At 52.2% G+C, this 1,067,092-nt stretch overlaps 372 protein-coding genes and 2 non-coding genes across 374 annotated transcripts in view; 196 read left to right on the top strand and 178 right to left on the bottom strand.

Annotated features, from left to right (window-relative positions):
- Positions 1-21,324: 21,324 nt before the first annotated feature.
- On the top strand, positions 21,325-22,092 carry J4E85_000001 (uncharacterized protein; the record flags this gene model as incomplete). Its single annotated transcript, XM_051464295.1, has 3 exons — positions 21,325-21,360; positions 21,415-21,498; positions 21,562-22,092. 3 exons carry the CDS (start codon positions 21,325-21,327, stop codon positions 22,090-22,092), a joined length of 651 nt encoding a protein of 216 aa, XP_051330816.1.
- A 188-nt stretch (positions 22,093-22,280) lies between these two features.
- J4E85_000002 (uncharacterized protein) lies at positions 22,281-23,709 on the bottom strand (the record flags this gene model as incomplete). Its single annotated transcript, XM_051464296.1, has 5 exons — positions 22,281-22,334; positions 22,388-22,965; positions 23,017-23,310; positions 23,369-23,632; positions 23,685-23,709. The coding sequence occupies 5 exons, from the start codon at positions 23,707-23,709 to the stop codon at positions 22,281-22,283; spliced, it is 1,215 nt and encodes a 404-aa protein (XP_051330817.1).
- A 444-nt stretch (positions 23,710-24,153) lies between these two features.
- Positions 24,154-25,384, bottom strand: J4E85_000003 (uncharacterized protein; the record flags this gene model as incomplete). The annotated part of the gene is made up of 2 exons (XM_051464297.1): positions 24,154-25,190; positions 25,300-25,384. The coding sequence occupies 2 exons, from the start codon at positions 25,382-25,384 to the stop codon at positions 24,154-24,156; spliced, it is 1,122 nt and encodes a 373-aa protein (XP_051330818.1).
- A 575-nt stretch (positions 25,385-25,959) lies between these two features.
- On the bottom strand, positions 25,960-26,945 carry J4E85_000004 (uncharacterized protein; the record flags this gene model as incomplete). The annotated part of the gene is made up of 2 exons (XM_051464298.1): positions 25,960-26,634; positions 26,682-26,945. 2 exons carry the CDS (start codon positions 26,943-26,945, stop codon positions 25,960-25,962), a joined length of 939 nt encoding a protein of 312 aa, XP_051330819.1.
- A 1,742-nt stretch (positions 26,946-28,687) lies between these two features.
- J4E85_000005 (uncharacterized protein) lies at positions 28,688-28,977 on the bottom strand (the record flags this gene model as incomplete). The annotated part of the gene is made up of 2 exons (XM_051464299.1): positions 28,688-28,793; positions 28,844-28,977. 2 exons carry the CDS (start codon positions 28,975-28,977, stop codon positions 28,688-28,690), a joined length of 240 nt encoding a protein of 79 aa, XP_051330820.1.
- Positions 28,978-32,202: 3,225 nt separating this feature from the next.
- Positions 32,203-34,104, bottom strand: J4E85_000006 (uncharacterized protein; the record flags this gene model as incomplete). The annotated part of the gene is made up of 2 exons (XM_051464300.1): positions 32,203-33,889; positions 34,028-34,104. The coding sequence occupies 2 exons, from the start codon at positions 34,102-34,104 to the stop codon at positions 32,203-32,205; spliced, it is 1,764 nt and encodes a 587-aa protein (XP_051330821.1).
- Positions 34,105-35,438: 1,334 nt separating this feature from the next.
- Positions 35,439-37,147, bottom strand: J4E85_000007 (uncharacterized protein; the record flags this gene model as incomplete). Its single annotated transcript, XM_051464301.1, has 3 exons — positions 35,439-36,088; positions 36,139-36,777; positions 36,985-37,147. 3 exons carry the CDS (start codon positions 37,145-37,147, stop codon positions 35,439-35,441), a joined length of 1,452 nt encoding a protein of 483 aa, XP_051330822.1.
- A 2,779-nt stretch (positions 37,148-39,926) lies between these two features.
- Positions 39,927-41,386, bottom strand: J4E85_000008 (uncharacterized protein; the record flags this gene model as incomplete). The annotated part of the gene is made up of 3 exons (XM_051464302.1): positions 39,927-40,435; positions 40,515-41,181; positions 41,234-41,386. The coding sequence occupies 3 exons, from the start codon at positions 41,384-41,386 to the stop codon at positions 39,927-39,929; spliced, it is 1,329 nt and encodes a 442-aa protein (XP_051330823.1).
- A 688-nt stretch (positions 41,387-42,074) lies between these two features.
- J4E85_000009 (uncharacterized protein) lies at positions 42,075-43,214 on the bottom strand (the record flags this gene model as incomplete). The annotated part of the gene is made up of 1 exon (XM_051464303.1): positions 42,075-43,214. The coding sequence occupies one exon, from the start codon at positions 43,212-43,214 to the stop codon at positions 42,075-42,077; it is 1,140 nt and encodes a 379-aa protein (XP_051330824.1).
- A 487-nt stretch (positions 43,215-43,701) lies between these two features.
- On the bottom strand, positions 43,702-45,111 carry GEL1_1 (beta-glucanosyltransferase; the record flags this gene model as incomplete). Its single annotated transcript, XM_051464304.1, has 2 exons — positions 43,702-44,891; positions 44,943-45,111. The coding sequence occupies 2 exons, from the start codon at positions 45,109-45,111 to the stop codon at positions 43,702-43,704; spliced, it is 1,359 nt and encodes a 452-aa protein (XP_051330825.1).
- A 1,809-nt stretch (positions 45,112-46,920) lies between these two features.
- Positions 46,921-47,873, top strand: J4E85_000011 (uncharacterized protein; the record flags this gene model as incomplete). Its single annotated transcript, XM_051464305.1, has 2 exons — positions 46,921-47,049; positions 47,100-47,873. The coding sequence occupies 2 exons, from the start codon at positions 46,921-46,923 to the stop codon at positions 47,871-47,873; spliced, it is 903 nt and encodes a 300-aa protein (XP_051330826.1).
- A 238-nt stretch (positions 47,874-48,111) lies between these two features.
- On the bottom strand, positions 48,112-50,451 carry J4E85_000012 (uncharacterized protein; the record flags this gene model as incomplete). Its single annotated transcript, XM_051464306.1, has 1 exon — positions 48,112-50,451. The coding sequence occupies one exon, from the start codon at positions 50,449-50,451 to the stop codon at positions 48,112-48,114; it is 2,340 nt and encodes a 779-aa protein (XP_051330827.1).
- Positions 50,452-51,673: 1,222 nt separating this feature from the next.
- Positions 51,674-53,824, bottom strand: J4E85_000013 (uncharacterized protein; the record flags this gene model as incomplete). Its single annotated transcript, XM_051464307.1, has 1 exon — positions 51,674-53,824. The coding sequence occupies one exon, from the start codon at positions 53,822-53,824 to the stop codon at positions 51,674-51,676; it is 2,151 nt and encodes a 716-aa protein (XP_051330828.1).
- A 272-nt stretch (positions 53,825-54,096) lies between these two features.
- J4E85_000014 (uncharacterized protein) lies at positions 54,097-54,928 on the top strand (the record flags this gene model as incomplete). Its single annotated transcript, XM_051464308.1, has 3 exons — positions 54,097-54,143; positions 54,194-54,801; positions 54,852-54,928. 3 exons carry the CDS (start codon positions 54,097-54,099, stop codon positions 54,926-54,928), a joined length of 732 nt encoding a protein of 243 aa, XP_051330829.1.
- A 5,213-nt stretch (positions 54,929-60,141) lies between these two features.
- J4E85_000015 (uncharacterized protein) lies at positions 60,142-60,590 on the top strand (the record flags this gene model as incomplete). The annotated part of the gene is made up of 2 exons (XM_051464309.1): positions 60,142-60,406; positions 60,466-60,590. 2 exons carry the CDS (start codon positions 60,142-60,144, stop codon positions 60,588-60,590), a joined length of 390 nt encoding a protein of 129 aa, XP_051330830.1.
- Positions 60,591-61,624: 1,034 nt separating this feature from the next.
- Positions 61,625-62,109, top strand: J4E85_000016 (uncharacterized protein; the record flags this gene model as incomplete). Its single annotated transcript, XM_051464310.1, has 2 exons — positions 61,625-61,886; positions 62,000-62,109. The coding sequence occupies 2 exons, from the start codon at positions 61,625-61,627 to the stop codon at positions 62,107-62,109; spliced, it is 372 nt and encodes a 123-aa protein (XP_051330831.1).
- Positions 62,110-62,603: 494 nt separating this feature from the next.
- Positions 62,604-63,175, top strand: J4E85_000017 (uncharacterized protein; the record flags this gene model as incomplete). Its single annotated transcript, XM_051464311.1, has 2 exons — positions 62,604-62,967; positions 63,057-63,175. 2 exons carry the CDS (start codon positions 62,604-62,606, stop codon positions 63,173-63,175), a joined length of 483 nt encoding a protein of 160 aa, XP_051330832.1.
- A 1,217-nt stretch (positions 63,176-64,392) lies between these two features.
- On the bottom strand, positions 64,393-67,788 carry J4E85_000018 (uncharacterized protein; the record flags this gene model as incomplete). Its single annotated transcript, XM_051464312.1, has 2 exons — positions 64,393-64,615; positions 64,667-67,788. The coding sequence occupies 2 exons, from the start codon at positions 67,786-67,788 to the stop codon at positions 64,393-64,395; spliced, it is 3,345 nt and encodes a 1,114-aa protein (XP_051330833.1).
- A 1,706-nt stretch (positions 67,789-69,494) lies between these two features.
- Positions 69,495-72,143, bottom strand: J4E85_000019 (uncharacterized protein; the record flags this gene model as incomplete). The annotated part of the gene is made up of 1 exon (XM_051464313.1): positions 69,495-72,143. The coding sequence occupies one exon, from the start codon at positions 72,141-72,143 to the stop codon at positions 69,495-69,497; it is 2,649 nt and encodes an 882-aa protein (XP_051330834.1).
- Positions 72,144-73,124: 981 nt separating this feature from the next.
- On the top strand, positions 73,125-73,955 carry J4E85_000020 (uncharacterized protein; the record flags this gene model as incomplete). The annotated part of the gene is made up of 1 exon (XM_051464314.1): positions 73,125-73,955. The coding sequence occupies one exon, from the start codon at positions 73,125-73,127 to the stop codon at positions 73,953-73,955; it is 831 nt and encodes a 276-aa protein (XP_051330835.1).
- A 2,938-nt stretch (positions 73,956-76,893) lies between these two features.
- On the top strand, positions 76,894-78,000 carry J4E85_000021 (uncharacterized protein; the record flags this gene model as incomplete). The annotated part of the gene is made up of 1 exon (XM_051464315.1): positions 76,894-78,000. One exon carries the CDS (start codon positions 76,894-76,896, stop codon positions 77,998-78,000), a length of 1,107 nt encoding a protein of 368 aa, XP_051330836.1.
- Positions 78,001-79,250: 1,250 nt separating this feature from the next.
- Positions 79,251-81,595, top strand: J4E85_000022 (uncharacterized protein; the record flags this gene model as incomplete). The annotated part of the gene is made up of 3 exons (XM_051464316.1): positions 79,251-79,487; positions 79,543-81,452; positions 81,505-81,595. 3 exons carry the CDS (start codon positions 79,251-79,253, stop codon positions 81,593-81,595), a joined length of 2,238 nt encoding a protein of 745 aa, XP_051330837.1.
- A 2,256-nt stretch (positions 81,596-83,851) lies between these two features.
- Positions 83,852-85,586, top strand: J4E85_000023 (uncharacterized protein; the record flags this gene model as incomplete). Its single annotated transcript, XM_051464317.1, has 2 exons — positions 83,852-84,164; positions 84,220-85,586. 2 exons carry the CDS (start codon positions 83,852-83,854, stop codon positions 85,584-85,586), a joined length of 1,680 nt encoding a protein of 559 aa, XP_051330838.1.
- A 5,115-nt stretch (positions 85,587-90,701) lies between these two features.
- J4E85_000024 (uncharacterized protein) lies at positions 90,702-92,899 on the top strand (the record flags this gene model as incomplete). The annotated part of the gene is made up of 4 exons (XM_051464318.1): positions 90,702-90,858; positions 90,920-91,260; positions 91,315-91,518; positions 91,565-92,899. The coding sequence occupies 4 exons, from the start codon at positions 90,702-90,704 to the stop codon at positions 92,897-92,899; spliced, it is 2,037 nt and encodes a 678-aa protein (XP_051330839.1).
- Positions 92,900-93,046: 147 nt separating this feature from the next.
- On the bottom strand, positions 93,047-94,162 carry J4E85_000025 (uncharacterized protein; the record flags this gene model as incomplete). The annotated part of the gene is made up of 2 exons (XM_051464319.1): positions 93,047-93,926; positions 93,948-94,162. 2 exons carry the CDS (start codon positions 94,160-94,162, stop codon positions 93,047-93,049), a joined length of 1,095 nt encoding a protein of 364 aa, XP_051330840.1.
- A 499-nt stretch (positions 94,163-94,661) lies between these two features.
- J4E85_000026 (uncharacterized protein) lies at positions 94,662-96,077 on the bottom strand (the record flags this gene model as incomplete). Its single annotated transcript, XM_051464320.1, has 1 exon — positions 94,662-96,077. One exon carries the CDS (start codon positions 96,075-96,077, stop codon positions 94,662-94,664), a length of 1,416 nt encoding a protein of 471 aa, XP_051330841.1.
- Positions 96,078-96,882: 805 nt separating this feature from the next.
- Positions 96,883-99,278, top strand: J4E85_000027 (uncharacterized protein; the record flags this gene model as incomplete). Its single annotated transcript, XM_051464321.1, has 3 exons — positions 96,883-98,468; positions 98,771-99,173; positions 99,255-99,278. 3 exons carry the CDS (start codon positions 96,883-96,885, stop codon positions 99,276-99,278), a joined length of 2,013 nt encoding a protein of 670 aa, XP_051330842.1.
- Positions 99,279-100,315: 1,037 nt separating this feature from the next.
- On the top strand, positions 100,316-101,298 carry J4E85_000028 (uncharacterized protein; the record flags this gene model as incomplete). The annotated part of the gene is made up of 2 exons (XM_051464322.1): positions 100,316-101,229; positions 101,274-101,298. 2 exons carry the CDS (start codon positions 100,316-100,318, stop codon positions 101,296-101,298), a joined length of 939 nt encoding a protein of 312 aa, XP_051330843.1.
- A 123-nt stretch (positions 101,299-101,421) lies between these two features.
- Positions 101,422-103,008, bottom strand: J4E85_000029 (uncharacterized protein; the record flags this gene model as incomplete). Its single annotated transcript, XM_051464323.1, has 3 exons — positions 101,422-102,389; positions 102,445-102,741; positions 102,804-103,008. The coding sequence occupies 3 exons, from the start codon at positions 103,006-103,008 to the stop codon at positions 101,422-101,424; spliced, it is 1,470 nt and encodes a 489-aa protein (XP_051330844.1).
- A 5,845-nt stretch (positions 103,009-108,853) lies between these two features.
- Positions 108,854-109,574, bottom strand: J4E85_000030 (uncharacterized protein; the record flags this gene model as incomplete). Its single annotated transcript, XM_051464324.1, has 2 exons — positions 108,854-109,418; positions 109,498-109,574. 2 exons carry the CDS (start codon positions 109,572-109,574, stop codon positions 108,854-108,856), a joined length of 642 nt encoding a protein of 213 aa, XP_051330845.1.
- A 998-nt stretch (positions 109,575-110,572) lies between these two features.
- On the top strand, positions 110,573-111,515 carry J4E85_000031 (uncharacterized protein; the record flags this gene model as incomplete). Its single annotated transcript, XM_051464325.1, has 2 exons — positions 110,573-110,793; positions 110,855-111,515. 2 exons carry the CDS (start codon positions 110,573-110,575, stop codon positions 111,513-111,515), a joined length of 882 nt encoding a protein of 293 aa, XP_051330846.1.
- A 71-nt stretch (positions 111,516-111,586) lies between these two features.
- On the bottom strand, positions 111,587-112,529 carry J4E85_000032 (uncharacterized protein; the record flags this gene model as incomplete). Its single annotated transcript, XM_051464326.1, has 2 exons — positions 111,587-112,441; positions 112,515-112,529. The coding sequence occupies 2 exons, from the start codon at positions 112,527-112,529 to the stop codon at positions 111,587-111,589; spliced, it is 870 nt and encodes a 289-aa protein (XP_051330847.1).
- A 320-nt stretch (positions 112,530-112,849) lies between these two features.
- On the top strand, positions 112,850-114,190 carry J4E85_000033 (uncharacterized protein; the record flags this gene model as incomplete). The annotated part of the gene is made up of 3 exons (XM_051464327.1): positions 112,850-112,946; positions 113,005-113,442; positions 113,502-114,190. 3 exons carry the CDS (start codon positions 112,850-112,852, stop codon positions 114,188-114,190), a joined length of 1,224 nt encoding a protein of 407 aa, XP_051330848.1.
- A 144-nt stretch (positions 114,191-114,334) lies between these two features.
- On the bottom strand, positions 114,335-115,524 carry CYS17 (Cysteine synthase 1; the record flags this gene model as incomplete). The annotated part of the gene is made up of 2 exons (XM_051464328.1): positions 114,335-115,332; positions 115,386-115,524. The coding sequence occupies 2 exons, from the start codon at positions 115,522-115,524 to the stop codon at positions 114,335-114,337; spliced, it is 1,137 nt and encodes a 378-aa protein (XP_051330849.1).
- A 262-nt stretch (positions 115,525-115,786) lies between these two features.
- Positions 115,787-119,245, top strand: J4E85_000035 (uncharacterized protein; the record flags this gene model as incomplete). The annotated part of the gene is made up of 2 exons (XM_051464329.1): positions 115,787-117,886; positions 117,938-119,245. 2 exons carry the CDS (start codon positions 115,787-115,789, stop codon positions 119,243-119,245), a joined length of 3,408 nt encoding a protein of 1,135 aa, XP_051330850.1.
- Positions 119,246-119,706: 461 nt separating this feature from the next.
- On the bottom strand, positions 119,707-121,218 carry J4E85_000036 (uncharacterized protein; the record flags this gene model as incomplete). The annotated part of the gene is made up of 1 exon (XM_051464330.1): positions 119,707-121,218. The coding sequence occupies one exon, from the start codon at positions 121,216-121,218 to the stop codon at positions 119,707-119,709; it is 1,512 nt and encodes a 503-aa protein (XP_051330851.1).
- Positions 121,219-123,500: 2,282 nt separating this feature from the next.
- J4E85_000037 (uncharacterized protein) lies at positions 123,501-125,513 on the bottom strand (the record flags this gene model as incomplete). Its single annotated transcript, XM_051464331.1, has 4 exons — positions 123,501-124,415; positions 124,467-125,173; positions 125,242-125,299; positions 125,349-125,513. 4 exons carry the CDS (start codon positions 125,511-125,513, stop codon positions 123,501-123,503), a joined length of 1,845 nt encoding a protein of 614 aa, XP_051330852.1.
- A 1,719-nt stretch (positions 125,514-127,232) lies between these two features.
- On the top strand, positions 127,233-128,985 carry J4E85_000038 (uncharacterized protein; the record flags this gene model as incomplete). Its single annotated transcript, XM_051464332.1, has 2 exons — positions 127,233-127,528; positions 127,578-128,985. 2 exons carry the CDS (start codon positions 127,233-127,235, stop codon positions 128,983-128,985), a joined length of 1,704 nt encoding a protein of 567 aa, XP_051330853.1.
- Positions 128,986-129,468: 483 nt separating this feature from the next.
- Positions 129,469-130,826, bottom strand: J4E85_000039 (uncharacterized protein; the record flags this gene model as incomplete). Its single annotated transcript, XM_051464333.1, has 3 exons — positions 129,469-129,532; positions 130,083-130,412; positions 130,468-130,826. 3 exons carry the CDS (start codon positions 130,824-130,826, stop codon positions 129,469-129,471), a joined length of 753 nt encoding a protein of 250 aa, XP_051330854.1.
- Positions 130,827-132,520: 1,694 nt separating this feature from the next.
- Positions 132,521-135,246, top strand: J4E85_000040 (uncharacterized protein; the record flags this gene model as incomplete). The annotated part of the gene is made up of 2 exons (XM_051464334.1): positions 132,521-133,441; positions 133,492-135,246. The coding sequence occupies 2 exons, from the start codon at positions 132,521-132,523 to the stop codon at positions 135,244-135,246; spliced, it is 2,676 nt and encodes an 891-aa protein (XP_051330855.1).
- Positions 135,247-136,750: 1,504 nt separating this feature from the next.
- On the top strand, positions 136,751-139,070 carry GSY1 (glycogen synthase; the record flags this gene model as incomplete). Its single annotated transcript, XM_051464335.1, has 5 exons — positions 136,751-136,823; positions 136,874-136,971; positions 137,021-137,296; positions 137,348-138,903; positions 138,956-139,070. 5 exons carry the CDS (start codon positions 136,751-136,753, stop codon positions 139,068-139,070), a joined length of 2,118 nt encoding a protein of 705 aa, XP_051330856.1.
- A 1,415-nt stretch (positions 139,071-140,485) lies between these two features.
- J4E85_000042 (uncharacterized protein) lies at positions 140,486-143,193 on the top strand (the record flags this gene model as incomplete). Its single annotated transcript, XM_051464336.1, has 4 exons — positions 140,486-140,585; positions 140,638-140,758; positions 140,808-140,841; positions 140,890-143,193. The coding sequence occupies 4 exons, from the start codon at positions 140,486-140,488 to the stop codon at positions 143,191-143,193; spliced, it is 2,559 nt and encodes an 852-aa protein (XP_051330857.1).
- A 557-nt stretch (positions 143,194-143,750) lies between these two features.
- On the bottom strand, positions 143,751-144,990 carry J4E85_000043 (uncharacterized protein; the record flags this gene model as incomplete). Its single annotated transcript, XM_051464337.1, has 4 exons — positions 143,751-144,058; positions 144,107-144,548; positions 144,608-144,702; positions 144,753-144,990. 4 exons carry the CDS (start codon positions 144,988-144,990, stop codon positions 143,751-143,753), a joined length of 1,083 nt encoding a protein of 360 aa, XP_051330858.1.
- A 500-nt stretch (positions 144,991-145,490) lies between these two features.
- On the top strand, positions 145,491-147,192 carry J4E85_000044 (uncharacterized protein; the record flags this gene model as incomplete). The annotated part of the gene is made up of 3 exons (XM_051464338.1): positions 145,491-145,676; positions 145,785-145,918; positions 145,974-147,192. 3 exons carry the CDS (start codon positions 145,491-145,493, stop codon positions 147,190-147,192), a joined length of 1,539 nt encoding a protein of 512 aa, XP_051330859.1.
- Positions 147,193-147,982: 790 nt separating this feature from the next.
- J4E85_000045 (uncharacterized protein) lies at positions 147,983-149,197 on the top strand (the record flags this gene model as incomplete). The annotated part of the gene is made up of 4 exons (XM_051464339.1): positions 147,983-148,080; positions 148,139-148,161; positions 148,212-148,924; positions 148,976-149,197. The coding sequence occupies 4 exons, from the start codon at positions 147,983-147,985 to the stop codon at positions 149,195-149,197; spliced, it is 1,056 nt and encodes a 351-aa protein (XP_051330860.1).
- Positions 149,198-149,352: 155 nt separating this feature from the next.
- Positions 149,353-151,074, bottom strand: J4E85_000046 (uncharacterized protein; the record flags this gene model as incomplete). Its single annotated transcript, XM_051464340.1, has 1 exon — positions 149,353-151,074. One exon carries the CDS (start codon positions 151,072-151,074, stop codon positions 149,353-149,355), a length of 1,722 nt encoding a protein of 573 aa, XP_051330861.1.
- Positions 151,075-151,685: 611 nt separating this feature from the next.
- J4E85_000047 (uncharacterized protein) lies at positions 151,686-153,440 on the bottom strand (the record flags this gene model as incomplete). The annotated part of the gene is made up of 1 exon (XM_051464341.1): positions 151,686-153,440. One exon carries the CDS (start codon positions 153,438-153,440, stop codon positions 151,686-151,688), a length of 1,755 nt encoding a protein of 584 aa, XP_051330862.1.
- A 417-nt stretch (positions 153,441-153,857) lies between these two features.
- On the top strand, positions 153,858-154,578 carry J4E85_000048 (uncharacterized protein; the record flags this gene model as incomplete). Its single annotated transcript, XM_051464342.1, has 3 exons — positions 153,858-154,062; positions 154,116-154,366; positions 154,417-154,578. 3 exons carry the CDS (start codon positions 153,858-153,860, stop codon positions 154,576-154,578), a joined length of 618 nt encoding a protein of 205 aa, XP_051330863.1.
- Positions 154,579-155,129: 551 nt separating this feature from the next.
- On the bottom strand, positions 155,130-156,665 carry J4E85_000049 (uncharacterized protein; the record flags this gene model as incomplete). The annotated part of the gene is made up of 2 exons (XM_051464343.1): positions 155,130-156,312; positions 156,367-156,665. 2 exons carry the CDS (start codon positions 156,663-156,665, stop codon positions 155,130-155,132), a joined length of 1,482 nt encoding a protein of 493 aa, XP_051330864.1.
- Positions 156,666-158,122: 1,457 nt separating this feature from the next.
- On the bottom strand, positions 158,123-159,968 carry J4E85_000050 (uncharacterized protein; the record flags this gene model as incomplete). Its single annotated transcript, XM_051464344.1, has 2 exons — positions 158,123-159,448; positions 159,504-159,968. The coding sequence occupies 2 exons, from the start codon at positions 159,966-159,968 to the stop codon at positions 158,123-158,125; spliced, it is 1,791 nt and encodes a 596-aa protein (XP_051330865.1).
- A 635-nt stretch (positions 159,969-160,603) lies between these two features.
- J4E85_000051 (uncharacterized protein) lies at positions 160,604-162,371 on the top strand (the record flags this gene model as incomplete). The annotated part of the gene is made up of 6 exons (XM_051464345.1): positions 160,604-160,701; positions 160,895-161,082; positions 161,296-161,381; positions 161,434-161,520; positions 161,569-161,649; positions 161,817-162,371. 6 exons carry the CDS (start codon positions 160,604-160,606, stop codon positions 162,369-162,371), a joined length of 1,095 nt encoding a protein of 364 aa, XP_051330866.1.
- Positions 162,372-162,787: 416 nt separating this feature from the next.
- Positions 162,788-164,260, top strand: J4E85_000052 (uncharacterized protein; the record flags this gene model as incomplete). Its single annotated transcript, XM_051464346.1, has 1 exon — positions 162,788-164,260. One exon carries the CDS (start codon positions 162,788-162,790, stop codon positions 164,258-164,260), a length of 1,473 nt encoding a protein of 490 aa, XP_051330867.1.
- A 2,007-nt stretch (positions 164,261-166,267) lies between these two features.
- On the bottom strand, positions 166,268-171,614 carry J4E85_000053 (uncharacterized protein; the record flags this gene model as incomplete). Its single annotated transcript, XM_051464347.1, has 11 exons — positions 166,268-166,473; positions 166,527-167,013; positions 167,059-167,471; positions 167,520-167,617; positions 167,665-168,583; positions 168,628-168,746; positions 169,582-169,836; positions 169,898-169,923; positions 169,988-170,601; positions 170,663-171,106; positions 171,176-171,614. 11 exons carry the CDS (start codon positions 171,612-171,614, stop codon positions 166,268-166,270), a joined length of 4,020 nt encoding a protein of 1,339 aa, XP_051330868.1.
- Positions 171,615-172,513: 899 nt separating this feature from the next.
- Positions 172,514-173,654, bottom strand: J4E85_000054 (uncharacterized protein; the record flags this gene model as incomplete). The annotated part of the gene is made up of 3 exons (XM_051464348.1): positions 172,514-172,689; positions 172,741-173,505; positions 173,576-173,654. 3 exons carry the CDS (start codon positions 173,652-173,654, stop codon positions 172,514-172,516), a joined length of 1,020 nt encoding a protein of 339 aa, XP_051330869.1.
- Positions 173,655-174,256: 602 nt separating this feature from the next.
- On the top strand, positions 174,257-175,417 carry J4E85_000055 (uncharacterized protein; the record flags this gene model as incomplete). Its single annotated transcript, XM_051464349.1, has 1 exon — positions 174,257-175,417. One exon carries the CDS (start codon positions 174,257-174,259, stop codon positions 175,415-175,417), a length of 1,161 nt encoding a protein of 386 aa, XP_051330870.1.
- Positions 175,418-176,092: 675 nt separating this feature from the next.
- J4E85_000056 (uncharacterized protein) lies at positions 176,093-178,070 on the top strand (the record flags this gene model as incomplete). Its single annotated transcript, XM_051464350.1, has 3 exons — positions 176,093-176,153; positions 176,206-177,467; positions 177,822-178,070. The coding sequence occupies 3 exons, from the start codon at positions 176,093-176,095 to the stop codon at positions 178,068-178,070; spliced, it is 1,572 nt and encodes a 523-aa protein (XP_051330871.1).
- A 1,574-nt stretch (positions 178,071-179,644) lies between these two features.
- Positions 179,645-180,841, top strand: J4E85_000057 (uncharacterized protein; the record flags this gene model as incomplete). Its single annotated transcript, XM_051464351.1, has 2 exons — positions 179,645-180,273; positions 180,472-180,841. The coding sequence occupies 2 exons, from the start codon at positions 179,645-179,647 to the stop codon at positions 180,839-180,841; spliced, it is 999 nt and encodes a 332-aa protein (XP_051330872.1).
- Positions 180,842-181,537: 696 nt separating this feature from the next.
- J4E85_000058 (uncharacterized protein) lies at positions 181,538-182,520 on the top strand (the record flags this gene model as incomplete). The annotated part of the gene is made up of 2 exons (XM_051464352.1): positions 181,538-181,868; positions 181,976-182,520. 2 exons carry the CDS (start codon positions 181,538-181,540, stop codon positions 182,518-182,520), a joined length of 876 nt encoding a protein of 291 aa, XP_051330873.1.
- A 257-nt stretch (positions 182,521-182,777) lies between these two features.
- On the bottom strand, positions 182,778-183,253 carry J4E85_000059 (uncharacterized protein; the record flags this gene model as incomplete). Its single annotated transcript, XM_051464353.1, has 3 exons — positions 182,778-183,025; positions 183,083-183,160; positions 183,214-183,253. The coding sequence occupies 3 exons, from the start codon at positions 183,251-183,253 to the stop codon at positions 182,778-182,780; spliced, it is 366 nt and encodes a 121-aa protein (XP_051330874.1).
- Positions 183,254-186,551: 3,298 nt separating this feature from the next.
- J4E85_000060 (uncharacterized protein) lies at positions 186,552-187,366 on the bottom strand (the record flags this gene model as incomplete). Its single annotated transcript, XM_051464354.1, has 2 exons — positions 186,552-187,071; positions 187,122-187,366. 2 exons carry the CDS (start codon positions 187,364-187,366, stop codon positions 186,552-186,554), a joined length of 765 nt encoding a protein of 254 aa, XP_051330875.1.
- Positions 187,367-187,854: 488 nt separating this feature from the next.
- J4E85_000061 (uncharacterized protein) lies at positions 187,855-188,859 on the top strand (the record flags this gene model as incomplete). The annotated part of the gene is made up of 1 exon (XM_051464355.1): positions 187,855-188,859. The coding sequence occupies one exon, from the start codon at positions 187,855-187,857 to the stop codon at positions 188,857-188,859; it is 1,005 nt and encodes a 334-aa protein (XP_051330876.1).
- A 5,080-nt stretch (positions 188,860-193,939) lies between these two features.
- On the bottom strand, positions 193,940-194,527 carry J4E85_000062 (uncharacterized protein; the record flags this gene model as incomplete). Its single annotated transcript, XM_051464356.1, has 2 exons — positions 193,940-194,454; positions 194,506-194,527. 2 exons carry the CDS (start codon positions 194,525-194,527, stop codon positions 193,940-193,942), a joined length of 537 nt encoding a protein of 178 aa, XP_051330877.1.
- Positions 194,528-196,796: 2,269 nt separating this feature from the next.
- J4E85_000063 (uncharacterized protein) lies at positions 196,797-198,626 on the bottom strand (the record flags this gene model as incomplete). Its single annotated transcript, XM_051464357.1, has 1 exon — positions 196,797-198,626. The coding sequence occupies one exon, from the start codon at positions 198,624-198,626 to the stop codon at positions 196,797-196,799; it is 1,830 nt and encodes a 609-aa protein (XP_051330878.1).
- Positions 198,627-199,152: 526 nt separating this feature from the next.
- Positions 199,153-200,030, bottom strand: J4E85_000064 (uncharacterized protein; the record flags this gene model as incomplete). Its single annotated transcript, XM_051464358.1, has 3 exons — positions 199,153-199,686; positions 199,747-199,842; positions 199,968-200,030. The coding sequence occupies 3 exons, from the start codon at positions 200,028-200,030 to the stop codon at positions 199,153-199,155; spliced, it is 693 nt and encodes a 230-aa protein (XP_051330879.1).
- Positions 200,031-200,487: 457 nt separating this feature from the next.
- Positions 200,488-202,314, bottom strand: J4E85_000065 (uncharacterized protein; the record flags this gene model as incomplete). The annotated part of the gene is made up of 1 exon (XM_051464359.1): positions 200,488-202,314. One exon carries the CDS (start codon positions 202,312-202,314, stop codon positions 200,488-200,490), a length of 1,827 nt encoding a protein of 608 aa, XP_051330880.1.
- A 1,326-nt stretch (positions 202,315-203,640) lies between these two features.
- On the top strand, positions 203,641-205,910 carry J4E85_000066 (uncharacterized protein; the record flags this gene model as incomplete). The annotated part of the gene is made up of 4 exons (XM_051464360.1): positions 203,641-203,677; positions 203,726-203,961; positions 204,010-204,617; positions 204,668-205,910. The coding sequence occupies 4 exons, from the start codon at positions 203,641-203,643 to the stop codon at positions 205,908-205,910; spliced, it is 2,124 nt and encodes a 707-aa protein (XP_051330881.1).
- Positions 205,911-206,914: 1,004 nt separating this feature from the next.
- On the top strand, positions 206,915-208,759 carry J4E85_000067 (uncharacterized protein; the record flags this gene model as incomplete). Its single annotated transcript, XM_051464361.1, has 4 exons — positions 206,915-207,053; positions 207,117-207,170; positions 207,228-208,512; positions 208,567-208,759. 4 exons carry the CDS (start codon positions 206,915-206,917, stop codon positions 208,757-208,759), a joined length of 1,671 nt encoding a protein of 556 aa, XP_051330882.1.
- Positions 208,760-209,176: 417 nt separating this feature from the next.
- On the bottom strand, positions 209,177-210,774 carry J4E85_000068 (uncharacterized protein; the record flags this gene model as incomplete). Its single annotated transcript, XM_051464362.1, has 3 exons — positions 209,177-209,939; positions 209,992-210,439; positions 210,489-210,774. The coding sequence occupies 3 exons, from the start codon at positions 210,772-210,774 to the stop codon at positions 209,177-209,179; spliced, it is 1,497 nt and encodes a 498-aa protein (XP_051330883.1).
- A 652-nt stretch (positions 210,775-211,426) lies between these two features.
- Positions 211,427-213,578, bottom strand: J4E85_000069 (uncharacterized protein; the record flags this gene model as incomplete). Its single annotated transcript, XM_051464363.1, has 2 exons — positions 211,427-212,809; positions 212,877-213,578. 2 exons carry the CDS (start codon positions 213,576-213,578, stop codon positions 211,427-211,429), a joined length of 2,085 nt encoding a protein of 694 aa, XP_051330884.1.
- Positions 213,579-214,897: 1,319 nt separating this feature from the next.
- On the bottom strand, positions 214,898-215,941 carry J4E85_000070 (uncharacterized protein; the record flags this gene model as incomplete). The annotated part of the gene is made up of 1 exon (XM_051464364.1): positions 214,898-215,941. The coding sequence occupies one exon, from the start codon at positions 215,939-215,941 to the stop codon at positions 214,898-214,900; it is 1,044 nt and encodes a 347-aa protein (XP_051330885.1).
- Positions 215,942-218,573: 2,632 nt separating this feature from the next.
- J4E85_000071 (uncharacterized protein) lies at positions 218,574-219,823 on the top strand (the record flags this gene model as incomplete). Its single annotated transcript, XM_051464365.1, has 2 exons — positions 218,574-218,643; positions 218,700-219,823. 2 exons carry the CDS (start codon positions 218,574-218,576, stop codon positions 219,821-219,823), a joined length of 1,194 nt encoding a protein of 397 aa, XP_051330886.1.
- Positions 219,824-219,956: 133 nt separating this feature from the next.
- On the bottom strand, positions 219,957-220,828 carry J4E85_000072 (uncharacterized protein; the record flags this gene model as incomplete). The annotated part of the gene is made up of 2 exons (XM_051464366.1): positions 219,957-220,549; positions 220,603-220,828. 2 exons carry the CDS (start codon positions 220,826-220,828, stop codon positions 219,957-219,959), a joined length of 819 nt encoding a protein of 272 aa, XP_051330887.1.
- Positions 220,829-221,144: 316 nt separating this feature from the next.
- Positions 221,145-223,516, bottom strand: VPS1 (vacuolar protein sorting-associated protein 1; the record flags this gene model as incomplete). Its single annotated transcript, XM_051464367.1, has 6 exons — positions 221,145-221,398; positions 221,447-222,347; positions 222,398-223,139; positions 223,197-223,291; positions 223,371-223,440; positions 223,497-223,516. The coding sequence occupies 6 exons, from the start codon at positions 223,514-223,516 to the stop codon at positions 221,145-221,147; spliced, it is 2,082 nt and encodes a 693-aa protein (XP_051330888.1).
- Positions 223,517-224,025: 509 nt separating this feature from the next.
- VMA1 (H(+)-transporting V1 sector ATPase subunit A) lies at positions 224,026-226,551 on the bottom strand (the record flags this gene model as incomplete). Its single annotated transcript, XM_051464368.1, has 9 exons — positions 224,026-224,082; positions 224,138-224,911; positions 224,971-225,096; positions 225,144-225,811; positions 225,865-225,949; positions 225,997-226,045; positions 226,098-226,119; positions 226,184-226,229; positions 226,288-226,551. The coding sequence occupies 9 exons, from the start codon at positions 226,549-226,551 to the stop codon at positions 224,026-224,028; spliced, it is 2,091 nt and encodes a 696-aa protein (XP_051330889.1).
- Positions 226,552-226,829: 278 nt separating this feature from the next.
- Positions 226,830-227,966, bottom strand: J4E85_000075 (uncharacterized protein; the record flags this gene model as incomplete). The annotated part of the gene is made up of 5 exons (XM_051464369.1): positions 226,830-227,155; positions 227,205-227,272; positions 227,326-227,702; positions 227,748-227,818; positions 227,939-227,966. 5 exons carry the CDS (start codon positions 227,964-227,966, stop codon positions 226,830-226,832), a joined length of 870 nt encoding a protein of 289 aa, XP_051330890.1.
- A 3,511-nt stretch (positions 227,967-231,477) lies between these two features.
- Positions 231,478-232,363, top strand: J4E85_000076 (uncharacterized protein; the record flags this gene model as incomplete). The annotated part of the gene is made up of 3 exons (XM_051464370.1): positions 231,478-231,528; positions 231,579-231,941; positions 231,989-232,363. 3 exons carry the CDS (start codon positions 231,478-231,480, stop codon positions 232,361-232,363), a joined length of 789 nt encoding a protein of 262 aa, XP_051330891.1.
- Positions 232,364-232,449: 86 nt separating this feature from the next.
- J4E85_000077 (uncharacterized protein) lies at positions 232,450-232,936 on the bottom strand (the record flags this gene model as incomplete). Its single annotated transcript, XM_051464371.1, has 2 exons — positions 232,450-232,695; positions 232,748-232,936. The coding sequence occupies 2 exons, from the start codon at positions 232,934-232,936 to the stop codon at positions 232,450-232,452; spliced, it is 435 nt and encodes a 144-aa protein (XP_051330892.1).
- Positions 232,937-233,510: 574 nt separating this feature from the next.
- Positions 233,511-236,858, top strand: J4E85_000078 (uncharacterized protein; the record flags this gene model as incomplete). The annotated part of the gene is made up of 2 exons (XM_051464372.1): positions 233,511-236,256; positions 236,308-236,858. The coding sequence occupies 2 exons, from the start codon at positions 233,511-233,513 to the stop codon at positions 236,856-236,858; spliced, it is 3,297 nt and encodes a 1,098-aa protein (XP_051330893.1).
- A 1,676-nt stretch (positions 236,859-238,534) lies between these two features.
- Positions 238,535-239,305, top strand: J4E85_000079 (uncharacterized protein; the record flags this gene model as incomplete). The annotated part of the gene is made up of 1 exon (XM_051464373.1): positions 238,535-239,305. One exon carries the CDS (start codon positions 238,535-238,537, stop codon positions 239,303-239,305), a length of 771 nt encoding a protein of 256 aa, XP_051330894.1.
- Positions 239,306-240,299: 994 nt separating this feature from the next.
- J4E85_000080 (uncharacterized protein) lies at positions 240,300-241,085 on the top strand (the record flags this gene model as incomplete). The annotated part of the gene is made up of 1 exon (XM_051464374.1): positions 240,300-241,085. The coding sequence occupies one exon, from the start codon at positions 240,300-240,302 to the stop codon at positions 241,083-241,085; it is 786 nt and encodes a 261-aa protein (XP_051330895.1).
- Positions 241,086-241,556: 471 nt separating this feature from the next.
- Positions 241,557-242,253, bottom strand: J4E85_000081 (uncharacterized protein; the record flags this gene model as incomplete). The annotated part of the gene is made up of 2 exons (XM_051464375.1): positions 241,557-241,986; positions 242,045-242,253. 2 exons carry the CDS (start codon positions 242,251-242,253, stop codon positions 241,557-241,559), a joined length of 639 nt encoding a protein of 212 aa, XP_051330896.1.
- A 1,180-nt stretch (positions 242,254-243,433) lies between these two features.
- Positions 243,434-244,269, bottom strand: J4E85_000082 (uncharacterized protein; the record flags this gene model as incomplete). Its single annotated transcript, XM_051464376.1, has 3 exons — positions 243,434-243,568; positions 243,657-243,824; positions 243,934-244,269. 3 exons carry the CDS (start codon positions 244,267-244,269, stop codon positions 243,434-243,436), a joined length of 639 nt encoding a protein of 212 aa, XP_051330897.1.
- Positions 244,270-245,009: 740 nt separating this feature from the next.
- J4E85_000083 (uncharacterized protein) lies at positions 245,010-245,639 on the top strand (the record flags this gene model as incomplete). Its single annotated transcript, XM_051464377.1, has 1 exon — positions 245,010-245,639. The coding sequence occupies one exon, from the start codon at positions 245,010-245,012 to the stop codon at positions 245,637-245,639; it is 630 nt and encodes a 209-aa protein (XP_051330898.1).
- A 759-nt stretch (positions 245,640-246,398) lies between these two features.
- On the bottom strand, positions 246,399-247,327 carry J4E85_000084 (uncharacterized protein; the record flags this gene model as incomplete). Its single annotated transcript, XM_051464378.1, has 2 exons — positions 246,399-246,906; positions 247,086-247,327. 2 exons carry the CDS (start codon positions 247,325-247,327, stop codon positions 246,399-246,401), a joined length of 750 nt encoding a protein of 249 aa, XP_051330899.1.
- Positions 247,328-248,535: 1,208 nt separating this feature from the next.
- Positions 248,536-250,419, top strand: J4E85_000085 (uncharacterized protein; the record flags this gene model as incomplete). Its single annotated transcript, XM_051464379.1, has 2 exons — positions 248,536-249,619; positions 249,668-250,419. 2 exons carry the CDS (start codon positions 248,536-248,538, stop codon positions 250,417-250,419), a joined length of 1,836 nt encoding a protein of 611 aa, XP_051330900.1.
- A 300-nt stretch (positions 250,420-250,719) lies between these two features.
- Positions 250,720-251,543, bottom strand: J4E85_000086 (uncharacterized protein; the record flags this gene model as incomplete). The annotated part of the gene is made up of 2 exons (XM_051464380.1): positions 250,720-251,432; positions 251,486-251,543. The coding sequence occupies 2 exons, from the start codon at positions 251,541-251,543 to the stop codon at positions 250,720-250,722; spliced, it is 771 nt and encodes a 256-aa protein (XP_051330901.1).
- Positions 251,544-253,215: 1,672 nt separating this feature from the next.
- On the top strand, positions 253,216-254,226 carry J4E85_000087 (uncharacterized protein; the record flags this gene model as incomplete). Its single annotated transcript, XM_051464381.1, has 1 exon — positions 253,216-254,226. The coding sequence occupies one exon, from the start codon at positions 253,216-253,218 to the stop codon at positions 254,224-254,226; it is 1,011 nt and encodes a 336-aa protein (XP_051330902.1).
- A 1,385-nt stretch (positions 254,227-255,611) lies between these two features.
- Positions 255,612-259,697, top strand: J4E85_000088 (uncharacterized protein; the record flags this gene model as incomplete). The annotated part of the gene is made up of 5 exons (XM_051464382.1): positions 255,612-255,647; positions 255,701-257,310; positions 257,356-257,466; positions 257,513-257,692; positions 257,741-259,697. 5 exons carry the CDS (start codon positions 255,612-255,614, stop codon positions 259,695-259,697), a joined length of 3,894 nt encoding a protein of 1,297 aa, XP_051330903.1.
- A 223-nt stretch (positions 259,698-259,920) lies between these two features.
- J4E85_000089 (uncharacterized protein) lies at positions 259,921-260,642 on the bottom strand (the record flags this gene model as incomplete). The annotated part of the gene is made up of 2 exons (XM_051464383.1): positions 259,921-260,045; positions 260,096-260,642. The coding sequence occupies 2 exons, from the start codon at positions 260,640-260,642 to the stop codon at positions 259,921-259,923; spliced, it is 672 nt and encodes a 223-aa protein (XP_051330904.1).
- Positions 260,643-261,055: 413 nt separating this feature from the next.
- On the top strand, positions 261,056-261,961 carry J4E85_000090 (uncharacterized protein; the record flags this gene model as incomplete). Its single annotated transcript, XM_051464384.1, has 2 exons — positions 261,056-261,099; positions 261,151-261,961. 2 exons carry the CDS (start codon positions 261,056-261,058, stop codon positions 261,959-261,961), a joined length of 855 nt encoding a protein of 284 aa, XP_051330905.1.
- A 1,085-nt stretch (positions 261,962-263,046) lies between these two features.
- Positions 263,047-263,535, top strand: J4E85_000091 (uncharacterized protein; the record flags this gene model as incomplete). Its single annotated transcript, XM_051464385.1, has 1 exon — positions 263,047-263,535. One exon carries the CDS (start codon positions 263,047-263,049, stop codon positions 263,533-263,535), a length of 489 nt encoding a protein of 162 aa, XP_051330906.1.
- A 175-nt stretch (positions 263,536-263,710) lies between these two features.
- Positions 263,711-265,942, bottom strand: J4E85_000092 (uncharacterized protein; the record flags this gene model as incomplete). Its single annotated transcript, XM_051464386.1, has 1 exon — positions 263,711-265,942. The coding sequence occupies one exon, from the start codon at positions 265,940-265,942 to the stop codon at positions 263,711-263,713; it is 2,232 nt and encodes a 743-aa protein (XP_051330907.1).
- Positions 265,943-267,468: 1,526 nt separating this feature from the next.
- On the top strand, positions 267,469-268,992 carry J4E85_000093 (uncharacterized protein; the record flags this gene model as incomplete). The annotated part of the gene is made up of 2 exons (XM_051464387.1): positions 267,469-267,886; positions 267,935-268,992. The coding sequence occupies 2 exons, from the start codon at positions 267,469-267,471 to the stop codon at positions 268,990-268,992; spliced, it is 1,476 nt and encodes a 491-aa protein (XP_051330908.1).
- A 1,229-nt stretch (positions 268,993-270,221) lies between these two features.
- J4E85_000094 (uncharacterized protein) lies at positions 270,222-272,734 on the bottom strand (the record flags this gene model as incomplete). Its single annotated transcript, XM_051464388.1, has 2 exons — positions 270,222-270,776; positions 270,827-272,734. The coding sequence occupies 2 exons, from the start codon at positions 272,732-272,734 to the stop codon at positions 270,222-270,224; spliced, it is 2,463 nt and encodes an 820-aa protein (XP_051330909.1).
- Positions 272,735-272,990: 256 nt separating this feature from the next.
- J4E85_000095 (uncharacterized protein) lies at positions 272,991-274,255 on the top strand (the record flags this gene model as incomplete). Its single annotated transcript, XM_051464389.1, has 2 exons — positions 272,991-273,159; positions 273,216-274,255. 2 exons carry the CDS (start codon positions 272,991-272,993, stop codon positions 274,253-274,255), a joined length of 1,209 nt encoding a protein of 402 aa, XP_051330910.1.
- A 232-nt stretch (positions 274,256-274,487) lies between these two features.
- Positions 274,488-278,414, bottom strand: J4E85_000096 (uncharacterized protein; the record flags this gene model as incomplete). The annotated part of the gene is made up of 4 exons (XM_051464390.1): positions 274,488-275,244; positions 275,411-276,453; positions 276,514-277,809; positions 277,863-278,414. The coding sequence occupies 4 exons, from the start codon at positions 278,412-278,414 to the stop codon at positions 274,488-274,490; spliced, it is 3,648 nt and encodes a 1,215-aa protein (XP_051330911.1).
- A 4,870-nt stretch (positions 278,415-283,284) lies between these two features.
- Positions 283,285-284,370, top strand: J4E85_000097 (uncharacterized protein; the record flags this gene model as incomplete). Its single annotated transcript, XM_051464391.1, has 1 exon — positions 283,285-284,370. One exon carries the CDS (start codon positions 283,285-283,287, stop codon positions 284,368-284,370), a length of 1,086 nt encoding a protein of 361 aa, XP_051330912.1.
- Positions 284,371-284,984: 614 nt separating this feature from the next.
- Positions 284,985-289,085, top strand: J4E85_000098 (uncharacterized protein; the record flags this gene model as incomplete). Its single annotated transcript, XM_051464392.1, has 1 exon — positions 284,985-289,085. The coding sequence occupies one exon, from the start codon at positions 284,985-284,987 to the stop codon at positions 289,083-289,085; it is 4,101 nt and encodes a 1,366-aa protein (XP_051330913.1).
- A 257-nt stretch (positions 289,086-289,342) lies between these two features.
- On the top strand, positions 289,343-290,992 carry J4E85_000099 (uncharacterized protein; the record flags this gene model as incomplete). The annotated part of the gene is made up of 2 exons (XM_051464393.1): positions 289,343-289,996; positions 290,054-290,992. The coding sequence occupies 2 exons, from the start codon at positions 289,343-289,345 to the stop codon at positions 290,990-290,992; spliced, it is 1,593 nt and encodes a 530-aa protein (XP_051330914.1).
- Positions 290,993-291,176: 184 nt separating this feature from the next.
- On the bottom strand, positions 291,177-293,030 carry J4E85_000100 (uncharacterized protein; the record flags this gene model as incomplete). Its single annotated transcript, XM_051464394.1, has 4 exons — positions 291,177-291,517; positions 291,575-292,314; positions 292,750-292,804; positions 292,850-293,030. 4 exons carry the CDS (start codon positions 293,028-293,030, stop codon positions 291,177-291,179), a joined length of 1,317 nt encoding a protein of 438 aa, XP_051330915.1.
- A 1,212-nt stretch (positions 293,031-294,242) lies between these two features.
- J4E85_000101 (uncharacterized protein) lies at positions 294,243-296,176 on the top strand (the record flags this gene model as incomplete). The annotated part of the gene is made up of 2 exons (XM_051464395.1): positions 294,243-294,354; positions 294,432-296,176. 2 exons carry the CDS (start codon positions 294,243-294,245, stop codon positions 296,174-296,176), a joined length of 1,857 nt encoding a protein of 618 aa, XP_051330916.1.
- A 1,176-nt stretch (positions 296,177-297,352) lies between these two features.
- On the top strand, positions 297,353-299,615 carry J4E85_000102 (uncharacterized protein; the record flags this gene model as incomplete). The annotated part of the gene is made up of 4 exons (XM_051464396.1): positions 297,353-297,730; positions 297,786-298,198; positions 298,248-298,412; positions 298,463-299,615. The coding sequence occupies 4 exons, from the start codon at positions 297,353-297,355 to the stop codon at positions 299,613-299,615; spliced, it is 2,109 nt and encodes a 702-aa protein (XP_051330917.1).
- Positions 299,616-300,655: 1,040 nt separating this feature from the next.
- On the top strand, positions 300,656-301,069 carry J4E85_000103 (uncharacterized protein; the record flags this gene model as incomplete). The annotated part of the gene is given in 2 exon segments (XM_051464397.1): positions 300,656-300,957; positions 300,970-301,069. 2 exon segments carry the CDS (start codon positions 300,656-300,658, stop codon positions 301,067-301,069), a joined length of 402 nt encoding a protein of 133 aa, XP_051330918.1.
- Positions 301,070-302,968: 1,899 nt separating this feature from the next.
- On the bottom strand, positions 302,969-303,940 carry J4E85_000104 (uncharacterized protein; the record flags this gene model as incomplete). The annotated part of the gene is made up of 4 exons (XM_051464398.1): positions 302,969-303,249; positions 303,308-303,555; positions 303,603-303,854; positions 303,900-303,940. The coding sequence occupies 4 exons, from the start codon at positions 303,938-303,940 to the stop codon at positions 302,969-302,971; spliced, it is 822 nt and encodes a 273-aa protein (XP_051330919.1).
- A 221-nt stretch (positions 303,941-304,161) lies between these two features.
- J4E85_000105 (uncharacterized protein) lies at positions 304,162-305,419 on the top strand (the record flags this gene model as incomplete). Its single annotated transcript, XM_051464399.1, has 5 exons — positions 304,162-304,189; positions 304,239-304,614; positions 304,752-305,045; positions 305,113-305,346; positions 305,392-305,419. The coding sequence occupies 5 exons, from the start codon at positions 304,162-304,164 to the stop codon at positions 305,417-305,419; spliced, it is 960 nt and encodes a 319-aa protein (XP_051330920.1).
- Positions 305,420-306,069: 650 nt separating this feature from the next.
- Positions 306,070-309,559, top strand: J4E85_000106 (uncharacterized protein; the record flags this gene model as incomplete). The annotated part of the gene is made up of 4 exons (XM_051464400.1): positions 306,070-307,844; positions 307,900-308,105; positions 308,162-309,381; positions 309,527-309,559. The coding sequence occupies 4 exons, from the start codon at positions 306,070-306,072 to the stop codon at positions 309,557-309,559; spliced, it is 3,234 nt and encodes a 1,077-aa protein (XP_051330921.1).
- Positions 309,560-313,792: 4,233 nt separating this feature from the next.
- J4E85_000107 (uncharacterized protein) lies at positions 313,793-315,013 on the top strand (the record flags this gene model as incomplete). The annotated part of the gene is made up of 1 exon (XM_051464401.1): positions 313,793-315,013. One exon carries the CDS (start codon positions 313,793-313,795, stop codon positions 315,011-315,013), a length of 1,221 nt encoding a protein of 406 aa, XP_051330922.1.
- Positions 315,014-316,056: 1,043 nt separating this feature from the next.
- On the top strand, positions 316,057-317,956 carry CNA1 (3',5'-cyclic-nucleotide phosphodiesterase (PDEase) (3':5'-CNP); the record flags this gene model as incomplete). Its single annotated transcript, XM_051464402.1, has 5 exons — positions 316,057-316,210; positions 316,312-316,643; positions 316,691-316,948; positions 316,995-317,433; positions 317,484-317,956. The coding sequence occupies 5 exons, from the start codon at positions 316,057-316,059 to the stop codon at positions 317,954-317,956; spliced, it is 1,656 nt and encodes a 551-aa protein (XP_051330923.1).
- Positions 317,957-318,374: 418 nt separating this feature from the next.
- On the top strand, positions 318,375-320,424 carry J4E85_000109 (uncharacterized protein; the record flags this gene model as incomplete). The annotated part of the gene is made up of 4 exons (XM_051464403.1): positions 318,375-318,423; positions 318,464-318,727; positions 318,777-318,912; positions 318,969-320,424. 4 exons carry the CDS (start codon positions 318,375-318,377, stop codon positions 320,422-320,424), a joined length of 1,905 nt encoding a protein of 634 aa, XP_051330924.1.
- Positions 320,425-321,547: 1,123 nt separating this feature from the next.
- On the bottom strand, positions 321,548-322,105 carry J4E85_000110 (uncharacterized protein; the record flags this gene model as incomplete). The annotated part of the gene is made up of 3 exons (XM_051464404.1): positions 321,548-321,787; positions 321,832-321,897; positions 321,941-322,105. 3 exons carry the CDS (start codon positions 322,103-322,105, stop codon positions 321,548-321,550), a joined length of 471 nt encoding a protein of 156 aa, XP_051330925.1.
- A 710-nt stretch (positions 322,106-322,815) lies between these two features.
- J4E85_000111 (uncharacterized protein) lies at positions 322,816-324,414 on the bottom strand (the record flags this gene model as incomplete). Its single annotated transcript, XM_051464405.1, has 1 exon — positions 322,816-324,414. The coding sequence occupies one exon, from the start codon at positions 324,412-324,414 to the stop codon at positions 322,816-322,818; it is 1,599 nt and encodes a 532-aa protein (XP_051330926.1).
- A 1,559-nt stretch (positions 324,415-325,973) lies between these two features.
- On the bottom strand, positions 325,974-327,844 carry J4E85_000112 (uncharacterized protein; the record flags this gene model as incomplete). The annotated part of the gene is made up of 5 exons (XM_051464406.1): positions 325,974-326,270; positions 326,442-327,057; positions 327,118-327,540; positions 327,596-327,732; positions 327,791-327,844. 5 exons carry the CDS (start codon positions 327,842-327,844, stop codon positions 325,974-325,976), a joined length of 1,527 nt encoding a protein of 508 aa, XP_051330927.1.
- A 632-nt stretch (positions 327,845-328,476) lies between these two features.
- J4E85_000113 (uncharacterized protein) lies at positions 328,477-331,417 on the bottom strand (the record flags this gene model as incomplete). Its single annotated transcript, XM_051464407.1, has 7 exons — positions 328,477-328,959; positions 329,005-329,522; positions 329,572-329,815; positions 329,860-330,213; positions 330,262-330,504; positions 330,550-331,263; positions 331,322-331,417. 7 exons carry the CDS (start codon positions 331,415-331,417, stop codon positions 328,477-328,479), a joined length of 2,652 nt encoding a protein of 883 aa, XP_051330928.1.
- A 476-nt stretch (positions 331,418-331,893) lies between these two features.
- Positions 331,894-334,308, top strand: J4E85_000114 (uncharacterized protein; the record flags this gene model as incomplete). Its single annotated transcript, XM_051464408.1, has 1 exon — positions 331,894-334,308. One exon carries the CDS (start codon positions 331,894-331,896, stop codon positions 334,306-334,308), a length of 2,415 nt encoding a protein of 804 aa, XP_051330929.1.
- A 154-nt stretch (positions 334,309-334,462) lies between these two features.
- J4E85_000115 (uncharacterized protein) lies at positions 334,463-335,545 on the bottom strand (the record flags this gene model as incomplete). The annotated part of the gene is made up of 1 exon (XM_051464409.1): positions 334,463-335,545. One exon carries the CDS (start codon positions 335,543-335,545, stop codon positions 334,463-334,465), a length of 1,083 nt encoding a protein of 360 aa, XP_051330930.1.
- A 946-nt stretch (positions 335,546-336,491) lies between these two features.
- On the top strand, positions 336,492-338,206 carry J4E85_000116 (uncharacterized protein; the record flags this gene model as incomplete). Its single annotated transcript, XM_051464410.1, has 4 exons — positions 336,492-336,495; positions 336,553-336,727; positions 336,783-337,163; positions 337,222-338,206. The coding sequence occupies 4 exons, from the start codon at positions 336,492-336,494 to the stop codon at positions 338,204-338,206; spliced, it is 1,545 nt and encodes a 514-aa protein (XP_051330931.1).
- A 304-nt stretch (positions 338,207-338,510) lies between these two features.
- On the bottom strand, positions 338,511-340,539 carry J4E85_000117 (uncharacterized protein; the record flags this gene model as incomplete). The annotated part of the gene is made up of 2 exons (XM_051464411.1): positions 338,511-338,621; positions 338,671-340,539. The coding sequence occupies 2 exons, from the start codon at positions 340,537-340,539 to the stop codon at positions 338,511-338,513; spliced, it is 1,980 nt and encodes a 659-aa protein (XP_051330932.1).
- Positions 340,540-341,147: 608 nt separating this feature from the next.
- J4E85_000118 (uncharacterized protein) lies at positions 341,148-342,548 on the bottom strand (the record flags this gene model as incomplete). Its single annotated transcript, XM_051464412.1, has 1 exon — positions 341,148-342,548. The coding sequence occupies one exon, from the start codon at positions 342,546-342,548 to the stop codon at positions 341,148-341,150; it is 1,401 nt and encodes a 466-aa protein (XP_051330933.1).
- Positions 342,549-342,819: 271 nt separating this feature from the next.
- On the top strand, positions 342,820-343,789 carry J4E85_000119 (uncharacterized protein; the record flags this gene model as incomplete). The annotated part of the gene is made up of 3 exons (XM_051464413.1): positions 342,820-342,887; positions 342,940-343,197; positions 343,246-343,789. 3 exons carry the CDS (start codon positions 342,820-342,822, stop codon positions 343,787-343,789), a joined length of 870 nt encoding a protein of 289 aa, XP_051330934.1.
- An 803-nt stretch (positions 343,790-344,592) lies between these two features.
- J4E85_000120 (uncharacterized protein) lies at positions 344,593-346,161 on the top strand (the record flags this gene model as incomplete). The annotated part of the gene is made up of 3 exons (XM_051464414.1): positions 344,593-344,705; positions 344,752-345,937; positions 345,991-346,161. 3 exons carry the CDS (start codon positions 344,593-344,595, stop codon positions 346,159-346,161), a joined length of 1,470 nt encoding a protein of 489 aa, XP_051330935.1.
- An 80-nt stretch (positions 346,162-346,241) lies between these two features.
- Positions 346,242-347,710, bottom strand: J4E85_000121 (uncharacterized protein; the record flags this gene model as incomplete). The annotated part of the gene is made up of 2 exons (XM_051464415.1): positions 346,242-346,275; positions 346,371-347,710. The coding sequence occupies 2 exons, from the start codon at positions 347,708-347,710 to the stop codon at positions 346,242-346,244; spliced, it is 1,374 nt and encodes a 457-aa protein (XP_051330936.1).
- Positions 347,711-348,042: 332 nt separating this feature from the next.
- Positions 348,043-348,989, bottom strand: J4E85_000122 (uncharacterized protein; the record flags this gene model as incomplete). Its single annotated transcript, XM_051464416.1, has 2 exons — positions 348,043-348,170; positions 348,227-348,989. 2 exons carry the CDS (start codon positions 348,987-348,989, stop codon positions 348,043-348,045), a joined length of 891 nt encoding a protein of 296 aa, XP_051330937.1.
- Positions 348,990-351,227: 2,238 nt separating this feature from the next.
- Positions 351,228-353,513, bottom strand: J4E85_000123 (uncharacterized protein; the record flags this gene model as incomplete). The annotated part of the gene is made up of 1 exon (XM_051464417.1): positions 351,228-353,513. The coding sequence occupies one exon, from the start codon at positions 353,511-353,513 to the stop codon at positions 351,228-351,230; it is 2,286 nt and encodes a 761-aa protein (XP_051330938.1).
- A 2,150-nt stretch (positions 353,514-355,663) lies between these two features.
- J4E85_000124 (uncharacterized protein) lies at positions 355,664-356,319 on the top strand (the record flags this gene model as incomplete). The annotated part of the gene is made up of 2 exons (XM_051464418.1): positions 355,664-356,150; positions 356,294-356,319. The coding sequence occupies 2 exons, from the start codon at positions 355,664-355,666 to the stop codon at positions 356,317-356,319; spliced, it is 513 nt and encodes a 170-aa protein (XP_051330939.1).
- Positions 356,320-356,832: 513 nt separating this feature from the next.
- On the top strand, positions 356,833-357,399 carry J4E85_000125 (uncharacterized protein; the record flags this gene model as incomplete). Its single annotated transcript, XM_051464419.1, has 1 exon — positions 356,833-357,399. One exon carries the CDS (start codon positions 356,833-356,835, stop codon positions 357,397-357,399), a length of 567 nt encoding a protein of 188 aa, XP_051330940.1.
- A 554-nt stretch (positions 357,400-357,953) lies between these two features.
- J4E85_000126 (uncharacterized protein) lies at positions 357,954-362,158 on the bottom strand (the record flags this gene model as incomplete). The annotated part of the gene is made up of 2 exons (XM_051464420.1): positions 357,954-361,721; positions 361,769-362,158. The coding sequence occupies 2 exons, from the start codon at positions 362,156-362,158 to the stop codon at positions 357,954-357,956; spliced, it is 4,158 nt and encodes a 1,385-aa protein (XP_051330941.1).
- Positions 362,159-362,981: 823 nt separating this feature from the next.
- J4E85_000127 (uncharacterized protein) lies at positions 362,982-363,656 on the bottom strand (the record flags this gene model as incomplete). Its single annotated transcript, XM_051464421.1, has 4 exons — positions 362,982-363,007; positions 363,058-363,123; positions 363,213-363,363; positions 363,609-363,656. The coding sequence occupies 4 exons, from the start codon at positions 363,654-363,656 to the stop codon at positions 362,982-362,984; spliced, it is 291 nt and encodes a 96-aa protein (XP_051330942.1).
- Positions 363,657-363,902: 246 nt separating this feature from the next.
- J4E85_000128 (uncharacterized protein) lies at positions 363,903-364,679 on the top strand (the record flags this gene model as incomplete). Its single annotated transcript, XM_051464422.1, has 3 exons — positions 363,903-364,156; positions 364,209-364,319; positions 364,370-364,679. The coding sequence occupies 3 exons, from the start codon at positions 363,903-363,905 to the stop codon at positions 364,677-364,679; spliced, it is 675 nt and encodes a 224-aa protein (XP_051330943.1).
- A 579-nt stretch (positions 364,680-365,258) lies between these two features.
- Positions 365,259-365,575, top strand: J4E85_000129 (uncharacterized protein; the record flags this gene model as incomplete). Its single annotated transcript, XM_051464423.1, has 2 exons — positions 365,259-365,360; positions 365,411-365,575. 2 exons carry the CDS (start codon positions 365,259-365,261, stop codon positions 365,573-365,575), a joined length of 267 nt encoding a protein of 88 aa, XP_051330944.1.
- A 262-nt stretch (positions 365,576-365,837) lies between these two features.
- J4E85_000130 (uncharacterized protein) lies at positions 365,838-366,629 on the bottom strand (the record flags this gene model as incomplete). The annotated part of the gene is made up of 2 exons (XM_051464424.1): positions 365,838-366,470; positions 366,525-366,629. 2 exons carry the CDS (start codon positions 366,627-366,629, stop codon positions 365,838-365,840), a joined length of 738 nt encoding a protein of 245 aa, XP_051330945.1.
- Positions 366,630-370,184: 3,555 nt separating this feature from the next.
- J4E85_000131 (uncharacterized protein) lies at positions 370,185-371,996 on the bottom strand (the record flags this gene model as incomplete). Its single annotated transcript, XM_051464425.1, has 4 exons — positions 370,185-370,777; positions 370,827-371,574; positions 371,622-371,846; positions 371,895-371,996. The coding sequence occupies 4 exons, from the start codon at positions 371,994-371,996 to the stop codon at positions 370,185-370,187; spliced, it is 1,668 nt and encodes a 555-aa protein (XP_051330946.1).
- Positions 371,997-372,644: 648 nt separating this feature from the next.
- On the bottom strand, positions 372,645-373,691 carry J4E85_000132 (uncharacterized protein; the record flags this gene model as incomplete). The annotated part of the gene is made up of 1 exon (XM_051464426.1): positions 372,645-373,691. One exon carries the CDS (start codon positions 373,689-373,691, stop codon positions 372,645-372,647), a length of 1,047 nt encoding a protein of 348 aa, XP_051330947.1.
- A 1,876-nt stretch (positions 373,692-375,567) lies between these two features.
- Positions 375,568-376,464, bottom strand: J4E85_000133 (uncharacterized protein; the record flags this gene model as incomplete). Its single annotated transcript, XM_051464427.1, has 2 exons — positions 375,568-375,821; positions 375,876-376,464. 2 exons carry the CDS (start codon positions 376,462-376,464, stop codon positions 375,568-375,570), a joined length of 843 nt encoding a protein of 280 aa, XP_051330948.1.
- An 856-nt stretch (positions 376,465-377,320) lies between these two features.
- Positions 377,321-379,049, bottom strand: J4E85_000134 (uncharacterized protein; the record flags this gene model as incomplete). The annotated part of the gene is made up of 8 exons (XM_051464428.1): positions 377,321-377,478; positions 377,526-377,708; positions 377,755-377,895; positions 377,943-378,279; positions 378,326-378,436; positions 378,482-378,549; positions 378,599-378,885; positions 378,934-379,049. The coding sequence occupies 8 exons, from the start codon at positions 379,047-379,049 to the stop codon at positions 377,321-377,323; spliced, it is 1,401 nt and encodes a 466-aa protein (XP_051330949.1).
- A 171-nt stretch (positions 379,050-379,220) lies between these two features.
- J4E85_000135 (uncharacterized protein) lies at positions 379,221-382,498 on the top strand (the record flags this gene model as incomplete). Its single annotated transcript, XM_051464429.1, has 2 exons — positions 379,221-379,391; positions 379,442-382,498. The coding sequence occupies 2 exons, from the start codon at positions 379,221-379,223 to the stop codon at positions 382,496-382,498; spliced, it is 3,228 nt and encodes a 1,075-aa protein (XP_051330950.1).
- Positions 382,499-383,370: 872 nt separating this feature from the next.
- J4E85_000136 (uncharacterized protein) lies at positions 383,371-386,677 on the top strand (the record flags this gene model as incomplete). Its single annotated transcript, XM_051464430.1, is given in 6 exon segments — positions 383,371-383,544; positions 383,558-383,645; positions 383,714-383,730; positions 384,160-384,725; positions 384,783-386,070; positions 386,603-386,677. The coding sequence occupies 6 exon segments, from the start codon at positions 383,371-383,373 to the stop codon at positions 386,675-386,677; spliced, it is 2,208 nt and encodes a 735-aa protein (XP_051330951.1).
- A 461-nt stretch (positions 386,678-387,138) lies between these two features.
- J4E85_000137 (uncharacterized protein) lies at positions 387,139-388,446 on the top strand (the record flags this gene model as incomplete). The annotated part of the gene is made up of 2 exons (XM_051464431.1): positions 387,139-387,657; positions 387,709-388,446. The coding sequence occupies 2 exons, from the start codon at positions 387,139-387,141 to the stop codon at positions 388,444-388,446; spliced, it is 1,257 nt and encodes a 418-aa protein (XP_051330952.1).
- A 103-nt stretch (positions 388,447-388,549) lies between these two features.
- On the bottom strand, positions 388,550-389,871 carry J4E85_000138 (uncharacterized protein; the record flags this gene model as incomplete). The annotated part of the gene is made up of 3 exons (XM_051464432.1): positions 388,550-389,269; positions 389,348-389,693; positions 389,840-389,871. The coding sequence occupies 3 exons, from the start codon at positions 389,869-389,871 to the stop codon at positions 388,550-388,552; spliced, it is 1,098 nt and encodes a 365-aa protein (XP_051330953.1).
- An 860-nt stretch (positions 389,872-390,731) lies between these two features.
- Positions 390,732-391,826, top strand: J4E85_000139 (uncharacterized protein; the record flags this gene model as incomplete). The annotated part of the gene is made up of 3 exons (XM_051464433.1): positions 390,732-390,819; positions 390,870-391,297; positions 391,353-391,826. The coding sequence occupies 3 exons, from the start codon at positions 390,732-390,734 to the stop codon at positions 391,824-391,826; spliced, it is 990 nt and encodes a 329-aa protein (XP_051330954.1).
- A 433-nt stretch (positions 391,827-392,259) lies between these two features.
- J4E85_000140 (uncharacterized protein) lies at positions 392,260-394,648 on the bottom strand (the record flags this gene model as incomplete). Its single annotated transcript, XM_051464434.1, has 2 exons — positions 392,260-393,452; positions 393,508-394,648. 2 exons carry the CDS (start codon positions 394,646-394,648, stop codon positions 392,260-392,262), a joined length of 2,334 nt encoding a protein of 777 aa, XP_051330955.1.
- A 506-nt stretch (positions 394,649-395,154) lies between these two features.
- J4E85_000141 (uncharacterized protein) lies at positions 395,155-398,024 on the top strand (the record flags this gene model as incomplete). The annotated part of the gene is made up of 2 exons (XM_051464435.1): positions 395,155-396,658; positions 396,706-398,024. 2 exons carry the CDS (start codon positions 395,155-395,157, stop codon positions 398,022-398,024), a joined length of 2,823 nt encoding a protein of 940 aa, XP_051330956.1.
- Positions 398,025-399,645: 1,621 nt separating this feature from the next.
- J4E85_000142 (uncharacterized protein) lies at positions 399,646-400,358 on the top strand (the record flags this gene model as incomplete). Its single annotated transcript, XM_051464436.1, has 2 exons — positions 399,646-400,125; positions 400,179-400,358. 2 exons carry the CDS (start codon positions 399,646-399,648, stop codon positions 400,356-400,358), a joined length of 660 nt encoding a protein of 219 aa, XP_051330957.1.
- A 1,977-nt stretch (positions 400,359-402,335) lies between these two features.
- On the top strand, positions 402,336-405,973 carry J4E85_000143 (uncharacterized protein; the record flags this gene model as incomplete). Its single annotated transcript, XM_051464437.1, has 3 exons — positions 402,336-402,531; positions 402,579-404,360; positions 404,406-405,973. The coding sequence occupies 3 exons, from the start codon at positions 402,336-402,338 to the stop codon at positions 405,971-405,973; spliced, it is 3,546 nt and encodes a 1,181-aa protein (XP_051330958.1).
- An 874-nt stretch (positions 405,974-406,847) lies between these two features.
- J4E85_000144 (uncharacterized protein) lies at positions 406,848-409,430 on the top strand (the record flags this gene model as incomplete). The annotated part of the gene is made up of 1 exon (XM_051464438.1): positions 406,848-409,430. The coding sequence occupies one exon, from the start codon at positions 406,848-406,850 to the stop codon at positions 409,428-409,430; it is 2,583 nt and encodes an 860-aa protein (XP_051330959.1).
- A 725-nt stretch (positions 409,431-410,155) lies between these two features.
- Positions 410,156-411,876, bottom strand: J4E85_000145 (uncharacterized protein; the record flags this gene model as incomplete). The annotated part of the gene is made up of 2 exons (XM_051464439.1): positions 410,156-411,689; positions 411,743-411,876. 2 exons carry the CDS (start codon positions 411,874-411,876, stop codon positions 410,156-410,158), a joined length of 1,668 nt encoding a protein of 555 aa, XP_051330960.1.
- Positions 411,877-413,442: 1,566 nt separating this feature from the next.
- Positions 413,443-413,917, bottom strand: J4E85_000146 (uncharacterized protein; the record flags this gene model as incomplete). The annotated part of the gene is made up of 2 exons (XM_051464440.1): positions 413,443-413,753; positions 413,860-413,917. The coding sequence occupies 2 exons, from the start codon at positions 413,915-413,917 to the stop codon at positions 413,443-413,445; spliced, it is 369 nt and encodes a 122-aa protein (XP_051330961.1).
- Positions 413,918-414,834: 917 nt separating this feature from the next.
- J4E85_000147 (uncharacterized protein) lies at positions 414,835-416,152 on the top strand (the record flags this gene model as incomplete). Its single annotated transcript, XM_051464441.1, has 2 exons — positions 414,835-415,176; positions 415,235-416,152. The coding sequence occupies 2 exons, from the start codon at positions 414,835-414,837 to the stop codon at positions 416,150-416,152; spliced, it is 1,260 nt and encodes a 419-aa protein (XP_051330962.1).
- A 258-nt stretch (positions 416,153-416,410) lies between these two features.
- Positions 416,411-417,691, bottom strand: ATP25 (ATPase synthesis protein 25 mitochondrial; the record flags this gene model as incomplete). The annotated part of the gene is made up of 1 exon (XM_051464442.1): positions 416,411-417,691. One exon carries the CDS (start codon positions 417,689-417,691, stop codon positions 416,411-416,413), a length of 1,281 nt encoding a protein of 426 aa, XP_051330963.1.
- Positions 417,692-418,159: 468 nt separating this feature from the next.
- Positions 418,160-419,710, top strand: NMD3 (ribosome-binding protein; the record flags this gene model as incomplete). The annotated part of the gene is made up of 1 exon (XM_051464443.1): positions 418,160-419,710. The coding sequence occupies one exon, from the start codon at positions 418,160-418,162 to the stop codon at positions 419,708-419,710; it is 1,551 nt and encodes a 516-aa protein (XP_051330964.1).
- Positions 419,711-421,632: 1,922 nt separating this feature from the next.
- On the top strand, positions 421,633-422,225 carry J4E85_000150 (uncharacterized protein; the record flags this gene model as incomplete). Its single annotated transcript, XM_051464444.1, has 2 exons — positions 421,633-421,742; positions 421,790-422,225. 2 exons carry the CDS (start codon positions 421,633-421,635, stop codon positions 422,223-422,225), a joined length of 546 nt encoding a protein of 181 aa, XP_051330965.1.
- A 294-nt stretch (positions 422,226-422,519) lies between these two features.
- On the top strand, positions 422,520-423,717 carry J4E85_000151 (uncharacterized protein; the record flags this gene model as incomplete). The annotated part of the gene is made up of 2 exons (XM_051464445.1): positions 422,520-423,278; positions 423,337-423,717. The coding sequence occupies 2 exons, from the start codon at positions 422,520-422,522 to the stop codon at positions 423,715-423,717; spliced, it is 1,140 nt and encodes a 379-aa protein (XP_051330966.1).
- Positions 423,718-423,814: 97 nt separating this feature from the next.
- Positions 423,815-425,897, bottom strand: J4E85_000152 (uncharacterized protein; the record flags this gene model as incomplete). Its single annotated transcript, XM_051464446.1, has 8 exons — positions 423,815-424,231; positions 424,281-424,441; positions 424,493-424,615; positions 424,691-425,002; positions 425,067-425,138; positions 425,193-425,216; positions 425,271-425,534; positions 425,750-425,897. The coding sequence occupies 8 exons, from the start codon at positions 425,895-425,897 to the stop codon at positions 423,815-423,817; spliced, it is 1,521 nt and encodes a 506-aa protein (XP_051330967.1).
- A 250-nt stretch (positions 425,898-426,147) lies between these two features.
- On the bottom strand, positions 426,148-427,229 carry J4E85_000153 (uncharacterized protein; the record flags this gene model as incomplete). Its single annotated transcript, XM_051464447.1, has 3 exons — positions 426,148-426,707; positions 426,755-427,029; positions 427,072-427,229. 3 exons carry the CDS (start codon positions 427,227-427,229, stop codon positions 426,148-426,150), a joined length of 993 nt encoding a protein of 330 aa, XP_051330968.1.
- Positions 427,230-428,438: 1,209 nt separating this feature from the next.
- J4E85_000154 (uncharacterized protein) lies at positions 428,439-430,967 on the bottom strand (the record flags this gene model as incomplete). The annotated part of the gene is made up of 3 exons (XM_051464448.1): positions 428,439-430,411; positions 430,460-430,771; positions 430,820-430,967. 3 exons carry the CDS (start codon positions 430,965-430,967, stop codon positions 428,439-428,441), a joined length of 2,433 nt encoding a protein of 810 aa, XP_051330969.1.
- A 341-nt stretch (positions 430,968-431,308) lies between these two features.
- On the bottom strand, positions 431,309-432,322 carry J4E85_000155 (uncharacterized protein; the record flags this gene model as incomplete). The annotated part of the gene is made up of 1 exon (XM_051464449.1): positions 431,309-432,322. One exon carries the CDS (start codon positions 432,320-432,322, stop codon positions 431,309-431,311), a length of 1,014 nt encoding a protein of 337 aa, XP_051330970.1.
- A 1,616-nt stretch (positions 432,323-433,938) lies between these two features.
- On the top strand, positions 433,939-434,948 carry J4E85_000156 (uncharacterized protein; the record flags this gene model as incomplete). The annotated part of the gene is made up of 2 exons (XM_051464450.1): positions 433,939-434,466; positions 434,523-434,948. The coding sequence occupies 2 exons, from the start codon at positions 433,939-433,941 to the stop codon at positions 434,946-434,948; spliced, it is 954 nt and encodes a 317-aa protein (XP_051330971.1).
- A 313-nt stretch (positions 434,949-435,261) lies between these two features.
- On the bottom strand, positions 435,262-435,765 carry J4E85_000157 (uncharacterized protein; the record flags this gene model as incomplete). Its single annotated transcript, XM_051464451.1, has 1 exon — positions 435,262-435,765. The coding sequence occupies one exon, from the start codon at positions 435,763-435,765 to the stop codon at positions 435,262-435,264; it is 504 nt and encodes a 167-aa protein (XP_051330972.1).
- Positions 435,766-436,539: 774 nt separating this feature from the next.
- On the bottom strand, positions 436,540-438,135 carry J4E85_000158 (uncharacterized protein; the record flags this gene model as incomplete). Its single annotated transcript, XM_051464452.1, has 1 exon — positions 436,540-438,135. One exon carries the CDS (start codon positions 438,133-438,135, stop codon positions 436,540-436,542), a length of 1,596 nt encoding a protein of 531 aa, XP_051330973.1.
- Positions 438,136-439,325: 1,190 nt separating this feature from the next.
- On the top strand, positions 439,326-440,776 carry J4E85_000159 (uncharacterized protein; the record flags this gene model as incomplete). The annotated part of the gene is made up of 3 exons (XM_051464453.1): positions 439,326-439,703; positions 439,757-440,503; positions 440,564-440,776. The coding sequence occupies 3 exons, from the start codon at positions 439,326-439,328 to the stop codon at positions 440,774-440,776; spliced, it is 1,338 nt and encodes a 445-aa protein (XP_051330974.1).
- A 337-nt stretch (positions 440,777-441,113) lies between these two features.
- Positions 441,114-441,483, bottom strand: J4E85_000160 (uncharacterized protein; the record flags this gene model as incomplete). Its single annotated transcript, XM_051464454.1, has 2 exons — positions 441,114-441,259; positions 441,327-441,483. The coding sequence occupies 2 exons, from the start codon at positions 441,481-441,483 to the stop codon at positions 441,114-441,116; spliced, it is 303 nt and encodes a 100-aa protein (XP_051330975.1).
- A 932-nt stretch (positions 441,484-442,415) lies between these two features.
- On the bottom strand, positions 442,416-443,426 carry J4E85_000161 (uncharacterized protein; the record flags this gene model as incomplete). The annotated part of the gene is made up of 2 exons (XM_051464455.1): positions 442,416-443,285; positions 443,361-443,426. The coding sequence occupies 2 exons, from the start codon at positions 443,424-443,426 to the stop codon at positions 442,416-442,418; spliced, it is 936 nt and encodes a 311-aa protein (XP_051330976.1).
- Positions 443,427-445,387: 1,961 nt separating this feature from the next.
- On the bottom strand, positions 445,388-446,011 carry J4E85_000162 (uncharacterized protein; the record flags this gene model as incomplete). Its single annotated transcript, XM_051464456.1, has 1 exon — positions 445,388-446,011. The coding sequence occupies one exon, from the start codon at positions 446,009-446,011 to the stop codon at positions 445,388-445,390; it is 624 nt and encodes a 207-aa protein (XP_051330977.1).
- A 3,747-nt stretch (positions 446,012-449,758) lies between these two features.
- Positions 449,759-451,312, top strand: J4E85_000163 (uncharacterized protein; the record flags this gene model as incomplete). Its single annotated transcript, XM_051464457.1, has 3 exons — positions 449,759-449,788; positions 449,847-450,358; positions 450,406-451,312. The coding sequence occupies 3 exons, from the start codon at positions 449,759-449,761 to the stop codon at positions 451,310-451,312; spliced, it is 1,449 nt and encodes a 482-aa protein (XP_051330978.1).
- Positions 451,313-455,354: 4,042 nt separating this feature from the next.
- J4E85_000164 (uncharacterized protein) lies at positions 455,355-456,605 on the top strand (the record flags this gene model as incomplete). Its single annotated transcript, XM_051464458.1, has 1 exon — positions 455,355-456,605. The coding sequence occupies one exon, from the start codon at positions 455,355-455,357 to the stop codon at positions 456,603-456,605; it is 1,251 nt and encodes a 416-aa protein (XP_051330979.1).
- A 1,012-nt stretch (positions 456,606-457,617) lies between these two features.
- J4E85_000165 (uncharacterized protein) lies at positions 457,618-460,608 on the bottom strand (the record flags this gene model as incomplete). Its single annotated transcript, XM_051464459.1, has 4 exons — positions 457,618-458,458; positions 458,704-459,627; positions 459,729-460,162; positions 460,222-460,608. The coding sequence occupies 4 exons, from the start codon at positions 460,606-460,608 to the stop codon at positions 457,618-457,620; spliced, it is 2,586 nt and encodes an 861-aa protein (XP_051330980.1).
- Positions 460,609-461,434: 826 nt separating this feature from the next.
- On the bottom strand, positions 461,435-464,663 carry J4E85_000166 (uncharacterized protein; the record flags this gene model as incomplete). Its single annotated transcript, XM_051464460.1, has 10 exons — positions 461,435-461,501; positions 461,554-461,635; positions 461,704-461,978; positions 462,029-462,368; positions 462,447-463,578; positions 463,636-463,865; positions 464,079-464,200; positions 464,275-464,376; positions 464,437-464,481; positions 464,539-464,663. 10 exons carry the CDS (start codon positions 464,661-464,663, stop codon positions 461,435-461,437), a joined length of 2,520 nt encoding a protein of 839 aa, XP_051330981.1.
- Positions 464,664-466,911: 2,248 nt separating this feature from the next.
- On the top strand, positions 466,912-467,877 carry J4E85_000167 (uncharacterized protein; the record flags this gene model as incomplete). The annotated part of the gene is made up of 1 exon (XM_051464461.1): positions 466,912-467,877. The coding sequence occupies one exon, from the start codon at positions 466,912-466,914 to the stop codon at positions 467,875-467,877; it is 966 nt and encodes a 321-aa protein (XP_051330982.1).
- Positions 467,878-468,611: 734 nt separating this feature from the next.
- On the top strand, positions 468,612-472,005 carry CHO2 (phosphatidylethanolamine N-methyltransferase; the record flags this gene model as incomplete). Its single annotated transcript, XM_051464462.1, has 8 exons — positions 468,612-468,801; positions 468,905-469,490; positions 469,543-469,614; positions 469,673-470,414; positions 470,479-470,694; positions 470,780-471,747; positions 471,804-471,894; positions 471,949-472,005. 8 exons carry the CDS (start codon positions 468,612-468,614, stop codon positions 472,003-472,005), a joined length of 2,922 nt encoding a protein of 973 aa, XP_051330983.1.
- A 982-nt stretch (positions 472,006-472,987) lies between these two features.
- Positions 472,988-475,825, top strand: J4E85_000169 (uncharacterized protein; the record flags this gene model as incomplete). The annotated part of the gene is made up of 2 exons (XM_051464463.1): positions 472,988-473,456; positions 473,508-475,825. The coding sequence occupies 2 exons, from the start codon at positions 472,988-472,990 to the stop codon at positions 475,823-475,825; spliced, it is 2,787 nt and encodes a 928-aa protein (XP_051330984.1).
- A 4,162-nt stretch (positions 475,826-479,987) lies between these two features.
- J4E85_000170 (uncharacterized protein) lies at positions 479,988-481,182 on the top strand (the record flags this gene model as incomplete). The annotated part of the gene is made up of 3 exons (XM_051464464.1): positions 479,988-480,220; positions 480,272-481,009; positions 481,062-481,182. The coding sequence occupies 3 exons, from the start codon at positions 479,988-479,990 to the stop codon at positions 481,180-481,182; spliced, it is 1,092 nt and encodes a 363-aa protein (XP_051330985.1).
- Positions 481,183-483,643: 2,461 nt separating this feature from the next.
- On the top strand, positions 483,644-484,870 carry J4E85_000171 (uncharacterized protein; the record flags this gene model as incomplete). The annotated part of the gene is made up of 1 exon (XM_051464465.1): positions 483,644-484,870. One exon carries the CDS (start codon positions 483,644-483,646, stop codon positions 484,868-484,870), a length of 1,227 nt encoding a protein of 408 aa, XP_051330986.1.
- Positions 484,871-488,224: 3,354 nt separating this feature from the next.
- J4E85_000172 (uncharacterized protein) lies at positions 488,225-489,192 on the bottom strand (the record flags this gene model as incomplete). Its single annotated transcript, XM_051464466.1, has 3 exons — positions 488,225-488,239; positions 488,290-488,726; positions 488,775-489,192. The coding sequence occupies 3 exons, from the start codon at positions 489,190-489,192 to the stop codon at positions 488,225-488,227; spliced, it is 870 nt and encodes a 289-aa protein (XP_051330987.1).
- A 671-nt stretch (positions 489,193-489,863) lies between these two features.
- J4E85_000173 (uncharacterized protein) lies at positions 489,864-491,147 on the top strand (the record flags this gene model as incomplete). The annotated part of the gene is made up of 1 exon (XM_051464467.1): positions 489,864-491,147. One exon carries the CDS (start codon positions 489,864-489,866, stop codon positions 491,145-491,147), a length of 1,284 nt encoding a protein of 427 aa, XP_051330988.1.
- A 156-nt stretch (positions 491,148-491,303) lies between these two features.
- Positions 491,304-492,893, bottom strand: J4E85_000174 (uncharacterized protein; the record flags this gene model as incomplete). The annotated part of the gene is made up of 2 exons (XM_051464468.1): positions 491,304-492,346; positions 492,416-492,893. The coding sequence occupies 2 exons, from the start codon at positions 492,891-492,893 to the stop codon at positions 491,304-491,306; spliced, it is 1,521 nt and encodes a 506-aa protein (XP_051330989.1).
- Positions 492,894-493,646: 753 nt separating this feature from the next.
- On the bottom strand, positions 493,647-494,623 carry J4E85_000175 (uncharacterized protein; the record flags this gene model as incomplete). Its single annotated transcript, XM_051464469.1, has 2 exons — positions 493,647-494,154; positions 494,316-494,623. 2 exons carry the CDS (start codon positions 494,621-494,623, stop codon positions 493,647-493,649), a joined length of 816 nt encoding a protein of 271 aa, XP_051330990.1.
- Positions 494,624-497,792: 3,169 nt separating this feature from the next.
- On the top strand, positions 497,793-498,905 carry J4E85_000176 (uncharacterized protein; the record flags this gene model as incomplete). The annotated part of the gene is made up of 3 exons (XM_051464470.1): positions 497,793-497,816; positions 497,875-497,985; positions 498,105-498,905. 3 exons carry the CDS (start codon positions 497,793-497,795, stop codon positions 498,903-498,905), a joined length of 936 nt encoding a protein of 311 aa, XP_051330991.1.
- A 486-nt stretch (positions 498,906-499,391) lies between these two features.
- MSH2 (MutS-like protein) lies at positions 499,392-502,243 on the bottom strand (the record flags this gene model as incomplete). Its single annotated transcript, XM_051464471.1, has 2 exons — positions 499,392-502,034; positions 502,088-502,243. 2 exons carry the CDS (start codon positions 502,241-502,243, stop codon positions 499,392-499,394), a joined length of 2,799 nt encoding a protein of 932 aa, XP_051330992.1.
- A 1,500-nt stretch (positions 502,244-503,743) lies between these two features.
- Positions 503,744-504,769, top strand: J4E85_000178 (uncharacterized protein; the record flags this gene model as incomplete). Its single annotated transcript, XM_051464472.1, has 3 exons — positions 503,744-504,152; positions 504,207-504,425; positions 504,477-504,769. 3 exons carry the CDS (start codon positions 503,744-503,746, stop codon positions 504,767-504,769), a joined length of 921 nt encoding a protein of 306 aa, XP_051330993.1.
- A 5,638-nt stretch (positions 504,770-510,407) lies between these two features.
- J4E85_000179 (uncharacterized protein) lies at positions 510,408-511,820 on the bottom strand (the record flags this gene model as incomplete). The annotated part of the gene is made up of 4 exons (XM_051464473.1): positions 510,408-510,570; positions 510,624-511,141; positions 511,191-511,523; positions 511,578-511,820. 4 exons carry the CDS (start codon positions 511,818-511,820, stop codon positions 510,408-510,410), a joined length of 1,257 nt encoding a protein of 418 aa, XP_051330994.1.
- A 1,033-nt stretch (positions 511,821-512,853) lies between these two features.
- J4E85_000180 (uncharacterized protein) lies at positions 512,854-514,626 on the bottom strand (the record flags this gene model as incomplete). Its single annotated transcript, XM_051464474.1, has 3 exons — positions 512,854-512,982; positions 513,038-514,047; positions 514,095-514,626. The coding sequence occupies 3 exons, from the start codon at positions 514,624-514,626 to the stop codon at positions 512,854-512,856; spliced, it is 1,671 nt and encodes a 556-aa protein (XP_051330995.1).
- Positions 514,627-515,942: 1,316 nt separating this feature from the next.
- On the bottom strand, positions 515,943-516,046 carry J4E85_000181. The gene has a single exon. It is a non-coding gene; the product is annotated as a tRNA-Lys (tRNA).
- Positions 516,047-517,434: 1,388 nt separating this feature from the next.
- On the bottom strand, positions 517,435-518,684 carry J4E85_000182 (uncharacterized protein; the record flags this gene model as incomplete). Its single annotated transcript, XM_051464475.1, has 3 exons — positions 517,435-518,216; positions 518,266-518,593; positions 518,646-518,684. 3 exons carry the CDS (start codon positions 518,682-518,684, stop codon positions 517,435-517,437), a joined length of 1,149 nt encoding a protein of 382 aa, XP_051330996.1.
- Positions 518,685-520,107: 1,423 nt separating this feature from the next.
- Positions 520,108-521,085, bottom strand: J4E85_000183 (uncharacterized protein; the record flags this gene model as incomplete). The annotated part of the gene is made up of 1 exon (XM_051464476.1): positions 520,108-521,085. One exon carries the CDS (start codon positions 521,083-521,085, stop codon positions 520,108-520,110), a length of 978 nt encoding a protein of 325 aa, XP_051330997.1.
- A 412-nt stretch (positions 521,086-521,497) lies between these two features.
- On the top strand, positions 521,498-525,771 carry J4E85_000184 (uncharacterized protein; the record flags this gene model as incomplete). Its single annotated transcript, XM_051464477.1, has 3 exons — positions 521,498-521,545; positions 521,589-524,040; positions 524,087-525,771. The coding sequence occupies 3 exons, from the start codon at positions 521,498-521,500 to the stop codon at positions 525,769-525,771; spliced, it is 4,185 nt and encodes a 1,394-aa protein (XP_051330998.1).
- A 108-nt stretch (positions 525,772-525,879) lies between these two features.
- On the bottom strand, positions 525,880-526,875 carry J4E85_000185 (uncharacterized protein; the record flags this gene model as incomplete). The annotated part of the gene is made up of 1 exon (XM_051464478.1): positions 525,880-526,875. One exon carries the CDS (start codon positions 526,873-526,875, stop codon positions 525,880-525,882), a length of 996 nt encoding a protein of 331 aa, XP_051330999.1.
- A 204-nt stretch (positions 526,876-527,079) lies between these two features.
- J4E85_000186 (uncharacterized protein) lies at positions 527,080-528,342 on the bottom strand (the record flags this gene model as incomplete). Its single annotated transcript, XM_051464479.1, has 1 exon — positions 527,080-528,342. The coding sequence occupies one exon, from the start codon at positions 528,340-528,342 to the stop codon at positions 527,080-527,082; it is 1,263 nt and encodes a 420-aa protein (XP_051331000.1).
- Positions 528,343-528,906: 564 nt separating this feature from the next.
- Positions 528,907-530,409, bottom strand: J4E85_000187 (uncharacterized protein; the record flags this gene model as incomplete). The annotated part of the gene is made up of 1 exon (XM_051464480.1): positions 528,907-530,409. One exon carries the CDS (start codon positions 530,407-530,409, stop codon positions 528,907-528,909), a length of 1,503 nt encoding a protein of 500 aa, XP_051331001.1.
- Positions 530,410-531,194: 785 nt separating this feature from the next.
- J4E85_000188 (uncharacterized protein) lies at positions 531,195-532,430 on the top strand (the record flags this gene model as incomplete). The annotated part of the gene is made up of 2 exons (XM_051464481.1): positions 531,195-532,280; positions 532,332-532,430. 2 exons carry the CDS (start codon positions 531,195-531,197, stop codon positions 532,428-532,430), a joined length of 1,185 nt encoding a protein of 394 aa, XP_051331002.1.
- Positions 532,431-535,478: 3,048 nt separating this feature from the next.
- On the top strand, positions 535,479-537,259 carry J4E85_000189 (uncharacterized protein; the record flags this gene model as incomplete). Its single annotated transcript, XM_051464482.1, has 2 exons — positions 535,479-535,515; positions 535,704-537,259. The coding sequence occupies 2 exons, from the start codon at positions 535,479-535,481 to the stop codon at positions 537,257-537,259; spliced, it is 1,593 nt and encodes a 530-aa protein (XP_051331003.1).
- Positions 537,260-538,025: 766 nt separating this feature from the next.
- Positions 538,026-541,178, top strand: J4E85_000190 (uncharacterized protein; the record flags this gene model as incomplete). The annotated part of the gene is made up of 1 exon (XM_051464483.1): positions 538,026-541,178. The coding sequence occupies one exon, from the start codon at positions 538,026-538,028 to the stop codon at positions 541,176-541,178; it is 3,153 nt and encodes a 1,050-aa protein (XP_051331004.1).
- Positions 541,179-541,641: 463 nt separating this feature from the next.
- On the top strand, positions 541,642-542,641 carry J4E85_000191 (uncharacterized protein; the record flags this gene model as incomplete). The annotated part of the gene is made up of 3 exons (XM_051464484.1): positions 541,642-541,677; positions 541,726-541,807; positions 541,857-542,641. The coding sequence occupies 3 exons, from the start codon at positions 541,642-541,644 to the stop codon at positions 542,639-542,641; spliced, it is 903 nt and encodes a 300-aa protein (XP_051331005.1).
- Positions 542,642-542,776: 135 nt separating this feature from the next.
- J4E85_000192 (uncharacterized protein) lies at positions 542,777-545,102 on the bottom strand (the record flags this gene model as incomplete). The annotated part of the gene is made up of 3 exons (XM_051464485.1): positions 542,777-544,572; positions 544,667-544,817; positions 544,983-545,102. 3 exons carry the CDS (start codon positions 545,100-545,102, stop codon positions 542,777-542,779), a joined length of 2,067 nt encoding a protein of 688 aa, XP_051331006.1.
- Positions 545,103-545,389: 287 nt separating this feature from the next.
- J4E85_000193 (uncharacterized protein) lies at positions 545,390-547,031 on the top strand (the record flags this gene model as incomplete). Its single annotated transcript, XM_051464486.1, has 4 exons — positions 545,390-545,500; positions 545,553-545,606; positions 545,659-545,686; positions 545,740-547,031. 4 exons carry the CDS (start codon positions 545,390-545,392, stop codon positions 547,029-547,031), a joined length of 1,485 nt encoding a protein of 494 aa, XP_051331007.1.
- Positions 547,032-547,074: 43 nt separating this feature from the next.
- On the bottom strand, positions 547,075-547,972 carry J4E85_000194 (uncharacterized protein; the record flags this gene model as incomplete). The annotated part of the gene is made up of 2 exons (XM_051464487.1): positions 547,075-547,686; positions 547,739-547,972. 2 exons carry the CDS (start codon positions 547,970-547,972, stop codon positions 547,075-547,077), a joined length of 846 nt encoding a protein of 281 aa, XP_051331008.1.
- A 341-nt stretch (positions 547,973-548,313) lies between these two features.
- J4E85_000195 (uncharacterized protein) lies at positions 548,314-549,462 on the top strand (the record flags this gene model as incomplete). The annotated part of the gene is made up of 1 exon (XM_051464488.1): positions 548,314-549,462. One exon carries the CDS (start codon positions 548,314-548,316, stop codon positions 549,460-549,462), a length of 1,149 nt encoding a protein of 382 aa, XP_051331009.1.
- Positions 549,463-549,928: 466 nt separating this feature from the next.
- On the top strand, positions 549,929-551,377 carry J4E85_000196 (uncharacterized protein; the record flags this gene model as incomplete). Its single annotated transcript, XM_051464489.1, has 3 exons — positions 549,929-550,016; positions 550,065-550,768; positions 550,820-551,377. The coding sequence occupies 3 exons, from the start codon at positions 549,929-549,931 to the stop codon at positions 551,375-551,377; spliced, it is 1,350 nt and encodes a 449-aa protein (XP_051331010.1).
- A 2,656-nt stretch (positions 551,378-554,033) lies between these two features.
- Positions 554,034-555,454, top strand: J4E85_000197 (uncharacterized protein; the record flags this gene model as incomplete). The annotated part of the gene is made up of 2 exons (XM_051464490.1): positions 554,034-554,937; positions 554,997-555,454. 2 exons carry the CDS (start codon positions 554,034-554,036, stop codon positions 555,452-555,454), a joined length of 1,362 nt encoding a protein of 453 aa, XP_051331011.1.
- Positions 555,455-556,506: 1,052 nt separating this feature from the next.
- On the top strand, positions 556,507-558,084 carry J4E85_000198 (uncharacterized protein; the record flags this gene model as incomplete). The annotated part of the gene is made up of 1 exon (XM_051464491.1): positions 556,507-558,084. The coding sequence occupies one exon, from the start codon at positions 556,507-556,509 to the stop codon at positions 558,082-558,084; it is 1,578 nt and encodes a 525-aa protein (XP_051331012.1).
- An 866-nt stretch (positions 558,085-558,950) lies between these two features.
- J4E85_000199 (uncharacterized protein) lies at positions 558,951-559,939 on the top strand (the record flags this gene model as incomplete). Its single annotated transcript, XM_051464492.1, has 2 exons — positions 558,951-559,863; positions 559,917-559,939. The coding sequence occupies 2 exons, from the start codon at positions 558,951-558,953 to the stop codon at positions 559,937-559,939; spliced, it is 936 nt and encodes a 311-aa protein (XP_051331013.1).
- A 3,754-nt stretch (positions 559,940-563,693) lies between these two features.
- Positions 563,694-565,472, bottom strand: J4E85_000200 (uncharacterized protein; the record flags this gene model as incomplete). The annotated part of the gene is made up of 3 exons (XM_051464493.1): positions 563,694-564,523; positions 564,581-564,740; positions 565,437-565,472. 3 exons carry the CDS (start codon positions 565,470-565,472, stop codon positions 563,694-563,696), a joined length of 1,026 nt encoding a protein of 341 aa, XP_051331014.1.
- Positions 565,473-566,350: 878 nt separating this feature from the next.
- On the bottom strand, positions 566,351-566,844 carry J4E85_000201 (uncharacterized protein; the record flags this gene model as incomplete). The annotated part of the gene is made up of 2 exons (XM_051464494.1): positions 566,351-566,722; positions 566,830-566,844. The coding sequence occupies 2 exons, from the start codon at positions 566,842-566,844 to the stop codon at positions 566,351-566,353; spliced, it is 387 nt and encodes a 128-aa protein (XP_051331015.1).
- Positions 566,845-567,672: 828 nt separating this feature from the next.
- On the bottom strand, positions 567,673-569,445 carry J4E85_000202 (uncharacterized protein; the record flags this gene model as incomplete). Its single annotated transcript, XM_051464495.1, has 2 exons — positions 567,673-568,882; positions 569,057-569,445. The coding sequence occupies 2 exons, from the start codon at positions 569,443-569,445 to the stop codon at positions 567,673-567,675; spliced, it is 1,599 nt and encodes a 532-aa protein (XP_051331016.1).
- Positions 569,446-570,237: 792 nt separating this feature from the next.
- Positions 570,238-571,577, bottom strand: J4E85_000203 (uncharacterized protein; the record flags this gene model as incomplete). The annotated part of the gene is made up of 4 exons (XM_051464496.1): positions 570,238-570,614; positions 570,664-570,864; positions 570,916-571,075; positions 571,146-571,577. The coding sequence occupies 4 exons, from the start codon at positions 571,575-571,577 to the stop codon at positions 570,238-570,240; spliced, it is 1,170 nt and encodes a 389-aa protein (XP_051331017.1).
- Positions 571,578-573,134: 1,557 nt separating this feature from the next.
- On the top strand, positions 573,135-574,860 carry J4E85_000204 (uncharacterized protein; the record flags this gene model as incomplete). Its single annotated transcript, XM_051464497.1, has 3 exons — positions 573,135-573,314; positions 573,372-573,758; positions 573,826-574,860. 3 exons carry the CDS (start codon positions 573,135-573,137, stop codon positions 574,858-574,860), a joined length of 1,602 nt encoding a protein of 533 aa, XP_051331018.1.
- A 442-nt stretch (positions 574,861-575,302) lies between these two features.
- J4E85_000205 (uncharacterized protein) lies at positions 575,303-576,294 on the top strand (the record flags this gene model as incomplete). Its single annotated transcript, XM_051464498.1, has 4 exons — positions 575,303-575,388; positions 575,619-575,675; positions 575,728-575,827; positions 575,875-576,294. 4 exons carry the CDS (start codon positions 575,303-575,305, stop codon positions 576,292-576,294), a joined length of 663 nt encoding a protein of 220 aa, XP_051331019.1.
- Positions 576,295-577,161: 867 nt separating this feature from the next.
- J4E85_000206 (uncharacterized protein) lies at positions 577,162-579,067 on the top strand (the record flags this gene model as incomplete). Its single annotated transcript, XM_051464499.1, has 3 exons — positions 577,162-577,563; positions 577,616-578,302; positions 578,351-579,067. 3 exons carry the CDS (start codon positions 577,162-577,164, stop codon positions 579,065-579,067), a joined length of 1,806 nt encoding a protein of 601 aa, XP_051331020.1.
- Positions 579,068-585,299: 6,232 nt separating this feature from the next.
- Positions 585,300-587,435, top strand: J4E85_000207 (uncharacterized protein; the record flags this gene model as incomplete). The annotated part of the gene is made up of 1 exon (XM_051464500.1): positions 585,300-587,435. One exon carries the CDS (start codon positions 585,300-585,302, stop codon positions 587,433-587,435), a length of 2,136 nt encoding a protein of 711 aa, XP_051331021.1.
- Positions 587,436-589,593: 2,158 nt separating this feature from the next.
- On the bottom strand, positions 589,594-591,339 carry J4E85_000208 (uncharacterized protein; the record flags this gene model as incomplete). The annotated part of the gene is made up of 1 exon (XM_051464501.1): positions 589,594-591,339. The coding sequence occupies one exon, from the start codon at positions 591,337-591,339 to the stop codon at positions 589,594-589,596; it is 1,746 nt and encodes a 581-aa protein (XP_051331022.1).
- A 529-nt stretch (positions 591,340-591,868) lies between these two features.
- J4E85_000209 (uncharacterized protein) lies at positions 591,869-592,594 on the top strand (the record flags this gene model as incomplete). Its single annotated transcript, XM_051464502.1, has 1 exon — positions 591,869-592,594. One exon carries the CDS (start codon positions 591,869-591,871, stop codon positions 592,592-592,594), a length of 726 nt encoding a protein of 241 aa, XP_051331023.1.
- A 142-nt stretch (positions 592,595-592,736) lies between these two features.
- Positions 592,737-594,575, bottom strand: J4E85_000210 (uncharacterized protein; the record flags this gene model as incomplete). The annotated part of the gene is made up of 5 exons (XM_051464503.1): positions 592,737-592,972; positions 593,025-593,414; positions 593,467-593,894; positions 593,984-594,178; positions 594,232-594,575. 5 exons carry the CDS (start codon positions 594,573-594,575, stop codon positions 592,737-592,739), a joined length of 1,593 nt encoding a protein of 530 aa, XP_051331024.1.
- A 4,643-nt stretch (positions 594,576-599,218) lies between these two features.
- On the bottom strand, positions 599,219-601,103 carry J4E85_000211 (uncharacterized protein; the record flags this gene model as incomplete). The annotated part of the gene is made up of 4 exons (XM_051464504.1): positions 599,219-599,428; positions 599,481-600,380; positions 600,429-600,795; positions 600,844-601,103. 4 exons carry the CDS (start codon positions 601,101-601,103, stop codon positions 599,219-599,221), a joined length of 1,737 nt encoding a protein of 578 aa, XP_051331025.1.
- Positions 601,104-603,784: 2,681 nt separating this feature from the next.
- J4E85_000212 (uncharacterized protein) lies at positions 603,785-604,263 on the top strand (the record flags this gene model as incomplete). Its single annotated transcript, XM_051464505.1, has 2 exons — positions 603,785-603,986; positions 604,253-604,263. 2 exons carry the CDS (start codon positions 603,785-603,787, stop codon positions 604,261-604,263), a joined length of 213 nt encoding a protein of 70 aa, XP_051331026.1.
- Positions 604,264-604,900: 637 nt separating this feature from the next.
- On the bottom strand, positions 604,901-609,900 carry J4E85_000213 (uncharacterized protein; the record flags this gene model as incomplete). Its single annotated transcript, XM_051464506.1, has 2 exons — positions 604,901-605,791; positions 605,839-609,900. The coding sequence occupies 2 exons, from the start codon at positions 609,898-609,900 to the stop codon at positions 604,901-604,903; spliced, it is 4,953 nt and encodes a 1,650-aa protein (XP_051331027.1).
- Positions 609,901-610,904: 1,004 nt separating this feature from the next.
- On the top strand, positions 610,905-612,797 carry J4E85_000214 (uncharacterized protein; the record flags this gene model as incomplete). The annotated part of the gene is made up of 2 exons (XM_051464507.1): positions 610,905-611,730; positions 611,779-612,797. The coding sequence occupies 2 exons, from the start codon at positions 610,905-610,907 to the stop codon at positions 612,795-612,797; spliced, it is 1,845 nt and encodes a 614-aa protein (XP_051331028.1).
- A 2,305-nt stretch (positions 612,798-615,102) lies between these two features.
- J4E85_000215 (uncharacterized protein) lies at positions 615,103-616,739 on the top strand (the record flags this gene model as incomplete). Its single annotated transcript, XM_051464508.1, has 2 exons — positions 615,103-615,994; positions 616,114-616,739. 2 exons carry the CDS (start codon positions 615,103-615,105, stop codon positions 616,737-616,739), a joined length of 1,518 nt encoding a protein of 505 aa, XP_051331029.1.
- Positions 616,740-617,164: 425 nt separating this feature from the next.
- J4E85_000216 (uncharacterized protein) lies at positions 617,165-618,899 on the bottom strand (the record flags this gene model as incomplete). Its single annotated transcript, XM_051464509.1, has 2 exons — positions 617,165-618,813; positions 618,866-618,899. The coding sequence occupies 2 exons, from the start codon at positions 618,897-618,899 to the stop codon at positions 617,165-617,167; spliced, it is 1,683 nt and encodes a 560-aa protein (XP_051331030.1).
- Positions 618,900-619,472: 573 nt separating this feature from the next.
- On the top strand, positions 619,473-622,791 carry J4E85_000217 (uncharacterized protein; the record flags this gene model as incomplete). Its single annotated transcript, XM_051464510.1, has 4 exons — positions 619,473-619,542; positions 619,598-621,068; positions 621,133-621,988; positions 622,255-622,791. The coding sequence occupies 4 exons, from the start codon at positions 619,473-619,475 to the stop codon at positions 622,789-622,791; spliced, it is 2,934 nt and encodes a 977-aa protein (XP_051331031.1).
- A 392-nt stretch (positions 622,792-623,183) lies between these two features.
- On the top strand, positions 623,184-624,594 carry J4E85_000218 (uncharacterized protein; the record flags this gene model as incomplete). The annotated part of the gene is made up of 5 exons (XM_051464511.1): positions 623,184-623,293; positions 623,345-623,478; positions 623,536-623,945; positions 624,002-624,022; positions 624,088-624,594. The coding sequence occupies 5 exons, from the start codon at positions 623,184-623,186 to the stop codon at positions 624,592-624,594; spliced, it is 1,182 nt and encodes a 393-aa protein (XP_051331032.1).
- Positions 624,595-626,140: 1,546 nt separating this feature from the next.
- Positions 626,141-627,442, bottom strand: J4E85_000219 (uncharacterized protein; the record flags this gene model as incomplete). The annotated part of the gene is made up of 3 exons (XM_051464512.1): positions 626,141-626,949; positions 627,005-627,301; positions 627,352-627,442. 3 exons carry the CDS (start codon positions 627,440-627,442, stop codon positions 626,141-626,143), a joined length of 1,197 nt encoding a protein of 398 aa, XP_051331033.1.
- Positions 627,443-637,212: 9,770 nt separating this feature from the next.
- Positions 637,213-638,865, top strand: J4E85_000220 (uncharacterized protein; the record flags this gene model as incomplete). The annotated part of the gene is made up of 1 exon (XM_051464513.1): positions 637,213-638,865. One exon carries the CDS (start codon positions 637,213-637,215, stop codon positions 638,863-638,865), a length of 1,653 nt encoding a protein of 550 aa, XP_051331034.1.
- A 510-nt stretch (positions 638,866-639,375) lies between these two features.
- Positions 639,376-641,486, top strand: J4E85_000221 (uncharacterized protein; the record flags this gene model as incomplete). Its single annotated transcript, XM_051464514.1, has 5 exons — positions 639,376-639,658; positions 639,718-640,437; positions 640,488-641,080; positions 641,131-641,326; positions 641,434-641,486. The coding sequence occupies 5 exons, from the start codon at positions 639,376-639,378 to the stop codon at positions 641,484-641,486; spliced, it is 1,845 nt and encodes a 614-aa protein (XP_051331035.1).
- A 1,064-nt stretch (positions 641,487-642,550) lies between these two features.
- Positions 642,551-644,409, bottom strand: J4E85_000222 (uncharacterized protein; the record flags this gene model as incomplete). Its single annotated transcript, XM_051464515.1, has 3 exons — positions 642,551-643,482; positions 643,537-644,150; positions 644,207-644,409. The coding sequence occupies 3 exons, from the start codon at positions 644,407-644,409 to the stop codon at positions 642,551-642,553; spliced, it is 1,749 nt and encodes a 582-aa protein (XP_051331036.1).
- A 737-nt stretch (positions 644,410-645,146) lies between these two features.
- J4E85_000223 (uncharacterized protein) lies at positions 645,147-646,547 on the bottom strand (the record flags this gene model as incomplete). Its single annotated transcript, XM_051464516.1, has 1 exon — positions 645,147-646,547. One exon carries the CDS (start codon positions 646,545-646,547, stop codon positions 645,147-645,149), a length of 1,401 nt encoding a protein of 466 aa, XP_051331037.1.
- Positions 646,548-646,856: 309 nt separating this feature from the next.
- J4E85_000224 (uncharacterized protein) lies at positions 646,857-647,895 on the bottom strand (the record flags this gene model as incomplete). The annotated part of the gene is made up of 2 exons (XM_051464517.1): positions 646,857-647,400; positions 647,450-647,895. The coding sequence occupies 2 exons, from the start codon at positions 647,893-647,895 to the stop codon at positions 646,857-646,859; spliced, it is 990 nt and encodes a 329-aa protein (XP_051331038.1).
- A 402-nt stretch (positions 647,896-648,297) lies between these two features.
- J4E85_000225 (uncharacterized protein) lies at positions 648,298-649,545 on the top strand (the record flags this gene model as incomplete). The annotated part of the gene is made up of 3 exons (XM_051464518.1): positions 648,298-648,473; positions 648,525-648,746; positions 648,798-649,545. 3 exons carry the CDS (start codon positions 648,298-648,300, stop codon positions 649,543-649,545), a joined length of 1,146 nt encoding a protein of 381 aa, XP_051331039.1.
- A 464-nt stretch (positions 649,546-650,009) lies between these two features.
- J4E85_000226 (uncharacterized protein) lies at positions 650,010-651,725 on the top strand (the record flags this gene model as incomplete). Its single annotated transcript, XM_051464519.1, has 1 exon — positions 650,010-651,725. The coding sequence occupies one exon, from the start codon at positions 650,010-650,012 to the stop codon at positions 651,723-651,725; it is 1,716 nt and encodes a 571-aa protein (XP_051331040.1).
- A 340-nt stretch (positions 651,726-652,065) lies between these two features.
- J4E85_000227 (uncharacterized protein) lies at positions 652,066-652,840 on the bottom strand (the record flags this gene model as incomplete). The annotated part of the gene is made up of 2 exons (XM_051464520.1): positions 652,066-652,530; positions 652,580-652,840. 2 exons carry the CDS (start codon positions 652,838-652,840, stop codon positions 652,066-652,068), a joined length of 726 nt encoding a protein of 241 aa, XP_051331041.1.
- Positions 652,841-653,275: 435 nt separating this feature from the next.
- Positions 653,276-656,555, bottom strand: J4E85_000228 (uncharacterized protein; the record flags this gene model as incomplete). Its single annotated transcript, XM_051464521.1, has 5 exons — positions 653,276-653,401; positions 653,455-653,906; positions 653,980-654,681; positions 654,732-656,199; positions 656,280-656,555. The coding sequence occupies 5 exons, from the start codon at positions 656,553-656,555 to the stop codon at positions 653,276-653,278; spliced, it is 3,024 nt and encodes a 1,007-aa protein (XP_051331042.1).
- A 288-nt stretch (positions 656,556-656,843) lies between these two features.
- Positions 656,844-660,193, top strand: J4E85_000229 (uncharacterized protein; the record flags this gene model as incomplete). Its single annotated transcript, XM_051464522.1, has 4 exons — positions 656,844-657,432; positions 657,481-658,141; positions 658,580-659,925; positions 659,979-660,193. 4 exons carry the CDS (start codon positions 656,844-656,846, stop codon positions 660,191-660,193), a joined length of 2,811 nt encoding a protein of 936 aa, XP_051331043.1.
- Positions 660,194-660,687: 494 nt separating this feature from the next.
- J4E85_000230 (uncharacterized protein) lies at positions 660,688-662,280 on the top strand (the record flags this gene model as incomplete). Its single annotated transcript, XM_051464523.1, has 1 exon — positions 660,688-662,280. One exon carries the CDS (start codon positions 660,688-660,690, stop codon positions 662,278-662,280), a length of 1,593 nt encoding a protein of 530 aa, XP_051331044.1.
- Positions 662,281-663,541: 1,261 nt separating this feature from the next.
- J4E85_000231 (uncharacterized protein) lies at positions 663,542-666,900 on the top strand (the record flags this gene model as incomplete). Its single annotated transcript, XM_051464524.1, has 4 exons — positions 663,542-663,790; positions 663,840-664,105; positions 664,156-666,211; positions 666,265-666,900. 4 exons carry the CDS (start codon positions 663,542-663,544, stop codon positions 666,898-666,900), a joined length of 3,207 nt encoding a protein of 1,068 aa, XP_051331045.1.
- Positions 666,901-668,445: 1,545 nt separating this feature from the next.
- Positions 668,446-669,633, top strand: J4E85_000232 (uncharacterized protein; the record flags this gene model as incomplete). The annotated part of the gene is made up of 3 exons (XM_051464525.1): positions 668,446-668,585; positions 668,776-668,925; positions 668,982-669,633. The coding sequence occupies 3 exons, from the start codon at positions 668,446-668,448 to the stop codon at positions 669,631-669,633; spliced, it is 942 nt and encodes a 313-aa protein (XP_051331046.1).
- Positions 669,634-670,015: 382 nt separating this feature from the next.
- J4E85_000233 (uncharacterized protein) lies at positions 670,016-672,574 on the bottom strand (the record flags this gene model as incomplete). Its single annotated transcript, XM_051464526.1, has 4 exons — positions 670,016-671,104; positions 671,158-671,485; positions 671,532-672,073; positions 672,389-672,574. 4 exons carry the CDS (start codon positions 672,572-672,574, stop codon positions 670,016-670,018), a joined length of 2,145 nt encoding a protein of 714 aa, XP_051331047.1.
- A 468-nt stretch (positions 672,575-673,042) lies between these two features.
- Positions 673,043-674,004, bottom strand: J4E85_000234 (uncharacterized protein; the record flags this gene model as incomplete). The annotated part of the gene is made up of 3 exons (XM_051464527.1): positions 673,043-673,840; positions 673,898-673,912; positions 673,966-674,004. 3 exons carry the CDS (start codon positions 674,002-674,004, stop codon positions 673,043-673,045), a joined length of 852 nt encoding a protein of 283 aa, XP_051331048.1.
- A 2,042-nt stretch (positions 674,005-676,046) lies between these two features.
- J4E85_000235 (uncharacterized protein) lies at positions 676,047-678,473 on the top strand (the record flags this gene model as incomplete). Its single annotated transcript, XM_051464528.1, has 2 exons — positions 676,047-678,068; positions 678,129-678,473. 2 exons carry the CDS (start codon positions 676,047-676,049, stop codon positions 678,471-678,473), a joined length of 2,367 nt encoding a protein of 788 aa, XP_051331049.1.
- A 4,916-nt stretch (positions 678,474-683,389) lies between these two features.
- J4E85_000236 (uncharacterized protein) lies at positions 683,390-684,817 on the top strand (the record flags this gene model as incomplete). The annotated part of the gene is made up of 1 exon (XM_051464529.1): positions 683,390-684,817. The coding sequence occupies one exon, from the start codon at positions 683,390-683,392 to the stop codon at positions 684,815-684,817; it is 1,428 nt and encodes a 475-aa protein (XP_051331050.1).
- A 4,555-nt stretch (positions 684,818-689,372) lies between these two features.
- On the top strand, positions 689,373-690,422 carry J4E85_000237 (uncharacterized protein; the record flags this gene model as incomplete). Its single annotated transcript, XM_051464530.1, has 2 exons — positions 689,373-689,543; positions 689,625-690,422. 2 exons carry the CDS (start codon positions 689,373-689,375, stop codon positions 690,420-690,422), a joined length of 969 nt encoding a protein of 322 aa, XP_051331051.1.
- Positions 690,423-690,802: 380 nt separating this feature from the next.
- J4E85_000238 (uncharacterized protein) lies at positions 690,803-691,878 on the bottom strand (the record flags this gene model as incomplete). Its single annotated transcript, XM_051464531.1, has 2 exons — positions 690,803-691,185; positions 691,377-691,878. 2 exons carry the CDS (start codon positions 691,876-691,878, stop codon positions 690,803-690,805), a joined length of 885 nt encoding a protein of 294 aa, XP_051331052.1.
- A 2,237-nt stretch (positions 691,879-694,115) lies between these two features.
- J4E85_000239 (uncharacterized protein) lies at positions 694,116-697,615 on the bottom strand (the record flags this gene model as incomplete). Its single annotated transcript, XM_051464532.1, has 3 exons — positions 694,116-697,406; positions 697,464-697,532; positions 697,583-697,615. 3 exons carry the CDS (start codon positions 697,613-697,615, stop codon positions 694,116-694,118), a joined length of 3,393 nt encoding a protein of 1,130 aa, XP_051331053.1.
- Positions 697,616-697,951: 336 nt separating this feature from the next.
- Positions 697,952-698,757, bottom strand: J4E85_000240 (uncharacterized protein; the record flags this gene model as incomplete). The annotated part of the gene is made up of 5 exons (XM_051464533.1): positions 697,952-698,149; positions 698,202-698,247; positions 698,295-698,336; positions 698,387-698,513; positions 698,571-698,757. 5 exons carry the CDS (start codon positions 698,755-698,757, stop codon positions 697,952-697,954), a joined length of 600 nt encoding a protein of 199 aa, XP_051331054.1.
- A 341-nt stretch (positions 698,758-699,098) lies between these two features.
- J4E85_000241 (uncharacterized protein) lies at positions 699,099-701,468 on the top strand (the record flags this gene model as incomplete). The annotated part of the gene is made up of 2 exons (XM_051464534.1): positions 699,099-699,122; positions 699,288-701,468. The coding sequence occupies 2 exons, from the start codon at positions 699,099-699,101 to the stop codon at positions 701,466-701,468; spliced, it is 2,205 nt and encodes a 734-aa protein (XP_051331055.1).
- A 1,496-nt stretch (positions 701,469-702,964) lies between these two features.
- On the bottom strand, positions 702,965-703,189 carry J4E85_000242 (uncharacterized protein; the record flags this gene model as incomplete). Its single annotated transcript, XM_051464535.1, has 1 exon — positions 702,965-703,189. The coding sequence occupies one exon, from the start codon at positions 703,187-703,189 to the stop codon at positions 702,965-702,967; it is 225 nt and encodes a 74-aa protein (XP_051331056.1).
- Positions 703,190-706,345: 3,156 nt separating this feature from the next.
- Positions 706,346-708,991, top strand: J4E85_000243 (uncharacterized protein; the record flags this gene model as incomplete). The annotated part of the gene is made up of 1 exon (XM_051464536.1): positions 706,346-708,991. One exon carries the CDS (start codon positions 706,346-706,348, stop codon positions 708,989-708,991), a length of 2,646 nt encoding a protein of 881 aa, XP_051331057.1.
- A 1,051-nt stretch (positions 708,992-710,042) lies between these two features.
- Positions 710,043-712,307, top strand: J4E85_000244 (uncharacterized protein; the record flags this gene model as incomplete). Its single annotated transcript, XM_051464537.1, has 4 exons — positions 710,043-710,803; positions 710,856-710,958; positions 711,001-711,670; positions 711,760-712,307. 4 exons carry the CDS (start codon positions 710,043-710,045, stop codon positions 712,305-712,307), a joined length of 2,082 nt encoding a protein of 693 aa, XP_051331058.1.
- A 557-nt stretch (positions 712,308-712,864) lies between these two features.
- J4E85_000245 (uncharacterized protein) lies at positions 712,865-715,315 on the top strand (the record flags this gene model as incomplete). Its single annotated transcript, XM_051464538.1, has 1 exon — positions 712,865-715,315. One exon carries the CDS (start codon positions 712,865-712,867, stop codon positions 715,313-715,315), a length of 2,451 nt encoding a protein of 816 aa, XP_051331059.1.
- A 923-nt stretch (positions 715,316-716,238) lies between these two features.
- J4E85_000246 (uncharacterized protein) lies at positions 716,239-718,537 on the top strand (the record flags this gene model as incomplete). Its single annotated transcript, XM_051464539.1, has 2 exons — positions 716,239-718,038; positions 718,427-718,537. The coding sequence occupies 2 exons, from the start codon at positions 716,239-716,241 to the stop codon at positions 718,535-718,537; spliced, it is 1,911 nt and encodes a 636-aa protein (XP_051331060.1).
- A 640-nt stretch (positions 718,538-719,177) lies between these two features.
- J4E85_000247 (uncharacterized protein) lies at positions 719,178-721,273 on the top strand (the record flags this gene model as incomplete). Its single annotated transcript, XM_051464540.1, has 2 exons — positions 719,178-720,298; positions 720,376-721,273. 2 exons carry the CDS (start codon positions 719,178-719,180, stop codon positions 721,271-721,273), a joined length of 2,019 nt encoding a protein of 672 aa, XP_051331061.1.
- A 1,319-nt stretch (positions 721,274-722,592) lies between these two features.
- J4E85_000248 (uncharacterized protein) lies at positions 722,593-725,103 on the bottom strand (the record flags this gene model as incomplete). Its single annotated transcript, XM_051464541.1, has 1 exon — positions 722,593-725,103. One exon carries the CDS (start codon positions 725,101-725,103, stop codon positions 722,593-722,595), a length of 2,511 nt encoding a protein of 836 aa, XP_051331062.1.
- Positions 725,104-730,970: 5,867 nt separating this feature from the next.
- J4E85_000249 (uncharacterized protein) lies at positions 730,971-732,628 on the top strand (the record flags this gene model as incomplete). The annotated part of the gene is made up of 3 exons (XM_051464542.1): positions 730,971-731,665; positions 731,730-732,244; positions 732,300-732,628. The coding sequence occupies 3 exons, from the start codon at positions 730,971-730,973 to the stop codon at positions 732,626-732,628; spliced, it is 1,539 nt and encodes a 512-aa protein (XP_051331063.1).
- Positions 732,629-733,147: 519 nt separating this feature from the next.
- Positions 733,148-733,802, top strand: J4E85_000250 (uncharacterized protein; the record flags this gene model as incomplete). Its single annotated transcript, XM_051464543.1, has 2 exons — positions 733,148-733,558; positions 733,653-733,802. The coding sequence occupies 2 exons, from the start codon at positions 733,148-733,150 to the stop codon at positions 733,800-733,802; spliced, it is 561 nt and encodes a 186-aa protein (XP_051331064.1).
- Positions 733,803-736,677: 2,875 nt separating this feature from the next.
- J4E85_000251 (uncharacterized protein) lies at positions 736,678-742,419 on the top strand (the record flags this gene model as incomplete). Its single annotated transcript, XM_051464544.1, has 1 exon — positions 736,678-742,419. One exon carries the CDS (start codon positions 736,678-736,680, stop codon positions 742,417-742,419), a length of 5,742 nt encoding a protein of 1,913 aa, XP_051331065.1.
- Positions 742,420-743,104: 685 nt separating this feature from the next.
- Positions 743,105-744,715, top strand: J4E85_000252 (uncharacterized protein; the record flags this gene model as incomplete). The annotated part of the gene is made up of 3 exons (XM_051464545.1): positions 743,105-743,144; positions 743,200-743,348; positions 743,399-744,715. 3 exons carry the CDS (start codon positions 743,105-743,107, stop codon positions 744,713-744,715), a joined length of 1,506 nt encoding a protein of 501 aa, XP_051331066.1.
- A 198-nt stretch (positions 744,716-744,913) lies between these two features.
- Positions 744,914-745,964, bottom strand: J4E85_000253 (uncharacterized protein; the record flags this gene model as incomplete). The annotated part of the gene is made up of 2 exons (XM_051464546.1): positions 744,914-745,192; positions 745,464-745,964. 2 exons carry the CDS (start codon positions 745,962-745,964, stop codon positions 744,914-744,916), a joined length of 780 nt encoding a protein of 259 aa, XP_051331067.1.
- Positions 745,965-749,086: 3,122 nt separating this feature from the next.
- J4E85_000254 (uncharacterized protein) lies at positions 749,087-750,278 on the bottom strand (the record flags this gene model as incomplete). The annotated part of the gene is made up of 3 exons (XM_051464547.1): positions 749,087-749,134; positions 749,187-749,422; positions 749,537-750,278. The coding sequence occupies 3 exons, from the start codon at positions 750,276-750,278 to the stop codon at positions 749,087-749,089; spliced, it is 1,026 nt and encodes a 341-aa protein (XP_051331068.1).
- Positions 750,279-750,655: 377 nt separating this feature from the next.
- Positions 750,656-752,710, bottom strand: J4E85_000255 (uncharacterized protein; the record flags this gene model as incomplete). Its single annotated transcript, XM_051464548.1, has 5 exons — positions 750,656-750,919; positions 750,967-752,317; positions 752,365-752,478; positions 752,535-752,544; positions 752,671-752,710. The coding sequence occupies 5 exons, from the start codon at positions 752,708-752,710 to the stop codon at positions 750,656-750,658; spliced, it is 1,779 nt and encodes a 592-aa protein (XP_051331069.1).
- Positions 752,711-753,157: 447 nt separating this feature from the next.
- J4E85_000256 (uncharacterized protein) lies at positions 753,158-756,326 on the top strand (the record flags this gene model as incomplete). Its single annotated transcript, XM_051464549.1, has 5 exons — positions 753,158-753,198; positions 753,263-753,541; positions 754,808-754,848; positions 754,943-755,106; positions 755,154-756,326. 5 exons carry the CDS (start codon positions 753,158-753,160, stop codon positions 756,324-756,326), a joined length of 1,698 nt encoding a protein of 565 aa, XP_051331070.1.
- A 3,783-nt stretch (positions 756,327-760,109) lies between these two features.
- J4E85_000257 (uncharacterized protein) lies at positions 760,110-761,504 on the bottom strand (the record flags this gene model as incomplete). Its single annotated transcript, XM_051464550.1, has 2 exons — positions 760,110-760,397; positions 760,461-761,504. The coding sequence occupies 2 exons, from the start codon at positions 761,502-761,504 to the stop codon at positions 760,110-760,112; spliced, it is 1,332 nt and encodes a 443-aa protein (XP_051331071.1).
- Positions 761,505-762,366: 862 nt separating this feature from the next.
- J4E85_000258 (uncharacterized protein) lies at positions 762,367-763,782 on the top strand (the record flags this gene model as incomplete). The annotated part of the gene is made up of 1 exon (XM_051464551.1): positions 762,367-763,782. The coding sequence occupies one exon, from the start codon at positions 762,367-762,369 to the stop codon at positions 763,780-763,782; it is 1,416 nt and encodes a 471-aa protein (XP_051331072.1).
- A 948-nt stretch (positions 763,783-764,730) lies between these two features.
- J4E85_000259 (uncharacterized protein) lies at positions 764,731-766,517 on the bottom strand (the record flags this gene model as incomplete). The annotated part of the gene is made up of 4 exons (XM_051464552.1): positions 764,731-766,116; positions 766,166-766,246; positions 766,297-766,366; positions 766,429-766,517. 4 exons carry the CDS (start codon positions 766,515-766,517, stop codon positions 764,731-764,733), a joined length of 1,626 nt encoding a protein of 541 aa, XP_051331073.1.
- Positions 766,518-767,788: 1,271 nt separating this feature from the next.
- Positions 767,789-769,139, top strand: J4E85_000260 (uncharacterized protein; the record flags this gene model as incomplete). Its single annotated transcript, XM_051464553.1, has 4 exons — positions 767,789-767,990; positions 768,040-768,263; positions 768,312-768,719; positions 768,768-769,139. 4 exons carry the CDS (start codon positions 767,789-767,791, stop codon positions 769,137-769,139), a joined length of 1,206 nt encoding a protein of 401 aa, XP_051331074.1.
- Positions 769,140-769,850: 711 nt separating this feature from the next.
- Positions 769,851-770,651, top strand: J4E85_000261 (uncharacterized protein; the record flags this gene model as incomplete). Its single annotated transcript, XM_051464554.1, has 5 exons — positions 769,851-769,871; positions 769,976-770,036; positions 770,089-770,156; positions 770,209-770,289; positions 770,340-770,651. 5 exons carry the CDS (start codon positions 769,851-769,853, stop codon positions 770,649-770,651), a joined length of 543 nt encoding a protein of 180 aa, XP_051331075.1.
- A 445-nt stretch (positions 770,652-771,096) lies between these two features.
- Positions 771,097-772,803, top strand: J4E85_000262 (uncharacterized protein; the record flags this gene model as incomplete). The annotated part of the gene is made up of 1 exon (XM_051464555.1): positions 771,097-772,803. One exon carries the CDS (start codon positions 771,097-771,099, stop codon positions 772,801-772,803), a length of 1,707 nt encoding a protein of 568 aa, XP_051331076.1.
- Positions 772,804-777,210: 4,407 nt separating this feature from the next.
- Positions 777,211-778,128, bottom strand: J4E85_000263 (uncharacterized protein; the record flags this gene model as incomplete). Its single annotated transcript, XM_051464556.1, has 2 exons — positions 777,211-777,695; positions 777,747-778,128. The coding sequence occupies 2 exons, from the start codon at positions 778,126-778,128 to the stop codon at positions 777,211-777,213; spliced, it is 867 nt and encodes a 288-aa protein (XP_051331077.1).
- Positions 778,129-778,927: 799 nt separating this feature from the next.
- On the bottom strand, positions 778,928-779,769 carry J4E85_000264 (uncharacterized protein; the record flags this gene model as incomplete). The annotated part of the gene is made up of 3 exons (XM_051464557.1): positions 778,928-779,143; positions 779,199-779,512; positions 779,571-779,769. The coding sequence occupies 3 exons, from the start codon at positions 779,767-779,769 to the stop codon at positions 778,928-778,930; spliced, it is 729 nt and encodes a 242-aa protein (XP_051331078.1).
- A 207-nt stretch (positions 779,770-779,976) lies between these two features.
- On the top strand, positions 779,977-780,476 carry J4E85_000265 (uncharacterized protein; the record flags this gene model as incomplete). Its single annotated transcript, XM_051464558.1, has 2 exons — positions 779,977-780,217; positions 780,262-780,476. The coding sequence occupies 2 exons, from the start codon at positions 779,977-779,979 to the stop codon at positions 780,474-780,476; spliced, it is 456 nt and encodes a 151-aa protein (XP_051331079.1).
- Positions 780,477-782,143: 1,667 nt separating this feature from the next.
- On the top strand, positions 782,144-783,295 carry J4E85_000266 (uncharacterized protein; the record flags this gene model as incomplete). The annotated part of the gene is made up of 1 exon (XM_051464559.1): positions 782,144-783,295. One exon carries the CDS (start codon positions 782,144-782,146, stop codon positions 783,293-783,295), a length of 1,152 nt encoding a protein of 383 aa, XP_051331080.1.
- Positions 783,296-783,334: 39 nt separating this feature from the next.
- On the top strand, positions 783,335-785,210 carry J4E85_000267 (uncharacterized protein; the record flags this gene model as incomplete). Its single annotated transcript, XM_051464560.1, has 3 exons — positions 783,335-784,285; positions 784,334-784,396; positions 784,443-785,210. The coding sequence occupies 3 exons, from the start codon at positions 783,335-783,337 to the stop codon at positions 785,208-785,210; spliced, it is 1,782 nt and encodes a 593-aa protein (XP_051331081.1).
- A 329-nt stretch (positions 785,211-785,539) lies between these two features.
- Positions 785,540-786,570, top strand: J4E85_000268 (uncharacterized protein; the record flags this gene model as incomplete). Its single annotated transcript, XM_051464561.1, has 3 exons — positions 785,540-785,860; positions 785,918-786,185; positions 786,251-786,570. The coding sequence occupies 3 exons, from the start codon at positions 785,540-785,542 to the stop codon at positions 786,568-786,570; spliced, it is 909 nt and encodes a 302-aa protein (XP_051331082.1).
- Positions 786,571-787,980: 1,410 nt separating this feature from the next.
- J4E85_000269 (uncharacterized protein) lies at positions 787,981-788,491 on the top strand (the record flags this gene model as incomplete). The annotated part of the gene is made up of 2 exons (XM_051464562.1): positions 787,981-788,158; positions 788,307-788,491. The coding sequence occupies 2 exons, from the start codon at positions 787,981-787,983 to the stop codon at positions 788,489-788,491; spliced, it is 363 nt and encodes a 120-aa protein (XP_051331083.1).
- An 821-nt stretch (positions 788,492-789,312) lies between these two features.
- Positions 789,313-791,118, top strand: MDM34 (ERMES complex subunit; the record flags this gene model as incomplete). Its single annotated transcript, XM_051464563.1, has 1 exon — positions 789,313-791,118. One exon carries the CDS (start codon positions 789,313-789,315, stop codon positions 791,116-791,118), a length of 1,806 nt encoding a protein of 601 aa, XP_051331084.1.
- A 409-nt stretch (positions 791,119-791,527) lies between these two features.
- J4E85_000271 (uncharacterized protein) lies at positions 791,528-791,950 on the bottom strand (the record flags this gene model as incomplete). The annotated part of the gene is made up of 1 exon (XM_051464564.1): positions 791,528-791,950. One exon carries the CDS (start codon positions 791,948-791,950, stop codon positions 791,528-791,530), a length of 423 nt encoding a protein of 140 aa, XP_051331085.1.
- A 1,121-nt stretch (positions 791,951-793,071) lies between these two features.
- Positions 793,072-793,169, bottom strand: J4E85_000272. Its single transcript has one exon. It is a non-coding gene; the product is annotated as a tRNA-Val (tRNA).
- A 504-nt stretch (positions 793,170-793,673) lies between these two features.
- J4E85_000273 (uncharacterized protein) lies at positions 793,674-796,091 on the top strand (the record flags this gene model as incomplete). The annotated part of the gene is made up of 2 exons (XM_051464565.1): positions 793,674-793,807; positions 793,946-796,091. 2 exons carry the CDS (start codon positions 793,674-793,676, stop codon positions 796,089-796,091), a joined length of 2,280 nt encoding a protein of 759 aa, XP_051331086.1.
- A 391-nt stretch (positions 796,092-796,482) lies between these two features.
- J4E85_000274 (uncharacterized protein) lies at positions 796,483-797,658 on the bottom strand (the record flags this gene model as incomplete). Its single annotated transcript, XM_051464566.1, has 1 exon — positions 796,483-797,658. The coding sequence occupies one exon, from the start codon at positions 797,656-797,658 to the stop codon at positions 796,483-796,485; it is 1,176 nt and encodes a 391-aa protein (XP_051331087.1).
- Positions 797,659-798,219: 561 nt separating this feature from the next.
- Positions 798,220-800,500, top strand: J4E85_000275 (uncharacterized protein; the record flags this gene model as incomplete). Its single annotated transcript, XM_051464567.1, has 4 exons — positions 798,220-798,356; positions 798,405-798,603; positions 798,654-798,751; positions 798,799-800,500. The coding sequence occupies 4 exons, from the start codon at positions 798,220-798,222 to the stop codon at positions 800,498-800,500; spliced, it is 2,136 nt and encodes a 711-aa protein (XP_051331088.1).
- Positions 800,501-808,233: 7,733 nt separating this feature from the next.
- Positions 808,234-811,719, top strand: J4E85_000276 (uncharacterized protein; the record flags this gene model as incomplete). Its single annotated transcript, XM_051464568.1, has 5 exons — positions 808,234-808,308; positions 809,196-809,376; positions 809,506-810,594; positions 810,835-811,512; positions 811,565-811,719. The coding sequence occupies 5 exons, from the start codon at positions 808,234-808,236 to the stop codon at positions 811,717-811,719; spliced, it is 2,178 nt and encodes a 725-aa protein (XP_051331089.1).
- Positions 811,720-814,562: 2,843 nt separating this feature from the next.
- On the bottom strand, positions 814,563-817,186 carry J4E85_000277 (uncharacterized protein; the record flags this gene model as incomplete). Its single annotated transcript, XM_051464569.1, has 3 exons — positions 814,563-815,557; positions 815,950-816,577; positions 816,629-817,186. The coding sequence occupies 3 exons, from the start codon at positions 817,184-817,186 to the stop codon at positions 814,563-814,565; spliced, it is 2,181 nt and encodes a 726-aa protein (XP_051331090.1).
- Positions 817,187-817,974: 788 nt separating this feature from the next.
- J4E85_000278 (uncharacterized protein) lies at positions 817,975-818,538 on the bottom strand (the record flags this gene model as incomplete). Its single annotated transcript, XM_051464570.1, has 1 exon — positions 817,975-818,538. The coding sequence occupies one exon, from the start codon at positions 818,536-818,538 to the stop codon at positions 817,975-817,977; it is 564 nt and encodes a 187-aa protein (XP_051331091.1).
- A 306-nt stretch (positions 818,539-818,844) lies between these two features.
- J4E85_000279 (uncharacterized protein) lies at positions 818,845-819,972 on the top strand (the record flags this gene model as incomplete). Its single annotated transcript, XM_051464571.1, has 7 exons — positions 818,845-818,894; positions 819,027-819,256; positions 819,305-819,443; positions 819,488-819,553; positions 819,606-819,646; positions 819,732-819,845; positions 819,872-819,972. The coding sequence occupies 7 exons, from the start codon at positions 818,845-818,847 to the stop codon at positions 819,970-819,972; spliced, it is 741 nt and encodes a 246-aa protein (XP_051331092.1).
- Positions 819,973-820,320: 348 nt separating this feature from the next.
- Positions 820,321-821,109, top strand: J4E85_000280 (uncharacterized protein; the record flags this gene model as incomplete). The annotated part of the gene is made up of 2 exons (XM_051464572.1): positions 820,321-821,010; positions 821,080-821,109. The coding sequence occupies 2 exons, from the start codon at positions 820,321-820,323 to the stop codon at positions 821,107-821,109; spliced, it is 720 nt and encodes a 239-aa protein (XP_051331093.1).
- Positions 821,110-821,541: 432 nt separating this feature from the next.
- Positions 821,542-826,494, bottom strand: J4E85_000281 (uncharacterized protein; the record flags this gene model as incomplete). The annotated part of the gene is made up of 1 exon (XM_051464573.1): positions 821,542-826,494. One exon carries the CDS (start codon positions 826,492-826,494, stop codon positions 821,542-821,544), a length of 4,953 nt encoding a protein of 1,650 aa, XP_051331094.1.
- Positions 826,495-827,410: 916 nt separating this feature from the next.
- Positions 827,411-831,756, top strand: J4E85_000282 (uncharacterized protein; the record flags this gene model as incomplete). Its single annotated transcript, XM_051464574.1, has 2 exons — positions 827,411-830,833; positions 830,893-831,756. The coding sequence occupies 2 exons, from the start codon at positions 827,411-827,413 to the stop codon at positions 831,754-831,756; spliced, it is 4,287 nt and encodes a 1,428-aa protein (XP_051331095.1).
- Positions 831,757-832,660: 904 nt separating this feature from the next.
- On the bottom strand, positions 832,661-834,340 carry J4E85_000283 (uncharacterized protein; the record flags this gene model as incomplete). The annotated part of the gene is made up of 1 exon (XM_051464575.1): positions 832,661-834,340. The coding sequence occupies one exon, from the start codon at positions 834,338-834,340 to the stop codon at positions 832,661-832,663; it is 1,680 nt and encodes a 559-aa protein (XP_051331096.1).
- A 943-nt stretch (positions 834,341-835,283) lies between these two features.
- On the top strand, positions 835,284-837,078 carry J4E85_000284 (uncharacterized protein; the record flags this gene model as incomplete). The annotated part of the gene is made up of 3 exons (XM_051464576.1): positions 835,284-836,128; positions 836,180-836,413; positions 836,487-837,078. The coding sequence occupies 3 exons, from the start codon at positions 835,284-835,286 to the stop codon at positions 837,076-837,078; spliced, it is 1,671 nt and encodes a 556-aa protein (XP_051331097.1).
- A 1,801-nt stretch (positions 837,079-838,879) lies between these two features.
- Positions 838,880-840,371, top strand: J4E85_000285 (uncharacterized protein; the record flags this gene model as incomplete). Its single annotated transcript, XM_051464577.1, has 3 exons — positions 838,880-839,140; positions 839,238-839,304; positions 839,437-840,371. 3 exons carry the CDS (start codon positions 838,880-838,882, stop codon positions 840,369-840,371), a joined length of 1,263 nt encoding a protein of 420 aa, XP_051331098.1.
- A 1,720-nt stretch (positions 840,372-842,091) lies between these two features.
- On the top strand, positions 842,092-844,527 carry J4E85_000286 (uncharacterized protein; the record flags this gene model as incomplete). The annotated part of the gene is made up of 1 exon (XM_051464578.1): positions 842,092-844,527. One exon carries the CDS (start codon positions 842,092-842,094, stop codon positions 844,525-844,527), a length of 2,436 nt encoding a protein of 811 aa, XP_051331099.1.
- Positions 844,528-845,315: 788 nt separating this feature from the next.
- J4E85_000287 (uncharacterized protein) lies at positions 845,316-847,097 on the bottom strand (the record flags this gene model as incomplete). The annotated part of the gene is made up of 4 exons (XM_051464579.1): positions 845,316-845,550; positions 845,600-846,310; positions 846,359-846,731; positions 846,782-847,097. The coding sequence occupies 4 exons, from the start codon at positions 847,095-847,097 to the stop codon at positions 845,316-845,318; spliced, it is 1,635 nt and encodes a 544-aa protein (XP_051331100.1).
- A 788-nt stretch (positions 847,098-847,885) lies between these two features.
- On the top strand, positions 847,886-849,136 carry J4E85_000288 (uncharacterized protein; the record flags this gene model as incomplete). The annotated part of the gene is made up of 2 exons (XM_051464580.1): positions 847,886-848,101; positions 848,150-849,136. 2 exons carry the CDS (start codon positions 847,886-847,888, stop codon positions 849,134-849,136), a joined length of 1,203 nt encoding a protein of 400 aa, XP_051331101.1.
- An 876-nt stretch (positions 849,137-850,012) lies between these two features.
- Positions 850,013-851,514, bottom strand: J4E85_000289 (uncharacterized protein; the record flags this gene model as incomplete). The annotated part of the gene is made up of 2 exons (XM_051464581.1): positions 850,013-850,091; positions 850,151-851,514. 2 exons carry the CDS (start codon positions 851,512-851,514, stop codon positions 850,013-850,015), a joined length of 1,443 nt encoding a protein of 480 aa, XP_051331102.1.
- A 455-nt stretch (positions 851,515-851,969) lies between these two features.
- J4E85_000290 (uncharacterized protein) lies at positions 851,970-853,356 on the bottom strand (the record flags this gene model as incomplete). The annotated part of the gene is made up of 4 exons (XM_051464582.1): positions 851,970-852,319; positions 852,390-852,756; positions 852,811-853,137; positions 853,186-853,356. 4 exons carry the CDS (start codon positions 853,354-853,356, stop codon positions 851,970-851,972), a joined length of 1,215 nt encoding a protein of 404 aa, XP_051331103.1.
- A 1,706-nt stretch (positions 853,357-855,062) lies between these two features.
- J4E85_000291 (uncharacterized protein) lies at positions 855,063-856,628 on the bottom strand (the record flags this gene model as incomplete). Its single annotated transcript, XM_051464583.1, has 3 exons — positions 855,063-855,493; positions 855,546-856,286; positions 856,334-856,628. The coding sequence occupies 3 exons, from the start codon at positions 856,626-856,628 to the stop codon at positions 855,063-855,065; spliced, it is 1,467 nt and encodes a 488-aa protein (XP_051331104.1).
- A 2,693-nt stretch (positions 856,629-859,321) lies between these two features.
- On the top strand, positions 859,322-860,065 carry J4E85_000292 (uncharacterized protein; the record flags this gene model as incomplete). Its single annotated transcript, XM_051464584.1, has 1 exon — positions 859,322-860,065. The coding sequence occupies one exon, from the start codon at positions 859,322-859,324 to the stop codon at positions 860,063-860,065; it is 744 nt and encodes a 247-aa protein (XP_051331105.1).
- A 278-nt stretch (positions 860,066-860,343) lies between these two features.
- Positions 860,344-861,408, bottom strand: J4E85_000293 (uncharacterized protein; the record flags this gene model as incomplete). The annotated part of the gene is made up of 1 exon (XM_051464585.1): positions 860,344-861,408. One exon carries the CDS (start codon positions 861,406-861,408, stop codon positions 860,344-860,346), a length of 1,065 nt encoding a protein of 354 aa, XP_051331106.1.
- A 3,291-nt stretch (positions 861,409-864,699) lies between these two features.
- Positions 864,700-865,961, top strand: J4E85_000294 (uncharacterized protein; the record flags this gene model as incomplete). Its single annotated transcript, XM_051464586.1, has 2 exons — positions 864,700-864,818; positions 864,872-865,961. 2 exons carry the CDS (start codon positions 864,700-864,702, stop codon positions 865,959-865,961), a joined length of 1,209 nt encoding a protein of 402 aa, XP_051331107.1.
- Positions 865,962-866,576: 615 nt separating this feature from the next.
- J4E85_000295 (uncharacterized protein) lies at positions 866,577-867,659 on the bottom strand (the record flags this gene model as incomplete). The annotated part of the gene is made up of 1 exon (XM_051464587.1): positions 866,577-867,659. One exon carries the CDS (start codon positions 867,657-867,659, stop codon positions 866,577-866,579), a length of 1,083 nt encoding a protein of 360 aa, XP_051331108.1.
- A 2,145-nt stretch (positions 867,660-869,804) lies between these two features.
- On the top strand, positions 869,805-871,196 carry J4E85_000296 (uncharacterized protein; the record flags this gene model as incomplete). The annotated part of the gene is made up of 3 exons (XM_051464588.1): positions 869,805-870,084; positions 870,148-870,774; positions 870,868-871,196. The coding sequence occupies 3 exons, from the start codon at positions 869,805-869,807 to the stop codon at positions 871,194-871,196; spliced, it is 1,236 nt and encodes a 411-aa protein (XP_051331109.1).
- Positions 871,197-872,321: 1,125 nt separating this feature from the next.
- J4E85_000297 (uncharacterized protein) lies at positions 872,322-872,879 on the bottom strand (the record flags this gene model as incomplete). The annotated part of the gene is made up of 2 exons (XM_051464589.1): positions 872,322-872,637; positions 872,701-872,879. 2 exons carry the CDS (start codon positions 872,877-872,879, stop codon positions 872,322-872,324), a joined length of 495 nt encoding a protein of 164 aa, XP_051331110.1.
- Positions 872,880-874,018: 1,139 nt separating this feature from the next.
- Positions 874,019-874,662, top strand: J4E85_000298 (uncharacterized protein; the record flags this gene model as incomplete). Its single annotated transcript, XM_051464590.1, has 2 exons — positions 874,019-874,513; positions 874,567-874,662. 2 exons carry the CDS (start codon positions 874,019-874,021, stop codon positions 874,660-874,662), a joined length of 591 nt encoding a protein of 196 aa, XP_051331111.1.
- Positions 874,663-875,934: 1,272 nt separating this feature from the next.
- J4E85_000299 (uncharacterized protein) lies at positions 875,935-877,116 on the bottom strand (the record flags this gene model as incomplete). The annotated part of the gene is made up of 2 exons (XM_051464591.1): positions 875,935-876,957; positions 877,012-877,116. The coding sequence occupies 2 exons, from the start codon at positions 877,114-877,116 to the stop codon at positions 875,935-875,937; spliced, it is 1,128 nt and encodes a 375-aa protein (XP_051331112.1).
- A 458-nt stretch (positions 877,117-877,574) lies between these two features.
- J4E85_000300 (uncharacterized protein) lies at positions 877,575-878,432 on the top strand (the record flags this gene model as incomplete). The annotated part of the gene is made up of 1 exon (XM_051464592.1): positions 877,575-878,432. The coding sequence occupies one exon, from the start codon at positions 877,575-877,577 to the stop codon at positions 878,430-878,432; it is 858 nt and encodes a 285-aa protein (XP_051331113.1).
- Positions 878,433-878,833: 401 nt separating this feature from the next.
- Positions 878,834-879,394, bottom strand: CBP20 (Nuclear cap-binding protein subunit 2; the record flags this gene model as incomplete). Its single annotated transcript, XM_051464593.1, has 2 exons — positions 878,834-879,277; positions 879,332-879,394. 2 exons carry the CDS (start codon positions 879,392-879,394, stop codon positions 878,834-878,836), a joined length of 507 nt encoding a protein of 168 aa, XP_051331114.1.
- Positions 879,395-879,660: 266 nt separating this feature from the next.
- On the top strand, positions 879,661-882,195 carry J4E85_000302 (uncharacterized protein; the record flags this gene model as incomplete). The annotated part of the gene is made up of 1 exon (XM_051464594.1): positions 879,661-882,195. The coding sequence occupies one exon, from the start codon at positions 879,661-879,663 to the stop codon at positions 882,193-882,195; it is 2,535 nt and encodes an 844-aa protein (XP_051331115.1).
- Positions 882,196-882,496: 301 nt separating this feature from the next.
- Positions 882,497-883,192, bottom strand: J4E85_000303 (uncharacterized protein; the record flags this gene model as incomplete). Its single annotated transcript, XM_051464595.1, has 1 exon — positions 882,497-883,192. The coding sequence occupies one exon, from the start codon at positions 883,190-883,192 to the stop codon at positions 882,497-882,499; it is 696 nt and encodes a 231-aa protein (XP_051331116.1).
- Positions 883,193-883,567: 375 nt separating this feature from the next.
- J4E85_000304 (uncharacterized protein) lies at positions 883,568-884,599 on the top strand (the record flags this gene model as incomplete). Its single annotated transcript, XM_051464596.1, has 2 exons — positions 883,568-884,272; positions 884,324-884,599. 2 exons carry the CDS (start codon positions 883,568-883,570, stop codon positions 884,597-884,599), a joined length of 981 nt encoding a protein of 326 aa, XP_051331117.1.
- Positions 884,600-884,875: 276 nt separating this feature from the next.
- Positions 884,876-885,620, bottom strand: J4E85_000305 (uncharacterized protein; the record flags this gene model as incomplete). The annotated part of the gene is made up of 2 exons (XM_051464597.1): positions 884,876-884,887; positions 884,910-885,620. The coding sequence occupies 2 exons, from the start codon at positions 885,618-885,620 to the stop codon at positions 884,876-884,878; spliced, it is 723 nt and encodes a 240-aa protein (XP_051331118.1).
- Positions 885,621-885,950: 330 nt separating this feature from the next.
- On the bottom strand, positions 885,951-888,555 carry J4E85_000306 (uncharacterized protein; the record flags this gene model as incomplete). Its single annotated transcript, XM_051464598.1, has 2 exons — positions 885,951-887,389; positions 887,436-888,555. 2 exons carry the CDS (start codon positions 888,553-888,555, stop codon positions 885,951-885,953), a joined length of 2,559 nt encoding a protein of 852 aa, XP_051331119.1.
- Positions 888,556-889,333: 778 nt separating this feature from the next.
- J4E85_000307 (uncharacterized protein) lies at positions 889,334-890,433 on the bottom strand (the record flags this gene model as incomplete). The annotated part of the gene is made up of 2 exons (XM_051464599.1): positions 889,334-890,263; positions 890,320-890,433. 2 exons carry the CDS (start codon positions 890,431-890,433, stop codon positions 889,334-889,336), a joined length of 1,044 nt encoding a protein of 347 aa, XP_051331120.1.
- A 270-nt stretch (positions 890,434-890,703) lies between these two features.
- Positions 890,704-892,698, top strand: J4E85_000308 (uncharacterized protein; the record flags this gene model as incomplete). The annotated part of the gene is made up of 2 exons (XM_051464600.1): positions 890,704-890,804; positions 890,856-892,698. The coding sequence occupies 2 exons, from the start codon at positions 890,704-890,706 to the stop codon at positions 892,696-892,698; spliced, it is 1,944 nt and encodes a 647-aa protein (XP_051331121.1).
- Positions 892,699-892,871: 173 nt separating this feature from the next.
- Positions 892,872-893,279, bottom strand: J4E85_000309 (uncharacterized protein; the record flags this gene model as incomplete). The annotated part of the gene is made up of 1 exon (XM_051464601.1): positions 892,872-893,279. The coding sequence occupies one exon, from the start codon at positions 893,277-893,279 to the stop codon at positions 892,872-892,874; it is 408 nt and encodes a 135-aa protein (XP_051331122.1).
- A 603-nt stretch (positions 893,280-893,882) lies between these two features.
- Positions 893,883-894,535, top strand: J4E85_000310 (uncharacterized protein; the record flags this gene model as incomplete). The annotated part of the gene is made up of 2 exons (XM_051464602.1): positions 893,883-894,393; positions 894,510-894,535. 2 exons carry the CDS (start codon positions 893,883-893,885, stop codon positions 894,533-894,535), a joined length of 537 nt encoding a protein of 178 aa, XP_051331123.1.
- Positions 894,536-896,655: 2,120 nt separating this feature from the next.
- On the top strand, positions 896,656-898,046 carry J4E85_000311 (uncharacterized protein; the record flags this gene model as incomplete). The annotated part of the gene is made up of 2 exons (XM_051464603.1): positions 896,656-897,961; positions 898,015-898,046. The coding sequence occupies 2 exons, from the start codon at positions 896,656-896,658 to the stop codon at positions 898,044-898,046; spliced, it is 1,338 nt and encodes a 445-aa protein (XP_051331124.1).
- A 447-nt stretch (positions 898,047-898,493) lies between these two features.
- J4E85_000312 (uncharacterized protein) lies at positions 898,494-899,057 on the top strand (the record flags this gene model as incomplete). Its single annotated transcript, XM_051464604.1, has 2 exons — positions 898,494-898,796; positions 898,854-899,057. The coding sequence occupies 2 exons, from the start codon at positions 898,494-898,496 to the stop codon at positions 899,055-899,057; spliced, it is 507 nt and encodes a 168-aa protein (XP_051331125.1).
- Positions 899,058-899,744: 687 nt separating this feature from the next.
- Positions 899,745-900,320, top strand: J4E85_000313 (uncharacterized protein; the record flags this gene model as incomplete). Its single annotated transcript, XM_051464605.1, has 1 exon — positions 899,745-900,320. The coding sequence occupies one exon, from the start codon at positions 899,745-899,747 to the stop codon at positions 900,318-900,320; it is 576 nt and encodes a 191-aa protein (XP_051331126.1).
- Positions 900,321-900,990: 670 nt separating this feature from the next.
- J4E85_000314 (uncharacterized protein) lies at positions 900,991-903,956 on the bottom strand (the record flags this gene model as incomplete). The annotated part of the gene is made up of 2 exons (XM_051464606.1): positions 900,991-903,344; positions 903,392-903,956. 2 exons carry the CDS (start codon positions 903,954-903,956, stop codon positions 900,991-900,993), a joined length of 2,919 nt encoding a protein of 972 aa, XP_051331127.1.
- Positions 903,957-904,457: 501 nt separating this feature from the next.
- On the top strand, positions 904,458-905,942 carry J4E85_000315 (uncharacterized protein; the record flags this gene model as incomplete). Its single annotated transcript, XM_051464607.1, has 3 exons — positions 904,458-904,544; positions 904,588-904,760; positions 904,808-905,942. The coding sequence occupies 3 exons, from the start codon at positions 904,458-904,460 to the stop codon at positions 905,940-905,942; spliced, it is 1,395 nt and encodes a 464-aa protein (XP_051331128.1).
- A 266-nt stretch (positions 905,943-906,208) lies between these two features.
- Positions 906,209-908,103, bottom strand: J4E85_000316 (uncharacterized protein; the record flags this gene model as incomplete). Its single annotated transcript, XM_051464608.1, has 5 exons — positions 906,209-906,424; positions 906,476-906,697; positions 906,746-907,585; positions 907,633-907,900; positions 908,099-908,103. The coding sequence occupies 5 exons, from the start codon at positions 908,101-908,103 to the stop codon at positions 906,209-906,211; spliced, it is 1,551 nt and encodes a 516-aa protein (XP_051331129.1).
- Positions 908,104-909,175: 1,072 nt separating this feature from the next.
- On the top strand, positions 909,176-910,661 carry J4E85_000317 (uncharacterized protein; the record flags this gene model as incomplete). The annotated part of the gene is made up of 2 exons (XM_051464609.1): positions 909,176-910,069; positions 910,104-910,661. 2 exons carry the CDS (start codon positions 909,176-909,178, stop codon positions 910,659-910,661), a joined length of 1,452 nt encoding a protein of 483 aa, XP_051331130.1.
- Positions 910,662-913,481: 2,820 nt separating this feature from the next.
- On the top strand, positions 913,482-914,322 carry J4E85_000318 (uncharacterized protein; the record flags this gene model as incomplete). The annotated part of the gene is made up of 3 exons (XM_051464610.1): positions 913,482-913,567; positions 913,625-914,171; positions 914,224-914,322. The coding sequence occupies 3 exons, from the start codon at positions 913,482-913,484 to the stop codon at positions 914,320-914,322; spliced, it is 732 nt and encodes a 243-aa protein (XP_051331131.1).
- Positions 914,323-914,697: 375 nt separating this feature from the next.
- Positions 914,698-916,347, bottom strand: J4E85_000319 (uncharacterized protein; the record flags this gene model as incomplete). The annotated part of the gene is made up of 1 exon (XM_051464611.1): positions 914,698-916,347. The coding sequence occupies one exon, from the start codon at positions 916,345-916,347 to the stop codon at positions 914,698-914,700; it is 1,650 nt and encodes a 549-aa protein (XP_051331132.1).
- Positions 916,348-917,458: 1,111 nt separating this feature from the next.
- J4E85_000320 (uncharacterized protein) lies at positions 917,459-918,886 on the top strand (the record flags this gene model as incomplete). Its single annotated transcript, XM_051464612.1, has 1 exon — positions 917,459-918,886. One exon carries the CDS (start codon positions 917,459-917,461, stop codon positions 918,884-918,886), a length of 1,428 nt encoding a protein of 475 aa, XP_051331133.1.
- A 1,061-nt stretch (positions 918,887-919,947) lies between these two features.
- J4E85_000321 (uncharacterized protein) lies at positions 919,948-921,392 on the bottom strand (the record flags this gene model as incomplete). Its single annotated transcript, XM_051464613.1, has 2 exons — positions 919,948-921,264; positions 921,330-921,392. 2 exons carry the CDS (start codon positions 921,390-921,392, stop codon positions 919,948-919,950), a joined length of 1,380 nt encoding a protein of 459 aa, XP_051331134.1.
- Positions 921,393-923,607: 2,215 nt separating this feature from the next.
- On the top strand, positions 923,608-926,603 carry J4E85_000322 (uncharacterized protein; the record flags this gene model as incomplete). The annotated part of the gene is made up of 6 exons (XM_051464614.1): positions 923,608-923,790; positions 923,840-923,965; positions 924,012-924,143; positions 924,189-924,755; positions 924,803-924,989; positions 925,039-926,603. 6 exons carry the CDS (start codon positions 923,608-923,610, stop codon positions 926,601-926,603), a joined length of 2,760 nt encoding a protein of 919 aa, XP_051331135.1.
- Positions 926,604-927,367: 764 nt separating this feature from the next.
- J4E85_000323 (uncharacterized protein) lies at positions 927,368-928,168 on the top strand (the record flags this gene model as incomplete). Its single annotated transcript, XM_051464615.1, has 1 exon — positions 927,368-928,168. One exon carries the CDS (start codon positions 927,368-927,370, stop codon positions 928,166-928,168), a length of 801 nt encoding a protein of 266 aa, XP_051331136.1.
- Positions 928,169-930,558: 2,390 nt separating this feature from the next.
- J4E85_000324 (uncharacterized protein) lies at positions 930,559-932,601 on the top strand (the record flags this gene model as incomplete). The annotated part of the gene is made up of 4 exons (XM_051464616.1): positions 930,559-930,585; positions 930,638-930,856; positions 930,909-931,949; positions 932,002-932,601. The coding sequence occupies 4 exons, from the start codon at positions 930,559-930,561 to the stop codon at positions 932,599-932,601; spliced, it is 1,887 nt and encodes a 628-aa protein (XP_051331137.1).
- Positions 932,602-934,847: 2,246 nt separating this feature from the next.
- J4E85_000325 (uncharacterized protein) lies at positions 934,848-935,916 on the top strand (the record flags this gene model as incomplete). Its single annotated transcript, XM_051464617.1, has 2 exons — positions 934,848-934,959; positions 935,009-935,916. 2 exons carry the CDS (start codon positions 934,848-934,850, stop codon positions 935,914-935,916), a joined length of 1,020 nt encoding a protein of 339 aa, XP_051331138.1.
- Positions 935,917-936,369: 453 nt separating this feature from the next.
- Positions 936,370-937,749, top strand: J4E85_000326 (uncharacterized protein; the record flags this gene model as incomplete). Its single annotated transcript, XM_051464618.1, has 1 exon — positions 936,370-937,749. One exon carries the CDS (start codon positions 936,370-936,372, stop codon positions 937,747-937,749), a length of 1,380 nt encoding a protein of 459 aa, XP_051331139.1.
- A 540-nt stretch (positions 937,750-938,289) lies between these two features.
- On the top strand, positions 938,290-939,217 carry J4E85_000327 (uncharacterized protein; the record flags this gene model as incomplete). Its single annotated transcript, XM_051464619.1, has 2 exons — positions 938,290-939,109; positions 939,168-939,217. The coding sequence occupies 2 exons, from the start codon at positions 938,290-938,292 to the stop codon at positions 939,215-939,217; spliced, it is 870 nt and encodes a 289-aa protein (XP_051331140.1).
- Positions 939,218-939,572: 355 nt separating this feature from the next.
- J4E85_000328 (uncharacterized protein) lies at positions 939,573-940,784 on the bottom strand (the record flags this gene model as incomplete). The annotated part of the gene is made up of 1 exon (XM_051464620.1): positions 939,573-940,784. One exon carries the CDS (start codon positions 940,782-940,784, stop codon positions 939,573-939,575), a length of 1,212 nt encoding a protein of 403 aa, XP_051331141.1.
- Positions 940,785-941,079: 295 nt separating this feature from the next.
- On the bottom strand, positions 941,080-942,685 carry J4E85_000329 (uncharacterized protein; the record flags this gene model as incomplete). The annotated part of the gene is made up of 2 exons (XM_051464621.1): positions 941,080-942,045; positions 942,092-942,685. The coding sequence occupies 2 exons, from the start codon at positions 942,683-942,685 to the stop codon at positions 941,080-941,082; spliced, it is 1,560 nt and encodes a 519-aa protein (XP_051331142.1).
- Positions 942,686-943,064: 379 nt separating this feature from the next.
- On the bottom strand, positions 943,065-944,612 carry J4E85_000330 (uncharacterized protein; the record flags this gene model as incomplete). The annotated part of the gene is made up of 1 exon (XM_051464622.1): positions 943,065-944,612. One exon carries the CDS (start codon positions 944,610-944,612, stop codon positions 943,065-943,067), a length of 1,548 nt encoding a protein of 515 aa, XP_051331143.1.
- Positions 944,613-945,669: 1,057 nt separating this feature from the next.
- J4E85_000331 (uncharacterized protein) lies at positions 945,670-946,831 on the bottom strand (the record flags this gene model as incomplete). The annotated part of the gene is made up of 2 exons (XM_051464623.1): positions 945,670-946,378; positions 946,434-946,831. 2 exons carry the CDS (start codon positions 946,829-946,831, stop codon positions 945,670-945,672), a joined length of 1,107 nt encoding a protein of 368 aa, XP_051331144.1.
- Positions 946,832-948,519: 1,688 nt separating this feature from the next.
- J4E85_000332 (uncharacterized protein) lies at positions 948,520-949,899 on the top strand (the record flags this gene model as incomplete). Its single annotated transcript, XM_051464624.1, has 1 exon — positions 948,520-949,899. The coding sequence occupies one exon, from the start codon at positions 948,520-948,522 to the stop codon at positions 949,897-949,899; it is 1,380 nt and encodes a 459-aa protein (XP_051331145.1).
- A 743-nt stretch (positions 949,900-950,642) lies between these two features.
- J4E85_000333 (uncharacterized protein) lies at positions 950,643-951,402 on the bottom strand (the record flags this gene model as incomplete). The annotated part of the gene is made up of 2 exons (XM_051464625.1): positions 950,643-950,878; positions 950,931-951,402. 2 exons carry the CDS (start codon positions 951,400-951,402, stop codon positions 950,643-950,645), a joined length of 708 nt encoding a protein of 235 aa, XP_051331146.1.
- A 2,025-nt stretch (positions 951,403-953,427) lies between these two features.
- On the top strand, positions 953,428-955,093 carry J4E85_000334 (uncharacterized protein; the record flags this gene model as incomplete). Its single annotated transcript, XM_051464626.1, has 2 exons — positions 953,428-953,454; positions 953,519-955,093. The coding sequence occupies 2 exons, from the start codon at positions 953,428-953,430 to the stop codon at positions 955,091-955,093; spliced, it is 1,602 nt and encodes a 533-aa protein (XP_051331147.1).
- A 1,112-nt stretch (positions 955,094-956,205) lies between these two features.
- On the top strand, positions 956,206-958,167 carry J4E85_000335 (uncharacterized protein; the record flags this gene model as incomplete). The annotated part of the gene is made up of 3 exons (XM_051464627.1): positions 956,206-956,979; positions 957,030-957,357; positions 957,416-958,167. 3 exons carry the CDS (start codon positions 956,206-956,208, stop codon positions 958,165-958,167), a joined length of 1,854 nt encoding a protein of 617 aa, XP_051331148.1.
- A 707-nt stretch (positions 958,168-958,874) lies between these two features.
- Positions 958,875-964,470, bottom strand: J4E85_000336 (uncharacterized protein; the record flags this gene model as incomplete). Its single annotated transcript, XM_051464628.1, has 3 exons — positions 958,875-959,071; positions 959,125-959,274; positions 959,325-964,470. 3 exons carry the CDS (start codon positions 964,468-964,470, stop codon positions 958,875-958,877), a joined length of 5,493 nt encoding a protein of 1,830 aa, XP_051331149.1.
- Positions 964,471-966,191: 1,721 nt separating this feature from the next.
- On the top strand, positions 966,192-967,114 carry J4E85_000337 (uncharacterized protein; the record flags this gene model as incomplete). The annotated part of the gene is made up of 2 exons (XM_051464629.1): positions 966,192-966,804; positions 966,852-967,114. 2 exons carry the CDS (start codon positions 966,192-966,194, stop codon positions 967,112-967,114), a joined length of 876 nt encoding a protein of 291 aa, XP_051331150.1.
- A 1,067-nt stretch (positions 967,115-968,181) lies between these two features.
- Positions 968,182-970,731, top strand: J4E85_000338 (uncharacterized protein; the record flags this gene model as incomplete). Its single annotated transcript, XM_051464630.1, has 1 exon — positions 968,182-970,731. The coding sequence occupies one exon, from the start codon at positions 968,182-968,184 to the stop codon at positions 970,729-970,731; it is 2,550 nt and encodes an 849-aa protein (XP_051331151.1).
- Positions 970,732-971,662: 931 nt separating this feature from the next.
- Positions 971,663-972,531, top strand: J4E85_000339 (uncharacterized protein; the record flags this gene model as incomplete). The annotated part of the gene is given in 3 exon segments (XM_051464631.1): positions 971,663-971,986; positions 972,221-972,457; positions 972,472-972,531. 3 exon segments carry the CDS (start codon positions 971,663-971,665, stop codon positions 972,529-972,531), a joined length of 621 nt encoding a protein of 206 aa, XP_051331152.1.
- Positions 972,532-973,167: 636 nt separating this feature from the next.
- On the bottom strand, positions 973,168-973,764 carry J4E85_000340 (uncharacterized protein; the record flags this gene model as incomplete). Its single annotated transcript, XM_051464632.1, has 1 exon — positions 973,168-973,764. One exon carries the CDS (start codon positions 973,762-973,764, stop codon positions 973,168-973,170), a length of 597 nt encoding a protein of 198 aa, XP_051331153.1.
- A 794-nt stretch (positions 973,765-974,558) lies between these two features.
- On the bottom strand, positions 974,559-976,005 carry J4E85_000341 (uncharacterized protein; the record flags this gene model as incomplete). Its single annotated transcript, XM_051464633.1, has 3 exons — positions 974,559-974,901; positions 974,953-975,691; positions 975,744-976,005. The coding sequence occupies 3 exons, from the start codon at positions 976,003-976,005 to the stop codon at positions 974,559-974,561; spliced, it is 1,344 nt and encodes a 447-aa protein (XP_051331154.1).
- Positions 976,006-977,787: 1,782 nt separating this feature from the next.
- On the bottom strand, positions 977,788-979,425 carry J4E85_000342 (uncharacterized protein; the record flags this gene model as incomplete). The annotated part of the gene is made up of 5 exons (XM_051464634.1): positions 977,788-978,484; positions 978,534-978,961; positions 979,012-979,079; positions 979,129-979,258; positions 979,315-979,425. 5 exons carry the CDS (start codon positions 979,423-979,425, stop codon positions 977,788-977,790), a joined length of 1,434 nt encoding a protein of 477 aa, XP_051331155.1.
- A 4,602-nt stretch (positions 979,426-984,027) lies between these two features.
- J4E85_000343 (uncharacterized protein) lies at positions 984,028-984,957 on the bottom strand (the record flags this gene model as incomplete). The annotated part of the gene is made up of 3 exons (XM_051464635.1): positions 984,028-984,384; positions 984,456-984,739; positions 984,891-984,957. The coding sequence occupies 3 exons, from the start codon at positions 984,955-984,957 to the stop codon at positions 984,028-984,030; spliced, it is 708 nt and encodes a 235-aa protein (XP_051331156.1).
- Positions 984,958-985,639: 682 nt separating this feature from the next.
- Positions 985,640-987,034, bottom strand: J4E85_000344 (uncharacterized protein; the record flags this gene model as incomplete). Its single annotated transcript, XM_051464636.1, has 1 exon — positions 985,640-987,034. One exon carries the CDS (start codon positions 987,032-987,034, stop codon positions 985,640-985,642), a length of 1,395 nt encoding a protein of 464 aa, XP_051331157.1.
- A 374-nt stretch (positions 987,035-987,408) lies between these two features.
- J4E85_000345 (uncharacterized protein) lies at positions 987,409-988,968 on the top strand (the record flags this gene model as incomplete). Its single annotated transcript, XM_051464637.1, has 3 exons — positions 987,409-987,864; positions 987,914-988,722; positions 988,776-988,968. The coding sequence occupies 3 exons, from the start codon at positions 987,409-987,411 to the stop codon at positions 988,966-988,968; spliced, it is 1,458 nt and encodes a 485-aa protein (XP_051331158.1).
- An 892-nt stretch (positions 988,969-989,860) lies between these two features.
- J4E85_000346 (uncharacterized protein) lies at positions 989,861-991,417 on the top strand (the record flags this gene model as incomplete). Its single annotated transcript, XM_051464638.1, has 3 exons — positions 989,861-990,269; positions 990,317-991,113; positions 991,163-991,417. The coding sequence occupies 3 exons, from the start codon at positions 989,861-989,863 to the stop codon at positions 991,415-991,417; spliced, it is 1,461 nt and encodes a 486-aa protein (XP_051331159.1).
- Positions 991,418-993,362: 1,945 nt separating this feature from the next.
- On the top strand, positions 993,363-995,273 carry J4E85_000347 (uncharacterized protein; the record flags this gene model as incomplete). The annotated part of the gene is made up of 1 exon (XM_051464639.1): positions 993,363-995,273. One exon carries the CDS (start codon positions 993,363-993,365, stop codon positions 995,271-995,273), a length of 1,911 nt encoding a protein of 636 aa, XP_051331160.1.
- A 270-nt stretch (positions 995,274-995,543) lies between these two features.
- On the bottom strand, positions 995,544-996,633 carry J4E85_000348 (uncharacterized protein; the record flags this gene model as incomplete). The annotated part of the gene is made up of 2 exons (XM_051464640.1): positions 995,544-995,570; positions 995,635-996,633. 2 exons carry the CDS (start codon positions 996,631-996,633, stop codon positions 995,544-995,546), a joined length of 1,026 nt encoding a protein of 341 aa, XP_051331161.1.
- Positions 996,634-997,198: 565 nt separating this feature from the next.
- J4E85_000349 (uncharacterized protein) lies at positions 997,199-999,632 on the bottom strand (the record flags this gene model as incomplete). The annotated part of the gene is made up of 2 exons (XM_051464641.1): positions 997,199-999,475; positions 999,528-999,632. The coding sequence occupies 2 exons, from the start codon at positions 999,630-999,632 to the stop codon at positions 997,199-997,201; spliced, it is 2,382 nt and encodes a 793-aa protein (XP_051331162.1).
- A 1,024-nt stretch (positions 999,633-1,000,656) lies between these two features.
- On the top strand, positions 1,000,657-1,002,896 carry J4E85_000350 (uncharacterized protein; the record flags this gene model as incomplete). Its single annotated transcript, XM_051464642.1, has 4 exons — positions 1,000,657-1,000,777; positions 1,000,830-1,001,193; positions 1,001,243-1,002,374; positions 1,002,420-1,002,896. The coding sequence occupies 4 exons, from the start codon at positions 1,000,657-1,000,659 to the stop codon at positions 1,002,894-1,002,896; spliced, it is 2,094 nt and encodes a 697-aa protein (XP_051331163.1).
- A 2,258-nt stretch (positions 1,002,897-1,005,154) lies between these two features.
- On the top strand, positions 1,005,155-1,007,049 carry J4E85_000351 (uncharacterized protein; the record flags this gene model as incomplete). The annotated part of the gene is made up of 3 exons (XM_051464643.1): positions 1,005,155-1,005,236; positions 1,005,288-1,005,517; positions 1,005,571-1,007,049. 3 exons carry the CDS (start codon positions 1,005,155-1,005,157, stop codon positions 1,007,047-1,007,049), a joined length of 1,791 nt encoding a protein of 596 aa, XP_051331164.1.
- A 748-nt stretch (positions 1,007,050-1,007,797) lies between these two features.
- J4E85_000352 (uncharacterized protein) lies at positions 1,007,798-1,009,250 on the bottom strand (the record flags this gene model as incomplete). The annotated part of the gene is made up of 2 exons (XM_051464644.1): positions 1,007,798-1,008,930; positions 1,008,986-1,009,250. The coding sequence occupies 2 exons, from the start codon at positions 1,009,248-1,009,250 to the stop codon at positions 1,007,798-1,007,800; spliced, it is 1,398 nt and encodes a 465-aa protein (XP_051331165.1).
- A 1,104-nt stretch (positions 1,009,251-1,010,354) lies between these two features.
- J4E85_000353 (putative Hybrid PKS-NRPS biosynthetic cluster) lies at positions 1,010,355-1,022,624 on the bottom strand (the record flags this gene model as incomplete). Its single annotated transcript, XM_051464645.1, has 4 exons — positions 1,010,355-1,013,287; positions 1,013,345-1,015,144; positions 1,015,198-1,018,412; positions 1,018,528-1,022,624. 4 exons carry the CDS (start codon positions 1,022,622-1,022,624, stop codon positions 1,010,355-1,010,357), a joined length of 12,045 nt encoding a protein of 4,014 aa, XP_051331166.1.
- Positions 1,022,625-1,024,404: 1,780 nt separating this feature from the next.
- J4E85_000354 (uncharacterized protein) lies at positions 1,024,405-1,024,884 on the bottom strand (the record flags this gene model as incomplete). Its single annotated transcript, XM_051464646.1, has 2 exons — positions 1,024,405-1,024,588; positions 1,024,613-1,024,884. The coding sequence occupies 2 exons, from the start codon at positions 1,024,882-1,024,884 to the stop codon at positions 1,024,405-1,024,407; spliced, it is 456 nt and encodes a 151-aa protein (XP_051331167.1).
- Positions 1,024,885-1,027,912: 3,028 nt separating this feature from the next.
- J4E85_000355 (uncharacterized protein) lies at positions 1,027,913-1,028,565 on the top strand (the record flags this gene model as incomplete). Its single annotated transcript, XM_051464647.1, has 2 exons — positions 1,027,913-1,028,073; positions 1,028,223-1,028,565. The coding sequence occupies 2 exons, from the start codon at positions 1,027,913-1,027,915 to the stop codon at positions 1,028,563-1,028,565; spliced, it is 504 nt and encodes a 167-aa protein (XP_051331168.1).
- Positions 1,028,566-1,028,837: 272 nt separating this feature from the next.
- J4E85_000356 (uncharacterized protein) lies at positions 1,028,838-1,030,157 on the top strand (the record flags this gene model as incomplete). Its single annotated transcript, XM_051464648.1, has 1 exon — positions 1,028,838-1,030,157. One exon carries the CDS (start codon positions 1,028,838-1,028,840, stop codon positions 1,030,155-1,030,157), a length of 1,320 nt encoding a protein of 439 aa, XP_051331169.1.
- A 614-nt stretch (positions 1,030,158-1,030,771) lies between these two features.
- On the top strand, positions 1,030,772-1,031,959 carry J4E85_000357 (uncharacterized protein; the record flags this gene model as incomplete). Its single annotated transcript, XM_051464649.1, has 1 exon — positions 1,030,772-1,031,959. One exon carries the CDS (start codon positions 1,030,772-1,030,774, stop codon positions 1,031,957-1,031,959), a length of 1,188 nt encoding a protein of 395 aa, XP_051331170.1.
- Positions 1,031,960-1,031,997: 38 nt separating this feature from the next.
- Positions 1,031,998-1,033,124, bottom strand: J4E85_000358 (putative secondary metabolism biosynthetic enzyme; the record flags this gene model as incomplete). The annotated part of the gene is made up of 3 exons (XM_051464650.1): positions 1,031,998-1,032,535; positions 1,032,609-1,033,019; positions 1,033,111-1,033,124. 3 exons carry the CDS (start codon positions 1,033,122-1,033,124, stop codon positions 1,031,998-1,032,000), a joined length of 963 nt encoding a protein of 320 aa, XP_051331171.1.
- A 495-nt stretch (positions 1,033,125-1,033,619) lies between these two features.
- On the top strand, positions 1,033,620-1,034,945 carry J4E85_000359 (uncharacterized protein; the record flags this gene model as incomplete). The annotated part of the gene is made up of 1 exon (XM_051464651.1): positions 1,033,620-1,034,945. The coding sequence occupies one exon, from the start codon at positions 1,033,620-1,033,622 to the stop codon at positions 1,034,943-1,034,945; it is 1,326 nt and encodes a 441-aa protein (XP_051331172.1).
- A 404-nt stretch (positions 1,034,946-1,035,349) lies between these two features.
- Positions 1,035,350-1,036,010, bottom strand: J4E85_000360 (uncharacterized protein; the record flags this gene model as incomplete). Its single annotated transcript, XM_051464652.1, has 2 exons — positions 1,035,350-1,035,889; positions 1,035,957-1,036,010. The coding sequence occupies 2 exons, from the start codon at positions 1,036,008-1,036,010 to the stop codon at positions 1,035,350-1,035,352; spliced, it is 594 nt and encodes a 197-aa protein (XP_051331173.1).
- A 543-nt stretch (positions 1,036,011-1,036,553) lies between these two features.
- On the top strand, positions 1,036,554-1,037,843 carry J4E85_000361 (uncharacterized protein; the record flags this gene model as incomplete). The annotated part of the gene is made up of 1 exon (XM_051464653.1): positions 1,036,554-1,037,843. The coding sequence occupies one exon, from the start codon at positions 1,036,554-1,036,556 to the stop codon at positions 1,037,841-1,037,843; it is 1,290 nt and encodes a 429-aa protein (XP_051331174.1).
- An 84-nt stretch (positions 1,037,844-1,037,927) lies between these two features.
- Positions 1,037,928-1,038,703, bottom strand: J4E85_000362 (uncharacterized protein; the record flags this gene model as incomplete). Its single annotated transcript, XM_051464654.1, has 4 exons — positions 1,037,928-1,038,202; positions 1,038,251-1,038,302; positions 1,038,353-1,038,433; positions 1,038,494-1,038,703. 4 exons carry the CDS (start codon positions 1,038,701-1,038,703, stop codon positions 1,037,928-1,037,930), a joined length of 618 nt encoding a protein of 205 aa, XP_051331175.1.
- Positions 1,038,704-1,040,256: 1,553 nt separating this feature from the next.
- Positions 1,040,257-1,041,942, bottom strand: J4E85_000363 (uncharacterized protein; the record flags this gene model as incomplete). The annotated part of the gene is made up of 1 exon (XM_051464655.1): positions 1,040,257-1,041,942. One exon carries the CDS (start codon positions 1,041,940-1,041,942, stop codon positions 1,040,257-1,040,259), a length of 1,686 nt encoding a protein of 561 aa, XP_051331176.1.
- Positions 1,041,943-1,044,063: 2,121 nt separating this feature from the next.
- J4E85_000364 (uncharacterized protein) lies at positions 1,044,064-1,044,474 on the top strand (the record flags this gene model as incomplete). The annotated part of the gene is made up of 2 exons (XM_051464656.1): positions 1,044,064-1,044,171; positions 1,044,292-1,044,474. The coding sequence occupies 2 exons, from the start codon at positions 1,044,064-1,044,066 to the stop codon at positions 1,044,472-1,044,474; spliced, it is 291 nt and encodes a 96-aa protein (XP_051331177.1).
- A 430-nt stretch (positions 1,044,475-1,044,904) lies between these two features.
- Positions 1,044,905-1,046,349, top strand: J4E85_000365 (uncharacterized protein; the record flags this gene model as incomplete). The annotated part of the gene is made up of 2 exons (XM_051464657.1): positions 1,044,905-1,045,600; positions 1,045,786-1,046,349. The coding sequence occupies 2 exons, from the start codon at positions 1,044,905-1,044,907 to the stop codon at positions 1,046,347-1,046,349; spliced, it is 1,260 nt and encodes a 419-aa protein (XP_051331178.1).
- A 50-nt stretch (positions 1,046,350-1,046,399) lies between these two features.
- On the bottom strand, positions 1,046,400-1,046,972 carry J4E85_000366 (uncharacterized protein; the record flags this gene model as incomplete). The annotated part of the gene is made up of 2 exons (XM_051464658.1): positions 1,046,400-1,046,906; positions 1,046,964-1,046,972. 2 exons carry the CDS (start codon positions 1,046,970-1,046,972, stop codon positions 1,046,400-1,046,402), a joined length of 516 nt encoding a protein of 171 aa, XP_051331179.1.
- Positions 1,046,973-1,047,209: 237 nt separating this feature from the next.
- J4E85_000367 (uncharacterized protein) lies at positions 1,047,210-1,049,553 on the top strand (the record flags this gene model as incomplete). The annotated part of the gene is made up of 3 exons (XM_051464659.1): positions 1,047,210-1,047,543; positions 1,047,595-1,049,144; positions 1,049,197-1,049,553. The coding sequence occupies 3 exons, from the start codon at positions 1,047,210-1,047,212 to the stop codon at positions 1,049,551-1,049,553; spliced, it is 2,241 nt and encodes a 746-aa protein (XP_051331180.1).
- A 593-nt stretch (positions 1,049,554-1,050,146) lies between these two features.
- J4E85_000368 (uncharacterized protein) lies at positions 1,050,147-1,051,513 on the bottom strand (the record flags this gene model as incomplete). Its single annotated transcript, XM_051464660.1, has 2 exons — positions 1,050,147-1,051,197; positions 1,051,251-1,051,513. The coding sequence occupies 2 exons, from the start codon at positions 1,051,511-1,051,513 to the stop codon at positions 1,050,147-1,050,149; spliced, it is 1,314 nt and encodes a 437-aa protein (XP_051331181.1).
- Positions 1,051,514-1,051,997: 484 nt separating this feature from the next.
- J4E85_000369 (uncharacterized protein) lies at positions 1,051,998-1,053,791 on the top strand (the record flags this gene model as incomplete). The annotated part of the gene is made up of 5 exons (XM_051464661.1): positions 1,051,998-1,052,112; positions 1,052,211-1,052,556; positions 1,052,678-1,052,726; positions 1,052,780-1,053,514; positions 1,053,567-1,053,791. The coding sequence occupies 5 exons, from the start codon at positions 1,051,998-1,052,000 to the stop codon at positions 1,053,789-1,053,791; spliced, it is 1,470 nt and encodes a 489-aa protein (XP_051331182.1).
- Positions 1,053,792-1,054,322: 531 nt separating this feature from the next.
- Positions 1,054,323-1,056,247, top strand: J4E85_000370 (uncharacterized protein; the record flags this gene model as incomplete). The annotated part of the gene is made up of 2 exons (XM_051464662.1): positions 1,054,323-1,054,643; positions 1,054,691-1,056,247. The coding sequence occupies 2 exons, from the start codon at positions 1,054,323-1,054,325 to the stop codon at positions 1,056,245-1,056,247; spliced, it is 1,878 nt and encodes a 625-aa protein (XP_051331183.1).
- A 771-nt stretch (positions 1,056,248-1,057,018) lies between these two features.
- Positions 1,057,019-1,058,451, top strand: J4E85_000371 (uncharacterized protein; the record flags this gene model as incomplete). Its single annotated transcript, XM_051464663.1, has 3 exons — positions 1,057,019-1,057,218; positions 1,057,271-1,057,782; positions 1,057,844-1,058,451. The coding sequence occupies 3 exons, from the start codon at positions 1,057,019-1,057,021 to the stop codon at positions 1,058,449-1,058,451; spliced, it is 1,320 nt and encodes a 439-aa protein (XP_051331184.1).
- Positions 1,058,452-1,058,602: 151 nt separating this feature from the next.
- J4E85_000372 (uncharacterized protein) lies at positions 1,058,603-1,059,947 on the bottom strand (the record flags this gene model as incomplete). The annotated part of the gene is made up of 5 exons (XM_051464664.1): positions 1,058,603-1,058,917; positions 1,058,970-1,059,475; positions 1,059,540-1,059,584; positions 1,059,639-1,059,784; positions 1,059,841-1,059,947. 5 exons carry the CDS (start codon positions 1,059,945-1,059,947, stop codon positions 1,058,603-1,058,605), a joined length of 1,119 nt encoding a protein of 372 aa, XP_051331185.1.
- Positions 1,059,948-1,060,886: 939 nt separating this feature from the next.
- On the top strand, positions 1,060,887-1,061,729 carry CBR1 (NADH-cytochrome b5 reductase; the record flags this gene model as incomplete). Its single annotated transcript, XM_051464665.1, has 1 exon — positions 1,060,887-1,061,729. One exon carries the CDS (start codon positions 1,060,887-1,060,889, stop codon positions 1,061,727-1,061,729), a length of 843 nt encoding a protein of 280 aa, XP_051331186.1.
- Positions 1,061,730-1,062,526: 797 nt separating this feature from the next.
- Positions 1,062,527-1,067,092, bottom strand: part of J4E85_000374 (uncharacterized protein) — a gene marked incomplete at both ends in the record, with an annotated part of 7,353 nt that continues 2,787 nt past the window's right edge. The window contains 2 exons of the mRNA XM_051464666.1: positions 1,062,527-1,063,030; positions 1,063,090-1,067,092. The exon at positions 1,063,090-1,067,092 is cut by the window's right edge and continues 1,995 nt beyond it. Coding sequence (XP_051331187.1) covers positions 1,062,527-1,063,030; positions 1,063,090-1,067,092 — 4,507 coding nt within the window. The remainder of the gene's footprint in view (positions 1,063,031-1,063,089) is intronic.

The following is a 1,067,092-nucleotide window of genomic DNA, read 5'->3' on the forward strand; positions in this document are numbered from 1 at the left end:
TTAACTTAGTAATAAGCTCTTAGCTAGCTTTTTCTACTAAGCTATTAGACTTATAGATATATAGTAGAGACGTTATAATTATAATCTTTTTTTTTTTAGCTTATTTCTTATATCTTAAGTACTTTCTCTAAGGTAATATTATAGTATTATTATTCTAATAAATTTCTATAATCTTCTACTAATAGCAGCGCTTAACTATAGCTATAAAGCTTATAATAACTTCTATTATAAAGTCTAGCGTTTTATTCTTTAAGTTATAATTATATAGCTTATCTAAATAATTCTTCTTAATAATTAGAGCTTATTTATTAAGTATATAGCTTATAAAGAAGTTAAATAGGTTTTATAATACTCTAAAGAAAAGATATAGTAATAGCTTATAAGAATAATAAAAGATTTTTTAAAATATATAGATAGTAGTGTAATTATTATACTTACTACGCTATATACCTATAATCTTTATATTCTAGATAGCTTTAATAAGAGCTTTAAGAGCTTACTTACTTAAGTAGCTAGATCTTTAGTACTAAAGATTAGTATTACTAGTATATAATTATAGAACTTATAAGTAGATAATAGTATTTATAATAATAGAATTAGAAGAATAGATAAAAGAGTTATATTTAATAAATAAAAAGTTAAATCTATACTTAAGAGTTATAAAAATAATAGACGCCTTTAGTATATCTATTCTAATTATATAATTATAGCTTATATACTATATACTACTATTTCTAAAAAGCTTTTCTAAAATAATATTAGTATAGAAACTAGAGATAATCTTAACACTAGTAAGCATAAGATTAGCTTTTCTAGGTTCTTTAGAGGTACTAAGAATAAAATAAAGTATATAATTACTAATACTAATTACTAGAAGAATTTAGCTACTAGCTTTTACTATTTCTCTATTAGTCTTAATAAAGAAACTAGGCTTAATTAAAGCTTTATTATTAACTAAGTAGACTATAGCTTTACTATTAAGAATTATACTAGCTAAGAGTTATTAAAGTTAGAGAGTAGTTATAATTACTTAATTATAGACACGTAATTGCTTAGCTCTTAGGTATATAGCTAGAGATTTTATTCTAACTTTCTTTTATAGTAAATAAAAATATAATATACTTAATTATCTCTAATTATTAATTATCTCTAGCTCTAATAGTTATAAGCCTAGCTACTTAATTATAGAACTAATTTCTACTATATATTAAAGCTTACTAGAAGATAAATTAGTTAATTTTATTTCTACTTTACTCTCTCTAAATATTTTATAATTAGAACTTCTTCTACGTAATTACTTAATTACTACTTATCTCTCTATATCTCTATATTAATTCTACGCTCTAACTTTATAAATATAAGTAATTATAATATAGCTATTATAGCTATAGGTATACTTCTTAAAAAGTAATCTAACTAGAATACTTAGTTTGCGCTTCTTAAGTAACACTATAATAAGAAGAGTATCTAGAAAGAAATTAATTCTAATCTTTTAGATATTAAATATATAGATACTCTAGAGTCTAAGTTCTCTAACTTTCTAGTTCTAGAGCCTATAGCTCTAGCTTCTCTCTCTATAAAGCTAACTAAGAATTAAAAAAATAAGTATAATAAAGCTATTTATAAGTATAATACTCTTTTATAAGATTATAACTATAAGACTAAAAATAGTACTATACTTATAGCCTACTAGAACTATAAGTCTAAGTAGTAGTTAAGAAAGAGTAAAAAGATTAATAATATTAAGACCTAGATTATATATACTATTATATCTAATTACCTATTACTTATAACTATAAGTAATAATAAAAGAATAGTCTAGTCTTTTATAAAAACTTTTAAGACTATACTTACTTCTATAAATTAGACTACGTAATATATAGTTTATATAAAGTATTATACTTATCTTAAGAAAACTTAGAAAAATACTACTAAGAAGTAGTTTACTAACTAGTTAATACTCTACTAAAAAGTAAAGATCTTTAAGCTCTTAGAAGTTAAAGAACTTCTTATAATTACTAACTTTCTTACTATAATTAAAAAGTTTAATTCTAAGTAGACCTACTAGTAGTAATATAATTAATTATTTACTATAGCTTTTAGAAAGAATATATTAAGTTTTAGTAATCTTAGTAAGGTATTTAGTATTATTCTCTAGAAGATATTAATTACTACTAGAAAGAGAAAAGCTAGTATAATTTTTAACGCTATTATAGATTAACTCTTTACTTCTACTAAGTTAAGTAAGAAGTAGTTAAGCTTACTACCTAAGCCTTACTTCTATAAACTTAATATAAAGTATAAGTAAAAGTCTATTTTATATTACTAATTATAGACTATAATTACTAGATTTAGACTACTAGGCGTTCTACTAATAGAACTCTTAGCTTAAGATAAGTAAAAAATCTAAAAGCGCTATTATAAAAAGAAGTAGAGTAGCTTATATAAGAAGATTAAGTAATTTAGCTAGAAGATAAGCGCTCTAGCTTCTAAGTATCTAGGTAATATAGTTTTAATAATTATTTACCTAAAGAAGCTAATTACTAAGTTTAGGTCTTCTATCTTTAGTATAGGCTTTAAGCCTTATACACTTTTAGCTAGTATAATTCTTAATAGTAGAGCTATAGTCTACTTAGTTAATAATAAAGCTTTAATTAAGTCTAATTTCTTTATTAAGACTAATAGAGAAATAGTTAAGATAGGTAGCTAGATTCTTTTAGTAATTAGTATTAGAAATTATATACTTTATCTTATTCTTAGTACCTCTAAAGAACTTAGAAAAGCTAATCTTACGCTTACTAGCGTTAAGATTATCTCTAGTTTCTATACTAATATTATCTTAGAGAAGCTTTTTAGAAATAGTAGTATATAGTATATAAGCTATAATTATATAATTAGAATAGGTACGCTAAAGACGTTTATTATTCTTATAACTCTTAAGTGTAGATTTAACCTTTTATTTATTAAATATAACTTTTCTATCTATTCTTCTAATTCTATTATTATAAATACTATTATCTACTCTTAAGTTTTATAATTACGCACTAGCAACACTAATCTTTAGTACTAAAACTCTAGCTACTTAGGTAAGAGAGCTCTTAAGGCTTTTATTAAAGCTATTTAGAATATAGAGATTATAGATATATAGTATAGTAAATATAATAATTACGCTACTATTTATATATTTTAAAAAATCTCTTATTATTCTTATAAGCTATTACTATGTCTCTTCTTTAGAGTATTATAAAACCTATTTAACTTCTCTATAAGCTATATACTTAATAAATAGGCTTTAATTATTAAGAAGAATTATTTAAGTAAACTATATAATTATAACTTAAAGAATAAGACACTAGACTTAGTAATAGAAGTTATTATAAGCTTTATAGCTATAGTTAAGCGCTACTATTAGTAGAAGATTATAGAAATTTATTAGAATAATAATACTATAATACTACTTTAGAGAAAGTACTTAAGATATAAGAAATAGGCTAAAAAGAAGAAGATTATAATTATAACGCCTCTACTATATACTTATAAGCCTAATAGCTTAGTAGAGAGAGCTAGCTAAGAGCTTATTACTAAGTTAATTAAGATACGTATAAGCGCTAATTTTCTAGCTAGGCTCTAGCTAGTAATTATAAATGTAGTAGCTTAACTTTATAGAATAAGTCTATTATAGCTTTATAGCTATTAATCTCTAGATTAGGTATTATATAAATAGTTTAGAAAGTATTTCTAATATTATTAGCTACCTAAGATTAGGCACTAAGCTACTAATCTTTACCTAGATTAGAGTAGAATCTATACTTATAGCTATTAAGTATATCTACTTAATAGTAATTACGTAGCTAGAAAGTACTATTAAGACTTTAAAGTTAAGCCTTATAGCTATATAGAATATCTTATTAGCTATTAAGCTTCTAATATATATTATATATAAGTACTAGTAATTAATTAGGTAATTATAACTTATAACGTTATCTTTAATAAGTAGAAGTTCTATTAAGGTAAGAGTAAAGAGAAGCTAACTAGAGATTAAGTAATTAAGTAGGTTAAAATACTTAATAATAGCAAGCTTATTAATTCTATAAAGAAGTTTAATATTCTTTCTATTAATTAAATAGTAAGTATAGTAGAGCTATTAACTACTAAGTAAGATTTTAGAGGTAATATAGACTATAATTAAAGTAATAAGATTAGTCTATCTATTAAATATAATTAAAGCTCTATTAATTTAATAGAAATAGAGTATAAGGCTAGTATTCTATTAGAAATTTCTAATAATTAGTAGCTTTCTACTAAGCTTACTACTTTAGAACCTACGTCTAAGTATAAGTTTTTAGAGATAGGTAATTAAAGTAATTATAAAGTTTCTAATAGTTAAAGAGTAGTATATACGCTTAAGAGAGCTAACTTATTAGAGTCTAGAGGTAGAGAGCTTTCTATATATAGATTAGAAGATCTAACTCTATCTATTAAGTCTATTATAATAGACTCTAGTTCTATAGAAATAGATAAGAGACTAGCTTAACTAAAGTAAGTGCTAAAAAGACTAAGAGGTAAACTATCTAAATTAGTAGCTTTTTTTTAATAATTAATATAGCTATAAAATTAGCTAATAGCTAAATTCTCTAGAATACGCTATAGTAGAAAAGTTATAAATAAAGAGTCTAAGCGCTTTCTTTTTATAAATATCTATTAACTATTAAAACGCTCTAAGAGTAAGAGCTAATAGTCTACTTAGCCTAGTAATTAGCTAAAAAGTAATAGTATAGGTAGCGTAAATATAGTAATTATAGGCTTAGTTAATAAGTAAGTCTAGATTAACTTTTATAAAATCTACCTCTCTAGTCTTTAAGAAGACTAGAATAATTAAGCTAGCTATAAGACTATAAACTATATTATTATAGCTACTACGCTTAGTAAGTATAAGCTAAAGACTACTTACTAATACTATAATAATCTCTAAGAGCTACCTAGATTATAGAAATAACTAATCTAGTATTTTATACGTACGCTTTTTAAAGATACTTCTAAAAGAGAGATTAATTAGCTAAGTAAGAAAAGAATCTAGATAGAAATTTATAGATTAAAAGTCTAAAATTAGCTACTTTTATTAAAATAGATATAGACCTATAAGTATAATTAGAATAGCTATCTTCTTAAATATAAAGCTTAAATTATAGTTTATAGTAATCTCTAGAAAAAGAACTTAATTAACTCTACTTATATAGTAATACTTACTATAAAGTTTTTTTATACTATAATAGTAATTACTATCTAAAGTAATCTAGAGATTAAATAGTTTAATATTATAGAAGCATTTCTTAATGTAAAGATTATAGTAGAGAACTTAGTAATTTATAAGATACTAAATAGCTTTAGAAAACTAGAATTATATATATAGCTTAACTACGTACTCTATAGATTATAAAACTCTCTACTATTATAGTATAAGAAGTTCTTAGAAATACTAAGAGCTATTAGTATAATAGCTTTTTAAGAAAAGCTCTACCTTTTCTTTAATTAAGAATATAAGATTCTTATTCTCTTCTATATTAATAATATTTTATTACTTTATTATAAAAGTGTAGAATAACGCGTAATAGCTATATAGGCTAAGATCTCTAGTAAGTATAAGATCTAAGATTAGAGAGATATAAAATAGTTTCTTAGTATTTATATAATTAGAGACTAATATCTAAAGATAATTATACTTATTTATAATATATATATAAATAAGATACTTAAGAAGTTTAAGCTTAGAGATAGATTTTTTTCTTTAACGCCTCTACTATTAGAGAAGCTAATTAAGAATACTAGAGAAGTAACTAAGCTTAAGATTAAGAAATACTAGAAAATAGTTAGCTCTATACTTTATATAGTAATTATACTCTAACTAGATATAGTATATACTACCTTAAAGCTCTTATACTTCTTTATAAACTTAAGTAATAAGTATAAAAAGACTATAGAGTAAGTAATTATATATTTTTATTATACTTACTATAATATAATCTAGTATAGTAACTATAATAGGCTTAATCTAATAATTACTAGAGACGTATTCTTTACTAATAATCTAGAGACTTACTAATTATCTTATAGCTATATTACTATATTATATAAAGGCGTAATCTTTTAAAAAGCTATAAGATAAAGTATAGTTACTATCTCTACTATAGAAGTAAAGCTACTTACTTTTAAGTATACTACTAAGAAAGCTATAGCGCTTAGACGCTTTCTTAAAAAGCTAGTACTTAATCTTAGAAAACTCTAGACTATCTAGTATAATAATTAGTAGATAATTAAGCTAGTTATTAGAAAGAATAAGTATATTAACACTTAGCTTAAGTATATTAATATCTAGAATATATAGCTATAGTAGAAATATACTAAAGAATTATTTAAGGTTAAGTATTTAGAGACTATAATTATACTTATAAATAGATTAACTAAATTACTTATTTAATAATAGTTTAAGAAGTTTAAATAGCTACTTAACTTATAAGATTTATAAAATTTAATTCTTAAGAAGTAGATAGAGTAGAGAGATCTTTATTTAGACTACTACTATAAAGATTAATTATACTTAAGCTAGATCTTAGTTACTCTAACTAGCGCCTAGTTATAGAGAAGTAATTACTAATAATTAACGTAAGTATAAAGTAGATAAATTACTAAACTTTTCTACTAGACTAACTTATATAGCTACTAACTTACTAACTACTATACTAATAATCTCTTTAATTATAACTCTTATAGTTATTTTTATTAAAGGCTAGCTTACTATTCTAGCTATTCTTAAAGTTCTTAACTTAAGCTTATAGATAAGTAGTTTTAGTAGCTTAAGTTTATATATAAATCTTAAGCTATATCTAATTATACTTAGTATATAGTAGCGCTTCTACGTGCTTAGCCTTAGCTAGCTAACACTAAGTATAGTAATAGAACCTATTACTTATAATACTAGATATAGAGCTATTAGACCTATAACTATATAGCTAAGAATTATAATACTAAGAATAATTATTATATAGCTAAGACTAATAATTACACTACTAAGACTAGTAGTTATACTACTAAGACTAATAATAACTATACTAATTCTACTACTAATTTTATAGTAGCTAATTTCTAAATTAAGAAGCTTATAGCTAGAAAGTTAGTAGTAGTAGCTACTAGAATAAGCTCTAATAATAGTATTCTAAGTATTATAGTATTAGATTAAAGGCTATAAGTAGATAACTCTAAGTAAAAAGTATAGGTAGAGCTATCTAGCTACTATCTATATTAATCTCTTTTATTCTTTTACTTAGTATTATAGACTTACTATAAGTACTATATTAATTAGAGTTCTAGAAAGTTATAAGTAGAGTACTCTTTAAGCTCTTCTTACTTAAGAACTTAGAAGTTCTATCTAATAATTTAGCTAGTATCTTAAAACTACTTTTAGCTTCTTTCTTCTACTTCTTATAAGTATAGAGATCTTAGTAGAGCTACTTATAATACTTAATAGCGTTCTTAGTACTTTAGCGCTATTATTAAGTTAGTAAAAAATTAAAAAAACTAAAGAAAAGAGAATTATAAACTTACTTTAGAACTATAGTAATCTACTAAGCTTATAAAGTAATTATATAGATCTTAATTAGTAGTATAGTAGTTATAAAAGTTATAGAATAAATAATATATAACCTAATAAAGTTACTTAAAATAATTAGTTTCTTAAATATTATTAAGAAGCTACTAATAAATATAATACTTATACTTAGAAAGTTAAAAAGTATTATAGTTAAGTAATACTCTAACTTACTTACGCTAATAACTAGTATATATTAGATATAAATAATCTAAGAGAGTTTTAGATATAGAAGTTTTACTCTTAGACTTCTTATAAAAGTAACTATAACTATAACTATTACTTAGAGACGCTTACTTCTTTTAATTTTAAGCGCCTTAGTTTTTAATATAGTTAGATTACTAAAAATCTAAATTTTAAGTCTAGAAAGTATTATTAGTAATAAAGATACTACTCTTAGAAATAGGCTTAATAGTCTCTTAGATATTCTAGTTATTAAAGTTATTAAACTTAAAAACTTTATAACCTAAGTAGGCACGCTTAGTATATAACTCTAATTACTTATAATTCTTATAGAAGTTATTATTACTAAAGCTACTAGTTACTTTAAAGCTCTAATCTAGTTAATTATTAGAATTTATAAAGCTCTAAGATAGTTAAGTATTAGAAGCTTAATTATTTTAGGTAAAGCTACTAGAGAATAGACTATTAGCTACTATTATTCTAAAAGAAGAAAGTAGAATTTAAGTAGTAGTGTCTTTAAGTTAAGTGTAGTAAAGAGGTTAAGTACTTAACTATAGAGCGCTATTAAGTAGAGCGCTATTACACTAAGCGCTATTATACTAAGTACTAGCTTATATATTATAATTACTACTACTAGAGATATTATAATTAGAGTGTAGAACGCTATTATAGTAGAAGCTAGAGCGCTAGCGCTTATAGCTAGAGTTTGTAATAAACTTAGGCTTTGCCTAAGCCTTAGCTTAGTATATAGAGTAAGGCTTACTATAAGCTCTCTCTCTAAGAAATATAATATCTTTACTAACGCTTATTATAGCTATACTTTAAGGCTAGTTTATAATATTTATATTTCTTCTTTTTACACGCTATACTTAAGTATTATAATAGTAGAATCTAGTGTATAGAATACCTAAGAGTCTCTAGAGGTTTCTTTTCTTACGTTACTCTATTAGCTCTCTAAGTAGATAGTAGCTATCTATAAGATATAGGCCTAGAACTACGTTATAATAGTAACGTTGCGCTTTTAGAATAAGAAACTGTGTAACCTTATTACTTTAATACGCTCTACGTCTAGCTCTATAATATTACTACCTATTACTATAACTATAATCTTATTAGTACTTACGCTATTCTTCTTAGCAGCTGCAGTGCTACTACCTCTAAGTTCTTCTACTACTATAGTAGCTCTTACCTTCTACTATAAGGCTTTACCTCTAGAGAAGCTATTTACTAGTAATAGAATATACTTTTATTTATAGCGTATTATAATAGAATATAGATTAGATATAGACTAGAAGTTTATTAGAGACGTAAAGACCTAGTTTATTTATATTTAGTAGTCTCTTTTAATTATAGTATAGCGTAAAGTTACTTTATTCTATAAGCTTAGTAAATAGAACTATTAGAACTCTATTACTTTTCTAGAGTATCTTAAGTTTTATTATAGTAACTAGCACTTCTAGAAGCGCGTTTAGGTATAGTTAGATTACTTATAATAAGGTAAAAAGTAGAGCTTTACTAACTTTTTTATTTACTTTAGCTAGCTTCTTACGTAGGTAGGTAGGCTTAGCTAGAGTAGTAACTAGAAGCTTACTAGACTGCGCTAGGCGCTTAATAAGCGTATATAGGTAGTTACTCTTAACTAAGGTATTTAGCGTTTAGATTTTAATAGCGCTGTCTAGAAGTATAAAGCTATTATAGTAGATATTAAGACTGCTAAGGTAGAAAGTTTATATTATAACTTTACGCTCTTAGCGCCTTTAGCTTATAACTATAATAGTAATATCTAGATAGTAAATATAGGCGCTGTAAAGACTTTTAGTGCCTTTTTAGAGTGTAGCGTAGATAGCGCTTACGCTAACTAGATTCTCTAGAACGTTTTTAATACTAGGCGCGCTTTAGAGGCCTATACTTACTATAGTAAGTAGAGGTATTTTTACTAAAGCTATACTAACGTAACTATACTATAGGTAGTAGAGTTTAAATATACTATAATAAAAAAGAGATATAGTATTTTAGAAAACTAGTAGCCTCTAGTCTAAGTCTAGACTAGAAGTAAGTAAGCGCTAACTTAGCAGAGAAGTTTATAGGTAACTTTCTTACTAATAATATCTATAAAATCTAGTAGTCTATAGATAAGAGCTTATTTCTTATTCTACTACTACTAGATAGCGTTAAAGTAGTGTAGGCTCTAGTAGACTTAGAGTATAAGTGCTATAGCGCTATTAGTAAGGCAGTAGCCTTATAGCTATAGACTAATTATATTATAATTTCTTCTTAGACTCTTTGCTAGGCTATAGAGTTCTTAGAGAAAACTAATATTTCTAGACTTATAGCTATAATATATAATCTAGATAGTTAGACGTTATAGCTAGTAGCTTACATTATCTCTAGACTTACCTATAATATTATTTTAGAAAAACTATAGATACGCTATAAAGGCATTATTCTTAATATACTCTAGAGTAAACTTTATATTAGAGTAGTAGAAGGTATAATTATAAAGAAAACTACTACGCGTCTATTCTTTCTAGAGCTTAGGCCTATAGTAGTATCTATAGTATCTACGTTTATATAGAATATAAGAGATAATAAAAACGTAGCATAGGCGTTATAGGTAATAAACTTTTATAAACTTACTCTTACTATTAATACGCTACGCTCTATTATATCTACTTTTATACTATTTAAGAAGTCTATTATAATAGAGCTCTCTAGTAAGCTAGTAGACTTTTAGAACCTTTTTAATAAATCTAAAGCCTTAGAGTTACTCTCTTATAGAGGCGCTATAGACTATTATATTAAGTTAGCTAGGCAGCCTAATAGAAGCTTACTTACGCTCTCTTAGAGCTTTTTTTACTCTATATTATATAATTAACTATTAGAGCTATAGTAGTAGCTTATAGAGCTTATAGATAAGAGCTAGATCTATACTAGCTTCTCTACTATAGGCGCACTAGTGCTCTTAGTTAAGAAGGTATTAGGCAGGTAGCGCCTCTGCGTAGATTACTACTTATTAAATAAGATTACCTAGTCTAACTACTATCTACTTCTACTAATTAAGAAAACTCTGCGTATAATATTATAAGTATAGTAGTTTACAAAAGTTAATATATAGGCTACGTTCTATAAGCTCTACGTAGCTAAAGAGAATAAGTACCTAATAGTGTTCTATATCTATTTTAGTCTCTTTAAGTAGCTTATCTACCTATTTAGGCTAACTAGCGCCTTTACTACCTTTTAATAATATATTAATAGTACGCTCTCTAAGACTCTAGAGTAATACTTAACTATATATTTAGATAACGTACTAATATTTATAGGTAGATTACGTGCTAATTATATAGTAAAGACACGCTAAGTACTTTTACTACTTTAAGCTACTAGTCTAAATTTAGACTTAGAGAAGAGCGTATTTATAATAAAGAAAGTGCACTATCTTAGCTATATAGTTTAGGTAGAGAAAGTAATCTATCTAAACTTTAATAAACTAAAAGTAGTTTAGAATTAGAAGCTTCTACGCACTATAATAGGCGTTTAGAGTTTTCTAGAGTTTATAAACTTTTACTAGAACTTTATTAAGAAATTCTCTAAGGTAGCAGCGCCTTTATATTACTTTACTAGTTAAAATATTCTATTTAAGTAAAGTTCTACTAAGTATAAGATGTTTAAGTGCCTTAAGGCATACTTTATTATAGAGCTAATATTAGTCTAGTAGAACCTATTCTAGAATACTATAGTTAAATATAACTACTTAGAAGTAGCTTTTAGTAGGTGCCTATTATAGTATATTAATAGCGTTCTTTACTTTATAGCGTACTACTCTACTACTCTAATAGTAGAGTAGTAGAACTATACTATTTATAATAAGAAGCTTCTTATAGTAGTATAGTGTCTAAAGACCTAAAGTAGTAAGCTATAAAGTGTTTTTTATCTATTTATAGTGTTTATAGACTATAAGAACTTAGAGTACTTTATAAGCTTATATAAACTTAGTAAGCGCTAAAGTAGATAAGTAGAGTTGCTGTCTTAGTTCTACTACAGCCTTAAGTTTAGGCCTAGATACCTCTACGCGTAGCCTAACGCGCTAAGCTAATATCTATAGAATTAGCTCTAGAAAAGCTCTAATAAAGTAGTAGTTATATACTCTATTAATATTATAGCGCTTATATTATTAGAATATACTAGTAATATATATTAGTCTAAAGAGCGTCTTCTCTTTATAGATACGTATATATAATAGTTATAGAATAAAGCTATTATATAGAACTATAGTTACGCACCTAGACTATAAGCTGCGCTAGATAAGTTCTAGAAGTTCTTTACTAAGGCGCGTACTAACTAGTAGATTAGTAACTATATAGTAAGTGTATATAGTATACTTCTCTAGCGTAGTGTTATATAGCTACTATTATAGAAGCTCTTAACTACTATAGTTATCTAGCGTATATATAAAGAGAGTCTAGTAAAGTACTTTAGAAAGAATACTATATTCTAGCTACTACGCTATAACTATTATTAGAATAGTATATTAGCTAACGTAGCGTAATACGTTTATAACTACTACTACTATAGTATATACGTCTTAAGAAAGAAATATTAGAGTCTTCTATAGCTAATACTAGTTACTACGTAATATTAGACGCAGATCTTTATAGATTTTATAACTAAGCTTTTTTAGAAGTCTTCTAACTTACTATAGTATCTATTAGTAATAATAAACTAACTATTAAAGTATATGTAGTTAGAGGCTATAATATTAATAGCTATAGAGTATTACGCGCGCGTTTTTTGTAATACCTAGTAGTGTTTCTATAGTTTTCTAACTACTATTATTATAGACTAGAGTTCTAACTAGTTAGATAGCTTTTAGAAGACTCTTTACTAGCTTATAAGTATTAACTAGCTTCTATCTACTACGTATTACCTCTAGACTAATAGTAGAATAAAGCGCGTAAACTAGAAAGTTTAGATAGTACTTTATATAATAGTAAACTTTAAGTAGACTAACTAGTCTACTTATCTCTTTACGTGTTAATTAGCGCTAAATAATAGAGACTTTTTAGTTATAGATATAAGTCTAAACCTACTTCTAAATAGCTATATAGTAGACCTATTATAGAAGACACTAATTTCTAGTAAAGTAGATACTTCTTTAAGTAGCTTAGCTATAAAGTTTCTAAAATACTTATATAGTAGAGCTAAGTTAGCGTAGATAGCTATTACGTTTTAGTAGTAACGCTAGTAGAAAGTAACTAATTATAGCTAACGTTCTATAGAACGTTTCTAACCTAGTAATAAAGTTTAGTTCTTAATGCGCAATATTAAGATAAATAAGCTAAGTAGTAAACTTAACTAGCTATAAGTTAAGTATATAGTAGTTACTATACCTACACTACTTATAGTTATATTAGACCTTCTTAGCAACCTTTATAAAACTATCTATATAGATTTAGTAAAAAAGGCTGCTAAAGACCTACTCTCTAGCTAAGTATAAGCTAATTTCTAGCTAGAGCCTACTTTAGAATTAGAAGAGACTAACTTAGCGCTATAGAAATTTAGAGTAAAGAAAATTCTATAAGCTAAAAGCGCGTAGAGTTATAGTAAACGTTAAGTACTAGTAAAATAGGTTAGCTACGCTAACCTATTATAGCACTCTTTAGAGAATTTTCTAGATATAGTAGCGCTAGTATAGTTTAAAGTAAAGTATAGAAATATATAATATTATAATAGCGTAACGTAAGTTTAAAGAGAAAAGCTTTCTTTATTACTAGTACTATAAGAGCGCTAGACTTTGCCTATAATAGAGAATAGAGAGATAAACTAAGGTTTACACTAGAAACTAGCATAAGAATAAAATAGCACTAGACTAAATTCTAGAGTTATAATCTAAGATTATGCTATATTCTATAAGTAAGCACCTTATAGCTCTATTTACTAAGAATCTAGCTCTAACTAAGTCTTCTAATACTACTATAATAGGCCTAGCTAGTTACGTTAGTAGTGCCTCTCTAAAGAAGATAGTAAATAAAATCTAGACCTAGAGTAACTATAATAGCTACTACGCGCGCTATTATAAAGATAGTGTATAGAAGAACTAGAATAGCTATAGTAATATTTATAGTAACTTTAGCGTAAGCTATAGTACCTACTAGAACTACTACTACTATAGTACTCTTAGAAATAGTTGCAGCGTAGTAGAGTATATAAGTAGAAGTAGTAATATAGAGAGCGTAAATAGTAATAGCTATAGAACCTAGATAAGAATAAAGAGGTAGCTTCTAGAAGGCGCTGCTAGCTAGTAGTACTAGTAGTCTAGTAAAGTTTAAGTTAGTAAGTAAAGCTAGAAGTTTACTATAATAGCACTTACTATAATATTAGAGAGGTTAGTAATAGCATTACTCTAAGCTTACTAAACTACTAATATTTATGCTATTATCTTACTTATATTACGCGTAATAGTATTAACTAAGGCTATAGCGTTACTACTATAACTATAAGAAAGTATTAATAGAGCTAGCTAGACTTCTATACTACTACTACTTTAGTTATTATAACGCTTAGTAGCGTAAAGAGGTACTAGAGTTATAATAAGGCTCTAGGTCTAAACTATCTTAAGAAGCTTAAAGAATACTCTAGCTAAGCGGTTAAAGGCAGACGTAAAGATAGCCTTCTAGCCTCTTCTTAGCTCTACGCTAGCGCTAATTATACTAGCTATTATAATATAAGAGTTATTATTATTAACACTATAATATACTAGTTTAAACTAGTAATAAAGAAGAACTTAAAGCTCTTTATTAGTAGTAAGAAGGTTGTTAATACGCTTATAGTGTAGCTTCTTATATAAGTAGATTTAATAAGTAATCTCTAAATAGTGTATTAGTAGTACTATAATAGTAAACTTCTAGACCTAAAACTTACCTCTACTATATAGGTAGCGCTAAATAGTTCTATAATTCTTAGTAAACTTAATATAAGAGAGACATAGTATATTAAGATCTATCTCTACTAGAATAAGATTCTCTTTATTACTATTACTATCTACTTTAAACTTATTAATAGCCTATCTCTTATATATAATTCTACTATTAGCTTTATAGCCTAGTATAGAGTTACTAAGAGAATTATTTAAAGAGCGCCTAGAAGGCTACTTACCTAAAGCTAAGCTATAGCTACTATTAAGTACTATTAGGTACGCTATAGTAATAGTGTAGCGCTAATATAAAGTATAATTAGAGTAGTAAAGGTATAAGTAGAGTAGCGTAGTAGAGGTTATATAGGTATATTATAGTAATGTGTATATAGTAGCGTATTATTATATATAGCCTAAAAAGATTTCTATATAAGCTTACTTAGCTAATAGTATTTTAGTAATATAAGTGCGCTAGCTATACACTCTACTACTATAATCTATACGTATAACTACTATAGCGCGCACGCTATAAGTTATAAAGTTTTCTAGTACTAGCTATAGCAGCGTTATTGCGTATCTATTCTACTCTTAGAGTATTTACGTAGAGAACTTATTATAGAGGCTATTTTTTATATTTTATTATTACTACTTTTAAGCTATAAGAGTTGCGCAGTACTTTACCTCTACTATTATAGTTAAGAATACTTAGCTTTATTCTTAAGTATTAGTTCTATATAGAGTATTTTTTAGCTTATAATATAAAATTATATAGAATTTTACAGATACTATAGAGAGTATATAATAGACTTAGGCTTTATCTAAGCCTTAGCTTAGTATATAGAGTAAGGCTTACTATAAGCTCTCTCTTTAAGAAATATAATATCTTTACTAACGCTTATTATAGCTACACTTTAAGGCTAGTCTATAATAGAGTTAGAGTTAAAAGTTAGATTATTAAACTAAATTATAATAGTTAGCTATTAATTTAGATATAAAAGTAAAAACTTACTATAGTAATAGAAAGAATAGAAAAGTAAGTAGAGTAGTATATTAAGTAGAGTAGAAAATTAAGCGTAGAACTTAAGAGCGCTAAGACTTAAGAGCTAAAAATCTTAAGTAAATAAGTTAATTAGATAGATAGCTTATTAGCTTATTAGCTTAAGCGTCTTAATAATATAAAAGTAGATAATTATAGTAGAGAAGAGAAGAATTAGAAGACTTATTATTATAAAGTCTCTAATTCTAGCCTAAGCGCGCACTTATATAAAAAGCTAGTGTAGCTTATTAAGCTATTAATTATACTATAAATCTTACTTAGAAGAGACTAGAAGCCTAAATCTTACTATTAGAATTATCTCTTACTAGTTAGATGTTTAGATTTTTATAGCTATTAGCTATATTCTAGACTATTATAAAGCAATTTCTAAACTAATAAAGTTAATTTCTAGACTATTAGACTTTGTTTAAATAAGTAAAAGCTTACTACTAGTAGTATTAAGTATAATTAAATACTTAATTAGGCTGCAACCTACTACTACGCTCTAGATTCTTAAGCCTAGACTCTACTAGAGTATACTAATTATAGTAGATTTAATAGAATTAGTTTTAGTAGAGTAAATTAATACTTTTACTACTTTAGAGAGTATATTAAAGTTAGAGAGTAGTTATAATTACTTAATTATAGATACGTAATTACTTAGCTCTTAGGTATATAGCTAAAGATTTTATTCTAACTTTCTTTTATAGTAGATAAAAATATAATATACTTAATTATCTCTAATTATTAATTATCTCTAGCTCTAATAAGAGTGTATAAGACTTAAAGCCTATACTAAAGATAGAAGACCTAAACTTAGTAATTAGCTTCTTAGAGTAAATAATTATTAAAACTATATTACTAAAGTACTTACTAGCTAAAGTACTTATCTTTTAGCTAGATTACTTAATCTTTTTATATAAGCTACTTTACTTCTCTTTATAATAGCGCTTTTAGATCTTTTACTTATCTTAAGCTAAGAGTTCTATTAGTAGAATATCTAGTAGCTTAGATCTAGTAATTATAGTCTATAATTAGAAATATAAGATAAGCTTCTACTTATACTTTATATTAAGTTTATAAAGATAAGGCTTAGATAGTAAGCTTAACTACTTCTTACTTAACTTAGTAAAAGTAAAGAGTTAATCTATAACTATATTAAAGATTATATTAGCTTTTTTTTTTTTAGTAGTAATTAATATTTTCTAGAGAATAATACTAAATATCTTACTAAGATTATTAAGACTTAACGTATTCTTTTTAAAAGCTATAGTAAATAATTAATTATATTACTACTAGTAGGCCTACTTAAAGTTAAACTTTTTAACTATAGTAAAAAAGTTAGTAATTATAAAGAGTTCTTTAACTTTTAAGAGCTTAAAAATTTTTACTTTCTAGTAAAGTATTAACTAGTTAGTAAACTACTTCTTAGTAGTACTTTTCTAAGTTTTTTTAAAGTAAGTATAATACTTTATATAAACTATATATTATATAGTCTAATTTATAAAAGTAAGTATAGTTTTAAGAGTTTTTATAAAAAACTAAACTATTCTACTATTATTACTTATAGTTATAAGTAATAGATAATCTAGTATAATAGTGCGTATAATCTAGTTCTTAATATTATTAATTTTCTTACTCTTTCTTAACTACTACTTAGTCTTATAGTTCTAGTAAGCTATAAGTATAGTACTATTCTTAGTCTTATAATTATAATTTTATAAGAAAGTATTATACTTATAAGTAGCTTTATTATACTTATTCTTTTAATTCTTAGTTAGCTCTATAGAGAGAGAAGCTAGAGCTATAAGCTCTAGAACTAAAAAGTTAAAAAACTTAGACTTCTAAGTATCTATATATTTAATATCTAGAAGATTAGAATTAATCTCTTTCTAGATACTCTTTTTATTATAGTATTACTTAAGAAGCGTAAACTAAGTATTCTAGTTAGATTACTTCTTAAAAAGTATATCTATAGCTATAATAGCTATATTATAATTACTTATATCTATAAAGTTAGAGTGTAGAATTAATATAGAGATATAAAGAATAATAAAGAAGTAAGTAGTAATTAAGTAATTACGTAAGAAAAGTTCTAATTATAAAATATTTAAAGAGAGTAAAGTAGAAATAAAATTAACTAATTTATCTTTTAGTAAGCTTTAATATATAGTAGAAATTAGTTCTATAATTAAGTAGCTAGGCTTATAACTATTAGAGCTAGAGATAATTAATAATTAAAGATTATTAAGTATATTATAATTAATCTACTATAAAAGAAAGTTAGAATAAAATCTCTAGTTATATACCTAAGAGCTAAGTAATTACATATCTATAATTAAGTAATTATAACTACTCTCTAACTTTAATAACTTTTAATATAAATAATTACTCTACTATATAAATACTTATACTAATATAAGACTTAACTAATATATTATACTACGCGCTTTAGTACTACTTAAGTAAAAAGAAAATACTTCTCTAGATTATCTTATATCTTTAGCGCCTTTAAGAATTCTAGTCTAGTATTACTTATTTTCTACTAGCTAATCTAAATAATTAATATCTTTATTAGATTATTCTACTACTTTATAAATATATTCTTAGTGCCTTTTAGCTTACTTATTTTTTATTAGTCTATACTATATAGCTATATATACGTATATATATATATATACTTACTATATACTTACTTACTTTTTTATATTTTTAAAAAACTATCTAAATAAACTAAGCTATTACTATAACTTTAGCTTTAATACGCTAGTTATCTTTTTATTATTTTTAGTAACTTTAGCTACTTTTTTATATATAATTATCTCTACGCTTAGAAACTTAAAGTTTATTTTATTTATAATTTATATTAGATAGCTTTCTAGATTTATATATAATTAGCTACTATATATATATATATATATACTATAGAATACTTACTAGTTATAACTAGTCTTAGAATAAAAGAAGGTATTATTTTATTAATACTTTTAAATATTTAGAGATTTAGAAAATATTTAATATAAAATACTTCTTAGATTAAAGTTCTTATAAATACGCTACGCGCTTTTTTACTACTACTCTCTTATAACTAAACTACTTTCTTAGCTTTTTCTTTTTCTTTAGCTCTTTAGCTACTATACTCTAATAATATATATATAACTTAAATTAACTTAGAATATCTACTATATTCTAGCTACTTAACTTATACTTACTATACTTATACTTTTTATTCTATTTATAGCTACTATAATTATACGCTTACTACTTCTTCTTAAAAGCTATTCTTTTATAGATTAGAGAATCTATAGAAGTAAAGTAGATTCTAATAAAAGTTTTATAAACTAAAGATAGTAGTTATAAGAAAGTTCTAGATAACTATAGTAGGTGTAGTATAGTATAAGAATATAGACTACTATAGCTAGCTACTATACTAACTATAAGTAGTAGAGGCTATAGTAGACTTAGTAAATAAAAGAATACTACTACTAAGAGTAGTTACTACTAAGTTAGTTATAGCGCTTATAGTAGAACTAAAACTAGTAGTATAGAAAAGAATATAGAAAATATCTCTAATTAGAGAGTTACTAACTAGAAACTAAAGAATTAATAATATAGTTACTTATATAGATTTTATAAAAGTAACTAGCTATATTACTAAGTTACTATTAGAGAATTAAAGACTATAATAATATATAAAAGTTATATAAAGATTAGATAATAATATTATATTAAATTATAATATTATTATAGTAAAGCTTAGAAGAAGTACTTAGAGGTAAAATATATATATATAGACTATTAGCCTAAGGTAAATCTAATATCTAAGAAACTAAACTATTATAGTTATAAAGTAAAAATACTATATATTTTTATATATAAGTTAGTATATATTTTTTTACTACTACTATTTTTTTTATACTTATATAATATTAGAACTTTTTATAAATATTTATTTTAGTATTTTAAAAGCTTTTATAAAATAGCTAGCTAAAAAACTTTTAAAAGTAAAAGCTAGTTTTAGTATAAGTTTAAAAACTTTAACTCTATACTATAAAAACTATAGTTACTCTTTTTATTAAAACTTACTTTTTTTAATTTTACTTTAGATATTTATATTAGTTTTATAGCTTAGATCTTTAATATTTTTACTTTATATTTTCTAAATTAAGTTTTTAAGTACTTTATAAACTTTAGTAAGACTTAAATTTACTTTTATACTACTAATATACGCTTTTAAAATATTAAAAAAATTAAGTTTTATAAAAATAAAAATAATAAAGTAAAAGTATTTACTACTATAGTTAATACTTTTATACTTTATATAATTATTTTAAAAGTATACTAAAGTAATAGTTAACTTAATAAATAAAAAAAAGTACTAGTAATATAAAATATTAAAGTATTATAAATAATAGTAAAAAAAAAAAAAAACTAAATACTATAAAAAAGAATATAAGAAATTACTTTTTAAAAAAAAAAATGTTTTATAAATAAAGTAGATATTATTACTTATATATAGTAATAAGTAAAAAAGCTAAATATAATTACTATATAGTTTAATACTACTACTATAGTAGTTAAAAAAATAGTTATATAAGTCTAGAGGTATTATAAATAGCTATTAAAAATAGTAATTATAGCTTTACTATTATAAATAAATAAGCTATATATTATAGATTTAGCATTATTAGGCTAGCTAACTTATTAGAATTATTAAGTTTAGTAGTATTATTAGTAATTAGATAAAACAAAATTTTATCTCTATAAAGTGTAACACAAACTAAAGCTTAAGGCTGCTCTTATCGCTTTGTTGTTAATACCCTCGAAATTGCTCAACTGGGCATTACAGTCTGTCCTGGGTTGTAATTTTAGTCGGACCCATCGCTTGTTCCGCATTGCTCCTTCTCTCTTTCGTTGGATGTGTGATGACTTCCACAGCAGTAGGGTAACGAAATGGCATTAGACAAGACTTGACAAAGGTAGATGGCGATGTGAAGTGGTTCGTCGTGGAGACGGATCGCCGACAGAATCCCCACTACTCAAGACGACGCCTATCGTCATGCGGCCCCACAAAAACGCGCTTCTCAAGCGCAGCGCGCATCTGGATGCTAGCGGAAACCACCATCAACCACTTTCACATGCACCAGGAAGCATCGCAACGGCTATTCGGATGCTGCGCCAAACCCCAAAGGGCTCTGACAGGAGGTGCCTCGGCAGTCAGCCTCGGCACGAAGCTAACCACCAGCCAATGCACCCCAGCGCAGCTATCACGGCCGCCGCCGCGAGGGTGGGCTGACCATCAGCAACCCCATAGCTCCAGGAACCCGACGATCCCGGGGCATATCCTCTTCCTTTCCTGTCTTCCGACTTAAAGTTGACTTACCCCCATACGTTGCTCCCCTGACTTGGACGTCGGATCCGCTTCTCGCAGCCATTTCCCCGCATCTTCCGCAGTTCCCGCACGCTCTTATACAACGCCTGCGCTGCCGCCGCCTCGCGAGCACATCACCAGCCTTGTCGCAAAGCATCACGTCTGCTTGACGAACACCCAAGATGCCAGTCTTTGACCTGAAGAAGAACCTCGTCTTCGTAATGGCGCCCGTACAGCCCCAGAGCGCGCTCGCTGGCTAATGCGAAGAGCAGTATGGCGCATACCACCGCGATCCAACCAATGTCGCCATCCACATAGCATGCGTGCCCGTCCTGCTCGCAACAGGAATCTTGTTTGTGCGTCGCCATCCTATCCTTCCGTCCTCTCAGTATAGATCGCTGACTGACCCGACCTTCTAGGGCACCAACACACCCACCCTCCCCATCCGTCAGCACCCGCTCCTTACGCGTCTCAACCTTCCGTTAAACCTAGGCACAATTGCCGCAGCCACCTATTCGACTTTATACCTCATGCTCTCCCCCAACCTCGCCGGCGTCGCCGTCACCCCCATCATCCTCGCCTTCGCATCCCTCTCCAACCGCCTCACGCAGCGCTACAACAAGACCAAAGTCAACAGCATTGCCGGTGCCATTCATGTCGTGAGCTGGATACTACAATTTGTAGGACACGGAAAATTTGAGGGACGGAAGCCGGCTTTGCTAGACAATCTGGTCCAAGCCCTGTTTCTGGCACCGCTGTTCGTGTGGTATGAGATCTTGTTCAAGATGGGTTTCTACAAGAACCTGAGGAGGGAGGTCGATATGGGCATTGAGATTGAGATTGCCAAATTGAAGGCGAAGAGGGATGGAAAGGGTAAGGGTAAGGAGACTGTCATGGATGATGTGATTGACATCGTGGATAACGAGAAGGAGAGCGGTGATGAGGTTTGAATACCGAGTGAAATTGATTCCTCGGATATCTGAGCAGTAGTATGACAACCTCGAATATGATATGATATGTGTCGATGGTCACCTTTGCTCCCACCATCGACCAGCTACACAGGCAGCAGTGTACAAGCAAAAGACACAACTTTTTGATGCACGCAACACAATTTAGTACCCCAGACTCTCAACTTGCATCACTCGAAAGCCGCTTTGAGAACACTCTCACGCTTCAAGACAGCGATCAAATCCTGGAGTGAAGATGGTTAGCAGATGCCCAGGAATTACACTAAGAGACACTCACTTTGAACGGGTCCTCGTCAATCTCAACCAAAAGCGGCACCGTAGCCACCTGGGTTGGTATGTCGGGCTCCTGATCTTCTTGTACAATGCCCACACACCCAGGAATCTCCTCTAGCAGCAAGTCTGGCACATCGTTAGCAGTAGTATCCGCAATCGCCGTGTTGATGGAGTCGATAGCGTCTCCGAAGGCGGTGGCAGTAGAAAAGACGGGTGTCTCGACAGGCGGGGTCACAGTAGACTCGGTGGAACGGATCCGATACGCCAGTGTAGAAACGTCCCTCTCTGTCTTCTTGACTTCAGTGCTCTCGACGGCAGTCTCATCCGTATCATCAGACTGCTCTTCTTCCTCATATCCTTCCCAGATCTTAAACTTTCCCCGCTTAAACGCCAGCTTTGCCGTGCTGAAGTTGACGATCTTCCGGAAGCGAAATGGTTCGATGTCAGGCCAGTATGTGTATGAGAAGTGGATGCAGCGCGAGTAACCGGCAACGTAGTCCCGGGCCGCGTTGAGGGAAGAGAACGTTGGTAGCCATGTGGGGATGCGGGTGAAGAGCTCTTTAATGTCGCTCTCGATAGCTCCTATTTAATGAGTCAGTGTAGCATAAAGCGTTCAAAAGTGAGATGGCATACGGTTCATCGTAGTCAACTTCATCCCAGGCGCTTTTGACCCCTTGGGCTTTCGGCACCGCCAATCCTCACCGGGGACATCCATCTCAAAGCGACCATCTTCAAAAGCATGTCTCACAGTATTGAAGTTTACGTAACGCCGAAACTTGTCCTTCTCAACCCCTTTGAACTCTGTGTATGCGAAGCCTTTCCAACGTGCAACACTGTCAACGTGTACAAGAGCATCGTCCACACCGGAGAAGTGGGGCCAATAAGGTACGAGAGGAAGGAGGCGTCCAATGTCTGCTTCGACGGCCGCTAAAGCACGTTACATATGAGTTTCGGAAGTACAAACATAGAATCGCAACAAGCATACCTCTCAAAGCCGGCCGATCTACCAATCCGACCTCCAGGTAGAACTCTCCCTGCTTGAAAGCCTTGCAGGCTACAACAAAGCATACCTTGTCCTTGATGTATGCCAGCTCCTGCTTCGTCAAGAACTGCTTGGTGGTGATGTACTGGTTCCCAGACTGCTTGCAGGTAGTGTTGATGTACTCTTTGACTTCTTCGATGTCGTGGAAGCGTGTGGGGTAGGTGCGTATGTCTGCTTCTACTTTCGCGGCGGCGCAGAAGACAATGCCTGCAGATGTTAGTAAAAACTCTGCTGCATAGGGAGAAAGAACTCAACGAACTTTTCAAGTGCTTGTTAGTGGGCATGATGGTTGTGTTGACCAATTCCGGTGGTTGCCTGTCACGTCGCAGATAGAGAGCAAGATAATGTTGTTTCGAGATACTGATGAAGAGGAGTGGAATGTGATGAGATGCTTAAATTCTGTTGAATTCTGATTGAATTTACTCTGGCGTGCTAGCAAACGCACGTATTCCAGCCCAAGGCGTCGAATGCGCGTGGCACGTAGCCAGTCGGCCGCAAACGAACCCGGGCGAATCCCGTATCTTGATGTCGGAAGTCGAGACTACTAAGCATTTAGCAACTCCAGGCACCGATTAGACTCCTAAAGAAGGAATCAGCTGTCCCAACAGACGCCGCTATGTATAATATACAATCTCGTGGCTGTGCACGCACTGCCCGCATGATCAATCGTCATGCATGTACCAAAACGCTCATTTCAATACACTTTTGACACCTGACGTAGAACCTGTCTACTCTTCCTCATCACTCTCATCATCGTCCACCCTATACAAGAAGTACTGCACAAACACGCCGGCATCCAACAACAATGTGCCAAAGCTGCCCAACAGCCAGCTCATATTGACCGCAATGTATTTGCCGTACTCAGCGCGTCCCTCCCCATCTTGACAAACGTGGCCCCCACACTTGGGCTTGTATACCAGGATACTCAGAACATACGTCAGGTTACCCAGGCAAGCAAACAGAAAGAACAACATGCTGATGCCCTCGGTCGACTTGCGGCGGTAGTTGAGCAGGAGCTGTGGGACGCGGGACCCAAGATAAAGCGCGGCACAAACGTAACCTGAAACCTGGCCCCAAAGGTTGAAGTGCAGGGTTGATTCGGGTGATGAGTCCTCGCCGTCGGGCTGGCTGGGAGCGGTGGAGTTTCGTGCGCTAAGATACCAACCGAAAACACCGGCCGCGCATACAAGAACTATGGTTCCAAGATTGAAGAGGATCGTTTGCAGACTGGACTGGGTCGGCTGAGACCTGGCTGTAACTGCGCCATTTTGATGTGCAGCAGTTGAGTCATCGTGGAGCGGTGTGACAGGCGAGAGATGCGTGCCGTCAATGGAGAGATAGCGCTCACGGAATGACCCTTGGGAATGGCCTGAGCCACGGCGATCGATATCCGAAATGCGCGGTCTCTGGACTTCGATTCCATGGCCGTTGCCGTTTGTATAGGGTGAGCCGCTCGACTGGGGTCTGCGATGAGGTAGAAGCGGTGACTGCTCACTAACTTCGCTATCCGTGTCGGATTCATCGGCGGGTTTCTTATACTCATCGCGCAACGTAAAGCCCTTGTAGTAGAAGCACTGTAGCAGCAGCACGATGTCGGCTAGAGTGTAATACACGGCCAATATGGTCATCGTTGGCAGGACACCTTGCAGCACCGCGCCTATGATATTGAAGAAGTCGCCGAGTAGCCATACTACGATGAAGACTACTGAAAGGCCCTCCGCTGAGCCTCTCTTCCAATTCTCGATAATCTGAGGTGAGAAAACAACTGTCGCACACGTTAGCTCCGGCGTGCCGAGGTAACAGCCATGCAAAAGCAACACAAGGCAAGCGCGTTGCACAGCACGTAGCAGTACGAGAAGCTGTATCCCACGTACCTATCCAGCATGCGATGCTTATTGAACCAAATATCTGACTGATGGCATCAATGTCCAGTCGCAAGCCTTGCGATGGAGGAAACATCTTCGCTATGACGTAACCACCGAATTCCTAGCTCTTTCTCAGTCGCACAATTTTGGAGCAGCTCTCAAAAGTCGGAGGAGCTGGCCCAAAGTCCTTGCGACTTTACTCTTGATGACAGATGCTCGCAAGCTTGCAGGTCCCTTCCCTAGCGATGAAACGCGACGTGAACGTTTCTCTGAACAAAGAGCGGCCGGCTATAGCTATGCAAGCGAGTCCCGGCACAGCCGCGTACGTAGGTGACGGATATATGTGGAAAGACGGTGGTGAGGATGTCTGCCGGGTAGTCTCTGATGAGGACAAAGAATATGAGATGGGATCTAGAACGCAATTGCTGAGATGACTGACATGTGGAAAATCTCGGGCGAGTACGTAATCCGGGGTTACAGGGATGAGCTTCTGCAGGAACCAGAAAGAGCCGCACTAAGCGAGCTGCGAACGTGTGCCTCACGCGACGAACCATTGCGAGCAATTGCTTATTTTCATGAATTCATCATTGGATGGCCTTGATCATTACTTATATACCTATGTACTTTGATGTGCATATAGCTTTGTGTAGCCCAGATACATCTCGTTCATTAACCAGTGCCCTCCCAGAAGGCAGCCGCCGCCGCAAGATCATCAACGTTGAGCAGATCGACGCCCTCGTCCCAGAGAATACGCCAAACCGCGTTTCTCGTACCGATCGGGTACGCCGGCTGGTTCCAATACCTGGCCATGATGCCCTTCTCATGTGCCATGTCAAGCTGGCTCCTCAGCGTCTCCAGCTGCGTATCGTTGAACTCCCGCTTGCGCACTTCGCCAAAGGACGACGCAAAGTTTGTGGACGCAATTGGTGACTCGTTTGCGGTGAGGTCGGCATATTTGGAGTCGTTGAGATCAGCAAGTGGCGCGTCAAAGAAGACGTCACGTGGAGACGACGCAAGAACGTCCGAAAGCTGGGTGTTTCCAGTTCCAATGACGGTAACGGGATTCTTGCGCAGATTGGTTCCGTCGTAAGTTGTCAACCAGTCGCCGCTTCGCAGAGGCTCTAAGGCTTCAAGAACAGCGGGCCAGGTCTCATCGGCGGCAGTCTTCAAGTCGATGAAGAAGTAAAGAGTCTGTCCGCTAGAGGTGTCGAATACACCATTCTGCTCGCCTGGCTGCACGAATCGAGTCTTCGGGTTCAGGCGATGCAGAGTGTCGAGAATTGGCTCCAGATAGAGAGACTGGAGAGTGCGCTTGTCGGTAAGGGCAGCAGGCTCATGGCCGACCTATCATTCATTAGCGGTATCGGATGAATTCAAGACGCGTACCTTACGTAGAGCGTGCCATTTAGAAGCCACACATCAGCTTCTGTCGATATAGCACCCTGGCTCAGACCCGAATAGAACGGCACATCGCGCCAGTAATCATTATGGCTGTGGAACGGCTTGGGGATAATCTCCCTCGTAAAATCCGTTGGGTACGTGTATTTATCGCTCTTGTCTGTGTTCTCGAGTATGTTCTTGAGTGGCGTCTGCTGCCCATATGGTGCTGCGCTGCAGAGCGCGGCCAGACTGGCGGTAAGAGCGAAGGAGCGCATGACGAAGGCGACGCGACACGGAAGATGCAGAGCGAACAGGAAAATAAAGCAAGCAATGCAGAAGCTTTATGGACGAAGCGCAACTTCAACGAAGCGATTGAAGGGTGACAATTGACGGTTGATGAGAGTTCGCATTGAAGCTTGTCAACGATGTCACTGGTGGGGACAGCCGTGGACATCCGGCCAATCCGGGCAAGCTGCTCGGCCCGTGGCAGTATGGCTTGCTTCTGGAGGCCTCGTTGCATGGCGACACGTGCAGCAAGAACAACAATCACTCGCCATTCTTCTTCTCGCGAATCTTCGTCGGCAGAAGAACTTCGGAGTATTTGCGATATCGGCTCGGTAGCTGTATGACCGAAGCTTTTGCTGCGCTAAGGCGCTGGCCTATTGGTCGCTACGTGGAATACTAGGTACCGCAGTATTTCCTGCTGATATTTCGCAAATGAGCATTGTAGTTGTTCTTCTTATGTCTGTAGATAATTTGGTAGTCCGAGACACGTCAGCATCAAAGCAGCGTGGTTATCCAGGATGCAGAGCTCAACCTGGGAAGGGTCGCGCTGGAAGCACAAACACGTGTGCATACTATTGCAGGGAACAAACCTGAAAACGGCTTGCAATTGCAACTTCGTCTAGAGCTTGAACATGCTGGGAGACCAGGTCAACGGCGTCTCTAGTGGTGTCTCCGAAATTGATCGCAAGGAATCTGGACGTGGAATTCCTGGTTGTACAACGAGTAGTGGATCGAAAGGCCTTGTCATTACCTAGGTACTCTACTCACACTGCGCCTCTGTAAACAAGACATGTAGTACGGTGTTGCTTACATCAGATGGCTGTGATGTAAATCTTGCTCGCATTCCCCTGAAACCACACCCCATTACCACAGTCTGAGTGTCTTTTCGGTCCTTCAGCCCCACCTGCATCTTCCTTCCAAGATTCAAGCTTCGCACCATGCAATTTCCTGGCCCTCAACGGGACTACATCGGCTTTTCTTTCCGCATCACGGGATTCTGGACGAGATCCTGCAAGATACTAGTGCATTTTGTAAAATCAGGGTCCTGGCCGGGGCTAGTGATAATAATTGGTGGTCGCACGAGCCGTTTCGACATGCAGTAGCCGCTGCAACCACGGTGAACTGTGACCAAGCGAGACGGCAAGACCCTGTAGTCATCTGCATGTACTTGTGGGCTCGCGCTCGAATTTGAAGCCTTTTCGCGAGGAACTTTCGGTGTGTACGTTGGTGCATGTACGAAGTTGCATGCTGCAGAAGTAGGGAGTATCGTGGCTTGATGGCTAGCATGAGAAGTGGCCGGTGAAACCTTGGAATTGCGTGATGAGAGGCGTCAAGGTCAATGCGTCGTACCGAGGACGTCCAGGGTCAAAGTCCACGCGTCAACGTTGCCACGGGTACAGGTTGAAAGGAGGTTGAACGACCACCACGGAAACTAAAAGTGACCAATATCACGAAGGAAGAACATGTCACTCAAATGGGTAATTGTAAATGATGATTTAAATCTCCTGATAGAGACGTTGAATTGATTGAGATAAAGAGAATATCGTTGAATCGATCCAACACCGTGATGTGCATGCCATTGGCGAAAGCCATATGTAGACTCCCAAACGCCAGGCTCTCTCGTAAATAAAGTCAGATCAAAGCGTGATCTTTAACCATGCATCGCTAATACAAATAGCGTCTCAGACGCTTGAAATGAAGATGGTTGTGCAATGTACAATCAAGATGATTGTTATGAGCTGGCGGAGCTGACAGAGTCGGAAGACGATGCGCCGCTTCGTCGACGAGCAGAGTCGGTGGCAGTGGTGAGCTGGCGCTTAGTGTGCTCGTGCATGATCCTGGTATTGTTAGTGACTGATACGAGTCATGTGCAACAGTAACAACATACCTCTGGTAGTCGGTCATGGCCCGGTCGGGGTCATTGAGGTCGAAGTTGTTGGCAAAGTTGTGCTGAGCGCTCATGGGCTCCGAGAAGCCGTCGGAGACGTAGACTTGTTGGCGGTTCTCAGTCATGGCAGACATTGTTGTAGATGTGTAGTTGAAGTTGTGATGGAGGCAAGATAGTAGAAGCTTAAGTAAGATAAGATGTGTGCGGAGGGTGTGCTGGAGATCGAGGATTTGTATGTGAATCGATGAGCTGGGTGCTGTTGATGGGATCTAGAGAATCAGCAAGCGGGGTGCGAACTATATACCCTCCTGCGTCTCACAACGCACGCACAACAGAGGCGGACGGAACGACTTGGCCCATCATGACTGCGCAAGGCAAGAGATCGGCCCATGACTGTCGGCTCAAAGAAGTGATCCACCATGACCAGCGCGCTAGTGGGCCGCCAGCTTCGAGGCTTGCAATCAGAGATCTACAGGGTCCTTCTATGTTGGGCTGTGGTGGCCTTGTCCACCAATCACCGGCTTCCGATACTCACATCCCCGTTTGCGGTGGGTCTGGTACCTGGGCATCACGACTTCCGGGCTTGCTGATGATGTCGGCAATGACGGGGGTGCTGGGACAACTGTTTAGGGGACTTTCTAGCAGCAGGGCAGGCTGGCCATTGACAGCGGAGGATAGGCGTACCGCGTCTGTTGACTGGTGTCGCGACTTGAGGGTCAGGCGGTACATGGCAGCACATGCCCAGCGTCCTGTCTGAGAGCCGCCGAGCGGCAACTGTTGATTTCGCATGTTGCTTGCTATTTTCCCCATAGTAGGCTATCGACTTCGGACTCACCGTGAGGCTCACCCAGCTGCCATGACGCAGAAGCTATGTCAACATTCCAGCGGCACGGCTGTCTGCACGCTTCGTGGAGCACCGAGTCCGCCCAGCGACGTCACACCTCCTCCTTCGCTCAACTTCGAAACTCGCATTCCACAAGGGCTGCAGCCCAGCAAAGTGGAAGATCCCTCCAAGCTCCAGCGCCCCAAAGTTTCCGTGCACCAGAGAACGTCATCTTATCCTAGTACGGCAGAGATCGGCCCGGCGCTCCTGCATGGGCTATGTATAAGCGGGTCTAGCGGAGGGCTCGCAAAAGCAGGGTCTCGCGCTACCGCATACCCGTTGCGTTCATAGCCCCCACCCAACCGCTCAGCGCAACATGTTCTGGCGCAACATCGTCACTTCTGACGTTTGTCCGTGTGACGGCTTCATCTCAGCCACTGCCATCGTCATGCAGGGTCTTTACCAACCGCCCCGGCCACCAACGACGCAGGTACCGCCCGGTCACGATGTCTTCATTACGCTGCCGCCTTGGGCATCTTGGAGCGCGCCGTACTGCTAGGATACCGAGGCTGGCAACTCTCTGGGTATGGTTGTGTATTCTGGGCTTCGTACGCCCAAGGCTGGAACGACCACGAGGGGAGATCCACGCAGAATCTTCAGAGGCCACATGTCCAGGCTTGTGATCATCACCCTGCCCTCCAATCGAAAATGTGCAATTAATCTAAGCAAATGACAGAGGCTGCGACCCACGAAAGATGATCTTCACGCTGCATTATCTGCCTGTCAAATTAGATGCGGCTGCCTATTTGACATGTTCGAATCGAAGATGTGGTTCTTTATTTTCGAGTATGTTCGATCCCCTGGCCGAATTCCCGATGCCGCTACCCTGCGTCTAGACCCTTCCTGCCAGATTCGCATCTCAATTTTCCCATTCGCATCATCGCTCTGAGACCGAGCGCGCACAACACATCGCGACTCCGTATGAGGATCGAAACCACCTCCCTTTGACGGCTCTAGCCCTCTTACAACCGCGCCTAATGGACGTCATGTCAACCCGCAGATCTGCATCCACGTTGACGGGTTTGACCACCCCACAACGCTTCCTAGCTAGAGCCCCATGATGCTGCTCGCTACGTTTTCACGACAACGCAGGGAGGTGCGGCTGTTTGCGCGTTTTGTGGGCTATGATGCTGCTCGTGGAGTTGCGGCTTGCATCACCATGGATGCCAAACCTCCAGTGGAACTGTCCCGGGAAGTAACGTCAATCCGGAACATGTGCCGAGTTCATCGTCATCGGCACTGACTGATGTTTCGCGTCGAGCTTAGCTCTGAACGAGTCAAGGGCATGCGAGTGACGCAAGAAGCCTTCCCTTCCAGCTCGCTCAGCTCGCTGCTACAGCAACTGTCACTTCGGGAACTCAGCTCGAGCCTGTTCAATATTGCCTTAGGATTCTTCGAGACTCCTACCCGTCAATACAGCGCTGACCACCCCCCGTTGTTCAGATGTGATGTCATGTCGCTTATTTTTGAAAACGGTGGCAGGACAGTCGTTCTCGAAATAGATCGGCATCGAAAACGATCGACAAACACACCACCACATTTAATGCCCTTAACAGACCTCGTCATCAGGCGAGGTTCCCGCTTCGCCAGAGCAGCCGCAGCGCCGTACCCACTTACGGCATGACATAGCCGCTGGGTCTTGAGGCCAGAAAGCCACTCAGACATGACATAACCGCACATTTACTGGGATTAGGGACATGAGCAAGGTGCATGACGCTGCTGCATCGAGATCCCTCTGCCAGGGATAATGCAAGCCACCAAATTGTTTTGCGCAACGCAAAGGTGGGTTTGCGTAACTGTACAGGACTGCGAATGACGCACTACGAGCAAGTCTGATGAACGGTGTGTAACAGGGAGCGATCGAGCCTCTGTTGCTGCTCCCACAGTGTTGTTGGAAGGAACTCTTCAGTTTTTGGTCGTTGCAACCAGCCATGCCCCAATTCCCCTTGGGCAGAAAAGATGTACCGACCCGGTGTCATGGCCTTAGTCAATCTGGGAACGTCACATACACATGTCCAGCTAAGACAAGATCACACTGAGCACTCTGTCAAGCCGCTGGCACTACACGCCTATGCTGAAGTCCGCAACGCCCGATACCCGCAAACGTACCTTTAGGACACGATGTCCGCTTCCCAACGATCCTGCCTCTCGATACATCGCAGCGTTGCTCAGCAACACGTCGACCGAATCTTACGATCGCATTACGGCCTATCTCATCGGATCATAACACATAGCCACGTTCAGGTGCTGCTTACATGCAGCTACCCGTTCTGTGGAGGGTAGAAGACTGTATTGCAGATATCGCCATGTACAAGCTGCAACACAGTACACATGAAACTGTTGGCAGGTTTGCTGAAGACATTCATCACTGGTTTACACGTGCCACATCTGGGCGTTGCTACTGGGAATAACCTCGGCCGTTCGTGGACGATACCAGGAAATCATTCGTGGTTGTATCTTCAGTTTCAACCTCGCTTCAGGCAGCAACAACATTGCTCGCCTTCTTCTTCGCCTCAAGCGTCTCCTCTCTCCACTTACCCACTTGTTCTATCGCCTTACCTGGATCCATCTTGTGCATCAACAGATAGCCCTGGACTTCCGCCGGCGAGAAGACCTTCTCCGGTAATGCATCAGCAAACTGCTGTGCCATCTCCGCTAGCTTGTCCGGCTCCACGACGGCCGCGATAGACTTCTTAGGAATAACAATATCGCCGAGCCGGTCTTTCTTTGCTCCCTGTGTAGGTATATGGCTTTTCGTTGTGACTTTGGGTGCCTGGGTAACGTTGGGTGTGGGGTTATCGTTGCTGAACATGCGCATGTACGTGTCGCGAATCTGATCGCGCGTGGCGAGCGTAAAACCAATCTGCATGTCGACGCGACCTGGTCGGGTCAAGGCGTCGTCCAGCTTCTCTGGGGTGTTAGTAGTCATGATGAGCACGTGGCCCTCGTGAGAAGCGGCGCCATCGATGCAGTTGAGGAGTCCGCTCAGACTGATCGATCCTTGAGCTCCTCCTGACGCTTCTGTGTAGGCTGCATTTCGTGACGATGATGACGGTGATGCGTTACTGAATTCCTCTTTGACTTCTTCCTGTGGGGTATCTTTGGGCAACATTGGAGCAGGGGCTTCTTTCGCCGGCTCTTCGTGCGGTACAGGCTTGCGAAGATAGCCGAAAAATAGCAAGGCAACCTTGAAAGGCCACGCAAAAATGCTGAACACCTTCCATATGACACTTGTCGGAGTGTCCTGTATCTCGATTTTGGGTGCGTCAACAATGGGTGTGACATTTTCCATGGCCACAACCGGAGGCGGAAGACCTTCACGCCTAATACCCGCAGCGTCAATGTCTTCAAGAAGAAGAAAGCACCGGCTAGGAAGGTCGTTGAACAGGGCACTTAGCTCGGACTCGGAAATTCCGTCATTAAGCGAGAGACAGTATATGTTCAACCCAAAAATGCCAGCCAGAGCGAACGACAACGACGTTTTACCCGTTCCCGGGGGTCCATGAAAGAGATAGCCACGGCGATGTGGGATACCACGTGCCGCATACCAACGCGCTGTAGAGGGGTTGAGATACTCGTTAATATCCCCAACAATTGCGCCTTTCTGCTGTAAGTCCAGCGATACGGTACTCAGTGGTCGCGATGGACGTCTGGACGACTCTTTCCAGTACCGTTCCCCACTGTGCTTCTGTCCAGGCGCTTGGTAGATCGTGGTAAGCGTGTTGGCTTTGTTAAGGCTCCACCTCTTAATGTACACGATGAGCTCCTTGACAGGCAGCGCATCCCTACCCACACAGGTGATTATAATCTCCTCATCAAACTCGGTGATTTTTTTATCGTCCTTCTTCTTGACCCGCGCGAAACTGAACCATCGCCCTTCATGGCGGAAGTCGTAATGACCATAATTAGGTTGGTACATCGGCGGTATATTACCCGACCATTTCTCGTAGTTGAAAATGCCACGTTCGTCCAGTACGTCGTCGTCACCGCCTATGTCTTCGACTTCGCTAACCCATTGCGTAGCTGCAGTCAGATGTCTACTAGACGTCGTCATGCGCTGCACTGCTATCCAGCTCATGACGTGGTCAAACAGTACGTCGGACTCATCGATCGCGATGGATGCCGAATTATATAAGTAGAAGTAGTAGCATATCTTGTCGTAGCTAAATGTGCCTCCATAGTAAAAGCCCAATATGGCTAGCCAGAATGTCACAAAGACTCCGATGTCGAATCCAAGGTAGCGAGATGTTAGATGCGCAATAGTGCTGTAGCCTGGAATAAACAGCTCTAGAACGGTCGACGGGATGCTGCCGCTGGTGATATTGCTACCAGTAGAGTTAAACTCCGACACAATGGCCTGGAAGCGCGAGAAGTCCATCGCACAATAAGTGTATGGGTACTTTTGTCCTGGGTTGTTGAACTTTGTGGAAAGACTATAGAGCTGTAGGTCGCTCGTGCTTTTATAGTAGAGGGGTTCTAGGTGTGTGGAAGGAAGCCTAGAAGGCAGTAGTCATGGCTAGCCAGTGCGCTCTCCCCGACGTAGATAGTGAATACAACGAAAGAGGAAGGCTTCAATCTGTGGAAATAAATCTTAGTCAAGCCCACAAAACCGTGCTAGTTTGCTAAGATAGGAGCAAATGCTTGTTACGTGTAGGGGGATTGGTTCACTCGACAGCGATACTGCAGCGGATACATGTACAGAAGTCAGCTCCCCGCGGTTGATTCTCATGTCTCGTACCGGACAACGCATCGTGTTTCAAGATTTTTCGGTGACCGAACGGTGATGCTGGACATGTTGCTCGGACAACACTACGTAAATGACCATTACCAGAAGCTGGTCATCTCGATTTGCATGAATCGTGGATAATTACAAAGTTGTCGACGCAGTTGCAAGTCACTGGATGCAAAGGATGTTCCGTTATACGTTGGTGCCAATCTATTCGTACCCAGTGCATCATGAGTAGACAAAGATATATGTCTGTGGTTGAATACTGCGAGTCGTACCTAGTGACGACGTAGCCGAGCGAGTGAGGCCGACGTTGATACATGAGGAGGCTCGAACGAATGATCAAGTCGCATTGACCTTGGGGAACAAGAGGATAGGTAGATGCATGGCAGACATGTACGTACCTTTGCGCATTGAATGCTCAAGTAACAGTCATAAACAAGTATCAAGTCGAGACAGCACCACAGACCCAACAGGCAAAGGTCAATCGACTCACCAACGCACACACTACAAGGCATAGATCAGACACACGTCGTCATAACAAAGCAAAAAACAGATTCAATGGTATCGTGCGCAAATCTACATCTCTCCTTTGTTTCTAAGATCCACTTTCTTTCTTGTCCCTACAAGGGGGCACAAGCTGTGATCTGGCTCAGCCTTCCTACAGCCTTCCCCAAACACACACCAACCCAACAGTTTCAAAACAGAATGGTACAGAAAGGTAAAGGGAATCAGACAAAGAAAAAGGTTTTTGCCCTCGCCATAGCTATGTGTCTTGCCAAGTGATGTCAATCCGCGCGAACCCCGGCTGCCCCCAATGGAGGGCCGAGAGGAAGGGATGCTAGAAGCTAGGCAGGAGGGACCAAGTGTCTCCTCTATTGTCGTCGTGTGCTGTCGTAGAAGAACGCCGATGTGCATGCAAGAACCGTTTATGCTTTGGGTTGCTTATCGTCAAAGTCTTTTTTGTTTCATTGAAAAGTAAAGACTTAGTTGCGGCCCATGTGACCGTGGTCGCGGCGGTGCTTGTGTGCGTGTCGGCGGCGGTCAGCACCAACAGTGGTGGTGACGACAACCTCAACAATGGCAACCTCGTACACGACACCGTCCTTGGTGTAGGTAGAGGTGGACACAATTTCGTCGTCCTTCAGGGCGTTGGCAATGTCGGCAATGGGGGTGACGACGGGCGCAGCGTAATCGGCCATGGAGGAGGAAGAGGAGGACTTGGTGACCATGGAGGAAGGGCTCTCGACGTTGTAGACAGAGATACCGCCGCCACCGAGGGAGTGGGCAGGAGCGTAGGACTGAGTAGGGACAGGGGCAGAGGCAGAGGAGGAGATGGGCTTGACGGGCTCCTCGTCGTCCTTGTCGCCTCCCTCGAGGGGAGAGGCGTACTCGGGTCCGTATTGAACCTTGACGTTACCGCAGAGGCCGTTAGAAGGACCAGCGCAGTCGTCGATGTCGAGAATCTTGGGCATGTCTTGGATCTTGCACGTGGCTTGCTCGGCCTGGGTCTGGAGGCTTCCGGCGAAGACAGGGCAGTCCTCAACGCGACCAGAGAGGTTGGTGCAGGTCTCGACAGCTTGTTGGAGGGTATCGATGTTCCAGCCGTTGATGAAATCAGCGTGGTATCCGTAGGCTGATTCTAGTTAGTAATTGGCTCGTAAGAAAGCTAGCATGTGGACTTACCAGTGGGGTCACCGTTGGAGAATGTGAATTGACCAGGCATGCCCTTGAACTTGTTGGTGTTCCAGATGGTCTCGTAGAAGAGCGTAGGGTAGCGCTTGTTGTAACCTTCAGGGCACTCGCCACCGTCGACCATGTTGGGGTAAGCCATGTGGCTCTTGTGGTCAGGAGCGGTCGCATCGCCGTTACCGCATGAGGGGAACATGATCTCAGCACGGATACCGTCGGCGCAGTTCTCGTCCATGTACTCCTTGTCAGGGAGGAAGTGACGGTAGCGCGAGCCCTCGGGAGCCCTGCCGTAGTTCATGCAGTTCATGCCGATGGCCTTCTGGCCAAGAGACAGCTGGGTCATGTCGTCCGCAGTCCAGGAAGAGGTTGGCGGGTCAGGAACGGGACCGGTGAAGTTGCGGAGACGTGTGTCACCAGCGAGCATCTGGAAGCCCTCGGGGAAAGCCTCCAGGTTGTCGCCGATGAGAAGGTAGTATGCGAGCATACCACCGATCTGAGGAACGATCTCGGTCTTTCCATTCTCGTGGACGAAGTGGAGGGAAGGGGTCCAGTAGGCGGACTTGTCGTCGTCGAACTGGCACGAGGTGCACTCCGACTTACGGAGCATGTCATAGGTGGTCGTCTCGGCGAAGTCTGTCAGCTGTTAGCAAACTGTATTATCCGCGAAACAGCCCCTGCCTCAGGCGCCCATATGGAGAGTCGTTGCATGAATGATTCGCGTGGACCTTGTCATCTTGGGGTCCCCTTGTTTGGACGTTCCCTGACAGATCCAGAACACATGCTCACTCATCATACGCCTTGCCAAGAGGGCCGAAGCAGGAGGGGGCGGTCTTCACTTACTGCTTCCACCGTGGATGGTGTGGCTGTGGGAGGAAGCAGTTCCCTCATCGACGATGGGGTCGAGACGCGCAAGCGCAGTGCGATCGGTACAGGGCATGCGCCAGAAGGCGCTGGCAGTGCCCGAGAGGACGGCCGCCGCGTAGAAGGGTGCGAAAGACTTCATGGTTGAATGGTCGGTCGACTTGAATTGGGAGGGGAGTCGGTGGTTGAGTAGTCTTGCGAGAAGGTCGGTTGTTGAGACAAGGTGAGTGCTTTTTTCACTGTGCTGGTCGGAGGGGATTCGAAGTCGCTTCCGGATAGGTTGACGAAGTGAATAACTCAGGCGCCAGGACTCTCCTGCGCTTCAAGAAGATAGACCTAGAAAGGAGTGTAGCGTTGTCGCGAAGACAACTAGTTGGATGGGTAGCGAATGTTGCTGGCGGTGCCAAAGGAGTGACAAGGCGAAGGAAAGGACGCAGTAAAAGAAGGACGGGAGAGATGGGGAAACGGGCGGTTATCACGCTGGAACGGTGCTAGAGGCTTCTTTTAGGGGAGATGAAGGCATACTTTGGTTTAGCGAGGTGAAACCCTAGATTAGTACGTGGAGCATGGGACGTCCTGGGAGCGTGCTGCCATGCTCTCGTTGGACCGTGAGGCGCTGCGCACCGGCCGCTAGTCCAGGAACAGTAAGCTGAAACATGTCAGTTAGGGGATCCTTCACATGGATAAGCTGAGTACCGGCCGGCAGCCTTGCTGGGCCAAATGAATCGGGCACGCTGATGAGCCGCATTGTGTGGAGGCGGCGCTGGTGATGGTGGTGATCGTGAAGCATCCGCGCCGCTCCCGTCGTCGACGCTGCTGCTCCAACGTCTCATGTCCAAGGCGATCTACTCCACCCTCGCGCACCTGGCTCATCTGCGTATTCGGTAGGTAGTCGCACGTAACACCGGCCGGCGTGCCACAATGAGGCCGGATCATCGCTTGCTGTCGTCTTTGTTTGGTATAGGTAGTCTGGGTACCTGAATTGGCGGCAAGCCGTGGCCCGTTGCAGCATCGCAATCTCACAGGCCGCCGCTCCCACTGGCAGACGGTCCCGAAGTGCTGCACTGGCGGCGGCGACATCATGGCGACCCACTGAAATGGCACATCGCAATTGCAATGCGGGTGTCGGCAGTGGCGTCTATGTCATCGCGATAAACCTCCTTTTCTTTTACGATAGGGGCGGCTGATCTCTGGCCACCTGCTGTTCTGCGGCTGTTTGCACCACGCCAAAACAACGCTGCCACTGCTGGCCCCCTCTCTGTAGTAGTCGGTGAGCGGCTGTCTGCCTCCATTCGCGCGGGACCCCGGGACAGCGAGATTGCGCCAACTGGCTCCAACCGGCGCGGCAATAACGCGGCGAAGCGTAACTCTCGTTCGCCATTTCGCTACTCTGCTTGGTCGCTTGGTGGTGACTTGTCACGACACGGCGTCCTGCCTGTGGTCCGAAAGCAGCCTCCTCGTGCGGCACAGCATCGCACGACCTTCTTCACGACCTCGCTGCTCACGAGCGCACGCCGTGGTTGGACGCAAAGCATAAGCGCCACGCCCCTCGCCTCGTGTGCTGTAATTCCCGCCCCGGCTCCATACAGCCTATCGATAGTGAATTTTCGTTCCTGCAGTAGCGCTCACCACGGCGTCATGTGCTGCGCCTGGCTAAACTATCTCCTGTTCTGTGATTTGCCGGTGCTATTCTCGCGCCCTCATGCGAAGCTGATCCTCTTCTCAGCCTCCCTGAGCTAGGACATGAGACGAAAACACACCAACTACTCGGTGGGACTGTGGGACGAGAATAGTGCAGGAACTATATTCGTGCTCGTATAGTTGAGCACTACGCCAGCAGGAGCAATCACTACACCAGCAGGAGCAGGCACTATACCGGCAGGAGCAAGGCACTACACCTGCAAGAGCTGAGCGCAGCGCCCCTCGCTCACTAAGGGACATCGCAGCAGCACGAACGAGGCTGCTCCAAGATTAACCTGTCACTCGTCTCACACCTCCCCTCCTGTCCTCGCCTACAAACACAACACTGCCCTCAAACCCAGATCCTTGATGACATTCTCAGGCAGATATGTAAAACACGCCTTCGCTCAGGTACCCCGCCTCTCCTATTGGCCAAAACCCCCACAGCATGTCCGAAAACGTTTCAAGGCATGAATTTCTGGAACAAAGTCAAACTCATGCTACCCTCGACTTGCGTTGGGGGTTGTGCGAGGCAAGGATCAGCATGTGTAACTCCACCGTCATGTCTGCCGGATGTGCTAAGATTTGTCACCCAAGGCATGCAGATCAAGCAAGGAAAGCTGTGTATCGATAGGGCACCCCTCGATGGTGATCCACGAGTCCTGCGCCCGATTGTTCCACAGATAGTGTGACTAACTACGTTGCTCCTTGCTGCTACCTGCGCCGCAGCCACATGCCTTGCCCGAGCCGTGGATCTGCGACACCTGGGGAAGACTATGTGGTATACATCAAGGGGAGAAGGGATGTGTGCATGGGCGGCCCGCATAGCACATCATTCACCGTACCATCGCATGTTGCCCTTCTCCCACGTCTACGCTGGTTTGCATTGACCGTGGATCCCCAGGCAGGAAGTGATCTTTTAATATTCTTTTGGTTCGATCGATCGATCCGACGTAGCGTATACTGCCCTGTGAGATGAGCTCGGGCTGGCCTAGGAGAACGTTGCATCCGAAGACGTGCTTCCCTTCCGTTGACGGTTGCACTGACAATGCGCTTCATATGTCATTCAAATATATGCTTCATGTAGGGCTGCTGTGATGAAAGGAGGGGAAGACGTCATTTTCAAAGCAAATCGCTAGGGCCGTGGCGCGAGGGGCAGACATAGCATCCGTTCTACTCTATCCAGTGTCGCGATGCACATCTCTATCTTCCTGCAAGTGATCATCCACCCTCCTACCCCATCACAACTTAGCCCCATCTCTCAACGGAATCTTCTCCCAAGCTTCCGCAAATCCACAACTCCTCACCCAATGCGGCTCACCCGCCTCCACACTATCCACAGCCATATGCCCCAACTTCCTCCACATATCCCCTTGAACCAGCACTCCTTCTTTCCCCTCCCATTTCTTGCACACAGCCTCGGCATTTGCAATTGCCCTCACAAGCTTGCAGGCATGCCCATCATCCTCCACATTATTCACCCTCTTGATAACTTCGTCCATACCGCTATCCTTCGTGGGCGCGTAGTCGGTAATTTCATCCACGAGGAGAGTTGGACAGCCGCGCGAAACGTACATTGTGATATCCATCCAGATCTTCCATTCTAGAAGTCGGCGTTGGATCGCTGGAGACAGGGAGGAAGAGGGAGACAGGAAGGCGGAGAAGAAGATACTCGAGTTTAGGCAGTGGATGAAGTAGAAGTCGAATTTGACTTGATGGGGTGGGCGTTGCGCAGCGGCGGTGTAGTAAACTGTTGTTGAGTCGTGTTAGTGTGATGTTGATGGAACAGTGTGGAACGGAATGGAGAAGGAGAAGAACTGCTCACGTACCAACGGCGTTGATCATCTCAGCTGTCTTTTTCTCTAGTTCTTCTTCTTTGACAGTATACTGCGTGGCATACTTGATCATCTCCTCAGGCGCTCTTTTGATTATTCCATCTCGAACCTTGTTTCCATCGTCCCAGTGCGCGGCTTTGCTCAACTTGTCGTCTTTCCTACATTCCTCCAGTATCTGCACGATTGTCTTCCTCGGTCCATCTTTGCTTCTGCTTTCTTTAGCAGCCTTTTCGCACCCAAAGAACAGCGATGCTATCCAGTTATCGTGTACGGCGGCCTGCGCTAGCGCTTCCGCGATAATGGCGGGCTGCTGGAACTCGATGCCAAATCCAAGATGTATGATGGGATGCAGAAACCCAGCAAACATGCGCGCCAGCATATCGTCTGCAAGCTCGGTTTCAGCAAACAGATGCTCCTGCAATACATGTTGCCACCCGCTTTTGTCTATCTCTTGTTGGAAGTAGACAAGGAAATCGTGGTAGTATTTTTCCTGCCCGAGGTAGGACTTGAAGCACTCCGGCTTGTGCATATCATTGACAATAGATTTTTCGAGGGGTTCTGATGGGCGTTGATAGGATACATTTACGTCGTATGCTTTTTGGAGTTCTTCTGGCGAAGCGTTGAGCGCGAACAGAGTGAGGAGATGATGGGCGATGTGGTTCTAGATGGACTGGTAAGCCTTGACACATGTTGATGTCACTTGCATATCTTACATGGAATCCGCTCTGATTGAAGAAGATGTGATGCTTATCGTGGTTGGCTTGCAAAAGCTGGCTCGCCTTTTCTGCGCTCTCAGCCTTTAGTCCTTTGACGTAAAACTGGGGCTTCTGCGAAGCCTCGAGATGAACCTTTGAACCGGTAGCCATGGCTCTCAGTGAACGTGTAGGACCGTGTTGTTGTAAGCGTGGGATATGCTTGTATGCTGACGATGGATAGAATCTCAGTTTGTGGATGGTCGACAAAGCGCGTGCAGTTTGTGCGAACATCTACAAGAGAGCTGTTCAGCCTGCCTGAAGGTCTACGTATGTAGTAGGGCGATTTACGAGTCTTGGATGTTGCATCCTTATACGTTTAGATGTCGTACATATGGGAAGCGCAAAGTCGGAGTTGCGATGCGATGGCTATGACGTCTGTGGGGAACCCTGTCTCGCCTCGGGGACCAACCCTCTCCGTTGCGGACCTCCGCTCAACGTAGAAATGTCAGCTCGGATCTTTCGGTGCTTACGCAACGCGAGGTTACGAAGACAGTTCAATTTCCCCGCAATTGTTCCTAATGCTTTAGTTGCCAAGATCGTACAAGTATAGGTGCTTGGATGATTCAGATTGGACACGTCAAACATGCTCTTATCGTTGGTAAATGTTCACAGGTGGCTGCATTGTCGAAGGGAAATATTTTCATTCCAGTACAAACTCCACGTATACGGCTCTTACGTGCGCTCAGTCTTGTGGGTATAACTCCTAATGCCTACCCAAACACCCTGCTATGCATCATATCATGAAACGTTATCTTCTACTTATAAGGCAAAAACTCGTTCTCTTGCCGCGAGGCAACAATCATCCCGAGTATTTCTTGGCCTCCATGCCCTCGGGTGGTTCGGGAGTTATGGTCTTGTTGCCAACGTTACTCCAGTCGGTACTAAGGACTGTGCCGCCGCTTTCCGAGTAGCTCTTCATCATAGCTCGTTGCTGCTCGGGGGTGGCGCCGCTGTACAGCTGCTTGAAGAAGTGTGATGTCTCGTCGCCCTCAATCTCGTCTTTGTCGTCGAGATCGTTCACCACGACCTTATCCCAATTCTTCGCACCTGACTTGGAGGACGTTGGGTATGCAGGGGCGGTGTCTTTGGGTGTGCGGACGGGCAGAGAAATAGTGGATGCTTCAGCAGAGCCAACGTCGCCGTCGGGGTGCTCAAGATCATGCCATTTCAGCCCCGTGGTTGCCTTGCGCATTGTTATCTCCAACTTGGTGGGTGTGACTCGGTATTTCGATTGTGAAGGGTCGATCTTTTCGTATAGAGGGTCGGCGCTGTAGCTGTAATCCGACGAGTCGGCAGTGGGGAATGCGACGGACACGGATCTCTCCTCGAATTCTACGCTGACTTTGTCTTTGGTCACACCCTTGGCCATGATTGTGAGGGTAACAGTTTCAGGCGACTGGTACCAATCGGTCTTGATTTTGTCTTTCGGGGTTGGGGCGACAGGCTTCGGGGCCTGGGACGGGGTGGGCTGCTCGGCCTTCGCTGGGGCGGCAGAGACTGGTGCGCTGGGCACATCGACTTCCGGAGTCTCCTTGACGGTGACCTTCCTCATCTCGTCGTCTTCTGGTACATCTTTCAGCTTTGTTGCAACCTTGGACTCCCAGATGGGCAGCATCTTGTCCTTCTCGTCAAGGCCCTTTACGATTTTCAGCAGATGGTCGGCATCCGCGTATCTTCCGAGGTGGAATAGAGCGACGGCGCGTCGGAACTGGGCGTCCTTGATGAGCTCGCGCGAGCCGCGTTTCTTTGCGAGGACGACGGCGAGTTCGGCATCGCGGAGGGATTCGGCGTATTTGGCAGTGCGCTGGTAGGCTGTCGCGCGGCCGATGTAGTACTTGACGGCCGTGGTGTTGACTGCGAGCGCCTTGGTGTAGTGTTCAATCGCTTCCTCAGGTTTGCTCGCGCTGAGAGCAGCGTCGCCTTTGCGGGCGTCGTCCATGGCGGGGTAAGGTCTAGTTGAGCGGAAGAATAGGCGTGGAAGCAATATGCAGCGGGGTAAGAGGTGCGACGGCCTTTATAGAGGCTTGCTCTCGAATGCTGGTGAAAGAAGTTGGTCTTGGTACAATCACAACCATGGAAGCTTCCATTGCTGCCTTCGAAACCAGGGTCCACCCCGCTAGCCTCTCTGCATCGCATCCACATTGGTGGGGTCATGTTTGACAGGCACACTCCGCCAACGCTAGCAAACATTACCTCGTCGACATTCACTGTCCGAAGTCAGACTAATTGTTGGAGGAACGAGCAGCATGTTCATGTATGTATGTATTACTACACAAAAGACCCCGCATCTGTGACGACCGAGGTATATACAATGCCGACTATGGCAGTCAAAAACTCCACAAACAAATAAAACGATTCTTCTACATCTATCCCGTATGCTTGCTCACAGAAAGACACAAGCTTTGCACATCTCAGTAGCGATCCACCTAGAATACAATGGCGGCACCGAAGAGAGCGCTGGCAGCGATCATAGCGACGAAACGGAGGGGTACGTCGAGGCCAGCAGCAGCACCCTCGGGGTTGCCAGCACCGCCGCTGGAGCCGGGAGTGGGCGAGCGAGTGGGGCTTCCAGATCCGGGGGTAGCAGTGGACTCGCTGGGTTCGCCAGCGAAGTGCGAGCCATCACCCTCAAGACCAGGACCCTCTCCGGCACCTTCATCCATGAACGCCATAGCCTTGCTGGGAATAGCAGGGAGGGTGGTGCCCTCGACTTGCCACTCGTCAGACTCTGAAGGGCACTCGGAAGCCTCGCCGTTCTCCTTGAAGCCACCAGCGCCGGAGGGGTTAGCAGTCTTCTTGTAAGCCTCAGCGAGACGCTCGAAGTCCTCGTTGGGCGAGATTTTGCCATCGTCGCCGACCTCGACAAGACCGTAACCGTTGGGCTCAACAGTGTATTCGTAAGCGAGACCACCAGAGTAAACACCGGTCATGTTGGTGGAGTAGAGAGCCTCGATCTCGCCCCACTGACGGGTGTTGGTGATGCAGCCAAACTCAGACAGGAAGATAGGCTTGCTGTAGTCCTCGTAGGTCTTGACCTTCTGGTCCCATCCAGACTGGGTGAAAGACGAGGGGTCGCACCAGGAGTAGTCGTTGAAGGCAAAGAAGTCGGAGCGCTCATCGTCAGTACCGCAGTTGAAGTAGAGAGCCTGGAACTCGATGTTCTCGGAAACATCAGCGGCAGAGTATCCAACGGGAATGACACGGTTGTGCCTGTTGGAGATGTACTGCTTCATGTCACGAGTGACAGCCTTGATGTAAGGAGCAGCGTTGGTGTTGTTCTTCGCGTTGATGACCTCGTTTCCGGAAAAGAAGAGGAGCAGGTTGTTGTAGTCGGCAAAGGCGTCGATGGTGGCAAAGACGGACTGGAGGTACACATCGTTGTACGAGCGGTGGAGGGTGTCCTCGTTCTCACGGTTGAGAGAGTAGTCGGGCGTGTTGGCATCGAGCGCCAGGTAGATACCAGCGTCGTCGAGCATCTTCATACCCTCATCGTGGTTCTTTGAGTTGTCGATGGTGTAGATACGGACAGTGTTGATGCCGAGCGACTTGAAGTTCTCGACATCGCGTGCGAGACCCTCGAGGTCGAGCAGAGGGTCTTGGGCGTCGGCGGCACCACCTAAACACTGTTAGTACCGTGTTTTTCATTCATTGTGACACAAAGACGGACCTGGCTGGTAGGCAACGCCACGGACGTAGAAACGCTCATCGCCGGCGAAGAAGGCATTGCCCTTGACGGTGACCGGTGGCAGCTTTCCCTTTGACTGACGGGCGACGACGCTGGCAAAGGCGGGAGCAATAGCGGCTCCCAAGATGGAGAAGACAACAGAGGTCTTCATGACGGGCACAGGGGAAGAAGTAGAATTAAAAGGCAAATAGAAGAGCGATTGGAAGTCTAACGAGTGACTGGTAAAGTAGGAAAGGTAATTCTCACACAGAGGGCATGCAAACGTTGAGGCGGAAGCCGGGCTAGCGACAGTATTTGAAGCGGCAACAGAGTAATTTCTTGGTTACCCCCGAGTGCTACATGTGGAACTTGCCAACCCTCATGGGTTGTCTGGCGCTGCTGCGCGCCAAGTCGATGGGTGTTGGCGGGCGCGCAGGAATCGCGGAGACCAAGCAGCCAAGTCCATAGTCATGAATTAGCAGAAGCCCGCCGAGCCTTGGTCAGGGGCAATAAGCCGAATGACTGGCAGGCGCATGCCTGGACGACGTCTTGATCGCGAGGGAATTGCGCGTCCGTCCATTTCCCGCCGCTCTACACAGCCTCGTTGAGGAAATCAAGACTTTGTTCGCTCCAGGACAATCTGCTGGTTCGAGGCGATCGCGATGGTATGAAACGACTGCGCGCTTGGTCCTCACCAAGGAAATGACGGCCATCGCATTCCGAAAGAGTTTCTTGGAGGACGCGGTACCGTGGAAGGCCCTTTGCTGACGGCATCATTGCAGCTATGCACAGACTTCAGCTTCATTGCGATGCCACTGTTAGTTCACCATCGTCGCGCGACGGCATTGTTTGCCGGGTCGCAGTCACGCTTTATCGCGGCCCGTGGAGATCCGAACTCGCGAGTGTAGCTGCAGGTGGCAAAAAGCAGCTCGTCCATCTACCCGCGCAGTGCGGGTATACGAATTGTTGAGGTCGGTAGGCGAAGCATGGTTCTGTGGTGTTTGTGAGTCGCTGGTTGCAGCGTGACAGCTGCCGCATCCGGGGCCCCAGCCCCGATAAGATGATCCGCCCGGTCGCATGGTTCCGACACGCGTTCGCCCTTGTCTACCACTGCTCACCAATACCACATATCACAATCATCTCACGAACGAGTAGATTCTCACATTGAAGACCGAAGCGTCTTCAGTGCCCGGGTCAGGTCACCGACTGTCTGAGACAATCTGCCAAGCTCGGCCACAGCAATCTGCCGCAACAAGCAATGTCACCGAAGATTTCTGTGACGAGAAGTAATGCCTCCGCCAGCCGTCAATGCTCCAGACAGCCGACCTCGATAGCCGTGCTCTTCTTCTCTCGGGCTCTGACTACTGCTTGTGTTTGAATTAGCTCTGCGTGCTGACGAAGTTTCTTTCGATTCAAGACCATGTCTGTTCAGGCCGGTGTCAGCCCTGCAAAGAGATGGACAGGCTTACTTCGAGACAATCAAAGCTACCACCACGACCTTGACACGACAGAAACTCGGTCTATGCAGGACTAATCTAACGGGGTTGTAGGTTGCGCCGTCATGATTAGCTACGATCCCAATTAATACACGCAGACGCAGACGTATATTTCTGGTATTATTTGCCGACCCCATAAGTTCATGCCATGATGATGAACCAAAAATACCGCCGTGTCTGCTGCATCGTCGCGCCAACTATAGTTTCATGTGCTTGCGCGCCTCCAAAGAGCTGCCGAGCTGCATGCGCACCCTGGTCGCATCGTCGCCGTCAGCGAACCACAACGGAACTGCAGGCGCCACACGAGCTATTATCCAGCGGCGAGGTTTGCGACCCCAATTATATAGCAAAAATGCGCAGTCGGGTTAAGTGAAGGCAAATGGGCGCAATATATTGCGGCGAGGGCAAAGGATCCGCTTGGGCGGGTGCAAGATGATAAAGAACTCCCTTACCCGCGCCTCCCAAGTCACTCACCAACCGCCAAAATGCTTCAAACAATGCTCTTCACGTCGCTGCCGATTCTGACGGCGGCGGCGTATCTAGACCCCTCGCTACAACAGCAAAAGCCGTTGCTAGACTCCAAGCCGGCGTCGTCGCGTGTACTCACTCTCACAGTATGTAGAACAACCAATCTTATCCTGGTATCAATCTGACACCCCAGCAGCTGGACCAAAACCTTCACTACAACTTCGCTGCCTCCGACGATGACTTCACGCGTACCCGTCTCGACCAACTCCAAGGTCCATTGGCTGAGTACGGCATCGAAGAGGTCGCCGACCACGCCATCACCATCAACATTCCCCTCAACTCTTCGCTCAAGGGTACCGCTACATTCTCCAGTACACGTCAAGCAGCACTTTGGTCCCAGTTTACCGATCGGTTCACATGGACCCCACAGCTACCACTGCATACTCTGTCCATGCTAGGCGCACGCATCCCCATACTAGACATTGGTATTAGGAAGGATGGTATGCTTACCATGCCTGCTCAATCCGCGACTCTCGATCTAAGCACACCCTACATATACGTCCCGAAGGGCATCTGGGACGTCCTACTGCTCGCTACGACTACCGAACAGCAAGCCAGGGACGGCGAGGAAGTGCTGTACGTGGACTGTGGGGCGTTGAGCGTCTTCCCTGATCTGGTATTTGGCATGGCACCAAGTGAGTGTGAGAGTGGTGAGGAGATGGCAGACGACGACGACGACGATGGTGAAGACGATTATGACGAGGAAGAAGAAGATTACGGAGAGCTGGTCATCACACCTGAACAGTACGTCTTGCAGACTCCAGAGGGGAAATGCATGCTTCTGGCTAGGAACGCCGACTCTCATCCTAGCGTACCGGGAACAGTCAGTCTTGGTTGGGCTGCGGTGAGGGGTCGCGAAGTCATACTGGATAGGCATGTTGGACGCATTGGCTTCAGAAGTTCAGTATGAGAGTGCAGAAAGCGGAAGAAGAACTAGCGTTGGATACCCACATGTTGAGATCGATGCCCGCAATGCGTGACAAGCGATAGAAGAAAGTGAATGAGCATTACTTTACATACACAACAGCATCTACATTGTTCGTCGTGGCTTGGATTTGTGACAACATGGACAAGAGAGCAAAAGTCGCATGTCATGAAAGCGAAGAAGTAACGTTGCGCAAGGCGCTCTACAGGGTGGGTGGTACCCTCTACATCAAACAGAAGCTGAGCGTGACCGCGCCAACAGTCGCAAGCAGACCCGTCCACCCGACTCTAAGCCCACTTGCTGCATCCTCATCGTTACCCCCTTGTGCACTTCCACCGCCTGTGCTCTCAGGGTTAGAATCACCTTTACCCTGCTGCTGATCCGAACTCGTCACACTACCCGCTACACAAGCGCTCTCATCCATGCCTCCATCATTACCAAACGCCACGTTCGCCGCCTTCTCCCACAGACTCGTCACATTGAAGTAATGCCCCGGCTCATACCAGATCCGGCAACTTGCTGTGTCGTTCAGGAACTGTGTTGGCACGCCCGCCGACTCAAAGCCCGCGCGGATGTTATCTTGGAAATTTACGCTGGCGTCCATCACGGCGATAGGCGGGGCTGTGGGAAGGAATTGAGCCCAGTCACTGGCTTCTGAGCGGGAAGAGGCGAATTCAGCGGTTACGTATGTGGTCAAGGCTTCCATGTAAAGAGTAGGGATCACCAAGGTTCCCTTTGTGCCGCCAACGGCTACCATGGGACCGAAGTTCGGACGGCCACCGATAGCGAGACTGCGTACGCCAGATTGCTGGACCATGAGTTCGACGAAGATGGAGCAGGTTGAGGCGCAGACGCCGTCGGTAAGCAAGATGATGTCTTCGGCACGGAAGGGGTCTGTGGTGAAGTTGCTGCGCTCGTTGTAGCCTGTCATTGTGATGCCGACGGCGGTGCGCTCGCTGCTTGTCGTCAAGGGGTCACTGAGGTTGTATTTCAGTAGAGCAGTAAACTTGTCGTTATTGAATCGCTCAGGTGGGTACATTGCGTTCCAGTCCGAAAATTCGTCGCCAGTGGAAGAGAGGTAGGCGTCGTTGCTGAAAGGGCTCGTGAAGAGTTCGGCATTGAGAATATTGATCTGCTTGAAGCTCGAGATATTCTCACCGAAGACCTCGCTGGCTCGGTGTCCACGGTACCGGTTTTGGGTCTGTGGTTGTTGGGTCGGGAAGAATTGCAGGTACATGTCGTAACCCGAGAGTACCTTGCCGCCGTTGTTGGCACGTAGATCAATGATGATCTTCTCTACGCCGCGGGACTTGGCTTCAGAAATGTACTCCTGAACTACGGCTTGGAACTCCTGGGCACCTGCGACATCTTCTGTGTTGAAAGTCGTCACCACCAATACACCAATCTCGCCAACACCGGTGTTGACGAAGAAGCCAGCCAACGGCACCTGATCTGCCGAGTGAGCGACGACTGGTTCCGGGTAAAGCAACGGCACCGAAGCGTGTTGTTGCGCGAAAGTACCCCTAAACTCGTAGTCGCGCGGATTCTCCAGATGTAGAGGCATCTTGGTAGGATCCCTCTTCTTGATCCTCATCGAGCTTGTCTGGGGTACAATGTAGGTCTTGTACAACGATTCAGCATCGCTAACGTAGCCCCAAGACTCGGGTTGAAGGACAAGAGCACCGTTGCTGTACGTATTGATCGTGCCGTTCTCATAAGTTACGTTGGTAGTAGCACCGGGATAAAACCTTGGACTGGTGAAATACCCATAGTTCTCCGCTGCTTGCGAGAAAAACATTGCGTTGTAACGCGAATCAGGATCATGGTAGGCGTTCAAGTTTGCTTCGTCCTGCAGAAAACTCTCGACATCTCTTCCGTCGATTTGCGTAACGGGCGAGGGGTCATACCCGACTGTGCCGTTGAAGTCCTCCAAAGCCCAGACTTGGGGTACGTCGCTGCCATCTCTTGATGCAGAAACAAGGGCAAAAGCGCTGCTTCGTCGCCACCTGAATATCCCTGCGTACGCCATTCCGTTCCAGCCCAAATGCCCATCGTGCGCTTTTACCAACAAGGATGCAATGTCGGTCTCGAAATCAAATTCGTTATTGTACTGCCCAGATCCGACTTTGTTTTTGATATCATCCAGACCAGCGACGATGTCAACAGCGTCATTTGGCCATCCTTTTGGCGGGTCTTTGAGATAGCTGAGAGTCGATTGGAACTCTACTCCCTTCTTGATCTCGTCGATTGTTGCTGATGCGTCGTCTGCGTAGAATGGTAGTGATTTGAGACAAGCGTGTGCGAGTTCAGCATCTACGGCCGGAAAGTCTGAGAAATCATCCGATACCAACTGCGCTATCTGTCCACAGGCTTCGCTGGTCTCTATTGGTCCAGAGACATCCTCTATAGTCGTGGGATTGACTTCGATGTCATCTATTGATGATGGCGTTGGTGTTGATGTAGGTACGATGTCGAAGGTTTGTGAGGAGTCGCTGAAGTCTATCGAACTTGTCTGTGCCGTGGCAACTACCAGGAGCGCTGATAGCGCAACGAATGGCCTCATGATGCCGGAATAATGCGGGGTGTATAGTGTGATGTCCAAAGGTTCGGGGATACGAATACGGAACGATCAGGTGTCTGATCATTCAACACGTAGGGCGTCGTGGATGTAACGTGGTCAAGTCTCGCGTCTAATCCGTCTCTTTTATCGTCTTGTTCTAGATACAACAATAGCTTGGGATGCCACCCCAACTCGTATATCGTGTCCGATTTTGTTCGTTGGTGTTTCGTGAACCGCCGTCAATATATATTCTCAGAAGCGGCCAAGATCTGTGCGGGTATGCCTCGATCTCCTGTGATACACGCTCCTCGACCCAGCTCTTTCTATCCAGCTTTGGAAAAAGTCGCGAGTAGCCTCAACACGTGGGCACCGTCGCCATCTTAATCACAAGGCAGATTGCATAGCCTTGTCACCTGTAAGGCCATAAACAGTAGCGGCCGCTGCCTAAACAGCGCCCCATCTCGTGTACGTCTGCCGCGCTTTGTTTAGGTCTTGGCTGTAAGGGCCCTGCGCGTTGCCCGCCTTACGCGTGTCGCTCAAAGTAGGCTGGCGTTGTGACTTTTGGGTGTACTGAGCAAATCAGACGAGGAAACATGGGACGGAAGTGGATATCTGCGGGTAAGCGGAGTACTGTGAGTGGATTCTGTCGCAGCGGCTAAATCCTGTGGCGCTGCCTTCCTGCGGCGCTGCAATTCGATATGAAAACCCCGGTGTTTGTGTTTCATACTCGTCAAATTTGTGATTTCGTTGGTGTTGGTGCTCGTGAGGCTGAGCGCTGTTGTGATCGCTTGTATCTCTCGAGTGTTTTCGGTAGCGACTGCTTTCTCTGCTATGCGCACCTCGCATGCCAAGCATTAGGCACCCCCACTAAAAGCGCACGATCCGGCCACGATCCGAGAAGGGCTGGACGCCGCAACCCAGCCTTTCGGCACAGTTTCAGCCGACTGGTGAGGTCATGTCTTGCGGTGGCACGCCGAATCGTGTATGAGCTGAGAATGCGCGCAATTGTGCCGTCGGCTTGGGAGCCTTGAATTGTTACGTCTAGTTTTTGTGGACGCCTGGCACGCTCAAGGCACATTGCTCATAAGGGCCCACCACGAGAAACGGTGCCAGAGGTGGCTATGCAGTGTTTCAGGGAAAGTCCTCACACAATTGCAAGGCTTGCAGTAACTTCACTGACGACTCACGTCGATCGAATCGTGCGATTTTGACCGAAGCGGCCATCTCATTGACTAGAGCTGTGCAAGTCGCTCTGCTTCTTGATACCTACGACGACAAGGTTGCGCGGACTGTACTTGTATTCAAACACGGGTTCAACCCACGCATGTTCAACTTCTTCCTGCTCCTTGAGCCACAAGTATCGATCTGTCACGACGACAGCTTCGACTACGCCAGCGCTGAAGGCCATTAAGCTCCACATGACACTCAATTCCTTCTTTCTCTCAGCATAGCTGACTTCGTAATTCCTGATGTCTTCATCTGTCAAACCATCCATCTTTTCCCTTATGAACTCAGGGTCAACCTGACAGAAAGAGTTTTCTGTTGTGAGTTTCGCTAGCGCAGCTCGAACGTAGGAAACGAAATCGCTGTATGCAAACTTGCGCAACGTGCCTATAGTGAGGGGCGTGGTTGTACCGTCCGAAGATAGGCCAGGGCCACGACCGTTTGGTGGGGTCCAGTTCACTTGCGAGGTGTGACCATTAGCTGAGACTGCGCTGCCAACAAGGCCCTGCTCGTCCAAAGGTGCCGAAACCACGCCACGATCTAGGAAGATGCGCTGGAGTAGAGCTCGATAAAAGTGGCGAGTGAAGAAGAGTTCTGAGTCGGCCACGCCCCAGTTGAAAGGTGCCTGCACAGCCATCATGCGGGCTGTGATGTTGAGACGTATACCCTTTGGTCGTTCGGGTTTGCCAGTATCTGCTTCCGAGTCGTCATCTGACCGTTCCAGAGGTGTATGTGGTAATGGGTAATTTGCGAGTTTCTCTGACATGGGGAATCCGTTTGGGTCAAACGCTTTGGATGTAGACTCGAGGCGTGGATGATTAGGACGGAGTGTAGGTAGCTTATAAGTAGGAGGTCCAAGACGTTCCGTGACCAGATTGTAACAGCACCCTACCATGGCTACTGCGGAAATATGTGGGTTGAGAAGCATGGAGCGTAGTCCGAAATGAACAAGATTGCCGCATGAGTGCAGTGAAATGACCATTGCGTTTACATCCTTTGGTTTGGGTACAACGTTCAAGTCAGTAGCTTCGGCGACCACGGCTGTTTCTGAAGTCACCGCCTCTTCGGGTACGCTGGAGCTGTCCAGTACTTGATCGATGACAGGTGTCAAATCACCACCCTTAATGATGTGTTCAACGTACTGTACGCTGCCATGGCCTTCATTGTATATTTGTAGAGTAGAAGTCTTGGTAGTCGGAACGGGATCTGAGGCGGCTTCCGAAACTGGATGTAGTGTGCAGCCATCTTCATCGCAGTTCACACCGGTCTGGGGTGGTGAACCTGCTACAGGATCTTGAGTAGCTGAAGTGGATGTTGCTTCCTGATCATGACCGTTCCTCGCTGAGTCATTCCCCTCGGTGTTGGATGAGATGGATTCATCGAGCAAAGCTGTAGTCTCAGTGTCTTCGGTCTTGTTGCCCTTCTTCGTTTTGCCCATTTTGGCGCGGTACTCCTTCTTGTTTCTCATAACAATGGGTTTGGCTACCAACTTGGCTAGGATGTCCATGTTTTTCGCGCCTTCTATATTGTGCTGTTTACTTTCCACAGCAACGATGTGCTTAGAGTAAGGTGGAGCAGCAAGCGCGCGCCCAAGATAATTCTGACCAGAGCCGAAGTCGACAAGATGGGTGATGGGTTTCCTGTCAGACTGTGCTATCTCGGAGGTGAGTCTGTCAATGTAGCGCGCAAAGTTGTCAACCTCGTGCACCTTTTTCACTTTCATCCCGGTTGCGATGTGACGTGATATAGTAGCTTTCTGAGGCTCAATGCCCGAGTTTGGCGGAGGAAAGTCGCGAGCTAGCAGATGCTTTCGCACGGTGCGAATATAATCTAGCAGTTCCTCGGGAGGCGCAAGTCCATCCCGCCAGGTGTTTTCGCTGGGTTCTCTCTTAACGTCGAACTGACTGAGGTCTTCCCTCATCAGTAGGTCCAAGATATCCATGATATCTCGCGTCTTGAACCAGTCTCTCCATGACTGCGGCAAGATATGGGAGTAGAGATCAGGTGAGCGAGTGTAGAAGTCCAGTATGTGAACGCCTCCGCAGAGCGTCTGAAGTAGCCATGAGGAAGTAGTCAAATTGAGCAGCGACTCGACGTATTCCTCAGTATTAGTGAATTCGGCAGGAAGCGGAAGACTCGTTTCCGGACCCATGCTTTCATCCAGGGTCTTTTAGACGGATGGTGTGATTGTGTGAAATCGGCAGTCTTGGTGAGGGATGCGCCATCGGGAAGGCGTGGTGGAGTTGACTGTGCTGTGGGCGATATTTTTTGGGAAGGTGGGTCCGTGCCGAGGTGTTGTGGCGCGTCATCGCTCGTAGTGGACAGCTTATCGACACGCTCCAACATCCTCACCCCCAGCTTCCACGCGCCCATCTTGCTTGCTGGCCACAGTCTGGAGGTGCAATTCGCGTCGCATAGCCCAGGATGATGTCATCACAGACCGACGAGGATCCTTTCCTCCAGGTGCAGGCGTAAGACGTCCCCGTTCGCGTTTAGGCATCTTCATTGACACTTGTCCCAGAGACGTGCTTTCCGCCCTCAACACCGCGCGCCCGCTATTCAAGTCGTATCTGCGTATTCGATCCTCGGCATCATCGGCAAACAGTCCCGAGCTCCGTGAAGCTCGCAGCGAACTTGAACAGACACTCCAAGACCTTAGCCAGGATCTCGAGGATCTAGTGGAGAGCGTCAAGGCTGTGGAGCATGATCCCTATCGCTTCGGTCTGGAGATTGACGAAGTCGAGCGCCGCAGAACACTGGTCAAGGATGTCGGCTCCGAGATTGAGCACATGCGCGAGGAACTGCAAGAGACGGTCCAACACGCGAAGAACAAAGGCAAGATCGCAGCCAATGGCGATATTCTACCTGATCCGGATTCCTTCGAAGACGACGACAACTACGCGGCATTTGAGCAGGAAAGACAGATGGAGATGATGCATGAGCAGGACGAAGCCCTTGATGGCGTCTTCCGTACCGTCGGCAACCTCCGACAACAAGCCGACGACATGGGCCGAGAGCTCGAAGAGCAGGGCGAACTGCTTACCGACGTCGACAATGTGGCAGACAGAGTTGGTGGCAAGCTGCAGACAGGCCTCAAGAAGGTTGGCTGGGTCATCAAGCAGAACGAAGGTAAGATAACTGGCTATCGCTAGACAGGCGTTGCTGACCTACCCCCCTAGACACATGGTCCAGTTGCTGCATTGGCGTTCTTATCTTCGTCCTCATTCTCCTCCTCGTGTTGCTCTTGTTCCTATGAACACGCAGAATTACCCACGCCAACCTCAGGCACCCACGGAAGCCGCGTTCCCGAGCCCCAACGCCGAAACATCAGCGCCGTTCATCACACACCCTTTGGTGCTGAAGGGACTGGTCGATCGCCGGGGAACAACATACCCGCAGTTTGTGATTCTGTTGAAGCGAGCATCATCATCGCCGCTGCATAGCTGACGGTACACGTGTAACGAAAGCACTAGCTTTCGTCGCAATCCTGTTGGAGCCCGGCTGTTGGCTTGCACTGCCGGTGCTACTGTGCGGCAACTTATCTGGGGTATCCATCCCTCATTAGCGCCCTTGCATGAATGCATTGCGTATGCAATGAGGGTGTTGCCCGACAACGAACACCCTACACCGCTTGCGCGATCGACTCGAACTTGTTCACAATGCGAAATGCAACACAGAAAGCAAGCGAGCCTTGAGGGAATGCGACATACAGCGGGTTGTCCCAAGTGCGCCATGGATCCAGGAAGTCTCCATATTCCAATAACTACCTCCTCAGTGTCTGGTTGTGCACGAGGCTTTACTCATTATGATGAACACACCGAAACTGAGGATAGAACTGGAAAGCAGGAACAGAACAGCCGCTCAACGCACATAGCGCTGCTTCTGAGACGCTGCATGTGTGGGACGTACAGGCTCTATCCAAGAATCTTCCTGAGAACCATCGTCGACATTGCTTCTTATTAAGCCATTCCATACCTAGAAATTGCCTTGACTAGGCATTTTCAGCATTCAATTAATGTGTTCACGATAACAACTCTGCGTTCGCCTCGCTTGCGGATCGTCAATTTCCGGATGACTAAATCAGACAGCAGAAACAGTCGCCCTGAACAGCCGTCCGCCAAGCCCGAGTCCAAAACGATTCAAATCAACACCAGAACCTCGCGGCGAAAACCCACTCTCATTTTCATCACGCTCCTGCTTAACGCACTGTTCTGGAGTGCTCTTATCTGTTTTGTCACCTCACTGTATCAGATCGTGTCTGATCCGTGGGATGCAACGAACATCATACCAGTGGTCTTGAACTTGACTTCTGTATGTGCTTGGAATCCTGCAATCAAGACCAACAGTGACTAAATCGCCTAGGCTCTCGCAACAATTGCGTACACTTGCGTCCACACAGTATTCTCTTTCAAGCAGAAGGTTTGGGAAGAACAACGGCGACACACGTCCGCTGTCAGGAAGACTTCCTATGTTGCCATCCGTCTAGTGATCTCGCTATGTGTTTTCTGGTTACTAACCTCTGGATGGAACATGGTTCTCGTCGCAAGGAGACCTATTTGTTTGCAACAGGCACCCGGCCTTCAAAGCTGGGAATCTGGCTCCACTTGCTTATGTGGACGTGTTGGGACCACTTTCGCCGCCATTTCGCTGTATGCTAAGCCAGTCTGTGAATTTGACGCCAAAGCTGACTAGTCAATCAGGATTGCGTCTTTTGTTCTGTTTGGCGTACTCGCCGTCGTCAACCGTCCTTTCGAAGCTCATTTATTCAAGCACGGTTACCGAGAACCTGCAAACGCATGGCTTCCGCCACACTCTTCCAATGGGTCAACGATCACCGGAGATCGCAAATGTACGTGTGAGAAGCACACCTACTGCCGTCATATCACGCCAACACGGAGGAGCAGCTCATCCAACCCGATGGAACAAAGCAGAAGAATCTCATCAGGATCCAGAGTCTTTACTTCGCATCATGCCCCGCCACCTATACCCTCCGCTTTTATGGCCTCGTATCGTAAATCCTCTTTCGATACTTTACCTTCTGCATCACAGTCCTCTGCCAACCGAGGAGCCTTGAATCGCCCGCCTCTTTCGTCGCGTTCAGCAAGCAAATGCGACTCCGGACCTCTGTTCACGCAGGCCCGGTATTCGGCATCTACATGGCGCGCCGTTCATCCAGAGGGCTCGGATTTCACACTAAATGCATCGCGCCCGCGCCCTTATTCACGCGATCTTGATCTTCGTCATAGCATCCGATACTCACATTCCTCGATGTCCCTCACTCGTCCAAGCCGCCTGAGCTCTTTGAGCACTGTTTCGCGAAGTGGCTCTAATGGTTCCAACAGCCGGGATCACACCTTCGGAGTTCCTGATCACGGCGAAATAGCCAGTCCCGATGAGATCGCGTATGCTATCACAAAGGGAACACCCATACCTGGCACTGAACGTGTCAGAGGTCTTGACAGACACCACATCCGCACAGCCAGTGCCCCGGATTATACCTCCTCTCCTCAGCAGAAGCCTGGCTTCGTTTTCGAAGCGATTGTCATCACTCGAAAACCGGTGCCGGTTCGGCGATTGAGATCTGCGGACCGTGTGCGGGCCTCAAGTACTTCTAATTCGGAAGCTGAAAGATACATGGTCAGTCAAGGGCTTGGAAACTTCCAGTATCCTAATGACCGATCGGAATATGCTGAATTGGGCATGAGTAGACGGATGACGTTTGAGGAAGTGAAAAATAAGCCCTTGCCGAAGATTGCCGTCTTCTAGCACCGAATTCAAACCAACCTCGACTGCAACTCAACTATACGAAAATGATTAAACTGCAGACCATTGATAGTCCTACATACGCTCCTCCACAAACCGTTTATAGGTTGAAAATAAACAGAGCGCTCGCCAGCAGCAAAAGCTAGCGAACGTTCGCTCAGAGAGGTCCTGGCGGAATACAAACGGTGGGACGGGCCGTCTGTGCGTCTCCTTGGTCGCATCCCACGCGCATCACTGATCACTGCTGATGGGCTGCTGTTGGTCGCCCTTAGGATCAGCAGCGCCACCCGTCAGCTTACAGCGGATAGTGGGTGACTGACTTGCTATAAGGCGACCGAAGTACTCTTATTGGCTGTATGCGTAAACGTCAGCGATACATCTAGAATGTCGCGTGGGCGTGACTCGTCACCACCAACATTGACCGTCTACAATTGTTCTGGACTGGTATTTCCCGTCAGAAAATTCGGGACCAACTCTCTGGCCTTCACGCGCCAGCCGACTGGGATGCTCGGCCTCCTGACATATATCGGGAGAAGACATTATTCCAGCACTGGTCTCGTATGCTCGAAACCGTGTCACCTCTTGACAGATATGTACGCTCAAAAACGCGCAAGACGTGGGCATATCCATAAGGATCCGGTCTTGATCGCTATACAAGCTCGCGAATCGACCACACATTCAGCAAATTAGGGAAGAATCAGCTCAATATTGAACGAAATCTTTCCTAGCACGGGCTCACATACGACTTATTGCACCATCTGCTATACACGCATGTGACAACACCCATGGCTTTTAAGCCAGTGTGCTGAGTACAACCAACAACCAGTCAACAAAAATTCAACACTTGGCAGCTTATCTCACCTTTGCGAAGGCATCAGCGAGGTCTTCTACCATGAATCATCTATGGACTACCCGGAAAAGGCATGCGCCACCAACTAGGGCGACTGGAAAGACTTCGAGAGTAGAGCTTCTGTGACACACATGATGAGAATAAAGAGGCTTGCTATACGTAACAAGGGCAAGTTAGATACAGTATGCTGAGGCTATCAGAATGTATGGGTGCATAGCCTTCATGCTATAAAGCAGAGCTCGACTGCTGTCTAGAAAGATCACAACATTACAGTCAAACGTCTATTCGATCAAACATACTATCTTGTTCCAGTACCCGAAACGCCAAGATGCAGCTTACAGTCCTCGCCTCTCTTCTTGCCTCTGTGGCTATGACCGCCAGTGCCGCACCTTCCGCCGGCATTGAGGCCCGTCAGGGAGTTCCCCGAGTCCGCGCCACTTGTAAGTGACAACATTGCGCAACAAAAAACATACGGAACACGTATTAACGCTATACCCATCTTAGTCTATCGCGACACTCAATGCGGCCGCGACGGCCAGCCTTATGGCGATGACTATGTCCCATTGCAAAACACCACCGCCACCGGCCTGAGCACGTGCATGAACTTTCCCCCTTCGTTCAACTTCCCCAGCACGTACTTCAACGAGACCATGCTTACAAGGACAAGTATGTTATCGCCGCATCGTAATGACTTTTGGGTTTGCAGGAGCTGACAGATGACGTGTAGTCCGTTTTTATGACATTCCTTGCGAGCAACTTACTAGCGTTGACAGCGGACGCCACATTGACATCGCGCCGGGCTTCGTGGCTGGTTGCCAGACGCTGACGCTCAAGTCATATGTCACCTTGTAGATGCTCTAGCTCACGAGCGGCCTGTTGGTGGATAGATCGAGGAAGGCTTTGTTATGTCGTAATGCGATGTAGTGTGAGTCGGGTCCAACACTCCGGCTCACATCACAATACATTCAGGACCTTGAAGGAATTTCCTATGCTCTTCTAGTCACTCATTTATAAGAATACAGAATATGGAGCGATCCAGTGTCTACCGCAATGATGGTATTTTTATGTGCTGGTTGATGATTGCGTTCTCAGTGTCTTCGTCGTGAAGTCCCGATGAAGAGTTAGTAGGAGTATAAGATTGCGTGGGATCACGGGTAGGCGGAACGTACCCACTCATGCAGCCACTCTGCACGTGAATGTGCATGCATGCACGCGACCGGCTTACCTGCAAGATCGCATCGAAGCACCAAACCGGGATGTTTGCAAAGCTACGTCATTTCACAAAACGTTAAGACCGCGAGACGTTCAGGAATCGGGATTACGGGGTCAGCGGCACCATGAACTTATAAACTTGGCATCAACGTAAGCAAAATTACGTAGTATGTCCCTAATGGAGTCATCTTGCAACAAGTACCTGGAATTTGGCCTCAAGTCGGAGTCTACGGATGTGAACTTTTGCATCATTTCCTCGTATACTCTCACTCGCCAACAGGCACCAACGTAAGATTGTTCTTGTTGTGTAGCTCCTAAGGCTATGGAACAGCCTTAGAGTGCTCTGGTCGCCCCCTCACAACATCGCAACAGTGGTAAGTGTCCTACAAACGACCGACATCGAGTGGGCGATGTAAGCCACCAACCGCACGATCCGAGTCGTGCTTCATACTAGAGTTGGTAGAGCGACACAACGTGTAATAGCAACTTGGCTTGCTTTTGTTGGATGAAAGTACATCACGGACACATATAAAGCAAGCATGGTACACCGTTCTCTATCTCACCACAGCATCTCATCTCATCTCCCTCTTTCCACATCCATCCATCCATTCATACCCCCAGCGACCGCACATCCAAACTTCAACATGCAGCTCACCACTCTCATCACTCTGTTCGCCACTGCCATCGCCGTAAGCGCGACACCCGTCGAACTAGAGGAAAAGCGTCAGCTCGAAGGCGCTCCCCGCGTCTACGCCCGCTTCTTCCGCGACAACGGTTGCGGGCCCACTCCATGGGCTGAAGATACTGTCTTCTTGCAGTCCGAGACTGTGGGACTGGCTGGATGTCAGGATCTGACTGTTGGGCCTTTCGCCAGCACCAGTTTTGACATCAACAACTTCAGCAGGACTGGTAGGTGAAACTTCATGATTACTAGGAGGCTATAAGAGCTTCGCTAATGATGAGAGTAGTGAGGTTCTTCAACTTGCCTTGCTCTCAGCTCACGTCTACTACGAGCGGGAATTTTGTCGATATCGCTCCCGGCCAGGCTCCCAGCTGTAAGAACTTGGCTATCCGGTCCTGGGTCACCATCTAAATGGCATCCCGTCGTATGACAATGGCTCTATATCTGCTGAAAAGGTCAAAATATCACAGTGGGTCTAAAGTATCTGGTCTAGTCGTGAAGATGGAGGAGTTGAGTGGTGTAAGGAGAAATGTGAGATGAGTCGGGTCCAACACTCCGGTCTCGTCTTGCGGGTGTTATTTCATAGTCTTCTTGTCGCTCTTTTAGTAAGAATATAAGATTTTTGGGACGCACCCGTGTATACTTGCACAATATCTACCGTTGCAGCTTACGTGCACGCGAAGTCTGACGCCAGCCTTTAGATACATTCTCGTAGAAGACGTCGTGAGTCTACTAGCACACACGCAGTTTTGCAGGAAAGCTTCAAGCGCAGTCGTATTGGGAGGTCTTGTAAGCACGGGGTCAGAATCTAGCAACTCGAGTATGTGGGTACAGAGACGGCAGTCGCGCTAGTATACACGTAGCGGTGACGTAGCAGCAGGCTAAAGATGGACCATCAGGCCACGAGTTGACTAGAAACCAACGCAAATTCCCTCTTGAGCTCCCGCAACGCGTCAATGCTGCAAGACAAGACCTCGGGAATTTGCGCATCCCTGTCCTGACCGGAAACTGATCACGGCGTCAGCAACAACACACCGACGAGAAAGAGCATTTGAAGCACGAGCTCATATCAAAACTCTACTATCATAACTTATAGCCCATTCAGTAAAGATTCAGATCCACACGGCATCATTTCCATTACTGAAACGGTCGTCTTGGGCGATGGCTTACTATCATGCGTCTGACCTCACCAAGCCCTTCACGACAACAGATTTGGACGTGACCAGGGCGAGTAGAATATACGGTTGGAGAGTTGATTCAGAGGATATGGTGAGAGATGATCCATAGAGCATGTCGCGTATAGGTACAGCGGAGATAGTCCTACCGCCAGATGGGTATAAAGGAGGCCTGTTCTGGCATTCATGATTCTTTACCACTACATCTATCGCAATTACATTCAAACAATTCCAATACTACAAGCCAAAAGAACTCAAAACATCATCAAAATGCAGCTCACCACTATCGTTGCCTTCCTTGCGGCCGCCGCTAGTGCCGCTCCTGGTACACTGTCTCCACGGGCATCTGGAAGCGTGCGCGCACGTTTCTATAACGATGGCGGCTGCGGTAGCAACGGCAATGATATAGCTCAAGCTGAGTTGATCCTCACGTCAACCAATGTTACAGGCAAGGCAGGATGTCGGGACTTGACCATCGGGCCATACCCTGCTGTATTCTTCGATCAGAGCACTCTGGATCCGAACACGAAGAGTAAGTCAATGCACAGCTTTATCCAGCCAGATGTTCACTGGGAGATTTTGCAATGATAGTTATGCTAATTTTTCGTCATCCAGTTCGCGTCTTGAATGTGCCCTGCTCTCAAGTTGCGGACAACTTGGACCAGACCCCTGGAAACAGGATTGACATTGGGCCACGGGACGCCATGACCGGATGCAAGTCCTTCACTGTGCTTTCCTACCTTACTTTGCCGTAGAGAAGTCATCCTCCCGGCAATTGCAAAAGTAGATGGTACGAGGCGAGGATGGCGATGTAGTAGATTGGGTCCAACACTCCAATCTACGTACGTGGGTGTTTGCAAGGTGTTCCTATTTGTTTCTCTTTGTTCGCTTTCACCAACTTTCTAGTCACTCGTTTATTTTAGAATTACGAAAACATCAGGTCATATGCCACTATCTCCTATGGCTCGTTGATATAATGCGGTGATTCTATCTACGCGCCACTTCCTTGCTAAGGTTAATCACCACGCACCTGTATCCACATTCCGATTGGAGTAAGCCTTTTTACAATCGCTCATTCCGAGCTCGGACAGTCACCTCGACCTGTGTCACAATTAGCGCACTAACTCCCGCGCGCTCTTTTACCACGCCTGTTCCCAGGTAGTAAAGTCTTCCCCAGACTCACCCCACTGCTCCTTCCACCCATCGCGCAACAAAGTCATTCAAGGAAACAACCACCAAAACGCCCAAGATGCATCTCATGAATCTTCTGCTCGCGTGCATCTTCGCCCTGTGCGTCATTGCCGCACCCACGGACTTCAAGCTACACTCTCCGCTCGCGATTCCTGTCCCCGGCTCTGCAACCTACGACGCCGACGTCGCTGCTGTCCTTGCCTACGTCCGTTCCCACAACTCTTCCCCCGTCCAGAGATCCGCCGCCGATGAGCCAATTACTAGATTATGCGGCATATATACTAGTACTCCAGTCTCCGATCCCATCTACCAGGAAATGCGCGAAGATGGATCGTTCAACTATCGCAGCTTCGATCTAGCTGCGGGCTCCACTATCGAGGGCATCCTTAACCGCCACTGCGGATTCTGCATGTACTTTGACGGTAAGTGTGTCCGTTTTTCTACTTGCAGTACCTGCGGCGCTCCCAGACTGCACGCTGATTGGCAAGGAATCAACTGACACGTATTACAGAAGAAGGCGCTCTCATCATGTCCGTAGGACCCGATCAAGTGAATTGGGCGCATCCTACAACTGCCAAGACCTACATCTGCTGGCGTCCGCCGATGAGGGGTCACGAAGGTGGTAACTGAAGATGATCAGCGTGGAGGGTCTGCATGTCGATACCGAAGTTCTCGATATTGCTTTCAGACAGTGTGGTTATTTGTCACACTAACACGGTCTTCCTTCTTCTCTTCCACAGAAGTGGAATGTGGCGCGTTAGGACAGTATGCGTTATGCAGTCCGTCAATATGAAGAATTGACAAGCATAACAATTCAACAGAAATCTGCCGGTGATGATGATGTGCACTTCACATGCAGCTCAGTTCCAATCACACGTGAACATCTGGGATCTTTGTATCTCCAATAGCTCCTAAAACCCACTCTTCCTCTCTCTTTGAGACCTTCTCTCACCCTAAAACTACCGATGTCTTCCCAGCCACGACAATACACAAGCGAACAAGTTACGACAAGCTGGTCAAATAAACCACTACACATCAAGCTTGGCATTTCAGAAGCAGAAATGAACGCGCATTTAGCTCTGCAAGCGGGCGTGCACGACTACGAAGAACGCGACAAGGAGAAGGGAGCGGAACCGGAGCCCGAAGCAGAAGTACGTACGGAGTCATATACCAGCATCGAAGAAGGAAAGTTGGAAGAAGATAATGTAGTAGTACATGAATATGAGAGGCACAGTGCGAGCGGTCACGATGACGATACGAAGACGAACTCTGAAAGAGATGGAACGGTGGTCGTTATGGGTGGCGGCGGTGACAGAGGCATAGTGATGATAACCATTAGCCATGTGCAGGCCGCTGCGACTACTACAGAAGGGGCTACATCCAGTGGGGATGACAAACGAAATAAGGGCGGGCACACATCGGGCGAGGTATGGACAGAGAGTCCGCATTTCCTTTGGGGGCCTTGAAAGATCATGATTCTTGAATGGTATAACATCAGTATCTCATCATCCCATTCCACAATATCAACGTCATCCAACGACACTTTGCCCCGTAGTGATCTCTCTTCTTCTATTACTCCAGAACGCCTTGCTGGGTGGTGATGATACATGAAAGGTGACATGTGGGTGAAGATGCGTGTAGTCGTTGGCCACTTCCATCATAGTACTCATCGGGGCTGAATGTGCACGTAGTTCGGAGGTGATGTGGTCAGGCCATTGAAGAGTCATTCTCTCCTTGCAGCGGGACCATGCGACGACCATCGCGAGACCGTCACCTAGTCCAATGAAGCGTAAGCGTCATTCCGTAACCAGCCGCGACTGGAGGCTGATTTCGGATGCTGTCTCACTTCAAGTCGCTTCGGTGCTCGCTTTCTCGGCCTCCACTTCTGTGCTCTGCTCCGTTTCCTCGCTCTTGTTCTCTTTGATTTCTTTTTGAGGCTCCACCTTAGGTTCCGCCTTGGGCTGCGCAACAGTTTTGCTGACTACGAGACCGATGAGATGAGAACCAACGTTGCCAGCACCATCGATAGGCCCGAGTTTCGCATCGAATAGCTTCGCCTCGCGTAGCAATCTGAGTGGTGTCAGCTATCATACACTTCCCGAAATTGACTTTGTCACGTACCGTGCTTTACCACCGGGCGTCTTCACTGCCGCCTCCTTGATGACACCACCGACCTCCTCTCTGTAGCTCTCAAATACAGGTCCCATAATCATGCGGACCTGAATGTCGCTCAAGTACTTGTTAATCACCTTATGCATGGTCACCGTGTCCTTGGTCAAGCTCTCCATGCTGGGGCTGACATCTTTGTTGACTTCAGCCTCAGTATCCCATTCCACTTTCTTGAGGCTGCGCATGTGAACCTTCGCCCTCCCAGCTAAGATGCCTGTGAGCTTTTCGTGGATTTGGTTTTGTTGGTCGTACAACAGGCGCTTGACATTGTCAAACTCGCCGATTGAGGATTTGTTCGAAGCTGATGCAGTACGGCGCCGGAAGCACTCGCGGATGTAAGGTAGGATGGCGACAAGGAAGGAAAGTGTCTGAGAAGCAATGGCGAGATGTTTGGTGTTGATATTCTTCAAGCCAGCTGACTGCATGGCGCCCGCGCCGAGAATCAGTTGACAAAGTCGGGAGTTGAAAAGCTTAATGTAGTCGCAAAGGGAGGTGGAGACTTCCGAAGTCATACTTGGCATCGCGGAAACCAGAATTTCGAAGCGCTCGATACCTCGAAGGACGACTGTAGATGATTCAGAGATGGTGTACTTCTCCTCATCCACAACGGCAGGGATAGTGGTCTTGTTCTTTTCCTTTGGCTTCTCTTCGGATGCGCCGTTGGTTTGTACTAAAGTGCCATTTGTGGTCGGCTTTTCGATCTCTCGAAGAATGTCACCAGTTTCGGCCCAGCTTGGTGGGTCGCTCTCCATTCCCTTCAACAACCGTGCTAGGACCACAGTGTCGCTTGCGTCAAAGTCTTTCGGTTCCCAACGATCTGAATCCATTGCTTTTATCAGTTCTTGTTTCTCGAAGTCTGCAAATTTGGAGACGAAGTCGTTGATGTGGGTGTTCACCACACCCTTAAGTGCAGCACCGGAACGTCCTGAGACAGCTTCACACTCATCCGCAAAAAGCCGACACATGTTGAAGTACCGTAGGAAGCGTTCCAATGGGAGATTAGCTGTAGCTTCTGAGCGAACTTTGAGGAGCTTGGTGATCTGTGTCTGTGCTGCGTCGACAGCCTGGCCTAACAAACTTGACATATCCAGAGCTTGCATAAGTTCCATCTGCAGATCGTTGGAGCTTGGCGCTGGCACGTTATTGCCCACGTAATCATCGATACTGTGCATATACGGACTCCTTGGAGGAGAGCGAAGCCCGCCAGCAGAGGCGGGAGGGGTAGTCACGCCGCTTGTGACATCAAGAAGCACCTTGATCAGTGTGCTTAGACGGCGGAGCGCCTCTCCGATGTTGGTGAAAATATTAGCGAAAAAGACCTCGGCGTCCTCAGGATCCATTGCGCGCAAATTACGCGCAAGGATCGAATTCTTGTCCTGCTGACTAGTTCCTCGACCGCCTCTTGTTGACACAGAAGCCATAGAACCAGTATCGTCTTCTGATGAGCTCGGCAAATGTTTCCGGATGAGAACTTTCATCTCTTTGATCATAGCCTCCCTGAAAGTTGCGCTAGCTTGGTTGGTGAATTGTGCTCCGCTCAGGCCATAGAGACTAGCTCGTAGCTCCGCTCGTAACTTTTCATCTGTCGTCATGTAGGCTGGTAAGGTCGTCTTCGGTTTCTGGTTGGCCCCGCGTGCTTTTTGCGATGCAGCAGTCCATCGTTCCAGGGTATCATGAGCCGGAACTCGCTTGACATGCTCTCGCAGGTCAGTGAGCAGAGTGTCGACAAAGCGTACTTCAAAGCCTCTGCCCACGCGGAACTTGAGCTCGGTAATGTTCTCGAAGACTCCGTCTAGTGCTCTCAAGTGTCGCAAATCGATCAACTGCGGAGGTAATCGTGTGTCAAGCCATGAGGTGCTCTGTGTATCAGTCGTGTCCAGCGCGCCTGTTATCAGTCGTTCGATGACTTCTATCCGGGCCATGGCGGTTTCAAGGTCACCATCGACAACGGCTTCGTCGCAGTGCGAGAGTCCGACGATGACAGCCTGTAACTGGTCGACCGAGTCTGTCAGCCTCCTCAAATTCTCTCTCCGCCTCTTCATTTCGACGACCTTCAAGCCTCCTATTGCCATTTGCTCATCCAGCCTCTTCAAGTCTTCCCTGAGACCTTTGATCCTTGCGACCGAATCTGATGCTTCCGTCTGAAGCTCGCGGAGGGAGCCGAGCGCGGCGAAGAAGGATGTCGATGCGGTGGATATGGCCGAAATCAAGTGCACCTCAACCGTGTCCATGTACCATGACAGCTTCTCTTGTAGAATCGCGTTCGTAGCCAGAGCTTTCCGCCCGGGAGGTTGTGGGACGTCCAGAGAGCCGTTTGCCCCAAAATCATCGTTGCTTGCTGTCCGCGCTGGCCTGACCACCTCGGATCGCTCGCTCACTACGTCAAAGGTTCGCGGGTTTTCTAGGTGGAAGTTCTCGTCGAAGTAGATGTTGGGTATTGTAGATAGCGGCGTGATGGCTGGGAGTGCGCGCTTGGATCCGCTCGTTCGACGCTTCGGTTTCGGTGGCCCGTTGGAAGAGAAGGGCGTGCCTGCTAGATTAGGTGTCCCCGCTGGTGACTCAGTCGCGTCCTCCTTCTTCGACCCTCTCCTTACCGGCTGGGCGGCCTCTGCTTCGGCTTCGGCCTTTGCGCGTTGGAAAGCGTCGTACAGACCGCCGACTTGCGACAGGTATGGGTTGAAGGTGGACGGCTCGATGTGGGGTACATTTGTCAGAGTCACGGGTGGGATGTCTTTGGTGGATGGAGGGCGGTGGCCTGCGGTCGCCGTGGCAGTGGTATGCGGCACCATGCCAGTCCGCATGATGGGCGGCGTGAGCAACGTGGAGATGGCATTGTTGCTCTGCTCTCTCACCGCGCCCATGGTGCTCTTGAAGCCGCTGTCGAGTGCGCCCCCAACCGAGTGTATCGAAGACGCGGTTGAGCCACGTCGCGGCTTGTAGCGCCCGCCCGTGGAGCTGGGCCTGTTTGTCCAGTCATGGTTCGCTGATGGGAACGGGAAGGCGCCCTGCGGCGGGTTCGGCGACAGGAACTCGAAGCTCTCGGTCGATCTCCGTGGGGTATCGGGGGAAGACATGATGGCGGCGCAGGTCGGGGGTGGTGAATAGGCGGCGGCATGGGTGGGCAGGGGGGCACATCTATCGCATGCTGGGAGACGTGTGGACGGGTGTCAAGCTCGGAATCATCAATCAAAGACAGCAAGCAGAAGGCGCAATGGGGAGATTGGGTGTGTCAAGCGTCACTTGAATGTCGTGGCTAGCCAAAGTTCCACGCGCTCGGTGGTGACGGTGCATGGGCCCTGGAGCGGCTTCTGGAAGCTTGACAAGGATCATGCAGCCGAAACACAACCGCCGACGGCTCCACCTACTTCAGACCCTTATGTAAGCCACGCCTCTCTTCCCAACCCATCCGCGTCCCTTACGTCCTTGGGGTACCATTATGCTTTATCCCAGCCTCTCATACACAGCCGTTTTCAACATCGATACTATGCCACCAACCATGCTACCTCCTTCCCCTGCGTCTTGCCTGTCGTCAGCAGGCGGCTTGACAGCATCCCTACTTTCCTCTCCCAATCCATACTTGTCACGCACAGACTTCCAGTCAGTAGGAACAATCAAGTCTCCTCGGCAGAAATGACATCGCATCCGTTTTCTGTCGCTCCGCGCAATCCTGCGCATCTGATCAAGGCACGGCTGGCATAATATATGGCCGCACGGCACGATGATAGCAGGATTGGCCACAGTTTCGAAGCAGACCGGACATTGAAAAGGCTTGCTGGCTGCTGCAAGTCGCTCGAGTGCACTATCGTCGAATTCGCTCTTTGCTGGGTCGAGGTCGAGTCTTCGAAATAGTTCGTGCGTGGCTTCCGAGCGTCTGAACGCATAGCTTGGCTGAGCATAATCGACATCTCGCCTAGCGCTCTCAATAACTCGCCCATCTCCCACCGCGCCTGGATTGCGACTTGCGCGTTCTTCCCTGGTGCTAGAACGCATGGGGCCCTGTAAAGCATTCCATACTGGATGCCGATGGAGAGCGAGTATCACATCAGTCCTTCGTAAATCATCAGGACCAATCGGATCAGGAACCGGTGCATTGGGAAAGTGCGGCAAAGTTTCGTCAGTGTCGATTGTAAGACTTTGTATACGGGGAGGCGTTTGTGCCGATGTTTGCAAAAGGCTCATAGACATGCTGGAGCTTTGCATAGGCCGCATCATGTCTTGAATCTCAGCTTGCGCCGCAGGCGTGAGAGATATGGATACAGATCTATGTCTAAATGCCGAGTCCCTGACACGTCTTCTACCGGTGGAGTTGGGTCCCATGGTCGCGATGTGGTCGGTTCTTGGGGTGATATAGTTGGTACTTGGGGTGATATAGTCGGTACTTGAGGTATTGGAAAGAAAGATGAATGAAATGGACAACAAGATGGTGTGCGTGGATGTTATATGAAATTCGACTGGAGTAGCAAAATTCGTGGTTGCAGGTACCTTGGTTGGCATTCTCGCTTCCCAAAGTTTTTGACGAGACGTAATGTGTGGATTGGAATCACATCAACGTAGACAGATTCGCGAACGCACTAGGTCTACCATTGCGGCTGTGACTCTGGAAGATCCTGTCTTTAGAACCGATCGAAGAAGAGCGAGAGACATCGACATGCGGGGTCCAGTAATATCAAGCAGACTATCATAATCATCTTGATCCAGGCCCATTTCCATAAAATTGCGAAACTGCGCGACAACAACTAGCGATGATTACATGGAGCAGCGAATTCCAGACCATGCTTTCCTAGCTACCCGTTTCGTTGTCTCGGGATGCGGCATGTATCTGTACCTTGACTCCTTCTTTGGCGTAAATGTGCACGATCCCCTCTTGCGAGTCATAATCGAACTGGCCTAAATGGCGGTTGTTCGCTGAACACTGTAAGGGAACCAGTGCTTTTCTCCGCTTCGCATTGGGTGGGCTGATCATGTCCATGAAGCTGCGCCTCTTTCTTGCCGTTGAAAGGCTAGACACCGCACTAGATACGAGTGGTGACGAGCTGGCCGCCGCAGATACCGTCGACATTGGTGTAGGAGGACGTAAGGTATTCAGGCGCCCTATTGTGTCCTCTCTCACAAGAATACGCATTTCGCGAGATGCCCGTGTTCCTTTACCTTGTGTGCTACCACCTGCAGAACCTGGAGAACTTGAAATTGTGGTGCAAGTATGCTGCTGCGTTTCCTGAACTGTAGCGCTATAGGACGTCGCTTCGCGAATGACCTGTGTGGTCGTCGGGTGGTACGTCACCGGCGACGAGTGAGGTGTAGTTCGCTGAATTGTCTGCTGCGTAGTATCGTCGGTCGTTACAGTCGCTTGGGACCCGCCCATCTCGTTGGTGTACTTCTTGGCCAGCAAAGCAACGTCACGAGCATGCCCATCGAGCTTGTCAGCATCAGGCACCTCCCACTTCTCCTCAGCCATGCGTTCCAAATCTTCCAAAGATACAGCATCTTCCCAAGTTCTGTCATGATGTATCTTCTTGACTCTGGGGTGTCGCAACATTTCGAAGGATTCGTTTTGGAGCTTCTCAAAGCCGCCGCCAAGAATCTCTGCTACGAAAGGCTTCTTGAATGCTGCGGTCATCCGCCAGTCATAGCCTTTGGGATGCTGGATTTCGAACTCAAGGGTCGACCCATTGTCTCGTAGGGTAGACAGGCGGATGTAACCTTGAACGTTCATGTATTTCGCATCGCTCTTTGGTATGCACTTGTCGAGGCTGAGGCTCGCAACGATCTTGAACTTTGGCTTTGCACCCGTGCGTTGTACCGCATCCTTGTTCGTACAACACCCCAAATGGAAATGCGTCCAATGTAAAGGCCTCAAGTCACTCTTTGCCGCGACTTGCGCATCAAAGCTAGCCCCGACCACAGCGAAGTCGCCCAAATCTCTCTCACCACCCATGTCACCGAGGTAATCTTTTTTCAATTTGATAAAGAAACTTGTTTGACGATGCCCTTGCTCTGAGAGAAGTGGGAAGTACGGCGCATGCAACGGCTTGAGAACTAGTCCTTCTTGGTGTTCGGCTAGGTTCCGGGCAAATATCTGTTTAAGGTCTGTTATGCCATCCCCTGTCTTAAAGTCCAAAAGTGTCCACTCCGATCGCATTGACCGACCGGGGATTACATGGACAAGGTTCCTCAAGATCTTGCGACGGTCTTGAAGGCAGTGACGTAGAGTAGATTCGTCATCCAGCACAAGGATGTCGAAAAACACGAGCATGAGATGCTCCCATTCGTGCGGCAGTGAATCTTGAAGCGTGCCGATGAAAGAACCAGAGCGGGTGATGTGCTTCCTGATCTTGGAGAACCCCATTATTTTCTTTTCTTTGTCACTGTAAAGTACCATCTCGCCCAAGATGATGCACTTCTTCTTCAAGACGCAGTCTGGTCGACCGATACGGAGGGCTTCGCGAATCGTAGCATGCAAAGGCTTTCGGTCCGCCGTTGCGTCCTTTCCATTTTTAGAAAAGATGCGGATGTCATTAGGTGCATTGTCCAGGTCAACGTGTATCTCGCAATACTCGCCGTCGTACTTCACTTCGGCAGCCCAAGCGCGCTGACCCACAAGCTGCATGCAGTGCTTGAACGACCAAGCTTTGTGGAACGTCGGTCGCCCCACCTTGATTCCAACAATAGCTCTCAGTTTCTGTGCCGCGTCGACTCGCAAAGATCTTTGCTTTGAGTGCTCTGGTACTGCGGGATAGCAGCTCAGATCGCCTTTGAGCATCTTGAAGACGGCGTCGAAGTCATTTTGGAACATCAACAATTCTGGTAAGAGAAAGTGGTAGCAGTCCAGAACAAACTTCTCATCAAGCTCCACGGTACAATGATCTCGCAGGACGAGACGCACCAACCACTTTGCTTCCCACGACTCGAGTCTCACGAGTATCTCCTTCAGCTCGGCATCGGTCTGGAAATCCGAGTTACGCTTCTTCCTGATGACCTCGTCGGAGAACCGATAGCTTGCTGCTAATTGTTCGAGCAATCGGTCGATTCGTTCGATCGGAAATGCACGTTTGCTGGCGAATGTGCCATCCCAAGGTTTCATTGCTCGTTCGACATACGCCCCAAGGTCACCGTAGTTCCCTGTATGCCAGCCCTCAAATAGAGCTAATTGACCGTGATTGAAGGCAAGTAGACTTGCAAGTTTCTTTGCAAGTAATGGCGATTGCATTCCATAGACTCGATCTTTCCTTCGATGTGGAAAGAGAGCAGACAAGACGGCGCCCCCGTTTGTATCGGGATCATCTAGGGCTTCTCTCTGCTCGAGAAACCACTGCGAGATTGTCTCGCGTATAGGGTATTTCTCTTGCTTGGCAAGTAACCGTGGTCGTCGTGTCGTGATGGTCTCGACGTTTTGTAGGAGACTGCAAATGGCGCCGAAGGTGACGGTCATTGTAGGCGTGCCGATGTACGTAAACCGGGGATTATCGTATCGTGCTGGGCCTGCTAGGGCTGTTTATGCTTGAACTGAGTATGCGACATGCCAAAGGCAGTAGCAAGTGCTGTGCCTGCGTCCAACAGCACCTGGTGGATATCGTGAACGGTGCCGCCAATCTATGATATAAAGGTATCAATGTTCGAGCGTGAAAAGGCTCGATAGAGTTGTGCGGAATACCGTCGGTGTACGCAGAGCAGGCGGACAATTGGTCGATGCGCACGTTTGAGGCCTCAATATCCTCATCATAGTCGCAAGAACGTTGCCGAGCCTTTGACGTCGAAGGGGCACTTGGGGTTTGTTATTAGATGCAAATCGAGGAATTCAACAATGGCGTCTTTAGGTATATAAGAAGAACATAAGTAAATTGATGATGCGGATCAATAGAAGGCTTGGTCGCGTCCCAACAAAGTCACGATGAATGGAAAGAGGGGCTCTTGGACGCGCACGCGCTTCCTAACGCGCTAATGTAAATCATCACGGGAACACGCGCATACTAGGCTGTATTCGGACAGCGAGGGAATTCGGCCCATCTGCTTCGAGCTGCCGACGAGCTATCTTCCGACTATGTCATCAATTCATATAACTATGGCGAGCATACATTTAACAGCAGAATTTTAGAACGTGAGGTTGAGCAGGTTCCTGTTCTCACAGACGGCATTCGATGGGCCCGAGTAAGCGGTTAGCGTATACGTCATGACCCGCCCGTCGTTTGATCCTCCATCAGATATTGATCAGCTCGCGCTTTCGAGTGACCGAGCGCGCATCAACTGGCCGAGGAGACAGCATATATTTATTTGGCGGGGTTGGACTACAGAATTACCGTCAATTGCACTTCAAGTCTTCGAGCTGGACACAGCAGTAGCCAGGTAACCCCGCTCTAGCCGGCCTTGCGACGACAGTACTAACGTTGACAGTACTACGTAGACAATTGGCACAATGGCGCCAGGCCAAGGCCAGAAAGGCAACCCGAACGATCCTCGATCAGAAGAATCGAAGAAGAAGGATTTGATTGCACGCGGCGATTACACACCCACACCAGCTGGCAAAGTAACCTTCTTCCTCCTACGCGGCATCGAGCCTGTCCTTCAATATTCAATCCTCGCGCATGGCCTCGGCACATCTGTCCTACATCGCGTAGGACTGCGAACACTACCTCCCGGATTGCCAACGCATACAGGCATATCTCTGATCGATGGCTTGGGCCTGTCACCATACCGATTGGTATTGCTTGGAATGGCGGTTGGCGCAGCTGTGAAGCAGAACATCTGGGTAACAGCACTTTCCGGAGAGCCAATGCCAGTCAACGGCGCCATCGCGGTGGGTCTGTTCAACGCTGTCTTTAACAGTCTGAGCACCTACGCCTTCCTCACATCAGCTACCTCCGCCTCGACCGAAGCCACTTTCCCACAACCCGCGCTCCTCGTCGGCAGCTCGCTATACGTCGTAGGCATCGTGACGGAACTTGTCGCAGAAATACAACGCAAGCGCTTCAAGGCGGACCCCAACAACAAAGGCAAAGCTTACACGGGAGGTCTTTGGAGCTTCGCGCGCCACATCAACTACGGTGGCTACACAATCTGGCGAGCGGGTTATGCCATGGTCGGAGGAGGATACACGTTGGGTGCGTTAGTAGGAGCCTTCTTCGCGTGGGATTTCACACAGCGGGCAATCCCGATACTTAACGAGTATTGCGAGAAGCGCTATGGTGCGCAATGGGAGGACTTCAAGCAGAAGACTCCGTACCAGCTGATTCCCTACGTCTACTAGATCTGAGCGAGCGATAGTATATAATCTAGTGGGGTCACGATAGGGAGAACCGAGGCGCATGTACAATGTTATCTCCGGACGAGCTATGCAAGCTCCATCTCATTCGATGCCCCACCTCATTCGATACCCATGTACTGCGAGAATGCACGACTTGTGCATGCACAATTTTGGTCGTACGATGCTGTTGTCTGAGATATCGGAGGACCCCTCATGCAGTCGGCAATGTTCATCACACCAAGGACCACGAGTTATCGTACCGATGACAGCGGCACAAGACCGACACTAAGGCCCAAATGCCGGACCAGCTGCCCCCCGAGCGCAAGCCTATTGCCCAAAGTAGCCTTCAGGATAACAATTACCCCGTCTGGAGATACGACACCCAGTCGTCGTAGCACGATGCAGGTGCGATTCTCGTCAGCACGGCAGAAACCGAGCCTTGTGCTGCGTTCGTGCTGTTGTGGCCAAGGGGCATTACTCGTACACAAGCCGCTAAAGAAAATGAGCGTGAAAATGATGGTGTGCGATCTGGCATGCAGGTGAGAGATCTGCGGACGTTGTGTAACCCTCCAAACCAAAGGCTTGGGTTTTACTGGCATTGTGGACTGTGATGGTGTGTAGAAAAGGTGGGTAGATACGAATCATGTGCCGTCAATGTATTGGACTTTGCGCCTCCGGATTGAAGATGCTTGGTAGCGGGTCGTCGGCCTATTAGGCGTGCAACATCACAATGGCAGCCGGAACAAAAGCCTCATCGAAGCTGAGGCAAGGTCGACAACGCTCGACATCTGTTCGGAGAGTTGAGGTTGGCGATAACGACATGCGACCGAACGCGGGGTGACAAAGACCCGAGGGCACAATCAAGCAATGATCTACAATTCAGCTCTTCAGGGTCCTTTTCCGTGGCGGCGTTCGCAGCACGATGTCGCTCAAGGATGCCGCTACGCGATGCTACGCCACAAACGCAGAGTCTGGTACACTTGCGCTTTGTACGGGCTGTTCTCCAATTTTCCTTCTATGAATACCCACCGAAAGGCTCGTATCTCCACAGAAAGTGATTATTGATGGGTATCATCAGAGACGCAGGCTGGTATTGACGATGACGGTCAGGAGGTGGCAATACCTATTACTAGAAGATTCTCGGCGAAGGCCGAAGCGGATCTGCCGGGCAGAATTGACCGAAGACGGCGATGGTGGTGATGCGAAAAAAGAGCCTCAACATTTTTCGGATAGTCGCAAAGATCACGATCTGGAGGAGCTCGGCTGGCGTTGCAGCATGTCCCATGGTTGAGCGCGCAGTGCTAGAGAGCGGGGAACGGCTGAAGGTGCATCGATGTGCATGCAACCCCACTCTGGGATATAGTATAGACAAAAGTAGCGGATGAGCAAGGCCTGCGAGCGGGCTGTTCAACACATCACGTTAGATGAAACGGTATCAGGGCCTTGGTTGTATCCCGGTCAGATGTGCGCTGGGGTGAGGTCTCGCGATGATGGCACCGGCAGTCTGCTGGCGACGGGTGCGGGCGACAATTAGACAGTGCTCGCGGTCATGGCTTCAGAGGCAAGATGGCGGCACAGGGCACGCCTGCCTGAGGATGAAACACTATAGCCGGTGTCACGAGCGATGTGTCAGACGTAGCACTCGCAGCTCGTAAAAAGTGAGGTTCAAAAAGAAAGGCGGGATGCAACCAGAGGCGATCATGCACAGCTAACTGGGGCCTGCAGGCCGCGATGCTCGAGCCACGTTTGCCGATGATTCGACGCGGAGAGGAGCAGCTCGGCAGCGCGCGGGATTCGTGAAGTTGGCGACATGTATGCAGCAGCGCAGCCGGGATGCTCGGGGTGCAAGGCTCAAGGTAGTAGTCGGGAGCCGTATACGGACGCGACTCCGCCTGGCTGGGGCGGCTGTTTTGACTTGAGGGGCCTCTCGCGCGCGACGGATTCAGGTTTTGTGGCGTTAGCAGAGCCTACTATGGACGTGCTGGATCGCGTCTGGGAGATGGCATAGTAGCAAAGCGCCATGGCGACGCTGCAGAGGAGGCCTTTCGTCATTGACACTTGCGCGGTGGAGACGTGGTTCCCAGGCGTCGGCTCACCCATTTCTAGCGCGATCGCCCTCAACGGCAAGCACGGAGAGTACCCAAGATACTAAGATACAAGACACGGCCGCTTCCTCTTGCGGGCGCACTCGTCCCGATTCTGCTGCCATCAGTCTGACTGCTCCATACACGCGCCCTTCCCTTTGTTCCCCACCGGCCTGCCCACAGTGCCGACGTTTCTTTTTGTACTTCCCTATTCAAAAGCTGCGTGTGCCGCTGCTGCACTCTCGGGTGGGCTAGTTCGCGACCTCGCCGCCGCATCCATCTGTAAGTCAGCAATTCGCGCGCCTCGACGCCATGCAGGTGCTACGCTTGATCCTCGCAGCCCAGCTGGCGTCTACCCGTCTTCCCTACCTCTCAAACCGCGCGTGTTGACCTGTTCTTTCTTTAGAGTAAGCTTTTCTAGCGGCTCTGGCTGGACTGGACCATTGCTATTAAGGACCCTTTCCGCCCACGACTCGACACGCCTGCCAGAGCACCACAAATCTTCGCACATCATCCCTCCAATCTCGACTCCTCCCGCCGGGCCTCGACTGCCCTGCCGCCGTTGCCGCTTTCGCTTGCTCCGTGTGCCGTCCGCATATCATCAGCATCACCAATTCCTGTGGCCATTGCCTTACATCAGCCCATATCCGGAAGCAGTGGGAGTCAGTGCATTGCATCAGTCGCAACGCCGCAGCACAACTTCACCACCGACCCCCCTTCACTGCCCACCAAGAATTTGCTAGTTTGCCCAAAAAGAACGTCATTGTCTGTTCTTTAACGCCGTCGGTCCGACGTCAGCGCGCTGATCTGTGTTTCACTCCGTGAGTCGTGACGCGAAGAAAGCAGAGCCATTCATCATGCAGGCTGTCATGGCGCAACCCCCACAAACCTCTGCGTACGGGGCGGTTCCTCTCCGCCGTAAACCCATAGCAAACCCCGGCATATCGGTGCGACCCCCGCAACACCAATACCACAACGACGGTCAACTAGGACACTCACGAACGCGCACTACGAGCTCAGGCATCTTCCCCGCCCAGTCACCCACCGCAAGCACCATGAACTCGCAATACCCTACCCAGTACCAGAGCAGTCTCCGCCGAACCCCGACCTCGTCAACGAGCTCTACCACTGGCACGCCGAACCGCTCCAACAGTGGCGCCCTCCGTCGCTCCTCGTCCACCCGCTCCGGCGGCAATTCGCCCACCTCGTACGTTGCCCTCATGCGAAAACAAAAGGCAACTGTGTGGTGTGACCGGGCCCAATACGAAGACCCCCGCATGCTTGCACAGCAACGGCAGGCTAAGATGCGGGCAAACATGGAGGTAGCAGGCGGACCCCACCACGTCCCCCCGCGAAGTGCTTCAGGAGGATCAAGCATGACCGGCGGTGTGCGGTCCAAGATTGGGCGTCACCACGGTCTGCCAAAAGCATCGCTATATGCACCTGTCACGTATGCAGGGTCTGGTGTTCCTATGCGCCTCAGTGCTTCCGAGGTGGACGAGGGCGACGACGAAGACGCAGGCTCAGTCAAGAATGGCCAGTACCACCACCGCACAGGTTCAGGCCGTTCCTCGCTCGGTTCAGGACGACGCATGTCTTACGCCAACCCCACCGGCCGCATATCCTCTAACAGCACTCCCCCGCTGAACTCATCCCCGGACGGCGAGCTCGCCGACCTCAAAGAAGAGCCCACCCCTTCACCAGCCGAATACGACGTCAACGCGCCCAATGACAACAGCTACTTCCAACATACCAAGACCAACACAAGCACAGGCAGTGGCAGTAGTGGGGAACGCAACTTTGGCGATGTGGGGCAAATGCCAGCGCCTGGAATGTTGAAGCCACCCGCTGCAACAGATAAGAAGGGCAGTAAGGATGACCTGGTTCGAAGAGGCAGTGTGGACGAGCGGACCATGACCATGGGGACGAGGCTCTTCGTCGCAAACCCCGATCTTAGCGATTGAAATCACGCATACCCAACAAGCGCGTATGGATGAGAGGTTACCTTTTCTGCGATACCCGAAACAACGATTTTATTTTGCCACTACCACCACAGCACACGATTACCACATACACAAGACCACGATTCACCACTTTCTCTTTTTACCTCTCGAAGCATGTTTAGCATTTCACGGCCTTGTCTATGGCACGTTTCCAAGAGCAACTACACGGTGTTTTCTTGTTTGGAAGGCACACGCATTTTTCCATATGTTGCTCATGTCTCTTTTTTCTTGGCGGATTCCTCAGTCTTGAGCGTGCAGAGCGATTGCCCTGGCGGCTCTCGCTAGTTCGATACTCGACATGTAGTATCTGTAAATACGTACCACATCATACCCGCCGCCAACTGAATGCGAGCATTGAATACAAGCACGAGTAATCGTTCATCCCCAAGTTCACAATGAATCCATGCCTACATCGCTTTCACAACACCTCGCGATTTCGTCACTCATGCTGATCTTCATTTCCCTTCAGCATGTATGCCTCTCAGACGCAAGTCCACGTATGCGATCAATGAAGTCATGGCTCCATCAAGCTCATCGTCGATGCAGAACTTCGGCCTCGGATCCTCCCTCATCCCGCGATGCGACGATTGGCGATCTGTGCGTCACGTTGCGCACGTAACTTTGAAAGGGGGCGGGAATGTAAGCCTTGCGTGAGCCGAGTGGTCAGCTTTTTGTCGATCGCGCGCTTCGCCGCGGGAGTGCCTGCCAAGACTGCCGTGCGGCTGTTGAGTCAGGAGCGACAAAGGGCAAGTGGCTGCATGTGTGATGGGGATGATGGTAGATCGGGAGCGCGCGCGAGTTTCGAAGAAGTAGGGGATGCTGGGACAGTCGTCGACGTGCGTCTTTGCAGTGGCTTCAAGGTTTGGTCGATGGACGTGGCAGGGATGTGAGGACCCGCGTTCAGGGTCTATGGAATTGTTGAAGCAGAAAGTTTGCGAATGCGAACTACACATCGCATTCACACAGTCTGAATGTAAATGTCTACTAGTTCATGGGAGTAAAGTTGATCTGCGCTGCACATCCACACTCCCTTTCACGTCCCAAGGTTGATTGGCAAGAACGCGCTTGCCTCTACTCATGCATGCTTGCCAAGACGTCCGACCCGGAGTGCTCGACCCCAGCAAGAGGCCAAGTCACCCCCATCACGCCTTCCCGGTACGAGTGGAGGGGTGTAGGACAACACTGAAGACTTCGCAGACCAGGAATCCATCATGTCGCATGTTAATGGCACGACTAACGGCGCAGCAAAGCGCAGCGGGAGCCAGAAGATACTGAACGACGCGGTGGGCGTGATCAAGAGCCACGAGGGAGATGAAAAGACAGATTACACAAGATGGAGGCTCAAGGACGACCGAGGATGTCAGACATGGCACTATCTGCAAAGCGACGAGGAAATGAAGTCGTGGCCGCAGAGTACAGCGGACAAGTACTTCCTAGGCCTCGACACGGTGCGTGTGCACCTCTTCTAACCGTGTAGACACCAATAACTGACGTTGACCTTAGGAACAACCAGCCCTTGCACCGGCACAGACACCCCTTGAAGCTGCGCACAATGGCCTCACGTTCTTCTCCCAACTCCAACTCCCACCTGGCAACTGGGCTTGCGAATACGGCGGTCCCATGTTCCTCCTCCCCGGCCTCGTAGTCACTTGGTATGTCACCGAGACACCAATACCAGCGTCGCATGCGATCGAGATCAAGAACTACCTCTTTGCCCGCGCGAATCCAGAAGACGGTGGCTGGGGACTACATATCGAGGGAGAGAGTACCGTGTTTGGTACGGCAATGAACTATACCGTCCTCAGGCTGCTTGGCGTCGACGCAGAAGACCCCAGAATGCGGAAGGCGCGGGACACACTTTGGAAGCTAGGTGGCGCGCTCAACGGTCCGCATTGGGCAAAGTTTTGGTTGAGCGTGTTGGGTGTGACGGAATGGGACGTTGTTAATCCCTGTCCACCTGAGCTGTGGCTGCTGCCAGACTGGGTCCCTATCGCGCCGTGGAGGTGGTGGATACATATGCGACAGGTCTTCCTGCCCATGTCCTACATCTACTCCAAGAAGTGGTCATACCCGCTTAATGACCTTACACGTCAACTGCGGGCCGAACTGTTGATGGAGCCATTTGAGAACATCAACTTTGGCGCACGGCGGAATACCATTGCCCCGACGGACAACTACCATGCGAAATCTTGGATGCTCAAGGTCCTCTTTTGGTTCATGGCCGCTATATGGTTCCCATACATCAGGCCCACTTGGATGGTGAAGCGGGCTGAAGAGCATGTATGGTGGCTGATCGAAGCCGAGGATGAGAACACCGACTTCGCCAATCTGGGTCCTGTCAACGGTCCTATGAACATGTTGGCTGCTTATATTAAAGAAGGACCCAAGTCTCATGCTGTTCGCGAGCATCTCAAGACACTTCCGGAGTTCCTCTGGGTAAAGGATGAAGGCATGCTTATGAACGGTACAAACGGTGTACAAACGTGGGACACCGCGTTCCTCATCCAAGCTGTTGACTCTTGCGGCTGGTCAAAGGATACGAAATGGAAGCATATGCTCACGAAGAGTCTTGAGTTCCTAGAAGACCAGCAGATTCTTGAGGAAACCAGGGACCAGCACGCATGCTACCGTCAACAACGCAAAGGTGCCTGGGGCTTCAGTACACGAAAGCAGGGCTACACAGTCAGCGACTGCACATCCGAAGGTCTCAAGAGCACACTTATCCTCCAGAGGGATAACGCATTCCCTGAACTTATCAACGAACGCCGCGTGAAAGATGCCATCGACGTCCTGCTGACTATGCAGAACGCTTCTGGTGGCTGTGCTTCTTATGAGCCGACACGGGGTAGCGTACTCCTTGAACATCTTAACGCAGCAGAAGTCTTCGGTAACATTATGATCGAGTATGACTACCCTGAATGCACAACCGCTGTCGTGACCGCCCTCGACATGTTCCAACATCATTACCCCGATTACCGTGCCGCGGAAATCTCTGCCTTCCGCGACCGCGCGGTGGCATACATTCGCGCCGCCCAACGCCCAGATGGATCTTGGTACGGCAGCTGGGGTATCTGTTTTACCTATGCCGGCATGTTTGCTCTTGAGTCACTCAAGTGCTCTGGAGAGCAGTACAGCAACTCTGAACGTGTGAGAAGGGCGTGTCAGTTCTTCCTAGACAAGCAAATGGAAGATGGAGGCTGGGGCGAGACGTACAAGAGCTGTGAAACCGGTGTCTGGCAGCAGCATCCGCGCAGTCAGGTTGTGCAGACTGCTTGGGTGGTCATCGCAATGATTGAGGGCGGGTTCCCACACAAAGAGCCGCTCGAGAGGGCTGTCAAGCTCATCATGCAGAGGCAGCAAGCCAACGGAGAGTGGTTGCAGGAGGCTATTGAGGGAGTGTTCAACAAGTCTTGGTAAGTTCACGCATTATTGATTGATGATGAATGGTGGCTAACATAAGAACAGTATGATCTCCTATCCGAACTACAAGTTCATCTTCCCGATCAAGGCGCTGGGCATGTATGCAAAGCACTTTGGCGACGACGCGGTGCTTTAAATTAGTTTCCACGGATCCAGCTCTACAGTTGGTAATCTTGGGGGTGAGAATAGTTGCGGGTGGGCGAAGTTGCATACACCAACTCGATAATACTAATACAACGATCAAGCTCCTGTACTTGCAAGGGGCATACAAACTAATTTGCGACATGACTCCAGTGTTATCACAATACTTACCATGCTAACATTGTCCTTTTCATGAGCTCGATCATCATGCGGTACTGCAGCCTCTTCGAAACTGACGCATCTCTTACGACAAACAATAGCTGGGTTTCGCTTGAGACCATACTTTGCGCATACAAAGATCAGTTTTTGGTGTTTCCCTCTATGCCCACAAACAAGACTACATCGCTACGACTAGCCGCTCTGAGCGCGCCAACAACAAACCGATTGGTACCTATTGCTACCAGAACTATGAGTATAAGTACATCTGGAAATCCCGTCTGAAAGACCTTTAGAAGCACTGCGAATAGCTCAGCCTTGTACTCATCAGATGGATCGAACGCACACCAATCGGCAAGACGGCGGTGATGGCCTCCCACCTAGCCGAACAGAAGACAACGATCCTGTCGACGAGGGCGAAGACCACTCCAGTACTCCAGCCCGTCGAGGAGGCGGCCCCGATCGCGCTGGTCGAATGAACACAATCTCAGAAGAACCACCTTTGACTGGCCACGACCAAGGACAAGACACGGCCAACACCGCAGAAACAACGCCATCCCGCCTCGCGCGTAGAGCTGCCGAAATCCGCGATTTCAACCGCCGACGCAGGGCGCATGGTCAGACAAACTCGGACACTTCTGGAAACACGCCTTACACGCAGGGGGTTGGCCGTCCATTCGAGAGAACTGAGAGTTCCCTTGACCCTAGCATGAATCGTGCGCGTTCTAATGCGATATGCCCTGATTTTTCACCGAGGCCGGAAGACGTGGAGAGACACAGAGCGAACTTGGAGAGAAGGGCATGGATTGCCGCTGGTAGAAACTCTGGGCCGGTGGAAGAGAGGGAGAGGATCGGGTTCAACAGGCGCCCGACAACTTATCAATTTCGGGCTCATGAGGGATTTCCTCCCAACGGCACGGGGACGCGAGGATTATATGCTGGACGATACCCCATCCCATATGTGAATCCAGCTACTGGAGGAGCGGTTGCGGGAACGGGCGGTTACAGACCATTTGGCAGCGATAACTTCCAAAGCAGCGTTCCAGACCAGTCATCTTCTCGCGACGATGCTAGAAGCGCCGCTGTCTACGACCCTGGCAGCTTTGAGGATACGGATCAATTCTACGTCGAGCCGGCTCCTAAGCCCGAGGATGTCAATCCTAAGGCTGTGGCGTCCCAGCCGGAGGGTAAACCTGGGGGTAACCCCAACCTTTCAAAGCGTAAGGATGAACCGGGTGATGGGCAGAGTGGAGGAAGAGGGCCAGGCACGCCTGGACAGGCTACTTGAGAGGTGCCTCTTGCTGGTTATAGAACGGCGTAATTGTTTAGTTAGAGACATACATAGAAGCAGAGGGTGTGGCTTGGAGTAAGAAGGTTGTCGATGAGGTAGGTAGGTGGGACAGGTTTGGTAGCTTCGAGGGGTTTCTGGAGGGAATGGATTTCAAGTAGTAGACAACAAGGAGATGCTCATAGTAGCATCATAGAGGGGCTCCTGACGTGGGTGTGGATGTCTTCATGCATCTCTTCGACAGCTGGCAGAGTTCCTGAGAGGTGAACCAAACGACAAGAGCACTGGCAATTGATATGCAGCTCACAAGTTTGACAGTCCGGTTGCTCTTGCACTTTGGTGACGCCCAAGGTGAGATGAGGGGAGAAGCACAGCATTAACCTAATACGTCTTAGCGTCGGCACCTATCAAGCACGCTCCGATCTCGTAACTATCTGGGCAGTCATGACCGTCAAATACTTTGCTGCAGCACAGGGAGACATTGGTAGCAGACTAGTCATCACTGCGACACCACCTGGGCAGCCCGCAAATCTGGAGAGGAACCCGACAACAAGGTCTCGCCATTGGCAATATCGACTGAGTCTTGCGCTATTGTGGTCGAAGAACACGTTGGGCTATGGCTGCACTTCTAGCACCGGTAAATGTCCTACTCCTATGTTCGGTAGGTACTACCCCGCTGGAGCGGCCCCGCAAGACTTCACGGGCTGTACGATGAACCTGCATCTCTGGGTGCTGGCGATGCACGACGTATCTTCGTTTCCAGACATTGCACATGCTCGCGGACCCTTTGGGCTTTATTAATCTATCATGACTTCCAATTCGACCATTCCACACCTCCGACAACATGAAAACACCAAGCAACTCATTGTTGATGGCAAGCCATACCTTATGTTGGGCGGAGAATTGCAAAACTCGTCTCTTTCGTCTGCCGAATACATGAGCGAGATCTGGCCCAAGATGGTCGCAACCAATGTCAATACTTTACTTGGCTCTGTCAGTTGGGAGATGGTCGAGCCTGAAGAGGGAAAGTTCGACTTCGAAGAGCTGGACAAAGTCATATTGGGCGCCCGAGAACACGGCTTACACCTGATCTTGTTGTGGTTCGGATCTTTCAAAAATGGTATGTTGGTACATCTTCGCGGCCTCTATCCACACCCTGACACGTACATGGCTAGGCAGATCAACGTACACCCCATCATGGGTGAAGACGAATCCAAAACGCTTCCCTCGTGCCGAACTTAGAAAGGCGGGAGGGGTGATTGAGGTTGCGGATGTGCTGTCCCTTTTTAACGAGGAGAACGTTGAAGCGGACGTAAAAGCATTCCGAAAGTTGCTTAGTCACCTCAAAGAGGTAGACGAGAAACATAGTACTGTGTTGATGGTGCAAGTCGAAAACGAAGTCGGCCTGTTGTTTGACAGTCGCGACGGAAGTGCCGAGGCCAACAGAGTCTTCTCCGAACCCGTGCCCGCAGAACTTCTCCAATTCTTGAGCCGCGACTACGATCAATTACACCCCGATCTCAAAGCCAACCTCAAGACCTTTATCGCACGATCGAAGCCACAATCCGGTACTTGGGAGGAAGTGTTCGGCATCGGTAGCAGGACCGACGAGCTCTTCATGGCATATCATTATGCACATTACGTGAACCGTGTAGCAGCAGCTGGAAAGGCGGTGTATCCTATTCCGCTGTACACAAACGTATGGCAAAACTATGCGGGAGATGATGCCGATAACGATACTCCTATTGTAGTTGGTGGTGGCGGTCATCCAGGAGATTATCCGTCAGGTGGCGGCACAGTCAATGTCCTCGATATTTGGCTGCAATTCGCACCTGACCTCGAATTCATTGCGCCCGATATCTACCTTAATGAGTACACTAGCTTATGCGGCAAGTACCGACATCGTAAGAATACTCTGTTCATCCCGGAGCAGCGAAGAGATGAATACGGCGTTCGGCGCATCTGGATAGCGTACGGAACATTCCAGGCTCTCTTGGCCAGTCCCTTTGGCATCGATACTTTGGAGCCGGAAACCAATCCTTACACAAAGCACTATGGGCTACTATCACAAGTCTCTCAAATCGTACTGGAAGCGCAACGTAACCCAGGCTCGTCGGTGGGTTTTTGTTTTGACGAGTTCACCGGCGACAAAGATCCGTCGAAACCCATCAAGCAGCGTTTTGGCGATTGGGATATCACTATTGAGCGTTCTTTCGTTTTTGGCAAGCCCGGGACCGGTAGCGGCATGGTCATTTATCGTGGCGGAGCACGCTTTTTGCTTATTGGTTGGGGCTTTCAAGTGATGGGTCAATCGACTAGGGCTGACACGAAGTTTAACGGCATTCTGAAGAACGAAGAAAAGGTCGTGGAAGACATAGCGACAGGAAAGTTACGGACACTGAGGACCTTAGGTGGCGATGAGACGAGGAGTGGAGCCAACGCGATGATGCCGAATGAGGATCCTGACTATGGAGGATTCCCCATCGCTATAACAATTCCGGCCAGAACAGGTATTGCTGAGGTCGAGTTCTACTCTTTTTAAGCTTTAGTACTAGATGAACTCGGTGTCGTTAGAGACGATTGGGGATTTCTCATAACACCAATGGTGGCCGGCCAGCTGGGCGCCTAAACGAGAGCGCGGCAGGTTAAGATTGCGAAGGATTCTGGCCCCTGGGCATAAGGTGCAACTCACTTTTGTATCAATACATTCATTGAGCGACGCTGTCGTTTGCATCCTCCTAAACAGCTTCCAGAATCTTGCCTGAAGATGGCCCGTTGTTCTTGGTGTTTAGTTGCAGCCTTGGCTGCCTGCCGATCAGCCTTTGCCCAGACCGCGGCAACGGCTGTCGCGTCCTCCACGCCCGCATCATCATCACAAACCTCAGCACCAACATTAAACCTTCCAGCTCTCGAAATCGACGTCATCTTTCCTCGCGAAAATGAAACGTACGACTTTACCTCATCGTTACCCATCGTGTTCGCATTCCAGAATTTGACCGCGGCCGCTGAGCTTGGCCCCTTCACTTTCGCATGGGATATCATGCCGTACCACAAACTCGACGACCCAATACCAGGAGGTGTCATAGAGGATCAATGGTCGATAGGTTTTACCTCGGATAATGCATCCACGTTTACAACGTCTGATGGATCGCCATATATCCTTGTCAACCACACGAATCCTAGGGATTGGGTCCATGGACCAAACTATGGAGGAAATGCATACTCATTGAGGTGGTACATCCTGTGGGATGACGTGAATAAAGGATGCGACCACCCTCGGCCTGACATTGGTGTTTCGCATGACACAAGACTTCTCTTTACGCTTCTTCCAGCGTGGCGTAACGAGTGGAAGGCGCCCGACCCAACTACCTTCGGGAATGTCACAGGCAGTTGTGCGCAACTGGGCACTTTCGCTATGATTGACGCAAATGAGTTGGACTTTTGTTCGCTGGATCAGCTGCAGTGGGGAGATGGGAACCCATGTGCCATCAAGCCTGATGGGCCTATGGTAACAAGCATGTCCAGTGCGGTGGCGAGCTTGTCTTCTGCGCAAAGCGTGGCTACTGCGACTCCAACTACTACCGAATCGTCTACCACGTCGAACGCGGCGTTCGCAACAGCTGTGCCAATTCAGCCAGCGCTCGCTGCGGCCTTCGTTGTTGGTGGATGGGAGTTGTTCCCGCTGTAGGGGTGTTATCGTATACAATGTTACATTTCTGGTGTTTCACGTTACTTTCTCGAGGGTCGACTTTCAGCCCGAATTTCGGTCGTAATCATGAGCGTATGCAGCAATGCGTCAGGGGCTCAAACTGCTTGCTCATAGGTGCATCCAATGTGCGTAAGGCAAAGGATATACGGGTGTTTGCCTGCTTTTCTATGCGCTTATTAACCCTGGCATTGCTGCCTGCGCAGTGTGTACAGCCCCGCCGCCTCTCAAAACGCATCACAGAATGCTACCACGTCTCGACGTCAGAACATACGATAGCTCTTGTTTCAATGGCTCACTTCCCGTTCTTAGCGCTACCCAAAGAATTGCGCGTCTTGATCTACTCGTATTTCTTGCCTACGAGCGATGGTGAAAAGCCTTTTCGACTTGTAGGCAAACACCCTTTCGTCGGCCTCCGCCGAACCTGTCGAATGATCAAACTGGAGATCGATTATGAAGCCTTGAGATGCTCGTGTCGTCTCATTCGGCGTAAAAATTCGAATTACACCTTATCAGTCGATGCTCTGGACATGCGACACATCAATATTATCATACGAAACAAGGTCGCGCAACCACTTCGGAACTTTGACTCCCTAAATCTATCATGGTGGGCGTTTCTGCCCTCATCCTCGAGAGTCGACATCGGATACGAGCCCTGTGGACAGCGCGGCATCGATGACCCGGCATTTACCTCAATTTGTCGGGTCATCGCTCAACCATTTAAGGGCCCTTATGTGAGCCTTCCAAAACCATTTTACGTCAGATTCCAAAAGTCTGGGGAGAAGCTCGCTTCGTGGTCAGACACTTGGTTTCTTCCATTATTTCGTCCTCAAAGAGCTGCGACAGAGTACTTGTCAACAACAGGAAAGTACTACGGTGTGGATGGTTCACTCATAGCCTGCGAATGGGAGAATTCCACAGATATGTTTGAGATGCTACCTTTTGTACTCCTTATTCTGGCGATACTGGCGGGTCATTTGTATCTTGCATCCGTTGTGGCACTTGCTGTGTACGATGTCTTGATGAGCATACTGTCACCGATCTTGATCAGAGCCAGGGTCAGTTGAGCTGATGATAGTTTGTCGATCATGAAGGAAGCGATGTTTTGATTCACAGAAAAGACTACACGATGGCACACAGATTAGGAATCAAAGCTGTGCAAAGAGTTTGTGTGGTTGTAGCTGGGCTCGTCGGTTGAGACTGTCATCTGCCATACTACTACGTTCATTGCTACCACTTCGTGATCATCTCTTATTCCTTAACAGTCCCACTGTTCGTGATATCACTCATCTCTTTCTCATAGTTGTTTACTCATTCGAAACAATTCCAGACCTAATCCGACCAGACCTTGACCCTATTTGCGAATGATCGTCGACTAGCTTGAGCTGGAGTGCTCGCCTATAAAGCATTAGCTGGGTTGGAAACGGGAGTATGTGACTTTACCTTCTAGGGTGTCGGGGCTAAAAGGACCGCCGCACATGCAGCTTGACAGGTTCCGAAAGCACTGTTGCAAGCCACGATAGTGGCAGGAGCCGTCGCACCCAGTGTGGCACCCCAAGTCGCGCCTCCTGCAGCGTAACACGCCATAACAACTGCAGAACAGCCGGTCTGACAGATTCCATATCCAATGGGGCCTGCTGAGGCTTTGGGTATGAACATGAGGAAGGCTGCTGCCGCCGAGATGGGGATGATGGAGACCTTCATTGTGAATGTTGTAGTGGCTGTTGTTGGATCTGTAATGAACTTAGCGACGATCGGCGGACATGCTGAGAAGCTGAACTTACTGGCTTGTTGTTCAGAGTGTGCTGTAGTTGGTGTAGAGAGTAATGGCGGGGTTGTAGCTTGATGAGCGCTCGATAAAGACCTGCTGCACGTCCTTTTCATCGGCCTATTTGGGTTACACAACAGCTTGCCACGTCATTTCACCGGTCACCCATCCCCTCACGTCCATAGAGAAGACGAGCGATATGAAATGACAAAGAGAAACTCTTCATGCCTGGTCATTGATGGAAAGGAACTTGCTGCCAGAGGTTCCAATGTGGCCGCAAATCTCGCGCATCGTTACTAACATGTCGTATGCTTCCAAGGTCCAGTCAAAGGGCTTTAAAGTGCCGATAGTAACGCGGAAATGGCCCTTTCCTTACGAGATGGCAAGATTTGCTTCAGCCGAAGTCAGTCAGCAGTGAAGGCATCTACTGCTGCTGCACTTAGATTTGAAGTAAGCGCAGACTGGAGTTTCATCAGCAGCCCTGAAAGCGGTCTACGACAGATGGCTTTGAATTGGGAAAGTATCAATCTCAGGAAGCCGCATCAGCAATCGACGAAACTCCTAGGCCATTTCAGTATGTCTGAGTACACATGAGCTATAGGGATGGATTACAAACTGCCCATCTCACTACTGCACCATACCGAGCAATCTTCATCAACTCACCGGCGACCTAGTAGCAGCGTCACCTCTACCCCATCGAGGTGGTTACCGCAGGTGAGATTGAAACGATCCAAAGACTTGCTGGGCACTGATGTTCCTCTTTCTGCAAGAGAAGATAGGTCGCACCTGGACAGTATGAAGATCATGCGTCAGCCAACCAGATGTGCGGGGTTTAGGCAACAGCTTCCAAAGTCGGTGTATATGAGCGCTGCAACTCCATAAATTGGAGCACCCTATCAATTCACAACTCATTTCTGGATGCGGAGCGAATGAATATGGCACGAAACGAAAATAGTCAGTCGTCCTCATCTCTCTTCAGACTACCTGCTGAAATACGCATCTCAATGTACGAGCTTCTGGACTTTCCGCCTGTTGACAATGAACAATGTCGTGGACTGATCTTGTCGTGTCGACAAGCAAAGCGCGAGTGCGAAGGAGTCTCGATCCGTGCGACAAAAACCTGGTTGCTGGCTTACAAGAGAATTGTCCTTCCAAAAAGCGATCTAGGGGTGCGCATCTTGCTACCTGTTGCAACGAGAACGCCTACTGGAATGCATGCCAAGTTCCACACGCTTCGGCATTTGACATTAGTGATCCCTGGACGTGCAATTCATGGCTGCGCTGACCAGCGCCGAGAGTTCTTTGAAAGTCTCCGACCCTTGAACGCCATCTTCAGCTTGTGGCTCGATAGCCTGACGATACAATTCTCGGGTCCGGTAGGAAGGAGAAGCGAAGGACACGGGTTATGTGGATCAATCACCGAGTATTTCAGACGCCTTTTCTTCGTTCTGGAGAGCGGCTTGACATTTGCGCATGATCCTGTCGGCCAGAAAGGCAATCTCAAGCTCAACAAGTACCGCTCCCTGGTGAGGTACTGGCAGCCGCAACCAGCCTGGATTAAGAGACTGGTGGTTTCATGGGACCTGACTGAGAAGGGTTTGCGAAGCGAAGATTTGGTCGCGGTCGATGGTCACTGCAGGAAGCGTACAACGGCAGCTTGTCCCGGGTTGCGGAGATACCACGTCGCCAGCGAAGACGACCTCCTTGGATCGGAGTCAAGGGAATCTTTCTGTCGATTTCGCCCATCGGAGCCGGAAGATCGCATGGCGGGCCCCAGTGTCGAGCACAAAAAGCAATGTCTCAAGTGTGCGTGGCGTGGATGGGACTACCGCCGCTACGTCCGGGGCTTGCCGGTCGAGGATGACGAACGCTGGCTTTAGGAACAATCGCGGAACAATCACGATAACACAGCTGAAGATGTGTGGAAGACCTGGGGTCGTGCTGTTGAAAGTCCGAAGATCCCGCTGGGAGCCGCGCGATCTGGGCGATCCAGGGGCATCCACTAACACCCAAACCAGTAACAAGCGACGCGTGCTTATCAGGAACGATCAAACCTCATTGAACGATCACTGCTACGACTTTCGTGCCTACGTCATGTTTGGAAGTATCGCCGGTCTTCGGATCAAAAGATATGGGGAAGCGCTGCACGCTCTCTCCTTTTGGATCTCTTGGATCGCGCAACCATGTGTGGCATCACTTGTGCCGTCGCATTGCGGGGTCATGGACCGTTAGCGAAGGAACGTGGAGAGTTGAGCAAAACATTGCAAAAGAGTCTGGATACCATCAAGCATCGTGGACCTGATGCAGATGGTCATTGGATCAGCGAAGATTGTCGCGTGGGTAGGTCAAGAAGTGACTACGGGTACGAGGAGAACACGTGACTAACATCCTGATCATCTAGCTCTTGGGCACAACAGATTAGCGATCGTCGACTTGAACCCAGAAGGAGAACAGCCATTCCACGATGCAGACAACGACATTCACGCTGTAGTCAACGGCGAGCTGTACGGCTATGAAGAGATTCGAGACCGCCTTAGTGCCGAAGGCTACAAGTTCAAGAGCCAGTCAGACTCTGAGATTGCACTGGCGCTGTACAAGAAGCATGGTCTATCGTTCCTGCCGCACTTGCGCGGAGAGTTCTCATTGTGTCTATATGACTCCAAAGCTCAGGTCTTCATTGCCGCATGCGATCGGTATGCCATCAAGCCCATGTACTACACAATTTTAGACGGCAAATTGCTGGTATGACCGCTCTTCGCTTTTCCGAGAAACTTTGGACTGACAACCGCTGGGTAGATCGCTTCCGAAATGAAAGCATTCCTTCCCTTTGGATGGAAACCTGAGTGGGACGTGCAAAGCATCAAAGACGTGGGCTGGCTGTGCGACGGAAGAACCATCTTCCAAGGAGTTTCCAAGATACTGCCTGGTCACTACCTCGTCTGCAGATCGTTCAGCACTATCTCTCAAGACAAGTATTGGGATGTCGACTTCAAAGACAAGGTATATGCTATGGCGTGTGCATCATGAACATCGCTGACAAGCTTAGCGTGAACTCGAAACGAGAAGTGAAGATGAGATGATCCAGGGTGTTCGAAAGCACCTTGTTGATGCTGTGCGAGATCGACTTCGTGCGGATGTACCGATCGGAGTATTCCTGAGCGGCGGCATCGACTCAAGCGCAATAGCAGGCATGGTCAAGCATCTGATGGACACTGAAGGCGCACAGCTTGGCACAGCTCCAGCATCAGAGCGGATCAATTGCTTTAGCGTCAAGTTTATCGGTGAAGAACACGATGAAGAGCCGATCGCACGTCGCACAGCTGAATGGCTAGGAGTCAAGATGCATCACTGCGAGATGACCGAGGAGAACTTTGCCGCCAACATCGAGAACGCAGTCTGGCACAACGAAGCAGCAGTAACTGATCTAGGCACTGTTGGCAAGTTCTTGCTTTCGAAACTTACCAGCGATGAAGGTATCAAGGTCGTCCTCACTGGAGAAGGATCAGACGAACACTTTGCGGGATATCGGGAGCTCCTTACGGATTTCGTTCGCGAACCAGATCTATCAAAACCAAATTCCGGACTTCCGGAAGAAGAGCGCGTGGCAACATTCAAGAGCTTAGAGGGCTCAGAGACATCAGGTCCAAAGGAGCTTGCGACATCGGCTGCTATTCGTGCCCAAGTAAACAACACTTCTTTCCTTGGTTTTACGCAGACCGCTTCTCTCCGTGACCTGCTCTTTGCGCCTTGGGTTTTCAACGAGTTTGGACAGAGCGACAAACGCCTCACGGCCGTGAACGCTGTCGATGGCCGTACCCGCGAGCTTATGGCCAACAAGTGGCATCCGCTTCACACATCACTTTACATCTGGATAAAGTCATCCCTCGCAAACGGCCTTCTTACCGTACTAGGCGACCGCTGCGAGATGGCCCACAGTGTCGAAGGCCGCCAGCCCTTTCTTGACCATCGCTTAACGGAATATGCGATGAAGCTTCCGCCCTCTGTAAAGCTGCACTACGACCCTCAAACTCGTAGTTTCAGCGAGAAGTGGATTCTCAAGGAAGCCATGAAACCATTCATCACGCCTGAACTCTACGCTCGCAAGAAACACCCTTTCTCTGCTCCAGTAAAATATAAACCCGATGGTCCTGTTCATCAGTTATTTCAGAGACTGATCACGAACGAGAATGTGGAGGCACTTGGATTTCTGGAGTGGGACAAGTGCAAGGATCTGTTGCATGATGCGATTTACGATGGTGATAGGCCAAAATGGAGTCAAATGATTCTGGTGGGTCAATTTGTGATTCTAGGCAAGAGGTTTGGAGTCAAGAAGGCTGCGCCGGAGTTTACTACGCCAGGAGCGAACGGGGCGATGAGATAGTCTTGGGTGCTACAGTATGTAGCGCGCTGCACCAATATATCCTGTTCGGTTGCAAAATTGCTTTGGGGGTAAAAGACTCGCTTACTATACGAAACACTATGAGTACTAGAGCCTGGCGTCGCCTTTAGTTCCTGCTTCTTCATTCTCTTAGTCATATTTGATACCATTCCAGCAGACCTCAACTGGTACAGAGACCCTGTCTTGATCCTCTTTCCTCGTTTCGTCCCACACGTCTTGTATCAAGGACTCGCACATGCCTCCACCAAAGTAATAATGAATCTCACCCAGACGCACCATGCCAACGGAGTTCCGTCGGTTGGTAGCGTAAAATAGCGATGTGTCTGCATAGAATCTTGATTTATGGGGATCGAAAAGGTTGGTATCCGCATGGAAAGGCGGTATATCGCTTTCGAACGCCATGGTATCGAGTGAGCCATCTACCTCTACAACATAGAACCGTTTTCCAGCCAGTACTTGCGGAGAGCCTGTAGCTGGCTCTGAAGTTGTGGCGTTAATGGCACGCAGCTTGTTGGCATCTTGTGAGAGAAGAACATCTATCACAGCGGGCTTGCGGTGTGGCATATCTTTTGATGTGACACCTCGATTGCAAAGTTCTTTCTTGAGTTGGTAGGTTGGGACGCTCTCGTATTCATCCTCGCGAGTACGGCTGCGATAATCCCACGAGATAGTAATGTCGTTGTTATGAAACGAACATGGTGTGATACCCATCCTGTGGGGATTTTCCCAACTCTTTTCCACCAGACATAATAGCATTAGTACGGCAGCTTCTGTCAGATCTTTCGGGCTATCCGGTGTTTGTTCACCAGTGTAATGAAGAGCAATACCCTCGATCTCAATACAGAGCAAGTCCTCGAGACCAGTGCGAGGACAGCAATCCTGGCGAAGGTCGAGTACGTGAACAGGTGCGTTGGTGATCAGCGTCATTTCTGTCAGTCCAATAAAGTCTTCCATCTTTTTCAGTTGACGCGGTAGCCTCAGATCAAACCCTGTGGTCTTGGTGAATTTACTGCAAATGTTCTGGACATACATCCATAGATGGCGCACGCCCTCCTCTTCAGCTTCTTGTTTTGCCTGCCGACAGGTACCTCTGAAGCCAATCCATTGGGTCGCGTCTTTGTTACGAATTTGACCAAGCGTCATATGATCGTAGATTAGGTTTCGGACGTCGCGATTGAGTAGGCTAAAGAAATAACTGGTCTCGTTCGGCCCTTGTGCGGGAGGGGCTGCATCTTGTGGAATCATGAAGTCAGCGACGCGACGGGAGGTCGGCAGGGTGATCGACGATGTGGTTGTGATTGGGGACTGAGCTGTAAGTCGACCCGAGCTTCGAAAGGCTGTGTGTACGGTCGAGCTCCCATGTGTGGTTATGGGTGTTTATGCAGGGGACGATCGAATCGAAATCAGGGCAAGGTCTTGAATAAATATACATTAGAGGGGTACTTGATGGCGTGCTCTAAGAAGCTCGAGCTCGAGCGTCGAGAGTGAAATATTCGTGTAATCAAGGGGCCAATCGCCTATTTCCCTGCCCGGCTGCCCAGTCTTGCTCTGAGTCAATGCTCGATTCGCATATACTTACTCCTCAATGTGGATCACTGAGATGTCAATATTGAGTCCTTGGTGTAAGCATCGTGTGTGACGTAAGCGGGAGTAGGTCAAGGTTGGTATGTGGTATATGTATTCATCGGCTTTCATAACTCGTACAGCTTCGTCTCTACCGGTATCGACTCGAGTATTCCGTAGCTCAATCTCTGTTTCTGCTTGGACTCCACCTCTTGAAGACGAACTCTCGAACTGTGTACTTCTTTAAAATGCTACCAATGTCAAGCTTGAACCCATCCAAGCTCATATAATCCGCATCCCACGGTGCTGGTACTTCAACGTAGACCAGCATCAGTGTCTTCATGACCTGGGTTTGCACTCGGTTCACGCGATGGAACCACCACCAGTCCCTGCGCTCCTTTTCCGCGGCTCTGACTTGGGCTTGACCGTCCGTTTGCTCGGTCCAGTATGGGGCTGAGTAGGAAGGAATGATCATGATCGCAAACTCGGCATGTGTGAACGCAGGACCGCGAATGTAGAGCAAGTAGTCGACAGCGAACTTGACACCAGGCCGCACGACCCAGCCCAGGGATCGGAAGTGGTGAAAGACAACGTATTTCATCAGGAAAGGGTTGTCAGGTTCAATAGGCGGAATACACGTCATAGCAGGATCCACTCGAGTAGCGTCATTGCTCATACGGTACGCAGTACGAAGATGCGTCAAAGCTCTTTCGAGATCATCGGATTCGCCAGAACTGGACGCATGGGCGCAGTATACACGCAAGAGGTACCATGCTGGGTAGTGTTGTGCAAGATCCATGGGAGCCTGGGTGTCCACGTTGACGACTTGCAAAGCACCAAGGACGTATGTCAGGAAGAAAGCCTCCTCGGGTGTGAGCTGAAGATGCTCAAGATCCACAATGTCAACCTCTAGATCAGCTTCAGCGTCGGCCGGTGCGGCAGGGCCATCTGTGTTTTCATTGATCGCCGGAGTTGCTGTTGCATCTTCTGGCTTGGTGATGTTCTTGGCGTCGCTACCTACGAGCTTGTTGATGTTGGCGTCGGATACGATCTTGCCTTCTTGCCGTAGCTGTTGCTCAATAGCCTCGCGCTGCGCCTTGGCTCTCTCTAACTTGAATTGTCTGCGCTCTTCCCGCCTTGATTGTGTAACCTCGGTGCTTGTCTTGGACGCCTGGGCACCTCGCCTTCGCTTTTCAGCGACTAACCATTGTGGTTCACTTCGGCTGAGGGACCCTTTGCCCCAGAAGCCTTGTTCCCAAAGAGCTCGGATGGAGGCCGGATCGGTGATGTGGATTGACTGGGTCTCTGCAGAGTAGTATGCTCTGTGGATGACGATGTGTGACTTGGGCGACCACAGCGACTGCGAAATTAGGCTGATGAATAGTCGCACGATGGAAATGGGGTTGTGCGGGATGAAGGCAGGCAGCGCATATACGTCTAGTGGCAGAGGCTTCGCATGTATTTCGTTGTAGTTGGGTCGTTTTGGGCGAGGTTTCCTCGAAACACCGTTGGCTGGTTCTTGGTTCGGCTGAGGTAGACCCTCTGGGCGCTCCTCGCTTGCAGCAACAGCATGCTCAAGCTGCTGAGTCGAAGACATGCCTCAGTCCAGCTCGATGTTCGACGAAACTGTACTCGCGTTAGTCCTGCGCGGGTTTTGAGGCAACGTGAAGTGTAGCAAGTAATGTCGATCAGATACCGTTGTAGTCTATTGTAACGGAAACAGCATCGAGAGCCAAACGCAGTCAAGTGAATGCATGCGCCGGCAATCGTATAAGTGAAAAGTTGTCATCATAAGACAGTGAAACATGTGAAAGGGAATCGTTGGAACTTACCCGGCCTTTGCGACTTCAGGTAATGGCGTCGTCGACGAGCGTTGCGAGCTTCATGGTGGAGTGGTGCTGAAGGTGAGAGGAGAGCGCAAAAAGTTTGGAGATGACTGTTTGCCAAGGCCGAATCTGATTGGCCGTCTTGGCCGACCGCACAGCAGTCCAGTTCCTAACACACGACAGCCACCGTACCACTGGCTTTTGAATGCGCATAGCGGTCATTGACAGTCGCACACAGTACATGCTTCACGATACCTGCAGACTGCGGTTGGGGCTTGTGCGTGCCTTAGGAACGCCTGCTGTGACGTAATAAGAGCAGCTACCTCCGAGAAAGTAAAGAACGTCTTCGTGACGCCACGCGAAAGCGATTAGGCATCTGCACCTCTTACACGAATAGTACCTGCCTGATCAGAGACTTACTCCAAACATACCGCAGCTCTAGATATATACGGAACAGCTTTCAAGATGCTGCCAGCGGCAAGATGGTCTTTACGACTGCCACGCCAGAGCGCTCGATCGATCACCACGAAAAGCATACCACGGCTAGCCCTTCGAAGTCGCCTACCGCGCAACACGATGCCGCCAACGACCTCAGCATATTCTACGAGACCACCTAGCAACGATTCCTCATCAAACACGCATGATGGGGCCCCCAAAGAGACATCGAAAGTGGACGCCGTGTCCAACGCCCTCTCGACCACGCCCGACTCCGAGAACAACCTCGTAACGCCCGTGTACATGCCCGAAGACCCGAACGCCGTCCTAAAGCAGACACACCCCGCCATGCGTCTTCTGGACAACTCGTCTCTTATAGTACAACGGCAGCTGGAAATGATGAACGTGCTCATGGGCTTCGAGCAAGCGAACCGCTACGTTATCATGGACCCGCACGGTAATCATATTGGATATCTCGCCGAGCAAGACCATGGCATAGGGAACGCCATGGCGAGACAGATGTTCAAGACGCACCGCAGCTTCACGACTCACGTCTTTGACCGGGACGAAAAGGAAATACTAAGGTTTCATAGACCTTTCAGCTGGATCAACTCGAGAATACGCGTGTATGATGCGGTAGGGCCCGATGAGAGCACCTATACCAGCTCGGCAAGTCTGCAAGGCACGAGTGTCAAAAGCATAGCCAACCAAACGAGCGCAAATGTCTCAACTTTGGCACTCCAAGACATGAGGATTATCGGAGCTTCGGAACAGGAGTGGGCACCATTACGAAGGAAGTACAACCTGTATCTCGCAAGGAATCTCGAGGACGCCGCCGCAGGACCAGACGCGCCCCAACTGTCCTCTGGTGACCTGCCAATCTCAGACTCTAAAGCCGTGGCAGTAGCAGAAGGCGATACCCGAGAAGTGGGCATGCTCCAGTTTGCCAGGGTTGACGAACCCTTTTTGTCCTGGGACTTCAGCTTGATGTCTGAAGACGGGCGGCTAGCGGGCTCTGTTAACCGCAACTTCGGAGGCTTCGCGCGCGAAATATTCACTGATACGGGTGTTTATGCGTTGAGAATGGACGCTGCCGGGCTGGCAAGTGAGCCGTCAGGCATGGTTTCCAAAACTGGTGAGCAGAGCCGACCATCACTAGAAGACTACCCTGGCATGACCCTTGATCAACGCGCCGTAATGCTTGCTACGGCTGTTAGCATCGACTTTGACTATTTCAGTCGACATAGTGGTTCTGGTGGCATGTGGCCAATGTGGATGCCATGGGTAGGTGGCAGTGGTGAAGCCGCGGGAGGTGCTGCAGCTGGTGAAGCGGGTGCTGCCGGTGCTGGGGCCGTAGGTGCTGCTGGCGAAAGCGGTATTGCAGGTGAGGTGGGCACTGCAGCGCGCGGACTGGGAGCTGGAGAGGGTGCTGCGACAGGTGCAGCTACAATGGCGGGCTACGAAGCTATGCAAAGAGGGCGAGAAGCCAGGCAACAAGATGACGATGCTTCCCCACAAGCGACCGATCCGTATCAGCCCAACCCCGATCAACAGCCAGGCACAGGCCAAGTCGGTGAAGATGTCTGGGGCGAAGATCCTGGCGTCGGATCTCGGGGTCAAGATCAGGACTTCTGGGGTGGGCAGGGTGGACAGGGTGGACAGGGTGGTGGCGATGCTGGAGACGGTGGTGATGGTGGTGGGTTTAGCTGGGGTGACTTTTTCGAAGAGTAAGGCTGTGCCGCTTCTTTTGTACCACCATTGTATCTTGTAGCATTGATACCATTTTAGATAACAAGCTCTATTGCTAAGGCAATCGTTGGACAATGCGCTCATATACGTTTCTCCCGTAAGTCGGTTGAGTAGAGAAAAGAGCCCTAGATACTAGTCTGCAGCTGAGGTGGGGCTGTGCTAACCGGCTCAGTCCTTCCTTCCTTCGCTTTTGCCTTCATACACGACTTCACTCAATCGCTTTGCGCTTCGTTACCTTATTTTCTACGAGGCGCTAGATCCAATTTGAGCTCAACTCTAGGCTTATCTTGGTACCGGAGCATACCATTCAGTCTTTGATTGATGAGGTGGACAAGCCCGACAACTCAGTCAGTAACGCAGCGAGAATGCCGCAGACATCGGACTTCTACAGGTATAGAGAACTGGACGGATCAAAGCAGCAGATCCGTCACGCAAGATTGTTGCGATCTCAACCTGTGGCCGATACGCTATACAAACGCGACTTCATTTACTGCGAACTTGAGATGTTCGACATCAACACTGCACCCGAGTTCATCGCTCTGTCATACACTTGGGGTGGACCATCAGATAATAGGTATATCGTTATCGATAACAAGCTGCTCGCTGTTAGAATAAACTTGTTCGATTTCCTTTCCGCCTTTCGCTCAGACGAAGCCAATACCCAGTACCTCTGGATCGATCAGGTAGGTCCTACATCTACTTGGCTATGCATGCATGGACTAATCTCATCACTCAGATATGTATCAACCAACAGGACACGGCAGAACGCAATCATCAAGTTCGCCTAATGGCTCGGATTTACTCCGAATGCATCTATGTCATCGTTTGGTTAGACCTGTCTTCGTTAAGAGCAGCGCGGAGGTATTCCAAAAACAGGAATGCCGAGAACACTGAGGCTATCTTGAGAAACCGTTACTTCACGCGTCTATGGATCGTGCAGGAAGTAATGTTACCCAAAAAGGCACATATCATGTGCGGTCACGTCTGGATCGACTGGGATGTCCTCTTCAAGGCCGCATTGTTTGCTGGATTTCTGAAACATCCAACTCTGTCGCCAATGACGTATTTACTTTCTAATCGTTATGCACACGCGGAGCCTGTTCGACATGGGTATTCGCATCTACTGTGCAATCTACTACGTCAATTTTCTAGCATGGGCTGCGAAGACCCTCGAGACAAGCTATACGGTATGCTCGGTCTCATCTCTGAAACGCTACGGCCTATCGTGGATTATTCGAACACCAGGGAAGACGTCTACCTTGATGCCATCAGAATCCTTGGTCCATTTTTCTGCATGGACGCCTCGAATTGGTGGTGGCAGGACTTACCGTTGAGAATGGGTGTCCCGTTGGCTCATGTTGTATCGTTGCAGCCTTTCGTCACTGGTCTACTTGCTTGTGGACAAAAAGAAAATAAAGTTGACCCAATATGGACTTTGCAAGACATGGGCTTTGTAAAAGCAGATCCAACGCGACCTTATCCAGGTCGATGGTGGTACGAGTACAAAGGCGTACGACATTACCACGACTGTATTTTCTCCAAGGACGAGCCTGCAAACTCGGAAGCAGCTTTGTGGTCCTTACTTGATGCTACGCCTGAACGAGGCTCGGGGTAACTGGGATACCCCGCATCATCGTCCATCTACCCCGGAAAAGTCCAGCTCCAGATTTCCCGCAGCGCCACCAGTCGGGGGTAATTGTTCCGTTAAACCCACGCTGCCGAAGATCCATCTATACCGATCACACCGATATAAATAGTAGCCAAGCTTGTTAGAGATCACTATGACGACCATCAAGCCTTCGAAAACGTTTTCCGCTTTGCCGATATGAAGCTCACCGCGAGTTCAAGCGTCTTCTTGACACTCTTTGCGCATGCAATTGCTGCCCCCGCGCATCCGAAGCAGAAACAAAGTTCTTTTAAATGGCATTCCACAGAATCTCTGATAGCCTTTGGGGATAGCTATACATACGTGCAGGGTACCCTCGGCCATCAAAACTACACCTTCATTGGCGATGAATTCAACTTCTCTTTTACGCCCGCACAGCTCTTCTCGAATCGCATCGTGCAGAACCTTACGGGAACGGCAGAAGGCGGCCCTAATTGGGTAGAGCTTTTGACTGGATGTGGTGTCGATGATGGTTTGCACAATCCAAGAGAGTGCAATATGCAGCTCTGGGACTTTGCATACGCTGGCGCGAACACTATCGAGGAAGCTGGATTCACACCCCTTCATCACAACCATACTGTCTCACTCGAACGTCAGATCGAACAGTTTGCCTCCTACGGCAATCCAGCTCTCGAATCAATTCACCTCAACAAGAAGAAAGCGCTCGTAGCGATATGGATCGGCATCAACGATATCAATGACCTCGTATCCACCCAAGGCAAGAACACCTCCTTTGCACCACCCTACGAGAAGATTCAGGACCGAGTTTTTGAGAACGTGGAGAAGATCTATGAGCTTGGCTACAAGGACTTCCTCTTCATGAACTTACCGCCTCTGGATCGTGGACCAGGCACGCCCAATGTCAACGCCTCGCTGGTCTCTTCTTTCAACAAGATCCACGCTGCACATGCCAACGCCTTTCAGTCCAAACACAAAGACGTGAAGGTGCTTCAGTTTGACGTCAATAGTGTATTGAATTACGTTTTGGATCATTACCAAGACTATGGGTTCAAAAATGTCACCGACTACTGCCCTGGATATAATCAGCCAGATATCCTAACAAAGCCAAGCCAGTACGGATGCACGGACTTGAATACATACTTTTGGTACAATTCAGGGCACCTGACGAGCCGAACGCATGAAGTCATGACAAAAGCCTTGAAGAGATGGTTGGTGAAGCAGTAAAAGAGACATAGACTGCCATCTGTTCTTCATATCATAGTGCGACCTTCGTATCAGGGGGTTATGCCAGCCAATTAATATCGCTACAATGCCCAAACCCTCTGATCACCCCTACTGTCTGACCTCTCAAGCTTGTTCATCCTCCCATACCACAGCCTGAGTGTCGTAGCAATTGCCGCTACCAGGAAACTACATGCCGCACACACGAAGTTGCCTGTCGGGAAGCCTTGGCTTCGCTCGTCGTTCATCCAGATCCATTGCGCAATGATTTGACCAATGCCTGCACAGCTGTTGTGCAGTGCGATTGCGAGTGGCAAGGTGAGGAAGCTCGGCGAGTTGCAGGTTACCCAATTCGTCATAGAAGGCGCAGCAGGGAAGGCACCCGCAGCGGCCATACATAGACAACCGTAGCGCTGAACATAGGCGTCGGCGGGAAGAAGACCGGCGGTTAGCCAGCCGGTGCCTCCAATGAGTGATGCAATGGTAATGTGCCACCCGCGAGCGTTGAAGTGGTCCGCAGAGTAAGAGATTGTAATGGCTACGAAGAAACCCACAACCCACGGTGGGACAGTCAGAAGTTGAGCATGAATAGACTCGTAGCCTAGTCCGGTAACGATAGTGGGCGTGAAAAAGGTGAATGAGCCCTGAGGAACGACGTCGGCTACATACGCAATGTAGTGTAACAGCATGCGTGGACTAAAGCAGGTGTCCAAAATCTCTTTCCTGTTAGCATGTTCTTGATTGTATCCACCGCCTCGGTCAGCTAGACGATCAACGGCGAATTTCTTTTCGGCGTTGCTGAGCCACTTCGCTCGAGCTGGGTAGTCGGGCAGGAAGAACCACAGAAGGAACGCCGATAGTAGTGTGATGATGCCTTCTATGATGAAGAGCCAGCGGAATCCTTCAAGACCTGCCGCTCCGTTGATGTGGCCGACTCCGAATGCGATGGCGCCTCCGAAGGCACCAGCAAGGTTGCAGAACGCGATGACGAGAGCGATGCGAACAGCCCGCTCGTTATAGCGGTACCAGATCGTGATGAAGTAGACAATTCCTACGATACGTAATCAGCGAAAATTCATCAACCTTCACGTCTCATTGTAACACACCGGGAAAGAAACCGGCTTCGAAAACTCCGATCAAGAACCTCAAAGCGATGATCGTAGCACTGTTCTGTACACCCGCAAACCCAATGGTTAAGGCTCCCCAAGCGAAAAGAAGGATGCCGAGCCATCTAGAAGGTCGGATGTAGTGCTTCATGACGAAGTTGCTTGGTACTTCGAACACGGCATACGCGACGGAGAAGAGAGTGACGGTCAGAGCGTAGCCGTGAGGCGTCAGGCCCGTATTACTGAGCATGTCGTCGCCTGTCTCTGTGTTGAGCACGCGAGCATTGCCAATGTTTCCTATTATCAATTTTAGCGATTGACGCGGGTGCTGAGACGGTACGAGATGATGAGGTCCATACCCCTATCAAGAAAATTCAAGAGATATACCCAGCAACACAGAGGTAGAACGCGTAGGTCTAGTTGCCGGTTGAGTTTCTTGTTGTACTTTTCGTCATAGACGTCTATCTCCCCGTGCTCTTGTAGCGTCTCATCATGATTTTTGACCGTGTCGATGTCGACATCTTCGAGGTGTTCCTGCTTCTCGGGTTCTATAGGCTTGTCCATGGTGATATTCTCGTATACGATAGCTGAGCAACTCTAGGTAGTCTATTGTGAGCGAAGGTTCTTGCACCTTCCGTATAGCTTTGTTCAATGGTTATATAGTTCAGAATATCCATCTTACTTCGTTATCCTATAGCGGAACAACGCATCCGGATATACCAGTTGCGGCTTTACCCCAGATGTGCGGGGTAGAAGCCCACATCTTCGCGCTGCATATTCCCTACCACGGAGATGATCCGCGGTCCATCCGCTGTGGGACGAGATTGTCGGTGTTGTCGCCGATGGTATTGTTCGTTGGGGTGCGGAACCAGTTTGGCCACCGAGAAGCCCAGGAAGCTACCCATGTACGTCATCGAAATGATTCACGTGCATCTACGAGGTTCTTGAGGTAATCTCTGTATACGTTCGTTGCTAGTAATGATATATCCTGATTCCCAGTGAAGAAGCTAGAATGTGGGTGCATCCGGTCAAGATCAGGCCTCGAAATACCTAGGTAGCCTCGGAGAGCGCGCACTGAGCACGGGCCTGCTTCCAATTGGATCTATTTTCCCCATACGTCATCTCGCTTCACATGAATCTGAGGAGGCCCGGGGTCATCTACCGTGAACTCTCGTCACCATTACTCCTGTTCTCCTACGGTCCTGACGCGCAACATTAATCCGAATCGTTATCGGTCAATCTATCTAATATGACAATGGAAAGAACCATAACGAGTAGACCTATAGCAACAGTAATCTGTAACGTAAAGGCAACCCAGACCATAGTGATTGCGCTGACTCCGATATCCGTTCGGATATTCCCGTAGTTGGCTGACTCTGCCATTGCAGCTGCACCGACAGATCCCACATGCTGCCACAAACTCGCGATAAGTAGCTGCGCTGCAGCAACAAAACTCGCTGCGAGCGCAACTTGTGAGACGGGACGCGACGGAAAGGGTCTTACATCTATGTCAGACCCTGTTCGTTCATCTCGCTCTTCGTGCCACCCCGGAAATGTTGCGAGAAGCAATATAGTGACAAATGCGAGGACTACAGCAATGAATAGAAGACCGGAGAAGAGAACTTCGTCCTTGAACTTTGCAGCAGCTCCTATCAAGTTCAGCGGGTCATTTTCGTACCCAATTTGCTGCGCCAGACCTTTATGGTCGGAGCTACAAAGCCAGACGATACCACGTTGGCGCACGCACATCCCAAAGTAGCCCGCTCGGACTTCAAGCTCGGCGGATCCTTTCAGACCATTCAATGTGTCAAGCAACACATCATGACCTTCAGTAGTGCGTTTCGAAGTCGAGTTCGTATACGATAAACCGAGGACGTAGATGTTTGTCATGGTCGAATAGCTTGCGCACCCAGCCAGAGATATTGCTATGGATACAGTAAGTATGATACTAATCCACGAACTTCAGATCAGTAGCTTACAATTCAGTATAATCACGACAGTCAGCAGAATCATCAACATATGATGATAGCCGAAGAACGGAATTAGTCCTGTTGACATGGTCAGTTTAGACATAGAACTATATTTTAAATTGACTGACTTTGAAAAGACACTGCAAAGCGTAGGTTCGCCATCGCTACCTAGGTACCTCGGTATTCAAGAATCACGCGCTTAGAGCTGATCCACAACACGCATCTGAAGTATGGAATATCTGGCTTTCAAGCTGATATTACTTCTTTCATACAGTATATGCGGATGTGCAGGTTCCAATTGTTGTGGTGTAAATTTCCTTGCGGGAAGTGCGGCTCTCGACTGGTTTTTAAGCCGCCCCGCAGACGTTTTGGCGTATGTGTGATACGTCGCATGCATGTAGCTGCACGCACACTGCACGACTGTGCCACCAGGCGCTTACCTCGATACTGGACAGCCCGACTGTCACCGGGCTTACCTCCGGCCTCACATCAGTGATACAACCACAAACTCAACCTGCATCCATGCAGAACGCCGACCTGTACTTCTTCAGCCGCACCTGAAACTAACAGCTACGAACCACGATACAACAATGGGCATACAACATCTTTCTCATTGATGCGCGGAAACGCAGAACACAAACCCTGGACACATTAGCGAGCGCCAAACAAGAAAATTGCAGGGGTCAACGTTGCCTTGCCGGTGAACACGAGCGTGGGTCGTAGGCGCAGAGATGGAGGACGACCAACAAGCAACATGTGGTCATGAAAGGAGTGGGGAGGACAGTGTATACAGTCCCAAAGATTCACCGGGTTACACGCGAGACGATGGGCCAGCATTTGAGGATTTGCAGCAGGACAATGGCCAAAATGACGCTCACCCACGAGCAGACTACAAGACCAAGGACGGATCGATTGATGATTGCAGTTCTGGACACTCTAGAACTCCAAGTGCAGATTACCGCGGTATGATCTTGACGAGTTCCACACCATCTCTCATCCTTCAACAACAGGCAAGACCCCGCACATCACTAGATGATCTACAGACCCGCCACCCCAGACGATTACCGTCAGAGTGCCGGACGACCAGCGCAAGCGCAATCGCTCTACCCTCATCTCGTTCCTCTTCAATAGATCAGCCGTCCATCCGAGATCTATGTCGGACTAGCGAACCCAAGTCCGTGGAACAATCAATAGTGCGACCAGAACGGGCAGCTTCTTCTGGGGGGATGCGCGAACGTGGGAGAGCAAAGTTTCGAGCAGATGCAGTCTCCGAAGAAGAAGCGATAAAAAGAGAAGAATCTCCGAAAGTGAAGGACAGAAACGCGAGGGATCGATTACAGCAATCGCGTTCACCAGAGCGTGAACCAATCAGGCAGCGACCCGGAGGCGATGCACCGCGACGACCAGAGCTGAGCAAGCTCTGGAAAGCAGTCTTAATAGCATTGGAGTCAAGCGGGAAACTCCGACAAAAACCAAAGCAGCAACAACAGGAGGTGCAACAGGCGACAAACAACAATGAGGCAGAGATCTATCGCATGGGTCTGCTCACATCGGCCAACCGCTTTTCGAATCTACACCATGCTAGTGCCGTAACTACACGGCACATTTGGAGTTCAAACATCATGTTATATGATATACTTGAGACACAGCAGCCTAGTGCCTCTGCTCTCCAAGCTCTCTGGCCTGATGCACACTCGCGTTCGGCACCGACATATGAGGACTTTCGGAATACGTTGAGGCGTACTCCAGCTCGGTGTCATCTAAGAATGATCTTTGTGGAAGATTTAAATCCTTCATTGATTGATTACCTGGGTGCCACCTTCCAAATTCCACCAGGTGTGTTCGAAAAACATTTGGATGGGTCCGGCTTTGCAGGCGAATCACTCGATGACAAGAAGCCAGCGCGGTGGCTGAATCACTCCTCTAGTCCTGATTGTTCTTCGCTGACCTGGTTCCGGCCTGTAATTCCTTTACTTCCTGTGGCTTCAAACTTCCGCAGTCAGCTGCTCAGCAATCTACGTCCGAATGTCAATTGCATGCTTGAAGGCTGTGGGAAGGTTCATAAGTTGCAAACAACTGCTAATATCTTGCGTCGCAACGTGAAATTGTGCCCAAGTCCCGGCGCTTATGTAAAGGGCTCTGACACCGAGTACCCTATTGCATGGGAAGAGAGGGTAACAATATTTACAAGGCGGATTGACGGCTGTAAATTTGGTATGCGAAGGGAATTTCCCAAATGACTCCAAAGCTAGTTGCAAATATTCTGACGATGCCAGCTATTGTGCTACTAGATCCGCTGCCCTTCACTAGGGTTGGGTGGAGTACCGATCAAGACCAGCAGAAGGATGTCGCTCGTTCCAAACTCAAGATAGTACGTGACAATGCTCCGAACACGGAGGAACCTCAGAGCCATCGTATTGAGAGCTGGGCTGCGCAACAACGCCCTCTCTCTACTGCAGCTGCGCATTCAGAATCGGCAAGATCTTCGCTCGCATCACATGTAAATGTTGCAGTGGATGATCCGCTACCACATGCTGGTTTACCCGATACCCATCCCTGTAAGTATTAGCATTCTCTGGAGCATACATGTTTCCGCAACGACGCACAGAGAGCGTATGAGAGACTTCCAATTCGTACCTCTCACGTGAATCTTGTTGGCAATCAGTCGTTCCACAGAAGCATCGACTTTCAGATCGCACATGTAGACGTCAGGAAACTTTCCCAGTTGATTCACCCAGAAAGACTAACAGTTTGTTAGTCGCCCCAGCAAAAAAGCCCGCGGGTGTAACATTTCTGCACTCATCGGCGGAAGCTAAGATGAGCCGTGCACATGTCACGGGCGCTACAATTGACGCTGTAGGAGCGATATCATCAACTCGACAGCGGAATACGAGATTCGCCATCGAACGGAAGTCAAGCCGGAACCGCAAAAGTGGCATCTCACCGACTAGAACCACACACAACACAGCAGACAAAATCGATTTGAATCGGGCAAGGAGTAACCATTCCGAGTACCGAGCCCACGATTATGACCGGGTAATTCCATATTATCCTATCAAAGCTGGATCCTCATCTTCCGCGATGCTTGGCGACACGTTTACCACGCTTGATATGCCATCGCACATCGAACGCCTCCATATACCTTTCTCCGTAATAGGCGAGTTTCAAGCTGCTTTGCAGCCGACAGGAAAAGGCAAGGAAACGATACACGGTAAGCGTCTCTGTACGATTCGCATGAAAGACATACACTGACCTCGTGATCCTCCTATTAGATCCACTCCAGATACTGTTCAGAATTATTCACGATGATTGTCATAATCTGACCGATGTCATACGCGATTCATTGCATTGCATACGCCAAGACACGCTGGATGAAGATGTCATGCAACAGCGGGTTACATACTGGAGAAAGCTGCTTCATCGCTTCAATTCTAGCCTTGCGGATGTGGACCAGCAACTGCGGTCCTTGATACACTTTCAGAACGATAAGGAACTTTTCTACCTTGGCGGCAATCAACGAACCGAATTACCATCGGAAAGACTCGCAAGAGACACGAGTCAAACCTTAGGGAACTGTCTCAATCTCGTCGAGAGATCTTCCACAGCATTGCTTACCGAAATGCAAATAGTTGACAGCCGACGAAGCATCGCGGAAGCTGAGAGCGTGTCCAAACTCACCGAGCTAGCATTCGTCTTTATTCCGCTGTCCTTTGTCGCAAGCCTGTTCAGTATGCAAGTCAAGGAACTGAGCGACGGAGTGCCACTTTACGTCTTCACGCTCGCTGCCATAGCCACTGTCTTTGTAGCTTACGCTATGCGCCTCAGTATTCGCAGCTCCCGCCTCATCGAATATAAGACCCAGATCTTAAGCCAAATTCACGCTGAATCGCACGTCCCGCACAATCAGCCAATACCAACACGCATAGTTTTAGGATGGTTGCACAACACTATCAGCAGGTTTCTATCGGGAACATCTACGAAGGTCTTCGCTGTTGTCTTCCCGTTTGTGCTCGTGGGAGCGCTCATAGCTACTCTTCTTAGCCCTATCGTACTGCTTTGGCTACGTGGGATTGACAGAGGCTTTACCATTGTGATAACCCTTCTTTTAGTCTCTTCGAACGCGATACTTCTCATCCCACTCGCGAAATTTGGGTACCGATCGCTTGGCACTAGTCCGATGAACATGATCCGTGACATTCGAAGGTGGCGTAGAGAGAGTCAAAAGAGAAGAGCCAAGTCAAAGAAAAAAAGAAGATATCCAGATCCAGAAGCTCAAGCTCGGTCAGGAGTTAGTGGTAGTAGCGAGCGCGTCAGAGAGCACGGTTCCAGATCTTCGGAAAACAACTTGAGCCATGCTACCAGTAGAGCGTGAGACTCATCTGCTACTAGTTCATGATAGATATGCGGGCTGTGGAACCCAGTCTACGATCGATAGCCCATCACTCAACGAGAAACGTTCCATAAACATACAACTCATCCCTTGTCCTCCATCTTCCTGCTACGAATATCTTTTCACCCTCCCAGACGTGCACACCCAGCTCCTTCAGACCACTCTTGTCCATCACACGCCGACTCGCCGGGTTCTCAGAGTTGACAATAGCTCGTAGAAATACTTTGTCGTATGGCTCCCAGAAAGACCTTTCTTTTTTGCAAGCATCGATGAGTGCTTTTACAGCACTTGTTGCGTGACCCTTACCCCAAGCAGAGGGTAGATAGCTATAACCAAGTTCGACGGTGAGACATTCCGGTTCGAATGAGGAAGGAGGCAGAATGTCAGATCTCAAAGTGAGGCTCCGATCGCCGAGAGATTTTACACCGATATGGCCAATGAAGCGAGTTGGAATTGAGTCTTTGTCTGCGCCCTCATGTCCGGGAGACAAGAGCAACTCGTGTACGGCATAGGATACTCGGTAAGACTTGGTTTCGCCTTCGCTGACCGTGACTGGCAGGGCGTATTTGGTGAATCTTTCGGTGTCTTCCAGGGTCTTGGCGATCCCGTCAATGCTGATTGGAATTAGTTCAGTCCCGGTGTACATGATGCACGGTATATGGTTGGCTGATAAGAGAAGACGGGACGACCTACCTCCAAAATGCGGCCTTCTCGTCACTGCGTAGTTGGTGTAGCCACTCGAATTCTTGGCTTCCTATCTCTGCTGCCATGATCCGCGTCAATTTTAGCTGCGGTGTGAAGATTGTGTGATCCATGGTTGTCAAATGCTGTGAGAGTAGGTTTCTAGTTCTCACAGGGCCTTCCTTATCAACCTTTATATTACTCTCTGGTCAGCCTCTGAAGGCTGATATACATCGGAATAGACTAGTCGAAAGGTCCAATCGGCATTCCTTAAGCTCGGTAATCACTAGATATGGCTTAGCGTAAGACCTCAGCTGTCCACGACTGGTTTAGTTATTCCGATGCTTCGTGACTCTTATTTCTGTACACCTCTGGAACGAAGGCCTTGTTCCAGGCCCCAATGAGAATCGGCCGCGCGGGGTGCTGACACCCAACTGAAGATATCTTTATCGCGGCTGTTCCGGGATCACACCCAGACGTGCGAATCAGACGGCTTTGCGCCTCGACACCAAACTTCATGAAGCTAGGAACGGTATGCTCACTGTATGTGCCAGCCTACAAACATGCAACGATGAGTCAGTCGCTGACATGATCGGCTTTGCTCACTGTCAAGCTTGACGCGACCATGCCGTGGCTACATGCAGAACCCCGTACAGTATAGAGCGCCTTATTCTAAGATATGTCTTGACAGCGGTGGGTATATCCCGTACTCGATCATTCACTTGGTATCAGATGCTCGAATTCAGGATCAGTGCAGTCATTTTGTATGCTTGCCTCTTCGCCGTCGATGAAGCCTTGGACGTGTCGTGTGCTGCTGGCTTCCAAGGTTTGGTCGCGGTCTCGTCGTTTTGCTCCTGCCTCGCTGCCTCGTGTATGGCGCAATTGGGACAGTCTCAGATGAATTCAAGGTAACAGGACATGTGTCTAATAGTTGGTCACCAAATGATATGATGGAACGTGAAAGTCATTGATGCAAGAAGACGGCAAAGGTGTGGGATTCTAGCGCCACTCATGTCTTGGCATTCCCGAATCGCCGACCGAACTTTTGGCACTGTCGCGACGAACACCTACATCCGCATCAGCACCAATGGCACACCCACGATCGCTACTAGCTCCTCTGAGCAGACTCACTATATCATCCTTTGCCGCCTCGAGATCAGAAGTCCCGCGCTTCGCTTCAATACCGCACCAGACGATACGATGCGCAACCACAAAAGCCCAACCCAAGAAAAAGAAGAAGGCGCGAAACACGTTCTTGCAACATGACTTGAAGAAGGCAGAGAAGTTCTCGCTTATAGATGCAATGCAGTACGTTTTGTTTGGATTATGCACAAGGAAGTGGGAAGATCGAGGGCTGACGGAGGAACAGATATATCCGCGCCTTTGAAGTAGGCCGCAACCCGTCTTCCTCCAAATACGAACTACATGTCCGCCTACGCACACTCAAGAACGGACCCGTCATACGAAACCGATTACGACTCCCGCACCCTGTCAAGACTGACATACGAATTTGCGTCATCGCCGCCCCCGATTCGAAACCCGCTGCTGAAGCACGAGCAGCTGGTGCTACGCTTGTAGGCGAAGACGAGGTTTTCAACCAGATTAAAGAGGGGAAGATCGATTTCGAGCGGTGTATCTGCCACATTGATAGTCTGCAAAAGATGAACAAGGCGGGGTTGGGAAGGCTGCTAGGTCCCAAAGGCTTGATGCCGAGCACAAAAGCAGGAACGGTCGTTACGAACGTGGGCGTTACTGTCCGAAATATGACTGGTGGTAGCGAGTATCGAGAACGCCTGGGTGTGATTCGTATGGCAGTTGGACAACTAGGATTCACGCCAGAAGAGATGCAGAACAACATCAAGGGATTCATGGATGCGATAAAGAAGGAAATGGCGCAAATGAGCGATCGTATCACCAAGGAGATTCACGAAGTGGTGCTTAGCTCGACGAACGCACCCGGTTTCACGTTGAGCGGGGACTTTAAAGGACCGGACTCGATATCACCAAAGGAGTTGAGTGGGCCTTTGTAAATGTAGCTTTCTGGGGTGTATGAACAATGTACCATACCGAACGCCGTCGCTATGCTGGACAATGTCTTCTCTTATGGTGACTTGAGTGTTTTGAGGACCTTGACTGCCTCAGCAGATTCCTCCATGTCCGCGTATATCTTCATAATTTTCATCACGCGACCAGCGTCAGACTTAATAGCAGTCTTGGCCTGCTGCAGTGCAGTACTCAGGTCCATCAACAACGTACTCCGCACCTTTGCTATTCTGGCCGCCTGGGCTACCACGAATGGATGCTCGCCCAGCTCTTTCTGCAATCCCAGCACCAACCGGTAGTGCACGACATTCCGCCTCAACTTGGCGACCGACACGCCGTAACCCTCTTCTTCCTCGTCTTCATCTTCCTCGTCCTCGCTATCCGAGACCTCTTCTCCGAGGATGATCGTCTCGTGCCCCGCCGTCTCAATCAAAAGTTCAGCCTCCAATTCTTTGAGTCTAGCGTCGTAGTCGACCAGCCGCCTCCCCAAGTCAATCTTGGCCCTAACGTCTCTCCTCTCTTGTAGCAGCTCCCCGACTTCTTCTTCTCTCTTCCCCACCACACCGGCCAGGCCGTCAACTTCCTTCCTGAAGCCCAGCAGTCCTACTCGCACCTCTTCTACCTTTTCTTCGCCGCCGTGTAGACTGTTTCCCAAATTGAGGAAGTCTTGGTAGTTGCTGTTGACGAGGTCTAACAGCTCCTTTGAGAGAAGCTGCGATCGCGACCGCAATTCTGAACGCAGGTCTTCGAGGGTTTGGTGTCGGTTGTGGAGCGTAGAGAGATATGTTGCCGGTGAGAAGTTTGGCGCTAAGAAGTCTGATCGGCGGAGGGGCGTCGCGAAGGGGAGGGTGGAGAGGTTGTCTTCGTCGTCATTATCGTTGTCGCTGGATGCGGAACGCGAGTCGTCGCCGAACTGGAGGACGCGGGTCAGTCGCAAACTCGCGTCATCTTGCGCACGATAAGGAAAGGCTCTTGGGATTACGCACGTAGAAGCGACTCATAGTTGTTGTCTCAGCTCCATGTAGAGGGTCCTGCGAGAGGCTGTGTGTGTGTTGCCAGAAGTCCAAATAGAGCTATCGATAAGGTTGCAGCTTCGGAAATGAACCGAGGCCTCGGAACTCGACACGCATCTCATGGTTTGTAATGCACGCCATCTAGCGGCGTGGGGCAAAGCAAAGCGAAGACGTCAGTCGCCTTGCCTCCAGTAGCATTTACCCTTGATTCTGTATCTGAGTGCCCCCAGAATCTCAATACTACCAATTCGAACCTTTCTTCCACAGCATAGTGTGCACGGCCAAGAGACGTCATAGTATACCAGACGATGCCACCGCAACCTGCGCTTCCCGAGCCAGCGCATCCAGAAGTAGATTCGATGCTGAGCCGTCGATTCGGAAAGGAGGTTGCCAACTACTTCTCTGGTACCTAGATAACCCACCTATACCCCTTCTGCAACCCGTTCCTGACATGATTATGCAGGCTCCCCACTCAATCGCGTGGGCTTCCTGCGTCCCGACCACCAATTCCTCTCCTCGGCACTCAATCATCCCAGCACAACCTTCTTGCTATTCAACAAACTCGAGCCCCTTACAAAATCTGGGTCGGAGCTCGCCCGCTGCACCTTTGCCGACGTAAAACCCCTCATCGGCGAGAACCCGTTCGAGAAGTCGGAGGAAGAAGTCATTGCGCAGTACAACTCGAGCTTGTACGTTCCGCAGATAATCTTCTTGGGCCTGGACGAGCGGAAAGATGGATTCAAGTACAAGGAGCATTACAAAGGACAACCCTGGTTCGCCGTCGATGTCACACCCAAGGATAGTGTGAAGGAGAAGGCAGAGGAACTGCTGGAGCGAATGACAAGCACGGGCTTGGAGTTTAGTAAGGGTAGAATGAACCTGAGTCTGCAGGCTGAGGAAGGTGCGTTACCGTTGATCCATCTTGACTAGTCTCTGGGAACCTTGTCTGACACTCTACAGCGGCCATCTATGCGGAAGCCCGGCATCTCCTCGATTGGAACGAACGGAACCCTTTCTGCGCTTCTTGCGGCTACAAGACTCTCTCAGTCAACGCCGGTTTCAAGCGTACTTGCCCGCCCAAGGACATCGCGTCCGAAGTCAACCAAGGCGAACGCCCACCCTGCGCGACGCGAACCGGTATTTCGAATCTGTGCTTTCCTAGAACCGACCCCACAGTCATCATGGCGGTCGTATCTGCCGATGGTACAAAGATTCTACTAGGACGCCAGAAGCGCTGGCCTGCCCACTTCTACTCCACACTAGCTGGTTTCCTCGAACCCGCTGAGAGTGTCGAAGAAGCCGTACGTCGCGAAGTCTGGGAAGAATCTGGTATCCATCTCGGTCGCGTTGTTATCCACAGCACTCAGCCATGGCCTTACCCTGCCAATCTCATGATTGGCGCAATTGGGCAGGCCATTCCAGATGGAGAAACGATTCACCTCGGACATGACGCTGAGCTGGAGGACGCGAAATGGTTCACAGCAGACGAAATCAGAGAGGCGCTTCGCATTGGTACTAGTGGACTTGGAGATGACGCTGGGCCAGAGTACAAGGAGGGTGGACTGAGATTGCCGCCGAAGACTGCCATTGCAAATCAACTGATAACGGCTGTAGCTAATGGATTTGCAAGCGGGAGCCCCATGATTTAGATGTCCACGCTCAGCTATAGATAGACGTTCTAGAGGGTACGTTTTGTACAGTGTAGTTGTAGTACAATATAGAGGGGATAATCACGCAGACGCGTGTTATGTTGAACATTCATGTTATTGCATCATGTATATGTTTCTGGTCTTCTACTCCAGTACGATGTATCGGCGCAACCGCTCGGGTATCGCATCATACAGCTTCTTCTGCTCCAGCCACTTCTTCGAGAAGAGGCGATCAGCATATCTGTATGCACCATCACACAGTAAAGTGACGACAGTTGATCCCTTGCCCATCTTCTCTGCCACCTCCTTGGCTGCCACGACGTTGAGGCACGAACTTGCGCCTAGGTATAGACCCTCCTCGTCCAGACATCTGTATACCATCTCAATGGTCTTCTCGTCGCTAATGTGTACTGAGCCGTCCAAAAGGTCAATATCAGGTTTCAGGTTCTCTGTTACGCGACCCTGGCCAATGCCCTCGGTTATCGAACCACCAGCTCGTTCCTGAAGCTTGCCGCCACTCTGTATGTAAGAGTGCAGTACCGAACCTGGAGGGTCAGCTAGGAAGCTCTTGACCCTTCCGCCACTCTTCTCCTTTAGGTACCGCGTCACGCCCGCAAGCGAGCCTCCAGTGCCGGTAGCGCAGGTAAAAGCGTCAAGCTTTCCACCTGTCTGATGCCAGATCTCAGGTCCGGTAGTCTCAATATGCGCCTGCCTGTTCGCCACATTGTCAAACTGATTCGTCCAAACCGCGTTCTCTAATCTATCCGCATGTCGCTTGGCCTGATGGTTGTAGTTCTCCGGATTGTCAAACGCCACCGCTGGTACCGGGTATACCTCCGCACCGAGTAAGCGCAACAAATCAATCTTTCCCTGCGATTGCGTGTTGGGCATGTAGATTACCAATCGGTATCCTTTTGAGCGACAGACGTGTGCAAGACCAATACCAGTGTTTCCGGCGGTGCCTTCGATGACTGTACCGCCAGGCTTCAAGAGGCTCTGGCGCTCAGCGTTTTCGACGACGAAGAGGGCGGCGCGGTCCTTGACGGAGCCACCGGGATTTTGGAATTCGGCCTTTCCGAGGACGTTGCAGCCGGTCTCTTCGGAGAGGCGCTTGAGACGGATGAGAGGAGTTTTACCGATCGCTGTACCGACGGGTCAGTATAGATTCTCTGGGTATGCTTGTCAAGTACGGTACCATCCAGGAAACCCCGCTGTCCAATGCCTTGGGCTTGCGAAATGTTGATGGCGGTTTGTTGTGCAGCCTCTATCTGGCTGAGGCTTTCAGCATTCCGCCATGCCGTAGCGGCGAAACTCCGCGCTGCTGTCCTGAACATTGTTGCTTTACAGAAAGAGGCAAACAAGTCAGCATGGGAAAGTTGGAGTACTAAAGATTCACGATGATGCCATTCGGCTGATCGGCGAATCAACGCGCTCTCGCCCGATGTCGCAACTGCAGGACCCCTGTCGTCCTGAGACCCCTGCAGCCACGAGTTGTTGCCGCGTGGGGTCACGGTAAACAGTCGAACAACAACACCGACGCCCGCATTTGCATGTCAAGACCTCGCGACAAGGCAATCAACTAACGACCTCGTCAACATGGTCGGCCGCACATCGACACGTGCACCGCGAACATCGACCTCTTCGACGACACGCACCACCAAGTCCACGCGCGCATCGTCCGCCAGGCAGTCCTCGAACGCAGTCGAAATCCCCGATGAGGGCCCCGTCACCTCCCTCCGAACAAACATCGCCCAGGTCTTCAGCGATGCGCAACGGACGACTGCAACACAAAGGAAGCTCATCGTAAACCTCAGAAAGATACAGGAAGCATGCTGCTTCGAGCCACCAGACACTGGCAAGGGCGGGAAGAAGTCAAAGGGCGAGGAGCAGGAGGACTTTGATGAGGAGGAGTTCAACACCGAGGTAGTACGATGCGTACTGAGGATTATGGCTGTCAAGAAGAGCGAACCCGTCGGAGACAGGGTCATCCGTTTCTTGGGCCTATTTCTGAAGCATGCCTCTGAGAAAGATCAAACCATATTCGCTGCCGAGTCGGAAGAAGAAGCCACGGCATTCCACGAAACGCCCAGCAGTCGGCTGACCTCGAACATTCTCACCACCATTCTCGCCCTCCTGACGGCAAAGGACAAGACGGTCCGTTTCCGAGCCACACAAACGGTCGCGCACATCGTAAACAGCCTCACAACCATCGACGACGATATATTTGACCTAATAAGATTGGGTTTCTTGAAGCGTCTGCGAGACAAAGAGCCAACAGTGCGCGTGCAGGCCATCTTGGGCTTGGGTCGTCTGGCCGGTAATGATGATGAAGAACAAGACGACGAGGATAGCGATGATGAGGCCGCCGGTGGTATACTCGACAAGCTTTTGGACATTATGATCAACGATCCGAGTGCCGAAGTGCGACGCGCTGTTCTGCTGAACCTACCGCTGTGGCCATCCACCCTCCGTTACATCCTGGAGCGAGCTCGAGACATGGATGCTACCACTCGCCGGTTAGTGTACGGCAAGATCCTACCTGCGTTAGGAGACTTCCGTCATATGTCTCTTGTCGAGCGTGAGAAGCTCATCCGATGGGGTCTCCGCGATCGAGACGACCTTGTCCGCAAGGCTGCTGCCATCCTGTTCCGTGAACGCTGGCTCGAGGACTGTGCCTCTGGGCGCGATACCCGACCAGAAGAGGAGAAGAAGCCAGGAGATGTCGCTCCGCCAAATCTAGAAGCACTTTGCGAGCTTCTTGAGCGTATCGATGTCACCAGATCTGGGGAAGAAGAGGGCATGGCTCACGAAGCGATGCGTCAGTTTTGGGACGGCCGGCCAGACTACCGCAAGGAAATCACATTCGATCATGAATTCTGGAACAACCTCGATGCACAGACAGCCTTTATTGCCCGCACACTAAACGATTACAGTCACAGCACTGATGACGAGAGAGTGCGAAGCATGATCGAGGACAAGATGCCAGAAGTCACCATGTTTGCTTTCGTCCTACAGAGAGAGCTCAACTCTCTGATGGAATTGGTGGACAAGGTTGCTGTCCTGGAAGAGAACGACCCAGAGACCGAAGAAGCGCAAGAAGACGTCGAGGAGCAAGACTTCATTGTTCAGCAACTGCTCCACATCGCTCACACCCTTGACTATACAGACGAGATGGGGCGTAGGCAAATGTACAACATCATGCGTGAAGCCATTGCCAAGGCTCAGCTGCCGGAAGAGTGTACTAAGCTCGCCATCGAGGTGTTGCGCAAGGTCTGTGGAGCCCGTGGCGAATCAGACTTCTGTGCTCTCATCGTAGAGGCCATTGCGGACGTCCGCGACTCTTTACTGGATTCCGACGACGCTACAGTCACTGGCGAGGACGCTGAAGAGAGCTTCCATTCTGCGCAATCTGATGCCGAAGGGGATGCACCGTTGATCAAGCCCAAGACCGCAAAGGCTTCCGAGAATCTCTCCGAGGAAGAGAAAGAAGAGCGACAAATCCGCGAAGTTATGGTGTACTCAAAGTGTCTGCATATTGCTCAATGCACACTTCAGAACGTGGAAGGCGATCTGGAGTCAGACACATCGCTCACCAGCATCCTTAACACACTCATCATCCCTGCTGTTCAAGCTCATCAGGCCATGATACGAGAGCGTGGTGTCATCTGCTTGGGTCTGGCAGCCCTCCTTAGCAAGGTAAGTCAATCATTTTATTCCCACCCATGAACTTTTACTAACAAGAAGCAGGACCTCGCTGATAACAACCTCGATCTGTTCTTCCACTGTTTCATGAAGGGCCACGATGCCCTCAAAGAGATCGTCATTCAGGTTCTGACAGATGTAATCATCACACATCCTCAGCTTCTCACGCCTACGATACCAGACCCAGATGCCTCGACTGAGGATGCAGAGCCCATCACAAACCCACGAATCCGCCCCGTTACCAAGATCTTGCTCAAGGCTTTCAGTTCGGATAACAAGCGCATCGGCCTGATCTCTTGCACCGCAGCCTCCAAACTTCTCCTGCTGGGTATTCTGCCTCCTCTATCGACCACCGAAGTCCTCAAAGCCTTCACCCTGACGTACTTTGACCCCGAGACGGCGTCGAATCCTGCTCTGAGGCAAGCACTCAGCTACTTCTTGCCCGTGTATTGTCACTCCAAGCTCAAGAACGCAAAGCTTATGGGCGAGATTGCTGTGCCAGTGATCTCAAAACTACTCATCATGCGCGATGACAACGTCGAGGACGAAGATGTAGACGAGATGGTGGGCTGGCCTGTCATCACTGCCCATCTTGCCGAATGGACCGATGGACGTAAGGTCGTTGGCGCAACTGAACTTGGTCTCGACGGAAAGACAAGCACCATTGCCGAAGCTGAAGAACCGCATGTCCAGCTCGCGATCGACATTTTGGAACGCGCATTGACAAGTACATGCTCGAAGGACGAACGAAAGCCTTTAATCTCACTGTTGGGCAAACTGTTCATCGCGCCTTCTGGCCCAATTCCCAAAGGAGAAGAGGGCGCACTCGACGAGGAAACCTTCCGCACCTTACACGAGCTAGTGTCTGAGGCTGTAGAAGGAAAGATCGGCACAGACGCTACTCAACGCAACGCATTGATCAAGCTGGAAGCTACGCTAACTAAGCGACTCGGCGAGACTACACAAGTGCAAGACACGGATGTAGAGCGCACAGCCACACCCGAAACGACTGCTGCTGCCGACGCAACGGAACTCAACGAGGAGGAGACTGAGGGCGATGCTACTGAAGTCTCTGCATCGCGGAGTCAGAGGAAGTCTAATGTGACGCAGGTCGACGACGAAGAAGAGGAGGAAGAGGAAGAGGATGAAGACACTATGCTAGCGGGTATGCAGGGTGAGGGCACGCGTATGCCTCTTGAGGACGACGACGAAGAGGAGGAAGAAGACGATGCTGAGTCTGAGGCTGGACACAGCACATTGACCGTTGGCAGGGATGACAGGAGACGGACACAAGTGACCGAAGACGATATCATGGAGAGCCTGTTGCAGAGCGAGATGGATCACTCTGCGTAGTCTCTTTGTTTCTCTTTCTCGACCTCTCTGGGTTGACGGCGTTACATGGTCCCATTGGCCTCTTCTCGGCATATTTTGTCTTGATCATAAAGGAGCTCCGGTAGTGCGCAACGAGTTCATGAATGCAGAAACGTCTTATGATACTTCTTTCCAATCGTCCAGTCACTGCTAGACGTACTGCGCGCTCTGTGTTCATTTCAGCCTCAATTCAGCATCATCAACCGCTCATTCACATGCATCAAGATGACCATCGTAGAAGGGTACTCATTACCTCCTGCACTTTTGAGAGATCATTATATAGAATTCAAGAGGGGGTATACTACAAACTGCTCCGGAAATGACGCCATCAATACCCTTCGCCAAAATATACTCTCGGAATCATCACGTAAACTCATACCAATCATCGTAGACCACGATCTGGTCTAAGGCCAGTTCCATCATCTCAAACTGCGTCAAGACCATCAAGAAAACACCCCTTGCACATGCGCCAGTACTTTTGTACATGTTTCACTCCTGCTGTCCAATCTGCATCCCTCTTCCGTTATGACGTCCCATAGTCTGCGCTCAGCGTCGTATCCTAGGTCTTCCGTCATGTCTTTGTTCGGGCCCCACATCCTGTGCGGACCGTCGTCATCCCCATACACTCGTTTATCGTCTAGCATCTTCGCCGGGTCAAGCTTGAGATTGTTTTGATGCAGGAAGAGGATCGATGGTTTATGTGGGGCTTTGAGTATCCTGTCATGTCCCTTCTCGATCTCGGTATTTGGTTTCGCAAGGTCGGCGTCTCGCCAGAGCGTTTCGGTGTGAACATGGCTGCGCATTGGAATAAGGTATTCGTAGTCGAGTGTCGGGTCTGCTTGCGCGATGCCGGTGCCCCTAAAAGTGCCATTCATATGGTTGCCAAGAACACTGGGGGGTGTCTGGACTTGGTAGTAGGGCAGGCCAACTGCGAGTGCTGCCTGTACAAAGGTTTCTTTGTCGCCAGCACCAGGGCTGCCTTGGCTAAGAAGGATGTAATAGTAGTCTGGACCGTAGTAGTTGTAGTACACCATCATGAGGAGCGACGCGCGGTGGATGTCTTTGTTGATGAGAAGCTGGCCGCTCTCGGTAGAAAGCCTCGATTGAGAGGCGACTTCTGGTATCGCGGCGATATGATAGTAATGCGAGGATATCGTCTGAGCCCAGAAGTCGGGCCAAGTGACTAGGCCATGAGTCGTATATGGTGCGGCGGAGAAGAGTTTGGTGGGATCCTGGGTCGGGAATGCGTCGCTATCAAGGAACAGAACATGCTGGAAGGATGAGAAAAGGATGGAGAAGATCTTGTACTGGTAGTGGTTGGGTGGCTTCGCGTTTGTGGCTGTGTCGTAGATGTTCGATAAGACAACACACCGGGCGTTGAGGGACGGTAGGAGGGTGTCGCATATCTCCGGGTCGTACTTTGTCCAGTCATCAATAAAAACTTCCATGGGTAGGTCGCAGCCAGTTCTCCGCAGCATGCGCAGCGACACTAGGAAAATCGGCATGTAGAAGATGTCTGCAGTGGTGACAATCCCCGTTGTGCCTTTGGCAAATGGTAACTTTGGTGCCAGAAGTTGTGCCCATCTACGCATGGTATAGTGAGACTGGAATAGAGCAGTCTCCTCTTTGTCGGTGAAGTCCAGCAACTTCTCAGGATGCGCTTGATGTGGTTCGAGAGGCAGAAAGTTCTTCACCAGTGCATCGCCGTCGCCTTTGAGGCGTAAGGCCTCGCATTGCGGCTGCGACTCTATTAGAGCTGTGACAAGGTCCGACCAGAACTCTCGCACAGGTGCGCCGAAGGTGGAGCTAGCGGCAGTGAGGTTTTTGCCCGTCAATAAAGGCATATGCAAGGCATTCGACCCATAATAGCCATGTGGGAGAAAGAAGATGCCGCATGTAAGAAGGAAGAGCGGGATGACGATGAGTCGCGGTATCGAGGGGACGGATACGAGCATAGTCGCGGGTGGATTGCTATCGTCGGAGGAAGTCCATGGAGGTGGATAATCGGAGTGGAGGACAATGACAGAGGAAGCCCAGGTTCAATATGAAAAAGAGGGGTGAGAGAGCGTTCAAGTGAAATTACTGAGCGTCAGCATTGCGTGAAACCTGCCAAACCAATAGAAAAAGGTGTGTGGCGTTGGTAAGATAAGAAGCTACGACCCGCTCATGCAAACGGTAGGCAACGACAGTGCGGCTTAGTGGAGGCACAGTCCATAGACGGCTAGAGTCCATATGGACGATGAGTTTAACCGGCCTCGCGAGATGCATCTTGACTGACATTACAGCCCCTAGAGCTCAGACACAGCCACCGTTTGCCCCGTCTTACTCATGCGAGTGCATGCTTGTGTAACGTGACACAACGTTGTCAGCTCTGTGAGCGGGCTCATACGCGCCTTCTGTTGCAGAGCGACCTTCTGCGTAGGGAGCCCTCGGAGCCTTGGAGTGACGGCCAGGCCGCCGAGACGCGATAATTCAGCCCTGTGTTGGAGTGAAAATCTAGGAATAGAAATCCCTAGTTAGACGCATAGCGTGATCTGCGGCCTCACCCGGTGGCTGGAATTAGGGGTTCACAGGCTGGACCCTGCAACTAACAGGAAACGGTCGCTCGCGTATTCGGGCGTTATCGATCGCTCGCCATGCTTGATCGCAGCCTCTTCAACTTTCATAGTCTGCGCCTTGACGGGACTAATTAGGCCTCGAAAGTCCCAAGATTTCGAGGCAAATCGTTCTATTGGCGCGTTATAAAGAGACCGTACGGATGGTACCAAGGCACCCGAATCTGCGTGGCGACCAACAAGCGCTGCTGAATATTACCGGATACGAAATTACGAACGGCCCAGGAGCTCTTTCAGGACATCGCGTCATCCAGGCGCTACGCCGTGCTACTCAGCTCCAGTAAACCCGAAACAGTCGTTGTGCTGAGAAAAATGTTTACACATGAACTGTAGTGCCACGTGAAGAGGGAGACCTCAGCGCAATATTGACCACAGCCATCAGGTGCAAGCCAATTTACGAAGATGGCTACCATGAGACGAGCGAATTCTGCAATTACGGAGATACTGTGGAGATTGGAAAAGAGTCCAATATGTACACAGGAGACAGGAGCGGGACGCTCATTTCGCGTTCCAAGGACACAGTGCGACGCGCCGCATCAGTGCGGGCGACGTATGGTGAAATGCTGTCCACCTCTTACCATCAGCCGCTCTCTACTGGGAAGACCGTTACATGGGCAAATGACGTGTAGGGTGTTTGTAGTTCCTCTTGAATCCGTGCGCAGACTACAATCCAAGGTATGTAGTAGTCTTGTCGGACCGAGCGGGGATCAGCCCAAGCCGCCAGACATCATAGTCTGCCGTATTTGGACATTTTTAGATACACGTGGGTGGTGCGATGTTCAGCCACAACTAGCAGCGTCTACAATGTCAATGGGATCTGTATGGTTGGCCACCGTTATTTGGTTGGTGAATTTCTACGTACCATGGTGACCTTGTGTGTGAAAAATTAGTAGTTTTGCTTGGAGCGAAAATTCAGCAGGAATGCATTCAGAATCGTAACGGTCGTCCGGCTGATGTATGGCGACTGTAGAAAGGTCCCGTTCGCTTTCCATCTTCGACATGGCACGGTAATACTCACCACATCAAAGGAGCTTGCAGTCGTGATCGTGTTGCCACTACCGCATGCAAAGCAATCATGACCAACACGTAATGAGCAAGATGGATTGGAAATTATTAGGGCAGGTAAGCAAGGTAATTCTATGATAAGTACAAAAGACACGAGGCTAAGGAGCTGCCTCTTGTTCCGCGCCTTGATCGCCGAAGCGATGTGTTCAATTTGGATCAGATAAAAAAGAAAGAAAAGCAAGGCATATGGAAAGAGAAGCTCACAGCCTAGACATCAAACGAAATGATCGACCATGGAATCCAAAAGCTCCAGCAAGCCCGTATGCCGCCGTCCGTGTTGTACTTTTGTCCATCCGCCCCGCTTTTGAAATGAAATGCAAGTCGATCCCCAAACACCCCCATCCTAGGTATCGAACTCCGTCAAATGAGGTTTTCCGTCTATACGCATCCGAGCCGTAGGTAGCCTGCAAATGCCACAAATTCTTAATCGACCGACGCTGTCCAACTCCCCGAAAGCCAATCTTGCCCACGCCAGCCTGTCCGAAGAAACCGTCCCATATCAAATTGCACCGCAAGATCCGCGCTCCAGATGATCGATACCTATTTTACGAGAGTCTTTATGCCGGTGACTTGTTTGCGGGGTTGGAAACGTTGCGGCGATCGTCGTTCATAGAAAGAGACCCGAAGCCACTCGAAAGGAAAGCGAAGGGATCGTTGCGACCATCACCGCCGTTGACGGCACCCTGGCTGGGGTAGGGGTCGGCAGAAGAGAATGCGGCTTCAGCTGAGCGACTGTCGAAGGGAGTGGAGTGCATGCCACCATTGGGCACGTACTGCGCACCCATAGGAGGGTAAGGGCTAGCGGCGCCCATACCGGATGGCAGAGCGTAAGAGCTAGGAGGACCGCCATACTGTTGAGCTGGGAAGCCACCGCCGCCGTAGCCAGCTGGACCGTAAGGACCGCCGCCGGGAGTGCCACCCATGGAGGGAGGGCCCATACCGAAGCCGGAAGGAGTATCCATAGGCGAAGGGAAAGCAGAGTCAGCCACAACAGCAGCACCGGCACGGCTCGCTCCGCAGCGGAGACAGGCGGTGTTCTTTGCAAAGTTGTGGTAGCCGCAGCCGTTCTCTCCGCACTTCCAGTCTCCAGCCCTAAAGGGCACAGCGCCGGTGCCACCGCGCATATGCCCGCCACCCATTCCGTGGCCGTGGCCATGACCCATGTGGTGTTGAGGGGGGCCCATCATGCCAGGGTGACCACCATATCCGTAACCGCCGTAAGCCATGGGATCACCACCTGGTGGGCCCTGCTGCATGGCGGGGAAAGAGCATCGGAAGCAGGCGGTACGACGCTGGAAGTTGGAGAAGCCACACGAGGGGCAGTTCCAGTCACCGGGACGGGGACGGTTCTTGCTAGGGGGGAAGGGGACGATGATGTCGCCAGCGCGATCAATGACACGGCTTGAGGACGGCGAGACCTCGATGGCCTTCTCGTTTAGAGCGCGTCCGTTCATGCAGAGTGATTCTGCAGCCTATTCAATGTTAGCATATTAAAGCGCGAAGATTGCTGACGCAGTACATACCTCTTCGTGGGATGAGAAGATCGCAAAGCCAGTTCCGGTGGGCTTGTGCTGGTCAGGAGTGCGGAGGGTCCAGAACGCAATTGGACGTCCGCCAAATTGGGTAAACCAGCTCTCTAATTCCGACTGCGTAGTGTCGTGCGGAAGGCCGCTCATGTGCAGAACCTTGCTTCGCTCCGACAAGAAAGCGCGAACGTCGGCGCGGGCATCCATGGGTTTAGTCAAGACGTCGGGGTGGTCCTGGGGTGGTTGCGACTTGCGAATCAGTCCGCGAAGAACGCGAGCAAGCGTGACAGCCTCTTCCATGGCCCGGCGGGGCGAAGCGGGCGCGAGGGCTTGCAAGTGAAAGGGCAGGTTGTGCTTGATGGGGGCCGACGACTGGACAGGCTCCACCTCAAGCGCCGCACAGATGTTTGTCAAGGCGCTGGAGCCAAACGGAAGCGACTCTGGGTGGTGTGCCTGCCACCTCTGGTATTCTGTGCGGAGGTCGAAGGTGCGGGAGTGTTGGAGGTAAGGAGGAAGAACGACGGCCTTGTCGCGGGCTTCGCGAGGGAGCTGGACGCGGAGGTCCCAGGAATCTAGGGTCACGAAAGCGAATTCCAAGTTCTTCGGGCCAATATGCTCGTTGTAGAAGTTACTGAAACGGTCGACGGCGTCGCGGAAGGAACCGGCGTTGCGGACCTGGTCCCATGTGAGGGTCGTCAAGCTGGCTGTGCAGGGTTCGACGTCAGCGGAAATTGCACAAATTGTGGACCGTAGAGGTGAAGAGCAAACTTACTGCATAGGGCCGTGATTGGCGTGTTGACAGGCTTAACGAGGACCGACTCACGATGGAGCTGTTGTTGAGTTAGCGATTGAGGTCGGCATTGGATCTGACTGACATACCTCCTCGCACGACTTTGCATCGAGCAGGATCCAACCGAGCTCAATGACCTCGGCAGAGTCTTTGGTAACATACACCCCGTGCTCGTCGCAGGTGGTAGCTACATGGATTACAACGTAGCGGTCCAGGTTGGCCGCCTGGGGGCTGGGGGTGGGTTGAGAAGCCATATCTATGTTGCTGAAAGGGTCAAGATTAGCCTGGTATCCTTGGGTATCTCAGAGCAAGCTGGCAATTGAGGTTCTTGAGGTTCGGCGGGCGACGTCTGTTGGGGAAGGAGGTACGACGGTCGGCGGAAGGAGAAGGCGCGACGGGCGAGTACGTCAGCGGGGAGCCCAAGGTGAATGGTGAAGAGGAGTGGGGAACAGCTGGCAAGCTGTGAGGGCGTGAAGGGGAAAACGGAGCCTCGAGGTGACGGAGGATACGGTGAGATGAAACCAAATGCTACGAGATGGGGACGGACGACCTGAGGCTCCGTGCAATGATCCCGGGCAGATTTCTTGACGTGGATAGCAGAGCTAAGGCACAACTTCCAGATCTTGGCGGGAGCTCGACGTTAGTCCGCCTAGTGCCGGGCATGTCAGAGCGATGTGGGATATAGTGTGACGGTGCTGCAATTGCAATCTGTTCACGGGTTTTATGCTGGCTGAGACTTCAATTGACGTTTCTCTTACCCTTACTTGCCCCGTAGTTGTCCTGCAACGTCACGAAGCAAGGCTAATTTCGACGACGTCGCTCCAAATTTCCAGACGCAGGACGGCGTGCAGCAGGCCATGCCACGAGTACGGCGGACAGCAGCTCCCGCAGCCGCTCGGCAGAGCTGTCTGTACCCATCTGAAACACTCTCCGCCCTCTGATCCAATGTTCCACGCGTCTGCTGGAGGCGCTCGCGTGTGCTGCGCCTCGACCGTGCCACGTTGTGCCCCCATGGTGATATTGATCGATACCGCGTGTGCTCGTCCTGAACAGCTGCATTCGAGTTGTGCTTTTGCTGCTCGCCGTGCCGCTTTGGGCCACCGAGACTACTGCGTAATCAGGGTCCAACTGGCCAGCTGGCCCATCGTGACCGCGCGACATGCCCTCGTCTTATACAACGGGGCGGCGGCTGGCAGAGAGTCAGGCGCCTCTAAGTCCGCCTCTAACGCCGCGCGCATCCCACCCTCGACGACATCGCCGCGAAGTAGTCGCTCTTGTAGTAGTGCACGCCAAATCTGTACCTAAACACAAGTTCAGGACATGCAGAATATCGCCGTGGCCCCCTCCGCCCATGCCGCTTGGGCTCGCCATCCGGGAACCCCTGGCGATCTTCCCATTCCCGCGGAGCCCTGGAGCTGGGGCCAGGCTCACGTGACGCGTAGGTTGTCGCCCGCTGCTCGTACCGCCGAACAATGAAATGGGGGCAGGAGGATGATGATCTTCGAGCCTTGCTGACACGTACAACAAGCACTAGCCCTGTCAGCGCGCCGTTGGATTCTTTGTGCGGGAAGTTCCTAACTGCTTGGGCCTGCCCCTTAAACGCGCTGCTCCCTCTGCTCTGTCCTTAGACGCTCGAGCACCTTCACTGACTGACTGTTCTCCGCAATCCGCCTGCAATTTGCAGTTTATGCTCTCCAGTTTCGTCCCGGGCCCGCTCCCACGTACCGGGGACCTTGCACCTGCATTGCGGCTTTGGCAATTACCTGGGTCTGGCTGAGGCTTGTTACCAATCCAAGCATGTCTTCTCGGCAACGGGGATTCACATCTTCCCCGCAGCTTGCCAACGGACGCGAGTTAGTATTCACCTATCCACTTTTGAAACAACGGACTGCGCTGCACCACCTCAAAAGCAAATGTCCGACGCCTACATGGAATCCGTCCCCTAATACCTTTCCAGTTCATCGCGAGGCATCATGGGCTTCTTCAAGCGCTTCCGCCGCCAAAAAGCCTCCAAGAAGAGCGAGTCGCGTCCGCGCAACGACCTCTACGCCCCCGCAGTATATGACTACCACGGCCCCGACCAGACCCAACGCCTGCCCGATAAGGTCCTCCGCCGCATCTTCGAAGAAGTCTGTCCGCATTCGGCCGATGAATCCCTCGACGGCAGCGAGGACAGCGGCAATGACGGCTGCATGAGTTGTGACATGCGCGACCTGGCCCATTGTGCCCTGACCAAGCGACAATGGTACGGTGTTGCTGCCGGTCTCCTGTAAGTCCCACATGCTCAGTGCACCAGGCTACCCCCTAACGTGCCCCAGATACAACAGCATTCGCATTGATGCCGTCCACTATTGCGAGCTCGAGGAGGTCTACGCCGACCAGCGCCGGCGCAAGTCACGAAACGGCGAGGACATCGACGCGCCCACGCTCCGGCTGCAGCAGCTGGGCCAGAGTGTGCGTGGAAACCAATACCTCGGCCAGCGCGTGCGCTTCATCAAGCTTCCTTACATGACGCGCGAGGCGTGCAAGGCTGACCTGGCGCGAACCGTATCGGGCTGCCCGAACATCGAGTTCATCGACCTCCCCGACGGCTTCTACAATGGCGATCAGTCGTGTCAATTGCTGCGTCAGGAGCTCCAGGCGCGTTGCCCACACATCCGGAAGATGAAGTACAACGAGGGCGGAGAGCAGTCGCTAGAGACGCTCCTTCAGGGCTACTGGCAGGAGCTGATCTCGGTTGAGCTCAACAAGATCCAGATAGAGCCCAGCATCCTGAGGCAGGTCTTCGGCGTGCTGCCTCACTTGAAGGAGCTCACCATCACCGGCGTCTCGTGGCTGAACGACTCGACCTTCCACGACGCCCCGGGAATCCCCAACTTCCCTGCGCTAGAAACCCTGAAACTTACCAAGGTACACGGTGTCACCGCAAACGGACTCGCACAGTACCTCTACAACCCAATGTGCAGCGGCAGGCTGCGGACCCTCATTTTGAAGGATTGCGGTGGCATTCCCGTACCCTCCCTCCACATCATTCTGCAGGCTGCAGTCACCCTACGGACGCTGGAATACAATGCCACAGTCTCTGCATCTCTTCCTTTGGACCCGATACCACCCATGACGTCGTACACGCTACACAAGCTCCATTTCGAGGTCATCTCCAGCTCCGCCCATCAAGCCTACCCGCCTAGTGCATCGTGCTACCAGTACCTAGCCAACTCGCTCATTGCGAACTGCATGCCGGCGCTGCGACAGCTCTACGTGCGCGATCCCGAATTCCCAGAGGTCCTAACGCTCGCGCCACCGATCCGACCGTTCAGCGAGGCACCGCCGCCAATGTTCAACCAGCCCCTCGAAGTCTACTCCAAGGGTCTGGATGAGTTGGACTGGATCTTCACATCCATCATGCCGCCTGAGGCACAGGGACGCCGAGCATCAGTGTCAGTCGGTCGGCCATTGAGCAGCTACTCAGCACACAAGGGTCTCGGGCCCCAATGGGGTGGAGATGCTCGTAAAAGTATTGTGGTACCAAATGGATTTGGAGGTTTCTTGGCCGTGCCTGCAGACAACGATGGAAGACCACGGAGTGCGGGACACATGGCGCCTAGTGGAGGCTTCGGACACGGCTACTCCAACTCGCTTGGTGGCAGGGAGCCTAGTCCACGCGCCAGCTGGATGAGCCATGCAGGTCGCGAGAAGCGGGCCTCGAGGGCGGACCTCTGGCGATGAGTCGGGCGACTGCAACCTGCACCGCTCTTGTTCCCTTGCTTGCATTCTTCTTTCACTTCTCACTTCTGGATACCCGTCCATTCTTCTTTTCCTTCATAGGCGATCTTTGTAAGATACCAAGTGGAGTTCTTTTTTGATCTTACAGGGGTACGGTGCGATTTTTGGACGACTCATTGACGTTGGAATATTTGGATGGCACGAACGAAGATACCTTTAACGTGGGACACGGGGTACGTTTGGCTATCTGTAGACAAGAGATAGCTACAAAAGCCTCGAAAAGCGGCGGGATCTGGGATCTCGTCGCCATCTACGTATCAACGCATGCGCTTGCTATCAATGCTGTGATGCTGTAACTTGACATAGCGTTTTGATACTATGAGATCACCTAGCCAGCCCTGCATGTGACCACAACTTATTACAAGGAAAAGAAATCGAATACTCACTTGCAGCACTTGCTGGAAATTAATACCCCAGGAGTCTACGTTACGTGAAGACTTCGCTTACTCTCGGGTTGAAACCAGGTCTGACTGCAGCGTTCGGATTTTCGCTTGCACGTGGTGATCAAATACTAAGATGAGTCTATAGGCTAGGGGGTATCATCAGAAAGATGAAGGGTGATCAAGCAGAGTCAGGACTGCGCCCCACATTCTCCATACTCACATCCCTTCCAACTCTCCTCCTCCATGACCGCATCAATCGGACATTCTCCACTCTGAATTGCGTTCCTCACGCTCTCCTTAACCAGACTCCTCATTTCTTTATCTATCTCCTTAACCCACAACTGCCTGTGCCTAGCCCCACACCCCAAATTCCACGTCCCCCTCATACTCCCCCTCTCGTCTCTCTCTCCCGTGTTCTTCCCATCCTCTGTGTCTGCCCTAAATATCTCCGAATGCCCAAGCCCGTGATGGAACAATTCCGGAGCTACACTCCAACACTTCCAATCTCGGTCCCTACACGCGCTCAATAGAGCAACATCGTATGCCGAACTGCCACCTTCCGGTTCCCTGGAGTAGGTAGAGAGGATCATGGCGGCAGACCGGCGGTTCACGGCGTAGGCAAATGTGCAGAACGGCCAAAAGCTTCTGTGTAGCAACCGAGCTTTTGAGGGTATAGATAGGGAGGAGAGAAAAAGAGCGGTGTCTGGGTGAAGGAGGGAAGTGGGCGGCACAGTGGGGTCGCGGTACAGAAGAGAAGGCTGGGAAAGGTAGGCCGTGGAGATCAAGTCGTCGCAGTGGCCGGGATAGAGGAGGTCCCAGTTGTTGGTGGAAGCCCAGTATGCTGATGATGAGTCGCCAGTGACACTATTGTCGAGCAAAGAGCGGACAGCGGATGCCAGGAGTGGAACCTGGGATTGTCGGATGAAGATGTCGAAATCAGTGTCGTCTTCGATGATCAGAGCTGTCTCGTGGCTTGAGGCGAGGAACCTGTCATGTCATCAATACATTGTTCTCCATCATTGACCTCTTCAAACCGACGTACCATCTCAAAACCTCCAAATGTCCCAACCAGGCTTTCGCACTTCCAGTGCTTAGACTACTACCTTCCTTCGTCTTCAGCTTCTCGACATCACCCACACCCCACTCCTTCTGCCGAGGAATCACAATCTCGATATCTGTTAGGTTGGCAGCCCATAGTAGGCTGGGTCGTCGTGGTGAGCTGGAGTGTGATACTGCAAGGATAGCACCAAAACCGAGAGTGGAATTGGCTGGTGGGAGGGGAGGTGGAGGTTGCTGAAAGTGCGATGTGCTGGATATGTAGGCGTAGGGGTTATGGCAGAACAGGTAAATCAGAGCAAGAATCGAGAAACCCGCAAACAAAAGCTGGGTCTTCCGAGCCATGTTTGGTAGGCAGAGGAGATGTGGGAGAGGGAGAAGAGCGTATGTTAGTGGCATCTACCTAGGTGATTGGGGCATGTCCACATAGTGAAATGCAGTACTGTGTAAACGCAGTAGAGACTCTTGTAGCTGGAGAAGTAGGTTCTGTCACCTAATTGACATTATTCTCTTCACTCTTTAGTTCACTTCTCTCTATTTTAGCTAAGGGCCAAAACCTAGTTATGCAAAAGCACTTATAGTTATATACTTTTACGCCTACTCTTACTATTCTTTTATACTTAGTTTTATAGTTTTTAAATTTTTTTTAGTATATAATTTAAGTTAAAGTATTACTTTTTATAGTTAGTCTAATTTTTATTTTTTTTTAATAGCTTACTTAGCTTTATTAAGTAAGCTTAGAAAATTTTTTAGCTAAAACTATTATTTAAAGCTATACTTATTAACTTAGTTATATAGCTTTTAAAGTAGTACTTACTATTTTAAAACTTTATTTACTTTTTAGTAATAAGAAGTATAAACTAAGCTTTAGCTTTTTAAATAAGATTAAAAAAAGTAAAGTTTTCTCTTTTAAAAAAAAAAATTTACTTTTTTTATATTATAGTTAAGAAATTAATTATAGTACTTTTAGTAGCTTTACTATTAATAAGTAAAATAATATAATTATTAAAAGTAGTTATAACTAAGTAATATAATAAATAAAAAGAAAAAAATTAGTTTAGTATATTACTTTTATACTTACTACTACTTATATAACTATAATATAGCTAAAAAAGCTTTATAGTTTATAAAAATATACTTAAAGTACTATTAACTAAACTAAACTATAGTTCTACTTTATAGAAAAAAAATAGCTTATATACTTAAATATTAAGGTTAAAATAAGCTAGAATAGACCTAGTAGTAGTAGTAGTTTACTTCTTGCGAATGTAGCTAGACCTTTTAATATTTTATTCTTACTTAGCTTAGTCTATTATGCTATTTTCCTAGGTTGCTGCAAGATTATAAACAATAGACACTAACGTTCTAAGTCTAGCGTGGTGTGAAGTAGGTTCTAAGTTTTATCAGACACCTACAACCGAAATTATTGGCAATGTAAAGCCGAGAGACTACACAAACAGGGCTGCTGTAGCTGATGCATGGCAAAGTGTAATAATAATGCGCGGCAGGGCGGTACTTGCGGCGGGTGTGCGGCTAGATTGGCCGAAACAGCTAGGCGGGCATGGCCAAACACGCAGCTGCCCCGGCTCAGCTATTGTTAGCGCCACAACGGGCGCCCTTGCTGCATCAAGTAAGAGTCCAGCCAACCTTGTCCCCCTGAGAGGACCACCTCCATTGCGACGGTGCAAGACTGGGTCGCTTGCTTGACGTAGTGATTGGACTTAGGTACTGGAATCTCATGAATTAAACAGCCGAGTATCCGTGTGCACCTGCCGCTCCCTGTTGCTTCTTCCCACACTCCCTGCGCCGCTCCCCCTCACTTGCCTGGTGTATGCCCTCCAGCCTCTGTCTCCTATGTCCCTTACCTGTCGTCGCACAGGCACGCAAAGTCGTGTCGCACAGCAGCCGAGCACAACATGGCCACGGAAACAATCCCCTCGTCGGCGGCGGCAGCCCCCAAGATGTCGCGCTATAGGAGCGTGAGGCGCGCGCAAGAACAGCAACACCACACTTCGCCAGGCGTGCCCGCAGTGCCTCCCATGCCCGCCGTGTCCGAGATGCAGCCCCAAAGCGATGCGCCCATCAGCAGGAGCATGAGCCGCTACCACCGCAGACCGACTACCTCGCACGCGACCAGCCCAAACCCCCCACCGCTCCGTTCGAACACCATTCCAAATGCCCCTCCTCCCCTTCCTGCGCAAGTACCGCCCTCCACGCCCTCGACATCCCGGAACCGCGCTGTGAGTTCGCCGTACCAATCGTCGCATTCCGCAAACACCGGCCAGCGTCGGCCCAGGACCGCCAGGACTCGCACGACAGAGGCCTCGCCGCCCGTCTCCAATGCGCCGCGACAGCAGTCGCTCAGAGGCGATGACAGCGCGAGAGAGGTCTTGCAGCGGGAGAAGGAGAGACAGCGACAGCTCAAAGAAAAATATGAGGCAGAGGCACGCGCACAGAAGCAGGCTAAGCAGGCCGAGCAGGACAGAATCGAGAGGATGCGACACGAAGAGGAAGAAGCTGCGCGCTTAGATGCACAACGAGAGATGGAAGAAGCTGAGGCCCTACGTCGGCAGCGGGAAGAACAAAAGGCCGAACAAGAACGTGGCAGACGATTACAGAAGGCCGAGAACCAGAAAGTCCTCCAACAAAGGGAAGAGGGCGTCCGCAAGGCGAAGGTCGAAGAGAAGGAGCGGCAGGCAACCCTCGCAAAGCTTGAGCAGAAGGCCCGAAAAGCTCCCTCTTCTTCACCTCCAGTATCGCCACCGCGGCAGCAGGAGACAGGTTTCGGAATGTTCAAGAGGAGAAAGGATGAAGTTTTGGGTCTAGATGCCCCTGTGCAACAACCAACTGCACCGCAACTGAGTCTTAATCTCGGAGAGGAGGACACTATCAGACCGGGCGGAGGTGGCGTTGTTCTAGGCATCGATGCGCCTACATCCGCCGTGAACGCTGGTGATAGAGTATGTACATCATTCATCAAACACGAACATGCGACTAACAGCCGTAATAGCGCGTTAAAGTCGTGTGCAACGAGAAGCGCATCCTGCTCCCTGTGACTCCAACCACGACTCCTCTCGATCTTATCAAATCTGCTGCCACGGTGCTCACAGATCCCATTGACGTTCGCACAGCTGTTATTTCCGAGCTCTTCACCAAGGTTAGCATCACACGCCCCCTTCGCAACTACGAGTACGTGAGAGATGTGATGAACTCCTGGGATTACGACAATCAGAACGAACTTACCATCATTGACTCTGATGTCGACGGTATCGACCAGGACAGTCTACTCTCGTACAAAGTCCCAGACACCAGACCAGAGGGCGCTTCGTGCTTTATCCAATACTCATCGAGACCTGGGAAATGGAGTAAACGACTTCTCATCCTTCGCCCAGACGGACAATTAGTCATGGCCAAGAACGAAAAGACCAAGGAAAAGGACCAGGAAAACATCTGCACACTCACAGACTACGACATCTACTCGGTGACCCAGTCCAAGCTGGCACGGGTGAAGCCCCCAAAGAAGATTTGCTATGCCGTCAAGAGTATGCAAAAGTCTAACATCTTTGCGGACGAATCGCAGTATGTCCACTTCTTCTGTACCAACGACCGAAACATAGCGAACACGTTCTACACAGCGTTACAGACGTGGCGGAGTTGGTATCTCAAACACCAGAAGGGCGAGGGTTTGAAGAAGAAGACTCATGCGACACGCAATGTGTCCGGGGCTGCTGAAGCCGCACAGACGTCGTCGCATTCAAGAGGAGAATCAGTTGGGTCGCATTACCAGCTCGGTGCTTTCTCGTCCTTGCTCGATATGGACAGTTTCAACAAGACGCTGGACCAGATTGAAGTTCACAAACCGGGAGAGTTTCCAGACGACAAACCTCTTTCCAAGCTCGATAGCAGGGCAATGCACTCGCGGATGAAGTCGATACGTGTAAAGCAACCACCCCCAGCCGCTTTCAGCAAGAGTGGTCTGGTTGCAGAAAGCACTTCACCGCCGAGTGCCCGCAGTCGAAGTGTTGATCAGCAAGGCGACGAGGCGTTTGCATCGAGCGGCCTTCTGGGACGTAGCTACACGCAACGTCAAGCCGCTCTACAAGCTCGTGAGCCGTCAGGCCCGTTCACAGAAGGTCCATCTCTGCTGAACAACATGGGCCGTGTAGCCCAAGTATCGTCCAACGATTCTGGTCTGAAACGTAATACCTCAGTCCGCAGCAATCATCACCGGCGAGCATCCAGCGATCTCCAACGTAGTGCTTCGAAGCGTGTACCTGGCATGCCCGAGCCTTTGGTCGATCTAACACCCCAGTACCGCCCGCCACCGCAGCATCTGAACAAGGGCAAAGGCTACAATCCAGGAGCTGGCGCCGGGCCGTTGGTCGAAAGTGCAACGTCGATCGAGGAGGCTATCAAGGTTCCCTCATCAACAGACTGGCGCGCCGGTCGTCCAGGCACATCGCGAGCCGCTGGTGGCCACGAACGCACGCGCTCGCTCAAGGGTCGTGGCGAGCCATTGGCTGCGTATACACAAAATAACCATCTCGGTGCTCCAGAGGATGACAGTAAGGCGTTTACCGGAGGCGGTTTGCTATCTCAAGCCGGCTACTCGCAGGGGAAGGACATGGTGGGTAGGGGCGTTATGGATGGTAGTAAAGCCAGGGGCCCCATGGTCAACCTCTCGTCGAACAACGAATTCGCACAAGGCAGTTTGCTGAGTGCGCTGCCAAACGCTGCTCCGGTCATCGATCGGAGTGGTAAGTAGGGTCGTTTGCTCGACGGGTCCCTTTTGCTTGGAGTTTTTTTGGGGTTCGTCGTTTTCGTTTGTTGGCGTTGCGCGTTTAGCTCGATATCCATTGCTTTGGCTGCACTTTCATATGTCGCATATTACGGCCTGGGTGGTATCTGGTATAGTAGATTTATAGAGGCTGTGAGAGAGGAGTAGTCCAATGCTTATTCTGGACTCTATGACACAAAAGCAAATGCAAAAGATTTCTAGAAGAAGCTTCTTTTACTCTCCAGCCATCTCGTAGGGTCGTTCGCTGTTCAAGGCTGCTGACATGTTGTATTCGAGACTCCCACCAGTCGAGTGCCATTGTCTAGACCTTGGTGTATCAGGCACTGACCGTATACGAGTCATGCACCTGCCTAGCAACCCAGCACGATACTGGTATACGGCCATACAGTGCTGCTAGACAATATCGTCCGAGATGCAATACGACACGGCTCGCAGGGAAAACCTTTCCTTCCGATGAACTCTCCGCAGCGCATCGCACACCTGTCACACGGCGCGGCGGTGGCTTTCGTGGGCCCTTCACGTGCTCCTCTCCGCCTCCACCCACGACCCACTAATGGCGCTGTGGAGAGAGTTGGCGTGCTGTCGACTTCTCCCACCGTTCGCGGGAACCCCGCAATTGTCGGCCTTACTGCACTCCGTATGACGGAATACTGCAGCAAGCGGACCTGGTGCAGCGCCTCGGCAGTCGAACGCAGCGCGCAGCTCTTGCATCCAGCTGACCCTTTTGATGTTCTTGATGCGTCTGAAAGCGGACGGGCATAGACAAGCAGACAGGAATAAGCGAGCAGCTCAACGGGCGGCGGGATCGGTCGATGCTCCGCTTCTCATTTCCAAAGGAAACTGTTGAGTTGTTGACTCGCGGCCTTGGCCTCGCCCGTTGCGCTTCAGCCTCAGAATTGGGCGCTGCCCGTGGGGTCGACTCTGGCTTCAAGTGCAGCGCGGCGAGTGTGAACAGCATCGGAGAGACGTGGTGCAGCTGGGACGGGGCGCGTCAAGGCGGCCAGGCTAAATGGCAGTTTAAACGTGAATGGGCAGTAGAAGCCGAGCGCCTACGTCACGGCAGAGTACGCCGGCGGTCCTACGACGATTGATCCGATACCCAAAGAGGAATCCCAACCTCCACCGGGTAGCCAACGCTCGTGCGCCAAACAATAGCGGCCCAGCATTTCTGTCCCCAGGGCGCCTGCAAAACATCTTTCCTCGACTATTAGACAGAGTTTGCTTGCTGCTGCTCTGCTACCACACGTCCAATTGCTCCTGCAGCTCCACCACACCGTGTCCGCCGCCAGCACTTCGTACTCAACCGGGAGTAATCGAACCGCTTGTCTAGCGCGGCCACCTGCAGTAGCTCAACCAAGCACCGAGCTCAAGCTCTCACACTCCCTCGACTTTCCAAGCTTTCTCTTCCCTAGAAAGAGCTCCGATCTTGCCATTGCGCCTTCCCACCATCTCCTCACAACACCCACCCACAATGGCTGAGACCGGCGCGAGAGACGTGCAGAACCACGTCCTGTTCGAGGTTGCGACCGAAGTCGCAAACAGAGGTAGCTTTCGTCCCAACTTGATGCCTTTCTGCAATGCTAACCAGTCTCAGTCGGCGGTATCTACTCAGTCCTCAAGTCCAAGGCCCAGGTCACCACCGCTGAGTATGGCGCCGCATACACCCTCTTGGGCCCGTGGAACAGAGCTTCGGTAGGCGCAACCCACGGCATCTTGAAATCAAAAATTAACGAGATAACAGGCGGCGGTCGAAGTAGAGCCCATCGAGCCCAAAGACCCGGCGTTGATCGCGACCATGAAGTCTATGGACGACCGTGGCATCAAGATGCTGTACGGACGTTGGTTGATCGACGGTGCCCCACGTGTGCTCCTCTTCGACACTGGTACCGGCTACAGGTGGCTTGACGAGTGGAAGGGCGACCTCTGGTCTTCCACCGGCATTCCTTCACCGCCCGGCGATTCGGAGACCAACGAGGCTATTGTTTTTGGTTACCTCATTGCGTGGTTCCTAGGCGAGGTAAGTTGAGAACATGTGCAGTCGCTGCGAGCTGCGCTAACTACTCTCCAGTACGTCTACCACGAGAAGAAGCGAGCCGTCATTGTTCAGTTCCACGAGTGGCTGGCAGGTGTCGCAGTCCCGCTCTGCAAGAAGCGCCGCATCGATGTTACCACTATCTTCACTACCCACGCTACGCTCCTCGGTCGCTACCTCTGCGCCGGCTCGGTCGATTTCTACAACAACCTCCAATATTTCGACGTGGACGCTGAGGCGGGAAAGCGCGGTATTTACCACCGCTACTGCATCGAGCGCGCCGCCACACACGCTGCTGATGTCTTCACCACGGTTTCCCACATCACCGCATACGAGAGCGAGCATCTTCTGAAGCGAAAGCCGGACGGTGTCTTGCCCAACGGTCTGAACGTCAAGAAGTTTTCGGCTACTCACGAGTTCCAAAACTTACATCAGCAAGCCAAGGTCAAGATCAATGACTTCGTGCGCGGACATTTCTACGGCCACAACGACTTCGACCCTGAGAACACCCTCTACTTCTTCACCGCCGGTCGCTATGAGTACCGCAATAAGGGTGTGGACATGTTCATTGAGTCATTAGCCCGGCTGAACCATAAGATGAAGAACGAGAACTCGAACATGACAGTCGTCGCTTTCATCATTCTTCCCGCGCAGACGACATCGCTCTCGGTCGACTCACTGAAGGGACAAGCCGTCATCAAAGCGCTTCACGACAGTGTAAACAACATCGCCGAGAATGTTGCTAAGAAGTTGTTTGAGCGTTCGTTGACCTGGACGGAGGGCTCTGAGCTCCCTGAGGACAAGGACTTGATCACGCCCGCTGATAAGATCTTGCTCCGCCGACGGTTGTTTGCCATGAAGCGTCACAACCTTCCGCCCATTGTTACTCACAACATGGTCAACGATGCCGAAGACCCCGTCCTGAACCAGCTCCGTCGCTGCCAGCTCTTCAACCACCCATCGGATCGCGTCAAGGTTGTATTCCATCCCGAGTTCTTGAACTCGGCGAACCCTGTCTTGCCATTAGACTATGATGATTTTGTTCGTGGAACTCACCTCGGTGTCTTCTCATCCTACTACGAACCCTGGGGTTACACTCCGGCTGAGTGCACCGTGATGGGTGTTCCCAGCATCACAACCAACCTGTCCGGCTTCGGTTGTTACATGGAGGAACTGATTGAAAATGCCCAGGACTATGGTATCTATATCGTAGACCGAAGGATGAAGGGCGTGGACGACTCAGTCAACCAGCTTGTCGACTACATGTTCGAATTCACCAAGAAGAGCAAGCGCCAGCGTATCAACCAGCGTAACCGGACCGAGAGACTCAGCGACTTGCTCGACTGGAAGCGCATGGGCTTGGAGTACGTCAAGGCCCGACAATTGGCTCTTCGACGTGCGTACCCTGCGGCATACGAAGACGATGATGAGCCAGATTTCTTCAGCTCGCAAGACGTCAAGATCTCACGGCCGTTGTCCGAGCCCGGGTCTCCCCGCGATCGTTCGGGCATGATGACGCCCGGTGACTTTGCCTCGCTGCAGGAGGGCCGCGAGGGACTGAGCACCGAGGATTACATTGCGTGGAAGCTCCCGTAAGTGATGATCAGAATGTGATGCACCATGGCAACGCTAACAACTGCGCAGTGAAGAAGAAGAGGCTGACGACTTTACCTTCCCGCTAACGTTGAAGACGAAGAGTAAGCCTAATTCAGGCGCCACAACTCCTACTCTCTCTGCTGCACCGAACGGTACTGACTAGCCAACTCTTTTCTGTAGGGTGACGAAGAAACCGAACGAGGAAGAGAAGCAAAGACTTCCAAAATTGCAATGATCTATTCCTTTATGCTTGGCTTGATTTCCTACGCATTTACTGCATTGGCGACGATGAATGGACGTACGAGACGGAATAGTGGAGGATATGGATGTCTTGCCTCGGAGCAGGATCAAGTGTATTTTAGGATGTGAATATCAGGGTCCGTTGGTCTGCTCCACATCTTTGCGCGGTCCGAATATGACTATTGTCGATACCGAATGTCCGAACCAAGCATGCACACGCGTCTTCTCCCTAGAAAACGAGCTCGGCATGCGAATTAAAAGCAAAGCTGACGTGATAAAATTACTAGCGAAGCAGGTATACAGTTTGGACGTGCCACGACAAGCGTCCAAAGTGCCGAAGTCTCCGTGAATCGATGCACCCAAATGACTGGCTAGAACGCCAAACTGTGGCGCAGCAATCGCAGAAGAAATGAGGACGACGAAAGTCCGTGAGCCCAGCGAAACGTGAACTAGCCTTTGTCATTCGCCCCAGTAATCAGGCGCACCTTATCAAGGCCAAAGCAAGCATCTTGTCCTGAAACAAAAGTGCATACTCGCCGGTGCCGCGGTATCCTTGGCTGTGGTCGGCGCTGTTGCCGTTTCTTGTTGTGATGGGGTGGTGAGATATCAGCTCGGCCGGCGGAAGAAGCCCGTATCGCGATATGCGCTGGCGAAGGTAGTCTTTCATGCAAAGTCGATGTCCACACCCACCATATATATTGAGATGTGGAGGGGCATCGTTTATCAAATCCTCATTTGGGACTGCTCACGCGACGCGGAAGGAAGGATAGCGGGGCGGAGCGGAAGCATCGCAGTGGAGAATAAGCACACGTCCAACGTGCATGCAGATCAAAAAGCACGTTGCACATGTGAACTCTGGTTGCAGCGTAGTGCGATGGCTATGGTGTGGCAGGAAGGCCTTCTCGATTGGATTCCCATGTGCACTACAGGGGTCTGTTAAAACTCCGGTTGCGAATAGCAGGGCTGGGCACTCCGTGGCCTCGATGCCCCTTTAGCGTCATCGCCGCACCTGGCAGCGCGACAAGCCGGCAATCTTTCACAGCGCACCACTCGACTACCGTCCCGCAACGCGACCCATAGTTCACAGCGCCCACTCGAACTAACACTTCGCCCTCTTCTTTCCTCAAATATGCACCACTACGACGGAGCTTTTCTGCGACGCGCTACCGGCTCGGTCCGTTGACGTTCTCTCTGCTTGGGGCGCGCTCGATTAGACTCGAACTTTCAGCTCTTCCTTCCCACTGCCTCTGCTGATCTCACCTCTTTCAACCTGACAAGTCCCGCTCACTGGGTGCCATTCACTCTTTCCCATCGCCTTGGAAGCCCACTGGTGGCAACATGTTCGGCCCATGGCTTGTCATGTTCGCATGGCTGAAGCAGCGCCTCCCGTCCAGTCTTAAGGCACTCAAACCACACGCCAACTTTATCACCCTTCACTGTATGCGCACTATCACAGGGGAGGGACTGAACTGTGGCTGATAGGTTTACAGATTCGTATATCATTGGGTGGGCGCTCATTGGATCCGTCATCATATACGGCAGTGGTCGCATACCTTATGTCGATGCGCTCTTCTTTGCAAGCGGCGCAGCAACACAGAGTGGCTTGAACACGTATGTTAGTCCCTGAGGTATGAGGGGGGTGAACTGACTGCCAGCGCAGAATTGACATAAACACACTGGATCTATATCAACAGGTATGTGATGCGTTTGAAATCTACAAGTCTTTTGCTAACAATAAACAGATAGTCATCTACTTTATCGCCAGCTTATGTACGCCCATCTTCATCCACAGCTCCGTCGTAGTCGTTCGCCTCTATTGGTTCGAAAAGCGTTTCCAGAACATCGTGCTCGAGAGAGGAAACCGGAGCGGTCGGACTCGCACACTTTCTAGGAGGAAGAGTGAGATGAATGCAGCAACAGAACGTAATGTTGGACAAGAAGAGCAAGCGGTCGGCGCTCGTGAGATTCGGGTCATGCGTGGATCCAGTGGCCACGCACACGGTGGAACAATCGCGAACGAGTACGCCTTCAGTGACGGACTGGACTGGACTGGCAATGGCATACGCCCGAGAAGATCTAGTTCCAGCGAGGACGAAATGCCACCGTTCCGGCCGACGACTCCCGTTCAAACTGCTCCATCTGGCATTGTATGGGCCGACAATCTCAGCACACCTAAGGAAAAGAAGCCCAAGGAGTCGCTTGAAGAATCCCCTGGCGGCCGCCTTCCACAGTCGAACAAAGAGAAGAGCATCGCTTTCGTAGAAGCGCAGCGAAACCCGACAGCGAGGAACAAGCTTCGTATACCAGGTCCACGCGACTTCGACCAGGGGCTCATCCCAGAGGCTGTCAAAGGAGAAGAAGAATTGGACAGAGTTGCGAGTAGACTATCGCATGAGTCTCATCCCAAGCGAGAGCGTTCAAATTCTGTTCCCCATGCTCTGAACGGAGACGATCGCCCCTTCAGGAATCACATCACCATCGACGTACCGGACCGGCAGCAACGCCCTACCGGGCATTCTGTCTATGACAGAACCAGGACCAATGAGGGCGATGCAAACGTGCCTGCATCGAGCATGCATCTACGTAATAGGTCACGATCAAGGACTTTTACGAGCTTCCTTACCAGGACCAAGACCGAAGAAGAGGACCCGATGCCCTACCTCAGCTGGACACCCACCCTCGGACGCAACTCAAATTTTGTTGATTTGACTGAAGAACAAAGAGAAGAGCTCGGTGGTATCGAATATCGTGCTCTGAAGCTGCTCGCCATGATCCTCATCATATTCTACCTCGGGTGGCACACCATCGGCATTATATGTTTGGCGCCATGGATCAACAACGACGCTCACTATAGTGGTGTCGTGAGAGATTTTGGCGTTGACCCAACTTGGTGGAGCTTTTTTACTTCAGCCTCCCTGTTCAACGATCTGGGATTCACTCTCACTCCAGACTCGATGGTCTCTTTCCAGCTAGCTGTGTGGCCCCTTGTGCTGGGTACCTTCCTGATCATCATCGGAAATACCGGGTTTCCTTGTATGCTTCGGTTCACCATCTGGATGTACTCCCTGATGGTACCCAAGAGCAGCGCCATCTGGGAAGAGCTTCGTTTCCTGTTGGATCACCCGCGTCGGTGCTTTACTCTACTATTCCCAAGCAAGGCAAACTGGTGGCTGTTCTGGATCCTTGTCGTCCTGAATGGTGTCGATCTCATCTTCTTCATCATTCTCGATCTCAACGACCCGACCGTGACCTCGCTATCCGGTGGTCACCGCTTCCTCGCTGGTCTCTTCCAAGCTGCCTCAACGCGTACTGCAGGTTTCGCCGTTGTCAACATCGCCGATCTGCACCCTGCGGTCCAAGTCAGCTACCTCATCATGATGTACATTTCGATCTTCCCCATCGCCATGTCTATTCGCCAGTCGAATGTCTACGAGGAGAAGTCACTGGGTGTCTGGGCCGCAGACGACGAAGACGACACTCAATCCAGCTACCTCTCGCATCATCTGCGTCGCCAACTCTCATTCGATTTATGGTTCGTCTTCTTGGGTTTCTTCCTCATCGCCATCATCGAAGGCGTGCGCCTCGAGAATACGAACGAATACGCGTTCAGCCTGTTCTCCGTCCTTTTCGAGATTGTCTCTGCGTACGGTACGGTCGGACTGAGTCAGGGATTCCCCGGATTCAACACGTCCTTCTCCGGCCAGTTCAAGACACTGAGCAAACTCATCATCATCGCCATGCAGATCCGTGGAAGACATCGTGGTCTTCCATATGCTCTCGATCGTGCCATCTTGCTTCCATCAGAAACTCTACACCAGAAAGAGAACGAAGATGCGACGAGACGTGCACGACGTGGTAGCAACGCTATGGATCTCGGTGTCAGCATGAGTATGGATGGCATTACAAGGACAGGCACGGGACTCAGTCGTAAGAGTACGGCGAGTGGCGAGAGAGTGCCACAGAGTAAACCTAAGCAACTCAAGCGCATCATCAGCGGCGCTTTCAGTGCGGGTCCGACGGGCCAATTTAGGGAAAAGAGGACATGATGAGTATCCTTATAGTCACGACTTTGTGGGTGTTCAAGGCGCTTTGGGGCTTCGGTATAGCGTGGCGTACATCGGTGTTCGTAGATACATTTGTTCTTTGTTGTTTGATGGGTGGGTTCTAGATCTGATAGCGTTCATGTGGGTTGCAATATCCGTCGATGCGGTGATTTTGTTGTAGCTGGTATATACGTCCAACATATAGTACGGGCAATGCAGACTTCTATGTTCACTTTGCGAATTGCTTTAATGCTGAAGCTGAAGACTCGAGCCAACCATCATGCAACATGTCTCGATTCTCCGAAGAAGTGAAGCTACGATGTCGTTATACAATTGACATCGTGCTCGTGTGGTGGACCATTTGCGAATTGTTGTACTATGACGTAGCCATTGCACGCTTGGATCTCAGCACGCGAGTGCACAGGCACCTGGAGCACCGACATTAAGAAATCTGGCTTGCAGCGCGACAGTCGCGCGAGCGATGGGATGATGCGAGTCGGTGATGTAATCCAACGCTAAGTACCAGCCACCATTCAATTCTACCTACCGGCGGTCGATCTCTATCTCAGACCCAAAGCCTCCCTTCTCCCTCGACTTCCCAAATCTAGATACGGTGCTTCACCCAAGCTACAGACCCGATCGCCCGCTCGGGCCTCTTCATAATCGTACGTTGCGCAATGCCACGTGCTTCGGTTATCCCAAATAGCCAGATCATTCGGCCGCCACTTGAACCGTACCTGCGCATCGTGGTTCTGCGTCACAAGATTGAACAAGTACGGTAAAATGAGGTCGGACTCGTCCTTCGTGACGCCATTGATGCGTTTCGTGAATCCTTTGTTCACGTATACTGATTTCCAGCCGGTTATGGCTGCACGATAAGTTAGCGACGGCAGCGCAAGAGAAACGTCAAACTTACGGTTCGTGCGAATGACCGGATGAGTGGCTGTGAGGGCATCACCATGATTCAATGGATTGCCTCTCACATCCTTCCGGAGCGGATTTCCTAGTCGCGCTGCTTCATCTAAGAAGAACTTCGCATCATGCGTTGCAGTCAGGCCCTCCAAAAACGAACGCATAGCAGGAGAAAGTCGATCGTAGATTTCGTAGCCGGAAGCCCAGAGTGTATCACCGCCCGTTGCGGGTAAGGTGTGGATTTTCAACATCGCATAGTCCGATGGGACTGGCTCAAATGTGATGTCGCTATGCCAGCCCGCAGATGCAAGGCGAGATACGTCCGAGAGCTGGTGAGTGAGACCGCCACCTTTCTTTTGCTTTTCGCTACTTATGACAGAGATCTGGTCGCCGAGCTCAGACCCCTCTTCGGTAAGAGGATGTACGTGTAAACTTGAGGAAGAAGGCTAATATGTTGTCAGTTTATCCCTAGAATAGAACCGCCATCGCAGTCAATCGGACATACACAGCCAGATAATTCGGTGATCCGCAGCATCAAGTCTTTCATCTGAGTTGGCGTAACATCTTGATCCCGCAGAAAGACAACGCCGCGTTGTGAGACTGGAACTATAAGTCAGCCATGACATCAAGCTGCAAACAGAGAGTCGTACCCGTTATTGCCAGATCTTTGATCATAGCATCGCCCCATCGAAGCAGGTCAGTCACTTGGAGACCTTCGAACTCTCTTCCAATGACGGGGGTCAAGTCATGGTGTCTGAAGCTGTCCAAGGATCCGGAATAGACTAAGGGCTCCAACAGTCTCGATCGGGCGCTGGGGTGACCACCAATGATATTTGCATCTCCATCTTCATGAACGTCTTCCATACGACTGCGCTTAACTGAAGGCATCTTGAAGGCAATGCGGTGCGCGGTTAGTGCAACTTCCGGCTCAAATTCAGTGTTGCAAAACGCTTGGATAGCCTCCAGACCAACAGCTCCGAATGTCTGGAAGCCCAGGACATATAATCATTCCCGGAACCAGGATGACACCACCGCATGCGTGGTAAAGCACGTCATCGGACTAGTTGTACGCTCTGGGTCTAGGCGTGCCGGGCCTAGCCTACATGACCCCGTGAACGCCAAGTCGGATGTCGACAGTAAGACCAATAGGAGATGCATCAACATGCACAACATTGTGCTTTCCCCTCGTTCTTCGGGGCAATTACTACCTCGGTAGGATGGCGACGATGGCGACGGGATGAGCTTGAATTGCGACATGCCATGTCCAAAGTAATAAATAGGAGACAAGATAGCATAGCAGGGAATACGTAGTGTCCAGTCTATCACATCTCAGCAATAACCCTCCTTCGTGGCAATTGTGCTGTAGCCGACAATCGCAGCCCTTGACGATGGGCAACGACATAGAAGCATCCCCGCACACCACACGGATCAGTGAAGATGCCAATTCGCTCAAATCATCGGCCCACGTGGGTAGAGAGGAACTTGCGGATATCGTCCCACCCCACGAGACGTACGAAGGCCGGCATCGCTTCGACCCCCAGGCGAGCTGGACGATTGAGGAAGAACGGCGTGTGGTGCGGAAGACAGACCTCCGGCTACTCACATGGCTCTGTCTCATGATGTTCGGGCTGCAGGAAAGTTCATACATTGTGCTAGTCGATGAAAAATACTGACTTCAACAGCTCGATCGTGGAAACATATCGAATGCGCTCGCAGACAATCTTCTGGAAGACCTCGGGTTGACTTCTGACGACTACAACAACGGAACAACGATACAGTTGGTATGCTTTCTGGCTGCTGAATTTCCAGTGCAGTTGTGAGTATCATCGTTTTTCTTGTTCAAGTCTTTCTCTGACCGTGTTCTTTTACAGTCTCACCAAACGCTATGGATTCAAGTATATTCTCCCAACCATGATGCTTGCTTGGGGAACTGCATCTTGGGGCCAGGCGTGGATGCACGACCGAACTTCCTTTTACCTTGGCCGCGCAGCCATCGGACTTTGCGAAGGGGGTTTCATCCCGGGTGTGATTTTGTTTGCGACCTACTTTTACAAGTCCAAGGAACTTTCTCTACGCCTGGCGGCCTTCTGGTCGACACTCAACATTGCGCGTGTCATCTCGGCCTTGCTTGCGGCGGGGATTCTTGAGATGCGCGGTGTTGGTGGAAAGCCAGGTTGGTTCTGGCTATTCCTTCTCGAAGGCCTTTTGACGGTCGTCATTGCCATTCTTTCGTACTTGTATTTGCCCACCGCGCCGACATCCACCAAGAATGTACTTTGGCGTCAAGGTTGGTACACTGAGCGGGAAGAAGTCATCATGGTCAACCGTATACTCCGAGACGACCCAGCCAAAGGCCTTACTGCTCTCAAAGAGCCCGCAACGTTCAACGACATCCGCGCGGCCTGGTCCGACTCCTCCATGTGGGGTCTATACTTCATCGGCCTTGTCGCGTACATCCCTGCTTCGCCGGTGCAAGGATACCTCACTCTCACGCTTAAACGTCTCGGCTTCAGCACCTTCAATAGTAACATGTTGACGATTCCGTCTGCGGCTCTCCAGGTCGTCACTATGCTAGCACTGGCATACTCAAGCGACTACTTCAACGAACGCACTTTCCACTGCATATTCGGCGAGTTCTGGATCATGCCGCTTCTCATCGCGTTGTTGACGCTACCCGATGGTGGCCGTGAATGGGGCCGCTTTTCCCTAATCACGCTGATCTCCGGATACCCATATTTCCATCCATTGGTCTCCTCTTGGATCTCCGAGAACACTTTTGATGTTAAGAAACGTGCGATTACGGCCGCAACGTACAATGTCATTGTGCAAATTGGATCTCTGATTAGTTCACAGATCTACCGCAAGTACGATGGCCCGTACTACAAGCAGGGAAACTCTGTTCTTGTGGCTATATGCGCGCTGAGTGTCATTACTTTCCTTGTGCAGCGGCAGACTTTGGTCCGCCTTAACAAAAGGAAACAGATACAGTGGGAACAGATGACTTCGGAAGAGAAGGCTCTGTACCAAGCAGACATCATCTCCCGAGAGAAAGATGGCAACAAGCGCTTAGACTTCAGGTTCACACTCTGATCTCGTTGGGAAACGATAGCCGGTGGAATCCACAGAGAGTTAATGTCAACATGCATAACCGCATGCGGACTGTGGTACTTGCAGCATCACATGGTCTTTTCAATGTACCCGACTACCAACCAATGCCTCCTCGCCTTTCAATTGCACCGAACTATGTGCGACCCGTCATTGAGATCAACCCGAGGTCGCATCCAAGTCCGAATCCCAAAGCTTTGATACCCATTTTATACCATTTTCAAAGAGATATCATCGAAGATTATGTCACTTATACTTCCAATACGCTTTGAACTATCCTTTTTGTATTTTTCCTACGCAACGTTGCGGATGATCGCGCGTCGACTGCGCGTATGATGAGTCTGCGTCTCTGCGTCGGCTGCAGAGAGCCGCCTTGTTCAACAAAGACGTCTCTAGTCTGATCCACTTTCCCTACCGCGCCCCGCAATTGCCCAGAACCATCGCATGTCGTGATTGCGGGGATCAATGACGACCTCCGGAATTTCCACGATGTTACGAGTCATTCCGAAACCCTGGATACCAAGGCCGCGGCAGCACAGCGCCCAACTCGCTGCAACTGCCCAACTGAGGTTGTCCGTCCGATGCGGCAGGCTACATCGCCGGCATCGCCCTTCATGGAGGACCCGCCGCTTTGAGTGTAGTCAGCAGAATCCTTGAAGGCTTTGGTAGGACTTGTGACTGGAAATGGCGGTTGTACTCGAAGTATCACCTTGTTCCAGCATTCATAGCAAATCAACTTATTGTTCAATCACTAAATCGCCCACACGAACGCAAGATGGCTTGGGAAGAACCTCGCAAGACGGGCATGCAGTACCGCCGCCTAGGTAACTCAGGCTTGCACGTATCTGCGCTGGGCCTAGGAGGATGGCTCACGTACGTTCACTCATGTTCTTTTCTGGATGCACTTGGGCATAGACTTATCAGATCGTAGTTTTGGAGGCCACGTCGAGAATGGTACTTTATGCCTATACGCTCATCAGCCACTCCACTAACGTCATTATCAGAACTTACATTCTCCATCATGAAGACGGCCTACGATAATGGAATCACATTCTTCGACACGGCTGAGTCTTACGCCGCAGGCCAGTCCGAGATCATCATGGGCCAGGCCATCAAGAAATTTGCGTGGAACCGCAACGACATTGTAATATCCACAAAACTCAACTGGGGCGGCGCAAATGGCGAAGTGCTTGTCAACAACCACGGTCTCTCGCGCAAACACATCATTGAGGGTCTTCGCGCATCTCTCAAACGCATGGATCTGGAGTATATCGATATAGTGTATGCGCACCGTCCGGATCGCCTCACACCCATGGAAGAAACAGTTCGCGCATTCAACCATGTCATCGAGCAGAAGGGTTGGGCTTTGTACTGGGGCACGTCAGAATGGTCTGCAGACGAGATTGCCGAGGCTTGCGGGATAGCGAAGCAGTTAGGTCTCATCGCACCAGTAGTGGAGCAGCCGCAGTACAACCTGCTCGAGAGGAAGAAGGTGGAGAGCGAGTTCCAGCGCCTCTATACGCGGTTCGGGATCGGGTTGACTACGTTTTCGCCGCTCAAGTTTGGGCTGCTTAGCGGAAAGTACAATGATAGTCCGGATGCGCCGCCAGCAGGATCGAGGTTCGCTGAAGGAAAAGATGGTTTTGTGAGTGGAATGCGCGACCGATATGGAAATGATGAGTGGAGTGGTATGATCGGCGCAGCGAGGAAATTGAAGGTAAACCAAGTCCCCATGCCTCCTTGATGGCATCTAGCTAACTGTGAGCAGCCAATCGCGGATGAGCTGGGTGTCAGCCAGTCGCAGTTGTCGCTTGCGTGGTGCTTGAAGAATCCGCATGTCTCCGCGGTGATCACTGGCGCATCAAGACCAGAGCAGGTGGTGGACAACTGTGCAGCCTTGAAGATTATAGACAAGCTTACGCCAGATGTGATGGCTGAGATCGACGCTGTGGTTGGAAGCGTTCAGCTAGATCCTGCTCGACAAGATTAAAAACACTCGTTAGCTTTTGAATCAAAATTGACCTCCTTCACCAGTGATGTGACAACGGAAACGTCGGCTGATAATGTCCGTATTCTCATCTGAACGCCTGAAATGCTACCGGGACCGCACGCTATGCAACAACAATTATGGTTCCTCCTACGATCCTAACGTTTCTTGTGTTGATCATTCTTGACTTCCTTCTCTTGCGGCAAGATCTCGTGGACCTTCATATCCAATCCCACCCAGAACTTCCTGCCTCGCCACTCTACTGTTACACCTCCCCAGAAGGCGGTGACCCAGACTGGTAATGCGAAAATCTCGCGGCCGAGCCACGCAAATAAGAAGTCTACGAAGTTTCTCCTCGCGCCATCAAGTAGACTAGGTTCACCTGGTGTTTTATTGCCAAGCAGAGGTTCTAGAACCTCGGTACGGTGGTACGCAGAGGCTGATCGTTGAGGCAGGATGAAGTCAGGGGTGTCGGAATCGATCTCGACAGTCTTCGCGCAGTGCAGCAGCAGATACTGGACATAGTCTACAAGGCACCATGCGGATAGGTGTAGAAGCCAGATCAGGAAGAAGGAGGTCCATGTTGGGTTGATGCCGATGCTGTGGAAGAAGGGTAGTGTCGTCAGAGCATATGCGCCATACAGTCCACAAAGAATGCTTTCTGTTCCTGGCTCCACAAACGTCGCCAAAGTCACCGTGAACTTCCGTACTCGTAACCATCGAATGCGACGTTGCAGGTAGGCCATGACAGACGTATGGCTGATTGGCTGGAAGCAAAAGTCACCGAAGAGCATTGCATGCTTGCCCCAAGCCTCCTTTGTCGTTCCTGGCTCGGGTTTGTAGCCTCGTTCCTCGAAAGCTTGAGGTTGCTTCCACAACACATCACCAATGAGATGGTCCTCGCAGATATTGTCAGAGAAGTGGTCGATACCGGGGGCGCGGTTCGGGTTCGATGAGGTAACGTAGTTGAGATGAGAGCGACGGAACATGGTGCTCTTGCCCATAATGCAGGGTGCCACAGCGACTGTGTTGATGGCTTGGTAGAATTTGGCATGAGCAGAAGACATGAAAGCTTCGTCGAGACGTCCTCCGCCGCGCTGCAGCAGCTTCCTGATAGTACTGCTGGAGTGATTGCGCGGATCGGAAGACGTGCTTGCCGCGATGCTAGTTGACTCAGCTACAGCTTCAGGCTTGCCTCCGAGCAATTCCTTCCTGTCCTGAAGCGAGAGACCTTGCGAGTCAAGATCTACCGTAAGAGGCGTCTGGTGAACGAACTTGTACTTTGTCTTCTTGTTGCCATGCTTGTCCTTTCCAAATCCACATAGCAGGTCCACCAACCGCCCGCAAACGCCCTTGCCGACCCAGACGTTGCAGTCAAGTACCCATACGATGTCGCCCTTGGCCTCCCTGTAGGCGCGACTCATGTTCCTAATCTTCGGATTGGGCCCCAGCGCGTTGTTATCCTTCAGTAGCAGCGGATCCTCCTCTTCGACCAAGATCTGTACATCGGCATCCGGGAAATCTTTGCATAGGTGCTCGAGGATCGGGAAGGCAGGATCGGAACGCTCGGGAATGCAGAACACGGTGTTCAATTTGTTTTTGGGATACGTCTGGCGGAGGGTGGCTGCAAGGCACTCGTACAATCGCGGATCGAGGCCTTTGACTGGCCGTATAACGGTGACTTGGGGGACTTCGTGCTCTTCCAACGTCGTTACGCATGTTGCCTGCTGGGGTCTCCTCCAATAGTAGCGGAATAGTTGGACGAAGCCGATGGCACAGACGCTCCAAACTATCACCCACCAAATCAAGCACCCGGTCGCAATGATGGTGCGCGACATGGAGACATCTTGTCCCGTCGCGAGGTTGGGCGCGCGAAGCATGCGCGACAATGTGGTAGGGTTAGAATGAGGGTGGGGTGTTGGCGAATCTCGCAGCGCGGAGGTTGCGGAGAACCAGGAAGCCACGACCGCCAAGACGCAGCACCACTCGACGATGTTCAGGGGTATTGAATAGATGCAGTATCACAAAGACAGGCAAAAGAGCAGACGTACTGCAGCTGTTAAAAGCGAAGCAGCTTCTTGTCCCACAATCGTTTGCACATCCGAACGGTCCGACTTCACCGCCAGGGACATCCATGGATCGCGATCGCTTGTTGCGATCAAACTTCCTGCACACCGACAAAGCAGTTCATCCGCCAACGATTTCCATAGATGGCCATCTGTAAATCGATTACTCAATTTAGATTATGGACTCGTTCACTTTTCAAGTTGACCACCTGATGAAGGAAGTTTTATACAATTCGCGGACTTTCTCGACACGGAACATCATATAGCTTGTGCTTGAAATGAAGTCCGCAAGGACATATTAATACGTTAACACACTTTCGTGTGAGTGAGATAAAGACGTGTGTCAGCCAGAACACTTCGTTATACCAAATGAAGCCTTCCTGGAATCAAGTGAAATGCCATATACCGATTGAGCTCAGCCTTTCTCAACTTTTCGGCTTCTTACGCACCAGGCCTGCAGTCAAAGTGTTCACCCCATTTGCAGCGCTTGCATTAGTAATGGGTGTGGGTTCTAGCTTTGCCTTCTTCCTGACTGTGCCTTCTCCTAGTATTTGCGCGGACTCTGCAGGCTTTTCTGCGCCAACAGCCGCTTCTGATGGGGTATCGGGTTTCCTCTTCTTTCGCACACCCATGACCATAGTAGGTGTCACGCCGTTTGTTGCATCCGAAGGTTTTAATGGAGCTACATACTCCTTTATCCCCTTGACTGTGAAGCTCCAATCGTCCATGCCCCCGAGAACAGCAATTTCCTCTTTCCACTTCCTCGTACTTCGTGCTGCTGCCTTTCGGTTTGCGAAACTCTGTTGCAAAAGGACCTCATGTGCGCGGTCATAGTTCTTAAGCGAAAAGCAGATGGTGCCACGTGAGGAAGCGGGCCATTTCCAGTATGGACTGTTCTCGGGAAGGTTCTTGGCGGAGCTCGAAGAGACGTTGGATGCCGTCGATAAGTTTGAAGAGCTGTTCTTGATCTTTGGCAGAACCAGGGGAATTGGTCCATACCTAGTTTTAGCCTCTTGCCTGCGTCGACTAGCCTTCTTCCGTTTTGGACTGGACATGTTCTCTTGCGATTCAAGCTGTGAGAACGACTGCGACGCTGATTGCTGCGAAGGCATGTCCTCGTCTTCTTCGGGTATCGAAGGCTTGGGTGGTGTTATGACAACCCATATGAAGCCCACTATACGCCCTGATGAGCACTCTTGCCTGAAGGCCATGAATTCCCAAAACTGGTCAAGTGTCTTGACGCTCTTCCAGTGCCCATTGCTTCTCGAAGGTGTGCCTCCATCTACTACCATGGCATCGGTACCCCGATCGGGAAGTTCTTCGTCCAGTTCGTCAAGAAATCTGGCTTTCGGATCGTCTGGAAAGTGTGGTACGAGGCAGCGCGGTGGAGCGGCAGGATAGGGAGCGATTTGTAGCAGCGGGTGGGTGGCCACCCAGCGTCGCGGGGTATTCGAGACGGGAGGTGGAGGAATGTATCGCAGCGTGTCGTATGGCTCGAAGCCCGGTATCACCAAGTAGCCTTTGGCCGTGGACTCTGATTGGACTGACGTGCTGTCCGCCTTGGAGCCGTCATCATCAACCAGCCGTTCGGCGAAGGGCTTCCGCTCTCCTTCAGCCTTGTACTCCCATATGATGGGATCGAGCACTCTGCACCACCACTTCACCAAGCCTCTGTCATCTAGCACATGCTTGTTCTTGTTCTCGATGCTTGCCGGAAACAGGTATTGATCCTGTGCCCTGGCGAAGAGAGACACTACCAGCTTCTTCCCTTCCCTCTGTCGTTCTCGTGCTAGCCAGGATACAAAGGTTCCACAAATGGCTTTCAGAGGTGACGCAGACTGGGCTCGCGGTAATTGTAGTTCGGATATATAACCTGTCGAGTCGGCTTTGGAGACGAAGATGGTCGTGAGGTTTCGCGTGGTGTAGATCAAGACTTCAATTGCCAATATAAGAAGCTCCTCGGGCAGTTCCGAGGCTGCTCCATCTTTTGGAACTATCGACGCTGCCAAGGTCTGCGATTCGCAGTATGTTCGTTCGGACTTGCCATGGGGCGGCGCGGAGAAGAGGGCGGAGGACTTGGAGGGCGGTGTTGAGTAGTGGTAGAAGGTGATGGGCACGTCTTTGGGCAGTTGTTCGGCGAGTAACTCTTTCAGCGGCCTGGAAACCCCAGCGCTCGTCATGATGACCCAAGAGAAGCGTAGCAAGGGGAAGCGTCGCGTATCGGGGTGCGCACGATGGGGAACGGCAGGCGCGACTGGTGCTAGCGTCGTTGCGGTAAGGCGCGATCCGCGTGCCGCAACTTTTCGATGATCCGAACTGACCTCCGCCAGCAGCATCACGCCCGCCCGCCGCCAATCAAGCCTCTCACACCTCGCTCACCACTTGAGAGTGCCACAATGACTTCCAAACGACCGCTCCGATCACTCGTCTCGACCGCTTCATCATCACTCCGGCCCGCGCAAATATCCAGAGCGTCCTTCGTGCGGTCCTCCGCATGCGCATTTTCGAGCACCACCCCATCGAGGTCCACGGAATATGACGCAGAAGCTACACCAGCCGTCGATAGGCCACGATGGAAACAGACACCTCCGCGAATGATGGCGCCTCACAGGATACGGCCGAAAGCCAGAGGGGGCGTTTACCAGGTCAATGAGGACCCGAAAAAGCTGGACGATGCGTATATACGCATGTTGGGCCCCGGAGGAGACAAAATACTGGGAGAAGACGTAAAGTGGTTAGCCGTCACACACAAGAGCTTCGACCACGGAAGGAGAGGGTTCAATGACCGACTAGCATACTTGGGTATGTGTGCACATTGCAAAGGCGGGCAGATGGGAGGCTAATACAAAGGGCAGGACGGAGGATAGTCGAACTACAAACAACACAGGCGCTCATAAACTCGCCGCAGGAGAATCAATGGCCGAGAGATCCCACTGGTGTACCAATTAGCGACGAGTTTGGACGCAAACCATACCTACACCCCGCCTTGAATGGGCTGCAAGGCTTGACTGACGAGGCCGAGAGTCTGGTCTTGAGCAAGACACGGCTAGCACCGATAGCAGAGCGATATCGTCTGGACAAGGTCACACGGTGGACACCCAAGAGGGTATGCTCGAACCTTTACAACACCCTAGTCCACAGGCTGACGAATTACAGGCGGACAACCTCCAAGGCTCTGGTTTTGAAACCGTCCTTATGACCTCTCTATACGCCATCGTCGGAGCGGTCGCTCTCGAGCGTGGCGGCGAAGTGGCCAACAAGGTTGTGCAAGAAAAGATACTCGCACCGCTTGGCTTCAGCTTCTCGCCCGAATCATGACCTGGACGCAATTCGATTCTGTACAAAACCACTGCCAGACTTTGTACCATATTGTAAACAAGAACTTGACATGGCGAACATCGCGATTTTCTAATCAAAATACGTCTTCGCCATCACCTATTGTCTCTCAGGTTACGGTCACATTGACATCACACCTAGTACGAATTGCCCGTCTTGACGAGTCGATTGAGACTTTTTATTTCTCGTGATCTGCTGGAAGGCAACACCATCGACACTTTTACACAGACTATTAGATGAAGACACAGATTACGTACGTAGACGAGGAATTGGGTAAGAACGGTGACTGTCACGATCCGCGATTCAAGCGGATGGCTTTAGGAAATCTCAGATGATTAACGTCATAGCGAAACTGTCGCTACGGGCAATAGACTCGTTGTCAAACATCACAGATCATAGCAAATTCCGTGTGGGTATGACCACAAAATAGCGTGAAGATTGCAAGATGCTATCCGAATCAAACGAGCCGCACACTGCTAGCCCAGGGTATAAAGACGGACACCTCCAAGAAGAAAAGAACTCTCGCGACCCGCTCAAAACGTTAGACCCGGCTTATTCTTCCTCCAAAACATAGCTTTTGCCGCGTTCACTGTCCGTGGTGGCGGGTCAAACTTGGGCTGTGCCTCCTCAATGTCCATCTGCTCCATCTTCCTCTGCGAGTTTCTTTTCAACTCCCTCTTCAAGTTGCGCTCATCCTTCTTGCGCATCCAAGTGATCCAAATGCAATAGCTTGCGCAGATAATACCAATACCGCCTATTACACCACCAATCACCGCGCCGATGAGACCTTGGCTTTCCCATGCGGACTGCTTGGGGCGTTCGTAGGCTGAGGGCGTGGATTTCGGGCAGAAGGTGACAGGCATGACCATGTTGTTCTTTTGAATAGCTTCAGCGAGGAAGAAGTTGTTGGTCTCGTAATCCGCCATCAAGTAGACTTGGCCAAGGAAAGCGGTTCCGAGGTAAAATGGTGTGTCGGCTGACTCTTCTCGGTCTTGGATGGGCGTGATGTTGGAAGCGTTCATGAGGACTTCAGAGGGTAGCGTGACTGTGAAGCCATCTTCTAGCACTATCGAGAACGTGCCGTTGAAAGCGTTCTTCAACTTCAGAGAATTATCGCCCCATGTGTTGTCCTTCTCGGCGCCCAGTCGTTTGATGAAGTTTTGGGTGATCTGATACGGTAGGGAGAACGGAAACTGTTCAGTCGTAATCTGGGCCTCGAAGTCCTCTGCCCGTGTCTTCATATCAGTGAAGACCGTGTTATCGAATAGTGATACGTTTGCGTTATCTTCAGATTTGGTGATGACGATATCCTTGATGCGGACGCTCATTGGACTCGGATTGTCGATGTTCATGGCGTATTTGTGTGTCTCTCCCGTGAAGCGACCTGAGTCGTATCCCCCAAAGACATTGCTACCGTTAACTGCGCCTCCGGCACGCTTGAATCCCTGTCCGATGTAGAGCGAGTATGTTTTCCCAGCAATGATGTCTTGTGCAGCCAGGTCCCGAAGGAGAGTGGAAGACAACCCCATGCCAACTCTTCCAGGTGTGATTGACCCCGATTCTGCGACTTCGATCGTGCTGTTCTCTACTAATGTTTGTGATGCACCGTCCGTCTCGAAGTAATGTGTGTACAGTCGTAAGGTCTCTCGACCGAAGAATGCCGTGAAACCCTCTTGGTCATCATCCAAGGTCTGGAAGCTGTCATCTTTCACAAAACTATTTTACATGTCAGCTAACAGGTTAAAGTATCATATTGACAGTCAAGCATACCTAGTGGAGTCGCGATCGTTATAGAAGCCCCCTGTACTCGTGGCACATTTGTCAAGAGTTGTGTTCTTGCAGTAGTTACTCGACGCGAAAGAGATATGGTTCTGTTGTAGTGATGGCCAAAGACTCTGGTTCTGTGCTGGCGTTCCTAGTCCGATGAAGGATCCATATTGAAATTCTGATGAGTCGTGTACGGCCCGCTTGTGGATGTCGACGTATATTGGTTTCTTGGTGCAGTTTGAAGCAATTGCAGACTGAGTGAACAGCAAAGTTGCGGAAAGGCACAAAACGAAAGACGCCATCATGGAAGATGAGAGACGCTTGAGTCCAGCAAGCTGAAAGCAGGTAACAAGGTGTTGGACAACGCTTACAACACCAACAGGCCAGGTGAACGACGACGATGACGAAACGTCTCAAACTCGAATTGCGGAGGTGCCAGAGGCTGTAGGATGTCTTTGTAGGCCTCCATCATCTGTACCTTGATACACTAAGATGAGCATGCGGACAGTCAGCCAGTTAGGCAAGGGCCCAGCTATTCTTGCATGCGGGAATATCCACACTGCTTCTGCTGGACGCGCATGAGTGCATCCCTGGGCGCCATCTAGAGCCGCATGGGACTGAACCGCTGCCGAGAGCGCCTGCTGATGCCGTTGTGGAAGTACCACGACCTGGGGAGATGCCCCCATGGGCGCTTTGAATAGAAACATGCGCCAGGAAGAAAGATGATCCCTCTCCGATGGTAAACTTTGCCGTCGCAGAGACACTGATGATTGGATCGTTATTGTAGGCAGTTGTACCAAGATAGCGGGCGTTTACGAGACCAGGCTGATTGGGTAGGGTTGTCTCGCGACATTTCCAAGCGCCCGCTGCACGGACCCGACTGCAGGTGTGGATCTGACACCAGTCGCTATTCTTAACCTTCCGCTCACCATAGTCTGCAATCTCAGAGGCAGGTAGATTGCGTACCCGCTCGGTGAGATTCTGATGCGTTCAAGGGAAACCCTCGGAAATAGCCGTGCAATCTCAATCCCGCAACCCCGCACGACGTTCTCGTTGTTGCTCACGGGCTAAAGCTTGTCTACAAAGTGGATGCGTGCCAGCGTAAAGTATACTTGGAAGACACTGCATTAATTTTGACTCGTTTTTAGATCCAGAAGGAGCAGAGAGCCTGATTGCTCTGCAAAACATGCTCGCGCGATAGCATGATCCTTTGACGGCTGCGTAGTGTGTGTCAGGGCTGCCTTGCTAGGGACGAAGGGGTGTAACAAAGCGCTTGCACTTCTACGGTGCTTACGCCATGTGGAACACGCAGTGACTTCACGCATTCGTCTCAATCGCTGCACTGCTCGTTGCAAGCATGTTGACTCTGTTCATAATGGCATTTCATGCATCACACTAATGCCCTAGTTACTGGGTCACAGCCATGTGGTACATAAGATCCACTGCAGCGTGGACGCGTTCTTCATTGCGTGAATTTGACGACTTCCTATAGCTCCTGGAATAAGCTCGATTCTCCACCTCCTACAAAGCGTGTAAATATGGACTGACTTTGAAAGCTAAAATATCGCTTGATGATAACTTGGAGCACCTTGAACCTCAGCCTTGACCCCGTACTCCTTCACCCGCTATGCTAAAAGACTATCCCACATATTCCACAGGTAGTTGGCGCCGGGGTTTACCGACATGTATGAAAAGTTGATGTACATTAAGAGCAAAAAGGGAAACGTCCAGCTGAACGCAACGTTGAGCGTTGAGACTTTCAGGTGTTGACAAGCACCCATCGCTTCTCTTTCTCGGTAGGTCCTACCCTTGCGGCAACTACGCTCAAGGTGTTGCTGATGGCGTCCTTAGGTAGTTTTGGAAATACCTTTTTCAATGCCTCAATCATGCCAATCTTGGTCAGATCTTTGCCCTCAATTTCGGCCTTGAAAGCTTCAAGTTGCTCAGTGGGTACCAATCGCTTAGCTTTTGCAGGCTTAGTTGGAGTTCCTCCTGTTGACTTCTGTGGGCCGTTCAATGTGTTGAGCAGACCATTCATAGAGCGTTGGACCAGAGGTACCCGCGGAGGGTTCATGGCGCTCTTAGTGTCTTTCTTCGCAGCAGCGGCGGTACTTGCATTGGTCGCAGGATCCGGTTCCCAGTATGCCGTAGAAAACGGATCGATTGAAGTCATCTGCGGATCCAACAGAAAGCCCATTGAGAACCCCTTGAAGTCGGTGCATATAGCATCTGAACCATCGTTCAACCTGGAAACCCTATCGGCATCCTCCCAGCACAAGCCGGTGCTGACAGGAACTAAATCACCACTAATGAGTCGCCGTTTGAGTTGTGGGTCTTCTTCATCATCGAGGAAACCGTCCAAGTCGTCTTCTGCATCTTCTTCGTTGTCGTCTTCGCCGTCAGAGTCAAGGTCTTCTCCTTCCTCGGGTTCATCCCATTCTGCTTCAGAGTCGTAGTCATAATCGGTGTCCTGTCGGACCCTGGCAATGGGGTTTCGTGCGAGCCGAGAAGCTTCCGCGTCGGTATAAGGCCTGGTATAGGTGCCATAATACGGGGGACGTACATCCTTGCAGAAGTGTATGTACTTCATTGGGATCTCTCTGAGCATCTCCAACGGGCTTCTGTGGACAGTCAAATCGATGGGACGGTCCGATGAGCCATTCACACGTTCGATAACTTCGGCGATGGTCGCAGTCCGATGCGCTGGTCGAATCCGTCGCGGGAAAGAAGATACTAGGGTCTCTCGTGTGATGGTCTCGGTACCGGTACCGTTGTGCGCGATAAGGTTCTCTAGCCGTGTTCGCGCAGCCTCCAGCCGCTCCGGATCGTCGAGCAGAGGATTTATGGGAGCGAGGATCGTATGTGGAGGGAGGTTAAACGGTAGAAAGTATCGCTCGTAGTCTGACTGAGCGTTCTTGACGATGTTCTTCTGTGGGGATGGAGGGGCCAAATTAGTTTTGACTCCGGATGCGCTAGGTAAAGATGTGGACGAGGCAGTAGGGTTCTGGGATGAAGCTACCACGGCCTGTCCTGGGCTTGATCCCGCCTTTGGCTTGACGAAAAAAGCGTTGAGCTTCATTTGGGACTATCCAAAGGTTAGCACTGTTCAGGTCGTACTACAAGGACGATGGTCGACTTACTCGTGCCTTCTTTGCCTTCTCCTCCTCTACCCGTTGCTGTTCCTCCTCCTTCAGACGCTTCTTCTCATCTCGTTCCTCGTTCTTCTTGCGCTTCTCCTCTTCTCTCTGTGCCTTTTGTTCTGCCTTGACCTTCTCCTCGGCCTCCTTCTGCGCCTTCTTCTCTTCTCGCGCCTTGGCCTTCGCTTCCTTTTCTAGACGCTGGGCTTCTTTCTCTTGTGACGTCAACTTGCGCCTTTTGGCTGGTTGTGATGGGGTTGGAGCAGAGACATTGCTGCTGTTTGGGGCGGTTGAACTCGGAGCGCTGCTCTTCAGGGGTGACGGGGTTTGAACCGAGAGGATTGAGAGGGGTGTAGAGGCTTCTGATCGAATCTGTTTTGACGGAGTTGATACGGTAGGCTCGACATCGTCGTCGTCGGTGTGTGGACGCTTTTGGGGCAGCGGCGCAATGGGTGTGGGGTCCTCCATAGTGTACGGTGGTTGCTGAAAGTGCGGCCGATAGACTTTGCAGGTCTATCACGAGTCGATAGTGAGGGGGCCGACGCTCAATTCTGAAAAGGTTGTTGTCGTTGAACAAGCAGCGTGGTTGCGGTAGCGGACGTTGATGCGGGAGGAGACGCGAAGGTCGAAGGCGCGACGCGCAGCGCGTGGAAACCGCGAACGACTAGTGGGCTGATGTGGGCCTAGTGCGGGAAAGTGCGACTGGGGTGCAATTGCTCGAATGGCGCGTACTTTAGCGATTTCATGCTCTGATTTCCTTTTAGCGTTACGGCGAAACGAACGCGAACATCAACACGTCGAGCACCACTATTTTACTCGTGCAAGACGTGGACCAAGCAGTTTCACAGCGATTCCTGGGGCTATTGGCTTAGTGATGAACGCGCGAATAGAACTGCCTTTGCTGGTGTATCCTGCACGTGTCGTGCCTGCCGTCTCGCAGCACTCACGCCCCGACCACGCTTTCTATGGCTGGCTTCTTGTCTGCAGCGCCCTGTGCAGACCTCTTGCTATATCGAACTCACAGTAGTCGGCCACATACCTGCTAGCAGCTTACCCAGTATCCGCGAGGCTCCATACCATCATTCGCCACTCTGCACTTCGCCATGGACGCAAGCGATTTCGATGACATGTTGTTTGGTGAACATGACATGCAGGCCGCTCCTAATGACACGGAAGAGGAGGACTCAGAAGATGAGTTCTTGTTTGCAACTTCCCAACGGGAAAATATACCGTGGGATATGTGTAACAGCTCATCCTCAACCTCAACCAATGGCACAGCGTTGTCCGTTCAGGATGCACCTCGGTATCACCATCAGGAGCACGCTCTAGGACCCATACGTGACAGGTTCTTCAGGCGCTCTCACTCTGAGCGGGTTATGACTAACCTTGTGCAGAGTTTGGGTGATCGCTCGTATCGAAGCGATGATAGAGTTGATTGTGGATGCTCAGCTAGAGGATCATGAAGCGCTCATTATCACGCTGAAGTCCCGTGCGGCTCTGTCTCGCAGACGATCTACCACAGCCGACGGCCAAGAACAGACTCCCGAACCGAAGGAACGCGATATCAATTTTCCAGGAGCAAGTGCGCAAGAGGCATGGAACTTCAGTGTGTGAACCCGATCGTTTGTACATGTTGAGTACGTTAATGGCCGTGTAGCTGTACTAGTTCGTATACTCGAGCTTGTCCATGCCGGTCTCGTCGCTGGTACCGTCATGACGAAGAGGTCAACTTTGCCTTTGTATGATGACAACAAAAAGCTGATTTGAGGTAGAGACATGTATTATCGACATCCAGACTTGTTCATCAAGCAGTCGATAGTCGACCGATACGTGGATGACTTGGCTTGTACCTTCGGCATCACTAGATTACAATTGAACGTGGTGCGCTTGTCTCGGTCGTCTCTCTGGAAGCACAGCTGATAGCCAATTTCAGACTGCCGCCGCGAAAGGCCTGCTGGCGGGCGGCTTTAGGTTGACTCGAAACGATGGTCATCATATCAATGGCATGAGCGAGAAAGAGGTTTGACGAGCGTGCTGGCTCAGTGATACCTTCCTAACACATCAGCAGGGGATACTCGTTCCCAGTGTCAACGATAACGACAATCTCGACTTGACAGACGTGCAATGGGTTCTCATTGTCGAAAAGGAGGTATGGTCGATGCTTTGGGATCACTTATGTTACCGCTAATGCATACCTAGGCGACCTTTAGGTCATTGATGAGTTCACCACGGTGGCACACGTTGGGCTCGAGCGGAACAATACTGACTGTAAGCCTGACCGTGTCTGTTGCCAATGTCACCTAATAGTCAAGACAGGCGAAAGGATATCCAGACCTCGCTTCACGGAAATTTCTGAGTCAATTAGCTGCTAAGGCTTCTCAGATCCCCATGTATGCTCTGATGGACCTTGATCCTGACGGTATCGCCATACTATCGACGTACAAATATGGGTCTTATCGTCTTGCGCACGAAGACGTTACATCCACGGATACAGCCACACCAGGCTTGCCTAACATCCGCTGGCTCGGTGTAAAGAGTCACCACATGAGCGGGACTTCGCTAGGCGAAGTGCACACAGAGACGAGCACGAAATCTCCACTTCAAGGCCTGATGAGACTGACGGCGCGCGACCGCAACAAAGCAGCGCGAATGTTGGAGTGGAACTTGTGCGCCGAGGAGGGTCCCGAGAAGGGCTGGAGGCAGGAGCTACAGACAATGCTGATGCTTAACGTCAAGGCTGAAATACAGATACTTGACGAAATGCCAGGTGGATTGGTGTCTTGGTTGAGCGACAGGCTCAGGCAGACAACGGAACTGGTGCGCGCGCAGCGGATAGAAGGCGAAAAGCCAGACGACGGGATGCTCTTTTGAGATCTGGAGTACCGCTGCGAGGCAGATGCGCTTCCATGCGCAGGGTCCACATGTGTTACCACGTAGTCGTGCAAGACAGACAGATATCGAGCGGCGGGGATGTCGAGATTATCGTCGGAAAGATTTTAGGGTGTCAAGCCAGTGAGACGCCTCTTAGGGGCAACAAGAATATCCCAAGTCTTGCATGGCTACAATTGGGCGTCGCATCCCAAGTGGCATGCAACTCGTTCAATATGTCGGAATTTGCGTAGGGTGAAGCGGCAATGGCCCAATGATGGAAGGCGGGTGGGACAAAATAACCCGCCAAGCTTGGCGCCAGCGCATCTCCTCGATCACGGCAGCTCACCCAACAACTCAGACGGCGTCGCATAGCGGCAATGCATTGACCTGCAGCTACGGAACCAGAACCCACAACAATGGCCGGCATGTCTAATGATCCGCGCGTTCCCTTCCAGGCGCCACGGCTCCCGCACAGCGCTGCCCCTCCGACCGACTGTGAGCAACATGGCTCAGGTACCGCCGAGTCGAGTGCAATCCCACACCCACTGACGCCTGCAACGCCTGCAACGACCACCAGACAGTCGGTACCATTGGGCGTCTTCTCGACCCTCTTGGGGAACAACACCACGTCCACCCTTAGTGCCCAGCCTATACTGTCCGACGAGCCCGTCCTCGCCCACACGCAACCACTAGATGCTCCCGAGGGCCTGTCTGACTTGACGGCGAGCTCAGGCTCGGTGCCCAGTGCGACTACCACCTTGACCAACACACTGCCGCCGACCCAGTCTGCTGCACTGCGCGCCCTGAACGCCCCCGCCTTCCATTCCTCGCCCTCCAAGAGCAAGTCTGCAAAGTCTACATCCAGCCGGACCACCGTCACCAGCCAGCCCGTGGTGGTACGCACATACTCAGGCTCGCGGCACGCATCACGCTCTGGCTCCGGCTTCAACACGCCACGCTCCTTCGCCATGAATGGGCAGACACATGCGTCGGCCCTGTCAGCCGGTCTGGCAGGCAGGAGCGAGCAGCTACCCTCCGCTGACGACTTCTCTTTTTCGGCCATCCTTCGCGCGGTGGACCCTGAGATCAGAGACGCCATCGATGCCATTGCCGAGATCTGCGCCCGAAGCAGAATGAGTCTAGCCGACGAGTACGACTCTCACCTACCCCCACAAGGCGAAATAACAAGCGGGGGGTCGGGGTGGGCTGCAAGTACAGGAGCATTGGCCAGCCGAGGTCGTTTGAATAGGATCAGTCAAGGATGGACTGCCGCAGACAACACACTCATGGCAGTGCCTGAAGCGAGCAGCTCCAGCGAGCGGCTGGCGCAAGAGGGTAGGGCCGAGAGCAGTAAGAAGCGTAGTCAATCAGCATACGGAAGCTTGAAGAGCGTCATCAGTGGTGGGAGTGGTAAGCGGAAAGCCATAGATGGCGATACTTTCCGAGACCAAGAGGCTGGCAGCTCGAAACAGGTCGAAGCCCAGAACTCGGGGCCCGCTTGGGCAGTCCACGCATCCACCTCGTCTTCACACCCGGCAATCACCATTGCCGCGCCTACAGCTTCGAAACAACTATCACTCGATACATCGTCGGCAATGCAGGACGTTGGCAAGGACGCCAATGGATCATCCAACGGACGGCCTCAGACTGCAACACCACGCAGAACCCCTTCACACCACCGCGGAGCGTCTATGCGCACTCTTCCGGCATCACGAGCACGTTCTGGTACCCTTGACTCTATAAAGGCGTGGCTACCATGGCCCCGGCCGTCAGATCTCGACCAGAACAGTCGGCAGGAGCTGACAAAAGCTGAAGACCGTCTCAGAAGCATGCTGATATCATCGTCCCAAACCCTCGGGAAAGGTAAAGCAACAGTGCGCGTCATTTGAGAATCGGATCGGTTCACATCTCCAAAGCGTTGAATACTCCCTTTGAAATCGTTTGTTACATATCGCAGATACCCAAGGAGAAGCTGAAAGTGTACGAAAAGCGGAGTGGCGGATGCTTGTGCTTTGCGTAGTACTCTTGCTCCAAAAGACGCAATGATGAATAACGTTTTATGATAATGACTAACGACAACAAGTAAATAGCTCGATGCAATAGTATGGAACAATTCAAGCCTACTTACAGCCTCTGATGGCCTATCGTGGCTACCTCGTTCGGATTGGACAATCTAAGAGCTTCAACCCAACTAGCCTCTCCAAGTAACAAGTGTGCATTAAAACGTGGGGTAGCTGCTTAGCTCACTTCCATCTCCGCTCTCGTTGACGATATCAAGCATCATGAAGTAGACATCAAGACCACGATCTTCTTCAAACTTGAGACCGGAACAACACAATGACACCCAAAACAAGAGAGACGCGAGTCGACAGCTTCATTGACCCAACACTCCTCCCATCACTACACAAGCCACTCACTCTCCCCGACTTGTGCGATGACGTCTTGCTGCTCATATGCGACTTCCTGGACCACCATCACCACCAACACGGCGAAACTCCATGGAAACAACTCTAACTAGCAAATCGCCGTCTCCACGCCCTCCTCGTTCCGCGACTATTCAGAACCCTACGCATCACCGCGCCGCTCAAAGCCCTAGACACGGACGTCTTAACACCACATTTGCACCAAGCTCGCGCGCTCAAGATCGACATGTTTGGCAGTCTATGGTGGTGGTGCTCCGGCGCCTACGTGTCCAGTAGCGACGCTCTCGATCTATTTGCCTTTATGCATTCGTTACCGCAGCTAAATCGATTGGAAGTGAGGATGATGAGCCGGAGTCTGGATGTCTTCTCCGCTGCGTTTACCGACTCTTCACTTTCATCCCGATTCCCTGGATTTGAGTTGAGAGGCGTGGAGACGTTGGTTGTGAATAGCAGTGCCGCGTTTCTGGTGCAGCATTGCCCCAATTTGCAGACATTAGTGGTGAAGGGGAAGGGCGATGGTGAGGATTGTGCAATGGACAAGTATACCGAGCTGAAGGATTTGTTCGAGATGATTCCGCGGTCCAGCTTGAGAAAGGAAGAGGACGACCCATATTGCCAGTATGCAGTGGGACTACGAAGTTTTGATGGAAGTGCGGCATGGTCTATGGCCGAAATTACCTTCCTCACGACGACATTTCCGAATATTCGTCACCTCGTCTTGCGCAGCGAGTCGTACTGCTATCGATCCGATGTCGCATTGATAATGCGTACTCTGGGTCAGGGCTTGAAACAGCTCAAGACGCTGCAAGTCAGCAAGATCGAATATCTTGATATGGGGTATCGGGCGGTGTGGAAACGAGCAGTCATGGAATGTAAGACGGAAGAAGCAAGACAGGCGTTGTGGAAGGGAAACGAGAGAAGGAGAGTTGCAGCTGAAAACAACGTTGCGAGGTTAGCATTTGGTGAGGTGGAAGCACTGGAGGAGTTATGGGTGGGTGAAAAGAGGGTTGCGAGACGACATGGTGGGAACGGGGTGTGTTGGATATGGGAGCGTAAACCGGATGACACGGTAGATGCCGCGCTGATAGGGATGAAGTGGGCGGAATATCGTAAAGAAAGGGAGGCCGTAGTTGTGTCAAGGGAGATCGGGACGTAACGGAGGAGTTGAGAAGTTGGGTGACTGCAGGTAAATTTGCATCTATAGCAATTCGTTCAATCAAGAACAGATAATGAAACCCATGAAGATAGCGTCTAATGAATAACGTACATCATACCGAAGGGGGAGCACAGGTTGCCCAATGAATGCTAACTAGAGCCCACATACCCAAGAATAAGCCATGCTGTGAGTCCTCAGATGGGCCTCTGACGCCAAAGTTGATGCAACAGAACACAAAACCAACCATCGTACAGGACATCACACGCAAACCACACGTGAACCCTTACATGCAAATTACACCAGGTGAGCGGCCCATTCTACCTTGCATAACCGTTACTGCTACTCGATGGCATTGGTGACGCGGAAGCTGGTTTCCAGATCCTGATTCGTTTATCATCGCCAGCAGAAGCGAATGTAGTAGGATCCTTGGGGTGCCACGCTACGCTATTGGCGCAGCCGTTGGAGTGTGCGTCGAGAGCTTCGATAAGGAGGCCATTGGAGCGCCATATGTATATTCGTGAATCTGAAAGCGTGTGTTAGCAAATGATCCTGCATGAAAAGACGAGACAAACATACCCTCGCTGCCGCTGACTACAAAGTTCTCATCGGCGCCGCCAAACGCTGATCGTATCATGAACTGCTTTTGAGCATGTGCCTCGAAGCGTTGTATTACATCCCCAGTGTCGATTTCCATGAGCTTGATCTGATCCGGGCTTATGCTAACGAGCATATGCCGTGAATCCTGGCTGATCGTAACACTCGTCAACTTTGTACCATCAAGCTGAAACTCGGCAATCCTCTCATAAGTGGCATAATCAAACACGACAATCGCGCTCTCTGTAATGACGACTAATCGCTGGCCGTCGGATGACAATGCGAGGCCGTTTACACGGAGCTTCCCATCATCGGCGAAGTTGTGCTTGAGGTTCCCGTCGAGGTCCCAAACACTACAGCCCATGTTGTCGTCCTGTGATCCAAGAATAATCCGTGTACCGGACGGATCCCAAGCCGCCGTGGTACATGGGTAGGTGAAGTCGTTGATACATTGTATGCATACACCGGTCTGCTAGTTTTAGTCGGAGCTATCAGAGCAATCTTGCCGCCTTACCTTGACATCCCATATCCTCGCCGAGTTCTCTGGTTGCGAGCAACATGTTATTATCTTTGTGTCATCAGGGCTCCAAGCAAGATGAGCGACGCCAGATTTCCTGTGTTCTGCGAGTCGATGTAACACCTTGTATGTGTTGGTTTCGTAGATGATGATTGTCTGGTCCTCGCCTGCAGATGCAAGTTTTGTGCCGTCGTTTGAGTACTGCAAGTACCAAACCTCACCCGTGTGGTGTTTCAAATCAAGAACAGCCTTTGTTGGGAAGTCATCCCTTTCGCAGTTGTGGTCGAGATAGAGTGACGGTGACGCGGCGGTGTTGTGGTATAGGCAATTTGCGATCCAGCTATCTTTTACTTCATCTAGCAGTACTGCTAACCTGTGTTCCGGGATCATAATGCTCGGCGAAATTGATTCTACAGGATGTCAGTATGAATCGCCATAGTCTGGGACTTGGTGCTTACTGGAAAGATCAGAAAGCAGATGCATCCGTGAGTCACCGCGAGCGCCGTCCCATTGAGCTTGATTTCTGAGGTCTTCCGCAGATTGGCACATCATAAGCCTACGAAGCGTTAGCTGGATAACGTCTGATGGCAGGATGATACTTACGCCGAAAGAGCGTGTAACCTTCCCACATCTCGATGAAGCGGCGTCAACTCTTGCCGAAGCACCGCAAGTGCCTTGCTCAGATCTCTCCGTTCAAGCAACTCGAGGTACTTTTGCTGCTTCAGACAGAATAGCATCACCTCGCGGTTTGCGCCCTCGGCTAGAGTCAAGCCTGTAGAACGCTGCGAGCTGGGCTGAGATGTCGACTTTCCCCAGGGCCTTCCGTAGGGAGCGTCTAGACCAACACCACCACCGGTGTGGTGTGTATTTGACCCAAACAGCAGCTCTTCGGCTTCCTCCCAATCACCGTTCAGTACCGAAGTTCGGAATGCCGCAACTGTGGGCCCTTCGAGCTGGAAGCCGCTCTCCTTGCATAGTGCGCCCGCAGCACTGTGGTAGCCCAAGTCGGTCAGACTCTGTATCAGTATCCGCGTCACTTCTTCCCTGTCATGGCCAAAGAAAGTTGCAGGCACTGATCCCCCGTTCGCTACCGGACCTCCATTCGTATAGGAGCCATTGCTCTCGTTCCTCCCGTGTGTGCTTCCATTCGCGCCCTTGGCCAGGGGCGACCTGTGCCCCGACGACTGTGACGATCCGTTTGCGAAGTTGCGCGAGGGCGATTGTGAGGATTTGGAGGTGTCGTTATCAAGGCGCATCTTCCCTTCCTGTCTGCGCCTGCGCTTCGAGATGTGGCGGGATAAGCTGCCCCGGGTGCCGCTGGTGAGGGGCTCGTCTTCGGCGTCGTCGCTCGCAGAGAAGCTGTGCCTGCGCTTTCCGGCTGGAGTCTGGTCGGATGACAGGATAGCGGCAGCGGGTGCGTGGTTGGAGGCTCGGGCGGCGGGTGCGGGCTGGTTGGAGGGGGCAGAGATGACTGGGGAAGAAGAAGCGGGGGACGTCGGGGTGGATGGGTGGTCGGAGGCGGCTGGGGAGGGAGGGTTTGGGGCGATTTCGTCTGCCAGGACGAACGCTGGGTCTGGTTACCCGCAGATGACGCGGGTATGGGTTGGTGGCAGCGCCGTGCCTGGAGGGGTGTTGGCTTGGGGATTAGGAAGAGAGCATAGGCAGCGTCGAGGCGAGGCGCTGTGCTGGAGTGCGCGTGGAGTCGGCGTAGTAGACGGTGGAGAGGTGGGCAAGCTTGCGGAGGTGCGCTCGGAGGTTTGGAGCAGCTGGCGATGTCACGAGCCGAGCAATGACGATGCTGTCGTCGGGGCTGGGCACCTTTGATGCTATCACAAACGCTCGAGCTGCGCCAAACAGGGGAAGTCCGATAGTCGTCGTGTGCACGCCGTGGGAGCTTCTAGTGGTCGTCTTGATGGTTGTTGGCAGTTTGAGGTCCGTAGCTGGGGACCTAGGTGCAACCGGATGCGTTAAGCTCATGTGCCAAGTGGCAGCCACGATGTGCGAGAGATGGCCCAAAGCAGCGCAAGTATTACACCACAGGAAGCATTCAAGGTAGAAACGTCCACTCTCTGAGTCATCCAGTCAGTTTAAACGGCATCGTCACAACATGTTGCGTGGAATGGTCCCAGGCAGGCATGCGCACCAAGATGCTCGGGTGGATCCGCATTGTCACAAGGGACCTAATCGCGCGATAAGGGAGGGAGCTAACGCCCGCACCATGGCCGGCACGACTCACAAGGACGCCTAAGAGCTCGTCCTTGCTGCTTTGGCGTCGACTGTGGCCGTAGACGCGTCATGCCTCACTCCAGGCTGCCTTCCGGCCATTACAGACAAGGGCAACACGTCATGTGGAACAGGGTACGCGCTGTCATGCGGATCCATCAACCACCATCACCCATCAACCAACATCACACATTCTTCAAACAACCACAGATTGTTCAAAGATGACAAGATTTACATGATCATAATTTTGATTCCAACTTCACAGTAGCACTGTTACTACCCCATTCCTTCTCCTACACCCTCATCGTCGCGTTCCCGCCCGCTTCATGCTCCTTGAACCAGTTGAGGAACTGGAACAAACTCGCCTTGGGTGTCCTCTCAAGACTCGTGTAGTTCACGTACTGCACTCCGAACCGGACCGATGTACCAAGCGCCCACTCGAAGTTGTCTAGAATGGACCACCCCCATGCTCCAGTCACATTGACGCCGTCCACATGAATCGCCAGCAAAATGTTGTCTAGATATTGCTGGAAGTAGTCCGCTCTCTTCAAACTAAATGTAGGTGTACGAAGTCAGCGTAGGTCTCACATGCAGTTCGCACAGAAACACTTACTCCCAAAGCGCAGAATTCAGGTTTTCCTGAAGAGGTAAAGGTATGAAGTCAGTATATGTCTCACATGCACTTCGTACAGTCAGAACTTACCCATTGCCCTTCGAAAGGCTCTGCAAACCCGAATTCGCTCACAACAATGTCCGGGATCGATGGGAAGAGGACCTGAGTAATGTGCTTGAGGTAGCGGCGCACGCCGGCAGGTGCAGAGTAGAACCACGACATGGCTGGGTCGGCGGCAGGACCGATAGGGAAGCCATTGGGGGCTACACTTGCTGAACCAGCACAGTCAGGGAAGGACGGGTGTGACCGGTTGCTTGTGCATGACTCCAGCCCGCCATCAACCTCAAAAGCTAAGAAGCTGGAGTAGGGATCGATGGCGTAGAAGTCGCACGATCCTTTGATCATGTTCTTTTCCTCTTGTGTGAACTCGGGCAAGAGGTCACCAAGTGTGTCTTTGAGCGATTGCGGGTAGTCACCGTCAGTCCATGGCCCACCGAACCAGCCAATGCTAAAGTCAAAGTTCCGCTGGCGTGCAACTTCGTCTTCTGGTTTTGTGCTGTTGGCCTCGTAGTAGTTACCGCTGTTCTTGAAGGTCATGCGGCCGCGTCCTTTGAATTCTTCATGGTACCATTTGGACACCTTTGCGTGCGCTAGCAGTGTATGGTGGCCACAAAGGAAGCGGGCTTCATTGCCGCCTGTAACGCCTGAGCCGTGGTAAACGAAGTCAGTGTATGTCTCACATGCAGTTCGTATGAAGAGACTTACCATTTGGCGCTGGGTAGTATTCACCTGCCGGATACCCGGCGTATTGCCAATTGCAGTATTGGGGCTCATTGATCGTGAACCACTCGTCGACGTAGGCATCATACCGTGTGATGACGAACTTAGCATAGTTGAAGAAGTCATCCACGACGCGGCGGTCAGTCCAGGCGCCGTACTCATTGAATATGGCGAGTGGAGTATCCCAGTGGAAAAGCGTTACCGCTGGATGGATGCCATTCTCGTGCATGGTTCTGATCACGTCGTCGTAGTGCGCAATGGCCTCCTCATTAACCGGGCCATGTCCAAAGGGGAAAAAGCGCGGCCATGAAAAGCTAGGGCTGAAGGCTTTGACTCCTAGACTTGCTAGTCTAGCGAAATCCTGCTTATACAGATAGTAATGTTGATCAACGATATCGCCAGTGGTATTATCGGCTACATAGTTGGGAACTGCGAGATAGAGGTACGAAGTCAGCTTATCATGATGTCTCGCATGCACATCGTGTAGTCAGAACTTACCCCGGTGTGCCAGCAAATCCCAAATACTGGGTCCTCTGCCTTCATCCTTGACCGCACCTTCGATTTGATACGCGGAAGAACTAAAGCCCCATTGAAAGTTCTCGGGGAGCTTCAAGCCCTGTACCTCGGGATATCCGCTTCCTACAAGAGCGTGATAGTATTGAGGATCTGGCTGCGGATATGCGGTTGGCTCTGCTGTTGGTTCAACGGTAGTCGTGATGGGTCCTGTAGCGATAGGCCCCACCATGTCCCAGAGCGAGGCGAGTGCATTGGGTCCGAAATCAGTGCGGGTATAGGCTGTGGGCTGTGCGGAGGCGTTGAAGCTTGAGGTACTGTAGCCTGAAGGCAAGACATAAGAGATAGTAGCTGTCCCGTTGCTCTGGGCAGTGGCAGGAGCGGCGAAGACAAGAAGGCTCAAGACCGACAGTAATTGATCCATCTTGAAGAGTCAAGGTGGAATAGCACGAGATGTTGCGCCACTATGAACGGATCCAGAGACTATTTAAATAAGTACCTATGTACCTCTACTAGATCTATCCGCATCATACCGGGTGGTTTCATTGTGCTCCCCGCTGACGGAAACCTTTGATCGATGGAGATTACCCGGAAATTTTGAGCTCGGCGTGCATGGTACCCCTCAAGAAAGTGCTCAAAATCATCTTTGTGCACCCGATATAGTGGATTACAAAAGGCTACAAAGGCAATCGTTGGTCAATCCCAAGGAGCTAATGTAAGCTCCAAGCTTCGTTGCGGTATCGAATGCTCGAGCGTGAGGATTTGCACCAAGACTGCAAACGTCATCAACGGACAGGCCAGCGGAACTGGCGGAGTGAATTTCCGTGCCGAATGAGGAATAGATCGAAGCTGCTGCTGATTGATTGGTGGAGGCAAAGCTTCTCGAAGCCATGCACGGAGCTATTGCGGGGAAGCAACAACCATCTTGACTGATTGTTGAGCTTCCAAAAGACGTCGTACGAAGCTGTGTACCCAGATGGTAAGGTGAGCGGCAGAACAGAAGGCATGAACGGTCCGCCGACCGGAGCTTGGTAAGATCGGTAGAAGGAAACACGGGACGAAAGGACGCAATTTGACAATGGAGCGGTGCTGCGGGTGGAGGACACAAAGATTCTGGATACCACAGAAGGGCATTGTGTCGTTTTGCCCAGGCGCACCTTTAGTATGCAATTGTCGGGCTTGACCGAGGAGGTTTATTCAGTTCATCGCTACGTAAAAGAGACCTAGCAGAACGTCACTAGGTTCTCCGGGTATATGGTCTTCGCCGTATTATATGACGAAGGTGGGAAGTCGTCCCGAGGAGCTCATGGTGACTCGTTTTATTTAAGCCTTGCGCTGCTTCTTCGAGGGCGGCTCTTGCTCTGACTTGCGACCCTTGCCCACCAATGCACGAATGTCGACTGGTTCTTGTTCGTCGTCGTCGTCATCATCGTCACTAGCATCCATGACATCCAAATCGGACAGTTCCTCGTCGTCTTCGTCTTCGTCGAATGTGCTCTCTGTGATCCGTTAGCGACAGGATGAAGAGTAGTTAAGCGCATGCCACGTACTGTAGTACTTAATAGCGTTGGGCCACATGTCTTCGGCGAGGATGGTAGCAACCTCATCGCCGCCTGGGAAGACCTCGATCTCCTGGTAGTCTTGCGGGTCTTCTTCGTCCTCAGCCTCATCCTCGTCATCGACCTTCTCCCCTCGCCTGATCTTCTCGAACCTCTCCTTCTCCTCCTTGGCAGCCTGTGCTGACTCCTGTGCGCTGACCCAGCGATAGCCGGAGACGAAAGAGAAGAGACCGAAGAAGCTAACAGAGGCGTCTGTAGCTGTTTCGATCTTCTTGGCCAGGTTCTTATATTCCTTAGTCTTGGCCTCCTCTTTCCTCGCAACGCCGTTGGCAGTGTCGGTTGCCAACTTCTTCCTCATCTCGCCCAGCTTGTATGCCGCATCCGTGAGACCACCGGTAAGGTCCTTGTCCTTCTTCCAGTTGATTTTGACAGGCTCCGAAACTAGACCTTGCCAGTCCTTGGTCTTCCTGAACCAGAACTTCTTCTCGAGCACCTTGTCTTCGAAGTATTCGTTGTCGGTGAAGCCGAACTTGAGCGAGAAGCTGCGCGGGGAGCCATTGGGGTCGTTGAGCTCGATCCGCGACACCTCAAAAGTATCGAGACACTCGGCGAAAACCTTGGAGTCGGTGGGCTGGATGAAGTTGTCGATCTCGGGCGGCGCCTGCTCGAAGACGAGCGACCAGAAGTGCGGGATCTTTGTTACGAAGTCGGCGCGCTTCTTGTAGAGAGGGCCCTGCAGAGCTTCGGCTTGGCGGACTGCGATGGGGTTAGCAATGCGACTCCCTTTCTCGAGACGCGACGTGATGGAAATGGAATCGCAACTTACTGATTTCCTCTTCTACGTCTTCGAATTCGTGCTCAAGAGCCGCAAGCTCCTCGAAGCGAGCGACGTCTACTTCATTCATTTGGTGATCCATGGGTTTCGAGCAGCTGCCGCCGGGTGAGCAACAATCAGACACTTCAGACATTAAATCTTGGTGGAATGACGAAAGACTCCAGCCGTGAGCATTGTTTATAAAATTTCCGAACTGCTGCAGGGATGTTTGCGCGACGGGGCCCACTTAAAAAGGCGGAGGTGCTCGGCCCCACGCACCCGTGCACACGTTCATCCCGGCTTCTGCACCCTTTTGGCAGCAGAACGCATCTATCTGTCCTGCTTTGTCGACACGATAGACCGACGCGAAGTTCTATGGCGCGGAAAATCAATCTACATCGTGATTATTTTAACGCGGCAGGCACGTCAGCAGAAGGCCCTTAGGGTGGCTGGGAGTCACAGAAATGACTTGCTTTCATTCACTCCGCCACAGCTTCGCTCGTGGCAGTGCGCTCTGGTACATTCACGATAGGCAACACCCGACACCCCACAGTGCCATATAAGCTCGCTACTGCCTCTGTTCGACGATTGTAGTCATAGCAATCAGGGTCCAACGAGAACAACACGCAATCCGCTTCTACCAGGCCCGACAACGATCTGCGCAATACTCGCTACTTAGGTACCTAGGTAGCCATGGGAGGTCTCGCGTTCGCGAATGTTCCAACAGACTCCGGCAGACCCATCAAGGTCCCTCGCCTGCGACCAGCACTGTACAAGACGCTCTCCGCGCAGTATCAAGGCCTTCTGGAAACACTATTCGTACGCGTTGTCGTCCCGCGTGACGCTCCAGCCAAGACAGACCATGGGGACATCGACTTCTTGGTAGAAGGCATTCGGCCACCCAACACCAAAGAGGGGATATGGGCAGCAATACAGAAGACTCTCGACGCCGATATCCATCTCCCACGCGGCGGGTCCTCTTCCTACGCGGTGCGACATCCCGAAATACCAGATGCACACGTGCAAGTCGACGTCGAACTTTCAGTTGGAGATGAAACCCCGGAAAGCGCTGAGCTCTTCGAATGGACGCGCTTCATGAAAGGCGACGCTGACCTCGTGCAAATCATTGGCGTCTCTCATCGTCCGCTGGGTCTCACCTGCAATGACCAGGGCCTGCATGTACGAGTCGAAGAGATTGAGCCATACAACAAGAAGAAAGCACTGCTATTTCTCACAAGAGATCCAAATCTCGCGATCGCTTTCTACGGCATGGATGTCGCAAAATACTGGTCAGGGTTCAAGGATGAAGACGATCTCTTTGACTGGGCTTCCAGCGGGAGGTTCTTTTCGCACAAAATCTTCCAAGGGCGTGTCGAGAAGCACAACGATCGAGCCCGGCAAGCAAAGCGGCCCATGTACCAGCGTTTTGTAGAGGACTACATGCCAGCGCATCCCGACAGAGGTGATGCAAACACGTGGACTAAGCAGCAAGTACTGGAAGAGGCTCTTGCAGTTTTCAAGAAGCAGGATGAGTACGACACTATGATGAGGGATCATCACCTCAAGACGGCGGAAGAAGAGCTCTGGAAGGAGATCAAAGTCACAGTCCCAATACAGAGCAACTCTCTCGCTCTCGTTCTGAAGGGCTTGAGGCGTTGGGTCGTGTTCCGGGATAACGAGCCGCGCATTTCGTCTGAGCCCAACCTTGGTGAGCCTACAATCTGGTCCAAATTTGTATCGGCGGATAACAAAGACGCTGTGCTCAAGTGGGTGAAAAACAACTGGGAACAAGTCAAGGCTTTAGAGAAGGCGCGTGCGAATGCTGCCAAGGAAGCCGCGAAGGGCGCATCGTGAGGTCTGGGCCAGGCTGATGAAAGTCAAAGTAGTGCAAGGCGCACACATGACAGAGACTTATGCGGTAGTGGTACTGTAGATACTGTTTCCAATCGCGTTCACACGTGGTACTGTACGCATCTAAATTTTGCGGTTTTCGTGACGTAACGCGTGGATCTCTTAAGCCGATGGTTCCCATGCAGCTGCGGGCCTTCTTAACGCGAGCATGATCAGACCTGGCTTTGCGATGCAAATTTTCAGTTTCGTAGGGGTAATAGAATCGAGTTTCGAAGGGGTAATACGGACGGTTTTGTAGGGGTAATCAGAATACCTAAAGGTGGGTCGCATGGTCGAACCTGCTACTTCGGCCCGATGGGAAAGGGCAACTTGATCACGACGATTTGCAACATTTCTCCGATGGTCAGTAGGTATCGCTGCGAGTGAATTGCGCTACGCTACTCGCTATCTTGCCAAGATTGTGTCCCAAGGTGGCTCTTATCTTTTTTGCTTTGTGCGGTACCGGATCGTGACGAACCTTCAAAGGCACTACCTTGTCAGACGGATCTCGATCGACAGAACCCAGCTACCACTCACAGCATTGCTTGTTTCGCACCGAATAGCTTGCTCGCATCCACAAGTCTCCGCCTGACAAAGATAAGCCCTACGACAACTTCGATCCTCTAGCGCGTGGACGAGATGGACGACCAGTATCCCGAGCTGCAACTGCCAGAGTCACGGGTCTTGATCGTCATAACGGGTATATATTCATGGAGTGGACATTATGTGTTCGTCTGTACTAACCTCACTAGGCGGCACGATATGCATGCGCAAATCTCCAGACGGACTGGTACCTGCGCGGGGTTTCCTCAAAGCTGGACTTGCACCCAGACCAGTCTTCAATGATGGATCGTACCCCGAGCCTTTGGAGATTGTTACCGACGATAAGGGCACACGCAAAGCCGTTCAAAGTCTTAGAACTCCAGTCAGCACCTATGATCGCCGCGTGCGATACTGCGTGCTCGAATTTGAAAAGTTGCTCGATAGTAGCTCTATTGACTCCACTGGTTGGGATCAAATTGCCCGGACGGTGCAGCGAAACTACCAACTCTTCGATGGTTTCGTTATCTTGCATGGCACAGACTCTCTGGCGTACACGTCGTCGGCGTTGAGTTTCATGTTCCATAATCTGGGGAAGCCGGTGATATTGACGGGATCTCAAGCGCCAATGATGAACTTGCAAACCGATGCACAGGACAACCTCCTGAACTCTCTGATCATTGCTGGACATTTTATGATACCGGAAGTGTGTCTATTTTTCAACTTCAAGTTGTTCCGAGGAAATCGCGCGACCAAAGTATCTGCAGAAGACTTTGACGCATTTGGTAGCCCCAATCTACCACCGTTGGCTACTGTCTCATCTACCAAGACGAATGTCCTGTGGCATCGCGTTCATAGGTCTGTCGATCTAAGACCTTTTACTATACAAACCAGTCTGGATACAGCACACGTAGCTTGCCTGCGTGTGTTCCCAGGTATTACACCTGCAATGGTAGATGCAGTCCTACGCTTGGAAGGCCTCAAAGGACTGGTACTGGAAACTTTTGGAGCCGGAAATACCCCCGGAGGACCAGACAGCGCAATGACGCGATGTTTAGCGGATGCGGTAAAGAGAGGGATCGTGATTGTGAATGTAACACAATGTCTGAGCGGCAGTGTCAGCGCTCTATACGCCCCAGGAGCGTACCTCGGTCGTGCAGGCGTCGTTTTCGGCCAGGATCTAACCTCAGAGGCAGCGCTCACTAAGCTGGCATACCTCCTTGCGCTACCGGATGCTACCCCCGAAGAGGTTGCGAAGCGCATGTCCGTTTCCTTACGTGGCGAGCTCACTGAGACTACAAGGACACATTTCGAACACCCGTCAAGAAGTGGTGTCCTTACCCCTGAGCTTTCAAGTCTCACAGCGCTCGGCTATGCTGTCCAAAAGGGCGACCTGCAAGCGACAAAAGACATAATTCGAGGAGAGCCTCGCTGGTTGTTGAACGATGCAGATTATCAAATGAACAGCCCTGTAGTAAGTGCCATTCCATCCACTCAGCATCCTTATGACTATCTCTGCCCTCCGAGTCACCTTCCAACAACAGCACGCAATTTGAGACCTTCACTGTTCCTGTATCATGCGAGAGCCGGTATCGGAAGGGTTGCACCATATTTGCTGCACGGCTCGTAACGCATACACCATTATCAAGATAAAGGAACGAGACGCCGCCGGCTCAGAGGGACAGAGCCAAACAGCTCACAGTTGTGCCCCAGTAGTGCGGTGAGACGCAGTCGCTTATCTTCCAGCCCATCACCGCATTGCATTCGCTTCTGGAGCGACTTAATCCGTCTGAGCGAGATTGCGTTCCTTGCTGACGTGCCGGTGTAGCATCTTGCGGCAACAAGCCCCAACGTTGAGATTCTGCGCGACTTTCTGGCCCAAGGCGCCTCTGTGCATCTTCGAAACCGATCAGGAAATACCCCGCTCTTCTTGGCCGCAGCGGCTGGCTTACCAGATCACGTACAGACATTAATCGACGCAGGAGCCCATCTTCACAGCGATGAAGTCAGTGCCGCAAAGCTGCATGCGTCAGAGGGCGACGGCAACGCTGAAGTTTGGAGCCGTGTGATTGGCTGAAATGTGCAGCACGTTGAGCACTGCTGGGAGCACGGTTGATTGTGGCTGCTTGTTGGCTGCAGCCTAGCGAGCAAATTGTCTATATGATGGATGCATGGCGCCTCGAAATGTCGCCATATATGGCACGTTGGTCCCCAGAGTCTGGTGACGCACCGGAATCAGCCCGACGAATGCTGCGGCGTTGACAGAGGTGAATCATTGGAGTTACGCGACAATATCCCGGCTGCTATCATGGAGCGCAACCCACTCGGAATCTTGCCGCTGATAGGAGCACTCGTGGTCGACCGCAGTTGTGCAGTAACGCTGGTATGGCCGGGGTCGACGTGGACATGAAGGTATACACCAAACGATGGTGCTGGATAGACCCGCCATGCGTGTGGGGAAGTTATTCAAGTGCGTGTCCGCATATAGATTGAAGATGTACATCGACCAGGGCGTCCCGCTAAAGGCATGGAGACCTCGGGAGCTTGTTTCAGTTAGTAAAAGAAATCTCTGTGCCAAGAACCGACACCGTGATGTCCCTTACACTCGGGGTAACCCGTTGATAGCACGTTTCCTACAGGTGACGGTAGATGGCTCCGAGTTCAGCAACGTGTACAGCGCAGCGGTTTCTGACGGCTCCATATATCCGTCATTCGCGGTCCCTGAACTTAGTGTATCCCCGCATTGACTCGCAGACACTGCCCCTCATCGATTTCTCTGCGTTACGAGCAGATTCGAATGTGGAGCGCTCGTCTATGAATTAGCCTACCAAGCTCGTTGCAGTCGGATGATAGTGCACGCTGCTCGCTTGTGTATGCATAGTATGGCGTGTCGAAAAACGAAAGGCGATTCTGCGAGATTGTTCCGCCATGGCCCAGTAGAGCAACTCGAACAGTCTCGAGTGATAGAGTGGACCACTACGGGCATATTGCGCTGGCCAACTGTGGTAAGTAGTGGCCGCGGTCAGGTGTTCGCGATGTCAAGCGGAGCCTATTCGCCCTTGCGGGTGGACTATTAGGTAAGGCTTTTCCCAGCAATGCAAATGACGAGCCCAAACTTGGCTGTAATGTCATACAAAAAAACAGCTCGTTTCGAGCTTCTCCTGTTTCTCCGGTCGGCGTCTTTGACCGTAGCTCTGCTCTTTAAACATTGCGTGTGTCTACGTCAAAGGTAAAGGAATCGGACCGCAACCTCAACCTCAGAACACGACGACTAGCTTCGCGCAACCCTGCATAAAGCGACTCACGTGCCTGCCATCGATCGCACTATCAGAGGCTTGACCACCTTTGTGCGTCGCAAGCACGTTATTATCTGCCCGCCGAACCGGCATCGCTGACGCCGCCGAACCGAATCCCTCCCAAGGTTACCACTACCCTTACACCAAGTCCTTATCTCACCCTCACCCGCCATTGAGCTACTGCCTGCTTCCCGGAGCCCCAGGTGACGACTGCCCGGTATCCTCGCGCCTTGGCCCTGTTTGTGTTTTATATACCCACAACCACCCTTCCGAAAGTCGCAACTTCCACAGGACCGCGAAAAAAATTCTCTAAAGCACTTCTTTTCGCCCAAGATCCTCGCTCAAGGATACACGAATGCAAAGGACCGTCGTTACCATCAACAGCAATGGCCGCCAATCGGCGAGCTTCATTCGCGTGGCCGCCGCACTAGGATGGCAAGTACGAGCGCAGATGCGAGACTTGAACGGAATAGTTGCGCGGGAGCTGTCGGAATTGGACAATGTTACTGTCTATATTGGCGCGCTAGAAGACAAGAAATTTCTCGACGATCTGTTCAAGAGCGCGCAATGCGCATTCATAAATACCACGCACTGGGGAGACGAGGTTTCGATTGGTCGATCGCTTGCCGATGCCGCAAAGAAGGCCGGAATCCAACACTACATCTACTCTAGCATGCCCGACCACTCTGTCTTTGGCAACAACTGGAGATCACTACCACTATGGGCACCCAAGTTCACCGTCGAACAGTACATTCGCCAAATCGGCCTGCCAGCAACCTTTGTTTACTGCGGCATCTACCACAACAACTTTACCGGTCTCGACTTCCCGCTATTCCGCATGGAGCACCAGTACGATGGAAGTTTCGTCTGGCAAGCACCATTCCACCCAGATCAGCCTCTGCCCTGGTTGGACTCGGAACATGATATAGGACCAGCTATTTACCAACTATTTAAGGAAGGTCCACGAAAGTGGAATGGCAAGCGGTAAGCGTGTTCTGCATCTGCATATCCCGGTCCACATCATGCGGACAGTCTCCACAGTGGTTCGATCTGGTGGCTTAGCATCACTGGTGGTCGACTGTAAAATTTTCCGCTATTTTCTCGCATGCTGCCATGACGTGGCTGCATCACAAGATACCTGTAGGGCACGTGTAATTTTGGACTATGTACTGACTGACTCAGGATTCCGCTTGCATTTGCGTCAATGACCCCGAGAGAAGTCTGTAAAGCATTCAGTACGGGCCTCCGGAGACCAGTCCGCTACAAGCGGGGCCCCATAATGATCAACGTGCCCACACCCACAGGCTATCGGGAGCACCTTTCCGCGCTGGAGTACACACTGGGCGAGAAGGGCGCACCGTACTTTGGACCCGATCTTGAGCCAGACGTTCCCAAGGTATCCCTTGAACTGTGGGAGGGAAACCGATCCATGGAGGAGTATGCCCAGGAGGTGTTCCCTGTGGAAGAGGCTGCCAACGGTCTCACTTGGATGGAAGAGGTAGAGACGCCTAGGAGAGAGATCGAGATCGACTTTGAACAGATCAATTGCTGACGGCTGGCTTCATCTTCCAGGGCGAGATTTTTCAGCATTCCAACGTTGTCTTGGGTCTAAGCGAGCAGCTCAACCAGGCGCGACTCTAATTCCTTCGGTTCGACATGTCCACTTGGTTCCCTCGGCGTCGGACGGTAGCATCTCAACGGCGTCTGGCCTTACCTTTCCTTTGGAGTATCGGGGTAGAAAAGCGGTAAAATGCATGGTGATGGGATGCCTAGGGCGGCAATCCCGGGCTCTTTCTGCGGGTCCATGTCGTTATCTTGACCACACGTGGTTTCCTCGCTCGACATCGCGCAAGCATGGTGTTTGGGCTGCCTTTTTCAGCGTGTGCATACACTGCGGTATACCAGGGGCGGTGGTGATCTGCATTTTCAAAAGTTAGTCCTTTCTTAATCACTCCACTAGGGAGATGTCCACTTGACTGTTTCACGGAAGCGATGTGGGTGTACGGGCTAGGTTCACACCGATTACAATCGGTGCATTGCGACGGTGTTTGAACTGTAGCCAATATGAAAATGATACACAAATACGAACAGTTGCCAACTTGAGTTGCACGAGGCCATTAGTGAAGCATGTGGTTGTGAAGGGGGGCCAGGCAATTGGGCTATGCGGGACGGACGATTGCTGACATAAGCGACCTCGAATTTCCTGAAGCTGGACTCTATGCGGCGACGACTGCAACTCCGCCCGCCAATGTCAGCCGTCATACCCTGCACGCGGGCTACAGCCCAGCGAGTCGCCTTCCGAGCCGTGCGATGTAGACGATTCGCAAGTACCGAGACTGTCGCTGTCGATGCAGCGCCCACGACGCCCATACTGCCCGCCAGGCGTGAGCAGCGGCTGTCAACACAGGAGCCGGATCTCAGCCAGCGGCTACACAGAGCCTTGTATCCGCGTCTATACGGAGAGGATGGCCAGTTCACAGGCGGGGAACTCGTGAGAATGAAGCGCAGGAAACAGAAGAAGCCCATCGACTCCAAGTGGCAGCCGGTGATGAAGCAGAAGAGCGTAGACCACCAATTGAGTACGGCCACCCCTCGATGCCAGGCCATATTGCTGCATGCTGAACTATGGTGCGATGGCACATGGCGGTCATCTCCTGACGAAGAAAGCGCTGACTCTATCCCACAGGCCATCAATTCGGCGTACCCGTCTTCAGGCCCACAACGCTCAACATCAAGAAAACCTGTCCCAACCCCATCTCAGCCGTAAATGCCTCGCAGATCAGCCTCCTCGACCCCACCGGAGCACGAACCCGCCTTTTCGCAAAGGACAACCCAGAATGCGCGCGAGTCGGCGACATCCTACTTGTGCGCCAACGCACCGGCGATCCCTTCGCTGGCGTATGCATCAACATCCGCCGTCGCGGTACCGACACTGCTATCCTCCTGCGCGGCCAGCTTACCCGTGTCGGCGTGGAGATGTGGTACAAAGTCTACAGCCCACTGGTAGAGGGCATAGAGGTCGTGCAGCGGGCGGCCAAGAGGGCAAGACGCGCCAGGTTGACGTACATGAGGACTGTCAAGCACGACAGGGGAAGCGTGGAGAATGTCGTCAGGATGTACCTCAGGCAGAAGGCTGCCCTGGGTACGTCCGAGGGACAGAAGAAGAAGGGTGCCGGGGCTGCAGCGGCCATGATGGGTGGCAAGAAGAAGGGCAGGGGCAAGAAGAGGTAGACCCACGAGAGCGTCTCACACTGTACATATATGTACAATACTACGAGCAATGTCAAGGACATGATCAGTTGCAGCCTGAGCGTGAAGCAAGATAAGTGAGTTGTGCTACAAACAACGCGATAAGAATGATGATCACAAAAGCCAAGTGTAAGCCCATTAGACACGCTCTCCCTCTGAATGCGACTAACACATCCTATCAGGCTGGCGACCTCTCTGCTCTATTGTGGGACCTGGTCCTCGACTGCTCTACTCTCAACCTAATGCACCGTTCCGTATCCCTGTGGCTGCTGCTGAACGTAACCCTGCTGTGCCGGCACAACCCCATGTCCTGCCTCTACGCCCGCAGGCGCAGGCGCGACAGGCACGCTCTTGTGTCCTCCATTCTGTACTTTCTGACTGTACACACCCGGTGCTGGACGCGCGTTGTAAATGCCCGCGCGTATCTCGTCGCGTCGCTTGATGTACACGTATTCGACGTAAAAGGCGTGGATGTGACCGGGGAAGTCTAATAGTAGGAGATGTCAGCGCATGTCTCATGAGCAGTTTGACAGAAGATACTTACAGCCCAGGATTGTGAGGAGTAGGTTGATAAAGAAGTCGGCGCCGCAGCCCGCTACGAGAAAGACACCGAGGGGTGGGACTGTGAATGGATTAGCTGGGACTTACTCGGAAGAGGAAAGGAGTAAAGCTTACTGAAGATTGTGATGAGGATCAAGAGCAGCGTTTTGATCATGTTTGCGACTGGCTTCTGTTTCGCGCTGTAGTGATGTACTTGGTTGTGCGCTGCGATAGTTGATGTCTGCACAGGTGATGACTGTTTGTCTGCGTTTGATGTCGCACGCCGGACTGTGTGACTTCTCGAGTTGGTAAAGGCACGCGACTAGCTATTCGCGGGGATTCTCAGGTCTTATAAACAACCCAAAGGCCATCACGCCCATGCGTAAACCTTACTGAGCGCTCATGCTTCAACGTCATGATCCTTGTCCCTGTGTGGCTGATTGGCTAGCCACAGTGTGGCGCGGATGTCTCCGGATGGCGCATGGTGACGCTGACGCGTAAGGTTGGCGGTTACCTGGAACGAACGCGCCGCAGGACTTGACTGTCTTTAAGAAGCTTGCACCCATAGCCTATCGCGTCTAGCAATGAGCGCCCTTCTGTGGCGTTGTATGCCGTTTTGTTCTATCTGCGATCGTTGTCGCCCTTCATGATGTACCCAGCCTGGCTGCGATGCGTTGAGCTTCGGCATGTCTTTCCTTTCCTCGGTCCCTCCTGCAACGCTTAAGCATGGCCAAGTATACAATTTTACCTTACATGATGGCCAGGGACACGATATCTTACGCAGTCGACTGAAACGTATTCCTGCACCGCCGATGCCTGCTGCTTTCCTAGACCTTCGTACCTCTAGGCCACCTCTGAAATCAGGCTTCCAATTTCACCGACGAACGTCGACACTGCAAATTGGTATACACATAGACGCGAGCATCTATCGGCGCTTCCTCTATCTCTGGATTCACGTTCACTGGCACTGCTAGTAAACGAGAATGTCTGAATATCTGAATATCCCCGATCGAGCAAAAGCTCTGATACAGAACAAATATGCGACACCATCTTTGGTACAGGTCTTTCCGATATCAGGTCTGCGATAAGATTCCACTTCAGATCTCCTCCGGCTTGGCAAAATAATCGGTGGAAGCGCGACACCACTCATCCAAGTCAGCAAGCGGATATGCGGCCAAAATCAGCCTCACAGGGCTGACATCCGGGTGTTCGGGCAACGACAGCCCAGCCTCAAGGTCACGCGGCTGATCTGAGTGCGCTTGCAGGTTCATGACATGATGTTCCCGCCAATCCTGCAACTGCACCAGCTCGGTTAGGAAGCACGAGATGGAAACCCCAAGCTGTGGCGTTTTGATCGATAGGAATACGATGCTTGGTATCCATAACCAGTATAAGCTGCAAATATGCGACTCAATACCTGGAGGCATACATAGTTGGCTTGTGCCTGGCTAGAACTACTGGATGTAATGGCGCCCATCTTCATTTTCGAGCCACCTTAGCAGCAATCATGACCGGCGTTTCACCTTCCAAACCTACCGTGACTCCTGCCCCTACAACGATCCAAGACTGGTTGCATGCATCTTTCTCGGGTGCAGCCCACACAACTCACGATCGATATCAAATTCGTGCGTGTATCCAATCCAAATTCAACCGCTGTCGAACGGACGGATGGTATGGCTGGCCGATTGGCAAACGTGTTGGAGTCATTATCGGCATAGTCATTGCAGTCGTCGTTATCCTGTCGTTACTGAGATGCTGCTATAGTCCCCAATACTCTCAAGCACGAGAAAGAAAGAGACCAATGCTCCTAAGCGAGTTGCGTAGCCAGCAGGCTGCGGAAGAAGGGGCCGCAACTGAACGGCGTTACGTGGAAGCGCTGTACGGCGAAGCTAGAAGTGCCCAAGGGGGAGACAGCCACAACAGTAGAAGTGGAGATGGCGGAGACCTAGTTGGAGCAAGACAACACCAGGGAGAGCGGAGCAGTGGAGGTCAGGACAATGAAGGAGCACCCTTGGAAGATGTACCTCCAGCATATCACGAAGCTGTGAGAGAGGATAGGCGTGCGCATACAGAGATTGCACCCCACGCGAATAGCGGTTCATTCTCAGGATGGCCACCAATGTACGCCGATGTACTGCAGCCTGCACCTGTTGCAAACCCTCCTTCGCGAGTTCCGTACCCGGCCTTGCCACAGTCTCCAACAAGATAGAAACATTAGTGGCGTCCTGGCGTTGGAGGCTACTTTCTAGCGGACGATATGTTACTTCTCTTCCTGCACTCGACAGCCAGCGTATCAAGTCCCACCGACAAACGTTCCAGATCACTTCTTTTCCTAGCCAAGGCCTGAGGCTCAGCACTATGACCAACTACGGCGATGAGCGACACTCTTACAAACGCAGAGGGGAGGAGAAATTCGACACATCCGGCGGGTACGTCGAACCTGCATCTGGACAAACGCCTTTTGGGGCTTTTTGGCAAATACCTTGGCTTTTGATTGGTGGAAGTAAGGCCAAACGGTCAGGCTGAGGAGATGGTCGAATGTCAGATCGGTGTATGCGTTGTGCAGCGTCAGGGTCAGCCTTACGCCGTAGATCCAATAAATTATGTGAAGAGCAGAGTACCCAAGCTTGCTTTTGCTACTGCCCACAACTACTGTACATGGTCTATCGTGAACGTGTTCCGTGACGAGCGATTACATTGCACTGTGAGTCACTACCATTGTAAGTACAAGAAGATAACTGACTGATGAATCTTACTGCACCAGAAGACAAGAACATCTTAACTGCATGTTCACATACTTCGTGTTTTGTTATTGGGCAGATCAGAATATTTGTTCGCGTCATCGGAGGTCCCTGTGTACAAGTGGCCTGTGTATTACTCAAAAACTCCTCGCCATAAGCAAAAGCCCATCAGCACATTGCATACCGGGTGTTATCCTTTCGAATCTTTTAATATGCCGACCACGCGCCCTCGGCCTACTCAAGCACCTAGCAAGGAATCGATCCGCACAGCTATCATCGTCGGGCTCATCATCAGTCTTCTCGGTGTCATCGTACTTACCTACCTCCTGTACCAGCGCCGCTTACGACGTAATGTGAAAGCCGGTAAACTCATCGGCAAACGCGAAGTAGGGGAATCGGAATGGCAAAATAGAGCGAGACGAATGATCAACGACGAGCAGAAAGGTCTGGAGGTTGGCGTGGTTCGGGAACCGTTGCCAGTTTATACGAGAGATGTTGAGGGGGGCGAGAAGAGGTTGGAGATGGGAATTACGAGGTGAACGTCCTCTGTTACTGCCCTGCGTGGCAAAGGTGGTCTGCTGAAGGTGTGAGGGTGATTGTGCTGAACAGGGCGAAACGAGTGGACACTCACAGCTACCGAAGTGCAGCCAATTGCTGGTGTATCTCGGGTATCCTTCTTATAATACTTTTTGACTCCTTCGATTTCCCTTACTTCTTGACATGCATACACATTTATCCAGTACGGTAGTACTTTTCTCCGTGTTCATTCGCACCGTTTGTTCCGTTAGCGTCTCCATCGACATCTTCCCTTGTCCTCACTGTTCCAGCTCCGGGACCCAGCTCCTCGCCGATGACCATGCCGCTGAAGTTGCCATTTTCGTCCATGTATTCATCCATGTTCTCCGCTGTTATCCAACCCGATGCGCCGGGCGCTGAATCATCCAGTATGTCATCGCCATCGTCGTCGCTGCCATCTGGATCGGGATGCAGATCAGCGCAAGTGTTCAGCGCATTGAACAGCTCCGTGATACATGTCTCTGTGGGTTTCGAAGTGTATGATGGTGGCAGCACGGTGATTTCGAGCATATGGATGTCATCGTCTTCGTTTACGGATTCGGCATCGTTGAGCGAGATATTTACGTATAGCGCCTCGATTGTGGACTTGTACTTCATCGTTGCGTGGAGCGCGAGGGATGGGAACGGGATGGATACGCCGACGGGCGAGGGCGTGCTCTGGAACAGAACGACATTTCTGCAGTCATATATCAGCATGATTCATGGCTAAGCAGCAGCCGGACCTACTCTGAAGACACCCAAATGTCAACGCCCTCGACCAGATCCTCTTCGCCCTCGCGCTTCGAGCTGAATTTGCTGAATGCGGCATCTTGTTTAAGCTGATCGGCAGCTGTCACCAGAGTCATTCCCTCATAATGAGCATGTAGGACGGGTTTTGCGCCAAAGAAGGAAGTCGGGGTCTGGGATTGGTGTTCTGATAGCGGGGTGAAGTCGTCTGCCTTGGGGGCGCTGTCGAGGTGCTGGAGTGACATGGCGGGGTCTCGTGGAATGCGGTATTTTGGAATTACTATGGGACGAGCACAAGATGATGCCGATACGTGGTTGTAGTGCGAGCGCGCTGTTATAGATATTTAGACGTGTATAGGCAGCTAATTGCTGAGGGACCAAAAAGTCGCGGGAGCTAATCGAGCGTCATCGCCCCACCTCGGCCTTGGCAGGTACCAGATGCACGGCGCGTGTGCGACTTTCCTCCCTCTCCGCATGTCCTTGACATTTTCGCGTAGTTGCGCATCGCATAACCATTCACGATAGGGAGGAACCCCTGGAACAGAGCGCAATTGTTCCGCTACCGACATCGCCCCTAATTTCTTGTCCACAATGTCCTGAACACCCATATTTCGATAGCTGCGGCATCAGAATACAACCTCCGCTTCCTCAAACAAGAGCCCCGTCGCGTTCGCGAATGATAGCAGACAGATTGGTACTGCACTTCTCAGCCTGCGGTTGCCCACAGAGCGTAATGTCATTCCCAACAACGCCTATCGCCAAATTGACTGGCCACGGCGGCATCGTTCACGTAGTCGCCTACTCCTCAGGTTCCCAAACCTACATCCTAACCGGCTCGTCCGACCGCACAATCCGTCTTTACAACCCTTCGAAAGCGCCGCCTACCTCTACCGCCCCAACATCGTCCTCGCAACGACCCCCAGGTCTGGTGAACAAATACACAGCGCATGGTTATGAAGTCCTCAGCATCGACGTCAACTCGGCCAACGACAAATTTGTTAGTACGGGTGGAGACAAGACAGTATTTCTGTGGGACGTTCAAACGGCGCAGACGATACGCCGATGGACTGGCCATGCCGGACGTGTGAACCGCGGTGTTTTTGGAGGCGAGAGCGACAGTATCATAGCGACGGGCTCATTCGATGGCACCGTCAGGATTTGGGATACCAAATCCAACGCATACAAGCCCATCATGACGCTTTCCGACGCCAAAGACAGCATCTCTGATGTCGCGGTACACGACGCGGATATTATAGCAGCGAGCGTCGACGGCCGTGTTAGAAGTTATGACATCAGGATGGGTACGTGTCAGGTTGACGTCGTGGGACCGAGCTGTACGAGTTTGGCCGTTAGCAAGGAGGGCACAGAGCTTCTGGTTGGCTCGTTGGATTCGACCGTCAGGCTCATGGATCGCACCAACGGCGAATTGCTCAAAACGTACAAGGACGATTCTTTTGTGAACAGGGACTTGAGGGTTAGGAGCACTCTTGGTTTGAACGACAGCGTCGTCATCAGTGGCAGTGATGACGGTATGGTCCTTGCCTGGGACATGTTGGAGGGGACGTGTCTGCACAAATTCAAGCATTCCGACATGAGGGAGGTCAGAGGTATAGCGGCTGCACCAGCCACCAAGGCGAAGAAGGATGTCGTGTCCGCCGTGGCCTTCTGCAAGACAAGGCGTGAGTGGTGTAGTGGTGGTGGCGATGGCAACGTTGTTGTCTGGGGCATGGGAACCTGAACAGGTGAGATGACTGATTCCGACTTTTGTGATACCCGTATAGAAGCATATCGCAAAAAGTACTCGGACTTCGAGGATAATAAAAGCTCGGAACTTGAACGCGACCTCAGTATCCACAACGCTCGTGGATGAGCATGCTTTAACTTGCCTGCTCGTTCACTCACGTTTCTTTTCGTTCCGTATGAATGTGCGTCCATGTTAACATTCAAGAACGGATACCCTGGCTCTTTGATGTTGGAGGGACGACTCATTCCCGGTGTTCACGTCACTGCATAGCCTACATTTGACACCAAGTCAGGCAGAGCTTGCACTGTCCTAGGTTGGAAAGTGTGGCAATAGATGAACAGGCTGAATTGGACATACGTATATAGCTATGTGGCTCATGGGTAACGTGATGGTACTTGACAATTTGTAAACGAAACGCGAAACAATAAGAACCCATAAGTACTCAGATACCTCCCAAATGAGCCAGCGAACAAGAACATTGCACATAAAAAGACAGATACCGTACTGAAAAATGGCTGTGTAGGTCGTGAAGATTAAACAAGTCCGATAAGGCACGGCCACTGTAAACAGCCTAGCGCATTCTATGTCGGAAAGCTGAGCAAGAGCGTGTTGTATGGCGTAGTGAGAGGTGGTGCAGGACGGATGAGAGTCGAGTGCCGATAAGACTGTAGGACTAGGCTAGCGTAATGCTTGGACTGCCTGCAACTTCGGCACATCAACGACATGACGACGGAGCGTTCATCTCTACTTGTAGTACTTGGAGTTTTCGTAGGTCTGCATATCCTCCCGTGTGGTTGGAGGACAGGTATAGACGGTCACGATCACGCCTCTACGCTCTTGACCTAATTATGGCGTTAGTCAACATCACAAACAGTGTAGTTTGACTTACGGCCATGTGTCATACTATACGTCTGCCACTCTCCGTTTATTAGCATCGTAGGAAGTACCTGTGCCATCTGTTCTGGGGACATAGTGAATGCGATGAGGGCGAGAAAGATGGCAAGCTCTCCCTTGAGACCGGCATACTGTTGATACGGCGTCATTGCCGCGCAGTGCCAGTAAATGTCCGGTAGCAACATTCCTAACCAAGTTTGGTCCCCCCGCCGGCAGGATACTGTCCTATTTGAGGAGGCGTTGCACAGATATGAGGAGAAGTCCGGATAGTGGTCGAACTTAAGAGAGTGCCAATCCACATCGTTCGGTGGGTTCGTTGCATCTCCTCGCAACACCGTAAAACCTAAACCGCCAGTATAGAAGACTGAGTAGGTTTGATAGTATGCTGTGCCTGGAGGGAACTGGAACGAGTACTCTCGGATGTTGTAGCCGTCACAACACCACCATTTTTCCGACACGCCACCATTCACTCGGACATTGGCTCCAGGAACTACCGAGGGTGTCTCGTGGCGTCCAGCGTTGCTGACTGTGATGGCGGCGTTTGGGTTTTCGCGTACTTCCTCGATACGAAAGAAGTAGGATGGCTAGGGTTTGGTCAGACTGCAAGGTCATCAAGCTCGGCAGTGGATACAGCACTGACCATGACGTATCTTGATATTGCGCCTCTGCGCAACGAACCCTTGTGGAATGTTGTAATACTCCTGCTTGTGATTTGGTGCTCTCGCCCTGCTCCAGACCATTACAGCCCCTCACTTGACACGTCTTTATCCTTCTCATCGCCATGCGGCTCTGCGTTTAGTGACTTGAAAGTAACAGCATCCCAGTCAAGAGGTCAGGCGACAAGCTCCTACATGACAGCAGTGCGGGACGGAATGTCTGATTGACGGCCAAGATTTCGGAGCAGCCCTCTGATAAGCTAGAGATGCCCTGAAAGGGGCATGGCGCAAAATCCTGCATCGGCTGCAGCAGACGTATGCGTGGGCTACAGGTAATCAGCCCAGTTTCCCCTACCCCGCTGTGGACATTTTCATTCCCTGGTCGCTGATGTGTGTCGTTGTATAGCTGCGTCGGGTTTGCCGGGGGGACGGTATAGACAAGCAACAGCTGCATGTCTTGTATCGTGTTTCCTGTCCTTCGAAGACTATGCTCTGTGAGAATGGAATATTGCCATGACAGCATCATGATAGCAGTAGTGTTTCGGTAACGGTTGGCCTTCGGCTGCATCTCAGCAAAAAGCATCGGTGCCAACCGGCCGTGGATCGCGCCCAACGTGTCCCATCGCCTGCAGCATAACAGCCGGTCTGAACCGGCGAGCCAACAAGATGGAGTGGCACAGCGCCAACCCAAGAGAGATCAAGGGTGGATCCCTCCTAGCGAAGCGCCTTGCGTGTGCCGTCCGTTGCACGGCACTTGTTGCGAAACAGTGGAAGAGCCATCTGTCGAACAGTCTAGCCGAGAGGCGTGGCCAAGGCCTGGTTTATGTTGATCCCACGACTGCAACATGAAGCATGTGTTGTATTCGCGAAGGTGTTGCGGCCACATGCACTATGATTGCCACCAGAATCGTTGTGTCCTGCTTGTGAGTGAGTGGAACATCGCTTCGTAGATCAAGTATGAGTAGGGCTGAATAATGTTGCATCGTCAACTATGCATGCTTTTTTCCCGTGTGGTCAAACCATTGCCGCGATAAGATGTGCATGTATCTTGGGACAAAGATCCGAGAGGTGCGGCTCTGCGAGAAAGAGGGGTTATAAAGCCGGCGTACGGACATTGTGGACCAACGTTCCTCAGTGGGCGCGTATTGTATTGATCGACCGGCAAGCGTCTCCGACTCTTTGTGCCCGTTCGGCGGCTATTTGGAGCGACATCTAGAAGTTGGTTCAAAACACGTCTCGAGTAAGTAGAACAGAGCGGCTCCCGATGTATGAAGGGCGAGTGTGCCTTAAGTAGAAAGGAACCGGCTGACAGACTAGGCGTGCGGCCCCAAGACGACCGGAGGACCTTTTTTTGCCTGTTCGCCTTCTTTCCTCACTTTCAAGTATGCCTGATGCTCTTCATTGGTGAGCTTTTTAAAGAAACTGCCGCTAATGTGCAATGGATAAGTACCCCTTACCTAGTTGGCGGCAACAATCTGCTGATCGAAGCAGATGGTTCCTGCAACCTGCATGATCGTGGAACTTTCTTCACCGGACGACGACCCTTGTCGTCTCGTGTGTTCGCCCGACAGCAACGCAAACTGGCGGGAATTACGAACAAGCACTCACCGGTTGACATGGCGGCCCAGGCACACGGGATGAACTTGCCACGATAGAAGTCATGCGCACTTTGACGGCTCAACTCCCAATCAACAGACTTACTGCTTGTATGAACCGCACGGAACGGAGCGCTCTCTATCGAATCGAACCCCACTGCCGCGCCCGGCGGCTACTGTCAAATCCGGAAGCCGGTCAGATAAGGCAAACTGACAATATGACCCCGCACCGAAGCCTCGGGCTTCAGAGCGGATACCGCAAAGTAGCAGTCAAGGCGGCGTGGCCGAAAGAGGGGCGTATCACAGCGTGCGCGGCTTTGATGTCCTGGTGGAGAGGCAATTCGATGGGAATCCTGACACTATACAGGCCTCAACAAAGGATATGCGCTCACATCAGGATGTGCTTGTCTCGATATTGGCATAGAGCACATGGACAGGAGCTGTTTGGTGGTAGTCTATGACACATGCGGCACAGGTAAGGTCATGTCTGATCCGAGATGCACTAATGGCCAGACAACGACTGACTTAGTCGGTAGCAGTATCCCGAGTGGCTCGAGCCGCGATGAATTGGTCATCGAGAGCCCAGAAAGCAAGCATCCATTGGCTAGGACCAGAACGCCGCTCCCAGACGCCTTTTGCAGGAGTAAGATCTGGTCTATGGCGGGCCAAACTGACGAGACGGGCCATTGGCGCCGCGATCGCGAACCTATGGAGCGGCCTGCCAAGAGATCACCGGCGGTACGAGATGGACTCGAGGAAGTCGAATGATAGCTCAGCCGAGCCGAGATTGGTCTCCATAATGGCCCCGACCATGAGGTGAGGGTTTGGACACCTTATCCGGTTCTGCGGCATGCGATGGTGGAAAGCAACCGTCGGGACCTGGCGGTACCCGGGCTTTGGTCCGAGGTATACATGACCTAGATGCTTCTACGCCGTATGCTGGCTCCCGTCACATTCGGATCAGGCTTCTTTCATGTCGCCTGAGTTATAGCAACTCTCCACCAGTATTGCGATGTTTGCCCATGCCGTCAAAGACTCAAGAGCTCGAGTAGGCGCGTCGGTACGGCAGTGTGGGAGAGAAGCGTGTACGAATGGAGAGGCCCTGCAGGCATCGGTATGGACCCAGCCGCTAGGACGCGTAGGAATGCAAGTAGCGCGTCGGTCGGGGAAGGCACGGCGCCTGGCTGCAGGAACAGCCATGGACAGGAGCGTCAAGTATGACGGCGGATGAGCAATAGGTGTAGGAGGCTGAATTCAGGGCTGGACATGAGGTCTGACGCTGGGATGAAGTCTGGTACCGGCTGCGGAAGCTAAGGCAAAGACGCGGTCTTTCCTCCTGGCGATTCGGACACATCGCCGCCCGACCAATCACGACCCACCCGCACCACGTCAATTGTCTGCCTGAAAGTGGCCCGCACGACGGCAGACTGTGCTCCGGACATTGGCAGTTCAGGGCAATGTCCTAGCAACTCGCTATCGCGGTTGAGAATGGCGGCGAGTACGCCACCCAGCCTCTTCGACCGATGAACGTGGTCCTAGCTCTGGTAAAAGGGGAGTTTCGCGTTGCTTTTGCAAAGCTGACCCTACACAGGAGAGCTCACAATGACGGCAATTATCACGTCCAGAGAAAATGTTGTATTGCTCCGGATGTGTACTGAGGAGACTCCGTTCTAGCCTTGATACCAAGTCGCGAGCCATTCATCTTCAAACCAAACAGGGGCGTGTATACGATAGGCGGAAACTGCTATTTGCCCCCCGGGTCTATCATGCACTCTATTCACAGCAGACGACGCCTCTCAAGCCTTCGGCTCTATAGGATAATGCAGAAACTGCAATCCTTCTCGTTCATCTTTGCTGCGGCCATGTTGCGCGGAATCTTGAGTCTGGCTTGAAGTCAGCGTGGTCCTCGATGCAGTTTGCCTGAAAGTCTCACGAGTAAACCATATGTCCAACCAATACGTCCTTACACCCGCCAACCAACGTCTCGATATCGCGCCTGGTTTGCTCAGACTCTTGAGCATGCGCCTTCACAAGTCGGGTCTCTGCCTCCAACAGCCTCGCCCAGCTCTCCTCCACCATCTTCACACATCGATCAACGGCAACCTGCGCACTACATCCCTCGTTCCATACCATCACCGGGATGGCAGAATCGATATCGCCGTCGTCTATTTCCTTCCGCAAGCTCACAATGTCGTTCCAGAGGAAGTCGGAGATGGCTACTTCGCGCGTTATGGCTACTACAGCTTCGTGTTTCCAGATCGACGGTGGAAGAGTGAGGTTGTAGGCCCATTGCATGACAGCAATGCACGGGTTTGTACCAACAGTTCTCAAACGGCGCGCTGTATATTCCTCGAGAGTAGACATCCCTTGCGCCCATGTAGCCTGAGATGTCTTGACGCCGCGGATAAAGTCGTAGATGGTTTCAGCAAACCGATCACGTGCTTCTGCAACGCTTGTTAGCTAATATCTGCCTAGCAAACTTTGGATAGACGTACCTCTCGACTGGCCCTTCTGCATTGCTCTTCCTATGTTGACCCATGGACCGCAGTTATGCAACCGTCCCGGTGCCGGAACTTCGCCAGAGAGTTCTGGCTGCAAGCAATGTCGGATGAAATTAATTGTGTCATCACAATAAGCTTCGGTCTTGTCACGATCATCTGTCAGAGTACCGCAATCGATCTCGTCATCCCAGAAAAAGAACTACAGTTTACGTTAGTCGACAATCGCGATAAGGAATTGGGCCAAGTTACCCAGGCCACAAGCTCTCCTAGAATAACAAACTTCTCTGGTTCCACATGTGTCCAAAAGTATCCCGCGCAGAGTCCGTTGTCTACCCGGCGTTGCTTCTTCCTTTGGCTCTCGGTACTGATGAACGTTTGGAAATATCCCTCTAGATGCTGTCTCAGCACCAGAACATCCGGGTGCACTTTAGCTGCCCAGTCCGTGTATATGTAATGCACATCCGGAACATGAATTTCTTGATCGCGAAGACGAGCAATAATCCTGGTGCGATGGTCTCCGGGCTTGGTCGGAGCTTCCTTAACCGCGGAGGAGGCGAGCTGTTTGGAGCTGTCGGTGAACTCGGGCATGTAAGAAGATCTCGATCTCGATCGCTGGAGTGGGTAAGTGTGATGATGCTGAAGAAGGAAACAACAAACGATTGAACAAGACTTACGCGTCTAAAGTACGATCTAGGAAGCGACGTCCAAGCGCTAAGAATACTAAGAATCGCCATAACGACTCAATAAAAGACAAAAACCAAGTATATTGTTCAAGACAATCGCGGCCTCAGTAATATGGTAACGGAACAGAGGTCTTTGTATACTCTCATACCACGCCGTTCACATGCTGGCCCCTCGGTAGTCACTTCCCCGTCGCCTGGGGTCTCGAGGCGCCCTACCATTCACATAAAGCGCTCTTTCACTGCACCTCCGGTAAACGTGATCCACCCCCGAAGAGCCCCCAGAACCAATCGCAACATCTCAAGCTGGATTGAATTGACGTAAGCGAGGCGTTTGGGCACAGTCCACATGTGTGCTATGTAAGGAGCTATGTAAGGGTAATGCGTTGTTACACGGACTCGGCTGTCACTGTACGCCACGTTTCCGCAGTTGTGAGACACGCGAGCGTCCAGCTCCGAATCACGATATACCACTGGGGCAGATGAGACGGCCACCGATCGTCTGAACCCGCGCAGGGTCATCAGCTTGAGGTTAAGTCTGGAACTACATCTCAGCCACCACTGAAATACACTTGCTGACTGCCAGTCCTTTCGCTCAAAATCGTTGCGCATTGGCTTGTCGATTACATCACGAGCTGATAGGTTTTGCGTCACTTTCCTGCGACTGAGCCACTCTCAGGCAGCTCTCAGGATACAATTGATGGCATCGTATAGCATCGCGGTATGCACCATGTCCTGTCAGACTATAGTGGCGTCGCCCCGATGAGTGCCTGCTGAGTCATATCTTTAGGCCTTCCAAGACACGGACCCATGGCTTCACATCCGCAGCGCAGGGGCTGAATGCTGAGTACAGGTAAATTACGTAGAATCTAAAGAACTACCCTGCGACTCGAAGCACGGGATAAGAGATACGCCAAGCCATACTGCCGATCTAAGGACCTGTGCATGCACTACTGCGTCCGTATCAATGCAGCAAAATGTGCCGAGTATCTTGAAGTGTTATCGGCATACAGCTCGTTTGGATGCAGCTCGTTGACCCTTACATGAGGCCGCATGTCCGATAAGATAACCGAGCGTGCCGAGCCACAATCGGCTTCCCGGGTCTACTATGCCACCCAGTCACAGGCGTAGTGGCGCTTTGGGAAGTAAGACTACTGGACAATGCAGTTATGGCACATAATCACAGCACGGCGATATACAAGCGGTGTGCACTACGATACCGATCACGCGCTATCAGAATACAAACGTGTAGTGCATGAAGGTATATTGGAAGGGTTGAAGGATCATGTTACCGTACGGTCGTCAGACATTGGATTGTGTGCAGTCGAATGGGACAGGTGGAGCGAGGCGGCAGGGGGCCATCTACTCAAATATCTAGAGAGGACAAATGGAAACTTTTAGGATATCATGCGTCTATCTGAGACATATCTTCCGATGATCAACCAAGCATGGCTCAACACCATTCGCCATGAACCTTTACGCCCAAAACCCAGTAAGCCGGGTGACCCGATGGCTTTCACCACCACATCAGATCATCCGAGTCCGCCTGACCAAAAGTCTGCATGCCCCCAACTGCTTTGGCTCAGTGGCAGCCACAACAGCATCCTACGTCCTCTTCTTCGCATTGACGTTCTTGCCTGCGCCTACCTTGACTCTGCCACCGGCTCTGCCCCGATCGCCTGTCAGAATGCCCGGCAGATAGTTGTCATCCATGAGGTCCCTCGTCCTGGTCCTCTTGTCCTCTTCAGCGCGCTTAGTGTATTCCTTCTGGTCTTCAGCAAGGATGAGGTCTCGACCCCAGCCGCCTTTGCCTCCTCCCTGACCATGACTCCACTTTGTGTTTGCAGTACCGGCAATGGGCTTGGGGATGCTGTATTTATCGCCACGCTTGTTGTACTGGTAGTTCTTGGCTAAGTGGATCTTGAACTCTCCAGCGGCGTTTGTAGAGCAGGAAACCCTTTGTAGGGTTGCTTGACCACAGCGGGGGCAGAATTGCTTGTCCATTTGCTTGACGATGTTGAAACAGGCGTGGCACCGGAGAACCTTGGTGTTGACGTTCTTGATGCGTTGCATATTTGTGGAGAGAAGTTGGAGATTCATCTGGAGCAATACGTTTTGCATCGCAAAATCGATCGTCATGGTTGCTACGTCCAGCTGGCGATTGGCTGTTGTGTGAATTTGCGGTTGGATAGCTCCGTCCTTAGCTTGGTGTTCTGTAAGGTTCTGTGGAGTAATCCAGTCGCCATCAGAGTCAGACTCCGCAGCTGAATCGTCAGTCGTAGGGGGCGTAGGTTGTTGAGTGGCGTGATGGGATACCGAGAGGTCCTCCAGTTCCTGCGCCAGTTTTGATTCGTCAGAGCTGACTTGTTGGGTTTGTAGATCCTGCTGGCTGGAGGTCTCAGGCGCGAGTGAGAGCTCTGCCTTCTGCTCGATGTGGATGTTAGTGGTGGGCACCTCGACCGCCGCCGATTGGTCGATTGGCCCCTCCTCACCAGCCTGTTCTTGAAGCTGTTCTTGAACTTGCACTTGAACCTGCTCTTCGATCTTTTCCTCCGCCTGCTCTACAGCTTGAGACTCGAGCTCTCCTCTGCCCTGTTTCTCAAGTTGCTCGTGAATCTGGTCATGCACCTGCTCGTGAACCTGATCCTGAACCTGTGCAACAACCTGCTCATGTACTTGCTCCTCGACCTGCTCCTGAGTGACAGCTATTCCACCTTCTGCTTCGTCTGTTTCGGCTTGGGCGGTCTGCTCCTCCGATTCATTGGCTTGTTCCAGGCTGCTGTCTAACTCCGCTGCGGGCTTGAAGTTGAACTTAGTAGATTTGGGCGCTTTGGCCTTCGCCGCCCGCTTGCCTGTAGGCTGCTCCCAGCCTTCATCAATGTCCTCTGGTTCGACAGATCCGGAAACGATCTGTACGCCTTCCGTCGCATCTTCAGCGGTATCTTCAATAGTCTTGTTGGCTGCCTTCCGCCTGTTCTTGCGCTTCTTTGCTGAGGTGGAAAGGCCCCCACTCTGCGACTTCTCCTCGTTCGACTGCTCAATCTCTCCAGGCCTCCTCTTTATTTCTCCTTTGGGTATTTCTCTCAGGCCCCAGTCGCCACCGTTCCTCTCACAGTGCACTTCGTAAGCCAGGGCTAGGATACCCAAATCCTGCCTACTGAGTACCGCATGATCACCTGTCTTCTTGCTAAACGCAATGACTGCATCGTAGCTTGCCGGCTGAGGATTCCGTATCTTCAGAAATGGGATCAATGTTGTCTGTACACGTGACCGTGTGGCTTCATCGCGGATTTCGGAGAGAATAGCAGGAGTAGTCCATAGTTCTTCCGCGGCGTTGATGATAGTAGAGATCGATACTGTGTTCTTGATCAATGGGCCCGTATCCAAAATGAGCGAGTGAATGGGCTTTTGCTGGGTCGCAGTGGGTGTTGCCATTGCGCGGTAGACCGGCAGTAGTCGCAGTCCGGTAAACAGGAAGTTTCAGTTTGTTGTACGTGGAAAGTTGAGATCCTGATATTAAGTTCGGAAGTTTACGAGGTTTGGATCGTCAATATGACTAGGGCGTGCCTCTGGTGTGGTAGAAGATTTCGCGATGGTGGCGGTGGGGCCCGACTTTTTTGGTGTGAGACCCTCACGAATTTTGATTGGCCGGATCGCGCTGGTGGCAGTAATGGGAGCCTCGGGCTGGAAGTAGATGAGTCGACGCTGGTTCAACATATATTGAGTCGAACTTTTTTTGTAACACTGAGAGACGGCCAAGATTGTATTCCATAGCCCTTGATATTGTTTTTAGTCTCGTCGGTAAAGTCGAGAGTCTCGATAGAGTGAATCCTCCAAACGCCGCCCAATGCTAAGTCGCGAGTCTACCCCAACATCGCTTGTGGTATATCGTACACATACATCAACGACATGACTTCCACCCCAGGTTCGACTCATAGTCGTGATGGTCGCCTCACAGACATTACGCGATAGGTTTGCTTCTCTCGTCCTCTGGCATACGCATATACGCATCGATGGCCGCACTGAAAACTGCGAAGCCTGCGCATCCTACGGCCACGGCTTGCGGCCCAGCATTTCTTGCCAATATACCCCCAGTCAAGCAGCCCCCCGCCACTCCGTTGTACAGATCGTTCTTGGCTCGGAGCCCCTCGATTGCGCACTCGGTGCCTGAGAAAATAGCACCAACTTTGGCGAAGTTGCGTCCGCTAGAAATTGAGGATCGGTACATGTCGCGCAGGCCGGCCCGTAGTTGCTGGCGTAGGGGAAGGTCGGTAAGCGGTACGGTACCGGTAGCGGTGGGGTTTGGAAGGGTAGCAGTCGCAGAGGCCGAGGGTGCTGGGGTGAGAGTGGCTGCGGATGCGGAGTTGACGCTACCGGTTGCTATCGTCGAAGGCTTGACGCCTGCCGTTGCCGTTGCGCCGGTGGCTGCGGTTGTAGGTTTTGTAGCCGGCGTGTTGACGGGGAGGGGCTGTGACATCGGGGTATCGTATCGCATCTGTGCATGTCAGTCGTGCCTTCTCTTTCTTTCGAAACTATGAGTTGTTTGGCCACATACGGAAGCCATGAAGAGCCCAAACATAGCACCCAGACCGCCACCCATTACGCCTGCCATTACTGTCTTGCCGATGCAAGACTCCATACCCATTTGCATCTATTCGCACGTTAGCCATGGTTCCCCAAACACATTATCTGACAGCCTTGTATGGCTAGCTACGCCCTCGCGACATGCTATCCTGTTCTACCGCAACTGCATAGAGGAGACAGGGTCGCACATACTGCTTTCACCATTTGCTGCTCCTGCTCGGACATGCCTGCATTGGGATTCATGGCGGCTGGCATGGAGCCCACGCCTCCTGGAAAAGCCATCTTCTTGGAGCTGATTACGATTGCGGCACAAAGCAAGCGTGAGGTACAAGTGATACTGTTGCAAAGGCGATCCGATGCGCCGCCGCCGGGAACTTTTGCGGAGTTCAGAGCGGAGGACGGGAGATGCCGGGCAGGTGGGTCTTGGCACCGCCACTCCAGCGTCACGGATGTCTTCACACATGTTAACAGCAAGCGATTTGGTCGCGTCGTTTTGAGGTATTCGGATTCTCATTATGCTTCTACGACGGTACATGTCTACCCGAAGCTAGGTTCCAATATGTACAATTACGCCAACGCCATGCTATACCTTGAACTTTTCCACACAGCAAACCACCTCTTCAAGAAGTTCTTCAACACTGAATTAGACATTGCTGTTAATGGCGTCGCGTCATAATGCTAAATCGCTAAATGCAACTACCGTTTCAAACGTTCAGTTCATAAAATCGCCATGCGAGTAATCTTCACTCCTCGATTCCGGGGGCGGGGTGAGTTGCTTCTCCCACTCTTTCATTAGATGTGATGCGGTACGCTTCAGGTTGCTGGGTGACACCTTGGTCATATCAGGCCATGGGATGGAGCTGCGCTTTGACTCTCGTGGTGTCAGGTCCTCTTGGTTGATGGAGGTGAGCGACGATGCCTTGGAATCGTGACGCTTCGAGTGGTATCTGGTGCTGGTGCTAGTTCGAGAGCTGCCTGGGCCGGATACCGGCGAGGTCTGCGCATCCGATTCATCTGAGCTGTCCTTGGGGTCTTCCAAGTCGACCAGAAGTGACTCGTTGGGGGTGTCCCAGTTATCCCAGTCTTCTTCGGATGCAACTTTGCGGATCTGCTTTTGCGGGGTCGTCGTGTTCTTGAGTGCGTGCGTCTTCTTGTTGACTACAGTAGTCTTGGGCTCGCCCAGGCCCATCTCCTTCCAGAAGTCGTCGCCAGTGGAACCTAGTTGTTGTGTGGTCTTCTTCGAGCTGGCGGACCGACTAAGGGCGGGGCGACCCTCGGACGGTTTGCGGCCAGATTTAGAGGGGTTCTTGACACCTGGTATTCCAGTATTGCCGTCCGCCGTGTTGACGGCCTCATCGCCCACCGTAGCTTGTCGGATATCCTCCATGAATGTGAATAGCCCCTTCTTGAAATCCTGCGCCATCTGAGTGCCAGCCCGAATGAGCTGCTCACGTTGTATGGTGGGCATGCCGCCCATGTCGTATCGGTCGTGCTCGCCGGCATTGACGACCTGTCGCGTGATCTCTGACGAGGTGGAAGCCCGTGCAGGAAGCTGCGGTCGGGAGTTGGAAGCGGGGTCGTCGTGTAGATCGAGTGGCTGGGGGAATGATGGCGACTGGAGGCGGTCGGGAGAGAGTAGTGATAGAGTTCTTAGATGTCGCGAGCCGCTGAAGACCTTCCGTTGGGATGTTTTGGTGCTGCTGAGTAGGTTCTTCCTGCGCTCCATCTCTTTCTGCATCCACGAATTCGAACCATCGTCTTCGTATTGGCCCGGTGGAGCATTGGCGAGCGATGTGTTGAGAGGCTGCAGCGCGGCGACCTTGCGCACCTCATTGCGACGCTTGTTCGCTTCGTGATGGGTCCAGTGCGTCTTGAGCGTGTTCAGATCAGCCTCTGCTTTGGTGAGCTCCTCCTTGAGTTCGAGGACATAGCGCTCTTGAGCAGCGAGAACCGCCAGAATGTTCGTCTCGGAGGTAGAATCCTCGGGTTCGGGCGAATGAACAGACGTTGCCCCATTCATCCATGATTGCGGGCGCGACCGTGTCGAGGAGGTTGGTGAACTGATGCCCGTACTTGGCTGGATGGGGAACTGCAGGGACAGGCGTTTGCCTTGCCCGATGACGTCGACCGTCTTGGACCGAGAATGCGACGGCATGGTCTTGGGTGGTGAAGACTGAGAAGAAGCGTTGGAGTCGGGGGCGTTGGAGGATATTATTGACGACTGGGATGACGACTCGGCCCCTTTGTCGTGCAGGGTTGTCGGTGTCTGTGCTCTGTCCATGGAGTCTGCTCCTCCGACGAAGAAGATGGTATTGCTGACGTACTGTCCCTCCTTGAGCGTACAGAGAATGGTTGAGAGACGAGCGCGGCGAGCGAGTCGGTGAAGAATAAGCGAGGCGGCGGCTGGGGAGCTGCCGTAGACTTCGAGATAAAGGGCTAGAAGCGCTGTAGGGAGGCCGACCAATCGGAGAAGGAGCGACCCTCTAAACCACGAGAACCAAGACTTGAAGAGCGTTGAGCCAGCGGCGCAAGAACTCATACCAAAGACATTGAAGAGCGCATGCCACGGAGTTCAGAGCGGCAACGAGTATCTAGAGATTCCTACAGCCGAAGCCGCAGTCTTTGTGCAGCCGTCGCTCACGCGCGCCGTGCTCAGGCCATCAACAACCCAATCCAGGAACCCATCTCCTGGCTGCATGTCCAAGGGACTGCTTGCGCGGCTAGTCTCGTGACGGAGGCCCTGTGTGGAGACGGTGAACCAATGTCCGTCTGTTGAGGGCGACGTCTGCTCTGTCTTGTATCTACTGCCGCTCGCTCATTGCTCCATGGTATACTCAGACGTACAGGTCACCACACGCGCAGTCTGCTGTCGAACACATGCTCGGTCCCACATTCTCGAGACGACACTGCCATGTTGCGGAGATGAGGGGTCGGGCCACGTAATTTGGCACCTCAGAACACGACCCATGCAGCCGTCAAGTTTGAGCTAGCTGGGTAGCACGTCGAGTGTCCGGTCAACGACGGGTAGTGGTCATCTTGTACTAGACTCTAATTTTGCGGTTGCTGAGGAGAACCGCGACGGATAACATGGTGCGCGTGCCCTGGCGGTTAGACAGCCATGGAGGCCCATCGTCGCTCTCGTCCTAATTTGCAGCAACAGCCAGGAGTGCGCTGTACAGGCGGCCTGTTTCAGGCTACGAGGACTGTTCGCAATCCAGCCTAGCTGGCGGTGAGTGGCATGGTAGGTTTGACATGCCTGGAGTGCCTCGCAGCACCATGTCGTTAGCTCACGTTTCCCTCAGCAACCGGAAAAGTAATCATCGGCGGGATGAGGCGCAGACGATGCACCACCACACACGTCTATTGGCAAGACGGCTGACGGTTTTGGTAGCCGCTGCTGCATGACAGCCGCAGTGGGGAGCTCATGCAGGGCAACATTGGAGAGGAGGGGAATAGGCTGCTCTGGATATGGCGTCGACAAACGGGTCTTGGATGCCAAAGGCTTCACGACACTGCTCCGACGTCTATTACGCTGTCCTGGACATGCCCGACCTGTGTTGTTTTTCTACAGCATTGATACCTACCGACGTCATGCCAATCTCCGCCAAAAAGTGGCGGCGGGGATGTGCGTTTGTTTGACGATCAGGCTGGTTGCCTCGGCGATGATAGGGCTGGACCCTGCGCGATACTCTGATATACACCACAACGGCGGCGCAATTGAGCAGCCCAGTACCACAGCCGAGTCTTATTCCTATCCCAACACTCTTCCGCCGAAACACCACTGCATCCATCTTGGCCCGACCCCGACCACATCCCATATTTCTCAGCCATTGCGCTCCGCCTAGCGACGTTGTAAACGCCCGCCATGGCCGAAAACTACCAAGTCATGGAGGAGCTGGGCAGTACGTTTTGACATAGCCTGGTTGATTCTCCATTACTGACCATTGCAGGCGGCAGCTTCGGAAAGGTGTTCAAAGCCATTGACCGCACAACGGGCGAGACAGTCGCCATCAAGCACATCGACCTCGAAGATAGCAGCGAAGAGCTCGCCGACATCCAAGCCGAGATCTCGCTGCTGAGCACCTGCCACAGCCCATACATCACCGAATACAAGACTAGCTTCGTCAAGGGCGTCAAGTTATGGATAGTCATGGAATATCTGGGTGGAGGTTCTGCCGCCGACTTGGTACGCAGCCACACAACGGACATCACGTAGCTAGACTAACCGTCATAGTTGGCACCAGGTACCTTCAGCGAAGCACACATCGCCATCACATGCCGAGAGCTCCTGCTCGGGCTAGACTACCTACACTCGACCGGCAAGATCCATCGCGATATCAAGGCCGCCAATGTACTCCTCACAGACCAAGGCAAGGTCAAACTCGCCGACTTCGGTGTCGCCGCACAACTCACAAACATCAAGTCGCAACGCATGACGTTCGTCGGTACACCCTTCTGGATGGCGCCCGAGGTCATCCAGGAGGCTGGCTATGATTTCAGAGCCGACATCTGGTCCCTCGGAATCACCGCTATGGAGTTGGCAGAGGGCGCACCGCCACACGCTGGGTCACATCCCATGAAGGTGCTCTTCACAATTCCGAAGAACCCAGCACCAAGGCTGGAGGGCGACGAATGGAGCAAAGACTTTAAAGACTTTATTGCACAATGTCTGATCAAGGATCCGGATCGACGTGCGACTGCGAAGGAACTCCTCAAACACCGCTTCGTCCAACGCGCGGGCAAGGTCGAGGCATTGCGCGAGCTCGTCGAGCGCAAGCAAATGTACGACGCCCAAAGGGAACAACAAGCGGCATCGCATCCCAAGTACTATGAAGAGACCATGTCAGTAACTCGCCGGACTTTCTCAAACAGTATGCTAACAGGTTCATCAGGGTCGATCTCTCCCCCAGAGCCGAGGAAGACGATTGGGACTTTGATACCGTCAAGCGAGGGACCGTTCAAGCACGCCAGACGTTGAAACAGCGTCGCAAACTGGCCCGCATACCCTCCTCAGGCAACGATGAAGTCGAATCCATGATGCAACGGATGGACCTCAACGCAGCACCCTTGGGTGACATAACCGATTCACCACTCCCAGCGCGACGACGTCCATCTTCTCGGAGAACTTCCCAAGCCACGGCTTTCCGCGTTCCGTCTGGCGATACACCCACCGCTCGTCGCGTCAGCAATCTCAACAAGTCGCCGTTGGGTGTCGACCTGACATTTGGAAACTCGCCATCGACCGTACGACACTTCAAGCGCGTCTCGTCTGGCGAACGTCGTGCAGCACTTCGCTCAAACCCCCCTAGCAACCCGTCTGCTCAGAACAACCAGTCTTTCCAGCCGAACCCCGAAGCGCGCACCTTCCGCCCATCACCTCCCACGTCTAACCATCCACTGGACATGAACAACGAGAACGAGCCACCTGCTCCCGATGGACACATGCCAATCACCAAAGACGCGTTATACGGTCGCCGAGCGTACAGCAAGGTCCTGGACTCAGTATTTCAAGAGGCACATGCTGACACAGCATCGCCCCATCAACGCGACGCTATCGGACGAGTTGCGCAGGCCTGGCAGCATCTTGACGAAATCGACCCACATGGCGAATTTATGTTATTGAAGGCTATGGTGGACCGTCTCAAGAATGACACAAAGCTTGCGTACGCTCTTGGCATAGAAGTCTCGCCCGCGCAATCACCATTGAAGCACAACACCAAAACCAGCGACACTAGCTTGGGTGGTACAACTGTGCATGGCACAGGCACAACACGTGTTCGGTCGAGCACTACGAGTGCAGCTACGTCGACCGTCAGTAAGTCTTCAGAGGAGTGTGACAACACTCCGATATCGACACCGACTCGAAATGGCACACCGATCGCCAACTCGGGCTCTCCGCTGAAGGGTCCAAAGCTCGTAATGGCCAAGAACAACCCTCACCTCAAGTCTCATAAACGCCGCCAGAGCGCTTTTGTGGTCGGTGAGAAGGGCTCTGGGGCTGATGGCCACGGTTACTTTGACGAGAAGAAACTGCCTGGTTACGTCGAGCCTGGTATGGAGCAGCAGGGGATACTGGCCGACATCCTCTACGGGCAATGGACACAAGGATTGCGCACTCGATGGCCTATCGCTTAATGCCTTTCTCTTTTCTCCGTCTTGTTGAACAGACGTGAATTTGAGTCTTTTAGCTTGTAGCGCTTGTTCCTTTCTTGCTTGTAAGGCGTTGTCGCGTTGCTCACGCGCTGTATCGCGACTTGGATGCTACCTTCCTTTCTTTGTGTTCGGCGTTGATGGATCACATATTAATGACTGATGAGATCGTGGTTATGGGTGGGTACCGGGGTCTTCATATCAGTCGTTCTGGGCGGTGTTGAATTTGCTGCGTCTCATCGATACATCGGCATTGGCAATGGCGTTTTGAGTTTTTCTGCGTCTGGCGAGAACGGGGGGCTTCTCGATTCCATGTATAAATAGTCTGTGGACGTGTAATGGCAAAATCAGCCTTTTCTCATCAACATCGAAAAGTAACCTTGGAAGTGAACTGGACTCGCATGTGATGACGAAACCGATGAACACACTCTGGCCGGGTTATCTCTGCATCAATGTAGCCTGAACACTTTCCCTCAACGCGTATCTTGCTGCAAAGAGCCCTTCGTCACCATAAATCCGCCTGCCACGTGCTTCTATCGGTGTGCTCAAAGGTGGACAAGAACGCCGTTGTGTGGCACCTAAAGCAGCATAGTCCAACGCCGTCATCGTGGACCAGGACTTAGGAGCTGCACAGGTCCCCCGCACCAACACATGCTTTACCGCATGAGTACCTGGGTACCGTGATATCTGCATCCCGCAGACGTCAGTGCTGTCATTGAAGTGATGGCATCCCTGCTGCCGAAGTATTGGTCAACGCATGTGTTCATAATCCCGCATCCCATTGGTTGCGCGACGCTTACTACAAGCCGCGTGTATCCCTTCGGTAGCGAAATGTCCAACTCTAACGCCTTTCTCCACCGTTGCAGGGCTTGGGGGACTATAAGATGGGTCTCTGGGACACCCACCTTGCTGGGCATCGAGGCTTGTCGGAGCTTGTTTTCCTTGGTATACATACCTTTTGAGAGACCTAGGCTTCTGCGATTGTTAAGATGCGCATCACGACCAACACCGCCCGTAAAGGCGCACTGCTTGCCCTCCTTGCAAGGGTTGGAGCTGTACCAACCACGACAATTTCGGCAGCTGAGAACGCAGGCGCAAGCAGTGCAGATGTGTATCCTCCCGCTGGCAGTAAGTCTGATCGAACCTTGGAAGCTGCGCAGAGAGCGGAATGCTGATGGGTTGATTGTATAGCCGAGGTCAACTCCGAACTCTTCCCGCCAGAGTCTGTCGTCGGCTTCCCTGGCCGTAAGTCACCAACATTTCCTTGAGCTCTGGTCTTTGATCTAACGCAATAATCATCAGCGACTCCCACAGGCGCCGAGCCGAATGCCATCCAAACAGCACCGTCGTATCCTTACAACGATGGCGATGCATCTTCATACCCTCTGATCAAGCCACAGCCCCATGGCAGTGGCTCGCAGTCTCCAAACTTTGATATCACCAAGTACTGGGGTAATTTGAGCCCATGGTATTCGGTTCGTAGCGCAGACTATGGTCTTCCTGACACCAGCCCTCTGATCCCGGATGGCTGCGACGTCACCCAGATGCATCTGCTCTACCGTCACGGTGCTAGATACCCAACCAGTGGCGCTGCGCCCGCTACCTTTGCTCAGAAGATTGCGAACGCTACAAAAACTGGTCTTGCAGTCTCTGGAGAGCTTTCTTTCCTGAGCGACTGGACATACAAGTTGGGCGCCGAGCTCCTAACACCGTCGGGTCGCAGCATGAACTTCCTGTTGGGTATTGAGTACCGCCAATTGTATGGCCATCTTCTGAACAACTTTACTGAAGCGGGCACCATTCCGGTCTTCCGAACACAGTCCCAAGACCGGATGGTGAAGACTGCGGAAAACTTCGCTGCCGGTTTCTTTGGTGTACCCGAGTACATGGACGAGGTCAACATCGAGTTGCTTGTTGAGACTCTAGGCGTGAACAACTCCGGCGCACCTTACGAGATCTGCAACAACTCGAACATTGCGACCCGAGGCAGTATCGGTAGCCGTGTAGCAGCTCAGTTTGCGAACAACGCGTTCAACGCCACTCTCGCTCGTCTGCAGTCGCAGGCTAGCGGTATCAACTTTACTTCCACCGACGCCATCGCTATGCTTCAACTGTGTTCGTATGAGACGCACGCTCTCGGCTACTCCGCCTTCTGCAACCTCTTCAACGAACAAGACTTCCTGAACTACGAGTATTACTTCGATCTGTCCTTCTACTACAACAACGGCCCGGGATCTCCTGTCTCTGCTGCTCAAGGCAAAGGCTTCCTAGATGAGTTCATCGCACGCTTCACCCATCAATATCCCGGTGCCAACTCCGCGTTGAACGAGACTTTTGACAACTCCTCGACGTACTTCCCACTCGACCAGTCTATCTATGCCGACGCTACGCACGAAGTCGTCGTCCTGGATACACTTACTGCATTCAACTTGACGGCCTTGTTCAAGGGCCCACCACTGAGTCCTCTCGGAAATGAAGGGCAGAACAGCTTCGTAGCTAGCAAGCTCGTGCCGTTTGCCACCCACTTCACTACTCAGGTTCTTTCTTGCCCTGCCATGCAACCAACAAAGCAGATCCGATTTATCGTGTAAGTACACTCTGTTCTTTCGAAACCCGATACCCAGCTAACTTGGCCAACTAGCAATGATGCCGTTGTGCCGATCAACGAGTCTCATCCAGGATGTCCCGCTGATGCAAACGGTCTCTGCTCCTTCGACCACGTTGTCGAGCTCCTCCAAAAACGCAGTGCAGAAATCGACTTCAATTATGACTGTTTCGCAAATTATACAGCAGAGCCGGGAATGGACTACAACGGAAGGGCACCTAGATCATAGACTGTGCAACAGTACGGATACTTGTCAGCACGATGTAATTCTTCAAGTTATGCAGCACATACATATCATTTCACTTAGGCAATCCCTGGCTAAAGAACACAACTTTTGACTGCTATGGCATGATAGCGCGTGTGCCTCTGGTCAGCTGCTGTTTCTTCCGTGGGCCTCCGGTGACCATTCTGCCACGACAGCCGTATGCAAATCACAAGAGCACACTAGATGCAAATCTATACTTAGGTAGAGGGTAGCAGTGAGTATTGATCATTCACGGCAGCTTTATATATGCTCCCTACAGTCGTGGTAGGCGTTTACTGTACGTGCAACGACTGTAAGAGAGCGAGGTCAAGCAGCAATGCTAAGTCTTGCTATTGGTAGCTGCAGCAACAAGGGTGTCTTCTTTCCAGATCTAGTCTAGTTCTATTCTGTTTCCGCCGCAAAGTCGTCTAAGAAACTTGGCGGCGGCGTAGTTTCAACCGGGAACATGTTAATAGGATTGTGGTTGACAATCTGCATAACCTCGTCGCGAATCAACTCATCAGTACCTGCGAAAACCTTTTCCACCCACAATACGCTTTTCACAATCAACATGATATCATCCCACGCCTGCAGCTGCATGCCACTCATCAGGATGCCAAGCATGAAGACGAACTGGCTACGTTCTGCCAGATCCTTGGTTTCGATTGCGGCGGCGTAGAGCACCCAGATGAGCAAAGGCTTCAAGTCGATCCATTCGACCATGTTTTTCGTGAGTACAAGGAGAAGATTGCGCGATATAGCCGCCGTCCATACTGGTGATTGACCAAAGCTTCTCCAAACTGGTGCTAAGAAGAGTAGGGTTCCAAGTCGACAAACCTCTTCAACTACGTTCGCTCTGGCGTTGCCGTGGTTTAGAGGACGAATAGCTAAGAGGCGGCATATCGTCGGTTCCAGCCAGCTACCGCTCGTAATCGCAAGCATCGACTGCTCCTCATTGAAAGCTCTATCGAGAGAGATCAATTGGACTATATCATCAAAGATGGTGACAAAGTCAAGCTGCATTGGTAGCTGCTGTTTCCAGACTAACGATATGCCGTTACACGTCCGTGGGGAGTTCGGTGGAGATTTCGAGTCCACTGTCCATTGTCGTGGCATTGGTACAATAGGAGGATGGTCTTGATAGAAGCTTCCTATGAGGTCTGCCCTATTCAGACGTCAGCAATTATCAAGCCTTGGGCTCACCCGGAGATGCTGACCAGCTGATCGTAACTCGTAAGTGCTCTTTCTCAATGGTATCGAATCCGCCCCTTAGTCCCACTATTCTCACTAGTGCGTTACTATGTTTCTGCCAATCACTACTGGTAAAGTTCCCCAATAAAGCCTGAAGATCATCAGCCTTGCCGCCATTGACCTCAAACGGGCGACTTACAAAGTGGATCATGAAAGAAACCACAGCACCTATAGCTTCATCACTCGTGCGCTTCGCCGGGTCGTTCATCATCTGGGTGGTGTGGCGAAGCGCCTTGTTGTGATATTTCAATGCTATGGCATCATCTTGTGAAGGGTAATATCCGTTGCGCCTCTGGAACAAGAAGTTTTGTGAGTTGGAAAGCATGTTGTTAAAAGCTGCCGCATCGCTGAGTCCAACGGGGTACCAGGAGCCACGGAGCTGGCTAGGATGATTGCTATCTTCGGTACTAAAGACTACGCCAAGTCAGGAAAGAGTCTGACCAAAACGAGTGAATGCGCCTACTGTTCGCTAGTAGCGCTCGACAAGAGTCGTCAAGTTCGATGGGGTAGGGGTTAAAGGGATCAAGCTGACCGCCACCAAACCGGTCAACATCGACGCGACTCTCGGACGGATTGCGAAACTCAAGGACGATTTCATTGCGCGCCCTCTTCGTTTTGGGTTTTCTTCTCGCTTTACCGACCTCAGTCATAGCTAGACGTCGAATGCGCAGTTGCGTTTCTTCATTTTTGAGATCGTCGGGGTGTGTGAGGTTCACAAAGTTGAAGCTTGGTTTCGTGGAGCGATCCATGGCGATGATTGCGGGCCGTGATTGTGGCCCTCACAGAGAGCTCGATATCTTGATATATACCCAAGGCATAAGTGAGCGCGGCGGCAAACTTTTGTCATCGACATTGGGGCTTCGGCGCCATATCGATAGCGAGACTGGGGCGGAGTGGCAGAGGAGCTGAAGGAGATGCCGAGAGCATGAACCTGCAGGGCAATCGCACAGGAGGGGCGTCATTTCCAAGGCTGCAGCAAGCGAACAAGCCACTCAAAAGCACGCGACACGAAGGCGAACTCCGTGGAAGCGAACTTCATTGTCGAGTAGGGTGATAGTGTACGTTACAATTCGGATGGACGATTGATGCGCTTCCGGGAGGCGCGTGCGGGAATTAGTAATGTAGGTTACCTGCCAGGCTCGTGAATAAGCAAGAAAGGCCTTGCAGCTGTGCCCCGTCCGTCCGCCATGATACAGCATGGCCGATAACACCGGCAAGTCATTGAATAAGAATGAAGCATGTTGTGCGCCGGAGCGAAGTAAGCTGCCCGTAAAGATGGCACTGAGAGTATACCCAGGTATTGATGGTCTCAATGGAGCTCGCAATACTTTTAAGGTCGGCAACAGCAAGTCCGGTGTCCTGCGCTACGCACCAAGCTCGGGACATAGGCCCATAGCATGCCTAACCACCCACGCATGTGTCCGCCTTCAACGCTACCACCGCATCGTCTTGATTACCATGCAGTCTCAATTCCTCCATCAAATTTGGCTCACCGAGCAGCAGCGCTTTTGCCACAACTTTCCATCTCAACACAACGCCTTCATCGATCTCCAATGGTTGCAGAATCCAAACCCTTGACGTCATGCAACTCGCGTTAAGCAAATCAGTAGGGATTGCAGCTTGAAGCTCCTCAAACTTAGCATCTTTCCAGTCTTCCTTAATGCTCGTGATAGTCATGAGAGCCTGACGCCCATCCATGGTGCATTGCAAGCGGAATGAAAGAGAGCCAATGTAGTACATTGAACGAGGATCGGTTACCCAGGTCAAGAAGATGCTGGCGTCATCCAAGTCAAATGCATTACTCTCCAACGTTTCTGGACTTGCATATCGCCGTAGTTGGTCCAAAAATCTTTGTGCTGGCATATAGAGGGCAGTGTTTGGCTGCAGATCTCGGAAAATGCCTTGGTTATAGTTGGGGTGTACAACATCACGTTTTAGCTGCTCCCATAGATTGGCAGTAAACCGAATACCATTGCTGATACAAGTGGCGATGAACCTTCGTCGGTGCTCGTCGCATTCGCTGTCCTTCTGGGCGGCAGGTAAATGCGATTTGCTTGCATCAGCGGCATACTTTGCGGGCTCTGTAGTTGGTATTGTGCCAGGGAAAACTTGGCCAACAGCGTCCAGCTCGAAGCTGTGATCTGTTGGTATACCGAGCCTTTGAAGAAAAATCATGTCGATTTTGATGACTTCGGTCGAAACCTGGCGGATGCCCTGCACACTTCCAAGGGGGAATTTTGGAATTATAGCATCGCCAGTACCGAGGCTTCGCGAAAGCCACGTCTTATTGCCCATCAGTCTGATCGATGTAGGGTCCGTCATACTGAGTGGGTATGTCTCTCCTGCCGCTAGAGCGAGAAGTGCGCTGAAATATAGCACCTCGTCTTTGTTGTTCAAGGCTTCGCCGAAGTATGCGAGGGCACGCCCACTGATGTTTATCATGATGCTGATGCGGTCTCCAAGATTCTGACAGCCTTTTCGAGCTACACTGTTATGCGAGGCCATAATACTCGATTTCATGGTCGCTGTAGGAGGTCCGCCTTGGTTAGCAAAGCCCGTGAATATTTCTCGGCCTTTGAAAGCGTTTAGGTTGATATCGTTGTCATGAGACGGCAAGTCTATCGCTGTAGACATGATGACGTGGAGATTCACCCATTTCATCTTGACTATGGAATCACCCGGTCCATTCATGAAGAACGTCGCGTTGTGATTCCTGTATCGCTGCCTTTTGTCGCTCCATGGTTCGTTGACGTTGAATTCATGGAAACACCAGGCACGATCCCACTACAAGGTAAGAACGAGCAAGTCAGTGTGTGCCCCAGGATCTCCGTTTTCTTGAAGCTTCACGTACCCATCTCGCTGCGTTGATCTTCTTGTATAAAGACAAATAGAGTGGTCTAACCTCCGGCTCAGGTAGCCATGCCTTGTGCCACTGTATTTTGGAGATTTCGAAGTTCTCCACGAGGTACGTCTCCGCCTCAGTAAGTTTCACGTCTTCTAACAGAACCAGCAGACGCATGCATGATCGATAAATCACATCCATGGCGGCAACAGACATCTGCTTGTCGAGAGTGTCTTCTTGGTCAATGCATAGCTGATCAATCCACAGTCCTATGCGAGGGTGCTCTTTCTCACACAGAATGGCATCTACAAAGGGTTTGCTGAAGGGCCAACGATCGTGCGGTTCATAATTCGAGTTTGGATAGTCGCTTGAATGCCAGCAATAGGAGATCGCGAAATACTGTCGTGGATACAGGTCTTTGTCGAAAGTCCCCCGAGCGTCTGAAGGAAAGACCAGACGGAACGGTGTCTTCAGGATGGTGGTAGTTGAGCGTTGGGCAAACTGAGCAGCGACATCTGGACACCATGAGGTCAAATTTCGAAGGATGAGGCTGGCCTCCTCTTGACCTTGGTCGAGCTTGGAAAGGCCAGGCTCAAACACTTCCGCTTTGTTCTCTGGGAAGAGTGTCAACTGAAAAATGTTGTCGCTGATGTATTCAATGCTCGCGTCTCTGCTGGCCACAGTCCTTGCGGTGGTAGATTGCGTGTCCATGTCGGCGGACAGGCGTTTGATGTGTGAGGCTCAGCCGTTCTTCTCCCCATCGCCGAGGATTACAATCGCGGGGTAAGCCACAAAGCTCACCATAGACCTGATCCTTCTGCATGTATCCAAAAGTGGCTGGGAAGGGGCCCTAAGTGGAGACCCCTCGGGAAGACAGTCGGCGCCAGTCTATGCCTGGACTAGCACGCCAAGCAGAATCTCGATAACATCGAAAATTTGCCCGGCCTCCCTTCTGTTTCTTCACGCACCATCAGACAGTTCAACACCCATCTCACCCGCATCTTTACGTCTTGTATCGATGCGACCCGAGATTTCCTATTGGGTGATTGCGATATAGCGCTGCGGAGAAGGAACCAAGCGATCCATTAGAGCTGGCTGCGCATTTTTTCGGTTGCGCAGGCGGTGTCATAGGAGCGGTACACACACAACCCATAATTATCGTGATTTTTGAGCAGATAAGACCTCGAATGACCGAGAGCTTGCAATGCTTGTTCGAGCTTGCGGATTATAGTTATATGGCCATCTGCAGGATAGTCCACCGAATTGTCGCGCTCGTCGTAATATTGCGCCTCACGGGCGCGTGCTATTACCGGCGTGCACATCTTTGACGTGTAGTCTGCTATTATGTCGATGCATCTCGTCAGCTTCCAAGTGATCAAAGCGTATATTCTGCCATCGCCGCCGTCGCGCATGTGGGCGATTCACGAGATACCTAGGTATGATCTCTTGTGGTTCTGCGACTAGGGCTTACCTTGGCAGCTTCGAACCAAAGTGCACGATGAGAAATCACAACCTTTTAGACACAGAAGACCTCAATAAACTTTGTTGGATAACTTTAGGTTGGAACGCTCAAGCCTCCTGCCTGTACGTCATATCAACAGCGACATGACCTTGTACACAAGGCTTTCATCTAGAATACCGCGAATGTCCTTGAGCATTCCTTACACGAGATACCTCGGGTGGTCCTCTCCATTGATGCGCTGCTCATCAGTTGGCTGGCAGTACACCGGGATCTGGAAGCTATATCCACTAGGGTTCTCCACAGCACCGTCCGGCAAGAGCTGAACCCGTGGCAAGAACTGGACGACTTCTCGCAATGGATTCAGGAAGTTGTCAACTGGGCGGGTTGTTCATTGTGGCTGGTTGAGTGTGGTCTGGCTCGTTGAACGTATTGTGGACGCAGCATAGACCACCGAACCACGTTTTTATATCGTCTAGCGCGAACAATCCCTTGCTCCATCCAAGTGTTGCCTCACATGTAAGAACCACCTGTCTGTGCGCAAAGCAAGCTACGTCCGTTAGGCAAACTCTCACGCAAGATCGACCTCCCGCCCCCTCCTTTTTAGGATGACTTGGATGCAATCAACCTTGGCCATTCCATCTTGACCTTTCATCTGCTGCTCCATATCCTTGGCTGCCCAAACATGTTCGATATCGCGCATGACGCGTTTCAAGCTGGGGAAATGCTTTACAGCACACAGCTTTTCAAATCGATCACGGACGAATTGTCGTTGTGTGCTGTCGATCGCTTCGCAGCCCGCGGTGAACAGCGGCCACATATGCGCTGATGTTAAAGGCGAACGGATGTCGACTTGTTGTAGCTGTGATAGACACTGATTGATATGCTCCATGCTTATCGGATTGGGAGCACCTATATCGAGCCAGGTTCGGTAGAGGTAAATGAAGGCGGCGTGGCGATAGGCTTCAGCTGTCGAGCTAATGTCTATGCGCTCTTCGCTATCCCTCCTCTTACATGCACCGAAATCCATGGCTAATAGGATCTGCTGAATATGTTGGCCAGTAGTATTTTCATCTTCCGACAAAGCAGGGCTTGTTGGCGATAGGGCTCTTCTCATCTTGATAGCGTGCTGCAGCTGACTGATCTTTGCAACGACCACTAGGACTTTTGCGATACTTTCTAGCTCTTTCTCCCCTTCGATGGCGATAAAGTCCATTTCATGATCCAATAATGGCTGCGAGCCTCTTGACACGGAAGATAGGATATCGTGGTATGCAAACAGGCTCAGGAGGAAGCGAGCACTAGATGTGGCAAGCCAGCTACCCCCACTGCGCCGTGTTATCATGGCTTTGGCGCCAGTCAGATGGTTCGCGACGTTGGCTTCATCCTCATCGCCAAACAATCGCGCCGAAACCTGCATCATCATGACAGTGGCCAGCGCTGGCTCAGTATCCATCTTCACTGGATCTTGAATCATCCTTTGAAGCTCTTGAATTGCGTCTCGTTGATGACGGTAGCCTTGTAGGTGAAGTGAAGCATCGTTTGATGCAAATGCGAGATGATTTGCAGCCATTGAGAGGACTGTCGATCTGAGTGCTGGCGATTCGTAGGCCATGGCCGTCAAATGTCGTTGGAATGGTGTCGCGATGCCAGTTTGAGGTGAGACTGATAACAGCTTTGAGAGCTGTTCTCCCCAATAACTAAGGAGCCATCGATCGGTTGGAGATATCCCATAGGACAGCACAGGGCTGTTGAAGGGTAAAGCAGGCATACTTTTCGCCGAGTCAGGCGATGAGAACAGTACATCTGGACTCGGAACTGCCGATTGTATGGATTCGAAGCTGATAGTCGACGCTGGGCTGAGTGCTTGTTCATCGTTGATGGCCTTCTTCTTCCGACTCTTCCGTGGTGGGTGTGCTAATGAATTGGCGGCGTCGTCCTGCCATTTCAGCTTGACTCCATAGCCTTTGCAGATGATGTTCAGTCTTGTGCAACGCCCACAAAAAGGCTTCACCTCGTCACACTTATATCCAGCCCCCCGACAAGTCCAACAGCCGGTCCTGGATCTCTTGTGCGTTGCCATCTAAACGTGCGGCGCATCTTCGGTGCTCTATCACCGTAATATTCATTCACTAGAACCACCTGAAGTTTGGCATAATCGGCTAATGGCTCAATAGGTCGCGGAAGTGGACGATATCCGAAGTTTGAGAGAAGTGCAGAACCATCAGGAACGGAAGATGAATGGTGGCAAACCGCATTAGTGTTAGCTCCCGCGTCCATCGTGAGCCGAGGCCCGCACTCCTAGCAACACGATAGACGCGAACAGCCCATCTTCTTGATCGAGAAGTACAATTATTTACAAGTGACCTGAACAGCCAACAAGCCTGATATCAACCGTGAAACGGAATCTCGCCCTCCTCAAAAGCCCGCACCCATCTGAACATCCCTTCTGCTGGATCCATGACACAGACAAAGTGTGTAACCTCATTACACACCGGGTACTGTTTCAACCATTTAATTAGTTTCTCTGGACTCACGCCTACTGCTGCATTCTGCCCTCGCTTCGCTTTACGGCCCTGCTCCTGGGTCCATTCTCGCCATTTTCGCTCTAGACACTGTTTTCGCATGACGCTTTCTTCGAGTACTTCTTGCATACCGGCATTGAGGAAGCTGTGATTCCGGCCCTGAGTATGAACGGCCTGGTTCTGGTTGGTGTGCGGATTGGCTGTAGACTCTAACGATACGTCGTGATTAGTGGTACTGATAAAGGTTGATGAGCGTAAAATTCTTGCGCTGTGGAAGTCTTTCTCCAGGATGATAGTCTCTGCGCTGGTACAGAAGATCAAATACGCCACTGATGTCTGCATAGTTGCGATGTTGTTGGGTGCGTCAGATGCATCATATGGCGGAATGATTGCAGATGACGGATCTCTTCGTTCTTGTAAAGACTTCTTAGAGAGCCTGTGCCGTTTGCGAGGCGCGCTCGGCCTAGGTAGAAGGCAGTCGCGTATGAGGGTGGAAATGCTCGGTCTCTCCCCCAGAAGCACCATGAGCGTGTTCCAGTAATATTTGATGTTGGGTCCCGAAACTCCACGGGCGTTGTGATAGGGTCGAAAGTTGAGTGAGACACTCAATCCCTTCCTTACACCTGTAAGTGCACCCACGAAACCAACGTAGCCAATTGTGCTCGCTATCACTCCGCCACCCACATCCTCGATGAAGTCGAATTGCACAATTGCTTGTCTCAGGAGAGGCATAGACCAATCTAGCGTTCGGAAATGCATCATCGTTGTCTCGGCTTCGGGATCCTTTACCATGACTCCACCGCTCGTGCAGCCCATGAGAAGGTCCAGGAAGACATTATAAGCGACGAGTAAGTACATTGGCACGCCAGATGCTTCGCTAATGCCCCTGAGTTCCTCAGTCTGTTCGTCACTGTGAAGACGACGCAAGAACAGACGGCCTAAGAGATGAAAAATGCCAGTAGGCAACTTCAAATGCTGAACTGCTTCATCGTAGAGACACGGCATCTTGCGCAGAACATGGGCGTATTCGGTGGCGACCAGCACATAGCGTTCGCGTGGCGGTAGTGAAAGGTTGATGGTGTAGATTGAAGGTGTATTGGTTGCCGATTGTGCGGATGATTCAGACATGAGGAGGTGACTTTGACTGGAAGAGGAATTGGAAGAAAGAGCGTAAGATTGAGGTTTGACGCGAGACGTTCGCGCTCTCAACTGGGGAGGCATGATGTGTTCGAGCACGGGTAAATCTTGGAAGGAAGCCACGCTCGTCCAGCGTTTGAAAGAACAGCTCCGCGACTTCTGCAGAGTTATTGATCCTTGAAGAGCCGCTCACGTAGGCATACGCGCGCTGGTGCCTAATGCTAGCAATTATAGCACCTTGGAAGAGCGGGGCGAAGCGCGCCATGATATATTATTGGATGACATGTCATACCTCATCAGAGATGTTCTGAGAGATTTAGAGTGAGGGATAGATCGACTCGTCGTGATGGTCGCGTGTGAAGACAAACAGACCAAACGCGAAAGATGAAGCTACTACCCCAGCTTTCAAGCTCTCCACATCCGCACCTCGGCTTCCAGAGCATGCTTCCCCGCGGGAGTCCTTAGCCGGCGCGACGGCCAACAATGTCGACGTCGAGCATGTTTACTACTAAGCTCGCGTTTTTCTCTCTTCACGCGCATCCTTTCAATCGTCCCAAGTAGTAGACTACCTCCAGCTACCTCGTCATGCCGTCCGCAAACCAACCACCTCCACTCGCAGACGTACGCGTCCTCGAGTTTGCAGGACTAGCCCCAGGTAACCTCAAACTCCCTTCGCAAAGTAATCCCTAGGCTCTATCTAACAGTCTTCAGGCCCCTTCGCGGGCATGCTCCTAGCAGACTACGGCGCCACTGTCCTCCGCCTCGACCGCGCACCCTCAGCCCCATCCTCCGATCAATTAACGCGGCGCAAAACCTCGATATGCGTGAACCTCAAATCGCCCGCGGGCCTCGCCCTCATCAAGAAGATCATCCCTCAAGTCGACGTGGTAATCGATCCCTTCCGACCTGGCGTCCTCGAGAAAGCCGGTCTCGACCCTGAACAGGTGCTGTTGAAGTTGAACAAGCGATTGATCGTAGCTCGCATGACGGGCTTCCGTCGGGATGGCAAATACAGTCAAATGGCCGGGCACGATATCAACTACATTGCTGTATCCGGCGTGTTGAGCATGTTTGGCAGGAAAGGGGAAAAACCGTATGCGCCGGGCAATGTCGTGGGAGATTTCGCGGGAGGCGGCGCAATGTGCTTCATTGGTATATTGCTTGCGCTGCTGGCGAGAGAAAGGAGTGGCTATGGACAGGTTGTCGAGGCGAATATGGTTGACGGGAGTGCGATATTGGCGACTATGCCAAGGTTGGGATTGAAGACAGAGGTCTGGAAGAGGGAGAGGGGCACGAATATGCTAGATGGTGGTGCGCCATTCTACGACACGTATGAGACAAAGGATGGAAAGCACATGGCAGTGGGCGCTATTGAACCCCAGTTCTACGCCGCTTTACTCAAGGGCATGGGTCTGGAGCCGTCGGATCTACCTGGTAATAGGGACGACAGGGCGGACTGGCCAAATTTGAAGGACTTCTTTGCCGCCGAGTTCAAGAAGAAAACGCGCGAGGAATGGGAGGCCATCTTCGACGGAACAGATGCATGCTGCACGCCCGTGCTAACGCAGGGTGAACTCGAGACCCAGGGCTTCGATCAACGGCCGGCTGTAACTCTTAAGTCCTCACCTGGATATGCGATACACGATGGTCATGATGGGAGGTCGGCAGCAGAGGGCCAGGGTATAGGAATGGATGGCAGCGGATGGAGCGAGAAGGGCTTGAAGCCTGGCAGTGGGGGCGAAGATACATTGACCACATGGATGGGATGGACTAAGGGTAGGCATTATGTCGAGGACCAAGGGGGCTTGGTTTGGAAGGACTCTGCAAGGTTATAATCATGTCAGATTCTCTACTCATTATCATTTGTTCACATGAGCGCTTCTTGTGTTCGTCAAATCGCCAGTCAAAGGCTGTATATCTTCAGTTTACACATATATTCATACAACCCGCAGTATGTCGTCTTGTTGATTAGGCCCTGGCCTTCCTCGCTTTCGGTTTGCTAGCTTTTTTGCCAGCATTCCGGAGCCTCTTCCTCTCTATGTTCGCTTGGATCCTTGTGCTCCTCTTCCTCCAGGCCGTCCATCGGTCACCCGGCACAAACTCCTTGACCTGCACACCCGCCTTCTCGGCCGCACGTCCAATCTGCCAGTTGGCTTCACGGTACGCGTATCCCTTGCCAGCGGTCAAGCTCAATCCCTTCCGTGTCGCTTCGCGCGGGGTATCGCGCACGCTGCTTGGGCTGCCTGTGCCGTCGCCAACTTGTAAATCGGTTATGACAACTGCGTCCGCAGAAGGACTCGTTGATGAAGTGATAGGAACGGCGAGCATGTTTAAGCGTCTCCGTCTCGCCGCATTTGGTGGGTATGGAAGGGTGTGGTCTTTCTCGAGGGCGACACCAATGTATTGCCTCTTTGGGTGTTTCTTCGGGTCACGGTAGTATCGTACGTAACCAGACTCTGTCGCGAAGATGCAGTGGTCGCGGCCGAATTTGCAGTTTTCGCCGGGAAACCAGGCCGTTCCTCGTTGTCGGAAGATGATGTTTCCTGGGATGACATACTCTCCTGCAATGCCGTTAGCCAGGCTCCTAACTGCTTCTTCAAACTGTAAAACATACCTCCGCTCTTCTTTGCTCCTAAACGTTTACCAGGTCCATCTTTTGCTCCGTTGGCTCGTCCTTGGGCCTGATGCGCTGAGTGCCTTACGAAGGAGAGAACCGGGGTGGGCGCCGAGGTGCCATTGGCCACGCGGAGGGCGTCGAGAACACGTGTAGATGGCGCGATGAATGTCGTGGATGTTGCCAATGAGGCGCGGACGGGCGCAAATATCCGTGGGAGCAGCATGGCCGCTCTGGTGCTGGAGAGGCGGGCCTTCGAGTGCACTGCGACTTTTCGAGATGCTCGGTGGTCCGTGCATGCTCCGCAGGCGACTGCTACGCCCGCGCCGTCGCCATGGCTAGTAGCATCACAGCGAGTATAGAGCAATCACGAATTCCACTTGCTGACATACATTGCATGCATCAACGATAATATGAACAGGCTCAAGACCAAAATCTAGCAAGCTGCACCCAAAACACCTTGTACGTCATGGCAGGATGCCAGACCCAGAGAACACAACCTTGGAAGTCTAGCCGCAAGATCCTCCCAGACACGCATCCATCTACTGTACTTGGTTGACGATCTCTTGTGCCTTGGAAAGGCTCTCCACCATCTGCTGGCAATCCTTCCGCCTCTTGACAGTGTACTCTGACTCCTTCAGTAGCTCATCGAGCTCGTCCGTCTTGTACATGTTGGTGAGAAGCTCGCCCTGCATGTTTTCCTTGGTCCATTGAACGAGGTTCAACATGATGGCCTTGGGTACCATGTCGATCATTGTCCGACGAACAATGTTGAAGTACGAGGTAATCAGTAGTTCTGTACATCGTTAGTCCATGTCCGACATCAACGCCAGAGGCGACTTACTAATAACTTCGACTTCTTGCGACTCCTTCTCGGAGAGGGTACCAGAGGCCTTGAGTGTAGGTGGTGGTGGCTCCATAGCCGCCATCTTCTTCTTGTTTTTGCTGGCGAAGAAGGAACCAAAGAAGCCACCACCCTCGTTAGGATCAAGCGAGGGAGATATCGACCGCGGCGGCACGCTAGGTGGAAGAGGCTTTCCAGTCTTGGGATCCACTTGTTGAGGCCTGCTGCTGTTGTGTCGCTCGTGTACGATGGCCATGGCGCGTGAACCATTGATAAAGTCAGGGTGACCAGTGTTGATGTAGACAGACTCCATGGCAACAAGGTCCCTTACGAGCTTATTGGTGGGCTCCATAGCCTTTTTGAAAAAGCTGACGACGACCTGGTGTAGCTTCTCCTTTAAGCCCGGGTATCTTCGGAAAGCGTTCTTGTTGAGAAGCTGGCTGAGAATTCGAATCAACTCATCGTAGACGAGGCTGACACACTTCAAGCTGGGTTCCTCTAGTCGCTTAATTTGTTGTTTGACAATGAGCTCGAAGGCAGTAGTACCGACGAACAGCGCTGGCGATGATCCTGAGGAGTTGTAGAGAACCGTCCTGATGTCCATGTCTTTGACCTGGTCGAAAGGATCGACGGCCTTGACACCGTTGGCGTATAATTCGTGGTAAACGAAAGAGATACGAGCACCTCCAGACAGCTCTACTGCAGAAAGCTCTTGGTTGTTGCCCTCCAAGACCCCTCTGTATTCGTTGGTGAATTCCGTGATCATGTTCAAGACAATGTTGGAGCTGTTGCCGAGCATGGAGTTGCCTAGCGAAGCAAGTTCTGCCTGGTACTTTTGTAGTGAGGAGGCGATGCGGGCTTTGATATCGGGGAGCGTTTGCTTGATGTGCATCATAAGGATCTGTAACTGTTAGTTGCTGTGCCGAGGTGTATAGAAGAGACTGAGCCTACCAAGTTCAGCTTGCGCGCAAGGTAGGGTGTACCACAGTACGCTGCCTTGTTGCGATATGCCTTGTGGTTCTCAAAGTATTGCCTTTCGTGCTCGAGCGCGTACGAGATGGCCTTCTTGTTCTCGATATCCCTCTGTCCTCGATTGACAACTGGTACATAGCCCAACCGCAGTGGGATGATGCGGCCAGCGAGAATGTCCACGACGTCGGTTCCCTCGTCCATCAAGTCGACCTTGGTCAAGACACCGATTGTCCGTTGTCCTTCTGGGTCCACCTCGCGCGCCAGCTTGAGACCATCCGAATTGGCCAAATCGGTGTTGGCAGCAGTGACAGCCAGGATGATTGCGTTGGGCTTGCTGATTTGCTTGAGGACCATCTCTCGGATCTGACGCTCAATATCCCTCGGTTGGTCTCCAACAGGCACCTTCGTTAGACCTGGCAAGTCGACCAGTGTCAGTGTGAGGACGTTTGGCGAGTATATCCTCAAGTTGATGGGCGCCGGCGAGATACCCGCATTGCGACCCGTCTTGGACTCCGTCTCCCTCACAATCTCGTCCCTTATCTTGCCAAAGTCGTGGAACTTCTGGCCAGGAATGTGCAGGAACTCGCCCCACTCGTCGACATTGTTCTCCTGGTCTGTTGTCTTTGCTCCCTCGGGGGTGCCGTTCGCTTGCGAGGATGCGCGGTTGATGAGCTGGAGAATGAGCGGTCTTCGGGTGACGATACCGGTTCCTCGGGGCAGGCTGGAGAGCTATCGTTAACCACATGTCCCAGGCCATGGCGCAGCGGTGGGCACTCACAAGTCTCGTCCAACAATGTTCTCGAGCACCGAACTCTTTCCACTAGACTGCGATCCTACGACGGCAATCTGGGGCAAGTCTATGGGGTTTTGGACCTGACTTAGGCATCAGTATGCGTCTTTGGGCTGTTGGTGTAGCCAGTTGCGCGCGGGCGGGCGGAGGGCAGCGACGTACTCCGACTGTAGTGAAGACATCCTGGAGCTTGTTTACGAGCGTAATCAGCCCCGGGTCGTTCACGTTGATGCTGTATAACCATGTTAGCTTTCCGCAATGCGAGGGGCCCTCGAAACATGTGCGTACGCATTTGGGTTTGTCGCCATGGTCGGCAAAGTGTGGGTCGAGGTGGTGCGGATGCTTTCAGTATTCGTGTGTAGAAGCGGGTTTGGGTGTTGGTGGTATCAAGGGCGCTGAAGGCGAGAGTGTCTGAGATCTGGGGTTGTTGCTTGCGGGTTGCGTAGCTGCTGCAGGTGCCAACGTCGGAGAGAGCCCAAGCTTCGATACGCCACACGACTCAGCCCCACGAAATATCCGCGCGACTTGGGGATATCCATGGTCTGCGTACGTCACCAGGCTGTCACAAGTATCAAATCAGAGATGTGTCCAACTACTACCGTGTTCCGCTAGTAGTAATCTAGAGCCACTTCGATATTTTGACTACCATGATGTCGTTCCTCGCGCACATGATGCGCATTGCGGTCACAGGACGCGACACGGCGTCGTCAGCGGGTTCAGGCAGCAGTATTGGTATCTTGGTACAATTCACATTCTACGATCTTGGAGATATACGAGACAGACACGCTACGGAGAAATCGCCTTCGACCACATGCATTTACTCGTCGACAACCGATGCAAACTTGTCGGTCATCTTCTGCAGGAGTTCCTCGTACTGTTTCGAAGTCAGTCCATGTACAAATCAAAGTGTCACGTCCTGCCAGGCTTACCTTCTTGGTGACCTTCTCCTCTCCATCGCTGGGCAGCTCGAACTTCATTGAACGGAGCTGGCTCTGGATCTCCGAGGTCGCGTCGCGAACCTTGGGCCATGCATGTCCTTGGGAGACGGCCTTCTGGGCCTCGTCGTGGAAAGCCATCATGTTCTTCATCATCCACTCGGTCTTCCATAGCGGACAGAACTGGTCATAGTCCGAGTAACCGTTCTGCTGCAAGAAATCCTCCTTGAGTAGCGTAGCTACATCAAGCGTAATCTTGTCACTATCACCCAGCGCGGACTTACCGACAAGCTGCACAACCTGGTCGAGATCGTCTGACGTAGTGAGAAGCTCCTTGATGCGGTCGCGGAGACGGGGGAATTCCGGGTTGTTCTTGGCGTAGTACTTGTCGAGCGGAGTTGTGTACTTGCTGTAACTAATCGATGTGTTGACAGATGGGAAATGCTTTCGCTGAGCAAGCTTCTTGTCGAGACCCCAGAAGACTTGCACAATGTTGAGTGTGCTCGTGGTGACGGGATCCGAAAAGTCACCTCCTGGAGGACTGACAGCACCGACAATCGACACACTGCCAAATCGTTCGGGGCTACCCAGAGCCTGAACACGGCCAGCACGCTCGTAGAAAGACGCAAGTTTAGCACCGAGGTAAGCAGGGAAACCTTGATCAGCAGGCATCTCTCCGAGACGTCCGGAAATCTCACGAAGAGCCTCAGCCCATCGTGACGAGGAGTCAGCCATCATGGCCACGTCTTTGCCCTGGTCGCGGAAATACTACACAGGTAATCGAGTCAGCATACTTCTCACGTGTATGCCGAGCAGTTAAAACTTACCTCGGCAACGGTGATACCAGTGTAGATGGAGGCTTCACGAGCAGCCACAGGCATGTTGGAGGTGTTGGCAATGAGGGTCGTTCGCTTCATGATGGGCTCTTTCTTGCCGTTGACGTCGATAGTGAGCTAGAGCATGTCAGCATGTCGTACACACCATAATCCAATTTCCATACCTCTGGGAAGTCCATCAAGACTTCAGCCATCTCGTTTCCTCGCTCACCGCAGCCCACGTAGACAATAATGTCACTGTTGGAGAACTTGGACAAAGACTGGGAAATGACAGTCTTGCCGCATCCGAAAGCACCGGGAATGCACACGGTACCACCCTGAACACTGGGGAACAGAGAGTCGAGGACACGTTGGCCGACGATGAGCGGCTGGTCGGATGACATCTTCTCGTTGGAAGGACGAGGCACCCGTACGGGCCACTTGTGCATCATGCTGTACTCGGTCTTGGTGCCATTGAAATCGAGCTCCAAGATCTTCTCGTCGACGGTGTAGCTGCCCTTCTCGGCGATGCGGGTAATGGTACCCTTGGCACGGGGAGGCAGCAGAACCCTATGTTCGCTGAGCAGACTGTTCTCGAAGACAGTACCGAAGACGTCGCCACCAGTGATGTGGTCGCCGACCTTGAGGGAACCGGGTGTGAAATCCCACTTCTTCTTGCGGTCAAGAGCGGGCAAGTTGATACCACGGGGAATGTAGATGCTGTTGGCGTCGTCGGCGATGCCCTTGAGGGGACGCTGGATACCGTCGTAGATGGTCTCCATAAGACCAGGGCCCAGCTCGACGGACAATGGCTGCCCGGTCCTGTATACGGGGTCGCCTACGGTTACACCAGCTGTGCGATATTAGCCCGGTCCTCCAACGTGTGTCCTTGCGCGGTGTGCCTACCAGTCTCTTCGTAGACCTGGATGGTGGCCTTGTCGGCCTCGATTCGAATGACCTCACCGACGAGGTTGTCGTGACCAACACGGACCTAGGGCAGTCAGCAGGCGTCCATCCTGGTAGAACCGTTCCACGTACAAGCTCGTACATGGCACATCCGATCATGTTCTCGGCGATGATGACAGGACTGGACGGATCAGTATGCGACTCGAGCGCTGCGCTGCGATGCGGTGACGTACCCGGAAATGGAGTAGATGGCGCCTGTATGGAATTAGCGACATGTCCTATTGTTCCCTACGTCCAAGTGCAAAGTGTTCAAGCTTACCATGCTCCTCGCCCTCCGACTTCTGCTCCTGCTTCTTCTGTCCTTTCTGCGCGCGTGGATTAGCTGCCTGCCCCAACCCCGTCTCTATAGCTGGTAGTGCTTACGGGAGGCATCTTGGGTGCTGGTGTCTCCTTCTCGTCGTCGCTGGCTTCTTGTAGGGTGATGTGCGGCGGTGGCGGCTGGGTGGGAAGCTCGCCTTGTGGTGATATCAGCGGGCTCGCGGGAAGCGGCACTCGGTGTGGCTCAACGTCGTCGTGGCCGGCGGCGGTATGAGCTCCAGATATCGAGATCTGGTCAATGTTCTTCTTTTGGACTAGGTCGTATAAAGATGGCCGTGTTCGCAAACGAGGACGCAGACCGAGTTGCATTCAATCGATCAACGATGTTGGATGCAGGTTGAGGTTGAGCACGGTCGACAAGCTAAGCTGCCACGCTAACGTCTGGTGGGGGCATTCCTTGTCATCTGCCTGCGAGCTCCCCAGATATTCGTGGACAAGGACAACAGCCGTCATGCAGTTGAAGACCTCTGTTCGGAATACATGGTAGGCTTTCTGTTGAGCAAAAGATCACAATGGTAGCAGGGCGAGACGTGAACCGTCGACGTTGACATACGTCATAGCAGAAGCTACATCCCGTCTTCGGTAAGCTACATAGTGTTTCGCTTGCTGTTCCCCAGTCCCTTCATGAGCCTCTTCATCTCTTTGGTCGTAGCGAACGCATCCGACTCAATCAAGGTGTCGCGCCTCCTGCCCCTTTGCGCCTTCTCCACGTCACCCTCCGTGCCTCCACTGAGTAGATGCAATCCGGTCAAGGTTCTGCATGTCCGCTCGTCTTCCGCCGCGGTCATTGGTTGCTCGGACATGAGACCTGGCAGGAAGCGTGCAATCAGAGGCTTCATGACAAGCAGCGATCCGCAGATGATGGCGACGTTAACCTCGATAGTCGAGAAGATTATAGCGTAGGTACCCGCCTCTGCAGTCGTGTCAGCGTACACTTGATATCGGATCTAGCGAGGCCATACTTGTGACTTCACCGTCATTCGCTGCGTCATGTACCAGCACCAATCGTAGCAGTGTTATGATACAGACGCTAGAATCGAAGTCAGCAGATAGCTTTCTATCACGGAGAATGGAGGGACACACAATCCACCAAGCCCAAAGACTGCCACTAGTCCAAGCTTCTGCCGACTGGGCAAATTCAGCTTCCCAATTACGGGAATTGGCAGAATCCAGATGGAGAAGTCGAGTACGAGACCGATGATGCTCGTTGACCAGAAGTGGTTTTCTTTGTTCATGCATTTTCCTGATAGCGTGACATTCCAGTAACTCTGCACAGGCTCGCAGAGAAAGATGTTACCGAAGATGCCCCAAGCCGTGGCACCGAAGACCAGAATAAGAAGCACGTTGCAAATCCAGACGATCTGAGGGATGACTAGGAAGAGGCGAAGATATTGTACCAGAAATGAGGCTTTGACAAGGTTACTTGCCAGGTGGTAGAGGATAGTTTGGGCGAGAACAAGCTACAAACAGTCAACAGTGTGCGAAGCCTAATGGATACCACGCACCTTCAGCATAGCAGCAAGCGAGGGTGATTCAAGGCCTCCTTGCTTCAGATCCTCTCCATCGATGCTGAACTCTGTGTTGCAGTCAGCTTTTCTTCCTCATGCAATGTTCAATTGGGTGTCTTGCGTCCAGCAACTACGGCCGCGAACCCGATGGAGAATACCTGCGAGCATCAGAATGTTGCTTTAAATACTGTCCAGATTACTCGTGCTGGTTACCATGGCTGCAGTGACGATGTAGTCTTCCGGCATAACTGTAGATGATGTTACTCGGCTGCACCATCGCAAACCCACCACAAGTGAGGCGAGCGCAGTGAAGATCACAGTAGGAATCAAAGTCTCATATCGTATATCCGCTGTTGCTTTCGATCTCAGGACGAACCAACTTGGAGATTGATCGTGCATTTGGTGAGGAAACGATGGGATCGTTGAGTGGAAATCAAAATGAGCGCTTTCGGCGTTTGCAAAACAGCAAGGCGATTGTCTTCTGGAATAAGTGTCCGAAGTCATCAGCCGCGTTCCTTTGTGGGCACATGCAAACGCGGGCTGGACCAATCTACACGTTCCTGAGGGGCACTGCAATTCTGGTCGCTATGATGCCGCAGACCCACTGTGATAGCTCCTAGCCAACTATAAGCTCAGCTGGGGAGTAAACCATGGTACCTAGGAACTGTGCATAAGGGGACAGAACAAAGATCGTTCAGCACCTCAGTTCAGAGAATATTCGAGAATGTACACAGCTACTTCCCAAAACAATGAATAAGTCAGGCGAATACACCACATGGTGATCATCGATCGTGAGATAGCCGTTGTGCCAAAGTGTGGTTCACTAGTGGATCGGGCCACGCTGAACCGGAATACACAGACTGGATGATATCATCTTGATGTTTACTCACTCTTTCTATGAGACCGCCATGGTGTGTAGACAGGACTCGCAGATCAGGTACTGGGTACATAGAAGCAAATACCAAAGAGCGCGTTCACACCGCACTTCATGAGAATTGAGACGACTTGATCGAGTTCTGAAAACAGTGTGTGGACGTTCGCGGCGAATTGTATCGTATACATGTGTAAAGGGCACACTTGTGGCATGTAGCAAATTGAAAAGTGAACGCTGCGCAGGGTGCCGGGTCTTCGCATTGTCTAAAGGGAGACTTACAGTGACTCCTTCTAAGAGAGCGCACATGTAAGGGTACACCTCACCAGGTTGGCTGATAGAGATCGGTCCGAATCTCCCTTGGAGGCTTGGAGGCTTTTACGCTAGGTGCTGTCAATTGTCATGTGTCGGACACTATCTGGGCCGACAATACTTCTAGATGTGCATGGAGTATGGCCCCTCAGCGGCTTAACAGCATGGCGGCCGCGTTGACAGCTAGGGGACCTCTTTTGAGATGGCTTCGACGGATGCGTACCGGGTATTGTTGCCGACACGACACAGGGTTTGACGTCAGATCCAACAGGAGTTGAGTGTGAGCATAGGCTAGGTTGCAAAGCATTTGAATCGATTAGCCCCCTCTTGCACGCCGCATTGGCATCGGAGCGGCACGTCCACGTGGAGTGTTACATCGGCATGATGCCCATAAACCGACTCAGAGATCTCAGGTTGTCTACAGTTGGTGGAATTGGGTATGCCCAGCTCGTAGGCGCACAGCTGTTTACAGATTTGTCACTGCGGGATGCCTTAGTCTGCGCCTCGTATAGGATAGGATCTTTGGTGGCTGCCTGGGTGGAGTCTTCCCAGGCTGACTGCGGTGAACATGTAATAAGCGGTGTGCGCTCTGGGATGATGCTCTATTGCCTTGCGTGCTTTTGTCACCAAGATGCGGAGAAGAGACTATGACGGTAGAAGCTCTTGAGGCAAATTGCGCATCCGGCCGGGGATCCACCCTCCTTACAAAGGACCGCGCGGTCCGTGTAGCATGCAACTGGCCCTGGACTGTCTTTGCCGTGTGAGGTAGTTCTTTCATAAGGATTGCTCTACCAGACGAGAGTACACGATCATCATCAACACCAGCGGTTGAGGCGCTTTAGACACCGGACATGGGCATGTTCGCGGACCGAGCTTCAGAGAACATGCAGGTGCATGCGAGATCGTTAAAGTTGCGTTTCGAGAAAGTGAGACCGGAGGAACTAACAGCCGTTAGCGTCGAATTCGCGTCAGGAATTTGGAATAAACACCACCAGACTGTCGGTAAGTCAACACGGAATGTCGCGTATGCGCCGTATGAGATTGGCGATTCCCGAGGCTCCGGGATTTGTCAAGCAACACACGATTTTCGTCCTCGTGGCATCTAGCAGTCCCTTATGTGAAGCAGGCACATCCATGTCGCTCGGTTGCGATTGGTCAGATCTCCAAGGATTTCGTATCGCGATTGGATAAAGGTTGTTTCGCGACGATCTCCCGTGCGACTCTGCGCGTCTGCACTCTGATTACTGTGTCATTGACGACAACAAGGTTGCCATTCTTATCACATTGTCGTGATTTGGAAATTTGGTCCATCATCCTGCAAGCCCTAGTTGTAATCGTGCCGGAGCACGTTTCGGAGTTCAGCATGGTATTCGACTTTTGGGATTTGTTATCGTTCGCATCTTGCTTGACAAATTATCCCCAGGCCTTATATGGGTCGCGAGTGTCCACGTTTCCAGCAGACCAAAATGTCTTCTCCCGCTACAAGCTCAACTGGCTCTCAGTCTTCATCCACTTCTTCTCCAAGGATCATGGCTTCTGCCACCCACCATGCGTCGTCGCATCCTTTCCTATCACCTGCACACGCCTCCGACATATCATCATGGACAACTTCATTACCCAGACCCCAGTTGTGTCCGTCGACAGAGTCTCATTCCGGTCTTCAGTCCCAGGAACAAGCTATCGAGGCCTACCGACAAATGAAAGCTGCACTATTCTCGAGAGCCATGAGCCCTAGCATAACCAAGCCCGCATGAGCATCTTGCGGAGGCGCGGTTCTCCGCCGCATACCATATGCCAACCCACACATACTACTGAGACGACTTACATTTAACGACCAATGGCGTCATACGCCGCCTTATACGGCAGATACCTGGAGGCTGGAACCTCGACGATACCCTAATGGCACGGAGCGTTGCTAGTGCAAACGACGGAGATACTGGTGGTCTGAGAGCCGACATATGGTGACGACGCCATATGATTAGTCCAGATTCATTCTTGGTGGACATTGCAGTCCGGAACGTCCTCATGGTTCGAGACGTAGGGCGACGCTAGAATATCACTACTGTTAATTCACGGCTCTACAAGAGTTCTCGAACATTTTGTTCTACGTCATTGCATGTTTTGCGAGTCTGGCCCATCTTGAAATCCGTCTCTTGTACACCGGTGAACTTCCTGGCAACCGCTGCATGCAGCCCTGGAGGTGTGGTCGTGCCCTGCTTTGTGGGAGGCGAAGTATTGTGTAGCCAATCTCAGACCTTCTGAGATACTGTTCATACTGCCCGAAGCTAACCCTGATGCTGAGACAAGATCGAAATCGCGCGAAAAGAGGCTTTGTGGAAGCTCGGTTGCGACATTGCTCAGGATACGTGAAATGGCAGAGCTACATCATCAGCTTGGCACTTGGACATGGCCTTATCGATAGCTTGACGGGTCCGTGCGTCAAAAGTTCGCCGAACGCGACTCTGCGCGTTCGCAAACGAAGACAGCAACATTACAACCCAGCCAACCCTTCGCGGCGATACCGATACTGCAGCCAATCACAACATGTCTGGAAACACGCCCAAAACCATGTCCAAGGGACTGATGGGGATGAAGGTACGCAGATCACTACTGGATTACCCTGGGAATACGCTGAACGTGAGTAGTTTATGCAGCGCGCGGCCGCAAAGTCTTCGCCCTCGACGCCCAATGGCCCGCCTAGCAAGAGATCACGCCTTTCAAATGGTGCATCCGCTGTAGGAACCTCGGATCACGACATCATACAATCAGGACTAGATGCGGAAGAAGCGAAGCGCCAGGCGGCCCTTGACAAAGCTGCGCAACATGCGGGTGAGACAAAGTGGGTGTTGAGTTTCAAGGACCCTCTCGAAGGAAAGAGACAAGATGCAATGAAGGTTAGGCAAGCGGGATTCGCTGAGCTCGACGCAGAGGACGAGGACGAGGACGAGGAGGAAGATGTTAAGCCTATAAGAATGCAGTTCGGCGGTGGTGTCAAGAAGAAGGCAGATGTGTGTACAATTTGCACTTGCGATAGAATCAAACTGACGAAATGCAGACAACGGTGCCTTTTGTCAAGGCCGAGAACTCGGAATCAGAATCCGAGCATTCTTCAGACGAGTATGATTCGGACGATCCTGCCGCAGATCTGATCCGACAGACCAAGCGCGAAATGGCCACGGAAAAGCGCGAATCCAAGAACAAGCGGGGCGACGATTCCGTCAAGGCAACACCGAAGCGACAGAAGGACGATGGCGACCTACAGGGCCTGACATCGATATCAGGCAGTCGACGGTCCGGAGGCGGGGGCGGCTTCGGTGGCATGGCCAACATGGAATGCTATAAATGTGGGCAAAAGGGACATATTTCAGCCAACTGCTCATCTACACCACGAGGATCTGCAGGCAGAGGCAAAGATAAGGGCCGGAGGTAGCCGCGGCGACGTCTTCTCGATGTATTTGTACACTTGGTCCGGTTCAGTGATACCCCATGAAGACTCCGTCTTCAGTTGCACTTTGGTCATCCGACCTTGTCCCCGTCTTGGATGAGCATGTACTCGTCTCCGACCATCATCTTCATTTGACTGTCGTCCATGAAGTTGGCGTGATCGCCATTCAAGGCAGCGCCGTCTTTGTCGTACATGAACTTGGCCAGCGCCAGATAGTCGGGGAAGACGAAGGTGCAGATGGCATCGTAGTCCATGAGCTTGGCTTTGCCGTGCATAATGTCTTGTATGGCTTTTCGATCCCGCTCCAGATGGTATGTCTGTGGCGGTCTCAGCTTGGGTGCTATGTAGTGGACTGCGCTCGGGCTGTACAAGGCTGTAGCTGAGGATGCCATGGCGCTGCAGGATGGGAACTGCGCGCTGTGCGTGGTTGTTGTTATAGTACTCGATAAAGTCGGCATCCGACATGCCATCTTTCTTCTTGATGTATATAGTCGCCTTGACAACCTTTCTGAAGCCAGTCGTGTTCGCGTAACCTGCTTGAAATGCCTTGGGTACCATGTTGTCACGTAGACGAAGATCAACGGTGACGGGCACGGGCAGTAGCCAGCCCTAGTGTCTTGTCGACAATGCAGGGCCCACCGTATCTGACGTTGGTCGTTACCACAACGCCGGACGCTGCTGCATTCATTGTTTGGTGAGTAGAGCCGCACTCAGCGCCTGCCACTTCCCCGCCACAATATACGCTGTCCCTCACCGCCTCTTGTCTGCCACAGCTGCAGGCAATTGATTAGTCTCGGACCACAGTGAATCACCAGCGGACCCGCCTGTCCGACCATTGTCCGCTCCACCGCACGTCTTGTGGATGCTCCCATCGCTAGGCGCACGACAGTCTCTGGGAAACCTGTCGCTGGTACCACGACACCGAACACTCGTTCCCAGGCTACCGGTTGCCTGGTCGATCGCACAGTACACAACATCGTCATCACACTGCTCAGCCTCGACTCGGCTCGCCACCAGTCACCTCGGATCACGCGCCATACATAACCCGCTTCGCTGCCAGGCCGCCGTCGTCCCGCTACCAGCTACGCATCGCGCCCTTGCGACTTCGCTGAGAAGAAAGCAGTCAGCCGCCATGGCGGAAGAGCTAGGACGAGAGGCCGGGGGGAGGTCGCGCATAGAAGACCTGGAAAGGCCACAACTCGACGATCGCTCCTACCGAATCATCACTCTACCAAATCAACTAGAGGTCCTATTGATACACGAGGCGGGGACGGACAAGGCTAGTGCGGCGCTGGATGTCAATGTGGGCAGCTTCAGCGATGCGCCGGATATGCCGGGTATCGCGCACGCGGTGGAACATCTGCTGTTCATGGGGACTGAGAAGTACCCAGAGGAGAACGCCTACAACCAATATCTGACACGCCACGGCGGGTATTCGAATGCCTTCACAGCCTCTACCTCAACCAACTACTACTTTGAGCTTTCATACCCTTCCTCCACACCTGCGAGCAGCCAAACCGCATCGCCAGACGTGTCACAAACTAATCTGTCAGAGTCCAAGGACGAGTCGCCGCTATGGGGAGGGCTGGACCGCTTCGGCCAGTTCTTCATCAGTCCTCTGTTCTTGGAAGACACGGTCGATCGCGAGCTCAAGGCTGTGGACTCAGAGAATAAGAAGAACCTCCAAAATGATACCTGGCGGATGCATCAGCTTAACAAGGCATTGGCCAATCCAGATCATCCCTACAACCATTTCTCGACCGGAAGCTACAAGACCCTCCATGACGAGCCCATAGCACGAGGCGTGAAGATTCGAGACGAGTTTATCAAGTTTCACTCAACGCACTATTCTGCAAACCGGATGAAGTTAGTCGTCCTAGGCCGAGAGAGCCTTGACACACTGGAAACATGGGTGGAGGAGATCTTCGCTAAAGTCCCGAACAAGAACCTTGGACAAAATCGATGGGATATGCCCGTTTACACTGGGAATGAACTGTTGACACAGACGTTTGCCAGACCGGTCTTGGAATCACGGTCGTTAGAGCTTACATTCGCCTATCGCGATGAAGAGAAGTTTTACGAGTCACATCCTTCAAGATACCTTAGTCACTTGCTCGGTCACGAAGGTCCCGGTAGCATCCTTGCACACATCAAAGCAAAGGGCTGGGCGAACGGACTTGGTGCTGGAGGCTCTACCCTATGCCCTGGCTCAGGGCTGTTCACTGTCAATATCAAATTGACCGAGGAGGGGCTCAAGAATTACAAAGAGGTTGCCAAGCTTGTCTTCCAATACATCGGATTGATGCGCGATCAGCCACCTCTCGAATGGGTAGTCGAGGAGCAAATGCGGATCAGTGAAGTGGAGTTCCGATTTAAGCAAAAGAGCCCACCTAGCCGCACTGCCAGTGGTCTCGCCGGTATCATGCAGAGGCCTTACGACCGCAAGATGCTTCTAAGCGGTCCAGCCATCATCAAGAAGTTCGATGCCCAGCTGATCAGTGAGGCTATGTCCTACCTTCGACCAGACAACTTCAGGATGACGATCATTAGTCAAGATTTCCCAGGTGGATGGGATCAAAAGGAAAAGTGGTATGGAACAGAGCACAAGGTCGAAAATATGCCAGAAGACTTCCTTGCCGAGATCAGACAAGCATTCGAGAGCAAGAGCCGGCCGGCAGAGCTACACTTCCCGCACAAGAATGAGTTCATCCCGACCCGGCTCGAAGTAGAGAAGAAAGAGGTTGAACAGCCGACCAAGGAGCCGAAGCTCATCCGCCACGACGACAACGTGCGCATCTGGTGGAAGAAGGATGATCAGTTCTGGGTACCCAAGGCTAACGTTCATATCTACTTCCGAACACCCATCACCAGCATCACAGCTCGTATCACGTTATTGTGCACGCTCTATCGTGAGCTTGTAAATGACGCTCTAGTGGAGTATTCCTACGACGCCGACCTATCCGGTTTGGTCTACGACTTCACCAACCACATCAGTGGCCTTTCGATTACCGTCAGCGGCTACAACGACAAGTTGCACGTATTGCTGGAGAAGGTCTTACTGCAAGTACGGGATCTTGAAGTATCAGAAGATCGTTTCAGGATCATTCACGACCGTATGCTTCGTTCTCTACGCAACTGGGAGTACGGGCAGCCTTTCCATCAGGTTGGGACATACTCTCGGCAATTCAAGAGTGAGAAGAGCGTAATGAACGACGAACTTCTTCCAGAGCTTGAGAACGTGACGGCTCAGGACGTACAGCAGTTCTTCCCGCAAATCCTGGCGCAATGTCAAATCGAGGTTTTGGCACATGGCAACCTATACAAGGAGGAAGCTCTGAAGATTACTGATCTAGTAGAACGCACTATAAAGCCAAGGAGACTGCCATCGAATCAGTTACCTACACGCCGGGGACTCATCTGGCCATCCGGCAGTAACTTCATCTACGAGAAACAACTAAAAGATCCCCAAAACGTCAATCACTGCATCGAATATAGCTTATATGCCGGTCACCGTTACGACAGCGTCACGCGCGCCAAGCTCCTGCTTCTTGGGCAGATGACGGACGAGCCGTGTTTCAATCAACTTCGTACCATTGAGCAGCTTGGCTATGTCGTGTTCTCTGGCCCTAGCTTCCACGACATTTGGTCAGGATATCGCATTCTCATCCAGAGTGAGAAAGATTGTCGGTACCTTGAAGGTCGCATCGAGAACTTCCTCAACACGTTCGAGCAGACACTAAACGACATGAATGAGGAAGACTTTGAGAGTCACAAGCGTGCGATGATTAACAAGAGGCTCGCGAAACTGAAGAATCTATCGTCGGAGGACAATAGGTTCTGGAATCACATTTACAGTGATTCGTATGATTTCCTGCAAGGTATGCTGTCACCTAGACCCGTGCACTAGTACATTTCTAACGAGTATACAGCCGATGTTGATGCTGCGACTATCGAGAAGCTTACCAAGAAGGACATGGTAGACTTCTACAGTCACTACATCTCGACTTCATCCTCTCAACGATCCAAACTCTCAGTACATCTACAAGCGCAAGCCAAGGCCAAGGAGCCCTCGCTCGAGGAGAAGAAGACTGCCGCCGCCGCTGCGCTCAAAATCATTCTCGCCGAACACAAGATCACAACCAATGACGAAGCTTTCGAGGGGCGCATCAAGGACGCATCGTCCAATGCGGCTATCTCGGATGCAGTTGCCAGCCACCTCACTGACGATCTCAAGATCGAGAAGGAAGTCGCTAACAAGATCCTCGACGAAGCAAAGGCTGCATTGGGTGTAGCAGATTCAGGTCTGCCGGCCGCGCCTCAGGCCCTGGATACGAGTGCAGATGTCAAGAGCGTAGTGGATGCTTCACAGCCTGTTCTTATCGAGGATGTGCATGCTTGGAAGGCGAGTATGCAAGTCAGCACCGGTGTTCGACCGGTGCGAAACTTGGAAGACTTCGTCGAGGTTGCTGAGAAGCTGTGAGTGAAACTATCGCGCTGAGCTTTCTGTTCAGCAATATATCGAAGAAGAACATGGAGATGCGTTATGAGGATGTAGAAAAAAAGGAAGGGGTGCAGCTTCGTTCCCATCTTAGCGTAGTTTCCCTCGATCTATAAATCAATCATACGTATTGCACGTGTCTGATCTATGATCTCTGAGCAGCCATCTGAACCTCGTCCCATTGTCTCATTAGGTCAAGTTCCCATCGCAAAGGTCTCCGCCTCGTCACTCTTCACGAAGCCGACAGGCGAACCGAAACACCACGCACGTGGGAATCCGATACCCCATTTGGCCATCAAGCTCCGCAAATCTTCTTCTGTGCCTGGAATTACATTGATGAATATACGATCAGTATCGTGGCGGGGTTCCGAATGCACTGCCCCTTCTTCTCCGCCTATCCTAAAAAACGCCACTTCTCTAGAAGCCGGTGTCTCACGCTCCACATCTTGTAGAGAATGTACGAGTGACTGTCGTACGGAGTCACTATACGTGGAACAGCCTACGCAACATATCGATGTACAGGTATGGTCACCCAACTTCTCTTTCTCGATCTTCTTAGTCTCTCTGAGCACCCTCAGCGCCATGTCATTACGTTTTGTGAAGAGAGTGCTTGGTCCGAGGAGTGTGGTACAGAGCTTCCATAGCCTTTGCGTACTAGACTGAGCAAGACCAAAGCCAGTGGCTTCAGCATCGTAGGCGAAAACATTCTCATCTGTGTGCCAGCGTGGTGTATCGTATTCGTGGGTTGTCGTGGTGCAGCGGATAGTCAGCCAGTAATTGTGGATGTTCGCTGCTGACAAGAAAGTCTGTAGCCATGAGAGGAGAGGGAGGAGCCGGTGTATCAAAGTCGCGGGAGAAGACAGTGTAAGAGTTGCCCAGGTGTGGAATGACGGTGGGAGGGACGTGGTGCTTGCGTGGAGGAGAGGACCACAATATGTCCATGAAGAAGGGCTGAGTACTTTTAGCCGTGATGGAGATGTACTGTCAGCTTTGGGGTCTTCTGGCAAGGCATCGTTTGGTGTGGTCGTAGGTGGGTATGGAATGAAAGCGTGAGAGCCGTATTGCGGTAGCGGATCGATGGCTGGCGTTGAAGCATTGTTTATCGTCTTGAATGAGGGCTGCACATTTTCAATTGAGCTGGGTTCATCTTCGTAGAATAGTAACATGTTGAGCGAGTTTGCTCTCAGTACGATTGAGAGAGTTCTGCAGATGCTTCTGCAGCGGTTCGTAACTAAAAATAATTTGACTTCTGGAACTACGTGTTTTACGCGCTTTGGTCACACAGGGCGTCTGATTAGTGGTTGATGTTTAGGGCGTGGTGGCACAGGGGGCGCGGCCTCCATCCTTTGACGGACATGCATGGATGTATATGCCACCCATTATTCAAAGAGACCTCGGAATGTCGCCAGACCGGATTGCGCGAATAACACTACCAGGTCTACTCGTCAATGCGGGAGTTGACAAGGTGCTGCTACATAGGTGATCGGTACCTAGGTAGACGCGACCAACGTGGATCGGCCCGTCAGGGTTCCGATGACTTCGTCATACGACGAAGGCGCAGTGGCAGCTCTCCGCATGGAATCACAACACCGCGCAAGGCATAAGGAGCCACTCGGGCCGGAAGGTTGAGACAAGGAGGAGGGATTGACACAGCCAGAATGCTACGACGAGCCATCCTGCGGGCGGCTGCGCGCCCACCACAACTTCTTCGCAGCCCACACACGCGCCGCTATGCGACAGAGCCGCCAGCCTCTCCAGCGTCCTCCCAGTCGCGCATCGAGCGCTTCAATCGCCGCCTGCCAAAGTTTCTGCACAAGTACACCAATGCGCTCGGCAATGCCCCGGTCACGCACATAACGTCGTTCCTTCTCCTCCACGAGCTCACGGCCGTCATCCCTCTGTTCGGTCTCGCTGGCTACTTCCACTACACACACTGGCTGCCTCCGTGGTTCGCAGAAGGGGCTTGGATAGCGTCAGGCGTCGAGCGCTTCGGTCGGTACTTCAAGCGCAAGGGCTGGATACGCAGCGATGAAGCGCTGGAAGCCGAACGTGAGGTCGACGAGATCCAGAAGGATGACAAACAGAGGCAGTGGATGAAGAGCCAGGGTTTGTTGTCACATTCCGATGACGACGGCATCGGCAGCGAGACTAAGAGGTTGAGGAAGGTGGATCAGGCATGGAACATCAGCGAAGGCGGTGTCAGGCTGGTCGTCGAGTTTGCGACGGCTTACGCGATTGTCAAGATGTTGTTGATTCCGAGAATCGTGTTCAGCGTATGGGCTACTCCCACCTTTGCGCGATGGACGGTCGCCCCGGTCTTGAAGAAGTTCCGCGCCATGTTTGGGAACAAGGGGAACGGCGCGCCTGGAGCGGGGACTGGTGCTATCGAAGGGGGTGCTGTACCGAAGAGTGGAAGTGGAAAGACTTGATCATCCAAGTGGGCTCTAGTTGCAGACAGGCCCTTGGTAGGTACTCTAGGTCTGTACTGTACATACCATTCTATCGCTGAATGCAGATACATGGTAAGCATTTCTCGATGGGCTACTTCCCAAGTCACGCCTTACTATCGATATCGCGGTGAAGTCTGTATCTCCCTCATCTTCTCATTCGCGTCATAGGCCACCGTTTGCTTCGCTCATTGTCGGCTTTCTCGGCTGTTTATTTCCCTCATCTCCAGTCCCTGTCCAGCCCAATTCCACGGCCAGCAAGATGTGCTTCAACGACGACGATTACAGCTACGAGTCCAGAGTTGAGGTCCGCAATGGCCAGCGCTACTACACAGAGGATTACTACCCCCGCTTTGGTATGTCCAGACGCCGCAGATATGGCCTCGGCGGCTCGTACTACCCTTCGCGCTACTACGATCACGCCCCCAGAGGCCGCTATATGAGCAGGGCAGTCACGTATCCGAATCGGTACTCTCAGTACAGCGGCGGATACCCAAGTGGCGTCGTTTCTGGAGGTTATTCCAGGGGCGTAATCCCCGGCGGCCACTCCCAAGCCATGGTTCCTCGAGGGTATATTGGAGGTGTCCATCCCGGCCATCCGCCTGCATATACATACGGTACCGGATATCCTGTCGGTGCTCGTAGTATTGTGCCGGTCAATCCCGCAATGGTAAGTTCTCGCTTGTCTTTCGTTGCCCCATCGCGTTTGTTTGCGACTTCCCTTTACTACACCGCTGCCTTGCCCCGCCATCATTGGCTCGCATGTTTTCTTGAACATCGCGTGGCTCTCGGCCTTTACTGCCGCGACATCATCTTTCTCTCGATTTTGTTGTATCTCGCTCCGACCTTCACCTTCTTCCTCCTCTCGCCCTGCTCCACTGTAACCGCGCAATTCCCACCGACCGCCATCGCGACCTGCCTCCTTCACAACTCTCCTATTCATCGTCCGATCGGCCCTTATCCATCAACTCTTGCAATGGAGGGGTACCCAAAGCCCCGCCACCAATACATCTACAACCCTCGTTACGGCCAACGCGGTTTCCTCTCCTATGCCGGCCAAGCCGCGAATGGCGCCGCGCCCACTGGCGTCATAGGCGGCGGCTATGGCTACGGTGGGCTCGGAGGCGTTGGCGTCGGTATGGGTGTCGGATACGGGGTGGCCGCCTACCAACCTGCGGTATACACCCGTCCCTTGTACCCTCAAACCTACGCCACCAACTACTTTCCCCAGAACTACTATGCCTCCAATTATTCTTACCCTTCCTATGGCGGTGGCTATGGCTACTACAACTACAACTTGTATGGTTCGCTGTACCCACTTGCTAACTTCTATTACCCCTACCAGAGGACCTACTACAACACTGTGCCTAGCTACGGCTACTCGGCGCACGTCTATCCACCCGGACCAAGTACAACTACCACAACATACCATGTGACGAACAGTCAACCACAAGGACCGCAAGGCTTCTCAGGCCCAAGGACTGTCAGAGAGACAAGGCCAGCATACGTTCACGGCCACACACAGCAAGGTCCCACGCGCGAAGACATCCAGATGGAGAATCGGAGGATCGCGACTGAGCGTGGTTCGTACGACCCGCGCAAGATTAGGCCAGCAGATGCACGCGACGACGATCCTTTCTGGTGTCGCGAGCTCAACGGCGAGTGGCATCTCAGGTCCTACTACCAGATTGAGAACGAGTGTCATCCTGGCCGATGGATGATGGATGCTGACGTTGGCTTCCTCGTCTTCCACCGCGCATGATCGGAGCATTCTTCCACAGCTAGCGACGCGCTCATCAGAGACAAGAAGCGGTTGATGATACGGACAAGAAGGAGTGGTCCACATCGCGTTAGGCATCAACGGCAATGAGACAACGAGGTGACGGGATCTACGGTTTTCACGATTTTGTTCATGTATAGGGCGGTGGATACTTCTGCCTAGGTATACGAAGCAGCATACCATGACATTGGCGTTGAGGTTATGAAGGACAGGCGTTATCAGGAGTGTTTCTTAGGAGAGTCAGAAAAGCAACGGCGGAATTGCGACTGCACGATAGACCATAGTAACATAACATACTGCTCAAACATTCGGATTCAGCTCTCGTACTTCCCACTTCTATGGTATTGTTTCGTTATCATATCCTTGACGTTCCAAGTTCCTCATGCAAGACTCATCGAGTCCACCACAGACTCAACGTCGCTCGCGAATAGGTCCAACTTAAGATCCCGCACTTCACATCTTCTCTCCCTGAATCGTGGCAACCACTTTCCGTGTGTGCTTCGAATCTCTGAACTCGAGGTACCAGATGCCTTGCCATGTGCCCGTGTTCAGCTTTCCATTTGTGATCGGGATCGTGACGCTCGCGCCAATCAACGCAGACTTGACATGCGCGGGCATGTCATCGCTGCCTTCTGCATCATGGCGGTACAGTCCCTGGCCCTTCTTGTCTTCCGGCACAATGCGGTCCAGCGCTGTGCTCATGTCCGCGCGAACATCTTGATCCCAGTTCTCGTTCAATGACAGCGCGCACGATGTGTGTTGAATGAAGAGGTTCAGTAGGCCAGTCTTGTAGTTCTTGATCTCGGGGACTTCTTTGAGGATGTGGTCGGTGATGAGGTAGGACCCGCGCGACCGGCTGGGGAGGGTGAGGGATTTCTGTGCCCTAGGAACTGTTAACAACTAACAGACACTTTGTATAGGTACAAAACACAAGGACATACCAAGACATGATTGGTACGGAGGTGCAGACGTTTGGACTCTTGCACAGCACGCTTGCGCGCGGTTGGGGTGTTGGCACGAGGTAGTTTGCGAGGCTGTTGTAGGGCGCCCAGAATATACCGACAGAGAGTCCTGGGAATAGCGCGATTACGAAGATGAAGACGATCAAGAAGGTCGTTAGATGTGAGCTTGTAGAGTGTTGTTGCGGCATTGCGTTGAGCTAAAGTTCGTAGAGTTGAGTCGCGTTATGTGGGGTGGGGTGACGTCAGAGGAGTGTCGCGGTGGGGTCAGGTCGTCTTGAATGTAAAGAGCATGTCCGTCTTCAAATTTCACACCCAACATACGCACATGAGATACGCATTGGTTGTATGGTCACTGACGCAGTAAGCATGGGTGTCCATGCTAAGCCAGTGCTGAATCACCCGTAGTGAGGTCCATCCGCTGGGCACAGCCTCGTTCTCTGCTCATCCGCTTCTAACTCATTAACAACGACTTCAATCGACCTTCAGGGCCTTCAGGACGCGCTTCCTACGCGTTTTTTGTGTGCCTTCAAAATCACTGAATCGGTAGTAAATGTATGTAAACTAGGATGAACGTGCAAAGCACCATTCTGACTGCAGAAGAGAGACTGCGAGTGCGATACCCTCACTTGGAGTGCCTGGTTTCATCTGACGTAGAGGAAGTCATCGGAAACTGTGCCTTCGGATCATGAGCCAACAAATATCTCAAGCTTTCACAGGATAGGAGTCCGAAAGATCATCCACCTTCAATGTAGTTTGCTTTCTTTGAGCCAGAGTTGTACAAAAGTGAGGCACGTTGGGTCCTACATGTACAGCGGACATATCACCAGCATGCTCAGGTTTGACGTATGCCAATGTCTCACATAGCCCTGACGCTTGTGAAACGAGACCTTATTTTCAGCTCAGATGGTGATCTCATCAACCATCCAGCTCAAATGAAGGCCTTTCTGCTCTTTGACATCGCCGTTAGAGTCGGTTGTATTCCCGTATGCACTGGCAGTGACTTAGGGATTTAAGCTCAGAGCATGTCAATATTGGTGGACTTGTAATGTATATCTTTCAGTACCATGAGGTGGAACATGAGGGCTGTCTCACATCCATATAGAATGACCCCTCGACGCTGTCCGGTAAGAGATGGCTCAACTTGATTCGCGAAAGCCATGTATTCAGGGAATACACTCTGCTCTCGAATGATGATACCAAAGCGGAGCTCAATCCCAGAACTTTTTCGAGTTCAATGCGCATACATTGCATCGTTCAGAAGACAGGCGAATACCGCGACCTCAACACGACAGAAGACGACAGTTTGTCAAAGTCTCAATTGCAATGCATATATACACCAGCCCTGATCTCTCTTCTGACTGCCTCGTTCTATCGCTGTGCAAGCGGCTCATCCGTAACCTTCTGCGTCCCGTTGACTTCCGCCGCATCGCCTTTGGGTCCAAGGGGGTATGATAGCTCGTGTTCAGGGGTGGCTTCGAGGAGCGGTCGGTGTTTCTCGTGTGCCTATAGAGGTAATTAGCGGTAATTCTCTTGCCTTAACCAGCTCCAGTATCGGAAGGCTGAAATAGACACAATCCAAACGGGGACTTACGAATGGAAGTCCACAGTATGTGCACCAGCAGATCTGGGGCTTATCTACGTTGATGAAGATCCTTGGGTGTCCGAGAGGGCCACCGCCTCCGTCACAGGATACAGTACGGTCGTGCGTCCAGCGAACGGGCTGCTTGTGGATGAGCTCGATCGCGGCGTATGGGCGAGGCTGTACGATTCTATGTCAGCATGTGAATCTCCCCTGCATAAACCAACCCTTTCTTCCACGGTTGTTTCCGTTTCTTCCATAATGTCCGCTCCAGGAGATTTCGACATACCTGGTCCTCCATAATGCTCTGCTCAAATCTTGGCCCACTCATCGCAACCTCCCTCGGGTTTTGGCTCCGCGACCAAATGCCCTTGTAGTTCGGCGCCTGTTCAACCCTCAACTTCTCGGCTGTCTCTGGAGACTCCTGCAAGACCTTGTCGAAGGAACCCTCGGAAGATGTAGGCATCGCATTGGTCTCGGAAACGTTCGGCTTCGCATCGCGCTTGACAGGGTCGTTAGCGGGGACCTGGTTGCTGGTCGTCGCGGTGGAGGTGTAGCGGACGAAGGAGCGGGAGGAAGCCGCTGCGCTGCGAGAGCGCAGGGCGCGAAGGGCTGTTGGGAGCATATCTGGCGAGGTATTGGAGCAGACGGGCTGCGCAATTGCTTGGGAAAGATGCCGTTTGGATGGTGAAGTTGAGCTTCCGACGGTTCGCGCTAAATCACTTACATAAGCGATCGTGTTATTGGCTTGCTTCCCTTCACACTCAACGTTGCAGGAAGGTGTTTCCAAGAACATTTCTAAAAGATCGTACTAAATTCAGATGTCGAGGCCAGTTTATTCCTTGTAATGAAGTACCGACTTAGTCTGTGAAGACATGACCAACACATTATCAACCGACATTTAGGAAGAGATACAGTCGTATGGTACATATCGCATTTTCCTACTCTGATATTCACGATTTCGACGCTTCCATGTACTTATTACGGCCGATCACGTTGGAAATCGGAACTTAAAGACGTAAAAGCCGCAAAGAGAAAGATGTATCACGCGGAATTTCGATGGTCTGAGTCGAGAAGGCGACATGGAGTAGAAACACTGAAGGCTCAAGATCTGCCGAGTACTGCTTCGCAAAGCACATCAATGAGTTCATCTAGAACCTCCATCTGTACAACAGAATAAGCATGTATAAGAGAACGCCTAGGGATGACGCCCACACACCGCAGGGCTGATATGGTAGCCGAGTCGGAGATCGGCTCTCCGCTAAGCCCGGACCCTTACCTACCCAACCTCGAACTCCAACATATCTAGTTATCAAACACCAGATACCATCACCCGAATCACAGAATTTTACAGTACTTTCCATCATGGTTGGCTCAATACCAAACGATATATTCCAATTCTCCACCTACGCAGCTCTCAACGCCGGATTCAATCAAGGCCAACCGCGAACCGCTGACCTTACTTCCCACGGCACAGATGGCATTGGTGTTTACGAAGATGGCAGTCTCATGATTTTGAAAGACCGACAAGCGTACGCACTTACCAAGGATGGTAAAGCAAAGTCAGCACCCATGAATGCACGCCTTCCTTTCGCATTGGTCACAGTATACCAGCCAACATTTCGTCTGAAGATCGGGTCGATGTCGCTGGAAGCCCTTGATGAGCTCGTTTCATCAGATGATGTGGGTCCAGCGAAGGGCGTGAATACTCTTATGCCCTTTAAGATCGCTGGTCGTTTTGATTCGATAGAATTCGAAGATGGGCCCAGCAGAAATGCAATCGACGGTACGGTGTTCGGCTTCGTGGTGCCAGCCTGGATGAAGGCTATCAGCGGCCCACGGATCCATGCACATTTCCTGGACGCAAATGAGGAATTTGGAGGGAAAGTCGAAGATTTCACCATGGCAGAAGAAGCAGTGTTTAGTTTTGCGAAATGTGGGAGATTCCACTTGGGTTTTCCGCAGGGAGGAGAGTGGGAGGAAGTGAAGTTGTGATTGGAGAAGTGTGCTCGGGATTGGGCGACTATCATCGCATTGATCGCTTCATAGAATCGCCGCGATCGCCTCAACGTGGTGACACTACCAAGCACTTAGACACCATATAGCCACGCAGCTCCATCGACGTCGTCGTTCTTCTCCCTTGTTTCCTACGCGTCCTCACCATCGCTGCTTCAAGTGCAACGGCATTGACGAACATGTAACAAAGCTTTCTTCGACGACCTAAAAACCCTCGCCGTTATCGTCGGCTTCTCGCGTTGTCTTACATTCGTCGAATGATGCATCTTTTTCGGTGTTTGTACTGCTAGAATCAAGCCTATTGTCGATATAGATGGTTGCTAAATGTTTTGTGTCTAAGTTCCACTCAGGTACTCAGAGATGCTCCTGAGGGCGGGTTCGATCAGCGTATGAGTGATCGGTGTGATCTCAACCCACCAATTTGTCAAGTCCATCTCTTTGAGCCTCAAACCATCTGTTAACGAGTTCGCAGGCTCATGTGTAAATCAATACTTCTTTTTTTGTTAAAACTTGCACCCTTATAGTTATCGCTGATATTGTGTTGGTATGCAACGTTGGACAGATCCGCGTCAATGTCACGGCATCCGGTGCATCGATCGGTCTTCGTGTCGGGCGAAAGTTCCACCTTCTTGCGATAACAGCCCAGGATCCAGCACTTTTCATACGGGTTCATTAACAAAATTTCCAAAGAAGAAATGCTGCTGTTCATGGTAGATGATTGCATAAGCGGTCATCACTCTACTCTAACAACCGCACAATATCCTCATGTCCCAATTTGCGAGCAAGATCCAAAGCCTTCAACCCCACCATGTTCCTGTACTCCTTGGCCGCGCCTTTCTCTAAGAGAAATGAGACTGCCTCGGTATGGTGGTTTTTAACGGCACAATGTAGCGCAGAGCCCCAACCTTCGTCCTCTAGTTGGCAAGGGATTATCTCGAGTCTTCCGTACGGGTGTGCATTGACATCGGCGCCTCGATCCAGCAGCTGCTGCATAATGTCAATGCTGCCTTCACGGGCAGCATTGAGGAGTGCCTTGGGCGCCTCTTCCAGCGATGCGTCATGTGCCAACAATAGCGCTGCCATATGCCTGTCATCTTTCGCACAGGCTATTTCGAGCGGGTTCTCGTTCGTCCGGGTGCTCTCGTCCACATGGGCGCCTTTTGACAATAGATGCGCAGCAATCTTTAGGCAAGCTGTATCGCCATCGGGATATCCTGGGCCTGTCTCCGCGCTACTGACGATGGATCTGTTTACCTGTCAGTTATTTCTGCGAGTCGAATGGTCTCCAGAAGGGTAGCGAAGGCTTACACAAGCGCGCTGCCAACATGCTCATAGGGCTCGTTGATATTCCAACCGTACGCCAGCGCCACATCGATGGCTTTCGTGTTCCATTCATTTTCCCGACGTGCCCCATCCAGAACATACCCTATAGTGCAATCAGTGCACCTAGCACCACGCTTGAAAAGCTCTTCGGCCATGTCGTACCGGGCCAGCTCTAATGCTTCGTTGAGGGCATCGCTCAATCCGTTACCCCGGCGCAAAGCATCAGGATCTTCAGCCTCGTGTTTCGACATCACATCATGTAGGGTAGCGAGGTCGTTGGACTCGATAGCGGCAAGCATTTGTGCATTGAAGTCATCTTCGTTGTTATCAGTAAACCCTGTCATTGCTGGAGTGATGTAGAAGATAAATTTTGAATGTGAATATCTTTTGCACTTGCGATTTGGAAAATGAATATTGCGGGCTTGGCAGGTGGGATTCAGCTGGAAAAATGGTAATGGGTTGGAGGGAAGAAGCCGAGGGCGGAAAGCCTTTCTAACATGCTGTCTCTTTAGTGTGGCGCAGTCAGGTCGTAGAAGGCGTAGCAACATCCATTTCAGCCCTTTGGGCGCCCTTTTACGCCCTCGCACGCATGACGTACCTTCGATTCCTAACTGCCTCCTTATTGCACCCCGAACCATCCGATTTCCACCGCTCAAACGCTGGCTATCCATCATCACACTGTCGCCCTTGGCACTCTACAAGGCGTAGCATGCCTAGGTAGTCACAGCCCCAGCTAACCTGTCTAAATCCTGACGTAAGGCCTTACCCTCATACATACAACGCCGTCGCGGGGTTTCTTTACTGTGCAGGAACTAGCCAAGAATCACTTTTGTTACAGTCAAGGTCATTATTATCTCTTGGTACTGAGGCAACCTTGGAATAGTAAAGAAACCTAACATGAACGACGATGATGATTGCTATGCTGGCGAGCACGACCAAAGCAATGCGAGACTTTTCGCCGTCTGGATAGGCACAGATCGTTCTTCTGCTCACTCAAACTGAAGCGATTGTAATGAAATTGTGGATTCCATCACGCTGATAGTTCCTGAGGTCAGTAAGAGGCCGAAGGATGTAGACAACCTATAAATGATACACCAGGAGAAACGGAAGAGGAGTTGTACTGGGCCAGGTTGGTGGTGATACGAGGGTGAGCAGTAGCAGTCAACACGAGTCGGGTGGTGTAGAAGTATCAGGGTATCGTCTCTACCGGAACGGGCTCAGGGTACCTAGTCGTCAATTCAACCTTCTTGCGTATGCCATACTTTCGCGACTCAGCGGGTCCAACAATCGGTACAGCTCGTAAAAGCGCTCGATGCGATAGTGGTTCCTATGTTTGTGATGGTTCAACCTATTGATTTGGCTGATGGCGTTCGATAGCTGCGGCGAGTCGTCCGGAGCTTTCCACTTTCGGATAGCTTCGCCCCATCTGTGGCGCTGCTCAGGTGGTAACTCCAGCTGTACAACAACAACACAGCCTCGCCCTCTGCCATCGACTCCTTTCGTCTCTCTCACTCCGTCTCGAGCTTCATCAACACGGTGCGAAACTTCCGATATGACGAGAAATCACCCCAGCCTTCGCAAGGCGGCTTCGAACGCGGACCTCTACGCGGATCCGTCACCGCCCCGCCCGCTACGGCATTCGTACTCCACGACACTTGGACGCGCTCACACGACCGCATCGCTACCTCAACGTCATCGACAGGACCGAGTGACAGAGAGAGGATGGAGGAGCCGCGAAGCTGTTTCCGACTACCGTAACCGGCACAGTATCACCGCGACGTATCCCAACCTTATCGATGTTGAAGACGAAGACTACGCGCCGCCTTCGAGCTACCAAAACCCTCCCCCTGTACCACCGAAGATACTAGAGGTTCCAGTTGAGCAAGCAAAAGAGGACGTCAAGATGCCTAAGCCAACGCCCTCTCATTGTTGGATTCCGGTGCCTGCTCGCTCAAAGGAAGATCCGGCACGCTACACGAAGCCCTTCACCGACTACATGACGAGCAATCCTACAATCTTCCACGCTGTCGATGCTGTCGCACAGGACCTTGAGAAGGATGGCTACAAGAAGCTGTCTGAGCGCGATGCGTGGGAGCTGAAGGCTGGCGGCAAATACTACGTTGAGCGCAACGGGAGCTCGCTCATCGCCTTCGCTATTGGTGACAATTACGCGTCGGGCAATGGAGCTGCGATTCTTGCTGGACACATTGATGCGCTCACAGCGAAGTTGAAGCCCATCTCGAACCTTCGCACCAAATCAGGCTACGTACAGCTCGGTGTGGCCCCATACGCCGGTGCACTGAGCGACACATGGTGGGACCGCGACCTTGGTGTTGGTGGACGGGTACTCGTCAAGGAGAATGGGAAAATAGTCACGAGGCTTGTCAAGCTGGACTGGCCTATTGCAAGGATTCCAACACTAGCACCTCATTTTGGTGCTGCCGCCAACGGGCCGTTCAACAAAGAGACGCAAATGGTCCCCATAATCGGTCTGGACAACAGCGATATTGGAAGTTCGTCGGAACATGGTGAGGAGAACTGGAAAGCCAGTGTGCTGGGCGGAGAGGGCGCATTCGCTGCTACTCAGCCGGAGAGGCTTGTGAAAGCCATCTCAAGCGAACTCGGCATTACGGACTGTATGTGCACTACACCCTCACGTCCCTAAAGATACTGATTTGTAACAGATTCGTCCATTGTCAATTGGGAGCTTGAGCTCTTCGATACGCAAGCTGCCCAGACCGGTGGCCTCGACCGGGAGTTCATCTTCGCCGGTCGGATCGACGACAAACTCTGCTCTTGGGCTGCTATTCAAGCTCTCCTCAACTCGAGTTCATCCCTCTCAACCTCGTCCCAGATCCGCATGGTCGCCCTCTTCGACGACGAAGAAGTCGGCTCGCTACTCCGACAAGGTGCTCATGGCAACTTCCTTCCAAGCGTCATGGAGCGCATCGTCGAAGAGTTTGCGTGCAACGGAAAGACCGGCAGCGCTTTGAGCAGAACATATGCAAACTCTTTCCTCGTCTCTAGCGACGTGATTCACGCGGTGAATCCCAACTTCCTCAACGCGTATCTCGAGAACCACTCTCCGCGTCTCAATGTCGGTCCTGCTGTCTCTGCGGATTCAAATGCCCACATGACGACTGACGCTGTCTCCACCGCTATTCTGCAGCGCTGTGTTGATCGCGATGTCGGCATGCGCAAGGTCGACCCTAAGCTTCAGGTGTTTCAAATTCGAAATGATAGCAGGAGTGGAGGCACCGTTGGACCAATGCTGAGTTCTGCAACGGGTATCAGGTCCATTGATTGCGGCATTCCGCAGCTGAGTATGCATTCTATCAGGGCAACGACCGGAAGTTTGGATCCTGGTCTGGGTGTCTTTACTTTCCAGAGTTTCTTGGAGAACTTTGAGAGTGTTGACAAGGAGTTCAGGGCATAGAGTGTCGTTGGAGTTGGATATATTCTCGAGTACAGAATCACAACTGGTTTTCACGTCTTACAATACAAATCAGTGACCACATGTCTACATGGTTGAACCAGAACGTCATTCATTGAACAGACTACGAATTGAAGTATTCTAAGTACTCCGCGGCCTTGACCATAGCGCCGGAAATCCGAAAACTCCACCTTGATGCCGCCAAAATCAATTCGTGCAACGCCGCTGGGCGAGCTTCGTACATACTCTCGGGATCGACCTTGGCCACCGCTGCAGTACCCATAGCACAGAAACATACGTCTACTAAGCATTGGGCCGTGTCGGCATTTCCTCATCTTCGTCATCTTCTGGGTGACCAAGCAGGTCCTTGACGTTCTTCATTTCATAGTGCTTCTTGCGCAACTCCTCAAACTTGCGGTGCTTCTCCCTCTCTTCCTGGGTGGCGTTGGGGAGGAGCTCGCCGTGGTAGCCTTCATCTGTATCCATGCCCTCTTCCACCATGACCCTCTTCTCGCTCTCGGGTGTCTGCGACTGTCGTGCCTGCAGCTCCGGCTGTCCCAAGTCGAACTCGGGTATATCTTCAATCTTAGGTTTCCGCTTTGGCTTGTCCAGCTCGTCCACCTTGAGCTCTTCGGCGTTGAGCATTTCGACCTCCTCTTCGTCCTCGGCGGGATCGTACTGCTTGGCGTATGGTGTCTTGGGCTCATCGATCTTCATGGTGCTGTCGCGGTTCTGCTCATTCAGGTAAAGGTTGGCCTCGTCCCACTTGAGCTGCGGGCTTGTCTCGTCCGCGGGGTCAATGCCCGACTGCCGTCGTGAACCGATGCCGCGTGGGTTCGACGAGGATCTTCGGTGAGCGCCAGCATTGCGCAGCGTGTTTTCCAATACAATTTCCTTCTCTGACAATTCGCGACCCAGCTGCGGCCGCTCGGATATGGGGCTTACGGCCGGTGGAAGCTCGCTAGTGGGGGACGTTTGGGAGTCGGCGCGGTACGAGCTAGAGTTTTTGAGGATACCTGGCCTTGTTAGCCATGCGTGCACCAGGCGGCGGGGTATGGGAGAGTCCCACCCTTAGGTCGCTCAGGATGCGAGCTCGGCGAATGCAGTTCGGGGGATTGTCCAGTCATGTTGGGTGATATGGGAGGGACTTTGCGACAGTAGCCGTGGGTGTGAGAGGCTGAGATGCGGGAGGAGCTGGCTTTGTATGGTGGTGGGCGACAGATGAGGCGACGGCGTTAGTTTAGGACGGCTAGAAAGCAATGCGCGTGGTGGGGTGCGTTGTCCTGTGAACGGCGGAAGTATGACGTAGGCCCCAGCACAATCCCACCCCGCACGCGTTCTGATTCACATGCAGGTGCGGCCTGTAACCCCGGTCATTGTAGCAGATGCAGAGGTTGCCGCGGTTATTAAGACGTCTCGATGCATCGAGGAAATGTCCACCCATTGTGGTCAGTGTGGACAACCTGGTCGCAAGCCGCCTGTGGTCAAAGCACGCATGAGAAAATCATCTGTATTATTCTGATATTGCTTTCACTCCGGAACAAGTCCGCCATCTTGATGCTTTCCTCATTCTGTATCGAAGGACAAGCGGCTCTACGGCACCTAGCGTCTACGAGAGGTAACTGTCAAGCGATGCAGCCAATGTCCGCCAAGACTCTTCAGCGTGTTCTAATGTTAGAGCTTTCTTAAACCGCGACGCGCCTGACGCTACTCGCACCGGAAAACATCCATGGCGGCGAGATGTCAGGTACTGAGATACACGGTGAGACCACAAAGGAACCAGTGCCCAACCTTAGCGGCTATTCAGAGCCAATTCACCGCCTGAGCAGCGCTATATAGTACTGCTTAGTCGTCAATTAGCGGAGATTCCAGAGGTACCTGATACACGCGTGGCACAATTGTGGGCTTCAGACTTTGCCTTAGAGCTTCAAGCTCAACCAAGAAATCGCAAAGTTGCGATAGTGTACATCTGGCTGAGACTCAGACTACCAGAAGTGGTCCAAAGGACCTAGTCATCACTAGCCGTGTCGCGAACGAAAAAATCATGGCGGCACACATACAGAAGAGACTGAGACAGCTTGCAGCCTCAACGCGTCGCGCGCGTGATGAAATAATGTCCCTACTTTCAGGTCATCACCGCATCATGGAAGCCACCGAAGCGGCCCTCGTGATGATGGTTTTAGAAGAGGATGGCTCGTTCTGGGCCAGTTATCCGAGTTGCCAGCTGAGTAGGATGTGTCGAGCTGGCAAATGATACGAGTCAAAGGCCGGTGTTGAAGAAGAGAAGAGGACGGGCGCGCCGGCGAAGAGAATATCGAGCTCGGTTGATGACTAAGCCACATCCCTGCCGCGGAAGGCGCGCGCCTGAGCTGCAAGTGCCAACCTCTCAAACGTTTTCTCAGTACGCACCACCATCCGCCATTGCACACGATACATCCCACCACGCTCGACAATCACACACCCCCGCCTTCGCCACATCTTTCCGCAGCATCATACCAACGACACGTGACAGACTTCCTCCTCGCAGCAAACATCCACCACCACAAACTACACCCCGCATATCTTCGACGCACATTGGCCGCTAGCCCGCCAGCTCCTCTGCTGCTTGTTCGCTCGTTACTCCCACCAAGCCTTGGATATTTAACCTTCTTGCATTGTATTATATACTCGTTTGACACTGCTGCCAATGGATAACAGGGATAATCTCTGGACTCGGCGCTCCAAGTATGCTCCTGCGTCCCCGCATCTTTGTTCTCTCCACTGACGGCCGCCAACAGCACCAGCAAGCTCTCTCTCTCCATGTCACATTCGGAAAATAACAGCGAAAAATCCGAGCCGCACCAACGCACCGTCTCCGCTACCAAACGCTTCGGTGGCGACTCCTCCCACGGCGGTCGAAACCCTTTCAACGCTATATCGCCCTTGACACCCGGTGGTTTAGCGTCACCCACAACTGGGGGCTCTTCTGCGTTTGGGCTCGGCTCAGGCGCGTTCGCCTCCTTTGGATCTGCGGGAAAGGCGCCCAAAACGCCTGGCACTGCTTTCGACTTCAAAGCAGCCGCCATGTCGTCGCCCACGCCCGCGACACCTTCTGATAAAAAGGACAAGCCCGTGAGCAAGGTCGTCAATAGCATACGCAAAGAATCGATATCCACAACCTCAATACCAGACAACACAGCGAGTCCCTCTGCGCCGCCAGATTTCAATGCGCCGTGGCCGCTCAAATACACATGGGCGGTATGGTACCGTCCGCCTACGGCCAAGAACGTAGACTACGAGAAGTCGATTGTGCCCCTCTGTAAATTCAGTACGGCGCAAGAGTTCTGGAAGGTCTTCTCCCATCTTAAGCGTCCTTCGAGTCTCCCCTCCGTTTCCGATTACCACGTGTTCAAGCAAGGCATCCGGCCGGTATGGGAGGACGATGAGAACAAGCGAGGTGGCAAGTGGATCATGCGCCTGAAAAAGGGCGTGGCTGACCGCTACTGGGAGGACCTGCTACTAGCACTCGTTGGAGATCAGTTCCTGGATGCCGGGGAGGAGTTCTGCGGCTTCGTCTTGAGTGTCCGGAGCGGCGAAGATGTCTTCAGCATCTGGACTAAGAGCGATGGTGTGAAGAATGTCAAGATTCGGGATACAATAAGGCGGGTCCTCAAACTGCCGGAGGGGACCAACATAGTATGGCGCAGTCACGACGACAGCATCGCCCAAAGATCGGCCATCGATCAAGCCCGCCATGAGAAGAGCCAGCATGAAAAACGCAGAGTAGTGTCTACGGATGAGTCACGTGAGAAGCCGACTGCTGGTTCCTAGGAGAATCTCAGCCTAGCGACGATCTTCAGGCCGACCCCAGATCAATCGCAAAGCCAACCATACAACCCATGTATTCGCCACGGTCGTCTGACGGCTGGCTTACGCGACCGTTATTCGCACCGTATGCCCAAACGCGTCTGAAACAACGCCGCTTCGTGTTGTACTGGGTGCGGGTTGCAAGTTGGCTGTCAATACTCTGGTGCTTTCGACGGAGCACCGCTTGTAAGAGAGACTGCTAGCTTCTGTTGCTGAGTGAGTTGCACGGAGAGATGTTTCTTTGCCGAGATGCACAAACAGATACCGTGAAGGTATACACCATACTGTCATCTGTAGATGCGTTCATGACATGACCGCGAATACCTTCTGGTCACGTCAGTCACAACTCGGAAATGTAGAGCGCGCTCGATTGGGGACGTCGCTGAAAGGCTGGCCATGCACGTAGCACATCCAGGGCCCTAGCCTCATTTCTGTACATTGTATTTTTACATAGCGAAGCGTAGGATCTCAGGTAGCACCAAGCCCTGAAGCCCGCCTGTCCACAGAGCGAGGCATCGAAGAAGAATATGTCGCATTGATTTGTGACTATGAACATATCACCAAAGTCCCCAACGTGACCTTATCCGACGTGCCGTTTGTCGTGACGCACCAATCTGTTCTCGAGCTCGACGTCGCAGCTGAGCCGTCGCGTCCCTGCAGCGCGCTGAAGCACCTACGTCAAGGCGCACGGACGTATCGCCGACGGGTTCTCTGGCGCACCTTCACCTCCGCATGCCCCACGGTGCGCGTCTGCGCTTGTGCAGTTCCCTCACGCAGTTCCGAGGTCACCCAGCCTACCAGACGATGCGAATGCCCGCCGCTCTGCCACCGCAATGCGACACCAATGTTCACTAACTTATTCAACGGCATACGAGCCGCTGCCGAAAGCTCTTTCGGACTCACCAACTCAGACGTACGCGCCTTTTCCTTGCTCGACGGCTCGACTGCCTCACACACTCCAACAACTACACTCCCCTCTCATGCTGAACTGCCTGCGCCCCCAGCTAACGCCATGTCGCCACAGACAGACGATGTCGTCCCCCAGTCGCCCTCGGGTCCCGGCTTGCCTCCCAATCCTTTCCTCGAGGAGTCAACACCCCCCAGGAAGACCTCGCGCGTCCTCATAGACCTCTCTTCGCCCCCGAAATCTTCAAGCCGAACTCCACGCAAAGAGGCGCGTTCGGAAATGGCCCGCCCACGGCAGCACGTCACACAAAGGAGCGAGGATGAGAAGCGATTAATTGGGGATTATTCGTAAATCGCCTTTGTACACCGAAACGGAAGAAAGAGACTAATGTTTGCGAAGTAGACCTGCAGATGCTATTAGTATGCCCGACCCATCCACTTGGATGGCGATACCGAAGAAGCGCACCATGCCTACAAAAGTATGCATACTACCACCTGTCTGTGCCTATAGTATTATACTGACCTCCAAAAGCCAGGGTCGAGTAACGTCTTCAAGCCCGTAGACACGATACAAGGAGGATCCAAGAAGCCTACTACGTACGGGAAGCGCGATCGTACACAGCCGCCACTGATAGGCCAGGCGCATGGGCCGGGCCAGGCTGCCTACCTTCAGCGAACAGACAGAGCACCTGCAACAACGCCTCGTCGTCCTTCTTCCTCAGAGAGCCAGGATCGATGGTCGAGTGGAGCTACACCTGGAAAACGAAGGAGGACTGCCAACGTTATTTCACTTGTCGATGACGACGATGAAGTGGTGGAAGTATCTCAAAACCACCAAAATACACCTGTTGGCACGTCACGCGAAAGGCCGCGTTCTGCCTGGTCTCTGCATTCACAGATAAGCAACGGGAGCGAGAGCACAGTAGGCGACTACAAGCCGCCTCAGGCTACAAGCGAATTTAGAGAAGTAGACAATCTTCTCAGACCGTCCCAGAAGAAGCCGAGGAACTCGAGTTTCAACACAGCCAAAGGTGGCGCGCGACGCTCTCCTCTTACCGGTGGTTCTCTATCGACCAGCCCTGGCGTACATACTCCTCGGCAGGCGATATTGCAGACGTTTCGACAGGGTGAATCCAAGCGAAGTCCTAGGAAGTACGACGGAGCCGAAAGAAAAGTCGACATAGTCACGTCTCGCTACTTTCCCGAAGCCCGCATCAATGAGTCAACATCTGATCACGCAGACCAGAACCAACGTGTAACAGTTGAAGACGAGGACCTTCGCACCCAACACAAACCTGTGCCAAAGCAAGCGGGACCTATGACTGACAACTACAGCGCGGACGAGCTTGCCATCACGCCTCCGCACCCGGGAACCAGACTTGTTTCGAAGCAAAAGCAAAAGCAGACTGCAAATAGTGGAGTCAAGCGAAACGCTCGCGGAAGGGTTGTAGAAGGACTCTGGCCACTTTCGTTTGCACGGTCGTATGGGTTTCAGAGCCACGGATCAACAACCATGGACGGCCATGCCATCTTGCTCTTAAGATGGAGGAAAGATGAGGGGTTACGTGTCCAGACTTGGGAGTCAGTGGATGGCGTCTACGATAGCAAACTTGTCATAGAGCCTAAAGACGTCAACCAAGTATACGCGGACGGTACAAGCCGCATGCGGTTGACGGGCCCTCGCGGACACGACGGGAACAAACTCATCTTGGACCTGGAGTTTGCTGATACTGCCGATTTCCTCATCTTCCGTGATGAACACGCAGTGTCGATGACGTCAGGCGGAAAGTGTATCAATAAGTCGGATGATTACATGACCCATCTTTTCAAAACACCTCTCCCATCGAGAAACGAGAAGGTTGGTACGTCTGCACTGGTAGGCGATTCAACAGCGAGTTTTGAACAGCCTCACCGCGAAAAAGCTAATGGAGTGTCGAAGAGACCTCTGTTGGATCAGCTCAAGCCCGCTGTCCGTCAGCATGTTATTGATGCTGAATCTGGCACTACCACGACAAGCAGAGCATCCACCCGTCCGTCACGTTCAACAAGATCGGCCCCGATTAATTACGTCGAAGACACGCCTACACAGTCGGATGTACCCAAATTCTCAGTCGAAACTGGACTTGGACAACCCTGGGCTAAGTAAGTTTCCACGCACTTACTCATGATTCTGCTAACCATCCCAAGGTCTCTTGAATTTGGCGAAGGTCGTCAACGGGCGATAGTGCACTTTGATGATCTGCCCCGCCTGGACGAGGAAGAATTCTTGAACGACAGCCTGATCGATTTCTACATGATGTGAGTGCGTGTTCACCTTGCCATTAGCGCTGCTAACCTTCTCCAGCTACCTCTTTAAGCAGCTCAAAGTGCCTGCTGATAAAGTCTACTTCTTCAACACCTACTTCTTCACGAAGCTTACCGAGAACTCGGGTCGGAAATCCATGGACTACAAGGCTGTGCAACGCTGGACGTCTAAGATTGATATCTTCACCTACGACTACATTGTTGTTCCCATCAACGAACAGTATGTCAAATTACCACCGCTTTGATAGCCTATGCTAACAGTCTATAGAGCCCATTGGTACCTGGCGATTATCTGCAATATGTCGAAGGTTCAACGCAAACCCATAGTTCAAGACTTCGATGAGCCTCAGGTAATCCCACACGATCAAGCAAGTGATTCAGCCGTGACAGCCACGAACCCCGAGACGCATGCGACTATGGTACACAAATCAACATCCCCAGAGCCAAATGTCATCAATGAAGAAGCAACAGCGGCCCAAACGAACGATGAAGAGCCTATGCTTTTTGATGAAGCGGCACTATCTCTTGTCGACCGCGACGATACTGGGACCGAAACTCCGCATAAATCAGAGACGACCCAAGCAGATTCAACATCCCAGAATCCAGATACAGAAGCTTTAGCTGAAATCAGAGACACACACCCAGGAATATTGTCCCAATCTCAGTTCACCGCGTCTTCTGCAAAAAAGAAGGCAAAACGCAAGCCCATAGCCAAAAGAGATCCTGATCAACCTGTCATCATAGTACTCGATTCTCTTGGTGGTAATGCCCGTACTGGAGCGGTTCGCGCTCTCAAAGACTGGATAGCAGCGGAGGGGGCAAGCCGGCGTGCTATGGAGGCTGTCATCAAAGAGAACGGCTATTATCCCAAGAGTACACAGGTTCCAATGCAGAACAACTTCACCGATTGCGGTGTTTACCTACTTGGCTACATCGAGAAGTTCTTCCAGAATCCCGACGACTTCAAGAACAAGCTGCTCACTGGATCAATGTCGGCTCAAGAAGACTGGCCGGAGCTGAACCCATCGGAAATGAGGCACAAAATGCGTCAAATCATATTTGATTGCTACAAGAAGCAGGAAGACGATAGGAGAGCACAGAAGAAGGCGAAGAAAGGATCTGCGAGCTCAAAGACATCACCAGCTCCGACAACGTACAAAGCCTCGGATCTGGGCAGACACAACTCTGATGAGTTATCCAGTGAAGAACCGAAGCTCGCACTCTCGCCCAAGAACGCAGGCGCGCAGCCCACATCGCCACGAACCCATTCACCTTCTCATCCTCCACTCAGACTCGCATCGCCGTTCAGTTTCGATGCGAAGCATACTTCTGCTGTTGAGGAAGCACCTCAAATAGCTGTCAGCAAGGTATCTGACTCACCACCTGTGCTCACATTTCCTGCAAAGCAGGCCGTTGGTAGTCCACGGTCAGAAACGACACCAAGGCGCCATAGTCCCGAAGTGCGCATTTCCAGCAGAACGCCCCAATCACATGATTCTTTGCGCAACGGACACATCACTTCGAACAGAACACCACGTCAATCCAAAGAAAACGATCAAACATCTCAAATACCCGGTACATCAAGCCCAAAGAAGCGCCGAAGACACGGTGACGATAATGATGACATGAAATCGCCATCAGCGAAGCGCCAGCTCATCAAGTCGCCCCAACGACATCAAGATGGCGATCTGGAAACTAAGCAAAGAGCTTCGCGCAGCCGAGAAGGCAGTGTCCCCGACGCACCTATTGAGATCAAGGACTCACAGGAAGTCAAAGACATCAACGTCAACCATCGCCAGCAGGTGCAGGCAGCTCCCACTGCTCAGCGGAAACCCGCATCACGTTATGCACATTCCAGCGAAGGGCTCCGTCCTTCACCTACGTTTGAAGAGATTCCGCGTTTGTCGTACAGCACAAAGACGTCTAAACATGGTCAACACGAAGGTACTCCCGTTGATAGTGCGCTCCAGACAAAGCTGGACGAAGACGACTATGCTAGGGACAAGGCCCGGCGTTCAGAAGCACCTGCTCCCAGCAACATAGATGGAGCGCTGGAGCGTAGAGAGGAGGTATGTGATCCAATGGAAGGGATCTCACAGTCCACTCACGAACTGCAACTTGATGGAGTCAACGACGGATCCGTGGTTCAAGAAACACCAGAACCCGAGGAGAAGAGCACAACCGTCCAAACTGGATGGTCGAGGGACAACCCTACCCTTCTTTAACTGCTCGAGATGAAGCTTCTTCTTTGTTGTTCTGCGAGCGCCAGCTCGACCTTTTACTCAACACATCTATACCTATCTTGGTTTCACGGAGGCGTTATCTATCAGGACTAGTGACGGGGTCTGCAAAGCTCAGCTGTGATCTCGGAGAACAGCATGTCGCAGACTATATGCACATCTGGCAGTGTGCCAGAGATGATAGTACAGCCATATGAACAAGCAACATTTATACTGCACTTTCGAGAATATTATCCTCCTTCGTACCTCCTTCGTTCAGTTGGCGTGAAATAGTTCCGTTCGCGCCGCGTCCGCCTGTAGGGTCATCGAGCGCTGCCACTGCATCATCGACTTCTGCATCTTGTTAGCCTTGAAACCACGCCCCCCTCGTTCGGGAGGTCTACCGTTGATCGACGGCCTACCCTGGAACCCTTCATCGGTCTCAGCTGCTTCTCTACCCACCCACCGTTTCATCTTATCCCTAACGAACTCTGCAAAGTCCCATTCCTCGGCCTCAAGTCTATGCGCGCCCGCTGTCCAGATGTATGCTTCCGCTTCGACTTCTTCGCCTTCCACATTATCTTCTTCCTTTTGTGATAGGTCGCCCATGCCTTCTTCCGTACTGGTGTTGCCATGCTTCGGTTGCAGGACCTTGACCTTTACTTTCCGACGCTGGTATTCTGAGCCTTCGAAAATATCCAGTCGCCAGATGTCGCCGTCTGTGAGGCCCTCTACAAGTGTTCCGCGAACAGACGAGGAGGTATCGACGGGGAGGATGGCTGGGTAGTCTGCTTGCTTTACTTTGTGTCGTCGGTGTGCGTGGAGGATGGCTGGGCGTATGTGCAGGAGCGAGGCATGCGCTGGTGTAGGAGGGGTTTGCGAGCCCCAGATTACGCGGTGGAGGACGGGCGGTGCCATCAAGGTGCCGTAGAAGAAGGCGGTATGTGACATGTTGGTGGTTTGACGGCGGGGAGATTTATTTGCGTGTTGAGGCTTAGGCAATTGGTGTTGGTAGAGGTGGAAGGCATCCATATATCGTCAATCTTGCAATCGAATGGAAGCATGGATCTATGAGTGTTTTTGGGGTAACAGCCATGACGGCAGGCGCTAAGCTGCTTATCAGCCCTACAGCGGCCACTAATGCAAGCCAGATCTGATCTGCGGGAGATTGCGCCTCCTCCCTTTTTGTCCGCGGGTGCTGTTTCGTTCGAGCCCTACACCCCGAGTATTGCGCCAAAACGGTTCCGTGGTTGCGTGTGCGTTCCTTCCATCGTCGTCGGACATTCCAGCGTTGCAAAAGGAGTCCTAGGGAAGCCTTCCGACATTCCGAGACGAACCGCCGGGCCAAGCACACGACCACCAACATGTTCTTCATCAGCGCCATTGTGAAGAACATCGCACCCGTCTTGTACGACTCCACACCTCCTTAGCCTCTCCGTCTCTAACAGCCAGCACCCAGTATCGCGACGAGTCCGATTACCAGCTATGGCGACCAGATCTACAGCATGCACCGAGCCCGCAGCTCTGCCGGCTTCTCCCTCGACATTCCGCTCATCATGCTCGTCGCCAGCATCCTGAAGGTCTACTACTGGTTCGGCGCCCACTTCAGCACCTCGCTGCTCGTCCAAGCCCTGCTCATGATCTGCGTCCATCTGCTCCTCCTCCACGTCGCGCTTACGAACCGACCGCCGCCCTCGCATCTCCCTTTCCAACACAAGGATGTTTCGAACCGACCGTACGATTTCTGGCAGTGGAGGGCGCCAAGGCCGTATTGGACCTTCATCACATACTTTACTGGGGTGCTGTTGGTGCTGCATCTGCTCATGTCCTCTACGAGCGTATTTGTGCCGTACACCGATCTGCTGGGCATGGTTGCGTTGACAATCGAGGCCACGCTTCCGATTCCCCAGCTCCTGGCTAACTACCAGAGACGCGGGTGCAAGGGATTCAGGCCTAGTGTCATCGTAAACTGGGTCATTGGTGATACGTTCAAGATGTGGTTCTTCTTTGCCAGCAGCAGCGGTGAGGTACCTTGGGCTTTCAAGGCTTGTGGTATCTTCCAGGCATGTTGCGACTTGGGACTTGCAGCGCAGTACTTAATTTGGGGTGACGGGCCGCCTGGCGTGGAAGGTCTGGGTCGGGAGAAGGAGATCAGAAGCCCGATACCGCCTGAGGAGGGATGGAATGCGGAGAAGCTGGGACAAACGAGCATGGCGGGTGGCATCGAGATGAGCGACGGGCAGGCGTGGGAGAGACCGAGGGCTGCGTAGAGTCAAGCCGGATGAGAGAAGTGCAACGAAGACGAAGGAAGCTGTCATGAAAGAGATGTTAATGTACACAGACATAAAGTATGTCGAAATAATATGATTATCAGATACATCCACGAAGATACCAATGCGTGAGCTCAGGGGGGCAGGAGCACTCGAATACGATGACAATCGACCCATGACCTCTTCGCCTGACTTGACGGAGTTGGCTGGCATTGGATTCCATGGCAATAGTACATATATCACGACTTCCCAGCCCACCTACGTCGATCGGGACGAAGCGCTAAGATACCCAGCTCAACTCTTTATTGTCACCATGGACTCCAACGCCACATCCACTTCTAAAGTACCTCATGAAGCCATCCGAATCGCCATCCGCGAAAATTTCCTGTCCATTTTCGAGCCTTCCCGAGCTTTAGGCGATACTTTGAATTCAATACGGACAAAGATCAACACGCTCAACGAAATAGCCAACAGTACCATTGGCGATACCAGAGGCCAGGAGATGACAGATGCAATAGATGGGCTCCTTGATGAAAGTGCTGAGGTGGAAAAACTGTTTAAAGTTTGGCACGAGAAACTCAATGTTGCTTGTGTGATGATCAAGTTGGTGTACTCGCAGCAGGAAGCCGCTTCAGGGAAGTAGCAGGCAATGAAGAGATGCAGAAGTTTGCTGGATCGATTTTCATGGGTAGGCGCGTGTAAGCAGCTGAACTCCGTTGTTGCGAGCAATGCGCTGTAGTTCCGTGATTGCTGCGATACCATTAAGCTTGATCGCTAAATCCAAACTTCCTAAGCGCGTCATCTAGCCCGGGTAAGTACTTCAGAAATCATAGATGTGGCATTGCTGAGCCAACGTATGGCAAGCATTGCGGTCGAGCAAGCCCAAACATCGGCTATGCAGCGTCCCGGTACCATCGATGTGGCTCCACCTCTCTCATGATAGCGACAGGGACCGCGTATATCAAATACCTCCTGTCGCACGGGATACCGATTTCGAGCTTGATCATCCGTTCCTTCTCTCCACATTTCAACCCGATCCTATACGTTGTTCCATCACAAAGGTAACGAGCAACCATCGTCACAAAATGTTTGGTTCACCACACTCTACGTCGCGTCACCTCCGACGCCGCCAGCAGAACTACTCCTGGGACCACGGCTATCTCTACCAATCCGAACTCACCCCCGTCCCCTCCTACGAAGACCTCTCTATACCCACTGCCATCCACACTCCAATCGACCTCCCCTCTCGCGTCAGCGCTCTGAACCGCCGCGCAGCTATCGTCTCAGCCAACCTCACTCATCTCACCGCCGTCGTCAAGCCGCTTGAAACGATCAAGCCCGATGACCTGAGCGAAGCCCACCTCAGCGACATGTGGGAGGAGGGTGTGTGCTTGGGAAAGGCGATGGAGGAGTTCAAGGAGCAGATGGAGGAAGTGAGCTTGATATTGGAAGAGTTGCTCATCGGTCGCAAGAAGGGAATGAAGATCTTGGGTGGAGTTGGTTTGGGATTGGGCTTGGAGAGTAGTAGGAGTCTGTCTAGGGGCTTCAGTAGGAGGAGGGGCCTTGGATTCTGAGTATGGGCAATGGAGAAGGGGGATGATGCGACAGGTTTGGGTACCAGTGGCATGGCGTATCGGAGTGAAATTGTCGGAGCTTGCTATTGTTTGTGAGTCACACTGTCGTTTACGAAGGCTTCATGTATATTGAATCAATGTGTTGTTATATCAGTCTATTCTAAGCATTTCGTATCTACGCAGAGATCGACTGCGCCGGTACACTTTCTACAGTAGGCACAACCGGCTTCATCAAGCCTTGATCATCGAAGTACAGTCTATCGATGGTGACTTCTCTGTTGGTTCCGTTGCCGTTCGGGATGGCAAATCGGTGGTAGCAGATATACCAATCGTCGGTATTCGGGACGTTGATGATGGAACTGTGACCAGTAGCAAGTATCCCCTTTGAGGCATCTTTCTGCAATATAAGACCGTGGTATGTCCACGGGCCATGAACGCTCGTAGATGTCGCGTACCCTACTCTGTAGTTCTCTGAACCAGTGTCATCGATAGAGTATGTGAGGTGGAAGAGGCCCTTGCGGTAGTTCATGAAGATGCCCTCGCGGAAGTCAGGAAGACCGCCAATGGAACGCGTTGTGTCAGCCTTCAGCGAGAGCATGTCATCGCTGAGCTCAGCGTAGAGTGCGGGTGTGATGTCTGAGCCTCCGTTGCCCCAGAAGATGTAGTATTTGCCAGTAGTCGGGTCTTCAAACACGTCTGGATCGATGGCTTGGCCAGTGGTAACATTGCCTTCGTTAAGGATCATAGCTTCCGCCTGTGCTGTAAAGGGTCCTTCGGGCGCGTCTGCAACAGCCACGCCGATGGTCTTGCGGTCGTACTTTGGATTGTTTCCGCTGAAGTAGAAGTAATACTTGCTGTCCTTTTCGATGATGGTCGGGGCCCAAGCATTTCCGTTCGCCCAAGGTACGTTACCGCTGGTACCATTGAGGGTCAAGAAAGGTTCGGCTGATCGGGTCCATGAAACTAGGTCAGGCGACTTCCAGACGTAGAAGACATTACCGCCCCAGCCAGGGAAGCCATCCGTTGTCGCGTAGATGTAGTAGTTATCACCGAAAACCGCGATGTTGGGATCCGCGTATAAACCGGGAAGGACAGGGCTGCCTGCTGTCTTAGCAGCGACAGAGCGTTTTGACTCCGCAGTCAAACCAGCAAGTTCTTTTGCCGTTACTGGAACCACAGTGCCGTGACGTGGGCTAGTCGGCAATTTGTATGAACTGGAAACCTTCCAGTCAGGGTTGGAAATGTCTGCCGTCTCTAGTGGAATGTATCCACGTCCACCGTACTCATCCACAAAGAGGTAGTACTTCTCGCCATTGACATCGCCTGGATTGGATTTGAACACTGTCGGTCCCTCGACACTGCTAGTGCCGGCGTTGCGACCAATGCATGTGGCAACTTGGGTCCAGGACTGTACAGGAGCAAGGAGCGAGTCAGAACGCTCTTGGATGATGTCGGAGCAGTTTGTGCCTGTGCCTCCTTCGTCTTTTGTGAACCGGTAGAATGTATTCGCCTCTTGTATGACCGTAGTATCGATCCGTGACATGCCTGCGTCCTGCCAGATCTCGGGTTCGCTGAACGTGACGAAGTCCCGAGTAGTCACGTAGAGCATGCGGTGGTACGTCGCCCCTGTGCGGTCCGTATCGCTCTCAGCGTAGAGAGAGGACGCCCAAAAGACTACGTACGAACCAAGATCTGTATCGTAATACGCCTCTGGCGCCCATGTGTTTCCAGCAGTGGAAGGGGAGACCTTGACGTGCCGTTGCTGAGACCATGTCTTGAGGTCGCTTGACTCCCAGATCTCTAGATACAAGCTACCTTTGCGAACTGCATCTCCCCAGGAAGTACCGGATCCAATCGACAAGTCGGTAGCTAGCAGGAAGAATCTATCGCCCTCTGGAGAACGTATGACGAAGGGGTCACGTAACCCCTTCGTGCCTTCAGTAGAGGCAAGGATAGGCTCGCCGTTGTTGAGTTCTTTCCAAGCTAAAGCGTTGTTGCCTTCGCTGGCTGCAAGATAGATCTTCTCGCCAGCCAACGAGTTGCCCGTAAAATACGCAAAGGCATAACCTTCAAAAGCATCAAGTTTGACCGCCTGACGTACGTTGGCACTGAAGGTGCGATTCGAGGTCGTGCCGTCGCTGTCGATAATCGCTGTAAGATCAACTACAGTGTCGGCACTTTGTCGCTGAACCACGCCGTCTGCTGATATTACGGAAGGTTTGTTGCTCATCCATGTGACGTTCTGGTTCTCTGAGACGCTTGGTAGATGAAGATTCCCACGAACATCGTCAATGTTCGTGATCGCGAGGCTTTCTAGTGCTGATTGGGCCTGCGCTTTGGAGGTGGATTGGGCAGAGACTGTCGACCACAGACTCCACGCATAGAGTGGTAGGCGGTACGACCGCATGATGAAACAAGAGGAAGTAACGAGAGAGATACAGATGACCTACGGATTCTATGGGAATACATACCATGAACATATACTGCGACTATAAGCCGGGAGCTATACTTAACTCATACTTTGGAGCCATAACCAGCCATCGGAAGCGATACTTTATCAACTCATCTCCTAGACTCTTGGTATCCTAGTCTTGAGTACGAGAAACTCCACGAATACGCGTTGACGGACAGAACCTTCTTTCAGCGACTTCCAGGGACCCTAGTCGTGTCAAATTGCTAAACCTTGACGATCCCCGGACTATCCTCCACATCTGCTTGAGTCGTGGAGCGTGGGAAGTGTGGACTACCAGGCACATGAGAAAGTAGAAGACGATGACGCCCCTCCCGAGGTCCTATGCGGAAATAGTTTGCGGGGTATGACGCTAATGACGCACGAGCCACTGGCATCGGTCTACTTTGATGGCAACTCGGGGTGAAGACTACCGGACTCATAAACGACTGCAAGACCACTGTTCCTCATCTGTGTAGGGAGCTTGCTCGCTGAATTTTAGAGTCTCCGTACGCGTGCTGGTACTGCTGTCTCGATGTCCATTGCTGAAAGCGCCATGAATGGAGTTTGTTTTTGGCGCCACTCCGGCAGCGGACTTTTGAACGGATACGACATTAGGAGCGGAGGTATACGGGCTAGTTCGTATGGCGGTCGCACTGTTTTCTGTCGCTCGTAGATCGGATAAAGAGTAGGTCGAACCGGCACAGGTAAACAACCCCATTAGCCGTGAGCAGGAAGCATGACGACAGGAGTGCAAGACGCGCTGTCGACACAGCAGGAAGATATTGTACGAAGGCAATTTTTTTTTGGCAGGAGATGAGCCATCCGTCAGTCCCGGAGCGCGATGTTCGTCGCCCTTAACATCAACACGTGGGATGCGGAAGGAGGCACGCTTGTGGTGTTCGCCGACCGCCATGCCGCCCACCAAGTCCCCAAGAACCTTGGCAAAAGAGCGTCGCACATTCGAAGAGACATACCAAGGCTGGGCCTGCGCATATCAGTACATGAAGGTGCAGAACGTGATTGCGGAAATTGCTGTAAGTGGTTGAGGTTCAAAATGACATCCTTGACATCAAATTTCACAACATGAGCGGTGGTATCTATCGCAATAGTTGCAAAGTGTGCATGAGAGGTATCGCAGTGTTCTAAAATGGGTTGAGACTTGACAGGACCTCATCGAAGAGCGCTCAAAACATCTGGAAACTCTACTAGATGTGAGAGAATTTGGTCAATAGTCAGGTATCGTCCAGTTGAGAACTGTTGACTGAAGTCATCGGAGTCCAAGATTTGGCGAACAGGCATGTGCAGACACTCAGGGCCTAATGTGAGTACCCACAGGGTCGTGGGATGTATGAGCCGTGAAGCTAGCAGTATATAAACTGCATCAGCTTCGACTGCTGTACTGTAGGTCAAGTGTTGAACTCATCCTCACCATCTTTTTCCATCGCCCTGTTGCAGTGCCCATCATCTGCCTGTTGCCCACCATGCGCACCTCCACAATCTTGACTGCCCTCTCTTTAGGACAAGTCACACTCGCAGCAATCGAACCCAAGAACTTCATATTCATCGTTCCCGATGGCATGGGTCCTGTCTCCCAGACACTGCTTCGCACATACCTGTCCATGGTCAACGGAAACTCGACCACTCGTGCTCCCCGAATAAATGCTCTACCTATCGACGTTACTGTCATCGGCAACACTCGAACCCACTCTGCCAACAATCTCGTGACAGATTCTGGCGCCGCTGGTACTGCTCTTGCCACGGGACACAAGACCGACAACGGAGCTATCGGTGTGATGCCCGATGGCACTCCGGTTGGATCAGTGATGGAAGCTGCGAAGCTAGCAGGCTATCTCACTGGCCTCGTAGTGACTTCACCCATCAGTCACGCAACTCCCGCAGGTAGGAAATGCTTTCCTGTTGCCTCAGATATTCGCTGACGATACCTAGCTTACTTCTCCCATGCTTTGAGCCGAGACGCTCTTGATAAGCTCGCAGAGCAACAAATTGGCTACAGCCATCCCCTAGGTATCAGCGTTGATCTGATGCTTGGTGGCGGTCGCTGCTACTTCCAGCCTCAGAATGAGTCTGACTCATGCCGCACTGATGACATTGACCTGTTCGCATACGCCGAGTCAAAAGGCTACTATACCGCCCGCGATCGTACGAGTTTCGACGCTCTTGAGCTTGGTCTAGGTGACATCAAGCTTCCTTACGTTGGCCTGTTCAAGGATGGAGATCTCAGCTATGAGGTCGACCGCCAACAACAAGCCGCGGAAGTCCGCGAGCCATCGCTGTCTGAGATGACTCAAGCTGCTCTCAATTCGCTTTCGCGGGCCAGTGCATCCAACGAGAAGGGCTACATCATGATGATCGAAGCTTCGCGGATTGATCACTCGTCGCACGCGCACGACTCAGTCGCCCATCTTCACGAAGTCTTCGAATTCAACAATGTCGTAAACATGGTCATGAAGTGGATTGATTCCCACCCTGACACCGCCTTCCTCGCTGTTGCAGACCACGAAACCGGCGGCATAACCATACCTTCTCAGTACGACCCATCGCTACTCCAACCCAGTATACACTCTGTCGAATACTTGAGTGAGCTCTGGAGCGACTACAACGGTACCGACCGCGCCGCATATCTGTCGAGCGAGATCATTCCTTCCTATGGTCTGACGAACGTCTCCGATGCCGAAGTTGAGACGCTTCTCTCCGCTGGCGATGAATTTGGACAGGAGCTAGCCGACCTTCTGAATGCTCGCGCTGGACTCGAATGGTCGACTGGCGGTCACACTGGTATCGACACCACCCTGTACGGCTATGCTGCTGGTGAAATGGGTGACAGGCTTGTTCTGGATATGGCGGGTGGTTGGGATAACACTGACTTGCCCAAATACGTGGCTGCCGCGTTGGGTGTAGACATGGATAAAGTCACGGAGCTGTTAAGTGCTAATGGAACGGAATGGGTACCTAGGGATGACGAAGAGTCGGAGCGTAAGCGCTGAAGAAAGCTTCCGACAGATAGCGCGATCAAACTCAAACTTTGTTGAGTTCACAAAGATGCTTTGCAGATGCCTGTGATGTTCTCCAATAATAGGAATTGCAGACGGTAAAGTTGAGCTGACCCTCGCTAGTAGCCGGAGAGTAGCTCGGCTGTCCTCGGGCATAGGTCGGCTGTCCTCGAAATCAAGCGAGGACAGGGCAACATCCCAGGAACTGTGTGGTTTTACGCTTAGTACCTTCCTGATCGGGCAGCTTTGCTGGAGGCGTCGATTGCGGCAAGAAATGGTGCAGCTGAGCTGTCCTCGAACCCCAGCCACCCGTCACCCTTTAAGCATTGACCCTTTCGCTTAAGCTCACGAAGACAGGGCAACGGTATTATGTAAGCGCGGCGCGCAGATGCCCGCGATGCGAGCATGTCAAGTGCATCCCGCAATCTCAACATTTGGAAACCAGGGCGGCTGCGGTTTCCCGTCGACACGAAGAGCTTGGGCGTCAGTGCGAAGGGAACACACGAAATTTGATCAGTCAGACCGTCATCGCGCGTACATACGCATGAGGCGGTTGTTGGGAGTCTTTCCGGGATAGAGACTGTGAGACAAGTTTACTACCGAGCTACCCAACAAGAGCGTGGAAAGCCAAATCCGAGATTCGACCGGCATTACTTGGTGGTCCCGAGACGCGAAAGGTGATTACACGATAGATCGCGTAGCATTTTACCACGGCATCCGCGAACAAGCAGAGGCGATACCTACCACAAGGATGCGCCATCCCGCAGCACCTACGATCATCGCTGTGCTCCTCGGTTTTCTCTTCTTCATGATATTATGGAGTCGAGCACGAGACGACGGCCATCACGAGGGTAATCCCCATCCGGACGATGTACCGCGAAAAAGGGAAAAGCAGAAAGAGCCTTCGTCAAGCAGTGACGAGATCGAAACATCCGAAGCTCAAAACGATCACTGAATCTATCCAATCACTCTCCTCTCCGAAAGCGCGCAGGTGGTATTTCCGGCTCGTAAGGTTTTCACTACGCGCAGTCTCGAAGACCACCAACGAGTGCATTGAGCGGAGGAGAGAAATAAGAGCGCCCATGGACGACGTCAGCATCTTGTGTATGAGAAATACAGATAGTGCACATGCACAAGTCCATTTGGACGCTTGGAAGAAGATGCAGCGCTGCAGTTTCCGAATTACCTCTACTACTACTGGGCTACGATGAAGCACACTGGAACTAGGGCTTGGAGGCATTTGAGAATGCCTCTAGTCGATCTGCTAGTTGCTCCCACATGGGCTCTCCAACCCTCGCCGTGCTTCGCAGACCCGCTGCCACGAAAGGGAGAAGTCTTTCGAACTCCTGATCTACATGCTTATGGCTCTTACCCTCAGCCTGCGAAAGTAACACACCAAGATCCAGAAGTTCAATGATCGCTTTATGGATTGGCTTCACTTCCTTCGACAAGAGCGCTCGCTGGTGCAATCTTTCCATACACTTGATGTGAATCTGAGACATCTCGTCGATATCATCGGCCTTTTCCATTGCCGAATTCATGTCTCGTATGGTCAGGAAGACGGCAGTCTCGGTGACATAAGAACGGAGGACATCGGCGAACCAATTCAAGCGTTGCAGAAGTCTGTAGAACATCGGTGAACGATTCTTTCTGGATGCGCGAATGCGCGCGCGTTGCAGTTGGTATTTGACTCGGTAGACCTGCATCAGGAACGTACAGATCTCTTGGTAGATGGGTATGGACGAGCGTTGGATAATGTTTTGAATCGACCAAGGTACCTAAAAAGATCTTTAGCTGGGTCACATAAGAGCATTCTTCCGATACATACCGCATAATCCACGGAAACGGCGGCTAGACCCTTGACCGAGCTTCCTTGCGCCTTCGTTTTCGTAGAACGAACGACAAGTTTCTCCGTGTCGGGACCAGAGAGGATCGTACCGAAAACGCCCCGTGCAAGCTCCGTGAGGACGTATCGATCGTTCCAACCTCGTCTGCCGGCATCCATGCGCTCAAATATTGCAGTAGCAAAGTCCTCGAACACGGCACCGTTCCTGCCTAAGTAAAGTGTTTCGAATGTATGTAGCACACGCATCAGGCCATCAGTCTCGAAGATGTGTTGACGAAGAACGTTTGAGGCGACTGAGTACTTGCTACGTATCCATTTCTCGAAGGCTGTCTGGAATAGTTCTGGGAAAGGCGAGAGGGGTACGTCGGATGACGTATCGCAGACTGTTTCATGGTCGAGGCGCGGCTCCGCCAGTGAGGAATGTAAACCTGTATCATAAATGCCCAGTTCTTTCAAGAAAATAACGCTTTTGCCTGTATTGAATATTTTCTTAACAGCTGGCTGTAGAAACGCAGGCAACTGCATGTGTTCCTCAGAATTACGGCGGAGCATGAAGCGGTCGTGCCAAAGGGAAGCAGCTTCACTCGTTGCATCGCTCGAGATGACAAAGAAGTTCTCCTCGTCGGGACCAAGCTCGCCGGTTTCCATCCACCGTCGGATTGGCTTCAGATATGTCTGTAAGCACTCAAAGAATATCTTCGACGTGTATGCAAAGATTTCGTCTTCCAGCGTCATCTGCGCTAGAGTAGTCTGCTCGTACAATGCTTCCAGGTGGTAAAAGGGATTTACAGGTATCGATGGATATTGAGTTGCCGTTGATCGACTCAGACCATCGACAATCGGCGCCAGACGTAAGATAGGGTGACATAGTGCCCGCACATCGCCGTGCAACGGCAACAAACTGACGGGAAGTGGCGTATCAGGAATGAGATATCTCTGCTGCATCGCGGATAAGGAGTGGTCGAAGTCAAGTAGTCGCTTCCGTACAACGGCCTCGAAGGTCTGGACAAGAGGTGATGACGGTGGCTTCTTGGCTCGTTGTTGCAGCGTCCAGCGTCTTATCGCCTCTATGCGTGTTCCAGTGTCGGCGAATTGAGAAAGGAGATGTGTGATAGCGGTTGATTGATTGTTGTCAACGGTATATGTCTCATTGGGGATAATGCTGTCCTTTTCGATCCGGTACAAGCTCGTCTTCAGCCCACCAAGCATGAATAGCGTTTCTCGCACAGCCTGCAGCTCTGTTATGTTCACGCCAGTGCTACTGCGATCCGCGCCCGAGGTCCAAAATTGCGCGGCTTCCAGCTTGGTAACAAGATTCTCCTCTGTAGATGAGATACAGGCTTCGGGATCGAAAGTATCATCTGCGTCGAAATTGGTCGGTGGTGTGCTTGGAGCCTTCCTGCGCTTTTTGGGCGTTTTCTCGTCGCCCGAAGAGTCCACGGCATAGTCGATGTCCTTCCAAATATCCTCATCGCTGTAGGGGTCGTCTTCAAGGATCTCCGCCCAAGTCAGTGGCGGCGGAGGGCTAGGAGGTCTAAGCAGCTCTAAGGCTTCGACCTGGGTGTTCTCAAGAGGCCGATCGGCGAGCTGGAGTAACAGAGATAGGAACTCTGGCTTGAACTTGTTCGTGTACGTCTCCAACTTTTGAAGCCGTATTTGGAGCGCATCAGCGAGGTCATCGCGGTTCTTGATGCGGAACTTCTCATCCAGGCCGGCAAAGCTCGCCGTAACGTCGAATTGATTTGTTCTTGCATACTGGTGCCCTCGAAGATTGCGCGATGCAATCTCTCTGGCGTGTCTGTAGGCCTGTTTGTTGGCTGCTGGATCGTGTCTCAGTATGGACTGTATCAACTCGTCCGTAAGTCCGGAGATTTTCGCGTTTTGGGCCATGGCAACGCGTCCTTCACCTGCCGTCGCGCGATGACGCCAGAGGAAATAAGATCCCGGTCGTAGTGATATCGTTGTGGTGACTTGCAGCGGTTGATTCGGCTCCACTTGACAGAGACATCATGCCCGATGTGGGCTAGCGTGATCACGCACCGCGTCACCGCCGGCTGTGAAACTCGAGGTTGAGCGCTCCTGCGACTTTTCTGAGGCGGGACTGTGTCCCAACCCTCGGCCACCGCAACTGCAACTGCTCGTTACCATGGCGCTTCCCAAGGGCATGCGCTACTTGGCTGGCGCCACTTTCTGCATCTTCGTCTATCTGTTTGTGCAAATCCTCAAGGCCCCTGGTTCCGAGAAACCCGTCGAGATTCCGAGCAAAGTTCCGACCAACAAATTCGGCGACTGGGACCATGACCCCCAATTGGATCGTAAGGCAGTTTGCGATATGTTATGAATCCATTATAGATGCTAATCATGTGATCAGCCTCCGGCGAACCTCCCGAGCCGCTGCGACGAGTCGACGGTGACAACTACGCCCCAAACAATCCCGCGAGCGCGCGCATCAACGCCACGATCCTCAGTCTAGTCCGCAATGAAGAGCTCCACGACATGCTGCAAAGCATGCGCGACCTTGAGCGTACTTGGAACCACAAGTTCAACTACCCCTGGACCTTCTTCAACGATAAGCCCTTTACCGAAGAGTTCAAAAAGGCCACGCGAGCAGCTACCAACGCCGAAGTACGATACGAACTGGTTCCTGCCGAACACTGGGACATTCCGTCGTGGATAAATATGGACTTGTACGAGGAGTCTGTGTCCCTGCTCACGTCGCTGGATGTACAGTACATGGGCAAGAAGTCTTATCACCAGATGTGTCGGTGGAACAGCGGCATGTTCAGCGAGCACCCTGCGCTCAAGGACATCCAATACTACTGGCGGGTGGAACCAAACGTTCACTTCTTCTGCGATGTCGATTACGATGTCTTTGCTTGGATGCAAGATCACAACAAGACGTACGGCTTCAACGTCAACATCTACGATAACGCCGACAGCGTTGCGACGTTGTGGCCAGAAACGAAGAAGTTCATCCAAGACAATCCGGGCTATGTACATCCAAACAATGCGCGCGAGTGGCTGGAAGACGACCAGCGCCGGCCTGAGAACAACAAGAAAGCCCATGGCTACTCAACATGCCACTTCTGGTCCAATTTCGAGATCGGCGACCTGAGCTTTTGGAGGAGCAAAAAGTACCGCGACTATTTCGACCATCTCGATCGCGCTGGAGGCTTCTTCTACGAACGTTGGGGCGACGCTCCAGTACACAGCGTCGCACTGGGACTCTTCGAAGACAAGAGCAAGATACACTGGTTCCGAGACATCGGTTACCAACACATACCCTTTTTCAACTGCCCGAACAGTCCAAAGTGTTCCGGTTGCGTCACTGGTCAGTTCACAGACGGCGAGAAGTGGCTGAACCGGGAGGATTGTCGGCCGTTATGGTTCAAATACGTTGGCATGGACTGAGCTCTAGTCTGGGTAACGCTGCCGCGTATTGCCTACAGCTATGTGCAGCGTATAGTAGTCTCGGAAGCGACTGATATGATTGTACTTGCTCACCTTACGAAGGTTTTAGCTGTTGTGGAGTTATTTGGCGCCTGAGTATGTACGATTTCCATCTCGGCATGACGCATTTACGTGAAGAAATAGCAAATATACCAATAGACGCAATGCATTTTATGATACAGATTGTCGCCGTTCAATGAACCATCACGCTGACTCCACTAGGTGAAATGCACTTCCCGGGTAGATACCCTGTGCCTACACGCTCATACACCTTCTTCCCAGCCCGTTTGCTTCGTGCTGTTGCCGCGATGATCAAGATGTAGTGTCTCTGCGTCTCGGGCGAGAGGCTGCCTCTCGCCTTTCCAAGCACAACGCACACCGTTTCTGGTCTAGCAGACCCATTTGGCGTGTCGAAGATCAGATCACCCTCGCCCTGCACCGCTGCACCGAGATCATATTCCCGCGCTGTGGCGTGGAGTGCCATATTAGCCACGTTGAAGTCTGTGCTGGATACATTATCTGGGGCCTTGGGTGACCACGGCGATTGTAGGTCTTCCCACTCGAAATTATTGAACTCGGGCTGTAGGTAATCGATTCCGCCCGTGTATGCCATCCATGACCATGATGGCACATTGGAAACGACACTATGTGACGGGAAATGGATACGTGTCAAACTTGGGGTGTCGATACCGCGGCGCCAAAGAAGGCTTCTTCTGAGTAGGCCACGCGTCACACCTTCATCGAAAATACCGAAGCCACCCTTCACTCGCATCGTGCGGAGAAGGCGTTGTTGAAGTCCATCAATAGCAGTCGGTCGGTCGTATGGCTGTGATAGACCAAGTCGGGAGTATTCACGGTAGAGCTCTTGGTAGCGCAGAATCTTCTCGCCTTGAGATGCGTTGTACAGGATGTGTGGAAAATCTGGATCTCCCAGGAAAGCACAAAGTTTGCTATGCTCATTAGTTTGACGGATTGATTCTGGAGCATAGCATGTCGACTTACTTGCTCAAGTTTGTAGAGGTTTCACAACGTACGCCTTTCCCACACTCAAAGTATGTTTGGTGTTCTGTAAAAAATAGTGTTCGACGAGCTAGAGCATGCTCTTGTAACACCCACCCGCGACTATTCAGCTCGCCATCGAGAACATGGTCCTTGAAGTTGTCGATACTTTCGCATACATAGAAGGGTGTCTCGCCTTTGCCTTCGCGGCACAACCCAACATAGCTCCTGCGGTTTCGCTGCTTGAGAAAACCCGAAAAGTGGTCAGCTGAACAGCTTGCAGCGATCACACAGTAAGCGCCGCTGTAGACATCTTCCATTCGTTTCGCTTCGGTGTTGAAGTCGCCACCCGGCCCTTGGATAACGCAAAGGGAATCAATCCAGAGGTAGCGACGCCCTAGGGCGCGAGTCACTGTCACCGCATCTCTAAAAGTGGCTGGAAGAGCACTAAGTTGAATGCCATCAAGATGTGCCTGGAGAGTCTCGGGGGTAGTCGAAAGGTGTTGAAGTCCCCATCGGTGCGACAACGCAATCCATTCGCCAGAGTCGTTAGGAGTCGTGGCCCACAGCCGAACACTCTTGTCTCCATGATTCCCAACGTCGAGTAACCTGGTCGGTAATCGAAGCTTGGCACCAGTGGCAGCATGCTCGAGCGGCTTGCATCCGTGGTGTCTGTCGCAGTTACTGAGCCAGTACTTGATGACCTCTAGATGTGTGGAGCAACCGGCCTCCGGAAGCCCAACAAATCCCAGCTGGAACTCGCTGGTAGGCGGCAGCAGTTGTTCGGGATCTCGAACGATAGATAAAATACGTGGACCGGTACTCTCTATCCTCAAAAAAGGACCCGTCCGCTCGAATTTGATGGTCGAAGTCTCTATTCGCCCATTTTGTGCGGCTTGCCACAGTAAAATGCATAAATCACATCTCTTCTCGCCCGCGGTCGTTCTCAGTGCGCTCATATCGTATGACATGGCGAAACCTGGACTGGAGACCTCATCCCGGAATCGTACGCATTGATCACAGAGGTGTGATGATACAGCCCGGTCAGAGGGTTCAAGTACATGAGAGCTCCTGAGAGACTTGAACAGATCAGTCGCAAAGTCATTTCCGGGCTGATACTTCCAGTCGTTTTCGTCAAGTTCCGGCGTCCCGTAATCATCCTACATAATACCGCGTTAGTCAAGCTGATCGTCAAAATTATCTAGTGGTCAAGAACTCACCCCGTTCTGCATTGAGACTGCAACATCTTGTGCCTGATAACCATTCGCTGGACCATAATCTGATGGTGCGGATGTCGCACTTGCATATGATGAAAAGCCTTCAAGCTTCTGTGCGTCAAGAGTTTGCATGTACCAATAGCTTTCATCTTCGTCTTCCTCGTTGATGGTCTCAACACGTTTGCGGAACTCGGTTGCCAGACACCGAGCAGGTCCGCGGGCCTCAGGCTCTGGCTGTATGGGGATTCTGTCGGGCTCTGGCTCCGCAAGGGTGAAGCTAAAAGAAGGGACATCTATCGCAGGTTGTGGGCTCAATTCGACAGCCTCTTCATCGGGGGTGATGTTCTGAGATGTCACTCGAGCGACGTCCATGTGTGGATCTACGAATGAATCTGTGCGTGATCTCTCAGGGATGCCAGCGAGTGTTGTGCCAAGCCTTCGCGGAAGCTTTACAACCAGCAAGGCTGTTCGCACTAGCTCCAGAAGATTACCAATGGCAGTAACACCCACTTGGCACCTGGGATCGTCCGCCATTTGATCCATCCAGCGCACAGCAGCATTGTGTACTTGGGCCACCTTTTTCCCGTTAACGACATTGGTTTGGTAGAAGCTACCATACCCCAACTCGCGATCGAGACGGTTGAGGCCTTCCATGCCGTACAGGAGCCATATAGTGAGTTCCAGGGTAATGCAGCCCATTGCCCAGATATCGTACAATCGCGAACGCCGCTTAGTCGATTGCCCCAACCACTTGGCTGTGACACCCGTTTCTACCTCCGGTGCCTCATAACGACGGGTCCCATACTTTGCCGTTGTCTTGCTAGGGCGCATCTCGGTAGCTTGACCGTGCTCTCTAGCCTCCCCCCAGTCGCCAATCTTGAGAGTGCCAATCAATCCACCGTCTTTGAAGACCAGGATATTCTCAGGCTTGAGATCGCCATGTCGATACGAAGCGCCAGTCGCATTCAGATTATGGGCAGCATCAAGTGCTCTAGCGAGCCCGAGGATTTGTTTGACAATGTCTTTGACGAGTGGTGCGGTCAAAGTAGGTGAGGGCATACTTTTCCACAAAGTCCGAAGATTGCCACCGTCTGCCCATTCAAACATCAAGTAATGCTCATCTGCCCCATGCTGTCGCCGCCGTCGGAAAGCCGTGATAAATCGGACGATATGCTCTTGATTCAATCTATTCATGGTCCTGAGGGCCTTGACTTCTTTTTCCCAATGTTCTGCTACTTCTTGCGCGTCTTCCGTAGCTTGAATCTCTTTCACAGCGAAAGGCGTGTCGTCGTCAAGTTTCTACAAAGGTCAGCCAGTGTCTTGCCAAACCCCCATTACTAGTGGGTCCCTACTGGTTCCATGTGGTTTTGGTGCATCACATATCTCGAGACCACTCCGAAGGAGCCTCTTCCATCGTCATTTGCTTTGGATGTAAAAGGAAGTATGCGAGACTCTTCGAGGTCATGGTTGTATTTCGTGGTGGAGAACGTGGCAGCATAGAACTTCCACTGATGTTCAATGAGATCGTCGTACCAGGATCTCTTGCAGAACGCGTTCTCGGGATCGGTGATCGGTAGGTCGGTATCGTTCAGCCCCTTTGATTGGAACCACTTCATGATCTTGTTGATTTTGGTTAATTTTGCGCACACAGCTATAGTAAAGACTTTCTGCGCCTGTGTCCTGATGAATTGTACCAATGCGTCATCTTCTGGCGTTGGCTTCTTGATGTTCAATACATCTTTGATCATCTCCTCTGTGACCAATCCGCCTAGAACACCTTCGGGAAAGAAGTCGCACAACGTTCTCTCGAATGTACTCTTCTGCCGAACGTTCTTCAATTTCGTCCTGAATGTCTGCTCTCCTCTTGTTGTTTCATCGTCTGACGAAGGTTCGCTTGTGGCCATGTTGGGCCAAAGAGGCTACGGTAAAGAGAGGACCTAGGAGCGGATGGTTTCTAGGTAGCGCGAGGCTCGTAGATGAACACGAAAGTCGGTAAGCCGGTTTCAGATGCGCATGCGAGGCGAAAGCTTGTGTCTGCTGTCACATATTATACTCGACCTCATCGACGATGTCCGGGTAGATAGCGATGCATCCTCCTAAACTCACAGCGCGGGACCCATTAGGAAACACGGCCGGGGAACAATGTTGCGGCACAGTAAAGCCTTTGGGTTCAAGGCTTCTCGCAGGGGGGTGAGCTGATATTACGAGCAGCCTGCAGTCGGATGTAGTGCTTCCGGCGAACCTGCAGCGTAACAGTAGATAGCGACATTGGGGCGCAAAACGTGGGGGAGTAGCACTTCCAGCCCCGTCGCAGTAGTAAAGGAGTGAGTGCACCATGCAATTGCGTTCTGATTCGAGACTACCTAGATTTGCGCCATGCCGTGATAAAGAGGCGATATCAGGTACAGGGGATGCGCATGCTTGTGCCTGTCGTTCAGGTATCGTTCGCACGAGATGATTGTACCTAGGTAGAGTGAAGAGGTTTGGGCGTGAGCCCGGCAACACAAGCGCTGCCCCACTTTGTCGCCGTACCTAGGTATTTAGCGCCAGCCCCTGACACCACCTGCACCAGCTCTGGACGGCTGCAAGCCGCTGCTCTTCCTTCCCACATTTCTAAGATCATCGCAGCAGCTAGCACACTTCAAGTGCGATACCAATTGCACACCACTTCGAACAATGGCACGTACCCGTGGACAGCTAACATTGCGCAACCATCCCGTGTGTGCGAGCCCGACGAGCGGGTATGTGAGTCCTGTTACCGGCACTGTTCAATATCGTCCTACGTAACATCAGACACGGCTATAAGAACGGATTAAGATCATCAACGCACCGCTGTAAGCCGGTCAGGCGCTGTTATGTGATACGTATCATGCATCATCTACAGTCCAGGGTTAGCGGACTTCGACCTCGCCACTCTCCAGGAGCCTACCTACATAAATCTCGAACTCCGATCCGAACCTCAGCTTCAGCTTAGCCATCAACTTTTCCGGGTCTATGCCAGTGACGTCAATCTTCTGAACGACGTCGCCACTGGATTCCGCTGAATGCTCCGGGTTCGGAGATGGTGGCTTTTTTGAGGACTTTCCGAAGGACAGGAGTTTCTTGAGTCCAGTCATTATGCAGACGTCTGCTTTGGGGGAAAGATAGTCGATGTCAGATTGTGAAGCTTGTCTTTACAGTACTTTTATACTCATTCTCCCATAATCTTGTGGGCTGAGCGCTCTGTTGGTATCACGTTGCACCCAGATTGGGCGGCACGACGAGCACCAATCAAGCTCGTACCCGGTACACCAAGTACATTAGCGCCTGAGGCATGTTAGAGGCGCAGATGGCGCCGTATTTCCCTCCCTCAGCTCCATCAGTCTCGTGAGCCGTGCGACCCGTGGTGTGGACGGTTTACCTAACATAGCCACAAGCGTGGTGGTGTTAGCTGTAAGACTCAGGTGGAGGACTTCTACTGCACTGTGCCCCTTCGTGTCTTGTTGCTCACCCGGGTAGAACAGTGTCGTTCTTGACTAATCTGTTGTCATATACGTTCTAGACCCAGTCAAGTATTCCGATACGGAGAGACTCAACGTGCGTTCAATCCTTAAGCGCAAGGTTGACGGCAGGGCGAAAGAGACTGTTTACACAAATCTGTGCCTGTCCCGGCTGCAGGGGTATTGCAATCCCGCAGTGTTGGACCCCACGTCAAATCGCCACTTCGAGGAGTACTGCACCTGGGGTGGTCTTAAGGCTAGAAGATCACCCTATGGTTCCCTTGTATCTGTCTGCCTGAGGATCTATCCATTAGCATGCTCGGTCTCCAGTATTTGGCGTTGATTCAATGATTCCGTTAGGCCAAAGATTCCAAGAAAAATTGCGGAGCCCAGAGCTACGCAGTAGACGTGCGTCAGCGAGTGCGTGCGCGCGCAGCAACGAGCTCGCTCACGTGGTGGACGGCCCCACCGACACCGGTAATGGAGGTGCGTTCTTAGTGCAACGATGTCTGAGCCCAATGACTGATGCAGTTGTATAGAGACACAACCAAGGATCCGTCCAGTGAGCGTGCCTTTGTTCGAGTGTGGCCCGAATGCGTCTGCCCTCACTGGAGGCAGCTCGCAAGCAACGGTATCGAAGGAGCTAGATCATCGGTCACTCGATCTGACCACCGTACGATACACTTCGGAGAATCTCAAGACTGCTCGGGTGCCTCCTGATACCCACGGTGAACACGTCAAGGGTGGACATGATGGCAGGGCCCTCACTAGGCGGACACCAGGAAAGACGCTGCCGAAAGCTCAGACAAAAGACCTGCAAGTAAAGCAGGAACATCAGCATTCGGATGCTGGTACCTTTGCGGCTGTGGTGTTGGCCCAGAGATGGCTGAGCAGACTCCAGCTCCAATACACTCATCCAATAACCAGAAGTCTTCAGCAAGCTTCAGAAATCTCGTATCGCCAGCAAAGGTTCATCCCGGAGTCCCGCATTCGAGACATCATACACGACAAAGTTGTACAGACCGATCTTTTCAAGGCCCATGGCACGATGGGTAAGCCGTCGAGGACGCTGCAGACTATGGTCATTCCCGAGGACTATATGTCATACAGGAAGATACTCGCCATACTGTATCTTATGAAGCGGCCTTCTAAGATACGACTTTTTGTGCAGTCCGGGCTTTGCGACGAACACCTTCCACTTAAGAAGATTCAAGGTCCGAAGGATATTGATCGCGCAACTACTATGACCAGTCGAAGAATGCAGAAATCTCCCAGTATCAGATTTAAAAGGCTAGACGATGCCGATGAGTTCTTAGATCGACAGTGGTGGGTTCTTGCACCCATGTTTGATAGACCAAGCGAAGGTGTGTCGCACAAAGACCTGGAGTGTGAAGCTGTATTGCCTTTTCTTTCGGAAACAATGATTGCGAAAGAGGGGGGTTCAAGTCAAGTGTTCAAAGCCAAGATTCATCCCGATCACCATCGTCTAAGCCAGTCCGATGTGAGTGCTATATTGCTTCAGCTGTACGACGTAAAGACAAGCTGACAAATGTTCCTACTCAGCGCCGCTCCGATGTATTCGCAATCAAGATTCTGAATTCAAGAGACGATGAGGCCTTCAGCCAAGAAGTGACAGTTTTGAGAAAGCTCAGTACAAAGAGGCATTCCCACGTTCACCTCATCACTGTGTTGGCTACCTACCGACATCGCGCAGCTTATCATCTCATTTTCCCATGGGCTGACGCTGACCTTTTCGACTACTGGAAGCGACATTCAGAAGCGCCACCCGAAGAGAATCAAATAGGCACATGGCTGATAGAACAATGCCGGGGTCTTGCAGATGGGCTCAACAGTATTCATCGTTATGCGACATTCTCTGGAACATCAATCCTCAACGCTTTCAGCCTCCCCAACAGGACGAGAACAGAAGGTTGTGACCGAGCCACCACATCTGGAGGATTGAATGCCAATAAGTCAATCAGGAACCTGTTTGGCCGGCACGGGGATCTCAAACCACAGAATATCCTTTGGTATCCACACCCTACAACTACGGGCGGTCACGGCATTCTCAAGATCACTGATTTCGGGGTAACTCGATTTAACACTGAAAACATGTGGGACACTCAGAAGACTGGCAGATTACCCGACTCACGTACCTACCGATCGCCAGAAAGTGATCTTGACGGTAAGTTGACTACTGCTTGCGATGTCTGGGCCCTTGGGTGCGTATACCTAGAATTTGTGACTTGGTACTTCGGAGGTATTGGCCTGGTCGAAAGGTACGGCAAGATGCGCCTGGCGACAAATCCTCGTGAGTCCAGTATACCAACGGACACTTTCTTCTCAATTCACGAAGTAGGAGGGCAAAAGACGGCCGACGTGAAGCCGGCAGTTCTTAAGGTGAGCTTAAGGTCTCATCATATCCGTCATGCTGCTATCTTTTGCTTACTGCATTCGGCTCGCGAAGCTACTGAGTGATGCTCGGCAGCAATTCGATATCACCCAGCGCTGACTCGTTCTAGACCATTGAAGAGTTACGAGAGCATCAACGTTGTACGGAGGACTTCAGCAACTTCCTTGATATGGTCAAGGACGACATGCTAGTTGTTCGTCGGCACGAAGTAGTGGAAAGTGAAGATGAGAGTCCAGTGCTTCGAAAGACCGCCTCAGAACCCGCTGGTAGTCCACGCCTTGGTAAAATCCGTCGAAAGAGCTGTGGTGATGTCTTCCGCAGATTGGGCGATATCAAGCCTTGCGTTGATCAAGAAGAAGACCTGGCACGGCAGAGCGCGTTCGAACTAGTGTCGCCTGTATCTCAGTCGCATCATACATGGCCACAACCAGAGGACTGAATCCAGCCGGCTTTTTATTCTCGAGTTGCCAGGTGGTATGTGAATGGCAGAAGGTCGACTCATCTGGACCACGTCAAATTACTATCTAGGTAAGTCTGGCGCATTTACGAAGTCATTGAGCAGAGGACTCGCCATCAACTGGAAGGCGATGAAGTAACAGCTCCGTATCATAAACTTGGTATGCTGCTGAGCTGTTTGTTGGTTACCCATCGCCCAAGACATGGTGGGGTAATGGCCCGACAGTACCCGCAGGCAAGCACCTCCGCATATAACGGCAACTTCAACACTAGGCAACAGCAAGTGACACCGAGATAGGGCGCAGAAAGGACATTTGGAAGACAAGGAAGGAATCCATCGCACGATCAGCATAAAGTTCATCGAACGTACCTAGGTAGTTCACCAAGTTCCCGGACCATCTGAATTCGGCCCTTCTCTTAACCACCATGACTTTTACCGTCCTCTCCGACGCCGACATCAAAACCCTCCTCCACAACATTTCTCCATCCGATGTCCAGAACCTCGCATCAGCACTCAACCAAGCCCTTACCGAATACTCATGTAACGATGAAGTTCCCTACCAACCACATCGCGCACATGTCGCGCGACCAAATGGCCAAGTCAGCCTCTTCATGCCAGCAACAACACCATCATCTATCGGTGTGAAGATAGTCGGTGTCGCGCCATCTCAAGCCCCTCCACCGGGAGAGAAGCCCAAGTCTGCACTTCGAAGTGTACTTACGATATGCGACGAGCTAGGACAAGCAGTGGGCGTATTGAACGCGGCAGAGTTGACGGCATTTCGAACAGCGCTGGGGAGTATGCTGCTGTATCGGTACCGGAAGAAGACCGAAAACTTCGTTGTGTTTGGAGCAGGCAAGCAGGCAGAATGGCATATTCGCCTTGCTATCCTTTTGAAAGGAGATGACATCCGGAAGATCACAGTCGTCAACCGGTCAAGTGCAAGAGCGAAGGAACTACTTGATTCACTGGCACAATCGAAAGTCGGCGAACATATTAAGATGGGGGTTTTCGATGAGAAAGAAGATGCGCTGGAGAGCTTGATCACAGAAGCGGATGTCATGTTCTGCACAACACCCAGCACATCTCCCCTGTTCCCGGCTTCGTACCTTACATCGGACGCTGGCCTTGCTAAGTCTCGGTATATCGCTGCAATCGGGTCTTACCGTCTAGACATGCAAGAGATTGATCCAGAGCTATTGAAGAATCTCAGCAACCCTTCCGGTTCTTTTGCCTCCCACGTCTATCAAACGTTAATCACTGTTGATAGCATCAAAGGATGTATGGATGAGGCTGGTGAGCTGGTAGCAGCAGGACTGAAGCCGGAGCAAATGCTTGAAGTGGGAAAGGTGGATGGGCTGAGGAAAGACGACGGGGTGCAGAAGTGGCTTGAGGAGGGGTTTGTGGTATATAAGAGTGTCGGCGTGGGTATCATGGATATCGCGATTGGCAGGGCCTTGATGGAGTTGGCCGCGGAGAAGGGGGTCGGCGTGCATTTGGATAGCTTTTAAAACATCCAGATAGCGGACGTATCGAGCAGTAGGTTAATGACATCGCCAAGATACGTAAGAGCGCGTTTCATATTCCCAAACTTTGAGATATTTAGGTACGTTCTTCTCATCCGGATAGCACACCATTGCGATGTCGGGCTATATCGATAATCAGTGCAATCGCCCTCAAACCTAGTATGTCCTACGGCGCATCCTGAGCGAAGAAGATGCAGCGCAAGTCAGGAACTATAGTCGCACAGTATAGTCAGGGTAAGTAGGAAATCTCAATGGTCGCGTTGGATCTGCAGATGCTGAGGCGGAGGCGGAGGCGGCCTTGGTTGAGCAGAGGTGGTTCAGACGCGATATTGCCTTTTCACCAGCTTACCGACCCGAAACATTGACGCTTCTATCGCGAATCGCTTAATGGCTTTGTTGTATTGGGATCTGAACTTGGAGGTTGGCCCGCATGAAGAAAGTCGGGGCGCGGAAAAGAGCAAGGATTCGGCGGCAGTGACGCGCGCCGATTTTTTTTCTAAAAGTTCCCCCTCCCCCGCCATGTGAACGCGCCCGCGATCGCTCTGGTCTTCGGACACCCGCGATTACGATTCCCAGAAAGCGACTCGGCGTCACACACGATGGCGTCTAACGAGGACCCCTATCTCATCCTGCCGGGCTCGTCCGCCTTCTCCGACTTCCGCCTGCAGCGCCTCGCCCAGGCCATTGGCGCGACGGAGGTGCGCTCGCTGTGGGTGCACTTTGTCAACCCCCTCAAGCAACTCGGCGACGATGAATTGAAGACACTGCAGCAGATCCTGCACTACGGCGAATACCCCAGCAGCGATGACCGTCTCGCCCAGGTCCTCCTCGACGCTGTCAACCGCGGCGGCGAGCCTCGCGACGACAAGACGGTCCTCTTCTACGTCTGCCCACGCGCCGGCACGATATCGCCATGGAGCTCTCTCGCCTCCATGATCGCGCGCACCTGCACGCTCGAAGGCGCAGTCAAGCGTATCGAGCGCGGCATGGTCATCGCCGCCACCTTCGATCGCGCCCTCGAAGCCGACGAGATCCCCAACCGCGACCATCTCTACGACCGCATGACGCAGACCATCAGCCGCACCGCCCCGAACCTCGATGCCATCTTCGGCCAGGGCGAGCCTGCGCAGGCCACGACCATCAAGTTCGACGAGTACAACAGCGCCCATGCCGCCCTCGACCACGCCAACCGCGAACTGGGCCTGGCCATGGACAAGTCGGAGATTGAGTACCTCGTAGAGGCATACACACAAGAACTCAAAAGGGGCCCAGTCGACGTCGAGCTGTTCATGTTCGCCCAGGTCAACTCGGAGCACTGCCGCCACAAGCAGTTCAACGCCGAGTTCACCATTGACGGCATGCGCAAGCCCATGTCGCTGTTCGGCATGATCCGCAACACCCACCAGAAGAACCCCAAGCACGTCGTCAGCGCGTACAGCGACAATGCTGCTGTCTTGAACGGCGAGGAGGCGAGCTTCTGGGCACCCAACGACCTGACGGGCGAGTGGCACGGCACCAAAGAGACGGTACACATCCTCTGCAAGGTCGAGACGCACAACCACCCGACGGCGGTATCGCCCTTCCCCGGAGCCGCCACGGGCTCTGGCGGCGAGATCCGTGACGAGGGAGCCGTCGGACGTGGATCCAAGCCAAAGGCTGGACTGGCGGGCTTCACCGTCTCCGACCTGAACATCGAGGGCTTCGAACGCCCATGGGAGTTGAAGGACGTCGGAAAGCCTGCGCACATCGCCAGCAGCCAGGACATCATGCTCGAGGCCCCCATCGGCAGCGCCCAGTTCAACAACGAGTTCGGCCGCCCATGCACCACCGGTTACTTCCGCACCATGCTCATGCGCGTCTTTACAAACGAGAAGGAGTCGGAGCTACGGGGCTACCACAAGCCTATCATGCTGGCAGGTGGTGTGGGCACCGTCAGGCCGCAGCATGCGCTCAAGGACCCTGACGTTGTACCCGCTGGCTCGCACCTTCTCGTTATCGGTGGACCTGCCATGCTTATCGGTCTTGGTGGCGGCGCAGCTTCCAGTATCCAGTCTGGCGAAGGCAAGGTCGACCTTGACTTTGCCAGTGTGCAGCGAGGCAACCCCGAGGTGCAGAGGCGCGCGCAGGAAGTCATTGATGCGTGTCGCTCTATGGGCGACAAGAACCCCATCCTCTTCATTCACGACGTCGGAGCTGGCGGTCTGTCCAACGCACTGCCCGAGCTTGTTCACGACTCTGGTCTCGGCGCCATCTTCGAGCTACGCGAGATCGACAATGTTGACAAGAGCATGAGCCCACTGCAAATATGGTGCTGCGAGGCCCAGGAGCGTTATGTGCTTGCGGTCAGCCCTGACCAACTAGACTTGTTCAAGCGTATCTGCCACCGTGAGCGATGCGGTTACTCCGTCGTCGGCAAGGCTACCAAGGAGCAGCGTCTAGTGTTGAACGACAGGGACTCCAAGGAGAACCCTACACCCATCGATCTTCCAATGGCCACACTTTTCGGAAAGCCACCAAAGATGTCCCGCATTGTCGAGAGCCGCAAGTTGAGGCTCCCCGCCTTTGACAGCAGCTTGTCAATGTACATTCCCGACACACCCAAAGATGGCTTGATCGCCGAAGCCGTAGACCGAGTTCTCACCCTACCAGCCGTAGGCTCAAAGTCCTTCTTGATCACCATTGGAGACCGCACCGTCGGTGGCCTTACTGTCCGTGACCAGATGGTTGGCAAATGGCAGGTCCCAGTAGCTGATGTATCGGTAACAGCTACATCGCTACTGGCTGGTGTCAGGACTGGCGAGGCTATGACTATGGGCGAGAAGCCTACCCTGGCGCTCATCTCGCCGGCCGCATCTGCCAGGATGGCAGTCGCAGAGTCTTTGATGAACATTGCTGCAGCAAGCCTCTTCGACAGGCTATCGAGAGTCCGACTCTCGGCCAACTGGATGTCTGCAAGCAGTCATCCCGGAGAGGGTGCAGCCTTGTACGAGGCCGTCGAAGCTATCGGCATGGATCTCTGCCCTAAGCTTGGCATATCTATTCCCGTCGGCAAGGACTCGATGAGCATGAAGATGAAGTGGTCCGACAACGGCGAGGCCAAGGAAGTCACAGCACCCATGTCGCTTGTCATCACTGCATTTGCCCCTGTCAACCGCACAGATCGAACATGGACACCTGCCCTGGAGAGGGTTGAGGATGTCGGTGAAACCGTCCTGATGTTCGTCGATCTAGCAGCGGGCAAGAAACACATGGGCGGTTCTGCCCTAGCACAAACATTCGGACAGATCGGCGACGAAGCACCCGATGTTTACGACGCCGATATCATCAAGGACTACTTTGACGCGATCGAACAACTCCATGAGTCGGATATCGTGCTTGCATACCACGACAGGTCTGACGGTGGTCTTTTCACAACCCTCGTTGAGATGGCCTTTGCCGGACGATGTGGTATTGAGGTCATGCTCGACGGCATCGCAGCGTCAAGCGAACCCAAAGATGTTCTGGAAACGCTATTCAACGAAGAGCTCGGAGCTGTCTTCCAGATCAGGAAGAAGGACGAAGTTGCCTTCAACCGCTGCTTCGCTACCTGCGGGCCACCTCCAGGTATGATCAAGAAGATCGGTCGCGTGCCTGAGGCGTCAAAACAAGACATCTCTTTCTACGTCGGCACCCAGAATGTCTACCGCAGCACACGCCAGAAGCTCCAGCAGCGCTGGGCAGAGACCTCGTACCGCATGCAAAAGCTCCGTGACAACCCTGCTTGCGCCGACGCCGAGTTCAAGAACATCCTCGACGACAAAGACCCAGGCCTGTCGTACAACCTCAACTTCAAGCCTGCCGAAAACATTCTGCCCTTCATGTCCAACCTTAAGTCACCTTTTACCGCCAAGCCCCGCGTAGCCATTCTTCGCGAGGAAGGTGTGAATGGCCAAGCCGAGATGGCATTTGCTTTCCACCAGGCCGGTTTCACTGCCATCGATGTACACATGACCGACATCATCTCTTCGCGTGTATCGCTCGCTGGCTTTGTGGGTATAGCAGCGTGCGGTGGTTTCTCCTACGGTGACGTGCTTGGCGCAGGCCAAGGGTGGGCAAAGTCTGTCCTCTTGCACCCCAACACACGCAAGGAATTCCAGACGTTCTTCGCTCGCCCAGATACTTTTGCCCTTGGTGTCTGCAATGGTTGCCAGTTCATGAGCAAGTTGAAGGAGTTGATCCCTGGTGCGGAGCTATGGCCTAGCTTCGAGCGTAACGCGTCTGAGCAATACGAAGCGCGTGTCTGCATGGTGGAGGTGCTCGATCCCAAGGGACCCAACACACCGCCATCTGTCTTCCTGCACGGCATGGCTGGATCCAAATTTCCCATCGTCACCGCGCACGGCGAGGGACGCGCTCACTTCTCCAAATCTGCTTCCTCGGTCTCGAGCCCACAGACGCTATACAACGAAAACCTTGTGTCGTTCCGCTACGTCGACAACTACGGAAAGCAAACCGAGACATACCCATACAACCCGAACGGCAGTCCAATGGGTATCAGTGGTGTGAGGAGTACCGATGGTCGGGTATTGGCGATGATGCCGCACCCCGAACGCACTATCTTGAAGGAGGTCGGAAGCTATATCCCACGAGATGTAGAAGGATGGGGCGAACTTGGCCCGTGGTCACGCATGTTCAAGAGTGCTAGGCGATGGGTCGGCTAGAGCACGCTTGGAGAGAGACGCGGTTCGGTATGCATGGATTGGTTGGCGTTTAGGGTGGTTATTATAGGCATTTACGATATGGAAATGATAGATTTACAAGCATCCAAACCATTGTTTGCAGAGGCGAGGTGTATTTTTACTTCGTACATCGTGTTAGGCATCCACTTTGCCAAGAAAATGCACAACAGGGGACTCTCCATCCTCGTACAACAAGCAAATCTGCAATCAGCTGTCTCAGTCAATAGATCTAGGTCAAGATGGGCGGAGTTCTCTCAATTCTGCGAAACACAGCCAAGGCTCTCATCGCAGCAGTATCTCTCTTAAGAGCTTTGTCAACCGAGTTCGATCAAGCTCTGAAGCGTGCATCACAACCCCCGGGTCTTCCGGTCCCCAAGCCATCCGAAACTTACTGGCTCAGCGACCCTCCACACCCTGCACTATGCGACGCAAGCTCGTCCAAACTGCCGGAAACTGTCGATGTGGTCATCATCGGTTCCGGAATAGCTGGCGCTGCTGTCGCGCGGTCACTACTACACGAGCGACGCCGTCGCAATATCCGCACTCATGAGAAAGTGGTGGTCCTCGAGGCTCGACAGCTGTGCAGCGGTGCGACTGCTCGGAATGGCGGCCACATCAAACCTTCAGTGTACGAAAGCTTTTCTCGATTCAGCAAGCTGTTGCCCAAAGATCGTGCTGCTGCCCTGTCACGTTTCCAGCTCTTGCACGTCAAGTACTTGACAGAGTTATGCGAAAGCGAAGGCCTTGAGTCTGCCGAAGCTCGGAAGGTCGAGACTATGGACTTTTTTCTGGATGACGAAAGTTTCTCCAAAGCTGTCGCGGATGTTGAAGAGTTGAAGAAATGGTTGCCTGAGGTTGAGATTGCGGTATGGAAGGGTGATGAGGTACAGAAGGTTTGATGACACCCTGAGGTGACTAGCAAAGGAACTCCCCGATGCTGACGAAAACAGAAATTCGGTGTCAACAACAGCGTCGTCGGCGCTTTGTCCTACCAAGCAGGCGCTATATGGGCGTACCGATTCGTTGCATCTATCTGGAATAATCTTCTCAGCGATTTTGATGATACACTCTCTATCGAGACAAACACTCCCGTAGAGTCAATCAGCATCCCAGACACGGCGCCTGAAGACTTCCCATACGCTGTACAAACTACCCGAGGAACGATATTCGCCCGCCACATAGTCCACGCCACGAACAGCTTCGCAAGCCATCTTGTCCCAGGTCTTCGCAGCAAAATTGTTGGCGCACGAGCCCACATGTCTGCACAACAACCAGGACATACATTCCCATATGCTGACGGCATGCGCTCATGGAGTGTAGTCTACGGCGAGGGTTTCGACTACGTCACACAACGTCCACCAGCCACCAGTGGTTCCAAAGGAGATCTGATGCTTGGAGGCGGCTTCGTGCGGTCGCTAAAGCAAGGCATCGATCAAGTCGGTCGATATGACGATGGCCCTCAACTCGACCCATTGACCGCCGCACACATCACGGGTGTGTTTCCGGCAGTGTTTCATCCCAAATGGGGTGCTGGTGCTGAGGTGAAGCGGATGTGGTCTGGCATCATTGGTTTGACTGGCGATTACATGCCATTCGTCGGTCGCTTGGATGCAAAGCTAACGGGGCGGGATATCAAAGCACGAAAAGGCGGGGCGTCTGACAAGGACTGGTGCGGGGAGTGGATTGCGGCGGGCTTCTCGGGAGAGGGCATGGTGTGGGCTTGGCTTTCAGGTGCTGCTCTTGGTATCATGATTGCTGGTAGTGAAGACGAAGACCTGCCTGAAGTTCCGGGGAGGCCGGGTGGCAAATTATCGGAATGGTTTCCGAAAGAGCTCGTGGTGTCAAAGGAGAGGATGCGCAGCGCTGATGTTAGTAACCTGGCCAATTAGTCGTCAGAAGCCAGGCTATGGTTTGTCGATATATGTCAATGGATTTGCGAAAACTCCTTGTACAAAGATCGATTGTGTATTAGGTTCTATAATGCTATTAGACTCTCTTCTAGTTACGATTCCTCTATTCCCAACGCCGTCGATCGCTTCATTGCCGTGTATTCCAAATGTAGGGTGCTTCAGTTCAAGCAGCCTCTTTCTCTACATCTTTCGACGCATGTTTTGCGGGCTTTCCCGCACGTTCCTTGATGCTCCTCCATTCCACCATCAACGCTCCAATGATGGTGCAAGCGCTGAGTGCTGCTGCTAGCAGGAACGTCCGAGTTATTGAGTAGCTGTACGCCGACACCACCGTATCGATCTCGTTCGCCGATACCACTTTTCGGAGGTCTGTTGCACCGGTGTTGATGATGAGTTCAGTATCGAGTTTGGAGTTACCCGATAGTTGCTTGACGAGCTGAGTCGAGAAAAGATTTTGTCCAACAGCGAGGAAGATAGCACCACCCTGTTGATTTAGGAAGAAGACTACAAGTTTGCGAAGTCAGCGTATGTTCAACATGAAGGTCCTACAGATGAACTTACTCATCGCCATGCCTAGGGAAACATCTGAGCGCGGCAGGATAGTCTGCGGCACCAAGTTCGCTGTTTGAGCCCCAAAGCCAAGCCCGCACCCGTAGAAGATCTGATAGCCAATCCATTCGCCAGCGCTCGACTCCGGCGTAAGTGTAGAAAGGAGGCCACTGGCGATTGATGCGACAACGGCCGAAAGGAGCATAGCAGGGACATAGTAACCGATCTTCTGAGTTATCACTGCTGTGATGATGCCGGCGACAATAAGCGATGTGCACAACGGTATCGTGCGTACACCGGCCTGCATGGCAGACTGGCCCTGGGCAGCCTGGAACCAGATAGCGATGTAGTATACAGTGTTCATCATACCGCCGGCGAGGAGAAAGATGAATAGCATAGCACCGCCCATCGAACGGTTCAAGATTACCCGAGGCGGGGCCATGGCTGTATCCGGCATCGTAAACTCCACAGCCAGGAATGCGATGAAAGTGACTGCAAATGTGACGAGCAGGCCGATGATTTTCGGTGCTGACCAGGGATCGGTCGTACCTCCCCACTGAAGAGCAAGGATAAGGCATACCATGGATGGTACGAAGAAGAGAAGACCAATTGGGTCGAGGCGCTTGAGCTGAGCGAGAATGGACAGCTTCTCTTTAGGCGTTGAAGGGAGATCCAGAAAGAAGAATATGCATGCGAACGTCAAGGCACCGATGGGGAGGTTTATGTAGAAGCACCATCTCCAGGTCAAGGTCCTATTCGCGTGTTAACCGTGACCCATGAAGAAAGCCTGGAGACTTACGGATTGTCAGTAAATGTGCCTCCAACGAAGGGCCCCAATACAGATGACACCCCAAATGCGAGACCGAGAAAAGAAGTGAAGATAGGTCGCCTTCGCAATGGCACGAGAGGTACAATGATCATGACCGCACCACATTGAAGTCCAGCTGCTCCGATACCAGCGATTGCGCGACCGACGATGACTTCAATGAGGGTCAGCGAGTGCATCATCTCGCGATTTGGTGGATTACTTACGAACAACAGAAGTAGGTGCGGCCCCACACAATGCACTGCCAACTTCGAACAGGAAAACGGACACCAAAAACGTCGATTTGGTATCGTAAAGCTGGTATATTTTGCCGAAGAGTGGATTGAAGATTGCGCACGTGAGCATATAGCCACTACCATACCAGCCTATATCCGCGATAGTGCCGTATGTATTTGTGATTGCCGGTATAGCAGTAGCTAAACAGTGTCAGTAAGGACTGAAGACGGAGCAACTTCACATACCAATGATCATGCGGTCGAGAGCAACAAGGAAGAAGGCCAGATAGATCGAGATGATGACGAGCCAAAACTTGAGTGTTTTGGGCTTATAGTTCTCCTCGGAATCTGCGTACTCGTGACCTCCAGAGGCTGAAGGTGAGGCATCCTTTTCAAGCTCTTCGTGCAAACTAGCGGGTTTGGCCATTGTTGTAGTCCCAACTTGAGCTGGTGTAGTCATGGCGTAAACTTCGGAATGAGCGCAGTGGAGTTCAAAGAGAAACTTGAGATTGGATACACTAGAACACTGTCGAGAGAAGCTTGGCTGTTATATATATGTACATTCGGTATGTGCAACGTCCCGAACGATGTTTTGCAATACAATCCCGTTCGGGGAGTAGAAATGTCCGACATGGAAGCGGTCCACGCAAACATTGGAAGCGAACTTCGACCTGTTGCAGAGTAATAGTGATCCAGGACGGGTCGGGAATACCAGAGTTTCTCCGAACGCATACTGTCGATTTGATGTGTTGAGACGATTCAATGTCCTGAATGCCCAGAGTTGCCCGGTGTTCGATGTGAGAGAGATCACGTGATGGGCTCGGGGATTAGATCTGTCCGAGAGGCTGGCCGCACCTTACTCAGGCGTCGGTGCGCGTCATCACGCCCTTACGGATCGAACCTCAAGTTCAGACATCGGAGGTAGTAAGCGTGAATAAACGCGAAGATTGCGGAGATGTTGGGACGGATGCCATCCGTCACTGCTGAAACAAGAGAAAGGAGTGGCTGTGGTTGACGAACGCGACTGAAGCGGGAAGTGCGGTTTACGTAAGCCTCACGCGTCGTGGTGGTGGTATCGAGCCTGGGCACCCTCCTGCGCCGGCCTGCCTGCCTGCTTTCCTGCGAACCGCCCTCTTCGTCGCAAGGACCCATATTTCTCACATGAAGCCACAATGCTCTTTCGTTGCAGTCAATCCGGGGATAAGCAGAGCCAGGCGAGCGCCTCGCGTCTGGTTGCCTGGCTGCCTGGTTAGCGCCTGCCTCGCCACCTGCTCTGTGGTGGCCTTTTCCACTCCGCGCTCGCATACCTGATCAATACCGCTGTCACGGAAGAGAGCTCGTTCCCTTGACATGTCGTCTGATATACCCACGCCTGAACTCAGTGCTGATGCACTGTCTCCATTAGCGCATGCAAGCAAGTCCCAGCGCGTGCTTTCGTGCGTGCTATGCGCGCAAAGAAAGGTCAAATGTGACCGGGCTTTTCCTTGCTCAAACTGCAAGAAGGCGGGTGTGCAATGCATTCCCGCAGCGACGCAACCACGGCAACGACGTCGCAGATTTGCCGAACGGGAGCTGCTTGAGCGTCTTCGCCACTACGAAGACCTCTTGAAAACGAACGGCATTGCCTTCCAACCCTTACATGCATCTTCGAACTTATCCACAGGGCCCCACGAAAGTAACGCCAGTCGTGGTCAGGAGATTTCCAGAGCTCAATCGTCCACCATATCAGATACCGACAACACCCAACCCAAGTACGCAGAAACTGTAGCACTTGAAAAAGACACTACTAACTGTACTAGGAGTTTTTGGCTTGCCTTACACCGATTAGCATACGATGCTGATGACGACGGCAGCGACGACGATTCCGAGAACAGCGGCTCTTCGCAACACGCATTACAGCAAGCGCAGATTGTGCAAGCCTGGGACAACCTCTATGCGCAAAAACTATACCGTAACGAAGATCTCTTGTTCTGCTCGCGTAGTACGGCCGTCGACCTATCAGTTCTCCATCCCCCACAAAGCCAGGTGTTCAAGCTTTGGCAACTGTACCTTGAGAATGTCGACCCATTATTGAAGCTCACCCATACGCCTACCCTCCAGCCACGCATCATCGATGCCGCTAGCGACATCTCACATATCGATCCAAATTTGGAGGCTCTAATGTTCTCCATCTATTGCATGGCTATTTTCAGCCTCAACCAGGAGCAGTGTCAATCATGGTTTGGTAGGCCCAAGCCGGACCTGATCAGATCTTACCAGTTGGGTGCAAGGGAGGCGCTGCTGAATTGTAACTTCTTGAAGTCTAACGATCGAGAATGCTTGACAGCCGTTCATCTCTACCTGGTCTCACTCAAACCAGACACAGACCCACGGTCATTGTCTTCGATGCTAGGGGCTGCTGTTCGCATTGCTCAGCGAATGGGTATTGATGCCGAATCTGCCAATTCCAGACATTGCGTGCTAGAGGCCGAATTGCGCAGAAGACTATGGTGGTCTCTCTCACTCTTTGACAACAGGATGTCTGAAATGACCGAGAGCAAGTCCACTACGTTAATCCCGACATGGGATTGCAAAGCCCCGCTCAACGTCAACGATTTCAACTTACGAGTCGAGACCAAGACCCCTCCTGTTGAGTCTGAGGTCGTTTCCGAAGCCTTATTTCCAGTCATCCGTAGCCAGATTGGCGAGTTCATTCGTCAAAGCCCATCTCATTTGGACTTCATCAATCCGGCCCTGAAGTCCTTCTCCAAGAAGGCATTTGACGCCTCCTATTCAGGGCTTGACGAGCTTGCCGCTTTTGAGTCAACGATAGAGCAAAAGTATCTTACGCGTTGCGATGCTCAAAACCCGCTGCACTTTCTAACCATGTGGATGGCGCGCGCGTCACTCGCAAAGATCGGATTTGCACAATACCTATCAAACAACTCGAAGGGACTTGCGCAAGGAAGTGAGGAGCAGCGCAACGTTGGTCTTGGATTTGCGCACCGTATGCTTGAGTGCGATACGCTGCTCATGACCTCACCCCTCATAGCAAATTTCCGCTGGGTTGTCTACATGCACTTCCCGTTCCCTGCCTATATTCATCTCGCCCAAGAGTTGAAAATACGCCCACTAGGCCAACTCGCAGATCGATGGTGGCAGGCAATGAGCGAGAACTGCGCCGCTCGGTTGATGGACTTCGAGAAAAAGGACAGCCCGGTGGAGACCAAGCCCAACAACCCTTTCTTCACACTCTTTGGGGGGCTTGTTCTACAAGCTTGGTCGGCACGTGAAGCAATAACGTCCGAACAATCGGATCCACCAGCTATCGTGACGCAAATCAGACAAAAGATGGCCCTAAGGGACAAACTAGCGGCAGAGTCGCAATTCCAGACGCCAGGTCTTGATGATCCACAAACGTCCGAGCTCATTAGTTTGGACAGTCTCGGCTCCCAATCGAGCGTTACCCGTGGCAGTGGCATGAATCTGGGCTGTGTAGCTTTCCCCATGGAACAAGCTTCGATGAACTACAATGGCAATCCATGGAATTGGCCAATGCCGGCTTGGGCTGGAATGCCCGGTCAAGGCTGGTGAACCTACTGTGTTCACGCATAGATCCTCTTGTTCGATGAGTACCTCATACGACACGTGATCGTGCCCATAGAAGCCATCGCCAAGACGGGCTGCTCTTTGCATCAATAGACTGACTCGAGCAGTGAGAACCAAGGTGTCTCAGCTGTCACGACAGATTCACCGAGCCTCCCTTTGAGTTCCGAGTCAAAAGTCCAGTCCAAGCGCTGCCATCGTCTCGGCTGGCCTAGCCGCATTCACACCAGGATACCCCAATCGCCTTCTGCACTCCGGCCGTTGTGCCGGCAGTCGTCACTTTTGACCTTTCAACGTCATGCATCGCAGCTACAATGGTTTGCGTTACTGAAATTTAGAGTACATTATTAAGCCGGCTTTAAATCGTGTGGATCCGCCACGATACCTCCGATAGAGCTGTTCCTGCAATTCCCATGCGCTGGGAACAGGGGCGGAGTTTTGACGGTGGTTATTCACATGAAGTTCTTTTTTTGTAGATAACGTCTCCCTGATGGGCACAGGGGTGGGGTGGAGCGTTGGCCTTGGCGTTTCAAGCAGCCTGACAAGGAATCGATAATTGCCAGCTGGCGCGTGTAGAATCACCGCCGCAATCCTTCAGCAGGCCGTTCAGGATGTATGAAATACTGTCAGGTATCGCACTTTGTCAGAGGAAAAGGCACATGTCCCCATGAAAATGTGGGAACTGGGGTCATCGCATCAGCATAACAACTCATTACAACAATGCGACACTCCACATCACGACCCAGGAGCCGAGATCCATTCGATCTTTTGCTTGAGGCGCAGTCAACAGCATGACTCCAGGAACACCGAGCATACCGATAGTGGCATCATCGCTAACCTGCCTGGGTCTCCCGGCCCGCTACCGTTGACATGAACCCCCTGTTAGGTCCGGATCTGGTGCCATTAGCGCTATCGAAGATACTAAAATACGATATATAGGTGTGCATATACAGGGTAGCTACTCACGAACGGTTCCCATCTTGGCAGTACGCTATCCTGTTCGATGCTAGGTCTACAATCCCCTCGTTCGTTTCAACGGTATCCATTTTTGCAAACTCCTATGCGGGTCACCGTTATGGGATCGTGGCTGGGACGGGTATATAGATAGTTGACGCCAGTCCTCCGATTCCTGCCTCAGGCCAGTTGTCTGATTTCACATCCAAGATGCAGGTCCGCACTCTTTTCGCCGTGCTTTCGGCAGCCACTCTTTTACAATTCACCAACGCTCTTAATGCTTGCCCTGGCAACGACGATATCTTTACTGGAGCGGAAGGCATCAGATATCGAGTTTGCCCCGGTACCGACCTTACAGGACCTACGACATCGATCAAACGCGTTGCTTCGGTTACAGCATGTGCAAAACTCTGCGACAAGAGTATGGACTGCTTCAAGGCAGTGTTTGATACCAAGACCAAAGATTGCCACTTCAAGGATCTTACCGGCCTGAACTGGGTTGCCAACGATCGCTTCCAGGTCATCCAAGCAGAGCAAGTGAACATCGCTCGCTGCCCTGCTGGCGAATGGACGTATCACAGAAACAGAGTAAGTCTGCTCCCCAGTAGCTCGAGACACGCGGACATTAACATTGCACCCCTAGAAACAATACAGCATCTGCCCTGGCACCGACATCCGCGGACCAAGCGAGAAGGTATGGCAAGGCGTGAACACATTTGATACCTGTGCCTACCTTTGCGCCAACTGGGCCACATGTACCGCCGCTGTCTACGACTCTGCCAAGAAGGCTTGCCACATCAAAGCCGACTCGCGCAGTAACACTTTGATCTGGTCAACCGACAAACGCTTCGATGTAATGCGTCTCAATGTAGCGCCTGCGCCTGCGAAGGATGGTGAATGGTCAGATCTTATCCGCCTGCCCGTCATCCCGGTTGCTGCATATGTCGTCCCGGAATACCCTGTCTCGGAACGTCTTCTCGTATTCTCGAGTTGGGGCGCTGATGCTTTCGGAGGTGCTGGTGGACGCACTCAATTTGCGGACTACAACTTCAACACGTAAGTCATAGTGGTCCAGTATCATCAACGCACGCTAACATTCTCTCAGTGGAGCTGTTTCAGCTCGTACAGTGAGCAACACTCATCACGACATGTTCTGTCCCGCAATGAGCAGTCTTCAGGACGGAAAGCTTCTGATCCAAGGAGGATCTGACGCTTCCGCGGCCAGTCTTTATGATCCAGCATCAAACGGATTCACTCGTGCACCCGACATGTTAGTCTTTTCTAGCTCAATGATATGAACTTCATACTAATGATACTTAGGAAAATGGCTCGCGGCTACCAATCATCCACGACGACATCCGACAACCGCGTTTTCACCATCGGAGGTGCATACTCTGGTCCACGCAAGGGTAAAGACGGCGAAGTGTACGACCCTGCCACCAACGCCTGGACGGCACTGCCAAACGCGAAGATGAAGGCTATGCTCACGACCGACCATGAAGGCATCTGGCGTGAAGACAACCATGCATGGTTGTTTGGTTGGAAGAACGCCTCCGTTTTCCAGGCCGGTCCAAGCAAGGCCATGAACTGGTACGGTACCAAGGGAACTGGATCGCAAGTCGCTGCTGGTATTCGTGACCCCATTGATGATGCGATGTGTGGAATCTTCGTCATGTACGATGCCACTGCTGGCAAGATCTTGAGTGCTGGCGGCGCGCCTGACTACACCAACGCAGACGCCAACGCTCGGGCCCACATCACTACAATCGGCGAGCCGAACACCCCTGCCAAGGTTGAGCGAGTCGCGGACATGGCATACCCTCGCGGTTTCTCCAACGCGGTCGTTCTGCCTGACGGAAAAGTTCTCGTAAGCGGTGGTCAGAAACGCTCATTGGTCTTCACCGATACGGATGGAGCTCTCTACCCAGAATTGTTCGACCCAGCCACCAAATCTTGGAAGACTCTAGCACCACAAGCTGTCCCCCGCAACTATCACTCAGTCAGCATCCTGCTAGCCGATGGACGCGTTTTCTCCGGTGGCGGTGGTCTCTGCTACGTCGCGCAGGGAGTTGGCCGCAGCTCCGCCAACTGCAACAAACTCGTCGACCATGCCGATGGCCAGATCTTTTCCCCACCATATCTCTTCAACAACGACGGTACCCCCGCAACCCGACCAGTCATCAGCTCTTTGAGCGCGGAGAGCGTCAAGGTTGGGGGCAAACTGACCATCCAAGTTGAGACGTCTACACCAGGCCTCAAGTTCGCCTTGGTCCGCTTCGGCAGCGTCACACACTCTGTCAACACCGATCAGCGCCGCGTGCCTTTGACCAACGTCAAGGGTGATGGATGCAGTTACACTGCTACACTACCCGACGACAGTGGCATTCTCATCCCAGGTGCCTACTACGTCTTTGTCATGTCGAAGGAGGGAGTTCCTAGCATCGCCCGGACTGTACAGATCGTACTCCCATGAGTTTACCGTGGCACGGGTAGGCCCACATACTGGATGTCGCAACGCTCTTTACGCACCACTCGCTTTCATACGTCACCATCACATTAGCCTAACCCATAAGTCTTTCATTTCCCTACATAGTTAGTATATAATGTATATTACAAGATAATGTATACTATGAGTACAGAGGATGAGCAATCAAAATATCATCCTCATGTTAAAAATTCTTCGTATAGATGAGTGATTTACCCGTCAAGTTTGCCTGACTTTGCACATCCCGGTAGTTGAGCCTCCCCCAAGGATCTAAACTTCATCGCATCTTTCGGCTAATATCCTGCAAGCAACCAGATTGTACTGAACGTATCACCCGTTACAGATGACACATGTGCTGTCAATATGGGAATTTGGATTCTAGTTGGGCTAGCTTATTAATCTTGGTGACACCATGCCGGCTGTTAGTTGCCTGACACCGCTCACGAACTGTGTACGCCAGCTTTTCTCAGCTTCTCAACCCGCATACAATTACACCCGAACCAATTGTACGCTCTCAGCAAACCGTACTTCCTAGTTGTCACTAGACGCCCTAGCCCCGCTAACTGTCACTGTTCTTCGGACTCCGAGACCTGCTAGCGAACCTGACATCTACGACCACGAAATGACACTGTGAGACATACACACTCAAGAGCTATTGCCTGCGAGGCCAAATGTGTTTACGATCAGTTTTAGATAGAGTGCTCGCGTTCCATGTGGAAGAGGGCTATACGAAATGTAGGAGGATGTGGCGCTCACGATGCGCGGAAGCAGAAAGGCGTCATGACATCGATCAGCACCAGCAGGGCTTTCACGATCGCAAGACTATCGACTTGAAACGTTCCCTATACACACGATGAGCGTTGCCAGCATCTCACACATGTCTCGAAGGACCTTGGCCGCTGGGGCTGGCACTAGAGACATGGTAAGCTACGCGTATATAGTACGTAGCCTCGACTTTGGCCAGGAGCACCTATCAAAGCGGTCTCAGAACGTCGTTACTTGAGTCCTCATATTGCAAGAGAGCCATCATGTACTTCTCTCCCCTCCTCTTCAGCCTCGGCGCTCTGGCAGCCACATTTACGGCCAATCCAGCACCCACACAACTTACAGAAGCACTGCCTGCACTAGATGCAGGAACAGCCGAGCTAGGCCGCGACGCACTATCCGGCAACCTGCCCAAGAACCTTGCCAAGATTTGGATCTTCAGCAACCTCAATTGCGATCAGAACAACGGTCCTGCTTGGAACATCTACGTACTTCCCGGCGAGGACAGATGCATTCCGTATCAGAATGTTGGATCGATCTTCGCGTGGTACGAGTCTGATATCGGGTACGTTCTCAGGTTCTGCTTCAAGGGAGGTGAACTGACGTGTGGTCTCGTTGTTGTAGGCATTGCACGACTACGATTCATAGTGGTAGTAATTGCAGAGGCAGCAGTATGACGCCGTATAACAAGATGTGCACTAGTGAGTTGTTCGCGTCGCTCAGCGTCTCGTGCCCGAAGGTGTAAGAGCATCGGTCGCATTACTCTCCCAAGTGCATCAAGAGGGGTGTGCCCTTCTGGGAAGATGCTGTAGAAGTGGTCGTTGCGATGAGGAGCAGATTTCTTCCAGGTGTTCTTCTGTTTCTTCACAAGTAAATCACTCAATAAGGCTCACTATTGTACCGAAACAACTTGATTTGGCTTTACGGTACTGTGCTAGCCGTGACCCATACCCATCAGTGGAAAAGTCTTCATCCACCGTTCGCAAACCACTGCGCGTGATAGTCATCCATCCCCTTCATGAATCCTCCTAAGCATCTCAAACTGCTCTAGTGTGGGAACTTCCAGTCCTCGGGGCCCTCGGGGCCGGGCCAAAAGAATCCGCCATCCTTGTCCCAAGGCTCGTCAAACTCGGAGGAAGAGTCATAATCCGATACATGGCGGCATCGGTAACAGCGGTCCACGGACTTGTCGAACGGGACTCCATCCCGGTATGCTGCTGCGCAATCAGCGCACACGGTGTTCCGGATCCTGTCCATGCAGACGGCGCACTGTGTCCTGAGGAACTCCGATGGCTTATCGGAGGACTTCTTGCAGGTCACTATGCAGCCATGCTGCTCCTTGACCGGGCGTTCGTGCCAAACGATCCTGTCTTTGCCGCTGTGAGCGGCCGTGGAAGTGGCCAAGAGGGCCACGGCGGCGGCGACGGAGAGGAGGAAACGCATCTTTGGTAAGGGCCTGGAGGTCTTAGTTAGTATTAGTAGGGAAACAGGTTAGGCAAGTAGTACGAGAGTGGTATCGTTTTGAAACTATTTTCCATTAGCCAGTTGTAATAAGTAAAGGGGAAGCTGTTCGTACATTTGCGTGGGGTTGTTTCTCCTAAGACTTGATTGACTTGTGTTGAGACTGGAAGTTACTGCTATATGGTGAGAGGAAAAGGACATGAGAGGAGGGATGTGAAGGCTTTTATATGAACACAAGTCGAATAGAAATCGCTAGACCTTTGGTAAGCTAACGAAATTTCTCTATCGCACTGTTGCAGAACCATGCCTATACATGGACAGAATTAGCATTACCGAGATCTCATACGAGAACGAAAGCGATTTGCAAGTGGCCTCAGGTCACGAGGATCACCAGCCAATCGTGTGTATGGCGTCGCGAATTCCGGTGAGTTATTCAATGACCTTCAAGACGTGAATCTGGTCGACCCAAGCAATAGGATAATGTGCTTCCCGTAGTTGACAATGGTTCATCGTATGCTGCGTATGTGTGAGGCTCTCATAAGAGACAACCGTTTTTTTGTTCGTTCGTACCTTGGCTCAGGCATCTAGTACCAGAATTCATTGCTTTCGCGAGTGCTCCAATCTAAGGGTAAATTTTGGTATGGACGTAGTTTGGAATAGGTAGGCTTTGAGTGGTTCGTCGGTACCGGTTATCGCGGAACCAGTGAGCCTGGCACAGAACATTATCTGGGACGTACTCGCTGGATCATATACATTGATTCCTAGGGGCCAACAGACCGCTTATACTTGCATGGCGCGATTTAGTGATGAGATACGGCCTCGAGATATGAGCTTCATCGCATGCGCCATGCTCCTAGCTATGCACTATCCTGGCGTAACGTTTGCAGTTCCGTGGCAACCCAAAACGCGTACAGTATAGTCGGAATTCGACATGATGCACCGCTGCTCATTCTATGTACCAGGCCAGGAAAAAAAGGGATATCGAGCATCCCCGTCGAGAGTTGGGCATCGTAGCCAAACCACCAAAGTCATGATGCCTACGCTGTCGTAACGCCTGACACCGGGTATGAATTAGCAAGGTAAAACTCAGAGAGCGGAATGATGACGAAAGCGCTCTACGAAAGAGTGATGTCGCTACCTTCCCCATTCTGTTCCATCGTAGTATCGTCCCCATCGCCGCCTGCCAGGACCTTGGTCTGAGGTCGGTATCCGTCTGGTGGGCCTACACCAGGTGTGCACGCTGCGACATTGCCATCCTCGTCGACGAACTCGAAGTTGTAGCGGGACAGCAGATGAGGGATCGCCGAAAGTTGTGGTCCGTAGCGCGCGGTATTATCGTAGAGCTCGAACAACGGAACGGCGAGGAGTTTCATGTTCTTTGGAACGCTGAGAACCTCTGCGAAGTATTAGCAATTGTACATATTGTGGAAGACAGGCGACTCGAGTCGACATACTGCTACGGGGAAGCTGGATGAAGTACAGCTTCTTGCATTCCTTTGGCCTGGTGACATGCGCAGGGATGAAAGGGTACATGAAGGTCTCGAAGTTGGGCCGCCACCACTGCGCCAGCGTGTCGCCAACTACCCACTCGTCGTTTACGCCTTCGCCTGTGAACTGTGTGCCCACTGGTGCGAGGCGCTCGTTCAGCCTCGCCTTGAAGCCCTCAATCTCGTCGTCTTCGGCGCGGAGGTAATCGCCAGGTCTGTCTGACGTCAGTGAGGGTACAAGATGGAGGATGCGAAGACATACAGCTTGAAGAAGGCGTTTGCGATCTGCAACATAAGGATGTGCGGGTGGTTGTGCTCATGGCAGACCAGGATGCCTTCGCAGGTCCGTCGCATGCCATGCTCCGAGTAGTGCTCTTCTAACCGCTTGAGCCGGGCAAGGACGGAAGGGTCTTCTTCGGGCTGGCCATCCTTGGTGCCAAATGTGTAGTTGCTTAGAGGGAACAAGCGGATGGTCTTTGGCTGGTTGCCGTTGAAGTCTTTGGGAATGACGGGGCTGCTTCAATTAGCTAATGCAATAGGCATGGCTTGTCGGACGTACGGGTATGAGCTCTGGGAAGCTTCCTTGACTATGGTGGACATGGTGGGCGCGAATGGGTCGTGTAAGCGGTGGGTTGCTTGTTGCGTCGCGACAATCGAGCAGTCGCGGCGAGCTTGCAGGGATTCAGGGTCTCGCTACACGTGATGATGCGCGGACCTGGGGCTGCCCCACGGGAGCTGCCACAGATGCACCACGCTGTCGTCATCACCGCAACTAAACTTTCAAGGTTGTCAAGAACTCATTGATCGCGCGTGGTATCAGTATGGCACAGACAGCTTTGATCACCGGTGGTAAATAGCCTCCACGTATGTGTTACTGCTAGCTGACCGCAGAGCGAAGCTAGTGGTCTGCTCGGCCGGCAAGTGCAGCGAGAGTTCTTGTTAGATGGCTGGAAGTCTGTCGGCACTGGTCTGCATCGCATCACTGCTCCAGATGTGGTGAAGCTGGACATTTTGGATCAGAATGAGATCGCCAGGGTGCTTGATGAAGTCAACCCGAAAGTCGTCGTCCACTGTGCTGCCAACCGCTTCCCTGACTCTTGCACCAATGACCCAGAAGCGGCCAGGAAATTGAACATAGACGCGAGTCGAGCGCTGGCTGAAGCCACCATCTCTCGGGCAATCTTCCTCATATACATCTCAACAGACTACGTCTTTGCAGGAAGACCTGGAGAAGCTCCTTACAAGACAGATTCGACGCCGAGCCCACCTAATACGTAAGTCTGGGTTTATCACACTATAGTCGTCGCGGATTTTGGGTCGTTCATCCATGTCTTCGGAGTCTGCTCCAAGAACCACGCTATCTCAGGATAATGCTGGGCGAGGTGTCTGATCACAGCTGACACTCCATCAGGTATGGCCAAACCAAGCTGGAAGGCGAACAGGCCGTTCTTGAGGCTGCTGCCAAAACTGGCGCAAAGAACAAAGTCGTCATTCTTCGAGTACCGGTCCTCTACGGATCCTGCGATGAGCCCAAAGACAGTGCAGTCAATGTCCTCATGTCGCAATTGTGGAACGCCCAACAGATAGAGCATGGTCAACCCAAAATTCAAGTCGACGACTATGCGCTTCGATACCCTACCAACACTCAAGACGTTGGCCGAGTATGCCGCGACATAGCGAAGCTGTATCTTGATCCCGCGAACGCGTAAGCCAAACCCGCGTCTTCGATTGATGAGATGCTTCTCTGATACAGTGCTGACGGCCTGTTATAGGAAGCGCGAGCTACCCAAAGTCCTTCATTTCAGTTCGGAAGACCGCATGACTAAATGGCAGATCTGCCAAACATTCTCCGATATCATGGGGTTGTCGCTCGACAATATGGAGCCCTTCAAACCTGACGAAGAACCAAAAGACGGCACCATCAGGCCTTACGACTGCCATCTGGACACTAGCGCGCTACGGGACCTGGGTATCGATGTATCAACAGTTGACTTCCGCACATGGTGGTAAGTTCTACGCGCTGTCGCTTTTCACCGCTCACGATTTTGCAGGAGGCGAGAAGTTGGGGCTTTCCGCTGAGGATTATCCCGGTTGACAACACACAAACGTCTATCGGTAGATCATCAGCAAAGCCTCCAGAAAGTGACAACCTTGTGCTCTTGCTGCATAATGGTCAGGTGTCTCAATATTGCTAGTCGCAAAGCCAAGATTGCGACGCCGGTAGATCTCCGCGACGTGCCCCAAGTATAGCTATCCGTACCTGCGTTTTTACTGTTACAGAAAAGTCTGAACCCACTTACCGCACATCTCGGATATCGCATTGGATGTTCCAGCGCCGGCCCGCAATCGTCGCGTTCCGAGGTTGTGGTTCTTGCCCTAATCGGGCCTGCGGTCGCTAAATGATTGGATGGTAGCCATCTTTGCGGCGCAGTCTCGCGCCTTGAGTTTTGGGGGCGCTTATGCTCCACGATAATGCTGTTAAGTATCTATCCTCTCAGCGTGTAGAATGCCTGAATCTACGTCCGTTGCTTTGCATTCCTCGCGTCGCGCTTCTTTTTCGTTTGCTCGTCGCGTATCCTTTTCTTTGCGATGGATGCCAGTCTAACGCCTGTGGCGCGATCAGGCTTCCCGGATGCTATTGGACGTAAGAAGTCGAACACCATCGTTTCGATTTTTGAGCGTAATGAACAGCATGAACGTACGTTACAAGTTTTGGGTTACCTAGGGCTATGGGCTATGTTAACGTAGAATTAGAAACCAAGACATGGAAACCATCAGCGCTGCGCGCCCCGGTCCTTATTTTGACCATCACAATTTGCTGGGCCCTAATCACCGTCCTACAGGTGTTACTCTCCAGGAGTCAACGGGACAATGGTATCATCTTTGCACCCAAGATAAGCGACCTTCCTTTGAGCCGAACATTCCTCTACCTCTACTTCCCGACCATTGCCGCAGTCATCTTCAGCATATATTGGGCATGGATCGACCTAGAGACCAAACGTATGGAGCCTTACTATCAGCTCAGTAAGGAACAGGGCGCTCTGGGAAAAGACTCACTACTTCTACATTACCCTTTCGACTTCGTACCACTGGTTCCATTGAAGGCTGCCAGAGACAGACATTGGCCTGTATTCTGGGCTTCTCTCGCCGTTGTTCTAGTAACCATGGGCTTGGTACCCACACAAGCCGGTATCTTTTCTACGCAAACCATCACTCGAAATGCAACAAGTCCATTTGACCAGTCGACGGCCTTCATGCCAGCCCGCAATCAGGCATCGAATATGACACTACGATTCGCGCAATCGACTTACGCAATCGCAGCTCAGAACGAGACGCTTACGCAGTACATGGCACGTAACTTTACGCTTGCGCCGATTAGACCAAAAGCCATCTCTCCCCACGCATCTATATCGCACGGAAACTGGTCTGCCCCAACGACGATGTATAGTGTAGATCTATACTGCGAGCCTGCTATCTTCAGTAGAAACTCAGCACGTAATGGTCTTGTCGCCAACAGTACCAACGGATGCTCTTTTCATCTAGGCTTGGATGGCAACATCACTATGGGCGGTAACAAAGCCTGGCCAGGGCGAACTGTACTCAACAACAAAGAGTTTACTGCCATGTACGTGGGCTACTGGAATCCCCTAGGGTTTGCCGACTACTCCCTCGACAATTATTGTCCCACTACCAGTAATACGACTTTCTACGCTGCTATAAGCCGCAACAAAGCCAGAGGTACCGATGCACCACAAAACGTCACCGCCATCTACTGTTGGCCAACTTACTATCAACAACCCGTACTGGCAACTGTGGATGCAGTCTCTCTGGAACCGTCACTCATCCGACCTACGGGCGCAAAGAAGCCTTTGGAATCAAGCTTATTTAACACTACCCGCCTGGAGCAGTTGATGAGTTCAAACTCACTGGGCGATGAAGTGAGAGGCGATTTAATACCAAGTAAATCTGTACCTGATTACATTGACTCCATCGCGCGAACGGGTTTGAGCTTGGGTAGTGGGCCCATGGGTGCCGGTGTGGTGCAGCCGATGGTTGGACTAGCTCTGGCCGTCAGCAACTTGCCTCTGGAGGACTACCTAGACTGGAAGGTACTGGCCAAGTCTTACGCAGACGGATATCGATTGATGTTCGCTCGAGCGATGCGAGATGTTCTCGATCAAGATTTCCGGACCTCCAACAATGTCACTGGGCACATCATAGACACGACGGAAGCCGTGCTTATGGAACCCGTCTTTGTTTACGTTGTGGAAGGATTTCTTGGTGCCATATCTCTGGCGACTATCGCGCTGCTGTACCTTTCGCTCACGCGTTCAAAAAATCTTCGCTCGAATCCTAGCACTATCGCTGCTATCATGGCGATGGTGGCTGACAACGAGCCACTACTGGCTGATATTGAAGGACTGGACTGTTGCACGACGAATGGGATTGAGGAGTATCTTGGACACAAGCGTTACAAGCTCGTTGATGATGGGACATCGGTCGGGTGAGTTTGGTTCAACACAAGGGCCACAATGCATTCAAGCTGATAATTTTGACAGAATTATTGAACTTGATCAATCTCCCGAGATTATCGCAGACGAAAACCTGCCTATGCCAGCAGCACAGCATCGCGATACACCGACCGATATCGCGAAGCCAATTCGACCCACCGAATTTAGCCTATGGGTAGCTGGACTCTTCGTCAGTGTATTAATCGCATTGGCAACGGGTCTTGTTGTGCTTTTTGCAAAAGCTCGTTTACAAGGTACAACACACTATTTTACCACTTTCAGCACTTGCAATTATTGACTGGTGAAACAGGTTTACCACTTCCCTCAAAGAACACGCTTGTGCAAAACATCCTCGAAAACTACATCCCCACGGCTGTAGCTACACTCATTGAACCAATCTGGGTTCTGTTCAATCGTATGCTTTGCATGCTGCAACCCATTGAGGAGCTGCAAAGCTGTAACGCGCGAGCCAAGAAGTCAATCGACCTCGATTATGCTTCCCTACCACCGCAATTGGTCATTTTGAAGGCCCTGAGGTCGAAGCACCTCGTACTTGCTGCGGTTTGTACCATGGCGTTGCTGGCAAACCTCCTTGCAGTCAGTCTTGCTGGTCTGTTCAATCAAGCTACTATCGATATTCAGCACGCGATAGTGGCGGATCAACCTCTGCAGTTCAAGTTCATGCCGGTGGATGGAAATATAGGCCCAGTAGGCGGTCAAAATTTCGGCTCTAATGTTGCGTCTGGCGCTTACCAAGGCAGCAATGGAGAGGAGCAGTTCTTGATTGCGGACTCATATCTCAGGCAAGGTATACCGCTGCCAGCGTGGACCGACGAGAACATGTTCTACCTCCCGTTCGCTGCTCAACAAACGAATACCACGGCGACGAAAGACATTGAAGCCAGAACCAGAGCTTTTGGTGCAAAGCTTGAATGCAACAGCCTCAGGTTCGACAAAAGCTTCCAAGCCGGAATCATTAGACCTCTATCGACGAGTGAAGCTATTAACCCATCGGTCAACATCACAGTGACCACCGATACTGGGAGGAGTGTTCAGTGCACCAAGACCGGAACCTACATGCGTCAAGGTCCGATTTCCACCACTGGAAACTCTTGCGTTACGGGACCAAGCGCGGCTGAGTTGGCGTTCATACTTGAACCAATGGCGAACTCTACTCAGGCTGACGCTGAGGTGTGCATGGGATCAATCGTCTTGGGATGGCTCCGAAATCCCACTGGTTCTTGCGGAGAGAGCAAACCAGTGTCTCTGGATGAGCACAACTCAGCTTTCGTACACTGTCGCCCTAGGTTGATGACTGGCTTTGCGACTGTTCGAGTAGACTCCAGCGGCCGGCTCCAAAAACAAGCGCAAAACGTTACCCTCGACAACGACCAGCCGAACGCGATCTTCAGCAACGATTCCATAAACATCATTGGACAGTCCAATCGGTACATATTCAAGGACGATAGCCCCGGGTGGCACAATGACAGCTTTGCCGACGGCTTCATAAACTACTTCGCTAGCCATGCAGTGAATAGTAGTCGGCTAGTTGATCCACACCACGGCCTTCCCAGCTTCGACGATATTGAAGCACCTTTGAGCAAAGCGTATTCACTTTTGTTTGCGATATGGATGGGTATCAACAGAGACACTTTGCTCATGCCTAATCGGGCAGAGAGTCTACCGTCGCTTCGAGGCTGGCGCATAGAGCCCGAAAAGCGTCTTTTCATTTCTACGCCAATGTTCGCGATCTCTGAAGCTATATTCTGCATCTATGTCATCGTTGCAATCCTGGTTTACATGCGCCGACCTGGCCAGTATCTCGCACGGATGCCCACATCAATTGCCTCTGTGGTCGCCCTGTTCGCCGCCAGTAGCGCCGTACTAGACATGCGAGGGACATCTTATTTGGACAAGAAAAGCCGAGCGCAGCATTTAGAGGAGATAAATGCGAGGTATGGGTATGGAAGTTACATTGGTGGCGGAGACGGACGCGTTCATATCGGCATTGAAAAGACGCCATTTGTACGAACTAGGTCAAAAAGCACCTGATTGGAGAGGAAAGTCGGTTCTTGGCGCAAAGGATCAATCAATTGATTCTAATCGCTAGAAGAACGTTCGTAATAATACTTCGCAGCTGTAATTTAGCGGCTATCCAATGAGAAGTCGAATATACATCTCTTCGAAATCTTTGCTTCCACTCTGCAATTGTTGTAGTGAAAACCAATACTCTCTCTACGACAAAAGCTTGCAAGAGTGAAGACAAGCTCAATCTTCCGGCCGAGTCACGAACTCTATGCAGAGTAGCTGAGTAGACGAAGCTTGATCAGAGCCGCATAGAGGGGATAGTGGAGATTGGAGCCGAGCAGCATGTGATGCAATCACGTGCCCTTCCCCAATCCGATTCGTTGGCAGATGCATTATCTACTACGACGATCATAGCGGCGAACGAATCCCTGTAATCTGTGCATATGTTGGAACCAGAAGGATCTTCCGGACGTTGCTCACTAACATCCCGTCCAGTACAGAACTTCCAAAAAAGTAATACAGTTTCCGTAAAGTGTTGAGGTGGAGAAGAACCAACATTACTTTGACGAACTGCAACTCCAATGCATTGGCCAAGCGATGCAGATCTAAGGCTTGGATAACATTTGATTTCAGGCTACCAATAGATTCTTCGCGCTGCAAGAATTGTGACAGGTGGCTCTTGTTGTCTTGCTTGCTGCTGATCGAGACTGCTCCTAGGCAATATCGTGATGAACTTGGTCGAGTAGTATGAGAAATGAGCCAGCAATTGAGCACTGTCCATGTCGAACCTGCAGCCGGTGCTAGATGGTAGCTGCCACGAGCGCCGGATCAACAAAGACGAACTCATGCTTTCGTGTAATATTCATCTTTGCTTATTCAATGAGAACATTGGCGAAGGGACGGCAAATACGGCACTTTAGCACTACTACTACTACTGCATCTATTCCAGCCCGTTCTGACCTCAATGTTTGAGTATGCAGGCTATCCTTTTTCCACAAGGTGGAACGGCGGTTTAGCAGCGACTGGTCATTCCAATTGAAGCCCTTGCCCTATGAATTTAGTCATGGACGTCATATGCATGTCCGATGGGTGATGGGGTTCTTTCCCAACGTGCGTGCGCAGAATTCTGATGGCCATCATAGCGTTATTGGTAATAACTCGAGCTTGGATGTGGCATTCACTGCGCGTGCACTTAGAGCATCACGTAGGACCACTGCGTGTGTCCCGGTATTTCTTTACACAGGAATAGATGATTGAAAGGTGTGTGTGTATGGTCGTGGAACGTTCCTCGGTACGGCAGGAAAATTACACAAGAATACTAAGAGGCCATCACTAGTAGATAGCGTGTTGGTCTTATGAACGGTTGATAAAAGTATAAGTCATTATTGCTAATATACCGACAGTCTAACGGGATCGACGATGGCAGGTGTTCTGTACCGGAGAACTCAAGGTGCCCAAGATGCGAAGAGCGCGCATCGATTTAGTCAGATTTCAAGCAACCTTTGGCGATCCAGTAACGTTTGCCGCTGGCCTTTGTTGAAGAACGACGGTACGAAGTCGAGGTTTTGCTGTAACATCATTCTGGCCTCCTATGAGTGGCCGTAGCGGAGATGACGACCATCTTTGGACTTGGTATGTGCGAAAACCGACATCCTCGAGGATCGCGACTTGACTGTTAGCCTGATCTTACGATTGATGATCAACCGAGCCGTGCGAAAGGAGATTTGGACACGATCAGGTGTGGAGCAAGGTGACGTGTAGTCATGTTCGTGCGTTCGGGGAAGACTACTGGAAATGGCGAGGATGCGTTCTCCCGGGACAATTGCGATTATGTAGACATGATCAGTGACGAATTTGACAAAAAGGCAATTGCAAAGAAGGAATCTCGTTTTGGCTGTGTTTCGTGAAAGGCGTGGGTGGTCAACTATCACACGCTAGAAGCGACGAGGCCAAGGAGCTCTTCCCTCAACTCTTTCCCCGCAATCACGACGCCGTACCGTTGAGATGGCAGGAGCGGAGCTGTCATCACTCCTTCCTGCATGTCTCACTCAGAAAAGTCGTTTTCATGTGATAGGTTCGCCGGATCTTCGATTCCTAGCACCAACCGCGCTGTTTCATTCCTGTTGGGCAGCAGCAACAACAAATCAAGTGGACGTAATCACAAACGGGGGTTGCTATTGTTTTGTCTCGCGCTGTTGGCGTCACTAACTTGCAGCTGGTGGTAGACGGCCCAATGTCAGTAGTCGACGGCGCATCCGAAACAAGGCCTCGCTAGCCTTTTTCGATCCCCACTGATCAGCTTTCAGGAGGAAAGGGAGGCCCAGCGGTGTTGGCTCCTCGCCGCCCTTCTATCGTGTGCGGGTAAGTGATTCGATGAAACAAGCTGCGGTTGGTAGACAGCCAATCAGTCGTTGGAGCGAGGAAGGCCTGAAGGCAACGACGCTTTTCCATCACGAGCTGATGTCGACGACAGGCTGGTAGCGAGGCCTACGGGTCGCTAGGTACCGCCGTGTCGTCACCTGCACGAGACCAGACGCCGCAGCCACACTCACCTTATGCCCGGATCCGCCGTACTTGCGACCTTCGTCGACACCGACGCTCCGATTCCGAGAGCAACTCGCCCACGTTGTGGCGCAGCCAGCTGAACACGAGGCTACGACAGTTGCATTGGGTCGATCTCCCAGATTAGCAGCGTTCGCCGTCAGGAACCATGCATAGACCGAGGGCTGTTAATAATCAGGGTCTAATACTGTCGAGAGTAACAGAAGTGACGGCTAAAAGGTGGAGGCCCAGTAAAAGACCTCGCGCATGAGGGATACCCAGGGTGCGACGCATGAAGTTCGATGACATCGACGCGGCCGGTCGCCCACAAGGCCTGCAATCAAAGACCTCTTTGTCATTCTGGCCGGTCCGCTGCTGTCCAGACTCCAGAACTTCAGTCTGGCGCCCGTGTCGCAAACACGGCGGTAAGTAACCTCTGCGTTACCTGCAAAAAGTCGCGATTGTGCAACCTGGTTTGCTGTCGGATAAGCCATGGGCGGACGCCAGGTGTGCGTCGAGATGAGCACGTCTGCCAATGGGAGGCTCCGCAGCGGCTTTCGCGAAGGATGCTGATCGTTTCACCTTTAGCAGGCGATCGCCACTCCACACCATGGCTAGCTCTTCCCACTATGGAGTTATCGATAGGCTAGGATTCGGCATTCCCCTGCATGGTACACAGACCGTCGGCACAAACTTCAAACCTGACGTTGGCCCCCTGGCCATAGCCTCGCACCAATGCCTTCCCCTCTGAGTCGCTCTCCGCTTTTTTGTTTCAAGGACAATGCTCTTGTCATGACCACATGGCCAATGGTATCGGTATCGTGCCTGCCGAGAGCTCAGGACTTTGACGTTACACCACTTATCCTGCGCTCGTCCCCCTGCCGCTAAGCCGGGAGGGGGACGCCAGCCGAAAGAAGCCCGTCAACCGTTGCAAGAGAAGCCTTGCTCCGTCGAATAGCCTATGCTTCTTCACGATGATCCGCCGGGCATAGGCTCCTGAGTCCTTGCACTGCTGTACGAGCCCGTCCCGACCGCCACAGGCTAGCCATGTGGGTAGACATGAGCCTCCGTATATAACTGATCTGTGTTTCGTCTGCTTTTCCTTCTCATCTCAGGCTATTCACAGCAGTACCAAACTCTTCTCTGTCTCTTTTGCTTTTGCGCATCTTGCCTGTGGCAGATCACATTCTTTACCATTGCTGTGCGTCAACGAAGAGCTAGACTCAACAACACTTCTCCCGCCTATATCAAGTACTACTTGCTCTTCGGCCTTCAAACCACCACAGCCATCACATTCATTCCATCGCTCAGCAGGTCTAGCGATATCCAAACGAGAATATCTACTTCTCACATCACTCTTTTAAACATCAACATGTTCTTTTCGACCACCCTACTCGTGGCTTTCGCCGCCAGTGCCTCCGCGCACATGAGGATGAACAACCCCAAGCCCTTTGGCTTCTCGAGTCTCACCAGTTCACCATTGGAGCCAGCCGACTTCCCATGCAAGCAGCGACCAGGCGTTTACGATGTCACAGAGATGAACCAGTGGAACGCCGGCGAGACTCAAGTTATTGACTTCCTTGGCTCCGCTGTCCACGGTGGTGGATCATGCCAATTCTCCATCACCACCGACCAGCAGCCATCCGAATCCTCCCAATGGAAAGTCATTCACAGTGTCGTTGGTGGCTGCCCATCGAACGCGTCCGCTAATCTCCCGAACGAGAACCCAGACGGTACCGAGGCTGCGACCTTCCCCGTTAAGATGCCCGACAACATCCCCGACGGCCAATACACCTTCGCCTGGACATGGCTTAACAAGATTGGTAACCGTGAGTTCTACATGAACTGCGCTCCTATCCAAGTTGGAAGCGGCACTGGCAAGGCGTCTGCCGCAAGTGCATCTGAGGCTCTCTCGTCTCTACCGGACATGTTCGTCGCCAATCTACCCTCCACTTCCTGCAGCACCGCCGAAAACGAAGACTTCAACTACCCCAACCCTGGTGAAAGCCTCACGGAAGGAAACGGTGCCCACCTTGGAGACACGCTCAACGGTGCCGGATGCGACCAGATGACTAAGATGGGTGCTGGCAACGGGCAGATTGGAACACCCACACAGCCCGAGGCTTCCCAACCCGCCTCCAGTGAGGCTCCTGCCGCTACTTCAGGTTACGCTGCGCCGCCGCCACCTAACGGTGGTGTCTTCGCTCCTGGTGCTTCTTCCGCTCCAGCTGCTGAGCCCACTCCTGCTGAGCCCACCGCCCCTGTCGCTTCACCTACTTCCACCTATGTTGCTGAGCAGCCTAGCAGCGCTCCCGAGCAGCCAGCTTACAGCGCCCCCCCTCAAGCGCCCGATAACAGCACCCCCAGCGCTCCTTCAAGCGGCAGTGACTGCACTCCCTGTGACAACGATGGTGCTGTTGTATGTATCGGATCCAACATGTTCGGTCTTTGCAACCGCGGATGCGCTGTTGCTCAGCCTCTCGCCAACGGCATGTCCTGCTCTGGTGGTGCTGTCGTTGCTTCCGTCAAGCGATCCGCCAAGTTCCCTCGCGCCCACCTCCACCGCCGCCACGGCTCGTCCCTCTTCATCTAAGAGTTTCGCAGACGCCTTTACATATCCTCAACAGCCGTTGGCTACGAAATGCAATACCTGGAGTTTGGGAAACGGATCGGGGCACCCACGGATTGGGTCGCCATACAGGATGGGTTGGGTTTTGGGTCTCTTGTTCATATACCTCTTCATGATGCGCGGACGCCGTTTGGTTCTGGCTCGTGACTGCTTTTGCGCTTTACTGTTGTTACATTCATTCATGACCGGCTCTAGATTGAGCCGGCATGCCCTGTTATTTTCCTTGGAGAGAGTCGCTGTGATCTGCCTCGTGTCTACGAGCGCAACATACCCTGTACCTACTGTACAAAATCATACAAAACGATTGTTCGTTCTACACTATTTTGCTCATATGTATGAATGTCGTGACACTTGCTTACTTGCTCCCGCTTTTAGATCCTTCCTATTGTAAAACCACTCCGTACGAGAAAGAACCTGAACGGTTCTAGAGCCTACATCGACATTAGGCCAGCTCCTTTACATTTGTTCATGTTGATGTAGGCTGCAGACCTGTTCAGTTTTTTCCCAGGTTGTCGTCAATCTACCACTCAAGACAGCATGGGAAAGCCATCCAAGAGCGCCTTGTCTGCACTTCCTAATCATGATATTTCAATGACTCTATACGACTTTGGCGATAACTACAAACGTAGCGTAGCCAAGCAAAACCACGAGGCTATTCACCGGTTTATGACGTTCATGGGATGGCCGGCTCCTGATTGGGCAGCCTCTCAGGGAACAGCCAAGGGGACCAACTTCCCCTCTGATTCCCACTTTCAGCCCTAAGCTCCTGTCGCCAGCGCACACCCGAGCACGCGACGAGCCAAACGACAAATCTCCCTACGGCCAGTCGACTACTATCATTTCGTGCTGTCAGGCCCCAGAATTCTAACCGCGCCGAGGCCCTCGTTTCGCACGCCGCCGCCACTCAAGCTTAGGCGGTCATTGCGCTCGCCCCACTACTTCGCTGCCTTCACCTCCACCGTCTTCTTGTGCTCGCTCCCTACGCCTTGCTGTTCAGACCGCCCACCATGGAGAACCAACCGCAGGACGTCGACCAGTCCAAGTACATTGACAATGCTATTCGCGCCGTCCGTGAGAAGAAGCCGCTCCCTGAGATTGACTTCACCCTGCATACTATGGAGGATGGAAACCAAGTGAGCACCCAGGAACGTGTATGCAAAGGTATGCTCAATCTATACGTCGTGGCATGGCATTCCGCCAGCTTGTTCGCGTTTGCGCCGTTTTCGAGGCACACAGTCAGCTAACTGTGCCGTGTTCGCCAGACGTACAAGCACCCGCCTTCCACCCGCCCACCGACGAGCAATTCTTCTCCCCTCAAGATCGCACAAAGCCCAACATCCAATTTCTGAAGCAGCACTTCTACCGCGAAGGTCGCTTGACCGAACAACAGGCGCTATGGATCATAAAGAAAGGCACAGAGATCCTCAAGTCGGAACCCAACATGCTTGAGATGGACGCACCCATTACCGTGTGCGGTGATGTTCACGGGCAATACTACGATCTCATGAAGCTGTTCGAAGTCGGTGGCGATCCAGCAGAGACGCGCTACCTCTTCTTGGGAGACTACGTCGATCGCGGCTATTTCAGTATAGAGGTAAGACGGCAGGAAAGCAACCGCTGTGCATTGGCTGACACTCGCAGTGTGTTTTGTACCTCTGGTCGCTGAAGATCTGGTACCCCAACACCCTCTGGCTTCTCCGAGGAAACCACGAGTGCCGCCATTTGACCGACTACTTCACATTCAAGCTCGAATGCAAGCACAAGTACTCCGAGGCCGTGTACGAAGCCTGCATGGACTCGTTCTGCGCACTTCCCCTAGCGGCTGTTATGAACAAGCAGTTCTTGTGTATACACGGTGGATTGAGCCCCGAGCTTCACACTCTAGACGACCTGAAGAGCGTACGCGGAACTCCACCCTTTCTAACGCCATCGCTAATCTCATCAGATTGATCGTTTCCGCGAGCCACCCACCCACGGCCTCATGTGCGATATCCTCTGGGCTGATCCCCTCGAGGAATTCGGTCAAGAGAAGACCAACGACTTCTTCGTCCACAACCACGTCCGCGGATGCTCATACTTCTTTTCGTACCCCGCTGCGTGCGCTTTCCTCGAGAAAAACAACCTTCTGTCAATCATCCGCGCGCACGAGGCGCAAGATGCTGGATACCGAATGTACAGGAAAACACGGACGACTGGTTTCCCCAGTGTCATGACAATCTTCAGCGCGCCGAACTACCTCGACGTATACAACAACAAGGCTGCGGTTCTGAAGTACGAGAACAACGTCATGAACATCCGACAGTTCAACTGCACACCGCATCCATACTGGCTGCCTAACTTCATGGACGTCTTCACATGGTCATTGCCATTTGTTGGCGAAAAGAGTGAGCAGAAGTACCAATTCACATTGGAGTATCATACTAACAAGTCGTAGTTACTGACATGCTCATTGCGATTCTAAACACCTGTTCGAAGGAGGAGCTCGAAGAGGAGACGCCCAGCTCTCTGGCTTCCGGTCCATCATCGCCACCTCTCTCCAGTCTCGACCCAGATTCGACCGAGTTCAAGCGACGTGCAATCAAGAACAAGATTCTGGCGATTGGTCGCCTCTCTCGTGTATTCCAAGTGTTGCGCGAGGAGTCTGAGCGTGTCACTGAGCTCAAGACTGCATCGGGTGGTCGACTTCCTGCGGGTACGCTCATGCTCGGTGCGGAGGGCATCAAGCAGGCGATCCACAGCTTCGAGGACGCACGCAAGGTCGATTTGCAGAACGAGAGGCTCCCACCGAGCCACGAGGAGGTGCGAAAGTCTCAGGAGGTTAGCCGAGAGCAGGCTCTCGAGAAGGCCACCAAAGAAGCCGACAACGACCAAGGTCTCGCGACTGTCGCAAGACGCATCAGCATGTAAGCATCGATCCTACGTAGCTTGTCGTGCAGTAACTAATTTGCATAGGTCATCTGGCTCTGGACGCAGCCGGAGAAGCTAGGCGCGATTCAAGCGCTCGCGATCCGAGAGCGAAGCTGATAGACGAGCTATGACATTGCAGGATGTTTAGGTTCTTGATTTCTGTATTGGCGGGCCACCAAATGTCATCAGTATACCACGTAGGCGTATTCGGGCCAGCGTAACCTAGAGAGGGCATCACCTTACGAAGCACGGTAGTAATTTGTCGGTCGACTGCTCAAGTTTAAGGGCGTCGACCTCTCATTGAATCACATAAAATCAAATTCCTATGACACCAGTGTACAGCCACTTGCTCCGTGTGAATGTGTATGAGACTGCGCACGGACCCGGACCGAAGCTAGCTTTGCCGACCTACGTCAACATGGACATTTCAACAGCAATGCTCAACTTCAAGCCCGATGCCTCCATGGGTGGCCTCAGTGCCGCGACTGACGATCTTTCGCAAGACAGGACCGACTGATCGACTCCCGCTTGCGCGTCGCTGTCGCAATGTCCTTACTTCACGCCCGACCACCAGCCTCCGCGTGCGCTCCGCATCGACGCATGTCTCCCCGACCGCGATAAATCTGCGCCCGCACATCCCACCTCGGAACAAGGAGTTGTACGATGCACTGTCAGCGCTTAGTGGAGCCGCCGAGACCTACGTCAATATAAGCAGATTGCAATTGGCATTGCGGGGTCTGGCGGCGCAGGATGCTGTAACAAGAGTCGCTGGTACGGAACGCGCAGTTGAATTTGACGACTAGGGACTGACGATGGACAGTTCTCGGTTTGAACAGCCAATTGAGTGCGCAGCAGCTTGCACGGCTACTACTCGCAGATCCGCTCAGTGCGGAGGAGCAGTGGGAGAAGGAACTCGTGAAATCAGGCGACAGCAACGAGAGAGCGGTATTGCTAAAGTATGTGCTGATCTGCCATACTGAATAGCGCACCAGCTGACATGATTATTGTACAGATACGGCGACGATGTCGATGCACATGCGCCTTCGCCCCTCTACAAGGTCCTCTCCATACCCTCACGAACCCTGCAATCGCACAACCTAGAGGTTCTCGTCTCGACGATCAACGTCAATGTCGCAAAGTCCCTACCTCATATGGTTACAGAGAGCTCCACCGAATCGTTGCTGGTTCCCAAGCTCCAGGCCACTTCCGCACGAGGATTGCCCGTCCCATACCCGGTACACAAGACTCTAGTATTAGGAGAAGGACTGGACAGCGCCATAGCATTTGGAAGATTCTCGGCGGATGGGCTGAACGAGATGGATGATATGGTAAAGATGGCCGTCGACCTCCCCGCCCCGTCGGACGAAGTCAAGTCAGATACCCACGCCGCAAGCGCTCCCATCAACCTCCAAGTCGGCACGAAAGCGCTCGACAGCTTCCGCGAGTCGATCCAAAATTCCACCATCTATGAGCGAGGGTGGTTCAAAAGTGGTTTGCCAACGCTGTCGGAGTGGTTAGTCCAAGACCTTCAGGCCACAGACGCCATCAAGTCCCCGATGAAGACGCTTGTAGCTTCTATAGCCGACGACGTAGAAGCGAGCATCACCAAACAAGACGCCGCTCGATTGCAACAGCTTGCTCCAGTCCAGACACAATCAGACGTCACAACCTCCATCGTCGGTCATCTTGAAACATGGGCCGAGAAGTCTCATGCGGAGCTCCGTGACGAGCTTGATGAAGCCTTCACTGCTCGAAACTGGCACAAGTTGGCTTGGTGGAAGCTCCTCTGGCGTGTGGACGACGTCACGATGATAAGCTCCGAGATCCTCGAGCGGCGATGGCTCGTTTCAGCGGAGAAGAACAGCATCTACCTCGCCGGTCGCATGAATCAAGCTGGATTCCCAGATGACGTCCAACATCTCGCCGTTGCCGACATCCCTGAAGTGACAACGCAGGACACAGCGCCGACAGCAGAGAACCCGCGAACAGATCTATCCACCAACGTCCGGAAACCAATACCATGGCCCGAACACATCGCGGCTGCTCGCACAGAACTCATCAACGACACCGTGCCACCTCTGCAGGCACTCGCTCAACGACTTCTCCTACAGACCTTCAGCACAACTTCCCTCTCGTCCGCTGCCTCGGCACTGCTCTACGCGTCCATGTCTACCTTCTCCGTCTTCGAGGCTTCAGCCGTCGCGGCACTCGGTCTCACGTTTTCTCTTCGCCGCATGCAGAAACTATGGGAAGGTGCTAGAGAATCATGGGAGGGTACCTTGAGAGAAGAGGGTAGACGCACGTTGAAGGGTACAGAGGAGAGAGTCAGGTTCATCATCAAGAATGGAGGGAAAGAGTACGTTGAGGATGAAGGTGTAGCTGAGAGGAGAGCAGCGAGGGAAGCTGTAGCAAAGGTCAGGGAGGCACTTGAGCGGATGGACGGTGGGGATGGCAAGGGCAGTGTATGATAGATATGTATGAACTTGATTCAGTGTCGAGGAACAGTCTCTGTCGTAGTCGAATCAGAATTGGCGATTTCTCCAGTTTACCTCCTCTCTCGACTCAAATATTCTGCTGGTTAAGAGTTGCCTGTATTGCAATGTCTGAGTGAAGTGGGGTGACACGATCTCAGCGCAGGTTGCGCATTGCAGGTTGCCTGCAGGTTGCTTATTCACTACAACCTGCCAACATCCTATCTTTTTTCTAAAACTAAATGTAGCCTGAATCAGTGCGAATTCGCGCCGATTTGGAGTGATTCTGCCTTATTCACTAACTTTCTGTGGCGTACTCTTGCAAGAGTACGAGGCCGTCACTGTAGTGTTGCCTACAGTACGTGACGGTGCCTTACTGTGCAGCATCGTCCATCGTGGCCGCCTAGCCTGCTCCACAGGTCTTAACGAAGCCTTGTCTGTACATAGACAGAGCTTACAAGGTCTTCTTCTGCACAACATCTTGTGTTATATATAGAGAGAAGAAGACGCACGCACACATTCTAGGAAGTAGCACACTTAAGCTGTAGAGGTATAAAAGGTAAAGGTAGATACTTTTATTCTGGGCGCACAAGGCTAGCAGCTAGCTATAAGTTATCTCAAACCGTGAGCAGCCTGTAGACCTAAGTGGTGACTTAGTGATAAATAGCTTAGAAGAAAAGAAAAATAGAAGAGACCTCCGGAACAAATAGAAATCCAAAAATGCAAATAGTTAAGAAGCTAATTGCCGGCTAGACACGAAGCTTAGGCATACGCCTAACAAACTCTAAACAAGAAACCCTAATGTCTGACCTTGCCACCTAGTTTGTGATAAAGCCGCTTGCAAAAAGAAAAGCACCGCAACATAAGGGAAGAGGATGTCTGTGTTCATGTAGTTAGCAAGAGCAAAGACGAAGGGGCTCTATAGATAGATAGAGAGCAGCAGGACTTACTAGAAGATGAGAGGGAAAGTGAGGAAGACATTGGTTCCTGTTCACTTCCGCGGGCTTCCTAGGGCAGAAAGGTTAGCAGTATTCGAGACGCAGTTTTGCGGGAGAGAAGAAAGTCTTACAGGTTCTGTGGCCTCTTAGCATGATGTTCTCTTCTTCCAAAGAGTCGTCTTCTAAGCAGCCTTCTTTCCCTTCTTCTTAGTAGCTCTAAGAAACTTGAAGAAGGCAATTTGGCCATCGAGCTTTTTCTCGTTCCAGGTTTTCCAATCTCGGAGAAGCTTGCGCTTCTCCTGGCGGCTACCAAAGCTCTTTGTTACATTCATCTTGTAACGTGTGCGGTCATCTTCCAGAAACAGCGCTTGGTTGATTGGTCTTCCGTGACAGTCATGCGATACTTGTATCAAAACGCTGAACTGTGTAGAGTCAGCGTGGTAGTTTGAGTGACATGCTGGTTTACTGACGCGCGGATGCTCTCCATCGTTCCGAGCGGGTTCTCCTTCTTGAGGGACATCCTCTTCCTTATCTGATGTCAGTACCTTCATAGCTCAGACAGTTTCTGGACTCACTCTGTCTTGGTTCCTGACCGTCGACTCGCTCGCAAACCTGTTCTTGAGGGGTTCGTCATCGTCGGTGTCTTGTTCTTGGTCGTTTCCGGCGAGGTCATCACTATCTTCCACAAGAATAGGATGCCGTGCCGAGCCCCAGTCATTAGCTGAAGGCGTGGATGCCATAGCTACCTAGGTAAGGTCGAAGAATTATGTGACGAAGTTGCTTGGGTGTGGAATGTTGGGTGTGGAATGTTGGGTGTGGAATGTTAGGGGTGGAGAGTATGGAAGTAAACCCCAAATCACAAAAGACGAGATTATATAGTACCTCTTCTCCCCCGTCTACCAGCGGTCAAATTATTAGGCATCTGTCTCTCACTCTAGATGTGGTAGGTGCGTTGCCTACCCCGCATTTACAAAAAAGAGATGAGAAGCTATAGGTGAAGGCAAAGGGCGGTATGTTGTGAGCAACATGAGCTAGCTGGCGGTGTCTGAGGGACAGACAGCGAGTAGCTCCTAGCCGTGGGAGAGCAGCGTTTGTAACGGGCGGAAATGAACAGGCCAACAAACACAGACGCCAAGGGCGCAGTGACGGTGGGAAAAGGACTGACGTTGAGTGGAAGTGGATGATGGGCAGGCTCAGCCGCAACTTAGTCACCTACTTTGAACAACAAGATAAGCACACAAAGTGACAGGCGTAATAAGAGTGTTGGACATGAAGTGTATGATTTGAAGTTCAACTTTAATTATGATCCGAATAAACACCAAACAAACCGAAGCGCTAGCTAGACATTGTAGTGACTGTGCAGCAACGCTGTACACAATACCAAATGAGTATACTCGCAAAACATCAAAACAGAATGCTACTGTGTACGACCACTCCATCGCAGACCCATCTAGAAGATCTCGCCAAGTCGAGGCTTTCCACCCTTCCAATCATTGCGCTCGTAGTATCGGAAGACAAGATCGTAGCCATCCAAGTCATGTACAATGCGGTCGACGCGACGGTATCCCGCAATTGTCTCCATCCTCTTCGCCTTCTCAATGTTCTTGGCGGGCATCTCGTCAGCAGTAGGCTTAGCCTCGAAAAGAGTGACGCTGAACCTGCCAGGCTTGAAGATGCCGACGACATGCTCGACAACGTCAGCCGTCTCCCTACCAGTCTGGCGGGCAGGTACATTGGTCTCGAACGAGGCGTAGGAGCACTGGGGCTCAGGTGTGACGTGTACAGTGAAGTAGTGGGTGGCATCAGAGCCCTTCTTGGAGCCGTTGGGAGCACCACCTGGGGCGGGAATGACGCCGTTGGCAGAGAAGCCACAGGGCGTGAACAGGTAGGCGTCGATGCGGGCGTCGGGGTACTTGGAGGTAGGGTAAACATCGGCTAGACCACAGTGCTCAGAAACGACCGTGCCGAGCGTGTGGCCCTCAGTGGTCAACTCCTCAGGGAAAGTAAGCTCCTCATCAGAGTTGAAACCAGAGTGGTCAGAAGAAGTCTGCTCAAACACGTCGAAGCTGTCATCGGAGGTGTGGGTGTTAGCAGCAGAGTTGAGGACAGTAGAGCCGCCGAGGCTCTCGCTGTGACCATTCTCTTCCGCAATGGTACCTAGGGATTGGATGGCGTTCTTGCGAGCCTCACGGGCCCTCTGGATGTAGCGACCTTCCGCAACCGCACTTGCGTCCTCTAGATAGAACTGACGGGCGTTCTTCTCATCGAGGTCGGTCATCAGGATCTCCAGAGTCTCGTCCTCTTCTTCGTCGGTTGCCTGCTCACGCAACATGCGTTGAGGGTGGCTCACGAACTTTGTCTCGGTATCAGGCGCAAGCTTCTCCTCACCAGGACTGGGAGGTGGAGTGAGGCTGGTGTCTGGACCGGTGATGTAGAGGTACCAATGCTCGCCGTTCATCTTGCCTATCATATAGGCACTACCGCCCTGGAAGCGGTCGTCAAGGTAGCGAACCTCATCACGCCAGCTGCGGTGGGGTCCACGCTGCTGATCGGGGTAGAGGTAGTTCTTCCTGCTGTAGAACACGCGGTATGGTGTGGCGGCTGGCGCGACGCCTGATGCCTTGGGTGCAACGAAGGGGAAGCCGACCCCTGCAGCAATCTCCAGCATGCGGGTGAGACCCCATAGTAGAGTTGTGGTTCCGCAGGTCTTGAGCACGACCTTGTGAGGAAAGACGAACATGCTCGACTCGGACAAGAGGTAAGCGTCGACATGTTCAGACTCGATGACAGAGAGAACCTTGCAGTTGACAAGATCGAGCATGTCCTTCCAGACATCTGCCGAAACCGTCTTCAGTCCAGTTGGGCCGGCCTGTCCAGGCAGTTCGGTAGCAGAAGCGCTAAACCATACTTCCAAGAGCTTCTCAGGACCCTCAAACGAGTTGGTAGAGTCGAGATCGATGGTAGCCTCCTTGTTGATGGTCAAATGAGGGGTGCCAATGTGCGACGAAGGCGAGGCAGTGTAGTGCTGAGGAATCTCAGTAGCGACCATCTCTTGACTGTGTGGCTGTCGCGCGCACGAACAGATATGATAGGTGTGGTTGGTGGCCGTGGCTGTACGGAAGCTTGGAGAGGTGGCTAGCTAGGAAGCTATGTGCAGCACAACCTCGCTCAGACAAGCAATGCGGTGCTCGCCTGAGAAGAATTGGCCCACGGGTCGCAAAGAGTAGGCGAGGCTGGCGTGTGCCAGCAGCAGTTTATGGAGGAGAGGGTAACCGACCGTAGTCGATGTTAGGGAGGTCGGGCGTTGAGGGGAATAAACGAGGCCTTTCGCCGGGAAATGGTGGCAGTGGTTGGGGTCCTCGCGATACCAGATTCCGATACCCTGGGCAAGTATCGGGTCCAGCAGACGAGGAGATCTGCTTTAGATGGGTACGATGGTGGGTGGTGAAGGACGGGGCGTGGCGGGTGTTATCGAGGCCTGTGAATAGTCAGCGCTGGCCCTTGGAATGTCTTGCACACTGCTTCTCGCGGAGACAACGACTCACTTCGCAGGCTTGGACAGAAAGCGTACCAGGTCCTCGCGACGCATAGAAGAGCCGAGGTGGGCGGCGATAGACGGTCTGCGGGCTACTGAAGCCTAGGCAGTGGTGGAGAGGGAGGAGAGTAGGTCTGCCAGCGTGACGATGTAGGTTTGGTGGGGAGCGTTGAGCAGAGAGTCAAAGCAATGGCGTTGGGCGCTGATAGAATCTGCGTGAATGAGCGGGCGGACGTGACGAGGTTATATTCCCACACGGCAGGCGCGAGAGAGATGGGCGTGTGCAGAGTGTCAGGAGAGCGACGTACTGTGCGCAGTGGATGCAAGCTTCACTAGGGGAATTTGACGTGTGTGGTGCTGGGGCGACGTCGTGGAAGCTTCGGGCCTTCACGCGACAGCGATTTTTCACGAGTGCGGTGTTTTCGCATCAGGACGTCACCGCCCGTCCCAGTTGGCTGGAGCGCCCCGCCGTCTGCCATTTCACCCGACTCGGCTACCCGCCATGTGCCTGACACAAGACGCGAATAGGTCCGACTGCCACTGCTGCCATGATCGGCTGCTGCTATGTACATCAGGGAACATGCTGCCTCTGCCATTCCACACTACGCCCAGCTGGGGTTAGCAGCACATGATCACGGCTTTACACGTACGTACCAATGGTACCTGATCTCACCAGCACAGCCTTACGCCCTCAATCAGAACCCGATGGGCATGTAGTCTATGCTCCTTCGTAATCTCCGTCGTCAAAGTATCCCAATTCTGATGCAGCTGCTCTACATCACTGCGTGCGACCACCTATCACAGCCAGGGCGAAAACTCACACCATCCAATATAGCCAAGTTGATTGTATTGCCCGGAATAATAATCGCACGAACTGCGTATACATGTATAACACCTCCTCATAAGAACACCAGGCCCTATGACGCCAGCACAGCCCCTGCAACAAGCAAGCATACTCCCAGTACTTGTGACTACGGGCCGAAACACCAGGCGCACCCGTCCGTCTTTGTTCCAGCTTAATCGCATACAACAAACCTGATATATCTATATCCTGAATCAACACTTATTACCACCTAACCTTCCCGTTCAGGCATCTTCAACTTCAGCTTTCCTCTATTGATCATCATCTCGAAACATTCTCTCAGATCCAATACTAGCGCATCTGGTGCCTCGAAGCCTGGCAACATTGCGGGGCGGCCAGCATGGCGCTTCGCCCAGGATATGTCCCAGGAACGTGCACCCCATATTAGCGGTGTTGCGGTGCTGCTGTTAGGATGGAGGAACGTGGAGATGCCAAGGGGAGTGGATGTGAAGGGTTGGTAAGAGGGGGATTGCATGTCGATGTGCGCGCGGCGGAGCCAGCGGAGGGCCTATTTGTCGTCAGACGTCAGCGGTGAGGAACTTCAGACGAAGAGTTCAAGGGTACACCAAGATGGGCCTCAGCAGATCTTCAGGTGGCAAAGAGTACGTCACAAACAGCGGCGAGTGCCTCCCGGCCTCCTCATAACAACCGCTTCAGGTATATGAAAAAGGTAACGTACCGCTTCAGGCCCTGGTAACCATTGCAACATTGTAAAGTTCAGCACCTCCGTAGGACTCCATGTATAACTTTTCCCATCGCCGTCCACTCTATCTGGGCTCGTCGCACCTCCAGGCTGTGCCGTAGATGTCGAAGGAACATCCTCCTCTTCCTCCTGCTCTTCCTCGCCCCGCTGCATCTCTAGCTCAACCGGTGAAAGAAAGGGACTTCTTGGCCGCGACGAGAGAGGACGCGGCGGTACATCTCTCGTATGTATTATATCGAGCAACGCGGCGAGCAATCCCACTGGCGAGTCGCATAAAGAGAAGGCCAATGTCTGCGGCCGAAGCGAGTAGAGACGATGCAGCGTAGGTCCTAACGGCTCACCGCCATACACTGCATCCAATGTTGCCGGGTCTTTACCATGCAGGCCTTTCGAAGGTGTCTGCACTTCATTCGGCATATATCCAAAACTCAGTAACGGCACCTTTGCCCGTGTCAGCTTCGCAACCCGGTACTTGAGATACCGCATCGGCCCGCTCTTCAAGTTCGGCTTGTCAAACGATGGATTCGTAGTATGCACCGCCCGACAACTCTCTGGATGTCTCAATGCCAACGCGCGACATATACCAAATCCCCTGGAAGACTCGTCAGCAACCACGTAGCCAAAGTCAAGACCACGAAAATATGTGACTTACCATCCCGTTCCATGAGCGACGAATTGTGCATATCCCAATCTCCCCATCAACCTCTGGAACACATCCGCTGTCCCATGCAGACCAAACCCTTCTTCCATACTTGCATCACTAAACCCAAACCCCGGTATACTCGGCGCCACAACATGGAACGCCTGCTGTGCACTGTTCGCATGCCCTGGCAGAGAGTGTGGATCCGTCAGCCCATCAATGACGCGTTGGACCTCGATAAACGACGACGGCCACGTGTGGCAGAGAAGCAATGGGATGGCGTTGGGGTGTTTAGATCGCTTGTGTACGAAGTGTATGCGTAGGGATTGTGTGGTTCCAGGAGATGTAACAGAGGGTATGGTGATGGTTGTGCGGTATTGAGGGAGAGTCGAGTTGAAGCGCGATTCGGCGGCGCGCCAGTCGTAACCTTCGAGCCTGCTTGAATGTTAGTATTTGTGAAGGTCGGATGTGGAAGAAAAATGAAACATACCAAAAGTCCAAGAGCGGCTCAAGCACACTCTTCGGTGTACCTTGCTCCCATATCCTCTCATCTGGCAATTCTAGTTCACGCGGTAGACGTGTCAACTCTAACTTCTTCTTGGTGAGCTCAAGGTATTTGGCGGAGACCTGTTTTACAGTTAGACTTCCCGGCTCAGTAATAGGTGGATTGTTAGGAGACACGCACATGCATGCTGTACGTGGTGATGGCTTCATCGTCGTGGGGTGCGGATGTATTCATGATTGCAGAGGTAGATTAGGTATTGGAGTGAATCTGTTCTGTTCGTTAATGCCAGTCGCAGGGCCGGGTTGGTAGGGCGCAACTATAGATACCTGTCATGTATATCCTGTCTCCGTCCAACTGTCGCATCTATACGCAGCAGCCTTAATGTATTCACGAAGAGTTTGCTACCAAAGGATCAAGACGCGGAGATTAATGCAAAAAAGTATAATGGACACTATTAGGTTGCGGGAGCACTACATGATCATGGGGTACCTCCACTTAACCTTGGAACACTTTCGTCCGTCGCGAACGCATAACAAGATAAGATCGTCCTGAGGCACGTCAGAACAGCCTGGAGCTTGCGCGTTTTGCTTCATTGTAGAGCCATGAAACGAATCTAGGGTCGCTTGTAGATGTCCTTACACTGTTGTTGGCTGTCTATCTCTAGCGCACCAAGATGTGGCGAGTGTTGTGGCTGTGCAGTCGAGCCCGAATGATCGGCAAACGTCAGGGTCTAATTAGGATAAAAAGCCTAACCCGCATGCCAGGCACACCAATGAGCATTCGCGATGCCATAAACCTTCTCGAAAACGATGGAAGTTGTGGCCAATATTCGCCATGTGGCTGAAATAACATTGCCGTGACATTTGTTACACGTCTCTAACTGTGTTGGCGCCGGCATTACCGCTGCTCGTTGGGGAGCGTTGCGCGCCTTGGGTTGCAACTCCGCGAAGATTCAGGGAGCCAATTCGCTGCACAAGATTCGTCCCGACTGCATCTACAGCCCCTCTTGGCTGCAGAAGTGAGGGCGCTGTGGCCGCAGCTTCTTGAACCTTGAACAACCTTATGCTAGTGTTGTTCCATACCCCGGCAGTACCCTTGGCTACGACCATCTCGGCTGCGAAGACGAATCCCCAGAGTAGCGATTCATACCAACCCAGAGATAAGGCCGACCACTCGAAGAGGTGCACCCTGATAGGCGAAGGCTCAATTCCACGCACCTCGGTCTCGCGTATAGTTTTCAACGCCGCGGCCGTGTCATTGGCGCTGCCTGAGCTGGGCATCTTAGGACCGAGTTCCGATATCAGCATGAGAATAGTATGCATCGGTAGTTCTGAAAGCCATCCTTCCAACTATAGAGGTTAGTAAAGCTTGTGGTCTGTACAGTGCAAACTTACCCATGGGACGGAGGGAGTAAAGAACTCATTAGTGGCTAAGGCTGGGCCCGCCAGACTATGGAGACTTGTCATACTGTTCTGCCGAGAAAAGGCAGGTTGGCCAACTGGCATCTTGCCCCTTGCCTTCTCCGACATGCCCCTTACTTGAAGCGGCACAGAGTCGTCTATAGATGACGCTATGGATGCGCTTCTTGACGCGCTTCTCGAAGCTCCTGACTGTGATGGGACGGGGGATCTTGATGGCTCTGATGGACGTGCATCTTCTGCGTCTGAGTCATCGTCGTCGCCAATAGCGAAAGCACTATCCTCTTCCGGTACATTGCCTAGAGTAGGTGTGCGAGCTACCGTAGGACTTCTAAGGCTGTCGATGGAATTAGTCCGTGTGAGGTCTTCGCCGCCTTCTTTACGTTGCTGGTTCTGACGCTCGATTTCTTCTTGGCCGCTCTCCAACGTGAAGTCTCGCAGTGCCTGGAACCTTTTCCGCGATCTCACGATAGCGTACACCAGGTTTGGGTTGTCTAAAGATAGTTAGAACAAGTAAAAGAGGGCCAGGGTTGCTGATCTTACGTGGGTATTGATGCTCAATCATAGCGTTGAGAACTTCTAACAATGATTGCAGAAGAGTGTGGTTGTTTTCGTTGGCGAATAGGAAGCTAGGAGATGACATGGACGCAAAGAGTTGGAGCAATTTAGAGCTCGAGGCGCGTCCGATGTTCTGAACGTAAGCCGCGATGTTGTTGAGAATTGCGAGCAAAGCAGGGTAGATAGCGTCTAGCCTGCCTTTACCGGTGGTGAGTAGGGTATATATAGACTAGCACAGTCAGCATATGTATTAATTCTAATAGTGATACATACCGTGATGACATAGTCGGCGTATGTGCCATGAAAGTTGGGTATGCGTATGCTAGCCGGAAGCGACTCTTGCCCTTCAAATGTCTTGTTGAGGCTCTTGCCAAACTGTGGTTCGACACTCAACGTCTGAAGCACGAAGATGCACATGCGCACAAGACCCTGCTTTGACAGATCATTCCGCTGATCGATGGCATAGTAGAGCACCAAGACGACGAAATCGTGGGCCCTATCGGTGTCAATGATGAAGGAGCGGAAGCGCTTATTGCACTGCAGTGCCTCCCAAAAGAGCATGATCATTTCGGGTGCCCAGGTCAGTGACTTGTGGCTGCCAGGGAGATAGGAGGTGTTGGCTTGAAGCTAGTCTGTATCAGCGAGAGAAAACAGTGTGTTGAACATGTTGCATACCGGCTGATTCAGTATTCTCGTCATACCATCAACCAGGAACTGGAAGTCTTGGGGACGGTGTAAACGACCGAGGAAATGGCGGAAGAAGTTCTTCGGCGCCGGACCGTTGCCAGACTCGGGTATAGGGTACAGAACGAGGACGAGGAGTAACTGCAAGCAATAGGTAACTAAAACCTGTCGCTGGTCCTTGAAGACGACGTGGTCGTATGGCACGCGCCATGTTGCAGGGTTGTATTTGAGGGTCTGCGAGAATCAGTATTGCATAACAGAGCATATCGAGGCACTCACGGTATTGAGCAGCGAGCAGAGGACGGACAGAACGACCTGCTTGTCGGGACACGTCGCAATGTAGGTGATGGCCTTTACGCCCTTGACTGGCAGCACGCCCGCCGACATGTACATGGACTTGCTAGCCAGTGTAAGCAGCAAACGCAAGATTTCGGTCCTGTTGCTCTCAAACTCCTTGGTCGAGGCGACGGGCGTATTGCAGCCAACGCCACTTTGCCATATCGCATACGAGACCTTGTTCTTGCCAGCCGCGACTTTAGGGAGGGTGAAGTCAGAGAAGAAGAGCAGGTCAATCAGCGTATCGATGATCTCCTCGGCCAGCGGCTTGGCTTTCTCGAACTCGGGCTCCTTCTCGGTGGGCGTCTGCTCAGGGTCGGCCTCGTCGAAGATGATCTCGCTTCGCACCAGCTGGCCCCGCCGACTGCGCTTCCGCCGCGCGGCCCAGAAGAATTGGTCCTCCCATGTCTCGAGGTGGTCGGCTTCATGCAAGAAGGGCAGCAGTCGCGTGAGGACCCGTATGCAGTTGAGGGCGTCGCGCTCCGGGGCCAGCTCGGGGTCGGGGAAGGAGGGGTGGTTGCGCAGGACTATGAGGCGCGAGGTGACGGCGAGGATGAGCGTCTCGAGATTGGCGAGGTTGTTGTCGCGGGTGCGGCGAATGTCTGCGGGCGAGAAGAGCGAGAAGACATCTTCCGTCGACTCGGGCAGCTCCCAGAACTGGCGCCGTCGTCAGTACAGCAACAGCACAGAGGGCAGAGGGCAGGGCAGAGCATACGCCAGTCCAATAAGCGTCGTCGGCGGGGATCTGCTTGGGCTCAGACAGGCGGAAGACGCCCTGCTTGAAGGACAGTTTCGAGTCGGATGCACCCATTGGCAAGCATGTCACGGCGTCATGTGCGCATTCTAGGTGCGGTAGATTGACACAGTAGATGTGGTGAGAGCAGCCTCGCCGAGAGTGACGTCGGCAGCGCCCCCGAACAAACGCCGGCTATTCACATGCTTTCGCGTCTGGGCGCGTTGCCAGTTCAGACTCACCACCCAGTCGAGTACATCTTCGTCGTCTGCTCAGACCAGCACAGTCATCGTCTGCTCCACGCTCAGTGACCGTCCAGAAGTTGCATTTGGGTCCAGACGCGAATGCAGGTGCCATACGTCATTACATAATCACCGCGGCGCCTTTCTTTCCCTGTGCCTGCTGCCTCCGCCACCGACACTCCACCCGCGACCGCTGCACGTCCATACCACCCGTCGATATCTTGTCGCTCCCACCGCTCGCCTATTCTCGCACCCGTATACTACAGAGATATATACTGAGGCTCCGTCTTTCAGCAGCAGGCGGCCGCCACGATGCCACCCAAACGCAAGCTAGCGCAGACGGCAGCAGACGCAGAGGCCGAGGATGGCTGGGACGACAACGATGAGGGCCCCATGAGTGATCAGGAGACGTTCGACCAGCTCAAAGAGGAGTTCGACGTCAAGGCCATGACAAAGCGAGCGCGCGCTGGTAGGGTCAGAGACGCAGCGGCCGATCTCTTCAGGAAGTCAGACCAGTGGAGTGCGGAGCTGAAGCCTGACCATCACAATCGCCCGCTCTGGGTCAACGACGCGGGTGGAATCATCCTCGAGTCCTTCCATCTTCTCTTCGATGAGGCCCAGGACTTTTTGATCAACATCGCCGAGCCGCAGTCGCGTGTTTCCAAGATGCATGAGTACCAGCTTACCACCCACAGCCTCTTCGCCGCCGTCAGTGTTGGGCATTCCAAGCAGGAGATCATAGACAAACTCGACCGCTACTCCAAGACAGCTCTGTCCGCCGCCATCATGCAATTCGTCGAAAAGTCCACCTCCGCCTTCGGCAAGGCCAAGATCGTGCTCAAGAAGACATTGTCGTACATTGAGAGCGAGGACCCTACCATACTACAGAAGCTTCTACGCGATCCTGTGGTCGCCGAGTGTCGGGCAGATTCAACAGACGGTCTCATCAAGGAGGCCGCCCCCAAGATTGGTCAGATGGCTATTCCGGGTACCAAGCTCGCTGCTGGTGCGAACAACATGGCACAGCAGCAACAGCCAGAAGCTGTACAGCAGCCGCCGCCAAGCGACATGATCGCCACGCTTCGAGAAGACGACGACGATGACGAAGTGGCCCAAGTCCACTCGTTTCAAATCAGAAGCGAAGAGCGCGAAAAGGTCGTCAAGCGCTGTCGGAGCATCGGTCTGCCGCTCACGGAGGAATACGACTTCAACAACGACGATACCAACCCGAACCTCGAAATCGATCTCAAACCCCACGCGCAAATCAGATACTACCAAGAAAAGGCTCTGAGTAAGATGTTCTCCAACTCTCGAGCGCGCTCGGGCATCATTGTGTTGCCTTGTGGCGCAGGTAAGACTTTGGTTGGCATCACAGCTGCCTGTGGTGTCAAGAAATCCGTCATCGTCCTGTGCACGAGTGCAATGTCTGTTGTGCAATGGCGAGCCGAATTCATCAAATGGTCCAACATCAACCCAGAGGACGTTGCTGTCTTCACTGCCGATAACAAGACCAGGTTCCCCCGCCAGGCCGGTATCATTATCAGCACCTATTCTATGATCAGTAACGCTAGGAAGCGTTCGCATGATGCCGAAAAGGTCATGCAGTTCATCCGTGAAAGAGAATGGGGTCTGCTGATTGCCGACGAGGTGCACGTTGTACCCGCCAACATCTTCAAGAAGGTCACCTATGAGATCGCATCACACGCGAAACTCGGTCTTACTGCTACACTGCTGCGAGAAGATGACAAGATCGATGACCTCAACTTTTTGATTGGACCCAAATTGTACGAAGCTAACTGGCAAGAGCTATCGGAGCAAGGTCACATCGCCAAAGTCCAGTGCGCTGAAGTCTGGTGTCAGATGACACCAGAGTTCTACACCGAGTGGCTCAAACCATCATCCCTGCAAAAACGTGCACTACTTTCCATCATGAACCCCAAGAAGTTCCAAGCCTGCCAGTTCTTAATCAATTACCATGAGTCACGAGGCGACAAAATCATTGTTTTCTCTGATAACGTTTACGCACTAGAGAAGTACTCACGAAAATTGGGCAAGGCCTACATCTACGGCGCAACACCTCAACAAGAACGTCTTCGTATTTTGGAGAACTTTCAACACAACGAGCTTGTCAACACCATTTTCCTGTCCAAGATTGGTGACACCAGTCTCGATCTACCCGAGGCGACGTGTCTCATTCAAATCTCTTCCCATTACGGTTCCCGTCGTCAAGAAGCGCAGCGCTTGGGCAGAATTTTGAGGGCGAAGCGCAGGAACGACGAAGGTTTCAACGCCTTCTTCTATTCTCTCGTGTCAAAAGATACAGACGAGATGTACTACTCGTCGAAGCGACAAGCCTTCCTCGTCGATCAAGGATATGCCTTCAAGGTCATCACTCGTCTTGAAGGACTAGAAAACTTCTCACAACTGGCGTTTGCGACACCGCAAGAGCGCCGAGAGCTACTGATGGATGTCCTCCTTGCCCGCGAAGAAGACGCAAAGGAAGAGAGGATTGAGGGTGATGCCTTTGGCACTAAGTACGCCTCCAACAAGGGCAATAGGAAGAAGAATGGTGTGAGGCGAGCAGCAGGTACACTATCCGAGTTGTCCGGTGGCCAGACCATGGCCTACATGGAGGTCAACAAGAGCAGAAATAAGGAGCTCAAGGGGACCAAGGGTGTCCAAAATGCCTTCATGCGGAAGCTGGCTAGGTCTGGACCCAAGAAATAATGTGTACGATACCATGGTGCGTGTATATCGCGTTTTGCATTGCTATGGCGTTGTCATTACGGAGTACTCTTTTCGGGGTCGTCCAACTGAGTGGTGTTTATAGTTGGAAAATTGAACGGTCAGAGTATTATCCATTGAGAGTATATGTCGAGCTTTACATCGTGTTGCTCTGAAGAGGTACGGATGAAATAACACCCGTCTCAGGCGAGCAATTCACATACTCAAACATAGCGTCGCCCTTACTGATGACACATACCTCGTGCCATGTTCGGAATCTCCTCTCATCTCCAAACGCTTTGTAATGTGCAAGTGCACCACCATAGATCTTCAGATGCGACGCGTGGCTTTTGGCCCAATGCTCTAGATCTTCGAGGTTGGCGAAGAAACCCGCGCCACACGATTCCTTTCGCTCTTCCTTAGTACCACAAGGGGATTGTACATCCTCATTACGAAGATATTGGATACTAAGAGCTCCAGTCTCCGTTGAATTCTCATGTAGATATTTGAGGCCTTGCTGCAAGGTCGGCTCGAGTTTCTGCTCATACGAATCTGCTTCACCCTTGCCGCAGTTCTCCCAATACTGTCCAGAGCGAATGTGGACCATGTTCTCGTGATTCGTGCCTGTCAGGTGTTGGCCTATGCCAGTTGGCACTGGATTTGGACGCGGCATATCAGCCGCTCGAGGGAAAAGATCGTGGGCGGAATCTGGAATGCGATCGCGAGCTGCTCCCCAGTACGTACTTAGATTGTGTTCTTCGGTACTGGCACCAGGTAATCTCGCTAGTCCGGGGAGGTAGTCAAGACCGGAGTAGTTGGTTTCTAGGCGGGATACGGATGCCTTGAAGCCTTCGTGCCATAGCCCGATGAGTGGCTGACCAGCGTTGGATATATTCTGATGTATTTTTTTAAGATTTAATGATTCGATGGCATTGTTACGTCTTGCTTCATCGCTCCAATAGCACACCCACACAGTCCCTTCGATGCGACTGTAATTGTCTAGCGTAGTGAATGCTTCTACTGCTTCTGGCGCATCGTTTTGTCTGAGCCATTGCTGGACAGCACAGACGCCTTCTTCTTTTGCCTGAGCAGCTACAGCGCTGTCCTCATGCTGCTCGATACCAACGTAAGATGTAAATACTTGTTCGACATTGGCGGGTAGGCTGAGTTTCCATCGAGGGATGGGAACGCGATGATTTCGAGGTTTGCGCAAGGGATACAGGCGAGCGGGGCAAGACATTTGGCCTGTTTCAAAATGCCGACTGATATGATACAAGGTATCTTGAAGGAGCCGGGGCTGGAATCTTCTGTTCTAAAGACGAATTGTGGCGAGACCCCGCATCCTCAGCCTTATCTCGGCATTAGCTTTCAAGAGGTAGTCTTTACGTACTCTAGTCCGTGTTGTCAACGTCCCCAAGTCCACCTTCCTCCGGCGACGCGGATGCCTGATGGCAGCGTCCTCCAGACAGTAGCCGCCTGCAGCATCTGCATGTAGTAAGACCTCTGCACAGGGAACAAAGAACTGTTGCGCTTTGTAATGCTCAACAGTTAGCATGATAGAGCGAGACAGCCAAGCTTGAGCGTTGAGCGAATCGTGGCGTCGATGTGGCGGCGCGTCTCCCCGCACTTTCGGACTTTCAGCGCTTGGCACTCACGGACATTCGGACTTCTCAATCCCAACGTTCTTTCGCGATCTTCCCCAGCGACTCGAAACGCCTTAAACCCCATAACGCGTCAGGCACCACGCCAGGCGCACGTCCAAAGACCCAGATCAATGCCAGTTTGGGGACAACTTAAGTAGGGCTCACGCGTGTTGTTCTCCAAATGTTTGTGAGACTCCTCTGCGACATGTCGCAGCGTCACGAACGGCCGAGTTATGCCTAACCCGACCTGTCGGATGCGTAACGTGTTTGCTGATCGTGAAAACAGTCCGGCTGGGCAGTGCACGATATGGTGATTGATATATATCTTGGTGGTTAACGATTTGTATTTTGTCCTGTAGACTGGTTCTCGACTTCTCTTTCACCTCTCTCTACTTGCACTTCTTTTCGCTTCGTCGCCTGCTGGTATTGGCAAACCGCTGGACGGCATTTCCTCTTCTATTTTCTACCTTTCGCATCCGATCCTCAAGAGACGCGGGCCGTCCCTTCCGCATTAAGTCCATTTGAACATCAAAGCCGGTCATCATGGGTTGGGGTGTATTGGAAAGCAAGCGGTCAGCATTTCCTCGGGGTACCTCTAGATTAGGGGTCAAGGATACGAGCGACGACAAGGTACCTGAACTTGATACCTCCAAAAGGAATGGAGGCATTGTACTCTCCCCGCAACCGTCCGATGACCCAAACGACCCTCTGAACTGGAGTTTGAAGTGGAAATGCATTCATCTGCTCATCCTCGCTTTCGGTTCTGCAGTCACGAACGCGTAAGTCTCTCTCATGCGGATTCGACTGGCAAATCCTTACGCTCATCTATCATAGAACCACGACTATGCTTACCCCAGGTTTGGAGCCTCTCACCGAAAAGATTCAGAGTAATGAGGGCGATGTGTCGACATGGCTGCTGACAGCACCAACATTCTGGACTTCAGCCGCAGCTTTCGTCGCGGTTGCGGGAACGGATGTTTGGGGGCGAAGACCGTTCTACATCTGGAGCGTTGTACTGCTTGCTCTAGCCAACTTCGCGGCTTACCTTTCTTCAACATTCCCCATGCTAGCCGTCGCTCGAACAGCTGGTGGTCTCTTCTCTGCACCTTTGTTCACCCTCCTTACCGCAACGATCAGCGACATTTTCTTCGTTCACCAACGAGGTCGATCTATCGCGGTGTGGAATCTGATGCTGAACTCTGGAGCTCAAGTTGGGTGAGTTATATAACAGTAATCCGTCACCTCTCTAGCTGCTAACAAAGGCCCCTTTTAGTCAAATCATCGCCGGTTTTGTCACCGATCAGTTCGGCGTTTCCGCCAACTTCCTCATCACCGCCCTCATCTACTCAGCTCTGATCCCCGTCTTCTACCTTACCATCTTCGAGTCAGCCTACTTCAACCGTAAGACGGACGATGTCACAACAATACACGTGCCCGCCGATAAGCTAAGCGCAGAATGGGACGAGGAAGATCTAAAGGCCTCCATTCGACCTGCAAGGCAGACATACAACGAGAAGCTAGCTCTGTCTCGCGGCCGACTCTCGGATAAGTCGTTCTTCAAAGGCATTATCAAGCCCCTTGGCCTCATCAGCTCACCCATCGTCTTCTACAGCTGCTTTCTCAACACCACAGTATTCCTGTTCCTGGCTGGCATGTCCACCTTCATGTCAATCCTGTTGTCATCTCCTCCATACGATTTGACACCCAGTCAGATCGGTCTGACCAACTTGCCTCTATTTGTGGTCGGTCTACTGTCTGGACCATTCTTCGGCTGGATGTCTGACGCTTCGGTTGGCCTGATGGCGCGCCACAACGGTACCACTAAAGGCATGGTCGAGCCCGAGTTCCGCCTCGTACTCCTTTTGCTTTCGACGCCAATCACCATGGTCGGCTTGATTGGTCTGGGTGCTTCTTTCCAGAACAGCCTGCCCCTAGTCTGGATTCTCGTCTGGATGACAGTCACCAACGTGGGTAGTGTCGCTGGTGTGCAGATTGCCATCGCCTACGTCATCGACTGTCACCCCGAGCATTCTGCTCAAGCTTTCTCCTCCATCAATATGATCTCCGCCGGTGCTGTCACCGTTGGCATCACTCCGATGATTGGCTGGCTTGATACTGCTGGACCCATGGCCGTATTCGGAACATTGGCGTCGGCCGCTGCTATTGTTACCGGAGCTGCACTTCCACTCTATGTCTTCGGCAAGAAGATTCGCGCTTGGTATGAGAGTGCACCCTGGGCCCAGAAGCTTCTTGACTGAGTGCGGAGACAATAAAGAAACGGGACATTTCAGGCATACTGTAGGAAGCGAAAGGTAGACAGCAGTCATTACCGAAGTTTACACCATTATTGCAAGGAGACAAGATCCAGTCACTCACTCGTATTCGCAATAGAAATCTCCAAGCATACCATCATTCATTTCACCCCATGTATTACTTAGAAGCCTGTAACCCAGCACTAGACACGCCATGAAGACACATGACATCAATGCAATTTCTCGTTTTCGTTCATCATTGAACACTAGGGTTATGCAGCGGTACACTTTTCATCGTATATAGCCATTCCTAATTTGCGGCATTCCGCACCTTTGCATCTTCAACTGCTTTATCCCAGCTTGTTCGCCATATGAATACACCTTCGATGGCAGCGACTATGCCAAGAGCAATCGCAGGTCCCTGTGACATGTTAACAGATGTTAGATTGGGTGTCAGCAGCGAGACTTACACTCCAAAGCCCATACAGACCCCAATGTGGGGATCCAAACCCGGTGCCGAAGCTGATCGGAATACCAACGATATAGTAGGCGAACAATCCAACATAGCCACCGATCTCCTGTCTGCCCAAGCCACGCAAGATACCGTTACAGTTGGCGGCCAACGCATCAAAGACCTGGAAAGTCGCGCATAGCGGTAAGAGCTTTGCTACCATGTCTATGACTTCTTCGTCAGGTGTGAAGAGACGGGGAATGGCCTCACGAAGAAGCGAAAGGAGTAGTAGGTTGAAGATGCCGACAAGGACCGAGGCAAAGACGGCCACCTTAGCTGCTGTCTTCGCTGGAACTGCCAGAGTAGCGCCAATGAGGTTAGCGATGCGCGTGGACGCTGCCACGCTCATGGGAAATGGTATTTGGAAGGTGATGCCGGTAATCGAGCCCAGCACAGACTGCGCCGCAAGTTCAGTTGGGCCAAGCCACGATGAGCTCAACGTCAAGATCTCAAAAGCCAGAAACTCGGCAAGCACCATGATCAAGCCGGGAAGCGCAAGTTTCACCATCGGCATCCAGTTCCTGAGCGCTCGTCGATCGAAACCACCCCAACATTGGTATCCGTCGATGAATCTGACGTAGAGAAACAATAACAGAGGAAGGATGTTCTCTGTTATGGAAACAGCAATGGGTGCGCCAATGAATCCCCAGCCAAGATGCCACACCATGAACCAGTTGAGGAAAGCGTTTAGTGGCGCGCAAATGAGGAGAATGTACATAGTCGCGCTGAAGATACCTTGCGCCTGTACATAGCGTTTTCCGCTTTCGAAGGCCGCATAGCCGGGCGCTCCGAAGATGAGAACCTTCAAGTACAGTCCGGCTAAGCGTGCCGTTTCCTTTTCTGGAACGATGAGCGAGAGGATCTGTGTTCCGAAAGCCCATATGAGCGATATCGGAATGGTGATCAAGAGAAGAAAGTACAACATGCGTTGCAGTTGTAAACCAACGAGATGGGGACGTCCCGAGCCGTATGCTTGTGCACATAAAGTATCGAGCGAAGTTGCTAGACCCTGGTATACTGCATAGCCCGTTATCGACGCCGTCATACTCGCCAGACTCACAGCTCCTAGTTCGGTTTTGCCAATGTGTCCGACGGTGAAGATACTTGCTACCGGCAAGCTATACTGTAGTAGGAATGTCAAGATGAGCGGTGCGGAACTCTTCGTTAAGACTTTAGCCTCTCGCTGCCAGCTCGTGTTGATCTTCCCTGCTGCAACCGCCTCGTTCCATTTTTTGTTGATTGTCTTGGGTGAGTCCAAACCCCCGTATGGTTGGTTTGGATCACCTTCAGATGCCCCCAATAGCGCTGTTCGCTCGGAGGGTGATTCGACTGCGCTTTCCTCGTCTGGCGTGCTCTTGACTTTTCGCAGTCCTGAAATTGACATTCTAGATCGCACTCGATCAAAGGGTCCCTCGCTTCCAGCTCTTGGGTGCTTGGGCGGGATCAGATGGTTGTCGCGGAGCAGACTCCGCTCTTCGTCTCGCACGGTCTCCCTCTCTTTCTTCGACAGATGACTGTGTTTCTTCCATGACGTTGGTAGATGACTCCTTTCGGGTACGCTGGACGATATTATGGCGGTGGATCGTGATCCTGGGTTGACCCAGGAAGGCCGGCGATAAGAATTTATCATGGAATATTGCTGCCGGATTGTATCCGAACCCGAGGAAGACTGATCGTCATCTTCAGATGCAGACTCGTCTTCCTCACGATCTCGTGCAATAGCCTCTTCTGCTATACCCTGTGACTGAGTGAAGCCCTCCATTTGAGATGCGACATCGTTTGCGAAATCATTGACAGAATGTTCTGCTGGTATTGTTGGTGGGGCCATTGCTGAAGGGTTTGAAGCGCGAATTGAAGATCAGATGCGCCACCCATTCATAAATATGTTGGTGAAAGAAGAACGCAGAAATATAGAGGGTAGGACTACCAGAAAGTCAAAGAGTGGGGAATGACTGATATGCCCTCGGATATGACTATTGCATTGGCTGATAGAATTCGCATGCATGGTCTAATGCGGCAGCTGCAAGCGAAAATAGTGTTAGCTTCCGCCCTGGCTTAGATACATGACAAGCGGCAGTAAAGGGCGCACGTCGTGACTCTAACCTGCACGATTATGACTATTCGGCGGTTGCGGCAGGTTGAAGGCCGGCTGATCTTTGCAGGATATCGTCGGCTGAGGCTGATTTTCGTGACCTAGCGCGCGTGCGCACAGTCAGCCAAAGGTAGAATGCCTCATCGGCTCGTACTACGCCGGACCCCGATCACGTCACCGAATATTCTTAATGATTCAGCGTCAAACGCAAGGCACCATATGTAAAGAGGTTTTTTTCCGAACACGACGACAACAAAGGTCCGGAGTAAATTAGAAGTAGTGACAAGTCATTACTAGTCTTGTGGAATCAATGGGAAGGGGTATGATGTGCAGCAAAAATAACTCTAAACAACGACTCTTCGCAAACCTTCAGTGCCACCAAGTATCCTCCTTCCGGTAATAGCATCTCTTCCTTTACCACTTTCCCATCTTCCCTCTCTGCTTCCCTCTTCCCTACCCCAGCCCTCATCTTCTGCTTCTCCATCATCACCCGTTCGAAACCCTGCAGCACCCTCCATGAAGGCGACCTGGCGGTCGTGATCACCCCCAACCCACCTGTGTATGCAAGTATAGCAATAGACATATCCCGTAGGTGAGGCTGTGGGTGTTACGATGGGTGTTACGCAGATGGGACATAACGTTGATGATGGTGGTAAGGGTACAGTGAGGATTGGGATGAGGGTGGTTGAGGATATTGGAGGGTCGATGCGTTGAGGTTGGTCCGACAAAGACGATGTCGGCCGTGCCTTCTCGGAAGACCCTCCCTGTTTCGAAGGTTGCTGCTTCGCGGATGGCGGTAACGAAGGCAATATTGGCGGTGGTAGGTCGATGTTCTCAGCGGCTTTCCTCGATAGCTGTCGGGCGAAGTCTGAAGCATGCCACCATTCTAGGAACTTGAGCGCGAAGATACTGGTTGGAAGAAGAATCTTCAGCGAACTCAACAAGCGCGGCTCTATGCTCCTCGCAATGTTTCTTGGCGAGAAGATAGATCCGCCTTCTCCAGGCCGCGCCGGGCCAACCTTCCTCGGCGCCGTCGCAATCTCAATCGCCCTGTGATCGGCCTCTCCCAGTCTTCGGATACGCGAGCCGATGACCCACATGAATGGCGAATGATACTTGGTCCCATCAAAGAGGTAGGCCATGTTGAAGGCCAGCAAGGAGAAGTAGTAGGCGGCATTGACACTCGGGTATATGTTGCGAAGAAACCACTTGTAGTAGTGCATCAGCCTCTCCTTCACGCTGGCCCCTGCTCTTAATCCTTCTCTGTCACGGTTGTACCCGGGTCCCAAAAGGTTGGCATGCGCAGCGTGGACATCGTAGCCCTCGTCGAACTTCCTCTTCAGCCATGGGAGGCCGACCAGGACGGCGAGGTTCTTCCATATGTCGCCATTGCCCAGCTTGACAGCCTCTCGTACACTGTCCGATGCGCCCAATTGTGCGCGCGGTATCTCGCCTCCTCGCACTTTCAGCACCCGGGCGCGCTTCAGCCCGTAGAAGTTCTCGGTGAATGATCCGCCGTATGTGCGAAGGAAGTGGCGCTCCACGAGCAGCATAAGCAGCGCGTAGACTTCATCGAAGGAATTGAGTATGGGGAGCAGGTAGCGTGGATATCGGGGTGTTGTGATGGCGAGGAGGTAGCGCAGCGACGGGGGCAGGAGCGATGCGAGCTGTTGCTCGGACAGGAGTTCGAAGAGCGAGGGCTTGAGGTCGTCTATGCCATGCTGGAGGGCGGGGAGGAACTCCATGTCGGCCTGTGAGAGGGACTGGGAGATCGGATGATCATGGGGTTGGGGTTGATGAGTGTTGTGGCATCGTCGGCTTCGCGATAGTTGATGCGGCAGGTACGCGCAGCCGAGGCAGGAGCGCTCGGGGCTAGCCGTCACCTCCGCGTCCGCTCGACGCGTGAGCTCCTTCCTACGTCACATGCTCCCCAGGCGGCAACTGACACCACTGCGCTTCAGTCATAGCAAATGTAGCAGCAAGACGCTCTCGTATACAACAATCTACTCCGCCACGATGTATTCAGACGACCCAAGATGTACCGAACTCGCGTATACCGACCTGGTTAACTTTGGCGTCTCCGTGTAAGCCTGCCCTGTTCGTCGCATGTCAACACAGCTAATCACCGTCGCGTAGCTTCATAGTCCTCGGAATACTCGTATCCTACCTTCCACAACATTATAAGATCATATCGCGTCGGTCATCGCGTGGTCTGAGCCCCATGTTTGTCCTCCTAGGGACTGTGTCGGGAACCGCTAGCATCGCGAACATCTTGACCCTACCGGAAAGCACGAGGGACATGGGATGCTGTAAGGAGATTGGAAGCTTTCCATGCGCAGCAGCTATGCTCGGCATAGTACAGATCGGGGTGCAGTGGAGTTGTTTCTTCTTCATGTACGGCACTCTCAACCGTCCAGCATATTAGACACTAACAACTGACAGCATGCTACTCTTCCTCATCTTCTTCCCTCGAGGCAACTCACCAACTGTAGAAGAAGAACAAGACACCGACATGCCCACATGGAAAGAGGCCGTCCTCGTCCTAGGTGTTTCACTCGCGTTCTTCGTCGTCGCATTCATCGGCTCCGTCGTTTTCGTATACGCGCTCCCTTCACACGTTCGCGGATGGGCAAACTTCCTCGGCTTGCTTGCTACCGTCCTTGCCGCTATACAATACATACCACAGATCCTCATGACTTGGAGACTACAGGAAACCGGAAGTCTATCCATCCCTATGATGTGCATTCAGACACCGGGGAGCTTCGTCTTTGCCGCAAGTCTATATGCGAGGCTAGGACCTGGAGGCTGGAGTGCTTGGGGCTTGTTCATCTTTACGGGCATCCTCCAGGGTTTCCTACTCGCTATGGGTTTGTCTTTCGTTCTGAGAGATAGAAAGAAGCAGAGAGACCAGCAGCTTGCTGATGCCGATGGGAGCGGCGTTGCTGGTGATAGCGAGCGAGCGCCATTGCTGCATGGTGAAAGATGACATCTTGATCCTTGATACCACTGATATCCAATCTCGCCTAATAATCCTAATACCTTCACATTTCTCTTCGATACAGACTTCTTACCGAGTACACTTCCTTACATTTACTCTGTTCATGGGCTTGGAAGCGCCCAGAGACGGACCTTGACATCGAGGTACTCGCGCCCTTCGCGAGCTATATATGCTGGCGTCGCCTCACTCAAGTCAAGATAAGACACATCACATTCTTCGCAACTGTGGGATCCAACTCAGCCGCATGAACTCACCAAAAGCATTCCAGTCGCAGTTTTCTGTTATCATGGATCATAGTCCCGAATTCATATTCAGGTCGCCGCTCGGACACGCCAACGCCACCAATACCCAGGAGCCATGACACGGAACGTACTCATCGGTGAAGCTTGCATCTCTTTCAATCGGTCAACCAGAGACCGTTCGGATATATCGACTTCTCTGGTCACCTTGCGATAGAAGAGACTGGATTCGTGACGATGGTAACCTTCCCGCCAAGCCAGTCTATCGCCCTTTGGGCAGGTATCAATGTCTGCCCCTTGGCAACTTGGCAAAGACCGATCTACTCTCTTGTGACCTTCTTTTCCGGACACAGCACCTGCAAGACGATGATAAGAGTGGGCCAGGTACGGTGTTCCGCGCTCAAACAAGCTGCATTTACCCAGGAAGCCGGAACGTCCAGTGGCGGGAAACATGCGTATATGAGTTCGGCGCCGCCACCTAAACATGGGCGACGTTACTCGCACGCTCGTCACATCTGGATCCGGGAGAAGCTAGCCGATTAAAGAGACAATATGAAGGTTTCCAGTGCTATCGTCCTTGCGGGCGCTGCGCAAGCGTTCGCTGCTGTGCGACCCCGGCCTATGGTATCATCTGGACCAATCCAGGCTGAGATCAAGACTGAGAAGTACGAACGTCTATTCGTTGCTTCGACGACTCACTGACTTTTCTAGGTTGATGGGTAACCTCAAAGCTTTTGACTCTATCGCAAAAGCAAATGGCGGCAACCGTGCTTTCGGTCTTCCGGGCTACGCTGCATCTGTTGACTACATGCTCGCCAAAACCCAGAACACACACTTCAAGACATGGACGCAGGATTTCCCGGCTCTTTTCAACAAGATTGAGTCAATTGAATTCAGTGTGAGCAACAGCTCTTACCGTGTCATTGGATTGTCCTACTCGCCATCGACCACTCCGGAAGGATTGACGCTTCCGCTTGTTCTGGGTGCTTCTGGACCTGAAGGTTGCACAAACGAAGCCTATGACAACCTTGATGTTGAGGGCAAGATCGTTTTGGTGCAAAGAGGGGCCTGCCCTGATGGTACTACCCTCGCTGGGCGCATGAAGCCTGCCGCTGCCGCTGGTGCCTCTGCAGTAATCATCTACGCAAGCGACACCGCGAATGTTACCGGTGGCACGTTGTCCAACCCTAACCCCGAATACGTGTCAACCGGCTACATCAACCTCGCCGACGCTGAACCCCTCGTCGCACGCCTCCAGGCCGGCGAATCTGTCGAAGCGTACTTCCAGCAAACCCAAACCGTGGAAACACGCATCACACAGAACGTCTTCACCGAGACCAAAGACGGTGACCCAACTAACGTCATTATGCTCGGTGCGCATCTTGACAGTGTACAAGCCGGCGCTGGTATCAACGACGACGGCTCAGGCAGCACACTCATCCTCGAGATTGCTAAGGCGCTCAGGAGATTCAACGTCAAGAACAAGGTCCGATTCGCATGGTGGGGCGCGGAGGAGAACGGCCTTCTTGGATCCAAGTACTACACGCAGAACTTGAACGCCACAGAAGCCAACAACATCCTCACTTACCTCAACTTCGACATGGTTTCCCGCGGTTACTTTGGTGTCTTCGATGGCGATGGCAGCACTTTCAACCTCACGGGTGCGCCGGGATCGGCAGCCATTGAGAAGCTCTTCGTCGAGCATTTCCAGAAGGAGGGCGTAAACGTGACAGCCGCACGCTTCACCGGTGGAAGTGACTACCAATCTTTCATGAACATTGGAAAGCCCGTTGGAGGTCTGCACACTGGAACTGGTGTCGAGCAAGATCCTTGCTACCACCAAGCTTGCGACACCATTGACAACCCCAACCCGGAGACACTTTTCATCAACGCCAAGGTAAGTACCAAGAAACCAGGTTACATAGTGAGAACATCTGCTAACAAACATAGGCTGCTGCACACGTACTTTCCATCCTTGCTACCAGGGGTGAGCAGATCATCCCCAAGAGCCCAGTAAACGCTAGCATGATCACTGAGCGCGGTATCATCGGTGTTGAGCCGAGATGGACGCTGCCTGCGGAAGGAGAAATGCACCTCATGACTTGCGGACATGAAGTCTAATCGTCTACACCAAAAGACATGTATATAGCAAGGGTCATAGTCGAGGCCACAAAACGATCACGAAATGAATTGAATGAACATCAATCGTGCCACTCGTTAGATTCCCAGATACTCCTGTTACCGCTGGCTTTAAACTCATACTTGTGACAAACGAGATGGTATTGTGTTACGCTGTATTCTGCCTCTTCCCTCTGAAACCACACGCTCACCCTCTCTTTCCACCCACTTTCGCAAGCATCCTAGACATGAGACTCTGTTTATTGCGCTCGTGATGGTTCAAGCACTTTGCCTCATCAACACAGAGATTCAGAGCGACCGCTCTCTTCGCCACCGCCGTAGCTTCGACAAGGAGATGCTGACCCTTTATTGCGGGTAGTTGACTTTGTGGCAGTGTCTCGTAGCGTACCGAGCTAACGGAGCAAGCTGTGTCGTGGGTCATCTGTGTCCGGCGTTTGATGGCTTTTGTGCTTTTTCTGTGGTTCCTCTGCCGTGCGATAGGCACGGGCTTCTCGGCGGGTATAACGGCGCCACATCTTGCATGTTTGTATGCAGTAGGTAGCTCGATTTTCGGTTGGTGTTGAGACTTCGAGTCTGGTGTTGTTGCGTTGGCTTGGCTGCACACTGCATGGCTGATGGATGACTTGCGTCCTGCAACCAGCTCATCCATGGCTCTTGAACTTTCATGCGACCATTCTTTCCTCTTCTTTGATTGCTCTACTTTTGGCGTAGGAACCTGAAAAGTGAGTTCATGCGTGATCTCGGAAGGCGCGTTTACTCTGGGCTCGGGGTCGGATGATACGAGTCCTTTGCTGATCCGTGTCTTTGATCCGACTGTTCCCGAAAACCTTGCGCTGTCGCTGCGGTGTACATGAGGTGCTGAATGTTCAGGGCCGTCATCTTGATCTTCATGGGCAGCAATGGTCATTGCATCCTCGTTGAGATCGATCGACGGTCGGAGTACCGAGTATATGCTTTCGCTTCCATCGGAATCCTGGTAACCCCGTTCCTGTATACTGATATCAGGAGTATTATCGCCCACGCATGTATCTGCTTCAGACATCGCGTCGTCCAGCTCATCCTCACGATACAATAGCATGTTGCTCTCGTATCTGACACATTGCCTGATCTTGTCTCTCAGTTGGTCCTCGAAGTATACTTCGTCACCTTCACCATCTTTTCCTTTCATGGGACAAAGATCCAACAATCCATTTCTCTCTGCCAATTGCGCCTTGAAATACCCTCCGTGCCCATACCAGCCTTCCACCGTTGCTCTTATCGCTGCAGGGCACTCATAACCTATACCCCATCCTGTGTGGGTGAGCACATCGTATAGATACTGGCGCACGACAGTGAATCCATCGTTCTCGTCCGGCAAGGCGTGTGCGGGCGTATCATCGCGGGTATCCAAGCGTATAAAACTGTCAGAAGAAGGTACTCGGAAAAGACTCCAGCTCAAGGCTCGATATCGGTCTCGCGCAAGCTTTTGGGTCTTGACAAGACTGATCGGGGTGATGGGATCCGAGGATGGGCAGGGCTCGGGGTGGCGCATTGTGACGGCGGAAATTTCTCGAGGCGGGAACTTGTGTATCGGCGATCCTGATTCCAGAGGGTATATATCCATGGGCTGAAGTGGCAATTTCGAGACTACCAGTTTGGAGATCAAGGGACGTAGCGTAAGTTTGATTCTTGCGACAACAATTTAATGAAGAGGACACATTCAGGCAGACGCTGAATTACAGTAGGAGTCAATGTGTGTTTCGTTTAGCTACTTAAGTTTGTCACATCCAAACTCTAATGTGGTCGTACCAAAGTGATGTTGGTAAATTAAATTTTCTGGGTCGTGTATGGCCCCAGTGGAGCCAATCATGGGCTTCCGCAATCTCATGGCCGTGAACGCTGGGAGCGGGTTTCAGCAATTCTCCAGAAAATGGTACCATCATATACTCCTCGGATATCGGCCTTGCGCATCCTTCCGTCCTGTGGCCATAGCAGGATGTACATGGCTATCCCTTGTTAAATGTCAGTATCGTATGCTCAGTCCGTGAGGTGATGAGCCGCAACTCACATTCTAAGGCACCCGCAAACCATCCGAAGAAATCATTCGCGCAACATTGGCCTGCCCAAACGTCGTATAGATCTCGCCCGGTCAGATAGTCCTTGCCCCCCGCATATTTCTCGAATATCGCATCGAAGCGTCGCGTATCCAGCTCGGCATCTAAGTCGTACGCACCAGTGGTGCTTCCATGTCTGTTGCGGTTGACATTATCAAGGTAGATGGCAAAGAGCGGGTGCGGCAGGAAAGAACTCTGGGTGCTGTAAGATGAGCACACAGCCATGGTAACCGCTGCCCACAGACATAACGCGATGTTGAAGCCGAGTTTACGGAAGCCAATGAATATGTCCCATGGGTAGATCACTCCGTCCTGATCGGCGTCCCAGAAGTCGCAATGCCGGCGTAGCGCACTTCGTCGGGTGTTGGGCCTGCCCTGAACGTTACGATGCGTGATCACTTTCGTGTTCCTTCTCATTTCTATGCTTTGCTTGTCATCGTAGGATTTGGGTGTAGCGTTAGCCTCGCCAGTTCCCGTGAAGGTGCCGTTGCATATATCCCCAACTCCCGCTAGCCAGTTGATCGTCTTGAACGCGATGACATCTTCGTGTTCATCTACGAAAGTCTTAGTAGAAGCCGACAGCGACTGGTCCTGAGACTTGTCATCACCATCTTCCGCACTAACGACTTCTGGAAGTTCGGGGCCGCTAGTTGCCGGTTTGTTGCTTGTGAAGTTGAAAGTTGCCTTGGCGGAGAAGATGTTGAGCTGGACAGTCATTGTGTAGTCGGCTTGTAGGCAGGGACGTTAACGATCTAGGATCGCGCAAGCAAAAGAAGCAGAAGACATGCGGCTCTTGTTTGCTTCTCAAGGTAACATGTCGCAAGTACCTTGCCTCCTGCGAATTACCATCATCTGACGTATGTCTTGGCGTTCAATTTGGGATGCGATACCCATCCGTTCTTACCCTTTGTGTGACCCTTGCATCCTTCTGAGGCTGGACCTTGTTTTGCTCGTCGTCTACCGCCTGCGCCGTCTCTCTTCATCTTGATCGCTACGTAAGCCCAGGATCAGCGCACACCATTCAAGCAGATGTTTGTGGCGTCGGCTCGGTAGACGCGTGTTTGTGGCGTGGCAAAGACGCGTCTCAAATGATCTGAGACGTGTTAAGGACTCGCTGCACATAAGTCATGCTTCGACTAGCGACATCATACCGACTCGATGCAAGAGCACGCGATGGACTTGTGAGGATTCAGACGATGTAGCATCGAGCGCAGAGGATGCTTACCGAGAGCATGTGGAATGGCCAGCTTGTCCACAAGCTCCGGGTTTCGGCTAAGCCCCGCTCCACACATCTGAGACCCCGCTCGCCACACACTAGAGTGGTGAACTATGGGCATCAGTCCATGGAACTTTGGTAGGCTGCGTTCGTGGCGCAAAGTTAAGGTTATATATTCAATTTTTGCCGATTCTGCCATCAACACCAGAAACACGGTTGTGTAGTGTACGTCTCCTCCAACCCTGTTCTCCTGAAGTCTGTCTAACCGCCAATGCAGGTAGTGGTTATCACTCCAGATTTTGACTTCTCTCAAACCTTCTGGTAACCCCGGTTCGAACCCGGGCACGACCTTAACATTATCTTTCTTTTTGTCCATGCATTCGACTCTCATGTGGGGCAAACCACTATCATCTTTTTACTGCTTAGCTGTAATACTACCTGCCAACCTCTAAAATGTTTCTTCCCTGTGAACTTTTTGATCGTGATATTATCGCTAGCTTAATGCTATTCATATAGCAGCAAGTCCATCCATCTGTCGCAAGTGCGACAGAGTAGACTATACAGAATCTTTGAGCTCAGATGTGTAACATACACATCAGTAGCCATCATACATTCGCTTGTCAAAGAAAACCGGCCGCATTGTGTTTTACATTACTGTTGGAAAGATGGTTCAATTACTGGGCACGTGCGAAAGAATACAAGCATTACAGCCAACTCATGAAACACGAAACCGCCCTCAAATCAGCGCAGCCTCATGACCAAGACGATAATCGTTGCTCTTGTCCTGCCGGTCTATAAGTCATTGTCCTCGCACAGTGCCACATCGGAGGTGTGTTCCTTCCCCTCCTAGGAGAGGCGCTCTATCACTGGACGGCCGGTACCCGCAAACGATCACCTCTCTTCTGAACATAGCCCGGATTCGATCTCGTAGGCGTCTCCGGTAGCCCCTGCGACCCTTCGACTCCGCTATGGTCGTAACTGCAGATGGATCAGAGGTGATACACCGTGGGCCTCCCAGTGGTGCAGGTGACGGCTGCGTCTCAGAGATGGTAGCACTGTATTCGTATCGGGCGTCCTCGAAGGGATTCAATTGTGCCGGTGGATGAGGAGTCGACGAAGAGCTTTTGCCTGTTATCTCGGCCGGTCCGGTCGGCATGTATACTCCAGAGTCTTCTCGCGGGTAGATATAATGGCGTCTCCTAGGCAATGCCTCGTTTGACGTGGCTGGAAGACATGCTGGACGGTCGTCGCATTCGACGGGGAGACGTTTCCCGGTACCCCGTACAAATCCAAGGAAAGAACGGGCGGAATTGCGATCTGAAGACATGGCGGGATCTCTTACGGCGGAGTGATCGTATCGAGTCAAGTTGAACACGAAGGCGGATTGGAGGGAATTGTTTTGAGCGGACCTAGCGTTGTTAGCATCGAATTGTGGGCGTGAACACCGGTACATACACAGTATTGATGCAAGAGAGTAATGTTGATAAGCTGTCGAAGCGGTATGATGTGGTGTGACGAATGTGATGATAGAATGTTGGGAGGCGACCTAAATGATGCCTGGACGATACTCACCCATGTCGACATTAGAAGAAAGTCCGTCCCATGCGGAGGCATCGCGACCGCGCAATCAACGCGCTTTCCGCCGTTACCACATTGGTCATGATACAGTGCCAAGAGCCAACAAGGATCGCGAAGATAGTAGTCCCTGAAAACGTTTGACGAGGACAAAGCCATGTACTTTAAAGATCGATCAAGTCCTCGGTCTCCTCTTCTTCGTCCTCGCCGCTCCAGTCCAGCTTCATCAAAAGACGGTCGATACCTCCTACTCTCAATGGCTCATAGGCACCTTCCTCCATCGTCGCCCCAATTGATGTACCAGGTGCAGAAGCTCCAATCCTGTCGCTATCAATCTCACGAAGCCGCTCTACGAGTGTCTTGAGGTCGCTGTCAAGCCTCCTCCTTGCCCGGTCCATCTCCAGGCTGACCTCGCGCTCTTCTTTCTTGTAGTTTTGCGCATAGTCCTCCACACCTTCATCTTCTTCCAGATCCAGGTTCTGCTGGATCTTTGTAAGACGCTTGATGTATGCCACTAACTCGTCTACGTGGGTGCACACGGTACGCAGCGCTTTTGTGAAAGCTTGATCGGTAAGCAGAAGTGAGTACGCGACCGAAGACAGAAAGCGGCGATGTGCTGAGGTCAATGCCTCTGGATCATGCTGTTGCCGTATGCTTTCTTCTGTCGTCGACCTGCGGAAGCCAGTGGCACTCAAATTGTCGGAAGCTGCTGGCAATGATTCCGCGGTTGAAGGAACTTGAGGACCGGTAACCCATGCTATGAAATGACCGAAGGATTGTTGTACGACCGCACCATGAAAGTAAGCTTCGCTCTCCGCAAAGAAGAAGATGGCGGCTGCGCATGTCGCCCATATCTTCCGCATGTCCTGAGCCCGTTTCGTAGTGCGTTGTCGTCGCCGCTTCAGCATTGCTTTACCATGCGCGGAATTGCTGTATTGATATCCAGGCGGACAAGGATGGTCTCTCCGTATTGAACTGTATCGCCATAGTTCTGCTAAATGCAGATGTGCTCTCCGGACTGCGAGAAGGGAAGCATTGATCGATGAGTAAACGTCAAGGTCTGCTTTTGTTATGAAGAGGTCAAGTGGTGAACGGATGTCCATCGTTAAAGACGTTGGTACAGACAGCAGTAGGTCGTCGAAAGACATGATGGCAAGTTGTGGAAGCATCGAGTCCGCGTCCTTAGCGCGGCCCGGTGTCCCAGGGCGGTTATTAGACGAGCCGTTAACGCTGAGATGTAGGAGCTGAGTTGCAACGTCCAGGATATCATCTGTGTGTTCGTCCTCACTAGATAAGGTGGACAGAACGGAGAAGGACCGTGCGAGGACCTGGCTAATCTCCGCTTCCTTGATCACAACTGCCTTAACAGATTGGCCAGACTTGGTGGGCTGCGACCCTTTATGTCGAGATAATATCTTATCATCTGCTTCTGCAATCAGTGTCAGGGCGAACTCTCCTCTTCCTAGCAAGAAGAATTGATGTAGAACTGTCAATGTCTCAACAATCTTCTCACGAGGTAACAAGTGTTGTAGAAGATTCCGAGACAGCGAGAGGCGGATGTTGGCAATTGCCTCCGAGAGCATGGCCGTTGACACCGGTGCACTCACTCGAGAGAGTTGTTGAACGTGCTTAGGAAGCAGATCAAGTTCCGAGACCGAATTGGATGTATCTAACGCCTTCACGGCTGAGGGCAATGCGCGGATCTGATTTAGCGATCGTCCGACGAACAGGATGGAGAGAGCCGTTTGCCTTGTGACAAACTTTGGTAGCAGCTTGTTCTGAAGGACGAAGACTTGCTCATCTGCATCCTCGTCACCTTGCTGGATGAAGAAGTCGGAACGACCAAACGATGGAAGGCGACCGTACAGCAGCCAGGTTGATAGCTGCCGTAGCCACGATGTCTCTGCGACTTTGCTCAGACCCCGGGCAGTCTCTTCGATGTCCGGATAGCCTGTCTGTGCCTCGCTTCGCAGCTTGTCGATGACGGCAGCTCCAGAGGCAGCCTTTCCGATCATCATTTCGAACTTCGCAGGAACGTCCGAGGGTAACATGTAGTTGCTGATATCCCGTAGCCATTCCATCACCCTGGTCCATTCCGAGAACTCGCTCACTATCCCAGCCAGTGGTACGATGTTGTATGCACCCACGATGGAAGCATCTTGTTTCAACACACGGCTTTCGACTTCCAGTACCTTGCATTGGAACCGTTCGAGATGGTAAGAGGTAATCGAAGTAGCGACCGCCCTGCAGATGACTGAGGGATGTGACGCGGCGATTCTAGCGACATGATCGCGTGTGCTTCGATGCAGACGCGACAGATGACCGATTGAAGATAGTAGCTCTGCTTCGGGCGGTGACAGTAGGCGACGCGCAGTTGCTGTCACGTGGTCCGGGGCATCGAACAGCGCCGATGGGTGTCCGGAGAGCGAGAGGAGGATTTCGTGGAGCATGGTCGCGGCGCTGGCAGGTCGCTGGGTGCGCGGAACCGTTTCTTCCGTGCCGCCAGTCGCTCGAAAAAAACAATGATCAAGCTCAAGAGCTCGAAGCGACACATTGAACGCGTCGCGCTGCGCGCATTGCTCGATGCGGAGGGAATGAGTGGGCTCGGATTGTCAACAAGTGCCCACGCTAGCGGCAAGCTCATGCACCGGGCGGGCGTGACCAACCTGGGGAGGGGTGATTCGACTCTTCAACAGATAATACCACGTCATGCATCTACTGACTGCACGCCAATATTGACCACCATTTCCTGTGCGCAGAGCGAAGACACAGTAAATTCGTATCATCTGGCGTAGCAGCCCTCAGCTGTCTGGCAGCACCAGCGCATCGCTGCTGTCCGGTGGATTCATCTCGTCTCTCAACCTGTGCTTTTTCGGGCATACACAAGATGGTCGCACCACCACAAGTACCAATGCATATCTTACTACAGGCAACGTAGTTAATCGAATTCCAAAGGAACTCGGGGGTCTGCCCTCCACTGAAACAATTCTAGTCCCCCACAGGGAGTTCTACACAAAGGCAGTCGTGCAGCCGTGCGATACATCTGACTATTGGTTCCACGAGACTGCCCAGGTGTTGTGCATTTATGCTGTTCTTGTGATAGGAGCTTCGATAAGAACTGAGGATATTAACTCAGGAAGGGGCACGGCTCACACATCTCCTAATGCATCAGACTGTTTCTGATCCATCACATCGCATCATCACAACTGTTCAGACAATGGGTTTGCTTCCGATAGGTTGTTCCCTCACGGGTGCAACAACACGATGCACTGCTACACCCGTTTGGTGCGAGTACCATCAGTGCGACATCTCCCCTCGAAGATCAATGTTAACAGTCACGATATCAGGGCGCGCTGGCAAGGACTACATCTGAACTCTTCTCTAGTCCTCTATCTTCTCGAAGCTCTTTTTGGTCATCCGGCAGCATGAACGCTCTCGATTTCTTAGTCGACTTTGCAGCCCAGGTTAGCACATCAGAAGCTTCAAGACCAGGTTTTGATGGGGGAAACGTCAACCACAATTTCGACACTACGCGCATCAAAGCACAATCTGCATCAGACATGCGCATCCCCATCTCGGAGGAATCCTTTCATATCGACGGAAGGCGACCTGTGGAGACGATCCAACTTCAGTCCAGCATGGTACCATCTTCATCGCAGCAGACTATCCCAGCCCACGTGGCTAACCACCCGTCCTTGGCTGCTCACTGTCACAACCCATACGAGGGGTCCTTCGCAATTTCTCCAGAACCCCACATGAGTCAATCTTTCGATCAGTTCCTATACGAGCATCCAGGCCTTGGTCTTCCTCGAGTGACTTCCGACGAGACGGGTCACAACGTTTGCAACTGCGAGGGACTCCACAATTGGGGTTCAGGCCACGAGACGAACTATTCGCTCCCTGCGGAGCCAACGTCGTGGCTTCACGTTCAGCCACAATATTACCTACCAAATCACGATGCAAGGTACTTGGAAACGCAGTACACGCTACCAGCGCAAGCAGTGTCAACGCAGCCATCGCAGTGTTTGGACACAACTTGCCATTGCCAATATCCTCGGCCACATAATCCTGTTGATAGCAACATTCCCGCATTTGCAACTCACATCTATGGGCCCCATGCTTATGATCATGATAAGGACATCTCGAAAGACGATGATGAGTGGCTGTGGGTGAGCGCTGGAACAGATCACGAGATGAGCCGGTTTCAATGAATACGGACTAAGTAACGATGATGCAGTTACCCTGGGTCGTTCTGGGCAGTTGGATGTAAGGTGCTTCAAGTATGTAGTTGCGTGGTAGGAGCTCTCATGGCCTGCGACGATGGACTCTGATGAGATCGATCTGCGATATTGCTCTTATCTAGCATATAGTATGGCATCTCACCAGAAGCATCATGTGATTTCACTGCGGGTTTTTAGCTAGTATGCCAAACACATCATGTGACTTTGCTCGGATCGCCTGTTTCTTTCAAAAACAGGGTATTACGCGATGTCGCACCGTGAAGCCAGGGTCTTGCACACGTTTCATAGCGCAAAAGCTGACATGGCCCCTCTCCAATACCGCCTCCTCTCCGGCTCGTATATTTCCATCTCTTCCCATCATGGCAAACAATCAGATCACGCTCGACGTATCCGGTCGCAAATTTCGCACGTCCAAATCAGTCCTCTCGGTCTCGCCTTATTTTGAGGGTCTACTCAATCGCTGGGAAGACGGCGCGGACCTCCAGGCTGACGGCTCGTACTACGTCGACGCGGATGCAGATACATTCGAGCATCTACTCAGCTTTATGCGTCGGCCTTCCAGGTTTCCGCTTTACTGGACAAAAAAAGACGGTTTCGACTATGCGCTCTACAGCCGGGTCGAGGCAGAGGCAGACTACTTCTTGTTGGAGGGACTGCGGGACTGGATCCAGCAGAGAAGGTATCTTGGAGCAGTATCCGTCATCCAGGAAGTCAGCAACCCTAGAGAGGTTGAAAAACAAGGATACAACCGCATTGGCTCTGACGTTGTTGTTGAGACCTTCGTCTTGAGAGAGGGTGGCATTCGTCTTTGCCCGTCAGGGAGGCACATGCGGGGTACTGAGGATTGTATGAGAAACGATACATGCGTAAAAGCAATGGCCGGGAATGGAATGCAGTTCAATAATGTGACTGATGAACTGGTTAGTATTTCTACGGAAACGATTTTCGACAATGCGGTCTTGATCAACGAAGATGCATAACGTTCCAAGGTTACTTCAAGCCACCAGCACAGTGACAGCATGTTGTCAGCAAAATACTTGTACTTTCTTCAAAGTCCCCAAGTTGTTGCCATGGGTTTCATGTGAGTAGAGTCTCGTGACTGTAATAGATTTGTTGGCAAAGTGCTTGCCTGGGTGCCTGGGAGTCTAGCTCTAATGATGACGTCGGCTGGTCGATCCCCGCATAATACCTTGAGCCACGATCGTTTTCCCGAGAAATGAATGAAATGCGCAAAATCCTGCTAAAAGCATTCCCGCTCAGGTTCAAAGGTGACAAATCAATGTAGTTGTGGATCCTCGCGGATGTAGTCTTTCCCATGCGCAATGATGTACTACTACTACTACTGCGTCTATTCCAGCCCGTTCTGACAATGATGTACAAGCGCCACATGTTAGCGTCAACGATATCCATCGATGCATGAACTGTCAAGTATCTACCTGCAACCTCCATCTACATCCTGCTATATCGATTTATACATAAATATACGTACAATCAGCAGGTCATCTCCAAAAAACACTCTGTTCACAACATGGCGACCCAATCCGCAATCAGCTGGCCATCGCACTTCCTCCCAGGCACAACCGACAACTTCGTCTCCAACGAGCGCATCGCCAAAGACCTTACCAGCACACAAATCTGGGCCCTACTAGCCAACATCTCAAAATGGGAGTCCTACTACAAGAACTGCGCTCAAATCACTCCTCCGTCATCCGACAGCACCTTCCTGCACAAAGGCGACGTCTTCAAATTCAGCACTTTCGGTTTCCCCCCGCTGACCTGCACGGTCGAGGAGTCGGAGCCGCCGGAGAGTAACGGGCGCGCGGGCAGGTTGGCGTGGAGCTCCAAGACGCCGGATGGGTTGGAGATTTATCATGCGTGGGTTGTGGAGGATCTGGAGGGGCAGAGGGTGAGGATTTTGACACAGGAGAGTCAGATTGGGCAGATTTTCAAGGAATGGGAGGAGCAGAAGCCGAACAAGATGCTCCTAGGACACCAAGATTGGCTGGATGGGCTGATCACTGCAGCGAGTGGCAAGCAGGTTGGAGGAACAAATCTTGAAGCCGTCAACTTTCCGGTGAGGCAATTAGATGCATAGTCCTATATTTCCAAGCAGAGGAAGAGTAGTTCGCCATCACAAGAACAGCAGGGTAAAGCAGTATGAAGTTTCAGAAGTATTATTAGCAGTACACGAAATCCTCTATCGTCATCCCATTTCCGCATCCACGAGGTCATGGCCCGTCGTAGCTGTCAATACCCATACTCGCGTCCTGACGCCGGTCATGGCAAGGAGATGAACGAAGGTCTAAGGAAAGAAAAACATGCTGACCCCGAAAGTGATGTCGCGCCAAAGCAAGAAATGAGGACTTGGAGTCCAGTGGAAGAAAGATCGGGAGTACACTGCCTCCCAAGAAAAGCGACCCTGTGATCCACTCAAACCGTTGTGGTACAAGATGCCGCGATATATACTGCTGTTGAAGAGGAAGAAGAGTGAAATGGTGTGCTGCGATGAGAACAGTACGTAGAGTGACCAGGGTAAGCACTTCGAAGAGTTACCAGACAGTCCTATACATGTGCGGCGACAGTGGTCGAACGAGAAGGACATTCCTTGTAGCAGTGGTTGAAGCTAACGAGGGAGACTGTGGACGACACTTAGGCCGTTGCAACCTTAGCCCAAGTTGTAGCTGTGTGAGCTGGGGATGAGCGAGGAGCATTGTTGTTGCTGGTGGACCAAGTCTTGGGAGCAGACGGGCGCGAAGAGCTGTTGTTGTAAGAACGATCCGTCTGACTTTGGTGCGAGGGCTTGCGCGGGCGATCCTTCGCACTGTTGGTAGAAGTGGTGCTCGGCGTACCAGTCGCTTTGGTCTTCGGCTGCCGGTTGAGCTTTGGGCCGTAGTGCTTCCGCTGGACCGACTTAGTGACAGGCTCACGCATGTTTGCGAGGCGCACAACAACGTCGAACTTTAGCCTGTTCTGTGTGGTCTTCTCGATGTCAAACGCCTCGAGGCGGCGAATGGTGAACGGGTTCTCCAGCTTCTTATGCCTTGGGTGCTGCTCATCTCTAGGCGCGGCCTTCGGTGGTTGATTGGCTGCGAGGTGCGGGACCTTGGACAGCTTGACAGTGGGCAGCGAACCGAATTCCCTGTCTTCAAACAGAGCCTCAGTATCACCGCGAGTGACAGCGTCTGCACCACGATCATCTGCAAAGATTCTCGTCGGGGACGCGCTGGGCAATGACACAGTTGCAGGACCAGTATTTCCTCGAACGTCTAGAGAAGCCTTGGACAAGGCAGCCGGGGCAACCGCACCTTGCTGTGGAGTAGCGACTGGCAGCATTGGAGACGTGCTCGGAAGGGTTGATGAACGGTTGGAACCTGGCTTGTCGAGGAGCTTGTTAAACCTTGCCTGCCACTCCGGGTTCATTGCGAGAGGTCTGGCGCCTAGAGCTTGGCCGCGCGACGGCATGTTTACGTGAGAAGCAGCGGACGTCCCGTTACCAGCTGCTGACGGTGGAAGTCGCACGACAGGCGAGGGCTTTGGAAGCCTCACCAATGGGTGGCCGGCTTCACTGCTGAAAGCAGGGTGTGTCTCTGTCTCGGGAGGCGGAGGAGGCGAGTCTGCTTTGCTTGACACAAAGGTCGACGGAGACGCCGTCGCCTCTGTTGAGGTCTCAGTCGGACGAGGGAAGAAGCGCGATGCGCGAGGACCAGTAGCCTGCTGGAGAGGACCTTGAGTCAGACCTTGCTGAGGCGACGAACCTTCAGCCAAAGGCTTCGTAGTATCGTCCTTTTTCAATGCCTCGGCAAGAGCCAGTTCGGCGGCGACCTTGTCATGCAGCGTCACTTGTGCTTGCCCACGCTGATCTTTGTATACCTCTCGAAGCTCGGGACGGAATTCGCCCTGGCGTTCTCGATCTTGAGCATTCTTCACTGCGAGGTCCTGGTCATCCTTTTTGATAAGTTCACCAAATGTATCCCAACCGCCGCCAGTGACGTTCCTTGGGGGTGGTCTAGCCGCCCGAGCCGCCGCAGCGTTTTGGGCACGCGACGATCGCTGCGAGTACATGGGTTGCGACGGAGGCAACTGTCTTGATGGGTGTGATGTCAAGGCTTGAGGAGCTAGGCCTGTGCCAATGGGAGCTGTCGCGGCAGGTGACTGAACAGGAAGTTGCTGCTGGGCACCGGGGCGAGACTGGCCTCTGTAATCGGAGTCGAAGGTACCGTTACCAAGAGCTCGATCTTTTGCGCCGGGAGGACCCCAAACTTGTGATGTCCAAGGTCTGGGTTGAGGCGCTGTAGAAGAAGACTGCGACCAGGTCGGAGGTGCCTGCGGCCTAGGCCCAGAAGGGATAGCGCCGTCTGATTGGTGAGCGATGGCTTGAGATTGTTCAGTTGACAGCCGAGACTTTTCGTTGTCACGAGTGAAGGCGTCAAACGGCGGCGTCGATTGCTGGTTAAGTGATGAAGGAGCAGTCACTGGTGAGGGATTTGCTTGAGCATGGCTCGCCTGAGGCGATCTTTTCACCGGGTGAGACTGATGGACCTTCATCATCCCATACTGTGTAACCTCACCCTCGGCAGTCGGTACAGGTGGTTTTGGCGGTGATTGCAATGGCGCAGGAGCAGCCTTGTCTTTCTGTGGGGACTGCTCTGGGCGTGTAGGCGACTGATCCTTGTTTTTGGGCTTGGGTTCAGGCGGTCCCATAGCGGCCAACTTCTTAGCAAGACGTTCTTTCCTCTCTGCCTCTGCCTGCTTCTCGGCTTCCGCATCCTGCTGTTTCTTGAGACGAGCGCGCTCGATCTTCTCAGCCATCAAACGTTTCTGTACCTCGACTGGGTTCTCTGCTGGTGGTGCTGGTGTAGGCGCGGGTGCATCTTGTACAGCTGAGGTTGCTGAGCCATAGGGTGAAGCCGGGTGTGCATGAGGAACGTTCGGAGACTTCATCTGCTGGAATGGCGACTGTCTGGAAGCTGCAGGATCCGAAGGGTCCACACCGTTGATCGAGTGCGATTCGCGTCGCTCCATGTTCATGGGACCAGTAGGCATGTCTACTCCCCGTGGGTCCATCGACATGCGCCTAGGCATAGTTCCACTAACGTTGGACGAGTTCCTCCTCCTGCCCCAAGTAGGACCATCCGCGCTTGCCCGTGAAGTCTGGAACGCCGCTGAGGGCTCTGCTGGGCCGCCGTCCTGAGAAGGCCTCTGTAGCACGGCGGACGGCTGCTGCCGGTAACCACCGCCAGCATCTCGTCCAGAACCCCGCCGCATGTCATTGTGTACAGGCTCGTAACGACCACTTTGCGAATTGAACAATTCCCGGCCGTCTCTAGTATCTCGGCCGCCGCTTTCGTTGCGCCAGTTGCGATTAAAGTCATCGGGGGCGATCTCCTTCGCGGGAGGTGGGGGCATGGAGTCGTAACCATAGGAATCGCGCTGTGTGTAACGCTGTGGGGGTGGTTGCTGCGCAGGGGGATTGATTTGTATCGGCGACACCTTCTCGACTGGGGGCAGAGGCGCCCATGGTGACTTCTTCTCAGTCGCTGATGGCTTGGCTACTAGAGTTGGTCTTTCTGGCTGACCCTTGAGGACCAGGCTCGACTTTCCAGTGCTGGGCTGCGTGTGCGCACCAGGCTTCAAGATGGTTTTGGCACCACCAGTGACGCTCAGTTTGGGTGCGTTGGTGGCTGGAGCTGGGGACGTGGTAGGCTTGGGTGTTTCGGCGGGCGTCTCAGGCTTGAGGATAGTCTTGGGCTCTTCGGCGGGCGGCGGTTGCGTCTCCGGTGGCACCGCAACCGAGGACTTGGTTCCATCCATCCATTGCACTGCTTCCGGGGTCCAGTCTTCCTCGTCATCGTCAATGTCTGCCCACTTGGCCTCCTTGCCTCCTTCATCAGCTTGTAGGCGTGTTGCAAGATGTATACCGTACTGCTGCTTCAGTTCTTCGTCGGTGAAGGTTTTGGGCGGAGGGGTTGGGACGGGCTGGTTCTTATTCCAGACTTTGCTCGCATCTGGGCCTGCACCCGCGCCATTGGTCTGTCCCAGCGCACGCGGGGCGTTGCCAGCGCCGGATTTCGCTACGAGGCGGGGCTTCGCGGTGAGAATCGACGTCTTGGGTGGCGCTGCCGGGGCTGCTTTCTCCCCTGGTCGTGCAGCAGGCGTGGTCGGAACGGTCTTGGCCAGAAAGCTCTTGGTCACAGATACTGACTTGAACGGCTGCTTCTTGGCTGCTGAGTTAGTCCGCACGTGAACTCCGTCGCGCTTGGACTGGTCGACGCTTCCTGGACGGCTGATGTCGGTATCTGAGCCACCACTCGCATCTGCCACAGCTTGCGACTCCGCCGCCAGATGTTCGCTCGAGAGGCCATTGAGGTGGGGTTGTTTCGAATCGTGCCGTGATGCATCCGACTGCTTGTTCTCGCCCTACTACTATTAACACCACGTCCCGATGGCTCTTCCTCGCTACTTACAGCTGCCGCATCTCCACCGGCCTTGTCTGACACGTGTGCACTACCAGTGGCGGGTGCACCTGTGCCGTTCACAGTGGGTTTCGTAGGAGACGCTTCTCGTGGGGTCGGTTTCGTGGTCGCTGTGCCCGAGGGCGGTTCGCCGTTGACGGCGGGGGTGTTGGTAGTTGACGCAGAGTCGTCGATGGGCGCAGAACGACCCACCGACTGTGCTTCCTTTACCACATCGTTGGCAACCTGCTCTGCCATAACAGTTTCCGGAACTGAAGTGGCGCAAGACTCAATGTCAGAAAGGTGTTCTTGGTCTGATCCAAACAAGGACGTGGGCGTAAGCGGCGCCGACTGCTGCGAGTCGAGCCCGGCCGGACGCCCGCTGTCTTCCACATGCGACATGAGAGCTAAGAAAAGTTGGGGATAATCACCTAATGTCAGATGCTACAAGTCGCCACGGATGTCAAGTCGGCGCTTCCGCAGAGTTGCTATCTGCAAGTTGCTGAGGTGACGCGGCGAGTGCGGAGGTTTCGGAGTGTTTCGCTGGATGGATGCGCGGGCTGGAGGCAGTCGCGAACACGTGCTGGGTCGCGCTGATTCACCGAACGGCGTAGAGTCGCGCTCGGGAGGGGGCGGCGTGAAAGAAGGGGCCCTTTCGTGGTGGGGCGGACTGCGGGTGTGGATGGGTGTATAGGAGGTTGAGGCGGGTAGCTTGAGCAGCCACGATGGTGAGAGGCGCTAGTCTTGGCACACGCCTGGGGTCCTCTTTGTATCGATTCTGACATCTGGAATGCCCTGGGAGCTATGCGTCACACGGCTGCAGCAACAATCACGATTCACGCCTGGGCTGCGGAGGTGCGGGCCGGACGAAGCCTGCTGGGAAGACTGGTCGACATACTGCTACTGACACATGCTCACACCATGCACGTGAGGTTCTTTGACATGTGTATTTTCAGAAACGAGACGACAAGACCCACTACATTTCCGTAGCACTGCACATGATGTACGACCTTATACTCGCCCGGGATGACGTTGTCGGCCCCATGAGAGCTGACCAGGCCTCCGCCACCGCACACGTGTGGATGTTGACAAAGAAGAGGGCAGGGTCATTTGCATGATAGGAGAAGAGACTGTCTTGGCTAGATGTTTGATTCACCAACTACACTTTACATATACACATCCGGTCTATTCGCCCGTGACGATGCAGCGCATTCAGAGGACCCGCTTAGTGCTCGTTGTTCTTGTGGTGGCCTGCGAGTGGTGAGTCACATCATCTCGTCAGCGCATCTGATTCGACTTACGGAGATGGAAGTAGTAGTTCTGTGCGTAACCGATGGCGATCAGGAAGCCAATGACGTGAACGAGGGCTGTACAGGGTCAGTCTGGTGCTCCCATCCGATCTCGCAGGCTCGAGGACAGCGCTCGCATAGTCTCCTGTCCCGCCGGGTGCACTCACGCCTTGCTGAAGGGTTCTTGCCCATGTACTTCTTCTGGTAGCGTCCGAGAAGACCCTTGGCCTCGGGCTCGGGAGCTGGGCCACGGGGCAGCTTCTCGTAGAAGCTCACGACCTTCTGCATGCGGACAGCATTGGGAGAGGAGCCGATAGCCTGTTTCGTATATCAGCCCTGGTCTGGAATCGCCATTTTGAGGGTCGTCAGGATGCGCCAAGGTTCGCAGTCGGGGTGATGCGACGGTGGAGGCGTTTGCGGTGGGCCGAAAGTTGCGCGTATGCGATTGCGGGGGTTCGAAGGCGTGCTACGATAGCGTTTGGAGGGCTCTTACATTGGGAGAAGCAATCTAGAGAGCATTGTCAGTGCCATGCGCGGTCCGAGGGGCAGACAGAAAGCCGTACCTTGGGGGGGATGAGGGTCGAGAGACCGCGCTTTTGCATGAAGCTCATCTTGACGGCTGCGGGCCAGTTAGCATCAATTGCACTCTCTCTGCGTGGCGGATCGGTTCGGGCGACGTACCAGGGCGGGCAAGACGATGGAGTGGAGATGGAGGTCGTGCGGTCGGTGGTGAGGTTCGAGGAAGAAAGCTGCAGGACGGATTATGCCGGCGCCTTCGCCAAGCAACCACCCCAGCTTCATCCCATTGCATCGACATCACCAGCATTCCCGCCCGCCACGCCGACGACACAACCACCATGGCCGCCCTAACGAGGACAATTGCATCGCGACTGCTCGCCCCCGCCCTGCGGCCCTCCGCGACGAGCGTCATCGCCCCCTCCTTCCGCACCTATGCGACCAACGAGCCCACTCCCCACGGCCACAAGACGAGCTCCGAGGATGCGCCCGCCGTCAAACTCACGAGCGAGTCCACCCAGATCCGCGAGGAAAACGCCGCGGAGGGCATGAGGCACCAGCCAGACTACAACGTCGCCATCGACTACCGGACCTCGTGCGTCAACCGTGGATAAGGATAAGGCGGCATATGGCTAACATGTCCCCAGCAACTTCTCCCCGGTTCCCAAGCGCGTCATGGACGGCAGCGAGCCCGGTGACAGTGTTGCGGCTGCCGTTCTCTCCGGCGCCCCCACCGACCTCCAGGCGCGTACTGTTCGGTACGAGACATCCTCCACGCGACGTCGGCCTTCATACTAATTGTTCCCAGCATCTACAAGCCCTCCAAGACAGCCACACAATCCGGCGACTGGAACGCCTCGCACTGGCTGATGGACTGGGACGTCCTCCCCAAGGGCCACCGATGGGAGAACCCGCTCATGGGCTGGCAGTCGTCGGCCGACTTCATGAACGGCCACCGGATACAGTTCAAGTCCAAGGAGGATGCCATCAAATTCGCTAACAAGCAAGGCTACGAGTACTTTGTCCAGGAACCCAACAAGCGGAAGACCGTACCCAAGGCATATGCCAACTTGTTCAGTCACAGCCCAAAGAAGCTCAAGATCATAACAACCAAGTAAGAGTTGGATTTGGCCAGGCGCGAAACAGCACGTGTACATACTGCATTGAATTACATCTTCAAGATGTTTTCCTCCTAGATGCCCCGTATGTTGATGTTGATGTTCGAGCGTCCCACATGTTGCCTGGCCGCCGCAACACCGCTCTTCCTGACGCGTTTGCAATTTCCTCATTGTCTGAAAACTGCACCGGGCCGTCGTAATCCCCATTGACGGCGACTTTAACGAGGCAAACGCACACAGCCGCTAGCCATATATCAATCTTTCCTGCCCCTCCGTCTCTGTCTCTCCTTCACGAACACCTCCACCGTTGCCGAACCTCTTTGTGCAGCCATGTCTTGTTCACCGGGACTCGAGGTGAAGGGCAGTAGCCCCAGACTGCCCTTCACCTCTGCGCTAACAAAAGCTAGAAGCTATATACAAACTTTTGAGCTTTTGTTTTGGTTCTCCAACCACCAAACTCCCATCACCAGTTAGTATATTGTACGGCTTCAGCGTATCTTTTGCTAATGGCGATCAGCCACACCAGACTACACAGTAGTCATCAAAGCACTCCACCACCTCGCCAACCAGCCAGGAAAGATGGGTCGAGCAGGATACGAAACTACCTACGTCTGCAACGACAAGGACTCTGCGGCGGCAGACGCAATTGCCATGCACGAGGTCAAGAGGGCCGAGGCAGCCGTAAGTATCTCATCACCTCCTGACACTACCATGGCACTAACGTACAACAGAAGATCGCGGCCATCGAGGCTGCTGAGGCTGCAGAAGCCAAATTCATCAGGAGCAAGAAGTCTCGTGGAATCGTGGCCGCACGCAAGGCCGCCAAGGACAAAGCCACCTCGCAGGCGGGTGCCTACGAGTCGGAGGGCGACTCAGACAAGACCACAAAGCCCTGACGACCGCGCACCACCAAGACACCTGCGGACGACCGTCTCTCCTCCGCTTATGGTACCCGTCTGGCGACAGTATAAAAGTTGGAACCTGATATTGAAAGAACGATACCCAAGCTTGATCAAAGCTGGTGGCATCTGTCTGGCGGCATATCACATTCGAAACTTGATTTCTGGAGTAAGGAATGGCATTGCATTAAGATACCCAAGTCTAGTTTAGCACAATGAAAAGTCATGAATTCGTTACAGTCTACCTCATCGCTCCACTCTAGTCTAGTAGTCTCCTCTCAACTATGCTCTGCCTCTTCGCCTTAACCGCAGCAGCTCCCTTGATTGCTGTCCTGGTGGCGTCGAAGAACTTGTTCGCCATCTTCTGTACACCCGTCTGCAAGTTGGGGTGTTCACCGTCATCTGTATCCTTGACTGCGTCGAAGTCGGCGAAGTTGTCCACGAAGTAGACCGGGCTCTTCACATTGCTCTTCTTAGGCATGTGCGTAGCCATGTAAGCGTTGAGGTCTTTGATGCCTTGGACGGCCTGGGCATTGAAGCGCGCGGGGTCCAATGGAAGGAGGTTGGAGACGACGATCTGCATGTTGGGATTCTTCTTCCGCATTTGTGCGATAAGAATGTCGTACGAGGCGATGATGTCGTTGATAGGCCTCTTGCCAATGAGGACATCGTTCGTACCGAGGAGCATGAGAACAACATCCGGAGGGTTCTTGTCGAGCCAGCCAGGCAGTTGGCTGTTCTTGACGATGTCGGCGGCTTGGAATCCGGGGTGACCTTCGTGATCCTGGTCGATGTTGGTCCCACTGCAGGTGCTCTTTTGGCCACCGACAAAGTCAAAGTTCGTCACACCTGCATCCCTAAGCTTGGTTTGGAGGTTGGCGCGCCAGCATCGCTTGGATGGGAGTCAGTGGGTGGAAATTTGAAGTGAGGAAGGTGGGATACGTACCGAGACAATGGAAGCACCAAATGGCATGACCTTGACTGTCTTTTGAGCGCAGACTTCGCTGGCAAGGGTGAGGAGCCCGAGGGCGAGGGCGGAGATCTTGACCATCTTGTATATGGATAAAGTATAGAAGTGGTGAAGATTGTTTCGTGGTTGTCTGAGTAGTTGAACGGTAATCAAGAACTCGAGAAGAGGAAGGCCGTGGTACTATGTATTAATAGCAGCGCGCAGTCGAGCCGTCGGTTGTGGAATCCGTGCGCGTGGGAAGCCCCTCGTGCGTTGTGCCGTTTGTTATCGCGATGCCCGGTAAGGTCCAAAGCGTAAGGCGGCAGGAGCTTTGCGTGACCCGTGAAATGAGGCCAATGTATTTAGCAATCACCGAGTTCAAAGGGCCGTTATGATAGATTCCGCGAACGTGTAGATAGTTATTCCGAAAAAGTATAGTGAGCCAGGGGGCGAAGCAATATAAGTTATGGATAGTTCGTAGCAGTAGTAGCAAAGTAAACCTTGAATGTTGCTTGCTTGTGATATCAACATCCAGGGATGTGAACCGGCACCTTATATCTAATTCCCAGACACAGTACGGTGCACGCTAGACTGATCAGACGACTGACGGCGGAGTGAACTGGCCGCTGTTTCCAGGCCTAAGCCCCACCCACCCCGCCCTTGCTCATCGTCGCCTAGAGTCAAGAAACAAAAGGCCGGGTGCGGCGTACATGTGCTGGTCGCCGTGGAAGGAGGAAGCGGCTGTGCCTGGCTCAGGAAGGCTGGCTGTACTACCCCTGTCAAGACCGTATCGGGAATAGATGACGCTAGAGTAGTCAGAACGCTTGGTCGGTTTGGGGAGACGGGAGACTAGATTGTAGGTCCAGATTACACTGTGCCGCTCGGGGCCTTTGCGTTGTTGGTGATGCGGTGAACGGTATGCGTCTCCCCATGCTATACGCTCAGTATCGAAGGACGTGAAGCCAGTCATGAACAACAACAACAAAGACAACACGCCGCAGTCACCCACGCCACAGCCAGTAGCAGGACCCGGTCGCAACGACTTTCGCGAGGTCTTCCAAATTGAGCCTACAGGGTCTCATAGGTCTAGCCTCTGCCGTCATAGAACCCTGCCGCGCGTGGAGCTTCCTAGCAATCTAACCATACGAGAAAGCTTGTCGGCAGATGAGCTTAAGATAGCTGCAGGGACCCTAAGCGTGCGAAAAAAACGGAGCACGAGCGCAACACTTCGCGAAGATGTGTTCAAGGGTAGGGTAGAAGGAATTCCTCCCATTGGTCTTTGCGACATTGCGCCGCTACCACTTTGCTGAAAACGAAAGAGCCAGGGTGGATTTGGAACACTTCTGCGGTCGACAGGAAACGTGCGTGACACTGTCCGTGACAGAACGGCCGCTCCGCGATGCGATGGCGGGGGTGGAAACCTACAATGACAGCTGATGACGGACTAGATTCCTCGAGACCGAATTCTCGAGGCAGGATTGCATCCAAGCGCCATCGTATTGAAGCAAGCTACTCACGTTCTCGACGTCGCGCTGCAGGACAATGTGTCTCACGAGACTGTCGTACCATCAAGTTGGGAACCATGTCGCAGATAACTCCGCGGGAAAGGACACTTGAATGTCCGGCCAGCATCATCGGCGGCGTACGGCATCGTGGTGTTGGTCGGTCCTTGGTCGAAGGAGAGGATGTGGTGTGTCTGGCCGGGACAAGATCAACTTCCGTGGCTTACGCCCTCGCTAAACCACCGGCTCAAGTGCTGCAACATGTCCCCTATACCTGAACGGGACGCAAGCCATCTCCACGTGCTACGACCTGCAGGTTCGCGCAGAGGGGCAAAAGGCCGCATTATCGGCGTTGGACAGAAGATTGCACTGTCAGCACTATGCCTGCACGCATCGTGGTGTGGTAGCTCGAGTGCTCCCGAGGTTGATCTTTCACGAACCTGCAGCAATCAGCATCATGCTCGCTATCTAGCTTCGCCCTCCTCCGCAGCTCCGCCTCTGCGCTCGAACAACAACACCAACACCAACACCAAGATCGTCTTCAGCCAGCCTTACGCTTGGATCGCAGCGTTGATCGCATCCAGAACAGCGCTAGGCGGCCGCTCCGCTGGCGATAGCGCGCTGTCGCTTAAACCTGGTGACCTGGCGTCTGGGCTCGCCCGGACGATCAATTATAGATTCTGCGCTTCGCTTTCGTATACAAGCCTAGAGTTTGGTTATATATCGGCGCATTGCAGTTCTGAGATGGATTCTACAAGTCTCGTGGACAGGGCAGTGTATGCAGGGACTCTGAAGTGCGTCCATACTACTGCAATGATGCACCGGCATCGAGCTTGAACACTTGCATGTGCACAGGGTACGTGCTGGCGGGCCATAGCCGAGCGGGATCGAGGGTCAAATCGCGAATCGAAGCCGACTGAGCAGAAGATCTTCAGTGTAGAAAACGTCATTGGTGATTAAGGTTTGGTAGTCTACATCCACTGAAGAACTTACATTGAACATCGTCGATGTTCAGCGGGCGAAAGTAAGTTCAGGTAAACCATCTTCTTCTAATCATCAGCATATCAGCATTACAAGCATAGCCAGCCCGCGGGGCTTGCGACCGCAAGGCGACCCATGGTCCGGCCGCAATCCTACACAGCACAACTTAGGCTATCTATGCAGTCCTTGAAATCTAACACGACTGCGCCTCAACGGCTGGCTCAAGGCATCCATCACAGCCTATATTCCTTGTGAGCACAGGCCGAGAGCAGGAGTAATACTATACGTTGTTTTCGGGGAGATTGCAACCATCTACCAATGACGTTCTGTCAAGGGGTGATCAACGTATGGCTGAAACAGCCCAATCTTTTTACTCCCACTCCAACATAATAGACTGCTCCCCGAGATCGTCACGAAGAGACACGGCATTCACAACGCGCTACCGCTCTACTATGACGACACATCGAGATGAAGCAAGTTTGTAGATGTAGCAGATCCGTACGGGATATCGAGGCGAGATATGAAGCGCCTACGTTTCAGTCGTCTACAAAGTTTACTCTTGGTGTAGATTTTGTGAAATAGAGGGGAAGGAACGTATCGGATGTCTCGGCCGGCAACCTGTTTCGTTATGAAGGACTATGGCAGGTGTGACGAGAGTGTTTACAACATTGGGCCTTGGTTCTGTCGGTGACTTCACAGGTATCCATCAACCATACTCGGCAAAGTTTGTGCTGTGAAAGACCGAAAGACTTTTTTGCACTTCTACATGCGCTATTGTATCGTACACTGTATATATTTGAGATGGACATGCCCATATATTGTGGTGCTTCAGACTTCGCCATCTGCCTGCGACAAGCTAGACATAAATCATCGTACTTGGTAAACCCATGCCCCCTGTACTGTGGTAGATTGGACTAGAACATAAAGGAACACATCTCAATCCTAGGATCATGCATGAGTTGCAGTGAAAGGTAGGCATGCAATGATACTCGACAGAAGAGAACGCCCATCTATAAGGCGAGTGCAGAAGACTGGTGAAAATAGTAACGATGTAGCTCCTCATACGTATGCCTGTATAGTCATAGCGAATATCTATAGATGGTAGTCAGCAAAGGCTAATGAAGAGACAGCCGATAAACTCTGACCGACCAGATTGACGTACGTGATAATCGACTCACAAATCAGACCCTGAAATGTCGCTGATCAGGCTGGGACCGATCACTGAGTCCTGCGTCTCAGTCTGAGCTTCGGGTTGGATCTGACCCGGAGGCAAACATTGTCCAGACGCGAGTATGTTCATGCCGTCAAAGAGGTCATCCTGAGGAGATTCATGGATATTATCAGTACCGTCTAGGCCATACGATTGCGGAGGATCGTCAGAGTAAAGAGCGTTGGAGACGAGGGAGTGTCGGTCCGCCACCTGTTTTTCGGCGCTCGACTGTCGATATTGCGCAACTGGTATGATGGACATCCCTTCATTCTCCTCGATGAGCGGCTCGGGGCCTATGTTGCTGGGGTTTTCCTTATCATCATGCTCATAGTTCAGTGGTGACGCTTCCATTGCTTCGCGCGCTAGCTGGTCTTCAAGTTTCTCTTGAAAGATTTCGAAGGCATCGCCTGGGAGGATAGACCAATAGTCTCGATCGTGGTTGAGGTATCTCTTTCCTGGAGGATAGTGCCAGACATCCATCCCTTCCCGGCGTCGAATGCCATGGCCAGAAGTGTCAGCTATAAGTAGCGAGCGCGGGGGTGTGAGGGCGACAGTAGCTGTAGTCTGTCAGTAAGTCTTAATGTCGAGGGGAAACTGGCCACCTACAAGCGCTGGACTCAATATCGTTGCCGTCCTCCACAGTAGCGAATACGGGCGCACCACTGGAGTCTAAGTCCAACGCATCGGATGTGTTGTAGTCGGCGGGGCGCGATCGCCTCCCATGGACTGCTTTAAACCTCTTCGCTCCTTTGGGATTGGATGTTGAATCATATCCGGAATTCGTACGCTTACGAGAGAGCTTCTTGTGTTTGTTGCTCGAGATCGGTCTGTCGTCATCATCGCTGGATATGACGAGATACTTGTCCTGAGGGTGTATACCCATATCATACGATGCCTTGATACCCGAGACATTGCGCGTAGACCGTCTTGTACCCTCCGTAAGTACTGGTCGCGACTTGGTCTCCTTGCGCGCCTTGCCCTTCGTCTTTCGCTTCTGTATCTCTTCCTCATCTTCTCCCTCGCTGTGTGAATCGTCTGAATCGGTCTCATCAGCGTCAGTATCGAGGATGCCGGAAGCCTCACTTGAATCCCTAGACTCGGGGACTAGCTTTTCTCCGTGTGCCGAGCGACGTTTGGCAGCCTGAGATGGTCGAACGGCATCGTCCATGGGGTGGTATTTCACGTCGTATACGAGCTTACTCTGTGTTCGGCTGCGCAAGCTATAAGACGAGGTAGGTACGGCGGAAGCGGGTGGTGTCATCGGTGACTCGTTGGATTCGACGACATTCTCGACGCCAGCACCAGGCGGAGGACTGGTGCTACTGTCCCTGCTTCCAGAAGATGGCGTGATTTGCTGTACACATTAATCAAACTATACTACAGAATGAGGGGCGGACTTACCGGTGTCTTCACAGGATCGGGAACATCTTGACCGCTCTCCTCTGGCTGGAGAAAGACAGTATTTCCACTGCTGATTGTTTCGCTAGAATGACTGGAGCCGCGTCGTTCGGGAGCTTCTTCGGACGCAATCGAGGATTTGCTGGCGTCGTCGAGCGCTTCACTTGCGTGACGCGATCTAATAGCCGTTTCTTCTCGACTGATACTTGCATCTGCTTGGACAAGCAACTGTGTGGCGTTAGTGTAGCCTACGCGGGAAGTGAATGATTCACTCACAACGTTATCTTCTTCTGTAGTCTCACCCGTCACTTGAGGGTTATCTTCTATAAACGAGGCGAAATTGATCGAATCAGCCGCACTCGCTTGCGACGAAGCCATTTGGGTAGTTGAGGGTAGTGATCGTAGAGGAGGTTAGCGAAGCTCATGCGAGTGGAGATCGGGAGAGAAACTGAGAGATGATAACGCGTGGGGAGTGAATATGCATCGCAAGGCAGGTGCGCTGAACGCGTCGGACACGCGCTCCAGTGTTCCTTCCCTGTTCTGCGCTCATGTGGTTCTGAGGAAGGAGCGAGTGAAAACATCGCCTCGGGGGAAATGCCGGGTTTCACTGCGCACAACTTCGCAGGACTTATTATAGAACAATGACTATGCTGGGAGCTGGTATGACGTGGAGCAATCGGTCGTATTAGCTGGACAGCAACAGTGAGAATGATGCACTATGAACAAAACAAAAGTCACCCAACGAACGTGAGTTATCTTTGCGACAGAATGCTTGAATAACTTGGAGATAGATTGAATACGCTGGAAGATAGCAACGATGCTTCGCTGTAAGACGCCGACACCCAAGAGATGTTTAGTGATGCATGTGGATATAAGCCCTCGCCCTCCATTTTCGTCCCCAACATGATGCATGAAAAAGACGCATGCACCCGCAATGCATTCGAAACGCCGTGATGAGAGCAATGGCTGAGATGGAAATCGCTTGAACGCATGAAAATAAATGACAAATGGATGGAATCAGAAAGATCAGCCTCGACGATTCAGTCGTGAGGTTAGCCGTACAGGCGGCAGTACGAAGTCGTCATCGTCGTCTTCGTCATCAACCTCAATGTCGACGATCTTCAGTGGTTGTGGGGTAGGCGCAGGCTGTGTTGCCAGTGTGGTCTTGGGCTGAGTATCGAGTTCAGGTGGCGGTGGTACGGATTGCGAAGTGTCTTTCCGGTATGTCATCTCGGGCTCTAGGGAAGACACGGATGTGTCGGAGGTCTCGTGCGCCTGTAATTCAGGTGGATGTTGTGCCTTGCGTGCGTTGCATTTCTCCACCTCGATCTTTGCCGTCTCCAACACAGTCTCAAAGTTCTTTCGCACTCCTTCCAGCTCTGTTCTGCAGTCGCCGTCACGTAATGTGAGATGCGCCGACTTCTCGCACAGCTCTTGGGCTTGCTCTAACGTTTTGTCCGAGGTATCGAACAGCACGACAGGTGTCTCTACACCACTGGTGACGCCCAGTCTGCCGCTTCTCCTCGCCGCCGATCTTGCGCGTAATGATGACATGCGGGCTCGGTAGTTGATTTTGGATAGGTCGATCTCTTCGTCGTCGTCGTCCATGTCGTCCTCCTCTGCGCTCGACTCTGCCTGGGTGGCCATCTCGTTCATTCTGGCCTCCATCTTGGCCTTACGTAACATGTTGCGTCCAGTCCCTATTGCCCGCACGAGCAGTTCGAATGACTTCTGCATATCTCCATCGTAGTTGACAACCACCATGGTTCGAGGGCGATGGCGGGCAGTGCCAGGTTCGTGGCCAGACGAGACGGATAGCGACTTTCGTTTGCGACTTGGGACGGCGTCTGGAGGTGTTGTGTTCGAAGGCGCTGCGTCCTCTGCGATGGCGTCCAGTGCTGGTCGTATGGACGCGGTGGAGTCGGTCCGCTTCCCGAACGGTGACTGCGATACGGGCACTTTCGTATTATCGGCCTGCATGGCCGTGACCTTCTCTTGGATGCTGGCAATGTCCTGCAGCCATTGCGGCAAGTTGTCCTGGAGGAACACGAACGACTTCTCAATGTCGGACATGGTGGGCGAGGATTGATCGGGGTTTCGGGGTTAAGCGGCACGAGTGGTGGTGGTAGCAGGAACGGATGCAGACGGGTTATTGCATAGAGCAACGACGGCGAGGGTGACGGCGACGAAGTTGACGTGAGTGTCGACCAGCGAGCAGTGAGGCGGTGGATGTGGATTAGGGGAGCAGAAAGGGCGTGGTCGGGGTACGTGTGCAGCGTTGGGCGGAGAAATAGTGGCAGACGATCAGCGATTACTTATGGGGAGAGACGGCTGACGGGCAGGGAGTGCGTCTGCTACGAGATGCGATCAACGGGGCCAGACTCACAGACCCAACGGAGTCGTGTCTGCCGGCATGCGAGTGGGACGATGGTGGTACAAGGCCACGGTGCATTGCATCAAGAAGAAAGAGGGGGCAGCCAGAAAGCAACGAGACGGCCTTGCATGGGCGCGCGCGGGTGCAAGGTGCAGGGAGGATACTCCGCTTGCAAGAGGTATGGGGTACCGCAGCAACGGTTCGTCGACCCTTGGCGGTGATCGAACAGGGCGCTCGGCCTTATTGCAGACGAGTCGCCAGATTACAAGATTCAATTGCCTCACTCCTTGCGCGCCCGCGTGTGTCGTCGTTGCGCGGCCACATGGCCGACGCCGTACAAGATCGATCCCACTGTCACCGTGTTTCGCATGGCTTCACGATAACGCACCTACACACTTCACCTGTCGCAATCCACTAGCCGGCAGGGGCACCGCTTCTTAGCATATGCACATGATCTCCACGAGTTGCGATGACAGTGCGAGACTTCCGTCTCGGAGCACACCCGCCGCCCGTCTAACGGTGCCAGCTCACCCCCATCCATCGACCTTGGCGACAGCGCGCATATGAGTTCCGCCCGGCGGCTATTACCTCCAGTAAGCACGATGGCGGCGCGTCCTATACCCGTGCCGCAGCGCCTCAGCCGAAACGAAAACAGGGTGCCCTTTGGCTTCTTCAACTTTGCGAATTGCCTACCAAATGCGGTAGTCGCAACGAGCATCCCACATGTCCGTATCGTCGTCCGTACCCATCCGTTCTTCCCAAAGTGTCCACGCACATGACGCAGACACGTCCACGATCTTGGTCCTGTGTTAGATGATGACTTGCTGTGCACAGTCCAGTGACCGACCTGCTTGTGCTCGCGAACGATGCCCGGCTAGGAAGGCGGGTGCGCGCACCTGACCTGTTGAAATGCGTACCCAATACCGTTGGACTGCTAACCGTCAAAGCTTACCACACAAACAGCTGTGCGTCTGAACGTTAACGCACACATCATTATTTAGATTGGCCGCCTAGGTTGATCCCAGGCAGCTGACAACTACGCACCGCATCGATTACTCCTTCAGGCAACCTGGCGACTGAAATAGCGCACCCTTGTCGTGCGGGTAAGGGGCCTGCTCAACACGCGTTTCGTTTCGCACGTCTGCTTTTTGATGTCATCAGCCCGGGGACTTGCGATGAACAAACCTCTTGCCCAGGTTTCACCTTCCATATAGGAGGAAGAAAAACATCTTGCCTGTGTGTGTTGCCCTACGCAATTGAAAACAGCTCCTCTCGCCAGGCAAATCTAAACCGCGCTCAACAAATTTGCCATCTGTAGGCGACTATTCAAATCAACAAGGGCCATGATCGTGGTCGCCGACCTGAGCCACATTGTGGGGAAGACTGCATCGGAACCACCCATGTGCATCCAGCAAGGGTCCACGGTCTATGTGACAAACGAGTTACACAGCACAACATACGCTCGGCCCGATCAAGGCATCGAATAATGGCTGGGAACTCGTGGTATTGTTTCGAACATTCGAAATACTAGAACTCTTTCGAAACCATGTTCATGCGTGCTGTTCACCAGCGCCTTTACGGCCAGAGCTCTTCAGTCCTCCATCCAGCGTTGGCCTTTGCGCTCTCGTCGAACGTGTATCTAAATCTCCGTGCCTTTGCTGGGTCGCTGAGATCCGTCTGCTCCACCGAGTCTGGCACAATCACCACAAGGCGGAAATTCTTGCGTGCCACGGGGTCTTGCAAATCGTCGACCTTTGAGCCAAGGGCAAGGTTCTTGTCGTCAAATGGTTTGGAGGTTGGCTGGCCGGGTGGAGGGTTCTTGAATGAGCCTGAGATAACTTGTTAGCGATTTGCAAAGTACAGTAGACAGCGGCCATTTTTACCTTTGATGCCAGGACTCTGGTTACCAAAGAAACCGGTCAGCTCCCTTTGCCAACTGAAGTCGCCTTCCTTGCCCTCATCGACGATCCTCATCCTCTTTCCCAGCTCGCTTTTGACAGTCCTTACACCACTGCTCTCGTCATCGCCCTCAATATCGGGTGCAATGATGAATGCCCTTCCCTTGATCCGCCATTGTGTACCAGTATCAGCATTCCAGTACACAGCCTCTACAGGGCCTCCACCACCACTGCCCTGCACTTGTTCGCTGCTCTCAGCGTGCCCCGCACTCGTCGCGAATATTTGTCCGACCTTCTCCATGCGAACATCCGTTGTAAACGTTGGGCAATCGCTCTGGTAGACTTGAGGATTGCGCTCTGCATCGTTGTGCTTGTTCTCTGGTAGCTCGGCCCAGAAACCGCGGTGGATGCAGTATCGCACGCGGGGCACGAAGGGTGTAGGCGAGCCCTTGGGAGCTGCATCGAGCGTTCCCAACACAAATTCAGGCGATTTCATTTTCGAGATGTGCTCGCTGAACAGGGACTTCCATGGCGCAGGCGGGAGGGCCGATGCTGAGGGTGCGGTGGTAGACATGGTGCGTAGAAAGCGCGAAAGGCGGCGGGATGCTGTGCGTGAAGCTATGATGGCTATTATGAGTAGATAGTACTGTGTTAGTCGTGATGATGGAAGTCAATTGAGCTCTGAAGCTACAGACTATTTGATGTGTCGGAGAATGATGTCGTCATCACCTAGATCGGTACCTGCGCAATCGTGCAGATTCAATGAGGTCAGTAGCCTGTGTCTAGTCTAGTGCAAGTACCTGTGCGGCTGTTCGACATGTATTTTGTAGAAAAGTAACCAAGAATGATGGTATTTGCGGACACCGAAAGCACACTGTGTACGACAGAGCTGTACGCCAGCAAATCATGGCTTCCGTGGGGTTGCGGGGTATCCGAGTAAGACCGCGCCAGTCATCAGCGACAACGCGAACCCAGAAGATGGGGAGTCTCGATTTCTCACCTTTGCAATACAAACACATTCAGGCTCCAGTGTTGAGGGTGGCACCAACTGAATCTGTACTTAAGCTTAGCATGCTTGTCTATAGAAAGGATTGCTCTCGATCACATGCCATGTCACACAACATCACGATATCCAGACACTGTTCAACAAGTCAAGATCTGTGTACAACATTGTACAGTAGGCGTCCGGGGCAGCACACGTCGGCGACCTGGTCAATGTCGCTTCGCCAAACCGGCAGGAGTTTGCTGCTCAAGTGGTAGGACAATATGCTCTTGCAAGATGGACGAAACGTTTGGCGGGTACGAGCGACGTATTGGTCATTCCAAATACACGATTATGATTCGAATGACTTGTACGCTATGCTTGAATATTGCTTTGTTCGGCTGAAGCTGTGGTAACGCTGTTCGTCTTGTTCACATCTGTAGATCTCTCAGGCTTTCTTGAAGAAACTGGCTATGCTTCCTTGGCCTTTCTTGCCAGCATTCTTCGCTTTTGCCGAGCTCGTTGGTTTAGCTGGCGCTGGCTTAGCCTTCTTTGGTGCAGGTTCTTCTTCCGAGAAGGACTCCCAGACGGCCTCTTCCTTGGTCACTATGCACAGTCAGTGGGAGGGATTTCAGAGTGCACTGGCTACTTACCAAGATAGCCGTCCTCGTCCTTGACCTTTTTCTTCTTCATCACTCGTCTCCGGCCGCGTCTGCGACCGTTCTCCACTGTGACGGTAGCTTCGCCATCGGTTGGCTCTGTGGTATCCGTCGCCGCTGTTGAAGGAGCTTCAGGCTGAGATTCTGCTGTGGCCGGTGCATCCGGCATTTCCTCATCTACACACGTCAGACACTACGATCATATCCAGCTCGAAAGACTTACCGTCATCTTCCATCATCTTGCGCAATCGTTCGGCTCGCTCCTCTCGGACTTTGCGGGCTGCCTCATTCTTCTCCTCGTCGATCTTGATCTCGGGCTCATCATCGGCATCACCTTCATCCTCAGACATGCCTTCCATTGGTTCTAGCGAAGTTAGTCGTGTAATCAGAAAAGACTGTTTGTGTACGTACCATCCTCGACCGGCGCTGGTGTGGACTCTTGGGACTTTTCCGCTTCTTTCGCCTTCGGTTTAGCCTTTGCAAAGGATTTGAACAGGTCGCTTGTCGCCTTGTCTTTCTTCACCCCAGATTTCGAATCGCTCCTCTTCAGTGTAGTAGACCCCGCCGAGGGTTGTGGCGTTGAGCGACCGGATGTGTTATCTTCGGACGCGCTTCCTCTTCTCGCAGACGCGGACGTCTCTTTTTCCTTCGTCGCGAAAGCGAAAGAGCCCTTCCCGGCAGGCTTCGTGATGGTCTTCGCAGCGGGCTTCGATGTAGCAGTAGGAGGAGCATACTTTGCAGTTCTTCGCTACAACAATGTTAGCGCGCCCGTGTAGCTGTAGCCATGTGCGTACCTTGATGTGTTCGTTTTGAATGGAACCATATGTTCTCCACCGTTCTAGAGGATCTTCGTCTGCATACTCTGTTACGACCTCGTGGTTGCACAAAGACAGTACGCGGATAGCCTATATGTCTTAGTATTGGTCCTGAAGCCTCCCAGGATCTCGTACCTTGAGCGGGCCGGGCTCCACACTGTAAACGTGAGCCGTGAATCCATCTTCAAACTCTGACCTAGTCTCTAGTGCAGCCGTCAGCTGGGTCCTTCCAATAGCATATGCCAATCGTACTTTCCAAGTCTTCCTCTCCTACCAATACAATCTTTGTCTCTTTCACACCTTCAGGTGCGGGTGTATCTTCGTCATCGGAGTCGCTGGTGTAATCAGAGTCTTCGGGCTCTTCTCGTTCGGGCATGGAGCTCATAAAGGGCGAGCTGCGCATGTCGGCGTCCTCACGCTTTGGACGGGGGGCACCATTGGGTTTTACGGTTCGCTTGGGTGTGCCAGTTACGAGGTAGGTGGCGTGGACCGATTTGGGTTTCCGCGCATTCTGGTTCTTTTGGAATTCGAAGAGCATCCTGTATTATGTGAGCCGGCATTCAGATGCTGGCGAGAGCTGCACGAACCGTTTCGCTGTGTTGACATTGGTGCTGGTCGCTCTGCTGAGCAGCCTGTAGGTGACCGGCCTCTGCTCGGTAATCACCCGCGCAACGAGAAAGTCGTTGTAGTCTTCTCCCGCCATTGCGTGCTGTCGTGGCTGACGTAGTCGTCGCAGTGGTGATGGTGGAAGAAGTAGCGAAAGCGCGTCGCGGGGTTGACTCAGACTCACGCGTCGTGCCTGCCAGAACTGACTCGGCGAACAAGGCACCCATCGTCGCCCGCAAAGTGCGTCACAACTCCACCTTACTCCATGATGAGCGCCGGAGAGGACGACGACCTGAAATTACAGCGAGCATCTGCATCGCTCCTGTCTGACTTCGAGAGGCTGCTACCGCGACTACTGCGGAAACGGCAGCATGGCTCTGCCCTTGGTCCCGTCCGCCAACATGTCCGAACAGCAGACATGTACAAGGCATGCAGCTTGGTATGAACCCTATCAATCAATGTTCTCAATGGCTGTCTGACCTTCTCCAGATAGAGCCATTCCAGGAGGACCCCCAGATTTTAGACACGCACCTGAAAACCTTCATACCTCCACTCGTCGCCGCCTATCTAGAAGCAATATCGGCGAGCGCCACAGAAGAACCGAAACCAGGATTTGTGACTCTTGCATACGCCATATGCTCCGTCTTGAATACGTTCTGTAAAGTCCGAGGCGAAAAGGTCGCCAAAGGCTTCTTCAATAACGAACCACGTCATCTCGAAGCGATCTTGGGCGAGTTAGAAGCGACTGGGGTTGTTAAATCTGAAAATACCGATGCCCTACTGCAGGACACAGCTCGTCCCTGGATAGAGCGCTATGTGCTGCTCTTATGGCTCTCACAGTTACTACTCGCGCCCTTTCCCCTGGAGTCTATGTCTGGGTTGCAAGTTTCTGCAGAAACACCTGTAGCTCTTGGGCTGAAGCTCCCGGATGAACTTCCAGGTGTCACTCTTCGGGTAATTTCTCTGTGCATGTCGGGGCTTCAATCCCCAACAAAGGAAAGAAGCGCCGCTGCAAGTCTCCTAGTGAGGACATGCGTGCGACCAGATATGCAAAAGCTAGGTTTACTGGATGCCATGGTCCAATGGTCGCTGTCTTTCTTCACAGACATATCCGAAGAGAAGACCGACATACATCAGTGTCTTGGGGTTCTCTCATTCTTGTCAGGGCTATTGGCCTCCGCTACGAATGAAGAGCTTGGCCCTTTCCTTGCTGCCATATACCTATCCTGTAGGAAGATTTTGGATCAGGAGAGTCTCGCCTTTGTCAAGTCATCAGCTGTGGCCCGAAAGCTGGTCGTGAAAAGCTTGCGCAATGTCGTTTTGCATTGCCTACAAGCGACGTCAACCCTTCCTGGACTCGATTCAACCGTGGTATTGGAAGAAGTCATCGAATTTCTCCTTGAAGCACTCGCGGATGGTGACACGCCAGTCAGATACGGTGCTAGCAAGGCGCTCAGCATCATCACTCTCAAATTGGACGCGGAGATGGCCAGCGAGGTTGTCGAAGCAATACTTGGCTCGCTCACAGAGAACATCTACTGGCAGGGGTCCAAGCGCAATTTGAACAGCGTGAACCCACTCCGATGGCACGGTTTGACTTTGACGCTGGCTCAGCTTCTCTATCGGAAAGCAATCTCTACCGGTCATTTGGCGGACGTTCTCAACGCTCTCCTACTTTCCCTCGGCTTTGAGCAACGGTCGCCTACTGGAGGGTCCATTGGTACGAACGTACGCGATGCAGCTTGCTTCGGTATTTGGGCGCTCTCTCGCCGCTACCCCACCACTGACCTCCTTGCGGTCGAAACCGCGACAATAAGGGCTTCCGAGCACCTCAGATCATTACACGTCCCTCAAGTGCTGGCAATCGAATTGGTAGTTGCTGCTTGTCTCGATCCAGCAGGCAACATCAGAAGAGGCTCATCTGCTGCGCTTCAAGAACTTATAGGTCGCCACCCCAATACAATAGAAGAGGGCATACCGCTCGTACAGATAGTTGACTTCCACGCTGTCGGGCTCCGCCAGCGCGCAATGTGCGACGTGGCGATCAAGGCTGGAGAATTACAGTCTCTGTACTGGGAGGCCCTGTTCGGTGGTCTCTTAGATTGGAGAGGAACCGGCTCGTTGGATTCAGACTCACGTCTGTTTGCAGCTGAGGCCATCGGGTCTCTTTCTAAGGCTCGATCGCCTGCGGTAGTGCAGAAGATGTCTGATCAGGTCCGCGGCAAGCTTGCGGCGTTGCGTCCTCGCGAGGTGGAAGAGCGTCAAGGGTTGGTGACTGCCCTTGCGACCCTCGTTGACACGACAGTAGCTATGCATGTGGAACAAGCGCCCGAAAACCCATATGCGTCCTTGATGGCTCTTTGGACTTTATTCTCAAAAGAACTAGAGCTTGAAGACAAGGCATTCACTTCGCCGGCATTGCGACCCCAGTTCACCGCATCATCAGTTTGTGCAATTATCGGAGCAATGTCGAGACTCACCAATGGGACTCTCAGCAAGCTTTGGCCTTCAAACCTACCCGTGGCACAGGTTTGTAATTTATTGGACCTTTGTCTCGCGCGTCATGAGGAATCAGTCCTCGATGCTATTGCTACCGCAGTTCCTGCAGTAGTCTCATTGTTACCTAGATTACCGGGGTCTGACACATTTGGCGTCGTGATGTCATGGCTGCTGCGTTTGGAAAATGAAGCATCGTACAATGGGTCGCGATGTTCCGGGCATGCGATCGCCCTGGGAGCTGCGCATGGCAGCTTGGACAGCCTGGCACCCGATACTGAAAGGGATGCCCTCCAGCGGCGGATCGTAAAGGTACTTACTTTCAGGTGCACATCAGCTGTGGCAATCGAGGCCCGAACGGTGGCATTACGTGCTCTGCGTTGTTTGCTTGGAAGCAAGAACCCTAAATCAACTCAGCTTGCTGCCGATGTAGAAGACCAGATCGCGAGCGCCTTGCACATTGCACTTAACGACTACACCATTACAGAACGGGGAGATGTCGGGTCACTCGTCCGACTCGAGGCCTTGAATACCGTGCGCTTGGCTTGGGCAAATGGAATACTCACCGAGAAACGCAATGAACGCGAGTACGATATCTACGCCGACATCGTTCGGCTATCTCTCGAGAAGCTTGATAAGATGCGCATGAACGCCGCTCAAGTCCTTCAGCTGAGAGAAGCCGGCGGCGCAACCACAGACGAGGTCTCCTCTCGGACTTACTTCCTGAACGCACTAATGTCGTTACAAACAGCGAAAACCCCCGCGATCAGAGAAGCTATCTGTGTTGGTTTTGTCAGCTCCGCGGGGATGGGCTCCGAATCCGTGGTTCAGAACTCACGAGCAGCTTTGCTAGACTTTGTCGATATGCTACAAGACGAAGATACATCCGACGTTACGCAGTTTGCCTTAGTTGATTTTGCAAACTGCGTCCTGACACTCCTGAAGAACAATATCAGCAATGATAGAGTTTTGCTCCCGCTATTAGAGGTCATAGCCTTCTTGTTCGATATGCAGGTCATGCAGCGTCTACAGTCGACCTCTTTCAAGTAAGGATCGCCTTTTGGTGTTAACCATGCGCATGCGCTAACCGTGTTAGTTTCCGAGCACTTCTTTCATATACGCAGAAAGCACATTTCAAGTCCACGCATATGCAAAAGCTTCACCTCGCGCTGGATGTGTATCGGGGCTTAGGCGTCATCCCAATGACCAGGAGCGATACGCTAGCCAAAGCTGTGAGCATGCTGTTACATCCATTCCCGAAGGTATGCATAAGACAATCTATTGCCGCTGGCTTACGTTAATGAGGTCTAGGTACGCATCACAACAGCGGAGACTCTCTGGTACTTGACTCACGAAGGAGGGTTGAAGCGTCACGACTGGACATTACCATCGAAGAGTCTGAAGCCAGCCGTAGATGAGATCAAGACATGCTTCGCGACAACAGCGGCTCAACCGCCATGCTGAGTACATGTTACCTGCGATTAACATACGACTCTTGGTCTTTAACGCAATTTCTATGCCTTTCATCTTGAATCTGGTTTTTTTGGTCCATTACTCAAGCGATATGAGCCTTCTGCTCAAGCTGGCACGTCTTCTGTCCTTGATTGCCCCTTACGCGGAGTACGATAATCGCCCCTGTCTTCCAGCTGTGATGAGTGGCGCGAATGACCATGGGCATTTAACCATTGGCCTATCAAAGTCTGGCGCTATACCCTGTAATTCTTATGTACTGTAGAGGCGTTGCAGGGCGCTATACCCTGCTGCGAAGGTGGGGGCTGGGGGCCGCTTAGTGTTCGGTGGCACAGATGGACGGGCGCTTGTGTCAACGCGCATTCCCTCCTCTAACATCGTCCCGAGTTGTGTTGCACCTCCCACTTCAATCCTGATCGACAATTAATCGTCATCCACAAGAAGCCGATACCATGTCGCAAGACGCGGATGGTTCGAGCTACAGCGCCGATGATGAACGAATCATCAAAATCCCGCTGAACAACGACAGATTAGACCAAAGTGTGTTGGCTGCAAAACGAGCCACAACACAATTTCAAGGGGCCTCGAAATACGATCAGGACAAGTTCGCTGTCGCAGCATCGATGGTCTATACCCCAGCTGACGGAGAAGCTCAACGGCTTCGGATCGTTACCAGGTCAAAACGGGACACCAGTGGAACGAATGATGCGAGATCTGAACACTGGTTGTACGTCAATTCTTCCAATGGTTGCGTCATGCTAACGACATGCAGGCATATCCAAACTCACTGCATAGATTTCGATGCGTTTGAGGTACGCTTCTACCCCTAGACCACTGGCAGCAATCTAACGATCATGGAAGAAAGTCGCGACCCATTTTGCGCTTGACTACGATGAACACGCCATACCGGTTGTGCTTTCTTTTTTGAAACACATCAAGGTTGAATGCACAGAGCGAACCTCACACGGCAGCTATATACGGCCGAACACAGTACTGCGATGCGACGGAACCGATCCTATACAAGCCCACAAACCTGACATATCTGCTATCTTTGTTGCTTTTCCGTACTTTGACATTGGTGCGCTCCATCCCTCTCGTGCACCAAAAGACACATCACTACACGAAACTCGGTAAGTTTGCAGCTCGCAACGGCTCGTATAAGCAAACTACTTTACTGACGTGTTGCTGGATGCTGCGGCAGAGGATTGTCCCAGTATACATATCCGCAAGAAGCTGCACAGGGTCGGGATGACGAACAAATGTTCAAGAAGTTCAAGGGTGTAAGAAGGGGAGACACTCTCCGGGTTCCCCAATTCTGGTCCATGATCATACAGTCACACCTTATTATCACCTGCGGACCGAGTGCTCTCCACGAACTCTTCGACGGCAGTGTTGAGTTTATCTCTGGGGACTACCTTCGTACAGACGGACCCAGTCTAGTTCAGGTCACCGATTTCTACGGACAAGTCACGTACGTACCGCTCAAGCTGTGCTCAACATACGTCGCACTACGTCGTAACATTGAGAGCAAGTGTCTCGAAGACAGCGAAGAAGATAGTGAAGACTATGTCATACATCTGGGGTCAGATGACTCAGTACTGGAGGCAGACCAATGGCCACACATCATGAAATCCGAACGATCTGCAATGATCGTTTTGCGTCTCAATCGGAAGAGCACGAGTAGGGATATGTCCTTGATCGATCGTTCACGTAGTGAACAAGGAAAGATTGAGTATGGTGATCTAAGCTCCGAACATAACTCAACAGATGAAGATAAGACTAAAGCACTTATCCTAAGGCGACATTTGTAAGCGGTCACCAGTCGAATGAATCCACTCTTGGCCTCCCACTGATCTTTATACAGCAACGATGTCGAGCAGAGTCGCCAATCGAAATACGTTGGCGCAACCAGTGAACTTTTAGCAAGGCAAGGTTATGTCGTGAATGACCCCGACTCGCTCGTGGGTGGCAGCAACCCTATTACTAGCCCGAAGCCGATCATCTTCCGCCGTCCAGAACGTATGGTAAGGCCGCCTTTTGCACAAGATGGCCTTCATGTTGCCAGGGCCATTACGTATGAGAGCGAAAATGCGGTTCAAATCAGCAGTAGTTCGTATGCATCCATTGTTGGCACCAAAGAGCTTGCTGGTGAGGCTCTATCGTTCGCGGAAAGAGTCAGTAGTACATCATTGGTTGGTGATGCAGTCGAGTCGCCGCACAGTTCAAGGGAGTCTCATGTACCTGACATCATCGACATAGAAGACGAAGAAAAGCCTTCCGGCTCTTTCGAACTTGCGCCTGATGTCTACGATACGAAAGGATACACAGAAAAAGATGCTCAGGGTTCGTTCTCATCATCATCTCGCTCAATCAACGAGCGAGATCATCCTGAGTCTGAAGAAGAAGAGGCCACGTTAGGAGCGACACGGAATGCGATATCAGATTGTGAAGAGGGCGTGGAACCTGGAGTAAAAGCCAAAGCTCGCTTTTCACAAAGTCAACCCAACTTGCACGTTGCCACACAAGATGCCCCAGGATCATTCAAAGGGGACGTAAAAGGGGAAGAGCTCGTTAAATCAGATCTACGACTACAGGATGATGCGAATATAATCCAGGAAGAAAAGAGACGTCTCGGTATCGAGGATAACCCTGGAGACCTAAGGGATCTTGTGGGGTTACAAGTCAAAGACCTTAAAGGACTAATAAGTGAAGAAGTTGCTGCTGCGTTGAGGCACAACACTGATCAAGTCAACCGAGATGTCCAAAAGCAACTAGAAGTTGAGCTCCGCAATCGGCTCGCCAAGTCTGGCCTCCTTCCAAATCTTATCGAAGCCATCATCAAACAAGGAACCGACACAGCACCCGGAAGAGAAGAGCGATCTCTACCTAACTATACCAGGGTACCGACTAGTCAACTCGATAGGGCTACTTTGCTTCACTTCAATCTGCGATTCCAGCATGACATACTTGATCCTAACTTCTGGATCATCTTCCAACACCTGACAACAGAGGATTTGCTGCCGATGATTAACCACACATGCGACCGTCGTATAGAGGCGCATCTCGAAAGGGAGCGTCAAGAAGGATCGCGCGCTCAAACACAAGAGCGACAAGAGCAGAATCCGCCAATGGATGCGTCTCCGTCCGAACATGTACGCACTCGCTGACGGAGATTCGAAGTGAAATCATGCTTACTTGAACAGAACGATAGAGCTTCACGCGGAAAAACTGTGGACAGAAATCGCGCAGCCACGACGTATCGGACGCGAGAAGTTTCCCCAAGTCCCAAGCTTACAAGATTGAATACCGGTCTTCGTGTGCCACCTTTCCTTGCATGGCAAACAAGAGAGGATCCGTCAGAGCAGAATATTGATGAGAGTACCCATATACAGCTTACTCTGTTTGCTATCGAACAGCAGCTGACCAGGCCGCGGACGGATGCAGCAAGACTACCAATCGATCTCACGCATTCATTTGTCCACGCGTATCAATTAGGTGTACGACTCACCAATAAAGAGTCTTCCCTCGATGATGTCTTGACATCACTAGCGGCCTGTTATAGGGCCTGTGCCAGAGTCGTTGGAAATACAACCGAACGCAACGAGCTGACTGTAATGGACGACACAAATGGCCTCTCCAATTCACTCGAATCAGGTACCGGCATTACTAACAGTGACATTACAGCTGATGTCAGAACTGATTCAGAAGCGGAGACCTATGTCACGGCGAGAAGAGTCACCCAATGGCAAATGGCTCTGATGCACAAACACGCACAACGCGTTTTTCACTCTACTATGGAGATCGTGGACCAATTTGTACCAAAATACTACGATCATCAGCTTTTGCGCAGATGCTGGGGTGTACTGAGGTTTATCATCGAGGTATGACTCCTTTTTAATGCGCCGAAAGGCTGTTTTGGCTTACTACTCACACGACCTTGGCAGATCGTTGGCTATATGGGCGTCAAGAATGTTGTATATCAAGAGCTGGAGGAGTCAGAGCCATCTTCAACTTACGCGATCCGTGAGATTCCTCACAAAGAATACTTGAGGCTTCACAAGCTTACTGATCTATGTTCTCCTATAAATCAGTGTGACTTCTGCAAGCGCGCAAGGTACTACTCAAGCGCAGATGAAGCTTTCGAACATCTGCGGCGCGTTCACGTCAGCGATACGAATCAATCATCACATTTTTCTCGAACACAGCTATCTCACTGGGTTATGTCATCTCAGCTAGCTGGTGTGGAGGAGCAAAACGAGCTCATTGTCGAGTATCTCAGTGCAATGGCACTGCGCCTCGAGACGTTGCGATCCAAAGCAATTGATATACGCAACAGTGTCGCCAATGAGAGAAACGAAAAGCCGAGCGAGTATCTCCTACCGCTATCGCTTGTAAAAGCGGCAGAGATGATTTTGCAGATGATCGATACTTGCGGGTATAGTGTTGTTGAGTTGCACAAACTCAATCTGGCCGACGCGATGCCCATCATCTCGTGGAAGGAGCTCAAGACTCACATGGATCTGCTTTCATACTTCGGCTCAGCAGCTTCTACTACACTTTCGTCAGCGCGTAAAGAGCTACTGATCATGGCGCATACTGGCAGCCACCGGGGAGCTGTACAAAACTTCCGCAGTACGCCTGAGGTTACTTTGCTCATATGCCTCTTCCATCTCTGGTCAAGAGCGGTATTGCACGACTCGTCTGTACCTGACTTGTACCGAGAGCATCTTTCGAAAATGGTATGTGCACTGTTTAGGTCAGCCAGATAATTACACACTAACAAGACATAGCAATACGAAGCTAGCCGTCGGCCATCTAAGCTTGCCCTCCGAGAGTTGTACCTCTTGGAAGAGGAATTCGAGATGGTAGCCTCTATCTGCGCTCAACAACGCAGCATGATCAGGGATTTCTACGACATCATCGGTCCCTCCACCTATCGCATAGCCACCAAAGAATGTTTCAGAGCCGACAGAGACATCGTGATCCCCCTCATGAACCAAAATCACAACAACGCTGTCAACATGGGAGCAACTTCTACAGGAGTAAGAGAAACACAGGCACTGTTCGATAGGACCAAAGAGGTGCTCCGCCACAACGTTGAAGTCTCAGAAGAAAGCAACTCGAAAGCCATCAGAGTATTTACTCTAGTGACAATCGTGTTTCTTCCTCTTTCTTTCATCTCTTCCGTATTCGGCATGAACACTACGGATATAAGAGACATGAGCAGCTCGCAAGCTCTCTTTTGGGCCATTGCCATTCCCGCCACAGCGGTGATTGGAGGACTCTCCTTGACGATCGCATATCACGGAACGTACATGTGGGCTAAAGTACGCGCGATGGGTGATGCTGCGTGGGGATCAGAGAAGATATCGCGCGGGCGGCGTGCCTGGAAACGAAAGCCAAAAGACGTGGAAAAGGTAGACGATGGCGAGGTTGCAGACACACGGCCTCTGGGACCAGGTCATCTCCGGAGAAGGAAGACAGTCTTGAACGTTGTTGGGTCGAAGAAACCAAGGAAGTTCCGGTAAGGAGGGGTTTAACCCGGACAGAGTTACTATAGCCCGCCCTTTCGATAGCTGTCTCTTACTATCCATTACCACGGCCGGCCAAATCAATGCTCCGTGGGCACACTTATAGTCTCGCTTTTATCCCGTCTTCATTCAGGATGTTCAACACCTGCTTCTCTGCTTCCCACGCACTTCCCCAGCCGCTTTGGTATCCATAGCCAGCATGCCCGTAGCTATGCACTACTTCAACTCCATCAATCTTCTCTCTCTCGACCCTTGGACCTCCAGTCCTCATAGGGCGCAGACCAACACCATGTCTAATGACACTCAGCTCGGTCACTTTTCCGGTCTTCGGTACGAGCGACGGACATAGGTCGATGGAGCGTTGCATGATGCGCTGTGCGAGGTTGGGGTCAGGCTGCGATTCCCAAGAGTGGTGTTGTAGACAGCCTCCGAGGATTGTTCCACCACCGACTGCGCGCTGCATAATATACGTAGCTTCTTCACTGCCATCGTCGGTTCCGCTTACTGTCACCATGACACCAGGCTCGTTCCGCACTAGGACAATTTGACCACGTCCAGGGTACACATTACTGTCCATGACGCCTCCGAGTGTGGCGGCTAGAAGACCAGAACAGTTCACGACGGCATTTGCATGCCCCGAGGTATGGAAGCTGCCTGCTTCAGAGATATGGGAGAGTATACCGCGCTTGATGGTCACACCGGCCTTCACGCACTGTCCCAAGATCCAGGGAAGATAGACAGCAGTGTTTATACATACTGAAGTAAACTCCGTGCCCCTGTCACAGCCTTCTGGGAGTTCTGATTTGGACAGTACGCGGAACTAAGAAGCATCAGCATGGCTTCACACAAGCAACGTAGATAAATGTATGAAAACCGAGTTGGGGTAGGCACTACATACATTCGGCACAACGTCCTTGAACCATGCGTCTTCTTTGGTCAGCTCTTCAAACCACTGTCCCGTAGCGGTGCCTGCATCTTTCTCTCGTCCATAGACCCTCGTCGCCTGGTAATGTATGCCCGCTTCCGGCAGTTCACGACAGATTCGGTCAAGCTCACTCCAAGTAGCTTTCTCGAACCTCTGCAAATTCGAGCCTGGCTTGCCAACAGGGAAGTAGTTTGCTCCAGCCCAGGGTGATGCATATTCTATGTCGTAGTCGCCGGGCATGTGCTTGGCTACGACGGTAACGCTGAGGTCCTTGTGCTTGGAGAGCACGAGGGCTGTGGAGAGGCCGATGACGCCTGCTCTGGGGTGGTGTTAGTGCGGTCTTGAGGTTGCCGCCCAAGACGGATTAGACATGTTGGAGAGTCATAGGCGAGGATGAGTACACATTACCACGGGACGTGGAGGGGCAACACAAAATATCATGACAGCATTGATAGGCGAGCTTACCCGACAACGACGACACTCTTCTGGTTGGCCATGCTGGCAGCTCAGAGTCAGAGCGATGGCTGCCTTGACGCACCCGTGATATGCCGTGGGGTGACTGAACAGGACTTCCAAGGTTGCTATCGCCGTGGATGCGGAGCCTGATGAGGATGGCGGGGTCATGCCTTGTATCCCCGGCTCGCCTATTGGCTCCTTCCCGCACACGAGACAAAACGCGTGCGCACATGCGAGCTTTGTTTACTGACCAACTGGCCTGCTTGCCATTGTAAAGCTATTATAACGCTGGCCCCGGCCCCCTTCACTTTGGTGCTATTGTCCAGAATATTGAGCAAACTCGGTCCTCGCCCACTTGCACGCGCTTTTTGCCCTTCACCGCCGATATATCGCGAAAAACAGTCGGGCCTGCCCCATCGGCTAGCTGGGGGAGCTCTGTGGTCCGTGACATCATTGCAGGCTCCGAGGTATGTAGGCCGAAGATTTTTCCGTACCATCTGGAGCTTTAGTTTCTGCCGTTTGAAAAGTACAAGAAGGCGCTGTCCCGGTGTCTGGTTGGCTGACGTCTGATTGTACTTCTCCAGGCTCCTGAGCGCGAGCTGTCCTGACTCGGGGCGGAGATCGTTGTTCCTGCGACCCGCCAAGCTGAGCCATCCCTGTCGCCGTGTCCCTTCGAGAGCCTCAAGAGTTCGGGCGCGTCACAAAGATATTCATCATTCACGTTCACCGGCCACGACCTTCACCAACTTGGCGTGGCCGGCCCAGCCCTCTCTACAATAGCAACTGTCGCACCTAAGCTCAACCCTCATCCATGACCCCGTCACCCCACTCCTGTGCCTTCCTCTTTGCATTACACCGACTTCTCCTGTCCAACACGCACGCTTGATACACCACCACCAATATGGCTACCCGAAGACAGCGGGCCAACTCGCCTGAATTTCCCATACTCGAGGCCAATGCCCTGTATGCCAGCCAGATCCGCGGCGATGGTGAGCTGAATTACCCCATATTCCCATGTTCAAGGCTGACTTCGCCCAAGGCAACTGCCTCTTCAACGCCCTGTCTGACCAGCTCTATGGCAACCAAGATATGCACGAGGTGCTGCGCACCACCACCATAGAGCACATGAAGGACAGCGCGGACTTCTACCGCCAGTACATGGCCTGCAACACGGTGCGACGGAACCCCAAGCGCAAGACTGCTGCAGCTGCCGCCAACCGCCTTGACACCACATGCTACACCGACGAGCAGCTGCAACAGCAGTTTGAAGAGCACGTCGAGAAGATGGGCCAGCCCGGCGAGTGGGCCGACAACATGGAAGTCTCAGCATTTGCCTCCGCCCTCAACGTCAACGTCCGCCTCTGGCAGGCTGACTACACCTACCTCTTCTCGCCCCGCACATGCTACACGTCGAATGAGGACTTGGCTGCTCAGGACAGCCGCCAGACACTTCACATTGCCTATCACGTAAGTCATGCCACCACTGACTACCCCGCTGGCACAGTGCTGACGTCCAAATTAGACTTGGGAGCATTACTCTTCCGTCCGCAATATCGCCGGACCTCACAGCGGCCCCCCTGACGTCAACATCGTACCCCAGGTCATCTCCAAGAAGCGGCCTAGCCCTAGTGTCGACGGTGACGACGATGACCAGCGTCGCCGCTCACGCAAGCGCCGCTCGCCTCTGCCGCTCTTCGACTCCGACTCTACACCAGAGGGCACTGAGAGCTCGTCAGATGAATCAAACGGATTCGCAGCGTCGCAGCGGTCCAACATTGAAATTCCTCAACCAGAGCCCGTGAAGGTCAAGCTCACCATCAAGCTCCGCGGTCTTCGCACCTCAGATACTTCCTCCCCTACTCCATCCTGCACGACTTCTCGCGCGCCTACGCCCGCACCACCTTCCACACAAACCCCATCAGAGCCCAAGAAGCCGGCTCCTGCAGCACCCAAGAGTGTTGCCGTGGCAGAGACCACACCCGCTGCTACCGCCTAGTAGGCTTGGTAGCATCATGGCCTTACGACGACGGACACCGATTCACGGTTCATATTGATGACGCTGACGATGATACCCCAGCATAACATTGGGCGCTTATTATTCCCGGGTTATTTTCCTTTTCCTTCTTTGCATAGCATACGAGCATTGGCAGGGGCTGTCTGTTACACATCGTTGCATATGCCAGCATGACTGACGGGTGCCAAAGTGCTTGGGCCGCGCTCTGTTCACTGGCTTTGGCGTTTGGGGGTTACGCTTGCGTTTCCACATGGATGATGATGGCTCATCTCTTGGGATATGACTGAACCTAGAAATGAGAAACCATTACTGCTGTTGACTTGTCGCTACTTGATTTGTGTGAGTGATGTTCGGCATGCGTGAAGTCATTCATGAGTACGTCTTGATCGTCATGAGCATTATGCATATCTACCGTCTATTCAAAGCCCTCGCCCTTGGCATCCACCTCGCCCTTCGGTCTCTCAAGCGCTGGACTCAGAGGCCCCGCCATATCAACAGGTGGCACCTGAACCCCAATTAAGCTCTTCCTATGCAACCGCGGGCTCTTATCCAACGTCTCAGCTTCCTCTTCCACCTCCGGACTCTGCCTACCGTCCTCATCGCCCTCTCCATGCTCGCTACCATAGCCCTGATTTGCCAGCCTCAAGCCCATGATCTGCTGTCTCAACTCATCCACAAATCGCTGCATGTCCTCGAATGGGAGTCTAACCGCTCCTCCATCGGCGTTCTCAGCTTGGGTGTTGTATAGCCTGAGCGCTGTGTCGAGGGCGCGTTCCGCTTGCTGCGACTTATCCAGTCTGTACCAGTTCTCGCTGGCAAGCACGGCCCAAAGCGCTGCTTTCCGACGTCGGCTTCCTAGTTTATACATGCCCACGCCAGTGCGCACAGCATAGCAAGCCGAGATGCGTTCGGTGATGAGTGCATGACCTATCGAGCCTACAAGACCTGTTTCCAGAATGCGGGTTGCCCAGCGTGCGGCGTCGTCTGCGGCCGAGGAGCCACGGAGGCGCAGAAGCTCGAAGCTGAGGGCGAGGGTGCGGAGAGCATAGTACGGCGCTGCGCTGCGTTGGCGGTCGGTGTACGAGTACGATGCAGCTTCTATCCACGCATCGATGTTCTCAGCGCGGGACTTGGAGGATAGTGGTGTGGGTGCCATGAGAGCCGACAAAGCGGCCATTTCAGCAGCACCAGCGTAATGCCGCCATGCTTTGTCGTTTTGGAAGTCTGTCCTTAGGATATCATAAGTGCTCAATGCCAGTTTCCAATCGCGCAGCATAAAGCAGTAATCTGCTAGCCGTCGCATGATGGCTTCGGGGGCGTCGGGGCGGTAAAAACCCTGTAGGCTGTCGTAGTTGGAGTTTCCTGATGCAGTCGAGGATGATGAGGAGGTTCTTGAGCCGCCAAAGGGTGTCCAACGTTTTGATAGAGACATGAAGCGGCCAGACAGGCCGCGGCGTCGGGACAGGATCTGCTCATTCCAGGTTGAGACGCTGCGCTCCATGTTGGGTATTATGGATTGTGTGACTAGTTCACGGATGAAGGTACGCAAGCTGCTGATGTCGGAATCGGGGAAGTAGGGTGTTGGGTCTGTTATGTCGTCCGTGGTTTCTGTTTGAATAGTCAGTACGCAGGGTTGATATCAGGTTTACACTATCATGATTACCTCGCCTCTGAATCTCTGCTAGCTCTTCTCCTGCAGACATCCATTCGCACGTCGGTAAACGCACGCTGTCATCGTCTGAAGCTATGCATTGCTGACTCTTCAGTCGCAGTAGGTGGCAGTGCAGACCAAAATGACGTTTCATCGAGTCGAATGTCTGGTTGGACTTGGCGATGTCTCCTGTCTCCTCATCGTGTATCAGGACGTAATATCGTAGGAAGTCGTTCTCTACCCATTGCGGAAAACGGAGATCGCCGTCATGCTGGCGATTGTAAAGCCTCCGCAACTCTTCTATAGGGTGTGGATTCCGTGATGAGATGGCTATTATGCCAGCCACGGGATGAGAAAACGTCTCGTGAGGCACTACTGGCAGTCCTGATAGTAGCCTCCGTAGATATAGAGTATGGAATGGTGAAGCGGTGCCGTCTGTCTGCGTGGCCGTTGTGTCGCCTTTGCTCATGTAGTCGGACACGGGTGATTGTTTATTGAACTCGGAGTACTGCAGATGCCGGTCGACTAGCTCTTCGATTTGTGACACATCGCCTCCTGACCGTCGCGGTCGCCGTGTGGAGCTCGAAGATGTCCGTTGGCCACCTGTGTCCACGCGCAAGTCTGGATATGCATCGTCTACGCCTATGAAGCGCACACCGAAGTCCTCCCAGCTCTTGCTTGCCCCATTGCTATCTCGTATCGTGACCTTTCCGGGCACTGCCTCTCCGAATGGCCGCAGAAGTTGTAGTAGCCCGCCCTCCAATCCCTTGCCCCGAATCAGCTCTTCCGTCTCCGCGTCCGCGAGCACAGCGACACATGGCACAAACGCCCGTTGTATAAGCGCGCGGTACTCGTCCGACACTCCCGGCGGCAGGCTGTTTGGCGTGCCTGTCCCACTCAGTCTTGAGCCCGGCGAGAAGACGGAGCCCTGTACGGTGCTCTGGGTGGGGGTCGCGGCGCCGGAGTTGGGGCGCGACGTGGATATGCTCGTGGTGGACTCGAACAGCTTGGAGAGGCTTGGATTGGAGCGGCGGTAGGGGAGGCTGGCGAGAGAGGAAGCCGGGGATGCGCGCTGTTTGGGCAGTATCATCGACGCCTCCACATCGGCTGGGTACTTTGGGGGTTTCGGCGTGGCATCCTGAGGCGGCGTCATGAGAGGCTAGGGCGCTGCGCCCGCGGGGTTCTGGATGCGCGCGGAAGTTCTGAGGCAGTCGGCATGTATTCTGATTGTCGTGTGCTGGACTTGGCGGCAGTGAAGCGCTCCTTTACTCAGCCGCCCGTTTGTAGCTGCGCGAGTGTGACGACGTTGGGTGGTGCATCATCGCGGTTGCGGCCGCTGCGCTTTGTGACTGGACGAAATGCGGCATCTCCATCAGCACACAGCCAGTCCTCATCGTCGCACATGTGTCTGCAGACATAGCACACAACGCACACTTCAGCCTTCTTGTCTGTCCTTACGGCGCTTTGCGAGCTAGAATCTCATCGCAGCAATCCTTCTGACTCATATGGATGTCGTTGATGAGTCGAGCCTTCCTCTGTTCAACGCGGACAATTTCACTACTATACAAACGTGACTTCCCTGCACCCACACTTCGGCCACTATCACGAGCGCTTCTGCTTTCCAGAACCTTCTCTGCTCTCACTCTACAGCCAACTCGTATGTCCCGGACCAGCTCACCATCCGAAGACCAACAACCAAACGCTAAACGGCGCAAAATTGGCCGGCCCTCACCCAAGACCATTCACCCCTACGGCACTATGGCGTCGACGGAGAATGCCGAATCAGCCCAGTTGGAACTCACCGAGGTCGAATCTAAGCTCAGACAGCTTCTACTGGACGTGGCTGCTTACATAGACGAAGCACCCTCAAGCAGCGATGTCACTGGTGAGCAGGTTCCAGAAGACCTAGCGAAGGAAAAGGTTGTATTGCGTTGGACTGGCGGATGGGTGCGCGACAAGCTCCTCAAAGTTGGCAGTCATGATATCGACGTTGCCATCAACAAGATGACGGGTGAGCATTTCGGCCTAAAGATGCAAGAGTATCTCGAGATACCAGGCAATGCTGAAAAGCACGGTCTGATCGACAAAAACGACGACCTCAGCGGACGCGACAAGACGAAGAAGATTGCACCGGGGCTGCACAAGATTCAGGCAAACCCCGAAAAGTCAAAGAACCTCGAGACCGCAACCACCAAGATCCTGGGTATCGACTTGGACCTTGTCAATCTGAGGAAAGAGACATATAACGAAGTCTCTCGTAACCCAGAGATGGAATTTGGTACAGCGGAAGAGGACGCTATGCGGCGCGACGCTACCGTCAACGCTATGTTCTACAATATTCACACTTGTCAGGTCGAAGACTTTACTGGACAGGGACACAAAGACATGGCTTCCAAGATCATCCGTACTCCACTAGAGCCTTACCAGACCTTCAAGGATGATCCACTCCGGGTACTGCGGCTGATCCGCTTTGCTAGCCGCCTTGATTACACGATCGAGCCGGAGACAGCAAAGGCGATGGGCAACGCAGAGATACAAGACGTCTTGAAGATCAAAATCAGTCGTGAAAGAGTCGGAATAGAGCTCGAGAAGATGTTGAAGGGTCCCAGACCACGTATGGCTCTAGAGCTGATCGACCAGTTCGGCCTTTACAGGACAGTCTTCACAGATCCTACCCGCGAGCTATCTGAACCGGACACAGCCTACTTCAAGCCAGCATACAACTTTGTTGAGACCATCATCGAGAAGAATGCCGATGTACCAGCTGCTATCCCCGATACCTTGCTGAGAAACGAGGACGAGAGGTATCTAGCTTGGGTTTGCGCAACCATGATGCCTTGGATGGATGCACCCACAATACCTCATCAGAAGCCACTACAGCGACCCTACTTCGCTGCTTATCTAGTAGCTCGCGAAGGGTTCAAGGCTCCAAATAAGATCTGCGACGTCATTGCGTCTGCTTTGAGCAACAGTGAGGAAATCCGCAACGTCGTCGCTCGGTGCGCCAACGGACTTCGGAGACCGGATACCATCAACCCGACAGATGATGCCACTGCCAGGGATACTTTGGGCATGGCTATCCGTCGTTGGGGCTCGAGCTGGAGGACGCAAGTCTTTATGAACCTCGTCTACGAGATTGTGCTTGAGCGGGTGTCAAAAGATGGTCAGTGTTACCAATTTGCTTCCTTGGACATTGCTAATTGTTTCTAGAAATTCTTCGATCATATGACAGCTTCCTTGCCCGGGTTACCGAGCTCAAGATTCTTGATGTCGACACGTTCAGACCTCTTCTCAAAGGTACAGACCTTGCCAAGGCACTTGGTACCAAGCCTGGCCCTTGGATGAAGGACGCCCTCGATGTCGTTATGGCCTGGCAGCTACGTAATCCCGACATAACTGATCCCACCGCTGCCATTGAGGCCGTCAAGGCTTCTAAGGACGGACAAACTGATAGTGAGCTTTCCCTTCGCCTGGCACATCACTTTCTTCAGCTTACCATCCCACCTCTCTTTCCGCAGAATAAGCCCACGTCGAATGCGCTGGAAGCTTCGCGGCAACCGGCCCCTTGGAAAGACACTGGGAATCAGTATGCTTTGGACTTGCTGGAATGGGCGATCAGCACACTCGACCGGAAAACGATAGAAGGGAAATGGCATTTGCTGATGCCTCCGATACTGAAAATGATGGACGACATTGATATGAAATGGAAAGCAAGAGGATGCCACATGCTCGGTCTGTTACTCGACAATCTGCACCAGAAGATCGGGACAGACGCTGGGAAGAAGTCATCGATAGCCGTGCAGAGTTCCACAAGCTTCCTGCAACGCACTGGGTATCACAACATCTTTACTGAGGCTCTGTTCCCCATGTTCACCTACATCCCTTCCATCACACCGGAAAACGAATCTGTCACCCTTTTCCGAGAAGTGTTCCCTACTATTATCTCACTCGCCCAGCTCCTTCCGACAGACCCCAGCAAAGGCCCCTCCCGAGAACGCTTCTTGGACAAAATTTTGCGTGAAGGGGTCCTCTCTCCTCTTGCACATTTCCCTACACCCTCGTCGTACCCGGAATTGGCCACCCTGATCATGTCACACGTTCCTGTATTATTAGGCCACATGGGCATTGATTGTGTCAAGCACCTTCGCGACCTTGTGCCTCTGATCTCGGCTATACTGCAGGAGCCATTCGCACTTAGTCACAAGCCCCTTCTTCTTTCAGCACTGAAAGCGCTGCAAAGCGTGCTGCTCAATGCGTGGCCTAGGCTACCGGAGTACAGGGCAGCAATCATGATGGGCATATGTTTGCTGTGGGCTCGGTGTGTAGAAGAGCGAAAGAAGGCCGGTAGTCAGGACATCGAGGAGATCACAAGCCAAACACAGGAATCGGTCGCTATGCTGGACGCGATTATGCAGGCTACCGAGACGGACGGACTAGCGAGAGTCTGGGAGCAGGAAAAGCAGGATCTGATGCAGGCCTCATCCGGAGTTGAGGAATTATTTGACGAGTGTGTGACCGGACAAGAGTAAGGACACGTTCTCTGCGCGTCAATGAGTAGTACTTCAGCAGCCAGAAGAAGCTGCATTCATTCCGTCCTTTTACGGTGTGATGTGCAGTATGTTGGGCAGTAACAAAATCATACAAAGCTAGCGCGCGTTGGAACCAGCAAAGCAGGATGGATGTTTTATGATGATCGAGTTCTTCACATCCTTGCACAGCGTGGTTGCTGCACAGTGACGACAGGCACGTGGGTACCGCCTGCAGCGATTGATTCAGATGGCCCACATGCAGGCTAACGGTTTTAGCCATGCATCGAGTGTCAGAAACAGGAAGCTGTTCTATCCTCGGAAGACGATGCCGCACACGTCGAGCGTATGAGTGGGCATTCGCGAATAGTTGCATCAGGCGACAACGTCAAGTCTGCCTGCGTTGCCGTGGGGTCCGTGGCTATGCGGGGCGACAGCTTGGCGTGTAATCGGTGTTTACACAGCCCAGATGTCAGGTCAGACACGAACTCGGGTCCTGACTGCTGCACCGATGCTGTGTAGACATTGCAACCTCCCACATGCTACTCACGGACAGAGGGCCGTTTGAGACTGCGCGCGGTGTTCTTGAAAGTGGTTCCTGGGCGCTGGCTACTGTACTCGAGTCAATAGCGGCCCGCACACCCCTGCCGGGGACGAGGATGCCATTGGACGCCTTTTTTCGACGAACGCGCGTCTCACGCTCAATAAGACGATGCTGGGGATATGTGATCTCAGTATGATGCCCGTGATGTAGAAGAGGTGTTGCTTGGCGGCATGGGCTTGGAGTGGGCCACTGTCGCATGCACACCAGAGAGTGTAGTACTCCAAGTAAGCGCGACTGCGGTGCTGCTGCGATGGATGATTATAGACGGAGGCGCAACCGTCTGACGGAGATATATGCTGGAGGCGTGGGTGAAACGCGGGGCCAATGAAGAAGGCACAATCTGACTATTCTGGATCATTTCGCTAGTGCAGGTGGCGCTTCCCCGAAATCTGCCTGAGCGACTTCACGATGCTCGACGGCAAGTGACTACGTCGCCGAGAAGACGGGCGTAGATATGGATGCATGAGTGGTTCGCGACCGCGGCGCACGAATGAAGAGACGTAAATACTAAACCCGACGCGTCTGGCGCATGCAGAGTCTCGACGTAAAGCCGATCGGCAGCGCTCAACAAGCGTGGGCGGGACTCAGCCTCGTTAAGGTGGTTGCTTAGGGCTAGGGGGCATGTCACGGCCACTTCTTCCCGCCGCGTCCATTGCACCTCGTCCTGCTCCGACACATGTCCTCTGCTCCGGGCCCGCCGTGACTCTCTCTACACTTCGTCGCGGCACATCTCCACGGCGACATTAGCAGCTCGAGGGGTGCGCGCCGCCCAGCAGCCACGCCTGTGCCGACACCTCTCCCAAGATCATGGCCAGAGCTTATTTCGCGTCCAATCCCTCCACATCCACGACGACGACCTGTCTTGTTAGCTCTGCCCAGACTTGCACTACTACCACCACCCTACCCTCCGCCGCGTCGCCGCCCCCGCCAACTCCCTACAACTTCGCGCGCCTCGTCGGCTCCTCCTCTTCGTACCCCAAGGCCGAGGACCACGGCGACTCCAGGTTCAAGAGGTTGCCAATGCCTCTCGAGCTCGCCATCTCGTCGCGGGCGCATTGGCTCAGTCGGGTGCGGTCATGTCTCCGCCTGCTCATCATCGTCCTGAGCGGCGCAGTCGTCTGCATGCTCATGCACACGTTTGAGATCTACCGCGGCAATCGCTACATCGACCTGCGCAAAGGAGAACTGCCCATGGTCTGGCCTGCCCATACCAACCTGGCGCCGACCATTATCCTCTTCGCCATTGCCGCCGGCAACTTCCTCGCCTCGGTCGCCATCCTCACCCTCTCCTTCAAGCGCTCCTTCCGCCGGCCCTTCCGCTCGCGCGACGTCTACCGCATCGTCGCTGGCAGCTTTGGCGTCATCATGTGGATCACAGCGCTGGTCGTCTTCAACCTCTTGGACAAGGCTAGCAAGGCCAGCTTGGGAAGATACTCGTGTACCAACGCGAATGTCTTGACCAACGGCCGCTACCAATACCGCGCCGTCTGTGAAGAGCAGGTAAGACAGCGCCCCTTCCGAGTCCACCTCCATGCCGCTAACTAATTCTCCAGGGCGTCGCATTCTACACCGCCATTGGCGCAGCCTCCGCAGAGCTTCTCACACTCATCACCCTCGCCATCTCCGCCATTCTGTCCGTCAAGAACCAAGAACCACCCCCGACCATACAGATTCGCGAGAAGAACAACTCGATAAGCTCCGGCTCAAAGTACCACAAGCCTTTAAAACGATAATGCCAAAAACACGCACAAATCAATCTTCCAAATCCACCAATTGTCCTGTTTTCGCTCTTTCCTTGACCTCTTATTTCCCTTTTCACGTCGCTGCATGATACCCCGGATTTTCTCGTTTAGCGGCAAACATACAACCAAAACTTTATACGGCGTTATAATCTCGGACCATACTTTGCTCGTTGCACAGGGCTTCGGGCCATTATGACGACTTCATCTCCCATCGCTCAAATCATCTGCATGGTATCGCGACATTGCGGCATATTTGGAGTTTGTGTCATTTGCTCTTTCCTTGCATATTTGCATTTCCTGCCTTGGTCAATACCATCATGAACGTGGTCTTTGTCCCATCCCCCATCACCATTAGAAGAAACACGTTGAGCCTTCCCGTTTGCCCAATAGAGTCACGGTCGCATCTTGGTCTTGTTACCCTAGGATCTTGTAATTGGAAGAGAAGATGGGTGGTTTTGCTTCGGAATAAGTAGATGAGATAAGAAATACAATAAAACAATCGAAAGAACAATGGAAGTGTGTGGTGTGCTGCTGCATGTGTTCAGTTCGATTAAAACGCCGGACTATATGCAAGGGCTCTGATTGGCAATTGAAGCGTGTGTTGTTGATATCAACTCTCAGCACGGCAATAATTCGATCGCTCCTAAGTTCGCCATATATTCTACTCTCAGGGAGTAGGTTCTTCAATCATAAGGCTCGATGTTGCGCATTGTGATTGAGTCTCGCTCCTGCCTGGAAAGCTGGTCAGACGAGAGGCCATTTGCTAAATGTAGAGAACATGTCCTTACATCAATATGGACTCCTTCCTCACCTCTTACGATCTCTAACTGCGACAGTCGTTAAACTAGAAAAGCTTCAACTTTTGCATTATGCGCTTTGCCATCAGGTTGAAGTTCGAGGTAAAGGTGACTTTCCACTGCATCTGGCATCGCGCGCTCTCACCTACTGCTGTCTGCCTCAACCCCACAAACAAACACTTGCGCTCGCAGTATCGCTCTGCCTTCAGAAGCTCTCTACCTGTTCCCTCCCTGCCTATTTAAACTGCAACATTGAGGAATTTTCGAAAGAGCAAAAAATGGCAATCCGACGGGCTTGTGAGGGCGATGGCAAAGACTCACTCTTCCAGATGCTTGTCCCAGTTTTCTCGCCTCTGTGAAGTAGCTGATCATGCCGCGGGCGCATGGTTCCAGCAGATACCTCTCGTACCTAGGTTTATTTTTGCCATTTTCTCTGGCTTGAGTGTGCTGCTGGTTCGAGACTGGGTGCGGTCATTAATTCTATTTGCCCTTTTCACTTTTGGCGGGTGTGACTTTTTCTTTTCGCTTTCTTGCCGCTCAAGAGCGGAGTTGAAGTTAAAGCTTTGATAGCCGAAGGGTTGATCGCCAATAGGTAGTCTTCTTCGAGGCGCGCAGTTGCAGAGCGCGCGTTTTTGAATGGATGTTTGTCGGTGACAGTTTCCTGTGGGTGAGAAAGACTAGTAGTCGACGCGGTGGATGACATGTATCAGCAGTAGTAGTCTGGCTTGACTGAAGCTATCAAATCTATGCGTTGTCATACCAGCATCTTGAAGAATCTTGTTCAAGTCTGTATAGAGAGCAGCCTGCAACATGTCCCTTACCATGGCCACAAAGAGAGGTCATATTCGCCTCGCTCTAGGCTCTGAGACATCCGGAGAACGTCACAGACTCGTCCTGTCAGTGTTTTAAGACGCCAAATAGCCAAGATACACGGGCGGATACGTGTATCGAATACTGGCCGATGTTGCAGTGTTGCAAGGAGACAAAGGTGAGGTGCTGGAAATGTGGGAGATGTGGATTGCGGAGTGATGACTGACGTTGCCCAGGTGGCCGATTGGGAGCGCGCATTGACCCCGGCTAGCGCGTTAATCCCTGCATGCTCCCGCTGAGAACTTCCAGAACTTTTTTGAGGTCGAACACATGCGACCGTGTTTGCGACAGGATATGAGACATGGGCAAACGGTCGGCTTTCGAGGCCAATACTAAGAGTGCGCACTCTGACCGCGACTCGAAGCGTCAGCGATTTGACGACACCCACGAGCGCAACTCACCACGACCGAATGGCGCCGCCGAGGATGTCACGTCTGGGCGCGACTTACAGAATGCGCTGTACTTCGACCAGAGTTCCTCAGGCGGCTTCCGGAGTGGTAGGTGCGACCAGATGCTATATTTGACCAACGGCTGACATGATTAGGCCTAAGTATTTTCAAGCGATTCCTCGATTCGATCCTCTATCCGACCGATGAGCACGACGTGCCCCGCAAGCGAGCCATTCTCCGTGAATACCTGGACACGCAGAAAGGAAGAGGCCAAGATGAGAAGGAAAAGACGTTCCTGCAGAACCTGATTCACGGGTGGGACCATGCTGTCGAAACCAACTACAGCGCCGTTGTCTCCCAGGTAACAGCTGTGCTCGCGCTCCTGTTCAAGGTTTTTGCGACCCATGGCGATTTTCTCGAGTACGGCACTCTGCTGGCCAAGACTCTGCTGCAGCCATCGGTCGCTCGTCGTTTCGTCCGAAGTACCTCAGCGGCACCCAAGGAGGAGAGCGTTATCGCGCCGGCATTGCGACTGCTCACAGAGCTTACTCGGTTCAATGAAGGTGCGCATGCGAGGGCCGTATACGCCAAGAGAGACTTCACACTCGAGCCGAAGATACTTGGAAGGAACATCAATCTCGGAAGAGAGCAGTCGGCGGCAGACCATGTCAAGAAACCCAGCATTCGCACTACGGCCATCAGGTATCTTCTCATGCATTTGAGATATCAGGACGAGCGGGCAAAGAGCGAAATACTCTCCAACACCAACGTCGTCCGTGCCGTCTTCGATCACATCCGCGCGGACCCGCCGTTCCTCATCTACGAAATCCTCGATGTATTCACAAGCCATGTTTTCCAAGACAAGACTATTGCAAGGCACACCAAGAGTAGAATTTTGAACGGCAAGGCACTCTCGCGTATAGCCAGTCTGTACAGCTATGAGGTGGAGGAAGGCGCTCTTTCCGAAGGACAGAAAGCACCCGATCAGCTCGCTCACGATTTCCTTCGCTTAGTTTGCACCGACCCTGCTTATGGTGTCATGCTGCCAACACAGGGCTTCTACCCGTCTACCTTTGATGACGACGAAGGCGAGCTGGAAGATGCAGCTGACTATGGCAATGATCTGGGCCTGGAATCAGTTGACAACTACAGCAAGACTGTTAAAGTGCGGAACATAATTCTCTCAGAGTTCATCCAGAGCCAGAGGCCATACGCAAATACCTTTCACCAAGAGCTTGTCGTCGATATCTTTCGAGCCTGCCCTGAGCTAGTGGCAGACTACTTTGTCAAACGACGCGACTTCAGTTACGATCCAAAGCTTACTTCGACATGGATAGGATACTCCGCATTCTTGTATCAAGCTATCCAGCTCCCTGTACCCAAATACTTCGGTGCGAAGAGGAACTTCCGCGACCATCCACCACCGGTACCTGTGCTTATGAACAGCATCCTTCCGCAGCCTCTCAATCAGCAAGTGCTCACCAAGTGTCTCAACCATAACTCCGACCTCATCCAGCTGTTCGCCATCCGAGTTCTAATCGTAGCGCTCCAGAAGCTACAGGCCGTCCTCCAGGAGCTCAACAATGCCAGTGTCACCAGATCCTCGAAACAGTGGGAGCAAGCAGCCAAGCGCCTAGTTTCAGAAGTCAGCAGACGTTGCCCGCCGATCCGCACTGTCTTTTTGGCACTGAAGAAACCTGGTCTGAAAGACATGAAGCGGGAATCGATCACCAGGCTGCTGCGGCTTTACTATGAAGCCACACCCCAAGTTGCGCTACAAGAGAAGTTTGATGTTTCGCTACCGTTGTGTAACGCATTGGTAGAGGTCGATAAGCCCACAGCTTCGCCCGAAGACAAGGCTTTCCGTATCATGGAGCTAGAACACTGGATACAGATGGCAAAACTTTCACCAGCTATGCGTTGGTGGCAAAAGCAAAGTACGTTTTTCTTCTTCTTTGGACTGCCATTACTGACTGTTGTAGAATCACTCCAATACTCGCCATTCGTAACACTTCTCAGGCTGCTGGTGACTTCAAAAGAGAGCGAACTGTATACAGGCATTAGGTCTCTCTTGAGCGACATTTTGAACGACCAGGAAATGTTGCAGACCAAGACTTCGCCCGACGCGCTCGATGCACTAATTGCTAGTTTGGGATCAACCTCTGGATCAGTGACTCCTTCTACCGACGTCCTCGAGTTCCTGGACGACTGCTGCGCGCGGTTCACCAAGGTGCCTATCAAGTACTTTGATGATTTAGATGTCATGTGTGGCCGCACTGCGCAATCTACAAATGGGCTTGGGCCATTTAGTAACTTGCTCATGACACTAGTAGAACAATGGCCCTTCAAAGGCGGTGAGACCGCCACAAATAACACGGCGGATACCATTGCTCAGTGGCTGTCGAGACTTCTATATCTCCTCAAGCTGATTGGCGAAGACGAGACAGCACTGGAACACGTACGCGACGCACTGGTAGAATCAGCGAACGTAGCATACAAAGAGGTGCTGAAGGATGCATTCTTGTGGAAAATGGGCAAAGAAAGAGCGAAGGAGGCCTTGAAGCTAGCAACCGGGGCAGACTTCAGCGGCTCAGATAGATCATCGACATCGCCGGTTCCAAGGCCTACGGAAGAGGCTGAGCAGCATGCCAAGCTCAGGTCTGCCGTCGATCTTGAAAGGCCACCCGTCGAAGACAAGAAGCACACTGGACTCACACGTTGGAGGAAGAAAGAGCTGAGTGAAGCAATTGATGATGGAGACATTGGAGAACTACTGTTGTGCCTTTGCTCCGAGCACTCCGAGATCCGCATACAAGCCATCAGCAACATTCGACGTGTCATTGCGACTATTATGACAAGCAGTCGTAACAATGCCGAAGCAGACGACACAGCTACTGGACAGCAGGGACTCACTCCGGACTGGGATCTTCAACAACTCTACCTTCTCCTCTGCGAGGTCTTGGAGTCGGTGGATCCGGCAGGTGCTGAAGCCTTTCCCTACGTTGGAGGTGTATTAGCCGCTCGTTGTGCTGGCATTGTAGCGGATCCCACACACACGCTCTTCAGCACAGTGAACAACTTCCTTACGGCATCCCCCGCCTGGGATGTCCATTCATTACTGCGCTTCTTTTGGCATCGCATCGTTGCCAGTCAACCAGACGACGACACCACCTACCACAAGGAAGTGGACTGGTACTTCGACTATCTCCTGGACAGTCTGCGGACACCTGCAGATATGGAATTGTTTAGGAGGAGCAACATATTTGAGCAGCTGTTGACTCATTACGGCTCCCGATCATGTCCTGCGTCGGCAAAGGACAAGATCGTGAAGCTACTGCTGCGAGCAACACATGTGGAAGGTAGTACGACGCTCATCACGAGGTGCGGGCTTATCCCGTGGATACAGATGATGCTTGATGGCCATGATCCGCGACATCGCGCTCTGAGGACACTGGCCGGGCGTGTCTACGACACATGCGACCGGGAGAAGGTAGCTGCATGGAGCAGTGACAGCCTGGGCGAAACGATCGCTTCGCTATGCAAGGTCTGAGTTTTGTAGTTTTGTACATGTCTGTAAACCGTATGCGGCGTTGGGGAAGCCACTCCGAAGCATTGCAGGGCGTTGTTTGCGACTTCCTAATCTAGAGGTCATCTGGAGGTCATTTGTGGCGCGATTGCCTAGCAAGAAATCAAGGCTGCCACCATCACGCGATATGGTCTGATTCCCATGCGCTATCATGTCGTGATTACTGTGAAGATGCGGCTTCAGCGAAAGTGCAGGCTGAAGTCACACGTGCTGGACCCTAATATGACGCACCTGCTGGGCACTCGTTCCCGCAGCACTTCTTGGCGCGCATCTCCCAGGGCTCTCTCGAAGAGGCCCGCACCGCTCGCGACCTGGACTCAAAACCACAACAAACATCTGCGCTATCAACCGCACCCCCGCTGCCTACCCCCAAGTATCCCAGAGCTCTCCAAGACATTTGCACCCCAACCTTGCTGTTCTGCTGTCAGCAGTGAGCTCGCAACCGTTTCTTCTCCGCTTTCTGTCGCCGCACACCCCTACCACGTTGCATCCCACCTCGAGCTCCCTCACCTCCTTCAACGAATTGCGACACGCACGCGTCTGCTCAACCTTTATATTGCGACCGCTCAGCATCACGCCATCGTACACGTCTCTTTGAACCGCAACCGTCACCGAGGCCGCATATTTAGTCCTCGTAAGGGCTGCAGAGCGGGCACTGTTCAATTGCAAGCGAGTCAAGCGATTCACCACCCGCCCGCTTCAGGACAGCCTCCTCACCCATCACCAATAACCAAACACTACACCACCTGCTTCTCGGTCTGCCTCTCGTCCCTGAGTAAAGCAAGCCTCGGCTAGCCCACACACACCTGCTCATTCGCGCTGCATTGAGCTCGCGAGAATGCGGGGGCCTACCTATTCGGAGGCTGACCTATTGGCTTTGAAAGAGTCTCCCCTCGTCAAGAAGCCGGACGGGCTACCTTCAATCCAACAATGGATGGATGTGCCTGCCGACCAAAACACCAACAATGGCCACGCCAACAACAATGGAACTATGCGTCGCACTCGGGCCGCTCGAGACGGAGAAGGGGTAACGCCAAATGAGCAGCGACCGCTGATCAACCCCATGGGCCAATTCGGTCGGCGCCAGAGCATGCGTAAGTCTTCTGATGTTCAGGGTATCAAGGCCGCTATTGACGCGCTTTTTGTAGAACCTGGCGAAGAGACAGTGCTCGGTCCGCCAAAGCTAGCCTTCCTCTCGGCGCGCACTCCAGCGAAGGGCACAGGTGATGCAAAGGAACGCACAGGCTTCACCTCTACAGACGGAGACAACGTTGGCGACCGCTTTCCAAAGAACGACCGGTGGACACGGGACCGCGAGAACGACCGGAACCGGGACAAGGGCTACGCCAATGGCCGTCGCGTTCCACGCGAGGACGGTGAGGGCTGGACAAATGTCAAAGGACGCAAGAGTCTGGGCCAGGAAGACTTTGAGCGCTTCCACCGTAATGGCGATCGCAACCGCGACAAGCACGAGGGCGACCCCGAGATGGACGTAGCCCCACGCCGTGGCAATCGCGAGCGAAACGAGCCGCGCTGGGGTCGTCGCGACGATAAAGATGAGGGTACAAAGACTGGCGTACAGGGCGGTTGGCGCGAACGAGACCGAGATCGCGAGCGAGACAACGGCCGCGAGTGGAACAGGGGCGGTAACCGTGGTGAAGAAGACCCAGAATGGATGGACACCAAAGTGGAGAAGAAGGAGTTCAAGCCTCGCACACAAGAGGACTTCCAGCGCTGGAAGGAGCAAATGAGGGCTAAGGATACCCCGGCTGGCGAAAAAGAGGAATCAAGAGAGGTTCCCGCAGAGATATCTACGGCTGTCTCAATCACCGCTCCGCCTATGTTGACTGCGCCCCTGCACGCGCCTTCTGCGGCCGAACCTACACAGGGAATTCTCTTCGGCAACTGGGGTAGAGACAAGTCGGCAGAGATCCCACCAGCAGAGACCATCTCGGCGAAACCCAAGCCAGATAAGAAGTCGAGGTTCATGACAATGTTTGCGAAACCGGAAGAGTCGCAAGCGCCCAGCCAAATGCCGGTCGCGGCACCTGCATCGCCAGCACCTGCCATGGAGGCGAACGCCGACAAAGAAGGCTTCCAACGTATCCTCCAGATGCTTGGTCAAGTAAGCACTGGGCCTTCCCCGGGACCCCAACCCCCCACGAGTATGCCAACACCAACGAACGGTATGAGACAGGGTGGAGGCGTCTCGTTAGACTTCCATCAGCAATCGCCGCCGCCGGATCTGCAGCATGGTAGACCACCTCCAAGGACACTCGAACAGCAGAGCATATTGGAGCACATCCTGGCTCCACGTGCCGGCCCACCGGATTCTCGACCTCCACAGCAATCCCGCTTCAACAGCATGTCACCAGAAAATGCACTTTCCGAACAATTCAGACCCCCACGCCCTGACTCCGGTCATCCAGAAGATCACTATCCTCACCAGCCCCCGCCGCAACGTGGTGCCCCGCAAGATGCAAACCTCGCAGCTTTGTTGAACAGTCGTCAGCGCGAGGATACGCAACGCGATCAAGTCACGAAGCAGCGTGAGCGTGACTTCCTATTGAATTTGATGCAGCAACCTTCTCGCGCTACACCACCGCAGGTACAGGGTCACAACTTGCCTCGCCCATCTCAGGAAAGTCATAACATGCCCTTCTTCGAGCAATCAAGACAGCAGCCTCAGCACCCTGCTCAACACCAGGCCAAGGGTCGTGGTGGTCTGCCCCCAGGTTTCATGGAAGACCCTCGTATGTTCACAGAGAACGAGATGCTGCGTCGTGAGGCTGCCGATCGCCAATTGGAGCTTCAGCATATGCAAAGACTGCAACAACAGCAACAGCAACAACAGGAGTCCATGCGAGCCAAGAACCAGCGCATGCCAATGGGATATCCCACCCCGGAAGATCCACTTATGGGCCTCCAGCGCCGCAACACAGGAGGTGACCCGCGCATGCCAACCAATATGGGTATACCTTCGCAGCCCGTACCGGATATGCCATATATGGGCGGACGAGGTCAACCAGGAATGCCGCCAACACCGCAAGAGCGGCCGAACATCGCTCCGCCACCAGGATTCGGCGGTCCAATGCGCCAGCCACCTGGCCTCAATGGTCCCAACCCTCAGCAAATGGGACCTGGAGGGCCGAGCTTCTCAGCTGGCAACACACCGCTTGGTCACCCTCCTGGCTTCCCGCCCGGTGGCAGTATCCGCGGATTAGGCTTTCCAGGCGGACCAGGAGGACCCGGTGGTAATGGCATGCAGGGCCCACCTGGCTACTTCCCACCTCCTGGCTATGGCGGCCCCCCAATGCCCGGTATGCGAGGTGGTGAAGATCCACGCATGATGTTCGACGGCCAATTCGGCGGACCTCCACGCCAGCAGCCAGGTCGTCCTGGGCCACCCAACATGTACTAGCTTCTCATACAGTCTCGACTGAAGGGCTCACCTTCGAGCTTGAATGTATTCGGGGTTCATAAACCATCAACTTTACATTGATTTCAGCAGAATGTTATAATGTCAGTTCTTGGCTTCAAGCGTAGCGTCGGCGTCGGGGATGCTGTATATTTGGGTCTGGGCCTTCCCTTTTCTACAGCGATATCTCCCTGGAAAGGACAGGATTGGCATGTCGTCAGATTTCAGATGTGATATGTCTGATCTCTGAGGGTTTTATGTACGTACGGTCACTTGGGCACTCTAATGTATAGAGGGGCTACGAGGCACGAGACGATGCCATCGCAGCAAGAACAAAGATGTATTGCGCTACTGCAGCGTAGTTACATGAAGAAAGAAAGAAACAAGAAGAAAAGGCCAGCTCGTAGATCATAGAATGTATCGGGAGTTGGTGCAACTTGATATCTCCGATGATTGTGATGCGCATGTAACTGAAAGCTTGATCTGACGATGTAATGCATCATGCAAGACGGTATTGATAAGGTTGACGTGCGCATCTTCATAGATCAGGTGAACCTCGACTTGACACACGGAGTATGTACAGTTATCGAAGTATAGAAAAAGGTTGAATTACATTGCTCGTGTGTATCACTAAATGATAAACGCCAGAAGATATCCCCCACCTTAGCCACATATGCTCATTGACATCATCCAAGAATACTACATTACCAGCTCACTCCTCAGCCCACTCACAGTACAAGCATACCGAGTAAGCTGCCCGCAGCGAGAACCGCATACACGCCCATGACTAGATCGCCGTGGGGGAAGAAACCAGGCGCGTTGACGCTGGGAGCAGCACCCTCAGAACTGGAGCTTGCTGCACCACCGCTGCCGCTGCCACCACTCACTGCCGCAGTACCCTTACCCGTAGCCTCAGGTACATTGCCATCGCCCTTGTTGCCTGCAGCACTCAGTAGCGAGGCACAGTTGCCAGCAGTGGTTGCGCTCTGGATGCTAGCTCTGCCCGAGAAGCTGCAAGCATCTGCGCGCTTCTTCTGTCCAATGTAGTATTGGTTTGCGACAAACGCAAGTTGGTCCTTGGGGTCGCAGCCAGAGTAGGCACCAAAGTCACCGGTTGTGGAGTTGCGTGCAATGCCGTTGCAGTAATCTTCGTTCTCGCCGCAGATAAAGTTGAAGTCGTCGGCGTACTTGTCGTCATCGTCAGATTTGTAGACGCACTGCAGACTGTCTACCATGCAAGCGCATAGCTGGGGGTTGACGTTGGGAGGCAGTGGTGATGCTTGCGCGAGCCATGATCCGCCGACTGAGGGGCAGGCAGGTGCCGAGTTGGTGGGTGTGTATTCAGATCGCTGAGTAATAGTTGGAGTGGCGGAGGCGAGCTGGCTTTGTAGAGATGTGAAGTCGGGGTAGGGCGATACGCTGGCGCCATTGTCAGCGAGCGAAACGAGTCCGTAGTCGTTTTCACCCATGAACCACTCGTAGACGATACCACCAGAGAAGACGTCAGTCATGTTGCCGTATAGAACCTCGACTTCGGTGAATGGACGGCTGGTGGGACCGTCATCCAAACCTTCGATGCATCCGTATTCAGCGAAGAAGACAGGGACGGGGTAGTCGGAGAAGAAATCGACGCGCTCGCCATAGGAAGAAGAAGCGTAGTTGCTGTCGCCACACCATGAGTAGACGTTGTAGCCCCAGAAATCGATGGACGTCTTGTTTCCTGAGTCGCCGGGCTGGCACGCGAAGTAGTGCGCAAGCTCATTGCGCGACGGCACATCGGCAGTCGCGTAACCCACACCTAGCGTGTTGCGGTAGTCTTGGTTTTGGATATACGTCTTGGTGTCGCGGACAGCAGCCTTGACAAATCCGGCAGCTGCCGTTTGGTTATCGCTGCTGACGTTCTCGTTGCCAGCAAAGAAGCCGATGACATTCTTGTATTTGCTCAGCGCGTCGATAACCCCTGTGTATCGCTGATACAGCGTGACGTCCCACTCTGGGTTGTTCGATTCGATCGACGTGCCAGGCTCTCCCAGGTCGGAGATGACATAGATGTCTGCGCTGGCCAGCTGCTCCATGCAGTCATCGTGGTTTTGGGTCGGATCGATAGCGTATACGCGGATGACATTTGTGTAGATCTGCTTGAGGTAGGGAATGTCTCGTCGGCAGGCGTCGCCGTCGGCTAATGGATCTGTGTATTTGGTATCGGCGCTTGTCGAGCCATTGGGAGAGTAGTTCTGCTGGTATGCGACACCCTTCAGATAGCTTGCATGCTGTCAGTATCGTGCTCTAGACTGGCAGAATGTGCGTGTACTCACAACTGCGAGCCATTGTTTGTGTAGAAGAAATGTTGGCCATAGACCTCAATGTCTGGTATGTCGTCGTAACTGGCTGCCTTTGCCCCGCTGGTGGCTAGCGCTGCCACGGCAGCAGAAACAATACCCTTCCACATTACCATGCTGATTGTCGATAACGAACGTAGGAAATGAATGAATGGGTATTCGAAGCTTTCTCAGCGCAGTGCTTGGTAGGCAGTGCGCAAAAGCTTGGTTGCGGAGTGAGTGGATAATGGACAAAGAACCGCAGTGTTTCCGGGGCAGCCGGAGAGTTATTGTTTTCCTTGGTTTTAGGGAACCCGGGACGCGTGTCTTACGGGTTACGGCTGGCTGCAGGTACTATACTATTTCTATCACTTGGGTGGCTATGCTGACAAGTCGCCCGGCCCGAGGTGGCGACGTAGGCGCTGATGACGCTGCTGTCGATGTTTGGTGTGGGGCTGTCGATTGGGCGATCTATCGATTAGTCGAGGGCTAAGCTTTTCGGGAGCGTTTAGTGGGTTTGCTGTCCCCAGTTTTCTTCGAGCTTGGTTGGCGTCGCGCTGTGCTGCTCCAAGTGGTCAAAATCGGGCAGACATTTGACTTGTCCGTTGCTGCGTGCTGCGTGAATTGGGGAAGCGACACGCGACGCAGGTCCAGAGGTCCGCCGCGCATATCCCGTATCCGTATCTCGCTTGTTACGATGGATGATGCAAGGATGGCTCCTCAGTGCCGAGGTCCGCCAAACAGTAAAGAGAAGGAGCAGGCTCTTTTGACAATGTTGTTACTATCGGCGACTTGTACAGGATCGGATGGAATGCCAACTGAGTGGAAAGAAATAGGTATCGTATACGCGACCTCCGTGCTATTTGCCAGCGGGTATGACTGGGCGTTCGGGAATAATACCCTCACCATGGCAACTAGCTGCGGCCCTGCAGCCCTCGCCTTGCCGCTATCGCACTACCATCTCCATACACAAAAAGAGCCGACGTAATGGTGTACGCAATCTGCGGTCTTTGATTCGTATTCCGCAAGAGAGAAACAGTTCAGATGCCCCCCTTTCCTCAGAACACCCTCCCAACCACAAAAGCCTCAAACACGGCGTTCTCAAAAGCTTCTCTCTCAACCACACCACCGAAGCCATAACACCGCACCAATGCCACCAACTTCTCTTTCAAGCTGTCCCACCTGTATGCCTCCAGTCCCGCAAATCCCTCCTGTCGCCGGATATAATCCCACGCCTGTACTGGCGTGACTTCGCCGTCTTGGAGCGGAACACAGCTAGACAGTGCCAAAAGCTGGTCTATACTAGCCTGTGGAACCTCCCAAGTCGAAGGAGAGAACTGTCGTTGCCCAGGTGGTGAAGGGTGATGATGAAAGAGGCATGCTGAGACCGTCAAGGCGTGGCCGGTCGAAGCGGAAGTATCTGTGTCGGAGCTGCCAGTATTGGGCGAAGCCACATCGATATGTGGTAAACAAGGAGACTCGAGACTATACGTAGGAGTTTAGTGACAAACGGCTGAGGAAAAGGAAGGACAGTGGCATACGTCAAGACGAAGTCCATCCCGACGATCTCTGGGTCCATGTTACCCATGCATATCGCAGATCCACCAGGCGAACCCGTGGTGGATGTGTACCCTGATAACGCGGAGCCAGACAATGGCGGACTTATGAGCTGTGCCGAGCCGGCTGCATGACAAGTGTCAGTTACCACGGATTGAGAACACTTGTCGTAGTCCAGCCGTAGTGTACTTACGCAACGATTGCTGAGACACTTGCTGTACGTATATCTGTTTCCGTCGGTTCTTTTTCTTGTTCTCCTCTTGCCCAACGGTTAGAGCAATCCTCTTCTCACTCTCTACGTTCGCTCTCTCTTCCTGTTGACCAAGTCCTACTCTTGTTCGATCGGGTATGGCAATGCCGTTTTGAGTCAGCAGACCTTTCAAGAAAGCGACTTCAGAATACAGCGCTTTGGTTTCTTGCGACAATCGAGCTTCATTTGCGCGGAGCTGGACTACTTCACTTTCGAGAGAAGCCGTATAGGCTTCCTTGCGCTCGCGATGTGTTCTGATTCGTCAACTCAGGAGAGCACTTGGTATACAGATAGAAGCGACACGTACTTCTGCGCTCGTCGAACCTGTTCTCGCCGCCTTTGTCCCGGATTACGCGTATCGCCATCGTCTGAACACAGCGAGATGCATGCTTAGCGACCCGTACCTGGAGCTTCATAGGCCCTGATTGGACATACCGTCGGGAGAACTCTTGTCGCCTTTGAAAGGCTTGAAGGTGAACTTCATCACGTGCACAGCCTATGGTGCTCAGGTGTTCAGATGTGGTGTTCTGTCAGCCACCCGATAGGAAGACCGGAAATGGGCCACTGTGCTTATGGTCCCAAAGTGCAGAAGCCCGATAGGTAATCAGTTTCTCTCGGAAGAAAAGAGCGATCAAGGCGACGAAGCTGCTGCGCAGATGCCAAGTCTAGTGTTCCCATTATGCCGTATCCATCCCAAATGTCGCGCCAATGACAACGGCCCGGTTGACATGTCTGACGGGCGCAGTTGAGACACGGTGTCACAAGTCAGATTGCGCGCCCTGGCCCTGTCCTCAGCTGGGAATTTTAGGCTAGCCGTCTCTAGTAATTGCTTCAGAATCAAATTTACTCGTTCAGGCAATAGATCGGCGAAGCGCTCGCTTGACACAGGCACCGTTTCGTATTTACCGCATACCCGATATGTGCCATCTCTTCGCGCTGCATTTTTCTTGAAACCAAGCGACGGGTGGTGCGGAGAATCCTTGTGATGTTCAGCCTGAGGCTGTAGGAGTGGCTTGCTCCCCCGGTCGTCTTCTGAAATTATACGCCATTCCGGATTAGGCAATCTTGATCGAATAATCGCGGTCTCTTGGAACGCAAAAGTATCAGGCTTTGGCTCAAAGGCGGTTTCTATAAGAGAAGGGTGTGTATTTGGCGATTGGGCATTCAACAGATCAGCTGGACTCTCTATCTTACCTTCTCCACACACTCGCTCTCAGGCTACCCATTCACACTTCATCATTAATCTCTGTTCTGTCTTGACGCCGTACTCAACACCGCAAACATGTTCACCAAATCTTTCCTCTTCGCTCTCCTTCCTTCAATGGCAGTAGCAGCACCACACCAACGACCCCGTCCAGGCGCACACCAGGGACAACAACAAGGTGGAATGAGCTGCATGCAGCAGCAGAGTGCTGGAAAACCTGCTGTCGGCAAAGCCATCTACATGTTGACTAACGATGCCGAGAACGCTGTCGTTGCGCTGCCCATTGGAGCCGATGGTATGCTTTCGCAAGGCAAAGTTATGAAGACGGGTGGTGCGGGTTCTATTGCCGTCGATGCAGATGGCAAGCCCGCGACGCCTGATGCACTGGTTGGCCAGTCGGCATTGACTGTCGTTGGGAACGTGAGTTTAACACATCTCCGGAGAATATGGACAAGAATGTCGGACTGACGAGTCTCAGAACCTGTTTGCCGTGAACGCTGGCTCCAATACGCTTACCATGATGACCATATCAGCCAACGATCCCACATCACTCGCCTGCGCCGGCAAGCCTGTAGCCATACCTGGAGAATTTCCCAACACCGTCGCGGCATCTGCAAAGAACAAGCTTGCATGCGTGGGAACTACGGGTGCACTAGCTGGAATCTCATGCGCACCTTTCTCCGAGCAAGGGCTTGGACAGATGGACGACCTCCGGCCCTTCGACCTCGGACAGACCACTCCCCCCGTTGGACCCCTAAACACCGTGTCGCAGGCGTTCTTCTCATCCGATGAGTCCGCTCTCTTCACCACCGTCAAGGGCGATCCAGCCGTGAACAACACAGGGTTCCTCTCCACCTACGCAGTGCAAGCTTCCAATGGCGCCGCCGCTCTCTCGAAGAAAGACGTTCGCAGCTCACCCGAAGGGACCGCCGTGCTGTTCGGCTCGGCTATCATGCCCAAAGACCCATCCTCCCTCTTCGTCACTGACGCGTCCTTTGGCGCTGCCGTCCTATCGGTAGACTCTCAAGGCCAAGCGACAGTCAAAGGCTCCCAGAAGATCGACGGTCAAGCAGCAACCTGCTGGGCCACAATTTCCGATGCAACAAACAGCGCGTTCGTTACAGACGTGGGTGTCAACCGTGTCGTGGAGATGAGTCTAGATGACGCGAGCATCATCATGCAGCTCGATCTGTCTGCCAATGGCGATCCTGGTCTCATCGATCTCCGCGCTGCAGGCGACTTTGTCTATGCCTTGAGTCCTGGCAATGGAACCACCAACGCGGCGATTACTGTGCTCGATGTTTCCGGTGGTCAAGGGTCGATGAAGCAGGTCCAGCATTTCGACTTGGGTGGCATGGCAGGAAAAACCGCTCAGGGTATGGCTGTGATGATGTGAGGGGTCTGAGGATGTCTTCTTCGTAGTATGTAATTTCTGCTTTTGTTAGTTTATATAAGTATCATACTCGATATTACGTGCGCGCATTGCTATGCTGCCTGTACATCAAGGAAGCCAATTATTTGTGATCACACTACTATAGTGTGTCATTGAAGTCTCTTTTAGTGTAACGTCCTGCATCATTTCAATTCGCACAGGAGCGAGTTCTACAGTATTTCTACATTTTGTACAAGTCGTTCAATCGTAGCGTTCGTGCACTCATCTGAGACCAACTGTGTGTAACCGGCGTATTTGTTTCCTCTTTTCTGGGTTTGAAGCGGGAGGAAAGAAATCACCAGGAGTGGGACGAGGCCGGTGTATCTGTTGCGCGGGTGTGGGCGGGCTAGCAGTCTTGCTAGACTCAGTGGGCGCCTTGTTGAGTGCCTGCGGTGACTCTTGTGTTCGATAATCAAGATCTTCGGCATCCTCTTCCAGATCTTCGATGTCTTGCTCTAGTTCTTTTAGTGCTTCATCGGCGGTCTTGTCCTTCCTTTGATGTGTCCTTAACACTCCACCCCACAATGTCTCGAGGTCTGTCTCGGCCCTCTTCTCTTCTGTGAACATCTGTACGACTACGTTGACGCCGGGCTTGATGTCCCTGAAACCGACAAACTGTTTCACGTCGTCACCGGGCATGTGCGTGTCATCGGGATGCGCTTCCAATTTCCCAAGTGTGCAACAGATCCAGCCTGTGCGTATACCGTCGTCAATGTTGCCTTCGGGTGCGGAACCACCAACGTTTGCCAACATTCGCATGCGCTTGGCCTTCCGTCTTAGCTTGATCTTCAGCTCATTGCGACCCAGAAGACCGGCCGCATTCGCCTTCAGCCCGTGTTCGCGTCGAAGGTATCGGCAGAATCGGTCAGCCGCTACGTGGAGATGCTTTTCCGAGCGCGCTGTCGCGATGAGCATGATCAGTTTGGGACCGAGCGCAGGCGGAGGGTCGAGGTTTCGCAGGTCGAGCAATTGCAAGTCGTCGAGACCGGCCGTGATGGAGACATATTCGAGAAGGGTCGCTAGGAGAGGTGGCGGGTTCGGTGGGAGATCTGGGATCTGGGCGGGGTTCAATGCGGGCGACGGAACCGATGCTTGTTGTTTGAGATACCACGGGATTGCATTGTCTTGTTGAGAGGGTGGCGTTGTAGCTGGCGAGGTTTCGGTCGCAACTTCTGGCGCAGCTTCTTTCCAGCCCTCGGAGGGGTCTGATATGGCTTCCTGGGATACAGTATCCTCGTTAACAGGCTTGGAACCGTCGTCGAGGAAGGCGAACCCGGGATCGTCCGTTGAAGGATCGTTCTTGTCTACCCGCCGAAGTGCACTCGTACTGAAGGCGCATCGTGAGACTGTCGAAGGCGCGGTGCGCAAAGATGCGCCATTGGGTCGGGGCACTGAGGTGGATTGGCGAACCTGGGTACCCCGACAGGCATGGCAGATGAACCTAGAAGAGGCAGCCCTAGAGAAAGACATGGTGAAGGATAGAGCAGACACGAATGGTGGCATGGCGCTGCGCAGTTCAACTTTCTTGATGACATCGGTGTTTCGCAGCACCGACTGTGGATCCCTACTTACTAGCGTCCTGTGAACTTCCCCATCACATGTCTCGCCTTGTAGCACCAGCATTGTATTGACCGCACACTATGATGCATATGTAGTGTTCGTGGCATGAACCAGAAATTACGCTACCACAGAATGAAAGTCTACTCACTGTGTATGAGCCTATAGTCTTATACAATGTCTTGGGTAGTCGCTGGGTGATGCATCTGCCAAGAGAGCTAGTGGGGGCGAAAGAGAGCTTGCGGCGAACTTTTGAAAATCATCGGGCACGCGGGGCACCAATTTCAAAGCAGTCACTGCCTGTCCGACTCACACCGACCGCTACTTCTCTCCTTATATATCCTTCCCCTGGTCCTCTGATACCTAGAGGGACGCGCACTATCGAAACCACTCTATCCAAACACCACCGCACACATGGAGGGCGTCATGATGGATGCTCAGCGCTCTTTCGCGCCTGAGCCCAAGAACTCGGCCACGATTCTCTGCGCAGACTGCGGCGCGCCTGTCGACGGCACACTCTCGGGCGCCTTTTGCTACGACTGCATCAAACTCAAGACGGACGTGACGGGCGGCATCCAGCGCGAGGCAATCCTGCTCATGTGCCGCGACTGCGACCGATGGCTCTCCCCGCCCACCACCTGGGTCGTCGCTGCCCCCGAATCGCGCGAACTGCTCGCTCTCTGCCTGAAGAAACTGCGCGGACTGAACAAATTGCGAATCATCGATGCCGGCTTCATCTGGACGGAGCCCCACAGCAGGAGGATCAAGGTCAAGATCACCGTGCAGTCGGAGATTAACGAGGGCGCCATCATGCAGCAGAGCTTTGAGGTGGAATACACACAAAACTACAACCAGTGCCCAGACTGCGCAAAGAGCTACACCCACAACACATGGAGGGCCTGTGTGCAGATCCGCCAGAAGGTGCCACACAAGAGGACCTTCCTGTACTTGGAACAGTTGATTCTCAAGCACGGAGCCCACAAGGACACCATCAACATCAAGGAAGTTCACGACGGTATCGACTTCTTCTTCTCCCAGAGGAATCATGCCGTAGGCTTCTGCGACTTCCTCAAGGCCGTCATCCCAGTCAACATCAAGCGCTCCGAGGAGCTCATCTCACACGATATTCACACTTCGACCAAGAACTACAAGTTCTCCTTCTCCTGCGAAATCGTACCCATCTGCAAAGACGATCTTGTAGTCCTCCCTATCCCCCTCGCAAAGAAGATCGGCAACATCTCGCCCCTCACGCTCTGCACCCGCATCGGCACCTCCATACAACTACTCGACCCTTCGACCCTCCAGACAGCCGATGTCGCCACGGACATATATTGGCGCACACCTTTCCGACCCCTCGCAGACGTACAGGAACTGACCGAGTTCATTGTCCTGGACATCGAGCCTCTAGGCAAGTCAGTAGGCCGCCACTTCCTCGCCGAAGCCACCGTAGCCCGCTCCTCCGATATGGGCGTCAACGACACAACATACTACTGCCGCACACATCTTGGTGGTATCTTGCACGTTGGCGACTCGGTCATGGGTTACCTCCTCAGCAACACCAACTTCAACAACGATCTTTTCGACGTTCTCGAAAACAACAACAAGTATGCGGCCGCTATCCCAGATGTTATGCTTGTCAAGAAGTACTACCAGCGCTCCAAGAAGAACAAGAACAAGCGCAACTGGCGCGTCAAGCGTATCAACAAGGATGAAGGCGAGATGCTGCCCCGTAAGCAAGATCAAGAGAAGATGGAGCGCGACTTCGAAATGTTCTTGCAGGACGTCGAGGAGGACCAAGACCTGCGCGCTACCATGGCGCTATACAAGGCGCAGCAGGAACAGAAGCAGCGCGACGCAGATGCCATGGAGACTGAGAGCAGTCTTGGTGACGATGAGGATGAAGGGCTGCAGATTCCGATGGATCAACTGCTGGATGATTTCGAGGAAATGAAGATGCACGACTGAAGTTAAAAATGACGAATTCAATGTCGCATGAGTTATGGCGTTGTGGCTTGCTGCATCTACGGGCGTTTGGCGGGTAAAAGGGATGGGAAGTACCACGTTTATAGAATTGTCGATTTCATCCAATATCGACTGGGCATCTTGTCCTTCAATCTCAAAATACTTTCATTCAACTCGCCATTTCGTTCGTCGCTGTGGCTGTAGAGGTTGTGACAATTCCACTGCTGCAGGTGGAAGCAGGAATTGACATCGTTCGCTATCATGATTCCCGTGGCCTCAGCGCGGCGACGTAGGTGCCGTATCGCTAGCTCAGCGCGGCTGGTAGTGATGGCGACAGTTTCACCAGCTTGCTTCAAGCCTCTCTGAAGGTTCATTTTCAGGCCTCACACAGCTCAACAGTTTACACAAGATCGGCACGGATAGGCCCGGTTCTGAACTTTGATCAAGGCTTGATGGTTCCCCTTGCCCACGCCCAGCACCTTCCGCGGGGAGATCCTTGATCACCTCAACGGATGTGTGCTGCCTACTGCTGATGTTGCAGGCGATCCGGATCTGCAATTGAAGGTTGCGCCATGTGTCATGCGCTACTCAGGACAGCGAAAGAGTTGGCGCGGCCGACTCAACAGCTAACCACCTGGGCACCTGCGTGGCGATGTCGAGATTCTCCATGAGCTCGAAAGTTCAATGCCACAGTGTTCCACGAGTGTTCTCTGTCATTCTAATTTACAGTTCCTTGCGCAATCTACGAGTAGGCTTTCCGGCTCTTGTGGTTACCGGTGCCTCGCGTGTCGCACCATCGCCGCCAGCTTATCCTGGCCACACGCAATCCTAGGTAGTTCAGGAAATAGGACTCGCTCCCGTCCGAACGGCTTCTCACCGCGCTCGAACGAGGTCGCGGGCTTCGCTCCACTGAGTCGTATAGGGCCAACTTTGAGTTTCCTGGATTTTAAGTTTTGGCGGAGAAAGGGCCGCCTTCATCCATAGCCGTACGCGACTCAGCCGGCATCGCTAGCAGAGCCGGCTGAAAGACCAGCATGCGCAAGGGCGTTTCTGCCACTTGTGAACATGGGGTAGAGCCTCTCTTAGGGATATGACCTGATGCGCAAGTCGCAATTCCTCAGCTCGCAGGTTGAGTAATCGATGCCTTTCGCACGCAGGCAGACTACGGCACCTGTCACACAGTTATCTTAACGAATCTCATCTGAGATACTTGCCCGCCATGGCCGACGAGTTTACTCGCATTGTCGAGGAGATGATGCTAACTCCCCCGAACCCAAATGCGCCCTTACCACTGGCGAACAAGAAAGGCACGATGTTTGGTGTCTCGATACCATTCCACGTAGGTCCTTCACGACAATACAAACGTCCTACAAACTCACCGTCATAGGTTTTGTGCTGGGTTGTCGTAGGCTTCCGTCTTCATACTCGCCTGCGAGTTGTTCGTGAACCCGGTCTCGATGACCTCTTCGTAGTCCTAGCGGCTATATTCAACTTGATATCTATCATAGCCTTCCTCCACGGTAGGCCTGCACGACTCTAAACTCGTGGTCGTTGTACTGATTTCTCGCGCAGGCACCAATTATGGCATGGGTCATCATCTTATCTACACCTTACGAGAGTTGCAACCAACCATGATCTGGCTGTATATCACAAATGCCGCGTATCATACGACCACTGTCTTCATCAAGATATCCCTACTCCTACAGTACCTGAGGCTCTTTCAGCAGGGCGCTCGCCGCATCATTTGCATCGTACTTCTCGCGTTGGTGATAGCATGGGGCCTGACTTTCTCATTCATGGCTTGGGTACCCTGCTTTCCAGTAAGGAACTTCTGGGATCGACAACCTGGCTCTAAATGCTACGGCTTCGGATATCGCACTATCAATGAGGCGAAATTCACGATACTCGCGTTTGCTGCGACGAACATGGCGTTCGATATTGCCATATTCCTCGTCCCGATCACGGAATACTTTAGGAAAGATCTCAGACGGAAACAGGTGCTTGCCATGACTGGATTGTTCGCCCTCGGTTCGATGTAAGTGCAGACTCTGAACACTTCAGCGTCACCACTGACAGACGCAGTGTCGTACTCATGGCTATCCTTCGCCTTTGGAGCACTTTCAAGAACAGTCAAAGCATGACCCAAAGTTTCGATTTCACATGGTGGTACCCCGAAGTCCTCATCATCTCCTGCCTCGAAATCGACTTCGCGATAATGTGTGCGTCCATGCCCATATTCTGGCCCACCGTCATGGCTTCCTGGACCCAAATCTTTGTCACCAATGAGGTCCGCGTTACGCACCACGAACGTCTTCCCGACGATAGTCGCGATAACTTCGAGTTGGTCAGGAACACGTCGTTGAAGAGCACAGGGAGTGCGGAAGAATTGGCAAGGGTTACGAGCGAAGAGCAGGACACAGTGTATGGCGGATTTGACCCAGAGACGGGCAAGGATGGCAGATTTGCTGCTATGCGAGTAGAGGTACAACCGCAGGCACAGAGGACGCGGAGACTATGAACAGCATGTTTCCAGGAAATCCAGCTCATGGCTTTGACTTTGACTCTCATGTCCATACGTGCGGTGGCAATTCGGTACTTCCTCTCGACACCTTGACTTCTCAGTATTGAGGGTGCCGCTTATGCCTCGTAGCTGCATGGGCCCCTGCAAGAAAGATCATCGAGGCATAGCTCGACAAGCTGCAAGCCAAGCCCACTCCACACGGCAATTGACCTCGGTTGCAATGGCTCGCCGCATCCTTCGTCGACATCTTGCTTCCGTTCCTTCAGCAAAAAATCCTCAAATCAGCACGTCATGATGTTGCTACATCACCTTGCGCTGCTCATGTCTTTTACAGCGGCGCACAACCATCATCATGCGGAAACGGAAACACCTGCAGTCCGGACATTCTTCTACGTCGGAGGTGGCTATAGTGAAGATGGCAAGGGTGGTCATATATTCAAGGACCAAATGTATGTCGAAAGGTTAACGCCAGTGTTCACCAAACAACATGATACGGATCCTGTTGTTTTGATCCACGGACAAGCGCAGACGGGCACAAACTTTCTCGTGAAGCCAGACGGAGGGATATCATGGAGTTCTCGATTCCTTGAGGCTGGCCATACTGTCTACATCGTGGATCAAACCTTCCGCGGACGCTCCGCTTGGGCACCAACAGCTGGTGCTGATGCGCCGTCGACCTATTCTGCTGAGCTTATCCAAGAACGCTTCACTGCTCCACAGCAATATCGTCTCTGGCCCCAATCTACCCTTCACACTCAATGGCCAGGAACAGGCATCATGGGCGATCCTGTTTTCGACGCTTTCTATTCCTCCAACGTCCAGTTTATCTCGAATGCCACCTATCAACAAAGCACCATGCAAGCAGCAGGAGCACAGCTTTTGGACTCGATCGGCACTCCCGCGTGGTTGCTTGGCCACAGCCAAGGAGGTCTTCTGCCGTTGCTCATCGCTGATGCACGGCCCCATCTCACGAAGGGCCTCCTCTTGGTGGAGCCGACTGGTCCCCCCTTCCAGGAAGCAGTCTTTGGATCTGCACCAGCGAGGAAATGGGTAGGTTCACCAAACCTTCCGTCTCATTTTAAATGGCTGCTGACTTCAAAACCTACAGGGCTTGACGGACATACCGATGAATTATTCGCCTCCGGTCTCTGACCCCGCGATCGACTTAGTACAACAGGTTTATCAGCCTACCAACCTGACAAGTGACAATGCTACTGTTCCTTGCGTGTTGCAAGCAGCCGAGCCAGCCCCGAGACGACTTCCTAATCTTGCGCCGCTGCCCATTCTCACCGTTACGTCAGAAGCCAGCTACCACGCGCCGTACGACTACTGCACTGTCAACTTTCTCAAGCAAGCTGGCTGTTCCAAGGCTGAACATCTTGAGCTTGGAAAAGTCGGCATTCATGGTAATGGGCATATGATGTTTATGGAGAAGAACAGTGATGAGATATGGGAACGTATCCATGATTGGATGGGGGCTGCTAAGTAAATTCCTATCAAGATACTCAATCCTCAGTGCCAGCGTGTTGAGTTACAACTCCACAGTCTTTAAGCTACTCTTTCAGCTAGCCATCTACATAACCCGCCTACTTGTCCATGGTCTCACATCTCTCATCCATGTCAACATTCATGTCCGTTTTGCTGCGCTTGTTCCGGATATCCTTCCAGCCCATACCCAAGCTGGCAAGGGTAGCCAGACATGCTATGCCTACCAAGAAGTAAAAGACATCGCGCAGACCCTCCGAGTACGCTCTTAGCACGCCATCTAGTTCTCCAAGCGGGACGAGGGCTCGCACAGCACTGGCACTAGATCCAGCATCAATCGCCGCCTGGGGCGATATTGTAGGCGCGTAGCGTGTGATGGCGGAGCGGAGTGTCTGCGAGAAGATCGTGTTCGCGATGACGACAGCGATAGATGTACTGAGGTTCTGGAAAAAGACGACACTGGCCAACGCGACTGGGTATTGGGCCGGAGATACGGCGTTCTGCACTGCAATGATGGCCTGAGAGCGTCAATGATGCGACCCCGACCTGTGCAGGAGTTGGACTTACTATCTGCATGCCACATCCTCGGCCAGCGCCCAACAAAATCTGATAGCCGATCCAGACCGAGGCGCTCGTGGATGCTGTGAACGTTGACACTAGACCGTTGCCGATTGCGGTGATGATACCACCGACGAGCGCCCAGGGAAGATAGTAGCCCATGCGAGATACTATGAACAATAAGCTACCGAAAGCATGAGTTTGACAGTGTGGAGACATACTTGCAGCACCCGTAGCGATAACAACTAGAAGTTGGCTCAATATACTCGGCAGTACGTGTACACCACTGTCGGTCGGTCCATCGCCCTTCACGGCTTGGAAGTATGTCGGCATCCAAACACTCGCTGTCATCATACAAGTGATAATGCAGCTGGCATACACGCAACTCGTCCAGACGATTCGCTGTCCAAGCAGCTTACCCGGAAGCATAGCTTGGTCACCCATCCTTCTCTCCCAAAGTATGAAGAGGGTGGCGCATGCTGCTGCACCACAAAACAGTCCGATGATGACAGGGGAGCTCCAGGCGTAATTTCCACCACTTCCTAACTGGAGGGCAAGGAGCAGCATAACGGACGGAGGGACGAAGAGAGCAAAGCCGAGCAGATCGAGGTCGGGTATAATCTTGCGGACGAGAGACAGAGTTATGCGCGGCTTCGTCGTGCGTTCGGGAATGGGGACGAAAGCGATGATGGCGGCTGCCACTCCGCCGATGGGTAGGTTCATGTAAAAGCCTGCGTTCGCATCGCCGTCAGCTTCAGAAGACAAGAAAACAACGCAACAAGATACATTACGTACACCAACGCCAGACCGCATGCTCAGTCAGAGCACCTCCGATGAGTGGCCCTGCGACAATGCCCATTTGCGCAGCTATCATCTCGTCAGCATACAATCATGCCGACTTCCATCGTACAGCATGCTTACTCCCAAGTACTACACCGGTGTACACTGTCGCATACCATTAGCGTGAACCTTCTGCTATCTATGGAGCTAAGAACATACCTGGACTTTTCTCCATAGGCACGGCCCCTGCTAAGATGGTCATGGCGCCGTTCACGATACCAGACGCTCCTAAACCTGCAACGACTCTTCCCGCGATGAGGATGGCCGAGGAGCTGGCGACACCGCAAAGTAGGGAACCGAGTTCGAACAAAGATACGAATGTGAGGAACACAATCTTGGTGTTGAAGTGTGTGTAGAGCTTGCCGGAAAGTGGTTGCAATGTTGCTCTGGTAGCGGCATCAATAAGCAGTTCGACGTGGTTCACTCAGACTTGGAAGGGAAACGAAATGTTGGTTGAAGAAGACGACGTACGAAGCGAGCGTAAAAGCACCAATGTACCCTAATTACAGGTATACAAAGTCAGTATACGTCTCACATCGCGGTTTCGCAGTTACACTTACAGCCTACATCTGGAAGCGAGTGGAACTCGGATGTAATGCGTGGTATTGCCTAATACCATCAGAATCGGAACATCATACCGACGACGCAGGTGATACACACAGTACCCATGATGGATGTGTCGAGGCAGACCAGGAATGTGACGAGCGTCAGACTGCCGAGAAGGGTGAAAAGTTTAAGACCACAAAGATATCGAACCGGCGGCGCAGTGTTGCCATCGCTGTCCATGTTGACTGGCTATTATGTAGGTATATTCCGGTTCAAGAAGAACAGGTTCAGGGTGTGGTAGATCTAGGGCGGAAGGCAGCAAAATGTTTGTGTACAAAAGGAAAACGCGCGACAAAAATGTAAAATTATCAGGCAAGAGCCTATTTGAACGTTGTGCATAGCAGGAAGTCGTACGTTAGCCTGCTGTTTTGTTGATGTTGCGGGTTTCGGAAGTTGCGAGGACGCCACATCCCGTACTGTTGCTCAAAGCTCAAAGATTGAAAACGCTAGGCATCCAGAAGTCGCTCGCAAAGTCCATTACCCCCATATCACCAAACCCGTCATTCCATCCGTCCACTGTGCTGCCCATGGCATCATCGTGCTCGCTCGTAGGGAGTTTCCAATTTGGTGCCATACCCCTTAGCGTTTCCGCAGCCGCAGCAAATAGAGTATCCTCGCCTGTCTTGGCCTTGAATTCCGTATTAGCCTCCTCAGCAATCTCGGCAAACCTCTCTAGACATTGCACGATGTCAAAGCTTGATTGGACGATGGGTGGTATCCAGTCTGGGATTCCTTTGAGGCTGGCGAATCTGTACAGGGTCTTGATACAATACGAGAATACGAGCATCGATGGAGCCGTCAGACCTATGACTCCGCCATTCCAAGCGTGTTCTCGACAGGCTTTACTGGTCTCTAGAAGCTCCATAAAGTACTCGATACGCCTGGGCTCAAACGCTAAATGCGACAATGACAGCTCATCCGTAGGCTTTGTTAAGAGCGCAAGATCGTAGATGGCGACCTGGGCGGTTTGAGTGAGACCGATTATCAACCCTGGAGTAATTTGAGCGCTGAAAGAGATGACGGAACGATGATCTTACAGTGCTGTAGAATCTCAACGGGAAGTGAGCTTTTGAAGTTGTTGAGCGCCAATATTAGAGGGTCAATAGCCATCATAGCATGCCTTGCTGTATTGTGATCATCTGAAGCTCTTCGCGATACTTCGGCGGCGCTGACAACAATCTTTGCCAGACGCGCAGCGGCGACCAGTATGACGTCTCCTTCACATTCTTTGTTCTTACTGAGGTGGTCGCACGCATCTTCGATCTGTGACGACCAGAGCATCAGGTCATTTTCGAAGATAACAGCAACACTTCTAGCGTCAGTTGAGCTACGATGAGTTTACTTGCAAACTTACTTGGCGCATAATATGAAAACAGATAGAAATGCTCTACTGCCCTCGGTCTTCCGAACTTCCTTGTTATCAACACGAGGACCTAGGCTTGGACATCCCGCGGGTTGCGTGGGCTTGTCGAGTCGGAGATCGCTAACCAGCGTTTTTGCACGACCGCACATGGAGCCCAGGAATTGTTTCCCATGCGTGAAGTATGGTGACCTAACAGCATTAAAGATGGAAACACTACACATGATCTGCGTCCTTACCAAGCTATGCACATGATGACAGTCAAGAGCAAGTCAATGCTCCGTTCTCCCTGCACAATGATCCTAGAAGCCAATTGTTCTCGTAAGTGCTTGCTCAACTGGCTTTGCTTCGTTATTGCTTTGGTGAGTATCGTGCGGATAGCATGGCAAAATAGCGGGTATTTGAGATAAAGCTCGTCTGTGGTAGTATTCTCCGACATAGGCATGAAGGGGAAATAGTACAGATAACTCGTCCGGAAGTCGTGCACCTGATCGCTAGACAAGTACTTGTCATTGTCAAAACCATCGGTCCCCTGGTGGGGAATTACGGAGGAGTCGGGTGTTAGCACGAGCTGATCATTGGGCGATATGGTGAGGGGCGCTGTGCGCTGTGTTCGAAGCAAAGAGACGACTTCATCGAGTTTGTCCTCCAATTTTGACCTCTTCGGCGCTTGATTTGATCTGGGTGCCCTCCTGCGCACAGCTGATGAAGCTCTGCACTCTTTACCTAGGCGGTGACATCTTTGCGTTCAAGTTAGCCCGAGTGCGCGGAAGGTAGCGATTTGGGTCTACATCAACCTGAAAGCATGCAAACTAGGTGACCTAACGTCGATGTAGGCTCCAGGGTGTTCGGATTTTGCTTAGGTTGACGTGCATCCCCGAGTGTGATTGCTCCATAGTGAGCGTATTGATCAAAGGGATGGCGCACCTGTCGCAAACACCGCCGTCGCGTAACATACATCGGCATTTCGCTTTAACGCAGTTGCCACATGCCTGACCATATGGCGCAGGGGTCTTGCCTACTGCGTCCGTTTCCATGATAGGATTTCGTCTGTATTCCAGGTACTTAATCTGTATGCGAAGAAGACGAGCATGATGGAGTTGGCCGTGCACGCGCAACGCGCGAAAGGACGGGATTCGGAGCGGAATGACCGAAATTAGGCAACCAAGTGGACCCGATGTCCCATTTCGTCGCCCCAACAAAGGGGACCGTTCGCCGTTACTACACGTCACAACGAAGGTGAGTAGGCATCTCTGACTCCAAATGCGAACTGGCTGGTTTCGCGAAGTAAAGAAATAATCATTTGAATAGGGTATGTGTCCGAACTCCAAATTTCCTAACGCCGCAGATCATCCCGCCCCTTACGTCTTCACCTTCGCCTTGCCCTTCCTTAGCCTGTCGAACTCTTGGATGAGTTCCACAGCTCTCAGGTCAGCCTCGGACTTCCGGCCCATCCACTCAGTCTCTCCCCGTTTTGCCGCCTTGATGCGCTTTCTCGTGCCGCCTTTCGCCAAGTACTTCATACTCTTCACGATGCCATCTCCAGGGTATGCTATAATCCCAAAGGTTGCTGCGCCAGTCTTCGTGATCAGTCCGGACATTCCCTTGCCGAAGCCCTTTGCATACCCGATCGCACCCTCTTTCTTCCCACCCTCATACGTCTGACGGAAGGGATCCGAGAGGCCGTCGGCAAAGCCATGGATGAAGGTCTTGCCACCGACTTGGAAGCCAGAAAGAGCGCCAGTGACCTCCCCATGGTCTTTGACTTCTTCACCATACAACCTTGGCACGTTGCGAAAACCTTCTGTGGCAGCGAGAGGGAGGTCGACGATGGTACCCTTATAGAATGCACCTACGAATCTACCAAAGCCTTTGGCAAAACGACCTGCGGCAGCTGCGCCGCTTGAACCCGGCTTTCCTGAAGACGCTGAGGCTCCTGAGAATGTAGCAGGGTGTTTAGGCTCAACGAAGGGATCCACAACCATGCCCTTCACCGCCATACCCATGTCTCCGACAATGCCAACACATGCCGAAGTTGTACTTGTTATGGGGTCCCAGCGTTGATTGGTGATGATGAAAGGATCGGTTTCGTGGTTTTCGAGATCGGTGGAATCGATGGAACCATTCTCGATGAGTATCTGTGCCGCTAATTTGGAAAGAAGAATGGATTCTTTCTTGACCTTCCACGATGCCACCTGTGTAGGTAGCAGTGCGCATCGCATAGTCTCGAGAGGCAGATTGGTGTGGAAAGATTGTACTGCTGCCTCGACGCCTCGCTCGTTCGCCATCTGCGAAGATAATCCCCGTGCGGCCTGCTTTGCCTCGCGCGTGAGACAGAAGTGGATAGCCGCTGTAAGGTTTTCGGCCGTCAGAAGTTTGTGGGGAATAGGTTGAGGGCCGGCTCCCGCTGCTGCTATCATCTCTCCCCAGAACGGCTGGTCTCCAAAGAACGGAACGACAACAGTAGGACATGCATTACGTAGTCCGCACGCAGCTGTACCTGCACCGCCGTGATGTACCACCGCTGCAACATGCTGAAACAGCCATTCGTGTGGACAGTCGCCGATGAACAAAACGTCGTTGTTGTCGTTTGGTAAGTCGCCTCCAAGGTTACTCCATCCTCTAGAGATGATGGCCCGAATACCTAGGGCGCGCACGGTTTCCAGGATGCTTGATGTCACCTTTGCAGGATCGTCGAGGACGATGCTCCCGAAGCCGATGTAGACCGGCGGAAGTCCGTTTCTCAGGAACTGATCAATTTCCGGAGGCGGCGTGTACGGCGTTGGTTCGCGGAAGAAGAAACCACAAACATCGATATGCGCTCCCCAATCAGGTGGCTTCGGAACCAAAGCCGGAGACCAGCAGTACGTAAAAGGCACTTTGAGTGTAGAAGCAAGTACAGGTCCGACTGATAGCGGCACCTCTTCAAGGTCCAAGGAATGTCTGAACCCATTGATGACATCACCTAGACCCTGCCACGTTAGAAATTCGACGACGCCATACGATGCATAGTTTATGAGAGCGGTCGAGATTTCGTCGCTCTTGAAGTTCGCCAGCGGATGCGGAAAGGCTCGGGTGCTGCTCCAAGGCATGGTAAACATGAGATGGAGTGGAATGCCCAGAGCTTGGGCACAGTGTACATGCGCGAAACTAGGCGGGTTGGCGATGATTGCGTCTGCCACGAATGGCTGTTGACTTTTGATGTCCGGTTCGATACATGACTGCCAGCAGCCATAGAGCATCTCGGCGATCATTTCCCTTTTCTTTTGGATATCGCCTTCGCGAAGACTCTTCATGGACGGTATCAACCCTGGGTTCTTGACCATGTAGGCCACTGCTGCATGTTAACGAGGTACGAAGGGACCTTTACAGCATAACATACTGAGCTCTTTAGGATCCCCGCCAATAGGATAAAACTCTAGATTTGACTCCTTTACGAAGCCTTCGAACGTGTTGTGTGTCGCTATGCGGACACGGTGGCCGTACTTCTGTAACTCTTGTCCGAGAGCAATGAATGGCTGTACATCGCCTCGACTTCCTACGACTTGAATGACGATATTCAGGCGGATACTCCATAGTCGGCTAACAGTAAATCTTCGGCTTAGTTCTGGTTCGTCCTTGTCATGCTTCGGTACGAGCTTCACGAGTGTTTTGGTCAGTCGCGAGTTCAAGTCAATGTCGATGCGACCGTCATCTGCTCCCAATCAGCATAGTTATGGGTGTTATCACGGGTTGCGCTTACTCGTCACTCCAGTATCTCCTGGTTGTGGTATTGAGCCCGTCAGCTCTTCCGCAGTATACGGCGGTGGTGCGCCGAGATGATATACGTCATCGTCGCGTTCAGAGTCCACTGGTATCGGCGCCTGGGTGCTATCTGGTCTTGCTTTCATGATGAGGGCAAATCGGGTGAAGAAAAAAGTATTGCTTCTGAGCACCTCATTTCTGGCAGCCGGCGACTTTTATCATCACGGTTTTACTACGCAATACGCAGATTACGCAAATACGATATACGAAGACCCGTCTCCGGCTAGCGTGAGATTACGGATCTTCCCGCAAATCTAGCCTGTTCCATAATTCTAGCGCTCCAAGACGCGTCACGCCGGGCTGAGCCCGGAATCGGCCTCACATGAGACCAAGAGAGAACTGGGAAAAACTACCTGTATTGTTTAGACAAGTAACGGGGTCCTATACAAAATGTAGCTCACATGCATAAAGCAGCACTTACACCAGCTCAATCAGATTCATCAACCTCTGCATGCGCAATCGCCCACCACCCTCGAACGATGCTCTTCTCGGCTGCGACGCCCGTCAATGGCTTCCTACCCATCTCGAATTGATGGCGTTTGAGTTCGTTCACAACAAGCGCCAGCTTCGCCAGCAACTTATCTGAAGGCTGACCCTCGAAGTGCGGACCAATAAAATCACATGCAAACTGTTGCGCAAGATCGAGCTTCTTTTCTTCAGGCCAGGGGTCCATTAAGCCATTGCGTGCAAGGCCTTGGGACACCAGCATCGTCAGTCCATGTAGCAATGGGAAGAGTCGAGCATTTTCCAAGTCGGCAGCTTCTTCTACATCTTCCCACTGAACCAATGGGTTGTTGACACCCAAGCAGCGGTTGGCTTCCCATAGTAGTATGTTGATCGCCAGGCTTGTCTTCCTCTCGATCGCGTTGTGGGCGTCCCAGAGTAGGAAACAGAATCGAATGAGCGGAAATGCCATGGGTTGAGGACTGGCACCGCGAGAAGCTGTAATCGCGTCATGAAACGGCGAAAAATAATCGCCGGCGCTTGCTGCATCTTGCAAAGCTTTCTGCAGGATGTCGTCTCCGTCGCTCGTGTAGCATTTCTTAAAGAAGTGTAGGGTGTCATGACGCTCGACATCAGGATCGGTGTTTGCGACGCTATCGCGTAGCTGTTCGACGAAGGCGTTGAGTTTGTCCCGGTGGTCCGGTATAGCAGAGCTAATGTCGCCGAGTATTGACAGCGCTCTCTGCTCGCTATCGAGGTTTGTGATCGGAACCTGACATTCTGGGCATTCGGCACCCTTGATTCCAATGCTGGGTATATCAGGCCAAGTGCTCTTCAAGTCGACGTCGCCACCGTTGAGAATGATCGAGAGACAACGGTAGCCAAATATATGCCCACAGGCTCGTAATGCGGCCGGCGCGTGATCTGGGCCGAAAGCTCTGTTACAAAGGAAGCACGTTGGTGATACCTGCAGGTATCTGCTAACGTTACCAGCCATGGCCGGTTTCGATCTGCAGGTGAGTTGTGGCTGGCGGTCAGCGAGGGTAGAAAACGTGCTAAGAGAGATTCTTCGCGACTGGGTGTATCCATGCAACTTTGTGAATACCTGCCGCTTGATGTACTCTGTGAATGAGCAGTCACAATAACGCGTTGTGCCAAGTTGCGCAAATGAATTGACGAAGAATTCTGCCAAAGATGCATTCTTGATGACCCTGCGCATCTCGACAATGGCTGTCTTCAGCTGGGTCTTGGAGCGCATGTCGGAGCATCGGGGAAACACGCAGGTGGCACCGATCTCAGCCAACGCCACCTGGGCAGTCTTGTCCTCGACTGCTGCGAGGCATTATTCGGAGGAGGACGACAATGAATTTGGCAAGGGAAGTATGCTCTCCAGCAGAGCTGCAAAACGATTCATTCACCGCGGTATAGCCGATGTTCAGGCGCGGAGAGTATACCTAGGTACCGCCGCACTGGCGTCGGAAGGAAATGCGCCTAGGAACGGGTGTTTCGACGATTGTCAGATACGGCCTTGGCGATCTTGGACTTTCAGATGCCCCAGCATCTCGACTCGACACTAAATGCGCATCAGAAGGCCGAACGTTCTCTTTGCCTGAGCTTGCCTTTGTATTCATGGCGGACCTGACTGTGATCTTGTGGAGTCTGCTGCGGGCATAACCCGAGACGTCAGTGGGTGAAGCATGCATTCGAACGACCCGTGGACTGCCCTAGAAAGAAACAGGTGTAGGCGGCAGTATGGGCTGAACGTGATTACTCTTCTTCGTTTGACGCGATATCTTGGGAGTTTCGACAGGCCTGTTCGCGAGGCTAGTCTCAATTCAGCCTAGATACAGCCAATTTGTTCCTTCCCGTCTTCACCCTAGCTTACAACGACTTTACCACCTCCTCATGTGTCAGGTACACTGTGGCGCCTCGAGAATTCTTCCGCCCACTCATCGATGCCTAGGTATCGATATCACTGCGACATTTACAGCCACCGCAGTCCTCTTTGTGACGAGCATGGCGATCTTCTGTTTCTCAAGTTTATCCCATTGGTGGTCTTTTTCTCCACAGCCAGCCAAGCATTCTGGACGATGCTGTCAAACGGTAGCGCCGACTTGTATATTGTTTCCTTCCTTCAGTTGGCTTCCAGGAACTCTTCCGAGGCTCCAGCGCTAATGCAGTCATTGAGGGCCGTCGGCTTTTGGGACTTCCCCAGGTATGCACCCCAGGTTTGCGATACATTTCCGGCCTTCGAGCCACAACCACATACTGGCTCACGAGACCGCTATACATGAATGTCCTTGGTGGATTATGAATGCTTCTTGAAACGCCTTGGAGGCCAAGACAAAAGTCATATATTCGCGGAGAAACTCCACATCTGGTATGCTAAAGATGGTTCCGCGATTCACAGTATTAAAGGGGGACCGAGTTGACGATCATGGAGCCTGTACAGATCTCAGCAATCTAAAACATCTGGTATAAAGATACCATTAGACACCATCAGCTATCGTCACCTCCAACACATTCTTTCATCAGATCAGAGTAGATCTCTATTCACTCTTTTACATTCTTTCTTCCACCTTCAGTCTCATCACATCTTCCAAACACACCAAGATGCGCTTCTTCGAGATCGCCACAGTGGCCATGACCGCTGCCTCTACGGCGTACGGTGCACCTATGGAAAAGCGCGCTGCAGCTGTCGATGAGCTTGTTGGATTCGCCCAAGGCACCACCGGAGGAGGCAGCGGGGCTGGAACCACTGTCGCCTCCTGTGCTGAGCTCACAGCGGCAGCTAAGGCCGGCGGTGTGATCAAGATCAAGGGCATGCTCACTGGGTGTGGCATCATCCGTGTCGGTACTGCAGGCACTTCCATTCTCGGTGTTGGCAAGGACGCCGGCCTGACAGACAGTGGCCTCCAGGTCTTCAAGACGTCCAACATCATCATCAGAAACCTCAAACTCTACCGTGCGCCAAAGGGAAAGGATCTCATCGACATCGAGGCCTCAACCAATGTCTGGGTTGATCACAACGACTTCTCTAGCGTGGGTGTGACAGGCGACAAGGATACGTACGATGGCCTGCTTGACGCCAAATCTGGATCCGATATGCTTACCTTCTCCTGGAACAAGTTCCACGACCACGTGAGTCTCCATAATACCTCTACGCTTATATAAAACACGGTACTAACGCCTATCAGTGGAAGGGCTCGCTTGTCGGTCACTCTGACAACAATGCCTCCAAGGACAAGGGTAAACTCCACGTGACCTACCATCACAACTCTTTCACCGGCATCAACTCGCGTCTGCCATCGATCCGCTTCGGTACCGGCCACATCTACAGCTCTTGCTACTCAGGTGGTATCTCTGGTGTCAACTCGCGCATGGGCGCTCAAGTCTTGGTTGAAGCCAACTCCTTCACCAACGTCGACAAGGCTGTTGTCACCAACTTGGACTCTGACGAGGAGGGCTTTGCTGTTGAGAAGGACAACATCTTCACCAACAGTCCTACTCAAATCACGCAGAAAGGCTCATTTGCGCCGAGCTACAAGTACACTGTGGACCCAGCGGCCAGTGTTTGCGCTATTGTGCAGAAGAGCGCCGGTGTAGGTGTCGTCACTTTCTAGGTCCTGATGAAGAATGAGGAGATACAGCCTTAGTGATACATACTGGCTGGCCAGAGGGAGGAGCGCTGAAGGAGTTGCGAGTTTCGGTCTTGTGCATAGCTTTATTCGTGTATATAGTTACATTCCATTAATTAAACAGTTGGTCTTGAAAATGTTTCATCATTAGTTATGAGCATCAAGAGAAGCTCGCGCAACGGTATGCATGTGACGATTGATTCTAGTACTGATGTTTGGGTATAGTTGATTCTCTTCTGGTGCGCTCCAATTTCTTCTTTCCCAGTTGTTCTAGCATGCATCTTGCATTGATCCTAGATTAACCAGGGAACACCCATACGATCGACATGAGCGTGGCAATAACGCCCACGATGACCAACACTTCGGGTCCAGCCTTGATGCCAACAGGCAACCCCTCAGTGGTAAATTGCGCCACAATCCCCTGTGTAAAGTTCTTCTCCGCCTCTGCTAGTGCGATCTCTGTCCAGTTCCCGCATCGGTTGTTCAAATCCGCATCGGCCGTAAGCGCAGGTAGCTTCGCGATGGCAGCATCCATCATGCGCGCGCTGGTCAGCGTTCCGACATTAGCCTTTTGCATAACGACTGTACGGTAGGAGCCGTTGGCGCCCACTGTCGACATGTTGGCTGTGCGTTCGTAGTCGAGACATAGATCGGCTTGCGAGGGTGTGGCGGAGACTTGGCGAACTTCGAGTTTGGTATTGAGTAGGCCGCCGGGGACGATAGGAACAGCATTGGGGCCTGCAGCCGCCAGATGGAAGACCGAGAGGGCGAGGAAGAGACTTGTGAGGAGCGGAGAATGCATGATGTCGTTGTCGATGTTTTCGTGAGCGGATTCCTCGGGAGTTGGACAGCAAGTAAAAGAAGTAAAGTATTATTAGGTGAAGAGTATTTTGGTGACCGGCACGCCTCAAGAAGTGAATGAATGGACGAACGAAAAGGAAAGAAAGATCGTTGGTGGTGAGGCTTGGTACCACTGCCTGAGGTATACCAGAAGCTCGGGATAGGAAAGAAGGCGACAAGGGAAGCAAAAGAAATCAGGCCACTTTACCGTGATATATGAGGCCGCAAGAACGATGATGGCTGTCGTTCATACCGCACTGCGACGTGGATTGCCGGATAAGGGGTGGTTATGAGGCTCATGGTGTGTCAGGTCACACGGAGGCTCTTAAGCGCCCCTAGACAGGCGCTAGGGTGCCTCGTGGTATTCAATGGATCGCGCCGGCTCGCCGTCATTAGCATAAGCACCAGTGGTCATTAGCGGAGCTTTAGAGCGTGGCTGCGATGAAATAGTTAGTCGCGATGGAGACTGTGGCGGTAAGATGGGTTGCGGCGTGATGATGGAATGATTGGGGAGCGGCGTTGGTGCGGATGATCGTCATCCGCGCACGGGTATTTTATGCATTAGGGTCTAGCGACAGCCCCAGAAATCTCCTTCTTTGGCGTCCTCAGTCTGATATGTGACAGCCGCTGTCATCGTGCGAAACGGCGATTACTTGATCAGAGCCACTGTCCCCTTTCAGGCCGCGCGACGCGGCATATCGACGCTCCTACTCGATGGCTCAGCGAATTAGTACTATCACGACACGAACGCGTCGAAGACCCCTGCGTCGTCCAGACTGAATGTCCCCGACATGAGCATGTCCCAGTCTTCTGTGAACTCCGGTGAGAACTGGAAGTCGAATTCTTCCATACCGCTGCCCTCCATGCCGGCAGCACCAGGACGCGGCACCTCACAACCAGCCAATGCTTCCAGAATCGGTATACAAACCTGAGCAGCGTCTTCTGCGGCTCCCACCAGTAATGCAGGCAAATCTGAGTTGTCTACATGATGACTTTCCGCGTCAATCCAAGCACCGACGAGCCGTAAAAGAACGTAGCCCTTCATACCAGTTTCACCGGCTTCCATACAGCGGAGGTACCAATTGGCAGCGTCATCGACAATATTAATTAGTGATGATGGCAATGCGTCAAGATCACCTTCGTCTTCCTGTATTCGCATCCGCAGTTCAGCAGCCAGGAATGTCGACCCGTGGAAAGTATACATTCGGAAGAACCCCGCTGTGCACATGCACATGCGAACAAAGTCGGTCTCGCTCGGACGACGTGAGCTCTCGCTTGCGTTCGGACAAGCCATACTCCAGATCTTGAGCGAGGAGTCGACAGTAGCTTTCCTCGAATAGGCATAGACCGGATTCTTGAGTGCGGAAGCGAAGAATGGAAGATGTAAGCAGGTAACGTAGCGCTGCATTATGAACTCTACAGCTTGAAGAGTAAACTGTGAGGGGGACGAGCTGGTATGTGAGGTGTATGCATGTAGGGTGCGACGCAAGAGCTTATGTGCAGCTCTCAGATCCGAATCGATACGAAGCGTCTCCTCATATGTCCCGCTCGAGTTGACGTCGTTCAGAAATCGGAGTACCGCAAGCCGAGCCGGAAGAGTCTTGCGCAGGGCTATAGAAATGGATGTATGCGTATACACATGATCTGCTCTTGCAATAAGGTCTGCTTCCAAGAGTTGCTCATCGTCCAAATTGCTTGGTGGCGCTGTATTGAAGTCGTCCGATGATATGAATGGCGGACCGCCCGATCCCATGCTCATTTGAAGCGACAACTCCAGGATTGTATTCCATATCCGGCGGCGCATCTCAGTCTCAAGAGCCGTCGTACTCGGGAGCTGCGACGGGTCCTTGTGCAACCCAACATATACCGCTGCTCGATACACCGCGCCCGCTGAGATCCACACAAGCTCAGAGCCAACGTCGACAAGCTCTCGTGCGATCAGGAGGAGGATGCTGATCTGTAGATATTGGATACCGAGCTTTGATTTGAACAAGGGTGATGACAGCCAGGTCTGGGCCTCGAAGACCCATCTCACCGCGTTGGCTCGCATGAACACTTTGTCGTCGTATATCATGGCTCCAATCGCCAAGACCAGCTTCAACATCATTACAAATGCCATGTTGGGTTCTGATTTGCCTTTCCACATGTTATCGTATGCATGTTGGAAGCTGGGAACATGCAGCACGCGGTAGAGAGTCTCGATGGTTCGAAGATATGCAGCGACGAGGTCATCGCAAACATGCTTCTGAGGAAGGTCTCGTGTTGGAGGCGTAGGCCAGGTTGGGGAGCGTTGCGATTTGATGATCCGGGCTAAGGGCTTTGCTCGGTGCATACTGGTGATTACGTTGGGCGTTCCGCTTTGTAGAAAGGGCTCAATTGTCTCGATGATATCACGGAATATCACCTAAAGATGTGTGTACGAAGTCAGTGTTTGTTTCACATGCAACCCGTACATAGTTAATTACTCACGAATCCATTCATCCAATGGCTCTGTCCGAAAACTCGGTTTTTGTGTGCAATGCCTCGAGAGACAGCTGTACCGCTAGGCATCCGGGTGTCTTGGAGGACATGCACTGTACAGGCAAAGCTGCTGACAGTCTGCACAGTGTGCGTCGACACAGGAGTCGACGAAGATGGCGAGAGGGTAGTAGTGCTTTCAGCTCGCGATAACCTGTCTTCCAACTCGGCGATACGTGCTCTCATAGCATCAAGTTCGAAAGGACTTCGGTCGGTACCGGTATTGGGCGCTGTGACGGATGAGCTTGAGGGTATGCTAGGTATGCTCCTGGATGTTGGGCCTCCGATGTACGGTTGGATGGGTGTGAAAGGCGCTGTGGCAGGCCTTTTATCCGGCACTCCAGTTTCGTAGACGCAAGATCCGGTCTTGCTCTTCAGACAGTTACTGCATGGCGTTTCCCGATTGCAGCGTAGCTTGCGCTTGCGGCATAGTGTGCAAGAGCTGAATGTGGTTAGCTTCTGTCCTCATAGAAGGAAAACACAATCTGGTTTGCAGACTACAGTAAGGTAAGAACGTGCAAAGTGGGCGACCTGACGTCGATGTAGGCTCCACGGTGTTCAGCTATTTTCTAGGTTGACCGGATGAACTCACATAGTAAGCCTCTTGCGTCTGCGGCTGAAGTCGGTCATTGTGCGTGTCGATTTCTTGTTCGGTAAATGGAAGTTAGATCTACGGCCCGGAGGGAGTCGGTGTAAGTATTATAACAGCGGACCGGGGATAAGTTTTCGGTTATAGCTGGATTGTTTATCTAGTGGCGCGCCTAGAATGCCCATGTACCTTACCCCAAATACGCCAAAAAAAAACGCCTTTTCGGGGTATTGACCAATAAGATTGCAAGAATATCTCCGCCCCGACTTTGCTGGAAACCTCCCTCTCATGACGAGATGACAAGCAACAATATTGTATATATACACCGTCAGGACGAGTGTGGTAGCCCTCATCAGCTTCTCGACCTTCCTAGAGCCACAGAACTCTAATTCAAGCCCCTCCGATACAAAGTCAGGATGTCCACACCAACAGCTCAACCCAACGCCGTTGCCGGTACCAGCACTCCTTCCATTCCCTCCTACGATGTTGAAAAAGCATCTATCGAATCAGCCCACGATGACGGCCAAGCAACCGTTGACGCTGAGATCGCCGCATTAGGCCCTGCTCCTGACGGTGGCCTAACAGCTTGGTTGAACGCTCTAGGCGGCTTCTGCATCTTCTTTTGCTGCCTCGGCTTTACCTCCTGCTTCGGCGTCCTGCAACAATACTACTCTACTCATCAACTGAGGGACCACAGCATGGACCAGATTGCGTGGATAGGCAGTCTGACAAGTTTCATCCAGTTTGCTGGAGGTGTTGTAGGGGGCCCGATGTTTGATCGCTTTGGTGTTTGGGTGAGTATTTTCTGATGGCATGACACTGATCTCGTACTGACTTGAACGAACAGATGATGCGGCCTGCAACACTTACATACGTCCTTGGCCTCATGATGCTGTCGTTGTGTAGCGAGTACTACCAGTTCTTCCTCGCGCAGTCTGTCCTCATGGGCTCCAGCGTAGTCTTCCTTCAGACACCTGCCTTTGCAGTAATGGGACATTACTTCGACAAGCGACGCGCCGCCGCCCTCGGCATCGTGGTATCAGGGTCTTCCATCGGCGGTGTCATCTTTCCAATCGTCCTGTCCAAACTTCTGAACGACTCGTCTCTATCCTTTGGCTGGTGCATCCGTATCATCGCTTTCATCATGCTTCCTTTCATGATGTTTGCCTGCTTCGTCATAAAGCCGCGTATACCACCCCGCAAGACAACAGTCTTCCTTGGCGAAGCATGGAAGATGAAGCGATACGTGCTGCTCGTTGCAGGACTGTTCTTCATGATGATGGGCATGTGGATACCGGTCTTCTACCTCCCAGTCTATGCCGTCAGCCGTGGTATGAAGCCTTTACTCGCGTCGTACCTCCTCGCCATGATCAACGGGTCCTCCACGTTTGGTCGTATTATTCCGGGGATACTCGCGGATAAGCTGGGCGGGATGAATATGTTCGGTTTCGCCGGCATTGGCACCGCCATCGTGGTGTTCTGCATCAACGAGCCAACGACTAACGCTGGTATCATTGTCTACTCCGTCATGTTCGGTTTTGTATCGGGTACCATTATATCGGCTGGCTCAGCAGCCATTTCCAAGTGTACAAAGGTAAGTTGACTGTACGAGATGCATGAGACATACACTGACTTCGTCTCTTCACCATTTTAGGACCCGAGGAATCTTGGCACGTACATGGGTATGGGTATGGGTGTTGCAGCGTTCGCTGTTCTCGTCGGCCCTCCAATCAACGGCGCGTTCATCGATCGGTACGGCGGGTTCAAAGAAGTGTCGATTTTCAGTGGAGTGATGAGTTTGATGGGTGGCCTTATTGCATTGTCTGCTAAATTCGCCACCACGGAAGGTATCTTGGGGAAGGTTTGAAAGGATGTGGCGAGGGGTGTGTTTTGTGGAAGGCGAAGAGGATTGTTAGCCTAGATGTAGGGGCTTCAGCTTGAAGGGAAGTAATTAGGTAGTCATAGATTGAATTGATTGTCATGTCAGAGGGTATGAAACATTGAACCAGTTACGCCAGATAACCGTAATGAAAACCTGTACATCATCAGCGGCAGCCGATCCTCACACGTAGGATGTCTTGGTAGCCATTCTCTTCCGATCTGCCCTCGCGACGGCACATGCGCTCGTCCCAACAGGCGCGTAAGCTTATGCGGGTGCGCGGTGGTGTGTGAAGCCTTGTATGCGCGTAGCCTATCTGGCTCGTCTATGCCGGGATGGGCTCGTAGGTGTTGTGGGCTTGGCGGTTGGAGAAGAGGTAGTAGATGATCATGCCGACGACGGGGAAGAGGAAGACGACGAGGGCCCAGAGCACCTTGTTCGGGACGGGACGGTTGGACTTGAAGATCTCGACTAGAGCACACGTTAGCTTTGATCGATGCGCGACAGCCATGCTATCAAGGGCGTTGTGGGGACTTACTCCACGCGATAATGTCGAGGACGAGGACGATGAATCCAATGATGCCGCCACCGGTGCCAGCTTGCCAGGGCTTAGCTGACTGCGCCGTAATGGGAGCTGCCTCGGCGAGCATGAACATGGACAGCTGGAGGAGCAGGGAGAGTACGAAGTTCATCATGATGGCGGTGATTGGTGATATAAGGCTGGGTTGGACAAGATGAAGTGTGAATGGGTGCGTGAGAGAGAGATGGCGAGTTGCGTTGTTGACGGCTGCTGCCTTGTATATGAAAGCGGCGGGGCGGAGCTTCAGCTGTTTGATATCCGCACGGACCTACGTCACTGGAAATCCCACTGTCACGCGACACTCTTCCAAGGTACACATGCATCATCCCGCAGGAGAGGAGGTATATCACTATTCCTAACACACGCAGCGCGTCTGTACCCGTGCTTACTCTGCGCATTCTCGTCGCCCACCAAACAAGCAAAGAAAAGGTTCGAAAGACGCGTGAGTGGCGCGTTGGCCTCAGCCACACAGCCAGCCTCGAGGCCTTCCAGCGGCGAACATCACCACTTTTCCGACTGTCTCTGCCCGATCGATCATGCGGCATCACGAACTTCGTCTCGCGGCACCCCTGGAGTTCTCATGCTCCACCTATTCAGGCGGGCTTCATCTGCGGCGTCCTTGTGCACGTCGGCCGAAGCGACCAACTCTGCCAGTAGAGTCTTGACTTTGTCTCCAGAGGTCTTGAAGAGCATCTGGGAGCTATTTCTCTCTGCCCGTGATGTAAGTGCACTCGCGCGTCCGGTATCGCAGATTACACGCGCTGCTCTGTCGACTTGGATACTTGATCCATTATCCTCGCCTCAAGGTCAACATCACAACAGGCGAACTTGATCAACTTTGCAAGCGGATGCTTCAAGCTTCTTCGAATCATTAACGGTCTCGCCGCCATCTACCAACATTAAGGCGGTAGTCGAAACACACAACACAAACATGATAGACGTCATGAGACAAGTACATGGTTAGCAGCTCCAGGTATAGTATTATGCCAACAATTTGATGGTAAAAGGTGAGTGCTATTTGTGTCATTATTCTCGCCCAGCACAAATCTAGTACTTGTGGCCCTTGACTACGATTTTGCCACCCTCACATTTCAGACTAATCTCCTCGCCGAAGGTGTAATACCCATGTTGGTCAGCCTCTGGGACCGGCTTTGGCGATGGGGGTAAGTGCTCTTCTTTGGGAGGTGCTGGATGCGTCTCCTGGGGCGGTGCTGGATGCGTCTCCTGGGGCGGTGCTGGATGCGTCTCCTGGGGCGGTGCTGGATGTGTCTCCATGGGAGGTGCTGGAGGAGCTGGATGCGTTTCCTTAGGCGGTGCTGGATGTGTCTCCATGGGAGGTGCTGGAGGAGCTGGATGTGTTTCCTTGGGCGGTGCTGGATGCGTTTCTTTGGGGGGAGCTGGAGGAGCTGGATGCGTTTCTTTGGGGGGAGCTGGAGGAGCTGGATGCGTTTCCCTAGGCGGCGCCGGATGCGTCGTCTCCTTCGGAGGTGTTGGATGCGTTGGCTGCGGCATAGGCGGGTGAGGCTTGTAGCTGCCGTCATCGTGATCGTCATTGTCTTCTTCTGGAGCTGGATGCTCGGGTTTTGGGTGCTCAGGCTGCGGGGCTGGATGTGTTGGCTGCGGCATAGGTGGGTGAGGCTTGTAGCTGCCGTCATCGTGGTCATCTTTGTCGTCCTCTGGAGCTGGATGCTCTGGTTCCGGCTTCGGGGGTTGAGGCTTGTAGCTGCCATCATCATGATCGTCTTTCTCCCCCTCTTCTTTGGGTGCTTCGGGGTGCTCCGGGCTCGGCTTTGGCGGCTCTTCGTTCTTGTGCTCGTCACCCTTAGGCGGCTCGGCATGGTAGTGCTCGTCGGGATGCTTGCCGTCCTCTATAGGCTCGGGTACGTGGGGTACCTCCACCTTGGGAGGAATGCAGACCTTGCCATGATCGTACTTGTCGCGCTGCTCACAGCACTTCTGGTACTCATGGGCTTTCACATCATCACCACGGACGGCGATGGGCTTTGCAGCGGCTGTGAAGGCCAAGATGGCAACGACAGCGGCTTGTGTAAGGCGCATGATGATGGTCAATCCAAGGGATTAAAACGACTGAGTTTGTAGTGAACGAGATATGAACGGTAGATAGCTGCTGCGACCAGTTCGAGATGAACGAGAGATATCCGCTTGGTAGCTGATGTCGAAACAGCGTACTTCATCTCTCTCATATAAATACCTGGGCTGTAATAGAGCTATCCCGTCTCGCTCTGACGGCTTGACCCTCTCCTAGGCAATTGCCTGCACAATTACGTCTCACAGTATTGATTTTCGATGTTGGAGACGCCCTACTGTCTTGGAGAACATAGTGTTGGCTTCCACCACATAGCCGAAGTACCGTCATGGCACTCCAGTCCTGAAGCTATTCATATTAGCCCATCTCGAACGAGCTCGATACGAACGTGATGAAGTCATAAGTTCTTGATGAACGCCCTCAACTGGCACGGTGGTGAAGCAAGTGTCGTGACCGCGACGCAGGGAAGTATTGCCCAGCACTGCTTCATTGTCCGGAGCTTACTCCAAGGCATACACACGACTCATTTTGAGATGCCTTGGGGAGCTTGTCGTGACGACTGCAGCAGAAGCTTGATTTGCCTCGTATAGTTGCCTTGGCCCACCATGCTGTTGGTTAGGGCAATTGCATACATCGCATACGGGGCTTTCGGTCACCATGTGCGAGCCCATCTTCCAAGCCACCATCGGAAAAAGGAACAGGAGCTATTTGAGAGGTTGAGGAGTGAAGCTCCTCTACGCGAACAAAGCCATACGCGGGGTAGTGCCTTGGCGGCATGACACATGGAATTGCCGGACTGGGTCGGCACTGCTTCCCCTTCCCTCGTCACGGCATCTAATAGGTCTCTTGGTGGGCGATTACCCATTCTGACGGATCAACAGGTACGCACTCCAGACTACAGCCTACCGACGAACTATCGTTGGCGCATACATTAATACGCGTGGAGACTACTTACACTTTTACTTCATCAACTCATGCGTCAATACTGCGGCCGCGCGAAGTTGCGGAGTGTACTTGAGTAAATCTGACGTCAACGTCGCAGACACAGTAAGCCCCCTTCCATGACTGCAATACATCTCAGCGTTGGACACTGTACTGGAGTTAATAGTTTGATACTAAAGCCGTAGATCGTCTTGGCTGCCCAGGTCTCAAGAGGCTACCACGACGTGGCTGATCTGCCAAATCCAGGCCTGTATGTATGTCCAAATATACACACGGTCTAGCAGTAGCGGTTTGTTTGATTGGCATTGGCTCTGCAATTAAGTCGGATAGTGCATAATGTCCAATTACTCATCGTTTTCCACGTAGAGGCTAAAACCTAGAAGGAGCGAATATGTCAGACCATGTTGGCTTCCCAGCGCTGACTGGGAAGACATCGCGATCGATCGATGCAAGGCCACTTCCATTCATGTAACTCATTGAGGTAATGAACTTGGACTATTACATTATTCCACTTCTAGTGCTGAGAATACCCATCGCGTATTCGGCACTGTGCCGTTCCCCGATATCTTTTCGATCTTGGAAGTGTGGGGCTTACAAGTGGAGTAGTAAATCCGGGGTATAGTTGTAGTCGCCTGAGTACGCTTTTGATGATGAGGTGAGGTAGCCAGATGTTCCGATCTTCCGTTTAGCGTTCGTATCCGTTGAAGCCGGTCTTCGCCAAGGTCTTAGACTATCTAGGTACAAGGACTCATTGCGTTAGAGTTCCGGATAGCTGCCATGCTACCCTTGTGTTCGTTTAGTGGCCTTCCAGTTGCGAACCCTTTGTCTGTTCCGGTCCGATGGAGTGGGTTGACCAGATATCACCATTCTATCTGTATCACGACCAGACGTGATTGGAGAAGCCACCAGAACGCTCCGCTCTTGTCGCCAGTGACTTACCAGTCCGAACGCGGCGATTATGCGGATGATGTCGAGTATCATAGCAGTATCTGCTGGAGCTTTGTGAGCTTGAAGGGCATGTTCGATGTTTTCAACAACTGAAGATCGAGCATTGATCTTGTTCCAGATGAGGCTGGAGTTCTGGCTGCGGGCGCTTCGCTGAACTCCTTCCCACCGAGAACTGCGCGTCGGGGTCTTCTGCCGGGTCGTCTGTGAGGCCACCCGGTAGCTGATCAACCATGACGCTCTCCTGTACGACTTGGGAGAACTCCTGCGCCCATTCATCTGATACCTCGATCTTCTCTTCACTCTCTCGCAATGGGGATGACGATCTTGCCCGAAAGCCTGCGGTACTTGCCTGTTGGGTGCGTGGTCGTCGTCGTCCAGCCTCTGGTGACAGTTTTCCGCCCGCATCTGTTTTCTTCTGAGCCTTGTTTGTCGCCCCGAGCGGTGCTTCATCGGACGCTTGACCTAGGGAGCCATCGTCTTCCTGTGCGGCTGCGCGATAGAGACCTGTTAGCTCGTGCACGTCGCCTATAGTCAGTTCGTTGACATCAAGCAGATCTGGACCTTGTCGAAGGTAGTCGACAAGGCTCAACCTTTCCGCATCCGGTTTGCCGTCGATGGCTGTGTGGTAGCTTTGTAGCAGGCCTATCGCGCTGCGGAGATCCACTCTCGGAGCACCAGACTTGTTGTGTTCGGTGGCCGGCGACATCTTGTCCTAAGATGACCTTGAAACCCACGGCTTGCAAGGATGGTACCTACCATAGGTAGCCGCTTGTTCGTAATAAGTCGAATGATGGCGGTAGAGAATGTAGACGCACTTTGACCTACTTAGATATCATGCTTCGTGAGCTGACGCGAAATGATTAGCTACGCGTTAGATCGAACTGGCCTGGGGGCTCGGAAACGGCTGCCGGTCGGAAGCTAGGCCGCTACAAGGGTGCTGCTTCGTTATGCAGCGCGCCGCCACGCCGACCGGGACCCAAAGTTGCTGCTCTTTACAGACATGCAAACAAGTTGAGCTGCATCTTTCTTTCTCCTCGAGTAATAATTGAGGCTGTGTCAGGCGAATGATGGCACATACGATAGCAAACTCGCCAGCAACAAGGTCGAGTTGTGGAAAAACATTGCCTGCAGCACACGCATATAACGAAAGATGAGACATGGAGTTGGGAGGACGTTAGGGTAGAGAAGGACAGTGGAAAAGAGCGGCAGTTATCTTGTTCAGATTAGAGCCACGGAGTAGTAGGAGATCATGGGATAAATTGAGAAATCTGGTTGACAGACTAAGTTCCCTGTCTACCCGCACGCTTCCAGGAATTGAGTCGATAGCCTTGACGGGTTAACAGCTTCGACAATATTACTCAAAAGCCATTGTTCGCAACACAGCCCCTCGACGGTATGCACTCTGTCTTGCCGACGATACCTTCCGATATGGCGAACTCACTGAGAAGTGCAGAGCACCTTCCATGCGCTCTTCATCTGTGTCCCATCCTCCCACACTGGTGACTCTGGTAGACATGATGTATCTCCGGGGTTATTCACCAAGGAGAAGATCACGCCTCAACCAACGAGAGCTTGCGTCAGAAGCCTCTCCTGTCCACTCAGGTAGTTGCGTTTTTCCAACCAGCGAAGTTTCCCCTTGGCCCTTTTCGAACTCAATTTGACCTGAGCCCCCTTCAAGGCGCTGGGGACGTCCTTCGCTATTTTGCCTACATCCTCAACGTGCTTGACGACACTCTTGCCCACCTTGCCTGTTGTAGCCTTGAACCCATCTTTGCAGACGGTCTCGATGACCTGTATAGTTGACCGGCGACGGGTTCTTGGCTCGACACCGAAGAAGGGATAGGGATCGAATGCTACGTATTTTGGCGGCGGATCATGGTGGGTTACGTCGTCGTATTGGTGCGGGGATGTTTGGGGTCGACATGGAACACCGTGCTCAAGCGCTGCCGCTGCCGCTGAAGAAGCGAGTGGGAGGCTGGTAGTGCGCTCATGTAAGCCGTGAAGCATAAATGGTCCAGGTCGATGCAGCGCAAGGTTGTTCTCGCTCGCAGTAGCGCTTGGGAGATATAACCCAAACCGCCGCGCATCACTGACACCATTGCTATGAGCTGACCTTCTCCGCGGCCCGGACTCAAGTACCGCTGTATGTATTCCTGGTATATCTGCGATAGCTGCGAGGGTTCGGGCTTGAGGCGAAGGCTGAATGGGAGGAGACTCGGGAGAGGAAGGAAGGGCCGTATCGGGCGAAAAGGGACCTGGCGGTAGGGTTGTCGCGTCTTGTAATGTCAAAGCGTGAAGCTCCTCTGGTAAGGCATCCACTCTCGCGTGTCTTCCAATGCTACTAGCAGATGAAGGCAGCTGCGAGCTTTCATTGAACGGCCACATTGGGGTTGCCCACCTGCCGTTGATGTTGGGCGAAGCGGGAGAAGCAGCTCATGAGAAGAGGCTGCCAGGAGGAGGGGTGAAGAGGAAAGCATTGCGGGGTGTCGCGCCATTGTTATGCATGTTGTAATTGCGATAGCCGGCTCCAGCAGGAGAGTTGGCTCGCAGTGGTTGATGCAGAGTGGTTCTGGTCCGCTAAGTCGTAGTGTCCGGCTTGTATCCTGCGCGTCGCATCGAGACTGTCGACGGTGCTCTAGATCTCCAATGCTCTCCGGAGGGTGCCGTCCGGTCTGGTCTGCTCGTACATGGCGAGTGCGCTCGTGGGTTTACGATGGGCGAGAGATGGTGTTGGAACCAAATGACGACAGCTCCAGCTACCTCGGTCCTCTTGGCAAAACCCACGCCCTCGCAGCGACCTGAAGCGTTACCCTCGCACCAACACGACACAAGACAGTACAGTCATCATCGCTACGCGCTTTATTCCATCGTACTGGAATGGTTATGCAGATCCTTCTCTCAACTGATTGAAGGCCTAGGTACCTTGGTGTTCTTCCTGCAACGCTGTTAGCATCGAAACGAGCGCACGCGCAGGCTGACGGACGCGCCACTTTCTCGTGCAACGTATGTACCATCGCATAATGCATTCAGCATGCTCTGACGACTATGCAGACAAATTGCACGCCATGTAGAACTTGGCAGTATGCATTTTTACATGGTCGGTAGCCCTCTTCGCCTTGAACGCCGCGGCGCGCGCTTCACTATACATGCCGAAGAAAGGACATTGCTGGCTCAAGGAATTGGCTCGCAGGAACCTGGAAACTATGGCAGATGCTAGAAATCCTTACAAGAGGAGACCTTGATGGCGCTGGTGCTGATGACTGGGCTGATGCGTATCCCTAAGGCTCCTGCTACTCACAGCAAAACTTGTCAGCAGCTCATGAGACGACACGAGACGACATGAGAATAGGCACATCTAATCATCGTACGATCAAACGGAAACAGTATTGCGGCAGAAGTAGCCAAGGACGCCCTAGTGCTCAGTGCGGCCGGATATGTTGCTCTCTGGTAGATGAGCCACCGCTATCCATAGTGTATGAATTACGGTACCCAGCAGCCTGTTTTAACTTTGCAGGTACCCCTTACCGCGTGTTGGTTTGAGAAGCAGGTAATAACCGTGCAGTACATCTGGTCTCGCGTCCTTGCGGCACAGCATATGGCGACACTTGGAATGCATGGCACTTGTTCGAGAAGGAGCGAATTGTTCGCGCAACGCCCCATGAAAGGACTACAACGGTCGCTGATGTATTTGCGCAGTCGAAAAACCTTCAAGTACTGATTCAAAGAGAAGCCTGGTAGTAGATCAGCCTCGCGGCGTTGGCATGGACCTAGTGTTCGGATACACGGACCACCACCGGGATTAAATCAGCCGCCAGCAACGGCTGCACCGCAGCACGCAAGAGTAGGATGGTAATATCCGCCCATCTTATCGCCAAATTGCGTTACACAGGACGATGTCGTAAACTCTCGTACATATGGCCTTCGGCAGGCTGCCCGTCCTATCCAATCACCCCCGATCCTGGCTTATCATTCAGGCCAAAGCGACTATACCGCTTTGATCCTGTCTCTTATCAGCCACCAAGACCCTGAGAGTCTACCTCACCCTTTGGTACAAGCGCGACCGTGGCTTACGGGTCCTTGGCCCTTTGAGACATCCAGTCCGGCGCGCTTGATTTCTTCGCATTCCTTCGCGGCACCGAATCTCAGGCCAAATACAGCCACCCAAGCCAGAAGCTCCACATTGTAAGCTCGGCTCCATCACTATGGGATTGGGAACGCCCTGCTTATCGCTGCCAAGACGGGCCATGTTCGACGTTGGGGGCACAGCAGCTTCGCATGTGTGGGCGTCAAAGGCGAACAGGGGCTCAACGGCGCATCAATCTCGGTCCCTTGAAATTGGCGGAATGGCGTGAAAGAACGGGTGGGAAGATATATCAGCCTGGAGAGCCCCTGCCCATCCCGTCTTTGCTTTCCAGAATACCCCAGAGGTCCCAGTCCTGGTCGATATACCGACATGTCTTCAATCATGGAGCCACCACCCACCGTAAGTATCCCCAGGTAAGGCGGCAACCTGCCATGCAGCATGAATAACAATTGTGTAGCCTGAGTTCGATCCGGCGAAGCCCAATGGCGGCAACCCAGATGTCGAGAATGTCAACCTTCAGTACACAGGCCTGGAGTTCCACTACATCTATCTCATGATTATGGCCTTCCTTGTGTTCCTCATCATACCTGGAATCGGCTTCCTCTACTCTGGTCTTTCTCGTCGCAAGTCTGCCCTGTCCATGTTGTTCCAGTCTTTTGCAGTCATGGGAGTTGTTACCTTCCAGTGGATGTTCTGGGGCTACACGCTCGCGTATTCTCGCACTGCCAGTCCTTTTATTGGCAACATGGATAACTTTGGCCTCAAGAACGTCATGTCTGCGCCATCGCCCGGCTCATCGTTCTTGCCCGAGATCGTCTTTTGCCTGTATCAGATGCTCTTTTGTGCATGCACTGTGCAGCTCGTCGTCGGTGGATCATTTGAACGCGGTCGCATCCTGCCTTCAATGGTCTTTGCCTTCTGCTGGGCGACTATCGTGTACTGCCCCATCGCATGCTGGACATGGAACGCGTAAGTCTCGCGATTATGATCCTCGAACTAGGCTAATTGGATCATAGGAACGGATGGTTGTTCAACCTTCCTTCACTTGACTTCGCCGGTGGGGGTCCCGTCCACATCGCGTCCGGCTGGTCCGCCCTCGCATACGCTTTCGTCCTTGGCAAGCGTCTACACAAGGGTGACAAGATTCACGGAAAGGCTCACAACCCCACACTGGTCTTCATAGGCACTGTCTTCATCTGGTTTGGATGGTTCGGCTTCAACGGAGGTAGTGCTCTCAATGGCACAGTCCGCTCTATGCTGGCGGCGTTCAACACCAACACCGCCGCCAGTTTTGGCGTGCTTGGTTGGGTATCGGTTGAGTACGTCCGTACCAAGGGTCACTTTTCCGTCGTCGGTGCTTGCTCTGGAGCCATCGCTGGTCTTGTCGGTATCACTCCCGCTGCAGGTTATGTTTCTGTGTGGATCGCTGCCCTAATCGGCTTTCTCACCGCAGCCATCTGTTCTCTTTGCCAGAACGTCGACAAGTGGATCAAGATCGACGAGGGCATGGATGTCTTCAAGCTCCACGGAATCGGTGGCATGGTTGGTTCATTCCTCACCGGCATCTTCGGCCAAGCCTGGATCTACGACCTTGACGGCATGGGTCCCTACGACGGCCTCGGTGGCATGGACGGTGTGGGCGTTCAGATCGGCCGCCAATTGGCCGAGATCGTTGCCATCGCCTCCTACTCTTTCGTCGTCTCCTGCATTCTTCTGTACATCCTGAAGTTCATTCCTGGCATGCATCTTCGTGTCACCTCAGAGGCTGAGATGATGGGTCTGGACTACGACCAGTTTGGTGGTGAGCAGATTGGCGACTGGAGTATAATGGACCAAAACCACTACGAGGCGAATGTCAGCAGCTCAAGCAGCCAGAACGTGCCTACATCTGTTCCTGCGGCAGCGGTCGGAAAGCAATCGTAAGAGTTAGTGGTGAGCGCCTAGTACTAGGTGTTGGCGCAACGCGGGCAGCGCTGCAGTGGCTGTTAAAATTGCATGAGGATCCCAAAACGAAGGCTCTTCCATTGGCGATCATCACACGGTGTAGACAGAGGCTTTATCAAATCCATAGATTTATCACTCGTAGGTATATTAATCGTCGTTCCTTCCTTAGCCTTGACTATGTGTATTGTACGAGAATTTCTGCGAAGTACAAGGGGATAAGCTGCGACAACTGCAGAACCTTATATTGACCTATCTGAAAGCGTAGGTCGTGTTCAGCGGACTTAGCTATGCTAACAACATTCCTCGAAACGGTTCACAAGTGGTAGCTCTCGTATTCAAGATGCATCTGCCGTTACGCTAGTTCCGAATAACTCGTTGATGCTACGTGGTAGCGCCGGTAATCTTGGAGGAAACAGATCATAAACTGTATCTTCGTCTGATGAATCATCGTCTGACCCAAATACGGTCTCTCGACGTCTGGCGATAGGTCGGTATCCCGCGAAGGGCGCCCGACTGGGAGGTGAAGTCATTAGAGACACCGACCGTGTATGAGAGGGTCCAAGAGCAGCGCCAAAATTTGGCTGTAACGCACTTCTTAGCGTGGGAGACGCCATAACTTCAGACTGTCCGGTCAAACTCGCGGTCCCTGGACGTGGCAGGCGCATCCGATGTCCGCGGCCACATATGAGCGAGTTGACGGAGATAGGAGCCCTTGGTGTTACGGGACGAGATACCGAGGATGACGATATAGACGTTGAGCAGCTGCGCCTCGACGATGGAGAGCTGAGATCCGTGCTTGAAAAAACCTTGATCGGCATTGTGACATGTAAAGACGCATGCTTTGTCGTGTCCAATTTACTGACATTGAAGCATGCATTGCCGGTAGCAATCATATCGTCAGAAAGTCTCAGTACCACCAACTGCGCACGTCGCAGCTTTAGAGACTGCGCAACGTCATGTCGAAATGGGAGGAGTTCCTCAGCGCTGAAGTCGCCCGTGTGCCGAGTGAGTCCGGCGAAGAAGTCTATCATGAACTTTTCGATTTTCGTGTGGGTGCCAATGTGCTCCTCCAAATATAAAAAGGGCTCGTGTTCTAGGGGTATTTGGGCGTGAGCGTCCAGTAGCTCCAGGTAGAATGTGCGATAAGTATATACAAGCTTGTTTTGTAATCGTACATCGTCGATCATATCTGCGAGGCACCACGCCTTGGCCAGCTTAAGCATCGTGTCACAGCTACCTGTGAGCTGCTTTAGTGGGTTTTTTGCGCTTGGTCGCAGTCGCCGTATCAGACTGCTGCTGCCCAAGTAGTCCAAGATGATCTCAAAGACATCGGCGTCGGTATTCATAATCCTGCATCCCTGTACGAGACGCGCGCGCAGTACTGGGCATGCCTTCAGGGCCGAGCCAGGGATATGGATAAAGCGCGCATAGGGTGGTTTACCCACTCGAACTTCGATGTCGTTGGTGTTCGGGACTTTAGTGCGCACCTTCGCTGGAGAAGTATAGACAGTGGCTATATCTGCACTTGAGGAGCTTGTAGAGGACCGTCCGTTAGAGTAAGACTGATCACCTAGTGTCGCCTGAAGTGAAGTGATCATTATCGAGATACAATCAGGGGTTTTCTGTTCGGGTTGAAAGCGTGGGATAGAGTTGAATATTGAGGCGGGTAGATCGTGCCACCAATCTCTAATGTTTGTTGGAAGCTGGAGAAGTGAATGAGAAAGTGGTGCAGCATTAATACACATGACCTGTATATGAGATCCCATGGACAGGGCTGTCAATACGACTTGAGAGGTTCAGGATTCGTGGTTCCTCTGGTTCAGTGGTGAACGAACCAAGGTACATGCTTCGATAAATTATCTACACATTTTGCTTTCTCTCAAGCTGTGTCTGACGTTACGTGTCGGGAGAAGCTCACAAGTGTTGAACACGTCTCTTCAAGTATACCTCAACATGGTGTAAATGAAGCCGCACAGTCTCCGTACTCATAGAAGTCATATAATACGGGCGCCCTGCGGATGTTGCGAACGCCGAGGATGGATTCAAACACCTTGCGTGAGGAGCACCGCAAACTTCATCCGCTGCGTAATGCTAGCACCTGGGTTGATCGATCGAACGAACATTCGCGAAGAGTCATTGCACAGCGCGCATGGTGTTGTGGGAGCCACAGTAAAATACTGCTGCGTGACCTATGAGCAGCTCGAAGTTACCAACAACGACTGCTGGATCCCAATTTGGAAGCTCCTCAGAATGCACGGTCCATTTGCGTTGGTAGATAAGGCGGTGCTACGGATACGCAGATGTGATTGTTATGCGAAGGAGTGCACTCTTGATTTGCAAAGTTCCAGTGGTGATGGAGCCTGATGCCCAGGTGTAGAAGAGGGCAGAGGGAACCGGCACGCCGGGGATCCAGGAGACAGATATGCACGGACCATACGCTAGTCGGCCCGATGCCAAATGCAAACCTCGCGTCATCGCCGCTACATCTCAACCACGCGCAACAGTTACTCGCGCCTCATGTTTGCATCCAAGATTGCCGGGTCATCATTGCGGCTCGCGTGCTACGCGTCTCGGTTGCCGGCGGTTTCTACCTTCCGTCCTGCTGTATCACAATTCCGCCTCCTTTCCAAAAATCGCGTACTTCGTGACCAGCAAAGGAATGATGCCCAAAAGCCTACACACGAGCAACCATCTGTCTTGGTAGACGTATCACCGCCCATCGATCATACTACCGAAAACGCAACACCTGAAAGTCCTAGGAGGGTTAGATACCTGCGCCCCGCACTATGGGCTCTTTCGGTATCCTGCGGCATATTCTACGGTCTCGCCTATCTAGAGGCCAAGAGGGAGCTCAAAACAAAGCCGACATCTAGTGGAGGGTGGTTTCAGGCACCGCAATGGAACACAACACAACGCGGACCTCCGACCCCAACTGAAGTCATAACTGGAGCGTGGACCGGTCTCGATCCCATTTCGCGAGTCACGTACGGACTTATCGGGGCCAATAGCGGTGTTCATCTCAGCAGCTTTCTCGTGCCTAAAGCCTGGGATGCACTATGGCATACACCTGCTCGCAACGTCAACCACACTCAATTCACATCCATGTTTGTGCATGCTGGAGCTTTGCATTTTTTCGTCAATATGTATTTCTTGAACAATTTCATGGCACCAGTCGGATACTCGCGACTGTTCGAGGGTAGCCCATATCATACGTTGTCGTTCTTCCTCTCGGCAGGTGTGCTGTCGGGCTTTGCTCAACACTGGCAGACATGGAGTACCCGCATACCTTTCCATCGACGGCCCATCCCCGAGATCTTCATCAAGTCCGGAGGTGCATCAGGAGCACTTTTTGGAATCTTAGGGGTGTTCTGCATGCAATACCCGAACGCTGGAATAGGGATATTGTTCATTCCAGTACACTTTGATGCGCAATATGTACTGCCTGCGATCCTTCTTTTCGATCTCGTTGGCATCATTCGCGGTTACAGCTTCGTGAACTTTGGCCACGCAGTAAGTTCAACGCGCATGACTCCACGGGACTTACTAACATCATTAGGCTCACTTCGCCGGCGGGATGCTTGGCATAGCATATTCATACTTTGATGGTAAAACAAACCTTTGGAAACCGCTAGTGCGCCACTGGAAACGCCGCCTACAGTCCTAGATCATTGGGGGATTGAAAATCATGAAGGACGAATCAAACGAATAGTTGGAAAGCTGCAAACTTTCAGACAATGTACAACGGCGTCGAAAGTCCTAACAAGCCACATCCACGATGGACACTCCTCTCAGTACATGCATTAGGACAAAGAACACAAACATTTTCAAACTCCACATCTGTCCAATGGATGTGCAGTCGTATCTACACCGGAAACATCAGACGATGCATTTCTTTCATGTGGTACAAACCGATGATGCTGTGGCCGATAGCTTATAAGAGCAGGAATCTCACAAGCCCATTGTCTTCTCGAAAAAGACATCGCAACCATCAGAGACTCACACGACCATCCGACACCAAAACATGCCTTTCAAGATACCGAATGACGGTGTCACTATTACGGTCAAATCCGACAACGGGCACCTTGTTCCGATCGAGCTCAATGATCGCGTACTCAGAAACTGTCCGGTAATCAACGCAATGCCCTCGGGTACCATACTACCCAACGTGCAAGTGAAGCCTTTTCAGGCCGTGACGAGTTATCTGGACGGCAACGATCTCCCGGCGGTCTTCGCGAGTCGCGTCGACAGCAGTGCGCCTTTGCTCCTCTTCGCTCAAATGTGGGCGCTCGCGGCGCGACTTGGTCTTCCTATCTTGCAGAATGAGCTCATATCGTTTATGACCGACGTTCACGCCAGAATCATTAATGGGAGTGTAACAGACTCGCCCTGGCAGCGCACTGCCGATGGGTCTCTCGTCAAAGCTTTCCTGCATCTTCGAGAGCAGGTCGATCCGAATAGTCATGCCGAAAAGTTCCTCATATGCTTTGTTGGCCGCACAGCACTGTTCGTCAGCGAACTGGATCAAAATCTCACCCGCGAACATCTGGACCCTGCTATCCGAAAGGAAATATTGGACGAAGCACGATCCTTCGGTCTGGATCCTATCAAACATCAGCCACAAACGTTCCGTATCAACCCCCAACAGCCACCAAATTATCGACCCCTTGAGCAAGACTGTAACGATACAGGTATGGCTGATGGGTCTTGTTCACCCTCCGGGACGTCACGCTCAATTACCAGGGACGACACATGGAACCTGCCTCCACAACACCGTAGATCTCCGGAACTCATGTACCCACGGCCACGCAGCCCGCTTTCCAATCGGTTCGACCATGGCTCAGGTCCACTGGTATGCACGCAGTCTGGAGACCCCAGTGATCCAGATCCAGGGTACACATCGCAGGCCATCAATTTCGATGATCCCAATCGGCCCACTGGCGATGGAGTTAACGTGATCCGTCTGACAGGTCAAGGCTCAGGCGGCCCACGATCTCTACCCTGCCCGGCCAACTATCATCATGACACCACATTACCCTACATCATCCAAATTACGCAGCACAACGATAACGCTCATGGAAACGGAAACTACACTCACTATGGCGACAAAAACAGTACGACTGCACATGCTCAGGGTGGTGGTACTGGACGCTCAAACCGGACTGTACGAGCAGTAGCGGATAGCGGAGAACGGCGCTACAAGCTCATTAGGGAAAGGAAGGGAAAGCAATCCAAATGGTTTTCGCTCTTGGCATACGGCAGCAAGTACTATTAGAAGCGAAGTGCGTGTTGCGAATGCCTTTGGTTTTATTGGTAGACTGTTTGTTCACGTTCGCACATCCCGATGCGTCATTCTTATGTAGCTCCAATCAATAACTCGCTTATCAATCAAGACCTTTTGTTACCATGGAACGTTCAATCTTTATGCGCGATACCACACCCCAAAGAACCAACTCCTGACCCTCTCCCTCTTGCTCATCCTGCTTTTCGCACTACCCATCTTTAGCTTATCGCTTTCCTGACGAATTAGCTCTATGCTATTGACGGTGCGCAAGGCAAGACCACCCAGGCCTTCGATATCCACCTCTTCTTCGCCCTCTTCCGGGAACGCCTCATTGCACACGTTTTCTAGATCGCTCTGACGAGAACAAAATCCAATCCTCGTTCTCTTTCGTCTCTCGACGACGAGACTGTCGATTGCACGGAGAGCTAGGGAAGAGGTGACTTCAGCGTCTTCGATCTCCTCTTCAGTTATGTTGTATCGTGTCTCTGGTCGTGGAAACGAAGGCGCTCTTGCGTGACAGCGTGTGAGTGGGTATGTAGAGGCGTGGACACGGCTGTGTGCGGAGTCGGTTGGAGATGACATGCCTGCGTGATGTGCGCTTGATCTTTGGATTTTGGAATTTGAAAGTGCTCGGTAGTAGTTGGAAGTTGATATGGCTGCCGCTTTGATCAAGGCGGGAGATAACCGGTAGCGTGGAGGGCTGAGATTAAGTAGAGTGTAGCAGAGGAAGAAGGGATGCTGAGATGAGAGAATTAGAATTGAGAGAAAGAGCAGACGATTTATAGCAGATTAAAGAGTCAGAGCCTGGGGCTTCTTTTTCTTTCAAACTATGGGAGCCATGATGATGCTACCTTGGTTTGATTTTTCCATATGCCCATACATTGGTTCCAAACATGCCATCTCTTATTTCACATTACTCATCCCTCATCTCTCATTGGAAGCGCGAACTTTACGTCAGATGTACCGACTGTACGCCAAAACAGCCACTCGTATGGTACGAGCCTCAAAGCACGCGTCGCATCTCATCAGATATCGGGAAGTCAACGTCGGCTCCCGCTAACTTGATGCCAAGCGCCCTAACCTTCTCTTTCAGTTGCTTCTGTAACTGTGCAGGCATGGAAGGCAGCCCACCAAGTTCTTTAACCTTCTCTCTAATCTCGGAAGGTAGCAGTGTCAGGTAGTCCATGTCGGGTGAGCTCATCATCTGCCTAAACTTCTCGTCAAGCATTCCTTCGAAATCTTCCGCGTTCGGCCCATATGAAGAGCTGCAAAGATGCTCCGTGGGGATATCAGTATAGCCTAGTCCACGTAGCGTCTGACATGCGAGTATCTTCATCTGCTGTTCACATGATGTGCAGTACCAGCGCGACACCTTCTCCACACCGAGCTTCTTTACACATGACTTGTGAAAGTACGTAGTAGTACAGTCGCGATGTGAGCAAACGACAGTGTCCTTCGCGAGTAATCCGCCCTTTGGTGCAGTAGCACGACAGTAGCAAATGCGCTCCGTACCTGGACGCTCGAGTTCGTTGTGCTGGATATCCTGTAACATGACCTGAGTGAGCTCCTGCTTGTTGAATCCGTTCTTTGCGTAAAGTCGCTCGAATCGAAGCTCTTGAGCCATTAGTGCGCCAGGATTGAAGCCATTCTTAACGTCGTCGTACTCCTTCTGCAGACGATCAGGTATGCCATCTGGGTTGCGATTGCGCGCTCGTATAGCAGGGTCTTCGATGAGATAGTTGATCAGGTCATCGTCTACTAGCATCAAGCGGCCTTTGGTCCGATGATCCTTCTCGTACAGTGATAGTAGTTTCTCTCCACGGAGGCGGTTGAAAGGCCCGGTGCTACATAAGTCTAGGCATGGCATCACCAGGTAGCATTGATCTCCCAGAGGATCAACACAGGGACAGTCTACGTCAGAGTCAGTATCTGCTGCTAAGTGCCAGTTACGATGCACTTACGAGGCTCATGGAAGGGACAATCAAGAATGTCATTGTTCTCAAACGAACATGATGTGCTGTGTGAACAACCATCCCATGACGGCGGGAACGGATTTGTGAGTTGATCGCTAATAAATTTGCGTACAAACCTAATCCAGTGCATGTGCTTGCCGTGTTTTGTGACAGGTAGTAGAGGTTCAGGCAGAGGTACTGGAGACACTCCCTTAGCGAATGTCGCGTCCGTGGAGATTGGCTCTGATACTACCTCAGTGGAAGCATCGTGATCATTGGCGCTCTCCGTGTACGATAGCACATCTTGAGAACTATCGCGGTCCTTGTTGTAAAGTATAGTCTCAGGTAGCATGGGAGCAGATTGTGCTAAGACGTCACCCACGTCATAGACGTCTTCAGTGGCTTCGTTTCGGAGATCAGGAAGACTGATAGCTGCCTCCGGTATAGACTGCTTCTTTGCCTTGCGCTTCGCCTCTCGTGCCTTCTTAGCCTTCTTCTTCTGCGAGATTGCGGGATGGCCGTTGACAGAGTCTTCCGTCTCGGTCGTAAAACTCTCGGGTGCTGACATACCCCAAGCCTTTGGAGGCTTTACTGCTGGAGCTGGGCTATAAGGCTCATCTGAAGAGCTCCGCGAGGCTGAGAGGTTTGGGAAGTCGCGCGAATCGGAAAGCCATGGAGTCGGTCCAGGCCGAGGAGCACGAGCCGGGGGCTTACTTGGAATGTTACCCCAAGCGCGCGTCTTTGCTACCGATTTTGTTGGCGTCAATCCATTCGTGACGACTTGCCATCCATCAAGAGCTTGTTGTGACTTCTTGATCCGGCCAGGCACTGTAGTCGGCCCCCGCTCTGAAGCCTTGACGTTGATCACCAGAACCGCAGCCGACTGTCTGTTCAAGGTTGGGGCGGGTGGCAAAGGTAATAGCGGAGTATGATAGGGCTCGATATCTGCATGGTAGAGTCCATCGTCGCCGCTCACGCGCTTGTGGTTGCTCTCAAGATGCCTTCGGTCGGAGATGTCAAGGGTACTAGACCGCGGCGGCGACTGGTCATCGTCCTGATCACTGGACTTCTGTCAGTTTTGAAAATAAATGAATTGCGCAACGAAGTTGGCCAGCGTCTTGTCGCAATTTTGCGGGACTAAATGAGGGCAAGGGCAACGAACCTGACCAGTGGAGCAGTCTCATCCGTGGGGGTGATACCGCCACTGAAATCACTCAGACTAGACGCGAACTTCTCTCCAGTTTTCCAGTCCTTTCCAGTATACCTCTCTTCTACAATACCGTACGCGGTTTTACTCGTGTATCGGAGATAGCCTGCTCGTCGCATTCGCACTTCGGCAGTGTCTTTCTTGACCAGAACGATGTCCTCCAGGACGGCGTGCTTGAACGTTTCGACGAGGCCTTGGAACATCTTGAGTTCTTTGCCTTGTAGACCCTTCGTTTTGGTGTTACGCCTGAGTAGCTCGTTGATACGGAAGGTTTCCAAGATGCGGTCCATTTCGGCTTCGAAGTCAACGTTCAAAGACTCGACAGGCGCCTCGGCGAGCTTTCTGATTCCCTTGCGGCCGACTTGCGTGCTGTATACATGGGCGTGGTACTGTGGAGTAGTCAGTAATTTGACGGGGTAGATACCAAAACAACAGACTCGGTACCTACACGAAGCTGTCGCTCAATCTCCTCGATCTCTTCCGGATTCCGCGGCCCGTCCGCGTCGTTGCTCGTTATGCCCTCAACTGAATGTACAACGGAGTCAATGTATCTAATCTCCTCCTGCGTAATGACTCTAGATCTACTAGCCGCTCTCGCCAGACGCTTTGCATCCTTTCGCTCACGCTTTGAGGATGGAGTGTCCTCATCGCCGAGATCTCTCGCTATTCCATGTTCTTCTAGCTCAGATTCGTCCGGCACGATGTTCCAGTCGATCTCGCCACAACTCTCATAGACGGCTCGTAAGCGCTCGGCAATGTCGTGATGACGCTTGTAGTGTTGCTCATCAATGCCCATGCAGTACTTGCAAGTATGACCGCGAAGTCGCATGAACATAGCCTGGAGAGGTTAGTGCATCGTTCGCCTTGGGTATATCCCATGCAACTAACCTGGTGGAAGCGCACGCATGGCTCGCTGTGCTTGCCGAAACAAGACGCCCTCGCGCCAGGGTGGCTCAACGGACGCTCGCAAAAGCCGCAGTGGTGTCTATTGGACTATCATTAGCGACCGTCTGCTTTGGGTGGTTGCCTCCGGACTGCGTTCCGGTGGCCCAAACAAACAAACACCGGGCTCAGCAACTCACTTGAGCGCCTCCGAATCCTCCCACTTGAAAAGAAGACTGTTGACCATGTTAATTCTGTTTGCGCTTTCGAGATCGATCGCGACCTGGGTAGGCTGATGGCGGGAAGGCAGAGCCGCTAGGATTGGATGCTTTGAGAGTGTGAGCGAGAAATGCACGCGCGATTGAGAGGATAATTCTGCTTGGACACGGAGTGCAGTAGAGAAGACGCGCAATTGTTTGGGATTGTGCGTGGCAACGTAGCGGGGCGAGGTGCAATGGCTGTTGACTGGTGTAACAGCGCATCCAGGGTTGCTCCGAGGCTGGCTACGTAATTGTGCGGAAAGAGCGAGTGACTGCGACAACACAACAATGAAAGATTTCTGTAGAGACAGCGACCAACAAGACTTGCGCAAATATCAATTGTGTTCGATCAAAAAGAGTGCCTCCGCGTCGTTGTAAGGAAACGACTCGTCGTCGTTGCGGTGAAGAATGCAGTGAACCGACCATCCGCGAGGTTTCGCGTTGTTGCATCATAACGGCCAGGATTAGACAGGATTTTGACGCCATGCAAACGCGAAGACCACGAATCAAGTACCACTATTAAACATCCGACACAATACGCGCACCTGCCCAGACATAGGGATAGTTGCGTTGATACCAGTTGACGCTTCGACACGTTAGTCATGTGGCCTCATCTGCAGCCACTGTCGCCCACTTACAAGGTCTTACGCCCAGCGATGCGCGGATGCGTCGCCCATGATCCACCCAACGTGACGTTGTGTTTACCGTCGAAGAAATCGGCTGCCTGCTGTCAGCGATACCATCTCATCATGTGTTGAGGAGCAGAAGCCCGTCACATCGCATCATACCTGTATAGCCTGGATACAACTCCATCGGCTCGAAGCCATCATGCTTCTCCAGCACAGTGCTAGTCCACTCCCAAACACCACCCAGGTCAGATTGGCCGCAGAGCTTGTTGCCCTTCTCGGCCACTGAAACTGGATGCCAGTGTTTGAAGCCCACGTTCGTTCCCTCAAGGTCAACGAAAAGATTGCGTGGGTTGAGACTAGATACTGCGCCAGAGTCGCCGTTTGACAAAGTTCGGGATGGTGGTGTCTCAAAAACGCCTTCGTTGATCAAATGGCTGCAGACTGTTAGTCAAGAGTCTACGAGAATGGATAACAGGCATCATACCCGTTCACGGCTGGAATCCTGTTTCCAAGCGAGCTCTCAAATTCCGGCTTCATGCTGTCGACATAGCTGTAGATGCTTCGTGCTTCTTCCATGGTAGGAATGCGACCGCCCATCCAATGCGCACAACCAGCTAATTCGTCGTAGGAGGCGACTACAGGCCATCCCATGACAAATTTCAAGGGAACAGTGCCGTAGACAGTGCGTACAAATTTCCCTTCGGTGATGCTCTGAGGTGATGCATTAACACCTTCATGGTGGCCGTTTACCACGCTGTCTCTCTTTCCAGTGGTCAGGTCCTTGGCGTTTGAGTATGGCTGTTCGCACCACGACGCAGGTATGGCTGGATTCGACAAGTTAGCAGACGAGCTCAAGCTTTTGAGCAATACACGCGAAAACTCCCGCTGCAAAGATTACATACCTGTCTTTCCTGTCTTAGACAGATATGTGGCATACTCCCCATTTGTGATTGGCCGAGCCTTTGCGCGGAAGGACTTGACATGTGCTGAGCGGTGAGGCCTCTCGTTATCCCAGCCAAAGTAACGCTTGGTCTCAAAGTCATTCTCTGGGTCTTCGAGACCGATGTCGATGTCCGCTTCGGGAATTGTGAACCACTCGTTAGCGGTTGCTAGGGTCTCAGATTGCGCCGCAAACGCCGAAAAGTCCGGGAGTTTGGTTCCTGGAGGTGGCAAGACCTTGTCACTCTGGATCAGCATATAGAGCAATGTCTCCAGGTGCATGGCTTCATGTTCAAAGCCAATCCACAGTGCTCGCGACACGCGACCGTTCGACTCTGCTTCTCCCGAAGTGTACAGCGCCTCAACCTTTTGTCGCACAGTCTCTTGAAACTTCAGGATTGTCTCCAGCGGGGGCCACGCTTCGGGAACCTCGGAGTGAGCATGACATTGAGTTGGGTCTTCAACATCAGGGTCAACACCACGTTCAAAGATCTTCCAGAAGTAGGCGGGGTCTGACGGCTTGCCATCAGTGGCACGGGCGATGTGGATGTCCAAGAATGTAGGAATGTGGCCAAGGTAGAAGATGCACTCGTTGCGAAGCTTGATCGGCTTAGATAGTAGCTCTTCTTCGGGTATCATGTCCTTCGTGACCGCGTCCCAGGCCGTCCAAAGCTCACGCCACTCGGTCAAAGATGGCACCGGCTTCGCTGCGTATTCCTCAGGTTTGGTAGGGAAGAACATTGCAGGCTTCGAGACGAAATGCAGGCCGTAATCGCCCTTCGAGTTGGTCCACACAACGTTCTCTGCGAGTTTGGCCAATTCCCAGAGCTCCTTTGCTTCCTCGCGACTGTACTTGTAGGATTCTTCGATACGAACTCTCTCGCCCTGCTTGATATGAACACCGTCGACGACAGTGTCTTTGCGTGGTGCGACAAAAGCGTGATGTCTTCCAGCCTGTTCGTCGTACTCTCCAATGGCTTCCCAGTCCTGGATGTCGAAAGCTTCCTCGCCCATGAGTGCGTTTGCGTGCTTCAGCCCGTTGAGAATGAACTTGTGTGTTACACCGCCGCGATCGTTGTATGCATGGTAAACACGCTAGTATAGGAATCTGATCAGTGGGTGTTTGCATGCCTGTGGGGACAATAGATTTACCTCGGGATCCTTGCATGAATCGATACCGATAAGCATGGTATCGCCAGTCTGGAGAACCGCACCAAATCCAGCAAGGAATGGCGGTACTTCATGGCGCTTGAAATTGCCCAAGCTTGAGCCCAGCCAAAGGATTGTTTTCGGTTTCGCTTCGATTTCGGGAGTCTTCAGCCACTCAAGGGCATCATCATAGGTGCCATAGAGGCCAAAGCATTTGACGTGTTTGTACCCTTCTGCGTGCTTGATTAGCGAGTTTCGGCAGTTCGCGTTGCCCGGTATTGCGCAATGATAAGGAGATAAGTGTCCGGGCCACTACTACGTTGAGGTGCATGTATGCAGGCTCATGTAGGTCTAAGCCACTTTCACAGGAAACTGATGCAAGCGTGTCGCACTATACAAACCCCACGACTCCCCTCAATGTTAAGCATGATAGAATGAATCCTCACCTGTAGGTATCTCCCCAAATGTTCTCTCCAGCTCCGGCAGGGAAAGGTCGACAGCGTAGTACTCGACGTCTTTGCCAAGACGGTCGACGGCTTGCAAGAGTATGTTGACTTTTCTGAGGTTGCTGCAAACACATTAGTATTCACGAAGCACAGGGCTCGTTTCCAATCTCTTGCGCAGTGCGAGCCAGGACCGTACCCGCTCCCCAGTTCCACGACAATGGACCCCGTCGGGATTCGTTCGGCGATTTTCTCCGCATACGTCTCGAGGACTTCAATCTCGGCATTCGTTAGGTAATACCTAACATTGCGAACATTCATCAGCTTGGTGTTCATATAAACCAAGCGTGAAGCTGCTCACTCCTCTTGGTACGTGATCTCTTCGAATAGACGAAGGCCTTCTTGGCTAACAGCAGAGACAAAAGGTTAGCGTGCATCATGGGCTGACTAAATCGTTGCTTACTCGTAAAGCAGCAACGTAGGCAGCTTTTTTTCGCCGTCACTCTCAGGCCGAAGGCCTTTCTTGATATCAGCGAGGATATCCGACTCGGCAGTGTCCGTGCGTATGTCGATTATTTTGGTCGCCATCTCTCTGGGGTGTTTGGTATTGGATGCTGTAGTCAATCGGTATGCCCCTCAAGAGCCGGTCTACTAGATGCGTCTTATGCCGAGGGTCGCGCGATACTTATACAGCGCGTAAAAGTACGTAATGTGGGTACTCGGACGCTTATGCCGTGCGGTAGCTGACGGTAACTAGAGGGCCGGTAACTGTTCAAACGGAATAGTGTAGAATGCAATGCTCCGTCAGAACGTGTACTGTTTGGCTAGCGGCTGTGGTGGTAATATCACTCGCAAACACGCGACAAATCAGACACGGTTCCTTCTCACGGTCAACGGCGGTGCGAGAAAAACGCCTGTTCGAGTCGAGCACATCATCGGCAACAACCCCACCGAGGCAATCTACTCTGGTACCAATGCCATCCGGAGGCATGGTAGCTGGAACGTCAAGCATTGCTACGAGACCATAATGATGACGTCAATGTGTGCCGGCTAGGGAAAGGACGGAAGTCCGGGAGCAAAGGCAAAGAAGGTCTCGAAAACCGACGCCAAACCACCACGTCCAGGAACACGCTGCAGGGCAGGCTGAGGCTGTTCTTCGGTCGCAAACTTTCGCCGACTGTCATGTTCGTGGATGACCACACTGCCTGCTGCGGGGTCGATGCCTTGCTGCATAAGCGATGCCGTCACAGTGGAGTCGCGAACTTGTTGACACATTACCGTGCGCTCAACCATCCATGGATGGCTGGGCATGGCAACGTGATTGGGAAGGCGGGCGGCTTGTTGGACGCGGTTGGCATTGGCGTAGGCGGCATGGAGAGTGTCAGGTACAAGCGTATTAACGAGCAGAAACATGTGGGCAGCAACAGTGACGACCGTCTGGTGCAGGATTATCACGTGATCGGCTGTGGGCCTTGGCTTCAGCCGATGCACGACTGGGCAATAAGGTTACGATGACGCGAGGTGCAACACCGCCGCGGAACAGCAGCGCGCGGAAAAGTCCGCGCGTCAGAAAACGATCATCTGACTTTGTGCACATTCACCATCAATGCCAGTCATCCATGAATCGTCCGCTGGAGGTCGTGCTGAAAAGCCACGATCCGCACGCCAGGCAACAACCTTGATCGTCTGCATACCCGCTGTGACATGACACGCATGTAGGTGCTCTCACTTACGCGCTGTCCCGCTTTGAGGTCAATCACGCTCCCTTTCAATATCAGCTCAGCCCTCATACCACGAAACGATCGCAGTGCATTTGATGGCTGACTCTGGGTCGTTCTGCGCAGAAGTGCCAATGCTTGTTCTCGAGGCGCATCCGTCGCTCCTTACTCACCAGTCTGCCAATATCCAACGTCTCTTTCAAAATGAGGGCTGCCGAAGAATTCAAGCAAACACAGCTCGTCTGGGACTCCCCTTTGATGTGCGCATACGAGCTGTCATATCATCTCACCGATGCTGAGTCGCCTCGAATGACGCTACGCACCAAGCACAGAAGCACACCGTAGCTTCCCCCTTGCATAGGGCATCACAATACCACGGCCGAACAAACGAACGGCATCCGCTAGAGCCGTACCTGATCCCATCACCACCGCCCATCTCCGCACGCCGTTTGAAACGTCTCAAGTACTGAATCCAGTTCACGCGAACGCTTACGAAGTTTCAATGCGCCTGACACGGTCATCAGACCTGGAATGGAGACGTTTTCAACAAAGACGGCGAAGCAGCAATCGTGCAAACCTTCGCACCCCGCATGAATGTCGTGCTTCATGGGTCTAGCGGCCTGGGCGGCCTGAGCGGCTTGAGCAGCCCATGATAGAAGAGCCCAGTACAGAGCCTGGCTGCGGCAAGCCTCCCGACACCCCTTGGTGGCCCTTCCAAGGTTGCAATTGTCTCCGGGCAGATGGCTTTGTCGCAGTCTGGTTACGAGTCTTATTGCTCCGTGATGGCTAAGAGATGGGCGTCTGGCCGCCAACCGCGCTGACACTCGAGTCGGGCGTTACGCCACTGCTGTTCCCGAGCCTTGCTCGCACTTGTTGTTCCCGTTATTCGCGACATCGTTCATATTGTATGGAACAAGCCCGCGCTAAAGGTGATTAGTCTCTATTGAACCTAGACGTTGCGGTCTGCTGAGTTCGCCCGCAATCAAATAAGTCTCTTAATCAGACGAAGCGGAAGCCTTGCATTTACAACATCTCCTATTTCATGTGCTGGACATCAGTTGTAACCCAATTTATTACTCACTAAGCCCGCAAAAAGCGACTACTGTACCGCCCGCAACATGGGCCCCTCTCAGCTGTGGGTCACCCCCGTTACCAACAGCTTCTTCCCTACGAACGAGCTTCCAACTTGGAATGCCGATCTTTCGACATTGCAGTCCGAGAAGGAAATCCTGGAGGATGGACTCGCCAACTGTGTTACCTATCTGCAGGTTCTACGTAAGAAGCAAGCTCGAACAGAACGCCGGCTGGTCACAGATCCCTCACTACCACGCAAGAAGAAGAAGCGGTTCCAGCAGGTCAAACGTGAATTAGAGAAAGAAATAAAGCATCGAGAGCAGGATGAACAGGCTTTTCTCAACAACCTCCAGGCTTGCAAAGCAAACATTTACATCGCCGAGACCGTCTCTCTGCCATCTACAGCCATATCCTCAACGTTACCAGACTTTGGCTCGATCTCGACAGGATGCTCGTACCCAAGAGACTTGGAATCGGCGCCCACAGAAACGAGTTGGAACGGTTGGACGGATGAGTCGGTCCTCTCGCCATTTCAGAGAGAAAGCATCAGCCCCTTTTTCACCTTCGATGTCGCCCCGGAAGAGCATCTCGAAGCCAGAAGTACCGACGGAACGATATCGGATGACTACAAACAACCACTCGATGCCCAGCATACCCGAAAGATCAACCCTATACAATCTGCATCGTCCAACACGCGGACCCATCTTCTGCTGAGCCCCGAGGCTCCGACATTCCACCCTCAGTCCACGTATACGAACCAGAAAGGGATTGTAGCTACACGACTAGCCGAAATCAACCTTCCTTCGGCAATGGCAGTAACAACGTCAAGTATAGTGGTGTTGGAGCTTCTGGACAGATGCCTCGTCAGTTATGCGGGCATGGGCCAAGCACGACGGCAGGGTTCACTTGGGAACATAGAAGATCACTTAGGTAGTCTGCGTTTGGCCAAGCCTAGCCCGGACGCAACTGTCACGGGCGGCAAGCTCAAGTACAGAAGAGGCTCCCTATGATGAGACCACGCTGGCATGTTAGGCAGGTTCCATAACACCCCACGGCACACAATACTATTGGCAGGGTCCCACACTCATTGGTGCGGTCAGCAGTATATATAATTGGATCCACACATTTCCGTCACGTTCGATCGCTTCCGATGGCGCCTTTCTTCAACTCGACAGCAGGCACGGTTGGCGAATGTGGGTTCATCGGAGCAAAAGCTGTTCAGGGAAGATGCAAGATAGGGCGTTTGAGCGGGAGAGAAGGATGTAGCTACAGGCTGTTGATATTTACCATGTGAAATACAAGAATTGGTTGCTTGCGCTTGTCATCTGGCCTCGGCCCATCGCTGCCGTATTTGGTGAAGCGGGCTGCCCCACACTGTGCCGTCATCACAGCGCACCCGTGTTTGCGCGACTTGCAGACAACCGAACCACCTCTCCCCTCAGATCCACGTTCAACATCTGCACGCTAGCTAGAGTTCAACACTCTACGCCCGTCCGTCGGCCCAAAGCAGAGAAGCGCGATTTCTTGGTGTCTTAGAAAGACGGAACCTAGAGCCGTGCTGTGTGGCTCCAACGAGTGCCTCCACGCCATCCCGGCAGTTCATACAGCAGACCACTGCGCAGTGCTTGCATAGCGTCGCGGCAAGCTCGCGCCGCAGCCGTCGCAGCAATATCAACCGGCGAACCCCTCACCTGGCGGGTGCTGCAAGAATCGACACCTTTTCCATTGCTTCGTCTCATCCAACATGGCTGATGTTAGCAATGGGTCCAGCGCCGACGATAGCCAGCTACGCGAGCGGCCGTCGGCTAAGCCGCTGCATCTCAACAACGCAGACGATGCTAAGCAAAAGGTTTTGGAGCTGAACGACCACGAAGACAAGAACCACAAAGATGACAGCAAGAAACGCACCTATGGAAGAACTCCAGACGGTACAGGTACGTCTCCGCTGGTGCTGCACCGACGCAAAAAGCAATTACCATGCATGCATAGCGTGTCTGCTTGTACCACGAACTACTCATACTAACACCACACGTCTAGTCTTCATCGTTCCACAGACTCACGACATGGTCTCGCAGCTGCTCTCGCCCTCGCAACCCAAGAACCTGTCCGATATAGCAGTCCTCGCCGTGCTTGCTGCCCTGATCTTGACCTTTTTCGTACTGCCCAAAAGCGCCCGCATACCCATATTCGCAATCATCTTCCTCTTCTGGCGCGCCGGTTACAATGCCGGTATTGGCTGGTTGCTCGATGGCCAGTCTAAACACAACCGTCTCGTCCTCTGGGCGAAACAAAGCCATGTCTTCGAGAAGCCTGAATCTGGCAAGAACCCACACCCCGCCCTGTATAAGCTCCTCAAGCGGGAACTAGAGACCAAGATCCCGAACGATTACAACTTCGACGAAGCGCCGCTTGAGTACAACACGTGGCTCGTGTTTAGGCGTGTAGTAGACCTTATACTCATGTGTGACTTTGTTTCATACTGCCTGTTCGCCCTCGCCTGCTTCAACCGTCCCCAAGAAAGCTTCTTCTTGTGGATTCTGCGCTGGACGACGGGCATTGTTCTATTCCTCTTCAACCTGTGGGTCAAGCTAGACGCCCACAGAGTTGTCAAGGACTTCGCTTGGTTGGGGACCCTTCCCTGACTCTGAAAGATAGACATCTAACATGCGAGACAGGTATTGGGGCGATTTCTTCTACCTCATTGATCAAAGCCTGACCTTCGATGGCGTCTTTGAGATGGCACCGCAGTAAGAGGCTCCATGTTACTTTCAGCCTGAAAAAGACACTAACTCGCCGGTCCACCAGTCCCATGTATTCAATAGGCTATGCTGGATACTATGGTATCGCCCTCATGATGGCAAGCTACAAAGTCCTAGCAATCTCGATTATCGCCCATGCAGCCCAATTTGCCTTCCTTTCCATAGTAGAGGAGCCTCACATAAACCGCTTGTACAATCCGCCGCCACCCCGCCGTACGCGCCATAATTCTGGCGATCTCCAGCTCGAAGACCGGCCCAAAACTAGCCAGTCTGATGTCGCCTTCTCTGATACCGCCTACGATCCCACCAAGCACCAACCAGCCCAAACGCACCACATTGTAGGGCCCCTGAACACGGATTTTCATCGATCTATTGATCTCACGGTAGTATTGCTTTCGTTCTACATGATGTGCTTGGCGACGCTAACACCCAACACTTGGTTGGTAAGAACATTTCTCTTCATCAACGCCTTCGGGTGGCGGCTCTGGTACGCGCTGGGACTAGGCTACATTCTAGATCGACAGTCGAAAAAGAAGAACTGGACCAAACATTTCATCAAGTACGGCGACACGAAGGAGGAAGCCTGGCGCCAATGGAAATCTCTATACCACATGAGCATGACCATGAGCCACGCCTCGTTTCTCGCCGTGGCATGGAAGATGTACAGTCTTCCTGCTGATGGTCTCAATGGTCTCACGCTTTTCCGACATGTCCTTGGCTCGGGTATGATCGTACTTCAGCTGTGGGTTGCCATGAGCATCTACGAGTCTCTGGGCGAGTTTGGATGGGTAAGTCTTGGAAGTTTGAAATGCATGTAGGATACACGCTAACACTGCATCTTCATCTCTGCAGTTTTGTGGCGACTTCTTCTTCGACCCGCCTTCAAGGTCACTGACTTACTCCGGTATTTATCGTTTCCTGAACAATCCTGAACGAGTTCTCGGATTGGCTGGCGTCTGGGGCGTAGCTCTCATTACTTGGAACCCCGCGATCTTCTATCTTGCTACGACCGCCCATGTCCTCAACCTCGCGTTCCTCCAGTTTGTCGAGAAGCCCCATGTCATCAAGGTGGGTCAACATTTCCTTTAGTCGTGATTCTTCTCGACGTACAATACGGTGCTTGACCAGAACTTTACTGACAGTGTATGCTTAGTTGTATGGGCGAAACCTACGTGAGATGTCGGGAGTCAGTAAAACCGTACGCCAAGCACTACCAGACCCAGTACGCCAGTGGCAGTCGGCAGCCGACGAGTATCTCAACTCTACTATGGAATTCATCGAAGAATTTCTAGACAATGTAAGGCCCAAAGTGGCTGCCCGTGTCGATGCCTTGATCAAGGACACAACAAGCCGGATCAAATTTTACCCATCGCGCATTCCCGTCAGCGGCCGTTCGTCGGAGCCCGTAGGTCTAGATGCGAAGCAATACAGGCTCGAAGTTGAGGGCACCCTTTCGCCGCCGATAGTGGAGCAGCAAAAGAGCGGTGGTCGCGAAGGAGAGCTGGCAAGAACACCAGCTGTTCGTACAAATGGTTTCAGAACACTCATCCTTGAGTACGGTGCACCCATCAGGGTTCGCTGGCAGGCACCTATCAACCACAGCAAGAAAGACTGGATTGGCCTGTACATGGTTGCTGACAACCAGTCTCGGGAAGTTACGCGCATCAGTTCCAACGGGCGATGGGTAGCCACCAACCCTGATGTCTTTGACTCCACGAGAGCTGACGATGGCATTTTGGTCTCGGACAAGCTCGTACCAGCCGATAATACGGATGAGGAGTCATCTGATTGCTACACTGGCGAGGTCGAGTTCCGTGGAGACAAGCTCTGGTGGACTACTGGTGTCTTCGAATTCCGGTATCACCATGGTGGTCGACATCACGTCATGGCGCTCTCACAAGCCTTCGAGATCCGAATCCCCAAGTTTGATGAGACCGACGTTGAAGCAGACGCCAACGGCACGATTCAGCGTGCGGTGGAGGAAGCGCTGCTTCCAGTTATCCAGAACTGCTTTGACCGCGACCCTGAAATCGCGCCATCGACCGCCGAAGAAACCTTTGGCAGTTTGGTCGAGCGAGATGGCAAATTTGCGCGACGTGTTGTCTTCGCAGTCCACCAAATGTAAGTTCTCTCCCTTGGTGCGTTGTTGTCTGGATCATGTGACTAACGATATCCAGGTTCGGTATTGAGTTCGCTCCTGAGGTGGTACAAGCCGATGGCACGGTCAAGAATCTGGCCTGGAGGATCCTTAATGCCAAGAAAGTCTTGGTGAGCCATTCGCGAGCTACAGCATGGAGATTGGGTCACTAACGGCGTTGGCAGGCCCCTTACAGTATGTCGTCCGCTACGCACGGTAGGAACACCCCAACCATGGGTTGAGGAAAGCTTGTACGGCGCACCCGCGATTGGTTCATTGAGACAACAGCAGAAGCTGGGCATTGTCTTCATAGAGGAGGCTTCTAGAAAATGGCCCTTCATCTCGGTAATGAACAGGGTTAGGGTGTCATGCACGTCTTACGAAGACAAACGTGGCGCACACAGACGGCGACATGCGTCTTGGGGCGGTTGATTCATGTACATGGAGGGTGCGTTAGAGTTGCGAATACACGCGATGTAGAGTGTAGAGTAGGAGGTGTACATGAGCATAAAAAGCATCGATTGATTTTGAGTACCTTGGTAAACGTTACTGTGTTAACGTCATGTGATTTGAGCTACACCTTGCAACAAGATACCTTCGCGTAGCCAGTTGTTTCTATGTGATAAAAGCCCAAGGAGTCATATGGGAGAGACTCTGCGACCGCATGCAAAGCTTAGTCACATATGGTTGTGTAGCACCGTACTCGTTGCCCGGTTTGGGCTTGCTGTTCCGACAAACGCATGGAGAGCGCATGGCTCGAGAACTAATGCCCAATGCATTCGTGGACAAGGTGTCAAGGCTGTGCGATGACGGCAAGATTACGAGCTGGATGCGGAGATGATCTTATCAGATGGTGATGGTGATGGCGATGGCGTCGTGATAGGCGTGATTCGCGCCGGCTGGTTTAACCTCGGTCTGGCCCGTGAGAGCATCGAGGTCTTCTGGAAGCTGTCACGCCTCCTGCGCCGACCATATCGCCGTCGCATTGACGCTCTTATCTACAGGACAACCCAGCTTGCGAGCGCGACATACTGGTGTACTTGTTTGTGTGAAACACATTGGTGCGCCGCTCTTTGTTCCGCACCATCCATTTGGCACCCTCTCATCCTTCGGGAGTCCGCACCAGCGACAGTGCCCAGCGGGTCCGCACGTCACCACGCGACCTTGCGCCTTCCTCGCTCACAAGCTCGCCCCATCCCGCCAGCAACTCGCCGTTAGCACCTCATGATGGGAAAAGGCTCCTCCAAGACCAGCACCAAGGTGCTCCCGCTCATCCCGCTCGCGCCGCCGCTCGCCGTCCTCCCGGGCACAACCCTCAAGATCCCCATCACCAACCGCTCCGATGTCGCCGCCATCCTCGCCAAGATATACAGCATTAGCCCTACCGCGAAGCCCGACGCGGCTATCACGGTCGCCTGCGTGCCGCTGAAGTCCAACACGCTGGGCCCGGACGGCCAGCTGCTGATCGACGATGGCCATCAGGGGGACAAGACGGCCTTCGAGAGCGATCCCATGCAGGCGACCAAGAAAGACATCTATGGCTATGCTTGCATCGCCAAGGTCAGCGGTGTCCAAGGACGGCGGCAGGGCGATCTGAGCCTGGTGGTCGAGGGCCTCGAGAGGGTGCAGGTCGTCGATGTCGTCCAGGAGAGGCCGTACTTCGAGGGAGAGCTCATGGCCGTCGACGAGTACAGTACGTATACCCTCGTCTGAATTGGTGCTGGACGCATACTGACTAGCACAGTCGACATCGCGAGTGCAGACCTCCTGAACCAGTTCAACCTCCTCAAGCAGCTGTCACGCGAGCTGCTCGCCCTCGTCCGCCTGTCCGCCATTCTACCGCGCACTCCACAAGTCACGCTCTCGCCCATTGTCGCGCGGAGACTCGAGATGTACATCACAAGGAAAGACCTGTCGGAGGCTGGCGCGCTGGCCGACTTCATGGCCAACGTGGTGGAGAGTACACACGAGGAGACGCTGCGCGTTCTGGCAGCTGTAGACGTCAAGGAGAGAGTGGACAGGGTCATCGAGATTCTCCAGCGCCAGATCGGCAGCATCCAAGGCAACACACGCATGACTGTCACGACAACACAGACGCAGGGCGGCAGCTTGGACATGGAGACACTGCGACGACTGCAGCAGGAGGCCCTGACAAGAAGAGGAAAGATGGGTGGCGGTCTCCCAGCCGGATTTCCTGGCGGCTTCCCAGGCGGTGGGCAGCAACAGGCCGGTGAAGAAGAGCCCAACGAGATTGACGAGCTGAAGAAGAGGCTCCAAGATGCCAAGTTGTCTCCAGATGCTGACAAGGTGGCTCAGCGCGAGCTGTCGAGGCTGCAGAAGATGAACCCCGCACAAGCAGAATACCAGGTCTGCAGGAACTACCTCGAGAACCTCGCCGAAATCCCTTGGACCAAAACGACAGTCGATCAACTCGATGCCACTACACTGGTCAGGGCAAAGAAGCAGCTCGACGGCGATCACTATGGTCTTGAGAAGATCAAGAAGAGACTACTTGAGTATCTGGCAGTGCTCAAGCTCAAGGAGCAGGCAAACAGGACCATCGACGATCAGATCCGCGCTCTCGCCGATACACCAGAGGGAGATGACGAGGCCAAGGAACAAGACCCCGAAGACAAGGTTGCAAAGGAACCATCGGAGGCTGAGCTGCGGCTGCTGGAGAAGAAGCGCATGGTCGACAAGTCGCCAATCCTGCTGCTCGTCGGGCCGCCAGGAACAGGAAAGACTTCGTTGGCCAAATCAGTCGCTACCGCACTTGGTCGCAAGTTCCATCGCATCTCACTTGGTGGTGTGCGCGATGAAGCAGAGATCCGCGGCCACCGTAGGACCTATGTCGCTGCTATGCCTGGTCTCATCGTCAGCGGACTGAAGAAGGTCGGCGTTGCAAACCCAGTCTTCCTGCTCGACGAAATCGACAAGCTAGGCATGTCGAACCACAATGGCGACCCCGGTGCAGCCATGCTCGAGGTGCTCGATCCAGAGCAGAACCATACCTTCACAGACCACTACGTTAACATTCCCATTGACCTTTCCAAGGTGCTCTTCATTGCCACCGCCAACTCGCTCGACACCATTCCTCCACCGCTCCTCGATCGTATGGAGACTATCCAGCTCTTCGGTTACACTACACTCGAGAAGAGGCACATCGCATCAAGACATCTGATTCCGAAACAGATTACCAGCAATGGTCTCCACCACGAGAACCTCAATATCCCGACCGACGTGCTCGACAAGATCATCACATCCTACACACGCGAATCCGGTGTGCGGAATCTCGAACGCGAGATCGGCTCCGTCTGTCGTTCCAAAGCCGTCGAATACGCCACGGCGAAAGACACAAATACTCTCGCCGCATACTCCCCTGTTGTCACATTGGAAGACCTCGATACCACGCTCGGCATCGAGAAGTTCGCCGAAGAGCTCACTGAGCAATCTTCCCGCCCAGGTGTCATTACAGGGCTAGTCGCATATAGCACCGGCGGCCAAGGCTCTATTCTGTTCATCGAGATTGCAGATATGCCCGGCTCAGGCCGCGTTCAGCTCACCGGCAAGCTGGGCGACGTACTCAAGGAGAGTGTAGAGGTAGCTTTGACTTGGGTCAAGGCTCATGCATTTGATCTCGGTCTGAGTGCAAGCCACGACGAAGACATCATGAAGAGTCGTAGCATCCACGTCCACTGCCCCTCTGGTGCTATTCCCAAAGACGGCCCCAGTGCCGGTCTTGCGCACACCATCGGCCTCATCTCCCTCTTCTCTAATCAGCCTGTCCCGCCTACACTGGCCATGACTGGTGAAATCTCCCTCCGTGGAAGGGTACTGCCTGTCGGTGGTATCAAAGAGAAGCTGATTGGAGCGCTGAGGGCAGGCGTCGAAAGAGTACTCCTACCCGAGGGCAACAGAAAGGATGCAAGGGATCTACCGTTGGAAGTTACCCAGGGTCTCAAGATTGAGTTTGTAGGCCACATCTGGGAGGCTTTGGGCAAGGTTTGGCCCGAGAGATGGGAGGGCGAAGACGGAAGGAGGGGATGGGAGAGCAGATTGTAGACTGTAGATTGTCTGAGTGATGGGTCTTGGTGGGGTTGGAAAGGAGTTGGATTGGTGTCTTGCATTTAGCGTTGCATTCGTTACAATCGGTCTGTGTATACTGTATTAGCTGCCTATACTCACATCTCTCACATTACCCATTACTGCTGTTCCTTGCCTGTTGTGTCTGAGCCGTTTCCGTTCGATCCTCGCACATCTTTGAACGCTTCTCTCTAATCTTGCTGTCCCGCTCATCAAATTGTAAATTCGTGGAGAATGATTGTACACGTGCGATCTATGACGATTGCGACCTTGTCAATTCAGAATATCAAGCCATGCAATCAGCTGCAAAGAAGAAAGCTTCCTGCTGCCCGGGCATACAGTCATCTTTTCGATACCAGATCGTTTTGTTCCGAGATATGTCCGTCGCCCTGGCATAGGCCCTTGTCTAGGGTAAGAACCATTCAACATAATGACTGAACAGCAGAATCTTCCGCTAGCGAACTGGAAGTATGCCGGGAATAGTCTTATGAAGGCGACGGAGGACTTCCTTCACCCAAAGAACCTCATGTTGCTGATCATGGTGCTTTCTAGTTCTCATAACACACTGCCAGACTCCAGTAGCATGGTCTCGTGCACTCGGTGCGATGAATGAACCTATGAGTTACAGCACCCATAGTACTGGTTTACGTTGCGCGGATAAAAGACGTTCGGATCTTTTCATGTGTCCTGTTTTCCGCTAATTATAGGACCCATACCAATGTCTTCCAGATAAAAGCGGAGTGGATTGAAGGCGGAAGAGAGTCTCAAAACGTGTGGAATCTCGAAAGCGAATACGACGGAGCTATGGCTCACACCATGTCAGCGTCATGATCTGTAGCTAGATGGTACATGGCTCGTGATGAGGGGCATGCTCAAATCAGTCGTGGCAAGATTCCCGACTTCGCTCAAGACTTATACATCACACATCTCCTGCTACATAGCATTTAGCCTTTATTGTTATCATAAGCGCTGGAAAGACTCGAATGATGTCTATATTTCTTTCGAAACCGCCTCGGTGTAAGCTGCGAAGCCTTTGTGTTGAGATTGCTACGATATGGGTCCCTTGAACTCGTGACCACGAAGATCGAATATCGAAAAGTGGTCTAACGAATCATATATAGAAAATATATTTCATGGCAATACCTGCCTGTACCCTGTATGTGTCACTATCGTCGAAGATGTTGGTCATTGTGTATGTTTGATCATCTTTTCGTTCTTTCCTCTGGATTGCTCAATCGGTTGCTCATGTCATCGGAATACGAATGAAATAGCGCGATGACTCCCTGGAACCTGATGTGAGACTCGTAATCATCGAAAGCGATACTATTACTTCGGAGGGCGAAGAGATGAAAGCATATCGAATATTGACCGAAGTCGTAGCGTCCGACCGGTGATGCTTCCACATAGTCACATCTCCGAGTACTTTGCGAGCCATTCAATTCTCCACGCCTTGCACAGCGGAGATGGGCGGTTCCGAGCACGCGTCACCCTTCCGGCAGCCTCGGTGACAGACCCTGCCCGTTCGAGCGATACGCTGGATGATCTTCCTATAGCAGCTTCCGAAAGCGAGCTCAACACCCAACCGTTGCAACCCAAAATACCGGGAAAGGGTGGGACGGAATGGTGCGGAGGCGGAAGAGGACTGAGCTCTGCGCGGCGCACGGGGACCTGCCCCCTACCTTACTCTTACGGTGATGTTCTGGCCCAGACGACTGAGTCAAGCTTTGCCGTACCGCCATCTCCACCACGGTACTTGTTGGCGTTTCAGAGACCCTGCAACAAATCTTGCACCGCGAGGCGACGTTGGTAGACGAATGTTGTAGCCTCACGACGGAGCGTAACAATAATTATACCCGGGTTTGATGTTTAGTATTCATTTGTTCGCAAGGTTGTCTGCTCCTTCTGAAGTCGATCACGCTTGGCTTTGAGGGGAAGTTGCTTATCGTGGGACGTCGTAACGGGTCTGTCCCAGCATTTTTTCCATGTGACAAGATCTCGTGAAGAGTGAGTCGAACTAGAGAAAGCATATGTGATGTTGAGGGCTTCTAGTATTAGAGGATTGCGGCGTATTGCAATGCGTAGCTGATGGACCTGAGCCGCGCTCCGTGTCATGATATCGGAATTGCTAGGCCTTTCTGTTGTTGGGACTTCTGTAATATGGTGCATCAACAACATGCCATTTTATCCAAACCTAATGACTTCGAGCCTCCGCCAGACAAAGGCGATGTCAATCTCACGAAGCGCCTACACGGGATGCAATTTCGGCAATGTGCACCGAGATGCAGAGCGGCTTCGACGTCGCATTGGAATGTCGCAGTCGTCTAGAGTTAGTACGCGTCGCGCGGGGCCCGAGGCATGTTAATGCTGGAATACTGCGATCGATAAGGGCAGCAACGGCGGCCAGCAGCGGTGATGCCGGCTCGGCCGGCGGCGGAAGTTGCCGTTGATTGCTCGCGCGCGCGGTACACGCCCGCACGTGCGTGCAGTAGAAGACACCTGGAAGGGAATGATGGGCTGTCGATAGAAGACGCAGAAACCACCGGGGAGGGAAAGTTAGAGTTCGGCTCGACTGCTAATGAAAGCTTGCTGCTGCCGACTCTTCAAGCGGCAAGCGAAGAGGGGCGTGATCCCCACACCACCCAGGTCATCGGGCCAGCCATAGTTACCTAAGCTTCTCCACCGATGGCATGGGCTGGTTGAAACAGCACGGATCGGCGCTGCACTTGGGAAGTCGTCGTTGCCAGCCTCGATATGGCACCATGGCTTCCCAACTGTCCGCAGTAAGCCCCGATCCAGCCCATGGGTAGAGCTGCATACATGCCCAAAAGCCCACCGGCGGCGAGACTTTCGGCGGTACAGCACCTCTTGCAGCGTCGATGACATCGTCGCTTGGCCTCTTCATCTCAAGGACGAAACGGCCGACGTGCCCAGGTGTGTGCCAGGCTGCCAGCGCAGCAAGCGGATTGTCTGCAAGTGCATTACCGACTGCAGCGTACTAAGCCGGCCGCTGAAGGTGCTGCACTGTGCCTCTTGGCAGGTGCGATGCAACCGATGGAGCGATGTGATTGCGCATGGATTTGCTGAATCCAGCGCTGCAGATAAAGGCAATATACGTCGCGGAATCCAGGCGCTCATTTGCTGGGTAAAGCGTGTTGGGTCAGGCTGTCTAGACAGTACAGTGCGACGCCGCACCGTGTGGGGTGTGCCCAGCCATCGATTGGATGTTCCCCGGTGGGAGGTGAAAGGGAAAGGGTCTGCTGAGGCAGAGTTCCAACGTGCTACAGTGTCGACCTGATGTGTGGGTTCAGAGGCTCTCGAGCCCTGCCAAACCGTGGTGGGCGGAGGCCCCCAGGATGCGGGCACAATGTTCCGCGGAGCGGCGCAGGCCCTGGTTCCGTCATGGTGGCCGCTGGCAAGCCGACTGATCGATGCCTGGAATGGATGCAGCGCCGCCGCGATCCCGCAGCAGACATCGAGCCGTGGGCACCAAACAGCGACGCAGGCTCGGTTGCAGCCAGAATGCATGCAGCCGTCGTGTGCGACTGTTCCCCGTGCACAACCTGAGCCCTGGACTGCTCGTTGCTGTTCGTCTTCCCCGGCGGTTTTCCCAGCGATAAAACGTCCCTCGCCGTAGTCAGCCGCAGAAGTCGCTTCCAGTCCAGCAGGCAGTGCCCTGATGTTGTCCGCTTTTGTAACCAACGGCTCGCGCTTTTTCTCAGCCACGCTTGTGTAGTTCGGGGTCGATTCCAGCCCACTGGGAAGCCGGGTCATGGTCTGATGCGCGCCGCTCTGCACATACATACATAACTTGTGGACCGCCACCTTTCGTCACATCGCCATCGCCAGGTCTCGCCGGCCAGCTTTGACAAACGGTTAAAACTGCCAGTACGCCAGTTTACACTTCTCAGGGTTGTCCTTGGCCGTCGAGTAGATTGCCGCCTACCAAACCTTCGGTGTCCCGACACGTTCCAGTGGCCAGACTCCAGGGATTTTTAGTTGAGCTGCATGCAGGGCTGACTTTCAACGGCGCAACCTCGTCACCGGATCGCATGTGTTCGGGTCCAGGCCAACTCTATTCATAAGTTAGCAGCGCCCCTTTGTTGCATCGCCATTTCGCATACACATCTTTGCGACGCCAACCATGACGACACCAGCAGATACTGGAGCGGTGGACAAGGGCAAGAATGTGGAACGCGGCACCCTGGGCAAATATGTGAAGCGGATGAGCACTGTGTTCAAGAGGGAGAAATCAAACAAAAGTGTACCGACCCTGGCGCCCGAGCCATCGTCAACTCCGCAAGTCGCGCAGCAACAGCCTGTCGAGAAGGAAGTTGCGCAGCCGGACCAAACCATCCCGGAAGTCGCACCTGCCACGTGAGTTCTATAACGCCGTGTCGTTGGAAACATGCGTACTAATTTAACAAGACCTATCACTCCCGCCGTGTCAGTGCCATCAACTCCAACTACCAAGGAGATGGACCGCAACGCCATGCAGCAGGAGAGAGCCCGCGCCCTCTTCGCCAAGTATGGCCTCACCCTTGAGTCACACGAGTGGATCGCTGCACCAGCTCCAAAACCCACCGTCCAGCGTGTCGAGAAATCGATCCGTATGCGTGTCCATCGCAGCTGCCACCGCTGCGGAACCCTTTACGGCTCCGACAAGGTGTGCCTACAATGCGAGCACAAACGGTGCAAGAAGTGCCCTCGTTTCCCCAAGAAGAAGACGCCGGAAGAGAAGCAAGCCGAGAAAGAGGGTATGGAGCAACCCAAGCGAAAGAGAATGCTCACTATCCGGACTCGTGGCGGGGACGAGTTGGTATATCAACCTGCGAGACAACGCATCAGACGTAACTGTCATGTGTGTGAGAATTTGTTCGTTCCCGCAACGGCGAATGTCTGCAATTCATGCCAGCATGTCCGATGTACGAAATGCCCGCGTGAGCCAGCCAAGCTCAGCAAATGGCCTGATGGCTACCCGGGCGATGCTGAGCCTGACAGCGAGACGGAGGTGGAGAAACAGCTGGAGAAATTCAGACGGACCTGGCGAAAGCCGAGGACTAGGGTGCGCTGGCAGTGTGAGAAGTGCAATGGCCTCTTTCACAATAATTCGCCGCAATGTCCTGGATGTGGGCATGAGAGATGCGACAAGTGTACAAGATCACCGTGAGTGTACATCTACACGAAGTCACAAGCGGTCATTGCTAACATATCACAGTGTCAGGAAACCTGAGAAGGGTGAGCATTTCGATTCCCAGGTCGTTGCGGCTGTGGAGGCTAAGCTGCGAGCGATGGATGTTGACGACAATTCGGCTCCATCTGCAGCTGAGGCTACCTGAGAGTGCGGTGCTGATTCCATATCAACGCTCGAACAGGATAATACACGCCGGTTCCCCACTCGTTCTAGATCTTCTTGCTATCTCTTTGCACCAGTGTTATGCTCTACTTGACAGTGATACCAGTGGCCGTCAACCGCGTGTACTTGCACGCGTGAACTCGCGGTCATAACCCATCCACTGCCGCGCTCGCTATCATCACTATGCGGCTGGGGATAACGTTTCAAAATGAGTCAGCATTAACATGTCGTACAGCCCCCACCTTCATACTTCGCCCCCTGCTGCGCACCGATTTGATGTTGGTTCTACTACAGTGCCGGCCTGAGGAAGCCACACGTGCTCTAAATTCTCTCGAGACTTCTTCCATCTCTCAGCGTGTACGAATATGATGTGTAAGCCAAACGACGTAGTGTCGTAACTGCACCTCCGTTCATAGCTTGTACAGGTACGTTCCCGAGTAAACTTCTGCAATGCAGTGTAACCTCTGCATGTATATCTGTACCAGCCAACTGACTATCTGCTGGGGTTGGCATGAAGTGGCGTTTCCCAGCGCGTAATTTCGGGCTCTTGTTCTACAGTTGTCCACCACGCTAGGTGGATGTTGTGTCTGTACAACGGGTACAGCGGGTGTCAGGCACATTGTTCGGGATATCTGAGGCTGGTATTCCGGTCGGGAAGGTTTGTTGGTACGTCAGGGACGAGTCACATCTAGACAAAAGGTCAAGGCTTGATCAGCCGTGGCTCTTGGTAAGTACCTAGGTAGTGACCGGTGTGATGCGAGTAATCGTACCTAGGTATAGTCCTAGCGCTCTTGTGCCACTTCAGAACTTCACTCTAGAGGTCCTCATGCTCATCTCAGCGCTTACCCGTCACTTTGAACATCTCGACTCCGCCCAACGAAGCCTGCTTACTTGACGTCGCACAGCGAGCACTCAAGCGGGGAAGTGGCACAGACGTCCTAGTCCGCGTGCTGGAACATCACGGCCCTTCAAATCGTCCTTCAGGTCCTTCACACAATGCTAGTCTCGAAACAGCAAATGGTAGTCACTGGATGTTTTGAGGCTCATATAGCCTGTGAATGTATCTGCTAGTCGTGTTGATGGCTTCACAAGGGACGACATCAAGGGAGGTATCCTCGGTCGCTATTGTCGTTCCTGCGGCATAGTTCCGCACACCACAAGCCTTATATGTACGATCTAGTCCCCATCAAGCAATCCCATGGTGATGAGTCCGCCAATGGCCATGATTTGTCCCCTGCCTGCATCAGCTGGACCCCACTTCCAACAGGCAGTTTTCTTGCCCGGTTGGAATCATCTTGATAAGGAGCGAAAAGCAGAGTTTATAGATTAATGTGGCGTTCTGAGACCCTAATCCAGGTGATCGGTTATCTGAATCCTTGAAAACGGACTACCAATTGCGGAGATCGCTTAGGTGAACTGGGTGGACGATTACTATTCAGGCAGGAAGTTATGGGGTCTATATTAGGAGACGCATGGTATACTATGGAGTGATATTTGGGCAATGTAAGCTATGTTGTGTCCTAGCGGAATGCACGGCTGTTAGAACAGCCCATCTTAGATGATTCTGGCATAAGCTATACCGAGTGTTACCGTGTAAGCAGCTGTTTCGCTACATCGAGGAGCGAGATTGTGTAACGTTGAAGAGGGGGATGTTCCAACATATTCGAGGCACAGCTCAGCACAAGACTTCAGGTATTCCGGGATTGTTCCGGTGGCATGGCGTTTGCTTGACGTGCTCCATGTTTATTGAACTCTCTCTCTGACGATTACTCACCATCCTCACCTGAGCAGTCTCTGGATGAACACGCTCGTAGGTAGGTATGGGTATCCCAACTGCATCGTAACACATGTCAGCTGCGATGAGGGTTGCACAACGGCTGAGTCGTAGCAGTACGCGATAGGTGCTGGCATAGCCTGCAGGACTGATGCTGATGTCTGCTGCGTCCTTGGAGCGAATGTCTTCGTTCAAAGATGTATGGCTTTGTAGACATGATGTCGGGTTAGTACGTGCTGCGGGAATAAGAAGCGCCAGAGCCTGGAGACGATAGGAGGATAGCCTATTATGACGTGACGTCCAAAAGCTTCCGAAACGCTTTCATTCTACGCGCCGTTTCAGGCGCGTGGCTGTGCACCAAAGACTCACCAAACGAAGACCGACGGCTCACCTGCCACTCTTGGCGCCAAGGCCTAGCTGAGGCTGATACCAGCGCGGTGCGACCGGCTGCCCAATCAAACGGCCCCGGACGCCGAGAGCGCAATTACGGGGTAAGCCGCTCGTGAACGATCGCCAGCGCGTGTTTGCACGAACCTACACGGGGGTTTGCCCTGCTCTCTCTTGAATAATCTCACTCTCCACACTCTCTCCACACTCTCTGACACCTTTCTTCTTGCAATCTTTTTCAACTTTTCAACTACAGTCGCTCCCTTAATCCACTTTACCAACAATGCGTTTCGTATCAGCGCTTGCCGTCGCGGCGGCCACCGTCAGCGGCGCCCTTGCGCAAGACTTCGTCCTGGGCTTCAACTCGGGAGCCTCGGACGACACTGGCAAGGCCAAGACACAGGCGGATTTTGAGAAGGAGTTCACCACAGCGCAGAACCTCGAGGGCGCGCCGGGCGACTTCACCGCCATCCGCCTGTACTCCAACATCCAGTGGCAGACGACCGACACTCCCATCGCCGCCTTCCCTGCTGCCATCAAGACAAACTCCAAGCTCCTTCTTGGTATTTGGGCCTCGGGCACCGACGATATCGACAACGAGCTGAAGGCGTTGAACTCTGCTGTCGAAGAGTACGGCACCAAGCTGACGGATCTCGTAATTGGACTGTCGGTCGGTTCCGAGGATCTCTACCGCGTGTCTGAGCCCGGCATCCGGAACAAGGCCGGTGTCGGTAACAGCGCCGAGAAGATTGTCGAGTTCATCAAGGCCGCGCGCGAGCGTCTTGCCGACACTCCTCTGAAGGATGTCAAGATCACCCACGTCGACACCTGGACTGCTTGGGTCAACGAGTCCAACGCCGCTGTCATCGACGAGATCGATTTCTTGGCGGTCAACGCTTTCCCCTTCTACGAGTCCGAGCTGGATAACAAGATCGACAACGCTGGCAAGCTCCTGAGCAGCGCCATCAGCGCAACCGAGGGTGTTGCTGGAGGCAAGGACGTGTGGGTCACCGAGACCGGGTGGGCATACAGCGGTCCAGACTTTGGTGCTGCCAAGTCGACTGTGGACAACGCCGAGACATACTGGAAGGATGTCGGTTGCGCGCTCTTCGGCAAGAAGAACGTCTTCTGGTACACACTCCGCGACGCCAACCCCGCGAACAAGGTCAAGTTCGCCGTCTCTGACAACCTCTCCACCACCCCGCGCTTCGACATTAGCTGCCCTAAGGAGCAGAAGGAGTTGCCATCGGCGGAGCCCGTTAACAACGGCACTTCATCTGGTGGCTCTTCAAGCGGCAACACCACCACTGGCGGTAACAACAACGACGGCGGTAACAACAGCGACAACGGTAACAATGGCGGAAGTGACGGTGGAAGCGAGAGTGCTCAGCAATCTGGCACCGCCGCCCCTAGCGGTACTGGAGCTGGAGCTGCTACTTCCGTCTCGGTTGTGAACTCGATGGCCATGGGCTTGTCGGTCGTCTTCGCTATTGCTGCCTGGGCCTTGTAAGCGTAGATCAAGCTTCTACACCTAGCTCCCATGCTATATTTCTTTGCGTCAGTGTAAGATAGATGAATGCGTTCACATGGAGTGTCGAGTGGATCACACTCGTACCTAGTTCGAGCGACCGGTTTCGCAACACTAAGGTCTTGTAATATGCCTAGAGAATGAGATGGCTTTGTGTTGATAGTATTTCGAGTGCCATCTAGGCGAATCATGAAGGTGAAGTGTACATTGATCGAGGAGAGAAAAGAAAGGTGCCACCCACGCACTAGCTCATCGAGACGCGTCATGCCCCACACTCAGCCGTAGCATCGCTCCTGACTCCGCATCCTCCACCAGCTTCTTATTTTGTTGAAATTCACAAACTAATACCAATCAATGATTGTTCAAACAGCCAAGAGGAGCATGTCACCAAGATGGCTCGCAATCTAATCAACCCCAGCAATGATTCATCCCCTCATACCCTGCGTCCGATCCAACGTCTTCGCACTATTCTTCAGAGAACGCTGGCCAAAAACATTCGACCTACTGCACCCATCAGACTCATCGGAATAGAAAAGCTGAGGGCTGCGGGTCTCGTACTGTTGCATTGAGCCCACGGTCGGGGCCATGTAGTGTGGAAGGCTCGGCTGCGATTGAGCGGGTGGTGGAGTTGTGGGTGGTGTCGTCACGACATGTATCTCACCTTGTCCTTGAGAAACAAAAGCTGTAGAGATTGGTGTTTTGAGAGCCACAGAAGCCGGTGTCGAGATGGTGGATTGGGCGATTGGACTGGAGTTGTGTTTAGGTGCCGTCTCGGGTGTGGCTGGCGTAGGGCTCTGTGCCTGCATCGCCATGCTAGAGTGCCGAGACTGTGACTTTGGCTCTTTAGATTTCCGGAAGGGACTCATGGAAGAGAATATCGATGCTGCCCGATGTCTAGGAGTAGATGTTGGTGTATTTATTATCGCCTTGGCTGCTCCAAATAGCCCTTGAGACTTCGGAGCCAGAGGCTTTCTAGTAGGCGTTGTCGGCGTGAGCTTACGCTTTGTTCGTGGTTTTGCGGATAGTTTCTCGTTTTCGTCTTTGAGGGAGTATGCGGCGTATGCTAACGGTTCACTCCCAGGCTTCTCCCTCGTGTCCATCAACGACCGTTTTTTCTCTTTCGACCTGGTCATTTTGGCTAATGCTGAGGCATGCTTCGCCCTCTCTTTTTGCTCCCTCTCATCGAGCTCACGGAGCTCTTGGAAATGAATCGCCTGCAGGATCAACATGCGAGCTTCAGCGTTAATGTCGTGTTCGAAGACCTCATGCACGTACGGCACAAAATCTTCCCACGTCTGTATCTGTCCTGGTAACGGGAAGATCATGTTCGCCGTCTGATAGACTCTCCGAAGGTCTGTTGGTATCCGTTTGGCGCCCATGATGGTGGGCAACACACGCAAATGCTTTGCAATTAGCTCTTTGGCTTCATAGATAAGCTTGCGCATACTGCCATGCAGGGATGCATGGGCACGATTGTTAAGGTTCAGATCGAGTACGCAACTCTCAGGCACTTCGAGCAAGTATCGATCGATGTCAGCATATCGAACCGGAGTTGGGCTCTGCTCAGGCGGCCTGGAGCTGCCAAAAGCTGCTCTAAACAGCGCCTTCGACGGGCTTGCAGAGTGCTTGCCCAAACAAGGCTCATTAGGAACCGATGGCGTGTCGAAGAGTGCTAGATCCATCTTGTATTCCTGATCGTAGGAATAGTCAAGGATACACACATATTCGTACCCAGGTTCCAGGCAGCCGAATAACCACTCCCACGGCCCGGACACCTGCTGGTTCATACTGTGTATGATTCTCTTCATCGCTTCTTCAGATGTGGCGTGATCTACAAAGAACCTTGTATTCGCAATTAACTTCCCCTGCGATAGTCTGGCATTACGGATGTAGCTGAGTGGTGCGGCGCCGACTATGGGCTCACATGCGGCACTGAGTAGCGGCGTGTGTCGAATGCGACACTTCTCCCAATCCGGCTTCGAAGGCAGTACTTCGATACCACGACCGAAAACGCGAAGAACAGCGCAAAGACTATACGGGTTCACGGTTGCTATTCCGACAAGATCTCTTTGGGTGGATCTACCGATATCGTAGTGCATGGCCAGGGCTTGTAGCATCTGTTGTATGTTAGCTGCAAATTCTTGACCAAAATAAGCGATAAATGCTCACTCGTGTAGCTCGTCTCTGGTTGCGATAGCGCTTCACCACGAGCAGTTGCGTTATCCACCAAACTCGATCGTCCCCATGCATCCACTGGCTGACGAAGCAGTGCCCAACGTGCCGATCGTCTTTAGTAACAACCGTAACTAGCATATTGTTCGCGCCCTCGGGTAAACATTGAGCTCTTAGTCTCACGCGACTCATGTGTATTGGTTTGCCTGTATCAGAGTCAGCGATACGTCCTTGGCTGCCGTCCCACACACTCCAACAACGTAGGAGGACTTACCGTACTCGGCCATCATCCCCATTTCGAGATGCGCTCTCCAACTCCACACGCCGTAATCAGAAGAGAAGTTACCAGCGCATATGTCCAGTTCTTCGTCCGTCACTGCATCTCCGGGAATAATGCGATATACGATGTCTTCGTCGACATCTGGTTCTTCATAGAGGTGGTTAGACTCGCCACGTATACAATAGTCGACAATATCAGTGCTGGCAGGGTCGCGGTGCGCCATTCTTTCAGGTGAGGGGTCTCTTCGCGCGGTTGGTGGTAGCTGATGGTGCTTCGCAGCGGTAGTCACGCTGTGCCTCGTTGGAAATTACTTCGATCTTGATTTGATGTTCTCGCAAAATTAATTGTCCTAGGACGTTGGAATAAGCTGAAAAGCTATCGTAGACGACTTTTCGACTGTCAGGTTCGTTCAAGCGAGGGATGCAAACCATGGTAGAGACCGGACTGCGCCCTATCATGCAAAAGGTCGCGCCTGCCACTTCCTCTGAACCCCTTCCGAGTCCAACGCCAAAGTGAACGATCAGTCCCGAGAGAGCTGTAGATGGAAGGAGCGAAGCGTCCTCGCCTAGACCTTTGGCCTGTTGAGCGGGTTGCCAGGTTCGCGATAAAACTTGGGTCTCAAGGCGCGCGATAACGTCACGAACTGTTTCCAGACAAAGTATGAGTTGCGCAATCGGTAGTATCCAATGACTTCATTCGACACATCACTGCTAACACTGTAAGAGTCTAATTAAGGTAGACAAGATGTGCAATACTCAGAACAAGCGGATCAGACACTCTCGCCACGATCTTCTCATCACGATCGTGTCTTCGTCTTGGGAAACCAACATTCCGGCGCACACCCGGTTACTCAAGTCTTAACGCTCGCGCCATCTCGCATCTTCTTAACGGAGTTCGTCCTACACAAGTCAGTGGGCGCACAAATCCCATGCAAATGCAAAACTCTTACCTCGTAGTACTGCCTGTCATCCGCGAAAGATACCCGACGTCTCCTTCTCGTATCCGCTGGCTGCTGCCTTTCGTCAGGCGGAAGGTATTCGTCGCCACGCCACACCCCAGTATTGTGTAGTCGATATCTGTCGTCGCGGTCCGGCTGCCTGACCTCTTGCAGTGGTCGCCTTGTATCGTGAGGCAAAGACTGTGACTCGAATCTGGATGGCCTCCGATCTAGCAACTCCTCTCTGTCTTCAGATCGCGAATGCCTGTGATCTCGTAACTCCTCTCTTTCCTCATAGCGCAGCCGCTGCCTGTGGGACTCATCGAGATCTGCGATCTTCCTTCGGTCAGCCAGTTCGACCATTTTCTCTGCTTCACGCGCTGGTATCGGGAGAATAGATCCCCACTCGCCCGCTGCGTCGCAGAAGTTGATGATCTCCAGTATCTCCGCTGGGTCACGTTAGCCAGCATGTTTGTTACACGTACCGATCTACTCACCATCGGTCATGTCCCTCGGTCGCTCCATCTCGCTTCCCCGCCTTGTTGGCTGCGCCGATTGATCCGGATTCATCTGCATGAACCGCATAGGGTACTTTGGCTGCTTCTTCATCCGTGAGACGATGCTCTGATACGTCGCGAGGTAGTCATCTCTTCGTGCACCTGAGATCTTCGCTAGCTCGTAGTCGTTGTGGAAGGGCGAGAGAAAGTTAACGAGCCAGATGATGTCGGCATCACGACCGGGATAGTACTCGAGGCTTTCAATCAACCGCTTGGTGAGTCGCAGGGCGAACAAGCCGATGACGAGGAAGTCTGGAGCAGGCGGTGGTGGAGAAGGGCGAGGTGGTAGTCGCGGCGGTGCGGATGGGCCACGCACGATGTCGGGAAGAGGCGAGAGAGCGGATCTGGGTTGCTGCATGTTGATGGTGTGTCGATGGAGGACGATAGTCTGTCAGTGAAGGTAGCAGTCTAGACCCAGCACATCTGGTCGCGTGCTTGGCGGTAAACGGAAGTCGCGACTCGATGGCGCGGTGACGACCGTGAAAACAAGCGAGTCCAACTTCTCGCCAACATGATCAAGTTACCTTACTTGCACCTGCTGTGCGTTCTCTGGGGTCTTGGGTGTTATTCGTTGCTATAATGGGCTTACCCAACGCGTGTGATCGATTTTCCTACAGCTCGGCGTAGACAAGACAGCCCCGACCAAAGATTTGAGACTCAAGCCTGTCTCCAGCCAGTCTCTTAATCCTCAGCGCATGATATCTGATCACCTTGTACCATACACGAGTTGGCTCTTGGGCTCGATCGTCGATTTGGTACACATTGTCGTGTGCTTGGCAGGCATGTTCCTGGGCAGACCAGAGTGCAAAGAATGACCCATCTTACTCAGACGTGTCTATCCAAGCAAATATCGAGTGATAATGTCGCGACACCACGTTTACATGCTTCGCAGGACACTGGCGAGGAACACATGCACGATGACGTCACGCGTAGATTAGCGTGTATGAGTCGAAATGACCATTGGACGGTGCGCAGTGACTCCTGCGTACCTTCCCATGTATATAGCACCAGGCTATACTGGCATTCGCAATGCAGTTACCTGTCAATAAAGAGAGTAATTCAAAGATCAAGATCGACTGTCTACGATTAAACCGAATCATGGATTACCCATTCATCCCAGGAACCTCAACAATTCCCTCCAAGGTTCTGGGACCTATATCAACGGAAGGACCTCTGCCTGATGAGCTTTTGTCGCCGAAACGACCTCTTGTTGACTCAAAGTCCATATTCGCGTTCTGGCATTCTGGCATCCGAACGATCCCACCCGTCCTACTACGCAACGTCCTTGCTTGGTACCGCCGCTTCTCACCACTGGGATGGACTATCTATGTCCTTGACAACGTGCCAAATTCCCCACTAAATGTAGGTAAGTACATCGACACCAAGTCTTCCTCGATCGTACCGGCGGCATTCACAAACAGCACCCTGGGCGGACAGTATGCCGCACAACACACCTCAGATCTAATCCGCTATCCGCTCCTGTTGAAGTACGGTGGTGTGTATCTCGATGTTGGCATCCTTCAATTTGGCGACCTAAACCGTCTCTGGACCGAACACATCACCAACCCAGATTCGCCTTACGACTTCGCCGGCTTCACGCTGGGAGCAGATGAGCCGCAGATTGTAAATTTCTCGCTCATGTGTCGAGCGGAAAACCCGCTCGTGCAACGCGCACATCACATCTTGCTCCAGGTCTGGGAAGGCAAGACCAACACGATCGGCACACATGCGCATCCAATGGTGTCCCACGTCCCGCTTATGCGTGTGCCACAAGACGTTGTTGTAGAAGAAGAAGGACAGGAGAAGATGGTGATCAACGACGAAGCCATGACCGACTATGCGATTCAAATCCAATGCATGGGATCGGCGCAAGGCTGGGTGGATGAAGAAGGTGGATGGGACGGGCCGAAGTATGTCAGAGAGAAGTGCTGGCTGCTCAGCATGATGGACGGGGCATTCGCACACGAGCAGATGACTGGATGGAGTGGTCAGAGGCAATTTGATCTTCTGAGCCTTCGATTACCCAAGGAGAGCGAGATTGAGACAGACGATCAAGCACTTGCGAGGCGTATTGTAGAGAAAGTAGTGGCGGATAGCTGGTGTTTGAAGCTTGGGCACGGGTTTTCGGCGAAGCTGTTCGGAGGCGACACTCTCGGTATGCTGTGGAGAAAACATCGTGGCAGCGACTGTGCCAATAGGACGTATGCGGGTTGGCTGAGATGGGCAGAAGTGGGCTATTGTCGCGACAGCGATGTGGTACCTATGAAGGTTTCCGTGTATGAGCCGACTAGGAAAGCGAAACTTTTGCCATGAAAGGACGAAAGGCATGATGGAAAGAAAAGGGCGACTTGGGCGAACAATGGACTGCTCGAGATAGCGCCCAGAAATTTAGTGTAGAACTATGTCATTACACAGCCGAAGCGGATCTGCCCGCCTCCCCTTTTCTCACGCCCACGGCCACGCCCACGCTCAATGCCATCCCCTCCCTTCAGGCTTCCGGAAACTTGCGTATCGACTCGCAGACATCTCATGCACAGGTGTAACTTCATGCGCCATCATCTCTGACGGCTGCCGCGATACTGGTTCAATTGTTTGCCCATCGATCTCGCTGACAGCAGGGTTCTTGGCTCGGCGGTTCCGCCTAAACAGCAGGAAGCCTATGGCTCCAAGCACGGCCAGTCCAGCAACACCTCCCACAACGCCACCTGCTATTGCACCTTTATTGGTCGATTTACTTTCGGCTGTCGGAGTCGGGCTCGCGGGCGTGATGCTGGTAGGTGTGCAAATCGTGGTAGGGTTCGGCGACAGGTTTTGCGCATCGGCTGCGACAGCTGGCGCAAGTTGAAACTCGCTTTTCGCGTAGTCTACTAAAAGATAGTTGAAGGTCAAGAAGAGCCCTCCCAGGGTACTGTCAACATCGCCTGGATCATCTTGTCGCGTATCCGACACGAAGGCTTCGAGTGTGCTGTCGTTGGTGATGGCATACCGGCCGTACTCGTCAGATCCGCGTAGTGGCGCGAACAATTCCTTGTTAGGTATCCTGGACTGATAGCCGCCTGCCAATGTTACAACGAGATCGCCGCCGGGACGATTCGAGACGTTGTAATGCATCTTTCCCGGATATGCGGTCTCATTCTGGCTAGTAAAGTTTCCGAATGCCTGCGCGATTGCTGGAGGAAAGACGAAGCGCTGAGTCGATGGCTCAATGCAAGCAATCAGCCCATCGCTTCCGTCTGGTATAAGCGGTATGTCCTGATACGTCAGGTTTGTGACCGTTACCTGTAGAGGGCAGGCCCGCTCGAGGTTCCATTCGCCGATCGGGAAAGTGGTGAAGTTGGATGCTGGGTCAACCCGCGCGCGATCATATCCTCCCACAACGAGCAGACCGTCATGTGGATCGATACCCCTGCTACCACTCCAGAGACCGAATACCTGAGATGGCGCGACACCACCAGCGACTGCAGCGCGGAGGAAGGAGGAGTTGGTTCCGAGAGGTAGACCAGATTGCACACCTGCTATCAGTCAGCTCCATTCATAGCTCGACAGCCCGCATTGGACGAGACGTATTCAGGGATCCTCACCTCCCCAGACTTCACTATCCATGACCAATGGAAAGCCGTCGACATTGCCATTCTCCTGAAACGCGACATCATCGTTGAGATAAACGTATGCACCGGTACTGTCTTCAGCGTCGACTTGGCTGCCATTCCACTGGCTCTTGATCGAAACCGCATACGATGTCGACTTTGGCGCATCGAAAGCACCACCTAGACCACCAATGCAGCTGTCGTTGCTCGCAGATCCGCAATTGATGACATTGTTGATTCGCGTGTTGTTGAGCGTAGTCGACGGTCGGAAAGCAAAGATCTGGTGCGGAGTTCCGATACCAAGTTCAATGCCACGTGCGACACCGAGACCATCCTGTGTGACAGTGATGTTCGACCAGGTGAGTGTCAGAGGAGGGATGTCGCATTGCGCTGCTATCAGGCGAGGTTGGAAGAAGACGAAGGCAGCAAGGCTGAGAGTGAAGCTACTTTTTATGCGCCATGATGGAGCCATGGCATTGAAGCGGGCTGAAGCATGTGCAGGAGAATTGGCTCGTCTCACAGGAGCATCAAGGTCAAGTCGGTGAGCAGAGATGAGGAGGTAAGCAGACAAAGGAACCAGCGTGCGCAACGTAAGCCGGGCGCAGGTTGTACTCCTCGAAACCGACGCCCAAAGAGATTTCTCGTACTATCATGCATAGTGATAGCAGCAGTTTTTCTGATTGGAGTTACATTCTAGTGGCGCAACCTATTGGGCGTGAGTAGCTGCATTGTCAGCTTGAAACGTCGGTCAATGTGCCTGCTTGCATGCCGATCACATCTATCATACCTGGGATCTCGATTGCTAGTCGATATGCGGCGAAACCTGGATTTTCTGTTGTTGGGTGTGTGCACCGCTTTTGGACGAGGCGGAGGGTGCATGAAACCACCCCGCTTTGTGCTTCTACATCGTACATAACGATCACTGGTCTACTACGAATGAGCCACCCGAATGAATATTAAGATCCCTAGGTGCGTTAAACCGGCAGGCCGTGCCTACTGCATTCAGCATATCCTTCGAGCATCGAACACATAAGGCTGTATCTGTCAAGCAATATCATCGTGCAGCGGCATATTTCTGATCATATGTACCAGCTGCGTTATCACGAAATAGACGTAACCTGAGTTGATGGACTGGCAATGACCAAAAGGCTGACAACATATGTTTGACAGCTTTGTTTGTTCCAGTTGATACACCAAAACCATATAGAGCCTGCATGGGCTGCTTCTATAGTCTGCTCGATCGTCCTCGGAGGGACCGATGAGCGTCAGTGGGTGGCTCCATACCCGAAAGATACTGGTGATGCGGAGGTGGAGGAGGAGGTGGTGGAGGAGGTAGCGGAAGCAGTTGCGCATAGGGAAGCTGCGGAGGAGGAGGTGGTGGTGGCGGTGGGTAACTGGATATCTCGTGGATAGCCTTCTGCAGCCGTACAAGAGCCTTCTTCTCCCCTTCTCCATACATGACCGGCAACTGGACGTCGAACATGCCAAACAGACAATAAGCTGTGTCTTCTTCGCGTTTGGTTTGACGGCCTTTTGTCCAGGACATTCGCTCGCTAACGCTGTATGAGAGGAAAGACCTTTTCTTCCAAAAGATCTCGATGGGTATACCGGTAGCAAGATTGATCTGATGTGAAAGAGATCCTTTGTTACCGAGCATGTTCCCATCAGCAGAAAAGAAGTCGACAGATATGGGTGCGAGCAACTCCTGCAAAGTCCAGCCGCGAGTGAACCATCTACTTTTATGGAAATCAGACTTCCGGTGTTCGTTAGCTAGTCCGTTTCGTGTTGACCATACATCAGCCAAATATGCGTAACAAATACTAAACGACACAATGCTCATTAGTCTCGTGCTGGGACGATACATAGTTGGGGAAAATGGCAGCCTGGTACTTACTGTGCACCTCGATACCATCGAAACATTGAGGTTATAGCCTCTGACAGCTCCGCGCTGCTCGCCTTGTCGATGCAACAAGAATCGACCCAGAAGTGATCCATACCATCAAGCGACGCCTGCTTGCCGCAAAAATGCAGCTTCTTATACCCGATTTTCAGCGTCGCTTTGCCTTCAACCAGGTCCTTGTACGTAACTTCCTCGCTGTCAGCGCCCCAGGTGTGCGAGAGGATCGCGTACGGAGGTATGTCTTTCTTAAAGTATTCGACAAGGCTGAATGCGTCATCAGGTTCTATGCGCAAGAGCCGCATGGTTGGCGATGAGTCAGAAGTCTGGAGAATTGATACTTTGTGAATATGAGAGTAACTGTAAGTTCAGTTTTCAGTGCGCGATAGAGTTCTGAAGGCTACAGGCTATACACAAGGCGCGGATATGTCCAAGGTCGCGCATACGCATGACTGCGCCACCACAAAAAGGCGGAAGCAGTCGGGATTGCCTTCCATCATTGCTCCGCCGGCGATGCATCAACGAGACAATAGCTGGAGTTGGATTCCGATCGAGAGATGAACATTGGCTTCTTGTTTGTATGTGAAGAAAACTAGCGATGGTTCGTTCTGTATAAGCGGTATGCCGGATTCTGGATAATCTGGGGGCCGTTTCTGAGTGCCCATTGTTGGTGGTGATGACATGAGCCCGTGCTACCGCGGCAAATCCTTGCCCGATCCACGTCAACACCTGGGCACCAAACCTCCAACTACCTATTTCCATAGGTATCGGTCTTTAAAATAATGATCAAGCCTATGTGCAATACTGAGTTATTCAATCAAGCCCTATTGAATAGGCCCATGATCCTGGCATTCTGGAAAGTAAGAGGCGACCAACTTGAAGAGACCAGATGACGTCATCGCAGGTGTTTCGCCGATTCGCAACGTATAGGTTTCGGTTGTCTTCATTACATCCAAGCAAGCAATGACTATAGATAGTGCTCAAAGCTCGATCAAATCTGGACTCCCACATCTGGTTCTCTATCTATACTCGCGCCGAAGCTCAGAAGACGAAACGTTACAAGTCATTTGCGCAGGTTTGCGTCCGGACAAGGCCCGATCGGGCTTGAAACCATCATCCCAATGGCATCGCAAAGTCAAGACTTCAAACTCGTATGCGATGGGCATACGTGTGAAGTATGCGACAAACTGTCTGAGACTCCTGACCAGCTTCGAGCAGGCGCTGAGAGTCAATGCCCTTTATCTCTTGTGCGACTGGCTTGTGTAGAGTGGGCTCTAGCACGACTGGGTCGAGATGTCCCCAGGTGCGATATTCAATACAGCGGGCCATTTCGATTGATGGTTTTTGGAGACTCTGTGGCGCTCTACTTGGAACTTTTCGATCTCTGCGGTACGTGAATTGACAGCTGCCAGAGGGTGCTCACTAACTTCCCCAGCGACCTCCCCGGCATCAGGAAGATTAATGCCAAGCTCGACTAGCCCAGACAGCACTTTCTCAGCCATTAAGAGTTGGCTGGAAGACTGCTTAAAGAGCCACGATGGTTGCGCTAAATCAGTTTCTAGCGCACGCCTCAGCGGTCAGAGAAGCGCAAGATTCCTAAAAATCGAAGAAGATCGGCTACTCCTTTTACAAGATATAAGCTCCGCGCAATATGTTTGTCTGAGTCACTGCTGGGGAGGTGGCGAGGGTATACTCCGGACGACAGAGTCTAACTTCATTGAATACTCGAATGGAGGTATTCCTATGGGTAGCCTTCCGGCGACCTTCAAAGACACCGTTACTATCTGCCGACTCCTCAAGGTTTCTTACTTATGGATCGACAGCCTGTGTATTATTCAAGATAGCGACGAAGACTGGCGTAGTCAGTCTGCGGCTATGGCCGACATTTATGCGAACGCGTTCCTCACGGTCGCAGCATCGGATTCTGAGAACGCTACAAAAGGTTTATTTCGAACTGCTGATCCCGACTTTCGAGGTAAGCCACTTCCAGGCCACTCGGGAGTGTATGTACGGCTGTTGAACGAATGGGACATTACGTGGCCGCTTTTAAAACGAGCATGGGTGTTCCAAGAGCTTGTCTTATCTCCCCGCATCATACATTTTGGTCCCAACGAGGTTATATGGCAATGTCGATATGCAGTCAAGTCCCAAGGTCGTAAGCTAGATCGGGTTCTATCACCGTCGATTCACGATCTGTATACGACAAGTTGCGTGACGGAGGACCTTCAATCTAAAGATTCGAATCTTACAACGGTATGGTACGAGATGGTGAGGTTATACAGTCAACGGAGACTTACCTACAGTAAAGATCGTTTGCCAGCGATCGCTGCAATTGCCAGAATAATGCAGTCACTACGACCAGGCGATGAGTACATTGCTGGAATCTGGCGATCAACTCTTTGTTTGGACATGCTATGGCGCACTCGTTTGTTGCCAGCTGAATGGAAATGGACCGAGGATCTGCTGGCGGCAGTCAAAAGGCGTATGGCTGGAGGCATACCTACTTGGTCTTGGGCATCCACAAGTGCAGGGGTAGAATGGTTGGCAGCGGACACGGTTCTCTCCAACGTTGAGATCCTCCAGGTCGACTACAGAGTGCATGGGCCGACTGTCTCTGGTGAGATTACTGAAGCTGCGATCACTATACGCTGCCCTTTGATCGATCTTTGGGACATCAGATACCACTGGGATGTGCCAATCTCGCTCGAGGAGGCGACTCATGAAGGCTTTTCAGCGGGATCAAGCGAATTGACACGTGGCCAACCCCAGTGGGACGACGTGGAGCTGATTCACTATCATGACATCCAAGCTCGGCTGTATTTGCTATTTCTCGCTCTGAAACAAGGACCATCTATATTCCGCGATAAGCCATGCGCGCTGATCGTGATGGAAACAAATCATCCAGGTCACTTCGTTCGCCTAGGTATCGTCGATGTACATTTCGCGGGGTGGTGGGCCATCTTTATGCGATCAGGAGATACCGAGTATGTGGAAGGCTACCATGTCGACGGGCTGACGGAAGAGTACAACAATCGTCTCAAGGAGATGCTTGAAAAGACGGACACGCAAATTGTAACACTACTCTGATCTTAAGAAGTGTACCGGGGATGAGGCAACATGCAAGGCGACGTTGCTTGGGAAAACGGGTCGTAGTGTGCATGCCGAATGTGGTCCGAGTCAGAATGACATTTTTAAGGTGTATGTCTCTTATACGAAGCCGTTCTCGATTGGATTCCGATCGAGCGAACAACCGATGGGCGTTTGTCTAGTCTCTTTTTGAGCGCGATGTCATTGCCAACTCGGTGCACCGCCACAATCCAAGCCGCTGGACCCCACCAAGACATCCCTACGCGTGTCCCGCCTCCAGGTCCCAGCCCAACCACTAGCCGCAGCCAACACCAGAGGTCGACACGACATTCAACAACACTATTCACACAAGTCCACGTACTCAGATACTATCGCCGACCATACAAGATGGCGCCTTCAGTCTCGTTAGTCGTACGTTCCATGGCGACACCAGATACTGCCATCGCGACTGCCAGCTAATGCGGGGCAGAACAAGCTCAAGGTACAGCTCAAGCTGTCAATATCGCGACTGCGCATGGTCCAGCAGAAAGACAGCGCCAAAGTAAAACAGCAGAGGAGAGAGATGGCGCAACTGATCGAGGTACGTCGCCAGCTCATTACAGGCAATTGTCGCATCGCCTCGCCCAGGCGCAAGGCAACCGCGCGTATCCAGACATCACCGCGTTGCCCTCTACATACCCAGAACTGACGTCTATGTAGGTCGGCAAAGTGCAATCAGCGCGCATACGCGTCGAAAACATAATCCGCACCGACATCACCACGGAACTGCACGAGATCCTCGAACTCTACTGCGAACTCCTCCTCGCGCGCTCCCAACTCCTCGAATCGCAAGTATCCTCTTCAAACACCACCTCCGCATCCACCTCGACCCTCCTCGACCCAGCGCTAGAAGAAGCCGTCCGCAGCATAATATACGCCGCGCCGCGAACCGAGATCAAGGAACTGCATACCGTGAGGGCGCTGTTGGTGGACAAGTTCGGAAAGGATGTCGCAGTCGCTAGTATGGAAGGCGAGGGTGTTGCAGAGAGAGTCATGAAGAAGTTGAAGGTTGAGACACCGAAGGAGGAGCTGGTCGAGGCATACATGACGGAGATTGCGAGGTTCTACGGAGTACCATACGGCACAGCCAAGAGCGAAGACGAAGACGAAGACGAAGACGAAGACGACGAGCCATCAGGTGGCGTAGCGGAGAAAGTAGATGCCGATCTCGAAGACCCCATATCGACCGACGACAGCACGAGCAAAAAGGCAGAAGAGCGGGAAGCGCTAGCGAAAGCCTCGACACCCAAAAAGCTGGGCCCGCAAAGTCCGCTGCGAGTCGTTCCGCCCAGCCCCAGTACGGATAATGTAGCGCCGAGGTTGAAGTTGCCGGGCAGTGCGGCGGCGAAAGTAGCGAAGAGTGAGGCGAATACGAAGAAGCCGGCGAAGAAGGAGGATGGGCTGGGCAAGATTCCTGATGTGGATGAGCTTTCGAGAAGGTTTGCGGAGTTGAAGAGGTGATGCGATGACAATGAGGAGCTGATTGTTTGGCCTGGAATTCAGTGGACTTCCTATCTAAGGTTTCCACATCGAGGACGAGTCTGGTAGGAGTGCCCCAGACTGCGCACGAATCATGTAAAGAATAAGACTTTTGGCACAGTGCCAAGGAGGTAAGCCCGAAAGTGAGGGACTGCGCACGATAGTCATGGCCGTGATTTAAGTCTCCTACTCTTCAAGATAGCCAGCTGCTGGGCTGCGCGCAATGATATCGATGCAAATTGCTCCTGTTCTCCACAAACCTCACATAAGTTATCACATTGTACGGCTTCCCATGTTGAACTCTCAGACATCTTCAATCGCTACACTGGGAACCAGGGAATGTGTGGTACATGTAAATTACTGGTATCATGCTAATACGCTCACGAATCTGACTAAAGCTACGACGGATCTCTTGCCCGAGTACAGAGTTTTGCTATATCCCGAAACGCCATTGTACTCAAGACTTGATCACAAAGCCTGAATGCCCTTGAAGAACCCATTAGCCATGAGCTCTGGGTTCCCCTTGACCAGCTCCCTCATCCTCTCCACTTGTTGTTTCTTCGTGAGGCCCTTGCTCTCTACCTCTTCCTTCCACTTCACCAGCACCTCCTTAAGCATCCGGCTTCCATCTTCCACCTCTTCTTTACTGGCTTGAACATACCCCTCTTCGTGCTTTCCAGCGAAATCCTCCAGTTCGTCGGCCTTTCGCTTTGCCATCTTGATGACCTTTTGCGGGAAGCGAACGAGTTCCGCAACGTGGATACCGAAGGACTGGTCGGAGAAACCGGGTTCGACTTTGTATAGGAGGGTGACTTCGCGTTTCTTTTGCACGGCGGTGGCGTCCATGTCTGCATCTCCGTCGGCGTCGGGTGCAGGGGCACTCCCTTCAGAGATGTGTGCTACGACGTGTAGATTCTGGACTTGTGGGTATGTGTCTACCAGCGCAGTTAACTCGTGGAAATGCGTAGCGAACAGCGCAAAGGCGCCAATCTCCTTGACGATGTATTCGGAGATCGCCCATGCGAGACCGAACCCATCGTATGTACTTGTTCCACGACCGAGCTCGTCGATGATGATGAGGGATTCTTTTGTCGCAGACTTGAGAATATTCGCCGTCTCCAACATCTCTGCCATAAAGGTCGACACGCCCTTGATCTGACTGTCACTCGCGCCTACACGTGCTAGAATGCAGTCGAAGATCGTGAGCTCGGCTTCTGAGCAAGGGACGAAACAGCCAATCTGTGCCATGAGGGCAATGACACCAATTTGCCGGATGTATGTGGATTTACCACCCATGTTGGGACCGGTAATGATGAGGAACTCGCTCGAGTCGCGGACGAGAGAGACGTCGTTCGTGATGAAGGATATATCGTCTTGCATCTCCATGCAAGGGTGTCGCGCCTCTTTGAGGACGGTGTTGCCGGTGCCGCGCGCGTGCATGGTTGGTCGAGTGTAGGAGGTGGGTGCGTGGACGGAGACGTGGGCGAAGGAAACGATGACATCGAGATGCGCGAGGACGGCGGCGAGCTTTTCGACTACAGGGACGTAGGACGATGCTACTGAGACGACCTCGTTGACGAGGCCGGATTGGGTGCGGTTGTAGTTCTCAGAAAGCTGATCGAACTCTCGTCGCTTTTCTTGTAGTGTGTTGGTGGTGAAGTAGACTCCGTTCTTCTGTGTAGAGATCTCTTGGTACTGCTTCTTTTGTCTGATGCAGCCTGCTTCGTTGCGGGTTAGTCGAAAGCACCAGCCGTTGACTTTGTGATTTTCTAGGAATAGCTTCTTCTCGGTGTCTTGGTTGAGGTCATCGCCCACACGCATGTGCTCTGACTCCATGTCGCGCTTGAGCTTGTCCAGGCGCTTTCGGATGGTCTTCAACGACTCATCAAACTCAGGCTTGATGATGAACTCGTGGTTGTCGAGCGCTTCGAGATCCACTGTCGTCTCTACCATGTCCTGCAAACCTGCAAATGCCGTTGTGTATTGGCGGAGCTTATCCGTGTATTCTGCATCAAGCGGCTCCTTGTACTGCTCGTCCATGACCGCCTCGAGGGAGCTGAGGAAACCCGGCAATCGGATGACGACTTGATATGCGCGCACGACGTCTTCCAGATTTGCGACCTTGCGTTGGAACTTCTTCGCTAGACGGTACAAATCCGGTATGGATCGCAGATGCTCCTCTTGCATTGTCTGCCTTAGCTCGGTATCGTTGACGAAGGCTTCCACCAATTGCTGCCGTCGTTGAATCTCCTCGACGTTCATGAGCGGCTGCTTGAGCCATTGTGCTAGCAGTCGGCTACCGGTGGGTGTCTTGCAGTGATTGAGCAGTCCGTACAAGCTCATGTTCTTCGCGCCGTCTCGTGGTCCCGGCATAAGATTGAGTGCCTTCAGCGCGGCAGCATCAAGCTTCATGTATTGCGAGAGGTCGTGTTGGTAGAGCTGGTACTGTCCAAAGTTCGACGAGTCCGACATAACCCCTAGATACCGGATTAGGCATGCAGCTGAGCCCATAGCCAGCTTAAGATCTGTCAATGGCAGCGAGCCGGCTGCTCGCTCGTCCTTGAGTAACCGCGGCAGATCCTGTTCGATGTCTTTTGTGCCAAAGTCTGCGTGCGATCGCTCTGCCACGGCGCACCCGCAGTTGTCGGCAATCGTCCGAAGCTTGCCCAGCTCCACATCCTTCTTGGTAGAGTCGACTTGTATCAGGCACTCCTTGACGCCGAGCTGGATGAGCAGCGATTCGAAGTTTGAGTAGAGGTCGTTATCGAGGAATTCCGTAACACCGAGCTCCCGTACGCTTGCATCTGCAAAGCATACACCCACATTGCGTGCTTCCGATGCCTTTGCGGACACCTTGACCGCCAAGATGATGGGCGCATTCTCGATCTGACCTCCCAACTCGTCTTCCAGGTCTTGCAGGTTGCCGGGTGAGGCCTGCTTGACCACCTTCCAATCCATGCGCTTGCCAGTTGATTGCCATATCTCGATACGTTTGCTGAGTCTGAAGAGTGCGTCGCGGAGGAAGTTGCGGAATACGGTGATGGTCATGGTAACGGATTCGAGGCCGGGTTCCCGTCCCAGCTTGCGGATGACGGCTGTGGTTTTGTATACCTGATAGCATGTCAATACCTTAGCCATACGCCAATGAGCTCGTTCGTGCTTACTGTGTTTGCGATGAACTTTGCATCTTCGCCGTGGGCGCTGTAGTAGTCGCCGCGGTCGAAGATGCGCACCGTCTCATCGTCCTTCTCAGGCAAATTGCGGAAGAACTTGCAGAAACCCGACTCATCCTCCTCCTTGATTTCCGGTCGTGATGCCATGTTGATATGCGGTAGGAAGACAATTGCGGGGTGGGACGACAGAGGAAAGAAGGGAAAAGTTGGCGATGATTGGGCGCGCCTGCCGTTAATTGACTGAGCGCGTCGACGCGTCCAGTTCACGCTAGTCTTATCGATAACGCTAAGCTCCTCGAGGACACACGGGGCCTTCATCATCAACCCTCCGCAGAATGCCCGCGAACGCCAGAGTCATCTCCGATTCCAAGGCTCGTCATCGCTCATCAGAATCACGATCACTTTAGCTACGATCTGTTCGATCTGGAGCCGTGTCCAACCCATTCGAACCCGCCTTCCATGCCCCGATACCCTCTGCAACTGCAAGATAGATTAATTTGGTACACAAAGAGCATTGGAAAATAAAACCCGCAGCGATCCTCAAGCTACGATGGCTACAGCAGCGCATAAGGTAAAGAAATGGGTCAAGAAGGCAGGCAGTTGCATTAGTAGACTCCACGCTTTCAAGATGAAGTGCGAATCGATCGATCCCAAGGCTTCACGCTTCGAAGCCACTACGGTCGGGACCGTCTCCCAGAAGCTTCTTTCTAATCTTGGGCACAGGATCATGTCGCTCTCGGCGGTTATGCCAAACCAGGTGCAGCACCCGCATGAGAGCTGCGAAAGCACGAGATATCGAAGGAAATGAGCTCCATGCCACGTGTAAGATTGTTGTATACTTACACTACATACCTTAGCAGTCGGTACACCAAGATCGGTGTATTATGACTATACAGGCGCTCTACGACGATAGTATGGCAGGTCGCCCGAAAAGAGCATGATGCCCAACCTTGTGTTGTGCCTGCGCAGCCACTCCTTTCTTTCACATGCGGAGTGTATGCGGAGTGTGTGCGGGGCCCCAAAGTTGAAGACGATTACTCACACCCTCACATCACCATTATATCGACCGTCGGGTGCAGTCGTAGTGTTGCGGCTCTTTCTCGTGCGTCGTTGCGCCCAGACACCTTGGCGACAAACTTCTCGGTCTCATTGACGCTGGGTGAGCCGCCAAGGTCTTGGATTGAGCCGCAAGCCTGCGGTACCGCATTCCCTATTTGGCACTTTTTGTCATCTTTGTGATAAGCAAGGTGTTTGCGCGCCAAAATTGAACGACTTTGTATCCGTAGGTGTTTCGGTCCTCGGTGATGTTGTGGAGATCGCGCGGATGGTTTTCGGGATGGGTGGTTGTAAGGAGTCACACTTGACTTCCTGTATTTAATTTGATGGATACTTCCGTCTCTTCATCGGTGCTGAAACTCTGATTACTCGCCTTCGGTTCCGCTGCTCAACGTTGTTGTGAGCCCCGTTACGAATCGCCTCAGCCACGACATCAACATGGCCCACAGATCAACATCACCAAGACTTGTACTGCCTCATAACCTCTTGCCAATGCATGTCCAATCGAACCCCTCCTCTGGGACAGCAACACCTATTAATGCAGTCCCGACAACTCTTTCATCGATGCCAAATCAACACCGGGCTCACAACATGCACCAACCAACCAACAATGCCTATACTCCTCAGGAGTCTTTCGAGATAGTCTCGCGCATGGGCGTCAAGAAGGCGTATATGCGTGTCGACAAGAGCTTCCTCAGTGCCTGCTCCGCTGGCATGATCCTGTCTTTCGCATGCGCAACGCTCATCTCGACCAACACCTCGCCATGGTACCAGGAGAACGCTCCGGGTCTGATCAAGACGATTGCCGCGCTTGTATTCCCGTACGGTCTTGTCATTGTACAGATGACAGGAAGCGACCTTTGTACTGGCAGCTTCATGTACACAACCGTCGCTACGTTACATCGACGACTCAGTATCTGGCGGATGTTGAGGCATTGGGTGGTAACCTTCTTTGGCAACCTCGCGGGGAGTTTATTCGTGTGTTGTGTGATCGTTGGATGTAAGTCTCCGATGGTAACAGCGGCCCAAAGTTCGAGGTTGACTTGATTAACAGATGGTGGACTGTTCGACGGAAAGCTATATCGAGAAGAGTCGCTTCACTTCGCCTACAAGAAGCAAGTCGAGCCAGAGTGGTACCAAATCTTTCTCAAAGGCATCGGCGCCAACTGGTTGGTGTGTCTAGCTTGCTTTCTCGGATGTTCGGGTCGCGACTATGTTTCCAAGGTGGTAGGGATATGGTGGCCAACGTTTGCGTTCGTATCTCTGGGCTTTGGTACGTACCACACGTTCGTGTTAACGTCTACAATAGCTGACATTACATCAGATCACGTCGTCGCCAACATGTTCTTGATACCGAATGCCATCTTCCACGGCTCACCAGACATTCCCATCGGCATGTATGTTTGGAAAGGTATCGCTCCTGCACTACTTGGCAATATCGTCGGCGGCGGCTTCTTTGTTGGGGTCCTCTACTGGTATCTACACCTACAGGGTCACGACGACACCACCATCGACGGCCAGCGATATGAATCGATGACGACAAGCCAGCAGGACTTGACCGAGTGGATAAGGTTGAAGGAGAAAAGGGGTGTGACAGAAAGTCAAGAGCAGGTTTGAACGAACGGTGGTTTGGTTGCAGAAGATTGCCCGCGCTTGCGACGCGGTTCGAGTTCCACATAGTCAAGCGGGTGACGTCAACGGTGGAACGTGCGCGCTGGTGTGCTCATCTCCAAGACATTTAGCACTTGATTCTGCGAACAGATTATATACTCCGAATTCTTTTCAGTATCTAGCGCTCACAATGACCTACATTTGGCTGCTGCAGTTGTCTTACGTTCATACCGTTGGGTTCCGTGAAATGATCGTCATCATCGTCGCTTTCTTGAGCACCTGGTATCTTGGCTCCTGTGCTTCTCCTTTGACGTTTCATGTCTTTCTCTGTTCTCATCATTGGTGTCTTCGGCGTTCCGTATTCTGACCATCGTCTAGCGCCCTCAACATGCACAACTCATCAATCTCAGTCTAGTCGCATCTATGCTTAGGAGACCACTACCTTACAGCCTTCTACATGTTAGCCATCTTCGAGTGGCATTTCCGTACTTAGACATGCACGTTATAGCGCTAACATCACACCACGGCACGGAAAGATACACGACGGCTATAGACCATGACAATACCCTGCCTCATGGACACGACGCTGTCGCTGCTATCTTAACAAGGGTCTCGGAAGCAATCGGAATGCCTGTAGCAGGTTCATTTAGGTTAAAAAAAAAAACAGCAAACACGACTTGCTTGTCCACATTGTGTATCTGGATATTCTATCGTGAGCTGCTGGAATCGTCCCGGTTCGCGACGCTTCCAAAGCCCGAGCTCTGATCTGTACATGAGGTATTCCCTTCGGTATCAAATCGAGACTTTGGCAACCCGACGCTAGAACAGCTCTCCACCGACGCTGCCCTATTCCTAACGGCGAACTCAAACTGAGGCTCTGCTTGCGGTTCCGGCTCTGGCCCCGGGGACTGGTGGGATTTTGAGCTATTGCTTTCCATGGAGGAGCTTCTCATTGACCGTAAGTGTAAACCAACCCAGGAACAGGTTCGAGTAATGTGGTGAAGAAGCGGTCGAAGAAGCGGAAGGTTGGCGCTGACCACAGCCAGGGAGGTCTCTACCATGCTCCACGAGAACACCGGGGTCGTGAAGTCTAGATTAGTTAGTCTTCGTCTGATTCAGGAAGTTGTCCCGCACTCACAGGTAAGGTTATGTATGTTGGCGAGGAAGTTACGACCAACATGAAGGAAGGTAATGAATCGTATGATGCCGGCGCTGCATACACTAGTCTCCGTTAGCGGCATACAGTGATATCACACAACAGCTCTACTGACATTGCGCCCAATAGAAGAATAAAGGCAGCCGCGATTCGCGTTCCCATCGGCATCTTTAGCTGGCGGATGATCGGTAGCGGTGAGGCCAAAATCATTATGTCTGTGATGAACCCAGTGCTGGCTAATGCGTAGTAAAACGGTAGTGTCTGCACACAATTGACCCGCTCATACTCGAATGTAGTCCAGAGAGTCCGCGGATCGCGACATTGGAACAACATCGTAAAAAAGAACGATATCGCCCATGCCACGATGATGACCATCAGGATGTTGTTGACCACTAGGAATCTTGGATAAACATAGAAAACGCGCCGGTAGAAGCAGAGTACTGAAGCTTTGCTGAAGCCCAATGAGAAGACAGAGAGCAGTTGGAGGATGTAGTTGCACTTTTCGCTGTTAGCGATTGGATCATGTAACGGGGATGACTCCATACTTTCTCGTAGTACTCCAATTGCTTGGTGTACACCCATCCATCTGGACCCATTACATTTTGTTGTTGTTGGGCCATTCCCCCCAGCTGGGTTCCTGAATCGCCGTCAGAGACTACTAGAGCTAAGCATGCATGTACTGTTATCGCTCACCAATGACCTCTGTCACTGCCATAGCGACTACACCAAGCTCATACAGTATCAGCTACAGCATCCTTCAATGCGACAATAGTGGATCTCACCAAAGCCGGAATGATCAGAACATCATCTGGGCCGAATCGATTGCCAGTCTTCGTATGCGCCCAGAATCGTAGCGCAACTGTGGTGGTCGCGAGGAACGCTAGTACTGATGCTACTGCGAGGAAGCTGACCACGTTTCGTGCCATGCATGCAGCACAGGTTTCTGTGCAGATACCACGCGGTGTAGCTACAGCTTCATGCAGCTGTTTCGATGTATCGCTTAGGCTGCTATGCGGCACGGTCGCGCACCTTCGACACAACCTGAACTCGAGCGACAGGCGTGAGCGTGCAAAAAAAAAAAAGATTGTAGACTTCGAACTGACCTGAAATGCATATGCTGTGTAACGAGAGAAGTATGTTTTCTCTCCAATTGCGGCGTGGGTACACAGACCCCTGGGCTTTAATTACATCACGGCCAATGTTCCCGTTGCCGCGCCACATGCAGCCGAGAGCCAGGGCTTCCTACTTCACATCACAATCACATCCCAAGGATGCCGTGGGATTTCTAATCGACCGCCGCTTTTATTTCACGGCAGTTGCGTTCCACGGAGATCAACCCAAGCAGTCCTGGATCACGTGCAGATGGCAAGCAATTACCTGGGCGTCTATGGATGGGATGAACGTACCCAGGTATCGTCGCTAGTGAGATTTCCTACGACAAGATTTCCCAAACCACATTGATCCATTCAGCGACTACTCCATGGCCATCGATCGCACCAAAGAGTTTGACGACTCTGCATCCACCCTTTCTGATGATGAGTCTACGCCTTTCCAAAAGAAGGGGAAGAAGTCGCCCAATACTAGATCGACCAAGATACTAGCCTTCTTGATAACTTTAGGATATCTCATACTAGGGGCGATGCACATCAGCGTCCGCGTCCAGTACAGTACATTGAAGTCAGAAGTTCGGCATTTACGCCCCGAACTCTTCCCCTGTGAGTGTTGCTAAACAAGTGTGAGTGTGACAAGAGCGCTGACTGTATGGGAAAGCCTTGGAGAGAGCGAATGCTTTCCGCAGAGATAGCCGTGTGTTTCCACTGACCGTCGCCGGAACACCGTTCGCAGGTGTGCCAAGCCCGGAACTGGATCATGCGTGGCATGAACTTCTGGAGGGTTAGCATGTCTCAGTCCTCATACTAGCAAGTATTCGAATGGCTAACGATCATAGGTACAATTATCAAGGTTTCGGGAGAGGATTTAGACTATTACAACGTCACTTCACTACCCTTGGCGGATGGCTCTGGATTTGCCTCCGAAATCTTCATGACCCACGAACTCCATTGCTTGGTATGCGCTAAGCCGCCTTCAAGACCAGGAAAAGCAGACTGACAGCGGCTTCAGAAGAAGATCAGGCAGTGGATATACAAGGAATCTTACTTCGAGGCTGTGCAGGGTCTGGCTCGCAATGAGCTGGAGCGACACGTCAGTAAGTTGCCGTAAAGTCTTCACTCCAGATTTCATTCGGCTGACTAAAAGCAAGACCATTGCATCGAGACATTGCGTCAAGGTATCATGTGTAGAGGCGACGTATCGCTGGGTACATACACGTATCTTTCAGGAGGTGGCAGCGATGTGACAGCCCGGAGTTGGGCTTCTCACCAATGTGTTGATTTCGATGGGCTGATGGCATGGACTAGATCCCATGCCATCGACATCTTCGCCGAGGGGATGTTAGTCAAGCCAGAAGACGTTGGGCCTGAGCACATCACGGAGAGAACGAAACCGCATGAGTAAAGATGTTCGATGCATAATGTCTAGCATAGTATCGTCACAAACCATCACTCTCGTTAGCAAAGTTCGCTGAAAGATCATGGTTGCGCAGCGCTTCCTCCCTTGTGATACCCCATTCATTGGCCCAATCAGTCAACTCCCCGAAGTTCCTGCAAGTCCTCTCGGTTTGCCATCCAGAAATACCGCGTGCAGTATAGTTCATCATCTCCAGGTTTGAGTCCGCGAGACATATGAGTGACTGTCGCAAGTATTCGAAGCAGTGGCGCACATGGTGATGGCTCGTGCGATGGTTCTTCTCACGAGATTCATCGCCCATCTCGACCAGCTTCCCGTCAACGGAAGCCCAAAATGCTTGCCGAAGCATGTTCTAATACATATTTAGCCTGCGGCGGAAGAAAACTAAACGTCTGGGTACTCACCAAGCAATGAAGCTCATGGAAGACGGCGATGCCGGCTACATTCGGCGCGAGCTCAGGATGCTGAACGAAGCCTAGCTTCTCAGGGAAGAGATTCGCCCAGGCTACATCACTCTCTTCGTTTGGTCGCTGGGGAAATGTCTTGTTGAACTGCATATAATAATGTATATCGCCAGCTGGTACTGCATAGGGTGAGCTCAAGGAATACTACTTTCACCGTGTAAGACGTACGTGTTGTCGAGGCAGACCCAGAGGCAGAGACAGCATGTCGCTCGCCCAATACATAGCCAATACCCAGCGCCCCGAATAAGCTGAGAGCGACTACGGATGATAGGATGGCTTTGCTCAAGCGCGACCTGCGCCTTTCGGTAGAAGAATGAGTGCCGATGTCTTCTTCGGAGGCAGAAACGGGAAGGTATCCTGCGGATTTCGCCATGATGGTGAACGCGTACTATCGAACCAGAATTTTAACGTACGTGGTGTATGTAATTATCCCTCGACACCAGATCACCGCTATACACATAATGGATGCATGTACTGCATCTTGCGCAGGCTATCGCATCGATGACTTCCCGCAAAGTAAAGCAGCGACAGCACTGTTAGTGACTTGTCAGTGCGCCGAGTCAGTAGGATTCTGTAAGGGGGTTCCCAATTTGGATTCGTCGGCGTTAATGGACTGCAAACCGTTGGTCAAGGGCACCGCGGAGGAATTCCCCTGCCCACGCGGGCGGGACAACGGAGGGATATGGTTCGGTTAGAGATTGGACTATCCCAATTGGGGTAGTGATCTTCTATTCGCCTTCGCTTCATCACGTTTGCGGCACAGCAAACATCGTCTCTAGCCCACCTCAAGACTTGGGCGGGACGCCTCGGTCAGCCGGTTGGAAACGAAGGAAGCTTCGCATTAGACTGTCGACGTGTACAATGCAATGCGATGCAGTGCAATGCATTGTGATCTCGAAGACGTTGAACACGTTGTAAGCGATGGAGGAGTGGATGAAATGCGATATAGAAGCGCGGCGAATGGCACCCTGATCACGCATCCAGCTTTCAGTACTCCACTCTAATCAAGCATCGTACACGCAACCTTCTTCAACATCAAAATGCGTTTCACTACATTGTTCTTTTCTGGTCTCGCCGCGTGCGGCTTCTTCGCCAGCGCCTTGCCCGTCGAGCCTAAACGCGGTGTGTGGACCTTCGTTGCTGTGTCAACTACATTACGCTAATACAAGGCGAAGATGCGGCTGCCGTAGCTGAAGCGAAAGCAGCTCCTGGATTCAAGCCAGTGATCGTTTGGGAACATACCAACAGCGACGACGATGACGGCATGGTGTACCAATGGCGACGGAAGGATTAGTTCGCCGATGAGCAACGATTACGTTGGAGATAGCGAGTCTCTGAAAAGTTCATGAGCAACTGGGAGGATCATTTGTTGGTTGCGAACGATTTAGATGAACACCCGTAATGCATCTATGATGAATGAGCTCTGTCCAGTGATGTGATGGCAAGCGTAATTTGTATTATTCGATTCGATACCTTCGTTCCTGTTCGCGACCACGCTTTAGGAATCCCATACCGCTTCAATTATCGCAAAAGTTGAGCCAGGTGGTTGATACAAGTTACGGAACTTGAGTCTTGCATCAGCTTCTCTAAGAAGGGCTTTCCACTCGTCCAGGTCGCGCTCTTTGGAGTTGTAGGTCTCCAACATGGTAAGATCCATAGCCCTAGGCGTGGTTTCAGTACGTACGATAGCTTTGTAGAATGGAGTAGATTTTACCTGAGCTTTCGATCGAGATCGTTGGGAAGTGCGCCGGGCGGAGGCATCACTACATCCATGATCAACACTCTTGAGCCCTTCTTCAACGCTGACGACAAAGCCTTGAGCGTCTTGATACAATACTTGTCAGACCAGTTGTGTAATGTCCATCGGTAGTAGTATACGTCTGCGTCTTTCACAGGTTGCTCCTCAAAGAAGTCATGCGCCATGAACTTGACGCGCGTTTCTTTGTTTTCCTTTGAGTTGGCAATCGCCGCAGGTAGATCCTGAACAATTAGACGGAGAGATGGGTACTTGAGTGCTAGTGCGAAAGCTGCATCGCCATGAGAGCCACCTAAATCGACAACAGTCCCAGGTGCAATCGAATCCCATGGATACCCATCAGTCAGATGGCGTAAAGAGTATCCCTCTCCGGTGGTGAAGAAGCTCATGGCGCCCCCAAAGCGTCGGGCTCGTTCAGGCTCGTGTTCCAAGGTCGCATAGAAGGAAAGATCGGTGTTGTGGGCAAGAGAGAAACCCTAGTCCACTATGAGAACCACATGAGCAAGAGATCAACAGTGTGCTTACAGTCTGGTTTGGCTCGGCAGCTTGAGGCCATCTCTCGAGGGCATCCACGAGCCTCTCGGCAGCCGGCCACATCTCGTCCACATTCGCGCCAACCCAATCAGCAACTCGCGCATCGTCTGCTATCTGCCTGGAGGCTGCGGAATGAGCTATAAAGCCAGGCCGAGGCTCGCAGAAAATGCGGTGTGCGATGGCAAGACGAAGGATGCGGCTGACAGCTCCTTCATCGATACCAATGTCACTTGCGAGCTCTTTGAACGCGACCTCGTCATCAACAGGTACCTTGTTCGCGATATTGTATCGAGAGATAAATTTGAGGTAGGCTAGCAAGTTGTGCTGCGCCCAAGTTAGTCGTGAGAGACGCTGGGCTGTGGGCATTGCATTGCATACCTGATGGTTGAACAGCAAGTCCTTCGGTTTTTGGAGCAGATCGTTCAGCTCTTGGCTCGCTTGGAGAACATGTCGGCGTGCCTCTTCGATCTCTGGTGGTAATTCAAGTTCAGCTGGGCCGTCGACGTGGAAAGATGGATGCGGTAAGCTGTTCTCGGTGAGGTAGTCGTCCACGCATTGAGTATGCTGCGCAACAGCGGCTGCTAATTCGGCAATGCGGCTTCGTGGATTAGGCAAGATCATCTTGATGAGCCAAGTTTGGACGGTCGATCAAACCCGTAAGTTTACCAATTTGAAAAAGGTAAGTAAAGGGTTGGGAAATAGGCGGTATTTAGTCAATTCACACACCAGACAAATAAGGCGCTCGCCATCACCGTATGATGAATTCGGAAAGCGCGATATGCACCTATCTCACGCATATAGCACACGTGTAAAAGTCTTAGTCTCTTCTGATCCGCCCCGAGAATGTTTGTGTGGTCGGGGAATGCCAAGCTCCCGAGGTTCTGTACATCCAGTAACGAATATGAAAGTGGGATGCATTCATGTCCGCGGTATCTTGGAATGCGTAGTAACGTTCTAGAGTTCGGTTGCAACAATCTTCGCACGATGGATCTGACCCGCGGGCGACTTCTTGGGGGATATTCGGTGACTGGAGGTGCGCTGACTCGGGCGTCGCTGATAGCTTCATGCAATGGGCATGTAAGTGCAGGAAACCGAGAGCCGCAAGCGAGCCGTTGTGACACGAGGCCGATGTCGAAGGTAAAGGGCGAAGGGCGGCACAGCGTACGCGGGACGTTAGCGCAGCTGGCAGGTGGCAGGGTGGAGCGACCGCGAGATCAACAGAATTCCAAAGAGCAGCAACTTCCCAAGGTTTTAGCAGCGCTTAACGAGGCTGGATGTAAGTCTTCGTCTCATAAGCATATTCGGTAGGCCTGCCAGATATATTGTGAGGAGGAGAACGCAAAGAATGCCAGGCCGTCGGATGGGGAATCAACTCAGGGGGCTGGACAGGTTCCGGAAGTGGGGCGGCCGACTGATCACATTGGACAGCGCCGCCCTCGCCTGCCACCCCGAATATCTAATGCAGTGACCTTCGGCGGTCGCTGCTGTCTTTCCTGGCGCACGATACCATACACGCTATCTATAATTACCAGAGTGATTGAACATCTTCTTCAACATTGGGAACACCTGCGACTAGCAGTTTTGTTTCAACTACGTCATCGATGCCTACGCAACTCCCCAGCCACCTACAGTCGCGAAGCACGCCTTGTCATACTTAACACAGCTCGAACCCAGTATACCCATTCTCCGCCGTCTCGTTGATCGTCTTGTAATAAGTCGGCACGCCTCCGATGTACATCAAAGGCTCCCTGGGCTTTCCAGGGATGTTGGTACCCATGTACCACTGTCGCAGCATTAGTAAATTGCAATCTCTCATCCATCGACTCTCTGCAACTCACAGAATCTACACTGGGCAACAGCGAAGCATTAGCAAGCTTCCAGATGAGCTCTTTCCACTGATCCTCGCTCTCCTTCAGGGCCACGATCTTACGAAGCGACTTCTCCTTCATATGGTTCATCATTTGCAAGATCCAGTCGCCTTGCAGCTCAGCGCATGTGGGACCATTGCACAGCGCAGTCGGCGCTTGGGGTCCATATGTGAAAAACATGTTCGGGAAACCTGCTACCGCCATGCCGAGATACGTCTTTACGCCATCCTTCCAATGCTCGCTCAAGCTCTCGCCTGACGGACCGCGGATATCGATCTGTTTCAGACCACCAGTAAGGGCATCGTAACCGGTCGCGCTGATGATGTAGTCAAACTCGTGTTCTTCCTCTGTGGTCTTGATGCCTTTCTCGGTAATCTCTTGGATCGGCGTACCCTTCTCGCTGATGTCGACAAGAGAGACGTTGGACTTATTGTACATTTCAAAGTACCCATTCTCTAGCGCGATACGTTTGCAACCGAAGGAATAGGGTTGCTCAATGGGAGCGAGTGTATCAGCGACTCTGTTGTCATTGATCCTCGCCCGCGTCTTGTCTCGCCAAAAGTTGTATGCTTCGCGGTTGGCTTCTTTGCTAAAAAGCATGTCTTGATAAGCCGCAAGCCAGAACTTGAAATCGCCTTCATTCCATAGATCTTCGTAGACCTTCATTCTCTGTTCTGGCGTATCGTCGAATGTAGAGCGGGGGATGAACTCAAACGAGAAGCCTGAGAAGCGGGTTTTCAACGCTGCGAAGAAGTCCGGATACTCAAGCTTGGCGATGGCTTGTTGCGGAAGGTCATAGTCGACTTGAAGCATTGGCATTGACATGTTCAGTGTCCGTTGGAAGACTGTGAGCTGGCTGGCAGTCTTGCTCAGCTCCTGCGCTATTTGAATGCCGGTAGCGCCAGTTCCAATAACAGCCACCTTCTTGCCGCGGAGATCAGGTTCTTCATGAGGCCAAAATGAGGGATGGAGGAAGGTGCCTGATCAAAGGTTAGTGAGTTTCACTGCGACGGCAATGTGATCCGACCTTTGAAAGAGTCGATGCCTTTCCAATCGGGAATGTGTCGCTTCGCCGCGAAGCCAGTGTTCAACAAAAGAAACTTCACCTTGTACATCTCGCCTGCCTTTGTTTTCACTGTCCACCTCGCTTCGTCATCACTCCATGTCGCAGATGAAACGAATGTATCAAACTTGGTATCCTTCCGCAGATCCCACACCTTCGCCACGTGAGCAAAATAAGCGCGAAGCTCCGAGCCTGCTGGGAACCTCTGCTTCCATGTCCAATCCTTCCAAAGCGTTGGGTCGGAGAATTCGTAGTGGGGAATGGAGCTGTCGACACGAACGCCTGGGTACCGATTCCAGTACCATACACCGCCGTAATCGGATCCGTGCTCGACGAGCTTGACATTATAGCCTGCGTCGCGGAGTATCTTCAGCTGGTATACACCGCAGAAGCCTGCGCCAACTATCAGAGCATCGAGCTCTTTGATGTGCGTGCCATTGGTGCCGTTAGCACTGCCGTTGAGGGACAATCTTTGGATATCTTCGATGGAGCCCATGTTGATATATGACTTGAGCCACAGTCGCGCTGGTGGATGCGAAGGATGAAGCCGATATGATGTTGATTACACTGCAGGTGTGGCTAGGGAAGAGATGACAATGAGGGGAAGCTTGCACGGATAGCAGACTGTTGGACCTCTTGCGTAACATAAATGAATAAGCTGAAGTTCATCCGAGGTGTATTGGCACAGTGCATCACGCGCGAGAGGGTAATCCTGCAGTTCTTGGTCTTGTTCATCAGGCCATACCCCGACGAATCCTTGTGCTCAGTCTCAGACTAGATCGGTGAGAGGTGGTAACACATTGCATGCCCCGCTTACTCTGGTACGGGGTCCTTCGGACATGGCACCGCTGTGGAGCTGCCAAGATCTCTGCGGTACGGCACGCCCGTTGAGCGGCTAGTGCAGTTCGTGAAGCCGGAATGTGGCATGGCAGGGAGTCCAACACCTATCGCACGATACAACCTGAACGTCACACTGACATTGCTCCAAAGTACGAGGAGTGCGGTCGTCGCTACTACTTTGCTGTGACGGCAAGTTTGGCAGCGCCTGCAGCGGATATGGTCAGTTGCGCAGCTACCCGTGGAGGGTGTAAGACCCATGTAGTACTATATGCATCATGGGAGGTTCGGCCCTTTTATTATGGGGCCGAAGAACCAGGCGTTACAGGCGGGGAAAGGTAGCGCGGGCACTCACTGGAGGAAGACCGTTTTGTAACCATGACATGCGTTGATGAGGGCTCTGCTGATGCGTCTTACAAGCATGGAAAATCTTGCCGGGCAGTTTTGCACCAGATAATTTGAAGTCAAAATTGCATCCGATGCTGGCCTATGTAAAGATCGAAAGAAGAACTTCAGCTGCCAGGCCTACACTCAAGTACGATGTGCATATCAGCGTTTACTGTCCTCATGCTAGACTTATCGACAGATACATGTGTTATTCTGATCTGAAGTCTGCGATATTGTACTTTCAGAGGCATCATAAGAATGTCGCACACGATAACAACGAGACAGCTGGTCTGACGTGCATAACGTTCGTCGTTGTGACAGCGTCTAGTCACAGTAGCTTGTTCGTTAGCCGTGAACCTACAAGATGCGAAAATGCGCCGTGTAACCCCCTGAGTACACAAAATTTGCGTCATGCCACAACTAGCGGTTGGCAAAAGACATAACAAGAGGCGATAGACGTTGACTTGGCGACATGGCTTGTTGTGATTCGCGCCGGCGGAAGTGCTTGGCAAAAAAGGTCCTTCAAAAAATCAACACCCCAACTCCTAGACGACGACGACATGTCCCCAAGAGCGCAAAAAACAAGGAAGCCCGACGTGGGGGTCGAACCCACAACCTTGAGATAACCAATCGAGTCTGATTAGGACGTGAAAGCTAAGAGTCTCACGCTCTACCGATTGAGCTAGCCGGGCGATGCTATTGTTTGATGGAAGAAGTCGACATTGAAACGCTTGTATACTCAGATGATGCTGTCTGAGAGTAACGCTCATGCTGTAGCAGACCCGGCTGCAATATGTTGAAGTTTGGGATTGGTGGCTGTGGTAGCAAAGAAAATTTCTTGCGGTCGTGTGGGGCCGGCGGCGGCGGCGGAGGACCGGCGAACATCGTGCGTGTAACCTACATGACTTGTCAACCGTGAACGGTCATGCGGACGCTCTTCTACTGTTTGGAGTGATTTGCTGGTGTTACAGATGGAAGGTATTGTTCGCTAAATATAGTTCAGCCGCGGTATAGGGGCGTCCGATGCGCATAGATGCAGCGACGTTGTGTGTCACGACCGCGAGCTTCTGGAGTCAGGTGTTCCTGCTTCGACTCCGGACACACACAGAGATTTGTCTTCGCTGGTCCCAAGTTTTGAGACTGCGAGGCTGGTTACTGCAGTGTAAATAGGGGCTCATGGCAATCCAGTCGCACGCCCTGCCTAGGCACGCCATGCCCAGGTGTGAACTCTAGGCCGCTCGTTGATTGAAATCTTAGATCCGGCGTAGAAACACGCCAGCAATGAATTCTGGTTTGAATCGATAGTTGGTCTCCATGTGCGACATGTACTACGTGTACAATGGGGGGCATGTTGCGACGCAGGTAGGCTGAGGTACCTAGGTAGCTATCCGGGGGAGCGATGGATCAACTAAGAGTGGCTTGGTGTATTGGTGCAATGAAGCAATAAAGACCGTAAGAACATCTCAAGCATCTGATAAAGATTTAACGAAACCGAGAGTCGTTGTTGAGGTTGCAGTGTAGTGCTGCTTGTGGACACCTTACACCCCATAGCTGCAGCACCCTGATGACGTATCCACTCCTGTCCCCACGTGCACAGACCACTACCTCAGCTCGGATCAGACGGCTACACCCAACACAGAGCCTCGTCCTTGTTGCAGTCGACGTTCACACAAGCTTTCCGATCGACGTCTAGTGCGAGGCTGGACTTGAGAATTTTGGAGACAGTGCGAGGCTGGGTCCTAGGATTGGTGCATATCTAGTATCGACTTCGGACATGTCAACGCAGTCTGGTTCCCTACTCCAAGCGTACCTCAGGAGGGCTCAGGTTAGCATTTTTGATAGCTGATTGATAGGAAAGCTTGGACTGAAATCATGTTTTACGTTGAGAAGTATACTGTTGATGGTATATATTGCTGCCGTTACATCGTTTACTCATACATCATGAAAAGAAGAAATCGCAATATGCATGCATGCAGCCCACCGCCCCCAAAAAAGGTATACTTGCGACCCAACGCCTTGCTGTGACATAAAACAAACAACCCCCAGAGATACAGGATTCACCATGGCGATTGCCAAATGCTCACCGATAGATCATCTCTTCCCTGAGAACACTCCTCGGCGGACTGGGTACGTGTGGCGCAGGGAGACTCAACCTCTTCGTTTCGACCTTGACCTCGCGCAGATCGACTTCTTGTTCCAGTTCGGCGACATCGTGGTATGTTCCCACGTGTTTGACCAGGCTGTCTACTGTCCGACAAATCGCGTCGACGTCTCTGCCCTTGCTACAGATTGTGCACGCGTACTCGCCATCTGGGGTATGGCACTTGATGACGAAGCGCTGAGCAAGACGGAACTCGCGTGTGTCCATGATGTCGTGCTCATAGCCAGTTGTTTTGTCCCAGATGGTGACGGGTGTTCGCTTGCCTATCATCCAGAAGTCTTCGCTGGTCACGTCGAGGCGAACGCCGCATGCAGGACATGCGCAGCTGCCTCCTGGGGCGAAGGATGCTGCCAAAGGGTTTCCGGGCATGTATTGTAGATCGAGAGCGTACCGGCAGAAGAGTTGCTCGGGGCCATCCATGGGCATAATAGCACTAGGCGCGCGCTGCGAAGGAACGAGGGAGCGCGGAGGCGATGCGGGGCGGGGTGGAGGTGGTGCGCCAACTTGCGAGCCTCCTAGTCGCTGTTGCGCTTCTTGTAGGGCGATCATGGAACCTTCTCTAGCCTGGTTTGAGGCGGCGATGAGTTTGGACATGTCGGCGCGAGTCAATTGGCGGTCGTTGTATAGGGCATCTTGGAGGACGTTTATAACGGTTTGTTGGAGAGAGATGATGTGCGCTTGCAATTTGTTCTCGACGATGGCTGTGCGCGGGGTCAGTCTTGTACCAGTTCTCCAGCGCAACCCACTTACCATCACCCTGGGCGAACCTGCTACCCATCCTGCCATAACCTTGGTCATACATCCTCTGAACCATCATGCCATCCCTCTCAAAGTTGTTTCCTACGTCGTCGCGCCCTCCACCGTTCTTCAGCCGATCAATCTCCTGTTGTCTACCGTCGGCTCTCTTCTGCGCCTCTTCGAACTGCTTCTTCAGCTCCTTGATCTCGCCATCTTGCTTCGTGTCGCGCTGTTTCTGTCGATGCTGTTGGCGCTTGTCTGAGACGCGCTCCCATAGCCCCATAGACGCCGTGAACGTGCCGACAAGCGTGGACGCCAACGTGGCCACGATGAAGGTTTTCTGAGCCGCACGTGTTAGACTGCGATCAACAGTAAGCGCGGAGTGGGCATACCTTGAGTTTCTCCTCTTCGATCCATGATGCGTAATTCATTGTCGCGTTGGTGGTGTGAGCAAGTAGGCTCGTACGCCGCTTCGATATCGAACCGTGGAAAGGGCCGAGGAGATGGCGTGTTAAGGTTGCACGTTAGGAAGACGACACGTGCGTGCTTGACAGATTATGATTCCAACTCTTTCAATCTCGCGCAAGCAACTGCCTTTTCAGAAATCGATAATGCAACAAAGTGAGGTAGGAAAAAAAAAGCGCGGAGAATAAAGCGCAACCCCCTCCGCATTGCCAATGACGCACTCTGTCCTCCGCCCGTCCTGTAACACACGCGAGTCGAGCCCCCAAACGGCGCCCGACCTTAGATCAGCCGGGCATGGGAAATAGCGGCAGCTGATTGCACCAAATGTCGCGCAAATATCGGAATGGGCATGGGCGCAGTGCTCTGACCGCTGGTTTCACGATGTGTTGCGAGCCGCGCCAGCAAAGTGGATGCGCCATGTGCAGTGATGTCATGCCGCTAGCTGGATTGGTTTTAGCTGACATGCGGGAGATGAAGCCGGCGAGGACCGCAACCTTAATATAAGCATGGCGGCCACGAGACGCCTTGATGGAGTCGTATGAGGTTTGCAAGGAAGCCTCCAGGTTGCAGTTTCACATGCATCAAGTGAACATGGCGGCGAACCTTGGAAGTCACGTCTGCTTCAGCCGCTCCAACGCGTCGCACTCCCAATGGCACGTTGTGTGATCTTGTGTCGATAATCTCAACGGCTACGCATGAATATACTTAGGTACCTGCGCAGTATATGACATGAGATTGTCAGGGGTTTGTTCATTCCCGGTTGCCTGTCATCACCGACCCCTTTGTAAGCTGACTGCATTGCCTTCCCGCAGCCGAAAGCATGTTGGTATCAGCTACCCGGCGCCTGCCGAGGGTATCTTCAGTCCTTGTTTTGTTGTACTACGCGACATGGGATTCTTCAGGTTTGGACGGTCCGATAAAGATGTCGATCTGATTCTGTACAAACACCATGCCAGTCCGTGTTGTTGATACGTCAAGGACATGACGTGAGCGTACGCCCAATGCAAGTCTACGGCGCGATGGCCAGGTAATAAAACAGCATCAACCTTGACGCACGCTTCACCGACTCTTTCGACAAGGTATCGTTTACTATTGGAAGTAATGTAACAAACCCAGTTCTTCCAGAGCGTCAACATTTGCTAGCGAACATAAAGTCTCTTACGACACAGAAAATAGCAGAAGCTAAAAGAAGTGAAAACAGGACAAGAACGGCAAATTGAGAGCTCGCTGTATCCTATGTGTTCCGCGCGTGGACAAGCATTCCATTTATGAACATCAATAAAAGCATTATCGTCGTTTGCTCTAGCATCCGCTTGCAACACTCTCAATCGCGTACTGTGAACAGAGACGTCAAGAACAACCCAAGCGCTGACATCGAGCAAAGTCTCGCTAGTAGCGATCAACCTTAGAAAAGGTAGTTTTCAGCCACTGTGAGATGGTGTCAAACATGGCTTCTTTTGCAGCTATTCTCGCCTTCTCCGCTTCGGGATTCTTAGCAGGAAAGCCTTCGAATGCATGTGGCTGGCCAAATACTTTATAGTATTGCACCCCCGGCGCCGACCAGCCTTCCTTGTTCGGATTCTTAGGCCTGCCGCCCGCAAGCTTCTCAGCCATGACTTCGACCTCGCGGCAGAACATGTCATGCTCAGCTCCGATAAGCAGAATCTCCTGCGGCAAGCTTTCCCTTGTACCAAAGTACGTTGGACTCAAACGCACATCTTGCATAGATTCCTTCTGAGCTTCATCCAGGTACAGCTTCATAACATCATCCCAGCTCTTTCCTATGAAATCAGGGACTTCAGGATCTGGCCGAGTTGCCATCTTTGCATCGCTATCGGGGCCGAAGTCCACGGCAGGATATATCGATACGACACCCACAACTTTTGACACGAGCCGCGAGTCTTGGGCCGCGCCGAGGGTAAGATTGCCTCCGGCTGAGCTGCCGCAGAGGACGACTTTTGACTTATCGATGGGCAATTCTGGGTCATCAATCACGGCGAGCGTTTGAGCGACGACATCCTCGTAAGCCGTGGGGAACTTGTTTTGAGGCGATTTGCCATAGTCTATACTGACTACAATACAGTTGGCATGATCAGCAAGATGTCGCGCCAGGACGTCGTCTGCTGCGGGATAGTTGACGATGAAGCCACCACCGTGGGCTCTGATCACGAGGGGCAGCGGAGTCTGTTTGCCTTGAGAGTCTTTTGGTATGAATATACGGCAGCCATAAAGACTCGGCCGACAAGGATAGTTCTTGATATGATCTGGCTGAGTTGCAGGCGCTAGCCAGGGTGAGGTCCGGATATAGAGCGAGGTGTGAGCGATTGCTCGGATGCAGGCAAACTGAACGTGCGATAGCGCCCACATGTCGAGTTTTCAAACGCTCCTCGGGTGCCAACCTTCTTGCATCTGACAGAAATCAGTGAAGCTGGCTTGTAGGTGTTTGCCTGCGCCAGATGGGCGAAGGTAAGGTGGGGTTGTCTGGGGGCCTTGTGCACATATTTGGCCTAGCTCTTGGAGACAGCCACTAGTCCCAATGAAGCGAAAGCCGCGGAGATAGCGATGATGCGCCTGCCACGGATCAATAATCGAATGATGACAAAAGATCGCGGGGCAGCAGCAATCGAGCTACCCCACTCTCGAGCCTCATGGGTGGTGCAGTCGCGTGTGGCCGGCATCGGGCCATGCACGACCTAGCATCATCTTTTGTCCATTTCGAAGTTTCTTTCCGTGCCTGTTGATGCCTTTGCGCCCCTGAGCTTCACCATCTATCGTCAACATGGCCACTCCCAAGATCAGTGGGCGGGGAATCCGCATCGCGATTGATGTATGTCTCACTATCGTGCGTACAACTGTAGCTGACAAGGCAGCGCGGCGGTACCTTCACGGACTGCGTAGGCAACCCCGGCACGGGCAAGATGGAAGACGACATTCTCATCAAGCTCCTCTCCGTCGACCCCTCCAACTACGATGACGCGCCGCTCGAAGGCATCCGCCGCCTCCTCTCCAAGTTCACCGGCACCGAGATCCCCCGTGGACAGCCGCTCGACACGTCCAAGATCGAGAGCATACGCATGGGCACCACCGTCGCCACCAACGCGCTGCTAGAGAGGAAGGGCGAGGACATTGCCATGGTGGTCACAAAGGGCTTCAAGGACTGTCTTGAGATTGGTAATCAGAGCAGGCCGAACATCTTCGCGCTGGATATCCGGAAGCCCGAGGTGCTGTACAAGAAGGTCGTCGAGATCGATGAGCGCGTCACCCTGGAAGACTACGCGGAAGATCCGGAGAGAAATCAGACACAGGCAAAGAGCATAGAAGAGGCCGGAGACAGCGCAGAACTGGTCAAGGGCTTATCGGGCGAGACTGTGCGCATACTACAACGACCGCAGGAGGAGGCGATAAGGAAGCAACTGCAGGAAGTCTACGATAGCGGACTGAAGAGCATCGCCGTCTGCTTGATGCATGGATACACATACCCCAACCATGAGGCCTTGGTGGGCAAGATCGCGAGGGACATTGGCTTTGAACACGTCAGCTTGAGCCACGAGCTTATGCCCATGATCAAACTGGTCCCACGCGCTACCTCGGCCTGCGCAGACGCATACCTCACCCCCGCAATCCGGAAATACATCGATGGCTTCTCCAAGGGTTTCGAAGGCGGTCTTGGCTCCAAGAGTGTGAAGCGCGAAGAGGGCTCCAAGGGCGCTCGCTGCGAGTTCATGCAGTCGGACGGAGGCCTGGTAGACGTCGACATCTTCTCTGGCCTGAAAGCCATCCTATCTGGTCCTGCGGGAGGAGTGGTTGGCTATGCGCTCACGTCATACGACCCCGAAACCAAGATTCCCGTCATCGGCTTCGACATGGGCGGCACCAGTACAGACGTGAGTAGATACGGCGCGGGACGCTACGACCACGTCTTCGAGACCACCACAGCTGGCGTTACCATACAGTCTCCACAGCTCGACATCAACACTGTCGCAGCAGGTGGTGGTTCGCGCCTGTTCTGGAAGAACGGACTGTTCGTCGTAGGCCCGGAGTCGGCAAGCGCACACCCTGGGCCAGCATGCTATCGCAAGGGTGGCCCACTCACCATCACAGACGCAAACTTGTTCCTTGGCCGCTTATTACCCGACTTCTTCCCCAAGATTTTCGGCAAGAATGAAGACGAAGGCCTCGATGCGCAAGCGAGCGAGAAATTGTTCAAGGAACTGGCCGAGCAGATCAACAAAGAGGTCGCAGGTGGTAATAAGGAGAAGGAGATGTCGCTGGACGATATCGCAAACGGATTTATCAAGATCGCTAATGAGACCATGACCCGGCCGATTCGAAGTCTGACAGAAGCCCGTGGACACGATACAAGCAAGCACAGACTCGCCACATTTGGTGGTGCCGGTGGCCAGCACGCGGTCGCCATCGCCGAAGCACTTGGCATCTCGCAAATCCTGATTCATCGCTACTCATCAGTGCTATCAGCATATGGCATGGCACTCGCTGATGTCGTCGATGAAAGACAAGAGCCGGAATCTACCGTGTGGTCAGACGAGAAGGATGTAAGAGAGTACTTGAAGAACAAGATGGCAGATCTGAAGAGCAAGTCAACGAGTACGCTTAGGGATCAGGGCTTTGACGAAGAGCATGTCCACTTTGAAGAGTACCTCAACCTGAGATATCGCGGAACAGAGTCGGCACTCATGATCATCAAGCCGACGAAGCAGGAGGCAGAGCAAGAGTACGACGGCGATGAATGGGCTTTTGGGAAGGCTTTTGTCAAGCAGCACGATCAGGAGTTCGGCTTTACTTTACCCGATCGCGACATCATTGTCGATGACGTACGAGCTCGCGGCATTGGCAAGACTTTTGAAGGTCTCGAGAAGAGTGTAGATCAGCAACTGAAGGAGATCAAACCAAAGGACCTCTCGGGAGACACAAAGCGCTACGATACCCGAAAAGTCTTCTTTGAAGGCGGCCGGCAGGATACCTCCGTCTATAAGCTCGAAGATTTGGAAGTGGGCGATCGTTTGAAGGGTCCGGCAATTATCGCAGATGGCACGCAGACCATCGTCGTGACGCCTGGTGCCACTGCTCTTGTCATCCATACTCATGTGGTGATCAACATTGGTGAGACGGAAGATCAAGATAAGCAGGTCGACACGAAAGAAGTCGACCCGATTTTGCTCAGTATTTTTGCTCATCGGTTCATGGCTATTGCTGAGCAAATGGGCCGCGCGTTGCAGAAAACCAGTGTGTCAACAAACGTCAAAGAACGATTGGACTATTCCTGCGCACTGTTCGATGCGGATGGAGGACTAGTCGCTAATGGTAAGTTCATCGCTGGAGTAAACCGAATCAGCTAACGCCAGTGTAGCTCCTCATTTACCAGTGCATCTCGGAAGTATGTCGACCTGTGTCCGCAAACAAGCCGCCATTTGGAAGGGCAAGCTGAAGAAAGGCGATGTCCTTGTCTCTAATCACCCCATGTTCGGCGGTACCCATTTGCCAGACATCACTGTAATCACACCCGCGTTCAGTGGCGACAACATCATATTCTACGTCGCTTCCCGCGCACATCATGCCGATATAGGCGGAATACTTCCTGGCTCCATGCCCCCTGCGTCAAAGGAGCTTTACCAGGAAGGTGCGGCCATCAAATCCGAGAAGCTGGTGTCAGAAGGACACTTCAACGAGAAGCGCATCACCGAGCTACTCTTTGATGAACCAGGCCAATATCCTGGCTGCTCGGGTACGAGATGTCTCAGTGACAACATCAATGATCTGAAGGCCCAGGTCGCCGCTAACCAAAAGGGTATTAACCTAATCAACACACTAATGTCGGACTATGGCGAGCGAGTCGTCAAGTTCTACATGACAAGCATACAAGCCAATGCGGAGCAGTCCGTTCGCGCGCTGCTTAAGGACGTATACAAGCGATTCGAGGGTCAAGATCTTAGCGCAGAGGACTTCATGGATGATGGTAGTCCAATACGACTGAAGGTCTCTATTGATCCCGAGAAGGGTGAAGCTGTCTTCGACTTCTCTGGTACCGGGCCTGAAGTGTACGGAAACATCAATGCGCCAGAAGCCGTTACCTACTCAGCCATCATATACTGTCTGCGCTGTCTGATCAGCGAGGACATCCCATTGAACCAGGGCTGTCTCAAGCCTATTCACGTTCTCATCCCCAAGAAGTCGTTCCTCTCGCCGTCTGACAATGCCGCTGTTGTAGGTGGCAATGTTCTCACAAGTCAACGCGTGACAGACGTCGTCCTTAAAGCATTCCGTGCCTGTGCTGCAAGTCAGGGAGATTGCAATAACCTTACGTTTGGATTTGGCGGTACAACATACGGAGAAGGCGAAAAGAGCGGCGAACGCAAAGACACGAAGGGTTTCGGGTATTACGAAACAATTGCAGGAGGATCTGGTGCAGGCTCGACCTGGAACGGCACCAACGGTGTTCATACGCACATGACCAACACCCGAATTACCGACTCCGAGGTCTTCGAGCGAAGATACCCCGTTCTGCTCCGTGAGTTCTCACTCAGGGAAGATAGTGCGGGTAAGGGTATGCACATCGGTGGTGAGGGCGTGATAAGGGACATCGAGTTCCGCATCCCCGTCCAAGTCAGTATTCTTAGCGAACGAAGAGTTTACCATCCATACGGTATGGAAGGAGGAGGGGACGCCGCATGCGGTCTGAACATCTGGGTGAAGAAGGTTGACAAGAAAGCCATCGATCAAAATTCTGACTCCAAGCGTCCAACGGAGTCTGTAGAGGATGCGCATGCGCCTACCACTTCCTATGCAGTTGAAACGCTGCTGAAGAAGGATGCCGATATCAGGAAGGAAGATGTGGAGTACAGATACATCAACATGGGTGCTAAGAACACAGCAGCCATGCGGCCTGGTGAACGGATCATCATCCACACGCCTGGTGGCGGTGGCTGGGGCAAAGAGGGCGAGCAAAGTAGGGTGCAGGATAAGATTGACCCTAAGGGAAGTTGGAAGGGCGGAAGTATAGCCGGAAGGCAGAGCACTGCGGAGGCCAGTGCGTAGAAGACATCTTTGTATATCTTGTGGAAACTATAACGAACATATTCCACCTTCAAGCACAGTCTGGTGCATGTGACTCACATTGCGGTGTCAACGAGAAGCATCGCCCTCCTATATGCCCTCCTTAAACCACCGTCTAACTTCCGCTTCGCAAATTTCTCTCCAATCTTCCCCAGCCCCGCCGTCCCTTCGATGCGCCTTCGCCCACCCCTTCGCAATTCTATCCACCACATCCTCTCTCCTACCCTTCCACCGCGGAAAAAACCGCATATTCTCCGCCTCAAACTCATCCACAGCCTCTTTCAGCACCGGCCACGTCTTCCCGAAATTCTCCCCATTATCTAGTATAACATCGCTCACTGTGATGCCATACATGGGCCTCTCCGCCATCGCCCTCGGCAGCAGATGCGTAAGATCTATCCGCCTATACACCATGGAAATGTACATGGCGGTTGTGAGAAAGTACTCCAGCAGATCACGATTCTCCTTTGAGCTGGCGGGATACTTGAAGTCGGCGAAAGTGATAGCGACATGGATGTGTGGGTGTTTCCGGCAGAAACGTGCTATGTAGACGAGGTCGTCCCATTTTATCGGGCTGATCCACCGTTTTTGCAAGATAGGTATGATGTCTTCCAACCTTTTGTAGTGCAATGAAAAGTTTATCCAGCCGCGTTGTTTTGCGGTACAGCCTGCGAGGAGCAGATCGAGATCCGAGGCATATTTGGCTCGGACGGTGTTGTAGCGGAGTTCCAAGTCAGCGGCTTCTGTGTAAAGTTGGCGGTTTACGTGTTTGAGTTGGTTGAATGCGGGGGGATAGGTGCTGTGTTTGTTTGGGGGTTGGCGCAGCCGCCGCCACCGAGATGTGGGTAGAGGTGATAGTTGCTTGGAAGGAGCAGTCAGTGCGAATGTGTAGATGAGGTTGCGGAGTTCGCCTGGCAGGCTTAGTAAAGAGGGTGTTGGATGCGGTACATGCGTCTTTTCAGGGCTCTTTGTAGACCGGCTGGTGGTGGCTTTCGCTTTCGCTTTCGCCTTCTTTGTTGCGTAGTCATTGGGAATGTGTGCACCATCATACTCAGAGTACTTTCTTTTGCGTGTGGTCCAGACCATCTTTGCAGCGGATGTATTAGGACGTGAGACCAGTGAAAAGGGAACGGAAGTATATAGCTGCTCTAACTGTATCGCGCCATCAAGATCGATCCAGAATGTCCTAGCATTAACAGCTACATTACTCTAGTAGGTATGAGAAAGACTTGGATCATATAGTCATGATGCGCAAAATATAGATGCAAGCATATCAAAGCCTCGACCGACTCACTTACTTTCAGCAATCACACCATCACTCTTCCTCGCATTCGCAAAATTCTTACTTTCGTAGAACGCAATCATATCCTTCCAGCCTTTCTCCCATTCGTCCTTCATCCACCCATGTTCTGCGACCCAAAGCTTCTCATGCACTACCTTCAACGAGCCATCGCCTTCCCCCTCGGTGGGGAAGAAACCACCCCATTGTCTTTCCAACTTCGTCCCGGGATATGCGCCCTCAGGACCAAACTGCCAGTTTAGGAATGCTTGCTCCGCCATCAAACAATTGTAATTGTCGGTCTTGACATAGTTCTGAAGCAGTCGAGCATGCATGCGCGAAGAAGGCGTGAAGACCATTGAACCGACATTAATGTTGGGATGCTTAGCATCGAGGTCTTGCGCAACGCCAGCGAAGATATAAGGCTCGCACACTGGGCCGTCCTCAAGAAAGTCATCGAGATGCAGCTTCTCTGGTATGCATTCCTGTGTCGGCGCAAGCTCAAACATATCGTCCATGTTCGACAGCGGAAAAGCATCAGCGTCCAAGAAAAGTATGCGCTCAAACTCAGTCTCTTTCCACATGTTGAGCTTGGCGAAGAGGTCTTTCCATCGGTCTTCTACGCCGTCGACATTGCACTCCCAATGAAGAGGTGGAAGCTCGCGGACTAGGGCGCCAGCTCCTTTGAGGAGTGCGCGTTGCTCGTCTGTGACATATTCGGCTACGAAGACGATGAAGGGGTGCTTTTTACTACGTGTGCGGGATGACCAGAGTAGTCTGTAGATGAGCGAATGGATGGCGAGGAAATACGGGTCCTTCAAGGAAGGATTGCGAGTAGCGAGAAAAGTTGCATACGCATATCCTCTCGGACCATTGGGATTGTAGTTGCGAGGCTTCTGTGCGAGGTACTTTTGGAGCACTGAAGTGGGAAGCTCGAGTTGGAGTTCGTCTTGAAAGTTGTATTTCGTTCCGGGTACGTGTTCCGTACTAAAGGGTGGCGAGGCTCCTGCGAAGGAAGGTTCCGGGTGAAGGCCTGAAGCGGAATGTGCGTTGGCTAAACTGGACGGCCGAATACCGTCTAGTAGGCCCTTCTCTCCGATTGCGGATGCATCGTCATGGTTGGAGACACGGTGCCCGTCAGATGGCAGGATCTCGATCCCGTCAATGTGCCCGTCTCCTTGCGCATATGAGAAACCATATCGGTGTTGTGCGACAAGGTATACGATTCCGAGACAAGCAAGTGTCGCTAGGGTAATGTTGTGTCGCCGTCGCATAATGTGTACGGAAGTACAGCTCAGGTTTCGCGATGGACCTTTAGTCAGGTCTAGATGCAACCTTCGTGAAAAGGAGAGGGGAACTTCACATGCGCATTTGGTCAAACTGCTAGGGCGCCGAGCCGTGTCGTAGTCCAGCCGACAACGATGTGCATGTCGCCTGAATGGAACAGTGACACTGACGACGACCTGTTGATCCTGATCAAAGTCCCAACACAATTGAGAGCAAGGGTCGAGTTAATCACGCACGGTGATGTCGCCAATTCCGGGTGCTGCCGTCAGCATGATCGGCAGGCGGGCAAGGACCACCAGTCCATGCCGAGCAAGTACCCCATGGGGCGCCGCTTCGGAGCAATCTCCACTTTGGAACACCAATAAACATTTGCACCAACATGATAATGCATCTTACCCGTTTAGCACCTGCAGTAGCGCCGTGACGGGTTGCCCCTGGCGTGCCAACATCACATGAAGCCGAGCCAAAAGTGTCTAGAGGAGTCGATAGTCGGCCAGCGCATTGCGATGACACAAACGAAGATTTGCGGATGAAGACTATTTCAATTTCTTCTAACGTACAGAGTAGCTGCGCTGGTGTTTTGGAGGGGAGACTTGTGGCTGGATGGTGCATCTGTAAAGCCAATTTGCCAACTTAACGCTGGGCTCATCGACTAGTTTCGTGACAACCTCGGCTGCATACAGCGTAATGGGTAGGATAATTAGCTGCGATAGCCAAAATGCTGGCTCGAGCCCCATGGGCCCCCCCTTGGGAAGCGGGAACTTGTCGACCCATCCTGGAAGACCGTCCTGGTGGAATGGTCTTGAAAGCCCAACCGCGGCATAAATTCGGTCTCCTATTGTCCAGATGACTAGGCCATGAACTAGGTACAGCGCGAAGGAGATGCGCGCGAGGTACTGGCAAAACCCGGTTTCGAAGAAGCGCTTCAGCCATGGCAGTCGCGGAATCGACGCTACGGCTAAGAACGCAGCCCAGAAGAGGTAGAACCATTTGGCGTCAAAGACGGCCTGGGGCTTGAGATGCGACAGCCATATCCATCCGGGAGACTTTGAGATGAGTACTGTGCGATCAATATCGGGTGCATCGAATGCTGGTACACCGCCAAGGTAAAGTGCGGCGATGAACAAGTGGAAGAATATGAGCTCCTTGAATCCAGCTAGGGCATTGAGAAATCGTGGAAGCTGGTCTTGCTCCGCCAGCAGGTCGAGGTCGCAGAGCAGCATTCCAGATATGAACAATGCTCCATAGAAGCCGTCTACCACGTACAGGAAGTAGAAGGCCAGAGCCACCTGGCACATGAGGCGAGCATTGCGTGTGCATCGAGAAAGAGCGGAGAGTGCGGTGTAAACGATAATGGATCCTTTGAATTCGATCGGTATCGACCAGGAATGAGGGTGGTAGGGCTCCGTGAATTCGTAAATGTTCGTGGAGAAGACGAAGCTGTAGTTCTTGAAGGTTCGATACCAGCTGACAACATCCTCGCGAAACGTAGGTTCCGTACTGTGCATATCGACAGATATTCCACTCCAATGGCGGAACGACATCCACACAAAGGTAACGACTATGATGGGAAGGTATAGTCGAAGCCAGCGGCGGAAAAGGGCAGAGCCAACGGTGTTCGATGCACTTGAGATCTGGCCGTCATGGATTTGTTGTAGGCTTTTGAGCGAAAGAACATATCCTGAGATGACGAAAAAGATAGCCACTGCGAAGTGGCCACCGGAGAATATGAGTCGAAAGAATGGGAATGCCGCCGAGTAGTATTTTCCATCGTATCCAAATGAGGTTTCGAATGCTTGATTGCCCTTGCCGCCATGAGACCAAAGTTGATTATGGTGCAGGTACACCAAGAACGCCGCAAAGCCCCTTAGGCCGTCCAGCCATGCTGTTGGTCTGGCAGGCTTGCTCTTTGTGATAGAGCGTAAGCTCAAGAACTCCGGACGCACTGCGTTGAGACTCAATTTTGTTGTTCGTACTGGTTTCCATATTGTCGGCGAGAGTTTGACCTCTTCAAGGCAGCCTTTGTCGAGCAAACCCTGGTGTGTGGCTGGCATAGCTGAATCCGAAGCGGTAGCAGAAGTGATGGCGACTGTGGTTTCGATCGAATGTAAAGATCAATATCTAAAATCCCACAAACGCTTGGTACAGGAGCGAATGGTGCGGGTGTCGCGCGAGGCTAGAGAACGCGTAGTTTTCTGACGGGAGCTATGGCTTTAGCTTACCTCAACCGAGGCAGCATGTGTGGTTCACAACGGTAAGTTTAATAAAGTGATCGTCCAGGTCGAGCCGATCATGCAAGCGGGGAATGATGAACTTGGCATCATAGCCCAGAAGGATCCGAGGTTGCACCATCTTGTGAAGTTCAACAGCCCACGAATCAAGACAGTTTGATATCATAGACAATACAGTTGGACCGTTCCTGATGAGAGACGTCCGGTGCGGGGCTTGAGTGGGGATACTACCGTTTGTGTCGACGCCTCCGACCATTTTGCAGGGATCATCGAGAGAAGCTTTAGCCTAGGCTTCTTGACCCAACATCGCCGCCGCAACGATGCAGGCGGCTCCTTAGCCATGCGACGCACATGCGCTATTGGACTCCCGTCACGAGGCTGGTCCTGCATTCAACAGTTGTACCGATGTACCGAGGAAGTAGAGCTGCGCGGGGATTGGTGGGCGCAAGGGCCGAATGTGAAAACGACAGGAGGGTCTTGGAAAAGATAGTCAGTAAGCTAATCTCTCAAAGACTCAGGATCGAAATAGTCGCCTGCTTTTTTGTAATAACCACAGCATGCGCACGCGACCCAGGGCACCTCCACCCAAGCTTCACCTCAATATTGCAATGGCTCCCCATTCCCCAATTGCAGCGCACTTCTCGGGCAAGCTCACAAGCCAAGTGCGAAGGGTCTTGCCTGCATATCTTGCCCTGCTTTTTATCTTCTTGTTCTTCGCCAATACACACTTCTTTACTACACCTATTCGGGCTGCCAACAATTACAGGCGCGAGCTCAGATACCAACAGCCACTGCAGCTAAAAACTGATGTGATTCCGAGGAAGATTTGGCAGACATGGAAGGTCGGCCCTCTAGGCTTCGAGAAGCGCGACTCGGATTCAGCGAAGACCTGGCCGGCGAAGAACCCCCGGTATCGGTACGAGGTTTTGACCGACGATAACGCGAACGATTACCTCGAATTCCACTACGGCGCTCACGGTATCAACAGACCAGACCTTGTCAACCTTTACCGAGAGCTTAACATTACAATCATCAAGGCCGACTTGCTTCGTTATCTCGTCATGTATGCTGAGGGTGGTGTGTATGCCGACATAGATGTGGAGTGTCTCCGTCCCATCGATCGATTCATACCCGAACGGTACATTGAGGAGGAGGTCGATATGATTATTGGTGTGGAGATTGACGAGCCGACCTTCGCTGAGCACCCCATCCTTGGTGGCAAGTGCAAGTCCTTTTGCCAATGGACGTTCGCCGCCAAGCCCAGACTGCCAGTCATGATGAGGCTCATGGAGAACATACAAGCGTGGCTTCATGAGCTGTCTCATCAGAAAGAAGTCGAGATATCAGAGCTGCAGCTAGACTTCGACGAGGTCATAAGCGGGACGGGTCCGTCCGCGTTCACGAAGGCCGTACTGGAGCAGATGACTGCACAGAATCAAGGCAAGCCGGTTACCTGGGACCTCTTCCACAACCTTGCGGAGTCGAGGCTCGTCAATGGCATCCTGGTGTTGAATGTGGAGGCTTTCGCAGCCGGCCAAGGTCACTCAGACTCTGGTAACCATGACTCAAGAGGGGCTTTGGTCAAGCATCACTACCATGCTTCGGGATGGCCGACACTTCACCCGCGTCGCAATCACCCCATGTACGGCGAGGTAGAGCAATGTAACTGGAAGCCTGAGTGTGTAGCAGAATGGGTAAGTCTGACAGCGACCTTCTATACACGCATCTTTACTGACATCGCGTAGGACAAGAACGTCGCCGAATGGGACACGCTGCCCAAAGAAGAGCAGGATAAGCGCATCGCCAGCAAACCGGCACCGCCCGGTGGCATCAAGCCCCACTAGACTTGAGCCTCTTGTACATATGTGGGCGAAAGGTGTCCAAAACCGAATACATCGGGGTCTGCAGTGCGGCTGCATCGGGTCGGCGCGTGCGGGATGGAGCGGAGGTGTCGGGTGCTACCCATCGCGTCGTCAGCTCGTGGTAGGGCGCGGTTCGTCTCGAGCCCCAGAAGCCGAAGCGTAGCGCCGCGCAGTCTCGTACTCAACAGCCGCCATCGCCGCGGGTGTGGTTGGTGGTAGCTAGGGGGCGTGGTGATGGAGAGGTAGCGGAGCTCGCGTCTATGGACGATCAAGCAGATTTTGGGGCGTGACGTCATCGACGCGTCGGCCTACCACACGAATAATGTAATGTCATATGAACACACCACAGCCAGCATTGCTCTTTGCTACGTCTTGGTTTATTCAAACATCTTTGTCGCCCATAATCTCGTCTCCAAATTTGCGTCTTGTGAGAATAGGTGTGAGAGCTGATCGTCACTTAGGCTAATGTTGAGAAGGCGTCGCTCAAATCGCCGCGTGAGATATGCTTCTTTTATAATGGCTCAGGGTACGTCTTCGAAATTCCATCACTATACATTAATAGCTCCAGATCCTGCCGTTACTTATGCGATGATATCTCCTACCAACATTGTCATACCTAGGTACCTAGGTATTGTCTGCTCGACACTCGACGTAGAGGCTACGATCTCAACAGCGCACGGGTATGCCCTTCCACTAGTGTTACCAGCAAGTGGCCTAATCTCAACGTTCGCGGCCTTGATGCTAGGATGTGGGTCTCGATTTGGGTCCCAGGATAATGCGTACTACTGTCTAGACTATGCTAACTCGATTGTTCTGATCGAATTTGATACTCACATCTCTCGAATCGGTTCCCGCGTCGAGAGACTCTAATATTCACATACCCAAACATATGTAGCGCCAGCGAATTATTGTATTATGAAGCGACTTATTCACGCTGTTACCCGCTTTTGTCGAGGAAGATGCCGGGGGAGGCAAATAAATATTAGAGCCCTCCTGATAACGCCGGACACGACATTTTGGGAGAATGTTTTCCCACCCCGACCAAGAGCTCTGTCATGTTGGACTTTTACAGTAGAAGGTCGGAAAGGTGGGGCTCGTCGATGAGTGAGGTCCAGTGTATCGAAACCTGGGGTACATCTGGGGAAGGAATATGAAGACATTAGTTTGGTGTCGTTCTTGCGCGACAATCAAAAACGGCAAGACCATTGAAGGATCAGATCTGTATTTACTTTCACTCGACACACTCGACCAGACTGTTCTACTCACATTGCGAATGCAGCACTGATAGAGCTGTTTCATTGTCTTCGGCGATCGCCTATGTGGGTAATCGCTCCGGCAACTGTACTATGGACCGTATAATTCATTCACACCGCCCATACAAAGTATTGATCGTATCACTCAATTTCACAACAGTAATGGGAGCTAGCAATAACACCCAGAGTTCTTTTCTATAATTCCCAGTCATTGGCACACCTTCCTTGGCAGCGCAGATGTCGCGACAGTCTTCGCAAGAATGGCAAACGCGCCCGCAGACCGAAACAAATTCGACAGACTGTAGGCAGCAAAGCTTCGTACCCGACCTAGAAATAGGATTCCACACGATTACGTCCAGTTTCACTGGCGAGGAGAGTGCGGAGGAGAGCCATCGCGATCACCGCAACCAGAGAGTTGGCTTAAATCGACCTCACACAATACCATCAGCAGGTACTGTAGACAACAGCATGACAACAAACGGCCTCATCCGCAGTTCGACCTCTTCGAGTCTGCACTCGCTCGATCTGAGCAACTTGGCTACAGCATTGCCTCCAACTGGCTTGACCGGCTCGTCATCGCAAGGACACTCAACGATACATGTTCGTTCGGCGAAGCTCTTCCGGTCCGCTCCCACGCGGATGTTCGCGTCACCAGGTAAACGCTCAACTTCTCCAACCGAGTCGATCGGCTCTAGCTATTCCTGGCGCTCTGGTAGAGCAGGCGTGCACGGTCGACTTCGTGATAAACCACAAGGACCGGATATGACAGAATCATATGCAGATAGAGGTGGGGGTTTCCCCAAGTTAATCGATCACGAACAAAGAGGGCGGAGTAGGGAACGGGAACGGGGAAGAGAAACGCGGCCTGGTCTTGTACGGAGACTCTTTCGACGCTTCACAAGCTCTGATCTAGATGCGCAGAGAGACGATCCGAGCATACCGAGCACTGGAGATGTATACGGTGTGAGACGTGGCAAACGAAGGAGTACCAATTTCGGGTTCTAATTGAAATGGGCCCCGGGGGCTCAGGAATATGCCACGTGACATCATGGGGCATACGACCAGACGATGTAAAGCCATCGTGTTGGAGGATAGAAGCGGACTCGATTTTGAGCTTACTAAGAACGTGTTGAGAGGTGATAAGTCTGCTTCATGAGGAGATACCTAGGTAGCGTCGAGAAGTAAGGCGCGCGTCATGACGTCAGCCCCGTGATGTGCATTTCGCGGGTACCAACCTTGGAAGGTAGTGCAGACTACATATGGATATTACCCAAACGTTGTAACTGGACTGTCTCGCATTTACAAATCTATAATCATGAGAAGAGATGAAGCGACGCGTATTCGAATATCTTGTCAGATCCGCACACACTGCCCAGGTGAGTTTAGTGTCTTCGAAACTGTGCACGGGCAATGACGTCCCCATCGCGAACGCGCGCCCGACCTTGGATAGCTGCCAATCTTCCCACTTCCCTTTCAGCTCCTCATCTCCTTCTACTTGTTTTCGTCAAATCACGTCAGGATTCTGCCTATCACGTTTCGTAGTCGTCCGTAACAGCCATGCGGCGGCGGGGTAACTTGATTTTAGCTGGGTGCAACGCGCCCGCGTGGTGGCTTAGCGCGACGATGGGACGCCGCACTGCCGTTCGCTCACCCTCGTGACAGCTTGCGCCGCTAATGCACCTCTCACTTCCTGCGACTTCATTGCAGTCGATCGACAGCTATTTAGGTCAAACTTTGTTGGGCATTTCGCGACGCCATCCAAATACGATAGGACGCTATGGACCATGTCAGCGCATCTCTCGAACTCCTTCATCGTACGTGTCACCGTCAATAATCGCTTGAACTCCTCGATCAACGACCTAGCACGTTCTAAGCTTCGTGTATTTCACGACATTGTGCAAGAGATGGCTGAACTAAAAAGGTCTTGACTAATCGTTTGTCTGCTCTCAAATACGGAACAGGAGACAATGGGGTTAGATTCACGATGCTAACGTCGCTGTAGTCATTTGCGCAACTTTGATCTTTGTCCGCGACGTCACGAAAGACACAAGCGGCGTAACTAATACAACGAACTTTTTGAACGAGACGCTTGTGTTTCTGGATGTGTTTTCGAATGTCTGCTTCAGCGACTTAACCGGAGTTCTACGCGACAGTCGTTTACATCGTATCTTACCAAGTGATGTAGAGCACTCTCTTTACTCGCTCAACAAGTCTCTAGCCGCGCACCGGGAGGCGTGGAGGTACATCGGCAAGAGTCCCACCCCTGGTGCGGGGCAAAGAAGCATTGAGGACCTGAAGCGCGGTCGCGCCGCGTCACTGGATGTTCAGCATGAAAAGAAGAGCTGGAGAGACGAAATGAAAGAACGCTCGCAACTCTGGCGAGAAAAGGCGCGGCCAGGGCTATACAAAGCATTGTTCGGAGAAGAGGAGATGGCCACACTCACCTTGAATTGCTTGCAATGGACACATCGGCTTCGTCAAACTCTGGAAATTGTCTTCCTTGGCATCGGACCTCCGGATCCAGGATTCGGTAATTCCAGGCAGGCTGCTATCCTTGGCGTGGCAGAACAACTCGAACGCCAGCATCGAGCAGGTGCAGAACCTTCGGGCGACTATACTTCGCTCGTTGGCGCGCTCAGAGAAACGATCAGCACTGGGCAGCCATCGCACGGCCTTATCAAGACGATATACGATGACGGTGGAGATGAAGTCGACGTTCTTGTTGAAACGCGATCGGACGACGAGACGCCTGCTGAGTACATGTGTCATTTGACGTGGTTGCTACAGGCTCCTCATCAGACTGACGTATCCGTCAAGAGCGACGCCCAGAACGGCTACCAGCTGCATACATTAAGCTGTATGGGTTTCATCGATGATCCACTCAACAGAAGGAGTCTTATCGTCTACCGCGCTCCGCAAAGCCATCCTTGGGCATCAAACCCACCGTCTTTGTATGACATGATCTCGAAGGGTCCGACCGCGAGACCCTCAATAGGAAGTCGCTTTCTCATCGCAAGAGCGCTGACAAGCACACTACTCGAGTCGCATGCCTCCGGCTGGGTTCACGGGAACGTACAGTCGCGCAGTATTGTAATGCTGCCAAGATCGTTTAACGATCTTGAGTTGTCTCCCTTCTTTGTTGGCTGGGGTGTCCTCCAACCCCTCGAGGCTACGCACTTCCCGTTGGAGCCGAACCTGTACCGCCACCATGACCGTTTTGGCCGACCATCTTCAGAATATTCCAACGAGCACGAGATCTACTCACTGGGCATGGTTCTTCTAGAGCTTGGACTATGGCGGACGATGGCGAAAGTCTTCGCCCGCCGCATAGAGAAGTTCCCGATCTTCGGCATAGTACAGCAGCAGGATCTCTTTAATCGTATACACAATGCGATACTAGATTGGGCCAACAGTACCGAAATCGAGAGAGAGATGGGAAAGGCTTACGCGCAAGTCGTGTCAAAGTGTCTTACTTGGCACTATGAAGATCCAGTCGAAGGCATGATTGAGTTCCGAAAGCAAGTCGTGGACGTGTTGACTACAGGATGTGGATTATAGCTGGTGGGCTGCCTCTGGACATCAAACCCAGTCGAATTGCGACAAATACCAAATTTGAGAGCGATTAAATACTACCGACTGAGGACAAGGAGTGGTCGCGCAAACAGAGCAACGGCGTCAGCGGACAGAGTCCTACGCCAAACACCAAATACAAGCGCGCATGCAAACAGCAACGAATGTGTCGACACACAAACCTCTTGGGCGGGGAAAGTGATGTTTGGTATGCTATATGTTGGCGCTACGACCTCGCATCAACGGTTGAGTCGGTCCACACTCTTCGTCAGTATATACAATACAACAGTATATGGTAGTCCAAGCTTTCAAATCACTTATCGGTTACGATGTTCGGGGTTCTTCCAGTGGTCTTCACGCCAAGTGAGCTCCCTGCCTCACTGTCCGGAAAATGCTATGACCACGCATGGCCAGCGTCTGTCATTGCAGGCTCTCTAGAGCTGCTATGACGTTGCGAAAATTATATCACCTCGCCATGGGTCCGTTCAGGAGATGCAAGTGAGCACGGGCACCCAGAGGGTGCTTCGTCTACTGATAAATAGCCTGTCTCTTACACTCAAGCACCTTGGCTCCCCTCCACCGTTACACCCACCAGCGCTCTCAAAGTCTTGGTTTCACCAGCCGTACCGCGACTACCGCTCTCCTCGCAAACCGCCCCGCCCTCACATCTTCCGACAAGCGCCTAAAAGACTGCGCCGACCCGGCGAGCTCTGCCCGTATCGCGCGAACGCAAGGCCAAACTCCGACCGTCGCAATGTCCAACTTGAACGAAGAGTACGGCCCGGAAGACATGGCCTGGGTCGCGGCCGATGCTCAGATGAGGGAAGAACAAGATCTGAATCGTGCCCTTGAAGCAAGTCGAGCTTCCGCAGGAATCGGGGTACCACCGCGTCCAACGAGCGCTAGGGTCACAAGACAATTCGAGGCGGAGGACGAGGAGATTCTTGTTGCGCTCGACATTAGCCGGATAGAAGCAGAAGACGCGGCCCAGAGACGCAATACAGACGCGGAAGCGGATCAACAACGCTTTCTCGAGGCTCAAAGGCAGTCGGAGCTCGAAGCACGAGCTGCCGATCAAGAACGCGAGCATACTTTTGTTGCCCATGAAGCTCAAAGGCAGTCGGGGCGTGAAGCACTAGCCGCTGATCAAGAACGTGAAGCTACTCGCAAAGCTGAACTACAGTCTCTGAAAGATGAGCGTGCTCGGGCTCAAGATGCACGATTACGCCAAGAGGCCTTGGATCAGGCCATCGTCGAGAGCAAAGTGGCTGCCGAGACTGAGCAGCAGCATTATGAACAAGAATCTGCGCGCCTTCAGGAGGCATACAGTTTGCGCGGCCTGAGTGAAGAAGAGCAGCTGCAGATGGCGATAAGCCAGAGTCAAGACGTAGAGCATTCTCGTGAAGTTGCACAGGTCGGGCAACTTCGAGAGGATATGCTACGCTGCGTAAACGAGCAAGGACAAACTTCTGCACCATCAGGCGAGCCATCGGCTACCCAGCATCCAGAAGACCTCCCAGTGTTGGGGGCCATGGCGTCCTACCCCCCGGGTCCAGTCACAGAGCAGGAACAAAGGAGTGTGGCCGACGCTCAGGAGGCCATTGACAATCCGAATATACTCTATCGGCCTTTGACACCGATCTCAGAGGCATCTGCATCGCGACCGCCAAGTCTGCGATCAGCGACACATTCCCGAGCCCAAATCCCTGGCCGTACCGTCGCCACACACACGATGGATCACAACAGGGTGGGTGCGATGCTTTTACACCCGCTGGGCGGAATTCCTACGCCACCGGCCTCCGAAAGAAGCAGATCGTCCATCCGATCGGTCTCCTCAGGCCGTCCACCGTCGTATCAGACGATAGAAGAGAACCCTGCGCGGAGAGTGGAGTCGTTTGAGGCACCCCACGATGTCCCGAACGAGTCGCAGCCCAGCGAAGAGCCTCGATATCCCGGCGCTTATCCTCCGTCTCCTTCCCAGGCCAGTTCGGCGGCTGCTAATACGGTACTCCATTCAAGACCGATTGCTGGGACACCCTTACTTCCAGGAGCATATCCTCCTTCCTACGCGAGCAGTAGAGCACCTCGCAGCGAGGCGAGAGTATTCTCTGAGACGCCTGTGCAAGAAAGTGTTGTGTCTCGACGCCCGTTGGGTAACAGGGGACCCAGCATTGTGTCTATGCGAAGCGAATCGTTCTCTGGCGCATATCCGCCATCGTCGCAAGCAAGTGGTGTACCGAGTCGACCGGATACGGTTTCATCCGGAGGGACGTTCTTCACAGCCCAGGAAACGCAGCCACCGCCGCGCCAAGCGAGACCACAGGTCACTCTCTCCGATCTCTGGAATCATCGGGACCGAGATAGCTACCAGCAGGAGGAACCAGAACCTCGTCCGTTCACACCCGTATCGTCATCTACACATTCAAGCGAAGCTTCATCTGCTATTCGACCACCGTCGTCTCGCACGTCTCAGGGGAGTGTTGCGCGTAAACCTGTTGCAAGATCTCAGCACGCTGCTTCCGTTGCTGCTGAGCACCCAGAGCCAGCTACTGCCGCCGATGCTGTCAGTTCATCAGACGTGATACCGTCTGGCCTGCGGCAGGACCCGGTGACAAACATATTTAACGGTCCGGTCAGTGTGGTCATCAACAACTTTCCCGAAGAGCCCAAGCCCTCCCAGAATCTGTTGAAGCAAGTCTTCAACAAGAGCAGGCAGACTAACAAGGGCATCAAAGTTGTCGAACAGAAAGGACCAGGGTTTTACGTCAAGGGTATAGCTGAAGCAGCACTAAAGAGTGGCACAACATATGTCAATAAGAAGACAAGTTGGTTTCAGCCCAAGTCCTCTTCTACGGCTGAACAGTCTATACTTAGGGATTTTGAGGGAACAGGTCGAGCATATGTACCCCCATTCGTGGACACGGGCAGCATTGCTAGTCCTTTCCCTTCGAGACAGCCTTTGCACGTCGTGAACCCAAGTTCATCGCGTTCGACTCCCACGATGGCAACGACGCCAACGGTACCTGAGATCTCTCATCAAATGATGGCGACGGGTATTACACCTCGAAGGTCATCACGCTCGCCTCTGAGCATGCCTGAGATGAGCAGGCCACTGGAATCAGAATTGCCTGGACGACAGAGTGATGAGCTCGCCATTTCTCGGCCGTCTGCATCGCAGCGGCCGGTGACGTCACCTCCGCTGCCAGCGACAATACAGTCGAGGCCAATGTCTCTGGATGAATTGACTGTGTCCCAGATCTCCGACGTAAATGGGAATGCTGTAACTCCGCCTAGCGTCTGTCAATCGAGAGTGAGAAGCTCCATGGACAACGATAGCTTCCGGTGCGGCTCCGAACTCCGGCCTGAGCCGCTGAACGTTCGCAAGCAGCCTCCTCCTGTGCCACCAAAGCCTTTGGAGCTGGCGAGCCCTGTTACGCGTACAGCACCTCCTCCGCCTCCCCTTGCGAGCCGCAACCCGATGACGAGGCGTATGCTTAGCGGGCAAGAGGAACCATCTGGATGGGTACAGCAACCAGTGCATCTTCTTGTCATGAATCCGACCCAAAGACCAGCGATGGGCTCACCGGATTCTATGATGGTGACACCCCCAACACCTCGGCGGATCAACGTCGATCTGAACCGGCGCAGTAATTTCGGACCAATTGACACGAGCCTAGCGAATGTGCCGCCTGGTGAACGTCGCATCGATGAGTTCAACTCGCGATCAATGATGGATCTGGGTATGATGGGTCAAGTAGGCAATGCTGCGATAATGGAGCCACTGCGTGGACAGTACGAGCAGACCTACGCCCGTCCACCACACGTGCAGCAGGAAAGGCTGAACTCGGATGCGAGGGCAAGGAAGAAGGAGAAAGACACGCAGAAGGCTTTGCGAAAGCAGTTTTGAAGGTTGAAGAGGCACCGAGGAGTAAAGCCTGGGATAAAGGAAGAGTACCCATCTTACTATTTCAGCTACGTTTTTCTAAGTATCGCAAACAATTGTATATTATTTACCATCTTTGGAGCGGTTGAAGTGATATTATCACATGATCATTTCGCCCAGGCGCGACCCCACAGGCCTGCAACTCCACGGCTATCCTTTTCGTCTGCTTGTGAACCGGGAACAAACACCTCAGATAACGTTACCCGACATCGCGCATATGAGTGGTGGGGTAGTGACCCGCTCGAGCAGGGGTGTCGGCCTCACCAACAATTCCCGATCGATAAGCAACGGAGATGCAGGCCACTACAATAAGATCAATTGATGTGCTGCGAGCTAAAAGGGAGTAAACATCCAAGAGGCAGGCACAAGATACATTGTTGAACGATTTTCCAAAGTCCTATTAATCGATTTCTCGAAATTTAGAAGCATGGGGTCGATAGATGTCGCAGGTGGTATTAGGACGGTAAGCAATCGATGGGAATAGTCAAAGAGCACTGCTAACGCTGCATAGAGTTGGAGTCGTTTAGTGCGGTTTGTCGCGACCGAGGACGGTGCTGAGCACATCGGCGAGCCCATTGATGCTGAGTTGGATGGTACGTCGATCTGTTGTCATTATTGCCCGCTGTTGCTAATACGTTGCAGTCGGCGCAGCCCTTGCTTCAGGACCAGAAGTCAAAGTCCGCGTTTTCACAGGGTCATCGGTACTCTCCCTAGATGCCCGGCCAACACTAGTGACCTACACGATATCAAGACTACTGCCACCGCTCTCAAAAGCCGAGGTCGGAACAATTCGCTGTATAGGCCTGAATTACCGGAAACATGCCAAAGAGATGAACTTGAACCTTCCCAACCACCCGACGCTGTTCTTCAAGCCTTCGACATGCCTAGGGGCACCAAATGCGCCTTTAGTCATTCCACATCAGGCGACAGATGGCCAGGCCGATTACGAAGCCGAGCTCGCGGTTGTCATCGGGAAGCCAGCCAAGAACGTGAGCAGAGAAGATGCGATGGATTACGTGCTGGGCTACACGTGTTCGAATGACGTAACCGCGCGAGTCCACCAGTTTAACGGAGCGCAATGGGGGTTCGGCAAGGGCTTTGATGGCTTCGCGCCAGTAGGGCCATGCTTGGTATCCGCGTCTTCGATACCAAACCCAGGCGACATTGAGCTGAAGACGGTACTCAACGGCGAGACTATGCAATATTCGCTGGCGAACGACATGATTTTCAGCATACCAGAAATAGTGGCATATCTGAGCCAAGGAACGACGCTGGAGCCGGGTACTGTGATCATGACGGGTACGCCGCATGGAATTGGTGTGAGCAAGGTGCCGAAGGTATGGCTCAAATCGGGAGATGATCTGAGGATTGTAATGAGTCATGGTATGGGAAGTCTGGTTACACCCGTAGCCTATGAGGAAGCTTAGAGTATATACCGACAGCGAGGCTACATGACATACAAGTGGAACAGTAGTGCCATCCTCTTAGAGAGCAACGAGATATGCCAAAAAAAAATGGTTGCACAATTGGCGGGGTCGGCAGTATCTACAGAGCGTGATGCGCTATTGGAAGCCGAACAGCATCTGCTCTTGTGTGATGTTATCCAGTACATTCTCCCAGTGCTGCAGATCGGTTGGCTCAAACAAAGTGGTGAAAGATGGGTCACCCCATGGGGGCGCATGCCATTGGAAGGGCCCACCTGCACCTATCGCCGGCAGATCTGGCACCGTTACCGAGCTATCTTCCGTATACGGTGATGTCAGGTCGATGGTATTGGCACCATGCACGGCAGGTGGCGCATTTTCTGCTGTGTTGGGACGTGTTTCAGTACGACTAGCACGAAACTGATTCGCTTTCTTGATGCAGAGTTCAATGATTTTGACCTCAGCTAGCGCGAACTCATTGAGCCAGATATCAGCTCTTTGCATCTCGCAATATGCGGAGAGGTCCTCTAGTATCGCGCGACATTTAGGCGAGTGTGGATCTTTGACAGCGATTATTCCGAGGACTAAAGCGCTGTTGAAGAGGTGGTGTGGACCCAAAGTCCACTTCAGACGGTCATTCAATGGCTGTTGGAAATAATCGATGCGCATGGCAAGGTCAGCGCATGCCGACGATATGCACGCATCGTGACTGTGTCTGAAGCGGTTCGTAATACTTTGGCGCAGCAAATACGGTCGATGAAGCGTGACGCGGGCGAAGTGGTACATGGAGTGGAGATGCAAGCGATTCCAGTAAAGGAAGGGGAGCGTGCCATCCATAGATGTGTCTGGGGTTTTCAGGTGATAGTAGTCTGGTAACCTTGCCTCCCAGTCGATAATATCATGATCTAGCGAAATTACGGTGTCGTAAGAAACGGTGAAGAGACCAAAGCAACGCTCTTGAATGCTGCCGATGATCTTTGCCAAATCGTGTGCAAGGAAGTTGTAAACGCTCAGGGTAGGCTCGGACATGGGTAGCTCTGGGATGGCGGACGTGTCCTCGTCTGGTTGGTCGTCCAACCAGACGTTGGTGGCTCTTTTGACGAGACACTGCTGGTCAACTATAGCGAAGGGACGACCGATGGCAAGCGCGATAGTCTTATCCAAGGTATAGAGATGGCTCCACAAACGCCTTCGGGTTTCGGTCTCTTTACGCGAGAGACGCCAACGTTCGCCATCGATATGCATGCCTTGTGCTTGGGCCATACGCATGGCAAAACTGGTCGTAAGCCAAGCCTCCGGTACTCTTCGCAAATGGATCAGATAACGTGTGACCAGAAGACCGGCACGAACAAGATCTGTCGACTCTCCGTAGAATGTTGGTGCAATGACTATAGCGCGCCTTGCTGCCCAGTAGAAGCGTAGTGATGTCTCTTGAAGCTCACGTTGCACTTCGCCATTCTTTGGATAGGGGCAGTCGAGGAAAACACCGTACGCAAGGACAATGAATAACAATGCCAGCCACCTCAGATCGATAGATGCATAGTCATCGAAGCCGAATTTACGCTCCCAGAACTCGTCATACTTCAATTTGAAAGACTGTGGATGGATGGCGTCTATGGTCCAATTCAGCTCGTCGAGGAAGACATGTACGAGGCGATCGACGCTGGCCTTGTTGCGCGGCAGCAAGCCTAGGAGATCCCAGATCTGCGAAAAAGGGCCTCCAACATCGCGGAAAGATTGCGCCGAGGCCGCAGCATGCCGTATACCGGAGGAAAGATCTGGTGCGGGCTCTTCGATTATTTTTGCTGCAGCTTGAGGTCCGAAATAGGATGATCCGAAAAAGGATGGGGCGTCTCGACTGCGGAAGAGATTACCGACTTGTGCGTCTCTGGGTTCGGGCGAGTTTCTGGCACGCGTGGAAGTGGTCCGTGTGTCTTCGCGGTAACATTAGCACCAATCTTTGCAACGAGCGTGTCGACAAGGCTCTCGCATTCTGCTGCGTGAAGGCCAGCGCCGATAGAAACGTACCTGTGGGATTCTCTGACGATATATCATCATTCAGAGGGATAGCGGCGACACGTGAAGTTTGCCGACGACGGGCTTCAGCCTCGTCGCTGTACGTGCAGCTTGAGGCAACGTCGCGTCTGCTGCAGTTGAAGCATGGCAGCTCTCCGTCGCACTGCGTAGGCCATCAGCTATCTATCCGATGTATTGAGCATTGCTCGTGGAGTGATTGCAATCGTTCATAACGGAAGCACTGCGAAGATGGCTGGGTTGGAGGGTCGTCATCACCAACGCGTTGTCGCGCCGCGAAGCTCGGAGCGACTGCTTACGTCATACGCACCTTTTGCTTCCGCCGATGGCACGCGACACAGCTCTTCGCTTGTCGACCTCTCTTCCTCTTCTTCGCTGACGGACCTTCGTCACCTCTGTCCATCTCTCCCTCGTATCGCGTCTCCGTCATGTTGATGATTCCCGATAACGCTGGGATTTAGCCGATAGTATCTCTATCGGACGCCTGCCTGCCAATGTTCCTAGCGCATCCTCCATGCGTATCATGCCCACTTTAGCAGGGCTCGCTATCTTCCCGCGTCGGACAATTCCTTAGGCACCGATCGGCAATAATGTTGTCCCAGGTCAAGATGAACGGTATAAGGTATATGTCATGGCAGATGGGTCTGGTTTGGATCGCAAGCCTGTATCATGAGCTTTCCGTCTCGTCTAGCCGCGGAAGACGACACCACCGACACCATGTCGCATCCAACCCCGGATGATAAGACCTTTGATGGCTCAGTTCACGAGAAGGATACCCAAATTGGCGCTAGCGAAGAGATTCATATTGATCCAGTCGCTGAGAAGAAGGTACAAGCAATGCACGCAAAACTGGGTATCACGTGCTAACTAAGATCAACAGCTCATTCGCAAACTGGACCTCATACTATCTCCGATGATGGTCTTGGTGTTTCTGGTATGCATACAAACTCTCATTCACGACAACAAGTCTAACAAGGGTGCTTCAGGTGGCCTACCTTGACCGGTCCAATATCGGTACACACATCTCGCAACAATAATTTCCAAGGTCATTTGCTGATAGCTCTCAGGAAATGCTGCCATCGCAGGCATGAACGAGGATCTGGGACTCACCGGCAACCGTCTCAACGTTGCCGTAACGCTCTTTTACGTCACCTATATCGCCTTCGAGGTTCCAGCCTCTATATTGCTGAAAAAGCTGCGGCCATCCCGCCTAATTCCAACATTCATCATCGGCTGGAGCGCTGTCATTATCGGAGCTGCCTTTATCGAGAACTACGCCTCTCTCATCGCTACCCGCCTGCTCCTCGGTGCCTTCGAATCCGGCCTGTTTCCGTGCTTGACGTTGTACCTGAGTATGTACTACAAGCCTCTGGAGCAAGCGCGGAGGGTGTCGTATCTCTTTGTTGCATCTGCACTAAGCGGTGCATTTGGCGGGCTACTGGCGTACGGTCTCACAAATCTCCATGGCGCAAAAGGACTAGCTGGTTGGCGCTGGCTATTTTTGGTGGAGGGTCTCATCTCCATCATCGTCGGTGTTGCTACCATCTTCCTACTACCTGACAATTTCGAGACCGCGTGGTGGTTGAACGAAGACGAAAAGGCTCTGCTTCGCGCCCGACACGAGAACGAACGATTGTACCAGGGCAAGTCGATGACAACAGATGCCTTGGACAAGTCGGAAGTAAAGCTTGCTTTCCGCGATCCCAAAGTATGGCTCAGCTCTGCTTGCCAATTCTGCGCCAATACCTGCTCCTTCGGTTTCTCGACATTTCTCCCCGTCATCATTCGTGGATTTGGATACTCTAGCATTCGCACTCAGCTCCTCACCGTACCCGTGTACATCTGGGCCTCGGTAGTATATCTTTTCGTCGCTTTCTGCTCGGATTACTTCAACCGTCGAGCGTTCTTCATGGTCCCTTTGGCGTTAGTTACCTCAATTGGTTATGCCATGATGCTGGGTGTCTCCATATCCTCGACTGGGGTGCTGTACTTTGCGACCTTTGTCACTGCTACTGGCATCTACTGTGTCGTGGGTTTGAACGTTACCTGGATTATCAACAGCAATGCGGGATACTTCAAGCGCGCCACCGCCATAGGACTGCAACAGACGATCGGTAACTCGGCGGGTATAATGGCCGGCCAGATCTACCGTATTACGAATGACGATGGTCGGTATGTGATTGGTCACGCGGTCTCCATCACAACGATCACAATCGCGGCATGTGGCTACGCTCTCATGTACTTCACTTTGCGCGGCATTAATAAGAAGAGAGAGGTAATGTCTATCGAGGAACGAATCCGACAGATCGACTCAGGTAAACTTGGCGATCGCCATCCCGACTTCCGGTATACATTGTAGATACACAACCACAAAATAACGAATGCATTTCCCCATTACTAGGCTATGCAGAGGACCCAGGCTTCAGTCCCTTGAACGTTTTGGTGATATTGGTTATCGCGTCTTCAACTGGCAAGCGCTCCATAGAGCTTGCGCCATAGAAGCCATGTACGCCCTTCGTTCGGTTGATCACATACTCCGCGTCCTCTGGCTTCGCGATTGGGCCGCCGTGACATAAGATGATGACGTCCTCTTTGATACCTGTTGCAGTATCGCGTATCTCCTGGATCAGCTTAACGCAATCATCCAAGCTCTTTCCACTGCTCGCCCCAATACTTCCGCTCGTTGTAAGACCCATATGAGCGACTAGAATATCCGCGCCTGCGTTCGCCATCTTCTTTGCCTCTTCCACATTGAACACATACGGCGTCGTTAGGAGGTCCATCTCTCGCGCCATCTTCATGACGTCCACTTCGGCGTCGTAAGACATTCCCGTCTCTTCAAGATTCTGCCGGAAAGTTCCGTCGATCAATCCAACAGTCGGAAAGTTTTGGATGCCGGCGAAGCCAAGGTCTTTGAGTTGCTTCAAGAAGCGAGACATGTCTCGGAACGGGTCGGTAGCGCATACTCCTGCTAGTACCGGCGTAGATTTGACGATGGGAAGAACTTCGCCAGCCTGAGATTGTTAGCCGCTAACTGGGAGCACCTGTTTGTCGCATCTGGCATACCATTTCCAAAACCACATCATTAGCGTTTCCGTATGGCATCAAACCAGCCAGCGAACCGCGGCCTGCCATTCGGTATCTTCCACTGTTGTATATGATGATGAGGTCGCCGCCACCGGCTTCGATAAATTTCGCGCTCAGTCCGATGCCAGCGCCCGCGCCAACAATGATCTTGCCATTGTCGATCTGCGAGCGGAGATTTTGTAATATGCTTTTACGATCGCTTGGGGGTGACATGTTTGCGAACTAAGCGTACTTCAGCTCTTGATTGGAGTGGAGATGAGGTGTCTGGTATCAAAAGACATAATCGGAAGTCTCGATGCTGTAGCGATGATGCTGGGTCGCGCTGTTGAAGTATGCACGATGACGTAATGCAAGCGCGGGGGGCATTACACGGGCATGCGCATCCACGACCCACTCGATACTTATACATCAACCTTCTGTACTCTTTATCAGATGATTATATCATTATGTCTTCTCACCCACGCGTCGTACTTCTCGGTACTTGCGACACAAAGTTGGAGGAGCTTCTTTTCCTCCGCAAAGAAATAGAACAAAATAATGTCGACGTGACGTTGATGGATGTGGGTAGAAAGCGTATAAGGCACAGTTCCATCAGCATCAGTCAAGATCAACTGCTGAAGGATCAGGGTGGCGTGGAGGATGTTAGTGACTTGCCTCGAGGCGAAGTCATCAAGACGATGGCTGCCCGCGCTACCAAGGCAGTCAAGAATTTGTTTGAAGAAGGAAAAATACACGCTGTCATCAATGCAGGAGGCTCGGGTGGCACATCCCTAGCGGCAGAAGTGATGAGGACTGCACTACCCATCGGTTTCCCTAAGCTTATCGTTTCTACCGTCGCAAGCGGTGACACTGGACCCATCGTTGGAGAAACGGATATCACTCTGATGTACAGCGTGGTGGATGTCGCTGGTCTAAATCAGGTACTCCGAAACGTGCTAAGCAACGCTGGAGCGGCCATCGCCGGCATGGCTCGAGCATACGCATCCCGTCAAGAAGATGCCGTTAGATCTACGAAGAACCGTGTTGGTATTACCATGTTCGGTGTTACTACTCCAGCCGTCGACTTAATACGCGCACATCTGGAGGCGAATTACGATATTGAGACGTACGTCTTCCACGCTACCGGCCACGGTGGAAAAGCAATGGAGCGACTTGTCAAAGAAGGAGGCCTTGATGCAATACTGGATCTTACCACTACCGAAATATGCGACCACATCACCGGCGGTGTGATGAGCGCGGGCGAACATCGTCTCGAGGCTCCTGCAGAAGCTGGAATACCATATATCGTCTCCGTAGGCGCGACTGACATGACAAACTTTGGCCCCATGAACACGGTACCGGAACGATACAAAGACCGCAAACTTTACGAGCACAACCCTGTCGTCACCCTGATGAGGACATCCGTAGACGAAGCGACTCAAGTCGGCGATTTCATTGCGGCGAAGTTGAAAACTCATGCAAAGAACCCTGAGGTGGTTCAGATTTGGCTTCCAAAGGGGGGTATTAGCATGATTGCGGTCCCCGATGGGCCGTTTCAAGACGAAAAGGCGGATGCGGCGCTCTTCGATGCGATAAGAAGAGGGCTCCAGGATAGTAAGGTCGAGATAATCGAGGACGAGCGCGCGATCAACGATCAAAACTTTGCGCGCGACATCGCGGAGGCTCTAGTCGCGAAGATGGGTATCGGTCGGAAGGCGAATTGACGCGATGCCGCATGACCTTGAGGTGCACAGAGAGAGTTTGTTCAACCAACTCCATGCGCATGGTTAGCTACACGGACATACTCAAACATGAAAGATGACATCTTGTGGCTGCTCTTGGCCCCGCAACCAGGGCGCACCTATATTTATCGTAGGGCTGTGCTGTTTCCAACGTCCATCGCAAGGCAGCTTTACGCCCATATACACGTCTCATACGATGCTCTGCCCCTGAATGGCTATGCGAGATGAGCAACAAGGCTATGTGGGTTCAGGCGTTCTGCGCTAGCTAGCCGATGAACCGTGACTGGACGCATAGCACAGCGGCTGGATTGACAATACTAGCGCTGATCCTGTGCCACTTGACAAACCTCACCAACTGCTTTTCCTGTCTTGTTGCTTTTTGAAGTACTGGCTTTTCTACTGTCAACTTCTATTTCGCAGCGTAACTACACTCTTTTCGTCTTTCATCATGTTCACACGCGCTAGCGTCCTGTCACTCAGTTTGTCATGCATTATCAGCTCTACCGCCGCGCTAGACTTGGATGTTCAGAACCAGGGTAACAACGGTCGTCCCCACTTGCGTAACTAAAGCTTAACATCGATAGACTCCATCAAGGGTGCTGCGAAGACGCTTGCGAACGGTCTCGTTACTTTCTACAATGAGAGCGTTTCGGAATCTGGAATCCCCGGCATTTTCCCCGATCCCTACTACTGGTGGGAAGCCGGTCTAGTCTTCAACGCGCTGATCGACTATTCATACCTGACTGGCGATAGCCAGTATGACTCTATCGTTTCCGAAGGCATCCAAGCGCAGCTTGGTGAGGACTTTGCCTTTATGCCAGCAAATCAAACTGGACAAATTACCAACGAGGATCAAACCACCTGGGCTCTAGCAGCCCTGACCGCGGCCGAAACTGGCTTCTCAGCACCAGAGAACAGATCGTGGGCTGAATACGCTGCCGAGGTATTCGATGTGCAGGTGCTAAGATGGGACGAAGAAACCTGTGGAGGAGGTCTTCGTTATACAATCTTCACGTTCCAGTCTGGATACGACTACAAATCCAATGCTGCCACCGGCGACTTCTTCCTCCTGGCTGCCCGCCTAGCCAAGCTTACCGGCAACGAAACTTACTCTGAATGGGCGGATAAATCGTATACCTGGGCCAAGGACCGGGGATTGATCAGCGATGATTATGATGTTTACGACGGTACTTCTGCCGACTTGAATAATTGCGAGGATGCCAATCGCATGCAGTGGTCGTACATCCACTCGGTATATACGGAGGGCTCTGCTATCATGCAGAACATCGTGAGTATCTCTCATTGTTTGACCCAGACTCATACTAATAGCTACCGGTAGACAAACGGCGCACAGAAATGGACCGATGCTGTACAAGGCTTCGTGAACTCTTCCAATGTCTTCTTCGAAGACGACATTCTCACCGAGATATCCTGCGAACGTAACGGTCAGTGCACTATCGACATGCGTTCTTTCAAAGGTATCACCGCACGCTCGTATGCCCGTGCAGTCATCGCCGCCCCTTCCCTCGCAGAGCCGCTCACCAAGAAGCTCGAAGCGTCCGCCAAAGCCGCCGCTGGTATATGCGAAGAGGTTTCGGAAGACGTCAAGTGCTCGCACTCATGGGATCATGCGGATAGTTTGGAAACTGCTAGCGACGGCAATTTAGGTGAGGTGTTCAGTGCGCTGGCTATAGTGCAGAGCTTGCTGTTCTCAAAGGCTAAACCGCTCGCTTCGAATGGGACGGAAGCTGGAGCTGGTGACAACGCGACGCAGAACGGGGATGCGTCGGGTACATCTGGTGCCGAAGTGCCCAAAGAGACGGGCGCGGCAGGGACGATCGCTGCGAGTGTTACGGCGGTCTTGGCTGTGGCTTTTGCTGCGGCGTTGAGTTGTTAAGCGTCACTCGTGTCGATTTGCTCATCTCTTCATGCCTAAGACAAATGAATATCGTATTCGTGGTAACCAACCCTATATTCATCGCGTGAAGGCGAGATACCGACACCCTGGATGATCATAAAGCTACACGGCTTCCTAATGACGAGACGTCGACGACATCAACCTCTACGCTGAATATTCGCCACTGATGAATGGTTCTCTTCTCTTTCAAGCTTACAGACATCTCTATGCGACGGCCATCGGCATATGTGTACATCATCCTATCCGAACTCATCTGCCAACGCCTTTCTTGCAATAAATCCCAAGCCGTCTGCATATCATACTCAGCACTGATTCCTGAAGGGACGTAGACGGTCGCTAGATTGAGGCTCATTTCGAGGTGAACAATGAAAGCTACATCTGGGTGGGTATGCCGACAAGAATAGGCCAAGGATATTATATGGATTGGTGGGTCGTTCCAAAGGCGAGTGTAGGTTCGAGAATCTGCTTGCCAATTGGTCCCATCCCTCTTTTTGGGTTCTCGTCCACCGAGCTGTGGATAGTCGTCACCATACCATCCTTCTACATTGATCAGGCAGAGTCCCACAGCTGATATCCTCGTCTTCTCGTCAATTAAGTAGGACCTGTTATATAGACTTGGCCCAGCAGGGTTTTGCTGAATGTATGGAACAATGGTAATTTGCTGGAAATCTGTGCTTGCAAGTGCATCGCGGCTGCTTACAAGCACAGTCCTTGAATAGGTCGTGTGTAGAGGAATCGATCGCCGTACCACATGGCGTGGAAAAGTGGGGTACATGGTCCATTCCTTGGGAGAGAGCAAGACGCCAACCATATGAGAACTCTTGTTTGTTCGCAGCGAACAACTGAGAAGGCCGATCAACAGCCTCTCAGCTATTCGAGCTCCTGTGGCAACGTGCATTGAGACAAGCGGCAGGCGAATAGTGATACCCAGATTGTCAAGAGTCAATAGTGGTCCTGGAATAGGCGCCAGTTCCAGAGCCACGCAATTCTTGAATTCCAATGGCGACTTCGCCAGCACAAGACCAGTTATTCTCGGCGGATTATGTTGTGGAGCTGTCCCATCCGCAGACGATATTGCTCCCTCGGTGTCTAGGCCCCATGCTAGAATGGAATCATCGTTGTTCAGTTTCCTAATAATCTCTTCCTGCAGACGCACAAACGCCTTCTCGCCTTCGCCGTAAAGCAAGGGCATATTGATACCAAACATCCCCATAAGGCAGTACGCTTCGTCCTCTTTCCGGGTTGTTTTACGGTATGATGCCCATGACATCTTCTTCGCTATACAAAAGCTGTCAAGTCTGTTTCCAAAGCCCGGGCGGTCTCCCTTAATTTTGCTCAGGACTATTGAGTCAATCCGCGTGATTTGCCCTATCAACTCTGATAAGTTACTGCGACGTCCAAACTCCGTCCAATTTCGGTCGTAGAAGATCACTTCCGCGGGTGCGATTAGCTCTTGCAAAGTCCAGCCGCGGGTGAACCATCGGCTTCCTGGAAGTTCTCCTTCGAGTCCAATTGCCGAAACATCCACTAGGAAAGCGTAACATATGCAAGAACGTGAATACCAATTGAACATGGAGTTGATAGCCTCTGATAGTTCCGCGCTTGATGTCTTGTCAATGCAGCACGTGTCCACCCATGCATATTGTAGCCCGTCGTGTAACGCTTGTTCGCAGGTATGTTTGATCTTCAGGTACCCAGCCTTCTTTGCTGTTGAAGGTTGGTACAGAGGCAAGTCGGAAAACGACACCTCTTCGCGGCCCCATGTGTGAGATAAGATGGCGTAGTCCGGGATGTCGGCGCCGAAGTATTCCTCGAGCTCAAGAGTTTTGCAGTTTATGAGACGCATAGCTGAGGTATATATGTGGCGCGTGTTATTTGCATGTGGTGATTGAAGAATAGTTGGGTGGACGGTACGACAGGAAAGACATCAGGCTGAGACTTCCCCGCTCTGACGCCTGTCAGGCTGAATAAGACGATCACATGCTCCATACTTGCGCATGCATTCATCTGTGAAGTTACCGTAAGCAAGCGACTGGAACTGCCGCAATTTATCCATCAATGTCGAAAAGGTACTCTACGCTGCAGTCAGTCGTGACGTGTTCACTTATTCGTCCCAATTGGGTATAGCGTCGTCCTTTGCTTATGTCACCCAGGAACGATGGTCTAGGAACACTACGAGTATAGGAGTTCAAGCACATTTCATGCGGCAGTAGAGCGATAGGATCCATGTGAGATGCCTACGATGAAATGTACAGTGACCAAGAGTTGGCCAAATCGCGATGATGCGGGCGACATCGGCTGTTTCCGTGGTGAAGGTGAAAGATGTATTTGATCGTGTCCGTCGTCATGGACTTGTTGCAAAGCCAGACTTTGGCTGTTACTATGATGAGAGAGCTACAGTCACTGCGAATAGACACGGCCGCAATGATGGAAGCTATTGTAGTTATCATAGCCACGGTCTTGGTGTGTGTATTGCGCCCTTCACCCTGTAAAGACAATAGCGACTTTCGTATTGTCGCAACCTACGATAGTCAGTAGCACATTTCACAGTTCCCAGTCAGCATATAAAGTCTACCTCCTGCTCTTGACCGTCCATCTTTCTCATAACGATAAAACACCCTCAAAACAAACCGATATGTCGTCTACTTTCCTCTTCTTTGCGCTGGTCGCAGTCATGGTCTTCGCTCTCCCGGTCGCAACTTCGTTCAGCCTTCTGGATCTCCTCCCAGCCGCGCTGGAGGATGGGGCTGGTCCCCATCTATCTTCTGGGGCATGGTTCTTCGCCGGCTGCTCTGTCCTTTGGTCCTCGCCACCCGCCTGCCGTGCCCTCTCTGCCTCTGTCGGGACTCTCGCCGCGCTGGTTCGTGAGCTTGCTGTCCTCTCTCGCGACACGACGATAGCGGCCCTGAAAGCTCAAGTGCTGGCATTTGAGCAGAATTCGAGTGCCGCTTACGTCCCCCCTCCCGGTACGCAGTCGCTGGTCGACTGTGAGGCCACCTTCGAAACGCTCCGGCGCCAGATCAACAAGTTGACCGGCAAAGTCGCCATGTATGAGCGACACTACAACGTCACCGCCGTTGACGCCGACCGCCTCACCTCCTACCAAACCATCGCCAAGCTGAAGCTGGAGCTTCAGTCAAAGTGCGACGAGATTTCCCGGCTGAAAGATGCCATTATCCACAAGCGCAACGACACAACGGTGTCGACCCTTCTCTGCGAGCGAAACCGGCTGGAGGTGGCCCTTGAGGCCAAGAGGAAGAGGGTGAACGAGCTGGAGCCGATCGCTCTTCAGCACGGCCGCGATATGTACCAGCGCGACGCCCAAGTCGCCATATTCAACGCCCTCAAGGAGTACATCCACCGGATGGTGGAGGCGGGAGGTCTTCAGATGACCGTCGTGGTGTTGTTCCTTGGGGCTCTTGCGGGCAATGCTGGCGTTGACCTTGCGGAGCTCGGTATTGACGGAACGCAGTTCCAGACTTACCTGGACTACGCCATTGCGGTCTTTGAGGGCCTCCCATGTCCTCTCCTTCCACAAGGTATGTCCTCCTAATATATCCTCTACTGCTTCCAAGACCATTCACTAATTATTGTCTAGGTGGCTTGCGCCTTCATGGCATTCGGTACCCGCTGTCTGGTCTACGCGTCTTTGGCAACAGGATTGTCGAGGCTGGTCCCAGTGTCGTCGTCGCTTCCACTCCAGCCGTCGTGGCCGCTGCCTCTTCGGTACCCCCCGTCGGCTACAACACCTTCAGTGCCCCTCCTGCTATCATGCAGAACGCACGGAATACCTCCTGCGCGACTCAGTATGTCGCCTCTGCCGCCCCTCCATTTGTGTTTGCCGGCTTCACAGCCCCCTCCAAGTCTACTCCGGCAATGCCATGTCCGGCGAAGACCTCCGCGCCTGCTCTGCCGGATCCCGTTCCCGTGGCGCCTTCCCAGCCCGCCACAAATGAGACGAGACAGATGAGTTTCCAGCCAAGCAAGAGGCCGGGTACTTTTGGCGTAGGTGGCGGCGGGATTGGAAAGACGAGTTCGGCTCCGAGGAGGTCTTGAGCGCGTCGGGTTTGGGGGTTCAAGCAGAAGCGTGCTTATGCAGTGGCGGACGTGTCGGTCGTATGTATTTCGGGTGATGAGCGTGATTCGATGATTTCAATAAAACCTGTTCAGATGCGCCAAATATCTCGTTTGTGTCTAAAGTGACGCAATAAGCAGGCTTTCTTACTTTGAGCAACCATTTCTCGTGTGTTGTCTTGATTCAGACCTGGGACTGTTCGACGATGCGAGGTGTTGCTATTGGGCCCAAGTTGGCGCAGGTGGTCAGAAAGCCAAGGGCGGAATGTCGCGTCATCTTCGCGTCGCGGGACCACTGGAAGGAGACGCGACGCCAAGAAGCTTTGACCAGGACTTGGCCACCCCACCCAATGCCTCGCACTCTGTCGCGAGCTAGATGCGATGTCCATCACGTTATTACTTCTGCGCATTCCAGAAACATCATTCGGGTATCATTAGGTTCCTTGTCTTTCAACAGCCAAACCGGATGCAATACGGCCGCCCAACGTGTGGCTGATCGAGTGCGCCTCCATTGGGCAGATACCTAGGTACACGAAGGCTTAGCATCCATCTGCAGCTCAACTACGTGCAAGGGCCACGCAACCTCGAGCTACCCTGGGCGTTGTCACTGCATAGATGCTGGCACTGGAAAACACTGCAAGTAGGCCATTGGATTGACCTGTTCCCCCTGGTGCAGCAGTTACGGTAATCTTCTAGAACCTTCTTTATTAATGGGCCCAGTCAACATGGTGGAGTTTCTGAGACGTAAACATCTGTTTTACCTACCCATTCCACAGCTGTTTGGCGACATATTGCAGGAGACTTTAGTTTCCTGACATCTGATTATGGTCTCTTCTCGAAATCGCCATAGAAGCCACGGTATTAGGAGAGATGATTATCTTTCGCGTGTCATAGTCGCTTACCCACCTGTGAGAAAGCGATTCCAGGGAGACGGGCAAACCTTTCCAGCTCACTTCCTGTTATACGTCGCCAAATGCCTTTCTTGACCACCACTTCGCAGCTTGGCACACATTGAACTATTTTCCGCACGAGCGATGTCAGAGCCGCCACTCCCTGGAAAACCAGAACCTACGTTTGAAGGTTTACCCCCTGAGATCTGGACGCAGATTTGCCACTCACGGGCGTCGTACGCAGACGGAGAGAGCTTCATCCTTGACCCCATAAGCCTTTCTAGTCTCCGTCTCGTTAGTCGAATCATCCATTCGAAGACCCAAGACGCATTCCTACAGCGTCATCTCTCTTCATCCAAGTTCAGCCTGATGCCATGGAGTCTGGCCATTCTGAAAGACCTATCTGAAAACGAGCATCTGTGCACATACGTGGAAGAGTTGGAGTTCGGCCCGGAGATATTAAACACGAATCTGGATGTGGACCTTCGATATATCAAAGAGCCGTGGGAAGAGCCGTCTATGGGATGTCCACACCCTCAGAGCTACATACACATGGATTCTGCCCGACCTGTATGGCCCATGGTCAAGCTTCCGGAGCCGCTGTGGAAAGGCCTTACTGGAAGAGGTTCAGGATCAGCATTAGTGGTTCGTTGGAATGACCGAGGCGGCTATACCCACTGGCTTCAAAAGTACGAAGGCACGCTGAAGAGACTGGTCGAGCACCAGAACCGCTTTAGCATAGCGGCCGAATACGTTCGAGATGCCATCGGAAAGCTTACGAACTTGAAGAGCATCAAGATCAATCCCCGTCCTATAGGAGCATACTACGAAGAACGATTCGCCAAGCCCATACTGCGGAGTCGGGGTACCATGTCGCTCTATCGCGCAGTCGGGGCACACGCTATCGAAGTGACCACCGATTTGGCCCCATCTGGTTCGAAAACTCTATTAGAGTTTAGCCTCGATGGCCTTCTCTTCATGGAGTATTACGCCGAGATCATCATGCTGGAGAATCTCTCGAAGATACTGAGCACGGTTGACTTGGACAAGCTCACGGTTGACCTGACAATCACCGCGGCCAACCTTCCATCGAACGGCAAGATTTACGATACTGGCCATCAAAGCTGGAGAGCTATGGCTCCTCGGATACGAAGTCTAACCTTCGATTGCGCAATGAGTGATATCGATGGCAGCGAGGTTCCTGCCTTGCTAACATGGATATCGGAGATGTTGATCTATGCTACTGCAGTCGAGCACTTCTATGGACGCAGCTGTGACTTTGAGTACCGGATGTTGCGGACTGTCTTTGTGCAGTCTTCCTGGACCAGTCTTCGAACGTTACATCTCTTCCGGTCTCGCAGTCACGGGCGCAATTTGCTTCGGATGCTTCTCCGTCATCGCTCAACATTAGAAGATGTGAGCTTTTCGCATGTCACAGTCACAGGTACGAGCATAGCAGCATGGAGAGACGTATTCGTGGCAATGAAAGACATGCATCGGCTCGGGCGTGTCGCGCTTGAGCAGCTCGAAATACAAGGCGACCTCGATATGTCTAGCAATGCGCCATACTCATGGGCTTCTAAGCCACTCACATCTGATCGGCTGAAAGCCAAAGGGTACGAGAAGGTTCGCTCGATGCTGGACTTCGTGACGCAGCGCATACTACTTCTTTCGGGTCGAGAGATCACGTTCTGGCAAGTCCATTTCGAGGTTCCTCCATGAGAAATTTTGTAGCACCAGCTTCATGAGATTGCGAACTTAGCCGCTTCTACGGATTCCAGAAGCAAAGAACTATCTTACGAAGCTGCGATTCGAGTCATCTGTTTGGAAGCGCTAGCCGCGCACACTGGGCGAGCTCAGGTAGGAGAAGAGGGTCCGACTGTAGCTCCAGTCATGACCTAGGTAATTGTAACTCTCTTGGAATCAAGCCACCCATTCAGAGTCAAGTAATGTCGCTAAATGCGTCTTCTGGTACTATAACAACACGCGATTATCGACCAAGTGCATCTGAGTAGAACAACGAGTGCGCGTACATGCGGAGGTTCGGATGCACAGCATGCAGCACGGGACTACCCTTGGTTCTATGCCATGATGACATTGTCACATCACTCAATTCTTTACTCTTACCAATGCAAAACATCAGCTTACGAAGAATAGTAAGCATGCCAATGAGGTATCAGACAGTACAACGCAGGTTTTCGCCATGCCCGCGTATGCTAATCCTCCAGTATGCAGGGCTGACCAAGCTGGTACATATAACTCGGCAATGCAGCATTATCATACGCTCTACTCATGGTGGGGTCACCATTGGCGTGGTAATACTCGAGCTTCTACTGGCATCTCTAGATATAGGTTACAGGTAGCGACGCCGCGAACCCTGGTACCATATACGGGGCCACCGTGCTAGATCGCACCTCATTAACAACAACCACGGGTCTATAAAGGCACACAACTTTATTTAACCCCCCGAAAAGTCTTCTTCATTAGCGATTCTAATAGCTTCAACGCGATCACAATATTCACGATACAAAACTTCCTGACCAGAAACCCAATATCTGGTATCAGCACACATATATTAATCGCTTGCCATGTCCTCAAGCGCTTCGATCAACTCGGTTGATTCTCTCGAGGAACTCTATGGCACCAACACAGCTACCGTCTCGCATGTTGTTGAAACGCCCATGGAAGAGGTCCGACGCTTCTTCCTGGGCAAAAGCCATACCCAGATATTGAAGTATGGCCTTGGTATGGAGATACCCGGCGCACCACCACTAGCGGCGCATACCATCGTTGTCACCATGGATTGCGAAATGCACGAGATAGAGCCACGAGTGCTGACAGAATATGGGCTCAATACGTTTTCGCGGAAAGAAATGGCGCCAGTTCTCAACAGTCCCGGTATACATGGGGAAAAGATCTTGCGGAATATCTACTACTATCACATTCGTGTACGCGAGAACGCACACCTTATCAACTGGAGGTTCGTCCGAGGAAACCCCGAAAGAAATCACTTCGGCTCAACGCGCTTTGCCACGAAGGAAGACGCCAAAGACTTCCTAGTCGAAACACTCGCGTGGCCTATCGATGATGACAACGAGGATGGTCCTAAATGCCCAGTCATATTTCTCGGCCACTCAGTCAAGAACGACCTTCGGATGCTGCAAGAAGAGCTTGGTATCGACCCCAAATTCGACAGCAACGTCGTCGCCATCATCGATACCCAGAAGATCGCGAACGAGCAGGGTATTCGTGGAAAGTGTCAGCAAAAGGGCCAGCAAATCGCACTAAAAACTTTGATCCCACACTTTGGCGTGGAGTTTCGCGATGGTCATACAGCTAGTAACGACGCGGCATATACCATCATCAGTGCCGTACAGATGGTCTTGAAGAATTCGCTGCCGACCGACCCAGCCCGCTCGCTGCAGGACGTTGTGAACGGTGTCTCTGAGGATAGTAAAGGGACTGTTGTGGCATTTGGGGTGCCTAGATGGTGCACTGAATGTAAGGTTGCCAGCCATCTTGTTCAGCCAGGATGCAGGAAAAAGTTCGTTAAGATAGAAAGAGGGATGAGGAGTAAGTCTTACAAGCAGCCATGATCGCGCTGCTTGCACACGTCCTATGATCCTTAGTTTACCGATGGGGTGTTGGTGGAGGCCTGGTGGGCTGACGGGCATTAACCTCCCTATTTCTTCAAGATGTCGCTTAGTAGTCACTTCAGTTCAACAAGCTGTATTATTTGTATCGCAGTGTATAGTATTGGCACCTCATTTTATCTCGAAGACCACCGCATTCACATCGTACCCTTCCGACCAGCCGCGCTATCGCTCAACCTCCAATCCCATACCATTATCATCCGATCTAACAGCATCTCCCCTTCTTCCCAGCGCCGTTCCAATAAGTCGTCGTCACATAGCCTCCTTGGTCGTTGCGCTTCTTCTCTTTAGGCCAGCAGCACGCCATGCAGACGAGGATGAAGAAGAGAAGCGCAACTGTGGCTGCGAGGCCGATCATGATGGCTTTGCCGTGAACGCCGAAGTAGACATACTCGTTGGGATTGGTGGAAGTGGCGCTTTCTGCGGGTGAAGCGGAGGTTGCGACAATAGAGGTAGCGAGTGTTGTGGTTGCCATGATTGGGTTGGGTTGGATTGCTGTGGTCTTTGGTGTTAGTCGTCATGGCTATGGACTGAAAACGAGGAAGCACTCACTTACAAAGTTTTTGAGCTAATGCGTGTCAACTGTTTGGTGTTTTTGAGGCTAGCTGAGCGTTTGGGTGTATGGGTTTGAGCTGTCAGTACGCCCAGAGCTACAGCGTGCTTTTATCCGTAGACTCAGAGGCTTTTGCGCACGGTATCCTCTTACGATTTCCATTTCGACATGGTCAAAGGTCTCCCCAATATTCTGTCTCAACGTACACAACATACAGAGCTCGCTTATTGAAACTCACTGTTTACACAACTTCTCGTGGGAAGCAACAATCTTTTGGGATAACATGCGGCTCTCTTTCCAAACAAGTCACTTTGTACATGTATATCAGTACATAGCCACGAAGAGGCCGGTCCCAGCGCTTTCTAATCTCCCAACGAGCTGAGAGAATGCCCGATAGGGCTGAACGACCGACCCGTCAATACTTACACTAACGGAAACCTGCATGGAATGTTGATGGAAGCTTCACGTATCGGAGAGAGAGACGGTGAGACTGTAGGCTCAGTGAGGAGTATTGGAAGTGCCCTGTAGATTGCTGGATTGCTCGATACCTCCCCCCCACGCTTTTCCGAGCAAGCCAACTATGTAAACGCGTTTCTCGATCCTATGCCGGACTTTATTGCGTTCTTTTCACGCTGAGCTGTAAAGATTCTGCCTTGCGACAACATTGACATTGTTTCACGATCCAATAAGGCGGCTGTCACCCACGGATCGTTACACTAACGTGGCACTGCAACAGGGATGCATGTTCGTACACCGCGCCGGTGAGTTGAATCTTCCCCAGCGCTACAGTCAAGATCCTTACTGGCCATATCCTTGTCTATACATGCGTTTAAATTAGAGAGTATGACAAGAAACCCAACAAAACCTTACGACTTGAGGTCAAATGCCCGATTGGATTGTGGGGAAGTAAACTTGCCATGCAATCTTGCTTTTCATTACTAATTCCCTATAATCGTACACCATCTGCTTGAAAACTTCCAGTCTAGCTCAAGCGCCAAATGATCAGAAGTTCGTAGAAACCCCAGGCCGATCGCCTCTATGCATATTCAAATCCTCCATCTCCGCGACGCCATCCGGTACGTTTCCTTGAATTCTTGCATCAAGCTGCGGCGGAAGTAGAGGTTCATTGTGCAACTCAGCCGCTCCATGACCCGCACCATGAAAGCTATCAGTACCAAGCTCACTCATTGGACTCAGGGTCCCCGCACCATGCAGTTCAGCCGAGCGTGTAGAGCGTAGAGGTGCATTCGTGCCAAGTTCGCTGACGGGACTTCTCACTCCCTCGCTACGGAGATCAGTGCTGCTCATTCTGATAGTCGGACCGCCGGAAGGCGAATTTGCATGCCAGCCTTGCATTGTTGAAATTTGAGAGATGGGCGATGTGGGTGATGATAGGCTAGTCACGGCGTGTGAACTCAGCTCAGGGTATCGAGACTCCATGTTGCTTCCATGACGATGCGGTTCAGGTAGCTGTGCTGAACTATAGTATCGCGCGTTTTCGCTGCCTTCACTATGCATCTCTGGGGGTCTGAAGTAGCCTGTTTGGGGACGTGGCACTGATATATCCTCGCTGTGTAGCTCGGCTTTCGAGCGTTGGCGCATCGGTACACCGGCTCCCATCTCCGAGTATCGACCGAAGCTCGAATCATCCTGGATATTTGGCAATTTAGGCTTCGGGCTGGTGTTGCGAGAGGGCTCCCATATATCTGCTGGAGACGCCAGTGAAGATTGGCGTTTGCGACGGCGCATAAAGAGGAATATGAGGCCGATGATGAGCGCAATACCTACGGTACCGCCTGCTGCTGTACCAGCGATAGCGGTGGTACTGAGTGTAGGCGCAGCAGCGGCAGTGGCGGTAGATTGAGGTGCGGCTTTCGAGGTTGCAGTGATAGTGACATGCGAGTGGACAGTCACGCCATTTTGCCCCTTCGACGTAGATTCCGCGAGACCAGTGTCGTTCGGGAGCGGCGCTGGCCCAACTGATGTCGTTCCCCCTTCTGTTGTGGAGCTCGATGGCGTTGGAGACGCTGACAGTGATGGCTGGGAAGATGCGTCTGCCAATTGTCCTGTGTCTGTAGAAGTAGCGACCGATGTTACTGGGACTCCAGTGATGGTACTATCCGTAGAATCAATGGGTGCATCTCCTCCCGATTTTGTTGACGCGTGTGGATCACTGGTAGATGATAGCACAGTTACAGTAATTTTCGCAGTACTACTCGATGTTGTGTCCTTGAGCAAGTCCTTGTAGTTGAAATAGTCTTCGCTAGATATGAATCTGACGTTTTTATCCTCGCACGCTGCGAAGAATAGATTCACATAGTCTGCGGTCTCTTATTAGTATGTCTGGATCAAGTGTGTCGCGCACATTCGAGACTTACCTTGTCGGTCCGTCAAGCTTGGACATGCACCGAGAATACACGGACCAAACATGTTGAAGTGTATGGGGATAACGTCTGGAAGGCTACAAAAGCCAGCGAGGTTATCGGCGCAATTGCCATCGAGAAACTTGCCCTCGCCGACGAGACATTGCCTCTGGCACCAGTGTCAGTGACATAGTTTACCAGAATAGCTGCATGGCCAGTACAAGCAACTTACAGTACAGTCAGGAAGCGGTAGTGGTGGCTTCGGAGGCACACAGAATTGATCACGCGCTTGCGCCGCGACGATGCTGATCAGCAAGAATAGCACGTAAAGTATCATGTCGAACGTAAGCGTTGATGGCTAGATCGAGTCGAAGAAGAAGAAGCCCATCAAGAGCAGAAGAGATTCAGCCTTACTCGCTTTTAAGTGCAAACGCCCGCGATTGCTCTCTCACCTCTGACCTTCTCCACTGCCCAATCAGAGCACATGCCCTACCTCAACTCACACAAAACACCAACATAAACAATCTCAACGGCACTTGGCAAACGGCTAGCCACATAAAAGCCGCACTTGAGATTGTTCTGTACTACCGGTTCGCATGCACCGCCTAGTCCCGTACGACTTGGTCAACGGAGATAAGCCTAAACCTAGCTCGTCGCCCAACGGGCATCCGCAGGAGCTGCTACACGAGCCGCAAGGATATATTCCGAAGCAGTTCACCGGTAGAAACGAGGAGATATCAATAAAACCCAAAACACGCAATCTCAAAATGCACCTCCCCGGTTGTGGCGTGGCTCCAGATCCCCATTTCTCTCCCACTCATCCCGCTGCATCCGTTCAAACTGTGCTCGCGATTCCCTGTCCTGGCGTATGTCGATGGAGTCATCGCCGTAGCTAGGTCGGCGTGCGCTGTACTCGCTCGCTGAGTCATCTTGCGTATTGCGCTGGCCCTGCATGACTTGACTGCCGCGAAGCTGGTTGTTGGGTAGCTCGAATTGATCGTTGTACGGCTTGTGACCGGGGTACCTGACGAACGTCGACATGGCGCAGTCTTCATCGGCTGTACCGTACTCGGGGATTGGGCTCTTAGGGGTTGTAGGGCTGAGGGGGAAGACAGTCGTGCTCCGCGGTGAGCCGACGAGTGTCGCGTCGTTGTAGGTGGATGCGGTACCGTGCCTTGATGCTGCGGCGTCGGAGCCTGTACTGTCGATCTCCTGGCGATCTGAGAAGTGACGGATTGATGAGTCGCTCATTAAGGTATTGATCCTCCTAGACACGCCGTCAGGGTTCATAGCGTCTAGCATCTGAGCGTTTTCGACGCGCAGCTTCTTGGCCTCCCTCTTTTTCTTCCACCAGAGCCACAGCAATGCGAAAACTATAGCAAGGACGAGAAGGGCGCCGATGACAATTCCCACAATGGATTGGACGTTGAGCTTGACACCGGCTGGAGCAGGCGCAGGATTCTTGGGGTCACTAGTCGTCGAGTCGGGTGCGGAAGGGAATGTGGCTGGAAGGTAGGGCTCCCATCGTTTCGGTATGTCGGTGAGCTCCTTGTCTACCTTCTTGCAGTGGTAAAAGAGACTATCAAGGAACTCTGTAGCGAAGTTAGTGGTGAACGACGTTAAGTTGTACTTCACAGAATACGACTTACCTTCTCTGCCAATGTCACCATAGCAAGCGTCGAGAACGCACTGCTGGTTGAACTCTGTGTTGTGTTCAAGTGAGTTGCTGGCCTTGCAGATGCAGTCTAGATCGCCCATGACACATAACGCCTCGCCCTGTGGCTTTGTCGTCATGCATTTCTGTGGGATCTAGTATGTGTTAGCGAGTGTGTCGAAGGGTGCAAACGGTGGCGCATACTCCGCAGATTGGTATCTGCCCATCGGCCGGACCCGTCGGAGTTGGCATGACTGTAGCTGTCGAATTGGTGATTGTAGTGGTGAGTCGCGTCGTAGTAGTCTTCGAGGACGCCGCAGAAGTGGTCGCGCTTGTGGCCTGAGTCAGTGTACTCGGTTGAGTAGACGTACTAGGTTGAGAGCTCGTGGTGGTGGTGGACTGCGCAGTGGTAGAAGTGGAGACTGGGATATGCGGATTGTACTGAGCCCAGGCTCCAGTGAGATCGATCAAGGTCTTACCAATACAGCCTGAAGAGTACTGCTTAAGAAATACTAGCCGGTTGTGGGTTAGCTCTCTCACTCATTTTCTACTTTCCTTGGGGCGGGGGCACGGTACGCACGCCTTCTTTTGTCGTCACCGACCAATTCCCTCAATATGCAATCTGCGGAGAAGTACTGGTTGCGGCCAAACTCTTGTGTCTTATCACAGACGCATCCAAAATATCCAAGAGTGTCCCCGCTGTGGTTCTCGCAGTACAGCCATTTGTGCTCGTTATTCGGATTGTCGGGCTGGTCTGGGTACATTGTCCCTTCTGCTTCTTCCTGGCACTGTTTAGATATCTGAGCTAGTTAGCTGATCTGCAGCAAACAACATGGTAAAATTTCACATACTTCATATACAGGCGGTACATATCCAGGCAGGTCCATGGTGGGAGATGCTGGCGATGGTATATCGGAAGCGGAAACGGCATCAGGAGCAGGAGGAGTGTACCCTGAGGGGTTGTTGTTGTCCGCCATGTCTCAACTCTGCAGCGGTGAAGTTCTCAAGATGTGAAGAAAGATGTGATGAGAGATGTTTGTTGATTCACAACTTCCACGCCTGCCAACGTCCTCGTCTAGCCCCCTCAGTACGGTGAGGGAGCGCCGGTCAGGCGATCCGATGTCGGTGACCGAGCTGTCGTCAGAAACTTATCTATATACCCGTAGCGGCGATGCTTCACAGCCTTTCTAGAGTAAGTCCAGGGAATCGTGCGGTTGTAGTTGAGAAACTAAGGGCCGAAGGTGAGTGTACATCGGTGCTTGCGTGGCAGCAATCAATTGCATTTCGCTCGACTCCAAGAGTGCGCATTGGCGCATTGGGGTGAATGATGGCACCTCGGACTTTACTTGCGTGGCACGCAAACACGACGTTCGTTCAAGTCGCCGCACTCGGCGTGCTGGCAAACAGTCCTCGAACGCAAATACCTGTACAATCAGCCAATAACCATAACTATGGGCGTTCGAAACAGGAACAAGTACGAGCGGAATTCCGAGAAAGAAATCGTCGAATTAGGTAAGTTGATAGCTGGCAGCACTCCTCGATATGCCTCCAAATCGATAATCAGTCATATCCAAAGAGACCCCAGTGTGAACAAAAGAAACCTCGGTCTATAGCTTGTACGCGGATTCCTCGTCTTCTCGATCCGTCTTCGCATGGTATACGCATCTCCGGCGGTCAAAAAGCCAAATTGCTCCATCTGGTATGCCGCCTCTTGCGCGTCCCATCTCCATCATCCCATCCAGCCTTGCTTGTTTCGACAACGCGTCTAGAACAAGCAGTCCAAGCAACAGCAGCACGCCAAACCAGCGCACAATCCCGCAAATAGACCGCCACCACCGCCATCAGCCCTCCTGTCGTCCTGGTAGTAGCCGCCCGGGGGCGGTGGGCCCTGCTGGTACTGCATCTGCTGGCCGTTGTATCCTCCTTGGGGAGGTCCGTATTGTCCTTGAGGAGGACCATACTGGCCCTGTGGCGGTCCGTAGGGGCCAGGCTGGCCTTGTTGGTAGGGGTTCGGGCTGCCGCCGTAGTAGTCGGGTTGGGCGCCGCCTTGGTTGTAGTATGAGGGCTGCATGCCGCCGGGGGCTGGGCCAGCATCTTGGTGCGCTGGTGGGGGATAGGCGGGTGGTGCGCCTTGGTCCTGAGAGAGGGTTAGCACGTGGTTGTGGTTGCGACTGGATTGGATAGGAGATGGGAATGTCGCGCGCATTGCGACAGGAGACGCTAGCGGATGCGAGGCAGACGTACGTATGGTTTAGACATGTTGGTAGTTTGCGAGGATTACAGAGAGTGTGGTGTAAGTGTGATGGACTCCTCGGAAGGCAAAAAGACTGTTACGTCGTTTACTGGGCGGCAAGGCTGGGTAATCTCTTCCAGCTGTCGATCGAACTTTGTTGGGGGGTTGTGCCAGGTGTGAATGGCGATCCTCCGGGAAAAGTGTGAAGAAGGAAGGAATGAAGGGTAAGTAGGGAAGGCAAGGTTTACTGGAGTAAAAGGAAGGAGCGACAAAGTGGTCAGAAGTACAAGTAGAATGCGGAGTTGATCACACACCAGATGTCGCGGCGTACGAAAGAGGGTGGCTGAGCAAACGTGGCGGACGGGCTAAGCCTTGTTCGGAATAGTCTCCATTCGATAGTCCACCGTGAGCGCGAATCGCTATACTCCCAAGGCTTGTGGTACCGTGTTATCCGTGATCATGCATATAGTCGGCTTCGCAGCTATTACAGTATTTCGTAGTCCTACTATATCAAGTACACATGGTAGATGCATGACTGCAAATGCGTGCAGCACTTTGCCTGGTGAGTAATCGTTGCAAAACAGCGGGTACATCCAGGGGACATGTCAGAAAGTCACAAATGTCACGCGTAAGAGGATGCGAATATGTAAGAAGAAGAGCGCAGCCAACGCGGGCCGCCAGAAACAAGTAATTCTCTCTCCTCCTCGTTGGGGCCATGCCTCCAACCCTAACGCCTCGTCCAGCAGATCCAGACTATAATACAATGCTCTACGTTCCACCCAACATCACCTGCCCGTCATCTCAATGGTATCATATCCACCACCTACGTCCCAGTAAAATAGCTCAGGATCCTTCTATGCCTGCACGTCCAGGCCCTCGTTCGCCGGTGCCTGTTGCATCTCCTCGTCCTTGCCCGGAATAATCAACTCCTCTTTTTGCTCGTCGTCAACAAATTTTCTCTCGCTAACGTGTTCTCCCTCCTTGGGGGCGACCCATTTATTTGTAGTGATCTTCTTCTGACCAGGCTCATGCTTATACAAGCAGCGCGCGTTAAGACACGGGTTGAACTTGCACATGATGGCACTGTGTCCAAACTTGCAGCCCTCGACAGCGCAGTCGGCGCCGTTGTGACAAGGCTTTGATGTGGGATGCTTGTAGGGGCACGACGAGGGATCACGGCAGTTGGGCCAGAAGGCGCACTCCTGCTCTGATTGGAACTTCTGTCGCTGCGCAGGCGATGGGTGCTTGCCGACACACTTCTTGTTCTTGCATGCCGCACCGAAGTCGCACGTATCGTTCATGTCGACCGGGGTTCCGGGAATCGCAGCGGGCGACTGGTGAACGAAGTGGCAGTCGGGGTTGCTGCATCGCAAGTTGAACTTGCACATGGTGGACGAGGGATCTGGGCGGCCGGAAGGCAGTTCGACGTCCATACCGCTGCCGCTCTCTCCAGCTGGACCATCTGCCATCGTTTCGTCCTCGCCTTCCTTCTTGGTGAAAGTCTTAGCATTCGGGTTCATGCCTCTGCCGCCCTGGTGTGACCGGTCTATGCGTTGATGTAACGGCTTCTTAGGTCCGCGGTTGTTGCCATTGAAATTGGGGTTGACGAAGCCGGTTGGTTGGCCACCGGAGAAAATCTGCTGCATCATCTGTGCCTGCTGCTCGTACATCTGCATCAGGGCCATTTGCTGTTGCGGGTTCAGGCCAATGCCAGGCATGCCATTCTGACCACCCATTCCCGGCATAGGCATTCCTGGCATACCGCCCATACCCATACCGTTCATGTTGTTCTGGCCCATGTTCATGTTGGCGTTGCCCATACCGCGGCCGTTTGCCATTGCCTCGATTCCGCGTCCGATGTTCTGGCCCCGTGGGCCTTTTGGCGGATCGCGGGCGTGCGCGTTCACACGACCAACTCCACCGCCGGCGCCACGTACGCGATGTAACACCGACTCGCTGTTGCGGTCCATGTTCTTATTAAGTTGGTTGAGCATCCGGCCGCCTCGTGCTGGACGTGCTGCTTGGGCACCGCTGCCGTTGCGCATAGCCTTGGGGCCTGTAGGACTGTTTGCGGTTAGAATCTGCAGGTTTTGATACGAGGAACGTGAGCGCAGAGGAGCCACGGCAAGCTTCGACGTCGCCTTGATTTGGCATGCGCGTGATTGCGCGATCTCCTTGCAGTTTTTCCACGGTTGTGGAGCTGCCCTAAAGGGGCGGGAAAGTGGAGGGTTCACATACATATTGCCTTGTCCTTCTGACGCGCCTTCCATATCTGTATCTTGCGCAGCTGCCGAGTTGTCGTTTGAGGTGCTGTCCATCTGGTTCTCGATTGACTGTGTGACCTGCGCGTTGCCGCCGCTCGACTGCTTGAGGTGCTCGATCTGCTCGAATAACCACTGCGCAAACTGCTGTGTCTCTGTGTTCTCCGGGCCCAGGTCGAGCAGATCATTTGACAGTTCTGATGCGACCTGCGCTTCGTTCTTGTCGTTGGCCAGCATAAGGAGGATGTACTCGAAGAGCGTCGTGTCTTCGCCGCCCGTCGTCCACCCAAACTCGGCGAGCTTGGGCTGGACTACCTGCTGCAGCTGCATCGCCAGCGGCGACTCGCTCGAGAAATCGACAGCCATGGTGAAGGCAGGCGTTGGTTGATGGGCTTGTCGCGTGAATTCGAGGTTGGCGGTGGGTGGAAAACAAAGGGAGCGACGAGGAACGCGACTTTTGTGACGTGTGACGTAAGGCTATCGCGGGTACGGAGTGCGACGGTCGTAAGAGATGTGTCGTCAGTCGTGAAGATGGGTGCGCGTCAAGTGCAGTGGGTTGGAGCGTGGGTTGTGGAGAAGGAAGCAATTGTCTCGGAGCGCCTGCTCAAGTTCTGCGCAATCAAAGCTCGGCACTTGCCGCTGCCACTAGCGCCTCGCGGTGCGTCTTGTTCCATCGCCCGCCTTCTTCGCCACCCGATTATAGATCAGGATGTGCTCTATGGGGTTGTTCTAACAGCACCCGGAGACATTGTATGGTGGATCAAAGCGGCTCGTAGCTGCTTTGTAGCGCAGCTGGTTCAAACCCCTAGACCGTGTTGCCGGTAGTAGGTCACTGACAGCTGTGTCCTTGTCATAATAATCAGAGTCACTGTTAGATACAGACAGACATTTGCAGTGCATGTTTTATTTGGAGACGAGTAAGATGTTGCATCACCTCTGCCAATAGTGAGAACAGAAGTAACACGCGCCGGCGATCAAAGAGAGGCTCTCTTTGACATTCAATGATAGGTGATCGTGTTTTTCAACAGTCGTGGACCAACTCATGGTCATCGTTCTCGAAAGACAGTACAACGTAATACTGTTCACTAAATACTCCAATTAGACTGTCACAGCATCTAGAGCGCTTATCAAGAGATTCATGTATTCAGCCGATCAAGATCACGCATGCGACTGCTCAAACTTGAGGCGTGCCTCTTCCATGCGCTCATCTTCTTCCATCCGAAGCCTCTGTTGCTCGCGTAGTTCATCTGTGATAAGAACACCGGAGCCTGTTGTTCTGCGTTCTGGAAGCTGTTCCTCACTCTCATGCCCAGTCCTCGACATACTAATGTCTCCTGACATCTTCTCGCTGTTCTTGTCGCGATTTCTGGAACCGAGCATATTCCTCAAGCCATGACTCTTCGGCGCGTTTCCACTGGATCGATTAGGCGATTGTCGAACGTAGCCCTGTGTGTCGTAGGAGATACTGTCTGTTCGTCGGAAGCGGCTCTTTGGTACTGCAGACGCGAGCCCTGGACAGCAACCGATGATGATAGCTGACATCAAGTTAGCCGAGTAGAGTGTATTGAGATGCGTTGGACTTACCTGTCGAACATTCGATGATGGTCCACATGGTCAGCCACTTTGGATCTGGCGAGCGAGGCCTTCCATCCTGGCCAACCTGCACAATGCGGATAGTTGAGAACAGTATACAAACAAGGCCGGATGCGAATAGGAGACCGCAACCGATCTTCTTCGGATTTTCCATCTGCAGGTTCCAGATAAGCCTGATGGGTAGGAACATGACTGCCACTTGTCAGTACTAAGAATATGATCAAGTTACGCGTTTGAACACACCCATCATGTTGGTTACAGTATCCACTGCGTATGCATAATAGAGATTCGCAGTTTGCCGGCGTGTTTCGCTAGGCGATGAACATAGAATGCCCTCGCCCAAGAAACTCTTGGTGTCGTTGCAGGCTAGACCAGGGCCTGTAATGATGCACGTTGCCCATGTCTGTGCCCAGTTAGTCATGCTTGCTGGAGGCTATGTGCGTAAAGACAAAGCAACGTGAACTCTTACATACCACAACGCAAAAGATCAAGGTGAACCACCAGATCCAAAGGTACTTCTTGGGCATTCCAGACAACAGCTTCTTGTATAGTGCCAATAGTGAGAACTTAACAAACCAAAGACACGTCCAATATTCCATTCCGCTCTGCCACATGACTTTCGCGGCGAGAATAATGTCTTCCATCATGGTGGGCCATGGTGCAATGCGACCAGCTTGGAGAGCCTGGAGTCTGAAGAAAATGGGCGTAATGACGATGTAAAGAATGGTAAAAGCAAGATAGGCAGCGAATGCAATGTAAAGCAGGATGTCCTGTGCTTCAATGGGTTTGCGCCGCCAAATCTGAACACCGATCCGTGCGATGAAGACCGTCGATGTCATCGCCAGCATGGCGTAGTCTGTCCGGAGTAAATCATGCTGCGAGATCCAGTCAGCGCCCGTGGACATGGTTGCTGAGGCGTGTGTTTCCAGTTGTCGTTTAAACTCGCACAAAGAATAACAGAATCCTTGGGATACGTTCCTCGAAGCGTTTGTGTGTCGCGACAAGACCGTGCCGTTGAAGCTGTCAAGATGGAATGAACCTAGGATTCCGATCCACGAAGCCCGACACTCTGGATTAAAGCACTTCGGAGCTGGGATTTGCCAGGGATTACCCAAAGTACAGTGCGCGTAGGGGTGCAAAAGCCCGTAAGACGCATATGCAAATTGATTTACATGGGGGCCATCGCGTGTCGGAGTGTGGGTAAGGGTTAGACGGCGACTGGATTGCCCCGGTCCTCAGTTCCCGGTTCCTGGAATCTGGTATCCCGATCGTTTCCTCTTACGCGACGTCGCGCACTCTTTTCAAGAAGTCCGAAAGTAGTTGTGATGGCCTTATTCAAGTGTTGACGCGCACGTTTGGTGTTCCGTGGTGGACGTAAGTCAGCAAGCCCCCAAAACGCCTCCTGGCTAAATGACCCTTAGCTTAGGAGGTGCAGTTCTCCGCTCGCGCTATTCCTCGTCGTGTGTTGTTCGTATTTGCGCTACAGCGTCCGAAGCGGCACGGTGCCTGACGCGGACCTAGCGGACAGCATGCTTTTTCTGTCAATGCCGACATGTGCCTGGAGATTACCACCTGGCAGCGTGGATGGGGAGCAGGCTTCGGCGAGGCAAGCCACAAAGAGACTAGCATATCACATATTGGCTCACAGACTTTATCGTGGTGCGAACCTAAAAGGGAGACTTTGGACAGCCGTAGAAGTGGCTGCTCCTAGAAGTCTGCTCAGTGGTAAGTCGGATGAATGTAGTCAGCTGCCTCCTGGTCGATAGGTGCGGGTGCAAAGAGGTGTCTTGCGGTTGGCGGATGCCCGGATAGTAGTGTACAGCTGGCGTGGTGGTGGCGTATTGAACCGTCCCGTGGCAAAGATGAGAGAGCGGCACGGCTGGCTCCTGCCTCATCCACTCCCAACACGAACCGCGAACGCTTGCTTGGCAAGTGAATTCTTATGTCTTACTCCAGACGCTGCAAAGTGGAGACCATGAATCGCTGCAAGATTGAGGCACAGCAACCCAGCTCATCGGAAGCGATGCATCTACCCGCAGAGCCCTCGGAGAAAAAGAACAAAGATGTCTTTCATGCTTCCACCGATGTTGCGCTACGTCGAAATTGCCATGCAGCCACACCAGCTCCAGATGAATACCGCTATCAGCTACCATGCTATACTTTTGCCACGGCGCGCCTCACGTCAATAGACTAGTCTCTACCCCACAAACTTCGAGGTTACTGTCCACTAAGAATTTGACCGAACTGGCCGTTCCGCGTCGCTAGAGAGCTATAGACCCCGTCGGACAAGCACTGACAACACGTCCGTAGTAGTGTCCTTCGCGGCCTGGAACGAATATGGTAAACCTACTCCGAAGTACATTAAGTGCAGTGGCTCCCTGCAACTCAGTCAGTGAGCCACTCTCTCGGTACCAGCTATATACCACCGTCCGGCATCTTCCGCATACTGGCGAACAGGGAGCATGAAGTTTACGATAGCTACTTCGACAAGCGCCTTTGCAGCTTGCGTGCTGGCAAGTGGTTTTGAGCCTGACGACTTCAATGTCACCAAAGCGTTGCTGAACAACGGCTTCGATGTCACTGGTATTTCTGGTTTGGCAGTTCTGGCGGAACGATCTTCCTCCAGTGCTTGTTCGCTAGCTGTATGTTGATACACATTTTTGCATGTTGCTCAAGATCGATACTGACAAGAGGTATAGTGTGCAGCCCTAAGATTTTCCTTTGGTAACGGTACCGTGTTGTCGGAAGGAAGTGCAGGATACGACAGTTTCACCGGCGATTATTGGGCGGCTCAGCAAGCCGTTGTCAACCCGTTCTGTGTGTTCAAGCCTAGTAGTGTTTCGCAAGTCTCAACTGTTGTGCTCCTGTCCCGACTCACGCAATGCCCTTTCGCTGTGAAAGGAGGTGGACACGCTGCCTTTGCTGGTGGATCTAGCATTGAGGGAGGCATTACTATTGCCCTGGAGAAATTCACCGAAAAGACCCTATCTGCAGACAAGAAGATCGCCTCTGTTGGCTCAGGAAATCGCTGGGCGGACGTGTATCCATGGATTGAGCAGTATGGCCTTGAAGTTATTGGTGGTCGCGTATGTTGCTTCCCTTTCCTGTTTCTCTATAGCTCCCTACTGCCATGACTCTTCTAACAGTGCGCAGATCTCATCCGTCGGTGTGTCTGGATTAACTCTAGGAGGAGGCATCTCCCATTACGCGAACGCCCATGGATGGGCATGCGATAACATCGAGTCTTTCGAAGTGGTGACAGCCTCGGGCATTATTGTGGACGTGAGTGCCACCCAATCTCCAGATCTCTATTGGGCTCTCCGCGGTGGTGGCAACAACTTCGGTATCGTCACCAAGTTCAACATGAGAACTTTTGTTCAAGGTGAAATGTGGGGTGGGCAGCGCGCCCATACTGAGGATCAGTGGGATAAAGTGTACGAAGCATACTACAACTATGCCGTCAACGCAGGGAAGGACCCGAAACAAGCTCAGATCGTCTCCTTTGCGCTCCAGGGTGGTATGAAGATTGCAGCCGAGGACCTAGAGTACTCCGAACCCACGCCATGGCCAGCAGTTTTTGACGACTGGAAAGCCATCCCAGCGATCATCGACCAAACGGCCATTGCGAACATGTCGACGTTGGCCAACCAACTTGGTGCTGGGGCACCCGATGGCGTCCAAGAGACTTATTGGGACCGAACTTTCAAGGTGGATCGGGATATCTTCAAGGCGTTCATTGACATATTCTTCGAGATGGTGCCTGCGATTCAAGACGCTGCGGGCATCTTGCCCGTTCTCTCCTTCCAGGCAATCACCGTCCCTGCCATGGAGAAGATGCAACAGAACGGCGGTAACGCGCTCGGTCTTGACCCCAGCGATGGCCCAATCTTCATCTGTAATCTGGCTATCCTCTGGACAGACGTTGCGGATAATGCCCGGATCATGTCTTTCAGCAACAGCCTGTACGAGCGGCTTGTCGAGGAAGCGGCGAAGAAGGATCTCAATCACGACTACATCTATATGAACTACGCGTCGCCGTACCAAGATGTCATTGCTAGTTATGGGGCTGCCAACAAGCAAAGGTTGAAGAGCATCTCTGGCGAGTACGACCCAACGGGAGTCTTCCAGGTGCTCCAGCCAGGGTATTTTAAGCTCGAGGGAGCACCTTACGGAGCATTTCCTGCGTAGTGAAAATGTAGACAGTCAGCAATAGATGTACCATTAGTGTAATATGTAATCGACAGTTGCTCGACAACGCGTTGCCTTGCGCATGTCGCGCTCGTGAGCTCTTTCCCCATCAGTCGAATTGAGGTAGTTTTGGCACCGACCATCTCGAAGAGGCAGGACCACCAAAACAGTGCGACAGTATGCGCGACGTCAGTGTTCCGCCGATTAGCGCAAATTGCAAGGATCAGATGTCGAGTGAATGTCGAAGCTTCAGGTACTTGACGTCTGCGTGAGAATGCCAAGGCGCGCTAGTCCAAGCGTTTGCTGTAGCTGCCTCCAGTACTTTCCTGCCGGCTTGCGACCTTCCATCATCGACCACACCCGTCACTGTCACCCTCGACTTGTCACAGCTGCAAGTTTGAACCGTTTACCTCCATACACGATACCCAACTAGACGACAACCATGTCTCGCGGCGGCGGCACCACGCTCTACGTCACCGGCTTCGGCCACGGCACACGCGCTCGCGACCTTGCCTACGAGTTCGAACGGTATGTCTTCCAACGCCTCGCCCCAATCCGATCGCAATCGCATCGTCGTTCCGCATCGTAGCCCTCGATTCCACAGCCTTTGTACACTTCACGCGCCCCGGGTGTCGCGATCGCTGTTGCGCGGCGCAGCTTCCTCCTTCCCACAACACCCGTGCGCGTCGACGACGATCTGCACCTTCCGCCCTTCTTCCACACGCCCCTTCCAAACAAATGATCTGACAATCCTCAAGCTATGGCCGACTCGTCCGTTGCGACATCCCAGCGCCCCGTTCGGCTTCCTCTAGACTGTGAGTTGGCCCTCCCCGGTAGCAAACGACCCAGGCTCTAACAGGCCAGCAGCTTCGCCTTCGTCGAATACGAGTCTCGCCGTGACGCCGACGACGCGTACCACGAGATGCACAACAAGCGCATCGGCCGCGATGACTTGTTGAAGATCGAGGTATGTCCGAACCGCATAATGACGTGGGTCTGTCTAATCAGCTACAGTGGGCCCGTACGCCTCCTTCGGCATCATGGCGGTTTGACTCCGGCCGTGACCGTCCCCGTGGCGAGCGCTCTGAGCGTGGCGGCGACCGTGGCGACCGTTCCGACCGTGGTGGTGACCGTGCAGACCGAGGTGTTCGCTCTCCTCGCCGCCGCAGCACCTCTCCTCGTCGCGAGCGCGGAGCTTCTCCTCGCAAGGACGACCGCCGCGAGCGCGACTACGACCGCCGTGACCGCGACCGGTCAAGGAGCCCCATTGATGGCGACCGTGAGATGAAGGATGTCCGTGATCGCGAGGACGACCGTGGCGACCGTGACCGTGGCGATCGCGATGAGAGGCGCGAGCGTGAGCGCGAGGCTGACCCGGTCGGCGAAGTCCGCAAGAGTGAGGCAACCGACCCCTTCTACGACGAACTACTCTGATCACAAATACAGTCGACTCTCCTCCCCCTCCCGCTCACGAAGACCTGGACGTGGCTGAGTAGAGCCGAGTTGCGTTGCGTCTAGCAAGCAGCTTCCGGTTCACTGTCACTGTCTGCACAAGGCTAGTATTGACACGAGTGCTCAAATTGGTTCAAGCACGGTGTTTTGTTGCGAGGAAAATGGTTTCTGGGATTTTGTTACTTTCATAAGTGGAGGCTAGATTTACTTCTATGTCCTGCCACGACATTAATGCATTCAGCAGTCGAAAAGCTCGATTCGGATCTTCTTTGCGAACGGTTACGGCGACTTCCATTCGATTCGGACTTCTCGCCTTGTTTCGGTCGATCGGTCGATATCGATGCGGTTCGAGTTCCTTGCCTGTACACTATTCGGTCGGTCCGTAGTACCTCGAAGTCTTCCAACCTCACTTTCCCCCTTCGATCCCCGTTCCGAAATCACGTTCACGCAACTCCCCCGACGCCCCCACCCCGATGCGAAAATATACGATATTCAAGGTTTGTATACTTTGCGCCAGTAGATAGACTTGTTCTGCCGTGACAGTGACTTTATATGTATACGGTAGCTTGTGAAATACAACTTCTTGACAATTGAATCCCTCAGCGTGTAGCCTGTTATTAAGCTGTGTACCCGATGTCGTGGCTGATCTCTTGTGTGCACTGAATTGCTCGTGCATGGTATGGCCTGTGTAGGGCTGAATCAATGACGGCAGCAGCCATCGATTGCGGAGAGGAAGCGGCCCAAGCTCGGACATTTTCCCGCAGGAACATCAATTGAACTTCCCAATGCACCTTGTTGGTCGTCGTCGCAACGCCCATCCAATCGATCTTGCGACCAATTGAACCGGCAATGCGGCTCCAGAATGTCTCGCAGAAGACGTTGAAGACCGTTGCCGCGCGCCCCGCGCTTGCATCCCACACGCCATCCCCATTGCATCCGTATCGGCCACTTCTCGCATCATCACAACGTCTGCTCCTCCGTTCCACGGCACAATGCGCCGTTCGCTACCAGTCCTCGTACCCTGAGCGGATAGCCATTCTCGGCGGTGGCATAGCGGGGTTGACGAGCGCCCACTTCATCGCGAAGGAGTTCCCACAGACTAAAGTGGTGGTGTTTGAGGCGGGGAAGGACACGGGTGGCTGGATCAAGAGTCGACGAGTCGACGTTGTGGATTCAGAGGGAAAGAATGGGAATGTGCTGTTCGAATTGGGCCCGAGGACATTGAGAAACGCAACTGTCACTGCAGGACTGGTAAGTCGAACATGTCTAAACCATGGTGGCATTGCTAATGGAGTGTGTATAGGTACAAGAACTCGGTCTCGTTGACGACATCACATACACGAGGCGCAGCGAACCCGGCGCAAAGAACCGCTTCATTTACTATCCTGACCAGCTCAACCGCCTTCCCTCTCCACCACCCACCTTCGCAGACTTCTTTACATTATGGCGGACTGGCATACTGAAGGGTATATTGGGTGCGATCACAGAACCATTGAGGCCAAAGCGGCCGGACTCCCTGACGGATGAGACAATTGGCTCGTGGCTCGCACGAAGGGTGGATAAGAGGATAGCGGACAATCTTGTCTCAGCGGTATTCCACGGCATATATGCCGGCGATATCAATCAGCTGAGCGCTAAGACGTTGTTTAATACGGGTTGGGAATTGGAGGCGCGATACGGCAGTGCTATTGGAGGCTGGTTCCGCATGCAAAATGAACACGGACAATCGCAGCCGGTCACACTCGTCCACCCACATGATCGGGAAGTAGCGAAAGCTATGAACGAGGAGATTGATCTGGAACTCGACTTTGCGAAGAACCTGAAGGATTCCGCTATGTTTTCCTTCAGAAACGGATTGCAGCAGATGGTTCGAGCATTAGTGGATGCTGTGGAGGCGAAAGGTAACATTGAGATCAGAACAGAGTCGCCCATTCAGACTTTCAAGCCTCTCAATGAGAACGGGAAGTTGGGTGTCGAGGTTGTCTCTGGGGTACGTTCATCGTCTTCAGTTAGAACCGCAAGTACTGACAGTATACAGACTGAAGGCTCAACATCAACTGAATCATTCGATCTCGCCATCTCCACCCTCAAGAACGACGAGATTACCCCCTTCGCCACAGTCATGACAGTAAACCTCTACTTCCCCAATCCAAACCTTCTCCCTTATGAAGGTTTCGGCTACCTCATCCCACAAGGAATTCCATTCGAGCAAAACCCCGAGCGCGCTCTTGGCGTAATCTGGGACTCCTCTGCTGTTAAAGGTCAAGACACAGCTAGCGGCACAAAACTCACAGTCATGATGGGCGGCCACTGGTGGGACGGCTGGAAGGGGTTTCCCACGGAGGAAGAAGGTCTAGAAATGGCGAGGAGCGTTATTAAGCGACACCTTAACATTACCGACGAACCCACCGCCCACATCGCAAACCTCTCACGCGACTGCATTCCTCAATACACACTCGGCTACGATGAACGCCTCAAGCAATTCGCGCAAGGCATGTCCAACGAGTTCAAGGGCCGGTTACGCGTTGTAGGCGCCCAGTTCAATGGCGTTAGTGTAAACGATATCATCGCCGCGTCTTGGCAGGTGGCGAGGAGTTTGAGGGGAGAGGGCTGGAAGGGACGCAGTTGTGGACTGGACAGGATTATGGATGAGAGGGAGTGGGTGATTGTGCCTGCTAAAGAGATGGCGTATGTTAAGAAAGAGGTACGTGTTGGAGACTCTGGCATGGGTCGCAGAGGCGATGGTGGGGTGTAAAACTCTTGGAAGAGCGATGGCGTGTATATAGGGTCGCTGAGTAGTGAGACTAAGGGGTAAAAGCATGAAAATGTACAATATTGACCCGTTAGCCGGACTGGTCTGGTCCTCACGCCTCTAAGAAGTGACGTATCTCCGAGTATGGCGGTCGCGCACAGCGATCGAATTTCCGCCCTAGATGTATCTCCTACTATCGATGCGCCGGAAGTCGAGCCTTGGACCTGAGCTTCTGTCGGACGGCAGCATTGACGCACGACCTGCATGGGATGATTAGGAGTGCTGAGCCTTCCACTACGACCACACGATTCTGATGGTGAACGTCTTCTGCTGAGCTCTAAATACCCCGCTCCTGCAAGAATGCGGCGTGGTTGAACTCCAACTTAGCCATGTACACTCCAGGCTTTGTTTGAACCGGCTCATTTTCTTACACACAAATCGAGAACTTCGAACTCAAATAACGAAGCGTGCCCTTGTCAGCGCACTTCCAAATATCGTCTTATCGCCCTGGCTTCACGGTCGCCATGCCTCGTTGCACTCCCTGCACTGCGTTCGCGGACTTCGCGGAAGTGCCGCCGGCGCCTCAACTTGATCGTAAATGGTCATCAAGAGCAGAGGTGATTGATTCGGCGCGCGCTGGCTGTGATCTTTGTACGCTGTGTTGGCAATACGCCGATGTGTGGGCTTCGGAGGAAGAGTATCTGAAAATACCGATGCGGCTTCATCGGTTCCACGGTACGAACGAGAGAATCGGACTAGTACCCTTTATACTAGATACGGGTGGTTCTAGTCAACATATAGACGCCAACAAACTGCGCTATAAATCGCCTCCGTTGGAAGCAGAGGAAGATCCGATATCACAAGCTCGACAACTCCTCTCGCGGTGTCTTTCATCTCATGGCGGGTGTGGTAAGATAGAGGATGCTGGCCTTGATGAAGTAATCACGGGCAGCCAAGATTCTGCTGATCATTGCGGTACGAAGCGTTCTTTGCCGCGTCGACTGTTAGATCTTTCTCAAGGCTCTGATGTCCTCGTCATCGATGTAGAGGCGTGGATCCTTGACGGCACAATATCAGTAGCTGGATTGTCACAATACTGCACCTTGAGCTATCGTTGGGGAGACGCACCTCATGGCTGCGTGTTGGGAGCGCCTTTCCCACGCCAAATCAGCATCGAGATAGAAAGTATGCCACAGACCTTCAGAGACGCTATAGAGACAACTCGGAGGCTCGGAATCCGATTTCTGTGGATAGACGCACTGTGTATAGTTCAGCCTGATGCCTGCGGCGACGAAAAAGATTGGAACGCGGAAGGGCCTCGCATGGGTACCATATATCACAACGCCATATGCACTATCGCTGCCACTTCAGCCCACAATGCGACCAACGGTTTCCTTTTGAAAACGGGCAGTGAGCGGATTCGTGCCATTCCGTGCGAGGTCGTTCAGCATATGGATAATGGAGAAACGCGTACTCGCTGGTTGCAAACGTGTTTCACCGATTTCGACCGCGCGGTCACTTCTTCAGCTCTGAACAAGCGCGGGTGGGTCACTCAAGAGCAGTTTCTTTCACAACGTGTACTTCACTTCACGCTGCAAGGCGTAATTCTGGATTGTCGGAGTACCCTGAGACATGGCCACAGCTCCGTACTTGATGTATTCAGGAATCGTTCTCGCTCTCGGGACGTCCGTGAGTTGGTATTTGGCAAAATTAACCGATCTTGGACGGAATGGATGGAAGTCGTCGAACATTACTCAAAAACTGAGTTCACTAATCCTGGAGATCGGCTAGTTGCCCTATCATCGTTGGTCAGAGCCTTTGATCGTACTCTCGATCATGCCGAATTTTACTGCGCTGGTCACTGGAACCGTACCCTGCTATTTGATCTCGTGTGGATGAGGTCGTGCCTTCCAACCTCAGAAACGCCCAAACGCCTGAATATCGCTCCCACCTGGAGCTGGGCTTCTATTCAAGGAGAGATGTGGTTCCGGAGCGCGGACATACGAAACCGCAAGATGCTACTTGCGACCTCTTCAGCAGATGTATTGGATATCAAACTGGTTCCTTCCCAAAGTGACAATCCATATGGTAACATCAGAGAAGGAAGGATAAGGCTTGTTGCTCAAGTTGCAACTGTCTATATAGGGACTAAAAATGCAAGAATAGAAAATTCATTGACTGAAGATGGAGGGACGAAAGAAGCGCTTCATCTCCGGATTGAGAATCAAGGGAGCCAGTGGTACTCCGAGATATCCCGCTGGATTCATTGGGATGAATGGTATGGGAACAGGACAGAGGAGAAAGAGTACAAGGTTGTTCATTTTCAAACCATGCACTGGAGAGATGACAACTGGGGCGTCATTTTTGAATGGAATGCGCTCATTGTAGAGCAAGTACACGGGACGGAAAGTGAACCTACAGTGGGCGGTCGTATTCGCACATACCGCAGGATTGGTGTTTTGCGAGATATCCACTATACCAAGGATCACGAACGTCTGCTTGCTGAGGCGCCGACATACAACTACGGCAAAAGTGAGTTTAGCACGGAAACATTAGTGTTGGTATAGTGTAAGAGGAGAGTCGCTCGCTATGAATGGCAATTTTTGACAGACGCCTCTTTGCCTCTGGCGACATCTCATCTATATATGATTCCTCGTGGAACGTGTTTCACAGCCGACAACAGAAAAGGAGCTCACGACAGTATGCCTTGGCAGTGTGTTCGAGTACCGATGCACGAGATAGTAACTCATTTTGCGCAATGGGGCTAGCATTAGGCTAAAATATAAAATGAAACCAAAATATCGTAACTACGAGTTCAAAGTCGTTTGGGCTTCTAAAACAACATACTACAGACTCTTCGGCAGAATAATGGGTGTTGCTCGAGTAGCTACAACCAAGATCACAGACAAGACGATATCACTGCTTCCACCGAACCAAGCCCGTGCAACATATGAGAGCCTGTCTGCACTCCATGCAGTCCGCCGACCTCCTAGTGGTGAGAGGAGAGTGGCTCCGGGTCAGCAAGGATCAACAGAGAGTACAAGGCTATGTTCGAAAGAGCTCGTAAGGTAGTCATCTACGAATGAGTGTGTCCGCTCTCCACACGGATAGATATGTGCCGAACTTGTTCGATGTGATCTACATCGATGTGATGATAGAGTTTGAGCTAATGCATATCTCGATATGTAATCACTCGTGGAATGCACCAGACTACCTATCGGATCGGGTCGACCCGAACGAGATCGCAATAAGACCGGCATGGCATTCCAAGATACGGACCATATGTCTCTGTATAGACTGTGGTCTCACCGGTAGTGGACGTGATTGCTTTCTTGCCTGACTGACTTCCGGGTGTTCCCGTCGAAATGAGGCCAAGACGTTGCTGTAACTCTCCATTCCGGCGGAGAGGGCAGATCATGCACAACAGAAAGTTGCCAGTGGCACACGTTGCTGCGCCAAGGTGATCTACCCATCTTGGCGCGCCATTTCCGCGCTGTTGTACCACCCGAAGCATGTATCAGAGAAGGTCAGGAGGTGTCCGAGATGCTGCCGTGTGTGAGCTTGTCCAGTCTCGACGAAACCTTGATGGTAACAAGCACAGAGTCTTGTTAGCGGAAGCTTCTCTGCACCCTAGCACATCGTCAACGAGGCTGGTACCTGGGGGACAGTGGAATGTTGGGTCTTAGGCACTGGTCTAGTCGGGGCAATGCATGCAGTGCAAAGATAGTGGATGTCTTGTAGGCCACCGGAACGTCACTATATGTAGATGAATTGTTGAGCTTTGGAGCGGTGTTCACATTGCCTACCGCTGGGTTCGTTAGTCTCGTGCCTGTGGTTGTGTTGTGCTGCCTGCCAAGTGGCGGACGTTTCCTCCGTGTTAAGAATTCGTGAACGGCAATAGCGACGGGAAGTAAATCCCACCCGACGCACATATCGTCAATCTCGTGTAGATTGGCTGTCTGAATGATGAGCGGCACATGAACGAGTGCCAAGCGCGGAAAGCAATCCCTCCATGGTGCCAAGAGGCAGGCAATAAAAGCAAGTCGTCAAGAGTATTGCCAAGACTGGTGATCCGGCGGCGTGGAGGTAGTGGAACGCAAAGCAACGGCGGTCTCGGGGGACGTTTGTTTGGTACAGTGATCCGCGCAACTCGGTCCGTTGTACGGAGAATTAATGAAATGCGATCGACAACGCATCGAGTGCTGTCACTCTGTGTGTACAGCATAGAGAGTTTGTCCGGTCAAGAGTGAGTGCTGGGTCGTGACTTCCTTCCGAATTCGCCTACCCCACAAAAAGCACGAGCCGCACGTACATGGAGAAATAACGCATTCCGCTGCAAGACGTGTTGAACGCTCTGCGGTCGGAAGAAGAAACAACGACTACTGCAGGTGCAAGTGGGTGACAGTGGGGACATAACGGGATAGGAAACCAGTCGCTTGACTCCAAGTCTCAGCGGGACTCACCGCCAGAGTTGCGCGACGACGTCAGAGCACGTATGTACTGGCCAGGTTGCATCTGTCAGCTGTGCAAGTGAATGAGGCGAAGAGAGCCCGCTGCGTGGGAGGAGCAGGCCAACTCGTCCAATGGCGGTCGTTGACGCGAATCTTTTGCAAAGCAAAACCAAGCTGGGTCGCCGAACGTTTGGAGTGCGGTAGACGCATGTGTGCAACGCGATCAGGGTGCACATGGTCGCGATCGGGAGCCGTCTCAGCACGAGTCCCTGTCCAGAGCACTGCAGATGCTTGCAGATTGCATGAGGTGATACGAACCCCGCATTCAGTCTGGACAGTACTGGGGCCGATGGGCTCAGCGACGAGGGAACAAGTTATGCACGTAATTAAGCAACCTCGAGACCTTGGTGTCGTACTATACAGCTTGTGCCGGGAAGCAGAGAGGCGTGGTTCAGCTGGCGTTCCAACAGGCAATAGCGATGGCGGGGAAATGGCGTTGCAGCGGCTGGTGACCCCCACGATGTTCGCCTGTCGCGTTCGGCGGCAAAGGGCCGCCTAAGCTTTGGATTGACAGCGCCCTGAGCTGGGATCGAAGGGCAGCACCACGCTGGACTGTCGTCAGTTGACGTCGAGAGCTGCACGAGCAGCACATCTGCAACAGGAGCGAATATCGGTTCGGCGGACGCAGGACGTAGGGGCGCTCACGGCGTACGGACGACGGCATGCTGTCCTGGAAGCACATTGATGACTGCAGCAGCTCAGACCACATCCAAAGGCAGCTGCGGCATTTTCCCTCCAGACAGGCCAGACAAGGGAGACAAGGCCAGCATGATGCCCTCGTCTCTCCAGGGCCGTCGTGTGCATGGCGGAGGGTGCGAGGATGCGCTGCTGAATCCAGGCTGGCCGCCGCCAGTGGATGGGTGTCCAATGGTTCTGTTAGTAAAGGCAAGTGTGCATCCTGGCGGAAGGGCGGGTTGGTGCTAGAGGAGAGGCTCGTTTGGCCATGGTGGAGATGAAAGGGAAGGCCGTAAGCGGACAAGCCGGGCGGTCAAGCTTTGCAGACATCGATCATCGACGCACATCATCCATCACACGGCGCTGCTGTGTGGGCGCAAGGTCCGGGTCCTGGGGGAGAGTGCACGGTGGACGAGAGTTACTGGGCGGCCTTCGCAAGACGTGCATCCGGGCTGCAGGTGGCCTTTGGCGCTGTGGGGGTCGCGCAGGGGGACTGGGCCGGGGGTGTTTTGGCGTCAAATCAAGAGAGTTTAGTCTCTCTGCGACTTCTGGAGCCCACATATCATCGCGCAAGGCCCCGGGCGCCGCTTCTCCTACATTCTGGGACGATTGCCGCCTTTGCGTGCAGTTGGACTGATTGATATTCCAACGTCACGAGAGCAAGGCGGATAGATAGGGACGTCATCTCCCTGCCGCTGCCCGCCTGCATCTGGACCCTCGCCATCCACCCCTCGGCCGCTGCAAACCTCACTCGCGTGTCGTCGGTGCCATTCCGACGCAACTTAACTTTTCTTCCCCAGTCACCCTTCCTACGTTGTGTATATGGCTCTGTCACAATTGCAACACTTCTACCACACCCCGCTCCTGCTGCCCACCCTACACCTGCACTCGTGCAGTACGCTTGAAGGCTCGTATAACTGTCCGAGCCCCCTCCAGCGTCCGTAGCGACAAGCCCCAGCACCTCGCCGTATTCGCGTATTGGCAACTTTCACCCTCACCAGCGCTCGGTCGTTTGCCAGCCAATCGGAGCACAGCAGCGCCCCATCACCATGCCGATGGTCGCTGAACAACCACGGCAACTGTCAATTTCCTTCGATGAGCGAACCCTCTCCGACCGACTTCGGCACCGCGATTCACGCCCGCTCGACCACCGCTTTGCTATTGAAGAGGAGGATGAGAGTACTGGCACCGCAAGCGAGCCCGCCGAGCCTCTTACACCCACCAGCCATACCAGCGAGGGCACGCCCTTTTCACATCCTTTCCGTGACGATGACTCCGTAGACGACGTATTCGCAACCCCACGCCCTGTCACGAGCGATATGCCCAACAAGTCACCGCTGCAAGAGGCGCCGCAAGATATCGAGAGCCAACAAGATGTCCAGCCGCCTCAGCAGGCCGAGCGCCAGTCACCACCGGAGAAGCGCGGTCTGGGAAAGCGCGTGGGCTCGCTGATCCGCGGCAAACTGCACAGAGGACATTCGAGCAAAGATGGAACCAATCAGTCCGACACTTCCAACATCTCGACGCCGAACAGATCGCCCAAAGCAAAGGCCGAGACCAACACATATATTGTCAAGACTGGTGTAGATGGGCCCGCTGAGGTAGCAACTCCGGCAGTCGACATCCCCAAGCAAAGCAGAAGACTGAGCTCCTTCTCCCTGACGCGACGCTCTGACAAATCCTCCCGCGCAAACTCTCCACCCCTGTCTGGATCGCCTATGAGCAGGCTATCGACGGACAGACGACCAGGAATTGGCACCAAACCCGCTTCTTCCACGGGCCTGGCAAGCATGAGCCGACCGCGGCCTGGTATCACCTGGGCGGGTAGTGGAAACGTTAGCTCTACTAAGAAAGTCGGCTTTTCACGCCGACGGTCCGCAAGCACAGAGCAGGTCCCACGCATCAACGAGAGTGCAGAGAAGCCTACCGCTGGCATGTTGGCTACCTTTTCCAAGCCAGCTGTCCAAGGTGTGGGTATGAAGGCACGGCGACTTAGTGTGAACCTACCGGACGACTTCATCATCGACTGGTGTGAGCTAGATAAGGAGTTCAAGAGTTCGAGTTTGATGCCTGGTAAGAGAGGAAAGATTCTAGGTAAAGGCGCAACATCTGAAGTCCGGATCATGGCGCGAAGAGGAGGCATCACACGAGAAGAAGACCTGGTAGCTGTCAAAGAATTTAGAGAACGCGACAAGGACGAGACTGAGGAGGACTACGTACTGAAGATCAAGTCCGAGTACAGCATTGCGAAGAGCCTGCATCATCCGAACATTGTCGAAACAGTACGGTTGTGTACGAACCGCGGCCGCTGGAACCACGTCATGGAGTTTTGTACATATGGAGAGATCTATTCGTTAGTAGAACGGAAGTTGTTCGCTGGCGGCGCGGAAGGGTTTTACAGTCGGGATGATCGGTTGTGCTTCTTCAAACAATTACTGCGCGGCGTGAGCTACTTGCATAGCCATGGCATCGCTCATCGAGACATCAAGCTGGAGAACTTGCTCCTCAGCAAAGACGGTCATCTCAAGATCTCGGACTTTGGCGTAGCGGAAGTGTTCACTGGCGAGCATCCTGGACTTCGCGCGTCTGGCGGCGAGTGTGGAAAGAACATGGGCGAGATTCGGTTATCCGAGCCTGGAATTTGCGGCAGTCTTCCCTACATCGCTCCGGAAGTTCTTGCAAAGGATCACAGCTACGACCCACGTCCGCTGGATATCTGGTCCACCGCCATCGTCTACCTAACTATGACCTTTGGCGGCTGCCCGTGGCAAGCTGCGAAGCCCGAATTCGAGTACTACGCCAGGTTTAAGAAGGGTTGGGATTCTTGGCTGGAACGCCATCCCGACGGTGACATCTTTGATGGTGTCGATGGCCACCCTAAGTGTGGCAAGCTGTTCAGTCTCATCGAGCCCCCGTCCATCAAACGCCTCATGCTAAAGATGCTTCATCCTATACCCTCGAAACGCATAACCATCGGCGAGGTTCTAAAAACAAGCTGCATCAAGAACATTGGCTGCTGCTGTCCAGAGACGTACGACGACCCCAAAATCATGTTCGACGCTTCCAAGTCCTCGAGTGCTAGGACTGCCGCCCCAAAGAAGTTTTTGCATCATCACATTCCGCCCAAGCCGGAGAACAAGGTTGGGAAGGCATTCACACATAGGTTCGATATGGGCGAACGATAATCACGACTGTATATTTTGACGACCATTGTTTTCACGACCACTGCATTACGGCGCTTGAAGGTCGAGCATAGCGGGTCAAAAGGAGGTTTTTGTCCCGTTCCCAATCTGGAGGCATTATTGTATTTTGTTTTACTAGCACATTTGTCCCATCAGCATTCTGCGAATGCCACTTCAAACGACACATATACCACATCGACGTCTTGTCTCGTCCCACCTTCCCTTTCTGTCTCTCGCTACTTTCCCTGTCCAACACACGTGTATGCGCGTCCCATGCGATTGGCAGCCCTGCAGAAAGTACAAACGCGGCAATTGCCTTGACGCGCGGAGATCACCAAGCAGCAGCTCCACTTGGTCTCGGAGGAATTATGATTGCGCAACTCGCGAGCTAGCGAATAGCTTACGCTGATCTTCCGCTGTTATCGGAAAACTGTATCTGTCTGACGTATCTCCAGAATTTCGTCATTTTCGACTTCGCTGATATGGGTTATCGAATCCCGCTCTTACGATGCATGCCGACGGCAGCAAGCAAGTTTGTAATGACCCGCTTGTCCGACGTGGCGCCGAGATACTTGGTCCGCTAGGGACAGAGGTCTACAGGCTTGGCGATGAAGGAATGTAAGCGCGCGAAAATGAGCTGGTTCTGCGTTTGCGAACTGGAGGGTAGTATGGAAGATTCCGGGTACTGCGCCCGCTATGTTGCGCATGCGCGATGCTGCAGGTCATCAGAAGCATGGAGAGAAGGATCAAATCGTGGCGCAAACCAGTCCAACACGAACTCCAACAAAGCGCGAAGCAACCATCTCAACAAACACGTGGGGAGTATGATACGCCCACAACATACGATCGAGCTTGAATCAGACAAAGCATTGGCGCAGCGTACTAGCGGTCGGCGCTGGGCAGTTTCCACACATGCTTCTCGAATGCGGGGCATGTGTGAAGTCATCGCACAGCACCCTGTCAAACAACCGCCGAGTGTCTTTTAAGCCGCTGATGGAGTGGTACCGAGATACTGTCGTGTCATCGTCAGCATGTTGGTTCGACTAATGAGTCGACGATAGACATGTCTCATGCTGGTTAGGATACTTCGGCTTTTGAGCTCTTGTAGGAATAGCGGGGTAACGCCTTGCTGTAGGTGTGTTGTTTTGCGCAGCTCAGCTTGATGTTGTCACACGACTATGAGCTGAGTAACGAGTGTGGGAGCGGTGGAGCAGATGATTTGTCTTTGACGATTTTGACGAGGCTGAAATGCGGAGCGTGGCTGCAAGGGAATTGGAAACAAGCATGTCGCGTTTTGTTCTTGCCTACTTTCCGCACCCTCTTACATAGGATTGTCGACTAAACGTAAGGCATTCCCTTCGCATCACATTTGTAGTCAAGCTTAATTAGTATTCTCAAATGTCTGAAAGGTAAATATCTCATCCATCAGGCTTAATCGCCCATACACAAGATAACACATCAAAACGCAAACCTTCCAACCACATCAATAAACGAAATTCTCCCTCACGCACTCCATCCCTCCCTTCACTCCTCAATTCCCTACCCAACCACCATACAAACCCCCTTCTCAAAACCCTTCCCCTCCCCATGACCTTCCACCGATATCCACCTCCACACTTCCCCACATGCTGCAATGCACACCCACCCCTGTCTCATCACCCTCACCAAAAACGCGGTGTGATGACTCATGCTGCATCGCAGGAGGTGCTCTTTTCTGTTTTTGCCTGTTCTCATGCATTAAGACTTATGCTTAGCATGGCTTATCACGCACAAGACGACGCAAGGCGAATGCTTAGCCTGTGACATGTCTGAGGGGAGGGGCTGAGACGTGTGGTGTGTGGGCGGCGTGGGGGTGGGTGAAGGGTTCATTGGCGACGGAGGGGAGTGCCGGGTGAGCGTGCATTGGAGGAGAAGGGGAGGGGTGTTGCATGGGTGTTTTGTAGATATAGATTATAATGTTCGGTATGGGGAACTAGGTTGGGCTTGTTAGGGGATTGGTATGTGCGGATTACTTGATCTCCCTGGACACCGTTCTGGATTATGGATAGTCGTAAACCAATTGACTTCGCGAAATCTATCCCATTCTATACATCGCGTTTTCTCTTCCCTTACAAGACCTGCGCCTACTTGCTACCACCACAGCCACAGTGCGATAAGTCGCTCACCACATCTCCCATACACCATCCGGCAAAACCGTCCTCATAATCCTCCAATGGCTAACCGCACCATCCTCGTGAAACTTCTCCAACTCACCCACATCCGCATTTCCCATGACCCTGCCTCCATTCTCCTTGCTCACAAAATCGTAGTTGACTTCCAACTTTTCTTGCGGCTGCAAGAAGTTCCTCCTCGCAATACTACCCAGATAGTCCTTCTGAACCGTATCGCGGAAGTTGACAGCCGCTTTACCCAAACCATGGTCGTTCTTGACGCAGAAAATGACCATGTTGATGAAATCAGCTTCACCTTCCTTGTGTTCTGTCTGAGGCGGAGAGTCGCGGAAGAGGCGACAGGCGGGGAAGATGGCGTGGATGGTGTTCAGCACTAGTCTCGTTGAACCCAGGGTAAGGTCTCCGGCGTAATTGATTGCGACGAAACCTTCTGGCTTCAACAGGTCGTAGAGGCCTTGCATGAATTCTGTCGTGAAGAGGTATACGGGTTCTGCGCCGCCAGTGAAGACGTCGTGGATGATGTAGTCGAAGCTGCCGGGTGCTGAGACGGACTTTTGTGCTACGTAGGCGGTCGCGTCGTCGATGACGGCTGTGTGGTTGGGGTCTAGCGCGAAGTACTTCGTTGCGTAGTAGTGGACTACGGGATCGAGTTCGACAATTGTCGTGTTAATACCGTGCGCGATCATGGCGTTTGGTGCTGTGCCAATACCGAGACCGATCACTAAGGCGGATTTCTCGCTGTCGTCTACGACTGGCAGGGTGTCGACTGGGGGTTCCATGAGGCGGACGGCTTCGAGGAGTACAAAGACGGCGAAGATGGACTCGCGTTGGCGTTGGCCTTTAGCATAGGCTTGGGGTGTCACGAGCCACTCGCCTCCAAGGAGGGAGTGGTCGCATCGAAGAAGACGGAAGGCATTGTCGGCGTGGTTCTCGATCACAGATACATATCCCGTGACGGACTCGTGACGGGCGAGGAGCGTGTAGTTTTGCGTGGCCTGCAAGGTGGAGTTTGCCAATTGAAGACCGTGGGTCGAGGGATGATGAGGGTTCGTCCAGAGCGTGTGTAGGATTGCCGGAAACGCGAGGAGGATGACACGTGATGGGCTGAAGAATGCAGATGCCGAAGCAAGCAGCATCTGCATACCCACGCGCGTGAAGTAGACGGATGTACCGATGAAGCCGGGGATAAGAGCGCTGCTAATCTTGGCTACGGTCGATACGGTGAAGTAGGATGCAGTGGGGATAGCGATTTCCTTCAATGGCGAAGGGTTTATTCCGGTAATGTCGATGCATTCCAGTAGATCGGCGGCAGCAAAAACTGACAAAAACAGCAAAGGGAAGTAGGTAAGAGACTCGATAAGCAGAGGTCCGTATTCTACCCCAATCTTTCCGCTGTATGGAAATAGTAGGAACTGGATGACGGGCGTCCAGTACGCGACTACAGCGATGTACTGTGCCAAATTCGCAGATACGTAGCTCTTCAATGCCCGTCGCGTTAAGAGTGCTGCAACAGCGGTGATAGTCATGGTCCGTTGATGGTGCAGCGATGCTGGGATCGATCCATAGATAGGAGACAGGTTCAGTTGTGAGACTGGAGATGCAAAACCTGCGACAAGCAGGAGTGCTGCTGCTCTACCAACGTTCAGAAGAATAGTCGATGCTGGGGCATTTTGCGCCTGGGTTTCCGCGTCTTTCGCTGCCTTTGGCTTCTTCGGTGTCTTCTGTTTCGGCGACATGATGTAGAATTCCCGTTCTATCTCTTTCTATCAACCCAAATCGAAATGTTCTTGCTCAAGTTGCTGTGATACCTCTCGCGCGAAAAGAAGATGGCGAGATATGCGAAGCGTTGAAAAGACCAGATATCGCGTAAACGGTCCAAGGAATCCCAAGTTCTTCAAGCACTCTATACGGACCGTATATCCGCGATAGTGTAGTCGGCCCGCGAACAACGATAGAGAGCAGCAAGCAAAGTGCAAAAGAAGGGTATAAGGCAGGAAAAGGAAAGGAAGAGACGTTGAAATTAAAAACCAAGAAGGCCAGCTGTTCCTGGCTGAATGGGATGATGCACGGGTGAAACGGGCGATCATTAAGGTGGAGTTCGTTTCGACTGGGCGCGTTTCGCACTAGAGTGTGGCGCCCAGCACGGCGTGTGGCGTCATTACCAAGCATAGCGATTGACCATCACTTCTACCACAGCGACTGCAGTGAGAGGATTTCTGGAGTCTGAATCCTCTTAGCATGCCATACCTGACCGGATCACCCAGGATGGCGCCAGGTCTCGCCCTACGACCAGCCAACGCGCCGGATGCAGCCAAGGACCCCGCGACCCCCAATGGCCATGGCAACGGCGACGCATCAGCCCCTACAACCGAAGACGTGGAAATGGACGATGAGATAGACGAATCTCTACTCCGCGACCAACTCCGCCAGAACCAAGATGAACGCGCACAACGACTCCAGGCTAAGAACCGGCGCAAGCGCTACCTCGAAGTGCATCCCGAATACTTCTCCGACTCGTCCCTCGAGCTCGCTGATCCACTCCTCTACGACCGTCTCATACGCCGCTTCCAAACTGCATCCGAGCGCGAAGCCGAAGGCCGCAAGAAGGGCTTCTCGGGCCAGATGGCTACCGATCTGTGGCGCGCCGAAGCGAAGAAAGACGCGCTGTCGCAACCCGACCCGAATTCGCTCTTCACATATAACCGCGGGCCTCAGGGTCAGATAATGGAGGAGGAAAAAGACGATGTGCCCATGACGAAGGAAGAAGGGAGAGCGTGGTGGATCGACGAGATGACACAACGCTTCCTGAGAGGTGGAGATGATGATTTTGAGTATGACAAGTTGGTCGACAAGAATGCCAAGTACGATGACCCTGAAGCGGAACGCGACTTGGAAGACGCGTATTTCGAGAGCATGGAAAGCGATTTCGATTCGGACGGGGAGGGGAAGGAGAAGGTGTTGACGGGTGAGACGGGCATACAGGACTATTGAGCACACGAGCGATGCGCGAGTAACCAAGGAAGGAATCTATGGTCAAATGCGATTGTCCTCGATTTGGATATCTGCAGTCGCAGGCGAACGGGTACGTCGTTACACATTCTATCTGTCTGAAGTACGAGACTAACGACCCAGACTACAGGAAATACTTGAACGTGATCGCCCGATCCCCAAGCGCGCCCAGCTCCTCGGGAGTATACCCGTTATGCGCGCCCTCGGCTACCTGTCGCTCCCTCTTCGCGTTGATGCGCTTGTAGTTGAACACCAAGAACAGCAACGCTATGATACCCGCTACGATGAAACCGAGTTCGAGGGCATGGCCGAGAAGATAACGCGGCGCGTCTTCTGCGCGATAGAAGTTGGAGGCCATGGCTAGAGAATGTCAGAAACAAGGAATGTGGCAGATGAGGAATGGACAACTTACCACCCGCCAAATTACCCACGGCGATCTGGATAGCTTGCCCGGTAGCTCTCTTCGTACTTCCAGCAAGATTATTGCTGAGCCATGTGATGTTTCCAGGAAACGCTGGATACAGCGCACACGCCGCGATGAAGACACCCGCGTAGACGAGCCCCGGCACGCTGCCACCCGCGATACACATGATAAAGCCGACAGCCATGATGCACAGGCACACCAGGATGAAAGGATACCGCTTGCCAACTCTATCGCTGAACCACGCGACAACAACAGCCAAGACGGAGGCGGTGATATAGATGGGTACGGTGAGGAGTTGGGCCGTGGAAGAGGAATATCCGAGTGCGCGGATGATGGATGGGAGGAAGAGGGATATGCCGTATAGCGGACATACAATGCCTGTCTTTGTTAGCTCGGCACAACAGCAAAAGAATTAGGAGATGACACATACCCCAATACACCAAGATATTCGTCCAAATCTGCCAATCGAGGAAGGCCGCTTTGACAAACTTCCACTGGAAGCTATCATCCTGCGCAACTCTAACACCACCATCCGCCTCTTCCTTGTAGTTCTGATACTTCAAGCGGTATACAACAAAAGCACGTTCTTCCTCGGTGAGGAAAGTAGCGGTTTCCGGGAAGTCGTAGAGTGTGAAGTATGCAATGACTGCCACGATGACGGTTAAGATCCCTTCTAGGATGAAGATCCAGCGCCAACCCGCGAGATTTCCTACACCGTCCATGTGTGCGATGCCGAAGGCGAGGAGACCTGAAAAGGCGCCTGCAACGGAGGCAGCGGAGAAGAAGAGGGCTTGGCGGAACTGCGCTTCGTGGCGCGCGTACCACATTGTGATGTAGTATGCTACCCCTGGGAAGAGACTATTTGGATGGTTCGTTAGCCTGACGCGCTCGAATGGTCGTAGGGTATCCCCTCTCAGTAAGAAGATAGGGATTTGGCAAACACGTACCCAGCTTCCGTAACACCCAAGAAGATTCTTGCAATCAACAATCCCTCGTAACTCTGCACTATGCCCATGAGCGTCATGACGATGCCCCATGCTACCATGATTGTTGGGAGCCAGATCGATGGCCGAAGCTTCTTCAAAAGAAGGTTGGAAGGCACTTCGAAGAAGGCGTAGGTGAAGAAGAAGACTGTTAGACACCTATTCTACCGTTAGACTATCACATAAGTGTGAAAGGGTTGTGAAGAACCTACCAATTGTACTGCGCACCCGTCATGTTGAGATCTTCCGTCAACCCTTCGATCTTCGCGTTACCGATGTTTCCTCGGTCGAGGAAACTCAGTAAGTAAAGCAATGCCAACATGGGGATGAGGCGCAAGTCCATCTTCCGTAAAATCTTCTTCTCGTCGAGATGCGCGAAAGATGCCATTGTGACGCCTGGACTTGTAGCCAGCGCATCGATGCGCGCCCGCTCCTCTGCCTTTGTTCTCCCATGGCCAAATGATGTGATCGAGGCTTTGCGTGCGGCGTGTATAGATGTGCTGTCTGGGGAATCGCTGGCGTGGGACAGCCGGTGAATGGCAGGCTTCTCGTCCATGGTGATGGAGGTTCAGACACCAGTATTGAAGACGGGGCGGATAGGCTTGCGGGGAAGAAGAGAGATGCAAGCAACACCGCGCAATAAACGACCACAGATGTCAGATAAGTAAGAGCTCCGTCACTCGCAACATGAAAGTCCGGGGACCATCCCATACCACATCACAAAAGCCACGAGACGCTGATCCCCGCCGTCGCGCGAGCGCGCCCACTGCATGCCTGTCCAGCCGAATAACCATCGTCTCCACCCCCATGGGGCGCCCGATCAATGATTACCGTGACTATCCAGCGACCGTTCACCCGTTAACCAAAGTTTGCTCCGCGGGTACACACCCCGTCATGACACGCTCTTACTCGGTCATTGATAAAAGTCCGCCATTGACGCACGCCCAGCCCCTGCCCACCCCTCTTGTCTGCCTCCCGCACCATTCAGCATGTGTGACGGAAGCCTTCGACGTGCGTCAAGACTTTTGCCGTCCAGTCTTGTGCGAGAGAGAAGAGTTTTGCTGTGGAGGCAGGTGGATCTGGGGAAAGCTGGGGTAGACGCGGAGGGGATGGACGGTAGTTTTTGCTTTGTTGGGGGTTAGGTGGGTGGAAGGTGAGGTTGGCGGGTTGCTGGATTGGGTAGGTGCCGAGGGGAGGCGGAATGGGTTCCGCTTATTGACTTTGTTAGTAGGTCCGCATGTCTCCTCGCGCGAACTCTCATGTTTGATGCGGTACTAGAATCTGGAATGTACAACCTTTTATGGCATTCAGGGAAAAGAATCACACGATATGAAGACTTGCAGTTCATGGGGGGTGCATCTTCCATTATGAGAGCCAAAAGTAAAGACTCAGTGAAGAAAAGTGGTACAGGGTATTATACAGGCATACTAAAAGAAAGACAATGAAGCGAGTAATAAGATACCGCCTCCCAGAGTTCGTACAGAATCAAACATGTCGTCCTTGACAGAATGTTAAACAGTGGTAGAAATTCAGCCGATGAAAGACAATACAGGATGTGGTACATGATGTTGATGATGCATGGTAGCTGAATATGACCCCTTCAAATATACACACCCTAGCTGAAGCCAGCGGTAGCAGTATGAAAGTCGTTTGTAGGTCGCATTGTTCGTGTACGGTTAGAGAATGTGGTCGATGTCTCTCTTCAAGAGATACTGATCGGGAGTGGATTCCATGTAAACCAAAGTCTTGTCCATGCTTTGATAGGAAGTAGTCCTTCAATCGAAGTTCTGGGCATTGGCTTGAAATTCGATTTGATCAGCGGCGCTTGGGTATAAAGCCAGCATATGATTCGCCGGGTTTGAGACATCCACTGCATCTCTTATGTTCACACGGGAACGGACATTGCGGATAATCAACGAGGTTCTCTATGCCATCCTCACAACAAACCCACATATGAAGTGGAACGATGTCGCGTTGTTGAGGTGTCGCCATAGTCCAGTGAATGCAGACGTGACAACTCGATGGCGTTGATAGAGGTGGTAGTCTTGATCTGTAGATCGATGGATGGTATAGAACAATGGAAGGCTTGTGAACAATGGGTACAATGTAAGGAGACATAATGCGCATCTTGATACATGTAATGACTGGTCGTAGTCTGAGTCTCGCAATGTTGGTGACTGTTCATCATGACAGTAGTTCTGACTATCCACCGTGACTGTGACGTGACTGTAGAATGGGAGGTATGTGTCATTTGAAAAGTAGAGAAGAAGTGATGAGATGAGGAGAACGATGATTGTAGCAATAAATCGCTGTAAAGATATCTGCTACTTCGAACAAGAAGTCATACAAACGCAGAAATGTAGGCATGCGAAGCTATCATGAGTCTAAGGGAAGGATCAATTCGACGATCCATTGTTGCTGTGAGGAAGTCAAAGCTGCCAGCCACCAACACCATACGTCAAGAGCAAGGATCGGACATTGAACAAAGTGAGGACATGTGGTGTAACGTAGAGATACCGGTAACGACAGTGGGGAAGATAAGTAACTCGAAAAGGTGACTAGTGATGACGTGTTTACAAAAGAAAGAGAGAGTGAGCAGCGGAAGTGAGAGAGGAAGGAGATGACCAGAGATCAAAGAGCAACCAGAACACCTGTACGCCATAATCTAGACAAACCGATAGAACAACAGCCTGAAAGGGAAGCATAGAGATGTGAGAGGCCGGAGCAGAGAGAAATAGAAAAGACATGGTAGCCATCATACCCAGCTCGGACCTAGGATGGTTTTGCTGCCCCACAAAGCGGGCAGTGGGTGTGCCAACCAGCATTTTGGGTGCCCTCACACCCACCGTAAGGGTTGGGGCAGTCCCATACATCATCAGAGTGGTCGGGAGCGAAGTTGTAACCTCCGTGAATATCGCCAAGTCTAGTAGGGGTCGCGATGGGGGACACTGAGTGATCGCCATGACCAGTGGAGATGGAGCTTGGGTAGGGTGATGTCGTCAAGGGTGTGTAATGAGACTCCTCATCGGAGTCAATATGAGCGTGCTTCAGTACTGCCGAGAGGTTTCCGGCACAGCGCGCGTGTCCGTCATAGTCGCTTCGAGTGTTGCGATCGTCTGGCACTCCGCTTAAAGTTTCCTGTCCTACCGACATGACTCGCGAAGTGTTTGGGATGTTGAAAGACATCGCTATAATACCGATCGAGGCTTTTGAGTCTTGCGTTTGGCCTTGTAATGATGCGCAACGATCTTGGAGATGCTGGACTTTCGATAGGCTTGCGAAATGGTTTCTCGATGCTTGGAGACGTGGCTAAGTTCGAACAGAACAATGAATGGAATAGCTGTGAGGTTGAATTCTTTTGTTCTTTGCTTCTGGTAGATTGTGATAAATAGATGTATTTGATGATAGAGATGTTATTGCTGTGATTGATGAGATGATCTATACTGAGGAGTCGTGTCGACGGCATTTATACATGTGTATCGAAGAATGTGAAGCTGTAAACGACTTGACAAAAGCCATTTGCCTCGTACATTACCTGTGATGCTCTTGACCGCGAGTTCCAAGGGGCGTGTACTAGACCAGAGGGGCCCTTCAGTCTCCACCCAGTTCCCCCTACTAGTTTTCGGCGCATCAGGGATGTGTCCCCAATACCTACATCGTGAGAAAGACCGCTTCACTGCGCATGCCGTAGTGCTATTGTCTAAGCCCACGAAGGGACGTCCGATGCCGAAGAGTCATTGTGGTACTCCAACGAACGGGCATCGTGAGGTTCAGGTGACGCTACCGTATTAGGCGAAAGGTAGGGAGAGAAAGAGCGGCCAGCCCTATGGATGAAGATCGTCGTACGGCGGAGCATGGTGCTGCAACCTGGCAATGTTGGCATTTCGAATCCTTCCCGTCCCCACCTTGCAAAGCAGCTATGTCGGGCGTCGTTACGATGGGAGTATGCAGCAACATCGCGCCATTGGCGATAAGCGAGCACTAGATGCATCAATATATTGGAAGATTGCTTCCTCGAGGTCCAGATCTGGCAGTATGATCCTAGTCGGTTGTCGAAGTCTGCCGCGGACGCATGGAAAGCGTGCCCTTCGCGATACTACACACGTCATTAGCAACGCAGCGCTTCATATCGCCAATTGACTCGACATTGTCTTGGCCAATAGAAGAGAGGATAGCAGTCTAAAATATCACCATAGCCACTGTCCTCTCGACCGATGTCACGAAGCGCGCGTAGAGGGCGGTAGTTTCGTCGTGACGAATCTCCCAAGATCGTGGACGCCTGCGTCGTAAGGCTGCCCGGTCGGCTCCGTCGGCAGGCAGGATATGCAGTGCAGCAGGCGACGTTGGCCTCAGAAAGGGCTTGAGAGGGCCTCCGTGCAGGCGGTCTGCGCACCGTTTGCCTGGTCGTGGGTTACCACTCTAGGGCAGTGGAAGCGACGGAGTTGGTGTCGCGCATGTCGCAATGTTGCGCATACACGCAGGTGACCCAGAAGGACCTCACTGGCACCCATGGCGACTGCGAGCGGCATGTATGTCGATGTTAGCAGTAGAACGCTGCGATGGAAAGGCGCGGTGTCAACACGCATCTCACCCAAACCAGGGTCTCCCGCACCCCAAGCTCGCGGTTGCCGTATACCCGATCGACCCACCCATCCAGGAAGCTCGCAGACGGCAAGCACGGCAACAGTCCAAGACAATGTGCTTTGCTTGATCATTTGGCTTCTGATAAGGATTTGTGATCCGCGCTGGCGTTTAAGCTTAATTGTGAGGTTAATGCGACGTTGTTGTCATGCGTTGTGAGTGTTGGTGTAGGATGGCTGCCAAGAGCGGTAACGTGACTTGTCTTGGCATTTGTGTACCCGCCGTGGAGAACACTAATGTGGATACTAGATGATATGTGTAGCTAGCAAGGTGGATAGTTGTACGTTCTGATATCTGCTCTGTCATTTTAGCGATAAGTTATGTCATGTAGGAGTGTAAAAGCATCAAGTCACGGACGGAAGCAGCATTCTGGTCGGGATGGCAAGAAAGCTCGAGACCAAAATTTGAATGGCAGTGAAGTTGAGAATCCAATATTTATTTTCAGAATATCTTGCCGTACTTAGTGTTAGGTGAGGTCACCACCAACACCTTCTGCGGCGCATACACAGCAATGGCATCTAGCAAACCAAACTAACGGATATAGTCGCTAGTTGAAATTTAGATCAACCACGCAACGAAGGTACGGTAGAACCAGCTGCCACCCTTACCCTCGGTGGCTTTCTTCTCTGCTGCATGAGCGAGGAATTCCTCCTCTTCGCGGTCGATTTCGGCCTTGCCACTGTAGAAATCGGCTTCGTGGGGCTTAACCATCTTGGACTTCATGATAAACTTGTAACCGAAGATGCAAATCAGGTAGACCGGAATACCCTGAAACGTTTGTTAGCATGCTATTTGCACATCAGAGAATTGAGTGACGTACGAGGTATCCAGTAACAAAGTTCTTGTAGTCGAAAGTGCCGTATTTCGGATCCTTGGTGAAGACACTGAAGTTCTTCGTCAAGGCGATGAGGATGCAGAAGAACAGCGCAATGTAAGATCCGGTAAGACCGAACGGAGCAGTGTACGCCATCATGTCCTTGGTAATGCCTTGAGCGCGACGCGCGCGAACAAACCAGATGTGCGACACCAAAAGCGAAATCCAAGACAACAGCCCGAAAATGGTGGTGAGATTGACAAAGTAACCGAAAACCACCTTAGCATCATCTGCGGCGTTCATGAAAGCAGTGCAGCAGAAAAGAGCGGATATGGCCAAAGCAGGTACAGGCACACCACGCTTATCAGTCCAGAGGAAGATCTTAGGGGCATGGCCTTCGACAGCAAGACCGTAGATCGTACGGGAGGCAATGTAAAGATCCGAGTTGGAAGCGCTGAAGGTGAAGAGCAAGATGCAGGCGTTGACGATAGTGGGGAGGATAGGAATATTCGCAAGCTTGATGGCGACGACGAAAGGCGAAGCGGAAGCACCGGTAGTAGCCTTGTTTGCGAACGCCAACTCCTTGGAATCGTAGGGAACGATCATGCCCAAGAAGAAGACCGACAAGCAGTAGAAGAACAAGATCCGGTAGAAGGTAAGCTTAATGGCACGAGGGATGGTCTTGCGTGGGTTTTGGGCTTCTCCAACGGTAACACCGATAAGTTCAGTACCGAGATAGGCAAAGACGGCGTTGACCAAGGAGCTCCAGAATCCGTAGAATTTACCAGCAGAGCCACCAGCGATGAATGGCTTGAACGCACCGGGGTCATTGTAGTACTTGAAGCCAGTTGCCGGACCAGGCCCAGCACCGACAGCAAGGAGGAACGAGAGGAAGATGACACCAACCTTGCAGTAGTCAGTATTGTTTTGCATCGAAAAGCGCTTGAGACTTACAATCGTGATGACTTTGATAGAACTAAGCCAGAACTCAAGTTCACCGAAGAACTTGATACCGAAGTAATTGATACAGATAATGGCGACTAGGAAGATTGCAATCCAGACTCCGGGATTGACTTCATCTCTAGACTTCCATTCCGAAAGGATCAAAGCAGTGGCAGTAAGCTGGTTCGGGGTCGTGATGATGTACTTGCACCAATAAGTCCAACCAAGAGCAAAACCGAGAGCAGGGTCGCAGAAACGGGTAGCATAGCCGGCGAAACCAGAAGCGTGAGGAATCCAAGCGGCCATTTCGCCGAGAGCAGTCATTACGACGTAGACGATGAGACCGACCGAAGTGTAGGCAATGAGAATTGAACCCGGGCTGTCGTTGTTAGTGAGGATGAATATTCGCCAGATTCGTGCTACTTACCCGGACTGTGCCAGCGCTTTACCAGTACCGATAATGAGACCAGTTCCAATGGCTCCTCCGATGGCAATCATAGTAATGTGGCGCGACTTCAGACCACGGTGCAGATGCGTGTGGTCGGAGTGGACGGCAACGCCATTGCTGTCGACAGCGGCGACCTCTCCCGTCTCGTGCTGGTACTCGGGCTTGGTGCCATACTCAGGATCAGAAGCGTGAGGACTTGCGCCGTCCGAGGAACTCGACTTGCGGTTCCAGATGGCCATTTTGAATGAAGTGTGGTGAGTATAGTCAGGTAGACTAGTACCTTATGGCGCGTGTTGAGAAGAGCCGCACACGGGTGAGTGTAAGCGGTGATCGCGGGAAGCAAGCCCGAAAACGTGAAGCGACTCGAACCTGGTGGTATCGAGGAAAAGCAGCTGTATCTACAGCTGGTACGTCAAATACTGGTGAGGCAGCGGAGAGCCTTGAGCGGCTGAAGCAGCAGGGTACACCGGTTGTTATACGACCGAGGCTGCGGGGAGGGCGAGATAGTGGTCCCACGGAACGGTGCTGATAACGAGCTACCCGTTGGAAGGCTTGTCGCGGCGGGCGAAGTAACCCAAGACGGCCAAGCAAAGAGGACCGCAGTGAAAGAATGGTGTGGAACGGGCACCGCCAGATCCAACCAATATTGACGACTTGTGTCTTCTAGAGCGCCTTGAGCGCAGCGCCAATCGCCCGGTCCAGCGAGCCATGCTGGCGCGTCTGTCGTCTCCGCGTATATCTCCTTCTTGATGCAGTTGGACTGGTGGGACGGACCCTGCTCTGTGTGTCTTGGCGGTGGCCATGGCATGCTGAGCCAAGTTTCTTGCCTATCCTTAATTCGCTCCTAGCATGATAAGGTGATATTTGACGTTTGTGGGATCCGATAAAAAGCGAACTGCCACCCGGCTGCCTGCCGCTACGAGTCGTGGAGGAATTCTGCCTTGTTATTCGGGGCGAGGCATCTGCCTGACGAAGATGCGTCTTGTACGAGGCGGTATTGCGAGCGTCGCATCACGAGGCAGCTGAGTTGATTGCTGCGTGAGGACCTGTTCAGCCGCGGCGGTTTTGCCCCCGCATTAGGCGGCGCGTGCACGGGCCGGCACCTCGTTCGGCTGGCAGGAGTTGACGCGCCTGACGGTGTCGTCCCTTCCCCGACACAGCTAGGCCGTCACCATCGCCGCACAAAGGCCTACTGCTGATTGCCGTTCTTACGACATCCGCGTTCAATTCGCATTACATATCGCGTGCTCAGCTGCTCCACACCAAGAACGAAAATACTAAACACTATCCACATCCGATACGCTTCGGACCGATCGACATCCCCATAGCGATAACCATTATCAAAACCGGAGCACCCAGTTCTGCTGTTGTGCGATGGAATCACTAACGAAATGGCCATCCCGGGCTCTACCGGGGAGAATTCACTTAGCGGATGCAGCCATCATCAGACCTGGGAACCCTGGCGCTAAGCACCATGCTTCTGGAAGACCCCAAGATGACGACCCAACGCTGCATTGGCGATCGTGAGGGCCACTCGCTGCTCGTTATCTACTTGGCCAACACCCAAAGGATTCTTTGGACCGCTCTGGCCGATAATTGCGCCGACCTCCATGTTTGACGGCGACATTTGTCCATATCCAAGCACTTGGTAATCTTGTCAGCATCGGTTTAGTCGAAAATGCGCGAAATAAATGGAAGGTTGCTGGGGTGCCTTGCAAAGGCAGACATGTGACTTCGCATACGAGAATGCCTCGCATTTGAAGAAATAATGAGAACTACATTTTTGGTCAAGCAGTACCGGCTTCAACCTTAGAATCAGTACTTTTGCACGAGCTTCTACCATCACGAGCTTCTATCATGTAGCAGTGGTACGGTGAGTGTGGTCGCGTTCTCGAATATTCTTGGTTTGATTATGATATACGATCAGACAAGTTTCCTTTTCGGTATATTGCGCCTAGCACTTAATTCTCATGTCTTAGTCTCCTTCCATCCATCCTCGATCTCCTCAAATATGCCATCAACGACGCCAACATTAAAACAGCAAACACAGTCCCTACCGCGGCTGTAATGTATACCGCTATTCCCGACTTCGAGGTGTCTGGTGCTTCTGGCACATCGGGAGCACATTCGTAAAATGTACTGGATTCCGTCGTTGATGTGAACTGTTCTGGAAGTGAAAAAAACGGAGGTGACGCCATCGGCGCAGTAACGGTGATGACGATAGTATCTGTGATAGTAACAATGCCTGCCATTCTCCCGCGCTTGACGAAAGAGCGAAGTGTTAAGAAGTTTAAGAGCTGTGAAAAAAGCGAGACCGGCCGACCAAGAAGGACCTAAGGTCGTTTCCAAGGACATCGTTCGTACACTTGCAACGTACAGCTATCAAACAGAAGCCATGGAGCTCATCATCGCTCAAAACACACTCTTATAGATGTCTAGCACGCTGCTACACCGCGCTGGACCGCCGAGGATTCCTTGCAGCCTACGCATTGCGGATACGGTTGAACAAGCCTGGCTGCGAAGTCAAAGCCATTTCCTCGTCCTATTGCACATTCGGCAGGCTTGTCGGAGTCGTTGGCATTGTCTTGTTGGCCAACGAACGGTCGTGATCCGTTTGATTCGGACTGAGAAGCCTCTCTTGCTCGGCACCAGAATCTCATAGAAGGAAAACGCTAGACAGGTGTACTGCCAACTGCATTGATACAAAAGCGGAATTTGGCGGAGGCTTAACGTCATGTAGGATTCTGGGAGGAAGGTAGAGGCGCACACGTGTACTTCTTTCCTCTAAAGTTGCGTCATGCTACAAACAAACCTGTGCTCGTCCACCACAGCACTGGCAGCCACGGGCTATACCCACCACATCCACTCAACCTTCCGCATCTCACCATTACAACAAACATCGATATCCACCTCCATCGCTATGCGTCTCGCACAAATCTACCACCCCGTCTTCGCAGCGGAGTTCAACGAAATCGCAGACCTCTTCGAGGCCGGCGAGCTTTACCCAGCCATCAACAAAGCCAAAGAGCTCATCGACCACCCGAGCAGACCCATGTACCACAAAATGCTCTCTTGGGTCATACTAGCTCTTGCTCTGGACCACCTGGACGTCATCAAGATCTGTATGCAGCGGGCAGATGCTCTCTAGAAGAAGTAAGTCCCGTCGATATACTTGCGAGACATACACTGATTTCGAACCCCCACCTCAGGCTGCGACGAAAGATACGACCGGGCACGAACGCCGAGTTCGATCTAGCGATGGACTGGACACGCGAGAATCTCGACATGGTGTTTGAAGGTTGGTGGGCGGAGGTCTCGCGGCGCTGCCAGGATTACGACATTCACTATTGGGGCATGGTGCAACTTACGATACAAACGACCTGGGCAGGCGCGGCTTAGGGTGCCGTGTTCGAAGTGTGGTGGATGGGGCTGATGGAGCGCTGCAAAGGTGCGTAATTGCCGATGTACGAACTGCATGTGAGACAAACACTGACTTCGTACACACATCTTCAGGTGCTGTTCCGGATGATCACTTCGAAATACCCACATCGGGGTGGGAACAACGGCAGAGGCATTGGATCCGTGTTTGAGGCTGCTGAGGTATATTCATTGTAGTCATGAGAGGGCTAGACGAGCGTTGAATACGAGAAGAGGAATTTCAAACACCTACTACTGTAAATGGCTTGTGGGTTGTGATATGATTACCGCATTTCAACTACATAAGTTCGACCGTAATCTCGAACATGAACACCGACACCAAGCAGCACATGCAAGACTAGCCGCCTGAGAAACCAAAACACCAAGCACAAATGAACTAGGTATCCTTACGCGAAAAAGAATCAAAATCTTAATGATATGCAAGAAAGAGCGCCAATCGCCCCAGCTCTGTCGCAACGGGTAGTGCAGCGGCGGGTATACCCAGCCCAGGGGTCCTGACTCCATAACTCCGCCCGCTTGCCGTAGATGTAGCGTAGCATGGTCCGAAAGATGGTGTTGCACAGCAGGCCATCCAAGTACCCATCCTTATATATTTGCCTTACTCCTTTTGCCCTTCGTTAAGTACAAGCTCAACAACCACCTGACTCCTTTCATGTTGCGGATGTTGTAAGCTTAGCTTGACTGTCCTGTTGTGACTTGAACCTCCGCTGAGCCCATCGTCGAGGCACTTGACATCGCGTCCAGCAATGACTTGTCGTAGACGACCGTTTTGCGCATTCCTGATCTCGACGAAGTCCGGGTCGAACAAGAGAACGTAAGGGCCATACATAGCGGCAGACTTTGCTTTGCCGACAAATTCCATGATGACGGACCGCGAGATGTCACCGTTCTTGTTGATGTACACGGCGCATTCTTCGTAGCACAAAAGGAACTCTTGGTCGGAGAGGCGGAACATGCCCAGTGGATCCTGATTTTGAAGACGTGAAGCAATGGTGGCCACGTGCGATTGCTTTAGATCGGGTACGGACCATGGTTGCTTCTTGTCGAGGGTAAGCACTTCAAAGCCCTTTGCGGTGGAAATGGCAAGCGACGAGTGGAAAAGGTTGATCGTGTAGCACTCTGCTGGGATGTAGAATTCGTCGTATTCGCGGAAGAATTCTGTGCGTCCAGACTTCCATATCCTGGACTTCTTCTCGGATGATTTCTGGTAGACAGGCTCAAGCACCTTGAAGGTGGATGAGATACCGTCACGCTTCTTGTAGAACACTAGCGTTCTGTCTTTCATCACGCCAGTGGCGAAGAAGCCAATGTCGCGTGCACCCGATAGCTTTTGGGGCGCTCGTCGTGTTGAGTCGTTTGAGGGGGCTACGCCACTCACTGGGCATACGGCATCGAGATGGTACGCAATGAGTGCCTTGTCGGAGATGAGCAGCATCAAGCTGAACTGTTCGAGGACGGCAATTTGCGTCACGCGTGGTACCTGAATTGCCTGCGACTGTTAGCACCGTAACATACGACTATGAATTCATTACATACCTTAGACCAGCCTCGAGGATTATCAAACTCCGACACATAAACACCAATATCTGTACCGACGGCTACCATGTGCTTGCCGTAGGGCTGGCTGAAGGCTGTCGCACAGTTCACCCGTGCACGGCAGATGGGGACAGGCCGCCCAACGTTGACGAAAAGCTTCTCCACCTCGTCGACTGCGCGGTCCAGTGGCGTTCCCTTGATCGTGATAGCTTTTTGTGAAGGCATCGCGCTATCATACGCGAAAGCCGCGTCAGCCATGACTCTCAACTTGAACGGTTCGGCGTTTTGAGCAAAGAGAGCTGCTGCGTGTCGCGTCTTCGCAATGATGAGCTTGTCGCACCACTCGGCACGATTTGTTGCCGATGGCGCATATAGCGTGTAGGTCTCCTTGCCCAGATGCTTTACGCGGAAGGGGTACAAAATCTTCTCATCCTTTGAAGCATCGTTTGAGGTGGTGTTGACCATGGTCTTGCCGGAATTGCTCGTGTTGGTCGACCCAAGCGAGTTCGAGGTGCTTGTGTGTGATAGACCACCGGGTACAGGGCTGTTGTTCAATCTTGTAGCGGCCCCAGAACCGACCCGACCAGAGACGGTGGTGACAGTAGAGATACCCTTCATGGTAGACCGCACAACGGGATCGTCGTCTTCGCTCTCGAGAACAAGAAGATCCATGGGAATTGGCAATCTTGACACATCGTACTTCTCAGACTTGGTAACACCGTCTGCTTCTCGGAAAGAGACTGCCTTGGCGAGTACAAGGTAATGATCGAAGAGCAATGCGTGGGTCTCAAGCCAGTTGAAACGACTGCCTCCCATCCTTTGCAAGTCGCCTCGGAAGATGAGTTCTCGGCCCAGGTGATCCAGGTTGAGCTCCACTCGCTGCATACCGGGCCGCAAGATAAGCTTCGCTTGCAAGTCGGTGAGACTAACTTTCCGACTCATTTCAGCGACACGGCTGTCGCACTCTAATGTCACGGCTTTGATCTCTTCTTTGGCGACCTGAAGATTACGTTTCTCCTCGTTGTCCACAGTCGAGTACTTGATGACTGTGTCTATGAGAAGACCATAGCGCTGCAGTCTGTCGATAGGGCCTTTGAGATAGGTATCCCAGCCAAGCTTTTCTGACAGCTTGTGCTTTTGAGCGTCGTCCAGGAAGGTGCGGAACAGTATGTTTCGGTCAGCTTCCTGTCGAACAAGGAAGGATGCGTACGGGAAAGCCGCGGCGTACTCGATGTAGGCCTGTTTCGCTTTCCGGATCCATTCTCGGAAAATATCACTGAAGCCTACAATCCATGGGCCTTGCTCTTGCTGTCTGTACTTGATCTGTGGAAGGAGATGGTCTTCGTTCGCTTTCCGTACTGCGTCTACCTTGCTGAACACGTCGCGGATGAATCTGTCGACCTTCTTAGGAGGTATGACTGGAGGCTGGGCTGATTGAAGTCGGTCCCGGTAGAGGTGCCGTAATACGTCAAGTCGGTTCATGTACTTATCTTCTCCTTGGACGATCTCGTGTAGGATGTTTTGACGTTCAATCTCCTTCTTGTTTGCTCCTTCGATGTCTTCTTTCTTCAGCTTATAGAAGGTGGCCCAGTCTTCTGATCGAGGTGCGGCGGACGGAGCGTGCAGGTCGATCTTCTTGAGTGTGCGTTGGCAATGGTGCGAGTAACATCGACCCGGGCTTGCGTGTGTATGCAACATGGGAGCGTAGCATCCGGCCCCCGTAAGCTGGAATATTACTCCAGTCATGCTCGCGGTCGAGAATCTCAACCACTCTTCTTCGTGCACAAGCGTGCCTGCTTTGTACATCTCAGCCACTACCCGACTACTCAGTGTCTCGGCATCCGCAATGTTCATAGTTGGAACTTTGTGGGTGAATAGCGCAATAAGACCTTCTTGGATCGGACCCTCCTTAAGGTCATTCTCGCCTTCGGTCATGTTCTTCAGCCAGGAGATGATTGAGCTAAGTGCCCAAGGCTCAGTGCATTTCTTGAAGTCGATGCTGGAGAGCTTTGCGGGATTAAAGCGCTTGCCGGCTGGAATCGTGGGTAGGTCGATAGCTACAGCTTCTGCACTGCCAGGGGTGAGGGTGTTGCCGTCGCTGTCCATGGCACCGCCATAGAAGGTATTCCGGTTGCCGGGAGGAGGTCGAGGTCTGTGCCCCTGTTCAGCGTCTGTCTTGGAACGAGGCAAGGGAATGGCATCTCGGGCATTGCTGTGCTGGAGTAGAGAGGTTGAGCGAGGCACAGGGGCGCCGGTGGGAGAAATCATGTGCATAGCGTTCGCATCCACGGGGTATGAACGCTGGGCAGCCGGAGCGTTACGCCAATATTCGTAGGATCCAGATCCGGTGGAGCTGTTGCTCTGGTGGTTCATTCGCCGGCTGCCGGTGTTCACTGGAGGTGGGGGCAGTGGCCGGTTTGAAATGCCCGGGTGATAGAACATATCCGGTGGCTCACCCGGCATTACTGCTGAAGGGCCATTGAGTGTCGAGCCGGACAGGGCAGATGCGCTATCCATGAGTGTGACCTCATCGCCCTCGTCGTAGCTCCGCCGCCGTGCGCTAGGCTCTTCCAGACCACCGGTACCAAATGTGTCGACACGCGCGTTGCTCGAGAAGGACGGGAAGGGATGGATCGGGTCGTAGTCGTCGTGCAAAGGGTCGGACCGTCGCTGAGAGCCTGAGGTGGACGCTGTGTGACTTCCACCCGCTGCCAGTACACTTGGGTCTCCACCGTAGTTGAAGGATGGCGCGAATCCGCCGCCATAGGTACCCACGTCCATGCCCACGTAGTCACTATCGCTGGCACTTTCCTGTCGCATCGGCTCAGCAGGCATCTGGGGGGAATGTACCGACGTGTAGTTGCTGAAGAGCCCGGTGCCACCACTAGCTCTACGAGCTTCGTCTTCTCTTTCTTGTGCCTCGGCCATCTGAAGTGCAGCTAGACCAGCAGCTGCCTCTACGTCGCTCTCGTCACTAAGGTACGTGTCGCGTCCAGCAACTGCGCCATTCGTGCCGTTTCTTCCTGCAGACTCGCTGTAGTATTGACCGTTTGGCTGTTGGACCTGGGCGCCGCCAGATGTCATGTTCATAACGTCGTTGAATAGTTCGTCTTGATACCCGTTCTGCTGCGGCGCGAAATATTCGTCGCTGTCGGACTCGTGGGGCGGCGGTGGGGGTAGCGGTCGCGATGATACCGTGTTGGTCCGTTGCGGCGAGCCATGCGTAGGGACCTCGGGCGTGGGTGGAAGGGCGTTGCCAGACATGGAGGCATACCTGTCGCCTCGCTGGGAGCCGTAGCCAGTATCGTATCCCGGGGGAGACGGGAGTGGAGCATGCGAGGCGCTCGAGGAATAGTAGCCCGAGGACGCGTTCGAGGGTCGTCGGTTCGGGTAGGTGCCCCAGTCCTCGCCCGCAGATTGCGCGCTCCCTGGAGGAGCAGGCAGTGGTGGTGCGGCCGATGCTGCGTAAGCTGACGCGCGACTCTGGACAGAGGGTGCTCTTCCAAAGCCCTGATTCTGGTATACCGAGGGCGAGTGGTATGAGGCGGTCGGGGAGGTGGGCGAGAAGCCATAGGATTGGCTCAGGGAGTTGGTGGGTGCGATGTTGCTGTCGGCGTAGGCAGCTGGGTTGTATGGTTGGTGCGAAGCCGACACAGAGACGGGCGGCGCGAAGGTCCTGTTGCTGACACCGCCGTAGTGCTGGGGGTTGGGCAGAGCTATGGGCTGCGTGTTGTAGTTCTGGGGGTTGTACGCCTGCTGCGCCCGCTGGTAGCCATAGCCGCCGTTGAACCCGCCCGCTGTGGGGGACATTGGACCCTGAGGTGGCTGCGGGGAGCTGTTTGCGCCGATGAAGAGCTCGTCGTTCTGGCGGGCCGCTATGCTGTTGCGCCGGTCGAGCTGCTGGAGATGCCCATAGCCCGTGGGCGCGCCGTTGGTGGCATCGCCATTGTCAGCGCTTGGCGTGCGGCGGTTGTAGGGATCCTGATATTGGCCGGGCGCGCCCACATTGGAGTGCGGGATGTTGGGGTTGTAGTAGTTCTGGCCGTTTCCGTAGTACGACATGGCGGCAGGAAGGCGCGAGGATGGTTAGGAAGGCGCGATAGGAGTCGGTGCGGTGGGAAGCGTCATTCACGAGGCTATCTGACCAAGTTGCGCGGGCACCATGACCAGGGCCGCTGAGCTGAGCTTGGAGTCCAGCAACCTAGCCAGCGCGGGGAGGGGGGAGACGCAAGGCGATTCTGCGACTCGTACTATGTCGCGCGCTCGCATGCGCCGGCGGTGATAACTATCCCGGTGGGCAGGAATGAGGGACGGGAAGCAGCCCTGCCTGTGCGTAGGTGGCAGCTGTCGAGCGGATCGTCAAGCGTGTTTTGCGTGGCTGTAGCGGGGAGTGCGGGCCGCTGGGCGACGCTGCTATGGGACTGCGAGATTCGAGGAGAGACACAGGACTCCGCAATGGCGATGCAGGAATTAGGGTGGTGGGAAGACGGCTATGGCTTGTTTGCGGCGTTGCTGTCATTACCGTCCAACTATCGCGGAGCCAAGAACAACCGGGAGCGGAGCCTTACCGTGTGCCTGATCATCCATCTCGTACCATTGTTCCGCACACTGCACCCTTTATGGCCCCCGTGTTCGCCAACTCGGAGTAAAACATGACTAACATCAGTCATTGTATGCTTGCAGCCAACTACAGTGTCGCATGTGCACAGCGGTGGCGCTGTTTCTTTGGGCGTGCAGCCATCTCCCAAGAGCCCCATGGCCGTGTCACCAGAGCGCGCCTACTAGAGAATGTCATGCACCAGCAATTCTGACCGCAGGCTCGAAAGCGCTTTCACGGGTCAAAACACACGCGAAGCTTGTGTAAGGTACCTAGGTATTGTGAACTTAATCTTACCCCGCAGTGCTGCTGGCGATGCTGTCACCATCTCCGCCTTACATGGCTATTTCCGAGGTCTGGCTATGGCGCAACTATATGAGATGGCGCAGTTGTTGTTTGGCCCGGAATGCTCCTCGGTGTACTACGAACAAGCTCACTTTTCATACATTTTCGAGCCAATAATTCCAAAATGGGCATACAGTCAGATCCGCCGAGTTCACTGTACGCTGCTGCTGGCACTGCGGCTGACGACAACGTAAAGGTCCGTGATCAACTGCCACCACAAACTGACCAACATGGCTACCGAATCAACGAACAGCCCATGGGGACGAAAAGAAAGGTCAAAGTCGTCCTCATGGGCGCTGGCGCATCGACTTTGAACTTCCTCAAAAAGGCTGAAGAAGAGATGGAGAACCTGGAAATAGTGTGCTACGAGAAGAACCACGATGTTGGCGGCACTTGGTTGGAAAATCGATACCCTGGCTGCGCCTGTGACATCCCTTCGGTCAACTATCAGTTCTCTTGGAAAATCAAACTTTGGTCGCATTACTACTCGTATTCGCCGGAGATATGGGAGTACTTGAAATCCATCGAACGCGAAAATGACTTCATCGCCAAGTATATTAGGCTGCGACACCGCTTGGAGCACGTGGAGTGGGACGATGCGGCCGGTCTATGGCGGTTCCGCGTTCGTGATCTGGAGAAGGACGTCGTGTTTGAAGACAGTGCCGAGTTCTTTGTCAACGCCGGAGGTGTCTTGAACAAGTGGAAGTGGCCAGAGATTCCAGGTCTGCAAGACTTCAAGGGCAAGCTGATGCATTCTGCGAATTACGAAGAAGGCTACGATCTTTCCAACAAACGTGTAGCTGTCATCGGTGCTGGTAGCTCGGGTGTGCAAATTGTCGCATCAATACAACAAAAGGTCCAGCATCTGTACCACTGGATACGGTCTCCGATATGGATCACGGCAGGCTTTGCTCAGACCTGGGCCGGAAAGAACGGCGCAAACTTTCGATGTAAGCTCCTCCCTCCAGGATATGAAGGAAAGCTCTGACGTTCCATAGACAGCGAGAAACAGCTTAAATACCTCGAAGAAAATCCTAAGAAGTACCTGGAGTATCGCAAACAGATTGAGAACGAACTCAACCAGCGATTCAAATTCATCATCAAAGGCAGTGAGGAAGCTCGTCTCGCACGTGAATACGCAGACGCCGAAATGCGCAACAAACTCAACCATGACTCTCGTCTCATTGACAAGATGATACCCAAGAATTTCAATCCCGGATGTCGCCGTCCAACGCCAGCACCGGGATATCTCGAAGCTCTCGTTGCGCCCAACGCCACAGTCTTTACCGACCCTATTGGCTCCATCACAACCACAGGTTTCACAGACAAAGAAGGCAACCACCACGAAGTCGACGTAATAATATGCGCGACCGGTTTCGACACCTCCTGGCTGCCGCGTTTCCCCTTCAAAGCCCATGGGCATGATCTGCGCGATCTATGGGGTTCAGAGGATGGCGTAACATCTTATCTCAGCGTTGGTATCCCCAACTTCCCGAACACGTTCTCCTTCTGTGGTCCGTATGGTCCTCTCGGTCATGGTTCTTTCATGCCATTAATCGAAGTGTGGACCCGCTACATCTTCTCCGTCATTACAAAATGCCAGGTCGAGAACATCAAGTCTCTTGCCCCCAAACTTGCTCCTTGTGTGCAATTCCGCCAACACGCCGATCTCTTTCTACAACGCACCGCGTGGACTTCACCATGCCGCTCTTGGTTCAAGCAAGGAAAGACGGATGGTCAAGCAACCATGTGGCCCGGCTCGCGCCTCCACTTTCTAAAGATCATGGAAACGCCGCGGTATGAAGACTTTGAGATTGAGTATAGACAAGGAAACATGTGGGCGTTTCTAGGAAATGGGTTTGAGGTGAGAGAGTTTGATGGGAGGGATATTACGAACTATCTGGGAAATTTGGACGAGGAGGGAAGAGACGTACAGCCTGACTATGATGAGGGGCTCAAAGACGTACTTGGAGGATTTACGTTAGGAGATGAATACATTGTGAAGGGCGGGAAATAGGTTTCGTGAAAACATCGAGGCCTGATCTATGCCGCTGCGCTTCTTCTGTTCATCTCCATTACGGCAACGCTCCACCTTTCAAAGTTCAGACGCATGGAGTAGATAACGGAGTGGGCGCGTAAAGGTAATAGGCGCTTTCGCTGGCAATACTCCGACCTCTTCCCCCTTGCACAGACTCATCATCCCACTATGCACAAGACTGCGTGAAAGACTAGTCCTCAGAGGGGCAAACCACAGGCAATCGCTTGTTTCCACCTCCGCTTTCGCTTTCAACAAACGGATGCCCGGCACTTTGCGCGCACGATTCGAGTGATTTCGGCATCGCCTACGCTCCAACCATGCTCCATGGGCACCCCAGACGCATTGACATTATCACAACAACCGCCAGACGAGCAGAAAGCGGCACCCACTAGCCGGCTACGTGCGGCGACATATTCCTCTACCAGCGCACCACAGTGCATGGTTCCCGTCACTACACCCCGTCTCCGTTAGCAGAACGGCCAAAACCGACACTTTCGTGATCCAGGCCGCCGTGGCGCCCAGGAATGTTCACGTGAGACAACTCCGACGCCTAGCCTTTGATCTCCCGACAAACCTCCCGCCAGCACCTCGCGTGACCAATTACACGGTCCTTGCGGAGTGGCGCTGACAAGCGACACGTCATTTTCGAGCTTACATGCGCGTGGTGCAGAAGAAAGAGCATGCGGAGAAGCACGCTAGAAGCACACTAGAAGCTCTCGTTGAGATGTCGACCCCAGCTTCCACCCCAGTGGTGCAGGCACCCTTGCAGGTTGGGTACAGTGCCCGCGGAGGGCAAAGATGGTGAACCTGGTAGAGATGCGGCAGAGTTGCTAGCAAAAGATGGGGAGATGGAGGCTGATGGTTGCCCAGCTGTGAATGAGACGGGCCTTTGAGTTGTGAGCGTCATGTCTGATGACTACATATCGAAGGTCATGGTTGTCGCGTATAGCGGATGCATGTTGCAAGTGCAAGATCTACACCTTCTGACGAAGAGATGAAGACCTCCATCCACCCTGATTGAGCATATCGTAAGCCACTGTCGATACTCTCAGCTCGATGTGAAGATCTTTTCATCTGCAAAGCCACCGAGCTATTAGGCATAGCTGACACGTACTAAACCTATACCACGAATGTTGAGCGCTTTTCCAAATGCTTCAATCGAATATCGCGATATCGCAGAGCAGCCATAGGACAGCCCAGCATGCAGCCTCGCGGCAAACAGGTCACAGACCCCAAGCTTCAGGCCATGCGAGACCACCCTGGCCCAGCAGTCGGAGCCTCAACAAGGCCTCATGTCATTGCACCTAAAACATGCCAAGGGAGCCCAGAGGCTACTGGCTGCGCGTCCAAGAGACGGTGCGCACCAACGCTAAACAAGATCATGAATTCCCCAAAGAAGGCTTGGTGGCGCCCAGAGTCTTTCCTGGATCGCTTGTCGTTCACTCGCTGGCCCTACAAGCCTCGCTTGCCGTTGCTTGTAAAAACGCCTTCTAGAGGTTCTGCACCGAAGGACCCTGACGACATAGCACCAGGCGAGATCGCTGAGATCAACAGCGGGGTGCAGATGATGCGCCCCTCTAGAAGGCGCTGGAGCGGCTGCTAATTGGGCATTTTGCGGGTTGGGGACTCCACTGTTGTGTGCATTCCAGTTTTTTTCTGCGCTACAGTCTCTCCATGGGGTTGGCAACGCGGAGATGCTATCGAGCCCCATCTGCGAGGCATTTGTCTCATGAGGCTCAACGACTAAGTGGGACCGCTCGGAGAAGAACGTCCATGCGCTGCAGTTAGTGCATGCTTATGCACGTGGTGATTGGACACAGACAAGCACCATCCGATGTTTGCCGGCTATACTCTCGGGGGAAATATGCAGGCTACTGAGTCGCCGAGGAAGAGCCAGCCCATCACGGCAGCGCTCCGATGAAAATTTGCGGATACTGGGGTGTAGCGTACGGGGCGATGCGTTAGCAGTAGAAACTACCCCAACACCCCGGCTTATACGCCGCGCTCAACCAACGCCAGCATGGGACTACCGAATGGGCTACCGACTGCTATTGCAGTCTGGATGGCACCAGCCCCATGTCGCGACCTATACCATGGAGATGGGTATCTGGGGACGCGGAGAGCGGATATATAGTGTGCACTGTATCCCTTCACTGAAACAGCATCAGCATCTCGCTCTTCGTCTCTCACTATCTGGGACTTGCCTCTACAGACATATCATCTGTTGATCCTTGGGCTCATATCTTCCTTCGTTCCCAATCGCCATCTTTACCCTACCATCACCATGGGTTTCTTTGGAAACAACGGCTCGCAAGAGCCTACTCTGGACCAAGTCCACGAGCAGCAAGCTCGTCGCCCTTCAGTCGCTGAAGTCGTCGACGAACAGGTTCGGCGCAAGTCTGTCGACAACCGCGTCGTCACTGGAGCTTCTGCTCTTACGGTCCGCCAATCCATCGTTCCCGTTACCTTGGTCACCATCCTCTTCTTCATGTGGGGATTCGCCTACGGTCTTCTCGATGTCCTCAACTCTCGCTTCCAGGTCGCTCTTGACATCACTCGTGGAGAGTCGTCTGGTCTCCAGGCTGCTTACTTCGGTGCTTACTTCATCGGTCCTTTGACATACTCTGGATGGTTCCTCCGCAAGTTCGGTTACCGTTACACCTTCATTCTCGGTCTCTCCATCTACTGTGTCGGTGCTCTCATGTTCTGGCCTGCGGCTGTCAAGCGAAGCTTCGGTGGCTTCTGCGGTGCCATGTTCCTTGCTGGTTCTGGTCTGTCGACTCTCGAGACTTCCGCCAACCCTTACATTGCTGTTTGCGGTCCTCCCAAGTACTCCGAGTTCCGTCTTGAGCTGTCTCAGTCCGTTCAGGCTGTTGGCTCTGTCGTTGCTCCCGTCCTCGCTGCTCAGGTCATCTTCAAGAACGTTGGTACCGACGGAAAGTCTCTCGAGGCTGTTCAATGGGTCTACCTTGGTATTGCTGGCTTCGTCGGTATCCTCGCCGTTGTCTTCTACTTCGCTCCCATTCCTGAGATTACCGACTCCGACATGGCCGACCAAGCCGAGATGACCACCGCTGCTACCGGCTACGTCGACAAGCCTCTCCGCAAGCAGTACACTCTCTTCTGGGGTACTGCTGCTCAGTTCTCCTACGTCGCTGGTCAAGTTGGTGTTGCTGGTAAGTTTTACACTTTTTTTCCAAAAATTCTCCGAACATCCTCAAAACACCCCCTATCATCCCACAACCTCACCACACTCTATATCTACTCCTATGGACCTATACTAACTGAAAATTAGCCTACTTTATTAACTACTTCGCTGAGGCACGCCCTGATCTATCAGTTACTGAAGGTCACCACGAGGGAGCCAACTTCTACGCCATCGCCCAAGCCCTTTTCGCAGTCGGACGTTTCGCAGCAGCTGGACTCATGTACTACGGCGGCAAGCCCCGTTACGTCCTCCTCGCTTTCCAGACCCTGATCATGATCTTCATCAGCGCTGCGATCGGCACCAACACTGGCAGCGCCACCCGTCCCAACTGGGGAGGTCTCAGCATGCTGATGATCGTCCTCTTCTTCGAGTCCTGCATCTTCCCCATCATCTTCGCCCTTACACTCCGCGGTCTCGGTCGCCACACCAAGCGCGGTGCTTCTTTCCTCGTCTCCTCCGTCTGCGGTGGTGCCGTTGGCCCCGTCATTCTCGGCAACGTTGCTGACCGCATCGGCACACGAAAGGCTATGTGCATCCCGCTCATCTTCTTCGCGATTGCCTGGTCTTACCCCATCTACCTCAACATGGTCAAGGGCGCCGAGCTCGATGCTTACAGCGAGAGCCATGTTGGTACCACCGATGGTGCCATTGACAACGACTCTGTGCTTGCTGGCAAGGACGTCGAGGCCCGCATGTTTGAGACCAAGGTCTAAATGTGTGTGCTTTGATACTATTGGGTGGGATTACTTTTGGATTAAATGATACCTATGAGGCTTGAACGATGATAGCGCGGCGTTTATGACGGCATGATCGGACTTCGCTTGGTCGGGCGGAGTCTTGTATATACTACGACTTCTTTGTGAATATATAGACTTGCATATTGTTTATACGAACCACTAAACTTTACCACCTATCTTCTCCTCGTGATATCCCCTGTGCGGGATCTCTTCAGTTGCCTACATCGAATGATGAGAGTTTGACATGTGCATCTCAATTTTTACTTTTAAAGCTCACATTATACGACTTCGACTTCTTTGCCCTTTGTTCGAAGCAGCGTGGTATATATATAATCTCGTTGTATCGACCAAAGGCCGCTGTAAACATATTTCCGCCTCGTACATGACAGTCGTGAGCCACCTCACGCATCCGGTCCCTCCTCATCCCTTCCCACCACCACCTCGAAGTTCGCATCATCCACCAGCTTCCAAAAGTCCGCATTCCTCTGTTTAGCCTTCAGCTCTTCAAGACACAGCCCCGTGACCGTAGGCCCCATCAAGATCTCTACACACTGCAGCCTCGGCCAATGGTTCTCGGCCTTCTGCGCACCAAAGAGATCCTGCAGCCACCTGCTTTCCAAAAATGCCAAGTCAACGTCGAAAATCTTGAGGTACTGCAAAGAGATCGGAAGAGCTTGCGTCGGTGAAAGTTCGAAGTCGCCTTCAAAGACGGCGTCGAAACGCATGTTGTCGAGCTTGATCGATATGAGCGCTGCTTGAGGAATGACCAGTTTCTTGAGTTGCGCAAATTGGTCGAATCGCGGTAAAGGTTTGCGCATCGCGCCTGGCAATGTCCAGAAGCCGCCTGGTAGCTTCAGGGTTTCGAGGTATGGTCGCAGATGTATCATACCGTCCACGAGGTTCTGGTAGTCGGTGACTTCGCTTCGCGCATCGTATATCGTTCGATCCCAGTGCTGCTCATCTACGTAGACATCATCCTCAAGAGGAGACGGCCCGGTAGGATAGTATTGGATGTTTGCCTGATAGGCAGGAAACGCGCGGACACTCCGATACGGGTTCTTACTGTCCGACGGTTCCGCGTAGTATTCGAGTGATTGAATATTGGGAAAGGCGCGGAGAACGTTCGTCATACACGCTCGAGAAGTGGTATTCCACACGCCGACGGTTCTGACCTCGAAGTCTAGACGGAGATGTCGGATCGTTGGCTGTGCACCATGGCTGCTGAGGTAGTGCTCGGATGCCATGCGAATTTGCGAGTGTATTTGGCCTTGAAGTCTGATGCTCAGGTCGAGGGTGTGCAAATTGGGATAGTGCTCCAAGCCACCCCCTAATAGCGGCGGTAAGGGACTTTCGTACTTCAAATAAGATAGCACATGCGCGGTCGGTAGCTTGAAAGCAAATCTCTGCCAACGGCGCGTGTCTTGGAAATGCGGCTCAGCGAGGGTAAGATTTGACTCTGGGTCGAATATGCACAAGGTCGCTATATTTGGTAACAGAGCTAAGAACACGGAAGCCGAAGCACGTGCAAATGTGCCTTTCAGTTCTGCAATTTTCCCTGTCTTCCACCAAACAGGTAGGTCGAGGGAAGCGACGATCTCACACGCCTTCTCGTAGACAAGATAGTTCACGTGAGGCTCTACCGGACCTCGTCCACTGAACTTCATGATACCACGATCTTCCGACGGTAAGCATAATCTCAGCTGCTTTATATGTCGTTTCCATTCCGGTCGTGCTTGCAATCTCCAGATCAGGCCGTAGATGTCCGAATTGGAAAGCTCATTCAATGTTCCTGGGAAGCCGACCTCGAGCACGAGCGAAGAGAGCAGTACTTCGCGAGCCAGAACCGTGAACCTCTTACACGTCAACGCAATGTTGAGTAGCGAGCGAGAATTAGCGCGAAAATCGGAAATGAGATACTCGTCTGGAGAGCTTGGAGGGGGGTCATCTGGAATATAGCCCAATACACGAATGGAACGATACAAATCGACATGCGAAAAGACCTGGAGTAGTATTTCGTTGGGCAGAGTACTCAGCGAGCTGGTGCTGTCGCCTGGGAAGCGTTAGATAATGACGTATGTAAGGCGGATGTTTGGCGCGCTTACTCCTGGATAATTGAAGCGGCGGTAGCCCTTCCATTGTTCTCAGCCGTTCTCTAGATGCACCAATTTGATGGAGTACAGGGTGATTGAGATGGGCTGCATTGCACTGCTGCAGGTGCTCTCTGTGCCGCACAGCATGTAATTCAAGCTAGTCCCGACTTAGCATGGCGGTTTTGCACGGTTCGGCAGGCCGCATCCATCTGGCCTTCCATCATTCAGGCGCGCAACACCAAATTACCACTGGGAGTACACCCAAACAACACTTCAGTCTGCATCACTTAGCAATAGACGGGGCAGAGAACCGGTTGCGCTTAGAAAATTCTGCAACGCAAGATGTCGGAGGGTGGGACTTGCTTTTTTCGATGCGTGCCTCAGAAAGCGATTTGTCGCGATCGCGACGCGACGCGTGGCGGGGAAGGACCCAGCAATATCTTCGCGCACCGCCAGAAAGCCGTCCCACCCATTGGCAATCCATGGTAGCGAAGACAACACACTCAAAACATCTCCTCCGACGTTCTACTCACTGGAAAAGGATAGTCTGCATACCTAAGTACCTACGTACTGAGGTCAATTCGACTGGAATAGACGCAGTTGCAGTAGCATATCTACCATGGCGGTCAACAACCTACGAAGCACTTACCAGCAATACAAACACGATACGGATGTCGTGGCATCATGGCGTAAGTTGCGGTTAGAGTTACGAGAGATGCACGCGCTAATTTCGCTCTTCTGTAGTCGCGACTACAGCCAAGTCATTTGGCTACAACAAGCCCCTCGAACCACCTGCTCCTACGGAACAGAAGACGCAAAGACTCAAAGGCAAAGCCAGAAAAGCCGGAAATACTGCGCAGAGTGGATCAGACAGGCAGACGTCTAGTCCGAAATACACCCTTGCTATCAAGGATTTCATACCTTTGTCTGCTCACATCGCCGGTGTCAAAGGCAGTAACGTAGAGGTTCCAGACTACTTCAACGTTGCACTCGATAGAGTGATCTCTGTTCGAAGTGCTTTCTCGAAAAAGCTGGCAGCTGCCGGCGAAGCCGTCGACAAGCCGTCTGATGACCGTCACAGCTTTTTTGTCACTGTCTTGGAAAGCGTGCGCGACGCACTCAAGCCTTTGATACGGACCAATGCACTCGATCTCAACAACATGAAGAATGTCACGCCAAGGAGTGACAAAGACCGAGTCAGACAGACTAGAGTTCGCAACGTTTTCGAAGTCTTGGATGTGTATGAGCCATCGGCGGAGTTTCTCGCTGCACCTGATGTCGCACCTTCGCCGAAGCCTGTGGAACTGGACTACACTGCTGAATCGTGGAACGACTCCGTCATTGAAGCCTTCATGGCAATGACCATGCTGATGGATGACCTCTCTCGCCTTCGTGCTGAGATTGCAGACCTGTGGGGTCGACATCATGCGGGAGAACTCGACCTGGCAACTGTGTCGGTAGCGACCAACACAGCAATCCAGCTTGCGCACAGCATGGAAGATGAAGTCTACCCAGTGATCAAACATCTGGTTGAAAGCGTGCCATTCCACGAGGTGTACTTCTTGGCTATCGCCAAAGAAGCTGGCGCTGATCCCCAAGCGAAAGGCTGGTTCTGCTGGTCGGACGACTACAACTTCAAAGCCTACGACATCGCGGATGCCCTGTTTGCCAACGCCCGTTATGGCCTCCTGGTCTACCTCAACAACAACATGAACGGGCACGTTATGGACTACAATGGCAAATGGGGTCGATTCGACGAAAATGAAGGTCCACCACCTAGAACGAACAGGGAAAAGTATGCCCGCGATAAGTCCACATTGCAAGAGCTGTTCCAGGATCTTCCCTTGCTACACAATCATCCGATGGTGGTTGAGGACCAGTTTGTCATCGCTTTCGATGCCGCGCGGAAGTCCTTTGCAAGGGAAAACACAAATAAGCAACCGCCAATCTGGACGTGCTTTGCTTTTCAAATTTATCTCGACATTGTCTACTCTACCGAGGTTGGTGCGGGTTGGACACAGATGCGCAACGAGTTTACTACACTTCACAGATACGTTGAGGTCTACCCTAGAGCTTCTTCCGACATGAGGAAATTGGTCAAATCAATTGAAAAGATCATGAAGGTCGATCCTCTCGCACTTATCCGGGCGTCGTTTACTTCTCCCTACAAGGACTATACCATGTGGCGTCGCAACCCTACACATTGTGGTCTTTGGTGAGTCCTCATAGTACGATGTACATGTGAGACGTATACTGACTTTGAACCTCCGATCTTGCAGGATTCATTATGCACGAACCGTCTTCCACAGAGAAGCTGTCAAATACGCCGCAACACCCGGGGCGGTCATGTGCGTAACGCAATTATACCATGCCCTGCGCCAGACTGAGCTTCTTTCGGAAAAGTGGAAGGATCTTCAGACGCTGTGGGACATGCAGGGAAATTCGGCTTTCTTCATTGGAGAGCCCCCTAAAGACTTTGAGGGGCATTGGAAGAACTACCTCATGGCTATTGGTGCTTCAGCAACGAACTGGGCAACTTCGAAGAGGAACACGAAGGTCAAGGAGACCAAAGCAAACGCACGTTTATTGAAGTTCAAGGGTCCAGTATCGGCCTGGATGGCTTCACGCATTGCAACAGATGGCGACGAACGACTCATCACAGCCGAAGCCATTGAAGACGCGATCAAAGACGGCGCAAGCCATCATTCGTCCCTCGCCGCCGTCGCACCTACCATCCAAAGGCAAACCCACGTTATCCAGAAACTGGCCACTGCTCTCCACGCCGAGGCTCCAGAAATCACCTTCGATTACTTCACCATGCACGACCTTTGCTGGGAGTTGATGGGGAGGATGAAAGAACGATTCAGTCCCGTCATTGCTGCCAAATCTGGAAAACAGTGGGAAGCACAGAAGAGCAACCTGCCGTTTGTTGTTGGCTTTGTCTTCTCTACGGCCGCGGGCAAAAAGGATATCGAGACGGACGGTGTGCCTTCGGAAGAGCTGTTGAAGATCGCTGCGCAGGTCACGGGGAAGTTCTTGGAGGAAGGTAAAGGTAGTGTGGTTACCGAGACTGGACGCCTGGAAGGACATTTCGACTCATTTGGGACAGAACAAGTGGATATGTGGAAAGCCGAGGTGAGAGACAAAGTCGGCCCTGGGGTCCGTGCCAATGATTGAATGAGAAGGTCATGGGCAAGTGAGCAGTCTTTTACGAATTATAACTTTCTATCTCTACTATACTACCCACTGCTCTCCATTGCACGTTCTCAAAGATCACCAACTCAAAAAATATGACACCAGCTCCGCCTACGACTCCCCATGCCTGCTTCGTCTGCAAACAGACTGCTCAACAACGCTGTTCCACTTGTAGTAACGCACGCTACTGCTCTACCGTCTGTCAGAAGAAAGACTGGAAGATGCACAAGATGCTTTGCAAGTCCTTCGCAGGTCTTGAGCCACGACCTGGTGCAGCCTTCTTCCGCGGTCTCCTCTTTCCCGGAGATGAGCCTTTGCCACGTTTCGTCTGGATCGAATACACCAACGTCAAGGACTTCGGATCAATATCCTGCGAGCCTTTCCTCGGTCGCAACATGTTGAGTCACATATCACACACCTGGCCCACCCTCAAGCGCATACCCTCGCACCGGGTCGGTATCTACTATCATGACAACTACATGAACGAGAACCTGCCCACCACTCCGAGTTTGACCAAATGGCTGGGCCAAGCTGCAGGCAACTACTTCCGTGGACCTTTTCTAGCCCACGGCTACGAGAATGGCATTGAGCTTGACGATGAGTTCGAGTCCGGTGAGGGAGGGCCCTGCGATCTTGACACGTCGGCTTTGGCTACTCTGTTGGCGTTCTTCCAGGCGCAAGGTACCCTTTATCTTGATAGGAAGAGGTTCGACAAAGGATTCTCCCATCCAAATATCATCTAGGTGCGCTCCGATGCGGACTGAGAGTCGGTCGCTCCGGGAGAAGGGCCGAACGTGGTGGAGCTATCGGGCTTGTCAACACCTGGTGGTAACATGGCCTTGCAAGTGCGTGGCGGCCTGTCGCATGGACACCCTTCCCGGTATTTCATCTTACTCATTTCACAAAATAGTTTTGTGGTTTCGAGAATGCGCGTTGTAGTTACTGGCGTAACGTGGGGCAGGCAATGCCGTCACTGCTTGATGTTAGCACCTGCTGCATTGAGCAAAGCCCCGCACTATCTGCGTAGGGCGTGCCGGCGGTTATCACAGGTGTACAACATCTTAGCAAAAGTCCTAAAACCTTCAATACTGTATCTGCTACTCCTATCACTCCAGCGTAATTTGAGATTGGCATCATGACGTTCGACATTTCAAAAGCCCGGGAGCGCTTCCCCGCACTTCTGCAAGATCAGGTCTTCCTTGACAACGCCGGCGGCAGTCAGGCATTGGGTGATGCGATTGACTCGTAGGTGGATTTCCAGATCGTGGGTATACATAAGGACTGATATGGATACAGAATAGTGCAATACCTCTCCAAGACCAATGTTCAGCTTGGCGCTTCATACCACACCGGCACGCAGTCGAACACGAAGTACGAGGAGGGCTACCAAGCAGCCGCAAAGTACATGAATGCTGGCCGCGATGAGATCGGTAACGAAACCATCAAATCCATTCACACCTGGGCATCCAGTTGCTGACGATGAACAGTTCTCGGTGCTTCAACAACACAACTCTTCATGAACCTCGGCTCATCCCTGCAATTCCCTGCGGGTTCAGAAATCATTCTCTCAAAGATGGAGCACGAGACTAATGCGAAGCCCTGGATTTTCATGGCTGAGCGTCTTGGGTTGACTGTGAAGTGGTGGGCGTCTTCAAAGGAGGATGGACTCAAACTCACAGCCGAGAACCTCAAGCCGCTGTTGAGCGACAAAGTGAAGTTCGTAGCATGCACGCACGTGAGCAACATTCTGGGGACGATTCATGATGTGAAGGCTATTGCAGAGGCGGTGCATTCGGTTGGCGCGCTGTTCTGCGTGGATGGCGTTAGCTACGCGCCGCATCGTGCGATTGATGTGAAGGATTTTGGAGTCGATTTCTACGCATTCAGTTGGTACAAGGTTCGTCCGAATCTACTTTACTTTCTTGTTACCATGGTACTGACGACATTACACAGGTCTATGGCCCACATATCGCGGTTAGTCGACATGTACCTTTCCGAGCTACATTTGAGACGAATGCTGACTTCGTACACATCTTTAGGCCCTCTACGCCAGCAACTCAGCGCAACAGCACATGAAGCCTCTATCTCACTTCTTCAACCCTACCAAGACCCTCGAAGATAAGATCGGGTTCGCAGGCTCAAACTACGAATGCGTACAATCTATTCCAACGGTCACTGCCTACCTCACTGACGCTTTCCCCGCCATCACTGAGCATGAGGGAAAGCTGCAGGCTATCCTTCTCGACTTCCTGAACTCCCGACCAGATGTCACGATCTTGGGATCTACTTCGAGCGACAGCAAGGAAAGAGTACCAACGATCTCGTTCACGGTCAAGGGCATGAGCAGCAAGGCGATCGTGGCTGAGGCGGAGAAGATCAGTAACTACGGGTTTAGGTGGGGACATTTCTACTCAAAGAGGCTTTGCGATGAGTTGCTGAAACTGGAGCCGGAGGGGGTGACGAGAGTCAGTATGGTACATTATAACACTGAGGAGGAGATCAAGGGATTGGTTGAGGTGTTGAAGAAGGTTCTTCCGCAAAGTTAGAGGAAGATGTGGCGCTGACACGGAGATCTTTGGTAGGGAATTGTGCATTGATATCTCTCGTAGTAGTCAAAATCTGACTGGAATATTGGGCTGCGCCCCTACTGAATTGCCACCAAAAAGTACCACGATGAAGGGAAGTAATTCAGAAAGATCCCATTGCCAGTAGAATGCCTTCCAGGCTCCTTCTTCCAGAAACTGCTCATCAGCTTCCCAGTAGTTGAGTGTCGCCTTTGAGCACATCAACTCTCCACATCCCAGGGCGCAGGCGGTTTCCATAGACACAAGGCGTGTTGAACATATTCCGCATATGTGTAATGCAATCTGCCGGTACCGAGACTTGAAGCATTTCATCAATGGGAGATGGACACTTGGCTGAAACTTCGTTCAAGGTTCTAGCAAGAGAAAACCAGTCACCCACGGGGTGGCCTAAAACGAGATTGCTGTCGTGCAACATGATGTGCATATTGAACGTTCCTTGACGCAAAGTAAGGATCGCCCGCTTGAAGAACTCGAACGTGGCAGCCTTGTTGTCACGATGTGCCGTAGCGCCTTCCCAGTCATTGACGAGCACTCCCTCGATCCACTGATGGAGACTAAGCAGTGTCGATCGATGCATTTCGTTGGATGTGCTATACTGCACAATATCCTCCGTCCGAGCTCTGCGGAAGCGGTATGCAAGGTCACCCATCAAATCTGCGATCCGATATAGGTACTGTGATAAACCGGCTTGGCTGCTGTTCGCAGGAACCTTGACGATTAATGATGGGCTTCTCTTCAAACGGCCGCGCTCTATGATGGGGTAGGCTTCTTCGCGAACTAGTCGACTGACTCTCAGTATGCCTACAGAAGGCTTCGCGTGGTATATTTGAAAGTGAGGCCCGACAAGTGGTCGAGCTACTGACATGGCCACCAGCTGATCATAGACGCAAAGACGTATATCGGCGGGTAATCGCATGAACGCAAAGGTATCGGATCCAGTATCGCTGGTGACTGAAGCCTTCATTTGGTCGTGCGCAGCGTGCGACGGCTTGTCGGTGTCGTCGAGTGGGGGTGAAGTTATCTGGCCTGTTGTTCTTTTCTTCGACTGGCGCGTAGAGGAGCATCAGTGGGCATCGCCAGTCTCATCGCAAACCTTCCAATAGTTAGCAATGCAAGCACTCAGTTCACATTCTTGGAACATACCATCTTGAGGAGATTTTCGCCCGTGACAGAAGGCTGATCTGCATCGGTACCTGGAGCAGCAGGATCCTTTGGCAAGCCTGTCTCGATGAGTGGCATGTTTGGTGCTTTGGTAGTCATTGCGATATTAGTGGGTCGGTCGTGGTGTAGTGTCGGTGGTGAGGAGGGCGGACGTGCGAGTCTGAGAACTAGCGCCACTGGAAACTTCCCTAAGTAGTCATTTCCACGTTTACCTGTACCCCCGCAGTAGCGCACAGACTCAATTATATAAGCGCGAGCGTTGAAGTGAGAGACATCAATGAATGCATAGCAAAGGTACACTGCGAGAAAAACCAGTCATCTTCCTAACTATAAACTGCCGCAAACTCTACGCCTTCAGGTTTCGCCAAACAGCCGTCTCAAATCTTGCGACAAGATCGAACGTCTTGCGATCCGCCCAAGGTGACACCTGCGTGGCAAAGAAAAGCGCGATTCCCCTCTCCCGATTGACACTCCACTGTAAATTCGGAAGTCCTGACCAGCACAGCGTACCCTTCGGCTTGAAGTAGTTCTCTCGGTCCACATCTTCCATCAACAACAGGCTACCAAGTCCGAAGTTCGGTTTGACGCCTTCCATACTGGCGTCCAACGTGCAGGTATAAGCGAGTTCGGCGTTATCGACGAGTGCCTTGGCCGCGAGACTGTCTTCGGCGAACTGCGGGCTGAACATGGCGTCGACCATGGCTTTGGAGAGTATGGTAGGCGAGGGTTTGAGAAGATCCGCAAGCACGCGCGTGTAGTCGTACACATTGGCATACAAGCCCGCTCCACCACCTTCTCCGACAGGGTCGCCAGACCAAAAGGGTGTTGGGCCATCTGTGAGACTGCCGTCGTCTTGCCGAGTGCTCGTGCGCATCAGCTTTTCTTCCACTGCGGGCTTGCGATTGAGATGCCAGGTAAATGAAGTTATACCGAGAGGCTTTGCAATGTTGGTTTCGACATATTCTTCGAAGCTCATGTTGGTCAAACGTGTGATGAGCAAGCTGGTCCAATCGAAACCACCGCTGTATTTCCAGCCTTCTCCAGCTTCGAAGGTCCGTGGATAGGCATACTTCTCAGCCACGTTGCCATCGGTTACCAGCGCGGGCAGTTCGCCGCGTGAGGCTCGCCACGCATAGAGACTTGGAGAAGCCCAGTCTACAAGTTGGCGAAATTAGTCTATGCTGTGTGCTGTCCATCTAGAAATACTTACCGTACGTCGTGCCACTGGAATGCGTGATAAGTTGACGCAGGGTGATGGACTTCGTGGCTGGACGCACTTTGATCTCGGAGCCGTCTATCTGAACGATGGGTTGGGAAGCCAGTTCTGGTAGGTACTGATCGACTGGTTCATCTAGCGTGACTAAACCGTGTTGAACGCACTGCAGGGCAGCAATAGCGGTGATGAGCTTTGTGCAGGATGCAATGAAGAAGGTTCGATCGAAGTCCATAGGCTCCGCATCTTCAGTGACGCCATTGTAACCTGCGGTCTTCTTGTAGATGAATTTGCCTGCAGCGCGTGTGAGATACATATATTTGAAGATAGGATGGGGAAAGTACCATCCTTATCGACGACAGCCATCACCGCTCCGGGCACAATGCCCGAGCCTTTGGCAGTCGCCTTCTCGAGGTATTTCTCAAATGCGTCCATTGAAAAGGAGTAGAAGCAAACAATCTTGATCGAGTGGCAGCTACAGTAATCTTCGAGGTGTTCGAGTTGTTGTGTGGGCGTTTCGTCCTGATAAGATGACGACAACTATTTATGCAGTTGCTATTAGGCCACCATCATTCGCTGACTAGCGTTGATACCGCATTCCAAGCCACAAGACAAGGTAGCCGTGATTTATGATGAGCGTTAGCAAATTTTCATGTAGTTGGAGGGTAGGGGCGAAGGCTTATGCCCGATCGCCGTGCAGCTAAAAAGCATCGAAGCCATAGGTCTCGTGAAGCCAGCCAACTTTGCCTCTAGTGTCCGATTTCGTACCATCGCGAGTCTACTGTGGCGGCTACTGGCAAGAGGGGTTTACCGCCAGGCAATACGTGAAAATCGAAGCGATCAAGTCCCCTCATCAGTCGTCTGCCTCCTGTCCCGGAGAGTTCTGTCTGCTCTTGGCATGTGCCATGGGCATCCCGTATCTGCTCTCCATGTTTGTACAAATTGCCAAATCGGGGAAGCAGTCTACGGGTACGTGCAGACAAGCAATGTCGCTCATTGCTCACACCAATCATGTCCATCTGTGTGACGATCCAAGTGAAGTGCAGGGCGAAGATGACATACATGCGGGACAACCTTGGAAGGCGATTAGAGAAAAGTTATGCTAACTTGTAGCAAAGAGTTATAGAGCTCTTAGCTTAAAAAGGTTATATTAATCTAGATTTAATAGAAGTCTTAATAAATAACTAGTAATCTTTCTTTTCTTAAATCTTTTTAAGAATTTACTTATAAGCTTTTAGCTAGTTAATAGTAGATATTTTCTATAGTTTACTTTAAAATACTAGCTTTAGTAAAAAGTTATATTTTAAAGTACTAATACTTATAAAGTTAAAAAAAGTAATATACTTTTTATAAAAAGTATAAGTATATATAATAGTTCTAGGCCTTGCGCTCTATTAGGCTAATATTAGCCTAACGCCTCTACTATGTATATATTCCTACTAAGCTCTATAAGAGCTTCTTACTATAATAACTTTGTTATTCTATATATATCTATTATCTAATCTTTTATAAGACTCTTATACGTTATTATAGTTAATTTTAGATACCTACTTACTAGCGCAACTTATAAAAGTAAGCTCTAGTAATACTATAGACTTTATTAAGCGTTTTAGTTCTTTATATTCTAATATCTCTGTAGAGAATATTATAAAGATTACTTACTAATATAATACTTCTAAGACTTCTAAACTTATTATAGCGCTAAGTATAACTACTAACTTATATACTATAGTACTAGTACTTTATTACTAGCGTAATACTACTACTACTATAAACTACGCTAAGAATAGTTTAGCTAAGTCTACTTAGAAGTTGTAGGCCTTAGGTTAGTTATTCTAGACTTTTAGTAGACAGTTCTCTTAGGCAACTACTCTATTATAGCTATTATAGCTATCTTATCTACTAAGTTCTTTATAGTAGTAAGCTTGTTCTTAGTTACTATTACTTTTAGCTCTTTATACTTTTAGTAGTAGCCTTTTATAATTATAAAGTACCTAGAACCTCTATACTAACTCTAATTATAATATATAAGTCTTTAGCTACTTTATCTTTTATAGTAATAATAGCTATAGTAGTAATAGTTTCTAGTTTATTAAGGTATCTAATAACCTCTTTGCCTCTAAAGGTAAAAGTAAGCTTTCTACTACTATTACTATACGTCTTTATAAGAAGTTTATTACTTTTAGTAACTCTAAGAATTCTACTAACATCTAGAAGGCCTAGTAGAATGCTATCTACTACCTTTCTATAAGTAAATAGCGTCGCGTCTTATATTTAGTCTTTATTACTAATAACTTAAAGCTAGAAGACGCTTAGTAGAGCCTATAATAGTAAAGTTATACTTTATTTAATAGTTTACTTCTTGTTAGCGCACACTTATTGCAAAATAACTTACTTACTACTATAGCTACTTTTCTTAAGCGTCTATACTTTAAGTATTAACTATCTAAGTTCTACGTTATTTCTTAGAAGAATAATATTACTATATTTAAGATCTAGAAGACTAATATAGATAGTAAGCTAACTTATTAAAATAAGGTTCTTAAGTTAGATAACTTAGAGCGCATAGGCGCTAATCTTAAACTACTATTAGTTATTACTAATGTTATAGTATAGCTACGCTCTATATAGAAAGATATTAGTAATAAGCGTAATTACTCTAACTACTTTAATAATAACTACCTTAAATAGTCTAAGCGCGTAAAAGCTCTACTTAACTAGACTAAAGACCTTAAGAATAATAATAAGAGCTTTAAAAGCAACTTTAATAACTCTATTAAGTAGGCTACCTATCTCTAAGACTAGCTTACTAACTTAGACTAGCGCGTTATAGAGTTAGAAGAGTAGCTCTAGAATATAAAGAGCGTTATATATATTAATAACTAGTAGCTCTAATAAGTAAAGAAGAACCTTTATAAGCTTATAGTAAGTAAGACTACCTATAAGAGTTATTACTATAATAAGTATATAGTTTACGTTACTACTAAGTAAAAGCTATAATCTAGTATCTTTAGTATTCTAGACTTCTAGTTCTATCTTAAGTAGGCTAAGAACGCGTTAAAGAAGGCTTCTTATTACTCTTATATAGAGCTTACTCTACTAGACACTTTTAACTCTTCTAATAAAAAAGAGTCTAATTATACTTCTTACTATACTTATAGTAAGAATTATTAGAGCTGCTACTATTATAGCGCGTTACCTACCTTAGAAATAAAAGCTAATAATAATAGCTATAACTATTGCGCATCTTACTCTAAGAAGCCTAAGTCTAAAGTATTTTTAGGTAAGAGCACTACTAAAGCTAACTATATTAAATAGAAGATAGATATTATTAACTAGTTTAACTATTATAAGTATAAGTTTACCTTAGAAGCTAAGAAGGTAAACTACCTTTATTAGAAGACTAAGAGTACTACCTTTAGATATATCTAATAAAGTTTTATTATTACTAGCGCTAAGTTTGTGTACTTTAATAAGATCTAGACTATTTTTAACTTTATATATTAAACTCTTAATAGCAACATTACTACTTTATAGTAGTATAAGAGTAGTAAGTTCTATATAAAAGCTAGCAAGACTATAAGTAAATATATTACCTACTATAATATTAGTGTTGTAGCACTGCGCTAGAAAGACTTAGTTAAGATCTAGTTTATACGTAACTACCTACTAGTCTAGTAGCGTAATATAACTACTATAAAGATTATTAATAGGTAACTTACTTTTATAAAGTTCTACTAAACTCTTTATCTTTTTAAATAAGCTAACCTCTACTTCTCTAACACTTATAATAGTAATAATAGTAATATCTAAAAAGGCAAAAGTAGTAATAATAGTAGTAGATAGAGTAAGACTACTACTACTACTACTACTAGTAAAGGCGCGTCTAGCTTAGGTCTCTAAGAACGCTCTAATATCTAGATTAAGGTTCTTAAGTATATAAACTATTACTTTAATTACTTAAAGAAGAACTATAGCTATAAGTTATAAAGTAGTTATTACTTAGGCTAGCCTGTACTACTCTTTAATACCTACTATAAGATCTAAGATATATTAGAAAAGGCTTTTACTAATAGTAGAGTCTTTATTAGTAAACTTATCTATTCTTAGAATAAGAGCGCTACTTTAGATATTAACGCCTTATCTAAGACTATGTCTTTAGAAAACGCTTAGTCTCTAGCAATAGTTGCTTCTAGAGACTTCTCTAGTATAAAAAGCCTACACCTACGTTAGTACCTATACTAGTACCTAATACCTCTATCTAACTATTAGCACTATTAGTTATAGACTTTAATAATAAAAATACTAGTTCTAACTATTTCTCTAACTTAACTATAGCTTTATCTTCTTTAGTAGAAGTTAGTAAAACTAATAATAATAATTCTAATTCTACTCTTTAGGTAATTGCTAATTAGGTTAAGACTCTTAAATAGAGTCTAGCTAGGTTATATATTACTATCTTAACTATTACTACTACTACTATACGTAGTAATATATATTATTCTCTTATAGGCTAGTAGTTAGTCTTTAAAGAAATTATATTATTATTAAACTACTCTTTCTCTCTATAATACGCTAAAATTATAGATAATACTAGTTATACTTCTCTTTTTATTAATTCTTCTTATACCTACGCATATAAATATAAAACTATACCTCTTTCTTAACTAGTAACGCTAGAGCTTACTAATAGCTCTAAAGTAGCTAGAGTTACCTATATAGTATAGGTAACTATTTAGTTTAGTAACTACTTTAAAGACGTACTTATGTATATTATAAAGCTATCTAGAGTATATATAATTCTAGGTACTCTTTAGTTCTAAACTTATAAGCTTATTATTAACTAGAAAGACATATCTATAACGCTAAGCTCTAAGCACTACCTTAGTAGCTATATTTATAACTATAGACTAGTTTACACTTAAAGTAGCTACTACTAAAAGACTTTACTACTTATTATACTAGACTTCTACTAAAAAGTAGTATACTACCTAAAAGTACTTTCTTTTATAAATATTGCCTTTATCTTAAGTTACGCTATAGCTACTACTATTTATTAGAACTAAGATATTAGCCTTACATTATATAAAGAGGTCTACTATTTAGCTAAGCTAATAGATAATAAATAGAGAGATATAATACACCTACGTACTATAGAAGTAAAAGTACTTTCTAAAGACTATAATAAGTTCTAGAATAAAATAGAGAAACTATATATATCTAAAGATAATATTATTAAGTAGCTCTCTAAAGTTCTATATTCTCTTTATTATAGCTTTAACTTAAAGAAAGTAGATAAGATACTACTCTATTAAGGTAAGCTTAACTATAAAATAGAGATTAAGTCTAATAAGTTAGGCTAGCTATTTAGGCTATTGTTATAGTGCTTATAACCTATATTATATAATAAAGCTTAAGCGGTAAAGCTCTATATAGATAATATAATAAAGAAGAGATATATTAAATATTCTATGTCTATATAGGCTACGCCTCTATTAGTTATACGTAAGTCTAGTAGTAGTATTTATATTTACGTTAACTATTATAGACTTAACGCCTATACTATTAAGAACTAGAATACTTCTCTACTTATACGTAATATATTAGTAAAGCTAGCAAAGTTATAATACTTCTCTAAGATTAACGTTATTATAGCGTTTAATAAGATTTGTATCTAGAATATCTATAAATATCTATTAGTGTTTATAACGCTATATAGGTTATATTAATACACTATAATACTCTTTAGCATATATAATAGCCTAGGTACCTTCTAAGTCTATATTAATAATATATTATATAAGTTTCTTAATAAATTCTATATAGTATACCTAGATAATGTTATTATTTTTAGTAAGACACTAGAGTAATATAAGAATTATCTTATTTAAGTAGTTAGCTACCTAGCTAATACTAGGCTCTCTATAGATATTTTTAAGTTAGAGTTTATAAAGATAGAGGTTAAGTTTCTAGACTTTATTATTACTAGAGATAGTATTAAGATAGACCTAGAGAAAGTTGCTACTATCTAGAACTAGAAGCTTCTATAGTTACTTAAAAATATATAAGCTTTTCTTAGCTTTATAAACTTTTATAAACGCTTTATATATAGGTTCTTAGATATTACTAAAGCTCTAATCTATCTTACTTATAGAAACTTAAAGTCTTTTACTATAACTAAGAAAGCTAAGAAGTCTTTTATTACTTTTAAAAAAGCTTTCTATAGTAATATTATTCTTATATACTTTAACTCTAATTTTAAATATATTATTAAAATAGACGCGTCTAACTACGTCTATATAGTAGTACTTTTATAAGTATAGACTAATAGTTTAGTAAGATCTATTACCTACTTATCTAAAAAAATAATACTTATAAAGTATAACTATAAGATTTATAATAAGAAGCTTTTAGCTATTATTTACGCGTTTAAAGAATAGTAACCTAAGCTTACTAGCGTTTCTAAGCACGTTAACGTTTTTATAGATTACTATAGCCTTAAATACTTTTATATAAAGTATAATTTTAACTATAGATAAGCCTACTAGACTAAGTTTATAGAAGAGTTTAACTTTTATATTACTTACTAACCTAGTAAGTAAGAAACTAAACTAGATAGTCTTACCTATTAGACTAGCGACCTACCTAATAAGGTTACTAATAACTAAGTCTAGCACTAATACTAGATAATTCTAGATAAGAAATAATAGACTATAGGCTACTATTCTATCTAGAGTAGTAGCTATGCTACTATTTAACTTACTAGACTCTATCTAGATAATAATAACTATAACCTTAGCTCTATACTTACTCTTATCTAGAAGATAAGTAAGAGCGTATTAGTACTAGCTACTATAAGCCTTGTTAGCCTTGCTAGGTTCTCTCTTAAAGAGATACTAGACCTCTATAATAATATTACTAATACTAATATACGCTTTCTAGACAAAGTTATCTATAAACTATATCTTAGTAACTCTAGGTTATAAGACGTTAAGGCTGCTCTTACTACTAATAACTAATATATTTCTTACTACTTTATTACTAAGAGTATATAAATAGAGCTTACTAACCTAGAGGTTAGTAATAATAGTAAACTATTTATTAGTAATAGAAGGCTAGTTACGCTCTTTAGTAAGCGCCTATATATAAGAATTATATAGCACTTTTATAATAGCCTACCTAGTAGCTATAAAGGCTATACTACTACCTACTAATAAGTTAGTTAGTAGTATTACTAGTAAGGTATAACTAACTCTATTACCTAGTTTATAAATAACTACCTAATATACTAATAGTCTAAAGTTAATTAGACTACTAAATATAGGCTGCTCTACCTATTATCTATTTCTATATACTACTAGAATAATATCTCTATTAACTTTATTACACTATTACCTATTTTGCGCTAGTATAGCTATGTCTATTAATATGTTATAGTAGTAGTTAACTACTTATCTAAAATAAAGAAGTTTATTACTATAGAGAATATAAAAGTCTCTATAGTAGTAGATAAGTTTATAGAATATATCTAGAAAGAAGAAGAATACCTACGCACTATTATATTAGACTATAGACATTAGTTTATATTCTACTTCTAGTCTTAACTCTATAATTATATTAGTATCTAGCTAAAGCTATCTATAGTATATTATCTAGAGACTAATAGTTAGACTAAAAACGCTAACGCTAACTTAAAGTAGTACTTACGCGCCTACGTTAACTACTTATAAAATAACTAGGTATAGCTTCTACCTCTAGCTAAATTTAAAGCTAATTTAGCTATAAGCGCTACTATAGGCTTATTTCTGTTTCTTACTATAAAGAGACGCTAGCTCTAATTAGAACTAGAGCCTATATACTAGTTACGCTCTCTTAATTATATAAATTTTTCTATTACTTAATAATAATATAACGCTAACGCTCTTACTAACTATATTAATACTACGCGCACCTTTCTATAATAATAGATACTATAGGCGTAGAAGAAGATAAAGGCGTTTATAGATATAAATTAGTTACTAGCTCTACGCTTTGCGCTAGGTAAGTAGATAATACTAAACGCCTACTATATCTATATAGAATAGCTAGTTAAATTACTTAACTATAAGAATATAGAACTATATTAAATTACTTAAGTTATTAATAATATAGCTTATAAACTAGATCTTTCTACCTTACTTAAGGCTATATTTCTAGCGTTCTACTTATAGCTTCTTTAGCTCTATAATAATAACGCTCTTCTTAGATAACTATAACTTAGAGACGCTACTTTACTAGAGGTCTATCTTACTAATAATAGTGTTACTAAGTATATTATATTTTAGGTTATTAATTCTTGCGTACATTATAATATAGTTAACCTCTATACTAGTAACTATAGTCTACTCTAATATAAAGTTATATAAGTAAGTAATAATTAATCTAACTCTTAGTAACTATATTTTAATATATGTAGATCTAAGAAATTAGTGTAGAACTTCTATACTTATAACTTAGGTAAGCCTAGACTATATAATATATTCTATAACTATAATAATAATAGAGAGCTTACTATTACTCTACTCTAGCTACTAGACTTTATATACTTAGAAAGAACTAGCTAGTTATTTAAAGACTTACTTAGCTATAATACTTCTATAGCCTACTAGGCTAATTATAATATATATCTTTACCTAACTTTAACCTCTGTAGCTGTTAGTAGTTATAAGATAGTTTATACTATAGACTACTTTACTTACTACTTATTAGCTTTAGCTAGTATAGCGTTCTTTATAGTACTCTAGTAGGCTACTAGATTGCTAAATATACTAGATATTAACGTTAATATTACTACTAGCGTGTTAGAATAGAAGTAACCTTTAATCTCTTTAGACCTTTTTATTAAGAGAGACCTCTATTTCTATATACTTACTATTACTACTTAGTTAGAACTTTAAGCGCTTTAGAGAGAGAATATATAATAGTTCTAGGCCTTACGCTTTATTAAGCTAACGTTAGCCTAACGCCTTTACTATATATATATTTCTGCTAAGCTCTATAAGAGCTTTTTACTATAATAACTTTATTATTCTATATATATCTATTATCTAATCTTTTATAAGACTCTTATAGTATATATAAAAAAGTAAACTAAATTTTTAAGCGTATATTTTAGTTTTACTAAAGTACTTTTATAAAAGATAAGTATTTACTTATAGTTTTAGTAGTTATTATAGTATTTACTTTATTTTATTAGCTAGTAATAATAAGCTAAAAAAAAGCTTACTTTATAGTTTTTACTAGTATATAGCTAAATAGTAAATATAATAGTAGTAATTAAAAATTTAAAAAAGATAAATATAGTAGCTTATAGTAGTATATTTAAAATAGTATAAAATAAAATAAAAAAAGTAGTAATTAAACTTTTTTAAGTATAAAATAAAGCTATATCTCTACTAGTAAGTATTAGTAAAATTTATACTTAACTAATAAGTAGTAGGTTATATAATTTATATAAACTATAGAAAGGTTAAGCTTTAAGCAACTCTAGTAAAAGGACTCTAGTTAGAAAGATGTTATTGCACGAACAACAACACTTTTGACGTCATCCTGAGAGGTCGCATTGTTGGAAGCACACCAGCCGGACTAGGTTGGAGCAGGTAGACGTCTGCGCGATGTTCGTCGCCGCAGCGTGCAGGTGGTGCAGGGTCTGAAGGAACGCGTCTGGAAGCCCGGACGAAACACGGTTGACGCTCGGGCCCTCTTGCTTTGACATCTACCCCTGCGTCCTCTATCTCACGCTCGATGTCATCTCCCCTCGCATCTCATCTTATGTATACGACATTCTCGCAGCTCTTCATGCTCGGTAAAACTCACAACACCACGCATAGCCACCGGCAATGACGACGTCGATCACTCAGCCTGTGTCCAGTCGGAAGAACTAAAGCCGAGCTGCACCAATGGGGAAGAGCAGTTGCGAAGCCGGTCCGACGACCCCAACTTGGTGCGGTGATTACCCCGGGTTTTCAATGTAAATACGGCGTCTTGAGCGATAGCGCACTTCCTGAGAGGGCTATGTGGGGTAATTGATGAACATGTTACAGTAGACAAGGTTCTCCAGAGATGACATGCGCCACTCGAAATAGCGCAATGCCCATTGCTGGTATAAATCCTCCGGGGCATCGTCGCTCGATTCACAAGCACGTTCATTGCATACGCCAGCCACCATGCGCTTCTCTTCAGCTATCGCGCTCGTCAGCTTATTGTCTCGGTCGGCCGTGGGAAGCCCACTCGCCAGCAACGAGCTTACCAGTCGGGCTACAACGTTCAACAATCCAGTCTTGTGGCAAGACTATCCCGATCTCGACGTCTTCCGGATAGGCGATGTTTTCTACTACTCCTCCTCGACTTTCGCCTTTTCGCCAGGAGCTCCGGTCCTAAAGTCTTACGACCTCGTTAATTGGACACCAGTCACTCATAGCGTACCAAGACTTAACTTCGGCTCGATATACGACCTCGATAACACAGCAGGCCATGCTTACGTCAAGGGCATCTGGGCCAGCTCACTGAGATACCGCGAATCGTCCGACAAGTTCATCTGGATTGGCTGTGTTCAATCCACGGGCAAGTCGTACATCTGGACTGCCGACGGGACCAATGCAGCCGCCAACAATGGCGAAGTGTCGAGCTGGAATTGGACTGCCGCGGGCTCATTCCCCAAGTGCTATTACGACAACGGGATCTTTATTGACGATGATGACACCATGTACATCGTGTACGACAAGTACCAGCTCAAGGTTGCCCAATTGAACGCCGACGGCACAGCGGAAGTCAGGAGTCAACAAGTCTATGAAGATCCAAATGGCCTATACCTGGAAGGTTCGCGCATGTACAAGATCAACGGCACATACTACATCTTTGCTACCAAGCCGGCCGATGACGAGTGGGTGTTGAAGTCAAAGAGTCCCTGGGGCCCATATGAGGCGCGAATCCTCGTCGACAGCATTGCAGGACCTTTGCCCAACGCAGGCAACAGCCACCAAGGCGGCGTAGTCGATACCAAAGACGGGAAGTGGTATTACGTTGCATTTATGGACTCATACCCTGGCGGACGCATTCCTGTCGCTGCACCTTTGAAGTGGACGGCGGATGGATGGCCGGAAGTTGAGAAAGTGAATGGTGAATGGGGCAAGACATACCCTATGCCAGTCACAACCGCTAAGACCGTCCCCCCACCCACCGGCTTGGACGAATTCACTGGAACAGCTTTGAGCGCGGAATGGGAATTCAACCACAACCCTGATACCAGCAAGTGGAGCCTAGTAGGCGGGGCTGGTGGCATCAAGTTACAGACTGCTTCTGTTACAAACGACCTCTACGCGGCGCGCAATACGCTGACACATCGTATCCTGGGTCCGAAGTCATCCGGAACCTTCAAGATCGACATCAGCAAAATGGCCGCTGGCGACCGTGCTGGCGCTGTACTTTTCCGTGACACCGGAGCATACATCGGCATACATAAGGAAGGCTCTGCGGCGAAGTTGGTAATGGTCAACGGCTTGGAATTGAACGAAGATCGAACGACGAAGTCTACCGGTACTGTCGCTGCCACGGGGCCTAGTATTGCTGCCGGCACAACCGATCTGTGGTTCCGCGTTCAGTCAGATATCACGCCAGCTTTCTCCAACACCAATGCGGTGCGACAAACAACCTTCTGGTACAGCACTGATGGCACCAAGTTCGTACAGCTTGGTCCTGCGTACAATATGGCGAATACATGGCAGTTCTTCACGGGATACCGATTCGGTGTGTTCAACTTTGCGACAAGCAAGCTGGGTGGGGAGGTCCTGGTCAAGAACTTCGAGTTGAAGTTAGTATAGATGCAATATGTACTATTACGATAAGGTGACGTTATCGATGTTACAGTCAGCCTGCTTCACAAAAATCTACAAACAGCATCACCGTCGCATCGTCGTCTGCAATCTGAGGACGTATTCATCGGTGAAGTTACGGACCGGAGATAAGAAGATAAGACACATTTTCTGATATCGTCACCGCAACATCCGCTGCTGTATCTCCACATACCACGGCACGTGCAAACAGCGTTTGTACGTCTGCAGCCAAACAGCACTCGGTACTCACAGTTACCCCAATATATTGACGCGTCACATTCATAGATCTCCAGAGTTATTCCCATGCTACCCGTGACTCCAGACTATCACAGTAGCACGCAATCACGCAATAACAGACAGTCGGCCCTGCTTGCATATAAGCTCTGGCATCATCACTCTCCATCACCTAGGTCGAGGATACTCGCCATTTATAACTCATACCGGTGACTCAGAGACTGCATCACTTTCTACACTCTTTCATATATCTCCAAGGTCAAGATGGGCAACACGTACCACCATCATAGCGAAGAAAAGAAGCCTTTGAAGTGGTTTGCTTCGCCTTTGGTCGAAGACCATGTCAAAGACGACGGCGAGAAGGAACATCAAAGCCCAGCCATAACCCGAGAGAATACACAGTCGGTCCTCGATAGCGAGTTTCACGATCCTAATGCCGAAGCTGGACTTCAGCTCGAGGTCGAGGTGTGCACGCAGGAGCTGCGTGACATGCCATCTTTCAAGCGCCATGCCGAAGCCACGAATCAAGAGTTGTTCTTCGATCTCTGTAAGCATCCAGATCTTTCTACAAGTTGAATGCTTCTTGCTAACGACACCATCATTCAGTTTTCGTCGCCAACTTGACCACGTTCACTTCGTTGAAGGAGATCAACGACAGTGCCTCCCTGCGCGCCTACGTCGGGTTCTTCGCCTTGCTCTGGCTCACCTGGTACTCGAACTCGCTCTATGACGTTCGCTTCACTGCCGATTGCATCTTTGAGCGAATTGCCAAAGCCCTCCACTTCGGTGTTATGGTCGGATTCGCTGTCGTCGGTCCCGCCTGGGAACCTGGAAAACCTACAAGCTCACTACAGAAGTACCAAGTGCTTTCATTCATCCTTATGGTGTCTCGCCTGGTACTCGCGGCCCAGTATAGCGTCACTTTGTTCTTCGTGCGCAAACACAAAAAGACTGTCCTGCCGCTATCGCTCGTTATCGGCTCGACGCTTATCGCGGCCCTGATGTACGGAAGCATTACTGGTGCTCTACCCAAGGAGACCTGCAACCTGGAATTAGGTGTCTGTAAACAGTTCACGACTAAAGTACATTACGCATGGTACATTATCAGCGCCGCCGAAATCGTCATCACTGTTGGCATCTCGTGCTACTGGCGCGTCATCTCATTCAAGGGTACCCACATCGTGCAGCGCATGTCGCTACTTACCTTGATCATCCTGGGAGAGGGCATCATCGTTGTCTGCAAGGCAATATCGAAGATCGTCAAAAACGGGTCTCAGTTCGACACTCAGCTGACCGGTCAGATCGTATCTTCTGTGTTGATAATCTGTAAGCCACCAATTACAGGTCTGACTCAAGCATTGCGCTAATACCCTTAGATCTTCTTTACATGCTATACTTCGATCGCATGCACGAAGAACACTTCGGTACGATCAAGCAGCAAGTCTGGGCTTCACTCCACTTCTTCCTCCACATCATGCTCGTCCTCGTCCTCCAGGGCGTCTCTTACCTCATCATGTGGGTTGTGGCCCTCATTCGAATGGACCGTGTCGATGAGAAGTTCCGCGAAATTGAAGGACTCAGCTTGACTGGTGCCTATGCCAACGGCACCTTCTTCGCCGACGCGCTCCGTCGCAAGATCGACGTCTACCTGTGGAACACAATCCCCAAGGGCGTTGATGCGAGCAAAGCACTCGAGACCTGGAACAGCACTCTGATCGTCCTGGCGCAGAGCTTCGATAATCACCTGACGGACGAGCAGAACTTGACAGCTGTGGACATGATCACCAAAAGCTTGAACACCGCAGAAAGCATGGCGATCCAGACCCTATTCGATAGCTTGTCCATCTCGGTACCAAAGACTGCACCGAAGACGGTAGAAGAGCCTAAGAGAAAGTTCTTCGATAAGGCCGCGCTCCTCCAGAAGTACGAAACGCGCTTCGAGCTTGTATTCGACTACGTTTTCTTATCCGTAAGTTAAGTCCCGCTCCTTCTCTCTTGCTCTTTACTGACACACACTAGGCTGGTCTCGCACTTACTTTCATGGCCATCATTGCCTTCGTCTCCCTGCCACCCGTAAAGCGCCATCTACGTCAATACGTGCGCCTTCTCACCATAGTTCTCATCGGCTTCGCTGTCTGTCTCATATGTCTCATCAATACGAGCAAGCCGAGCCAGAAGCATTACATGGAGAGCAACTGGATGTTGCCAACTATTTGTTTGCTCTTCTTCTTTTGCGTTTTGGTTAGCCATCTGAGGCCTCCAGCTCGGTGGAGAGGAATTGGAGGACACCACAAGTGGCACGGGGCTTAGTGACTCTTCTAGATGCCTTTACGATACAAAAGATATCTGGAAAGACTGGGTGGAAGGAGATTTAAGATGAACTGAGCTTGCAGAACTGAATTGCGGACGTTACTTGGGTCTTTACAAAGACTTGGTCTAGATCTACATCCAACGAAGCTTTTGCAATTACATGGGGCTGCCTACAGCGGTTGCCGAAATACACATTATGCTTTTGAGATCTTGATCTCCAACCAGTACTATGACACGAAAACATTGTCAACTCTATCGGGTCGAGCTTTCAGTCACACTCCCGTACGCCCATTAATCCCACCCTTGCCCCCTTCCAATGGTCGGCCTTGCAGTCCTTTCGTTGACCTCATCATTTAGGTCTCGAATCCCCAGAATTTCGAATGTCCTGCGCACAAGCGCAACAAGCTCTCGTCCTCGACATGTGTAGAAGCGCCATCGCAGCCTCCTCCATTTTGCGCCTCTCAGTGATCCTCTCAATACCGTCATCGATCAAGTCAATTTGACGCAGTATATCCCGACCAACGGCGTCCTTGTTCTGATGTCACATCAACCAGGTTGCTCGACGCCATATAGCGCAAACAGACTCACCATGAGTTCGCGTCTCAAGCCAAATAGTGGTTCCGGAACAGTCGTTGACACGCCATTTTGAACGGCTTGTAGTCGTGCTTTTCGCGCTCCCAGTACTTCGAGCCAGCCTGTTCTTTTCCTGATCTCGATCTCGCGACTAAGGCGCTGGGCCTCGGATATTGGCGGGGTCGGTGGTGACTGGACCCTACGGGTGCGCTTGGGTACTGCAAGATAAACTGGGGTGGTCGAGGGAGCGGAAGAATTTGTGTTGGATTTGGCGTGGTAGTAGGGCAGTACTCGGTACTGGTATGCGGATGAAAGCTCATTTTCATGCAACATCGTGATGGCGAGAGTCAATTCTTGCATGCAACCCAGGATCAAAGCGCCAGCAACAGCCTTACGATTGTTGTGGACGCAGAGATTAGAACTTTATGTACATACAGGAAGGTGGTAGAGTCGCGACTTTCGTTTGCAGGCAGAGGAGCCCCTCCACGTAAGCCTTCCCTCTCACTGTAACTTCTCTCTCACCTGTAGCAACCTTGCGCTGTATCCATTCTGCCGCCTAAAATACGCGTCCCTTCGTCTGTTGCATCTTCGCCACATTGAAGTTCTTGATCAAGAAAACCCATACCAAACAAAGTCCCATGATCGCTGTACCCGCGATCAGCATTCGCTTCTGCGCAATACCATATGCTTCTTCAATCGCCAACCTCGTCGCACTACCCTTTGCATAACTCAATTGCTCATCTAAGCTACCATAAATGAGGTCAAAGTTCTCCATAGCCTCAGCTGGCAGTAGATCCATGAGTGCCTGAGGGAAGGAGTTTGTCCAGATCGCGCCGGAGATGGTAGATCCAACTGCGCCGCCTAGCCACCCGAAGATGTTGAGAAGTGCGAGAACAGAGGCGACGTGTTGGTGATCTGCGGCGGCCATAACAGCGATCTGCTCGCAAAGAATAATGATGGAACCACCAATCGCGATGAAGACTTGGCACATGACTAGGTAGCCTACACTGGTGTTCGGGTGACGGAAGTGGATCATGAGTCCTTGACCGAGGATGTAGATCGGTACGGCGATGAAAAGAAGCCAGCGGAAGTAGCCTGTCTTGCTGATGATGAGACCGACTGACAATAGTAGTACACCGGAAAGGACGTCAAATGTCGAAGCGACGTAACCTGCTTCTGCGATGGTGAGGTTGGTGACGACCTGCAAGAAGGAGGTGAAGTATGAGTTCCAGGCGTAGTATGAGATCTGGTATGTGAAAGATAGGAGACAAGCGCCAAGGACCGAGCGGCTGGTCAAAAGGTCGAAAGGCAAGAAAGGCTTTCCGGCTGTGAAGCGCTCGTGGAGGCCGAAAGCGATCAGTAGGACGAAGCCAATGACTAACATCGCGATGATGTACCCCGTAGACCATCCGTTGGGTGCTGAGTCGGCGAGAGTGAACGGGAGGAGGAATATGACGAGACCCGCGGCCAGCAGGAAGGCTCCCGGAACTATTGAGCTGTTAGCCTGCCTTCATCAAATTCTCCATAGTAGAAGACACTGACCATCAAACTCGCGGATATGGAAGCCGACGCTCTGCAAAAGGCTCCTGCCACTCGCCTCTCTTTCGAGGACGCCGTTCCTTCTCGCCTTCCGCAGGTTAAGCTTCAACAGCAAGAACAGTGGTGCGGCGACAAAGGGTAGAATAATAGCGAAAGTACCGAAACCCCAACGCCAGTTGATGTTGTTGTAGAAGCCCTCAGCCGCCTTTGGACCAGCAAATGCTGTGATAATGTATGGCGAAGACGTGAATGCGAAAGCCAGACCTCGGTGTTTCAGACTACTCGAATCCGCTGTGATGACGTCCACACAGTAAGTCATACCACCGAATCCAATAGTGTAGAAGACCTGCGCAGCACAGTACGTCGCTAGATTTGTAGATGCAGCCATTATGATCAAGCCAAGCGTAGCGAAGCACACCATTGTAGCGAAACCTTCGGCACGACCCCAGAGATCGAGCAGCTTGGCGGTTGGGATGTATACGGCTGCAGCCATGGAGTTCGAGACAATGGTAATGACGGTGATGAGGGAATGTTCTTCGAATCCGGACGTGACGTATGGTGTGAGGTTCGAGGTAATGGATGACTGGAACGCATTCGTGAGGTACAAGAGCCACATGCTTGGAGTTGTGTCAGTATCACCGTCGGCGTATAGTTAGAATCTCCAGCGACGTACCATAAGAATGCGCATGCTAGAGATGTCTTGGTCCACGCCAAAGTAACAGCTTCGACTTCCCTAACACCCTCCTGCGCAGAGACAGAAGGCATGTTAGCTTCCTCAACCTTGCGAATCGCATCTTCTTCGTCGATATCGACAACGTCAATGTTCTTCTGCCTCGTAGGCTCGGTGCCAGGCTGGACAGCAGCGATGTAATCCATAGTTGTAGGCGTGTCTCAACGATCTGATAATCTGTCTGGACGAACTGAACGCATCGCAATCTGCCTACCGCGCAGGGCACCAAAGCTCAAATACATTGCCGCAACTCTGGGTCCTGCTCGGCAGCAGCAGCTAAGCGTGATACTCGTGTGGGCCGACATACCCAAGCCAAAGCTTCTTCCGTTGGACGCCTTGAACTAGAGCTTATCCCGGAGCTTGACCACGACGTCGCAACAGCAAAACTGAACGGCGAACACGAGATGTTGGGTAAGGCCTTAGCCATGATGGGTGCGCATTGAAGGGGTACTAGCCCTTCGAAGCATGGTGTTGATGGGATAATCTTATCAGATGGGTCCTTTCGGCGGGTCCAGAGACGGCTTGAACCCCATCTTCGGCTCTTTTCCGGTGGTACGAGCTTTACACCCGCAAATGATCTGTTGAAGTCGACATTGCGGCTGACGGTCTCAAAAGGAAGTCGTGTTGTGGCTGGCGAAAATTTGCGCGTGGTTCGATGTTTGGGTGGAGAACATCCAATATGAGTTTGCTTGATCTTATCTTATCTTGATCTAGATCAGCTGCTAGGCGCGTGCGCGTCGCGTCCGACCTCGGCGCGCCTCATCACAGCTACTCACCCTTGCACTTCATTCAATCTCATCGTCTTCATCATGGTGTTACGTGTGATACATTGGTTCTACATGAAGATGCCCTTACGAACTTATGAGCCACAATATTTTAGCAGCTAGTGAGTGGGCAAGACGGCTCTAATAATCGCAATGCCCTCCTCTTCCGCATCTGACCAGACTTGCGCGGCTTCGACCCAATCCCGCTGTCTCAATGCAACTGCGCGCAGTGCAGCATGATGCCCCTCACGTTTACGAACTGTCAGGGCATCCACCCAAACCAGAGTGCGGTAATCAGGGTCTACAACTTCGATCGTCTCTAGGCCCAAGGGAAGCGAGTCGACCGAATCAACCCTATGACTCATTTGTACGCTGCATAGCGCTTCATTCGGGATGCGCAGCCGCTTCAGTTTGTCAAACTTGTAATGCCGCAGTGAAGTGGCGATGGACCGGGCCTGTGTGGATACGCTCTCATCCGTAAAGGGCACCTCGACATCAATAAACAACTCTTCAAGCGTTGGCGCTGCGTGTTTTAGAGCTTCGATGATGCTATCCCAACCTAGGTCGTCTCTATCCTCAAAGTCAAGATAAGAGTGCCGTTCAGGGTAGGAGAGAAATACTGATATCTTCCGAAGCGCTGGCAAGCCCTGCAAAAGAGCGTGGAGATACTCGCTTCTGATGCATCTCCTTCCATCGAGCATTTGAATCCCCAGCTCAAAATGTACAGAAGTGATGCTGGTAGAAATGACTGCGGGTACTGGGGCTGCGATAGGGTTCGCTCCCAAGTAAGTATCCCATTTTAACTCCAATGACGTTAGATTCGGCCCTCGAAAGAAATCAAAGTCCGTGATTTCTTCACAAGTTAGGTGCTGCAAACCAGCAAGACCACTAACAGCGTTGTCGCGAACCTGGTTGATTTGAGGACCGAACCAGTCCTGGACCGTTGTCTCTGTGATTCTGGGCGGTACCTTACCATGCTCATCCGGGCCAAATGGTTCTTGGTAGGTTTGCATGTCGAGTGTTTCCAGGTTGGGGAGCAGGCTGAGGATTAGACCCCCGAGTGACGGCTCGAAATAACATGCAGGCATGGTTTGTCCGTCGATCTTTCCGTCGATGGAAATCTCTTTCTCACCCTCAACTTGAGTGCAAAGCTTATAGTCGAAGCCCACTCGGCGCTTTATGTCATCTTTGAGCTCCCCCAGACCGCGCACGCATTGTTGATCTTGACATTCTGACTCATCGTTGTGCAGTCGCTTCGTGACTGGAAGGACGAGATGATGCACAAAATTCGCGAGTTTCCCGTTCTTGATCAACGCTCGCAGGAATTGCATAACGGCACCATGATGATTGAATCCGATGGGAAGGATAGGCGCATGGTAAAGAACCTCCTCTGCGACGGGTCGGTATTTCTTTGCAACACGTGCGAAACCTGCTAGAGTAGTCTGGTCAGCTTCATTGGAGGTAATCCTATGGAGTATGTTGAGTATCAGCTCATCCGGCAGGTCATCCAACTTAGCCATTTTGACGTAGTGCACTGCCTGCGGCAGGCTCGAGAGTGGTAAAGCGTGAGATTAGGATCAGTTCGACTGGTATTTCGTTAGGCCAGTATATGTAGCAGCAATATTGCTCGCCGTCTGTGTACGTGACCCATGCCTTGTTCATAAACGTTGTGAACTTCTGCTTTGGGTGCTGACAGAAGGAAAGCACTGTGCTAGATTAGCCGACGTGATGACGTTGAACTTTGAGGAAGAGATCAAAACAATGTCACTCAAGACATGAGGATACCTGAAGCTCGATCGTTACGATCGCTTAGATCAACAAAGTTTTCTCTACTTGAAGTCCTTCTCACTCAATGAATTCTCCATCTTCTGTATCCTCTCCCAAGTTTCACTCCACTTCTCCCATTCGCTATCAGGAAGCTTACCCTTGAGGGGCAGCCTTCCGCCCTCCATTGTGCCGAAACCGGTGACCCTCTTGACAGCCTCTTTGATGCCCACGATACCATACTTGCCGATGAACTCCTCCGCAGTACTAACGGTGTATTGCAACTCCTTCATCTTCTTGAGGTTCTCATCAGTGATCGGTCTTGTCTCCGCCAGCTTCATCAACGAGCAAACGGTTTTGGGGTATATGGCTGCGAGACCGTCGATGACACCTGCGGCATCGAAGATGACGATGGGACCGAGTTGTTGGCCGAGGCCAGAGTAGACGCGGAATTTGTTGTGGTCGATCTTGGGGTCCAGGGAGACTTGGTTGTGCCATGAGACGACGGCGTGCGACATCTTGCAACCGACGATGTTGGGGTGTTGGGCGAGGATGCGGTAGGTTTCGGGGGTGACCATGACGCCGTTGGTTACACCGGGGTAGTTGTAGCTGTCGCCTCGTTAGTACGATACATCAACTTCAAGTGCTTGAGACTCACATAAGTACGGGCAGTGGGCTCTTGTCCGCGACAATGGTATACCATTCTCTGATGCCTCCCTGGCTCGCCGCGGCTCCGAAGTAGCCCGGCGCAAGGACAAGTCCCCATTGCGCACCCGCTTTCTTGAAGTCTTCCAGCCACTCCAGCGTCTCATCCACGCTGTTGATCAATGTACCAGCCATAATTGGGTAGTCTTTGAAGCCTGCCTCTTCTAGCCCCTTCCGTACACCAGAGACAAGGTCGATGCGCTCCTGTCGCGACATGTGAATCGCTTCGCCCGTGGAGCCGAGCAGAACGAGACCGCGCACGCCATTTTTGGCAAGAAACACAGAGTGCTCGACTTGAGTCTGCACGTCGACAGCGGGTTGCAGCGATTTGGATTCGGATTGGGGTTTGAAGAAGGTCGGGACGGGGACGAAGACGCCGGTAGGGGGTGATGATGTCATCTTTGTGGCTCGTGCGTAGAATCGCTTTCTTGTCGCTTAGTGATGCGTTTCTTCTGCTTACTGGAGTCGGATGTGAAGCAACAGCTTTTACGCGCAGCGAGTCCCGCGAGTTTTATTGCAAGTCTTGATCAGCCGTTCCTCGGGTTGCTTTACTCCAGCTGCCGAAGCTATGCGCCCCGCGGTGGAGCCCTTCTGGCCCTTTTGACCCCGCGCCGCCGTTCGGCTTACCGCGAAGGGGACATGGCGGCGGCATTGTGCTGATTGGTCGAGGTGCAAATGATGTAGACGGAGATGGCTATTTCATATTCGACATGTAGATTATCCTCCGGATTCCGACTGTGACTTGTCATTGACAACCCGAAACAACAAAAGAGATAGTAGAGGAAAGCAGGGTCGTGAGCCATGGGAAAGATAGCCACCATCGAATACTTTCGCGTCCCACCGCGTTGGCTGTTTGTCAAGATTACCGATGCAGATGGAAACTTTGGTTGGGGCGAAGCATCACTAGAAGGTCACACACAGGCAGTCGAGGGATGTTTAGATGCCTGGGCTGAGCGCTACGTTGGCTTCGAAGCAGAGTATGACAATTCGTAGTTCACGAAGCGGCATCAACATTGACGACAAAACAGTGACATCGAGCACATATGGCAAATGTGCTGGCGCACCAGCTTCTATCGTGGTGGACCAGTCTTCATGAGCGCACAAGCTGGCATCGACATTGCACTCTGGGATCTCAAGGCTCGGAAACTCAATGTGCCAATCTACCAACTTCTCGGAGGCAAAGTACGCGACAAGCTCAAAGTGTACGCATGGATAGGCGGAGACAGACCAAATGACGTTAAGGAACAAGCGTAAGTATCTCGAATTAATGAGACTACAGCGCTACTAACCCGCTCATACAGTCTCGCCCGCAAAGCCCAAGGTTTCCACGCCGTAAAAATGAATGCAACAGAAGACATCGGCTGGCTCGACTCCCCCTCAGTCCTGCAATCCGCCGTCGACCGCCTCAAAACCGTCAAAGACCTCGGAATGGACGCCGGCATGGACTTCCACGGGCGCATCCACAAGCCCATGGCTAAGCAACTCGCTCGAGCCCTAGAACCACACCACCCACTCTTCATCGAAGAACCCTTACTCTCCGAACACATCACGGGTATCACATCTCTTCACAACCAGACTTCCATCCCAATAGCGCTAGGCGAGCGCCTCCATTCCCGCTGGGACGTGCGCCCCTTCCTCGAAGCCGGCTGCGTCGACATTCTCCAACCAGATATCTCGCACATAGGCGGTATATCAGAAATGCGCCGTATAGCCTCCGCCGCAGAAACCTACGACGTAGCCATCGCACCGCACTGCCCTTTGGGTCCCATCGCCCTCGCTGCATGTGTTCAGGTTGATTGCACGCTACCCAATTTCGCGATTCAAGAGATGAGTTTGGGTATACATTATAATGCTGGTAGTCAGGATCTCACGTCTTATACGAAGAATCCCGAGGTGTGGGATGTGAAGGACGGGTATATTGAGTTGATGAAGGGACCTGGGTTAGGGATTGAGGTTGATGAGGAGATGGTTAGACGCGAGAGTAGGGATGCGAAGGCTTGGGTTAGTCCGGGGTTTATTGGGCCTGGGGGTGAGGTCAGAGAGTGGTAGGGTGTTGAGGTCGACATCGCACTGGCAGTATGTGAACAGAGGCATCATGGGTAGGCCTGGAGGTTTGCAGCATACTTTTGCTTGATAGACAGAGACGTCATGGGTGAGCCTGGAGATATACGTATACGTCTGTATGAAGTTTGTAAAGCCCACTGGCGACGTGAGTACCTCCTCGCTATTCCATGCGTCTCCTACCCGCTCAATAATCCGAGGTGAAGACGAACACGAGAGGTAAAGTTTCCACCTTCACTTCTCCACTTTTTTCCTATTGTCGTCTCCAGCAGTCACCTCGACTTTTCAATCCACCACACAATAGAAAGATAGCTATTGTACCGCTCCTCCCAGCTTAGCAGCTCCCAGATGTCCAATATATAAAGAGCGATTTCCCCCGTCCCCTCTCTTCTTTCTCCAGCCAACACATTTCCAACACACACACATACATACCATCACATATCTTTGCCAAAATGGCATTCCTCTTCTTTCTTGCCGTCTTTACTCTCCTGGGGTGGCTCGCTTGCGAGCATGATGACTTCTGGGCTTCTCCCCCTTCCTCTTCTTCTTCTTCGGTCCCTGCGGCTGGTCCGCATACCGCCCCATCTTCGCCTTCCTCTTCGCTGCCGCGCCGAGAGCGTCGAGCTCTTGCGCGTGCTCGGTCCCGGTCTCCTCCTCCGGTCCCTGAGTGGGCTCGCCCTGGCTCCCTCCTGTCGCCGCCCCGACAGCAGCAGCAACAGCAGCAATACTTGCCCGCTGAGGGCAAATACGACACGTTCCTGGACGTGAGGTCCACCGAGGCCTCTGGCCAGATAGAAAGAGTTTGGGATCCGGTGTGTGGGTGGCGCTGGCGTGCGGTTCGTGGTGAGAGAATGGCTGCGAGTTTGGTTCCCCTTCCGAATTCGCCTCCCCCCTCGCCTTTTGTCGCTGCGGTTCCTCCTCCGGTCGTAGTTCTTCCTGCTCCTGTTCCCGCTCCGGTTCCTGTGGTTGTTTCGGCACCACCCGCCCCCATTGTCGCGCCGCCGCCGCCTCAGCGCACAGTCGCTGAAATCCTGGCCGGCATCCCGTCGAAGCCCGAAGGGCTCATCCACATCTTCCCGCTTCCGGCTCCAGCACCAGGACCACAGCTACAGCCTCTGTTTGGTGGGTTGTCGCTGGCGACACCTGCTAATCATGCTTCGGGCTCCCTGGGACTGGTACTGCCCGGCTTCACATCCTCGGTTTCGGCTCCTCTCCCTCCTCCTCGACACCCCTCTCCCCCAGCGGAGGCTGACCATAAGCCTCCGGCTGACGACAATTCCGGATTTGTCGCGCTGCCACCTTCCCTCTCTCTTCCAGCTGGGGCTGACCATAAGCCCCAGGCTGATGACATTCCTGGACCTGTCGCGCCCGCTCCTCTCCCCTCCTCTTCTTTTGCCTTCGGGCCTGGATTTGGTGCTGCTGCTCCGTCCTTCGGTGCTGGTTTCGGTGCTGGTTTTGCCGCGCCTGCGCCCGCTCCTTCCTTCGGTGGCGCCTTTGGTGCCGGTTTGGCCTTCGCGCCAATCTCGTCTTTCTCCTCTGGTCCCGCCTCCCGCCCCTCCTCGCGCCGTCGCGGTGCTGGCCGTGGCGGTAACGTCATCTACCAACTCCGCGAGGTCGCTGCCCCGGGCATCAAGGATGACGCCGACGACAACACCTCCAAGCAGGAGAAGCCTACCGACGCCGGGCTCAACAGCATCCCGCTGGTCATGGCAGCCGAATTCTGGATTGTGAGCTCGACCGGTCTGGAAAAGATCGCCGACTACATCTCCGGTTCTTCCCTCGCCTCTTTCGAGACGAATCTTCGTCTCAAAGAGAACGGACTTCGCGCGTTTGCTAACCTCCTGCGTTGGCAATGCAGATCTGGTCAGTCGCTGCCCCCTGGTGGGACAGTGGCTCTTCGTCAATGCATCTCCGTGCTGGAACGTGTGGATGGGTTGGTGACTGGGTTTGTCGCTGACAATGGGGGTCAGCAGCAGCTGTTCGTAGGGGGCGACTTCTACTTGTGGGCGCGGGCGTGGCGCTACCTGGAGAAGTACGGCTGGCAGGAGAACAAGGTTCAACTGCAGCGAGAACTGGACGCGGCGGTGTTTGGGCAGTTGGAGGAGTTGGTGAGGAAGCACCAAGCCCATTGGGTGAGGTTTCTGAAGCCGGCTCGCGCTCAGAATTGAGGCGGTGGGGTGCAGCTTTGTTTGCGAGCGCCGTTTGGTTGCTCTTTTTTTGTATGCTTGTTGTCGGCTGGTCCGCGATGGGTACTGCACTTCACGATTAGTAGATAGCTGAGAATGGTACTTTTTCTGCCTTCTCATATCATCTCCAAACCATGCTTGCCTCTGTTGAAGTGATTCATTATACCTACCCTTGATATCCTCGACTAGCCCTTTGACATCTCCCAGCCTGTAGGCCGCTGAAGCATAGCGCGACATTCCAAGATCCCCTCGTACTTTGCTTCAAATGTTCGCGTACACCTCTAGGCTATCCCAATCTACTCCTCATCAACATTTCCCTGGCTCAGGTGCCCGCTGAAGTGTTTGAACTTGATCGGCGCCGGCGACTCCCCCAAGAGACCAGAATGATGGACCGGCGGTGGTGGAAGATGGATGGGTCGAAGGCCACCAGGTAGCAAGGGCGTAGGCGGGATGACGATGTCGGGTCGAGCGGGCGAGCAGCCGGGGTAGTAGAGCCGAGTGTGGAATCAGCTATGGATCTGGTACTGTCGTTCCAAGATGCAGTCTCCTCCAGTACCACAGCTTCTGCACCTCCATCTACCCGGATCGAGGGCGCCATCATGTTCATGTTGCGATAAGCAGCGACGCTCTCTCCCATCGTCTCATCGACATATGCAGTCTGACTCCACAGCAGCGCTTGCCACGGCCACACGAAGCCCTCGTCTTCCCAAGGCCAGGTGTGCGTCTCTGTGTATTCCATCAAGGCGAACGCAGCGAATATCAGCATGCTCGCACACAGGAAGCCAATCTACAAGCCGTTAGTAATGTTATCTACGCAGCTTCCTTGACGTACATACCACGGCGTTGGTCAACTCTTGGGGTCTGGGGAAGTACACGGGCTGCTCATACTCTGCGATAGCAAACAGAGTACTGGCGACAAGTGCAACGAATGCATATCTGTATCTGGCTAGGGGCGCGATGATCCTGCGATATTCTTGGCGGATGTTTTCGGGGAGCAAGAAATCTACGACTCGCGTTCTGATGCGACGTAGGAAATTGAACGTAGTTGCGGTAGCGGTAGCGGGTACGGTTGTCGAATTGGTTGTTGGAGTGGCCATCGTTGCGGGTGCGGATGGAGAGGTGGCTGTGCGGGTCGATGTCGCGACTGCCTTGTTCGCGGTCAGTGAGATCATGCTACTCGAAAAGTCTGTGCGACGCGCTTCCCAATGCGAATTCCGGGGCGTGAAAGTAAGGAAAGCGCGCAACTGCCCTATTAGGTAAGGGAAACAAACAAAGAAGACTGCGCGCATAGCAAACGCACGTCCGCGCGTGGCAGCAAACACCTGGCGGAGAAATGACCTGTCGTCTCTAGAATAATCACCGGCGGAAGGGTGCATTAGCCCAAGATGACAACACCTGAACAACCCAGACAGGTCAGAATAAACAAGTCATCCCATGATACTCGCTATCGTAATCTTTGCAGCCGTTATCGAAGATATCAGGAATCTATTCAGGGTATATCATCAATCTACTGCCTAGTCTTCAAGCAATACTCACTCCTTCGGCTTGAAAACGCGATGTCTCGCCAAAAGTTGCGATATCATGAAATGCGAAACGTCCTCGTCGGCCCAATATGTCATGTGACTCGCTATACTCGCCAGCAGCGAGATATCAAAGGCCTGTTGCAATGTTAGAACCGTAAGCTACACATGGAGAGGATTTTGTCACTTACGCCTTCTTGTATACTGTAATCCACACGACCGTTACTGTTCAGCGCCCGGACTTTAGCTTCCTCCTTCTTAAGTTTGCGACTTCGTTCTTCGAGCTCCTGCCATTCGAGATCCTTCTCTACGTCTCGCTCGCCGTCTTCGCTTTGTTGGCTCGCTCTTCGCTTTTGGAAACCAGCAAAGAGTGTCTCAATGTCGCCTTCGATAAGCGTCGGAGGGTGTTCGCCATCTGTGCCCTCGGCAATGGTTTCTTGTCCGAGGCGGCGGCGACGCTCTTCGCTGATGAAGGCACTGGTAGGCTCGTTGAGTCCTGGAACGAGATTTACAGCGCTATTTGGGGCGGGCGCCGCGGCGGTGAGGGGTCGAGAGGTACGCTGTCCTTGTGTATTGCTGCCTGCGCCTGTCATCTCGGTTCCTGATATGCCGAGACTGCGGTTGAGTAGTCCACTGGCGATACCTAGCACATATGTTGTCAGCAGATAGCTCATAGTAACAAATATCTCAGGTAAACAGAGGCGATCTGAACTTACCAGATCCTAGAGAAGTCCAAAAGTCTGTCACACCCTGGCCAACGCGCTGGCCAATACCAGTAAAGCCTTGCGATGCAGGCGCACCGAAGATGCCCTTTTTGGTATAAGGTAGAGGCTGAGCCTTAAGGGCTGACATCGCTGGCGATATCAACGGCTCGATGCGATAACTGATCGGATCGGTCGGATGGAAGATGTTGAAGACTTGCTTACAGAGAGGCGAGGAAGTCGTGATGTCGAACGCATGCTCGTCTCCACCTTGTGAGAAGGGGTCATCAATCGAAGTCGCAGGAGTCTTTGGTGGAACAAATCCAGTGGTAGAATTCTGCGGTCGCCCAACGATGGTACGCCCCTTGAGCATCTGAAACAGGCCAATAGGCGATCCAAGAGCATAGAAATCCTCCACCTCAAAGTCCAGTTTCAGGCCTTCTTCGGTAGACCTTCGCTGTTTGGCCGATTGTGCGCTTGGTTTGGCTTTTGGGTCTTTTTGGATGCATAAAATATCGAACATGATGGCAGACCCGAGCGAGTGCCCGACTAAGCTCACTTTGCCTTTGAAAGACGGGTTGCGCTCCTTGAATAGGCGGTAGGTGCGGTTTAATTCATTAACGACGATGCGAGAGATATGGCCCTTGTAAGCGGGGCTTTGATACAGCAAGATGTCAAGCGCGAGATCAGTAAGGAAATTGCGAACAGCGGGAACGCCTGTGTTGTTAGTTATCGGGTCTAGCTCAGGACGGGATCACCCAACTCACCTTCAACGGTTATGTCCTCGAGGTTAGGATACTCTTCATCTTCGTGGTCGAGATCGCCTAGGTCGTGTTCTTTGCGGTTGTGCTTCAAGCTTTGCTTAGGGAAGTCCAATAAATGCCGCCAAATTATGGGGATGACTTGTATGCGGTTGTTCTTGGTCTCTGAGTCCGTTTCCGCATTCAGGGCTTGCAAATCGGGCGAAGCTGAGTAGACAGACTTGAGGGACTTGCGCAAAGTGTTGACGTCGTGAATGAAGTTGATAGACTCCATTCGCATTCCGAGACGTTGTCCAATGCCATGTGTTACTAAGAGCAGATGCTCAATATCACGATCTTGATCACTGCCATGCTGGGTTTTGTAGTCTTCACGCATCTCTTTCTCCTCACGCTTTCGCATCTCCTCTTCCTGTTGTTGCTCATATTCTGGTTTCGAGGATGTCATCAGTGACGAGACCTGTCGTTCGAGATTGCGCCTGCGCGTTTGGGAAGGCGACATGCTTCGCTCGTTTTCCGACGTTTCTCCGTCGGCGTCAGAGTCAGACTGCTTGCCGTGGTCTGAACCATATGCCAGGGCGGGTGTAGCCGGTCGGTCCTCCTGTTTTGCGCTTTGAGGGCCCTTCCCTGGGGTCGGTTGTTTCTTCTTTTCTTTGGGATCGGTGTACCCTCGGATGTACTTGTACCCAGCATAATGCGCTCCTCCAGCAAAGCGCTGATACAGGGTACTGCCCATGCGCGACCACATGTCATCGGTCAACATCCAGGCTGTGGTCTCGTCTTGATAGGTGACGGTGGAGTTCAGATGTGCGCCGAACAGTCGGTGTGTGCGCGGTAAGTCGGCGGGCGCATTGGAGGTGGTAGATGCATCGCCGGGGTTGGAATCGTTCGACTGTTTCGAAGCCTCTTTCTGTAGATTATCATACGACGACTTGGGCGTGACTGGGTTGGATGTCGAATCGCGATTCAGCCTGGCCAGCTCCTTGCGGTGGTCCTCACCAGCACTTGGGCCCATAGAGAGTGGCCGAGCGCGGGGTTGCGATACTGCTCGCTTCTCTTCCGGCTTCCCGAACTTCCATGGCTTGACTTTCAGGTAGCCTTCCTCGAGCTGCATGGCTAGACCTTCATCGACAGCCTCCCCATCCGGTGTGAACCACGTCCCTCGCTTCACATCGTATACAGGACCCAGCCAGTATGATGGCGCCAGCTCGCGTGTCTCGATCTCGACATCGAACAGGTAGTCTTCGTTGACGGGCACCTTTGTGGTTTTGGGAGGAGTCGCGCTCGCTTGGGTGGGCGTCGTGGGGCTGATGATGCCCTTTCGCAGTTCGTCGGCATCGGCTTCGTCGGCAGTCTTCTGGAAGGCGGCCTCGATGGCGCGAGAGTCGCTGGCGCCGAAAGGTATCCATTTCTTGGGTTTGGGAAGGGCCGTGTCTGGGGCCATGGCATGTTTGGAGAGTGGTTTGCGCTTGGGTGTCTGCCAAAGTCAGTGCCGCAACAGAAGGCAGGAGCGCTGCGGGGATGACGACAGCCCAAAGGTGTATATTGACTACTTACATCTATAGCATGAAACCACCTCACAGCCAGCGGAGGACAGTCCTTGGGGTACCGCTTGAGACTCAGCCTGTACCTCCGATCAATCACATGATCCCCTCCTTGCTGGGGAGCAAGTACTGCCGCAGCTCTTTCCTTCTCCTTCTCCTGCTCAGCCTTCTTCGCCTTGTCCGCACTCCCCTCGGCCTTGGATGTCGCCGGGGGCTTGGGGGTGCCGGCGCGTGAAGGCCATGGGGATAGATTGGAGAGAAAGCCCTGCTTGTTATCCGGGGCAGCCATTCTGTCGACTGGAGGGGCGTCGCCGCCAACGCGCAGCTTGCTCAGCCAGGACTTTGCGTGGTATCGTGAAGCTTGGAAGGGTGGAGCCAGCGGCCTTGGGCGGGGCGATCGGCAAAGCACGCGAAGATGGACGCGTCGAGGAAACGTGTTGGCGATGGAGAGTAGCTCAGAGGGTAATGGCGGGACGAGGCATGTTATACAGTCATCGGGCGGTGGCAGGTGTCAGAAACATGGGATTGCATGGGCTCGCTGGTGTCTTGCATGTGCTTCTGATTTCAGGGCCGCAGCATGGCCGGAGCGGCTAGTTACATCACTGGCCAACGCGCGGGGCAGCCACCTGCTCTTCCATTCGCGTCGCGCGTCGACGGCGTCACCACACCGCCACCCCTCAACACCATGGTCATTCGCACCATTCACGATCTGAACGCCCGACAACAGATCGTGCGGCCGACTCTGCCTAAACCCTCTACTGACACGGAGCGCTTTTCTCTCGCAGATGCTGGCCATCTGAAGCTAAAGCTACAAGCTCTCGATCGCGCCATATCGAGCATACGGCCAGATAGTCCTAGCGAAGATGATATTACCAATATTGACGATGCCTGTCAAACAAACCCATCTGGAGGATCTGTCTACGTCGCTGGCTCGGAGAGGTTCTACCTCGTAGTAAAAGGCCTCACGGGGCCGCGCGCCACTGCCGATGCTTATGCTGAAGCATACAAGAACGTCCTGCAAGGCAGGCCCTATGCTAACAAGTACAAGCTATCCGGATGGGCGGGGCCACCACCCATATTCTCAGAGATACGTCCCCTACTGCGAGATATTGACATTGCCTGCGAAACCAACCTCGAAAGCGCCTTTGCCATACTTGAGGAAAGAGGTATGTACAGAAGGGACCACATACTCTGACCCTGCTGATATGGAATAGCCAAACCCTTTCCCTTCCTCCGACTTCCCGCTGAGCTCCGCCTCCACACGTACTCGTTCCTTCTTCCCCCGGGGCCTCGCATCGTCCTTGACCCTTCACGTCAACACGTCACGCGTCCACGCCTCAACATCATGCGAACCAACAGGCAGATACACAATGAAGTGAGGAAGCTCTTCTACGGGAGCCGAAGAATGTTCATTCAAGTGGAACCCGGCCTTATGGACAAAGAAAGCGCAATAAAATATGGCCACGGCCTCAAGTGTTTACACATGTCAACTACAATAAACCCGACTATCCTGCAGCTTCTGAAAGAGCTGGAATTTCAGTTCCGTAAAGATCCATTCGGCGGGTGCTACCCCTCAGAATCATGGATGAACCCCATGGGCCGCATATACTACATGCTCAAGCTTGAGCATATCAGTATCACCTTCACGGAGAGTGAATTCTACCGCTCAACTGCAGCGGGGTCTACGAATCCTAAAGCTTTGGAAGCACAGCGGATTCAATACGAGAGGTTGGAGCGCTTTGCCAGATGGTTTATTAACCAGATTCCGGCGTCTGTGAACGTATCGTGGTCACGCGAAGACGCGGCAATTTTCTTTAACAGCACTGCTGTGGAGCAGCGTTTATATCAAGCCATACAAGAAAGGGCATTGCCTGAGTAGGTCACACTGTCGCGGTGCCAGGACGATTCCAGGACGTCCATGAATAGACGGCCTTCGATTCGCCAATGCACAAATGCTCATCTCTATATCATACAGCATGTTGAGTGGGATCAGTGTATTGTTGCCTACATCAAGCAAGTGAAGGTGAAGCAGCCTTTTCTCTTACCTGCACCGCGCTTAGTCCAAAAAGGGATAGTGCCGTTCTCATCTCACTCACTGCCTCTCATTTATGTACGTTACTTTATCGAGCTCGTCGCCACTGACACCACCTCATCGGGAAATTAGACGGCTACGCCGCCTGTGGCAATGGATACTACCTCACCACCAGGTTCTCACGAAGCTACAGGCAGCGCTCTTCCATTTGCTAACAGCCGTTTGGGAAAACTACCCACAGAGCTTCTTCAGTCCGTTATTCATCATTGCCCGCCCTGCAGTCTCCCCAGCATCGCATGTATAAGCCCCAAGCTGCGCGCGCTTGTCGAACGAAAGCTATATCGCGACGTGATCCTAGGCTGGCACATTGAGGACGACGACATTCAGTCACAAGATCTATGGCCATTCTACCGGACGATCCAGTCGCGGCCTGATCTATCCAGAAAGACCGAAAGTCTCAACATCAAAGTCATTGATCGGCCAATAAGTATCGAGACCTCAGCGTATGGTGTTGTACCACAATGTGCGATGTTTCCTTCTATCATCCATGCAAGATGGCCAGAAGTCTTCATCGCATGTGCCCTTCTTTTCTGGCAAATGACCGAGCTCAAACACCTTAGCTTGTCGATTGCAAAGTACGACGAAGACGACAGTGGGAGGCCCATGCTCGTTCCTGATTGCTTGAGCAGGCTACTCCTCAATTTTGATAGTCGCATAGCACATCTCCAATCATTCCCTGGACTACAGAAGCTACAAAGCCTCAAATTTCAAGGCACTGAGTTCCATTGGATACTCGCCAAGTTTCCATATCTGGAGGAGATTGTTCTCACTCGTGCCAGCCAAATTTTGGCCGATGAGGCCTCTTCTGAAGTTAATTCTGCTGTCAAATTCCTCAAAGTCCCAGTACAATCCGACGTTCTCAACTCAGCTTGTACCTACTACGACGCCTTGTCTCCCTTTCTCGCACACTTTCCTTGTTTGGAAACTTTGCGCATGCCCTTCAACGATGTCGACGACGGAATAGCCGAACACCGCAAGGATTTCCCTCTCGACAACAGTACGCCGGGTAGCTACAATGTCTTGCTGCGGAAGCTCCAGCCAGTGGAAGCTGTTTTGACCAGACTAGAACTAGACGTATCTGCTCACTGCGGTGAGGTCGACACCTACTTTCTAGACGACGTACTACCTGGAGATGGCTTCCTCAAGTTCAAGGCGCTCAAGCATCTTTTGGTACCTTATCAATGCCTGTTCGGACGAGCTGATCCGGAATGGTCGCATATTCTGCAGCCGGCGGATGAGATTCTGCCATCAACCCTCGAGACTCTGAAGGTGCATTTTCCGGAGCTTACATTCCTTGAGTGGCTTACGACCTTGCCTTGTTATCGGAATAAGCTTCCTCTGTTACAACGCATTGGTGTTGCATGCTCGAGTTGGGTTGGAGCCGGATACGAGGACCTTGCATTCATCTCTTATCCGCACCCCGCGCTGGATATCCTTCCCTCGATGGGTATCGAGTGGAGTATTGATGTTCCAGAGTGCTGCTGGGATCAGGCATGGGATGACTATGATCTTCGGACTTGGGATGCAGTTGCGTGGATGGACAGGACTTTTGGTCTTTCTTATCGCGGTAAGTTTTAGATGCGACAGCCACGGAATGGACTTGACTAATGGTGTGTCCAGGCACGGTGTTCAATCTCACTCCTGGTGACAACTCGGAGCTATATCCTTCCCGCGTCATCCTCGAGGAAGAACCGAAAAGCGCAGATGTAGTCGAAGTCACTCCTAATGCTGTGGTGGCGGATGTTGATGCTGGAGACTCCCCTATCTTGCCATTCACTGCCTCCGAGCTAGACATCTTGTTGGAAGCAACCACTGCTCTGCTCCAAGCATGGTAGAAGGAGGCGTTGGCTCAATCTGATTGTTCCTGGACTTTCACTCAAGTAGTGGTGGCGACGACTATCGAAAGCGTTACAACGCTCGTTGAAGATGCTTTTACACATGGCTACTATGTTGAGGGGAGAAGTTGGGGTATCTCATATGCATGCATATGGCATTTCACTATCCCAGACTTCACAATGTGAAAAAGCACATGTGGTGTTTCGTGATATATCGCTTCACAGTCAGTTTTGCGGAAGTCAGCCTCTCAAGCATATTGCGAGGAGAAGCGACTGTTAGATCGCTGCATTCACATTGCTCCAGCGCCAATACGATGTTTCAGCAGTGTTCCCTCACCGCTGGTACCTTCCTCAAAGCCTTCAAAGTCTAAGTCTCGAAGCTCTTCCGATTCTTCCTTCAGCCCACAGAAAGTGTTCATCGACTGGATTGCTACAACCACGAACTTGACGCAAACCATCCATACCCACTAAAGGAGCTCAATATACCTACAGCAATGGCGTCTCCACAGCAAGATCCAGAGGCTCTCTCCGAGGAGCTCAAGACCCTCGACATATCCACAGCAGCTACGACGTCTTCAAAGCCAGGCCTAGAAGCGCTACCCGTCGAGCTCATGAGATTAGTAACGCAAAGCACAGATGCCAAGGGCAAGGCCATTCTTTCTGGTGACGACCTGTGCAATCTCCGCTCCACGAGCCGGCGCATAAAAGAAACGACATATGACGACTGGACAAAACGCTGTTTCACTACCCGAAAACATATGCTGTCCCGCGCCAGTCTCCAATGCCTTCTGAGCATCTCCACCGATCCTGTTTTCAGAAATTACGTCGAAGAAGTGGCTATCGGACCTGAGCACGTGAACGGATACATGGCTTTCTGGAAGCTAAAGAATTGCAGGTCTAAAGATCAGGAGGAAGACTGGCCCAAGACGTACGGGCCAAAGCATGCAAAGCTTGTTGAAGAGCAGGAAGAGTTTGATGCCAGCGACGAAGCAGTGGGGATGTTGAAGTCGGCACTGCGAGGTTTCCCAACCTTGAAGCATATACGCATTGACTCTTACCCGAAAGACTCTTACCTGAAAGACCCTTACCCGAATGAAAGCGAGGATGCTGCTGCCTGGACTGAGGCTTGGGGCTCAAAGCGCATCCTCCGCGAAATGGGCTGGGGAGCCTACGGACATTGGGCTGGCCCTCAATGGGCGCTTCGCAATGAAGGAAAGGCCTGCGGCGGTAAGCTGCATGGCCACATCGCCAAAGTGCTCTCGGCGCTGCGAGGTATCGAAGATCGCAAAGACTGGACTCTGGAAGTCGCACTGCATACGATGGGATTGGGTTACGAGGAACGACCGTTCGATATATCGAGCTCCGATTGGACACGTGTGCAGCATCGTGTCACACACTTGAAGTTCATCCGCACATTCGAAATCTTTGAGAAGCATTGGATCACATCGTTGCTGCAGTCCGTCAGCGGCAATCTCAGGTCACTTACGTTGTGTAACGAGAATGTGCCCACCTTCCTTCGATGGACCCAGTTCCCTACTCTCACGCACCTCGACATCCGTAGTAGTCCGATGGCATCACCTCTTTTCAAGAGGTTTCTGTTCAAGCACCGAAAAACTCTGCAGAGCCTTCACATTTGTGGCTTGAATCTGTATGGTTGGTATGACGACGAAGATGCGTTTGAGCCCTCCGACTTTGAGGATGTCGAAGATTCTGATTCCGACGAGGATGATGTGGTTCAAGAGGTCAATGGAAGAAAGCTGAAACCAGGACTCGTCGAGCTCAAAGACGCAACCTGGTTTACGATCTTCAAGCAGTTGATGATGTCTCCTTGCCTGACAAGCGTTCGATTCGCCAGGCTGTCTCAATACCAGCCCCGATTCAACAATATGTACCGACCCGGAATGTATACCACCGAAAGTGTAGCTGAGCATCTCACTGGCGGCTTCTCGCTTGCAGCTGAAGGAGATGAGGTAGTAACGAGCCTGGGTCGCGCTGTGAAAGAGCGCATCGCCGTTGAAATGTTAGACAGAGATATAAGCGACAAAATTTGGTTCTCCGATGGGTGCTCGGAGGACTGGGATGCTTAGACTAGACCGCGGCAGAGAAATGGCGTGAGGCATGCCAAGGCGTGGGATATTCCAAGAGACCCATCGCTTGCGTGCTTGTCTGAATCGTGGTAGAAGTGGGGTAAGCCCACTTTTATGCGCATGTAGTTGAGTTGAGGCCATTACGGCTGTCAAATGGATGCAAATTTTCCCTCATATATGATATCCCCATGACGGCAATTGAAGTTATTGTGCTCACAGTGTACCGGATTCTGCCTTTGTGATACCATGACAAAGCAACTGAGCACGTTATAGACGCAAGTATTACGACCGATCTAGCTTGCGACTAGAACCTTCCGTAATCAAGATGGAAGGTGTGGAGTAAGCGGACCTTGGTGCTTGTTGCAGGAATGATTGTTGAGTCTCGTGACCCGCGACGGAAAGCTCGGCGCTGCAGTCAAGCCACCGGTGACAGATAAGAGCGACAAGAGGCTGGCTTGGGCCCGTCTCAGTGGGGATATCCAGGCGAAATACGCCTTGTCATGTTGGTGTTAAGCTTCGCCGTTAGCATGCGGCGTGACGACCTCAGCAGGTTCCACGGAGGACGCTCGGAAAGGTGTTGGGCGCCTGGAGCGATACGAGAGAATCGAGGCTTGGCGCAAGGGTGTGCGTGAAGGTAAGTGGCTTGAGCATCTGTAGTCGATGGCAGCGTGCTTGGAATTTGGCGCAAAATGACGTTGGTGTTGTGGCTTCGGTACGGAAGTCGGCACAATTACGCCTGCGCCGAGAAATTAGCACGGCTAGGCGGATCGTAGGCGAGCGGGATGCTTGGCTGGGACCGAACAGCTCGCCACCTCTTTTCACTCATCCCCGCTCGCAGTGCTGGTGAACGGGTGTTACCAACCCCGCTGTCGTCATGCCCGGCACTACTCACAGCACTTTGGGATGGCATCTGCCGCTCAATCGTCTCAACGTTACTCGATGATGCTGTTGTGCAGTGTGGTAAAAGGCAGGCAGGGTCAGATGTGCCATCCAGTATATCCAGAGGGCTGACAACCAAACGTTTGCGGACATGCATGCATCTCTTTGTTGACGAGTGCCGACCGTTACCGACGATGACGTTCCCTGCACCGGTCCCAAGATAGTCACCATCACGCCAAGCTCTCGATATCGCACGGTTCTTGGCTGCTCTCATGGTGTGTGCACCCGCGTGCCAACTTGCTTGTTTAAAGTCTGCCATGTCCCCGGATCTAGATCTTTTGTCTGCATCCCATTCACTTCTTAGCACCAGAAATCACTCACTATGGGCAAGAAGGCACCGTCTCTCGAGGGCCACAAGTCCGGCCAGGCTAACGAGCCTCTCTCCAAACCCGCACATGCCCTCCCATGGAAGGACGTCGTCGCCGAAATCAAGTGTAACGACGAAGACGGTCTGACTACTGCGGAAGCAAAGTCGAGACATGAGAAGTACGGCAACAACGATCTGGGCGACGATGGAGGTGTATCACCAGGCAAGATTCTGCTAAGGCAGGTCGCCAACGCAATGACATTGGTATGTTACCTCAATGAGCACACAATGTAACAATCCTAACAAATTACAGATCTTGATCGCTGCAATGGCTGTGTCCTTCGCCATTCAATCGTGGATTGAGGGTGGTGTAGTAACCGCCATCATTCTGCTCAACGTTATCATCGGTTTCGTCCAAGAGTTCAATGCTGAAAAGACAATGGACTCGCTTCGATCACTCTCTTCGCCAACAGCCACCGCTGCGCGAGACGGAAAGACTGTTACTGTGCCAACCATTGAGGTTGTTCCCGGTGATTTGATTGAGCTAAAGACAGGTGACACTGTCCCTGCTGACATCCGGTACGTTGAATTGCGCTAAACTAGTTTGTACGTCACTGACTCGCTTCCAGTATCATTGAAGCCCTAAACTTTGAAACCGACGAGGCTCTACTTACCGGCGAATCCCTCCCTGTCAACAAAGACGGCGATGCCGTTTTCGACGAGGACACCGGCCCTGGTGACCGCCTCAATGTCGCCTACAGCTCCTCGACCGTTACCAAGGGCCGCGCCCGTGGTGTCGTCTTTGCTACTGGAATGTACACTGAGATTGGTTCCATCGCCATGTCTCTTCGACAGAAGGGTTCGCGCGTCCGCGAAGTCAAGCGCAAGCCTGATGGCAAAGCCAAACCCCATCGCTACGCTCAAGCATGGTCTCTGACTGCCGCTGATGCCGTCGGCCATTTCCTTGGTGTCAACGTCGGTACTCCCCTTCAGAAGAAGCTCGCTCGTCTCGCCATCCTCCTTTTCGGTGTCGCCGTCGTCTGCGCAATCATCGTTTTGGCCGCCAACAGCTTCTCCAACAACAGCGAGGTCATCATCTACGCCGTAGCCACTGGTCTCAGTATGATTCCCGCCTCCCTTACCGTCGTCTTGACCATCACAATGGCCGCCGGCACAAAGCGCATGGTGCAACGTCACGTCATTGTTCGCAACCTGAAGTCGCTCGAGGCTCTTGGTGGTGTCACTGATATTTGCTCCGACAAGACTGGTACTCTCACACAAGGAAAGATGGTTGCAAAGAAGGCATGGATCCCTGCTAAGGGCACATACTCGGTTGGGCAGTCCGACGAGCCACACAACCCCACCGTTGGCGCTCTGATGTTCAACCCCAAACAGCCACGCCACATCGACCCTGATGTTGACGAGAAGACGGAGACATGGGAGGAGCTTCTGCAGGACAACGAGCACCTGGTCGATTACCTCAAGGTTGCTTCGCTCGCCAACTTGGCCCATGTTCACCAGACTGACGAAGGTCAATGGAACGCACGAGGTGACCCAACTGAAATCGCTATTCAAGTCTTTGCCTCTCGCTTCAAGTGGAACCGTCTCGAACACACCGGTGGTGACACACCTGCCTGGAAGCAGCTCGCTGAGTTCCCATTCGACTCCGATGTCAAGAAGATGTCCGTCATCTTCGAGGAAGCCGCCAGCTCTAAGAAATACGTATTCACCAAGGGTGCTGTCGAGCGCGTCATTTACTCCTGCACTCGCGTATTCAACGATGAGAGCGAATCTGGTGTTGACCTTGACGACGACTACCGCGAAGAGATCTTGGCTAACATGGAGTCCTTGGCTTCCATGGGTCTGCGTGTTTTGGCGCTCGCAAGCAAGGAGTACGATGGCCCATCACCTGAGAAGGGTCAGGACCTTGACCGCGAGAGCATTGAGAATGGCTTGATCTTCCGCGGTCTTGTTGGACTGTACGACCCACCCCGTCCCGAGACTGCTGGCTCCGTTCGCCAGTGCCAGAAAGCTGGTATCGAAGTCCACATGCTCACTGGTGACCACCCTGGTACCGCTCGCGCAATCGCCATTGAAGTCGGTATTGTGCCATCGAACATGAACACTCTTCCCAAGGAAACTGCAGATGCCATGGTCATGACTGCATCGCAGTTCGACAAGCTCTCCGACGACGAAATCGACGCTCTTCCCCTACTTCCTCTGGTCATTGCCCGCTGCGCCCCGAACACCAAGGTCCGCATGATCGACGCCCTTCACCGACGCAAGGCCTTCACTGGTATGACTGGTGACGGTGTGAACGACTCCCCGTCCCTTAAGCGCTCAGATGTTGGTATCGGTATGGGAACTGGATCCGATGTTGCCAAAGACGCTTCCGACATTGTTTTGACCGATGACAACTTCGCCTCTATCCTGAACGCTATCGAGGAGGGTCGCCGCATGTTTGACAATATCCAAAAGTTCATTCTCCATCTACTCGCTCAGAACATTGCGCAAGCCTGTGTTCTGCTCATTGGTCTCGCATTCAAGGATGAGAGCGGACTCTCAGTCTTCCCAGTGTCTCCCGTCGAAGTCATGTGGATCATCATGATTACCTCCTCTCTTCCCGACATGGGTCTCGGTTTCGAGGTCGCTGCACCAGACATTCTCACTCGCCCACCTCAAAATGTAAGTTTCCCTTGCTGTGACTGACTCTTTGCATTTATGCTAACAAATCGCAGCTCAAGCGCGGTGTTTTCACCATCGAGGTCATCCTCGACATGTTCGTTTACGGTCTCTGGATTGCCGCTCTCTGTCTCGGCGCGTTCTCCCTGGTCATGTTTGGCTTCGGAGATGGCAACCTCGGAAACGGCTGCAACGAATCGTTCAACGACACTTGCGACACCGTCTTCCGCGCTCGTGCGACTACTTTCGCCTGCCTTACCTGGTTCTCCGTCTTCCTGGCATGGCAAATGTTGGACATGCGCCGCTCGTTCTTCATGATGCAGCCCAACTCCAAGAAGTACTTCACGCAATGGGCCATTGACGTCTGGCGCAACAAGTTCCTCTTCTTCTCCATCGTCTTCGCTTTCGTCACCATCTTCCCTGTCCTGTACATTCCCGTCATCAACGACACCGTCTTCAGGCACAAGGGTATCAGCTGGGAATGGGCGATCGTCTTCGTCGCTACATTCCTGTTCTTCCTCGGCATCGAGTCCTGGAAGTGGGGCAAGCGCGTGTACTTCAGGAAGCGCGATGCTAAGAATGGCGTTGCCAGGAGGGGCTCCGTCGACCTGGAGTCGCGCGTGTTTGAGCGATACCTCAGCACAGCTATCAGCACTGACGGCGAGGATGGCGAGAAGAAGTCGAGTGCATGAGCAAAGAAATGACACGAAGAAGTATGATATCTTTCGAGTAATCTCTTTGAGAGCTCTTAATGTTTAGGGCCAGGCTTGGTCCTGGATAAGGCGTTTGAAGTTGTTTGCATAGCACGCGATCGCGATACCTCTTGCCATCATGGCTGCGATGAAAAGGCTGTTATAGTCATACAGCATGTACATAGTAATCTAGATACCACAACGAACTGAACAACGAAGTTTTACCATCCACATCTACATTTTCACATTTGCCTGCATTTGATACTGACATCCAATTAGATCTTCAAGCGTATCGTCACTGCAGCAGCACCTAACATGCACCTCGACGCGAGTCCAGCCCAACCACCCAAACTATAATCCAAAGGAATTGCAGTCAAACTATCACGAGACGAGCGCGACCACAAATCCGCCCCGGCACGAGTCACTTACAGTCCTCCAGGCGTCCTTCCCTCAAAGTCTGTTCGGAGGCTTGCGCACCACGCAGCCCGCCCGACCCACAATATCCCCACAGCCTGCCCACTCCGCCATGCCATGCCAAACCTTTCCGCTCCACTCACACCAAGACCGAGACAGTGCGTCCTGCCTCGGCGCCTAGACCGCACCAAGGATTTAGCGCGTTGGTGGAGTACGTCAGCCCAGGGATGCAGTCACTACAGTAGTCTTGGAAATGGCCTGAGCTGGACGAAAAAGGTCGTGCCGATGAGCGGCTGGGGGATCGTGAGGCGTGCGTATTGGGGAAGCGCAGGCTGGGGCTTTGTTGGAGATGGGATTACTCTGAGGGCAGGTGCAGCGATGTTGGGAACGATTGGGTTTATTGTTTGATGTTGCTTTTTCCCGTTTCCCGCTGTCCTGGTGTCTGCGCTCATCATCGTTCGCTATTGCTGACGCTGTAAACCAGCGTTCAGCCCAACCAACCCGACCACTTCACACACATGCAACATCCTACAAGACTATCGGACCGTGATAAGGATGGATAAGCTGCAGCTCGGCGTTTTCCAGCCGTCCCCATCACGCATCTAGAACGCCGAGCCAAGCTTCCTTGAGCTGTAATCAAGAAGTGGCGAAAAAAGACGTGGCTGTGGAGGCTGAGCGCGTGGGTGCAGGTGTCATAGGAAGCGCGACAGCGCTCGGGTAAGTGGGCCTCCGGGGTAAGATGGGGGTTGCTAACAAGTGTTAAGAAGTGAGCGCTACGCACATCTTGTTTGCGTGATCTTGAAACCTTGTGTACGGCCGCGGAAACACATCATTCCATCACATCGAAATCACGACACGGACGGACGCATACGATAGACGCAAGGACGTGCGATTTGTACGCGCAATCGTCCTCGCTGGTTTTGCCGGTATACCCGCGCTGTTCTTCCGTCGTTCCCCCGTCATCGCAGATCCCACCACGCCTACGTTTGGCCTTTCCCCGCACCAGAAGTGTCGAGGTCGAGACGCATCCCTTCCCCCCCAGCTACCAAGCTTGAGCTGCGTTTCCCCCACACACGTCAGTCGAACCAAGCCAACGCTGCATTCCGCATTCTCCAAAGTCTGGAAACAACAATGCCTGCGGTTTCGAGCCACGGTTTTGTTCGCAGTCTGGAAGCGCGCGAATGGCGCGATACCGTTGGCCAGTCTGGGATGACGCCTACGGCGTTTAGTTTTTTGATTCCCGTGTTCGTTGTTGCTATTGTGGCGCCTTTGTAAGTTTTGTTCGGAATTCTACTTGGACTCTTGAAAGGGATGGGGTCTATGAGACTGGGATGGCTGGGGAAAGAATTGGGCTAATTGTTCTTGATATAGTTTGTGTATATTCTGCATTCGGAGAAAACGACAAGCTGTTCCTGTTCCAGTGCGTCGCCCACTGCCAAAGGCAAAGAAGCCTGCGCTTAGACGTGCGGAAGCGAGGGAGAAGTTGAATGAAGTCACCGAGGTTGTCAGTCTTACTGGATCTTCATCATCGCAACATCGTGACGGCGCGGACGACGACAACGAGGGAGCGCTTGGGGTAGTAGAGACACGTTCGGTGCTCGAAAGAGAATGGTAAGTTTAGAAGAACTGCCATACTCATCCCGATTCTCAACTAACATCCGTCTCAGCGCGATATGCCTCTCAACCCTCCATGCCCCCGCCCCTCCCGAGCCCGCCAAACTCTCACCAGAAACGCCCATAACCGATGCCGCGGCCCTACCCGCCTCGCTCCCCCAATCCACAGATCCCTCAACCTCGCCCTCATCATCCGATCCCGCCGACCAAACACCAACCACTAGCCCCGACTCCGAAACCATCCTCAAGCTCGTCGTCTGCGGCCACGAATTCCACGCCGACTGCCTCGTCTCCTGGTTCGTCCTGCGCAAGACAAGCTGCCCGATTTGCCGCTCCATGTACATGAGCAAAGAAGCGCTCGATCAGCACGACGAGGAAGAGAGGATTGCGCTAGGCGGCGATGCGACGCCTGCGGCGTTGGAAGCGGGGACTGCGAATCAGACACCTACGCCGCGGCCTATGAGTAATTGGCAGTACTTCTTGCATGGAAGTGGGATCAGGAGACAGCAGGCTGTTGAGGCGAGGACGAATGCTCAGGCTCAAGCGCAGGCTCAGCCGGCGGTGGAGTTGCAGGATCGTGCGCCTCAGACGGGGGAGCAGAGTGGGGATGCGAATGGTACTGTGGCTGCGGGTCCGGCGGATACGGCCGTGCAGCAGTCAGATCAGCCGTCTAGGTCGAGGTGGCAGAGACTTTTGAGGCGGTAAGCAGTACGTGATACAAGATGGTTTGATTGGAGTGATTGTATTTTCTCTTGAAGTTTTGATTCAAAAGCTTTCAGAAATAGTGCAATCACTTCAATCAAACCATCTCGTATGACGAATTCGGCATGTTGAGATGATTTTACGGTCATGGGTATGCATAGGAGAGCCTATTTTTCTTTTCGAGATACCCATTGGACGCATCATGGCGTTTCTTTTACGTATGAATGAAGACAATTACATTATGCTTATACTCCTTCTATGAGCGTCGTTCCAGGCTGAACACCTGGGCAGGTCTAGAGCCTAGATCAACGCTAGGTCACATATCTTGTATTCTGCCATGTTGATGTAGGCTGTAGGCCTATTCGGCTTTTTTCTTGTTCCCCGCTCAAGACCCAAACCAGAAGTCATTCTCGCTCTGCGTTACCGGATCGAAAGAGCCGTTACCGGCCGTCACGAGACCCTCGAACTGTCCCCAGCTAGCGAAGTCGGACCAGTCGAGTAGATCGAACGAGAACGTTGGATTGGTCGCGTTGTTATTAGTGTTGTTGAATACCGCTGCGCCATCGGAGATGTCGATGTTACTGTTGTTGCTGCTGTACATCAAGGGTGGAAGATGCGCCGCAGGCGCGACGGAATCGGGGTTTGGCGTCGACATTGGTAACGAGAGGAGCGATGTGTCCTGGAAGCTGGTATTGTCGGCTACTGGCGTCGATAGTCTGCCTGACTGGCGTACTGCCTCAGTCCTGAGCTCTTCCAGTACAACACAGTAACGGTGCGCAAGGCAGTCAGTATCACTGACTGTCTCCAGTTGTCTTTGACATTTGACACCAGCCTCGAAATATCCCTCGCATTCTACTTTGGTCTTCACGCCCAGGCCCTGCTGAATGCGATGGATGTATAGCACTACCACCGCACAGAAGGCGTAGTACTGGGTGAACCAGAAAGAGCGGAAGAGGTTCGACGCCTTGAAAACGTCGTCTACCGAGCGTACAATTGACATGGCGGCCTCTAGGCATGCGGTGATGTTCGCCGATGCGTCATATGTTGTGCTAAGTCCGGCGCTCCAGTTAGGATGGGTGCCCATATGGGTCAGACTCGCGAAGTCTCGGAGTAAGAAGGGTCGATGGATAAGCAACAGCGCATGGTGATACGCCAGATTGAGCACCGAACGCTGACGCTGGTAGACCGGTATGAGCAGCTGGTTGTCGATACGGTCTATCGAGGTCGAACCGGAGAGGAATCCTGACAGGGAATTCTTCCACGCGTGCAGTTCTGATGTATATTTCGACGACAGCTCGATGCGCAAGGCCAGACTGGGCGGGCGAATTGAGTAAAGGTCTCGTAGCACGAGAGACACAATGCGTGTCAACTTAATGTGCTCAACAGGGGCTGTCATTAAGGAATAAGTAAGCCGCGAGGGTAGGTTGATGTAGTTCGGTTGGAGATCGTTGTCGTTGACGATGGTAGGAAGCTCCTGGACCCATTGTGTTAGTGATCCCCAACTTTGATGACGCCAGATACACTTACTTGATCGATATCCTCGTCTTTGAAAGTCCGTGGACGACCTAGAGCAGCGGCGAGGTACTTGTCTAGTGAGTATGCCACCCAAAATAGGCGTCTTCGGCTCTCGATCTCCACATAGTCCACCTTGGTCGAAGGATCGCATTTCCTTCCACGATTCAGGCCGATAGCGAAGGCGAGATGCGAGAGTTCGCCGAAGAGACTCCAGCAGTGGTTGATACGGGATTGTGTCAGGAGGTAAAAACATTGCAGCAGTCGTGCCTGAACGCTCGCTAGTCTGACGGCGCCGCGTTCTTGCAATAGTTGCGCTTCGGCTGCGCGGAAGTATCGAGCGCTATTCGACATTAGCAGAGCCTACAACAGCGGCAGCGTCGACAAACCTGCTAGTCTGCACCGTACTGCCGAGTGGCATATATGCTTGTGCTTGCGCAAAGACTACCATCAATAATGCAACTTTTGCTTTGCCATCTTCTTTACTTCTCATCTCGCCTTGGGTGTCATAGAACTCCTCGACCAGCTGTTCAATCGTTGGTCGATGAAGAAAGCGATGAGTCGGTGCTGCATAGTCGAAATATCGCTCTACAAGCCTCTGCGCATCAGGCTTTGGTGGTGGAACGAAGATGGAAAGATCAAACTCAGGGAGGGGAGCGTCGCCAAAGGTGAAGATGGTAGAGTCATGCGACAAAGAGGAATTCGTGTGCAGACGCTTCTGAATACGGATGAGAAACGATGCTGCGCTTGAAGAGCCAACATAGTGGCCTTCTTGATCTCGTTGGGCGCCCTGAGGTACCGGAGAATCTCGCGAGGAAGGGCGATTGATCTGGTCTGTAGCCATGCCTAGAGCGTTTGATTCGGAGTGTTCAGGATTCGAATAACTCTGCGGGTCGATAGGAGTCAGAGGACTAGGATAGATGCGTGGGAACTGTGTTGTCGATATCGCAGTCTCTTCTTTCGCAGACGTCCCAGAGGCTAAGCTCTCTTTCCGTCTTGAGGCTAGTGCATCTGAGGCTATCGCGGGATCGTCGACAATGACAGAAGGCAGTCTTCCTCGAGTATACGACGCAGTGAACTCGCACGGCAACCCAGATCGCAGACAGAGCGCACAAGGGCATCTTCCGGTACATCTAACCTTTTTCCTGCTCTGAGCGTTAGCGCATCCATAGAACCTATGCAGCACCGCATGTGCGCCCAAATTTCCACAAGCTCACTTCTTACATCGGTCGCAAGCTCTACTGACCCTACTCCTCTCACGCTCCTCTCTCCTTCTCTTTGCAGGTGGTGATCTCGGTTCATCCGAACTTGCGCTTGCCGGGGTCACAGTCGTGACTGCTTCGATGCCGTTGGCGGGTGTCCATCTAGCAGTCGATGCATGCTTCGGCTCCACGTCGGCAGAAGCCGTTCGAGGAGTATTATTCTCGTTCATGGCTGAAGCTTCGCAGTTCGTCGTCCTTGGCTGTTGCTAAGGTTCAGGAAGTGGAGTCAGAAGTTAAGAGCTCGGATAAGAACATGATGAAGAGCCGGAAAAGCCGCACGCTAAACCCAAAAAGAGGAATCGCGCACGAGGCCTCCCAATGCCCGCAGAAATGTGATGCAACGCGCAGAATAGAAATAGCGGATGCTGCTTGTCGTTTTTATTCCACTCGTTTCTGTGCTACCTTCTGTAGTTATCCCGGCCGCACCCTCTCGTTGCATGAATTCTTCACACGCAATGCCTGAGTGGCATCGCACCAGTTTCACCACACTATGTACGCGCCATCCTCATTCCTACATCGATCGACATCGCGCTTTCCCATCCTATTCCCATGTCAGATCTAATACCAGATTTGTACCTCTACATTCGTCTCATTCCCCAAGCCAACCTAAACACACCGTGGCCTCTCTTGCGCACTGCTCACTTATAAGCCTCAGGCGCAAACTCGATATCCAACTCCCTAATCGTATCCCAACAATGCCCCAGCACAACCTTCGCATGCGTCCTCTTCTGCAACCCCCTGATCATCTGATGACTCCTAACCCACGCATCGTGATCTCTTGCCAACCACCCCTGCGGTACGCCGTCCGCATAATTCTCCTTGACATGATACTGATCGCTCGTAAAGATCCACGTCCCACTCTCTTTCAAATTCACCTGCATGATGGTCAGTCCAGGGGTGTGTCCAGGCGCATGATGTAGATTAACTCCAGGAGCGATCTCGTAGTACGACCCGTGGAAGGGGACCCAGTTTATGTCGAAGGTGAGGTAGTGGGGAAGGTAGACTCCTAGATCTGTTTTGGTGGCGACGCTGTAGAAGGCGTGTTTTAATTCCAGCTCGTGGACGTAGACTGGTACGTCTTTTCTTTTGAAGTGTTCCAAACCACCAGAATGGTCGAGGTGGAGGTGGCCTATTATAACCATTTTCACGTCGTTTATATTGTGGCCGGTCAAGGCAATTTGCGCATCCAGGTTCTTGGATGGGTCGTGGTCTATGCGGGTGAAGATATCTTGGATTGGTGGACCGACATCTTCGGGATAGTTTTCCCCCGCGCCGGTCTCGTAGAGGATGAGGCCTTCGGTTGGGTGCTGGATGAGGATGCCGAGCATGACCAGTTTACGGCGTTTGTTGGGCGGGTTTGGGTTTGACGATGAGGACGCATTTGCTGCTCGGATAAACCACCCGTCGTCACACTCCAATGTACCCAGGTGCAGAACCTGATGTCTGTGGTGTTAGGATGGTGTAATTGGTAATGAGATTTTACTGCGTCGTACCCATAACTTGGTTCCCTGGGGTCACTTGTTAGTACCATGTTGTGTCTCGGTAATTCTTAATCGCCTACATTGGGAGCCTGGTTGATCAGATCCAGAGAAGATGCCATGCCGGATGACCTACCTAGACACGTCTGGCGGGGAAATTCGTCTTTATGAACCCTTAAGCCAATACTCTCTGTAAAGGTACATCTTCTGTGCTAATCGCGTGCTGGTTGGCGCAGGTTCCCCACGGGTCAACGTAGAACCATCGTCACTGATTCGTGACGGGTAGGGAAGCGATGAGGGGTAGCTGGATGTATGCCCCACGGTTCACAGGTAAAGTGGGGCTTCTTTACACAGCCGGTCGTTCGTTTAGCATAGCTGGGTAAATTAACGGAGTTGGTTGGTTGGGGTTGAGCAGGATGTGCTCGCTCTGAGACCCCGTTGCTGCGGCCGACGCAGATCTATCTATGATGACTGCGATGACCGAGATCACGTATTTTTTACATCATGAGAACGCAATGTCTTGAGTTTGAGTCAGCCTTCAATCCTGCGACACCTACTCGCGGCTAAACAAAGGCCGTTAGTGGTCCGATTGAGGGCATACAGACTGAACAATGGCCCATTAAACCATGAAGTCAAGCTCGCATCCGCAGATGTATGCTGAGCAGTGGCGAATGGAATGGGTACATGGAACGGTCGGGCGGAGGATTGTTTGAATTAGAAAGAACGAGTTACTGTGTCTCCGATAGTCGGCACGGATGTTGGATGTGGATATTAATGGCCAGGGAAAGAAACTCAAAAATTGACGGGATGCCAAGATAAGCTGAACATGTAGCAAAGACCGGACGCGCCCTGCGAGACATATCTTCTGATTTCGAGAGATAAGTGTAGTATCCTCCCGTCGGGCATGGTTCGGGATTGGGACGCTTGCCCAGTCTTCATCGCATCGTATGACACGCCAAGGGTACTTGTGAGAGCAGTTTGAGATCATTGTGACAGAATACCACTGGGTGATACGAGAGAGGTTCGGAGGCTGAGGAGAGTTTGCGCATGACCCTTCGTTCATAGCCCGTAGCCATGGCGCTCTCTAGGCTCTCAACAAGCGGCTCAACTTTGTCCTCACGACGCAAACTGGCGCTTCAGCTGGGGGCTGCACCAAGGTAGCAACGTGATCTTGCGTGTAGTGCCGTAACCACGTCTCTCAGGGTCCAAGCTGAAGTACAGATACGCGCGATATGCCGTGAGACTCGTCGGACTGTAGTATGGAAGATATCAACATCAAAGCCACCTTCCTGTTAAAGCCACTGCGGTGAGACCGCCCTTGGCGTGTCGGACGAGATTGCACGTTGCGCGTTCGTCGGCGTGGTAAGCACGAGAATGGCGTAATTGCCTGTGCAACTCGAGGAAAGAAGGTGCTCTCCTGGCAGCTCTTTCTGTATTGAAGAGGCTCTTGCTCGAGTTGAACCTCAGTCGTACGACAACTGATACGATGTCAGTTCAGCTGGAGAATGACGTCGGGTTGGTTAGTCGCAATCCACTTGGGAACCATGACCGGAAGGTTTATTGACGCGTGGAACAGCGATCGTCGCCGGGTTTTGGATTTTGTGGGGTTTTCTGACGGTGCCATGATTCAGCGCGGGGCACCGTGAGATGAAACGTAACCAAAGGGTTATCTACGCGTCAAGAGTCCGTAGGAGCGACGAGGAGAGCAATCCAATACGCTGGGGCGATGCGGTGAGTGGAACAAAGAAACATAGAGTGTGGTGGTTGAGGCAGCTGCGGGCCGGCCAAGTGAGCAGGCGTCACCCTCCCACCGGGCGCGCTGGGCAATCTCCGGTCGGCAAGAGGTCTGGAGAAGGCATGCGACCCACGACCAGTCGATAGCGACGCCCCTTTTCCCCAGAAAAGTCCAGCCATGCCAGGGTCCTTTTTTGATCTCAGTGTCGTCGCATACGTCTTTGCTTTTCCATTGCACCATCTGCCATAGCATTGACGCTGTTACGTTGCTCAAACATAGCCCGGGAATACCTTCGTCGCTGCACTCTGGACCGCAGTCGCAAGGTGCTGTCTCGCCCCAGCCCTTTCATTTCCCCTTCATTTCGCTTTGCAAGCCGCTATTCTCCCCGGGGACCAACTCCATGACCAGGACCAGCCTGCGCCTCACATGATGCGTGATGAGGCTGTGAATCCCGCTGGCCATGCCGCGGTGGAGACGTCCGAGGCCTCGAATCCGCTGTCACAGGTGCAGTCGAATGTACACAGCATCACGTCGACCAAGGGCCCCGCGTCACGATCATGGCTCAGCGGTGTACGCCGGCCACGCACTTCGCCAGGACCTCGCGCTTTCTCCTTGAAGCGCACGCTACTGAGTGCAGACGACGACCGCAGAGACTCGGCCTTAGCACCGCCAAATGGCACTGCCAGCAACGAGCCACCTTCACCGAGTAGCCTGCGCAAGACCCCCAGTCTGCCTGCTATTGTTGTGCAGGATGAACGCGCCTCAGGCACCAAGAGTCAGGCGTCACAGCGGCAGTCACTCTACGCCGGCGCAACGTGCGAAGACGACGCCAACTTCTCCGGTATAGACACGTACATCCCTACTGGCAGCTTCGACGACCTCTCCTCAGACGCGCAGATATCCTTTTCGAAACGGGGCAGCATGATGTTGGGCGGCAAAAAGGCAAACAGGCGGAGTAAACAGATGGACCTCCTGGTGGAAGGCGCGCCTGCACCGAGCACACCACCGCGACAAAAGGAGCAGGCGCAACCCGACGAGTCACCCAAAACCGACCCCTCACCACCCGCTCCCGCCGCAACACACCTCTCACCGCGATCCACCTCACGCTACTCGACGCGAACTCGATCGGCCAGCCATCGGGTACTGTCGACAGACGAGATGACAATGTCGCGCAAGGTCCGCTGCATGTATATGCATGGCAATGAGAGTGCTGTTAATTGGGATACACCTGAAGGAGAGACGAGCAGTGTCCAGAACAGCTACTTGGGCAACAGCGGCGTTACCAACACTCCGGCTAATGGCTCGTCGGTGGCCGCGGAGGGCAACGAGGACACAAGTTCGCTGATGAGCTCACGGCACGGAAGCGTCATTGTCAAAGAGCCTACAGAGGCAGCTGGTGGACTCGAAGACTGGGCGGATCTTGAGGGCGGAGAAGTCGACCGCTATGGCTTCATCATACCCAAGAAGACCAAATCGAAATCCAACGGCGATGGCCCCGACGGCCCCGACGAACCTCGCATGCACCGGGTCACAACAACACTACAACTGTTATCTGAGGAGCCCAGGCGGCGGCGCCTAGGTCGGAGCGCATCAAGAGCACGCTCCGTAGACCCACGCACAGGCTCACCCAAGCGGCGACTTTCTGGCAAGTCTTCTAGGCCCGCCAGATCCATCTTTTCGGGTCGGACGTCAGACTCGCACAGCAACCACAAACCCCTACGACACGCGACGAACAGGCTACCTCACAACCGAGACCGCAGACTAAGAGACGAGGCGAGCGATATGCTCAAGCTGCCCCCGGGCTTGGCTGAGGTTGCGGAACAAGAAGAAGGAGGAAGAGCTGCCCAGGCGATGAAAGCAAAGGAAATCGAGCGCAACGAGAAATGGCGTAGAATGGCCAAGGTTGTCAAAACGGGGGCAGATAAAGGCGGCATGCTATTCGATTTCGATACCAAAGACCCCAAAGTTATATCTCGTACCTGGAAGGGCATCCCGGATCGCTGGAGGGCGACTGCGTGGTATTCGTTCCTCGCTGCCAGCGCCAAAGCCGACCCGAACAGTCCGACGGAAGAGGAGCTGATTGAAAGTTTCTATGAGCTGCAACTGGAAAGTTCTGCAGAGGATGTGCAGATCGATGTAGACGTGCCGCGCACAATCAACAGACATATCATGTTCAGACGGCGATACCGTGGAGGACAGAGACTACTGTTCCGCGTACTCCATGCAATGTCACTTTACCTCCCCGAGACGGGCTACGTCCAAGGCATGGCGGCACTTACCGCAACGCTTCTTTGCTATTACGAGGAGGATAGAGCCTTCGTCATGCTAGTGCGGCTGTGGCAGCTCCGAGGCATGGAGAGGCTTTATGAAGCCGGTTTTGAGGGGCTCATGGACGCTCTAGATGACTTCGAGCTGAACTGGCTGCAGGGCGACGATGTCGCGAAGAAGCTAGTAAGTCACTACTGAAGAGGCTGACGTCCTGGCATACATGCTAACCAAACTGTTCAATAGATTGACCTTGGCATTACCTCCACCGCGTACGGTACCCGCTGGTATCTGACCCTGTTCAACTATTCGTTACCTTTTCCAGCTCAGCTACGGGTCTGGGACGTGTTTATGCTACTGGGCGACAAGTCTCATTCCAACTCGCCCAACTCCAAGTTCAGTGGAGACATGGATGTGCTACACGCGACCTCGGCTGCGCTCATTGATGCGACAAGAGAGATATTGCTCGACTCTGACTTTGAGAATGCGATGAAGGTGTTGACATCTTGGATTCCCATCAAAGACGAAGAGCTGTTGATGCGCGTAGCGAAGGCTGAATACAAGATGCGCAAGAAGCGAGCCAATGCCTAAGCGGTAGGCCGGCGCTTCGGATTCCTGGAACTTGACACCGACCCGATGGAAACGCGCGTGCCCTCACAAGCGGCTGCATTGCAAGTTGCAGCGCGGTACACTACCGAACACGGAAGCACATCCAAACGAGTACTTTTCTTTCCACACCCTTTCTAGAAGCCGGCAGTCGATCTTACAAAGTGGTGGCTTGCGATGGTTTCCCACCGGACGCATGGCTACAACGTGGCTGGCACGTTTTCCAAGATTTGCGACATCATTGATGTTTGTTTTTTTCCGGCTATTCCAACTACACGTCCACGTTTTTACCCGCGACATATCACTTCCCCATTACCGCTTGGGCGCCCATTAGCGGTGCAACGTGGACGACACCGCCATCAACGTGGTATGAGGAATGCTTGACTCGCTCACGTTTGGGCTACCTTTCTCCGAGGATGTTTCGGGGCAGCGTCCCTTCGCCCGATGGTTGGGTCCTGTGTCGCGATGACTTCTTTTCTTTTGTTCATCTGAGGACAACCTCAGACGGCGGCGCATGCATGGAATGACCCTTTATCAAGATACCTCTTGTTTTCTTTTCTGCTTGCATTTTCACCGGTCAAGACATAGGGAGCATTGCCATTACATTTATTCCGCACAATGGAGACCAGATGTAGTAATATAATAGTTAATCGCCTGCCAACATGGATGTATTACCGTTAAGGATCAGCACATACATAGAACATGTTCTCGAATATTGAAAGCTTCTAGAAGGGCAAAAGATTTGCACATAATAGATACGCTTTGGTGCAAGATCGCCGTCTAAAGATAAATCCAAGACCAAATGGAAGTGATCATCGCTTCGTTGGCGGTTGACTGACAGCCCGGCGGACGGACTGCGGCGGCGGGTAACAGGGAGTGCTGCTGGGTTGATCGGGTTGTGGCTCCACGCACGGGAGGGTAGAGAGATCGGGAAGGTTGACGGCCGATCTTCCAAAGTCGCGGTAACTCCTACGCCGAGTACAACATCTGCTCAAGCAAGGTATCCAAAACTCGCAGGTGTAGCGGCGCACGTGATCATAGATCTAGAAGGAACGCTGATTAAACCTAGCCTACAGGCCTCTTACCAGGCCGGTTATGAAAAGCGGGAGCCAGAGGAGTGTCTAAGACGTACAAGCACAAGAGTGAGGCACAGGTGTTGCATTCGGGCAGATACTTCAGCCGACGTACAGCCTAATGGTGGAAGAATACACGATCAACACTCGTGCTGGGCGAGCAAGTATTGCCCGAGTGCAGTGCTCGTCCGGTGTACAATTGTGTATGTTGTGTCGGTAAAAATAACCAAGTGGCCCGGGTAGAGTTGCGTTGGTGCCCGATGGGGCAGTCGTAGATGCCGATTCGGGTGGCAAACTGCCGCGACCTCCTGCCCCGACTAAGATATTTGCCTCCCACTACGCGTACAAGTTTGCCCCCCTCAACTACCGCGTCCTCGTAAGTGGGCGACTGCTTCGACTATCTTCTTCCGTCTCAAGTCGCAGTCGGCTACCCCGAACGTGAGGACAGCATGTCGTCTTCCGTGTACGGGTGCCAGACCCGGTTTGATCAACAAGACCAGAGCAACTCGACGCTGATCTATGGTCTGATTTTCTCAATGTGAAGCGAGGATCAGCAAAACTTTCCCTCGATCTGGACATCAACCATGTGCAGGTTGCAACAACCTTCCCGCGACTACGCCACTTGCTACAAATAACTGAGGAAAGGCAACCGATGGCGAGATGCAAGTTTTATCGGAGGTTTACACCCTGGAGGACTAGCCGGTGAATAGTCATTCACATCTCGGTACGCTAATCGGCTGACTAGCCACGGCTCCAATGGCCTACACAACGGAGACGACAGATCGACCCCAATGTTGCAGCTTACGTGCGTCCAATGCAGCTGTCAGCGACTACCCGCCTGGTATTGTCGCGTCTGTCGCAAAGCATCGCGATCAGAGAGAGTACGCCGGCTCCTCTTGTCCACTGACTACTGCTGCAGGAGTGCATTAGCAGCTGCTCTGCGCCTAGCTCTTTGTCTTTGAATCTCCGATCATGACATGAGGCCATCATCCAACAGAGCTAACGTGCAAGCTTGAGTTGAATTGGAGGCTCTACTTCTGTTCTTCTTCACCCCTACTGCAAGCCTCGTCATTTCCACGATTGGAGATGCTTGGCTCTTCTCGCACGGCAGGAACGATATGCTTTGCCGGTGCGTCCCTGAAGCATGCCGCCATGAACAGACAGAACGCTTATCCCCTGTTGAAATGTAAACGCTGTTGGCGACGGTGGACACAACCCCTCTAGCGTTGAGAATCCATCGGTATGGTTCTGGCTGTAAGCCTGGCCTTCTCAGAGGAGGCTACACAGATTGGCTGTCAAAAGCCTGCCGCATCTTGTCCGTGTCTTCCTTCAGACGCTCGTTCTCGTTGGTCTTCACACCCGTCTTGACGACGTGCCGTCCAGAAGAAGCAAAATCCTCAATAAGACGATTACTAAACCCACTCCGACTCCTACGTGACCAATCCGGCGGTTTCAGGTCGAGGGATTGTCGAATCTGTGAGAAAAGCAGAGCCTTCGCCGCACAATCGCCCCAGAACGATGTTGTCTTGTCAACAGCAATTTCGCCATGGTGTCCCCATTTCGACTGCTGTTATGATGCTAAGCAGCGCTGGGGCGCTTTGATTGGTTCCAGGACTAGTCAGCCGGGGCCGGAAATCATACTCAAAGATCCTTCGTACAGATCCGGTGCGCCGCGAGTTTCACGTAGATCCGCTGCATGAACAAGATAGGTATAGCTTAAGCGCCGACGCGGAAATTTACGTTTCTAGTCGATCGTTCGAGCCAGCACCAGGCGCTCGGGGATTGCGCAACGCCGCGTTTGTTAACCCTTCCCTTCCCAAGGATGGCTTGCGAGCTGTCATCTGCGTGTACATTACGGGCTGTGGTGGGAACGCACAGTCAGTGCTGGCGTGTCGCTAATTACACAGAGCTACTGACGGAGAGCAGCGCGCACGCGAGGATCAGCAGATTGGTTGCCTCTTCGCGCACCTCCAGCACCTCCAACTACTCCAAGTGACACTCTTTCGGGTCTTGCGTCGGCTCGATGATCGGTCGTCTTATCGATTGAGCATGCCGTCTGTCACGCTATGTAGATCCGGAGGGGTCCCTCAAGGCTGACAGGTTGAAGTCGGTCCCTTGCTCCGTGCCACCACTGTGCTTTTCATCCAGGCACCCTCAGCCGTTGACGCTATGACGGCATGTGTATACTTGTTCGGGCATCACACTAAACTGGGAACAGGCTCTGCAACAGGGCCACAGGATACATTTCCACCAATTCCAAGGTTTCGCGTTGAAGCACGGCGGCTCTTAGAACACGAAAACCTCATTTCACGCTTCCTCTTCGGGACATTACATGGCTGAGGTCTGACGATGGTGACGACCCTTCATTTCCTATCATGCAAGCTGGTCAAGCTAGGTTGAGCCAGTTCACAATCCGGGCAGCGGTAATCTTGCGCTCGCTTCCTCCCGGACGTTTGACCCTGCTGGCTGGTGTTAGCGCACGGCTCAGATTTCCCAGGCCACGCCATCCAGTCCACATGCCTTGAGCCTCGCTCTCAGCCACAGGCACAGATGCCACGAACCTGGCAGCGATGGTGGTCCAGATCAGAGCTGCACGACAAATTACCGAATGCGTGCTGGATGCTATTCCGCCCAGTGGAGGCATTGTGATCCAATTTGCGGTCATCCGCTGCGGCCTCACGATTGCGACAGCTGAGCGGTTCAGTACGACCAGAATGGTGCCGAAGTCATCGAGCTCGTTCGTCATCCTGTGCAGCAGAACAAGGTGGTCGCACTTGGAGTATATGAACATCAATCTGTTCACTTCTAAGCATACCTAGGTACAGGCGTCATGGGATGCTAGAGGCCAGTGTGGCAGTATCCGCGACGCCAACTCTAAACGTCTAGCCTCAGGCCAATGTATCATCAAACTACCGTCGCTGAGTTCGAGCTGAACTTGCTTGGCTCGCGAACGGGACGTAAGTAGTTTTGCGGCATATACCAGCGCCACAAGTGGGAACCGCTACCAGATTTTGCATGAGCCGGAGGCCTTCTCCAGGCGCGTCACATGGTGGGACTACAAGAACGCGCACTACCACTTCCAACAACATTGCACTTGCTGACAACCATCCCGTTTCATGCATATCCCTGCAAAGGTCCCCTCCCACCTTCGCGTACTCAACGCCACATATCGCCCGTCCTTGACGTACGGCCTGCCGTTTGCTCGTGCTACTCTCAAGCCATTGCGGCCGTCATCCCCGTTGGTTGGTCCAATTCCAGTCGGCCCTCTTCCCTTCTTGTGCACTATTCCCCACCGTTGCCCATTTTCACTTGCCTCTCTCTAATCTGGACTTGATCGACCACGCCGGCCCACGCGAGCTTTTACGGGGCTTGATCTTCGTTGCATGCAGCGTCGCCTGTTACTCTTCCATTTGGTCTTTGTCGCCCTGCTTTAACGGCGAATCACATCGGGGCTACTGTGCCAGGGACATATTAAGCCTAGGCCCTAGGGCAACGGCTACGATCCTATCCCGGGCCATTTGTGGATGGTGGTCCCGGTAAACGTAGTCTGGTGAATAAGTATGTACACTGTTCCTTCTCCTTCCGGACCTACGAATTTTGGCGCCACCCACCGACTCATTTCAATGTTGAATTGCTCCCACGACATCTACCATATCGGCTCCACCTACCTCCATGTTGCTCACACTCTCTAACCCGGTCAAGTCCGATTTCGAATACAAACCTCATGCCTACTCTCCAGCCTTCTCATCCTCTTCGGCTTCTCGTTACTCAAACAGGCACCACCGTGGGCTATCTCCACCTCCAGAGACAGTCAACTCCTCCCACACCATGGGCACACCTCATCGAGGACTTCCTCCTCCTTCGGCGATGACGCTACCAGATCCCGCACGAGGACCTCCACCAATGTCATCGTCATTGGGCCAGTTACCCCCAGCGCCTTCGCAATGGCAAGGTGCAGAAGACGGGATGAAGAACTGGTTGGCGGCCAAAGCTGAAGAAGAAAGACGTAAGCAAGAGGAGGAAAAGACGAGACAAGAAACTTTACGACTTGAGCAACGCAAGGTCGAGCAGTCCATGCTCCGGGAGTCTATGCAGGGAGGAGTACCACCTCACCTCGTACCTATTATATTCGCTGGCATTGGCGGAGGGAACCTCGCAAACATCAGTGCCGAATGGATACAGCAGTATACGACTCAGGTTCAAGCTGCCCATCAACAAGCGCAAGTTCAGGCACAGGCACAGGCGCAGGCACAACTTTCCCCAGATCTTCGAAGAGACCCGAGATTGATCGGACAGCAGCAACCAGCAGTGTATCCTGGGCAGCAACAACCTGCCCAACCCATACTACCTTCGACATCAGTCCTACCCGGGCAACCATTGCCGCAGCAAATTCAACCTCCTCCGCTTTCCGCAAGTGCGTACAGTGGTGGACAAACATCACCGCACTCACGAGCTGCACAAGCTGGTCTTGGTGGCCCTTCTGCAGCAGCTCCACGGTCATTACCTCAGTCACAGCTTCCCCGATTGACTACGAACGAGATGACGGTACAACAGCCCCCTGCCGCCCCTGCAGGCGTGCAGCAATTACAGCAGACGCAGACACAACAACAAGAGCAATCCTCGCCCTCGATATACTTTCATCACTGGGTACCTCCGTCCTCGGCTTCACAAGAAAAGAGTGCTAGTGGGAACCCGCCAGCTACGCCATCAGGTAAATACAAAACTTCGCCTGTTCACCAGTCACGGCAACGTGCTGCGTCGCATGCGTCTGACCTAGAATACACCAGCTCCCCCAAAAAGCGCAAGGCTCAAGGCCCTCACCCCCCTCCACCGCCGCCTACATCGGCGCCAGGATCATACACATCACCATCCTTCTCGCACATATCGTCGTCATCGACATCGACACCTGGAAGAAGGGGACACGCTCGAAACCGATCCGATGCATCCACGAGAGCGGCGGAAGGCTCCAGTGGTTCCTTGAGCCGACGAGGCACTATCTCGGGGCTTGCGCACGAGACAATTGTGCGGCAAGGCGACATAGCAGAAGAAGCAAGGGACGCAGACGACAAGGTACAGTCCAAATCGGACCATGCATATGCAACACCGCCTCAGCGGAATGAAGCTCGCGGTCAGAGCCAGCAGAACTACGCGCCGCCCTCAACATCTGCTCAACCTGAAACGCCAAATCACGCGACAAGTCAGCAATGGAATCGAGGTTATACGTCATCACCCAAGAGAGAAGCGGGTGACCATTAGATTGGGACGCGATTGCAGCATCGTAATGCACGAATCCGGATTGGCGGCTATTGCGATCGCTATCGGTCCTTCGATAAGCTCACATCTCTTGCAATTCACCCGAGCGAACGCGAAAGCGAGTATGAAAAAGTCGGCACGGCAATCGGGCATCAAGCAAGAAATCTCGCCGCTTGCTGACGAAGGCAAGAGAAGGTGCGATTGCGATTATCTGCAGCAGTTGCAAGCGAAATGAGACACAGAACATCAAGACATCCAGACCTCACATTCCGGCCTTTCCACTTCATCTCAAAATCTTAGTGCACGGCCCCGCAACCCCACCTAAGGAACCCTCTTCCCTCATCTCTTGAAATTGCATCGCAATGTCGTTCGCGGGCTGCATACACACGTCACGCATCCGACCCAGTCTTTTTCCTTTGCTCGCACAGGACGCAGGCCTCGTCCGAGATGACAGCAAAACATGTTGTTGCAATCGCGAAGAACGGACGTTATTTCCGGATCCTGCCGTTGACCCCCCTTTGAGGAAGGCTCCGATCTACTGTACAGGCTGCATATCTAGGCCTTTTCCTTTTTTGCAATCGAAGACATGCTGGTTATATCTGGCGTTTTATCGCGGCGCATCGGCACCCAGTCGAGTCTTAGCATGACTTCAACATTTTCCTTTCGTTGGCATGGCCGAAGAGGATACTGCACTAGGGTTGCTGCTATCAGACGGCGGCCTGTTCTGCACACGCCGCTTCCCCGCCTCCCGGCTGCATCGTCTATCTTGATCTTGGTGCCTCTGGTCAGCAGCAGCCGCAGCCGCCACCACCACCGCGTCTTGGTTACTCAGTATGCGCTTGCGAACCCCGCACGTTGCGAAACATGCGACGTTTGGTACTCTGGATGCATCTCGTAACGGCTGCAGTACGGGCATTATTCCCATTCTCGCTGGTCGGTCACTGTCCTGCGCGGCTTACCTTTGCGAGCTCGATTTGGGTTGCTATACTTGGTTCGCATCGAGTTCTTTTCTTGGTCACGGCCCTTAACACACATCGTTAAGCGCCGACTCCACGCCTATTCTTGCCACAGCGGATTGCATAACTTCATACGAACGGCTTGGTCCGAATATTGTATCGCACTTTCTCGTACTATACCCGGTGTTCTCTTCAATATTCGCTTCGGAGTAAGCTTCCTGTTGCAGTCCTCTTTAGACTTGTTCTCTTCCGAGTTGGGCACTGTGGGCTCGTGTTAGAATTGACCGGCATTTTGGTCGGGTCTCTCTTGGCAGGTACACTATCGAGTTGGGACCGTTTATGGTATCAGGCATACCACCGGGTATCTTTCGATATTGCGTCAACAACCAGATCGCAGGATTGCGATACGCCACAAACACGCCGTATACGGTGACCTATCTGTTCGCAGACTACATCCCACCTTTTTTTCCTTTGTCCAGTACCATCATCACGAAATGTAACCTTTGGGTTTCTCTGTTGGCTATCAGAATGTTCACGTATACCCCTGTTTACCCATTTTTAGATGGGCCATTCCTTTCGGCATCTCACTCGGCTTTACATTCGGCATCGCTTGTTAGTCTGCTCCATCGGCAAACTATCGTTCTTTCTATTCTCAGATCTGTACATACTTTTTAGGAGACGGCGATTTTGCATTATGGAGTATCTTCGGTGGCGGAGGAGGGGAACGGGGGAAGCTAGACGGCATGGGTTAGATGGCAAGCGAGCAGGTAACCTTGCGCTTGCGGCAAGGCCGTTGCATCGGCGTGATGTTTGTATACAAAAGATCGCCCGTTAGACATGGTGTCGGATGTCCACTGCCCCGTGTTTAGTGCACTTGGCGGGTGATCGCCTACGTCTTTCCCTATCCAGTAGCGAGGCCTACTCCGACCAATATCACCCTGTTTGCATGCACACTATACATCACTCTTGCACCTTGTTCTTTTCTTTTCTCATTATTAGACGCGACTATGTATGCAGGAGTACAAGGGCGGTGAGAGGCGGGCCTTGCAGCGCAGGGTGTTTCACCTTTGGCCTTGCAGTAGTGGCCTGATTGGGATATTTCGAATGTGTTGGTCTTTGCGATGATCGGTCGGAATGTGGAGGCACTCTGGCCACATAAGGTTATGCATACGCGGATGTGCCGATGAAGTTGTGTAACTGTCTGTTTCCTTCTGCTCGCACAGGGCGAGTGGATGTGTTTGCGGAAAGAGAAGCGTCCTTTGCAAACTTTGTTGGCGAATTGGGATATCGGCAGTGGCGGTGTGAGGACTGAGGTTCTGCTGCCAATCGGGTGCCTTTGGTTGAATGTGTAAGTATTGAACATAAGATGCTTTTTTATCATTGACCGGCACTTCAACGCAAGAATTGAGGCCCTACTATAGCTTTGCCGAGACACTCAACTGCTCCATGCTTCAATCATGGTATGCTCTTTACTTAGCAACCTCAATACCTTAGTAAAAGAAAATTGCGCCTTCAACTCATCGTACCTAGGTACGACGTACTACACCATTGCATAAGTTGATCAAACTGTAGTTGAGTGTATGTGAGAGACACAACATCTCTTATGTAATTCGACAGAGAGTCGGATGCGTTATCGTAGTACTGCGGTTGTTGGTGGAGCTGAGCCAACCGATTTCAACTAGGAGATGATTGCTCGCAGTGAGACGGATAGCTCTGATCTGCCAACGACGAAAGACTCGAGATATCACCTTTCCAAGCGATATATTCGTGGAGTAAAGGTGCCGTTTTGCAGCCACGAGAAGGAAATGCTTCTGCGACGGGTTAGCACAAATCAGCCACAGCCTCTGCCCCGCCTCGTGGCGCATGCGAGGACCCCACCTTGATGGTCCGTGGTTCGCCGTCACTGCAGCCTGACGGTTCCGCCCAAGCAAACTCACAACCACTTTGCTGCCTATAACTCTTTGCGCCGTCGCGTCCTCCCACCTACACCTACATTTGCATACTAAGCTCACGAGCTCATCTCCAAGTTCTACATACCGCCGACGCAGCTCCACGAGACTTGCCACAGCTGCATCCGCTACACCGAGACAGCTACTGAAGCGCGAATAAGAGAAGAATAGACAAGATGCAGATCAAGTACGTCATATCAACCCTGGAATATGGCTGGAAGAAGAAGTAGGGAGATAAATTACTAACACTGGGACAGAGTACGAACCCTCACCGGCAAGGAGATCGAGCTCGATATCGAGGCAGACTACAAGGTACGCCTATCCGAATCTGTCGCCGCATACCTAAACTAGATCGGCTTTAAATGGCCTCAAGCTTCAAGAGCCATGTATAGCGAGTTTATAGGGCGAGAAGCTGACGGCACACAGGTCTCAAGGATAAAGGAGCGCGTCGAGGAGAAGGAGGGCATCCCGCCAGCGCAACAACGTCTTATCTACGGAGGAAAGCAGATGTATGTCTTTTTTCTCCCTCACACACTTACTACCATATCCACATATTCCCCAGGTTCTTGTTCGCGTACATGACGCACCTTATATCAAGCTAACATGAACCTTTCCAGGAACGACGAAAAGACCGCACAGGACTACCAACTCGAGGGCGGTGCCACACTGCATCTGGTACTTGCTCTTCGTGGTGGATGCTAGCTTCCTCCTTTCCCGAACCCACCCTACCTTCGCTCGCACCTACCGACCCGTACCCTATGACATACCCTGGGGCAGGCGTGCGCTAACTTTCCTGTCGCGCGTTTTCCACCATCAGCTCACGGAAGCGCGCGTAGCACCATGGGGGTATCTGAACATCAGAGTGATGACTGAGGAGAATGGATACTTGGTGCCTAGGTGCTGGAGTTTGTAGGGAGGTTGCTTGACACGCGGCGAAGATACTGGGCATATGACTTGGGCTAGGATATGACTTGGGCTAGGATATCGGAAGATTTGCGTTTGGTAATAATGCGGAATCCTTTTCTCGTACAATGACGCGTTACATCGTGTCTTCTTCGAGCAACCTTTTATCTCTTCAGCAGGATTGCAAATTGCGCACCCATCTCGACTAGTTCACTATTACGCCTTGCGCCCCGGATTGTACACGAAGGATTGATGCCTTGCTTTCGACAGAGAGACCCTCACAGTTCTGATGCTACTCCAAGACAGTTCTGCTATCTACCCAAGATTACGCGACGCACTTACCCTTACACAGCGTCAATCAAAGGGCCAATTTCGTGGACTGTACCATGACTCTAGAATCCGTGGAAGCCGTAGAAGCCATAGTATAGATGGCGGACAAACGCTCCTGTTATCTGTAAGGCGTAGCCGGCGTAACTGCATGTAGATTACCCCGCAGGAACACCGCCCGCAACAGCCAAGTACAAACGCGCGATGGTCACAGAAGAGCGCTCCTGGCTTCCGCATATAGACCGCCTCGTGGCCTAGATCCAGGTACCTACTCAGAAGACGCTATAAAGCTTGTTTACCTCCGCTATCCATGGTTCCGGTTCTTGAAGCTACTCATATTTTACCACAAGTCCTACATTGCGTGCCATCGTAGCTCATCCACTGTTCTTTCTACAAGAAGAGCCAAGAATAAGACGGAGCAAGATGGCGCCTCTCGACGACACTACCCCAGACAACCGGTTCGACAGTTTCAATGTTTTCAAGACGTCGTACAAGCAGATTGACTACCACGGCATCGAGGTCGGCATCCTGGTGCCAAAAGATGTGAAGCCAGGCAAATGCCCAGTCATGGTCAAATTCCACGGCGGTGGTCTGGTATGTTGATCTCTGTCTTTCGCCCTGCACGTCTTCTAGCGGCGAGGCCCGAGAATGCCACGACTTAATAACACATCACAGGTCGCAGGAGACTGCCTCTACGCCGACTGGATAGGCGCCTTCTTCGTCCCCTGGATCCACCGCACCAACGCCATCGTCGTGCTGCCCAACTACCGCCTCATCCCCGAACACAACGGCGCCGACATCCTCGAAGACCTAACCGACTTCTGGAAGTGGTTCAACGCAGGCGCCGTCGATGAAGTCCTCAAATCCCAGCCGACGATCAAGGAAAGCGGCATTAGTCTGGATTACGAGAAGACTCTGGTAACGGGCGACTCAGCAGGCGGCTACATGGCCTTGATGTCTGCTCTCACACAGCCTAAAGACAGTATCAAAGCCGTTTTCGCGCAGTATCCCATGACGAACTATCTGCGTTGCGAAAAGGTCGATGAGTTCTTTGGTCAGCCTTCTCCGCCTGAGTCTCTTATCGCCAAGCATCTCGCGGCCGTCAAGCCAGGTGCTATCGTCACTTCGGGTGTTCAACCGGAGAGGATGGGATTGAGCTATGCTTTAGCCGCCTACGGACACTATCTCACGTACTTCGGTTCTGATGAGAAGATGTGGCCGATTGGGCTGGTGGAGGAGAAGGAGTGGTTGCCGCCGACGTGGATTGTGCATGGTGACGCGGATGGGGCGGTTAGTGTGGAGGATAGCAGGAAGTTTGTGGAGAAGTGCAAGAAATTGGGTGAGGGTGTTGAGGTCAGGCTGGAGGTCAGAGCTGGCCAGGATCATGGCTTTGATATCGCGACGAAGGAGGATGAGGAGGCGTGGCTTAACGAGGGGTTGGCGTGGGTGGATGGGAAGTGGCTGCGCTCGTGATTTTCGATTGCTCATGGGCTGCCAAGTACGAGTGAATAGTAAATTCATGCCAGTTGTTGGGACACGCTCAGACAGTTGGGGGCGGAGTTTGCGCCGATGGCTTTTGAAGAGATCACGTCAACATAGGAAAAGACTGAACACCCTGCAGCCTACATCCACGTGAAGTCACCTACTTTGCATAAGCTTAAGTCAATGTAGTCTGCAGACCTATGTAAGGTAAGATGTTGGGGTTGTTATATGGGTCTTTATATGCGTGGACTTGAACTTGCCGTGTTTGGACAGCCGGGACGTGTGATAATGTTTTCTTATCTTTGGGACATGGCGACGCAAATAGCGTAGAGTCATATATATGTTATATTCCGCGAACGACGTATTACCACTCATATGATGGTCAGTGTGGTCTTCTTCTCGCGAAGAGGATCCCAGTCGATGAAGAGAGGCCACTCGCCGTTTGAGAGACGGTGCTGAAACCATCCGTGTTCAAACATTCCAATTCGTTTGAAGACCTTCTTTCCAGCCACGCGTTCAAGGATTAGACCCGTCAGCCTTTTGATCTCATGGGTTCCAAAAAGAGGCTTGACTCTATACGTGAGTAGCAATAAGACTGTTCGGTCGGCGGAATATCCGTTTCCGTATGCGCGATCGTCAAGGTGATGGAGATACAATGGCTCGTAGGCATCTCTGGAAAGGTCCAAAGGTTGCTTCAGTCGTCGTATGGGTGCCGTGACGCGAAGCTTGGCGCCCGACAATCTGCCCATTGCATCTGTACCGCTTGGATGCGTGACCACTTCAGCAATGTTCGCTGCCCAGATATCTTCGTCATACCCCCTAGGAATGCCGCCCACGTGAGCGAGTGGGAAACATACTGCGGAGTCCGCGGATGCCCATGACCAAGAAGGGGCTTGGGAAAGAATCAGACATGGGTAAGACCTCCTAACGCTTGGATATACTTACCACGATAGTCCTTTGACCGAGGTTTCTTAGGGGCAGGTCTTTCCTGGTACCACAGAAGACCGTACACAAGGTCTCGTCTCCATGTTCCAGCCACATAGTCATCCTCGGTAATGACTTGCCAGTACTTCGCAAGTCCCATGAGCGCAGGAAAACGATCTTCTTCATATGTGAGCTGGCATTTCGAGTAGTACTCCACAACGCACAGCCATTTCCTGTATACTTCTCGGATCCGAGCGACCTCGGGTGAGCACTGTTGAGGTGCGTAGATACCAAGTTCTTTGTATCTCATATCATCGTAAAGAAGATTTGCGGCACGAAAAGGGAAGCCTTCTTTGCCCCACGGGTTGAATGTACCCGTAATTGGTCCGCCGTGTGGGAATGTCTCGCAAGCGTGAAGTTCAGAGCACTCCCAGTGCAGCTTCTCACCGTAATAGATTGACCGGGGACTCAAGAGGCGCTCCTGGAGTACCCAACCACGCCTCAATAGGACACGAGCCGTCATGATAGAATCTGGTTTCAGATATGAACCGTATGTCCTATTGAACTCTGTCCGCTGCGCCCGTAGCCGACAAAGGGATACCTGTCGGGGATCTCGGTCGAGATACAGACCCACTGATTTTTCGGCGGCCGCGGAAGCTCCTAGATTACAGAATGCGTTGCTGTAAACCTGACCCATCAATGCCGCTTCTTTGTCCCAGTCTTCCGCGTCGTTCTGTATGATGCACAATGCATCAATCCATATATATGGTACTTCCAATGTGCGAGATATCTCTATCGCGTCTGCGAAGACCGGAGGGAGTGTTTTCGCATCGATGCTCGTCATTAGCTCCGCGATGTTAGAGCGGGTTAGCTTTGGCATCTGGTTTGCTGCCCACCGATGACTGAGTGTAACGTATCGAATTGACTCAGCAGAACTCCAGTCCTTAGTTTCGACGAGGAATTGGCTATCGGCATTTCGAATGTCTATCAAACGAGTCGGATTGAAACATGTCGTAGGTTCGCATCCCGGGAGGACAAGACGACGACGACACAACGTGTGGTTCTCCATGCATTCGCGCAGCCAAGCCTGTACTTGCATCCAACATGACGGATCGCGCGTGGTCGTTGCTACTGGCTTTGCGCTGGCGGGTATACGTATCCTGCCGAAGAGATCGTTTGCGTACCTTATCACTGCCTCATAACCGTTCGAGCCTTTGACGAGAGCTCGTAGAAGTATAACGAACGATGCCACACATCGGGTTGACTGATGCGTCCATAGTTCAGCGTCGATTCTCAGCTGGCCGGAGTCTTCCGGGTCCGTTTGATCAAATTCCCGTTCTTCGTTGTCGTATTCCCCGATGTGTAGAGTTGCGGAAATGTAGCCAGTTTTAGCGACGTCCGCTTTGGATCCGTTGCTGAAAGAGTCGAGCCACTTCAAGAGCCAGAAGCAGATAGGACATTCTCTGGCTGTGGTGATCAAGGTGTGGTGGGTGTAATGAGCCGGAGTCTTATTGGAAATGGATTCGCGAGGTCTCACCAGCAGGCCTTGACAGGTTGAGCACGGAGCATATGACGTCATCCTTCCCACCGAGGTACTTCCCTTTCCGACGAGATGTCAAGAAAGAAGATTCATATGTGATGAGTGATGTGAACTGAAGCAGGAGTGCTCTTACGGGACTCGGGTCAAGGTGTCTTGAGTTTGATACGGGCCCCGCAAAATGCAAGTATACTGTGCCGCATCGGATCACTAGCGACAGGCTGTACTATGTAGTGCAGATCATTTGTGCAGCACAAACGGCAAAGATGACTATATCACAGCCCGACAACCAATTTTAGAGGCTGGAATCGTGTGCGAAGAAGGATTAAACATTGTTTATATTGGCCGAAGAACTAAATATCATGTCGCCTATCCACATACAACAGATTCTCTTCCGCTATGCTAACCACCCACTGCATGATAAAAACATAAAGAAGGAAGAGAATCTGGATTAGTGTGTTGATAGGCTACACGTCTTGCAACGTGTGTGCTTACATCCTTGCTCAGAACATTGCGAACCAAGATTCCCCTTTATTAATCCAACTTTGCACGAACAGCACCCATACAAAAGTTTGAGTCCCCTGTTTTCTTGCATTTCCTTGGCTTGATTCGAGTGAACGTCTTCTTCAGGAGGGTTCTGGCTATCCAAAGTCATACGGTTGTCTGCGGAGTGAGAGTAGCTGCAATGCTAGCAACGTGAAGGAGGTGGGCTTAAACGTGGTAGGGGTGAAGGATATTCCCGATTTGTACTAGTGTTTTGACGACCCGTAGGTATATTACGATTGACAGGCTCGGATAGCTGATTAGATAGTATGCTTGGGTTGAGACGGTATGCTTAGGTTGAGATGGTATGCTTGGTTTAAGACGGTATGCTTGATTTGAGATGGTACGGTAGGCAGATAGAGATGGTATATCGAACTCGTGGTACGCGTAGTGGAGTATAGAGACCGCCGTTGAGCGTGAGGAAAAGATTCTTATAAGCCTACATCGTCTTCACAGGAGTCAATCTTCAATGAGTCGAAGTATTGACATGACTACAACGTCGGTCACAGCCGACGTTCTTCAATGAGTCGAGGTACTGTGATGACTACAATGCAAACATAAGAGTCAGTCTTCAAGGCGTAAACGTATTGTCGGCATCACAGGTACCTATCACTCACACGATATTACTCACAGAATCCATTGAATACCTCCCCACTTCACCGTACAATCGCCTACATCACTCACTTCTTCCTCGAGCCCCTCCCGCCCCTCGCACTCTTCTTCTTCCCTTTCGCAATGTCCGCACCGCGGCGACCACCAGCGATCATGACCCGTACCTTACTAACCGGCACAACACCTACTACCTCCGTCTCCTTCCAGCCCCTAATCATCTCAATCTCCTTGGGCCAAATACGCTCTACATCCTGACTGGTCTTGTCTAGCGCCTTAGCATCCTTCCCGGCGTGGTCCCAGATGGCAAGAACCTCTTTCACTGCTTTACCGCGTTTGGTAGAGCCCGGTTGGATCTTGGCTTTGTATTTGTAGGTGGAGAGGGCCGACCAGGGTGCGCATACGGGGATGGCGGTGAGGAGTTCGTCGTTGGGTAGGGGGCGGCCTGTGAACGCGTCGAGATTCTGCAGGTTTGTCTTTAGGATTTCATCGCCTTCGTCGTCGTCTTCCGCGTTCTCGAGGGCGCGTAGGCGTGCTTCTTCAGCTGCTTTGCCTGCGGCCTGGGCACGCAGATGCTGGTCTCGGCGCCGTTGCTTGTCAGCTTGTGCTTGCTCTTCCTTCTGACGCTTCTCTTGGGCAGCCGCTTCGGCAGCCTGTTGCCCGGATTTGGAACCCAGTAGGCGCATTGCTAATTCACGGTCTTCTTCGTCTTGTGCGGCGTACTTTGCGGCCTGCTTCTTTGCTTTCGCGCGCTTGCCTCGAGGTAGTGGGGCGTTCTTTGGCTTCGTGCTTTGCGTCGTCACTGTGCCGGGTGCTTTAGGCGGACTCTTTGCGCTACCGTCTTCTGCCGATGAGTTGTCGTCTTCGTCAGCATCATCAGCTGCAGGCTTTGCATCAGATGGAACCTGAGGCAGATCTTGCAATTGGCCCTTCCTTGCAAGGCGACGTTCTCTTGCAGACAACTGTCGCTTCCCGGTGGACTTTGGCGCCCGCTCAGTATCTGCTACAGAGCCTGCGTCTTCTTGAGGCTCTTCGTTCAGAGCGGAACCATTTCTACCACCAGACATGGCGTACTCGTCATCATCCTTAGCAGCTGCCGGCTCATCTTCATCGTCGGAGTCGTCCTTAGCGTCTGCTGTTCTGGACTGGAGAGGATTGCTCCTTGGTGCCGCAGCCTCAGATTCGGCGTCGCTCTCTTCAGTCTGCTCCATCTTGGCATCGGGGAAGTCGTCTTCTGAATCTGAATCGATCTTGGCGTCTGGGAAGTCCTCATCGTCATCGCTGTTGTCGGTCTTTGACGCCTCTGCTGTCTTCGATTCGTCTGCGGGTTCATTGTCCATCTCCGCGGCAGACACCGCAGTGTCTTGCAAACGATGTTTGTGGTGATTGGCCTTACTTGAATCGCTAATCTCAAACATGACAGCAAGACCAACGACCAGCTGAGCAGGTGGTAGGAATTCCTTCTTGCCCTTAACATTGAACATGCCAGCCGGAAGAAACTCCCCGGTCTGGCCCGTTTTGCTGACTTGGTCGCTTCGAACCCACCAAGCTGACATTACTGCCTTTGAATCCCATGCCTCAGATGAACAGATACAGAGGTTGCCTGCTTGCGAGAGTGTTGATGGAGGAATGGGAGCGTCAGACATATCGGGTTTGTTTTTGATGATCATCGGCATCGCTCCCTTGATGTCGGCATGAACGTATACGTCTCCCTTCCGTAAAAAGCGGCGGTAGATAATCTCGTTCTGCTGGGCATCTTTACCCCCAAGAACCAGATAGCCATCAGAGGAAATGAAGTATATGAACTTCTCAAACCATTGCTGCTTGCGCACCGGTCGCAACACCTCCTTCTCTTGCTTCAAGCCCTTCTTCAGGTCCTCGTTTACCTTCTTTTCGTGGCTCTTCAACGCCCTGGTGGATGCTTGCAGTGTGCGATCTTCTTTGTCAGCGGCTGTCTTCTTTTGGTCGAAGTACTCGGTTGAATTCGCCCAAGCGGTCAAAGCGAGGTCGATGTCGATAGCCAATTGAGGCCGAGCGGATACGGCTGGGGTCGGGGCTTTCTTCTTAGGGGCCTCATCTTCTTCGTCGGTGTCTTCGCTGACAGAACTTGTCTCATTGCCCTCATCTTCTTCGTCTCCTCCCTCTTCCCAGTTGGTCTCATCCAGCAATAGCGTGACCGTATTCTCATGCAGCTTTAGTGGTAGCTTAATGAGCTGTGCGACTGCGTTTCCAGAGTTCTGTTCACGCTCGATCAAACGCGCGATATCAACCCAGTCCATGCCTTGTCTGATCAACCCATTGACGGCTTCGGTAGCTTCTGTAACACGATGTACATTCGCCAAGATCGCTTCTGCTTTGCGGAAGTTGAGGTTTTGCACTTGCTGCAATCCACCGATTCGGTCTTCATGCTCTTTGCGCGCCTTTTCAAGCTTCTTCTTGGCCTGTTGTTCTCGCTCGGTCAACTTTGATTCCAGCTTCTGTCCTTCTATCGAGGAAAAGAACTCATCCACCGCTTTGTTGAATCCGTCGAATTCTAGGAAGGCATAGTCCGAGTTCTCGAATTGCGCTGGGCGGAAAGGATGGAAGTCGTCGTAGAGGACTCTCGATTTCTCGGAGGCTTCGTCATCGGCCGGAGGTGCGGAGGGGTTTGGCTTGGCGAGGATGAAGCCCTTGATCTGGTCTGGTGTCGTGATCTCGTCCGTGATCTTTCTTGCGTTCTGGAGCACCACGACAAGCTTTTCCAGAAGAGCATCGTCAGCGAGTACCTCCTCCGGCTTGAGGGTCGAATCGAAATTCGCGATATGCAGCGCATGGTCTACCAGCAGAGGGGGGCACTCCGTGATTGAAACGGCGAGTGCCTTCCTCAACGAATCCTTTCCTGCCTTCTTCGCTTTCTTCCCTGTCGCCGCAGGCTGATCTTGTTGTTTGTCAACCGCCTTCTGCAGCCCTTGACGCACTCGATCCTTGGTAAGCTCCGGGGCGCCACCATAGTTCTGTCGCAGGGTAAGGTTGTACTTCAGACCAACCCTAAGCCTCTCGTGTTCCTCGCCCTCGTCTACATTGCGTAGTAGAGACAAGACATTCAGATCCGCGTCTGTCAGGACAATATTGCCGCCAGCGTAGAACTCCAAGTACAGCCTGTACAATCCATCGGAGAATTGGAACTCGAGGATGCGGTCGGTGCCGATCTGGGTAATGGATGTAATTCGCCTAGTCTTCAGGTATTTGCGCAGCTTTGCGACAAAGGCAGAAGGCGCAGCGGCTGTGGTTCGCGCATATTCGGTAAGGTGGCAGCGGAAGCCGGAATCGATGAGGAGCTGTTCGCGATGATCGGGCTTGTGAAACTTGATGAGGAAGATGCGCTGTTCGGGTCAGCAGATAATTCCAGGGGGTATTGTGTCAAGCTATTCCAAGCATACCGAGCTCAAGTCATAGACATTCGTGACTCGCAGTGAGGTGAGTTTTGCGGAGAGCTCGTGGGCTATGACCTATTCACTGTTAGCGGGATGTTTGCATTGGGAAACTGTGAAGTGCTCACCTTGACGTCTAAGCTGGAAAACCTCTGCTTCATGGTTGTGTTGTGTGAAGAGTCTGTGGTTAGTGGGGTCGGCGATTGATGGTGGGCTGCGGCGATGACGAAGGTGTGCGAGTAGCGCGTTTGCAAGGGTCATGGGAAAATGGAAATGGTTCCTGGCCCGGACGCTAACTGGCAACCCTCTTCACTTTGCCTAGTAGAATTCACACTCTGTCCGAGGGGTCAGTAGAAGCTGGATATATTCATCGGGTCTTTATCTGTGCGGTGCGCTACCTACTCTACTTGCGCCACGGTCCGGGCCATACCAGTCACAATGCCACACGCATTTTATCCCAAACTCCGACAACGCCATGCCCAGCAAACAGAATGTGCCTAAAGGCCTTGCCGTATCCTCTCAGCCAGCTGTCGCTTACCAAACTCCCAAGCGTTCAAGAAACCCTGTTCCGAGAGGTCGATGTTCTTCATCGAGGTCATGTCTTGCGCCGGGGGCTTGCTGACACGCGAGGCAACAATGACGGGGTCGGTTTCGAGGATGATGCCGTCGTCCACTAGCTCGTCTACGGCGAGGGACTATGAAGGTTAGTTGAAGCAAGATATGGGAGTCGTGACTACTGTTACGTACCACGAGGTCATAGTTCTCGATAACGGTGCGCTTGTCGACCGAGTTCCTGCGACGTGTTAGATGAGTCGATGAGGCAGTCTGAGGTAGACGTACTTCAGGAGGATGTTGAGAGAATCTCTTAACGCAAGGACGACGCTGTACATGTGTTAGCTTCAGCCCAGCACTCTGCCGTACCATGACTGTACCTGTATAGCAAGACTTCGTTCTCGTCCGCGCTTCCAACCACGTAGAGCATGACGTCCGACTCCATCTTGAAGACAATGACCTTGCCGTCATATAATATAATGTCCGTCGTCTGCTTGGCCGTCTTCTCTGTGCAACGTGTCAGACGAACAGGCCGGTAGCTTTACAACCACGTGATGTACCCACCCAGCAGTCCCTTCTCAAAGGCTTTCTGGTCCTTCACTGTCTTGTACGCGATCTGGCCGGGGTAGTCATTCTGGTGGCCGGCTGGCGGGTGCGGGTTCGAGTAGTACTTGGTGAGGATGCGGGAGCCGTCGTCGATGGCGAGGACCAGGATCGCCTGGACGCTGAAGAGAGAAAGCGGGCGCGACATGGCGGAGGACTCGTGGACTGTATTGTGTAGGCGTCAATGGGTCGGCGCTGTTGTGGACGCGGTGGGGGGTTTTGGGAGACAGCACAGGTGTCTGCTTGCGGAGAAGCGGCCAATCACGGAGGTCGTGGGCCTGGGCCTAGCGCGTCGTCTGAACTTTTGAGAGGATGCGACTGACGACTGCAGCGGGCGCATCCCAACCATTGAAGCCACCATACCGCAACTATGCACAGAATATCGCGAACGTCACTCGCGTCTCTCGTGTGTCCATCAGCGCCATTCCTTGCGCCTCGTCTTCTCCGCACTGCTGTACCCGCCGCAGCGGCATCAGTACAGTGCCCGCCATGCCCACGCTTCCAGAGGGCGACGTATGCGACCGCGAAGACAACGAAGACGGCAAAGAAGAAGAAAAGCCTAATCAGGAAAATTGATCACAAACAAGGGAAGTTGGGGACCAGACCTCCCGCTCTATCTGAGGAAGAACAAGAGGTAAGACTCGTCACAACCTCCGGAGGCTGCGCTCACAACACCAGCAACTCCGCCTAGTCAGGAAATTCCGACAAGCCTGCGACCTCCGAGATGTCCAGCATGTCATGGAATGCTACCCCACACTGCTCGCAGCAGGCCTCTTCACTGCCTACGACACCCGGCGCATCACCCAAGTCCTGCACGTTCGCCTACGAAACGAAAACACTCCAGCCAAGCGAGACGAAATCTTCCCATTCGTCCAGCAGGTGGTGAGCGATCTACGCAGAGGAAAGCTCGAGCCCCATCCCTACGCCTACGTCCACCTGTTCGGCATCTACAAGGACTGCAAGCGCTTCGGTGAGGGGTATGCCCTCTGGCAGTGGCTGGTCGAACAGGACGAGCAGCACGTGTCGCAGGCTGCCTATGGTGCAGCGATTGAGCTCATGGCATATGGACGACTTATGAGCCTGCCAGACATGGAGAATCTCTACGCCGAAGGACTGAAGCGCTTCCCTGGCACCTTCGCCGAGTACCATCTCTCTCCCGACGCCATCGTCCCCGACCGAACCCGACTCACTACAATCTCCGGCATCCCTACCATTCTCCTCCAAGGTATACTCACGGCACGTATGCTGGCGCGTGATTGGAAGAATGCCTATCTGGCCTTGGACACCGCACTGCGCATATACCCCACACAGACCCCGCCACGCTACTTTGAACTCTTCATGACGGAGCGGCCTATATCCGAGGGCTACACAGCCTTCATGATAGCCTGCCGAGCTGGCATCGCCATGAGGCCGACACATGTCACCGCCCTCATCACAAAGCTGCGAGCTGCGATGAAAGCCTCGCAATCCATGGCCGATCGACTCATGCTACTTCGCGCCATCGCAAATGCGATATATGGGCACCTAGAAGCCGGAGGAAATATTGAAAGTATCCACGTGGGTTCTCTTTTCCGCGCCTTCGAACAGATCTTGCCAGAACCCATCCCGGGTGAAGACTACACTGGAGAAGCTGCGAAGATGCGTGACACCCTTGTTGCCACAGCGCATCAGATGCTGTCTGAGCTTATACAAGCTGGCGTGCCACCTAGCCTTCAGCCATTCGAGGCTCTAATCTCCATCTCGGGCAAACTGCGTGTCCCAAGTCTACTGGAAACTACTCTTCAAGACATGGCAGCGGCTGGTCTCAGATTTGGGCTGATTGGAAAAAGAACAGCCTTGACGACGGCTGGCTTGCTCAAAGACAAGAATATGGTCAAGGAGTACTGGTCGAACATTGTGTTGACAGCCGAAGCGGACAGTGCACAGATCTCGTTTGAGGATTGGATTACCTTCACCAAAGCTTGCAGAAGAGCTGGCCTCGGCGACTTCTTCCGAAACCAGATCTTGAAGTTGCCGTATGCCATCAGCGACAGCACCGAGCGCTATCTCATCCAGCAGATCGAGATGCCCGAGACTCCATCAGCACTCCACGAAGTATACCAATACACAAGCATGGAAGATTTAACTGCAGAGCTGGACGCACTCAAGGCTCAGATGAAGAATATCGAAGCTGTCGTCATGTCTGGCCAACCACTCGATCTCAGCAACTCCCCATTGTACATGCATTTGGATCCCGAACATCCTTCTCTAAGCAATATGAAGGATCTACGGGCAGTGTACGACGAGTTCACCCTCGACCCGCACCAGCCACCTCTACCGCCACCCGCACCCGATTCACCAGAGCAGCTCCTAACGAGCACCACCGGCATAACTCTAGATGAACTTCGATTCCAGAACTGGGTCAGCATTCACGAGATGATGGACTCAGCCTCAGAATACGAATCCGACCTTAAATACGCCGTCGACTCCGCCATCAAAGCTGGAACTCCACTGCAAGGTACCCCGGAACTCCTCCGTCTACGCAAAGACCCCGGTCCAAAGCGCTCCCAAGCTGGGCTGAGTCTGAAAATCAAAGAGCTGAGAGCGAGCCGCCCGGAAGATGTGAGTATCTTTAGGCGAGTTGGATCAGAGACTCCCGAAGGTGTTACTATTTCTAAGCACTTTGCCAAGAACGAGGAGCCGATTGTAGCGGGTGAGAAGGGGGCGCCGAGGATTAGGAAGTATGCTGGGCTTCAGTCAAACCATGATGCTCCATCCAATTTTCTACGGAGGGCGAAACGCAAGGACAACAATAGTATTGAGGCAGTAGAGGATGCGCTTACGGCTGAGATCGCACAGGCTTCGCCGCGCGACAATTGAGTCGCACGGTGAGAGGCGAGTAGTTACCTGCAGCTCGAAATAAGGCCTTTGCGTTCATCTATGTATAAAATATCATGTACAGATACCATGGAAGACATTGTAATTTCTTACTTTTCGAAGATTAGAGGATCAGTCCCTTCGCTACTATACTCATCCACGATATAGCATTCCAATACGCCGAGTAAAGCGCCGAATGACTTCACACCCACGTTGCCCTTCGTTTCACCATGCCATCCGTCCATCCCTCACCCCACGAATGATTCAGCCGCCTATAGGTTTCCAGATACACACATTTCCACCAACGTTCACAAAACCCTGTCATGTTACTTATCCCACATCCCACATCCACCATCCAACACCCAACGCCCACGCCTAGAATCTCAGGTAAGCTAAGCTCATCTCACCTCACCCACGTTCCCCGGGGAACGTTCGCCTCGGACCAGGCACGGGACATCCCCCGAGCAAAACACCAACCGACCGTGCGATGAGTAGTAAGCAGTTCCCCTCAAGTACAAGTACCGCTACGGCTGACTGGGCTCTACCTTGTGAGTCACAGGTGCTGACGAGACGGTGTTAGATGGGTGATGACGTGGAGTGGGATGAAGGATTTAGAAATGGATTTAGGTTAGATTCGGTGTAAGATTCAGTGAATATAGTGTGGTGCGTGTCGGGGTACTTGGTTTATAGGGTGTGGAGGTAGTCCGAGTAGTGTGGGGGTAGTGCGAGGTTATGATGTGGGGTAGTAGGGTGTTATGATGTCGATTGTAAGGTGACATGGCCAGAATGATGTCTCAGCGTAGCGTGGGCGGATACAAGCTGAGTTTGAGTATGGAAATTCAGGGTTGAATGCTTGTTCTGAAGAGACGTGCTCGACTGTTTCGGGAGTGGGGACCAATGAAGTTTGTTGGAGAGACTGGGGGGTTGTGGTATGGGAGTGGGAAGGGGTTGATGACGTTGTCTGGGGAATAGGTTGTGTTGTGAGTGAGCTTGATAGTTTGTGGTGACGTCGTTTGATGGATGTGTTGTTTTGCGTGCGTACCAAGTAGTTTCTGATGACGCTGTTCAAAGGACACGTTCCGTTTTGCGTGCAATTAAAAGTCTTCAATACTGTCATTGGACAAATAGGAACGGGTCGAAAATGAATATAGAGTTGGGTATATATGTAATTGATGCATATCTCGTTACCGAATAGTAAAAGCCAGCCAGCCTCGCAGCCATGTAGCCGCCTGCCCAGGAACCCACATCTAAACCCTCCTCCAAAAAAATGTGCCAAAATATAGTATAGTATTGCAAGTTGCCATAATCAACGGGGAATAAGAAGCAAAACAAAGAGTGGTGAAGAATACTGTAAAACCAAGAATCAAGACACGCGGCGGTCAACGCGCAAAAAAGACATGTCAATGTACAACCCGAAGCATCCAACGCCACATCAAGTACCCAAACCAAGCCCGCTAAGTGCAAAGAAGTCAGAAGATGGAAGAGGGGAGCGAAGCGCTCTAGTTCGAGCCTGAGCTACCCCTCCGGCTGTCGGCTGGTGTGCTGGGGAAGCTGAAGTCGACGGGCGATGGCGGTGGTGCGGGGGTCTCGTTGACCTCCATGGAGCGGGAGCTCAGGCTTGATGATGCCTTGAAAGCTGCGCTGACATCGTGACCGAGAGTCGAGTTTGTGAAGATGGAGAGGCGCTGGCGGGGGTTGAATGCGGAGGCTGCTGAAGCGGGCATTTTGGTAGTTGTTCGTGTGATTTTATGAAGTTGAAGGATGGTTCGTGTGTGGAGATCGATGTACTCGGTACGTAGACGACGATGAATCTTGCAGGGAGTAGCAAGGAAGACTGGCGGGTAAAGTGGAGGGTGTCCGGAACAGTCGATTAAATAGTTCGCAACGGAAGCCGAAAAGCTGGTACGGGCCGGAAGTATTGATGCGCTGGTGCAATGCAGGGTAGGAAGTGCAAGTTTCGCTCGGGGGAAGGCGCAAAAGATATGTGATGTGCTGTCTCGGGCTGTGACAACAACTAAAACTTCGGGGGGCTGACTCGGTTACGAAGACGGGGGTGTGAGCCTAAGGAAGGGTGAGTCAGATTTAATATATCAGGGTAGAATGCGCTGAGGGCGAGGGGCTGTTTGCGACAGGGCTGATGTGTGGTTTGTGCGTTGGCCATGCAGGGCCGCCAGATTTGGCGGAGCCCCGGACTTGAGGTGCTCGGGTATGGGGAAGAGTGTTGCGTAGGGGGCTGGGCTTACTTTTTGGTAGGTGCGTGTCACTGGGCGAGGCGTGTTACACAAGTTCGGTGTTGTAGAAGGCTCGTGTGTGAGGAATGCTTTGGTGGTGTGTTTGAAGAAAGCAAAGAGGTTTGACGTAGATGTGGTTTTTGAGTGTCAAGTAGTATTGGGCTTTGGGCTGAGTTGTACTTTGCGATGTGTTGGAGAGGGCGATACCGCGCCGAAGGGGGTAGCTCTCTTATACAAGACGGAGTACAAGACCAAAGTACTGATACGATCGCTATTCACCGCCGAAAAGACAAACCCTGACTCGCATCATTAGCCAGGGTAGTAACGGAATCTCGGAAGGGCCATACGTTTTGAGCTAAAAGCAAAAGCATAATCAGCAATCAAATGCGGCGGCAACACGGGGAAGCGGACGGTTGCAACTCCTTGCTTCGCAACCATCGTTGCACCTGGCGCGCAAAGTCCACCCCACGCCCTGATCCTGTTCCAGGGTCGCAGAATCAAGGCTGTTCTGGGGCGTCCTGTCATCATCGACGTGTCTGAGACGATGTTCTCGAAGCGAGGATGCGACAAACAAGGCGCACAAGCCCTCAGGCCCTTCTGCAGCCTCCTACGCATTCCTCGACGGCATCAGGAGCTTGCTGGGTAAAGAAAGGATGCCTATCGCTGTATCGTAGACGGCCCGAACCAGCAAACCAATACCTTGCGATACACGGCGGCGGTCCGCGGGTAGGAGCCGACAAGCGTATGACGTGGGCCAGCAAGACACCACAGTGTCCTTTGGGCGGCTGTCGCAAGCAAGGCATCATCAAAGCCGGACCGAACAAGTCAATTCTCTGACCGCTTGTCCGATATGCAAGTGTATGCACATCCCACGCGAGGGCTTGCGGCAGAGCAAGATGGGGTAAGTGGAGCTTCCGGGCTGCATTCCCCGGATACCAGCAGGCTGGGATTCGCCCACTCGAAAAGGAAGACGAGGCGTCTGGAACTTTGTCTCTCCACCTTTGATCAGCGGCATGCGCATTACTGCTTGATTTCTTGATGCCCATCCAGGCACAGCCTTTCGCATTCGCAACGGCTTTTTCTACCGCTTATCATCGACTCATGCTCCCTGTGAGTCGGACGCACCCAGATAGGCAAGCCGTTTTGGGTTGCGACGCGGAAAATAATCTCTGCAATGCAACGGTTGCCCGGCTGGAATGAGCCTTCGAGAACGCTGTTGGAAGGACGCTCGAGCCGACAGGTGTCACGACCAAGGCGTCACTGACATTTGTGCCATCGTGCCGCCCCTTTTCTACCGGTCGAAATTGCGGCAGAAGAGTGACATCTCAGATCTCAGACCTCTCTCCGTCCTGCGTTGGCCGCCCTGCGCAAGGCTAATCCAAGTTGTTCTCGCCAAAGGTCCAAGGAATCGCTGATCGAAGACTGATCGAACAGGTTTGGCGCCGCAAAAACTCGTGTCAGCGCCAGTCGCGTTGCGATCTCGATGCGCGACGCGTCCTCTGCAAACAGTTTTCTCTCCGCATCATCCGAACCATGAGTCCATGTTGTCGTTGAATATATCGACATTATTACCGGGCGACTATTCCTGGCGCGAACTTTCTTTGCTTCTTCGTGTCTAGCAATAGCCTGAGCCAAGCTCGCCTGTCATGGCATCATATTGTCGAGACGCCGAATAGGAAGCCATGGAAGCCGCGGGTTAGACGCGAGCTAACGCGACCTCAACGTCGTTTCATCGTTGGTAATACGACGTAGCCATTGCTCTTTGGCAACATCCGACATGTTTCGTCCAAGCCTTATCCTCGCCGCCCGCTTTCCCCGGACTGGCGTATAGCCTGATCTGGGGAAATTGATCCTCGTCCTTGCCTTAGCCCTTGGTGGAACAAACTTCCCCCCGCTATACTGCGCACCGTTGCTCACCGGGACCACGGAGGGCAAGTCGTACGATGCCGCGCCGCGTCGCGCATACGTAAATTTGTGTCGCATCCGAAAGCGGGTTGTGCCATTAGCGAGATGGTGGTTCTGAGATGTCGCTGTGGTTTCCCGATCGTCTGCAGCGTCCCGACGATATTCCGCGCGTTATCTGACCGACTGTTGAAGGGCTTTCACCGCAACTTGATCGACGACGCGACGGGAAAAAAGTGAGAGAAAGTGGAGTAGGCCGTAGACGAGGTGTAAAGAGAGGGGAATGAGGCTTCGCGTCAATAGGCGCACCTTCCTTGGGTGGTTTTGATAGTTGAGGGAAGCGACACCTACAGGAACCACAACCGACCCTACACGCTGGACTCACTTCAATAACCAAACGTCAATAGTGAACGATTCTGGTATGTTTGCCCCGGTAGATGACATCAGGTAGGCACATGTCGCTTTGCGCTATTAGTTCAGCAGCATGGTCTTTGTCACTGATGCAAGCCTATGTCGTCGCGTTGGTGAACGCGGGCATGTAGCGGTATGAGAGCGCTCGCCTGACGACCGTTTGCTGTCGCGATTTGGGGGGAATTCCTCTCACTTGCGCCTGTTTGTGAAAACCGGCGCTGCAGCCTAGAGTCATTTTCTTCTACGTCTGCGCACAACGATGCAATCTTCTCTCAATTTCCTCGCCTCTCTTTTGAAGCTCTGAATCTGTCATCATCATCGCCAATCGAACCAGACATGGAGTCGGCCGATCAGTACCGGCAGCGGCTGCAATCACTCCAATCTCTGCCCGAACCCGAAGCATCTGAGGCACTGCGCCAAGCGCTACTCAAAGGTACAAGGTCTGGCGGTCTTACATTCACAAGAGCAACTATCTTCCACTACTTCGAGCACGTACACCATTACTTCGGCTGCCCAGAAGACGAACCATGCGACAAGGACATACAGAAGGAACCATTGTGTTGGGAGAAAGCCCTCATGATCCCGGTGAAGCACATCATCGATGAGAACGCCGAGTGCGATGCCCTGGTGGCCAACCTTATGGTTTGGTCAACTCTTTGTTATATCGTAATGAAGTTCGAAGGCGACATTCGCGCGCGTTGGCTCAAGAAGTCTAAGGCGCAGCGGAAGGCCATCCTCGAAAAGGCTTGGCCATCACAGCTACCAAAGAATCATCGCCCCGATATCGACAGGTCCGTTCTTAATGCGTGCCCGCACCAGAGGCATTCGCATGGCCTGGCGCAGTACGCCTTTCCCCATCTCAACCTTGAGGATCTCACCAAGCCGCATCCGTTGCTCATCCTTCTTAACGCACGTGGCCGACACGCAATGTGGAAATTCGCCCTTCTGGATTACGAGTTGGCTCCTCTGGTTCATATACGATCAGCACTTCTCGAGAAGACAAAGTACACTATGCAGCTGAACTTAGGAGGATATGGGCAGATAGTTCAGTGGAATACGGAAGAGGACGCCGCTGAATCGATGAGCAGAGGGGATACCATACATCCTTTGCCTGGCTCACACATTATGGCGATGCAGAACATGGTATACCAATTCCTTCAACTCTGTGTTGGCGAAATCTTGTCAGATAACGCTATGGTGCGACTAGCCATCACCGAGCAATCGTGCGTAAATCTACCTCAGTTCGACGAACCTGCTCCTGATTCACCCGAGCCTCCAGCTCTCACTTGCAGCGACCAGGACTTCACCTCGCTCAATGCTATCGTACGCGAAGCATGCTATCGTGTATCCACATTGGAAGATCTCGGTCGACTCGAAACACTGGTGTCGGCATGTCAGAATGCGACGGAAGACCACATCTGGTTGCTCCGAGAGGATCCAGGATACTTTCGAGAGTCTACACTTGAATGCAAAGAACATCGGCCTGAGCTACTGCCAGGTATTCGTTGCAAACAAACACACAGGAGTGCGCGCAACGAAGTTCTTTGGCCTCGTGTGTTACATAGTATGGCCACCGACTGCTACATTGATCTCTTCATGTGGAACGAACTACGTCAACGTATATCTGAGCTCAATCGTCTTTCCTTGCTACACAAAGACGGGCTCGGGTTTGGGACGCTTGGTGGCAAAGAAGAGCTCCCGAAAGACTTCTCAGAGTCACTCGTTGAAGCATGGTCTTTTCTAGAATTCTTCCAATTGGAAATCATACAAGAGCTGAGGGCAGCCTGGTCATCCTCTTTAGAAATTCGCGCCTATTTCTCCCAAGAATGCGATCACAGTGTGGAAGATATGGTGGTGGGTATCAAATTCACCGGCAAAGGTAGTCGCAAACGAGACAAAGAACTGGAGCGCGTCTTCACTCTTTTCAAGTATCTTTGGGAGCCACCCGTCCGACAGTCGTTAAAGGTGCACACTCTGGTGGAGGCACTGGACAACCTCCTGCAAAATAACGAGCGAGCGAGGGACTTGACTTCCCCATTCGCAGCTTCCCTCCTTTCAAAGCTTTCCATAGTCTCGGAATGTCTTCGTCAACTCAGCTTCTTCCTACCATGGGCAAAGCGAGTTCAGTACTTAGCCAAACAGCGACAGACAGAGCTCATGACAGCCTATGCTATCAACCTCTCTAGGTGGCACTCAACTTTGAGCACAACCTTCGAGGGAACCAACCTCGCTGATCTTGGGAAGCCAGGCGCAAGGTTTCGCTATCCGGTCAACAAGCGTCGAAGCAGGATGACCGTCGAAAATCTCAGGAGTGCAGAGGCGGCCCTGGATGCGTTCTGGCATGCTGCAGATGTTCGATTTAGAGAATGTACCGGTACTACGCCTCACGACATAGTCTCCGGTCTTATCAAGGAGCGTACTCTACAGCGCACGCCGCTTTGGATCGAGCCCCACGAGACCTCACAACACTCTACGCCTATTGAATACATATATGTTCCAGTCTCCAATGACCTTCACGATCCTACAAAGCAGATCACCGGCGCATTCGACAAGACCAACTTGAACGATAGCAAGAAAGCAAAGTCTCACGGTCTGGCAGCCCTCAACACCGAACATGGTCACGAGAACAACCTTGACATGCTAGCTACTCCCGCCATCATCGACGAACAACCGACCTTCCATCTCGATAAGCGCGCACACAAAGTCTTCAAGGTCCTGTTCCATTCACCACTTTCGCGCGACCATCCTGGTGATATTCCCTGGCATGACTTCCTATACGCCATGGTAGCTACTGGATTCGCCGCGCAGAAGCTGCAAGGCTCCGCCTGGCAGTTCACCCCGCGAGACCTAGATGTAGAGCAGCCCATCCAGTTCCATGAGCCTCACCCGACACACAAGCTGCCTTTCTCATGGGCTCGACGCTTCGGTCGGCGTCTTGCGAGGACGTACGGCTGGAGAGGTGATATGTTTCAGCTCGCTTGAATATCTCTTCCTGAAGGACGATGTAGGGGAAACCCCATTCGTCGCACTTGTGTTGGGGTGTCATTCACGGTTACGGCGTTCATAGACTCTGGGTCTAAGAATCTTACTCAAGATCTAGACAGATGATAGACGGGTCGATGGGTCGATGGGTCGGCGCTGGATGGGTGCAAGGTCAAACATTATGCTAGAAGAAATTGCGTAGGCATGTAATCATCTGTGGAGATATCGGACGTCAGTAGCTCAATGTTATCCTTTCCATTATTTGGCCAGTTCTCGGTGACTACCTGCATTGCGATGGCCCTAAACGCCCCGGAAATGTGATCTCGATTTACCTGAAGTACCATTCATGGTGACTGCCATCGGACTGACTTCGTACTACCTTGATGAGTGCCAGCGCCGGCGGCACATTGCTGACGGCAGTAGTCCGTTTCAAATTGACACTGCCATCGAGTTCAACGCACGCGAGGCTGCTGTGCCATGCACCTGAAATATATCTACGCAAGGCGGAGAGAAGGATTCAGATGCAAGTGCAAACGAGTGAGCCTTCTCTATTTTAGGGTGGGGCCACAGTGGGCCAATCGCGTCGGTCTTGCTGTCTGACATAATCGCCTAGGGTAAAATGAGCTCACATTACGGCACGGAACCTCATCACTTTTCCCCCACTTCATCACTGACAGTAGGTGCCGCCGCCACAAGTTTGCATCGGTTGTCATCAATTCCGGTCGCAGATTCACTGTGCTTCATTCGAGTCAGCTCCAAAGCGACCTCATCATGGATAGTGCTCAAGACAGGTATGCTGTCATAGCTCCTAGGCGCCGACTTCTACGTTTGAACATGGTCTTTCTTTGGACATCAAGACGGCGAAGTAAAACTCCAAGTATAGCAGGATCGTAATCTCGAGCGTCGCAATATGTCTATAAGAGCGGGCACACATTGAACTGTTGCTATCTTCCATTGAGCCATCTCACATCTAAAAGATCCCACAATCTTTTTACTACCAAACTCCTCCATACATTTTGTCCCAAGAACTTTGTTCCATCAATTTCACATCATGCGCTTTCGCTTCTTGTTCCTTGCGTTGATACCAGCGGTCATTGCAAGTCCGTCTCCTGACGGGAACAACAGGGAGGTCGACATCTCTTCGAACGTGGAACCAATTACAGCCACTGTCTTCGTATACCCATCCACCGATGAATTCAGTCGTGATCGCCAGGATGAAGAGACTGAGTGCAACTTAGAGGCTTTCTACGGAGATCGTGTCGAAAAAACCCACGATTCCAATGGAAAGCCGTGTTGGAAGTTGTCCCTGATCGAAGGCGAGACGATTGATGATCTCCGGGGTTGGAGAGACATCGATATCCCCGGTGTGAGCTACGAGGAGCGGAAACTGAGATTCACGAAGAGGAAGGTACCTCCAAAACCGCCAACATATTGGGCAGTAGCCAAGGATCCGGATGCCACCGAGGAGAATGCAAAGATTTTCGCGTACCTCAAGACCAAGACCAAGCCTGGGGAGGATATCTATGAGCTCACGTGTTACGGAGGACTGAGATGGGGCCCGCTGGATTTGAGTCCAGAGGGCGTTTTGGAAGTTACGCAGCATCCCGGCATCCTCCCAGAATTACATGTATCGCTGCCGCTCATCAAATGCCGAGCTGTTTCTAGAGATACATCGCACTATTCCAATCTCACTGGCAACGACGAGTTATCATCATCATTGTACGACCCAACAAAGATGATCGCGAAGAGATCGATCACTTGGAAGATACAACAAAGAGCCACGAAGGATTTGATGGAGGACAGCAGGTACGAGTAAGTGTGGTAAAACCTTGAAATCACTGCGACAGCTGACTAAGCTTCCTAGTGGCTTGGGTGGTAACCTGAAAAGCTTCATCTACGATGCCAACGCCGGAAAGGGCACTTGGATATACGTCATTGACCAGGGTGTGGCAGTTGGCGTAACTAATGTTCGTGGCTCTGCTGTGTGCCTCTAGACTACGCTGACTCAGACGCGCCAGGGCAACCTCAAGGATAAACACGAACTCGTCGTTGATGTAGAGGACATTCTACAGACCGAAGCCTCCAAGTTGAAGGGGCAGTCGAGAGACACAGATGACGACGCACCACCTGAAGGCACTCCTGCGGAAGGCTCACACGGTACAATGATGGCTTGTAAAGCTGCGGGGAAACGATATGGCATAGCTAAGCAAGCCAAGATTGTCCCTGTCAAGATACTCCATACCGCCGATGATCTCCTCGTAGGGTTGAAAATCGCTTTCGCCGACATACGCGACAAAGGTCGAGCTCTCAAGAGTGTTGTCGTGGTTTCTCAAGCCGTTCCTGGGTCCACTACGCGCGACCAGGCTTTGAAAACCGAGAGAGGAAGAGATTTCTTGAACGCAATCAACGATATCATTGCACTTGGCACACCAGTCGTCCTTGCAGCGGGCAATGAGCGTGATGCAGATGAGGGCACACGCGAGGACATCGATTTGCTGCCGCAGGTTTTGGAACATCCGGATATGACGCCCATCATCAATGTCGGTGCCGCGACAATCTCGGGAGATCGAGTCGAAGACTCGCAGGGGGGACCTCAGCTATCTATTTACGCGCCTGGCAACCTGGTCTTTTCTCTTACGAGGGACAGCAGAAGTGAAATCTTCCAGGGCACCTCCGTCGGTAAGCTACTTTGCCCGTACCCATGATAGGATCGCTAACTATACATATAGCTGCTCCTGCTGTTGGAGGACTTATTGCGACATACTTAGGAATGGAGGATATCCCTTCCGAGTTCCGTGACTCAACCGGAATTGAGCGAGTCAAAGCGATTCGTGAATACCTCAAGTCCGACAAGTCAAGCTGGGTGCATAAACCAGGGACCGAGGTTCGCATGATCTGGAACGGAGCAGACGAAGACGCACATCGCGTCAGATTCGATTGTTACCCGGAGGTCAGTAGCGAGGATGATGGTACCGGATCCAGTGACTGTCTTGAATACATGCCTGCAACCCCGCCAGTTGTTCCGGCTCCCGAGCCAGAGTCCGTATCGGCTGGCTGCAGCGTCAAACCGTCGTTCGGTGGTGGGGAGTATACTGTATGGGGGGCAGGGTGGGCAGACGACGATGGCGCGAGACTAAAGCAAGACCTTGGTGGTGCCGGCGGCGGTGTCCAAGACTTCGTCTTCAATCGAGGTGCCGGAGATGGAGGACGTGAGTGGACGGCTACATTCGTCGGCTTGTTTGAAGCTTTGGCTGCTGAGGGTGTCATCGATGCTGTTGCAGGTCATGGAGTCAACGTGGTGTGTGCTGCTGCTTGAGCATACGATTGCTCGACCCAGCTGCTCCGTTTTGGAAAGTTGGCAAGCACTTTTCTTTCTGTCTTGCTTTGATCGGTCTTTTCTTCGGTCATAATCTTGGGTATCTGGGGCGATTGCTTTCATTCTAAGAGAGACAATTTACCTGTTCATGTCATGCCTAGCAGCGCTTGCACTGCGATTGCTGTTGCCAGGTTATCTGCCTTCGTCCTTGTTTGCCACCTCTGTAAGAATGACTGAACACTTCTCTTTGGCGTGTTCTTCTCGATTATACACAAGCGCCAATAACTGTAGAACTAGTGCAAGATCAGTTAAATTGTCCACCCCCTCCGAGCAGCGGGTCGCCCTCAGGAGGGGTAGACGGCGCTGTTGTCGTAATGCAAGGCCGCCACCTCTTTGGTGCCTGTCGAATTCACTATCACCCACAATGTATATATCTACTCGCTTTAAGAGTCTTGGTATTATATACATAACGATCATCAGAAAATCTATCCGGTCATTGCCAGAAGATATCTCCCACTGCCACTGGCCTTCACGAAAGGCAAATAGTCACTCTCAACATGCCCACTTCCGCCCCAACCAGGAGCCTGAACGAGATCCTCGCTATCATTCACAACCCCAACTTGACAACTGGCTACCCCATCGGCGATATCACGTACTACGCTAAGAACCTTGGAGCCGAAATCGTTCACAAACAAATCCAGCTACGCAACATCCTGTCGCCACAGTCAGGGGTTTTCGCAACACGCTGGGCTACGAAAAGAGCGCACCAACGAGTTGGAATACTCCAGCGAGTATACCCCGATATTCCCAGATGTCATCGTCCCGAGTGCTTCGGCGAGGACGGCTACCACTCCCTGGTGGCCTTTTCTGGCGTACCTTCTTTGGAACGAACTCTACCGTTCATCAACCTTGAGGACTTGGGCGACAAGACAACACTCTCAGCTCTAGTCGAGGCTCGCAGTCGTCAGCCGCCTCATACTTTTGCCACAACCGAGCGCTTATTCATGCCTTTGGGCTTTACGGACGATCATCGCGCGCTCTCACATGTGATTCGCCTCTGCGATAGGGACGGATACAGCGAATCGGAAGGATTTGAGAGTGTCACTGAGGCTGTAGACTTTGTAGACGATGGATTTGGCTTAGAACTTGGCAATGGTCTTCAAGTTCTACACGCTCAACAGTTCCTCTACTCTTTCTTGCTCCAGTGCGTTCGAATCGTCTTGTCGGATCATTTGGAACTATTCGAGACTGAGATCGATGACCCAGAGCCTGACGCGCTGGACATCGTTGATGAAGAGGATAAGGACATTGCGTTCTCCGAGGCTACTGCCATGACACCTTACCGTGGTCGCCATGGTCTTCATCTACACAGACTACGTCGCTGGACGTCGGACGCAGCCAATACGGCCAAGGATGAGATCTGGCAACTTCGCGAAGATCCATCGCAGTTCGAAAAAGCCTACAACAGTGCTGTCGACCATGACGTTGCTCAGGTGGCCGATCGCCACGGGAAAGCGCATCCTAATATCAAGAGCAAAGGCTTCGTCGCTAGCACCCTGAACATTCTAGTGGCTCGTCGTCACCGACGGTTGGTATGTTGGGATCAACTTGACGCTTATGCTCGGCGTATCGGTGAGCTTTTCTCTCTCCACCCGGAAGGTGTGCGCGCTTGGTCACTCGAACCCGAAGAACTCGTGGAGGCTATCCAGTCGTTCCACGTGCTACTCGAGCTCATGAAGCGAGACTTTCTCGAAGAAATGAGTCGATATTCGGCTAGCGAAGAACTTCGATCGCAGTTTGTGAGGCTTCCGCTGTCAACCGGATCACACCTGTCAGCACACAAGAACTTCATGAAAGATCAGAACAAGAAGGAGATTTGCCTTCTTCTTCAAGAGTTATGTGGTGAACTCAACAACAAGAGCGAGCATACAACGTCTTTTCTTGAAATCCGAGTACGTCTTGATATCTTAGAGACTTTCCTTCAAAAGAAGCCCAAATTACGAGACCTGCTTAGCACGCCGATCAAAGAGGCAATTGCACGGCTCTCGGTTCTGACGGAGTGCTCACATCTCCTTGAACTTCAACCGTGGAACTTCAAAGTCTGGAAGATGCTAGCAGTGACCGAAAGCGTCAAAGCCAGGGTCAACTCACGTGTGGCTGAGCCCTTGCAGGTGTGGGACCGTGTCCTCATAGCGGCCATGGATACTGGGTTTATCACTTCCCCAGAACTTGGTGATCCTTCCGATGGAAAGTTCACGTACCCTTACGAAGAAAGCAGACGGAAGAAGAAGGTAATTGATGCGCTGCGTAAAGCAGAGGCCAATTTAGACAGGTTCTGGAGAAGCTTTGATACGGATTTTCGGAACCGATCTGGAGGAGAGGACCAGGAGACCCTCCGCCGTCTTCTCGAAGAGCGTGGTGCTATGCGGCGAACAAAAGCGTGGGTAAACGATCGTCCCGAGAAAGAGACCGGTCACCTCTCTGCGGAAGATGTTTTCGAACCTCAGCCGGTATCTCAGATCTTCCACGACCCATCGAAAGAAATTACGGGAAACCTGGATAAATTTGCCATAGCAAAGAAAGCAAAAGACAAAACCCGTGGAACAGCTGCCGCCGTGCCCGCCGACGAGCCTGACATTGAAGATGAGCCCGCTCCCGATACGTTTGTCGATCCTCTTCGGCCGTGGACCCGTCTCGGAGACAATTCATATAAGGTTCTCAAAGCGCTTTTCTTCATCCCAGATGAAGACAAAGTACCAGGAGTGACCAAGTGGGCTGCTTTCCGTACGACGATGACCCATCTTGGCTTCTCCGCTGAACAAATGCAAGGTTCTGCGTGGCAGTTCACTCCATCGGAGCAGCTCAGACAGGACAGAAGTCTTGACAGGGGCATCTGTTTCCATGAGCCTCATCCGGGCAACGAGATGTCGCTTGCCATGATGCGGACGTTGGGTGCAAGGCTGACTCGCGCGTATGGTTGGGATGGCTCGATGTTCAACCAACAATAAGGTTGTCGATATAAACAACACGCGGTTCACTATCTTACACCAGCGAGATGTACGCTATCATCAATCTCGCGCGAATAACGAGTTGCCGCTAAAGAGAGCGAGGATCCTTGGTCGGAGGCTGACGCGGGCTTGCAATCGGGATGGCATCATGTTCGTACTATCGCGAGTGGAAAAACGCAGCGTCCATCTCGCGAGACAATTCTGAAAAACAGGATTGCGGGTAGTAGTAGGTTACATTCGCACAATAGGTTTGACAATGTCTAGCATCTAGTCGCGCTGGAACGCGTCGGAGCCAATGAGATCAGCGCAATATAAATGTGCAGCATGCATTTGGCTGGCGATGTGACAGCTGCTGTTGTAGTGTTTAGCTTACCCAAAACCTTTAACGGTCCTTCATGAGTGCAGATAGCCGATAGCCGATAGAAGCTTTCGAAGTCGTGTTTTGTATATCGTTCACGAGATCGTCGATCGACAATTCCGCCCCCAAACGCTTTCCCCTTTGGGCTCTAGCGCTGACGCTGACCCCCTGTGGAACCTTGGCATCTCCTCCGCACTTCGCGACTTCCGTCTTATCGCATACAAACAGATCTCTCTCGCATTATTACTGGGCAAACACAGCCCGCGTCTTATATGTCTAACGGCTCTCAAGACTAAGAGGCTCTGCCAGGTAACCAGCCGAGATTGGGCCGCCATGAGTGGGTCGCCGGGCGTAACGAGGCTATGCTGCTGTTTGTGACCGCTGCATCCGCAGCGCGTAACATGGAGCCAAGTCTTCCTGGGGTTACTATGGTTGCCTGAATGCACTCAGCCTCTAGATATGTCTTCCCCAAATACCTAGGTACTCTGCGCGATCTACAAATTCCAGTCAGACTGCCTAATGACCTGCGTGGGAGCCGCAATCCGGAGTTTAATGCGCAAACAGCATGTCGCATTCAAACACTAGTCCATCGTCAGAACCGCGCGAACGTTATTCATGGATATCGCTTCCTGAGAGCGATACCTTAAGCGGCATCACGCAGCATGAACACGCCGAACAGGGCGACGGCGTCGACCGCACTCGCAGGCCTGAAACCCGAGCTCAAGAGCAACGCGAACACACCGATTCGTCTCCTCATGCTGCTCAGGAAAACGAGACGCTTCTCTCCAGCCGAGCATCTACCGCACTCAGTGGAGCAATCGATGACCACTCGCTGGATGAGCCGCAAACAAGGAACTTCGATGATACCCATGAGCGTGAGTGCAACGCCGAGTACCCCAAGTTACTATGTCCGACATCTTCTGACGAGCTTAAAGCAAAGTTTCAAGATCAAAGCCTGCGGACATCCACAGAATGGGTGCCATACACGCTGCGGCGCCCATACCTGATCACTCTTAGCCTAGCATCACTCATACTCTCGACCGTATTAGCAGCCCTTAGCTGGCACTCTTATAAAAACCATGGACTCGGAGATGAGGATGGGTCTACTGGACTACTCATTGGATGGAGATATACGCCTACTATCGTCGCCATTTTCTTCACGCAGGCTGTTGTACAGGTTGCAGAGGATGTAAAGAGGACTGAAGCATACGCACGCATGGCCGGCCCCGAATCTATCGAAGCCAAGTTCACCCTATTCTATCTGCCCAAGGTCTGGTGGAAAAGCATCTTTGTAGGTTTCTCTCGAAAGCGGAGCGGCGGCCACCGGAGATGGAATCTGGCCTTGTCTTCGCTCGCAGCTGGTATCAGTGTGCTCAGCATTTCAACCTTCTCGTCGTCCGTATTCGTTGCGAAAGAAATCTTGTATGAGGAGGATGTGCAGCTTCAACGGTATGCCGCTGGCCAGACAATTGGCGAAGACTTGTCACCCATTCAGCTTTCACCTCGAAGGGATACGTATCTCCGAACTATAAGTGGATATCTCTTCAACGTATCTACATCTATCTGGTCGTCGAATTCGCAAGTCATTGTACCTTTTGGAGCATCAAATGGCGACAAGCGCCATGCAACGCTTCCGAACGGTATATGGCAAGCAGATACTGAGGTGTTCCATCTAAACTACAGTTGCACATCGATGGCTCTGGTCGAGAAGGACATAATCGATATTACCTACAAGTATACAGACATCCCGATAACGTCATGTCCAAACGACACATGTACTGTCTCCTCAAAGGGTTTCAAAGTTCGATCAGAGGATGGTTGTGAGGTCCAAATCCAAGGTCCAATCGCTCAATGGGATGCTTTGGGAGCCGAGTTGAACTCCGATGGCTTCATTAGCGATACCTTTACAGATGATGGCGGCTTGCTCTGGACCAACATGTCTTCCAATTACGTGTCGTGGGAGACACTTATTCGAGATTACGGTCAGCCTCCAGCAATTCGCTCCATTGGAGAGAAGGTCCTCGAGCAATGGTCTCGCACGTTCATTTATGGTTTCTCCGATCAATGCATTGGGCGTGACCTGCTACTTGTATCGCCTCAATGGATTGTCCGGCCGTCACCTGTCGATGTGCCCGTGGGTGTATGGGAGAAAGAATCATGGGACAACCTCACGATACGGGCACAAGTATGCACTCCGGAATATCATACAGCTAGCCTCCCAGTCTCTGCATCCATCGACGGCGCTGAAACTTCCATGTCCTTCGATGTATCAGAGTTTGAGCGACGCAGGCAGCCTGTGTCGAAACAAGCCATCGATTTCGACTTATTGGATGATCTCACTTTTCGCAGTGACAGTTGGGACAAGGTAAGTTCTGACTGTACGAAGTGCATGCGAGACATATACTGACATCGTACCTCTACCTCCAGTACATGGCCGTACCTCGTAATGTTCATGGTTCTTTTGAGGGTATATCGTTGCTTCTTGCTTCAACTTTCGCTCACAACGTATCCAATATTTTGGAGAACGTCACGTTAGAGGAAGAAGCTAGCAAACTTCGGATGCACTTCACAAAAGAGCTTTTGCTCTCTTCTCTCATAGAAGCCGACAACCCACAATTGGAAGATACAAAAGGGCTTGCTACACGCGTTAGGAGACGGATTCTGGTCGTCACTGAGGTTGCAATAACACTCGCAGTATTGTTCATGCTCTTGGCAGGCTACATTGCAGTAGCTGTATTCTACACATCGCCCAGGAAAAGACCACTCAACCTCCATTCAGATCCTGCCACCGTTGCTGGAACATCATCCCTCCTTGGCAGTACTTCGCTTTCTTCTACCACGTTCAGTACATTCCTTGGATATGAAAGATCGCGCACGCAAGGTCTTATCCAATCACGGGTATATCATCTACAAGGCGGCATCATTTCAGAGAAGGAAACGACAGGGGAGTCGATTGAAGGTAGAAAGCCGAATGTACTCGGCAAGACAAGCGAGCTTTCAGTAAGCCATCCCAGATCAAAAGATGGCTCTCAAGATGACTGGAGGCCTTCAATGCTCCTCAAACGATGGCTTCTTACACTACTGGCTACTCTGATCGCTGTCGCAACAACCATGTTCGTTCTTCGCAGATATGCACGAGAAGATAAGCTTTCCCAGACTGCTTTTACCTACCAGGTCGATTTGGGTTTATTCGACACGTCGTTCTCTCCTCACTCTGTCGTTGCAACGCTAATCGCCGTTTGTATTGGATTGAGTTGGGATGGTATCGATAAACCTATGCGAATTCTGCAGCCATATCTCTCGTTGTCGCGGAAACCCGTTGTCCCAATACGAGGAGCATCGTTGACTTACCAGTCTTCATACTGGATATGGGCCGCGGCAAAATCAGCGTCGCGGAAACATTGGATGCTTTGTCTAATAACTACTGGCACAACCTTATCACAAATCCGTAAGCATTTTCTCGCTCCGTTGAGTCGTGTAGCTAACCGTGTAGTCATCATCTCCATGGCAGCCGTCTTCGAAAGACAGACCGCATTGATTAGTCGGGAAACTTGGGACCCATCACATATTGATACACTTTGGGTGACAGCACCTTTTGAGCTTCTACAAGAGCCTATCGACTTTTCCAACCCAGGCGAACGGACGCGCAATTTCGACTTAGACGAGCATATGTTAGACTCATCCAATATCCAGTGGCTCAACCACGCGTTGGACGAGATCCTTCTAGAAGCACCGCAACTGGCGTGGACTAAGGACGAATGGACGTTTACCCCACTTGATATGCAAGAGCTGCCAAACGTCACAGTATCCTCGAAATCGCGTTCCGGTTCTGGGAGACATATAAGCTCCGATTCTATAGCGTCACCCGCAAACGCGTCTTTTATCACTTCCGCTATACGAAGTCGATTACAGTGCTCTCCGATTGCCGTACCAAACTCCGGCTGGCTTGACCAAGCCGCAGACGTTTTTCCCAATCGTACCAATGAAGCGCTACAAGGATTCGCATTACCAACTACTCTATTCGACGGCGAATCGTACAATACCTCTGTCTTCTCGGCCCGGAGACGGTTATCATGCTGTGCGAATGGCACAGATTCTGGTCAGCAAGCTGTCGTTGCGTATTGGAGCAGCAACAGCTCGATGATTGAACGTGTGGATCCCAATTTCTTCATACAAGAATGCACTTATGAACAACTTACCAATGGCAACTGCACGAGTGCCAATGCGCCGTCCGATTCCCTCAGTGAGGATGGACCAGAAGATGTCATCGTTCAAGGCTCTTGGTACCGTAACTTTACCATCAAGTGGATCGTGGGGCCAGGTGTGACCGCGAAGATATCTGGAGCTAATCCAGCTGCGAACCCGAAGGTACAACAAATTAGCGCACCGTACGGCTCTGCAGATGAAGAGCTTCTCTACTTCACGGAAGAGCCCAAGATGGCTATAATAGACTGTATCATGGTCATCGAAAATACATCCGCCAGTGTTACTGTAGCTAGGAGTTCTGGGAACGTTTTGGACTACAGCTTGGTGGCGGACCCACAGCCTGCTCTGGACGCATGGGATTACGCCTGGGATATCCTGTACCCTAGTCCAACATCCTACACAGGAAGAGGAAATGTCAGGTAAGGCATCCATCCAATTGAGTGGCTACCTCGAGCGTGTTCATCACGAATCAAGTGCTAACCACCACCGCTACTAGTTACGGCCATCTATTCATGACGCAGCTCCTCACCGCCCCACATATCATCACACCTCACATAGCACATTCCTGGCTATCCTACAACCGCAGTATCGAAGAAACAGCAAGCGAACGCTTCAACATTCGCGACCGGGATCGTGGCCTCAACGTCGACTTCATGTCCTACGCAAACTGGAACCTTGCCAACAAAGACACCGAATCCTTGCTAAATGCAACAACGCTATTACGACATTCCGAGAAGACTTTACAAATCTTCTTCAAACACTTTGTCAATAGCGGGTCGTCGAGTCTCAGCGGGCGCTGGTCATCTTCAGGGCCTGAGAGAGCAGCCTACCAGCGGGCCTCGTCACAGCCTGTGAATGGGACGTTTACGAAACGGGTTGAAGTTCTTGCTATGAATGAGACGGCAACGTGGCTCTCGCTTACCATACTCATCCTACTCATCGTTATCCTGGTTATTCTGGTTGTGAGCTTGCAGATCGTATATCCGAGCTCATGCATGCAACATCGCGTCGAGTGCTTGGCAGATGTACTGGCTATGGTTGCTGGAAGCGAGGGGCTGATCGGTTTGATTGAAGAGCAGGGTGTTGAAGGTTTTGCTAAGAGTGGTAGACTGACTGAACTGGGTTGGTTCAGAGACGCACGGGGAGATATTAGATGGGGTGTTGAACTCGTGGACGCAGAGGGTGTGGAATGGGTTGATGGACCGGAGGAAGGTACCTCAATGGGGCACACGGATGAAGAGTCATCGATACAAAGCGGAGAAGTAGAGGATGCGAACAGTGCGCTTTTGGAAAGCGAACGAAGGTCACCTTCCCCACGGCGTTCCGTTCAGGAGCAACAGACAGAGCCAATGCTGGAACCCAGCGATGTCGCCAACAACGCATCGAGGCTATAGAGCAATGAGACCCTTGACTCTCGACTAACTGGCCATATCTATTCCGGTGCTGTCTACGTGTATCCCATGCCCTATCCCGACACGTGTCCATCGACCTACCATACATGCATTTACTCGCCCAGTACAAGTGAGGCAAGCGAGGCGGAGAGGCCAGCCACACCGGAAACACTCGGCAGCCAGGCCCTCGCCAACGCGTACAGTACCGGCACTTTCCATTTTCCTTACCGTACCGAGGCCACGGTCTGGAATCTTGGGAAAAAGGAACGGTGGGTAGCGTCATGCCCGCAGTTGTAGTGTGGGGGTGAAACGACTAAGTGCTGTAGCCCGAATTAGGATGTCGCCTTATGCAGTCAGACAAAAGCATGCACGCAAGCTCAGGTCAGTGCTGGCGTCCTGCATCACATTTGCGGTGAACCAGTACAGGGTAACGGTGAGGAGGGTAGAAGAGATGTGATTGTGGCCATATCCTACACGATACCAGCAGGCTAGCTGCAGTATCCGATCTGAATAGATCCCACCATGCCATCTATCCGTCCCAACTCAGCTATGTAAGTAAGGAAAAGAGAGAGAAAGATCCATCGCTGCGTAGTTCATGATCCATACGTCCATCATCATAAGCGTCGTAGCCGTTGCCAACACATCGACCTCTGCTTACTTTTTTTGCGAAATAGCGGAACGAAAAAAAGGAAACCCCACCAAACATTTCTGCCACGTACATGATCCAGCCATAACAAGTAGAAAAGGAGATAAGGGTATTACATCCGCCAAAATCGAGGAAAAAGTGCCGAAAAGCCTCCGCGAGGAGCAGGTATAGTGCAGGGTAAAGAAGAAGTAAGAAGAAGGGGGGAATAATGTGGGGAACGCTCAAAAAAGGGCGCGACGAAAGGCAGGAAGAAGATAACCGTACAATCTGATCGGTCCAAACAAGAAGTTCAATGGCGGTGGCCGCCCTTACGCATTAGATGTTGGTGTGCGTGAGCGTCCCATTCTAGCAAACCATAAAAATGTGACCTGCACTGTCGCAGGGAACGCAGCAAGCATACAAACATGAAATGCGAGTGGGCAATAGTGCCAAAATCGAACTTGCGATGAATAAACCGATCCGAACTTTTTTGTTGAGCAGGTCTGCCAAAGAGGCATGTCCGCGCTCGTAGAAAGCTTTTGATATGGGAATCATCCACCCAAGAAAAAAGGAAGATACAAAGAGATCTGCCGCGCAGGGCAGAGGATGGGAAGTTACGTGTGGCCAGCAGGAAAGAGAGTCAAAGTCGAGCTACGCATCTTCCTTTCGCGCGCGAGTGTCTGAGGTTCGGAGACCCTTAGTTGTAATAATGCGAACTGGTGTTGGCGCGGCGACGCAAAGGTCGTGGCACCTCAACAATTCGATCATCGTAAGAATCCCGTACTGTTCGGCTTTCGCGCCTTCTACGGTCGCTGCGCATGCTTGCTTTGGTCATCTCCTCTAGCTGGCTCCGCGTTACAAGTGCCTGTCCGTCACCTGCGTTGCTGCCTCTTTCACTGCTGTGATAGTTGCTCTCATTATCACGACTTCCACTGATGACAAGTTCTGCCATGCCGTCCTCGGTCGGGATGAGTTGCATGGTGCGACCCTCCATGTCGCCGTTGAACTGCAGGCTGAGTGGGGCGTTCGCATCAACTCGGAGGCGAATCTCATTATTGCCGTTGCTCGTAAGAGCGGTGCGATTAGACTGGCTTTGCCTATCGCTTCCAGAGGAGCCGGAATGAGAGGGCATTGAAGGCACCCTCGAAGCTCTCTTTGCAGCACGATGAATGTGATCGTTCAACGGGGCATCCGTACCACGTTGGTTGTTCATGTAATCTATCGCCTGAACTTCTTTGGGTTTGCGTCCCCCAACATCAGTAGGTCGGCGACGGCGGGGAGCAATTGGGGGTTCGGGGACGGCGGGAGCGACGGGTTCGTCAGATTCGTACTCCTCCTCGCTATCATCGAACGCTGCAGGAGGCTGGTAGTAGACCTTGGAGTTGCGCTTTTCACGTTTGCGTTCTTGCTCGGCCCTTGCAGCCTGGTCAGCCTGATAACGCTCTTCGAGGGCTTTCCTTGCCCGTCTAGCAGCCTTGGCTTCTCTCTGGGCTTGGTCTTCGGCTGCGAGGCGTGCCTCTTCCTGCTGCCTCTCCGCGACGAACTCTGCATACTCCTTATCCCTGGCAGACTGTCCGTAGTGAGCGGATCGACGCCGCTCAGCCTTGGTGCTATCGCCCACATAGACCGAGCCACGCCGTGCGGGGTATTCAGTTTGTGTATGAGCCGGTGGAGGAGGTCGGCTGACTGACAGTCGGCGAGACGGCTCGTTTGTGCTCTTGGTGGATCGGTGACGGTTGGAGCGCTCGTCGACGACAACAGGAGGAGTCGACATCGAATGGCGGTGGTTGCGAACCTTCTCCACGGTTGTGGTAGTGTAAGCGTGAGGCAAGGGAGGTCGTTCCGATTTCTTCGTCTTGGGCTTGGTCTTGGTGTTCGACTTGGTCTTGGGAGCCTTTGCAGGCGGCGGGGGCATAAGCGCAAGGTGGGCCCGTGGGTCGTTGGGATTGACCTCATGCTCAGACCCATAGTACTCGTCATCCTCAGACGACCCAGTTTCCGATTCGGTATCGCTCTCGTGAGCTCTATCGTCGAGCTGCAACGGAGGCGGCATTCGGGGGTGGGTCATCTGAGGCTGGCCGTACCTAGTTGAGTATTGCTGTTCGCGCGGAGCCTGGTTGATGACAGGTGGTGCGGGTCCTCGACGTGCGGCATTGGAAGAGCTGCGCTGTGGCATGCCTGGCCTCTGTCCGTCATCGTAAGGCATCTGATAGAATTGAGGGGGGTAGCCGGGTGGCATTCCATAGGGCGTCTGTGGAGGACCCATCTGGCCCACGGGAGGCACTGCAAAGCCTCGCGAGTAGTGGGCAGAGCTGGAAAGAGGCGGTCCACGCTCTGGTGGTGGAGTAGGATATCCAGGGCCACCCTGAGTCCAGTGGTACTGAGGCCCGGCCTCACCGCCGTAGCTCATGGGTCGACCGTTCATCGACGGGCGCCGACGTGTCGTAGCTGGCTGGATGACAGCGGCTCCCTGTCCGTAGTAGGCCTGGCGATAGTGCGTAGGGGAGGGCGGAGCCTGCTGGTATGAGGCGGGATCAGAATGCATTGAGCGTGTGTCTTGGGGGATGGGACGGTTCACGTCGCGAGCAGATTGAGATGGCTGTATGTCAGGGCGACGACGGACAGCTGAGGCAGGGGCGTTGGGGTCGTACTTGGTGCGCCTAGGCTCGGCACCATCCGGTTCAACTCTGCTATCACGACGATCTCTGCGCTCAGGGCGGGAAAGGGAATCCTGATTGACGGTCGGCCTGCGTTTACGTTCCGGTGGCTGTGTTTGGACGATGGCGGGAGTCTTGGACGACGGAGTGCGAGCGCTGGGCTTGGGTCGTGAAGATGAAGAAGACTTGGAAGTCTTCTCTGTCTGGTCCGTCGGGCGTCGTCGGGCCTTTGGAGCCTCAGGCTGGGGAGGCGCTGGGGCAGCGGCGGCAGGCACCTGGGGCGGGCTGCGCTGGGGAGGAGCACTTTGAGCGGAATTAGTGCTGCTGACGGTGGCGGTGGTGTAGCTGCTGTACCCTGAGTCGGAGCGAAGGTCGATGTTGGTCGGCGCCCTCTCCTGCGCGGGCGGCATTTGTTTATCCAAGTCGGAAGGGTGCGAGCGCTTGGTGGAGACGTTAGCGGCATTGGGCGACCGGCGGCCCTGGAAGGGGATAGAGCCGCCTTCGCTGTCATCCGAGTAGCAGTCCTCGACAGTAGGCTGCAGTTCCGCCATGGTGGCAGCAGCAGCAGCAGTAGTAGCAGCGTTTGTTTTGGGGAGAGAGAAGACAGGAGTCGGCAAAATATCTAGCGGCTCCAGCAGCGCGCTCTATCGATAATAAAGCGTCGCGGGGCGATCCTGGACAAGCAATCAATCAGGCGAGACGGCGAAAGCGCATTATTCGCACGGGCATAGGGCTGGCTGCTACCGTCTCATCAAGGCGGCGGGGGCGTGGTGTGGGTGAAGGGGAAAGAAGATCAGAGCGGAGGGACGAGGGAGGCAGAGGGATGAGGGATATGCGAGGCGCTGCAGAGTATGACGGGCGACTTGGTGTGCAGCAGACAGGCATGCAGGCGTTGTTCGGGCTTCGACACACGAAAGTTTTCCCCCGCCCGTAAAATTCAAAACGGCGTGGTACTATAAACTGCCTTATAGCGGGCTAGCTCTTTCATGCAATGCGTCTAATCGTTGGGCGCGCACCGCATCCGTCGCTGCCCAGTCAACCTCCAACACCTAGTGGTTGGCCGAGGGGCTGCTCTGCCGCCCTCAAGCTCCTGGCTGTCGTCAAGTGGTCGCTGTCGTGGTGACGCAGCCTCCACACCATTCTTTGGGTGGCTGCATGCAGACGCCCTCGTTGCCAGCCGCAACACTGCCATTGCCATGCTGCTGTCTGCACCGCGACCGCGACCACGTCCAAGTAGTCTGCTGGGAAGGCCTGCCCTCCGAGGCCGAGTCTGCGACAGTTTCGCCATGCGTCCACACTGCTTCACCCTGCCGCCATGCCACCCTGATGCTGATCACGTCGTCCGGGTCGTAATAATAGCCTGTCGCCTGGCCATTGGCTGCCTCAGATGCGCAACATCCATCGGTTTGAGTGGTCGTGGATCGTCTCCGTTCGAACGACATGAAACCGGGATTGCCCGGCCCTCGTAGCTGCGAGCCGTTCGCCTGAGAGGGCTGAATGGGCGAATCCACCTCAACGCACCACCTCACCGCCCTCTCGCGCGTCACGACATTCCGTCAAAACCACATCTCAACGCGCTCCTCGCTCGATCCAGCCCTCATGAAAGCTTGTCGCCCGCCTGCTAGACGGAATTGGCGGCCGCTGCTGCTGATCACACCCCGCCTTGGCAGCATCTATCGTGTATTACCACAACGCCCTCGATGCTCTGCAGCATCACACGGTGAACGGTTGCAGGGCAGAATTTCCTAGCTCCATCGAACTTTTTCCTTGCGCTTCCTCGCTTCCTCACGGTTCACGTCATGGAGCCTCAGCACTGCGTCGTTTATTAACAGCTAACTCGTTTGCTCCTGGCTCGGCCACGTCAATCACGCTTACCATGCAGGAACAACAGAGCACTCTCACCATCGTTACCTTCATTAATCTCCAGGACGCGACGCATAACATGTGTCCTTTCGCCACTGCGAGTCCTCATTGTCCGGTGTCAAGCATGGCTGGCGTTGCGTCCTCAGAACCACGCAAATCACAGCCTCCCAGCTCTTGCCCTGCCCGGCACTAACGCACTTGCCAGCAAGACAGCGTATCGGTGTAACAACCCCATCGAATCGCCTCGGACGCAGCTCTCATCACGCGGCCCGTCAAGCGTTGCTTACTCGCCTAGTCATCGACACTACCCCACCAAAGCTTCCGGTGAACAGACGCACCGCATCGAGCAGCGCAATGCCCTCAACAATTCTGGCCAGAACCAGAACAAATGATGCGCTCTCGAATACGCCCAATCCGGCAACCTGCGGCTTCCACGGCACCGCGACTCCAAATGTCACACGCACGACGACCGTTATCGTATTCCGAGGTATTCGCCACTGCTCTCCTCCCTCATGTCCCTGATGCTGTATTCGACCGGCGTCATGGTACACAGTCTGCAGACCAAGTGCAGCGTCTTGACTTCTCGTCATTGCTAGATCAAGCTTCAGACATCCGCCATAAACACCCCACCACCAGCTACCATGTGGTGCATCCTTGACAGCTTTGCCATTCGCTCGTCCCGGTCCTGTAAGACGAAATAGTGCAGTGGTCCGTAACGGAAGGGTGGCCGCTCATCCAATGCTCCTACACCACCAGGCATGACGTTGAGTTTCGTGTAACTGTGGCTACCCTTCATCCACGCCTGCGCCAGATATGTGCTGTGATGCTTGATAAATGCCACCCAGAACCATTCGCTTCGGCTCAGATGCAGCACTCTGCGCGACACCAGTTTGTGCCGACCGCCAGGTCTTGCAAAGCGCTCGTTGCACACATTGAGTGATTAGCCAACCTTCTACGTGACCTCCAGCAAGTTCTGCGGCGGGGTAACGGACAGATACGGCATGACAACACGCTCGAAAGGGTCTCCGCATACAATCGTCTTCCACTGACGTCCGTTTAGACTCTTGGTGTGACCGGCAGAGCATCGGGGCTGAATCATTTCGGCACATTGCACACGCCCTGCAGACATCAAGATCTTTGGCTTGAAGCCTGTGTCAGATTGATGCGATATCGGCAGCTCTTGTGCCACAGTGACACAGTCATGTGCATGGGAACTGTAAAACGCCACCATTCTTCTCAAGAAAGGATGCACGTCAATCAAGAGAAGAACTGAACGGGTCTGCAGCCTACATCAACATGAAAACCTACAAGATTGGTGACCTGGCGTCGATGCAGGCTCTAGGCCTGTTCAGTTTTTCTCTGGTATGAGGTGGATGGTGGGAGTCGATGCTCGAGAACTTGCGATTGATCGTCGACGTAAAGAGGCGATGGGCGTTCGGTGCCGCCATGCGCAGCGGACATGCGATGGATGTCAGTATTAGTTGCCTTAAGCATCATGCAGGTAATGTACCCACAATATCAAGATAATCTACGCCACAACCCATCTTACATGAACTCCTGCAAACACCTTATTTCTTATTGTCAGATATTCAAGTTGCACTCCTCGTTATATCAAGATCGTGGTCGCGCCTTCCCAACCATTGTCGTCTGCGCCGTTTGGCTAGCGCTGGTTGGGTGGAGGAACGCGTGGGAACTCGCTAAGCGCAGCCCACCACAAATCCACCATGTCGTTGGAACCCGAGCGAAATTCGACAATGGCATTCTAAACGCTTTCATTTCACCGCGCTATCCAGCTTCAGTTCGTTCGCGCGAGCAATTCCTCTCTAGAGACTACGTTTCCATCAGGACGTGTGACTCACATGCGGCATGTCACTTCGTCTCAGCAATGAATCCTTCGCTGCCCAAAGTGTCTCCAATTGGATCCCGAACACTTGGTCTTGCGGCTCTCGCTGCCCTACGGACCCACTTCTGGCGCTGACGCCATGGGCTTTTGGATCTAAGATGCCCAAAAGACCCACCCAGCGGCTATTGTGGGCGAAAATTCATACCCTCCGCTGTCAACTACAGGTACCACGCGACGGGGGAGCGAAAAGCAATAGTAACAATCCCGAGCTTTTCCATCATGATCTACGAATGGGAGCTTTGAATGAGGACGTCTCGTCGAAATATGTCTCAGCTCAACAGCATTTGGTCCAAATCTTGCTGTACACGTGGGGGATCACCTGTCTGGTCAGGCGTCAGTCCTGGTCTTGTCCAGCTGACGTCACTTGCTCCCCAGATACTCCAGGTGTTTAGTGTCCGTTGAGGCCTGAATGAAGACCCTCATACAGGTCTACGGGAGTAGGCCCAGTCATCCCGTGGTGCGTGCGGCAGCCTCGTCAGCCATGGGATGCCTACTGCTGAACACTGGCCTCACTAACTACCTCGTCCAATCCACGTCAACTATCGTGCCGTATGGTAGGACACACCTTGGGGCTTCTCTCCCATAGTGGGGATTGTAGCCTTTACGCGGCAACTGAAAGCACACCTCATGTAGCTGGCTCACTCATTGTCCGAGGCCGATGAAGCGTCGTGCAAAGGTTCAGACGTGACTGAAACGGAAAACTTGGTATCATACAGACTCACAAGGAAGCTTTCCACTTGCTTCCCGAGATTTTCCACACTCCAGCATGGACAAAGACCGGAAGCGGGGTGCTTGGTGTCGCGACTTCCGTCACCTAGGTAGCTGACTCGAGCGCAAAATCACGTGATTTTATCACGACTCAGGTGCGGCTCGGCACGAACATGGGGATCACTGATCAGCGACGCCGGCAACCGCAACACACCCTCGGATCTGACCCCAGCTTTCGGTAAACTAACTACATAGACCTGCACAGACGACACCTTCTTTCTGCATTGCACTTCTCACACCTGTTCATCCTGATACTCATTTTCAGAAGCAGACTCGTCCTGCCTCGGTACGGCTTCGGGCAGCACCCGGCCAGCTCAGCTAGAAAAAGCGCACTGGTTGGTCTTCCAGTAGCGACAGGCTAGAGCCATACGATGACCGCCACACCTTGGATGGGAAACATTTGCATCGATATCTCATCGGATATCGACACGCTACCTAGGTAGGCAAGACGTAGTATCCAACAAAGAAGGTTCCCATCACCGGACGACACCCTGCACCGGAGTAACAACAGTAGATGCTGTTTGCAAGACGCATGTCAACCACACCACAATTCGAACAACAACATGGCTGCTGATACCCTTAGCGTTTGGAGAATCTAAGAGGCCATGCGAGCGGAAAATCCCGTCAAAGATTCTGCTAGTACAACAAACTTCGAAACAACATCCTACAATATCCGCCATTGAATGTCTCAAATCGTGGAGACATGACAGCTAAGAACCGGAAGAAGGGCCGATGAGACACATGATCAGATCACGACCATGAACAATTCCGCATCTTGTGCAAAACCCAGATGAGTTCAGACGATGATAGCACAGTGGCAAAGCTGAAGGCCTACCGGTCTGGTTATACGAACAGGTGTATTAACGTGCAGCAGCAGCGTATGTGTAGCTAGACGGAGTACAGTCTCACACACTTACTTTCGCCGCTCGACCAGAAGGTATCGTCTTCACATCACCTCATACAAGGGAAAAACTGAACACCCAGGAGCCTACGTCGCCGTTAGGCCACTAACTTCGCAAGCTTTTATCTTAATGTAGGCTCTTAGGTGTTCGATTTTTCCCTTGAATGGGGTTACATGTATCTAGACATCGTGGAACGCTTCCGCTCGTGGTACATCAACACCTCGATAATCAGTCGATGAGCCAGCGGAAGATGCCCTGCCAATGTTGGATGGCAATGGCTGTCGGCAAGTTGTCTAGCAAAAGACCTCGATTTGAGAGTCTGGGCCCACGCCACGTGCGCGTAGCGCACAGCGGACACCCCGCTAAGTGCTTGCCCAGGCTTCAAACCACCAAACGCCCACCCCATTTGTCGCAGCCACCTCCGGATTTCCATGACCACAATGGCTGTTCACGCGGGGTATATGCTGGGCGTGACTGTCGGAAACGCCTTGACATGCGCCTGCGCGCTGTACCGGAGTCAAGACCGCCAGAATGCCGGGTCCAGACAGCACTATCGCGGATGCTATGCTGCTTGGAGCTGCTTGGCATGAGTACTGCTAACCGCTGTGGTGAATCGTCTCCGAAGCTATGGGCTTGAGGCTCCGTACCAGTGTCATTTCGATAGGTCGTAGGCGAGATAGCTTCGAGAGCTTGTCAGTATCCAATGCAAATTGCTAAGTTTTGGAGAGTCTGGGGTACGGTGGAGCCGAGGCCGCAAAGAATCTGGGGAAGGCGAGATCAGTAGTCTGGGGAAGCCGATGTGTATATGAGGTCGAGTATCCTACAGTTGTGGTTTTAGTTCACCTTCATCCTCCTCCATCACAAGCCAGATTTCCTCTTCTATTCTCCCTTACTCCTTGTTGATCTTGTCGTCGTTCATCAAGGTTTTCATCTTATCCCCTTGAAGGGCCTCAGAGGACTCCGAGAGTCTCCAACGACTATCATGGCCTCTTACGCTGAAGAGAAGGGCAACGTCGCCACCCTAGAGCGCATCGAGTCCGACACAACCGCTAGCAATGCCGCCATCAGTCGGTTCACACCCGAGGAGCAGAAGAAGATTGTCCGCAAGGTCGATCTTCGTCTCATCCCCACACTTGGCTGCATGTACTGTGTCTCTCTCATGGACAGAACCAACCTAGGTGTCGCCATGGTCGCCGGCATGGGTGTCGATCTCAAGCTCACTGGCGAGAGGTACAGCATCATCGTGCTGCTCTTCTTCATCACATACGTCGCACTCCAGCCACCAGCTACCGTTGTGCTGAGGAAGCTTGGTCCGAGACTCTTCCTTCCATCTATCGTCATCATCTGGGGAGCAGTCATGATTGGCTTCGGTTTCGTCAAGGAATGGCACACACTCATCCCACTCCGTCTGCTCCTCGGTATCTTCGAGGCTGGTTTCTTCCCTGGCTCCGCATACCTCCTCTCATGCTGGTACAAGCGATTCGAACTCCAGAAGCGCAACACCGTCTTCTTCCTCATCGGTATGCTGTCGTCTGCCTTCTCAGGTATCCTCGGCTACCTCTTCTCTCTTCTCAACGGCAAGGGCGTACAAGCGGCATACTGGCTTGGTCCCCACTACGGACCCACCAAGAAGGCGCCCACCACACCCGTCAGCTTCGGACCTGGTCTCTCAGGATGGTAAGTCCTAACTATACGAAGTGCATGTGAGACATATACTGACTTCGTACTTTCACCTCTTTAGGAGGTGGATTTTCATAATGCAAGGAGTCATCACCGTTCTGATCGGTGTCGTTGGATGGTACTTCATCGTTGACTTCCCCGAGCTAGCAGCCAAGCCCAGTGCGACCCAAAAGAAGTTCCTCGAGCAAGACGAAGTGGACTTCATCGTCGCCCGCATCGAAGAAGACCGCCACGATGTCATCGCTGAGGAGTTTAACCTCAAGAGCTACCTCGCGGGCGCCATGGACCTCAAAGTTTGGGGCTTTGCTCTCATCTTCATGTTCACCACCACCATCACCTACGCCATCGCCTACTTCCTGCCCATCATCCTAAAGGACGGTATGGGCTTCAGCCCCGCCGCAGCAAACTGCCTCATCGCACCTCCTTACGTCTTCGCCGCTTTCGTCATGGTTGGCTTCGCCTGGGCAGGAGACAAGTACCACATTCGCAGCCCATGGGTCATCGCCAACGGTGTCCTCGCTCTCATCGGTCTTCCCATGATCGGCTTCAGCACCAACGTCGGTGTCCGATACTTTGGTAAGTCATTCATCCCCATTACCCTCTCTGTACATGCACTAACAACTCCTCTCAGGCGTCTTCCTCGCTACCGCCGCTGCAAACGCAAACGTCCCCTGCATCCTCACATGGCAGGCAAACAACATCCGCGGCCAATGGAAGCGCGCTCTCTGCAGCGCTACACTCGTCGGCGCAGGTGGCATTGGTGGTATCATCGGTGGAACTGTCTTCCGTACCCAGGACGCACCTTCCTACGTCCCTGGTATCGTTGCTTGCATGATTGCGTCGGGTATGATCATCATCATCTCGCTGTTGCTCAACTTGAAGTTCTGGATGGCGAACAAGCGTGCGAACAACGGAGGTAAGATCATTGAGGGCCTTGAGGGCTTCAGGTACACTTTGTAGATACCCATGGTGATTTATGGAAAGGGATGAGGATATGAGTAATGAATTAATATGTGTTCAAACGATGTTTCGAACTATCTTGCGACTCGTGAGATCCGCAAAACTCAACTACCCTTCCTTCCTTTCGCGGAATCCTAAGGTAGCCTCAACGTCATTCCTTAGCCACGGCGACGCCGAAGCGGGATCAAACATGCATGCCGCTCGCCCGTCTTGGCCCTTCCTTCCTCCTTACCTATCTCGTAACGAGCAGCATGGCCTGGAAACGTACTTAGATATTCCTTCTCGGAAGACGGAACACGTCCTCTTGATATACTATAGGTTATGAGCCGGGGTGAGGTAGGGGGGTGATAAACGAGGCGGCGTGGGTATGACGCAGATACGCATTTAGACCGGGAGTGAAGTATGATGTGTGAGTGCTCTTTGGTTAGAGAACATAAGAGACCGACCTTCCCTCTACATCAAGCACAAGATCAACCCGCTTGAACACCTACCATCTGTTCAGCAACAACAGCGACCAAGATGCACAACACCATCGCTGCCGGCCTCTTTACCCTCATCGTGCCTTCTTTAGGCCACGATGTCCAATTCTATACCGGCATCCAATGCCGAGGCGAACGTCTTGGTGGAGTAGTCGACTTGAAGCCAGATGATGGTTGTCAGGACGGCAGCCTGTACAGCACCAACGCTCAATCAGTCTACATCGCCCAAGGAGATACCGATGAAGACCTTATAATCGCCTTCTATAAGGGTGACAACTGTCCTCTCGAAAACGCAGTCGCAAAAGGAAACGACGGTGCGTGCCTGAGCGTCGGCGGGGCCTATCAGCAGTTCGATTCCTACAGCGCTATTCCCATCATCCCGGCTCAGTCCCAAGTGAATGATATTCCTTCGAAGCTCCAGCATGGAGCTTTGTTTGAAGATGATGATGGTGTACGTTGCAAGACGAAAGCGATGGCGCTGTTTCTATTTCCGGGATGCGATCGCTAACTAGATATGTGTAAAGGTCGAATGGCGCCTGCAACAGATAGCAGAGAGTGCTTTTAGAGGCGTTCGTGCGGAGGAATGGTCTTCTACCATGCGCATTGCCAACACACAACCTCTGCCCGAGCTTGTCGACATGCACACCACCAGAGTCGCAGAAGATCCCAATCAGAACTGTGCCGAGAAAGAGTGAGCGCTGTCGCATCAAAACGAAGTTCAAATTCAGCGTACGAGGTCGAGCTTGCGCTTATGTCGCTCCCCAACCCTCAGCCCTTCTGCAACGCCATCGCGACATGCTTCGTTGCTACCTAGGTATCGGTGGCCTTCCTGTTCAGTACTTTCCTCGACCAACCAAATATGTGATCGCCCAGATCGAGCGTCCCTTGTCAGCGGGAGTTATCAGCCGTGCCGAGCGGGCTTTGCTGGGCGACGTGCCGGCTCCGCTCGCTTACTGAGATACATGTGACTGGCCTGAGAGAAATCCTCTGGGTAGTCTCCGGTCTATGTTTTTTAGTGTAAGGCAGACCACTGAATATGGTTTAGTTAACAAAGATGAAGTGGTGTGAACACGAGTAGGATGGCTCAGTACGAATCGCTGGTTGGCAGGTCCATCTGCTATACTGCACGCGTGCTTCAGAATGCCAAGAATTCAGCCTTGTCCAGGGCTGTGCCACTGCCTTGACGTAAGAACCAACGCCGATCATCTAGCTCTGCTCAGGTAGTTAATTAGAGCCACCGTCGCTATGTTTCTCTTGAGGTGAGCGAGTACTCATCTCATTTTGTTGAGAAAACATGTCAACGAATTCGTTCCAAGACCACGGTGACCGCGAGGAGAAGGCACCACTATACGCGCTTTCACAGCCCATCATTCCAGAACCCGACGCTCTTCCGACCGATATTCGCGAGTTCTTGACTGAAGTCCTGTCCGTCTCGCGCGGACTCTCTCGCGAACATGCAAGCACCATAGCGGACAAGTGGAGGCTTGGCACCGGACGCGAATTGCGCGATTACCCTCCGAAGATGTATCTCGAGATCTTCGGTCCGGAGGAAGGATGGTGTGTGTATAGAGAAGTCAAAACCAGACTCCTCAACCAAAAAGACCAACGTGCATTACCTCCCCAAAGTCGCACTTTCCTAAGTATGCTCCACAAATGTCGGCATAGTTGCGACCATGCGCTGACCAATGTTTTAGTTGGCGTGGGTATTCTTTTCATGGTTACAGCCTACTATTTGATTCCTGCGTTCTGGTCGTCACCACGTGCGCTACCTCTGCGGGCGATGGCTTTTGTGGCATTCTCTTTGTTTGGTGGTGGCGGCTTGATCTGTTGGGTGGCGGTTGTGTCATCACCACCCACTGTTGATGAGCAGGTCGAGCAACACCTTATGAAGGCGTTCGTGGGAGAAAATTCAACTTCCAATAAGTAGCAGAGCTTGGAGTAGTTGTGGGTTGATAGAGAGAGCGGCTTCGAGTAGAACGAGCTCTGCATGAATGCGATCATAGGCGTCGACCGGGCTGTCTCGGTTAATACGCGGCTTCCCTTCAAACCTTGAGCTTTCTTTTCCTCGGTGTGAGACGACACTATGTCTGGCCCCGCGGAGCAATATATCTCGCATGACGCTCCTGGACTAACGGACCTTTACGAGGTTTTCGTCGCAGCCTCGAGTTCTGGACAATGGACGGGTGAGCGGCGTGTTGCGTCGCGCGGAACCGTGCCTGCCGGCACTCGCAACGTCATGCTTACCAGCCCTATGAACGGTCCACCAACAGATGCCATCAGGACTCGACCTCGAACACCAGAAGGCGCCTGCACTTGTTCGTCCGTAAAGCGTACCCGAAGTCATTCGGGCCTTTGTCATCCATCTCAGCCGCAGCCTAGCAGGTGAGCGTTTGTGGATGTTATCGCGACAACAATCTGTCCGTCGCAGCTTCCCGACAGTCCTCGCGCCGCGGAAACGACCAGAGTCATTGGAGGAACAACTCTTTTCTCTCGCCCGATGGACTGCGAATAGCGAGCTGAATCACAACGCCTCCTAAACGCGTTATCGCAGCTACCGAGCGCCAGGAACTGAGTTACCAAGCTTTCCGGCGCGCCACTTTTGCCCGCTAGTCGTAGAGCTTGTCCCACCTGGTACCAGATCCGATGCCCAGAACACTGGATAGGCCTTCCAACCCCAAAATGTCGACTCTGGACGCTTATCTGGGAAACGCTGGGTTTTCGCGATGCCCTCGTGGTCTAACACAGGTGCATGGGTCCTTCTCCAGAAAGATTTTCATATCCACATCACCCTGGTCCTTAGAGCTCCAGACTGCCGATGCATGGGTGGATCGTATGTACAACACACCACTTAGTCGATCAACGCCGGGATGAGACCTGCCCTCTCAGTACCAACTCTGTTTACTCATGAGTACCGCCGCGGCTCGATGTTGAAGTCCCGCCTTCAAAATGTTCGGGTTAGGGGCTCTTTCGCGCGGTGAAATTGGCCGGACCGACACTGAACCCAAGCCACGTCGCGCTAACACGCGTGGAAATTCGTCAAGCAACGGGCGACGCTTCTAAGATTGTTCCTACCCAGATGAACGCCATGCAGGAACGCTCTTAGCTTCCCATAATTCTTTGGGATCTTACTTTCGTTCCTGCATCCTACGCCTATTAGTAGGTACCGCTTGGCTCTAAAGCCGGCACCATCAATATTGATGGACAAGACTATCTTCCCAACAGCGGCATCTCATCAGCGATGGGGGTTCGATCAAAACGGATTGCCACGGTGAGGATCTCACACGGCAGCAGCTATCGATTGTGGCTTTTGTCCCCTGGCCTCTCTGAAGAGACCCACCGGCTATCTACCCTGTCAGATGTACCTACGAGTCGGGCGACAAGCGTGAAAGCGGATTTAACGAGATGTCAGATTGTAATCGGGATCCAGACCACGTTGTCGTAGTATACCCAATTCGGTGTCAGCCCCGTGAACCCTTGGTGAGGATCTTCGAGCTTAAGTACCATCTAATATCATGTACTTCCGATCTCCATCGCTCGCTCCTCATCCTCGTCGATTGATCGTCATTCGTTATGCGCTCGTTCGCTGTTGCCGCCCTGCTCGGGCTTGCGGCTGCTCAGAGTAGTGCCTCTAATGCCACTCTGAGTATTGCGAGTCGTTCTTCCACATCGTCGACGCCTCTTACAACTACTTCGGCTACCTTGACAGGCCCCAGATCGGTCATCACTGTCGCCACCGATGGATCTGGGGATTATACCGCCATCAATGTAGCCGTAAAGGCTGCACAAGATAGCGGCATCGCCACTGTCTCCGTTCTTCCTGGAACCTACTCCGAGGCCGTCACTGTCATCGGACAGGCTACTGTTACAATCGCCGGACCCTCTCCAACGGCTGCAGATGACTGGTCTGAGAACAAAGTCACAATCGCTGCTACTACCGTTCCATTCAGCATTGGTACGGACAAGATCAAGGGTGTGACTGTCCGCAACATCAACATCGTCAATTCAGCTGCTGTTGGTCCAGGAGCCAATGCGGCGACAGTCTCGCTCAGAGGAAGCAATGTTGCTTTTTATGGGTGCTCAATCATCTCGCCTGGCGGTACTGTAGTCTCCGCTACTTACGGAACGGCCTTCTTCGCCAATTCGTACATCGAGGGCTCGAACTATCTCTTCTACAACTACCCGACTATCTATCTGTACAAGTCTACCATCGTTCCTCTCAGTTCGAGTGCTCTTATTGTGTACAGCAAGGGTGGAACCCCCAACGGAGGTACCTTTGCGAACTCCACTGTCGTATTCGATTCGAGCTCGATACAGCAGAAGACAGGATATACCAACAACAATGTATTCTTGGCGGCGCCAGCTGCCAACGGTTCAGTGGCAATCTACCGGAACACAGCAATGGGAAATTTGATTGCCCCTGCTGGATTTCACCCTTCAGCGGCTACCACTCCTTCTTTCTACGGCGAGTTCGCCACCACCGGTGCCGGTTCTTATAGCAAGAACGCCGCAGCTCGCCCTAGCTACGATGTTCTTCTCTCGGCCGATCAGGTGTCTCAATTCACCATCGACAAGGTCTTCGGAAATGCGTTCTACCCTTACGCTAGCTCTTCGCTTGCATGGGTTGATCAGAACGTTGTTGCGTCATTGAAAGCATCGGATGATGCTCAGATTGCTTCCGCTTCATCTGCTGCGTCGACTGTTTCTCCTACAATGTCTCCATCAGCTTCATCGATGGCTTCGCTGGCCAGTGCCGCCAGCTCCATCTCGAACGCTACTATCACTGCTTCCACAGTGACCAGTGCTACCCCAGTAGCCTCTTGCACAATCGCATCCGCAGCCCCAACTCTGATAGTCTCCAAGACACCCGGACCGTGCGAGTTCTCGAGCGTCACGTCAGCTATCAGCGCCCTCCCCAATGACGGCAACCCATATACGATCAAGATTGGCGCGGGTACATACGTTGAGCAGCTTTCCATTACTCGCAAGGGAAAGGTCACCTTGAGGGGCTTCACCGACTTCACCAATGACTACACTATGAACAAGGTCCGCATTGAATTCTCCAGGGGCGAGCTTACCAGTGCTGGCAAGAACGAGCAAACACCCGTCGTATACTCCAAGCCTAGCGGCGATTCGGGAATGGCTCTGTACAACATCGACTTTGTCAACACCTACCCTCAGACTTCCAACACCGCAGCCTTGGCTGCCGACTTCTATGGAGCGAACATTGCTGCCTATGGTTGTTCCTTTGTTGGTTTCCAGGATACCCTACTTGCTAACAAGGGTACACAAGTATTTAGCAACTGCTATGTTGAGGGTAGTGTTGACTTCATTTGGGGGTTCTCCACCGCATACTTCCACCAGTGCATGATCGTTAGCAACACGCCTGGCGCTTTCATCTCAGCACAATACAGGGCCACCGCAGACGCCCCCGGTGGATATGTGTTCGATTCTTCAGTCATCACATACAGCGCTACCTACGGCAACACCTTCGGCACAACCTATCTCGGTAGACCTTACAGCCAGTTCTCTATCGCTATCTACATGAACTCGTATATCGACAAGCACATCTCTAGCGCTGGCTGGACCGTATGGCAGACAAACAACCCTCAGACATCAGGAGTCACATTCGGCGAATACAACAACACGGGCCCTGGCAGCTGGACGGACACAGCCAAGCGGGCCGACTTTGCCACAAAGTTGACAGCGTCCCAGGCTGAGAAGTACACGCTTGCTGCATGGATCGGCAGCACGGCATGGTTGGACATGGATGCGTACAATGCGATTCCTTCGTACAGCCTTACAGGCCCCACGACCACGTCGCCATCACCATCTCCGTCCCCTTCTACCAACGGTACCGTGACTGGACCGACTACCACTGCAACTGTCAATGCTCATCCTGACAGCGGTACTGTGCCGCCCCTAGGCGCTGTAATCGTTTCCAAGGATGGCAGCAACGGTGCTGCGTACACCAACATCACTGCCGCACTCGCTTCGCTCCCGCAAGACAAGACCAACCAAACCGTCTTCATCTACCCGGGTACCTACAACGAGCAAATCCCGTCAGTCAATCGTCCTGGTGCCGTAAGGATCATCGGGTACACCACCGGCAATTCAGGTCAAGCCTACAAGGACAACCAAGTCACTGTCTCCTTCGCTCGTGGTCTATCCGTCTCCCCATTACCCGTCGGACACTCAAACGCGGAAACATCAGTCTTTTCTACCGCATCAAGCAGGATTAGCATGTACAACGTCAACATGATCAACACTGATAACCTCGATGGTGCCGAGCCTAACTACGTGACTCTCGCGGGCTCAATATACGGCAATGACATCGCATTCTACGCTTGTTCGTTTGATGGCTGGCAAGACACCCTTCTGAACGGAGCTACCGCTGGTTACCAATACTATGAGTCGTGCTACATTGGAGGTGCCATCGACTTCATTTGGGGCTACTCCAAAGCATACTTCAAGGGATGTACGATCGGTGCCAAGCGCAAGTCATCGGCCATCACGGCGCATAGCAGGAAGTCGAGCACCGAAATTGGTGGCTACATCTTCGATCAGTGCCTGTTCACTGCGGCTCCCAATGCAGTCGATGATCTTACCGGAAAGGTTTACCTCGGCCGGCCCTACTCCCAGTACGCGCTTGTTGTCGTGAAGAACTCGTATATCGACGCTACAATTATTCCTGCCGCATGGAAAATATGGTCTGTGACGGACCCACGGACAGATCACATAACCTTCGCCGAGTTCAACAACTCGGGTCCTTCGAACTGGGAGCAGAACGCTGCTGCCCGCCAGTCATTCGGGTATGCTACGCTGCTCACTTCTGATACCTACTCTTTGGCTTCTGTTATGGACTCAACAGAGTGGATTGACATGACCTACTTCAACTCCATCGTCACTCCACTACCTTCCGCGCCCATTGTCATTCCCCCTGGACCCATCGTCGTCGGCGGCAACTCGACTTTCAACGGCACGACCCCACCGGCCGATGCTCTCATTGTGTCCAAGACACCGATTGCTGGTGTCGTGACATACGATACTATTCAAGCGGCTCTCAACGCTGCGCCAACTACGAGCAAGACGAATGCCACAATCTTCATCTACCCTGGTACCTACGAGGAGCAGCTTATCATCGCCAAGTCAGGTCACACCATCTTCCGTGGCTACTCCGATTCAACCGATGATTACTCCAAGAACCAAGTTACCATTCAATTCAGCCGCGGTGTGGATACTCAAGGTACCTCTGGTAGCAACACCGACGGCGCGACTGTCTACGCAAAGGGCAACTACTTCCATGGTTTCAACATCAACTTCCGAAACAACAACGGTACGCAGCAGAACATTGCTTCGCTTGGCTTCGCTGTTCAAAGCAGCAAGTTCGCCGCGTTGTACGGATGCCAGATCTATGGTAACCAGGACACCCTCAGCGTCTCTGGTAATCTGTTCACCTTCAAGACCTACATTGAGGGTAACGTGGACTTTATCTATGGCTCCGGGTCTGCGTATTTCCTTGATTCGACGATTGCCTCCAACGAAGACGGTATCAGCATCACAGCTCACAAGCGTACGACTAACACAACTGCTGCGGGCTTCGTGTTCGATCAGTCCAGAATCGTGCCTGCACCCGGATCTGGGAAGTTCAGCAGCGTCAGCCTTGGTCGTCCATGGAATAGCTTCTCTCGTGTTGCATATGTTGGCTGCTACCTCGACGCCATGATCAGCCCGGCTGGATGGTCGCAATGGTCAAAGACCAACCCGCAAACTGATGGTGTCACATACGGAGAGTACCATAACACCGGCCCAGGTTCTGATATCTGCAAGCGCGCTGCGTTCTCCCAGCAGCTTTCGGACAACGATGTTGCTCAGTTCCAGCTTGCTTCTTTCTTCGCCACGACAGCGTTCATTGATTTCCGATTCGTCGATACTCAGCCTTTCGCGATTGGTATGGGCTCGCCCCAGGTTTGCAGCACTGCATCCTCGTCCCTCATATCATCATCAACAATGTCTGCCAGTGTTTCGATGTCTACTATAAGTCTCACCTCTTCGAGTAGTCTACCGTTGGTCACAGCGTACACCACGACTACCGTGATCGCCCCACTTACTGCGAGCACCTTTGTCACCGCCCCTGAAGTCACTTCGACTACTGTGGTGAAAAGCACAGAGACGTTCTCGATCAGTGCCATCGACATCATCAAGACCAGCACATTAAAGGTCACTGCCACCACCTCGATCGTTTCTCCTGACGTAACCTCCACTGCCACTTCGGTAGTAACTGAGGATGTTGGCCTAACTGTTACCCCGGAACCTGTTACCAAGACCAGCGTCGTCAAGGGTACCGTGACCGAAGCTGGAGTGACAACCAAGGGCGCTACGACTTCGACGGTCAAGGGCACCACGACTGTTACCGTTCTGTCCACCTCTTCGCCCAAGCCAACATCAATCACCGTCAGCGAGGGATCCACAGTCTTCATCACGAGCTCGAAGACTCAGAAGGCAGCTTCCACAATAGTCAAGACTACCATCTCGATCGAGCCGACCACCACCAAGACGACTACCGTGCAACCCAAAGACTCAGTCACGATCAGTAGCACGTCCATCAAGACAACTACCAAGAAGTCCACTACCACGCTCTCTTGCATTCCCACTCGCAGCGCGGAGAAGCTGGTCCGCCGAGGTGCCGTCCTTCCTCGCGCTGTGGCTAGCACTACCACGGTCACCGTTAGCACTACCGTGAGCAGCTACGTAGCCACAGCTACCGCAACTCAAGCTGGCTCGACCGCCTTTGTCACAGAGTTGTCCATCGCTACCAAGACTACTTCCCTGAAGGCCAGCACCAGCACAGTCACAGTCACATCCGTGGTGAAGACATCGACGATCGCTCAGGCAGGCTCTACTTACTACACGACAATTGTTTCAACAGAGAAGATCGGCAAAACCACGACTCTGAAGGCCTCCACCAGCACGGTCTACTCCACCGACCTTGTCGCCAAGACTGTCCTATCAACAGTCACTGAGCCAGCGGTCACGGTCAGCTCCCTCAAGACTGCTTCAAAGACTTCGACTATCCTTGCAGCGCAGGAAACCATCGTCGTAACCCAGTCGAGCGACGTGACTTCCAAGACAACGATTACGCTGCCTGTCTCTACGAGCACCAAGTTTGAGACGGTGACTCTAGGTGGCGGAGTAAAGACGGAGACCGTTACTGGGGCCCCCAAAACCAAGACGGTAGTTGCGAAGAGTACTGCGACGGTTGTCAGTCTGGTGACGAAGACGTCGAAGGGCGCGGCGGCTTGCACGGCATCGTAGATGATGTCAGAGACGTGCGTTTCAATTCTTGTACATATGTAGTGTGTAATGCTTAATGAAGAGACGCTTCAGTTTGAATGTGCTTCCATCTGAGATGTGTCGTGCTGAGTAATCAGAGCTGCGTGGGCAGTTCTCGTGGTGGAGACGAATGAGGCTAGCGCAAGCGAGGGGTCCCAGGAGCTTCAGCCTCGTGCAGCCCCCGTTAGAGGCGCGTCATGGCACCAAAAGTCGTCGGAGCCGTCTCCTGCTCCGGCGCGCGGGATGGCGGGGGGCAGCTCAACAGCTACCGATTTTACGCTCGTGCCCCCCGATTGCGCATCGTCTCCCCATATCATCCGACGCCTGTCCTGACGACTACACCGCTTACTGAACAAGCCCGCGAGCCATTGGCAGACTCAACAGCGGGGGTCCGTTACTACACTATCTTGGTAAGCCGCCGCACCCCCGACCGACGTCCAAAAGCAACCTGGGCGGGTGGAGAAGCAAATATCGTGTACAAAAGTGGGATTGGCCGCTGGGCATGGCCATTGAGCTGCTTTCTAGTGTTCTAGCCTCTTCGTCATACAGAGACTAACACCTTACGTCAAGGTCCCCACCTGTCGTCCTGAACCCTCGATTTCAGCGACACCAACGCCTCTCTCGCGATAACACCAATCCTACCTAAACCACTCTCACAACCGCAATCATGGTGCTACTCGGCGCAAGGAAACCGCCCTCCCGCAGGGGTATGCTCCGACCTCGCTATCGTACACAAGGACAGATGGGATAACACCGTGCTAGGCTCCATGGCGGACATGCCCAAAGATCTGAAGGAGCAGATCGACAAGCTCGAGGAGATGTTCGTCGTGAACACAGACAAGCTCAAGGCCATCTCGAACCACTTCGTCAAGGAGCTTGAGAAGGGCTTGTCGGAGGAGGGCGGAAGCATTGTGAGTCGCAGTTTGCTTTGCGCTCTTCAGGATAAAGCTGACTGCGATAGCCCATGATTCCCACCTGGTGTATGGCCTTCCCCGACGGTAACGAGACCGGCAGCTACCTCGCGCTCGACATGGGTGGCACCAACCTGCGTGTCTGCGAGGTTACCCTGACAGAGGAGAAGGGCGAGTTCGAGATCATACAGTCCAAGTACCGCATGCCCGAGGAGCTCAAGACGGGAACCGCCGAAGAGCTTTGGGGCTACGTTGCCGACTGTCTCCAGCAGTTCATCGAATACCACCACGAGGGCGAGCAGCTCAACCACCTGCCTCTCGGCTTCACCTTCTCATACCCCGTCTCGCAAGACGCCATCGACCACGGAGTTCTTCAGCGATGGACAAAGGGCTTCGACGTCGCCGGCATGGAGGGCGTGGATGTTGTTCCAGGCTTCAAGGCGGCTCTTGAGGAGCGCGGTGTACCCATCAAGCTTGCGGCTCTGGTCAACGACACGACCGGTACCATGATTGCTTCCGCGTATACCAACACCAAGATCAAGATCGGTTGCATCTTCGGCACCGGCTGCAACGCCGCCTACATGGAGGATTGCGGCTCCATCCCCAAGTTGAAGCATATGAAGCTCGACCCCAGCCTGCCAATGGCCATCAACTGCGAATGGGGCGCATTCGACAACGAACACCAGATCCTCCCAAGAACAAAGTACGATGTCATCGTTGACAAGGAATCACCACGACCCGGTCAGCAATCTTTCGAGAAGATGGTCGCCGGTCTCTACCTCGGCGAGATCTTCCGTCTCGTCCTCCAGGATCTGCACAAGGGTAGCGAATGCCACATGTTTGAGGGTCAGAACGCCAGCAAGCTCGACAAGCCTTACTCTCTCGACGCCGGATTCCTGTCTCAGATCGAGGAGGACCGCTTCGAGAACTTGCAAGACACAGGGGATCTCTTCCAAGAGAAGCTCGGCATCACCTGCACGAAGCCCGAACTCGAGCTCATCCGCCGTCTTGCCGAACTCATTGGCACACGTGCTGCTCGTCTCACCGCATGTGGTGTAGGTGCCATCTGCAAGCACAAGAAGTGGGATGAAGTGCACGTCGGTGCCGATGGCTCCGTCTTCACAAAGTACCCCCACTTCAAGATCCGCCAAGCCCAGGCGCTCAAGGAGATCATGGACTGGCCCGCCAAGTACGGCAAGGGCAAGAACGACCCTGTCGAGGTGCTTCCCGCTGAGGACGGCTCTGGTGTCGGTGCTGCTTTGATTGCTGCGCTTACCGTTAAGCGTGCGCAGCAGGGTCAGTTGGCTGGTATCCGGGATCCAGACACGCTTCTGGCTATGGCCCCTAAGGATGCGAAGAAGGCCTGATAATGGATGTCCAATCCTGACAAACGAATGAATGAATGATAGAATGTATATACGAAATGTGTCACATCTACCAAATATTTGGTCTTTGCAGGGTGAAATTGGTAAACGTTATGAGCGTATCTTGAGGCAGATGATGCACAGAAGGCCAGAGAACTGATAAATACACAAAGCAACGTCATCCAAACACATCACATACCCTCAAGCATACTGCTCCACCTGCTTCTCACTCCACTCCCAAAACGCACTCGCCGTCTTCTTCCCAGTCTCGGACCAATAGTCCTTCCTCAGCGTCCCAACCCTTCCAAACGGCATAACCCACTCACCCGTCTTGAGCTTCGCAGCCTCCCGTGCGAGGCCAGCAAACAGCTCCGTATACGCGCCATTAACAGTCGGATACAACATGAAGTTGGCGAAGAAATGATGCACAGCATTCATGTTGCGTCCGAGCTCTGTTTTAAGGTTCCCCGGGTTGAGCGCCTGCAGTAGTTTTCGTTAGTCAATCGACGCACAGAGATCCTCAAAGAGGAGCGTAAAGAAAGGGGTGAGGAGGAACAAGAAAATTGATGGAACATACCACACTAACAACCCCCTCGCCCCCATACTTTCTCTGAAACTCCAAGGCGTGAAACACATTCCCTCCTTTACTCATCCCATACTTTGTCCAATTATTCACATTCTTGGTATACTCCAGATTGCTCATGTCCACCCCGCCAGTTGGTGCGCTCATCTGCGAAGCGATTGAACTCACCCAAATCACCCTAACGCTACCTTTTGCTTCTTTCTTCGCGGTTTCCAGCAGGATTGGCGTGAGCAGCTTGGTGAAGAGGAAGGGCGCAACGCAATTCGTGCCGAGTTGCAGCTCGTAGCCTTGTTTCGTTGTGCTTCCAACGGGGGGCACCATGACGCCTGCGTTATTGAAGAGGACATCCAAGCGTGATTCCTTTGCTAGGAATGACTCGGCGGAGGCTTTGATGCCGGAGAGGTCGTCGAGGTCGAGATGCAGGTATTGCAGTGTGCCTTTGGAATCGGGACATGCTTCTTTGATGTAGGATATCGCTGCGTGCGCTTTTTCGGCTGATCGCGCGGCGATGTAGACGGTGGCGTTGTGGGTGTAGAGGAGGCGCGAGAGCTCTTTTCCTATTCCTGCAGAGGCGCCAGTTACGATGTAGACTTTTCCGCTGAGGTTTGGGAGGTCCGTCTCTGTGAAGGAGGGGGCTGGGGGGAAGAATTGGCTGAATCGCTGGCCCATTTTGGAAGGGCGTGGTGGTCGTGGTAAATGTCAAGTTGATTATCGTGATTCTTTGACGGGGCAGCGCGTGATGGTTTGTGGATGTTCAGTAATCGCAAGAGGGCAAAAGACGTATATATACTCAGTTCCATCTTGAAAGCAAGTTCCCTCCATCCCGTTCAACTGGTACTTCGAACGGCCCGTTGTTCAAGACTCGGCTTCACCACGGCACTACTATTATACCAGCCATCCAGTCTGTAAGCCTATGAGAGGCCACGAACCCGTAATTAAAGTTGCGCTATCACGATATACATTGGATACGTCGTAGTCCCCTCCAAGCACCGTGTTTGGTGCGTCCCGTGGGTGTGTTTCGGAGTTAGGATGATGTGCGCGGCGGAGTTAATGACGTTGTAATCGGGCCGTATAGTTCCAGGGTTGATATGTTGGAGTGGGAGTGCGGAGTGGTGTTGTCGTTGACGACATGAGTTCTATCAATCAGGACTTATGTTGTGGTACGGATCTTCTTGCTACATACACGGCTGGGTAACGTACGAGGTTTGTACATGTCTCGCACCGGTTCGTACAAGATGTCACTTGTTTTCATGCGAAGTAGTTGGGTAGTTGAGATTCTCACATGAAGTCGTAGGCGTCAACGGATACCTAGGTAGGGAAAAAAAGCAGAACTGGTAACGGCTAGGCAGGAAAGAGAAGCCTTATTACTTTGGACTACGCTACCTAGATAACGCCTTGACATGTGCCCAAAGATCGCCGCCGTCTTCATCAAGTCGTACGCCTTCCTCAAATACCTTCAGCATCCCCGTTCGCCTGATCAGCGCCTCATCGACGTCCGAAGTCGGTTTTGGATCGCCAGCGACGCCCGTGACCCGGAGTCAGGTCTAAATACGGCAGCAAGCCCAGCAATCCTACGCATGTCAGCTCAATGCTCTCGAACATCTCTTTGGACTAGGGAGTCGATATATACTTACACCAAGCTGAGCAGGTTCCTGATGAAAGTTAGCATACAGTCACTCCTAGATCAGAATCAGATCCACATACCCATCCCTCACCACAGTTGGTAGGCGGCTCAGCAGCGCATCTACGATCGCAAACCCTGGGTGGTGGGGTAGCAAGAGCAGCACGCGCTGATGGCGGCGGTTGTGTAGGACGGGTGTAGTGTTGCGGCTTTGCTGCTGCGAGGGCGGCGAGCAGAGTGATGGCGACAAAGGTCTTCATGTTGACGATGATGGTCAGGTATGTGGTATGAGTGAGTATGGAAGATGAGGACCGAAATCAGGGGAACGTATGTAAGGATATATACATACTCGCTACCAAAAAGGCGCCCAACGCCACAACAAACGGAATTACTCGAAAGAGCATGGCATGAGGAGGCACGCTCTAGACTCGCAAGAACACACCTGTTTGTGCGACTTCTCAGCTTATGGCTGACGTCCACTGCAAACATCGCTACGAATCTAACTCAAAAATGGAAAATGCGACCAACAAACGAAAAGATGTACTCAGCGGAAGCTTGACCAGTAACACAACGCGTAGCCACCACTGAGTCAGTAAGAGCTCAGAGAAATGTCAGATTTCGAGACAGCATGGCATAGTAGTGTAGAGAGTGGGTAGGCGGGATCAGCGACAATGTGACCATTTACGATCAGCGTATGAACATCAGGAATATAATGGCTCAAAGTGCAAGAAGGCAGCAGTTGGAATCCAAAGGTCATGCATGCGAAGGTTCAGGCATAGTATTGATTGGAAGACATCAATCGTCGTGTGACATCATCTCTATTTCGCCTTCAATTCATCCCAGAATTTCATCAAATGATAGTCCAAGTCCCACGAATTCCCATCCAAATGTTCTCTAAGCAGTGCAGCAAAGCCATCTCCATAATCCGCCTGAGCTAAGTAAGACCAGGCCCAAACATAAGTCAAAAGCGCACTCTATTCTCTGGTGCAGCAGGACCAGCATTCCTACATCACGTTAGCTCAGACACTAACCTTGCCAATTAAGGAGCACATATGTAGCAGGATACTTACACCAGACTTGACAGCCACCTGTTCCACATTAGCACAATACTCATATTAAATGTGACAAGTTGATAACATACCCCACCCGGGCAGTCTGGCTCTTCAAAGAGACAGATCTTCGTGCAAATCTGAGCAGGTACGACGGGAGATGCCGCTGCGAAAGCGGCAAGAACGGCGATGATGACGAAAGACTTCATTTCGACGATGATATTGGAGGCTTGTTAATGTGAGAGAGATGGACAGATGTGTAATTGCTGTAAAGAATGCAGCTGAACACGGGCGTACACGAGGGTAATATATACACCGTAACCCACTCAAACACCCACCAAAAGCTTCACCGGGGAACACGGTCCACGAAGATCCTCAGCCGTCGCCGTCGCATATACGCCGAAAGACAGCTTCACTACTACGGCTTACATGCGAACTCAATCCCACACATACCAAATCTATACATTTGACGCGAGTACAAACGCCACAATGCTTTTCCCTTCACGTGCTAAGCAAATTGACGGGGCTGATCTACCAAAAACAGCAAATGAGCATGATGACGTTGAGGGAGAAGCGGGTGAAACGGCTGCGATGGCGGTGGTGGTCAAAGCGATAGGCTTTTCCAAGCCATCGAGATGATGTTGGGTGGCAGGAGGAAATGAAGTACAAACAGCCTTGGCGCAATATACTGCTTACCCGGTTTCGGGGACATGGGTTCCCCGCATTTTATGGTTTGCATGCGTAGGGCTTGCTGGGGTAAAAATAGATGGATTTGTAGTGGAGGTGTGAGTGTATGAGTGGTTGTTTGTGGAGGAAGTGTCATAAATATGAACGTGGAGGATATGGGGGAGTATTGCGAAGTCGTCTGCATTGATTGTTTGTACGGCAGAGTTCGGCCCGTCAAGGGTCGCGATGACGAACTCCTGACAGTTTCGTGTGCTGGCCACTGGAGAGAACTCCGCGCGGAGAGGAGATGAGCGTAAGCACCGACTTGGCACGTCGTATCTCGTATTACTCCATCACCCGAAGCTGATACTACAACACCATATCAGCGCATTTCTGTCTTCTCATCTGCATGGCGCCTCTTTCCAATGCCAAGTGCCACGAGAAGCGTCTCCTAGCTAAAAGATAGCAACGGCATTCGGCGGACTCGCAACACCACCTGGTACCTACGCAATAGTCAGCTCATGTCTCAGTATCAGCAACTTGGCAAGACGTTACCTTCAACGGCACACTACTAACAAAGCAAGTACTCCGTCCCAACTCCTTACTCTTCTCACATAACCGCTCCAAATCCCACATCTCACCTATCATAACACCCCATCCACCTAAAAGCCATTGATGTACTAAGCCACCGCCCTGCATCTCGTTTTCCCAGGTTTCACCCGCGTTGATACCACCTGGGGCGCTGTGTGGGCCCACGAGCGGAGACATTTCGAATGACGGCGCGTCGGATGCTGCGGAATCTTTAGAGAGCGTACTTTGAGTTGTGGTTGGAGGTGTTTGAGAAGAAGCCAAGGAGACGTTGGATCATGAGAATATGAGATGAGGTAAGACGAGCGGATGCTTACCAACAGCAACGAAACCGTTTTCCCAAATCCATTGTAGCGTGTTCTTATCCGACTGTACGCCCAGGAACGTCGGTGGCTTATCTTTTATCGCCCGTCTTTCTTCCTCCCCTAGCTTGGCGTAATCACGCGTGAATCCTGTTCGTAAGAGTAGCAGATCGCTTTCTCGCGTCTTGATACCCGTTTCTTGTAGCATTTCTTCTAGTTCCTCGGCCGTGATGCTGTTGGCTTCGAGCGCGTACACTTCTTTCTTGCCTTTCTTTTCTAGATACCGCGGGTAATCTAGGATAATACCCCGAGCGGTGATGCCGCCTGAATTGGCGACACGGTCAATGCCGATGACTTCCGAGGACTCAAGATCTTGCTGTGAGCGCCCACCGTAGTACTTCTTTGCGCTCTGGTAACCGTAGTGGCGGAAGCCGTCCCACTGACTACTTCCCTGCGTGTTGAAGTCCAGATGGTCATCGTTGACGGTTCTCTTGGCGCCATCTGGATGTTCTTTGTTCTTCATCTTCCAGGAGAAAGATGGGCGGTTAAAGGATGGATGGGATGGTAGGTTGAGATACCAGTCAAGTGAAACCCGGTCACCGGTTTGTATCTCCTGGGCCGCTGCTTTGACGGCTGATGGTGTAATCATGTTTAGAGCACCGAGCTCGTCGTTTGGGCCGTACAGACCCCATGCGTTTCCGGGTGGACCATTTTTGTCGATTGGGAGATCCTGGAATGGAGGACGCGATGGTGCCATAGCAGTGTCAAGTATATACGGAACGGTCCAGAAAGTGACAACTTCGAGGGCTTGCTGATGAGTTCACTCTAGAGAAACCACGATGTAGAAATACTTGTCGGTCTTTTGAACACCATGTGGATACACTGCTGAAGCTATGTGACGTATGGTGGGGTAAAGGGCGGGGTAACTTCTGCTCGGTAACTGACGAGGTGGAAGTGACGACCGCGACTCGGACAACGGAAAGAGCATTCTTGCCAATACGTTGAAGCGCGAGCTTGATTGCTGTCTTTAGTCAGGAGTTCACTCTCCTTGATTCACCTCGTTAGACGACAACTCGTGTAGGCGCTGCGTACGTGCTTTGGTATTGCAATACCTACTGTGCTGCAGCAATTGATTCAGAAGTCGGGTCCCATCCCTACGCCACTTCCTCTTGAGCCTGTGTTCTTCAAATGCGCGCCACTGCCTTTGAATAGGCTTTGCCAAATGAAGGCTTCACTTAACAATAGTTCAATGTCCTTTTCGGTCCACTGACGCGTTGGCAATGATTGCAGAAACATCATGACCTCTTGAAAGTCCATCTTTCGTAGCTGATCGGACCACTTTACGAGGAACGCAGCGCATACGTAGAGGTGGAATGACGAAAACCCATCCTCTTCGGCCTAGACAATGTTAGTGATGCACTTAAGAATGTGGCTACGTAGCTTACCAGGTATGTATCCCACATCCGTATCGTATTCTTTACAGATATCTCGCGCATCAGAAGACAGTTCATCCATCGGAAGCTGAACTGTATAAACTCTACACCCTCATTTTGGAGATGCTTCGCCAGTTGATCATCGATGCGCGTTGTGAGATCTCTAAGACTAGCCACTTGTCTTTGGATCCCTGGTTGATGCGCAATGTAATTGTCCTGGATCCCATCAAGGAGTTTGGTAAGGCACCAAAAGGAGTCCGCCTCGACGGCGTCCAAAACTTGCTTTGGTAACTGTCCAGGATCCATGCCAAATTCAATATCCGGATCTGAAATATAGGCGCCCAAGAAGACCTGCCAAAATGGGGTCACCAAGTCATTGATGCCCTGGACATATCCTGACGCAGGGTGCCGTATCGCCCACACGTATAGTATTCGCTCGAGAGACCGTTGCGTCGCTTCGTAGCTGTAGAGCTCGAGATGGGGGTTCGTCCGAGGCACGTCAATGCTGATCTGATGCCATATAGCTTCGTCCAAGCCACGTCCTCGTCCACGGTTTGTTGAAGGATAGCCAGCGCCACCTGCCATTCCAGATGCTACGGCGCTAGCACTACCAGATGTGCCTCGTTCAAAGGCCTGTCGCACTCCCTCCAGATACTCTTTCCGTTTGCGCTCGAGTGTCGCAACCCTCCGCTCGCTGCTAGTTGGCAAGTAGCCCAACAAGATTTGCCATGTCATTGCGCGTACTTCAGACGGGACTCCTGACCAGGCTGAGTCGCGAAGGTCGGATAGCGATATGGTGCTCGCCTGCAGTATCCTCTTGAACTTGTTGATCCTCGTTGTGCGCGCGGAGTGCTCTTCGACCTGCTTCGCTGAGGCGCTCGGGGGTAGACTAGGATGCGAAATTAGATGCAGAGAGTTTGCGGGATCTCGAAGAATTTCCTGGTACTGCGGCCGTAGGATCTTCCCTTCAATCTTCTTTGCGGTCGGGTAGTTGGGTATGCCTCGCTCCTCTGCAATATCACCACTGTCTATACCACGCCACGCTGTTGAGCCCAGACTTTCCCTGCTGACGTGCCCGGCGGTTTCCTTCGTCTTGGATGGCTGTTTCCGCCGGCCCTTCCTCCGCATGTTTGCGATGCTCGGGAGCCCAAACTCGTCTTCGTCATCCTCAAACATGTTGTCGGCATCGTCTTCGTCCCCCTCGTTCCAGTCTTGATGTGTGTCATTGAGGAAGTAGCTGTATGTGGCTCGCGCAGGACGGGGCGATATGGTCTTGCTAGACCGGCTCGGTGCAGCGCTTGACTCGCGACTGTGGGTTGCCGATGGCGGGGTTCGAGGTCGTGAGTTGGAACCGGAAACGCTCCTGTGACTATCAGCTACAGGCCATTAGTAGCATACAAAGCAACGTACAAAGAGCTGAAGTTGAGTATGTCGGCATGGGAATAGGATGCGCCGATGACCTTCTTGTTCGGCGGCGGCGAGGAAGCGGAATTGGACGTCGTTCGCCAGAATGGAGAGCCAGAGCTGCGCATGGAATATCAGCAATCATAACGGGTATGCGACTGCAGTGTGCAACGTACGAGGATCGGTCTGTATGCAGGGAAGCGATATGTTAGCTACCCCGGATACTATGACACTCTCTGTGACTTGGATGGGCACACACCGACCTGGACCATTTCCTGGCAACTTGTTAGCAAACACACAGATTGCGCGTACAACTGAGTGGACAAACCTGCTGCTGTTTCTTCGACGCCATGTTGGAATATGTGAATGCTTGTTCCGTGCCTTGAGGCGGCCCCGCTGCGAACCTGAGCTCCAAATCGCTCGACCCGGAAAGTACGAAGGAGCCTGTAGGTTTTGTGCCGTATTGAAGAACTCTGGATATCCCCAAGATAACAGCCTGTTCTTGAATCACCGCACCATCAATAGTACAGCTATTCTATACAACATGGCTGTACTGGGTATGTCGTAGGGCTCGTGCATGTGTCCGTCGCGCCTGCCACGCCAAGCCCGATGCTAGCGCGCCTGCCCATTGCTCTGCTCTCATCTCCTCACTCCGACGACAGACTCTTCCTTCTATCACCTCCCTTCCTTCTAAATAACCCGACAGTCCCGCCCCACTAATCGCGACTCTACTTTTGCGCGCTTGCTCCTCCCTCGTTTCCGATATACCTTCTAGGAAGCTCTTCTTCAAGACTACACCATGGCCGACGAGAACTACGAGGATGACATCTTCGACGATCTGTCAGTATCTCCAGCGCGACGTAGCTTCGCGCGTGTAATGCGACACTTACTAACGGTCCACCAGCTACGATGATGAGCCCGCACAGAAGCCCGCAGCTGCCGCACCCGCACCAGCCCCCAAGACCGAACCTGAGCCTACTCCAGCCGAGCCCGTAAGCGCGCCTCCTCAGGATACCGCACAAAACAACGGTCAAGATAGCGCGCCCTCTTGGCCAGCCCAAGGCGCGGCAGACGGCGACTCGCACATGGACCAATCCGGTTACAACGCTGGCGGCGAGCAGTCGTACGACAATGCGCCCATGGACGATGACAACTATGGACCAATCAACGTGAAAGAAGACGGGTAAGTCGTGCAATGTCTAACATGATTCCCATCTATCAGAGGCGCATCACAAGGTAAAAGAGCACATATTTCCCATGTAAGGGCATCCGCCGAGGACATATTGTTACCAGGACCAAAGTCATCAACGACCGCATAAGACATTCTGCTGGAGCATCAGACACCACGAGCGATACCCGCTCTCGTATGACACTTTGCATGTACAATCAAGGGACAAGCTTTGGACACGGTGTGTGTCTTACATTCAAAAGCACCTGGGGTCATGATTGGCGCAGAGTCTGGGATGAAGGTCGAGGAGCTAGACACCTTGCGAAAGATTGTGGTCCATATCGCCCATTGGCGAGGCGTTCGATGCAGGGCGGAATGGGCCACCAGTGTTGGTTGTTAGAAGAAGCTGGAAGACACAAGTCAACCGCTCAGCGATACTCAGAGCAACCATCAACGCGCCTCACGCAGGGACTATCGCGGCTTGCCCGAACTTTGGCAGCGCCTCATGTCGATATATACCTAGGTACTTGATAGCGCGTACCAGCAACGCAAGCAGAGGATAGCTACCGAGTCGTGAGATAGTCTGAGACTTCCACACTCGAATTCATAGCAGAACACAGACGTTTCATCCGAATCAAACTGTGCCTTTGCAAGGGCTACTTTTGCACCTCGAAACTTGGACATGAGTACGTGGAGTGCGTTCTTGGTCGATATGATTGGTGTACGCCACGAAGTCGACACGTCCAGGGTCGGATGCGGCGCAGGAGTTGGTGTCGCTTAGCCATTCGTCAGCGGCTGCGGTCTTCCTCGCGAGCGGCAAGGGAACCTCACGATACCAACATACATGTTCCCGTCGGTCATCAATCAACCACGACAAGCTATGGAACACGAACTTTTCGACACTGCAAATTGCGAAATCACTTTCGATAGCCCCGCTGGCAAACAACAATCAGCGGTGCAGTGCGATCAACTCGACAAAGACTGCGACGCCAGCCTACACCAATCACTCATCTACTGAGATTGTGTCCTGCTATATCTCGCCAAGGATGACGACTGGAGATACGGTGGACTGTATTCGAGGATGCTGTACTTGCGACTTTCTGCATCTTTAGTCTTACCAATATGGTTTCGACAGCATCATGATGACGGCCAACGCCAGCCTTCACGTCAAAGGCCACCCAACTATATACCTACGGATGCTCTATGATGCGCCTCATCAATCTCGCCTGCTCTTCCTGGAGTTGATGATATGGAGCAACATCTTGCTAACTTCAACCATAGTAAAATGTTCATTGGCGGTCTGAACTGGGAGACAACAGAAGGTACGTGATGACACGTTAGTAGAGCAAGGCATACCCCAGTCTTACTACACAACAATGCGCTCAAACGTAGGGACTTACTAAATCCCCACAACAGATTCACTCAAAGGTTACTTCTCACAATTTGGCGAAGTCAGCGAATGCACCGTAATGCGCGATGCTGCTACCGGACGCTCGAGAGGATTCGGCTTCCTTACATTCAAGGACCCCAAGTGTGTGAACATCGTCATGGTCAAGGAGCATTACCTCGATGGTAAAATTGTATGTCTACTCCCATCAACGGCAAGCTACAAGCTAACACCATGCAGATTGACCCCAAGCGTGCTATCCCACGAGAGGAGCAGGAACGCACCAGCAAGATTTTCGTCGGCGGTGTGAGCCAAGAAGCAACCGAAGAAGACTTCACCAACTTCTTCAAGCAATTCGGTCGCGTTGTCGATGCCACACTCATGATGGACAAGGAGACCGGTCGACCCCGTGGTTTCGGTTTCGTTACCTTCGACGGCGACGCAGCCGTAGATGCCACCCTACGCGGACCTCTCCAGATTCTCGGCAAGCAGATTGAGGTCAAGCGCGCTCAGCCCCGTGGCAACATGCGCGACGACGATGGCGGCGATGGCAACAAGAAGTTCGGTCGCAATAACAAGTTCAACAAGTTCAACGACGGCGGTAACGGTAACCAAGGTGGCGGCAACAACTACGACAACGGCGGCGGAAACATGCAAGGTCAAGGCGGCAACAGCGCCATGTCTCCTGCCATGATGGCTCAGTATTGGCAGCGAATGCAACAGTACTTTCAGTCCATGCAGCAAACTCTCGCTCAGCAGCAAGCCGGTGGTGGTATGCCCGGCAACCCCATGGCTGCCATGGGCGGCATGAACCCGATGCAAATGCAGCAGATGCAACAGCAGATGATGAACCAAGGTATGAACCGCGGCAACGGCTCCCCGAACCCTCAAATGATGGGTGGCCCAGGTGGTATGAACCCGATGCAGATGCAGCAAATGCAGCAGATGCAAATGGCACAGATGCAAGGTGGAGGAGGCCCAGGAGGTCAAGGTGGTCCGGGTATGATGAATCCTCAAGGTGGCCAGAGTGCCGGTGCACGCCCAGCTTACACCGCTCAAGATCAACTCGCTTTCGAACAGCAGAAATACGAACAACAACAGGCTCGCCGCCAGCAGCAACTCTCCGGCCCTGCCGGCTTCGGTAACCCCCAGGGCGGCCCTCAGAGCTGGGACGGCATGTACGAGGACGCGCCTCAGCCGAACATTCCTTCCGGTCCCGGTGGCGGCCGCGGCGGCTTTAGGAACAACCGCTCTCGCCAGGGCTCCAGCCAGCCCCCTGCTGGTGGTCAGGCTCCTATCAACGCTCCCACTGGCCCCAAGAACGCTGGTGTCAGGGGTGCGAACTACCGTGGTGGAGGTCACCGCGGTGGTGGTGGTTTCAGGCACCAGCCCTATGGCGGCCGTGGCGGTTAGACGTGGGTTCAAGAAGATTCAAGAGACGAGACCTGAGAGATGCGTCGAAGTCAAAACGGAAATGTGTTTACTCTTCTGGGTGGAGTCGGGTTTGTACATGGTGGAATAATTTCAGTTCGTGATATGCATGGCCAGGATCTTGTTTCTGTACTTCCTTTTCTTCCTCTCTGGGATGGGATGGGAGGGTGATGACATGGTATTGGCATTTGCTGCATGAACAGGTTGGAGGTGGTCTTCTTCTCTCTGTATACTAGCATTTTCAAAAACAAAAAAGTCCATTTCGGCGTTCTTGGTCTTCACATCTTCTCGATTAATGACTACGATTGGATTCTCATCCCTGGGTGTACCTTCTTTTTCGCAACCGCAGTCTGATCCGCATATACGCACAGAATTGGTGGGTTTCGAGGGAAATAATGATGGGTCATCGTTGGTAGACTTTTGGAGAAAAGAGAGGAATAGCATGGACTGACTTATCCGGCCGGGCTCATACACGTTATCTGCCCAGGATTTGGTAGAATCAATTCTCAGATTGAGGACAAGAAGGTAGCTAGCTGACTGCAGGGCTGTTTATATATCGAGACAGCCACCAAGAATGACGTTTGACGTGAGTAACTTCAGGCTAAGACACTGACAATACGATCCGCAGTGAACGACAGCAAGCATGATCTCGCGCATGTCTAGTTTCGACGGATGCATTCACGCTGGTTTATTCACGATCAACGAATTTTGGATATGAAAACATCAAACCCAGAAAGACATGTCGTTTTGTAATTCGGTTTTGACCAGTCTCCCGTAAGGATAGCTTGTTGCAGGTTGAAGAAAAGGCGCACAACACCCAACATGCCTTTCGTGGAATGATCTTTTGAATGCTTGCAACCGCAGATTACATGTTTTGTCGATGAGTTTGTTCTGAAACCACCTCGAGCCTTTGGCGTTTCTCGGTTTTCTAAAACGTGATGGATCAATTTACTCACTCACTCTCTGTGAGCAAGCTCTCCCAGGGAGAGAGATCGATATGATCATTCCAAAAAGATAGGGCCATGGAAACCCGGATGCGAGGTTTTTGGTAGCACAAGGGGGACATACATACATCGAAGCACCTTTTTGAGGAGGAGCAGCACATCGCGTCCAGGAAGTAGCGCTGAAAAGCGGGAAAGCAACATCGCACATCTCTTGTCAGCTTTTCGACAGAACATATACTGGTCGTCGTCTAGTTTTTGTAGAGAGATCCTCAGGGTCACGTTTGCAAGTGAAGAAGCAAGGTGATAAGGATGCTTTATATATCTGTGCGCCTGCTGAGAGGTCTGTTGATAATTGGTACCTCCATGCTAAAATATGTATGCCACGATCCGCAGAGCAGACACGAGGACATACGTTCTCCTTCCTTCATTTTATAGCGAACGGATATGCAGCGGTTTACTTGTCATCGAGGGGGCCACAAGGCAGGAAGCGAGACATGACTCGTGGACATGCATCTTTTCGAGGAGCACGTATCGGTTGGTGACATGTTTCAGTGTTCTACGCAGGCGGCAGATGGATTCTGAACCTAGAGAAGAGGCGCAAGACGCCACACATACCTGAGGAGATGCGCAATTTTGAATGAAAGCAACCGCAGACATGATTATATCAGCGGTTCCGTTTTGGAATCGCCAATTCAAGGGCGCGAATATAGAAGAGAAGACTGAGGAGTAAAAGAGAGGTATTTATACCTGGCTAGAATGCGGTAGCCTTAACTTCCCGAATCAGAGCAACAAGCAACATAGTATATGATCAAAACATTTTCTGGTCGTTCCAGCAAAACCAAACGGGCAAAGACATGAGCTATGTTCTCTTTGGTTTTAGGAGCTATATCACGGTTTATACGAACTAAGATGTAGAAGTGGAATATGCAAAGAAGGACTTTAATAGGGTTCGCGGTAGAGACTTCGGCGGAAGGAACGAACACATGTACAAGATTTCAAACCAGTTTTGGAACCAGACTACCCACAAACATGCTTACTCAGTGCGTTGATTTAGATATCGGAGTTCCGGAGTATAGCTAAAGAAGGAGAGTGTAACTCAGCAGACGACATTGTTTATATATGTGTAGCCTACGAGCGTTTGCATAGCTCATAGATGGTTTTTGATTCACCGTCTTTGGTTACCGTTGCATGCTTCTCAAGATAAGAACGGTATGGTACATGTGTTGGCGAAGAAACGCGAACCACGCACCCAGCATCGCGATATAGTACGCATAGATTTTGCCCTTCCCAGTACCTCTGAAATTCTCAGCTTGTGAACGACACATGAACACGAATTTTCTCGTTTGAGAATGAGGAGTGAGGGAGAAAGCGGCTCGAGGAGGACATGAATGTTGCTCTACAATTTTTGAAAGGACCACAGCGCCACACATGCACGCAATTTCCAGTGGATTTTGTTTTTTCGAAGATTGACATGTGTGTCTTTGGAAGTAATGGAGCTGATGAACCGGAGGCTTTTATACGCGATAGCCAAATCGCGGAAGATGCTATGCAGGTAGTTCATGTATACATACAGGCGACGCATATCCGGAAAAAATCGATGTCTTTTTGTATTCTGCAGCTCAATAGATCGCTTTCCGGTGTTTTAATACACATTAAGACGGTTTATGCAGTCTTTTGTGTTTGTGGACTGAGAATAGCACATGACTCCTGCGCGAACGATGTTTGGATAACATGGAAGATGGGAAGGTGCCAACAAGAGGCATGGGTGATGCGCTTGTGTTTTTGAAGAGAAAGACGACGCCAGTCATTCGAATAGTCCACGCTCGTTTTGATTCAGAACGTCCATCTGGGTAAAGTAAAGAGTAGTATAATTTTGAAGTCCAGGTCCTTTTTTATACGTTGAGAAGCCGAAGTCGTCAGTCATACTAAGCACCTACGTTCAATCTACGCAAGTTCATAATTTCCATTTGGCATGTTTTTGGATCCACGTAGCTCATCGCAGATTGCCTTGCGTTTTCAAAAACCGATTCGATGAGAAAGGCCTGGCAACACGTCGTGCCCGCAAGGACCGTCCTGGAAAAATGACCGGAACTTCGAACAGCGAGAGACATGTGGCCGTTTGATCTGATCAGGAGCGACAGCAGACCATGGGTAGCCGTAGCCATATTTTAGATTTTGGCTATGCAAAACGGAAGGTTGATACAGAAGAGCAGGAGGTGCAGTGAGTATTTATATGCAGCTACTTGATCACAAGGGCCGCTAGCGAGAGCGTTTGGTACGAAGACGCCCGTGTTCTCTTAGTCTTGAACTGTATGCTGTGATGGATACCACATGTTTCCTCGGAGATCTGACTGGGCAACAACCAAGCTTTTGCGCTTTCGACATCAAAGACATGGTAATAGCGATGGAACACTTGGTGATGCGTAATTCATTACATTACGACATAGTCGTCATTAGTCTAATGTTCAAAGGAGCCTGGGCCCATATCTAAACTCCACCCATGCGATGCCATGCTGATGTTATACAACAACTAACCCAAACCAACCATACGCTATGCAATTCAATATCCAAACAATAGCCGAAGCCAGTTCCAAAAACCTATATACTCCCTTCTGCTCCCTTTGGAGCCTTTGTTCTGGTAGCTCAACTTCCAAGTTGCAGCAGGCCAAGGTGCAGCCCACAACTTGATCGAGACTTTGAAACCGACATATCCTTTCGTAAAACATTTCCTGACACATGCACTCATTGCGACGATGCCAACGGCTACGGTGTAGAACGCTGGACCGAAGACCATCGTATCCCATAAGTTTGTCCAGCCCGCCTAGAGGCCGATGCATCCGGGGATGTGGACGAGGACGATGGCCCATGGAAGTATGGAGGAGACCATGAGCTTCCACGACGCGCCTTGTGCAGGCGCAGCAGGGACGGCGTCCTTAGCAGCATTGTTCTCCAGCCCGTTGGCAGTCGGCGCTGGTGTTGTGGCAGGGTATATCGTACGGATAGTGGTGAAGCCGCGATCGTCGTATCCGGTGACTGTCTTAGGCCCATTGTCGGATGAACCCGTAGGCAAAGCTTGCGGCGATGAGGTATAGGAACCTTGAGGGAACATCTACAAGCAGTTGTTAGCATTTCGTCACTAAAGTAGACAGGGGCTCGAAAAAGGCTTACTGACAGTGGCTGAGCTGGGTGGAACAACCTTTCCGGAATCCGAAACGGTCCACCCGCTCGGGAGCCCGGGGTAGTTCGCAAACGTAGGCTGCGCAGTGGGAGTCGCCGACGGGTCGGGGATCCAGGGGTAGACGCTGGGACGTGTGTAGTCGGAGGTCTGGTGAGGAGTGAAGGGCAGAGGCTGTCCGGTGGCAGTCGCAGTGATGGCGGGTGCATCTGCGATGGGAGCGTTACCGCCAGAGAAGACGGTACCTCCAACAGACTTGATAGATCCCGAGGTGCCAGATTGATCGCCATAGACGTATTGGGTACCGGTGGAGTAGTCCTGAACCATGAGAGACTTGACCTTCATGCTGAAGGGGCCTTGAGAGTAGTCGGTAGGTCCACGGGCCCAAGAGATGGTGCCTGCAGGGTTGGCGGAGTCACCACCGCTCCATGCACCGAACTTGATCTGCATGGGGGTCTGGGGGTACTGGTTGTTGGCGTTGGCAGGCTCGAGAGTGCGGACAGTCACGTCATTAATCTGCCATACGATCTGTTCTGGGGTCCATTCGATGGTGTACTTCTTGAAGCCTGACTGGCTGCCCGGGTCGTCGTGGAAAGCACCACGGTTGTAGTCTGTGGTTTGTCCCTTGCCGAAGTAGTTGCTCTGAACCTCGTCGGGGTCTGCTCCGAGCCACTCCCAGTCGATTTCGTCCAAAGTGTCGGATTGCAGTACGAAACTGCTGACGATACCCGCGCCGGGTGCGGCTTGAACCTCAATGTCCACCTTTCCGAACATGATGTACCACAGCGAAGTAAGCTGAGGTGCATCGCCGGACTGTCTTATGGTGAATGACACGCCATCGTCGCCGTATGTGGGGTTGCCTTGGGGTGTGAAACTCTCAGATTCAGACGAGAAGTCGATGTTGACGGTCCTTCCGAGAGCCGAATCTGGAGGACAGTCGCTTCGTAGTGTGGGGTTGCAGTTGGACCACGTCTGAGCGCCGGCAGGGGCAATGAGGGCGACCGAGGCCAGAGCAGTGAGTGCTCGCATGGTGGTGCGCATCTTGAGTGCGATGTGACGGCGGAGATGGCAGGTAACGAGCGTTGCCGACGGGATGCGCCGGTGGTTGTGGTACAGCGACGGGATGCGATGTGATGTCCAAGATGTGCTGTGATATCAAACGAGTACTAGCGAGTAACACGTGTGAGTATCGTGGTGAAGAGACAAGTTTGGTTGGGTACCCGCTCAGCACTTGAGAGGCAGTGGTAGAGGTGTGTAATGGTGACAGACACAGCTGCCGGCCAGCATATGTAGTGTACCAGCCATCTCTGAGCAATGACCTACATGATGAGGTGTCGCGCGGGCTAGCAGAGCGGGCCAGGGCTTGTCGCGATACAGGATTCGGTGGAATTGGGCGAGGTTGGCTGAGCGACGCCGGGAGGCTGGTAGACGATGTTTCCCAGCCACACCAAGACCCCTGCCTCAGCCGAGCGCAGCTGCCAACACTGCGCCCAGGCAGGGATGCATCTCGAATATGACGCAATCGAATTTCTTCTCCTCAACAAAGTCCGTGGTAGTTTACACAGTGAACAGGTGTTGCGCAAAGTGCAAAACACGGTGTAGGTGACATGGCGGTATCCCAGACCTCAACTCGGGTGTGGCGTCGAAAAGTGGCGCAACGCATCCAGCATCCAGACCCCGCAACACCAGATCCTGCACCTATCTTTAGACACAACGCGCACTCCGCATACGATCCGCTTCTAGTCTCCAATAGCACCTGCAGCGGCACACGACCCTGCATACGATCCTTCCGAGAACACCGTGGAAGACTTTGTCCCTTTCTAGACGGATCTGAGTCACACGTCCATCAAGAATTTATCGACGTTACGAGGTCTCACCACCTCACGAAGTAACCCAAGTGACAATGTCTCTCACCAACGCCACGCCGCTCGAGGTCGCCCAGGCGGCCAGACTCGGATCCCGGAAACTTGCTGTCTTGTCTACCGAGGAGCGGAATGCCGCACTGACTGCTATCCATGCTGCACTAGCAACTGGAAAAGAGGAGGTTCTAGCGGCCAATGCGCGGGATCTGGAAGCTGCGAACAAGGCCGCAGCGGGAGGCACGCTAAGTGCAAGTTTGGTCAAAAGACTGGATCTGGGGAAGCCGGGGAAGTATGAGGATATGCTGCAGGGGATACTGGACGTGAAGGAGTTGGAGGATCCCATCAACAAGACCACTGCGAAGACGCTACTAGATGATGACCTGGTACTGTCGAGGATAACATGTCCCATTGGCGTACTTCTCATCATCTTCGAGGCCCGACCTGAAGTCATCGCAAACATTTCGGCGCTCGCTATCAAGTCTGGAAACGCAGCTATCCTCAAAGGTGGCCGAGAGTCCAGCAACAGCTTCGCGGCCATTGCATCCATCATTTCCAAGGCTCTTACGTCAACAGCGGTCCCATCAGACTGCCTGCAACTAGTCCAGACACACGATGTCATCGCCGACTTGCTGAAGCAGGATACATATATCGATCTCTGCATTCCTCGCGGCGGGAACAGGCTGGTCCGCTATGTGAAGGACACGACCACCATCCCCGTCCTCGGCCACGCAGATGGAATATGTTCAACCTACCTCTGCGCGGACTACCCCGCCGAAAAGGCCACTAAGATAGTCTTGGACGCAAAGACAAGCTATCCAGCTGGCTGCAACGCGCTCGAGCAACTCATTGTTGAAGAAGCAGCCTTGAGCAACACTCTTCCCACCGTTGCAGAAGCACTCTTACAAAAGGGCGTATCACTCCGCTGTGACCATACCTCGCTCCTCGCCCTCAGAGGCAAACTAGACCCGCACTCCGCTACGCTTCTCCAAGAAGCCGGACCAGAAGACTACGACACCGAGTTCCTAGACTACATACTCGCCATCAAGACAGTCACCAACGTCGACGAAGCCATCAACCACATCAACGCTCACGGTTCCCACCACACCGATGCCATACTCACCACCTCGGATACCACAGCGAAGACATTCCTCGCAGCTGTGGACTCATCCTCCGTTTACTGGAACACCAGCACGCGCATGGCGGATGGCCAGCGATATGGTTTCGGTACCGAAGTCGGCATCTCAACGAACAAAATCCATTCTAGAGGACCTGTCGGACTAGAAGGCTTGACGATTTACAAATGGGTCATTGTAGGTGATGCGCAGGTCAGTGCAGATTACGGCGCTGGAGGCAAGCAGTGGAAACATCAGCGCCTGCCAGTTGGTGATGAAGAGAGTGTAGCGCGGAATGACGAAGAGAGAGAGGCATTGAGGAAGTTCAGGGCAAGCAAGGCTTGATCGAGTCGGACTGAGCATGCAGGTGTGTCGACAGAAGAAAACCACGTGATCAATACAACACCCAATATACGCAACGTATGTGCACGTTACAACCCCACCAAATACACCGACTTGCAACCCGTAGACACACATCACCAAGAATCCCACGTTACAAACACCTTCCCCATGCACCTACCTCCTCGCTCCACCTACCCCATACCCACCACTGTACTCTCTACCTACCTGCCTGCGGTTAAAGAAAAATCTTCACACCTCGTCACGCATTCCTATCTATGCCCTCCATTTACCTCTTGATCCCGGATCGTCTCCGTAGTACAACCGTAGTTATCGAATGTTGTACGCGTCTTCTTCCAAGCATTGCATGTACTGTACTCCACCGCAGCGGCTGTGGTGTAACGAGGGCAGATTGCTTTCGGTTGGCATGCCGTACCTAATCGGCCCGTTGTACACTTGGGGTGGGGGTCGTTACCCACTTTCACGCTTGTTGGTGTGTACGAATGTAATTGCTGCCGACTCGCGCAACCTTGGTGCGCGGGAAAATGAGATGACGATGTGACGGTGTAAATGTCCGTGGTTTGATTAGGGCTAGTCATGTAGAGTGAGGTGGGTTGTTGTTGAGATCGATCGATCGGGATGCGAATGCGAATGTTTGGTGGTATCGAAGGGTATTGTCTCGTGGAAGTGGAGGTGATGCGCCAGGAAAGCATTCAGAGAAGCGATGACAAAAGTTGATGCACGAAGTAGAAAGACAACATTTGTTGGAGTGCAAGTCTAAATGTATAATTTTTGCTCAACACCTTCTCAAGATGCAAACTATGTGCAACTATCTACCTAGAGTCTCCGCACAAATGCGCCGACTCCATGTCTTCCCATCCCTTCTCATAACAAACGTGGTATCCCATAAACATTCCCGAAACTACACATATCGAACATTCCATGTGTCTGCGCTTACTCAACACCCTTGTTCCTCAGAGCCAAGGGGCTCTGGCTGAAGATCTGGGCACCGTCCTTGAGACGACGCTCCTCGTTCTTGCGGCCGTTGACGAAGTCGGGGTGGTTGAGGGTAAGCTCAACAGCACCGTTGACAACGTGGTCGACGGCCTCTACACCCAACATGAAGGAGTGGTCCTGGTTACCGACCTCGTAGCGCCATGAGCCGAAGCGGCCACGAGACAGGATGTCCTTGGCCTGGAGGGCAGGGAGAAGCTTGGTGAGGACGCCCTCACGCTCGAGGGATGGGGTGGGGTATCCATGGTCGAAGCGGCGGTGGTAGGTGGAGACGATCTCGTCATCCGACTTGATCATCTCGGTGTTGATGAGACCCTGAATGCAGTCCTTGAGCATGTTCTTCTCATCGACGGGCTTCATGCTGGACTCGGAGACCTCCAACATGATGGACCAGTATGGGCCCTCCTTGGGCTCAGTGGAGCTGGGCTTGGAGCCATCTGCCATCTGCTGAGTGGCGAGCTTGACGTCCTTCTGGGGCTGGTTGTATGGCGAGTAGTTGGAGAAGATGGTGGCGCGGTAGAATGGGCAGTCATCCTCGGGGAAGTATAACCAGCACTTGTCGCCAATGCGCTCTGGTCGCTCGCCGCGGAGACCAACGCCAATGACGTGGGTGGTGGAGTAGAAGAGACCCTTGCTGAGGTCGATGAGCTCCTTGTCGCCCATGAACTCGACGAGCTGATCGACAGCCATGGTGTTGACGAGCTTCTTGTAGTTGACAACTGTGCCGTCGTTCAGGTGTACCTTGTGGCCGTCGGCATCAACCTTGTTGACCTTGCCGTGGTCACCGTATCTTGTCTTGGAGTCTGGCAGTGTCTTTGCAACAGCCTTCCAGATACCACCGGTACCGTCTCGCGCGGGGAAGCGGAAGGTGGCGTTGGGGCCCCAGTTTCCTGCGGTCTTGTTGTGGATGATGTTGTTGATGACACCCTTGACGTTGGGGGCGGCGACACGCTCTCCGAGCCATTGGCACTGCATCTTGGTGGTGGGCACAGCCCAGACCTTGAAGTTGTATGGTCGCATGAAGAGGTCAGCGATGCCAACACCCATCTGGCGCATGATCCACTCGTCAAAGTCCTTGGGCTTGGTGTTGGCCACGCGGGCCTCGAGTGCGGCGTCAATCAAGCCGTCGACACACTTGGCCTGGTCGTCCTTGTCCAAGATGGACAGGTTGTTCTGGAATGGGTAGGGGACCCAGTTGCGCTTGCAGCGGACGTACGACACACGCTCGTGGGTGAACCAGTCGTCATCGTTGGGGAGGGCCTCGTCGATGCAGTCGTCGAAGTACTTGTAGTGGGAGAAGATGACATGGCCACCAACGTCGTAGAGCTGGGGAGATGTTAGAGGCGGGCAGTCAATTGGCGGTGGGGGTACTCACGAAGCCCTCTGGGGTGACGTCGGTCGAAGCCAGACCACCAGGCGTCTCATTGGAGTCGACAATCATCCATGAGGGGCCATCCTGTTGTTGTTAGCATGTGCCCCGCCACTTGGACTCTGTGTTGAGCATACAATCTGGTGGAGGCGCTTTGCTGCTCCCAGACCGGTCGGGCCAGCACCGATAACGAGCACGTCGACCGAACTATGGCATTGTCAGCTCGTGCACAGCAGGATGCCGTGTGGGTGGGCAGGCGGTGAACATACATTTCTTCCTTGGCGGATCCCATCTTGCCCTGTAGTATTTCCTGGAAACTCGGAACGCGCTTCAAAGTCTGGCGGGCGTAGTTGAGCATGTACTCTGCGGGCGAGCAGCACTTGTAGTTATAGAGAGGGTGTGGAGCAGAGGCCAGACGTTTGGGGCGTGGTGAGGAATATAGCTGGCGATAAACTAAGGACGCCAAGGCGATGCTGCGTTAAGTGGGTCCAGGGTAACAGAGGGCCAGCCGCCGAAGGAGTCGGCTGGGGAGAGCTTGGGGGCTTCAGACGGCCGCGCTGCAACGGCGAGAAAAGGGGCAGGCCGCCATGGGGACCGGCGATCGGGCTTGACACAGGCTCACACAGCTGCTCGTGGGCGCCTTGATTGGTGCCGGCCGTCTGCTTCACCACTCGTGCGTGCAACATGTTCATTGCCCGTGGCCTCGAGTTGCGTGTGTCACCATGGCCTCTGCACGTTCCCGCGGGTGGAGCCTCAATCTGGCGGGCTGCAGCACATGGTGAAGCTTGACCGACTCTATCTCTGGGGGACTACAGCCTCAGATCAACGACGCATCGACTTGGTGTCGTGCTAGTGCCACGGTGCAACGACGCCTGTGTGCGAAGTACTCTGCATACCCCTAACGGTGCGCCTCACCCTGCGCTCCAGCGACGCGGCACAGCTCCTGCAATGTAAACCGCTGCGCGTGGCAGCAGCGAGAGTGCGCGATGTGCATGAAGCTGTCACTTTTCTACATATATGTGGGACCGGTGTCTTCGGCGCCTCTCTGCAGGGTGCCAGTACGCGTACACACCTACACAAGCAAGTGCAAGAGGCGGCTCAAAATTTCGGCGCCATTGATGGGAGTCCTCGCCGCTGTGGTCGATTGCGCGTCCACTCAGGGCTCCACGGGCGATCAGTTTCACCTCATCGAGCACTTGCAAAATCCCGCGCGGCTCCTGGCAAATCTTCATCTGGCCTCATATCAGCTCTAGTACATAGTCGGCCGTTGCCCAGTCATAGCACGCCTAAACCAGAACCCCCCCTGTGCACCGGCTCTAGAAGTCGTCTGGCTGATTCCCGCTCCGCCCCTCCCCTTCCCTAGCGCAGTCGAGGTATTAGTACCGTCACATTCACAAGTGCTCTCAACACTTCTCGTCGCTCTTTATCTCCTCATTGCTCCAGCGCTGTTACAGCTGCTTCGTGTTGCTTGTGCCACGCTTGTCCCTTGACGCGCAACACCCGCCATCAGTCAGCAGCGCTAGCCCACTGCTACTGCAACCTTGCAACTTGCATTCCCAGCGCCGCAACCACCTCCTTTGACCTTCACTCAACACCTTTACCGTCCCTCGTTAGCCACCACCCGCAAATATGTCCGACGAGAAGATGAGATCCTCGGTCGAGGCCTCGCGCGACACAGCCCTGCCTGTGCTGCCGACCGTCAACCCAGATGCGCAGAAGCCAGCCCCCGAGGCGCCATCTTTCCATCCTGCAGTATACATTGCAACATGGATCTCGCTCAGTTCCAGCACAATTGTCTTCAACAAGTACATCTTAGACACAGCCAAGTTCCGTACGTTCACTCTGCTCCGCCGCACCTCCGCATTCTAACACACCGGCAGACTACCCCATCTTCCTCACAACATGGCATTTGGTTTTTGCGACCGTCATGACCCAGATCCTCGCCCGCTTCACCACCGTCCTCGACTCCCGGAAAAAGGTGCCCATGACCGGACGCGTATACCTGCGAGCCATCGTCCCCATCGGTATCTTCTTCAGTATGAGCTTGATCTGCGGTAACCAGGCATATCTGTACCTGAGTGTGGCCTTCATCCAGATGCTGAAGGTATGTTCTCCACGAATTTGGACCTGTAGCAGCTACTGACCTCAGCAGGCTACTATGCCCGTCGCTGTCCTCATCACCACCTGGAGTCTCGGAGTTGCGCCTGTCAACCTCAAGACTCTCGGAAACGTCTCCTTCATCGTCATCGGTGTAGTCATTGCCTCGTTGGGAGAGATCAAGTTCGTCATGGTCGGTTTCCTCTTCCAGGCCGCTGGTATCGTCTTCGAGGCTGTCCGTCTGGTCATGGTTCAGCGCCTTCTCAGCGGTGCCGACTTCAAGATGGACCCGCTCGTCTCCCTCTACTACTACGCCCCTGCTTGCGCCTTTATCAACGGTGTCATTCTCATGTTCACTGAGCTCCCCAAGATGTCTATGGCTGACATCGACCGCGTTGGTCTGACCACTCTGCTGGCCAACGCATCCGTCGCTTTCTTGCTCAACGTCTCCGTCGTTTTCCTGGTACGTTCCTTCTACATACCCCACAAACATTTACTAACACATCTTCAGATTGGCAAGACCTCCTCGCTCGTCCTTACCCTCTCCGGTGTACTCAAGGACATCCTCCTCGTCTTTGCGTCCATGTTCCTTTTCAAGGACCCCGTCTCTCCTCTCCAGGCTTTCGGTTACGCCATCGCGCTTGGCGGTCTCGTCTACTACAAGCTCGGCGGAGAGAAGCTGAAGGAGTACCTCGGCCAGGGCAGCATGAAGTGGCAAGAGTTTGGCCACACCCGCCCCGTCCTTCGCAAGTTGATGGTCTTCGCCGCCGTCATCATTGGCATGTTCCTCGTCCTTGGCTCTCTCGGACCCCGCTACGCCCCCGACTCGACCAACCAGGTCTACAACGGCATCGGCAAGCTCATTGGCGACAAGGCTGTATGAAGAACTGGTTCCTTCTAAAATCGGTCTTGGCCATTTTCTAGCTGGGAGTAGGCCTACTTGCAGTACGCTGGTCTACCTCGATTTCCCTTCCCCCTTGTCGTTTTATCTGTAGCTTGGAGCGGGCTTGGAGTGTACGGTGACCGGTGTTTATACGCATAGACGAGCAGGAGCTTTCATGCCGACGGAGCCTTCTTTGATGCTTTTTGTGGTTCGGTACGCGACTGGTGTCAATCGCGTGTCAGGGAGCAATGACAGGAAATGATTAAGTAACACGTTTTTGGCACATAGATCTTGCAGGCATTCACAGAACTGCGAGCGAAAGTATATACTTGTAGCTATATAATTGGTAATGCCGTGGAGCATCCGATGCATTTCTTCTACTGCAATTGTGATGTATTTGACGACGAATACCATGACAAACCTTGAGTAGGCGGATACGAATACTAGCTTGAACTTACATATGGAATACGCTCACTGACGTGGATGATAATTATCGATTGCGATGTTCTATGTTGTCGTGCTGATGCATGCCCGGCCGCTCCTGCCCAGTGGAGTTCTGGAGTTCTCGCTTCGCACGGGCCACACCACGCCAAGCTGCCCTTTCCTGCCAAATTCGAATCGCGAACTTCAGCTTCCTCCCTCAGTCGTTACTAACCCACAGCACAACACGCTCAAAATCAGTCAAGATGGGAATTGACCTCGACCGCCACCATGTTCGAGACGGGCACCGCAGTATGTGATCCCCCGTCGAGTCGGCGCAGCAATGCGCTGGCGACAGCTGTCTTTTAGACGCAACATGAAGCCTTCGAAGGAGAGAGATTGACGAGTATACAGAGGTCCCTAAGTCCACCAACCCCTACGTCAGGCTGTTGGTGCGCCTTTACAAGTTCCTGGCTCGTAAGTACTTCACCGGACAAATGCGCACATTGTTTGTGCTAACAGCGGACAGGCCGTACCGATGCCAACTTCAACAAGACCGTTCTGCGACGCCTCATGATGTCGAAGACCAACCGTCCCGTAAGACGACCGATCGCATATTCGACAGAACAGTGTAACTAACACAGCATAGCCGGTCTCCGTTTCCAAGATCGTCGCGAACGCCGCCAACAAGCACTCCGCCAAGGAGCACGCCGGCAAGACCGTCGTCGTTGTACGTCAAGCGAAACGCATAGCGAAGATCAATGGCTAACACACCGTCAGGTTGGCACCGTCACTGACGACAACCGCATGCTCGAGGTCCCCAAGCTCTCCGTTGCGGCTCTCCGCTTCACCGCCTCTGCCCGCGCCCGCATCGAGAAGGCCGGTGGTGAGTGCCTCACCATCGACGAGGTCGCTACCCGCTTCCCCACTGGATCCAACACCCTCCTCCTCCGTGGACCCAAGAACGCCCGTGAGGCCTTCAAGCATTTCGGCTTCGGTCCCCACTCCCACAAGAAGCCTTACGTCGAGAGCAAGGGCCGCAAGTTCGAGCGTGCCCGTGGACGCAGAAGGTCGCGTGGTTTCAAGGTTTAAGCGTGTGCTTACAGCACTCTTGGTTTCTCTGGGTTGGCGTGGTCATGGTCATGGGAATTCTTACGAGGCGCGCTTCATGACTGGCAAAGGCTCTTCGAAAGCCTGCAAAAAGATACTCAATGCTCAACATGAAATGAAAGCATACACATGGGCTCTCCCGAGCTCATGGTTAAATCATGAACAATCATCTTTTCACTTAACGTGCATGTCGTCATTATTCAATCGTCAGTGTGAGCATTTACGAATTTCACATGCAGGATAATTTGCCCGCAACAGGTAATACTGTATAGCGATATTGAACGACGAAGTTTTTCGCGTGCTAAATTTTCTGCGGCTCCCCCACATTCAGCCACCCAGCGCTAGCCAATCTAAACCACCCGACGTAATGACCCGACTAGTCACTGCATCACTTGAATGACTTGACATTGACAACAACTCTGGCAAAATGGTCGACAGTCGAAAAGTAGGAGTGCTAGGCGGCGGCCAACTGGGCCGTATGCTAATCGAGGCTGCCAACCGATTGAACGTTCAAGTCAATGTCCTGGACGTCGGGGCATCACCAGCAAAGCAGATATCAGCGCACGACGGCCATATCGAGGGATCTTTCAAGGATGCAGCGGCTGTAAAGAAACTCGCGGAATCATCCGATGTCGTCACTGTCGAGATCGAACATGTCGATACCCATATGCTCGAAGAGGTAGCGGGGCAAGTCGTTGTTGAACCCAGCTGGAAAACACTACGGACCATCAAAGACAAATACGCCCAGAAGCAGTACCTGAAAGAGCATGGAGTGGATGTCGCAGATAGCATCGATCTGGAAGGAAAAGGTGTCGCGGGATTGAAGGAAGTAGGTTCGTCATATGGCTATCCGTTCATGCTCAAGAGCAAGACAGAGGCGTATGACGGCAAGGGCAACTTTGTGGTGAAGACGGAGGCGGACGTTGATGCAGCATTTGAGGCCTTAGGAAAGAGGCCGTTGTATGCAGAGCGCTGGGCGGACTTCAGGATGGAGCTCGCAGTCATGGTCGTCAAGACAAAGGACGGCGTACTCACATTCCCCACTGTTGAGACTGTCCACGAGGACAGTATCTGCAAGCTCACATACGCGCCGCCCAGGAACGTAGCAGAGGAGACCACACAACGAGCGCAGGAACTCGCCAAGAAGGCTATTGGTGCTTTCGAAGGCAAGGGCGTCTTCGGTGTTGAGATGTTCTTGCTCAAGGACGACAGCCTGCTCATCAACGAGATTGCGCCTCGCCCACACAATTCGGGACATTACACCATCGAAGCCTGCCCCATCTCGCAATACGATGCGCATCTTCGAGCTATCCTTGACCTACCCATCTCGCAATCTAGCCTGCGCCTCCGGGAGCCCTCCATCATGCTAAACATCCTTGGCGGCAAGACGCCAGATTCCCACGTCCAAGTCGCGAAGAGGGCTCTTGAGTCACCAAACGCATCAATTCACCTCTACGGAAAAGGCGATGCGCGTCCTGGCCGCAAAATGGGCCACATCACCATCACAACCCCCACACTCGCAGCCGCAGAACGCGAGATCCAGCCCCTCGTCGACTTTGTCGACGCCCAAAATGGCAAGACTGTCGAATCACGCAGCTCAGCATCCTCGAAAGAAGAGCCTCTCGTCGCCGTAATCATGGGCTCAGACTCCGATCTCCCCGTCCTCCGCGCCGGCCTGGAAATCCTGACCAAGCTGCAAATCCCCTTCACCACGCGCATCACCAGCGCCCACCGCACCCCCGACTGGCTCCGCGAGTTTTCCAAGACCGCATCTCAGACTTCGCTGAAAGTCATCATCGGCGCGGCGGGTGGTGCAGCGCATCTCCCCGGTATGTGTGCGTCGTGGACCACACTTCCCGTTATCGGTCTCCCTGTCAAGGCGAGTGTGATGGATGGCTGGGACAGTCTTGTCAGTATGACTCAGATGCCGCGTGGCGAGCCTGTTGCTACTGTTGGTATTAATAACTCGACTAATGCTGCGCTGCTTGCTGTGCGCATTCTTGGTGCGGAGGATAAGACGATTCGGGAGAGGTTGAGGGCTTGGATGGAGGGGAATGAGAAGGAGGTTATGCACAAGGATAAGGCGTTGTTGGAGGATGGGTGGGAGGCTTATCTCAAGGGTATGGGAAAATAGACGGTGATGGGAAGGTGGTGGACTGAGGGGCTGAGGGGCATGTGACGTTCCGCCGTATTGGGCGGTGAGGTGTGCGTGTACTAGAATACCTCTTTCTGGCCTAAGAAATGCCGTTTCCCTCTACCAATATCCTTATTGCAATGGAACCATGATGCTATGGAAGTCTTATGACATCGAGCCTTGTTACGATGATGATGATGATGATCATCATCATCATCATCATCATCATCATCATCATCATCATCATCATCACTGTTCACTCGAGCCTCAACAGCAGCCTCTTCTCCACACAACACATGAGAGCAACCCTGACTCTTTTCATTACTGCATTCGCACAATTGATTCCATGAGGCTCGCGTTCTAGTGTTTTAGTGGTGCTTCTTTCGCGCAAGAACATCGGGCAGGGAGCTATATCTTTCGAACACATCTTTGAATTCATCGCTCATTTTTAGAAGACACCGCGAGACCACAGCCATAAACCAGTCTTCAGGTGTTTTGGTAAATCGGCTTTTGAATATGCGGATAAGAGAAGAAGGAAGAGCCAAAAGCGCAGATTTTATAGCTGAGGCGAGGAGTGTGACAGCACATCGATTTGCGGATCCATTCTTTTGGACATCTTCTCTTCCTCTCCACATAGCAGTTCCGTTGCCCCTATTTTTGAGAGTAGCCCTTCAAAGAGCAGAGACGAGGAGAAAACGACATCCCTTCGTCCGAAAGTCATTTCAAAGTACAAAGCTTCCTTGTCTTGCCTGCTTGGACATGGAAAGGCTGCCCAGAATTTTCGGAAGTAGGACAGGATTGTGAACAACCCATGAAGATTAATATGGGAGGTGGCTGCGAGAAGAGGAGGACCATGCAAACATCTGTGCCATGTTTTGGAGAAGAAAGAGGGAAGTGTGATGTGTGGGAAGAGAGAAAGTAGGAGGCGGAGAGGCGACTTTATATGCGTCCAAAGTCGTCCGGAGGGCGCACTCATCGCGTGGTTTCCGATATTTTTTGAACAAGGAAGCACAATCTTTTCACGTTCTGCTGCTTCAGCACTTTTCGAAAACCGCCCAATGTGTTCAAAATCGGTACCTGAGGTTTCTCATTCCGTGGGTACAGAGGCGAGGAGACGACAGGCGCATGTCTTCGGTGTAATTGTTTTTGAGAAAGAGGGAAGGCGCAGACATGGTCCATTCACCCGGTTGTTTTGGAGAATTGTATTCAAGTTAGATATGATAGAAGGAAGAGAGAGACAACCGTACGGAGACAGTTTCATACGCATCTCCCGAGGCGGACGCAGACATGTGGACGATGCCCTGCTCTTTTGACGTCGCATATTCTGCTCTTATCCATACGTTACTTCCACGCCAACCAAAAGTCGTGCTTTGAGTAGTATGTAGTATCAAGTTCCAGGCGGAACGCACCATGGTCTCGTATGTTTCCTTGTTTTTGGAGAGGCTCCGCAGGAGAGGCTCTCATAAACCGATGAACAGTAGAATTTTCGTGACATAGTCACATATAAAGGTATTGCCATGTTTTTGGAAGTGGGTGGAAAACTTATAAAACAACTCGCATAAAGACTTGAGTCTGTCATTTGGAAACTGTAACAGAAAGGTAGTCTGTGAGAAGTAGGACAAGGCGAAGAAATGAGAGATTATATACTCCTCACGGGAGCGGGGTAGAGGCGCAAATAGATGATGGATATCTTCTTTCTAGCACTCGTTCATCTTGGGCGTTAAACTTTCCATGACATTTACTTTTCTGAGACGCTGATGTTGTGCGGCGTACGGGCTTTGAGAACATGAGTTTTGTAAGCGTCAATTTGGAGAACTCAACGCCAGTATAGATAAATGAGGGGGACGTGAGAACCAGGATACTATGTTTTAATCTGAATGTACTAAGACAATCTCACGAGGGTGCGTGGAGGCGACAATGCCGTTAAGCGGGGTGGATTGAGATGCTATCGCTGAGCTACGAGCATACAGCGCGCCCACGAGTCTTGATCTCCGCTCGCGCCCAGCACTATGCTGAGCGGACCTCTAAGTCAGTGTCGCTCTTCGTGCCCGTTTTCCAAGCGGCTATCCACATCTTTCCAAAATCATCCTCCCTGCGCCAGCCACACTATCTCTAGGTCCTCGAATTCCTCACACGCCCGAAGACGTTGCTCAACCGGAGGCTGCAGGAATAGTATCCCTCGCCTAATCTTAGCCCTGTTCCGCACGATCTCGAGTCGCCGTAAGCCAGAGAGTCCAGTGAAGACATTCGCGTCGCCGACCTGCAAGTGACATAACAAAGATTCCACCTCGTACTCACGCATCTGGATTGTCCGGATAGCGAGCATATGGGCAGACGTGCGAAATAGTTTGCCCGTGAACTCGCCCCCGACTGATGGTCCATTCAGTACAAAGACGTTGAGGCGATACGCTAAAGTAGCTGTTTCGTTGTAGATTTGGCGACAGGTCTCGGGGAGGTGTAGCGCTGATTTTATTGGCCTGTAGCTTGTTCTCTGTTCGGGATCTGCGTATGTGTATGCCCATCCGCGTAAAACCTTGGAGGAGGAGGAAGACACGTGGAGGCTTATATAGGGATAGCTCAATGTGTACTGTAGGGATGGAGAGGCGATGTCAACGATTAACACAAACGAACTTCTTGAGTCCGAGGCTTACCTGCCATATCTGGTTCCGGAGTTCGCCGGGGAGTTGTAGAAGGCGAGAGGTTGTCGTGTTACGATGAGCACTGCTTGCGTCAGTAATGTGGTAAAACTCAGAGCGGAGAAATACTGACATTGCGGCAATATGTTCAGACATGTGGGTGACATCCACCAGCCCACTTGCTAGGATGACTGCCTTGCTGCTGTTGTTTTGCTGTAGCGACATTGACGCAGAATTATCGGGTTCTGGAGGATGTTCCATGTTGGAGCGTTGGGGCGCGATAGAGATTGTAATGCGATATCCAGATAGATGAAATTCGAGGTTGATTGCAGTTGTGTAGATGGAGCTGTGTGATAGAATGGCTAAGCTGAGCAGCGGTGCGCAGTACTTGACCTGGAAGGAGAGCGCCCATTTCACTTGCTCGAGTAATCAGTGCGCTGATTTCGCCCCAAGAATACCATTCTTGTTTCATTGAAATGTTCCAGTAGCGACTCTTGTTCGATTCTGTATCCATTACGTTTTAGCTACCATATGCCCGTGACAGAGCCTCTTCTTCCAGACCCAATGAGATTCTGACTTTCCGAGCCTGATACATTGTTGAAAATTGCCGTAGCGACCCCGAGTACCGAAGAGTACACGCGTAAATACCTATATACCACTTGAAGCCATCGCAAGAGCTAGCTGCTCCATGGATCATTTCCAACTAAAAGTCAACGACGGCCTATCCTCTCGAACCCGTATCCGCTGCTCCAACAGCTTGCGGTAAAACTCGGGTCCTTTCATGGCGCGGGTTCTCTTGTCGTATGGATCAAGGTGGTCGAAATCGTGGAACCCGTCCACGGCGCGGGGAGCGAGTTCCAGGTGTGTCAGACGTGGGAGCAGTTGAGTGAAACGATCGCCCTTAGATTGGAATGTTTGATACAAGCCTTGACTATCGATAAATAGACAGTGACATGTCAAGTCTCGCAAGCATGCCGTAGACATACGTAGGGTCTCGATGTTTCGTAGAAGCGCGTGCTTCGAGAGCAACCGAAGCTGGTAATCCTGACTGACCTTGAAAGTGGCGAGTGAGAATATCAGAAAACGCGTGTCTGAGTGGATCTGTCTTGAGGTTGCTGGTAATTGAAGGGCAATATCCTTTATTTTCTTGCCCTCATCGCTTATGGGAGTCCCACGGAGCTTTGATTTTGTTCTGTCACTGTCATGACGATGTCTTATCAATATATAGGCGCAATTCATGGAGTATTCCCAGATCTGGTTTCGGATTTCGGGCGGTAAGCGTAGTAGAGGTGAAACAGATACGTTGCGTTGTGAGCTGTTCAGTTAGCAATGTCCGACTGCAGTGAGTTGATTAGGTATCTTACATTGCTAGCTTGTCTTCTGGCACCAGAAAGGTATGTTCATCTTCTTGGTGCGAAGGAGACAATGTGCTCTCTGACCGCACGCGCACCAGGTTTTCGTTAGCCGCCTGCATTGTCATTCCGTGGCTTTGTGTTCGCGAGCGGTTAGGTAGCCTTCAGGCGTTGTTGTCGCGTGATGGGGAAGTTGCAATCTTGCGAAGTTGTAGATGTAGAGCTCTAGCAGGCGTTTGTCGTCGAATTTGTGGGAGTTTTGGTATATGAGATGAGTGGGATGGGGAAATCGGCAGGCTTAAATCATGTACTAGCTCCAGAGGTGTACTTTGGTTGAGATTTCCGAATTTTTGCCGGGAACCAACTGCAGCCAGGGCTTACAATCAAGACGCTCCGGGTGGGTGTATCCGTCTAATATTCTAGGTATCTTCTTTGGAAGCCGCCTCTTTGTTATGATCTTCCCTCGACTTCGCCTCTGTATCTTCCTCTTCCTCTGCGTCCTCATCACTCTTCCTCAAATAAACAACCATCCCATTCAGCGCATTCCCATGCTTTTCAAACTCTCTTAGCGCCACCTTTTCTCTACCCTCTATCCACTTCTTGCCCACCTCATTGCACTCCTCTAGCCGCTCTTTCTTCTCTTTGGTTTGCGCATACACACTATAGTCATCCAGAATCTCGTTGCCTACGTACAACACCGGGTCTTTCGATTTGAGGAAAGTTGGTAGGAGAAGGAACCAGTCCACGAAAGGCGAGTAGACGAAGGAATTGGACGCAATGTGGGCCTGGAGATCGGAGTCGAGGACCGTGATGGAGAAGTGAGATAGAAATTCGATGTCGAGGGCTGTGAATGCTGGGTCTTGGGCGAAGCACTGTATCTTGATGTCCTTGTTTTCGTCTTTGACTATTCTGTAATCAGTTCGGGTACATGCAATAGATAGAGACGATGACATACGTCGCCCGACTACATCGACAAACAGTACAAGCTGCCACAGACTCCTCCACCGATGTGCCCAATCTCGACTGAAACTGCCGATGCCAATGCATACCGCTTCTTCAACACCCCATTTGCCATCAGCGCTTCTCTTCTCCACAATCTCTTTGACTTGCTTCGCAAGCAAAGTATCTTCCCACCGCTCTTCAAGGAGGCGAAAATCGTCCAATAATTTCTCTGCCGTTAATTCCTCCACAATCCTCGTAGGCAAGGACCCAGCATCTGTCTCCTTCTTTCCATTCCCATCAAGCGGGATACTCGCCAAGCCATGGGTAATAACAGTCCACCCGTCATCACTCTGCACCTCCTTCCTCTTAACGCGGCCTCTTCCTTTCTTACTCATCTCGCCTCTACCTCTTCACACCCGGCTCGTTGCTCAGTCTCGGCAAAAACCAAAGCGCATACTCCTTCCACCACAAGCGCACCTCAAACCCACAATGACGCACACTGCACAAAAAGGGTTCACCGATCGTCGCGTCGTCGACTTAAGGTGCGGCTTGCATGGGCGCGTAAGTAAGGCGTGGCCAAAGTATCGAGGGCGAGGCGATGACGGGAAGGGACCACCTGGGCGCGTAGAAAATCATCGTGAGAGGCCAGGGTCTGGTTGGGTTTTAGTGGGGAAAGGGAGGCTCGGAACGGGATTTCCGATGGCGGAATGGCGGCGACCTTGGCTGTGGCCCGCAAACTACAGTAAAGACCGAGTGGAAACTGTGCCTCACTTGATTAGGGATCTGCTATCTGGCCTGCAGCTGTAGTTCAAGCCATCCGCTCACGTCGGCGTTGCGTATGCGGATCAGGCCTCGTGCTGACCGCTTAGATACACAAGCTATTCTCTGTTGCAGTCGATATAAGCATGACAGCATATAGCTTACAAGTGAGCGACTAGTGGAAATGCAAGTATTGGGATTATGGATGGTATTGCATGTGTAGCTTCTGTACATCATACCGCACAGTAACGTGTTATGTGCCCCTAAGAAAGACCGTCATAGCTGCTGAACAGCTGGTCCACCAACCACCCAGATCAAACCACCGCGTACGCTCCAAATCGAGATCGTCGCTTCAAAAGAGACCGGATATCTTTCGCGCCAAAACTCCTTGCCCGTAAAAAGACTATATTCGCAGATAAAGGTCAGGTTCGTGCACTAGACGACCCATGTGATCCACGACGCCGCTGCAAGCATTGCCGGCACTATGATCGATGCATAGGTGTTAACGACCATGTTGTGTGGCGCTGGCGATGATGTTGTCGAGTATACGATTTGGAAGCCAATGTGATCGTCGACGTTTGTTGTGTTAACGCAGTTTGAGCTGTTGACTTCGGGAACATCCTCTGGTTCGGCGAAAGTGATGTCGGCACACTATTGGAATCTATTAGCAACTATGCGGCTGTCATGTTCAGGCGCTTGCACTCACGTTGTAAAGAGCAGCGCCGTGTTGCGCAAGCTCAATAATCTGGATAGTCGCGTTGTCTCCAACCTGGGGTGTATAGTTGGCAGGTAATGGGACTTGCGGTAGACAGAAGGAACCGGGGTATTCTTGGTTTGTAGGCCCTGTTATCTGGAAGACTGGCACCATCGTGTGCGAGTAGTTTAGCGGTTCGTTGCCGTAACCCATGTTGACGTAGAACATGGCGAGCGAGTGGCCTGGGAACCATCCGGGTTGGATTGCGACGGCGCCGCCGTTGACCGGCCACTTTGTGCGATTTTGCGACATCGGCATGCCACCACCTAGAAGTTCATGTTAGTTATCTTCTCCTGCGCGGAATACCCAATCGGGAAAACGTACATGGGTACATCCATTGCATGCCGTATGGAAATCCATATGTGCCGGTGTCTTCGTGGTAGTTGATACCAATCGAGCCATCAGGGATCGATGGGTCTGTGTCAGACTTGGTTCCGTTGGTGTGGATGTTGTTTCCTCTCCATCCTGGGTAGACGATAACGGTATGTGCAGTAGCGAGTGACCTCTTTCGCATCCCTTCCATATTTAATGGGCGGATTCAGTCATCGTGTATCTCGTGTGTGTTGCGGGAGTCGTGAGTGGCTCGTCGTTGATGGGTCATCGCGGTACCATGGGATGGGATGGGATGGGACCAGAGTTCGAGATTTTCGCACACACTGTGTGAGTCAAAGGAGAGTATAGAAGCTTCGTCTTCGCAACTCTGCTTCCTCTCTCATACACAACACACAAGATGGTGCACCTCACTCCCCAGTCCGTCGCCCTCCTCATTCAGAACCCGAACAACCCGACTGCAGCCATAATTGCCTTCGCCATCTTCTTCAACATCGTCGCCACCGCCCCTCTGGCCGGAAATGCCGCTCTCGAGCGATCAGCTATCTTGCAGGCTCTCTGGTATCTCCCCTGCCAGGGGCCATATGCGGAGCTTCTGCGCAACTTGAAGATGTATGCCCACCATGTGGATACCCAACAAGGTGAGTACTCGCTACATCTTGTGCGAGTCCTGCTGACGTCTTAGGACTCACACCAGCAGCCCAAGCCTTCATCCGAAACGAGCAGGTGATAGTACATAGGCTGCTGACAAGGATGACACTCTCTACATACCAGCCTACTCCAGAGGAGTCGGCTTTCATGCATCAGGTGTCTTTCTCTGGCGACGTTGAACGATGGACGAGGATGAACTACATGCTCGCTCCGTACAACGTGCAGGTGCTGATGCGGACGGATGCATAAGGCTTGAAGGACGGCACCGAGGATGCAACATCGGATGGACGATAGACGATAGAACGTATGAACATTTGTATCGTGGATGAAGCGTTTAGAGCGTGTGTGACGTGTATCAGTAGCGAGTGACCAGGTAGCGGCGATAAAAACGAGCTCGGTAAAACGAAACATTTTGGCGGTGCGATGTGGAAAGCAAAGACTGTTGCGTAGCGGAAGTCCTTGTCTTTAACGATTCAGTGACCCGTCAGCTTTGGGGTACACGATTTGATGGCAGTCGACGCAGAACGGGCAGCATGCGGTGGCGGGGGGCATCAGCACTTATGGATTACGGGACTTGGCCTCGAGGGCCTCGTGCAACCATGGCATTGCTCGCCAAAGAGACGCTTCAGGCGAATGAACAGAGCAAAACGGGCCCGCCAGCATGGCCAGCCTTTGCATGTCAGCCCTCGAAGCATTGAGTAGGCAGCGAATAGGCACGTCGCTAGCATATTGAATCTACAGGGGCCAGCGACCACTGAGCTTCGCGTATGCAGGTCTTGTCGGGCGGGAGGGAAAGCCTCTGTCGGCGGAGCGAATAGCGTCCGAGGTGGCCATGCGCATGGCGCCTCTGATTTGCAGAGGCGTGTGATGACTTTGCAGAGTCTCGGCAGTCCGGCCAGGCACCTCTAAGCGCCCAACTACTCCAGAGTCCACATGCCCACCAGCAGACCGCGAGGAAGGTTTCCGGATCTGAAAAATGCCCTCATCCGCGCGACTCGGCCGTGATAGTGTGACCAAGGCGTGATGCAGAATCTTGAAACGCCGCAGCTCCACCGCGTAGGCGACGTCTGTGTTCGTGGGAGAAGAATGCTGAAAGACGCAGACAATCGCGCGCACAGTCAGCTAGCCGCCACTGGCCCCCAACGAACGGCGATCAACGCCCTCGCCGCAATATAATCTCCAGCCGTCAACATGCGCATGTTTCTATCCTCATATCGCTGCATGAGGGCTGCAGTGCAACAGCTGGGGAAGGCCGAGTGTCGACGACGCTGATTGGGAGCTTGTTTCGCCGCCCCTGGTCGCTTGGAAGTGTCCACTGCGCCGGGACGAACGAAGCCTCCATTCGCAATAACCAATTGCTTGAAAAGGCATCTCTTCTGGGCCCGCGTCGTGCCGAGCGCACCAGCACACCATCCGCGCAGTGCCATCTTTCCTGCGGTTCGCTGCTAGTGCCTGTCTGTACGGCGCGAGGTACCGCATTCGTACTCCCCTTGCTTGAGTCAAACGTACATCTTTGCGCACTGGAGTTAGCAGCGAACAAGCATCGCTTTAGCCAAGCGCCATGAGATTGTCGATCGTGTTGGACGCAGGGTGCACGGGTTCGTTGATTCTGGCGTCCGGGATAACGGTTGCGTGAGGTACGACCACTGTTGATGCTGCCAAGTGTGGTGCCATGAGCGCCTTCCTCGAGCACTGAGAGACCATGGCCACCTTCCTGCGATGGGGCTTCTTGCCTCGTCACTCAAGTCATGCCTTCCAACATCGCAGGTGTAAACAGTATCCACCTGACAGGTCTTCCTGGCTCTGCTGGTCACCAACCGTCCTGCATCGATATTCTTCGGCCCGCGGCGTTCATCGAACATTATTACTCAGTTCGATTTTAACTTCGATCACCACCCGACACCAGAGCTACTGACATGTTGTCGCTCGTCCCAGCGCGGAAGAGAAAGGAAGCCCATAATGCGATACAGCTATCTCGTGATAAAGGCAAGGTTCGCGTCATCGAGCGATCAGCAGAAGGCTACTCCAGCGGCTCCACGAAGAACCTACAGGGGCGCAACAGCACCCCTGCTAGCCGTACCTTTACTACACTTCGTCGTGGAAGCATCAGAATCTTCTCAATCTTCCGCAATGGCAAGAGTTGCTACCCATTTCTGCCTGGTACCTCTTGGCTTCTACTGATAGTACCAACAGGTTCCGCTCCCAGCTCCGGCGAGGCTACCTTTGGTAGCACTGGGTCAACGGTCAACAAACTAGCAGACGTACCACGTGTCGATAACATCAATTCCTACTCCAACTCTCCTCTACAATGCCCTGTCGTTCCCGATGTACCTATGACTCTACCAGCTCTCTCCCTAGATCCGGACTCTTCATCGTTACTCCAACTCACAAACGCTGCCGTCTTCGATGGTGAATCAGAACCTATACCAAGAACCCGCACTCCGCCTCCTACACCCATGACAACAAGCTGGTCGACACCAAGTCTCTCCCAGCAACTCACCGCCAAGATCTCCAACGCCCTAATGAACAACGATACGGTGGTGCGTCGACCCAAGATGAGTTCTCGGCCAATGGTTCGAACAGACCATTTCAAGCATCCAAGCGATGACCAGCGAACTACCACCTCGCCCAAAAGCGCCATGTCAGAGGTCCCTTCGCTTCCATCAAGTGTCCTGAGCCCGTCCAGCAGCGTCGCACCGCTGAGCCAGTCCACTGCACCGACATCGTTGGTCTCATCAGGCGCGCCGCTATCTGCTGAAACCACGTACCGAAGTCAGAACGGTCGCCATATAACCGACAATCAACCTGCGCTCTATTGTGAGGCGACCCCAGAACGTTTGCCTCCAAGATTCCTTGTCTTTCCACGTCAAGACGCTCCGCGACTGTGTGAGCCTTCCGTTGCGACTATTGAGAATGCAGCAGCGGCGAAGATCTTCTTCGAGTCCCACTTCAATCAGCTTCTCGGTACCAAGGTTACACCACGATCTATGCGTCGCCGCCAAATGGAGCGGAAGGTATTCACCATGGCCATACCGAACGAGCAACGTCACTCCAAAAGGCGAGAATAGTATCTTGCAGAGACACATCATCTGCGTCAAACCCGTGTCATGAAGTCGAATACCATAGCGCGTCAGACGATGAAAGGCGTGCACATCTCCAATTACGACATCGTAAGAGTCCTCGGGAAAGGTAGCTTCGGTGTTGTGCGTCTCGTTCGCGAGAAGAGTGACAATTGCGGCAGTCTACGCGGAAGCAGCTGCAGTATGGGATATCTCGATGGCTCATTGACGCCAAAAACTGATAGGCCTTCCCCGACCATCCGCAGACAAAAGCAAGTCTTCGCCATGAAGGTCATCAGGAAGTCGGATATGCTTCGCAATAGCCAAGAGGGACATTTGCGAGCAGAGCGAGACTTTCTAGTCGCGTCGGAGAATTCGCGATGGGTGGTTCCCCTTATTTCTGCTTTCCAGGACAACAACAACCTCTATCTCGTCATGGAATACATGATGGGCGGCGACTTCCTGGGCCTCCTTCTTCGCGAAGATATCCTCGATGAAAACGTCGCAAAGTGGTATCTCGCAGAGATGATACTGTGCATTGAGGAAGCACACAAGATGAACTGGATCCATCGCGATGTCAAGCCCGACAACTTCTTGATCACGTCGTCTGGCCATCTCAAGATCTCCGACTTTGGCCTCGCCTTTGATGGGCATTGGGCTCACAACCAGACTTACTACAACGAGCAACGATACGGTCTACTCCGCGACTTGGATCTACACGTCAAAGGCGACGCACAAGACGTTGAAGAAGACAAGGATCGATCAGACGCTCACAAGACCATGAATCTCGTCAATGGAAGCGCAGCGGCCCGCGGTCGTTACCATACCAGACAAGCCTCAACACATGGACCTATCATCGACTGGTTGAACCGAGAGCAGAGGCGTGAATTCGCCAAGAGTGTTGTTGGGACGAGCCAATATATGGCACCAGAGGTCATACGAGGTGAAAGCTACGACGGTCGCTGTGACTGGTGGAGCATTGGTATCATACTATACGAGGTATGTGGGCATGAGATATTATGCTTGTTTACACTGACGATTCCGTAGTGCCTTTACGGCTGCACGCCCTTCTTCTGCGATAACCGCCAAGCTACGAAGATGCGCATACTCGTAGGTTTGGCTATGATACGCCGCGTTCTGGTGCTAACTCGCGCAGGATCATAGGAGGTGGCTGCGATTCCCATCTGACCAGCGGTATGCCCGCCCCAACATCGACCGCGTCCCACTCATGCCAGTTTCACGCAACGCAATCGACCTCATGATGCGACTGCTCGAGGACAGACAAGATCGTCTCTCAGCTAAGCGATACCGTGAGAACGACTGGGTCCTCCGCGACAAAGCTGCTGGTGCGCGCCGCAATCGTAACGTCAACACCACTGGTCACATTGTTTATCCCAACGATGCCGAAGACATTAAGTCGCACCCGTTCTTCCGCAACATTCAGTGGTCACAACTGCATTTGACTCGTCCACCATTCGTACCACGCGTTCACGGCGGTCAGCCAATCACCAAATATTTTGACGATGAGGCCGAGATCATGAGCGCGTCTGATCATCTCGACTCTTCAAGCTACGAAGCTCTCGGAGGGGTGGCAGACCCTGCGGTAGAAGTTCAAGACGGTGGGGATGATGTCATGTCCCCGGTCCAGCCGAGTGCCCAGCATGATGGTGCAGCTACGCCCGCTCAAGAGGGGTTCGCTAAGTCATTGCGGGACATGAAGAGACGCAAACGAGAAAAGAAACGACCGCGCGACAAGCTTCTTCGAGATCCAGATGTCAGCCAAACTGTTCTGGAGATCAGGAAGAAAGGTGCTTTCGTGGGTTACACTTATCGCAGGCCTAGATTCTCGTTGTTAGACTTGGAGGACAAGATCGCTGCAAGACCTCACATCACACGCGGTGGGATAGTTGCTGCGAGTGCTTAGTGCCGTAGGTTCTTTGTGCTGTCTGGCGGAGTGTAGGGTTTCTTCGGAATGGATTGTTAAGTTCTTGAGCCCATCGGGATGCGCATGGTCCTGTACTTGCTGTTCGATTATCACTAGAAGATGTAATCTCTCTCACCTTGACCGCGATCTCAGTCTCCCACCTCAGCGGTCAGCATCGCATTGAAGATACTACTAGCGCTGTCTGGAGCACAGGTGAGATCTATATCATGCCCGTCTTTCTCAGTAACAAACCTTCCTACACCACACTTTCCGTCTAAACCTCATCACACAACCATTACAGTCAAGCAAAAGCGATACATCCCCTCAACATGATGCTCTCCAGAGCCATTCTGCTATGCTTTGCCGCACTCACTAGCATCACCGTCGGTACTGCCCCCGCAAGAGACCCCAATGACGCGATGCCAGTCTTTCTCAGCCACAAAGGCAAGCCCATACCCGTCGACAAGCCCACTCTCAACCCTCCAGTTTTGGACATAAGCGAGTACCTGGTCAAACAGCTCAAGCACCAGACAGTAAACGAGGTCAAAATGTGGAACGACAGCAAGATCAACTACGCGTGCAAGAAGATCTTCACTAAAGAAGGCTACAAAGTCGAAGACATTGAGATGTTCGAGGTTGAGTACGAAGATGTGAGTTTGAACTGATGTCTGCTGTTGTCAAACGACGGTGTGCTAATGAGTCGGTAGTGCTATGAGAAACCATGGGTCATGTGCCGCCACAAAGACGCCTGGTACCAACCCGACCTCATGAACTTCTACATCGGCCTGATTCCCGTCAACTTGCGTCGATTCAACCGCCACTTCATCGCGTTGCCAGCTGACGACAAAGGCGGTCGAGATATTTACAACGACTACGACACCATTGTCTGGAAAGGGCAAGCCAGCCTACACAACATCATCGCCGAGTCCGCAAGGTCAATGGGCCAGTACGTAGGCGGAGGCTTTGGAATCTGGAGTAAGTATCTCGCTCTCTATTGTAGCTTTTTCTTATTGCTGCTAACCACATCTCACTCCCTCTAGGTTCTGGTACCCTCATGTGGTCCGATCAGACGTGGTCTGACCTCGTCGAAAACAACGCGACCGCGGTGATGAACCCTACGTCTCAGATCTCTCTCGAAGAGGCATTCGCTCAGACTATGGTGCTTGCCCTCGCGGAGTTTTCGGGCATACCTTTGGGTTCTTTCATCCCCGAGTACGAGAAGATTCGGCAGGTGGTCTTCACTTTGTGGGAGAGCTTCATGTGGGTCTTGACTGCTAATGACCAAGTATTTTGTCAGAAGAGGATTTTGGAGGACAGTCCTGCCGGTTTGCCAAACCAGCTTCCAGATATTAAGGTCTAGATTGGCAGGTCTGATGGATCTGGTGGTAGCGAAGGGATGATCGAGTTGGCTTCACAAATGGGTCAAGTCAAGGGTGGGCTTGGAAGCAAATCGGGTTCTTCATGTCTTTGGTGGAGGTATGAACATCTATCCAAATACACCCAATCAAAACTAAAAACTATCCCGTCTCCCTCTCTTCCACCACCTCCTCTCGCCCGTCCCACCAACGCCACGTACAGTATTCCTCCACATATCTCTCAGACACCGGCCGTATACCGCCCACAACACACTGGCTATTACACAAATCGCAATAACGCCCGTAGAAACACCCAGACCGATTGACGCTGGTACGCTAAGACCGCGGTCAGGCTCCGATGTAATTGAGGGTAGTGCGGTGGATGAAGAGGGAGTTGCATCAGACGAAGACGAGAAGAGAGTTGTTTGTAGACTGGAAGATGGGTCTGGAGGAGGCGTTGTAACAATAGATGTAGAGGTAGTGGGAATCACTGAAGATGACTTGTCATCTCCAGTCTCAGTAGTCGATGTTGTCGTTCCCGCGTATGTCGACGAGGGTACTGTAGTGATAGGATTCGGTCTCGTGACTATGGGAAAAGTCTCCAAATCAGTTGGGGTTGTGGGTGTTGCGTTTATGGTAGTCACGATAGTAGTTGCGATAGTAGTTGCGGGACCCATTGATATGATTATTGGGGGGTCGCCACCAGTTTTCGTGGATGCTGACATTGTCGCCGAGACAGCTTGTCAGTGTTGTGATGGGCTTAGGTACCTAGGTAGTCTTGTGGCTATGTGAGGCGGTATGAGGGGGGTGGAGTGCGGCGACATGATGCGGGATTGCGAGAGGGCAGTAGCGACAGAGTACCTAGATTGTTAGGTGCTTGCTTGAGAAACGGAATGCGGCATCTTGTTTGCGCGGTGGTGTGACGAATGAGTGTGTTGGCGTGGAGTTGTTGGGATCGCGTGGTGGTGGGTTGTTTGCTTGGTCGATATAGGACTGGAATTCTTCTATGGATCAAAGAACGAGATAGATTCCTGGAGTTCATGAAGCATCATAGGTATGTATATCTTGACGGGAGCTGAATGTATCGCAAGAACTACCTTCCTAGGTAGGCAGAGAGTCCTGGAGACAGTGGCTGGCAGATGATATGTGTAAAATTTACCCCTACGCTCATTTGTATAATCCAAACCTTCATATCTTTTAAGACACGCAAATCAACTAATTGGTCGTAGTAGTAGTTCATTTGTTTGCATCCGCCTGTTGGTGTTCGGGCAGGGCAGCGAGCTCGGTGCTGGAGTCAAGAAGGTCCGACGAACACGGAACTCGGACGTCACCCATATCCGGACTCACTCAACGACCGTTTGTTTCAAGACTTTCCTTTTGCATATACCCCACAGCTGCAATAACGGAACTACATCATGTCAGCCTCGGACGACCTCACGAATCTTGCGACCCCGCCAGCGTGCATTGCAGACTTTTGTCTGATCCCCCTGGGCACCCCCACAGCATCGGTGTCCAAGGAAGTCGCGGAAGTGCAGCGGCTCCTCAAGAAAAGCGGCTTGGATTATTCGATGCATTCGGCGGGGACAACAGTTGGTATGTGCCTGCACACACCCCACCTTCTGAATTCTGTACGCTCTCGCGTGCGAGCCAACCCTCTTCTCGGCCGGTATGCGGGCCTGGTGGCTTGGAAGGTGGAGGGGTATATGGAACATTCTTGAATGTGCATGCTAATTATGGTTAGAGGGCTCGTGGGACGACGTTATGCGGGTCATAGGGCAATGCCATGCGATGCTGCATCAGAATGGGATTGTGAGGATTCAGAGCGATATTCGTGTGGGGAGCAGGACGGACAAGAAGCAAGGATTCAAGGACAAGGTGGACGCTGTGGAGAAGCTGCTCAAGGAGGATCAAGGCGCAGCGTTGTAATGGGCCGAGTATCAGGATGCGCGTGACTGAAGGAATGTGTGTGTTGTCTCAGTTGCAAGGTCGCCAGGTCATCCACGTGTACCAACCACCTGCGATAACGACGGATGCATGAAAACAAATTTCACGACTACAGATGATGTACCCGCGCACGGCAGATCTGCCTGCCAAAGCTCGGATGGTGATTCAAACAATCGGCCGCTGCTATTATTGGGCAATTTCCTACTCGACGGCGTGGAGCTGCTGGGGTAGCTGGGCTATAGCGAAGATGGGGAAATTAGTACCTGACAGGCCAAACGGCAGCGATGGAAGCATATTGTGTTGACATGTGGCTAGACGTAGGGCTTTTTGAAACTTGTCGATCAAGGTGGCAGTGGTGGCAGCGAATCACTCGCAGCGGGATGCTAGTCTGTAACGTAGACGTGCATGCAACGGCTCCAGGCTCTTCACCGCCAGTCGCGATGTTCAGGTAGACTAAACCGGATGCGAGGGGCGGGTGCTGTCTGCGCACGGCCGACGAGCGGTTGTGTAAAAAGTTGGCGGCATCATCCTTGACGTCGGTACCTTTCACCCGGAAAATCCCCTCGAGTGCCGCATGTGCTCCCACGCTCTCTCCACCACGACACGCCCATCTATACCTGCCCACACCGCCCGCAATATTCACTGCCCGCCCGTCACCCCGCCCATCCCGTCCGAAATACGCCCACCCCCCGGAATTGGCCTCGTGTGATCGCATGGCGAATGCACGCGACAGCAGCATCATCTGCCAATCCCCAGCACCCGCGCGGTAACCACGTCGACGCTCCACGCATCAACCACCCACCATGGCCTTCAACTTCAACTGGTCGCCGCTGATAGCCGACACGTCGAGGGCGCGCGACATGCTGACGACGGCCCTCAACAAGTCGCCCAAGCCGCCGATTATCGTCGACGACATCATCGTCACCGAGCTCAATCTCGGCACCACCCCGCCCGAGCTCGAGATACTGGAGATTGGAGACTTGGCTGAGGACCGGTTCAGGGGCATCTTCAAGATGTCGTACGCGGGCGACGCGTTTCTGACGCTCAAAACAAAAGTCCAGGCAAATCCGCTGAAGACGTATCTCTCCAACAAGCCAGACTTTGCGTCACCGCAGCCGCTGGCAGCGTCATCGGGCTTGACTATACCGTTGCAAATTACACTGTCTAATATCCGACTGTCCGGTTTCGTCATCTTGGTCTTCTCCAAACAAAAGGGCTTGACGCTGGTCTTCAGGAACGACCCTCTGGATTCGCTCAAGGTCTCGTCGACGTTTGATTCAATCCCCTTTGTGCGCGACTACCTGCAAAAGGAGATTGAGGGCCAATTGCGTGTGCTGTTCATGGAAGATTTGCCAGCTATCATTCACAGGTTGTCGCTACGCATGCTGTCGCCCGAGTACCAGGAAATCGAAACAGAAGAGCGGCTAGAAAGCGCCAACGATACCACCGCAGCCATCGACCCTCTCGCATCGCCACCACAAGACGCTGTCGATGCGTTCGGCAACCCACTAGACGAAGCACAGATCTCGGCCTTGTCGCTCGACTCTGGCGAGATCCACGCCTCCTTCTCCCAGAAGAACATCCTTCGCCTAGCCGCCCTCTCCGAATCGCAACGAACCCTTTCTCTCTTCACACCCGGCATTCGCGATGCTGTCTTCCGAGCGTGGGCAGGTCACCCGGACAGGCCCGAGTCTGGTGCTGCGACACCGGCACTCACACAAGGCAGTTTGTCAAGGATACAGTCGACGTTTGGCAGCCTCAAGTCTGGCGCTTCGTCAGTCGCGTCTGGCAGCACAGGCAACGAGACGCTGAGCTCGCGACCCACCATGGCATCGGCGTACTCGACATCGGCGGGGCTCAGTCTTGGCTCAAGTCGCTCACGCACAGGTGGCATGCGGAAACGGAAGAAGCGCGTTGTTGATCTACGCAAGAAGGACGGCGTCGACTCCGGCGTCTCTACAGGCGCCAACACACCGCTACCCAGCGCTTACGCCTCCGAGACATCGAGCGTCATACCAGAGGAAAGAGAGGCAGAGGAAGAACTCGCTACCCCACCAACGAGCCCCGCACAACCTGGCATGCGCTTTGAGAGTAGACGTGGCAGTCTGGACATCGGTACGCCAAAACGGATACCAGAAGAACCTCCTGCATTTGGCCCTCTTCTCGCCCCTGCGCCAGTCCTCTCAGAGTCATCGAAGCATGGCAAATCGAAGCAAAAGACCCCACCAGCCGCTCACCTCGAAGACCCATTCATATCCCACACCTCTTCCAGGCGTCCGCCGCTGTCGCGCAATAAGCTACGCCAAGCACAGCAATCCACCTCGCCGCTCCTCCGCTCCCTGTCGTTTGACAAAGTCTCATCGCTCTCAGCCCTCTGCTCGCCGCCGCGCACATCTTCCCCACCGAACGCTGACGTCATGGCCAGCTCCGGCGGCATCCTCGAACAAGCATGGATGACGAAGATGGCGCAGGAGATTGCTCGGAAAGTCCAAGAAGAGAAGGACCGATCGTCTCGGCGACCATCACACACCCGGACGAAGACAGCACCCACAGGGGGCTTTTGGCAGAGCGACGATGAGATCGAAGCACCGCCCGCTTACGTTGCGTAAGCAATGATGAAGTTATGAGCCATGACGATTTTCACGACGTACTGTCTTCGTACATATTAGTTCTTGCATGTCATTTTTGTCCATCACTTGTTGTTTCTTTTGTCCATTAAACTGCTTGTTAGCATTGGCGTATCAGGATTGGGAAAAGCTCGTTGTCGTTGGATCAACTTGAGTATATAACTTAGGGGGTTAGTGGGGCTCTAAACATAATGAGCGGTGCATAGAAGAGCCATGGAGAACGAAGGGGCAAGCGCGATATAGTGTCGTCGCTTTTACATATCAGACTACTAATCTCATTACCGAAGACGACGTATGCGTCGCTAAGAAGAGTAAATATCGAATCACTCTCATCTTCACAAGACAATATTCGGTGTACTTGACATCTTTCCATTATTCTATCTCACAACCTTCAAGGTCCTGGTACAGGGATAGCACCAATCTGCACCATCAATCCAAAGATATCCGGCTGTCCCAACTCCTCCGCAATCTGGCCATTCTCAAATCGATAGATGTTGAGCGCTGTCATGCAAATGCTCTTTCCGGTAGGAGCAACGCCCATAAAAGGTCCATTGTGTGTACCGCGCGTTTCAAAGCGACATACGATTTTGTCGCCCTCGGCAATGGTTTCTTTGATCGTCCATTGGATGTCGGGGAAGGCGCTGCGCATCATGCCCAGGATTTGGAGGTAGCCGTCAAGACCTTGGAGAGGAGGGCCGCCGAAGGGGACGTGGAAGGTCGCGTTAGGTGAGATGACTTCTTTTCCGATGGCGACGTCGCCGCTGTTTATGAACTCCGTAAAGCGGGTCAGGTAGGGGAGGAGGGCGGAGGACATTGTCTGTGAGGTGAGTGATTAGAATTGGTGGGTGCTGAGAGAGTGTGGGATGGGGTTCGTTACGTTGTTTGGAGTTGGTGTAGGTTCCTTGCTGGATGAAAATGTTTCTTTTTGCGCACAAAAAGACGATGTAGATTGCAACTACGATCTAAGGGTAGAATTGATAACCTCGAAATTGATGTTGTAGTGATGAGATATGAGTAACGATCGCGAGCAGCTACGTCTTTATATCACACCTGTTGTACTGTAGTAACCATCCGACAGAAAGCTGAATAATCGCCACCAGACTGCCTTACCAAATCACACGTCTGTATCGCCTATTCATCACCTAGTGAGTTACCGTCGGTTACTACCGGTTGATTTCGAAAGCTATGGGTCCTAATCGTGGAAGGTTCCAAGATTATCCTTAGAGCGTCACCTACGCCGCTATAGGGCCGACGACGGTCTAGCGTGGTAAAGATCGAGGCAAAAGTCGCATGTACTGATACGTGTCTTGGTGATATATGATGAGGACTGAGTCGTGTTGCTGTAGTAGACGGTTGTTGCGATATTGCACATAGCACGCGACTTGGGGCGTAGACGCCATAGTGACGATTATCAAAGAATAGCCAGCTACCTACGCGCATGTGAAAATGCGATAAGCAGAACAGTAGCGGCTATATAACTAGAGCATACCAGCCTGAGTAAGGTCGGTGCCTTGCATGCGTTGTTCGGATGTTGTGCCTTTCGGATGATGAGACTTCGGATGGTGTACCACCGGATGTTGTACGAAATGAAAAGAAGAGAACGCTCATGCACGAAACGAAAAGGAAGGAACGCTGATCCACCTAGAAACCAGACGTCAGATTCACTGCGAAAGTGCAACCGTTCTTTCACGTTTGTCAAGTCTCCAACGTCCGAAAAGAATAGTGCGAAAGAGGAGGATACGGGATATTATAGTTCTGAGCAGTACCGACTTGTATCCTACCTACATTGAAATCTGTGTAACGACGTTCCCGCTATCAGCTAGAGATGAGCAAAAAGTCTGCTAATCCGCAACGTCCCAACTGCGAAAGCTTGAACGGGCCAAAAAGAATAGCCCTGCGCGAACGCAGAACTAACACACTGAAACCCTTGGGCTTTGACTCATCGGAGGTTTGAACTCCGGACCTTCAGTGTACTAACAGGCTTTTGAGGGCCTTTGTTAGACTGACGTGATAACCAACTACACCAACGAGCCTTGCTTGATGAACTTTGGCCAAAAAGACCAAAATATGTACCAAGTCAAAAAATGCACTTTTGCGTGGTCTGAATTTTACAAGACGCCACGACGAGGATGAAGAAGTGGTTTTGAATCTTTGGGCTGAAAGGCTAAGCGTTCTACGGTCAAAGTGGGGAATTACATGTCACTGAGCAGACGTGGTTGGGTCAGGGGCCGGCGGTGCGCCATCACGAACCTACCTTTACCCGGGCGGACAGGAACACCAAACGCCAACATTACCGTGATAATCACTACGTTCCCACTGCAGCTGGGTCTTGAAGATCAGCAAACCAAGTCCAACCCTTGCCACGATCCGCAAACCATGGGATGACCTTGAGAACAGAAAAGCCCATGTCCGCTCACGACTTCGGCCCGATACCAGCAATAACCGATGCCAGCGTTGCCGTCCCCGCGTTTTGTTAAGGTGCCCACAATTCCCGACCGCTTCAAACACCGACACGACGCATTGCTTCGAGATGAGGCATGGAAGCAAATGCCCCACAACAGCCTGCTGGCGCGCAGGCGGCCACCAACCCGGATGAGGACGAAGCTTCGAAGATCAAGAGGACGCAGATTGCGTGTTTGAACTGCAGGAAGAGGAAGAGTCGGTGTTTGCTGTAAGTGGCTGAGGTTTCTTGTTTGTTTGCGCGTCGGAGGTTTCAAGCTCGCTAGGATTGAGGTTTGCGCGTAGGCAGCTTGTGTCGCGACGCCGAACGCGCTTGCATATCGTATGTAAATCTAACGTGGCGGTGCAGCGACTCCGACAACTCGATACCATGCCTAAGGTGCAAGCGCGACAACCTCGAATGCGTGCTAGGCGGCAGCAACCGCGGCGGAAGACGCGAGCGCAAGAAGAAACGCGTCGATGAATCGCAGTCGCAATCTGAATCGCTACCACAACAGCCGCTCCCATCGCTGGCGAATACCGCACCCGAAGGAAGCTTTCACACGCTGGGAAACCTCGGTACAACATGGTCGCAAGACCCAGGCGTACAGCCTTTCGGCGAAGAGCTCCAAGCATCACGTTCAGGCTCCTCGAATACCGATGAACTGCCCTTTTCAAACCTGCAGAACCCTTCGGATGCGCTGGGCATACTCGCAAGGGTTGCTGGAGAATCGAGCTCGAATGACGAGATCAACGGGACGGGTAGGAACAACAGCATAGGACATGCGCGAGGGTCATCTCTCAGCATGCCTGCGCCGCTGTCCTTCTCATACCCGTTGTTAGACCGCGGAATACTCACCGTGCATTCTCTATGCCAGCTGCTCGTACGCTTCCAACAGCAGTACCATCCATACTACCCACTCGCGCCAGCGCACGCCTTCGAAACATCGCGCCTATCCGACATGGTGAACAACGAGAAACACCTCCTCACAGCCATCCTCCTCATCGCTTCCAAAGACCTCGTCGACGAACCGCACATCTACGAAGCCTGTTCCGAACACATGAAGAGCCTTGTCTCGACGTTGGCAGCGGGAGGCGATGCTGGCATCGAAGCAGTAGAAGCTCTACTTCTGCTCGCTGAGTGGGCGCCGTATACGCAACGTGGTTCTGGCAAGGTTGGCAAGGGAGAGGAAGATAAGGAGAGCTGGATGCATGTTGGTCTTGCTCTGAGGATCGCGTACTTCCTTGCTCTCGATCGGTACTCGTTCCGCTTCGTGGATCAGGGCAAGGATCCGGACCATCATCGCAAGCGCCTCATTTGGACGGCGGCATATGTGTCTGACCGTCACATCAGCATCAGAATCGGGAAGGCGTTCTGGTCCCGTGGACCTGGACCGCTGACAACGCTACGAAGAGAGGATTATCCATCGTTGATCCCCAAAAGCCCGAACGAAGAGGACCATGCTTCCATCTTCCAAGCGAATCTTGAACTCACGCAACTCTTCAGCAATGTCCACGATACTTTGTATTCAAACCCTAGTTCGAGTTTCCGGTCGCAGATGAGCGGCAGCTACATCAAATTCATCGACGATTTCCGGTCAGCGATCTACGGGTGGAAGAGCGTATGGGGCACATTGACATGCTCTCCACCGCTCAAAGCATGTCTACTCATGTCATACGACTACCTCCGCCTCTACACCAACGCCTTTGCCTTCCAAGCCACCGTCCTGCGCGCACTGCCCTCCTCATCCACATCCACCGACCCCGTAGTCGGCACACCAGCCACCATGGCGAACGGCCGCATGCAAGTCCCCCAGCGCGTCTTCGTAAACAACGTGGGCGCAGTAGGCGACGCGCGCTTCATCTACGAAGGCCTCGACGCCGCAAAAGCGATTCTCACAACCGTAAACAACTTTGTCGATCCAGAGCGCTCCCTTCGTTTCATGCCATTGAGATACTACCTCTACCTCGTCTACGCCGGCGTCTTCCTCTACCGCGCCCGCTGCACCGGCGTCATAAGCGCAGACGAAGACCGCGCCATCCGCGCCATGATCAACGAAACCGTCGCCCGCCTCGAGCGCAGCGCCGTAGGAGCCGGCGCTGGCATCCAGCACCCCGGCTCCCGCTACTCACAACTCCTCAAGCTCCTCTGGGCCAAAGTACCAAAGAAAGACAAGGCGAGTCGCTCGTCTTTCCGCCACCCAGGCACGCATATTGCTAGTAATCCGGTTGACCAGAATGGGTTTCCTCAGCATCCTATTGTGGGCGCGAGTCCGCAGGCAAGTAGCAATGGGACGGGGGAGAGTCCGGCGCTTACGGAGCAGATGGGCGATTTTGGGTGGACGGATTTGGGCGCTGTTAATGAGTTTGCGCTGGGTGGGGGTGGGGGGAATGCGCCGGCGGATGATGCGGCGTTGTGGAATGGGTTTTTGCCGCTGGATATGGGGTGGAATGCTCAGGGGCTTGGGTTTGAGGGTATGGGGTTTGATTCTAATGAGCTGGGCATGTTGTTCTAAGTGAGGTGTTTTGATTGTGGAAAGGCGAAGGATTGTGTATCATGAAGCATGGGTTCTTGTAAGAAACAGCAGATCCTATCTTGTTAGATTGTTCAAAACCTCTGTGAACGCCTCCAGCGAAGTTTGATACTCCGAAGGTCAAAATCCTCACTCATACGGAAAGTCAATAGGACACTCATCGGCGGGGTCTCATGCCATTTTGTGAGAAACTTAGGCTATGCTATCCATACTTGAAAGCGACACGCCTTGCATACCGCAACGAGGCTGCGGAGATAGCCAGCCAATTCCCCCATATCTCATGTCATCTCGTTCTTCGTAGAAGTAGTATACAAGTGTCGAATGCAAGAAAGAAAAAAAGAAGAGAATATCCGTAATCAGACGTGTGCTAGTTTCACTTGCGCTTCCCAGCTTTTGACCGCGTCGTCGGTCGCGATGGAGCGGCTTTGGCCTGACTTGCTGCTGTGGGCGCATCGAATGACCTAGTTGCCTTCTTCTTGAGCACCTTTGTAGAGCCTTCGACGGTGGGCTCGTCTTCTGCCTTCCGCTTAAGAGAGGACTTGTTTGTGTTGGTCTCGGCAACATGAACGCTGCGTTTGAGGTCGGATGAAGGCGGTGATGGGGGCTGTTGCGTTGTTCCTTCCATCGTGTCGTCCTCTTCTTCCGCAGTGATCTCTCCGTTCTTCCCGTTGCGCTGTTGGGCTACCCACGAGAGAAGCTTCTCTTCTGCTTCTGCGTCGTCTTCATCCTCTTCCCCACCGAGCATTGCCTCTGCCATCTCGCCTGCGATATCATCACTCGCGTCTTTGTCTGTTGCCATGCGCATCGCAAACTCGAGCAGCTGTTGGGGGTCCATACCGGTGAGCGGTCCGCCAGTAGCAGCGAGTTGCCGTTGTAATGCTGCCAATAGCGCGTCCTGTGGTATGCCGCCTTCTCCTTGGTCCATGCCATCGTCACCTTCGTCGTCGACGTCATCGTCATCGTCGTATGGAGGCGAGGCAGGCTCCGTGACAAATGCCATCTTTGCCTTTCCTTTGCCTGGCCGTGAAGACAGCGCTCCTGGTGAGCTCGGTGGTGAGCCTTTCGCCCATTCTGGTATGTCTGCGAGCTTCTCCCTCCAGTTCTTGAACAAAGCATATGGTTGCGCGTTGTCGTCGAGGGTCTTGGGCTTGATTCCACGGCTCGCCTGTGAGCGCCAAACTATAGGCGAATGTCCCAGCGGTGTTGTCTCTGACTGTGTGTCCACGCTATCCTTGGCCAATCTCTTCCTGGCCGGTGCGCTCTTCCTGGCCGGTGCGCTCTTCACTGCCCGCTTCCTCTTCAGGCCTGCTTTTGCGCCCTTGACATCAAGCGCTTGAAACTTGGTGTCATCGTAGCCATCCGAAGCGTACTCGAGATCGTTGAAGTAGTCGAAGCGGTCCCAGTCGTCTTCCATGTCCTCATCGCCGCATGTTGCTGGTGGTGGTGACGCGACGGCGTGCTCTGCAAGGTCGTCGGCAGCCATGTATTCATCTTCAACGTAGAAGAAGTCGCCTTCGTAATCATCATAGTCATCGTCGTAATCGCTCATGTTGGGTAGGATCGGTGGTTGTGTATGCGATCACACGCGCTGAGTGCGGTCGAGGACGTCGTTTGCGATACGATGCGCGACCGTACAGTTTCGTGGCGCGCAAGGTGGGGTGATGACAGAGGTTACGGCAGAGGTGACGACGTGAATGCGCTTCTGCGTGGTTGGGGCGTAGGGTCGAGTCGAGGTCGCGCAGTCGGGGTGAGTAAGGGTATGACGCGGGCGTGCAGAGGGCTCCTCTCCTCCCTGAGTGCACGGTGGTCATCAGCGCAACCCAAGCCACCAATTCGAGGGAGTCAAGACCAGCGGAGAGAAGGCAACTCGGCATGTGTGACTGCCCGTGCAACTCCAGATGCCGTCATATGCTCCTTCCCTATAGAGGGGCCCGAGATGCAACTTCCGCAACTGTTTGCTACAGTAAACACGAAGCGCGCCTTCCCCGCGAACGGCTCCACGCGGCTTAACAACACCGAGGCTCCCCAAACTTCCTTCCGCCATGCCACGAACAAAGTGCTTCTGTAGCTGTGCAATCAATCTTTTTGCTCTATATACCCATTTGTGACCATGCGTGCCTTTAGAAAGTCCACTCACCTCTCGCGCCAGCTTCTTGCTACCAATGGCGCCCGCTACAACTCTACCATTGCGCCCGCTGCCAAACCGCTTACTTCTGTCCTCATAGCGAATCGCGGAGAGATTGCACTGTGAGCTTCTTCAAAAAGATCCCAACTTCAGAACTAACATGATTTCAGACGAGTTGGAAGAACAGCTTCAGAATACGGCATCAAGACCACGACCCTCTTTACCGACCCAGATGCTCGATCGCAACATGCGCTGAGCTCACCCTACGCCGTGAACCTCGGGGACCCCTCAGCATATCTTGATGGAGACCGTATAATACAAATCGCCAAAGAGCAAGGATGCCAGGGCATACATCCGGGCTACGGCTTTGTAAGAGCTCATGTACACGATGAGGTGGAATAAGGCTAACAGGAAGATAGCTGAGCGAGAACCCTACATTCGCAAGAAAATGTACAGACGCTGGCCTCACATTCATTGGACCGCCATGGCAAGCAATCGAGTCCATGGGGAGCAAGAGGTACGTGACTAGCATATACTTCAGACGTCGTGACTAACACATAGAAGTGAGTCCAAGGACATCATGACCAAAGCCGGCGTTCCCTGTATCCCAGGCTACCACGGTTCCGAACAAGACCCAGCGTATCTCAAAGAACAGGCCGCGAGCATCGGCTACCCTGTACTCCTCAAAGCCGTCAAGGGCGGCGGCGGCAAGGGCATGCGCATTGTCAACACCGAAGCCGAGTTCTTCGACCAACTCGCGTCGGCGAAGTCAGAGGCGCGGAACTCTTTCGGCGATGAAGTCATGCTAGTGGAGAAGTACATCACCACGCCTCGTCACATCGAAGTCCAGGTTTTCGCCGACAAGCATGGCAACTGCGTTGCGCTTGGAGAGAGGGACTGCAGCATACAACGCCGGCATCAGAAGATCCTGGAAGAGTCACCAGCACCGCATCTGGATGAGGCCATCAGGCAGGACATCTGGGAGAAGGCGAGACAAGCTGCACTCGCAGTGGGATACGAAGGAGCGGGCACAGTCGAGTTCATCTTTGACAACGAGACGGGTGAATTCTTCTTCATGGAGATGAACACGAGGCTACAAGTCGAGCACCCTGTCACAGAGATGGTCACTGGTGAGGACCTTGTGAGATGGCAACTTATCGTTGCCGAGGGCGGGAAGCTACCTCTTACCCAACAGGAGATTGAACAGAGGATCAAGGAGAGGGGTCATGCTATCGAAGCGCGCATCTACGCCGAGAACCCAGACATGAACTTCATTCCCGACTCTGGTCTTTTGCTCCACCTGAAGACACCGACCCCCACGTCCACCGTTCGTATCGACTCTGGTTTCATCGCTGGTGACGAAGTATCCTCTCACTACGACCCCATGATCTCCAAACTCATCGTCCAGGGCCCGACCCGAGAGGCTGCAATCCAGAAGCTTCGGGCCGCCCTAGAAGAGTACGAAGTGGCGGGCCCTATAACAAACATCGAGTTCATCAAGCGCATGTGCGTATCTCCCGACTTCGTCGCCGGCGACGTAGAAACAGGATACATCCAAAAACACCACGCCGAGCTCTTCACACCCGAAGCCCCAGCATCAGAAGTCTACGCACAAGCCGCCCTTGGCCTTGCGCTACAAGAGATCTCAGCATCAAGAGGAGACGTATGGACCGGACCGCCCGTGACAGCCGTAGGATTCGGCTTCAGCAGCTCGTACCAACAACGCGAGTTCAACCTCATCGAGACCGCCGCCGACGGCAAGGGCGAAGCCACAGCAACAAAAGTCAGCATCCGACAAACCAGCCCCCAGCAATTCGACATCAGCATTGGCGACAAGACATACAGCAACGTCATATCCACCTTCTCCCCTTCCAACAACACACTCACATCTTTCTACCCCCACACCCGCCTAGCAACAACCTTCATCCGCGACGAAGACCGCCTCACCCTCTTCCACCTCGGCCGCCAGTACCGCCTCAAACTCGCCATGCCAGAGTGGACAAAGAAAGCGCTCGGCGTCAAGGACGTGGCCAACAGCGTCCTCGCCCCCATGCCCTGCAAGGTCCTCAGAGTGGAAGTCGAAGAGGGTCAGGAGGTCAAGAAGGACCAGGCGCTTGTTGTTATCGAGAGTATGAAGATGGAGACTGTGATCAGGAGTCCGAGTCATGGGATAGTGAAGCGCATTGTTCATGGCAAGGGCGATTTGTGTAAGGCGGGGACTGCGTTGGTGGAGTTTGAGGAGCCGGAGGGGGAGGCGAAGGAGTGATTTTTGTTTACAGAAAAAAAGTCGAGATGTATATATGAGCGCGAAAATATGATATCTTATGAGTTACGATGCTCTGTTCAGGGTGTGGTGTTGAGGCGGAATATTTCTTCAAGTGTAATTGTGGTTGCAATGTGTAAAATCTCAGGGCAAGTACAATAACAAAAAGCCGCAACCACAGGGCTTTACACGACATCACAAGCACTTTTAGTGACCATTCTGGCATTGGTCATCTCAATTTGATGTATACGCCTTCTTCCTGCGACACGTTGTTGCGCCGTGCCATTTAATTGCATCTAGTATGCGTCAATAATCCGCGCCGATACCCATACACAATTTCGCTCGCAGTATACCGTCGAGTTCCGGAAGGCTTTTGCAGCGCGTTATCACCAGAGATGAGAGGAGAACAAATAATTTTGCAAGATGCCAGTGTCACATACATGTACTAAATTGTGGTGTTTTATGTCTCCATACGGAGTAGTCCATGAGGAAAAGGAGGAAAATAAGCAGCTGCGCAACAAGTATTTCATCATGGCAGTAGAAGTTTTCAAGGTTGTTCACAAGCTAGTTTATTGTTCGTACATGTGCTCAAGACATCGATCTTCAACCGGTGCACTCTAGACGATGGGGAGATGTGCCGTAAAGACGACCAAGCTCGGACTTGTCGATGTATGGGCATTGTGATGTTATAGAGACAGACGTCTCGTTTGCATAACGCACGACACATGCGAAACCGTCGGCTTGTATAGCATCCCAACGCCCATACAGCGACAAGTGGAGCGCGAGCTATACAGCGTATGACCCCACCGTCTGGACTTTCTACGTATCATAGTATCGTAGCAGCCTCGCATACTTGAGGCAGCGGCATCATTTGTTTACGCACTGCGCGGCACCCTCAATTCGCTTCTCATTCCACAAGAGAGACCGTGGTACTGTGTGTAGCACGAGCCTGCCGATCGTTGTTCTCTGCGTCCTTGCCCAGGTATCAACTTCATGTTCGTCTGACCAAGGTGTTGAGCTCGGCGGAGCAGTTGCCCTAGAGTCGATGGTAGGCGTGAGGGAAGTGTGGAGGAGGGACGAGGTGGGTGTGAGACGTAAATACGGCGGCCATGAGGTGTTAGAAGTGGCCCCCATGGTAGGATATCCTATGTACTAATAATTTGAGTGAGGTATGGTGGACGTAGATGTGCAAGGACTGAGGCCGTAGGATCACGATGATCTGGTCTTACCCTTAGTTCTTAGAAGCGTACTGGATCTCCAGTTCGTGCTGATCGTAGGCATTGGGCCGTGATGGGATAGCTGGTCTGGTACCTGGCGAGAGAGAATGCTCCAGAGAACAAGAGTAGTGACTAGGGAGACGTGGCCATGACCTTAGTAAACATCAGGATGTCCTCCAGACGAGACAGGACACGTCCTTGTACGTCAACAGCTGGCACTGCTGGTATTCATGACCTCTCTGATCAAGGCATCGCTGTGCAGAGCATCTCGACTCCCAGTGCGGATCGGATGGGCACTTACTGGGCCTCCCTTCCGCCCTGATTTCGCGATAAGTCATCGATCCTGAGCACCATTGTATGGGGAAGCCCTCCGCGGCCCACATTAAGCTGACACCCAGCGAGTCTGATCTTCACCAGGTCTGGCGAGACCACAAAAGGTTCGCGGAGCCGGTCATGGCTGCACGCATCAGCTGTTCATACTGACGACTCTGTAACGGGGCAATGAGGCCGACGACTGTAATGACGAGGCTTCCCCTCCAGTGCATGGCAATGCAGTCCGTGACTTCGAAACGCCCAAGGCAGTAACTCCCCCACCTCAACACTGCAGTAGTCTGTGGCGAAGAAAGTTTCCAATCAGGTATTCTAGTCATCTCTGGTGCCGGACTTGCGGTTTACTACCCTTGCCCAACCTGTGACTGGTTGGAGGCGCAAGTTGGGCTTGCTTCAGAACAAGTTGCTTTAGGCCACTGGCAATCCCGGTAGTTGGCCTCCCTTGCTCCTCCCGTGGACCAGGAACATCCTGTGAGCTAAATTGGCCAACGGGATGACTGCCAGCTCATCTATGTTCCCCGCACACTTGCGTTTCGCTTCACGCCTCACTTGCTTTTGAGCAGTCGTTACGAGGCCTGGATCTCTCTCGGATCAAGGCGGACAGTTAGAACAACGGCAGGTTGATGCTGATCTTGGGTAGCAATCGCATGTATAGTAAGCCGCAGTGTGACGCGTCAATAGGTGGGCCGATAGGGTAAAGAGCGTTGAGATCTGATGAGAACCACACTACAGTGTATGTTGGGGTTTGACTGTACCGACTGTGAGGGTCGATGATGAGATGGTTTGAGCCGTTAAAGGTTATCAAGCTACACAGGTGGTTGGGAGCGGGCGATGGTGTTGTCAGTCGAAATCAGGCAATCACTGACGACTACTCTTCCGATTCATCATCCAGAATGGAGCAAGCGGTCCGAGTATCTCGAAACGTTCAAACTTCATGCGGCGCAATGCGAGTGTTCCAACCCGGGGCATTCCTCCGCTGCGCATGTCAAGAGTGGCACACCGGTTGTTGTTATCAATGAGGGCGTTCTCAGCGGCACGCGCATGCGACGTGCTTTTAATCAGAAAACCCTGATCTTAAGCCTGATGCGTTCCCACCAACGGCATTCCAGAAGGATGTTGCGGCTTGTAGAGACTGTATTGTGACATCTTTGACTGGCAAGATGCTCCCAGCGCGACAACCGGTCGATAATTGCCAGGTCGTACGACCAGGTTGAAACAAGACGAGGGAGCCCAGGCAACCAGATCCTAGGTGAAATACAAGGCTGTTGGCGAGAGAGATGTTAGCCTCGATCGTTTGAGTTTGGAGGCGCCCGGCTGTCAATGCGGGACGCGATCTTGAAACACCAGTCTGAGCATCTTCTCGAACATGTCAACGTTTCATGAGATCTCGGTATCTTCGAACCGACAATTGCATCGCATACACTACAACTATGCGCTATGCGTCGGCTCGCAGGTCTTCGCATGTTCCGAAGGCGCAGAAGTATCAGCGGTACGTGGTGGTCCCAAAGCTATTTCGAGTGACGAAATATCTGTGTAAGTTTCGGGGCTGCTGTACTAGGTTCAATGTCGTGAAACCAGTCCTTTGGGATTATTCGAGTCCGATCTGCTGTTACACGCTACACGTGGCGCATGGGGATGTAGTTCCGGTTCTCGTTTGTGGTCGCGTTCAGCGCTCTGGATGTGCTATGCGCAGCAAGGAGAAGGACGTGAAGAAGATGCAACCAAAAGGAGGCTGAGCTCGGCGCTTTGTTCACTTCACGTGCCCCGAACGGGCTTACGGAGGAGATTGCAGATCGTGATCAGTTAATTCTGCCATCAATCGACACTCGGTCGCGCCGAGATGACTTGATGAGGGCCCTCCAGTCAGACTTGAAATGACGATATGGGAAACTGCGCATGAACAGAGCAAGCGTATCCGGTGTACATGCAGTTGCAAGGCTGTTGCGTCAGAGCTCTTGACTCGAGTTCGCGAAAAAGCATGGAGCATAGGGCGAGCACAATGGTCACCGCTTCCTTCCAGAAGGCCGCTAGAAGGTTACTAAGATCGTGAAACGTGACCCAGGGCCAATTACAAGTCGTATCGCGACTGGAGTACGCACACAGCTCCAGTTAGGCAAGCCTCAAAGTTATTTTTTCTGCAGCGTAGGGCGGACTGCATCTGACAGAAGGGCCGACTTCGCATGGTCCCAATCTCTAATGCAATGCATCTCATGCAGTGCTGATTCTAGGACCAAATATGGGTGCACGTACTGATGCCTTCCAAGAGCAATCTCTCGACCAGCTTGTGGACCGAAAATTCATGTACGAGTATGTATCGTGAGCCAAATCGGCGCCAGTAACAATGTCATGTAAGATCCGGAAGAAGGTGAATGTATGACCGAGCGCATTTGAGCCGAGATAGAGCCAGCAGTACGCACCCGCATGATATCGACAACCCAGCCACCAAGAATTCCACCGAGAAGGCCATCTCCTGATACTTTGCCAAGCGCATATCAAGAAGGCTCGGTTGTGGGTCGCATATGGAACTGGCTGTTTCTATTCCAGTCACGCGCTTCGGAGAGATGCGTTGTAGAAATAAAACATACGCGTCATTAAATCAATTTGTTACAAGCTGCTTGGATAACGGCAACAGATATACATAGAACGCGGGATCACACCGTCCTTCGATGTGTTTGTTGTTGTGGCTTCTCCATCGAGAATATCGAAGAGGCTGGGCCTAGATGGCTGATAAGCCGAGGCGGCCCATTCGCACAGTAGGGTGGTAGCTTGATGCAGTGCATCGGGAGCTAGCGCTGACTGACATCATGGAAAACAGCGGTTAACGTGACGCTGCATCCATCAGCCCATGTCGAATCCTTTCCACAAGTGTCCGCTCGAATCAGTGCCGCCGCAAGGCCTGGTGAGAGAACAGGGAAAGGACGGGAGACCGGCCGGACCTTGTTGCAGCTCGATGATATCGACTGGGATGGCACGGATCACTCCGTCTCATGATTAAAGCCGGCAGAAGGAGAGTACTCCTTGAGCCAATGAGCACAAAGCTGTCGCCTGTCAGAAATGCCGCTTATGCAGTAACGTTCGCAAGTGAAGGCTCGGCTGGAGAAATAGCGATTTCAAAGCAGGACGAGAAGGTCTAGTCCTTCACTCCCAAATTGCGAAACTTGTGGCACTGCGGCATCTTTGGGCGCGTACTCGTGTTCGGCACAATGCTTGCCTGGAGCCCACTCATGATATACCCCGGGAAACAGATGTCGGATAGGCACCCAAGCTGCACCACGACCCTCAAGGGATGCGGGAAGCAAGGTCGAGGGGGCCTGGAGATCTTCCAAGCGGGTGGGTGACTGGAGCTCGCATCACCAGCATCAAGATCTTATCGCACAATCTGATAGACATTCCTGCATCGCTTTTTTGGATGTGACTGATATCTGCCGATAGAGTTGCAATAAGCAAATGCAGGCCTAGGCCCATCAAAGCTGCCTAGCCTATTTCACACGACAGCTGCCGCGAGCGGAGAAAACTTGATAATGTAAAAATGGTCGATATGATGGGGCTCACCTGCCGATCGCTCCCCGGTCAGTCAATAAGCAGAGAACCTTCGGTAGATGAACCATCGGGGCCTGAAACCGCACTTCGCATGTCATGGTAGCTTTATGTGACGTTATTTCCACGCGCGAAATCACGAATCGGGGATACGCGGTAGTGGTAGCGGTGGTTTGCAGCATCATCCAGTGTGCAATGCTGGTGGTGGGCGAGAGACTTGCGGGACGAGTCGGATCCATGTACGGTAGCGTCGCGCACCTTGTCCCTTGTGATCGTCGACCGTTGATGCCCAGGCATGTATCCCTGCTTCCCGCGAGCGGACAACGGTGTGCAAAATGTGGTTGGCCAAAACGATAGCCTGTCAACCAAATAACCGTACGCGAAGGCAACAACCATGACGCCCTCGCGATACTGGGCGTAACAGAGCTTTCTTGTTTAACGGTTATCATGGAAGCGACACCACGAACGGAGTTGGAGGCTGTTGTAGAACCAGGCGGCGGGCGACGCGCGAGAATGTCGACGAGCCACCCCAGCTGACCTTGGCCGTCATGCACGTCGCCGTCAGCCGTGTTTGCACCACGTTGCGGAGACACACAGCTAATCATTACATATGGGTGGAGTGAAAAGAGCAACCCGATGTAACACGGCATCGTTTTCGCTGACGAGATCGACATGGCTATGTCCACATCTTGTGCAACTAGTGCAAGCGTGGCTAATCGTCAAAGCGTGAAGAGGCGCCGCCTGAGGGTGTTCAGGAGGAGTTCGGCTTGCACAAAGTTGGCAGTGAAGATTTTGAATTGCCAAATCCGCAGTGGATGCGCATGCTGACGGTGGGAGAGTGAATGCGCGCGCCCTTGTGCGTCGCGAGTTGGGCGGCGGAGGTAGTCACCAAGTGTTGTGTTGTATCGAAATGTAGCGGGCGGCGTCAGAATAGAGTTGATGGTCGCTCGGTACCTGACCTATCTCCCTTGTCGTGAACAAGGCCAGCAAGCGTGCTCCCAGGGTTTCTCCGCACTGCGAACGCCTCGCTCGGAACTTTTACAAGCCCAGGTCCCATGCCACGATCATCGTGACAGGGAGGGTAATGCTCACAACATGGAACGGCGCGCTGTTTCCAACGCGATCTTCTCGAAGCCTGGCAGCGAGACATGCCGAACAGAACAAGAATATTTGTGTTGGTCGCGTCTCGTGTTTCAGTGCGCATGTGATACGTGAGGACAAGCGCGCAGAAGCAGGCTTGAGACGTCCGAGAAGGGCACGGCATTACAGCATTGAATTGACGCCCGAAGCGATGGAGCAAATGCACCGAGACGGCTGCAGGCGTGTATTGCTATCGCGATGGGCTAAGCGGCTATTCGCCCGGATGTTGTAGCGGAGTTTATCGACGCGTGTTGCTCGCGTTGAGCATGAGGGCAATTTCACTGGGAATAGCCACAGCAGCAATTGGATGGCAGGGCTGACTGGCGCATTGAAGGCGGTCCTGCCACGATGCGGCCCCTGAAGCAGCAGTTTGCTCGGTGGCATGGCTCCGCAGAGGTTGCGAACCCGACGTCCCAGGGCCGATCAGCGGCGATTTGAGCAGGCAGCCCATGACCCGTTTCCCGAGAAGCATCTCCGTGTGGCAGCATCAGGCATGGCGGTGCCGATCAGGCCTCGATGGCGATTGGAGGCTGCGGGCGTGCATCGGCCAGTCACAGCGGGCGACGTTGGGGGCACAAAGAGACATGCTGGTGAGCCGTTTTGGGCGTCTGCTCACCGGCGCCACGGGCCAATGGCGTGCAAGACGGCGGGGCGCTGGGCTGGGTGGTGCAACTGCTAAAACGGTCGACTAGCGGCGGTGAATTGGACTCGAAGGACGCGTCAGAGCAGCGGCGGGCGGAGCACCGTGTGCCCTGGGCGAGATGAAATGGCAGAAGCAGCAGGTGGCATCGTGTGCGAGCTATAGCAGGCCGGATTAAGACGCCAGGTGTGCCATGGGTGCGAGGGAGGTACCGCGGGGTCGCGACTGCCATGTCGAGGATTTAGCCGAGCGAGGCAGGGGCGACGAGCATGCGACGGGCAGGCGCGATGGGCGATGACGGCAGCTGCTATCAGTCTCACGTCGCGAAGGAACCGCTAGCTCGTCCTCGAGCTGTCTTTTGCGCTGGCTCTGGCTCGACTCTTGCTCTGGGCAGCAAAGCCCCACCCGCCGAAACCTGACCGTCACGTGCTCCACCGGACGCGACAGCGGGCAGCAAGAGAGTCTAAGACGACGCGCCTTTCCATCAAACAGCAGCTCCATCCTCGCAGTAGCAGCACCCACCCTCCGCGACGACATCGCCATCGACCAGGGCTATTCCGCCGGCGATCCCTGATCCCGGCCCCTTCGCATCCGCGGCTTGGGCGCTCGAAACAGCTGCTCCGTCCGAGCGTGCAGCAGAGCAGGGAGGTGGCTGTTCCAGGTTGATTTAACGACCGACTCCACCCTCGGCCCTCCCACCGCCTTTGCAGACTCTCCTCGCTGCCTTTCCCTAGACGTCGCTAGCGCCACCTGCTCTGCGCGTGAAATTGCGCAGGCCACGCTACTGCATCGCTCCCCAACCCTCGTCCACCGCTGCGCCCGGACCCTCGCAGCCCGGATCCTTCGACGTCTACCACCGCGCAATAATAACAATGTCGCAGCCAAAAATCCCAGATAGGGCCCGCAAGTATAAGGAAGACCCGGCGCCTGTAGCGTCGCAAAAGATGGTGAGTTGCCTCTGCTTCCTTGCACCCCCTACCACGCACGCTCGACCACCTGCATCATCCCATACACTCGCTACCCTCCGCTCGCTCCCATCTTGATCGGCCCTGCCGCACCCTCGACCGTTGGAGTTTCGTCGTGCGCGTCGCAGAACCCTTCCCTAAACCCGTCACCGCCGCTGGTAGCTTCACCCTCGCGCTTTTTGCATGCTGCAGCAGCCACTGCACGTCGCGGCCACACACAACGAGTTACCCCAGCTCCGGCGCGTCTCTGCCTACATGGTATGCCCTTCCCGCCAAGCAGCCCTGCTACCCAAAACCCGCCTCCCCTGTCGCACTTGCCAAAGCTTTCCTTGTCTCCTCTGAAGCCAGTCCAAGCCTCTTGTCACGCAGCCTACCAGCAGCGGAATCCCTGCCATCCTAGCAGCCTTCCGCTCCCACCGCTGGTCCGCTCTGTGTTGTCAACGTTGCGAAGTCCCGCCCTGCTTTCTTTAGTCTGCCCTTCCCATCCTATAAACTATACCCTACCGTCCTGTCTTTTTCCAGACCCTGCCCCTCGCCTACCACGCTGCTGCTGCACATCCGTCGCTACACCCTAGCCGCCCAGCCAACCACAGCGACCCGCACCCCCACCTCTCACTTGCTTGCACCCCCAGCCCCGATCACCACCACAGCACCTCAAGCAGACGCTTGCTTTTTATCTTTTGTTTGCCCCCAGCAGCCTTACTGACTGGCTGTCTTCTTAGCATCATCCCCACTCGGCTCAGGGCTTGCCACCGCCTAGTCACCTTCCTGTTCACCACCCTAGGCCTGGTGTAGTCCATCAACAACATCAACACCAGCACCATCCCGACTCTCCCCACCAGTCGGTGCCTTCTCAGAGTCCTGCACAGGGCCACTACCCATCACCACAGCACCCAAACCCCCAGGGCCCGCCGCAGCACCAATCGCCCTACATCCAGCAGATCCAAGGCCCCCCACCGCCGCAACAGCAGCAAGAGGTTCCCTACTACTCCCAGCACCACCAGAGCCCCTACAGCACCAACAGTGCGCCGAGTAACTACTCGTCCTCAGGTATGTTTTGTTTTTGTGTACACAAATCACCACGCGTTTGTCCATGCGCCCAGCGCATTAATGACGCCTCGACTTGGATGCCCCGGTCGTATATACCCCCGCGCAAAATGGAATTCTAACAATTCGCAGAAACCCCAGAGCTCATGGCGGCCGCAACAATGAACAGGGGCGGTTATCCTCCGATCTCATACCACACCCCGCAGTCAAACTCACCAGCATCTGTTCAGTCTCCACAGCACGACCAGCACGGCCGGCCAATCTATGGACAACCGCCCAGCCAGATGCCTCAATCAATGTACTACACACCCTATGCTTCGGCGCCAGTTCCCCAACAGTCACCCTACCAGCAGCATCCTTCAAGCGCGCCACAGCAACCAATGGCGACGCAATCGCTGCTCATGTCCCACCAGCAAAACCAGCAGATGCAGCATCAGCAACAGCAACAACATCAGCAGCATCATCCCCAAACTCCTGGAATGACCGGAAGCCCCAAGTCGCGCATGTCGCAGACGCCACTTCAACGGCCACCGTCAGGACTCGGCCCGCCTCAAGCTCCGCCTCAAGGCCCTCCCGTCGGCACCCCCAACATGCACGCTGGCCCTCCCGGAGGACCCAATGTCAACCCTAATGCCGCGCCTGGTCCCATTCCTGCCACCACTCCCCTTGTTGTGCGACAAGACCAGAATGGTGTGCAATGGATCGCGTTTGAGTACTCTCGCGACAGGGTCAAGATGGAGTACACCATCCGCTGCGATGTCGAGTCTATCAATGTTGACGAGCTGCCGCAAGACTTCAAGACCGAGAACTGTGTATACCCTCGCGCTTGCTGCGCCAAGGATCAATACAAAGGCAACCGTCTTCACTACGAGACTGAATGCAACACCGTCGGCTGGGCTCTGGCGCAGTTGAACCCTTGCCTGCGCGGAAAGCGTGGTCTCATCCAGCGCGCCGTCGACAGCTGGAGGAACAGCAACCAAGACCCCCGACTAAGGAGCCGACGCGTGCGCAGAATGGCCAAGATGACCACAAGGAAAGCCCAATCGGCTAACCATGGTAACCACATGGCTGGACCAGGTGGACCAGGTGCTCCCGGTGTTCCCAACTCTGCCGGATTAGCAGCACCGCCCCGACAACCGAACATGGGCATGGGCGGCCCTCAGATGCACCATCACCATGATGGACCTGGAGGGCCCCACGGAGGACCAGATGACGTTAGCGGTATGTTTCACCAGATGTGATGTGATAAGGCGCAATTGTTGTTGGCTGTTAAATGATACCTCTGTCGTTCTTTCTCCATGTACATTACATACTCCTTGATGTAATACCCCTTCGATACCACTGCCCCATGCATGCTTGCATATATACCCACCCCATAGTTACACATGTTTTTGGTTCAGCAGCGCAGGACGGGAAGTAGAGACATGTTTGGACGTGCAAGCTAACTCTCTTTGTGTACAGCCAATGAATACGGTGAATCACACACTCACCATCACCAAGCGCCAAACGGTCAATCATCATCACCTACCGACGGGCGGCCCGCTCAGAGCTTCTACCCGAATTACCCATCGAGCGACTCCGTCGCAGGCTCCAGCGGCATGCCGCCGATTCACGACAGCCTGAGCCACCCTCCGCCTCCATCGCACGCAGCGGGTGTGCCCGTTTCAAAGCAGCAAGAGCAAGACGAAGAAGAGCGAAAGCTAGCCATGTTTGGCGACTTACCTGACTCGAAGCGCCGCAAATTCATCCTTGTAGATGATGCGCAACGAGGAACTAGGGTTCGCGTGCGAGTTACTCTCGACACGGTCAAGATGGAGGAGATGCCTGATTCTTACCGCAAGTCCAACTCGGTATTCCCTCGTAGCTATTTCGCCATGCAAATGACCTCTCCACCTGCCAGCCCTCGTGGCAGCAAGGTCTTTGCTGACGAGCCCGATGTTGAGAGCGACCCGAGCTTCCCTCTGGCTGGCTCTACTGTTGTGCCTGTTCCAACGCTGGATGGCGAGACTCGTGTGCCGAAGCCGCGTCTTACTCGTGCGAAGCGGTCGAAGGAGATTACGCTCAATGATCTTGGTTACCGCATGAGCTGGAGCCAGAGTCGTGTTTTCGCAGGAAGGACATTGTTTCTGCAAAAGTCTCGTAAGTCAATGGCTCGGTACGAAGAAGAACGTTTTACTAACCTTATCAACAGTTGATGCCTACCGCAACAAGATGAGAAGTAGCATGATGGGCCAAGGTCAAGATGTGACCCAAGTAGCCCCACATTTCGAGACTCGTGTTGGAAAGAGGCGATGGAACGAGAGAATCGAGAAGAGCAAGAAGGCGAGGCGCGATGGCTCTCCTTAAGAAGTCTCAGGCCACATGCTCCAAACGGATGCCCTGGTTGCAGGCAGCCGCCCCGTTGACCCACTTTCTCGGCACTTGCAGGGAGCCCCTACGAACGACCGGGGTTGACAACCCTTTTCGACTCGGCACCAAATCCTTCGCGACAGGCCCGGCTGTTGCTTACACCCATGTTTCATCGTGGCTGTATTGGGTTTCAGACTGGTCGTTCATCTGCCGATGACTGCTTCTCTCTCTTTTCGATACTTCTCGGCCACCCACCACCGTCTTGATACCCGTCGGCAAGTTATGATCTCTTGCGACATACTCGGTCGGTTTTCGGTCTGTTCTTTCCTGTCTGTTTATAGCGTGTTGAGCGATCATCCCTTGTGCGAATGGACTTTGGCGTCTGCGGTAAAAAGAGACAAGGAAGCATCTAAAAGCATGACTCAGGACGCTGTCTATGGCATGAGGAAGGAGTCTTGTCGGCTATGATTGCGTCTTCGGATATGTTTATATTGCGCATGTTTTGTCAGTATTCGGTAGATGGGCTAGTTGTTGCTACCCTGGACATATAATAGACATTTCAAAAACAAACATGCAGTCTGACATTAAGTGATTTCTCGCGAGTGTTTACAGCCCGGCAAAAGTCCAGAGTAAATTGCCCTCTTCGAAACCTTGGAAGAGGCGTTTTGTGTATCATCGAGAGACCCGGAGGATGCATCCCAGATGCAGCGAGCTGACCAGTTCGCCCGCAATCCTTCAAAGCACCGAACGAGAAGAGAACCCACACGAACCGCTCAGTAGCCACTCACGATTACTCACAGCGGTACGCCACGCAAGCCTTTCCATGCATGCTCGACGTGATATTGTCCGAGACAAATAAATCACGTCGATAGTCGTTCGGTCGACCTACTCTCCCCTAGGGACATCCCTCCCCCATACGTTCGCAAAGCGGAAGGCGGACAGGTGACAGGCCGGGAGAGCCTGGTCTCGCGTGGCTGAATACCACTCATGTCTACGCGTTGCGTGCCTGGTGCCTGACTACCCAGCTCAGGCACACAAGGATGATTTGCTTTTCAGGGTGGGTAAGGTGTGGGTAGTAAGGGGCGAGGGGGGGGGGCGCACCGCACGCAACAGGGCAGGGTATCAGAGAAGGCCAGGCACACGACTGCAACGCAATGCAATGTTGTGCGACGCGACGCGACCCGACGGTTGTTGGGGTGTGTGGGCAGAACAGGCTGATTGCGGTTTAGACACGATTGCCGGAACGGCTGGCCGTTGGAGACCGAAATTACCCATGCATGCATGTGGCATGTGGCACGCGAGACGAGGTACGCGCGGAAAGGACCCCAACCAACCCAACTGCTGCCAACCCCCCCGAAAGGCGTCGAGAACGGTAAAACCGTTACGAACTTAGGAGTAGTCGGAAAAGGCCCCCCTCCCTCCCTCCCTCCCTCCCTCATCCAAAGCAACGTAAGAAAAACTCTCCGAAGTTGCAGCGATGGTGCTTGGAGGGCATGTCACATTGGGCGGGATATGCCTAGTTGGCTTGTCAAAACTAAACCAGAGATGGGCTGACATATCGTCGCTTTTCGCGCTGACGGCAGTTACCAAGGCTCTTGGTATACTCGTGTGTGAAACTGATGCTTTTCTCCGTCTGCGCACTCTACCTGCAACAATTCACTTTTCTAATCGACGCCTTCTGTCCCGTCTCGCAGTATCCCAGATCAATCCTCCGCAAGACCAATTCCGCGCCTACGCAACCCACATCAAAGACTCTCGTCATCATCCCATCCACTCACGGCCGCCCCGATTGCTAATACCAAGAAGAACCGAACTCCCAAGACCTTTCTCCACTGCAAGTCTGCAACCTAGAAAAGTGAACTAACTAATCCGAACCAACTATGTCGCTAGCTAGTAGCTACTCCACTTTCTCAAAAAAACTCCGGGCACCCAAAGCTAGCCAGTCACAAGTTGGTAACGCCCACTTTCCGGCACTAAAAACAGCTAACCCGACGTTAACGTTAATCTTCGGCGCGACTTGCCAAAACGTTGAAAGTAGTAGCACCGCCGACCGTTTTTTTGCTGCGTCGTTGATGCTCGTTTCCCCGTCTTGGCTCTCGTGTGCAGGATGGTTGACTGAGCTCGTCCTTTTTCTGTTAATAAGCGTGCAGCGCCGTTGAGTGAATGAGGCTGACTGGCTGGTCGCGTGAGCTAATGAGCTAGTATTTAGCCATTGCGGGGCAAAAAAGCTTTGCCTTTCACTATTGACAACTGCTAGGGCGTTTACTACATACTACTGTAGATGAGACTTTTGGACGCGTCGAGATTCGGGTTCTAGGAAGGCGTTTGGGCGGTTTGCTGTCATGCGCTTAGGAGAGTGGGGGGAGGCAGGTGCGTGAACGGGGACGGAACTGGTCTGTCTGGCCGATTCGGTGGCTTTGATAAGATGCAGCGCATCGTCATTTCGCTGTTTGCGGTCTTTGGTGATCTGGATGCTTTTACTGTGAGTAAGCTGTGGATGGGTTGGCTAGCTGGGGCTTGTTCGTTTGGCTTTTACGCAAGAGACATTTGACATGTTCGATAAGCCAAAGCGTGATACCATTTGAGACTTTGTACCAGCTTCTTGTTACCACTAGCTAAGCAAGAACCGTATAGAGTTTCGATGAATGATAGAAGTGTAGCTAGTGCGAAGCATATCGCGACTTCATGCGAGTAGACGAAGATACGGATACTTCGATACATCCTGCTCTGCAAGAGACATCTCCACTGCTAAACCCTCTTGCGACATGGGAGTCCCATTCAAGGTACATCGTGCAAGGCGTAGCTCTCAGGTAGTCACCGTGATACCGGTTCCATGCTTCTCATCTCATAGTCTTTCTCGCGCGCCTCCCACTCTGCCCGGCCATACCCTGAGCATGCTCCGGCATCTCAACTGCGGTCACTGCACGTGCGCGACTGCCACCGTCTGTCCCTCTTGATTTCATAAGCCTTTCCTGCTCTTGCGTCAGTCTCAGTCTCTCTCGATCCGCCTCATGCACAATAACGCCGTCGATGACGCTGTACTTACTGATGTCCGGGTCATCGTAGTCGTCCGAGTCGTCTTGTACTATGGGTCGAGCAGCGCGAGACTTGGCAAGATACCTGTCACCATTGAAGCGAGAATCTGTCCATGAACTCAATCCAGCGCCGTGTTTTGGGGATGTGATCTCAGGATCTGAAACGTCGGCCAGCATTTCTACGTCCTCTGCAGCGTTGCTAGCGGTGCTAGGCGCGGGAGTGATGGACATGGCCCGCATGCCACCTCTGACTTGCTCGAAAATCCCAGCTTCAGCTGTTGCTCTCTCGCGCTGGTTCGCTTCATCGATAGCAATGCTGGTCCGAGTTTCTAATTCGGCTTCGCTAAGTTGGGTGATCTTTGCAGACGCGTCAATTTTGGCCTTTCGGGGTGAGCGCGATACGGTTGCTCCTTGAGTCTTTAACGTAATGATTTTGGACTTCTGAGACGCAGGTGTCGGTGTAGATGGTGTCGTCGGCTGAGGCTTTCTGGTGGGCACACGCGGTGGGGTGGTCGGTAATGCCGCATCAGTTTGGCTGTTGACCTTGGGTTTCGATTTTTGCAAGCTCGTGAAGCCAAAGCCATTTTTTCCCTTGTTATACACACCTTTTGAGGCAAGAGCTGGTGGTAGTGGCGGAGGAAGTTTAGCCTTCTTGGTCGCCGGCCTAGATGTCTGCTTCTTTGCAGGCTCAGGAGCATCGTCCATCATGACAGGGGAACTAGGCTCCTCATCATCAGACGGCGGGGCATAGTCACTCTCCTCATCGCTGCTGAGATCCACCACCTTCCGCTTGCCTCTGCCTGAACGCGAGGAAAATGAAGTATGCGATACGACTGACGCATCGCGTTGACTTTGCGAAACACTCGAGGCGCGATTAGTAGGAGTAGAGGTAGATACCTGCGACCCAGCCCGAACACCCCTAGCAACCGCAACACTGTCTTTGGTGGCACTGGCTGGAAGGAACGGCCTTCTGAAGCTGGGCGTCTTAGGAGTGGTAGGGGTAAGTGGCTCTGCGGTTGGGGTGCGAGGGCTCTCTTGAGTGGATACGAGGCCAGTATCTTGAGGTGATGGAAGCATATTTGGAGTGTGCTGCTGTGGTCTTGTTGGAGCTTTGTATACGTTAGCTAAGTCACTATAAGATCGAAGACAGCAAGCTTACTACGCGGAGCTTCATGCATCATCGTGTCCATACCATTCGAAACCGATTTACGAAGGTCGCTCTCCAAGTTTTTGGTTGCATGATCCGGGACAGAGTCAGGACCAAACCTGTCTCCACGTCCAAGGTCTTGCGAAGACTCGATTGAGCCATTCAAATAGTAAGCATGGCCTTCCTTTCGCAAAGCTTCTTGGTCGTCTCGAGGAAGGCCATGGAACGCTGATTCCCGGAACATCGATGGCTGGCCTGGTTGGTAGCCTACACTTTGTTGCGATTGAAACTTGTCTTGCTGGTGGCCTTGAGAGAACCTCGAATGAGCGAAACCGTTCGTCGGCTGTAGGCCTTGTGAAGCAGAAATTGTGGGGGTGGCCCACGGAGAGGAGGCCGATAATGGTCTACCTCCAGGATTGAATGCTGTTCCTTGACGGGCATCTGGCATGCGAGGCACATTCGCCCAGTTGCCAAAACCCACGCCCCCGACCAGGTTCCGCTGTGTACTGAGAACAGCTGCCGGCGCATGCTGAGAGGCGATGGAGGTCGAGACGTGCACACCGGAAGTATTACTGTTACTTGTACATAGCGCAGGCGGTTGTGTAGATGGGTGTGAGGGTTGCTTAGTAAAGACGTGATGTTCATGCTTCAACTGCTCTGGCTTTGGCCTGTCCTATATCAATCAGTCTTAGAACAAGAATGCTTTTGTTATTTGCCGACTTACCACGTTTCCGATTTTGTCAGATAAGCCGGGAGGGTCTTTCGCGACAGGTCCTTGCCCAGCTATCTTGAAAATAGGCTTCTCCTTTACCAACACTGGTTCATCATCATCCTCGTCGGAACAAAGATCAATGATCGTGACAGCGGCCTTTTTGTTCTTGGGTCCTGCTAGCGGTGTGGTTGTGTTGCTCCCTGGCTTGGATATGGACGGTGCTTTGGCTCTGGGCGCCGGCGTCTTCTTGATAGTGGGAGCAGCTCTCGGTGGTGCAGCAGCTACCCGGCGATTTGCTTGACTCTGGACACCCGTATTAGGCCCGACAGCCGTGTTGCCAACCTTCTTCTTCTCCTTATCTGCTGCCGCCTTGGTCTTGCTCCAGAACTCTTCCTCTTCTTTCTTGTGTTTTGCGAGAATAATTGCTCGCTCCTTGTTGACGTTGTCCTGAAACTTGGCAAAAGACTCCGTCGCGTACCGTTGGAAGCCCTTAAGTTCAGCTTCGTGCTTTTGTCGGAAAGTGAGCCACTGTTTGTCTGCAGCACTGACCTCGGGGGGTTTCGATGCCATGCTGAGAGTCGCAACGCGCTGAAGTCAAGGCAAAGATATTAAATACTGTGAGGTAAGAGAGTTCGTTGCGAGCGGGAGAAGGTGGGTAGATGGAGTGGTGATATACCAGCTTGGACAAGGTGAAGGTGAGTGAGAGATCTGCGCGATTACAAACGGGACCAAGGTAAAGGCGCAACTCATGGTGACCACAGATTTGAGGATGCGTAAGTAAGGTAAGACCTCTATGTTCATGGCTTAGGCTTGCAGGTAGGGTGCCTTGAATGATAGGTAAACGGAACGCCGAGACGCAAACGACGAGAGTATCCACTTTTGACCTATTGTGACCTAGGATGCTATATAGAGAGGGATTGGCTGCGCGCAAGCCCAATGCAATATATTAGTCCAGTACAGTGCTTATCAAAAGATGCGTGCGCGACAGAGACTCCATCGCATCGACTGTCAGGATCTTGATCCTCCTGTTCCCAATTATCATGACCCATACAAAGCGCGAGGTCGACTTCGGCTAGGTCTAATAGCCTCGCGGGCACGAATAGCCATACACCTGCTCAGTGCAAAGGCTCGCAACTAGCTCGAAGGCTCCCGTTGCTGCTTTCCTTGTCTCGGATTTGCGTCGCTGCGAAGGGAAAGTGAGACCTTTCAGCAGTCGTCTTGCCGAGAATCTCCAATCAGGTCGCAATAATCTTGACTGCTCTTGTGCCGTTCACCATGCTCTCGGGTATAAGATGGGTCCTCGCGCCTGTGGTCGTCTCCATTCTAGGATCGGTGATTCCGTGATGCTCTCTCTCCCTTCACAGATATTTCTTCGCGGCAGTCGCAACCCTCTGCCTAAACACCGGGCTCTTGATGACTTCGCCATTGCCCACAGCAAAGAAGGGATTCATAATAGTCTTGACCCATGCCTCGTATACGTCGACCATGAAGTTCTTGACAGCTTCTTCCGTGGCTGGGCTACTCGGATTGTATAAACCAGCACCTCCTCCCAAAGCAGCTCTTCCACCCGCTAGACTTCCCCTCGCGCCTCCAGCACCTCCACTCGTTAGCCCTAGACTTTCGTCGCGTGGTCTTGTGAGCAGAAGGAAGCGTGTGTTGCCGCCGGTGATCCAGCACGACACAAAGCAGTTCTGGTATTTATCGATGTGTTTAAGGTACATGGGTGCGGAGCCACTGGATGTGGAAGGGCCCCATTGCACTTCTTCGACTATATCGAGGGACGAGTGTAGAATGAACGGGACAAGGGCGCGCTCTGCGGGGGTATAGTTCGCGACACCGGTGCCGCCGCTGCGTGAGGTACCGAAGTCGTGCGTGAAGAGAGGAACATCGAGAGGCGACAGAATGGAGAACGTGTATGACATGGTGAGGTATGAGGTTGTATGTCGGTATACGTGTGGAGTGTTTGGCGTGCGCCGCGTGGCCCAGGTGGGGATGCGTGATCTAGCCTAGTACAGCCTTTCTGCTCTCACGAAAATGAAGGCGCCAGGATTCGTAATTCGTATCGTCGTAAGTCAAGCTTGGGGTTTAGCTGTGCAGCGTGTGGGGTGTGCTGGTGAGCTTCCCCACGCTAATCGGCATGTCTGCCAAGAAAGTCCGCGGGAGTGCCTTTCGAAGAATATCGCGACTTCGATTGCGCAACCCAGCATCGCCAACCCCAGCACGTCACCATGTTTGGTCCTTTCCGCCTCACAAACCCGCTATCGGGCGGTCTATTATGGTGCGACTCTCCACATTTCCCGAATTATCGACCCCACGCAATTGCTCATTGTCGCCATCGCATTTCCCGCTCCGATGCATCTTATACCAGTTACGACTTGATATGAGGAAGTGCGTGCTGACAAATTCGTAGGAAGATACCATGGCGGCTATCCAGACACCAGAAGTACAGGCAACGCGAGCGCCTACGGCACGTTGACACTGTGGTCGGCACACTCGATACCGCACTACGACGCATGGGACAGAGCATGAAGAAGGTGGAGCGCTGGAAGATGGAGATGCCGACCGAGGCAGAGATGCTTCCCAAGGACAAATACACCGTCTTCGACCGTAAGGTGAAGAGGTATCGAAAGGGAATACACAGTAAGTTGCATGCTTCTAGTATCTTGGGACAAAGCTTGGTGGCGGCAGAGGGAGAACTAAAAGCATCTGCGGTGGAGTACATCCTGAATTTGCGGTCGCTGACAGTTCACAGAGGTGCCAAAATGGACGAGAGTCAGTCAACGACTCAACCCTCCGGGTTTCTAGACGGTCCCTACCGGGAACGACGGTCGCACGTGTGTATACCATGTATTACTGTACAATTTGCATCAGATACGGCGCTATGGGAAAAGAGCAATACAACATCTCAAATCTGCACTGGGCTCTTTCGTTTCCTGAGTGCAAACATCAATCTGCATCGTTAGCGAGTTCGGCATCCCCTCGCATACAGATCGGCCATGCACACTATCGCAGAAGCTCGTCAATTCTTCCGTGCTCTACCACTTTCTAGGATATTCTTGTTCCAAATAGTCACCAACTATGTCAACGTTACCTAAATTATACACTCTGACCGCAGTAGAAATACTGGACTTGCTCAAAGCCAATACCATCACAGTTGAGACCTATGCGCAATCTGTTCTTGGCCACATCCGCGACCGGGACCATATTGTCAAGGCATGGGCCCATCTCGGTGAGTCTTGCTCTGCGCATATAAAGCACTTCACCTGAGCAAACGCCAGATCAAGAGCTTGTTCTACGCCGAACTCGAGAACTTGATCATGTGCCACAAAATCAGAGAGGACCGCTGCATGGAGTGACGATAGGTATCAAAGACGTGATGAACACGAAAGGTCATAAGGCAAAGTCTTTTGCATGCTAGATGTTGACAAGTTTCAGACATGCCCACCCAGTATGGCTCACCGATATACAAAGGACATCAATCTGGCTTCGATTCATCGGCTGTTGCCATTCTGCGATCTGCAGGCGCCCTTATCTTCGGTCTGTCAATTCACCTTACCTATGAATGATTGTTGACGTCTCCCACAGGCAAGACAACGACAACTGAATTCTCGGTCCCTAACTCAGGACCTCCAACCGCCAATCCACACGACCCATCTCGAACCCCAGGCGGCTCTTCATGCGGGTCCGCCGCCGCAGTAGCCGATATGCAGATTCCACTTGCTCTAGGCGTCCAGACAGGCGGAAGCGTCATCCGACCAGCAGCCTATTGCGGCATCTTTGCCATGAAACCCACGTACAACGCCATCCCAACCTTGGGTCAAAAGACTGTTTCTTCTACATTAGATACCATCGGCTTCTTCGCTCGCAGCATACCGGATCTGCAGTTACCAGCAGATGCCTTTTCACTCTGTGACGACCAGCATCCGGAGAAAGTGTGCTTGCGAGATGTCTCAATCGCTCTTGTCAAGACACCAATGTGGTCACATGCCGGCCCTGGTACTATACATGCCATGCAGAAAACAGCTGTGATACTGCAAAACCACGGCGTCCGGGTCGAAGAAGTGTCACTACCGGATGACTTTGATGATACAGACACTCTAACGCGCTCTCAAAACGCAATCATCGGCGCTGAGACCGCCCTCGCTTTCCACGAAGAATACCATTCGCACAAGGATGATTTGGACGTCTCGATTCGGAATCTATTAGAAAATCACTTTAAACACGCTGATGCAGAAAAAGCAAGAAGAGAAGCACTGGATAAACTCGCTCATCTGCGGACCGTATTCAACACGATAGCAGCCAAGTATTCTGTCATCATCGCGCCGAGTGCTGTAGATGAGGCGCCGATGGGACTTGGGGATATGGGCAGTCCGGTTTTCAATACGATGTGGACGGTAAGTTGACATGTCACAGGTGGTAGATGAAGACGAGTTTGACTTTTATCCAGGGTCTGCATGTACCAGTGGTACACATACCTGCTTTCGTGGGGATGAATGGCATGCCCGTTGGTGTTTCTCTCATTGCGGGTACAGGGCGCGATTGGCATCTTCTTCGGATTAGTAGAGTTCTTGGAGAGGTTCTTATGGCTGAGGGAGGGTGGCAGTCGAGGGCATCGGACGTTGACACGTTCTAGAAGGGAGTTTGTACAAGGGCGGAGTAAATTCACATTAGGCTTAGTTGACCACGACATTAATCGATAGACCAATCGACAGAAGATCAAGTTCACAGGGCAGTATTGTAGATGAATGTAACAAGGATGAGCAGCGTGAGATTCATGCTAACTGGCTATCTGGCTAGCCCGCTGACAAAACGACTGACATGTCTTCTAATCCACCCAGTGAAAGCAAATGCATAATGAAAAAGATATGCAGCAACTCCACGCTTACACCCAAATCAACAACACACCAACCGACGAACCCGTGGAACTAAGCAGTCTGCGTGCCCACATCAACACCCTCAACTCCCACCGCAGGACCAGCAGCAGACGCAGGCTGAACGGGCGCTTTCCTCTCCCCAAAGTTGTGCAACCTCTCTCCTATAAGATAAACCTCATCCCTAACGACCAACCTCCATCTCACAAGGAGCCTGACAACCGCCGAGGATGCCCACATAACCACCAAAGCAAGTCCCACAGCCGGGAAGCTGAAGCGCCAGAGTAAATTCTTTGTTGCTTCGTTTGCATTCCGGTATAGCGTTCGACTCGTGACAAACGCCAGACTGGATGGAACGGCAATAGCGACGAGGAAGAGCGCGAGCACGGGGATGAGGAAACAGCGTGTCGCGATCTTGGCGTTGGGGTAGAGCCAGCCATCTCTGATGACAGCTTTGAACGCACGTGCGGGCCGGGAATTGCGGTTCGCGAAGACGAGGCGTGCGGCGAGACGAGAGTACAAGAAGCCGAGGGTCCAGTCTTGGATGACGTGGACGACGTGGGGTTCCTTGGGGCCAAGGTAGGCGTGCAGGGGCATGAGGAAGTAGAGTTCTAGAAGGACGGCGAAGAGAAAAGGTATGGCGAAGATGAGGGTTGCCCAAACGTATGAGAAGCGGAGGGCGCGGCCACCGACGCGCGAGGTGGTTGCTGCGATGGTGTGGAGTGTGGACATGGGATCTGGGATGGAGCGATTGAGCGACGAGATGAACTTGAAGGCGTGGTAGGCGGAGTAGCCGATGCTGGCGAGCGTGTAGACGCCGAGGGAGAAGGCATGGATGTCGTTCATCTCGACGGTTGGCGGGAGGAAGAGTGAGAAGAGATAGCGGCCGAAGAGTAGTGGTAGGATCGTTACGCTTACTCCCGATAGACCCATGAAGATCCATATCGTGACGATGAAGCAGAGAATGCGCACGCGGAACCATGGTGGGATGAATACCATCGACACGAGATCAGAGTTGTGCACTCCGCCCTCATTCTCTCCATCTTTGCGAACGTTGTCGCGGTCGACTTCGACGAAGACAGGTTGGCCCTTGGGAATGCGAGCTTGATCGGAAGCAGGTGCACGAACGTATCGGCCATCATCGCCTTCTTGCGCAGGGACCTTGTCGCCAAAGAGAAAGTTGGAAAGGCGGAGGAATCCAGCGCACTTCTGGAAGCACCATTTGTAGATAGCATGCAGACCCTCGCTAGGCTTGTAGAACTTGATGATGACCGGCGTGAGGAAGTTGTAGAAGAGAAGGTCGAGCGGAAACTCCAGCGATGGTGCTTCGGTAGTCCAGTGAATTGGCAGGACGTTGGTAGTAGCACGACTCAAGGTCCATACGACACCGCCAAGGCATACAATAACGAGTGCTCCATACACAAGAGCGCTGAAGGCGATCTTGCGAAGTTGAGTCGTAACGCTACGCTCTAGGACGTCCCGAACAGGATGGAAGGTCGGATCATCTGGGTCGCGGATGAAGTACAGCACACCCTTGCGCATGATCTTGCGGCACATGGACACAAAGAGCGCGAAGTGGAACATGTAGCAGGTACCGATGAACCAATGCACGAATCCAGATGTCCATGGACTCTCTCTCGCGAACTGCCACCTGTTGTACAGCGTAGCGTTCTGGAATAGTGGAAGCATGGCCAAGTCGAGAAGCAGCCCGCAGTACAGCGGAAATGCCAACATCTCGATACTAATGATAAGGATCACCTTGAGCACACCTCCGGCTTGTTGTAGTATATCAGAAAGAATGCGTTCGATCCTTTGTCCTTGCTGTGACGAGCTGAAAGGTGTGCCGCGCCTGAGATATATCGCACCAAGAAAAGCGAAGAACCCATAGCCAGCCAGTATTGCGATTAGGCGGTCACTCGCCGTCCATCGCTCCAGTGCAGTGTATGCTGCAGCGGTGCTGCTGTTCGAGTCTAGATCAATGGTGATCTTGTACGATTTGGCCGTCCAAAGCCATGAGAGCAGAGAGCTGCACTGGCCGTAGGTCGTCGTAAAGATATCTTGAATCAACGAGGGAAGGCGTCCAAGGACCCTCAGCACAAGCTTGGGCGGCGAGTCTGCTGAAATTTCCTCGATGATGGCGTTTGCAAAGCTGCTCGTTTCATTGAGCGCAAATGAGGTCGTGTTCTGCAGGCTTCGTAGTGAAGCGTGTGCGTTAAGCGTGAATTGGGTGTAGCTGGGCTGAGACGATAATGGCGAGTCCATGAACATCTTGCCAATACGAACCATTGCACTCTCTGCAAGGGAGTATGCTGGCGTAGATACTGCACGGAGTGGACCATCTATGGTTTGAGACAGTTTCCCCAAGGAACACAGCTTGACCAGACTGGAGATGGCATAAGAACTCCAGTACGTCGTACCAGCTACGAGGAAGAGCGTGACGTCGACTATGAAGTCCGTTACTGCAGCGACCGCCTGTAGAGGGATTTTGAGGAGTTCGATAGGGCTTCCCACCATTATTATGACGAACTTACCCCAGAGATAAGGAACCCATACAGCGCACGCCAATGTGCAGGTGATCAGCACGGCACTGAACAGGGCGTTCTGGAAAAGACCGACAATAGGCCCTTGCATACCAATGAGCTCAAGTATACCTTCCAGGTCTTCAGCGTCTTCAATCGCTTCCTGGTCGTTGACATCTATGCCAGCTTGTGCAGCAGCAGCAGCAACTTCAGGATCTTGGGGCGCAGCATTGCCATGATCCCGCGGCTCGTTCCCCAAGAAGGGCACAAAAGGCGCTTCGTCTGCAAGATCGCGCACGATATGCTCATCGTTGCCTCCCTCTTCGACAGGTTGAGCCATCGGGGCTATGTCTCCAAACATCCAGTCCAATACTTGGTTCACTGGATTTTGTGGAGGTTGAGGCGCTGCTGGTTGTGCGTTGGCTGGAACCGCAGGCTGGTCGTCCGGGTGTTGCTGACCCACTTCAGAATGCTCCTGTTCTTCGCGGGTGGTTGAGTCTTGGTCAGGTTGGCTACTGCTGTTGTCGACTTCAATGGTAGTATCGACCGTAATTGAGTTGTCTAGATGAGTGGAACTGCTTTGTGCAGAAGACGTTGACTCGGGTAGATTATCCTCCACACTGGCGTCGACAGCCTTAGCTTTACCCTTGTCGTGAACATGTTCTCCTTCCAGCGCTTGGTCGGAGTCATCTTCTACAGCCTCAGGGACTTGCTGCCAGCTTCCACTGCTGTGCTCGCTACCCGGTTCGTGGTCCGATGCAGCCTCGGGTCCTTGATCGGCTCTTCGGTCTGCGTTGTCGTCGTCTTCCCACGATTCGGGTACGTTTTCAGCACTTTCCTCGTTGGAAGCTGACGATTGTGGTACGTTCTCGAAAGACCATGTATTACCCTCTTCTAGGCCGCGACGGATTTCTGTCGCGATGAAGGATCTATCGCGTGCTGGCATGTTTGGTCTGTGCGAAGATGAAGACGATTCGGAACCTTCAAGATCTGGCGCTACGCCTGAAGGTTGGTGGAGTGACGAGGTTCTTGCAGGAAAGCTTGAGCTGCTAGCCTCGCCGTCTTCCATCATTGCTCGCTCAATAGCCTCGTTAAAGCTCTGGGATGGAAATCCATCGTCATAGGCATCCACAAGATCATCCGATTGCATCATCGACCTCAAATCACCGGAGAGGCCTTCGCGTACTATGTTGCGAACAAGCTCGTCGCGTTCTCGGCGGAGCGAAGAAGACCGGCGAACGCGGCGTATCGTAGGTTCAGCAGCCTCGGGCTCATCATTCTCGCGAGTGAAGTCTCCAGGGGCAATTGGCTCGTTTTGGTCAGTATTTTCAGGCTCATGAGCTTCTTCCGCATCCGCAGCCTCCCCAGCCACTTCAGCATCCAAAGCATCTAAAGCGTCTTCCAGCTCGCCCTCATCAACGACCACGTTGTCAACGAGAGCCTCCTCTTCTATGATGGCAGCCCTCTGCGCAGCAACGTTGTCACCGAGGGCAACCATATTGATGACAGGTTGTTGCTGGACCACCCACTCCCTGATCAAGAAGACAAGGATAAACGCCACAACAACGAGTAGAGTGATGATCTGCCCCTCTATCACGTCAACAATAAAGCGATTGGCGCTTTGAGACTGGAACCAGTTGAAGAAGGGGACATCGGAGAGTAGCGACGGACTACGAATACCGAGGTGGTCCGAGGTAGTATTGGAAACGGTGCCGTTCTTGTCAACGACAGATACATGAGTAGTTATTCTGTCGGCTTGTGCAAGCTGGGAAAAGGGGAATGGGACCCCGAAGAAGACTCGTTTGGCATAGGTCCAGAGGATGGATTCGCTAGTCGTGGAATTGTTTGGAGTATATGTTATCTTCATGGGCCCGACGGTACTTGCCACATGCACAGTCGAGTTGCTGCTCTTGGCGGTATCGAGTGCGGAGCGTATCAAGTCGATATCGCTAGGGGCCAGTCCTCTACCAGTCGCGGGCATTACTGACGTCTCAGGTGTGTCGGCAAACATGTCTTGTGACCAGCCACCATCGCCGACCCAGAACAGGCTGCGCCATACGACGCGCATGCACCAGGGTAGTAGGAAGAGCCAGACGGCGCCCACCAGGACCCCTCGGCACCAGGTTGTGAACATGTTGAGTACGTGGAGAGCGGCGCGGCGTACGAAGACGGTCGTGGGTATGCGATTCGGCATGCCGGGGTGGTATAGTTTGGTGAAGCGGAAGGATGTCTTGCACAGTTCGCAGTGCTTCTTCTGGGTGTGGGACAGCCATTCCATCAGGCATTCTTGGTGGACGTATTTGATGCTACCGCTGCACTTGCAGGGAAAGAACAGAGGCTCCTCGGCGGTGCCTTCCCCGCGACATATCCGGCAGGTGTCGGCTTCGTCTTTGTCCATGGCTCGCTCGTCGGAAGTCTGGGGGGCGCTGTCGTGCGCGGAGGCATCGTCGAAGAGCCCCGCGGTGAGGGGCTCGGCATCGGTGGTCATGGTGGAGGGGGATTAAAAGTATACACGCGGTAAGAGGGGTGTTGTATCGAATCGGAAGATATGGTTCGGGTTCGGGCAGATGCCGCACAAGTCGATCTCAAGTAGGCATCGGAATCGCAGCGAGGGAGCGGCGTGAAGAGGACGGGCGTGCAGTGCTGCGCGGTGGAGGACAATGCAGATGCAGGGAATTAGGGACGTGAATAGACCTGGGGGAAAGCGCACAAGGGTGGATGCGGCCGGAACCGTGGTTGCGTGCAGCAGCTCTGGCGACGGAAGTGGTGATGTCGCCGCCGCCAGACAGTCTCGGTCTTGGCAGTCGAGCACCCCGGGCCCCTGGCAGAGCGATGGCACCTAGCCACACTTAGTGCACGTGTAGGGACAATTAATTATTTAGTCTGGTACCTGGGACAAGCGATCGGATTTGCACATGCATGGCGTGTCTTCGGTGCTTGATCAGCGTCACAGGGTCCTACAGCGCGGGTGAAGGCATCCAGCCCTACATGAGACGACGCGAACCGCAGGGGCAGCCTGAGGCACTGAAAATGTCTGGGACTGGGAAATCGCGACAGGCAGACTCTATTTCCTCCGTCATCTCTCGTGCCCTATCGCGTAATTCTGCGCTCTCTGCCGCCTATCGCATGTCCAAACCTTGATCTTGCTATCGTGTTCCCGCGTCCGCACGTGCAATTACATCACTGCTGCAGCTCGGTTGTCGTCCCCCCAGCGCTAACAGACAAGTTACTTCGAGCAGCCATCGCCATTATTCAAGAGACATCAACAACCCAGACGCTGCCGCCTGTCGCTGATTTTTGTACGTAGCCAGACCCCGACTTGCTGCGGCAGTACCACTAATACGCACCCGCAGAAGCTGGTCAGCCACACAGCGTCACCGCTTCATCGTCCACCACACGCGAGCATGGCCGCCCAGGCCAACGGAAGGGCGACCAAGTCCAAACAAAATGGCAGCCTGAACGGGTCCGCCAATGGCACCGCCAACGGCCACGCAGAGAAGACGCAGCTCACCTCACGGTCCGCTCGCTCGCGGAAGCCCAGGCGGAGTCTCGTGGGCGCCTTCACGAGCATGGTTGCGAGACTCTCCACGTGGTATCTCATCATCACCTTCCTCTTCCGGTGTCCCACATCGCTCCACCAGCTCAACCACGACTCTCCACGCGTGTGCAAGCCCTACTTGCAGACCCGGTCCTTCGCTGCGCCCTATGTCGACCCCTACTACGAGACCTACGTCGCCCCGCAGATTGCAAAGGTCAAGCCCTACACGACGCCCATAACCACATTCGCCCAGGACAACTACGCCACCTACGGCGCACACAGGGTCGAGCATGCTAGGAAATACGCAGAGGCCCAGTACGAGAAGTCTGTCCAGCCCCAGCTGCAGAATGCCCAAAAGCAAATCAAGGGCCAGTACGACGTGTACCTAGGCCCTCATGTCAAGAAGGCGACTGACGCTGCTGCCCCGTACTACAACGACCTCAGGACTAGCTCCGAAGAGATCTACCACCTGACACTGCTCCCGGCCTACGAGCGCTCCAAGCCCTACCTCCAACAGGGTCACGCATACGGCCACCACGTCCTCGTCGACATCGTCTATCCCCATGTCCACACCGCAAAGGATGCCACCTGGGCCTTCCTCCTCCGCACAGTGTGGCCCCAGCTGCGCGTGCTATACGGAGACAACGTCGAGCCCCAGTTGGTCCGTATCTCCGAGCGTCTAGGCCGCTACAGGGACCAGCAGAAGATCGAGTCTGTCGTCTCCGCCGTCGATGCTGAGACAAGCCTCCCATCTCAGTCCACCAAGGATACTCCTACCATCGCAAGCTCCTCCGCCTCCATTGTCCCTCCCAGCTCTACCGAGGGATCTGGCTGGGGTGTCCTTGATGAGTTCTTCGGCAGCGAATCAGCCAGCACAGCCTCCAACGAACTCGAAGCAAAACCAACCAAAGTCAAGCCCTCTGAGCCGAAGCTCACAGGCGCCGAACTACAAGAGAAGCTCAACCAGGATCTCCGCGACTGGCAGACCAAGTTCGCTACAGCCGCAGACAAGGGTTCTGAAGATCTCGAGGTACGCGTCGCAGAAATCACAAAGCGACAGGTCGACAATGCCGTCAACGGACATGGTCAGGCTCTGGTTGTTAAGCTAGAGGAGACTGCCGACGCGACTATTGCTAAGCTGAAAAACTACATCAAGAAGACTATTCAGTCTCTCCCAGAGGATGCTTCAGACGCCGATCTTGAGGCTGCGTACGAAGACTGCGGCGCCAAGACCCGCGAGTTCGGTCTCACCGTCAAGGAGCGTGCCCAGGACATCCGTGTCTGGAAAGCATCATACGATCAAGAGACAGATTCCCTGGTACAAGCTGCTGTCAGGAGCACTGTCGAAGTACTTGAGAAGATCCACAGCCTTGGCCTCCAAGAAGTAGGCATGCGATGGGCGTGGACTGATGGCGTCACGTACAAGGACTGGCAAAACTACCACAAGCTGAGGAACACGCTCAACGAATGGCAGGCCGAAGTCGAAGCCGTTGGTAACAGACACGAAGGCCTTCGCGTGGCCCATGAAGAATCCAAGAAGCTTGAAGACAAGGCCATGGCCATTGCGTCGGACATGGTTGCCGAGCTAGTACGCTTGAAGGATGTTTCCAAGTCTAAGATCTGGGCCGGCGATGCTAGCGATGATTTCTCTGACAAGGTCTTCGCGCCTCGCGTCCGCAAGGCTGCCCAACAAGTTATGGACAACGTTGAGGGTGCATCGTCCCAGATTGCCGAAGCGATCCAAGGCAGCTCGACACCGCTTGCTGAGAGTATCGCATCGTCTGCCAAGGACGTGTACTCCGACGTCTCTTCACAAGCGTCCGAAGCTGTTCAGGGTAGCTCAACACCTCTTACCGAAAGTATCGCATCTTCCGTCAAGGAGGCAGCATCCAAAGCATCATCGCAGGTCTCTGAGGCCGTATCAGGTAGCTCTACCCCAGTTGCTGAGAGTGTGGCATCTTCTGTCCAGAAAGCTGCATCTGAGGTTTCGTCTCAAGCGTCTGAGGCTATCTATGGTGAACCTTCATCCGAGAGCCTGCTATCTCAAGCTTCATCCAAGGCGTCTGAAGTCATTGATGACACCGCATCGAAGGCCTCCGCAGCCTACGAATCGCCTAAGAAGGTCTGGGGTGGAGCCAATGCGCAAATCATTGCTGAAGCCCGCGAACCTGTACTTGATGAGCCGCTGGCAGACGATGACGAAGTCGTCGACACCTATTCCAGCAAAGTGCAAAGCGTGGTTGCCGACGCTGGCGACCGAGCAGCTGAGATGAGCCGAGCAGTCAGCGAAGCGCTCCTCGGTCCTGCCAAGACGCAAGGTACCGTCGAGTCTGCCTCTTCGATCGCAAGCGAGCAGTACGCAAGTGCTCTTGCTGCTGCATCAAGCGTCCTGTACGGTACCGAGCAACCGGCTGTTGAGAGTGCGACCAGCGTCATCGCCGACAAGTATGCTCAAGCTGTGACTGCGGCATCATACGCAATCTACGGTACCCCAACGCCGACAGCCATAATCAAGACCGTACAAGTCGAGGCAAACTCGCGATACAACGATGCTGTCAGCGCTGCGAGCAAGCAGTTCGAGAATGCGAAGGCCCAGATGTCTCTTCTGATCTCTGGAGAGCCCCAGCCTGCGCACCAAACCATGCTTTCTTACTTTGAGAAGGCCTACTCCGATTCCCTCGCAGTCGCTAGTGAGAGGTTGTCGAATGCTATGCAATACACTGAATCAGTGAGGAGCTATGCAGCAGGCCCCACCCATGGTTACTTCGAGTCGGTCTCCTCCATCGCATCGTCTCGCCTCGCTGAAGGCCTCAGCCAGGCTTCTGCCCAGTTCGCCGCACCTCAATCCACCGGTGTCGCTGACAGCGCTCGCCGACAGTACTACGAAGCTGTGGGCCTTGCGCACGCCCGTTATTCCGAGTTTACTGATGCTGCATCGAGCGCTGTATACGGTCCCCAGCAAGGTACCATTGAGTCTTTGGCTTCGGTCGCCTCCGTATCAGCCGCTTCTGCTGCGTCTGCTGTATCTGGATCGGCCGAGTCTGCCGCGTCGTACGTGTCTGGTTCAGCACAGTCGGCTGTCGCCAACGCCCAAGCAGCCGCTGAGTCTGCCGCTTCCCAGGTTAGCTCTGGTGTCATCGGTTCAGAAACTCCCTGGACTGAGTCGGTTGCCTCCCAAGCCAGCCAGAACTGGGAAGCACTAATTGCTCAGGCCAGTAGCCAGGTCTACGGCCAGCCTACACCATGGGCAGAGTCTGTATACTCTCAAGCTGGCGCTTACGGTGCTCAGGTAAGAACTCCGTCCGATGAATAAAACGCATTTGAGACATACTGACTTTGTACACGTAGGCTACCGCTGCCGCTGCTGCACAATATGCCGAGGTCCAGGCTCTTATCTCAGAGCTTGTCATTGGCAAGGAGCCCGACTTCACCGAGAGCGTCATGAACCGCTTCGCCTCCGCTTACTCCACGGGCCTGCCCGCAGCGATGGCTTCTGCCCAGTCCTATGCCAGTGAAGGTATCAACGCTGCTAGTTCGTACGCGGGCGACAGTTACGATGCTGTCACCGACGCGGCTGCTGACGCGTATGCTTCTGCTTCGTCAGTCGTCAGCGCCGTCTTCACTCCCCCAGCCATGATCGAAGATGTTTTGAGCCAGGCTAGCGCATCTTTGGATCTTGCTGTTGAGAGTGCCTCTGTCGCTCTCTACGGAACGCCCAAGGGTGCCGCTGAGCAGGCCAGCGAGTCAGTTGCGAGCGCCTACTCATCCATCCAGTCTCAAGTGAGCGAGAAGCTCTACGGAACACAATCCGCTCAAGATAGCTTTTCGTCAGCCGCCGCATCCGCCCAAGCTGCTATCAGCGAAGCCATCTTCGGCACGCCCACAGCAGGCGACTACGTCGCCTCAGCCACGAGCAGTGCAGGTGGTGTGTACAGCTCAATCTCGTCTGTAGCCAGCGTCAACGCCGAGTACGTTGCCTCTGCTGCTAGCGAGAATGCAGCCTACATATCTTCAGCAGCCAGTTCCGCCGTCTACGGACCTGAGCAAGGGGCCATGGAGTCTGCAAACAGCCGCATCGCCGACGCCGTAGCCGCCGCCAACAGCCGTATTGCGTCCATGTACGCAGCTGCATCTGGAAGCGCTGAGGAAGCTGTCAGCAGTATTTCCAGCGCCGCTACTCAAGCCACCCAGGCTGTGAGAGATGAGTTGTAGACTATGTATGAGTTGAGGAAGCTTGCTTCCAATATCTCCAAATCATCACCATACCCTCAACACATCACAACATAGCACCTTCGCTACAACACGACACCAATATATCATAAAAACACCCCCACCACCACAATCGTAACGACCAACCACCCCTACACAACCCCATCACTATCATCTCAAACAAATCACCCATAGGCCAGTTGATCTGGCCCACGAAACGACGGAACACGGAAAGGAAGGAAGGAAAGGAACCATGGAAAACCAACGAGGTAATGCCTATGTATGTAGCTATGAACCAGTCTCAGTCTCAGTCTCTTGTCTCTCTATATCTGCTCTTGCGTTTTCTCAGGATTAGCCCGACTGGATTCCGCTTTTGTTCTTATGCCAGCAAGCAAGTTCTAGCGTTGTAGTCTAGTTACTAGTTCGTTTTTCTGCGACGGAAGAAGTGGACAGAGTAATGTGATATACCCTTTTCGTTCGATTGAGATGTGTTGCTCTATCTGCTGTGCTGTGCTGTGCTGTATTTTGAGCGAGAGTGAGAGTAAGGGTGATGGTCGACGTGCATCACGAATTTGTATGTGTGAAAGTGTGGGGAGAGAATGTCTTTGATTATCGTGACTTCCGTGTCATCATGTATTGCTTTGAGTGTTACTACATACAAGGTCATCAACCTTCATTCGTTCGGATACCTCCATCGTCGTTCCATCCATCACTGGTATACCCTTTCCAAAGTCTGTACATCCAATCCATAACATCAATCTCTCGTCGCGCTCGCTGTACAAAGTTGAAACCCAGAGGTTCAAAGAAAGATCAAGTCGCTCTATCAAGAAAAAGCCCAAATAACGCCAAGAAGGGGGTATGCAATGCCGAATCATACTACTGAAGAGAAAGGAGCGAACGGACGAGTTTAGTCGCTGTCGCTCAAACTGTCCCTTCGTCCAACAGCGCGGACGCCACCACGACGGTAGCCGTCCATGACATCTCTGCCACCCCTCTCTCTCCTCGCGTTAGTCGGGACACCGACTTGAGACACACTCTCCATGGGGTGCACACTACCCGCCTGGCTAAGGCCGGGAATGTGGCACGGGTAGCTCATGTGGCCCTGAGAATCACCGTTGGTGGTGGTGAAGATGTCAGATGCAGGGGGAGCAGGACGCGAAGTGCGGTGCTGCTTGCGAGGCGACTCGGAGGTAGGACGCGAACGCGAGCCTGAGGGGCGGGGACGAGACTCAGAGGTTGGGCGGCCGGAGCGCGAGGTGCGGTCCTGGGAGGGGCGGTCCTGGGATGGGCGGGCTGAGCGGGAGCGGGGCGCGTGCTTGTTGGGGTCGGAGTACAGGGACTTGTCGGCGTTGGGACGGTAGTCGGAGTAGTAGCTTGACTCGGTGACTTCGGAGGGTGCGCTGCGCTCGGTTTTGGGGGCAGCCTTTGGTGGAGGCGGTTTGGCGAAGTCAGAGGTAGAGACGCCGGTGTAGACGGTTGCGGTGTCGTCGTCGCCGGTGGTGAAAGAGTACGCTGCGGAAGGAGGAGCACGGCGAGGTCCAGACGGGGCCTTACTCCTTGTGGGAGCGCGTGTTGGTGTGCCGGCTTCAGATGGGGCGGTGTACTCGGTGTAGGCGCGGGTGTAGTCACTCTCGGGGGAACGGTACTCGATCATGGGACGGGTGACTTCAGCCATTTCAGGAGCCTCAGAGGGTGTGCCGTGCTTCTTGGACTTCTTCTGCTCTTCCTTTGCGCGCTTGGCCTCTGCCTTTTGTTCTTCCTTGCGGGCTTTGGCTTCAGCGGCTTCCTTCTTGGCGGCTTCCTTTTCGGCGGCTTTGGCCTTGCGCATGCGTTCCCTTGCGCGCATCTCCTTGGCTTTGGCCTCCTTCTTGGGATCCTTGACTTCCTTGGCGTCCTTCTTGACAAGCGGTGCGTTACTAGAGACCTGGGAGCCGCCGACTTCAGAGGGTTGAGAGCCGGAGTAGTCGGTGTACATGCCATCGCCAACGCGGTTGAGGCCACCAACACGGGCAGCCTTCTCCTCGCGGTACTTGCGGAGCTCAGGGTCTTTGTAGTCGTTGGTGTGGTCGCGGCGGTGCTTCTTATGCCTTCGTCCGTCTCCGCCACGAAGGCCGCCCTCGCCCCTCTCGGCGTCGCGGTATTCGTTGGGGTCGACACTGGTACCAGACTCATCCGTGTAGTTAAGCTCGCTCTGTTCGCCGAAGTAGCTACCGCCGTGTACAACACTGCCACCGCCGAGCTTGGTGCTCTTGGTTGCGTTGGAGAGAGTCTTTCCGTCGGGTCCCTTGCGTCGCAGCACAGTTGATTTGTAGTCTTCCCAGTCGTTGTCGCGCCACTTGAAGCCACCGTTCTTGGCCCAGAAGAAGAACCAGATGGCTCCGAGGGCGAGTCCGACACCGATGAGAGCAAACAGGGCTTGGAAGCCGGGTCCGGATAGGTCGTTGGGTGGGCGTGCGCCTGCTGAGGCGAGGTTCTTATATGGCTCAGGTTGGTCACGCTTGACCATTGACTTGGCCAGCTGCAGAGCATTCACGGCCATGGGCGAGAGTGCCCGCTCGTCAGCGGCAATGTCGGGATGGGGCGCCATGGTAGGCGAGAGGGTGGTGGTGGTGTTTTCGCAGGTGCAGGTCGATTATAGCGAGTCGAACAGCGAATGCAACTGGCAGAAAGTAGTCAGAGAATATTCTGTAGCGTTGGTAGCAATGTGCAGTGTGGGGTTTGGAGCGTGGAAGCGTGGCTCCCGTTAACTTTTGGTTTGGAGCGTGTTGGGTGCGGGTGGCTGGTGGGCAAATGCAGGAGGTTAGGACGAGGTTGGGGACGCGAGCCGACGTCACCCAAACAAAGTCGTTGATGCAGCAACAGCACGGCCGCCAACTTCAATCAACTTGACCGCCACGCGGCGTCCCGCCATTGATTGGAAGTCTGTCTAGTCCAGACGGTACAGCACACCATCTCAACAATTGTCCTCTTTTTCTTTACCGCTTTTTGACGCGACGCGTAGAATTGGAGTCGGCGGTGAGGCCACGCGCACCAGCGATCGCCTTCGCGAAGAGCCCCATAAAGGGCTTGCAGCGCCCTGCAGCACGCTTTTGCGGGAAGTCCACATCCCCGGACTAGTCTCATGTCTTGCGCAACCGTAGTAACCGTCGTAAGCTCAGCAAAAAAACTAGCGCCTTCGTCCCTTCTCTTGTACCTGCATCCGAAGCATACTCGTAAGAACAGCCTTGGCAACCTGTGAACGCCATGCGCTCAACTCAATGGATGCGACTGCATCACTGACAGCTGACAATGAATACATCCTCTTCTTCCATGCTTCTGCCGATGATCGAAGTTCTCGACCCAGATGTGGACCCTGACTTTTGACATGTTGCCCGTCATAGGGCGTGAAGCTAGTCACCGAATAATTTCCTCTACCACAGTTTTCAGCGAATCTACTAGAAAAATATGAGCATTGTAGTCTTCTCAAGACCTTCTTTCTTTTTCAAAACTCGAACAATCATACATTGATATCCTGTTGAAGAAGTGGAAAGATGGCGACGCAAACGCAGACCGTGACCGAGGTCTTCGAGCTCCAGCCAACACCCAAGACCACAACAATAAAAACCATCTATCATCCACCACGGCCATCGCAAGAAGTATCAAGTTATGATCACCGCATATCCGACACCGAATCTTCCACCACGCCATCTGTCACGAAACCATCCACCCTCCGCACCTTCCTTACAATCTTCACCCCCTCCTTCGTAGGCTTCATAGCCAGCTTCACCAACGGCATCATCACAGTCGGCCTCCCCTCAATCGCACGCTCCATCGCGTTAGAACGCTCTCTTTACCTATGGCCCTCTTCCGTCTACGGTCTGACATCCGGTGCCGCACTTCTCATCGCTGGTTCTGTAGCCGATATTGTCGGTGCTAGATCCGTGGAGCTCACTGGCATCACCTTCCTTGGTGTCTTCACACTAGCATGCGGGTTTGCTCAGACCGGCGGACAGCTTGTTGCTTTCCGGGCTCTCCAAGGCGTGGCGCTTGCGTTGCATTTACCCGCCTCTGTTGCCATCATTACTGGTGCTGTGCCGTCTGGAAGAGCGAGGAATCTTGGCTTTGCGTGTTTGGGATTCAGTCAGCCGCTTGGGTTTGCTGTGGGGTTGGTGTTGAGTGGTGTTATGATTGAAAGAGCGGGATGGCGGTTGGGGTTCTACGTGACTGGAGGGTGTACGTTGGCGGTCGCTGTCGCTGCGATCTGGACGCTGCCTAAACTTCCTTCCCAGAATCAGGATGGTGTGGTTGCGCTTTGGAAGAAGGTTGGTAGGGAAATTGATTGGGTTGGTGGTATGATATCTAGTGGCGGACTAGCTATCCTCGCATACGTGCTTGCGTATGTATCTTCTCTTCATCGTCTGAATCCGATAGAGCTAACAGCACATAGTCTCATCAGCGCCGACCTGACAAGCATTCGCTCAGCTGAGACAGCCTCACTTCTCGTCGTCAGCATCCTCCTTCTCTGCGCCTTTCCAGCCTGGATGCACTACCGTGAGCGACGTGGAAAAACAGCCCTCGTACCGAACAAGCTGTGGAACAGTCTCCCCTTTACCAGCACCTGCATCATGGTCGCACTCTCTTACGGGGTCATGAACTCCATTGAACTCTTCTCCAGTCTATAGTATGTATCAACATCCACCGTCCACCACCCTGTTGCTCAACATGGCAGAAGTCCAGAGCTAACCCAAGTCCAGTTTCCAAGAAGTCCAGCACGCCTCCATGCTAGCAACATCCCTCTACCTCCTCCCCAACCTCCTAGCCGGCGTCCTAATCCAAATCTCCGTCGGTCTATTCGTCCACCGCGTCCCTGCCCGCTGGCTTGTCGCCGGCTCCGCCTTCATATGCGCCATCTCGCCTCTCCTAATGGCCGTCGTGCCCCCAACATGGAGCTACTGGAAACTCGCTTTCTGGGCACAGATGTTCGCCCCGTTCAGTGCCGATGTCTTGTTCACTGTCGGTCTCATCATCGTGAGTGACAATTTCCCGGAGAAGACGCAGGCGCTGGCTGGTGCTGTGTTCAATACTGTTGCGCAGTTTGGCATGAGTTTGGGCATGGGTAGTTGCCAGGTTGTTGCACTGGGGGTTCAGGCTAAGAGCGGGAGTACGGGTACTGATGGCCATGGTGATGGTGATGATGGCGGGGCGTTTGAGGACCAGGATGATGTGGCTGTGTTGAAGGGGTATAGGGCGAGCTATTGGCTTATGTTCGGGTACATGGTCGTTTGCATGATGATCGCTGTCGTGGGATTGAGGAAGGCGGGTAGGGTCGGACTGAAGAGGGAGTAACCGATTGGCTATACGGGAATGCTGTCGGAAAGCACCAATGCGGTTTTCGCAGCCGCTTGAGGTCCGAAAGAAGGTCAAATAGACCATCTAACACCTAACTCAGACAAAACAGGCAAGTATATATAAAGCAGCGTCGGGCTCAACGCCATGAAGTATACCAAGTAGTACACCAGCCACCATGCGACAAAGTGTTTCAAGTTCGTCATTATCCCACCTTGTCTTTCTCCTACGATCAAATTGACCAAGCGCTCTTGGCAGTATACGGTCCACAAGCACAGTGGTACCAGCATGTAGAAAGTGTGAAATATCTTTACGCTGTTCTCTTGTGAAGGTGTCGGCCGTATCATCATCTGTACATAGGTCGGTAAAGCGCTAGCGGCGTTGATTAGTAGCGATGACATGGCGAAGATGTGGGATTGTGTGTTGGTGGAGTCTGAAGAAGATGAAAAGAGGGTTGTGTGGAAGAAATGCGACGAAGAGTGATAATTAGCCAAGATCATGTCCATTTTTTGCAGTGGCTCTACCAAGTTTCGCGTGTACCTCCAGGGCTTATGTTGCCCACAGCCATTCTTTGGCGAATCTTGGAACGATTACAACGAAGGTCATAGCGATTCGCTCAGTATGGCACGTTCTTGATTGGTCTCCCCGCCAGAGCTTGAAGGAGCGAACGGAGTAGGGTGCGCGTCGACATCTCCATACTCCAAGATGCCTTAATCCACCTTGTAAACACACAAAAACTGAACAGGTCTGCGGACTACATTAAGACAAAAATCTGTAAAGTAGGTAATCTAACGTTAACGTAGGCTCTAGGGTCTTGAGTTTTTATTAGGTTGACGTGAATCGATGTTCCGGATAGAAACACGAACGATCGTTGCGCTCCATGGCGTTGCCATGATCGCCGCCAAGACAACACGTGCACCCCGCCCCGCCACAGCGAACCTCGGAACGCTTCACTGTTCCTGCACAACCTTTCCATCTCGTTACACATGACTTAATGGCTCAATACACAACCACGGTTTGGAGTCGATCATACAGTCCACCAGATGACCACTCACACTCTACAGCAAACACACCGCATTCAGTGGCAGTAGCGCCCAAGCAGCCCACCTGCCCGACTGGCATTAATCTCCTACGGAGCAAAGGCTCGCCCAGGAAGCTGTTTCCATTGCGATGGTAATTAATATCCCAAGGCCACGATAAGCTCGAAGGCGACCCAAGCATCATGCGCCTAGACGGATCAGCAGGGGACCAAACCGCCATAGCCAGCGAACTGCCTAAACCAGTAGGCACGTAAACGCCAAGGTTCACCGTCAACGAATAGCCGCACATTGGTGTTCGTACGATCGTCTCTGTCTCGAATTTAGCAGCACCCGATTCAAGGATCTTCTTTTGGTCGCGCTCGTTTCGTGGTAATCCGATTGCAATTACTTTGTTCTTTGGTTGGTTGGGTACATGATGACGTTCATTTGCCGGCCCCATTCAAATCAGAAATCAAACGCAGAAACGAGCCAGGAGTCTATATTACCCTAGGGCTCTCCTAAACTTTCGTTTTTATACTAATGTAGTCTGCAGCACCTGTTTCGTTCCTTCCGTTCATGGTGCTAGCGACCGGGTCGGCGCGAATCTGGGGATCTTTGACGACCTTCCGCATCTGCATTGGAGGAGCCGGGGCTAACCTTTTAGTGCCGGTATAGAGCAGGGCTGCGCGATATCATCTGGTCTACCACTGAATATATAGGTAGCATAGTCGGTGCCTTCATCTGGAGTCTTCCCTCACGCTTCTCCTTCATCCTCACATACCATGAAGCTCCTCAACATCGCCCTTGCTTCTTTAGGCTTAGCGTCTGCGGCCACCGTCAACACGAAGAAGATCAACTACGATGACTGGAAGGTGTACCGCGTGAATGTCGGTTCCAACGCTGCCAAGATCGACGATGTCATGAGCAAGCTCTCACTTGACTTGTGGAAAGGCAAGCCAGCATCCAGCGATGTGGTCGACGTTATGGTCCCACCTTCGGCAGTCAAGGACTTTGAAGCGTCTACAAAGGATATAGAGGGTAATGTAGCCGCCACGAGTACATTTAAAGATATTTAGCTAACTCCTTGACAGTATGGAGCGTCCTAGCTACAATGATTTCTTGACACTAACATCTGGATAGACCAAGGTCATGCACGACAATCTTGGCCGTTCCATCGCAGATGAGCAAACTGTCAGCATATATGCCGGTACGTTGAATATATTTCATGCAAGGAAAGACAAGCCAGGAGTCTACATTGTCTTGCGATTTCGCAGAGTTCAAGATCTAGCGGCAACGTAGGCTCCAGGGGAGATCTAAAACTTGTGCTAACGATGATCAGCCGGTGCAGCACCAAGTGCCTCCTGGTTCAACGCGTACCACTCGATTGCCGATCATATGCAATGGATCACGGACCTTGCCGCGGCGTACCCAAAGAACGCTGAAGTAGTCTCTGCTGGCAAATCGGTTGAAGGCCGCGACATCAAGGGTATCCACATCTGGGGCAGCGGCGGCAAAGGATCCAAGAGAGCTGTAGTCTGGCACGGAACTGTGCACGCACGAGAATGGATCACAACAATGGTCGTTGAGTACGCTGCGTACCAGCTCCTCACATCCACCGACTCCACCACGGCTGGATTCAAGAACTCGTACGATTTCTACATCTTCCCCATCGTGAACCCAGATGGCTTCGCCTACACCCAGTCAGCCGACCGTCTGTGGCGCAAGAACCGTCAGACCACTCCCTCGGCGTCTTGCGTAGGCCGCGACATCAACCGTAACTGGCCTTCCCACTGGGACTTACCGCAAGGCGCATCGACCTCCCCCTGCGCACAAGATTACAAGGGCCCATCTGCAGGTGACGGTGTAGAGACTAAGCTGCTCAAGGCCCAACTCGACAGCCTAGCCGCCGGCCGCGGAATCGCGCTGTACATGGACATCCACGCCTACAGCCAGCTTTGGATGTACCCATACGGATACACATGCTCTGGTGTCGTCCCCAACTCCTCGAAGTATGCTTCCCTTACCAAGGGCGCCATCGCCGCTGTCAAGGCTGTGCACGGAACTACGTTCACAGGTGGCCCTATCTGCAACACTATTTACCAGGTCAGCGGTGACTCCGTTGACTACGCGTTCGAGGTTGCCAAGGCAAATTATTCCATGACTGTTGAGTTGAGGGATACCGGCAACTACGGATTCGTCCTGCCCGCTGCGCAGATCTTGCCCAGTGGTGAGGAGATGTGGGCTGGATTGAGGTACCTGTTGGCGAACATGTAGATGGTGATTTATACGCAATGAGTAGGTGTTGACGGCGTTTGAAGAGTGGTGGGATGTAGCGATACCTTGAGATGGTGATGATAGTATGCTTCCATTCCTGTTGATAGTAGAGTCACAACAATACAAAAAAGTGATAAAGAACTCATCCGTCCCATCTGCATGTACACTGCCCATGGTTATGACTCCCCCAGCTCATAGCACTACCCTGCTCTCCCATCTCAGCGACGACAACAGCCAAGCCTTCTCCTAGCTAGCCTTAGGCTGCACGAAGCCACGAACAAGTAGCCAGCTTCCCATCATGACAACGCTCAGAAGACCGACAACGCATAGCAGTTTTCCAGAACCCGTTCTTGCAGTTGAAGAGCACGCCTCCCATCCCGTTGTTCTCCCGCAACATACACTTTGGCACGCCTTCCTCGCACCGGCGGCTCAAGGTATTGTCGCGAGAAGAGAGCGCAGAGTCGATGCACTGAGGTGATGGCTTATCGGTGCAGCGACATGTATCGCGCGCCTCCCACTTTCCATGCTCGCAAATGTTTATGCCGTCGTAGCCACTATGGAGGGTAGTGAGGCATTGTAGTTCGCCTTCTGTGCACTGTGCGGGCGAGGCGACGCAGGCGCCGTTGTTACGATGGGTGCAGTCGGGGGGTACGCCATGAGGTACGGCGGAGCTGAGGGCGCTTACGCTTAGATTCGTGATGATGATGATACTAAGGTACTTCATGGTGGAGATGTAGAGATAGTGGATGGGTGGTGTAGAAGGTCCGTGGGGAGAGCTGGTAATGCTAGATAAAGGTGGGTGCAGGACCGGGGGGGAAAGAGCGCTCCTTTCACTTGGCAGGTGTGGCGGCAGGTGAGGTAGTGAGAGCCTTTAGGCACTTCATTATGTTGTCTATGTTACTTGTATAGCTCAATCGAGGTTCTGTAAAATGCTGCCAAACCAGATGGATTATGGCTAAGGGTATTGTTATGACGCATGATGATCACAATTTGTCACTCATCACTTCCACAATTCATACTATGCCCACAAATTCTACACATTGATAGAAAGTACGTGAATCATGCTGCAGCAAGAAAGCCTTTTGAAGTGAGCACGGTATCCAAGAGATGGTAGTACAGCCCTTAAGATGACCGATTTTGCAAATTGTGTGTACCCAGGTCGTGCGCGAGCAGTCGCACGCAACTGGAAAGAACGTCTGGCTAAGTTCCGACTAGCTTGTGTGACTGCCAAATACAAGAGAAGAGTGCTTAAGCACACATCTGATATGAGCGATCCAGTTGATCAATTATGCGCGTGGTGAGAGATGCCAATGAGACCAAAGAAGCGAAGGGAAAGGTAGTGGATCGCAACGAAAGACATAAAGCATCTCATCAGGTAGGTGTATGAGCATGACTGTGATCAGGATTTGGAGTAGGATATGCGAATCAGTCGCATGAGAGTCTTGTTTGCCAACACGTGACGCGCTCTCTGCTCTTGAGAGCCATCGGCGGTCATAGCGCCAAGAGCTTGTTGTTTGCGTAAACACCACACTACCTCAATTTTACACACCCGACCCTCCACCGCACACATTGGCGTAAATATCTTTCTTTGGTCGCGATCGAACAGCAGTCGCTGGACTGGTCCAGTGCTATCAGCTACATCCAGATCAGTGAAGCATCGATGTATGTGTTGACCTCTTTCGATCGCGCAAAATACTGACATACCCATAGAATTGGCAAGATGGACGATGTTGATACCATCATCGAGATCCTGCGGAAGGACAACGACGCTGACCTGCCACCGGAGTTGGTACTTGATACAGCTGCCACGCTGAGCCGCAACATCTTCACGCACTGGCACCGTCTGAACGCAATCGTGCAGCGACACGAAGGCGCCATACGGATTCGATGGAGAAGGAAGTCTCCGGCGAAGCGTCGAGAACTACTTCAAGTAGTCTATCCCGGAATTCCCGACCTGCACCGACCGGATGTGGACAATATGCATGGCAATTTCACCGATTGTCCTTGCGGACAACCATACCATGCGGCAACCAGCAGCGAGCTCAGACCTTATATCAATTCAGAAGACTTGTTGGACGCCAAATCCCTGCTTGTGTTCATCAACGCCCGGGCGCGCAATCGTCCTGCTACGTTTGCTTCATCCGAGCTCAGCTTCTCTCCCATGGCCGTCCCATGCCAGGCTATCCGCTATCAGCATGTCCTCATAAATCTCTCGGACCAAAACTCCAAGACACAGGAAGTCAAGGAAGAGATGTATGGCCGAATCAGAGGGTTTGAGTCCGAAACCAACGCTGTCTCTGAAGACCAGGCGATGCATGTTTTGCATCACCTAGGAGAGGGCCTCCAGATACTCCGCATCCAGGAAGGCGTACTAAAGTTCCTCGTCGGCTGCTGCGAAAACATCATGCATGACATCCTTCCAGGGACGCTGTGCAGCGACGTTTATCCGCCTTTGTCAGAACCGCCGAGCTTGTCAGAACCAGAAGAGCTGAGTAGTAGTCTTGCAGATGCATGCAGAAAGGCGCCATTTGGTCCGCGAGGCGAGCCAAACTTCGCACGTATCCGCCACCTGATCTCGACAGCAGTGGAAAAGTGCGAGGACCATGCCTGGGCTTTGCGCGAAGATCCTGCGTATTTCGCAGAGTATGTTCAAGATCACGCCGAACATCGACATGAAAACATACTGAACGAAGCCGGAGAACCATCGAAGAGACTTGGAACAAGCGAGTTCTACTCTCTGATCCTCCGTGAGATCTTGAACAAGGCGTATGCGTGCCTGGTCTTCTGGGATCAGCTTTACCGACTTTCAAGCGAAGTCGAAGTTCTTCACACACTGAGTTTGCGTGTGGAAGCAAGCGAAGAGCTTATCAAGCGCTATTCGGATAGTGTGGAGATGTTGTACTACATGTTGAGTCTAGGTAGTTACGACGCGGCGGGTCTCATCAGGCACTTCTTGATGGGAGCACCACAGTTACGGCATCTCATGATGAGGTACACCATACCAGCAGGATGCGACAACGTGCTCGAAGGTGAATCTGATTACAGAACCACAGAAGTGGATAGTAACGATATCATCGGACAGCGCGTGAGGAAGCTCTTGACCCGGGCGACCGCCTTCACTCAGGTCGTCGACTACTCCCATCTCAATCTAGATTGCCTTGAAACGTACTTTAGGCGAGAGCCTTCCGCCAAAGAGAAAGTCTCGCCATTCATAGAGGACTATCTGAATACACTTTCAGTGTGCGTTGAGTGTCTTCATCAACTGCGAGTGTCTTCCTGCTACGTCAAGCTGAGGAATCACTTCGATTGTGGACGAAAGGGCCCCCTTTACGCCAAGTGGTATCTCAAATTTATGCAACCTTTGGCGCGCTGGAGAAAGGTTCTAGACGATGGAGGTGTCATTGCCCCAGATCTTGGTAATCCATCCAATGGCAGGTTCGATTATCCGAGTGAGAGCGTCCGAACAAAGCAGACGGTGGGAGCGCGTCGAAAAGCGGAACGCAACCTGGACAAGTTTTGGAGGTACATCGACAATGCTTTTCGCAAGCGTACAGGATATTCTCAACACGATACCATTCGCAGACTTTTGGACAAAGGTGGCCCGATGCTAAGAACGGCTCCGTGGATTGACTCCGAAGATCTTGACACGGCATCAACACCGTCTCCCGTGTACGAGTATCAGGCCACATCCGAGATCTTCCACGACCCAACCAAAGAGATCACTGGGAATTTCAATCGCCTCGATGTCACGGATAGAACCAAAGCGAAGACGCACGGCGAGATGACAGCCATAGCCCAGGATGCCGATGAGGATGTGCTTGAGCGATCGGCTGCAATTTCGAAACCGTTGTATCACGTCGGCAAAGACGCCTATATCGTGATCAAAGCACTTTTCCATGTGCCAAACGACAGCGAACCCCCGGGTAAAGTCCGCTGGGATCAAGTCGTAGCCACGCTTGCCAAGCTTGGATTCGCCGTCGAGAAGCTACACGGGTCTGCATGGCAATTCACACCGAAGAAGCTGAATTTGCCACGCGGAATCCAGTTCCATGAGCCGCATCCGAGCGGTGAAGTGCCATTGACTCTGGCCAGACGCTACGGACGTCGACTAGCGCGTGCGTACGGATGGGAGGCAGCGATGTTCAAGCAGAAGTGAGGGTGGTAGTTCATGCAGTGACTTGGCGTTTGGGATGGCAGTGGATGTCGGTATTTGAGGGGACTGGTACCATTTGGAAGGAGCGTCTGGCGTTTCCTCGGAGCTAGCGCAGCAGCCGCACACGTACGCTCCCGTCGGCTTCGTGGAGCGTGAGTTTAGTGGCGCTCTAATTGAGTGGTAGATAGGCGGTGCTGATTAAGTCGACTGCTGAGATTCGGTCATGTCAGTGTCAGACCTACGCAGTCAGACTTCTAATAAAAGACGCGGGTCGCTCCATTGTGGTTTCTCATGACCGTGTTTTGCGCGTCAACATCGAGGCTTGATTCGTATTGACGCGTGAAATCAAACTCGTTACCAATCGTTTCCGAAGTTGCCGGTGCAAGTTTTCTTGTCGGCGTGATGGGGGTTGGGGGCGCAGAAGACGCGAAATTGCGCGTGAGGTTTGCGACAGCGGATGATGACGCGCTAATGGCTTGGCAGTGACCTTCGTAGGCAGGAACATCCCACGCTCTCATATACCTGTTTCTCACGAAGGTACGAACTCACTCGCGGAACAAAACAGTTACGATCAGAGTGCAAAGAACAAGGTCGTGTGTAGAGGGGGTATATTGTTACTGCAGTGATGTTTCCACTACAGCTTCTAGGTAAGAAGATCTAGTAATTGAGGGGATACTGAGAATCGGAACCTTCATCAATCGTCAAACCCAAGCGAATCCATCACGCCGAACTTTCGTCACGTGAAATCATCCGTCGTAATAATCAGAGGTGCTCACCGTGGGGCACAGCGCCTATCGGCTAGATGCGCCGTCGATCTCCTTTTGAGCATCGACAGCAGCGGCCGGGTCTGACTCTTTGTCCTTGTTGCCGGTCTCCTGGCGGATCGGTAGCTCTGAGCTCGTCTCACCAGCAGTCTTTGTAGAGTCATCAACTCCAGCAACCGGAGCGTTAGCGAAGTGTACTTTGCGGTCTGGCGTCTCCGAGATCCTTCTAAGTTCGGTGACAAACGACTCGCCCCACCATGCGCTGTGTGAAGTTAGAACGTGTCGATCGAGATGTGATCGTGGGCACTTACCTAGTGTATTTCCGGACGTATTTGGACAGCTTCTGGTAGTTTAGACTACGTTGCTCATCGCCCATGGTGACTGCGTCATGAATGGCATCTGCCAACTCCTCGGTGTTCCATGGGTTGACGATAAGACTGCCGTTCAAGCTCTGTGCAGCACCAGTGAACTCGGACAAGATCATGACACCGTGTCGCTTCTCCTGTGTCGCGATGTACTCGTAGGACACCAGGTTCATACCGTCGCGTGTCGAAGATACGAGACAGACATCTGAGACGGCGTAGAGCGCAATAAGCTCGTCGAAAGAGACCGACTTGTGCATGAAGTGGATAGGCATGAACTCGATAGTGCCGAACTTGCCATTGATGCGACCAACAAGCTCATTGACAACTGCGCGGAGGTTCTGGTATTCCTCGACGTCTTGCCGAGAAGGAACGGCGACTTGTACAAGCACGACCTTGCCGATCCATTCGGGATGCTCTGTGAGGAACACCTCGAGAGCGTGCAGCTTCTGTGGTACACCCTTGATGTAGTCGAGGCGATCAACACCAACGATGAGCTTCACACCCTGGAACTTCTTCTCGAGGGCTGCTATCCGCTCTTGTACCTTGGGCTTCTGGAGACCCTCGTCGAACTTCTCGGGATCGATACCGATAGGGAAAGCGCCGACAGTAACGACCTTGCCCTTGAACTCGACTCCGTTTGGTGTTGTGGCAAGTCCCCTGGTCTGAGTTAGCAAGTGCGAACTCTGCCCTTGGGCTGATACCTACAGAATGCGCGAGCAACTGCTCAGGAAATGACGAGCATAGTCGTATGTGTGGAAGCCAATGAGGTCGCAGTGGAGAACGCCAAGCAGAATCTCATTGCGGACGGGGAGGATTCGGTAGATCTCGGAACTGGGGAAAGGTGTGTGCAAGAAGAAGCCAATCTTGACATTCTTCTTCGTGTTGCCGAGCTCTTCGCGCAACATGGCGGGCATGAGCATCAGGTGGTAGTCGTGCACCCAGACCATGTCGTTGTCTTGTACGTCCTTTGCGACGGCCTTTGCGAACAGGCGGTTGGCCTCGGTGTAGGCGTCCCAAGCGGACTCGTCGAAGGTAATCTCACCGGGGTGGTAGTGGAAGAGCGGCCACATGATCTCGTCTACAATTGTTAGTGCTGGCAGCGATATGGTTCTACATAGGTAATCTCACTTGAGAATCCGTTGTAATGCCTGTCTGCGAGCTCATCGTCGAGCATAACAGGTACCGCGTTGTACTTCTCCTTGAGCTGGTCGTTCAAAGTCTTTGTCTCGTCCTCGGGGACTTCAAGTCCGGGCCAGCCATACCACTGGAAGGTGGTGGTCTTGGAGAGTCCGCTCAAACCGCTGACCAGTCCTCCCGAGGACATGGACATGTCGTACTTGCCCTCATCGGAGCGCTTGATGGTGATGGGCAGTCGATTCGACACGAGCAGCAGACGTCCCTCCGACGACTCGGGCTGCTTGAGGGTTGTGGGCGCGTTAGACATCTTGGCGGTGGATATGTTGGATAGTGGGGGTTGTAAGGTGGTTGAGTCGCGACACTCCTGACAGGAAATTTATCTGCGGCGTAGGATGTTGGGCGAGGTCAGCATTCACCTCCGCAACGTGGCTGGGGCCGGTGAGCAGGCGGTGTGGGTAGGTTTCCTTTGGCGCGAGGGGGGAGGGATCAGTTATTTTAATTGTGGTGCTGGCGTGACGAAAGAATGATAATAGATCAAGGCCCGCTCGAAGGTGGAGGCGGCTTCTCGCAGGTTCCGAGCTCAAGCGGCCAGAGTTGGCAGACGGCAGGGCGCAGTTACAACCCGGGCAGATGCTAAAGTTGAAGATGACTGGGGCTAGGGGCGGTCGGGACTGGCGGCATGCAGCTCGGTCGCTGACAGGTGTAGGCCGCGTTGGAAAACACTGAATGAAGCTGGCGGTGTCTGTGTGAAACTTGGGAATAAATGTGACGTCGGTCGTGGAGCTGCCCAACCCAGCAGACGCGGGGCGCTCACAGACCAACTCGACGTCAAAGGGCGGCGCCCAGCATCATCTATGGGCATCTGCATTGGCAATACCATGCGATTCATGCAATCAGCAGGAAGGAATGCGATTCAACTGATACATCGCCGTGGCTCGACACGACAAATTCCCCGCAGGCCCTGATGCCACTTGACGCCATTGGATCTCTCCGCGGAGTCACGTGTACGCTACCGGCGACGTGCCTGCCCTAACCGCCGCGTCTATCGCGTACGGCCGTCGATCATCAACACCATCTACGAACGCGCCGCCCATCATGTCGGATTCCGAAGCAGACCGGCCCTCTGAGGCGACCATTTCAAACAAACTGCGCGACATTGTCATCGCGATCCACAAATCTGGAAAAAGCGATGATCTGACTGTGAAGCGCGTTCGGGCGCGCGCAGAGAAGGAACTAGCCCTAGACGAGGGCTTCTTCAAGACAGACTCGACATGGAAAGAGCAATCACAGAAAGTCATTGTAGACGCAGTGGTATGAGGCCCGACTTCCAATTCCTTACCGTGTACTAAAAATATGTAGGAGAAGTTCTGCTCCGATGAGCCTACACCACAGTCTTCTCCCAAAAAAGCCGCCCCGAAACCCAAAGCGAAGCCCGCCGAGAAGAAGACCAAAGCTGCCACCGAGAATGCCAGAGGCACCAAGCGCAAGGCTGCGGCACCCGCCAAGAAACCCAAGAAGCGCGCAAAGACCGAGTCCGAAGCTGAGCTCTCAGAACCACCCGCCGAGATATCCGATGCAGAGAGCGAGCCACCCAAGAAGTTAGTACGGCGGGGGAAGAAGACTGTGACAGAAGACTCGGACGAGGAGGATTCGCCGAAGCCGACATCCAGACCTGGCGCTGTGGTTGACGATGAGAGCGACGTCGAACCCGAGCCAGCGAAGAAGGCAGAGACAAAGGGCGACGTATCTGACAGTGATCTGTCCAGCGTCATAGACGAAGAGCCCAAGAAGAAGAAGAAAGTCGCTGCAGCAAAGGGCAAGAAGGAAAAGGCCCCGGCGAAACCGAAAGCGGCGCCCAAAGCGAAGACCGAGGACGATCCCGACACCGCTGAAGTCAAGCGACTCCAAGGCTGGCTCGTGAAGTGCGGCATTCGAAAAGTCTGGTCGCGCGACCCCGAACTGTCCCAGTGCGACACCTCGAAGGACAAGATCCGCGTGCTCAAGGGCTGGCTGAAGGACGTGGGCATGGATGGCAAATACTCGGTTGAAAAGGCAGCCAAGATCAAGGAGCAGAGGGAGTTTGCGAAAGACCTCGAGGCAATCAAAGAGGGCGAAGCGGCGTGGGGAAAGGCAAGTGAAGTCACCGCTACGGGTCGACCAAGCCGAAGGGCAGCAGCAAAACCTGTACCACAGCAGAAGGTTGTACTGGAAGACGATAGCGAGGAAGAGGCTGGCGGCGATGATAACGAAGACGACGATGACGATGATGATGACGATGTCCAGGGCGAATCGGAAGACGAGGAGGATGATAAGAGCGGCGACAGCGGGGGTGACGACTCCGAATGAGCTATATCTGCAACTTCTAATGTCATTCGCCGCGCTTGCATACGCTTGTCATTGTGGAGCGTACGACACCATATCTAATACATGCGCATGGTTTAGTCGGGGCGTAGTAGGTCGTTTGATACCCACAAAAGCTGTTCTGATCTTTTTCAACCCGAATTTGTGCATTTTGTCACAACCTTCAAGACTACATACCCGGGAACTCTTGTTGACTAAAGGAATGGAATAGTCTTGAAACAAGTCATAACAAAAACACACGATAAGTGTCGACAGAACGCGACGCGCAAAAGCCTATGCAACAACACTGATCCACGAGACCTCAAGCCACTGCGATATCTCTCGTGCAATTACCTGGGATATAGTTGTGTTCCCTTTTGTTCCTTTGTTCTCTCAAAGTCTCATCCATCTCATCAGCCCCTCTGTCTCTTATGCTGACACTGTTCTTTCCATCACTTCCTCGATGAACGCGTTGCTCTCGTAGATGCCGCATCCGGAGGCGCTGGTGTGGTACTTGCACTGCGTGTCATAGCACGCGTCTGCATGCGGTGCTGTGGCGTCGTTGGCTGCGGCGGAAGGGGTGCAGGAGGCGACCGAGACGATGATGCGGAGTCCACATAAGACGATACAGAAGACAACGACGAACTACCTGGAGATGCAGGCGAAGATGGTAGAGGAGGTAGGTCTGCTAAGGGTGAGGCTGGTGCTGATGGGGAAGTGCGCAACTTCTCTATTGGCGTTGCAGATCGAGAGGAAGAGTCGGATGATAGACTGGTCCTGCAGCTTCGCTTCATGGGAGGGTCGGAGTGTTGTTTGTCTTCTTCCTTGTCATTGCTGATGCCTTTGTCGTCTTCGCTTGACTCGCTTGATAACGACTTGCGCTTACGAGACGATGGTGAGGAGGAGCCACTGTTGGGTTGACTTGCTTCCGCGCTTTCGTTCTCGCGTCTGTTCGGAAGAGCTGGAAGGGATGGTGAGGATGGATTAGACGTACTGGATGAATGAGACTGGAATGAACACTCTGCGGCCGATACGGGTGGGGAGGAGGGTATGCATAGGTAGGGAGACGGGTCTGAGGATATGTCGTTGCTCTTGACCGCAATAGCCTTACTTTCCTCTTCAGTCTGAACGAGTGTATCGTCTTCATCATCTGAGTAATCGAAACCAAAGCCGCCTGCTGGTTGATATGTCGTCTTCGTTGGCGCAGCCTGAAGCTCATCTGAAGGCTTTGCCGGTTGCTCATTTGTCTCCTTGACAGTAGTCTTGTCTTCAGCTTCAATGACAGCCAACATGATGTGCGGCTTCCCGTCTTTCCAAACGAGCTTGTTACCTTGCTCATCTTCCACGTCTATACCCACAGCATTCTCATCTTCCGGAAACGCAACATGTACTGCCTCGAAGTTACGGGACGGTTCGTCGTCCAATAGTCCTTTCAGTGACTCAGGATCGAACGCCAGGTGGTGTATGTTCAGAATGCCACGCTCCTTCCGCGATGGTTTCATCTCCGAGTTCTTCTCCTTTTTCTCGGTGTAAGCTTGCGGCACGTCTTGATCCTGTTCAAGCTGCTGAAGGGTGGCTTTGGGAATGATAAAGTTGTTCTCGTGAAAATGGAAGGCGATCGGAGGGACTTCAAGATCCCTACCAGTAACCATACACTTGAGCATATTGCCAAAGAACTCTAATCGGGCTTCGCTACCGTTGAAGTGCTCTTCCGGTCGGGACGGCTCATAGTTGAGGACGCACTCGAGAACGATTTGGAAACATTCCAGCAACGCCGTTGCCTTCTTTGCTCTATCGCTCAGGTATACGAATGTCTCCACAAACAGCTTGTTTGGGGCGCGCTGCTGGATGTAACTGCCCATGACTGGAAAGAGTTCGGAACAGTACTTGAAGGTAGTGAAGTGCTTCTCCACGTCTGGTGCGCACAGAAGGGCGCGAAGCTCGGGGTCTGTGATGAGAGCAAGAATGGTCGGAATTGACGACAAAGTTTTGAGCTGTTGAGTAACCTCCAGGCCAGTAGCATGCTTCTCTTCGAGGTAAGTGGCCAGATTTCGCAGTCGCTCAGTCTCTTCTTCATCATAAACGCCTAGGTCCTCGTCCTTTGCATGTGCACGAGCCTGCACTATGTCATCCATCTCACCGCGCTCAATCGGTTTAGCAGCGCGTGCTTCGGCTCGGCAGTCATCGCAGTAATCAAAGATAGTATTCTCGGCGGCAATCGGGGTTTCTGTGTCGTCAGTCGGGACACAGTTGGCGGGTGCACAGTCGACACCTTGAACCAAGTGTATTTCTTTCGCGTTAAAGCAAAGAGAGGTGTGCTCGGGCTTCGTTGAGAGCGCGGTATGGGCGCACTCGCTGTATGTAATGCATGTGAAGCCGCACATGGTCGACAGAATCGGGTGGCTGACTTGAGGCTGTATGTGAGATGGTCTGAGAATAGGCGTAAAATAATAGGCCTAGGTTGGTGTAGCTTCAGGCGGCTGTAGTAGTGGAAGCTAGTGTGGTATAGTCTCACGGAAGAAGAGTGCAACCTATTCGTCTTGGCAGGGTCGAAGAAACACGTTGGTGTAGTTCGAAATAATGAAGTACGTTGCTGTACCCTTTTCAGTGCACGATGTCGAACGAAATAACGGGTGGCGTGGGGAGGCAGTGAAAGAATTCGACTATATACATTGTGGGAACACTCCGCAAACCGAACAAATTTGCATAAAGACACAATTCAGTTCTGACGCATTACCTGTCAAGCATACACCTTTTGCATGAGGAAAGAGCACTAGTACATACAGCACTAACTGTTTGCTGTGAGACAAGCGCGAGCCAAACCAGACAGCGCAACATCTCACTTCTTGTTCAAAGCATTGACCTTCTTCGCATGCTCGTAAACAAGCTGTTTGGCCTCCGCGTCTTCCAGAAAGATCGTAAATCCGTCGTCGTGATTGCTTCCATAGGAGTAGCCAGAATAGCCAAATTGCCAGTACATATCCGGCATCTTCTCCTTCAGGCTGGTGGCCTGCCATAGTCCGATAGCTTCAAGTCTTGTGACGTTCGAGGTCTTGCTGAGGTATTCTTGCCTCTTGTCGTCGGTTAGCCATCCATACTCTTCGTGTACGACTGGCTTTCCAACGGCACGGGAGGCTTCGGCGTGATCGATGATCCATTGGTTTGCCCATTCGACGCTCTTGGACCACCCTATCGCAAGTCTAGTCAGTATTGCTCAAAGAATGATAGTGTTGATGCCTGTCGAATGAAATATACGTACAATCGGGATAGGTATGAAAGGTACCGAAGTCGATGTTCTTGAGCGCCAACTCCTTGTCGTAGTCGCCACCATCGTATCCATTGTAGAAGCCATCGTCACTAGGCCTGTTGAACCCTCCTTCACCACCCCATGTCACAAGATGGTCCTTGTCGAGTGACTTGACGTATGTGCTCATCTCATCGATCCATTCGGTGATCATGTCAGGGGTGCAGTTCTCGCTGCGCGGCAAGTTGCGCACACCATCAGCACCGCATCGTGGTTCGTTCGCCAACTCCCACGCCATAATGGCTGAAGACTTGGCGTAGCGCTTGACGATCTCCTTGACGTACTTCTTGTACGCCTTCTTGATGGCTGGGACATGATAGAACTAACGAAGGTTATGTTAGTCTATGATCATGTAGGCAAAGACTGTGTGACTTACATCGTCATGGTACTTATAGCCGAGGTTGGTCGTGTAGACATCCATGCCACCATAGTCGGCCCAGTTGTTTGTCAAAGCAACGATGAGCTTCATGCCAGTTTTCTCCGCAGCCTTGACGACTTTGTCGAACGGTACTAGGTTGATCTCCTGTGTTCCGTTGCTCCACCATTGCAGGACGTTCGGACTGGGACCAGCACCTTCGCCACCGTACTGTGGTAGTCCGTTTGCGAGAGTCGTCCTGTTGCGATCGTTGAAGCCCCATGTCCTGAAGACGTTGAGTCCAGCCTTCTTCGCGGCACCCAGGCCAGCCTCTACATCGGATTGGAGCTGTGGAGTTTCAGTAAGTGTGGCAAGTCTGAAGTGAAATATACTGACGTCGTTGAACGGAAAGTAATAGGCATTGCTACCTGCGAAGTAGAAATCTTTTCCGTCTAGTTTGAAGGCGTTGCCTTTGGTTGTGACAAAGCCAGCGGGTGCTTTCCTGCTAACTACTGCAGCCGAAGTACTAGTAGCTAGCAGTAAAAGCGAAGCAAGGCCGTAGAACATCTCGATCAGTCTTTCTGCTTGAGTGTGTTTCCTCACTTTCTACGCGTATTGCAAACATATGTACCGTTTCGGTTTCTGAGCATTTTGACGCTATACCACTCTGGACACGGAGAGCCTTCTCATGAGATCATCTTGCACTCCGCGTTAGTCTTCCCCGCGATATATTGTGATCGCAATAGCCAAGCATCCGATCTGGCTGCTGATTGGTGCAAATGGACTAATCAGAGCTTCCGCACATGAACCAGATCTTCCAGAACATTGGTATCCGGGGAGACCTACCAAGAAGTATGGCAAACTGAGTACGTGGAAGAACGGGCCTGTAGCCATTGCTCACAGCAATTTGCATCTCTTGGAGCTCCAGGCCACGTGCCGAAGTAAATTGTTGCTAGCATGAGGATTAGTTATCACTCTGGCTCTAGTACCCTTTGAACCCGGAAGCACTCTTGCCATGCCATTGATCGGGTTGGCGAGGTCTCTTGGTTGCGGATAGCGCAACAGTCCAAGCATGAGCTTTGTTGCGTCCTGTTTGCCATGGGCGCTCTAAGCTACGTATCATTTCTTCAGCCATCATGGCGGATGCGCGAGCGGTCAGCAAGGGCGAAGATGCTTGTAGCAGCGAGGCGCGAGGCTGTCGTGAAAGCCTTCCTATGAACACCGCGTGTTTTTAAGTGCATTGCTCCGGATATTGTTCGTATAGGTTGCGACAGGTCTGCAAGCGAACGGGTTGTGCATCAACAAGGGTCGCCGATACCATACAACGCGCGCAACGACGCGACTTTCCACGTCGCATGATAGACTAGAGACGAAAAGTTGACTATCGCGTAGCGTTGAGCTGTATACGAATGTTCGAACGAGAACATAAGATGATGCAAACCCTCGTATGAGGACCTCGGGAAGTAAAGACTGATAGGGGTCAGAACACGTACCTTGGACGGTGCTGGACCAGAACGTCGTCATACGCGACGACATGAACCATCCCTCCATGCCAGTTATCTCCTCAGCACTTAATAGAACCGATCCGCGTAAGAGTCGCGACTAGAACGCGTTCGTTTCTGTTGTAGGCACATCTCAATCGTGCCTCGTGTTCATGACGCAATGATGGCTAGGTGGGAAAGCAGCTGACGCGCCAAGACCCGTGATCCGGCGCGAAGTGGAGCGAAGCTTCCTCCCGGCCGCCACGACGAAGCGTTCGACTGTGTCATCACGAAAACACCCACGAATGTTGTCTTTCCACAGCACTACGCCGTCCCGAACAACCGCCAGATCCACAGGGGGGATGTCCAGGCTATTTTTCGTGACTGACTACGATTCCGAGCCGGCTAATTTTCCGGACCGGCCACATTTCCAGACTTCGTGCGCGCCTATATCAGGAGCGAGGGCATATGCGGCAAACGCTCTGCAGCACTGCTCATCTCTTCCACCACGTCCTCTTTGGTTTTGCGTATTCTTTTCGTTGTGTTGTTGACCTGATCGTTCAAGTCGCGCAATCTGAGGTCCGCTTGTCACGCGGCATGCCGACATGGCTGGTCGATGCGATGGCCTTACGAAATACGCTGTCAGATCGCGTGATATGAGTACCTTGATTCACGATCATAAAGAGAAGGAACGCTGTTGATTATGAGCGAAAGAGGATTGCATTACTTAAGATTGAGCTCGGAAGAATTCGGAGATTTCAAGACCGCTATGTTAAAACGGGGAGACAGCATCTAAACCTTGGAGTCATCTGTTCGTCCGAGCGAGTTCGGGTCGACATTCTCGGCCTCATCGTACGACTGACCATCTTCGTCTTTGATCCCCGTTATGTGCGTGACAACCTTGGCTGCGAAAGTATCGCAACTGACGTTCATTGCAGTTCGGAAGCGGTCGAGGAACCAGTCAATAGCGATGACGACGGCGTACATTCCAGTGATTGGGATGTTGACACTGGAAGCAATCATGACAACCAAGACCAGACTCGAACTTGGAATAGGTGTGGTTCCGATCGAAGCGAGAGTCGAGAGTAGAATGACAATGATGTAATCGGCACCGTTCAAGGTGATGCCTTGAGTGGCGGCCAAAAATACGACGACGATCGGGAAGTAGATCGCAGTACCATCCATGTTGATCAAACAACCGAGAGGTACGGCAAACTTGGTTACTAACTGTGTGTCAGTGATCGCGATCGACTACCTATAACCATGGAGACTGACCTGTGATGGGAATACCCTGCTTCAAAACACAGCGAATGGTAACGGGCAAGGTCGCAGCGCTGGAGGCGGTTCCCCAAGCGGTAATCCATGCTGGACTCATCTTCATCCAGAACGTGTACGGGTTGGATCTGGTGATCGCGAAGAAAATGATGGGAATTACAATGAAAAGGTGGATGAACATGCCGACCAAGGTACCACCAATCAAAATACCCAGGTTCGTCCCAATCTCAGCAATATCGAGACGGAACAGATTCGGCATGATCAAGAAGAACACTCCAATAGGCGCAAGGTGGATCAAAACTGTGATGACCTTGAGGACGATAACTTCGACTTCTTCGACTGCTCGATGGATCGCACCTCCTGGCTTGATGACATATCCAAGGACGACGGCCGTGACAAGTACCGAAAGGAGGGCATCGGTCGCCAGGGCGTTGACGATGTTGTTGGGAACCAACGAGAAGAACATGTCTTCGACGACATCGTGGATGGCAGTTTCTTTCCTTTCGTCCACAAGCTCCTTGTTCTCGTCGTCCAGATCCAGAGCACTCCCTGAGACTGGGTTCATGAGTTTACTCCAGACCAGGCCGACTAGTAGGGCAGAGTGTGCGACAGCGAGGATGGTGGTGATGACGTAGTAGCCAATTGTCCAGCGAGCGAGTTTACCCGCTGCACCTCCTCCCTGTGTCATGTTGCGCAGACGTTGGATTGCCAGAATCATTGCGGTAACGATCATTGGAAGTACTGCGATAATCAGCTCACGCGTCTAGAGAGGTTTCATTGCAACATACCGACTGCTCTCAATGCGCGCAACCAAAGGTTACCTGGGATGGCAAGTATCGTGATGGCCGCGTCTGGTACTTCGTCTACCGTAGTGGTAACTGCCAAACCAATAGCAATGGCCAGAAGAGCGGCGATGATGATCTGCCATACTGATCCTGGCGTCATGACTCTCTGCACAAACGTCTTCTTCTCTTCCTCAGCGACGGTCGGCCGTGGCATGATGTCTTCTGACGGTGTGCTGTTCGGGCTCGAGGTGGTGCGAACAGCAGCCTCGCCGTGCTTTACTTCTCCGGCTTCGCCCATGATTGGCAGATTCTGGGCAGGCGGAAAGAATGAAAGACTTCTTCGGATTCCGAGAGAGTAGTGGAACAGCAGTCGAGCAGGCAGCCTAGTCGGTCACGCACAGCCAGGACATCTTATACATGAACCCCGCCCCTTGGTATCTGCAAATCACTTGTGTGGCAACCAAGAGATAACGATTCTGTTACCAATACTTCGGGATACTACCGTACTTTCAGACAACGCCCGACCCCAGTCTCCACGGCCTATCACAAGGACAAGCCACTTGGATCCGCGGGCATCGATTCGCCATGTCTGAGTCTAGGTCGCGACGGAAAGCCCGACAGTAGTGCAGACTATCTCCCCAGGCATTGGAACTCGACCCTTGGAACTGTTGGCGGCGCTGGTGACTATCGCACGAAATGGAAGGTTACAAGCAAAGTTGCGTTCCGAGTTCCGTCTCGTCCTGTCTTGGCCGAACAAGGGTCGGTTGACCGGCAGCGTTTTGCCAAGCCATGGCTACACCACTCCACTCGAGACATGACACGCCATTGGACCAGACATGGATAACAGAACACTGTGGGGAATCATCATCCACGTTTGTGTGGAGGAGTGCGAAGCCTTGGTGCTTTCGTCGCGTGTGCATCGAAGCTTGGCCAGCGGCGCAGCGCGTCTGGGCGCTTGCTGCCATCGCGTATGCTAAGATGAGGAACATGATAAGGCCATAGGGCAAGTGTCGGCTCAAGAATACTCGGATGTGGGAAGGATGAAGACTTCCAAGCTCGTTATCGTGTCAGCATGCGCACCACTGCAACACGAGGCAGGTAAGATCATTCGGAGATGACACGGCATCACTTCGTCTCTATGAAGTCAATGCTGATCATAGGTACCTTCTTACCAATGGGTCGCTTACTTGTTCTCCAAAAACTATAATCATAAGGGTTCCGTCTGCCTGGATGGTGGGCCATGAAAGTCCCATCTGCATGCATTTGCGGATCGACCAGGCAATTCTAGGTACGCGAGGCCTCACTGCAACGACACCCACGGCTTATCGACCCATAACAATGGGTGAGGATCATCTAGAACAATTTCTAGCGCCTAGATAAGCTGCTTCGATATGCAGTCGGCTTGCAGGCTCCGCTATATGTGCTAAGCCAAGATGTTACATCTTCGAGGTAGGCACACTTATCAGTTTACAACCCTCGTCACAGCGACATCAATGGTTCGCCACTTGTCTTTCGCGAAATCTTTTAGTCTTTGTCGTCTCATACATTGCAGACATCGACTATCCTACATCACAAGCAGGACGATCACATTTGAAAGTATTAGTGTCAGCTTACGTGCGCAATATCAGGATGACCTTCACGTCGTCAGGCCCCACACTGTAGGCGACTTTTACTGCGCAACATCACCATTGAAAACGCTTATCATGTCCATTCCAAGTACAGTAATCCACTCTCTTCCTGACCGACGGCTAGTTCAGGTCCTCGCCCAACCGCCGGCAGGCGTATTCCTGCAGCTAATAACGCCCTCCGTCTCGACCGATATACCATCGACTGGATTTCACTTCTTCTTCTTCTTCGGTGAAGCTTTCTTTGGAGAAAGGCTCCCTACGATAGTCGCTCTAAGCGTCGCGTCCTCCGCAGCGATAGTCAAGTTATAGTCATCCGTCGACGTCGCCCTCCATTTCATGAATGAGAGAATCGGCGCCAGAGATGTAGCATCGAGATCCACGGGGATCAAGATTTCACTCGCCTCGGTTCGATCCCCCGTAGGCCATCGATGCAGGTCGTCATCAACGCGATACCTGTAAGACTGAGCCAACAGCGGTCCTCTCCAATACTCACCAGCCACCTGACCAAGTGATGCCATTACACATTGGTTGTAGGGTTGCTTGTTACCAAGAGCGTTACCGTCATGCCGAACTGTGATCCGATCACGCAGTTGCCTGTTACCTTCGCGGAAGCAGTCAAAAGTTGCGTCCCCACCGGAAGGTACACCGGTTACGAACAATCTTAGGTCCTCGCGGTCGATGTGCCGCTGGCAAGGTAATCCGTAATACTTCAGCCAAACAAAACGTGGCTGTGAGCAGTCAACTGGAAAGTAAATACAGCGAGAATATAACCAGGACGGGCGAGCGTTCTGTCCGAAGTATTGCAAGGTACCACACAGCGGTGCATGCTTCTCCGCATCTGCGACACGGCAGGTAGAGGAACAGTAGGGCATGTTGAGGCAGTGCATGCAGAATTCGGTGCTAGGTTTGGGACATAGGCCGCAGCAATCTCCAATTATTTCAACCGCGTTCATTTCAATCGATCACACCATCTCTCAATGGGCGCTGTATTGATATAGGCATCTTCCGTGCGACACAATCATGTCTGAGCGCGATCACCATGCGCCCTCGTCATGCGCATTTACTATGCTTGTGTAGCAGACATCAGCAGCACCCGATGTTCACACGTGCATGAATGACTAGAATCTGGTCTTCGGCTCTGCAAAGAAAAACTAATTACGCATCGCACGATGGTATTAGACTACAGTAATCAGTGCATACTTGCTCGTGGTACAACATGCGGAGCGGACTCTTTGACGATCGCGGAAGCCGGACACAAAGTTACATCCGATCCGGGCACATCGTGGTACGAAAGATCAGGCACACCACTACACTAGAGATGAGCCGGTGGTTATAAAAGGGAAAAGCAAGAACATATAAAACCATGAAGCCATACAGTCACTCAATACCAAACACAACAATGTCTCAGTTCAAAGTTGCAATTTACATTTACCCAGATGGCGACCTCCTGGATTTCTCAGGTCCAGCCGAGATATACTGCCACTACCACGACATGGAAATGGACATGAGTAAACCAGCTCCTTTCGCAGTAACTACCTTCGCCCATCAGAGCCCCGTCACGTCCATCTCCAAAGCCATGGTCTACTTGCCGAATGCCACTTTCGCCGAAATGTCCAGCCGCATTGAAGAGTACGACATCCTGGTCATTCCCGGCGCGCACGACGATACCATCAAACAACTCATCAGCAGCAAAGAGGGCAAAGAGCTGGCTGAGCTCATTCGACGATTCTCAAACATGAAGCCAAGGAAAGAGACGGGCAAGAGGTTCCTGCAATCAGTTTGCACCGGAGGCCTCATCTTGGCGGCTTCTGGGGTACTTGCAGGCCGTACCGTCACAACACATCATTTGTCGCTCGACCTGCAGAAGACGCTCGCTGATGAAGCTGCGGGCGGTGATTCGAAAATCAACGTTGTGAGGCAACGATGGTCCGATGCGGGCACTACCGAGGCGGGTGTGCGCATTGTGACCGCTGGCGGAGTCAGCTCGGGTATCGACACTTCGCTATGGGTTGTGGGGCAGTGTTACGGATCGAAGGCGGCGGAGATGGTTTCAGAGGTTTCGGAGTTTGATATGAGGCCAGCAGCGTGGGGACTGACTCCACCGTAGACTATAGCCAGGTAGATAATTTTGCGAAGATAATTTGACTGTACTTGATAAAGGAATACAAAGCGCACGTAGAACACGCAACACAAGCTGGAAAGACAAAGTTGAAGCAATGCAGCAAGACCTGAATTCAAAAATTTCTGATCCATGCTTTCTGATTGGAGCTCTCGAGGTTCCTTCGGGATCACTTGAAGATAGTCATGAATGCTGGAGTGAGAGTGAAGAGAGCCAGCTGCCTCCATGTCCAAATACGATGGCTTACAAATTGAGGGAAAGATGAATCATGCGGCCTCATCTTCAACACGGTCTTCCAGGCTGTGAGGTACAGCATCGTCTTCGGGACTATCTTCCAGGCACTGGGGTATGATACCGTCTATCAACTCAGTAGCGGTTGCTTTGGCAAGGCGGTCAACACGCTTCGCGGAGTTGATATCTTGAATCAGCTTGAGTTCGCGTGCCTGCTTCTCAGCGCGCGCAACATCCTCGAGAAGCCTAGCTTCCGTGGCTTTGCGCCTCCTGGTACGGCGATCCATCTCCGCTTGAGGATAGTACTCAATGCCCTGTTCCTTCCATTCTATGTTGCGCTTCTCGACTGCCGCGCACTGTATCCTGAAATTTACGAGGTGCTGTTTGGGGGTGGCGCTATTTTCTACCGCATTGTGACGGTAGCGCCACGTGTCGGTCGGCATAGGTATGGAATCGGGATCTTCCAAGGCCTCTTGCTCCCAAAAGTATTGTTCCTCGTCATGATCTTCCTGGTATTGTTCATAGCAATAGTCCTGCTCGGCCCGTTTAGCTTCGAGAGAGCGGCGGACGTGGACCTGAAGACGCTCTGGAAGAGCATTGATATCCTGCTGTATGCGGTCCTCTTCGTCATATCTTTCAATATGCTTACGACGCCAGTATTCGAAGTTTTCGTAGGCCTTAAGATAACTGACGTTGAGCTTACGTTGCTCCACCTCATCAAGCTTGACGGCAGCGAAGCGTTGGGCGTTTTGACAAGCCTCGGCCCATTTCAAGATAGCCATGGGCTCATCGCCCTGTAGTCCTTCCCACCATGCGCTGTTCGCATCATATATCCCGGCAGGAAGCTTGCCTCGCCAGTCCGAATCATCATCTTCATCTTCGTAGTCTTCTTCCACTTCTTCTTCCGGGCTGAGGTGAGACATGCAATATTCATAAGCTTGTCGTATTTCCACAAAACGGGAAGTAGCCACTGCTTTGTTAACTGCATTTGTCTTGTCGGGATGGTAAGCCAGAGCTAAAATCTTGAACCTCGACCGAACCGAGGTTTCCGATGCCGTTGGGGCAAGGCCCAGGGCCTTGAAGAAGGATGCGCCTGACATATTCGAATTTAGGTGCAATTACTTGTACTTTGGTAGTCGGGTAGATGTGTTCCGAGAGCGCAGGTTGGCTGGGCGAAGAAGTAGGAGGTGGTTGTGTATGGATGTGAGTGTTGAAAGGTACAACACCAGGGAGCTTATATGCACACGATGCGTTCGTGATGTTGATTCACTACTGCAAATTACTAGAGCGGAAGCCACTGTGGGCTTCCAGAGGCTGACCCAGCCGGCAGTGTGGCAATGAGACGCTGCAGTGAAAAGCAGTAGACATACTCTGAGTTGCAAGTAGAATGCGGGTAGTGATATGAGTACTTTCACATCTCATTTTGAGTCTGCAAACATGTCGATATCACAGTCTTGGACATCGAAAAAGAGTTTGTTAGACTAACTCATCGACGCTTTTGTTCCTTTGTTGTAGAGACCATATGGGAGACTACCATGTACAACACATCACAGGTGTTGCGAAATCCCCCTCCATCCTGTGTAGAACCAGAAGTCAGTACTTGCATACTCCATGAGTTGACAATAGTGCTTGAAGATGGCCCTAGTTCCAGGATGTGTCCTTGATTTGAGTGCTTCGATGAACTCCGGCGCGACAGCGATCGGCCAGATCATCGTCGCTCGCAAGGCTGGATGAGTAGAAGTCTCCAACGAATATTGAAGACCATTTCGGAGTACTTCAGCCGCCCTAGCAGCATTGATGTCGTCCGGCGATGGGTTGGCAGAAGTGGGACAGCTCAGCGCTTGGATGTCCACGAGGAGGGCAGATAACAAGGACGGTGGCTTAGGCATCTCTTCGGCAGGCCGAACAATGGCTGCGAAGGGACCTTTTTTCAGCATGTCGGTCACACTGGTGAGTACATAATCCATGCCGCGTGCTAGCTGCAAAATCTCCACCAAAACGTCCAAGTTGTACGCATGCGCGTCAGCAAATGCGTTGATAACAGTCATTGATGCTGCAGCGAAGATAGCATGGCAGTTCAGAGGCCCAATGTTGGCAACGGCCTGATTTAGACCCGTGAGTGCTGCGCTTTGATGTGTCGAGGCGGCCATACGAAAGCGCGTGGCCCTGGAAGTGTTGATGTAAGCGAGATGGTTCGCGGAAAAGGCTAGTATGCTGTGTAAGAGGAAAGGATACTTGAAGGCTTCTTGTGGAACAGCGAGTCCCCAGATTTGCTTCACATGCTCGGCGCCCGGCATAGTTTGATATGCATGTGCAGTATAATGGTGCGTCAGTTCCAAGTCCTGCATCCAGCCTTCTTCTGAGACACCTGCTAATAATGGAGATGCGCTCCCCTCTTGGATTAGGCCCGTGTCCAGTGGCGTTGTTCCATTTCCATTCATGGGTGTTGACGCGTTTATTGGGGTAGGATCGTTACGTGGAGATGTTGTGTCTACACGGCTTGGACTTTGGCTTGCAACCCCCAGAAGACTGCACTCGACGTGATACTTAGTGCACGCGCCGCATGGTCTACTCTCGTCGCACTGGATGTGGGTAAGTATACGCGAACGCGACAGATCTGGAAGGGGAAGCTACCTTGACGCGTCTGGCTTTGCATTGTGCGCATCCCGAACGCGTCTTCTTGGAGCCAAACCTAGGCATTCGCGCGAGCTCAGATGCACGTCCCGTTGGTACGTGAGTGGATGGATGAATGCGGGCTGGGGTGGCGCAATTGGATCGCACTCTCGAGAACGAAAGCGAGTGCGGGCGGAGATCGGATGATTGAACGTGATTATGTAATTACCTCGGTCACGAGATGCTTGGCGCTTCTCCTGCTGTCATCTCGCCTACCTACCTTCCTCAACGTGCGTCTCAAACAAGAACGTACGATGCCATGATAGACTCCGGTCAGACAACACTTTCAGTAAATTGGACGGGAACTTTTCGAACGAATGTGATATTTAGGGGCGAGTATTCCAAAAGGACTTGTGGCCATCGTGACCTGGGGACAGTTCATCTTCGATGAGTACTACGTGCAGTAGTCTTTATAGGAAGACGATAGAGTCTGAGTAGTAGAGAATGGGGGAACTAGGATTCCATGACAGACACATGTATACGCAATTCGACAGAACTATCTCGGTGTACGCAATTGTGATCGTCGTAGATGCAAAATTGCGAATTGCCGTGTCTTGCGAATGGGATTGAACATTGCGCACTAGTGCTGACATACCATCATTCTTACGTGCGCCCTTGCGTGTTTATCTACATGTGAAAGCGATTTGTAACATCGCGCGAGATAGCAATTGTTGTACGGTCAAGCATCGGTTAGTTCAGTCCAGCATCACCTCGCTAGTCCGAGTGTACTACAACTTGCAACACCGATGCTGGAAACGTATGCCGAATGAATGTTATCTGCAAATGCGTTGCGCATAGTGTACATGATTAATAAAGTTGAGTTTGACTAAGAATAAGGCGACGGGACTTCGGGAGCGTCGGGATGTATCAATCGGCGCTACTTAGCATCCGCGGCGCGGACTCCTCTCCGTCATGTTTCTCTCAAGGTATCGAAGTAATCATACTGCTTCGACGGTCCGCCACATTTCATGGTCGAAATGCTGTTCTGAGCAAGGTGTGTCGGGCGTGTTCAAAAGATGGCAATACGATGGAGTTGCGACAAAAAGCCTCTGTTTCGTGCTGACAACCCAAGTGTGTGAAGGAGTTGAGCGCATCGTGCCTGCTTCTAGCTACAGTCACTTGCATACCTTGTTGAGATCAGATGAGAACGCTGTCGACGACGCTAGTAGCTTCCATCAGACCTGTCGTCAGCCACAATCGCGAAACCGTTACACGTAACCGTATGGGGCCGAGAAACCAACGATTGGCGTGTCTGTGATCGCGATCAGTAAACGGTCATACCACGGACCTCCTTGGGAATCTGCCGTACGATCCCAAAGCGAGTGAACGATGCGTTTCATTCCTATAATGATGTGTCAATGCGGTCGTAGAGTCGACAAGTTGGTTGCTACCTGCAGGTCTTGGGAAACCGCTCGCCAAATCTACCATGAGGGAACTGAAACGCAACAGTTTACCGTACGGGCCAGCGGTGTTCATCGGATCTCTTGTGCTGGGAGCTTGCCTAGCTCGTAGCACATGGATTGACCGTGTATCATTCCGCTGAATGACAGGGTTGGAACCAGTGACGCGCATTGCTGGAGAGCTCGGCGTAATGGCACGACTTGATGATAGTCAACTCGCTCCCCGTAGGGCAACGCTATCCTGCGTCATCCCATTCCTTTGAACACTCGTTGTCTTGTATGTTTCGTGGAGCTTCCCCGGTTGTCACTCCTTTGATCATGCTCGCTGCGCAACGTAACTATATTGTGGCCATTGCCACTTTCGTGATAGTGGCAACACTCTCTTTCTATGCATTCGGCAACCAAGGTGCATTCGTCGTGGCGAGGATCACACGTCCGTAGGCCAATCCAGGTCCTGGTATAGAGCCTCTTTCACTAACACTCGGTGTAGGTCGTCGAACCCAACCCTCCGAGACACAGTTGCCAGTTTGTTTGCGTCCATAAAACACGATCCGAGCGCGACCGGATATGTTGATCCGTCCGGTACATACTATGAAGGTGGAAGTGAGACGATTTGGACGAAGCCTCTGGGCAAAAAGGTCTTGATAGTGGACATCGACACGCGTGTGCCGACTGGCGAGAACGAGCTTCTCAACCCAGAACGCTTAGATTGGGAAAATCTCAAGACCGAAGGCGCCGGACTGGTCTCCAACTCCATCATGAACCATTATCTGTACGCCATGGTCCATGGCTACGACTACAAATTCTATCAAGCGCGCGATATGAAGGACCACTACAACACGTGGATACTACCCCACGTTCTGCGCGAACTGATACCGGAATATCAGTTCGTGGTCGTAATGGATGCCGACGTTACGATAGCGCATCCGGACGTCCCCTTCGAGTGGATGTTCAATCGCTGGGGCATCAAACAGCACACATCCATAGCTCTTCCATGGGATACCGAAGAAATCCGCGATGAAGGCTCGATTAGCCTAGACAGCAAGGGGATGCGCGTCCTCAATACCGGCCTTGTGGTTGCGCAAAACTCATCCACGACTTTGGAACTACTGGATGCGTGGCGCGATTGTACGTCCGAAATACGCTACAAAGGCTGTGCGAAATGGAGATACGAATGGAGCCACGAACAGCGCGCCTTTTCGGAATACATCCGCTACGACTTCAACAAGACGCCAGAAACGATCGTTGCCATACCCTGCGACGATGCGGTAGGGTGGCCCGGTTTCCGCCAGGATATGTTATCTCGTCCTGGTACCGCCAACAAGGATATATCGGATTGCAACGGCAACTTCGTTAGGCACTACACAACCATGGGAAAGACTCGTGTCAAAGATGCGAGCGCGTCTAGTGTGATGCAGATGTTCAGCGATGCGCTGCAGAAGAGTATCTTGGCAAACCCAGGTGAAGTCTGGTACAAGGAACCAGAAAAGAAGACCGAAATACCAAAAGATCAGCCGGATGAGGTACGGGAAGATGTTCAGAATAAACCAGACGCTGATGTGGTTCTGATAGAAAGATGAAAGCTAGGTTTTCTCTCGGCGTTTTTTTAATTTCGGCATTCGTTTTGCATCGCGCTAGTGCTTTGGATACCAATGTAGCAGAGTATAGAAATTGTTGTACGTGAACTATTCGGTCTCCGTTAGTACTGATAACATCCAGAACGGTTTTACTGGTGCAATATTGTGCAAATCAGAGCTATCTTCTACTCGCGCATCGAAACCAAAGTCCGCCCCAACCCAGTGAACCCGGGCTAGCTTTCGCAAACCACAAGGCGCACGAAGGAAGGGCCACAACTAAAGAATCTCGGTTCAAGTGTAATGTGGGATCATCATCGAAGGAAGGACAAGGTGGAAGGCAACGAGAGCGCGACTTACTATCCCTTCATGCATGCGCTCTGATTTCACGCGTCATTTGCATGGTTAGTGGCGGCGCGTGGGTGAGTGAGGTGGTTGGTGAGCTTGACGCGTCGATAACAGGCACGAGAAGGGGAAGACTAAAAGCGGGCTGGAAGAAAGCTTAGCCGAGCGATTACGTCAACTAGCGTGGTTTGTTTCTCTGGCAGCCCTGGAGTGCGGGCTACCATTCATCCGCCACTATTAATCGCATCTCTGCCTCCCCACCTTTGTATTACATATTTACAGAATCTCCTCGGGCTTGACAACAACCCAGTTCTTGTCCGCCGTAACCTCCCTGCCATTAGCAATTTGCGCCTGAGTGTTGTTCCTGATCTCCTCTTGCAGAACCTCAAAGTACGCGTCTCTACGGTTGATCCACAGATGCACACCACCCTTTGCTGTATCGACCCCATGGAATTGCATGTACGAATCGCTTCCGGGAGTATCACCACCAGCCAAGATGGGGCGCTTCCATTGATCGATGTAGGTAAGGATAGCAGCCCATTTTCCGGCAAACCATGTAGCAGGTGTCCACAGATACGGAGTCACGACCAGGTCGAGATTAGCGGTCTCGTTGTAGGTTCCTTCTGTGATCTGCTTGCGAGCATTGGTGAGCTCGCCGGAGGTAACGTTCTTCAGGACGGTGGTAACACCAATGACGTTTTGAGGTGGTACGTTGTATCCGTACTTCGGATCGCTGGCCACCATGCGGACAAGCTCCTCATGCGCAGCGCTGATGACATAGACGGCGATGCCATTGTCCATGAGAGCATTGTAGAGCTCGACCTGGCCCCGGAACACCTTCGGCGGGTTTACGCTGCTGGATGTGACTTCGTCACCGTCCCAGTACTTGGTGGGAATGGATGAGTTGTATGCCATAAGCTCATCCACGTAGGTCTTGAGTTCGCGCAATGTGAAGCCAGACCAGATTTGTGCGGCCCATGGATAGCAGACGAAGTCGTCAATCTCGCACAAACGGTTGTAGTAGCTGTACAACGATTCGGTAAAGTTTGCAGCGTCTTTGAAATCGACCAACTTGAGGGTGGGATCCAAGTTGTCGCGCGTTAGGATGCCACGGTTCTCAAGGAAAGGAAGAAGCGATTCTTCGAGATCGTAGCGGTAACTGGTGTTGTCCATGTCGAAGACCGCATAGTTGCTTTGATTGGCGTTCTTTGCGATCATGGTGGAGAGGGCTGTCGCTGCCTCAGCAGGCCAGTGCTTGAACTGGACCTTTGGAGAAGTGCCATACTGGGGTGTGGCTGAGCTCAAAGAAGCTGTGAATGCGAGCCATGCGGCTGTCTTGAGGGGAGTTGACGACAACATGCTTTCCGTATTACCAGCTGCAGCGAATTGAACAAGGAAACAAGCGAGTGAGGATGCAGAACCAAGCCTTCGGGGATGTTGAGATTCCAGAAGAAATACTGCGGGGGCTAGGATGCGTGAACGCTGGCGCATCAATACCGCCGACGTGAACAACCGAGATAACGGTCCCACACTTACGATTCAAGTTCGGGCCTACCTTGAAGAATGTCTTGAATCTGTTGGTCGCGCTATCCTCAATTGATGCTTTTGCGCGTTGCTTGATCTAAGAAGTATGCCATGCGGCTCTCGACCGCTTGCGACAGTTTACCGCAGGTCTGAGCAAGGCCGCCTCTCCATGCCTAGAAAGATACAAACAACTGGTGTTGTGCAGCGCAATCTGCACGAGCGACTTAAATCGGTCTTTCCTCAATAAGATGTCTTCAATGTCTTCTCTAATATACCTCCACAGGAAAGCCTTTGCTATCTTTGTAATCCGTGTCTATCCGATATCCTGTCTTGATGATCAGCTGCTCTAACGCAACTCGATATGGATAGACGAGCCCATCCTTTCCACCCTGCTTACGCTGGCTTGCGACATCTCGATGCCGATATGTATGCGTGCAAAAGCATTTTGACAGACACCGGGTTCGGATGGAACTTTAGCAATAATCGTTCGTTTATCTGCAGCCTCCGACCTGACACTACTCATGCAGCCACACCTGCATCCTATCTTGAATGACGTCGTGCACATCTGACAAAACTGTTGCGCCAAGCAGGCAGCCGCTGCGATTAATCATCAATTCCATAACTACATCCTCGCGACTATATATTCGCGACTGTAGCTTGACGCCGATTACGCCTCTGCCCCGAACGCGCGCTGTCATGCTGTGCCCATACTTCTTCGCGAGCGCCTGCACGGCCCAATAGGCAGAGTGATGCCACCGCAGTTGTGGTTGCTTATTCTAGCCCGCCAAACCCGCCCTCAATTCGCACAACAACAACGCCGGAGCCGCGACATCACCGCTGGCATGTATCCGCTGATTGCACCCGCTCGTTGCGCGCCTTTATCGCGTCCATGCTCGTTGTCAGCCAACGAAGGACGAGAGCCCAAGACGTCGCAGGATCACCATTAGAGCCCACGATGGGCGTGGTTCTGACACCAGCCATCAACTTCGCGGCTCCCTCGTCGACGCTCACCCGCAATTGCCGCTTCCTAACCAACGACGCTCTCTCGCCATTGTGGCTTCCTGATCACTGACGCCTACTCGACACCGTTGCTTCCCCACGACCGCCGCTCGGGCCCCAACCCGCAGTTCTCTCACCACCGAAGTTCCTGCGCCTTGCCCGCAGCACCACACTCTAGTCCTCATTGCGCTCGCCTTGAGGCCCTGCTCAGACGTTTGACGGCGGCATGTCGAGCCAAGGCGGCAGAATGTCGAAGCGCCAGCTACGAAAGGAGGAGAGACGGCACCACTCCCAGCGCGGTCGGGTGGAGAAGAAGTCTGCACAGGACAGCATGAGGGACAGTCTGCCTCTTGACCTCCCCAACCAACGTAGGATTCAATTGCTGAAGTCCAAATACGGGCCTAAGTTCGTCAAGAAAGGACCCTATTCCAACAGACTTGGCTGGGGTATTGGTCTAAATATGAAAAGGCGCCTTTTCTCGCTGCATCGTCTAGTCCGACAAAGCCGGCGCTTGACGACGCCATCCAAAGCATGATGCGCACCCTTGACGCCGCATTTGCTACCATCTCACAGCGCATTCGCGCATCAGACCCGGATGTCTACGCGAGGATGCGCTTCAGCCACCGGCCGATTGTAAAGCCGGCGCTGAATTAGTGAGAATGAGTCAGAATGACGTCGGCAACTTCACGCCGATGCACACAAGGAGCGGCTCTAGCGTGTACCTTGGCATCACGTGCTCGCAGAAGGGACCTCCATTGCACATATCGCAACCTTATTACGGTGGGATGTTGATGCAGAGCAGGGATATCGCAACCTTAGTACTATCAGTTTCAGCCATTCTAGTTCTTCAAGCGCGCTCGGTCGCCCTCATACATATAATCTATAAATTCCAACGACTTCCTTCTTGCACCCCAAACCATCCAATTTTCAACACTCACTTTCTACAAGAATCACTCATCCACTCGACTCAACAATCTCAACATGGTCAAGAAAGTAGCTCTCATTACTGGCGGGGCTAGTGGAATGGGACTCGCTGTTGCGGAAGCCCTCGCAGCTCGTACTCATGAAGAGTGGGATTTGCATCTTGTCGACCTCAGCGCTGATAATCTCACGAAAGCCACGTCCTTGGTCAAGAATGCGCATGCTCACCAGGCGAATGTAGCCGACTACGCCTCGCTGGTGGCAGCTTTCGAATCAGCATGGTCAAAGTCAGGTCGTCTCGACTTCGTCTTCGCGAACGCTGGTATCGCGGAAAAAGACAGTGCGTAGCGATCCTGTTCGTATGGCAAATCAGACACCAACTGACTTGATCACCAACACCTAGATTTCTACGAAGAACATGCTCTCGACGCGCCGCCTCCACCGCCGAAGAGCCTCGTAATCGATGTCAATTACACGGCAGTGGTAAACACCTCATGGCTTGCGTTCCACTACTTCCGGAAATCCCAGGCCAAGCATGGCAGAGAGAACAATGACGCGGCCCTAGTCATGACTGCAAGCTGTGGTGGACTCTATCCAGCCGAGTTCGGCCCCATGTACTCTGGTGCTAAAGCGGGAGTAATCCACTTTAACCGTGCTATCACAGTAGCATATCACCACGCTGGCATTAGAACATTCACGGTCTGCCCAAGCATCGTTCGCACCGGCCTGTTGAGTGAAGAGGAATGGGGGTCCCTCCCAGAAAGCTTCATGACACCCATGGAAACAGTCGTTAACGCCGTGGTGAAGGTGGTGGATGGAGGAGACATTGAGGATGCTAACGGAAAGAAGGTGGCCGGCAAGGACAACTGGGGTCTCACTGTGGAGCTTTTTGGCAAGAACTTCTACTTCCGAGACGGTGTAGAGTACTGTGATGAGAGCATGAGGACTATGGCGACGAGTACGGGCATGAAGGCGCAGCTAGAGAGGATCGGGAAGCCACAAGCGGAGGGCGAACATGGAGCGTGGGGAGGTAACGCTGACAAAGTTTGATATTCGGCCAGTCCGCTCTTAACAATGAAAACATCGGTTCCCGCATTCTATGCCACCAATTCAGACAACTCAGCCTGTGGCCTGTCACGCTTCTCCGCAGGTAAAATAGGTATCGGTCTATGCGATGGATGTCCCGTTGGGCCGCCAGCTTCAGACATTCTTGTCTCTAACGCCTTTATCCTCCGATTGTACCGACAGAAGAACCATCCTACTGTTACCAATGCCACCACTGCGAACGCTGCGCCCAATCCTATTCCTGTTATCGCACCACCCGAGAGTGTCTTGTTTTCCCTCTCCGCTGTTCCGCTGGAGACTGGCGACCAAATAGTCGTTGAAGAGGATGACGTGGAGGTCGTCTCCGTCAGACTGGTAACAGATGTGGTGAGTGATTTAGACGGTTGATCGTATACCGTTGTTACGCTGGAGACTGGCAACCAAGTAATGGCTGAAGAGGATGGCAGGGAGGTCATGGTCATCTCATCGGTCTTGGGATCCAGGAGCGATGTGAACGATTGATCGTAAAGAGTTGGAGAGCTATCGATGTCTGACACGACCGTGAAAAGCGGACCTTGCGGCCCGTCAATGCCGCGATCATAATATTGGATGTCGAAGTAACATGCGATGTAACCGCTCCAACCGCTACTTGTATCCAATTTTTCCTGGGGCGAAAAGGTCATTTCGCCGGTTGATTCGACCTCCCAATTCACTTCAGACCCTATAGTATCTCAGCTTCAGCAAGTTCACCTGATTTGATGTTGACCTTGACTGAGAAACCTTACAAGGGTGGTTACATACATTCTGCCTGTTTGCCGGTCCCACTGTTGGCATCACACCACAAGTATAAGTAAGCCCGATCGTAGTTGGATATCCATTTGACGTTTACAAAATCGTAAACGTTGATTGTCAAGACGGGAGAAGCGCTTTCCGGATAAAGGAAAGAGGCTGAAGATGATTGTGTCGCGGCACAGCGTAGAAGACAAGCCAATACAAAGCGAAGTGAGTGTGACGATTTGAGGTGAATCATGATGTGATGTAGAAAGCAGCTACTATATCTTCAGTAGAAAGTGGGCGCATGCAGTGAAAGGTTGGTTATCGCATGACGCTCGCGAGATATCAGAGTTAATGGGCCAAATATAGGCGGCTGCGTGGAATTACGGCTACCTGCTAGTCGTCAATGTCTCCTGCAGATTCGTTGTGTCACTTGTACGTTCAATGAGTTTCGTCGTTCGTTCTAGGCCAATCCCAGTGTGAATGCGCCACCACGCGTGATATACTCGTGTAACCGTTGTGCGTGTTTGTGTCTGGACTTCATCCGTTTCGGGACGGCGACGCGAGGTTACACTGGCCAGTGTCGATCGCTGGTATCGTGAATTCGGAAGTCCTTAGTTGCCGGCACGCCTGAATAGAGTAGTAGTTGATCTCATTGCACATCGATTCTAAAAGGTAGTCTTAACACTCGATTTCTTGTTCCATGATGTCCTTGGCGTATCTGTCGTCCTCACCATGCCGCTTCATTGTCCATGATCTCTAGCCCAAGATCGCGGCAGCCTTGTAGATCTGGTATATCGCTAGCCCGCTGCCGATAGACCAAAGGCCGCTCCTGATCATGCTCTTCGAGTAAGTCGCGATTTGGACGTATGCAAGAGAGTACGCGGCCCTGACTACGAACCAAGCTGTGACAAATGTTGTCAAGCCCGTTGCATCGCCTGATATGACCTCTCGTCCTATCCCTGTTGCGGTGGTGCGTTCGGCAATGATGCTAGCGATGACGGCGGCGGCGAAGAGGGGCATTTGTTCCATATTGTTCGACTGGGCGTTCTCGGCGCGTTGGTACTTTTTGAAGCTGTAGGCATGTTAGTATGATACTAGCAGGGGATCTTGGGTGGGGAGAGTGGAGACGTCTTACACAGCATCGGGAACCTTGCCCTTCACGGCTTCTGGTGACAACGCTGCCTTGGGGTTCGCGTTGTTGATCTTGTAGCCATTGGCTGTGAGAAGGCTAGCTGCGTATATGTGCGGGACGAGAGAGAAGACGTAGTAGGCTGGAATGGCGAGGAGCGGGTAGTTGAGCGAGTTGGAAGACATTGTGGCGGTTTCTGGATCGCTTTGAGGATGGGGGCTTCGAGATATCGTTCAATTGACTGTGTAAGAGCAAGGCGGAAACTGTGGGAGTGATATTGAGTTGGTGAGGGGTGTAATAAACATCTGGGCATAGCTGCGGATGGACTTCGGGAGCGTTGACGTAGCTATCAAACCTTATGCGCTCAGGGTCTAACAATCATGACGCGTATCTTCTTCGGCATCTTCAGACTAGGCACCGATATGAGGCGCTTCGACATGTTGAGTTTCTCGGCGCGCTTGTCGGGTTCGTTGTACTGCGAGAGGGCCAGGTAGTGTTCTAGAGAGCTTACATTGAGGGGCTAAGGTCGACGCGCCTGCCGTTGGAGGAGGCCATCTCGGGATCGGAACATGTGCTTACTCAGCCACGCTACGAAACACGCCAGGCTCGCCGCGTTCCCATTCCTTTGACCCTTATGACAGCTAACTACTGATGGAAATACTGATAAATGGCGTATAAGCTGCACATGGCTGGCGAGTTGTCGCACCGTTGTTGGTGTTCTATTGGACTCTTTTCAGTCGCGAATCGCATACGCCGGATTTCTCCTCTTGACGAATCTGAACCCTAATGCTTTATTATCCTCGAGATACATCTCATGCAGCCTCTGAAGTGTTATTGTTCAGGTATCAGCTCCGCCGCAATATTCAGAGGTCTAGTTGAAATCAATCGCGGTTGCCGACGTGGTTGCAAGCAGTGTCTCTACCTAGGACCAATCGCTGATGCAGCGCTCAGCCTGCGCCATGCAACCAGGCGCGAGCCAGCCTTGTCAACTTCGATCGAATGCTTCACTTCTAGCCTCTCGAGAACCTCGAAGCTACCTCTCTTTTTTCTTGTTGCCTGTCTACGCGTTTCCCCATAGTTACTACGGAGGCCGTCTTTATCAAGCCACCACAGAACGAGCCCAAATCTCAGCGTGTCGTATGCTAGCTTTGGGAACCCGCTGAGATCGCGACCCAGGTTGTTGCTCTAGCGAAGAGCCGTTGAGACTTCGAGGCAGGATAGTAGAGCTGTCAGGCCAGCAGCTAACATGTGTTAGTCGCCCCCTACGTCTATCGCCACAACACAGCGACTGCCTATCCTCACGTCCATATAATTCCCGCCCAAAATGAACGGCGGCAGCGGCCTCAAGCGGATGGTGCGCATCGAAGAGGGTCAACACTACTTCCTCGAACCCAACGACGAGCTGCCGTACAAGTTACTTCGCAATCTGGGGCAAGGGGGATTCGCCAACGTGGAAGAGGTCGAGGACCGACATACTGGCGTGGTCTTGGCCTGCAAGGTCTTCAAATTTGGTGGCTCTTCAGTTGAGAGACAACGCCTTTTTGACAACGAGGTTAAGGTCATCCGACGGTTAGCTCCACATCACCACATCACTCGGATCTTTGCGACATACGTAGGAAGGCGTCAAATAGGTATCTTACTGACACCAGTCGCCGATCGCGGCTCGCTGGAAACATTCCTTCAGGACGCTCATGACGGTCTCTTTACGGGGACTGAGTTGAATACCTTGTACAATTCGTTTGGGTGTCTTGCTAGTGGCTTACAGTTCATGCACGCTCAAAAAGTGCGACACAAGGACATTAAGCCATCCAACATCCTGGTACATGGAGAGTCTGTGATTTACACGGACTTTGGCTCGTCTCTGGACTACAGTGCAGCTACGCGCAGCATTACGACAGGCCGCCCAACGTCCATAACCCGCAAGTACGCTGCCCCGGAATTGCACGAATGGTCGCCACGCAGTTCTAAGACAGACGTATTCTCGCTTGGATGTGTATATCTTGAGATTCTTAGTGCACTTGTACTGGGTCCCCTAGACACAGACATGACTCCATATGGAGATCATATCGAAGGATTCTTCACACTCATGCGGAGGACAAGTCCTAGCTGTGACATCTGGCTCCAGGTTGTCATCGATATAACTTGTCAAATGCTCAACGTCGAACCTGAAGCCCGACCGTCGGCCGAAACGATTACTGGCCAGCTGTGGATGTGCTGGCCAGACGCTTTTTGTGGGCAGTGCATAAGGAGTCTCAGTTTACAGGCCCAATTCGTACCTCCAGTGTACTCCGTCTGTACTCCGGCGACAGTCGAGGATTACTGGTTCAGTCAGAACTCGCTCATGTCTTATGATCCCCGGTTCCAATCACCAGCAACGCCTATATTTGAGGCGAATCAAATCTATGACCTCTCTTTTCAGCAAGAGATGTTACCTCAAGCGGAATCACTGTCAACGCCCGAGGAACGTCAACATACGACTCCGTGGGCCTACCCTACCGCATCAGCCTACACATCGTCACTACAAATGGATGATATTCCACTACCCTCGGGACGTCTGACTGCCACGAGGCCGTCTTTCGGCGCGATGGAGCCGCTTTCAGACTCCAGCTCCCTCTCTACAGCAGTAAGAAGCTCTACGGATCCGATCATGGGTGATTATTTTGAAGCGACACGCCAAGATCAGCGTCGCGCGAAGCGAACGTACCCGCGTCCAGAGTATGGAGAGTCCAATAAAGGCAATACCGAATTAAAGTATGATATCCAGATTCCTGCAATTAGCAACCTTCTAACTGGAAACCGGGAACTTATGTTGAAGTATTCAAAGCCACCATTCAAATGCTACGTGCCCGGGTGTACAAAGAAAGAGCTGTTTTCTTCAGTGATCGATCTTGACCGTCATCAAGAGAGTCTGCATAGGAAAGATCTTTACAAATCTCATTACCGATGCGCGATAGAAGATTGTAGGACCCGCGAGAGGATATGGCCACGAATGGACAACTTCAAACAACATATTGAGCGCATGCATAGAGAAGAGGATGTGCTCGATTTGTTGCAACGGTATGATATCTTAAGAATACTATCGAACGACGACTAACAAGCTGAAGATCGAAGATAAGCTGAGCAAGGGTCATCGTAGTTGCGGACGCAATCAGTGTGTCGGGTATGTAGCTTGGCCGTCCATCTACGCTATATCTCGAGCCTCAGTAGTAAACCCACTTCACTTGAACGACTGAATATACATTACGCACTCCTCGCAACACTCATAACATCCTCTTCCAAATGCAGCCCCCTAAAGTGCGTCAAAACATCCGGCAGCTTCTTCCTACTCCCATCAACCGCCGAATCTCTCTTCTCCCTCGCCGCAACCCCAATCATAAAGTCTTCCTCAAAAGCCTGGATTTCCACTCTTGTGTCCTCTAACCTGCCACACTCGCCCTTCTTCAACCCCCTTACACCCACCGGCCCTTTCCCGTCCCCTTTCATCGAGAACCAAACCTCCGCGTCACTCGTCCTCTCACCCCAAGTCCCATGCGTACTACACCGCGCCGGCGTCCCCGCCCTCGGCGCACGCACGTGCTTGAACTCCAATTGTGGTATCCACTCTGCGAGCAATGCCTCGCCGTCAAGTTTGATGTACGCCTCTTTGAAGCACCAAAATGTGTAGAACCGTCGTAGTTTCGCATCGATGAGAAGATCCGAATCCAACTCCCTCTTCTCTCCATTCGGTAGCGTAACGTTGAGATGCTCATTTCGCCTACAACAGCGGTCATGTCGACCCAGAATCTCATGCGTGACCATTGTGCCGTCGAGAAGGGGAAAAGGGTCAACATTGTACTTGATATCGAAGAGTTCTTCCCCGCTGAAGAGCTCAGCGTACATATCCACCCAGCCATCGAATCCCTCTTCATCGACAACGCGATAGTCGTTTCGCTCGTTGACGCAGACGATATCTACGCCGACTTCGGCGTCGAGTTCATTGGTTGCGCAGCCTACCAGGGCAACGAGACCGGCTTGGTGACTGACGTTGAACTCCACGGGCGCAGGGCCATGTTGCGGTGGTATTAGCAAGGCGATCGGCTTTCCGTGTTTAGGATCGCGTTTGCGGCCAAAACGGATGTCTTTCCATGGCATGCCGAGAGTTTTGTGGACGAAAAGGCGTTTGAGGAGGGCGGAGCCTAGGCTCATTCGCGCATCTGCTATGTGGTATTTGCGTTTTATGAGGTCTTGTTCCTCGGGGGTGACGAGGGAGAGCGCTTCTCGCGCCTACACGTGGTTAGTTGGTGTTCCAGGCAGATAAGTGTTCGTGATACGACGTACTGATTCTGAATCTGTGATCTTTTCCCCGGGCCATAGTGATCGCGTATCCAGTAGCCAGCACGTGAGACCGTGACCCGTTGGTCCTTCATCCTGTTTGTCGATCATAGCGCCTTCATCCACTGTTCCTAGACTGATACTGGGCCGGATTGCGTTATCGGCTAAAGTAGTGAGACTAGACTACTAGAAGGACTCTGGCCTTATATGAGCCTTGGAAGCCTTAGTGCAGGTACGACCTTTCTTGACGTGATGTGTAGAACGCGTGGGGATCTACATGTCATGATCGTTCACGGCATCAATGGGGGTCCGAAGTGTCGATGATGGAGAGGTAGATCGAAGAGCGGCACCGTGTCGGGGTAAGCGGATCAATAGGGCTGAACCAAACGCATGTGTGAGGTGACATGTGCTCGCGCGGGCGATTACCGCGTTTTAGTGGGGGCTGGGCTTATCGATAAAGATTTCGCCTTTGCCGTCACTTTCCGTTGCATGACTGTACATTTGCTTGACGCTTCAATTCCTTTTTTTCCTACAGTCACGGAGTTTGTGGAGTTTGATCAAGAGTTAAGATGACGGTAAAGAACGGTACCCAGGACATCACAGTCGGCGTGCTTGCCCTCCAAGGCGCTTTCAGCGAACACATCCAACTCCTCCGCGCGGCATCCTCCAACATCCCCTCGTCGCAAACCTTCCACTTCATTGAGGTCCGCACACCAGCCCAGCTCGCACAATGCGACGGCCTCATCATCCCCGGTGGTGAAAGTACAACCATGTCACTCGTAGCCGCACGAAGCGCCCTGCTCGAGCCTCTCCGCGACTTCGTCAAAGTGCAGCGCAAGCCAACGTGGGGTACATGCGCCGGCCTGATTCTACTAGCAGAGAGCGCCAATAGAACGAAGAAGGGAGGCCAGGACCTGATTGGAGGCTTAGATGTGCGAGTGAACAGGAACCACTTCGGGCGACAAACCGAGAGTTTCCAGGCAAGCCTCCAGCTGCCCTTCCTGGACGCGACGAGCGAAACGAATAAGACCGATCCATACCGATGCGTCTTCATCCGCGCGCCTGTCGTAGAGAAGCTATTACCAAGTAAGAAGGCAGTGGGCATACAAGAAGGGGAGAGCGAGAGAGACGATACAATTGTTGCGCCGAGTAAGACGCCAGTGGATGACTTGGCGAGGAAGGAGTTGGAAAGCGAAGTCGAGGTCATGGCTACGCTATCGACCAATGCGAAACCTTTGCAGGAGAATCAGGTACATGATCATCCGGGTGCGGAGGATATAATAGCTGTACGACAGGGCAACGTGTTTGGGTGCAGTTTCCACCCTGAACTGACTGATGACCCACGGATACATGTCTGGTGGTTGGGAGAGGTTGTCAAGGCCGTGGACAGGCGACAGCAGTTTGAACTTGCGGACCGGACTAGATGAGTGACAGAAAATGTTAGACATTGACGGGCGCATGGCTGGGCGGCATTCTTGTACAGCATAAGAGAGGGTGTTTGGAAGATGGTACTGAGTTTTGGGAAGGTATCTAGTATGGTATCTTTACCCCCTATGAGCATGTGCTTATAACTAAAGCACTAATGAACAATGCCGAATGATAGACGCCAGACGCCTTCCTTGCAGTGTTTGGACACCCAGCTGAGTTTGGGTTGGGCGAGCTTCCCCATGTAACTGAAGTGCCCTTCATCGTCCTCAGTTTCAGCGTAGTCGTGCTTGCCAACGTGGGATGGCGCGGCGGCGCGAGGTTCTCCTGATCAATATGGCCTAGGTTTTTTTTCTCGTGATTAACGTCCTGGTGATCCGAGAGATAGTAGTCCATCGTCATCTTACTGTGCTTCGTGGTATTCGTCCACAGCTCTGCCGTATCCGCCCCTACCGGGATCATATTCGGCTCTGTACTCGTCGCGCACCTGACCACCGCTCTTTCCGCGTCCGTACTGCCTTCCCTCAGCGAAGCCCTCGTCCAAATCCGTCCTAATAACACGCTCATCGAGCTTAGTGCCACCAATGTACTTCATGCAGTCCAGCGCATCCTGGTGTGTGTAGTATTCGACGAAGCAGAATCCGCATGGTGTCTTCTGGAAACGGTCGAGACCCATTACTAAGCGCTTGATCTCGCCGCATTTGCTGAACAGCTCGTGGATTTGCTCTTCGGTGGTGTAGAAGGAAAGGTTGCCGACGTAGAGGGTGGTTGCGTCTTTGAGCTTGTCTTCGGGCGAGGGAGAGCGGCCGCGGTCATCGTCACGTCCGTTGCGGTCGCGTCTGCGCTTCTAGAAGAGAGTCAGTCTTTGCGTACTAATGCGATGTGTTGTAGCCTCCCATACCTTTGCTGTCGCATACGAACTCGGCTTGTCGAGGCGGTCAATGGTACTGCGAAGCGCCGGCATGATGCGCGCCCTCAACTTCGATGTCGGCTAGATTTGTAGGAAGCGACCGTGGCCCGGAGGAGTGAGAGAAGATCGAGGGTGGTTTTGGAGTGAGTGTAAGGATCGGAAGTCGAAAGTCGAGCTCGGAGCTCTCGAGACGCGTCGGTCTTGGCGCTGTATCGCGCGGCTGGAACTTTTGTTTGTCCACACTCTTACCTCTACAATCCACGCAGCTATTTCCTACCCACTCTTAACTCTCTCAATACTATCCGAGGGAGCTCGCCGTCATGCCAAAAGTACTGGGTTATACGCCAGACTGGCTCAGCCGACCGAACCCAGGCTATCATCTGTTTGCGCCGAAGCAGACAAACGGGAATGGAGTCGCAGCAAAGAAGCAGGAACCGGGACCGCGAAAGACAATCGCAACGAGAGGATCTGAGATCTTCGTCGCTGTTGGAAACGAAATACGATGGGCAGACTTGGTCAACCTCAAGGAAGAGCAACAGCCCGCATACCGAACACTCAGAGTCTCGATACCACTCCCGATCACGCGTCTCGTCATTTCGCCCGAAGAAGACTACCTCGCCGTCTCCACCTCGCATACGGTACACGTAATACACCTTCCCGACTCGTCGCTGCTCGGAGCTGGAGAGGACGACGGCCCGTTGAAGCCAAAGGCCTTCCAGTTGGGACCGACCGTACACGTTCTCGAAGAGTCGCCCGTCGCAACAACACTATGGCATCCATTGGGCTATCACGGACGCTGCCTAGTTACTATTACAAAGGCGGGCGTAGTCCGGCTGTGGGAGATCAACCGCGCCGACAGGTCTACCTTCAGTGAGCCGTCGCTCTCCATCGATCTGCCCAAACTCGCAAACGCTACCAGCGACCAGGACGATCTGAGCGCCTCCAAATTCGGAGCTTCCAAGGGCTTCTCTCCCGACTCAGTCGAGCTGGAAGTTGCATCGGCATGCTTTGGCGACTTCCCAGACCAAGAAGGTGTCCATGGCTGGGCCCCGATGACACTGTGGATCGCGACGGTACTTGGAGACGTATACGCGCTTTGTCCTCTGCTACCGAGCAAGTGGCAGTTGGTTGAGTCGCCCGGCAGCCACACATTCCTCCAAACCCTTACCTCGTCCATCAACATCAACTATGCCGAGCTCTCAGAAGACGAGACATCGCCCAAAGACGAGTTGAAAACATCAGAGAAGCAGGTGTCATGGCTGTCGGACATCTTATACGAGGAGCCTCTCGCAGAGGAGCGGGCGCAGGGTGACACAGTTCAGGTCTTCGCTCGCCCACACAGTGCGCCTGCGGTGCCGTTGCTACAGGGACCTTTCACTATCTCGCCTGAAGTCGATGATTTTGAGCTTAGCGACATGATTGTTTTCTCCCTGAAGACCCTCTCCGAGAGCGAAGAAGAGGAGGCTGCAGAGGGTCTGCCGACCGCTGTCGTGTGCTTGCTCACCGAGACGAGCAAGGTACATGTCTGCTTGGACCTTGAGGGTATCGTTGGGCGATGGCTGCCATCACCGGAAGACGAGATCGACACCACAGAACCAACCGAACACGAGCTGATCATTGCGGAAACAATTACACTGGTGGAAAGCGATGAACCCTCGTTCAACCAGAGCATCACGCCAGATGTGCACACCGACTTCTCATTCTTCGTATCACACGCCAGTGGGGTCTTCTACGTCTCAATGGAGCCCTGGGTCAGGAAGCTGGAGACCGAGCTATCCCAGCCACAGACCGAGGGCTCACCTTTCCGTATCAAGCGCGTCTTGGAATCGGCAAACACCTCCGTGGACCAATACCTACAGCGACGCGTCTCTGGCGATGTGGACGAGCAAGAAATCACCGCAGTCGCCGTTATTGAAGACGGGAACGTCGGTTACCTTCTTCTCACCACAGTTGACGGTGAACCACAAGCTGCTCTGCTCGATGCACCTGAAGAGGGACTCCCTACCCAAGAGGAAATTGCCGAATACATGGCAATCACTGGCCCTAACAAGGAAGTGCGTCAAGCTTGGCAGCCACCCAAAGAACTCTACGAGCCGTTCGATCTTTACAATTCTATCAACATCCCCGCACGGCATAGAGGTGCTCTCAAGGATGAGATTAGGCTATCTCCTGCGAACCTGGGGCTTCTTATGGATGTTCATCGCGTACTCTCTGCGCAGACTTCCAAACTCCAACTCGCCGTATCCGATCTGTTCAACCGCGCGACGCGTCTGCAGGAAGAGTTCAGGGATCAAATCTATAGAACATCTGGGATCGCAGCGAACATTGACAGTGTCACCGGCAATGACCAACTCGGCTCAGACAACGGATCAACATACGGCAGCGCCAACATTGACGAGCGTTTGGAGAAGGTCACCGCTCGGCAAGATCAGATCAACGCGCGTTACGAAGCTCTTCGACGAAAGATGGTCAGCATCGGCTCCAGTGAACTCAGCGAAAAGGAGAGCAACTGGATCGAAGAGTTGCAAACTATGGACAGCGCCATTGACCCTGCGAGCGAAACCTTGACCGACACTGTTGATGGCAGCGAACGCCCGGCATGGCAGCGTCTGAACAGGCTCAAGGAGGTACAGAAGGAGCAAGCGCAACAGATTGAAGCGGCTATGAGGAATGCCAAACAGGCAGGAGAACATGAGCAAGCAAGAGGCACCGGTGTCAAAGTACCAAGCTACTCGAGGAAAGCAGAGAACGAGCAGGTGCAGGAGCTCATACAGCGGAATAGTATGCTAGTTGAGGCTGCTACGGATAAGTTGCGGAACTTGGGAGTCAATATCCCTGTGGAAAGTGGTATTTAGATGTGCGATGCGACTTGAGGCAGATTGCGAAGAGTTTGTCCCATGTCGAGTTGATGAGTTGGTTGAATTAGAGCATTTTAGGATGATGGTCCCGCTGTTTGGGCACGAATATCAATGTTGCAATGTTTCTATCAGCTAACACGACCTTCTCCAAGATGTGACGAGCACTGAGCCTGTACGTAGCGAGTCGCGAGCGAGGATGATACGGATGATCTACGAAGACCGAAAACAACGACAAGCCACCCAAGCTCCACACACTCATAATAAGCCTCCCAGCCATACTACCACATACCACTCAACTCTACGCCCCACCACGCTGCCTTCGCGCAGCAGCCAACTCCTCGTCAAACAAGTCATCCTCCGACTTCCCCGGCAACTGCCCCTCTATCCACTGCCTCTGCCTCTCCGCACCCATAACGCCAAAAACCAACTCCCTCCCACTTTCTTCTTTCGTTCTCGTGTACAACTCCGTCGTCACCTCCACTAGAAGAGGAACGATGTCTGGTATCACGAAAGGGTCTATGCCGCGTAGGTCCAACAGAACATTCTCGATGTGATGTCGCCCTGGCATGCAAAAAAATGCATCCCCCCACGCCTGAGCGAGCTCATTCCAGTCTTCTGGCGTGGGCTCATATTCGGGGAAGTCGTTAGGGAGGATTTTGATGCGCAGGTGGGTGATGTATTTGACCGGCAAGGAGATATCTGACATGGAAAGCTTCGCGCCAGGCGGGTTTTCGGGCAGGGTGAGGGTAAGGGTTTGTGTCCTGGGTGGTAGGTTGGAGAGCTGCTCGCCTAGCTCTGCTAAGGTTTGGGGATTGTTGATGCGGAGAGAGACGTGGAGGGGCTCTCTGTGCCGATCGAAAGGAGCCTTTTCTTCTCGTTGGATTTGCTTCGTGATGAGGGTTATTGTCGTTTCTTGATCTTGCCAGCGATCTGGTGATATATGGAGGTGGTCGAAATCCTCGGGAAGTAGGTCTAGGATTAGATTGAATGGCATTTTGAGGGATGATTGTCGTGTCGGTGATGATGTGTTGATGCGTTGGGTGGAGAGGTTGTGTAAACGTTGTTGGGTGATTCCAAGGTTGGCAAATTTGTAGAGATAGGTGATTAGGGAGACTGCAGGTGATGGAAAAACTGAGAAACGAATGTATTGATAAACCAGTTCTCAATTACTTTTTCAACAGTGGCAATTCGATCAGTCCAATAGAGGATCTATCACCCCCAGCATTACAGCTAGATGTCCTCCCCACATCGTCGGCTCGGCTAACCTAATCAAGATAGCGTCTTCGGCTAACCTCCCAGAGCCTCATTGCATATCCCATACAACACCCTACCCTCACCAAACTTCATATTCCAATACCCAACATCCAAAATGTCTTCCAAACCAGCCGTCATATCCGTCATCGGCTCCCTTAATGTCGACCTTGTAACCCGTACAGCCCGCGTCCCCGTCGGCGGCGAAACGCTAACCAGTGAATCCTTCAACATTGGCTGGGGCGGGAAAGGCGCAAACCAGGCCGTCGCATGTGCCCGCCTCTCTCGCACCAAAGCGCAAGCTTCTTCGTCCCAGGACTCCGACGTCGAAGTCAGGATGGTGGGTGCAGTGGGTGACGACGAGTTCCACGAGGGGTTCTTGAAAGCTCTACGGGAAGATGGATTGTCGACGGAGAAAGTGCAGATTCTCAAGGGGAAGAAGACGGGTGTTGCGGTCATTATCGTCGAGACGGGGTCCGGAGAGAACAGGATTATGTTTTGTCCCGGTGCTAATGGCGATGTTGAGGTGCAGGATCTTGTGGATGAGGATGTGGGGGTTGCGCTTTTCCAGTTGGAACTGCCACTGCAGGTCGTGCTGCATAATATGAAGACGGCGAGGGAAAAGGGCGTTGAGACTATTATTAATCCTGCGCCTGCGGTGCCGTTGCCGGATGAAGCGTATCATGGGCTGGGTCATCTTATCGTTAATGAGACGGAAGCGATGATTTTATCGGGGATTGAGAAGCCGACTTCGTGGGATGAGGTTGCTGCTGTGTTTATTGCGAGGGGGGTTAAGAATGTCATTATTACGCTTGGTGGCGAGGTAAGCTTTCACTCGATTTGCAATCTGACTCGTACTTACTCGGGTGTTCAGGGCGTGTTCTACAAGACGGCAAAGCAACAGGAGTCATCTCAGCAAGGTCATGTTGTACCAGCACGACAAGTCAAAGTCGTTGATACAACAGCCGCAGGCGACACGTTTGCGGGCGCCTACACGGTTGCCGTTGCGCGTTGGAAAGCAATGTCAAGGGGAGCAGACTTCGACCTTGATGCTGCAATTGCGCATGCTAACAGAGCGGCGTCAATGACAGTTCAAAAAGCAGGTGCGCAATCGAGTATACCATGGGCGGATGAAGTACCAGAGTCATAATTTACGACAAGATGAGCGACAAGCCAACATATACGACTCCCACGTAGATGCAGAGCAATCCACCAGCTACTTGTCACTCTACTTGGAACACTGGAATGATGAATGTTCAACACCCTGATGCCCTCCCCTCCCACATCCTCCTCATTCCCCCAACATAAACCCCCTCGTTCCCCACAAAATGCCCACAATGCGGCGTCCCTTCAAACACCACCTCTCCCACATCCCAACCCATCTCCCTCGCCATTTCCTTATGCGCAACAACATCCTCCCAGTCCGTCATCCGATCAGCTTTACTATACAAATAACACACCCTCCTCTTCTTCCCCTTCTCCGCCCCAGAAACGAACTCCTCATCCAACAGCGTCCGACGAACCAGTACCTCAGGGTGCTCGTACCGTCCCAACGCCACACTCGCCCGCAAGATGATCAGGATACCGTGGACGAAAACGTAGCCCGCGGAGCGGATGGGGCCTGGAGGCAGGGAGAGAATCATGGCGTTGTAGGATTTCCAGTAGTATCCCGCTGCGGGTCCGGAGTCCATGATGATACCGGTGATGGGTAAGGGTGTGGAGGTCTGGGTATGAAGGGCGAGGAGGAGGGCTGTTGCAGAGATGGGTCCGCCATTCGAGAAGGTGTGGATGAGGATCTTGGGGGTTGGCTGCGTTTTGGTGGTGTTTGCTGTTGGAGATGAAGGGACGTTGGTAGGTGCTGTGGAAGTGCAGTCACTCAGTACAGAGCGCACGACTTCGACGGCTGGTATGATGGCTTTGTGTTGTCCTGGGTAGGAGCTTGTGACTGATGTTACGTCGCTTTGGATGAGTAGGATTTTGGCATTGGGGGCGATGGTAAGGTAGGCTGCAATGTATTTGTCGATATGCTTTCGGGCGGCGCCGAGCCATGTGCATAGGATGATGAGTTCGCCAGTGGTGTGTGATGGTGGGGTATAGAGAGATATCCGCGGTCCGAGTTTAGAGAAGGATAGGGACGGTGATGTGGGTGTAGGATATGTTGCTAATAACATGATGGATGGGTTAAAGTCAGCGAGATGGTTGGTGTTTCTGTCACAATGACTGCTCTCACTGATCAATTTAAACTGGGGTGCAAGAAGATTTCCTGAACTTGATTGTAGACATATGACTTTATACCGTTACGCGCGTAACGCGTTCACTAATCCGGCTTATCATCCGAGGCTTGAGAAGCGTGTCTTGGTTCTTTGGAAGAAAAGCTGGTGCCTTACATGTAAGCCGTCATACAAGGAACGTGCATAATCGAGGCGTACCATCAAGCGGCCACTAGTCAGGTTGGGCTGACCTTGCGAGGTATCAAGAAGATGTAATTGGTCCATGCGCCCTTACATCAACCCAAAATCGAAGTCGTCCATAGGCAGCGGCTCCACCATGCTGAGTTCTCCAAACTCGCTACTAACTTCTTCGGCATCATAGTCGAAGTCGTCAAACTCGTCATCATGCTCGTTATCAATACTCTTGTCCTTAGCAGTATCACTGCCTTCCAAGACAAGAACCTCGGTAACTGCGACTTCGGTCCCTTTCTTCTGCAGCCGGACAGCCGAGTTCTCGGGGCTTGATAGATCGTGTGGTTCTGGGAACGATCTCGTAGTGGTATCAGGAAAGCCCTTGGATTCTTCCATAGGTGTTTTATGCAGAGCCGGGGTGGATGATTTGACGTTCGAAGGGGGGGGCTGAGTTGCGGATACACCAGTGGAGGTGAAGGAAAGACCCGATAGATCGCTGTTGGACGCTGGAGCTTTGGTCGGCTCTGGCTCTGTAAGATCTATCAGAGAGTTCGAAGAGTCGTGAGCCGCAGCAACCGGTCGACTTCGGGGCTGAGGCCTGGCGACAGGCTCCTTTGTTTGCTCAGTAGTTGCCTTACGCTTAGCCTCCTTTTGAGCCTGTTTCTTTCGCCTTTCCGCCTCTTCGAGAGCGCGTTCTTGCTCAGCTACCTTGTTGAAGTCGACATCGCCGAGGCCGATTTTGACCAGTATCGTGCCGACCAAGTATCGATACTGGTCGTGGCCACCGACAAGCTTGCTTACATCGAAATTCTCCACGCCATGGACATTTTCGATCTTTTGTAGACCAGCGACACCTACCTGAAGCTTGGCAGATCGATAGAGGAAGCCGAGTACATAATCTTCCGTACTGTGAACATTGACAACGCGTCCCGCAACGACTGACCGTATTTGCATCCAACGCTTGCTGTTTGCAGGGGCAGGAGTGCCCATAAGAACAGCAGACTCAACAAGACCGAACGCGTGTTGTTCCGCAAGCTCGATCAGACACGCGTATACGACACGCGCACCTACTGAATAACCTGTAAGCGTGACAGGTCGCTTCCCTTGTACACCATCGATGAGAGCATGCGCAAGAACCTTGCCAGCCTTGTCGGCTCGTGCGAGTGCAACAAGAAAGGGGTTGTCCAAGACACTGGCAGCTTTGACAAGACCAAGAGGCCACAGACCTGCGTACAAAGCGCCAAGAAGCGTGCGACTGACAACAGTGTAGGTGACGCCGTCGAAGGCATATCCAAAGAGTACGTCATTGAGGGAGTTGCCGAGACGCAGCATGGCATCAAGCTCGAAACGCAAAGCGAATGGCTCAGTTGTACCGGAGTCGACCACCTCCCAAGGCTTGCTGACGTCGGATGGGGAGCTTAGCCAGCCACTGACACCAATGGATACGCGCAATCGATGCTGTTCACGTTTCTGTGGGTCACGCGCGTCTTGCTCATCAGCCCAGTCGAGCTCGCGTTGATTCGTCGGTCGATCGGGATCTGGCATAGTTAGCTTCAAGCAAGACTTAATCTCTGCTTGACATACCCTGAACTGGGAGAAATTCGAAATCTTGAACCTCTTTTGCATACTGATCCATGAGACGCCCTGTCATCTTCGCGCCGTAGGCTCCAAACAGTGATCCAACGAGCACCGAGCTGCCCGCCAATGCACCAAGATATGTTGAAACGACTCCCAGGCCTAGTCCGCCCATGACAGTACCCAAACCTGCGGCTAGCAGAGGCGCAGCAAGACCGCCAGTAACACCAATCAGGACCGCACCGCCCACGGTCGCGAGACCAACCTTCCAACGGCGTGACACAGCATCATTTGACGCTTGGTTCTTGGCTGTCGCTTCGGCGTCCATCTGAGAGGCAGCCGTGGCTAGCAGACCTTGTGCAATCGACTTCTCATGCTCGCCCAGCAAATCAGCCTCTAGTTTAAGACTGCTTGCCAGACGTAGCAATAAGATGCGCGAGTATGCCGAGTATTGCTCCAAGCTCAGTAGGAGCAGCAGGAGGCAGTGTAAAACCAGCACACGCTTATCTTCCTCAAGAGCTAGGAGCCTAGTCTCGATCACCTTATAGTGTCCATGTCTTGTGTTCTTGGATCGTGTGGGAGCCGCGTTTGCGAAGGGATCGAGGTCGTCGAAATCGATGAGCGAAGAGATGCCCTGGTTTTGCCTGTCGGCTTGGTCCAGTATGTGCTTCCGCTTTACTTTCGCCTGCCGGACAGTCTCACCCCGTACAGAGAGGACGTCGCATATTCGATGCATGACACTTGCCCGCCATTTATCGAAGAATGTCAAGGCGCTTCGTCGCAAAGCCTGCATTTGTGTAGACTCATGTTCTTGTGATGTTTGCCTGGTAGGAGGTGCTGGTTTCGTGGTCTGTCTCGGCCGGTCGAAGCTCATGAGATCTGGTGCCTGATTTCCAGGCTTGGGTGCGGGCGACCGGGTCGCAATGGAGGGTTTCGGTTCGGGATTGTCGTATGGCTCGAAGGTGGCCGTGAGGTCGTTTCGCATGGCATCGATGCTCAGAAGGACGAGGAGTGCCAGTTCGACGCGTAGCGCGGGTGTCTCGAGGACCGAGGTGAGCGAGGCCCCCTCATCTTTGCTTGCTCTTTCTGGAGCATTACCAGATATTGCACTGGCAAAGTTGGAAAACATACCGGCCCAGTAGAGTGACAAAGACCAGAAGACGAAAGAGTACTTCCAGTAGGGTCGCTTACACGGGACGGGGCATCGTTAACCACGCCACTTTGATTGACAGGGCGCCTGAGTCGCAGAATCCGGCCCCCATCAGGTACCACCATCCTTCAGATTGCGCTTAGCGCGAAGATAAACATAGATCGCAGTGCTCGTCAGGTGTGACTGCGCGAGAACGAGAGGCGTACGTGTTGTTGTTTTGATGGCAATGTGACGAAATGTTCGTGGTCATAGGCGCGACGCGGCGTCACTGGATCTCGCGACAGCTGGTGGGATGGCTCGCTCCACTTTGCCGGCCCGCGCCTAGCGTGACTCGCTCACGTGGATGCCATTGGATGTGCAAGTTTGTCCATCACCCACGTCGCCAATGGCACCTGCGACGGTAGTTTACTGCAAGCTGTTATATCTACTTTATGTGTGTACCCGTGGCTTGCTAGACGCCAATGGCTCGACCATTCTACTCCTACATCCACTGTACACTTTATGCACACGACCATCCACTCCAGTCTCTGTCGATACGATGGCTCTTTGGGGTTTGAAGGTACATTCTCGCAAATAACGTTCTGAACATGTCATTTGTCTGTCTGGACCAGTACTAGCTGTGCGCGGCAATAGTGTCAATGGCATTTAGTTGATCAAATGTGAATAAGATGTTGTGAGCCACATAGTAATTCGAACAGTTCGTTGAATCCTGTAGGCACTCGAGGTTTTTCCTCATGTGGTATAATTAGTCATCAGCTCACTTGCTCCTCTTGTAGATCTTCTGGAGGAAAACCTCGAAGACGACCTTCTTCAAGCCTTCGCTCTCATCAACCTTGTCGATCTTCGCCCTCAGCTCGGTAACGCGCTCCTCTTCCCACTGCTCGTAGAACTCCTTCAGCTTAAGCTCATGGTACAGCTCCTTGACCTTGGCCTCCTTCTGCGAGTCCTTCTGACCGTAGTTCTCCTCTAGCACCTTTCGTTGCTCGGGAGTGACCTTCTTCAGGGCCTGGTTGATCAGCCATGAGCACTTGTTGTCCATGATGTCGGTGCCAATCTTGCCGAGAACAGTGGGGTCAGCAAATGCATCGAGGTAGTCGTCTTGTGCTTGGAAGTATTCGCCCATGGGGATGAGAATGTCTTCTGCGGTCTGGAGGTTCTTTGGTGTAGCTGCGCCGGCATAGTAGAGTGCCAGTGCGACTGGGAGGTAGAAAGAGTAATAGGCAGTCTTGTAGATGACAATGAAGGTGAACTTGTCGAGACTGAAGTTGTCAAGGTTGACATCGTCTTCGGGGGCAGTCAACAGATCACACAATTGACCGCATTCGGTCTGGAATGTGACCTCGTGGAACAACTCCATCATGTCGACGTAGCTCTTCTCCTGACGGAAATGCTTCTTGAGAAGCACGTAAATGGCCGACTCCAGCATAAAGGCATCGTTGATGGCGATCATGCCGACCTTGGGTGCAAGGTACCAGCAGGGATTGCCACGACGGGTCTTTGAAGAGTCCATGATATCGTCCGAAACCAGGAAGAAAGCCTGGAGGAGTTCGATCATCCATCCGAGCAGGGCAGCACGAAAGTACTCTTCTGATGATGGGTCAAGAGACTTGTTCTGCAGAATTGAAGTGGTGTCGATAACAGACATGCCACGGTTACATTTTCCGCCAACAGTGTTGTAGTCCAGTGACTATGGGATATGGTGAGCGAGCTGGACCCTGACTGCGTTGCTCGGGATATATCTACCTTGGTGAACCAATCAAGAGACTGCTGGGGCAGCTTGTATGATTTGCAGTGTTCCTGCAAGTCGGCCACAATGCGCGGCCATACGCTCTCGAATTCTTTCAGTGTGGTCGGCATCTTAAACGCAATGAATTGGGTATCTCTGGACAGCAGTGCTCAAGATAGAGGGGCAGTAGCAGATGTAGGGGTGCGGGCGGTGAAGGGGCTAATTTCCGCGGCGCAGCGGCGCAACCTTTAACCGCTCGCCGGGCCATTGTTTGTGCCCCACCCTACCACGACAGGAAGCTCCCCATCAACACGCGCATCGGCGGCAGCGACATCACGCGATAGAGCCCTGAACCATGATCTGAAGCGCGCAAATAGTAATCTCTTCCTGATAGCGACGCGATGGGAACTCTATCGCCGGCCGACGAGGCCCAACTCAAGGCCCAGCTCCAGGACGCCGTCATCGGCTGCACAGAGCGCTGTCTCTATCACTCGGCGAAATGGTGAGTACCAATGGTTACGTAGACTGACTTTTGCATGCTGATATTGACAAGGGCCGCAGAATTACTCGATTCGCTCCCATCGGCCGATGACGAAGGCTCGGACACCGACGTCGACTCCCCCATGTCGGATGCGCAACCGCCGCAGACACCCAATCTCGTACGCAAAGACCCCATCGAAGCACGCCTAGAAGCACGTGAGACGCACAAGTTCCTCCTCGCCAAGACATATTTCGACTGCCGCGAATATGATCGATGCGCCGCCGTCTTCCTGCCTGGCCCTCTACCCAAGGGCGCCTCACAGGCACCTGCTACGCCTACAGCAAAGGCGAAGCAGGGAGCCAAGGGAAAGGCGAAGATGGTCACGCCGTCCAAGTCCAAGCTATCCAACGATACAATGAAGGGCATTAGTCAGAAGGCGCTGTTCCTAGCCCTCTATGCCAAATACATCGCTGGGGAGAAGCGCATGAACGAGGACAGCGAGATGATTCTCGGCCCTCAAGATGGAGGCGTCACCTTGAACAAGGAGCTGCCCACAGTATCTGCCGTTCTTGAAGAGTGGTTCAAAGACCTGCCCAACAGCGGGCGGCAACCACAGGGCTGGCTGGAGTACCTATACGGCATGGTTCTGGCTAAGGGAAAGAACGAGCAGCTTGCCATCGACTACTTGATCAAAAGTGTGCACCAATACACCTACAACTGGGGTGCGTGGCAGGAGCTACAAGCTCTACTGACCACCATGGAAGAGCTCAATGGCATCGTCACACGCCTACCGCAAAACCTCATGACTTTCATCTTCCATGTTACGTCATCTCAGGAGCTCTACGTGGTCAACGAACAGATTCATACTTCGCTGTCGCAAATACTGACCATTTTCCCGTCATCGGCCTTCCTAAAGACCCAACGGGCATTGCTCCACTACCACAACAAAGACTTCGACGATGCCGAACAGATCTTCTCGGACTTGCTCGTATCAGATCCACATCGGGTCGATCATCTCGACAATTACTCCAACATCCTGTATGTCATGGGCATGCGACCCAAGCTTGCCTTCTTGGCACAGCTCGCCACAGCGACCGACAAATTCCGACCGGAGACATGTTGCGTGGTGGGCAACTACTACTCGCTCAAGTCGGAGCATGAGAAAGCCGTCATGTATTTCCGAAGAGCTCTGACTTTAGATCGGACCTTCCTTTCCGCTTGGACGCTTATGGGCCACGAGTTTGTGGAGATGAAGAACACCCACGCCGCTATTGAATCCTACCGGCGCGCCGTCGACGTGAACCGGAAAGACTACCGCGCCTGGTATGGACTTGGTCAGACATACGAGATGCTAGAGATGCACTCGTACGCTCTGTTCTATCACCAACGTGCCGCTGCCCTACGACCCTACGATCCGAAGCTATGGATGGCGGTCGGCCAATGTTTCGGCAAAGTGGGCAAGATCATGAATGGCATTCGATCATACAAGCGCGCGTTAGTCGCAGGCTCCTATTATGATGCTGGTGTCGGAGCGTCTTTCGGGAGCAGTGAAGTTACTGGTCTCGGTGGAGGTATCCTCGATCCCGAGGTACTCTACCAGATCGCCCTGCTGTATGAGAGAATAAACAACATGAACGAATGCGCGGCATACATGGAGCTAGTGCTTGCACAAGAAGAAGGGCCAGACTACGAAGAAGTAGGCTCCGAAGCCGCCGGTGGTGTCGGCGTTACTGCAACGACAAGCAAAGCCCGACTCTGGCTCGCTCGATGGGAGTACATGCGCGGCATGTATCAACGAGCCATGGAGCTAGCAAACGAGCTCTGTCAAGACGGCGTAGAGGTAGAAGATGCGAAAGCACTAGTGAGAGACATCAGAGCGCGCATGGAGCGCGGCGGAGGAGACGCGGAAGATTGATTAGACACAGCGTCTCGAAAGTTTGGGCATTTGCAGGCGTACAGGTATGATACCCAAGCAATACTGGATCGCAACATGTATCATATACATTACTACTTGATAGCGCGTTGCAGGATCTCGATCCATTTCCAGTTCATCATTACATACGTGCTCGGTCCCGTGACGCTGAACGCCTACTTGCCGTACAAATGCGCAGTCCTACCTTCACCCCACCGCGGGTTTCCACCACTGTCCTTCTCCCAGCGCTTATCTTCATCTTCCATTTCCCGCATCCGTGCTCCTCCATCTTTTTTCTTGACCCAGGGTTCATTGTTGCTGTCTTTGCCCTCTGCGCTCGCGATCTTGCGACTGGCTTCTGCTAGAGCGAGGTCTTCGATCTCTCGCATCCGCAGCTCGGCGGTGATATAGTTCAGCGTTCTCTGCATGTCGCGTGCATCGTGGCCGCGGCAGTCTAGGATGTAGAGTTGGTGTGTTATCGAGGCTTGGGCAGAGATGAGAGATGGAGTTGGCGAGAGCCGGATGGTGGTGGGTGCCCAGGGGTGGGGGTGGGTGAAGGCGTTGAGGGTTAGGGAGGTTGACATTGTGCTTGGTAGGTAGTGTTATGGTGCTATGTCGTGCTGTTGTGCTATGCTGTTATAATATGGAGGCAGGCCTATGGTATGGAGCCTGATGTTTGGATCAGGTATGAAACAGTGGTCGAAGGGCGTGGACGAGGGAGAGCGGGGATTGGGTTGAGTAGGTATGTTATTCGCGGAACTGTGAAGGTTCCCTGACGTGACAGGAACACGGGCAACATGCGCGTTGTTCAACGCACAACGTTTCCTCTAGCTGTCTACTGAAAAAGCTTGATTGCTGGTAACTGCGGTCGACAACATGATCGCTGGTAGCTTGTGAACTGTGTATCTTGGCATGTACACCTTATGACGTTTCCCAGATCATTCCGGCAGCCAGCGAACGAGGTATCTTGTCACAACAGGCGTGCGTGGAATCAATTTCGTACTGAGGACCCTCAGTGGTGGTTGTGAATTTTGTACGGTACGAAGTGCATAAAACTCTGTTCCCTCCTTCTGTTCTCACTATTCTACCAGCCCCGACATTACTTCGCCAACGACAGATTGACCAGACGAAGAAACTCACCCTAATTCCACCTCAAATCGATAACACATACGCTCTAATTACCTACCATGTCTTCCTGGGATGCGCGTGGAGGAAGCGGTTGGTGTATGCCCGACCACCCTTGGCCAAAGGCATTTATCGAGAAGCAGAGCTTGGAGTGGCTTCTTGAGGTACACAACAACATTTATCGCGACATACAGAGGGATCCCTTCTATGAGGATAACGCGGCATTACGGGGTTCGGCTAGCATCATTGAAGAGCATCTTAGGGCGCACGGCGCGGTGATGCTCGGAGAAGGCGGAGGGGCTGGAAGTCTCAACATCCAGATGTCAGCGCCAGCGCCAGTCCAAACACAGATGCAAGTTCAGCAGCCGCCTCAGCAAAATGTCATTGTTCATCAGCAAGTACAACAGCCGCCCGCGCAACAGCCCGCACAGCAGAATGTCATCTACCACCAGCAAGTACAACCGCAGCCGCAGCCGCAGCAGAACGTGGTTTACCAGCAACTACAACAACCTCAGGTGCTCAGCATTCCTGCTCCTGTGGCCACACTGACTATGACCTCTACGCCGGTGCAGGGTTTTGTGATTGGGGGGATTGTCTCACCACGCATCGGGTATGTGAGAAGCCCTAGAAGCTTTGGAAGGCGAGGGTTCTTTGATTACGACAGTGATAGTGATAGTTATTAAGGCTAGTTGGTACGGAGGATGATCTTGACTGAAGGCTGGGGGATGATGATGACGATGATGATAGTTTATTGAACATATTCCATAACTGATGATATTGAACAATGCAGATTTTTTACATTCTACAATTATCTTGTTAGTGCTAGTGCAGCTAATGGTTGATGTTGATCGCGAGATTAGAATGTTATCGCTCATGTGCTCGTCCACACGCACATCAGTGTTTAGTAGATAGATTATGCGTCGAGGTTGCCGCGAAACAGATACACTCAGTGAGGTGAGTACAAGTATGTTGTTGATAATCCGACATCTTCGTTCATCATACAGATCATGACACGCCGGCACAGGGAATGTTTCCTTCACAATGATCGCACTCTCTACGTCAAGTTGTGATCGTGATTCTGCATAGCGACACGTTCTGAGGATCACGTTCATACAGCATGCTGGCAATCGAGAGTTGTGCCAAAGCCCTAAATTCAATGTCTGTTTAGAATATAAACCCCCTCGCTAGAACACACACTCTCTCTATCGAACACTACACTTTCTAGTTAATTACAAAGCGCATCTCTATCAACCCTGAGCAAAGCCAACTTGTCCTCTTCGCAACACACGGTATAACCTCTCACAACACCACTTATACATACTCGATATGTTCCGATCATCGCGCGGACCTGACCCCTTTCTGCACACACATCCTTGGGCGTACCATCACTTGAACCCTCTCTCAGATGATGAGCTCGTCAGTCTTCTCAATGCCATCGCCGACTCAATGTCTGGCAATATCTTTGCAGACCTCTTAAGGCCTAGCTGGGAGGAGACTAAGAACAGGATTTTGTGCATCATTGAACAAAGGGGTAACAATGCCATGGTTATATTCCCAGGCTCAAGCTTTAGAAGCTTTGGCACGTTCCCACGCATGTCGTCATCTCTCTCGATCACACAGACAGCGCCAATGCCAAATGTTACCATCCAGTCCATTCCAGTTCCACAGCAAAACGTCACCTTCCAGCCCGGTTTTGTTCCACAGCAAAACATCACCTTTGCATCAGCTCCAGCCCCAGCTCCTCTGCCACCTCCGGCCGCGGTGACAGTTCATCATGTTGCATTATATGGCCCATATGGCAATGTCATCGGAAGCCGACCCGAGACGGAGAAAGAGAAGGACGACAGAGAATATGCGGCTTGGAAGGCGGAGCATGGAGCCAAGTAGGAGGCGTCAGGTTGTGTTGATTAGACGAGGAAAGCGCCTAGCTTAGTAGTTGAGTAGGATGAGCATGATGAAGTCGGAACTTGTTGCGCATACGGAGATGTTGAAGAACTGTAGCTTGATCATATGAACACGAAATTGATTCTAGGAAAAGCGTGTCTGATGTGACCGATAAACTGTGACACTGTTGTGCGGGTTCAGGCTGCTGTGGATCAACACGCTGTAGCGCTGTCGAGTGACGAGCACTTACTTGCGCTGACATCGCCAGAACTGTTTACCATACAAAGCTGCTGTACTAGAGAAACAAAGTACTAGATTCATACCTAGACGTGCTTGTTGCTATGATTATGGACGACTGTGGTGATGTGCGAGTGGACCTCGGGTTGCTTAGTAATGATGACATCATTGGCTATTGATCCTTCCGCGGTCTCAATTATGGGAAGGCTGCAAGTTCCTACACATCACGCTGATCTCACTCTGCCTTTGCTATCAACGAATGTGAATCTTTCGGGTTGATTATACTTCACCACATTTTTTCCAAGGTTGGGCGTGGCCCAAGAAGCCTGGTGCGTTACAGTGTCCACGATGTTTGCGGTAAACACGTACGAGGATGATCGAATCTTCACAGGCCGATGCTTGACATGCGTAACTATTGGCATGTGGTGGGTATTGGAAGCCGCCCTTGGAATTCCATAATTAAGCATCACACGAAGAGCACACCCGCACGCAATACAAAGCCGTCCTTTTCTATGCGCATGCCCTCACCATCGTACTTCCTGCATTTCTATCTTTCATCATCGTACTCACATCAGTATCATATTCCGAATTAGCTTTTCAGCTTGCGACATGTTTACCCTCCGTATTTCAGGCCGATTTCGCCGTTCTGTGCTGACTCGCCGGCACCCGATTTCAAAATTTGCGTTGGGTGCTTACCCTGACGAGGAACTGGTCATGGCTTTTCATATCCTACTGGAAGAGATAGAAGTCCTACGACTGGAAGGCTTCTCGTTAGTGGCTGACGATATGATGATCACCGCTCAAAACATCGTGGATTTGGTGTTCTCAAGTCATGGCGGATGGGCTTTCCTCCAGCTTGGACAGCACCAGCAGTCCTTCCTTCAGCAGATGCAGCAGAATTACTCTTTCAACTTGCCCCAACCAAACTTCTTCATGAATCAGCAGATACCACCACCAGCGATGATTGGCCAGGCCCCCACCCAGAATGTTGTAGTGCACTCGCATATAGCTTCAGCTCCCACCCAGAACGTTGTAGTGCACTCGCATGGAGCCCCAGCGCCCGCTCAAATCCAAGGGTCCTCCGAACAAGACAAAAACGAGCTCTATCTCGACCGACTCAACAAAGACAACAACCGCAACGAGAAGATGAAGAACAGATACGAGGATGAACTAGCAGTGAAGGAGCGAGCCAGGTTGGAAGCTGAAGCGAAGAAGACGATTGAGGAAGCGGAGGAGAAGGCTCGTAAGTTCAAGGAGGCCGAGGAAAGATTCGAAAGGAACAAGATTGAAAACAATCTGAAAGAAGACACGATACTGCGCATTGACGAAGCGAAGAGCAGACAAGACGAGCTGGATCGTAAGACGCGTGAGATGACGGAGAGGACAGAGCAGGAAAAGATTGATGCTGCACGAAGGTTTCAGCAAACACGTCAGGAAGCAGCCGCGAAAAGGGAGCAGCAGAGGCGAGATGAGGAGATGCGAGATCAAGAGAGGCGGGATCAGGAGAGGCGGGATCAGGAGAGGCGGGATCAGGAGAGGCGGGGTCAGGAGAGGCGGGATCAGGAGAGGCGGGATCAGGAGAGGCAGCGACAGCTCGATGCGTCCAGAAACCGAACAAATGACTTAAATAGTCCATCATTCAACCAGCAGCGCATGCTACCGGAACGCGAAAGAACACGAAGGTCCTCTCCGATTCCACAAAATCAACTCGTTTCTGACGATGACGATGACGACTCCGATAGCGACGATGAAAAGCGGAAAGATCCGTACGAACTTATCGGGCTGCCCGACAGAGGGCGCACACCAGCCAAAGACATCGAAACTACCCAACGAGTGCTGAACAAGATTCATCAGAAGACTCTCAATACTGCGACGTCAGACTCGAAGAGACAGCATGCTGAGAAACGTATGGTCGAGATCAAGTGGGCAGCGGCCATTCTCTTGGATGACATGAACAAGAGGGCTTATGATGAGGCTGGTGCTATATTTCCTCATGAGCAGCAGGCTTGGAGGAAGAAGAGTAAGTGAACCTTCCCGAATGAATGAGAGAAAGACTAATCAACACGATTGTAGATGGTATTAGTGGTGCTGGCGGTGGGAGGTAAATCTCTGGGTAGAGTTCTACAAGTTTTCCTTCTTTCCTGAGATAGCGATAGTCATGTTCCGTTAGTATCTGAATCATTTCATCTGTAACATCACTACGTAAATACTAATGCGCATCATGAGCAATGACAAAAGGTTTGCTTGACAATTTAGACGAAGCTGGTTGTCTTCGCCAACACCACAGCAAATATGATGATTCTTACGCGAATGACTATGACAGCCAACGAAACCCGGCTGTTCCTATCAAGTGGTAACTGGCGTAAAGATGTTGATAGTCTTCGTGTTGACAGCACTATAGTTTGTAACCAGCAAAATGGAAGGCTTTTCATCATTCCAAGCTCAGAATAAAGATAGACGGCCCATGCTTCTGGAACTATAACTGCCTCATGCTGCACGGCATTCCTGTTTCATTTCCTCTAAATCTCACCTAGGTTTCTTACAACATCATAATGTATCACATCGACATGAACAGCCCGCCAACTGCAAGTATTCGGGCAGATCCCGAGAGCCCTGCATTACCTTCCGCTGCACTGGGCGCAACTCGCGGGGCTCGACAGAATGCGTACGAAGCAGAGCCACTGCAAGATTCTGATCACGAGAGGGTCATCATTGCGTCTTGGGGTCGATACCAGACATTGAATCAGATGCGCGCTTCGCCATACTACGTCTGCATCCGACTACCCATATCCTCAGGCACCATGTTCGCACCTCCTCTGTTCCCAGAGCCTTCACCAAGTCGTGAAAATGCTATGGTAAGACCATGTCCAGCCAGCTTTGAGAGCCGCGATATACATGCTGATCAAGAACAGCCGGAACAGTATGTGACCCTCCACGCTGTTCATCCGGTACCAACGCGATACCTACGGAGCCTCGCGCAAGATCAGTTGGAGTTCCTCTTCGGCTACTGGACTGAGAAGAGGATTCAGCCTGATGGTGAGCTCGCTAGACGGATGTGTGAGACGGTGGAGGCTATTGGACAGATCATGCACGAGGGGGAGGATGTATTCATGTGACTGTATGGGCTATGTTAGGTATGGTTTAAGTGTCCTGAATAAGTCGGTTTTGTATCGGCGTTGTCATGTACCGTATGTTCCTAGTCGAGGATTCCCTTGCAAAATTCACCATGGGTCTCAACCGCCCCATGATGCGTTTTCCACTTCTCTTGATGTCGTTCGTTAGACGAACTATATGCAGCGACGAACTTGGAAGGCCATGCTCTCGGCTTACGTATTACTAGGAAGTGAAGTCCTGTTATGGAAAGTTCAGATCGACTGACGCTGCTCCCTTCGTTGAGCAGTAGTATTGCGAGTGGCGTTGGAAATGAGCGTGATAGATCTTGGTTTGGTTTGCTGAAGTGATTAGTACCAAGCTCGTGTTGTCAAAGCCAGCAGATATGGCGACCGAGTATCTGTCGAGGTAGCGTTCGTTGACTCGATCTAGATCAGGAACGAATCGTGCAAAGCCAGCAAAGTAGTGGCGGCCAACAAGCTCTCACGAACACTTGGATTGCATTGTGAGCTGTTGCCAACGGCGAATCGGTAGCAGAAGATCTATAAAGTCAGTAGGAAGGTAACGTCTTGCTCAACACAACCAGCATCCTCAATACTTCTTTGCACCAAGACTCATTACCATACTGCGAAGCGCATCAAAGCACTGACATCACCACAAGTCCAAACACCATTACTACAACATCTTACAATATGAGCAACCCAAGCATTACACCCATGCCGACTCCCGGCCCCGAAACTCTCGCGCAGCCCTCGACTGCACGCCCCCTAGTCGAACTTCCTTCCCGCCCTTCCGCGCGTGGTGCATCAAGTGGAGTTGCTTCGGGCACCGCGCCTGGCATGATCGCGCCCACTCGCCCCATGCAACTGCGGCAGTTTACCCCCAAAGACTTTGAGGAGGTCGTCACCTTCTGGAGCGCATATACCACCCGCGATCTCGTCGTCGAGTCTCCCTTCTACACCAAGACAACCATCATAGTCGATCCTCGCGCAAAGGCCCAGTTCCCCGAGAAGAGCGAGATCACCGAGCGAGTTGTGCACGCCGTACACCCGATTCCCCGCAAGCAGCTTCAGAACCTGGGACCAGTATGCCTTCACAACCTAGGCGCGGGATTAGATGAGGAGCGATGGGATGTCAACAGGTCTCCTGAGTTCAACGATCGCGTGCAGGAAACTCTGGCTCGTATTGACGACGCGTTGGAGTTCATTTTCCGTGTTCATTTGCCGGGTACCCGGATTTTCAGCGGAAGACAGCCTTCTGTGTTGTAAGTTTTAGTGAGGATAAAGATGGAAATTAGTGGGGGGAAACCAGCAAAAGTGCTTGCTGCTTCTGCACAACAGCTCGATTGGCGGTGTCATGTACTTGATAACAGATAGTTCTAGTGCACAAGCTGCAATCAATGAAATATGGCTCAATTGAGCTCTCAAGGCCTAAGTTTCGTGAGGACATTGCCCGGACTGCTGTGATTGTTCGCGGAAAGTGTCTACCCAGTGCATGCCACGCGCGTCGTTGCGCGCCGGCACCGGGAGACCGGAAGTACTGGGTACGATCGCGAAATGTAGTATTTCAGTAGATGGGTCGGGATTTGCGGGAAAGGGCACCAGTAGATGTAGGCATCGTGTCTGACGTGATGGTACATACCTAGGTAGTCTCGATAGACCGAGCAGTCGCGTCGACGCGTCACAGACGCGATCGTTCCGAGCCTCGGTCCGCTGCTAGCGCATGCCATCGCAGGGGCCACTACCTCAGTCTTGTGCGCGAGTTGATGCGAAAACTATGAATATGTGTAGGTAGAAATCGGTATCTAAACTATCCCCACCATAAACCCGAGACGCCTTATCCTTATTGCCTGTACCAAAACACCCATCGCTGATGCATACCCCCAAAACCCAGAACCCATCCCAGTCCATCCCATACTATTCCACCCATATACGCCATTCACAAATTGCCGATAACAACCATAAATCTCAATTTGCCATCCGTCTTCTTGCTTGCAGCTGGGTTGGCACCAGCCAGGGTATCATCTCCGCCGTTATTGATCGTGATTTCATCCAGCATCAAAGTGCTGCTCTTCCATCCCCAGCTCTGACTGAAGTTAAAGCGGTCAGGCGCGCTTTCGTAGATACTGAGCATCCTTCCGCCCTTGGAGGGGCTGTAGATCTTGAAGTAGGTTTTGATTGTGGGTCGGCCGTCGACATAGGGAGGGAGTGCGGGTATAACGGCTCGGGTTTTGCGTTGGACTCTAGAGGCGAGAGAGGGGTTGATGTAGGCGGCGGCGTCTGACTCGTCGTCGTCATCGGATGGGTCTGAGTCATGTTCGGATGGGGAGTAGGGAGCGTTAGCGAAGGAGGGAGAGTCTATGGTATCACCGTCTTGGGGTGGTGAAGAGGCCAGGTTTTGGAAGCCCCATTGTGGAATACCGCGAGTTGGTAGACGACTGCGATGGCGGCCAAGACTACCGCTAGAGAAGAGTGGGTTGCGCAGTCCCAGAGAGCCGAGAGCAGGGTCGGGGTCTCCACCACTGCCAGAGGTGTCCTCTTCTGCAGCAGGATCCATGAACGGAACTCGGGTGCTGCGCCGCCGGTCGCGTCGGTCACTACGCATGAGCATCTCGCGCTCTAGCTGGCCGATACGTTCATCAACCGAGCCGTTGTTCTGTTGGCTGAGACCACTGACATGTCCAGTCTCATCTACCTCTCGCTCCTTGGCACGGTGGAGGTAAACGCCCAACTGGATGTTTTTGGCAGAGCGAACTTTCTGGATGTAGATGTTCCACAAAGAGCCTGCGTACGATACCGTCCTCGAATAGACGCGCTTCTTCTCTTTGAGGAATCGTGGATTAGGAAACTCAGCCGAGAAGCGGAATGGAGGAAACTCGGTATAAGCGATTGGCTTTGGCTGACCAGCGTTGCCGCCACCAGCAGAGATTGGGCGTTGGGCAAAGTCCATGCGAGTATTTGGGTTCGTCAATGTCGACGGGGTAGAGGCAAAGTCGGTGGCCCACTGCGCATCCTCTGGCTGTATCGTGGCTGATAGGCGTGAAGCATGGCGCTGGAAAGAGTTGGACGTCGTAACCACGGGATCTGCGCCGTTGCCCAAGACGATGTTGCAGTCCGAACTTGGGATCCAAAACTTCCGTGGCTTGCCATTGCCGTCCCAACTATCCGACTCGATGTCGCCTTCGTCGATAGGATCTGCCATCTCTTTTTGCTTTCCTTTGTTAGTGAGCTCGCTCCCAGTCTTCGTCGCCACGTTCGCTTCTTCGGGGTCTGGAGTTGATTGACATAGACCCAGCTCCTGAGCAGACTCATCGGTGTTGAGCACCCTCTGGCGAAGGGCCAGTTGCTGCCATAGCGCATTGGAGATGACCCTTTCGGGCATCACTGGTAGGCCAAACACGTCGCGAGCGTTCCTGATAAACTCAAGCTGCTCGTATTCCATGTGAATGTAGTGAATGCCTTCGTCTAGCAACACGAGTATGCGCTCAATGTCGGGCAAAGTGTAGAGAGCAAGCCAGTCAGCCTGAGCGTCGGAGGAGGAATGCGCCGTTGTCAGAGCGTTCTGGCGATAAACACCGTCGAAGCGAACTGCCATGAGACGAAGAGAGTTGGGTGCTTGTGGGATGGGCCTCTGTCCTCGCTGGATAAGGCCAGCCTCGATGGCTGCTTGACGTAGCCGGCGGTCGAGAAGACGCTTGGAAAGTACCCAGCGGTCCCACTCGCTATCCACAAAGAATCCGTCAGACCCTACGAGCTCACGGACTATGTCGCCGGGCATATCGTCCCAGTATTTCAGAGGCATTTCCCAGCCATTCCTGCTGAGCATCGCCTTGGCCGACTCAAGTATGCGGTCCCCTGACCGGCCATAGTAATTAGAGGTGACTAGTCGGATGAGGTAGGCAAGCGTCTCGGGTGCCATCTGCCGCAGTATAGATTCAATCGCAGAGTCGATCAGGTCCTGCATCTCTAGCCAGCAGCCAGTCGCGAAGAGACCAATGGCTTCAGCGTCCAATTCTTTCGAGATGTCGACGCCATAAAGTTTACGTATAGCCAACTCGAATGATGCTTGCGTAATGCTGGAATCGATCTCTTCCGGGTGTAGTTTGACTTCCTTGGACCGGCTTTCGAGCCAAGGCTCAGAGAGGGCGGTCGTGAAGAAGGGTGCGCGGTCGAGGATGAGGCGGTGCAGAGGATATCGCTGGCCAAAGGCGATGATAGTAATGTCCGAGTGTCGGCCTTCGAGCAGCCCGCGGGTGTAAAGGTGGTCAGGCAGAGGTATGGCTTCGCCTGAAACTGACAATGTTAGCCTGTACACACGAGAATCTCATAGTAAGACTCACCTCGCAAATACAATGGTCCCGTCGCGTTGTTGTAGGAAGGTGCCCTAGTTCCAGGCATGGCTGCGCTCTCGCTGAACAACCTACTAATGTCGGTGCGAACAGAGTGCTCTGTACGCATCAGGTCCAACGTCGTGCGCCTTTTGCCTTGTTCTTCCAACGGGGTGTTTGGATCATCGGCGCTCTTTTGGGCTTGGTCTATCCGGGTTTGCAGCTGAACTATGGGCGGTCGTTCCTCTTGACCGTGAGCTCTGGACGCACGCGATGTCATGCTGGAGTAGTTGGCCAGTGACGGCATCGAGCGCGAGTAGCTGAGAGACCTCGAGTGGCTCACGTGTGCCCTGGGACTGTCGGTGACGTCGGACGGCGCAGATGGTGGTATGGCGGGTACGTTGGGCGAGAAGAGGCTGACGTATGGGGTACTACTCGAGCCTGCGCCGCCCTCTGTACGCTCTCCCTCGCCCAACGGCCATGTTTCGTTGCGCTCTAATCCACCAATCTGCGGCTCATTCTCATGATCGAGGTTGTTGTTCCCGTGACCTGTGGGTGGTTGATGGGCGGGATCCATGCTATGCTATAAGCTGCTTTGGAAGTACATGGGGCGTGGTGGTCGACGACGGCTGGGTATGCGACCGGGGCGGGTGGGGTAACGCAGTGCACGCCGGGTCTAATAACACGGGACGGTCACGTACGCAATGGAGAGACGGTGAAAGTCATATAGGAGAAGGGAAGATAGCGGTCGCAAAATACGGTGGAGGCTGGGCGCATCACGCTGCCAGCACGGCAGACGCCAAATGGCGATCTTCACTAGGAGGGGTCCGGTGATGCAGTTGCGAACCTGCGGAGTGGGTCGTCGCTTCCGCCTGTCAACGGGCGTGGATATGCAGGGTTCGTTCTTGGCGCGCCGCCGCGCCGTCGAACCACCGACCTGGCAAAGTCGATGACATGCACACTTGCTGCCCGAGAAACCTCCTCCTTCCTCCACAGATGTCGCTGTAATGGCTTCAATATTCCAGGCATTTCCGCAGCTGCGGACTGCTGCTCCACGCCTTTCACGACGCCTCTTCGTATGCAGGCCATGCCTCAATTCGCCGATTCGAGCCGCCGTGTCCGCTTCACGATCTTCATCCCGACCCTCCGTCCTGCAATCGGTGAGGTGGAAATCCACCCAGCCTCTCCGCAGTACCGCGACCATCGAGGGATCGAATGCGGGACGGGCGATACTCGCGGAAGCTGCGACCAAGACTGAGAGCCAGTCGAGCAGCTTCCCCAAGACAACCTCCAAGAGCGTCGCATACTGGCTGCTGGGCAGTGCTGCGAGCGTTTTCGGCATAGTCGTGTTTGGTGGTCTGACTCGTCTCACAGAGTCTGGGTAGGCACCGACGTCACCTCCTCCACCGCACCTGCTAAGTTGAACAGGCTGAGCATCACCGAATGGCGCCCTGTCACCGGCTCCCTCTGGCCCATGAGCCAGGCCGAATGGGACAGCGAGTTCACCAAGTACAAAGCATCACCTGAATTTGCCCAGCTCAACTCGAGTATGGACATGGCCGACTTCAAACAAATCTACTTTATGGAATGGGCTCATCGGCTCTGGGGCCGCGTCATTGGCATCACGATGCTCGTACCAACCGCTTACTTCATCGCACGTCGCAGGGTAGCACCCTCAATGGCCTGGAAGCTCGTCGGCATCTGTGGCATGGTCGGCTTCCAGGGTGTGATCGGCTGGTGGATGGTCAAGAGTGGGCTCAAGGACGACCTCTTTGAACCTGGTAGCCACCCCCGTGTTAGCCAGTACCGCCTGACTGCCCATCTGGGCGCTGCATTCACCGTCTACTGCTCAATGGTATACACTGGTCTCTCTATTCTCAAAGAGAACCGCATGCTGGCCGACCCAGTCAAGGCGGCAGAGACCATCAAGACTCTGCAGCACCCTGCACTCCGCATCTTCAGACGCTCTGTCTTCGGTCTTACTCTTCTGGTCTTCACTACTGCCATGTCAGGTGCCCTTGTCGCTGGTCTCGATGCCGGTCTCATCTACAACGAGTTCCCGTGGATGGGTATGGGTCTCACTCCACCCAGGAAAGAGCTATTCGACCCCTTCTACAGCCACGTCCCAGACCAATCAGACCTGTGGTGGCGCAACATGCTCGAGAACCCATCTCTCGTCCAGCTTGACCACCGCATGCTCGCAACAACTACTTTCACTGCCATCATGAGTCTTTTCGCATACACTCGCTTTGGCAAGGGTGTGCGAACTAAGCTTACCAAGGATGCCCACAAGGGCGTCCAAGGCATGGTTCATCTCGTCACTCTTCAGGTCACCCTCGGCATCAGCACGCTGATCTACATGGTCCCTACGTGGTTGGCTTCTGCACATCAAGCCGGCGCTCTTGCCTTGTTGACTGGAGCGGTCGTTCTATGCAGCAGAATCACCATGCCACGCCGCGCTGTCCTTCGCCAGATTATGAAGCCGCAGAGTGCGGGATCCCACACTGCTCCTCATCTGAGGTCACGACTCGAGGCCGCCAAGGTTGCCGAGAAGTCATTGTAGTATACGTCACCACCTTGTACGATATGTAGGTTCGAACAACATATAGACTATATCACCTTTCCTTGGTTCTACGTTCACTTTGTCTTTCGCTTGTCTTTCGTCTCATGACCCAATGCATGCGGGTGCTTGATATAGACATCATTCCATCGCATGGATCAAAGGTGAGTATGACTACTGATACCAAGTATTTGATCTTGTTGCTCATACAAAGTACTCGATGGTGTAGGAGCGCAGTCACATCGTCCCAGTTGGAATGCCAATGAGGACTAGTGCACCGTGTGCTCTGCCTTCTCCGTCGTATGTCCGGCCTTATTACCGCTGGACACACTACCCGTCTCCACCATAGTCGCAGGATCGGTGCCAACCGCTTGTTCCCATCCTTCCTTCGCAATACGTCGGCTTCGCTTCACGACATCGCCTTCGTAAAACAGCCGGTCGACCTCTTCCAGCGTAAGATTGGCAGTTTCAGGATAGCAGAAATACTACACAACACGTTAGCGAATAGAGGTTGCGGTATCGTTTCGAATACATACGATTAGCGGTATGAACGCAAAATTCAGTGCCATGAAGATAAGGTAGCCCTTCCACGCCAAGCTATCGAGAAGCGTAGGCGTGACCATGACGACGAAGAAATTCCAAATCCAGTTCGCCGAGATCCCGACAGCTGTCCCTTTCGCCCGTACATGTAGCGGTAGGATCTCGGGTACATAGACCCAAGGAATACAGTTCATTGTCATACCAAACGCCAGCATGTACTAAGATTTGTTAGCTTCTCATTCCTAATGCGACGCATTTCTGCTTACAGTGAAAAAGAAAGCGACACTGGCGGACGCAGTGGCTTGCGACACGTCACCTCCTTCGGACCTGAAGCTCAAGAGGATGGCTATCATCATCATGGAGAATCCGAGCCCGAGAGAGCCCCACATCATGGGTTTCCGCCGGCCGGTGCGGTCCAGTGTGAAGGTCGGGAACAGAGAGCCGATGGGGAACATTAGGTTGATGACGCCTCCCATGAGGAGGGCGAGGTTTCTGTCGAGGCCGACGTTGTCTTCTAAAACGGAGGTGATGTAGTAAACGACCAAATTTATACCACCCATCTGGTTCATGAACTGCGCTCCGTATGCGAGTAATACACGACGTCCAGTCTGGACGCGATCTTTCTTGAGAAGTTGAGACCACTTGTACTCTCCATGCTCTCTTTCGACTTGTAAGGCCTCAAGCACCTCTCTATTCTCTTTCTCAATCTTTGGGTCATCAGGCGTACCGTCGTACACGTCGCAAAGAATTTGAAGCGCTTCTTCGTGGCGTCCATGGGCATACAGATATCTGGGTGACTCAGGAAGGCCGAAAACCAGCACGATGACAATAATTGCGAAGATGACCTGGCATGCAATCGGTAGACGCCACGCAATCGATCCTTCCGTAAACGACATCCCGTAGTCGAACCAGTACGCCAACTCGATCCCCACGCCGACGAAGAGCGGTTCCGATGCGACGAGGCGGCCGCGCTTGTTCGCCTCGCAGAGTTCAGATTGGTACATAGGCACAGTGGAAGTCTCGATCCCAGTGCCAATTCCCGTCAGAAACCTTGCGACCATCATATGCGGCACCGAGTACGCACTCGCTTGGAGCGCGCCGCCGACCTATAATCATTAGCCACGATCTCACCAGTACATATCTGCCCTCTTACTATGATCCAAACCATAGCAATCCACATAGCCAGCCTCCGTCCCGTCTTCTCGCAAAACATGAAGCTGAGGATACATCCCGTGAAGCAACCTAAATTGTATATTGACACGATGATGCCTTCGAGGCCAGGAGAGGGGTGGTCGAATGTGTTCAGGAAGTCTTCGTTACCGACGATGCCGCTGAAGACGCCTTGGTCGTAGCCGAAGAGGACGAAGGCGAGTTGGCATGCGATTGTTATGGCGGCGCGGAGTTTGAAGCCGCGGCCGTACCTGGATATCGGTGTAGGATGTCAGTGCTTGTCACATTGGTTTGCGTAGCGTGTAGAGGCGTGACTTGCCAGTTGAAGTGTGGAGCGTGGAACATAGTTGGCGAAGACTTCTTGCTGCTCTGCCGGAAGCAATTCGATGCGATGCACGATCAAGGCGATGAGATGTGCGAAGTGCGATCAGAACACCATGTGGGTGTACCACATGTTTCTATACCACCATCTTCATACCTCACCGCTCGCTACCCGGATCATATCACCCGGAAACACGCAGCATGCTAGATCTGACCCCGACGTCACAACAGATGGTCAGTCGGCAAAATCGCCGTTATCACAAGCTGCCTGCGCGCATAACCGACGGAGTAATTGCGGGGCAAGGGTTATTCAAGAGGCTCTGGCGAATGATTAAGACGCAATGGTGCCGTTGAAAGCCTTGCCGAGCTATTGGTGGCGTCGCTTGGTCGCGTAGAAATGCGTGTCTGGGGTAGGATGGGGTGATCTGCAGGTGCGGAGGTGGAGAAGGGGGGATGACGTCGCGAGGAAGGCACGGTTTGGGGAAGCCGGTGATGTTGCAGCAGGGGCGGCTGGCATGAGCATGCAGACTGAGGTACAGCAGGAGCTTATTTGATCAAAGCGCGAGATTTCCATCCATCTGTCGCGATCAATACTGTAGAGCCTATAGCTGTGAATGCTGAAGTGCTGCGAAGTCCAGGTGGCTGGTGTGCTTATCTCCGCGCCATCTCCGGAGCGATCCTGCCAAATCTCAGCCGTCACTCCATCCTCTCTTCTGCTTCCATCTCCATCCATCGATCTACTATGACCGATTGCAATTTCCCTGCAAGCACGAGGAGGTTGTCAATTGATGATGGCGGATACGGCTACAGTACATGAGCGGCACTCCTACACGGTCAACATCAACTTAGACTGCGCATCGTAATAGTGGATAAACCTTTCTGGCGACCGCTGCTGAGACATGCCGTTAGACATGCGCCAGACATGAGGTACACCGACCCGATCTTTACCATTCTAGACTACCTGATCAAACGACCTTAACAAGCACGTGTGGATCTAGACCGATACAAGGAAATCGCTCGATGCACAAACAATGGGGGGCTTCATAAAGTGAAACCTCTTGCTTCGCATTTCACGCTTCAGCCTGCGGAAGAGAAAGACCTTCTGGTGCCTTCCTCTAACGTTGCACCCGCAATTTGTCAACCGGCTTCCAACTCGATAAACAGTCCAGCTTCAGACAATGAGTACACCAACTGTGGCGCCTCCAATGGGTACAACGACCAAGCAGCCCACCTCTAATCAAGGTCATCTACAGTCTTTGATGGCCAAGGTTCGTAAGGAACTCCGATCACCAACACAGATAGAGACTTCATATGCAACCAATCTTACCCAGGCTGTCGAGAAGGAAGCTTGGAAAGAGTCTCAAGAAGTTCGCGACAGCATGTTGGGCCTCGCTCAAGAAGCTCGGAGGATGTTTGGCCTTCGACCGTTCGATATGTCATTGAATGGGGAGAATGAAGCCGATGGCAAAGAGATGGTTCTGCGGAACGGTGGGAAGCGACCAGCTTCCACGGCACCAGCCCCCAATCCATCAAAGCGGCAACAACGCGAGCCTATTCGACCACCGCCACCACCACATTCTGGCAAGATAGACCAGAAATCCGAGACTCTAGATCAATTCAGTCGTGTCCGTCACATCAAAGAGGAAAACACCGTCACTAACTCCCAAAATGGTCCACAAGGCCACGGCCATTCTCAATCGATCGAAAACCCATTCGCCACCAGCTTTCTCACGAGCAGCGCACCAATCTACAACCAAAACATCAACAGCGGGTCTGGTCAGCAGAACATCAACGTTTACGGCGTATTCGAAGCCCCGCCACCCTCAGCTACCGGCGCCGCACCAACCGAGTACGAGATCCCTACCGAGCCAGAGCATCGCTTAAACCAAGAATCTGGACAGCAGAAGTTCTCGATCAATGATACTGTTACCAACAAGGCAGCCGGCGATGGTAAGTCCGGTGGTCACAATCAGACGTTGAAGGGCCCACACGGCAACACGCACATGCGCATGACAGCGCCAGTGTACAACCAGAACGTCAACACCGGGAGTGGACAGCAGAACATCGACGTCATCGGAAAGATGGACTTTGAGAAAAAGGTTCGCAAAGAGCCGCGACATCAAGGTCTTGCAGTCCCAGTCGCGCAGGCTGCAAATCCACAGCCACAGCGGCGCAACGATCAGGGACCAGGTGGCCTACACTACGGTCACAGCCCAACTTATCGACCAACTTCGCCTCAAGGCCTTGCAGTTGCAACCGGGCAGAACGCAATTCCACTACCACAGCGACGCGACAATGAAGCACCTCATAGTCCATTCTATCGCCCAGCTTCGTCTCACTATCGACCAACTTCACCTCAGTATGGATCAACTTCGCCTGAGTATCGTCCAACTTCGCTGCAGTACTCGTATGGACCAACTTCGCTTCACCGTCGATCTCGCTCACCTCGCCGCCGCGTCGCCCCGCATAGTGACAGTGGCGCTATGGATGAGTACCGGGATGCTTCGTACGGGAGGGGTCATGGTCTTCCATATGAGGATGCTCTGTATGATTCAGAAGATGATTGTTCGAGACCAAATGGTGTGGATCGTTCTGGTCCAAGGGCTCCGCGTCGCGAACGCTGAGACGAGTGGCATGGTAGCTGATGGCGATGAGTCTAGAGGGAAAGACTGCGGCCAGGCACTTTCATGATGTGTGTAGTCAACTGTTAAATATGTTCAGGCCATCTCCATGAGACTATACTAAGATGTATCACCAAGATGACCAAGCTCTTGCACTAATCCGTCAAACATCTCGGTTCTACATGTACGTGATGATAACGGTCTGATTCCTCCTGCAACTCCTGATCAGCTTCATGATCAGACTAGTTTCCAGCGAGGGAATCCCTAATCGCGTCCTTCGTTTTCCCCTGGATTTCCTCCTGGGTTCGCTTCTTGGTTCGCTTCCCGAATCTCTCCCTCGTTCCCTTCATCGCCATCGCGGACAACGTGTCTAGGCGAATCAAATGGTTCTGCGATCGGCACCCCTCTTTCTTCATCGCTGGGTTGGTCTTCATCGTCAAATTCGACACTCTCAGTGCTCGTGGTTTCGATAGTCGACATTGAGTCGCCTTCCTCGCTAGGGTGGTCAGTAAGTTCAGACTTATCAGATTTAGGGCGAACAAGTTCGGGGACTTTGTCTTTGGAAGGTACAAGAGAGGGACCACGTTTGGCGCCCCCTTGGTCATTAGAAGACATTTTAGTGTAGCCCTATTGCTAGAACTAATGAGTTGGTCTGGCTTGTAGGCTGAAGCTTTATATTACGCATCTCATTGTAGCAAACCTCATGATCATGGGAACTCAAGAGGGTGACTAGGGCTTGTGATGATGTGATGAGCGTATTGGAGAAAAGATCACATTTGCTATTTTGGTGGTTTCATGAGAGCAGAGATTGGGAAGCTTATACTGGCTTTCATGATGAGTAGGTCTTAACCTGTATGTACTAGAAGATATCAGAAGTTCTGTGTGTTGTGTAGCGAACGCGCTTTGGTTGCTACCTTGCGGCTGTGTGCTCGTCAGCTGAAGAGCAGGGGGACCTGAGGTAAGGCCTTCATCTAGACAAACATTATGGACTGTCGTGAAACTAGGGGGTTGGCGTGAGTTCTTTTCCGACTGAACACTGTCCGCGATTGAATCTGGTCTTATGAGAGATATACAACGACCGCTCACCTAGCATTGGGTGCATGCGGCAGTCTGCCTTCATGGAGAGCGTGACTGCTTACGCCTAAGGCCAAAGATGGGTGAACGCGGTTAATAAGCGGGTAAAATGGGCCACAGCCAGAGCGTCGCTCACCGAAGGTTACTCCGGTATGCATGAACAGCTTTACATTTTCCCCCGTCCTCCAGGTAGGAAGCTGGCGAATGGGGGTAATAGTTTCCTGTGTCGCGCATACCGCGGTCATTCTATTCAACCGCATATGCATCGTGCCAAATCCAGACCCAGCTACCAGCCAGTCGGGACAAAAACATGTGAGGGATATCATGGGGGTTACTCGCTCGCGTTAAGCAGCCCACACCCCGCGGAGAACGTAACATAAATGCAAAGCTTTACCACTGTGATGGAGAAGTGACTCCATCCGCTCAAGTCTCTGGGCTCAACGGGAACGGTAAGCATGGATCATGACTGGGAAATCAGCAGATCAAAGGACCATAGTGATGTTCTTGGTAGAACACCCGGTCTCGACATGAGGCCAAGGCCCTATTTCACCCTAACAACGGGCCGATGCTCGGTCGACGATCATCAAGCGCGAAGAATCTTCCATGCCAATACGCCGGCTCCGAGGCCAGGCCTTGGCCCCACGCGGGTGCTATCAGATGGATTAAAACTGGGCGATTGGTACCACGACTAATCAATCTGATAATCGTCGCTTTATCTGATCCACCAACGTACACAACCGAAGATGGGTGCCTTAGGATGTGAGGAATTTGTGGTTCCAGAATTGTATGGCTGCTTGGATGCTAATGCAATTGCTCAGGGCTCAGGCCCAGCGACTCTGGCGATGCGAAGAAAGTTTTGGAAAGGAAGCTCGTTGTGAAGCTTGGTATGAGCATCTTTATCCCCATGGCGCAACCATGCTGACTTTCATGTGACTAGACATCTTCATCATGGTCGGTACTGTCGCAGAACTCGACTACTCATGATATCTGACTGTCTTGACTAGGTGTTCTGCTGCGCAGCCTACTTCTTCAACTACCTGGATCGCCAGGCTTTCGCTAATGCCTATGTTGCTGGTCTCCGCGAAGACATCGGCCTCAAAGGCAATGAGTATAGCATCTTGCTGTCGATTTTCACTGCGGGGTCCGTTCAGTGTGCCGGTGTGTCATAGCACTCTAGCTGACAGCTTCGCAGTCTCGTTGTCGGCCAGATACCCCATGGTCTCATTATCCAGAAAGTTCGCCCTAGCATATGGCTTCCGTTCACTCTTATTCTCTGGTCTCTTTTGACCATGTGTTCAGCTGGGTGTAAGACGTATTCACAGCTTTGTGCAGTCCGCTTCTTCCAGGGTTTGATCGAGGCCAGTTTGTATAGTGGTAGCGTGTATGTGATGGGTTCATGGTAGTAAGTCGATCGAGTTCCTCTTCATGGGAAGATGCTCACGATGCCCGCAGCAAGCCTTCCGAGATAGCCAAACGGGCTGCCATCTTTACTGCGGTCGGGCAGGTCGGGAGTATGTGCGCTGGTCTCATGATGACGGCAATGCACCAGACGATGGAAGGCAAAGGCGGCTTGAAGGGCTGGCAATGGGTATTCATCATTGGTACGTGAGCGATTTCGGGGGCCGTCGCGCGCGCGTTGCTGATACATGTGGTTCAGACGGTCTCATGGGAATTCCAGTTGGTCTCTTCGGATTCGTAAGTTGTGTCGGTGCTTGCACTCGAGCCTGAGGACTGATAGTAACCCTAGTTCACATTCCCGGATCTTCCAGAGTCGACCAGAGTCTCCTACATCACTCAGGCGGAAAGACAGCTCGCAATGACTCGTCTACCACCCAAGACAGCAGACACCCATAACATCGAGTTCAAGAGCCTTGCGAAGCGTGTTCTCCTAACGCCTACTATGTGAGTAGATACCTGTCATGTTAGTCAAACCGGGAAGTCATACTAACTCCTCTGCAGATACATCCTCACAACTTTCTCGGTCGTCTGCGCCATGCTCGAAGCCTTCGCCTTCCAGGGCATGTTCCTCCTCTGGCTCAAGCACAACAAGTCTCGTTTCTCCCAAACCGCTATCAACACGTACCCTCTCGGAATTCAAGCTGTTGCGATCGTCTCCCAAATTCTGGGCGGAGCCTTCATCGACCACACAGGTCATCGTCTGCCCATGATCATCTTTAGTGGAGCGATGCAGCTCATCACCGCATCGCTTCTGCTCGTGCGAAACCTTCCAGATGCGGGAGTCTTCACAGCGCATTACCTCAGCGGCACGAGTTTTATCGTGAATCCAATCATGTACGGGTGGGCCACAACCATCTGCCAGCGAACGGGCGACGATGCGGTGAGGGGTGTGACCGTGTATACAATGGCCATGGGCGGCCTGATTTTGTATACATGGTGGGGTATCGTCATGTACCCAGCGACTGATGTACCATACTGGAAGAAGGGAAGCATCACCATGATCGTGGTGGTCTTTGCTTTCATTGGATGGGCGTTCGTGGTCAGATGGGTGAGTATCATTGGTGAATAAGGAATTTGGCGTGTACTAACGATTCGTGTAGCTTGATAGGAAGACGGCGATGGCTGCTAACCGTGAGCCAGCTGAGTCTGGAGAGCATGAGGTGCCGGAAGTGGTTGATGAGAAGACGAAGTGTGGGTAGTGGGCTTTGTCATGGCCCCTCGGAAAGCACTGCCCCTTCGGTTCGCGCACATGAATGTTGTCGACAAACTCCTTGACGAAAAGATATGTGGGCAGCAATGGCTGCAGGCCGCGGTCGCTGATGCGCGACGTCTTGCGGAAGGATTGGTTGGTTCTGTGGGCGAAACGCATCACGAAGGGATTCAGGGTCTCGCATGTCATCATTACGTCATCGTCATCTCCGCGTTCCGTCACAGAAAGAATGCACTCAGTGCTCCTTTTTCCACAATACTGATCATCCTCATCGCGTCTTTGCTCTGGTCTTTAGCGATTTTGTTCGACGCGTCTACGTATGGATGTCTTTCGACCGCCGCCAGTACGACCAGTGAATGTGTACTCACATCCCTTCACCAACTTTCCGTGCCCAGTCGAGATGCAGCTGTTGTAAGGCAGTATTTGTCGTGTCTTGACGCAGCTCTTGAGTTCGAAGTACATATCTGTCGATTCTCCTACGTCGCTGACCCGTAGCCATTGGAACATCCTCAGAGCGCAGTGTTCTACTTGCCTCATCCATAGCAACGGTAATGGGCTGGCCCGGTTCTTCTCCAGGTTCTTCCTGGTCCTCATCGCGCGGTTCTATACACACATCTCCAAGCCATTCGTCGATCCAGCGCCTCTTCCGAGACGACATCCTTTCTCCAAAATGTTCTGTTGCGATTGCTTTTGTCTGAGCCGGTGGTGCGCCTAGCTCTGGCTTCGACTTTCTCCTTCGAACCTCGCGATCATGCCGATGTGCATCCGAAAGATCGCACTCAGCCTGCGCATAACCTCTGTCAGCTTCCTGCATCTTCGAGGAAATGTTGCGGCATTTCTCCAGCCATATAGGACCAAATTCTTCTTCTAACTGATGCGACCTTACACTTGCATTGACACGTTTCCCTCTCTGGTGAAACATGTAAGTCTTCAACTCCTGATCGTACTGCTCGCGAACGTTGTTAAACTCTTTCTCAACGCGTGTCGCTTCGTACGCTGTTTGGCGGAGCGCGTCCTGTAATGCCAGCAGGTTTTCGTTGCGAGGGTAGTCGTTCCATGCGTTATTCCACGTACTTTCTGGTTCTTCTTGTTGCAGAGGTCTAAATGCCCCGCTATATATCTCCACAATCGGCGGGGGTATCCATTCCTCAGGTATCTCATCGTTCCAATTGTTCTCGGGCCAATCCAGATTGAGATCGTCTACATGCTCTCTTGTGTCGACGATCCGGACCCGCGGATCCTTGTCGTCGCCATCGATGTTGGGCAGAACGCCTATTCGTACTAGAAGATCGTCGAGCAAATCCCAAAGCGTTTTCTCTACGGCCATAGTGTTCACATTTACTTCATGATGCCGAGCATAGATATTGTCCTGCTCTACCTGGAGCTCTTCTCCCTCTGCTTCAAGGGCTCGAATACGATATATGACTTCCGATTTACGCTTCATCGCCCATTCGAAGGTCTCACGATCATACCCACCGTACTTGCTCGAAGTCAACCTAATAAGCTCCTGCTGTTCTTCTTCGCATTTTGCCTTTTCTTCTACCATCTTATCATACTTTCGCTGAACTTCGTCCAGCTCTCGATTGCGCAATGCGTACGACGAATCGGCGTCACGACGAGCCAATCCCGCCTTTATTATCGCACAGAACAGCTCGTACGTCGGCACGATGCCTGCACGAGGCTTCTCTCGGCTGCCAACTAATAGCAAACCACTCTCGCTGTGGAAGTCTTCCTTGTGTATGATATCTGGCCACCACCAGACCGGGTCAAATGGTATGAAGCCTGCAGGAGGGTGTTGTTGCAGGGTGGAAGAAGCTGACGGTATACCGTGTGACAGATGGCTATTTCGCGCTTGTGACTGATTGTGGGAGGAACCCGATGCTAAAGTCCTCATTGGTTTGTTCTTTCCCTCAGCGGGGGCTACATACTGAGGATGAACCTGCTGTGCCAGCCTGAGGAACTTTCCATTTTCCTGAGCTCGGTAGTCGTGATCGGCCCTCCTTTCACTGAACATTGGATGAATTTCAGGAGATAACCAAAGCCAGCTCGATGTATTCTTCCCCTTCTTCGACCGGTACGTTGGTTGGATGTCGTGTGCAGCGTCCTCAGTAAGGCGAAGAAACTTGGAAGGACGCCTCTCAGGATAGGAGACATCTTCCTCGCAGGCATCACTGGCGTAGTCTTCGAAGCCTCTTTTTCCACAAGGTTTCGTCATTTTCGATGAGGACCCCGGGCCTATGCAAGTCATTATTGGTCGCGTCAGAATGTGTAACAGGCGTCTGTTGACATATAGGAGTAAGAATCTCGCGACAAGACAGCTACGTCAAATCCCCATAGGAGAGAGGCTTACCATTTCGACAACGTTGACATATTGGAAGACAAAGACGTGTTGTCATCTGTTTGGATCTACCTTTGTCCCCCTCCCGTCTTTGTTGCTCGACGATCTTACATAAGCGGAGTGGGCACATAGCACAGCACCTCGACAGCTTTGAACACTGTGAATAATAGGTGCGTGCACTCCGAGAGACCTTCTCGAGTTGGGCGCGGACCCGAGTGAAATGGTCTAGCGACCAATTCACATTCGTAGGGGGGCACTCTGCCCCCTCTTCCTATATCAATGGCGACTACTCGGGCTACCAAGGCTTTCATCAACACCTCTGGAGTCGCAACCGTGTCAACCCAACTACAGCGATCGACTGGTCATGTCAGAACGAGATCGCCCAAGGGACGACGGTCGTGGATCTGGCGGCAGGCGGCCCAGCGACCGCGGTCGACAAGCAGATAGATGGAGACCACAACGAAGTCCGTCCCGCAATGATAGAGATAGAATGGGGCCTCGCGATCGATCCCCACCAGTCCGAACCCAGGGACACCAGAGACTTTCTGAAGACCAGCGACCTCCTCGGCTTTCAGGTTCGCAGCAAATCCGTTCGATTGCCACTCTGCATGCTGGACGCGACGTGACGAATGTGTTCAACAATCAGAATCCAAACCACATGCCGCTTGGGGTTCGAAGCGACAGCCGCGCCCCATCAACTGCTTTGATCTCTGGAGAACCAACAGTACCTAGCACCGCGCCAGGCTTTGGAGAGGTCCCAAACTATCAGGCCAGGCCTACAGTTAGCATGACGGGATACGAAAACTCTGATACGGGCGGAAGTGGTCGAGAGCCCCCTCAGAGGGCCAAGACAGCTTCAACTCGAAATAGCAACTCCGGTCGCTATCCAGACCCAGACGGACACGGACGTGTGGATCAACACGTTCGAACAAGTAGGCACGCTGTGTTACCAAACTTCACACCATTAACCTTCGGAGACATCGTCGACTTCTGGATGATCAAGCACTGTCAGATCGACGCCGATCAGCGAATGACACAGGACAAACACGGAGAATGGTGGTTCACAGATAAAGGCGTACTCCGCTTCCAGCCAAACGAATATATCCGGAACAAGTATGGCCAGGATTGGCCGCATGGCTTCTACTTGGAAGCTCGAGACGGCCTCGTAACTGCTACGTTACACGAAGACAATGGCAGGGCAACAGTCCAAATCCTACCTATCTGGACTTATGGTAGTACGGGAGCCTGGAGAGACGCCGCGGAGACCATACCTAAATCTGCAGAATTCTGCGCTTCGCACCTCTCTATCATGAACCGGGACCGAGTCGATGATCGAGAACGATACGAAGCAGATATCAGAGAAGAGCTGGCGCGGAATCCGAACTCCACCCAGACGATCTCACGCGGTATCGAGCATCCAACTCCCAACGGCCATCCTTACGCGCCTATGGACTGCGTCGCTGTGGTTAATCGACTCCATCCGTACGACCCGAAGCGCAATTCCGTGATCAGGTTCTCCATGAGTATCACTGTGGACTTGGATGAGCGGGTCCGTCGGCATTCTACACTGGAGCCTGAGAGCAGGATCCGTACCCGAGACATCTACTGGAAATGGCTCATTATCAGCATGATGGATCCTCAAGAGCGCCGTACAGCTGATTATGGCCCCTATACTTGGCTTAGAGGAATGGATCCAAGCTATACCGGGTCGCTACACACACCTGAAATCGGCACCACCAACGCTGCACCTCCACAACTGCCGACAGTACCTCAGCAGAACAGGGCATTGCCGCCTTCTACCGGTCCAGCTACGGTGGCTACACCTAATCAGATGACGATGGCACCCCATCAGACTGTAGCCCCACCACGTCCTACTGGTACTTTGAGTTCTACTCCTCAGCAGGTGTCGACAATGCCTAATCAGAACGGAACCCTGCCATATCCTAACAATATTATCAACGCTGCACCTCCGCCTCCACCGTCGGCGAAGCGCAAGGCTAACGATACAGAGACAGCGTCGTCTGTAAAGGCCGAACAGCAGGCCCCAGTGGAAAATGCTGTCGCAAAGGGAGAAGACGACAACTTCGGTGCACAAGCTGCTGACTCAACCGTACCACTGGAGCCAGCACAAAAGCGACAGAAGACCACAATCAGCGCCGAGAACGAAGCCGATGTTGATGTCGGGCCTAAGCCTAACGACGCAGACCCCAAATAAGAGCTTGAGAACCTAGGAGATGATCTCCCATTGAACTGCAGATATTGCAGTTATGAGGGACTCACAACTTCCGAATTCCATATGCACCCATCCAATCAGGTCCTCTCGAAAAGAGAAGTATCGTCAACACAAGAGCTTGCAGTTATGAGGACATGATACGGCTACGCTAGTTGGCAAAGTCTTGTCAGAAGAGCGACGTCGAGCGAGCAAGCATTGCAGCAGATGTCTTGACAGTGTATTATATTGCTCCTCATTCATATTTCAGTTCGTACTCGGATTGTTGCTTATACATACTCTTACCAGTTCCTTCTCTTTCCCTTCATACCCATACTTTTACGTTGATAGTCTTCTCTATTCATATTCATATGTGTCGTCGTTTGTTCTAATTGTTCTGCTACCGACATAGTCTTGGTTTTTCATCTTGTGCTTGAGGATAGGCTGGATGCGTAGATGGACATGTTGCATGGACATTGTGAACGACAAAGGCGCAATGTTTTGGGTCGATGGGGTCGGTGGGTGTTGCGATGACGCGAAGAGAGGGAAAGGGGAGAGGCTGGATCTCTGGGCGAGGAAGGGGTAGATGTTGGGCTGACAGTACTCGGGGCGAGTCATGGGAGTGGAGCGTGGGAAGGGGCGAGGTGTAAGAGGATGTGCATGATGCATGATCAGGGATCGATAAAGGGGATCGGTGCAAGAGCGGCAGGGATAGGAGTGACTGTGAGGAATAACTGTTAACATATTAATTCGTTCTCGAGTCCGTAAATGTGCAATTGATACGTATGCGTTACATAAAAGCAGCGTGAAAAAGAATTCTCGTAGTACTCGCGATAGTCATGACCCATTATGTTCGCCCCTGCGCCGAACGAACCCAGAAGACTCCAAAGCAAGCAAGCAAGCGGCCAACGACGGGATCTTGATATGCCCATGTAATGTCGTCTAGATGGTATAAACGTGAGGAAGCAAAGCAACGCTAAATGCTGATGTACGATGATGAAGGATGATGAGGACGAAGGAAACGCCAAACGCTATGATAGAGGAGATTTGGTTGGAAGCCGTGGGGATCAGACGGCGACAGTGTGGGCGCGGAACAACATCTTGAGGCCGGAAGGCTCTTTCTCCTTCTTCTTGGTCTTGCTGCTTTCTTTGCTGCTCTCCTTGCCGGATTTGCTGGAGGCGACTTTGCTGGAAGCGACTTTACTTGAGGCAACCTTGCTGGAGGGACGTTTTGAGTCGGAGGTCTTGCTGGTCTTGACGCTGACTTCGGACTTGGGTGCGCGGTGCTTGTGCTCTTTGTGCTCTTTGTGTTTTGATTCGCTGCTGTGCTTCTTGGATCGGGTGCTGCGGCGGGACTTGAGATCGTCTTCGTCAAGTACGCCGGCGGCGCAAAGGGTGCGGGAGGCTTCGGGCGTGATGAACTCGCCGTCGACACTGGTGCCGGAGCTGTTGGCCTCGACGTCTGCGATGCCGCGGCGCCACAGCTCTACGCGGCTGAGCTCCTGGGGCTCGAGCTCGTCGAGCTGGTTGTTGGAGTCTTCGATGGGCATGGTAGCGGCACGCATGGGCATCGCCATTTGCGGCTCAGGTAGTGGTGCGTCGACTTCCTTCTGGACTTGCATCTTCTTGATGATTTTGTATCCGCCGAGTGCGACAATGGTAACGCCGACAGCGACACCTCCAGCGATCATGAACTGGGGGCTGAGGAGCAGAGCTGCAACGGCAGGGAAGCTGCCCTTGAGCGTCATGAGGACACCAGGTCCCATTTTGCCGACGATGGCGCTGATCTCGGCGAGCGTGAGTGACACGGCGGCAAGCGCTTCAGGGTTCTTCTGCAGGTTCTCGATCATGGCCGTGGCCGTGTGTTGTAAGCAGTTGGCCTCGTCCAGGAGCAACTCGATCTTGGAAGCCTTCTCTTTCAGCTCGACGTCGTTGTACTTCTTGTCGGGCAGGGGCGGGGGCACATCGCCGTAGCAAAGGTCCATATCGACTGACTTGGATCGCGACTTGCTGCTCTGCGACGAGCGCTGGACGGCCTGATCGGAATTCCTCCTCGCAATCTCCTTGTTGTGTGCGTCGCCGGCGAGGTCGGCTTCGAAGCGGTGTTTGCTGCTTCGCGGGCTGTCGTTGGCATAGAAGCTGTCGCTGTAGCCGCGCTCCATCACGGGCCGGTCATGGGCCTTGGTGCGATGGGTGTGGGCTTTGGACGCCTTGGAGCGATGCGAGACCTGGGAGCGGGCGTCGTCGTCGTCCAGGCGGATGGCCTTGACGCCCTTGGCGAGCTCCTTCTCCTTGACGGCGGCATCGCGCTCCGCCTTGATCTCCGCCTTGCGCTCGCGGTAGGCGGCCTTGGCCTCCTTGAAGACGTTGACAATGTGCTTGCTCTGGGCGGGGCGTCAGTACGAGTACGGGGCTTATCGGGGGGCTAGCGAGCTTATCGGGCACTCACACTGCTCACGACCTTCCCGCTCTTGTTAATCACAGTAATAGTCTCTCCGAGTCCGACGGCCATGGTGACGTAGTAGGGCGTTGTGTTCCTGCAGCAGCTGCACAGCGCGCGGCAAGAGGGGTTTTGTGTGACCTTGAGGCTGGTTGCGGTGAGAATGGTACTTGTGTCCTGGGCCTAAAAGGCGGCGGTGAGCATGTATCAGTCAGTGCTCGCGGAAACGGCAGCTGGCGCAACTCCACAAGGTCCCACCTGGATCACCAAGTCGTCGCGGCCAGGCTGCGACTATAAGGAATTTCAGAGTCACTCCTGACGGCGCTATTGTCGGAACACTACGCGCGGAATGAGGCGATTTCTACCGACCGCGACACGCAGCCATGATGGTGGTGGAGCGCGGGGTGCAACCAGAGTGGCCGAAGCGACCTGCAGCAAAGCCATTCACGAGACTGCCCGCATACTTCGCATCGCTTGTCTGTGACGTCTCGCCCTGGTTCGTGGGCTGCGCCGTGAAGACTCAACCAGTGCAGTCCGGGCATAGTCGCAGCGCGTGTCGCCATGTAACTGGAGGCGCTTCCCTGGCGCCGGCTATGCGGGCAGCGAGACGCTGCAGCACTGAGGCCCCGGCTTCGCCTGCCATTGGTGCGGATGGCTGTCTTGCTTTATTACTGCAGCCATCGTGAACGTGTCGTGACAGCGACTGGACAACTAAATTTCGGCAGCCTCAGTTCTCACGCGTGCTGATGCAACGATGCAGGCCCTGGCAGCCATAACCCGACTGTTGCTGCCCAAACCCCAATCTGGAGCCGGCTGGAATCGAGATGTCAATCATTGTCCAGTTGGCATGATCGGCTCTAGGTTCAACCTCCGGTAGCCTTCAGCTGGGAAGGTTGCCCTTACCGCGCCAGCCGTGGCGGTGCTGCTGTGGCGTCTGTGGCGGTGCGCTCTGTCATCGCGGCCGAGACTCCAAAAGGCTGTCAACGTCGAGCTGAGAAGGTTGAAAATCTGCGAAGCTTACGCAAGCTGCGTCATATCGAGGCTGTCGGAGGTTTGACAGTCTTGGTCATCGCCAGCAGTGTGGCTGTAGTTTGGTTGGGGTCCCACGCTCCTTTTTCTCAACCCACTTTTCCCACGTTTTCAACGCAGACAGGAAGGCACTCCCTGGTGGTGCTGGTGAGGCATTATCGACGATTCATTACCCGCAGTCGATCAAGGCTACTGGTCCCAAAAACACTCTACACAGGCATCTCTGCTCGCCGATTTCCCATCCTGTCCAATCTTCGGCCGCGCTTCGCAATCCTCAAACTTGGCGGCAGAGTGTTCCAGAATGCACACCGACGATCTTCACTCTATCTCTTCGACCTGCATGCGGCAGCCTCCAGCCTCCCGCGCCCTGATATGCATGTTCCCGTGAGGCTGTCCTAAGTCTCCTTAGCAGCTGGAGCGACTCGAGGCGGGCCACACCAACCGCGTCATTTACAATTGGTAGCTCAACGTCGGAAGCCGCTCTCTACGCTGCGACCACGTATTCGGGCCTGCGAACGGTGAACTATTTATTATTTAGAGCTCGCAGACTAGGGAGCGACTGCATGATTGACAGCGCGCCGCCAAGTTGTACGACACGTGCATACGTGACTGCACGCTGGTGCACATATGTTGGCACCACTCTGCGCTTGCTGTGAGATATGCTGATATGGGAATCGAGAAAAAGGAAGCAGTGATGCTATTCCATGATCTCAGCTTACTGTGAAGCACACTCCCCCCTTGAGATATGGCGTCATTGCAGCGAGATCGCTCGCCATGTAGCAGTAGGAGCGGTGAGCTCGTTACTCAGTGCGAGCAGCAAAGCTCGAGCTCCCCTGAGAGGTCACCCAGCGACGACGAGACGTCCTCAGATATTACGCTGAACGAGGTAGATGAAGCCGATCAACGGCTGCCTCTTTCGAGCACGGTAAGGGAGGCACCGCTATCGCACAGCGCGGCACTTTCTTCTTCTGCCATCTTTCCGTTTCATCTCCTCGCAGGCTGTAGCTCAGCAGAAAGAAGGACCATGTGCATCTTGTCAGCGTCGCTTACATCGCAGGAAGTGAAGACAGCTCTAGGTGTAGGACTAAGAGGTACGTTTAGTCGAGTTGCTGCGTCCATCGGTGGTGCATCAGGGCCCCGCAGCCGGCGCTTTTGGCCCCGGACCCTGAATGTGCCGTCATCGCTCCCACCAAGTCGCGAAACCTTTACACGCGACCATGCACTCACTCCAGAGATACAACACCAAGCCGGGCTAACCATGCCAACAGCAGCGCCTCCGCATAATGACGGCATCCTGGAGACGCAGGGCGCAGAGAAGTCTGGCCTAGATGGCAATCGAACGCCGGCCCTCGCGCATCGGATGAAGCACGACAAATCGATCCTCGCATTAGCAGTGTCATCACAGTACATCTTCGCTGGAACACAGGGCGGGGAGATCCTAGTACGTGTCTAAGCGAGCTCCAGAGGCGCGCCAGGCTTATGACGTGCAGGTGTTCAGCCTCGATACCTACGAGCGACGCAGCGTCATACACGCGCACAAGGGCAGCGTGCTCGGCTTGTGTCTGTCGCATGACCGCAAGTGGCTGTTCTCGAGCGCAGCAGATCCGATCGTAAATGTGAGAGAGTCTGGAACGTCCATCCCTGTGTATGCTGAGTTGTTAGGTCTGGTGCACGTCGACCTTCAGACACCTCTACGCGCTCTGGTCGCCATACGATATCGGAGACATCTTCTGCGTCGCATACTCCTCCCAACATCGTACCGTCTACCTCGGAGCCCAGAACACAAGCATACAAGTAGGAAACAAGGCTGAACAGAAATGCATGTGCTGACAGTAGCAGTGGTACGATTTGAAAGAGAAAGACACTAGACCGGCCCCGAGTCTGTCATCGCATCCTGCAGAGCGAAAGAACAAATTCTTCGACTCCCTAGGACCTGGCGGGGCGCAAACCCCGAAGCCCAGCGGGGCAGATACGAGACCACGCGACGCAGTAGGCGGGCAAGAACTGCAAATCGACAGCCATGACATTTGCCAATTCGCCCACTACGGATACGTACATTGCATGCTCCTGGGCAGTGGAATCATACCGGAGGCGCCATCCGAGGAGATTCTGGTTTCGGGTGGAGGAGACGGACGTATCTTGCTGTGGCGCATAGATCCCGCACAGCGCGGTGCCATCACAAGCCTCTACACATTGGAAGATGGAAGGGAAGAAGGTGAATCCATACTTTCACTCGCCAGAGAGGGCTCTTTCCTGTACAGTGGGCGCTTCGATGGCGAGGTCAACGTGTGGGATCTTGAAACCCGACAACTAGTGCGAAGTCTGAAAGCGACTACCGGTGATGTTCATACCCTAACCTTGGGTGCCGGCGTTCTGTACGCTGGTGGTAAAACTGGTGTAATGCAGGTGAGTCTCCTTTACTGCTTTGTAAGAACCATGACTAACAAAGATAGAAATTCAACGAGCACTACGAAACCATCACGACCTTCAAGGCACACGACGGCCTAATTCTTGCTTCCGCGTTTACCAGATACAACGATAAGCCAACCCTCGTTACCGGCGGCAATGACAATACTGTGGTTATCTGGGAAGTCAGAGATTGTGCGGAGCCCAACGCCGTCTCACGCAGAAGCAACAACGGTTTGTACACATCCGAAACTTTGATTTGCTCAACTAATGCGTTGTGCAGATCTCATGGTGGAGTCATTGAGACAGTTCGTGTCTTTTCGGACCGTATCGTCGCTGCCCAAATATCGCGCTGACTGTCGTAGAGGGGCGTCTTACTTGCGTTCCGTCTTCCAGAATTTTGGCGCTGTTACCGAGATGATCAACACAAGCGAGTACAACCCAATTGTGTTTGCAAAATTCCGCGGCAACCCGGCTACAGCGGCCTCACGTAAGAAAATTCTGTTCTACGGGCACTACGATGTTATCCCTGCAGAAAACGAACACCGCAAGTGGAAACACCATCCCTTCGAGCTGACAGGAGAGGGAGGCTATTTATATGGTCGCGGGACGTCTGACAACAAAGGCCCGATTATGGCTGCCATCTACGCAGCTCATGAGCTTGCAAATGAACAGCGCCTGGATTCCGACATCATCTTCCTCATAGAAGGTGAAGAGGAGAGTGGCTCTCGCGGTTTTGAAAGAGCTGTGCAAGCCAGGAAAGATCTCATTGGTGATGTTGACTGGATCCTCCTGGCCAACAGCTATTGGCTCGACGACCATGTGCCCTGCCTGACTTACGGACTCCGAGGAGTCATACATGCTACTGTGCAGATTGAGAGTAAGCATCCTGACTTGCACAGTGGTGTAGATGGAAGTGCTTTGCTAGACGAACCGCTCAAAGATCTTGTCATGCTGCTATCACGATTGACCGCACGACATGGCAAGGTTCAGATCCCAGGTTTCTACGACCCTATCCTACCTTTGACAGAGGATGAAGAGGGACTCTATACCGAGATTACCGAAACACTTTTACGTGGTAACCCAGATCTTGGCGATGCAGGAGAGCTAGCACAGTCATTGATGCGCAGATGGCGAGAGGCTTCACTCACCATCCATCGCTTCCAGACCTCCGGTCCTGATAACTCAACTATCATCCCACGTCTTGCTAAGGCTGCCTTATCAATACGGCTGGTGCCGAATCAAGAAGCTGGCGACGTAGCAGAAAGTCTCAAGTCCTTCATGCAATCTGAGTTCGAAGATCTGGACTCAAAGAACCAGCTCAAGGTAACAATCGACCACCAAGCCGAGCCGTGGCTTGGTGACTTCAACAACGAGATCTTCCAGACGCTTGAGCGCGCCATCATGTCAGTATGGGGTCCAACCCTCGGACAGAGAAGGGAAAGCATGTCTGTAGTTCAGCCGCCCGACTACTTCTCGCCATTATCACGAGCAGCGGCCGAGCCTTCAACACCTATTACCAAAGACAAGCCTGCGCCAGCGACATCTAACACCTTGGCCAACTCATCCGACCCCGCTCTTGCGGGACCTGTCATCTCATCTGGCAACTCGACGCCGGACCACACTCGAAGCGAAGCAGCGTCTCGTAAGCCTCTATACATCCGGGAAGGTGGCTCTATCCCCAGTATAAGATTCTTGGAGAAAGAGTTCAATGCACCTGCTGCGCATCTGCCGTGCGGCCAAGCGAGTGACAGCGCGCATCTGGACAACGAGCGCCTGAGGTTAGTGAATCTGTACAATAGCAAGAAGATCTTCAAGGAGGTGTTCCGGGAGCTGCCGAAGAAATGATGGCTGTAATTGAAATGTTGGTTTGGAAAGTAAGGAATAGGTTCGAGGTTGGAAGGGTGGTGTCAGGTGCCCTATGTAAGCATACATACTCTGGAGGATGATATACTACGGCCGCGTCTCTGCGCCACCATGCTTTATATGCATTATACAAACCAGGTTTTGTACACTTCTATGTATCTTCTGCATACACAGCTTATCATACTGTACATCCCACTGAACCAATCACGCCACGTCAGAGCTTCCAAGACCCTCGGCTTACCCCAATCGCATACCCCGCTGCAGCTACCACTAGCCGAACACTTCGGAGACCTGCATCTCCATACATCACCACTTACATGAAGATATGCGACGCACACTTTTCAAATCATAAACTTCTAGCGAACACGACAAACCTTGTTTGCGTAAAGAATAGCTGGACGTGTGATCATCACAAGTAGGCCTACGCAACGCCGATACCGGCCGCGGATTGAACACCGGTGGTTACTGTCGTACGGTTGGACTGTTGAACTGGAGCAGTGTGATTCATAGGAGGTGAGATTTAAGTTCTGGTCTTACGACGTCAGTGGAGGATTTTTTCGTGGACGGTGCTTGTTGTTCAACTTGAAGGTTGCTGGACATTGCTCTCCTACCAACGTTTACAAAACATCACCATCAACAGCACCTACCCGCTACCCTAATACACCCTCAACACCAACCCAAAGAACGCAATCCATCTCACCACCCTTTCAACCTACCAGACCCGCACACCCCGTCCCACCACCAAGATGGGCGTCTTCTACGAAACCATACCGAACAGCCTCGTCCCATGGATTAAAGAACAGCAGATGCTCTGGGTAGGCACCGCGCCCCTCTCAGGCGACGGCCACATCAACATCTCACCCAAAGGAGGCCAGAACTTTGGCGTCCTGAATGAACGAACTTTCTGGTACATGGATCTCACCGGCAGTGGCGTAGAAACACATGCGCATCTGCACGAGCCAGGGAATGGTCGAATTTGCGTCATGTTCATGGCCTTTACCGGCCCGCCAAAGATCGTGCGTATATGGGGCGAAGGCCGTGCCATCGAGAACGGAACCCCAGAATACGAAGCTTTTATTGCTGAGCACAAGGTCGAAACCATACCCGGTTCCCGCAGCATCATCATGGTAGATGTGCACCAATGCGGCACTTCCTGCGGTTTCAGCGTGCCCTACTACGACTTCGTTGGCCACCGCGACATTCTGAACGAACACTTTAGAAAGAAAGACGCCAAATACCAAGCTGGCGATGAGAAAGAATCGATGGATCACTACTGGGCGTGGAAGAGCCAGCTTAGCATCGATGGGTTACCTGGCATGAAGAGGGGGTACGAGTTTGCGCAGAGGAATGGGGTGCAGCCGTTGAAGAAGATGGTGGGGCCGTATGCGCCTGGGGGGAGGGGCAGGAGGGATGGGAATGGGAGGGTGGAGGTGATGTGGTTGTTTGTGGTTTTGTTGTTGGGCATTGTTATCGGTGGGGCGGTTAGTTTGAGTGTTGTTACGCCCGAGAGGGTGAGGGCGCTGCAGGAGAATGGGAGGGTGTTTTGAGGCGGTCGTATTTGTTGATGCGGAATGGTGCGTAGAAGATAAGAAGCGGAGTGTATTGCGCGTTAGAGATTCAAAAGGATCCAATCGGTAAACTTCATGCAACGTGTGCAGTACATGCTCTTCGACACTGCGCAGTGCAGGTACTTGTGTGACTGGCATGTTAGCACATTGTACGAAAAGATGTTAGTCGTGTTGGTGCCGCGTGATAGTCGTACGCCCAAGAGTACTTTTCAGTACTGGTTCCTGGTGTGATGGTAATCGAAGCGATTAGTGTATGCATTCGAGTGAGCCAATGATCTCTGCCGTGAGACATTGCAGGTAGCTCAGGCCGCTCTTGCTGCCAGTAGAGGATGGAGTCAAGGAATCCCGATGACTGATCATCTACTTGGCGTTACGTGGGAACAAAGAATTGTCATTAGGCGTGCCATGTGCTGCAACACACGTATACGAATATCCGGCGCTGATGGTGGAGATTGTCGAGTTTGAGAACGGATGGGGAAGCGACAGGCGGCGGGGTCAGACGGGGCGGGATTCAGCCGTGCCTACTACCTCAGCGTTGGGAAGGTGCGAACCTTTCTGTTACCTCACCGTGGCCTTGGCTAGACTCAGCGCTCTGACATGCGCGTGGTACCGAGCACATGGAGAGTAGCAGCGTAGTCGATAAACGGACTATGCACTATTCCTCGTGTACTCCTAGTAGGCTTTAGCCGTTCTGCACCAAGGCAGCCCTGAAGTCGGTATACGGTGCTGACTATGTCTCGGCTAAGCCTGCCTCTTGACAGATGTAGAGAGCCCTAGCAATAACATGCGAGTACGTGTTGACGAAATCTCCAAGCTCTTCAAAATCAATAAGCTCAGCGTCGCGTCATAGAAGCGACGGCAAAAAGCTTGGGATCGACTGCCAACACCGCTGACGCTTATCCGTGGTTCTGGCGTGGCGAGGCGTTTCAATAAAGCCGGAACCGTAACGGTAGAGTACCTGCTCACGTGCGGCATCGCGCTTGCCGGCCGAGGTCTTCATCAAGCTTAATTTAGGCGACGTGTCGATCTTGAGTTCCCCCAATCCCCGTCTTTTACCCTATCAACCTCACCGTCGACACGCTCTATTTGCGAAAAAGGACCGCGCATCTGACCAGGTCCATCGAGGATAGGCGCGACACCACTCCAATGCGCCGTATGATTACCGCACACCACTGAGCCCGTATCTCAAAGGGTGGCGTGAATAAGCCCTTGCATACCGCGTCTGGGCAGGAAGCCTCAACCGCTGCCACGGCGTCTTCATATCCGCTGGCCGAGGCTTGTCTCGTCGCTCGAAATTCTTGTTGCCGGTACCCGGTGTCGTGGTGTCGCATGTCGCATGTCCGTCCCCTGAGCGTGCAATTACCGTGGCCGCAAATACGATTGGGGTCCGTTGCCCAGGTCTTGGGCAACGCAGAGAACATTCGGGAGACCCGCCTCGACGATAGCCCTGGCAGGATGGCCCTCGGAGGAGCGAATGGTAGCGTTCGGAGGAAGTCTTGGCTATATGGCGCGATTGGCTAAGCCGTTGTCCGTATCCCAAGCTTCGAGCCATTATCTTGTCTATCTGCAGGCGGCCCCACAGCGTGGTTGTTGGTGGGAACGTCTGGCCTGCATCCCGCCAGCCTCCTCGATGTCTTGTCCGAATCAATCGCTGCGGTCGTCTTCCAGAACGTTTGTATCGACGCTATACCAACGCTATCGCCCGCAGATAACCGCGTTTGCAGTCAGAAAGAGCAAGGTCGCTGATACCGCGACTGAGGAATGCATGGGCCATGGGCTGGGCCACCAAGACCAGAGTCGTTGGAGGCGCGAGCTAGTGGCTCTGGGCATTTCTTGGGGACGACTATCGCTACCCCGCGACCACCTGCTTTAGGCAGGAGGTTAGTCGATGGCATGCGACTGGGGCGCCACAGGTAATTGTTATCTTGGAACCAGCAAGCTCTTCTTGTCTCGCTGCTTGCCAGTGGTGGTTAGCAACTTGGCGAGGCTTGAGTAGCCCAGGACGCCTCGGCGATGCGGTGCGAAAAGAGCATCGTGCAGCACCTATCGCGCACGCGCCGAATGCCTTTCCGGGCACAACAGCCGCGGTGGCAATGCGTTTGCTGATGGACAGACAGTCGTGAAGGAGTCGATACGGTGCCTATCCCTGTGTCGGTGTGCGCGCCTTCCTTATCGGGCCTGAAGCTGTAGAGCACGACGTCGGACCCGTGATTCGCGTGCTCAAATTAAATGCACCACCACCCCATTCTCTTTGCTCGTCAGGGTCTCTCTTCTCCTCGCCGCACCCCATAAACAATCACCTGGCTGCTTTCCCAGTCACTCAACCACGGTCCACCTTCATTGTCAAACGACCTAGGTGCACGCCCATTATGCCTGTTGGTGACGCCGGCGAAGTCGTGAGTATACTCTTCTCAAGCTCCATTGCATACTTGCTAACAACCCTTGCAGCAAGCTGTCGGCTTGGACCCCGCTCTTATTGACGCTTCTGGCGACCCCACGCGCAAGCACCCCGAGATGCACACAACCTCTGCGCCCGCCTACCTCCACTCCGAGGGCAAGGCCACGCTCCAGGACAGCTACCTCAACGAGGCTGATGACTTTCCCACCGAGGAGGAGCTCGCCACGCTTCGCCGTGTGCCCGCTAGGATCCCATGGAAGATCTTCACCGTACGCAATCGCACTCATAGAGCACGTGAGACAAACACTGACTTGACTTCAGATCGCTTTCGTTGAACTTGTCGAGCGTATGAGTTACTACGGAACCGTTGCCGTATACTCCAACTACATCGCCAAGCCGCTCACTACGCCCACTGGAGCCGCGCTCAACCCTGATGATGAGAACGCTCAGCCCGGTGCCCTCAACATGGGCAAGCAGGTTGCTTTCAGTCTGACTACATTCAACGCTTTCTGGGTTTACGTCTGCCCTCTTTTCGGAGCCTGGATTGCCGACACCTACCTCGGTCGCTTCAAGACTATTCTATACTCTGTCTTGGTTGCTGAAATCGGTCACTTGATCCTCGTTGCCTCTGCTGCGCCCTCTGTCTTGGCCAACTCCAACGCCGCCCTTGGTGTTTTCATTCTTGGACTCATCATCATGGGTCTCGGAACTGGAACTTTCAAGCCCAACATTGCCCCTCTTATCGCCGAACAAGTTCCCCAGGAGAAGATGCGCGTTGAGACACGCGGTACCGAGCGCGTCATTGTTGACCCCGCCGTCACTGTCACCCGTATTTACAACTGGTTCTACTTCTTCATCAACATCGGTGCCCTCATTGGTCAAATCAGCATGGTCTACGCTGAGCGATACGTCGGTTTCTGGCTCGCTTACCTGATCCCAACCATCATGTTCATCATCGCTGTTCCCGTCCTCATCTTCTGCAAGAAGTTCTACATTCTCCGTCCACCGAGCGGTAACGTCATGGGCCCTGCTTTCAAGCTTCTCTTCAAGGCTCTTGGACGCGGAATGAGTATTAACCCCGTCAAGACCTACAAGAACTGGAACGACGGAAGCATGTGGACTGCTGTCAAGCCTTCCGTCCTTGGCTCTGCCGCACCAAAATGGTACAACTTCGATGACGCCTGGGTTGATGAGGTTCGTCGTGGTTTTGCTGCCTGCTCCGTCTTCTTCTGGATCCCCATTTTCTGGCTTGCATACCGTCAGATGGACTCCAACTTGACCCAGATGTGTGCCACGATGCAGCTCGGCGGTGTCCCCAACGACATCCTGTCTAACTTGGACCCTATCGCTATCATTATTATTGTGAGTTTCTCCCAAGATCCCAGTCCCGGAATCAATGCTAATCGAGCTCTAGGTGCCAATCATGGATTCACTTGTCTACCCCTTCCTCCGAAAGCGAGGTATCCGCTTCACACCCATCAAGAAGATCACCGCGGGTTTCATCCTCGGAGCCTTTGCAATGGTCTGGGCTGCGGTTCTCCAGCACTTCATCTACAAGGACTCCGGCTACTACGAGACCCACGACCCCGAATACAAGGCCTCCTTCACCGTCTGGTCCGTCACCGGTGTCTACGTTCTTATTGCCATCTCCGAGATCTTCGCTTCTGTCACCACTCTCGAGTACGCTTTCACCAAAGCGCCCAAGAACATGAGGTCGCTCGTCCAGTCTGTCGGGCTCTTCACCAACGCTTTCTCCGCCGCCCTCGCCCAGGCTTTCACTCCGTTGACCGCCGATCCCCACATCGTCTGGAACTACGGAAGTGTAGCCATCATCTCTTTCGTCACTGGAATTGCTTTCTATTTCTTCTACCGCACCATGGACAAGAACGAAGACGCGCTCAACTTGCTGCCCACCGGTCACCTCGGCACGGAGGGTCAGGCTGCTGACATCGAGAGGCGCCAGAGCGTCAACGAGGAGAGGCGCGCTAGCCTTGTCGCCCAGGAGAAGATGTAAGCGGTTTACGTCTAGATGTGTTGATGCATGATGTTGTGGTTCGCTTATCGAACCACCGTACAACGATATACCCCTCAAACCTATTGGTTACCGCGTCTAGGACGCTAGACATGTGTGATGTGCCGCTCGCTGGATGCGTCGGCTACTGGTCATGGCTAGTTTACTTACTTTAATGCCAAACATTCACTTCAAATAATTCGTTCCGCTGCGTTCTCGTGATGTAAAACTGAATAGATGACCACTGAGTCGCCCACATCGCACTTGTCCACGACACTCTTGGCATTGATATGCAGTCCAATCAACCCCTTTGCATCTACCTGCCATACTGTTCGAGTAAGAATTTCACTAGATAAGGGAAGGGTTTGTTTTCTCCAAAACGCTAAGGGTGTCAGTAATCGTTGCGACACACAGAGGAGTTGTCGCATCATTCTGAAACGCGTCCTAGCGCGTCGCCTTAAAATGCCCCTCAACACCCAGGTAGAGCCCTCGGACTCCTCTTACATCAACACAGCACTAGCCATCATCTTCCGATTCATATGGAAAAGCCTTGACCACTACGGCAAAGTCTCAAATGTCGACTACTGAACTGCCAACTTCCCGCGGTGAAGCTTCCGCACATCTGGAAATGTACGCACTTTTAATATCTGACTTCTGCGTCACTGAAACTGACAGCACTTAGCTTCCGATTACAAGACCTTCCACTAGAGCTTCGCAATTATATCTACGAGTATGCGCTAGAGCCGAGGGTGACTCTTTGGCACAGTTGCTTGTACGACGAATACCGGCCGTCTACTTACCACTTGCCCAATCTCGAGCTGCATCCAGGTATGAAACATGCTAGATCGGCGTTCCTGATGTTGACGCAAGTACAGAAGATATGCAAGATGATGACGATCGATCCGACAGCTTCGAAGAAGATTTAGAAGGAGACAAGTACTTGCAGGATCCCAACTTGTCGATCGTGGGTAGCCCGCGTGATGATGGAAACACCGCCGTCTTGGCCTTCAAGATCTTGATAGCGACGCCTTTACTCGCTGTGTCTAAAGCTACCAATGAGGAAATGACGAAGGTACTAACCACCACCAAGAGATACTATGAGAGACTTCTGTTGTCGTCAATATATTTACACCGCATCACATCACCAAGCGCAGCTCTTATCGATTTATGGGCCAGCTGCGAGTTCTTCCTCCGGCACGACTACGGCAAGTCCATATTCTTCCTGAGAGATCTTCCAGACTCGCTGAAATCTTGCGTTCGCCGACTGGTGCTCCCTTATGATTTCCTAAGTCTTATTGCATACTCGCGGTGGACCAAAGAGCAATCAAGAGGCGGGGCCTTATTTACAAATTGGATTTCAGAAAATTTTCCCAACTTACGGACGGTGGCGATTGAGATACCAGACGTGTGCGAAGTCATGGAAATGAATTGGAATGAGGCTTCGGACTATCTGTGCGAGATGCTCAGGAACGGCCGTTTGGACACCGTAAGATTCTATTACAAAGACTACGAGTTCAACAAATGTGCACGTAGGGAGACAGATTCCATCTTTTTTAGACACATAACACTAGAGGGATGCGATTATGAAGGGACAGAAGAGGAGGATCGGTCATTACTGACTGGGGTTGAGGAACCCATATCCCCTACCTCACTGGCGTCTCAACTATGGCGCGACTTGCGGGCCTGCCGTGTTGTCAAGCTCACGAGATCGCAGGCAACAGCCTAGTATAGCGGCTGCGATACATCTTAGCAAGGCTCACGATCGTCTTGTTGGTCGTCAGCACACAGTCCAGGCGTTGGTCGTGGTCTTGACGAATTCAGGCGTATACTGGATCCCCGAAGTAGTAAAGACACAAAAGCATGCAGAGATTCAAAGTTTTAAAGTACGCGCAATTCTTGGAGCTGTGTGACCGTGTATGCTACTTGTGAAAAGACTCGCAAGGCTCGAGCGACGGAACAAGAAGAGGTCCGAGCGTTCGCGAGACGCGTCTCGACGCGTCGCGCTAGTGCCATCCCCTCCTTCCGCGAGGCTGGGGCTCCTCTTCCGTTGTGTTCGCAAGCGCAATACCGAAGCCCGGTTTTACACACACCAACAGCCATGCGTGAAGAGACAGCGGAAGCATCGCGGTCTGGGCATGGTGATGCCGCCGCACATCTAGACGTGTTAGGACTCCGCCGTACGCATCGCGCTTCTAAAGCTAACAACATGCAGTTTTCGTCTACATGACCTACCGCAAGAACTTCGCGATATGATCTATGATTATTCGCTTGAGCCAAGAGCGATCTTTCGGCATACGAACCGCGAAGATCAACGGGAACAAAACCAGGGTTACGACCTGCCAGAGACGGATTCTAGCAAAGGTACGCAGACTTGGGTGTAACCACCACGTCAGGACTAACTCTCCCATAGAAGACCCGCAGATGATTCTCGATATGATGTACCAACCGGAAGTGGCTGATGAGGACCTACCAGTTCCAGACGAGCTTTACGATGAGTTTTGGCATGACCCTAATGGGCCCCCAGGCCTTTTCTCTGACAGCCAAGAAGTCATGCTTACGTACAAGATCTTCATGTCAACACCACTACTTCTCGTTTCCAAAGAAGTTAATAGAGAGGCGGGGAGAGTACTCAAAGCCAACAAACGGGGATGGATCAATTACTACAACGAAGTTGCGCGTTTCAACATACACTACCATCGGATCATCAAACCCTCCAAGGCTTTTCAGTACCTTTGGTCTCGCAGTCAAGTAGTTCTGGAGAACACTACCGAGGACACCTTGTTCTTCCTGCAGATCCTACCAGAGGTCTTGAAAAAGAGCCTCCATAGTTTGATCATCACCAAAAGCTTGATAAATATTGATGATGTGTTTTCGATAGCACTCTGGCAAACTGACGACGAAAATGGCGGATCGTTCATGTCAAACTTGATCAAAGGACACTATCCTAACCTGCGAACAATGGCCCTTGAGATACCAAGTACGGAGGAAGAGATGAGGAGCAATCTCTACAACGCTTCCCGGAGCTTATGCGATATGCTCAAGATGAAAGATCTAAATACCCTCAGGTACTTCTTCAGGGAGGCTTGCTTTTCTCAATCCGACGGCTGGTTTTTCCTAGATGTGGATCAAGAAGGGTTGGAGTTTAGCGATGACACCGACGACTACGAGGTGGGAGACGACGAATACTCCGAGCGCTACAAACAACCACTGGATGGCGTCGAGGAACCTATTTCGCCTACTTCAATCGGATCTGCAGTATGGCGCGATCTCGGAATGGAGCGCGTCGTCAAGATCACGAGGTCGCAGACAGCAGCCTAGCGCTATAGGTACGACGTGTTCTAATTTGTGTATTTAATCGGACCTTGGTTGCAGTAATTCATCGCATCGCTCCGTCCTCCAGTCATTCTCATTGCAACGGTTAGTCAGGAGTGTGCCTGTTGGCTGTGCCACGCTACTCACCTCGCTCGGCGCCCACTCACTACTAGCCAAACAAATGTGTAGGAAATGTTTGGAAATATTGTCGCAATGTCGCGGTACTGCTTACAAGCATAGATGCCTTATTGGTGGTATACGTTGCGAGAACCGTGGTCAAAGTGTGCAACCATGGTACCGAAAGTCTGCCGCCTTCAGGCATCAAGATCACGTTTTCAGTTCCAGTATATATATATTGCGCTTGGTTTCCCACTCTCATCTCATCTCTACAATTAACTTACTGTTTCCAATCATACTCTACAATTAAACTATTGCAGCAACTATCGAAACTCAGACATCATGACTCTTACCATGATTCAAACCTCAACCGAGTTCGAAGCGGATCAGCTCTACAACGCCATTCACTACTCAGATCTCGCCTATGGCTACACAACGGCGGTTTCAGCCTATTTGAAAGACTTTCCTGCTCTTCCCTCCGCTTCGACTACCGAATACTCCTACGCACCAACCTCAATACCTACCTGGTGGTCAGAATTCACGCACAATACACTTTTGTCAGACATGTCTCACCCAGTCTCACCAAGAGAGTTGAAATCTCTGATCGAAGCCGAATTACACCAAGGTCTCACGCAGTCAGCTATTCTTCAGCATTGGATGAAGAGATCTGGAAGCGAAATTCCGCTTGGCAGTGCCGCTGCAGCCGCTGCACTCCAAGACGCTATTATCGTGGCCTCTGATGCCGAGTGGTACGAGCACGATGACCACTTCATCACGGAACTCGGAATATCTGTTCTCGATCCGCGTTCCGTGCCACAACCATTTTCCTCATCACCATGGAGTATTCTCACCAGCATGGAGAACTACCACGTGCGCATCAAACCACACGCACATCTCACCAACAAAGACCTCTGCGAAGGGCACCCGGATGCCTTTCAATTTGGCAGCACAACCTTTGTCAGCGTGAAAGAAGCGAAAGAAATGCTGCGCAGCGTTTTCACTCGCCGAGACATATACGGCAATCTACGTCCAATAATCTTCGTCGGCCACGCCGTCTCGAATGACTACGAAGTCATAAAATCGCGCTTTGGTCTCGACCTTGAAGAAATCGGCACCATCGTCGCAACAATCGACACACAAGTGCTGGCCGTAGAACATGGGCTCGTAAACCCGTCCCGCAAAATCCGCCTCGCACACCTCCTCTCCGAATACGACATCAAAGAACCATACCTTCACAACGCCGGCAACGACATCGTATGCACCATGATCGCCGCCTTCCTAATGCTTTGTCCTCCACCCGAAGCCCCGCTCAATAAGTTGCATTACGTGGACCTCAAAGCGCAACTCCGCGACGCGGGCCAAACCGCCATCAAAGAAGGTCGCGGCTACGGCGTCACGCGTTTCTGTGAGAAATGTGATTCACATCACCACACCGCACCGTATTGTCGCGTGAGCGTGTGGCACTGTGAACACTGCGAGAAAGACCCCCTGACACGACACATGGCCTATACTCATAATTCGCAGAAATGCATTCACGTGGTTAAGCAGGCTGCGCTGATCAAGAAACAGGGTAGCATGGGCTATGGACAGGGCGGATCGAAGCGCTCGAGTAGTCCTAATGCTGTGCCGTGTGAGTTTTGTATTGAGAGTACAGATCCGAGACGGTATTGTAATGAGAATGCCTATGGGCATAAGACGGGGGACTGTGCGTGGCGCAGATAGAAAATGTGAGAAAATCAGATTAAAATATTTTTAACACGTGTGTTCTGGTTGCATACGTATGATGATGTTATATTTGTAGGGTGTTCAATCTTGGAGTGTATCCGCCTAGGTGATTGCAGGGTTTCTGTTGCGTATTGTTTCTACGCTTTGAGGAAAGTGTGAATAGCTCATCGATGGGTGCATAGATTTTCGTCGATGCGCGTGCACTGTTCGTGAAGACATCAGGTCGATCGAAAATAACTGTGCGACCTAATTCGCCAGGTCGTCCTCTCGCTGCTAGACATGTCTTGTTGGGTGGGAAGATGCAGCGTGCCTGCCTTGCAAGGTTAGCGATGTCGCACAGCGTTGAAGCGGCGTTGTGAGAAGCAAACGAGCATCCCGTCGTCGCTGCCTACGCGCTTCCTTCATATCTGGCATGTACACTCTAGATGTGACACCTTTCATCCTGACCGCTTCTGTTTTCTCCACATCACGATCTCCACCCCCGTGTCCTTTGGGCCTGGACGCGCATTTTACACGCTTGTCTCACCGTTCGCGAACATGCCTTCCCTCACATTTCACGACATGCCCACCGAGCTCGTCGAGACCATCGCAGCGTACGTGAGCGACGCCGACCTCCAGTCTTTCCGCTTGACGTGTAGACATGCAGACACGAAGACATTACGCGTAGTCGGCGAGCGCCTTTTCTCCATATTGCAGACCAACCTCAAGAAATCGGATATCAGAAGACTCGAAAGCATCTCTCGAGGTGGGCGACTAGCGAAATACGTCAAAACCATCCGAGTTCAGGACTACCAAGAGAAGCCTCGGGGTGGAGAAGAGCCAGAGCGACTAAATCCGACGCACCGCCTCTGGTCGCGCAAACAAGCGCGCGTCCTGTGGGTCGACAAGACCGTCATTGCCAAACTCCAGACTATACTCGAGGAACGTCATTTGTCTCTTGACACTCTCGCTATCCACAACTATTACATCAAAAATGCCATTGCACTCGCTCGAGAGATCATTCGAGGCGGGGGACTTGTCGCTACTTCACTGCGAGTCTCTCTTTTTGAGAAACATGCAGCATTTGGGACCATAGTGACCCTGACCCTCGATCGAGCTAGACAAGGAGAGGACGTAGGCTTCAGCCTGCTTCGACAGGTGGAACTGCAGCTACCGCCCCTTCACCCCGACGGTACACCATACTTCCTCCTTACCCAAATGTTCTATCACTGCGCAGACGTCTCGGACGATCTCAGGCTCAAGTACCGGGGACAGGCAGACTCACGGATCATCTGTATCTTGCAGCAAGAAACGCCTGTAGTAAAGCTGGAGAACCTATACTTGGGCCACTCGGGCAATCCTGTGGGGCTCATCGAATGTATATTGTCGATCTCCGAAGATAGGCTGACAAGTATCGGCCTCAGCGACACCTCCAGGTCACGACTGGGATGTTTCTTGCGCACGAGTTTGGACAAGCCCACAATAGTAGACATTAATTGGATGTTACTTTAGTCTTTGGAGCGAGGAGGATGCAGCTACAGAAACTCACGAAGCCGCAAGGGGAGAGCCGCCTGGAATTCGCATTTCGATCTCTCTGGTGGCTATACGATAGGAGAATTGGATGATCTCATAGAGCTGCATATACACATTTAACGAGTGCTCGTGCGTATCTAGTCTCTTAACCGTGGCGCTGTAAACGAGGATGTACGCAATGTGATGATATGATAGCAAAAAGCGATCACGCAATCACAATATTGAACGTCAGCATACTAGGAAGTGTTTGTCATACTTCTAGAGGCTCTTGTCTCTTGCTAGTGTCTATTTCACTCAGCGCATCCCACCTAAACAGCCACCATAACCCCCTCCATCCACGGATAAACCGTGCCATTCGCCTCCGGATACCCCATATGCAACCGCCCCTGCATAAACCGCATCTCCTTCGGACTCCCATACTCCGCCAGCAACATACTATCCTCAACCGGCATACACCCATCCAACACACCATTCACAAGCAACAACCTACAACTACTCATCCCCTGCCCCACAACAGCCACGCCCTCTCCCTTCCCACTCACGAGCGAAAACTCGTCTTGGCACTTCTCTTTCATTTCGTCAAAGGACGAATAGCCGTATTTCTGGATATACGCTTCCTCGAGACCGAACGGGTATTCGTGCTTGGCGATCTGCGAGAGCCATTCCGAACCGATGTAGTGGTGGGTGCCTGCGCCGTGGCCGACGCTGCCGAGGAGGCGGGAAGAGTGCGTGTGCGCGAGGCGGATGGCGTAGTAGCCGCCGGCTGAGAGACCCCATGCGATGACTTTGTTCTCGTTCAGATAAGGTGTTTCGCGGATCCAGTCTAGGATGCTGGTGAAGAGCCGGTCTGGGGAGAGCGGGTCGCGCTTGTTGGCGGGGCAGTCGACGGTCGTGCCGGGTATGTCGCAGATTACGGTTGCCCAGCCGCGGTTTAGGTGCTCTTGGGTGCGTTCTGTGTTGTCGGGGCGGTGGCCGTCTAGGCCGGTGATGAGGAGGACGGTGGGGAAGGGGCCGGAGCCGGTGGGTTTGCGGATGTAGAGGGGGATTGAGGTGCCGTCGCCGTTGGAGGCTTGTTTGTGGGGTATCACGACTTCTTCCAGGGGAATGTCCCAGAGTTGAGCGCCACGGAAGTAGACTTCTTTTTGCTCTTCGAAGACCTTCTTTTTGAGCTCCGTGCCGATGTAGGGGAATCGAGCGAGTCTGTATACGGCGTTTGCGTTTAGGTATAGTTTCTTCGCTGCTTCTTTTTCCTTGCTTTCCATCTCTTTGGCTTCCTTCGCTAGGCGTTGCGCTGTTGGCAAGAAGGCGTTGGTGTATGCATCGTCGTAAGGATCGTTGATGTTGTTGTCGATGAGATGCTTGAAGATTGGTTCGAAATCTTCAAACTTGCCATCGTGGAAAGGGTAAACGCCTTTGGTGCAGGGAAATTTCCATCGTTGTTCCCAGAGTTTCTGGATACTGCCGCGATGTCCATATTCCTTAGTGAAGAGGTCTCCAAGGATCCAATTTCCGTTGGGCATGATGCAAATCTTTTGATAGAAGGAACTTGTAAGAGTATAGTTTAGACAGACTGCCAGCTGTTTGCATGTCGTCGTTGTGCACACAAGCGTTGTATATACGCGCCGTTTCGGGATCGGCGGGGCCGGCTCGCCAGTTGCTTCAGGCCCGTCCGGACGGACCCCCGCAAAATGAACTACGGCTTCCCGTAGACTGCATCGACAAAACGTACGTTAAACCTCCGATGAAGCTGACGTTGATCTACTGGGATGGTGCGACAAAGTGGCAAGACCCTGAATGCAGGTACAAGGATATGCATTATTGCCCGGGAAACTCTTCTACCTCTTCCTCCTCCGCTTTACGTCTCACGTACTCTCTCAAGACGTGCACCAATCTCGTCCTACCGTCTTGCCTCTCGAACACCTGTGCGTGGTCTACAGTAGGCCACCAAATCGTCTCTGTGCCGTGGCCTCTCCACTCGGAGTCCTTCCAGGTTCTGTCCTCGCCCTTGAGGTCAGCACCATTAAGGTACTTCCCTATGGTCTCGGTGTCAACTATCAGATCCCTGCCACCGAGGCTGACAGTCACGTCCCGGTCTTTGAGGTCCTCCTTCCACAGTATGTTTTGTGCCCAGAAGAACTGGCGCGCCAGGGTTTGCGCAACCATCATATCGGTAGAAGCGAAGTAATAGAGCTGGTGCTCGTTCGCGCCTTTCGGTCGACGCGCGGTAAAGTTGTACGCCACATCGGGAAGATGTAACAGGAATGTAACAGGGTCGATGAAGACCATCGGGCCGATTTTGGCAGCGGTGATGGGGTCCCGAAGCAGGTGGGTAGAGATGACGGAGCCGTAAGAGTGACTTGCGAGTACAACTTTGTCGAAAGCATGGCGTTCCAGGATCATGTTGATCTGGCGACAGATGTCGTCTTTATCAGGAATCGCCCCAGTAATGCGGAAGCTGACAGGCATGATTTCCACAGCGACAATACCGACCTGACCATCTTGTGCCGCAAGCGGATCGTGCTTGTTTATCTCGTTCAAGAACTCGACATATGGGTGCAGGCCGATGCCGATGCCGTGTACGAAGAGAATGGGTAGTCGCGTCTTGGAGGTGTGTGGTCGGTACCAGTAACTCAGATCAGGCGCGGATGAGATGTTGCGCGTAGTGAGACTGGCGAGTCGCGGTGGGAAGATGGCCAGCGAGGAGCGAAGGTGGGTGCGGAAGAGCATGAAGCCGTAGTAGCGCAGACGAGCGGCGGTAAGGGTATCGACCAGCATAACGATCTGTCGCCGTCAGTATCACATACAATCTCAAGACCAGCAGACATACCATATACCACAGAAACGGCCGATGCGCCATGTTGACTTGGTCGATAGTCAGACGCAGGCTCTTTGCGCTGCCCATACCAGGCGCCAGCTTCCTCCCTAGCATCGTCTCTATGCCGTCCGCATACTCGTTGAGCTCGTCGTCCTCAGCATTGGTTTCTTCCGGGTGCGCCTGCCGCCTCTTCCTCCGCTCCTCATCGCTCTCTGTGCCGCGGTTCAGCAGTGCCCACGCGAAGAACTCGCGCACATTCTCGCGTCGTATTTCGCCCGGTCTCGCGCCCAGAAACCACCTGCTGACGTAGTACTCGGGGTGCGGGATCTTATCCCAGCATCGCCAGAAGAGCTCCTTCCTCTCCTCCTTCTCGAGGGGCGGCGGGTGTTGCGCCGAGGCTTGAAGCGCGCGCTTGCGGGGTAGGTAGACGAGTAACCAGAAGGCAGTCTCTATGATGCTCCACGTGAGGAGGAAGCGACGGAAGGCCGTGTGCGGGGGCTCTGCGATGCTGAAAGAGACCCAGAAGATGCTGAAGGGCGTGATGGCGCGGAATCCCAGGATGCACGTCCTGATGAGCAGGTACTTGGGCAGGGTGTTTTCGATCATGGCGAATGTGCGACAGAATATTAGCTATCAGGAAGTCAACCGCACCCCATCGAAAGGCATGGCGGGGGTATTATCGTTATCATGATGGTGGAAGTTGTTGACGGCTACACGGCAGGGTTGCTGCTTACAGCCCGCCGATGACGCAGCTGCCTGCTGCTTTCTTTGGCTTAGTCAGCAGCGCATCACACTTCTCGCAACCAACGCCGTATTCGGCAGAGTGTACATTCATCCTATATTGTTTGCATCTATGCTAGACCCAGGGTATCTTCAAGGCGTTTTCAGCCGTCATCTGAACTTCCAAAAGCAACTAGTCACCTCCCGGCCTGTTCAAAGCGCCGCCAATCTAACGCCGAAACACCTGTGCAGTCCTTCTGCCATCTCAACCTTGGTTGTATCCTCCCTGTCCTCCACGTGGAGGGTATCCACCACGACCGCGACCGAACGTAACGTTGCCATAGCCGCCTTGACCGAGATGTCCGCCAAACCCCCTGACAGAAGGGTGTCCTCCAGGGCCTGGCGGGGCGAAGCCATGTCCACCAGGGGAGTCGAAGTACTGTCGGAGACCGTCATAATTCATGGTAGGACCAGATGGACGAGTGGAACCACGACGTGACATGGGACGACCCCAGTTGGAGTAGAGCCCCCCACGATGCGGATTCTTGGTCTTTGGTTTCTTGAGGGCCCGAGCGATAGCGTCCTTCTCACGCCGAATGAGCGCTTTCTTGTTGGCTACACAGATGCAGTGCTCGGTGACGTGCTCCTTTCCTGGCTCGATGTCGCAATTGTTTTCCTCGCACTCATCACAATGAAGGTCTGTGGCTGTGCAATCTGGCTTCATGTGGCCGATAGTGCCGCACTTGAAGCAGTACTTCTCAACACCACCGAGGCTATCATCGAAGTTCGCCACACTATGGCGCTCCAGATCTTCTGCCACTTGCTCCATGCTCTTGTGTGCGAACTTCTTGCACTTGTGTCCGCCTAAAACGATTTGGAATGCGGAGATCAACGTGCGAGCGGCGTCGTTTGCCGCCGTGTGGGAATCACGATGCTCGAAGGAGAGCTCTTCGACCATACGCCTGAGACCAACCTGCTCGTTCCTCGGCATCATCCAGTAACCCTTGTCACGAACCAGCAGCTGGGTATCGATGTAGCGGACCACGGTACCGATGGGCTCCATGTCGAAAGCAATGGCCTTGGACTTGAGGTTGTTCAGATCGTGTCCGACGTCGTGACCGAGAACGACGATGGGGAAGTTACCCTTGAGGTCGGGGAAGTAACCCTTGAGGCGGGGGACGTCACTGATGGGTTGGACAAAGAGGTCGGTCAGGATCTGACGCGCCTCGGCGAAGGTGACGAACCGGCCTTGACCGAAGCGGTTGCCTTCGACTCCCCGCGATGCTGGATTCTGATTCGGGAGATGGGACGTCTCGATGGTGCGTAGGAGGTAGAAGCGGACTTTCTTCATCAGGTTCTCTCCGTGATCACCGAAGTCTCCAGTGGCCACAATGGGCAATACATCTTGACGACAGAAAGTAGCGATACCGACCTCGGTGGTTTCATCGGTATTGTTCGACCAGTGCTCGCAGTCGATACAGATGACGATGATGTGGTTGGCGAGGTCCTTGGCGATGTCGGGGATCTTCTTGATGCATCTACCTCCGACGCAGTGCTCCCACACTTCAAGGTCGCTGGCTTCTTTGAAGCGGGCCTCGAGCGCGATGATCCTGGGGTCTCGGGCATCAGGTGTACCGCTTATATCGACTGCGTTGAAGCTGGCTACGAGCGCAGTGACCGCGGGATCTTGAGCATCAGGTTGAGTACTTGTGGGCGGGGCAGCGGTGACGGGGACCGGTCCACCTTGGGAGTTCTGGGACATAGCGGTGTCGCTTAAGGGAGGTAGAGTACTGGGATGCGGTGAGTATCCCATGGCGGTGGGCGAGTCCGCTGTCTGCAGAGGTAGAGGTACGAAGTCAGTCTATGGCTCACATGCATTTCGTACAGTCAGAACTTACCTTACGTAGTATGTCGTGCGAGTGAGCGATCTCAAGTCGACGATGTCGTTCGGGTTGAATGGAGTCGCGGGTTCGGGTTGCGAAAAGACAAGTAGAGAGTGCGGCGGAGACCAGAGGGGTAGGTACGAGAAACGCCGAATGTATAGGTGTGAACGGTCACTAGGCCAAGGTGAGCACGTATTTCATTGAGATGATCAGTGAGCGTGAGCGATCTTGAGCCTTGGCCCGCCCCCGCCGCGCAAACAGGGTCGTCGTGGAGGGGCGGTGGTGAAAGTGAAAGAGGAGGGAAATATTGGAGGAAACTTGTTGAGAATATGCTCGCAATCTGTAGATGGCAATGCTGTCGAGGATGGCATCGTACTTATAAATTGTGGCCTCAGTTCACGGAAAGTAGCGGATCATGGTATCAATGTCAGTCTCCCATGGCTATGTCCACTAGAGCGGATTAAGAGACTCAGTCAACAAAAAGCTATCCAAGGTACGACCCACACGATTTTCAGACAGCCAATCTCGTGCTTCCTAGAGCTACGCCTACACACCGACATGTCCTCTGAGAGCTACGAGCTAAGATTTGCGGTATTGCACCGCTTCGATATCCTACGCCAATCGCACGTGACAACGTCGTATCGCAAACTCTTGTGTTGACGATACTTCTCTTTTGCGAAAGGACCTGATTGTATGGGTACAAATGGATTTGGAAGTCTTGAGTCGCTCGTCGCGATGGGTCATCAACGCCGTATCGCAGTGTCAACAAAGACGATTATTTGCACGAGTTTTATATCAGTTTTGCATTCTTGGACCACCTGTAGTGGATTCTATCGCTATCTGGAACAACATCGGGCATCCTCAAAAACACCCAGGCAAATTTCAGAAGGTCGAAGTACAAAGTATCCTACAGTGTGGAGATACGCCAAGAAATGCGGTCGTTACAGGGTGCCATACTTTCTCAGTCTGACACACTACTACCACCTCTTAAAACTCTGCAAGATCAAGCGCAGCCACCGCATTGGCGACTTTCTCGATCGAGGAGACCTCAGGACCTTTCATAGCATACGAGATGCAACGCTCAGTCATGTGAGTACCCTTGGCCTGTTTGCGCTTGTCTGACTGGGAAGAGGCGCAGTGGTCACACTTGACCTTTGCGTAGCAAAGCTTGCCTTGATAATTCCTCTTGGTATGGCCATACTTGCCACAGCGGAGACAAAAGAGGTCACTGCCCCAGCCCCACACTTGCTGCCGACTAAGTAACTCAATAGTATCGACAACCTCTTGTAGATGGCCGCCGTCTTCGGTCTTGAATTCAGAGGGAAGCACCATCTGGACAGCAGCAATGAGCGTCATAGCGGCGTCGTTGCCGGCAGTATGAGCATCTCGATAAGAGAAGCCGCACATGCCAACGAGAGTACTAAGCCCAATCTTATTGCCGCCCCAGGAATCGTATTTACACTCTTTGGCCAGGTACTGGGTGTCGATGACCTTGACGACAGTACCTAGAGCCATGGCGTTGAAACCCAGCGTGGAGTTCAACATGGACATGTCGCCAGAAAGAGCATGGCCCATGACCACGACAGGACAGAAGCCCTTCGAAGCATCGGTGTCGTCGACAGGCCATTGGAACATCGCCGTGAGCATTTCCTTGGCCTCGGACTTGGTGAGGAAACGGGTAGTGCCGAAGCGGTTGCTGTCATACAGTTAGCCGACGTCCTTTGCAATAGGAAGAAAGAGATGGTACTTACGCTTCAGGATCTCCAGGACACCACTTCAAGTTCAACAAGTGCGCATTTTCGAGAATACGCGCATGGTAGAAGTACACCTGCTTCAGCAGGTCCTCACCATGCATACCCGGAGCTGCCAGCGCGCGCATATCCCGCGAGTCGAACGTGGACACGCCGATCTCGGTCAGCGCGCTCTGCTTGCACTCCCAGTTCTCGGTGTCGAAGTTGACGACGATCATGTTCTTGGCGGAGGGTGGCACGCCGTCGAGGCTTGAGAGGCCGAGGCAGTGCGAGAGGACTGCGCGGCTGGACTTGGTGACGAGAGCGAGCTCGAGCTGCGCGTTTGGGGAGAGGGGCGGAGGGGAGGAGGAGTCGTTGGAATCGCGGCTGGGGGAGCGGGAATAGCTTGAGTCGGACATCTTTGTCGATCTCAAGAGCTAGTAATGTCAGTCAGTCTTGTTTATCAAACCGGGCTTCAAAGACTTACAGGTATGATCTGGTAGGGAAAAGGGGTGGTCGACTGCTCAGTCTCGCTAATGAACTTCTCTGAAAGTTGAGACTTTTCCTCAACGGTGATTCGTTTCTCTTCGGTAGATTTCCCACGTATTTATACAGGCTTAGTGCTGGGAATAGGCTCGTGCTGTATCACGATAGTCTAGCACACTGCCAAGGGTGAATGTGATGCAGGGAGGCTGCCTGGGTACTGTGACGTAGAAGAAGGGGGATGGTTTCGACCGGAATAGTGAAGAGCGGACTACAGCCTGCTGAGTAGGCTGAAGAGTGTGTCTAGATGTTGGCACGAAAGGAGAGTTGGCAGGTGTGGTGTGTCGAAGTGTTGCACAACTGAGTGTGGACTCTAAATTTAAGAATCTGATAAGATGGTGGTAGCGAGAATTTTTCAACTTTGGTTATGCACATATATGACTACAGTACGAATAAGAGACCAACCAGATGTCTGATAATTGTGTACTTAAAACGTAGCTCTCATAAGTCATTCTATGGTCGGCATTCACCGGTACCACCATGCTACAGGGCGAGAGGCGAGCCAGTCAAGACTTCAGCAACTCAAATCACCATCTTGAGAGAAGTCATATAGGATCGGAAAGCAAAGCGGTGGCAGCAATCGACAATTCCAAGCCCTTAAGGTTTCTTGTAATGTTTTCGCGCCTGTGGCCAAGGACCTTAACCCAATACATTGACACTTACTTGTTCAGCGTGTTTTCCATCCAACAGTGCTAACGCAAGCTCTTTTGTCGGAAACATATGTGTATTAGCACAGACGACCCCTTATAGAACGCATAAGTCTTTTCTCATATGTCTGATCGATGCAAATCTTAATTATTATCAACTGAGCGGCGCAGACGAACGAATACGCAGCATGATGAGCACCACTGCCGGAGTCGAAATGACTGAGTCCCATGTCATACTCAAGTATCATTCTAAAGACCTAAGTTATGTTTCACCCGTGGCGTTCAAATGCTTAGCATCAGTCGCGAAGTCTGCTTGTGAGCCTAGGTTCACGATGCAGTCGTGCGCCACCTGCCGGGGGCTGTCCACCTGCCGGGGGCTGTCCACCTGCCGGGGGCTGTCCACCCCTAGCCTAAAATTGCTACTACTGGTTCGATATATGTTTGGGCAGTGTAAAATGGAGATGCATGCTCCATCAGTAGACCCGTGCCAGCATATAACCGAAAGCCGATACAAGTCGTTTGGAGATGTCATTTGTGGGAATGCAAGCGTCAGATGAGGGATGAGGTTTTTTGGGTGATGTCATGGGACCGGCCGCACGTGGCGGGCCGTGCGCGCCTCGCTGTTCCTGCCCCGTCACTGGACGTATCACCACTGTACCTTCATTCTCAGACTTGCGTGTTCCAACATTGTCTTCTAATGTCTACGACAAAGACTTTGACACTTTACTCTTATGCAGCATTTCCTCTATATCGTTCTATTGTACCTTGATTGAAGATCGGCGGCTCTCCACAAGCTTCCCCGCATTCCACCTGCAGCGAGTCAGGCCAACTCCACGTGTTCGCAGCAAAGGTTGCGAAGTACCTCGCGCATGGATACCTCGTCTCCTCTCTCTCGCATCGATACACTAGTATCAGATATGCCGCTGGAGAAAGACAGTAACACCGATGTCGTTCTACGCGACAGACTGAGTGCGCTGCCAGATGAGCTGCTGCTCCACATCTTCGAGGCGGTGGGTTGCCTCTCCAGACGCGACCTCTGCAACGTATCGCGCGTCAACAAACGATGCCACCGCCTCAGTGACGCCGTCTTATATAAGAGCATTCTGTTCGAAACTCCAGAGCTGCACCTCACATTCAGCGAGTCATTGAGTCGTCGGCCGCGCCGTGGCTCAGCCATCCATGAAATCAAGCTGGCCTATCCGTCCTCAGAGCTGTCGCAACTGGCGCTCGACGCACCTGTCGCCGGTTCATACCTGGATCCCAAGCGCTCAGATAGCCTGTCACGGACGCTATCGATCATGTCGAATTTGGAGAAGCTCGATATTTCCGTTCCCGACGTGCTCCTACACGGCATCGGTACCTTGTTCAATGGACCCTTCGATCTCGCATGCTTGAAGTCCTGCTCACTATTCTACCAATGCGCTAATGATGCTTACTGGGACCTCCGCGAGAACATACATATCTTCGCCCATCCCACGCTGGAAACCTTGACGATCCGCAGAGCTAAGCTAGACGAGAAGGGCTTCGATCACATCGAGCGGCCGCACATGACAGCGCTCAAACAACTTCACTTGATCGAATGCGATATTAACGACGACTCACTTGGGGATCTCCTCGAATTGCCCGAGGCGCTGGAGGAGTTTGTCATGACGCAAACAGAAGAGCCGGAGCCCGAACTGGAAGAAAGCTCTGATAACGTTGGGGACTATATCCTGGCTGCTCAGTCGCAAGCGGAGTTTTTGAAGAGCATAACGATCGATCACCCAACACTTACCGGGCGCAAGGTGCTACGTATGCGCGAGTTCGCAGCGCTCAAGACATTGCGCCTGAACTGGGATTACCAGCTATTTGGAAAGTCGTCTAAGAAACCGCGTCTTCATTCCGTTGGTCTCCCGCCGGTTATGGACACACTCGAGTTCTTCAACGAACTAGGAAGCGACGCTGAGGTCACAGACCTTCTCTTGGCTACCATCGAGCAGAAGGATATCGTTGCTAGGAATTGGAAAACTTTGGTTGTGGTTGAAGGCGAAGACGGAGTATCGAGGGAAATCAAGAACGCGTGTAAGACTGCGGGGCTACAGTTGGATATTATTGGGGCTATGGATGAGGATACTGAATCAGAAAATGAATCGGAAAGCGGATCGCAAGGCAAATTCTGGGCAAAACCAGATGCCAGGACCCAGATATCGGAAAGCGAATCGGAGAGCGAATCAGAAGACGAGGCAGGCTTTAGGGTGAACAAGGACATCGAGTCAGATAACGATGAGAGCATTTCAGGTCCTCGTCGTTTTATGTGAAGAGCAACACTTGCTCATCTAGCGGAGCTTACATGACGTGTTGCGAACCTGTTTAGACTACACTGGCGCCGTCTTAGAGCTTGGAAATGCATATAGACTTGGCTTCATGCGCCATATTATACCAGTCCATTACTGCAATTCCAGCGTGTACCTCCCTTTCATAACGATCTTCACTTTCCGGCCATTACCCACATTCCTACCCGCCTTTCCAAGCGCTCCCCTTTTCTTCGAGCGCCTCTTGGTTTGTCTCTTGTCTTCTGCGTTGTCCTCATCAACCCTGTTTCTTCGCCTCCTGCTATCTCTCCAGCCCTCTACGTACAGCCAAATCTGTCGCATTACACAAATAAACACCATTACGATATGTTCCGCTTTGAGCTTGACATGTGCGGCGGGGATGTAGGAGATGTTTGGCCTAGGGAGAGAGCCGAGTAGGGTTACTGGTAGAGATGCTATGCGCGCGAGCGCGGTAGTTGTGCTGTTTATCATTGTGAGGCGTTTGCGAGTCGTCGCGTACGGTGAGTATAGCATGAGTAGATTTGGGTTTGGGGTAGTACATGTGTAGTCTTCAACACGTCTCCGGAAATCACAGAGTTCCGCATCATAGCAAGGCGTGGAGGTATTCAATGTATCTTCAAATATCCACGTACATTCAGTAAGGCTGTGAAGTACACCCGGACTATCTATGTCACGTTCCTCCACACCCCATCATAACAGCCAGGTGATGTCGATCACTCAACAACACTTCAACCGTGGAAGCCCATCATACCTCCTCGTCCCCTCGCTCCACCACTACGTCCTCGACCGCGACCTCGGCCACCGCGGTAGCCGCCACGCCCACGTCCATGGCCATAGCCCTGACCCTGACCTTGTGGAGCAGGCCGGTAGCTGTTGACCCTGTTCCGCATCTTGCGGATGCTGTAGTTGACGTCCTCAAGCCGAATCACGAAATCGCCAGCCATAACCACCGAAGCAGCAATATCTTCAAGCGCACTGTTAGCACCAATCCTCTTCGCAATTCGAAGACATCTTACTCTCATCCTCAGTATTACCAGGAACATCATTCCGCTCTTTCATGTGCTTGATGACAAACGCAATCGCCTCCAACTTGAAACCAGTGCGTGTCATATCCGCCAGACGGCTGAGCGCAGAAATGAGTGCTAGACCCCAGTTATGGCAGTCTGGATCGGGGAGGTACTGGACTGGGAACGGGGTAGCCATGGAGCGGAATTCCCAAGCGGCACCTGCAGACGCCAGGAGGCGGGTGATTGTGGCCTTGGTGTCTGGAGGGAGGGTGGTGAAGTCGTGGAATGTGGGGCTGTTGTCGATGAAGTAGTCCTCGGCTTCATCCTCGGCTTCGTCATCAGCCGCGTTGGTGTGGTCTTCGGGGTCGGCCATCTGAGTGTCCTCCATCGCGTTTTCGGTCTCGTTGGCGGATATGGTGTTGCCAGTGATGGGGTCTACGGTGATGGGTACAGGGGCGTTGCTGGCGTCGATGAGGTCCATGGTGACGGTCCTTGAGGTGTTGATGTGTCTTGGGTAGTACAATTGATTGATACGAGCTTAATTGTTATCAAGATAGCTTGTATCGATTGTCAAGCGGGGGTGTAGGATTGATCGAGGTACAGTAGTCGTGGACGATATATATATATAGACTGGCAAGGCGCTAATCAAGAAGTCGCAGTGAAGGAGCCTTGATGGTGTGTATTAAGACTAGGGATACGCGAATCGCAAAGCCGTGGTGACGGACTCGCTCACTGCGAAAGCGAGACAGAGTTGTAGTCTCCCCATTGTTACTCCTATTATGGAGAGAATATTCGCTCGTCAAGCCCATGTGGATAGCTCTGTCGTTATAGCTGCCTGGAATCTGTCGTTTGCCCTTGAATCATTCCGGTGGTCGTTATTACGTTATAAGGTCTCCTGACGTCTTCATTTGAACAATGCTTGCATGCGCGCAAACGCTGTCTTTTTTTCTTGTTGCGGTTCTTCCATCGCAAAACCTCCAGCTCCATTGTTTCCGTGATTATTCACGATCGCGTTCGCGGGTAGTTCGATAGGATCGCTATTGTCAACGGTTGGCTATGGGAAATCAGCTTCTCTATCCCCAACGCGATGCTTCGCTTCAATAATGGCACTCACTGCTGCCATGTACCCGTCAATCTGCTGCGGTTGAGCAGACTCAGGTCTCCCTTCTCCTTGCAACTCCTGCGGCCCATTGTGTTTGTACTGGTCTCCATGCAGCTCCGTCGGTACATGCGCTTGTCCTGCATACGGTGGTAGCACGCTTCCGTTGCTTGGGGCGTCCGGTGGTGCAGTATACTGAACCCCGACGTAGGGCGCGTTTTGTTCCTGCATCCTGCGCATAGCCCTTTCGCGCCTCCGCTGTTTACTACAGATCTTCATAAAAACGACTGTGCAAAAGATGCCTGTAACAAACATAATGACAAGAATTATGACCGCTACAGTGCCTTGCAGCGAAAGATTGGTGTTGCGACGTTGGATGGGCGCCATGTTGTCTGATTGTTATTCGGGATTGGAGATGCGGTTTTCGAGTATGAGAGACGCGAGGGGATCAAACTCGCGAGCTGTCATTACGCCCGGGAGGCCTTGGGTGTACTTAAACTCATAGCAAGGATGCAACAGGTCGCCTGAAACTCATGCACGCCTGGGCACAAATCTCGTGCACCGCCATGGACGTGATGGCGGCGCAGCGCTGTTGGGGGCCAGAACGGGTACGCGAGGCTGATCACTCGGTGCTGCCAAGTCAAATTCTCCGAGACCGGCAGTTACGGCATATCTCTATCCAGAAGGACGGGGCTTGATATTGAAGGGATACGAGAAGACGGTAGATCGAATGAGGTCTTACACTTGGTGATAGCACTGAAAGGTGTCCTGCTGTAGAGCCAGTCATTGTTCCTGTGTAGCATGTATGACGTTGTTCAAGCCGAACACCGCCTCCTCCTGATGGCCCTCTAAACCACTCTCCGAAAACGCTCAGAGAAGACGAAAGAGAATGTCCAGCTTGATGCTTATCTATCGGATCTTGAGGTTGTCGAGAGCTTGGTAGGGCTCCCGCGCTTGAGCCTCGCGGCGCTTGCATTAGCGTCGATTAAGTCGGTTGATGACGCGCAGTTGGATCCGGGACGAGATGACGTGTGACATCTAACCAGCGCGAAGAATTCAGTGAGCTTAGGAATCGAACGTCGCAAACTCTGAATCTCTTCTGTCGAACGAGATTCGCTATGCTGCAGCAAGGGTGAGGTGTGTCTTGATCGCCAAGCTCGGCTGTGTCTCCCCTCGACCCATGGTTTTCGCGACTACGCGCCGACTCTGCCACAACACCCCACGCACTTCTGCCTGTGCGCCCGCCTATCGTACAATCATCCTACCACACCACGCCGTGTCATCTCAAACGCGCACGTCTCTAAGAGGAGATAATCGTGCGACACACTCCAACAGTCTCGACAGACAGTCTGAGTATGCACTCGCCGCATAGACACATACGAAGACGTCAATACTACAAGAATCAAAATGGATGAAGACCTCCGTCTCCTCGAGGTATGCAACGACGCGAGAGTAGACAATTGTGCGACGTCGCTAACGGGAATGCGACTTGCAGCAGGAATACTGCCCCACGATAGACCCCACTCTTCTTTACACGATATACTCGGATTTCGCAGGAGAACCGAACGCAATCGATCTTACTAGGCAACTACTCGAACCCCTGAAGTTGACGGCCGACGCCGAAGCCCTCGATTTTGACCCCTCTGGCAGCAGCGGAGGCGCAGTTCAAGGCAGCCCAGACAAACACAGTACCGATGTCGACTCCAATGCTGATTCGTGGACGACGCAAACGGTAGCGACGGACCACTCGACGCTCTCGAACGAGTTCTCTACATTCAGTGTCAACGGACGGTCGGGGGGCTCAGAAGGGTCCCTGGAGGATGGGTACTACAAGGACATTGAGCAGTCGGACGTCTCCACAAAAGAGCTGTTGCTTGCCGAAACTTTCCCAGGTCTGCGGCTCGCGCAAGTCACGTACACGCTGAAGAAGTGTGGATACGATTATGATAAAGCGACGGATGAACTGTTGAACCAAGTCTTCTTCGATGACAGTAGGAAAAGCCCTACTGGAGAAGGGCCAGTCGCGAAGGGTATTGATGCATTCTCAGAAGACCATCTCGTACCGCAAAAGGGCAAAAAAGCTAAGAGCAAGAAGAAGCAGAGACTTTCCTTGGAGGCGGGTACTAGCTACCTCGTCGAATCGGATGCGCCAACCAATCGCTGGCAAAACACGAGTCGAGATGTAGACTTTATAACGTCGCGTACAGGCCTTCCAGCGAAGACGGTGTCGTCGCTTTACCACGCGAACGGCACGTCCGTTTCGGCGACTGTGCTGGCCATTGTAAAGAAGGATATTGCAGCACACAAGAAAGAGGGTGAACCAGATGCCGCACTGGTACAGGATGCGATCACACTGAATGAGAGCTTTCCATCTATGGATCTGGAGCACGCCCTTGCCATAGTGCGACTTACTGCTCCTTCGACGATCAAAGCCCAGGAGTTGGCAAAATCACTCACCCAACAACCTGCTAGCGAGACAGGTGGGAGGGGTGGTATCAAGCTTGACTTACGATATGCTCCTGTCGATCTATCCGATCCTTCTGAAGCCACGACACTCCCAACTTTGACGCCTTCTGTTCGACCACGCGACGCGATGTCCACAGCTGCTGCACGAAACGACGCATTCGGGAAAGCATCGGGTGCCTACCGCAAGGGCAAGTCGACGCCACTCATGAGGCAAGCAGCCGCGTACTATGCACAAGAAGGCCGCGACCTCAACGCCAATCTGAGAGCGATGAACGCAGCCGAAGCCGACGCATTCGTTTCCACACAATCTGGTCCAACATACCTCGATCTCCATGGCGTTACTGTGGCCGACGCAACGAGAATCGCCAAACAACGAACACAAGCTTGGTGGAACGGTCTGGGCGAGCGCAGAATACCCGAGTGGAGCGGTGCTGGTCGCAGAGGTGGTGGCGAGGCATACAGGATCATCACAGGTTTGGGCCGACACAGCGAGGGCGGAAGGGGAAAGCTAGGACCTGCAGTCTTGAAGGCGTTGGTCAACGAAGGATGGAAAGTAGAAGCAGAGCCTGGAGAGCTGTATGTCACAGGACTGGCAAGGAGGAGATAGTGAGCTTCGATGTTTAGGCAAGATCTTGGTGTATATCAGGGATGTATGGCGCACGGGATGTTGGAGCATGTTCAGCGACAGTGCCATTGTGGAACGTATGACAGAGAAGAGATGCGATTGGATATCATCAAACACGGATTCAAGACATCCTGAGTGTTCGCTCTTTCCGTCTTTCAAAGCCAAGGCTAGCGGCGCGCTAAGGTTTTAAGCTTCTTTGGACTCCACCCACCATCCATTGCCCCCGTCTTAATCACTCACCCTCAATCCAGGTCGCTCACGAAACCTTCGGGACCTGTCAAAGGCGCTCTCGTACATCCACTGTTCCAGTCGTAAGGCTACACCCACGATCTGCCTTAGTTTCGAAACCAAAACACGCGTACTTAGCCGACACTTAACGCGCCAAGCTGTCGTTTCACGGGTGCTGCGACGGAACCAGCAACACCATCACTCGAAAGACGCGTCGACGATTGACGAAGAATAGAAATCGGGATATCATATGCTGTCACGTCTATCACGGCTCACTGACAGCGCGAGGAAGGCATCGTGATATGATTTGAATTAGGAATTTACAAGGTCAAGCGCTTCCCCGGCGATTTCACGCGACGCCAAGGTACACTTCGTGCTTAAGCTACGAGTCGTCTACCGAACAAGCAATTATGTTTTGCGTATAGCATGCGGAACCAGCTACACGACCAGTGTTTCGCCTCCGCCCGTTGCAGTACCAAACGACACGTGCCCGCGCAACAGCACAACAGCCTAAAGGCATGTGCGTCTTCGCTCACGCTATGCTACAGCGTAGCTACCATGACGATCGACAAAACGTTCGAAGAAAAGGCTAGAACGCATGCACCGTTTGATACGGGACATGCTCCACCCCATCGGGCCGTTCCCCATGGAGGGCATGATATATAGAGAAGGTCTTTCCATGCAGTATTACTATTCATCAGTTCGATACTCATCCAGCTTACTCAGTCTTCTTCTCTACTTCTATTCAATCATTCTTCCTTGTATATATCGCTGCTAGTCGGCTTTTATCTTTGCACGTTCTCTACTTACATCACTGCCGGGCAGCTGATCTTTAATCCTCCCTTCCATCCTTTCTATCCGCCAATATGAAGTTCGACTCCTCCATCCTTATCGCCTCCTTGGCGGCGACCGCTGTTGCGGCTCCGGCCCAGGAGCCTTGCGATCACACTGCTATGGCTAAGCGATGGGTTGACACTACTGGTGGCCAGAGGATGCCTGCACACTACGTCGCTACCGTCCGGAAGCTCTCTTCCGAGAAGGTCAAGAACAAGCGTACACTTGACGCGCTCCTCGGTGGCCTTGGCGGCGGAGCGGCAGGTGCTGGTGCTGGTGCAGGAGGCCTTGGTGCCCTCGGTGGACTCGGTGCTCTAGGGGGTGGTGCCGGTGGTGCTGGAGGCCTGAGTGCTCTGGCTGGTGGTGCTGGAGGTCTCGGCGCTCTTACCGGTGCTGGAGCTGGTGGCGCAGGAGCTGGAGCTGGAGCCGGCGGTCTCGGTGCCCTTGGTGGACTTGGTGCTCTAGGAGGTGGTGCCGGTGGTGCCGGTGGCGCAGGAGGTGCTGGAGGTCTCGCTGCCCTTTTCCCTGGTCTCGCCAAGCGTCAACTTGATCAGCTCCTCGCTGGTTTGACTGGAGGTGCTGGCGGCGCAGGCGGCGCAAAGGGTGCGGCGGGTGCTGCTGGCGGTGCTGGTGGTATCGGCGACCTTCTCAGTGGTCTCGGTATTGGCGGTGGAGCGGCTGGCGGCAAGGCTGGTGGTGCTGCTGCTACTACTCCCAAGGCACCTGCGACTAGTGCTGCCGCCGGCGCTGCGAAGGGCCAGAAGGGTGCCGGAGCTGCTGGTGCTGCTGGTGCTGGTACTCTTACCGTAAGTACTCTCTCGTCTTGGACTGCATTTCCGAAGCTGACTTAATCCAGGGCGCTGCAAACAACGGCACTGCTGCGGCAGGAGGCGCTACCGCCGCTGGTACTGGCAAGGCTGGCAAGGGAGCTGGCAACTTGAACGGAGCTGCTGGTGCCGGAGCAAATGCTAACGGTGCCACTGGCACTGGAGCTACTGCCAACGGAGCCACTGGAACTGGAGCTATCGGTACTGGAGCGACTGGTACTGGCGCTGGCAAAGGAGCTGGTAATGGAGCAGCTGGTGCTGGAGCCACTGCCAACGGCGCTACTGGTACTGGAGCAACTGGTGCCGGAGCTGGCAGGGGACAAGGCAATGGAGCTGCCAACGGTCAACAGGGAGCCGGTAAGTGATATCAAGCACCAGAGTTACAGTTATAGACACTGACATATATCAGGCGCAGGCCGTGGTCAACAAGGTGCCGGAGCCGCCACTCCCCCAACTCCTCCTACCGCTGGTGGCGCGGGTACTGGAGCAGCTGGAGCTACTCCTCCTACTCCTCCCACTGCAGGTGGTGCCGCCCCCGGTCCTAACGGAGCTACTCCTCCTGCTCCTCTCACTTCTGGTGGCATTGCCGCTCCCCCTGCTCCCCTTGCTAATGGAGCCACTCCCCCTGCTCCCCCTGCCAACGGAGCCACTCCCCCTACTCCTCCCACTGCCGGCGGCGCGGGCACTGGAGCAACTCCTCCTACTTCCCCTACCGCTGGTGGCGCAGGCATCGGAGCTACTCCTCCCACCCCTCCCACTGCCGGTGGCGCCGCTCCCGCTGCTGGTGCCAACGGTCCTCTTGCCGGTGGAAACAGCCCCACTGCTGGTGGAGCCGCAGGAGCTGGCCTTACAGGAACCGGTGCTACTGGTGCCGGTGCCGCAGGCTCAGCCGGTTCAGCTACTGGTGCTGGCGCAGCCACTGGAAACGGTGCCTCTGGCGCTCTTACTGGCGCTACTGGTGCTACTGGTTCTTCCAGCTCTACCGGTGCTTCTACCGGTGCGTCTGGATCTACTAGCACATCTGGCACCAAGGGCACAGGTGCAAACAGCGCTTCCAACGGCGCCTCCGCCGCATCTACATCTGGTAACGGAAAGGCCTCAGGTGGCAAGGGCGCCTCGTCTGGTAGCGCCGACTCTGCTCTCGCTGACTCTCAGGAGGAGGACTAGATCGCTTCAGCGACTACCTGGCACATGCCCGATGGTGATAGTGTAGGAATGCATGAATGAGTAGATGGGCTGTCAGTATGGAAAGCCTGGAATGGATGTGTAATGATAGGGACGAGATTGGATTTGGATTTAGATGTTGACACGACTGGGATTGGGACTTGGAGACTCACGATCATTTATCGGATAATAAAATTTTATTTCACGCGAACTGTGTTTGTTAGCGGATGCTTTGATGGCAAGCTTTACTCATCGTTTTAGTTTATCAATGTTGATTAAGAGGGTGAGCAGTCAACATCTAGAACCATTGCCTTCCATTTTACTCTACGCATTCTGCTGCCTTCGAAGTGCAAGACATCACAGCAAATAGTAAATAGAGGATAGTTGGAAGACTTTGTTACCAGTACCAAGACACATCACAGGCACCCAGAAAGATCCTCGTGCGATTCTAAAAGATATCGGATTGCGCAAACTAACTACTAGGTCCCTTACTCAGAACGCCGCTTCCCAGAAGCCGAACCTTTGCAATGCATACTAAGCCCACACAAATAGTGTCGTTAAATAAAGGCGTTGAATCTATAGCACGTATAGAGAGTGAGAGAACGCGTGTGACGCCTCCCAACAAGGAAACAGAGCCCTGGGTATCCATATTCTGTCCTGCCAGTCCTCCCCTCACTCAATCATCATCACTGCACCCCTGGGTGAACAATCTAGGAAAGATGGAAGGCGCCTTGACCTTCGCGGATGGCTACGCTGAGCTTCTCCCGCAAAATGTCGACGGTGCTGTAGTCGGGCATCTTGAGGTAGTTGACACAGGTCATGACGGAAGGGAGGTAGTCGTCGGATGAGTAGGGCGGCTCGCTGGGTTTGCAAACGACCGTGAACATTGGTGTGAGAGCCTTGAAGCCTGGAGATGTGTTAGTAAACAGGGCTTGATGTACAGTGGACGATAAGACTCACCTCCAATTGGTAGCTTGGGGCTGCCGGTGATGAACTGCAAGAAGTCCCTACGCTCCTGCGCATCGAACTCGCTCATGGTGGCAAGCAAGTTGCGTACGCTCTTGCTGTCGAGGTTGTAGCCGTGGTCTGCTTTGATGGAATCCATAAGAGCTGTGACGTGGTTAGTAACGGTACTGAAGTGGTGGATGTTTTAAACTTACTCTCAAGCGACCAATCCTCATCGGTCCGACCGAATAACATGACCAACTCATCTGGGGTGAATGCCTTGAGAGCAGAGTATGGGAAGACCTCTGTGAAGCCGGCACGGAAGGCATCTGCCTGGCGCTGGACACCAGAGCCAAGGGTGAAGTCGATGACCTTCTCTACATACGTGTCGACGTTCTCGATAGTGACAGAGGTATCCGCACCGTTCGGAATAAGCTCGATGGTACCATAACCAGGAAGTGTAAAGTCGAGAGCTAGGTCTTCGACCCGGCAATCTTGGATGACAATGTCGTTCAGAGCCGCCGCTTTTGCGGCTGCGCTCAGATTGTCATTGTCAACCTTCTTCTTTGCATCGGCAAATTGCTTGAGCAGAACCAGAGACTTGGCCAAGTCTTCATCGACCGCTTTGATCGCTCCAAGAGATGGTGCCACTGCTGCGCTGGAACCGTCGCTGATGCGGAAGAATGTCGGGTTGAAGGACACGTCGATGATGCGAGAGTCCAGCATGGAGCGAGCGACGAACTTGCCCAGAATCTTGAACAGCTCGAGACGCTTCTCGCCATTCTCAGTGCTTGCTTCTTCGGTGCTCATGGGAGCGGGGTAGAGTCCTCGCTTGCCGAAAGCATATTCGTCCTGATCGCTGGACTCATTCTCTCGCCAAAGCTTCAGCTTCTTCTTGGAGAACTCGCGGGATACGGTGGAGTAGAATTCCAGCGTCGGTCCCAAACCAGTTCCAACTTCCTCAAAGTACTCGACCTCCAGGACACTAGCCGAATGTCCGTACAGTTGCATGACTTTCATGGCGGACTCCAAGATTCGGGACCTAGAAATGCGAACCTTCTGGCGTTGAAGTCTACCTAGGAACGGCCGCTCATCCCTATGACGGCTATCCCGTGAGTCACTTGTGGGCTGCGAGTTCTGCCATCGCGTCATCGACCTAGAGTAGCCGAACGAGGTAGACTGTAGGAAGAGGTGGCGTGTCTCGAACGGGAAAAGGAATGGATAGAACCGAGCCAGATCCTCGCTCCAACTAGGAAGGCAGTTGCTAGCTACAATGAGAGGCTCTTCTAACTGACGGTTGAGTTTGGCTGTGAGCTTCGTGTTGACGAATTGCGAAAGCGGCTCAGCATTCAGTTTGACCTGTTCCTTATTTGCCAGTAGGATGTCGTCAAGGTGCGAATTGAGTCCGTGAAGTATGCTGAGCAATCGCAAAATACCAGATGTCACAGGGTGTTGATCAAGTGAGGCCGGCATACCCGAAACGTCCGAACGCGACTCTGGCGGTGGTGTCAAGGAGCTAGGCTCGCTTGGTGGAGGGCCCTGCACCCGCTTGAACTTGATGGTATGAATACCGTTCCAAACCGAGCGATGTGATCCGTCCGCTGGTTGCGCCTGGCTAAAGTGCACAGCGCGGTAGATTGTTGTCTCATTGGAGAGTGGCTGGTCGTTCACGCTGAATTCGATATGCCAGTCCTGAGGGGTCGATTGTACAGCGCCAGCATATGACAGAGCGCCCGCCCCACCTAGAGTCTGACGCATGGCAGCCGAGCTCTGTAGCAAGGCAGACAGACGCGACGTTGGAGTTCGGGTTTCGGAAGGTGGCTTAGCCAGCGGTGTGTTTTGTACGGGTGTAGCAATCCGCGTGCCGTCCTCCTCACGAGCCGTGGCTTGCCCTGTCGATGCGACTTCGACACTGACAGCCGATGGATCTGGCATATCCTCATCCAGCTCATCCTCAAGATCATCGACGATGGCATTCAAGGCGCTCTCGTCATCCATGGAATCTTGGTCGGAGAGCTGCGCCTCATCAGCACATTCAACTTGATCTTGGCTGCTGTTCGAGTGAGGCTTGGCTGGAGGTGGTGGCGGGGGTGGAGGAAGCTGCGCCTGTTGACGCCGACTCGATCGACGAGACTTCTCTCGTGTGGCGGAGCTCGGTCCTGGCTGGGATGCGTCGGTCGGAGCTGCCTTGGATCGCGAAGACTTCTTTGAAGCACGGTGTGACGAATCGGAAGGGGTGTGGGGTGGTGGCGGCGCGCGTCCTTCCGAAACAGCTTGAGCATACATGGCCTCAAATTGATCCCGAGATGGGAACTGGTCGCGAGTCTTAGCTGGGCGTGGCCTATCTGCCAGGCTGATGCGGGGTCGAAGGTAGTCGTCTAGGGCTTTGAATGTAGCAATGGCGTGAATAGACACCATGATATTGCGGTACGTCTTAGGAATTCCCGAATCGTCATCGGCGACAAGCTTCAGCCTCAATTGCTTAGCTAGCATGGAAGTTGCGCTGCCTCGGCTGTCGTACATGTTTTGATGAACAGTAATCACGTCGAAGTGTTCAGACCTGCTCAGCAGATCTTGCAGCTTATGGACCAACACGCTGAAAGGCGTAGCTGGAGACGCAGTGCTCGCGGTCTTGATCTTGCTCTGGCCGCTACCTCCCATGAAGGCTTCCAAGAAGATAGGCCTAGGGTCGACCTTCTTGTCAGATGTAGACATCGAGAACAGCTCCAAGAGCACCTCCACAATCTTCGATGTCTTGAGCTCGAAGCTCGTGATGCTTTCTAACGCATCGCCTTCAAAGTAAGATGCCAGTCTAGTGAACAAGTTCATACAGTCGCTTGTGGCACCATCAGCAACGCACTTCTTAATTTCACCAGCAAGCGATTTCAAATCCTCCAGGACCGCAGACGCCTTTTCGCGTATAGAATTATCAGATTCCTTCTCGTGAACGTCGATGAACTTCTTAGCACGGAGCGTGATGATGTCTTCGACGTCGGGCATCGGTAGTGGCTCCCGCTGGTCAGAGGACGATGAAGAGTCTGACTCATCGTCCTCGTCTCGGTTCTGGCTGCTTTCATTTGGTTCATCGTCAGGATCCACGTCCTCGCCATCGTCAGACTGCATTTCCACGTCGACACCGTCACTCGACTGGGCAGCTTCCCGCTCAGCGTCTTGTTCGGCAGTAGAGACGGTGCTAGCACCTGAGTCAGCTGCAGCCTCTGTCTCTACCGCTGACTTGGGATCCTTGGGCTTGGTCTCCAACGATTTGCATGGACGGTTCGCCAGTTGTGAGATCTCGGATATAACACCTTCGCGATAGAATTGGTACCGGTAGATGGGCTCCAGCCGCTTAAGCAATAGCTCGGCAGCCTGTAACGCGTATGTGACCAAAGATGGGTGGTCCTGCTGCGTAAAGATCGATGCTAGATGCGAAGCATAGGGTACCGGCCGTAGAGCTTCCTCTAGGATATCGGTGTCCAGATTTGACAACATCTTGAGATGAGCGGTAAGCACTTTCTGGCGTACGCTGAGGTTGACAGTACTTGAGTAAGCGTCTGTCAGAGTAGGCAGAAGGATTACGGCGAAGCGCTTAACCTCTGCCTTGCAATCTTCCAACAGCTCGACGCGTTTCTCATTGGTGGTCTTCTTGTTAGTGGAAGAGAGTGGAAGAAGGTCGTCGCCTGGGTAGCCGGCATCGAAGAGATCGTCAAGGTACATCAGGCCCTCGGTCGGGACATCGGGCAGCAGTTCGCAGATAACATTCAACGTCTCGAACACCTGATCTTTGGGCCGGTGAATCAAGGCTTGCATGATGACGACAGAGTCAATTTTAGCTGCGACGTCCTCAGTGCCACTAGGAGGCGAAACACCGGTTAGGATCTGGTACAGAGTATCGACCACGTTCATCTTCAACAGCTCAGCTGACAGACGCGGGCTTGCCTTGGCGGTGTACGCCAGAACCTGCAGGAACATAGTGTGGATGCTAGGTCCAATAAGATTCGTGCTGCCCGGGAGCAGAAGTCGCAGGATAGCTTTGAGAAGACCTGGGCTGACCAGCTCCTCGAGCTTGCTCTCCTGTTGCCGGAAGCTCTGGACGATCCTAGAGACACAGATGCAGCCCTGCTCTACAACCTTTTGATCGTTGTTGTTCAGGATATTCTCAAGAATAGGCATAACATCGCGCACTACCGGGAAGGAATCCTCTGGGATGTTCCGACAGCAGTTGGCTGCGGTTGTGACGGCTACACGCTGTGTGCTTGTGGCGAAGAAGTCGAGGAAGGTCAAGCACGCTGTAAGACCGCCTTCCCGTACAATAACTCCCGGAAACTCAACTGAAATCTTTTCCAGCGTGCTCAGACACTGTTCGGCCAGATCGATGAAGTTGATCTCGAGCAGCTTGGAGCAAAGGACGGGCACGGCTCCACCGTAAACGACATTGGCGGTGGCTTGAGGCAGGGCTTCCATCAGGTTGGCCAAGCATCGGCAGGCGAGCAACATAAGCTCCGGGTTCTCTTCCATTGTGAACTCGTTCGGCTGCATGAGCTTGACCAGTTCCTTGACGTAGGCATCGGGGGAAAAGTGGCCGGCCAGGTTGTCTTCCGTGGAGATGAGGAGCACTTCGGACAGCTCTTGCAGCGCAATCAGCTGTATAGACATGTCTGGCGATCGCAGCTGGTCCAGAATGCCCCGCAGACGCTGTGTGGTACCTGCCATCATGCCGGTGAGCTGCCTAAGCGCAGACAGGCTGTGTGAATTGCGTCCCAGGAAGCCGCTGGTGAAGGGATCGTCGTCATCATCGTCATCTTCCTCATCGTATCGCTCTCCGTGATCGTCGCCGTTCTCGTCATCGCTGGTATGGTCTTCGCCAGACTGGCGCGTTTCCTCTTCGGGCTTGCTTGCGGGAGCATCGTCCATGGTTGTGTCGTCCTCGGCCTTGTTCGATTTGCGCGAGCTTCGGCGGGACGTGGAGGGGCTATCGGCGTCGGGCGCGGCGTTTGAGGACTTGGTCTTGCGGCCGCTCTTGGATCGCTTCGAGGGCTGTGGCGTCGACTTCTCGTCGATAGGATCTGATGGTGGGCTGTCTTCGGTCAGCGCTTGCTCGCCGGCTGGGGCAATTGGCACAGACCCAGACGAAGACATGGCGGCTTTGCCTTTGGCCTTCTTGGTCTTGGTAGCGCGGCGCTTGGGAGTAGACTCTGGGTTGTCTGCTGGGTCGGGGCTGGGGTCGCGCGCTGACGTCTTCCGCTTGCGGGACGCTGGGGCGGGCGGCGGTTGCGTTGCGGTCGGGGGAGCAGCGGGGGGCGAGGTGTCGTTGGTGTTGGCGGATTGGCGCCTTTGCGAGCGAGTGACTCTGGACGACATGAGATTCTGACTACAGGCTTGTGAAATCGAGATGCGCGCAGACTGTGGCCCCGGTGGGTGCAGCACTTCTGTGGGGGCAGAGCAGAGTGAGACTTGGTTGAGGACCGCAGCAGCGTGTGGTGTTGAACCGCGGGGTGCAGAGTGCTGCAGCAGCCAAGGGTCGGGTGGGAAGGTATTTACCTTTCACGAGGTCCTCTGGAGGCCATCAAGGACGCGCCATTAGGCGTGTGCTCAAGCGAGTGCGGTAGGTGCAAACACACGGGGACCGGGAGCGGCGGCGAGTGTGGCGGGTCTCAGCAAACAGAGCAAACGAGAGAGCTGCTCTGGCCGTGCGATGGGTAATAGAAAGAGATGGTAATACTGTCCTGGCGCTGGCGAATACTGGACGTCGATATCCACCTGCATGCCAGAGGGAGCTAATTACGTGACCTGCCTAGCGCCTCTGTTGTTATCGATAGAGCGAGTCGCAGTTGCCGCATCCGACCTGCTGGCCCGCGCCTGCCAGAAGCACCACAGAGTAGTGAGGTGAGGTCACCAAGGCGATGAGTTGGCACTCTCTCTTCCCAAATTCGATGACTGTGGTGAAAAGTCTGTCAAGGTGAGGGAGCTCATCTGACCATTGAGGTATTCCATTCAGCCCGACTAGGCTGGGATGAGAGCATCGCGGCATGGCTTCAATTGGGGTGTCGAGGACTAACTACACAACGTCTTGTTCAACTCTCTACTAATATCTAGCAATCCAGGCCAGCTTCAAAGGGAACAGATCTAGCTCCTTCCTGCTATGCTAGCCGCAGCCCTCCGACGTCGCTCCCGCGGTTTCGCATCGAGTAATCAGGCCATCTCTAGCCATCCTTAGCGCCTTCTGTCACGGCCAGGGCTACTCAGTCCCAAGACAAGCAATCCCTTCCTCTTCACAGCCAAGCACACGGATTGTTCAGCATATGGATCCCACGGCTCACGCCTAATTACAAAACAGAGTTGGTACCTGTGGGGTCGGGGAAATGCCGACACACCCACGCGCACGTGAGCTGCCCACTTCTCTCTGCGCAGGTGCAGACTTCGCTTGCCATTTGGCGAGTCTTCGGATGCAAAAGGCGTTTCAATTTTTGCGGCGCAGAGCGAGTGGCGCGCCGGAGTTATGGAGTTATGGCACCATGCACGGCGAGATGTGCGGTCGCAGGGCAGGCAAAATCGTGACCCTGGAAAGCCCCGCCGCCCGCGTTCCAGTGCCAAACGGCCGCCTAGAAGCAACCTTGAAAGTGTAAAAGGGCATGGTACAACATGTCCCCCTCTTCCACGGCCGGCTCACCCTGTGCATCTGCTTCCCTACATCCGTCTCACTCACAGTCCACTTTCACAGTCTCACCATCCGCTTTGTCGCGCCCACTGCCTAAAACACTGTCCGTCGGGTATCGCCTCGCTGCCCCCGCGTCATAACCAGGCTCCTATCGACTCACTTCTCACTACCGCCTAGTCTCGTAGTAGTCTCCCGGTGACCCCGTTTATCGCGGTATTCGTAAGCCTTTCACTCATAAATGCTCCCCTTCCGCCGGCAATTGACTTGGTCCTTTAGTTTTGTCGCGCACATCCCAGCTGCGACCGCAACCCCACCCCGCCGTCACCTCCGCAACCCATCACTACATAGCCGCCCGCTCACCCCTCCGAAGTCATCCATCGCTATCCGCCCGCGCATCGCTCCACGCAAAATCGCCGTCGCTACCATGTCCTCGACGGATAACCGCGACATCCTGCTCGACGCCGGGCTCCCTAACACCGAGGCTATGTCGCTCGCCAACTACACATTTCCCAAGGAGAGATTGAAGAAGACGCTGTCAAACCACAAGAAGCAGCCCCTCGTGCTCGTATCATGTGGTTCCTTCTCTCCGCCGACCAATCTACACTTGCGCATGTTTGAAGAGGCGGCCGACTACTGCGAGTTCGAGACCGACTACGAAGTTGTAGGCGGCTTCTTCAGCCCTGTCGGCGACGCATACAAGAAAGCCGGACTGGCCTCCGCACAGCACAGGATCAACATGACGAGGATCGCTGTACAGGACAGCTCGACTTGGATCGGCGTTGACCCGTGGGAGCCGCTGCACAAGGAGTATCTCCCAACCGTCAAGGTACTCGACCACTTTGACCACGAGCTTAACGAGGTTATGGGAGGGATAGCGAGCGAGAATGGCGAGAAGCGACGCATCCATGTGGCGCTTCTCGCAGGCGCCGACCTGATCCAGACTATGAGCACACCCGGTCTTTGGGCTCGCGAGGATCTGAGTAGGATCTTGGGTCACTATGGTGCCTTTATCCTTGAGCGCAGCGGTACTGATATTGGTACGTTTCTCCTTACATAACGTTCTACAACCACTAACATGCTACAGACGATGCGCTCGTACAGCTCCAGCAGTGGAGGGAGAACATCCGCGTGATCCCGCAACTCATCCAGAACGACGTCTCGTCCACCAAGATCCGGCTCTTCCGCAAGCGGGGTAAGAGCATCCGCTACTACATCCCCGACAAGGTCGTCGACTACATCTACGAACACGGCCTCTACAGCGACGACGAGAAGAAAGTAGCCGACAAGGGGAAAGAGACAGCATCTTCCGAGGCTACTGGGTCCTCACAGAGTGTTTCGGCTTCTTGAATAAGCTTGCCCACGAAACTGTTATGAGCCCTTCGCATTTCAAGAATTGCATGTACCACCACTTCCGACAGGACTGCCACGCCGCATGCTGCAAGGAATGCACGTCCGTCATCCCTGGGTGGCAAACTGAATTGGCGTTGTAGAGCGGTACTCTCATTAAATCGTCACGATCACCCAAAACCGGCTTATTAGAGAGGCACGGGTGGGCCTTCACAGGCATGGTTGGCTGAAAAGGGTAAAGGGTCGGGACGAACCCTATGACCATTGGCGCATTGTTTTTGTATATTTCTAGCTATGATACCACACGCAGATGCAACAATGCACGATAATCTTTACGAATTGCACCAAGTAACGGAGCGTGGAGGTCCAAGCCTCCAAGGGCAGGCTTGCTCATCATTACAGGGGCTATGATGTCATCTGCGGAAGCGAGTTGGCGGCACATCTTCCTTCCCTGCCGTTGTTGATCTCAGGGCGCAGGGACTCAACGGTCTCGTCGAGATTGGGTAATCTGTGATGACGCGATGGCATTCTCAAGGAAGTTCTGGGTGGTATGTGACATGCCATTGTACTCTAGAGGTTGTATTGTGCACTCTGTTTGTGTTTGTGACACAGCCACCAAGGCATACGCAGCTTTGCGTTACCAAGTACTCCAAGTGTGAGCTGAGAACTTGGTCGTCTGTGATACCCGCCTTGTCAAATATCAATAGCCTTCACACAGGACCGACTCCGCGTCCTGTGTCCAAGTTTGTCGCAGTTCCAAGATGGCCATCCAAGCGGCTTGTGGCGCCCAGCGCTCGGCCACGTCAGGCCAGGCCATCAACACCTCATCACCCCAGCAACGACACGGCATCCCAGCAAGCCCAACCTCGTGCATGTGCCCAGCCGCCGATTATACATATTCGCTACCGATATTCACATGCGCCCGGGTGGTGGCAGACACGACTGAACGCATTTTTGTTATTTGCGTGCTTTTGCAGCTATCTTATGAAGTGCATCCCAGCCCCACGTTTCTACACCGCGCTTTCGCTTGAAGCACGTATACTTATCACGACCACCCGATCTTTTCGATGAGCGACCGCGAGCGCAATGCGTCGCGAAGACGACCGCAGGGCGACGAACGAAGACGGCGCAGAGAATCACATGGCGACGTAGATCCTGAGCGGCGGCGGAGGAGAGAATCCCGCGGTGAGGATGCAGTCTACGATCGAGAAGGAAGACGGAGGAAGGGACACAGGGCGACAGACTCTTCAGGCGACCTTCTGCCAAAGCCGCCCCGGCGATCGAGACACCAGAGCGACACAGAGCAAGAATCCCCAGCACCACGTAAAGCTCAAAGATCGCGGCGCAATTCTACAACAGACGGAAGTGGAAGGGGAAGTCGAGGCTCAGCTCCTTTGAGTCTCGATGCACTAGCGAAGCTTGACAAGACCAATGCGAAGAAGGCTGGAGGCTGGGGAGCCTACGACTACGACGATGAATACCTGAAGGAGGTCAGGAAGAAGGAGAAAGACCTGGAGAAGGACCGGATAAAGCATGAGCGAGCGGAGAAGAGAAAAGAGCAGCAAGAGGAGGAAGCCAGACGACGCGCTGCAGAGAGCGATGCCGCATTGCTTGAGGAGAAAGCTAGGAAACGGCGAGAGGAGAAACGGAAGGCTGCTGCGTTGAAGCAAAGTCAGACTGACGATGAGCTCGAGAGGAAAAGAGGCGCATACACGGATGATGAACGGGAAGAACGACGACGCAGACACGAATCGAAATACACCCCGTCAGAGGCCGACGAGCGGAGGGAACGGAGACGGCAAGAAAAGCAACACCGCACAGAACAGAAGAAGCGGCGCGTTATCAGCGGACCCTTGGCCGAAGAGGGTGGCATCGACGACGACTCTGAATATCGGTTCATGATGGAGAAGCGCGGAGGTGCAGGCAGTGGCCCGCCGACAGTATACACAGAAGAGGAGCTAGCACGAAAGAAGAAGAAGAAGCGCATAATATTCGCCATAGTCTGCGTCGTGATCATCCTGGCTATCGTCATACCTGTCGCTGCATTGCACTCGAGCAGAGGCAAGGATGACGAAAGCTCAGGGAGCGGATCCGCCGCTGCCTCATCGGGGCCAAAGAACGACAATCTGGCCGGGAAGGACCGAAACAGCGTACCAGAAGCGGACCGAGGTGGCATATTGGACCCATGGGCATGGTACGATACCGATGACTTCAATGTTACCTACACCAACAAACTCGTCGGAGGCCTACCGGTCATCGGTCTCAACGACTCCTGGGACGATGATGTTCAAGCAAATCCTTCCGTCCCTAAACTCTCAGACTCGTTTGAGTACGGCAAGACACCTATTCGTGGTGTGAACGTCGGTGGCTGGCTCAACCTCGAGCCTTTCATTACGCCTTCTTATTTCTCTCAGTATGGGTCCAAAGACAACGTAGTCGACGAATGGACGTTCCTGAGCAAGCTCGGACCTGCAAAGGCGAAAGACACTATGGAGAAGCACTACTCTACATTCATCAATAAGAAGACTTTCCAGGAGATCAGGGAGGCTGGTATGGATCACGTTCGCTTCCCATTCGGCTACTGGATCGTGCAGACATACGACGACGACGTTTACGTACCGCAAGTAGCATGGCGCTACCTTCTCCGCGGTATTGAGTACTGTCGACAAAACGGGCTCCGCGTCAACCTTGATCTTCACGGCGCGCCAGGTAGTCAAAACGGCTGGAACCACTCTGGTCGTCAAGGCCAAATCAACTGGCTAAACGGCACAGACGGCGACAAGAACGGGCAACGCACACTAGACGTCCACCATAAGCTCTCCGTCTTTTTCGCCCAAGAACGCTACAAGAACGTAGTCACCATGTACGGCCTCGTCAACGAACCCCGCAACGTCGAACTCGACACCGAAAAAGTAGTCGCCTGGACACAAAAGGCCATCGACCAAATTCGCGCCGACGGCATCGAAGGCATCATCGTCTTCGGTGACGGTTTCATGGGCCTCGACAACTGGCAAGGCAAGCTGCAAGGCAACGACAACCTTCTCCTCGACGTCCACCAGTACGTCATCTTCAACACGGACCAAATCAAGCTCGAGCACCGCGACAAGCTCAACTTCGCCTGCGAAGCCTGGACCCAACAAAGCAAGCGCTCCATGGACAAGAAAACCGGTTTCGGTCCCACCATGTGCGGAGAATGGTCCCAGGCAGACACAGATTGCACGCAATACATCAACAACGTCAACACAGGCACACGCTGGGAAGGCACTCTACAGGCCCAAGACGGTAAATCCGGTGCTGTCCTCAAGCCGCAGTGTCCGCTGGAATCGTCGCAGTGCTCCTGCGACCAGGCCAATGCCGACCCGAAAAATTACAGCGATCAGTACAAGAAGTGGCTGTACCAGTTTGCGATTGGCCAGATGGATGCATTTGAAGCTGGCTGGGGCTGGTTTTACTGGACGTGGGAGACGGAAAGCAGTACGCAGTGGAGTTATAGGCGTGGGCGCGAGGCGGGGATTCTGCCCGATAAGGCGTATGAGCGCGATTGGAGTTGTCCTGGTAATGGGGTTGAGGGGCTGGACCAGTTTGAGGGGTTGGCGGAGAATTATAAGAGGATGTAGATGGGGGTGAGAGGAGGTGGATGTTGTGTCGGGGCTTCGGCCTGCCTTTTTTCATTGAGCATACGTGTAATGAGGGTGTTTGGGTGGGAAGGGGGTTTATGAAAATTATTTTGTTGTCGTACATAGCATGGTCTTGTGCATTTCCTGGCGTTGATCATGGTTATTCCGTTTAGTACATAGAATTCGGTGCAAACCATTATCAAATCATTTGTCCATCCATCGCGTTCAATCTCTTCTGTTGGAGACCATTCAGACAGGATGTAAGCGTTACCAGCTTCCATTATGTAGTCGTCAAACTTCCAGCATACAAAATGGCCACTGATTCAGCGAGGCTGACAATGACTCCAGGCCCCCCACATCTCATCTCGTCTCGTCTCACGCACGACGATCTGAGCGTTCAAGGCCCCCTATAACCCTACGATTCATTGCCCCGGCACGCGGCTGTGCCGCACAACTCACACAAACGATGAGTGGACAACGAAATTATCAACAATTCGGTCGCTCATTTGCACATTCCAATTTACGCCGGAAACGCAGCACGCACTCGGCCACGTCACGCCTGAACGATGCGTACCCTTGAACTATTGCGATTGGCAGGAGAGTGAGGAGATAATTCGCACGTCGCTATTTTAAGGCTGTGCGGGTGGAGCGTGGGAGGAGTGCCATCCTGGTGGGGGATCATGAAGAGGGTGAGGCCACCAAGGCGGTGGAGGGAGGAGGCGGCTGTGTAGGCGGTGCTTTCGGCGAGGTGATGGGTGTTTATATGGTGGATTGCGACTTCTTCTATCGTGGATCTAGTATTCCAGTTCCTTCTTTTCGTAGCGACCATATCACATCACAACCTTGGAACACAGCAATCGCATAATCCCATCCCATCCCATCCCATCCTACCCAGCTATCCTCACAACAACCACGCCACGCCACACCCACCATGTCTCCCACCCCTCTCCACACCCGAGACACCAACTCCTCCATCTTCCAGAACCCGGGCGAAAAACGCGGTTTCATCGTCGTCATCATCCTCTCCGTCCTCGCTACCGTCGGCATGTTCTGTCTCATCATCACGCTCGTCATCTGCAAGAACAAGCGCGATCGGAAGAAGAGAGCGGCCAAGATGGACGCGGAGAAGAGTTTGAATTTTCTGCCGGGCAGGAAGGGGCGGTATCGCAAGTTGGAGGATGAGGATGAGGGCGAGGTGTGGAGTGTGGAGATGGATGATCGGAGGCCGACGGCTTATCAGGGGAGGTATAGTGAGGTATGTTGATGTGGTGGGAGGGGCAGGTTGAGATGGTGAGGCTAATGAAGGGATAGGTCGATTTGCCGCATCCGGAGAGTGCTTACAGATGATTTTGTGACGTCCTGTTATCAATCAGGCGGTTGCGGAGTCTGCTGTACTTGCTTAGCTGGTCATCTGGGCGACATGCAAGCATAAGATCACCTCTGGTGTTGGGATAGTCTTCGCAATTCGCCCTCAGTCACCCAGCCACAGTTTCAAGTCATATTCCGCTCCCTCATCCACATCCACTTTTATCGCCAGAACCCGGACGACCCGCCTGTCCTACCAGCACCGCCATCTACAAACCCGATATCCTGGTTACACATCTCAGTCATGCCTCCCCGTTCTCAGGAAGATGACCGCATCCAACGCTTAGAGGAAGATCTTGAATGGCTGTCGCTCGTATCCACCTTGACCACAGAGCGGCAAAGGGAAGACGATGAACCCAAGGTATCACTGGACAGGAAGTCAATGTCGATGAATCCGTTGGAGCGGAAAGCGACCAGAGACAAACCAAAAGATAAGAACGCAGATACAACGGCAGTAGATTCATGGCCACGCTCCTACCTCGAAGACCCCATCTCTTCTACCACCAAGCAAGAAATTTTCAGCCTTCTCCCACCTACAGTCTGGGTCGTCACTTTGAACAGAGTGTCACATGACACCCTCCGCACCCTCTGTCTCTGTACCGCATTCTCCACCGCCAAAGCAGTGTTATCCCACCTCGCAGATCAATTCTCTTCTCATCCGTTTCTTTATGTGCCACAGGGGCCAGACGTGCTGATAACATATCTCGCGCCTGGCAGCTATGGTAGCAGTAAGGAGTGCGAAAATACTATCGGTTTTGAGGCACTAATGACTGAAACTGGGGGAGTAATCTATCATGTTAAGGCTAGGAAGGGGGGAGGGAAGGCCTGGCAGGGGCACATACCAGATAGGAAAGTTTTCGGACTGGGGTTCACGGAGGTTACTCAGGAGAATGTTAGACGGGTACTGAGGGTGTGAAGATCTCATGGCCATGATCATAGTACTCATGTTCTTATTTCCTTGCTCATGCTGACTAGTTCAAACTCTACCTCCAACACCCATTTTCCACTTGACGCCCCCGCACCTTACTCCTACACCTCTTGTTTCAACCCTCATTCCCATGAACAACCACCCTACTGCCCATCCCTCTCAGCAAGCATCTCCTCAATATGCTTATTCAACCAATACCTGCCCAACACCTCCCTCCCCATATCCCTCGCGCCCTTAATCTCCCCCGCACACGCCTCCGTCTTACACAAGCACTCAAAAGGCTGAGCCATACTCCACTCGGTACTCGGATAAAAGAACGTCAGCTCGTCCCCCTCCTTAAGACCCCCTCCCTGCTCAGACACCCTCACTTCCCAGCGCTGCATGTCAAATACCAGGCTGGGCTTGCAGCTGTGGTTTATGTAGACGAGGTCGCAGTTCAGCTCGATGTGTAGGTCGCGCGAGGCTTGGACGGACGAGTACGCTACCGTTGCTGGTGTGGGGTTTGTGATGCGCGCGAAGACTGCGCCGGGGGGCAGGTTGACGAGGGAGACGGAGCGCGAAGTGAAGGAGCCTGGGTTGTGCTCAACGCGGAGGAGACGGGTGAGGTCGGGTTGGACCCATGCAGGGATTTGGGAGGTGGCCGTCGAAGAAGGGGTGATGACGGGTTTGGTAGATGATTTCCCGTTGGTGTGGGGGTTTGTGCTGGGAGGAGGGGTCGAGGTTACGGCTGCGGGAGACATGACGGGTGGACTGGATTCGAGGTTTTGAAGGACGGATCTGTGTGTATGAGGTGAGGATGTTAGGTCACTGTTTGCTTTTGCAGTCAGTCAATTAGAGGTCTCTCGCTGGTCTTTAGTATTGTTTCCCCTTCGAATCAGAGTGTCCGGACGATGGGCTCAACTACACGCATTCCGGCTTACTAGGGTCCACATGAAGACGCAGTCTCTTCCTTCGTGTGGGGATACCACGGCTTGTTCCACTCTCAGGCCATCTAGTTCCATATTGCCGAAGAGGCTCGGTATGTCTTTACCTAGGTGTCTAAGCCTGCTTTGGTTGAACAGTGATCCGAGGTACCTAGGTTTATGTGCCCAATTGCACGTGAGGTGGCCTCATCTGTGTATCCGTTGTATAATGGTATTACGCGCGATGCCCAGTTTAAGGCGGCACAGGGAGGATCAAGTGGGCTGGGATATGGTATATCTGTCGTCTGTCGTGCATGGTGGGGAGCTGCTAGTGACGTGGGTTGTAATAGTTTCCAGGTTCTCCGGCTTTGCAGATAGCCTCGGTAGTGTGAGAATGCGCTAGGCCGGAAGGTTTCTAGCGTGTAGTTCTAGCACGTGCTGACACTTGCGGCTCTACCTAGGTAGAGCTGTCCTATTCTAGAGTGTGCATGCGGGTTGTTGGCAAAGGACGGTAGTGATCTTGAGATGGTGGTTTGTAGCGAAGATGCATTCGTATGGAAACAGTTTCTTACTGCCTAAAGCTGTCGTCGTTATTGACTGTCTCCTCTTCACGCCGAACCTACCTAGGTACTTTATTTCCCATATGTTTGCTCAACTGGCACAACGCCATTGTCGTCGCTCTCAGTGCTTATTGCGTCTGTACTCTTCAAGCCCATGCTGCTAGTATCATATCCATTCGCTGTCAGGTACTCCCTGAACCGTATATCCTCCTGATCGATTGTGTCCTGGCCGATATGAGGAAGCAGCAATACCAGACCAGCAGCCACAAAGGCAAGAGTGGAAGCCACGAAGAAGGGATTACGACCCGCAGCAATTTCATCATCGCCTGCAGCTTTCTGAAGTGCGTCCAGAGCGTAAGAGCCGGCAAAGGCACCGATCTTGCCTACAGCCGCTGCGATACCGTAGTACTGTCCTCTGTCTAGAAGTTAGAAACTGGAGCTTTAGGGATGCGATGAAGTAACATACCGTATACCCGTTGCGCACGTCTTGGAAGCAACCAGACCAATGTTGTCGCCCGGTCCAAACTCGCCCAGCGCAAGGAAAACACCATACACCACGACAAACCCGGCGACGTTCTCAGGCTTGTTCAGCCAAGGATAGCATCCAGCCATGATGAACCCGATAATACCCTGTAAAGTCACACCGATGAACAGCGTCTTCTTAGGCCCCATGGAAGGTAGATCCGCGACAAAAGCACCAGCAAGGCAACCAGGCATGTAGAAGAAGTTGATGAGGATGTTCCATGCCAGACTCTTCCACAGCGGCGCCGACTCTCCTAGCAGATTGGCCAAGATGGACGTGGCGTAGATACCAAACGAGTACGCGCTGAAGTCGTAGATGAACCAGATGATGCTGACGATACTGAGGCGGAACCAGTAGTACTTGATGATAAGCAGCCATGGTGTCTTCGCCTTGGCCAGCGACTCTCGCTTGAACGCCTCGGGCTCCTGAAGCTTCAATCGGAGGTATAGCAGCGAAAGAGGGGGGATAATTCCGATGCCCAGGCAAATGCGCCAAGCGGCTCGTAGATGGTCTTCGCCTGTAGCGAGAACAACGACGGTCGCGACGATGGCGCTGATGAAGAACGCTAGGTCGATCTGCACGTTGGTGAAGAGGATAAACCACTTGTTTCGCGTTCCTTGCTTGAGTTCGCCGGTGGATTCTGCGCAGCCGACGCTACCTGCTGGGTACTCTCCGCCGATACCTGTCGCAAGTCAGTACGTTGTTTGAGAAGGAACAAATGCAATACTACGTACCTATTCCGAGGAAGAAACGGTATACAACGAGCGCCGTCAACAGTCCACTTGGACTACCTCCAGCTCCATATGATGCCGTACCCAATATGGCGAAAAGGATGATGATAATGGTTGACGTGAATAACGACCATTTCCTCGAAAAATGATCCGATGTATACCCGAAGAAGAGCATGCCGACGACCGTACCTGCAAAGGTAATACTCGAGACGTTTGCTTGAGCGGACGAGTTCGCATACGAGTCTGGGTAGATTGTCTTGAGCATCGTATTGACTGGACCGATTATCTAACAATTCCTATATCAGCATTTGCATCCTCGCAATACAAATCTCGAGTCGGATATTGTGGTGGCGCTTTGGGATGGGGAATGTTGTTGTCGCATGGGGAATTGTCTCGGTGTCGCTTCTTGGATCGAGTTCTGCGTACATTATTGAGGTAGCCATCGCTGAAAAGACCTGCGCCGCATGCGATAACAGGCCACAATCTTTCCCACCTTCCTTTCTCTGTCTTTGCGACACTGCCTCTACGTTCGATGTCGCCTTTAGCGTCAGTCGCATTGTACAGGCCTGGTTGGGTTTCCGCAGCGGAAGCCATTGTAGTGTCGCGTGGGGCTTGACCAGAATACGAATGCGATCAAGCAGGGTGTCGCGTCACGATTGCCAGCGTGGTAGGATAGTAAGAGTGTCGTTGGAGTAGAAGATAAGCTTTCGTAGGCGGACCGCTCAAACTTTAACGGCTCTCACTTGAGCTAGAGCTTGCTTGCAACCCTGGTACGGCTGTTGTGGCACTCACTGCAAAAGACCCTGTGATCACCCTCACTCGAACCCGCATCGGGTTTGGTGCTGTCCTGTCGCACTCATCAGACCACTCACAATGGAAGAAAGCTTTTCCCAATACTTGTGGTGTAGGATTTGGAGACCCACGACGCGGCTGTTACTCCATAAAGCAGGTGCACATTTCCGCCGGGAATATCTGGGTACCGAGCAAGACAGCCGTTGGGGCTACAACTCTATCCAAGGTTACGCGTCTTTCGCCTTCTGGAATGCTGTGGCGTACGGGATTAAGTTCTATTGCCGCTCGCAAGAAATAACGGCAATCAGCGGTTGTCAAACACAAAGTTCCTCGTCGATATTGAAGGGGAAGTTGCGTCCAGCCTCAAGCTTTGCCATGCTTTCTTCAGGCGTCCGAAGCCTCCGCGCGTCGCTCGAACAGGTTAGCAACCCTGGCGCCGCTGACGCCGCGCAGAGCTTATCCTGCAGCTGCCGCAACAAAAGGCATGTGAGCACGCGATCTAAAGTACAACATTCGATCGGGACAGCAACCCGAGAGTTTACCTTAGCGTCGAAATCGAATGTGCAGTATCTTACCGCCCAGGTGTGTTTGTATTCGACGAGCAGACTGCGCAGTAGATATTCCAGCCATGTAACCATGTGCTGCTTCCCAGGTGGAGATAAGAGTTGTGGACGTAAAGCCAAACTTTACGCAAGCGGGGCCACAGTCTTACATACTTTTCCTAACTTCTCGCCAATGTAGGTGGCTGGTAATCATGAATGGTCGAGAACCACCCCTTGGCAGAGCAGACAACCCTCCCTCCGACCCAAAACCCCAACGCTCATACAACGGAGAAAGCGCGGCAAGCGGGGAGCAGGACGAACACGAACAACAGCACCGTGCGCGATTCAATTGAGATCCAACACGGCATCTCTGCGGGGGAACCATCGGTGATTGAATCAGTACACAGTATCCATCGACTCCATCGTGTTTCCAGTTCGGACCGATAACCAACGTTGCGGCCCGCGGCGTCTTGGGAATGTATAACAAGACCGAACGATCCACGTGAGCAAGTTGAACGAAGGTGCCCAATGTGTGAATCGTGAAAGAACGAATTAGATGACTACATTACTACATACTCATCTATTGTATGTGCTGCGTACAGGAAATAGATATGTTGCATATTGCATTGCTGCAGGGTATCACGCGAAAGACATTACCAAAGACATGTACTCAATCCTTCCCACCTCGTCTCCCCTCTAAACAAGCTGGCTTTTTACTTTTTATCCGACGCCTTGAGGTGCTCGAACGGAATCGAGGACTTCTCCACCGTTGTCGTCACTTGGCCGCGTGAATTCGCCCTGTCCATCTCCATGAACCAGTCGTCGCCCTCGCTCTGCGTCAGGCTTTTTGAGCTCCTGTTCTCGTTGCTCGGGATGCGGTATAGGTGGCGTGATGATTCTTGACTGGGGCGGCCGGCGAAGTCCATGCCCATTGTTCGGCCTACGGATGAGGCGGTGCTTGGTTTTCGGCTTCCTCCAAAGCCGGTGGTTGGACCGACGGATGAAGCGGTACTTGGTTTATGATGGTGGTGAATGGATGACTTCTCGCCCGACTTTCGAGGTGGTGCTCGATCGGATATCGTGGTAACAACGCCCATCTTGCTATCCCCACCTGACGATTGTATCTTTCGGTCGTTGAGGCTGATGCCGCCGCTGGAGTCGAAGCTATCGTTTCTTGTGACATGTTCGACGTGGATCTGTACCTCGTTGACGACGAAGATCTTGTTGGAAGCCAGTGTTGCTATGGCGGGCCAAAAGATGGGTATGGAGGCTGTGATGATAGCGAAGTTGACTTCGAGAACGGCGAAGATATAGACGATGGGTGTATGGAAGGACATGTCGAGGATAGGCTTGGTACCAGCTTTGTTAACAGACATAGCGATCATGCGACCGACAGCTACGATGACGACACTGGTGGTTGTCAGTATGAGGCTTTCTTGGAAGCTCATTGTCCACTTACACACAGCCCAAGCTGAACAGACCAACTAAGCCTGCGCGGCTTTTACCCGCAATCCTTAGCGTGGTTACGAAGGGCAGAGGTACTAGAAGAACCAGGATATCCAGTAAGCAATTACTGACAGCATGGCCCAAGAACATGTGGAAAAAGTCGGCAGGGTCTTTGCTGCCCCATCCAATGCATGTGCCCTGTAATGTAGGGTTCCAGTTCTTGCGCACGGGGTTGCATGGGAAAAGCGCGAGCATGAAGAAAGTCAACCCCCACAGTGAGCATATCAATATCATGCCCCAGGTGATACGGCGTGCGAGTCGATATTGAGCGGTAGTGGTGGAGGGCGCGGCTTCGGCAAAGAGTCGGAGATATTGTATGAGGATGGAGAGCTTGATCAGGGTTGTACTTGCGGTGTACGCAGCATTTGTCGCATAGATGTGCTGAAGCCAAAGTTAGCCTGGCTAGTCAACGTTATGTCAAGACGAAGTACCTTGAAATATGCCGTTAGATGTTCAGCATCAAGCGTCCACAAATGCAGACCAAGACCATCCTCGGGCACTATAAATGATTAGTCAACCGCATGTTTGTGGGATCTCAACAAACATACTCATGCAAACCATGATATCTCCGATGAAACTCGCCGTCGCTGCGAGAACAACAAAGACATCATCCCAACCCCAAAGGCGTTCCTTAATGCGGAACCATAATCGGAAGCTCAATGTGAAGATGGCGAGTGCCTGATGGACTTAGTACATGACGTCTGATGGGATTACTTCTCAATCATCGCACGTACCAGGAAGGAAACAGTGACTCCGAGGATTGTCGCAGGTTCGTTGACGTTTGGCAAGTTCGCATTGTCGGGATGGTTTTTCGGATCTTGTAACAGAGCAGTGTCGGTGCTCATGTTTGCGCACTCGATGTGGAGGTATTACGGTAGAGGCGAGCGAGCGTCGTGTCGGTTAGCGAATCCGGGTATAGGTGAAGGTAGTATAGCTAGTTGCGATAAAACTCCATTACATGGTCCTGCCAACGTTCTGGAAAGATGGAAGATGGACCTGCAAGAGATGGTGCTACAATGGATCCAAATCGAGGCCGCGTTCGAGGCTGCATCAGACGAGGAGGTGTAGTGGTCTAATACGTTAAACGGTGGGTCTCTCGTGCCGAACGTCCAAGTCATGACATGCGTGCGTTGCCCTCCCTACGACACATGGTGCAACCCCTGCTGTCCCGCATGGAGGATCAAAAACGGGGTCGTGCAACTAGCGGCAGGTGAGCCTGTACATGTCCGAACCCCTGCTGTGATAGGTGTGATGGGTTGCAGCGCAAGGGCTTCTCCTACTCGGTCCTTGTGAGACATTAGACACTGGCGTAACTGGCAACGCTTCTTTCGAAGATGACAGCGTTTGACTAAGCTGGCGACCTATCATTTACACATTCGTTGACGAACTACAACGCGGGGGCGCCGCAAGGGTCCACATTAAGGGGGGCGAAAGCAAGTCATGGAGGTTGTCTGATCGCTGGTCGTTCACCTGTGTTGCAGCCACGAACAGGATGAGCAAAAAGTCGACAATAGTGCGCGCGATGGTGGCAACAGGATAGTCTGCCGACAGTCGAGTTTGATTGGTACCCCGCAAAACAGCCTTGCAACCTGGTCGCCTGAAACCAGATAGCCCAGAACTTTGTTGCTTAGGTTTGCTTTAGATGCTGAATATATGCCACTTTCTTGATTTTTCTTCTCCTAGCCTTGCTCAAGTTCCTGCAATAGATGTGCCGCAATGTCGCTTCATCACAAACAAAGGAAAGAAAGCCGGCTGGACACAGGCGAGCCAATAGAGTCCAGGATCTGTGAGCGAGCGTGCAGCCTGTCTTATCCAGGGGATCCTATTGAAGATCAAATCCTTTGGAAAGGAAGCTCCCGTTGGTGGCGTCGGGATGAAGGAGCATGATGTGGAATGAATGGTCGCAGGTCGTTCGAACAGCTACGGTTCGCAAGGGTGGATGACTCGTTTCACGACTCTCCGGGGTCCACACCACTCGAAGCGAGCAGCTATAGAGCCAGCCCCCTGGCTTGCAAAGTCTCATGGCCTTCATGACAACAGTGGCCATGGAGAGCTCGGTGTTGCCGTATGGTTCGCATCGCATTTCGGAGCCGGCCAATGGAAATCTAAGTCTAGTTGCACGCGAGGTATACAGTTTCGCGGAGGTTGTAGCTCTAGTCGAGCGCGCGGGCGACACGGTGCTTTACCGGGGCATGACGCGACGATGGTTCTGTAGCGGCGCGGCGGTATTCCAGGAAGCGTCCCGTTTTGTCCCCATGTCCCTTTCCTTTGAACCTCCTATCCGCTATGGCAGTTCCAGCCTGGGGCTTCGGGGCAACAAACATTTGAGGACTACGCCTCGGTCAGATATCGGCAAGGGAAGTCTGTAGCGCAGCCCACTGTATCTGATGGCGGTGCTGGGCCTCGTGGAGCGATTCATGGATCTGGCATGTTACGACTTCGCAACACGGTGAATGTGTCGCTATAGGAGAGTTGGACTAAGGGCGTGCTGCATGATGGGTAGGAGATTAAAGAGAACCCACGCCGCAGCCATAACCACACCCCGCGCCCTGTTTCTACCTCAATGTCGCTTGGTAGCATCGACGCAACCTTGAATGCAGCTCTCGTATACCGGCAGCCTCTCCGGGTCCATGATGAGGTCAGATGAAAAGCGATGAAACGTGAGGGTGTAGGGGGGTTCGCGACTCTGCATGGGTGATGGTAAGCGGCCAAGGGTCTGAAAAAGCATCCGAGATCAACAGGGCAGTTGCCCAACGTCGTCGCATGGCCACACACCCTCCACCTGCCATGAGGCGCAACACCTTATCTAGCTGAAGCCATATTACTCTTTCTCAGCTATACTGAAGAGTACAGCTGCCTCGGCATATTTGCTTTCCTATCGCAGTAGAGACATTGGGGAAGAGGGCTAACGCTTCGAGGCTCGCAACACCGTGTACCTAAGTAAGCTTGCGATAACGCGCCGCCGTTCGAGGCCATCGATAAACGCAGCATCGCTCCCACTACTGTATCAGAATCCATCCCCGGATCCTTCGCGATTCCAGAGCGGTTCATTGAAAAAAGCATAGGACCCTCCCGCGATGTATCTGCAACTTCCATCACTCCTCGGACCCAACGTGAACGCGTATGCCCGGTATGCCTCTAGGATCCATGGATGGCAGTGAAACAGCACATCGGAAAATTTGAATCGGACGTTGCGCGACGGCTGGCATACCGAAACAGAGCTTCGTAAACTTGATGGCAGATGCAGTCAAGCGCCCCAGTTCTGCTTCACCGTTTTGTCCGCACTGCCCTGGACCCTGTTCAGACATAGATCCGGTGGCTATCCTCAACGGTGACGGCTAGAACTAACATGGTTCCGCGGGCAGTAGCTGCCGACTTCAGACCAAGCTATGGATGCAAACAACAGCTAACGGCTATCACAACATTTCCAAGGTTAGTCCAGCAAATATGGCCATACCGCTTGTACCCGACCATATACGTTCGCTCCATTTTCCTCTTCCCACAAAACCCCGGCATCGATTCTGCGCCTACCTCAGCCTTTTCCCACGCGGACTCCACCAGAAAGCGGGCCTGCAAAGCGTTACCTCGAACAGGCCGTCGTCCGGGATTCTTCTCGAATGAATCCACAAAAGCCCCTCTTGATAACCCACTGTACGACCCAAAAGAAAGTCCACGTTGCGTGACCACGGAAGCGGCAGAACTACTCGACTCATGGCCCGACTGATGTCCACATCCAGTGGGACGGTCTTCTCCCAAGGGGGTGAGTTGCCGCTTGTGGCTACTCATTTAGGGTGCATGTAGACGGTGCCAAGACATGGCAATCTGAGCGATGCCCGCGCCTTGGTATGGCTGTCTTCGGGCTTATCATCGCTCAGGCGTTACAGACAATCACACTGTGGGTGACGTTTTGTCTATCTTGGGATAGAGAAGAGACAAGTCGGGGCGACTGCGGTACATCGGCGGGTTTTGCATCGGTGCGAACTGTATGTGATGAACCTCGTTGCTTCTGCATAGTAATCCCGCCAAGTATCCGAGAGATATTAAAAACACGATTGCTCAATAGTCTGCAACCTCAAAGTAGAGACAAAGCCTAGCGTATATGTACAATACAGTATCATGTACTGCATGGTAAGGTGGTGTCTCTGTTACTGTTTATGATCCTACCTACGCTGTCTACCATCTGCAGGTAAGCCGATGACAACGCAGACAGCTCACATGAGGCCAGAATTGTCTCCGCGACAACGCACGTGGGACCAGAACTAACTCCGTATGCAATCCAGAAACTCGCCGAACACTCTTTACAACTGAACTTATTCCCAAGGTAGACGTCTACTCTGCTACTCAAGTATCATCTCAGACTTGTCAAAGGAATCCAATCTTTCCCAGTTTCCCCGACCGTGCTATAACGCGCGATGGCATGCTACCGATATTGCACCGCGAGTCCTAGCAAATGTCTCTCGATTGATCCGCTTTGTCTTTGCCGTAGAAGGGATGCATGACTTGCTGCCACCAATCTGTAGGGTGAGACCATATCGCATCTCCAAAAAATACAAAAGACAAATAGCGTTCTCCAAAGACCTAGGCAGATTGACCTCGATCTATCTCTAGTATGACTGTCAGCTCACTCGTGCACGCATCATGTCCCTGTCCGGTGTTCCCGACGACCTTCTCGACGTTGATACTCCAATGAACTCGCTGCGACAACGCACAGCGTGGCACTGGCGACGAAGCGCTTGTATGCTATTATGCTCGCTAATATAAGTTCGAGCCTATTCCTCCAGAGGAAAATGCACATGTGCGGCGAAGACGACCGGAGTAACGAAATCGCAAATGGTGAGAGATGTTCTATCACAAAACGCCTTAAATCGCGTACACCAGACGTGATCCAGTTCTCAGTCCTACTACATTGCTGACCGTTGTTATCTCCCTTTCCATCAACGTCAGGCAATATTCTAGTATGCAAATTTACATCCAGGCTCGCAAGCCTTGTTTGTAGCTTTTTCTCAATAACTAGCTGTCATGTCCTCGTCAGTCCAAGCATTTCAAATATAACGCAAACCGGAGATGAAGATCTTTAAGGACTGAGATATGCTCCGTTTGGAAGCAAGAAGAGAGAGGAACATCGCCATAGAAGCCCAACGTGAAAGTGCGGCGAATATGACGAAGCGTTGAGGTATGGTATCTGATGATGGAAATGCAGATCGAACCTGGACATTACAAGTCCCTGAGGGGAATATGATGAAGACTGACAATCGTGATCAAGGAACAGCAAAGAGAGAGGGGCACATGCGTCTCGAATGATGACATTATGCAGAGAACAGGAGTATTGAGCAAATCGAACCGAACAACGCAGACAGCAACTTGAAGATATCCCGTACATCCCCCCTCCAACACATCTTCCCCACCCCTCTCCTCCTACCCCACAACCCCCGCGCACTTCATCCCACCTAAGCAGTCTTCCTCCACTGCCCCCAAACCCCCAGCAGCGAACTCGTCGTACCCGCCAATCCCACAATGCCATCATCCAGATCGACCCAGCCCAGCGCGCTGCTCGGAATAGTGATATCGCAAAGATCGCTAACCAACTGCACTTTAACAGCATTAAGCTCCTTCTGCAACTTCTTCGTCTCAACCACTTTCTCCGGGTCCGAGGACTGAGTGATGGTCTTGGAGTGCTGGAGCAGGTTGTAGTATTGGTAGAGGCCCGAGGCGATGGAGAAGGAGATGCCGGCGAACCAGGCGCGGTAGCCTTCGCGGAGGAGACGCGGGGCGAAGGAGGATTTGCGGATGGATGTTGCGTCGAGCTGGGGGGTTTTGTTAGCTTTCCTGGTCTGTTGTGTTTTGTGTTATATGTTATTGAGGTGCGTGGACTCACCACGCAGGCATTGTCACAGAGCATGTAGAATGCATATCCCAGCTGTCTTCCTACGGCTGTGAACCTCAACACGGGATCCATGCTCTTGGCATCGCTGGCTACAGCCGCGGCGCGGAAGTGCTCGACGAACTTGCCCACGCGCATCAACTTGCGCGTCGCGCCGAACGTCTTCTTGGTCGCTTCATACGGGGCGATGGCCGACGCGGGTCGGTTGGTGCGGTACAGGTACCAGGCGAGGAAGCGGGAGAAGTATTGGAGGGTGCGGAGGACTTTGTCGCGTCCGACTGGAAGGGAGGGTTAGTGAGAGATGTTCATGTTGGGATGTATGATACGGGGGAAGGTGAGATGGGGGTTTCGGAGGTAGAATGGGATAGGATGGCGCAGCATAGACGGATTGATGTATGAACATATACAATATGACAAGAGGAAGCATACCAGTCGTCGCAACAAACTTCAAATAATGCGACACCGTCGGGTGGTAAACCAAAGCATCAGCAACCATCTTATCGGCTTCGTCGCAGCCCACGAATACGCTTAGTATGTATCGCGAAGGAGAGAAGTCCAGCTTCGAATCGTCGTAATTAATTTTCCGTCGTACTAGGGCGCGCGCTTGCTCTCGAGATAGGTGAATTCGAGTAAAGAAGGAACGTATGGGGGGCGTTGGTAGTGGAATGCGGAGATGGGTTGCGGAAGCGCAGGGAGTTCGGGCTTTGGATCTGATGCCATGCCACGCCCCGTTTGCCGGGGAAAACGCGACCGACCTCGGCAACTCGATCCGCCTGCGTCACGGGCAACGTGATCTGGGGCGCGCGTACTTGGTTGCTGGTGGCATGTGAATGTTGGCTACATCTAGTATTTTTGATTGATACCTTCTCTTTACAAGATAGCTTGAACTTCCATCACGCGTATCGGGGTAGTCCTTTACTACGTTTTAGTATTATCGCGACTCGTTGCAGCCGACTATTAAATACCAGGAGCACGGAGGACAATATTCGTAGGAAGTAGAATCTCAATGAGCTTGTTTGACTATCACATGCCGTATGAACATCAGGAAGTCCTTCCAAATCTGACTTACAAGCCTGACCTGTCCTGCCATATCAAAATAGTGTACACGTTGAAGATGACTTTTCCATCATCACCCCAGGCATTCCTGCCAGATCCCAGACGCCGATAATGCTACCCATCTAAACCTTGTAGAAACAGAACGCATGATAGAAGTCCGCCGCTTCCAACTCCTCTTCTGATGTCAGGAGTCGACCAGTCGAGCGATCCCTGACCTTCATTACTTCACTCAGAGGACCCAAGATAGGGTCGTCCTTTTGCTCCTCCCAGACCTCTCTGAAGGGCTTGCGGTACTGCAACTCGAGGTTGAAGTCTTCTGCCAGCGCTCGGAAAGCTTCCCAGGGAACGACGTACTCGGGTGCCTCAACAGCTTCAGTGAGCCAGTATGAGTACTTCCAACCAAATGGAGGACGGAACGTGCCATCGGAAGGTGTCTTGCCTGGAAACTTGACGCTGTAGATGCTGTTGCCGAAGCCGAAGCCCTCATCCTCCACCTCGCCGTCCTCTTGTTCGTCCTGTGCCTTCTCCTTCTCCTTCTCCTTGTTCTTCGGTTCGTCTGCCTTGTCGTCGTTCGCGTGCTCGGTATCGGCGGGCTTGGGGCTATCAAGACTCTTCTCCGGGTCCCAGTCGTCCTCGTCGTCGCTTGCGAATGCGGGGCGGTCATCGTCGTCATCGGCACCGTCGACATCAGGCGGTGCCGTGCCTTTGGCCTTGTGGTGCTCAATAACCTTTTGCGACAGCACGTCCGAGTTGGGTATGCAGCCAATGAAGCGTCCACCTTTCTTCAGCGCACCTGCGACGTTGCGTAGCATGCCTCTTGCCTTGGACTCGCTCTCGAAAGCGTAGTGCATGCAGAACATCATGGTGACCATGTCCCAACCACCGCCGCCCCAGCGCTGGCTCATAGCATTGCCGCCGCCGGCTCCAGGATCGATGCCAACTTCCTTGATGATGGGTATGTCGCCTAGCCACTCTCCGAAGCAGTCTTTGGCGTAGAACTCGCCGTGAAACAAGCGCCGGTTCTTCCTCTGCATCTGGGCGAATCTGTCCTTGGCCTGCTTGATCGACACATCTGCGGGATCGCACCCAACGTATAGCTCCACCTTCCTCGACTTCTCCCACTTGCCCAGGTCTCCGCCCTTTCCGCATCCGACATCGAGAACCTTGATGTTGCGCTCGTCGCCGATGAATTTCTGAATGATGGACGATTTGACCCAGTTGTTGAAGCTGCGCAGGCCCTTGATCTTGCTGTCTGTGTTGCGCCATTCGCGGCCTCGCTCCGGGACGGCGTTGTAATGCTGCTTGACGACATCGTGCACACCTCTCTGCGCAGCTTCCTGCTGGGCTCTCCTCGCCGCCTCTTCTTCTCTCGCTTGCGCACGCTTTCGGGCGGCTTCGCGGTCGGCGGCTGACACTCGGGCACCTGCGCCGGGGCGCTTTCGCTGACGGGGTGGCGACCGTGATGGGGATCTCGAGGGTGAGCGCGCACGCTTTCTACCTTGGTCGTTGTTCGCCATGTTGTGAAGTTTGGTGGTACGCGTCTGAAGGCCGGCCCCAAGTCCGACGCGTTGGATGTGGATAGGTAGTTTACAGTGGCTCGGCTGAGATCTTTCAGGGACTGTTTTGATGCGAAAGGCAGAATTGAATCTCTACTGGAAACAGAAAGAGAGACTGAGAAGATAGGAGGAGCGAGTGAGGTAGCTTCTGTAGTTCTAGTTTGCGCTGGTCTCAAAGGCTGTCCGTGCGCGAGCTTTACTACGTCGGCGGAAGTCGAGCGGCGGGCATCATTCATCATAGCAACATCGCACACGGTCACGCCCCGTCCACCTTTACCACCACCCACCACCACCCACCACCGCCCATCCCCTCACACCGCAAAGCAAACTCCAAGATGGGTGACCCGCAATTCGCCAAGTACCCCGACCTTCAGCTGTCGCAGAACATCTTCCAGCTCACCAATCCCTCCGCCTCCAAACAAGCCAAGCAATCCGCCCTCAAGTCGGTCCAAGATGCCATCACCGAGAACAAGATGGCGCCGCTCTACCGGTACCTCGCCCACCCGGTAGACGGCGTCCTGAATGCACAGGGCGAGGGCAGCGCAGACCAGCCAAACAAGAACCGGAGACCGTCTACCAGCTTAGCGACGATGCTTGCCACACGCACGCCCTCATTAGAAGTTCCGCTGTCGTGGGACGAGAAACTCTATGAGAGCCTCAAGGCGGAGAGCGAGAAGGAGCTCGAGGCGATACAGAAGGAGGAGGAAGAGGCCGAAGAGAAGGCAGGCGAGACCGAAGTACAGGCTGCGAGGGGCAAGCGCGCAGAGCTCTACAACCGCATAGGCGACAAGGTATGCAGAGCAGTATATGTCATTATATGATAGGACTAACAAGACCTAGGACAAAGCCATTGCCAGCTACGAGGCCATCTTCGAGAAGACGGGCATCCTAGGCACCAAGATCGACCTCGTCCTTGCCATAATACGCGTTGCGCTCTTCTTCGGCGACAGAATATTGGCCAAGAAGTCGATTGACCGGGCAAGCGCATTGGTAGAGAGCGGTGGTGACTGGGATCGCCGTAACCGTTTGAAGGCATACACTGGTCTACACTACCTCACCGTCCGATCACACTCGCAGGCCGCCCCGCTCCTGCTCGACAGCTTGTCCACATTTACCAGCTACGAGTTATGCAGCTACTCAAATCTCGTTGTCTACGCCATTCTCGCCGGTTCCGTGTCACTCAAGCGTGTTGACTTCAAGTCCAAGGTTGTGGATGCGCCTGAAATCAAGGCCATTGTCGGAACCTCAGAAGAGAAGCTCTCCGCAATCACTGGCCAGGCATCGGCAGGACCAACAGCGGGCGACGAGGAGATGGCAGATGCGTCAGGCTCGACAGCGACACCAGTGCCCACCCTTGTCAACCTCACCACCCTCGGCGGACAGCAGGAGAAGGAAGTGCCTGTTGACTTCACACCACTGTCGAAGCTCGTCAAGAGCCTGTACGAGGGTGACTACAAGACCTTCTTCGGTGCTCTTGGTGAGGTCGAGACCAACTTCCTCAGCCAGGATCGCTACATGTACGAGCACCGTGGCTGGTACGTGAGGGAGATGCGCCTACGGGGATACCAGCAACTCCTCCAGTCGTACAGGGTCGTCGGCCTAGAGAGCATGGCCAAGGACTTTGGCGTCACCGTTGACTTCCTCGACAAGTGAGTGATATCTGATCCTTCCCATTCCAGTATCTTTGACTAACAACACACAGGGACCTCGCTCGTTTCATTGCCGCCGACCGCATACCCTGCACCATCGACCGCGTCAAGGGCATCATCGAGACCAACCGACCCGACGACAAGAACAAGCAGTACGCAGACGTAGTCAAGCAGGGTGACCAGCTCATCACCAAGCTGCAGAAGTACGGTCAAGCCGTCAGGCTGAGGGGCAGTGAGCGCGGCTAGACTGTCACGGCGAGGTGGATGTGTAATGATCTTGAGGCATTGTAGACTTAGACATACCAGCGCAAAGACCGCTGAATGGAAGCAAAAGCACACCATGACCGTCTGCGCTTTCCTGTTGTGGCTCCCCGGGTGGCATTGCCATATTCGCATCCGGGTCTAGCTCCGATATCTCCGTGATGCATGTGCGGCTCAACGAGCGTGTTATGAAGGTGCGGTGAGATAACACAAAAGCAATGCTCCCTTCCATCGTACAACATACCCACGCGGCGTCCCGTGTCTTCAAAATCATTTCTACGCCCACGTTTACATCACATCGTTCGTAACAAGCTCCAACCCAAGCTTTTGGTAGAGACCCGCGTGGGTGGGGTCATCGCCTCGAGCAGCCGCCGATAAGCATCAATCAGGGTCCATCGACATGTCGCCGTCATCGGCTCTGAAATGCGCCTGTTCACTACGCCCTCCAGCCATGGCCCGTCGACGCCTTGGTGGCAGCGTGGGCTCTAGAGGTATTTGATCCCACTGCTCCTTTGTGCATGCGACGAGTAAAGCGTAAGAGATTGGCATATCCGCAACGCGCCGAGCCACCGAGGGGCAGCATCGTAGTGGCTCTACCCTACAAGTAGTGGGGCACCACGCGACGCAGCATAAAAAATATAGACCAGCCATTGACGCACATCATCTGCGTGTTTCGAGTACGTCGCGGGATTGAGTAGCGCTCAGAGATACACTTTTCGCCTGAGCTAAGTTATAGTCTGGACGTGTGCTCACCACCTTAGTCCTGTATAGACCCTTCACCTCCTCCACCCCTCAAACCCTATCTCCCTTCCTCGCTGGACGCGTAACGACCCAACTCTACAACCCCCCGTCGCACCTTCCCCATAGTCGAAGCATCATGTCCAAGGCCCCGCAGAAGGTGTTGCAGATTGGCAACATCAACCCGCACGTCAAGGCAGCCAAGTATGCCGTCCGCGGTGAACTAGCCGTTAAGTCGGAAGAGTACCGCGCCAAGCTGGCAAAGGGCGAGGGCAAGGACCTTCCCTTTGACACTGTCATCGCGGCCAACATCGGAAACCCCCAGCAACTAGACCAAAAGCCAATCACATTCTTCAGGCAGGTCGCGAGTATACTCGAGAACCCCGGCCTGTTGGAGCACGAGGATGTCCTGCTCAAGAGCCTGGGATACAAGTCGGATGTGCTTGACCGCGCAAGGAAGCTGCTGAAGGAGGTCAAGAGCGTAGGCGCATACAGTCAGAGTCAGGGTGCGCCAGGCATCAGGCAGAGCGTTGCAGAGTACATTGAGCGTGCGTATCTCACTATATTAATACGGGAATTGAACTGACCGAAACAGGTCGCGATGGCTACCCAGCAAAGTTCGAGGACATCTACCTCAGCAACGGCGCCTCATCGGGCGTAAACACCCTCCTCCACACCATCTGCGCGAAGCCCGAGACTGGTATCATGGTCCCCATCCCCCAGTACCCTCTCTACACCGCGACCCTTTCCGTCCTCGACGCCCGCTGCGTGCCATACTACCTCAACGAAGACCAAGCATGGGGCACATCACTCGACTCAATTGCGACTGCATACGAGAGGGCTGTGAAGGAGGGCACCGATGTCAAGGCTATCTGCGTCATCAACCCGGGTAACCCCACTGGCGCGTCGCTGCCCGCCGAAGACATCAAGGCTGTGCTCAAGTTCGCCGCCGAGAAGGGTCTCGTCGTCATCGCCGACGAGGTCTACCAGACCAACGTCTTCATTGGCGAGTTCATCTCCTTCAAGAAGGCTCTACGCGACCTGCAAAAGGAGTCACCCGGCCAGTACGACCACCTCGAGCTGGCTTCTCTGCACTCAATTTCCAAGGGCATGGTCGGCGAGTGTGGTCACCGAGGTGGCTACTTTGAGCTTATCGGCTTTGACCCAGAGGTCGCGCAGGAGGTCTACAAGTTCATCTCCATCCAATTGTGCCCGCCAGTCTTGGGTCAGTGTATTGTGGAGATGATGGTCAACCCACCAAAGGAGGGCGAGCCAAGCTACGAGCTCTACAAAGAGGAGTACGACGGCATCTTCCACGGATTGAAGAAGCGCGCATACGCTTTGTATGAGGCGTTCAAGCAGATGGAGGGTGTCGAGTGCAACGAGCCACAGGTACATATTCCACGCCAACTACACATCGCATAGCTAACCCAAACATTAGGGCTCCATGTACCTCTTCCCCACCATCCACCTCCCAGAAAAGGCCATCCAACAAGCCAAGAAGGAAGGTCGCGCGCCCGACGAGTTCTACTGCTTCCGCATGCTTGACGCCACAGGTGTCTGTGTTGTTGCTGGTACAGGCTTCGGACAGAAGGAAGGCACGCTGCATTTCAGGACAACCTTCCTTGCCCCTGGAACCGACTGGACAGGGCGTATTGTCAAGTTCCACGAGGAATTTATGAAGGAGTTCAAGTAGGCGCGATGACCGATAACAAGTTGGATGCGTAGAGAAGACTGTAGTATGAGATACGGCATGGATTGAATAGATCTCATGAACAGCACTAAGACTCTCATCAATGTTCGGTCTCTTACTATGCCTTGACCTGTGTAATTGCCGAAGTACGTAGTAATGGTGGGGGCGGGGTAAGAGGACTGATATATCCGAAGACGATCGCGACATCGCGCAACTGCCGTGCATTGTACCTGAATGGACCCTGGTCTTGGCTTATGCCGAATGACATGGGATATATCCATAGCTCCACGCCAGTGCTCATCGTCATGTATATCGCGTGCGTTGTTACTCTGCATGTTTTTGGTTTTACCTGTCTACGTCCCTAGGTATTCTTGTGTAATCATTGCGCAGCTCCATAACAGCAGCTTCATCTCGTCTACCTAAAATCATCATCGTCATTATCCAAGTCGTCATCACCACCAAATGAGCACCAACACCACAATGTACACTCATAATCAATCTCCCTCTAACACACAGCTTTCAACCTTCGAATCCCTCCCCGACGAACTCCTCGACCTAATCCTCTCCCACCTCCCCTCCAGATCCACCCTACACACCCTCACCCTGGTTTCCCGCCACCTAAACCGCCTCGCAACAGCCCACCTCTACACGCACATCACGCTCTACGGCGCCGACTTCAAGTACCTGCGTCCGCTCGCCCTCCTCTTCTGGACCTCTCCGGCACATCGCCAGCTAGTCCGTTCTTTTTCCGTGGTTCATGCGTATGGCGGGAATCTGGATCCGTGGCCGAAGTGTGAGGGGCTGGATTTGGATGCGGTGATTAGGGGGAATGTGGAGTGCTTTGTTAGGAAGAGTGATTGGGGGGTTTGGGTTGAGGAGGTGAGTGATGATTTTGTACTGTGTGGAGAGGGTGTGAGATGGTTGCTGACTGAGTATATCTATGTTTTAGGTTAGGGATGGGAGTGATTCGACGCGCATTGCGAGTCTGTTGTTGAGAAGCTGTCCGAACCTGAAGAGGATGCAGTTGCCAGGGTTTGAGTTGGTGGATCCGTGTGGGACTTGAGAGTTTGGACTGCACCTGCATAGTTGATGCTATGCGTCGCTGTGGCGTTTAAGGCTGGGTAATGTACTGTGTACGTCAGCTGAAAACGCGCACCTCTTAGGAGGACAGAACGCCATACCGAATTGAGGTGTTCGGATAGTCTGGGACTGCAGAGACAGTCAGTATGTCTCGCGGACTATGCACCGAGGTACCCCGGGACGCAGCTCTACCTTCCAAGGTGCATGATCCACGCCTCCAGCCTTCAGATATGCAAGACCCGCACGAGAGATCACTTCGAAGCTGTTTAGACAAAAATATGGGTGTGGCTGGAGATCACCAATGAGTTACCACTGGATCACACGCGGCATGAGCCCACCCGCTCTGGCTACACATCCGTAACGGTCGAAGTTGACAACAACAGAATTTCGTCAACAAGAAGGTGCCGCTAAGTTGCGCGTTCCTGCAGCATAATATGTCAGGGTCGCCGCCTCGCATACGAGCTCATTCGCCCTCGCCGTTTGGGCGACATGTAAAGAGGGTCGACCCTCTACCGCGGTACCACATCCTCATCATGCGCGAACACGACAACACATTCGTAATGCAACATACTATCAGAGATGCCTCGTTTATCTAGTGGGTAGTATGGATATGTTGGGCCTGTTGACGAACAACAGAGGTATATAACACGGTCAGCGCCACGGTGTGAGCTGAGCTGTGTATATATCTGGAAGCGACGTGGACTCGCTACCGCGATCGCAAAGTGGAAGAGTTATTTTTCTTTGTTGAGAGAAATTCTTACTAGACAGGGTCTCCTTTAACATATCGCTATTCTCACTCATCAGTCCTTTCCAGGAGCACCGGAGGAACGTTCGCTCTTCTTCGAAGATGTCTTCATCCGACTCTACAATGGGTACGACACCACCTACAACGGAGCGCAAAGTCGACTTCGTCATTGAGGAACAGGATTTGGGAAGTGTACCACTCACTCAGCCCCAAGTATTCAACAATACCCTCTCTCGCCGCCTCAGTCGCCCTACGCTTCCTCCTTCTCTTCCCTCTCAGACACCCTCCGCCAAATGGAAGCGATCGGAGGGCTTTTGGCGATCATTCGTTGCCATATGCATCCCATTACTTCTCTCCGCCCTCGAGGGAAGTGTAACCAATACCGCCCTTCCCACCATCTCCGAGGCTTTGGATCTCGGCACGAAATTCTCCTGGGTTGCGACCGCGTTCCTTCTCGCGAGCACCATCTTCCAGCCCCTGTACTCTCAGTTCGGCGATATGTGGGGAAGGAAAAGTCCTATGATGACTGCTGTTGCCGTCTTCGCAGTGGGCTCAGCTATCTGCGGCGGCGCACAGAACGGCGCAGTGCTCATCGCTGGACGCATTGTCCAAGGTCTGGGAACCGGTGGAATTGATCTGTTCGCCGAGATGATTCTCTGCGATATCGTGCCATTGAGAAAGAGAGGCCCGTATTTGGCGATCAAGCACGTTGCTTTCGCCGCTGGCACCACACTCGGTCCACTCCTTGGAGGAGTCTTCGCTGAACACGGTTGGCGATGGTGTTTCCTCATCAACATACCCGTCTGCGCCATCTCCCTGGTCGTCATCTGGCGCTGGCTAAATGTCGGTGGAAGTAACACTACCCCAGAAACAACCCTTCGACAAGAGTTGAAGAAAGTGGATTACGTAGGAAGCGGCATGCTCACGGGCTCTGTTCTGATGCTACTCGTCGCTCTCAGCACAGGCGGCGCACCGAAGCCTTGGTCTCACGTCTCTGTCGTTATACCCATGGTCTTCGGTATCCTGGGTCTCATCGGCTTCGGTTTCTGGGAACGCTGCTCCTACTGCAAATACCCCATCATGCCACCGCACGTCTTCTCGAACCGCACGACAAACATCGCTTTCGCATTAACAACCATGCACGGCTTCATAACGTACGGTTTCCAATTCTACCTCCCGCCTTTCTTTCAAGCAGTCAAGGGCTCCTCGCCCACACAGTCAGGTCTAGAAGTCATGCCCACGACCCTCGTTATCGTCGTCCTAGCCGCGGTCGGCGGGCCCTTGCTCAGCTACTGGGGCAAATACAAACCCATGCACATCATCGGCTTCGCTTTGACGACGCTCGGCCTAGGTCTCTGCACACTACTCAACGCCAAGTCCTCAATTGGTGTCTGGCTCTCCCTCCAGCTCATCACCGCAGCTGGTCTCGGCATAGTCATCAGCACCATGCTCCCCGCCGTACAAGTCAAGCTCCCCGAATCCACAACCGGCGCAAGCGCAGGCTCGTGGGCCTTCCTCCGCGGCACGGGCTCTCTCTTCGGTGTCGCCATCCCCGGTGCCATCTTCAACGTCCGTTTCGCATCTCTCCTTCCTACCATCTCCTCTGCGACTGCTCGCGCTAAACTGGAAAACGGGCAGGCGTATCAACGCGCTACTGCATCTTTCATCGCCACGCAAGCCACATCCCCCACCATCAAAGCCGAGATCATCAATGCGTTTACCCAGAGTCTCAAGTGCGTGTGGATTGTCTTTGCGGTTCTAGCAGGAATCGGCTTTTGTCTTACGTGGGGTGAGAAGGAGTACAAGATGCGGAAGGAACTTAATACTGTGTATGGGCTCAAGGCGAAGAAGACGGGGGGCAGTGCGTGTACCACGCCAGGGTTCGTGGACTCGGGGGTTGCTACACCGGTCAATGTGGACAGCAGTGATGAGGAGATGAACAAGGCGAATGGGGAGGATGACGGGTGTGCGGTTGAGATGGATGAGGATGATGTTGAGTTGGGGGATATCAGGAGGAGGAGTGGTGAGATGTGATGAGGGTGCGGGCAGTGCAGGGCAGATATCCTGCTTGTAATAATAGTGGAATTAAAAAATCTTGCATTCAGACTTTGGGTTGGCGTTCTGACGGGTACAACTAGGTGTCAAACATTCTGTTCAAGACTTCAAGTAACTGATGCTAAATGCAGCGTATCTAGTATATATCTACTCTAAAACCCCCACGAAACTGTCACCAGCCAAGTAACAATACCCGACCTTCGTCTCCCCAATCTCACTCCCTTCATCACCGCCACACCGCCCCTCCTCTCACGCTTTCCATCCTCCGTTTCGCCTCTACAAACCTCCTTCTTGCCTCTTCAAATACTCTCTGCGCCTCAATCACCTCCATCCTCCTCACATTAAACTCATGCGTCGCTCTTTGCGCTGCCTGGACCCGAGCATCTATCCTCGGCACTGGATATGTATCGCGCATGTAGGACTCGAAAAGAGTGCCGTTTGCATTATTATCGTTGCTGGTGAGTTTGTCGTTACCGTAACTATTATCCGCAATGTTAAGGAGATCTGATTGCGTGGGCTGGTACGTGTTCTGTCGTACCGGACAAGGCGTATCCGGATCTCCGCCAAACTCCTGGGCTAGGCTATTGAACAAGGGCGTGAAAGAAGAAAACGGTGGGACAATTCCAGGAGATGTAGCTGTAGGCGTGGGTATCTCAGCAATGACAATCGGAGGGGGGCGGGAGCGGCGCTGCGTCTGCGGTGTGGTAGTTGTAGAAGGAAGTGTTGCTGTTATCGTAGCTTGTGAATCCGGGGGCGTGGCTATGTCATCGAAGTTGATGCAGATTGGCGTGCTAGGCTCGTTGTTTTTGCTGTGGTCGTCTTCGGAGATGACGCAAAGTTCCTCTTTCAGTCGTTTCGCTAGTCTTTGTGCGTCTTCGTCTTGTTCATCCTCAACGACGGCGTTCATCTCCTGTCTAATCGAGTACTTCCTCTTCCTCGTTTCATCTTCTTTGATCGGGACGGGTCCTTGCATCTCGCGACCTCGGCTCATTCTTCGCAAACTCTCACACGCCTTCTTCACATCGCTGATTTCCAAGATGGCGAAGATCTTTTGGGACTTGCCACTGTATGAGCCTTCGCGGATGCGTGCCTGGAAGTAGGTGTTTAGTAGATTGTGCGCTCGGTCTCTTTGGCCGATGGTTAGTGTAGAGAGTTCGTGGATGGCTTGGATAATTGGGGCCGGGAGGCAGTTGATTGGGACGCCGGCGAGGAGTGAGGGTGGGAGGATGGGTTCTTCTGAGGTCGCGGGGTGGATGAACCAGTTTTGTTGGATGGCTTGGATGTGGTTTATGATGTCTATTTGGCAGCCTGCACTGCTGGGATTTGATGTGTGAGACATGTTTGTCATTCCCATATTGCTTATCGTGTGTTGAGCTCTTGGTTGGTGGAAGATACTGGGATGCAGGCGCAGTTTGTAACACAATGTCACGATCATAAGATGTGCCTCGACGCTGGTTCATAGCTAGAAGTGCTACAACAAAGAGTCGGTGGCTACAAAGGTCATGGGTTGAGTCCCGGCTTTGTCCGTGTTCAGGTCCGAAAACTCGTGTCTGGTGGCGCTTTGTCCAGTGGCTCCAGAACAGTGTCGGAGACCGCACTTGACATAGCGGAGGCTGTGCGAGAGGCAAAAAGTCCTAGTATAGAAGCTATGAGGCGTGTTTCAGGTTGAGGTCGAAACACCATCGGTGGACAGAGTCGTATCTCGGAGCGCTGATGCGATCGTCATAGACAGGAGAAGAATGTACATCCGAGTAGAAGCCTGGAGTAGACCAGATGACGACCCAGTATAAAGAATACGCAGTAGTCGAGGAAACCCAAACATATCAAGACAAACTCACTGTCGAATCGTTACCTACACTTCATGATGACTTCCAAACGTCAAACTCTCCAACGTAGCCTCCCGCCTACCGATTCCCCCTCAGGATATCCCCAATCTGACTGAACGGATTCCTCAACCCCCTCGCACCCCCTAATTTCCCAGCTGTCGCACCAATCGTCTTCGGCGGATCGTGTTTATAGCCACAAGTAGTATTCGTGCATCCGGCTGGCGAGGTCTTTTGCCACCTACAGAGAGTCTCCGATTGAAGCGGCTTTGCCTGCTTTTCGTTCCTGCGCGCTCCAGATGCATTGATGATATCCTCTAGAGATTGTTCGATGCGAATAGTAGGAGGCTGATGTTGAGGTTGATGTGGCATCGGTTGATCGTTCTTTGTTATCCTGTCGGCGAGTGAACGGTTTCCTCGAGGGCCAGTTGGTGGGGTATGGTAACCAAATGGCGTTTGGTTATCAAAAGAGGTGGGTTGCTCACCCCTTGTTACCCGCTCAGCAAGCGTCGGTTTGCGCACTGCTGGCGCTGGTGGTGGGGCGTGGCCGAACGGGTTCTTGCTGTTGCTATTGTGAAAGCTAAAAGTCTGGTTTTGCTGCTTAGGTTGCAAGGTAGATCGCCCATTCCCCTTCATCCCCCCACCGAGTGGATTTGAACCGCCCGGCAGGTGACTGGAAAAGGGATTCGTTTGGGAAAAATTGCCTGATTGTGGTGCAGGGACAGGATCGATGACCATTTGGTCAGCCCGTGGAAACTGTTTTGACTGGCCTTTCGATGCGACTTCTGTGAGGAAGAAAGGATCGTGGCTGTGTTTACATCTCCCACCGAATCTGCAACTACCGCTCAACCAGAACTTGCATGCGGTGTGCGGTAGCTTGCAACTCCTGCCTAATGTGCAGGTCCCGTTCTTGTATGCTGGGCAAGCCGCCTTGAAGTTGCCGTCGTCGGCTGACATTCCGAAGGGATGTGAGGGAGCGCCGTTGGGGATATGAGTATTGAAGGGGTTCGACTGGCCTACGCCGCGTGTGATCGACGTTGAAGAACCGACCTGACCAAAGCCCGGGTGTTGCTGCGAGCTATCAGACCCTCGAGTATCCATCATTTGGACGTCGTCGTCTTTCGGCGTAGGATAGTGTGAAACTTGGCCGAATGAACCTAGCTGCCCATATGACCCACCATTTACAGAGCTTCCGAAGGAAGTGCCTAGAGAGCTCTGCGGCTGGTACAAGCTACTGTTGGCAGTCTGGTTGCTAGTGAAGGAAGAGTTCATTGAAGCGCTACTCTGTCCTGCAGTAACTGGAAGTGACGATGTCGTGGTGGCTTCTGGCTTATTGTGGGCTGCCTGCTTAGCAGACAGGTTGGCTAGGTCGGTTTTGAGTCTGTTGATCTCAGTTGTTTGTTGCGCAATCTGGTCTTTGTATGACTTCTCGCGTTGAGCTGTTGCTGCAACTTCCGCGACCTTCTTCACACTCTCTTGAGCACGTTCTTTTGCGGCGGTCATCTCGAGCGACTTGATTTGTTGCTTCAGCTGATCTCGCTCTGTTTGAACTCGCTGGACTTCGTCATGTCGTTCCTTCTCTTGCTGACGGATTTGTTCCTCTTTCTGCAGACGCAGGGCTTCGGCCTTTTGCGCTCGGTATTCTGCCATCTGGTGTGCGTCGGGGCCGATGCTGGTCTTTGCAATCTTGTCTTCGGTTGCTTTCTGCAACGTCTCCATCGTCTCATCAATTGACCCAGTCGGGAAATTGAAGCTCGCAGGTGGCGGGCTGAGCCAGCCTTCCATGTCTTCAATATTGGTGATCAGATCGCCGAGGAGGTGGTGAGGCCGTGAATACTTCATCAAGTCGCGGAGGGCTCGAAGCCGGTAGGTTGGCAGCGGTGTGTAAGGCATGACGTTGCGCCATTGCTCTCCTTTGGCGAGAATATGGTGTAGGCCATTGATACACTCGCGTGCTTCGACGATGGATTGTTCATCGACCTTCGAGCCATTTCCTATGACTCTGTCGATGACCATCATGTCATTTCGCACAGTCTGGTAGTGCTTCGCAAATTCCTTCACAAGCGCGCCCTTCTTTTCGTTCTTTTGAGGGATGAGAGTTGTCAGACGAGGGATGACATGACGAGCTGCAGCATCCTGCTTCATGGTTCCTTTCAACGCGGCGTGGCTGAACAACTCGACAAGATCCTCTCGCCAGTCGTTTGCAACGTCGGCAGTATACTGCGAGTAGCCGGCGATGTGTAAGCGCGCCTTGTACGCGCTGAAGCACGTCTCAGCCATGTACTTGGCGTTGTACTCCTTTTCGTTGGGGCGACTCCTCTTTGAAGGCGCTGCGATGGGAGTCGCATTGGGTTCAGCCTAGACGTCTGCGTTAGTTCAGAAGGAAAGGATCTGAAGACAAGTGGCTCACCGATTCTGACTGGCTGTTCGCAGTAGCCCGCTTCCTCTTACCACCAGCCAGAGGAACTGCGTATGTTTGGTAGCCAGGGCCGTTGGCGGCCGAGGAATGAGCCATTGCGTTTGGGGGTTAGCAATATCTCGACAAATTTACTGGCGTTGTGTTGTGGCTGGGAGGCGTGTTGTCAAAACGAAAGCAGGACTTGGAAAGCGAAAATATCAAGTAGATGTCGGATCAAATTCGTGTAGGTAAGCAGGGGTTGAGTACGTGCTATTGTACACGCCACTAAGCCCGAATCAGGAATCGAGTGAGTATTACGAATAGATTGTGGTAGTGAAGGGGAAGAACGATAGCTACACGTGGTGGTAGGGTCCGTGCAAAGTGAATGCGTGTTGGACAAAGACGTGGCTGAAAGACCAGCACAAGGGCGACCGAGACTGACTGGTGAATGAGAGGCGTCACGGTGGTTCATATTTTCCTGCTCTGCGTATACAGTAGCTCTTCAGCCGGAGTCATCATAGGTGAAGAATGAGAATCTAGTGACGATGGGGCTAAAGTCCAGTCTACAGTGCTGAGACATAGGGACAGAAGCTGCGAAGATGACCTGAGTTATAAAATGTGCTCGATATAATGGGAGTAGAGGAATTGACTTTGGAATGGGGGACGCTGGAGGGAAACAAGATAGGACGACTGTCTTGATAGCAAACCGCAAAGGACACAGCTTGCTCAGGTTTCCTCATAGGCAACAGGCCAGATCTATGAGCACTGTATCGCATGCCCAGGTGGTGGCTGTGACGATGTTGTCGCGACTACTTCCCTGGGTGGATGCCGAGGATCGTTCCTTCCTGGGGATATTTCATGCCGAATGTTTGCTTCACCAAGGCAAGACATACTTGAAGCCAAGGTGCACAGAAGTAGCGACGAGAAAATAGACATTGTGAAATAGATCATTCGTGATAAAAACGAAAAGAAATACGAATAAGGTTCAGGTATCTGCTGGCTCGGCGTTGGCCGCCCTAGCGCAAATGTTGGGCAGGCACGGGATGCGGAGAGCAGATCGCGACGGGGAAGAGCGACCGAGGCAGGGTCGTCCCTCACCCGTCGATGTTTGGCCTCTCCAACATTGGAAGGCATCGCGACCATGCGCAATCCCGTGGCGTGTGTGTCCTGCAGGTCCGCCAAACAGAAGTGCATCCACGAAGACCGGCCGCCGTGCGACAGGTGCAAGCAGTGCGGGCGCGCCGATCGGTGCGAGTTCCCAGGTGCGTCGAAGCTCCTGCCGTCCCCTATAGTGCGCGTGTTGACAGACGATAGCGCCAGGAACCAGCGCGATACACCGCAAGCCCAAGCGACCACGGCCCTCTGAAGATGCAGGAGACGCTGGAGACACGCCGACACCAGCCAACTCGAGTACGACGGTTGTAGCGCCCCGTCAGGGCCGCCATGACGCACATCTGCCGACCGGCACCCAGGCGGCACAGCACGCGTCGCCGAATGCGGCATCCGCGCTGCTCGACGGCCTCGATCCCTTTGAGCTGCTGACGGACGAGGTCAAGAACAGCTACCTCAGATGCAGCTACAAGTGGAGCTTCCACCACACCCCGACGCTGCTGCGCCGGATCCGCGACCGCACCCTCGAGCCATGGATGGCCTGGGCGATCCTGGCACTGGCCATCAGGTATGCGAGCACCCACAGCGCAGGCAGTCGCACTGCTAACATGACGTAGATTCGTCAAGGAGCCGCCGTCGCCCTTCCGGTCGCAGACTGAGGCCAGCAATGCCTATGCCGCCCACGCCCGCCAGATCCTGCAGCAGGACCTCGAGACGCCCTCGATAAGCCGCGTCCAAGCCCTGTTGATGTTGACGGGCCATGACTGGGGCGCCGGCAATGGAAGGCGGGCGTGGATATACCTGGGCATGGCCATACGCCTCGTCGAAGTCATGGACCTGACGCGCGAGACCGGCATACCGCGAAACCGCGTGCCGACGCGCGAGGAGTTCATCGAGGCTGAAGTGCGCCGACGGACTGCCTGGACCTGCTTCCTCATGGACTCGCTGCTCAGTGGCGGCAAGGGGCGCAAGCGATCGTTGACACACGCCGATATGAAGATTCAGCTGCCCTGCGAGCGCGAGGACTTCGTCTTCGGGGAGCCTGTATGCACACCCCAGCTAGACAACTCACAGCGCATGCCGCCAGTAGCCCTGCCAGTAGGAGAGATTGGCATCATCGGATATAGCATGCGCGCTGCCAACATCTGGGGCAAGGTCGCGCGCTGGGCGTGCTCTGAAGACCTCAAGAGCGAACTGCCATGGGCCTCCTCGTCGCAGTTCCAGCAGCTCATATACGAACTCGAAGGCTGGAAGGCCTCGCTCCCGCAGCGCCTGCAGTACGACCTCTTCACCCTCCACAGCCACAATGCCGTCGAGCAAGGCCAAGCGTATTGCTACATGCACTGCATACACTTCATGAGCTACATGTTCCTGCATCGCGCCTACCTGCCCGTCCTGGGACCGCAACAGAACGGGGCGAACCCCGAAGAGACGCCCAACTCCTACGACGAACACCGTGACATGTGGAAGAAGTGGGAGAAGACTTCACGCAAGGAGCTATTCAAAGACTCTGTCATGGTCCTAGACATGCTCGAAGAGATGCGCACTTTCGGCGTGTACTTCCTGAGAGGCCTAGTGCCGTGGATCGGCTTCACCATCTACACTGCAGTCGGCGCAATGCTGTACAGTTTCAACTTCCCGAGTGGTGATGACGATCCGCGCTGGCGGGAGAAGGCGCGCAAGAGCGTCATCCAGGGCTGCAATTTCCTGAAGGAGATGAAGACGCAATGGCCCATGGCAGAGACCTGGGTGAGTAACTCTAAACATCTAGAAAACACACGCTGACAACCACAGTATGATACCATCAGGCGCATGCAAGCGTACTACCGCTCGATACTTGGCCAGGACGGCCCAGCATCACCCGAAGAACGGCGAGCCTTGCGACATGCCATGATCGACTACGGCGCGTTGCAGCCCTCGCCTGTACAAAAGCCAGCTGATGCTCGAGACATCGCTTCCAGCAGATCCCCTTCACAACAGCACAACGATCAGCGCAAACCCATGATCGCCAACCTTACCAACCCACCCGTTAGAAGCCCCTTACCCGCTACAAGCCCTATGCCTGCTGCAGCGCCCACACCCAACAGCTACACGTCTAACTTCTCGTGGGCCACGCCTCCAGCGGTGCCCCCGTTGGAAGCCGACGAAACCTTCAATCTCGACTCGTTCGAATCATTCGCCCTGACGAATGAAGAGTTAGAGGCTATGATGATCAATGCGACTCAGGAGTTCTGGGCTAGCTTCCCGGGCGAAGTGGGTGTGGGATATTAGGAAAACGTGGTTCGGATTGCTATGATCTGGCGTTAATGGAATGGACAAAACGGGCGGACTCGCCTTTTACATGTAATAATAGCACTTATTTTTCCAAGCAAGCGTCGCCGACAGCTTCTTCTAATGTATACTTTGAATGTGTATTCGCGGTATATCGCCCTATGATGCAACCTGAGTCTCACCTTCCACCACCTCGCAACTGCAAAGATCGCCACTTCACATTAAAGCCCACCCAAAAGCTTAGAACAAAAGCTGACCACCTATCGCAGATGCCCACAAGACGGGTACCTGAACCCTCCTTCGTTTCGTCACACAGATGCCGTAGGTGCAGGGCGAAGCCGGATAAGTCGGCACACAGGCGGCTTGTTTTGTGGAATGATGGGCACACACCGAACTGGGGGGAACGCGATCCACAAGCTTAAGTTGACTACCTCTGGCAACTTCCTGACGCGTTCTCTTGCACTTTATCTCCTCTGTCGCTTTCCAACGATATTATCTTACGCCATGAATTGGATGTCGTTGCGGCAACCGGTGTCTTTCGGTCCTTCTCTGTTAAGGAAGAGGAGCTTGCCAGTTTGGACTAGCGCGATTCGATTGAAAGAGAAGGGACAAGGGATTTCGATTTTCGACGCGTCACGCTTCCAACGTAATTGGAGATAGCGACGCGTTGATACTCTCTTTGAGAACCCTCGATCTTAAGGAACGAAGGCACCGCTCCGCCTGCAACTATTGGTTAGCTGTGGATGATGGCGACTGCAGCGGAATGAATCTCGTCTCCGAAACCACCCGCGGCATCCTGATCACCACCGAGGCATTGACAGGATCTTACACCAGCAGCGATAGGATGTACATCGTCGCCCAACGCTGGATACCGCTGCGTTATCTGATGTACACACCCCAAGAGACCGGACTTGCATAGTCTGATGGCAAACATAGCTCCTCGGGATCATCTACGCAGATGGTGAGTCCGTCATGGAGGTACTTCCTCATAGCGCCTGGCGGGCCAAGAGTCCGCCTCTGTTGGTAAATGGCTCTCAGCTTACGCATGATACCACCGAACCGGACTGTAATTGAGTTGACCCGCAAGTCGCACACTGGTCCAAGGGATGCCATGCGAGGTCCCCTCTATCCAAGTTGCACTTCAAGATCAAATTTCTCGTCTGACCTACAACGAGATTACAGCTCGCTTTGTTACTTTGACACAGGACGTCGCCGACAATCTCAGCTACTCGCAGGTCACTAGCTTTGTACGGGTTCATCCGCATCTTCCAAGGTTCGTACATCAAAGCGCGACACCCTCCTGATGCTATCCAGCGGCATTTGAATCATTCTTCGACACCATGTGTTGTGATACAGACTCACTGTTGGTCAGAACAGCAGCCTCGGCATTCGCGAAATATGTGCTCGAAAATCGCGCAGGAGCTACCTCCGCTAGACGATGTTCCGGAGATGGTAAACCTCACGATGTCAGTCGCGTAGCGTATGTGCGTTAATCTTCGGCTTGCACGCTGGAAACGCCAAGCAGAGTCTGTTGCAAATTCCTAGGCCTGTCCGTCAGCTTTCGGACACTGTTCTGGAAGGTGAATTAACGCATGAGCAAATAACATGCGTGGGAGGGGTGGTAGACCCAGGGCCGTGGGAGGGCCTGGTTCAGCTGGTAGATGGATGTCGACGTCTGGCGACCGTTGATGTTACCCACGTTTTGGCGTGCGATGATCCCATTGGCTGCCGTTTCTACACGAGACCACTCCACGCCCGAACGCTACGAGCTTTGCCAAGATGCGGCCAAGAGACATGGCTGTCAAAGTTATCGGCTTGGTAGCTTCAATCAGAGGTTGCGTGCTGAAAACGCTAAGCTCCGCCATCATTCACCAGAGTTGCTTGACTGCGCTAGTGGGGAGATCTTAACGGCCTTGGCAAGAAATCCGCCATCCTGCTACGCCCTACCCAATCACAGCTTCATTTCGAGCACACGTTCTCTTGGCAAATGCTCTCACGTTGCGGCCTCTGAGTGGTGGCTGCATAGTAGCTGGAGATGCAGGGCGTCGGATGTCACCCATCAGTCTGGAATCTATCGAAGGGATTGACGCCGTAAGCCAATGCGGGCCTTCTCCGCCGCAAAGAGCGACCTGAAGCGTCTCTTTCAATATATATACATGTCTCACAGAGGCCCCTCCCTTACTTTCGGCATCCCAGCTCCAACTTCAAACAGCCTTCTTTGTCATTGAGCGACTTGTACTGCTCGAGGATCAGTCATCATGGCGCGTCTTACACAGTACAACTATGTCTTCGCCATTGGCACTTTCTTTGCCATGCTCGATGCATACAACAACGGTGCCAGTACGTGAAAACTACTGTGACTTCATCATGCTCCAGACTAATACTGTACAGACGATGTTGCCAACGCATGGGCTACCTCCGTGTCTTCCCGCTCGGTCTCCTACCGTCAGGCCATGATTCTAGGTACCATCTTCGAGATGGTCGGTGCCATTACCGTTGGTGCTCGTACCGCTGAGACAATCAAGAACGGCATTATCCCTCCCAATGCTTTCAAGGACGATGCCGGTGTTCAGATGCTCGCATTCACTTGTGCTCTCGCTGGTGCCTCCATGTGGGTTATGGTAAGTGCCACTGTACTCATTGCATGTGGAACAGGCACTGACTCCGTACACAGTGGTGCACCAAGCACTCCGCTCACGTCTCATCGTCTTACTCGCTCATCTCTTCCGTCGCTGGTGTTGGTGTCGCCGTTGCCGGTGCTGCCAACGTACAATGGGGTTGGAACAAGGGCAAAGGTCTTGGTGCCATCTTCGCAGGTCTCGGAATGGCACCTGCTGCTTCTGCCTGCTTCGGTGCTATCATCTTCATGCTGATCAAGATGACCGTCCACGTTCGCAAGAACCCCATTCCATGGGCCATCTGGACTGCACCTTTCTTCTTCCTCGTTGCTGGAACCATTTGCACACTTTCCATCGTCTACAAGGGATCGCCCAACCTCGGTCTCAACAAGAAGCCCGCGTGGTATGTCGCAACCGTCACCATGTCTTGCGGTGTCGGTCTAGCGTTCCTGTCCTTCCTCTTCTTCGTCCCTTACCTACACGCCAAGGTTGTGAAGCGTGACCACACCGTCCGCTGGTACCACGTCTTTCAAGGCCCTCTTCTCTTCAAGCGTCCCGCGCAGGATGGCGTCGAGGCTGCCGTTGTTCCCGACTATGCCGTCGTCCAAGAGGATGAAGAGATGAAGAAGCCCGAGCAAAACAACGACTCCGAAGAGGGCATCACCGTCCACGACCACGAGAAGATGGCCGTCTCCACCGACATCGCCGAGCACCAACAACCCAGCTACAAGGAACTCGTCGCCCAGGGCCAAGAGCGTTTCCACTCCAAGCTCCGCGCCAAGAAGGGACCTCTCGGCTGGGCCATGCGCTACCTCCACGAGAACAAGATCCAAACGGGCGAGATCTACGAAAAGAAGAACATGCTCATCACACTGAAGCGCATCCCCGCCATGCTCGTCGTCGGCGCCCTCTACGGCGTAAACTACGATATCCACGCTGCGCAAACCGGTATCCACGGCACACCCGAAGGCCGCCGCATGGAGCGCGTCTACAGCCACGCAAAGAAGTACTCCAACGAAGTCGAGCACACCTACTCCTTCGTCCAAGTCCTCACCGCATGCACCGCCTCCTTCGCCCACGGCGCCAACGACATTGGAAACGCCGTCGGCCCCTGGGCCGTCATCTACGGCGCCTGGAACACAGGAAAAGCTTCGCAGAGCAAAGCATCCGTACCCGTCTGGCAACTCGCCGTTCTCTCTGCTACCCTCTCCCTCGGCCTCGTTACTTACGGTTACAATATCATGAAGGTCATGGGTAACAAGATTACTTATCACTCGCCTAGCAGAGGTTGTAGTATGGAGATGGGTGCCGCGCTTACGGTGCTTATCTTCTCGCAGTACTCGCTTCCTGTTTCTACGTCCATGTGTATTACCGGTGCGACGGTTGGTGTGGGTCTTTGCAATGGCACGCTCAAGGCGGTTAACTGGCAGAGAGTGGGGCTTTTGGTGTTTTCGTGGATTATGACTATCCCCATTGCGGGGACTATTGGTGGTGTTTCTTGCGCTATCGTTCTTAACGCTCCTCATTTCGGTTAGATGGGGGTATTCGAGCGGCAGGGAGATGTTGGAATGTTTGCAGTCGTTTCTTTGAAAAAGGATGGTAGATTGGCTTTTATACCTGCTTGCGTTTTAGTGGCGGCACCTTTGGGTGGTTAACGTGCGAATCGTCTATTCATGCATAAATTTCATCAACTTCTCTTGTGCTCCGGTGTCTTGATTATTATCTGAAGAACTTGCCACAGACCTACAGACCCCTTGACTTGTTTCCACTGCCTTTGATACCCTGACGCATGTTATGACTTAATATCTAGCATTTTCGGCAATAGAGTCTGTATAGATGGGTGCAGCGGGTCGCATGTCTTTGTTCTCTACACGACCACGCTACGACATCTCGTTAAGGTTAATGAACAAAAAACGGCTGGGGAGAGTATTGGAGAAGATCACTTTAGGCCATTTTAGTGAAGAACTAATGATGAAAGCGGAGCTCTAGTAATTTAAAGATCATCGCGCCGAGTACTTCCACCCCCGACAACAGTCTTCCTACTTATAGCAGATTCGGAATTCAGAAACTTTGGGAAAATAAAAGAATATACGCGGTATCTAACAGGCTGGGCGTCGTGCTAATACCAAAGTACCGGGTTTAGTCCACCCGAACTGCCCTGCTCTTGGAATACAAGAAGAAGGAGTCGAGAAAGGAAACCATTTCGCTAGGCATCCGAGAGGTCCAAAACGCATCAAAATCTGCAACAACATCCACTATCTTCGAAGCAAGAGGCATTCCAACCTACTGACCACGTCCGTTTCCTCGGCCACCTGGTCTACCACCGCGGCCTCCACGACCTCCACGGATATTTCCATTACGACGCTGCCGTTCTGCATTGATGCGGTCAGCATCGGCTCGAGTCAGGGCGTAGCTTGTCTGATTGTAATTCCATGGTGGCTGTACTACTTGACCGGACGGCTGCGTGGTGCCACGACCCCGTCCCCGTCCAGAGGAGCGGCGGTTGGAAGAAGATCCTCGTCCACGTCCACGTCCACGTCCACGTCCACGGGGAGCTTGTTGCGGTGATGCTGGTGTCGGGTCTTGGACTAAGTTTAGGTTGCGTAACACGGCCGTGAGAGCCGACATATCGGGAGCTGGTGGGTCAGGCGACGTGGTCTCTGGGGAAGCTCCAAATGGGGAGTAGGAGCTCGAGGTCTGCGGAGGGTTCGCTGAGCTGGGGGCGTTTGGAACGGGTGGGTTTAGGACACGGTCCAGGACATCTTGAGTGACATTGTTAAAAGCCTGAAGGACAACCCTCTGGCCTGCAAGTGTTGTGCCATTGAGCTGCTCAACAGCCTGATCGCGGCCCTCAGCTGTTTGCATCAAGACGATAGCAGACAACATGCGATTTCCTCCGAGTTCAGCACGATCGATACCTTCGGGGCGAAACGGGTGGAGAAACGCCATGACCACATCGTTATCGAGCTCGGGCGGGATGTCGGTCATAAAGAGTAGTCGGTTCCGCGAATCTTCTCGATTATCGAGATCAGGAGAAGGGACGCGATGCGGGGGCAAAACGTCACCCAGATTTTGGAGAACTTGTGGGATCAGTTCAGCAAGTGCCAGACGCTTCTGCTCCGCTCGAGCTTTGGCCTGAGCCTCTAGTTCTTTCTCCTTTCGAGATTCTTCTTCACGCTCCCGCACGACCTTTTCGTGTTCTTCTTGCAATAATTGGCTCTCCTTTACTCTTGCTTCTCGTGCTTCTCGACGCCGCACGGCCTCTTCCTCGCGCCGACGTTCTTCGTCTTCGCGAGTGATCCCGAGAGCTGGAAAGTCCGAGTCGGTAAGCCCACGAGTACCATAAGGCCGTCCAGGTAAGGCTGAGTCAGGGCCAGAAAGTCCAGGGCGAACGAAACCGTCGTGATTGTCGTTGACTGTGGAGAGGTTAGCAAATAGTTTGCGAAGGGCTTGTCAAAATCGAACACTTACCTATATAGTTGCCAGAAGGAGCAGCTTCCACGCGCACACGATTGCCACGGATGTAGTCACTCGCTATGTGTACGGGATGCATATGCCCGAACATGACATATACACTCGAATTCGCCCCTGTTCGTGGATGAGCTGCGCGAACCTGATCGAGGATCATATGCTGTTGGAAGAAATCGCGGATGTCGTCTTCAGTCGCGGCGCGTGGGACATTGTCTACACGCCAAACTCGGTTACCGGCAGGTCGACTGTATCTAAACTCAACCATTTTGACAGAATATAGCTAGAGCTTCAAGTCTTTTGGAGATTATCAATAAGAGGGCGGGGTATAGAGAAGGAGGGAAGAGTGGGTCGAGATTATATACGTAGCGGGCAGGAAGAGAAGGCATAAATTCGGTGTGCGTAAACAGTGCGAGACAGACTTCGCAGCGGGGTTAATAAGTTCCACGGAAGGGCACGCGCCAAGGAGGAGAATGTTTGTATACAACAATTAGTGAAAGAGTCGCAACCAATTCATGATTGATCAGGTATCGCGACCCGTGGGTTTTCATGACCAGTGACAATGAATGTCGAAGGAACGTTGCCATGACAAAGACTGCCCACTTTGGAAAGTCGTCAGTAGAAGAAAATTTTGTTGGTCTGGCCATGCGCCGTATACCTCATCAAATTTGAGATGTCGTCAAGAGTTAAGAGCACGAAGGTAGACACTAGCGACTGTGATCCGGGAGCGTCCGCCAGCTACTCCACGATATGACAACCCACATGTTGATGCCAATTCCTCGACGTATCGCAGTAAACATAACCGAGATGTCGATTTGACCAGATGATAGGACGGTCGCGAAGTGCAGTGAACTAGATGATGACGCAACGAAAGAAGAAACTATGTCAATTAGCATCTTCGGTATAGCGAGGAGGTTTTGCTGATATGAACGTGCTGTCGCTGCGGCCGCGACCAAGACAGTTGCCCTATGAAGCGATATTGTGTGGTGCGACTTGAACTTAGAGGACGCAGGGAAGGGTGAAAGCTAGATGCTGAGGTCATCGGCTGGAAATGTGATTACGTCAACCCGGCCTGTGCGCCACCTGCGCCGCTTCTCGAACTCCAAATCTCCAGACGCGCCGAGCACGCGTCAACGATTAACGCGCATCGTGTTCTCATCCGGAACTGCCTCAGATTCCATAAAATAGGTATGCGCACGAAACCAATATTAATGACATCTCTACCTTGTACCCACTCCCCAAACTATGCCGGATACCACCAAAGTCTTCCTAACATGAGCAATTCCACAACGCCTATCCTAGCTCCCTGATATGTGCTCTCGAGTGAGTAACAAAGTAAAGTATCTCCCATAACCATCACCACAGCCAGCATCTAGTTTTGTTTGCTCAACAACAGCTTCTGTCCGACCTGCAGTCCACCATGCGCATCGGCGTCGCGCAGGAACTCGCCCACAAGAGGATTCATACCGCTCCGAACCGCACCATCCACCCACTCGCCTATGGGCAACGAATCCAGCCCACTACCCGCCTCGCCGCTCAACAGCTCCCGAATACTCTGCACGGGGATGATCTGGTCACCTGCGTGGTGCAGATACTCGACTCGCGAGTTGCTGTCAGCACCTGGAGTCGCCTGCAAGACCGAACGAGCGATGCCCTCAGTGACGTTCTCGAGAGAGACAAGATCTACATAGCCTGTCCAGCGGCTCAAGTCGGGCAGCGCCTTGATCAGGGACCCATATTCGAGGAGGTTAGACATGATATCCTCAGCTGCATCATCGCCCATGATGGCTGAGGGCCGGTGGATGAACACCGGCAGGCCGATCTGCTGGCTCGCCTTTTCCAGGAAAATCTCGCTGACCCACTTGGAAGCCGCATAGCCGTTAGCTAGCCCTGCGCCACCGTCTGGATGAGGTGGGAAGCGCGCGAGCGACTCTGGAGCCAGCGTCTCGGACTTGTTGAATTTGCCTGCCGTGGCAGTCGAGACGAAATGGAGCGGAATACGACGAGTAGACGCGAGCCGCACGAGTTCCTTTGTAGAGGATACATTGGCGCTCCTGAGAGACTGATATGTCTTGAGGAACGACACGTCTGCACCGTTGTGGATGATGGCGTCTGCTGAGGCTGAAATCGACTTGGCCTCCGCTTCAGTTAGTCCGCAGCGCGGAAGAGAAAGATCACCCTTGTGCAGTACGACCTTGGAGCAGCTTGCAAACTCGACCAGCTTGCTGATGTCGCGAATCGCAATGCAATGTATCTTGCCAACATCGGGGGCCTGAACTAGCAGTCGGAGCAGAGAGCTGCCCAGGAGGCCTGTCGCGCCGCTGATTACCACAGTCTTGGGAGACGTGTGGTTCTGCACTGTTACTCCCGTAGCTTGATGTGTGCCTCCTTCCAGAAGGTCGCTGGGGATCGCGGTTTCAGCCTCCCAGTCAATCGGCTTGTCAGCATCTAAAGATACGTCCTGCATCATGGTTGCCATGGCGCCCAGTGTGCTGTTCTCAAACAGCTTCAATAGGGGCAGACTGGCTTTGAAAGTCTTGTTGATGAGCTGCCGCAGCTCGATGAGCAGCATGGAGTTGCCACCAACATGGAAAAAGTCAGAACTGGCGTCGATACGATGCACCTCCTGCATTTGCTCCGGCAGTGTGTCTAGCCAGACCTGGACCAGCTTGGATTCCATCTCTGTCAGCTCCTCTGTTGATTCTGATCCCCGCACGGTGCTTGGGATGGCGAGTCCTCGGAGGGCTCTTCTGTCCACTTTGCCGGCTGCATTTAGTGGCATCGAGGAAATGGCGATAATGGCCGCGGGTCGCATATACTGCGGCAGGTCCAGCGAGGCGGCAAGGTTGCCAAGGAATTGGATCTCGCTCTCCACCGAGGTGTCCGAAGGCGACAGCACCGCATGTGCAATCAACAGGGCAGGGTCACCCCGAGGCGTTACTGCCACCATCTTTACACGTCCTTTGGCCGCGTCGAATATGGACTGTTCGATATCTTGCAGTTCGATACGCAGGCCTCTGAGTTTGATCTGCGTGTCTCCATCCATACGACCGATGATTTCCAAGGAACCATCTGATCTGAGGACGCCCTTGTCTCCAGTTCGGTACATTCTAGTCCACCCGTTCTGTGTAGCCACCGAAGTCGGCATAGGGTCCTGCAGGAACTTGCTTTGCGGCTCATCGCTACTGTTGATGTAACCCATGGCTACGCCTGCGCCCGCGATGCAGACTTCTCCGGACCAACCGACTGGCAAGACGCTCAAATGTTGATCCACGATGTAGACACCGTAGTTTGGAAGGGTCCTACCGGCTGGAACAAGGCCATCATTGTGATTTAGCAAGCTGACATCCAGCTCGCTTGACGACATGGCGCATTCGGTCGGGCCGTAAGCGTTGAAGTAGTGGAAGTCGTGTTCGAAGCGGGCACCGAGCTTACGGAAGCTTTGCAGGAGCTCAGGCGAGAACTTCTCACCACCCGCCGTGGCATATGCCCAGTGTGTGCTTTGAAAAAGGCTAGTCGCACCGTGTCTGAGCCAGGCGAGATATTCCGACGGTGTTGCGCTGGTATATGTGATCTTCTCTTCCAGCACAATGTTGGCCACGGCTACAGGATCTTTGCGGAGGACCTCTGGAACGATGACGAGAGTACCTCCATTGGCGAGTGCCATGAAGATCTGGTTCAGAGACATGTCGAAACCCACGGAACTCTGCTGCAAGACCGTCTCACGTCCAAACCCATGCTTGTGCACCAAGGCCTCTACGTGGTTGCGCAAGCTACCGTGTGACAACATCACGCCTTTGGGAACCCCCGAGGTTCCACTGGTGAACAATATAGCCGCCGGCTCGCTCGCTCGGGCGGAGACCGGAGGAAGAATTGATGTCCCATCCTGGAGAAGGAGGACATCCAGAACAGCCACGGATGGCGAGAGTTCCATGCTCTCGGTCTGGGGAGCCGTCGTGGTGTTGACAAGCAGCGCAGAGCACTTAGACTCTTCCATCATGACACGGAGCCTCGCTGGTGGGATGTTGCAGTCCAAGGGAACGTAGACGGCGCCAACTCGGAGAATGGCAAGCAAGGAGAACACAAAGTGGGGCGACGGCTCCTGGAAGACCGCCACGACCGATCCTGGATTCGTGCCTGCCTTAAGAAGTGCGGACGATATCCTTCCGACATGTTGATCAAGCTGTTGGTATGTCCACGACATGCCGTTGGAGTCTTTGACTGAAGTTTCGTACGGGTGCTTGGCGATCATCTCGTTGATACGATGCGCCAGAGTCTCTGGCCACTTGGAAGTCATTACGGGACCTGCAAGACGTTGTTAGCGCTCCGGGTCTATGTTATATATGTAGACAGCCGACTCACCTTTTCCAAGCTCGATCGCAGTGCTGACATCCTGACTTGAGAATAAGGACACGTCCTGCAAGACCATTCCGCAAGAACGAGAAAGGTCTTTCAACAAGGCGAAATACATGTCCAGAAGCTGGGATGCATCGCTTTCAGAGTACAGACCGCGCTGGACCAATAGAGTGACGCGAGTTTCGCCCCCTGGATTCTCGATGATGTCCAGAGACATGTCGTAACCAGACCCCGGGAGATCAATTGACTTGACTTCAGCCTCTGCACTATCGAAGCGTCGCTTCTCACTTACACCCTGGCGATAGTTGATGAATGCTTGGAACAGAGGACTGATTGCTGTCGACCTCTCGCCGCTTACGTTGTCGAGCAAGACATCGAATGGCAGCCTCGAGTGGGACATTGCTCGATAAGCCTTCTTGCGCGTGTCTTTCAGCACCTCCTCGAATGAGTGCTGATTCTCCAAATGGAACCTGAGCGGCAGCAAGTTCAGGTACATGCCGATGCTCTTCGCGACTCGGTCGTCCCAGCGGTTGGCGTCGGCCATACCAATGCAAACATCGCTGTTGCCGAACAGCTTGAATAGGAGGACCTCAAACACGCCCAGGTGGAAGTGGAATAGATTTGCCTTCCGCTCGCGACATGCGTCTTGGATATGCGATGAGAGCTGCATGTCAATGACGCGACTCACCGAGTTGTGCGCGTATGCGGCCAACGGGACGCGATTCTTGGCCGCCGAGAATGGAAGAAGAGGGAGCGGCGACGGCGGTGCTGCGAACTCGGACCGCCAGTACTCTATCTCACCTTGCATTACCCCCGATGCCAAGTCCCCGCGCAGTTTCTCCGAGTAGGACGAATACTGATACGCTGGCTCAACGTTCAGGTCTTGGCCGTTGTAGGCTTTCTGTAGGTCGTCGAGGAGGACCTCCAGACTGATGCCATCCATAATAATGTGGTGGGATCCAAGGAGAAGATAGCTCTTCGTTGGTGTCAAGCTGAGATGCACAATGCGCATGCAGTCGCCATGCTCGATATCATAGACGTGGTTCTTGAGTCTCTCCAATTCGCGTGCCACGCCCGCTTCATCAGCGAGAGGCACAGTCTCGAGGCGCAAACGCGAAGTTTCGGAAATGCCCTGCACAGGTCTCTGATTCTCATCCACGAAGAAAGAAGTCCGGAAAGACTCGTGCCGTGCTGCCACCTTCTGGACGGCGCTTTCCAGATTGCCTAGTCTGATAGTACCGTTGACCGCCACACATATAGTGCTGTTCGCCGTCGTCTGGTCTTCCATTAGGTGTTTCTGGAACCAGAACCGGGACTGGCCTGGTGAAATGGGGAGTATCTTGTCAAAGCTTGGCTTGGTCACCTCATTGGAGTCTGCGACTGAGCCAGAGGTGGCGGACGATGACTCCTGCTTATCCAAGTCATCATCGCTCAAATGGCTTGGGCTGGACGAGTCTGTGCTTGTCTGTGGGGTTCTTGATGGAGATGGGTCAGTGGCATCGGGGGCCGGCAATGGCGTCGCATCCGGAAGCATCACTTCGGGGCCAGGAGAGGTGTCGCCTTGGTCTGGAGTTTGGCGAGCTGGCGTGTTGGCCACTGCGTGATCGAGCAGCTCTTGAACCAGACCGCCGGATAAGATCATGAACACAGGCACTTCGGTCTGGAGCTCCTTCAAGAACCAGGAACGAATCTCTACAGCGACCAAAGAGTCGACGCCGAGATCATCAATTCGTGATGCAAGAATCTGGGACGCCTCTTTGTCGTCTGGAATCTGGAGTATAACGCGCAGCTTACGGATGAAGCCATCTAGGGATTGTCAGTCCTGCGCTGCAGTGCATCGCCAGGATATACACGCTTACCTTGCACGATATCGCGAATCTCCTCCTCTGTAGCTGCTTCGACCAGTCGGCTCTTGATCGACGCGTCAGCCGCCCGTTTGGTGCTCTTGCTGTCACCCACTTGGTCGTTTTGAAGGCAGTGCTGGAAACGAGGGAACCTGGGCCAACGGATCATCACATCGTCGAGTCCAGACGTTCTCAATGCTGTCATGACCTCGGGATTTCGCCCAGAGAGCGGATGGGATGCTAAGACGGCCTCGCCAAAGCAGAGGTGGAATTCCCTCTCGGATAGCAGCAAGAAGCCGACCTTGAAAGAAGCCTCGTGCACGCTGCCCAAGAACCCATGATTGCGGTTGATGTATCCTACACCCATAACAGCGCCGATGTGGAAGATAGATGCCGCTAGGCCTTGGCTGCGACGCTTGTTCGCGAGCGCCGTCATGAAGGAGTTGGCGGCGCTGTATGCTGCTTGCCCGCGATTGCCGGCAATGGTGACAGCCGAGGAGAAAAAGACAAAGAAATCCAGCGCATCCGCGCCTCCACGGAAGAGCTCGTCCAAAAAGATGGCTCCGCAAAGCTTGGGCCTTAGCACCTTGGTCATCTTCTCGAGCGGCATCTCTGAGAATGAGACGTCGTCGAGAACCATGGCGCCATGAGCGATACCTGCGATGGGCGGGAAGTTCTGACGGATGTGGTCAACAAGCGACGAGAGCGCAGCCTTGTCAGTAATGTCGTTCGCAAAGACTTCAACCCTCACCCCGTCTTGCTTCATGCTCTCCAGCCATCTGGCATCCATCTTCGGTGAGCGACTCGTGAGCACTATGTTCCGCGCTCCGTGCGATGCCATCCAAGTGCAGGTGGACTGCGCCAAGTCGCTGGTTAGTCCAAACATGACATATGTCTTGTCGCTCTTGAAGTGGACGAGGCCGTCGACCGTGGAAATCTGCACTGGAACCGGGCAGGCGCTGTTCCAGTCCAAGACGGCTGGAGTGGCAGTCTCGATTTCGGACCCACCAACCAGCTGTTCCAATGTTATAGGGGCCAAGTTGGAGCTCAGAGGCTTCGACAGGAGCGTGTCCCTCATTGCCCACTGCACAACCCTGTGGAGTCTTGGGCGGAGATCCTGTATGGCAAAGCCACGAGCATGCTGCAGTGCTTGTATCCCTGCGAGCGTCGTCCGAAGGCAGGAGTCGGGTAGAGCGGAAGCGATCATCTCGCCCAACTGCCTCTGTTGGGCATCCTTGGAGCCGTTCACAAACATTGCGACAGCAGAGGGCAGCAAAGACCGAACCTCGCGCTTTTGAGCGTAAGAATCAATGCTGATCCACGCGCCATCAGCGACTGGTGTGGCGGAAGTGGTGAAGAAGACGGTCACGTTGATGAGAGATGCAGCCTCGATGACGCTGGACGCTAGTTCTGGAGATGGCTCATGGATGAGGAGTGTAGAGTCTCTCCGACACACAGAAAGCAGGTTCTCGACACGCAGCAAATTGTCCAACTGGGAGAGGAATTGAGATTCGCTACCCGCAGGCACTTCAACCTCTACCACGTCTTCTGGATGGACTAAGGCATGCGAGCCATTGGTCGGCGTAATGGAGACGACAGATTTGGCCGTGGCCATGTTCGTACCCAAGACCAGATAGGTCGGCTGAAGAGGAGCCGTAAGCACAGGCGCCAAGAGCGAGTAGGCAACCTTGATCACCACATCCGAAGCATCTTCGACAACACCCTGCCGATTCGACATGGACATCCTGGTCTGGAGAGAACTATTATGAACCAGAGCCGGCTTGGTAGAATCGAGCGAGAGATTGACCGGCGTGGTCTGCGGGTCGATGGCATGGTATATGGTTCGCTTGGATGCGTTGTACCGGTCGTTGATGACGTTTTCGTGATGAACGCGCGCAACCATGAACTGTCCGTTCTCAAGAGCGAGCTCATGCTCTTGTGTCCACAGCATCTTGTCGATGCTACCGTTCTTCTCCCATGTGGTGCCATAGCGCAGGCGTATGAGTGTCTCCAGAAGTTGTCGAGGATCGGGCTTGGTGCCGCTTTCCAGATCGAGCACTTGCGCAACTAGGTCGGGGATTTCGAGCAGCACGGTTCGTATGAGACCGATCGACATGTTCATATACGGCTCATCCGACCTGCAACCCTGTGTTACCCAGAGGACGGTTCCTTGGGTCTCGAATAGTCGCTGTATTCCCTTGAGCGCCTGTTCTGACAGGGAGCGGAAGATGGGCTCATCCAATTCCGCTAGGCAAAGAATCGCGCTGTTAGGTGTCGTCGTGGCGGAGCCTGTCATATCACCAAGTGTCCGATAGACGGCATGCTTCACGCCAAACGGCTGGATTAGCCGAACGATTTGGCTAATGAGCTGGCTGGTACCCAACGTCTGACCACCGATGATCACTAGGTCCCATTCCTCTTCGTCAACTGGCTTGTAGGTGCTGAAGGAGGAAAGTGGCTCGCGGAGCAGCGAGACGCGGTCATCGACAGCTTGTGTAACCCAGACAGTCAGCGTTGAAGGAAATACATCGATCTCGGGGGTGGCCGTGTCAATGCCCGAGAAGCCGCATTCAAGGAGCAACTGGTGCCATTCGAGCGTCGATACACCAGGCGACAGCATTCTCCCGTCGTTCTGACCTAGCCACCAACCTGTGGTGGCAGACATCATGAAACCGGTACGGCTCACGTCATTGTTGGTGATCTCTTGCATGACTAGGTAGCCTCCAGGCTTCATGAGCTGGCGTGCATTCCTCAGAGTGCGGCGTAGATCAGTCGTCGCGTGGAGGACCAGAGAGGCCACGACCATGTCGTACGAATGTTCTTCGTACCCTTGTGCCACAACGTCTTTCTCGCAGTCCAGAGTCTTGAATATCATCTTGTCGCTCACGGCAGAGAATACCTGTTGTGCAGTCTCGAAGAAACCCGAAGAGATGTCGGTATAGGTGTAGGAGGCGAAGGAGCGGCCGATCTCTTTCATGATCACCTTGGTAGCTCCACCTGTACCAGCACCGATCTCCAGTACCTTCATGCGGCCGTATCGATGCACAATCTGCTTCACGGTCTGGCCGAGGAAGAGAGACCACTCTCGCAGGCCCATACCGACCTCGTAGAAGCGATCCAGGAGACCGTCCTTGGTCATGTGCTCGAGAATTGTTGTCTCGCCTCTGAGAACGGCCGGAAGGTTGTCACCTACTGCGCGGGCTAGTTGGAGCTCCGTCCTGTGTGCCCATCTGCGCGAGATTCAAGTCAGCATTCCTGATCGAAGAGCGAAGGAGGTAGAAGCAAGAAAGAAAGCCGAAAAAGAAGGTGCGCTTTGTCACGAGAGGAGGAAGGAGTATAACATACTTGACTTTCAAGGCCGCGATGTCGTCTGCAGTGTCATCCAGCCATCTGCTCTGAGAGTATGGTCTTGTTCCGGTGGTAGAAATGACGTGGTGGTAGAACTCGAACATGCACTCAAAATGCCACTCGAGGTTCATGGTTTGTCTGACGTCCTTGGGGAAGGTGCTGGTGATGTTCCTCATGTAATCGAGAACGACCCTTTCCATGACCTCAGCGAACTCGTAGTCCTCAGCCGTGGACCTGAAACCGCCCATGGCCAACTCGCAATCTGGGTTGAGCGGCGCCCAGATGTGCTCGGTGAAGAACTTCTTGTCCATATCCGCGGTGGGCTCAGCAAAAGCGACGACTTGAATACCCTCCATCTGAACCAGGCCGGCGCCCTCGTGGGTATAGATGTCGACATCGCCGCGGAGTTGCTTGGAAGTCATCGGGTTCTCAGTCAGGTGCGCGCAAGAGTTTACGCTCTTGCTTTCTGCCCCGAGATGCTGCTCGCACAGACCGACATTGACGCGGAAGCTTTTGATCCCAGTGGGAACATGCAGCTGTTGAAGACTGCCATCACCCGGGAAGCAATACGCCAAGAAGATGCCCTGCAGCGCCGTGTCCAGCATAGCCGGGTGTAGGAGCATCTTCACTGGCTCATCATTCTGCGCAGGCACTGAGATGGTCGAAGAAGAGTAGTCGAGCCTTCTCTCGATCGAAGAGAGCGTCCGGAAGTCGCCGCTATAGCTGTAGCCAATGGGCTCCAGAGATGAGTAGAACCGGTCTTCTGAGACGCTGGTGAGATTGGGAGGGTCACGTTTTCGAGACGGCAGCCATCGGGGGTGCGAATCTCCTGTCGTCACCCGAATCTTACCCGTCGCATGCGTGGATAGAAGTTCTACTTCTGCATTGTTCGACGCATGATACGAAAAGGAAGCGACGTAACTCTTGTTACCTTCTTCCTTGGCGATGTTGTGCAGCGTGAAGAGTGTCTCGATGCCGGCATCGCCATCTCCAAAGACAAGCGGTTTGCCGAGGCTGAAGTCCTGTATCTCTATCACAGCAATGTTTTCGCCTTGCGACAGCGATCTAGCTGCCTCCACGGCGGTGGCGATGTAAGCTGTTGCTGGATAGATGACCTGACCCTGAAGCTGATGGCCCCGGACCCAAGGCATCTCACTGAGCTTAAGCAGGTTCCTCCAGCGAATCTCGTTCTCGGTTACATCGGTCGTTCTTGCGCCGAGTAACGGATTGTGAGGGTTCTTGGCACTGGCTACAGCTCTAGACATCCGAGATTCGTGCCAGTAGAGTCTGTCGTGCTCCCAATGGTATGTGGGAAGGTCTTTCAAGAGATCTCGGCTGAGTGCACCGGATGTCGATAGGTCCATTGTATGGAAGTCGATTGGAGAAGGAGAGAACCGAGACCACAAGTCGCCAAGGGCGTTGCTGAACGTAACGATATCGTCTTTCCCACGGTGCAGCAAGCCCACATACGGCACTGCTTCCGCATCACTGTGGGCACGAAGCGTCTCTAATACTGGTCCCTTCAACGCTGCATGTGGGCCAACCTCGATAGCGAAGTCGAATTGGCCTTCTTTGGCAGTGGCAGCAGACTGTACGGCCTGGGAGAAGAGAACAGGCCGGAGCAGGTTATTCACCCAGTATGAGCCAGAGAGATCGCAATCACCTTGCATATCGCCGCGCATCTCCGTATTCTCATACGTGCTGGAGAACCACGAAGGACCTTCCGGCGTGTCATGTTGAGGTCGGATGTTGCAGCCCTTCAGGCCCTCGAGGAAACCAGCTGCCACCTTCTCCATGTGAGACGAGTGATACGCTTTGTCAACCTTCAAGACTCTTGCAAATTTCCCCTCGTCTTGGAGAATCTCCCTCGCCTGCTCGATAGCATCGCTATCGCCAGAAAGCGTGACGGCTGTAGGCGAGTTGTATGCAGCGACGCACAAACGACCCTGGAACATAGGCAGTTCGCAAAGCTCGTTCGCGTCCTCTGCAGATGCGCCAGCGGCCATCATGGCTCCAGGCTTGTCGGATGGACACATGGTCGAATAGTAACCCCGGTAGTACGCGATCTTGACCGCCTCTGCTCGGGTGATGAACCCTTTGGCGTAAGCTGCGGCAATCTCGCCTGAGGAATGGCCGATGATCGCATGAAAGCTGACGCCTGCGCTGCGGAGAAGATCGTACAAGATAATCTCGATTGTGGTTGTGAGCGGCTGTGCATATGCAGCTTCTGCGACGCGAGACTCAGACGCATCGCAGGTGAGCTGCTCCGCAAGTGTCCAACTTGGTCTGTGTGGCTCAGGAAGACGCTGCAGTTCACGATCCAGGTCTTCGACTATTGCCCTGATATACGGACTCTTCATCAAGCCTTTGCCCATAGTCGGCCACTGTGCACCCTGGCCAGTGAACACGCCCAGGATCTGTACTGGCCGCGGCAGCTCTTTGGCACGGGTACCAAAACTGGAGCCAGTACCTCCTTCCGACGATGCCGCCAGTAAGTCGTCAATCTTGGCTTGGAGGTCATCCGCCGACTTTGCCGATATGCTGGCTCGGATTGCATGATGAGATCTTCGTGCATACAAGGTGTAGGAAAGATTGCCGAGATCAACAGCAGGATGAGATTGAAGGTATTTCGAGTAGTAAGACAAGACTCCTCGTAATGCACTGCTAGATGCAGCTGAGAAGTTGAAGGGTGAGAACAGCGGAGTGGACAGAGTCGTACTGTCCGGTGTAGGGGTGCCTGTGGAAGGCAGAAAGTTCTCGATGATGACATGCGCGTTCGTACCTCCGAAGCCGAAGCTGTTGACACTGGCACGGCGAATACCATCCGCGAGATTTGGCCATGGTTTGGAGCGTGTCGCAATCTCGAGGTTTGTGTAGAACGGCTCCACAGCGGGATGAAGTTTGTTGAACAGCAGATTGGGTGGTATGACGCCGTGCTGTACTGCGAGAGAGGCTTTGAGAAGACCAGCCAATCCCGCAGTACCCTCCGTATGACCAATGACGGTCTTGATGGAGCCAACGTAGAGTGGATCGCCCTTATGGGACGTGCTATCGCCAGGGTGGAAGAAGGCTTTGCTGATAGCCTCAGCTTCTTTTGGATCGCCAGCCGCAGTTCCGGTTCCGTGCGCCTCGAAGTACTGACAGCGCTGATTGGGGTCTTTTGGATCCAGCCCAGCCTTCTTGTAAGTCTGCTCGATGAGATCCATCTGTGCAGAGGCACTTGGCATGGTGATACCTTTCGTTCGACCATCCTGGTTAACTCCACTCTCTCGAATGATGCACTCGATCTTGTCGCCGTCGGCGAGTGCGGTGCTGAGACGCTTCAAGATCACAGAAGCTACACCCTCACCACGCGCATACCCGCTAGCATCAGCATCCCACATGCGGGACCGACTATCGGCCGACAACATGTGTAGCGAGCTTTCGGCAATGTACTGCCCGGATCCAAGGATCATGTTAACTCCCGCCGCGACCGCAACGTCCGAGTCGCCGCTTCTCAGCAGCTGGACTGCTTGGTGGACCGCGACCAGGCTGGAAGAGCACGCGGTATCGATGGTCATACAGGGGCCATGCCAGTCGAAAAAGTACGAAATGCGGTTTGACATGATACTTCGAGCCGTTCCTGTCGGAGCATAGGTTGGCAAGGTGTCGACGTCTTTGTGCAAATGGTCGTGGTAGTCGGCACACATCAGTCCAACGTAGACCCCGGTACGAGAGCCGATCAAGGATTCCAGCGGTATTCCCGCCGCCTCCAGCGATTCGTAGACCACCTCCATCAGCAGGCGCTGCTGTGGATCAATGGCGGCTACTTCGACGGGCTTTATATTAAAGAACCCCGCGTCGAAGTGACGGTGATCCTCCTCGAGAAAGTACGACTCCCGAACATCCGTCGTCGCGTGGTGGTTCGGGTCCGGATGGTAGAAGTTATCGATGTTGAAACGATCCTCCGGGATGCGCTTGAGAAGATCTCGCGGATTGAGCAGAAGCTCCCAGAGTTTGGACGAATTGTTCGAAGAGCCAGGGAAGCGCATGCCGCTTCCAATAACGGCGATTGGCTCTCCATTGCCCTGTGAAGTCTCGCGGTGGGCAGTCATTGCGAATGCAAGATGTCGTATAGCTTAGGACGCGGTGTTGAAACTCGACAATGATCACAGACGCGCGAAGGGATTTGGTGAGGCAATGTTTTCTTGGTCAAGTAATCCCTTTCATTCGTACTATCGAACTACACTACTACCTACTAACTTGCATACAAATGCTCACTCAGGGCTGACCCAACTTTCCTGTGGCGTTCTCGACTTCGGCTTTTCGTGCAAACACCAACATTCGAGAGGATCTGGAGTCGTTGCTGTCAGGCTGATGTATTTCGGGGTCGGTGTCAGACTCGTATATACAGCCAGTCCGATTCGGGCCTCTGCATCGGTCAGTGTGCGAAAGCAGAACCCAAAGCGGATAGAAATGGTGCAAAGAAGAAGCTGCAGCCCGACCGCGCCTTTACCGAGTATCCCAACATCGGTACTTTCTCTATCGATATGGGCAGCGAAAAGACCGAAGGGTTTGCTGAGCCGGCCACGGTGTCGGTACTAACATTCCGTACCCCCGAGACCGTACCAGCTTCTATTGAAGGGGAAACCGTAAGTACCGAAATGATGACACAACATATATGCGGATATATCTTTTTTCTACCATGTGCCTATTCGGTCCTGAGACACGACCCGCAAACATACGTTCTCGTTGATATCTACCTACCTAAGACGAGCGCACAACTGTTATAAAGTCTGGCAAGGCCAAAACAAGTCGTCATCCCAGTGTATCATTCGAGGTAAAAACGCCAACTCCAATCACGGTAAGTTCTTTTATACACAGAGATCGGTTATTGTTCCGATAAGGAACCGTGTACAAAATTCTAACGGTATCTCTTGAAGGTCTTCGACCTATTTCCACAGCAAATATGTCGTGGGGGCCGTTCATAAGTGACTGCATCTGCAAGACGCTAGTCTTCTTCAACGTCCTCGTCATACAAGCCCGCCTGACCTCGCGACTTACCCCGAGTTTCTCCAAAAACCTTGACACGATGCTACCGGGGCACAAAAGAGTCCTGTTCTCGTGGCTGAATCCTTCGGATTCGAGGCTGAACGCATTCCTGGTCCTCGTCAGTGCCTTGCTCTCGGTCGTGCTCTGGGTACAGAGCCTCCGCACTATCGGGCTACCGATTGGCTGTTTTTTGGCCTTGGTAGCGCTCTACTCCGACACGCAATTAGGGGAAAGCTTCGTCCCTCATTCGGCTCTTTTGTTGATGTGCTGCAGTGCGATGTATCTGGGGTAGTAGAGAAAGCATCACAAAGGCAATGGATGTTGTGCTGGATACTGTGCCACGCATTCAGGTGATTTGGCGCAACCGATGTAGCCGCGCGTTTGCAAAATCTTTCTTTATCGGGTACTTTAGCAACAAGCATGAGCTCTTGGACTGTGCCAGCTGCATTATATATACCAATAATATGTAACACCTTCCTCCCGCGTCACGAAGTCTTTGATCTTCTGGTAGAGAGAAGTCATCCAACCAAAGAGCCTCCGGGAGACCGGTCCGCTAGCGTGAGGCTAAGGAGTGGGCCCGCGCGTAGACGGCCAAAGCTTCACCCCTATCATGAACGTGGACGTGTGGAGTCACTTCGTACAGACCTCGCATCGTCAGCACATCGCACGCTCAACAATTCTGTCAAGAATGGGGGCTAGTCCTCGATCATTATTTCACACCCGCTGTGGTCACATATTGCGACATTCAATATTGCAATCTACCGTCCCCACTTCGCCTTCTCATTCCCACTCTATCGACGCCGTCATCCACATTGTCGTTTCCAACCTGCTCACTACAAACTGTCACAGCGCCTTGAGCGCAGCAACGATGAAGCACACCCAAGCCGGTAGATCCGTAGTCCACGCCCTAATCCAATTCATCCGAAGCCAAGATTCCATGGAGATGACAACATTGCCCTTTGGAACGTTCTTCTCGATAGCCGCGATGCGCTGCAGAGCCGTTGGCGCAAATAGCATGTGGGCTAAGCTGAAGAATAGTCCCCATGCATACCACGTTGTCGAGCCATATTGATGCTCGGGTATAAGCAGGTTGAGAATGCCGAGAAGGTAGTTGACAGGGTAAAAGATGATAAGGACCCACTGCCATCGAAGACCGCCCCTGGTCCACCAGGCAGGAAGGTTAGAGTTTGCCAGTGGGCGGATGGGACCCTGCACCCAGGTCCCAAAAATCAGGTGCTCGTCGAGGGCGAACATGAGGGTCATAGAGGACACGAGCGCCGGACTGAGGCGAAGAAGCGGCAGAGAGATCTCGACGAGTGACATGGCTGGTCCGATCGATAGGCAGGTAAGAATGTAAAGTTGACAGAGGCCAAAAGCTGATTCCCGTGCTTTCGGATCAAGCAATATTTGGAATTTGCGAAGCTCTGGAACTGACAGCTGAGAGGTCTCCTTCTTGCACGCGATTTATCCCTGTGATTGCATCAGTCTCTTTGCTTCCAAACTGAGCTGGAACGTATGATGTGGGAAGATTGGAAAGTCCCGAATACATGGGCACGTCTGACCGTCTGACAGCGCGTCAAAATCACGCCACTCGGCAATCATGTCCCAGGCGAATTCACCGAAGCTTACTCGGCTCGGATTACCCCATAGATTTGGGCAGTACCGTTCCCACGGGTATGTGGTATGCTTACTCATGATTTAGGACACCCAAAAGCGCATTAGAGTATCCTAAGTGTATCCTTCTCGGGCTCGGCCCCGAATAAGTTGAACAGTCAACTCTCCTAAAATTTGTGGTACGTCTATAATCTTATTGACGGTGTGTATGAAAGTCTACCTGCTAAAAATGCCGCTCGATTTTGTCACACATCGATATCCTTCATACTGGCTTGTAAACGAGCTCATGTAATCCTCGGATCTCCTCCTTCAGCGCTTTAGTCCCGGCTCTATCTGCCGAGCCATTTCCGCATCCTTCGCTTTTCAGCATCAGTTCAAGGAGGTGCCGCGGGATGACACTGCTGCGAGTATCGCTCTCGCATCTATCACCGCTTGAGCCGGCCTCGCATTCGTTCGGGTAGCCCAGTAAACGGCCAATTTTATCCACCATTCTCACCACAGCTTGAATGAGGACAATTATTTGCAGATCCGGATCGGGCGGTAGGGAGACATCCATTATGTTGAGGAATGAGATCGTGAAAAGATTGATTTGGCGACGTGTGGCGAACAACCCTGCTCGAATGGCGGCAAAGGTATTTCGACAGAGGTGCAGGAGATTTGTGTGACAAGACAGTAGCAGAAGACTCGTAGGCATGTCAACACTAGTACTGTGAGACGATTCGTGCGCTACAGTGAAGTCGACGCTGCTATCTGTTCGACGCCTTTTCACTGGCGATCGGCCTGTCGTCTCAGATATGCGGCTTCTTGAGTCATCAATGTCCAACTCTTCGACCGGGCTTAGGCAGCTGCTGCTAAACTTGAGGTTGTCGTGTGAGCCGAATGTAGCGGAGTGATTGGGTCTGACGATATCCACGAGCAGCCGGTGGTAGGTTTGGAGGCTTTGCATCATAAAGACGACAGTATCACAGAGCGTTCGGTTCTCCTCCGGTGGTGTAGCCAAAGCCGTCAGACCCAAAGCCGAGTCATTGTTCGTAAAACCAGTTCCTGTAGAGGTTGCCGCGCCCAACTGTCGAGACAGCTGCATGTTCAAATCTGACAACTCTTGCATTATCTCTTGGCGCATCGGTGAATAGCGACTGCGTCCGTTGAGTGGCTCGGTGAAACCGATTGCTGCTTGTTCGTATTCGGTGCGAGCTGGAATAGAATGGTCCGCGGAGAGATCCATATTTGGAATGAGAAAGTGTTCGGTCGGTAGGTTTACCGATTCGTCGTCGAGCGTACCTTCCCCAGGCAGTGCAAAATCGAAGGGGTCAAGATACTGAACCGTAACACTTTGAAGCGTTGGGTCAACCGGTGTGTCGTCGAGATCATGTACTAGCCAGGCATCGGTATCCATGGTAAAGTCGACAGCGGTTCTCGTTTGAGATTCAGCTTCGGGAGGAGGTGATGATCGTGTAGTTTGGGATGGGTGGTGAGCACTGCCGCTGTTCTCTCGAGGCTGCTCCTTGTCTGCCCGTCTCGGTCTTCCCATACGTACCCCGGTATCGATGATACATGTTGCACCAGCTTTCTGACACCTCTCGCAAGGGGTCTTAGAGTTCGAGCTCCGTATGCATCGGAGCTTTTGGCCTCGACACCTGTCACAAGCCAGCTGTTGGGACTTTTCTTTTCTCGGGTTCTCCACTAGAGACCCTGACTTGCAACCCGAGAAGCAGCTGGAAGAATCTAGGCGTGACATGTTGGGAACAAAGAAAGGCCAGCGTGTAAACCATGCGAGGACATGCTAGGTTGGTAACACCTAGACAGGTAAGGACGAACGATGGTGATAGTGCGAACTATATGCCGTGCCTCCCCAATGTATAAACCAAGGCTAGTCTTCAGCTACAGGAGTAAGTGAGACTTCTCGGCAAGCTTGCGATAGTGCTATGACCGTCTTACGTGAGGTTAATGGTGTACAGCAGAAAACCTTGTATGACACGAGAAGGCTGATAGGATTGACGCTATTGTTGTCCTGTCCCGCAGACCAGGTGCTTATCGCAGTGCCCAGAGCGGCGTACTGCTGCTCGGCGGAGAGTTGGTGGTGCAGACACAGCAACCACTCAATCAAGAAACCTGCTCTCCCGAGCGTTGCGGAATGTGAAGGATCAGAATGCTAGCTGAGGTGTGCAGTTGTGGCATAATTGCGATGTGTTAGTGGATGGAAGAAAAAGCCAATGTCCCTAAGGGCATCCCTTTGGCTCCTCGTCCAATTGACGGGATGTAATGGGACTTGCCGTGAAGGATTCAAGGTCGCCGAGCAGCATGCATGGTAAATCGTTGGTACATTAAACGAAGGCGTGACAGTGCGACCCCAAAACGCGGGATACGGCGGCGGGCCGTTGGGCCACCCGCAGGAGCCACCCGTAGGCTGGGTGGGGATCTGATTGCGAAGTTACACCAGGACGCCTCTCACATGGGGAAGGATTTCTCCGCTACGACCTGAGGACGACTTTATCCTATTTTCGTCTTACTCGCAGCTCTCGTCATCTAATCGCGTCATATACTTGTTGGGTTTGGTAGAGTCAATATGTATATGAGACACGCGAATGTAGTATGCTTACCGGAAACGTTGCGCGGTGACCATCTGTGGCTGAAGATGTGGCTTGATATTACCCGCGCCGGCAAAAACGCCGGCACGCTAACCTAATCAAGGTACGGAATGTATACACCGGTGAAAGGAAGTGAGGTATCTACCAACATGCGTTTGGGGGCTTATTCACACTTGAACGCCGTAAAGGTCAGGCCACCTGCAGGAAGCCTGTCGACCGAGTCGAATCACTTCCACGTTCATCGTATCAACCGCGGAGGATCGCAAAACCCTGCGAGGCCGATCATACCCATCCAACGAAACCCTCCGCGGTGGTTACCAGACTTCATGCACCATTGAATACGTAGGCACACACAGCTTCTCCCATGTAACCGAAGGTGCAACTATTCCCAGGCGCTCCATCAACTTACTATACCAAGGTTTTAACACCGCCCGTTACTCACGCATCATTGTACTACAGCTCTGGTACCAGCCACACGGTCTACCTATCGTCCGACAGGTCCCAACGCTACTCAAACCTGACATCCTGGCTGTGCAAGATGACACAGCAAGATCCAGCCGTCCGGAACCCGGAGTCAAAACAAGCTTCGGTCGATGCACAGGATCCAACAACGGAGAAGAACCCGTCAAAGTTCCAGAAGGGTCCAAGGTTCTGGGCTATCATGGTTGTGCTCTCGCTAGTGAGTCTTCTCACGGCTCTGGAGGCCACAGTCACTTCGACGGTCATGCCATCGCTCGTCGCCGATCTGGGTGGGGGCGAAGAGTTCATCTGGGTCTCTAATGCATACTTCTTGACTATGTAAGGCTCTTTGGAACAAAAGGCTCACACTCGAGCGATGAACGCGGGAACTAATCTGTGTAGGACTTCTCTGATGCCCATGTATGGACAGCTCGCTAATGTATTCGGTCGCCGATGGCCAATGATCATATCCGCGGTCGTCTTCATGATAGGGAGCGGTGTTTGTGGCGGGTAAGTTGTCACTCCTCTGGTGCTCGAATCGCGATCTGGCTTTTCTCGTCAAGCTCGAAGTCTTTGCTGATGAGATGAATGCATAGAGCAACCAATATATCCCAAATGATCGGTGGCCGAGCAGTGCAGGGTATTGGAGCAGCAGGAGTCGCCGTCCTCTGCGAGATCATCATCTGTGACTTGGTACCACTTCGCGAGAGAGGTACCTACATGGGCGCCGTGTTTGGCATGGTCGGTCTCGGAGCTGCTCTTGGTCCTTTCTTCGGCGGACTGCTCGTGAGCTACAGCACCTGGCGCTGGGCTTTTTACATGGCTCTTCCAATTGGCGGTGCTGCAGTTATATTGTTGTTCCTCTTTTTGAAGGTCAAATACGATAAATCCCAGACTTGGGCCACCAAGGCTTCGAGCCTCGACTGGCTGGGCAACGCGCTTTTTGTCAGCGGCTGCGCTCCGGTGTTAGTTGCCATTGGCTGGGCAGGAGGAAGATATTCATGGTCCTCTTACCAAGTCCTCGTACCGCTCTTGGTTGGGTTGGCAACGTTGGGAGGCTTCATCGCACTCGAAGGTAATGCCCGCCTCACGCCAAATCCCATCATGCCGCTCCGGCTCTTTGGGAACTCTATGAGCGTCATCGTCTTTCTGCTCGCCTTTCTCCACGGCATGGTCACTATGTGGACACTTTACTTCCTCCCGGTATATTTCCAAGGCGTTCTCGCAGTAGATGCATACAACGCCGGCATATACCTTCTCCCCACCATCCTCGCACTTCTCCCAGGTGCGATCATCGGCGGGCTTCTACTTAGCAAGTTCGGCCGCTACAAGCCCATTCTCGTCACTGCCTTCGCCTTGATTGTTGCCGGATTTGGCGTGTTCACACTCCTGGATGAGACGTCGAGTGCAGGTGCGTGGGTGGGCTTTCAGGTGCTTGAGTCCTTTGGCGCGGGCTTCGGCATGGGGGCTATGCTTCCCGCGTTGCTAGCCTCTCTAACTGACAAGGATACCGCAGTAGCGACGGCCACTTGGGGCTTCATGCGAAGCTTCGGCGTCTTGTGGGGCGTGGCCATCGCCGGTACCGTCTACACCAACCGAGCTGCACAGCTGGCTCGCTCGGGGACTATCAGCGACACAACGGTAGCGGCTCTTTTCATGACGGGTGGTGCGTACGGCGCAGCTGAAGTCGATTTCCTTGACACGCTATCGGCTCAGACGCGTGCGCAAGTGATCTCTGTACAGAGCACCGCGCTTCAGCGATCCTGGCAGGTCGCCATTGCCTTTGGTGGAGTGGGTCTTATTGCTGCTGCTCTGCCGAAGCAGGTACCGCTCAGGAGCGAAAACGACACCGAATTTGGCATGACAGAGAGTAAAGACAAGCCTATGGAGGAGGAAGCGAAAGGTACAGCAAAGGATGAGATTCCAGGATTGTAGTTATATCCATCGCCTAAATGTCAAGAGGGGATGGAAGCCACACATACATAGAATTTCCCAGCGGAATGAACGTTTGGTTCAATACCTAGGTAGCTCAATGATGCAGGTGTATTGGTAACAACTGCTAGCTCATGTACATAAAATCAGAGTCTGAAACCAATCAACACGAGATGATTTCACCAGCGTTCGACCGTGAATTCCAGAAACCGGCCACTACGCTCCTTCACACGCACCTCGACATGGCCCCGGTTTAAAGTGGGGCGACGCTTGCCGATTGGCTAATCTCAAACCCTCCTCGGGGGGTTTACCACGTGACTAACCCGCGCAACAACAGTCAGCCTATCCTGATCAAATCATGCGAACATCTATCCTTTAGCTCGGTTGCTTTCCATTCCAAGGTTCCCATTTCCGCGTCTGTCCAAACACGACACCAACTAAAGGTATGCACAAGTCCGCAGTCCGGCGCTCCGCGTGCGGTAAGTTCTGACTGTACGAAGTGCATGTGAGACATATACTGACTTCGTACCCCTACCTCTGCAGACCAGTGCAGGGCGAAGCGAGTTCGATGCCTTCGCGCCCAAGACAGCACGGCGGCGTGCGCTCGCTGCTGCTACATGGGCGCGCAATGCGTAACAGGCGCTGCCGGTCATCCGGGAAGACCGCCCAAGCAGCGTCACGCCGTTGCCTCGCCCCGAGCCCATCGCGCGTCGAAGTCACAGGACGCGAACCACGACAACGCCCATACAGCCGGGATGTCGAAGCAACCCGCGCCTACAAAAGCATACGATCCCGCCGAGCACCTCCCTTCGCCAAGAGACCCTGCCGCTCATGAGCCATTACCAGATTTCTGGGGTGCGACGGGCGATATTTCCGCCTTCTTCGACTCCTATCCATCTTCAATGGATCAAAGTCCCGCGTCGGGTGAGGACAGCGTCTACCTAGCAGATCAGCTTGGCGCTCCATCACAACTCCAGGGACTCCCAGGTGCAGACGACGAATTCGACATCTTGCTCCACATGGGCGCGACCTCTAACACCGCTCTCGATATGAATATCGACCCGCTCCTCAATTTTGGGGAGGAGATTATGCCGCCAACACCACTACCACAGATTTCCAGTCCGGCAAGCTCTCTAGTAATGTTCCGTGAGGAAATAGACCACCGCATTACGACTATTGACGCATACTATTCAAACGCCGCTAAAGTCCAACAGCGTTGCAAAGATGATGCCGTGGGGGGAGATGTCGAAAATCCAGCAGCTCTACTTTTGACATGCACCAAAGAGTTCACCGGGATAATTCAAAGCCTGACACCGACTGTCCAATTGTACACGCAGACCGAGGATACACTCAACACGGAAACTCTGCTTCTAGTCTTGTCAAGTTACCTTGCGTTGATGAGGCTCTTCGACTCGCTTTTCCAGCGCATACACAAATACCTCTGCCATGTGTCGCCGGAATCGTATAGATCCATCAAAGTCAAATCGGTACTCCGCATTGGTGGCGTCTCCGCACTTCAAGATATGCCCCTCAAGGCGTATGCCACAGGCATTTTGGACGCTATTCAGTGCCAGGTGCAGACACTAGAGTGTCGCATGGGCATTCCAGCCGAATACTGCCTCTCGGGTGAGGCAGCCTTCTCATCTAGTGCGGGCGCCTCGGGAATATTTTCCAGTCCATCCCGACTCCGATTGTTTTGGGCCGTTATGGCACAGGAGGATGTCAAATCACTGCATGGTAGCAAGTCGTACGTAGAGTCGATCCGAGCTAGTATCAAGGAGTCAATGTCATTTCTTGATGACTAGATCGAGTCGTATTGGCCTATGGTTACTTTTACTTGCGTCTAATATCCATACAGAGGATACACTAGCTTCTGCGCCGAGACTTCCTTTCGCTGCAAGACTCCCAGTCCGTCGATCACCTTTGCTAATCCGCCCGGGTTGATCTGCATAGGATGTGGTTTCAATCTTTTGGACTCAAGCAACGCGGCGAAGCGCTTGATCCACCCATGAAGCCAATCATGCAATTCAGGATTTGCCTTGCGATAGTACCCTCCTGGCAACTCCAACTCCAATCCGGCCACCTCCAAGCCCATGACCCAGGATGGCTTGACGGCCTTCCTCATTGTGGCCATAAGATCATCCGGCAAGAGCTCAAATCCAATGTATCTACCACCACCACGTCCAATGGCTGCGTAGCACTGGCGGATAGACCTCGCTTCGGTAATGATGTCTAGTGCATATTCCAAGGAGTTCTTGGTGTAGGCTCGTATATCTTCTCCACACGTCGGCGAGTGGTAGTCAAACGCCTTCTCGGCTCCGTACTCTTCCACTAGTTTGAAGTTCTTAGGAGAACAGGTCGTGATGACTCGATAGCCCGACCTACGAATACGTTAGATCAATCATCATACGCTCACGACACTTCGCAGTGAAAGGGAAACGATGGGTCACTCACATCTTCAACAGTTGCATGGCAAAGGTTCCACTGGCCGTAGATCCGCCGTAGACGAGAACGAATTTGGAGTCTGAAGTCGGCTCCTCAGGCGTTCCAGGCAGCTTCATCTCCCACCAGAGCGCCATTCCTACGCTACTGGCCACGGCGCATCCTATCGAAGCCGCCTGCTCCCAAGAGAAGTGTTCGGGAACACGCCACAGATTGTCAGGCTTCTCCGCGATGTAGTCAGTGAAGGCACCCGACCAGGGTCGTCGAGCTTGGGAGGCCATCTGAGCGCCAGCAACACGGTCGCCAATTTTCAGACCGCCAGGGGTATTGGAAACAGCGTCGCCAACGCGCACAATCGCGCCTGAGAAGTCGCAGCCGTCGACCGTATTGGGACAATGTATTCGGGCTGGCATCTTGTAGTCGCTACAGGGGTAGACGTACGAAATCAGTATATGTCTTAAAATGCATTGCACACAGCGATGACTTACCAGTGGTTAACTGCCACTGCGCTCACCTTAATGAGGACATGGTCAGCTGACATGGTTGGCATGGGCAGATCAGTGCGGAGGTCAAAGGACCCGGGTGTCGTGGCTGACTGCACGACAGCCTGCCGCAATGTGGGTAGCGCTGGAAGAATTGATGTCGCCATTGTCTGGTACTCTGTAGAGAAGCGCAGGCCCAGTATGCCGAGTCACTTGGATTCATGGCGTGCCCAAGATGCAGCTCACTGCTTTTCATTCTGATAGTAAGCTTACTTCACTTCTCTCGGCCCAGGCGGGAAACACTCTAGAGTGGTAGCTATTGGCGCTCTTCGGAAGTTCGGAAGTTGAATGAGCAGGGTCGGGACTTTCCAGAGCTAGCAAAGTGCATACTAGGAGTTTTCGGGACTTTTTGTAGTGGTTGTGAGAAAGAGAAACACCTTGAATTCATGCTTGACCCGTATAATGAAGGTGATACGCGAGCGAAGTCCGTTGTTCCAGCCGACTTACCGCAGTGATCAGGCAGTAGCTCAGCTCCGGTACCATGTCGACGATGTTCACGACACTCATCCTTGCGTCGTTCTTCTCACTCTTTACCGCCGCAAATCTGCATCAGCTACCTCTAGGTTCCTCGGAATTTCCCGTTGATGACGAGCTGAACCCAAAATGGGACGACGAATCCTGTACCATCAGCAGGAGCACAGCTTTCGAAGTGCTTGACGGTCCCAACAACTTTTCCTCATCCCCGTCCGATCCCATCAACTCGATCAAAATCACCCCAAATATCAATAAGACCAACTGGGAGCAATGGGAATTCGATGGCATGTCCCACACGGGCGTTTCCCTCTTGGCGATAATGTTCTCACGCGACTATTCGATGCACTATTTCGGCAGAGGCAACCTGCGAGTGGACTTTTTCGCCAACACCGGGGACGGCAAGCACCACAAGATGCTTGAGTACCTCGAAGAGTCTACCATACTGGACTGTCCTGGCTATACCTACGGTATCTGGAATAGTACGGGTAAGTCGTACTCATTTTATACCACCAAGGACCTTAAATATTCCAAGCTCGTCTTCGATTCGCCAACCATACGCGGCACATACAAGCTATCAGCCACCACGCCACCTGTTCACGCAGACGGCTCGACACCAGGCTCAGAAGGCGAGAATGCAGCAGACGCCGCGCTACTCTCACCCGACCTCTACTACAGCCAGCCTGTCGCCGGTGGAGAGGTGGTCATGGACAGTGTTCTGGGGTCAGGACAAAAGCTGTCATTCAGCGGCAGAGGCGGCTCAACCCGTCTCTGGGCCAAAGACGGCTGGCTTCCGTTGACGGAGAGCTGGGTAGCTTTACGTCTCTGGGCAGGCCCCTACACCATCGCCTACTGGCATGTGGTATCACGCGTGGGCGAAGACCTGGGCAAGAAGTTCACCTCCGCCGTCCTCTTCTACAACGACGAGCTTCTAGTAGGCACGCGCGTTGGCAACGTCTCCGAGACTGAGGACTACTTTCTCGACGCGTATAACAGCGGTGGCGAATGCGGAGGGTCGTATCACGACAATAACACTGGCGGTGTCTTCGAGTTTGTGTCACCGGCTCGAGACAAGAAGTGGCGGTTCGAGACCCAGCACATGCTGATGTGGTTTGAGCTGGGTATCGGTGAGGGCCTTGGTATGAGTGACTTTGCGGACCGTGTTGTTGGCGGCGAGGTTGGTGGGCCGCAGTATGAAGGGCGTGGGTTAACGGAGCAGGCTAAATTCCCGCTATACATTCCTCAATGGGTTGTTTGGCTCTTGTATGGTGTGGGGTTCTTGGGGACGAAGAAGGACTATGCTGTTGACTTTGTCAGGGCCTGGTCTCCGTGGTGAGGGAGCTGGGAGACATGATGACTGATGATGTGGGCTGGGAGAACATTATCGCGCGATGCTAGATGCGGTGGCTGGGTATATACCGTATGGAGTGTAGCAGTACTTCAATGCAACTTTGCTATCCCTTATCTCAACCTCCCGAGATAAAACCGGGCACTAGCATATCTTGTACGTCATGATGACGTTCTTGGCAGGATGACGGCCCTTCCTGTAGCGACCTCTTACATGATCAGCAGTCGTCTAGAGTGGCGAATATAGGTAGGAGAAAGACACACTGAGACCTTTGGGTCGCATATTGGTCGCACATGGGTCGCATAGTAATAAATAACTCGATAGTCAGGAGGTATCGAATAACGGTTTCGAGTATCTAGATACTTGCGACTGGGTGAAGGCAACAGAGCCTTTCAATCACCATCATCTCTCCCCTTCCAATCATACCAAGCCGTAACATAAACCGTCTCCCCTTCTTTCTTCAAGCCCATCTTCCTCAGCAGCCTTCTCTCCCCATTCAGCATACCAAACCCCCAAATCTGTTCCATAACCCAGCCCCTAGTCTGATGCACAACAAGATCAAACAAAAACTCCTCTTCACCCTCTTTCCCCTCTCGCAGAAAGTCCTTCGTCAATAACGCATCCAGCGGCTTGCCGTCATACCCAGTAGCAGTATCAAAGCAGATCATGCGAGTCCGAGCGGAAGACGTGCCGAACAGAGACGACGAGTGAAGTTGTTCTCGGCCGTCCAACCACCGCGTTTCTATCTCTTCGCTCAGACCGGCGATGGCGACGGAGGCAGCTTGCGTGAAGATCACGGTTGGGACGCCGGATTCGTCGACCGAGTGGGCGATTTTCATGGTTAGGGTCGCGAGGCTGATGACTTTGCGGATTATCCAGGGGATGCCTTGGAGGACGAAGGCGGAGTCGAACGAGTCGGATAGGGTTTTGTTCTGGGGTTGTTAGTGGATGTTGGACGGTTTGGGCGAGGCGACTTGGAGGGTGTCTGGGTTGATTTACTAGTAACCAGGAACCTGTGAAGTCGTGCATCGTGACCTCTGGAGGGGCAGCCATCTTGGTTTGGATAGTGAGTGAATCTAGGTATGGGTATGCGTGGTGTAGGCTGTAGGTTGCGTGCCTAGATAGGCAGCTTACGTATCTAGCTGGTTCGCTTGATTCGACTGGGCTGGTGAAATGAAGAAAATGGTAATAAGAATCAAGAATAAAGATGTTAGAGATGACACCGGAGCCTCGTCGACATGCTGCCCATGTCAACGGCGTGAAGTGGCTGGCCGGACATGTAAAGTGCCGTTTGCGAAAGTCCCGAATTCGGTAATACACGACAGGCAGCACAACGAACTCAGTAGTGCCATATCAGCCCCGAATCGGAACTTGCAAGCAAGATCGAGATCAATCGGGTGTGTAGCTTAGGTACCGAAGCAATTCGAGGCCCGCCAAATCGTTGCGAGAAAAGTACCCGCGGAAACGTTGACAGAGCGCTTCAGTTTGTCAAGCAGAGAAGCAACCAAACTCTTCCTATTGTAGTTCCACTCTGTCTCACAGTACCAACAGAGCGAACTCCAAAACAGCGCGCATCAATCTCGCGCAAAACCCACCATGTTCAAATTCTTCAACAACCCCATCCTCGACTTCGAGCTGACCCGTCTCCTCGGCAGCACCTCAGCCGGCGGCTGCGACACAGCCGAGTTCCTAACGGCAGCCAGCAAGATCAAGAAGAACGACCCAGAGTCCTGGCATGCGGCGTGGAAAGAACAAGGAGAGCGGGCTGAAGCAATCGCAGAGAATGCTGCTAAGAACGGGCTAAGCGCCATGGCGAAGAACGGGTACCTGCGCGCGTCGAACTATTTCCGCGCGGCTTCGTACCTGTTTCTCAACGATGATGCGAGGGTTGTGCCGTTGTCGGAGAGGTCGGTTGAGGCTTTTGTGAGAGCGACGGCGTTCATGGAGGGGGAGGTTAGGTTGGTGGATGTTCTGTATGAGAAGGGTGTCAATATGCCGGCGTACTTGTACCTTCCTCCTCCAGAGGCGAGACTGCCGGGCAAGATACCACTTCTGCTGTACTTCAGCGGTGCTGATTCTACGAAAGAAGAGCTGCATTTCCTGTTCGGTTACTCGGGCCCGCAGCTGGGCTATGCTGTGCTTCTACTAGAGGGCCCAGGACAGGGCTTGCTGTTGAAGAAGTCTGGGGTTCCTCTTCGGCCTGACTTTGAGGTCGTCGCAAACAAGGTGTTGGAGTTCCTTGAGAACTTGGCCCAATCGCAGCCGGAGTTGCAGTTGGATCTGGGTAGGATTGCTGTTGCGGGCGCTGTCACTGGAGGTTACTTTGCTCTGCGCGCAGCCACCGACGCCCGTGTCAAGGCATGCGTGTCCATTGATCCTTTCTTCAGCATGTTCGATCTTGCGATGACACGAGTTCCGCAATCCTTCGTCAGCCTATGGAAGGGCGGTTGGGTCACCAAGGAAATGTTCAACTTGATCGCGAGTCTGCAGAGCTGGTGGAGTTTCCAGATACGGTGGGAGTTGGGCCTAGGTGTGAGTAGCATGGGTGTTGATTCGCCCGGTATGATGCTGCGACGCCTCGAGGACTTCTCTTTGGACACCAAGAAGGATGGAAAGATCCTGAACAGGGTCACGTGTCCTGTGCTTCTTACGGGACCGGGTGGGGGTGCCGAGATGTACTCTTCCGCAGAAAGTGGGGCACTCAAAATTCACAAGCTACTCACCAAGGTGCCGGAAGGAAACAAGGAACTCTGGACCCCGTCGGAGCCGGCAGATGGCGGGTTGTCGGCTAGTATTGGAGCCTGGCCTTTGTTAGCCCAGAGAAGCTTCTTGTTCCTAGACAAGCATCTTGCGATCAACCGGAAGATAGTGTCGGAAAGCAAGTGATCTACTAAACAACGTTGGCGTCTTATGATAGGTGAAGTCCAATGAGTCTTGTTTCTATTGCGTTCCCGTACTCAGTACTCGCATCTACTCCTTCGCTCCGTGCACAAACAGTCTCTTGCCTTGCACTTCCTGGAACTTCTTCTCGCCGGGCTCGCCTGCGCGTCCACCGAAGACCAGCTGACCCCTAAGCTTCCACTCCAGGGGAATGCTCCATTCCTGAGCAGCCTTTTGATCGATGATGGGGTTGTAGTGTTGAAGGTTGGCACCAAGGCCCTCGGCTTCCAAGGCGACCCAGAGAGCGTACTGGTGCATGGCGTTCGTGTGTTCAGACCAGTCGCCAAAGTGATGGGCATAGAGAGCTACGATGGATGTGAGCATGGGCTAGATGAATGATTGAGATTACTTACGGAAGGCCTTGCGGAGACCCTCGACTGGCTCGGGGTCTTCATAACAGAGAATCTGAGGGTATCTTGTTAGATGGTGTCTTATGATACGATACATGCACTTACTGTTCCCTTAGCCGCCTTGAATCCTCCAATCTTCTGTTCAGTCTTGGGGAATTGCTCCTCAGGAGTGAGGGGTTTCAGGACCTAGTCTGTATTAAGTACAACATTTTACACCTCGCGTGGAGTCTTCCGGATAGTACGAACCTCAAGGACAAAGTCCCAGAACTTCTCATGGTCGTTGTTCAGAAGAACGACGAGACGGGTGCTCTGAGAGTTGAAAGATGAAGGGACATGAAGAAGAGCCTTCTCAGCAATATCAGTGATCTGCTTGTCGGAGATGGGCGACTCCTTGTTGAGCTGGTAGTATGTGCGACGCTCAATGACAGCGTCGAAGAAGGACTTCTGGGTAGACATAGTGCGTGATGTAGTTGGAGAGGCTGGATGGATGCGAAGAGCAGATGTTGGAGATGGAGAGAGCAGCGACGATGCGCTTTTGTATCCACCGCCGACCCACGCACGATGCCTAGCGGCGCGGAGGCTATTTCTCACAACCTGCGCCATCGACTCGGATAGGTATAGCGGCGTAGATGTTACAGACGCGTCGTGACTATGGTAGGTCGGCAGTTTCAAAGCAGGCACCACTTGCTGCAATAACAAGGCGAGGAATAGGCCCGTTATCAGACCTGTCAACAGCGAGCGCGGGGCAAAGGTGGGCATGACGTGATCACAACAACGGGACTCCGGAGTTAATGCCAATGCTGAGAAAGCTGCTTGATCATGATAACTTTTTTACTCCTGAAGATCGCCCGTAAAGTGGAATCTGTAGCTAACGGTACGCCGGGTACGGGAGTCCGTGGTACCGGAGGATTTTCAATCGATCAGTCAGCCGCGCTTGGCGATGCGCATCGATTCCGCGCGTGGGGCTTCAGTTAGATCGTGGCCCTCCCTCGTACAAATCGAAGACCTTCTACAACATCTCCTGAACATTCCGCGTCTGGCTAAATCTTTCACAACCAAAATCAAGGTAGGATGACGAGGTTATCTTCTTCATTTTCATAGAGGAGAGGCGAGACACTGGTTGGATAGATCTGCTGTTGCTCAAGTATCTAGGCACAGCACTGCATAGCTATCGATAAACAGCAGCGTGAAGTCTTGCTTCGAACTTCCAAATTGACTTTGATGCATTAATACCGGGTTACTATATTTTCACTAATAAATCTTGCATGTGAGCATGGAACTAGACGTTGTTGAAAATTACGATGCCGTGGTTTTGACGCCGAAGCAAATGCGGAGTGAAGAAAACGCACCTGCTGTGACAGCAACATGCCACGGAGCCCAACTGATGAATCTACCTAGTGCAGAGAGCTCCGAAATTAATTGCAGTTCATGCCTTGGAAAGAACCCGCGGAGAACCATAGCAATTCAATAAACGCCTCACTACAATACTTGGCAGAACGGAGCTAGCAATGCACGCGTTTTAGGGATTCATAATAGTAGCGACAAGTCTTACATGCAGTTCCTGGCACGTGATGGGAAAGGACATGTTTTAACTCCTCGCCATACTCCAAGATACGTCCAGCTCCTCAAGAAGATCCAAGGTAACAAGGGGCGAGGGTAGGCGCAAGGCCAAGGCAATGCGTACTATTGCAACGAAAAGAAGGACCGTTCTCCATACTCCGGTACAATGATAAAACAAGCAAATCGCACAAGGGGGAATCATCGCTGTATGCTGCAAAGAGAGCCACACCCACTGGGCATGATAGCCCTGGACACCCCGCGCCAGTACCCATGCCCGTGCGTTAATGAAGCCAAATACAACCCAAACGACTCAACACCTTGCCATGATTGAAAGGACAGGATATAGTGGCAACAATAAATGAAGACCGAACATGCAAACGCTCCTCGATGAGCACCCTCAACTCCTCAATCATGACTCATAATGGCATAACAAATGTCTGTTGGTGTCTCTAGCGCCCCATCATGTAGGTGGAATAGCTTGAGAAGCCGTTCCCAGCACCACTGGATGCAAGAGGCTGGCGCATAGCACCTGCCATGTCGTTGTGGCCCATGCCAAAACCACCATTAGAGTACATGCCAAAGCCAGAGCTGTTGTTTGAGTGTACTGTGGTGGACAAGCCCGGAGGTACTGACAAGCCAGGCGGTGGGCCGGTAGCCGTGGAAAAGCCAGGCGGGCCTGCGGCACTGCTACCGAACCCCGAAAGAGGCGTAGAAGGAGCAATGGCAGACTGCGGACCCATGACGGAATTCTGGCCACTACGTACGCCCAAGGGATTCTTAGAGAAGCTCAGTCGGATGCCGCCCTTGACGCTGTTGTGGAGCATGTATCCATAGAGCTCGTTCAGAGCCTTGGTAGCGAAGGATGTGTCTTCGAATTCGACAAAACACATGGGTCCATTCTGCTTGGTGCGGAAACAGAGTCGCTTGTACCCACGTTGCTTGGAGAAGACAGCTTTGAGCTCATCTTCTGACGTGTCCATGGGAAGATTGCCCACGTAAAGAGTGTTGCATGGTGGGTTCTGATCAGCGGGGTTCACTGGGGGATAAGTGGGCCGTGCGAAATGCTGCGTATACTGCTGGTAGCCTGTATTGGGTCCGCTGCTCAGTGCGGAGGGAATGCTATGTGGTGACAAGGCAGACAAGGCTGGGCCGGGCGATTGCATGTTGGATCCAGAACGTGGAGAAGCAAAGTTGGATAGAGGCGGGGACGTGGCATTCGTCACGCCGTTTGTGTTTAGAGAAAGAGATCCGAAGCGCTGGATGGGAATGGAAGGGGTATGGGGGTTGGTAGCGCGACGCTGCATGCTCGAGTGCATTGGCGGGCCACCCGTGGCATATCCAATCGACTCATTAAGCAAGCCATCGTCGTCGTCGGCGTCTTCATTGATGACCGACTTGCCCAGATTGCGGCTCGTGAAGGAGGTGTTGACGGGGGATGTCGGCGAGAAAAGGTTGGTGACCGGGAACTCTCCGTTGCCAAGACCTGGGGTCCCGTTGGGTGGGGACATGTTCTCCATGTTTTGGAAGGTGCCGTTGTATCGCGATGACTGCCGGGCGTTGATTGTCGCGCCGGTCATGGCGCTTGTGCCAGACGGTTGTCGCGCCGGCGTGCTGTCGACTGTGTTGCGGCGCGAGCCGATTGCGCCAGGCGATGCGTCCTGCGTCAGCTCGACGACCAGCGTCGCATCGTTGGTTGCATTGCGCTTCCCGTCGAGGAGGTGACGCGCTTCTTTTGCGCCGTCGAGCGTCTGAAAATGCGCAATGGCAGATGCGAAACCCTTGTCGTCGGCATGTCTGGACGGTGGGAGCATCTCGCAGTCGATCAGGTCCTTGGCGAACAGCAGGATGTTGCGCACGGCGTCGCGATCGCTGCTGCTCGGGAGTTTGCGCAACAGGATGGAGTAGCGCGCGTGGTTCGCGGGGCTCTTGTCGAGGGGCCTGCGCTCTCCGACGGCTCCCGGCATGGCGTACATGTGCGGTGCGAAGACGTCGGCCGTCATGGTGTTGTGCGATGCAAAGGGCTTGGGCGGCGACGACGAGGTGGAGCTGCTGTGGGAGCCGTGAGAGCCGTGGGGGAAGGGGCTGTTGGACAGGTTCGAGGGGCTTGTGCTGCTGGGACTCGGCCGGGCGGCCATGGCGGCCTTTGTCTTGACGGCGGTGCGGCGGGTGTGGCTGCGACAAAGGACGCGGCGGCGCAGAAGAATTGCGCGTCGGCGGCGGTCAAGATGGCGACGATAGTGAGGATGGCGGCAGTGATGGGTGTTGGCGACGGCGGCAGCGGCAGCGGGTCCTGGGCAGGTGGTGGGTGTCGGGGGCAGTGGGTTGGCAGGCAGGGCACGGCGGTCGAGGGCGTGAGCGTGGGCGGGCGGCGGGCCTGGGCGATGCGCGCTGTCGAGGCTCTGGCACACTCAAGCGTCAAGCCAATGGGCGGCAGGGCAGGAATCGCAGCCAGCGGGGGATGCAATGCAGCAGAGGCGGAAGGGCGATAGCGGCAGCCTAGCACTTCATCATTCAAGGCAGAGGCAGTGGGCAGGCGCAGGCAATGGGGCGGCTGTGGGAGGGGAGGAGAGGCGGCAGAAGTGCAAGTGAAACCCTCAGGATAGCGTTGACGGGGGCGCGACTGCCCACTTGGTGATGCGCCCAGGGAAGGCGCGTCGGAGCTAATTTGATTACTGTGCGAGTCCTGGATTCGCCCGTCACACAGGTACCCCATCTCGACCACTCGACGACGCGCTGCGCTACACCAGCCTGCTCGATTCCCACGGCGAGACTCGTCGCGTTGGGCTGCTTGCCGTCTTGTTGGCCCTCCGGCTCTTAGCGGCCTCGAGTATAGCCAGGGCTGACTTTAGCCTCTCCCCCATCGTCGTCGCGGCCTGGGCGAGAGAGATCGGCCCCAAGATGCACCGCTTGATCCACGGAACTATCGTTCATCCACGGGCCCCTATCTGCGGGCCAGCAACCAAGGCACGCTGACATTGCACGTCCGGTGTGCTGAGCCCAACCCATCGTCACCCGTCCAAGCTGCTTATCCGTCCCATCGTCTATCAGGCAGACATGCACCATCGGCCTTTTCTGCCAATCACTGTGCCTTGCGCCTAGACTCGGCATGCCGGTACACACCCCGGGCCAAAAGCAAGTTTCGTCGAGTACAGTCAGTCTGTCCTCTTCAACGCCCTCCATGGCACATGCTCAGCGCCGCTGCCCAAGGGTCTGAAGAAACCCATCTTGTGCACCTGTGAGAGGGGGGAAGGCGTTCATTCGCCCATTGCTTCGGCCATGTACCATGCTTCTTTACTGCCTTTGTCCAATCATAGGTGTGCTCACCCGTCTTTTTCCTACGCTATCCTTCTGCCCCTCATCCATGGCCCCACGAGACATATCAATGGTTTACGATCGATTGTCATGTAATTCCACACATATTTGTTGAAGTAATCTGTGGCTTCGGTCTAATGGCCGCCGCAAGGCAAGGCAGAAAGAGTGCTTCCAGTATCGCGTGTTGTGGGGAACGTTCCAAGGCCTTGATTAACGTTCGACTAGATTATCGCAGCGATTGGCCTGACTGCCTGGGTCCGCGCAACCTGCAACGTAGGAACAAGCTCCAACTGTGAACGCCGTTAGGAATCCCACCTCTCGGATCGTGGCTAGGATACGCTAAACCTCAGTTGTAGAAATGGTAGTCTCTGAAGCAACAATTCGCATTCGCTTAAAACGGCATGCCTTATAGTAGGTTGAGTAGCCAATCATCACTGCGTAGACGACGCCACTATTGCCATACGTCACCGTCTTGCGGCCGTAAGTCATACATAACGACCACACCGGATCAATCTGCTCAACTCGTTTGGCGTGTTGACACTACCGAAAGCGAGAATACAATACTTGAAACGCTGCATCTTACTGCAGGCATCCAGAAAAGGGTATTATTGCGATACGTACGTCAGACTGTGTAGTAGGATTCGACATAGTATAAAGGTAAGCAGAAGACCACGATGAAACAATCATCATCTTCTCAGAGTTCAGCACTACAAACACAACTTGAACGCTTCAAACACTCAACTCAAACTCCTCTCACCATGTGTTGCAGAAAGAACCGTCAGAGATACTTCGAACAACAAGCGCTGTATTCGCCACCTGCGCGAGGCTGTTGTGGACAACGTCGAGCACTTCTGCAGACAAGCGCCCAAAACACTTACAGCTTCTCCGAACGACCTACCATGGTAAGCCTACAGTGCACAAGCTGCACGCGACAACTGACTGACATGACCAAGGCTGGCCTCCTTGCCATCAGTCTCGGTCTTGGTGCCGAGAAGCTGGGACGTACCATATCCGAGAAAAGACTCGAGCGTAAGGAGAAGAAGGCTATTGCTGTATGTTCCGATCCTGAAACGTTAATCATGATGTCAGCTGACCGGCTCTTATAGCAGCATGAAGCAATTTATGGCTCTTCATCATCGGCGCCACCGCCGCCAATCACAACTCGAGAGCAGAATAGCAGGACGGAAAAGAAACGCGAGGAGGCTCAGCGCGCACTGGATGAAGCTCGTCGAGAGCCACCAAGTGCGCCACAGTACGAAAGGAGACGTCGAAGTATGGAGACAGAGAGGGTCAGTAGTGAGGAACCGCCGCCGAGTTACGATGATGCAGTACGTCACCGTGGAAAGCGCTCTTGACTTGTCCATGTCTGCAGTGGACGCGTATTATATACGATACTGATGTAAATGTGGGTTGGCATAATGCAGGTGATTCCAAGGTTCATCTTATTTTGTAACCATCTTTAATTAGCGAAAGCTATCCTGTTGTTTATGATATCGGCGCCGCTCTTATCACCTGAAAAGTCTTGCTAGCAAGTTCAGAAGCGTCAGTAGATTTCAGTGATCGTATCGTACACCAGGGAGTCGTGGAGGGCCACGATGTTCATTGTTGCCAAGACACTAGTACACGTAGCGCGTCACTAGAATTTCCTGCGAGCTCCTCATTTCTCTGCATTCCAACCTACCACTCCCACCACTAAACTTCTTTACGTGTACACGACTTCCCTTCTTGTTCCTTTCATCTCCAATTCATACCTGCGCCAATGCGGTAGCCCCCCACATCTTCAAAATGCCTCCTCGGTTACGGTGTCAAAATTTCTCAACATCGGCCACCCCATCGCAGGCCACTCAGTGCTTAGCTGCACGGCCACAGGTCGCCTGGAGCCCATCACGGCATTCGCGACATTTCTCACAGACACCATGTCCACAAATCACATTACGGCGGCGGAAATTCTATGAGTGGCTCAATGGGCCGGGTCGACAGCTCAAGGAACCTATACCCGACTCCACAAACTACCTAGGAGCTTACGACAAGTACGGTAACCTGGTACGCGCTGGCCCTGGATGGCGGAGAGATGGGGGTGCGAAGGCTGCTGCCTCGACTGAGGCAGAGCAAGCTGGAGCCGAGGCCAAGGCAGAGGAGACGACAGAAAAGGCCACGCCTGCAGGACAGGAGAGCCTGGATGCACTAGATGCTGCCATTCAGTCTGGTGCAGCCGAGGAGAAGGATACCAAGAAGCCGAAAGAAGCGGACGACGACAGCAAGCTTCCGCCTGAGACGGCAGAGGACTTGCGGCCATTCCCCCTCAATCAGTGGTTCCGCAGCCAGCCAGTATTGAGCGAAGACCTCCGGGAAGCAATCTGGCGGAGAGTCAAGAAAGATGGGGCGACAGTATCGCTCGCCAGTGTCGAGTTTGGCGTCAGCAATGAACGCGTCGGCGCTGTTGTGCGACTGAAGCAAATGGAGAAAGAGTGGATAGCGCAGGTATGTTCTCACGTTTTCATCAATTCCCCCACAACACGACATGATGAGCTTCTTAAAAATCGATTAGTCTTTAAGACATCCACATGGTTACAAAACTTAAGTCATGCTCTTGCTGAACGTCGTCGGCTTGTTCTTTCAAACAACGGAAACACGCTGTATTACAATTGCTAATTCAATGCGTACAGGGCAAAACACTCGCGCTCCCTTACTCCAAGGCGGTTCTTTCCATGCTTCCAACAACCCCACACATCGATACCTCGCTTCCTGGGAACAAAAACAAACGTCCTATCACGCACGAGCCCATCAATGACCTCGCGGTACACCCCGCGACACGCCAGCAGCTCTTTGTGCCTGTTGCTGAGTCTCGGCAATTCACGCGTGAAGATGCTGGCAAGGCTTTTGACAACACGTTGTTGCCGGCCGACGCACGCATTCCTCATCCAGAACTTGTTCAGGCTGAGCGTGAGTTGCAGTCTGGACTTTCGTTCGAGGAGCGCAAGAAACTTGCCGAGCAGCGATTTGAACAAGAGCAAGCAAAGAAGAGGCAAGAAGAGAAGCGCAAAGAAGAGGAGCTTAGGGCCATGAAAGTGGTGCCGCAGCGGAGGTGGGATTTCGTCTTCAAGGACGTCAGCGTAGAGACTGCAGGCAGAGACGGCAGAGGCGCCGCGGCTGCTGGATGGCGGTATGGTGTGCCGCACCAGGACCGCAAACGAGGCATCCCCAAGATTCCCACAAAGGTCGAGGCCTAAACTTATGTATAATGCTGTATATATAATACATGATGATCTGACGCTGGCCTTCACCGGTACTGCATCTTCTGGCCACCTCGCTTCTCCATCTTGGCCTGTCTCTTGCTTGCTTGCGGCTGGGGCACACCGGCTGCATCCTGGTATCCACCCCTCATGCCCGTGTAGGTGGTGTAAGCGGAATAGGCACTGTAGACGGGGATCACAGTCCACAGGAGCCAGGCGTAGTCTCCCACAATAGCAGCCATGACAATGCAGCCATACGTCCAATAGACGACATCCCACATGTACTCAGTCAGGCCCTTGGCATCGAGGTCTTCGCCAGGTCGCTTGGCGGCGCCATCGGCATCGAGGGTGGGGCGCGAGAGGCGCTCAAAGTACAGCTGGATGAGCAGTTGCGGAGCCGAGAGGAGCAGATAGACGATCAATGACTTGCGTGACAGGGAGGCGCGGAAGACGAGGGCACGCAGGAGCCACCAGAGGCCGTGGACGGCGAGGGTGATGTAGAGGGTCTGGTTGAGGCGCTGGGCATTGGAAGCCGCGAGCGTCTTGGTGGCTTTCTACGGGGACTGTCAGTGACGGGGGCGTGGTAGTGGGCGGCGGGCGGGCGGGCGTACCTTGGCCATGGTGAAGGTGCGATGTGGCTGTGACTGGCTGGACGTGTGCAGAGAAACGTCGTGCGTCTCTAGGCGGGACATTGTTTTGTTACATGTCTTGGCACTCGTAGCGCGTAAACCTACACCTTGACCGCGTCCACCCGCCTGCCCGCAACATCACCACCGCCGCCGCTCCAGCCAACGCCGCCCCGACTATGAGCGCATTACCTTGAGTCTCCGCCCTGTCTCCGCCGCCGCCCAGCAAGCATGTCAGCACCCCCAGGCGTAAATGCCCAGCTGCGCCAGATCGTATACTACCACCTCGACAACGGCTTCGCTGAAAACGCCCTGTTCTTTGCCGGCCGCCTGCACGCCCTCGACCCCCGCAGCCACGATGCCGCGCACCTACTTGCCCTGTGCAACCTCCGTCTGGGGAGATACAAGCAAGCCCTGGACGATGCGCGGGCCAAGGGCAACCACACCCAGCATCTAGGATGCGCCTACGTCTTTGCCCAGGCCTGTCTCGCCCTCGGCCGCTACGAGCAGGGAGCCCAGGCGCTGGAGAAGATGCGCAGCTCCTGGGCAGGGCGCAACCACTGGAGTGAGTATTATAGGAGTAAACACTGGTGACTTGTGTTGACATTCGGCGCAGACAAGCATTCCGAGACGTCACGACGCCATGTGCCCGACGCCGCCGCCTGCTACTGCATGCTGGGAAAGCTGTACGCAGCCCACGGCGACTCCAAAAGGGCCATTGAACACTTTGTCGCCGCGCTCAAGATCAACTCCTTCATGTGGGATGCCTTCACCGGTCTCTGCGACATTGGCGCCGTCGTCCGCCCTCACAACATCTTCAAAATTACGCCCGACATGCTCCCTCCCGCCTCCTCATACAACCTCCAGCCTAGAATGAATGGCCGCAGCGCGCAGCCGCCTTCATACAACGACGTCGAAAACCCCTTTGTCAACGGCCAAAACATGCACGACGAGCACGCCATGATGGGCGAGGCTGGCGGCCCAGTCCAAATGCGCCCCATAACATCAAGAGCGCGTACCAAGACAAACCCCGAGAGTGATCAGACGGACATTCCGCGGCCCGTATACCAGAACGGTCATAAGAGAACCGTATCTGGCCATTCTCTGCAGCAGCCGCAGCTCCACTCACAAGCACCGCAGCAACCTCACTCCCAATCACAACAACAATCGCAACCGTTCGATCCTACAGCAGCTCCCCCACGGCGCAGTGTACGGCTGCTGAACTCCATCACTCAGATTCGGCCGTCGAGTAGCAGACCAGGCGGCACATCAAGCAGAGACCTCGAGTCGAAAGAGCGGCGCGAGTTACGGAAAGCAAGGGCGGCAGCTCCCAAGCCACGCTCAGGGACAGGCTCGACTGTGGGCAGAGTTGTTAGTGGCAACAGGAAACCGCATGTCGACAACTCTGAGCCCACAAAGCCGGAGAGACCACGGAGCGTGGCGGAGACAACTGTCGCACCGCCCCCAAGAATGGGTCCGCCCGCAGATACTTCACGGGACCGAGATGTTCTGAGCTGGCTACTGGACCTGCTCCTCAAGATAGCTTCTGGCTACAGGCATCTAAGTCGCTATGATGCATCAAAGGCACTTGAGGCATTTGGACTCGTGCCCAAGTCACAGCGGGAAACACCTTGGGTCCTGGCGCAGATCGGCAAGGCCCACTACGAGCGCACACATTATACAGACGCAGCCATCACGTTTCGGAAGATACGAGAACTGGCACCTGCTTCCTCAGAGCATATGGAAGTGTATTCCAATACGCTCTGGCAGCTCAGGGACGAGGTGGCCTTGGGTCATCTTGCACACACGCTGATGGACCAAGATCGTCTCTCTCCACAAGCTTGGTGTGCACTGGGTAATGCAAGCTCTATAAACGGGCAGCATGATGAAGCCGTCAAATGCTTCGCTCGAGCTACCCAGTTGGATCCAAAGTTTGCCTATGCTTTCACCCTCCAAGGTCATGAGCATGTCGCAAATGAGGAGTTCGATAAAGCCATGGCGGCTTATCGCAACGCCATCAGTGCCGATAACAGGCACTACAACGGTTGGTACGGTCTTGGAAACGTCTACGAGCGCCTGGGCAAGTACGAAGTGGCTGAGAAGCACTATCGGGCAGCGGCGGAGATCAACCAGAACAACGCCATGCTCCTTGTTCGGATAGGCTTGGTAAGTAATCATTGCTCTTACTTGTCTGTCGAATACTAACATGAGTACGCAGGTTCTGGACCGCATGAAGAAGACTGAACCCGCATTGCTGCAGTTCGAAAACGCGATCAAGATCGAACCACGCTCCGTTATGGCACGCTTCCGCAAATCACAAGTCCTGCTGAAGTTGAACGCGCCGCAAGAGGCCCTACACGAGCTTCTCTACCTGAAAGACGCTGCTCCAGACGACCCCAACATACATTTCCTGCTAGGTAGGTGTTACAAGAAGTTGCGAGACCGCGCGAGCGCCATTCGCCACCTCACGATCGCTATGAATCTGGACCCGAAGAGCCACGGCGTCATCAAGGAAGTCATGGAAAGTATCGATCAAGAAGACGACGGCGCATGGAGCAGCGAAGACGAACATTAACGTTGCTGCTCCTGTGGCCTTTTTGAACAAAACCCCTTGTCACGAACCGCGTAACTCAATACCCGAAATGACTTCTTTATCCCTACGACAACGCAACAATCATCTTCATCTTCATCAGCCTTGTCTTTTAGCGCATACCCCTTTCTCAATTTCCACGTTTGCCTTTTCTTCTCTTTCTCTATACCCATCATCATGGACTTGGACTTTGCATCATGGGCGCATTGGGGGAGGGGCGTAGCAAAAACGCAGCCATAACTTGACGGCTTTTGGCATAATCATGCATTTTGGAGAGGCGTTGCGGTGCTTTGTTTTGCTGGCATTGACGCTGCCCAGTTGGGCTGGCGCAGCGGAGGGGATTACATTGGCGTAGTTTGTAACGACGACGACTACGAATAACCAATACCCTGGATGACCACCACTGCGTTTTGCGCAGATTCATCGTCTAGTCTTTTGCGAAAAAAGGCGAGATGGGGACTTTCGCGACTTGTACTGTATATCAAAATGCATTGGGATATCCTTACCTCTACACACATGTTCATCCATTTCAAGATTTCGCACCAACCCCCCTTTCTTCTCTTGTTCTTCACCTTACTCTACTTCAACACAGCAACCAATCTCCCACCACTGACTTCCCGCCGCCTCATCCGATCTAACCCCGCATTCACGCCCTCCAACCCCTCCACCGTACCCACAACATCCGGCGGTACCAACATCCCTTTGGCGAGCAGCCGTTCGCACCACGCACTAAGCGCCTCGCCCACTTGCGGCACTTCGTGGTACAGCTTAATCGGCACACTGTGCAGCACAACGTCTTTCGGTACGCCATCCTTCGGCAGACCCGTCAAGCCCACGAGATGAGATCTGTGCCCCGCTGAAATGGGGGTATGCGGTGTTGACGGCGGAGTCGGCAGTTTGGCCTGTAATGAAGCTGGAACAGTGGGATGTGCAAGAGCGCTCATCAAGTGCCCCGCCGTGTCTCTGCCCAGCGTATCGAAGCCAAAGCGCGCGCCTGTCTTCCCCGTATATGCGCGGATGATGTCCACCGCTCTTCCTGGGTCGTGCGCGTCAACGAGATAATCCGGTCGCGCTGCTTCCGAGGCCAGAAGTCTGGAACCGTGTTTCACTACGTCCGCGACTGCTATGACTTTCACCCCAGCGAGCCGCGCTATCTGCATCGTGACGAACGCACAGACTGATCCCGCGCCCCAAATAACCAGGTTATCTCCGGCCTTGATACGTTCTTTGACGCCAATGCTATGGAAACATTCTTGTCGTATATCATCCGGTATACCCTTCGGATCCAGACTTCGTACAATACCGAGAATGTCAGGCCCGTCCTCAATGTCGGAGAAATCGAGGCCGAGACATATTCCTAGTGTGAGGGCGGCGGAGACAAAAGCTACGCCTAGGATACTGCCCGAGTTCAGAGAGAGGTTGGGAGGCAGGCGGATGGTGTTGAAGGTGGATGCGATGCTGTAGTACTGGTATGCGGCTTTGCGTGGGTCGCGGTAGTCGGTTGAGGGGACGAGGACGCGGTCGCCTTTTTTGATGCGAGACGAGGGTGTTGTCGGGGTGAGGAGAACTGTGCCGCTGTATTCCCGACCGGATATGTAGGGGAGGGTTGGGATGCCGAAGTTGTAGTCGCTGGAGGGATGTTAGTTGATATGTGGGCATGGGGTTGGGTGGTCGGTTCATACGGTGCTTTCCAGTCGATTGGGTTGAGGCCTACAGCTTGCACTTTTACTAAGAGCTCGCTGTCGTGTTGGATGCTTGGTAGAGGGTGATCGGTCGAAACGTTGTATGGTTGACGTATCGCATGGAGCTTCAATGCTGATTGTACCGTGGGAAGCGTCTCTTCTTTGCCCTTTTGCTGGACCTGTTCGATTGTTTTACGTCTCTTTGATATTGTCTCTTTTGAAGACGCTGCTGCGATACTACGAGTCCGCTTGACTTGCAACATCATGAAGATTGAAATTCAGGTTGCTCAGGGTGTGTGCCTTTTGCGTTGGTGGCAGGTCAATTCTCCTTCAATGCAACTCCTCAACTGGCTTCTGATCGTCAGCTTTCGGGTTTCTGTTTGCGACCTCTCCGGGAGTACGCATGTAGATTACTCAAGTAGGTTAGGTGCGATCTGCCAGTCTACAACAACGACACCCTAGGTGCGCGAATAACTGTTGTCATTGTGGATTAAGATGGCATAATACGCATAGTCGGCATACTATCAATTTACCGCCTCAACTTACCGTCGCGTAGCGTAGATAGAAGGGCCTACATCGGAGACAAACATATAGTGATACCTCGGAGTTGACGTGATGACGCATCCCGCAGATACCTAAGCGATTGCGTTTGAGAGCGCTCAAAGCACATCATCCGACCTCCAGAACCACGAACTTCTTCCGCACGATACCATTCGATACTTTGCGAAACAACCATTGATTCCTACCATGGCGAAGCGAAACCGAGAGAATGGAGTTGCAAATTTGAAGAATGCGAGGCGAAAGATTGATGCGACAGCGAAAGGCAAGAAGAAGCTGATCATCAATGCCTTCGTTGAGATGTGTAAGTTCACGTGACGCCCCCTCATAAAGCCAATCTACATGGGAGAGCAGCAAGTCGATCGAGCAACTTGACGATAGCTAACAATTAGCCTCCAATAGGCAGTGGCCACCAGTCACCAGGCCTGTGGAGACATCCTGATGACCGTTCGCATGAGTTCAACAACATCGAGCACTGGGTAGAGCTTGCGAAGCTGCTTGAAACTGCCAAAATTCATGGTATCTTCGTAGCCGACGTGCTCGGTGGATATGATGTCTACAATGGCAATCTTGATGCTGCAAAAATCTCAGGCGCGCAATGGCCAGTCAATGAGCCTTTGGCCATTGTGAGTGCCATGGCAGCAGTCACCAAGAGCATCGGATTCGGCGTGACTGTGTCGACAACATATGAACAGCCGTACCACCTTGCTCGGAGATTATCGACGGTCGATCATCTTTCGAAGGGAAGGTGAGACATCTGTTGTTCTTGTCTGGCTCAGGGACTGACTTGATCTAGGCTTGGTTGGAATGTGAGGGTATTCGCTTCCTCGATCGCTGCATAGATAATAACCTTTACAGATTGTGACCAGCTATCTCGACTCGGCTGCGCGTAACATGGGTATGAAGGAGCAACTGCCGGTTAGTTTTTCGTGTAACTCGGCTTGGCTAGAGACTTTGCTGATACACTCCAGCATGATGAGCGCTACGCGCAGGCCGAGGAATATGTGAAGGTCATGTATAAACTGCTAGAGTCTTCTTGGAGAGATGATGCAGTCGTACTGGACCGGAAGGGTGGCGTATACACGGTACCCGATCGGGTGCGCGAGATCAACCACGAGGGAAAGTACTTCAGCGTGCCTGGCCCTCACATATGCCAGCCAAGCCCGCAACGTACGCCTCTCATCCTCCAGGCGGGAGCGTCGAAAGCAGGAAAGACCTTTGCAGCACAAAATGCGGAAGCAATATTTGTTTCTGCCCATGCGCCCGAGGTCTGTGCGAAGAACATCGCAGAAATCCGACAAATTGCCTCTTCGCAGTTCGGTCGGGAAGGGAAGAGCATCAAGTTTCTTGCCCTTGTAACACCCATCATCGGTCAAACCGAAGAAGAGGCCCAGGCCAAGCTTGCCGATTACCGCAAATATGCGTCCTTGGAAGGAGCGTTGTCGCTGTTCTGTGGTTGGACCGGCATTGATCTCGGAAAATACGGAGACGATGAGGAATTGCGTCACGTCGAGAGCAACGCTGTGCGGTCTACTGTCGAAGGCTACGCTCGGTTCTCCCCTGGTACTTCCAAATGGACGAAGCATACAGTCGCGGAGCACGTGAGCATCGGTGGAAACGGTCCCATTCTTGTTGGAACTCCATCCCAAGTTGCGGATGGGTTGCAAGTCTGGATTGACGAGGCCGACGTTGACGGTTTCAACATGGTGAGTCGTATCCCGGTTATTGTGGTAGTAGTGACTCTGATGCACGAGCTAGGCGTACGCCGTCTTTCCACAGTCGTTTGTGGACATGATTGAGTTGTTGCTTCCCGAGCTCAAGAAGCGGGGCTTGTTCTGGGACAATTATGCTGTGCCTGGTGGCACTTATCGCGAAAACTTCTATGCGAAGAAGGGACAGAAAGGGCCGCTTGAGGAGCACGTGGCATCGACGTATCGGTGGAAGGCGGGAGTCGATGCTAAGGACCACGTCATTCCTGAGTGAAAAGCAAATGCGATTAAGCAAGCTGAAATGTCGTGTATTTGAACGAAATCAAGTGCTCTAAGAGATTCGATACGCCCTGAGATTTGGTGCAAGTGACCGAGATACCATATCAGTATGCGTCAGCTTGAAGATGTGCAAGGTAACGCGATCTTGCTCTGGGTTGCATCCTGCAATGGGGAACGACGCCGTCGATGTCTTCTTGGGTGTTGCAAATCTGTCCTAGTTGCTGTCTCTCTCTCTAGAGCGCAAGGTCGCGTCAGTACAGGGGAGCGAGCACGACAACCACCGCGATTGCTGCGAGCCGATTTCGTCAGCAAGCGGAGAAAAGACGTGATTGCCCATCTGCCCGACCGGCGGCTCTGCAGGCCGGGAAAAGATAGCGCATCTAACAGCGTCTTACGGCATCGGTGCTTGAGAACAAAGTTGATGATAGCGAGGCAGCTTACCCCGGGGCTTTAAAGTCGTCATGGGTAGAGACATGTGTCCGACGAGAGGGCATCATTCCGACGAGGAGCACTCACCGCTTACATAATGACGCCAAGACCACTCTCAGCAACCGCGGCCAATCTAACGGCTTTGGGGCAAGAGTCAACACCATCGCGACGCGTCGCACAGCTCACAGAACATCTCGCGTTGGCAGAGGGCACCAAACAAGATGAATCCCACCCTGCCTTGCCAACTTCTTACCCCGTTTCGAAGCTGCAGTTGAGCCCAACGCAGTACATCGATCATGTACGAAGGCTTCGCGTCGCTGTCATAGGTGCCGGTCTAGCTGGTATCAATGCAGGTATTCTTCTGCCAGCGAAAGTGCCGGGCATTGACTTGACCATCTTTGAAAAGAACAACGATGTTGTAAGTGCACGCAAGAATTGTGGGAGAATCGCGCTGACAACGTGCAGAGTGGCACGTGGCTTGAGAACGTATACCCCGGCGTACGATGCGACATCCCATCTCATGTGTATCAAGCGACATACTCACCCAATACGCAATGGTCTGAGATCTTCGCGCGAGGCGCTGAGATCCGTGACTATTGGCAGACGCAGGCTAAGAAGCACGACGTCTACAAGTATGTCAGACTTCGGCACCGCGTCGACGAAGCGGAATGGGATGATGTACAGTCCAAATGGCGGGTGACAGTACGAAACCTCAAAGATGAGACCACATCGACGGAGACCTTCGATTTCGTCATCACCGCCATTGGCCGGTTCAACTCTTGGAAGCTACCTGATTATCCGGGCTTGAACGACTACCAAGGCCATCTAAGACACACGTCGAACTGGGACGTTTCATTCGATCCGACGGGCAAGAAAGTCGCTGTCATTGGGAATGGAGCAAGCGGCATTCAGGTCGTGCCAAACCTACAACCCATTGCAAAACACATCACTCATTTCGTTCGCAATCCAACATGGATCGCGACATCGTGGGCAGGCGATGAGCGGACCTTTGAGCCACAGCCATACTCGCAGGAACAGCGCAAGGCTCTGGAAGACCCTGGAGTGTATCTGACCTTCAGGAAAGATCTTGAAGATAGATACTGGAGACGGTTCCGTGCCATGATCCGTGGATCAACCGAGAACCAGGGCATGCGAGAGCAGTTCATCGATGTCATGAAGAAGCGGGTAGCGCAAAAACCCGAACTGCTCGATGGATTGATACCGGATTTTGCCCCGCACTGCAGACGACTCACACCGGGTCCTGGCTACTTGGAGTCTCTCACCGAAGCAAATGTGGAGCTTGTCAAGTCGCCTATCAAGCGTTTTACACCTCGAGGTATTGAAACGACTGATGGCAGAACGTTCGAGCTTGATGCGATATTTTGCGCGACCGGTGCCAACACCGATCTCGTTCCACCATTTTCGATCAAGGCGCGCGGAGAGGATCTCCACGAAGCATGGAAGCCCGGAGGTAAATGGGGCTTTCCTTACACATATCTGGGTCTGGCTACGCCCGGTTTTCCCAACCTATTCTTCCTTGCCGGACCGCATGCTACGGGCCCTTCGGGTACAGTGCCACATGGTGTAGAGACGTCACTCACTTACTTCGCCAAAGTACTTCGCAAAGTCTCTTCACAAGGACTTAAGTCTCTAGCACCATCGAAAGAGGCGACAGATGACTTTGTCGAATACTGTGACGCTTTCTTCCCGACCACAGTCTTGACCGATAAGTGTTCGTCTTGGAACAATGGCGGAATTCCTGGACAGCGTATTCACGGCTTATGGCCTGGTTCAGCTGCACACTTTACCATAGCTAGACGGGAGCCCCGATGGGAAGATTGGGAGTACGAACGCGAACACAAGGGCAATCGCTTCGCCTATTTTGGGAATGGGTACACTGAGGCAGAGCTCGATGAATCGACTGACTTGACCTCATATCTCAAGGCGCCTGGCCAGGAAGTAGATTTGAGGGATCTTCATGAGCGTTGGTGGGATGTGCCAGGTGCAGAGAGGAAACTATAGATACTCGTATCGAGCTGTTCGAATAGATGAGTACATACTCGCTCGCCTGCAGACAATCTACTCGCAAATTGGCCCGCTCCAAAAGGTTCGTGGTTCCTTGCGACAAGTCGCTTTCTTTTCGAATGTCACATCTTGCACTGTGCTTCACAATCTTGGATGAAGATTGCGTGATTACGCTACTGTTCTCACTGCGGTTCCTTCAGTGTCCACTAGGCCTTATTTCGTACCCACGCCGACCGTTGAGGATGGCTGCCCCATATCGCATCGTCAAGTACCTTGGAGATGGCGTGCTATCCCATCATCATGCCGTGTCCGAGGTACGACCGGGACAGCATACCGTCAGGCCTTTCGCTGCGTCTGGAGCTTTTCCGATGAATCTGGGACGATGTTTTGGGGATACCGGAGATACGGCTCACTCATTGCACATGCTTCGTATCGAGTGGAGCTCGGTACCTTCGTGTGCCGGGCTTGCAGCTGTATGGCGAGTTGTTCTAACGCAGTGTGGTATGAAGCATTATCGCGACATGAAGTCGCTATAACTATCAAATGGGTCAGAGACGCCGAACATGACAGGCATCAGAACTTCTTTTCATCCGGTATCGCCTTTTTGCAGGAGTGTTGACTATGGCCAACTCAGATACCTCCATTGAGTATGGCAGCGACGAAGGGGTTGAGAAGCGAGACTATCCAGGTGAGCATCAAAGTATCCAATATCCAAACACAATAGACTCACAAATAGCAGTCAAATGGTACCGCTCAACGTTTTTCAACATGACCATCTTGGGACTCTGCAACTTCAGCGCACCAGGTATCTGGGGCGCAATGAACAGCCTCGGTGCCGGTGGAGCCCAATCGCCACATCTCGTCAACGCAGGCAACGCGCTTACATTCTGTCTCATGGTCGTGAGCTGCTATTTCAGCAGCGTGATCGTGCATTACGTGGGCATCAAAGGGGCACTGATCTTCGGAACGTAAGCAATCACACCCCGTATCAGCGCATAGCATCACTAACGCCAACAATAGCATCGGCTACGCCCCCTACGCAGCAGCGCTTTACACGAACAACCGCTTCGGAACCGAGTGGTTCATCTACCTCGGATCCTCACTTTGCGGCATCTCTGCAGGAGTCTTCTGGATGGCCGAAGCTGCGATCGCAATTGCATACCCCGAACCCTGGAACAAAGGAAAGGCGCTTGGATATTGGCTCACATACCGGCTTGCTGGCCAGATCCTTGGAGGAGCTATCAATCTTGGTCTCAACGCGGATCGCGATCAAGCGGGCAAAGTCACGTACACCGTGTATCTGATCTTCATCGCTTTGCAGTGTGTTGGACCTGTGGTGGGACTGTTCCTGAATAGTCCGGGTAAAGTCCAAAGGAAAGATGGGAAGAAAGTTCATTTGGCTATCCTAGAGAATCCATGGGTCGAGATCAAGGAGATTACGAGGCTGTTCTTTACCAAGCGCTTCTTACTCATCATTCTTTGGATCGGCCAAGCTGTCTTCGCTGAAGCAGTGTTCTTCACCTACCTCGCTCGTAAGTGATATTCGCTACCTCGAATAGCTTTCCATTGCGCCAGATATTGACTCGCAGATAGTATGGTTCTCCGTGCGTGCGCGCGCTCTCGGGTCATTCCTCTCCGGTATCATCGCAGTGATCTGCGGAAACCTACTCGGTCAATACCTTGACCGCACCAAGATTCCTCTACGTATCCGCGCCCGCAGTACCTTCTGGGTAATCGTCGTTCTACAAGGCGCCTGGTGGCTCTGGGCCACCATACTCGTCACTGAGTTCCGCGATTCGAAACCGACATATGACTGGACGTCACCTGGCTTTGGGCGCGCTTTCGCTGTCTTCATCTTTCTGACTGCTGGTTTTCAACTCAACTACCTGTTCCTATACTTCATCATCGGCAGGCTAGCGGTGGACGAGCCTGAGGTCATTCGCTATGCTGCGTTATTGAGGGGGAGCGAGAGTGCTTGGCAGGCTGTTAGTTACGGTATTACGAGTCTGACTGTATTCGCTGAAGTTGGAGCTGTGTATTGGAACTTTGCGTTGTGGGGTGTGGCGATATGGCCGGCGTGGTTGGTGCTGAGAGAGTTTGGGGTTGGGGAGAAAGTAGCCCACGCGCAGCCTGTCGAGGGTGGCTCAGTTGACTACGAACAACAGGAGGGGCAAGGAAAACAAAAAGGCTTATCGGGTTGATAGACATATTTGGCAGTGATGGAATACGCGGCGCATGTTTGAGACGAAGAAGTATAATGAATTGAACTGTATGGACGCTATGATCAGTTCGCCATGGAAGAAAAGAATGATAAAGCTCACAGAGAATTGCCAGCTTTCCAGTTGTAATAGCCTAGAACTCCCGCCCAGCTACCGATGGCGAGTCTTCATATTTGTAGCACAGCACGCCCTCGCCTTCTTGATTCAACGTATCCAGAACCTCACGAACGGCAACATCTTCGGCCATGAACCCCATCCACACCGGTGTGTCTAGTGTAGTCTGCTCGACGGCGTCAACAGGAGGCCCAAAGCCCTCTATGGTCCTTGGACCGCCGATGTCAGTCAGGCGGGCGGGGTCGCGGCTCTGCCAGAGCGTCCACATGTAGTCGAGCTGGCAATGGTGAAGCCAGAAGAGCGGGTCGTTTGGAGAGGAGTAGATGTCGCTTATCTGAGCAGGCTGTTAGTATGGGAGGAAATCGCAATAGAAGAAGGTTACGTACGTCACCACCGATAGCCATGTGTCCCAGCCCATGCGGCGACTGGAACGCGTTCGTACGGATCTTGTCCTCATCTTTGACAAAACTCAGCCCATCGATGAAAGCCTGAAGCTGGTAGTAGCTCTTTGCTTCCATGGTCGCTGGGTAGATGTCTTCCCAGCCGGTACTTCCATTGAACAGATCAAAGTCAACAGCACGCGTCAAGCAGCGCGGGTTTGACGCCAGGGACTCAACAGGCCCGATGTTCAGAGACGTATTTCCAGCGAATGAGCCGTCCTTGATGCAACCATCTGTGCCGGAACCGTCGCCACCAAAAGCCTTCAGCACAGGTGAGGTGTAGATGGAGCCATTGGCGTTGGTGGACGGGTTGTCGAGAGTCCAGTCCCAGTAGGGTTGTGCACCAGTGTAGTTGCATTCGGAGCGTAGCACAGATTCGAAGACCCAGATGGCGTAGCGGTGCCAAGGTAGGAAGACACCAACCGTGTGGATGCCGTAGATTGTGACGTTGGCTAGAGAAAGACCAGTTAGTATGGGTGTTGTTTCGGTAAGCAAGGTCTCATGAAGGGTACTCACCAGCAGATTCCGGATCATTGGCGAGCGAGGGGACATCTTGGCCGCCTGTCGCATCTTGTTAGCTGACATGTATGCTTGTGGATGATGCTTAGTACCAACCTCGTGTAGCGTTGATGTGTAAGGCGACAAAGTCGTCAAACCTGGTCTTCAGAGTGCTGAATACTTCGGTACCCTTGGAAGGTGCCTGCTTCAGACATTGAACGGCATCAATATAGGCGTTCTGTTCAGAAGCGTTCAGCGTACGCCTAGGGAAATGTCAGTAGAGGCCACCGACGGGTAGCTTTTGCCCCGAACCACATACCACTCCTTCCTGATGCGCGGGTTAGAGCAGCTGCCTGCAGTCTCATTGACAGGCAATGCGCTACTCAGCGAAGCGATTGTTAACGAAAGTAGGGCTGATAGACGCATTATGATGAAATTCAAAGAACGAGTGTGGTGTGGATCCAATAGCTACTGCGGAACGAAATGCTATCTATATAGACATTTCACGATATGTCTATGCATCCGAAATATGACAGAGATTAAACCTCCATGAATACGATGAAACGACGTTGAACGGGTCTGCCTTGTAGATCTTATGTCACGTTAGTTCGCGAGTCGTGCTTCAGTCGCGGTTCCCTCAACGTTGTTGCACCGAGTCTGTGGAGCGGAGGACACAGAGCCACTGGGGATTCGCTGATCAGCATTAGCGTCGGCGTTGGGTGGTCTTGGTGATCTATTTTGACATATAGCATGTCGGTAGCTCGAAGTCGGATGCGCTGAACAACTAGCACCCGCATCCGACATCGAGCTACCATGTCTCTCGCGTGGTATACCTAGCAGTTGGTACACTCAAACGCGGTGTTTGGAAGTAATGTTTCCGCTTTTGGTAAGGTCTGTCTAGCATGGACGCACGCGTTCCGGGGAATTTTAGGGCGTCATGGGCCTCTCTCTGGCCACATAGTGTTGAAGCTCTGCGAAATGCGATGGTTTAGGGGTGAAGTTCAGTAATCACGTGCCAAGGCGCCTGAGCTCGCATCAATGCGAACCAGGATTATGATGTAAAAGTCTGGGGCTGTGCAAACAGTCAAATCTTGTCGTAAGTTGGTCAATTGATGTAGGCATCTGGTGGAGTGAAGAGATTCTGGGTGCGATTCCCCAATGCGCGCATGCGATGCGATGATGCGCTTGAACCCTGCCAAGTCTCGTCTCAGCAGCCAATCGGGGGGATAGGTCGTCGGGGAATTGTCACGGCGACCCTGTCAGTTCTCCTTCTCCCCACCTCTTCACTTTCCTTATCCTCTCCCCCCGCTTCCTACCTTACTTAATTGCTCCTTCCCCCCTCGTGAGCCGACAATGCCATCACTCATGGAGCTCCTACCTATCGCGGTAGCTTTTGCTGCTGTCATAGGAGGTTTCCTCTGGTACAGCAGCAGCAGCGGTGGAAGCCGCAAGGTGCTGAAGCCGACGGAATTCCAGGACTTCAAGCTCTCGGAGAAGACTGTCCTCTCGCACAATACCGCCATCTACCGATTCGACCTCCCGCGTCCTACCGATACCCTTGGCCTTCCCATCGGCCAGCACATCTCCCTCGCCGCTACCATCGCCGGCCAGCCCAAAGAAGTCGTCCGCTCGTACACACCGATCACATCCGACGAAGACAAGGGTCATGTCGACCTGCTCATCAAGTCATACCCCACCGGAAACATCTCCAAGCACGTCGCGAGCTTGAACATTGGAGACACAATCAAGGTCAAAGGCCCCAAGGGAGCTATGGTCTACACACCCAACATGGTTAGGCATTTCGGTATGATCGCTGGTGGCACTGGTATCACGCCTATGCTCCAGATCGCGAAGGCCATCATGCGCGGACGCTCTACTGGTGACAAGACCGCCGTCGACCTTATTTTCGCCAACGTCAACCCCGAGGATATCCTGCTCAAGGACGACTTGGATGCGCTAGCGGCCAAGGACCCCAAGTTCAATGTCCACTACGTTCTGAACAACCCACCCGAGAACTGGACCGGCGGCACTGGTTTCGTTACTGCCGATATGATCAAGGAGAAGCTGCCCGCGCCTGCGAGCGATGTTAAGATCCTCATTTGCGGACCACCGCCCATGGTTGCGGCCATGAAGAAGGCAACCGAGAGCCTGGGTTATGCCAAGGCAAAGCCAGTCAGCAAGCTCGAGGACCAAGTCTTCTGCTTCTAGATGCTGGGGACGTTAGCTCGCCAGATATATTAATTAGATGTTGACATTTTCGACTAATTGATACCATTGCAATACACCATAACATCCAGCCCAACACCATTGAATTACTTTACGCGTGCATGTTGTTATCCTGAAGGCCGTTCGTATTACAAAAGTCCACAGACTAGCATTCAATCGAAGCCTACTATAGTAAAGTAGAAGAAGAACAATTGCAAAATAATTACATGTATGTAAAACAATCAAAGCGCTCATCGTCGACGTCCAAAAGATATCATGATGCTGACGGAAACGCCTTGTCAAAAACAACAAAACCATGCGAATGCCAACCGGACCCAGGGTATTCAGAGCTCGTAGCGCAGCGTAACATAACAGTCCAGCAGCCGCCTAAATAAACGCCCTCGACCTGATTACAACACGAACCGTCCTCTTCCTCTTGATAGTGCCAGTACCCGCAGCGCCGATACCGCCAACAGCGCTATCCCCATCGTCACCGGGTGTAGCCTCGTCCTCGTCATCCGTAATCTCTACATCCATTTGATCGCCCTCAAGTGGGGAACCACCTGGTGTATCATTCCCCAGAACCTTTGCCAGGGTATTATACTCCTTCTCGTCCAACTCCACCACTTGCGTAACAGGAGCAGCAGGGGCAACAGCAGCAGCGCGCCGCCACTGATAGTTCCTAACTGCGTCATCAACAACTCTCGTTGCAAAGCCCTCTTCTTCTTCCAACGGCGGGCTCAGCTTCATGATAGGATACCGGGATCTCCATGCTCCCCTCCCCTCAGAGATCCCATCTACTACAAAAAACCCTTCTGACCGCTGACACGACGGAGACCGGAGCGTAAACTGCCGCCGTACTTTCCTTTGTCGGCTGCGGAGACTTCGCCCATCTCGCCCATGAGGAGGCCGATGGAACTGCCTCGTCGTGAACGCGTGTCGCCAGCCTCACTTGCTGGTGCGTTGGGGACGCCGAGTGCGCTACGGCGCTCAACGCGGAGATTCTTCCAGCCTTCAAGTTCGCGTTCGAGACGTAGTGTCTTCTCTCGTTCCTCGCGGAGTTCGCGCTCGGCGCGCTTAGCGGCGAGTTGATTGGTCGAGTCGGAAGATTGGAGATCGTCGATGGTAGCGAGCAGGCTGGAGATCTTGTCGCGCGACTTGTTGAGGTCGTCCATGACAGACGCGTTTTGCTTGTCGCGGCGCTCGATTTGAGTCTGTAGGTCCTTCACCGTACGGTCCACGTTGCGGACGCTACGCGATTCGGAGAGACGAGTGGATTCACTGTCTTCAAGGGCTTTTTCGAGCTGGTGGAAACGTTAGCATCGATCGACAATGTGAGTTAGTGTGGTCTGAGTCAACATACCTCTTGAATGCGTCCATGGAGGAAGCGGACGTCCTTGCCAGCTGAGCCGCTGTAGCCCTTCGTCTCGAGATCGACCAAGCGGAGTTGCAGGTCCTTCAGACCCTTCTCGACAGCCGCCTTGTCCTTGTGAAGCTTCACATTGGCTTCTCGTTCAGCTACGATATCCTTTTGCAGCTCTTGGGCAAGGGCCTCTGCGCGGCGCATCTTGCCTACCGCAGCAGCAGTGATGTCCTCCTGTTGTGCCAAGCCGGACTTGAGCTCCAACAAGTCACGGTCGTAAGCAGCTGCATTGCGCATAGCTGGAGACTCTGAGCGAGAGAGTTCATCGAGCGTATCAGCAGCTTCTTGCAGACGCGATTCGAGACGCTTCTTTTCTTCGATGGCGGAATCGCGCTCGGCTGCAAGGTCATCAACGTTGGTGCGCAGATTCCGGACCTGTGATAGCAGGCTGACGATCTTGGATTGCGCTTCGTTATGCGCGTTAGCGGCTTCGTCGCGCGAGTTGGAGATGGTTTGCAGAGTCATCTCAAGACGACTCTTCTCCTTTGCCCAGGTCGACGAGTTAAGCAGCTCGTCGTCCCATTTGTTCCTCAGCTCCTCAATCTCTTCCCGTAGTCGGCCATTCTCTTCGCGAACGTGGATTACGTTCTCGCGCTCCTGGTCGATTTCCTGGGTAAGGGATGCCAGCTCAGACTGGTACTTCTTGCGTGTCTGCTCAAGCGAGGTTTCGCTGTCCTCGACGTCATGAGCGTGCTGACTTCTGTAATCTTCGAGCTCGTTCTGTAGTCGTTTCTTGGCTTGCAGAGCTGTCTGTAGGTCGGTCGAGAGGTCTTCAACACGTTCGTCGTACCGTTGAACCGTTCGCTGCAAGTCCTCGACCATACCGTCCATCTCTTTCCGCTCAGCCATGATCGTTGCGCTAGTCTCTTCAGCTTCCCGCGCTTGAGTCTTGGCGAATTGCTCAGCACGAGATGCTCTCAATACAGCAATCTCCGCTTGTTCCAACTTGCTGAAGTATTCGTCGGCCCTGCTCTTGTACAGGTTTAAGCTTGACTGTACATCGACTAATGTCGATGTCTCATTGTCCAGTCGGATCTGGAGATCAGCAAATTCTTGGAGAAGCTGGTTATGGTTGGCGTGCTCTTCCTCTCGCTCGTTAGTGAGATCTTCGAGCTCAGCTTGCATCTCGCGGAGCTCAGACTCTAACGAGAGCTTGACCTGCTTGATGTCGTCAAAAGCCGTCTTGGCGTCGGCGAGTTCATTGATGGCGGTGTTGTGAGCCTGTACAATCGATTTACGCGATTGCTCTTGGGATGTCAAGAGATCGAACAGCTGTTCGTGAGACTTCGTCTGGACTTCCTGGTAGGAGAGTTGACCGGAACGAAGGCTATGCTCAAGGGCAGAAACCTTGGTAGCAGAGTCGTCAAGCATGTCATGCAGACGGTAGTTCTCACGCTCCAGTTTCTGCACCCTTCGAACAGAGGGGCTATCATCCTGCCAGCCGTTGCGCTCAGGCGAGCGCCCAAGCTGTTCTTGAAGGTGTTTGTTCTGCATTTCCGACATCTGCAGCTGGTTTTGCACCATCTCAAGCTCGGCAGCCATGTCCATGCGATTGTTGAACGCGACTGTGTCAACAGTTCGGTCAGAACGTGCGGAGTCGTGTGTAGCATTGCTGATGTGTCGCTGGTTAGTGGGTGTGTTCGTAATGGAGAATGGCCGCTTGTTCTCGCTGTCTTTGCGGTTGTGTGTAGGCGTTTGACGAGCATTGGCTTGATTGACTTGGCTGCTGTTCATTTCCTCTAGCAGAGCACGCTTCGAGTTGGCATGGCGTGCATCCATGTCATGAAGCTCGCCCTCATGCCTTTCTCGGAGCTCGTCAAGCTGAGCCTCAGCACGCGAGTATCGCTCTGATGCTACGCGCAAAGCTTGGTTCGCAGCCTCCAGGCGCTCGGCAATGTCCACCGTCCTGACAATGTCAGGCTTTGCAGCATCGTAAGTGATTGCGACATCGGCCGAGTCTGGGTCAAAGACCTTGCGGAGAAGCATAAGCTGTCGATGGCATTCCTCCAGTTCCTGATTGGTGTTGTCAAGCGATGATTGAACCGCCTTTGTGTTGGCTTGAGCTTGTGTACGTAGCTGGCGTTCAGTCTCGAGCTTGCGGTTGACATCTGCGAGTTGTAGGTTGATGGTAGAGGAGGCCTGCTCTGCGTTGCGACTTGTCTTATGCTCTCTTGCAAGCTCGTGGTTGAGGTCCTCAAGACTGAGCGACAACTTCTCTTTCTGCTTCTCCAAAGATGCGATCGTGAGCTGTGCGTCTTCGAGCTGACGGTAAAGGCGCTTGTTGTCTTCCTCAGCCTTGGACTTCTCGTGAGTCAACTGGGTGATCTTCACACGATGAGTGTCACCAGCTCGCGAGTTTGATCGCGCAATGTCTAAGTTCTTTTGTTGAAGTTTGTTGAGGAGTGCACGGTTGTCGTTCTCAGATGCTGTAAGTCTCCCCTTGATGGTGACTATCTCGCGTTCGAGACGCTCCTTTTGCTGGTCGTTGCGCTCCTTGAATGAGTCTGAGTCGGCGAGCATCTGCGTCAAGTTGTGAACCTGTTCGGCCAAGTCGTCACGCTCTGCCTCGAGTTGGTCAAGCTGTTGATCTTTTTCTTCCAGCTCGCGTTGCTGGATGGCTTGTCGTTCGGAAGCCAGCCTTGATTGCGCACGTTCTGCTTGAGCATCGGCATCCAACTTCTGCTCTTCCAGCTTAAGGTATTTCTCGCGAAGGCTGCGGAGTTCGTTCTGGTACTCTTTCCGCTCGTTCTCGTGTGCTGTGCGAGTTTCCGTAGCTCGTCGAAGAACGTCCTGCTGAGCGTACATCTCCTTCTCAATAGTGATCTTGGATTCGTTCAACGCATCGTAGTCGCGCTTGAGCGTGTCGTACTTGTGCTCTCCAAGCATCTCAACATCGTCGCGTGATTGTCTTTCCCGACTGAGCTCCTTTTGGACAGCAAAGAGCTCAGCCTTGAGGGCTTCTGTCTGCTCTTCCAACAGCTTCCGACTTTCACTGTACTCAGCGTCCTCGGACAGTTTCTCCTCAAGTAAACGTTTTGCGTCTGCGGCTTCACGTTCGAGCTGTTGCTTTTGGGAGCGTACAGCATCCAGCTCCGCCTTTGCGTCACGGAGGCGGCTTTGGAGATCGTCATGCTTTGAAGCCAGGGTTCGCTTTTCATCGTCAAACAGTCGGCGGTCGTTCTCGTAGTTCTTGAGGTCGGTCTTCAGGATCGCGAGCTCGCTTTCCTTACGTCTGATCAGATCTTCATAGCTAGTCGATGTCGATGACAGATCCGCCATTTGATTACGGATTTGCCGATTCTCATCGAGGAGTTCTTTGATCTGGTTCTTGCCGGCCTGTACCTCCTTCTGTGAAGCTGCCAACTTGATGTCGAGGTCCTGGTCTGTCTTGAGAAGTTTATGTTCGAGGTCCTCGAGCTTTCGCTCCTTCAATGACAGGTGGCTCTTGAGCATCTTGATTTCCTGGTTCATCGTCTCCTCAGCCTGGCTTCTTTGAGATTGTTTGATCTCAAGCTCTTTGAGCTGCTGATCCAGACGCGCGTTCTGCTCCTCTAGCTCCTGTGTTTCGCCCTCGAGCTTACTGATGATTTGCCCTGCTTGTTCCAGCTCCTTGCGCAGATGTTCGACCTCCTCCTCAGTCCTCCTCTTCGCTTCCATGAGATCGTCTAGCTGGTCTTCGAGTTGATCCTGATCTTCGATAGCACCAGCCAGCTTTTCGGAAAGCTCAGTCTCACGGAGCTGAAGACGCTTGAAGATCTCTTCCTTGTCCAAGGCAAGCGCACGTTCGCTTTCAAGCGTCTTCTGGATACGTTGGATATCCATTTCTGCGCGCCTTCGCTCGTCCTCGACCCGCTGTCTTTCGGCAGCTTCTTGTTGCATCTTTTCCTCGAGCTGGTGGATCATCTCGTCGCGCTTCTTGACCTCTGCTGCTTGACGTGTCGCA

The sequence above is a fragment of the Alternaria conjuncta genome, assembly GCF_024043145.1.
Source record: "Alternaria conjuncta strain BMP 0040 chromosome Unknown scaffold_1, whole genome shotgun sequence".
Lineage (NCBI taxonomy): Eukaryota > Fungi > Ascomycota > Dothideomycetes > Pleosporales > Pleosporaceae > Alternaria > Alternaria conjuncta.